This window comes from Cataglyphis hispanica, chromosome 25, assembly GCF_021464435.1.
Source record: "Cataglyphis hispanica isolate Lineage 1 chromosome 25, ULB_Chis1_1.0, whole genome shotgun sequence".
Classification (NCBI taxonomy): Eukaryota; Metazoa; Arthropoda; class Insecta; order Hymenoptera; family Formicidae; genus Cataglyphis; species Cataglyphis hispanica.
In genome coordinates, this window is record NC_065978.1 from 511,891 (window position 1) to 1,665,323 (window position 1,153,433).

The 1,153,433-nt window shown below is 36.3% G+C and overlaps 35 protein-coding genes, 2 long non-coding RNA genes and 1 other non-coding gene across 95 annotated transcripts; 14 read left to right on the top strand and 24 right to left on the bottom strand.

Annotated features, from left to right (window-relative positions):
- Positions 1–5,554: 5,554 nt before the first annotated feature.
- On the top strand, positions 5,555–10,572 carry LOC126858516 (protein pygopus-like). The gene is made up of 5 exons (XM_050608917.1): positions 5,555–5,868; positions 7,397–7,687; positions 7,771–8,787; positions 8,895–9,040; positions 9,109–10,572. Exons 2-5 carry the CDS (start codon positions 7,472–7,474, stop codon positions 9,227–9,229), a joined length of 1,500 nt encoding a protein of 499 aa, XP_050464874.1. The 5' UTR covers positions 5,555–5,868; positions 7,397–7,471; the 3' UTR covers positions 9,230–10,572.
- Positions 9,174–19,515, bottom strand: LOC126858500 (tubulin polyglutamylase TTLL13-like). Of its 2 annotated transcripts, XM_050608880.1 has the most exons (13): positions 19,206–19,515; positions 18,841–18,919; positions 18,484–18,774; positions 17,788–17,944; positions 17,439–17,539; positions 17,111–17,239; positions 16,820–17,045; positions 16,567–16,748; positions 16,216–16,450; positions 15,799–15,933; positions 15,177–15,533; positions 14,936–14,975; positions 9,174–14,852 (listed from the first exon to the last, which is right to left on the bottom strand). In XM_050608880.1, the coding sequence occupies exons 1-13, from the start codon at positions 19,471–19,473 to the stop codon at positions 14,665–14,667; spliced, it is 2,388 nt and encodes a 795-aa protein (XP_050464837.1). In that variant the 5' UTR covers positions 19,474–19,515; the 3' UTR covers positions 9,174–14,664. The 2 variants fall into 2 exon arrangements, with proteins under 2 accessions (XP_050464837.1, XP_050464838.1); XM_050608881.1 differs by lacking the exons at positions 17,439–17,539; positions 17,788–17,944.
- A 952-nt stretch (positions 19,516–20,467) lies between these two features.
- LOC126858526 (D-aspartate oxidase) lies at positions 20,468–23,106 on the bottom strand. Its single transcript, XM_050608930.1, has 7 exons — positions 22,821–23,106; positions 22,179–22,391; positions 21,738–21,963; positions 21,408–21,475; positions 21,207–21,324; positions 21,010–21,111; positions 20,468–20,849 (listed from the first exon to the last, which is right to left on the bottom strand). Exons 1-7 carry the CDS (start codon positions 23,003–23,005, stop codon positions 20,733–20,735), a joined length of 1,029 nt encoding a protein of 342 aa, XP_050464887.1. The 5' UTR covers positions 23,006–23,106; the 3' UTR covers positions 20,468–20,732.
- Positions 23,107–26,634: 3,528 nt separating this feature from the next.
- Positions 26,635–29,586, top strand: LOC126858525 (nucleoporin SEH1). 3 transcript variants are annotated; one of them, XM_050608927.1, is made up of 6 exons: positions 26,635–26,881; positions 27,048–27,204; positions 27,289–27,550; positions 27,688–27,921; positions 28,007–28,294; positions 29,280–29,586. In XM_050608927.1, the coding sequence occupies exons 1-6, from the start codon at positions 26,771–26,773 to the stop codon at positions 29,443–29,445; spliced, it is 1,218 nt and encodes a 405-aa protein (XP_050464884.1). In that variant the 5' UTR covers positions 26,635–26,770; the 3' UTR covers positions 29,446–29,586. The 3 variants fall into 3 exon arrangements, with proteins under 3 accessions (XP_050464884.1, XP_050464885.1, XP_050464886.1); XM_050608928.1 differs by lacking the exon at positions 29,280–29,586 and adding an exon at positions 28,721–29,015; XM_050608929.1 differs by lacking the exon at positions 29,280–29,586 and having other exon boundaries at positions 28,007–28,486.
- A 1,983-nt stretch (positions 29,587–31,569) lies between these two features.
- On the top strand, positions 31,570–34,056 carry LOC126858542 (uncharacterized). The gene is made up of 5 exons (XM_050608952.1): positions 31,570–31,644; positions 31,989–32,054; positions 32,315–32,416; positions 33,147–33,315; positions 33,917–34,056. Exons 1-5 carry the CDS (start codon positions 31,570–31,572, stop codon positions 34,015–34,017), a joined length of 513 nt encoding a protein of 170 aa, XP_050464909.1. The 3' UTR covers positions 34,018–34,056.
- Positions 33,486–239,292, bottom strand: LOC126858493 (protein turtle-like). The gene is made up of 14 exons (XM_050608867.1): positions 237,865–239,292; positions 114,172–114,304; positions 106,134–106,342; positions 84,349–84,459; positions 82,094–82,297; positions 52,214–52,365; positions 46,007–46,151; positions 45,750–45,880; positions 44,654–44,813; positions 42,973–43,266; positions 40,045–40,353; positions 38,332–38,658; positions 37,725–37,915; positions 33,486–37,382 (listed from the first exon to the last, which is right to left on the bottom strand). The coding sequence occupies exons 1-14, from the start codon at positions 237,986–237,988 to the stop codon at positions 37,107–37,109; spliced, it is 2,766 nt and encodes a 921-aa protein (XP_050464824.1). The 5' UTR covers positions 237,989–239,292; the 3' UTR covers positions 33,486–37,106.
- On the top strand, positions 112,210–347,431 carry LOC126858531 (regulator of G-protein signaling 17). 5 transcript variants are annotated; one of them, XR_007688687.1, is made up of 6 exons: positions 112,210–112,727; positions 112,927–113,406; positions 287,877–287,933; positions 329,052–331,554; positions 331,668–331,835; positions 331,924–332,852. XR_007688687.1 is itself a non-coding variant. In XM_050608936.1 (5 exons), exons 2-5 carry the CDS (start codon positions 113,377–113,379, stop codon positions 344,314–344,316), a joined length of 984 nt encoding a protein of 327 aa, XP_050464893.1. In that variant the 5' UTR covers positions 112,347–112,727; positions 112,927–113,376; the 3' UTR covers positions 344,317–347,431. The 5 variants fall into 5 exon arrangements, 3 of the variants coding, with proteins under 3 accessions (XP_050464893.1, XP_050464895.1, XP_050464894.1); XR_007688686.1 differs by having other exon boundaries at positions 331,668–332,852; XM_050608936.1 differs by lacking the exons at positions 287,877–287,933; positions 329,052–331,554; positions 331,668–331,835; positions 331,924–332,852 and adding exons at positions 339,256–339,560; positions 341,952–342,357; positions 344,074–347,431 and having other exon boundaries at positions 112,347–112,727.
- LOC126858505 (sal-like protein 4) lies at positions 318,891–330,764 on the bottom strand. 2 transcript variants are annotated; one of them, XM_050608886.1, is made up of 9 exons: positions 330,621–330,764; positions 327,522–327,732; positions 326,771–326,956; positions 324,780–325,087; positions 323,452–324,023; positions 322,920–323,231; positions 321,736–321,840; positions 320,515–320,756; positions 318,899–319,914 (listed from the first exon to the last, which is right to left on the bottom strand). In XM_050608886.1, exons 2-9 carry the CDS (start codon positions 327,619–327,621, stop codon positions 319,877–319,879), a joined length of 1,863 nt encoding a protein of 620 aa, XP_050464843.1. In that variant the 5' UTR covers positions 327,622–327,732; positions 330,621–330,764; the 3' UTR covers positions 318,899–319,876. The 2 variants fall into 2 exon arrangements, with proteins under 2 accessions (XP_050464842.1, XP_050464843.1); XM_050608885.1 differs by having other exon boundaries at positions 318,891–320,756.
- Positions 347,432–350,332: 2,901 nt separating the features above from the next.
- On the bottom strand, positions 350,333–439,537 carry LOC126858549 (uncharacterized). The gene is made up of 3 exons (XR_007688691.1): positions 438,283–439,537; positions 425,773–425,893; positions 350,333–351,676 (listed from the first exon to the last, which is right to left on the bottom strand). It is a non-coding gene; the product is annotated as an uncharacterized LOC126858549 (long non-coding RNA).
- Positions 389,268–496,853, top strand: LOC126858490 (uncharacterized). Of its 4 annotated transcripts, XM_050608860.1 has the most exons (15): positions 389,269–390,439; positions 392,881–393,218; positions 400,877–401,598; positions 465,469–465,897; positions 477,897–478,248; positions 478,856–479,248; positions 483,664–483,917; positions 486,253–486,421; positions 487,708–487,819; positions 488,115–488,209; positions 488,433–488,603; positions 488,784–488,969; positions 489,947–490,399; positions 491,960–492,024; positions 493,172–496,853. In XM_050608860.1, exons 2-15 carry the CDS (start codon positions 393,156–393,158, stop codon positions 493,443–493,445), a joined length of 3,738 nt encoding a protein of 1,245 aa, XP_050464817.1. In that variant the 5' UTR covers positions 389,269–390,439; positions 392,881–393,155; the 3' UTR covers positions 493,446–496,853. The 4 variants fall into 4 exon arrangements, with proteins under 4 accessions (XP_050464820.1, XP_050464817.1, XP_050464816.1 ...); XM_050608859.1 differs by lacking the exon at positions 392,881–393,218; XM_050608861.1 differs by lacking the exons at positions 389,269–390,439; positions 392,881–393,218 and adding an exon at positions 400,161–400,187.
- A 5,558-nt stretch (positions 496,854–502,411) lies between these two features.
- LOC126858515 (proclotting enzyme-like) lies at positions 502,412–507,019 on the top strand. The gene is made up of 6 exons (XM_050608916.1): positions 502,412–502,726; positions 504,183–504,493; positions 504,879–505,348; positions 505,548–505,822; positions 506,105–506,250; positions 506,629–507,019. Exons 1-6 carry the CDS (start codon positions 502,558–502,560, stop codon positions 506,779–506,781), a joined length of 1,524 nt encoding a protein of 507 aa, XP_050464873.1. The 5' UTR covers positions 502,412–502,557; the 3' UTR covers positions 506,782–507,019.
- Positions 507,020–507,121: 102 nt separating this feature from the next.
- Positions 507,122–510,583, bottom strand: LOC126858502 (serine/threonine-protein kinase greatwall). The gene is made up of 3 exons (XM_050608883.1): positions 510,115–510,583; positions 507,807–509,784; positions 507,122–507,369 (listed from the first exon to the last, which is right to left on the bottom strand). Exons 1-3 carry the CDS (start codon positions 510,304–510,306, stop codon positions 507,323–507,325), a joined length of 2,217 nt encoding a protein of 738 aa, XP_050464840.1. The 5' UTR covers positions 510,307–510,583; the 3' UTR covers positions 507,122–507,322.
- A 96-nt stretch (positions 510,584–510,679) lies between these two features.
- On the top strand, positions 510,680–513,660 carry LOC126858513 (serine/threonine-protein kinase VRK1-like). 2 transcript variants are annotated; one of them, XM_050608912.1, is made up of 8 exons: positions 510,680–511,075; positions 511,459–511,511; positions 511,603–511,672; positions 511,820–512,016; positions 512,118–512,331; positions 512,421–513,088; positions 513,206–513,313; positions 513,456–513,660. In XM_050608912.1, the coding sequence occupies exons 1-8, from the start codon at positions 510,922–510,924 to the stop codon at positions 513,588–513,590; spliced, it is 1,599 nt and encodes a 532-aa protein (XP_050464869.1). In that variant the 5' UTR covers positions 510,680–510,921; the 3' UTR covers positions 513,591–513,660. The 2 variants fall into 2 exon arrangements, with proteins under 2 accessions (XP_050464869.1, XP_050464870.1); XM_050608913.1 differs by lacking the exon at positions 510,680–511,075 and having other exon boundaries at positions 511,744–512,016.
- On the bottom strand, positions 513,559–518,724 carry LOC126858491 (ribosome quality control complex subunit NEMF homolog). Its single transcript, XM_050608864.1, has 10 exons — positions 518,523–518,724; positions 518,017–518,188; positions 517,709–517,911; positions 516,525–517,603; positions 516,273–516,453; positions 515,834–516,132; positions 515,559–515,751; positions 515,125–515,443; positions 514,734–514,996; positions 513,559–514,640 (listed from the first exon to the last, which is right to left on the bottom strand). Exons 1-10 carry the CDS (start codon positions 518,576–518,578, stop codon positions 514,442–514,444), a joined length of 2,964 nt encoding a protein of 987 aa, XP_050464821.1. The 5' UTR covers positions 518,579–518,724; the 3' UTR covers positions 513,559–514,441.
- An 801-nt stretch (positions 518,725–519,525) lies between these two features.
- LOC126858543 (40S ribosomal protein S16) lies at positions 519,526–520,637 on the bottom strand. Its single transcript, XM_050608953.1, has 5 exons — positions 520,533–520,637; positions 520,397–520,441; positions 520,177–520,308; positions 519,804–519,918; positions 519,526–519,734 (listed from the first exon to the last, which is right to left on the bottom strand). Exons 1-5 carry the CDS (start codon positions 520,539–520,541, stop codon positions 519,589–519,591), a joined length of 447 nt encoding a protein of 148 aa, XP_050464910.1. The 5' UTR covers positions 520,542–520,637; the 3' UTR covers positions 519,526–519,588.
- A 725-nt stretch (positions 520,638–521,362) lies between these two features.
- On the bottom strand, positions 521,363–531,248 carry LOC126858551 (uncharacterized). Its single transcript, XR_007688693.1, has 2 exons — positions 531,153–531,248; positions 521,363–531,106 (listed from the first exon to the last, which is right to left on the bottom strand). It is a non-coding gene; the product is annotated as an uncharacterized LOC126858551 (long non-coding RNA).
- Positions 531,249–537,561: 6,313 nt separating this feature from the next.
- On the bottom strand, positions 537,562–901,651 carry LOC126858489 (uncharacterized). 7 transcript variants are annotated; one of them, XM_050608853.1, is made up of 20 exons: positions 901,336–901,651; positions 843,119–843,173; positions 823,883–823,977; positions 747,089–747,151; positions 687,634–687,892; positions 663,673–663,810; positions 628,047–628,156; positions 617,709–617,827; positions 610,622–610,925; positions 589,681–589,980; positions 554,842–555,087; positions 549,386–549,500; positions 544,442–544,710; positions 544,030–544,299; positions 542,225–543,758; positions 542,035–542,138; positions 541,440–541,817; positions 541,160–541,243; positions 540,351–540,517; positions 537,562–539,146 (listed from the first exon to the last, which is right to left on the bottom strand). In XM_050608853.1, the coding sequence occupies exons 3-20, from the start codon at positions 823,892–823,894 to the stop codon at positions 538,855–538,857; spliced, it is 4,764 nt and encodes a 1,587-aa protein (XP_050464810.1). In that variant the 5' UTR covers positions 823,895–823,977; positions 843,119–843,173; positions 901,336–901,651; the 3' UTR covers positions 537,562–538,854. The 7 variants fall into 7 exon arrangements, with proteins under 7 accessions (XP_050464810.1, XP_050464808.1, XP_050464812.1 ...); XM_050608851.1 differs by having other exon boundaries at positions 544,442–544,713; XM_050608855.1 differs by lacking the exons at positions 823,883–823,977; positions 843,119–843,173; positions 901,336–901,651 and adding exons at positions 809,932–809,986; positions 810,425–810,743 and having other exon boundaries at positions 544,442–544,713.
- Positions 901,652–903,511: 1,860 nt separating this feature from the next.
- LOC126858506 (atlastin) lies at positions 903,512–920,654 on the top strand. 6 transcript variants are annotated; one of them, XM_050608891.1, is made up of 9 exons: positions 903,512–903,912; positions 912,195–912,278; positions 917,018–917,283; positions 917,439–918,224; positions 918,351–918,572; positions 918,730–918,944; positions 919,037–919,103; positions 919,216–919,245; positions 919,539–919,828. In XM_050608891.1, exons 1-9 carry the CDS (start codon positions 903,858–903,860, stop codon positions 919,674–919,676), a joined length of 1,863 nt encoding a protein of 620 aa, XP_050464848.1. In that variant the 5' UTR covers positions 903,512–903,857; the 3' UTR covers positions 919,677–919,828. The 6 variants fall into 6 exon arrangements, with proteins under 6 accessions (XP_050464848.1, XP_050464850.1, XP_050464849.1 ...); XM_050608893.1 differs by lacking the exon at positions 903,512–903,912 and adding an exon at positions 903,988–904,253 and having other exon boundaries at positions 919,539–920,176; XM_050608892.1 differs by lacking the exon at positions 903,512–903,912 and adding an exon at positions 904,679–904,813 and having other exon boundaries at positions 919,539–920,176.
- Positions 920,655–921,713: 1,059 nt separating this feature from the next.
- On the bottom strand, positions 921,714–924,041 carry LOC126858532 (peptidyl-prolyl cis-trans isomerase FKBP4-like). Its single transcript, XM_050608940.1, has 2 exons — positions 923,901–924,041; positions 921,714–923,815 (listed from the first exon to the last, which is right to left on the bottom strand). Exon 2 carries the CDS (start codon positions 923,798–923,800, stop codon positions 922,904–922,906), a length of 897 nt encoding a protein of 298 aa, XP_050464897.1. The 5' UTR covers positions 923,801–923,815; positions 923,901–924,041; the 3' UTR covers positions 921,714–922,903.
- Positions 924,042–924,133: 92 nt separating this feature from the next.
- LOC126858528 (retinol dehydrogenase 13-like) lies at positions 924,134–926,510 on the bottom strand. 3 transcript variants are annotated; one of them, XM_050608932.1, is made up of 7 exons: positions 926,009–926,510; positions 925,534–925,699; positions 925,231–925,339; positions 924,838–925,152; positions 924,544–924,751; positions 924,353–924,458; positions 924,134–924,246 (listed from the first exon to the last, which is right to left on the bottom strand). In XM_050608932.1, the coding sequence occupies exons 1-7, from the start codon at positions 926,083–926,085 to the stop codon at positions 924,238–924,240; spliced, it is 990 nt and encodes a 329-aa protein (XP_050464889.1). In that variant the 5' UTR covers positions 926,086–926,510; the 3' UTR covers positions 924,134–924,237. The 3 variants fall into 3 exon arrangements, with proteins under 3 accessions (XP_050464889.1, XP_050464890.1, XP_050464891.1); XM_050608933.1 differs by lacking the exons at positions 924,134–924,246; positions 926,009–926,510 and adding an exon at positions 925,854–925,980 and having other exon boundaries at positions 924,325–924,458; XM_050608934.1 differs by lacking the exons at positions 924,134–924,246; positions 926,009–926,510 and adding an exon at positions 925,791–925,811 and having other exon boundaries at positions 924,325–924,458.
- Positions 926,511–928,582: 2,072 nt separating this feature from the next.
- Positions 928,583–934,230, bottom strand: LOC126858535 (E3 ubiquitin-protein ligase SIAH1-like). 2 transcript variants are annotated; one of them, XM_050608943.1, is made up of 5 exons: positions 933,549–934,230; positions 931,383–931,753; positions 931,065–931,304; positions 930,799–930,991; positions 928,583–930,661 (listed from the first exon to the last, which is right to left on the bottom strand). In XM_050608943.1, exons 2-5 carry the CDS (start codon positions 931,609–931,611, stop codon positions 930,484–930,486), a joined length of 840 nt encoding a protein of 279 aa, XP_050464900.1. In that variant the 5' UTR covers positions 931,612–931,753; positions 933,549–934,230; the 3' UTR covers positions 928,583–930,483. The 2 variants fall into 2 exon arrangements, with proteins under 2 accessions (XP_050464900.1, XP_050464901.1); XM_050608944.1 differs by lacking the exon at positions 933,549–934,230 and adding an exon at positions 931,874–931,946.
- Positions 934,231–934,609: 379 nt separating this feature from the next.
- LOC126858534 (RNA-binding protein squid-like) lies at positions 934,610–941,159 on the bottom strand. Of its 2 annotated transcripts, XR_007688688.1 has the most exons (3): positions 940,507–941,159; positions 937,262–940,046; positions 934,610–937,228 (listed from the first exon to the last, which is right to left on the bottom strand). XR_007688688.1 is itself a non-coding variant. In XM_050608942.1 (2 exons), the coding sequence occupies exons 1-2, from the start codon at positions 940,894–940,896 to the stop codon at positions 939,552–939,554; spliced, it is 885 nt and encodes a 294-aa protein (XP_050464899.1). In that variant the 5' UTR covers positions 940,897–941,159; the 3' UTR covers positions 934,610–939,551. The 2 variants fall into 2 exon arrangements, 1 of the variants encoding a protein (XP_050464899.1); XM_050608942.1 differs by having other exon boundaries at positions 934,610–940,046.
- A 428-nt stretch (positions 941,160–941,587) lies between these two features.
- Positions 941,588–956,084, top strand: LOC126858508 (atypical protein kinase C). Of its 8 annotated transcripts, none has more exons than XM_050608899.1 (12): positions 941,588–941,777; positions 941,974–942,209; positions 942,375–942,453; positions 943,021–943,099; positions 943,490–943,698; positions 951,016–951,066; positions 953,074–953,159; positions 953,826–954,090; positions 954,339–954,788; positions 954,990–955,462; positions 955,583–955,698; positions 955,852–956,084. In XM_050608899.1, the coding sequence occupies exons 4-12, from the start codon at positions 943,044–943,046 to the stop codon at positions 955,937–955,939; spliced, it is 1,794 nt and encodes a 597-aa protein (XP_050464856.1). In that variant the 5' UTR covers positions 941,588–941,777; positions 941,974–942,209; positions 942,375–942,453; positions 943,021–943,043; the 3' UTR covers positions 955,940–956,084. The 8 variants fall into 8 exon arrangements, with proteins under 8 accessions (XP_050464856.1, XP_050464859.1, XP_050464855.1 ...); XM_050608902.1 differs by having other exon boundaries at positions 943,026–943,099; XM_050608898.1 differs by having other exon boundaries at positions 941,589–941,777; positions 941,974–942,453.
- An 8,445-nt stretch (positions 956,085–964,529) lies between these two features.
- On the bottom strand, positions 964,530–968,348 carry LOC126858523 (lipase 3-like). The gene is made up of 8 exons (XM_050608926.1): positions 968,085–968,348; positions 966,486–966,690; positions 966,258–966,372; positions 965,670–965,913; positions 965,417–965,575; positions 965,216–965,303; positions 964,949–965,094; positions 964,530–964,766 (listed from the first exon to the last, which is right to left on the bottom strand). The coding sequence occupies exons 1-8, from the start codon at positions 968,208–968,210 to the stop codon at positions 964,611–964,613; spliced, it is 1,239 nt and encodes a 412-aa protein (XP_050464883.1). The 5' UTR covers positions 968,211–968,348; the 3' UTR covers positions 964,530–964,610.
- Positions 968,349–972,288: 3,940 nt separating this feature from the next.
- Positions 972,289–977,739, bottom strand: LOC126858498 (dnaJ homolog subfamily C member 16). The gene is made up of 12 exons (XM_050608878.1): positions 977,206–977,739; positions 976,432–976,498; positions 976,159–976,352; positions 975,796–976,076; positions 975,517–975,707; positions 975,046–975,380; positions 974,494–974,797; positions 974,240–974,388; positions 973,826–974,050; positions 973,454–973,667; positions 973,280–973,387; positions 972,289–973,206 (listed from the first exon to the last, which is right to left on the bottom strand). Exons 1-12 carry the CDS (start codon positions 977,463–977,465, stop codon positions 973,081–973,083), a joined length of 2,454 nt encoding a protein of 817 aa, XP_050464835.1. The 5' UTR covers positions 977,466–977,739; the 3' UTR covers positions 972,289–973,080.
- Positions 977,740–978,387: 648 nt separating this feature from the next.
- On the top strand, positions 978,388–984,009 carry LOC126858501 (GATOR complex protein WDR24). The gene is made up of 12 exons (XM_050608882.1): positions 978,388–978,646; positions 978,953–979,069; positions 979,287–979,509; positions 979,693–979,906; positions 979,985–980,233; positions 980,314–980,474; positions 980,570–980,753; positions 980,890–981,049; positions 981,138–981,285; positions 981,662–982,166; positions 982,367–982,528; positions 982,935–984,009. Exons 1-12 carry the CDS (start codon positions 978,550–978,552, stop codon positions 983,061–983,063), a joined length of 2,349 nt encoding a protein of 782 aa, XP_050464839.1. The 5' UTR covers positions 978,388–978,549; the 3' UTR covers positions 983,064–984,009.
- Positions 984,010–984,199: 190 nt separating this feature from the next.
- Positions 984,200–984,272, bottom strand: Trnav-aac (transfer RNA valine (anticodon AAC)). Its single transcript has one exon. It is a non-coding gene; the product is annotated as a tRNA-Val (tRNA).
- An 811-nt stretch (positions 984,273–985,083) lies between these two features.
- On the bottom strand, positions 985,084–986,276 carry LOC126858546 (60S ribosomal protein L36). Its single transcript, XM_050608955.1, has 4 exons — positions 986,179–986,276; positions 985,857–985,983; positions 985,563–985,697; positions 985,084–985,323 (listed from the first exon to the last, which is right to left on the bottom strand). Exons 2-4 carry the CDS (start codon positions 985,980–985,982, stop codon positions 985,240–985,242), a joined length of 345 nt encoding a protein of 114 aa, XP_050464912.1. The 5' UTR covers position 985,983; positions 986,179–986,276; the 3' UTR covers positions 985,084–985,239.
- Positions 986,277–988,733: 2,457 nt separating this feature from the next.
- LOC126858504 (uncharacterized) lies at positions 988,734–1,019,415 on the bottom strand. The gene is made up of 3 exons (XM_050608884.1): positions 1,017,267–1,019,415; positions 999,180–999,300; positions 988,734–990,995 (listed from the first exon to the last, which is right to left on the bottom strand). The coding sequence occupies exons 1-3, from the start codon at positions 1,018,464–1,018,466 to the stop codon at positions 990,196–990,198; spliced, it is 2,121 nt and encodes a 706-aa protein (XP_050464841.1). The 5' UTR covers positions 1,018,467–1,019,415; the 3' UTR covers positions 988,734–990,195.
- Positions 1,019,416–1,030,244: 10,829 nt separating this feature from the next.
- Positions 1,030,245–1,035,045, bottom strand: LOC126858533 (inositol oxygenase). Its single transcript, XM_050608941.1, has 6 exons — positions 1,034,887–1,035,045; positions 1,033,035–1,033,221; positions 1,032,616–1,032,824; positions 1,032,199–1,032,335; positions 1,031,621–1,031,851; positions 1,030,245–1,031,361 (listed from the first exon to the last, which is right to left on the bottom strand). Exons 1-6 carry the CDS (start codon positions 1,034,902–1,034,904, stop codon positions 1,031,253–1,031,255), a joined length of 891 nt encoding a protein of 296 aa, XP_050464898.1. The 5' UTR covers positions 1,034,905–1,035,045; the 3' UTR covers positions 1,030,245–1,031,252.
- Positions 1,035,046–1,036,557: 1,512 nt separating this feature from the next.
- LOC126858497 (splicing factor, suppressor of white-apricot homolog) lies at positions 1,036,558–1,042,001 on the bottom strand. 4 transcript variants are annotated; one of them, XM_050608877.1, is made up of 9 exons: positions 1,041,728–1,041,858; positions 1,041,336–1,041,454; positions 1,040,613–1,040,782; positions 1,040,308–1,040,510; positions 1,039,999–1,040,221; positions 1,039,639–1,039,718; positions 1,038,530–1,038,697; positions 1,037,107–1,038,404; positions 1,036,558–1,037,020 (listed from the first exon to the last, which is right to left on the bottom strand). In XM_050608877.1, exons 3-9 carry the CDS (start codon positions 1,040,620–1,040,622, stop codon positions 1,036,861–1,036,863), a joined length of 2,142 nt encoding a protein of 713 aa, XP_050464834.1. In that variant the 5' UTR covers positions 1,040,623–1,040,782; positions 1,041,336–1,041,454; positions 1,041,728–1,041,858; the 3' UTR covers positions 1,036,558–1,036,860. The 4 variants fall into 4 exon arrangements, with proteins under 4 accessions (XP_050464834.1, XP_050464830.1, XP_050464833.1 ...); XM_050608873.1 differs by lacking the exon at positions 1,041,336–1,041,454 and having other exon boundaries at positions 1,041,728–1,042,001; XM_050608876.1 differs by having other exon boundaries at positions 1,041,336–1,041,866.
- A 474-nt stretch (positions 1,042,002–1,042,475) lies between these two features.
- On the top strand, positions 1,042,476–1,046,042 carry LOC126858487 (protein lines). Its single transcript, XM_050608849.1, has 2 exons — positions 1,042,476–1,043,364; positions 1,043,680–1,046,042. The coding sequence occupies exon 2, from the start codon at positions 1,043,856–1,043,858 to the stop codon at positions 1,045,629–1,045,631; it is 1,776 nt and encodes a 591-aa protein (XP_050464806.1). The 5' UTR covers positions 1,042,476–1,043,364; positions 1,043,680–1,043,855; the 3' UTR covers positions 1,045,632–1,046,042.
- Positions 1,046,043–1,046,785: 743 nt separating this feature from the next.
- On the bottom strand, positions 1,046,786–1,050,756 carry LOC126858488 (RING finger protein 11). Its single transcript, XM_050608850.1, has 2 exons — positions 1,049,943–1,050,756; positions 1,046,786–1,049,445 (listed from the first exon to the last, which is right to left on the bottom strand). Exons 1-2 carry the CDS (start codon positions 1,050,072–1,050,074, stop codon positions 1,049,062–1,049,064), a joined length of 516 nt encoding a protein of 171 aa, XP_050464807.1. The 5' UTR covers positions 1,050,075–1,050,756; the 3' UTR covers positions 1,046,786–1,049,061.
- Positions 1,050,757–1,051,165: 409 nt separating this feature from the next.
- On the top strand, positions 1,051,166–1,065,552 carry LOC126858418 (uncharacterized). 6 transcript variants are annotated; one of them, XM_050608716.1, is made up of 16 exons: positions 1,051,743–1,051,864; positions 1,052,337–1,052,433; positions 1,052,714–1,052,829; positions 1,052,949–1,053,082; positions 1,053,266–1,053,377; positions 1,053,455–1,053,658; positions 1,053,783–1,053,886; positions 1,054,042–1,054,174; positions 1,054,252–1,054,515; positions 1,054,673–1,054,889; positions 1,054,992–1,055,340; positions 1,055,556–1,055,718; positions 1,056,153–1,056,402; positions 1,056,508–1,056,555; positions 1,061,691–1,064,409; positions 1,064,959–1,065,552. In XM_050608716.1, the coding sequence occupies exons 2-15, from the start codon at positions 1,052,430–1,052,432 to the stop codon at positions 1,063,937–1,063,939; spliced, it is 4,347 nt and encodes a 1,448-aa protein (XP_050464673.1). In that variant the 5' UTR covers positions 1,051,743–1,051,864; positions 1,052,337–1,052,429; the 3' UTR covers positions 1,063,940–1,064,409; positions 1,064,959–1,065,552. The 6 variants fall into 6 exon arrangements, with proteins under 6 accessions (XP_050464668.1, XP_050464669.1, XP_050464670.1 ...); XM_050608711.1 differs by lacking the exon at positions 1,052,337–1,052,433 and having other exon boundaries at positions 1,051,166–1,051,864; XM_050608712.1 differs by lacking the exon at positions 1,052,337–1,052,433 and having other exon boundaries at positions 1,051,166–1,051,864; positions 1,061,691–1,063,995.
- Positions 1,063,881–1,147,379, bottom strand: LOC126858466 (uncharacterized). 7 transcript variants are annotated; one of them, XM_050608824.1, is made up of 6 exons: positions 1,146,551–1,146,900; positions 1,100,885–1,100,999; positions 1,068,228–1,068,746; positions 1,067,736–1,067,943; positions 1,067,355–1,067,601; positions 1,063,881–1,063,986 (listed from the first exon to the last, which is right to left on the bottom strand). In XM_050608824.1, the coding sequence occupies exons 3-5, from the start codon at positions 1,068,569–1,068,571 to the stop codon at positions 1,067,368–1,067,370; spliced, it is 786 nt and encodes a 261-aa protein (XP_050464781.1). In that variant the 5' UTR covers positions 1,068,572–1,068,746; positions 1,100,885–1,100,999; positions 1,146,551–1,146,900; the 3' UTR covers positions 1,063,881–1,063,986; positions 1,067,355–1,067,367. The 7 variants fall into 7 exon arrangements, with proteins under 7 accessions (XP_050464781.1, XP_050464776.1, XP_050464777.1 ...); XM_050608819.1 differs by lacking the exon at positions 1,063,881–1,063,986 and adding an exon at positions 1,147,252–1,147,379 and having other exon boundaries at positions 1,064,922–1,067,601; positions 1,146,551–1,146,947; XM_050608820.1 differs by lacking the exons at positions 1,063,881–1,063,986; positions 1,100,885–1,100,999; positions 1,146,551–1,146,900 and adding exons at positions 1,070,383–1,070,548; positions 1,070,984–1,071,094; positions 1,071,201–1,071,495 and having other exon boundaries at positions 1,064,922–1,067,601.
- Positions 1,072,668–1,076,156, bottom strand: LOC126858469 (mitochondrial import inner membrane translocase subunit Tim23). Of its 3 annotated transcripts, none has more exons than XM_050608830.1 (5): positions 1,075,967–1,076,156; positions 1,075,192–1,075,441; positions 1,074,949–1,075,118; positions 1,074,752–1,074,869; positions 1,072,668–1,072,856 (listed from the first exon to the last, which is right to left on the bottom strand). In XM_050608830.1, the coding sequence occupies exons 1-5, from the start codon at positions 1,076,037–1,076,039 to the stop codon at positions 1,072,847–1,072,849; spliced, it is 621 nt and encodes a 206-aa protein (XP_050464787.1). In that variant the 5' UTR covers positions 1,076,040–1,076,156; the 3' UTR covers positions 1,072,668–1,072,846. The 3 variants fall into 3 exon arrangements, with proteins under 3 accessions (XP_050464787.1, XP_050464785.1, XP_050464786.1); XM_050608828.1 differs by having other exon boundaries at positions 1,074,732–1,074,869; positions 1,075,967–1,076,082; XM_050608829.1 differs by having other exon boundaries at positions 1,074,724–1,074,869; positions 1,075,967–1,076,082.
- LOC126858420 (DNA repair protein RAD50) lies at positions 1,076,281–1,083,456 on the top strand. 7 transcript variants are annotated; one of them, XM_050608721.1, is made up of 18 exons: positions 1,076,281–1,076,413; positions 1,076,669–1,076,899; positions 1,077,271–1,077,414; positions 1,077,516–1,077,957; positions 1,078,019–1,078,173; positions 1,078,255–1,078,453; positions 1,078,552–1,078,775; positions 1,078,863–1,079,228; positions 1,079,297–1,079,417; positions 1,079,515–1,079,896; positions 1,080,085–1,080,290; positions 1,080,384–1,080,715; positions 1,080,835–1,081,254; positions 1,081,347–1,081,472; positions 1,081,552–1,081,827; positions 1,081,919–1,082,052; positions 1,082,160–1,082,291; positions 1,082,388–1,083,456. In XM_050608721.1, exons 2-18 carry the CDS (start codon positions 1,076,669–1,076,671, stop codon positions 1,082,602–1,082,604), a joined length of 4,107 nt encoding a protein of 1,368 aa, XP_050464678.1. In that variant the 5' UTR covers positions 1,076,281–1,076,413; the 3' UTR covers positions 1,082,605–1,083,456. The 7 variants fall into 7 exon arrangements, with proteins under 7 accessions (XP_050464678.1, XP_050464675.1, XP_050464676.1 ...); XM_050608718.1 differs by having other exon boundaries at positions 1,076,290–1,076,445; positions 1,076,664–1,076,899; XM_050608719.1 differs by having other exon boundaries at positions 1,076,290–1,076,445.
- Positions 1,092,734–1,135,639, top strand: LOC126858455 (cone-rod homeobox protein). Of its 2 annotated transcripts, XM_050608796.1 has the most exons (5): positions 1,092,734–1,093,998; positions 1,116,852–1,117,089; positions 1,122,091–1,122,296; positions 1,127,084–1,127,517; positions 1,132,003–1,135,639. In XM_050608796.1, exons 2-5 carry the CDS (start codon positions 1,117,005–1,117,007, stop codon positions 1,132,508–1,132,510), a joined length of 1,233 nt encoding a protein of 410 aa, XP_050464753.1. In that variant the 5' UTR covers positions 1,092,734–1,093,998; positions 1,116,852–1,117,004; the 3' UTR covers positions 1,132,511–1,135,639. The 2 variants fall into 2 exon arrangements, with proteins under 2 accessions (XP_050464753.1, XP_050464754.1); XM_050608797.1 differs by lacking the exons at positions 1,092,734–1,093,998; positions 1,116,852–1,117,089 and adding an exon at positions 1,121,560–1,121,700.
- Positions 1,147,380–1,153,433: the final 6,054 nt, after the last annotated feature.

Consider the following 1,153,433-nt stretch of genomic DNA (forward strand, 5'->3'; position numbering starts at 1 on the left):
TTATTATATATAATTATTCAATTATTTTATTATTTATATAATTATTCAATTATGTGTGCGTAAATATAAAATTTTATATATTTAAATCTCTTTTACATTTTATATGTTTATAATATATAAAACTTTCGAGTTATATTTGTAAATATAAATGATTTTTTTAATAAAGATTATAATAATTTATAATAATTTATAATTATTTTTTTTATTAAAATTATTACTTTGTTATCGATAGTATTATAATTTTTATTAAAAAATTATTATAATGATTATAATAATTTTTTAATAAAAATTATAATCTGATCTTAAAAACTATCGATAACGAAGTAATAATTTTAATAAAAAAAACATGATTACGAATTAATGAAATTTTTGTTTCTTCAAAATTACATATGAAGCAATATTAATATTGATTTTATTACTCATGTAATCTTAAGTTCTAAGAAGATATATAGAAGATCGCGCGTTCGCGGTGAAAGAATTGTAAATGCGGTATGATTCGCGCTCGAGATTACGTATCATACATGGTCTCCGATTTTTCTCCGGACTTTATCATGACATTATTGATTGAAAACTCGATGGCTGTATTTCGACGCGTTCGCAACGCACGTAAAGTGGACCCGAGGACCACCACGGGAAATTGACACGGTTCGCAGCCGCGTAAACATCGCCGTGTAATTATCGCCGTCAATCGCCAGTTCGAAAGGCAAATCGAGTGGTGGGAGAGAAATTTTCACGTGCGAAAATGACGATATGCGTAAACACATGCACGATTTCTTTTGTAAATATAATAAATGCAGCAAGATGTCTACATCATATAAATGTCGTGGAGAAGGTTGCGTGAAGAACTCGGATCACTGAATTCTCATTAAATGACACACAGGAAGCAAATAAATATTTTGACGGGAATGAGACACATACGTGTATTTTCATTTACACATTTTGAAGTGTATATGGGTTTCATCACGATCAATATTATTGTGTAATAATTCATATTGTGCGAATGTTGAGAATTCGGTCAATACACGAAAACAATAAAAGCAAGTTTGGTCTTTATTGAAGTTTCGTCGATATATTGTAACGCGTGCACGGAGAAAACATTGCGCAACGTCAAGCCAATGTGAGTTTACTAGAGCCGAGATAGTTATTGGAAAAATAACTGGTAGCTATCGTAGTGCTAATAAATTTCAAATCCGTAAAAGTTTTCTCAATAATGTCATGTAATGTTATGAGGGTTTACATTCTTTTAACAATTGCGATAATGTTTTTCGATAAATTGTCGATCATTGTCTTATCTTCTCTTTTCTATACAGTTGTGATTGCACAATTTTTATATCAGTTGAAATATTATTTCAATATTTTAAAAATCATGTTTGATATTCAAATCGAAGTTCAATCAAATCCGATCTCGAGTTTTCTTTCTATAATATAATTGACGCGATATATTTTCTCAACAATAACGATCATTTGAAGAAAACAGAATTAATCGTTCTATTATCAGATTTTAAAAACAGAAAAGATAGAAATAACAAAGAAATGGCTACTGCTATTTCTTCGATAACAATTGAACGGCATTGTAACAGTGAAATCAGCAGCGGACTTTCTTGAATCTTTTCAATAGCGCTACATTTTCTCGCGAGACATATTAATGATCCGACGAGCGCGAAGTGACGTTCGAGGTACGTTCCACCGCCGTTGGAGGAATCGTCCGAGTTAAATTCTTTATAAGGGACACCGTGGAATGTCGAAGCATCCTTGAGTAACAGGTCAAGGATCGCTTCTCTCGACTTCGTCGGCGATGCAATCGGCGCATCCGCTTGGCGATGGAAAAGTGTGTTCGAGTGGTAATAAACTGAGATTGCATGCGTGTCATGCATACATACGTGTGCAATAGAGATGGATCTCTATAAAAATTTAGGAACGTAGATTTGAAATACCACGTGAACTCCGAGTCTCAGCTCTCGAAAAAATATAGTGAAATTTTTGATATAATTTTTACAGTCGATCTTTCATATACTATATATAAATCGATTCTTAAATAAATATTTTTTTTACTTTAATTTGTTTTAGATTACTTTAAAAAAATTTTTACCAACAAGTCTGAAGTGAAAAAAAAAAGAAATATTTCGGGAAAAGTGATTGATATGAAGTTACGCGGTTCGTTGACTTTTGAAATACATTTGACAGTTAAATCTCATATTTCTATTCGTCAAGGGAGTTGACAGAATATTTCACTTTCAAAAGTATTCTTTAATTATTTAATAATTATATATACAGAATTCTATTTCTAATGTTTTAATTTTTAACGGCAGCTTCTTTGTGATTAATTTAGAAACGATTAACCTTTAACAAAAAAAACGAAAAACAAAAAATTATCAACTGTCTCTAATGCGCGATTATAAGTGGGCATAACGGGCTGTCAAGAGGAAGTTACCAGGATTATCTTCGACAAGTGTGCCGTTCTCACCACCTCCTTTTTTGAGGCCTCCGACTGAGTAACCGTCGGGCCTTCGCGTAATTTGTGCAAATCAGCCATTTCTTATTCAGGACACGCGTGCACCACGCGACAGATTGATTGGCGCGCTGTTTTTGTTTGTAAAATGTCGCTGTTTGCAGAATCTGTTCGCGTAGATAGTCGATTGCTACACCGAGCAATCCGCCAATTGCCGAACCCTTCGCCGCCACTCCTATTAAGTCCATTCGATTGTGATTCTTTTCCCAGATTTACGACCCTTTCTTTTAAGATACAATATTTATAATGTTAATGGAGAATCAAAGTTTTATCCTTTTATATTAGGTAGAACACGTTTTGCTTTAAATAATATTCTATTGAGTTTGGAGTTATCGAGAGAGCTGTTTTTAGTGTGTATATAATATATAAAAATTTTTTCTTCTTTTTAAATATTTTGCTTAAATATTTTTATTGAAAATGATTCTTTTCCTCTTACATAATTGTGATGAATCGTAACACTACTGTTGAATTGCCTGTGAGAAAAGTTCCGTAGTTTATTTTTATGTTTAAGTAAACTGTTTCTCTGCCAGAAAGCTCTATGAATTTTCATGAGTTATCTTTCTTCCGACATTTCTACTTAATGCAAATATTTAAAAAAGAAGATCTGAATATGAAATTCAGAGTAGATATATTTCTGGGATTATGAAAGATAATCCGTGTGATAATCTGAGGTCTACACAACATTTGTTTACACATATTATTACGTATTTTAATATAAAGTCCAAGCGAATTGAAATATATCCTAACTTATATTTTATTACCTATATTGCACAATTTTTACGTCATTAAATTAATAATATTTGTTTATTATACGTAACAGAACATTGTTCCATAATTTCGCTAAGAAAACGGATATTCCTCTTAAGTAGCTCATAACCGTATGATTTACCCCATTTAGTAGACTCTTCCGGAGAAATTTATTAAAACCCTCCCTTATCCGTCCTCACGTCTTTTGTCATACTCTATCCTTATCCCTATCAAGGGTTCTCCTCTCCCCAGGATGCCCATTCCAGCTTTTTCCCTCCAGGGATTGGCCCACTTTTTCCACTTTTTCCACTCTGTTCACGATGCTCCCGATTTGTACCACTTTTGCCCAAACGAAAACGGCGCGACTCTCTGGGAAAGTCTATACTCTATCCTTCGATAAAAATAAATCGCAAATGCCCAGGGAGTTAATGAGATCGATAGAGCCGTTAACGTTAGGGGATAAAGCGGGAACGGCAGCGTCTCTACGCTTTTTCATATTATTTTCCAGGGAATTATTTTCCGATCGTATTAATTTCGTCTGTCTGCTCGGACAACAGACAGGCAGCCCGTTTATATAGGGATTTCTTTTTCGCGTCGAAAAATATCATCCAGATGTCATAGATATCAGCGGCTTGTTTATGTCTCCATGTAATTATATAATTATAATAAAAACTATATTATATGCGATTTTATGAAAAAGATACAAAGATGAAAGTTTGTAAGAATTTTCATTATTTTATCACGCGATATTAGAAAAAAATATCAAAACATAAAGCTTTTTTATTAAACTGATACACTTTTACGTACCTCATAAAAGAGTGTAATATCTTATTTTATATTAATTGGTGTATGTATATGTGTGTGCGAATCTTATCTGTTTTTATCGTGATGTTACATATCTATCTGAGGCAATTGTTTGAATTTATCGACAGATATCTTGCTATTTTATAATTGCAATCTAGATTAATATTAAAATAAGAGCAGAATAATGGTACATAATCATAGTTCCGGACGTATATGCATTCCGTTACGTATGTGTATACATATATTACATAAGTAGGATAGGTACTGTCCGGAATAAATATTCGCGAGAATTGTTTTTTCATTGTTGCAGCCGGATTAATTTATTGATAGTAAACTGAATACTGAAATAATTAAAATGATTCGTGCAAGCTCTTTAAGTTAGGATCGTGAGACAATTTAATGCCCTCCCGGATGTGACCGGAAGATTTGCCGTATAAAATGTCACAGTGTGTATTTCACACACCTGTATAAAGTGCATGTAATGTTACATGTGTATACGCGATAATCATATATTAATTTGTATCAAAAACTTCTCTCTTGCGTATTTTTCATCGGATCTATCTATTCATTTTAAATCGCTTTTGTAAAGTCTATTATTATATTGGAAAGCCAATAGAGATTTTAATCTTTAATTTCTTCTTTTTATGTAAAAGTATCTTTAAATAAATTCTCATAAAAAGTTCTCATAAAATATTATATATATATATATATATATATATATATATATATATATATGAGAGAGAGAGAGAGAGAGATTTTAATCTTTAATTTCTTCTTTTTATGTAAAAGTATCTTTAAATAAATTCTCATAAAAAGTTCTCATAAAATATTATATATATATATAAATATATAATACACAAAATCCTGTATTAAAAAGCAAAAAGTGAATGCAACTAAATATTGATATTTTTTATGAAAATAAAAATTTATATGAATTTACTTTTAATAAAAATCAAATAAATAAACATAAATAGATATACATATAATGGCGACAATAGAAATTTACATGAAATGACATCTTTAGTGTTCACACGTATAAATAGCCTGTATTTTAAAGAATCATAAATTATTCATACAAAATTATAGTGATTTTTTTATCATATAAAAGGGGACATTTTTACGCGGCGCGTGAAATCGTTTGAATTTAATGTGTTTTTTTATTACGATTAGACATCGCGCGAAACGAATCCACGGGGCTTGCTATTTACTTTCCCTTCTCTCCGGCGTTTAAACCGCGCGGACGATCAAATGCAACCGGTGGCGTCATCTGTCGGGAAGCTGTGGCAGTTCGTGACATCGTAGACGAGGGGCACGTTCCACTTAACGACCGCAACGCTCACGCTATTCATTTCATCCTTGTTGTTGGCCGAAAGTTAAAGAAAGACGGATGGAGCACGCTGGCGAGCGTTGCGGGCGTTAAGTGAAACGCGCGGCCGAGAGCGACACCAAGCGACACAGACGTAAGAGGGACACGCGTAATACGAAAATGGCGACCTGAAAGGGGATCGTGGCGTGCGTTATCTCGCTTCCGTTCCTTGAGCAGTGCGACGCGCTGCGCGAAAGTGCGATAGTGCGTTTATCGCGATCGTGTACGCGCTACCGTGAATGCGTGGCCCGTTAACGCCACTGAGAGACGCGTTTTCCGGGAGGCGCGAATCGCGAATCTCCGCATACCGCTGCTTGTCCCACCGAGGTCAGCGAGACGGCGATCGACACAGCCGCCGCGATTCATGGTGCTGGTGTATCCCGTCGAAAAAACGACCGAGCTATGCGCACGATCGCGTCGTCGCCTACCCCATAATGCGCTGGTGAGTAAGAGGACGACGCCGATCGCGACGTCGCGTCGGCACAAATGGCACGAGAGACTCGACCGGCTTTTTAAATCGCCCGGTGCTCCGAGAGAGTGAGTGCGCGATCTACGCGCTGTACTACGCTTACGCTACACCATGCGTATACACACATACACGCACACATAATGAGACTGCGGAGGCGCCTGCGGAGATCTCGACGGTGAACTCGTGTGTGGTTAGGTTAGTCCAGCGAGATTGCCAAGCGGAATTTATTTTGTTCCCTTTTGTGCACGCCGCGCGACGCGGGCTTTCCTCTATTTGCTGTATCACGGCTCTCTTATCGCCGTGCTCGAGGTACGGTCGCGCGTCGAGAACGCGCTCCCCGCTCTTTCTTTCTCTCTATGTACGTGCGTGCGTGTGTGCGTGTGTGTATATATATTTCTTTCTCTCTCTCTCTCTCTCTCTCTCTCTCTCTCTCTCTCTCTCGTCTTCTGGATTTTCCGCCTCCGCGTTAACGGACGAAGCAACCACTAGTGCTACTCGAAGTAATGGTAGTAATTTCGTTATTTATATCGGCACGCATAAATATACGCGACATGCTTCGAGAGATAAATGTATATACGTGGATCAGAGATTCGTGTGTATATTTATACATAGATTATATATTGCGCTCTCTCATCTTCTCTCCCTTCATCTTCTTTCCTGCAGTAAATTTATGAATGATAGCTCTCTCTCTCTCCCTCTCCCTCTCTCTCTCTCTCTCTCTCTCCCCCTCTCTCTCTCTCTCTCTCCCTCCCTCCCTCTCTCTCTCTCTCTCTCTCTCTCTCCCTCTCTGCTTGACAATAACTTTTTAATGGAACGACAGTGCGATATACACGTACATACAATGTTTTGCTATCGTTATCTGTGGCTTTATTCATCTGCCAATTGGCATATTTAATTAGTGACTGGATAATAAATAAATTCTTTTCTCTGATCAGTATATTTGATAATTCTATCTGAATGAAAAGTGAATAATATAGAAATAATGATTTTATTGCGAAAGATATTTATGGAGTTATATCCATCTTTTTGCATTATTTGGAGCACAGATTTTTTTTGTATATTTAGTGTAAGGAGGAATGTGTTTATAATTCGAGAAAATATTTTGTAGCTAAATAAAATATTTTGTAGCTAAATAAAATATTTTGTATGTGTATGTGTGTAGTTTTATCATATATATATATATATACATATATACATATATATATATATATATATATATATATATATATATATATATAATGTTATATTATTATATTATTATATTAAAACACACATACGTAGCTATATTTATTGTCATATATTCAATTTAATGAAATATAATTAATGATTTATAATTCCTTAAAAAAATTTTAAATGTTATATTAAAAATATGACTAATATATAAATATTCTATCTACAGAATTTATAAATATGATGTACAAATATATTAGAATATGATGTAGTTGCATATAACTCTCTAAATAATTCTATCCCAACAAAGTTTTTTTTTTTTTCTTAACAGTGGGTCAGCAATAATTACTTACCACGAAAATTTAGTGGTACTGGCATGATAAAATAAAGAAAGTGAACGAAGGAAATGAGCCACAATATCGCGGGCATGCCACCCTTCACAAGGATGCCATTGGCGGGTATGGGAATGGGTGTGAATATGGGCCCAAATGCCCCACATCCTGATTCTTCTGCTCATCCTCATCCACCACCGCCACCACCAGCTGGTACTAATCCTAAGAAAAAAAGACGTACGAATTCAAATGTTACTCAACCACCTCCACAGCAACCTCCATCTGTACAGGTAAGCTAATGTATCTTTGTTATATTTATGTTATGTTTAGCTCTTAATTATCATCCTGATAATGCGTAACAATTATTCAACAGGATTTACTACCCCCACCTTTATCGGGTTATGGTGATACAATAGTAGCGAGTAATCCCTTTGACGATACACCGCCACAGACTCCAAGCCCAATGATGCATGGAGGTCCTCCACATATGCATCCTCATCATCCGCATCACATGGGTGGACCTCCTATGCGAGGCATGAGTCCTTTAACCTCTATGGGTGGTATGAGTCCTATGATGCCACATAATATGGGCAATATGAGCCCTATGGGTAATTCACCTATGACAAATCATATGAATCATATGGGAGCTATGTCTCCTATGAATCATACCCCTCTCGGCGGCATGAGCCCCATGAATAACATGGGACCAAACATGCCACCTGGTCCAATAAATACTATGAATAATCATATGAATATGAGTCATATGGGAAATTCGCAACTAAGCGGTCCACCTATGGGCAGTCCAATGAATAATATGAATAGTGGACCTATGGGTAGTCCAATGAACAACATGGGTCATAATATGGGTAGTCCTATGGGTGGTCCTCTAGGTTCTCCGATGAACACTATGGGAGGATCCAATCATATGCCTAATGGACCGATGAATATGAATAACATGAACAGTCATATACCGCCCAACAGTCCGTTGAATGGACCATCGCTAAATAATGTGAATAGTCCATTAGGACACAATGGATCTCAACCTCATCCGAATCATATGGGAAACAATCTTAACAATTTAGGAAGACCTATGAATGGACCTATGACTACTATGAGTTCAATGACATCGAACAATATGAATATGACTATGCCGAATCAGATGAACAATATGAATATGGGTGGTCCAGGAATGAATATGTCTAATGTGAATATTAGTCATCATAATCAAATGGGAGGTCATATGACAGGACCAATGGGTACAATGCCCAATAATATGGGCGGTGGACCACCTATGGGACATCCCATTAATTCCATGGGAGGTTCTATGCCACCACATGGATTTCAAGGTCCGGGAATGGGTCCAAAGTCAATGCCAATGTCTTCAGTCAAAGTAAGTTATTTTTTTTATTATCCACAATATGTCTAATTTATTATGGTTATATTTAGTATAATGTGTAAATTATGTAAATTTACATATGATTTATCGATTTCTTTCAGGTATATCCTCCAGAACAGTCAATGGTATTCAATCCACAAAATCCTAATGCACCACCAATTTATCCTTGTGGGGTTTGTCACAAGGAAGTACATGACAATGATCAGGCAATTCTGTGTGAATCAGGTTGTAATTTTTGGTTTCACAGGTGAGTTGATAGTGTGACATGATTTAGCAATAATATAACGCGCGTTTTAATGAACGCGATTATTTCAGGAGTTGCACAGGATTGTCAGAATATGCTTATCAATTATTAACGGCAGAGGTTTTTGCGGAATGGGTGTGTGATAAGTGTTTAAATTCGAAGACCATACCTCTGATTAAGTTTAAACCATAACACTTCGTGTCCCGTCGTTTTTGCGACGCTCGAGAGACTCTTTGTTAGCGTTTATATGTGGAACATGCACATATGCGCGTACGATTGCGCACATACACACAGATACATCTACAGCACACATGATAAATATTAATGCACGTGCAAAATCGTGCATACAATATAAAGATTTGCTGTTTGTTAATAATTTAGCTTTAACTTGTTGAAATATTAGGGTATCATTCAAATCGCGTGTATCAATGAATACAAAGGAAAAATTAACGTTCAGAAATTATTTTAAATTTTGAGTGCGATTGTGACAAATGGGTTCATAAACAAAATTATGATTAATCAAATAAATTATAAAATGTAAAAAATGTAGAAAACAATTTTAGCATTCATATATTTCTTTGTTTTTAAAAATTAATATGTATATATAATGTTAATATATATTTTCAAGTATTTTAAAAGAATTTGGTTTAAAACAAAAATGAATTGGATGAAAAAGGATTAAATATAATGTTCAATGATGTTATAAAATATCTAACATAAGATTTGCAAAAGACCTAGTATTCTTACGATTAATTGCATTTAATTCAAAATTAACAGTACCTATGTGTAGATTAATAGCAAAACAAATGTATATTATTAAAGACAAATCATAAGCAATTACTTCTTCTTTGTCTTATCCTACCTAAACGTTTTTAATAAATAGAAATAAAAATTATCTTTTAGCAATCAATATATGCGGTTTGTAATATTATAATTTTGTGAACAAAATTAATGTTTATGAGTACCATTTGTCATTAGAATCATTGATTAAAGGATTCTATGGATTTTCTCGACATTTTCAGAATTATATGACACATGAACATCAACAAATATTGAAATGATATCGAGGGAATTGTAAAAAATATAAATCATTAAATGTACAAATAATGATGACATTTGATTAATAATTTTATTATCAGATTATTTATCGAAAAATGAAAATATGTTTGAAACTATATATATACACAAGTCATGTATTATTTAAACTATTTTTGTTTATTGCAATTGATGAATATATCGCCTTTGACATATAGCTATATTATTGTGATAAACAAATTATTGCTGATTATTACTGAAGATTGACATAAGAACTTGTCACAAGTCCTATTTTTATTGTTAGATTTATATGTTTTATTAAACTTAAGTGTATGACTCAAAACAATCAGCATATATGGGCCATCTCCATTCAAAAAAACAATTATACAGACTCAAATGCAGTATTGGTACTCCCAGTTGATATACCTACAAATGCTGCAATTCTTATATTTTTATATGTCATGTATTTTAATATAAAAAAGAAACCATGGTAAATTTTATATTTAATTGTATTTTTAATTTATTTTAACACTTCTTTAAATTTAAGTAAAAATAAAGAAATTTTTATTAGGTTAACATAATTTTTATATAAAATAAAAAGAGAAAACGAAAACAATATAACAGAATATAACAAAAAGCTTTTTGTATACACAAGATAAATGAGCTATTATTTAGTGTTTTTGTGAAAAGCTTAACAACAAATTTGGTTGAACGCACTAGTATTGGTACATATTAAAGACTATAATATAAATTATAATGTAAAAATGTATGTATAGTCTAATCTAAGCAAGTTTTGGACTGAAAAAATGCTCAATATAGTTTATATTTGATAAAATATATGTTCAAAATATTTTAATTAAATTACTTATATTATGTTTTTAATGTATGAGAAAAGAGTTTGATATACAAAAAGTTTTAATTTGCACCAATGTGTACTAGTGCAGCCAAATTTATTATAAGAAATATGGATGCTAAGTACAATCTATAAAATAATTTTGTCTGTTTTATGTTAACCATAATTTAGTTGATTGTACTATTGCCATGGTTTAAGCTCTTGATTTGAGTTATATGCAGTTATATTAAGCGGTTATATTAAGATGTAAGAACTGTGTATATCTTTCTAAAGTTGTGTAAAAACTTTTAATGATAATGATACTTTATTTTGATTAAGCAATCCTTACAAAGATTGTTTACGCACACAACAGGAATTTATTTGACTGACATAAACATGCAAATTTTTCTATTGTAATAGAAAATTTGATATACAGGAAATAAACTCAATATAAGCCCCTGACATCTAGGCAGAAAGTTAAGTGCAAAATTAATTTGCTAAAAATCTAACAAGAAATGATGAATAAAACTATAATATTGTCAAAATTGCAGCTTTCCTATGAATATTTGCTTTTATAATTTATCTCAATATCATAATCTCTATATTATTAAAATTAATTATGCAAATAAAGACTGTTGTACATAAAATGATATGAATATGTAATTGATTGGATTAATGAAATGCTCAGTAGAAGTTATTACATTGTTCAGCAAATCTATTCATTTTATCATTTAAAATACTTATGTTATGCCTATCTCTGTACTTAGATTAATTAGTATACAACAGACTTTAATCTGCAATCGAATTTACTATAATATTAAAAGCTAGTTATTTTTAAATAAACTGAAATAATGTTTTAAATTTACATTTACTTACATTAAAGAAATCTTAACAAAGAATGTGCATTTGACAATTTTAACTAGCTAGCATAATCTTTTGCATTTGCCAGGTGTATAATATCGAGGATATGAATATTGAAAAGAATTGAGTATTATTGTCATAGGAAATTAACCATTAGAAGAAACAAGGAAATTAAATTCCGTCGGCAGCTAAAGCAAAATTATTGAGTCTACGGATTGTATAGTTTTTTATATGTACATGAAATATTAGCCATATACAGAGACACATACATGCATACATAAATATGTATGTATATAAATATATACACATGTATACATATATGCATATATATATATATATATATATATATATATATATAGATAAATAGATAGATAGATAGATAGATAGAATTTAATGCCTGTGTTAAACGGAGACTCAACTTGACAAACTACAAAAATTGTATCAAAGTAATTAGTATCTCTACTTTATCTTGATCATATTAATTAAAAATTTATTTTTAATCTAAAGTTTAATTTTCAGACTAAGAAACATCAAACTCTTAATATAAAATTAAGTAATATAATTAAATAATTTTGATTACATTATTTAATTATTTAATTAATGTTAAATAATTAGTCGCGCGTAAAGTCTCCGTATAATTCATGCTTTAAGCTTATTTTACTATGATCATTTTTAACACAATACACAACACATGCGTATCACATATGAGTGACATACACATCTTATAATTACATAATGCTCATATTAGTATTACAACGAATAGAATACCATCTTCACATATCTTCTTTCTATATTTTCTCGTACGGGGAAGAAGGTCACACTAAACCTGTTAACATTGCTTTTATTACGAAAGTTAAAAAATGCAGGGGATTAAACGATTTACAAACTCTTATGCGGATAACAGCCATTGTCAATGACTAAGGCAGTGGAAGAAATCGTTTTGTAGTACAAATCAATGAGCTGTAATTTAAGTGATAATGTTTAATCTTTCACAGAATTAAATTATAAATGATATAATTTTAAACACTTGCTACATGTTTATTCATGACACACAGAATATGTGTATTTCAATATATATTTTTTAATAATTCATAATCCTTTCTTTGTTTGATAATAATAATTAAATGTTTGACGATAGCTTAACTCCCCCCTGTAAAATCTGTTCGAAACAAATGCATTTTATATATGTCCAATTATTTGTCTTATTGCACTTCCTTTATATATACAGTTACCTTTATTTTCAGTGGAAATATATATGTATATACCGAAACATGGTGATTTTTCAACAGAGATGGAAATATTTCGCATGAATATATATATTTATGGTACTTGAGTTCTCTTTTTATAAGCGCAGTATATAAGGTATCATAAATGTATATCTATTGACTTTATGTACATAAGCCTTTCTATATCTAAGACTTAATATGGTGGGAATCAAATCTATGAAACGCGCAAATATTCGCCGCAATCACAATGGTTTTTATGTAAATAATATATATCACGTTAAAAAAAAAAAATGATTCACCGATTGTAATGTGTTGGATGTATTTCGCACTTTAAATCTTGTTCTTACAATGATTTAATATGGAAAGCGTGATTTACAGTTGAAAGGACGACCGACGTTGCATCGCTACGTGCGTAGATTCTGCAAAATTATACTGCCATATTTTACGCGATGTGTTTTATAAATGAGGAAAAAAAAAAATTGTAACTTGAGAAAAAGTTCTGTCACGCGCGATTTAGAAATTTAAGCAATGCGCTCTTTTTTATCGTTGCCAATTCGACGCACCATTTTGCATCACAGCCTTATCTTATGATTATATTATTATGCTCCGCCGGAAGAGTGGGACTTTGGATTCTCAATTACGTGAGAAACACGTCCATTACGGGCACAATGCGTATTGATTGCAATACAGAATTAAAAGACTAAACGAGAAAAGAAGCTACGAAAAGCACAGCGATGAAACGATATGGACGCAATATCACGAACGAGGCAAAACCAGCACGCGACAAAAATTGTTTATACATTATTTTTTATCTCTCTCATGTGAATACAGAATCTATATATCAGCAATAAAAATTGTTATACATATTACAGATTGGCGTACGTATGTGACCATTCTACATACGTAGCGCACATAACTCCCACTTAAGCGACGTGTACATGTTCACTCATATCTATTGTACATATTTATATGGCACTTTAAATAACAAATCCATACATTGTTGATTTTTATATTACTGTTCTTTACCTTGAAATAGCATTCGTTTACATAATACGAAATATGTGTCTAAAGATTTGTGTTGGTCTTTCGAATATTATACAAACCATACAATTTATTTCTTTTTTCCACTAATTTTCTCCTCTTCAAAAATGTAAAGTATTTTCTTCATGTTTAATGAGATGCTTATATATATATATATATATATATATATATATATATATATGTGTGTGTGTGTGTGTGTGTGTGTGTATCTAATTTAAAATTATTTTTCTCATATTTTTTATGAATCTTATTGTTATTAATTTTCATTTACGTGTATGTGATCAATGTTAACAAAGTTAATGGAAAGAATAAGATCATATATAATGTTATTGCTTTAAAATGATTGCCATTTTTTTCAATCATAGTTTTATATTAATTGCTTTTATATTTTTTGTGAAGTTAATTTTTTTTATGTTATTATAACGTATGCGTTTTTTATTTTCTTTCTTATTTTTTCCATACAAAAGATCTATCTTTTTTATCTGTTGGGTTTCAACGTCGATTCTAGAATAACTTTGTTATAATTGTATTTTATATAACATTATAATTATATATTTTTAGAAAAAGTTAATATCTCTCATAAGAAGAAGTATATAGAATCATAATAAATACAAACATAAACGTATGGCTTACTATAATTTCGATGAATAGGCGGCTTCTCTTTTCTTCAGTGTATGTACCCGCACGGTATTTGACAATGTTCGAGCAAGTTGACCTTTTGTTACACGACTTTTATTAGTACTCATATCCATCATCCACAATTTTTGCGGTATTTTTGGACGAACATAAACAAGCGCTTCATTACAAGTTATCCACAAGGCTAAATTGAAATGTAACATTTTTAGATAAATATAAAAAATTAGATACAAAATAAGATAATAATATAAATATCGATACGTTTACTTTTGTTTGAATTGTTGAATTCGCGTTCCTCCATTTTTTGCTGGAAAAAAAAAGGATACATTTTATATATATTTCTATTTGCTAAAAAAAGGCTTGCTATATTTTATATATTTCTTAAACATTATATTTCTGTTTCACTTTAATTACTAAGATTGTGAGATGTAAAAGACTAAAATTGATTTAGATTTGAATCTTAATTCTATTTCTTAGAGCGTAAAAATTTCATAAAAATATGATTTACATTATTCCCTTTCAGAGAGCATTGTATGCATTGGTCCGTGGTTTGTTGCGTGCTACATGCAGAGTTATTTTGGTGATGATGGCGTCGATGTTGCGCAGAGGAACACATGTTATCATTTGTGTTCGCGTGTTGTTCAAACCTGCCGTATAATCCGTACTTCTTCTCGTCAGCAGGTCGTAGCGTGCCATTCTTCTTCATCGCCATGTATATCTGCTCTAACATACCATAACTCTTGATGAGAAAATCTCTCTGCGCGAGGGCGGTTATTCGCTCTCTCTCTTCGGATTCCGATATGATTTCAGGCTCGAAGGAGTACAATGTATTGGTAGGAGATCCTTGTGCGTCTTGTTTAATGATCTGCGAAAAAGCGAGAAGATATAATACGCTTGCTTATTTCTTGCTTCTTTCCTTAGATGAAAGAAAACCTGCCGTCCCATTCAATAGTGGCTTTTTTTTTTTATTTTCCACTAACCGTGAGACGTCATATTTTAATGAGAGATAATTATTTTCTTTTTAATTTTTGCCAACGGTTTCTTCGCGAGGAAATAAGATAATGAAAAAGCATTATTTCGTGCAGATGGCAATTAAACTTACCGAATGAATTAATTGTTCAAATACTTACGTTTTTCCTTGGTAGCACGCCTGCAGATTTGCTCTTCTCTTGGAATTTCTTTATCGCAGTCGAACTTTCAGAGCCTAATTTCTGCTCGCTCCATTTCCTGACTATTCGTTTGCGTTCTTCCTCCTTCGCTTTCAGCTGAAACGTAATGAAATTAAAACTAGACTAATGAATAATAGATATGGCAAGTTGTTTTATTCGTGCCAGCGTGTTTCTTACGTTGCAGAAGTTTTATAGTGTTAGAAAATTGATTTAATTATTCAGATGTATATAATTTTTATGTACATTATTCTCAGATGTTACAATTTATTTTTTATGTGAATTATCATATGATGTCAATTTTTATTAATGCAAGTAATTCTTATAAATTTTCATCTGTTGATTTTAAGATCAAATTATGAAATAAGAGAAAATTTTTACTTCGTTTTCTTCCCTCTCTATTCTCGATGCTTCCTCTCGCGCTCTCGACGCCACCGTATCTTGGAAAACCGAAAGCGGATTCTGCGAGAAAAAAGACTGATACTTATCCTCGTTAAGACACGGATAAATTCTTCGAAAATTGCCCATATGGTCGTCTTCCCACTGAAACTGTCTCTGCAGATAATCGTTCTCGTTTTTCACAGATTTTGTCGAAGCTGTCGTATCATTAGTTTGACTGCACATCGTATGCAACATTTTCATTTATTATAACATTATCAGAATCATATCAAATTTTTACACTGCATGCAATTTATAAATTATATTATGCTCTCTCTAATACTGAATTTCTACCTGAAATCCTTTCCATTTATGCCTTGAAGAAGTCGCTCCCTGATTCGTTTCTTGTCTTCTTCTATTATTTTTTTCTTGTCGAATTGTTGCAGATTTAATATATCAAAGGTATCCATCAACAACCCTTCCTTTACGTCTCTATCTATTTGTGCATCTGTATGAAAGCTTGGCGAATGATTTACCTGATAGATGTAATAAATATAGAAGATGTGCTTAATAATGCTTCCTTTACATAATATTTTTGAAGGATTACCTCGAGAAGGAAAGGTTTAAGTCTCCAATCGAGTAAAATGTCGAATCCCAGCAATTCGAAGCACGCATAAGTTTTATCATGCATCGGAAAGCACGCATGATAATTATGTTTTAATACGGGATACGTAGCGACTAAGGTCTTTATTATAATTCCATCGATCTTGTCCCATAAATCATCCACGTCGATATTTTTCGCTCTTAGCCATTTATTGAACGTAGATATTTTTCTGTAAAATGCAATTTATGTTATTCTATTAACTCGCATTTTATCATATTATTGATAGGAATATACCTCTTGCTGCCAATCTCATCATCGATGACATACATCCGGCTGTGCTTGTTAACGGAATAATTTGTCAAATGCATGAACATGTTAGAAATGTTTTGTCCGGTCGGTTCCTTGTACTTGCTGGTCGCAAATCTGAAAGTGCAGTATTTTTCACAGCTTTTTATAGCATGTCGAATGTAACATGACAAATAAATATATATTAAATTGCTACACATTAGCAAATACATTTTTTACTAGTACAATTTTAAACAGTTACTAATAAAATATATATATATATGCACTTCTTATAACATTAATTTTTCAACATTTTTTTTAAGACATGTCTCCTCACCTCGCGAGTCCTTCATTGTACACATAGATCCTGAGAGGATCGCAGGACGTAATTAATGCGTAAATACGTAGATCAAATTTGTATCCGTCTATTAAGTATGGCTAAGGATGTAGTAAGAAAAAGGGCTGTATGCATTATACTTGCACTGCAACTGTGAAGTTTTTAATTACATCTACGACTGCGCGCACATTTGGAAAGAAATCTGAACGAATTTCAAATAATAAAAAAAAAAAAAATATGTATAGAAGAAAAATTTTTCTTAATTTGAACAAGAGCTAATTAAGTTCTGTCAACGAACGTTTTTGTCTATTTTTTTTACTGCATGAAAAAAAAAATTGATATTCCGTACCCTTGCGATGTACACTTGACAGATCAAACGTTCGCTTGGTTTGATGTCCTTCAAATGTTTCGTTAGATAAATACCGCGTCCTTGGCAGCCCATATCCGGTTTAAGGATGTAGGTTTTTAATCTCCGCGTCTTAGCATAAGCCATCGCGTCGCCGTGACTGGAATCCGAAATCTAAAGTTTTCGATTTGCTTACACGCTCACACATCGACATTTGGAAAATATTGATTATTTTTTTTTATCGCCGTAATGGCAAACTCCTTCGGAATTTACGACCGAGAACCCGAGAACGGTCTCTTTCATTCGGAGAAGCAAAACAGAATTATTCACGCTTGTAAAATAGATAAGAGAGGACTTTCGATCGATGGAGAGTCGCATTCTTTGTTTCTGATACGCGAGACCGATTCGTAGAATTGCAATATGATATTTTACCTCGTTGATCCTAACTATCGCTACTGAAGAAATATGCTTCCATTTAAGCTATTGTGTTTCAATTAGATAGCGAAAATGAAATACATAAAACAGCCGTACAATTAGTTATTTAAAAAATATCTTGTTATGTTTTTGCTAATCGATTTATATAAATATTTTATAAAGGATTTTTTTTTTTTTAATAAGATATACATAGTAAGATAACATTTTTGTCGACTAAAGCAATATTATCAATGTGGAATAATATTCATAAATGCATCATCTTACTCCGCGGGAAAGCACCAAGTTTTTGGAAAAAAGTTATAGTCCTTCGGGAACAGCTTCTGCATGCGATTGAGATTACGAGCGAGAAGATCTTTCCTACATATCTCTGTCATCCCGGGAAAATGATTGATTCTCTGAAATCTCTTCATGTCCTTGGCACGCTCTACGCTGACGCTCAAATCGGTCCAATAGAGATCCCAGCTGCTATCCTCCGTAACTTCTCTCATTCCGAATCGTGCAGCCACCCGTCTAACCACATTGTATTTGCAGCTCGCCGTGCAGATTGTTAGAAATCTATTTCGTTAAATGGGAAGGGCATTTTTGATTCTCGCGCGAGAAGTATAATTCTTTTCGACATACCTCCGTTTTTTCTTGATTTTTGACGTTTCCTCCACGTTTTCTGTACGCCGCTCTGAATTGTTTTTCTCATGTAATGCCTCTGTATTTGACAAATTTTATTTATAAATCACATGAAATAATAATGTGGCAAACTTGCAAGATTTAAAAAATATTTAATAAATTATATTCAAAGTAATATGTTTTAAAGTTATATTAAATTTAAAATATGATATTTTTTTATAATAATTAAATGACAGAATCAGCGAAGAAGTTTCTGAATTTCTTATTATACTTATGAATTTGATATTATTATGTTTCTAAATATTTTTTATTAAAACATAATTTCAAATTTCTCTTCTTATATAATTTTAAAATCGAATGAACACCTCTGTTATTGTCTTTGCCTGTGGTAATTTTCCAGTGATATAACTCGGAATCATGCTTGGTAACACCTATTCTGTCGTTTGTAAGCGAGAAAACGTTCGGAGAATGATCGGGAAGGTCTTTTCGATCTTTAAATACAGATTTGCAGAAGCGCTCCTCGAAGCCGTTATTGAGTTCAACACCTTCTGTCACATCAGCGTTTCCGGAATTATCGTTTCTGGAATCCCGTGATATCATCAATGAGTACTTATCGCTAAGTTCGATGATCATATCCGCTGCTCTTTTCCATTATTCGATTATTTCAATCGCACTGTCAATCGCGCGTGTATCATTTATGAGCGCGATGTCACAATCAATTATCTACGGATCGTACTTAATCCCTCTTCACATTTATATTTATCACGCAGAGATGCAATAAATCGCTAATCGATACGTTGCTTATATGTTATATCGATTGGTGCTCAAATCATTGATAATTTTTTCTTTGGCAAAACTACAGATTTCTAATACATAAAATAATATATAGAATAAATATACAGACATCTATTATATATTATATATAGAAGTCTGTGGGCAAAGCTTTTTTTATAAATCTGTCACTGTTTGCTGTGACATTTGTCACTGTTTGTCTGTCATCTTCATACGACTTTTACTTTCAACTTTTTATGATTAATGTAAGATATCGTTTGTAGTAGTTTTAAAAAATTTATATTTAATTTTATTATATATATATATATATATGTTTAATTTTTTTTTATATTGGTTATTATTCTCGAATTCAATATCGATAGTATTATTCTGTAGACATTTAAATAGTGGGCGTACCTATCAATATTAATGATTTTTAAATATTAGAGATTTTAATCTTTACGATAATAATTCGCTAACGAATAAAAGTTCACAACCGATATAAATCGCACTGCGACTAGAGAAATACGCGTCATAGACGTTCCAGCTTTACGCGACTACTGCGGCACGGTCGACATGTAAGGCATCTCGGTAGTTAGTTTGGTGCTTTAATTGCATAGTTTGACGACCATATTTAGAATTGTACAGTTACGGAAGTAATCACGACATGAAACTTTAAATAGGCTCGTGCGCCTTGCGCAGATCGAACTCGTGCGCGCGCGTTTACGCTTGTGTTTCTTGACGTTTAATTACATTTTTTGACTTTTTGCCGTTGTTATGCAAAACAGACAGGTCTAAGAAAACTTGCAAAAATATTGATTTAGTGTTAAATAAGTTTGGATAATGCGGATAAAGATAGATAGAAGGTAGTAATATTTATTCATCGAATTCAATATATAGAAAATTATAAGATTATAAAGATTCATTTAAATCTGATCAAGTTATCCATTAAAATCTTGTTTCTAAAAAAATTAAATAAAAAATGATGAGAATAATATTTTTAATAATACAATCCTTGAAATTATGTATGAGAAGAAAAAATTGAGCAAGGTTGAGTGTCGCGATCGTGTGCGAGTAAAAATGTGTATGAATAAAAAAGTTTGTTCTGTCTCCTTGGAGAGTTACAGTTTGGAGTTTAATTCTTGTACTTTCAAGTTTCTTATCATTTCCACAACGTCTGTGGCACACCCCCAGCACAGCGTCACGCCACTTCCGCCGTGGCCGTAATTATGTATCACCTGAAGTATAAAACACGAAATGAACATTATAAGAAGCGGCCTAGAGACTGCAACGCTTAGCATAATGATTCGTATATACGTATTAAAATTCAATTCTAATTATTGGTCGTGACACGACTTATAGCTAACACAGCAATAAAAATATTTTATGGCGATATACCTTAATTTCTTTTCCCGTAGGCGAGCTGAGGGTTTCACATTCCAGACGAACTCGCGGTCGTCCTGGTCGAAGGCCCACCCATGCGCGAATTATTTTACAGGCCTACGACAAAAATTATCAAAGTGAGAGAATCATTCGAAAATTATCATCAGTTTTCCATAGTTAAATTTATGGATAATTATAGGATAATTTAGTACTTTTAGAGATGGCATCATGCGACAACATCCGTCATAAATACTTTTAGAATCTTCTTCCCTTACAGAACAGTCGAAATCATCTTCTTGATGCGTACCGCCCAGTACAACATTGTTGACACTATAAGCATAAGAAGGAACATTAAAAAGAAATAAATATCATTACGCGCGCCAATAATTACAAATTATTAATGCTTAATTTACTTAGGAATAATATAATTGCAAGAATCGTCATCCACTAGAAAACAGTGCATTGCCCAAGGTGCTTTTACCTTAAACAAATTTTTCTATATTAATTTTCTCACTTGCAACACATTTGACAAGATAACAATACAAGAAATATTTTTAAAATAATGTATCACATTTTATGACAGAAAGAAATAATATTTCTAATGGAAAGGAGAGATTAGTGCTTAAAAGATTGACTCTAAATAAAATATATAAACGAATCACGATTACTATTATAACTTTAATAAACTATAATCTGATTGTGAAAAAGATTTGGGGCACAATATAAATTGGAAGACCAATTACCCTATACACCTGACCTCTGATAGATGTCACCGTTTTATCCGCGACAAGCTCTCGTGCACCAAGTCCGCTGCAATTTATTATTAAATCGTATCCTTCCTCGGCTAATTCGTGCAACGTTTTAATGTTTCTTTTTTCCACTTTTCCACCCAAAGCGATGAATCTTTCCATGAGCCACGGCAGTAACAGAAACGGCTCGGCGGTGTAAGTTATGAAATGCCAAGCTTGTCTAAAATTATTAGCTTAAAATCTCGAAAAGTGTTCAGATAAAAGAATATTAACAAAAATAATAACAATTAAAATAAAAAATAAAAATTAAGTAATTTGTCTAAGCACAAATATAAAAATTATAATAATAATAATTCAATTTTAAACTATGATTTTAATTATTTGACTATTTTTACTATTTGATTTTGAAAATATTGTATAATGATAAAAACATACTTATAATTAGACTTATGTTCTTCATTCAAGCGTTGTAATTTTTCGTCAGTAATTTTCTGGAAGCCGTAAACAAGTTTTGTCCATTGTTTATTAATGTCGTCCTCGCAATCGCTAGTGACACGAGTTACAGGTATCAAAGAAACACCCGTTTTCGATGATAATCCAGCTTTCCACAATTGTTCGAACCATTGATGCGTGCAGCTAGCCCATCGACTAATAATGTATATGATTATTATTGTAAATTATGTATTAATTATTAAAAATACAATTTGATTTTTAAACTTCTCCATTTACATCTATCTTTGTCTACTAAAATGTGCAATTTTACTCACGATATTTTCCGCAGATACGTATATATATCTTCTCTTAAATAGAATTAGTGATTATCAGATAAGCAGATGGTTTCAATTATAATTGTAGTATTAAAACAAACAATTCAAATGTCATAGCATTGTAAGTGAAATCTCACTGAGAAGAATTAGTTAGTAGTGATTGATTTTTCAGTGAAATTTTACTGCCATAATCAGTAAAATAACACGGAGAGAAGCAAAGTATATTTACTAAAAATCGGTGAAATATTCATGTAATTCTTGTCACCGTTTTAATCAGATTTTCACGGATTTATTTTAAGAGAATAATCACGTTATATTGTCGATAGGTGTATCGCCAAGAAGGTAAGGACTCCATAGCCCGGCACTTCCATCACCAGTAGTATCAGGCGAGAATGCGTCGGCAAAGATCTTCACGTCGTAGCTCGGAAAAGCATTTTTCACCGCCAATGCGCTCGTTACTCCTATTACACCAGCACCCACAATTGCCACGCGCATCTTTTTCTTCACTGATTTTCACAAGTATCGCTTTTCTATAAACACCGAATGACGAATGTAATTTGAGATTGCAACGCGTTGCAAATCTCTGTTATCAGAAATAAATATAGATTTAATTGCTGCACAATAATATCTATGTTTATTTCTGATAACAGAGATAAATGATAAATCAGAGCCATATTTACTTATAAATATACTAAATGTTAGATAGAGATTTCGCAAATTCAAAGGTCTTCAACAAGTCATATTATTATGGAAAATAATAATAAACTTTGCAATTAATATAAAAAGAAATTGAAAATTGTTTTTTAAATATAGCGTAACATTCATAGAATATGTATATATCAATTTTTATAGGATATTTATAATCTACAAAATTAATAGCATATTTTTTTCATGTGCTATATATTATCTTAACTTAATTACAACAACTTAATAATTAATACTTTTTTATTACGTTTAATTAAATATATTTTTTGACTTATTCAAATATATATTTAAATATCTTTGATTATAATTATTTAAATACGTAATTTAATAAACGTTGACAATTTTTTACTTACTAAAATTGAAATCACTTTTAACTCTTGCTTTTTTTATCGCATTAAATATTCACGTGGGGAACACAATTCTTTTGTAATATAAAAGAAAATAATGTTACGAGAATGAAATTAATTGCGAGGCACTCGCGCGTTATTCGGATTTGTTCTCGACAAATTCTTCGCTCAAATTACCGTTATGGTACAATCTATGCACATTGACAGCGCGTAATAATAAACGTAACGAGGTCGCGTGAATCGATAACCTCGATGAAAGAAAATCTTTTCCATGTTGCGTGCAAATGAGTCATTGATGATCTCTCAGTGCGAGAGGACGAATTATTAAATGACACTACGAACGAGAGCACGCTCTTCGTAATCATGACGATAATAAATCATCGTTATGATTATTGTCAAGTTTGCAGGTAAAATGCAAATGCTCCTCCCCTGACGACAGTCTTACAAATGCTGATGATGGATTATTAAGTATTCGCCATGAAAATTCGCTTTTGAATTCTCTCCTCGTAGCTCAGTACACATTTACGACGTCACATATTTCTAGCATAATGCCCAATAATGACACGGCTAAGTTATGCTGGAATATGGGAGTCGCAAAAATGAAATGTAAAAAAATCTCGTTCGAGCAATAACAGATGATTTCGTCGCGCCGTACTGTTAATAAACAGAGCATAATACTTCTAAGAATATTTTGCAAAGTTCTTACACTCTGTTTACCGAAAGCACAGCACGCACATTCTGCAAAAATAATGTCATCACCATAGGATCATTCAACTCGGATGTATCATTATATTTAATCCGAAATATAAGTTTGACAGCTATCTTATTTGCGAATATCTTTTCGTAAAAGAAGATACACACTTGTTTTACAAATTGTCAATTAGCATAATTATAATATTTGAGGAAATGTAATAACACAATGTCTTTTATGACATGTTTGACAGCCATTATATTTCTCTCATTCAATAAAAAAATCTAAGTTATAAATTTTTTTACTTTCTAATTTATTTATTTTATTATTTTTTTATTTTATTATTTTTATTTATATTGTATGTTGCACATATTATTTATTATTTCTAACTTTTTAGAATTTTATAACTCTATTAATATATTCAGCACAATTCACAGAAATATTTTAGTTACTCCAAAATGTCACAATTATCCAGATTTTAAAATATATTTTTTATGCCTGTCACTGATACATTATTATATATATTATTTTCGTGGATTTGGAATTGTTCTTTAATTATCGCGTCTTATGAATCCTCGATAATTACAAGAGTATCAATTAATCGCGAAAAACATTACTCGATCTTTGTTATTCATATCCGTTTTAGCAGAGAAATTATTTCGATCTGTCATTCCGCGGCTCGATCTCCACACTGAATTCAAGGTGCGAAGTATCGTTTCTTAAGATGACTAACTGAAGTGCCTGATCCACGATATGGAGTATTTATTTACACCGTATACGAGAGTGCCCTAGACATAATATAGCCCGGAAATGCGATAAAGAGTATTAGTGACAGCACACAAGACTTGACGTACAAATCGTTCTTCCTGATGCGTTAATATTAATATGCGATACAAGTTTTTTGTTGTTTCACGTTATTATCTTTTACATTATTGTAAAATTTTATTACTTTATCTTACCTTTGTTTGTTGAGAGAGAGAGAGAGAGAGGTAGAGATTTTGTGTGACCGATATGGTTCTTTTAACTTTGACGCATCTGTTCGAGAGTGAGATTAATTAATATACGCCATAATTAATGAATTAAACTTTATTTCTTTATATATTAAATTTTACAAATTTAATATAGAAGTAGTAATATGATTAATTGATGAATTTTTTTTAGCCTTTTTTTAGCCTTCTTTCTTACTTGATATTATTTCATTAAATTTCAAGCTCTAAAAAAGTTAAAAATAGTTTGAATAGAAAATAAAAAGATTAAAAAATCGAAGATTATAAAATATTCTAATTTGAAATGGAAAAAAATTTATAAAAATGATATACTGAAATATTCTGGAGTGAATTCAATTTATATATTTCTTTTTTACATACGCATTATTTATAAACAAAAAAGTTGAACGTTACCTTTAAGAATTTACTTGATCATCATTCTATCAGCTTCACAATAATGATAGCTCACTGGACGGTATCATCGCTGAAGAAAGATTGGTAAAAATATCCGGTCATTATCGCGATACACCTGATCGCATTCACGGCGATCAGCCGGGGTGGCCGAGGAATAAGCTTGCAGCTGTAATTGCGCGAGAACGAGTCGGATAACAGACACCATATGAACGGGTCAAAGTGTTATCCGAAACCGTCATCGGTTTTACAAATGCGACTTGCAACGTCTTGCAATACCAGCGCCGCTACCTCAAGGATTTTTTAATCTGTTTGACACTTACATAAATTAATTTAATATTAAAGCAAAAAAAAAAAAAAATTTCATCTAGATTAAATAGTTTAATTAAGATTGGATATGAACAGATAGAAAGTGAGAGAAAATTTCATCAATGGAAAATTAAGAATCTCTGGCTTCTTCTGATTTTATCTAATCTGATATTTTTTACATTCATAATATAAATTAAAAATATAAAAATGTGTAGAGTGATTCCCCAAGATATATTTTATAACTTTAGGAGCTCTTTGTTTATTGCATTGCGAGTAAAAAAAAATTCTTAAGGCGAGTCCTTTAATTTTTGTCTTAATAATTATATTATTATTTTATATATTTTGCATTGGGATAATAAATATAGTTTCAACTTTTAATTTAAATTTCTATATTGTGTATGTGTGTGTGTGTGTGTGCGTGTGTGTGTGTGTGTGTGTGTGTGTGTGTGTGTGTGTGTGTGTGCGTGGTGTGTGCGCGCGAAGTATATTAATATTTTTGGCATTTTTGAAATATAGTAAGTAGAAATTAGAGATGATGCTATCATTCAGTTGCTCTTCTTTATGCATGGACCATCGCATAATAATGGACAAAGATTTCTTTACTCTGATTGGTCAATTCAATGCTACTCTACCTTACGAGTTGAATTCTGAATATATCTTAAGACATGCCAACAGATGTCGACAGAAAGCGTACTGTGTGATTAAGGTTATGTGTGATAACTTTCGACGCGTAGCATTTTTAGTAAACAACAGAAAGCAATATAACTTTAATAATACGTGAGTGACATTTTTGACATTTAATTTAATCGCAATGTTTGAGGCGCACAGCATCAATGCGGAACATAAAGATCTCATACATGATATTGCTTACGATTATTATGGTGAACGCATGGCGACATGCTCCAGCGATCAATTTGTTAAGGTCTAGTAAAAAAACAGTAATTTATTTCTTTTGTTTTCTATTTACGAATTCAATCAGCGTCTTTGGTGCGATTAATATACGAATATTAGAAACATAGTTTATAATTAATTTTTTAAACATCACTACTTTCCTTGTGAATGTATCTATACGATGAAATATGTCGCAGGTCTGGGACGAAGATGAACATGGAAATTGGCATTTAACTGCTTCTTGGAAAGCTCATAGCGGTTCAGTGTGGAAAGTTACTTGGGCACATCCAGAATTTGGTCAGGTGCTTGCTACATGTTCATTCGATCGTACTGCTGCTGTTTGGGAGGAAATTGGTATGATGGAGATTTTTTTTTATACAAACTTAATATTATCATCATATTTTTTCATCTATTATGTTTTTTTCTTTTCCTTGACAGTTGGTGAAGGTTCTGGCCCAGAGGCACGCGGCAGTAAACACTGGATTAAAAGAACAAACTTAGTTGATTCACGTACCTCTGTTACTGATGTAAAGTTTGCACCAAAGACTTTAGGCCTTTTATTGGCTACTTGTAGCGCAGATGGATTTATTCGAATATATGAGGCACCAGATATCATGAATTTGAGTCAATGGACATTACAACATGACATCAATTGTAAACTTTCATGTAGCTGTCTTACGTGGAATCCATCTCTCTCAAGGTAAACATATATATTTTTAACTTTAAAATTTGTTGATATGATGTCACAAAAAATATAAAAATATAAAATGATTTCTTACATGTTATATAATATTACATCTTTTTTTTTATATTGATATTAGAAAAAATATATTTTAGATTACATCCACCCATGATAGCAGTTGGTAGCGATGACTCAAATCCATTGCTTGGTGCAAAAATTTTTATTTACGAATATTCTGAAAGTAGTAGGCGTTGGGTGAAGGCTGAGACATTATCGAGCATTACAGATGCAGTTTATGACATTGCATTTGCTCCTAATTTAGGCAGGAACTTTCATACATTGGCTATAGCCACGAAAGATGTACGGATAGTTACCTTGAAACCAATACAGTAAGTATGAATATTTAAAGCTGAATAAAAAACTACAGACAAATTAAGGTAGTAATAAAAACATCTACCATCTTGTTTTTTTTAGGGATAGTATGCAGACTGGTGTGTCACATTTTGAAACAAATGTAGTTGCACAATTTGATGATCATTACTGCACTGTATGGCGTGTTAGCTGGAACTTTATGGGAACGATTTTAGCGAGTTCCGGTGATGATGGCTGCGTTCGATTGTGGAAGGACAATTATATTAATCATTGGAAATGTATTTCTGTACTCAAAGGAGACGGTACCCCTGTTCAAGGTGCCGAAACTCCCGTTTTAGCAACTCCGCCAAATTCATCTACGCCAGCGCAACAGACGCCGTCTACCACCAGGTACTATAAACTGGGTACCATCAGTCATCCAAACCAAGTACCTTGGCATTAGAAGATTAATTAATTTCTAGAATAGACAACTGTCAATTATTTTGAATTTATTGATATATTTACTGATTATATCAGTTTCTATTAAATAGTAAAAATGTGTGGAGCGTACATTCTCTTTGTTATAATAAAAATTGTGATTTATCTGTGTTCTCCATCCATGTAAATCCTTAGTTCACATATATATTTTGTTTTGTTTATAATATGTTTGTTTATACACAAATTGTGTCTTTTTAATGTTGGCGTTATCTTTTAAAGCAGTCACAATGTTAAACGTTTACATCAAGCTAAACGTATTATTATACATAATGCTGTGTTCTGAACTTTTATTATAAACTTATATTTTATGTAAAATCAATTTTTTCCTTTTTTATTTAGACACGCTCTGCTCGATTGTCACATTATTATTCATGAAAATCTTAAAATACTGAAACATTGATCATAAAAAAGCGCAATTTACATATGTAATATAAAATATATAAATAGTTTTTGAAGATATGAATGGAGGATATGAATGTCATAGCATGGGTATGTATTTGTTAAAATCAGACTCTGAGAGAAACTTCTAATATACTTAAATTTTGATAAATTATTTTTTATTATCAAATTTATTACCGAAATAAATGGTGAAAAATTTGTAACATACTTTTCATTAATAAAAACTCTTTCTGGATTATAAATACGTTTTTATTTTCTCCTCCCTTGATCTATTAATTTTTGTCAAAATTTGTCATTACGACAGCTATTTATTTTTTTAAATATGTAATCTATATAGTGACAATCTCTTTCATTGCTTCGTTATCATTTTGTCAAGTAAGCGATTTTATGTCATATGTTTGTTGAAGACAGACCGCATCTATTAATGCGCGATCTTTCTTCTTGTGTGCACTCTCATTCTTTCTTAATCTCCTTTTAAAATTTATTTTTACTATTTCAGGGCTCCAAGCATAACTACAGTTACGGCGGAAAAACCAACAGTTACCGTCATGTGCAGTAATAAATGGCAACCGCCCGTTATAAAGGGGCGTTTTAGAAAATCGGTATGGCTGGGTAATCCTAGCGAATTGACACCGCCACCGTTGCCGTTTATAGCAAAGAAATAATTGAGAAACAATTCTTTGCAAGCTAACATATTGCGCAATGCGATATAGTATTATTTAAAATAAGTGCATATATGTCGATTAATTTTAACTCTATAATAACACATAATCTGGCATACTTTCGTGCGATAATGCAAAATTGTTTTTTATGCAATTCTACTTAGTTTTTCATAATGATCTTTAAATATATATCGATAAGCAAATTGTGATATATATATTGAAACTTAAACATAATAATATACATATATAGTTGCATAAACTTAACTCTATGTTTGATATTGGAAATATCTTATGTTTTCACTTCTTTTTATTGATCTCTTAAGATTAAAATTCTTTACATGATCTCGGATTTGCGAAAACATTCTCTCTCTCTCTCTCTCTCTCTCTCTCTCTTTCTTTCTTTATCATTAGTATATAAAATATTTTGATAAATATATTTTTAGAGATGTTTGATTAATTACTTAACTCGCGCGGGTACAAATTTAATTTTACTTTTAATTTTGAAATTTAAACATTTATATGTATAGAATGTATACTCATATTCATATACACACATGCACACGCACATATATATATATATATATATATATATATATATATATATATATACATATAATATATATCCACACATACAATCTCTTTTTTTTAACTAAAAACATTATTTTGTACACTCCTTTATTTTTTATTAAAACTATAATTTATTTTTATTGTTGCGTTTCTAAGTTAGAAAGCGATTTTTTGCCAAACTGAGGCAACAATTGTAGCAACAGTTAGCTTTTATGTACCTCCTTTTTGTATTACTAAAATATTACGAAACGTCACACACGCGTCATTTATTTCTTTATTCCACATATCATTTGATAAATTGCAAAACAAAAATGTTTGTGAATATACAAAAGTGTAATCATATCGATGCATATAATATATAACATGTTTTCTGAAAAAAATATATTATTTTTTACATGTTATTTTAAGAATAAAAAGCGAGCAAAATAAAATGTAGAACATTCAAGATAAGTGCAGTATTTCGTTATGTCATATTAAAAAAGATTCACATTGTAAGGTATATGAAACTGAGATAATCTGCAAGATGATACTATAAATCGCCACAAATACCATCGACTTTATTATTATTGTTGGCGCAGTGAACATAAACAGGAGATTATGGTTTTGAAATAGTTTATTAATATAGCATTTCGGTATAACCGTCAAAGAAAAGAACAAAAGAAATAGTCTAGAAAATTCTGGGGTATAAATGATTTTTAACACACGTGCGTATCAGACGATTGACTCCGAACGACTGATATCGATCGATACAGTATCGCGCATAATATTAATACTATATATATATTAATACTACATAATTAATAAATTATATAGTATAATTTATTAATTATATATTTATTAATTTATTAATATATTAATTATAATTATATAATTATATAATTAATAAAATTAATACTGTATAATATTAATACTAGCATAATACTAATAACGTGAGATTGATAGCAGAGCCGCTGTTATCATTTAGAGCGGCGAATATGAAATGCCAATAAAGCATGATTAATTTACTCCAAAAATTATCATAATATAAAAATATATTCTTATGTAATATAACATGAAACATTATTAAAGATCCGCTAAATATATTTTTTTTATACGTATTTCAAGTTTAATTTTGGTAAACAAGCTATTCTATAACGCTGAATGTATCTATTATATATATATATATATATATATATATATATATATATATATATATATATATATATGTGTGTGTGTGCGTACGTATATACATATTATTTACATGTGTTTTGCATACACAAATTTCTATGAAACGACTATTTATGATTGCATATATGAAACTTGCATAAATGATGTAAATGATGTTGCTTCAAAGCAAATAACATTCATATCGATAAAGGACTCTTTTGATATATTCAGAGCTTATCCATTATGTTGTTTCACTGCACTAAAAGTATATCAAAAATGCATCTGAAAATAAATTAAACAGATTTTCTGCTTTAATATAGATAACGAATTTTGTGAATTTTCAAATAATAATAAAGTATCGTATAATTAATATTATCAATACCTTATGCGTAATTAATATTCAGCAAGGAACTAATGACTCACATAACCGAACCAATAAGAAAATCTGCTTTAGATATAATACGATATAATCTTGACGCTGCAGTTTGTGTAAGTATCATTTTAATATTTTGCTATTTATAACTAGGAAATTTATAAATTTCCAAATTCAAAAATTTATAAAATTTTTATAGTAATAATATTGAAACGTGTAATAAAGCACAAGAAAAAAATCTGCACGTTAAAGTTTTTTTTCAAATGGATTTACATTAATAAAACTTAGATATACGTTTGTTGTAAATATAATAATATAAATTTAACATAATATGCGCACACACAGGAGATTTATATATTATACTTTAATTTTAAGAAATTACGACATTAAAATTCATAATTTTTTGATTTGCTTAATTTTTGCATGTAGCAAGTACAAGTACACATCATTTATTTTTCAGAATACTTACATTACACGAGTTGTGTACTTCGGGGAATATAATGGAACTCATGAAGATTTGCGAAAAGTAAGTTGCGTACCATAAATCATATTTTATGATTCAGAATTTTGTATTTGTAAATATTATAATCTATTTAAATAATCTTTATTAATTGACAAAAATTTAACGAGAATAGTGAATAAAATTCAAAATAATTTTGGATTTGCATTACGTAAAGAGATAATATTTTAATATTAATTTTTTGACTCAAGTTCTTTGATATCAATTATAATTAATATAAATAATAATAATATTAAATATTTTAATAATTTATTCATATTTTATAGAGAATGGAAGATATTATACATGATTTACAAATGGATCACAATGGAATGCCTATCACAGGATTGTTTCTTGTCTATCCAACATGTTATATACATTTATTAGAGGTATTTGAATACACATTCAATATCTCTATATTATTTATTCACAATACTATATAATACAAAAATATTAAAATAAATTATCATTATATTAATTAAATTGTAAAATTTGCAAATTTATTAATTTACAATTACAACAATTCTTATTTGTGTCATCTATTCAATTATTTGTTCGTAAGAAAATAAATGGAAATAAAACAGGAATTAATTTTTTTAATAAGGCGTGGGAAAACATTATTTATAAACACTACAAGCTTATGTATACTTCGGAGAACAATGAATGCAAATTTGGGAAAGCGATTCTTTTGCCTTCGTATCATCACGTTCATCAAGTTGGTGACCCAATATGTAATGTATATGTATTTATATAAAAATGATCGTACGAAATATATATCGTGCTTTCAGAGATTTTTCACAACCTGGTCCCACTTTTATACGATACCGCCTACTTTAATAGGAATATTAGAAAGCTACACATTAGACGATATTCAACAGCAAGTTTCAGATTGCTTAATGAAGATGTACGCGTTATGCGAATATGTATCGAAGAGAACTTTGGGCGGAAAGGTTCGCAGAAATGTGGAAACCTAAGGAAGCTATAAAATATTGTTTTAGTTAACACAGACGGAGCTTTAACGAAACTTCAAAGAATCATTTCAAGCGATTCCTAGTCTGATATTGAATAAAGTTAACCATTTTTCCATTTTATTTTGTGACGCTTTATTTGATTTTACAGTTGATCGATGTTCCAATCATGATGAAGAAGTTGGGAGACAGGGTGGCCCGATATTTGCCCGAAAGTACGGTCTTCGAGTTTCTCTTGAGCATAAAATCGCCTGTTCTAAAAACTATTGAGGAACATCTGCAAATATATTCCGATGTGTCGCCCAGCGCGTTTTGGGACGGTAAAAATAATATATATCTATTTTAAAGGAACTTAGAACAGCAATAATTCTTAATTAAAACATTAATATTAATATTTAATATTAATGACGATTTTATTCGTCGTTTTATTAGTCGTTCATTTTCAAAAGGATTACAGTTAGAAAGGGGTACAATAATGCGCACCGCCGCGTGAATAAAAACGATTATTTATTTCAGAATATTTACAATATCAAAAAAACATTCTCTGGTGTAGGGGTACATGAGACTCGTGTGTGTCGAAGACAGTCCTAAACTAAGTACATATACAAACTTTAATGTGTTGTCTCGCACAAATGGCAGCTGATCAGATCCGGTCTCGTTATTATGACATACAGGCAGTTAATATGACGCATTCTTATTCTAAAAAAAAAAAATATTTCTCCTTGTATTTTGTTTTTAATCGATATTTATAAATTGCACACGCGGAAATGAGGCCGAGGGCGAGCGGCACGCGTCAGTCAAACTATCGTGTCTTCGTTAAAATTATCTTCGTGATTCATGTGCGATCGAGAGATATCTCGATATGTATATATATCTTTCAGTGCTGGAAGGGCTGACAAATATTGTTTGATCATTTTACAGATAATAATGTATGGCCACCGCCTTGCGATATCATGCCACGCGACGTGTTCGACGAGCAAGGTCATCGAAAGATTTCGTATTATCCGAACAACGAAAAATGAATGTGCTCCGGAAGTCAACAATCGCCAATAAAATGTGAGAAAAAAAAATGATAAATTATTTCTTCCCTTGTGTACAAGTATAACAAGTAAAATGAGATTAATAAATACTTTTGAAGAATGTTGTCTTCTGTCTTAGAAAAAATTGATATTGTTTATAAAGTTCACATGATTTTATAATATAGTGCGCGTGTAGTGATTACACCCACGCACGCACGCACGCACAGACACACACGAATAGATAAGGTAGAAACTTTGGCAGTTTGAATCCAGGATTTATTGTACGGTTCATTTTCGTGACGTTTTCCTCTCATCGGATTGTAAACTCCTTTCGTGGCAGCACATTTTTTTTTTTTTTTTACTGTATAGACAATTACAATTATTATGTGTGCAAAAGTTGTTATAACAAGGGGGGGGAGGGGAACGAGGGAACGAGGGCGTAATGGCTGCGCGTTTTAACGTTTACTAAAATTCTCTTCGATAATGTACACTCACAATATTCCGACATCAATTCCATTAATGACAATAATAATAATAATAATAATAATAATAATAATAATCAATGATTTGTCTAATTTTTAATGATCTCTCGGAAATGACATAACGTAACATCTAAACGATCGAGAAAACAACGTTCGCTTAGAATTTTGCGAGACATTACGGTTCGCTTAAAAGCGTGATATTACCGTTCTCGTTTCTTATCACATCAAGTAATTCTAAATCGATCCTCGATCATCATCCGTAGTTTCCTTTGGAAACGCATACGAACGTATATATGCCTTGCTCATGTAAGACCGTCTCTTCTGCATAGATATTTGTATGCACATATAACAGACTGAAACACGACGACGCGACTGCAAATAGTCACAACCTACATTCCGTTTATGGTCAATTTATGCGAAGTTTCTATCTGATAGACAAATAGGGAGCTGCTTCAACGAAACATTGACTTCATTTATAACATTGCTGCATCAGACTAAAATTGAATTGAAATAAAATTTTAGATTTTATTTAAACATTATTTTGCTAATAGAGAGACAAAGTGATTTAATAATTCAAATATATATATATATATAAAAAGAACTGTAATACAATTTTTGTAATAAAAATAAATTCTTTTTCGCTCTCGAATGTACTTAAAAAAATAATTTTATCTAAAAAAATCTTTGCCCTATTTTTCTGAAATGCTGTCCGCATATAGTGCCAGAAAGAAATATGTAATATAACTATCATTCCGTCGATAGGATCAATTTTACGATTACATTGTCGAATTCTAGAACGATATACATATATACTAGCGCATCGATCTTATTTAAGTATAGAGAACATCAAAAGATTATTAGAAAGATATTTTCTTTCTTTCTCTCTCGCATTACGCACACAGCCATATATAGAATAAAATACATTCTATTCCTCACGTGAATCCTTGCAGTCGCAGCAGGATCGTCGCATCAATCGAGGGAGCGTAAACCTGTACGCAATAATCAATCTGTACAGATCGAAGCAAAATGGGTTATCACTTCTCGCAAAAAGGAGAGATTCTTCTACGCACGCACGCATCTCGCGTAAAAGATTATAGCTTATTAAACGCACCGTCCAGCAGTCGACTGCTCGATGATATCAAGCTACATGTTCAGTTTTCATCATCTTACCTTTCGCGAATTGGTGACGAAACGCGTCTTGGGTCATTCCAATCGACGACGAGAGTATCTCTGTACTGTACGGAGGATATGAGGAGGCCCCCTTCCTGGCGACCCTTTTTTTTCTCTTTAAAGCTATATAATACAAAGAGGCTAAGAGCGGTAACCTCTGCCGAACGAAGTACCAACAAGATTCACAAGCGTCGAAACAGGCAAGTTAGAAGTGCTATCGCGATTACCACATGTTACGGAAGAACGCCTCCGTAATCCGGAACGCGTTCCTCTCTCTATAGAATAAGATTCAAGACTTTGAAAAACAACGTTCATCATACTCAGTACATTTACTTCGAAGGAAGTCGTTACTTTATACATTGTACAAGAGATACTTGATCTTACGGTATAATTCAGAATATTGTAAACTGAGACGGAAGCGCGATATGGATATTTATCTATTTCTTTTTCCTCTTTCTTTCTTTCGTCTCGCTACTCCGCCACTGATTTTCACGTTCGTTCATTCAACTCCGAGTCCCACGGATAGAGATGCAAACGATATGTCTCTGATACAACTCCTCTCCATTTTCTTTCCATTTCCGCATTGCCAACGTTATAAATAATTATGCCACGCGCGTGAAACGATCATTCCTCAATCGCGACAATCATCCCTCTCAGTGTACGTTATTCTAGTCCGACGCCTCCACGACGACTTAACGCATATACATATTTATACTTACATCGACTAGACAAATTGTACAGTGTTGTGTCCATAGTAAAAGTGGGAATAAACCGTTAATATACGCGACTCGTACAAAATATCTTCCGTGTCTCGAGGTATATACAGGAGTGTGCACGGCAAACTTTTCTCTCTTGCGCGTGCAACACATCGTAAACTCACTCTAACACACTGCAGAAGCTCATCGAGGTTCCACCGGGGGGGCACGGTCACGAAGCTACGCACGAGGTGAGAAAAGCCGGCGAAACAGCCGGTTCATCGTTCTTCGGTGTAAAAAGGACACTTGATTCAACAGAGAGGCGCAAATTCGTGACGCTTTGTCGGAATGGAAACATAAATCCGTCGAACCCGAACCGGCTCGTACGCCCGAAGTGTCCCGAACAGCACAGACGTTTGAAAAACATCCCAGTTTAAAGGACATTTTTTTACAAATCCTTCAAAAGATCTTTTTTCTTCCAAGACTATATTAATTTTCGGATCTAGATAATAATAAACATCTTATTAGATGTCTCAAATGTTCTTTAGAAGTCTAAGAGTAACTATTCGGCCCTTTAAAAGACCTTCCAATCTTACCGCGTAAAGACATTCTAATAATATTCTATAAACATCCTTTAGATGTTCTTGTGTCGTTCGGGACTCACAGCTATCTCGTGATTGACAAACGGCGCGATTCATAGCAGTTCGCTCACGTTGCAAGTGCAGGCCCCGTGGTGGGTGTAGGGTCACACGGAGCTCTCCCTCTTGGCCATTACTACCGGCGTACCTATCGTCGCGTCCTTCTGCGATTGAACCGTTAGACAACATTGACCGGGCATCCGCGTCTCGCAATCCTTCGTCAGGAGCGCACTGCTGCTCGGGCAAGTCCTGGTGACGACACCCAGACCAGCGTACAACATTGGAGGACTCATTGTCATCGATTGTACGCTCTGGCTTGGCCAATGTTGCCGCGGCAGGGTGCAAACGCCACTCTCATAGACGTCGCCCATCAGCGGCTGAAACTGAAATGCGCCCGTCATTTTCGTAAATCAATAGATCACACAAAGTAACATAATTACTTGAGAGAGAGAGAGAGAGAGAGAGAAAGTTCTCAATTAAGGAATACTATCATCGTTACGTTCCACATCACGTTACCATTGATATTCTACTTAATTATTTAATTTAATTCTAAACCACACACACACACACACACACCTACGTGATGCACATTGTTTGAATTGTTTCAATTGCAAACTGATGCATACTGATTGTTATTAATATAAACTCTCCTCTGTTATTTCGTTAAACATCTACGGGATATTTGCATAACGTTTACGTGTCATTGAATCTTGAATGGAACTCACGCTTTTGTGTTTGGTCGACAAGTTTGAGAACTCGTGCAGCGGCATGCCGTTGCGAATTGTACAGTAGCCGACGTAACTGCTGTGGCCGCTGATGGAAGTCACCGTCGAGTGTTCCAAAAGGCTCCTCGATGGTGATGTCTCGATCGTTGATACCAGACGTCTCTTTCTCAAATATTCCGACGGTTCGTCGCCTGTAGGAAAAAACGCACGAGTGTTTCATAATTAGAAATGTCGTCAGAAAATTTTACGAGTGCTTTACGCATATGTGTATGTAAATGCGAACGAGGAAAAAATTTACAAGCGCGTAAAGGAGCTCCTTTCGCACGAAGAAAATATTTTTAAGTACTTACGATTTATATATAAATTATATATTAAATATAATTATATATTAAATATATATTAAGTATATATTAAATATATACTTATACACTTTTTTAAATATATTATTGTAATCATTTTTTGTTTTATATACATATATTTTCTTCTTGCGGAGGAATTACAAAGAGGATAAAAAAACTTAGATTTTTCAATATAATTTCAATCTCGCACCCTCAATTTTGCCAGAATTAATACAAAACTATAATTATGGAATTACGAAGATACAAACCAGTGATTTGCTGTGGAATGATATCCGGATTCTTTTCATCGCTCTCGCTGAGATCACCGCTGCTGTCGAGCTTCCTGAACGGGCTATTGGGATGCTTCTCATCCGCGAGCAGACTGCATCCCTCTCGAAATCGTAGCTCCCTTTGTATAGGGACGGCCTTCGTCTGCTTCGCGTGATCCTCCATCTGCGACTTGTTTTGCTCCTCCACGTGTGTATGTTGGAACCGTAAGACGACCATCACTATGATCGCGACGATGATGAGGGCCGTCACCACGCCGATCATCACGCTCAACATCGGTGTCAGCCGCATGTTCTGTCTTGGTCGTTCTGCAATGTCAAAATAGTAAAACGTAATTACAAGAATCGATATCGCCTTATAATTGCTTGTAAATGTACGCTGATAAATTTACATAATAATTTTAAGCAGCTTTCAATCGTGCACTATGACATGAATAATCCGTTCTGATAAAAATTTTAAAAGCACTTTAAGGTCTTGACATGACATCAAATTTTTAACGTATTTTATGTGAGAATATTAATAGCATAGATGGTCCTATATATATAAAATATCAGGCATGGCGTAACAAGCGCAGCTTTTACGAGAGAATAAAAGATATAATGGAAGGTGTTCGTGATTACACGAGTCATGCTTGATTCGGTCATGTATTCTGTTGAAATGCGATTCGGATAAATATAGCACATACAGCATATATGTTATTTTCATAGAAATATAAAACGCGAAATCTCTTAACAACCTTTGGTGGATAAATTAAAAATTACGATAACAATCACATCGAGTACAAACAAGGGAAAAATTGTCCGACCGTATTAAATCGCCAATTTCTGACCCGATTTTTCGCGCGATCATAAAAGCACCGGGAGCTTTTTACGCGGCTCACTCGACGAATTAATATTGACTTGATGGCTTTTCATCAATCCGGCCAATTGGCAGCGACTCTTCATCCGTGTATGATCGACGAAATTTTTCCGTAATTACTCAGAATTCATGTAAACCTTTCGAGATTATGTATCGTCGTAATATCCAGCATATATATATATATCGCATCATAGGAAGAAAAGCGTTACGACTGGCAAAAAATTTTTACAAGATTCAAAAGAAGCCAGAAAAACTTTAAAAATTAAATTTATATATTTTCACATTTAGTTTATCGATAAGTTTCGCAATATGATATTATTGAAAATTTTGTCTATTAACTATAATTTTATAATAATTAATAATTTTATCAATTGAATTTTACACCGTTCTTAAATTTAATTCAATTTTTTTCGAGAAATTGATTTTCTTTTTAGCCGTATCAATTTTCAATTTCTCAAAATGCGATTGCACGATCTCTTATGGTACGAATTTTATGTCGCAAGCAAGAAAGTTTGAGAACTACTCATGTAAGATACACTAGATAGAATGATGGCCCTCGAACCAGTAACTGCCTTGGAACTTTTAAGCAAACCAAGTATCGAAGCTTCGTTCAAAAGATATCGAAGGCTTTGGAGTTGTTAACGTTACAGCGAATCTTCCAGGAATTTTTGCACGAGCACCAAACGAGTCTCAAGTCACTTGTGAATACATAGCGCTGTATATATCAGAATCGATACTTAGCTCTCGATAGTTGTCTGGTATTCGATTTCTGGCACGAGAATATCATCGTTAGTCCTGGATTTAGGGGGAGGAAAGAGGAATATTTGCGCACTCACCCGACTCAGATGTCAATTGTTTCTCCGGTAGTCTGAGAGTGCCGGCCTGCACTACCATTGCCTCGCTACGACCCTTGTCGTTGTAGGCATAAATGCAAGCCTGATAAAGGGCACCCGACTCCAGGTTAATGACGCTGAAACGCGGCACCGGCGACGTCTGATTGGCATGCAACTCTTGACTGTTGCTCTCGCGTACCTCTATCAGGAAGGATTGTGGCAGGCCGCCGTTGAAGCCCTCCACGCATCGCACGACGAATGAATTGGTCGACGTGTTCGAGGTTGTGCAATTGTGGACCATGTCCGGCCGGCCTGTCATGGATAAGATTTGTTCGCGTTTTAAAATGCATCGCGTTCGCACGAAATTATTCTCGCGCTCGTAACAACTCGTAATGAGCGAACTCGTGGTAGCGATAATATCGCAGAGACACTTCAAGTCCCCCAAATACGCTTTCGACATATATTTTTTTACCAGAGATATTAGGATAGTGATAAAATGGCCAACGAGAAAAATAATAGAATAAAAAACAATAAAAGTGATAAAGTTGAATTCTACATCGGTAAAAATTAGAGATCAAACTATTTTTTTTATATCAAACTTTTTGGAAATAAATCTCTACTGGATTACAAATTCGTTTCAATGTTTTCACTATTATAACTGTTACAAAACACTTCAAAGCTTGAAGGGATTTAAATATTTGTTTAATTTCATGCTAGTAAAGTGAAATTATAGAAATTATAGAAATAAATTAATTATGTGTTAGCAGTATCGAGATACTCCTAAAGTCTCTTAAAATTATTGACATATACGTATAAGTTCGCGCGTTTATATATATGATATATATATATATATATATATATATATATATATATATATCATATATATAAATCTCAAGTTAAAATCATAAAACAATTTTTCCTGCTCACACTTTTTTTTACATTTCGCAAGATATATTAATTGCCTTTTATTAAATATGTGTTGAAAACTAAATTTTGTTTGTATATTGTAGAAAAATAAAATTAAAATATAGAATTCTTTGAAGTCTCGTCAATATTCTTAAAGTCGAAAAAATTAACAAATAAAAAGGTAAATTAATTCTCGAATTAACATTAATGATTGTAAATTAATTATGCAATAACTCTTCTCAACATTTCTAAAGTTCGTTTATACCTACTTTTTACGCCGCTATTAAAGTGCGCTACATTTTAAACAAACTAATTATATAAGCAGTCTAATTATGTAAGTAGACTCTCTTCTCAGCGTCAGCGTGTTCCAAAGTTTACTCTAACTTTCGATATTACGTTCTTTTCTCACCAAGATGATGTATAGTCTCTTATACAGAGGCCGGAAGAGGCAGTGTTATGTAACATATCGTTTCGCGTGCGATGTATTCGCGAATCAGGGCGTGATAGTTGGCCTGTAAATCTGATTCACGGCATATACAAGAGTCACTTGTAACCGAGTCAGCCGTAAAGATGCACGGTTGTATGCATGATTTTTTTCTGCAAAGGTATTAGCCGGTGGTACACTTTGCGGCTCGTAAAAGCCGACTAAAGAGGCAGGAACGGAGATGGGAATACGGCATATTGTGTCGCGAGAGGCGAGAAATAAAGGAAAGGAAATAAGCGGGGAATATGTCGAGGTTGTTCTCGCGTTTATGGTTGCTGAAAAATCACCGGACACCTGCTACCCATTTCGCGGTTCCTTTCCTTTCTTATCTTCCTTCTTCCCCTTCTTTCCCCCTTTTTTTATCGGCTCGCGTCGAATCCGCAGCTTTTTGCTGCGGATGTGAAAGACAAAAGCTGTTCTCTTTTTTTATGTGCCGAATATGTGCGTGCTTCTGTATGCGATTGTATACGCGTTTTCTTTGCATTAAAGCAATCCGATAGCGAATCGCGATTAATTGGTAACTCGAGCATCAATACCGGCAGAAATATGACCATTATTGGGAATAGGGGTGCCGATGTTTTGGATCTCCGTTAGACTTGCCTTTTCTAACTCGTGTTTTAAATCAAAAGTAGCAACGTCAGATTCTATCATGATAATGATTTTTGTTCAACAAATAAAATAATTTTATTTCATATTATTATATAATATATATATATATATATATATATATATATATATATATATATATATACTAGCGAGATGCGAATATATATACGTTATTATAATAATTATGTATTTTTAAAGTTTCACGCATCTATATATTAAAAGGTTTTTGATATTTGAAGATAACTCATAATTTCAATACTTTATTGTTAATTTATGTAATTATTTCGATACTAATTTTGGAACCATATGATTGCATGACTTTAAAATTTTAGATAATTGGATAATTCTAATAGAATAATACATCCTGTCTTTTCGATTATATATACCTACTAAGATTTGATTATATATACCTGCTAGGAATTAGTTATTCAATTACATAAATTGAAACTTTAGAAACTAGGAGAGAAATCGGGATCCTAAATTAGCATAAAGTTGCAATTTTCGGAAGAATTAAATTTATCAAATAAAAATTAGCATTAGATTTATCAATAATTTTACCAATTTTACTAATTTAAGAAAATTAGGGGGATTAAATATATAAATCTATTTTTTGGATGCATAAAGTTTTCTAATCTTCTGAATCCGAGAGAAAAATTTTAATCATCTTTTAAATCAGAGGAAATTATAATTATTCATTCTGATTGCTAATTTTCTCTTCTTAAAATAAATTTCTCATATATCCACTTATTTTTTTTTTTGGTTCACAAAAATTTCTGAATAATTTGCACAATTTTATTATGTCACGTCGCGATTGAGTCGTAAGACGATCAAGCTCCTTGATCGAAAATTCACGTTGCGTATTGAGGAGCAATTTTGTAACATCGATTCACATTTTCCCCAATATCACGATAGGGACAAATGAGAAGATACTTTACCAGCTGGTATAATGTGATAGACGCAGGGCACTTGTTGTTGGCCGATATGATTGCTGGCCCAGCAGAGCAGCGTACCATAATCTAATTCTGTCATTGGTGTGTATGAGACGATGGAGGATGTACCGGCACGTGCTATGTGACTGGCCGCAACGTCGATACTCTCGGCGGAGTTGTTGAAGGTCCATTTGAATTGCACTTCCGGCGGATTTGCATCCACTTGACAGGATATATTCGCCTTCTCCTGTTTTGCCACGCCATGGACCTTGGTCTGATTCGGCTTGCATGTGGGAGCGACTGCAGACACGAAAGTCGAACGGTATCGACAAATAATTAGAACGCCGCGCCGGATATGCGAACGATATCTACGTTCTATGCGTTTTTTATATTGTTGCTAATATATAGAATTTGACTGACATTTAGCAATTTATTAAATTTTCCACATAAAAAAGTCTGATAAGAAAATAATTTGATTACTTTCGTTTCAATCATCGACAGATTTTCTAACAAATTTAGACCCAACATGCCAAAAATACATATTACGAAAAAAAGTTAAAAAATTGTTAAAAAATTTAATATCTAGTTGATTCAGAGCCGCACACACACATATATTGTATTTCTTCAAATATTCTCGTACAAAGAAATATATTCTCTGCCGCTCTTTTAAATGAATAAAACTCAATTTCCATAGATATTTTAATTTTGATGTTAAATAACTTTATAAGAATTTATAGAACAGCTAAATTAAAATTAAGATATAAAAATTTAATCCGGTAAAGATATGTCACACGCAAAATTATTACTTTCTTTTTATTATAAATAATCAGACAATAAATATTTTTTTTAACATTAAATACAATTTCATAATAAATTAATTAAACTAAAAAAACACGCTTAATTTTTACTCACAACTTTTTATGTTAAATACATGGGAGTAGCTTTGCTGTAATATGGTTTCATAGCGAGTCGGTTCTCGTTCACGAATCAATTCAAATATTGATTAGTAAAACTGTTACAATTCGTGAAATATTTGATAGTGCATTCGATAATCTGCGCGCACATACGGACGAATAGCCGAACTGGTTACACACGCAATTCACGAGGGACATTCGGACGCATGTACGTAAACCCGGAATTAAAATTTCACGGTGGAAATTTACGGGAGTACCAAATTTTTACGCGTTATAATCCATTATTAATTAAAGCCGGCTGAACGAAGCGTATCTGTTTTTCATTACGCTGTCCATATCGTTGTCACGTTACCATTTACGTTCTTAGCGTGATAAATAATCCGAAAAATCGTTTATTTATCACCAAAGGGAATTTTAGTAATACTTTACCAATTCGTACAACAATCCATGAAAATCCGATTATATGTTTCAACTATATGTCAAAGAAATTGAAAAGCCTCGGACAATATTCTTTTTTTTTTTGTTTATTAATTGACAAAATTGTTGTATATAATTAATTTTGGAATCAAATATAATAAATAATTCAAAATAAATAATTCAATAATAAATAAATAATTCAAAAATATAATAAATAATTGAACTAAAAATTCTATAATTTCAGAATTACTTTAAACGTAATTACTTTCTCATATATATGTATATGAGTAAAATTGTTTCATTTAAGCGTCTGATCTATTCATTATTTTGTTATTAGCAAATGTCGCAATACGTACACATCACGTTGAGATAAAAGGGCGAGCTCTCGCCGTCGCCCTCGGTATTATATCCCACGCACGTGTAATTGCCGGCGCTTTTGCGCTCGACCCCCTGTAGCACCAGGCTCTGGTTGCTGATTATAATACCCTGCGTGATGTTGTGATGGAGTGCCTTGCTCTGGAAGAAACACGATAATTGACGCCTCTCTCGCCGATAGATTAAACCGCCGGCCTCCGCCGCTCCGGGAGAATTATTTTCCGCGTGTGTGCACGCGTTCCGCGCGTTTGTGTTTGTACGTAAACGAGGATCTAGCCGACCAATCTCCCTCATAAGAAGCGAGAGAATAAGGGAGTGCTCGCAGCTCGGATGACGAGAAGTTATTATAAAAGTTTGATGCTTCGAACGCCGAAGTTTGTATTCGGTCTTAACGTAAGTCGATGCTCTCACGAGCGAGTACGGGCATAATCGAGCTTGTTAGCCGACGAGAGACCAATCTGTTTACGACACTCGGGTTTTAGAACTTTTTGGGTAAGGGTTATGGACGAATTATTCGCGACAAACATTGTTGCGTATCTTCAAGATTGAGTAATGATAATCGTAACGATTCGAGATGAGGAGATACACGAATGATAATATTCTCGTAGCACGATCTGCAAATATCTCGTTTTTCAAAAAATCTGTTCTCCAAGATATTTTACGATAAAAATATTTATTGATAAACTGATATAATTTTGATGAATTCCATTCTGAGACCACTGTAATAATTTGGATTGCTTATGTAAAATTTTATTAACCAAGTAAGTCTTTGAATAATATTCGTAATAAAAATTTTTGTTTTATCTTATTCTTTAAGAATGTCTAATGCAACTTAGAATTCAGAAAATAGCGCTTGTTATATATTTTAATTTAAGATAAGTTAATTTTTATAATAATTTAAAGAGTTATCAAAAGTATATATATATATATATATATATATATATATATATGTACATATATTTTTTCTCATATCGAATTTACGACCACCAAGATATACCGGATATTCGTCTATAAAATAACAAATTGAAAAAAAGATATATTATTTATATATTTTATTAAAAGTATATTTTCGCTTACCTGATGCCGCCACTCCACCTTATAAACCGACGGTTCGGCCTGTATGAGACAGTCAAAATATACATCCGTACCCTCGCGTATATCGTTGGGCTTGAGTGATGTGCCGAGCTGGATCTGCGTCTCCGGCGTGTCTGCGAATCACGATCTTCGATAAACCGCGCCGAAATCGACCGGATTCGTCTGAATAAATAAGGAAGGCGCGCGCGCCGTTCCCGAAGGGAGAAAACGCAAGAATCGTTTGCCGTTTATAAGCTTACATTGTATCTGGAGTATCCAGCCGTCCTCTATTGGCGCGGTTCCCATGATTCGATTTTCAGCTTGACACGACAAGTGCCTACCGGCGTCTGCTTTCGTCGCTATGAAAGATAAAACGCTGGTGGTCGTGTTCCCATCGGCGGAAGTCTGTAACAACATTATGATAACGTTCACCGGGGTTGATTCCACCGCCTCGTCGGCGCCTTTTCTTTCGCTGCATTTATTCTCTTTTTCTTCTCATCGAAGGAACCGTCTATCTACCTTCTACGTTGTGTCGATGACGTTCAAGCCTCCATATATTAAAAGCGTATCTATCACCCGATCTGGAGGGTCGGCGCTAACTATAGCCGAAATTCTCGATCAATCTCTCGTTATCCTCCTCGAGGGATCGACCTATTTTCTGAAGAAGTAGCTTTTATCTTTTAGAGATCGGACCGTCATTACATCAGGTTTGACTGGTAACTGATTTATTCAATGCACGTGTTCCTCTCTGATTTATTCCCGACTACTTGTGTAATTGTGTTAAATGTGTGTAAAAGTAAATAAGAGATTTTGCGCTTTTCTATTTTTCTAGATTATCTACAGTATTTATATTGTATTTTTTTATATTGTATCGGTTGTCTCTTTTTCTGATTACATTATGCAATTACCGTTAAAAAATTTTATCTCGTATACATATATATATATATTCGCGAAAATCTTAAAATAATATATAGACAATATAATGTCGTATAAATACATATGTGTACTTTTTAAAGTAATTTATCCTTCAATTTTTTATTAATATCATATAAAAAGTCCCTTTTTACAGAATTTCTAGCATAAATAAATTTTATTTTTTTCAAATGATATTTTAAAATATTTATTGTTTATTGTCTTGTACAGCATTGTTATATAGCACATTTAAAATAAAAATTTTGTTCTAATAACTTAACAAGTAAAAATTTGATAATTTAACAGATTTTTTTATATTTTATTTTGCTTTTTATATAAACTAAAAATGGGGAGAAAATAATAATTGTATTTACAGAAGCGGCAAAAAAATTTATGTTACTTATAAATGTGATGAAGTTGACATTTAATTCGACGCTGTTGCCGATGCTGAGAGTAAATTCGTTCTTCAGAGCTCTCTCCTCCAAATTGAAGACATTTCTAAAAGATCAGATGCGCATCTCCACGCAGAAAGTCGCGCGCCCAAAGAGGAACTTCCGATTCGATTTACACCATCGGGACGCGCACTCAATGCAATTTGCAATTTGCAAGCTCGACCTCGGTTCGTACAACTCCTTAAAGCGACTATAAAATAAAGTTCTCGGTCGCGCGTGTTGTTCCGCGTAATTGTGCATAAATTTATTATTGCGAGGTCATTGACCCATCATGAAACCTTAGTAAAAGCGTCGTTAAGCGACAATTACTATAAATAATTTAAATCAGAGAATGCCGCGGCGAGTAAATTTCTAGATATTTTAATTTCGATATTAAACAACTTTATAATATTAGGTTGGCAACTAAGTTCCCGCGGTTTTTTTAAATTTTAACATTCCGCATGTCATTAAATGTTTTTGGCATAATGTTTTAAATCATTCGAAAGAGGATGTTTTGTTCTACTGGAATCTATGTTGTTTTTGTTTGTTCGAGTTAATTTATGTTAATTTTCAGATCATTAAAATGGAATGTCAAGTTGAGAAAAATAAGCATTTTCGGCACCTCCTTCTTTTTGCTTTTAATCAAGGTTCTAAGGCCGCAAAAGCTCGGATTTCCACTTCTTCCGATCTCTTTCAAATGCTATGCGCGGAGTTTCGTTCAATACTGATGCAGAATTGAGAGCTTGGTTGGATGAATTTTTCGAGTCAAAACCGGGCGATTTCTACCAACGAGGTATTGAAAATCTTGTTGAACGTTGGGAAGAAGTTGTAAACACCAAGGGAGAATACATTATTGATTAATTAGTTGTTAATTTTTATTGAAAAATAAACTTTTGAAAAAAAAACGGCGGGAACTTAGTTGCCAACCCAATAGAATGGCTAAATTAAAATCAAGACATAAAAATTAAAACCCGGGGAATATATCATCATATATCGTCACAGTGTCACATAATATATTACTACTTTTTATTATAAATAATCAAATGATAAATAATTTTTTTCTAACATTAAATACAATTCCATAATAAATTAATTAAACTAAAAATTTCCAAAATTTGTCTATCCTTTTATGTCTTTTATTGTCTTTTGTATAGCTGAGTATGTGGATATCCTTCTCGGCAAATTCACGTTCGTCAAGGTTCGCGAATCAATACTATAATGAATGTCTATTAGGTTCTATCGAGTGGTCGATTAATCATCTCCTTTTGATGTTACAAAAATTATTTTTGTCCGTTCATACAATTGAAAGGCTCGTACAAGCGTGCGTGCGGATAAGTAAAAACTGGCAAAACTATCTTTTTTTGTAAATCAGTTATTTGCCAGTTAGAGTTGGGAAAATAAACGCGTCTGCCGATTGATAACAGAGGCGAGTAAATAACACGAGTAAAAGACTACGAAACTCGTGTTTAGTGTCGATTTTGATCACAGAATAAAACATAGAGCAAAGCGCACGAATTTGTTTTATTTTAAAACTATCGATCAATATGACCGTTTGGCACATTCGTATGAATATTCCTTTTTTTTTCCCGCTATTGTTTGAGCAAATAGTTTGGGAGGTTTCCAAGATTTTAGAGAATCACAAACGTAAAATATTTTTCGATATATTCTGTACTTTGCTTTGTGAGCGGTTATTATTATTAGATAAAAGCATATAAAAAAAATCATATTTTGTGCATCTCGAATTTAATTTCAAAATAAATTCCAGTAAATTCAGTAATTCAGATAATTTATTCATATGAAAGCACATGTGTGAGGCTTTTTCAGCTTTGTCAAAAATCATGAATGTAGCAGAGAATTTGAGAATTTTATATTTCTCGTTATCGTATTTTATATTTTATCCAACATAGCGTTACTTTTATGATAAAATCATTCGCTTCATTTAAAAATCCTGTTGCGCTTGTGAAAAATAAAGTTTATGGATTATGAATTAACTTCATTTTACGTGAATTCGTGAATTAAACATTCAAATTTCGTTTAGTCCAATAAACCGGATCTACGGATTATATTCTTCGTGTAAAACAAATTATGCGCGCAGTAGGCAGAGAAACGCATCGCTCACATTATTCATCTCTTTAAACGAATAATGAAGCAATATTTCATAAAACCATCAAAATATCTCGGACGATTTTTTAACTTTCCCGTGATGTTTGTAAGAGAAAAATAAACGAGTGTATACGAGAAGCGCATACCTTCAATCTTGCGCGGAATACGCGGAGTGGCTTCGCGTCCTGTCGCGCGATTAAAAAAGAATCGCGAGAGGCGCGCTTGTGCGCTCGCAAATAATAAATTTCATGTCTTGTTGGGGGGGAATAAATCAACGGCAGGAGACCCGCGCGCTCTAATTTCGTTCCAATGGCGACGGTGGGGGAGCCGTTTCGCGCAAAGATAATTACGAAATGAGATGCGCTATCCATTAAAAATATATTTCCGGTTTGCGCATTCCGGGAGGGGTCGAATCGATTAACGTAATTGCTGCAATTTTCCAGACGATACGCGGCGGAGAAAAATACTGCGAAGTGGGAAGCTCGTTTACGCGAGAGGCATTATGTATGCTACTAGTAGCTACTTTTGCGCGCGGTTGCGAAATCGCGCAAAACCGAGAAGGATGAAGCTGGAAAACTCTTACCGAGGTACTGCGTGATTACGGAAAGAGAGTGAGAGAAGAGGAACGAGCCTCTCGTTCCCAGCTCCCGGCCGACGTTTCACCGACGTGGATTATAGCGGTCCTTTCCAGCCGTATTTTCCAGCCCCTTCCGGCCATCCTTTCCGCTTCTATGTTTAACTTTCTTACGTAAGCAACGAAACAATCTACAGTACCGTGCTGTCGTTGCAGCGGCGGGTATCGACTTTGAAACAATATTTTCTCTGTCCCGCGCGCGAGCCCTTCGCCCTTCGTCCTCGTCGTCGTCGTCGTCGTCGTCGTCGTCGGCGTCCTTAATCCGCCGTTCTCCGGCAAATATTTACGTCGTCGTCTTAAATGCGGATCAAAACGCGGATACGACGCGTATGGCGTTGTTTGCGCGTTTGTGTGCACCACCCGGTGTGTTTTATCGGGGTGACAGTGTGGCGTGGGGAAAATCGAAGTAGAATAAATAGCGACCGATGCTCGATTTCGCCCGACAACGGGTCAATTTATTCGAAAGTACGTTCTTTCATTTCGTCGCTAATCCGTGTTTCTATTGACGTTTGTTTGCTTTGTATACGAAATACCTTCATCCGTTTCTCGCGACAGAAACGCCGCGCTCCGGTTAGAGCGCGTTCGATTTACGTTAAATCGAAATTTATTTTGCCGCGCGCGTTCCAAATGAAATTGAATGAATTAATGAATTGTGTCGGAATCGAGAGAAAGAGAAAGGGAGAGGGGAAGGAAGAGAGAGAGAGAGAGAAAGAGAAACTGAAAAAGAGAAAGAGAGAAAAAACAAATGTCATCTCGATGATATATTTCTTATTCGAGCTTTTAAAATTATATTTATCGATATATATTTGTAACGCGTTTCTTCATTATCTGGTAATTAATCTCATAATGACGAGATATTACCTTTTTGATCAAAATATTAGGATTCGATAATGTCATACTGTGTTAAAATAATTTCTAATCTTTCCATTTTATTTTCAATTATATGTTAAATTTGAATTTATGATTTATGTGAAAAGAGTCTCGTATTTTAAATAAAACTACTCCGATTGTGTTTAAAAGATAGCCGACAATTCATTATGTTTTCTTTTCTCTAAAACTGAGAAAATTTTTTTTTTTTTTTTGATTCTCATATTATTAATTGATATATTACCTACTTCTGTATCATATCTGACACGTGCAACATTTTATTGAGTTAAAAATCTTCAACACGTAAAAAATATGAAACAAAGCGCAAAAGATAGATGTAGGAGAAAATTGAGTAAATTTGATTTTAACAAAAAATATATATCAATTATATAATTTCGTGTTTCGTTTAATTTTATTAAATCTTTTTTATTCTACTCTCTCCTCCATCGCGATACTCTTTATCTTTAATTTAACAAGAATATGTTCCGACATTATGGCTCTTCAGGATAGCTGCATTTCCCATCAATTAAACGTAATCCTTACATCGTGCACGCTACTGTAAACGGCAGTTGATCACGTAATCGGTCGTGCCTATCATCCTTTTTTGCGCTCGTCGCTTAATCCGTGGAAATTGAACGTGGAAATTGCAGTCCCACCGCGATGAAATTAGGAGACACATGTCAACTGGACGAGTCGAGACAATGAAGGAGATTAATTGTCGTCTTTCACTAATGCGCAGATTAATACAATACTATCGCAACAATGAAACACGACCACACAAATGTTTTTTAATTTTAATTAAAAGAAATTAATTTTATGTTTTTCACACATATTTTAACTTGCATATTTATAAATTTTTATATTTATTTTTTAGAATTTCTAAACTAAAAAATTAATGAACTAAATTTTTGATATTTTTTATGATACATCGTAAATCCTTTGGGGAAAAATATAATGAGTGTGTGACAAAGAGTCTGAAAATTTAGGCACGCACGTGACAAAACTTTCTAGCAGTGATAGATGCGTTTTTAACATATTAGAGAAAAAAGACTACGAAGTAAATGCGTAATTCAAAAACTGTGTCAACTTATATATACACTATTTAATTTAATTTATAGCTATTAAAACACTTATTCACACGTTAATAATTTAGAATAATAAAATTACAATATTACAACACATTAATGCGTTATTGTAACAATATAGTATCTGCGCAGGAGATTTTTAAAGTGATACAATATATCTATATCTTTCGTATTATAATGTTTTAATTATTTAGTTTATGAGAGAACCTTTATTTTGTTAAAATTTATTTAACCAAGTTAAATAAATTTTAGAACTTTAATAATAAAGTATCTCCTTGAAAAAGTATATGGTTGATAAGAGACACCTCAGGTATCAAAGGGACGTGTCTCTTATTTAAGGCAAGAGTGACTTTATGCGCGGGGTCCGGGAATAGAGCCAGGCAAAATATATGTTCGCATGGGGACGAAAATTGTTTCATCTAGGGACGCACTTACATTCTCCTTGGAATCCACTAAACGCTGACCGTTTCTCCACCAGGTGATGCCGGCCGGTGGCCTGGAGCCGGAAGTTGTGCAGACCAAGTCATACTTCTTACCCGCCGACAGCGGCTGGTTCGCACCAGCTATCTTCACTTCCAGTGGGTTGACTGAAAATTATTTAAATCAGTAGTTGAATAATGTGCCTGGATGCGTCTCCTCCTATCCTTTTACAAATGTAAAACACGCTCACAAAGGATATTAAAATATTCCATAAAATCGATATATTTTATGTTAAATCATTGTTATGATAAAATAGTTAAAATAGTCATTTGGCATTTCGTTGAACTTTATTAGAATCTCTTCAATGGTCTCTTTTATGCAATTTAATGAACATTGTAAAATGCTTATACTAGCTTTATTTATTTTAAATTTCAAACGAGAGATAGATAGCGATTTCAGGTAGCGATATATTATGAATTTCGGTTATATATATATATATATATATATATATATATATATATATATATAAAGCTATATTATATTAAAATGAATAGGAGAATAATAAATTTGTCCAGACAGAAAATACTGAAGTATGCATAAGATATGCGCCGAATTTGAAAGTCTTCTCAGGTATTTCTACCTGCACATCCCTTTGCAGTCATATACTCGGTATGACGAATTTTAAGCGTGGGATCATAAACTCTCCCGCCCCTCATTAATCCTACCGCCCTGCTCTCTCTTTTCCGCTCCCTTACTACTTTATCACGCGCCATGTATCTTGCCGCGCGATAGCTCAAGTACTATAACAAAGTGAATAACTTAATTTAGAGCGGAGACAATTAATCTTGCGTCCCATCTTGCGCGCTCTTTTTCACGATGATTCAAGTGTTTTTCAAGGTGACTTAGCAATGAGCGTTCGCGGATTCATTCCAAAAAAATAATCGCCATATAAATTCATATACGAAAATATATGAAGCTAAAGAATAATCAATAACGTTCATGATATACGATAAATATTTTTTTTTTACTTGCAAAGTTTCTCCAAAGATTTATTAACATAAGAGACTTTTTTAAGTTAAATAAATTTTTCTCCAAATGCTCCTTTTCTGTCTTTCTTCCTTTTTCTCTCTCTCTCTCTTTCTCTCTTCCACATCAACAAAATATCTCCAATTTACCGCTTCTACTTCTCGACTTCTGGATGTATCGGTTTAAAAATTTTGCGGTAATCCCGACGTCCAGCAAGACAAATTAAAAAAAGGTCCGCAATTAATTAACCCCACTCGTTGTTCTAACGTCCCCGCGATAGCGGCGCGAGTAAAATTAACCGCCCGACTGCCCTCGACTGCCGCTCGTTTCTTCGTTATAGCGGGTCGCTAGCCGCAAGACGCGTACCTTCCTGCACGCCAAATTGACATTGATAAATCCTCTTTGTTATAAAGCGATATATCATCGGCGCGTACTTTGCCGTGCACGAGGAATTGAAGTTATTCGGAAAATTATCGCCAGTTTTACGTAAGATGTAGGTGTAGGTGTGTGTTTATCTCTGTGTGTGTGTGTGTGTGTGTGTGTGTGTGTGTGTCGATGAACACTCTATCGAAGCATCGACACTTCGCTTTCGTCCTGAATAGTTTTGGCATCGAAACTTTTGCTCAATATTATAGCCAGTTTGATGCCTCTAATATTTAATCCTCTTTCCTTCTCTTTCCAGTTGCTACTTAAAGTTACTATACTGGAATGAAATTATTAAACGTGTATGTATTTCAGAAATCTTTAAAAGTTTTCAAAGTTATTGGCCCTGAGGATATATATCGAATGGAATAGATCATTCTTATCGCCTTCGATATCGCATGAGAGCGAAAGAATCGGCAGAAGTTTAAGTTAATATCCGTTTACTCCTTGTATTCAAAGCGCGAAACGTCGCTTCGCTCTCTCGAATTTTCCAGTCGATGCGTGAAGAAACATTTTCGCCCTGAGTACGTTGAACTCGGAGGAAAATTACGGATCCGTTGCGTTACACTCGGCTATACTCACGTAAGTTGCACGCGACCTGACTGAGAATTATAGACGCGCGAGTAAGGCGATCGTCGATAAGAGCGCAAAGTGACCATGAACGATGGTTTTGCGAACGTCGTAAGCGCCGTGCAAATTGATAATGGTGAGTGTTGCTGGCTTACAAACTGTCGATGGGAGAGGAGGAGGAGGAGAGCTTTAGTTATGGTATTTATAGGACCGCACATATACATTACGGAAGTTCGTTGATTTATAGAGCGATATAGACGGCGATAAGCGTTGCAAGTTGTATGGACCAAAAATATCTGTGCGGAAACTATCTATCTTCGTCGTTCTTTTCAAGCAATTTTCGCGCATCCATTTACGGATCGTGGTAATTATTCGCGGGAATGACATGTCCAGATGTGACGTCAAGCCAGGCGGTCTTGAGTAATAAATAAAGTAAAATCAATCGGAATAACAGACGTATAACCGCTCCGTAATGACAGTTATTAATTAAAAAGAGTGGTCTTGCATTTTTGCTCATCGTTTCTCTTTTGCCCGTCGATTCCGACTATCCGATATGATGAGCATAATAAAATTAATTAAAGCCAACTCCTATCTTTCTGCCCTCGGCGAAATCCTCGCCGATATTATTCTGCTATGCAGTTTTGCTTCCATTCCAATAATTCAAGATCGATTACAAAATTATGGCGCGTGCATACGCTCCATATAACTCAATCGGTCGTAATTTTAGTTTTATCGTAAATTTATTGATGGATAAAGCGCGCATCGTGGGATAAAAGAGGATTTTGCTGGTAGTTTGGAAAATCGTATCTTATCGGTTTTCGAGAACTACTGCACTATCTCTCGCGCGATATTCAGCCAACATTCATATTTACAGATATAAGAAACAGCAGAAATACATAAAAAATGAAATAATATTCTAAAGACTTTATAAAGCAGTCAAATTGGATCTAAAAATATGAGAGACAACACATATCCATTTCTCTCAAAATTGAATTATGCAGCTTATCGGAATCTTATCATATAGATTCAGCATTACAGACAGAAACACAACCAGTCTCGATAACTTGTATGGAACTGGAAGACGCACAAATTCCACTTCAAACAAAGAAAATCCCATACAACCTATCTCTTTTCTTCCTGAAAACTCTGGCTTATTGGATATATGGAGTTTCTAAACTTTTCGATTCAATCAGTAGTGATTTTTATCATAACTGAAGGATAAAAAAGATTGTATATATATATATATATCCAATATGTCTGTATTTAGTCTTAGTTATTCTTTTAAAATAATAAAACACAAAAATATTGATTCAAAAATTTTAATTAAATAAATATTTAAGTTTTATATTTTTACACAACTCGTATGTGTATGCAAGATTAATCTTTTATGGAATACAATATTTTGTTCGTATTAATAATTCTGTCAAACAAATGTGAGACCGTCCCCGTAATTTGCTCAGCTTGAGAGAGAGAGATAGAGAGAGAGAGAGAGAGAGAGAGAAACGGCACCTTCATTCCAAGAGAAAGAAACTCGCTTAATTGTGCCGAGACCGCGCCTAGACAGCCTGATTGCTGGAGTAATATTTCAGGCATTCTAACCCGTCGCCACTGGCAATAAGGCCGCCTTGGCCCCGACATTGCCGCCGCCACCACCGTCGCGGCCGCCGTTACCACCGCCCTCCTCAATTTCCACCCCCTGAGTTACGGGTTCGGGACTAATTTACATGACTTGCACCGAACTAATTCGAGCGGCGGTCGATAGGCGCCGACTAAAGGGGTTAAAACGACGTTTACTTTATTACGTAATCACGGGGAAACCTAATATTGACAAAGGCGCGATGGAGTGGTTTGGCGGCAGCGACGGCGGGTTCGCCTTACCGATCTCGCTCGCTCCGCTTCAAAGAGCGTGGGCCACCGTCCTCCTTGTGATGCCGCGAGTCTTTGCGCCGCAGTTTGTTACTTACGATTTGCAATTCCAACGGTGTTTGAATTTACGGATTGAGATTTATGGACTCACGCAATGTGGGTGGAGCGAGACGAGACAAGGTGACTCGGGCGAGTCGGCTCGGGTCATACGCGCGTGCTGGGCTACGTCAAGATACGAGGAGAGTCAACTGTCGTTTGCATCTTAATCAAACGACAGTTTCATTAGCGATATGTCTCCTGTATATGTTGCCGGCTTAATTAATGCGAATATAATGTCAACGCGACGCTTAACCCTTTGAAGTGTGGCAATCATAGCGCCATCGTCTTTCCGATCGTTCTCATGGGGTACATTCATTGGCTATCGGGATAATCCCCCTACACTTATCGACTACTATATCATATACTGTACACCGACAGGCAAGTTTACGAGCTCCTGATCGGATTAATCTTTGCCAATCTCCCGTTATTAAGTGGCACCGAGAAAATTAGGAAAATGATAGATTTATCTTCTTTAAACAGAATGATTGATCGACGTAACAGATTTCTCAAAATAATCTATAATCTTATAATCATTTTAATTTTTGATGTATTAAATTCCATAATTTCTAAGTATTAGTATTATATTTACTCTACGGGATATTATATAAGAGAGCGTGCATTATTTAATTCGTACTTTATTCCAAATATCCTTTAAAAGCATTCATATCAATATAATAAATTCAAAAAGAAAAAAAAAATGAGCAAAAAATAAACATTAGACGGCTTTCTCTAAATATATATCTTCATTTACGTAATTAATTAATATTAATTATAATTATATGTATTTACACCATAGTAATTGTTTCAAAGCTTTGCTCCAAATTCAGCACGTACATTACAAAGTCGTATATATGAACCTCTATCTTCACAAAGGGGATACTGAAATGCACGTGTTTAAGCAGATTAACCTGCAATGCGAAATTGTGTATGCCTTCCTCTCTCCGTATCTCACAATGTATTTTCATTATTCAATAATAATATTGATAATAATATTAACAAACAGATATATCGACGGACAGGTGTGGATTCAGGACAGCTTTATCCCCGATGTACACGCATACACAGGAGAGTTACAAATCATATCAACATGTTGGCGGATATTAGTGGATTTAGCTGTCACTTTGCAAAATTCCAGATATTGCTTTGCTATGCAATCTGCTTATAACGGCAGGTAATCATCATGTAGCACATGCCAATCGTCGCCGAATTGCATATATGCCATTCGATATCACTAAAGATGCGCTAAAGCAAATTCGCTTATTGATATAGGTGTTTGTCTATCCAAATACTCGGTAATATTTGAATATTCATTGCTCTATCGCATCCCACAAATAATTATACAAATAAAACTACTAATAAATTATTGAAAATATAATAATAATATAAAAAAGGTTTTTATATTCCTTTGATATACACAAATAAAAATTAACGTCTTATTATTCTTAAATCGATAACTAGATTATCGATGATATAAAATATTTAATGACAATATATTTATTGGCTAACATCGAGTTTGTCGAATTCCTATCTCTTTTTACAAAACAAAACAGAGATTCATATAAATTTTTTTACATTGAATTTTAATTGAGTACAAGATTATATTATAATTTAGATTTAATTTCTTGATTTTACACACATGATGTACGTATAAGTTTTGTGACTATTTTTTTTTTTTTAATAATTTAAATATACGTTTTGGATAGATGCGAATCTGTATAGAGGGTAGGCGGAGAATGAAATTATAATTTCAACAACAATGTATATATTTATGGTGCACGTGCCCTATCTATCTCGGTTCCTCTATGCAGGTGCTTTATTTTTACTCGTAAAGTTTATCTAGCAAGCCACGGAAATCGGTACATGCGATGCGCTTGTCGTTATTGTTCCCAGGCTGCGTCATTGCGGATATCGTAAATGCTGTATCGCGCGTACATCGGCAAGAAAATTTGCTCCACGCAAGCGGTTGTATCACACTGACACTTCGTGGCATTTCGCATTCAACCCTTTCCCTCGCGTATCGTGTCTCACGGGTACATACTAGCTCTTGGAAGTCATATTCTCTCTTACTTAAGCTCGGTTCACGCATGCTAGGATATTCGTATCGTATGCGTTTCCTCTACATGCCATTCACGTTGAAACAGCCTCTTGAGATCAGTCAACGTATTCAATTCTAATTGATATAGTCATCCCATTCTCTCTCTCTCTCTCTCTCTCTCTCTTTATTTCGCATACAAAAACTAAATATACGCGAAAAACATATCTCAACTAAATTTTTTAATAATAAAAATGATATGCTATTATTGATGTCACATCTTGGAAAGAAGGCGCTTGAAAAATAATAAATAATAAGTGGAAAAAAAGGATTTAAATATGCAATGGAATCATGATTGAATTATAATGAATGTTAACTTTATTTTTGTATATAAATCAAGTATAATAAATCGAAAAATTAAATTGTATTTCTTTATATTCAATTATATAAAAAATGTTTCGCAAAAAGAGGGATAGAAAAAAATTCAATAATTTACATATAAATGTTAACTATAATTTTTTTAAGAAATTCGACATAAATTTTGTTGTCTCGAAAGATGGTATCGCGCGCGCGCGTTCTTCTCATATTTGAAAAAAATGCAAAAGACTATTGTTAGTTCCGCATATTTTGCGACGACAATTTCGCGATATAATTTCTTGTAACCTAGTTATCTATTTCTCCGTTACCTTAATTCTCTCTTCCTATACATGTAGTAGTGCGAGAGAAGCGTATCCCTCGGTCGCGCAAAACTAGATCCTCGCAAACTCGTTGACAACTTTTTGCGCAGCGCGTACGCCTCGTTCGTGGCATCGGCAACCGAGTGACTTCTCGGCGAATATGCGGGTCGCACGCTGAAACGGCAAATAAGCCCTATTGTCTGCGGTTTTAACTCAATGAGCGACGTAATTTCCGCCGGCCGGAGCGTCATAAATATTCATTAAGAGTTAATTTTAACTCCGTTCTCTCTCTCTCTCTCTCTCTCTCTCTCTCGCGAACAAGCAACGCGCTTCGCGTAATCCACAAAGATAAACCTGACCATCGATTATATTCCGGCAGGTGATAAGGCCAAGAGACGAAATGTATGGATTTGTTAGAAAATTGCCATCGGCGCTTTTTACAAACGAGATGTATTTAATTAAGAGCTATACAAATGGACATTGGACAACATTGGAAACAGATCGTGTTCGAAAATGTTACTTATTGTATAACAAACAGTGAACTCGAAAGCTGACCGAAACTTGACCCGTGTGACACTGGCTTTGTTCGAATGGAGTTTCTAGTTACGTTTCTATAAAGGGAGGGTAGATAAAACCCGAGTTAAACCTTAATTAAATAATGTTTGCAGCCGTGGTCTTTATTCTTGCGTAAAACTCTTTTAAAACACCGAGATAACATGATACAACGACTCAACTAGTAGTCTGTTAGCGCGTAAAGTAAATCCTTGCGTAAAGAAAGTAATTTGGAGTTTACTTGCAGTCGAACTTTTCCGGTATAAATGCCATCATTCATCTTTCAAACCCGATTGCAAACATATAATCTCGCGGTAATATATTTTTAATACGCGATTCATATACACCCACGCACATATAAATACGCGAAAATAATATGAGCATGATCGGCGGTTATATCAACTTGAAATTCTTTGAGCGTGACAAAGTTGTCTGTAAACATTAATAAAAGATAGATATACTCTATTTCTTATTTTCCTTTTCGAGTAAATTTATAACCATTAATTTTTAAATGCAGAAAAGAAGATTTTTGATGTTCTATATTTTCTTTTATTTTTCACAATATTTTTGATTGAATTTTATTTGTAAGTAAATTTTAGAGAAACTATAAAACTATGTACATACATATATACTTATATAGAATAATTTTTTATTATTTACAAATTTTTGCTTAGAAGATATAATCAAGAATTAAACTGATTATGAATAAAATATTGTGAGTAAATTTGAGAAATATTGACAACATAGATCGACGGTGAAAATGGCCGCGAAGACCGGAGTAGGATATGACGTTGGTTTCTCATGGGAGAGCAACTTTAGAGAAAATCACTACGCTATGGACGCTGTCAATCTCGAGGCTGACAATAGGTCTCGCGGGTGTCGAATGCGCGCGAAAAAGCACTTACATTTAAGCACCGCGTGGGGGGGCGTGAAGCTCCTCAAGACAAAGGGAAATTGGATGAAAGCCGTCGTCGTAGCTGACGCGGCGGGGAAAATAGTTGAGAGGAGGAAAAAGCGTGGAATGAAAACGATGTTCGCCGCAAAAAGGATACCTGACCCTTTTCCGTTCTACTCGATTTCCACTCAGAGTTTCTACATGGTGCCCATGGAGATCAATCCTTAAACATTAATAAATTAATAAACATCGAACGATATAAATTAGTCAAATATTGTATAAGAGAAAAAAAATCTAGAACCGATATATTGATTTTATTGATAATTATAGATTTTAATAACACAAATATTTCTTTAAATAATTTCATTTATAGATATATATTTATATTTTTTCTTTTCTATAAATATATATATATATATATTTTTTTCTTGAGTAAAATGTTAAGTTATTTAAGATAAGTTACTTCAAATAATTCATCAAATATTTATTTCTTTTGTTGTATTCCATAATTCTATTTTTAAATGGTGTTATTAAGATAATCTTGCATATCTTAATTAGAAAACCAAGACGCAACTTTTAATAATCAAAAATATGTTTATGTTAAAAAGTAGATTCTTCCTTTCGCTCCGCTACAGTAATATTATTTAAATTCTCTTAAAGTGCAAAAGCTTGTTCTTATACGTTCGTAGTTTTCCTTTCCCGGCGTTATTATATTATTTATGAAATATATATATATATTCATTTATATTCATTGTAAAAAACACAACCAAGATAGAATAAGGTACGCCTCATTAATGACTACGAACGATTTCCTGATGGAAAGTAGAAAATGATAAAATGAAAATCTTTGGATAGAAATATCGAAGCATTGGTGGTTTTTAAATAGAGAGCTATTACAGTTAACCAATCACCTCGGCGAATGGGAGTATACAAATAAGACAAGATGAATGGTGATAAAGTTAGCGTTTGCTGATTGGATCTCTTGCTATATTGACCGCTCTTTTATTGCTTCGTACTTCAACGCAAGAGAAATATCGTATTCTCCCAAGAGAGGTACCGGCGAAAATTTAAGGCTTTCGGAGATATGGAGTTACCAATAAAATTTGAAACACAATCCGACATGATACGCGTTTCCCTCACGCGAGTATCAAGAAGATAGTTCCCAAATTTCACAGTATGCGCAATTTTTATCGAAAGAAATGAGGAATTTCGGACAACTAAAAAATTTTCTCTGAGAAATTTTCACTCTGAGAATTTTCAAGCTTCTTCCTCGCTCGCAGTTCACACGTACTGACGGATGTCGCGATGAATTAAGTTAAATTGCCTCGCATTTGCGAAATATGATGGCCTAGCTCGGCAACGTGCATTAAAGTTTTCGCGTGGCGTTTGTCGCGAGAAACCTGTCGGTTACACTCTGTCCTCTCGGGACATCCACGAGATTCTACACATTCTAACTACGTCATTCTGTTCATTCTTCCTTCTTCTCTCGGCCTTAGCGAGGTATCTTTCTAGTAACAGTTGCGACGTATGTCTACTACATGCACTTATATATATATGTAGGGTGTATCTGAAATGTTGCACTAAACTTTAGGAGCATATTCTAGAGGTCAAAATAAGACTTTTTTTTCCTATGAACATGAGTCCACAAATGAAACCTCCTCCGAGCTAGAAGCCCCTAAAATTTGGGGAAAAAATTAAAAATTGACTGTATTTCAAAAAAAAAAAAGGGCGCCATTGATCTTGACGTTACCTATTATCCTCTCTTGAGAGATAAATAAATTTACGTTTCGAATGTTTGGTCAATTTCACACATTTTCGAATTTTAACTCGGAGGGGGGTTCACTTGCGGATCCATGTTGATAAGAAAAAAAAAAGTCTTATTTTGAGCTCTAGAATACGCTCCTAAAGTTTAGCGCGTCATTTCAGATACACCCTGTATACTTATATTTACTCATTTATTTATTTATTTACGAGTAAATAAGAAATTTTGCATATATAGATGCGTGACATGCGTGCCTTCATATGTATACGAGAGAAAGGATATGACGCGTGCGTTTTAATGTGCGCGGGTGTACTGCTTGTCGTACTCGCGCACGCTAATGGTTATCGATTTCCAAGGGCGCCATATCGTTCCTCGACAGAATGCCCGGCGATGAACGAGGACGGCTTGCGTCGCATATAACGAGGCCGTTCATTAATCCGCAATTCCAACGGCTCGGGATTTGTCGTGCACATTATAACAAGCGGGCGTACCGTGTCGTGTGCGTGTATGCGATCGCACGCGATTGTAGGATTGTATTGCGAATGTACCGAGACCTTCCATGGCGAAAAAGACCTCGCTTAGATCGAGATAAATACATGATTTATGTCGCGACTATGTCGGCCCCTGAATAAAAATGTTGAAAGTAAAAATGATTAAATTATGTAAATCTGCAAGCAACCCTTTTCCAAAAGTGAACGTTTGCCTTAAACGACGACGAAAGTAGAAAAGTTTTCTGTTTCATCCTCTTCAGTTTGGGAGATCATGTGGAATGAATCATTCAAGGAAAACATGTAAACGGTATTTCATTCTGAGAGACTTGGATAGCTTGACAGCAGCCTCTTGCTATGACGAAGCCATTCACAGGAAGTCTTCAAGTATCTTGACTTTGTCGAGGGTAACTATGCTATCCCTAAATGCAAACAAGAAACAGCAAACGAAAACGTTCCGCAAACTCTAAGGAGAAACAATTTCGTGAGACCAATTAACATTAATGTGTAGGCTCACAAATACAAATATTCGCAGCTTATCTTATGACTAACTTGTTACCCATAGAAAAAATCATGGAAAGTTCAAATTCAGATATCAATTTATGTTTTATGTTTACGAATATTTATAAGAAGAAATTATCTTATATATATAAGATAATCTAATTTTTTGAATTAACATATTTTTTGTCTTATATTTTTCAATATATATATTGAAAAATGTAAGACAAAAAATATGTTAATTCAAAAAATTAATTTACAAATACAAAAATACATTTCATAATAATAGATTGATAAGATTGAAAATTTTGCAAATTTTTGCAATTTTTAAATTAAGATCAATTAAGACTTATTAGAATTATAATGTCTTATATGACTTTTATAAAAGAGGCTTAATAAAGTTCTGTCATGTTATATGATTTTTATAAAAAATAAAAAACCTTTAACTTTATACATTCAAATATAGACGTTGATATGTAAGCGAGCAGAGATTGTCAGTGGCAAAATGATCGTCAGCGCTGAATTACGTTTGTGTCATAATATGACGTATTTAAATCATGGCCGTTTCAACTAAGGAAGTTGGCATTACACGCAACATAGAGCGCAAATTGAGTTTAGAAATGGCGCAGGTCGTGATAGCTTCAATTGCGATGTCCATCCGCTTCTGATGCTTTTCAAGAAATTGCGGTAAAATACATCACGCCACACAGCGCTGTATAGCGTCGTAATGAGAACATCCGAGTGCTTTTCTTTCAACATTAATACGATGCACACGTATGTTTTTATGCGGAAGAGCTTACTTTTGCATCGCAGGTGAGACGCCTTTACCGAAATGAAACTTTTCTCATGCCTCATCCTTTATCCTCGAGGTAGTATATATGTTACATATATATGTTATATGTATCATCGCAAATAATCTTGATTCTCTACTGATACCGAAAATGAACAACAATGTCGAAATTGAAAATTTCGATTGTTTGTGAAATTGAAACGAGACGCAGACTGTTCTCGATATATGTAATGTAAATAACAATAATTGATATTAATTCCGAATTTCATTTTCACCAATTAATTGATTATTGATCGATCGCGTTATAACTTTTTGACCTAATTATTGCATAATGATGTTTAGTAAAATTCTTACAAATTCGTGGAATAATTTTAGAATTTCAGAAACAATAGGAAGAGTTGTTATTAATATACGAGTTGAAATTACTTTTGGCAAGCTTCCGGATTCTGATAGAAGCAACGATGGTTCCCATCGTCCAGAGCTGCTAAAATATTTTTATTCTCATTTCCATATTTTGTTTTTGTCTTTTTACATATTACTAGCACGTAGCGCGCGCTTGATGCGCGCTTTCCACAGATTTACTTTTAAAAATTAAAAAAAATTTTTTTTAAATATCAGAAAAGAAGTAAAAAATAATAATATTAAACATAATAGTAAACAATATTATTATTTAATATCATATATTCTCCTCTTTCTATAAAATAACACTAATAAAATTAAATTAGAAGTATTAATAATATTTAATAATACTTACTAATAATATTTAACTAATAATACTTACTAATAATATTTATCTAATACTTACTATTAATATTAAATAATATTTCAATTAAAAATTGAACAATATTATTACTTATTATTATATTTCTTCATTTTTTGTCCTTCTCTTTCTCTCTCTCTCTCTTTCTTTCTTCCCTCCTTTTCCCTCTCCTTCTCCGTCCTCTCTCTCTCTACGCCTCAAGTATTACAGTAATATTGTTAACATATATATAATAACATAAATATTCGGCCTTGGCGGCGTAAACATTGGCACGCTATCATACCTCGACTTTGACTCTGTTATTCACGCGACGACACTCGAAGAAAGTAGTCGTGCGAGACGCTCCGTCAAATTCCTTCTCTAAACGCGATCGCGATCAATATCAAAAAATTATTTGTTATTATAATATAATTAATAATTAATTCACATTTATAAATAATATATAACTACATATATACATATATATATATATATATATATATATATATATATATATATATATATATATCGCGATAATAAATCTTGAATCGCATATTTCCTAAAATTTATTTATTTAATCAAATAAAAATTAAAATAATAAGAATCAAAATTATTGTTGCAATCTTTACGGACAATAATTATTTCTTTAACAATATATAGAATTAAATATGTATTATTCACGATGCCACATCATTTGATTTTTCGATAATCTAGATATAATTTGGATTAAGAACGTGCTGTAAAACAATCAAATCGCAAAATCTAATAATTAACATAACAATAACTCGTTTAATAACAATAACTCATTATTTATAAAACAATTAATGTATCACGGAGTGATATATTAATCATTTAATAAATAGTTTAATAAATAATTGATCTATAATTTAAAATATTTATATAACTTAATATTTCGTATATATAACGTAAAATATTTCGACAGCAAATTAACAATACCTAACATGCTATTTAGCCTGGACGACGTAAACATTAGCGCGCTATTGTTTACGTATCACGGCCTTGTTATTATTCATTAGGAGATACTTGAATAGAACTGTAGTGGGGTGAGACGCTCAAATTCCTATGTGTTATCATTCGCACAGTGACTCTCGAAGAGTAAAGTACTAGAGCGCGAGACGCTCCGTCATATTTCTTTTCTAAACGCGATCGCGACAAGTATTGAAAAATAATTCAATATAATCAATAATTCTCTTTTATGTATCTTAAATAATACGTAATTATATCGCAACACTAAATCTCGAGACGCGTATTTCACTCGTATAAACAATTGATGTACAAACAATTAAAAATGGAAATAACAGGAATTAAAATTGTAAATTACTTGTTGTATGATCTTTCTTTCTTTCTTTATAAACAATAATTTCTTTAAAAATATTTAAAGTTCAATTATTTTTCGTCCGATGCTTCGATTTTTTGACGATTTGAATATAATTTGGATTGAAAATACGCAATAAAATAATCGAATTGTAGATCCGAATAATAAAAATAAACATAAAGATAAGATCCGTAATATAATAATCGTCTTTTAAATAATCTATAATTTAAAATCCTTGTATAATTTAATATTCCGCTTGTATATACGTAAAATAATTTTGACTGCAAATTATCAAAACATAACATGGCCTTCGGTCTTGGCGATGTAAACATTGGCGCGTTATAGTTAACATATTGTAATGGCTTATCATTCGTACGGCGACCTTCGAACAGTAAAATAGTAAAGTGCGAGACACTCCGTTAAATTTCTTTTCTAAACACGATCGCGACAAATATCGGGAAATAATTTGATATGATAAATAATTAATTATATTTTACACATTTCAAATTTTAAATAATACGTAATTAAATAAAAGAATAAATCACGAGGCGCATATTTCTCGTGATGTATACACATTTAATCAACAATCGAAATAACAAGAATCAAAATTGTAAATTATTGTTTTATTGCGATCTTTCTCTCTCTCTCTCTCTCTTCCTCTGTTTAACAATAATTTTTTTTTTTAAATACTTGATGTTTAATTATATTTTGTCCGATATTTCGACAATTTAAATATGATATGGTTGAAATAAAAGAAAGTAAAAGTTGGTAATAATACAAAGAATGATACAAGAATTGAGTGTCGATTCCATCAATCGATTTCGTCTTCTTTCTTTGCTCGCTTAACGTTTGCTCGGAATAATCGGTGAATTCCCGACTTGCAGTATATGATTCTCGTGTGAAACGGGGTTCGATCGTGCCGAAATTCGAAAGTGCGGGAGTGTCGTTCAAAGTATCGTGCGTACAAGTGCGGAAGTATTTTTTAATAAAAGTGCGGGAGTGGCGTTTAAAGTATCGCGTGTGCGAACGACAATCTGAGAGCAGGAGGAGGCTTAGGAAAGGCATCAGGCATCGGTGAAGCAATCCTGTGGTAAGTAAATTGTTATTTGTATATTAATTGCATACGTGCAATTTAAATTGAACAATTAATTACGTAATTTGATTTTTTATTTATATAATTAAAACAAAAGAGAATTAGAAAGAAAAGAATTTTTATATAAAAGTTATAATCTTGTAAAAGTTTCCATTTTTAAATTGTAGCTTTTATATAAAATTATTAGTTATTAGTGTCTCTTTCTCAAAATTTATAGAATTATTTTATTAATCTGTTTATTATTATATGCACCGAATATAAAATTCAATGCGTATAATAAATTTTTAAAAAATATTAATTATTTTAAGCGCTGCTATAATTTGGCTATTTGTTTTATAGATCAACCTAGCGACCCCCCCTCTAACACATTGAGAGGAGGAGGAGGCCTAGGAGAGGCATCCTGCACCAGCGGAGCAACCTAAGGGTGAGTATTATTATTAATATTTTATTATATTAATTATATATTATAAATCCCGTATATGCATTAATTCGATTCGATCATTATTGAATAGTTTAAACAAGAGAGACTTATATTATAAAAGTTTTCATTAAAAAAAAATTAATTTTCTTTTTTAAAAAATTAATTTTCTTTTTTAAAATTTATAAAATTATTCCATATTTGTATACCTGCTTATTATTACACATCGGATATAAAATTCGCTGCGTAAATAATGATTTCTTAAAGCATTAATTGTTTTAAGCTTTGCTATAATTTGGATTTTATATTTGTATGTTGCAGACAACGTAGCCTCAAGACCAACAACTCCGCTGTTGCGCATCAGTGCCGGTGAGTGACAAACTTTTATTTAATTTTAAGGTAATGGATTCGTAGATTGTAGATGTAGATCATAATTTGTAGATTGTAAATGAATCATTACCTTAAAATGGACGGACTAGAATAAAAAAGATCATAACTTTTTACATATTCTTTTAATACAAGTAATTTGCATTAAAGCATATTACAAATACAAGTTAAAAGAAAGAAAGAAATATAGAAATAATAAATAAAAAAATATAGAAAAAAGATTTCGATTCTTTATCATTCTATAATCAATTATCTATCAATTATTTTGTTTAATAAAAAACGTACTAATAATATAATTAATATTGGATATAATAAGTTAATTTTAATGTACGCTGATTTTATTTTAATATTTCATTATATAATATTTAATAGTCCATCCATCTATGTAGTGTAGTATTTTATAAAACTTTGTTTTGACTAATATAAAATTAAATTATTGATTGATCAAATCATATAATGTTTAAAGAGATAAGTGAAAGATATTATAAAATATAAATATAGAGTGAAACATGTATAAGTGAATGTTTAATTTATTTTATTATAAAAAAAAAATTATTATAAATTTTATTATTAATAATATTTATTATAAAAATTTTAATCAACCACAATTTTTAATTTGACTTGACTGAGATTGTATATCAGTTAAAGCAAAGTTATATGAAGACAACGAAGTTCAACGAACGGTCCTAACGACCATCAATGAGCATAAAATTATGCTCGTGCACCGAAATTATTAATGGCGAAATTAATAATGGCAATGAAAGAAGTTTTCTCCTTCGTTGAGCTTTGATAGAGGTTCAAAATTGTTTTATTCTGGCTAAAAGTGACCAAATTAAATGTGGCCAGAAAAGATAACTTTTGCATTTCTACGTGCAATGGCACGTAAATAAAATTGCGATTAGGCCATACCATCGTGTACGAGCGTAAAACATTTACGCTTATCAGTGATAATTAGTCGGCAACAAAAAGAGTTTTTCTCCTTCTTCGATCTTAGATAGAGGTCGAACCTACTTTATTTCTGGTTAAAAGTAGCCAGATTGAAGTGACCAGGATCAACGAAAGGTAGGTCCAATCTGGTCTGAAGAATGGATTATTTACGCTAATTGACCATTATTGGTCAAAAGACATAAATGATACGCATAAAGAATTCATGTGTTTTCGTGTTTTTACGTGCAACCTAAAAAAAGTCTACATAAAATAAACGAATCCGCGTAAAATAAACGAGTCCGCAAAATAAAAAAGTCCGTAAAATATACAATAATATAAATAAATGGAAATGAAAAATGAACGAAAGCAGAAAAACGTTGCCGATGCGTTTGTAAATTAAATTCTGATTAGGGTACATTTCCCAAAAATCCTAAAATAAAACTCCGAGGGAAAAACGTGAGTTTCTGCTAGTTTAACCAGCAAGTAGGATGATTAGAATTATTAAAATTACTAAGGTTGTTAGGATTGCTAGGGCTGTTAGGATTGCTAGAGTTGTTAAGATTGTTAGGGTTGTTAGGATTTTTATTATTATATATAATATATTTTATTATTATGTGTAATACTCTCTATAAAGCTTTTTATAAAATATAACAAGGCTATAATTTAAGATTGAAAAATTAAAAATTATTTTTAAAAAAGTTATATACAGCCAAGAATGATGTATAGTGCTATATATCATTCTTGAATTTTTTTTTAAATATCCATATTGAATGTGTTGTAAATTACATGTAATATGAATGTTTAATTAATTTTATTGTATTAACCCTTAACTACACTGGCGGGGTACAAACGTATCCCACATAATTACGCAAATATTTCTCGTATGGCACAAACAACGTTGCCGCACCTTCATGTATTCTCAGTATAATTATTTTTTGGGCTTTTCATTTCAGTTAAAATTTTTACCAAATTTGGGGCACAGAACTGCCCCGCGAGTGTAGTTGTGTAAGCCAGATTTGGCCAGTGTGGTTGAAGATTAATTTATATTTTATAAATTACATTATTGGTTACACATAAATTATGTTATAAAAATTTTACATAATGTTAAGCTTAAATGTAAATGCTGTTAGTACCAATAATTTCGGTAATAAATTATATTGGAGCTTTTTTAGATTTTTAAAAATTTTTAAGCAATTTTTATTTTAAAAAAATGTGCAATAACGCTTTAATAAGCTTGTTAAACTATAACATTTGATATGAATATTTGTTTTTCTAAAATTTTTGTTTTTATTCTAAAATTGAACGGTTTGTTTTTAATAATAAAGTCAAATATGAAAATTTTTGTCTACTGAACACAAATACGGAAATTTTTTTCAAATTCCGTGATTCCAATTATCTTGTCAATTATTTTAATGTGTAACATAAAAAAAAATGATTAAATAACGTGCGTGAAGATTTGATACTAAACGCAAAAACGCAAAATCGCGAGCTAATAAAATTAAGAAGTTAGTAATTTGATATCAAATGTATTTACGCATTTCATGTTGGAATATTTAAATATTTGCTCAATAAATTAATAAATTATATCGCAAACACCGCGTATATTTTTGGCCTCTTTGCTGAACACGATTGCTGCCTCAATTAAAAGATCTTATCGTTATCTCTCGTGTCAGGTAGACACGAATACATGATTCATACCGTCAAAAACTAAACGGTCTTCATGTGGATAGATCATTTCTCGTCGGGTTTTATTGAGATCTATCTACGACTATCTAGTTCAGTGTTTCGTTACAAAGCTGGAATTAAATCCGCATTTTTTTTTACAGTTTATGAGTGCAATGATTTTAAAAGTGAATTAACGATCACAATTTTTTTAAGTCAACTCACGAAATCAACTAAATGTTATATTTCAAAGAAAAAGATTTTTTTCTTCTTTCTTTTATTTTAAATGTTCTTCTATTATTATTATTATTATTATTGTTAATATTAATACTGTTTTAATGTTATGAAAAAGATTCAGTGGTAGAATATTAAATATGAATATATATATATATATATATATATATATATATATATATATATATATATATATATAGCCATTATGTATAGGTAAATATTAATTTATTAGGTAAATAAATTTAAATCGTAATATGTTTATTCGCCTTTAGCGACTTTTTTGACAGAAAACATGGTTACGAACGAATATGTTTTATTAACTTTTAATCAATTTTATTTTGTTTTATTAATTTTTAATCAATTTTATTTTTCATTTCTTTAAGAAACCATTTCTCTCCTTTCCTTTAACTTTAACTTTTTTCACTTTTTTCACTTCTTTTTTTAACTTTCTTTATATTTTTTGCAAACTATCAAAATTTGCTTGATTTGACAGCCGCCAATAACACGAAGCAGCGCACAATATATACAACAATACACTTTGAGACTTTCGAGTATCGACATAACATGTCTTTTTATAGATAGGAAATGTATATAAAGTTTTATTTATAAAGTTTTATAAAGTTTTATTATTGGTTCATTCTACAGAAGAATTCAAGAATCGATCAGCTTTTATAGATGTATAGTTTTAAATGTTAAAAATGCAGTTTTTGGATCAAGATTATTTTTGCTTACAAACTTAATAAGTATTATCAAAATTGGCGCAGTGAAAGATAGCTTTTCTTACCTTTAAACATTATTAAATATTCATTTTAAAGTCGTAATATTTTTCACCGCAACTATTAGGATGGATAAAAAAACTAAAATATTAATAATATGGATTAAAATAAAATAAGCGACAAAAATAATTCTTATTTTTAAACATATTTTATTTTAATTTGTCTTCACATACTTCACTTCATGCATCATTCTTTTAATTTTATACATCAATTATAACGTGTATCTATTGGATATTGCGAGTAACGGAGGGTTAAAAAAGCACTTCAAATTTTCACAAGATTAATTATTATCAGATAATAAAGACAAAAATTTAATGTAATTAATTTTAATACATTGAAAAACTGTAATTTAAATTATTTTAACTAGCAGAAACAATTTGAATGATGTAAATATGTCAATTCTTATAAATTTGAAGTAATTAAAATGCAAAATACCAAGAATTAATATTGACATTTATCAACCGCAATTATTAATTGATATTATTTCAAAAATTTATTAACGATCCTTCTTAAATCATTCTGTAGAAGTTGTTTGCAGAAGATGGTGACCGATTCTAAACTTTCCGCCGCTCGAGGCTGTGCTCTTTCCCTTTTATGTATCTGCCTTTTCTTCTCTCTCTCTCTCTCTCTCTCTCTTCCCTTTTTCTCTTCTTGCTCAAACTACTCTCTCAGCAGGATTTTCGTTGTTGAAAATTCAGGCCAGCCGCGAGCGAACGCGGAGCGTCTCCTATTCAGCGACCATGCGCCTATTCAGTTCGAGTAGAAGAAGGAACGTTGCCGCATTTCACCGTAGATTATCGCGGCTCGTTCCATGGGAAATGCAAACATACAGCCACGGTGGTTTAGATATTGTTTACTCACGGGGCTGTATGGAGGTGTCGTTGATATTGCACACCATTCTGCGTGGATTAAGTCAGCAATGGAGAAATAAAGCTAGAGAGGGAACAGCAAAACTTGCCATAATTATATATAAAAATAAATACATTCAATAAATATATATATTTCTGAGAATCTCTGGAGTATATATATTCAGACACATACGCACTTTAATAAAGAATATTTATATATTTTCTTTGTAATAATTTTTATGAAGCAATTGTGCATCATTGCATCAGTGTTTTTACTATATGGAAACCTATATTGGTCTTCTACTATACCTATATTGGCCTCAAAATTATTATATGCATTATTTATGTACGTGATTATTTAGGCAACTATGATAATAAAGCGTCAAATTTTTCGCAGGAGGTATTATTTTCCGTTGTAGTGCTTCTCTCGGAAAATGTTTTCATAACAAACTCCGGATAATAGCAAGCCTCGAATAATCCGCTAATTAAGTTGATTAAGAAAAGAGTAAATAGCGCCGTATTTGCGCGATGCATGGCGCGATATATGCGCATTGGTTTTCAATATAATTAGGCTGTAAATAATAAGCTAGTCACAGCCGTTACAATTTGTTCGTTAAACGGAACGTTCGTTTCATGTCGCTTGCGAGAGAATTTCAGGAGAAATACGAGTGCATTTTCTTAGCGTGAATGATATCGTTGCACGTTCTGGATGGGATTACGTGTTTCATCAAATAATAGAGATGCATCGATGGATATGATTCCATCGATCACCTAATGATTGTGAAATTGCGGAACAGAGAAGGTTGTCAATGAGACTGTTGAAATTCTACGTGTTTGCTGTAATAACTACAGTATATGGCTAATAACTCTTGCTGCCTAAAGCATACGCATTTATCAAACTTGACAGGCTCTTCTTGTTATACAGGTTGTTCCATAAGTCATACATGTTTTACGAATCACAAGAAAGGAGTAGGTAAAGAAAGCTGACATTTATTTCAATATTGAAAAATCAAGAGTTATATGACTTTGGTATAAATTAGATTTTAGAAGAGCGTATGAAGAGAAAAAGACAGGACCATACTTAATTTCTTAATTATTTTACAACTAGTGTTAACTTATAAAGGCGTTTAAAAGTTCTTATATTTCTTTATATTTTAAAAATATGAAAAATGTAATACAAAAATAATTTTAGTTATATCATATGATGTTTCCAAAAATAAATAAAAAGGTTTCAATTTTTATTCTCAGACATATATTGCTAAGATTAAGCACATAAATTTTGGAACAATCTGTATATAGTCGATTAGAGTTCTCATCGAAGCGCGAAGTAATTGTCCCGTCATCGTTCCGGAACTTGGTCGGCAACAGAGCGGAAGAGGCCTTAAATCTTGCAAGATTACCATATTCCTCGATATATGCGGCTACATGGTAATCATTAATTCAAGTTTTTGAAGGCACTTCTGACACACCCGACCTCACCGAGTTGCATAAGTACTATCTATTTCGATATCTCGAAAATGAATAGAATTTACTAGTTTATAAAAAAATTACAAATCCTTTTGCTAGTCTATCTTTGAAAGAGATATCTATTTCGAAATCTCCACTTGAACAAACTTGATTAAAAGGTAGTAACGCGGATGTGGACAAAATGTGGCAGATTGAATGAGATTTTTAATTAAAAACTTGCTCTCATTCACTGATTTAACTTGGTTTGTTGATTGTTCTAGTCGTCAGGAAGCGGTTACTCTCTCTCTCTTTCTCTCTTGACTAAGTACTCAACTTAGATCTGTTTCATTGTTTGATTTCATCGACACTTTTAGACATTGAAACGCTGTATATTTTCTCTTGGCTGAATAATAAAGTAGTGACAATTTCGAAATATAGATAATAATAGAGATAAATATGTTGTGGTACATATACAAATATCCATTTATTTGTATGATTTTAAATTAAAATCTTGCTTATTCAATTATTTCCAAATTTAAATTTCTTAATTATTCCAATCAGCACAAGACGATTACCATTCTTTTACATTTTTATTTTTGATCTGTTTTATTCTTCGGAATTGATATTGTATGTCCATGCAATCTCATACAGTAAAAAAGAAATAGAAACAAGTCTAGATATTGCATATCGACATTCAATACCAAAAAATATGCTAGAATTATTGAAAATATTTTTTCAAACAAAGGTTTTTATATAATAACAGACAAGACAAATAATAGTATATACATATATATATATATATATATATATATATATATATATATATATATATGTAAAATTTATATTTATATAAAATATGTAATATATAAATTTAATATAAATTTGTTATATAATATTAAATATAAAAATTTATATGTTTAATATAAAAGTGTCTTACTGTAATACTAATTGTATGGATGCCTGTACTTATTGTTTTCACAAATATTTTCATATGTGCTATGATTGAAAATTTTTATCTCACTGATAAATATTTCAAATAAATATAATCTAGATTAATTTAAAAAGTTCAAAATAATGAACTTGATGCACTGATTTGATCATTTTACCAAATCGCGCAGCGATAGAGACGTCAGTTTGAGATATCGAAAAGAAACGATGATGACAAACGAAAGGAGAGCGGAGAGAAGGAATATCCCGTGGGATTCTGGCGGATTGAATTGCCAAGCGAATGAAAACCAAACCCCGCGAAAGGAGCCGTTGATGAGAGCCAGCGACGTGCGTTTTCCACTGCGTTTCCGCACACACACGTGCGCGAAATCGCGGGACAGTACGCGAGAGTGCAATTGCATCTTTCGCGGAGGCAAGCAAGATCTATCGAGATTTTCGAGGAGGAAGGATAATTGCGCGCGAAATGCTTCTCGCTTTCGAGAAGCGAACGCGAAGAAGGCGTACGTCTCACAGAGAGACGAGTAATTGATCGGTAGATTCAATTTCGCGCGGATAATGAAATGTCGTTGAAGGAAGAGCATGCCGGGGTAACGATCGTTTTGATTCCCCTCAATGCCGCGGTTGCAAATTATCAAAGTGCAAAGCAATGCACACAAAGTCTTGAAGGAAATGTAAAAGATAGTTTGCTGTGGAAACTCACTGAGCGTAATAGAGGATAAAATGTTAACTTATCACAAATTGCGAATTAGTTGAGTTGACTTTATTGACTAGTATATCTCTAGTATATCAAATACATTCATCTTTCTTTCATCTAAATAAATTAAAATTGATTATTTAACTGGTAATATTTGTTTCGATTAAATTTTAAAAATAAATTCTAAATATTTATAAATTTCAAATTCTATAATAATTCTAAATATATATATATATATATATATATATATATATATATATATATATATATTTAGAATTATTATAGAATTTGAAATTTATAAATATTAGAATCTATTTTAAAATTAATCAGCAAATATACCAGTTAAATAATCAATTTAATATATATATATATATATATATATATATTTCTCTCTTTTTTCAGTTTTTCAAATCAAAATCTCGGTATATAGAATAATTTTTAAATTAAAAATAAAAAGCTTTTTGAACTTCAAAAATACAAATATAGATTATACAATTTTTTCGATTAATGCAGATTTTACTGTGTCAAGAGAATTTTCACCCAAAATTATATTAATAAATTTTTAATAATAAAAATACTAAAATAATAAAAATTTCTTTCCTCTTGAAAAAAGATTACATTTCTATAACAAAACAAAATTTCTATAACAAAAAAAATCTCGATTTAATCGAAAAATGCACCAAACAAAAATTAAACTTGTAATAAAATGACATCTCATATGTTAAAAATTTATTATTCTTTAATAAGTTTCATTACTTTTCCGCACGTATTATATGAATAAAACACAAATTATTTATTTTTGCCAAATTTATCGTGAATTAATAATCAATCATTCTTTTGGTTACAATATTCATTTCCATTATTTACTCTTTATGCTAATCGCTCATTAGTCCTTTATTGTCTTGCAAAGACATTTGTCGGACTCTTCTGACGTCTGAGTGGCTAGGGTAATAACCCATACAAAAGAGAGAGAAAGAGAAAGAGAAATAGAGATAAAGAAAGAGAGAGAGAGAGAGAGAGAGAGAAAGATAGACAGTTCAGTATTCAGGGGATGCGTCTAATAGGTATTGTCAAGTCAGCGCGCTAGCGAGTCGACAAATGACTTCTGTATTCTGTCAACGAAATGAATAACGTGGCGCTCGCCGTTACATATGGCGCGCGCGAACACTTGCCAAGATCAGCCGAAAAAGATGATTCGCACACTAACGCTCAGCGCCGCTCTCGGCATATTGAAAGGGACGGCGCGCTTTTACGTGAAAGGGAGATATATTACACGGGAAATCCGCATTACCGAGCGCCGCATATCAAGCGCAAAAGTTGCCATCGTCAAAGGACCGTTGCGAGCAACCACGTGGGTATCCGGGCTGGAGAGATTCTCTCTCTCCTCTGCTGTCACTCCAGCTTCCCTTAATCGTCCCAAAGAACGCATCGTATCTAATATTCGATCATTTTGGTTACCATTACGAGAAAGAGAGAGAGAGAGAGAGAGAGAGAGAGAGAGAGAGAGAGATGTGACATGTGTCAATACATATAAAATATTGACATTTTCAAGAAAAAAATGTATTTTCTTAAATTGATCAAAAATTTTTTATTAATGAAAGGAAATATGTCAATTAAAATAATCAGTATGACATAATTAACAATAAAATCTTTTCTGCATATTTCGTTTTTATCAAATTATCTTTTTTAGAAATGTCTGAAAAATGAAAGATAAACACAAAATTATTTCCAACGAGATAGATTTGCATTTCTTCTTTTGTCTCTCAAGAACCGATTCTAAATTCACTACATATATAACACACTTCTTATTTTTAAGTAATAAACCTTTTTTTTTTTCATTTTTCGTGATAAACGAAAACGTTTCCGTTAAATAGATCGTTTAAAAGAAAAAAGGGAGGAATTCAAATCAGTTTGAAATTGCGACAAACGTTCCCCGTTCCGTATTATCCTCGCTCTCAAATCGTTCTCGGGCAGGCGTCGCGTAACAATACCTGATAAAAATCGATTTAACTGAGAACAACGGCATTGCTCCAATCCAATTCGCGTATGCTAATGGGATCTAATCCTCTTGTCTTTCTCGCCCAATGTAAAATCGTCCAATAATTTCACGTTATCTCCAATAATGTACTATTACCTAGCGTCGCGTGTTTAACCAATTTCATCCCAAGTGACTTTCACACCGCGATGTCGCCTACAAGCTTCGTCGAAAGTAATCATGAAATGTCGATCTAGAAAAATATTACAGTATTCTTTTTGTTTCATCATGTAAAACATATTTTTGTTTTATCACTTTTTTAATTTGTTCTTTCGCGCATTCAGTAAATATATCAATAACCAATTATTGCTCTACTTTTTCATTAAATAATTTCACTTTCCGTTTTAAATATTTTCCAGATGTAATTTATATAAGCTATCAACAAGAAAATTGCCTTACATAACATGTAATTATTTATGTAATTAATATCATAACGTATCTCGCGCAAGAAAATATCGCACAGGTGTTAAATATTATTTTTATTGATTAAAAATAAAAAAAATCATATGAATTAATAAAGAATTTTTATTTGTATGCGCATAACAAACGTGTACAAAGTTTTTTTCTTTCAAAAGTTCGCGAGAAAATCAATTAGCTAACAAAACTATCGCGTATGTGCACATTTAATTACGTCCAAAAGCGAATAAAAGTTTCTCTTATTACATTCGAATTAAAGCCAGTTCGAGTTGGAGTTAGTAGAGCATGTTTCCATTATGCTTCGTCCATTGCTTTTAAATCGCGACCGAACTTTTTTCTGTGTATTTTTTAATAAAGATTCTCTTGGGCGTTTTTACTGTACGCTGTCAATATAAGAATTTCACAAATGCTTGATGCAGCTGTTTCCTCATTGATTTTATGATTAAAATATATTTAATGCAAATTATATTTTCCGTAAACAATGTATTTATTATTTATTATAATCATCTCTAATATTTTTGATTGCCATACTTGATGATCATTTTTAAGGGTGTTCTGGATGTACAATAGTAACAAAAAATTGTCAAAATTAAAAAGAAAACATGTTTCTTACGTTTATACTGTTTGAAAAATTAAAAAAATAAATTCGGGTAATGAAAAAAATTAAAGTATCATAAAATAATATGGATTTTGACGTCTTCGTAAAAGAAAATAGTTGTAATTAATATTTTTCTTAATTTATGGCAAAAATTTTTGATTGTAAATATCCTCTGAAATCAACTACAAGAAACAATGAAAAACGAGTAATTTGCAGAAAAAGAAAAAGAGACAGATAATATTTTTTTTACAATTTTTAGTAAATAACTTTTAAACGAATTAGTGGAGCTAAATCAAGTTTTGCACAAATATTTATTAGAATTTCCTTAATATATGTGAAAATTTTTATTTCATTGGTAATATTTTTTCTTTGTCAAATTTGTCAATAAGTGCTACAGTAGGCGATTTTCCATAAGAATCAATAGTAACTTTAAATTTAAATAACTTCCAAACTGTTAAGAGAATTGTATTTAGTTTTTACACAAATATTCAGAAGAAATAGTAGAACAATCTATGAAATTTTAATGCTTTCGTTAGTATTTCGATATATATCACATACATCCTTAAAAAGATCAATCAGGGCAATCAAAAATATTATCATTCCTCTTTATCATACATATAATAATTATAATTGTACAGTACAATAATTAGCTTATATTCATTATGCATTCATTTGTTCTTTTTTATGCATATAATTACATATCTCTATAGAAATCTTATTTTATAAAAAAATATGTAGAGTGAAATGTTCACATTTATAAACTGTTTTCATAGATCGTTATATTCTTACTTCAAGACTGTCTTAAGTAATGTCTTGAGATGCCCTAATACGGCTCTGTGATTGGTTTATGACATCTTAAGATTGTACTTAAGACGGTCTTAAATATAAGAACCGACTACAATTATAATATTTTAATTTTCTTAGCGTTGATTTTAGATCATTTTATTCGATGGCATCAATCAATTTATAATTTTATTTATGGAGAATTAGTTTGAAAGCAACAATAACCATAACTTTTGGAAATCGAAACTTGATATAAACGTACATTTATATAAATAGATACAATTTCGTGCACAATTTGTGTAATGTGATATTAATATTTAGATTAATATTTAGATTAATATTTAGATTATTATGTTTGTACATAATTATGTTTCGAAAATAGTGTACAAAATTGTAATATTAGGGTTTAATCAGAGGATGTCAATTTCCGACCGTATGTTTGTTTTCAAAATGATCGGTTCGAATGATAGCGTTTATATGCAAACACATTTTAGAGGATTTCAAAGTTATCTCGTTCTTGTTATACGATGATTCTGTCATTCCGTATCCTGGGGAGAGAACCATTTCGGTCTCTCTTTCCTCCCTCTGTAAAACGCGATAGAACGAGAAGAGATTTCGCGATAATCTACCTTCTTCAATGCGGTGGCTCGCGAAGAGTCGACGAAAGTAGAGCCGTACGTGACGTTCGCCTTTATCTCTGCCCCCGCAGAAAAAGGAAATAACGCAGTCGGAATTTGCCGCTAGCATCGCTTGCCGCTGCTATCGGGAATATTTTAAATCACGTCCAGGATAATCGAATTCCACGCCGCGAGAAGACGCACTACGTTCGCCCGGACGTTATTCACACTTTAACGGCGGATTCGCACCCTTGTCCCCAGCATTCTCACTCTCTCTCTCCCTCTCTCTCTTTTCTTTTTTTTTTTTTTCTTTTTCTTTTTTTTTTCTTTAGAGCGCCATTCACGCATCGTTGCTACGGGCGATGCGAACCTCCGATCTCGTAAAGAATGCAAAGGTTCCTCTAGGGAAGAGCCCGGAGTGCGTCCTCTGGACCGTAACGCCCGTAAATTGTGCCGTCCATCCTGATTCTATGCTGCGGCGAGAAACACGCGATCATCTCATCTCCATCGCCAATACATCGCGTTCTGTATCTACTACGTGCCGACATTCTAGCCATAGTGTGTCGATTTTTTGGTTCTCTAAGCCGAGAGCCTATATACTCGCCTATACTCTTTTCGTTAAAATAAGTGCAGTTTTAAAGGCTAAATTATTAATCGGAATCTTTTTTATTTATTTTTTTTTACATTATCAGATAAAGATATTGTCATGGATAGAGAGCGAATTGAGGAAGAGGAGGAGAGAGAGAGAGAGAGAGAGAGAGAGATATCTCTTTTGACATATAAATTTTCTTTTTCTCACTTGTACAAATAGCGGGAAACATTGATTGTTCTAGATCCTCGTGTACTAGGGTGTTCCTGTATTAGCATGGATATTTGTCATTGGTATGGATGTCAAACATCTATATCAATACACCAATGGTATTGATCTGGATGTTTGACATTGCTCTGTATGCCTTAGGTATCCATGTTGTAAACGTTATTACGGCGTATCCTGTGGTCCAAAGAAGAGCACATCGCTATTTACTTTCTACTGCATCCTATTGACTTTCATTCGTTAAATATATAAGACGTTCCAAGTTGACATATAATCCGATGACCATTGATCGCCTTACGAAAATTTTTTTTATTTTTTCTGTACAAATAATAAAAGAGAGATAGAATATAAAATCTTGATGGATGAATTCTTCTTTTATTAATATTCGGCAGTGCTTTATATTACAACGTCAGGCGATTTAAGTACCAAGCGGATAAGCGGCTTTCAACGAATTGTGTCACGTGAATAAATAATAAGAAATTAAGTTTTATAAATCAAGAATAAATCGAGATAAACATTCGACGTACATAATGCAAGACGCGCGAGTATTGTGTTACCGAAATAGATTCTTGAATCGAATATAATCTCCTAGAGAAGGGATAGAGCGCGAGAAAATGAGAAATCACTATTTTATGATTCGAATACGTATCAAAGCTCGGACGAATCCATATCCTCTTAACACGGGCCGACGAACTCTGGCCAAGAGCGGTGGAATATCTCATCTCTCTATATGGGCGAGTTCTCGCGTTCATCCCTCTCCCTTCTTCCTTCCTTCCTTTTGGAAGTTCACTCGTCGTCAGCCCGCACAAATGGATCTAGAAAAATGGCCATCGGATTTTCTATTATCCCGATAAACATCTCACCGATGATTCGAACGGCTTGTCAATAGCACGATGGATATAATACAGTCGAGATGTTGGACGAATCCTCTTTCGTAGGAAGTGAAAGGCAAATGCAATATCACACAGAGCGTCCTGGATTACATGTCCCTCAAGCACACGCTCAGCTTCTATCCTATTACCGGATCGCAAGAGAATTCAGCTATCTAAGTTCACATATCTTTGTCATTGCCAGACGTAAGACGATTAGTGGCAATAGAAAGCGTTTGGAAATTGTGCCATAAACGTTGGCTCATTACATTACACCGCGTAGATCCTTCATATATCATGACGAGAAATCCACCAGATGATATATTCATGAATATTCTGCAGAGAATTTTCATTTTAATCATATACGATTTAACAAATTATTACATTTTTATTATATGATTTAACGTCATTATTATCGTATTGCTTAGGTGATTGCGCATCGCAGTTATCATATTTCGCGGAAATTAAAAAGGCCGATATATAAAACGTGTCCCGCGGCGCGTATTCATCGACGGCCACGGACGGGCGAGTCGAGAGGGCGAATTTTTATGGCAGAACGGATATATGGATACTTACAATTCATGTCCACGCGGACCGACGACGACAGCGGGATCGAGCTATTGTTATTCGTGGCGTTGCAAGTCAGCACCGTGTGGACGTCGTCCCGGCTCAAATTTTGTATAACGATCTCGCTGCGTGTCACGCCGTTGCGCAATACCGTAATCCGGTTGGTGACGAATTTGTCGTTGCGATACCAGGACACCGTCGGGGCCGGCTTACCTACGGAAATACATCAATTTCGTTTCAGCTCGCTGCGTGTCAGCTAGGCGGAAAAATTATCGCACCCGGTATCGACGAAACGCGACGCTTCGCGGAGGTCTTTTCAGTGCGAATGCGCGCGTGTAGAGATGCTCGAGTTTTTTAACAGAATTTATCGATATATCTCTATTCGCTCGATAAACTCGCAACTATTGCGAGATAACGCTGTGGATTTAATGGTACGAGTATCGACGTTACTCGCCGTTCTTGTTCAAAAGCACGAAATAGTCAAATGTAATAATTATGGCATATAATTATATTAATTTACAAATTTCACACTTTTTTGGGTGCAAGAAGTGCAAAAAAGTAACTTTTTTAACGTATTTTAAAACATTGAATCCAAATCCACAAGGCAAAATGACCTATCGTGTTAGATTTTCGAAAAAAATGGGATTAAAACCACCAAAAAACGCGTTTTCTAACATTTTTGAAAATTCGTATCAGATGTGTAAGAGACTTCAGACAGGGCTCAAATAAAAGCTTGAACATTGTACTTTAATATAAAAATTTCAAATCTTTTACCGTAAACTCTCAAACGCGCTTTTTACAAGTAGTCGCACTGTCAATTAAATTAATTACCACACGATATGCAGTTCGGTTGCAGAACTGTGGCAAACAGTAAAAATTTTAATCATCAGATTTAATACACAAGATTAAAAGTGAGTAAAATTATTTACTCACAGTTAAAAGTAAAAAATTATAATTCTTTTTTTAACAAATAAAAAGAAAAAGTTTTTAGTGCGATTAAGCATTTTTAATGTCGTGCATTAAATCTATGATTAAAATTTTAATTATTTGCAACGGTCTTGCAATCGGACTGCATGGGACAATCGTTTCATTTGATTCAACCCCATTTTTCTCGAAAATCTAACGTAATAGAAATTTTCTGATGGCAGATTCATGCGCAGCGTTTAAAATTATCCTAAAAATTATGTCCGCATGCTCTTGCACTTTATAAACTAGTGTTATTATAAAGAATTAACATGAAACATGAAATTAATTTTTCATTAAAAAAAGAGTAGTGCTTTAACAATCAGCTGCAACATTATTTACAGTTATAAACAATATTGGCGAATTATATTCTTAACTATCTTCATTAATGTGTGATATATCTAAATAATTATTTATTATTATATAATTAATAAGAATATATACTTGGCATATAATAAGTATAAAATAAATTAACAAAGATTAAAGCAAACATTTAATATTAAGAAGTATTACAGTTGCAGTATTCATCGATTGATCAACGTATAACATTTAAAATTGTTTTGCATTTAAAAATTTTTATAACTTTTGCTTTAAAAAAGATAAGTATTATATATATAATACATAATATTTTAGAAAAATAATTTATTTATACAATTTTACCATTTTTGATATAACCTTGGAATTATTAAATTATATACATATTTTTTTAGAAATCCGCAAAAAAAAAGTTATTAACAGTATAAGTGCATACAGACCTTATAACAACCCTATGAAATTATTTTCATAATACTCCTCGCTATGGGCATCGTGTTCAACGTCATATGCAATAAACACGCCGATTATTTATTCATAAATAACAATGTTTTGCACTGTACACAAATATTTACTTTGTATGATATAATTTACAATGTAATTAATGGCTATCATTTACATAAGAAATTAATAGATGTTAATGCATGTGATTAATATGTATTATAATCATAATATGCGTATGTAGATATTCCAAGTTTCGTGAATCAATGAAAATGTATACATAATCCACGCCCCAGTATGATTAAAGGTAAAGTCAAAGGTAATATAAATAATAATTATTAAAATGTTATAGCGCGTTGAAATGAAAACTTTTACAGAAATAGAACATTGTTTAGAAAACAAAGACTCTGAATCATTCTTGTATCGACAATACGCTCTCAATATTGTCTACAGGACACACACACACACACACACACAAAACACTCGTATTACGGGACACAAAAACTCATGCAGTTTTTCGAGATTGAAAAAATTTTGACGATACTCACCGCCATGAACGTCGCAGGAGAGTCGTAGATTGTCGCCCTCCAAATACGGCCCGACCGTCGAGACCCTCTCGATCCCTTCCTCGTCGGTGATGGTGATCACGTGCGGTGGTACTGGAAATTAACAGAAACGTCGATATAGTTATCGTCGAAGAATATTCATGAGCGCGCGAGAGGCTTTTCTGGTCGCGCGACTCTGACGCGAGGCGCGGCCGCGGGTGTCCCGGGCTCGCGACGCGATGGAAGCTGCACGGGACGGGCACGTCACACGAAAAGTCCGATAACACGAAATTGGTATTGGAAGATCGTGCCTGAGATATCGTGACGGCATTAAATTGAAATCTGAAATCGATATCGAGTCGCTCCGAGGTACGTCGCGATGTATTTCTGACGAGCGTATGTATCGAGTGATGCGCTCACGATGTCACTCCGCCCCTCGGAGCTGGTCCGGAAGCCGGCAATTGTTGCGTTATCAAATATTGGACGGATAGAGGAACGTAGTTTTTGCTTAAAAGCCGAAGGGGAAACTTAAAATAATAAGAACAGTGCTTCGCACGCGCGGAAAATTCGCACGCAGGAAAACTCGCGCTTTATCGTTTCATTCGAGAGTGGAATTTATGGAAAAATCAGATTGCAACGCTCGGTACGCTCGTATTAGGTTGGAAAGCTACTTGGCGAACGGAATTCCGCGGGCGATGTAATTGGAAAATTACAATCGCAAAAATTATGCCGAAAGATCGCACTCAGAGAGAAACGCCGCTACGTTCTACTTTATTTTCCCTCCCAGCAGCATTTCCCGTCGCATGAAGAACTATTTTGATTCTGCATTTGGAGTAGAGCGGTTTTTTTTATTTTTATTGCTATCTTCTTTCATGGTATATCAAGAGCGTCAAGTCAAAAACTCTTAAAATCAACAATGATTTGATGAAAAACAGTCACTTTCTTCAACTTGTATATCAAGTGCATTTTTGCTTTAGTAAGAGAGAATTGTGTCATATCTCTATCTTGATATAATGTCTTCTATAATTCTATATTTATATGAGTATGATATTATTAATTTTCAATATTTCAATAGTCCTTTTTTTTACATTATGATAAAATATTTTTTGATTTTAGAGTGCAATTTTATTTAAAAGAGTGATACCGCTTACCTTTTTTTATCACTTTATTCATTATTTATACTAAAATAAAAAACTAATTCGCATAGCATCGATTTTCTGGAAATATCTCATTATTATTAGCATGTGACAGAGATCAAATAATAGATCGTTAAAATTGTATAAAATATTTAAGCATCTAAATCATTCTATTCCATTTGACATGTATCAATTTTCGAAAATTACTTCATAAATTTATAGCATTTTTAATTTACACAATGATTGATTGATTACAATTAAGATGAGTTTTCTTAAAGCTATTTAATTTGAATAATGAAAGGCAAACCAATAAATGTATTTTTGACTTTTTATATTACATTTAATTTCTGATTTCTAACTTGGAACATCTCTTCGGATGCAAATGCATTCCGAATGAGATAAGATATCATAAATATCATGTTATATACATCATCATCATTATCATCATATTATAAATGAAGCAGACTCGTGTGAATCAAACGAGCATAACAGATGTGTGAAACTTTCTTACTGCGTTTTTAGATTCGTTGTTACGGGTTCCTGTTCCCTTCCCTCTCTTTCTCGCGGATAGTCTCCTCTCTCCGTTCCTCTTTGCTCTACATTTCCGTAATCCTGACAAATGGTATGCGGGGAAGCATCATTTATCGGCATTAGCCTTTGTAGCATTTGCCGCTTTGTAGTATCATAGTCCGTCGTGTAATACGTTACGTATCTCGATTCGCCTCTTCCCATCTCCTTAAGAAGGAGGAACATGATGCACTCGCGTCGATCTCGGTTGCGACCTTCTTTTTAAAGGCGAAGTCCCTTCCGTGAGGACGCCCGTTCCAGTAGTCGAGAGTGATGCAAGGCGCGACGCAGCGCAGCGCGGCGTACCATTAATCCGCGACAGGTCTGACAGTGGCGCACCTGCACTACTGCCGTTATTTATTTCCGCGGAGAAACTGCCGCGGCTGCTCTATACTAAGACGAGAATTATCGTGCTTTAATGAAACCGATCCCTCCGGTAAAACTCAATTTATTATCCGACTCGCACGCGCTTTCACGTCTGACTTCGTGTCGGCCACTCATCCCTCTCTCTCCCTCTCTCTCTTTTCTTTAATTATCCATCACGTTTAGCTAAAAGCTAAACTCTCGCGCGCGCAAGATCATTTCGGGCAGAATAATTTTTCACGCATCTTATTTACTTTGTTTTTAAAAAAATAAGCGAGTTTCGATCCGGCAGCAAAATGATGATTGAATTTGTTCCACCCGTTAGCGCGACGAGAGATCGGGATTAATACAGAAATAGATCTTGCATTGGTAAACCCGGTAGCCCACAACGATTAACGCGCGTAATGTTTTGCGCCATTAATATATATTCTTCCTTGCTCCCTTTTCCAATTACTAAGGTAGGATATAATTTTCTCAGAATTATGAATGCCAGCAGAGATATTTACGGTTATGACAATATAGCGCGCGCGGTCTTCTGCAAATATTCATATATAATTCTGAGAAAAAACCACGACAAAATTGATTTCGCATTATAGTTTTTATTTTATTTCATTAAAATATAAAGGCGGGGGAAGGAATATTGTGATACTCTATTTTTAGTGAGCCACTCTATTTCGCGTCTGACTTTGAAAATATGCTTCTCATGTACGTTACGTATCTTAAATCGATCGACTTATTTGAAACGTGCTCCGTACACTTTGTGGTCGACTACGTTGCATATAATTATCGCAGAGCTCACCCGCCTTCATCAGCCGATTGTACGCGAAAGTTTCCGTAAAATATCAGCACGTAGAGTTATTAGACGAAAGTATATATATATATATATTCAATATAATTTTAGAGTTGAATTTTGAAAGTAAACTCTGCTTCTTTGGCGTATACGTGCGTGGTAAAAGATTTTCATATAATATTCAAAATTTAACTTTCACAAGTATTTCTTCCCTGATGTTCACGAAATGTAACTCTGATGTAACGCAAGTTTTCATATAAGGTTTTATTTTGCAAATAAGTTAATTAAGAATTAAATGATTAAGTCTAATAATTAGAAAATGTACCCGCTTTCATTCAATTTTTTTTTTCTTCGTATAATATTTTTTTATTTGCAAATGAATCTTATCATTCTCACATACAGCGTAATTATCTGTTTTTATTTTATTCTCAATTTTATTATTGTTTTATATATTTTTATTATCGGGAGTGTTTTGATACGTGTAAAAATGACCCTTTTGCAATTTGCATTATTTTACATTTCCATTCCACAATTTTGCTTGCTCGTATATACACAGTTCATCAACACGGACATTTCATTCGCGAGCTCGAGTACTTTGCGTACCGACGCGGGACTGGCCAGATTTATTGTTTATATAGGCTCTTGATTTCGGGGACATCATCAGCATCGAGAGTGGGCATCGGAAGTCCGAAACTGTTTTTCGTGCTTAATAATGCCGAGCTGGGTATGGGCGGCGTGCGAAAAGAGGGAAAAAGGGAGGAGGGGGCGGACAGTAACGGACGACCGAGCCATCGGGTGGTAATTGTCGTGCCCGCAGTTACGCTGGTTAATTTGAGTCGCCAAAAAGTTACTTCCGACTTTCGCTCCCGGCGTGGCCATAAAAAAATTTTACTGCGGTTCGCGTGCTGGTGCGCAAATGAAGCCGTATCAATGTGCTAACGGCGAGCGAGCGCGCCATAACGGCATGCGGGATTTGATTTCGGGCACGAACTTTACATTACCCATCGCCCACGCGAAGTTTCGCTCTGATAAACCGGCCTTTCACAGCGAAATAAAATGTGTGTGACTACGGTAAGAAATTTAAATCAAAATCGCGCGAGCGCTATAAGCCATCGGTTTCCCGCATAACAGAGCGCGATATAGAAAATATGAATAATATTTTTTGCTTAATTCTGTAGATAAAATTTTTTAGCTACTCATGTATCATGACATTACTCGTTAGACTATCACGAAAGTTAATTGTAATTAAATACGCATATGCAAGAATATAATATGATATATAAAAATGATATGTAAAATATATATATATATATATATATATATGTATACACAGTACTGTAGTTTTTCTTATGAATAATTTATGTACGGTAATGTCTCATGCATACATTTTGGCATCATTGCACAAGCTTTTATTGCGTACCTCTATCGAGATCAGCTTAACGAACCATTCTAAATTACCATCGCAATTTCACTTTTGTCATGGCGTCCACTTCGGTCATCGAGTCATCGGTATGCATGGTATGCAACATGGTGCGATAAAGTTTTGTCATGGCGATTTTTTAATTTTCGGTGTATGAAAACAGGCCGATTAGACGGCTAGTCATATGCTGGGGGATGCGTGAAATTGCGCCCATGATTGAAAAATATTTCCAGGAAATACACAGAGGTGTTCATGGACAAAAGTATGTTTTTTATTCATAAAGTGGCGCGGCGGCAACTGCAAAAAAATAAAGCGTCTGCCGATGTTGTGAAAAAAAAAAAAAAAAGAATTGGGTGTACGCGCGCGCACGTCCGGATAAAAGAGAGGCGTATATATGAATTCTAAAAGGGCGGCCGTTCGTTCCGATTATTTTCGTCAATGCTGCGCCGATGAATAGGGTGATCCGATTCGTTTCGCGAGCGCGTTTCGCTTTGGCGAACGCTTCGTGCTTTCGTCGCCTGCCGTCTCCATCCTATCTATATCACGCTTCTATTCCGCACCTCTTCTCCTGCCTTTCTTGTTTTTTCGCACGTGCCGAATCAAAAAACGTTCGTTAATCCTGCGAGATGGAGAGCAGCGGAGCGAGAATATCATGGATATAGAGATCTCGGCACGACACACTTTTGTGGCTATTCTCAAAAAGCGCACTTCAAATGGCATTGCGATGATTGTAAACTCGGGAAAACGTAGTTTATATTCGTGGCAATAAATACAGCATTACTCGACATCCGTAGACATCGGACAACTGTCATAGCATAGTTTAGTTTTATCAATTGCAAAATTTAAAAACTGTATATACATATAGACATGTATGTAAAAAAATTGATTCAAGTTATAAGAAATATATTATCGACTTTTATAAAAAATATATCTATTTTATTTTTATTATTATAAATTAGTCTTTCAAAATAGCAAATAATTTGAAGCAGAGAGAAATAGAGAGAATGAATAATAAAGTATTAACAATTGAAGACTGAAAGAATGTCAAAATATTATTTTTAATATAAAATGACAAATGAATGATTTTCATAAGCTCAAATTTAATTGTCATGTATATGTACATTATCATATGATTGATAAATTAATAATATGATTGGATTTAATTTAATGCTATCAAATTACAAACAAATAGTTCACTTGCAACATTAACATGTGCGAGAATGGAATTTCACAATCAGCAGTGGTGAAGCATTGAAAATGCGACAATTAAAAGGATTTGCGAGTTTGCGTTCATGTTATTACGATATATAAGATTAGTTTTGTAGCGATAGTAATTTAGATCTACATGCGCCAAGATTGCGTGCTAATGCAAAACAATTTAACTGCAAAACAAACTTAACTTCTTCGTTAATATTAAAGACGAAAGGGTTTACTTTTCCACTTACGCAGCGATACAATTTCCTGCGCTCGTTCAGAGGAAACAGCGCTACGCAAACGCAAAAGAAAAGAATAAAGATATCTCGTGAGAATCATAGAAAGCAATCACTGACCGTACAATTCTTTATGTCGTATCGTTTGAAAGACAGAAAAGAATTCAAACACAGAACAGAAAGTAACCGTGTTTTACGTTTTACATCTTTTCGATTTGCATAGAAACAATATCTTCTTGTTTCTTGTTTTTGTAGCAATATATTTAAAATTTAAACAAAATTTTGGTATGATATTTTTTTCAATTAATATGAATAATTTGAACTTTTCTAATTCAAGACATTTCTTCAAATAACTTCCTAGATAGATGGATAGATTAAAGATTGGAAAATTCCATATTGAACTATTCTATCATCTATCTTCCGTAACAAAAATTATATTATATATTTGTAATTGTATTTATGCAGAATTATGGCACAGAAATATAAAATTTTAAATTACGTAAATGGATTCTCAAATATTTGCAATCGTTGCCAATATAGAGATTAAATTAATAATCAGATAACGCAAAAAAGCCCCCCCAAAAAAACCAAATTTTAGAGATATCTAAAGGATGATATTATTAGATTCTTTTTAGACTTGGGGATGTTTGGATTATTTATTTTATATATCGCGCTTTATTTTTCGATGTGCACGCGTATTTCAAATTATATGCCAGTCAATACGTGCTCATTATGTTTCCTCGATAATGACATAAAGCCGATAATCCTTCCTGGTCCGATTTTCCATGATCCCTCTTCGGCGAAAGGGTTAAAGAGAAGTATCCTATCGATAGAGCTGACTCACATCAGACGGACAGCTACAACAAAACTATCTTGTTCCGGCGCCTGTCACCACAGCTCATTTGTGTCGCGACGAGTTTAAAGATCTCATTACAATAATTGCTTTCGAAGCTGCCAGCATCGCCAATAGAATCTATCGTGCCGCGTTTCCGTCATTTTCGCGAACACGTATTGCGGAATATCGTGTATATATATATATATATATATATATATATATATATATATATATATATATAATGTTATCATGTGTCCATACAAAATGGGCAATATCCACAAAATTAACTTACTGATTGTCAAGTATTTTGATCGATTGCTTTGCAAAAGCATGACTGAAAATTGTTGGTGCAAATAAATGTCAAAATAAGTATATATTATCGATGAATATACTCGTTCAATCAATCTTTTTTTCTTTTTCTCTCTTAAAACGTATAATTGCCTAAGTATTATTTATATATATATATATATATATATGCGAAAGAATATATTTTGATAATTTGCACAATATTCAATTTGATAAATGAGCTTTTCCATCTAGCTAAAACATATTTATTTGTTCTTTTCGCGCAATTTTTCAAACAACCAATAAAATCAGATGACGCATCCAAGTACTCAGCAATCCAAGTACAAGGATGTATTTTATATGAAGGTCATTGCATAAACTCTAATATGTTGCACGTTGCAATTTCTAGAAGTCACGCGATGCGAATCTCTTGTATAGTTATACAAAATCTCAGGATCGGTAGCGAGGGCATTCGGTATCCCCGTGCGGTAATATACAAAAAATCGTGAGCACGCGAATGCAACCTGGTACAGGGAAACAGAGAGACATCGACAAACAGAGATGGAGAGTGTACCGTATCACACGGCGCAATATCCGCTCTATTGTATACTACTTGTTCTCTCTCTCTCTCTCTCTCTCTCTCTCTCTCTCTCTCTCTCTCTCTCTTTCACATTAACACACGTATATACACATACATGGGCTTCTCGTACGTGCTCGGGCCAAGGGCCGTGTACATGCCGTAGATATACATCCGGTATAATCCGACGCCGCGGGTCCAACGAAACAACGGGCTTGTCGAAGCGCGTTCTTTGGCTGAGACTTTACCGGCGACGGCCACTGTATTTCCCTTCTTTCTTTTTCGTTTCGTTAGCTTTGGCCTCTTTGCACCCATCTCGCCGCTAATACGCTTGTATTTTGTTCGAATTTCCTTTTTCTGCGTCATCCCTCTCTCCGCGATCTTTCATATCTCATTGCTTTTAGAAAAAAAAAAAGAAAGAGGTAGAAAGGAGAGGAAAAAGGGAAAGGGAGATAGAGAGTTACTTTCGAGTTGACATAGACAAAATAAAGTACATTGATCCATATCTTTTTACTCCTATATCCTATGCGGACATGAGATTGTTCCGTTGTGTTAAAAGGATCACCTACATCCGCTATATTCGATCGAAATGTACCATAGAGTTAGAGGTATATGCCCGCAAAGAGGAAATAGAGTGTGAAATGAATTTTTAGGCTATTTGTCATATTTCTAAATTAATTAATCTTCTCAAGAAGAAAAGAGAATCGCAGAGTTATATTTTTAAAATAGTTTAAAGTTGTTAAAGAAAATATTTATAGCTTTATAAGGTTCGGTTAAATCAATCATCAACATGTATAATACATGTTGTAAATTATTTTTTTACAAATCTTTGATTTCCTATATTAACGTGACATTTCATTATTTAGATTATTTATATTATTAATAAATCAAATCATTAAAAACATTTTTCTTTCATTACAAAAGATTGTAATATCTAGACTGATGTTGCGGCAAAATCATGTATAAAACTTTAAAAATACATATATGTCACGGCAATAATAAATGTCACATGTCATGTGTCACATATCTGAAGAAGCGAGAATGCAAAAATATAATTACTCCAAACTTAATTTCCTTTTATCGCATTATTGTGACCCCGTTCATCGTGATGTTCATAATTATTTAATTAATTATCGACTGAAATGTAATTCTCACGTTGCACACGCACGCCTTTGACAGAACGCGTAATTTCTGTTTCGATGATGGCGTAATTATCTCGGTGCGCGATTAGCGAAAAAGCGATGTGCGAGAAGCAAACGAAGCTTCCGCATTCGCTGTTGCAGAGCGCGTGTATAAGCGAGGCACGTGTACGTTATCTTGCACACGCACGTATGAATATTCAAATGGGCGCGCGGATGTTATATAATTCAACGCCAATTCAAGATAAGTCTCATAACCAATCGACCGTGCCCGATTAATACGCTCGCTCGCGATATCATTTAATTAAATACACGTGACGACGAGCGAAATGATTCTCACAGCCGTTTCTGCGAACGTTCTTTCTCCGTGACCGATGAGAAAATTTTGCAAAACAAAACAACGCACAAAATTCTCTGATTTTTCTTTCTGTACAATAATTGTGATTCACCCCTCGAACGTGACTCCGGAAAATAAGAAATTTTTTTATCGAATCATGAATATTCGCGAGATCGACAGAGCGACTATTACGGCTAGTCTTTTATTTTTTATGGAAAATGATACACTTCTCCATATCGCGCAATATTTTATTCTCGTATATTTCATGCTTGACGGAAATATCTAACGTGTCTAAAGAAAGGCGTAGCGTACGGCAAATATTTCTCGTCGAGCTCGAGAAAGGTACTTGTGAGTTCCGCATAGATTTTACAGACCGCGTCCATCAAGGAATACGAAAACTACGCGAATACTGTGAAAAATAAATAAGGTACAGAGGAATGCACGTTTAATTGCTGATATCATCGCTGAAAGAACATTCCTATATATCTTTAAAGAAGCTTAATAAATTACACGCGGTAACTTTGCGGTAACTGCTACTTTGAATTGTAAAAAACTTGTGATTTTTAAAATCTTCACTATCTCTGCAAATCGTTTTGAGTCGACTAATAAAATATTTTATGTTTAATATTTTAAATAACTAAAACGTTATATATATATATATATATATAATATATAGAAATCAAAAATTAGACATGTAAAACATGACGGAAATTTTATTATTAATATATATATATATATATATATATATATATATATATATATAAACGAGAAATATTTTTATAATTTTCAATATATCTTCTTCAGGTTATGCTGGATTCGAAATATCGGAAAAATTATTCAATTTTTAACTATATATATTTAATAACTGTATATGTATAATATTTATGAAACATGCTAAAAAAAAAGTTGTACGCATTTCGATATTATATATAAATTATATTATAAATAAAATAATCTGTGCACATTGTAGATTTGATTTTCCCAAGAGATCTTGTTTCAACTATAGATATATGCACAATCAAAAAGTTCACAACATCAATATAAGTCAATTGCGACAGGTTAATCGAAATTCTCAAACTCTCTTTACTTTGTCAATATCAATGTAGTTGTTGCATCAGAGTGTTCGATTGTCGTTTCCAATAAAACGTCGCGCGTGACCGAGTACACGTTACAAGAAAAATTCTTTGTTCCGTAACGTACACACACAAGTGATCCGTGGTCGAGATTCAAGCGGGCGCTGTAAAGGACGGCCGCTAAATCATGGGATGTCGCGTTAAGGAGAGTTCGCGATCGTTACAGCGATGACGTTTCTTGTTCCGATGGTCGGCGGCAACTTCCCGTCCGGCTTCGTCGCGGACCTTCTTCACCAACTCCGTTCCAAGAGAGTGTTTCTTATAAGGCGACGAACCGCAGAGCGAGCGAGCGGGCAACTTTTCGCCGACTTGTGCGTGCCAAAACGTCCTCCGCGCCGTGGAAAGAGATTTTTGTCGGCTAAGATTGAAGTAGCGGTACGTGTAAAGTGGCCTCGAAACTCGACTGCAGCTTGAACAGCGGCGGCACGATGGCAGGAGACCAGTCGTTCAAACATTGGTAGATCGCGTCATCTTAATTTTGACGTTGTACGCGAATATCCTGCCTCCGATTTGCGGATGTGTATCCACGCGATCAAAGCGCGGCCGCGAACTGCTAGCAGATATCAGCCGGATATACTCGGTGTATGTGAATTGCACCGTGCTCCGAATCCACTGTCAACACTGTATCGAACGTATTTGTTCTGCGCGCTGGTGACAATGTGTATCGGCCGTATATAACCGTCAGGATAATTAATCATACTGTAGTAAACTGGCTATGCAGTGTGCACAGACATCGACGGATAGAACTGTACGATGTACAATGTACGAGTCGCGGCCAAATATATTATTTTTACCATTGAAAAATCAATGTCATTTTTTACGCAGCACGTCTAGCTGAAATTTTTCTCTCTTCCGGAAATAAGCCGATGCGCTTTGATTTGGGTGATTATTTCTGTTAAGCAAAAATCACGGTGTAATATAACATCTATATAATATAAGGACAATATATAATATAATATCTATCATGTAATACTACCCTCTCTCTCTCTTTCGCTTATCATCTCATCTTAGTACCAATTTTTTATTACTATAATAATTTTGTTTACATACTCATGCAATACATATGCATTGAGAGCAATTCATAGCAATCGATGTAAGGAGGAATTCAATTGAATCGTTGATATTCCGGCTATATACGTAAATCTCTCAGAGCAAGAGACGTCCGAAAAGTTTCTTAGCTGAATGTTTCAGATTCTACTCGGTTAATCCTATGGAGCGCTTAGATAGAATCGGCATTGAGGTAGGTCGATAGGAGAGAAACTCATCAGTCTTGCCGGAACTTTTATAAAAGTTTTGATGGATTCACTTATACGAAACTTGGCGATAAGAAATCTATTTTACATATTGCGATTGAATGCACAATGTGATTGGCGGTGCACGGCAATATTCGCGCTCGACTTCAAATCCTCGATTTTCGAAAATACATTTGTTTCTCGACGATTATATTTCATGTCATCGATTCATTCATACGTTCTCATAAGACCGCAAATGAATAAAAGCGTGAGATAAAAGCAGAGAGTCAATATCAATAGATGATATAACGCAAAGTTAACGTATTTTTATATTTTTGTTAATTCCTGTGATGCTGTAACATATTATCGCGTTTTCCTTACAAGAATAACGCAGATAAGGCAAGATACATCGTCGCGCCTTGCTATTCGATAACATTATGCAATTCTGCAATCCCCTCTCTTTTTTTTACTGTATATCCTTCGAGCCGTTTTTAAATCAGAATGGCGTGATACTTCCAACCTAAGAACTACTAAATGGAATTTCTTGTGAGAAACGTGATACACGTAAGTGCTCTCGCTGGCTGGCGACGCGATCGATAATTCCGCGCTTCGTCGGCCGGTAGCGGAATAAGTATATTCCTTTAATGACTTTCGCGCGTACCGCCCCTGTCCGATCGCGTTTCCCATAAGACTTGCAGAGAAACGACTTGAAAAGCCGAGCGCCTCGCCAATATAATTTGCCGAGAGTTTTCCGATCCTCTGCTATTCTCCCTTGGTCGATTCTCTTCGTTGAAATTAACATCAGAGTATACGAGAGATATTCGTTTGCTCTCCAGTCCTCTACTTAACCGATCTTGAGCGCGTCGATTAGTCTTCCGGACGCTGCTTCCGGGCGCTCTCTCTCTCTCTCTCTCTCTCTCTCTCTTTCTTTCATTCTCGAATCTTTCAGTTTTTCAAGATAATGGAGGGCATGGAAGACGAAAAAGCGAGGCGGAGAGTCGAAGAATGGAATAAGGAATGAGAAACCCGGAGCAATTATTTTCTTTATTTTCCTATTTCCGAAGAAGGAAGGAGAGAGGAGAAGAGAGGGAGAAAGAATTGGTCGAGGTGAGTAAAGGCGTAGATTCGATAAGAGCGTCGTCACGTTCCTGGCGCCAACGTATTGCGATTTTCCGACTCGTCCGTGTGTTTACCAGAATGGTGGAGAAGTCGGATCAAAACGATTAAGGCCTCGCAACATTACGTGCAATAGAATTTGAACGTCGTTTTCGGACGTTCTCGCAGCAGCGAGATTGGTCGGACCATCCGAGATCGCTTCGTACGTTGCTGCGCGCTCTTCTTTATGTTCCATTACATCCGACCGTATACTGTTATTGTCTTGGCGCTAAGCGGGCACCGTGAGCTTCATCAACTCGAAAGAGTCTTCCCGGAGTCGCTTAACCTTTATTCACGTTCCGAGAACGAGAGGAAAGAGAAAAAGACCGGCTCCTCGAAAAAGGTCTACATATTCGAACACGCATTCTCCTTCGATCGATTTCAGTCGCCTTTTAAGACAAAAGTCAAGCGTTTTTCAAATCTGATGAATGCGAAATAGCCGTAGTTTATGACTCCGTTTTTGAAATAGTGCTATTGCGTTGTTTTACGACGCAGCGTACGATACTTGGATGCCTGAATGATATCGTTGATAGTACATATTAAACTACGACTGTTCTATACAGTTTTTTTTTTTTTTTCAAAATAAAAGACTACAAGTCACACGCACGAAACAAGGTATATATATGTAAAAAAGTTTTGGAGTTATAATAATTAAAAATTATTTTTGCAAAGATATCTTTTACGCATAGAAAAAGATGTAAATAGCATAAATAAATTATGAAATGATATCTTCTAGTTGTTTTAAACACACGCTATTTTGATGGAATTTCAATCTGCGGTTTAATCAAGAAAATATTTACTTTCCAATCACATAAGTTTTCAATCGAATCTTGGCGGTAGAAAGATCGACACAAAAATTCATCGAACAATAGTAGTAGAGCCGAAAGGAAATGCGCAACTTCTGAATCGCGTTGTATTCCATCGCGAGTCGATTCATCAAGCAGACAATCGGGCGAGTGGTGCGCAAAAAAACTAATATTTCCGAGTAACAAATGCGGGAAAGAAATGATTCGGGTAGAAATAGCGGAAGGAAACTCCAAGTTGGGTAAACTCCGGAAGACTTATGACGATAAGCGCGCGCTCCGCGAAGCCGCAATTTTTCATTGCGCGCGCGCATTGCGTTTCTCTATCACAACGTTCAATTCCATAAAATAAACGGACGCTTAATGTCAAGCATTGCGACAATTAACTTCGTCTAACTAATTTGTTCCGCTTCTCGTGTGGCGGGGGTTATATTTACGAACCTGTTTGCAACGCAGTGCCAACAAACAATAGAAACTAAAAACTTGATTGCACTCTCTCCTCCGCCTCGTATTTACTTCAGTGCACGTTTTATCTCGCACGCACGTACGCGCGCGAGTGCGCGCTGACAGTTTTCAATTTCAGAAATGGATTAATGCTTTCTATGATCGTGCCGTACTTTTACATTATTCTGCAGTCGTAATAATTTAATGTCATAATCATTAAATTAGTAATATGAAAACGAGAGAAATATTACAATAGAATAACTGTAGATAAAACATCGTTCTGTTAAAATTCTTTGGATCTCATTAAATCTTTAATTAAATTTTTAAAAAATGAAAAATGTCGCAGTCTGCTTGAGAGCTTTTTGCTAGTACGCCGTAGGGAAAACCAGCTTGTATATCATTCGGGAAAATTTTGGTATCACGAAAAATGGATCTCAAATTCAAGCCATACGAGGCAGCTCGAGTTTTATCCACTGAATTTCTCTTTCTCCCTCTCATTTCGCGAATGAGTGTTTACCATACAGTCTAGGGATAATAAAAAAAAAAAAATTCCAAGTTTTATATGTAGAGCAATCCTTTCATTGAAAGTTACGCATCACTCTGGTTTAAGAACGTCAGAGGCACCGCAAAAAGTACCGCATAAAATTTATGCGTGCACTTTCATCCGACATCTATCTTGTCCGTTTCGTTTGAACTCATCTCCGCTTCGCAAAATTAAAAGTAACATGAGATACTCGCGTCTGTAGCGGAGTAATATAGTAATCTCGCTACGAAGTAATGGTGGAAGGTAACAGTCCCTCACGGCTACCACAAGAGGCGTCGTACGCTTTACAAGGGCCGCCGTCAACGCCGCGCACGCATCGCTATACATTTCGGGACTTTAATAAAGATATTTTACCAGAAGTTATTCCCTCTCCCTCCTCCCCTACCCTCCTTTACATCGTCGGAGAATGGCGTGAAACGGAACATGGTAAAATACTCACCCGATAAAGGTGTCTTGAGAACTCGCGCGACGCACACACGGTATAACGAATCTGCGTTCGCCGCAAGACCGCGACATTAAAGTCGCATTTACGGCGTAAGTGAGTAAGCAAGGAAATTTCGGCAATTCTTGCTTGGAAACGGAACTTTCCTTTCTTCCGTTAGTACGGGGGCGGGGGAGGAGGAGAGGAGGAAAGGTTCCCGCGGGCCCCCGATCGACGGAATCTTATTCCCGCTGAAGTGGATACATCAGTCGCTCACCAGCAAGACACCGTGTGTGTGCGCGCCGTGTGTATGTGTGTGTGTGTGTGTGTGTGTGAGCACGAGCTTAGAAGTAAAATACTATTAAAAGTTCGCGAGAAAGGCGCGAGCGGGCAAATCCAGATCAATTACCTTTCGGGAGAACAATCTGAGCAAGAGCAGGGTTACTGAAAACTTTGGGCCTCCCGGGATGGATCTCCATTCGTAACTTTCGAACAAATCGAACGTATCCAGTAAGCTAGATTTCCGCTCTTCGAAAATTATGCGGAAGAATTTGCTAGATTTCATGATCATATTTTAATATTTTAATACTTTTTTTTTTTTATATAATAATGTATATGTAATCAATGTGCTAACCAACAACATTATTATATGCTAATTGCTACTATATCGTTTTTATTACAAAATTGCTTTAAAATGCTAATCTGTAGAAAAGATTATAATATTGTAATCGAATTATGAGATGAATGTTTTATATATGATTTCTCTTGTTCATAATCATTTGAATAATGTCTCCAATTTTATAGTATATTCTTGCGCATATATTAGGTATATATATATATATATATATATAAAAGGAAAGAAGGGTCGAACAGGTTCCGACGAGAGTGTCGGCTCGGGTTGGGAGAGAATTCTTATAATCCGCTTTAAAATTATTATTATTTTAGTTTCATTCTTTACGGTTATCGTCGCTGTTAATTTTTATCCTGACCATTATAACGCGATGTATAATATATATTTTCAGATTTTACTGGAAGCCGCATCCATTAAAATCTGAGGCGAAGGAAGAGGCGAAACGCGAGTGAACATAATCTTGAAAATAATTATTCTCGTTGAAAATTCACGGATTACGAGGGAAATAATCGTACCTAAATTTTATCCTGATTTCAAGCTGGCTAAAACTGATTGCGATGTATTATCTCTTTATCGCACGGTGCGTTAGATGCGATCCACCATCTCCTTTGTGTCTGAGAGCTTTCAAGATATTATTTCCTTAAAAGACCTTCCCCGGATATGACGTCGGATTTTACAGGGATAAAATGTTTCTTGCTTCCACTGAAAAGTTTATACTTCCGCACTTGACTGCTTTTTATTTCGTCCGGCTATACGTAATTCCATCCACTCATCGAAAAGAGAGTTGATTCGAGTAAATATAACTTCCGAGACTAACACGTTTCATCAGCACTTCTCTCTTTTTTTTTTCTTCATTCAACGTGCCGACTTACGGTTTCCAATAAACCGAGGGTCCTAAGAATACGCTTGCGGCCGAGTGAACTTATAGCAGATTTACACGAGTCGAGTGGTGCTATCGCGTATCGACTGGCTGTCGATCCGACATTACGTCTGTTGTTTTGTGCCGAACTCGATACTCCGCACTGGTTTACGTAACCGAGCAGAGAAGAATTGGTCACATTGTTGCTCCGATATCGGAAGTCGAACACCGGTGATACTGACACCAACATAACGGATATCTCCGCGAAACGTACAAGTTTTTTCACGCATAAAAACATGCCAAATGATACGGCCCTTCTTTTTTTAAAAGACGAGAGAGAGTACGTTGTAATTTTCCTTTTTTTTTGTTTACCTCGTAAAAGCGAATAATTTATCGTTCGAAAATTTTAACCATGAGAAAAAGTCGAGAGATTGTTTTTCTGCGAAAGGACGATTTTCTTTCATCTCGTTATTCAGACGTTTATCTTGTTCTTACAAAACTATCCATAATTTAAATATAGTAGTTGCATTCGCGGCACCGTCTTAATATCATTAATCAAAGTTTTTTCCAAAATTTGTCGATTAATAAATCTTGTCGCTTTATGTACGATTGTTATGCAGAACGGTTTTATGCATATAAATATAAATTGCGTGAAAGATAGAATAACAGTCCAAATTTTCGAAAACTTAAAAAGTAGAATATTAATCGCATACAGAATCTCCTCTGCTTTACTAAATCAAAATTTTAGATCGGCTTCTTTTTCTCTATGTTACCTCGTCCGTAACCATTTTACTTAACTATGACAAAGCATCGCGGTAGGTAAACTGCTCGTTAATCAGGAGGCGAGTATATACAACAAACTCTTAAATGGTCGGTGTGCATTAATCATAATGTAGTAGAAGCGGCTGTGGCGGCACTATATTTCGCGCACTTGAAACAGAATATTTTCCTTAATGGTGATATAAATGCGCCCTCCCCCATGTTTATCATTGAATGTCAACAACTGTCGGAAATGGAGTTTCCATGACTCGACGATATCAAATAGCGCGAAGAGATGCGAGGTGAGACAATGTCACACAGGGCTTGTGTGTTACGTCGTCACGTCACAAACGCGAGGGTGATGCTCACAGAATGAAATAACTACATTCCCATCCCGAGGAAACGACGCGAGCAGTTGTTTACCGTTTGCGCAAGGTTTCAATTATCACAATTACAAAGTTGCATATATCGTAAAACTCAACGGCGAATCCGCAAACATACGACGGTATTAGATATTATATTATTAAGTTATGTATCATCTTTTTTATAGGAAAAAAAAAAACTGCTCTCGCAGCTTTTTCCGCTCCGTTCTTTCTTTACTTTAAAGAAACAACAGTTCAAGAAGATAAATGCGCTCGTTCTCTGTACCTCGACTTCGAGGAAGTCTTAATGCGAAGAGCCACCATTTCTTTAGAGTTTTTGTACCGATTTCTGGTTCCCCCGTTGTTACTCGGGAACCACCTTATCTTCACGTCGCTCGTATTTTATAAAATCCTAAAGCATGATATAATATCTCTGCTTAAACGAAAACTGATAAATATATACATGAACGATGATCGGCTTTTTGAATATTGTATTCTCTCTCTCGAATCGTTTTCCTTTTTTTATTACAACACAGAGAAAAAGCCAATTTTGAAATTGGTCCGTAATTATAATAAAATTAAATACGGGGAAAATCATTTCGTTTCACTATATTATAATTAAATTACGTATTATTATATATAATTCAACAATGAATTAATCCCAAATATTAATCCAATAATTACTAAAGAATATGCAATAAAATATTTGCAAACATTTCCCGATAATACGTTGTCAATAATTTGCAAAATTATAAAATGTACAAAATTTATGTCTACTCGCACGTGCGTGTTATCCATATTGAAATGTCAATATTGGCCGACAGAAATTGCGAGGTATGCCATTCGGAAAATCATCGGTTTCTCGCGGAAAATTTATCGAATTACATTCTATACTTTCGGAACTGGAATACCTTGTATTTCTCGCGTTCGGCCTCGAAAATGGGACGGCACCGTCTTGGTACGATAAATGCCCTCGTTTACCGAAGCTTTAACTTCAAGCCGAAGGTCTACTGCCCGTTGACTGTACAAAACTTTTCACTTTTTCCTCTATTCTTTTTATTTTTTCGCTAGAAACCACTGTCAAATACAAAGTTTCTCGATACACCAACTTGGGCAGCTGTCGTGATACAGGCACCGGTATCCTCGGCGGAAAATATGGCGAGCTGGATATTTTTATAAATGTTTGTAGCGTTGATAAAAAGAATTTCTTTTGACGCTGTCTTCTCCATATTGGAAAAATATTAAATTCTGCACAATACAATGAATTATATATATATATTTTCACTTCAAAAGGAAATGTAAATATTTTTATCAATAAAAAAAATCATTATACATTAATATTTTTAAAATAGTATAATTACAATTCTTTCCTTTGTAAAATCAATAAGATTTTTTAGAAATAAATATTTATATATAATTAATATTTTTAAAATAAAAGTACATCTTTTTATTTTCTAAATTTATTATTCGTCAAATAATAAACGATTCGATATAATTCGATCGATAATATATCGCGCTCGGTTGATCCGTTGTCTATCATATGTCTCTAAACATAAAACGTGTTGCCTCAAGAAAAACAAATTTACACTGCTAATGATCGAATCATTCTTCTTTTCATTCTCATTCACTAACTGTCTTGATATTATCGTGCATCATTCCAGTGCTTTTCGCTCTTTGTCTTTGTTTCGTCTGTTCGGTGCACTTTCTTCTTCGGGTCTTTGACAAGGCTGCAATGTGCAAATACACGATGGGTCTAAAGAAAGGTGATTTAATAAATTCGAATGTAATGTTTAACAGCGTACTGTTTCTTGCCTACATCGCAAGCACTTGTTCTTTGTGTAGATAGTGATTATATCATATATGTATCTGAATGTTCTGTCGCTCTCTTATGTATCCTTTTAAGGATATTGTTGACGATCAAACTGTGAAATGTTATAGTACCCAATTTTAGTTTACAATAAATCTCAATTAAACGTTGTGTTCAGCTAACAATAAAGTAGTATTTAATTAAATATTAATAAGAACATTTACTTTATCAAGATTATATGTCTTATATGATTTTATTATATATCTTTCAAAATCATTATTGTTTAAATGGGTTCATTACTCCGTTAAAAATTATATTTGAATGTTATATATATATATATATATATATATATATATATATATATATATTATATATAGGAGAAAGTAGGATAAAACTGGGTATTTTTTTGGATTTGTTTTTCTACAGAAAATCAGAAAGTAAGGTGTAGGTACCTGATTTTGTATACTAGGAAAATAACAAACATGGCGGCTGTATATTCCGATGTGTAAAATGACGATCAAAACTACTGCGATATATTCTCTAATGTGTACAGAAAGCAATGCTGCATTTACCGAAGCAAAAGCTCTGTAGAAAAAGTCTACAACAATTCAATTGTTGCCACAATATCGATCTTCTTTTGGCTCAAAAATTTTGTATTTCTCCCAAAAAAAGAAATATTGTGTGCACGTGGGCACGGTTTATCTTAAAATAATAGTAGCATCAATGTACAACTAACACGAGTTACCTAAAGAGAATAGCACTTATCACGAAGAAACAGAGATATCCGGTTTGACTGTATCCGATTTTACTGTATTTTTCTCTATATTTATTCCTGTTTGTATTTTAGAATTATTATTAAAAAAAAAAAAGAGAAATATAATCTGTGTCGATTGTAAATTGATTTTATATTTTTCGACGAATCGTTAAAAATATACAGCCGTTATTATCGAGTCATTAGTTAGTTATTATGTTATATGGAAAAAAAAGAGAGCAATATGCAATATTGCTTGCGAAAGCGCGATGGGAGTAAAGGCACGTTAATTGGCGTTCATCTGGAAAAGCTTTATCTATGGTTGAAGTGTCTACGAGTAAGCACGGCTCTTAGTAGGGACGTGCGAAATGTCGGTGGATCGGGAGGGAGCAGGAGGAGTTAATTATCCCGCGGGAAAAATTCCTTAGCGCATGCCGGTCAACGGCGAATCCCGGAGGTGACGCACGTTCATTCGTTGGCGTTTCCATAACTTTTCAACAGGATTGTTAATTGGATTCTTTTTTCTCCTCCTGGTCTTTGCTCTCGGTCGCCTCTCTCTCTCTCTCTCTCTCTTTCTTTTTTCTTTTATTCGGCATCGTATGCTCGCTTTGCCCCAATGGCCGTTTACTTTATTTCGAATTTATTACGTTGCTTTAATCGTCGTTTTATGATTCTATTGTTAGCGTGCTGAAAATGCTCGTCACGTCTAACGACAATGGGAAATGCGGTTGGAAATGAGGCGTAATATTAAAATGTAGTTTAAAAAAAAATAAATTTAAAAAAATACTATTTTCTAATTAGCATTTTTATCAGAGTTTACGATTTAATTGGGAAAGGGCAAGATGCCTTTTTTAAACTCACTTATTTAAAATACATTTTTTTATGTATACAATAATTAAAGTTTCATTAAAAAGTTTTATTTGAATTTGAGAAATATATAGGACAAGGTAAATAGAATTCATAATAAAATTTTAATTATTAATATCTAAAATAATTTATGTAAATATTTTTTCTCTTTCTTAACCAATATATATATATATATATATATATATATATATATATATATTTAATGATATTTTTACAAGAATTATAAAGAAATAATTTTATCGTTATAAAAAAAAATTATCGTTTGCGTGTTGGTTTATAACTTCACACGAAAACGGTTTACTTGATGTGTTTAGATATTAAAGGATTTTAATTTCAGAAAAAATATTTTTCAGTGATTTTAGGCAATAATCTTTAAATCAATCTTAAAATTTAGCTCTTGTAATATGATGGTTTTACAAAAGTTTTATAAAGTTGCAAAAATACGACGACTCGTAACTTCAAGGCAATACTTTATGCGAAGCTTGTAAAACTTTCGTGTCATTTTTAACATAATCGTAATGTACGTCGAGCGACTCGATTAGCGCTCGAGCGGCTAATTGGATATTAATGAGATACGTAATTATGTACAGGGAGAAACTCCGACAAAGTTACAATTGGCCTCGCTTACTTGAAACGACCTTCTTGAAACATTTCTTCATTACTACAAGTAAAAATAAGAAGCTAAAGGAATTATCCCGTTTCAAATAATGATAACATAAATCCGAAATGAAAATTGTCAATCTAATTCAAGATTGATTCGTCCCGATTGCAAAACATCAAAGTGTATCTGACGTGAAAAGTTGCAAAAATGCTTTCCAATTTCCATCTTGGATTTATGTTACCATTCATTGTGGAGACGTGACTTCGGGCTCTTTGACGATGACTCGCAAAAACTTTGTAATCGCGCGAGAGCGTGTATCTAATTGAAGCAAAGCTATGCCCAATTAGTTCACTGGACAAGCCTAATTAAATCGATAACTAGGAGAACCGTTTACGAATAATTATATTGGTTGATTATCTATCGACCGAACGTACCGTTTCATGTAACGTCTCTGAATGCACATTTTGGAGAGAACGACCTTCTACATTTGATTTGCTTTTTTTCATTGACATATCAAATAACTTGAGAATAAAAACTTACCGATTACTGTTAAATTGACTTTAGAGTTTCTTGTCTGGCCAATTTGAAAATCGACACGGCATCTGTAGATACCGGCGTCTTCCTCTCTGGTGTTTTCGATGGACAACAGCGCTGGTTTTTTGTCCATCGTGAAATATGCGCGATGCGAGAACACAGTATCGTCTGACCATCTTTCCGCGATACCGAATTCTCGATTTCTAGCATCGATACTGCAACAGAAAAATCAAATATAATTATGTTAGTAATTCATCGAGCATGGCATATAGGCTTATATGAACTATCGTTTTACGTTAATCTTCTCTAACAATGCATAATCTATCCAATAATGGATGTGCTTGTAATGGACGCGTAATCTCTTCTCCTCTCTTGTTTTCTAATAATAAAAGGAAGCTTCCGGTATCACGTATCAACAATAATTTAATAGATAGTTCGATCGCATTAATATATCAATGGGTTATAAATCCTCTTACTTTTTTTTTTAATAATATTAAAATACGTATGTAATGCGCAAATCAATTTAGTACATAATTATGATAATAATAATGTGATTATTCACGCTTTAGAGATTACAAAGGATTAAATTTCGTTGAAATTAAAAAATGCAAATAAAATTACACGCATCGAGCTAAATGCTTCTATAATATCATTAAAAAAAAAATAGGCCGTGCAAAATGTTACATTATACATGTAAACTATCTTGCACAAGAAAATATTTTATGATGCAGTCAACTGTCCAGTCATGTATGTACATAATTCAACAGACAGATTTTTCGAAATACCGTATCGTACGGTTTACGATATGTGTCAAGCGCAATAATAAGCACGCGAGTAAAAATATCTACCTGAAAAGAGCCGCGATGCCGCCTCGTTGAATTATGGCGAGGATAATTTTACGGTAGATAAAACACGTTTAATACTTGTTACGAAAATTGTTATACAACCAAAACATAGCGAATGTTTACATTGAACAAGCGGAACGGAAGCAAAACCGATTCTTGTAAAACAGAGATTTTCCCGTTGCCACAATGTCACATCGTTGGTTTTTCGCCGAACTGCAAACTTTTCGCACTTTTTCCACTTCTTCCATTCTCTCTCTCTCTCTCTCGCGCTTTCTTTCTTTGCGAGATTTCATCATATAATGAAGTTTTCGTGTTTCTATTGCAAGAGATTTTTTCAAAAGAGACAAGCCTTGTTGAAAGGCATTTAAATCGATATAACGGATCTATTGAAAATAATATAAAAAATTTTGTAAAGATACCATCTGACAAAAATAAGACGTAAATGTTAAAAATAGAAAAGTATCGACAAAAGAGTGACCTATTTTTAACGCATTATTTTTTTAATAGATTTTTTCCAAATTACTTTTTCCACTTATTTATTGTTGATATATTTTCTGAACAAAAATATATATTGAAAAGGATTCATAATTTCTGCGTATTAATATAAAAATATAAATATTTTCTGGCTAATTAAACTTTTAGTAAAAATAATGATATTAAAATGACAACGTCATATCAATTTATTAATATTAAATGATATTATTTCAGTAGAGAGATCTTAATTTATAATTGAAAAAGTGCATTTCAAAGTACATACGCGAAAGCAATATGTGAGATAGTAAATAAATTAACGAAAAAATGTCCTCTCTCATATCGTCGAGTTGCTCATCATCAGTCCACGTCTCCGTCGCGAATATCGAAATTCTGATTGTTAGCTTCTGATTTGACGGCGAAAAAATCGCAAAGCCATCTCGGCGAAATGACATTTCGATGACATCCATTCCGATTTCAACAGTAGATCATCAGTATGTGTTACTCGTCAATTATCATTTAGGTGACTCAATATTTTGAAAAATATATGATACCGAACGGCTATTTTAACAGCGAATGTCATTACCGCGGTAATTACGATTAAATGTTTATCAGCGTTGTTCTATCACGGCCAGCGGTCACGGATGAATTCATCAGTCGAGAGAGAGAGAGAGACACGAAGGAATAAATTAAAATCCACAAGGGATTTCGCGCCACATAGTTTAAATCGCGTTCTAGCCCGTCCGCGTTATCAGCGCGGTCGATGTAATTGGCACATAATTAAAGTTCCTCCAATGATCGTTACCGCAATCATTATTTCAAGCCGTAACGCTATTAAATTGTAATAATTATACTGCCATAATTGATTTTGTTTCACACGATTGCACTCTCTTTTGCCGTTAATTACTGTTTAATGATTTATATGACGTATATGACACACGGATTCCATAGTTTTAAATTTACGAATATTTGCCGATTTCATAATGCGTCCGGTCATAAATCATAAAATATAAAAGCAAATTTCTTGAACATTAAATATCACAAATATGATTTTATATCTCACATTCAAAGATCAATAAATATTTTCGTTGTCAAACTGACTGTATTTACCCATCACATTTTTGATGTTAGAATCTTATTATTGGAACAAATAATTTTTACAAAAATATCTGACACAAATATATTCGATTAATTTTCTTGCGGATAATATACCGATGGATAACGTAGAAAATTGACGGAATTTGTCGCAGACAAATATGTATGTCACCTTGTTAGTTTTGTATAATAATTGATTTATCAGCATTCCAAACACAAATTCCGAATCCACGTCACATTTATATTCTCTATTCGTGCAATTGTATTGTTGAAAAATCGTAATATCCTCCACTTCGCGCCGCGAATAAATGCGTATCTCCGCGGAATTTGAAAGAGCAAATCCGCTTACATGTCGTTGCTATTTTTTCTGCTTTTAAGATCCGCGTCACTGGCGCTACTGCGTGACTAACTTTTTTGGTATATATATATTGTAACATTTGAAAAGGCTTTAAAATTCAGAAAATATTTCAGCGTTATATGATATGTCTGCTTTTTTATAAAAGGAAGTGGATAATGATGTAGGCGGGGTGCGAGTCGCATGTTAAGCAGCACGGCGTTGAAATATAAAATATTACAGCCACCGCTAATCTGCGTTGCAAAGAGAAAGAGAGAGAGAGAGAGAGGGAGGGAGGGAGAGAGATTTGTTTATGCAGTATTATATACACACAATGCTATACACAATAATTTATTAAAAAACGTATATCTAAAATAAGATTTGACTGCAGATGAATTAACAGAAAGCTGCAGAATTGAATTATTATTTCAGCTATTCAAATGGATTTACCTGGCAAATTTTCATTTATAATTTTTTTCTATTATTTTATATTTTACTTTAATATCATATTTTATTATAAATATATATAAATTTGTGATATATAGAAAAATAACATTAAAATGAACATGTGTGTGTGTGTGCAAGAATATGATATTAATATGCAGATGCTTAATTCATTATGATGCTTCAATATTAAATTAAATATTTTAAAAAGTGAAACAAGAATAATTAATATTAAAAATTAATAAGGCTTTTAATATGAAGCATAAATAATTAATAGAAAAGTAATTAATTCTATTATCGGGCACATCAACGAAGTATCAAGATAAAAAATAATTTGTTTGTTTTCTGCATAATTCACAGTATGAGGCGGAAAATTAAACCGGGGAAAAATCACGTTGCGATAGGGAAACTAGGTGGACGCAATTTTATTGTCTGCCGGGACTAACTCAGTTAAGACGTCAAGCCAACGTTGCGCGTCGATGAAACTATCACGAAATTTCGTTATCCAGCTCGCTCATCGCATTTTCCCTGACCAACTCGGAAAACCGTGGTGGTGTGGCCGTATCGTCGACATTGCATAAACGACCTGATGGCCGACACGTGATGGGTAATTAAAATCTGCTGCAAAATCATACGAAACATTTAAATTTGTTTGCGTTACCCCGAATAACGGGGCGCCGTGACGTGCACGCGCAAAATATAACATCGGAACATCATCGCATTGCTACTTTTTTCTCCCCTCTTTGTTTTTCTTTTTTTAAACGTGCATTTCAATCGCATACATTATTTTCGATTGTACGCTGTTCCTTTACTCTCCCGTCATTAGTATGTGTGTCACGTGGCGGGTAACAGTTGTGTAATACAACCGCGAAATTTAATCTACATAATTTTCCGTGCGGAATCTATTCCAATGATTAAAAAACATCACCCGTGAATCTCATCCTCTCTTTATTCAAAAAAATATAAAAAAAAACATGGCAAAAATAGAAAAAAAAATTTATGGTTCTCTTTTTTTTTACAACAACAATGCAACAGTAATGATGTCAAGGAAATAATTTTTTTCTAAAAATATGTTTTATGCTCGCTCAAAAAAGACGAGATACAATTTTGCATCCTTTTTCAATTTCACGCTTGAAATTGTCTCGATCATGCTTCATGTTTGCGCGGAATGGGAAAAAAAAATTATGGAATAATTCATTCACCAACTATTACGCACTCATCGCATGCAAATACCGATTTCTATTTACTTTCAAAATTTCACGAAGAAGATTCAGTTCCACTCACACGGATAAATCGTGAAAACGCAATCCATTATCGCGCGCAAATTTATCCGATAAGCAATCGAATATTAACTTCCGAAGCTTATTTACTTTCGTATACACATACTTTGAATCCTCTTCCGATGGAAAACGCGCTGATGATTTTCGGATCGATATAAAAAAAAAAAAATGTTAACGATATTTTATTTTTGTTATATTTAACATTAATATAACGTTATATTTAATATTAACATAACAAACGCAAAGCGACTATTATGCTTTGCCGATCGATGAATGATTATTATTACGTTTATTATTAGCGAGAGAGAAATATTATACGCAAATATCTGATACATTAATTCAACATTGTTCATTCGTTTCCGATTGGATGAAAGAAAGAGAGGCGTCCCGTATATCCATTCCCGGATGCGCGATATCATCTACATCATTTTTCTTTCCTTTAACAAACACGCGTATCAAGAAGCGATTACTGATAACACACGAAACGCGAAGTCTATCGAGAACGTTTGTCGAACGTTAACGAGAAAAATTTCGATTGTCTATCGAAAATTAATTAATCGCTCCTATACGTAGAGAGTTAAATTAAAATGCGTGATATTAATTGAGAATTACCTTTCGATCGATTTCGGAGGATTCTGACATGTATTAGAATCGGTGAACATATGGTCGTGTCGTGTTACTGAATGTCGACAAGAAACTTGGCAAGCAGTTTTGGCGGGCTTACATGCCTGTAAGATACGACGTGTAAACCATTTAAGACTTTTTTTCGAGCTTGTTCTAATCACACAATGTCAAGAGTACACGCGCCGTAGAATATGCGAGACTATCGAATGAAATTTTTGCTAGAATATAATATGACTTACTTCAACTTGGTTGTGTAATTATGGGTCTCTTGAATTGAACAGAATTATTATTTCAGCAAACAGTCGTAATGAATTGTAGCTGTCGTTCAGGCAAGCGCAGGAACGCTTGTCGCTCGCGCGATAAAAAGCGATGCCTCTCACTCTAACCGAAAAGCGGTGAGCTGATTGGCTATCGCGTCACTTATTCCTGCAAGTGTTTTCACGTCTTGCATCACCGCATAATACCTAAACCACATGTTGACCAATCATGTGTTTAGACGTAATTAGTTACAAAGGATTAGAGGGTGTGATTGGTTAGTTCTTAATCTATGCATTAGAAATCTATGCATTCAATGTCTATGCTTCGTCTCTGAATTTGGCGGTAAAAGCTCTCGCGTTTTCCGTTAGTCACCGAATGGCGATCGCTAGTACCGAGTGTTGAGCAATCGTCGCGATTACATCGAAACTGAGTCCCTTGCGGGAATGACAATGGTGTTTAATCGGTGCGTGTTGAGACTCCGAGGCGACGAGAATCTTGATTAACGATCTTCCTTTAGCACAATCGCGCGTCTTCGCTAGTCGCCGAATGGCCGTCATTAGGTGTACATGGATTCCGGGAAGTGCGGAGAAAAATATTCGGATAATCGGTACGATCGCCGTGAGAATATTTCGCGAATGACAGCGATCGATGTGTTTAATCAAATTGCGCGAGATGAGGTTTCGATGAGCAGCGTCTCTTTTCGATAAACGTCATGATTATTTTTGTGTGAATCCGTTACACGCTGCGCATCCGTTAAACAATTAATATGATTAGGTGAGCATTATAAAATCAATGAACCATCAATATATTTACACATTCGTAAATCGTCGAATGGAAGTATAATTACGAATTTCGGGAGTGCCGAGAAAAAGTATGCATCGGCAAGTGTGTTTCGCATAATCTGCAATAAGTGTCTTGAATATCTTTTAACATCGCGTCGGGAGTGTCGATCTAGCGATGGAGAATCTCAATCTATTCATTGCATTGGACGCGTTCGCGACTACCGGCAGTTATTCCTAATCGGCGTCCATTGCCTCGCGCGCGTACCAGTGTTTGTCGCCAGATGTCATTCTCCAAACACCTGTTTCGCGCAATGATAAATATCTCAAATATCTTTCAACATAGCCGAATGTCGCGAGTGTCGAATCTAGCGATGGACGATCGTCTCGATCTACCCATTGGATTACGCGGTCGCGTCTACCGCGGTTATTTATAATCGACGTCCATCGCTTCGCGCGTGTCAGTGTTTGTCGCGAGACGTCATTCTCCAAACACGTGTTTCGCGCAGTGATCGCGAAGTAACTTGAGTACCATTTAGCGTTGCACGTGACAAGTCGGGAGTGTCGAATTTAGCGACGTATCATATCGTCTCGATCCATCTATTGGATTACGCGATTGCGTCTACCGCGGTTATTTGCAATCGGCGTCCATCGCTTCGCGCGTGTCAGTGTTTGTCGCGAGACGTCATTCTCCAAACACGTGTTTCGCGCAGTGATCGCGAAGTAACTTGAGTACCATTTAGCGTTGCACGTGACAAGTCGGGAGTGCCGAATTTAGCGACGTATCATATCGTCTCGATCCATCTATTGGATTACGCGATCGCGTCTACCGCGATTATTTGCAATTGGCGTCCATCGCTTCGCACGTGCCAGTGTTTGTCACGAGATGTCATTCTCCAAACACATGTTTCACGCAGTGATAAATATCTCGAATATCTCTTAACGTCGCATGACAAGTCGGGAGTGTCAAATCTAGCAACGGACGATCGCCTCGATCTACCCTTTGAATTACGCGGTCGCGATTATTGTTTGCAATCGGTATTTCGTGCGTTTCAATGTCTGTCGCGGGACGTCGTTTTTCAAACATGTTCGCAAAACGCATTGAAGATAAAAAGTATCATGTGGCGAAGAAAGCAGCGAGAAACAGTGGTGAGTCTATATATGATTGTATTTATAATTAACTAGATTTCATTTTTGGCTTATATACGACAAGTGCAGTAATAATAAATCATGCTTTTTATGGTTATATTTCTAAAAAAATATTTATTAGTCATACGATAAAAAGAATTGTTTTAAAAATACTCGTTAAAAATTACTCATACGTATCCTTTTGGATAATTTTTAAAATACATTATTCACATAATAATTATTAATGTGAATATAAGCATGTGTAACGAATGTCAAATTTTATATTGTAAATTAATGAACAGAATTTATATTTTTGCGTCTTATAAAAAAACTGCATATTTAAAAAATAGAATATTTTATTACTGCATATGTATTACTATATATCTCAAATATTGGCAATTTCTGACATACAAAACGCATACTGATTCGCCTTTTTTTTTTTTTTCAATAGTCAGTATAGAGCGATACTTATGCAATATTCAACGGCGATATTCCTCGCGAGCAAGAAATATATATTCTTTTAGCGACCGCGAAAATCGCGTTCAAAGACAATTTTCGGATAAAAGCGACTACCAATCTCGTATTGTGCCGACGGGCTGTTTGCAATCCGTTCTGTAGCGATAGAGAAACGACCGGTGGTACGTAGTTTGCAGATCGCAATACATGCTCATATGTATGCGTGCATGTATGCACGACTATGTGGCCCTCCCCCTCCCCCCTTCCCGCGAGAGTGTGTGCGCTCGCGAATGTACGCTTGCCTGTATATATGAATTGATTGCACTTTACCTGTAAACTGATGTACCGAGATCCTCGCGATACCAGAGCACAAGATGCACCGAGTCTCCCTCGTGAGTGGTTGATATGTCGCAGGGAAGATAGGCGGTTTCCCCGACTAGTGCCACGATGTGTGATATGGGTACTAGATAACAGAAATGCAGGGCAGTTAGATTCGGTTTGATAGGGAAAAGGGCATTTTTAAAAAATATAATCGATAACTCTCTATTCTTAATTGCGTAATAACTTTATGGCGCAAAAATATTTTTTTTTTTTAACTCTCAGTAAATTTCGTTATCTAATATTTAAAGGAGATCGCGAGGTGAGTTCGAGGCTAATTAATCGGGTAAATTAATTATTAAAGATGATTAAAATTGATAAAGAATGACATATGTATGTGCTCATTTTTTTGAAAAATTTTTTAAAAAAGTTTTCCTCGCGAACCGAGTCTCTTTTTAGAGACGTAATCAGGTGATCGCGATTTTATACGCGTATGCAATAATAAAATGTAACTTGCAAAGTCGGACGCGATACGTCTGCATATTGATAAAAGTGCAATTTGCTCGCGTGGCATATAAATGAATTTATTTTATCAGAATAATCTTTCACTTTGTATGCAATTACGTATCGCATTTGTTTCCAAAAGCGAATTTCTCTGTGATTATATTATTCGGCGATGCGACGTTTAATGCGATAAGTATCAGCCTATTATTGCTCGTTTAAACCAATATACGTATAATCGCGTTTAATATTAGGATAAACACCTTTGCGTTAAATTGTATTAATTTATTAGTTTATTCAACGATAACGTTACGTCAGTAAAAATAAATTCGTGTTCGCGTTATTCTCTAATTCTCCTATTCAATTTTATATTATCAATAAAAAAAAATGTCGCAACGGCAAATTTTATTATATTACTTTAATTACATATATTTCAAGCACATTAATTATAATATGGCATTTATTAAACATTTTTATAATACGTATAAAATAACAATTATTATTGCACGTATGTTACGAGCCAGACATTTTCCATTCGTTCCATGAACTAAAGCCTTAGGAGCGCTTTTCGTTATATTTTCGATAAAACATCTTCGGCTGCATATCATACGAAGCCATACGAAAGCTTTGATGCATTCGCGCATAGATATGCCGCAATAAGGCTGTAAAAATTCAGTGTGTGCTCGTGAAGATAAAATTCGATACGTCGGTAAAGCATCGCATCTGGTGCGTTGCTGGCGGTACAAAAATGTGGCAATCCTTTCGAACGAAATTAAATGATCGTTTTTATTTATGATGTCTCTCTCTCTCTTCGTTCCTATTTTTTTTTTCTCTCGGAATATGCAAACGCAATACGGTGCGAGAATTTTGAACTATTTACAGAGATATCAGCAGATACGCGCTAGTATCACCGTTGTAGTCTGCCCGCTTTGACATTTCGCTACGTCGTTTTTCCGACAATGCCGTTACGGTAGCCCTTCCTTTCTTTTGTACACCCGTTTACCGAGATATATATATATATATATATATATATATACACCGAGTGAAAAATATGAAGTAACAAAGGCTGACTCGTATTGACGTAAAGTTTTATTCGAGAACGCGATATTTTTATTAAGAATAAAATCTGCGACGGATTGTAAAGTGCAATAAGCATTCGTTTTGCATTTGCGCCGTCTACGGCGCAGCCTGGAATAAGTAATATTTTTTACAATTACCTAGTTGCCTGTTCGATAAAAATGCTTCGTTTCATATATACTTCTGCATCAGTTATGAAAACGTACCGTTGCTTTCCATTATTTTCTTATGTAACGGAAGAACCATTCATACATACGCAATAACTCGTTCTAGATCTTGAAAAAATGCACGACCGATGTATGTGACGTTTATTAGGAACATATGTAACTTTGATTGTTTTAGTTAGTAGTTACTAACTTATATTTGCGTCTTATTTATGCATATAAATTATTTTTAAATGAAAATATATAGAAGCAATATTTTATAAAAAAATAATTACATCTATTTTAATAAAATTATAAACTTTGAACTTTTACGTACATGTAGTTGTGGGTAATTGTCTAATCTCTATCGCTAACTTAGATTGAATATGGTTGGAAGCAACATTACATGGACGAGAAGTAGCCATTATTAACTGACAAAATTCTCATTGCTGTAATACTGAAAAGTAGTCAGTCACGGAGCAGAGCCCGTCGAGAGGATCATCGGAGTGGATCACATGAATTGCCCGATGAAATAATTCGGTGTGGCGGACGGGTTATGAGAGAATGTGTCCTCACAAAATTTTCTCCTCGTAAATTCGGAGAAAATTAGGGTATTACGTCTTACCGACCGGCCTGATCGGATTAATGTCGTATGATAGACCGTTGAATTCTAGTGTTCTTTTACGAGCGCGGACGCATCTCGCGACTATTCCTCGCGGATTTATCCTAAAATCGGATCTTAAAACCGATCGCGGTATTAGGGAACGGAATCTCGACGAAATGTCGGTTCAGCACATCCCAAAGGAGATGAATTATCTTTTTTCCTCCTTTTTTCGAGCTTTCTTTCTTCGTCGTTTCGATGCATCAGTGATATCCGTCGCGGGCTAGCCGCAGCTTTAACGACGGATGATTTTATCGAGCTGACAGGCGTTGCGAGCAGATGTTGTTGCGCATGTTCGTTGTTCGACGCGTGTAATGGTTTCCGGTACCATCTCGCCGACATGGTTGGAATATTTCTCTCTTTCGCCAGAGAGCTCGATCCTATGTACTCTTTTCGTTTCCTCTCTTCGAGATACGAATACGAGTGCACCGTGTCATCGCGTCTAGTATCTAATATAAGACATCTTACGCTCCAGCGGGAGCTCAAAGTGTATTTTTCGCGATGTTTTTATCATGTAAGAGTTTACATCGTTTGATACTTGCGCGTATATTTGGTGTATATATTTTTCTTTCATGGAACAAAAAATAATTAATCTTTTCATATACGTTAATAATATTTAATAGTTAGTTAATAATATTATTTTTACGAGCATTGTTACATAATTTTATATCAATTCCGTAAGTAATTTAATTTGGAATTTAAAAATGGAAAGTAACGCGCGTTTTATTCATGTTGAATATATAACAAGATATCAAAATTTATAACAATTATTTTCTAGAAAAAAATTCTACTTTTTTCGTGTTAGATTATAAATCTTTGAAAATTTGACGAAAAATGAAGTGGAAAATATCGTAGTACAAAGTGAGATGCTGCACGAATTTGGCATCTCGATTTGTTTTCAGATATTCTCTTTGGTTTAATGTTCAAAATTATTTATTTAAACTATCAAGGAGTATATGCTATCGAAAATAAAATTAGAACTCTTAGTTATTTATGAATTTCCATGAAATCGTACACTAACAATCAAAGTACACATTTTGTAGTTCGCGATATATTATCTTTTGGCACACCCTGTATCGAGAAACCGTAAGACGTTTGCTTTTCCTTTGCTCTCGGCTAATATTCGCACCCTTCGCTTTGCTTTACCTCTCGCGTCTACTTCGATCGTTATGGTGACGTTCGAAAACACGTCTTGACGTTTCGTGCCGTATCAACGACACGTGTGCATTATATCGGCGTCGTTGCAGGCGTCGCTTGCGTCATGCTGTTTGTCATATCGCGGGAAGCATGTACGTAAACGGCTGTCGTGCAGCAACGGTAGCAACCAGAAGCACACCGTACGGTCTGAATCGATAATATCAAAGGGAAGAGAGAGGAGGAGACTTTGGTCTTTGCGGTCCGCTCTGATTTGACCCACATAAATGCTCCTAATGACGCAAATCGATCGACGTGAATGAAATATTTCAAACGGCGCATTTCAATTAATTGCAAATGTGCAGAACTGCATTCAGCGATTTTAACTCTTTCTTCTCTAGAAAAGTATATGGCAAATTTAAGAATTTTTTATTCTTTACGTTGTTGGATTGCTTTTATAGTAAATGATGACCGCATATAAAAAATTAATATCTCTCACTACTTCACATCTCTCGTCCCTTTGTCACCAAACATGCCTGCAAATATTTATATTAATTAATGAAATAATCGAGACATATTTCAGTAACGCAAAGTAAAATTTTCACCTCACGCTCGAGTAGAGAAAAACGTGCGAAAAACCTCCATGTGCAGTATACAAATATACGCATTAATTGTTAAATTTTATGCAATAGTAGAGGGAGAGAGAGAGAGAGGGGGGAGGGCGGGGAGAGAACTCTGTTAAATTTACAAATACTTTACTGATGTAAATGATGTAAGCCGTACCAGATCGGCAGATTGCCGTGAATATTATATTAGAAATATTTGAATCCGTTTACAGGACTAAATAAATACTGTCTGGTAACACATTGGGAGCTCAAAGAGCGAATAAAAAATGTATTTATAATAATTGAAATGTTTTGCGGTTACAGAACGTGCAGTATTATTCGCCGCTTATGCGAATTCGTGGATTTATTCACGGCAGCAGATCACGTCGATGCATCATAGATACACTCTTGAATAAAATATGTCCACCAAAAGCATTCTTTGTATTTTCCAATTATTGTTTAATATTTTGCGGTTCAGCTTTGATTATTTATACACCATATATGCGGAAACTTTTGTTTCCCCCAAAGTATTATATTGTCGATTGACTGGATGGACTTTCTATATTTTTTTTTTCACATGCAATGTTTTGAAAAATATTTTTTTGCAAACTTCTCCCTCTTAAAATTTTATACAGAAATAGTCTGTAATTGGATATAGTATTTTGAGAAACCTTGTTGGTTGAATGAATGAAGCGAAAACACTTCGTTGATAAATTAAATACGTGACTGAGCTAAACCGTACTTTAACTGCACTATGTCGAACATACAGCGGAATTGCATTAACGTCAAACAACGCTAACATTTTTCAATTTCGAGCTTTCGTGGAACATTTTGCTTACAGTTTTTTTTAAAAGCGTTTATAATTTTTTAGTCATGTTCATCTGTCATTTAGAGTTTTCAATTTATATGGTGACGTCGATTAGCGGCAGAATGATACGGGTAGATGAATAAGGAGAAAAAAAAGCACAACATTAATTAATCGCGTAAGACAGAAATGTAAGATTCGATGATTTTACGGGAACGATACATATTTAAGATTAACAAGTTATTTAATTTGCAAAATGAAACACGACACGTTCTGTTTACTTTGCATTTCTGTCAGAGAATTACAATTGTAATCTCTCGGTTAATTGAAAGATACGCGCATGATTACCAGCAATACGCGTTCTATTTGCATACAAAGGCATTTCAATAATTTCTGTCCATTATATTATGTTGAAATTTAATTATTACCAGTCGCGATCATCGCGTTGGTTTGCATTATTATCGCGTCCAACGAAAACTATTAAAATGCAGCGAGAGTTGCATAAATGTTCGTACGCCGAGCTATTTATTAATTCAATCGCATTGAGAATTCGGTTTACAAAACACGTTGACAAAGTTGACGGATGTCGCGATCTGACAACACGATGATCTACGTACGCGCGCGCACACACACGCTGGATTTATTTAATGACCGGTTTATCTCGCGACATCGACCCTGATACCGGAAATAAGTCCGCGCCATTTCATCCCGGATATATCCTGCGGGGGCGTAGCCGGAGATCATGAAAGCGGGCGTTTCGGTCACGGCGCGTCCTGAGGGATCTGTCCTTCCTATCCCGGCCGACCGCGTTGGTTTTGCCAATGTAAATTGACTTGTCAATTTGCACAATGCATAGCAATAAGCGGCACGCTGATGTAGCACGTGCTTGAGCTCGTGAAATCCCCGCGGTTTCATGGATGAGAGATTCCGTAATATCCGCTATCCTCGAGGTCCCTGAAGAATCCGCGAAAGGAGTCTCGAAGAGACATCGAGCTCATTCCTCGGCGTTTGCGTATAAAAGATTGCTTCATTCATTATTTTATGTGTGTTAATACAATATAAAATAACAAACTTTGAGTCCATTCATGATATGAGAATATTTGGCTTAGATGATGTAATACGATTTTTTTCTATTATAAAACATTATGACGAATTGAATATATAGTTTGGTTTACAAAATTGGAGTTTTCTTTTTTTTATATATAAAAAAACAATCGTTGCGAAAACATTATATATATATATATATATATATATATATATATATATATATATTTATATTTATTTATTTATTTATATTTATTTATATGTGGGAATTTTCTGGAAAAAAATAACGCGAGATTTTAGGTATTAATTTATTGGAGCGTTGAATATTTGAATCTTTCATGATTTGATTAAAATACTTGATATAATGTTATGCCTGCGGCGCATGTTATTATTCAGGAAATTACATAGCGCGAAGGTTTAATTGGGCTGATTGCGACGGTATAGTGTTCGGCACGCCTGCATCAATCGGGGACGACATTCTCCATCGATACCTATGGTGTTCCCTTATTGAACCAGTATATGTGTGTGTGTCTGTATGTATGTATGTATGTATGTGTGTGTGTGTGCGTGTGATATTCTGTCAAAATATTTTCCATCCAACTCTCCGTGCGCGTGTATTTCATTTTTCTTGGTCGAACTTAATTTCTCGAAGACGTCGATACTGTCGGCTCTGGGGAGCATTTTTCACCAAACAATCTCTCCGAGCACGTCACGCTCTCTTATTCCGTCCGTCACTCAGCTCGACATTTCTATATTCCTCGATATATCCCGCCACGCACACGCATCGCATTCAATATATCGCTATATACGTGACGCTATAGGCGTGATACTTGCAATATAATATATTTTGATATGATAATATCACACTCTTGAATTATGTTTATTATAGCTTATTTCATTTAATTTGTCATGGCATGATAATACGAAAAATAATGAACTTATTTATTACATTTTATATATATCGCGTAAAGTTTTACCCTTTTTCTCTCTCTTTTTATATCTACATATTATAGATCATTGGTTGATTATATACACGCGTATTTACATCAGAAAAATAGAAAATAAAATAGTCATATTGGAAATAAACAATGTAAACACATAGACAAAAAATCTGAATAATACCGATCAATAAAATAATAATGCATAGAATGCACGTAATAATAGCAATCGCGCTGCAGCTATATGTATTTTGATTTTTGTTATGTCAAAATTCAAAGAAAGGAATCTTTCTATTATATTTTCATCCGTATTCATTTTAATTATACTTCAGCAGTTATAGGGAGCCAAAAGACCTTCATGATTCCTCCAATGTCAATCATACGTACACTTCCGCGCATACACACAATTTATTTATCAATCAGAATGTTTAATAGCGCATTAAATTATTCATGCATATGTCATATCGAGACAATAACAACAACCGCTGAGCCGTCTGTTGTCATTCTTTATTTATTTGCAACCATACGGCACCAAGCTCCATGATCAGAGAGGAAATCTATACTGTATTTTCGCGGAATTACTGTCGTAAAGATGATGCACGCTGAATACTCTCTAGATTTATCCGATTTTTTGAGCTTCCAATTAGTGTATATTATATCCAGAAATTACAAGTAAAAGTTCTTTATTACGTTTGAAATCTGTTTTATCAGAGATCATGATTTCGAAAATTATTTGTATCAGTAATGATAATCTAAAAATTATATAACTATCAATACATATGTATATTCTCTGTTTTCTTTTTTTTAAATATATATTATAATAATATATCATATATGATGTCACAATAAATGTACATGTTATAAATCAATATAATAATTTATATCACGTATGACGTAATATATTTTATCATGATATTACAATATTCATTATAATTACAATTTTTTTTTTTGTAGAAATTGAGTCATAGAAATATATTTTTAATTATTATGATACTTTTATATCTGTATACTATCTCTTTTTATCTAATTCAATATTGCTTTCCTATCTATATAAAAAATACTGCATAAAATATTATTCATAATATTGTTATATAATTTCCTGATAATTCATGCTTTCAAGCATGCCTCATATTTATATTATAAAATCATGTTACAGCCGATAATATATACAGATAGAACTGTGGTACAAATCAGTGATATGGTAGTAAACTATTATTTTTGCATGACATCCTATGCATGAATGATGTTGATTAATCGCATGAGCCGATCTCCATCTCTGTAGCGATAATAATTGATAATTGACAATAATTGAACGTTTACTTTATTAGCATGAAGCTGCGACCATGCGCGAATTGTTTTTCCACTATTTTCGACAAAATTGAATCGTACAATGAAAAATTAATAATAAGAAAATGCATAGCCGTTTCTAAATGATTAGAGAATTATTTCAGATTTATGAATCCCTTGCTGAAAATAATTTATGCAATTAATTGTTAGCTTGCCCTCGTTTCTGCGCGATTCATTCGTTTCTATGCCGGATTGAAGGTTCTTACAAGGAAAAAAAATGAACAGCCGTCCTTGGAATATTTCCAAACAGTCCAAATATCGTCTTGCTGCGAATCGTCAATAAACCATACTTCGGAACAGGTTATAAATCTTGTCTTCCAGCTTACAGCTTAATCATCAAAAAATGCCGACAACCGATGGTGATTTATTCTGCTTTGAAATATACGATCGTGTTAAATGAAAATATGGTTGGCAGTGCCATTAGCCGCGGCGACCGACACCAGCTGAATTCTATCGTATTATATATATTTCAGAATGTCAGAATAATATGTCGGATGTAGAAAATTAATATAAATCGTACATTTGGTTGAATAATGTGAATTTAATATCACTGCAAAATATAAATAAAGAGAACGCCGTAAAAAATAGAAATACTGTCACTATCGGAAACTGAAAGAAGATTAAAAAATAATTGATTTAATCTGATATTACAATAAATGGTAGATGATACTGTTCATGATAATTACGCGAAGAAAAACAAAAAATAATTTATAAAATAAATATCTCTTTTTTTGTCAACGCAATTTGTGATTAAAGTTTGTAATTGGTAGTCGAGTAATCACTAATAATGACTGTGCTTGATTTTAAAAGCGGAAACGAAAAACGTTGTTACGAATAATGATAACCGGCCCTTTACAAAGTTCGATAGCATATTTATTGTTCGTATGCATATTATTCGTTAGAGTGATAACAATTTTTAAAGAAGAAACTGCAGAATAATAATCGTAAAACGGATTCGTAATTTTGATAAGCGGGTTCATCTTATCATGCTTTTTTTTTTCATAAACTCGGGGAGAAAGAAATCTGTTGCACAAGTCACAATAATACGATACGAAACTAGAAGTCCGTCGTAGCAAGTTCGAATTCTTTCGAATCGAGATAAAAGGCAATTGATTGTATTATACTCTAAAAAAGTATGATGGTAATGCCATCACTGCGTGTTTTTGCATGTTAAATTGCTACAGAAATTAGAAGGAATACAATTTACAATTACTAGTTATACCCTTGATAATGAAAATTATTACAAAATTCAGAGTACCTTTTAATAATAAAAATCCTCACAGATTGTGATTAATGCAGTCAATTTAAATAAAAAAATGTGATGAAAATTGTAAGAAAAGTTTTTTGTTATAAAAACTACTATTTATGATATATTTTTTAAAGACAACGATTATTATTCTCGCGTTTTGTCAGCTGTGCGGAAGAATAAGCGGATGGGCCCTGTCATTCCGCTCTCGACTGCAATATCGATGTTGTTTCCCTAATTCTCTTTGACTGAACGCATTGGACCAACAATACTGAATCCGGGCTGGCAATTCCATTCGTAGGATTTACCGAGTCAGCCCTGGACTCTATTTGAGAGTAGTGGCGGTGCGCGACGCGCCGATTTCCATGGCAACGTAGTTAGCCCGGAATGATATCGAGACTTTGATCTTAAGCCGGACATCGTCGTACAAATGACATCGACGATCGACATCTCGCGTGGCCAGGGAGCTATCCTCACTTTTTGGCTACGTCAGCGCTCTATCGAGTTGCCATTGGATTCGATTTCACAGACTTTGCACCGCCTTTCGCCGGTCCACGCGTTAAACGAAACAATATACACCTTGCAGACAGTTTAGCGGCAATTCAATTCAGCTACATCACATATGGTATCGAGCAATGTCGTTTTCTCGAAAAATGGGATGGAGAGAATATATAACGGAAGTATTACTTTTGTATAAATGCATAAAAATGTGCTTTCAATTTTTGCACCTTCTTCATTCTTATTGCCGCGATGCTAAATGTTCTCAAGCTCGAAAATAGAATATTTAAAAGTTTTTTTAATAATTCTTGATACTCGTATCAATTTATAAAATAAATTTGTAAATGACAATATGTATATACAGATCCATATAGTTAGGAAAATTGATATTTCTAAGTTGATTATGCTTTAAAAATTGGTAGTTCACTAAAATAATAATTGTGAGCAAAAAGAAAATGACATATCAAGATATCTCTTCAATTTTTGCATCATTACATTCGAGGATAAATAATTAAACTTTTTTTATTAATTCTAATAACGGCACATTGGCAGATAGATTACGTTTAAAATACATTGAACGAACGATAGAAACAAATATATATAGAAAATAAAGATTTTTAAATTAATTTTGCAGTAAACATATTAATTCACAAAAAAATAATGGAGTAAGCAATAACAATCTATTCCAACAAAAATTATCTTGCGTAATGTATTGTTGAGTTTTTTTTTACTTTGTATCTAATCTAAAAATAAAAAATAAATTTGAGCTCGTTTTTATATAATATTCATTTGCAACGATAATAATATTAATTGTAACGATAATAATATACGCCTTTATAATCACAAATATAAAATATCTACATATATTTTTAAAACTTTTTGCTTTGCCCTTTGTAGCAAATTTCTCTTCATAGTGGTAGATATTAATTTCGATCATCACTTGAATTCTTTGCAGTCAAAAATTGGCGATTAATAAAATGTTTTGTGCCAAGAGTACAATTCATACTCCAGTATTGCCGATCGAATATTGCGAAAGATTTATTTAAGAACCAAAGAGAAAGTTTATAACACTTATTATCCATTTCAAACAAACGAATGAATCAAATGAAAGAGCAACTTGCCCCGAGATGATCTCCAACTCATGTCAGTTGAATACGCTTCTGAATGCGATAAACATCTGGTACATCCTACAATCCAGCGAGACACGATCGAGCTGGTCGTCGGAAGTTCTCGCGATTACACTTATCGGATTGCAAGCCGCGTTTTCATACAAGTCCCGGGGTCGATTCTTATCCTGAAGCTGAACGCTCGTTGCAAGGCGATTGTATCTTTAGTCGTCGGAGGTTGTAGTTTTAAATCTCTGCGAGAGAGAGAGAGAGATATACAGCTCGCGATTCGATTATGTCGCGCAGTTTATCGTCGCTGCGATAAACGTGAGTGGTACATATTCGTTATACGAGTGATCCGAACGTATGTGAAACGGAGAGGGATTTATCGGAGAGAGAGAGAGAGAGAGAGAGAGAGAAATGCTACGAGAGTGAATAGCTCGCGAGCGCGAATTATGTAATAGAGGAAATGAATGATCAATTTTGTGCTCGTGAAAAGTGACTTCTGATTATAAGATAACTACGTTAAGACGATACTCTGGACTTTTTTCTTAGTTTTTAAGTTTAAATGAACATTTGATTGTAGAAGTAGATACGTGAATTCTTCTATTATAAATAGATTGTTTCCTTTTTTGCGAATTATTGAAAAAAAATTGAAATATGACGATGCAACGCGTGTAAAACGCGAAAAAAAGTGTTTGGAAACTTTGTCACGTTCGTTACATCATATCATAAAATGCATTTCACGTTATGGCGAAACTTTACGAGATCGATATAGAGTCTATACATATACATGTATCAAAGATACGGACTCTCCTTTTTTCCTGTCTCTTTTTGTTTCTTTTTTTTTTCTCTTATTGCCTTGTAACATCTTTTATGTATCTTCCGGAAAAAGTGTGCCGTTGTAAAGAAAAAGTTAGCCGTTCTGCATCTATCATGCATATCACGCATATCTCTATCATGTTCTTGCGGAGGATGAGAGAGAGGATTTAATCACTCGAGTATAAAAAATATGATCGGCGCTGGAATATTTGCCTATATTTGCTGGTTTATACATGTTCGTATAAATTTTTTTTTTCATATAAATATTTTCTTGCATTTGAATGAACGAACATTTTATGCCAAGGTTTATGAAATATATGTATATGCGCGCGCGCGTGTGTGCGTATGTGTGTGTGTATAGGATACTATACTTATAAAAGAGTAGTAAAAGCATTGAAAAATCGAGAATACGAATGCCAGTAATAAGGCGGAAGAAAAGGAAGAAATTGCGAAGCTTCTTGCGTAATCTTCTCGATAATCTTAAGTACTATCTCCTTTAATTCCTGTGTTAAGCGCTCGTTATGCGATAATCGTCTCCCATTTCCATAACGCGGCGAATCTTTCTACGAGCACGGCTCAATCATGTCGCGCGCGCGAACGTAGCGTATTATTGACGGAACAATTGTGCGATTATTCGCGTACGGGACTGATTGATTAGCGTGATAAGCGAATTGAGATCGTAGCTGCAATTAATTAGAGGATATTGTCTGTTATATGCGATTCGCATTGTCATTACGGATTCATTGAAGAAATCGAATATTTTGTAGTTTTATTATTCCGCTCTTTTTACAATGTATATTATTCCCTAAAATAAAATACTTTTTTCTCTATGATTGGAAAGACCTCGATGTTTATCAGAGATATTTAAAAATTAAAGCGTCAATATACAGCTATATAATATAATATTCTCTCGTGGCTCACAATCTAAAGCATCCAATAAAATATTGGATTTTTTTACGGTGTTTTATTTTTACAATTAGTTTAACAAACTTCAATTTGAAAATCTATTCGCAGTACATATGATTTGAAAATCTATTCGCAGATAAAAGAACTCGACATTATGCGTAATAGTCATTTGAATTCGCAATACATATGATTGTGAAAAATCTTTTCTCCGAAAATGCCTTTTGCTGTATTCGTGTGAGTAAAACATTAAGAATAGAGAAACCATTGTATTGGGATCAGGTCCATTTAGATAATCCAAAGTTACGTCGATTCGCCGTCTCTAGAGTTGCGCAGCCGTTAAAAGTACGACGATCGTTTTCCGTTCTCCGTCCCCGAGGTGTACTTCCGGAACATTCGCAAATTCTGTTCGTATCACTTATATCGGATGCCTCGACCCGAGGATATATACGAGTGTTGCAGGAAGCGGAGTGGAGAAAAAGCAGAGGCAAAGATTTCGCAAGAGTCTCTCAAGCTTGCTTTCGGAATTTCACTCTAATCGTTCCGTTCTTGCCGTTTCGATTTTAAGATTAAATTAATTTGAATTCGTACAAATACGTTAAACGTAGAAACTTGGTATTTTTATTCTTACATTTTAAGTTCTCAAAGTGATTCTATTTCTGTGAACGAGTAGATACAACGCTAAGAGAGCACGGTCAGCTTGCCTTGAATTTTATTTCGAGAGATTCGTTTTTTCATTTTGTATAATCGAAAAATCGGAACCAAATATATGCCAACGTCATCAAAAAGGCATGAAAAATATTTGTATTGTTTTCTACGCAATTTTATTTTAGTCCATTTTTAATCAATTTCGATGTTGAACCAGAAAATTTTAGCAAATTTTTTTTCAATTATTATATTATAAAATTAACGAATAAAAAAGTTTACAAAAATATTTTAGATACATATTCATCGAAATATCGTGTGTATATATATATATATAATTTAAATATTATATAGAAATATGTAAATGTGTGTCTTAACGAATGTAATTTTCTCGAATATAATGATGCGGAAATATTGATGAGGACGTAAAGATTCGTGGAGTTTTTAATGAGATGTTATTAGTAAAAAATTTCACTTATTAAAGAGGAGGATTCGGGGAGTTCCGAATACACGGCCGTGGAAATAACAATCGCGGCGATGCGTACACATATTCGGGAGTCGTAAAGTCTCGCGTATACGAGCTAGGAGAACAAGAGAAAGGAGAAGAAATGAGGAAAGGAGGGAGTGGGACGGTATAGAGTACGCAAATCCACGGTGCAAACTCACGCCTCTGAAAATAATTAGAAGAATCCGCCCTCTATAAACTTGTGAAATGTGGGCAATGTGGAGTTTCATTAACCCCGGCATCGTGTTTTCAACGCCCGTCCCCGCGACAACCACGTCGGAGAGCGATTTTTCTTTTATATTCTCGCTCCCACTATATACATACGTACATACATACCTGCACGCGCACACACACAACGTACAATTTCGCGATGCCACTCGGCGGTGATGTCAATACTAGTCCGCTCAATTTCCGATACTGGAAAAAGCCCTCTTCAAACGCTCTCGCTATTCTTTTGTCGTTTCTCTTCTCCGGATGACGAGGAATGCGCGCAATTAGTTTCGGGACGCGCGTGGCCCGTCACCATATGACGATTGAGCGCACGTGTAGGTACATATGTGCGTAGATCTGATGGATTCCGATCGTTCCTTCAGGCTTATTTAAGAATGTGTCTCATTCAACAGCTATTTTTCCTGTATATTATTCTCTCCTTGTTTTTTTTTTCACTCTCTCCTTCTCTCTTAAATTAAAATTTTAAGCACATGCTTTCTTTTCACTTTATAAATTGACGAGTAATTCTCTCGAAATTGCTAACTACGCAATAATATTTATTTATTATAATTTAATCATGTAAAAATGTCAAATGCATAGAAAAAGATTATCGCATAAAATTTTTATCAATTTCTAATTTCTATTTATAATTTTTTTTAATTTCTTATGTTAAATAGATGACGCTTTTGTAATATCTTTGAGATCGTTTGTCAAACTGGTATGTACAATACAAAACGAGGTACTTGGTAATGTTTTAAGCATGTTCTGTACGTTCCGAGAATGCTGCATTATTAATTAGAATTCTCTAGATGTCTCATGAAATATCATAATACTTGCAATTTATCTTACAAATGTCTTTTCGAGACGATATATTTATAGCGGCATATTATAATGGTACCTTCTAGAGAAGAAGATAATCTCGCAAATGTTTTTTTAATATTTAAGTATATAACGAAAATAATTAAACACGGTTGAAAATAATTTCAAATATCAAATCTTGCTTTATCATCCCACAAAGAGATTGTGAGATTTCAGTATAACGGTCTTAATAGGAGCGTATCGCGTCAGCTTCTGCGGTTGCGACTTACGTTAGGCTGACGCAGACGTAATTTCGTGGCTGTTAGCGCGACGATCTCGTAAAAAGCGTCGCCACCTCAAAGCACGTTTTTGATAAAAATCACGGCGCCTTATCCCACGGGCGCGCCGCGTCTCTTCTCTCCCTATGTTGTATCTGTCTTTTCTCTCTCTCTCTCTCTCTCATTTCCCCTTTTCACTTCCTCTTTCCCGAGCGACACGCCACCCAAAGGACAAACCCATTTGCTCCTCACCACTACCGTCCTACGTACGGAGATAACGTGCTCTCGACGTGGCCGGCACGTCTTACCTTCCCATTCTCGCCGTCTTCTTCATATTTGCCGCATTCTCACTTTTCAGACTCTCCTTTATCTTCGGCTACTCGCATTCAATTTGCCGGGGACGCGTATACATATAATACCCGGTCGGTGAAAGCTCACCGGGATTCTTGTCAAATAAGAAGCGCCGTCAAATTTCCGTCAGATGCGACATTAGCACGTGCGTGCGAGCAAGAGGTGAGATAAGAGCGAGCGGAAAGCGCGCGATAAAAGTAAATTAGGTGCAGTCGGCTAGTCGCGTAAAGGTTCGCCTGGACCGGACGGGTGGCTTGTGCGGTTCGAGTACCATACACATAGAACGTATACGGATGGCTGAATAGACGGCTTGGCTCTGCCGACGATCGATCAGGACGCGGCGACGAAGACGCCACGGCTCTACGAAGCGGGAAACGCCTACGTTTTGGCTCAGTTTATAATCCTTTCTCTGAGATAAATTCATGCATAATTTAGCAGTTATTACGGAAAAAATAGCCAAATTATTTCAAGTGAAGAAAAATTTTTGGAATTTTTGCATCTTGAAAATTTTCATCTCTCAGATATTTATTCAACGATTTTGGATTCAGTGTTGTTTCTTTTTCTTTCCCACAAATTTAATCTTTATAAAAATGATGACACGTTTTATTATATTATTTTACAATAAAGAATTGTTATTATAAACAAGAAAGGATCGAATCAAATCTTTTATCCAATATTTTACTTCTAGTTTGAATTCTGATCGCTATGTTGATTTTAACACAAATATTTAAGACAAATATTTGGCTTGGATCAATTTACGTCCGTTCGGAGCAAAGGCAGTTAATGAGTGCACGGTTCGGACTGAAATTCCACTGAATGCGCGCGTGTGAGATTCGTTTGTTCAATGCATAAAATCGTTTGCTTCCGGGCGCGATGGGGGTTTCATTACGCGAAACAATTTTCGAAATGGCGAGCATCAAGCGTGCAGAGTCCGCGCGTATTCTGGAACCTTTAACCCGCTATTGAAAAATTGCTCGTCACGGAATGCGTGTTGAATCGAACGATCGAAATAGCTCACGTAGCTTTGATTCGAGTTGAGCGAGAGATAATGGAAAATCGCGAGTGAAAAAACGAATGCTCGAATAAGCCTCCGATGCTCGTTCGAAATTATCGGTACGCGAAGTTGCTTGCTCGTTACATCACGGTCGACCGCGATCAATTAGAAGGCCTCGTTATTGTTGCGATGGTTTAGGCCTCCATCAAAACATCTGGCGTTGATATCACGTGCGTGACACATTGCAATCTACGTCGTCCATACATTGGCAAACTAACGGCAATTAGGCGAACGCGGTTTGCAGCGGGCAAACCACGCGTTGATTACAGTCAATCTTTTCAAAGGCGCAATTTGCTTATTATGCGCTGTTTGCGCGAAACGTATATTCACGTAAACACGAATATTCCACAAGGGATCAAGAAAGCATCATACGAGGCAGCAACGTTGACTCTTTAGTTTGTATCGGAGCAAAAATACAAATATATTTCAGAAATTAATGAATATACTTTTCGTCAAATTCTTATTGTGATCTATTAATCTTTTACGCTTCTCTTGTATAAAATAGTGACAAGAAAATTTTCAATTAACCGCGGATGATGTTAATTGTCAAATATTAATGTTTCCCCTAAAATTGAATAAGCTAGCTCAAAGATTTCTCATTCTATACGAACCACATCGTCGACATGTAATTTGTAGAGACGAATCATCTCTCATTCCACGACCAACTTCGATGCGGGTATCGAGTATTTGAGCTAAGGTCGATTCGCACTGAATTCCGGGGCGCGGCTGTTCGAAGGAAAATTCGTGTAAATTCGGAAATACACTTTGCGGCATTCCAAGCGCCCGTCAACCATCGGGGGATATGCGTGAGAATCGTGGCACGTGCGACGTGACGCTGAATGACACATCCTAAAACGCGGGCGTCTCACGCGACACGCGGACCGTCCCTTTTGGCGGCAGAGCGCGTTTATCGGACGTTACACGCGTTCTCTTTCGGTTGGGACATATTTCAGACATGTCAGACTGAAAGCCGGTTTTATCCCACCTCGGTCCGGAGAGCACAGTGTTGCGTCGCGCCCTGTAACCCGCAGCCTAGGCTAAGCCTAGGTCGGGATTAGACGAACAAGAGAGGCACACGGTGCGCCTCTGGGGAATGGCGTGGCCATTCTGTTGTCATAGCAAGCTGCCGCTACGGGAGCTACTCCATAAACATTGGTCCTACGGTATCGAGATATCCACGTTAATGGTGTATTGCATGCACATGCATATACATGACCAGGTAAGAAGTCGGGAATTAACCAAATTGCAGGCTGAATATCTCTCAGGACGGCTTAGTGCATCATCGTTAGGACAATTAAAATAATAACGAAGCTTCTCTCTTGTGTGTGCGAATGAGTGTCCAGGCTTAATAAAGCACTTAATAAGGCGATCCCGTCGCGGCAGTAATATAACTTACAGCATTAGTTTCTAAGCTCTTTATACATGTTCCATGCGTTGCGTTTATAATCCCCCTTAAATCTGGATAGATTATATTTCCTATTGTTAATCATATTTTGAAACTATGTCTATGTAATATATCGTTAAAACGATTGTAGGTAATAGCCATTTCTATGTTCGTACAGTGCAGTCTATTTTTTAAATACAGCGAATAATCACTATTATAAAAATGCTTTTTCTTCAGACTTTATATTGCAAATTTTTACATAAATTCCCGTAAAACTGCAGACTCAGGTCGTAGAAGATCAGGAAATCTTTGCGCTTGGTCAAATAGCGCGGTGCAAAACTCGGGGAAAAATTCGTTTCGCCTTCGCGTAGTCTAAAATGCGAACCTCCTGCATCCGCGCCGAGCATCTTGGGGAGCGCCTAAGCCAGGTCGGATTAGACAAACGAGCGTAAAGCTAGGAAAATGGGGTGGCTCGACGCCGTGCAATCGTGGTCTTTCAGACGCATCGAGGCACCTCAGCCTCTCGTTCGCTCCCATACATTACCGTTGCCGACTGCAAAGCCCGCGCACAGTCTCCATACAGAGCGATATATCCGCTTGGCCTAACTGCCAAATTCCGCAGTGCCATTCGCATTCGTTCACGAGGAAAGCGTAATCGCTCGCCGTCTCGAGGAGCAGTCCGAGAAATTCGTTCCACCTTATTCATGAGAAGGAAATCTTCATGCAGCGGGACACTCGAGGGCGCAATGAATTTCAATGAATCGATGAAAATTTCATGTATTGTCTTGCGATTGTGTATTCCCTATGTATGTTAGAGATGTTTGTCGATATTTGTGTTATAGATTATTGTGAATAACGTTACTTATTATAATTACAGATCGGGAGATAACGGCAGATGTATAAGATATAATATATGAAATTTAAAATTGATATTTTTTTTAAGCTTGCAAGAGATATAATAATTGTAATTATTAAACCAAATATGCGTAAAACGCGTCGGAAATTATGCCGATCTAACATAAACCATAAAATATATATTGTCAAATTCGCGCAAAACAGGAATCGAGCTGTCAATTCGATAAAGGATAGGGCGGAGGCTCGGAATCAAGACAGATCCGCCTTGATAAAGTTTACGCGGGCAACGAGGAGGGACGATTTTTTGCGTTCATCCGATGCGATCGACACCGCGTAGACATTGCGACTTGAAATTTATCCGATGAGGAATAGTCGCTACGGACGACGGCATTTGTCACGGTCGTGACCAACAGGTAGCCCAGGACAGCGGTTATTTCTTCTCCGATGGCCGAAGCGAAAGACTCGCGCGCCGATGTAGAAATGGTTCGATTACATTGTGATCATTTGAATGGGTCGAGGCCGCTTGATAGAGGCCGGAGAGATGCCTGCGTCGACGTCGTTCAAAGAGAGAGAGAGAGGGAGAGACGAATCGGATGCGAGAGGGGACGACGCCGAACGGCGACCAACAGGTGCCGCGATAATAGAATTTTTCTTTGTGCTGCGGCTGTGCTGTGTTCGTCTCGGAAATTTGACGAGAGTGCTCGCGAAAGCACTCGAGCACTCCGTACACCATGTTTCCTCGGCGTGGCGGCAAGTTTTTGTTTTATCCAATTCACGGAGGCCACGCTGTCGATCTATTTTACTACGTGAACGTTGTCGTTGCCGCGAGTATTTCTTTTCAAAACAAGTATATCGTCGATTTCGAAACAGTTTCCGTGATCCTTGTAACGGTGCGCACGTTGCTTTGTAGCGGCGAATAATTTTTTTTTTTTTTTTTACTATCCTATAGAAAAGACCATTTCTTTGTCGTGGCGATTGCTTGTTCATCGTGCAACGAAATGGTCCACGAGAGAGAGAAAAACTAGGCATTGCAGGACATAATGATGACACGATGCCAAGTATAATTGCGTAATGTAATACGCTCGTATAATTAGAGGTGCTTGAGCGCAGAAATACACGAGCGGTTGCACTGTACGCGCTGTGTTTCAAATGTGATCTTGACATTATTTGAAGGTGTAATTTAATAACCTCCCTTTACCCACCATCCCCGCTTCCACGCTAAATAATGCGCCGCTAAAAGAGCCGCAAATCCGTTTATTCATTTCGCCGTTACATTTCCCGGAGTTCTCCGTAAAATCGCCGAGAGAAATAGGCGAGCCCCGGTATACATAAAGATACGCGAGATAGAAAAGCGGATTATATCTACCATTGTTTCGTTTCTCCCGACGTTATTTCGTCGCGCCGAGTATTTTAAACTCGATTCGCGGAGGTAAAACCGAGGTAACAGCGCAGACGATATTAGATCCGCTCATATTATGCAGTATGGTAACCGTCAATCTGCAATATATTGCACGATTGGGATATACACATGTACGAATTTCGTATCGCCGCATTAATAGCATCGCGAATAATTCTGTTGAAAATAGTTTTAACCCCTCCCGACGTGCTGTGCTGGTTGGTAGCCGATTATAGGCAAACATGTCATCGCCAAATGTTGTTTACCATCGTTTCAATAAAGTTGACTAGCATCAGTCCTGTATTGTCTATTAGATGGATGGTGAGTTTGCGAGCGGCAAACCATTGATCAATAATCCGTGTACTATGGCGAATGAATTTTCGTTAATTAACTTGCGTTTTGCGTACGTGCGGTTTGCTAGCCGCGAGTATCTCCGAATACGCGATGCACGTTCGCTCTCGTTCGCCTTTTAGAAAAACAGATTACTTTTGAAATATGTAAAAATAAGGCATGTAACTGATGTATAGTGAGCGGGATCATTGAATTTAATTTTTAATTTTTATTATTTCGTCGTTTATTTATTGCTGCTTTTTTTTTTATACAATTAGCGCTGGGGCGAAATTTATTTAATCTAATTCCAGCTGTCTGTTAAAAACGTAAAATTACAGTTAATGTTATTATTCTCTTAATTATTCTCCACTGTACATTTTTGCAGAAAGTACGTATACAATGATGAAATTGAATTATACGAGTCTCATGCGAAGTACTAATTCATATTCATACTTTCATACGCGATATCTCTGCATTAAGAGCTTACTAAACTTCTCACTAAGTTCTGATTTTATTCGCGAGTTAGATATATACGTATATATATGAGCAGTCGTAAACGTGAAATATTTCATGTGAAATGTTTTTAAAATACATACGTTATTTTATGAGCAAAATTAAGCATGCGCTTTAAAAGCGTAAAATTTACGAAGCATTGTGTCGATGAAAGAACTATAGGACAAAGGAGGATTTCGCGCGCGCGAAAATTTTCGCTCGGATTATTTCTCCGCAGGGGCAAATATCATTGTAAACTCACATACACTTAATTAGGAATTCTGTCAATTATTCTTTTTTTTTCCTGCTTAAATGAAACGATTCTGTTTTCGCGATCCGTTGCGCGAGCAAAAATTTTGGAATTGTTAAAATTTTATCCGACGGTGCAGTATCCGTCAGGTTTGACATCGCGGTAATCCTTTATTCCAACTGTTCTCTCCGAAACCATTCGCTTGCCGCGCGAATGTATACTCCGCTAAAGCCGCAATTTTTAAACTGACGTTATGGAGAGAGAGAGAGAGAAGAAGACAGAGAGATCGATAGGTCTGACAACGATATACCGTCGGTAACGGATGGGGCGCGACGTTTATATCGGAGAACGAGATCGATAGAATTAATCCTGGCGAATTGAGATAAGACAATGATTTGCGGGTTGATAGACTCGTCGATTTGACAAAGCGACCAACAGGTGCGGGAGGTTCTCTCTATCAGAGTTGTCGGGCACTATTTATTGTATTTCACGGCCATGTCTCGGTGTATGTTTCGCGACGCGACGTTAACGACGCGGAACGAAGTCGTGTATTCTCATGGACGGAGGGATTTCCGACGATTTCCTCGCAGACGCAGCGCAAAATACGATGTTAATGCTAGCCAACAGGTGTGTGACGATGAACACTCGCTTTTCGCGGGATACGTACGCCGGGAAAATCGATTTGATGATATTATGCCCGGGATGGGGGATCTCCTTTGACGTGAATCGTAACAATCTAAGACACATGAAAATTTGCGACGGAAGGTGTAAGCTACCGACTAAACTAACATTCTCTCCGCATAGCACGAGAATTAATGATGCTCGCGCGACGGATAAACACAGTAAAAGTTAATGTGTTGCATCTGAACGTTACGTATGCTATTTAATTCGCATTCAATTAATTACTATTCAAGGTATTCTGTTATCGTTTTATCGTGCGGTTATAATTACTATTAATAACTAATTATTGCAAACTATATCTTTGTGTGCTTGATTAAATTTTAAATAATTTATTTTAAAAATTATAATTTCTGTATTACATGGAAATAATAATTTATTTTATTATAATATGTAACAAAATATTTTTAGAAATAAAGTACATATACATATATTTATTTAAATAAAAAAAAAAAAATTAAAATTGACAAAATACGTACTTGTTTGACTTAAAAAAATTTTATTTTCACTGCAGCATCCCATCAAATTGTTCAATAAATATAATTATGTTTCTATCGATAAGTATTTATTTTACACACACATACATTATTATTATGTCGTATATACAATGATTCCGGTATACTTGATACGATATACATATTTTCAGTTCAGCGATAGCGCATCAAATTTATCGTATATTTAATGTACGTAATTTACATTACATATACATAATTAAATATAAAATGTAATTGAACATGCACGGATTTAAAGTGTAGCAAGTGATGTTACACCGTTGTGAAACTGTCGCGCGTATGTTGGGCGATGCGCAACGAAATTAAACGGTCTAATGAATCTTGCGATTGCGTTATATTATTCTAAAGCGAAGTATTAGCTAGGGATAATAATTAGGACGGATCCTTCTCGAGCAAGAGGAAGAGAAATCTTTGCGCGAGTAACTCATTAAAAAGTTTTTCTTTAAAGATCCTAATCATTTTTGGGGAACTTGGAGAGTCATCAAATTATCAGTCTCAAGTTCTATAGCTGCTGATAAATGAGGAGATCATTTGGAAACTTTTGCCCTAGGAATGCTTTAGCTAGTCTCACGTAGCTATCATCCAGACATTCTATACTATATCGCGTCCTTCCGCCGTGACACGTTGAGCTGTTATTGATCGTCGCTTTTAGCGTGTTATTAACTCCCAAAGTAACGTCGGCGCAATACTCGTACCCTTAAACATTCGCCAACAGGAATTAACATTGATGGTTGCTAACTGGTTGTCGTAAAGGAAGCATGGAAGATTTTACATCGCGCGCGCGCGCCCTTTAAAAAGCTTATTGCAATTAAAACTTTATTCAAGTTACTTTAAATAATGTTGGATTATTGATTACTCAATTTTAAACATGTAAGCTTTCATCAAATCTATGTTGTATAATTTTTCATGTATTTATATTTATTCAAGAGAGAGAGAGAGAGAGAGAGAGGGAGGGAAAAAACCTAATTTTATCATCATAATTCTCGGAACAGTATATATCTTGTAATTTTTTACTTTTTTTTTTTCACAGAAATATCATTTTATTATTATTATCATTATATCATTATTATTGGTATTTCTATCTCTGAATATTCTTGTTCAAAATTTCGTGTCGAACGCGCTGCAACAGATGCTGCGCATTGAAATATTGTTATTGATATTTATTTTCCCTAGATCCGGGAGCAGTGTCATTATTATTTTGCTTCCCTCTTGCCCGCGTATCAAAATGATATAATTCAGCGAACGTATCGTCGAGATAATGTATAGTCGATTTATAATAAAATATTTTCCGCGCGGCGTACTGATCCGCATGGAACCGGCGGCGAACTGGGAAGTCGCGTCATAAAGCACAAGTTTTACAAAAGACGAAGTTAATTAAAACTTCCGTCCGGAGGACACGAGCGACGGGGGAGCTCAAGCCTGAAGTGGGATAATTAATTTATATCGTGTAAGGTATCGCTGGCATTACGTTGATATTCATTAGCGTACAGTGCGCGGCGATATCGAATTTCACTCCGATGATCTTTCTCCGTTCTTGACACGCGCGCATGATTTACGAGATGCGTGCCGAGTATTCTGGGTGATGCTAGCACGCTCGCACACATTTATTTAACATTTTCTTTCGTGTTGTGTCCCGGCAAAGTATATAGACTAACGCGTCTTCCACGAGGGGAAGGGGATGAGAGGGAGGGGAAAGAGTATTATTCTCTCGAATTATTCTATCATAAGACAGTCATATCGAGACAAACGCACACTAGAGCTGTAGATATGAGGCCGCTTGTGCGTGCAGACATCGCTGTATTCGAAATACGATCGTAAGAGTGTCTCATGGAGGCAGCATCAGAGGTTGGTCGATATCCCTCCTCTCGTGTACAGTCCGCACAGGAAGTCTGACCGCGACGATGCTCTCCATCCTCGCGTTCACGCAAGTGAAAATTTCCTGCTTACTTCCGTGTCTCTCTTCGCAACCTATCTGTCACTTGTCGCACTATTAGCTTATCTCGCATCACGCGCACACAGGTCATTACGATATCGTATCTTATTCTTCACCTCTTATGCACCACACAGTCATGCATACAATAGATTAATAAAAATGATTTAAAAAATATAAAATTGTAAATATTTATTATATTTTATTATATTTTATTTTATTATATTATTATATTATTTATTATTAATTTATTAGTTTTGTAGTTAAACTCACATACTTGAAACTGTGTGTGTGTGTGTGTGTGTGCATGTATTTTATATACTTTGTGTGTATGTATTTTGTATTTTGCGTATTTTATTTCTTCAAATATACGTGTTCTGTACTATACGACACATAAAATTACAAATAGAATTCTATTCCAAATTTTCTATGTATATTCGCGAATTATAAATCGTAAATCTAAAATCTAAAATGTAAGCTTATCAATAGAAACAATAAAAATGAGTGGATATATATTTTTTCTTTTATATTTAAAGCATATTAGATTTGTTTGATTTAGCATTTCTTCATTCATTTATTATACATATATTATACATTTATACAAAGATTTTAGTTATTTATTCCAATATTATTATAACTTCAACATTCGAATTTTTTTAGACATTCACAAACAATTTTTTCGACCGAGCAAATGCATTATCATTGTATTTTACGTATATCGGATATTCTCCCGAAATTCCCGATAAAAGCTGTTCCACAGAAACTACGTCGGAACGGATCATCTTGTGAGTATGAAGCAACGAGATTAAGTCTGACTCCCACTTTTCGATGTTGTCTTGTATAATGGGATCGTCTTGGGGACGAGATTACCGCCAACATTAATCAGATTACGATCCGCGCCTTAGTACATGACGTTTAGCTTGCCAAGTTGTGTTTAATGCACACCATTTTATGGTGTACATTAAAAATTCTTCAGCCTGACGAATTTGTCATTAATATTAAAGCAAACGTAAGTGAATTATCATTATCCACAGAAATAATATGCCGGAAAAATCCGGATTAAGTGAAAACAATATTTAATGGCTCTGTCAGCGAGTCCGCCGCTGAGGTTTTTTTTCGAATAGTTGGTTTTAAATTTAACTTGAAATTCTCGTTATTTCCGCATTTATATTTCATCGCAGGTCATGCTATCTATATACAATACATATTAACCTTTACCCTTCTAAGCGCAAAGTATGTTAACTGATCAAAATGTCAATATCAGTTTTTTTGATCGTAGCAGATACGAACTAAACAGTAGAGTAGAAACATAGTCGTCGAAATAGTCGAAGATATGCAAGGTAAGCGTCAAAGTAATCGAAGAGGTATAACGTATCCGCTAAAGCTGCTCGAAGAGGCACGCAAGGCAACCGTATAGCACTGTAATTTAACACTATAATGCAACGTTTACAAATATAATACGGTTATATCATAACATTAATTTATGCAATATTAGGCTAGACTTGCAATACATATATAATAACAAATTTTGCGCCGTAAGAATTAATGTCTTATTGCGCGAAATCACGTTATGTTTCCATTAAATAGTGTAATATCGTGCTTTTCGCCACTTATATCGCGAGCTCATCGAAGCGTTATCTACCACGTGAGCGAGCGAGATGCCTGATAAAGTCGTATTAGAGGCAGCCGCTCGCTTTCCGAGGTATCGAGCCTTATCGTGAGGTCGCGTGCTATCGAGGTCACACGGCGTATACACGAGCACGCGAAGGATGTCTCGACTTTTGCCAACGATTGTATCTCGCTCCGTGCTGGAGAGTTACGTTGAAGTGGCCCGCTGGATATTAGGTGGCGAGCCCTCTCAGCATGAAAAGCGTTCTTTCTTCCGTTGCCTTCGCTCGCAAACGGGCCGGCGCGGCGTACAAGCGCGTGTAAGCGCCACGCTATTTTACCGAGCGCCAGGTGCTAGAATGCCTCGCGAAGGGTGCCGGACTAAGCGCGACCTCCTTCCCGATCATGCACGTATACATGCAAGCCAAGTTGCAAAGAAAAATAAGATGGATTTGGTGAGATTTGGTATTTACTTTTTACCAAAAGCTACAATATATATTTGATATAATTTCTAGTTAAATTCCGATGAAATTTTACGAAAACGTTGCGTTTTATGTTAAATAAATTGTATTTATCATAAAATATAGAGGCGTAATTTAAATAGATCTGCGTTAACAAATGCACACAATCGATATTAGATAAGTAAATTTGTTTCGCAAATAAAAATATTTTCAACGCATACTCTTCATTTATTACGAATAAACACATTGAGATCACTCCCGCGTATTCTACGGAATCGAAAATTGAACTAACCGAAATTAACCGGTTCCGGTTATTGCACGCGTTCTAGAACTAGTTATCTCGAGAAGCGATGGTATGTCTATAGATGAATAGATTGATTTATCATGAATCAAATCGAATTTCACCAGCACTACAGACTTGTAGAAATTTTTTAAACTAGATATATAGTTAGAATTTAAAAACGTACGATATGATGTGATAGTTAAGCAAAAATAAAATATAAATACACACAAGAACAATATAATTACTAAGAATGAAAACAAGAAAAACTAGAAATTTCTCATTATTTTACATTTACAATTTATAAGTAATTTCATATCTTAATTAAACAATTAAAGTCTCTTTATTAGATTAACATTTGAAAATTAAAGTTTAAAAAAATATTAAAAACGTTTAAAAATATTTAATAATTTTAAAAATGCGTGTAGCAAATAATATTTATCAAAGAAATTTAAAATTATTACGCGTTTCATATCGATTGTTTACTAGAGAAGTGTGTTAATTACGCGTCTACGTTTTATGGTCTCGTCAACGGGATATAGTGTTTTGGTGAGGCAAGAAGAGGAGACTTGTGCGCTCGGATGCAAGTGTGCATCGTATACTCAACGTTCGCGGAGCGGAAGCCAAGATGTACCCGTATAGCTGCCCCGGCAAATGCATAGTTCTACGGTTGTCCGGGTCAAGGGGTATTCGCGCGGTGGCCTAGGAACTTCATGCGTGGCAATGAGCAGACTCGATTTCCAGTCACACGTATGCCAGCTATATGTACATAGTACGGAGCGCATCGATAAAGCGAGAGAGGGTGGGAGCGAGGCCGCATCTTGTTCAGTTGGTCCAGTCGCTCATCGCTATCGTGGTACCGTGTCGATAGAGAACGGATTGGATATAATGCCCCTTTTAGGGCGCTAATTGCGCAATATATAGATATACTATATTTGCGCGCGACATACGCATGTGTGTATTAGTACGAGTTCTCGCGTATGTTTGGACAATCGGATAATACGTGTAACCGTACCGTTACTGTACACCAGTTATTGGATATCGCGAGTTAGCGAGTCGATCATACACAATTGTTACACTGCGGATGTGCTGTGTGCACGTACACGTGGTAACGTTCGCTCCGCAATTGCAACTACATTCGGGGATTTAATATCGAACATTAAGCGTATCCTTTGTACGCGTCCAAATCCTTTTGTCGTTTAACGTGAGTCATAGGGTTCGCGCTGCATTTCACTGCATTTACGCGAAAGTGTCTCTCTTCTTCTCTCTCTCTCTCTCTCTCTTTCTCTCTTTCTCACATTACGTTCAGCAGCACGATTGCATGTTAGAAAGTAGTCCTCTCAAGCGGGTAGAGTGTACGTTACGAGCGAAGGGCTTAATTGCATAATTGCATGTCTGAAATTGTGTGGGTGTATAATCCAGCGACGCGCGTACTTAGCGAGTCGACTTGAAAATATACTGAAACGGCGATGGGCGTATACGGGCCGTTACATAGATCGCGTCATTAGTACGTACAAATGGCTCATTTATCCGCACTCTTGCAGATAAAGGTCGTCCCAATTCTCCCCTTTCTCTCTCTCTCTCTCTTTTTTTTTCCTTCCTCTGGACTCTTTCGAAATTTTAACACCCAGCAGCACGCCACATCGATATCGTATCGATAGCCGAGCACTTTACGAACTCATTGCGTGATTGAATAGCCACTTTAAAGTTGCGCGCATAACACGGAAAAGGGGAGAAAGTTACGGGAGAAAGTTTTCCCATCGGCTTCGGAATTTTTTTCGGTAGAATAACTGTAAGAAAGTAACGCGTTCGAGACGCGCTCGAACTTTTCGGATATTATCCAGCGAGAATCTACAAAAATCTCTTCAGAAATTAATCTTGAGTGCAATATTAACAATATCGATTTGAACGTGTTGCAGATTTTCATGCACAGATGCACTTTTCAATTAAGTCATAGACCACCCACCGATGTGAATCTATTCGCGTGTGTAATTAGTGACGAGAGATTATTAAATATGGAAGTTAGGATTTTGCACGAGAATATGTAGTATGTGGGTATTTTATGTGTGCGCGTGTGTGAATGGTTTTATAAATTCTTTTCGTTTTAATTTTCCCTTTGTTCTTGATTGCACAATAGATATCTGTGTAAAATATGTCGTATTATTAATTGAAGCACACTATGAATTTGTACAATTTCCTAGGATTTATACGTCGTACAATAATTAGTATCATTGCTCCTCGTTTGAATTCTCGTGCAGATGCATTGCTTTCACATAGTTGGAGTTGCAATTTTTATCAGTGTTTTTCGCAAAACTAACAGAGATACAATTTTTCTCATTTTTTTAAATTACATTCCTGAGATATTTATGTTTATAGAATTAGCATGCAAAACGCGCGCGTCTTCTTTCATCTCGTCGCATCTCGAGCCTTCGCCACGCTATCTCAGTAGTAGGTGTGCGTAATTCGATTAGAAAACTTAATCGCGGCAACATGAAAGAGACCTTCCGTTTTTGAGCGCGGAGCTGTATCGCGATTTTCGCGTGCCGTGCGACGTGAACGGATTTTTCTATTTGATCGTCTCAAAAGTCATCAATTTTCTTGTTTACATGAGTTTTCCATCATCCTTTTCATTTTCCCGTCAACTTTGCCTAACGGATTCAACTCGTTTCTGAGTACATAGTCGAAGCGTCGGCGAGTTCATGGCCGATAGACAGCACATGGCAATTTATTGAAACCCATTAAACTACTTTTATACGATCCTTTACGACACTTTACTATGCACTCGACAGCCGTGAATACAAATATCGCCTGCTATATATCATCGCGCAGGAAAACACATCAAGACATACACACACGGTTCTCTGATATTTTTTATAATTCTTACACATTTAAAGAATGGTTTGAAAGGGACAAAATAAATATAATGATTAAACGATATACTTTAATGATATAATTAAATTTATAGAGAATTAATTATATAAAATTTGTAAACTAAAATATTTTTTAACATACATGTCTTATAAATAGAAAGAGAGATTAGAAAGAGGAAGGGAGAGGGCAAGAGAGTGCTATTAGAAAGTAATAATAATAATAATAATAATAATAAAAATTATGTTATCAATTAGAACATTGGAACTGCGAGAATCACAGATTTACAATAATTGCAATGATAACGATACAATGAGATAATAGTGAATATTACGGGAGAGTGAATGAGAGAGAGAGAGAGAGAAAGGAGGAGGAGAGAGAAAGATGAAATTGCGACGATTATATTTTTTTCATGCAGGTGTAAACAGATTCGAATTGCAGTGCCCATTATGAGTTTTATACAAGTCAATGGCAACGCAGCAGCGTTATTTAAAAATTACAAGCGGATTAATGGGAACATATTGCTGGTACAATGTATGTAATCTGATACCGATGCAGTGCGACGATCTATAAACGCGTTACAAATGGGACTCGCGATTTTTTACAAGCGTTAAAGTACCGTCGGTATTCCGACGATTGTCCATTGACGTAAATTCCGCGCGCAACATACATGCATTATTTATCAGTTGTGTATACATTGGCGACTAGTATCCGCGCGTTTCACATTTTGGTAACACGAAGTCGTTCTACGGCTTAGGTTTATGGCTTGTGGAAGCCCTTATAATGAGATCCTCCGCTCCAGATGATAATAACTTAATGCTTCGCCGCAGTTCTAAGGATTGAGAGGGTGGTGGAGGAAGAGGGTAGAGGGGTTCTCTCGCGTCCCTGGTTGCCTCTTTTTTTAAATTATCTATATATTTCTCGTGTATATGTGTGCGTGTGTGTGTGTGTGTGTGTGTATGTTTTCCATTATCAAATGATAAAACTTTATAATTTCATCCGACGGCAACTTGTGCGAAATTAATTCTCGAGTCGGTTATATGAAATCTCGATTGTCGAATTGTGATTAATGATCGAATGTGTGCACATCTTTTATTTTGACAATAAAGCGTTTGTACCATGTTTATGTGCTAAAACTGTTTTTAACATCATACAAAATTTCTGCGTCAGGCATATTGCCATATATCTTGGGTTTTTGACAAATATTTAGTTCAGATAAGATAAAATCAATTTTGTTCAAGTATATTCATAAAAACATAATTTTAAACATAATTTGTATTTTATATAAGAAATATTATATATATATATATATATATATATATATATATATATAATATACTTATATATACTATATTACATAAAAGAATGTTATTTATACTATATTTATATTATTATAACATACCTATCGTTATTATTGCAGAGAAGCTATCACAATTTTTAAATATAACATATTAATGCAATTATTACTCGTTGAAAAAACTATAAAATAAAGGCATCGAAAGATATAAATTTAAAATATTTCTATGGCACACTTTATTCATAATATCCATAATTAATAGGAATATTACATGTCACGATTACTCATTATTACAGTATTAATCCCTTCGGTCATCTAAGGCATCAGAGATGATCAAACGGATATCTCCTTAATGGTTATTAGTAGCCCCAGAAATTCCGACAGTCATTAAGCATATCTGCATGATTAGCTCGGTGACATTTTAGATGATTTACGGGAATTAATATCATGATAGAATAAATGGTCAATCGATTTCGTTGGACATACTTGCCGGATTACAAACATTAGAATTAGCATGCATTCTATCAGATAACAATGGCAGAGATTCAGCCAACTAAGAGCACGGTGAGATATTTTCAAAGGAAAGATTTTGTTGCAGCCAAGATCAGCCTTTCAAGCGCGAACAAACGATAGCAAATATATGCGATGTCTGCGCGCAGTCTGTGAATCTCGTACGCTCTAGTAGTGAAAAACTTTTCGGTGCCCGTGCTATGCATGACTGTGTGGACCCCTGCGGCCATGCGCCGGCTATCGATCCGGTCCTTTCTCTCGTCCGTCCCCGCTTATGTGCGATAGCCGCACGAACAAGAGCGTCAGGGTATTTTGTTTCGCAAAACGCCCGGTAAAACGAACGCCGGAGAAAACCGACGGGACGGAATCGAGAAGAAGGTGAACGATCGGAGTTTTTTTTTTTTTGGCGTATTATGTTCCGCTCGAGAAAAAAGTATCCCTCCCCAAGCGTATTAAAGAAGCGCGAAACGAACTGAGACGCGAGAAAACAGACGTGAGAAGCACATATAAATCTTATTGAATTATGCATACGCACACATTAAATATATATTAATGTGAGTTAATAGGAAATAGTAAAGTTGTAAAGAGAAAATCTGAGAAGAGAAATATAATCAGCTGTCATTTTTAAACGCACATAGAAAGCAAGAAAAATAAAATATCTTTTGATATAATAGTTGGCAGCTTTATTTAAATATGGATTAAAGACGGTTAGAGATATTTTTATCATTTAATGAATATTTATTAAAAAGATTTAAATATTGACGATCTTGGTGATATATATTTTTGAAATATGCACTGTCATAATAGAAACAGAAATTAAATCTCTTTCGTGGTGAATAGAATCTTATCATAGAAATCTTATATAAAATTTTCATAGTTTCTGAAAGGGACTTTTGTTTCCATTCTGCGTATAATAGAGATGCGCATTTCAAAAATATATTATTCAGATTATGAATATTTAGTATTTTTTTATAAACGTTTATTAAATAAAAATATTTCTGATTTGTCTGGTATGTCTTTTATTAAATATTAAAAATATTTTTGATTAGTTTTAATTTCTAAATGTAAATGAAACTGTCAAAATGCTTTTATTAAAACATTTTTATTTTCCCTGTGCTCTCTCTCTCTCTATCTCTGTATATATATATATTTATATGTATGTTAAAAAATGATAACTGATTAGTTTCAGCAACTTTCTGTGAAACAGCCTGTAAAAATAAATAGATGAATTAACAATTGGAATAAGTTAAATGAAGAAGAAAATTTCATTTAACTTAATAAAAAAAGTAACATACAAAAGCGTGATTATATGTAATAAGATATTTTATAAGCTTGATTAAAGATAAAAAGAGCTTGATATTTAAATAATACCTGACGTGAGAAAGATAAAGAGATGAGAGAATTTTTATAAATAATGGAAAGAAAAGGGTATATATTCAAGAGAAGGCTGTTGTCACAGCTGCGCCTAACGCCAGAAGCAATTTAGAGGGAAAATGAGAAGGCGAGCACAGAGTCGGCAACTTCTATCTCGCCGAGAGCGCGAAAAATAGAGAAGAGCGAGAAAGGCGCGAAGGGGGAAAGGGCGCGGAATAGGGCGCGTTACCGGAATTGCAACTGCCGCGCGACCCTTCCGATGATTGAGTATCCCGCGACTTGACCATCTCTCTCTCCCGATCCACCGACGCTCCGTCTCTCTCTCTCTCTCTCTCTCTCTCTCTCTCTCTCTCTCTTCTTCATTCGGAAGAGATAAGGTGGAACGAGCTCATCTCATGCCGGACACGAAATTCGCCGAGCTGTATAATGGCAGACACGCGATGTGCGAGAACAATGCGCGGAGTTTTGGCAGTGGTGAGGAATTATGAGACGCGCAGCCTCTCGTTTTCGCCTCGGTCGACTCTTAGGATTATCCATCCTGACCGGAGCATCATTTCGACACGTGTTTCTAACGCGCGCGCTTGTCTACGTGCCGATGTTGCTGAGGAGCGATCGCAAATGTAACAGCGACGACCGCGCATAAGGTACGCCCTCGCTTATGTCACGTAGCCCGATAAACTGGTGGAAGCGTGAATTACGAAGTAATTTAATCTCCCACTATCGCGGCGGCGTTTGGTAAACTTCAATACGATCAGTTTGACATCGATAATAAAAATAGCATTTTGTACTCTGTATTTATGTAAAAAATACATCATAAGTATAAAATTATAAAGAGATTGAAGAAATAATGTAAAAAGAAGATTGATATTCTTTATTATAATATATATACATATTTTTTTTCAATCAGCTATTATTTACAGATAATTTCAGAAAATATTTTTTTGTGTGCTTAATTACGTTGTGATATTCGTGTCGAACCTTTTATTTTTTCAAACTTTTTTTTACGGTGCAGGTGTAATTTAAATGCATGCATCACAAATGATCTCATTTCTCCTAAAAATTCATAGACGATAAACCGACTTAGAGAGAGTTATCCCGTTAATGTAAAAAAGATATTTTCTTATACGCTAACGAATTTGCGGAAAGTATATCACGATGAAATCTCTTAGTCGATTAAACGAGCTTAAAGTTTAATAGGAATGCAGACTTGATTATCGAGATGCTTAATATTAAAAAGATTAAAGACTTAGGTAACAAGTAATATTTCTCCATAAAATTTTTACTGCATAGATTAATTGCAATTTTATTTTATAATATCTGTGGCTGAAAAGATTTAATCTTGCGATATTATTATTATTGCGCAAAAAGAGATTTATATTCAAAATCTAGCTCGCGAAAAAAATTGAAAACAAAGGTAATGAAACATCGAGTTTTTCTATAGATTCTCTATAGTCTCTATTGATCATTTTATTGCACCTATGTGTCAGGGTCAATTAATTATATTGCTATAAGAAAGTACGAGACAGTATGTGAATGACATGATAACTTTGATAAGAGCATTCTATAAGATTTAAATTTATATAAATATGTTAACACGATAAAGTTAGTTTGTTTCATGTTTAAAATATCGCTCGTGTTATTGATATTATTTATTCGATGAGTTTACACTCTATATCTTTGATCGAACTGAAGCGCCTCGGGCAGACTCTGTGTCGGATGCAAATTTTCAATTACTTGCCGGGACCGACTATTACCCTCCGTGCTCTACCGTGAAATTAGAAAAGAACTGCTCTCTCCGTGAGCTGCTCCGTGTATGAATGCCGCATATAAGAGCATATCGGGTCCACGCGGGTCGAGAGAGCGCAATCCATTTTTTTATATCTCCCTTCCCCTCGAATTCTCACAAAATAGATGTTTGTATGTTCGTGTCATTTAGGGTGAGAGAATATCTCGCGACGTTTATTCGACGGTGAAACGAGCTCTCCGCCGCGAGACTCGTAAAATACGATCCTGTCTCTGGTGTGTCGCACGGATCCGCAAACTTTACTTTTTTTTTTTTTTCCATCAGTTTTCTCTCCGCGAAAAGCATTTTACCGTAACGGAATTCAATAATCGGATTTTCAATAAAAAGTACATCACGTTCGACGAATGGCGTAGTGCGTAAGCGCGGTCTTCGAGATCGTGCGTGAGATTCTTTACATTTCTCGAGGATTATCATCCGCATAGGAATCACTCAAGTGCCGCGATCACTCATATATCACTTTCTTGGCGTTGCCAGCCGACACATACGGTGAATCATTCGTTCGTCTCAATAAATTGTTTCCTCTTTATGGTTTCCCTTAAGGAATGTTTTAGAAAAAACCCTGGTGGATCCTTTCCCTGCCAAACGACAACGTTACGTATCGATTTTTATGTCACAACCGGCCGATCTCTCCTTGCTATACGCTCGTGGAATGGCTCATAAAAATCCTAATATATAATAAATTAAAATTTTATTTCTCAGAAATTTTGATAGGCCGCTCGAATGTAATACAAGCATATAAACGACAATCACAAATATCATGATCGCCTTCTTTCCTCTTTCTTGACATTGAATAATATTAATGTTCAATATGTGTATAAAAATTAATCCCATTTTTTAAGAAAGCGATCTTATATAATAACTTCTTCAGTCAATAATTTTTATTATTGCGATTATTGATTATGTTTAATTTTTTTATTATAACTTTTATTAAATCTGTTTTTTTTTTTAATTCTGAATATGAAAACACGTCGATATATTTTTTTGATAGTATATACATTTTTAATTTATAAAAACATTCAGGAATTTAGTTTCTAAATTTATGTATATATACACATGTGCATTTTTGTATATATGTTATGTATATATTTGTCTCACGCGCGATGCAAATATGTACGTGTTTTGAAAATGATGATTGCCTGGCGATATCATATGTATGCGTCGGGCAACCATTCATTTTCTTCCGCGATCTTCAATCTATGAAACAGCAAATAATATTCCAATGGAGCCTTCAATCGAAATCCAGATCAGATTCGCGACACGCGCCGTCTATTCCTATTTTGATTCAAGACACACCGACGTGTTTCGCTCCGAGGCGTTTCTTGAAGCGGCGATTGACTGCAGATATTCGTCTCTTTGCTTTCTTTTTCCTCCATTCGTTATACTCCTTTTCTTTGTCTGGCGCACGAAACGTTCTTACGAAACCCATTCTAAAATCCGACTGAGATCGTGCGATTTTTCCAAAGAGGGATTCATCCGAGCTGATGATCCTCGAAAGGAGATAAAATCAGCAAAGGTATATAACCCACACACACATACATACATACATATATACATATCGGAGAAGAGACGTGCACGTCCGGGAGAACAATAAAGAAGAATAAATTAGATTTGATGATCTCTCGAGTACAATAAATCTGTTGTAGATCTTTGATATTGGTTACTTATCCTTATCCTTATGTCTCTGAAGAGTCAAAGGACTAGTTGTAGTATGATATATTGAATTTCAATGTTTCCTTAAGCAATAATACGCCTTTCAATCTCTTAATGCGATTTAATGATTCTCTATTTGGCTTATAGCACACAGATTGATTCTACGTTGCTTTATTCAAACGTATAATTTTACATATTTTTGTAAATTTTGATGCTACAAAAATGTTATTTTTTTATCATGTGAGTTAAATTTATCATATTTTAATTTTACTATTTTTGCACGATACCTAATATATTAAAAGTTTAAAAAAAATTATGCAAAAAATATAATTAAAAATATATTCGTTCCGAATTAATCACAGAATTCGCTGAACGGTAGTCGTATTGTATCTTGTGCTTTCCCTGCAAGATGTATTTAATATTCGTTTTCGAGTATATTCTGCTCTTATAGCAGAACAAAGTGACAAATGTCACTTCCCACAGTGGTTTGTCGATAGTTCGACTGGAGTTTCGCTGCAGTTGCAGATGTGTTTATTACAGTTCACCGTAACGCAACCGTAACGGGACGAAATCTCGGTCTCCGCAGAAAGGATCTCCGCTACATTCTTTCGTGGACGTTCGTCCAGCTGTTTCACGTGCATAACAGGACAATGCAAGAATTTGCGCGCGTATACGTGGAATTTTGTATTAAAATTCCTTCACCATCTATCTATTTCTTCCTTAGCACGCGCAACTATGTTGCAATTGTCCCTTATAATACTACGATAAACTTCAATCTTTATAGAAATTTTCGCTTTTCTGATTTGAAGACTTTAGTTGAAAATTTTTTTTCCGAAATTGTGTTTAAAAATTTTTTTGTTTAATACTTTTTTTCAATATATATAAATTAAATTATTGGAGTGAATTATCATATAAATACAGATATATAATTTTTAATAAGAGTGAAAAAATGATATTTTAGTAAGAATATACTCTTAAAATTTATCGAAATATTTAATTATTAATCAAGTCTGAAACAATCAAGTCTTTAACTTATATACAGGATAATTCACATGACTTAAATATTTGATCAGTTCGCGAATGCGAAATCTTATATTACGCTATCAAAAGTTTGATACTAACGTGGCAAGAAGAAGATTCGCCTTGGTTTCAACATCGAGGCCGTTTAAACTTCTAAAACTTGGTATTATCTATAACATCCAGAAGAGATGACTCAAACCGAATAAGTACGCGTGATACCTTGCATGAGGAATACTATTAGAGATGACGAACTTTTCACGAACAAAAGTTCATTCACAGAAAGGCGCTTCGTTCTTTCTCATTGTCAGAAAAATTCATAGCGTGGGTTCTATATCTGCGGAAAATTCAAACCACACTAGGATAATTCTGCTTGCAGCCAGGATCCTTCCATGTTTAATCGCATGTTTAATGCGTTGACGCGATATATAGAGAAGTATCTTTCCATTTTAGTTCTACATTACGTTGGATTAACGTTAGGTGGGAGCGAACTGGGAACATGATTCCCAACCAAGAGCGCTAGCTTAACGTATTAAACGACGAAACTTTTCTTGCTGGTAAGACGACTCGTTGGAATTTCACAAAGCTCACCTCACCTCCGCTTCCTTCGTGCGTTTCATTTGATCGTTGATTCCCTTTCGTTATCGTTATCCTAGTTGTTTCATTAACCAGACCGTTGCATTCCATTCACATTCAAACTGGAACAAATTCGAGTTCCGTATGATATCTTTTCCTTCTCTTGTAGATTATTTGCGTATTCGCGTATGCTGGATTTCTAATAGAAAAATGCAGGTTGGCAAAAAACTTTTGTTTTTTTTTTTTTTTTTTTTTTCATTTTAAACAAAAAACGTTTGTTTTTTATTTTATTTATGTTTTTAAGTAAAGTAACAAAAAAACATGTTTTAAACTAAAAAAGCATGTTTTAAACAAGGCAAAAAAAAATCACTTGATAGCTTTGATCTGTACAAATATTTAAATTTTTTGCTAACGTTAAACTGTAAATGTAAATAACATTGCGAAAATATAAAAAAATAGTTTAAAACTGTTTAAAACAAAAATGTTTCAAACAGTGTCCACTGTTTTAAATAAGTTTTAATCAGACAGTTTTAAACACATTGTTTAAAACATGCCAAGCCTGGAAAAACAATCGTTACACTAATCAATTTCTCAAAACTCATGATTATTATATAGAAGAAGAAAACAATTATTAATTATACGCAGCCGCGAAATTGAAAATTGAAAGACTTCTTTTTTATAATAATATCATACTTTTTAAAGTAAAGTTGTGACTTTGTATTTTGTCGTATTTTGAATACTTTTTATTAAAGGCGCGACTTTATGATCGTTCCGAGCTCTGTAGTTTGTTTCATAATGCAAGTATTCCTCCGTGGCGATATTATAGATCGCAGACAACAACAATACAAGCCAGCAGAATCCAATCTGAGAAATGCTACTTGCATCACCATGGAGAATTCGACCGGGTTTGTCGACGTCCAATCTACAAACAATACCGGCGCAATACTCGGTGCTTTTCATTTCCTCCGTCTCTAAAGTGCCCTTTTTGCAGACAGTTTCTTCGAGCATTGTTTGATCGCTTATTCTCTTTGGCCGTTATTATCCTTCCGTCGTGATATATAATGCAACTGTCGCTTCGAATGCGCGCGTCCGATGTAATCCCATTTTTCCGAAACTCGGTCGCGGAGATTCGTACAATTTTTTCTTGCCAGTCTTTACGATCCGTTGTGTTTAGTTTCTTTGCTCTGTTGATTCCCGCGAAACTGCAATATTTGTCGCGCCTTTTATCCATTGGCGCAAGAAAGTGCGAACGTTGCTGGCAATCGTTAGTTTCTTCGCCGACGTATCTCGGCGCACTCGATTTTCTGAAATTTGACATTTTTCGCTGCAAAATACAGCGGAACAGGTGCGGTTTAAATTTTCGAGACTGACGCACCAGTGGTTGCACGCTAAAAACTCGCTTCGCGGATAAGCTGAGAAAAATATTCAGAAAGAACGCGGGCTTTGAGAGACGTGACGTTTACTTTTACATCGTGCTTTTATTATTCATTCACATTATGCATTCTTTCGCGTTGTTGCAAATTTCTCGGACAAAAAAAAAAGAAAAGAAAAAAATGAAGCAATCTTTTTTTCTCACGACACGTTGATTACATTCACGGCAGGAAGATCTCGGATCATTTCGATAAAACGCGATAGATATTATTAAGATTCTTGCAAAAAATGCGTCGTGATTTCGCGCACGAGTACGAAGCTTCTTTTCGTATCCGAATCTTTTATCAGTCGCTTTTATCGATATTAGAAGAATTTTAAGAGTTTGCAAGCCGCGTGTGTGGAAATCAGAGCAACTCTGTCTGATCTCTCTGATTCTCCTTTTTCTGCCCTCGCGCTTTCTAATACCTTCGAGGACGAGTAAGAACACTGTAGTGCACTCAGTCGGAATTCCGCCTCCGAGCTAGATTTACGTTTCGCACGATTCGCCACAAATCCGTCTTATTCGAGACGAGGAAACGTCCCTTGCCGACTGCGCCGCGTACTCGCTTTCCTTTAAAAGCGTCTCTCGAAAGTCTCGATAATCGCCAGACTATCTAAAATTAGTTGCCCAACATTCGAAATTAAATTAAATTTCTGTACGTCATTTGTTTATACATTTCTTGCATATGTTTGTCGTTTCAAATTTTATACTTGTCTAGAAAAATAATTATTCAAAGAAAATAAATTTGCGGACGATAATTTTATACGTATATAGGTCGTTCCCATATTGCACGTACGGTTTGATCGCTGATTTCTCTTTCTTCTTTTTTCCCCTTTTTTTTTTCGTTTCGTTGGTATATCATGCAGCAGCGGTGGCATATACAGCCGTGAAATATGTATGCCCGCCTGAGGTGAGCTTTTTAAGCTTGGCGGTGCTCCAAAGGGCCCAGGGCGCGAAGTCGCGTCATATTTCCTAAATCATCGCACGGAGTCGAACGTGTCTGAGGAAACGAGCGATCGAGCGGGTATTTCCCGCGAAATTTTCTTCCAATAGCATCGTGAAGCTCATTCCATGCAGCTTACTCTCGATGCTGATAAACACTTTCATGATTCGTACGTCGATTGCATAAATTTGCGGACATCGCAAAGCCCCGCTCCGGTAAATCGCGAAATGATTTTCTCGCTATATATATCACTCGTTAATTATAATCCGGTAGTAAACTATTGGTTCTATTTTACATGCTTCGGTAACGTTTTCTTTTTGTTGACTTATATTTTACTGCGTATTTCGCTGCCCTGAAATAAATTGAAACGGTGAGGTATAATAATGTTTTTGAAATTATGTACATAGAAAGAATCTATCCACATATGAAAAAAAATTTTCCCAATATAACATTGATAGAATCCGAAATATGCGCAAAAATACTTTCTTATCTTCACTTTATTAACATTTTAATTGATAGATAACATTTAATTGATAGTATTTCACGTATTTTATGAATTCAGGTTTTTTTTTTCAATTTGATAAAATTTAAATTAGTATATTTAATTTAGTATTATTGCAAGTTTGAAAAATACTGTTGAAATATCTGTGAAAAATCGTGGTGATATTTTCTTACAGAAATCGTATCGATATGTGTGTACATCAAGAGATGTATAGTCATATGTCATGTCAAGAGAAATTATGTCGTTACAGATAAGAATATAAGCTATAATATCGCTCGATTATTGGACGCAGATGCAAATACGTTATCGAGGATATGCACAAAGTATGCGTGTGCGATACGCAAATATTTTCAATGATAATAAAAGCACGCCTAGAAGCTGTATTCTTTATAACTTCTTGGCAAATAGCATAGCATTGTTGTTCAACAAAAAATATAAATTTAACGTAATTTTCAATCACGCTTTTTGCAAAAATTTAATGAAAATCTACTTTGTGTAACCAATTCTTAGAATACAACAGTGAATAAATGCGTATGCGTGTAAGCAAACGCATTTTATTTTATTCGTGTGATCCCAAGCAGCATTGCTGTATGAATGAGAGAGAGAGAGAGAGAGAGAAACCGGATATTTTACAGGAAATAAAATGTCAATATAATTTTCCGTTTACATAATTATTGTAGAATCCGAAGTGAATTTCTTGTGGAAAATCAAATACCGATAACAAATTTTCAATACTGTGAAGCATGTGCTGGAAGATAAATAAAAGCACCGTTATATCAAATAGCACGCGATTTAAATAACGGCCTTTTAATCGCCTTTTAAATCGGGTTTTATATTTTATTTAAAAGAAAAACAACGTAATATAGACTTCAGAAAATGTGCGTAATTAGAGCGCAATTTTAATGGCGCAGTACGAATCCAGCCACAAATATGTAATGAATTATCTACTCATCGAGCGCGCGTTATCAGGCGTAATAATCATATCGTTGAATGTGTCTCAATTTTTCTTGATTTATTACGACAGGCAAGAGATTTATCATTAAAAATCAAATTGACACATCACTTTGATTTCATAGTATTCAATTTGTTCATTTATCTATAATAAAGATATTTTTGAAAATAATTTAGTTATATTATCAACAATCATTTGCTCCGCGAATATCGATACACCTACTATTCTATGAAATACTAATTTTTTTCAATTGAAAAAATATCTCGCAATGTTAAATATAATCATACATACATAAATTGCTGCTTAAATTGTCAGAAATTTATATATATATATATAATTTGTTTAGATCTTAATGGTTTTCATTTATGATATTTAAAAATATTCCAATTTATAAAATCTTCCGAATTAGAAAATATATATCTTAGTAATATCGAGTTACAAAAAGTATCTTTAAAAGTACACAATAATGATCAACTGAGGAAGTTTAAGGGTTTTTGAATTTAACTTAAAAACAAAATTACTAACAAACAGAAATAAAGAGACATTCAATCTTCCTATCGTGATTATAGTCTCTCTTGTTAGTTTAATACACAAAATACTCCATTACGTTTCACTTAATACATAGATCTATCGCGATTTTTCTTATATCTGCGAATTTTTTAAATTAATTCAGTCGACTTTGTGATAACATTTTACCAACTCTTTTTTAACGTTTTAATTTTCTGTGTTAGATATCATGGAAGCCACAAACTTTAAAATTCTATAAAGTATACTTGGATCTAATTGCTTCTTTCTGAAATTAATTAAGTTTATAAGAAGTCTTTTGAACACTGAAAACTTTGCTAACTCGCCTTTCGATATTTTTATTAAGACCGTCTCTTTTAAACCAGCGAAAAAATCTGTTGGTAAAAGAAATAATAGTTATTTTGAAATACTTTATATATTTTCTTTTCATATTGTAATTTAATTTTACTAAAAATATTTAAAAAAAAGAACTAACTAAAAGTAGATAAAGTAGCGAGACCGTTATTTTTTTCAGTAAATATTTCTGAAGGGGAAAACAGTGATTCATTCGCACGAGGCATGATTTCGGGGAGTTTCTTTTACCGTATGAACGTTGGATCTATTTTTCCACCGCTGCTTTCCAAGTGATTTTCCACTAGGTGATGGTAGGCGGATAGACGATAAGACAGAATGAAAGAGTAAGACCTATGCACGCGCCCGTTATTCCTCTTCTCGGCTTCAATCTCAGGGCAATTCTCGGCTCTTCTCCTCGACTCGACTCGTGAGACGCAATCCATGAGCGGGACACTATCGCGCCCCGTAGAACGAGATTTCGATCACGGGGCGAAGATGGAACGATACGACAAACTCGCGATAATTCGCCACGTCAAGACAATTCATTGGCACGGAATCCTCCTGGACATCGACTGGATATTCGAGTCATTTCGCAGAGAATATCCAGTTTAATAATCCTTTCATTTCCGATGCAATATATATAGTATTGTACGTATACGTATGCGCTCATAATTATGAAAGTAATTTAAATATAATTACGGATCTTTCGTTTAGAATAATTGAAAAATTTTTTATTTTATGTCAAAAATATTTTTAATTTAAATTTTGTGTCAATCTTTTGCGGATGTAAAATAATAAAATTTTATGAACATTGCAGGCATTCTTATACATATATGTATAACCAAGTATTTAATTTTAGTTTTATAATATTAATTTTTCTTCTTTATATTTGTATAAGAATTCTATATAAAATTTGTCTAATTTGACTATATTTTCATTTTAAAAAACTAGGTATCATCTCGAAAGATTTGCATAAAAATAGAAGTAATAATATAAATTATAATTACTTTATAAGTCTTTGTTACATCAACGAGAATAGAAATTAGCGTTACATTATATGATTTGCTCCGGTACACTGGTTGATTTAATTTTTATTATAAAAAGTAGCTACGCTCGAAGCTACAAACAATATAAAGTGGGCGCTCTCATTTCATTGTTTACTATCTTTTTATGTTCGTTATCTTTCCTCCATTCATTAGCTTGCCATAATATTACGTGCAAAATGGCTTTACAATTTATGTTTCTGTACGTTTGTCGTTTGCGAAGTGCATTAGATGAATGAAAATAGAAAGACAGAGAACGCGTTGAGAGCAGAAAAGGAATGTATTATTGTACTGCATTATTGTATCTTATTGTTAACGCCGCGACCCCATAACAGCCCAAATCGCTTAAAGGATTATATATGATAACGATGTCAATTTTTAACACTTTCGGTCACTTTCGGAACAAGATCTCTCGCAGCTACGCTAAAGGAAACTTGGGAACGTTTTCTACGTGGCAAAGATCAGTTACCCGAAAGCAGAATAGGGCATTTTATCTCACTTTTGTTCCGGCGTAATACTCGGTTCAATTTTCAGCAGCTCTCGAAAAGTAGGAACTCTGTCGCGTTAGAAGATAGATATTATATGTTGGAAACAAGACATTAAGTTGAAAAGCATACAAGTGCAAGCCTCTTATGCTCGTTTAAAGAAAGAAAGAAAAGTAAGAATTTTATCCAAGGATTCTCCGGTAATCTAAACTTTTTTTCCTGTGAGCTTGTTCGCTGGCGGAACAAATTCGCTTTCTGCGAAATTTCAGCAAATTCTCTCTCTCTCTCTCTCTCACTTTTTTTTTCAACCTATTCAGCTCGTCCTCCTTTCTCGGTGTTGAATTTCGTACTCATCCTCGGTTCGTGGACCGTTCCAACGCAATTCGCGTTTATCGAGTGGGACAAACGAGGCAGGACTTCGTCTGGGTTGTTTGGTCGTTCAATCAAGTCTGCATCCATGACATTTTGTACGATACGTAGATACGACAATTGAGAGTGAGAAACATTGCACACGCTTTTTTTACTTAATCAAATTTTGTATGTATGGGAGAATTTAATGTCTATTAATTATAATAAGCCAATCCTTCAAAATTCATTAAAAAGATCATATTAAAAGAAAAATTGCTTACGATATTGCAGATAAAGAGATAACTTATTTTTATATCAGAATTGATATATTTTACTAAAATATGATTTTATTCATATAATTTTATAATTGCAAAAATTGTATGGAATTTCCCAATTAATTGTTGCTTAACATATACTAGTGTCTTTATCTTTATGCACAGAAGTATCTATGTGTTACTGCGATAAGAAGTTTTTCATATGGCATACGCAAATCTAATCCGTTCGCGTCTCTTTCCATAACTTTGCACAAACAGTCAATTAAATTAGTCGTACGAGCTGCGGGGCATCTATCGACGATCCTCTCCGATCACATGCGATTCCGCTAATACGCGCCGCTAATACAGGTGGGTACCCGTGACCAATTAAGTACCACAACATCCGAAATTGGGAATCGCGCGAATTCAAGATCCTTCACATTCGCTTTACGTTTACGACTCCCTTACAAATATATTAGCTCGAAATTCCCTCGCGCTCGCTTTCGTCCTTTGAACACGATCCAAGTCCGCGTAAAGTGGCCCATTTCGTTTGATCAACGATCTCCATCGACTTCGTATCGACGGTTACGTAACGCATTCCGAAATGGGAACGTATCTCGTTATATTATCGCAGAACGGGACGATTAGGTTCTTATCGAAACTGCTACGAGAAGTTCGAGGACACGATTTTTCACTTAACCCTTCCTCCGGGGGCAGGAAAGGTCTTTTCCTCCCGCTTTTCGGCCCGCATATCGGACAAAGCGGAGCATTCCGCAAAGTTTGGCCAAAGTGTGGAGCAACGACGCGATGTTCATGGTGGCACAACCACTACTGAGCACCATCTTGGGCCCCTTCATCCCGCTTGGCAGCATGATTAACTAACCCCGAGCGACAACAATCTCGAGTTCCGAAAGGAAGGAGGCCGCCACCGATTCTCCGATATCCCGGTAAATGGGCCAGTCTGGAGTTTGCTCTCGGCCTCGAAGTAATTGCACGCGCTCGAAGATAATTGCCGCGACACCTTTGTTACGAAGCTCCTACTTCGAGCACAGACTGCTCTACGGGGTGCCCCAAAGTTTCACCGACACCTTCAGCGGTGGATTACCTCTTAAGATCCGTGGATTAGTCGCCGGAATTGGGTTGATATACGACACGGAGGTTAAAAATGACACGCGATTCTTCTTTGTGATATTGAAATAGATGATTTTCTCGCACGCAAGAGTTGTTGGACGAGCGCAAAAAAATTCTTCTTTATTTTCCCTTCTTCATTAATGAATCATCGCGTAAATTAATCTACACATTTTGTAAACGAAAATTGATATTTATGGCACTTATATACGAAAAATTAAATTTTACAACTATTAATGTATTATTTAAAAGGAAATTTTGGGCACATTTCTCAAGTTTGCTTGATGCGTGAGAATGTGTAATAGGCAAGAAAATGATTTAAATAAAAATTAAAAAGAAAAATGCATAAAAAATATATTATTTTGTATGTTTTTTGATATAATTAAATAATTTTTCACAAGTTTTATAAACGAGGTGATAATATAGTTCTGGAGAGGAAAGGAGATAGAAATACAGAACTGCGACGGGAAAGGATACAGAGAAGATGCACGATACTGGGAGCATCGTAGCGGATTAGATAAGGAGTGACGCGATAATTGGAAAGTGAAGAGGGAAAACTAACTAATTGTACGTCACGTTCACAAGCTCTCTCTCATTAGTAAAGGTACACATGAGAATTAATTAAATAAAACAGGATGCATTGTTTAATCTGTTCTGCTTATCTCTTAAGGAATTGATTTAAGAAAAACACTTCTTTTTAATCGTTTAATATTTTCTATAAATTAACTTTAAAAGAAAGAAGTTATGCGATTCAGAAGTCATTTCATATCCGAAATAATATTTAGAGATTTTTTTTTTTTTCTTACATGTGTTCGAGGTTTTATCTCGAATTAAAATGAAACGCATATCAATTGAAGAATTAATGATTGTAAATCTATTACATGCACTTTCCGTACCGAGCACGAATTTTCCCCATAGATCAGCGATAAGGCAATAAAAACTTTATATGTATAAAGCAGTGTAACAAATATTGACCGATCCGCGTATCCAATGGTAGATAAACCCGACGAAATTTTACCTACGGGAAAATGTGACACTCACGGGACACCCGTTCCCGTGCGAAACTTTTGGCATCACGTGCCGACCGTCGAAATATCACTAAAGCGTAACGGTTCGGGGGAAAAAGTTCGGGGATGCGTTGTGTATCCGCGCGAAGCTCTTTAGGTCCCCGCGAACACTACCGAAAGAACATAAAGATATAAAATTTCGTCTAGGGTTGCAGTATTCGGCGTGTATGTAAGTTACGGTCGACGAGTATCCCCGCGAGGGAAGCTCCGAGAACACGTTCTAACTAATTAAATTTTGCTACTTCTGACTCAGTATATTTGCGCACAGTGATTAATATCTTATATAAGTAAATGCTCTTATATATACAATGGAGTATTAAAATATAATGCTACAAAGTATTAATAAGTAGATATATCTTTTATAAACGTTTTCCACCCATTTTTTTATCCCGCCTCTCGAGAATTTTTTTTCATTTAGTCGTCTCGTAAGGAACTGAATGGTCACATTTACAAAAGAATTTAAATGTCAGTCAAGTCATTCTCGCTCGTCTTGTTTCTCTCTTTACTGGCCGCAGGAAGATCCTTAAGAGACTCTATAAATTAGTTTTCGAGTCGCTCTTGGCACTACAACGCGGTGCACCACAGCTCGTTCTCGATTCAGGTCTAGCCTTACGGTTTGGAAAATGTGAAAGAGATACACGCGTATTTTAAATGGATTTAATATCATTAATAGTTAATTATATTTTAACTTTAATATATGGAAAGTATATATTAAAAATCATTTTTTTCTCTTTTCATATCAAATCTTAAAAAAATTAAATACTATTTTTATTAGAATATTGTTATGAATAGTAATTATTTGTAATAACATATCTTTAATATGTTAGTATCTTATATTCAATACTGAAAAGATATGTATTTTGTAAACGCAACGATATAACTTTTTCATATTTTTCTTTTATATACTGTGTAAAGTTTATATTTAAATATAATTATTTAAAAAATAACAATCACTCTTCGCAGGATTAAAAATACATAGTTTGAAGATATGAGAAAATTATATTGACAAAACAGAAAATATTTATAATATAGCTGGATGCGTATTGATATCAACAGAGAAATTGATAAAATTGCTAAAAAAATATTGATGTTGCGATTTCTTGTAAAAGCCAAACGAGAAAGACAATTTGCGATGATGGATAATAGATATCTGCGAACTTTTCACTATAACGAGCACTATAATTTTTCTTTGATCTTTGACAACTCATGCGTACTTTTTTTAACTGTGCTCTTTATCTTTTTTTCGACTAATAATTAATAAAACACAATTCAACAAAAGATAACAATGATTTGCCGACTAATGAAAAACAATCTGACGATAATGTTGTGCTAGTTTCTTTTTGTTGCCGGCGTTATTGTCATTAACAGGCGTGTTCATATCGCGTTAGTAATTGTGAGACCGTCCGGGGCAAAGAGAAAAAGGTGTAAGAATGAAAAGATATTAACGAACAAATTGTTTTCAACTTTGTTTTTTTCTTTAACATGACTCGACAAGTTTCATTGTAACAAATAAATACGAATAGATTACTAAAGCAATTTCATAAATCTATTTTGCAATTAACACATATATTAATATATTTATACATATAAATGAATGCAAATCATTAAAGCGGCCATTGATCAAGACAAGAGGAAAAAAATTTTTTAAACAAAACCTGTAATTATCATATCTTGTATGTTTCGTGCTAATTCCCTTTGAAAGATTCTAATGTATACTCTTATTAATGAAACTTGAAGTAGACATTCGCCTAATACAACTAGGACTCCCAGACACTTAAATCAAAGACGTTTCTACTTTAAATTCGAACTAAGTACCACGTATTTGCCTCCTTTTTATTATTCCATCTCATATTCGCTATTCGCATACTCTCTGGCAAAGTCACTCACAACGAATAGAGTCAAAGTAACGCGTTCCCTCATCGTTCTGTAACTTTTTTACTTGGCGCTCTATCCCCGCTTGCAACTCTGCGCGCGCCATTCACCCCCTGTCGCTCTTCTTCCACTCGAGGGTTCTGCTTTTTCTTCGATAGGGTCGCCGCGCTGCGTCGCTTCGGGAAGGAGTTTAGCGCCGAGTTGAACGCTCGGATGCGAAATGGCGGTAAGAACACACGAATCGGGCAAGAGAAGAGACGAAGAAAAAGCGCGCGATAGAAAGAGGCCGGAAGAAGGGAGAGGATGAAATTTCTTCGGCGCTCGATCGCTCGAGGTGGCGGTTAAGGCAGCTGCGAAAGATTTGAAAGCGCGATCGCGGATTGCTTTTCTCAAAATCACTGGCACCAGCGAATTAACGGCCCCGGACAGTTATCGGAAAGCGGAAAGTCGTTAGGAAGTTCTTCGCCGACGCGACCGCGGTCTTCCTCTGTAAATTCTTCCCTTATTAGTTCTATCGAATTAATTCCGCGCGCACTTTGGTACAGGGGAATTACAAGGTCTACGTAAAAGTTTCTATAAATATTTCACTCGGATAACGATACTTCTTGATATTTTGATAACTTTGTTTAATACTTACAATGCATTTTGCCCGTTCGTTGTGATACTTGAGACCTTTTTCGGCGCATTAAAAGTTAGGCGTGAAATAAATAGAGATTTCTCGGTAAAAATATTTAGCGATAATATATACAAAGAAATACGATTGATGCCGCAATAAACTTGAATCTTCCAACAATGGAATTTTGTAACGAATGGTTAAGGATTAAATTATTATTGCCATATCCATTTATCTTCCTTCTACGAAAATGCTGAGTTCATCGCAAATGTGTCTAGGATTAATCGAAATAAATGTAACAATGGCAATATGTGTAGCATTTCATTATTTTCTGAAATTAATAGTCATCTAATCTTTATTAATCATCTGAAGAATCTGAAGAATCATCTTAATCATTATCTTGTGAATAATTATTATCTTGAATATGATCTTAATCATTAATCTCTTTATTAATTATTTGAATAATGAAATTAATAATTTATTAATTTGTTATCATCTTTTAATTATGAATTATAAAAAAATGACTATCTTGAATATAATCATCAGTCATTCGTCTTATAACTTTCAATTTGTGGAAAATTCGCAACATTTCGTTTCATTATCATAATTATCCCTTTACGGATTTATATTATGATAATAATTACGAATTTAATCTTAGATTATAACAATCTCACATTATACATGACGCAAATGTTTCTTTATGAATGCGTTGTAAAAGTTTACGATTATGGATGGATGTTTAGAATTTTAGCGAACATTTTACCATCGCCGTGCGAGAGCATCGCAATTTGTATCGCAGATGAATGAGCGTTTTTCTTTTTAAGAGGAAAGAGGTCGTAGAATGAATTGAGCTCGCGGTGATTTATCGAGAAATTCATTTGCTTAGATTACTGCAACAGACATTGCCCTCCATTAAGGCCGGGCGGAGGTGAGCCGACAAGTACACGGAAGGCAAAACCTGATGTCTGCTCGAATGAGAATATAGGATATACGGGGAAATGTAAGGGGAGAGGGAGAGGGAGATTACATCCCAGCGAAGAGTATATCGAGGAACATGTAAACTTGCCCCGCAATAATTATCCGATCTAATCCGATTTCGTCGATTGTAAAAAGGTAAGTGGCAGGAACTTAATGAGAGAACGGAAACGTCATTGTACAAGAACCTTCATTTGGTTACAACTGCGGAGCTACGGCTGCTCATTGATGATGAAATAAAACGCAATCGCTAGCAATTTGATTGTCAACGGTTTATCTATCGTGGCAGAACTTTGCACCTTAACGGGCTTCGATACCGGACAATCCGACAAACGTTGAAGTCAATTGTATAGGCACGCTATTATCGACTATTGTTTAAATGAGAATACGCATTTGAAATGAATTTAGAAACACAAAATATACAATACATATGATTTAAAATATAAAATCATATGATAATATTTTAAACTATGTGAAAAATTTCAGTGATGAGAGTCATCGAATTATTCGTATTTTTTATTCGCCCGAAGCGAATAAAAACGTTTTGAACATCAGGAATTATAATCCGAAGCCATTTTCTCGAAATTACTTATTCATATTATTCAAGAAGAAAAAAAAAATGTAATGAAGCCGTCTCGTACAATTGAGTCGCCCCATTTAATTATGAAAATATAGATCGTGTCAGAGTAAGAGGCTCCGCGAAATTGCAAGCGAGGCTTCAGCGTGCACGATAAATCCTATTATCTCAATCCGTATGATGCTGCATATTAGAATTGAAGCATCTTTGCAATTAATAACAAATCGACACGCCGTTTACACAAACAAACTATATTCTAAAAGCTTCATCTTCAGCGATTTTTTATTATTTTTATAATTATTTGATCTTCTCTTTTATATCTCTTATTAAAAAAACATTAAAAGATATCTACTTTAATTAATGAAAAGATGTAAGAAAAAATCTACATAAATCTAATGGAGAAGATTAATTTTATATATATATATATAAATAATCTTAAACAAATATTGTTTCTTTAGATTCCTGAAAAAAAAAAATTTTTTTTAATATGTGTGTAAACTGCCTAGATTAAAATCGCTTAATACATGAGAGGTTCAAAGTAAGAGGTTTAGCGTTTCGGACTGCCGAGGTTATAAAGGCCGACGATATCATTGCGGCGATACGCAAGTTCGCTTGCGGCGAACGCATTGCGCCACTCGGGGAATCTCGTTTCCCCGAGCAATTCCTGGCCGATAACACCCGCGCCCGGCTGCTGCCATCGCCGGATAGGTCCTGATCGGTTGAAGGGAGAGAGAGAGAGAGAGAGAGAGAAAGACGTCGGTGTATGGGATCGATTTTATTGGATCTTCTTAGAGATTTGTCGGCGTGCCACGACGGACGGAACGTGCGACTTGCCGAGGAAGACACGACCCGCCTGACCCAGAATTTCGAGTATTGCTCAAACTTTCCAGATAGGATTCCGCGTATTGTAGCCACCGCCATTCGCTCGCTCGCCCGTTGGTACCATGCATGAGGGTAGTTGCGATTGTGAACCGCGGGTGAGAAGAGCAAGGGAGGAGGTTGACCGAACTAACGGATAGCGGACGAACGCGGGAAGGGAAGTCGCACCGCAGTGTATATAGGAAGTGCGTTCTCTCTCTCTCTCTCTCTTGCTCACACTCTTTCTCTCACTCTCCCGGCGAGTGAGATCGATTTTCCTTTAATACTCCCACGCCCACGTACGCGCCCGCACGGTCCGATCTCCCCGGGGAACGCAATGAATAAAAAGTTTACCGAAAGCCGCGTGCGGCGCAGCAGCACGGCACGGCAACCAACGTCAATTTATAGTGTACTGAGAGAATAGAGAGAGAGAAAAAAAGAAAAAAAAAGAGAGAAAAACAGGCGGTTTTGTCGGAATACGAGCGACGTGGACCATCGCTCGACACCTTCGTCTCGACTAGTTTTACATAACGGAGAGACTTAAGCGGATCGTTCACGGATTCAGCTCTCTCCCGATTAATCGTGTCTCTCGCATCGAATCTGTGTGTAAACGTAACATAGTTAATGGCGTTAAGCTCAGGGGGTCCTCCTAAATAGATCAGAGACGAAGTATGAGAGAGAGAGAGAGAGAGCACGTTAATCTGTTTTAATCTTCGTACACAAAAACATTTGAGGAACGAGCGTAATATATTTAGAGGCGGTTGCGGATGTGCATTTTTTGGTCTCGCGTTGTTCCGCCGAGATGAAAGTACCTTAAACTATTAACACACTCCTGCCGGTGTTTCTCGCGTTCTTTGCGCTATACCAGCTGACTGTTATGTGCGTTTTAATTCCGCTGCACGCGGTAACGCGGATCGTAAAGCGCGAAAACATTAATGCTTAAAAGAAAGTAGCACGGAAGCGTACAACAAATGTTTATTTTATGAAGAAGATAGTAATAATATTTGTATAATGTAGTTGATATATATGTCAGAAAAGATCGTTTAATAATCCAACCAGCGAGAAAGGAGAAAAGCAGTTTCCTTTATATTTCATAAGAAACTCGGCTCTTTGCCATTCTTAAGCGAAATAATACATCTCATATTAATTCGTGCTTAATTTTTGCTAAAAATTTGCAAATTATATAATCATAAAATTTTTCATAGAAACTTTTTATAAACATTCATTAATAGATACGTCAAAAGAATTGAGCACAAAACGGAAGATAAATTCTTAATTTAAGAATGACGAATCGTGAGATATCAGCTGATCCGATTTCATTAGAATTCCCAAGCTAGTGTCTTTTGAAATATGCAAATTTCTTTCTATTCATTGTACTGACGAAGTATCCCTATTGCGCAGGATGTTGCATGTAAGACGTCGCAAAAGTGCATCCGTAATCTCGCCATCAAAATCTTCCTTCCTTGTACCTCACGTATCCGATCGTTCCTCGGTATTCTTCCTTAGAAGACGCACGCGGCTGGGGAAAGAAATTACTTCCATCCGGCAATGCTCCATGCGAGTAATTATCCGATCGATAAAATCGTCATTTAAAGGGACGGGGTAAGCGAGCAGCTACATAATGCAGACATCTGAAGTGAATCGCCTTGAATATTTCAGCGTATCCGCAAGGAGAGCTGCCGCAAAGCGAGGAGAATTCTCTCCTCTCCGTGGAAGTTTGGACGAAGGATCGGCCGCGCCTGCCACTTCATCCACCGGCAATCGATGCGAGTCTTATCTCGCTTTTAAAGCCGGGTGATTTAGCGGCCACTAGAGCAGACATATTCGTGTATAAATCGGATTTATGGCCCGGCGGACCGAGTCGCGCACCACGCGACATTAACGTTATTCAACGCCTGTGCGCGCGCTGCACTTACATAATGTAATACTTGGGCATTTACATAATGCAAGTATCCAAGGTGCGGCCCCGCGTTGAATCTTTCAGAATGTGTCTCTCGTACCCGGGGCCAATCGGATCTTTTCTCCCTGCCTCCCTTCCTCCCTCCAATCCAGACGATCGTTTCGCGAATCGTCCCGAGCGAAAAGCTCGCGCCGTCATAAGGCAGATTTCGCGAATCTGGAACGCGTGAAATATTTACGAAGCAAGTGCGGTTCGGAACGGGGCGAGGCAGCGTCGGATGCGACCATGATTTATGCACGCGAATGGGACACGCGTTCGCGCTCCGTTTATGAAGCGTTTACGAACGAGAATCCTGACGGCGCGAGTCTCTCGACCCCCGCCCTATACACGTGAAGAATGACATACTTATAAAGAGAAATTACTTTCTAAGTGATGATGAATAATATAGTAATATTATAGACATGCGGTTAGAAAATACAATAAAAAAATAGATTAAATATAATCTAAAATTAAATATAACATAAATATGATACATAATTATATGTAAATATATAATTGTATGACAATAGAAAGAATTTTTTTAATTTAAATAAAATAGTTTTAATATTACTTTTCAGTAGGACTAACAATAAAATGAATAACTGAAGAATTATAATTAAACAAGTTCGGTAAAAGTATGCATGTCAATAAAGAAAGTAGAAGAGCAATTTCTCTAAAAAAGTGCATTACAGGCTGTTATTAAAAATTATTTTATGGCGAGTTTCATGGCAAGTTCTTGAAGCGCGAGAATATGGCAGATATTTGAAAATTAAATAGAATTAAATTAGAAAGAAAGTTATTAGGCGTTTTGTTTGCGATACACTTCTTACAGAAGGGATCTTAAAACCAAGAATAAATTATTAAATTAAAAATTATATAAAATTATATAAAAATTATATAAAAGACAACATACTTTGATCATCGAATTATTCGTTTTGTCGAGAGTGCGGCCAGCACTTACGTTGCCTAAGAAAGTATAACCGTCCTATGCCATCTGCCACAGAGTTTCCGAGACTATATTTTTATGTTTCGCGGAAACACCGCCGAAAGATATTTCCCAGTAACCCTGTGGTAGCTATTTGGCTCGAACCCCTGAGTTGAAAAGGGTAGGTAAGTCGGGAAGTTTGCTTGCCGTGTCCGTAAGTAACCTCCAGGGTCGATGTGAAGTATTTCAATGCCCTGGGCATATCTATGCAGGGCTGAGTGTCATAAAAATGTACAAGGAAAAAGCATTGACAAATACATTATAACGAGGATAAGCAGGAATAGGATCCAGAAGAGATTTATCTTATGGAAAATAAATATAAATATATAATAGTTGATGCGAGAATGGAGACTTTCTTGTCTATTAAGCTCCGAATTCATTCTCGCGCAAAAGACAAATGCGATAATATATAGTTAAATAATAATATATAATAAATAATAGTATATAATAAATAATAGTATATAATAAATTCGCTAAAACAGATATATAACAGATTTACAATAATAGAAATAGATTACTGATTAAGTGCTAATTGCAGATTACATAATATCGTTTGCAAAATAATAATCGCAAAATAACGACAATATCATCTTTACTCTTAATCCGAGTTGAGTCACTCTCCGTTCGAAACTTTGTGAGACTAGCAAAGTATCGAACATGAAAGCCAGTTCGTGTCGCCAAGCTAGTATGGACAAGTGAATCTCTAGAGTATAGATATCGACCATATGAGTAGTTATCGGTGGAAAGTATCGAACTTCGATGTAACGAGCTGTAGCATGCGGCGTCGCGGATGAAATCGCTCGATATTTCGCAACAACCCTCTTCGACAGCCGGGAAATTTTTCCTCTGGTCGTTGCCGGCAACGAATGACCGCCCCCAGGTCAGAGTTTTCGCGCGCGTCCATGATACCGTCGCTATTTAAAACGATAAGCTTTTGTTGCATCGCCCGCCTTTTCGCTACCAATCCGCCTACCCATTAATGCCCTCACTGGTCGGCAATAACGCGCGATAATTGTGTCAATGCTTTTCCAAGTTTATCCATTTTTGCGCCATTCTTGGTTAGCAACAGAGAGCACAGTAGAGCGGCAATAATGAACAATTTAAGTTTTTTTCTTAAATAGAGATTATTTACTGTGTTTATTGTATTATTTTCTGACGAAAAGTTCAATGATTAGTTTTTGAAAAAGATTTTTCTTTGAGAAAAACTTACACATTTATAGTTTTTTAATAATTAAAACTAAACTTGCGAAGGAAAACAAATGTAAATGTCATCTTTCAATTAATCTTAAGTGCAGAACTTGTAACAGAAGATGTAATAGAATTTTAATGTAAGAATAATAATTATGAATATATTTAAATTTGACAAATTGCAATAAATGTTGACATTTCTTGAAATAATTCAAATAATAATATTTTGTATTTGCAAAAAACTCAATTCCTAATCGATCAAGGAATCTTTCCTAAAAAATAATGTGATAGAAATGAAATCTTTTGCATATTTAATTCACAACATGTATTCAACCACATACAAACTTTTCTATTCTCGTCTCAGAATTCATCTTTTTTAATAAAGCGAAAAATATAAGCCAAGTATATACTTTTTAATCTTCGTGTCCCTTCGAGCATTTATTTCCTCTAGCTCGTTATACGAAATCGGATTGTGTTGCAAAGCGAATAGCCACGTGCGGGGCAGTGCATTTTTGATAGAGTTCTCGAAGCAACGTCTTATCGACCGGCGCGCAAAGGTTTAAGCCGGTGCGCATGCAGTCTCGATGCAGGCGCACCTTGCGGAGCGAAAGAGGTGACAGGGCAACCCATGAGAATGATTTAAAGCACACTTGACTGTAATTAGAGCGAAGGAGGAGCCTGTCCAAGGCGAGTTTTCGAGCCTGCTCATTGTAATTATTCGTCTGGTAGAAATGATGTAATTTTATCCTCTCGAAATCTTCATCCTCGAAGATTTGGGAAAAAGATGTGAGATTTCTCAAGTAAGATAATTATAAAGCACTTTGTAAATAAAGCTACTAAAATAATTTTGCATAAATAAATTTAGTAATTATTACAAGACTATCAAAGGAAATGATAGGTATTTATTGAAAATCATAATCGGAATTAATAATTATTGAAAAATTATTAAAACATAACAGTGGTTTCTCTATTAGAAAATCATTGCATTATAGTTTATGTCTTGGTATGCCTGACCTAGATGTGGCAAAACTAGAACCCAGACACTTTTCTATTCTCGAGATTCTCGGAATTAGACACACGACTGTTGCATATTATATCGTTACAATATTTCTTATTTGATTCTTTCGCGCTGGCAGCAGCAACAGCCGGATCAATATTCTTATACGCTACTGCTCTCGACTTATGCGTCTACATGCACTTAACTCTCTTGTAAAAGAATAGGAGATGAATGGACAGCGCTTAGCTCCATGCCAGGAGACAGTGCGATAATCCATGGAGATCAAATACATAAACGTATATTGCCGACAACGAAGGCGGCTCTCCGTCAAGCTTCAGTGAAATAATATGTCTGTGGAAAAAAGAGAGAGACAGAAAAAGAAGAAATCATTTGTATGGCTCTCGAGAAGCATATTCCCTCGAGCGATGGACGGAAAATACATACGGCTGTCCTATAGGATTATGTAACATTAATAACGACGTTTTAAAAATCAATACTAATAGTTTGAAAACCATTATTAGTAGCTAAAGTCAAGAGAAAAATAAGTTAAAAAATATCGCGATAATACGCGGATAAAACAAATTTCAAATATAAAGAAAATTTTGAAAAGAGATTTGATCAGAAAAGTAGATTATTTATCAATCGAAAAATAATTACTATTAGAGTATCGACTATTGAAATCAATAGATATAGCAATTCATCTCTTAAATCTTAATCGATTTAATGTTTAATCAACAACAAAATCAACATATCCCAAGAAATCCAAATCCCTCTCAGAACATAATACTCTCTTTCTTAGTCATACAACGTGTGGAAGTTAAAGTGCGAGTCACAAGGGGATCACAAATTAGGCTTAAAAAGAAATCAACGCGAATGATACAACGTCGAATTAGGTGCGATTATTGTTAGCTACGGAGCAGAATCCGAAAGTCGGTGTCTCTCGACAAGAGTTAACGTCTCTAAGGCGCTCTAACTTCTACATTAATGTCCATTCGCACTTTCGGAAGTATGTTGAAAATTTTCTTAGATGCGCATAAAGAGAAAGATAGTAGAGAGGAATTTCTCATGGAATACACGAGAATGGAGAGAACGCCTCGCAAGTTTGAAAATGACAGTCCCGCGGCTAAAATACAAATGGACACAGACATAGAGACATATTCTCGTATACGAAAGAAGGATCTATTCAGAGAGAGGAGCCGCACGACTCTAGAGAGTCGTGCGAGACGGAAACCGCGCGCGCGGCGGCGGCGGTGGCGGTCCGAGATTAATTACGGAATTTCAGGAGGACGCGCGGGATCCGCGAATGTCCCACAAAAGCTACGACACCTCGTTAGAGGCTTGGCAAGACTTGTGTCGTGGACAACCGAATTGGAGATTCGGGGCTTTTCGCATTTATTTACTTGCTCGCGGCTGAGGAAGAATGAATTGTAAAAGAAATAGGACTTTTGGGATTAAGAGTGGCGATTTAAAACCACAGCTTAACGACACTTTCTGCGGGAGGCGCAGCCTCGTTTTATATAAATCCTCGTCCTTATCCTGACCTGACGCCGCACCGTCCCCCATGCGTCTGTAACGGGGGCGGTTTTACTCTTACGATTACTGTTATGACTGCGGTTATCGTTATACCCTCTGCCTTACTTAAAGTACTCCGCGGTATTACGTATGCGGATCCGTTCTCTCGTGCATTTGTCAAATATATGACGGACAATATTCGGGCGTGGTTGATGTTATCGTCGTTACAATTATCTTGGCAGTTTGTTCGGAAACGCCCGGTAGACTCTCTCGATGGGATCGAGTCTTATCGAGTTTTCGGTCCAAGTAATTGCGTTCGGAATATACAAGGTCGTCATCTTATTCCACTCGTGCGGACAGTGGATTATTTTCCGCTCTTATCCGCGAAAATGAGCTGTCAGACTGTCGCGAAACTTGTGACATTCCTGCTAAGGGGGTACGAATTTGGTGTGCGAAAATGTTTCACTATATTATCGATAGCTGTATATACGATATTCGCGCACGATCAATCATCCGAATAACCGCCTTATCCATTATGAGCAAGCCGAGCTCTCGGGTTCGTGTAAAAAAAAAAAAAAAAAATTAATTAGTCAACGCGTTGACGAACGGCCTTGATAAAATGTCACTCTTTTTGTCTAAGGTAAAATTTATTTTCTTTTTGTTTTGATGGATATGTGCTTGATCTTAAAATGATAAATCCGAGTGCGCTGTGAAACCTAACGTCGCGCGATCAAAGAATCATCGTTGCGACAAGACGGACGAATGGTTGAGAATAGATAAGAAAGAACGCGTGAAAACTGCAATTTTCACGTTAGAACCTCCCCGTTGGAATATAGATATTTCATCGGCACTTCACCGAGATATATCCCAAAGCAACTGTGCGCTACGTGCATAGAAGAAACGATCGGCTAAACAAGAAAGATGCATTCTCGGACCAACGAGAAGGGAGGCGTGGGAAGGGGGATAATACGAAAGGGAGAGGCAAAATAGAGAGGTGGGTGGAACTTTTTTGTTTTCGCAACAGTTCTCGCGATGCGCGCACAATGCACGAGACACACTTTGCATTTTTTTGTACCTGCCATTTATGCGGTTTGGCGACGGCGGCGGCGATCGAACTTTACGGTCTGACGCGATGCGAAAATCACCGAACAACAACAACAACAACAACGACAACGACGACGAGGACGACGACGCCAATGGACACGAGCCCCGGTGCATACACAGATGCATACACAGATGCATGGTCGCAACGATGGTGCAACGCAGGCGGAAGAATATCGCGCGCGCGCGCGAGCGCACCGGACGTCGATATGTACTCTCGGTCGACTGGCCGATAGATAGAGCAAACAAGCCGCGCTGCAATTTAATCGAGAACGCATCGGCAGAAAATACATGCGCGTTCGATGAATTTCGAAGTCCGTCGTCTCTCCTTTCTCAGTCCGAACTGACTGCTCGTTCTCTCTCTCTCTCTCTCTCTCGCTCTCGCTCTCGCTCTCTCTCTTTTCCTCCTTTTGTGAAATAAAAGCGTTCTATGGTCTTTTGTCGTCCACATCCCCTTGTTGATGTTTCAAAAGAGAGAAATTTCAAATTTCAAAAGATAAATTTGCGTATTTTTTACATCTTTTTATTTTAATTATTTTTTTATTACATTAATTTCGACTTGATATATGAGAACTTTTGTTCTGTGAAAAGAATATATTGATATATGAAAAATAAATTTCTCTTCTGATCTATGTGTGTTATTATTATATTATGAGCACGAAGTCGAGTTAATTTTATTTTATTAAAGCTAATTTCTTGATTTATCTTAAGAGAGAGAAAGAGAAAGAACTATCAAGTTTAAAGAAATATGTGCACACATTAATATATATATATATATATATATATATATATATATATATATATATATATATATGAAGGTTAACTGCAAGTTAATCAGGGTATATTCGACAAAGTTTTGTTTTTTAGAATTATAATCGATAGTAGATTTAATGTATTGGAACATGAATGTGTGCGGTAATCAATTACTAATCAATCAGCATATCCAATACGCTATAATTTAGTGCGCGCAATGAAAATTTAACGAAACAATAATGCGCCAATAGATGAAAGCGTGCTATTGTTTGATTTATGTTAATGTCTATATTTAAAATTAATTTAGTTTAGATTTATTTTGCGCCGAAAATCGAATCAATGTAGTCTATCGATCGATCCATAATACATAATATTTATTTACGGCATATTTCGAATTAATGTGAAATCACATTTCCTATCGAAATAATACACATGTGGCTTAGTTTCCGTCAGTAATAAATATCAGGATGAGATACGTGCGTTTCATGTCTGCAATATCGACAATGCAATAATATGGCGATTAATATGAAATTTCATCATATTAATTAGCACATTCATTATTATACAATGGATGCAATCGTACGTATAAATATTATTCGTTTTTATTTTCTCGTTTGATATTCTCTATTGAATTATTAGATGAGAACTTTTTCAAGCGTGGATTGCTGTTTTTATTGCATGTGAAAACTTTCTCTACATTATATGTAGCTAGATTCTGAGACTCAACATCAATCGCATCTCGCAGCAACGTGAAAGCTAAATTATCAGAGCATACAAGTTTACTATTCCGAATTTACTTAATAATATTTGAAAGCGCGTAAAAATAATTCGCACGTCTATATTTCCGACTTTGCTGAGATAAAAAAAAGAAATACACTTCTTACACTCCTATTATTGATTTATTGGCATGATGGCCAATATAAGATGGTGAATAAAAGAATTTAAAAAAAATTAATATTATTTTGATCTTTGCCGATTATTAAAAAATATACTATTCTTTCTATTTACGTTCATACATATATTCTTGGATAAATTAATTTTCGTTCTAGGAAAGGAAAATTATTCATTTCGATTTTTGTGTGAGATTTGTAGCATTACTATACAAAAGATTAATAAAATTTCACATTTTTCTAGCTATCAAAAAGTTTAAAAATCCAAGTTTTTCTGTAAAATATATTAAAATGGAATGTTATTGATGTCGGTCGTATGAGACTTTCTAAAAATTGAAATATGACGACTTTTAGAACGCTGAGACGTGAATGAGAGAGAGCAGTTGGGAGTTATCTATTCAACATAATGGGCACGGTGCCCAGAATCAAAGGTACCATCAATGATCGTGTAAAAATGGCTCGGAAGCTTAGCGTGATTGAAAAATGAAGAAGAGAAAGATCGTTTGAATATAGGATTTAATAACTTGTTCTCTATGAAAATACGCGTTCTATATCTTTTTATATAATTCTTGACAATAAAATGAAAATACTCGCCGTGTTATTTATTTAATGGTTTTGTATAAATACGATATATATTTTATATTTTGCTATTAAAATTTCGTTAAAAAAAGAGACGCACGTAGATCGAAATTATATTGATTAAAATTAAATATTGATTATCTGAAATTAATATAGCTTCTATTGAGAAGTCTGCTAATTGAACTTAAGAAAATCTACAGCGTCAATGTCTATTGTATGTCGATTGGATTCGCTTTCGCGCCGTTCGAATTGACAGCGCGTAATTGCGGTTACATGCGCAATCGAGCTGTCGAGATGCGAAGGGAACGGGAGAGAAAGCGTGGTCTCTGAAAAATGATAGGCCATTGATTTCACGTTATTCCATTAAAAACGTCAAGCCAGCTCGCTCGCGGGGCGCAGTGATATCGGCGCGACTCCTCGCCCGCACGCCCTCCTCTCGCGGAAAAACAGTCTGTCAATGGTGCGCGAATCGTCGACACCGCGTTACTTTGGGCCCGTCAACGGAAAACGCCGCATAAATCAAGCGACGTCGTTAGTGCAGCAGCGCGATCGATCCGTCATTCGTCGGGGTGCATTATCGCGACGTCAATAATTCTCCTTTCGACGGTAACGTTCAATGAGCGGGAAGGGAAGCGCCCTGACGCGCGATGCTCTCATATGTCCGGGAAATGTAAGCGTGTAAATGCTCCGCTCCTCTAATTACCGGCGCCGCGCCGCGCTAAATTATCCCGATCAGTAATTCCAACTGATAATTAGCGAAACTAAATGATTGCTTCGCGAGGACGGTCGCGATTACGCGAAAATCTTGGCAACCGTGCGCCGTGTTATTTGCATACCTACGTTCTTATTAGACGACGATGATAGCGGGCTCGCGATGCCACGTAATTTGAATATCGTTTCTTTTCGCTCATGAGACGACATAAGAATACGCGCTTAACAAGTATACGGTTTAATTTCGTGTTGTTCAAATTTTTACCAACAACACCAACTTATGGCTACGATTTAGAGAGCGATTTAGATGCGCGATTAAAGATTTCCAATATACACGCGAATAAACCAGCCAATTTCGAGCCAATCTTTTACCTTCTATATGTATATCATCACCACCTGATATATTGATATTCACTCAGTCTTTTTTAGCCATCAATTATGTGATATTAAAAATGGTGATAATATCCAGCAGAATTCAAATTTATACGTTGCACAATTCTGAACATTTTATAAATTAAGAAATAGCTAAATGTAAAATCAGTCCATACAAATACTGTTGGTGGATAAATTCTATATAGGTATCATGTTTCATAAATTTAATAATAAGAAGGTTGAGGACCTTAAATTGGATTACTTACCAAAAAGATACACGTGAATTCTGTATTTGGGTCAAATGTCCACAAGACAGAATTATTAAAAAACACGCTATCTTTAGATTAGCAAAGTAATGATGTCGATCACATATTGTGAGATTTTAATAAAAATTCGCGGAAAGTTGAGAGAAAATTTTAACAGTGTCGAATTGTTAAACAAATATGAAGAACGCAAGACAATTTTAAAGGAATAAAAGGGAATGAGAAGAATGCTGCATAAAGCGTTGCATGGAACTTTAAACGCTCTTTCGTATCCTTTTTCTCTTAGCTTCTTTCCTGAGACAATAACGTCGTCATTTTATACAAATTCATGCGATATATCGTATTTGATATAATCTCCGAATTTACGCGGAAACTAACATGTTCAAATTACATAATACACGAAGCCGGCGATGACTGCTATGATAGCAATTAATTAAACGAGAATAATGTAATGAGATATCTGCATGCGTAATCTGATTGGCGAATTAAATATGAGGCGATGATTAGTTACTTAATTAACTACCGACGCGTAATGTTATAAATATAATTATTTTGCGCAGAAACGTAATATCAAGCCTGCTACAAAGTAGATGTGTATCTGTATTTACGATTGATATCGATGGTGTTTTGTGCATCTTTTATTGTTCAGTTGAATTTATATCTTGGTAAATATTGATCGATACAGTGTGCATTATTATCATATAATTATTGAATTATCAGTATAATCTTTATCTATAATAAATGTGAAATAATTTATGCTTTTCCAAAATTTCATTTAAATGAATACAATAAGATGAAGACAATCATCTTTATCGAGTCATATTTTAACGACGGATACATTGTTGAAATCAATAATTCTAAATGCTTCAAACAAATTAATATCCTTTTAATTTTTCAAATTTTATTTTCTATTCAATCATTAATGCATATGAATAGATTTTTTTAATGCAATCTTTTAATTAGAAAAATATATTTAATATATTGCAAATTGTTTTACGATACAAATAATTTTTTTCAAACTTTCAATATAAAATTTCATTCCAATATTTGTCAAAAATAAATTCTAAAATCTGGCCCGGTAGTAACTGAGAGAGCACTTTGCGCGTTTATAAGGAAAATAATGTGAGTTGACAATGTGCCGCATCGTGCATTTACTGAGACAATCTTCCTTTTCGAATAAGACGCGAGCTCTTAGCTCGAGGCGTTTATACCACTCTGGTAGATTAATATAGACAGATATAACTGTTGGTGGGGCGTCAGCTACGTTTACCTATAGTTCTAATTAGTAGATGCGCTCCCCCTATAGCGAATAATTACGTGTCTCTACTTCTCATCTCGAGTGACGCTGCGGAATAATATTGAATCATTGTAAATAATTGCCGAATTGCCGTTCAAATCGAGACGCTTACCGGTCTCGCCGGTTTGTTATATCTGTGCGTCCTCAAAGTCCCGATGGAATAGTGAATTAAACATTGCACGGCGCTCCATTAATTAATTGCGCCGGGACTGTGTTACAAAGGACTTCTGTTACATATATCTATATCATTTGAAACATTTTTATTCTTTTAATGGTTGATAATTGATTTTTTCTGCGTAGATTACGTTTTTTGCAACTGGTGAAGTCTTGAACGCGCGGCAGTAAATTTAAAAAAATTCGTTAATATCTTTATATACAAGAAAAATGTGTAAAATTTATAATTATATAGAATTTATATAGAATTTATCAAAGAGAAGAATGTTGTATGTGTCAAAGGAATATGTCATTTACACGCGCACGATAGTTAAAACAATTAAGGGAAGCGATATAGAGAATTAAGCCATCATAGGATGCATGTATATAAATCATAAGATCTTTGTGTTAATTAAATTATCTGATTTGAATGTGATCCTCTATAATAGTGGAATAAAATATCGAGCAGGTTTACATAGGTCATACGTGTTGCGGCCAGTTGATTCGATTACATACTCAAAAGCGAAATAAATTTATTCCAAACACGTATCGTGCTTTGCAAATATACTACAAAATTTTATTTTCTTTAATACTAAAAAACCGAAGTAAATGGAAACGAGCTTTCCCGCGGTCATCGCATTTTCTTGTGGCTTGTTCACTCTTTATTATTATGCTTGTGCGAAATTAAATTTGCTTGATAAAAGCAAAAAAAAAACTCTTTACATAATAATATCTCTTTCACCCTTACCGATTTAATTTTCTCTATATTTTATATATATTTAAAAAATTTAAAATTATTAAAAAGGTCTTCAATAATAGCACATATATTGTTTATACTCAATGCTTTGTTTCGAATAATTATCTATGCTAGTTATTAATCGCAAAATTAAATTACTATTCTATTATTTGATCACCATTAATTCAAAAGTATTAATTACATGTGGATTAAAAGTATTCTATGTAATATCAAAATTTTGTTTTAATTTTTCCGTATTGTTAAAACATTTATATTTTAATCGATAAGAAGACAGATTTGATTTCGCATACAGGTCATGTGTGCTGTGCGCGTATCAACCACTGCGGACGATGAATCGAGAGCGCTGCTGACACCGTGTAATTAGCCGGGCTAAACAATCGTCGTAAAGCCATGCGCGCGCTTGCATCGCGCTTATATGCATCGATGCACGCCACGAAGGGCACCGGCGCTGATGCGCGTTATTTGCATACATTCTCATTAGGCGCCGGCGCTCGCCGACGATAATTTGAATATTGCACGTTACTCGCACTGATGAGATGTAATTCGTGCGGTGTTCCGCGTCGCGTCTCACCGCGCCACTTTGCCGCGGAAGGTCGGAATCTCGATGAGGTGTTTCCACCTCGGCAGAGTAGACGGATAAGCTGACGAGCGGTTGGAGCTTGGTGAATGAATAGCGTCGGGCGGAAAGTTTCGATCTTGCACGCCCCCCCGTAGCCATTGTCAGGAATTCTGTATATCTAGTGTAACCATATTACCCTCGTCCAAATTCTGAGACGCTGCTGATGATTGGGTCGGGCTATTATCCGTTACACGATTGTAAGAGAAGTTCATGAAGCGAGATCTCGAAGCGGCTACAAGCTATTATTGCGTATTTTTTTTCTGGATATCGTCAACAATCTCATTCACAAACGTTTATAACGTATTATGCGATGGTCAATTAAAATAGAATTTTTTAATTCTTTGCGTATAAAATACAAGAAAACATTCGTTATATATTAATTAGTTGCAAAGCAACGGTTATGAGAATAAATGAAAAAGCATTGCAGTAGAATTCTCTCTTATATTAAGATATTCGCGCAAGAAGCGTAGCGTGTGTGCTATTCTCAAAACTTTTTATTCCTTTTTTTATGTGAATCTTGCTGTTTATAAAACTGTGTGGTAAATGTTTGCGAGCAAATATTTCATTTGCGTGAAAAAAAAATGTACGTTACCTTACATACTGTTTTTATTCGATATGTAGCTACGATCTTTCATCATATGTGTACCGCAGTACTTTAAAGCAATAGTGATAAATGCATTAATGATCACGCGTATGTAACCGTTTAAAAGTCACTTGCAAAAGTAGTTACTCGCTGCGAAATTTACGCGCGCGCGCGCGTGAATGTTATGGAAATGAATTTATTGACACATGCTCCGAGATAGACTTTATGCCGACTATTCAAAATGTTTGCCGTGAATTTCAATCTACATTCTACGCATTCTAAACGAGAGCTTACTGCACGTCGGATGATTCCAAATATGCTCTCTGACATATCCCGCAATGTTTGTAATGCGACACAAGCTTCCTCCGTAATGTTTAAGGAAACTTTTGGATTTCAAAACTCTGTAAAATGGGTCTTTCTAGTGAAATTTCCTCGTACAGATATAATCCGTTTCAAAACTATCATTCATTAAGTAAACACTTCTTAATTTCACTTAGAGATTGTATTATAATCCTTATTCTCTATTTCATTTTTTTTTTTTTCCAACAATTTATTTATTCTTTTTACATCGATTTTTTTCGACTGTGTGTCATTGCGGTGAAGTTCTTTGGCATCAATATGTGCGAGAAGGGGATATAAGAATATATACGGGCAGTTGCAAACTGCTCGTCTCATTAGGATGGCTTTCCAAGGGGAGGGCTAGTCTCCCCTTGGTAAAGCTCTCTCGGAGCGTAGTGCGCGCGCTACTCCTGAAAAGTATATTGCGAGCCAGTGTGCCAAACTGCCCGGAACTTTCCCATACTTTAATTAGCAATGTGTCTTCGGATTGTCGCCCGGAGCCGATTACTCTTCGCGTTTGTTCTTTTTTACAACTGCAGTTATACGGCCGGCCATGTGTATACATACGTTATATGGTCGGAAGGAGTAGCAAAAGCTTGCTATATTGGCGAATTGCGGCAATTTCTAATGGCCACTATTATCCAAAAGCCATTCTAACGACTGTCAGAAACTGCGAGTGATATGAACAGAACAACTGAATTCTCTCACTGCCTTGTCAATGACAAATTGCACGCACCGAAATTTCATATCGCGAAATGTTGGGGTCGTTGCAGATGAATAGCGGTTGATGTATGGAAATAAATCATATATATATATATATATATATACATATAGATAAAGTTTTTAGCATAGTAACAGCATAAATCTTTCAGAAATTGTCAATATATTTTAATATCTGATATTAGATATTGATAGTTTTTTATTATTAATTCGAAATATTAAGAATAAAAAATTGTTGGCTGCACGAATCGTTTTTTCACGAATTAAATTAGTTTAATTTAAGTAGCTGCATCAAAGCAATAATAAAGATCGGTTAAAACAGCAAAATCAAATTCTTATTTTAATTTTTATTAGCCATTTATAATTTTAAAGCGTGATAGACACAACAAAATAAAAATAATTAAAATAATAAAAAATAAAAAATACTAAAAACACGACTAAATAAAAATTTTTATGAGTCTCATTCAATCTGAGAGAAGTGTCAAAATTTTTTTTCTGCGCGAGCTGAGGAAGTAATCACGGTGCGTTTTTATTCGACGAAAATATCCACGTTTCTTCCTATAGTTTAATTAGGAACATCGTGTAACTGACGTCTGGAGCAAATTACATTCTCGTTGTCATCTCTCGTATCTCTTGAATTGCTAAAATAGAGAAATTACTGCACTGTTGTATGCAGATGGTTCGAAGTTTGCTTACTAGTACAGCAAATTCACGGAATCTTGAACTTTACAATATACAAATCTTCAATAGAGCGAAGTAAAAAAGTAAAAGTTGAATGTGTCAATGTGTGCGTGAGCAAATTATTTAATTGTTGTATTCTGGAATTTTATATATATATATATATATATATATATATATATATATATATATTCATTTTTCTTTTATATACATGCTTTTAAATTTATCTCTTAATACTTTTATAAATCATCTTTTATATAAAACAAAAAGTTTTTTTATAAATATTTATATTATAAATTATTAACATACAATACATATTAAATTATAATTGATATTTAAAAATATTAAAAAGAGATTCTATTATTATATTTAATTTAAATTTTTCATTTATATTTTGCATTTATTTTTGTGAAGTTAAATATAAAAATAGATTAAATAATTTATATAATAACTGTAGAATTTTATGCCTTTTAATAGCGTTGTTTCTCGGCCATAAAACAATTTAATTGTTAGTGTAACATAGTTATTACAGGTATATATATATATATATATATATATATATATATATATATATATATATATAGAACAAAGTTCAACCACACAATACTTTGAAATTTTTACAATGCAATGCTGGAACATAAAGGGCTACGTAAACCGCAATGTGAAGCAGTGAAATGCAGCGTGCAATAGCTTGTAATATTACTGGCAAGATTGTCGTTTCCGCGTTTCTAGTTTGAGAAAATTCCACGTTTCTCGCGCACGGCCATGTTAAATTCAACCCACAAATTGCATATTACGTCAAAGGGCAAAGACATCAGTCAGTTGCATCCTAATCGTCCTGTCGTTTTCCTTTCATTTCGTCGCCTTAATATTAATATTAAATTTTGTAATCACGCGCTCTGTGCGAACACAATATTCGTGTCGCTTGGCGAAGAAGTTACAACGTGGAATCGCGTCATAAATTACAAACGATGTATTTGCTAAATAACAATTAAATTATCTAGATAGATGTGCTACGCGATCTTTCAATGCTTTCGCAAAAGCATTGACGCCAAAATATTTTTTATTTAATAAAAATAAAATTAAGCTTTCTATAAGTCAGCATGCACAGATCCTTTAGCTTATCCTACATAATTCATCGGTCACTCGTACCAATTGTTGCATTGTTTTTTAATAATAGCTAAAACGTAAAAGCGAACCATTATTTGGCGATAGTTTTACGGTAATGATCGCATATGAAATTGTGTGCTTTCAAAGTGTGTGAGCGAGATAACGATTATCGTGGTAGTAACACAAAGTGACGGTTCGGACGCAAATGCGCGAAACGGTCGGTGCCCTTTTTTTCTTTGTGCTTTTGGCAAGCGGGGAAATGGTGCAAAAGGATGTTATCGCTGAACCGGGCAGTTGATTGATCCTATCGGATGCAGTAAGTGATTTCTTTCTCTCGCGCGAGTTTAACCGCGGTTCTGGGGATTTTAATCGGCGAGTCGATTAAACTTTTATCGCCCTTACCGTGAGAGAACGAATATTTAATCTTTCGCAGTCGGAGTTTCTCGCAATGAGTACGACTAGTGCGATTGGTTTGCCGCATGATGGTGAGGAAACGCGATTTATAAAGTCGAATATAATTCTCTATTTTTTTTTCCTCTCTCGCGCGCGCGAAAGTAAACATTAATTTCTCAATTATTTGCCTTTTCTCCACTTCGCAGTACGTTTATTTGTTTGACTAAAATATTATACATTTAATCTTTGCGCGCTAAGCTTTACAAATGACAGATTATCCTGCGCTCTAAGCTACTGATGGTTTGAATTACTATTAAGATGCTCTTAATAACCGATAATTCTACTGCGAACTGGAAAATGAGAATACATAAATATTTATGCAGTATAATTATCGTATAAACAGATATAAAATAGTTATATACTATTTTATAAAATTCCTATTATAAATCATATATTGCATATCTCTTTACATTTATTCGTTTTAATTAGATTATTTATTTATTGCGTCAGATATCTTTTTCTCATTTCTTTTTATCGTCGTACATTTGGAAATATTTTTTTAAACATATGATTGACACATATTGTGATATAGAAAGATAAGAAGGAAGAATTAGAGAGTATCCGATCGAACGGGGATATGAAAAAAAAGAAAAAGAAAAAGAACACGCAATAGAAATGGGAACAGGCGGTGGTTGAGAGGCTCTGGCTAATCTGCAAATGGAAGAGAACTGAGATTGAATTTTACGTTCGAATAGAACTGGCAATTTTCTTCTCACGAATAGAGGAGCGAAAAGGGAGGAAGTCGCGGCGGCAGATGAGCGAGAAATTTCACGTTGAACGAACGATGAGACACACGTTCACGTGGTAGCGGCGGCGCTATTCAAAGCGATGGATGTTCCTTGACAACTCTCGGAGTGGGTCTTTGACATGTTACGAGACGTTTAATTCGTCTTCCTCTCGCGCTTTCTCCGTTGCAATGAATTTTGTCCCTCAAAGTTCGCGTTACTTCGACCTAACTTCTCTCACCGATTGCACTCTCGTGCAATTTCACTAAAGAATCCTCTGGTTTGGCTAAGGAATCGTCTAAAGTTAGCACATCTCATACGCAGTGTGTTATTTCAATAATGAATGTGCGCATTCAAATATCTTTACGAATAATGACCGTTAAATTATTCTTAAATCAACAAATATACTTGACGATTTTGTTGAAAAAGATATTATACGATATTTTCCTAATTTCAATTATTTGCAAAAAATATATAAAAAGATTGTAAAATTTAAAATTTTATTTAATAACAATAAAAGTGGATATCGCAAAAATCCATGTACAATTTCATGTTCAAATCCCATACTGCTGATTTTTGCTAATTTAAAATGACGGACGAAAATTGCGCTCCTTCTGGTAATGAAGTTGCGTTATTTGTTGTGGAATATTTCATAAAAGCATGTAACTTGTAATATCGCTTGCGTAAATTTCCTTCGCGTGAATGTGACCGCGTATGAATAAAACTTTATATTTCTCAAATATATGCGATCTAATATTGCGCCGAACGTCGATAACATTTTTTTCGTAATAATCACGCGCCGTTGACGATATTTGCATCTTTCAAGGAAAACTTCACGACTTTCTCTAATAACAGCTTAAAATTACACTTACCTTTGAATGGATTAATGTCTTTATGTTAAACGTCGATAATATTCACGTCGTAACCGTCACGTTACGTGGGTGAACCTTTATTCACAGCACGTTTCGAGAAACCCCTAAGGACTCGCAATTTCTCCCCTTCGATACTGAAAATCGCATATTATCGCGATCGTAATATTCCAAATCGATAATAATTACGCTTCTTGATAATAAACATCGTGAAATAATTGCGTTTGATGAAAATACATTTGCCTACATATAAACCTTTATAATCATCGTAATTGCGCTCTCGTATAATATTATTTTTCATTTGACCTAATTCTTTAGATGAAAAACATGTCGATCAAATGATACTTTTAAATTATTTTATCGATTATCTATATTTTATTTAATTTATCGAATTTTTTGGCGGTATTTTAATTATAAAAATCTGAATTTTTTGCCTGTTAGGTAAAAAAAATTGTAGAATATATATTTTAATAATAATTAAATAGGATATATATTTTAATAATAGTTTTAATAAATATATTTTTTCATTATTACAGTTTAGCTGGAAGATAAAAAAGAGGCGGCATAAACTGCCTTTTGGATAGTCTTTTTTTATGTAAAGTTTTACATCTCGTATTTATAAAATTGATTATTGAAATTTGTATAAAAAAATGTTTTTTATATATAACATGAAGACAAAATCATTTTTCACATAGATTTGATATTCTCACTGCATTAAATGCTCTTTATCGTGACATTATGCTTAACTCGTTCGCGCATATATTCCGATCAGGCAGAAACATTCTTAACTTCGACGCTGCAATATTTAAAATTGCGTTCTGCATTGCACGTGCGACACCGTCCGACTATCGATATGCAGACGCGACATTGCCGAGACGATAGAGAAAGCGGCGAAGAACTAAGAGCGATCGAACCGACAGTGAAATTTATTTCTCCGGCAATGCGGCGGTACAAAGTGAATTCGTATTCATGCCTTGACAAATGCGCAAAGATGTGTTTAACGATAATGTATCAAAGAGCGAATGAATAAAACACAGCTATTCTAAGAAACAGTTTTTTTTTTTTTAAATCAACGTCTAATACGCAAGATGTAGATCGGCTTTAAATGATTACAGTCAATTTTGTCACGGAACATTTTTTTTTTTTTTTTTTCAATTTATATTAATTTTTTTTATATATATTTTTTAAATTAATTTTATCAGAATTATTTTCCTGTCTCATTTTTTAATTTCTACAAATATTTACGTCACATGTAGCTCTTTAAGACACCTAATCCAGAATATGAAACTAAAATAAAAGCGCGAATTTATGATTACGTTAACATACAAATGTCTTCGACTAAAAAAGTTTTGCTTTTAATCATAAATGGAAGGGCATGGTGAGATCTGCGCCATAACAGAGAATAATATTTATCGTTCAATGTGTCATGGTTTCGATAAGTTTGTCGTAATAGAAGTTTTTTTCGACTATGCGCGCCCTGTCGAAGTTAACGAGATTATGGACACGATCGCTCGTATCATATACGGCTCGCCACCGACTCGTAAGAACTTTCAACAAGCGGGAGTAAGTGCGGGATACCGTGAACGATAAACATTTCCGAAGTTTTTGGATTAACTTTCTTCTACTTTGCTTTATCTCGCCGCGAAACAATCCCGTGCACGCGATGGGGTAATCTATCGTCCGAGATGCGCGTTGATGTCCGCTCGCGCGGATCTCCGCTATGATCTAATAATCTTCGCTATGATCTAATAATCCTAAAATAAAATTTTCCATGCAAACAAGAATAATATTTGTATTTTCTTTTAGCTATACATATACATAAATACGTGCACTAGCAATTGGATCAAATTGATTCAAACGAGATTAAATTTGCGGTGTAATATGAAAAAAAAAAAAATATACCATATGCACGCATTCCATAGTTGTTCAATATTTTTAACATGCAATGCGATAATTGTTTGTTGAAAAATAACGCGATGCGGAAGAACCGGCCATTTATCATTGATGACAGCGTAATAACATTTCGATTTCAACGTTTATTAATCAAAAGCGCTTGAACTATATTTATTTTCGCGATTTATTGGAAGTGTTAAGAATAGCTAATTGCATTATTTCCATTCATAAATATATAAAAAAACATATGGACAGTGATCTCACTCTTAAATTGCATAAAATAAACATAATTTTCTTTATATGTAAATAAAAATATTAGACTATTTTATTAATTTATGCGTACATATTATTTTATTAATGAGAAATATATTATAATATGTAATATATTTATGAAAAGACGAGTAATGTTGATGAGAATTGAAAATGTGTGTAGTACAATATTTAAATATCATATTGAACATTACCCTTTAAAATTGCTTATTGTAATTGAATATTAATTGAATGAAATTGCGATAAAATTTTGGAAAATTCAAAATTCGTGCAACTTTTGCTCGCGGAATGCTATTATTTTTCTGTACAATTAAAAGAAAATCATTCTGTTTATTTTATATAGATATAATTAAATCGTATGTTTTCTACGATTTCTGATTTCGTATTTATGGATATGAACAATGTTTTCGGTTTGCCGACGATAATCCTTACTAGGATCATAATCATGTTGGCTGCTATGGTGTTACGTTGCGGTTAACACGCTGATTGACAATGCGGATTGCGAAAGGGGGCTAAGACGCGCAAATGCAACATCGATGTACGGGCTTTAATAGTGAATGCGCAGGATTGATTGACGAGCCTGAGTCTGAACAGCCAATGAAATTCTCCATGTCCAGCAAATGCGCGTTTTCTTTCTCTATCTCTCTCTTTTCTCAAGGAAAAAAAATGTAATCGCGCAATATATTGTGCATACAAAATTGATATGATTTAAATTCTGCCGAAATTTTTCACATTGTGATCGACAGGTCTGTCGCATAACCAATGTTTATCAGTTTTATGATCAAAATATCGTGCACGATATCCATGAAAATCGCGTTGTAAACGTATAATCTCGTTTTGTTCTATGCGCATTGAGCGCGAGATTGCACTTTTCTCTTTTTCTCTCTTTTCCTGTATTTCCTCGCTCTCTCTCTCTCTCTCTCTTTTATTTTATGCGCGAATTTTTACATTTGCGCAATCTGTTCTTCCGCAGAAAAGCCGATCTCGCATGCAACTGGTAATCCATGAAGCGGATCTTTTGCGTCATTGTTTCATTTTTAAAGATGTTCTGGATGTACAATAGTAGCAAAAAATTGTCAAAATTAAAAAGAAAACATGTTTCTTACGTTTATACTGTTTGAAAAATTAAAAAAATAAATTCGGGTTATGAAGAAAATTTAAGTATCACAAAATAATATGGATTTTAATGTCTTTGTAAAAGAAAATAGTTGTAATTAATATTTTTCCTAATTTATGGCAAAAACTTTTGATCGTGAATATTCTCTGAATCAATTGCAAAAAACAATGAAAAACGAGTAATTTGCAAAAAGAGACAGATAATATTTTTCTACAATTTTTAGTAAATAACTTTTAAACGAATTAGTGGATCTAAATCAAGTTTTGCACAAATATTTATTAGAATTTCCTCAATATACGTGAAAATTTTTATTTCATTGGTAATATTTTTTCTTTGTCAAATTTGTCAATAAGTTCTACAATAGGCGATTTTTCATAGGAATCAATAGTAACTTTAAATTTAAATAACTTCCAAACCATTAAGAGAATTGTGCTTAGTTTTTGCACAAATATTTAGAAGAAATAGTAGAACAATCTATGAAATTTTAATATTTTTGTTAGTATTTCCATATATGTCACGTACATCCTTAAGCGCACGTTCTCAATGAAGCAACTTTATCCATTTGTTATCCACAAATATATTTAAAATTATCAGAGATACCGCATACGTGCGCGAAAAATTGTCTTAGCTTTCTATGTATGTGTGTGTGTACATTTTAAAAATCTAAAATTTTATATGTCATCTATAAGAAAAAGGATCAATCAGGCTAACAATAAAATAATCCATATGTCAAAAAGTCAGTTAGGTGACACGTAAAAACTTCACTTCTGCAATATTTCTAAGAATGTCGGAATTTCCTTCAAACTTTCGACACTATTTTACTTTTTACTGTCGTAATATTTTTTAAATATTTATACGTTTTTCTACAATTTTTTTACTTTTAAAAAATTTTTTTATTTCTAAAAAGATCTTTTATTAATTTATTTGACCAATATTAAGTTTGTCAGAATAATATTGCATTTGCCAAGCTAAAAGTTTGTCAGCTGTCCTTATAGCTCAGCGATCAATTAAATATTCGCCATATTTCTTGCTAAATAAAAGTGCACTAAACTCTTGTCCGCTCGCACATCATCGTCAATATAATTGCGGTATAGCGTTATATATGCTGTAATTCATGTACGTGATCCATAACTGCATATCGTGTTGAGACAATGTACAATAGCTTATTTGTTGACCGATGGAGCAATCCGGATACTGGGCATCATTGCATTCCGATACATTGCGTTACGCGCATGTGCATACATCAGTTTATCCTCTTGTGCATGCATATGCGTTAATCACAAGATCCAGTTCGATTTTTGAATCTCGAAAGTATGTGTAGAAACTATATCGAATAAATATGCAATGATGCAGAAAAATTTAAATTATAAATTAAAAAAAAAAAAAAATAATATAAAATTCTGTATTTGTATGTATGTAATTAATTTTATTGAAAAAAGCAACACTTTCGATGGATTAATTTGTTCTTCTGACAATATCGTTCATGCAGGGCTGTAATCGTACTCTCGAGCTTTTACGATCGTTATCGAAAGTGCCGCCTTTGTGGATTGGATGACTGTTAGGATCGTTCTACAGCACCGCATCATGGCGACTCGAAACCACCGACGATACATATCGTTGTTTGCGCCGCATCGTTTTGTAACCGCGCCCGAAAATTTACGACTAGCTGCGGGCTGGCTTTCAGTCGATCGAGTTTTAGCACGGCGCTCTCGCTCTAGCGCTCTAACTTTGTCTAACACACAACGCGTTGTACACGTGCACATATTAGTGTACATTAAACGAGTGCTGTTCAGAATATTTACGAAAGATCGAACTGCAATGAACTACTCTCCAATAGCGACAGCGCGAGCGCACTTTGTCCTTATAAATTGGTATAGCAGTGCAACAATGTACAGTTTATACGGAGAGATTGGAAATGTTTGCTCCGAAAAATGTCCACAATATTTAGGAACGACAGGATTAAATTTATCGCGCCTGTCGGCGCCAAAGTTCAACGAGAAGCCAATAATTCGTTCGCGTTTACCGTCGACGATTGTCCTATAAATATCAATACGCTAATTGCGCAGATCTAATCGACGTTAATTGCACAAAAAAAAAGCGCAAAATTTAATAACTGCCAGCGTAAAATTGCGGCAAGTCGAATATAGAAATTCGGTTACGGGATCCGTGCACGTTAATTAAATGAAATTATATTCATATTTATACGCGCAACCGCATCGGTCGCTCTGATCTTCCATTCCCTTTCTCTCCCCGGGAACACAAATCGTTGCTTTCAAAATACTCGCCGTAATACGAATAACGCTACATTGAGTTACGTGCACTCCCATCGGGATGCACAAATAAAAACCGATCGTCTCGTAGGTGCCATATAAATTGCTAAATCGAGACACATATTGGTCGAATGCATCTCTCTTTTATCCTACTCGTCCGTCGCGAATTTATGCGCGCGTGATCCTCATTCCTTGAGAGAGGGAGAGAGTTTACTCGTTTATCAGTAAAAATACCTCTCGATAAACTTGCCATATGTACGGCGAAAGAATAATTTATACGGATATCGCCGCGCTCGCGGATTATCCTATCGCTACGGACATATGATTCTCACTTTGTCGGCATAGTATGCGGGGACACGGCCTTCTCTTTTATTTCGACCGGCGTTTAATAAACGCTTGAAACGATACGTATGCGAACGCTCGCATCTGCTCACATTGGCCCTCATTATACACGCGAGCCTTTGATTCGCCGCGAATCGCTATATTGCACGCACGCGTCATCCCCTTTTTATCTACGTAATGAATGGATGAAATGAACGCGGGATCTCTCTCTCTCTCTCTCTCTTCCCTCCTCATTTTGCAGGGAGGATAGGAGAAAAACAACGGGATCTCTGTGGCGCCGTGGGGTCCCGGCTCGAAAAATTTCACGCAATGTCCCGCAGCGCTCGACCGAAAACTACCGCGTTAACGCGTCCGCCCTTTTCGGCAAGCGCGCTCCATGAAACCGGTAATCAAATTTGCACGCGTGCTTACTCATGACTCGTTCCGCGCGCGAAATATTCGCCCGCGATTCATCGTTAACCGATACGGCATACATCGCGGGTGTCGGGAATTTGTTCCGAAAATTAATTTTAATTGCACCAAATAACCCGCTCTTCTCTATTATTTATTTTTGGTTTCGCAATTGCTGTAAAATTTTGTTAATCGTCCTGAACAGAATTATCCTTTTGTTAATTTTAGAATTACTCTCTATTATTTTAAATATTTTCTTTTTAAAGATTTTTACTCTTGATACATATAAATATATATTTAATATATAATTATTTAATAATTATCTATATATTAATATATTTATTATATTGATATAAATGCAATGTAATAACGCAAATATAAATTACAATGTAATAAAACAAAGTTATACAGTAGGCTAATATATGTCACATTTGTTTCGTAAACATTTAGCAATTTAATATAATAAAATGATGACAGCGTATAAACGCATTTAATTAATAATTGGAGCTAATTTAAATTTTGTTTACTTTTCCTATATCAATTTAAAGTGACATCGTGACCGTATTTAGAATTAAATTATGTTCTTGAAACTAAAATTATTTATGACATAATATGTTTACCTGACCGCATTCGTTTACACGGAGGGATACGCAGTTTAACTTGTACATGCACCTTTATCATTGTCTGTTAGTGTCTTGATCTGATTACTTTAAAAGCGCATCCTGACACATTTCCGTTCGTGGAAAAGAGGATAAATTGAATTTCAGCAAGCATGTAATATGCTACCGCCGCGCTAGCGTTTCTCATCGCTCTTCCGGCTTGTCGAAGAGTATCAGTGTTAAAATAGCGTGGAGATAATTAGCGTAAAGTTTGCCCAAAGTTTCGTCTCCCTCGTCGTGTCCTCAACGAGTTTATTTACTTGATCGATTCGAATATTGCAATATAATATAACAAACCCAATATTCTATTTCGGTGAAAGAGAGCGCATCTTGAAATGTATTAAACCTTAAGAAGAGACTTACCTATAGAAAATATTGATAGTATTTTACTTTTAAGAATACATAGATTTTTTCCCTTTAATATATAAAGCATCATGATTCGCGCCCACAGAGCGTTATTTCTAAATAAAAAATAAGTTGAAAAATCCTGAACCATTTTTATCCTGTAATGCTTAATGAGAGAGGAACTATTAAGTAAAGATCACTCAATTAATGCCGTTTTTAGGTGAGCAAATCTTATATATATCTTATCTTATCTTATCTTGTATATTCGTGAATCGAGTAATATTTACGGATATACGTATGTCCGCGTAAAAAAGAGCATTGATTAGGTAATATTTATTTAATGTAATTGCTTTTTCGTGTTAAGTATTGCAGAAAAAAATGATTGAGGACTTTTCGATTCATTTTTTATTAAGAAATAACGCTACGTAATTCGTGAGCACGAATAATGATACACTCTATATATCTTTTTTTTCTATTTTTAAAGCTTTGGAGAGATAATATATGATTCTAGAAATTTTAAATAAACTATTAAACGTGTCTTTATTGCATTAAATTAGTTTTGATTGTAGTAAACAGTGTTATAAATAGCGAGAGAGAGAGGAAGACAGATTTATCATTTGCTATTTTTTTATAATAATAGTCAAGAACAAGCGAAGCTGCAGTTTCGATTCGTCGAAGTTTCTCGTGCAGTTTCTGTTTGCCGCTATTCAATGAAAGTTGACTTTAGAAGTTATTGAGAGCAGTGAGATATATTGCACAAAAGGCATTGTATTAAATATCGTCCGACCGCTATTTATGCGGGGCATGTAGTCGCGATACTTGCGCGCGTGTTTTCAAAGTGCGAAAAAGTATCACTATCAAAGGATATACCTGTCCTGGGTAACTAATTAGCGTGTGAAGTCTCCACCTCTCGAAACTCCCCGGCGCTCGTGCGTGCACGGCCCTATGAGAGCGGAGTAAAATGCTGATAACGGTTAATTAATTAAGTACTTGCGAGTGTGTATTGGTTGCCGTGCGATATTAACGGCAACGCGGACGACAAGAATTTGCCGATGCGATATTAAATTTGGGTGTTCACGTAATTGCACACCCCGCGTGTCAGCTACGTACACATTTACGCGAGCGTATTAATAAAACAATAGGGAGAGTTAAAATTCCAAACATTTGTCGTTTCATTAAACGCGATATTAAAAAATAAGTTAAAAAGAAAAATACATGTGCGTGCGAAGGAATTTATTAAATATTTCTGTTTAAATAAAACAATGTAATATAAAAAGTAAAATACGTATTTTTCGTGTGAAGAAAATTCTTAAAATTACAATAATCCAGATATTTAAAAATTACATAATTAATTTCGTATCATAAATATGATTTTGTGATTTGATACTATGTTATGATGTAACATACAATTGTACACGAACAATTTTGACAATAAATAAAAAAGGTAATTCAAAAAGATAGTTGACCCTCTGCTTTTATAGCTATAGATGTCGAATCGAAAAATCCGATTACCGAGTACACGTATACGTGGAAATGATCCGGATAATCCGAGTAGTCGAGGATATGAAGTATATCAAATGAATTCGAGCGCGCATTCGCGCTTGCTAAATTATGCCATATTTATAAGGCTTGCTACTATTCCGTCATATTTTCATTCGGATTTACCGGTCTTACGAATCGTATTATCCGATCCGCTTCGTTCATCTTTTACGAACGGCGCGTCATTTATTACACGCATTAATGCCGTGAAATTGTTCTCCCGTTACGACGAAAATAAAAAAAACTTGAAGTATTTTGACGTTGATCGTCGAACATGTCAATGTGGATGTGACGGTATGTATCGCGATGGAGCAAGTACTCGTGCGACACAATGTACGGTCGCTATCATTAATCTCCGTCAAGAGCTTGTTTTCTCAGCCATCAAGTCTAATCTTCAAAGAAACAAAGCCCATGTATTTAGTAGAGCCCTCATTATAACGACGCGGGAAAAACAATCTTAGCACGTATATCTAGCTTCCTGTAGCGTTTCTTATAAAATAAAAAGTGGTCGCAAAAAAGTCGCGCACTTTTTCTCGATTAAAAATTCTCCGGCAAAATTCAGATTTAAGGCGAGAAGAAACTTTGGCAACTGAACATAATTAGTTGAGATTTTTTTTATTAAAATCTGTCGAAATTAATTACTACTTAAACACTTTTTAATTTAGAACTTCTCTAATCTAATCGAATTTAAAATTTGTTTAAAATGGCCTGAACGTAAAACGAAGTCGCATCTAGACGAATTGTATATCGGGCGATGAAATTTCATATCAGTTCGCTATTCTTCGGTATCGTTTGCTCTATCGAAACTGTTTCCAATGCATCGACGCGATCAATGCGGAGATTGTAAATTCCAAAAATTTTTCTCATCGCGTGTGGCACACCGGTTGATTGGTTTTCCGAACGTTTCCCCATCGTACGTGTCAGTTGGGTACGCAACTCACGGAGCGACCCGTGAAAACTAAATCCCGGTGCGGTGCGAAATTCTCGCTCAATTACGGATATTAATGCGGGTATTAATAGAATTTGTCGATTTGGGACGTCGCGTCTCGTTTCGATCGGCGCGCCCACATGTCGCGTCGCCAAATAATTCGCGTCGATGCGTTGGTTCGGTCGGTGCCGTCTCCGTTTTCCCAAGGGGTTGACGACCCGTATTTATATATCGCCGTGCCATTTTACATTTTGCCTTTGGCAACAGATTATGTCAGCACGATTTTTACAATTACCCTTGCAAATTTCATCGATTGCAAAATGACAGCTGAGAGTTATCGCCACTGTTCGTCTTCCTTTTGCAAAATCGCCGCTCTTGCAAGAAATGACGAAAAAATATATGAGTAAATTGCCACTCGTGATATCGTTGAATAGCGGATGCTTTAAAATATTCGAAATTGATTATATTTCTAGCGGCACACTATATGTATATTTATGTCGCATATTATTTCTATTGCGAGTAACAGCCGAGCACAAACATATTTACATCTTAAGCTATGTGAAGGCTTATAATACGCGGAAAATCATTCTTTAAATATCACTTGGCGAATTTACATTTTATGCGAATAAAAAAAGCACGTAATAATTGTAGAGAAAGAGATAAAGAGTATTTTATATTTATACAGTATTTTCGATTTGCAATTAAAAATAATGGTGTAATATATCATTGATCGTTTTTTATATGCAACAAAGAACCATACGTTATTTAAAATTACATCTTATCATATTTATTATTTTTTAAATTACATGTTGTTGACATGCGATAAATAAATCATTCGGTTATTATACGGCCAATATAATGAGATTCATGAAACGTATCGTTTTTCGATCGAACTGTTCGCGATGCAATCGCGAAACTGATTACGGCCGGCGTATATGAATATCATGAAAATCATAAGAACGTTTTTGATATGCCGTATTAAACGAACTGCAAAATTACGTACATACACGTATTTACGCCGGATACATTGTTTCTCGGTCAAACATCGATGCGCGCGCGAGCCAACGGACGAAACACAGTTACGTCGATTACGACCACCGCGGGTGGAATAAATCATGAAAATTGCAAAAGTGTGCTTCACATTACGCGCTTGGCGCCTCATGCGTGCACTACATTACGGACGCTCTGCAAAACACATGCACCAGCCTCTCATATTTCTATTCGCCATTTATGCGAGTTACGTTGCGTCGTGCATCATGCGCGCGCGCGCTTTCATTATCGGCAAATCAATCAGGCAGGTCACAGGACGGAAACGGATAGTGGTTTACCTGCTCTTTCAGCGACATTTGCAACTCGCTATCCGTGTGTGCAGATGTTCATGTGTGCATATAACACCGACACGTATATGCATTGGCTCTCGCATAAACGTCATTAGGACGAAATAGTATGTGAGAGAAAGAGAGAGAGAGAGAGAGAGAGAGTTAATGTTGCGACACATGCATATTCATAATCCAATTATGATAATAATTGGCGGGAAAATTATTTGAGCATATTTTATATCGGCTGTATCGCGCAGTGCGTGCGGCACCGTGTAGTTTCATTAGAGTAATATGTTTTCGTCGAGAGCGATTGTCGCGAAATCCGGCGCCGTAATTAACGTAAAGTGGAAACACTGCGAAATCTCACTGCGACATTTTTGTACCGTTCACGAATGAACGCGCGCGCCCGCGCGCGAAAGAAGCAGGGCATAAGTCGAGTTTCGTTTAACGCAGCGAAAACTGAATTAAGTACTTTGTAACTTTTTTTAACTGTACAGCTTTTTCAGGAATTATTTCCTTCGCGAGAGCATTACGAAATGTTGGACGCTGCGTGAAAAATAATCTTTAAATAGGCTGATAATTTGTGTACTTTTTTCAAAACCCATCTGTGGGTGTGCATAAATTGTTTTTGACAATTAAATTTCATTCATGATATTTTGTGTTGATGAAGACATATACGCACGCTATAATACCGAGGAGAGATCCGAGCTTTTTAAGGAAGGCAAGACACTGATGTATGCCAGACTCCGCAAAAACATGGTCACGACACTTTTCGTGCTTGTCAGACACAGAGGTTGTATGCGAGACTGGTAGCTGTACTATAAAAATGGCGCGACCCTTTTTACTCTTTAAATATGTATCACACGTTACTGCTGAGTCTGTGTGAGATAGTCTCTTCGAGACAGTAGCGCATACGTCAGCTAGAATCAATTAAGGTCGTAAGAGTGCTTCACACGGCTCAAATCAAAGTCCCGGTATGCCAGAGAGAAAGAAATACGTGCCTCGCAATGTTTCGTCGTGGCACGTTAAGCCGTACAACAAGAAAAATGCTTTCGTCGTCATAGTTGTAAGGCTAAATCCACGCTACACTTTATCTTCTCGCTGCCACGCCCCTATTGTATATAAAAGCAATAATATGGAAAAAAAAGATTTGTAAAATTTTTTTCCTTATAATGACGATCAACTATTTTCTTGCATATCTATTATAACGTCAGAAAAAACTGAATATATAACAATACTTTAACTTTAATTTAAATATTTAATTTTTTTAGAAAAAAAAATCAGACTCAGAGATAAAAAGTAGGAGTTTCTATTGTGTGAATTAAAATTCAAATATGAAAGGCAAATATAATTTAAGATTTCGGAATATTTGTAAATCAATTTAAATTTTAATTTTGATTCCGGAAAGTTATATATAAATAGGATACAATGCGGATATTAAAATAAAGCGTATGATTAAAAATGTGACTGCACCAATGATGCCTCTTGCACGCGACGCGATCGAAACATTTTTATCCCAGATATATCGGACATCTTGTAAAAATGCGAAGCGAATTGTGGTGAATTTTGGTAATAAACCTTAAGAAAGAAAGAGGAAGAGGGAGATGGGAGGAGAGAAACATACCGGCGCATCGGTGCTTTTTCCACGTCCTCTCGGCGGAAGCCGAAGATTTTTACGCGTCTCGGTACCGAAGCGAACCGTCCCAGTTCGTTCGCTCTCATGAATACAAATTACCACCCGGTCGGCGGCGACGGTGGCATCGTCGAGAGACTCGCGGCGGCCCAGCGACATGCTTGAATTAAAAAGGGACGAGCAGAGTGGTCGTTTCTCCCGATGCGTAATTATGACGACCCAGTTGCCGCGCATACTGCAAGAAAAAAATCAATCGATCGACCCATCCGGGGCGATTATTACGAGACTGTTTATCACGTAGAATGACGTGGACCCGTTGCGGTCTGATGCAGTTTTTCTCAGAAAGCGTACCATTTTTTACAAAAACTATAAAGTCTCTAATTTATGTATAAATATAATAAAAATGCAAGATTCTTTATTTCCAATTCGTCTGAGCATTTATGAAAATATTCTCTCAGTTTCTACTAATAATATCGCGTTTCCGATAATTCAAAAATAATAATAATTCACATTTTCTCGTGATTTAGTTCAAAGCGTAAGATAGGTATCTCTTGGATCTATCACTTTTTCTTTCACCTTTTTCTAGAACGAAAGGAAGAGAGAGAGAGAGAGAGAGAGAGACATCTAGCTTCGTTATGATGCGAGGCTTCTTAATTACATATTGATATTCTGTGAACAATGAGCTTGAGATTTTAATTGCTCTTAGTGTGCAATAACAAAAATGATCTCATGTATATCTGTATTTCGTTACTTGAATGATGCTCCTGCGATATTTATCCCACTTTCAAACTTATCTTATCACTATCCGCGAATACCGCGCGAATGATTACGTTCGGTTGCCAGCAAAACCGGAAAGAATCGAGTGCGGGATCCTCTCTGCGAAAAAAAACAAAAAAAAAAAAAAATAAAAAAACGAGATAATAACGTAGTAGGTCAGGTAGCGAGCTAGAGTGCGGCACTCGTCGGCTTGCGGTTGTCATCGCTTCGTTCGGAGCGGAAAATGGATGAAAGGTGAAGTTTGTAATATCCGTTGAAAGCTTGACGAGCCGCTGGATGGATGCTTCGAGAGGGCTGATGAGACTACCTTCCCCTGGCAAGAGAGACTGCGGAGAGAAGATATAAGAAGAATAGACGGATGGGTTGAAGGAAGGGAGAATGGAAATTCTCGCCTGTGTACATTTAGTCATCTCCGATGGATCATGCGTCATTTGCGAACGCTTATATTATATACATTATGCATATATACCGGTCAGACCGGATCTTAATTTAAACAGCGGATTTTCCTTGACGAGCGAGAATTTCAAATCCGTTTATCGCGGCGGAAATTGTCGGGAGAAGTCAACCAACATTTCAATAACGTAAAATCCGATTAAATTTGAGATACGTACTGTAACATTTTATTAATTAATGTCATTTCTCGAAAGCTTTATTCATCAAAGCTACGATTCCGTGTAATTAAATATGCGTAATAAATACAGAGCCGAATAATCATAGCAGTGATAGAAATAACATGTATCAGTGATAGTAATGATACGCGTCATAATATTTACACAATGTCATTTTACACCTTTGGTTATTAATTATGCAATTTACTTAATTATTAATTATGGATGTACGTATATTTTTATTTCAATATTATTATTTTATAACTCAACAAAAATATAGATAAATATACATATTCATACCGTACATTATCTTATAAGAAATTATTAACACAGAAAATTCTATAATATATAACGCGTATAAATAAAAAAAGATATATATATAGCTTAGGCTAGAATGTCCATACACAAGTTATTCACCGGCACGAAGTTACCGTGAACTTTTAGCCGAGAAAATTCACTTGCGTTCCAGCAAGCTTATGAGAAGACTGCGAACTCTCTACAACCTCCAACAAGTCACTCCAAAATGAGAAGATGGTTGAGACAGCTTAGCAGAATCGGAGTTGCTTATACCGTCTAACAATAAGTTTCGAGAAAAACAGCACGTCTGCGGTTCCTCCGAAAAGTGTCTAATTTCGCAAATGTAATGCATTTTTTAATTTTTATTTTGCTCGTTTTTTTTTTTGCTTCATGTACGCAATATATATATATATATATAACGTGAAAGAGATTTAGTATTTGAACTACAAATCATGCGTCCGCGGATGAGGTAATTTATCGCAAATGCTTAATTAGATCATTTGAAAAGCAAATGTTTGAGTACGTTTACGAAATATAGTTTGATGTATTTAAAATCATTATAAACCAACTATGTGACACATTAACATATTTGTGCTATATTAGAATAAATTTATTCTAACGACGTAATCAATAAAAAAATTTAAATAAAATCATAATTTTATATTGAAGATATCAATAGAAAATATGTAACAACATATGTAGCTAGATTTCATAGCAACTATCATTTACATTCTATTCTTGAAAAACACGAGTATTGTAAAATCAAGAATAAACATTAAGATTACTGTACAAAGAACTCAATATTTGTTCGAAACTTGATGTTTGTCAGCTGCTTGTATACTGCAACACAATACAAAGATACGTGCAACGTCACGTTAGAAGCGCAAAACGTCGTTGCATTTGCAATTCCCAGGCCAAGCATACTTGCAATTAATACCGGCACCGTTAGTAGCTCGACGAACGCAGATGGTGGTATAGATGCACAGATGTTAGCTCACGCAAACATCTACAAACGTGCACATCCTCAAATTATTTCTTCATTAAAATTAGACGAGATTATTAAAGATAGAGAGAGAAATTACCGGTATATATAAACGAATTTGATAAAACTAATAAATGGAAACTAATAGTCGAAAACCGACTCGAGTAATTTTCGATTTTTACGCGACACTTGGCATTTGTACGCAGACTAGTGTTAAGAATGCTTCAAAAAAAAAAAAAAGATTTAAATATCGTCAAGCAAGCAAAAAAAAAAAACTACGGAAATTTGCGCACACACATTTGTACCGATTATTTGATTGATCGCTCGAGTTAAATCCGATAAATGCCGTTTCTCGGCAATTATCATTCTGCCCGGATTACAACAGAATTGTCTCATCACTTAAGTATTTCTAGGTAATTAACTTCCCGATGCAGCGAATTTGAGAAACCGCAAATGCTGTTCCCAGGCTATACCGTCCACAGAGTTTCAATCGAATCATTGGACGCGATTATTGTATTTCTTCCTAATGACCGGGAAACGTTTCCGACTCGTGGTTGGGCGCTGAACTGCCCGTGTATAACGATATACTCCCCTCCCCCCCCCCTCCAATCCCATCGATCGTAACCGCGGTCCTCGAACTGAAAACGGGTGAATAATTTACTGATTATCATTATGTATAGATTGATCGCGCGAATTATGTGAAAGGAGAGAAACATCAGAAAAGCGATAGAATAAATGTGGAGCTTACATCTGCAACAAACACGCCCTGCAAACAATTTTTGTAAATAATCAAGTCGCGCGAAAGGAATGATTTTTGATTGATAGACAATAATATCGTGTCGCATTTTGGTCTATTAAAATAATTGCCAAGTCAGTTAATTAAGTAAAGAGCAGTGATATCCAATTTCGCGCAGCTGGTAAATGTGATAGCGCACGTCCCCGCTGCAAGTTGTAAAACAATTTTCAACACTCGGGACTTTGAGGGATTGTTAGACGAAGATCGTTCTGAGTAATTAAAACTTGGCGCAGTAAGATGCAAATTATTTCAACTCTCAACTCGTTATACAGATTCATTTCTGTACTCGTATATATATATATTACTTCTATCTTTTCAATGCCGATATTTTCCCGGAAGATCTCACGATTGCTTCGTATATGATAATTAATAAGTCAACGATGCATTGATTTGAAATCATCCTTCCTCAAACTTGATGAATATCTCAATGATACGACATATTGGCAATATGTAAGAAAAAAATATATATCTGTTGAAAAATAGAATATATTATTCTGTGCGTTTAGAAATATATTTTTTTAAATTTCTTTATACGATATATATGTATATGCATGTATATGTGCGTGCGTGTAGGTGAGTTTAATATATTTCATATAAGAAATCATTTTAATCAATATCTTATAGATAAAATAAAAACAAGAATGGGATTTTTTTCGTTATAGTTTAACTTAATGATTTAATTTATATAATTTTAATTATATATATAATTTATTTACACATTAATATAATTTCAATTATAAAATTTTTTTGCAGATTTTTTTCTATAATATTTTTAATTCCGTCAGATTCCCTCGCGCTTTGGCTTTTCTCAATATCTACTTCACATAAATGCTTCCTTGTTCTCTATCGATTGTAATTCCCTCTTCATTTTCTGTTCAGCTTCTGCTTGAGCTTTTATTCTTCAGTTTTTTATAGCTTCATGCTTCATGCCGCGATAAAAATGAGAAGATCCATCGCGGAAACTTGCTTTTTTCGATGGTTTTGGTGGTATATCTGCTTTGCTCATCTTCGCACTTTAGTCGCACTTTATTATCTTCATCAATTGACAAAGATAAGCAAATATTAATATTTTATTAATAACAGAAGATCTAAGATGTAAGAAAAATATTAATAGTATTATTATAATTAATATTAATGGCATTGATGATTATTTTATTAAAACAGAAATAGAAAATGGGATTGTCGATCTATACAATCAAGTATGAAGAAGACGCCAGAATTAAACATCAGACATTATCTTTAACCCTCTGTGTAATCGTTAGTCTGAGTGGATCATTGTTGACGACGGATTATATGCGGCAGATTTAATCAAAGTGTTTGTTTGCTGTCGCGCTTCTATAACGGACGACGCATAAAAATTCGCCAGCAGCCCGGAAACGCGCCCTGAAGATCCGCGAATAACTGGGAAAACGCATTCTGTGGATTAAAGAGATCTAAAATTTAACGAATGCCGCAAGTTAGAAAACGCCTTTGCTCGAGAGTATTCTTAATCCTATTCTACTCTTTGTTTATCTCTGGCCAAGACGGTTCTGTGTAATTGGCGCATTTGAGTAGTTACAGAAAGCTAGAATGAGACAGAATTAAAGCCGGCGAAAGAGAAAATCTGGAATATGTCTGGAAAGCGTGGAATGTTATACGTATTGCTATGTTATCTCTCTCTCGTTCTCTTTTTTTCTTTGCCTATAATGGAAGAAGTTAAAGGACCGCCTCGGAAGGAGTAAGCATTTTCGTAAACAACCACAACTTTACTTCTTAAACGACGGAACATCAAAATAACTGTTTTTCCACAGACGAGTAGTATACTACTAGAGAGTGTTTTTTTTTTTATTTTTTTTTTTTTAGATCTTAGTCGCATCTTAGGACACGCTTGTTAAAAGTATATGGAAATAAATATCTCTAATGGCATGCCGATCAAACATATGTCGTCGACTTCGAGAAATTACTTCATAAATCTATGCGTTCTTTGCTTATATATATATATATGATGTTATGGAATAGGGGGAGAGAAGTCCGTTCTTTGTTCGCGGGAAGCTACGATACCATGAACACTATAACTTTTCATGCAGATGAACCACTATTGCCTCCGCACGGCTATCTTCTTTATCCCGTAGCGGCATAGTAAACGCGTTATTATGCACAATATCGCCAGGCTGCCTTTACTTGCTCATTATTTATAGCAGCGGTTCCTCGTCTCGGAATAATTTTACGCATACTGAGTTAGAAACGCAGACGCAGAATGTTCGGGGAGCGGTCCCTCAAATTGAACGAAGTGTCCCTCAAAAGACTCGAGGGACGTATAGATCCTTAATCTGTCGTTCCGTGTAATTTCACCGAGAAAATCGAAGAAGAAATGACACCCAACGGATATTGGAAACGGGAACTTATCTCCTGGAAAATTAAAAGCGAACGCAAAATAAATCGAATAATATATTCTATCCACGATCGAATTGTTTAATTTCTCTTAATTTTTTATGATGTCGCGAAAGTGCTTAGCATGTTAACGCTGTTTCGAAGCTTCAGCCTCGATTGAGATTTTACCATTTCTGCGGATTGTGCAATACAATATCGTTGTGTTTTCACAATATGCCTTTAAATTTATTAAATGAGAAAATTATAAAGTGAAAATATTACATCGATGTTTGTATCACATGGCGCGGTTTGATCTGTAAAGCTATAAATTCCGTTAAATGATAATATATAATGTCAAATGCGAAGGTTGCAGTTTCAAAGCTTCGCAATTTAATTATGAAATATTCACGTTCGACATTATTAAAATGGACATTTGAGTTTTATTCTAATTTCGAATATAATCGTCTTTGCCGAGATGAAAAAAGCTACTCCTTGAAATAGATGATCTGTAGGATTTTACGACGGCTCGTACAATTTTTCACGATTCTCTTGCTAGTTTATTGAAGAGAAATTTACATAAAAACGTATTTTTTTTTCTTTTTTTTTTTTTTTAATTACCGTTCTCAAATATTGTCGCAATAATCATGTTTCATTAAGATATTCGAGCTAGAATTCGCATTGTGATCGATTATCAAATAATGATACGAAAATTTAAAGGACATCTACGCGAGCACCGTATATCTACGTAAAGCAATCATTCGCGTCAAAGTTTTAATATTTCTTGTACTGACGCGTGACGAAAAGCGCCGAAATCTCGGTCATAAAAGACGAATCGGTATGAAAAATTTCACAGTTTCTCGATAGCGTGCGGATGTATGGCCGGAGCTCGCTTCGACTTGAAATACGATATTCCGGCGATCGTTAGCTCGTTGCGGGAGAATTTCGCCGGATGCACACTTTGCATGTACGTCATATATTCGCCACCGCATCCGGCTGCTTTTTCAAAGATGCAACTTCGCCGCCGGCTTCCTTCGCCGTCGATTCTTCTCTCTCGCGTTCTAGAATTTCCGGAAAGAAGAGAGAAAGTATCGGTTAGCGCATTCCCGATAACGACGCGGGTTCTCGCGCTAACCTTTCTTCGCACCTTGCATAGAGAGCACGATATGATATATGAGCTGTGAATTGTGCATGTGTAGCCTCTTCCGCATTTACCTCAATTCGTCCCAGCAAGCAAACTCGTGTGCGGTTTAAGCATTCGCCTTTCTGGGACGAACATGTGTCCAATGATGCCGGACTATGGCGGTCAGCACAGAGTGACGCCGGTTTCAACGTTTCGTAACGCGCATTCTTCCGTAATATGCCTCGCAGTAGTATGCACTTTGTGCATACAAACGATTCGTGGCAAACAATAACTCGACGCGTTGCGACAAACCTTCAGCAGAATTCGCGCGAATATTGACGAATCTCAGGCGAAATTAATATCTCATTTGTTTCTCGAAAGTTAACTTCGTGTAAATGAACGCCATAAATATTATAGTAGCGCGATAATGTCAATGAAATGATATTTATCATTTATCATATCGAAGAGAGAAAAATTTATTTGCTCAGTCTCGCGAGAGGAGACTCGTCTTTTGTTATTAGTATGGAAATAATATCTCAAAGTTTAATTAGGACGCAAGAAGAAAAAGGCGATCCATCGCACATGCACTGCGTGCCATTTTTATGCGTTATTTGCATTTCACCGAGGAACTTTGTTTTCACATCTCGTTTAATGCAAATACGAAGAGAGAGAAAAAGAGCTCTTGGTGCATCAGTTGCGCTCGATTCGCGAATTCGCACCGGAAGTTACCTCGCTAAAGTGAGATACGTATCCCACCGGCTTGGCGTACTATTTATGTAAAAACATTGCGAATGATAAAATATTATTTCTATTACAATCCGGTAACTATAGGCAACAATTTGTTAGTCTAATTTTTCAACAAATTCGCGTTCTTTGAATTCGCGGTTCAACTTATACAGGGTGGCCTCTGAAAAACCTCTGAAATCGTGATTATTTTACACATTTTTCTAAATATCACGGAAAATGAGTGTCTTTAAACAAAAATTATCGAAACGAAAGTTGTAGAAAATTAAATTATCTTTCAAATGAGATCGAAATGATTGTTGTATACGTTCCATAGATGTTGATATAACCAGTTTAAAATACGTACAAAAAGTGCTTTTGTTACTTATTGTTAGATGCGCTTAGATGCGTTTAAATATCGTTTTTTCAAGAAATTTATTAAGTTTTATTTTCTTTTTATTTCATTTTCTTTTCATCTTTTGCTCTTCCTTTTTCATTTTCTTTTTATTTCATTTTCTTTTCACCTTTTGCTCTTCCTTTATCAGAGGTTTTTGAGCGATAACTTCTTAAGGAAGCATTTTTCGACCCATGTTTATGAGAAATTTTTTGATCAGAATTAAATTTCCTATAAAATCTCAAAGTCTGGCTGGAACGTTCGGGGCCACCCTGTATATGCCTGTTGACGCAATAACAATTTTCGATGTTATTGGACATTACATCCGAATAAATTTGAAATGCTCGGGCCGTATTAATAATAAAAATTAATTTTGTGAAAGCTTTGAACGACGAGAGTTATGTAATAATTAAATCATCATATCTTTTTACGCTATTTATGATCAATTTCATACATAAAATTAATTTCATTTATTAGCATTTGATTATAAATACGACTGCTATATAAAATTTTTAATCTGATATCTGCCTCATTTATAGCGGGGTCATTCGCTTTATTTTCTCTGTGATCTTGTATAACTGTATCAAAATTTCCCCCCTTTAGAAGTTGAAACTTTATGTGGGACAGTGGATATCATGTGCAATTATAGAGGATGAAGATACCGCTCTAAACTTTTGTTTCAAGTTTAGCGGATCCTTTCTCATCCTATAATAATAATGCTGGTATCGCCTTTCACCTTCTGTTCTCTCGCGTTACATGTTTATCAAAATTTTCGTTGAAATGCCATCAACTATATATCTGGTTAAGATAAGTCTAATAACAGTTAATGTTTATAAAAAAAATCCATTTTCAAGAATTGAATTTTTACAATTCTAAAAACAATGTTTTATATCAGTTGAATTAAAATTCTGTCTAGTTAGACTCGCGTTATTTCTACAGATAACGTGCTTCAGAGAATAAAATTTTGACGACACAGTTAAGCTTTGAAAAAAAAAGAGCGGTCTCACGCGGCTTTTGAACTCGCCAAATTAATTTTATTTAACTGAAAATTCCAACCTGGTCGAGCTCCGGATTCCAACTCGAGTACGATATTGTGAAAAGAAGCGTGATCTGGTCGCGAGGTAAAGTGTCGAGAATGCAGAGCACGATTTACCGTGGTGCAGCAACACGTGCCTGGCGATCACACTCGTCTTCTAGTTAGCCAATCTCATAGGAGGCCGTCTTTGTCCTTGTTTTGCGATGTGCGGCTACATCCCGCGACTGCGACGAACGTGATGAGAGTATAAAATAGGGGGCTCGGTGAATTACGCGATCGCGGAAAGGGAGAAGAGAGAGAGAGAGAGAGAAATCGGGCAAAGTCTCTGTTCGTCTACAGGTTGTTGATTTCCGGTATTCATGACCCTGGTATTCGCCTCGCGAAATTAGTTCATCGTTTTTCAATCGAGCGGTCGACAAAGCGCGACAAATCGACCGGAATAACTCGGGATATTGCGTTTTGCAACTTAATAAAGCCATTAGATTATCGAGCGCAGTGAACGGGCGGCCCTCGGCTCGCTATGACCTCGGACCGCAATAATGATAGGTATAGCTACCGCGGCCAATGTGTGGTGGTGGCGACAGTATTCGCTTAGCTTACGCTCGATTGAGATTTAGCTTATCTCCCTCGTTTTGTATCGCGATGTCATTCGATGTTTAGCGTTCCTCTTGGGCGCCGTTCCGCTTTAGATCCGCTCTAGAAAAAGACTCGTGTCTTCTCATCCTTGACCCTGAATTCCCGATGATGGGTTGCTACTTCCGCGCGTTTACCATTTCGCATAAAATAGATTGGTGGACTTCGTGCAGGATGCGCGGATCAAGCGAAAAGCAGCGACATAAAGCGAAGCGATTTAAACTCCTGATTATGTTAACAATATATGTTAAGACTGGAGAAGCTTTCGGGATAGTGACTTTAAAGTGCAGGGATTAAGAGGGGAATATTTTTGTACCATACAAAAGGGTTCCTGCCAAGTGCAGGTCTGTAAGTCTATTGTAATGCGAGTTGAATTACTCGAATTTTTTTACATCGCATCTGAAAATAATTGCTATCTAAGAGCCTAGCACAATTTCTTAAAAGTGATTTAGCACGCTCTCGCATTAATCCATTCAAATATAACAATATATATCAAATATAATAATAAATATCTTATGCAATATTTTTAGCATATCTTCTTATACTCATTCAGACAAAAATTGATGTTCCTTCTTCTCTTATTAGTAATCTTTCATTTTTTTTTTTACATATGTATACATTACCTATCGTTGTATTATTAGTATTATTTGTGCGTTATATTATTAGTATTATTATGCAGAATATACGCCGTCGTAATTAGCCTCTTTAGGAATAGAAAAGCAATTAAGCTATCATTATTACGGTGTGCTAATATTTCCTTGCCGTTTGATTGCTGTCTCGCAGGACTTCACCGATTACTTAGCAAAGCTACGCCTCAAACGTGGCGGAGTTTCGCGCCCTCGTCTTCTTGCGCCTCCGCGAACTTCCGTAATTAAAATTTGAATCCGCAGAAAATAAATAAGGAGCGAAGGGGGCGAAAGACGGAGCGCGGAGAATCGTCGAGATATTAAAATCCTTTGATCTATCATTGAACGTGGAACGATCTGAATAAATAGCGCTCGGCACACGATGGCAAATAAATAGAGAGAGAGAGAGAGTTTCACACACGATACTGTGTTTGAGTTCGCCGTTTCTATATCATCGTCCTCCTGTCAGCAAGCTTCGGAGCATTCGATTCTTCCTTTACGGGAACTCGCGCAATTGGTTTCCGAAGTTACATTTCAGACGCTCGGCAAATTTTATATCTCTATTCCTTCGCCTTTGTCCTTGCATCCCATAAACTTATGCAATTTGCATCGAGATACGGGAGACATTATATTGGCTGGAATAGAGAGTACGGATCGTCGATATTACGCGATACAGTTACAAAGCTTGGTTACTTTATGCAAAAGTCCACGCGATTAACTCTCTCGTACCACGCTCCATATATACTCCGATACTGAAAATCTCATTTCGTACAGATTTCTGGCTTCCTTCTATATCCTTGTTTAGCAAAGTTGTGTAATTAATTTGCCAATACATAAGAAATAAAGTAATCGTCGATTGTAAAGGTATTACTAAGATATTAAAAACTTGATGATTTATCGAGCGAGGAATAATTAAAACGCCGCCGCTGCGGTAAGAGACGACGGACTATTTCACGTCTTGAGGTCTTCCGGCGCCGTTTTATTTCCATAATTCTTCATCTCGCAATTTTTTCGCCGCCGGAGAAACTCGCGCAGAGCTACCAAATTTTTAGCCAAATGCTCACGGAAGGACTGTCGTTTCTTTCATTTCCCGCCTCATTTCCCTCGTCGCGTGAACTTGCCTATCGATGCAAACTTAAAGGTATTCGAGGAAGGTAGTACAGTAAGAGATAATTGAAGAAAGATTAATTAACGGAATATCGAAGAAGCCTCAATAATTTATTGACCGACGAATTACTCGAATAATTAAAACTTTCCGCGGCGGAGGGATTATTACAGGCGGGCTAATTCGACAACTTTATTTGCATAATCCCTCACGCGGAACATTCTCTTCACTTTCTTTTCATCGATACTTCTCTTACGCCGTCGTCGTCGTCGTACCTGAAATTTTCACAAGCTCCATGTTTGCTTTATTTCGCATGCGTGCGTTCACATGGGTGTAGAGGTACTCGCGCTCGACAAAGCGCGAAAACAGACTTTCGCTCGGACCGGCACGAGAAGTAGCACGTAGGAGATAGAGCTGGAGCTCTACGCGGCCTTTTAATTATTCATTAGGCGTTGAATATTCCGAATGGTGGTTGACCGGCGTAACACACAGCGCGGCAGCTGGAAATCGTACGTATGTATAACGCGGCGCCGTTAAAGCGGACCGCGCTATTTCGTATCGAACTCCGTACTGCATTAGCCGGCGAATCCCCGCCATCGGGACGAACCATCGCGCGACGGTGCTTTATTTCCGGCAGTACTTCGTTCCCGTACTTTCTCTTTCCGCTCGTGCTTGCCTCCTTTGTGCTCGACGTGTGCTCTAATCGACTTAAAAGCCAATGCGCTCTCCGCCGATTTCCATTTCATCTCGTTCCATCGAAACTTTGCGAACGAGTTGTTGTTTAGAGTGCTCGCATATGGCGAATACACCTCGAGAATATACACATCGCACAGTTGGCAGTCGATGTAGTTTTGTTTTATGTCCAATGCATCCGCCCCGTACAAGTTTTCATTTACACTTCTGTGTATATACATACATACATACGTGGACCTCGAAACATATATTTGTCTTTACAATACACTGTAAAGTTTGGCCATGTTCAATTGAGCGGTCACTTTCTATGCCATATACGTGTGTTCATAATTGTGTTGTTTCATAATTTTATTGGTAAAAGTGTGATATAATATTTTTGCTTTTAATATTTTTCAATCAAACTAAACGCGACTCATAAATTCTGATTAATTTTAACGCGTTTCATTTAGCCCGGAATTTGGCAAAATCAATATAGAACAGATTCTCACGTCGAGTATTCTAGAATTAATATATGTTAATTGTACGTGAATGTATTATACTAATTTCAATTATTTGATGGCAAGTGCATTTGAATCAGTTTGACTATATAACATTAAAATTAGCTCGGAGATATTAGGAAAATGTAAAAATGTATGAAAACGCGCATTTACACGGCGTATGGCAAATTGCGCAATTGTGGATGTCGAGTCATATGTTTGCCGTCCTTTTTCCATTATTCACAAATGTGGATATCAACGTTACGCCCGCGATTTCACGACTGCTTAGGGACAGCTATGGGGGTCACCACAGGGATTGGATTTAAAACCCTGTGAAAACCAATTTATTCTTTTTAAGCAGGACGTAAAGAAAATATCAAGCCATTTAAATGCCAATAAAATGGAAATATATCGTGAATAGTGGTACGTAGAAAAGGAAATCTATTGAGGAAGGCGCAAATGATTCAAGTAACGTTCAGCATTAATCTCGTTTCCTTGCACTTTATGAAGATCACAAAATACGATTTTTTTCTTTCGCGTCGAATAAATTTAAGCGCAATATCACACCAACTATGTTACATTTTGTTGAATATCTACATATATCCGTATATACATATACAAATACATATATAGGTCTCTATATTTGTCAAGGGATCATTATAATGCATTATGATATAGTGCATCGAAACTGTGTTAGCGCAACTGGAAGGGCGCACAAGTTTGCAAACATACATTATAAACTGAATAGCGAGAGTAACGCAAAATATAGAACATGTGTCCGGGAAATGTATTTTCTGATAAACTTAACTGACTATTTACAGTGATATATATACTCGCTTCAACTGCGTTTCTGCGGAGAAAGGCCACTAATATATTCATGAGACTCGGTTACGCGTCTATCTGTCCAAGTAAATAGCCGACCGCATATATATATATATATATATATATGTACAAAAGACCACGAGAGAGAAGTCGTGTGTTTTGTTTTAATAATTCATTAACGCTGATTTCGCGCCAGCGACACAATGAGAAAATACACGGGCTGTAGTAAGGAGCGAGTGGACAACGAGGTAACGATTACGGAGTAAGAGAGAAGGAGGAGAGAGAGAGAGAGAGAGAGTCCCTATTGGAATTAATTTCTGCACAGTGGTACGGTGGATAAGCGGCGCGAGGCATGTTACATATAATAGAAGAAAAAAAAAGCGAGTTTCGATGATAGCGAGTATATTATCTTATAGTTGCTGACCATGCCGCTTTATTTCCATAACTCTTCCCGTGAATTCTTCGCTCCAGTGTATGCTCGTTCCGCGCAATTTCACAGTAACATCGTGCAGATATACCACCACCACCATATTCCCAAATTAAAGATCAGCGGAAATTAATTTTACGGCTGAGCGCCGCAGCGAAATACTGCTGGTGAAAAAAAAAAAAGAGAGATAATAATGGCAATAGATAACGCGACGCGTCGGTCGCTAAATTCACCAAAAGACTCTCGTGCGACGAAATTTCTTGTTAAATATCATATTTGTTATATCTGATTTTTTGTGAAAAGCTGCGATTATGAATATAATATATCATGTGTGTAATAAGATTGCAAATGATATGAAATATTTTCTCCTAATAAGTAAATAATTATAAGCAAATAAAATTTGATATCTCGCTTTATATATTTTGTCACTCATGAATTTTGTAATATATAAAATTATATGAAATATTACAGTTAATCTATCTCTAATCGAAATCATTTGTTAAATGAGATAATACAATGTATCTCGCGAAGAGAGCGAACGAATTAATAGTCATAACACCTTAATTATTTCGCGATGACTAACAAATGGGCACTGATTTAAAATTGAAATTTGTGCGAAGGAGCTCAATTTACTAGCCTACCTACGAATTAGAAGCGGCTTTATAGTACACCGGTGATAATTCCTGTAGTGCTTTGTGTAATCAAAACTTTCCACGATACCGGGCGGAGCGTTTCAGACTTCATAAATAACGGATCTTACTCGCGATAAAGGATTACCCGTTTTAATAGGGCGAGACTGGCTAATCACTGCAACGATAAACTTTTCGGGTGTATTATCTGTCTACCTACTTAAGACGAGTGAGATTTCAGTACGCGAGTTCGTCCTTCCGCAGGCGCGTCAAATTATTAAAGCTCCCTTAAAGAAAATCGGTGAAGCAACACTCTCGACTGGTGCATCGCATCGCACTTTGTATAACGTTTACGCTTTTTATAAAAGAGACTGAATTTTCTTTCAGAAGTTTTTCTTCGAAAGGATATTTACTGGAACTCACAATTTATACTAATAACGGTATGTTGCATAAATAATTTTTCGTCAAGTTATAATGAAGAAAGTCATTAAAATAATACAATAACGTCAATTACGAAATGTAAAAGGCTTTTTTCGGATCATGGAGTCGTGATAAAAATATCCATATATCTTTTTATATTGTTCTTATTGTAACTTTTCCCATTTACTGTTTCCTCATGTGTATTATACGAGATCGATTTTATTTTGCTCATTTTTATTACGTTTTTAATTATTACACGCAGAGATAGAAAAGTTTATTAACGAGAAATTTTTTTTACAACTATGGAAAATAATTTAACGCAAATGTAAAAACGTATCTCGTCTTTGATGTATTATAATATAATTTGAAAATATATACTTTATTCTTCATATATGTGCGCATTTATATGTATGCGTGCGTCAAGTGTGTATCTCTAGAGATGGGTGTACTTCCATATCTCAACAGAAACGTTGAACTGTTGAATATTCGACGCGGAATGTCACGATTTCGCGCTGAATATTATTCGGTACATTATACTCAGTTGGTGTGCGTGCACCGTATAGATGCACGTGAAACTTTGATTATTCTCCATGGTATTGTGTTCGGGCGCTATCGCGCAGAGTTGTGATGCAAGAACATGATGCTAGGAAATTCAAGTCGAATGACAGAGTGCAAGGGGCGGGGGATCGATGGGCTCCGATTCGTGGATGATGGCAGACGCTGCATGGCCACATAATGCATAACGTCTCCCCGGATTGTTAACAGGATTTAGAGTATGACGCGGTCGCGTATACACTCGAGATGTCTACTGACATGAGATAAAGGATCCCATGAAAGGACACACATTCCCGGGGGAGAAGAAAAGCCGCACGTGGAAAATATCAACGTTGATAAATGTCGGGGCCAAGAGTAATTCGTTTTACCTCTGTTCCGGATGGGTCTCGTGTAACTGTTCCCTGTAAGAGCACGGACGCGAGCAAGAACACCGAATATTTATTTATAATAACGCAAATGGCCGATTCGTCGAGGGAACGTTAAATAAGATTACATTCTCGCCTCAAGTTTTATTAATATTGTTAATATATAGGGCGTCGGTGAAGTCTGTTCCCACGCACTATATTTCAGAAATGATTCAAAATTATCGCGAAATACGTGTTCGATCATTTCGAGGGGCTTCTCCTTTGGAGGACTTGCTTCCCTAAGGGATAATTTGAATTTTTTTTTTTTATGGAAAAGACTTAAAGAGACGAACATTTTCACACCTTGAACATTTTTTAAAGATTTTCTAAATGGAAGTGGCGATTCTTTGAAAATTAGTTTTTTTTTTTAACTTTGACCCTAAATAATTCCCGAACGGATCAACGTATCAATATCTAGTTTGCGCCAAAAGTTTTTTTTTTATGTCCTTACAAACGATATACAATATGGTGGGTTCTATTTGAAATTTTTGAGTTGGGATGAATCCCCCTAAAAGAGTAGATCTTTGAAATCGAATATTTCGCGATTTTTCATAATTTTGAACCATATATATATATATATATATATATATATATATATATATATATATATATAGGAACTCATAAAACACTGAGAATTAAATAAATAATTACGTTACTTTTATTACGAAAAAAGAGAAGGAATTTAAATGCATTGATTAATTAACTAGTTAATTAAATTTTGAATTTTTTTTTTTTAATTTAGGACATTTTATTCGGAGCTATTTTATTCAGAGCGTACCGCGCACACTTCATGGATATTATATTAAACCAGCACGGTAATTTCAGAAGTAGAGTCCTTTTGTAAAGCGTATGTAGGCCACATTAGCCCTATAATTCGCCGCATTTGCATGCGTACACGCGTGAGCCTTACGAGCACCGCACTGTGCAAAACGTTTATTGCGCCGCCACTAACCAGCGCTTGCAAATAGCGAGCGAGCGTAATTGAGAGCAGCTTGACGAGAGTAACGCAAGAGTTCCGATGAATCCACGTCGTTGGACGTGGTTAAATTTTTGCCCACGCGCGTATACCTACGCAATTCGAGTTGCGCAAGCTGGGGTATCGCATTACATAATATTAACAATGACTGAGCCGGAGGCGGACTTATCAAATTTATCCCACGAGAGTACACACCGACAATGATATTATATATGTAGGTCACAAAATAATGAACGCGGGCGGCATGTAACGTCCCGCGATCGGAGGTTGTAAAGCTGTTCGGAATTAAATTTATTAACGCACCGCACGCTCATCCGGCCACTCGTTCGACTCGTCGTGTAAAATCTGATTATACACGCGGGGGCGGAGATTGGTATTCATCAATTTTATCGATGCGATATACTAATGAAGTTTTAGCCCGTTTTAACTGCGAACGAATGAGAGAGAGAGAGAGAGAGAGGATGGGAGGGAGGGAGGGAGGGAGGGGGAGGAAGAAGATAAAGAGCTTCGCACGCGAATGGAGCGCGTTTTGTAACTGACGAGCACACTGACACAGGGGCATCAGCACTTGTCGATTAATTGAATACGTATCGCACATGTCGATCGACATTTGCGTTCATCGGCACGGAGGATGTGCAAACGTTACCTTCCGTTTCAAGCGAAGTAATCAAAAGCTCTACACGTTAAACTATTGTTACATCGATATGCCGTTCCGCACGTATATGCCAAGACATTAATCCTTGTACTACCGAGGAGACAATGGCCCATATTCAGAACGCGATCACAAACTTCTATATATGTATGTGCCTCTCTATCGAATGTCGTATTGGACAATTTCGAGGCGTGCTTCAATTGGTGATTAGTCAATCACGCGTATACGGTTTTGTCAATGGATTCTTATGAATAGAAAATACGAATAATGAATAAAGTTGGTGTCTTTTATTTTCAGCTTTGGTTTCTTTTTTAAATTTTATCATTTTTAAATTTGAAATAAAGATTATTATTATTATTATTATTATTATTATTATTATTATTATTATTATAGAAAAAGATATTAGGTCTCTTGTTTTTAATTTGAACTAAAAATTATCATTATTATAAAAAGAAGAATATTGGAGGGCATCTCCTGTTTTTAATTTGAAATAAAGATTATCATTATTATTATAGAAAAGGATACTGGGTCGTATCTCCTGTTTTTAATTTGAAATAAAGATTAGCATTATTATAAAAAATAACGTTGTGTCGTATCCTCACAGATTTTGATTTCTTTGTCATTTTATAATTTGAAATAAAAATTATCATTATTATTATAGAAAAGGATATTACGTCGCATTTTCTGTTACATTTAAGATCTTTATTTGTCATTCGAGCGATGGCCCCGTATGAAATGTCTACAATTTAACACGATAGATCCATATACGTTGTTAATTGCGTCCAGTCCCCCCGCTGGTCCAAAAGCGTGTTTGTGATGCTGCAACTAAGTAGAATTGCGAGAGTGGTTCGGTCTGTAATTGAGAGTGGCCCGCGGGTACATGGCCGGTTATACGGTTGCTGAGATACATCCGCGTGTCACTGGGCTATTACATTCTACGCGATGAGTGATATACCGAATACACATGATCTCTGCACTACGCATCATACGCGCTCAAACGCACACACATAGGGAGGGAGAGAGAGAGAGAGAGAGAGAGAGAGAGAGAGAGAGAGAGAGAAGACATCATGCTAGTTAAACGTCGCCTTCTGCGATGCCCGCAACCTGAACACGTCTGTATAACGGTTGTGCGTTTACACATACGTATAAACTATATGTAGCATCTCTATCGCACTTATCGGCCTATCCACGGGCATTATCCGCAACCGCCGCGATAATCAAGCCGCAGCGCACGTCTACGTGTCCTACGCACCGCTAACGGCACGATGCAATCGGTTGTGCACCGGTAGCATCTCCCGAGAACGGAGATGCGGAACTTCTGCTGGCGTAAAGCTGCGCTTGCGCGAGCCGTAATTAGCCCGCAGTCCGCAAATCTCACTCCCATGCATTTTCGTCAATCTTGATTAAAAGTTGTATCATACGGGTGAAGGATTTACCTCGGACTTATTTTAAAAAGAGCACATTTTCTCTCTGTTCTCAAGAGAAACTCCGATTTCTGGCGTCTGATTACTCGGCTTGCAATTCTCCTGCAGATTACAGCCCGAGCGATGCTCGGCACGGCGACATGGAGGACGGGTCGAGGCTGTAATAAACCTGACTGCGGAATTTCGACGTATCGCCCGCGCGTCCTCGTAAACCTCCTGGCGTTATAACAACAGCGGCAGATTGGACAGTTTATCGCGGCACGTAGGCAACTTTCGGCGCGCTCGTGCGCCACTTTTCTCTCTTCTGGCTCACATTGACGATTTTTCCTTTCCTTCTTTCTTTCCTTTCTTCGTTCTTTCTTTCTCCGTCATCTGCGACGAATCGTCCATTTTGTCGCGATGCGCGTTCAGAAAAGAAATTGCCACTTTATCGTACTTTTCTCATTGTCATTGTTAACTTTCCGGCGGTCGAATATGTGGAATGTATGGCTGCTAGTAGAAACATTTTTCGTTAAAACAAGTAAATACTTTGTGATAGTATTAAAACGCATTCGTATCTATAAAAATATCTATAGTTATTGATTAATAGTTATTTGAATCATTCAAATAATTAATTTAAAGCGAAGTATATTATAATTTCTCTTCTAGTATATTAAAATATCTAATTTACGTACGGAAACATTTATTATTTTTATGCAAAAATTTATACTACCTTGCTTAACCTGATATATCACCGCGTAATCATCGCATAACACGTCAGTAGTGAGTAATGCGCAAACTCCTTTGTACGTTTCTAATGACTGCATGTTAATGTACGTAACGTGCCAGATGGAATATTAATGTTAAACCACAAGCGATCGTTTACGTGTCTTTAGATTCTTTCATGGTGTATAAATTTTTTATCCCTGCGAGCTGCAAAATCTACATATTCATTTTTGTAATTATACAAGTATTAATATAAGTTAAATTAATATTAAAATGTAGATTGATATAGTATAATATATTAAAAAAAAAAAAAATACATGAACGTTAATATAACAGTCTGCAATATGAGTACACATACTCAAAGTCGCGAACTATCGATTCGATCTCTCTACGTTCGTCATTCATTTCAGACGAGCACCACTTTTGCTATAACCGTCGAACGTGACTTTTGTTTCTTTCTAACCGGAACGGGAAAACCTCTTCGTTCTCTTCTTGTTGTATCTTACAGTGTCGTAGAAGCTGTATTTCAAGCCACTCACGCTTTCTTTACTTCCCGGTTCGATCTTTCCTTGAAAAGCTTCTCGCCACGGACGCGCAAACGTATACTATAGTATACGACGCGCGTCGTATACTACGTATTGCGAGAAAATGTGTATGTATTCGGGTGGTAAGATAAAAGAGAATGTTATATGTATGTCATAGATATCAAAGTCACAGTTATTTTTAGGCTACGCGAGAGAAAAATCAAATCGATGACACATTTTTATGTCATTACATAAATTTCTTTGACATTTTATTGTTTCATTACATAAATGTTACATTTCACACATTTCCGTGTCATTACATAAATTTCATTTAATGGTAATTCTCTTTCGAACTCTTTATTTTTTATCATTTTTTTAAATTATTCCCACGTATTTATAATTTTTTTTGTAAACGAATTAAAGATGATATATTTTTCTTAGGAGACAAATATAGTTTATTATATTAAAATTTAATATTTATTAATATTAATTTAATATTTTATTATATTAAAATTTCGACGTTGCCCTCCGTGATATTTTGTAATACATTTCATATGCGTGGGACGATTGCGCTTTTATTGAAATGATCAGTTTCCTGTCCGGACTCTTTTTGTAATGATGCGTTTGCGTGCGCGGGACAGTTAGATACAGTTATATCGTCGCATAGCGGGGAATTCAGAGCGAATGAAAAATTAATTAAGCAACGGATGGCGTGGGCGACAAAGCGGCTTAAATCTTTCGTGGGAACGTGGCAGGTCGTACATCCGCTCTTTTCGTGGTTTTGACCCTCCAACTGGTCGAGGCTTTAATTCGTCGTCAACCCTCCCATTCGCCACCGTTGACGTCGACCAACGATAAAATCGCGCTGACATGATTTAACAAATCATTTCTCCGAGACAATTTTGCAGATTGCAATACTCAAGGCAAACAACTCACTGCCACATTTTTCGAAAATATAATGCAGAATTGCAAGATGCATTCTAGAAAAAAAAAATGAGATTATGCGTAAATATCGCGTGACGTGCACATTATATACTTTGTAATATATTTGGATCATTTTAGCATTACATACATTCTTCTGATTTCATGCGAATGAGTTGGAAGATGAGATAATTTTTCGTATTTTTTTACGAACATTATAATCAATATTGTTTGGATAAATTCGCACCTCGAAGAATAATAATAATACGATATACTTTAACAAAAATGTTTGATGGTATAATTTTAAATATAAATAGCATATATATATATATATATAACGAATAAGATATATATACAGATGTGTAAAGATTACAGATGATGGAAATTTTTAGAAATCTTATTTGCAAATTATTTCATCTCTCTTTCGTGTATCAATAATTATTCAGTTAAGCAAACAGTGAATTTAATTATTGCACGGAAAGAAAAAATTCTCATGCATTTTTAAAAATAGCAATATCTATTTGAGATTGCATAGATTAATAATATGCTTTTGTACAAGAGATTTTTCCTAAACGGGTTAACGCATTACTAATCTGTGCGATCTCAAATAGATATTGTTACTTTTAAAAAGGCATCAAAATTCTTTCTTTCAATATTCTGTGCGATGATAAAATTCATGGTTTGCTTATTTAACTTCTAAATAAAAAAAAAAATTGTTGATACACAAGAGATATGAGATAATTTGCAAATAAGAATTTTGAAAATTTCTATCATATAATATATATATATGAGACGATTCAATTCATTGATTGCAGCATAACGAAGACGTTTACTCATCGTGAAAGTCAATTCGTTAGCCTGACGACGATGATGCGGGTGCGTATATTAATTCTACAACATGGGCTGAACTCAATTTTATATTGCATGCCGCAGGATTAATTTTGCGCGTGATATAATACCGCCGAATCACGAATACACGCGGCTTTTAAGTTTCTTAACCGCGCGCGGGTTGCTTTCGACGTTAACGCGCACCGATAATCGACGTCTTCGACATCTCTCGTTTACATGTACGATCAAAGACGAAATCGGCGGTGGTTACACGCAGACGCTCTTTACTGTGCTTTCTGGTGTTCTACGAAGGAAGGATATATTGTTACGACGCGCAATTATACGACGATACTCGAAATTACATCGATCGTTCCCTCGAATCGACAGAGTCCCGCTCTCTCTCTCTCTCTCTCTCTCTCTCTCTCTCTCTCTCTCTCTCTCTCTCTCTCTCACACACGGACGCGTTTTAATTTCCCGCATTATACGCTTGATAGCCAAGAGATGCAGACTTTGCGCTAAAGTTTGGGCTAATACGCACAGGGGAATTACGCCCTATAGTGAATACACGGTGGGCGCAACCGAATCGCATTCTACCTTACGTACCTAGAAAATTGCATCGTTTGCGGTGCAAGAACGAAACATCGTGTGCTAACGCGCTCCGTCGTCGTGCTCGCTATTATGATACAAGAATATGCACTACTCGCTATCCTCATTTACGCTAATTAAATATATTATCTTCCTTTTTATCGTGCGAAAAATAGATATTTTAACGCCGAGGTTCTTTCCGCAAATTTACAGTCAATTTTTTCTCGAATATGTCAGGTAATTTTATCCAAGAGAGGAGTCTCTCAAATTCTCGGAATTAAATTATTATATTAAAGTATATAGATACAGAAATAGAGAAAAAACAATGTATAAAAATGAATTCAGAGTCAGCATCTGAATCTATCGAAGATCAGGAATTCAGGATCTCCAAAGGAATCAATTTTAATTAATTCCCTCTCATCATCTTACTTATCGCAGAAAGTCGCTCGAGGTATACGCTTCCCCATTAGCGATTCAAACGAGCACTTTCCGACCGCACGATCGCCGAGCACGATGCTTCAGAGTCGCTCTTTCGTGCAGCACCAGGTGGCCGCCCCAAGCAGGCCACCCAGCCCCGGCAGAAACGGAGATTAACGTCGCCGACGTATCGGAAGTTAAGCACGAGTTTTAACGCGGCTTGTCCTGAACGTGACTGTGCACAAACCGGAACACATGCACCGCGGACATTAAGACGTGATCAACGACGGACGCGCATGCAACACGCTCGCGTCCGATATTCTTTCGTTTTCCGGTTGGCGCAGCAGCTACTTTGCCAAGCTAGGATGTAGCAGCAACTAACATTTAACGGCCGTTGTTTGTAGGACAACTTGTGTAAGGTCATTTACTCTTATTTTAAGCAACCATGACATAGTTGATTATTTTATACGCTATATATATATCTCTGTCTCTGCGCGAATATTGTATGGTACTTTTTATATTTATTTATATATATATATATATATAATATAACAATATATTATGGATATATATAAATATATAGTAACGGACTGGAGAGACTTATTTTCCTTTTATTCTCTCGTTTAGTTTTCTCTGCCATTGCTTTCGTCTCTCTGATTCACCGACGAGGCATCTGCAGAATTGTTAGTTACTTCACTGCTTCCATTGCACTTCCGTGCTCTTCGGAATGTGTTCGCCTTACGCGACTTACTCGCGGGAATTTCTCTTGCATCATCTCGCGCCTGCATATTTTGCTATCTTTCCCCTTCTGAGCTCTGACGTTCTTCCTTCTCCTCCGACCTTCCTTTTCCATGCACGTCCTTTCCGCCACGTCATCCTTTGTGATGCGCGTTCGTTTGGCTCGACTACGACAAAAGCGCGAGATGCAGAATCGTTATGTAATTCTAGATGCTAATTGTGTCTCGCGCCGTACCGTCTCTTTTAATGTCTCTCTCTCTCTCTCTCTCTCTTATCGGGTCGGCATTACTGCAAGTGACGGCGCTATTTACAGAAACCGGAGGGAGCTTGCGCCAAACGTTGATTTCGCTCAATTGTCATAGCCATCGTCTGTAATTAACTTCTTCTTCAATTAACTCTTAAATAATTATTCTTCCAGTTGACACCAGTAATACAAATCATAATTTCAACTCCAGTTGCAATCATAATTTTGACACTGATACTAAAGTAAAAACAAAGTTATTTATAATGAAGCTAATAAAAAAATGACGTAACAAACACTTGCCTAATACTTTTCCATCATAAAATCATGACAAATAAAAAATTCTTTTTTATATATGTGTATGTATACACATCTACTATATATCTTTTACACACACACACACACACACACACACATCTTAAAATATTGTGATTTCACGTTTACTCCAACATAATGATAACTCAAACTTTGCTATATATGTCATCACTTGTCCTATTTAACAAGTAACGATCGCTCATTGGTGCAAAGCTGAAATTGCGATATACCAACGATAATTACAATCCTTGTACGACCGGGGTTTTATCGCCAAGAGCAAGCGGTGATTTACATAGGTGCACGCCCCCGCATCGCTCGACTCCGAGACTGCTGGTTCTAACGGCTCTCTTTGCTCTCGACGAAATACGATGCGCCGCACGTGCGCGTTTTTCACTCACCAAAATATGTTCGCCTTACAAAAGAAAGAGCCGTCAACCTGCATAATTTAAGCGTCAGGTACGAAGACGCGAATCGCGGCGTCACGTCTTTAACGCGGATCCGTTAGCGCATCGCTCGCTCGCTCGCGAAGAAAAAGAAAGAGACGAAATGGAAAAACGAAACGAAGTCAGAAACGGCAGCTGTCACGAGGTTTACATTACGCTCGACGTAGCTTACGTTAGCTACGGCGTTTGCAGGTTAAAGTCTCGATGCTGTTAGACCGCCGACAAACACCGCCCACGCTCGGGCGTGACGTCAAGCGCGTCTGGCCTTCCATCGTGTCAGTTACTCGGCAAAGGTCCTTGCACCCGGCAAGTAGTGGCTTCCTACCCACTGGTCAGCTACCGCGTGTCCTTCAAGCTGGCACACATTGACGTCACTTGTTTTCTTCCGCCCATCATTTTCGCTAACGCAATCTTTATATTTCTCCACTATGTTACGTAAAGCTGCATATATTTTCGATTTCTACATGAATATCGATATATAATATTTGAATATTTATTTATCACAGCTTAAAATATAAGTGCGTTAATAAATGATGGATTGCAAATATCGTTAGATAATTCCATATTTTTTGAGAAGGAGAGTATTATTTTAATATTCTATTAACTTATTTTTTATCTTATGCAAATATTGATGAAAAAATATTATCGATATCCGAGCATCAATATTGTAATTTATTATTCTGTGAACGGGGGCGTAAGATATTATACTGTAAAATAACGTAATATTATTGACTGCTCTTTTTATATTATGAAAAAATGAGGAGAAGATGCGAGCATGGAGGAACAGTTTACGATGTACTTAGAGGTAAATTTAAGATTTTATATTTTCTATTTCGTGTACCATATTTATCGCTTAAAGCAGCGATGATATTAAACTTAGATACGCGTGGGAGACTAATAAAACTTGAAAATTACAATAATTGAACGAAGGAAGCAATTTTTTTTTATTTTTTCGATAGAAATTATTACAGAAAATTGCGAATCTTAAAAAGAAAGTTAAAAAAGTGTTTCCATTTTGCTTCTTGAATGACATTATTGACATGCTGTCTATTAAGTAGCATTAACATCAAAGATACAGTGACATAAATGAAGACATTAATATGCAATTCTTCGTACATCATACTTTGTTATATCGATAAAAATGTTCAAAGATGAAGTTTTCAAATGACATTATGAAAAGCTGAAAAGAATGGAAAAATTATTTTTTTCAAGATATAATAAATTTAGTAACATTAAAGAAAAATTGATTATAAAGAAAATTAAATGAAAATTAATATAACAGATTATCTCTTTTAATTTGTGCAATCGATATTGACACTCATAAAAAGATGCTTTACAATGTATAAATAGCTCGATAAAAATAAATTTGCCGTTGAAAAGAATTCTTCTTTTTTCAATTTTATAAATCTAGTAGTTGTATCATCTATGATATCACACGAGAGTGACACGATTGCTCCTTTAAAGCGAGGTGGTGCAAGGTACACCTCTAAAGTGAGATGCTGCGAGGTGCAAACGACCTCGAAGTACCCATGGTGGCGTTTACATTTCACTCCACACCACTTAACCAACGCCTTCGCAGATGCAGGCTGATGTCCTCGTGCTGTTTGAACGCCACGTATGCCTGTAGAAGGTAACCTTATCGTCCGTTACGATCTTGCTAATTTGACTTCTACTGGCATCAACAAGCGATTGAATGAAGTCATTGTACTATCACGTGCCAATCATTGCGTACGTAATCTACCATGTGTATCGTCTTTCTATTTTAAGATGAAACGTGATTCGATGCAATTTAGATATTAAAATATCTTTTTAAATGAATAATAACAGGCAAAAGAGTATTGATATTAAATGGAGAAAACTGATAAATAAGAGCCAATGCGCGGTTACTGGTGCGCAAACTTTTTATTGTTAGAATTTCAATGATATATAAGCATTGAAAGTTACGTTTCGGATTTTGATCCGTCTTCAGCATAGTTTACTTACTTTATAATTTTATATATTATGCTGAAGACGGGCTAAAAGACGGTCCAAAACATGCACTTTTAATGTATCACTGAAATTTTAACAATATTGCGCACCAATAATCACGGCTTGGCTCTTATTTGCTAGCTTCCTCTACTTAATCTTTTCAAATAATATATTGCAGTTTAGTTATAGCGTGTATACATATTATTCAGATTACATTAAAAATTAAATTTATCGAAAAAAAAGGAAAATATTTTTCACAGAAAATAAATTTTATTTTCGCGAAAAATATTTATCATAAAAAGTTGTAACATACGAAGCTATCATACTCGAAAAAAAAATTATTAAATTTGAATAAATTTGTGATATACAATATTTGTTTTCATCGTTGGAAAATTAATATATAACAGGCAATATAGTAATTTTGTTAAACTTTTTAAATATTTCTCACTGGGGAATATGTGTTTCGTACAAACATTTTCATTTCTGCGAATATACACGCACGCATTGTGCGCGAACACGACGATTATTTTTAACGGCACGAGCATATGTAACAAATTTTAACAAATTTGTATTTTAGCATTTTAACAAATAGCGTATCGGGCGAGAAACGGCCGAGATCACGCCACGGGTATGGAATTAACTCGATTAAGAAAAAGTTCGCCGTACAGAGTGGCCGAGAAGTTCGTCGGAAGGCTAAGTAGGAAGGTCCTTGACGATTTCTTCCGCACTCGAGGAGCGGAACGTTTGGCTAACTTGGCGATTGCGCAAATTCACTTGCAGAACTGAGCGCGGACTCGTGACCGAACAGGGGAATTATCTTTTGCGACGTGCGAGCGCGTCGTGCTGGCTAATTTGATTTCCATCGAAAGTAGAGACGTGCATTTCGACAATCTCCTCCAGCACGCCGGCGAATAAATTCATTACCGGGCCTCATCAAGGATTATATTCTTATTCCTGCAAGGTGTGGAATACAGCCAGCATCCGTTCCCTGAGAGGAAGCGGAAAAATAGCGCCGCCAAGGGAACTACGCTTCGCGCGCCGCGTGGATAATCCACGGATCTACAATTACATTTTCATATAGCGAAAATTGCATTTCAGTTTGGGTAAACAGCGGCAACGACGAAATATAGCGGATGAAATATCGCGCTCGCGGCGAAAATTGTAGTCAGGGAATTTCCAGCTGAAAATGTAAGTATTAATGATGTTTTGTGGCAACTTTCGACACGGCGGACATGTCGCGCTTCTAACTTTCCATAAATTTACTTAGGAAATTTGCGAGGAGTCAGCAGGCGGCAATCTGGCATCTAGGAAAATGCACGGTCCGGATTAATCTCCATAAACAAAACGGTAACGCAGTTTCGCAAATCCGCCAACGTGTTTTGCTCGTCGAAGCTTTGGTGTCCCGATGCGGCCAGTTACTTCATAAACGAGTATATAAACCGTCGTCGTCGTAACTGCATTTTCTTCTGTATGTGTGCATGCATTTTGTCGCGCGGAAGAAAATTAACAACGGGCCCGGATTTAATCTTTTTTATCGCGCGACGAGAATATTCAAGTTATCCGCAATTTTAATGCTATCGAATGAATAAAATTCATTTTTTACGATGGCGCGCTGAAACGCGTCGTCCCGCAGGCAACACGTACGATTTCGCTACGATTTCTCTCCGCGAGCCGCAAACAGTTACTACGGAAACGACTGGCGGAAATTATCGCGATTACCGTCGACGCGCTATTACACACAAACGAATTGTCGTAATAGATCTTCCGAGGGAAACGTTAACGTAAGTACATACCGGGTAGCGGAGTGCAGTCTCGAGCTTGAGGTAAAGTGCTCCCGCCGACTATTTCTTACGGCGACCTTCGCTCGCGGAGGAAATCTCGCGCAAACTTTGCGATTGCTTAAATTCACTTTCAAAACTCGTCGCTCACCGCTGAATGGCGTGGCAATGGGAGAGAGCTCTGCGGCCAACAAACTCCGTTTTCATCGAAAGTACAGGACACGCGCTCGGCTCATTAGCTAAGCATGGCGAGGAATGGCAGAGCGACTACCGCCCGCAATAATAGCGGTACTGGTTACATACTAACTTTTACCTCCAAGGAATACTTGGGCCGCAGTAAGACTTCTGACGAGGCTATTATCGTAATGCGTGCTTGTTAAGGAAGATTGGTCGCATGCTAACTGGCAATTCCGTACTTCTATTAATTATACAGGGCGTTGATGCCGGTACATCCGAATCCTCGTATATATTCATCCCTTACGCCTTGGTAATTGCAGGTTGCGTGGAAATTTTCATCAATTAGGCGTGAAAGAATCCTTAGATTCGCGCAGACGATTAACACGAGTAAATAATATAATAAAAGATGATAAAAAAATGGAAGCGAAAAGTTGCGTAAGAGACATTTTCAGATTTAAAAATATCGATCATATACGGCGAGATGATCGGATTGATCGAAAAATGATAAATTGCAATTTTATTTTATTACAACTATTTCATTTGTGTATCTATTATCTATATTTCGAGATATACTTTTGCTTTTTTGCGTATTTTTTTTACAGTATAATTTTATTCTAAATCAGATCGTTTCATGGTGCTTCTCACATTGTATAAAAAAATTTATAAACTTGTTCAACACGCATATTACATATAAAGCTTTGATGTTTTCAAGATTATAAAATCCTTTTGTTAAATCAAATGCTTGCTTTTCTTGAATGTACCAATTTTACAGTTGACTTTATCTTGAGCTTCAGTAAGTGTGCTCGAAAAGATTGAATAAGATTTTACGATCCGAAGAAGAGGCGACTCGCATGTTCAGCGTTGCGGAAAATGATTTCGGAAGATTTCTCTAAAAGAGGGAGAGAGAAATTGGAACAACGCACATCTATCAAAATCATACAATACTTGAAATCAAAATTTTCGATCGCTCTAATGAAATCTCAATTGAATCGACTACCTACCCTTTTTCCGCGCGTACACTGTCATTCTCAGCTCGTCGCCTCATTGTAAAGCCTCGAGGTGTTCGAAAAGGCCCGAAGATTCAATAACGTTTTACGATCCGAGAGCCGATTCTCATTCTCGTGGAAGCGCTTTCGAAAAGTTTCGACGTTGAGCCAACATCGAGACGACGAGGCGAGATGAGACGCGACGCGACACGACACGTCGAGAGGCGTGCTACGCTCGTAAAAGGGGAACGACACACCACGATAACTCGTACGCGCCCGCGCACGGCATCCTCTTCTTATCCGTAATTTACGCTCGTCTAGGGTGCGGGTAAAGGTTGGCTTAAGGACACTCCACAAACTAATACAACCCGTGCCGGCGTGGTCGTCGCCGCAGCCTGTAACGCGATAGCAGCATCAGCCGACTAAGCATCTTTCGCGCCCCCGAATCCCGACTTCACGAGTGCTTACAGGATATGAAGATTGCCAAGATTAGGGCGAGACACCACTTTTCCCTTGCGTGACATAAGCGCGCCCGTCGTCGGGTCGTTGAACGCTTGTGTGTGTGTGCGCCAGTAACGGCGACGGATCGTAAAACGTCGGTGACGTTTTCGGAAGCGACTGATTGGAATTATCGGCGGCTTATCGACGATACCGAGAATTGCAACTGGTTCTCTTGTCGTCGACTTACAATCTCGAACGAGAGATAAGGGAAATGCGACTGATGGATATAAAGTATAACTCTTCTAAGGATTCTATATCGAGATGAATCGATGATAAGAATGACGATTCTACACACTTTTTGCAAACTATGGAAATAAATAACGATTATATTTTTCGTTTTTTTTACATTAAATTCTAAAGTGCCCAACAAAATAAATATAAAGTGCCAAAATTCATCATTTTTTAATAATATTAATATAATAAAATCAAAATATCTAATTCTGATTAATTTTAAAACAAAAAATAAAAATATAAAAATTCTTTGCAAGGTTATCCATGAATAAATCAATTTATAAATTTTAATAATAAAGTTGTACGTACTTATATCTTATATAAAGCTGTGTATCATAATATGTGATAACAGAAACTTGCCATACTCGTGAATACTTTAAGAAAAAGTCTTCGTATACAATGTGGTGTAACAAAATACCCGAAATTTCATAATACAGGCTTGCGTTGCACAAAGCATATATAATCGATTATACCGTTCGCAAATTTTCGCTACCTTTAACACGCTCTCGAGTTCTGCTGATTTTGAGGTAAGCGAATATATACGAAGATTGCGAGAGTATCGATAACACACCACCTTTGGTCGTTCCGCCTCGTCGTTTTGCCTCTAAGTGGCAAAGTCGCTCGCTTCTACTGTATCACCGGTGCAATTGGCTGACTAAAGTGCCCGAATAATTGGATAAAAGCTGATAAATATGTTTTGAAAAGTTATCTCTCATATACTGAAAGAGCGCGCGTATACTCGCGTATATCGTTGACTCGAACTACTTGAAAGATGTCACAATGAGATCCACAATGAGACATAAAGATATAAGATATAAGAAATAGAAAATAATGTCCAGTGCATAATAAAACGGGAATAGAATGTTATAATAATAATTAAAAGGAACAACGAGAATTAGATGGCACATGTGATTGAAAACAAGATAATTAAATAATCTATAATCTATAAGTCTCATATAAAAAAAAAAACACATACAATATTTTCTCATACTTATATATTATTATATTTTAATCTGCATATTTTATTTATATCTTATGCTTTACACGGAAACACGGTTGTAAAAAAAAGAAACGGATTTCTCATCGTTGAAACATCGTGGTCGTGGCAGATAATCGTGTGCGCGGCAGACGTGCCAGATTTGGATCACAGCCAGGCGTGTAATATTCATCGTTTGACGGCGCCCCACGCCGCTAAATTAGCAACGGTTACAACGTGCCTGCGCAAACTGTTTAGGCCCGCTTTTATATCTGGCGATTAAGAGGGCTTTCCAGCTAAGAACGCTCTCATGCGAGCAAGAGGGCATTGTTTTATGAAAAGTTGCTGATGAATGAACGAAGGGTTCGACCGTCCTCGTAATGTTCTATCAGCCCGTTGAAGAAAGTATTCGTCCCTCTTTTAAGAGTAAATGCATCTTTTATGCCTCGCAGCCTTCTCTACGCCGCGCTTGATTTATTGATCAGCGGCGATAAAATCTAACGCTCAAAAGAGCGAATGTTGCGGTACTTTAGTTATTATTGAACAGTTCGATTGAATTAGAACGAGAATCGACGCGATGCCAAACACTTAAAGATACGATAATTATAAATAAACACGGGATGCATTACGTGCGTCACATGTCGGTGTATCACAAGAAAGGCCGGGCATGAATCTGGGAAATCGTTAACTGTCCGCGCGGCATTTTCCCCAAGCGCTCATTAATTACGTATAATAATTAGCGAGCAATAAAGTGTATTGGCAGGATTTCATACGTTCGATACAAGTTCGTGCTGCGTGGCATGCTCCGATACCAATTACATTCCAATTACGCGACACACTCTATATTCTCGTCGTTACCTCCTCTCTCCCTACCACTCCTCTTTAACTTTGATAATATATAATAGAAGTTATGAGAATATATATATATATATATATATATATATGTTTGTATGTATGTATGTATGTATGTATGTATACATATATCGGAATATGATATGCTCGCTCGATGAGTTATTGAGACTTAATCGCCACTTAACACATTCGTGTTAATGATCTTTTCGCATTGATACTTTTATGATATTCACAGATGAATGTTTTTATTATTAAGCTTTTGATTCTCGTTAAGTGACTCTATTAATTATACGATTAACGTAATATAATGCGCTAAATCGTCACGTTGTCAATAAAACATAAATTTACAGTTGGATAGATTTTTATAAAATTACGGCAGAGAGAATTGTTGGCGCGTGCAATTGTGGCAATTACCCGACGCAGAGATAGAGACGCTACGATTGTTTAAATGAAATTGTCGAGTAGCGAAGAACTCGGCGAGAGTAGTTCAGCGCGTCGATGAGAAGTTATTGAATTTCTCGTCGTATTACGAGTTAATTTCAAAACCATTTCACTCATGATGACAGCGGGTACTTTGCCCAACTATAAAAGACATTAATGCGTAGAGAACGGTTGTTACAATCATTGGGGTTGCCAAAACGATATTATCGCATACTAACAATCGGGCGTGTAGCGCGCGTACGCGCGGAACTTAGTTTCCCCTCGACATGTTACGGGTTAATTCGCTTAATTGCAACGCCGGCAGCGTGCTTATTACGGCGGATGATTCCATCAACCGAATTTGATGTCTCATATAATTGCAAAAAACTTAAATAAAAGGAATGCGTTTCTTTTTTTTTTCTTTTTTTTTTATCGCAAAATATCAGATGGTAATACGCAACAGTGACACTTCCTGAATTCTTAATTTTTATAATAATCATCCGCTTATAATTTTTCTCTTCTAATATGTATTTTCCGAGCTCGATCGATTTTGACCATAGATAACGTCGACAGATAACTAGCGAGCGTCCATTTGTGAAAGTATCTTAACTCAATAACCGGTAGATAACACAGGCATTAAACGATTACGGAGTTTTAAATAAAGTTATCGAAAGTTAGACCCGGGGAATTTAATAACATTTTACAATATACCGATGGGCGATTCGTAATTTGAGGCCCATTTGCATCATCGCCTCACCTCGAACAATACTGCATAAGAAATCGTAAAATTTATTAGCGGACGTGAATGGCGAAATCGTCGGATGAACGTCGATGAAAATTATGATCGCGCGAAGAATGTCGCACGAGAGACATTCGCGCATCTCGAGGAAGGAGAATTGTCCTGGCATATTGCGGCATCTCGGAGCAGTAGACCGTGCGATGCTCCGCGATATTCCAAAATCATGTGCTGTTAGGACGAACGGGCTCGTAAACGTAGATGGAATATGATTCGAGTTATTTCGATCGTCGGATAAATATCGCGACGATAACATTCGCGATATCGCAGGACGAAGAATTATTATCCGCCCGTTATCGTTACGTTGGCGAGCTAGCGAACCGCTGCAATGACGCGCGGATGCGGTACCTAAGATATTCTTCGGTGAAAGGACGGCCGCCGCTCGGTCGCGCTGATCGTAATACCGGAGATCGTTGTAGCCGACGATGTTGTACATGGTGTCGATTAATCGATTTTCATGTCGTGCCCGCTCACGCAGATTCGATATCAGCATTCGACCTAAAATCCGATATCACACCCAGATCCGATACATTAACCACGTGCAGCACAAGGCCTGATTTCAAGAGTGCTTCGTATTGCAGTTGAATGCATCTAAATCGTGCCGGAGGATACAGAATGCACATGATACGTATTTCGATGCCGGCAGCGTAATTGTTCTCTTCAATCGCGGATATATGCCACGCTTTGATAAATTAATTTACGAGTTACAGTTAAATGTATGAAAACGAAAAATATCGCTTTTTTCCGATATACGATTCGAGCTGCAAAAAATTGGTTTTTATCTTTTTCTGTATATATAAAAATTATAATTTTCATATTACATTTTGTGCGCGCGAGCAAAGTGTCGCTATTGCTCGGCATTGAATTTCAACGAGCGCAATAAGAGAATAACGTGCGCGTGAATTTAGTCCCGTGACACACGACGGGCTTAAACAATTTTTTACATCCACAACCCTGGTACGAGCATGCGGGCCCTTACCATAATAAAGATGTCGTCCGCGCTACGATGGAAAATCGATAACTCCATATAAAACTAATTTTTATGGCCACTGCCGCTCTGACGGTGATAACGTTTCAACTTGACAGTTTTCTCGCCGGCGCCGTCGACATGCACGAGGTCGATTAATCGACTTCCGCGCTTTCCATGCACTGCGTGCGAGTTCAACCGTACGTCGCTGTCGACGTGATACAGTCAGACATCTTACGTTTATCGGTTTAGAAATCGGTAAAGTAAATTTCGCGCGTTAAAAATTTTGCCAAAAATTGCCGAAAATTGCCGAAACTATTTTTATTGACAGATTCAATACGCGCGACTTGTAAATATTGATACATAAGTAATGGTTTTATTGATTGCATTGCACGTAGTAACGAATCGCAATTTTCAACCTGAAAAATGACAACGTGATCAAATAGGACACAACAATGGTTATCGGATCGTCAATCTCGCAACAGAATATCAATTTTTTTATACGTGTGTATATGAGATTAAAAAAGGAATTTCTCTATCTTTATTAATTGAATGAACTTTCATGTTTGGCGTCAACATCAATGTGTTACCAGTTTTCGTCATGTTTTATAGGTAGGAATAGGAATTTTGCATAAAAACCAATTCCAATTAGTTAAAATATCTCGAGTATACCATACATAATAATAATGCATCAAAAAACGTTAACACTTTCACCATTCGCTTGATTAAAAACTCGGCTCATACTTTTAATGTATTCTTGTCAGAACGCGAATTTAATTTCATAGAACACGCTTTGATTTTGACGTGAGAATTAATTAAAAGCGCTAATAATATCAGCGAAAAACGTAAAAATCATACGCGTGCAGGAAATACCTCGATGCCTACGTAATGTTTCACGTTAGTATAATTAGAATAATATCATATATGCATATACAACTCTCTCTTTCTCTCTTCACATTTTCCAAGAATTTCATAAGGGAAACGAGTAAAATATACGACTGACATAGAAGAGTCAGTCAAACCGCACGCGCTTAAAATCACACGTACACAGTAGCGCACTCATCCGGCTAGCATCATTAAAATTCAAGAGAGATTGGACTTGATCCGGCGCAAATCCCGCGGAGAAGCCAGTGAGACTGTTCCAACAGACGAAAGTTCCCGGGAGTCGCGAAGCGTCGTCGACTAGAAATGTCCACCGCCCACGAGAAACTTATCATCTTAGCCGATATAGAAAGGAATGTGTCCCATATTTCATTCGCGTTACGCGACAGGTGCTCGATTACCGCCTGGTCGATAGCGTGCAATCGTACGTTAAAAATACATCCCGATATTTTTGATGCGATCTTAATCTCACATAATCTATTATAAAAGTACTTTTTCGTGCTAAAAAAGAAGATTATAAATGCAACAAAAGACAAGCTTCTTTTCAAAAAAGAGTTCTTACATGTCTAAAGTTTTATATATATTTGTGCAAAAAAAAAGAAAAAATACTTTATTTATATAATTGCGATACGAAATAGAGGCTTCAATCATGGAATGTGTGAACTGACGTTTTCTTAGGCGTGAACCTGATTGACAGATAAATCCAGGCAATCGCTGAACAAATTATACGTTTATTTTGTTATCGTTTGTAAAAAAAAAATACTCGTATCGCGTAAAGAGACAACGACATTGATAATCATATTGAGCGATTACGAAAAAAACAAAATGTTCATCTCGCTCAACGTGTTGCGCAAAAAAGCAATATACGGAGCAGAATTGCTATCTAAAAACGGAATCGAAAATTTCGTACGAATGCTGCACACAGAGCAGAATTCGGCGTACATGGCAAAAACGACTTTACCATCAGTTTTGTCCAAGTTGCGTCAATTTACATCGCATTATTTTGGTTTTTGCGCTTTTAAACAAAGATACACGCGTGTATCGAATGCATCGCGGGAACAAATTAGGGAAGTCAGTCGTGCGAAAAAAAAAAAAACAAAAAACGTAAAGCAGCTTCGCGCGGTATGTCTGATTCGAGGAAATACGTAATGAAATGAGAAGCGCGCGGGGAGGAACAAAAATTTACAACGGTGACGTGGAGGCATCTTAACGTAGAATTAGAGCGTAAGAATGGGAAACGCTCCTGCACGCGCGCGAGCGCACTATCGATCATCAAGCTGGCTGTGTTTCCTCGGGCACGTACGGGAGGATTCGCGAAAAGTGTTTTAGAAAGCATTCTTTCAGCGTGACGTTAAACCAAGAATCGACCTTACACGTTCTATTTGGTCTGAGCGACAGGTTAAGCTCGGTTTAAAATTCGGCGGGGCGCATGGTAGCCGCTAGATGGGAATCTGTTTGTCGAGAGGATGAACTGCTGCTGCTGCTGCTGTTGCTACTGGAAACGCTGTAACTCCCGGCATGACGCCGTGACGTGATCCGTCTGTATGATGAGTTGCGAGAACTGTTGGCGATGATAAACGTGTAACGCGAGCTTGTCGTAACTTTTTGACTTATGACAAAGTGTGAGACGGGAGGGAGAAGGTGAACGGGAAATATACTCTCTGTTGTCATTTCAGCGAATTTCGATCCACGGGAATTAATCATCACCGACGGTAAATAAACTTGGCCAAATTTATCGTTCGTCTCGATGCTGCGAGATATTAACGCGTACGACGCGTCATACACTTTGATGGATGTTTACGTGTACGTTATACGTATCAGCAAAGTCAATCATTGAGTATGACAATACTAAGTAAGGGCAGATATATTGAATCGCTTATTGAATAAGAATCATTGGTTGTAATGTGCAAAATTAATTAATAAAATCATTGGCAGATAATAAAAGTGAAACAGTTTTTATAGATAGCAGAGCAATACACTTTCGCGAGACAACGATATGGATAATGAAACAGCTGTATAAATTATCTTTAAGACATTTATTACACAAAAAATTGAGTGAAATAAGCGAGTTTTAAACAAGCGAACAAAATTCTGCTACCAAGAATTCCTGAAGGAGATTTTAGAGTCTCGGAAAATCCTCGCGGTGGACGCAAAAATCGTTTAAAACAACAGAACATATTTTTTTTTAATTACATACTTTTCATTAATTACGTAATTTAAGTTACAAACATTACAGAATATGATACATCTGAAGTGGCGCTATGCACTCGACGGATGATTCGGAGCTTTCGGTATTCTTCTCGCGCGCCGATGAAGAGGATCGCATCGATATTAAATCTCGATTACAAACAATAGAAATGAGATTTCCGCGACTCTTTGGAATTCCGGGCTTCGCCATAGCCGTTTGTCTATAGCTTTGTCGACGCTGCTTGCTAAAACGGAACATCTCGTGCGTCGAATAATGCCGTTCGCCGCCGTGTTCCTTTGTAAGCGGTAAAATGCACGCTTATATTCGGTCGGAGGAATCAACTGAATACCAACTAAGAGAGTAGCCAATCGTCCCCGCTCGGTCATCCCCGCATGCCGGGGGGGTTCTAGCGTTTCATCCGGAAACCGACTACAGTCTTCCTCGATTCGCCTCCGTTAAGTGACCGGCATAATAAGATAGAAAGCTCATCTTTGACGCAATCTAAGTGTGCGTGCAAATGCCACGTTCAGTTGCTTCAACTGACAATTCCTTGTGTAGACGGTTTAGTTATCTATAATTTTCATCTATAACGAGCTTTACCTTCTACATTTTTCCAATGAAAATATATATGAAAAATATAATATAAATTACATAATCCGATATTCTGATTGAGATAAGAATTTTCTTAACTTTATGATGAAAATGTTGTTTCCTAAAGATTTTATAATTATTGATTTAACAATTTAACAATATTTGATTAAAATGATCAAATTCATAATTTTAATAAAAAATATTTTCAACAATATTATAGAATTATATCGTGTAATTTATGATACACATTGATTTACTTCCTACCTCAGTTTAAGAAAATATATCAAAACAAGATCTTACATATCACTATCTTAATTAATTTTCAACATTCTCTGCAAGTCGCTAGTTGAAATTACACAGTAGAGGAAATTTGAATAGCGAAGCCGTTAAGATTATCACGATAATCTAGTGAGAGTCTTTCAAGCATTTCTCGACCACACTTAAATGTCATTAACACCTCCGTCACTTACTACGAAGCGCGCTAATATCTTTCATTTCGGTGAAATGCTCCGTCGACAGGAAATTATCAACTTTCGCGCAGCAGTCATTAATGATAACGCGGTGAAAAAATTTCCCCGTTTTGTTGCCATAATTATTCGATCAATCTCGCGTGTTGCAGGGGGTGATACGCCGAAATAGGGTTGCGAGCGCATAGCGAGAAATGAGGTCTCTTCCCTCGTCGGGATTGAGACGAGATTTCACTCTCTCCCCCGCGAGTATCTTCATCTCCGTGACAATGGAGTTGCGTGACAAGGAACGAAGTTTGAATTCGGCACAGTTTCGCGCTCGTCAAACTTGGCTCATCTCGCGTCGCATTCTGGCATCGTGGCCTTTGTTACGCGAGCCTCCCACCACTCGCTGTTTGTTTGACGATTCTTTTTTTCCCTTCTCTCCCCTTCTTCCCATCTACATATCTGTCAAGCCGTGTGCCATTTCACGTAATGATGTGACTCGATGTGTATCGCTTTTAAGAGGCCACGACAGCACAAATGATAGACAATAGTGTGTCGCTCGATCGTATTTGCGGATGACCAATCGGGGGTGGTCCAAGTAAGTGGTGGTGATTAACGAGCCGCAGTGTCACCGATATACAAACACAGCGAACCATTGACGGCACGGTTGGCTACGAAAGCGGCTATCGTCAAAGGGAAGAGACGCCTTTGATCCGTCGGTGTTAAAATATTCCTAAGCGCGTCCCGGTTCGACTGCGGTCCGCTGCGACGCCGTTTCTCGCAAAACATCGTTTATACGCGATAATTCAACGATGATAGACGAAAGAGAGTTACTTGATAAAGTTCGTTGTGTATGCTTCATTGTGTTTCAACTTTGAAAGCTTATGCTTCGTCGCGTTTGGACAAAATATTTTAACAAAACTGTCAATGAAGTGTAAGATGCGTGTGAGCCCAGGAAAGAATCGTTTGATATAAAGAATGTTTCACGATACTTTTCGCTAAAATATCAAAAGCCTTCCGTTTACTGTTTCCTTTACCGGAATCGAAAAATAACTTTAATGACGGATGGACGAACGGAAAGGGAAAAAGCGAGAATCAGGTCGAAGCGATTCCGCCCGAGCTCACGCAAATACGATAAAACACATTCAACAACAAATTCAACAGCCACTTACTGTCCTTCACGCAGAATGCGCCGATAATCCAGAGCGGAAAGAGCGGCACGACGAGCACGTTCAAGTGTCTCGCGTTCGCGTTGTAGCGTAGACTCCTCCCGTCGTGCGGCCTAAAGTAAATCATGATCGTTCCACGTGACGCGGCACGATCATAGCAACACCGATATCACCAAGATACGTCGTCGGTGTACATCCACCCTCACTGTTCGAAAAAACGCACACTGAATCCAAAGAATCCAAAGAATTCACTGTTCGGCGAGGGGAGGTCTAGTCAAGTTCGAAGTCCGGACGACGCGCCTGCCGATTATCACGATATCCGCGCATCATCCTCCTTCGCGACAGATTTTCGGAGATGACGAGAGAGAGAGAGATCAACCAACCGGGGTTGTTCGGACGGATCGCGCGCGAATACTGATCGGATTGGCGAATCCGCGACGCGCGAGAGATACACGGCGCTGGAGGAGGCTGCGCTGGACCACTGGATTATTTCGCGATCTCTCCGGTTTTGGAGGATCTTGATCGGAACGCGAATCGATCGCGTACACAATGCAGCACGTAGCAGTTCTCCGCGTCGCGGGATCAAATCGTCTATCTATTCGCAATATATCCGGAGATTTGCGCGCGTTATCATTTCTATTTTTCCCCCCCTCTCTCTCTCTCTCTCTCTCTCTAGAACTTTTTTAATCCTTTTTCTTTCTCTTAATTAAATCATACTTTGTTCACATCGTCTTTTAACTTCGACTTGTTTTTCCGCACCAACTTCCTCTTTTATTTATTCTCCTTTTTTCACACTATCCAAGTTTCTTTTCGCACCGTCGATCCCTTTCTTTTTCACTCCCTCGGAAGATCTTTGGCAACCCTCACCCTCTTATGACAACTTTTCTCTCTCGTGTGTTTTTTTCTTTTTTTTTTAATTTGCCCGGTCTTCACTCGCGTCCTCGATGACACGTTCGATCGACACGTTCGAGCGCTTCAAGCACGACGACGTGATGCGCGCCACTCACGGCGTCAGCGTGATTTCGCACTCCCTCCACGACTGTATCGGGGGCCGAACCGTGTGCGGCCGCCGCACACCGCCGCTCACCTGCTGCGGCCGCCGCTGGGGCCGCCACCGATGCGTCGTTGCCGTTGCCGCGAGCCAGCCGACGTCGACGTCGTGAGGTCGTTGCCGTCGCCGTCGTCGTCGTCGTCGTCGTCGTCGCCGCCGTCGCCGATACCACCACCGCCGTCGCCGTTGCTGCCGTCGCCATCCACCACCGCCACCACCGACACCGTCGATCGAAAAGAGGTCCGTGTTGTACGCGCCCGCGCACACGCTTTACCTCGCATGCGTATTGAACGCGGACACCGGTGTCTCTGGACCTCTTTCTACTTCCACTCGGCGGCACGCGCCGTTTCCTCCTCGTCGTTGCGTGCGCTCGTCACGAGTCTCTTCCTTCTGTCTCCTCTCTTTTCCGTTTCCTTTTTTTCTCTCGTCTAAATTGATGTAATTAATTTTCTCTTTTATACGAAATGTTATAATTTTTTAATGATTTAAAGCTCTCCATTATTATATTTATAATCGAACGCCAATGTTGATATTTTTTTTTTCTTTATCTAATTTAAGTTCATTATATTCATATATTCTATAATGATTTTTTGACGATAGTATCTCAGTCATTACTTTATTGTAATATTATTATTCAAATTCTTATTGTCACTTTTTTTTATTCTTGTAAATTGTGCTATGTTTGCTCCAGAATAATAAAGTATCGAAGTATAAGCTTGTTGAATACTTGAGAGATACGCTAGAGTGGACGCATGAAAACGTAAGGGTGAAGCTTACAATTAGATTGATTTGGGTAAATTTGCAACATCGTTTGGAGCCAAATGCGCGTTTGGCGGTTCATTATAAACAAAATTGGATGCGAATTTTTTTTTTTATTACATTCGACTCTTACATTCCGTCTGCTTTATGCGTTGCAGTGCATAAAAAAATAGCATTCTTTGCCTATCTCTTCACTTAGAATTTATGAAAGGAAGCATTCCCAATCGAATATTCAGAAGCCAGACGAGATGACAGATTATCGAGTCTGCGTGGCTTTTAATATTACATATCTATGATACTTATGATACCTATGATCCAGATGCATGTATAATAATATTTCATTTGCAAAGTGCAACAAGTGAATACAACCTTCTGTAGCTTACGAGTTTCGGCTTACATAACATTCCATTTTTATTTATTTTTCTTTCTTTGGTACGCATAGTAATCTTTACCTTCGTTTTCCATTTGCATTCTCATCCTTTTGCGTTTCGCTCTATAATAGAGGCGCTCGATACGAAAGTCGGTCTAATAGGGAGTTTTCAAAGGAAAGAAACGCGTGTGTATCGAGTCTTCGAATGGAGATGAAAGAGACCAGGACTTTGGTTAATTTTATATCTCTTATCGAGACTGCGGATTATCGGATGTACGCTACCATTGCACGCTAATCCTTCTTATTACTTAAATCTTATTTTTTTACAAATACGGTATTAAATTCTTAATGTAATTTTAATCGCAAATAAATATAGTATGTTTATTTAACATCATTATATATTAATATAAATGTGTGGTTTTGCTCTTTTATAGTGTGCATATTAATAAATCTTTCTAAAATTTTAGAAAAGTGAGATTTATTAATATGAATTTTTTTCGAACATATTTTTGAAATATTTTGAAATATTTTTTAGTTTATCACTGTATATGTATTTATCTTTTTTGGAAAAGATGTATATAAATTTATATAATATAATAATACTTATATAATAATATTTAGGAATTTTTGTGAAAAAGAATTTATAAGTATATACATACACACACACACACACACACATATATATATATATATATATATATATATATATGTGTGTGTATATACTTATCATAAGATATATAAATAGAGGATGACTAAAAAATAATTCTTTTGCCGAGTATAAGTGTAATAAAAAAGGTAATTTAAAGTGCCGCATTTGAGGAGAAATGAGATTTATAATTGTTTTTCTCTTTTTTTCTGGCATATCTTTTTTATCATTCTTTATGCGTTTTTCTCTTTACTCGTTAATTCTTGGTCTCTCTTTCTCTCTCTCTTTCTTTCTTTTAAGATGGTTCTCTTGCAATGTCGCCCGGAATTCCTGCGTGCGGCAAGAAATTCTCGAAAAAAGAGATACTGTGGCTATGCAAAGAAGACTGGAATTTGTTACCGTCAAAGAATGTGCATATTTTCATTGTGTTACATTGTCTGAGGTTAAAAATCGAATCTTTCTCTCACTTTTGTAAATAAAAAAAATCTTACTTTAAATAGAAGATTGAATTATGTGGAAAATAAAACAGGGGCATAATAGCTGTTATTAAATTACTTAATCGGTTATTAATAATATGTTAAAGTTGATATATAAATATATAATTAAATATATTATCTAGATAAAATATATCCATGGCATATCTTATTTTATGTATATCCTGTGATGCACGAAATAAAATCTATAATTACGCAGATTATATTTCGAAGATATAATTATTACGCGCAACAATATATGGTTCGATTATAACAATATAATATCAGGGGTGACTCGAACAATTGCTATTGCCCGCTTTTTCTCTACTGCTAAAAGTACTGCGCCAAGAAATGATGCCCCATCGAATTCTTGACAGCGCTCTACATCTACCAGAAAGGGATGATGAGGACTGTCGAGGTTGAAGAACGAAATTGAACTTTCTATGTGCGAGAAAGTACGTAGAACGAGCGTAACACTTTGTCACGGATATGTTTCGCATTTATTTACGGATATATGCCTAAAGTTAATTTTTTTTTTTTTTTATTATCTGACATTTCATTTTGCCGACTGAATAATTTGATTGATTTGTTTAAATGTATTGTTTAAACGTATGATAAATATTAATCAAATCGAAAATTTTTAGAAATTTTATGCATTCTTCCGGTACATTATGTAATTATTAAATTAAGAAAGATTTTTGAAGGTAATTGTAAGTATAGTATTCTGATGCATTTGCTGTTTGCGAACAGACTTTGTAGAGACTACAACAGTTATTTAAATTCTGTAGATGGGTACGAATATTCGGTATACGGGCAAAACGTCTTAGATTCAATTTTTCGCAAATGGATTCTTCGTGGTGGAGTGTAGAGAGAATCTTCTTCTTCTTTCTATATAATATGGCATGAAAATTTGATGCGAAAGAAATTGGATTTAAGCTGTAGTGCTGCGCCAAACACATCCTGTGTATACGATTATATATTGCCCAAGGGAAAGCGCAATGTGTTTGCTACTGCGATGGTAAACGATATTAACAAACGATGGAACTCGGTCCAATTTTTTACGTCTCGATGATTTGTGAATTACAGTCAAGTCGTGCGAATCAATTTGTGTACGGTACGTGTACAGAGAGAAAAAGAGAAAAAAAAAAGACAGAAACAGAAAGGCACTTCTATAAATAATAGAGAACGGAGATAGAGAAATTTGTATCAATTTTTTTCCCGAAACTACAACAATTCTCAATATGTGTTGCTAATGGATTAGTGAAGGCTTGGGTCGTGCGCGCATCCAAGTACGCTTCAATTTGCGAAACTCTACAGTTAATGGACTTGCGCCATATCGAGCTATTAAATTCCATCACATAGACGCGAAAACGATATACAGTGTGAGAGAGAGAGAGAGAGAGAGAGAGAGAGAGAGAGAGAGAGAGAGACATTTTGTTTACTGCACAGATTAACGTAGGATTAGTAATCGGACTTTATTCTCTCGTACTCGGTGCATATCATACACTGAGCGTTGTGCTGCACTCGCATTATCATCGCTTCGTGTCGTCCACGCACACTTATATCGTCGACGCACTCGTCCGATGACATTATTATCGAAAAGCGTTTTACGACGTGGAAGCACGTTCGCTCGCTTTTCGCGGATAAATGTTACGTACAGGCAGCTGTGCTATCTGTGAGACCAGGGGAAAGCGCAGCACGGCAGAGCTCTCCACTTCGCCGTTAAGCGATAATAATAGGCGTTGCACATGCATGCTGTAGAGAGACGGAGAAAGAGAGAGAGAGAGAGAGAGAGAGCGAGAGAGATACATAAATATAACGAACCCGAGAGATACATACGCCGGCGAGATGCCCAGGAGGAAACAATGCGTCCCGCTGTGCACGTCAATGAGAACCGCGGAATCTCGTTAGCGCTCTAAATCCTCCTTTTTTGAGGCCACGATGCATTTCCAGGTTCAAGACACACGTGATATATTCGCGTACGGTACTTGCGACTATAATATCGCCCGTAATGTCTTCACTATTCTCAAATATATTACGTCGCCTATACAGAGAATATGTCTCTTGATATAATGTTAAGTTTCTTCGCTACAATGCCATCGTTTAATTTTTTCTTTCGATATAAAAATTAAAATATCACACTTTAATATCTCGTTACATCTCGATTAAAGGAAAGAAAAGAATACATATATCTTCTTTGCTTTTGCGGCGCGCTTTTGATTTAATAATATCACGACGATTCATGTTGCACGCTTCAGTGTCAATTGCCAAATCGGATCGGAATTTGAACGCGCCGGAATGGGAAACGTGACGGTCTCTCCACGACGAAAATACGACCTAATGCTACTTAGAAATTTAGCAATGAATCGATACGCACGATCGAGCCATGACCAAACCGAACTTGCGGATTATGCGCGTGAGGGATCGTGGTATAGGAGAAACCGATCCGTAAAATCTATACCGATCTATAAAATCACGGCAAATATTGTAGCAAGAGAACTATATACTACCCGTATGAGAGCGATAGGTTAATTGGTTTCGCCGGAATCTTTGACGGTACACGGGAAATTAACGTACTCTATGTTATGCGCAACGAACGAGCGCACGAGCGTCGGTACACAGAATGTCGAGATTCCTGAAGAAATTTTTAGAATTTTCCTCTGCCCGGTATGTCGTGTATTTTCCAATTCTGCCTTTGTTTAATCCAACAATCATCATACATAACTTGCCGCGGAATTACGCCGCCGGCGCGTTCTTGCTACATTTATATTGCTCTTCCGTCTTTCAGTCGCGTCGCCTCTTTTCATATTTTGAATTCGCGTTTATTTTGCCCCACGGCGGTTTTATAGGGTGTGCTGATATTAAATTATCTTGTGTGAAACTAACAGAGAGATCTGAAATAGAAGAGAAAATTCCGTGCGCTCTATTTTCTATGAGAAAGAATCCTCTTTCTGTCTCTTCATCTCTTGCATAAATTATGAAGATTTAATCAATCGTTTGAATTTTAGCGCAATCAATATCGTCACCGAATGTCACTCTTAATTAAAAAAAAAATCACTTACTGCCCAATTGCTTTTCGTTGCTCTTTTGACATAATTTTGATATTGAAAAATTATGACTTTATCTAATCAATTTTGTCCACATTGCTTCATCTTCTTCGCAGAAGTGTTACAACGTGCTTCTATAATTCTAGCGATTAAGCTCATTGTTCTATCTTTAATAAGAATTTTTAATTCTCCGCGACGCGGCGAGAGTGTCTTTGTTGAAGACCATAATTTCTCACGGACGAATACACCCATGGGTGCACTTCGTTTTCATGTTCGGACGCGTGCTATTTCGCGTTACGCTTGAACAGCAACGTCAATCCGGACTGTCGAGCCAAGGGAATGAAACGGTAACTAGCCGGTATTCACTCTTCCCGGAAACAAGCCAGAGTAGACACACTGGCACTACGACAAGTGTTCATTCGTCCGTACTTGTTCATTCAACGTGCAAGTTTTATTAAAATCTCCGCGTGCATAGTATGAACTAATAATATTGCATAATAATGAAAGTTGAGAAAATTATATATATAAATATTCAGATTACAGAATATATGAAAATACTAGAAAGTGTAATAAAATACAGCTGGTTGAATTGAATTTTCGAAATAATTTTAACAAAATAAATGAAGCAACTAAATATGATCGAGTGTGGTATAAAATATTTCGAATAAAGTATGAAATATTTTAATGAGTGTGTAGTGAATTACGAAAAGAAGCAATATAACTATGAGCAAAAAGAGAATGAAATCGGAGTTTTCTAAATTGGAACGTATGAGTTTTATTTAATAATTTCCCCTGATCATATCGACGATAAAATTGATAGCACTTTCGAAATTTTGTTATGTTATATGATCGAGGTCAATCGAATTTACGCGATTGTAAGAAGGAAAATTTCTGTGTAGAAACCTTATTATCGGACGCAGGATAACAATCGTCTCGGCACTAAGCCAATCACATTTCGTTAATGAAATGGAATTCAGTTTTGGCGAACGTGTAATCTTAATTCACTCAGACCACGTGTGAAGCATCGCAAAACAGAAAAGCGCAATTGTAAGCGCATTTAATGACGTAATTGCATTTCGTTTGCTAACACTGTACATAATATTATACTTATATGAATTATTAAAAAAATTATTTAATGCTTTATTTTTATTGATTATTTCAAAAATAATTAAGTAATTTGATCGCAATCTCGATGCTATATTTATTGGCGATACGTCGTCATATTTTTAGTACTGAATTACTTGTTCAAATATCATTTTTAATATAATCATGATTATTGCAATTTATAGTATTTACAATAATAACGCTGTTGTCCGATAAAACTATTAATAACGTCAAGCTAATATCTCTCGATCGAACGTTTTTCCTCATTAGTGCCGAAGGAATTGACTGGTCTTTTTTGCTCTAATTTACCAAGAAACCTCTTATATTTTACGAGGATAAAATATAATTTTGTCATCTCCCTTTGGAAAGACGATTTTTCGCAGTAAAGTGATATCATCAACGTGATTCTTGAAAATAACTATTACCAGATATAAATATATGAACATCATAATTCGTTGAAAATGATTTACTAAAATATTTCAATGTTTGATGCGAAAAACAAATGAGACTATTTTAAAATATGTCTTTTGAAGATATTTTAATGATGTAATGAATATGAGATGTTTCTAAAAATACAATGCAGATAGATAATAATAGAACTCGGCGTAACGATGTCTCCAAGATATAATCGATATCATCAATATACACAAGATAAAAGTCTCGTACATCTTTTATTCCGGCATAAAGCAACCGTCTGTCTCCTTTAGTGTCATTTTTTAAAGGATATAACACATTTCAAGAAAAAAGGCAGTCTGTATTCGAGAAACATGGCACAGGCAACCAAGAAAGGAAAAGAGATAAAAAAATCGTAATGAGCAGTTTATAGGAGATCTCGTAAAAATATCTCGAATGACAACATCGTGGGATGATAATAGGATCTGCAATTCTTACATTAACGGATGCTCTTTGTGATGATAGATACTGAAAGTGCACCATCTTTTAGAGTTGTACAGATTGAAACATTATAATCGTCAATTCTTTTTTATTTTTGATTATAAAAATAGGTCAAGGAAGAATTACTCTCTTTTTATTATCGGCTTATATCTTATATGCTTATTATAGCCGGTACATAAGTTCAAAATTTTATGTTCGCGTATTAAATTAACGCGCACTTCAATTAAATCGTGAAAGATACACGCCAATGATGATTCAAATATAATCTTAATTTCTTTTGCGTAATTTTTTAATTTAAAATTGCAAAATTTTTAAATTTGAATATGCAAAAATTTAGAAAAAAATAGATATGTAGAAAATTAATTGCTCTAACTAGAAAAATTTCTGGCATATCTCGCGAATACCCAAAGAATCATTTACTATGAATAAATAATTACAAACAAATTTTGTCAGGTACAAAGTGAGAATTCGTATTTATATTTGCATTTGTCTGCGTACAATCCATATTTGTGTTCTCGTAATTGTGCCGCACGTAATCTTGCCTCAGAATCTCTCCTCGTATCAAATGATGAGACATTCACAATAAATGATGTGAGATTCGGAGAAGATAACGAAATTCTCGTACCAGAAGTGCAAGAATGCTATAAATTATAAATTTTTTGTATTTCCACCGCGCCGTATACGCTTTTATGAAAATTTCCATATTAATATCTGTTATATTTTATTTCATATCTTATTATATTTTATAAATCTCGTATATATTGTTTAAACCAAAATTATTTTTTATATAGTATATATAAGGATCACATATATTTTAAAATTAATAGACATAATTAATACAAAACAAGTTAGCTCTCTAAACGCAATATCTATATAAAAAGACATTTTTTTCCGCGATAAAACATTCGCGAAATATCTTTTAGATCTCACATTATTTTAATGTAACTTTGCTTTAATCAGTAATTTATCTTGCATATTTTTTACATAGCCAGACGTTATTATACAACATTATTGAGAATAATATCATTTACCTCTGTGAACGAGGTATAAAACAGCAAAACTAATTAAACAAATGGTGTACTCCTAATAGATACTATATGGCTCCATTAGCATCCGATTGATCAATAATCAATACTTTAATCTTCTCTTCTAATTTACTCGTTCCTCTAACGATTCTTCGTGTATGAAACGCGACGCGAGTCGTCGTCGTCATCGTTCTTCGTTTCCATTTATCTCGCGGTGTTACGCATTGCGCTAACAACGTCGGGAAAAGCCTCGTTATAAGCCGCGCAAGGCACGGTCGCATTGCAAACGTGTCCGGAACGGGAGATACACGCGAGGTGCACGCTTGCATCGTCGGTGCAAGTCGGTTTCTCGAGGACTCTTCTGAAATTTTCACCGCGCCAGAAATACCAGACGGTATCCCGCTTGGCTGTTCCCTCGTGCCTGTATGCGGCGCGCGCGGGAAATATCGGTCTTTAAAGTCGGCACACGAACTCTCATGCATTTATGTATAACCGCGGTAGATAGGACGATCGTGCATCGATCGCACTCGAAAAAAAATTAATTGATAGGCGCGCGCGAAAAAGGACGGGGAGAAGGACAAAGAGAGGAGAGACGGAGAGAGTATTGTGTGTGTATGTGTACGCGGATGATGTGTTGGTCACGACACACCTCGCTCCCGTAGAATTACACCGATCTCCTTCCGTCACCCTTTGTAAAAGTTCCATTTCCCTCGACACCGATGTAACTAAGCGAGAGCGACCACGGTATTGTGTCCTCGATAGAGGTGATCACCGTAACGAGAGACACTGGAATATGGAACGAATGCATCAAGTGCTGAATGCATCGGAGGCGTTGCCACGCGCTTACCAGAGAGAATCCCTCTCGTATAAGTCGATATGCGCAGTTCGATTGGAGGGATACAATGTAGAAACTTTCGCGATGTCAATTACAAATTCAATCGAATAGAAGTGTTGTTTGTATATATATATATATATGTACATGCAGTTTTGTTTGGAATTTAAATAAATAGCGGAGCGATTAAAACGCTCATTACACTTTCGCTAAAACGTACTTGATTCCTCATAATGGTAAAACGAACTTTATATGTCGTTCGATTTCTAATCGAACCATCACATTCCAATTTCATTAACGAGCTCGCGAAGCGAAGAGGCACTTTTGCCGTCTTTACTCGTCTTCTCCTTGACCGAGAACGATGGCTTGTAAAAGGAAGCCGTTTGGAAGGCTACGCACGAGAAGGAAGCGGAACTGCGCTGAAGCGCGGCAGCTGCAAAACGCTCAACGCGCCCTCGTCTCACGAATGAGTTTTTCACGATGAGTGGTTAGACAGCAAAGAGGAGACCATAAGATGATGCGTGAAGCACGAACGAGAAGAGACAACAGAAAAAAGAAAGAAAGAGAGAGAGAAGTACGAGAAAATTGTGGGGTATATAGCGAGATGCAGCGTGCGAGACGCGGGTTGTCGATGAAGGAAAATGCGGGCGATTGTGACGATGGCTGTAGACACATCCTCTCCTTTCCATTCTCTCCAGTCCGCCATTTACCGATTTTCTTTCCTCTCGATCTGTGATACATATACTCTCTTACATATATGAGAACTTGTTTCTCGAGTCCCTTTTATTACCCCATCCTTTTCGCTCATTGTATTGCATAATTATTGGTGACCTTACAAGACCTTATGAGCTTCAATTCAATGAAAGAATAAATGACTTTTCCCATGAATCAGAATTATTAGATATCAAAATTAAAATATTTAGATAGATATATGTATCACATAGACATGAAAATAATTTAAAATTGTGTTTTAGTTATTTTGACATAAAATAGTTGAAATAAAATATATAAAAAAAAGCTCGATAAAATTAGATTTAATTGAATTAAAGAGATATGGCTGGCTTAAAATCATCTCTGGACGTCTCTGCCGAAAGAACGAGATCGACGGGATGTATGATAAAAAAATACAAGCGAAATGTTCTTGGCAATAACTTACGTTCTCAAACACGGGGAATATTGTTGTTAGAATAATCTCCTTTCTCCAAGTTCTCAGGTTTATTGACATCAGTCGACGCTGTAGAGCAAGATGTCTATGCATATTTGCGTATTCGGAACTCGTACGAACGAGAATGTCTACGTATAAAACGTAAATGTGCGCGAATATGTAAATATTTAGCGTATCTTTCTCTGATTTCCGCGTACGTGCGCTTGATTCTTTGCTTTTCTGCGCAGTTGTTTCGTGTTTGCATTTTCGCCAGTTTTCGAGGAGGTCTATGGCCCTTAAGATTTAATGCATCTATCTATCTATCTCACTCTGTCTATCTATCTCCTTCACTCTATCCGTTTTTTTCTCTTCCTCTCTTTCTCTCTCTTTCTTTTAGCGTGAAAACGGATCGAAACGACGACGTGCTTCTCGCGCGCCACGAACATCCAATAAATCATCTCCGTGCTGGAAGAAAAAAAATCAACGCAGCTGGAAAGAAGGAAGGGAAAAGGCCGCGACAGTAGTCGGTAATTGAATGTCATATGGCGTCGTCGTCGCGATAATTAGCTTGAATTGTTTTCCACTTCCTGGCAATTACCGGTCCGGCGCGATTGTTACCAGATCATTTTGAACCGACTTCAAGAAACAGAACACCGTACGTAGGATGACGAGGATCTGTGCTCGATCGAATCGATTGCCGTAAAGGAGAATCTGGCGCGGTTTTGCGCCAGTAATTGCATTTTTACGTCGCCGTCAAGGCGGTAAGGCCGTGCACGATATTCATGAGAAAGTCTGACTACACGCTTTCTCAGGATTATGGTGAGCGAGAGGCGTTATATCGTGCAATGGAGATGAAAAATGTAGGATTAGTATCTGTCTATACTTATTACACACATAAATTTTGAGTTTTGATGGTAGTAAGGGGTTATACATATCTTTTTGACAGGCCTAAAACTAAGTCGAAATTAATGAATTTTTATTGTGGAAAAAATTCTGTTTTATTAAAAAATGAAAACATATCTTGTTGAGTAGTCTTTTGAGAATATCTCCCCAAATTTTTATTTAAAATATTGAAAATTAAGAGCCTGGCAGCTATTTCCCGAACGACTTTCTGTAAAAACAACGTTTGCGGTATCAGAGATATCTCTCGCCTCTTTTCATCTGAAATAAAAAACAAAAATTTTCCGTTAAATTAGATGAATAAAACTAGTACTTGTCATAGGATTATTTTGATTTATAGTTTAGTTGATTGTATAAATAAAAGAAATCAATTTTTAGGTAAAAAATTGCATTTTTTGCTACGAACGTTGCCATTTCTCGAAAAATCAATATTTTTAAAATCGGCTACGACAAGTACTAGTTTTATTCATCTAGTTTAAAATTGTAGTTGGCTTAGAAAAATTTTTGCTTTTTGTTTCAGATGAACGGAAACGGGAGATATCTCTGATACCGTGAATATCATTTTTACAAGCATCGTTTGGAAAAAAGTTGTCAGAACCTTAATTTTTAACACTTTTTATTGAAATTTTGGGGAGATATTCTCAAAAGATTACTCTATAAGATATGTATTTTTATTTTTTAATAAAACAATTTTAGCCACAAGAAAAATTTATTAATTTCAACCTAGTTTTAGGCCTGTCAAACATATGTAATCCCTTAAAAGTTAATCTTTACAATTTCTTCAATAAATAATCGCTAGAAAAAAGAAATATTTTACATATAATTATACATTAGTAAATAAATATATTATATTAAAAAAAACATGAAGTAGTTGAAGTAAAAAGTCAAAATGTAAATCGTAAGTTTCGAGATAATCAAAGGTCAATTAAAAAATTATTCCTCCTGTCGTAAATTTCAAGTCGTAAAATGCCATTCCGTATATTCTCCATTGCACTTCGCTTGAGCGGCAGCTACATATTCGCTGCTGAGCATTCATGTCATACAACTACTACAAGCCTTATAAAAAAGACGGTAAAGAAGAGTCCCTTAAAGCTAAGGAGCACCTTTTACTACTTTAAGATTTACGAGCGCAATATGTAGACTACAAAAAAAAAATGAAAAGTGAATGTATTTCTACTAAACATATTTCTTAATTGTTTGCAGTAAAAAATCTATATGAATTTAATATTATTATTTATTTAAAAAATGCAAAATATGCGTATCAAGCTTTTAAAATTGTTTCTCTCAAGATATTATTTATATTTATATTAATATTCACTTTTTAAGATAAATAAATTCTCTTACTTTGTTTTCACAAGCGTCTTTTTCTTCAAAAATACTTTTGATGCGATTATTCACGAAACACGCGCGTGCTGTCTTCTATCATAAAACGAGAAGCTCCCGTTTATTTGAGCCTCAAGTCTTTATACGACGATAACTTGTATACGTTGTGCCTTTAATACCCTATATAAAGTACTCACAAGCTCGGCAGAGAACGTTTCGTTTACAAACACACATACATACATACACAACTTGGCTAAGTAAAAATGAAAAAGGGCAAGAAATGGAAAGAGAACAAAAGAAAAAGCAGTAAAGGCCCCGAGGTCTGTAAGCCAATCGACTACTTAGAAAGCGTTGTTTAGCGATCGTATATCAAGTCGCGCTTGATCTGATCGAATCAATCGCGCGACCCGAATTTTAAATCTCGCATATTCCCATCCTCTGATGATAGTCGACCGATAAAATCATGCGATAGTTTCTCTTTTCTCTCTTTTTCTTCCTTTTCAGCTGGCCATACCGCGTGCCAGACCGAGTTTCGGGAAATAAGTGCCCCGTTGAAAGCGGTACACACGGATAAACTGCCGAGAAAAGAAAGCAGAGAAGGGGGAAAATGGGCGAGCAGGGGTGAAAAGCTGGTAGAATGGATGGAAACACAAACTGCCCCAAAGTTGCAGCGTTGTGCGGTGTGCCCTTTTTTCTCGTGTTCTCGATACCGCAACCATTTAATAAGGAAGAAGTATACCTCCCGGCGTCGATCTAGATGAAGAAGAAACCTTCGTTTCACCGTACTAAAGTATCGTTTAATGAAATATTCGGAACGCGATATATACAATGTTGTCTTGAAAAGCAGCGATATAAAATTGATGTTATATTTGGACAAATCATATATATTTTCTTCTAGTCACAAATTCGCAAAAATTTCTCTGATGGTCGCGACGATGGAAATTTGATGGATTTTCTCGCATTATTTAACGTCGCAAATAAAACTTATATTGTCCTCGCTGGCGCTGATTATGAATTATCTGACACTGTAACACATTAACTGCCGCGCCAAGAAGCAGCTTGCACATATAAAATTCTTGATACTTTGTTAAAATATAGACGCGAATAGCTTGTAAATCGCATTCTCGTCTCTGTTTAATATTTTTGGGTTATTAAATTTATTTGCATTTATATAAGCAATCGCGGCTTGTTAGTTTTACGGTAATATCGCGGGTGTACTGTTTCATGAATATCAAAACTTTGTAATTTACGTTACGTAGCTTTTGCGCGAGAAAAGGAAAGGAGAGAGAGAGAGAGAGCACGAGCGGAGCGCGCGCATCCGATGTAGTAGCTCGGAATATTAATTAAATTCGATATTACTTCGTTAATTAATTTGTCTAAGAGCAGGCGCCTTCGAAGAGCCTTGTCGCGGCAGCATTTCCATGTCTTTATCTACGAGAAATCATCAACTCCGCGGAAGAAAACGCGCTTTTTCTCAGCATCCTCGTGCGTAATGTTTCTTCTTAGAGCATCGCGCCAAGAGCGTTTCCGGGAAAACGACGTTAAAACGAGACGAAAATCGCCGGTCGAGAAGGCTCGCTCGGATCTTTCGACGTTCGATAGTTTTTTCTTTTTACCGCGCCGCTATCATTTTTATTCTCTTTCGCCCACTCTCCGTTTTCTCGCTGAAACTATAAGGCGGAAACGACCGCGCACGCGGGTAAGCCCGTGGAAAAGAATGGGAATGTATATTCGTTGCCGACGCCCCTTCGCTGTCGAGCGACGCCACGAATTCAATTGCAATGCATCGCCCGATTAAATTTATAAATTGACTGTTTCGTGAAAATGTAGTGTCCGGCAGTGCGAAATTCCGCTCGGACGATCCATTGGCGGGAAATATACAGCAATATATAACAAAACGGCGAATAAGGCCGTGGCAAATTGAACTTTGAGCTAAAATAGGGCTGTACATTCATTCCGCGGCTATGGGAAGCTTCTGCGTTCGCCTCCGATTTCTTTGCGCAAGTGATTCGCAAGAAGCAAACAATTGTTTCGTCTGAAATTACGTTCGCCGATGTGTTTCGGGCCGATGAGAAAATGATGGCGAGTATATTCGCTCCCTTTCTTTCATCTGGCGATACAGTGTAGATTCAATACGCTAGTTGGCTGTACATATCAGTTTTCAAATATTTTCAGTTTTGATTTTTTGATATCTGATTTTTTCAACTCTAATAAAATCATAAAGTTTATTAATTTTTAGGCATGCTCTTATAAAATGTTTGGAATAGATAGTCGTCATAAAAATGCTTTAAAATATATACTCACTAAATTTCTGCTTTAAAATGTTTAAATGCTTTTAAAATTTTCTCTAAAACTCAGCTATGAACGAGTAAAGCTCAAATTTGATGGAATGAAAATCGAGTAACCTATCAATATATATTTTCAAAATTTTACATTTACGTTATGGAATAATTGATTGCGTACATGTGCTTTTTTGATATTCAATATTACATTTTTTTTTTTCTTTTTTTTTTTGATAAAAAAAATATCAATTATTTTTTTGCATCAATATAATAAGGGAAAATAATTCTGCAGAATATAATTGAATTCGTGCACGTAGCCAGCAAAAACACATCTTGAGAGAGGTCCACTTCCTTACCACTCTTACCCTTTCTTCATATTTATTTAACTCACCTGGTACAACCTGTTTGTTGAACAAACGATGTTTCGGATTATACTTCAACTCGATATCTAAAGCCAACATCCTCTCAATTGAGTGGTATAAGATCGAAGGCAGACCGTATAACGTGGTAAAACTATAAATTTCGATAAAAACTGAAAGCTTATATTTTCTCGATTGCTAATTGCGTTCAAAGCGCGAAATCACATTTTCGTGTGGACGCGATGAAATATAAATATTAAATTTCCTCACACGGTGCTGCGAGATATGAATGCATTGTATATAGCCTAAATATATATTCTCAATATTCGAATATAATTTGATCACGATATATATTCGTTTCCGCAAATATTTCTTCGCGGCTATCCTATTTCTACTGCTCGAAATAGAATATCTGCGAAAGGAATCAAATTACACGAAATCCTTACGCGCTTTATTATCACCGATTCGCTTCATGCGAGATATATCCGCCAGTAGAATTTCAATTCGCTAATCGAATAAACACGACATTCGGTTCAAAAATAAAGATTCGGCGAGAGATTCTCGGGTGTTTATCGCGAATGCTTTGATCGCGAGAGCGCAAAACGATATTGAAATGGACATACAGTGTGCTCACGCGATGCACACGAAAGCACATCCGCTTTAATCTCGGAATTATTATCATTCGTCGATTGATTACGCGGCCTGTCGTTCATTTAGCAACCTAGTTTGTAATTTCGTGATTCAGAGGGGCTTTACAAAGGGATCACATTTGATGGAGCGTAAAAAGGAATGTCAGCGCAATTTGCATTCGTCTCTCGCGAGACATTCCGATTGAAATTGCAACGTTCAATAAAATTGTCTAGGCACGACGCGTCGCGTAAAGAGTCGTATGACTGCTATATTTGATCAACTAATTTAACCTTTTTCATGCGAAACAATGGCGAACAACCTGTGTAATTGATAGAAAATTTTATTTTTTTTTTCTTGCAAATCTTATATATATATTTTTCCTTTATTATGAATTTTTTTCGTCCATTTATAGTTATTTTATTTCTACTACAAGCAAATCTAATGGCAATATTTCTTCTATTCAATCAAAAAAAAATTGCTTGCGAAATATTTGCATATTTATTAAGAGTTATAATAATAATTATTTTCTCTATAACACGAACCGCACATGGCGTATAAGCTTTGCCGATTTGTGTTTCGTTTGAATTTCCTCGCGCGAGAACTGCATATGAGACAAAGTGAATGTCGGATTTGCGGTTTTAAAAGCTCATCCCTACGAGCTAGAGAACTAGTAAAGCTGTCACATCGGTAACATTATCTAGGTCATCTGCACGTAGATCTGCATCTCTACGTAGCCTTTTCGTGCCTTTTGTGAGTCCTTTGCATCGAGGTGACGAACCGCGTTTCGCGAATGAGCACCCTCGTTTCCGACGCGATCCCCCTCGCACGCATGGCGGCCTTTCTAAAGAGATTCTCTCTGTCTCTTTCTCTCCTTCTGTCTGTCTCATTACATCCGTAACACCCACCCATTCATTTTGTTCAACACTTTTGTTTTGTTTGCCGAAACGCACTTAAGTAACGTCGTTGTCCATTATGCTCCGATGACGTTGTTGTACGAACGAGTGGCTTGGCTGCTCTTGCGTTGCGGCCTTTTATCGTCTTTCCGGATGCATCGCTCTCTCTCTCTCTCTCTCTCTCTTTTTCTTCCTTTTTCTTTCTTTCCAGATATAATTCCTTCTCCGATGCTCTCATTTATTTTTTTTTTCTGAGGATGCGCGATGAGCTGAATTTCCACGCTTCATTTTCATTCACCGGAAACATCGAGAGAGCAATAAATAAATAAATTAATAATCGCGCATCGCTCGTCGGGATTGAATTAGTGTTTTAATTAGAATGATAACTATTGTGTCTGCGATGTGAAAATTTTTGTTACCTTTTTAGAGAGGAGCCTCTCGCATGTAATCCAATACATTTTACACGTGTGATCAATGAATAAAGTATATTTTTGTATTTGAAAAATATTTATAATATTACTAGATTTCTGATTTTTCACGGTATGGTTTAAATTACATAAAAGATTCCAATCAAAAGCTCTGTACAAATATATATTTCAACAATATTGTTTTTAACGGTCAGTATTTTATGAAAATAGATATGTGTCGCACAAAAAAGTTTAAAATTTAATATTACAGTTAAAAAGTAATTCTCACGAATTATCTGTTTATGCGACTTTTCAATATTTATTTATTTATTAAAATCGAAATGAGAACCGCTTCAAGGAAACACTTGATCTTCATAGTGCGTGCCACAAGAAAGTTTGAGAAATTAACTTTATTACAGTCGTGATGTGATTTAGATCCCGATTTGGTCGCACGATTAATTCCCCAGCTTGGTACGAGTAGTAATTTCTTAGCGATTGTGGGACACCCTTTCTTACTTTTATCGTGCGTGTAAAAAATACAGAGCAATTAGCGATACGAAGATCGTATGAGTAAGAAGTTTCCGACATTATCAAGCTTGCAAAATCCGTAAATGAATACCGTGTATATATAAATATATATATATATATATATATATATATATATATATATATATATACAGGGTGTCCTGCAAAGATTGTGGTAACGTTCGTGAGTGGGTAGAGCACAGTAAACTGAACAGAAAAGTGCTTTAGCATTTTTTGATCTGAGCTTGCTTTCTTTTCGTTGTTATACGATGTTAAAGTTAGCTAATCAGCGCCTGTCTATAACGGAAAACAAAGGGGATCATCGGAGTAACGAGACGGCTTTCTATTGTATAGACAGGAGCTGATTAGCTAACTTTAACATCGTATAACAACGAAAAGAAAGCTCAGATCAAAAAATGCTAAAGGACTTTTCTGTTCAGTTTACCGTGCTCTATCCGCTCACGAGTGTTGGCACAATCTTTGCAGGACACCCTGTATATATATATATATCTTTTTTTCTTTTTTTTTTTTAATAAAAATCAAGCAGAAAAGAAACATATGATTATCGAGTGATTACAAAGCGATTGCAGAGTTAGCTTAAATGTGAAATCTTCAAATAAATTAATATACTAGAATAATTTTTGAAAATATTTTAGCTTTATCAGCAAAGATTTCTTAAATTTATCGCAGACAATGGCAGCGCAAAATTGCATTATCGCATTATTGTGCAGATAGGGGCGTTCGTGCACGATTTTCGTTCGGATGTGACGGTGCGTGTGTGCGACGTTTATATATATAAATCAAACTGGCATATAACAACCGCCATCGTTATATTTCAACAACGACATCGCGCGCGTTTCCGCGCTCGAGGCATCTCCTCAAAGAATACCCACCCAGATCTCTATTCCCAAAGCTGCGGGATCAGCACTGTCCACGCCACGGACGTACGGTCCTTTCTCTCGTTCCGTTTCTCTCTCTCTCTCTCTCTCTCTTATACGAGTTTCGCTAGACGGAAACGTTCGAATTCGCCTGTGTCCAGAGAGAGCGTCCCTGTATAAGTTTGCGTGTGCGTGTATGTGTTTGCACAGATGTGTGTGCGCATCCGGTTACGCGTATAAATCCGGTCTACCCGCACGTGAAATGTACAGTGAAGCGGAAGTGGCCTCTACGTACCGGCGAACCTCCTCTTCCTCCTACCCCTCCGTCGTTACACCGTGCGCGCTACTTCCTTTCCGCGCTTTCCTCCGCTATTTAGTTCCACGCTCTCTCGCCGGACCTTCCGTCCTCCCCCCTCCCCCCCTCTTCCCTTTCCCGCGCCCTTCTTCCCTGCACTACGTGCACTCGTGTGTTTGCTCGCGCAAAAATGTCGCTAACAAAGCGAGCACAAGCGAGGAGACGATCGAAGCGTTCCGACGAGTGAGCGCGCGAGCGATTCAAAGAATCGCATTGGACGAACGATGAAAAGTTTCGAGCATTCCTTTTGCGTTGCAGTTGACGTAGCAGAACGAGACGCCAGTATGTAATTTATCAAAGGGCCCGCTCTCGCACAGCAGCGGCAATTTCGATTCTTCGAAATAATTTTCCTGTATTTAGATTGTGTTTCGTCCACGACCCCATATCGTAATAGATCGTACGATTTACTACATCATATCGTATCACCAGCGATATCGCACTCGACGCGATTCCGCCCTCGTGGAACCGACTCGGTTTCCGACTTGCCGCCTTTTCGTAAGGTATGCGCGGCTCTCGCGGATCGAAATTTCATTAAACTTCGCACGAATAGTCTCGCCGACTATACTTCCTACGATCTTCGTTTTCGACTTCTCTCCAGCACTCTCTTCCGCCTCGAGTTACGCGAGAAACGCGAAAAAGGGAAAGTGATACGATTCCAGGGATAACAGTTCCAGAATGGGGGATGGGGGTAGCCTCAGCCAAGACGACAAAGTCTTGGATCTTCGTAATGAGTTTATTCTCTGCGTGCGCAAAAGATACCGCAAAACTTTCTGCACATAAATTGTTTACAAAGGAATATAAACAACAACTGATCTACGAATATACTATTCAGAACATATTACCGGGAATCATATTTTATTTGTATTCCTATCCAATAATATGGAATCCACATACATGCATACACACACACACACACACACACACACACACACACACACACACACACACACACACACACACACACACACACACACACACACACACACACACAAGATATGTAATTTTAAATATTATTTTTCTTTAAATATTTGTAGTTCCTGGCAAATATAATCTATTAAAATATTTTCTGAATAAAAAATCGTGACATATGCACACCCACATATATACATTGTTTTACAAGCAAGATCGTAAAATATATGCGTTATTTTCGACACCAACACACAGCAGATATTTCAAACTACTACACTTAAACGGAAAAATGTGTTTTCCGTTGGTAACTTGAAACGTCCAGCTAGGAATGACACTTGATTAAATTGCGCTTGTAGACGTGGTTGTAATGTCAGAATTACAGGCTACTAACTGTCACGAATAACGCAAGTTTTCTTCTCTTTTCACTGGCGGCCGACATAAACTCTACGTGTACGTGCGTTATAAAGATATCCGAAGAACTGCGCGGTGAGAAAGCCGTCATGTTTCGGCATGGCGTTCCGCTTTTATGACTTTCTGCGGCTGCGAATATAGCGAGCATTATTACGACCGCGTTAACATATTCGACGCTGAAGCTTTGTATAATTGAAACGGCTAATTCCGCGGTCGCTCGTTGACCCTGCAAACTCTTGTGTCCGGCAAATAGAATAAATATTTCATTTAACTAGCATGGGTACACCTGAGTCTAGGGGTCTGTTGATATTGTCGTTACAGCTGATAAATCTTGCGCCATTTCCAAAATCACCTCTCGTAATATCGACGTGAAAACCGATTATATTTTTTTATTGTGCTAATTCTCTCTCTCTCTCTCTTTTCATTTTCTAAGTTACACGTAGACTTCTTTTTTTGAAACTCTTAATTTTCTTAATTTAAAAGATCTTTCTTTTTCCTCTCCGCGCTTTTCACCCTTTCTGCATTTGCTTCTTCACATTTACGCAATACGGATTTTCGATCTCAAGGGAGTCTGCTCAATCCTGTGAAATCGAAATTTCATTAATCTCAGTCCTGTCCTTTTTCTTCGCAGCTGCTTCGATCCGGTAAGTAATACATAGTATATGTACATATATATATATATATTTATATGGTTCTTTATACATCCATACATATATTTACCTGTATGTACATCAACACAAATAGCCATGCCATGGTTGAAAAACCCAATGAATAAGTAGCTTCCGTTTGATAAAATCGCGTATATTCTCGGCGGTGTCGTTTAAATATATTGAAAAGTCGTTTCCGTTACTTCGCGGTCTATACATCACATGCTTGGTTTATTTTATGTTATATCATTTTGAAAGAAATATATAATTTTTAAATGTATACGTATATACATAATGTGTACGCAATATACTTGAAAAGAAATTCTCTGTATAATAAGCTAATGTATGAAGAATATTTTTTGCAGTGAAATTATAAATTTTCATTTTGTATTTATTGTTTTATTAAATATATAGTAGAATAGTGTGTAGCGTAGAATAAAATCTTTCCCCTCTGTGATTTTATATATATATATATATATATATAGATCTAATTGAGAGAGAACTTTGTTTTTCAAATATTGTTTTTTAAAGAAGAGCGTGATACTCCTTTTTTAAAAGTGCACTTAAAATACACTTAAATGGCACAAACTCGATTAATATTTCTTACATTTTGAAAGTTTTTTTTCCCGCTTTATTTAATGAAAAGTTAAAATATAATTAAAAATATTTGAACTGCGCGAAGATATTAACAAGCGATCGGCTGTGAAAGTTAAGTTATTAATGAAGAAGTTGCAGGAGTGTGCTCAAGTTAAGTGCTACTTTTCTCTCAACGTGGATTATCGACGTCTACGCTGCCATAAGTCGACAGTGTACGACGAATTCCGATCTGTCGAAGCTTTATGACACTTCTTCTTCTTACAAGCCATCGAAATCGCGCGAATCCCCGGACGACCATCGCCGGTTAAAATTCTTTTTACATTTGCCGATACAGCCTCGTTCGACACTACCGCGGACAGTAGTCTAACTAGTAATTTTCTTAAAGTTTCTACTTCTCAAAGAACTTCTTGAATAACCACTAGAAGCCCGGCAAAAAAGTGACACGACGTGACCTACATACAGAAACTGCTGACGCGCATGATACAAAAGACGAAGCCGTTCGAGAGGAAGGGGTAAAAAAAGGTCAAGCAATGACGATAACTTCCGTATTCTGAAGCACTGAACGTTACGACACGCATGCATATATCATATTAGACGTATATGCACCATATCACGATCGATTTATCTGAACCAGAATTATTTAAAATATGACGCTCTCATGCATATATCTTCGTATACGAAGACGTAGTGCATCGATTCGAAACAAAGTACATTGTAAAAATACATTTTCTTACGCAATGCATATTTGAAAAATGGATGACCGAGAGGGTTGCAGATGGGTTGCAGATATCGAGGCGTCGTGGAAGTTCGAGCGAAAAATACGATATTCAGAACATAATATTAAGATGACGTCGCGTAACCGAAACGGGATTTCTTCCTTATTCGTGTGAATTATATGTTCGCGTATCTGTCTTATAAGGCAGGTCTGATCCATCTTATACACGGTCGCGGATCGAAATTTCATTAATCTCCGGGACGCGCCCTTCTCGCCTCTATTCGCTCGGCTTCTACAGCTGAGGTCTATCTACTACTATGTGTGTACGTAGGTGCTATCTGGAGGTCATCCTTTCTCTCGTCGACGTGATTGCTCTCGTGCACCACTTTGTTGCACTCCCTCCCTCCTTCTCGTCCCTTCTAACTTGTCTCATCCCTTTTCCGCCTGGTGTCTTCCACTCCCGTTGTCGTCGCTAACGGCGAAGACAAACACTCACGCGAATTTCTTATGCAGCCGCCGCGCATACAAATGACGTGTTTAGAGAGCCGACGCCGCCTAGCTCCTAGCCCTCCGCCTGCTGCTAACCCTGGAGACAGGGCTTGTAAGAAACTAAGGAGGTCTCCTGGGGGATGAGGCGCGGAAAGAGGATGAAAAAGACGGTAGTTGAAGAAAACTCTCGAAAGGAAACGAGACGATGGCGCCTCCTCACCGATTTTGAGAAAACGGTGGCGAGGGAACGGTGGATGAACGTAATCGGGGGATGTCCAGTCGAGTTCGCACGTGCTCTCGCCACCACGCCCCCTCCTCCCCCCCTCTGTAGTCGACGCGATTTCTATCGGGGCGAAAAGCGCGCCTTCATTTCTGTTACTCTTGCCGTTCTTGCCGACTGTTGTACGGTAACTTGAAATGCGACAGAGGAAGGCGATTGGCGATGCCAAGTGGCAGTGAGCAATTTTATATCGAGCGTAAATGTGTTCAAGTTAAAGGACAATTTTTCTGCATAAATATATTAAAGCTGTGCAATCTAATAGAATAAAGAATAAATGCAATTAAAGGAAACCCACTTGATATTTTGCGAGATAAAGCAAAAATTATAGAAAGTATGTAGTAAATAACGAAAATTTATCTTCAAAAAGAATAAAGAAATGTAACAGCTCTAAGTATAAGATTGTAAGCATAGACAATTTTTGACATAGATATTTAACAATATAACAAGAGCTTTGGATTTTTTTGCAAGCAGTATGATGTTTTAAATTTTGTTTTGAAAGAACAATGGCTTTTGAAAAGAATTGTTTTCAGTGTGTCAAGAAGAATTTCGAATTTCTGTATGTCTCGTGAAAGCGAGAATCAACAGTGGGACTAAAGAAAGTTCTCTTGAAAATTCATTATATCGTACCTATTCCTATTCAAAGCATACCTTGACAATAATAAAACGGAATAACATTGTGGAACGTATGTGCGCGAAATATTTTCTGAGTGAACGACCGATTTTATATAGAGGTAAATATGTCTCCTTCAACTTATTCTATAACATAAAGAAAGCGGTAGTCTGTTTACATCATGTTGCATCGTCGAACTCGCGACAAAGTTCCTCTTCTAACTTGATAACAACCTCTCGTTCGTTCTGCTTGCGCGAACGAAGTTTGACGGAAGAAGCCTAGTCTATTCGTGTGCATCAAGTTTATCGGCTCGCGCCTCTCGTTTGGCACAAATTGTTGCTAAAACGAAGTTCTCTTCGCATTTTTCCGCTTTCGTTGATCACATCCGCCTGAAATCCAGATGCGACGTCGTTTAACAACATCTGATTAACATTTTACATTTGTTTACTCACTGAAAGTCACGTAAAAACAATGATTTATTCTTCTGTTGGCTTGATTTATTATTTTTAAATATTTTTGTACAAAATCAGCTGATTTGTAGAAACACTTAAGAAACATCATGTCTATTATATTTCAGATGCATTAAGGAAATTAAGAGATATAATAAATATATTTCATGAAAATACTCTGAGAAAGTTTCGTAAATGCGTAAAGATCTGCATATCTTTCTGTATCGAAATATTTTTATAAAGCAACATGGTGGAAATAGTATTTTACTTTGTATGATATGGAATATTTGGAACACATGTGTACGTATGTTATCAATTTCACAATGAAAAATATACATCAGAAAAAAGTCAGAACTCCGGTTTAAGATCTCCTTATTCACCGCGCACATTTCGCTAAAAGGCAAAAATTTGCTCCTAAGAAATGTTGTGTATACGTACGTACTCGCTATGTTTTCTGTCTTTCGTTGATATTTTGCGGTGCTGCATTCATTTTCCCGAAACTCTTGTTTTGGGACGATCAGCAAAGATGCAAGCGCAACGGCGCGCTGAAAATTTCTTATCGTGTATTTCTCTCTCTCGACGAGCAAAGTTATTTGTTTAGATAATCAGCAAGATATATAAATGACTCGAATCATAAATATCAGAAAATTTCAGTCTTTATTAAGAAAAATCGATGAAATTAAAAATAATATATTTAATGAGTTATAAAATTGTAATTATTTCAATATTCTTCACATCGATCCAGAATGTTTTATAACGGTAAAGATAAGTATATAATTTTTATATAACGCCAAGGAAATATCTTTTTTTAACATAAAAATTTTTAAACTATCGTAAAAGGATATTTAATGAGATAAAAATTTGATTCGATAAACTTTATGTATAACAGTTTATCACTTTTCTAAATATTTTTTCATTTTACGTGTGGATGTTTTTTCATATCTTTTATAAAGGCAAATAATGAAAAAATAATATTGATGTAAAGAGTCTTTGAAATTGTTAATATAAATTACAACATTATTTATATTTTAATTGACTCTCTAGTTATTATGCAAATTGTAATCATAATTGAGATTTACTAGGTATATGCCATGCGACGATCCGACTTCGTTTATATTTTATTTTGTAAAAAATCTTTCTCTTTTTTTTTCATTACAAAGAGAGAGAAAGAGAGCTATAGTTAGAAGCGTTATTCATCAGTTTGAATATTATCGCGCTGCTCATTTTATATCAATCCCATTAAACCTACAAACCTGCTTGCGCTGCCGGAGGCATTTCACAAATTTTAAAAGCCAACGAGAGTGCAGTAACGTGTATACGCTGCGTAACGCACAGCCGGAAAACAGATTACTAAGCAAAATGTTCGTGGTATACGTACGGAAGCGATACACAACACATTGCTCAGCTTGAAATTGACCTTTTGTTCGGTCAAGATTTTAAAACATGGCCGTGTTAAAAACTCGGCATTACTTCGCAAACTCGTCATTGTCGCTGCCACTGCTGTCGGCGATTCCGCCATTGAAATCCGTCGACGAAATGCTGGGCTATGCGATACGATGCGATTTATCAATTAATTGCTCGATCGAGCGGATCGGTCGACTGGCTTTTTCGCCGCAGCTTATACGGCACCAATTATCGATTCAAAAAAATACTGAATCGCTTTTTCGACGACTCGTGCATGTGCAGTTAAAACGACTGACTGCACTGCGAAAAACCGTCTCGGAACTTCGATCCGGTTGTGCATCGCTTGGCACGCCGGCCGTGCACCTTTTGCCATGAATTACTTCCGCGAGTTCTACGTTAATTTCTTTTTGAAGTTCTATTCTAATGGTGCCAGATTGTTTTTTTTGTGATTGCAAATACCGACAGATTGTTATTTTGTTTCTGCTGCACGCAAAAATAAATTGTTTTTAGCATTAAATCTTCTTTCAATTACTGACAAAAATATATTACTCGCAAAAATATATTTCATTAAATATATTTCATTACCGTATTGTAGAGAGATTATTAAAGTTATTTTATTTGTTTCATTTCCATAATTGTAGAGAGATTATTAAAGTTATTTTATTTGTTTCATCTCCATAATATGATAACGAAATATTCGGTATTATAAGTAAGCGGCAAATTAGGATGTTTTCGTGAAAATCCTAGAATTAATTCATTTTCTCATTTATATTATATTACTACGTAAAAAGATGCGATGGATGTCGAAGTGAAGAGGCTCGAAGAGCGGCTGAAAATTGCGAGTATCCAGTGTCACGGAGAGATAGAGGGAAGGGAAACAGGACACACAATTTTGTGACGGTTAAAAAAAAGAAGAGGGGAAAAAAAAACGGTACCATATATATCGGGAACGTTAAAGAGAAAGGAAAAAAGTGCGTTTTATACGTCGCGACGATCTAATAACTGGGAAAAACGCCATCAGATTAAACATGACGTGACGTGGGACCGTTGGTAAAATACGCGTCTGGTTGCACCTACGTATATATACCGCGAACAGGGCACATACCACGATAATGGAGAAGCATCGCGTGCAAGGTACGCGAGAGATGCAAATATTTGTGCGAGCGCAACGGTCCATCTAAATACGATCAGCACCGATGCATGAGCATTCCGATGTATTACATGCTGTTTCCTCGAGTTTCAGGAATGCTCCGTGCGTCGTGTCGTGGCGAACCTTGCGCACGCCACGCGATCGCATCGGTATTATTATTATCGGCGAACCTCGCGCGTTAAACGAGGTTTAACGCTTTGTTAATCTCCGTTCTCTTTTTTTTTACTACGTCGCGTGATCGAAACTGGTCGCATGTGTGTTTCACATCGCGCCGTGCTTTTCAAGATTTATGCGATCTTTCAAACGGGGTATTACGGTATCCGTTGGCAGCTTTGCGCAAACAGCATACGCCCGTATACAAGTTCATTCGCGTTATATTCTAACAATATTAAGTTCATAACAAACATTTATTGCACTCACGGGAACGCGCTTTCGTGGCTGTATTATGACGATGTTTATAATTTAACGAAGATTGCACGCGGTATATACTCGGTAATCCGTCGTAATATTATGCGACAATGGAATAAGTATGCGTTTTCGCATCGTTTACGAACCCAATGACGCATGATCCAGTGTAACATCCGCCGTTATTTTAGCCTGTCTCTTGTTACGTAGGATAACGACATTTACTCAGAAAGCACTCGTGCGAAACGCTCGCGATCACACAGAATTTTGCCATCGACAATTGACAACATAATTTATAATTAGCTTCTCTAAATAACGCGAAATTTATATATTTATGCGTGTACGCATATTGCCATAACGCATTATTAGTATAACGAATCGATGAAATACACACGACAAATTAAATTTATTTGGTTGTAGTAAATTTTCAATAATTTAGATGTAATTAACAAGTAATTAATAAACAAGAAGTTGAGGCTCTTCAAGATATAAAAAGGATAATTAATTTATGATTAATGTAAATCACACAGACTGTGCTGATATTGTTAATTATCAATATTACTACATATATATACAGGATGTCCGAAAATTCGCGCAACACCCTTTAAGGAAAGGTAGAGAGTGTTATTCTGAACAGAAAAGTCCTGTACCATTTTTTTCTATAACGCTTAATAAAAGAGTTATTATTGAATGAAGTCTGGCCTATCATCGCCGATCTTCAGCCGGGCGCACGTCGGTGAGCTGTCATAAACAGCTGAGCGCTCACGCACACTACCAGGCGCGCGGCTCACCGACCGTGCGTCCAGCTAAAGGTCGGCGATGATAGGTCAGACTTCACTCAATAATAACTCTTTTATTAAGCGTTATAGAAAAAAAATGATACAGCACTTTTCTGTTCAGAAAAACACCCTCTACCTTTCCTTCAAGGGTATTGCGCGAATTTTCGGACACCCTGTATATATATATATATATATATATATATATATATATATTATCAATTATCATTAATCATTGTAAAACTGTTACATTAATGATCATTATTTTCTAACAAGTTTATAGCAAATATTAATTTTGGATGTTTGCAAAAATGGAAGATATAATCTCTTTAATATTTTTATATAGCAAATATTGATTTTGCAAATATAATTGGAAAATATTGCAGAGCCGCACTCAACCCATTCACAATTACTCCAATTGACTCTAATTGAAATGCTTCTCGAATGAATGCACACAGCTGTATGAGTACGCGGTGCTCGTTATAACGCACTTCGAATGTGCACGCACGTTCAACAACAGCGTACAACCAGGTAATTGTGAAATACTGTTGTTATCAAATTTCTCTTACAGTCAGAAATAAAGAGCGAAATAACTTTCGACTTATGCTGTATAATATCGAGCCGGGCGCGACTATATACCTCAAGAAATTGCAGTTGCACGGGTAACAGAAATGTTATTCGAATCTGACTGAAAATCTTGAAAGCCTGATGGTTCTTGAAGTTCTCTCGTGAAACTGTAACCGTAGCTATCAGCGTAACCGAAATTTAAGCTCGTCTGTTATCGAACGGATGGAGTGGTGAAATTGTTCTCGCATCCCTTGCTCGACACGTTTCACTTCGATTCTCTGTTAATAACTCAAACTCGCAAGTGCCTCGATTACCTGGTTTGATTTAACGAGAAAGTTTTATTACGCTAAAAGAGAGAAAGATTTATCGGACTTTCCCGCTCGGGAACGCTCGGTAACTTGGCGACGAAGCAGGCAGGCGTTGCACACACATGACACAGCGTCGATAAGTAATAAAAAAAGATTACCTCGTTTTGTGCCCTATAAAGGATTATCGATTTTTCCTGAAAATGCTTAGGTCACGTGAAATTCTCTCTAATTTTCTCTCTTTCTTTGTCGCGTGTGCGTGCATATGGAAGCGAAGTTAGAGTTCAAATTCTCTTCACTCCTAGTTTCAGGACACGGACCTTTCCGACACGACATAATTGTAAAGCACACTCGTACGAGTTGTCGGACAAGCGTCATCGTGTTCCCGAATCAGTCTGTAATTTTCGAGCTGACCTCAAACGAGGACGAAGCTCGCAATCACTGACAATCCTCATCGTCGTAAGCGAGATTCGTCGTCGTTAGTGCGTAAGTAAAGGTGAGTTTTCGCTCCGCTTACTCTTATCGAGATAATGCGAGAAATCACAATTGACACGATATAATAATGATATTATATAACGAAAATCTATTATTATACGCATAACGATGGTCGATAAATTATTACGTTACGAGGTGCGGCTTAAGCTGCGCGATATCAGCTCGAGAAAATATTTGTCACTTCCCGATAATCGAGAATAATCGAGTCCGCGTCGTAATTATTGCCGCGACATCGATTTATCGCTCACCCACATTCAGGCGTGCCCGCCCTCGCATTTTTTCACACGAACTGGAATAACGACCGCGCGGCTATTTTTCGAAACTCTTTCACCGCGTCGCTGAGCGCGCGCTTTGCAAAAACAAAAAAAAAAAAAAAGTAAAAAAAGAAGAAAAAACTGGGGAAAAAAGACAACACGTCCGTCGAAAAGGGGAACTTCATCAGCGGTCGCGTGGAGCAAGCGCGGTGCGATTGAGAGGTTTTTACGCGTTCGCGCTCACGCTCGCGCATCACGGTCGACGAATACGGCCCCCTGGAGCAAGCATTTCTGTACGAGCCCGCGGGCATAGAGATTCGACTAGAAATTGGTAGAATCTATTCGGCGAACAAATCGCGGATTTGACGCTGATTTGACGCTTTGAGAAGAAGCGTTGATACTACTGACTCAGCAACCAAGTTATCAACTTTTGAAAACGGAATTGCGAAATGTAAAGAGAACAAAATGATAGCGCTTTGAAATTCTATTATCATATTATACTTTGACAAACGGGAACCAAAAAGAAATATTGAAAGATCCTAATATGTAGATAATGATTAGGAAAGATTATTAATTACACGATTAATTATGATTAATCATAGTGAACTCTGTTGCAGATATAAATGAATAAATTAATGTCATTTTGTATGTGTGTAAAATTCGAAAAATTATTATTTAAATTTTACAATATTTTGAAATTAGTGAAAATTTTTACTGTGACGTGATTGCAAGACAAATACTATGTTTGATTGTAGTATCGTCGACAACGCTGTCAGTTATTTTCGAAATGTTATATTTTTTTCTCCGGTTAAAGCGGATGCGGTTTTAAACTTTTTACTGTAACTGTAAAACATGCATCTCTTTGTGAATTAGTTTATATTTATTTATTTTTTATCGCTAATGAAAAACATTATTTCAATTAAATACAACAGCAGAAAATAAATAACAAAAGATAAATTATGATTTATGAAGAGTAACGTAAAGAGAGAGAGAGAGAGAGAGAGAGAGATCCTGGGCAATGCGAATATATGAATATTCCAATTTTCCAAGCCAAAAAGCTATGTTTTCAATAACTTGTTGTATGTGGCATAAATGTTCATTAAATATTATATAAATATATAAAATATTTCTCCCTTCCTCCACAAACAATATTCTATGCCCTTTTACTTAATTTAACATTTAATAATTTTTCATAAAGCAGTTCACAAACCGAGCACAATTTCTGATATCTTTCTTTTGATATATTTCTTTATACTTTTTACGCAATTGTCTATTAATGTATAAAAATATTATTAGTCAAAATGCAATATACAAAATTGTTTTTCTAGTTCGAAAACTGAAAAAAATTGCAATGCATATTCTTATATTTCTTCTCGCAGCTTTCATATATATATATATATATATCATACTCGCCCTTCTTTTCTATGCACTTTCCCACGAAGTTTTTACCTCCAGAAAGTAGATCGGAAAGGAAAAGAGAGCTTTGCGATTAAAAGGTATCGCATATGGAAGCGCTCGTTCGCAAGATCTCTGATGTCCGCGGTTACCTTTGAGCCATAACGACGTAATTTCTATTCATGATCCGTCTAATGAAAATATAATCGTGTCGGCTGTATATTTGCATCAGCGCGAGTGCCGCTTTATACTAGTTCTGCTGCTTCCCCATTCCGCTACACGGAAAAGTATATACCGAGTTAAGCGGTAGATATACTGCTCCACGTTATGGACTATGCGCTTGCTTTACATAAAGCGAGGAACATATGTATGTGGTGCGAGAAATACGGCCAGATATATTATATCGCGCATTTATTAATGAATTAATGGGGAATTTTTTTTTTTTTTCATATGCTATATAAACTAAAAGATGCTAATATTTTTGTGGTCGTGCTGCAGATTTAAAATTGCTAAAAACGGCATTAAATTTATTTAAAATTTTCAATAAGTTTATTTATATAAGCGTTAAAAATCCCCCTATCTTTTAACAGATAATGTTTTATTTAAATGAGAGAAAAGTAAATAACACTTTTAATACTATTAATAATGATATAGCTATGATTATTAAAATTTTTAACATTGAAAAATGCACTAATGATAAAGAATTTAGATATTATTATTAGAAATTAGAGATTACTCCTTCTCTTACCGAAAACGAAAGTATAATTTTCGTATTTACTGGGATATTATTAAAGCAATGTGTTTTTCATTTTATTGAATTGTCTTCGATAAAAGCAAGTGCAATCTTCCTCAATCACATCCGTGAACATATCGTCAGAATATATGGCAAAAAAAATAATTTTAACCTGACAAGTGCGGGTGAAAAAAAATGGCTACAGACTTAAAAGATTAACGAACGCTAGTAACGAGTTTTAAATTGCAATCGCGCGACGCGATGGTCTCGCGTTTAGATCACGATTGTGCTTCAAAGTACACTTTGTCATAGGTTTGTTCGTCCCGTGGAGATTGGCGAAACGTGCAATTATTGTTCGATAACACTTATCTCGACAGGTTTGAAGAGCGCGACAGATAAAAGAGAGAGTGAGAGAGAGAGAGAGAGAGAGAGAAGTGGGTCACGCACATAATCGCGATTCGCGAGCGGCAGCGATAATATATTGGCGGATATTCCGTCGATGTGGAAAACCAGGCGAAATTCATAAATTCAGCCTGTTCGATCTTTCACGTTTTCATCCACGATGACGATTCCTAAATGAGAGCACGCGCGCGCCACTTTGCCAGCCCGTTGTCGCGCGAATCGAATTCGAGATAATGGAGCGTCGACGTAAACGGATCAAACGGAGGTAATCCGGGATCGCCCGCGGTGCCGCTCGACTTAAATTCGACGCCTCTCCCATCGTTTCGTCGGACGAAACTTTTGCGAGAGCGATCGTTTCGCACTCCGCCAACTGATTTTGTCGAGTACTCTTTGGCGAAGTGTCTGACGTTCGTTCTTCGTCGTAGAACGAACGCAAGATCGCACTTAATCTTTTAAGACCAGCCGTACAAACGGGTTCGTCTCTGATTTCATCGATGCGGAACAAAGTGGTCACGATAATGGAGCATCCGTGTAAACCGATTGACTTTCGATATAGTCGAGATTATACGGGGATCATCCGGCTTTGAATATTCGCCAGTTTCCTGACGACAGCGCGTAATGTCAACAGAAACCTTTTTTGCGATAGCACTTCGTTTGATCGCGCTATAATTACGCGTGCAAATTACGAGCAACTGTCTAGAGAGCGGTTAAAGTTGCCCGGGGCGGTATAATTTTTGCCGATAAATAGAGGTGAGCGACGTAACGGCGGCATTTCTTGTCTCATTTGTTGACGTACCCTTGTATACAAATACTAAATAGAATATAAACTGTTTCAATGTTCTCGAGACTATAACATCTCTCGGCTGAATATCCATAAATAATTGTTTTATTCCGCGTGCAAAAGTCATACTGTTTGGATCTATTTTTATAGACGCATATTTTTTTGCTGGATTGGCTTTTTACGGAGATAATGGGTTGCAACGTTGTTATAACGAAAAATGAGAGAAAATGTAGGAAAATTACAAATTATCACATAGCTGTCACTATTATTTATACGGAGTTTTTCAAAGCCTTTATTATATCTATTACTGTTATTTTTCCTTGTTTTTTGTTTTTATAGATTTTTCATGTCAATGTTTTTTAAACTTTGGCTATCTGAATTTGTTAAAGTAATGCTAGCTATTTCATAAATGGAGCTGCATGAATGTTTAAATTTGTTCAAAAATAATTATTACACATAAATGTATTATGTGCGATAGATAAACATGTCCGTTGACTTGGCAGAATAGCTCTGTATGCTTTCGGTCGTTTATATACATGATATGTCGATATAGTGCGACACTCTTGAAAGGCTCATGTTAATCCAGCGGGCGATAATGGAGCACCAATGTGTAAACGGATCAGCCGATAATCCGCCGTCGATCCGATTCGTACACAGAAGAACTTCGACTAGCACGATCGTCGGAATGTGGACCAGCTCCGCTATGAAACACGGCTCGATAACGGCCGGTATCATGATCTACGCCAGGTCCGGTGCTATCGCCACGAGACAACTCGTTTATCATAGCTTTCTCCACACAACTGCAGCCTCCAGTTAGCAGGCGGAAAATATAAAGGAACTGCATCCAACTCTCCAACTATCATGTCATCTGACAATGAGTGGAATTCCGAGTAGCTTGCACAGTCCTCTTGATTCATCGACGAGATTCGTATATCATTACATATCCGCGCAAGTATCGGTCATACTAACAAAAGACACTCGCTTGCAATTTCGCTATTCATTTATTTCGCGCGCGAGAACAAAGAAATAAGTGTGTATTAATTTTGCAATTTATTTCCAATTTACTTGCAATCCTAATTTTGAAGAGGAAAACCGTCGATTCTGCCTCATTATTTAAAAATCAACATCATTTCAACGGAGATTAACATATTTCGGAAATTCTAACATTAATTCTTCTTCAATTATACGATAAGATTTTAGTATCGTATATGGAATATTATGGAAATTCTTCCAAAATTAACATTTAATATTAACGCAGTTTCTAACTAAGTTATTCGCGAATTAATTTGATTGTTTGGTCAAAGAAAACTATATTTTTCCTTTTTTTCTAACAACAGTAAATATAATAAATATATATTTGTGGGGATCGAAAAGAAGCGAAATTGATTTTCTGTGACCATAAGGCGGTGGTCGATTCTACATACAACTTTCTAAATATATTTTCGATTTTCGTTAAGATCTCAACAGGGAATCTTTGCTGAAGGTGATAATAGAAGCGTAGGTCGCAATCGTCACAAAGGGCAATCCGATAACGTACGGCGCAATTGAGAATAGTTCTGTTCAAAGTGGTCTGACCATTGTTATCGCGACGAAACATCCCGTTTTCCCTAAGGGATTCGCCCCCCTTTGATGGCCACCGGTTTTGCAAAGCGGAAGCAATGAGAACTTCTATTCTCTTCCTATCGCTACTTCCATCCATTTTCTTCTTTCTTACAAAAACTATGCACAGTTAAGAAAACTTTTTTGTCTCGAATACAAATTACTGGTCGCTACTTTATAACGAGAAATTAACAAGTATCCTTAAAAATGAGATTAATTTGCTTTGAATAACATTTATGTAAATTTTTATAATTGATTTGTCTTCATTTATTCTTTATAATATCATTATTTACATGTATAAAATTTATGTAAATAAATGTTATATTAACGTCATTAATTGTATAATTAATTATTTGTAAATGCGGTTTACTAATAATAAATTTGAATTAAATAGATATTAATTAATATTATTTAATAATAATGAAATTGTAAATTAATTGCAATTATTTAATAACATGAAAAAGAAAAGGAGCTTTTTAAATAATTTTATTGCGACAAAAAATTCTTTGCAATTGCTGCTTGGCATAATAGAGCAATAAGTATCTTTTGTACCATATATTACCCAAGGGCTTATGATAAAAAATCATAGGCAAACTTGAGAAAATAATCTCTCACCAATCGTCGATTATGCGCCGTTCAATCCAAAGCTACTTATTGAAAGAAACGCAATACGAGCGCGATAAAATCGTCACGGCGTTTGCGGCAAAAACATTAACTGTTGGAGCTCGAGGAGTGCCCCGAGGTCCACAGAAGTATCCCGGCCGATACAATAGCCAAGATATGTGCCAGGATCGACATGAAGCACAGTCCCACGATATACGCCGTAAGCCAGGCCAGATCCGACGCTATCGCCTCGAGACAGCCCCTTTTCCACACGCTTCTCTTGTTGTCTTCATCGAAGCTGAAGCACAAAAGACGCACAGATTTAAAAAAAAATGCAATAAAAGATATAAAAATATGTAACGATATAAATAAGTGTCTTGAAGATCTTGCGTTTATAAAAAAGATGATAATATCAACCTGATATTAATTTGTGAAATTATTGTATAGCGACGGTTTATTTAAATAGCCTAGTTTTTAACCTCGACTTGTATATTTTTTTCAATATTATTATTCGATAAAGAGTTTTTAAAACTTCTCTATTTTATATCCCGTTCTTAGACGAACAAAAAAATTCATGGAACCGTCTATTCGTTCTCTCATGATGCCACGCTAATAAGACGCAAAAGCTTTCGCGCTTAAAAGGTGACGACGGGACGTCGATTGAATCTTCCTGTCGCGTATACCGCGTGTTCAATTATCTACAGCGATAACATTGCAACGCCGTGTCCGACATGACTTTCTTCGTGTGCAATATCATTGCGCGTGGTTTATCTTTTCGCGAAATGAGCGAAAATAAAACGAGTTTAAATTACGATTTAATTATCAGACTGGGATAAAAGGGGGGAAGAAAATGTGGCGCCGTGCATTTGGTCTCCCCGTTGTAAGGCGAGGATGAAGTGTCTTATCTAAGAAATTCAATTTTCTGGCGGAAAAGCTGCTCGCCCTCGCCTCACGGCTGCTTTCAAGTATTTCCGGCCGCGATAGCCGCTGTACACTTTCGAAGGGGGCGAGCGAAGATTTATTCGCGATGTCGTTGAAATTCGAAATGATGAGAAATTCTCGAGAAAATGTGGCTGGGAGTGTGACAAAACACGTTACCCAAGACCTCGGCACGACCTTTCGCCGTTTATGATGCATTAAGGCGCCAGAGAGTTCCTTTTCCACCAGAAAGAACCAACTGCTTACTTTATCTCGCAGTTTATTTTACTATTAACGATACGTTTACCATTCATTAATGGGTTTAAAATTTATGCTAATGACTAGCAAAGTAATGCAGTTACGTAGAAAAGTTTGGGATGATTATTTATATTCTTTTTATCGTTTTGTGAGAAATTTGGCGCTTCTCTTTAATCAATTTCTAAAGAATATAATATTGTTAAATATTCAGAAATAATTATAAAGAATCATTTACTTTTTAACAGAGATCAATTAGTAAATGAAAATTTCTATACGCGTTATAATTTATGAGAATTATTTCTTTTAAAGATTTTAATTTATATCAAAAGTTTTAGATAAAAACTATTCTTCTTTCTGTGTAACAATATTTGAGAAACAAAATACTAAAACTATTTTTATTTATACCGAAATTATTATCATATATAAAAAAAAAAGATATAGACATTTTCGCTGGATTCGCATCTCTGGGTCACATAAGTTCAATTAAAAGAAGAAGAAGAATAAGGGAGCCTTTTCTATGTATACGTTTCGCGATCCCTTCTCGAGATTAGAAGAGGGATACTCTTCAGGAAGATACGAAAGGTGTTTAACCGAGGCGAAGAAGAGCGAAATATACACTCGCGCGCACAAAGATATCCTGCGATAAAAGCTATTGAGGCGATTCGTATCAAAAATCGGGGAATATATACTGCCGGGGTGAAAGGGCAATTGTAACGGTAAAATATCTTTCGGGGCAATAATGCTGTAGTTACAACGCCTCAGAAGATTCACTGTTATGCTTCCAGAAAAATGCGATCGAATCAATTTCATTTGAGATGGAATATTTCGATTCAACTCGCAATTTTTAACCCACTTCTCTTCTATTTTGAAAACAATAATTATATAATAATATAATTATATAATAATTTTATCGTATGTGTATTTCACCATTATTAGCGTTAAATAATTTGCACAAAAAACCACCGCTTAAGCAGTTTTATAAATATAATTATTTACAGTATTACACACACAGCGTATAAGAAAAATAAAGAAATAAAAATAGTAAAAATCATACAAAACCCACTTGTGATATTTTAACGAAGGGATAAAATTCCATTATTTATTTTTCTTTTTCAAGTTTGAATCGCGGAAATATCTTTATATGTCGACGGGATCTGCCATATACATTATTAAAAAAAATAACAATAAAATAAAATAAAATTACGAACAAAAAAAGAATAGCTTGAAAGAATGGACTAAATAAAAATAAGATTGTTGCGACTCAGCGTGGAGAGAACCTCATCGAATCGCTCAACCGTCCGTCCGGATGTAGCTTGTAGTTCCGTTTCACGTCTTTGTAGCCGCCGTGCCAGGCGTTTCCGTTATCGGCGCGCAAGACATCACCGCGTTTCCACATTCCCGTCGCGTTAATCGCCCTATTGTTCGCGACGTCAACGGTCGGTGTAGTCGGTAGTCTTCCGTAAGCCTGCCGAGGAAAACCCTCACACACGTACAATTTGAACTCACGCGCGCGCACACATACACATTCGGTTTAAGACGCAACGACGTCGTACGTAGACGTGCGCGCGTGAATATCGAGAACATCACTACGGACGGCGTCTCCTTAAGGCGCCTTTGTATATTCATCCTCGTGCTACGTGTGACACGCGAGCGGACCTCCCACAGCAGCTTAAAGGGGAATTACTGAGCGTAAGGGTTGAGGAACAGTGTGAACGAAGAAAGGAAAGAGAGAGAGAGAGAGAGAGAGAGAGAGAGAGAGGGAGAATTGAAGGGACGATGCTGGAACCGCTCGTGTACATGACTGAAGAGCCGTGGTTGTACTTCTGATCCCACCACCACTATATACTAGAGTGGCTGTGAATTTCTGTCGTCAGGCGTCCCTTCATCTTACCGACCATCTTACTGGGGCGAAAACTTCGAGAAGAGTATTAGCACGCGACGCGACGATGTCGTTGCGGCGACTTTTCGCCCGGTTTCGGGATTTACGAAGCTTCATTTCTCACGGACGGCCATGAAAAAAGAACGGTATACGGAGAGTGCTTCGGAAAATGCCCGGAAATTAATTTTACTGACAAATTCCGTGACAAGTTTGGAGAAAATCGGTCCTTCATCTAAAGAACATACTTTCAGAGAGACTACTATTTACCATTATTTATATAACATTCAATGCTAAATAAAAATTGTTCGGATATACTGCATCGATTTAAAAATATATATATATATATATATATATATATTTACATCACATCGTTTACTTTTACAAATGTATGGATCGCAAATATTGATGCATTTCAGTCAATTGTAAATACGCTTCGACTGCCGACATCGTATGAGCATTTCTGACGATGGTTGATAATATTTTCCAGCAAAAATCGAATGATAAGAGGAAGAAACTTTCCTAGTAAAATTGTGTTATAAAAATTAATTATAATTGATGATTGTGACAATAATATAGTTTGTGGCAACAATTGGATCGCAATCTGTCGTATTATCCAGCTAATTATCGACATTTGTGTATCATGTTACCTTTCTTATTCATGTGATAACCAATACATGCATTCCGTCACAACTATAATCTATAATGTATCATGTGTTTATTGGCAACATGTGTGTTGCTTGCTGCTATTATAGCCTCTCAGTAATATTTCATTAGCATTGTAGTGTTGTTATGAGAGTTTATTCCAATAAATTGAATCTGCTTAATCATAAATTCGTTGAATATTTACAAGTTGATACACGTCTGTTTAATCAATGACAATTTAATTTTCAAAGTATCACACTTATAGGTTGATTCTATATATATATATATATATATATATGTGTCATGGATAGAATTGTCACTGAACACATGACACAAATGGTCGAAACGGTTTTGCAATGCGCTGCATTATTTATCCCGTTGCAATCATATACGAATATTCAAACAACGTTTTTACTATACTTAACGCGTTTTACTGGCAACGACGACATTACGAATGATCTCATTTCTCGCGTGCATTAGCAGCAACACGCAAGCTGCAGATTGCCCGTTTTATCTACTGTACAAAAATTGTAAATTGTACACCTTAATGCCGCGCTGTTATGCAAACGCCAAGTGCAACTAAAATCCCGATTATACGAGGCTGTAAGCGCCGAAGAATTTATCAACACTTTTGAGAAATGTATCGTTAGCGCGAAAAAGCGCGTTAAGCTGCGAATAATTCGTGGAGAAATCGCATGACGCGAGCGAGAAAATTCCAGGAAAAATATCATGCGTTAAAAACTTGGGGACAAAGGACGCGCTAATTTCTTTGAACAAAAATTAAAGGTCCTAATAAGATTATCTACCGGACCGCGAAAGTTTTAATATGAAATAGCGGAGTCGTGACCTCGAAAGAACTCGTATTTCATGGCAGAGCGAATAGCGAAAGTTCATCTCGGAGAGATGTATCTGCACGTTACGCAGAGAATGTGCTCGCCCACCTCTATCTACGCGCTCGGATTAGGTCATCCGTCGACAAGAATAAAATGCCATGAGAGTAGGCGATTTTCTCTCGTAATATCTTTACGGATACTTCGCTGAATGCGCGCCATCTTGAGTTTTTGCGATTGCATTGACATTGCCTGTCAATACGAACGCAATGTGCACCGCTCCGGTGCGACAGAATTTACAGAAGATTTATTGAATTTTGATTAGCAAAAGAATTACAAACGCGACACAGGTTATTGACGCTCCCACGTGATGATTCGTTCGGGATTTCATCGAATGTATGGAATTGTACAACAAAGCTTCATCTTTCTCTCTCTCTCTCTCTCTCTCTCTCTCTCTCTCTCTCTCTTCCTCTTTCTCTCTTTTTATGTTGTAGAAATAAAACGTTTTCGTTCTTAAAAAGTTAAATATTTATTTTGCTGTATAAACTCGCTCCCTTTTGATACGATGACGAATAAAACGAAAATTTATTGAAAATTTTGTCAACATCGATGCGTGAATACGGCCAACAATTATGTGACAACTATATATACATCAAATCGAAAGATAAGTAGTCATTCAAACATGAGTAAAATAATTTTTTCACGCGATCAAAGTTATATTAATGTGACGACATTGTATTAAGTACGTTCAACTGAAACGTGGACTAAGATCGGTGTTTGATAGAAATCTCAGTTTACTTGTTATTTAAACGTACCTAATATATGTATAAATATTATATTAGCATTGCAGTCATACAACGATGATAAAAAAGAGACTATCATGTCGAGTCCGGATTTCCCTCACGACGGACGTGCACGTACGCCAATGATAAATAATGCAAGGGAACGCGTATACGTTGCACAAGGAAACACAAACACAAGAGAGTGGAAAGAGATGCGAATGCGAGAGAATAAGGGAACTAGAGATATTTTTCAGGGGGCAGCGCGAGAGGCCTTTGTGATGAATTCGCGCGCAGCTCCCTCGCTTTCGAAGCGAGAGCAGGGCTTAACTTTCGAATCAATTTCATCGTCGAAGAGATACCTGACGCGTTTGCTTATTGCTCCTGCGAATGGCATCGCGACGCACAACACGATGGATGCATCGTTATGATATATAAAAATATCGGCGTTACGCGTTACGTTGCGGTGCGTTGCGTCACGATCCGACGTGATCGCGTCTGCGGAAAAAACACGTCTCGGACTCGGTGGATCGCATTTTTTTTTTCTCTCTTTTTTTTTATTCTCCCTTTCATTCCTCTCTCTCTTTCTCCCTGCCAACGTGGGTCATATGCATAAGCGACGTTGCGTGACGTTTCGCCGGCGAGAGTGCAGCATCGATCTCCACGGCCTGCTTGTTTGCAGGCCCCCTCGTTTGTTCGTCGGACATCGCGTATGCGCATATGCGCTAATATGTGTGTGCACACTCTTTGTATACGATAAAAATAATCCCCCGCTCGCACGGCGTGGTTGGAATATATAAGAATCTGCGGGGGATTATTAATAGAAGAGAAGACACATCGGCGCGAACATTTAAGATTGCCGCGCAACGCGAACCGGCAAATGCAATTTCGTTCGAATGCAACTTAATCTGCGCACCAAGTGCTAATACCGGTACATTAATAGCTGCAATCTTGCGTCCGTTAGAAAGACACATTTGTACGGTGGCGTTTACTTTGGCGTGATCGATGGCTAGCTTCGTCTGAACGAGTAATCAGTTTTAACAAAGAGGGAGCCAACTCACAAATTTTAACGACAAGGAGAATATGTGTGTTTGGACAGACGAGTGTGTGTAAAGCTTTTACGAAATTATTAGTAATAATAATTAAGATTATTTTGTTTAATTACATATATTTTATTTTTTTAAATTATCTAGGAAACGTAGATATAAAATTTGCACTGTTTTAATGCAATAATCTAGTTCAAAACATGTCACTTTATTGATTAAATCTCGTATATCACTCATATATTCTCAATTGGATCAGATACATTTTAATTAAAAGTGCAAATATTATAATTTCTACATTAAAGTAAAAATTGTATATAATGTAAATAAAAAAAATATTAATGGGAATAGAAAGAGAAAGAAAGAGAGAAGAAGAAAGAGACAATCGATACACATTTGTGCAAGAAAATTTTATATTTAAAATGGCGTAATGTTAATATAATGAAAAATAAATATCTTATTAAAATATTAACTTTTATCTGCTCTGCTTTCTGCGAAACTAAATTATCACTCTGCAATACTGCAATTACAGTAAAAACAATCTGTTTCGTGTCGTCTTTTAAATAGAGAATTAATTAATATAATAGAAAATATTTCTTACCTTTTCATGTAATATGACAGATACTAGTTGAATTATTAATATTATAATTAATGGAAATTTAATGGATGGGACACAGTTATTAATGGATGAATCGCCGAGGTAGAGAACAAGAAACTTTTCTATCTTACAGAACTATTATGCTGATACAATGTTACAAAATCGTAACAAATTATAAACTACTTAAAGTTTATTCAAGTTGAATTTATCTCATTAAGCACGAAACTGATTAATTCGTTAATCAGTCCAAGTTTCATTTACCAAGAATTTATCTATCTAGTGCATTTTCGATATATTTTGTTTTTTCTCTTCAATATTTGTTTTAATAAAAATATTATATAAAATAGACGCTATATATACAAAAAACGTGCCAAAATATATATATATATATATATATATATTGCTTTGAATGAAAAATTTATAAAGGGACACGCGCGGGACGTCGCGCGCATGGAGAATGGTGTTTTCCATTTTCATGAAAAATATATACAAAAGCACGGCAGTGAGTGCACATTCGCTCTGATCTGTGGCTTTACTTTCGACTTCAAATTATTATTCATCTCAGCGTATAGCATATTCTCATACAGCGACTGTCATAAAAATATCGGTCGATGAAACGTGAGTGTGTAAAGTCATCAATGTTTCTTGCCAGATTCGCACAACACGCTGCTCGAAGACAATAAGCATGATTATATTTTGCTTGTAATTTATGCGGGAAATATTTTTTTCAGTGCCAACAACGAGCCTGCCAATATGATGGCGGATTCGTAAAAATACCGACGTGACTATAACAATTAACAGCACGATATTCTTTGTAATGATTTATCAGCCACTCGCGCAACTTCCATCGCGGCCTTGCTATTCTGAGGAATCAATCTGCTGCTATCGGTGATTCAGAGGAGAGTACAGGCGTGAAGGAATAATCAGGATGCTTTGTGCCGATTATTAACACGATAAACACCATTGGGCGTATCTTGCGGGCGACAAATTCTATGTGATATAATCAGATATAATTTGCATAGCGTGTAATTTCTGCTTCGCATTAAAATGAGGATCAATATTTAAACCAATTTATGGCCGCGCACGCGGTTTGTCGAACGTAGGGCCAAACACGGTTTGTTTGGCCTTACGTTAAGCACACAACATCGCGTTCGACGAAGGGACACGTGCATTGCCGTTGCTCTCATAGAAGGCTTCCGACATTATCATCACAATAGGTCGAACCTCCCCTTTCCAATGGGAATAATATGATCGCGATAAATGACTCCAGATATACATCTGATGATAAGATACGGCCTCGTAGTATTAATAAAACAATATCTCTCTCTCTAAATTTTCCTCCCACCCCTTTCATGACATACGTTGAGGCGGAGCGTTTGAAAATTCAAAAAATACACGGTGGATACAAATGTCTGTTACACGCTGTGATACAGATGACACGAACTTTCTACCATCCGTTTTCTGCAGCGAGATATATACCGCATCTCGTGACAGCTGCGGAAATTCAACGCACTCGCAGTGTATCACATTTCAATTACATGGAACAGATTTAAATTCTCATTGATATCTCTAAATAAGTGTAATCTCATCGCTCGAGCTCAAGGTTTATCGAATTTAATACGACGTCGAATATCGAAGGCACGAAAATTCCCCGCGATAAGACGTATCAGCAGATATCAATTTTTGAAGAGCGTGAACTTCATCGCAGCGTTTAAAAGTTTGATGATTCGTTTAGTACATCATTGATTTTGATTTCAAGTACGGTGAAAAGAAAATCAATCTCAAGATGAGGTACAGATTTATCTCTTCAATAGGAAAGCTATTATATTTGTACTTTTACGCGCTGCGGTTTTCATCTTGTGTCGATCTTATTGGACAAGCAGAGCGATCTCGATATAAATCCTTGTTACACTAAACAAAGTATCTCTCCAGTCTGCGCAAAGCCTTAAAAAAATTTGCTCATCAGACTGACAAGATAAATCAGATATCGTGCCGCAAATTGCTCTCACGTTTTGGCGAGCGAGGACGCTTAAGAGCTACGACACTGCCGTCCTCGTACTCTAAAAGTCGAAAGCGAGATCGATTAAGTGGCATCAGGAGAGTTTCTTTAAAGAGGAAAACCAGGACGTCGCTTAGCGGGCTTGTTGGATTCTCATCTCGGACGAGTCCTCGAGGCAACTCTGGGTACTAAATCTGAAACTTGCGTTACCGCCGGCCGTCTCGAGCACTCAAGGGTGTTTCCAGGATGTTGTACAAACCTCGTGAAATAGCAGGACGAGGGGGGCTCTGGCACACCGGAATATCTAGTCCAGTCGCTCGCTTCGTTAATTCCGCAACACTGTAGGCGTGCCTGTCGATACGCGACAAACGACTTTATTGTGATTCTCACTAAATATATATATATATATATATATATATATATATATATATATATATGGTACATATAGTCTATATATAGACGCCATTGTATATACGCCGGGCAGATTGATTGTGGATCAAACGCTTAAAATAAAACTAACGTATTTGCGGACGTTGGTCCTTTCACTTGTAAAAAAAGTATTGGAAAAAGTGGATTAAATAAAAATGAATACGTCAATCATTCATTTAAATTGTTTAAATGTTATGAGAGAAACGTTTATAATACTTTAGGAATGTCTGAAAATACTTTGACATAAAACGAAAAAAAACTCACTGGAAATATTTATTAAATTGACGTTCCTTGATTTACATTAATCTCTTCCTCCTCCCCCTCCCCCTCAGAGAGATTATATATCTCTCTCTGAGTATTTTATATAAAGCATAAAAATTACATACAATATTTTAAAACTGTCTTTATAATTGTACTTATGAATAAATCTATATTCATTAATACGGGAATGTAAAGCGAAAATTGAATCAAGCATTTAACAGTCATTTTCGAGATAAAATAAATAAAAGGCTTTTAACGCTAAATATTCAAGTATTGAGAGAGACAAATTTATATATTAAACTATTTATACCATTAAAGAGCAATTCTATACACAAAAAGTGTAATACAATATTAGTAATTTAAATTTTTTGTGAGTTTTACAGACAAAAGCAAATTATTTTTTTTTCTTTTTTGGCCTACTTTAGGAATCGTTAAATAATTATTGTAAAAATTTTTACATTAAAATATTAAATCAAACATATTAAAAGACAATATCTACATTCTGTAATTACAAGATTAAAAAAGTGATAATAGAATAAAAGGTGCTGAAAATATTATGTAATTAAGTTACGCGTAACAGTATCCTAGAAATAATGCTCTCTCATATATCTTATATGAAAATAAATGAAATAAACTCAACAATTCTCGCCAAATAGATTTTGCCATCGTAATTCCTTAAATTAGCCGAGAAATTGCACAAGACTCCGGATTTAACGCTGCCGGAAGGAAGGAGGTCCGCGTCGACGGAATGCGCGTCGCGAAACCGAAAGTCACTGGTAAACAGAGTTTACGAAGCGCGCAATTAGCGTAAATTGAAAAACACCCGTTATCCGGTAGAGAGGAAAGAGGTCGATACCGAGCCTGCAAACCGAATCCACGGCGGCAGGCTGCCAGGAAGCTTGTTGACTACCGAGCGTCCGTTTACAACGGATTAGTTCATCGATAAATGTTTTCGCGACGCGGCGTCACGAGCGGAACCGTACCAAGTCGATTTGCCCAGCATCCGAAAATCGGCAAGTTGGAGTCGCGAGGGGATATTTCGAAGGGGGATTGGGAAAAGAGAAATAGAGAGAGAGAGAGAGAGAGGAAGGAGGGAGGGAGGGAGGGAAGGAATACGTACCTGCATTAAATCCCAAGCGGCCGAGTAGTTTGGATAATCTCGTAAACGAGAAGTAAGCGCGGCATTAATCCATCCGCGTAGTGTCCCGAATGGAAGCGCCTGGCGTTCCCGCTGCGATATTAATAAACCCTTGTCCTGCTGGAAAATGGCGAAGTTACAGTAATCCCGAGGTGCGGTAGCTTGCGCGGACGCGCAGTGTTTGTTATTGTTTGGCCCACCGCAATCTCCGCGGTTCGCCTCGTCTACTTCGAAACGAGCCGCGAAATATTCGTCGCATCCGCGAACGTCCGTCGTTTGCGACGTTCAAAAACTCGCGTCCTGTGTGTGTGTGTGTGTGTGTGTGTGTGTGTGTGTGTGTGTGTGTGTGTGTGTGTGTGTGTCCGAGTATCCCGAGATTTTAACAGATCGTTTTCAGCAATGGATGCACCAGAAGCGTTGCGGTCGAAAGGGATAAACGAATATACGCCATGTCTCACCGCTAATCCGGTAATTCGAAATGACTGGGAGCTTTATAGTTGATGGTTAAATGTACAAGAACTTTATGCTTGGCACTGAGAGTGGCGCTAAAAATTTTGTAGCTACTTTGATTCCGCAATCGCTTGTCTATCCGATTCTCGTGTAGAGTCGAAAACTCGGATAGTAGTAGTTATCGGTGTTTGATGGAGAGAGAGAGAGAGAGAGAGAGAGAGAGAGACGTTCGATATCTGCTCTTCACTACGATTATAACAATATCCGTGTACGATTTATCGTCGATCCGTAATATACGTGCGGCCTTTCGCAGTGTCCAACGATTCCGTTATTCCGTTACAATTTTCATGATTTTCCGTAATTTACGTATTTATGTCACGCTGAATCCGTTGGACGTATGTAGGTTTCACAAAATAATATTTGTGCGGTTGGTGATTCGCGTCCACCAGAATTATCACGATCGTAACGACGTATATGATTGCGAACGCGAATGTTTTCGACGCGACACGCTAATTTTAATACTTCTCGTCGAGTAAGTTGACCGTCCGCGATTCTATTATCTTTGTCGCCGTTTCTCATATTACCGAGCATAAATTTCGTAATATCTTTCAATTACACCGCGCGCTGCCGCTGCTTCTTCGCAATATTAATCGACGACCGTGAAAACAAAGCATGCGCCTTAGACGCGCGCTAGCCTTTCATAATTTTCGAGGCCTTCGTTTCATTAAATTCTTGAACGCTCTGAGAAAATAATTTCACGATTTCACCGTACAAAGTATACTGCATGAAAATTTTTCTCTTTGATATAATGATTCTGGTGAAATAAATTTTCCAATTTTCAATTTTTTCAACATAAACTTAATTGTCGAATGAACCAATAATCCCTAACAACTTTTATAAATGTGTCAAACGTATATTCTCTGACAAAATATTATCATAAAAATAAATATTTTTGATTGTTTTACCATTAAAGCTTTGAAAACACGATTTTTAGCAAACGAACAAAGCTATATATACATATTTACTCTATAGTCTCTATACATATATACAGACAAAACTTCATTTAATTTGATAAATGAAAAGGAAAACGTTTCCTTATTATATCTAATAACATCATGTCTTAAGCACGAAGTAATCTGCAGTTTTAATACTTTTTCAATATTGTTTAATTAGAGGGTGGCAACTCTCACGCCCATGAGAAGCGTCGCTCGCGGCGACGGCGACGACATTAATCGCCGGGGGTTTCAAGAACGAAGCACGAGCTTCGCTCGTTCGTGGCTGCGTTTCATAATATTCAAGGCTTCCGTCTTGCACGTGCGAGCGAGGCCGGGTGTGTTCGTTCGCGTTCTTAACTCTCTTTCCCGTTCAGATATCAGTGAAGCTAAGCACGCGAACCTCGCGAAACGTGCCGCGGACGTAACAAATCAGCGAAATGAGCTTTTAAGTACCGAGACTCGTAAATGCGAGAGGCGCGGGCGCGCTTCCGAAGTTGTTGGCCGACGAAAACTCACCCTCACCCTTCGTGTGCATGACCGCCCGCCCCAGCGCGCCTTGTAATATGAATATAAATTACCCGACGCTCCCCGAAACTTTTAACTCGCGCCATCGCTTCGTTTTCTTCTCGCCCATTCACTCCATTTCGCTCGCGTTCATTCGTCTGTCGTTGGAAATTCTCGAGAGAGCATGTGCCCTCCGCGATGTACTACCTCGGCTAATTGGCCGACGCTTATTGTTTCTTGAAACCTCGCGCGCGCGCGTATAAACGCCGCGAAGACGAAAGTTGCACGCCAACGGGAGAGCAGAAACGAGATTATTCTCGCGAAAACTTTATCGTAGGTTCTCTCGCCCAGCCGGCGACGCTAACGAGGCTAACGCCGTTGCGCCTGTTTCCGTCGTTTCCGTCATTCGTACACGGCGTCGACCGCTGAGAGACTCCCGATCTACGACTTTCTGTCGGACCACGACGACCAAGAGCGCCCGTCGAGTTTAATCTTCTCGTCGCCGAGGATGCACGAACGAGAGATAAAGTCGTATAAATCAGATGTTCTTCATTTAGAGAATTTAACGCGCATCCGCGTACGACGTGTTTCCCAAACGCAAACAGGCAATGTTTGCTTTCTCTTCGGAAAGGTCGCTTCGCGTGTGAAAACGTTATGTGTGCATATAAATATATTTTAATGTTATGAAACTCTCTAGAAGAATTTTTAGTCAAAAAAACAATTCTCTCAAGTTAAAATTTTATGAGGAATACAACAAACGTGACTGACATTGAATGGGAGTTCTTGCATTACTTTGTTGTAGAATCTGGTATTAACTCTTTGCGGCTGTAATCTAGGGTATTTAAGATATTTTGACAAGAAAATATAAAATATTCCGGTTTAAGATCAAAGAGTTACAAAATTGAACCATTATTATTCACAAAGGCGTATCATCTTTATTTATTTAAAGAATTATAATTCCGAAATATATTATAATTCTCTCTCGGTCCAATTCGCATGATTTATATCATTTTATTTATCAATGACTCCAGAAGAACGCTACTCTTGTCATCGCAGGTAATTTATCTTTTATACGAAAAAGTGTTACTAATATCTAAATTTTAAGTGTACTTGACTATCGATTACAGCGACACGCGAAATAAGTTGAAAAAATAATTGAAAAATGATTAAAATAATTATAACGTACTTAATATTGATCATTACATTATTAATATTGATAATATGTATGCTAATATACTATATATTAGTGATAATCGTTATAAATATAATTGCAGCATTTTTTATTATTTTTTAAGCTTATTTTGCAAGTAATAAATTCGGAATCGTAGAAAGAAATTTGCAAATAACACTTAATTGTACCATATACGAATTTGATTTCTCATAATGGAAGGATATTATATATTAATAAAAATTTTTCAGAGGTAGCTGTCTTGAGATGGATTCAGGTGACACTTCCGAATTGATTCGTTTCAGCAAGTAAGTGCAATGTCTAGTAAAATTTTTAGTGCAATTTAAATATTTTATACGGAAACAATGAAACAACATTGAAAACTAGAGAGCAAATGCATCCTCCTGTATTCGTGGCACGGTCGTAAATAAGTTTGTACACGAGCGCAAGTAGAAACTTCAGTGAGCTGCACGGTGTAAGTGCACTTCGGCGGAATCTATGTACAGTGAAAGGGTTAAAATCGTGTGTCGGGAGCAGACTTGTGACTAAATTAATTATTCTTTGTACAAACTGCTAGAAACATCGTGTCGCACGTAGAAGTAACAAGTTACGGTGAGAAACCCGAGGATGACGAAAGAATTTACAATTGTCCATATAAAAGATAATATAATCTCAAAGTCAAAAATTATATACATATATATGCATATATACCAAGAAAAAAATTAACTTAACTAATTTAACGACGAATGAAAGAAGAATGATGTATACGTAACTCTGTATTGAATATTGTGATTTAAATTCACAGCAGAAGCTATATGTGCAGCTACTTTTATCAAAGGATTCAGTTCAATACATTTATTGTACGCTAATTAATATCTCTGATTCGCATCAGGAAAAGGCTACCAATGTTAATTGAGCTTAACAATGAATATTTGTAATTCTTGCAAATTAATCCATCCTTTTAATCGACCTTTTTTTGCGAATATATGTCTACGCGTATTCACATCAATCCCTTTTTTTTTTTTCTCTCTTCGCAAATTACAAGTCTCAATAAATAATGAAAGTTCTTTGAAGTTTCACGAACTTCCCGATAGAAAAGCGTGACATATATATTTGAGCGAATAAATCAGAGCTTCGTTTCGCGAACATCCCGGTAACGAGCAGAACTTTCCTTCGGGAGATACATCAGAAAGGGAGCCGCGGCACGTTTCTTCTTTTTTTCCCCCCACCCTCCCCCTCCCACCCACCGCCGTTTTCCTGCTAAGACCCTCGGTTTTGTCTTGTTCGTTAAATTTCTCCCTCGCGAGAGACCGGCACGACGTCTCCGGGCGGAAACGATGTCAACGATACTCATCTTAATGCCTGTTGAACCGGAAGTGCAGGCAAGAGAGCGCCCATGCCCAAGACCCTCCAGCAAGCAAGCGTAATGAAAACGTATATTGCAACGAGAGAGGAATTTGCCTGGGCATGCATCCGCTCTTCGTTTCCTTCAAGAATCTTGAGATTCTTTTGCGTTAACAATTTTGTTTTATACTTTGAAACATCAATTACCTCGAAACATCATTGTTCTAAAAACTTACTAAATCCTTGTAGCGGCATTCTTATACATTTATAAGATAATTTATAAGATTATTTATATATAAGATAACCGAGATAGTAAATCACGATAGTTTGTTGAGAGAGTTAAGCAAATAAAAAGAAAATATACATTATTTGAGCAATTTTTCATATAATAATAATGTCATTAGTATTCATCAGTATTATAAACTTTACGATTATAGACAATTGAAAAAAAAAATCCAAAGATTTTTCAAGATTTACGTTTATAAGCGAAAGTAGAATCAATAGCGAGATATATATATAATACGTTTTATCATTGTACGAAAAAAATATATTGAACCACACGGTCAATTTATGTGTCGCAATGCGTGCACATTTATCATCTAGTTAATATATGCGTACTCACCTGCGCTGTTGTGGATTCTTGGAAAAGGGGGTGATATGATTTACGGTAGACGATTCCGTGTGTGGCGCCACAGATCGAGAAGACGATACTTAAGCATACCATTATAATCATCTAAAATATATATTTTATCAGCCATTTAGTATAAAAGGAAATATTAACAAGTTAATATCAGACATAGAATAAATGAAATATGAGAAAACAATGTACTATTAGTCAATCTGCAGAGAACAGTTTCCGATAACAAACATTTTTCAAATATTTCAAACATTTATATCATAATAGTTACATTTTTAAATCATATTTATATACAGCTCGAACAGTAACTTTCCATTTTAACAAAAACAATAAATACCACTGTATCACTTTTGCTGCTTCTCCTATTTTTTTTTTTTGAATTTTACTAAACACGTTTTTAAATAAGTAAGCAATCACATTTGAGTAAACAATTCAATACTTTATTAATGAAAGAAAATCATATTTATATTATTTTATAAATTGTCAATATTTCCATAATAATATTTGCATTAATTTAATTTATTATATTTTGCGAAAAGAATAGCGCGTTCGGAGCTCCGGTATCAATAATCATAGAAATGTTCATATGGCGCATCAAAATTCCAAATGCGAATTGTAGAAACAATTACTTTTGCGATGCGATCGCGTTCCATGTCGATGTACAACGTGTTACAATTGTTAGTGCGATTAAAGTACGAAGCGAGCACAGAAATTTCTGGGGATTTTCACCGTAACGCGGCTGTTTATCACGCCGTTAAAAATATAGCTTGGATAATACGTCGGTACAGGAATTGGATTTATATTCATCGGGATAGCCGCGGTCCGGTTTATCAGCGACACGAGGGCACTCGTGCAGGGATAAATGGGTTTTTCAGTGAGTAAGGGGAAGGGCGGGGGATTGCGGCGAAAAGATTCGGATAGTCACCAAGAGAGCAAGGAACGCTAAAGAAAGAAATAGAGCGGTACACTGTTTCGATCGATTTTACCGGATTCCGGAAGTTGCGGCCGCTCTTTGACGATATTCCGTAGCGTTTGGTTAAATCGGACGATCTCGAATTTTCCGTTGGTCTCTGTGACGGGCGGCTTCAACTGTCAATTTTGCAAGATACTGTCGATCGAGCTTCGCGCCGTTCAGATACTACGAATGTCGAATTTCAACCTTTTACGCAGATTACGCAGACCGATCGACGATCTCGTATATCCTCGTTCATCATGCACACGCCGAGCAGAGTTTAAAAATATAAAATATTTGAAAATCTATATAAAAAAGGATATCCGATTCTAGATTGTATATGAAAATAATATTAATAGATATGTGTGAGATATACATATATATATATATATACACAAATTCTTCAATACTATATACTTGTATAGTCTCATTTAAATAATTTAAAGAAAATATGATTTTTTTACATACTTCAATAAAAAAATAGATAAAAAAGACAAATAATATATCTCTTCTAAAAGTATTGTAAAACTAATTTGACATCTCGAGAACTTTCTAAACTAATTTGTTGTTTGGAAATGAACGGATTAGTCGCCAATTTCCCGGGAGAAATTTTAGCCTCGTCGATCTCGGGCGGCGCTGAGCGCCAACATATAATTCCTGAGGAGCTTTGGCTCGAAACTGTTTAATTCAACGTCATTTACGGAAGTATTAGAACTTTTCAGGTGCATTCGGTCTAACAAGGTTGCAACTTTGCATAATCCTGTTGTCGATGAGGAGCGCCTACTACATACCAGCAAGGAAACGAATGAATAGTCGGGATAGAAAGAACGTAAAAGTCTATTGTGTGTGCGTTGATTGCGATAAATTAAATGTAAAGATATTATTATGCAAATACTTTCTGCTGTTATTTATATTGTTCATTGTCAGTTTATAAAACTAATCAAGTAAAATAAATTAAAAAATTTAATTAAGTAAAATTTAAATTATATTGAAATATATATATATATATATATATATATAGACTAGCGCAAACAAGAATTTAATTAAAATTCAATCAATTATATTTTGAACATATTAAATAAAGATTTGTTCTCTGATTCAGAATATAATAATAAATTTTCGAGTACACTATTAGATTGAGCACATGCCTGAAAGATTTATTAATAGAAGCCAATTAAATTATGTATCTTGCTGAAATGGATCACACATATCGCTAGAATGTAATTTAATTAAAATTCAATATTTCCACTAGAATCCCGTTTGTTCTTTTCTTAATTCTATTATTCTATCAACCATTAAAGTTATATGATACCTTATATGATTTGGATTTGTACATGGTACACTTATGTATCTAGATCATCCATTTATCATGAATTTAACATCAAAAATCGACTTTGTAAAAATTTACATTTTTAAATCAGCGCAAAGTTTTATTTACTTTTTTACTACAGCATTTTTCATACCCGCTTAAAAGCATATATCAGTCAAGTATTGGGATGAGAAAGTACATTAATGATTTGTTCATACGCTACCGGTTTACGATGTTGATATATCATGTATCAAGCGTTATTATAATCTCTCATATCTCATTCACTAATGGCTAAACGAGTCATGTTTTTTTTTTTTTGTAGCGCTATTATACAGTAACTTTTCCACATATCCACTTTCTAACGTACAGTTAGAGTTTATTCGTTGATACATGTGTATGTATATATGCTCCATTTATATCCACGTCAATCATGAGTTATACGGCAAAAGGATTCGTTCGAAAGAGTACGATAGAACTGTGTATTCAGAGCGAAGCGAGCATTAACCATGTGCCAATGCGCATAAAATGCCCAAGAAGGCGCACTTCTCAAGCATAATGCTAAAAGCACTGCAAATGTTGACACTTTTCACTTGGCATGTCTTTCATGTTGGAAATGTCGCTCGTTCGTTGCCTAGTTCCGAAATCGTGTTTGGAAATGCATTGCGCGCATCCAATTTCCCCTTTTTTTTTTTTTCTTAACTAATTTTTATATGCCACATGAAGCTTATATGCAAGATGCTTTATCTGCAATTCTTGAAATCTCGGAAATTGCACATCTTAAAATATGTGAAAAACACAAGATATAATCTTAATGGAAATATCTAGTCGTCGAGAATTGTAGAATCGAGCTACTACTTTCCCTTTACATATTGAGATTTGATTCTTTTTAACTTTTTATTTCGTCTTTAAAACTTTTCAAGATATATAGCCTCGAAACTTGAGGTGAAATACTTTGTATGCTTTTGAGATTATGAAATTTTTCTTTTGGCGTAATAACCATGAATTGCATAATCGCACAATACACGTGAAGTAACACCAGACATTGTCCGTAAGCATGATAAATGCAATGAACATTTATCATTCAGATTAAAAGATATAATATTTCCTCTTAGTAACGGAATAAAAAAGATATATAATTCCAATATATATGCAACTAATATAATAGAGTGGGAGAATTTTCTTTTGTACATTAATCGTGTTAAAAAGCAATTATTGTACAAAAGATGTGTGTATTATTTAAATTTCTATTTAAAGATCAAATTATTTAGACAATTTTAATATTTAAAAAAATCGCTCTCAAATTTGCAGTCTTCTCTGTATATCTTTTTTCCTCTTTTTTGACCGACCGTCTGACTGAAAGCAAAATCCATGCCATATTTTAATTTATAAACGACTCGTCAACCGGCCATGAGAAAGTAATAAATTTCTAAATTGTCGCGAAAGAAGGAGAAATTTTTTAGCAGAGTATCAAGCACAGAGTAGGGCGATCGGAGCCAGTGAACACGGAGAACTTCGTTCTGTCGCGCCTGTAAAGTGCACCAAAGATGCATGAAGCGGTTGTCGTGTGCATCGGGTGAGAAAAGTTTGCGGAGTTTTCTCGCTCGCGGGGGTGCGGCGGTGCTTGAAAGAAAGGTTACAGACGTACGGTAAACACAAAGAAATTACAGATTTATGTGCAGCGTTGGTGCATCTAGTTGCAAGGAATTTCTCTGTGACGGCGACGTTTTAAATACGCCACCTTGATACCTTCACAAGTATATCACGACTTTTCACTACCGACAATTTACATTAATTGGTAGATGCAAAGGAGAGTGGCATTTAATTGCGCGCTTCATGCACTGCATTCTTGCGCTTGTGTATAAATGCATATAAATTCGAGTTTTGCGACAATTTACGACTGCATCGCGAGAACATTGCAGTCTGCTCCTTACAACAAATGATTATGTATTAACTAACGACGAAAATACACGCGTCAACTCTCACGTAATATTCGCAATCTACCATCTGTTCTATATTCATATCGGCCGCTATAAGCGCGATATTACGAATATTATGCAGATAGATTGTCATGATACATACATCAATGTCATCTAAACGATAGCGAGGTCGTGATTATAGCGGCTCTATAACGAGAAACAATAGTTAAAAAAAAATTAGTGAGACTTGATAGGGTCTTAACGATTCGTGGGATCATTATCAATGGATCGATAATCCAAATTTCAACGTGATACATCTCAACGGACCGCATTGTCCTCGCCTGTGCAAAGGCAGATTAGGTACAGCAGATGGCGAACACAAGTGGAATGCGTGGGTGGTAGGTAAGCTTTCACGGCAAGCAAATCCTTCCCGGCTTGCGGTGAAATTGCGTCAACTAAACATGTCTCTATTAGAACAAATCTAAGTGATATGAATCTCTTTGAATTAATTCTCGCATAGTTTTCAAAAATTAAAAACAATTAGGAGATTAGAAAAAAGAAAATCAGAAAGAATTATCAAAAAAGAACGGCATTATTTTCACATATATGTATGTGAAAGTAATGCCGTTCAAAATCATTTTTGCCCTTGTATATAAAAATAAAATTTTGAAAATTTTTCTATTTTAATTTTATTTTATACGAAATTTTAATATGAGACTTTTTAATGAATTTTATTAATTTCAGCTTGTTTTTATATAAATAAATTATATATAAAAACTGATGTAGTTTCAAAAAAAGTTCAAAAGTTGTGAGATGATGAAAAGTAAAATATAAATATGTATATATATAGTTTGACTATTTATTTATATAAAAACAAGCTGAAATTAATAAATCATTCATTAAAAAGTCTCGCATTAAAATTTCGTATAAAATAAAATTAAAATAGAAAAATTTTCAAAATTTTATTTTTATATACAAGGGCAAAAATGATTTTGGGAAAATCATTTCAGCGTACACTAGGAGAAGCAAGTTAATGTGTGCTCCCTTCTCCCGCAACAGTGCATCCGATTATTATCCTATCGCGCTTACATACAACACACATAGAGACACATATACCGCAGCCGAACGGTGAATCGAACGCATTACACACGCTACGATATCGCGGCACGCCAGCCATAATTTCCGCGGTCGGCCGGTAATTAGCTCTTTACCAATTTGTCGAACATATTACCCAGTCATCATGCCCGTCCGTCCCTACGAGCGGGTCGTGGCTCTGGATAAAGAGGAAATTACTCGTTGACGGAAGCAATAAGTAACACACGCGCGCCAATCGATATGTCATTGACGGATCGATTCCATTATTTGCCCAGCGTGTCCATTATTGTCGGCGCGGAACGGGAAACTGCTTTGTAACTTGCGGCTGTGCGAGCGCCGCGGTCGGAAATTTTTGTCGTTCTCCATCGACGACATCGTCGACGATGCGGCGGCGGTCATCGCAATGTCACGCTATTTCACGGCGCGGATTATTTTTTTTTAACGACGCGATTAAAAGAGATTCCGGGGAATCGCATCAACAAACGCGACATGTATCCGACGTCGAGGGCCCTGTGCGCGATCATCGATTTTGTCATTACTAAGAGTGACACGGATCGGAAGACTGTCCCACACTTTTTTGACGATCAACTAGAACGGCGCTAGAATTGACCCCGTTGATTTCCCTCGTCGAAAATAGCTTTTCAACGTTCTCGATTTTCGGGGAATTTGATTTTTCACAATTTCGCGAAAAAGCGTCAACGATTTTCAATCTGAGCCGCCCAGATCTGCGGTTTTCTCGTTACATTCTATTTAAAACTGCATCCTATCGCAATACGCGATATTGTAAATGGACATCAACGTATACAAGAACTCACTCGATATGTTATTATACAAATTGGAAGAAAAAATTTGCTTTGTGCTATAAGCTTTTTTTTTTTTCGTAAATCCCGACAAACGACAAATCTTATGGAAGATGATAATAATATTAAAAGAATAGCCACATAAACTGACAATGTTATTTACTTTAAAAGGAAACGAAGACCAATAATCACCGACAATCTGGCATAAAGTCTACAAAAGATGCGTGAAATCAAGATAATGTATAGAATACTTTGTGTGATTGTGAATACCTTATGATTGTGTAATATGTTTGACGTCGCTGAAAATTACAAATTCTGTTAAAACGCTTGAACGTCACAAAAAGAATTGATGAGAGAGTTTCTCATTTTATACCGGTAAAAGAATTACCGCTTTCAACGTTATGAAAAAACACGGTTTTAAATTCGCCATTAATCGTCCTTAAAATTAACCGATTAAAAATGCTTATAATCTAAAGCGTCTATATAATCGTTTTTAATAAAGAAATTTAATAAAGAATCGTTTTTAATAAACACTTCTTCTTTGAAATTCTTTTTAAAATCTGTTGTATACTTATACATATATTGTGTGTTTTATAAATAAATATATTAATAAATATATTAATTAAGTATACGTGTTTTATGATATCAATACATTGTTGATATGATATCAATAAATGCATCGAAAGTTAACATTTGCATTTAAACGAGTTAATTAGGTAATTAATAATATCTGAGAAAAATAGATAATTTATGCCATCGTCTTTATTGCTATAATCTCTACAAGAAATTGTTAGCGGCATTGCGCAGTTATCGGCATACATCGCGAATTATATTCACGAAGTTATTTGGAGAATCTGAATAGGGGCGATAAACTGGTTAATCGTTACCACACGTACAAACTTTATAAAGCCTGTCATCGGAGCTGAAAACGCTTTGGTGATGCGCTCAGAACTGTCGTGCAAACAATATTACAACCACACAATATCGTTTGCTTCTATCCGATATTTATCATTAATAAACACATTCTATGATAAATAAGCCCATCAATCAACAGCAGTGCACAGTCGGAAAGAGCAAATCCTCGGTCGTACCGCTTAACGCTTTTTCTCCCCGCGTGATCGTGAAATTGTCTTCGTGCGTATGAAATATAAATGCTACTCTCGCGTGTAGTTATTAGTCCTTCATTTACTTTATCCTCGTGATTCCCATTCCGCGCCTCTCTTTATCCACTTGTGTCCTCTATTTTTCCCTCTCGCGTTTTCATTCTATTTCGCTACGCATAGTGTCCGTCTATATCTCAGTTCGCGCAACTCGCGACAAAAACCAGCAAACAAACGAACAATCAATTGACTGTCAGCGACAAAATGCGAGAGAGAAAGAGAAAGAAAAAGAGAGAGAAAGAAGAGAGAGAGAGAGATGTTTAAAATAGAACAGAAGTGCCACAAAGTAACTTGAACGGAGCTTAATTTTATGCGATCATAAATTATCACGAAGCGGCTCTTAAGCGGAATCTTACAACAATTGTAAGAATGGTGATTACTTTTTCAATTGGTGGAGACGACTTAAATGTGACTGAATTAATTTCATTAGTAATCCAGTTACAAATGTTTATTGAGCATCTCGTGCACTCTACAATATAATGCTTGAACGCGACAATTTTTATTCAAATTTCTCACAAAAGCTATAAGTTACAAAGCGTGTCGTGTTAGATTTGAGAATTCTACAGATTACCGAGTCTGCAGTCCGGAACGTGAAATATTGCAATATTATATGCGCGTCGGGAAAAGGGCGACAGTTTGATTCGAAAACAGTGAGTTTGTGCGGAAAATTCGGCGCGCAACTTCATGAAATTTCAATCGCGGGTGGAGATCGCGCGCCGGTTATCTACAAAATTTCATTTCGAGACGAGCACGGAACGGAGCAAAGTCGACGGTGAGAAACAATTGATTCAGCCACATATTACCGCGAGAGTATTCCGCGCCGGACGTTTTGCGCGAGCGCGACGTATTACAATTACATAGTTCTGCACAGGTACGTACGAAATTTCGTATGTAAATTGTACCCACCGGGCATCGCGTCCCCTTTTCCCTTCCCATCCTCAACGCGAATATATGCTCGTCGTTGCGCGCAAGATGGCAACCTAATTAAATTTGACCGATTTGATTACGAAGAAAAAAGGAAAGACGAGGGAGACGCATCGAGAGATACCGGTTACATAATTCCACCCGGTACATCGCTCGCGCGATTTGAGGAATCTGACCACTCGAAAAATGGGCTTATTTTTAAAAATCTCTAAATTCGAAAGTATAAAACAAAATTTATTTATTTTTCGCCACATAGTAGATTAGGGTTTTAAGAATATCTCTTATGTTTTAACAAAAAAATATTTTAAAATAGCGACGCTGCAACTGTTGCCGTGGAGGTCCACGCGCGTAGCTGGCGGTAAGTTTATCTCAGTTAATAATAAATCTGAAAAAAAAAAAAAAATTTGCTTATTTGTGAATAGTGTGGCTACAATGCAGCGTACGGATTTTTTTTTTTATTAATGAGGAAATAACGGTGAGCCGAAGAAAAAAAAATCGTATTTTTCATAGAAATTTGACAAGAAAAAAATTAATAAAAAAATAATTAATCAACTCATCGCAAAAATCGTACGCTACATTGTAACCACACTATTCACGAATAAGCAAATTTTTTTTTTTTTTTCAGGTTTATTATAATTGAGATAAACTTACCGCCAGCTACGCGCGTGGACCTCCACGTCAACAGTTGCAGCGCCGCCATTTTGGAATATCTTTTATTAAAACTTATGAGACATTCTTAAAACCCTAATCTACAGTGTGGCCAAAAATAAATAAATTTTGTCTTATAATTTCGAATTTACAAATTTTTAAAAATAAGCCAATTTGTCGAGCAGTCAGGGTGGTCAGATCCTTTAAGCGTATTAATGGAGAAACTGTCACATCTAGCTCTTTTTGCTTAAGAATGCAAACACGACCGCACGGTTCTTTCTGATTATCGAATTAATATCCTCCATGTCGCTAACGCGTATCGATCCGTTTGCGCTTGCAAAAACGCCATGCGCGCGAAGGAACGTGAGAGCATTAAGATTGAATGCCGTTGCAGAATAATCGGGGCCCGCTACTTCCATTCGTTCTCGTTAGACGAAAGCTGCGTCCTTGTTATTAAATCCACGGTACGATTTATCGCTCCGTTCATACTTATTCTTACGTTCGTCTAATAATGCGCGGCGGAAAAGCGCCGCGTGAAAATTAGCGCGACAATGCAATCCTCGAGCGGCGACATTCTCTCGCGCAGAAAAGACACTACCGGGCTTCTTACGAACCGCGATTTACAAGCGTAATATTTTCTTCCTCGTAACCGAAATACATTATGTAACTTTGAGATTTTTACACTTTGAAATGTTTGCCTTTAACTTACATTCAAATTACACGCGAACATAAACATTCATCCTATACATAGTATATTACAAATACTACATGTTATTTTTAATTCCAAAGAGGTGCAGATTTGCAAAATTAAAAGGATAAAAGAATTCTTTCATCGCGTGGAATAAAAGAAAGATACGTTATGATAAGATATTTAGATATCCACTCTTAAAAAAGACATGTTAAATCGAATACTTGCAAGTATTGTTGCTTCTTTTCCTCAATGTTGATTGGTTATTTTAATATTACGCTGTGCATTACTTTATATTAAATATAAAAAAAAATTATAAATTATATTATTTAAATAAATATTCAAAAATTTTAACAATAAATTTATTTGTTTTATGAGGAAAAAAATGGAAAATAAAAATTTTTTAAATTATAATTTTAAAAATAATTCAGGTTGATTTTGGGGTAATTTTGATGAAAAATGAAAAGTAAAATTCAATTTACAATAATATTATATAAATATATATATAATAAAAGTCTGTCATGCGTATTTGACAATTCAAATATTATATATATATATATATATATATATATATATATATATATATATATAATTTGATTCAATTGATTTTGAAAAACAGATAATACATATTATTATATTACATATAACTAATTTTATAATAGTTATATGTATTTTATAATAAATGCGTGCCTTAACCGCGTGCCCTACTCACGTGTTCTATTCGCGTGCCCTAACCGCATACCCTATTCGCGTGTCTTACTCGCATGCCCTACTCGCGTGCCTTACTCGCGTGCCCTAACAGAATGCCCTAATATAATACACCGTAGGCTGCTTCCGTTGGGCCAGTTGGACTTACCTATCGTTGATCCTGGCCATATTAATTCTGGCTATGCCTAGCCAGAGATGTAGCTTCGACCCCCTATCAGAGGTCAATGAAGGAAAAAATTCCTTCCGTTGCCGGCTAATTATTGTCGCCGGGGTACACGAGCATAATTTTATGCTCATTTATGATATGACAGTTTGTCATGCATCATTTCAATAAATTGCAAAATTTGATATATGAATAATTTTGACTGAAAGTTGAATTATCAATCAAATTTAATAATTGATTGTGAAGTAATAATATTTAATCGTAATAAAATAAAATTAAATAAAATTATAAAATATATAAAATAAAATTAATAAATAATATAATATAATATAATATAATAGTACACTACGCGTATCCTATATTATATATAATGTAAATATTATTATATTATTGTATTATTATTATGTAAATATTATTATATTATACTATTATATTATATTATTTATTAATTTTATTTTATATATTTTTATAATTTTATTTAATTTTATTTTATTACGATTAAATATTATTACTTCACAATCAATTATTAAATTTGATTGATAATTCGACTTTCAATCAAAATTATTCAAATTATATGACACATAAATATTTTATTAATTTATTTTAATATAAATTACATATTATTATAAACATTGTATATTATTTATTACTTTTATTTTATATATTTTTATAATTTTATTTTATTACGATTAAATATTATTACTTCACAATCAATTATTAAATTTGATTGATAATTTGACTTTCAATCAAAATTATTATAAAAAATTATATGACAATAAATGTTTTAATAATTTATTTTAATATAAATTACATATTATAAATATTATTATAAGATTAAATATTATTACTTCAAACAATGATTAAATTTGATTGATAACTTTGCATTAGATTGACTAAAGTAAAATTATATTAAAACGATGTGTGACAAACTATCTAAGCTTTCATTGCTATGATAATAAAGATGGATGGGCTATGGAAAATTATGACAAAATTGGCACAACAATAATTATCAATATTTCATATAAGAAATAAAATTATTAGCGTCTTCTATATTGAATAAAATTTCTATTGAAAAAAATATAAAATATTTTTTTCAATTTTTTCTTTCAATTTATATTTTAAATTATATTTTTAATGTGTTTTAATATAAAAAGTCTATTAAAAGTTATTTGATTGCATTTATTCTAGCCCATCCATTTTGAGGCAACGGATTTATTTACAATCTACAATCTATATTTGCATCTACAATATCTACGGATCCGTCACCTCAAAATAAAATAAAATTTATTACTCACCGGCACTGATGCGCAACAGCGGAGATTTGGTCTTGAGGCTACGTTGTCTGCAACACACAAATATAAAATCCAAATTATAGCAATTTAAAATAATTTAAAATAATTATTAATATTTCAAAAAATTATTATTGTGCGCATCGAATTTTATATCCGATGCATATAATAACAAGAAGATATACAAATATGAAATAATTTTATAAATTCTAAAAAAGAAAACTATTTTAAATAAAAACTTTTATAGTATTAGTCTCTCTTGTTTAAACTATTCAAATAATGATCGAATCGAATTAATGCGTGTGCAGGATTTATAATAATTAATATAAAAATAATAATACTCACCCTTGGGTTGCTCCGCCGAGGTAGGATGCCTCTCCTAGGCCTCCTCCTCCTCTCAGGTTGATTCACACGCGCGATATTTTAAACGGCACTCCCGCACTTTTATTAAAAGATATTTCCGCACTTATACGCGCGATACTTTGAACGACACTCCCGCACTTTCGGCATGATCGAACCCCGTTTCACGCGAAAATCGTACTGCGAGTCGACAAGTACGACTTTATTGCTCGAGCGTTGCTGTACGAATGATTACAAGGTTATAAGACGTTAACAATAGCGCGCTAATGTTTACATCACCAAGGCCAAGTACAATGTTATTGTTTTCGCGGCCGAAAGTATGTTGCGTACTATGACGTATATACGGTGTCGAATATTAAATAATACAAGTATTTTAAATTATAAATTAATTATTTAATAAACGATTAATATATCATGGAGCTTGTTATTATATAAATCATTTTTCGAACCTGCGATTTGACTATTTTATTACGCGTTCTCAAGCCGAATCATATTTAAATTATCAAAAAATTGAATAACGATAAAATATGAAATATAATTAAAAATCAAGTATTTTTAAAGAAATAATTATTGTTTATAAAGAGAGAAAGAGAGAGAATGATTGCGATAAAACAATACATTACACGTTTGATTCTAATCATTTCGATTCTTGATTAAAACGTCACGCAAAATAAAAAATTCCGCGCTTCGGAATTTATCCATTATAATTACGTATTATTCAAAATTTAAAGTGTGCGAAAGATAAGTAATTATTTATGATATCAAATTATTCCCCGATACTTGTCGCGATCGCGTTGAGTAGAAAAATTTGATGGAGTGTCTCGCGTTTTACTTTCTTACGGTTCGAGTATCGCCGTGAGAATAATAAAGTTGTAAGACCATAACACGTTAACAATTGCGCGCTAATGTTTATATCGTCAAGGCCGTATACCATGTTATGTTTTGATTATTCGTTGCCGAAATATTTTCCGTACTATGGCGTATATACAAACGGAATATTAAATTATACATGTATTTTAAATTATAAATCAAATATTAAATTATCAATTAATATATTACGGAGTTTATTAAATTGATACTGGCAATATTGTTACCTCTTTTTCGCCATGCTAATTGATTATCTCGACGATGCGCTGAACATTACTTTATATCAATAGAAGCTTGTCATAACTGAGCGACACATTTGATAGTTTAAATATTAAGTGGTTGTGTAATTTTTATTTAATTTATTTTGAAAAAGTGGAAAATTAGAATTAATATGTAAATAATTATATACACATATACATAAAGTAAATGGCGCGCGCGTAGCGCGTTTATAATATTCTAATCATTATAAAATGCGGAGCTGAAATATCGAGAGAGTTAATATCGATTTATAAAAGAACGTGAAGATGTATACGTACTAATCAGGATTGATAAACAATCGATCATGTAAATATGAGAAAAACATTGACTCATGGTCGATTTGCCGTTGTTGCTACTCGCAAGCAGTATTATTTCGCATCACGTATAATTCACATATACAAACTCGTACCAATGAAATTGGTGGAAAAACCAATCGGAAAACGCGACTAATTACGAAGCAGTGCTCTAATTAATCCCGCAATCGCGCACGGCGGTTCATACAACATTTCTGACGCTGATTTATACACGTACAGTACATACTCGAAAAGAATAAATAATCAGGAGAAACTACGACCAGAATCGTTATTTTTTTATTCGTGTCCGCGACGAAGCTCTCTCTAGTCTACGAAAAGTGACAAATACAATGATCGATTGCTGTGTAAATAATTGTAATTGTTATCACGTAGTGCGTGCAACCATTGAAATTCTCGATATTTGATTATACAAGAGCAACAATTTCGACGAGAAATAATGCGTAGGAACAAAATAATGTTTGAGTTATTAAAAAGGAATATTTATAATACACGAAGCGCGCGCGGTATCTCAAAGTATAGTTACGTCTGATGAAATATCCTACTTTAATTTCTCTCCATTTGCTACAAAATGTAATTAATTTTAAAGTTACTTTAATATTTTGAGAGAAACATGAAAAAAGTACGGAAATGTCGACTTAATATATGATAATTGTTCGTCATTAGAGTCGGTATATTTCCGTGCTTTTTTCACGTTTGATTCTCTTTGCACTTTTCATCGTAGATCGATCAAAAATTATATATCGAGAGTGTCGAGCGAGAGAAAATGAATAGTATTATTCTTGCAAACAGATATACCTTTCAAGACGCAGTGTAGGATCTATATTTACTTTAATGAAATTCGTGACAACGATTAGTCGTAGGGTGTGAAGATATTATTTGCAGAGAGACGACGTGTCGCACGTGTGCGCGCGATGTTTAGATTGTCGGTCATATCGTGATAATACATTGATTCTATACAAATAGAGAAACACACACACACACACACATACAAACATAGCTTGTTTTATTAAACATACAAAAAAGTGAGGAAATAAAAAAGCTTAGTAGTATTAATATTCATCGATATAAATGCGCAGCCAATTATTTCTCGGTTGTAACAATGATCATTTGTCGATCATCGACTGTAGTCGTAACTCGAAAGATTTAAGAATGAGAACTCACTAGCGGCGCGAGAAGTTAATAGAATGAACGGCAGTCGCTGAGCTTTCAAGAGGTTATAAGAACCGAGTCAAGAGTCAATTTATTTCCGCTGCTAGGCGCACTGTGGCCGTCATACATTACGAAGAAATCGTCCGCGAAGATTTAAGTGGTCGATCTGCGCCCGCAGCTGCGAGCTGTTACGCCACGGGACTACGAGGATTTTCTCTTAAATCTCATGTTGATCGCGACACCGTGTGCGCACGTTTATTCCAGCTTTTTCAACGTCAATGACGCCTTAGGATCGTTAAAGAAGGCGACGAATTTTAGCTGTAGAGTAAAAAAAAAAAAAAAACCGAGTACTTGATTTTATCACGCAGCGAATAACAGTCGATTGGGATGTTTGAAAATTCGATTTCCATCTATGCCGTTTGGATTTGTTTTTGCCCGCTTCAGCGTTTAACGAAGTAAAGACCCGGTTTACAGATTCAATTTATTATTCCTACATCGTCGTATCTCGCGTCGGAGATATCGCGCGAAATCTATTTTTATTCTTACTTTATTTTCCATTTTAACTAAATCGGAGCTTTTGTTTGTATAAATTTCCATTAAAAAAAAAAAAAATTACGAAAAAGAGAGTAATTATACGATGAAACAAAGGCAAAGGCCTTTTTTGATCTCCAGATTCCTCGCTGATAAATCAGCACACACCGTGCTCTTTTAAATACGCACAAGACGCGGCTTAATTGCGCTTGATTACGTCACTCCGTTGCGCAATCATTGTGTGATTTGTAATTGTTGCGAATAATCTTACCGGTAGCAAGGTGCGACGATCTCGAGTCACGTTGTGTTCGCGATACAGGATGCATGAGGCGGGCAATGTGAGTGCACCGGCGGCGAAGATATAACCGCTGAGGACGACGATGATCCTCGAGGGCCCAGGCGCCATGTGGATCATGGGTAACCTAACCAGAAAGCACCAGACACCAGTAGACAACAACGTGCCCGCCATGGTAAACAGAAACGTGCCGGAGAAGAAGAGGTAGAAACTCGTGCAGGACGCGCTCCCCAGTTGATCCTGCAGAAAGAATTTGGGAGCTCTACAGAGTGCTCGGTATTCTGTGTTTTCTGGATTTTTGCCTCACAAAGAGATCTCCGTGGGATATCTTGTCGGAATATTTTATAGGAGATACTTCGGGATTTGAAACGATAAAGAATATATAAAAGATTAGAAGAGAGTAGTAATATAATCATGTATGTGTTTAAAATTAAAATTAAAATTAAAATTAAATTAAAAACATTGACATGTAAAGATAAAAAAATATATGATTTCTTTAAGGTGATTAAAAATTATAATAATTAAATAATTTGAATAAAAATGAATAGTACCAAGTATATAAATATGAAATAATATGATCAAATATATAAATATTGCAAATTATTATTACGATAATATAATATATAATATATATATATATATATATATATATATATATATATATATCTTTTTTTGTTTCAATTTGCTTAGGATAACAGATATGAATTCTTCCTGAAACACCCAATATGCTCTCATACTTGATACATACATCTAGGAAATATTATATAGATGCCAAATGCAAAGTTTCTTAGGTGCTATTCCGATATGATCATGTAAATTTTGCGTTATATGAGAAATATCGGAAGTAATGCCTCAACTATTTCAAAGAAGAAGAACCATTTTATGTATGTTCGATTTTACATATTATTTGTTATCCTAGTGGTTTATGCAAAGTCTTCCTTTTTATGACGTAAACGTACAGTTCTTTTTTTTTTTTTATGTGCTTGATACGAAAACAACCGTATTTTTAAAAAGTGAAACGATAGATTTTCAGTGAAATTTTTAGTGTTCAATCGATAATATAATCAGTAAATTTCTTATCATTGATTGCAATCGTTTTTTATCTAGCTCTGCGCTGCTACGTTTGTGATATAAATTGTCGAAATGGCTCATTGATTACCTCCGCATCATTGTGATATTATTGACAGATTTTCGTAATAACATCATATGTTTTAATCTATCTTATCAGTTTATGTTTCATAAAAATTTGTTTTTATGAAATATTACTTACAATTAATGTTTATTTATTGTAATATTATTTTTCATCTTTTTTTCTTTTAATTTCTTTTAATAAAAATACAAAATATGTTTAATTTCAATTAAATGGAAATAACGCTTATGCACATACATGATAAATAAAATGAAATAAATTTTTCTCGACAACTTTACGAATTTAATGCAGCATTGTCATTATTTCCAATATTCCCGTAAATAACACAGACTTAACGACACCCATGAGAACTAAGTATATATGGCGATCGATTCTGCCAGTGAAGAAAAGTTCTGGCAAATTTTCATTTCGTCGAAAAGTTTTCGCGGCCCATTGAAACTTTAAGAAGATTTCGCAGCGTGACGATTTCTCAACGATGTATGTTAATTTACCTGCGAACTGCATTAGGTAGGTAGATAATGTATTCAGTATTCACTTCCCGAGTCACTCTGGATTGTACTCTGATCTATTTCCCGATATGGTATAGTGCACTATTTTTTCCACACACAATATAAGATAACTTGAAAGATTATTCCAATCGGAAAAAAAAAATGCCACACAAAAAACAAAGCCAATATCGTTTCGGAAACTTTTCAATAATGCATGGAATGGTGCGTTTGATTTTCACATTTTAATTGCGTTATTGTAGCTATGTACAACGAAAGCAAAGCGTTGAAAGAGAGAGAAGGAGAATGAAATATTATCCATTGATGGCTGTTTTCCCCAAATATTTTTTTCACATCCATTTTTACATATCGCTTGCGATCTATATTTCATTCAAATGATAAGAAAAGACGTGCTCAAACATACAACATCTAATCATTGCTGTGTATTTTCATTTAAATAAACATTTTATTACTAACATTTATACACGCGCTTTCAGCCGGCAGAGCACAAAGCGACAATGTTTGTATTCTTTTTATCTCGTTATTTCTACCTTAATCGTCAAGACAATTTTATATTTCCACCTCGACGAGCTCGATGAAATCATAGTTCGAGAGACGCGAAGCTCGATCCTAACGGACCCGACTGAAACGAGTATCTCGGGAAAGTCGTGAAAATAATTAAGGGCGTCTGTAAGTTTGTATGATTCAAAACGCAAGTGCACCTCCTCTTCGTCTTGAGCTTACAATCTTCGTGTTTCCGGAACAGCCCGATCAGCGGAGCTTTGTAGGTTCATTTAGTTAAAGCCCTTTCTTCTCCACTGAATCGCTCATTGTTCGAACGAAGCGAACGAAGCTGCTGCAGCCAGTCAGTACGCGAATTAGGTGTTCCGAAATTAAATCGGTCAATGCGAAGAATAGTCACGGCTACTCTTAGTTAGGCAGTAAAACAGAGTGGGACGTCGAGAATTAGCCGCAAAAGAAACAAATACACGGCTGAGAGAGACTATCCGGCGAGACGCGTTTGAGCGAGATTTGATGAAAGAAAAGTGCAGGAAAAAAAACGCTTAGAGAGACGTGAAGGAAAACGTCAGTTCTTATTAGCGCCCTTACTATTTTTCTCTCTCTCTCTCTCTCCCCCTTTCTCTCTTTTTTTTTCTTCTTCTTTTTCTCTGCTGCACTTCTTTAAGTTGTAAGTCGAGAAAGTAGATCGTAAAGATTGCGCTTCGGCTTACATCTAAAATCCAGCGAGTGGTTACGATGCAATAATACGGAGATAAAAACAACTAACGCGCCATGGGTGTAGCTTTTACGCTCGTCTTTTCTTTCCTCGTACTGTTTCTTAAAATTGTGAATCGTGAGGAGAAATGTAGGTCGAGAGATCGTAAAGCGAGTCCACGGATGGACCGCGCGGAGGAGTAATTCTCGATATTTCGCCGGATATATAAGACAGATAATATCGATTCATAGAGAGGAGGAGAGCTCCGCGCGCAGAGAGGAGCGGCGCGCGTCCAATTATCAGTAAGGCTTTTCGGCTCGAGCAGCTGCAGACTGTGTTTCGGATATCGATCTCCTTCCTGCCATATCCCCTGGGATTGGCGCGGTGATTCGGTAGGATGATTCTGTTTCGCTCCTTCTCTCTCTCTCTCTCTCTCACTCTCATTGTCGCGCAGATAATGTTCTAAGCTGTTATGTCGCGCTTATGGGTATTTGACATTGATTCCGATTTCACAGCGGGATATGGATTAGTCTATCTGTGTGCGCGCGAGAGAAATAGATACGCGATCTACTCTTCCTGAACTTGAACGAGAGATTGGCAATACGGCAAGTACCCTATACGTATCAAGCGAAGTCCCGCCGCGCTCAGCGCACAAACGCTTCTTCGTCAAATATTTACCAGCTGCAAAATATGAAGTTTACGCTTCACCTGTTACGGCACGCGCGCGTTTTCATGCATCGCCACGCATGCATGAAACGGCGGCATAATCGTTTCGTTAATGTGTATCTGGGCAACTTGATATGTTTTTGTATCGAACAAGGAACTATGAACCAGTTGTTATGGGGAAAAGTTTGTTTAATATTGAGAAAAGATTTTTGCATACATTTTAACACACATTTCTAGCGCATATTTTTTAATATTTTAATATTGCAAAAGGATTTAATAATTTAATATTATACGCGTGATTAAATACACATTTTTATTTAATATATTGCAAAATATTGTCAAATTAGGTGAAATTTATTAATTAAGTGTTTAAATTATAAGATCGATTTTATTCATAGCTCTTAAATAACTAAGCATAAAAACCGGGATTTAAACCATAATAATCCTATAATTAGTAGATACATATCTTGTGTTCGATGCGTTTTCATCATTCCCATGAGCAATCCCGACTTTCTTAATTCCTAATTATGATATGCCATAAAATAAAAGAACGTGAAATTAACGACAAAAACAAAATTATCATAGGAATATGTATATGTATATACATATATTACCCATTAAGAACAGCTATTAAGTTTTGCAAGTTAATTGAGTCTAATAGGAAAAATGGAAAAGTAGTTTCAACTCGGGCATCCTCTTCGGAGGAATATCGGAACGCAATCTTTCTATCGCAATATAATAATAAGACGCTTTCTCGATCAATAATACCGATTAACATTCGTTTCCGTTGACTTTCCAAGCTGTTATAATAGAAGAAATTTATTATAAAGCGAGCGGAAGTTCTTTAAACAGATCATTTCAAAGATAATCGTTGATTCGATTATTTTATATATAACTATTTACAGTTTTTAACAACGATATTTTAGATCGCAGATATAAATAGCCAAATTTAAATGACGGATTTGAAAAATCTAATCAAATTAAATGTTTCTGGAAGTATTAGAAAAATAATTAATGTCGAGAATTAAAAAACTATTAATAGTTATATATAAAATAATCGAATCAACGATTATCTTTGAAATGATCTGTTTAAAGAACTTGCGCTCGCCTTTATAATAAATTTCTTTCGCACATCTATGTGTTTTAGCTTTGTCAATGTATTATGCATGAAGCATCGAACAAAGAGAATCTATAAGAGGATGTTGCTAACAAATGATATTCAAAAATAATTAAAGCCTGGGAATGTCATAATAGGAATTGTATATTACTCGAGTTCTTTGAGTTAGTCCTACTAGTGACGCTGCCTTGACATATAGTATTCAAAGGGCTTTTCTGAAACACCAAACTACATAGGCAGTTTAGGTGATATAATATATACGGCAGTGTTAGTTGTCACTTCGTCAGCTGGGATTTCCTTGAAGAACTTATACATCCTTCCGCGGTGGTGTTACTGACGTGACAGCGTGAAAGTAAAGCCAGGTACTCACATGTACTTATCTATACACGCTAAGGTTTTCCTATATTCGGATTACGTTATACTCAAGCTAATCTGCGTTGACGTCGAAGATAAATATCAAACACATTCGAAAAGTTCGATGTTTGAATAATTTTCCTAAAGGTTTTGAGAAAAATAATTTTGTAGAAAAACTTGAGACTTTGTATAATATTAACTTTTGCGAATTCTTAAGAGAAATTGATTACACTGTTTTTTGCATTAAATTTTTATATTCTCTTTTTCTCTCTTTCTCTCTCTCTCTCCCTCTCCCCTTCCCCTTCCCCTTCTCCCTCTCTCCCTCTCTCTCTCTCTCTCTCTCTCTCTCTCTCTCTCTCTCTCTCTCTCTCTAATAGTTATAGGCTAGAAAAATTACAACAAAAATATATATATATTTAATAAATATCTAGTAAATATTTAGTAAATATCCTACTTTAACATGCTATGTTTGACTTTGTCATTACAGTTTTATTTACTTAGAGGAAAGCTCAGTATGTAGCGGATATTGATCTCGACAAGTAGTTTCGGTTGCTTGAAAATATATTCTGCTGCATATTGTTGCAAATTTAAATTGCTTTAACTGCATAACTTCTTTAACACATCTCCCAAAACGGTCACTGCAATAGATAGGATCTATTTTCAGCGATTTCCCATGTATGCGGCTATAAGCCACGATGACGAAATGGGCGGGGTTGGAAACTGGCGGAGGACGATTAAGGAACAATTATTAAGGTGGACCCTTATCGCGGTAATTGCGCGGAATAAATCCAGGTTGCGGACGAGCGAACGGCCAAAGTGAACGAAGAAAAGAAGGAATGAACGAACGAACGAACGAGCGAACGAACGACCGTGACGACGAATACGGCGGGCGCCGTAATTTTCTGGCTGGACGAACATTCGGATGACGTGTCGTCGGTTTCTCGCATTACTCCACCTGCACTCAATTAATCGGTATGATAATCTTTTTAGCTCGTCCGCTGTTAATCGACGATTCGCTTCGCATCCATCGCACGTAGCGAAGCCATTGATGGCATCCGGAAATCCGCGTTTTTGTTTTGACAAACGCGCTTTTGACGATTGGTAAACGCCGGTAATGGCAAAAATACTGTGTGACGGAGGAAGTAGTCGGGAGTGCAGCCAATTCCAAGCGTAACTCGATGATTTAGATTGGAACTTACTATAGAGCTTCTCCACTTTGAACGGAGAATCAACGCTTTGATTATCGTAACATAAAACCAATAAGATTAGAGTAAATTCTTTAATATTAATTGTTTGTTAAATATTTATGGAATAATATATTATATAAATGCATATATAAAAATATATAAGATTTTATTTCCGTATATAAAGATATTGCGACAGGTATTTCATTATTTCTTCTCCTAGCGCTGATTTGAAAGGTATCTAGTTCTTTCGAGCAAAGACTCTTTTTGATCTCGACATCACGTTTTGTGTACCCGATATGCAGAGAGAGACTTATCCCGACACGTACGCTGATTTAAGAGAATTTATATGAATCGATTCGTAATAAAAGGAGAGGAAGTAAAGTCACGCGCGGCCGTAAACGTTCCTCCGAAAACGGATGTAGGGGATAATAGCGCTGCGGGATCATAATTACTGTTATTACATCTTTGAAGCGAATCGCCATTCTTTATTATCTCGTTCGCTATCAGTTCTCTCTCACACCCTTCTGCTTCCTCCCTACCCATCCCGGAACAGCGCGAACGCGTAACTTCCATGTTTAAATTCATAAAACTGCCAAAGCGTTTTAACTCTTAAGTAAACTAATTCTCTTGAAATGATATTTTCACGCTCTGTTTGGTCAATGAATACATGAACAATTTTATTCACACGGGACACATGGATAATTAACACTCATTCACCAGGTTCCCTCTTGTGCGCAGATTACCCTCTATTATTCTCGATATTTTTTTCTTTCCACGCTCCGTGCCCTTTCTCTCCTTTTCTCTTTCCTTCTCTCTATCTCTCTCTTTCTCTCTCTCTCTCCCTTTCCCTCTAAACATCTATTTTTCTACCGACGCGTTTCATCTGCTTCCTGCTGTTGCGCGAACGATAAAAATATCCTGCGTGATAAATAAAATAATTACACACTGTCTACGTAATTCTTTTATGCGGCCGGTCGGCCGCGTTAATCGTCGATCGATTTTGCACGCGAGGAGGCACGCGGATAGTTGGAGAGGCATACGAAGGCAGATAGGAAGGAAGGAAGGAAGGAAACGAGACACGGTTACCGTCATTTCCGGAACGGATGCCAGAGGCGACCTGTGCCGGCACACCGATAATTGTTGTTTCTGTTACACCCTCCTGACCGTCCGGTGGCCACTGGTGTATGCATGATGTTTTATTGTCACCCCCGATATCAGCATAAAAATACGGTGTGCTTTTGTAACTAGGATGATATCACGTGTATCAGCACGATTGTAGCTCGTGCTGTAATGAGAATAATGCAGAACAATCACCGGTATTATTATCGGAATTACCCGAGAGAGATAATTATCTGTAATACACTTAAACCAGCTGGAAATCTGTCACGTGACAACAACAGACTAAGATATTAATTATGCGATGAGTAGTTTGCTAATTGCGCAACTTGTTATCAATCCGAACTGATTAAGACACTTATATAAATATCGCACCGGATTTCACCTTTCAACATATATTAATATATTATATAACAATAGAAAATATTACAAAACCAAAAATTAAACTAACTTAAATAAATAAAGATGAATTTAATTAAATATAAATTAAAATTTATATATAATAGCATATAAAGATATGTTTACAATGCGATTGGCTTATTTCTTCGTTACATATTATTGAGTAAACTTCTTTTAAAAAAATATTATAAACATTTTTAGTCAATTCGGAAATTGTTCTTCATCAAGCGAAAACGTAACGCTATGTAATCCGAATATTCAGCGCACGATCCTATCATAAAACTCACTCTGAGACCCTACTTCTTTGACTTGAGATGAAATCTCTCCTTAATTACGTGAATTAATTGCGATGTTACGCGACTCGAAGAATCCTCTTCGCTGGATCCTTCAAAAAGTTAAGCGGCGAACGGCGCGGAAGCTCGATCCATTCGTAATCCAATGCTCGGCAATTGAGTACGCTGCCGATTTTCGAAGTGGATTACGACACGGATTATGTGTTAATTAATTTACAATTTCGCCATCCGCGGTCTGCAGGCTTAACGGAAACGCAAAAATGGAATGATCAATTCCCTAGTTCTGCTGCAACGGCCTACCATTAAATGAAGCCTGCGTGCTAGTCAGTCCGACAATGCCGGAAACCCTACACGTAATCTCGTATTCGAAGCCGATTTTGCATGTGATTTCGGCGACCGAGCTAATGAAGCAGCGCATTCTTCATTCGCGGTAGAAAATAAATTTTCGCTTTATAAAACGGCAGGCAATTATATATACGGGCATATTGTATCAAGAAATACGCGTATCGTCAAATGAGCAATCTAATTATTTCGACTCACGGATTAACGATAAGCGCAGATTAAGATATTTACAATGAAAATTGATTCGAGGGATAATCTCCCGCTTTATTTACAAGAAGAAGATAGCCAAGAAGGAGGCGAGACGAATCGAGTTAACCGATTAGAACGGAAGAGAGAAAACGAAACAGGGCGGAGGATCCTCTACTGTATATGGTTGCGGCTTATATCGACACCTTTGTGTCGAATAATTGCCAACTCCACACATTCGCGTCTGTAAAATTGGAATCGGTGCTAAAAAGATAAGGGACTCCATTTCCACGGGAGGACGTTATCGCCACCCGATGATCTTCGACGCTAACTTCGACGATGCGGTTAACGAGTTGGCGCGTAATAATATATGTATTCGATGAACGAAGCCTGCGGCGTGTCATATTAGTTTCAGGTGCGACGTGTAACATGGTTTGATACCCTATACCTATACACGTTCTAGTTTATAGTTGAACATGTAAGATTTTTTTCTTCTTTTTTATTCTTTTTTAAAAGAGAATTTACAATCTGAATGATACTCACTATATATATGTGTGTGTGTGTGTGTGTGTGTGTGTGTGTGTGTGTGTGATTAAAGTCAAATATAAAATTTGTATCGGGATGCCTTTATTTACTGTTAGTAAATTATCCATGGATAATTTCTCCACGAGAGAGAGAGAGAGAGAGAGAGAGAAATTAGCTTTTTATAAAATTTTTTTTAATAAATAACAGGCCAATATAAATCGCGTAGCAGTTTTTAACGAAACTTTTTAACGATGATAACGCACTCTCGTATTTTATGATAGTACATCGGCAGAATAACGAGGAGGTGCGTTAACGACGAATTAACTTTGCCGCGAGCCTACAAACGCGCACGTGAAAGTTAACGAGCTCTGCGCGCAACCGATTCAAATTGCGGACGTAATTCGACGATCGAATTCATACGCAAACGCGCACCCTGCGCGTGTGTATTACGAGATTAATATGAAATTAGCACTCTAATACGTGAATCTAATCATCTGATTATACGGGCGACTTGTCCGAAAACCCCGGAATCGAAATCGATTTTCGCGGTGGGCCGCGAATTCTCCGTCTGCCTCGTTATCGAGCTCGTAAAGTTAACTTTACACGCGTTTGCACTCGCTTGCACGATGAAATTTCTTCTCGCGTAAAATAGCGCGAGGTTAACGCGGTATACCGTAACGCGTGTGCATAATTTTCGCGAAATAATTGACGAGCGTATACACACATAATATGTATGAACCTCCGGAAATACGTTTCTTACTACCACGAAAAAGCTTCTTGATTGCTCTTATACGACGGACGTGCTATCGCGTGCTATCTACTTGATTTCGAAAAAGAGCGAGCGCTTATCTCGTGAATCAATCATGCAATTCTCTTCTAAAAGCGAGAAGAAAACAAAAGCGAAATCATTAGTATTGTGATCACGTAGCGAAGGAACGAGATTTTCGATAGAACAAAGTGCCTATAAAATTTGCACAAGTAAAGTGGGGGAGTAGTGAAAAATTTCAGTGACAAGTACATGATTAATCTTTCATTCGCACGCGCTAAAACACGTGGAATCCTTGAGAAAATCACGAACATATTCGAAAGTTGTGTTCGCGTGTTTCAAACCGATCGTGCGATTACCGAGGTAATTATTTATCACCGCTACAATCGACGGCTCGTGGGCAGCAGCACCGCGAAATATATCACGCGGCAAAATCTGCGTTATATCGCGCCAACATTGCGACGCACAACGAGAAAGAAAGAGAGAGAGAGAGAGAGAGAGGGAGAGAGAGAGAAAAGAGGAGACCAAAGTGACTGCGTCTCGTGACCCAGCTGCCTTTCATTCGCTCTGGGCGGGAAACGATTAATTATGTGCTCCAAGGTGCGCGACTCCGTTGTACTTGGTGACCCAAGTCGGCTTTAAAGTTGAAGTGGGTCAGTTTTAGAGATGTTGAACACGACGTTGAAAACGGCGAACAATGAGGACCGTAAGGACGAGACGTAAGTTCGAGGACGCAAGTTTTAACGATCGGTTAAACGCGCGCTATTAAAGCGCATTACACTGCATGATTTTAAAAGAGAGCTATTTTTTGATATTTATGATGACAAATTAGAAAAACGTAGGCGGGAAAATTGCCAATCGATTAATGTATACTATTCGTGATACACAAATGAATGTTGTGAACAAAGAATAAAAGTGAAATAAATTTTTGTCGATAAATTTTACGGTAAAATAGATTTGTTATGATCGAGATGGTACGTATATGTATATATATATGTATGTATATATGTATATATGTATGTATGTATACCTGCCAATAATTACAAATTCAATATTAAAATAATGAATTATTGATGTCTGTAAAATAAAAATAATTGTTATGATAAATTGATAAAAAATTATTGAAAAAGTTTAATAGATATTGAGAACAATATCGACAGAAAATATAATAGTTTTATTATTATATTTCCTTATAAACTAAATTTTGCAAATTAAATGTAATATACAACTGAATGTACTATTTTCTCAAACAATATATATATATATAAAGAGAAAAATAGTAATATTATATATAATTCTTTATTATTATTAAATAATAATAAAATGTGCTCCCTTCCTTTCCCTCTTTAATCACTGAAATATAATAATTTAATTATCTTTTTATTTCACCTTTGGCAATTTGTAAAGAGCAAGTAAATCGTGATTCAACGAATTGAATAATGCGCTTATAGTTGCATCTAATTGTAAATATCGATAAAAATGAATCAGGAAACTAATGCTCAATGACCCATATTAATAGATTATGAATAATGTAAAAATATTTTATCGTTGCTCTTGTTGAATGAATGAATGTTCGCTTATCGACGTGTGCAGTGAAACGTGGCACAAATCGTGACATTTAACGCACGCATTTTTTATTTTCTGCGTTGCAGCATGTCATATATAAATGCCTCACTTTTTCTCGCGAACACGCATGTATATTCAACTCTTTTGCCGCGAGCGATAAAACGCTTATTTATTTATTTATTTGTTTCTATGTCCAGTGTCGGTTGCGCGATAAAACAAAGCCACGATCATATCTTAACGCAGCATTTATCCACCTTGTAATCCAATTGAATGAGCGCTATAAAGATACATAGATGTATGTATGGGCTTTAGAGTATACAACTATCTAAGTCGCAGTATATAAATGCACATAGTGTAGTTTAATGTATTATTGCGCTATTCCGGGTTTTATCAAATTAATCGGTTCAATGACAAAATAATTAATCGTATTATCATTATACTAATTGTAGTAACAATATCCGCCATCCTACAATGTGATGCTACATATTGATAATCTAACGTTAGATAAACAGGTAAATACAAATTAATTATATAGATTTTTATCATTATATAAATTATAACACATGAATTATTTACACATGTCGAAATCAGAGTCTGATATATTCAAAATAATAACAATCATCTAAATATATATACTGCTTAAAAATACAATTTAATCGTATAAATGATTTATCATCATGATTATTTATATAATTAAGTTGTATTTTTAGGAAATGTATATCCGGAAAATTATATATATATATATATAATAAAAATATTATATTCGTGCGATTATTCGTTTTAAGTATGCAAAAGGTTAATTAATATATACATCAACGCGCGCAAAAGTAAAGTTACTAAATAACATATCTATCGATCGTGTGTTTTCGCAAATCCAAAGCTTTCATGCAAAACGAATGATACGAATATTTGTGTACATTATCCGAAGCAAAACGGGAGCTTACGTGACTTTTCTAACCTGATTTGCTCTTGCGATTAACTCGCTTCGTGCTCGGCTTGATAGAACGCGATTTCCACCATGTTGACGTGAAGTCTTGCTCGTCAAAGCTGGTTTTTCCACGTCCCTCGGTTGATCCTTCGTGCTCGTCATAACTTCCTCCTGGTTATCGATCTTTACAGAGTCCCCAGATACCGAATCCATCTCGGGGATGAAAGTTGATCAGCGGCTTTCATCACTGATTAACATCACTGACTGACAAACTTCACTAGAAATCGGCGTGATATACATATATATGTATATCATATTATATATATAAATATATATATATATATATATATATATATATATGTAATACACAATAATAAAATTTGCACAATAATAAAATTTAAATTATTATTATATATATATATATATATATATAAATAAATAATATAATATAACTATTAAAATATAATAGCAATATTCACACATACGTATGATTCTGAAACGCACAGTTGAAAAACTTTTACGAGTCTTTGATCAGAAAATCAGATTCTACGTGTCATCAATCGCATTTGTCGCAGGATAATAATTTTTATCGACAACCTACGTAAATCTGACAACTGACGTCTTTATTTTCAAGACATCTCACAGTGCATTCGCTATGCAAGCTGCATTATGTATGCAAAGCGCATCATAGTTCTATCGTTGACTGGTTGAATTGAAATCGGTTTGTCAAAGTTCGTTGATAATTTCAGAATAACATTTCGTGGAGAAAAGCGAGAAATACTGCATCGAACAGTTTTAGATTTTAATTATTAACTTCAATTATTTCAATTATTGACATCAGACCGTATATATATATATATATTAAAATAGAAAAATAATATTAAATATTTTATATATTATAAAAATTATAAAATTATTTTTTGCACTCATGATATGGTTAATATGAAAAATTTTTATTTTATGTTTATGAACATTTTTTAATAATTGATTGCTCGTTGTGGTAAAATATCATTATGTAATATGTTAAATATAATATATCAATTACCATATATTAAATAACATAAGGATATATTACCAAATTATAATCTATTTTTGCCATATATTATATCAACAGCAACAATCGATTAGAAACTGTGTTGGCAACTACTGGTTCCATCTCAAGTTACACGTTCATATATACATACTAGAAAGTACCGACATTCGATATATAATTTCTCTCGATGAGAAGATGTCTTTCTTTTTCTCAATACCTACAACTAATAATTTTGATTTTTTTATAAAATTTTTTTCATATAGAAAAACTATTTTGCATAAATTATTTTACCTTTATTATTATTTTACCGCACTTTTATTTTATACTAATTAAGAATAGAAATATACAATTAGTTTATCCTAGTTCATAAATCAAAAAAGAAATGTAACTTACGAGAAACAATTAAAAATTGGTTATATAGTGCCAGAAAAAATAATGGGAACGAGAAGTTAAGAGATTCTTGTGACAAATTTCATCTGCAAATTTTCTTCTTTATTCATTTTCGTATAATAGACATATTTCATATAATAACGTAAACAAGATAATGATTTTGTATATAAACGCTTTATAGTAAATTGTAATTTTATAAAAATTATGGCTATGTAGCCAAATACAGAAGTGGTATGTTGCTTAATCGTGATACATAATTATATTTCAAATGATGCTTCGTCGGTAGTATAATTGTAAGACAGCGAAAAGTATACGCATAGTGCAGATAGTCGAAGATAAATCCATAGAACATTGATTATTAAATCAATCATCAAAACCTACATTTTATATCGTTCATTTAATATTACTTGAAAAATCATCTTTCGTTTCTGAAGAGTCATTGAATCCTCATGTGGCAGATAAGTTATTTACATAACATACACATTAAATTCAGATATCTTACATAAAGCGATCGAGATTATCATGGCGAAAATTGTATTTACATATCTCTTACATACGTTACGTTAAAATACTTTCAATTATAAAGATTCCCATCACATTAATTTTATTTATATCACGCTTCTCTTTCGTGCACTTCTAGAATATAGCACAAACAATTTCTTTGTAAAATAATTGCATCATATTTCGGGAAACAATGAAACATTCCCGACAATAATAACATATAAAATTTACAGGTATCAGAAAATTATGTGTTGATTAGTAAATTTTTTTTTTTTTTCTTCAATGAAAGATAACGGTAGCTAATTACAAAAATAAAAAGTTAAATTAAAAATTTATCTAGACTAGAATTCATTAAAAAAAAAATTACAATTCATTCAAAAAACTTATATAGACTCTAATAATAACAATGTTATGTTCTTAGCGACTCCCAAGCTCCTTTACTATTAACTGATGATATTCCGTAATTCGGGTTGGTGAGAAAACGTGGTCTTGAGCATGATCGAGGAGATGGTCGATGACAAACTGACGGTTGATGCGCGATTCTTGGCATGAAAATTGCTGTTCATGTAGCCACAATGTGTAAAGTATCAATGAAGATCTGCTGTGATATGGACGACGGTTTGTTCATTCCTCGAACAGGCGTCTATTTTCTGCATAATATACTATGAGAAAACGGAGATCAGTATATCTTATAATTTTCTCTTGTACAGACACAAACTGTTATGTTACTGACATAGACATCTTGTGTGAGTACAAAATTTATTTCTACGATAGATTAAGGTACTTCCGTAACAAAGAAAAAGCTAATTTAATCATTAAATTCAACGAGGAGATAATCAGTAAGGTACAAAAATACAGCAGATATATCAAAATTCAAATGAAAAGATCCTCGACTAGAGTTCCTTGAAAAAGATTATAATTCATTCAAAAAATTTTACTTTAATAATAACAATTTACGCTCTTAGCCACTCCCAACCTACTTTGCTGTTATCTATGATATCTGTAATTTGGGTTGGTGAAAAATGTGGCCTTGAGCGTGATCGAAGAGATAGTCGATGGCAAACTATCTGTTAACGTGCGATTCTTTTCATGACAAGATGGTCGTTTATGTCGCCATAATGTATGAAGTATCAACGAGGCTTTGCTGTGATATGGGCGACGGCTCACTCCTCGGGCCGGCGCGTATTTTTCGCATAAATGACACTTGAACATGCGCCGTTGTATCCATTTTTGTTGACGTCCAGAGATTATGCTTATCTTACCGTTAATATACCTATTATTCAACTCGACGTTTGTCAGATCTTGTAAACCCAACGCGGGTATTAGATTCTGCCGGGAATCCCAGTGCCATTTCACCTGTCTCGGTTGGCTCTGCTTCCTAGATCGTCTCTCGCTCGGTCTTTGTTGATTTTCCTTCTCGTCCTGTCTACACGTGAGATCTCGGGAATGGCACGGTTCCGAAAATCGGTCCTCCTCGGCTTCTTCCCTCGATAATAGCTGGTAACTATATGTAAAATCATTGTTAGACGTACTGGTAACGTCATTTTTACTACTCCCGTTACTTTGATCGCTCGGACACGATACAAAATCGCTCTTATCATTCTTGAAACCGTAGACGCGACGCGCGTCGAGGTCACGATTGCGTGCCTCGCGGTTACCATTGCCTCGGACGACGTCGTCATCATCATCGTCGTCGTCGTCGTCGTCGTCGTCGTCGTCGTCGTAGTCGTCGTCGTCACCGTTGATGCCGGCTATGCGACGATTCTCCTCCTCCGTGGGATATGCCATGGTTGCTGCAGTTGCAGGGGACTTTACCATCTCGTGGCTGCAACCACCGCGGCACTGTTCCATAAGTTACGTTCGCGTCATTTTTTCTACCAACGTACGTTCGTCGTAGCACGACGTAAGAGAGATAAAACTGTGTAACTAAATAAAGGTACACATCTAGTAATAGTGACGCACGGTAAACGTCGTCCGCGCGCAATCTACGACACCGAAAGCAAACGAAGCGTGCACATGGCGTGGACATAGAAGACGAGAGATCTCATTTTTAACAAAAAATAATTCAAAAAATGACGCGAGAACGTAACAAAACAGGAGGAGGAGTGGATAGTGAGACGGGCGAGATGACGAGTCGTCAGATGCATCGACGGATTACGATCATTATGGCATTCCGCGACAAAAAAAAATAATTATCAAACGCATTATAAATCGCTCGTATAAATAATAACAAATTGATGATCGGAGACGATGATTGGAGCCGAAAAATTAATAATAGATCTGTAACCCGTCATCGAGCGCGCCAATATTTGCCGGATGAACGAACATAAAATATAAAACGGTTTGCCACTTAAAGTCATTCGGCATTCATTACACAATTAATGGTAACCAAAAAAGGGAGAAATGCAATAGAATGCAGCAATTAATTAAATAAACACAAGCCGAGTATCACGTGCAACAGTGGTAAATGTCACGAGGCTTACCCGAGTATAGTGCTCGGCGGTATTACAGTGGTAGCAGGTGCGATTGCTGGAGCTGGTGCTGGAAAAACTGGTGGCCCAGGTGGTGGTCGTCCTCCTCCCACGGGGCTATAAATTCAGTAATGAGCAATAAATGATCGCGTAAATTATTTGTCAGCGAGAGCAAGAGGACGAAGATCCTTCAAATTTTCTGCGAAAAAATTGAGCTTAGAAGTTTGTGAACATTTTCGTCGTAAACAAAATTATATAAAATATTTATACGCATTCAAAAATTCTGAATAGGGGAAAAATAAAGATAGCTTTATTCATATCTTTATGTATATGTAACCATAAATGTTTATTTTTTTATTTTACTCTATGAATTTCTTTTTAAAGAATTTAATAATTTCTTTCTAGTAATATAACGTAAAGATATGAAGTAATATGATTTAAGGCATAACATTTTTCTTTGCTACATATATTATGTAAGTAATTACATCGTTAAATTCAAACTCGTGGATTTTTATCGACAGTTTTATATTTTACGACTTTAATTAGTTCCTCAGATATATAAATAATTAACTGCGATCTGAATCAATATTTTGATACCTCGAATTTGTTACACAACGTGAATAGCAATGCATCATTATCTACTACTGATTAAACTTGTTAATAATGTTTCCAAACTTTGATTAAATGGAAAAAAAAAACTAAATGTTACTCATACAATGCATTTCGCAATGTATATATAATTATATGTTGTTAAATTAGTTAGGCAATTAAACAGTTTATTTTTGTACACAATATTATCTTTATTAATGGCAAATGCAGATCGAATATTATGAATGCTATCTGTTATCTACCATTATTTTAATTTGCAATTAGTATGATTTTAGTATTAATTTTAAACCTGCATTAGTCTAGTAGGATCTTTTCAACCCGATATAGTCTTATCGACCTTGATAAATACTAATATATTTACTTACTAAAAATTATTTCAAGATTTTTTTTTTACTTATATTTTGATTTAGGATATGTAATTTTTCTAGAGTATTCGATAAATCCATATTAAAATAAATGGATTTAATATTTGTTTATATTTTTTTACTAATGTTATATATATATATTTTTTATTAAGGTTTTTACTTGATAACGCTATTTTTAATGAATAAATGACTTTATGAATATAAGATTAAACATTATCTTACTGTAAAGGTTGCGGGTGGCGATTGCTCGGCGGCGGTGCCGTTTGAGCAGTTGATGTCGATGGTGCACTCGCACTGCTAACTCGATGAACATGCAGTTGATGTATCTGTAATTGCGCTGCGTCTTCGCCAAGGAACGAGCATCTCGAACATTGCCTCCTGTTGTGAACCTTGAGCACATGCGTGGAAAGTCGCTCGGCGCGAGCTGCTTTGTACTCACACAAACTACACGCAAAGGGCTTCGTGTGGGTATTCAAATGTCGTTTCAGACACCAATTATCAACGCCGCTCCATGGACAATATGCGCAGGAATATCTTAAAAATAAGGAATTGGTAATTTTTAAATGTATAACATCAACGTGTACTAATATATTAAATATGACGTTGCAATTATAACAATTGCGTTATGGAAGGATATTACAAAATGAATCAATGATAGTTAACAGAAATTATTACAAAAATTGGTTTTTTACTGGAAGAAAATTCGATATTAATTAAAAGAAGAAATTTGGAAAGTCACAATCAAGATGTGAACCTTCGTTCTTGCGCGCTCTTCGAGCCACCTTTAAGATGACTCTTGCTATTGCAACCGCCGTTTTGTACGCGCCTGCCCGTGTTGCAGTTATTAGCATCAGATTGCATGATTCCTCCCGGCGCGGGCATGGCCGTTGTTTGATAAATACCGATGGTGCCGCTGCCCGATGTAGCGACATTCGGCTGTAACTGATAACCCTTGTTGCTAGGAAAAGTTGATTGACAAGTGATGTGTTGCGGTTGCTGCTGACTACTCGTATTAGCAGTCGCCGCTGTTGGTGTTGTCGTTGTATCCTGTTGCAACGGCTTCGGTGCGTTTGTTCCCACCGGTCTTCGTATTCTCGAGACATCGTAAACATGATCGCGATGCATTCTCATGAAATGCTTCTTTACGTGATCGGCGCGATTGAAGGGTTTGAAGCAGATGTAGCAGTGAAACGGCTTCTCCTCGCGATGGATGTTTTCGTGTCGCGTGTAGAGATCGCGTCTGTCGGTTCCATAAGGACAGTATGGACAAGTATATCGTTTGCCACTCACGGATGCTGTAGCGGAGGTAGTCATCGTAGCTGTATTCTATAACAATTTATATATATATTGCTTTATATTATCTTTAACAATTCAACAGTAAATAAGGTGTCTATTGGAAAAACATAGAAAACTTTTTGGGAATTTTTTTCTCTAATAAAAATCAGAGAATTTTCATGGAATATATATATTGAGACTTAGGGAATTTTTAAAAGAATTTTCTTTCTTTGATAATTTTGCTCCTATATTGTAGAAGAAATCGGCAATTTAAAATATGTTATAAATATATATCTATCTCTGCTTATCCAATTAAATTTTTAGCTTTAATAAAATATTGAAGATATACAATACATATTCTTTATTATAATTTTTAGTTATTAAAATTTAGCATTAGAAAACGCATACAAAAAAACTTATTTTAAAAAGTACACCAAAAAATCTTTAAAATATTCTCTTTATTTGAAAATTTTTTAAAAATTTACTGGAAGTTCAAGGAATTTTCAGGAAATTTTTTTAAAAAATTTGAGTGCACACCCTGATTTAAATTAAAAAGCATATATATGCCGCGCATGAACAATTATTTACTCTCGTCAATTTTTTTACGTTTATAAATTCATGATTTATAAATTCACTTTTATGTTTATTCCTATATATGTTAAATCAATTTGAGTTTATTTTTTTAAACTGTCAAACAATTATTGTGAATTTATAAATAAAACTATTAGAAATTTTCTGCGATTTTGAAAAATGAGATGAAATAATTTCATGTATATGTATAAAAGATCTGAAATCTAATTCGGATACCTGTTGCAAATGCTGCGGTGCAGGAACGGATGGCAGTTCTTGCAGGAGAAAGCTCGAGGTAACAGGCAGTAAAGCCGCAGGTACAGTCTGTGTTTCTTGGGTTCTTCTGGAAGGAGGTGCCGTCCGTTCGGCGCGTTCACGGAGTCTCTCTAAATACGTAATCATGTCCTCGATTTTAAAATCTGTTTGCAAATAATCCTTGCGGGGCGAATGATGTCTGTTTCTACTATTATCGAGTAGAATCCTCGAGGAGTGAAGTTCCATAAAATGCTCTGCAATCTCGCGTGGGCTACTTGCCATGACATCGCCTGTTGGCACAAACAGTCAATTAAATTCCGCAATACATTCTTATGACAAACAAAGGTGTAGAACTTTATACCTGCTGTTCCACAAAGATTAATTTTATTAAATTTAATTTAGAATTATAATTCATTTAGTTATATCAATAATTGCAATATATAAATATATTAAAGAATACATTAATTTTAGCATATTGCTTAGTTTAGCAGGGACAAGTTTTTATAATTAAAATTTTGTATTTTTTTATTTGTATTAGTTTTTTATTTTTGTATAAATTTTTTATTTTATTTCTTGTGTTTTATATTATTGGATATATTTTTTTTTAATATTGGAAATAAATAAATTTTATAGTATATATAATATAAATTTTTATTTAGTTAATGCAACTTTTTAATATCATTGGCTTCACTTTTTCGGAAAAATGCTCTTTTACTCTTTATTCTAAATTATTGTGACTTTTAGCTGCACGTTTATACTTGGCGCGAGGCACTATCGTGTTTCTTGATATCCGAAGCAACGCATACAAATAAATTTTGAAATTTTGATCGAAACAATGAATAGAACAATAGAATTTATTCAAAGAGAAGAAAGTGCAATGAGAAAAATAGAGACACTTATCTAAAAAAAAAAAAAAAAAAATATTATCGTTCTCGGAAACATTAAAATAACGATTTTGTTAAAGCACTGAGTAAAAAGAAGAGGAAAAATTTGTGAAAAATAAAAAAAGAATAATACTGTTCTAATTTAAAAATAGAATAGAAAAGAGAAAAAAGGGAAATTATATATCCGATCTATCTACTTAAATTATCGGAAAGAAATATGCGTCTATATATCTATTCCAAAACATATAGAACAGAATATTGTGACACATATGCAGGTCATTTTAGATACCACATTACTAAAATACTAAATAATTAGTGAAATATTTGATATAATAAAATTATACAAGAAAAGATAATTACATATAATATACTGCTTAAATCTATATATATATATAAAATTTAATTAACAAAAAATTTATATAATATATAAAATTTGAAAAATATGTTAATCAATTGCATAGCGTATACAAAATATTCTCACATTTAAATTGACTTAAAATTTTCCAGAAGATTTAAAATGCAAAGAATTTATATGATTTCTCGTACATTGTGTATATTGCATTTTATCTTATATTTTTCTCGCATGCACACGTAATGAATTAATCGAACCTCGTTATACATTCGCAGCAAAGAGCTTGCAGTTATTGGAGATTCGTAACATTATAAAAATTTTTAATTACAATATATATTCATATTGTTAGATAATATAAAAAACTGCAAATGGGTTCCCAGAAAAATGCAAGAACCATGAGATATAGCCGTAAAATACCATTGTTCAAAACGGTACGATCGGTAATTAGCAGGAGGATTTTTTTCACTATCTACCCTTACTAATCGACTTATTTTTATCTTGTGTCAGTTAAACTTTTTACATCGGATAGAAAATTACTCAGCTATGCTCTGAGTGCTCCATCGATCAAGACCTTTAAGTTTATGGAGATTGTAAACAAGTTAGCTTCGCAAAAAAAAAAAAAAATTTTAGACAGATTTATAGAACGTTATTTTAAACACGACAGTATATTCGAATACGTTCGTTGAATATTGTTGCAAAAGAACACATTTAGCAATGCATATATCGGATATACTCACCGCATTCGTCACATCGCCATGTAGCTTTTCCGGCGTGATAAGCTGCGATTCGGCTTCCATCAGTGCCTTTTAGCGGTTCCTCGTCGTATGTCCAGTTTCCATCGTCACTGCCATCTGTACCATTTTCTGTATCTTCGTCGTTTTTGTACGAAACCGACGTTTCAAATTCGTTTTGCACGCTCGACGCTGCATAAACGAGATTGTGATAAATGGCATTGAGCTCTTTGCATTCAATGGTAAAAAAAAGTGCATCACTCTTTTATAAAACAAAGCGCTCGTTAAACCGTATTATATTAATATCGATTTAGGTATCAATTTAACTTTTGACAGTGAGAATTAATTACAATTTCAAACATTTAAGCAGATTGTTAGTTATAAATAAAATTATCTTGATTGCTTGTGATTCATATAATTATTATATTGTTGTATAATCAATCAGATAATGATATCAAAATTTAATTTTGAATAATAGTTTTAAATTATAAAATTGCATTGAGCTTACATTAAGTTAGCGTATAACAATAACTGTATTCTAATGATGCATGTGTGTCGCGTAGGAAAACATATTTGCTGTATAATTCGTAATAATTACATATATGTATAAATATAATTGATTATACATTATAATATTATTAAGATAATATTAACAAATATAATTAACAATTGATAATTTTAAATGTTTAAAATGTTTAACGGAATAAATTTTTACTATTAGTTTATTCTTAAATTATAGGAGAAAACTTTAACTTACTTCTATGATCGGGATCTTCGCCGTAAAGTTTTCTTGTGATTTCCTTAAACATATCCTCGTAGCAATCAAGCCTGCTAATTCCGGTGCCACTCCCCTCCATTTTACAGCCTTAACGGTCACTTACGCAGAAATAATAAATCTTTTCCTTTTGTGTTGTGTCCCTAAGCAATCCGTCTACCTGCGTGCTGAGTCGTCGTCAAAGAGATCTAAACTTTAAAGAAAATTTCTCTGTTCTATTTTCAGCAGTTACTTTATATATTGAGCTAAAAGTGTCTAATTATAAGCCATCAAAACGAGAATTATCAATGATATTAATACCGTATATTGTAGACCATATCAATAGTATTATGTAAATAAATTTTGAGATTTTACAGATATAACAGATCTCATTAATCAATAAATACTATTAATATATACTAATAAATGTAATTGTCAGTAAAGTTTATAATATTAATTTTAAATTTATAATTATTTTTTGCTCTTATTCAGCTGTTGCGATCAGCATTATACGTGTTTGATCAATCGACTAAATGAAAGATACGATAGTGCAAAAGTTTTGCTCTCTATCGACGATATAATCGAGTGAACATATTCTATCGTGCGTGCATGTGCCACGATAAATAGAAAATAAATACGTTCAAATACTCGAGGGTGTGTTTCCTAAAGTTTAACAAGAGACAGCACACGGCACAGAATGAGAGGAAATAATGTGCAAAACTTTATAACGGACACGCTAACTCTAGGACACTATGAGTCTTAAATTCGAAATAATTAGACAATAATATACAGGGTGAGTTAGATTACGTTAGCTAAACGGACTGTCTCTTTTTCATGATCAAATAGAAAAATATTATAAGCTTAATGATCTCTAATTTCTTATCTAATATCTTAATTATTTTTTTCCGTAGAATATAATAATACATTTTTAATATGTGTTTGCGCAATTGCATATTTTAAATATTTTTAACTTGTGTATTTTTTTTTTTCATATCTTAACCAATTTCTTATTGTAGAAATAAGATTTGTTTCAGAGTAAAAGATGTTTCGTTTATTTAAAGAATTTTCTTCCTTTCTATTATATTGTTTTACTTATTTAAAATTATTAATCGATATTTCAAACAAAACTATTTGTAACTTCTCTCGAAAAAATAATGTGAGAATAGGTCTCTTAATTAAATTACTAGGTTTTTAAATTCTGAAAGTAAGTTTCTATAAAATTATCCTTCGAGAGTTATATTTTTTTTCTTCCTTTTACTCTTAACAATTATTCTTGCTCTATTTTGTTAAAATCTCTAATGACAATGAGAATTGTTTTAAACAAATGTGACATATTCTTTATATTTCGAGCTTTATTTTTGAAAATTGTCTTCTGCAAAGAGTTTTATTTTTTTTATGTGTCTTTTTCAGATTTATTATAAACATTTATCTATTGATTTTTACCTATCCTATATACCGTCTGTCTTGCTTTCATGTTCCGGTTGATTTCGATCGAATGATACATACACAAGAATTTGGCACTGCGTTTTGCAGGGGTGGTGACAATATCCGGAATGAGGAAGGAACGAGCGGGTATTGATCGTCACGATTGCCGCTCGAGTAACTAGGAGGGGAAACGAGCAACCCTCTACTGGCAACCCCGCAACATGTGTGCGTGCACCTAAACCAAGTCGGCTGTGTACGTAGATGTGGAGGGGAAAACAAGAACGTTGAATCCATGGAAGGGGTTACTGCGAAGAATAAATCAATATTCCCCTCTACCATCGGTCGAGAGCACGTCCCCTAGAAACGACAGATGGTGGCGCGTAGAGGGTGTCTGGACTATCGGTGGAACTTTATGTTTCTGCGCCGGTTGAGAACCCCTGCGTCATAGCGTAGAGAAAAAGAGTAGGAAAGTTCGGTGAGGAGAAGAGAAGGAGAAGGAGGAAAGAGGGAGAGATGACACGACGGCGAGAACATGGTCGTTTGGCATAAAGGCAGAGACACAGTCCTGACGAGAAAGAGAGAGAGCGAGAGAGAGAGAGGACGAGACAGATGGATGAATAGATAGACGGAGAAAGAGAAAGGGTGCGAGAGAGAGAGAGAGGACACGCGTGCAATCAGCCATTCAAATTCATCCGGAAATTATTGCCGGCTAACCAAGGACGCCAGGCAGATCTTCTCCGGCGCTCGCGCGCCTATACTCGTAAATACATGCGCGATCGCACACACGCGCGCGCGCACGTATGGCCATCCGTCCGGCCGAGAAAGATCCCTTCCTTTCCCCTTCGTTCTCTCCTCTCCGCTTCTCCGGAAGCGGCGCGCGGCTAAACCTTCGTCCCCAACCCATCGCAACGCTGTCTTCCTCCCGTCGTTGTCGCGTATGCGCGGACACATCGTGAAGGAGGAAAAAGAAAAAAAAAAAGCTACCAGCCACCCGCATCATAATTATTCGCGTTAAACATCACGCATACGATATTGCGGAAAACCTTCTCGCGCTTCCCGCGCTGAGAGAGATGTTCTCCCAGCGCGGATATATACTTTTCTCTCTCTCTTTCTCTCTCTCTCTCTCTCTCTCTCTCTTTCTCTCTCTTTTTCTTTCTATCCGTCGCACGGGTGCGCGTCGAACAGCGACGAACACACGGACGTTGCAGATACAGCCGCGCCGCGCGCACTTCTCGATAGGTATTCGCGTGCGGCCTATTCGCGATACACACAATACGGCGGCCGCGGCGGCCTCTCCTCTCGCTCTCGTTTGTGCGCGACTCGGCATCATTCAGAATCGCTCTCTCGCATTCGTTTCTCGCTCTATCTGCTCGCTCTACTTCTTCGTATCCCTTCTCACCGTCCTACTTTGCACTTTCTCTCCCAATCGTTCGTTCTCGACGCGCAACACAGTGGAAGAAGTGGAGCAACATACATCTCGAGAGGAACGTGTTGTTCTCGGCGAAGACACGGTGTCGTGGCTGAATATCGTACTGATACTATATGATGTTGATGATGAACACCCGAATACACGACGGACGGGACACAAGAGCACACAAAAGGCACGCACGAAGGCTCAGGATACACTGAACGTCTTTGAGCACAGGAAACTGCTGGCGGATCTTAGGATTTACTTACGTTCTTATGCCGGTGGTGAAGACGAAATGGATGGAAATCGTTGTTCGAGAAAACGTTATGCTGGTTCGGTTGCAGGTTGTTTCCTCGACGGCAGTCGGGTGGCGAGTGGGTGGGCAGGCGGGGTGGCAGGCGGATAGAAGTGGGTGGCTTGAGCGGGTTGGGAGTAGCGGCGTGTGGGTGGTGGGAGTGGGGTGAGGGAACCCAATACCACCCTCCTCGCCCATTCAATCCTCTGGTATTAGGGGGAGCAGTCGAGCCTGTTCCCAACTGCCCTCCCTCCCACCATACATCCAACAGCCCACCACACACCAACAGCTGGCGACGATAGACCCGTTTGTGCGTGTGCGTATAGACTCAACTTCACACGTATACACCCACTAAACTCACACACATGTTCACCTTCCAGCCTCCCTGCACGTCTATCTTTCTACACGTGTTCACTATGCAGCCAACGCACTCCAGGGGCGAATTAGGCAGTAAGAGAGAGGGAGAGGAGTTGAAAGAGTCGGCGGGAGACCCGGGAAGACCTTCCAGATCCCTTTTCAACGAACCTTTAGAAAGGTTTAGAAATTCTAGCCTGCTTGCTAGAAGCTTTGTAAAATACTGCCATAACGTTTTCAGGCTCCTTCTTTAATCTATTTTTTTCAAACTTTACAGTCTTTTGAAAAAAGATAGATTGCGAGCTAGCGAAAATTTGCGAAAATCTTTGAATAAAGAAAACAAAAAAAAAAAGAGAAGAAGTGGATAATTCATATCTATTTCCCGATATTTATTTTTTTATTTCATAAATTTTCACGTCGTACTTTGAAATTAATTTGAGGAAAATGCTTATTTCTAATATAGACATTGACAAATCAATCGTCAGGTCTGAACTTGTAGACTACGTTGCTGATCGATTCTGTTATCGGTTTTCGCATGACAAATATAAATAAGAGTAAGTCTGCTTTGATGTTTTATTACTTTTTAACATATACAAATCGGAACTAACATGTCAAACGAAAACAACGATACGTATCTCTAATGTAGCTTATAGTTTCACGATTTTAGAAGGCGCTGCTAACGTACGTAGACGCAGCATCATCCTACCAAAGGCAAGAGCACTGCTATCAGAAGCACACTACGACCGATAAGCAAGCAATCGACCAAACCGACCGTTTTCAGAGAAACAGCTGTATCTTGGTCGGCATTCTTGGCTGGTTTCCTACTGAGTAGGAGGTATTGTAACCAGCGAGCCTTCATTTACATTGCACCCGGTGTTACCATGTGTAACGTTCCGTGACGCGGGTTTGAAATTAACTTTCAGCGTTTCGTCCCGTTGCTTCGTTATCGTCCAACCGGAGGCCGCCCTACACGCGTGAGCGCAAAAGTCATTTAACGAGGGTGCGAACGCGAAAGACGGCGGCGCCTGCATCTCCGCCGCGTCTCCGAATCGCAATTTATGGAATGCATCTGATCGTCGCCGGCGGCGACGTATTGATCCCCGCCGCGTTTAGACATTCCCTTACGCTGGCGCGCGTCCGCATCTCTTCCTTACGTAGACGCGAGGTGAAAAAAAAAAACTGACGGAGGGATGGATGGATGGTGTCTGGTATTGGCCGCGGTCGCGTCCGATCGATCGAAGGCCGGAAGGGGGAGATGCTACACGCTCTCTTTCGCGCGGGAAAAATTTTCGCTCTCGCACTACGAACGCGGAACTACTTAACTTAAAAGCCACTAAAACGGCGATGTACCAAGAGCAGGGGGGCGAAGAGGGAGTAGGGAAAAAAGAGGAAAAATGAGAATTTTGCTACGAGAAAATATAATATTCCTAGACATATGGGGGATGAGATTTTCATAAAAGTTTTAAGCATAGTTTTATGATAAAGCTCGCGTCACTTCAGAAAATGTAACGATTTTTATAATTATGAGAAAGCTTTATATCCATATTTTGCGAGAATCCTCGCATCATCGTTGCCATAAATGCATTTTGCTTTCGCTTTCTTCTAGTGTTTATAACACTTTTATTATTAACTTCGTCTATTAATCTATTATTAGCTGCGCCGTATATAATATTCAAAGTTTTATCGAGAAAACATATTAATAACTTTGAGTGAATACTTAAAGTTATCTTAAACAAAGCCAAAAAAAAAAATATTTAATATTAATCTTATCTTACACATGTATAAAACAAAGTTAAAAATTGTGCGTAAATATTTAACAATAACAAATTACACAATTATATTAATGTGTTCATTGAAGAATTTTTATTTAGGTAATAGTAAACATTGAGGCACTAACAAGCATTAATAAGCTTGAAAAATATTAAATAAATATATTTGAGACAAGTTTTTTTGAATAAATGTGATAAATAATTTTTGAATTTCATAACCATATCCGAGTTCATATCCGATATAAATTAAAAACTGTTGCTGATTTGCTCATTATTCAATTGCATCGTATCGAAATGTTTAAATGTTCTTTCATAGACACGGGAATTTTTTTTAGAAATTGTTTACTTGTGTTTTTTGCTGATGTATGTAATAATGCATAAATTCTCTTGATATTTTTTCAAAACATAATTTTACGATCATCTCTTAACATTGTTGTCTATTATTATATAGATCATCAATTTTAGCTCATTTTTTTATATTTATTTTCTTATTATTTTTTATTACGATTTTTTGCTTTTTATTTTTTTATGCTTGGAGAAATCTATCTCAATTATAATAATCAATTAACATATCCACCTATAATTTCTTTATAACTATTAGAATCATCATTAATAAATCATTATATAATAATGTTTTTTTCAGTAGAGTTCATACTAGAAAAAGTCACGTTTGTGAGTTTCCGTCATTGCAATCATTCATACAACTGTTCGATCGTAGCATCATAATGACGCCGCTGATCATAGCGAAGGATCGCGACAACATCGGCGGGTCATTCGCACGCAGGATCACGAACACGAGCTCCGACGTCGCGACGTCGTACGATGGCTCAACCACCGCGTCGGCGTCAGCGTCGGCGTCGGCATCGGCGTCGGCGTTCTACGACGGTGGCGGCGTCGGCGTCGGCGACGGTGGCGATCTGCGGAGACGCATCCGCGTCGGATAGCTTCGCATCGCGGCGCCTCGCGTCGGCGTCGCTGGAATCGTCCGCGAGACGGGCAAGCAGTGGTGGCCAAGGCATCGTGTAAGCGCGTGTAACCGCCATATTGGCCCAACTCCGGACGAGAGGCCGACGACAGCTCATCGCGGGTCGCGGAGCTTTTCCGTCGTCCGCGTCGATCCGGCCGTAATAACGAGGGGGACGCGTAAAGTGGAGCAAGGGTTTGCGGTTGCCGCGCAGGAAAAAGGGTGGCTAGGAGAGGACACGCGATAATTCCTGATACGCCTTCGAACGCTGCATCGGTCGCATCAGATAGTGGGAGAAAGAGAGAAAGAGAAAGAGAGGGAGAGAGAGAAAGAAAGAAGGAGAAAAATAAGGATAAGATATAACACGCGTACATAATAGTGTGATACGTGATTCCGGCAATACAACCGTGCGATAAAATCGTGTGAGACAATCGCAGCGATCAATCGCGACGAATACCGACATCGATCTCTGAACGTAGACACTCTCTGTCTCTCGGCTTGTGTTCTTCGAAGATTTTCCCGTCAGAACAAACCCTTGCATCAGATCTTGCATCGCTTCCCTTATACCACGTCTGTCAACTCTCACTCTCGACGAAGATCTAAAAAGAAACATCGTCGTATTCCGAAATCGGCAGAGCTACCTTTCATCATTTGAATATTATAAGACGGAATCAAATGAGATTTTCGTAATTAACATCGATAATCCGAATCTTCCTGAAAGGGATCTTCCTACCAAAATTCTTTTCCAATCCTAAACAATCTCGCGGAGATAAGATCGACCCTCCTTCCGAGAGGCTATCAAGCGAACAATCGACGAGAAGTTAGTACAAAGATAGTCTTTGACAATCTGCCTTGCCGGTGTGACAGTGCCGCGAGTTCGTCTCTCCCTCTCGACTTCTGCCAATCAATAACCGGCGCATCGACTCGCTTACGCTCCGCTCTCCTTCCTCTCTCTCTCTCTCTGTCTTTCATCTTTCTTCCTTTTCTGTTATTCTTTTATTTTCTACTTTCCTCTTTTTTTTGCCAAACTACAACAAGCACTTTAAGATTTTTTCTTCGTTTCCTCTCGTCATCTTTCTTCCTTTCTCTGTTTTGCTGTTTTCTTCTTTATATTTTTCTATCCTTTTCTCTCATCTTCTTCCGCGTCCGCGCCTGCGAAATACGCACAACGGAATTCCGCGGGCGTCTGTCAGCGCAATCAGCAACATCAGCGATAGAGGCAGACGTAACGACAGCATCATTATCGCTGCGAGCCAACGACAACAGCAGCAGCAACAGCATTCAAGCTAGCCACGCCAGCGCCTCGTATAGTACCAACAGGCGCGCGAGTATCTATTTATAATTTCGTCAAACGTAACGGAGGACGAAAACCGAACGTCATACCGCGTACGACCACCTACGCCAGCTGCGAGGAAAGCAAGCGACGAGTGTGAGATCGGCGCTGGTCGGAGAGCGCGAGCGTGACGCGGCGCGGCGCGGCCGCGCCTTTAAACCGCGTAGTCGAAAGACGTAATAGGTCGATCGCGTGCGACATCCTCGTCGTCCTAAAGTTCAAGGATTCGGTCCTAGTTTGTTGACCGAACCGACGAATTTCCCTCGAATTCGACCTCGAGACTTGCGCGTATCTCCATGGAGTGCGGTGGATTCGTTCGCGTTCATCATCCTTGAAATCGGGTGCCATCGACGAGCAAAGGGATTCTTCGCTTCCTATTTCTCTCGTCGACAAATCTTGCGCACCCTCGCCTATCTCTTTTTCTCTCCTATCACGACACCAGTCGATCCGCGCGCGCGGCTACCCCACCGAGAGTGGATGGAAGGAGAGCGCCGCGAGAGGGTGACGACGATAAAGTGATATCGTGACGCGGGTGAAGTATCGACAAGGAGGATCGACGAGTGTACGATCAGCGGCATCGGGAAGCGGAAGAAGTCGGGAAATGGGCAAAGTATCATGCGCAACATCGACAACGTAACCCTACGCCGCACATTGGGGTCCGTCGCAGTTGAGTGTTGTCGTCGAGCGACGTCGCCATCATCGTCGGCGTAGTAGCGCCTCGCCCGAGGCGAGGAACCCGTTTGGTTCGTGGTGCGCCTACCTATGTGTCCGCCCGGGAATCCGTAAAGACTTCGCGACGACAACGTGAGCTTGGGGCTGTTACGTTTTACGGCTGAGGTGCGCGCTGGGAGCATGCGGGCTTCGGGCGAGGCCCGGCGAGGCGGTCCCGCGGGTGGACCGGGCTAAAGGAACGATCGCATATCGGGAGGGACACTCGCGAACGCGGGCACGGTGCGCCCGCGGCCGTGCCCGCACCCGCACCCCTCTATCTCGGCGCCGCGCCGGCCACGCGCCGATCAGACTGATCCTAAGGACGCGGGAAGCGAGCTGGACTCGCTTTCAGACGCATGGAACATGATAGAGGTGAGAAGAATTGTATTATCATTTTTTCTTTTCATTTTCTCGTAGAATGTTAAAGATCAGCATGAAACCATGTAATCGCGCTGATCCGTAAGGAAATTTAATTGCCTTATTTGCTTTACGATATAGTAAATCGGAACGCAATAATATTCTTTCCTTAAATGTGCATAACAATTACAGCAAAATAAATTTTTGTTAATAGTGAAGTTCTAAAAATAATTTATAATTTTACAAAGTTCTAATAAAAATAATTGTAATTTTACTGTATATTTATGAATATTTTTCTAATTTAGAAACATGCGTATACTTTAATATCGCAAATCAAAATTGCATTTAACCGCGGTTAAATTATCTGAGACGATAGAATTAAATTATAGTATTGTAAATTTGTAAATCCTGAAATAACAACGCGCATGGAAAGAGTACGTGTAATAATTTTATTATCACTTGTTAGAATCTCGCTCAAAATGTTTGCAGCTTATCGTTCACGTAGAGCATAACAAATTCATTTATATAGATATGCGCGCATACACTTTCTCCGATCGAAGTAAATTTACAAGATTATCGGACGCAGCGTTTGTGGGGGAGTGAAGCGGGGGTTGTAGCTGCACGTGCTCCGCGATTGCGTGCTGCACGAAGGCAACACGCCATTGGGCCATTGACATGTTGGCACGCAGCTATGCGTAAATACTATCACCGTTTCAGAACTACTTCAAACGCATTGACGACGTTTGCAACTGATCGTGAGGCTACGATGGCGAAATCAATGTCCAAAATTGTATTAAAAAACGTCAATCATTTCCGTGTCAAAATGTATTAATTTGCATTAGGATATTATTTTATTTATTAACGACTATCAAAAACAAATTAGACCAATAATAACTTATGTATTTACTCCATTTTGTTTATTATTTTAATTAATCGATTGATAATTCAAATTAATTTTTAATGTAAACAAATATGAATTTTAATTAACGAAATTATCTTTTTATTTAAAAAAAATGTTTATACATGTATTCAATTTTGTAGCTTACAGATATACAGTTCTACGTGCAACTTATTTAAATGTAAATTGTAAGCGTTATATGCGCTACTAAAACTTACATAGAATTCATCGTTCGCATCAATCTCTCGCTCAACTCTAAGTGTTTACTAAATTTTGTGGTGTTCTCTAGTGTAAACAATGGTTTGTTTCCACGACGTCTGCCAAAACAAATCGCGCTCGGAGATTATCGACATTTATATCGTTACAGTGTCGTAACTGGAGTCAGATATTCGGAGATACAAACTGAAATTCATTCCATGTATGTAAACAATCGCGTGTTTTTATGAGGGAGCCGCCCTAAATGCGGTTTTTGCACGGTCTCTACGACTTCCGGTCTCTATTTTCCGATCATCCCAAATCATCGCGCCGATTTATATCACGCTGTAAGCAATTAAATGGTTCTCTGTTCAATCTCAATGATCCCGATTGCTCCATATACCCGCCTCTTTCGCCATCTCTCCCTCTCTCTCTCTCTCGTTCTAACGCAGCTGATTCGTATGCGTCGTCACGTTTACTCGTGGCTACACGTGTACACTTTACACCGGTGCCTGTTTATCAACCTCTGCCCACATGCCATATAAGCGACTGTCCGATGTGGTCGTTATCGCGTGAGGCCGCACGGAGAGCGGGTCATCGATATACAATGTGGCGTAAAAATAAAGAGCTGCACGCGATTACGTTCGCGTCGTACAGACAACATATCTAAAGTTCATTCCGCAAATATTTTTTTTTTTGTATATATAGGAAGGAATGAACAGGCCTCGCTGAATATTTCTTCAAGGTTTTCTCGTTGCTGAAATAAAATCTCTATGCTGAAATAAAATCATGTGTGAGATTCGTTTTCCATTGATTGATTATTGAATATCTTTCTCATGTTTTGAATATGAAAAATAAATTCTCAACTATGCTCGATTCCAAGATTATATCTGATTTTGATGATTAAGATAAAATATTCTCTTGTTGATATCTATTATCATGATAAAACATTTCATGAATTAAAAAAAAGGAAATTACTGTATATATGTACATCAATATGAAAACGAACTAGATTATCGATTTGCGTTGGAAATTAGGAAGCTAGAACGCGCGATTGAGATATCAAATTTATTTGAGAAAGGATCGGGAACGTACTTATTCGAATTGAGATCATTCTTAAATATGGCATTAACGGAGAGATTAATTAATCTCCTTAGACTTTCTCTGAGAACCCAATATCGATCAGCTCAGCCGTCTGGCGATCATGAATTTTAAATAACGGAGACCTCGAACGGAATGACGAACGGAAGAATAATAAATCTCTAGCTACATCTCTCATTTCGATATCGCCATCGGGCCGCGCTGAAAATACGAGCCAATCGATACGTGCAGCTGAGCGTACAACAATCGTATCCGAACTAATTGGCTGCTTTTTGAAGGCTTTTGTGTCAATTATCGTACAATCAGCTTATTTCGACTAACTGATGTTTTTTTTTTTGTGTTGATAGATAAATCAATTGTCATCTTTCCCAAAATTTTACAGGGATTACTTCAATCGGAATTTAATAATTACGTGTCTCTAAACGCTAAACGTTTACCTGACTTCATTTCAGCTTATCCAATACATTCATTCTTCTCTCGAAATTTTTCCAAGTTGCGTTCTTACGCGAATTTTGTAATCATTTTTGGCTTATAATAAAAATAGTTTTTGAATCTCTTTATGGCAAGATAAATATATCGGCGTGATGATATAAAAAGAATAGAACATATGACTATTAATATCAATTAATGATTATAACTATATATATATATATAAGATTATTTAATTTGGTTACGTTACGCATCATTTATATGCAATATCAGGTTTACCGCCTCCGCATTAAAGAACAATGCCATATTATTAATATCCATATCCGAGCGCATGTTTCTAAAAAAACTTAATGTCAGCCACTTTTTACACAAACAAATCATAAAACCTATCAGTCCATTGTGTTCCGGAAGCTGCTGATTTAGTATATCTATTCTTAGTATCAGAATAAGCTTGTTCGCACGTGGTGCGTCGATTTAGAGGATAAATATCGATTGCAGATGTCGAGTGGACTTGGTGCAACTGCAATGGGGATCGGCGTTAGTCACGGGACAGGTGGCGAGGGTGTAGCTAGTGGTTGTCGCCTCCGTGCACAGAACCAAGGCCAGGCCTCGGGATCCAGCACGATGCAGCACAGTAATCCGCAGCAGTCGTCTCAACAGCAGCAACAGTCACAACAGCAGCAGCAGCAACAAGCGCCTGCATCGCAGCAACAGTCGCAACAACAACGCCAGACGGTCGGATTCATGGGCCGATCGAAGAAGGACAACTGTTGCCTATGCTGGTGCTGTTGTTGCAGTTGCTCGTGGTATTATCGATCCTGTCCGCTTGCATTTCGTATACATCGATGCGATTGATTCTAAAAGAGACTGCTGATCTGAAAAATCAAGCAACGACATTTTTCTTTTAAAGCGCTCTTTTACATAATAGTAGTTTATAATCTTTAATAATAAAATTTATTTGGAATATAAAAAGTTTGTTTCACACAGAAATTATTTCTTTAAAAATATGTATAAATATAAAATCTCTGATCGTTTATGTCATTTGTCGTTGACGTTTCTTATTTGCTTTTTATCGATTTGTTCTTATTTAATAATGTTGCGTTATATCGATACTTGTCGAAGTTAATACACTGCTGTATGAAGCGTTTTACTAAATTATAATTAATAATATTTTCCTTTCATTCACATATACATATACGACAATGGACAAATCGTTCACATGCACGAAGAGTAAACTACCGAATTGTGCCAAGTATAACTTCGATTCTCCGTTTTGCAACTGCATACTCGCGAGTATGGCTGACAAAGCAAGTCAGAATAAAGAGCTCTCATTGTAATCACTAGTGCAAGGTAGATGAAAACGAGTAAAACGCGCCATTATCGTTATCGTGCGCGTGGCTATTTTCATGTACTTCATCTACTGAACCTCTTGCCGTTGAAACGATATCGGTCCATTGTCTTTAAACTTGCGTGTATGATTCATTTATTGCCGTGCAGACGTATCTACATATTACCTTTCTGTGTTTCACGCTACAAGTAGGAATAAATGGTAAGCAGGCCACGGACTGTGTGCGTTAATACTACTTGTTTGTTATGTCGATGATGATGCTATCGTAATGCACGTATTACGGCTCACAGAAACGGGGTTGTGCACATACCACGCGTCCTTCCTCTGCGACCTATCTTTTGCAGATTATACACGAATAGATCCTATTCATTCCGGACTGTCATCGACTCGAAAGAGTTTGTCTCAAATGCAGCAGCGTTTCCTGAATTCCTCCCGCGGAAATACGTTCACGGCTATATATATACTTGACCGTTTTGTTATATTGGGGCGCAGAAATATTTAAAAAATGTGTATTTTGAAATATAACCGTCTCTTTGATTTAGCGCCAGGAATTTGTCACTTGCTTCATATTATGCAACAGATGTATTTTTCTTTAACCATTGAGAGCATTAAATCTATTCTTAATGGCAGTCCAAAATTGAAGCTTTATTTAAAAATAATAACATGTCTGAATATACACGATTTTTATTAATTGAATATTTTATCAGTATATAATTTTAACAAAGGAACACATTTTTTAAAGACATAATATTATTGACATAAAATTTCAACAAATTATGAGCCAGCAAATGTAATGTTATTCACTTATTAATCAAAAAAAAAAAAAAGGGACCAGGCTCTTGTAATTTGTTAATATTTTACATTAAAATTAATAACATGGGGAATATATTATACAAATGATATTATTTTCTTATTTAATCATGAAATCATTTTTAGAAATGCGTACAATGGATTCAAAATGGCGGGAAGGGGGGAAGTGGGGAAGCAGAAAGAGAGTCATCTTCGTCATTTGATCAAATCGTATAAATTATTTATGATCGCCGTTTATTTCTGCGTTTGTGGTTTGTAAATGCCATAGGACAGCTGCGTCATCAAACATAAAAAAAGCTTTCCAATGACCCGGTTCTGCGTCTGTTATCGACACGACTAATATTTTCTCTCATTTCAATATCGTCTTTTCATATCTCTTTGTATCTCGCAGTCTCGGTTAAATTAATTATCTTAACGTCAGTCGTTCATTATATCATTCCCCATTGCATTCGTGCTCATTCAGTGCATCATACTCCTGCTCTCTGTCACTTATTTCATCTCATTTTCCGAGGCTACCAAGTTTAATATTCATGTCCACATCCCTCTTCTCCTACCCGCTTTCAATATTTTCACGTTTGTATTCTTTCCATCATGCTTGCGTTTGTTAAATAAGAATAACCAAGTAATATGATTGTAATAATTAATGAAATGATTTATAATTCATCGATATCGACCTGATAACTAGTGATAAATTTCAATCTAATCTTTTAGAACCGAGCGAATGCATCATCTGTTATAATTAGAAACTGTAAAGTAGATTGTACCATTTACAGCAAAAAGAAATAAAACAATCAATCCGCACATTTTTAATCTAAATTTTCACTTTAATTTTGGAGTAATAAATATAATAAAAATATTACAGATAAAAACTGCACATATATTCTCGAATAATAAATAATAAAATAGCTGTAATAATTTGGTAATAATTTAGTCCTCGCAAAAACAATCATTGCTTCATTTTATTTATTTAACAATTTTCACAATTTTATATGTCACAAACGTCATTGAAAATTAACTAATGTGCTAATCGTTTTAGTTTGGCGGCAGTCGGCGGTAATTCGACGGGCGCCGGTGGAGCGGGTGATCAGAGCAAGAAGAAGGGCAATGCCGGCGTCGGCGAGCATGGCAGCGGCATCGGCGTTATCGATCTCGCGGGTGCAGGTGCAGGTAACGGTCTCGACGGACTCGACGGCCTCGACGGCGGCCTGGAGTGTTGCAGCTTGGAAGATGTCCGAGCCTGGGGCTCGTCCTTCGACAAACTAATGAGGAGCGCCGCCGGACGCAAACTCTTCAAAGAGTTCCTCGTGAGCGAGTACAGCGAGGAGAACATTGCCTTCTGGCTGGCCTGCGAGCAACTCAAGCGTGAGAGCAATCCCGAGACGATCGAGGAGAAGGCGCGCTACATTTACGAGGAATACATATCCATACTTTCGCCGAAGGAAGTAAGTAAAAAGAACCCCGTTCTTGCTCTCGCGAGGATATATACTCATATATATAATTATAATCGTTAAAGAATTTAGAAAAAATCAGTGGAATATTTGCTTATTATGGCAGTTATTAAATAATATCTCAATAATCATAGTTTCTCTCTCTTTCTTTTTTTCTCTAAAATAATTTAGTGTTCAATGTATTTAAATAATAATAATTTTTTTTTAAGAATAAGTATGCATAATATTTGTTAAAAAGAAAATTATAGATTAAAAAAATTATATATATTTATTAGACAAATTTTTATTCTCTCAAATGTTATTCTCAGATCGATTTTATTTGTTTGATGATTGAACTCAATGTGTTACAAATTAATTAATTCAATTTGTTGAAATTATACACATATGCTTTTCTCGCAATCATTTACATCGCTTTAATAAAATTTTATTTGCGAAAATAAAACAATTACTTCTGGATAAAATATTAGCATATTGCTTTAATATCAAACTATATGACATTTAAATCATATATATATACATATATTAACAGTATTTTCTCAAAAAATTTTCTTATCGTTGAACGCGATATTAATATGTATAAAAATTATTTTGTTTGCTTCGAAAGATATATCATTAAATATACATTTATCCGAGAAGAGAGATAGCATTAACATAAAAATATATGAAGAATTTCTAATTTTCTATTCTTTTAATAGTTTATTTAATAAATATAATGACATATGTAACGGCATGCGATCGGTATCTGTTATTTTGATCAGCTGATATACATAAGCATTAATATTTCGGGATATAAAACAATTCCTGTTTACCCTTTTAAAGCTGTTAATTTTGATGATAGAATCGATAACATTACGTAGGATGCATGATCTAATTATGCGATTTTATTGGAAAAGTCGAATGTTGAGCGCGTAGGAATTATAAAAAATAATGCAATAAAATTGAATACTGATTGATGTGACACAAGGGGATGCAACGGTCGATATACTTTTACAATATAATGTTCCGAGAAAAATTGCAGGCGCGCATGTGACTGTGTGTATGCGATTTCTTCTATATTAACCTACTGACCTATTGACCTAGTGACCTCTTTAACAATCTATTCAATCGTCCAAACGGGGCAAATGCACGAACCGTCTTTTACCATTCGAACATTATGGCAAATTGTACATTATACGTCGGTGCGTTATTACAATCATGTAGATATTTTTATGAGATAATGTAAAAAATCGTGCTAAAGGCATCTACCGCATACATTATGACCCATAATTCCTGGAAAGCTTTTTATTATGAATCGTTTATAACTTTGAACGTGTTAGAACTTTGCCATTTCTGCTGAAGCAAAATTGTTTTGAAATCGGTCAAAAGATACATATTTAGATTATAGATTGTTTATTTATCTTAGACTATTAGACATGTGCTTATTTTTTAAAATCATAGTTATTTATTCGAAAAACATAAGATTTTATAGATTTATAATTTTTGTTACAACAGCTTTTTATAAGACGTTATATAAGATATTATAAAATATTATAAGGCCTTTGTATTTTATGCGAGAAAAATATGAATTGCACGCAAACAGCGCGCTGTAGATTAAAGCTTAAAAGATAGAAAACTTGCAATTTTGCAGAATATTCTTATATAAGTAAAAAAGACAAACTGACGATATGTGTCAGAAAATTTTACTCACCTCATTATCTTTATCTTTCGCAGGTGAGTCTGGATTCGCGGGTACGGGAAATCGTAAATCGCAACATGGTGGAACCTACGCCGCATACCTTCGACGAGGCGCAGCTGCAAATTTACACCCTTATGCATCGGGACTCGTATCCGCGTTTCGTCAACAGTGAGATTTATCGAAGGGTAGCCAGATTGAATAGCAGCAATCCACCCAGCCCGAGCACCGGACAGGAGCACGGTAGCGGGAAGACAAAAAGCAAACGGGGGGCAACGTAATCGTGACGTGGATGGTCCAGGGACATTGGGGGCGCGGACCAAGACCTCCAAAACCAAAAGCACCTTCAGATTAGACCATGCATCGATCAGCCGAGAATCATTCGGCAGCGAATTCGCAACCGGCAAACACTCTCCTTGACGGAGAGCCTTCGTCGAGGTGAGGAATCATTGCCCGAGCGAAGATGGTCGATGGAGCTAATCCCTCCCTTGAGAGGAGCCATTCCCTTAGGATGGACGACGACGATCTTTCTGATCGCTTGTCGAATCGCTCATACACGGGAACCAGGAGCTTGTTTAGTGATTCGCTCTTCCACGCGAAGGCGCAACGGGGCCACGTAATCGCGCTCGTCATTGCACAGAGCCATTACAACACCGATAATGATGATGGTGATGATAATGATAATGTTGATGATGATGATGATGATGATGATGATGATGATGGATTGAACGTACGACAAAATCGCGATCGCGGTCAATCGCGTAGATCACAGATTGCGGCGTTCCACTTCCAGAGATTCGGTGCAAGCGAATGCACGCAGGGCGGTGGATCGTAAGGACCGGAGAAAGAAAGATCACGCGATCGCACAGGGATGACGGACACTGTCGCGAATACTATTGATCTCCCGAGTCTGTCGATCTTCGAGCCACACAATCTACTCTCGTTGGCATTGCACTTTATAGGTTCACATAGAAGATCTTCGAGATCTTCCTCTTTTTCGCTCTTCTCGCTTTGAAAGAGAGTTCGATTCGAATCACATGGCTTATGTATCTCATGATTCATTACAAATAGTTAAAATATCTCTTTATTTCTTAGCAAGTATATTGAAAGAAAAATGGAATAAAAATTAGAAAAATTCTTTCACCTATTTTTCAATCGAATACGCGTGTGTAAAATAGGAAAAATGTGATTTCAATTGAACTCGTCTGAAAAGATTGTTGACCATTTGATTTAAATCTAATATATGCAACAAAACGAGATGTTCATAATACACGTATGCACGATCTGAAGTGTTTGATTGAAGCGATAATGATATTCGCTGCATATGATAGTTGTCCGTTCGAAATTCCGAGAGTATACAATTTTTACCGCGAAAAATAAGTAGTACGAACTCGCAAATCGATGCTTCGCGAAACAATAGATACTCATTCTCTCTCAGAACGCTCTTGAATGGATCTCATTGATCGTGTCACTTGTGAATTTATCGTTAGATTAACGCGCGTAGTAAGGGTTCGTCGAGAGTATAGATTTAATCTGCTCAAGATCGAATTTCAGTTGCTCTCTTTCTCTTCTTTCTGCGACATTTACCTTCCACGATTGGAAGAAAATCGACGTCGTTTTACAGCCCGCTGTAACGTCAGGGTAATGCATCATTTACATAATGTATTTTTTATGATCGCGCATTTTTCTATAATTGCTAATAGTCCTTGTCCGAGAGCTTGATCTTCCTCATTGAGGAAAATAGGATCGCAAGAATCATACTTATTCAGCAAAACGAGAAGAGCTTCGGGAAAAAGAGAGAAAGAGGGAGAGACAGGAGATGCGGTTCTCTGTCAAGCATACCTCGGCGTTCGCTTCCATTGCGCTTTCAGAAGGATTGTCGATGGACGGCGATCTTTTTCGCTTCTGGTGCGTCATCCCCATGGCGGATATCGAGCTACTGCCAGCGAGAACACACCAAAGATCGAACGTGCGTCGAAGCCAACTAATTTGACGATCATCAAAGAGAAGAACGACTCAATCCAATGAACACATTACATACAAACGCGCACACAATCACACGAAATACACGCACATACATATGTATATGTGTACAGGAGACACGCACACACGTACTCACGCTGACGTAATGCGCGCACGCTCGTGTAAAATCTAGTCATCATCACGCGAAAATGCGATCCGGATACGCGTGATTGTGGAAGAAAAAGGCCTAAACACGAGAAAAAAGTACCAAGTGTCCCGCGCACTCACGCGAAATCAAGGCGTCGAAATTAGACTGTCGTCATTAATACGGATCAGAAAAAAAAAAGAAGAAAAACGTAATGAGAGAAAAAAAAGAGAAGTAAAAGGGCGAGAAGCGGTGAGTCATCGCGGCACGAACGCAATTCTTAGCATTAATTCATAAGTATATACATAAGTACGGAATAGAAACTAAAATAAAAAGAAGATCATCACGACTCGACCGTCATCGGTGATCGCGAGCGATTCGCGTCGCGATGCCTGCTCGCCGCTAGAATCTCTTCTCGGTCGCGATGCGCTTTGACAGATCGCTCTTCGCACACGAACAATTTGCCTTCGCCTTCGGATTTATCCTCTATTTCCAGAAATCTTGCACACTCTTCTCGTGGTAGATTTATATCTGAGATTTATTGCATAGCATTGTATATTTGACAACGGTAAGTAACGTAAACGCGCTGAAGAGACAATTTGAATATTGCGTTAAAACGAGAGCGTACGTTGGTAGAAAAGTGTCAGAAAAAATTATGGAAGCTAATATTAAATATAAATTTAGCTTAATATAATATCTCCCCTTCCTAAAAAATTCCTCGGCGTTTAATACTTATCAACCACATATTTCATTGGATGAAAATGTTCGAGGCAAACTTGCCGTTGTATCATGATTTTTGCCCTTTCTTCTCTATCGCGACGCTTGGATATTGTAAGCTCAAAAAAAACTTACTTTTTTGTTGCACAATCCTGGAAACTATGGATAACGGAGATATGATATTCGCCGCCATAAATGAAACGACCAAAAGAGCGATAAAGTTCGAGCGCATCGCGGCGCGCCCGCGCAATTTCCTTTCGCGATATGTCAAGCGTATACATAACACACAAAAAGCACATGTGCTCTCCTGAGGATCATCGAAATGACGGGAGACGAAATACGAGCGCGCATCTCTCTAGTCAAATCGTCGGCATCGTCGCGAGCGGACAGCACAAGCGACAACACTCGCACAGTCAGTCAGCGTTTGGCTACTGCCCTGTAGATAATATATAGATAGGTATATAATGAACGAAGAGGATTAATGATTATAAATATAAATATATATATATATATATATATATATATATATATAAATATGAAAAAGAGAGAAAAGAAATATATATATAAATATACAAAAAAACATGTGCTATGTTCCACATAGGTGCAGAATGCGAGCGTGTGAGAATAACAGTGAGAAAGAGAGAATGTGAGAGAATGAAGTGATACTCTCTTTTTAATCTTCGATTCTTTGTTTGACGCGAGGACAGCCTGTCCGCCGCGACCGAAAACGAAAAACGATGGTAATTAGTGGATAACTCTCAAGTCGATCTTAATTCTGACATAATGCCGTACTCGCGTGACACCGAAGCGGAAGACGAACGTGATATAGTGAAGATCGTAAGAATTGCGCAATTAGAGCGAGAGGAGGAGAGGATAGAGCGATACTGATATATGTATAAATAAGTGTAAATGTCTCTTTATGACTTGTGAACGCCTTATTATTATTGTATCTTTATTATTATTATTATCGTCGTAATTATTACTGCTACTGCGTGATTCTGCATTAAATTTATTATAAACTCTTTTATATAGGCAGAGAGATATATTTAATTGCTTTTACTTGTTGCGATTGTTGTAAGGAAATTGCAAGAAGTATGTGATATAAAAATTTTGTGATATAGAATGTCGAAGAGAATGCTCGGACTCTTCGCTCTCTCTTCTCTTGTCTCCAGCAGGGCTGTTCATTTAGGATCTCAACGCGGCTTCCGGAGGCCTCGCGTCGGCATCGTCGATGAAATTAAGCGGTGAGATTGCTCGAACGTCGTCTTCACTAATAAACGCACAATTTTCTCAACCTTCGATCCCCTGCTTCTTTCTTCACGAGAAAAATTCCCTTAAGATCCATATAGGGCGGAGAGGTAAGGGCATGCTAGAGCCATCATCAGCACAGCTGCGATCGTGCATGAATCTCTCCCGACCTTTGCATATTCTGATTTGTCGTTTTTATCCGAGGTAATCAGCAAACTCGTACGGTGCGACGTATACAGGTAAGAGTTCTGTCATTTTAAATGTTCTCGATCGAACGCCAGTTTATCTTGATAAAATGCTCAACACGAATCTGTTTTTCAGACTGAACTATACTGAACTATTTGGGAAGAGTGAACTCTGGTGAAGCGTCAAGAACAACATTACAAATATTATGATATTTGTATTTATTATAATGATTTTTATAATTATCAAATAAGAGATACATTAATTATGTTATATTATATATTTAACAATAAGAAATATGATAATACGACAATCTAGACAGAGAAGTATATAAGATGGAAAACAAAAAGGAATATTCATTGAAATATAAAAATTTAATTTATTAGCGAAAGTTTAATATATATAATTTCTTCAAAAAAATAAATAATATATAATTTTTTTATACCGTGATAAAAATATATTTTATAAAATCTATTCTTCTAATAATTGAAATCTTACGATAAAGCGATTCGTTTAGCTTTTGACAGATGGAGTATCCTGGAAGCTGCCATAATAGTACGTGATGAAAACTCATTTATTTACTGTTGGTATAATAATAATGAATATCATGCAAATTTATATTTGAAACTATTATTAAAAAATAATTTGTAGAGCTATCTAAGAGGATTCAAAGCTTGAATACAATACGATATTATGAAAAATCTACAAATTTTCCTATTAACAGCTGTCAATAAAACAGCATGGATGCTGGAAATCTTACTACAGATTTATAAATGCATATTTCTCTTAATAAATTTTAATATATATTTTTAATAAGTTTATTTTTTTTATATTGTATTTTATATTTTATTATTTATGAAAACAATATAAAAATATAATTAATCTATTTATTATCGTGGATTTTACGCATTAAAATTACATAAAAATCATTCTCGCTAACATCAATAAAAAGGTTTCTCGACGTTAAATAAATCATTAATTTATCAATGATTAATAACAATCCCACGTCATTAGAATAGCTGGAATTACACTTTGCACGGAATAAATCTTGCTTTTTTTATTTTTAATGCATCATTTAATCGTGGGCGTAAACAGTGTACAAAAAACGTGAAACAATCCGTAATTGAGACTTACAGATATTTATCTATTACCTCTTTAGCATAAATGATAATAAATTACGTCTATTAATATGCATATCTATTGACGTAGAATAATTTATTCATGCGGTTAAATATATTTCGATAGATTTTAAATATTTTCCAATATTTTTGAATTAACATTTTTTTTTCTTGTACAATTTGATATTGATATTATTTATAATTATAAATTCTTATACATATATACACACATTTTTCATTTTTATCTTGCATATTTTGTATCTTTTTTAATCATTAATTTTTCAGAATTTATATAAATTTTTCAAAATTTGTTTTATATCGATATGATTTTTAAAGATTAATCAGTAGATTGAAAGAGAAAAAGTTTCACATATATTATGTATATATTTGTCTTATGTATATATCCCTGCAGTATCCCAGCCGTGACTGAGTATATGTGCAAACTGCCGCAATTGTAACCCATAACCGAGTATCCATTCCCAAGGAACCACAGACCTCACGTGAAATCCGATGCGATACGTGCAACGCTGGACAAAGTATACCTTTGCGCTCCCTCTCTTCGAGGATGGAGTTCATCACTGAAACGCGCACCCGCTTTCTTCACCTTACAAGCGCGCAATCCGGTACGTGTCGATAATTCAAAATTATCCCGCAGACCATTTCGAATGCATCTAACTGTGACATACATAAAAATTCAGCTTTTCTTTCTTTTCGTATTAATTCGCGTATGAATCAGTATAATTTGCGAAAATTATACAGCATCGTATATTAGAAACTACATTTTGTGCAATTAAATTTTAATCGAAAGAAATATTAATCTAAAAAAATATTAATGAATATTTACATTATTAGAATTAGCATTATTTGGTTCCAACAAAAACAAAACAAAAAAAATCTGCAAAAAGAAAAACCCATTACGTTTTACTTTGGATAATTTCAATTTATTATTTCATTAATCTTTTATACCATTTCCTTCAATAAAAAATTTCCTTTAATAAAAAAAATCTGCATCAAAAGAATCTCATTATCTTCTAGTTTTTACGTATTATCTATGCAGGGTAATCTATGCAGGACTAAATACCATATAATCTATTTTATTACAGGAGAACGAGTCATCATGCACACGCATTACGCACGCAGCTCCTTGCATGCTCGATATAAAAATCCGCTCGCCATGAGTGGCGTCGGCTTTGTGCGTGTTTTTTTTTTTTTTCTTTTTTTTTCTTTTCTTTTTCGTTTTTCTGCCCCTTGAGGCTACCGGCGCGATGCGGCTGCCTGCTCGGCTGGACTTGCATCCGATGGCAACGATCACGATCCAGAGGCCAAGGAGAAAACCGCGTGCGCGCGCGCGAACCAGCCTTACACTCTTTTTCGGCCCCCGCCCGCCCCCGTTTGTCTTGCATTGCGTTTCTTCGTGCTGACATCGTTTTCGCGGCCTTCTACATCCGACTACTTCTCTCCGCCTTCCTCCCCGCTTTAACCCTTTTCAGCTCGTGGCCGCTCCTTACATCAGTGAAACCGCGTGTATCTGGAATTTTTAGCGGCGATTCCCGTATGCGATTTTATGGCGGATCGCTGCAGGAACCTGTGTCTCCGAATCCAATGATGGCATTTAACAGGTATACCGTTTTATATCTCTCTTTATATTCATCGTTTTATCGACGTCTAAAACTAAATTTAGTTAAATTTATTTAAAAATTAAAATGTTTTTTTTTTTTTTTTTTTCGTTATATGTGTATATTATTTCACACACTAAACATCGTTTAATTATGAATCGGTTGTAATATTTAAACAAACCATCATTCTTTTCATATTGGCACGGTGAAAGTGCGTGACTCTTGATGCAGACTATATAAACCTGGCCAATATTATAAAACTCATAAAATGATTCACGGCGAGCGCTCGTTCATCACGTACACTCTGTCGACGTTACATTGCCTCGGGACGTTACTTTCCGCTTCAGTGTCACATTGGATTACATCTTCGCGTACGTCGCCAGCACGGTTTCCTCTCTTTCTCTCCTCCACCGCCTTATTTAAACGTCCACCTCTTTAGTTAGCAAAGGGTATTTCATACGCGAGACACGTTCGATGATATTAATTATCTCCTCGTTCTCAGCGCGCATTACTGAAATTTGTTATCGTCGTCGGTAATCAAATACTCCACACGGGATTTGTAATGAGAGGTCCTTAGCTCTTGTCCGCATACGAACGCAGCGCAACGGCGGTGATTCTTGATTTTTTTCTTCCTCCTCTCTTTCATCTCATCCTATATGACACAAAATAAGCTATTTTCAGTAATTCACGGTTACAATATTGAGATTGGATGAGCGCTGCGGAAATTTTTTCTCTGCGCGAATTACATGCGATTATAAAAATCCTTCATAACGGATATTATATTATTGGCTCAACTGTTGCTACAAAAATTATTTTCATATTTACGAAATATAACGAAATGTGTCGTACTATTACGCAGCAACAAAAAGAGAAATTTTTGAAGAATAAAGCCATAAATTTTTAAACGCAGATGTAACGGATAAATTTCCTGTTGAATTCGACGGAAACCTTAATGGACTATGCGATTTTACGTTATTCGGGACAAGCGTAAACTGTTTTAATTAACGGAATCTGTTTATAAATGATCGTCGTTAATGAAGAAAGCGGAAATATCTCGAAATGTAAAGACCGAAGAATGAATCTTCTCAACTATGAGGTTTGATGATGGACATAGCGAATGAAAGAAAGATGGAAATCAGACGAGATCTTTCATACGATCGAGAATCTCGTTTGAGTTTCATGAAATATATGACGATGTTCGATTCCGGGTCTCATTTGGTGAGGCCTTGAAGAGATTTCATATGCGATATAGTGCTCAGAATCGAGGTCGTTTTTGGAATTTGTTATGCAAATCGATTAATATGCAATGTCTTGGTAATTTCTTCGATAATAAAAAGTAATGTGCATTTTATGTGCGTCCTGCGAATAATCATTTATTTCACTGTGTTTTTCTTTTATAAATGTGAAAAAGTGTACTAAATGATAGAAGTCATAGAAAAATTGTAAATATGACGATATAAAGTTTTGACATCAGGTTAAACAAAATTTAGACAAATATTAACATGTCATAAACACAAACATCTATTATTTTAAAATACATTAAGTAATGGCTGATAATTTTTTATTAGCCTTGTTGCAACTATTTTATTTCATGCCACGGTTAACAATGACATTTATGCATAATTTATTTCGTGCGAAGTGGATGGATTTATGACAACAAGTTGACAAAAATCTTGAAAAAAAATGAAGGAAAGAAGAAATCATCATACTGAATCAGCATGAATTTATCTAAATTAGTTCCAAATATCCCCCACAAGAGTAACCACATAGTATTTCTATCTCAGCCTGGAAAGCATCCACTGAAAGCTGAGATAAGTCGATTAAATATTCCGTTGGTAATTAAATCCATCCGCTACAGAGTTATCTAGCCGAGCGGATGCCTATCGATCCTCGATCGAACGATAATCATCCAGGCGTAAATTTCCTGAATCTCGTCCTCACTCCATCTCGTGTCTTCTTTTTCGACATAAAGTGGACGTGGCTCTGTCAAGATGGAAAGGAAAGAACGAAGAGAAAAAGAGAGAGATAAGGAGCAGAAGATAAGGAGCAGAAGAGGGCTGTTTTTATTTCTCCTCGCGCTGATTTCTGCCCTCCTCGCCCTCCTCTCTCTCTCTCTCTCCCATTTTCTCTATCCCTCCTGCTATTTTCGTTCCTTCGTTGCGAGCCATCCTCATTGCGTTCTCCGTCTTTCTTCCACGAGATGAAGTGAGATCGATACTCGAAATGCATGACCATGCGTGACGCGTCTTCCGATTCGATACGTGCATGCGTGTGCGCTGCGTGTTCTAGTCGCCGATTGGAAAGCATGGAAAGAAAACGAGAAAGGGCGTACATCAAGAGATCTATCGGAAACTGGGTGAAGAGGGAAGGGCGTTGGGAAGGGATTGCGAAAAATTTGGCTTAAAATGAAATATACATTTTTAAGATTTTCAAATAAAAACTTAATTATATTTAAAAAAAAAAAAAGAAATATATATATATTTTTTAACAATTTTGTTAATTACTAATGTATAATAATATTTATATTAATATATTTTCAATATATTACCGGGAAAGTAGCAAAAAAAATTTATTATCTATGTGTGTCAAGATCTTAGAAAGGAGGGGAAACAGTTTAATTGCTGTTTTTAAGTATTTTTTAATCTGCTGAGAGAGGAAGACGATGTGACAGTGACAGCAGAGAGAACGCGAGAGAAATTTCTCGACCGAATAAATGCGCTTCGCGGTGCGGGAGATCGCGACCACGCCCTGTCTTCTTCCCTTGCCGCTGTTGGCCTTCCTTCCATCGACTCTTCAGGACCGAACGTACGTACGAGAGAGACGCGGCGAAAGGAAGTGGAGAACGCGTGTGCCTGCTCGTGCACGCACACATGCAGCCGCGTACACATATGAGGGCCGCGAGGTCCGGAGAGGGCCAAGGGCGCCTCTCTCGAACAAGCTTGACGCGTCCTCCATACGGTGAGAAAATTCTCCACCTGAGATGAAGAGTAGGGGGAAAGACGGTTTAGCACAAAAGAACCATCGAGACGTCACCGATGTGTGTGTGCGTGTAAGATAGAGAAAAAGAGAGGAGGGAGAGGGCGATGCAACGGGTGGAAGGAAGATTGGGCGAGAAAGGAAGGACGAGGGTGCATCGTCGTTTCTGGACAACGACCCACTCGCTTCTCGCTCTATCTCCCTCCGTTTTTCTCCTCCTCGGGCGTTATCCTCTTCTCTTTCTTCACCGACCTCTCGCTCCCGCACATCTCCACACGCACCATTTATTAGAATGAAAACGTCATTACTGACCCGGCCGTAACTAATGCGCCGGTCGCGTAGCCACTTAGCGACGACGGTCGTACGGCCAGTGGGCCACAGCGGGTCCCGAGACGAAGAGGGAATCAACGGAAGAACTATCGTTAGGACGTACGAAGCAGAGTGAAGAAAAGCAAAGGTAATCTACGCCAATGCGGCGCCTCCTCACGTTTGTTGATGCTGCGCGATGGGCGTCCATGATTTTCTACCTAAAATGAGTAGCGATGAACGATGAACACAGAAATTAGTATCCTTAGGGGACTAGAAACAACGAAGTAACTTCCTTTTCTCTTCTCCTCTTTCTCTCTTACATAGCATAAAACATATTTATTTATATTTGAGTTAAAAATTTTTTTGCGCACGCTACATCGTCATTAATCGTATGATGCCTGTGATATAACTAACATAAGTAACTTTTCTAAGAAGAATAACGCGCGAGTTCTTATATATTCGCGCGCGATAGAATTACGTCACGCTTGTTTTGTGTGACAAGTACTTGTTAGTAAGTTAGAAAATCATTATGTCACTTAATACGTACGCCTTCATCATTCTGTGCGGAATCGTTCTTATGATATTGTTTGTCGCTCTCTACAACGGATTATATATCATAAGTAAATAGCATGGTCGAATTTTACATTAATCTCCTTTCGCTCAAGCCGTAATAAGCTAAACGATCAATCTTTTTTTTTATGATACCAACATGTGTGCGACATTTCGGTATTCGATAACGATATATCGCAGCGTTTATACGATCTTTCTGCGTGACGCTGCATCTGCGATGTTTGCGCGTAATCGCCTGCAGCAAATTTGCATTTAATCGGTACATTAACTTCTATATGCTATTAATATTAGAATCTAGTGGGATAGGCCAGGTAAATATCTCTCTCTCTCTCTCTCTCTCTCCCTCGCTCCACGCATAGCGATCTTCGTCGTTGCTCCGCAACGACCTTCACGCCGCGCAATAATTATTTTTCATGTAATTGTTGTTTCTGCGGTAAACCGTGACGCATAGTTAACTACGCATAGTTAAATATCATACGTATTACGACGCATAGTTTCATTCTGATACACATTTTACATTCTGATACACAGATAAATCCGACTTTCCTTACGATTGGAGAGGTATCTTACCTTTAGAAAGGTAGGATTTGCCTTCTCTCCTCTCTCATAAATTTATATCAAGGTTCGAGGTCATATGTCGGCCGTCTATACGAGCTTATCGTTTTTATCGTGCATCTAATTAGTCGATGTGTCTCGTTGGTGTGCGTCAAAATTCTTTTTGCGCCACGTTCTGCAAATCACATAACAATTTTACATCAGATAAGCATGAGAAAACTTAATTTACATTTGACTACGTTTAAATACCAGTTATATCGCATATAATATTATCTTTTGAATGAACTCTAGCAACATTTGTAATAAATATTAACATTTCACTTTCTCAATTTTAATTTAAAAATTTACAAGTTATTATATTTTACGTAATAGGTAAATACTAAATCATCAATTTAATAAAATCTGTAAATATTTAAAAATGATATTGCTTATCATATACATAGAAATATTAATTTTTTCAGATTTACATATTACATTTAAGGCATAAATTTTATGCGGCCTCTCTACAACGCTTTTAATCTAAAACTTAACGCATTATAGTTGAAAACTTCTCTCATCGGCTACCGTTGATTAATAAAAGGTAGCGATTCTCGCGACTCTCCTGCTGTGCAATGGCGACTGAATCGAATTCCGCGGTCTATTTCCCGGAACGGGCGAGCTTGAGAGGCGAGTTTTCGCGGCGAAGAATTTCATTGAACAGTTCTTTGCCCGAGGCCGCGATCCATCGCGGTCCGTAATAGGCAGGGAAATGTCTGCAGGATGTGGCAGGATATGGCAAGTGGAGCTGCTCAATTCGCTGAACTGGTCTGGCGTGTGCTACCGCGGAATCGGATGTATATATGTAGCTGATACGCTGCGAATGCCTAAGAGCCAGAGTTTTTCCATTGCTCGCCGAGTGTTGTCGAGTCAACAACCCTCGGTCCGTGTCCCTGATGCCCCCAGTCTCCGATGACAAGTGCATCGCTAACACGCACATATACGTATATATCACGAAGCAACTGATTTCGAATGAACAAACAGCAACGGATTGTGATTATTAATGATCATCGTATATGCACGTAAATACATTTGTCAATTAATGAAGCTTCTCTAATGAAGGTAGACCCGATATTATTCAAATTCCGATAAGATACCATTTCGCATGTGCGTAATCTCGTAAAGATTGGAGACGATATTTGACAAATATTCTGCTTTTAAGTATTTGCAGGAGACCTTGGTAACGATCTTGATTTCAATTCTGGCATGGCAAATTGTCGAGGCTCGCGCGCTGATGCATATATACCTCATGGTGCACACACTTCGTGACCACAAATATTATCTTGACTCGTTGGAATGGCGCTTTGAGGAAGTAAACAAGCTGCGCCTGTATTCGCGTGTACGAATGCATGCCGACTCTTTCTTTAATTGATCATGGACGTTTCTCATCGTTCTTAAGTCTTAATCGTTTATTCAACTTTTTAAAATTATAAAGCAATCAAAAACGTCACTCAATTTTTTTCTTAATAAGGTGGAACGTAGATAAAAAGAAATAATATATAATAATTTTAGAAAAATATAAAAAGTTTTAGAAATTTTTTATGATAGTGAACATTGGCGAGAGACAGAGAGAGAAAGAGAAAAAGACAGACAGACAATGATCAATGTGTGATAAATAATTTTTATATTTCATTGTTCTCTTAGCATCTTGGCATCTCGTATTTATTCGATGACTGGTATATATATCTCATTTCGCCAGTATATAAATCGTAATGGTCCTGAATGACTCATGTCGCTTTCAGTAAACCGGTCAAGTCTTTTCAAAGCGGAGCCGAAGTTTACCTGGTTTGGAGGCCGCGGCGATTCTTAACCGACGATAGTCAATGAAATTCCGTAATCGAGATCAAGTATCGTGAATTGGTAAAGAGATCGATCCGACATTCCTATACTCATGCACTATACGTATGCAGTATATTGGCGAAAGGCGCGTTCGCGAAATGGAAAGAGGCACACCCATGCTTAGCACATCGCGTTACGAGAAATCTGTTTACATAGAATATCAATGAGGAAAAATCCATTCATTATAAGTATTGGTATATGATTAAATCAAAAGCGCTTGTTATAACCGCTCAATTTTTCGTGCTAAATATTTCGATGATTTTTTTAATTAAGATTTTATTCAAAAATAATTTATAAATAATTTATTATAATTATAATTTATTAATAATTTATTTAAGACTTGTAATAGAATTTATTATATTATAATTTATTATATTCATTATTAATAGAATACTACTAAAATTTTTGATCATGTATATTTAATTTTATTTCGAAATTTCTCTTTCTCTTTCTCTCTCTTTTTCGTGTTTTTTTTTTGCAGTAAATTTAACACTGATGATTTCCATGCCTATGCCTTGCAGGAGACATCAACGCCTGTACTCTCTTCTCAACGTTAAGATTAATCTAACTTCGTACTCCCTCGGGTGATTAATTTGATAGTCGTCAAGCACCAGCGCTGAACACATATCACCCGCTGAAAAGCATCGCGCTACCGGTAGGTATACACCATTTTTAAGACCAATCTCTCATGTATCTACGTTGCTAATCAGTTCCATAAATAGCATCATTCGACGCGACTCAACATTAAAATCAGTCGCGAGTACATCGACGTATGTACTCGGGACGCTATATATCAGACGCGACTTGAAATTCGAAGTGACTCCGCGATTTTTCCTAATAAACCTGTACTCACGTCGGCTACCGCGCGCGACGCAAGCTATAAGCAAAGCAAGCTGCATGTGTTTCGCGCGGCATTGCTGGGTGTCAGATGCTCCGGATCGCCTGCATCTCCCCGATGCCTCGGCCGTCGCCGCGTCGGTCGATGGTATGTGTGTACAGTCTGTGAGAGCAGTGACGATGGTAGTGGTAACGTGCCGTCTTCTCGATGTGTCGCGTGCGACACGTGCATACGTACACGCGCGATTGTGAGTGTGATGGTAACACGCGCGCAAGGTGAAAGAATGTCAAATGATGATTGGTCATTGGCGGTGGCCAATGGGTCCACGACTTCTCGTCCGGTAGGTAGGTAGGTAGACTCTCTCATCGTTATGTGTAGCGGTGCCGCCTCTCGGTGCAGCTAGCTATCAAGGTGCATAAAATCGCGTCGCGTCGCATCGCGATTCAAACCTGCCGACCGTAATCAGCACCCACGTTGCGAAGGGGACCGATGGACTCTCCTCATTTCTTTTCCCTTCTTTGTTTTTCTCGTTTCTTCCCTTCTGCTTCTTCTTCTTCTTCTCATCGTCTTCTTCTGCGGCTGCCGATTTCTCCCTTCATACTTTGGGACTCCGCGTGCGCCGCCGGTTCGGTCAATGAGCCGATTTTTGCTCTTTTTTGCTGCTCTCTCTCTTTTTCTACAGTTGGGATTAAATGCACTTATTGTTCTTGGCGTCTCGATATATTCGACTGGATACCCGCCGTAATGATTTTTTTCTACTTTTCTCGCATTCATTCCGCATGATGTAAACATTGTGTTAGCCGCTATACGACGATACTTTTTTAAGCTGTAATTCTTTCTTCTTTTTACAAAGATTATTTGAAAAAATAATTAAAAAAGAGAGATTTCACAATAAGAATAGTTAATTATAATTTAGTCAAATATTGACAATGTTTTATTACATATATTTTATTTTATTTTTCGAAATTTTACTTTTTATGTTTCTTTCAATATCGGAAAATTCAAAACATTATTTATATAATCCTGAACTTATTAATATTGAAAGATATTTTTATCCGAAACATTAACATATCCATATTAATAATATATAAAAATATCTAACAGTAAAAAATGAATTATTGTAAAATTGACTGAAGATATTTTATCAAATTTCATCTTTTCGGTCCCCTTTAATTATCATCATCAATTAGCTAATTTTTTTCTGTTGCGATATGATTTGTCCTTGTGAATATCGTTACAAAAATATTTACTCAGCCTCGACTCTTTAGTACCATTAATGCGATATCAACTTACGGTATCAATTGATAGTCGACAATGCACAGCTTCGAAATTGTCGTTCATCGGTACATTTTTAATTGTAAGTAAAATATAAAAAAAAGACTAAATTTTATATATTCGCAAAGAAGCTGATTATTACTAATAATTATAATTAAATTAAATATTATAAAATTTAAAATAGGGAAATGCGATTAAATAAATTAAATTCATTAATAGTAGTTTACAATTATTCAATTGTCAGTCTTATTAAAATTTTGTAATAGTAATTCTAGTGTATAAATATTCTTTTGTAGCATCTCGTCATTAGTCATAAATTTGATATTTTTTGGACGGATCTACAAACGCGTTTCAAAATTAGATTTCTTTTTACGTCGATCTTGAACGTGCACTTTATTTATCTATCTACATAATCAAGAATCTAAAGTATCGATGGCAATCCAATATATCGAGGACCACGCTGCGTCATTCTGATATGCCGAGAGAGAGAGAGAGCGAGAGAGAATTCTGATGCATCATCATGGATTCTTCGCTTCTTTTTCGGTCGCACTTACGTGACTCACATTCGGTATAATCCGTGTAAGAGCAAACTAGAAATGCATTCTCATGTGATCGAAACTTGTCGAGTTACAAAAGTATACAAAGAGATAATACATTGTAAGTAACAAATGCGTCCTATTATATAATCGAAGTTTAAAAAAAAAGATTCCAGAAGGATTAGAGACTTTTAACATATCATCAAGTGACTTTTAGAAGATTAAAATGCTCTAGTTGTACACGTCCATCTATTTTATCAAATTAATTATTTTTCGTTTAATCATCGGTTAATCGCGAATAAAAAAAGAGGAATTTATTTATCGATTCTAGATTCTTTGAAATCGTGGAAAATCTAACAGTTATTTCTAAATAAAGGGAGCATTTCTAATGAATAAAAGAAATATCATATATTTCTTCGTATGCCGATTTAACGGCTCGTCGAAGGTGGAAGCTCGAAACGTGATCGCATTACGCGTGACTGTTCTCTTTATCGGTTTTTACCAACGTATTTCCATCGTATAAATTCTGCGATAGAATCGAACGAAATTACAGAGGGCGGACCGTTAGGTCACGCAACGGTGTATAAGTCGTAGTATCGCCGGACGTCATCGATTACGGCGAAAGCACGAACGTGGTATGGAAGGATGAAGGAGATACGTGATAAATGCCAATGATAAAAATGAACGAGGCTAAGCCGTGAAGAATCGTAAGGGCGATCGGTGACAAGACCGATCTTACAACTGACAGATTGTATAAGATCTACTTACGGTAATTTACGCTGCCACGCGGCTTTCCTTCGCCGCGATGTTGCAACGCTGACGTTAACGTCATGCAGATGTGGTGTATATTTACGCACTGCTCTTTGCACGCGGATCGTCGTAAAATCCTATGATCCTGATTGCGCGACGTATAAAGCTACGGCGCGATTAAAGGAGCGCGCTAAGAAGCGCGGGAACAAAAAATAAGGGAGGGATAATCGAGATGGAGAGCTCGCGCGAGCTTCGTCGATGTGTCAAGCGTCAATGATTTAGAATCGGCCGATAACTGACTAATTACTCATAATCTTGTCCTTGCGATTGGCGTTGTTAGCCGTTGTTCAGCGCTATCAATTCGTAATTACACGTAGTCGTAATATATTGGATAATGTATCTTCTACGCAGCGAGATGTGTATATTCTTAACGCTTTTAAGATGTAATCAATTTAAAATGCTGTAGGATATCTGCTTGGAAGAAAATGACGAAGTGACTTTGCTTCTACGTGTGTATCTTGGTATTCATTATCTATACACTTAATATCTACCGTAAAATCCTAATTGGACGGCGTGCGTACAAAGATATATCCTATTTGAAGTAATTATCATTATACGTCATTAATTATCATTACGTTATTTATAAAAATACGACAGAATATTTAATAAGTGCCTAAATCTATATGTTATATTAAGGAACTTGAAGGTTCGGATGTTTGCGCATAAAGCGCATTATTAAATTGTGTGGAACGCACATAAATATATCTACGCATTATATCTGCATATGACATCGTAAAACGCCGTACGCGACAGATAACACCATCTAAGGGCTCTCTCATCAGCGGCGTCAAAGCGGATTAAAGAGGAATTGATGCGGAATCGCGTGACGAGTGATGGGAGGAAAGAAAAGGGTGAGACGATCGCGCGGATATACCGTCAAGATAACACGATCCTATACACGCTACGGCTAGTCGGGAATCGGGCGATAAATAATTACCGATAGCCCGCGCTCTACGCAAACGCATGACGTCATTCTCGCGGGACGAGAGAGCCATTATGCCGCGATAGCAACATTATAGTGTACATCAGCGTTTTGCAGGCGACGCCTAAACGCATAAATTCCATCGCGGCGCGACGATCCGCCCGAGAGCGGAATCGCGGTGGATCGTAACCGATCCTCAAGTATACATCCTCCTCTCCTCGATCCTCCTCCACTATATACGCTTCTCGTTCGCGACTATATCCCTCGTTTACCGGTCCGCAGGTCAAGGGGGAATCCTTACGTGCCATTATCCTCCCTAGGCTGAGCTAATTTATGAATGGATTATGAATGGACGCGCGATTTCTCCGTAATGGCCCCTCTCCTCTTGCGATGCGCGCCGCGCGAAACGCGGCCACGATAGAAAATCGGCTTACAGCCTACGGCGAGAGACGTAAACGCACGTGACGCGGATGATTGGGGATCTCGATCGATCCGGGAGTGTTGTTGCCTTCGCTCGGATTTACCGACGTCCTCCTGTAGCGTCCGGCTTGCAGCGATGCCGCGCGCGCGCGGTCCAATATTATCTGTAATCGCCGGGCGCTTCGGGTACGGCGGAACGCGGTATGATTGAAGAGTCCCCGGTTAGTACCACTGTCACTATTGAATGACAAATCGACGCAATGAGACCCTAAGATTTTAATCTCGAATATGTCGTATAGCCAACGGGAGAAGATTGCAACCGTAATTTCAAAGAATTATAAACATGCTTGAAAGAATTATGTATAAACGCTAATTCTACAAAAAAAAAAAACTGATTTATACAATTTCGCGGTGAATTCCAAGAATGCGCGATAGATATTTATTTCTCGATATATATTTGTTAAATACTACGAATAATATGCATATATCTGTGAAATATTTCGGATTGCTGGAAATTCGGATTATCGTAGATTGAGATTATACAGATTACACCGAGAGTATAATAATTAACAACTAAGCAAATTCAGTTTCTTCGCGCAGAAATATGCATCGAATAGCTATATAAAAGGATGTTAACGATCGCCATACAATAAATCCGTAACCAATATACAAAAGATACATTCGGTCGTTTATTTCTTGCATAGTTAAGATTATTTCGATTGCGATGTATCGGGCGTGGTCAATTAGGCTTCGTAAATAAGTCGAGTTTGTAGTAACGAGCGTTAGCCGCAATGCTCGAGATTTTTCGATAACTTCCGCGAGATACGCTAATTAGCTCACGAGGAAGAGAACGCTTTATCGTGACTGCCAGGTACGAAAGTGGAACGCCACGTATTGCCTATTATTAATCCATCATCAAGAAACACGACTGAAAGACGGTTAGTGGCCAGTGATACGTATAGCGACAGCGATAAGCGCCTGTACGGACAGTTAGGGCAGAAAATCGGCGGTAAATTGAGGTATTAAGGGGAACGATCATTTATTGGCGACGCGAACAAAGCAGCGCAAACCGGATTCGACGTTCGGTTAAAAACGGTCAACTGCATATGCGTATACGTGTTTGTGTGTATGTGCTTATCGATTAATACTCGAGGACGGTTGCGTGCAACGCGAACGTGGCGAAAGGATTACGAATGCATAAACGATCGGTAATCGCGTTGTTACGCGTTATATCGGAGCTGCCGCGATAGTTCGACAGTCCTGAGGAATTTATAATTGCCGATTGACGTCCGGGGAATTTCTTGCGCAGCTCGCCCGATGACGTGCATAATAGCGGTTCTCTAGCCTCATATATCCCGCGAATAGAATAATGTTTCTTCTAAGCGTTCGCATCACGGCTCGACACGCGGTCATTAATGCCTCGCCAATCCTGACGGTCAATGGTCAATGGTCTCGTTGGTCGGTGACCCCCTCGGGAAAAATACTGATTTATCATGCCGTACATATATATAATATATTGTACATTCTTCTTTACAACTAGTCGCTAATTAATGATCTAATTGCACATAATGCGATAACGTACGTCGCAAGTATCATCAAATTTCGCCATCGCACATTTCAAGGAAAATAATTTATCTGGCCCTGATATCTGATAATAATCGTCGCCGGTTTATTCTCCCATGCGTCAATAGCGCGAGGAATTATTCTCTCGTAAAAAAAAACAATGCGCGAGCGTTTTATTATCGCACGATAAATTTATTACGGTAAATTCGCATCAGAGTGTAATTTTCTACGAGGTTCTTAACTCTTGTCAATGGTGCGAAGGATCTTAGAGCGGACTGGCTTTCAATTCCCCACTCGAGTTAATTAGCACGTTAAGCCAGTATCGTTATGATATAACTTTACCAGGAAACATTTGACCTATGTCAATATTTCAACGAAATATAGATAGTTCTCGTGTAAAATGGAGAGATCCTTTTGTCAAAATGTATTGTTTCGTTCGGTTTAAAGTAATAGCGGCATGTCGAAAACGTTTTACGATTATTAATGATTGATAATGTAGACGTCAGGAAACTTATGTGCGTTATCTTAATGCTCGTATTATTGCGCGATATATCTCGCGAGTGAGCTATTTCTTTTTTTTTTGCAAAATGACGCAGACAGTAATATCACTTTTATGCAATACATTAAATTCCATACGATTATTGCGGCGGCGCGCTTATTGCGGATATCTATCGGAGCGTAGAAAAAAAAAAAGTCAATTTCCTCGATCGATTTCTTTGCCATGCGAAATCGTTCAAAGATCAATCTCCCGAACAATTCCCCAAGTATTTTGCACTTACACGCTTCGTCCATTAATACACTTCACATCTTCCGCAACTCTATGCGTCCCGATGCAAAAAAATGACAGTTTGACATATTCCAGCAAATCGATAATAAGCGAATGCCTTTTCATACTGGATTTGCGTAACAACATGTTGCAATTATTCCGCAACAATATTTTTAACAGATTTTAATTTCCTCAATTATTTCCTGAGTCATTCCGCGCGGCGTTGTGATAAATAAGTGATAAATTTTCTAATCATAAGTATAATAAGCTGCTGTTAGTATCTAGGAAAGTTTCCAAATGACGTTGGAGTCTTAAAGAGAATTCGTTGGCCTTTACGTATCAACTGTCATCCCGCGTGTTCGTTAAAGCCCCAGCCGTTAATACGATACCAAAGGTTAGGCCAACAAATCTCTCGGTCATCGCGAGACGTTAGAGACGGCGGTTAGAACTAAATTGGTAACCGTCATCGAACAGACGGCTCGCGAACAAAGTCTCGGATGTAACTGCCCCGCAATTTTTCTTTTCCATCCCTTTCTCGCGACGAACGTTACGTTCGCCGGAATACAGTTCGGGGAGAAGGAGACGAGCAGCTCCGCACACAGGGAGAGACTCGCGCGTCGTAATGTTCTCCACGCGTCGCGAAGAGGTTTTATCAAAGGAAGCTCAGTTCCGTTCGTGACCAATGTCCGGTTCACCCGGTTTTCCCATGACCCTTCGACGCACAACGTAACGAAAGCGGCAACGGATCTTACTGGGCCGCTAAAAGTCTCTCATTGCGCGCAGCACATGTCTATACGGGGTTGGTAAGTTCAAACGGTTCACGCCTGTCCTCTCTGTCCATCCTCCGTCTCCCGTCTCTTTCCCTCCTTTGCATTCGCGATGACGAAGTGGCGCAGGACGATTCGCAGAGTGGACGAAGACTCCCCCGATCAGGTTTTCGTTCCCACCGGACCGGTAGCGACAGCGGAGAAAATAAAGGAGAGAAAAAAAAAGAAACGAGAAAGAAGTCGCTCGCGCGCAACCCCCGGTCATCGATGGTCATCCCCAAAGGAAATCTGCGGACCGTCGTCGTCATCACGACCGGACAGTGAGACCGTGGTCACTGTCCCATACATATCCCACCGCGTGTCTGTACGTATCCTTTAGCATCGCGGTCTCACGAACCTTGTCGCAGGTTGCGCCGCGGCTCTTCTGCCTTCTCTTTAGGGAGGGTGACCCGTCGACGAAACCCTGGTTCGCGTATCACTAGGTATTGTGGAAAACCGGATTTCGATGGACAGTGATATTGTGTGTGTATGTGTATATGCGAATGGTCATTGCGCATCGTACATCACGGAGGAAGGGGAGACTCCTGCTGCTGTATGGACGAGCGATGGGCAGGGCGTATCTCATATCCATAAACATCGCATTTTATTTATGTAAAACGATTATTGAAGAACTCCTAGTTTCGTTTTAGATATTTAAAATATTCAGCAGACTGCAAATATCTCTAATTCTCTGTCATTCTGTTATTTATATAATTAATAATTATAAGTAAATAATAAGTCTATCTTAATCTTATATAATTATGCATATCAATAAGTTTGCTTTATAATTCTTGATAGAATTTTATCTACGAATATAATGAAAATATTTGAAGAATCAAAGAATATACACACATACACATATGTATCTCAAATATATATATGTAAAATGATAAATAAAATTTTATTCAGAATTTCATTATTAATTAAAAGTTGTCTAAAGAGATCTTAAGGCTTCAAAGGACTAAAATAAAAAAAGTTAATAAAAAATAAAAGATACATAAAAGTGCAGGTTTTATTTTTGCCGGCAAGAACCGAGGCAGATTTCTCTCCGTTCCGCGGTCTCACACTGTCCGTGGCAGGTTGGATGGCCCTCTTACTCCGGCTATTCGGGCCCAGGCATGACCCATGATCGGGGGCACCGCGAGGGCAGCACATCGGGTATTGTCGAAAACCGGATTTCGCGGTAATGTATGCGGATGGACAGTGCGCGCACTACAAGACGAACAGTTGCAAGGGGTTGCAGGTCCTGCGACCGGACCTTCCGTACACACACTTTCTCTCTCTCTCTCTCTCTCTCTCTCTCTCTCTCTCTCTTTCCCTGAGTGTGAACGGGAAAGTCGAAAGAGGGACGATAACGGAGGTACCGCTCTTTGCGCAGATCGAGGGGTCCACCCGATGACCCCGTGGAATCCGGAAACTCGCTAAACCGGATCTATTGGTCAGTTTCACGTGTCTTACGAGGGCTCGGACTATTCTCGTTCCCTCTTCGCACTTCTCATCCTTTATTTTCCTCTGGGTCAGAATTGAACGTCGAAGCATGGTTCCGAAGGGCTGAGTAAGGCTCCCACCTGTATACACACCTACCTGCGTACACATATGCATACGTACAATTCGTTTGATCATCGTAATTCGTTTGTTATATGCATGCGCAAAAGATAATCCACTATTTGAATGAGAACTAGATATTGCTTATATATCCGGCGTCATAAAAGCTTGCATGAATTTGCATTAATCTTTGTAAAAAAAAAATTTTATTAAAACTTTAAACTCAAATTAAATTTTAAGTAAAAACAAAAATAGAAACTTAAATAATACAAACTTAAATTTTATTAAATTTTAATTGTATTTTTTTTCTCATTCATTTATATTTTAAGTTATATAACTGTCAATAAAAAAGCGGGATAAATTAATTATTGTTACAATTCAATCTGTCTATGTAAATAATGGCTATAATTATAATATTTACAAATGCATACATATAACGCAACATATAAATAAATTAAAATTAGTTTATATTAAATTCTTAAAAATTATGCAATGTTTGCATTTTATATTTATATTGCATAATTATAAACAACAAATTTTATTTTCTATAATCTAATATTGTTTTACATGATTTCTCTATATTAAATATATATATCCATCAATTATAAATATATGTCAAACGTAAAGTTATCAAACTTTAAGTCAAATCAGCTAGTTTGCAATAATTACTGTTTTTTCAGATAGGTCTTTATATTGTTGGTCCGTCTTGCCTTTCGCGTTTTTCTATCTCTATGATATATCGTTCTAGAATAATTACGTGATGATTATTCTTGCTGCTTTCATTCAGATAATCCGCTAACTAAAACACCATGATTCATTATTAATTAAATAAGAAAGCGATTTGGCATTTGTGTCAAAAAGAAACAGCAGTGATAAAGAAACTAATTACAAATCTATTCTGTGCTACTATTGATATCAATTACGATACATATGATTAATCATCATGTTCATATAATTATTCGCAGAAACATAAGACCGAATCTACAATAGGTGCAGTAAGCCTTAAGCCGTGAAGAAATTACTAATAACAATTCATTATTCTTCACATTTGACTATGATTGATCAATTTCTTATGGCTTGAAGCTTATACGTAATAGCAGATCCGTCTATTGTAAATCCGGGCTAATACATGATATTTAAAGTAAAAGGAAATGACTTATTTGTAGGAAAGGAAACTATATTTTTTTGCGCTGATAACGATCATTTTATTTTTTTTCTTTTTTTTTGCAACATGTTGGAATTTGATTGTTCGCTGTTTTAATTTTAACGTTGCAAGAGCCGCAAGTGTTTATAAATGCGGTTACATTTATAAATTTTTATTTTTAGGAATGACTCACGTTTATAGATGAATATTAAAATAAGCAATTATCGAGTATGCGTTATAAGGATCGTCGAGGTTGCGCTGAGAAATTTCGAATCACAATTCCACAGATCGTAAAATCTTTTCGTCACATGTTGCATTTATCGCGAATTTAGCAAGCTATCACAATCTTCGTTGTTGCGAATAAAAATGTCCGTTATAAATCACGATCTGGTGATAATTACCTTCGAATAACATCTTGAATCCATAATCAACACGATAAATGTTGCGCAAATCATCGAAAATTTATTCGCGCTTTTAAATCGGCAGACAAGATCTGATCAAAACAAGGTCTTAAATATCCACAAAGTAGCAAATTACTCTCAAACAAAGAAATGTTTATTTTGATATTTGTCTATTTGTTCGTGTCGCAGGTTCTTTGTAAATATAATCTTTTTTTTATAAAAAGCATAGAGAATTTTATTTTCGATGTTATACATTTTTAACGGTTTAAAAAAAGAATCCAAGGCTCTTTTTTAATAAAAGAGTTAGAGTTTTACAAGAAGCAGAAGTTATAAAGAATCTGCAATATGTATGTTTATATTCTAACCTCGCGAGCACTATAATTAACAATAAAGAATTTTTTCAAATCTAGATATACATCTTGATATCGACGCTATGAGCTATACATATGAGGCTACATCGTTGGCAAAAATAGCACACAGAAACTGCAATAAAAATTTTAATTTTATTGACCGTATGGCCTTCTGTACAACGCGCTTGGCTAATTCGTTTTAATTTATAAGAATATTCTATTCAACAGTTACATGTATGTGTGTGTGTGCATACTAAAGAGCATGTTATTTGTGCGTCCTTGTGATAAAGCTTTTGCATTTCTTACGCATATTTCTAAAGTAACATCACAGCGGAGATATTCGCTCAAACAATCGTGCGCAGAAGCTGTTTTTTGCGCAATATCTCTACGGTTGGCGTTTTTTTTAGCGTCGAAATTATTTGAAATTTTGTCAGGGACCCTTTTCGCAAGCTTTCTTCCAGAACGATGCGTTAAGTCAGGTCATGTTATGGCCTTATCTCCCATGAGGCTGCACGACGATGTAGAGAAACTCAAGAAGACCCCGAAACGGTTCACCGGTGCCGTCTCATTCCGGCGGTCCGGTCGCTTCATCCTTTTGCGGATTTAATTTATGGAGCGATTTTAATGTCTAAAAATACCATGCACCGTCCGTGTGTCCCGCCTCAAGATTCCAAGCGGTTTCTGGCCTTTCCCCTCATCCTCGCTTTATCGTTGTTTCTCGTTCAGTTTGCACTTCTTTCTCTCCCTCTCTCTCTCTCTCTCTCTCTCTCTCTCTCTCTCTCTCTCTTTCTGGAGGCCGTGCGTGTACGAATATCGCGTGCTCGCACACCCACAGAGTGCGTGTCGCCTCGATGTAGAGAAAACCTTTGCTGAAAAATTCACGCATGTTTCCACGCTGGTTCCACGTATGTACACGTTCGATATCATAAATCGATGACGCGTCCTCGGCTTTTCAGTATCTTTCGGCGAGTTACGCACGAGACTGGCGAGTTCGCCAATAAGCTCTAAGTATGATTTATTATTGCCAGTTGCGTGCGCGCTCCTCTCCCATGATTATTGCGGCTTGCCATTCTCGTTTTGATCCTTTTAGACCGAACTATGAAAATAACCAGCGTCCCGCATCTTCGAAGAATCGAATTGAACGTGCGAATCTGCGGGCGAAGTCTGTACGGGCGTTCTTAATCCAGAATACGTCGGTCGTTATAATTAATCTTATCGCGATGATAAAGTCGTACTCTTACGGTCGCCAGAAGACGAGCGTGCAGATAGCGTCGGATTATTAAATTAAATATTCCGCACAAGAGTCTGCCCATCCTGCTATTTCGATGCGTTAATGTACACTAAATTATCACGTGGAATATTATCCCCAGCTCTTACATCCGATAAATGTTACTTTTATCGGTCGCAATAATTCTTGTCGGATCAGTGGTAAATTATTTCGGATCCTGATATAACGCCGCTCCACACGCAGCGACGTATTCCGTGTATCGTCGATGATTTTTCGCCACCATATGGTAGCGAGTTCGAGTAAATTTCACGCTATCGCGAATATAATATACTGAATTAATGTACCGAGTTACAATAGTTCATTATTACAAGAGATGCGACCGATATTTTGTAGTTGAAACGCTTCTTAAAGGAAAACGCTTAATTAGGTCCACGTTAATCGCACGGGCGTAACGTTATGAAGATATTGAAAAAGAGAACGATATTATTTATTGAACGCTCTAGAGTACAAGAACGTCATCATAAAATTTCCCTAAAATCGTAAAATTACACGACAAAAATATAAAAACTATATTTTTCAGATTTAAATAAAGTTGTCTCTGAAAAAGTCGGATCATATATAATTGGTCGCACCTATCGCTTTATGTCATACTTCGCTTATATCAAGATCGCGGAAGAAATTATTCTTGCGTTCTCGATCTCATTTCGCGATACACGGTAATTCACGGAAGATAAAGAATCGCCGCGATCTTCCGGTACGATCGAGCCCGGGGCGATACACTTCCACGGAATTGCGGAAGCGACCGCTCCTTTATATGTATATATAATTTCCCCCTCGGAAAACTGATCATTCTCGTTCATCTCATATACTGCGAGCATTGCTGGTCGGAAATTGCGGCGGTGCTGTCTCAAGTGCGACGCATCGGGATCCGATAATTCATCGATCTCTGACACCGCCATGCCCAGGGGGAATGCTGTATACGCGCACATTATTAAAGCGCACGGGGAAAGGGGGAGATATATTAAGCATATGTGCACGCAAATAGATCGGACCAGAGTAAAGGAGATAATGGTAAAACGGCGGCGATGTGTGCAAGTCCACACACGATTGCGCATATACATATATGCGCGTATCACTAAGGAGGAGCCTGCTGTAGAAACGGTTATGCGTTATGATTTACGCTCGAGAGCATTGGTTGGAGTTTTGTATATACATATACGTGTGCCACGCGCGAGTGTGTGCGTATCCGCGTCTAGTAATAGACGTTGCAGTGAGTTGTCCAGCTGAACCCAAAGATTGTCTAGAAGAAGGCAACGTACGGGAGCGAAAATGACTCTCGCACAGAACGCAGAGTCGTGTTCAGACAGACTTGGGTTTCTGTTTTATAATTAATTAAGATTGCTTTCCTCTCTCTTTCTCTAATCGACTTTAATTAGCACAGATGAATGGATCCTCCTTATGAACGAGCACGTAACATATGGTCACATTAGTATCGTTTACACGCGTCGCGAAATTTACAGCCCGCCTCAGCTGATTATATTCTTTATGCAAGTAAGCGATGTGTTCTCGTAAACGTATAAATCAGTCATACTTTACGGTTATTATATACCTACTCGTAAATTTCTATTTTTCCACGTGTATGCATTGACAGATATTTTACATGAGATCGAGAGTTTTATTTTTGTTACAGTAATCATAATTATGGATGTAAAAGCGTGGTAACTACCGCACGATAGATAATAAAGACCGTTAATCAGATAGATTATAATTTGTATCTGTCATTTTCAAAATTTCTTCTTCTCGAATCATTGTTATAATTAAAATTTGTTATTACGGCTTATCAACTATCAGAATCATCAATATAAATCGTTATTTAAGCAAAAAAAAAAAAAAAATATCAAATATTCAACTTTTATTCGCTTCTAGAGATGCCAAAAAAATTTATCTCAGATTCATTCCAAATTATTATACAATGCCGATTTCAAAATGAAAATCAAATTACATGCCTATCGCTTGCAAAAAAATCGCATGCCTACACTACGTGGAGAGTAATGATACTTAATACCGGCCATTTTTCCAGGATAGTTATCGTACCGTGGCGCCAGCGAAGACCGGCTCTCGTCTCTAGAAACGACGGCGCCGCGACATTCGCGATCGTCTTATTCGCGAATCACGAGCGCAGCTCGGAAACATCCGGCTATGGAATGACATTTAAGTGTGCGATATATGCGCGCGTATACATCGGTCGTGGTCCGTTAAATCCTATCTCCGATGCTCGCATCCGCGACCGATAGCAGGCGAGGAGATAGAGGCGAGAAGATACATGCGACTCTCGTTTCGAATTTTGCAATGCAAAAGGTCCGCATCGCGAGAGTGATATGACGATATGATACAACGATAGTGGTTACAGCCTGTGGCGAATAATGCGGCGGGGATACACTCTCGTATGAAGGAAAACGCAAATGCACGCGTGCAAAAGGCGCTTGAAAAGTTTAGTGCTCGCATCGAACAGCAATTCGGCAGGGGATACTAACATAAGTTCTATAACAATGCCATCAACGAATTTTAATGGCTTTTGACAGGGTGAAAACGTTTCCTGCTAAGTCTTCCTGTGGAATTTATCACTTAAAACAACTACTGTAGGAGACTGTTAGAGAATTATTTCTTTTCTAACTATAGATTTTATTTTTCATTAAACTAAAACAGATTGCTATTTATTACGACTGTAATATTAATAATAATTAATTTTGAATAATATAAATATCATTGTAACTCTTAAATTGAACAGATAGAACAGATAAAATATCTTTAAAATCTAATTAGCAAATGTTAATTTATTAAAATTACGGCTTAATTTTATTTCGTACAAGATCGTCTCTACTTATCAGTATATTAGTTAATGTTAATAAATTATCGCAAAAAATATCGATGGCGCAAGAAAACGGTATCACTATGCGCTGTTACGAAAAACATATATACTACAAAATATGATTAGTGCAGAACCGCATAAGTGACCATGGCATGATAAATATTAATGGCCGCTAATACGCCGTGTCGTGTCGTGTATCTAATATTCGTTTTCTGCAATACGTGACTTTTTACTTTTTGGTATATATATATATATATATATATATATATATATATATATATATATCGCTGTAATTCCTTCCGTAATAAAATAAACACGCGGGACAAAATCGATAGATCGACGACGACGCTGTCTAGCCTCCGGCATGCGTCGCGACGAGTTGTATCACTGTCGTACGCTAAATGGATCTACGTGAACGGATTATAAGGCCTTAATACTCGATAATACTTCCTGCGAAATGTTTTAAAGACGTTTCCTGACATCTTCGTCGAATCGACTCTTAGATAATACGGGAAGTGGCCGTTTATACAATTTCCTCCATTATTGCTTCATTATTTATTTTTATCACAGATAACACGATTATTAACGTCGGATGTTAATGATATGACTGCTTTTCACAAAATCGAGAGCTCTCGTGCTCGTCCCGCAAACGCGTGTATCACTTATTTTCCCTCGTATCGCTATATATTATAAGTTTAATCTGACAGATGATCTTAACGAAATCATGCGGAAATTTACGCCTCACGTGTACCTGCGGATTGACAGAATGACAGATCGTCAAAGAGACGTTTAAATTAGTCCGATGAGATCGACGTTGCATTGCACTCGTTTTTATCGCATCTCATTCACACGCGTTGATCACGATAAGAAATTACGTGTTATATGCGCATGTGATTTTTTGGATGAGATAGTCATGCGCGATATCGGGTCGTCGCGCCGTAAGAACGCTTTGCATTGCAAAATAAAGACGTGAAACGTGCGATGGATGACGCGCGTTGCTGCAACCAACGCGCCGCGTCGTACGAGCTCCTTCCGCCATTGATATTCAGATTAGCTCCTTGGCGCTCCGCCCCGAGAAATCGCTATAATTCAAAGCTCCTTTTTATTTTCGCATCGATTCCTATATTCGCCGGCAATTAGCGTGGCGCAATCGCGACGGAGCGGAAAAGTTTAATTTCTCACCGGACGATCATCCACTGCTCACCGTGTTGGTCGCGATACCTACTAAGATCGTTGTGTCATTTATCAGTCCTTTATCTCGGACCGGTTCGTCACGGAAGTCTCATGAAAACGCGAATCGGGCGGGCGCGCGTCTCCGCCGTTTGTAAATGCATAAATAACATTGACTTCATAAAGTACATTATACCGCGAAATCAAGGCAGCGCATTTCTATAAATCAAGATCACACTCTACCCGGAGGGCCATAATCTTACGGACATGTCGTTAATGAAAATTTGTAGAACGTTGTTATCATCGGCATCCCCGAGCTGGCATGACGCATCGTTTACGTAAATATTTTTGACGGATTTTTAACGATGCGTGCACAAGAGGCTGTGATTTTTAAGTGAAAAATATTCTACAAATATATCGCGTTTGATTTCATTTTTCTCAGTGAAAAAGAAAATATATGTATATAATTTGAATTTTCTTTCAATTTTGATAATATTCAACTTCAATATATAAATGAAAAATGAAGATTCTTTGTGTCAAACTAACAATAAGTTTTCAGATTGGTAAAAAAGATCTTGCTCCTCGACAAAATGATATCGAACAAAAGCATTGAGTGAACGTGAAATTTGCATATGTCAATTCATATAATTACTGCAATTCAACACAGTTGAAGAAAAAAAAAGAGATCAGCGAAATTATCGTATTAGACGCGGTAACGCTTGAAATACTTCGGCGATTTTTTTTCCATTCCGCCTGAATAAACATAAACCAACGGAGCACTTGTTTACACTATGCCCGCATTCGACAATCCATAAATCGCTCCCGATTCGACATCGGAATACGCTCATATGTTTCTATCGTTCCTGAAGCATGAAAAATGTACAAGACGCGTTTGCGCACACTCGAACGATTGGTCGAATAATTATGATAGGTTTCGAGAACCAGCGCGGCAGCCTATACGAATCGTCTCGCATGCCTGATCGTAATTAATAACGCCAAAGGTATCCACAAACTTATCACGTCGCAATAGAAAGAAAAAAAATTGCAATTTGCTTGATAGAGACAGAGAAAAACGCCTGTGCATTCCCGAGTTTTGCCGACTCTCTCGCTGCGTTTTTTATTTTATTCTTTTTTTTTTAATTTTTTGCGATTTCGCGCGAATTGACATTGCCGCGTATCGCATAACGTCTCCTACGCGTTATTATTCTTTTTTACCCCTTAATCCCGCCCTTCGCGCCTTCTCTTTTCCCTCTCTTTATCTCTTTTACTCTTACCCCGCGTTCACGACCGGCCGGCTAGCCGGCTTGATCGGCTACCTGGTCCTTCGCGTTACGCATTCAGGTCTTGTCTAGATGCAGGATAATATTTCCTGTAACTGTATAACAGATTTACGAGCGAGTCACCTGGGCGGCGCGAGTGAAACGGAGCGCTGTACGCGTCGCGTTGGCAGGAAAGGCTATCGCCGCGTGAAATTGAACTTAATGATACGGTTTTAGATGGGAATGCGGCGCGAAGCTGCAAATGCCGCGTTGATTCTATTGCAACTGGAGTTGCATTTGTTATTAAATATCTTATGCATCGATTACAACGATCGATGACTTTTTACATTTGCGAAATGAGAAATCGATGTTCTAGCTCGAATGAATAATAATACACGTCAAGTTTTGTGTATAATAACTCTTGTGTTTTACCAGATTTTCTCGTTCACTGTCAATCTAATTTTTTTAAGTAATAGGAATTATATGTTTCAATATTATAGAATTATATGTTTCAATGTTATTAGATTACGGAAATGAGAGAGAGAGAGAGTTTTCTTTATTTTTATAATAGCAAATATCCATCTTATTTTTTTATATTATTTTATAATTATTATTTTATGTTATTTTATAATTATTTTATAATTATTTCTAAAATTTATTTCCTATAAATTTTTTCTCTCTTTTTAATCTAAATATCCAGTACCATTACATAATCATTGCCGTTGAATAATAAATTAGATAATTATACAATAAATAAAGTGCTACGTTAAATACCCCTGTATTACTATATTTTTTCGCTGAGCGACAGTAACAAATTTCTGTAACATATATTTTACGCTTTATTAATATTTTTCTTTCGTTCAAAATATCCTGCCAATCCATCGACAAAAATTTTCTTAATATAAATCTTTATTTTTTTACTTTGTGCTGATTCATGTCGTTCTATCTATACGAATAGATTAAATGCGATGGCGAAAGTGCTGCCTTTCTAAAAAGCGATTATTTAATTTGTATGATGCCGGATAAAAGCTAGGCGACAAGTGTTAAATGATTGTTCTCATTCAGACATTAGATCTTTTGTAAAATCGTGTCTCTGAAACGGTTACGTAATTGATCGAATTAATCAAAGGAAATCGTAGAAACGGATTTTTAAAGATGATTGATATAATGTCACATGTGACGTAGAGATCCGCGCCGAGATCGAAAGTATGATATGATTCTGATCTCAAATATTCATTTAACTGTAGATATAATTAATTTAAGACATTAATAAACAGCGCTTTAGCGATAAGAAACTTTTTAGGAAATTACTGAAGCACATTTCTAATATAGGATATCGTATACCTGCTGGACATTAGAATGATACGACATTAAATAATATTATTTGTTATTCTTAAAAGTATATTCAGCAATGACTTTGATTAATGACACAATCCGATCCACGCTGATTATACACAGCGTACGGTATCACACGTCAATGTTTTCCATTTTCACAATTATGATACGCATAATTATATACCCCTATATATTTCAACGGGCAACCCACGCTGCGTACGCTAATACGAAGCATTACGTAATGCGCCACAGCGACAGCGAATGCAAATTCACCTTTGCGCAATCAGGTTCACTGTTCCTTATCGCGAAATTGCCGCGCGTCTAATATCAATTCTATTATGTTAAAAATACTCCATAAAAATTTATTATAAATAATTCGTTAGAAAAGTCAATCAAGTTATAATTGTCACAAAAATACGCAATATCGTGACACTTGCTAGTAAATTAAATATTTGTACTATGCATGCATATCGTATGTTGAAGAGAAATAATTATTATATATTTTTTATCAGAAAAAAAGATGTGTTGGAATGTTACATTTATTTTTATCAAAAATATTATCGTCCATTGCGATATATTTACAAATAAAGATTATTTATAAATATTCTTTATAAATAAAGATAAAGAAAATTATAATAAAGATTACTAAAATTACTTAGCTAAACATTATATTCAGAATACTATGGAATATAAAAATTAACTGTACTACAATAAATTATTAATCTCTCTTGTATTGATAATATAAATAATTAATATTACGTTCGAACTTAGCTGAGCCAAGAAAAAAAGAGATTGCTCTCACGGCTGCATGTTTCTGAATGCATCATCAAACATATGTATATGACGTTCCCGCGGCAACGAAATAGTTACGAGGAAAACACTCTCTAAAATGAAAGGTAGGGCTAAAAATTTTTTAGCTTTTTACGCCCCGCCAGGTAAACCCTTGGACGGGGGTGTTCCCCGGCCTGACAGGTGCATCTCTTTTTAACGTTTTCTATAGTGCACCATCTCGATCATCGGTATTCAACATCGGGACACACTTAGCTAGCGTAAATGTGGGCGTGCGACGATTCGTCCGTGTACTCATATGTGAGCATACACACATGTGGATCGCGCTCCTGAGATAAATACTAGCCGTGTATCTCAGGTATATCCAGGTATACAACATCTCTCACGAGCGAGAGAAGCAGGTAGGCCTATATATACGCTCGACCGGAGAGGTCATTGGAATGACTAAGGAAAAAAAAATCTTCTACCAGGACGATAATACCTCGTTCGAAAAAGACGGGGAAGAGAAAGAAACGTGTACATGGAAAATCCGCGGTACATCTTACGGGATGAGGTGTGATATCTTTTGAATGGTAAAGGAATCTCGGAAATCCTCAAAGAAAACTATTTGAAATGTGTGCCGCATCGCGCGATGTCATATTGTGTCATTAAGAACACGTATTTTTTTTCAAGAAAAAAGAAAGATGATATCCTTTAACATTTATTGTCTGTGAATATTATTCATATTGTACAACTATTGTCATTGCAATATGTGGCCAGCACTTTTTTTGACAATATTTAATGCATAGTATGTATATATTCACCTGATCCCAATTTTTCAATAAAATTAAATTAATAATTAAATACTTTGATAATTTTAAAATTATATAATATAATAATTTTAAAATTATATTATATATTAATTTGTATAAATAAATTTTACATGCGCATTTTTCGAGGATCAAATTACGAATATACACACTTAACATATGTACACTTGGGATATTTCCACGCGATTAGTTGGAATAACTAATTAAGATCGATTTAGCTGTCGGATATTCAATACAAAGTAGCGAGGTATCAGATATCACGCAATGCGCGGAAGATTAAGGTTCCAATTTTTCTCCGCTACTAAATCACGGAAAGGTAATATGATCGCGCCGATGTACATACGACGACCTTAATGTCGCCCGAGAATGTTTAAGAGCGTGATGCATTTCGGCTTACGCTGCCGCAACTTATACGCGCGCTTCTCGTGTGTCCGCATGTAATTAACGCGCGTACAAGAGAGGAGTATCCAGGACGTTTTTATTTCGTTCTTAATTACCGCGGCCACGTACAGAGCATATTGTCGCAGTATTGCGTAATCATGAAGTAATTAATATATGCGAGAGCCCTCGCTCTCGAGGATTGAAGTTTTTCCGCGCATACGTCTGTGAAAGACGCGCAATCAACGATAATTACGTAACGCCTAATGATAAATTATCTCTTATCCACGCATCGTTGGACAATATGTAAAGCCGGTAGAAGAAGCGATTGCGAGTCGCGCGCCAGTCAGCTTCATCCTTCTTCTTCCTCCTATCGTAATTGAGCTATGCATAATAAAAGATCGCTAAACGACGACACCTTAACAGATCTCTAATGACCACGTATCAAGCGATGATGGAACGAGCCTTGCGTTTTGCATCGCGCTTCCACGGCGAGCTTTTAATCGTGCGAAAATCCTCGGGCGAAACTTATCAACGATCGAGAAATAAATGATGGCCTCTCTTTGTTTTTTTTTTTCTTCATTCGCTTGATTTTATAATGAGCGGCGAGATAAATAATGCATGTGCAGCCGGGCATAAAAGCGGCGCGGTAAACTTTTAGCATTCTCTAGGCAGAAGCAAAGGTATATGACGATCGTTGAATAAAGCAAATAAACTAAGATTGTGATTAATACATGTCGATTTCTTAAGTAGGCTTAAGTACACTTTGATACATGCTTACTTTTGTATCGCTTTCTTTATATAATAATTGAAAACTAGATAAATTACTATCGTCGAAAGAATCATATTTCCATTGTACATATCGAAACATCTTTATATCGTAAAATAAGAAAAAAAGGACAGAGAATCTTGACGAATTAAATATCAGAAATTTTATTCTTCAATTATTGTAATTTCAGCTGTGATATTTGCTTTAATAAATTAATAACCTAAAGATTAGTTATCAAAAATGCTTAATGTCAAGTTTTGAAAATATGTTAGAAAGGGATAATAATGAATTTTAAATTAAATTAAATTTTGAGAAATGAAAAGAAAATTATTTTCACAAAATGTACTATTTCGCTCATGTACGTGCGCCTAACACTCTGTATAAAAAAAAAAATATTATCTAATAGTTCAGCTGAATCTAAGATGGCGGATGACACCAAACATCAAAAATTATTTGCCCAATGAACAATGTCGAAGCTGTGCTTTGTGGCTTTTTAATGGCGGGCCTTCCAATGGCCTGTTGCGATCCACGATGGCTACTGGTCAGGCTCGACGCGTTCACAAATCATATACATATAGGCCCAGCGTAACATCTACCACATCTACATGCAGTACGCACACATGCATGTCGCACTCAACACATACCTATTGCACACATGTATATGAATATTCGCAGCATCATGTACCCTAGTCGGTTTATCATGCAAGCGTTGAATGATCACGTCACAACTTCTCTCTTACTTTCGAATTGTACGTATTAAAATAACTCTAGCGAAAAAGAATGCAAATTTTGTGCCATCCTCTTCACGATCTTTACGAATCTAATAGTATTTCACTCCCTCCCCCCTGCCTTCTCTCCGACCCTTTTTCCGAACACGATCGTCAATCTAATCTCGGGAAACATCGGCGTGCATGTAAGTCTGGACACGGCGCTTTATGCTTATCCATTAACTCGAAACGATAATTATGCTGAAAGTTACATAGGCATCATATTCGACGGGAAGTTAATAAGCAAGGTGCATCCATGTGGGCTGGAGAAAAATGTTTAAATTATGCAAAAATAATCCCCGCTGCAATGACGGATAAACAAAGTTTTAATTATTAGTTGGAGTTATCGAGTTGAGTCGTTATTGGAATGACATTTTATTATTTCGAATACTTTTCATGAATCCTTTGAATTATTGCGAGATTATTATCATAGCGCATTTTAATATTACTATATTATATGTTACTATTATATTATACAAATATCGATCGCGATAAGTATCGGGAAATAATTATATATATATAATCATTATAATTAACGATTAATCAGCTTTTATTAAAAAGACTTACTAAAAGTGTAATCGCAATGATAAGTTTTTATTGAAGCATGTATTTCGCACGATCATTTATTATTTCAAATATTGTAAAACTTGAAGTAGCAGAGATAAAAATCATAAATTATCGTTTCATTACGATCTGTGCGGACAACAACTATTTTTTTTCTAATTTTACTTTCTCGCTCGAGGTTATTAAGACAATCGTGACTTAACAATAATATGTCGAAACATATGATAGCCAAATATGATTATTAATTTGTTTAACGCTTCGAAATATTTGACATTTTGTAATGTATTCTGTATTTTTTTCAGAAGAGACTTCTTGATGTTTTTATTTTATTTTATGCTTTTAAAACGTTTGATGCCCAAACGAACTGCGTCATTGAATGCACGATCAATGTCTTCGTTAATGGCACCATGATTATCGTCGAACGATTAAGCGACTACGTAATAGCACGAAGACGCGATGAAGGTCTAATAAATTTCGTCAGCCATTACGTAATTAAAACTGCGTCTAAGTTACGTGAGTAATTAGCATTAACGTTGCTTTTTTGCGAGAGATTGGACTTTTATCTTTAATATTTATCTGCACATTTTTAATATCCTTATGAGACAAAAAGCATTTGGAAATAGCAAAGTTTGCGAGGTCAGCTCCTTTTTATTAATAATATTGAATTATATATTAAGTCTTACATCACGGACTTGATACATCTTGCATTTTAAGCACACAAAAAATTCGACCTAATAAAATAATGCATATATATATATATATATATATATATATATATATAATAAATTACATATATATATATATATATATATATATATATATATGTAATTCTATAATCTTAAAATGTATATTAATTTTATATATACATATATGATAAATATAGATTTAAATCAGATTTTTATTTCAAGCTTGTTGTTAAAATATGATATATTGTTACATTTCAAACAACAGAGATATATAGCGTATTTAATTATAATTACGACGGAAACTGGTCTTGTAGAAATCGACGAGCCATCTCAGCGTACAAACAAGACACTGACAAAACGAGTCTAAATCTGAATTACCGAATCGAGTCACGATTAATGGATGCAATTAGTCTCAGCGCGAAAACAACTCGTTGTGCCAACAAGTGGAAGGTGGATCGGCGAAATCAGGTTGTCGGGAGGATCTCGCCGAACCAGAAAAAGAACTTTCTTCGGCCGATGCCTTCGCACACATACCGACGATGTCAGCATTAATCGCATATCTTTCTTAAGATATACGAACGCAATACAAATTAACTGGCATAGCGGTTAAGAGCAGTTATTAATATAATCACTCTCTTATATAACATCATAGCGAGAAGATTATCTGTTCAAGCTTTGCAAAAAAATAAGATTCACTTGAAAATTTCAAAAAATATATATTTTATATTGTGTGCTTCCAATTAATTTCCATTTCGAAGGAAAGCACATTCCTCATTTGATGGGTTTTTTATATTTAATTTTTAATTTAATCTCCCTTTAATTTTCAATTGTACATAGTTATACAAATAGTCTCGCTTTGGTATCGCGACCAAAGAAACTTGACGACGGAATTTCTCCGTCTCGCCGGGATAAATCGATCGGGAAGGAAATTAAGTCGCCCTCGCGTAACGGTATTTATAAAATCGCGCGATTATCCGACGACCGTTCTTACATCGTTGTCCCGCGCGCCGCTTCCATAAGTCGGCGAAATTGCAGCATGCACTTCTCGAGCGGTCCGTTAACTTTTCGCAAGAACGGAAAACAGTTACCCCGTTCAGACATGTGTCTCGCGTTCTTCGGAGGGCGAGACGGACGGAATAAGGAGGACATTTCATTGACTCGACAGAGCGCGCGGTTTAATGATCGCGACGAAACGAGAGCGATTGTAACCGCGCGCCGCAATTTGCGAGGTTTTTCCTCGACGACGACATCGACAACGATGCGGTAATCCAATTGATTTCGCTAACTGTCACTTCCGCGACGTAATTGGATGAATCGCCTTCTGAAAAGGCGTGTGACAATGTTTCAGAAAGATTCGCACAAAAAGTGCGTCGTTTTGACTGATGAAATTGGCGGAGCAAATTGTCAACCGTATAATCTTCAAAGCAAAATTATGAAAATAAGGAAAAATTTTGATAATTATAAATTCCCTTTAGTTCCAAATAATATAAAATTTAAATTTATTTTTAGGAAAAGTAAAAAATGAATTATTTTTAGGGCAAATAAATTAAAATTTATTTTTAATAAAATTTGAAAAATTGAAGTAAACTTAAATTTGTTTTTAGAGAAATTAATAAGCTCGAGTTCATTTTGAGCTTATATTAATAATCTGTAAGCGTATCAATATGACAAAGTAATATTTAAAGTAAATTTTCATTTTTCAAAAGAAATAAAATTATGTGACAATTGCTCGCAGCGAAAGAATCAATCAGCATCACGGAAAAGAAGCAACAATAAATTTTGAAACTTTTTTTTGATAGAACTTTGACATGACCTTTTTGTTGGAAATGGATTACAATGACTTTTCTTTTCTACATTTATCATTAATAAAAAAAAATTTTCGAATTGCATATCTTTAAATAAATTTGACACAGAGAAAATATTTTTCAACATTTTTTTATCAGTAAAAAAAAATTTCATCAGTAAAAAGAAATTTTTATATCAGTAAAAAAATTTATGAATTTTTAAATCATAAAATACTAAAACTTGTTTGTTAAAAACTAACAAAATTTATATTTAAATTCTAGCTAATAAGTATATTCGAGATTTCAACGATGCATTCTTGGAACAGTAGCCGAGCATGAAGGGCGCTTGGTCGTTCCAATGATCAACTTATTGTTCGCGCTAGGCAATTATTATCCTGGCGCGCCGATCGATGCAGGATCGGTTCGCACGTAATCGTTACAGGACTCCCGTAACGACGTACTGCGCGATAAACGCCACTTCAGTGGCGCGCGGCTCTGCACGAAGACGTGCGCAACGCTGATATTTCGCGAGAATAAATTTTCCACGGTGACTGATTAGTGGCGCTACGGTAAATTAGAGAGGAGCTCTAAACACGCACATTTCTATGCCTGGCTCAATAATTACCAGCGTGTGTAAAGTCGTTTTCATATGGATCATAGATCATGCAATTGAACCTATAATTGAAAAAATTCTTTCATTCAAAGATTATTGATGTTATAAATTAATTCTTATTTAATATATTATGCATAAGAAAAAAACATAATATATAAAATAAAATTAAGATAATCTTATAAATTAATTTTATAAATTATAATCTTATAAATTAATAATCTTAAACTTTTAATAAAAAAAATTTTTATAAAAGAATAAATACACACACACACACATATTATATATATATAATATATAAATAAAACTTGATGATATGGTGATAACATGTGGCTAAGAATCTGTGAAGAATCTATCAGGATATATTTTATTTATTTAAGGTTATTTAATTGTGACTCCTATTAAAATTTAATACTTAAAAATTCTATTCGTGAAGGAACAGTTCGTCTAGTATTGCACTGTGACATAATTGATCTGTCATTCGTGTGAAATTGACCGTTCGCTAGTGCAACGAATGAAGCGCGACGCGTATTTAATCACAAATAATCTCCGCGAATGTGTAAGTCCTGCTACTCATGCTCGTATGCGTAACACTTTCGATACCGTTATCACGAGCGCCATTGCTGCGCTTCCTGCCGCCAATCTCTCGAATTCTTTTACGTTGCGATACGAGCGCGCAAGGGAAACGCGCTCCCGTCGATTTGCGAGCCGGTCGCTAGAATATAATTATCGACAGGATAAATCAAATTCAATTTTTTCACATCGATCTTTAATTAACATTAGATAGCCGGACGCAGTTTTTCAATCGGCCAAACTGGTATTTTAAATTATCGTTTTTCGACGTTGAATAAATATTCTACTTTGGCTGTAAATCGAAGTTAAGATATTTCATATTTTTGCATATTATTTTTTTTTTTTTTGTGAAACTTTTTCGAATTAAAAATGATATGTTCAAGCAATTACATAAAATGCACAATCAGTACACAATACATAGTACAAGATTTCCCAGATGTTTCTCGCTATTTTTAAAATACTGCAATGAGGATAAAAAGACAAAATACTATAAAAACACATTAAATCATCCTAATAAATCGTATCCAGGAATCAATCTCGGAACATTAAATTCTTTCGTTTGTGTGTATATGTGTGGCTCGTCGCATCTTTATATCCAGACGTAAACACGCCGGTGTTTGCTTTAGAGAGACGTACGCAACCGGTATAAGAGCTGACCGGTCTTTGCCGGTGAACAGGTAGTGACGATCTATAGGCGCGCACGTGTACATATGTATAAGTGTACGTATAGGTGTACGTGCGTGAATAGATGCAACATTGACGTTTCTCTGAATGAATCCCCAATGAACCGGTTGAGAACCATTATGCGCGCTTACGGGCGCCGCCGAGAGACTTTAACGCCCGCGCAAGATGTCATGTTATGCCGAATCTTGTTTGGAGACTTCGATTACTTTGTATTGGGGCCAGTCGGTTGGGGCTTCTCTAGTCGGAGATGCGATTCGTAGTGAGATAAAACGCCATAAAGTTTAAAAGTTCGATTTATGACTTTAATTCATTATTGCGTTTACATATAATTAATAGAAGTCATTTTTATTATTGTGCAAAAGAGGCAAAGATCAGAAGCATGTTGAAATTTATTTAAAACTCCACATAAAAGAGAGTTTGTCTTTGTAAGCTAGTCATTGACTTCTCTTAAGGCTATTCCATTTCATCGTCATATGAGAAATGATAATCGGGAAGCCCGTTGTGTGGGGAATACAACGACGAAGTGACCACCGCAGGTTTGAGCAAGAATCCGGGGTTCTTGTTTCACCTGTCGAGAGGGTGGGTATGCGCAGTTACGATAAGATCATGATGAACCGAGCATGATTTTCGTATTTTCCATCTTTTCCACTACAATACAACGTGACAAACGAGCGTTTTACCGACGAGAAGACGCGTATTTCGCCGATAATAACTCGTCGGCGGGAATTCAGAGAAATAGCTGTAATTACGGACAACGTGACCTACGACAAAGTCGTCTGTAGATGCTTCTATTGAAACGAGCGTATGACGTGTTCCTACCGCGCGCAAATTTAATCTCTTCTGGAATTTCAAATCACAATTTTATCCTCGTGGAATATAAATTAATATATAATAAACGAAAAATCCTGTAGAAAATAATCTCATATGCATTTTAAATTTCACTACAAATCTCATCGGAAAAAAAATCATACATATTTGATTACATTAATTTTTACAATTAATTTTTTGTAAACAATCTTCTATATTATTACAATATTTTTAAAATTAAAAATATATACGACCATTGTTTCTTTCTCTCTTCTTGTTTCAGAATATTTTCTTGTAAATGGCTTGACAAAATACTATATTATAATATAGTATTAAATAAAAAATTTTCTGAGAAAAGCGACCCCCTCTCTTTGCGAGAACAAAGATTTCACGCAACATTTTACGTAATAGGTCAAAGCATAATAATCTAAGAGTTAAGAGCGACAAGAGTGTCGAAACACTCTGCATACCATCACTCTAAAAGTGAACTTTATCGATGTGGTTGAATTGTAGACACTTCTTCGCACACTATGCGATCTGCATAGGTACCCAATACGCGCATTTATGCCGTCGGCGTGAGAGACATACGGCCGGAAGGTGGGCGCGCGGAAGGCGACATTACGACTACGCGAGAGCGCGTCGACAGAGACGACGGATAGAGAAAAATTTTCTCGGCAAGAATCGGACTTCGATCTGCTTTCACGAGGACATTAGAAAGCCGCGCGTAACGCGCGCTTGTCCGGGACCGATCGAGCCCACGATTCTTCGCCGACGGCAAACCATGCGATCGAAAGATGCCAGAAGACGAGCCACCGGTCGGCTCTATTGTGTTAGCCACGCGCGATACACACGCACGCATTTCGCTATACAACGGGAAAAATAGAGCTGAAAAATCTGGGAAAAGGCTGGAAAAGAAATATTTCAAGAGCGCGTGTGAAACAGTAATTCTCACTCCTCTCGGAAACTGTTGTTTCTTCCTTCCTTCTTCTCTCATCTGCCTTTCGATTCGCCCACGCAAAAGCGTGCGCAACCACCCACGCCGTGCATAAACGTGCGATTCCCACGGAAAGAAACGCGCGAATACGAATTATCTACTCGCGAGAACGTCGCGCGCGTTCAGTTATCTCCGAAAAGATTCGGCGCGTTCGAATGAAAGATTTTAAATTGATCGCGGACTTTCGAGGTTCCCGTCCGAGGAAAACGTTCGGTTCACGATAGGCAACGGGATTTCATGTCGATTCGGCCGAATCCACGTACGCGATGCGTTTCGGAGTTTACAAACGAAGAACGAATCCCTCCCTGAGCAGGGTCGCATCGCGCGACGTAGCCCGAGGCTGTCCTCTCTCGCTGGGTGCCCATTTTTCACATGGGTCTCTCTCTCTCTTTATCCCTACCCTCATTTTATCCTCTTTCTCTTTCTCTCCCTGCCTCTTGTTGCCCGTGACTCCCCTTTTTTTCCTCTTTTAATTCCATCTTCTTTTTCTCCTTTTAATCTCCCTTCGTGCGCGTAGCCAACGCCCGTCCTCCTCGTCACTCGCGCATCCACTCCTCTCCTATTCTCTCTTTCTCTCGTCGTAAACTCACGCACACGCCCTCCTCTTCGCCTTGCTTCCATCCCCCGACTCCCCCTTTCGAATCTCTCGCTCTTTCGATCCCGAGTCCATCTTCGTTCGTAGCGGCGCGGCTCCGCCAGCAGCACCGGCAGCAACTTCGCTCTCTTCGGCGTCCAGAGTAAGCGTCTTCTCTTCTCGCCTGCTCTACGCAAGAGAGAATCAATCGGATATATGTATATATACGAACATACACGGTATATATACGTGTGTACGCGTGTACATACACCTTCTTTTTGTTCTACCGTGAGCGAATCTCTCTCGCGGATATCCTTTTCACAATGACGGTGAAAAGAAAGGAGGAAGACGAGATAGAGCTCACTTCTACATAAACAAGAAGCTCTCTCTTTCTCTCTCTTCCTTTCCATTACGTTGACTGCGTTCCTTCGACCAGAGAGATGAGGAGAGGGCCTCGATGTCTGCATGCGCGCGTCTGTCTCGCGATGACTCGGGAAGATACCTCGATTATCCGAGGCAAATAGACACGAAAGCCTCCTTATAAAGCAGATAAAAAAATTATTGCAGAATAAAACAAAATACTTATAATAGGTCGACATATCTAGATATGTCTTTCCAGCCGATGAGGTATCTGCCATCTTTCGGCGTATTCAATGAGATGACTTTACGTCCCTCTATTAGATATCTCTCGGATACGATTTGGTATGTGGATATCCTTCTCAAGGTGGCAAGATAAAAAGCGAGCGTTATAAAATTGAAGCGAGAGGGATTGGAGGAGCGAAGGTGAAGGCGGGGAAATGTACAAGGCTCAAGATATGATAATCTATATGTGTGCGTGTCCTCCTTCTCGTTCCTCTCGTGGTTCTCCGCGCGGATATCCTTCTCAAGGTAGCGAAGCTAGAGCGGGACGGAATCATACACACACATACATGAGAGGATGAAATCCAGAGTAAGAAAAGGACATTGGCGATAACGTCTGCGCGACCGTCTTCGTTTCCCTTATATCCTTCGACCATGTGTATCCTTCTCAAGGTAGCAAGGCGGAGTAGGACGCGATTCGAAGGTGGAATCGAAAAGAGAAAGAGAACAGGAGAGAGGAAGGAAGAGTGATAGAATCAGAGAGAGAGACGGCGAAGAAGACGGTGGAACGCGATATAATGCACGCGTGCGTATAACGCGATCCTCTTCGTTCTTCTCGTGGCACTTTCGTCGAATATCTTTCTCGAGAGACGGCTAGACCGAGCGAGAGAGATGAAGGAGCGGCGTGTCGGAGAGAGACCACTGTAGAGATACGATAATGTCGGGTGGCCACGATGCCGGCCGCTGCCTCGTCGATTACTTGATGCTCTGTTTGTATCCGTACGGCTCGCTGTGGAGACGATGGGTCTCTTCTGGTCGTCGACAAGATCCGTGAGCCCGTCCTTGTTTCGCGTTGGCTACCTGCGTACCGGCCTTTCCCTTCCCTCCTCCTGTCTGTCGTCTCCTACCACCGCCCGCGATACGTCTGTCCGTCTCTTTCGATCTCATCGTATCACTTGAGAGCAAACGAGCGGGAGAATACCTGGAGAAAGAGACAGAGAGAGAGAGAGAGAGAGAGAGAGAGAGACAAAGAGAAAGAGAGGCTCGGGAAGCCCAAGGGCCCTCACCACTCTCTCTGATACATCACAAATCAGAATATCTTTCTCTCCTTCTCGATTAAGAGTAGGAGGATACCGGGAGGGCTATGGTGGACCATGATGTTAGATTATATTCCTATACCATACTAAAAGAGAAAGAGAGATAAAACGAGCCGCCGAAGGAAGAGTCGAAAGGGAGGCGTTATAGGGTACGCAGGTAAAGAAGGAAGATCGAGACGAAAAGAGAAACTTAAGAGAAGCCTAAGAGAGACGCTTAAAAGTGAAGGAAGCTGACTGTGTGAGAGACCGGAGAGAAAAAAACGCGAAGGGGAACAAGTAGGAGGGAGAAAGAGAGAAAGAGAGAGAGAGAGAGAGAGAGAGAAAAAGAGAGGCAGGAGGAGGGAAATACCGTGCACAAGCGTGTGTGGAACACGAGTGGAACGGAGGGGGGAATCTGAGAGACTTGGAGCCAAGAGCGGGATGCTGAGAGGCAGAGGAGGTAGGCGGCCATGTTGCCGTCTCTCGAGAGAAGAGAGAACGATTCGAGAGGCTGCTTCGTTTGTTGCTTGCAGCGGCGCGACTGAAACTTTCGGCGGTTTAAATTTTACTCTAGTAGATCCTTTTCTCAGACACAAAGTGCACGTTTTAAAAAGAGTACAGCATTTCTTTAATCAACGCGTTAAACTTGAAGATCGCGTTAAATGATTGATCGGGAAAATTTTTAGTGATTGCACGCGACGGTGATCATCGCCGTCGTCGCCGTCGTTCCGCGCGTGAACAAGTGTGTGACTGAAACCGATGCGCGATTGTACGATTCGTAGTAAGATTCGGACAAGTCAAATAAGATCTTGCCGAGAACGAGTGATACGCGCAGTACGATCGAGTGGACACGTAAAACGAAACCGCGCACAGTGATCGACAGCAATGTTTGAGGCTCGTGAAATGTCTACGTCAATAAATGTGCAAATCGCGAGTGTAATATGAAGTGAATAAGACGACGCGATTAGATAGAAACGTCCGAGATCTCACGGTGCCATACATACTTGACCGGTGGAGAACGAGAGGGTAAACCGAGAGGAGGAGAGAAACGGGCGGACCTTCGAAGAAGGGTATCCTTGAGTACAAGAGAGTAACGCCAACGTCATCCGGGATATTCGCCGAAAGATCCTACGTTTCGGCGAAGGTGATGACACTATCATCCGTTGAGATGTAATCCAGCACACAGAAAGAACGCTCAGTAGTTTGTAGTTGGTCCCCTATCCCCCCTCCCCTCTCCCTCTATTACCTTATCGTTCCCCTCGCGATCTCTATCACCTACTCTCCATCTCCCTCGTCTACCTCCCTCCCCCCGCGCACATGCGCGCGTGATAATCCGCCACACCGGTAAAGCAATCATCGGACCAGCGGCTTCTTGCGAATGCGCCGACTGCTGCATCGCACAACAACACTTCTTCCCCCCCCCCCTCTTCTTCTAATGCGATACCAACGAGTGAGTATTTATCTTTGTATATAGTAGTCTAATCACCTCGGTATTATTATAACGCACTCCTTCCTTCCTCGGCGCGTTTTCAATAGTTGGAGGCTACCTACGCGATGACGCACAGGTGATGCGCAGGTAACCTACCGGTGAACAAGTGAATACCAAGACCCGGGACCATGACCGTTCAATGCGTGATATTCTATTGACAAGAGTCTCGTATCTGCTTCTTTTTATGATCATGTACATTGATATTTTAAGATGTAATTGATTCTTTTTTCTAATATTGCAATCGTTAGAAATGATAAAAATTCTTAGATTGCGTAATGTAATAAATTAAATTCTTTCACGCGAGGTGTTTCGTAGAAATGTAAGCTGATGTATTTACATGCACGTACATATGTACGTATGTTTTGACAGAATTACAATAATATATAATATTGAACTGTTTATAACGGAAATCGTTATTAAGTAAAAACTATTTATGATAATGCAGCTCTGTTTTATTTTGTCAATATTTTTGCATTAATTTTATATTTACTTTTTCCATTAAATTACATGCATGCTCAATGCTCCGTAAATACATAATTAGAATTGAAATTATTATTTTTGTGAGATATTACTATATACTTTTCCGATATATGAATATATGAAATGTTGACAAACACTTTAAAAACATTCTCAAACGTTCCCGTAAATTTTTATGTTTTGTATTTTTTTTTCATCTCTCAGAGGAACACATATTTTAATTCTCCTACTTTAAAATTTTTTTAAAACTCAACAGCGCTATAACTTTTACATTTTAAAACTAATTCGGAACGATTATCCATCGAAATCGATAATAAAATATCAAGCGGAGAAATAAGAAAAAAAAAAGTTGTCAGACACGAAAAAAGTCCGGAGACGAGAAAAATCCGAATACTTGGATACGCACAAAATCCTTTCGCGCATAATTTTAAACTCCATTTACGGATGGGTGATCCTCCAAGGGAATCAATTGAAACTCTCACTAAATTTCTAGAAATTCACTCTCGTTGCACTAACGGCAGTCTGCGCAGCTGTGTCTGAGACTGCAACCGCGATGCACACCGCCGCGACAAACGGCAGTTTGTTGTATCTATCAGCGGCAGGTGCAACGCACGATCGAGGCGTTCGACGCCGACAAAGGCACATCGCCGTCGCGCGATCCGTCAATCGAGGAGACGCCTCGCTTCCTCTTTGTACGAACTCGACGGAGTCCACCGTCTCCGGAGGCATCGTTCACTGACGCGAGGCGAGGGCGTACAGGTACTTGAAATACAAACGGACCCACGGAGGTGGGTCCAATCTGATGCAGGGTTCCCTTTGAGAATCAGGTTAGACCGGCCGAACCTGCTCCTCTGGCTTCTCGTCTCCGGTTCGCGGTTGTATACCGGCCTCGTGTGCGTACCTACTCCTTCTCCCCGGTCGCCCCAATCTCCTTCTTCCGCGTAGTAGGTAGGTACCTACCTATCTACTTCCCGCCGCCACCCTCTTCGGCATCTCTCTGCTCTCTTCCGTCTCTCTCTTTCTTTCAAACAACCAGTCTTGTTACTTCCTCGCGAGCATCACCGCGACTCCGTTATTGACGGCGCGGTCGGAGAAATGAAACGTGAAAGAGAGAGATGGACAAAAAGAGAGTGAGAACCGGCACCGTTCTCTGTGTGTTCACTCTCGATGGTCCGGCTTCCTCGTTACGTCTATTATTATACCTGTCTATCCGTCAGAACAGCGTGCCCGCGAGCTGAATTCCAGTTTTACGCGCGCGCGCCCTCCCCCACGCGCGCGTACTCCATTCCGTAGTAAAAGCAGATGAGCAAGCCGAAGAGAAGAGCGAACTGAGAGACTGGTTTTACTAATATCCACCTGGGTGAGACCGCATGGATTGCGGAGACGTAGAATTCGCGGTGTCAGACTGGTTGACCGACATCCGCGCGAATCCTCACCCAGCGATAAACGCCGAACCTGATCTCGGGTTCCGGTTTCCCGTCTTCGCGCAACATTACGCGTGTCGCGCGTGCGAAACTTCTCTTCCTCCCGCGAGCCACGTGCAGTGTCTGACACGGATTCTCCGGTTCCGGCCCGGTACCTACCTGCTATGCGGAAAACATAGGATTACCTGCCCACTTCGCCCCGAAGTGGTAACCGACAGCCGGTTCGTCTCGTTCCCACTGATGAGAGTTCAACTCGTTCTTAACGCGTGCGGGAGGAACAAGTCGCCTCTTCCGTCTTCACTCTCGATCACCTTGTCCTCCTCTTTACGCGTGTTACTATATTCACATACATTAAACTCGAATGAACGCGCGCTCGCTTCATTATTCGCGATAAATAGTTGAGGGACGAAAATTCACTTGTTCGAATCATCAATAAACTGATATTTATATCTCTATGATATGTCGTGCTTTAAGCGTCCTTCTCTCTTTTGCTTCTTGCAGGTCCTTACCGCCCGCTTTTCTTCTTCGAGTAATCACGTGCCATACAAGCCTCAGCAACCTGTGATACGATACCCGATGCCTAAAACTATACGTTCGCGTAGACATAGACGCCTAATCGAAAACTAGAACAGACTGAAAGATTTCCAATCATTAAACCTATCGCTGAAAGAGAAACGATTGCGACTCCCAAGGGAAAAACAGACGATCGGAATCTGGTGTATTAAACGAATATCACGGTACGACGAAAGAAGAGAACTGGAAGACGACGCCGAAGAATGTCAACGTGTACCGACGAGGGCGACAACACACCCCTGCACATGCAGGAGGCTCTGTCTCCGGTCAGTTTCAAAATCTTACTGTCAAATAATAAGATTAAACGCGCGCGCGATGCGTATTTGAACCGTGCTATAGATAGATATTTCTAATTGTCAGAGCTAATACTTGTATTTAAATAATGTAGACTCAATATAAAAACAAATTTAAAAAATCAGATAATTTTACTTCACTTTCTTTTTCATGTTAGGTGTAATATAAAACACATATAAAAATTAAATATCAGCAAGCCTAAAAATCTTCGGCAATTTAATAAATGCAGTTTTATTTATTCTAATATTGATGTAAAATATTATTATATCAATCATTGACTGGTATTCAATGCGCGGATGATTAAAATCGAGAAATATTCTAATTGTAAATTTTTAGTAAAATTTGATTTGATAGTAGAGTATTATAATTCTCTATGATCTTATTATAATATTTCAACAGGACGCAATTATAGTTTATCGTCAAAATGTATTTTTAATTGTATTTGCGTGTGATCTCTTCTTCTGTGTATCTTCTCTTTCTGATCATATTTTTTCTTTTTGTATTCTTTTTCGTCAACTCTCTTAGCAACGCCACCCGTTGCGAAGGTAAACTGAGAATTATGAACTGCAGTATTATTAACAGTGCAGTATTTGACCCACTGAAAAGAAGCTGAAAGCTTCTTTTCTCTTCAAGATCTGTGTGATCATAATTGGTTGACCATAATCTATTGTATTTGCTAACACAAAAAGCGATCATGCGAATCATGTTGAAAAAGCAGGTTGGATGTCCTTAAAATAATACACGCCTTAAATCGTAAAAAATTAGAAAAAAAAAGAATAAATTTGAGAAAATTCTATAAAGCGTTTTTAAAAAAAATATGAATGTAGCAAAAATTGAAGAACAAAACTATCTATCTTTATATTTATTTTTCTCATCATTAACATATCAGAATAATTTTTTTTTATTTTTTTTTTTATATAATTGATTATATTTTGATTAGTGCTTTTTTCTGAGCAAGCTATTGTTTGAATTTCTTTTTTGACAATATTTTTGACAATCGTTCGTAATCTTTAATAAAATTATCATCTTCGATGAGGAAAAATTTTTTATGTAATTCCAATTATTTAATTTGATTAGATTTATTGAGCAGTTATTTTTTTTTATATGACACATTTGCCATAATTCTTACATTGTTTCTAATTGGAATATCCATTAATAATACAAATTCATATTTAATTGTGGAATATAACAATATACGGGCGATTAAAAAGAGCATCTTCTTTAATGAAAATTTAATTGTTCAATAAAAGCAATCGCCACAGATAAGTTTAAATTTTTTTATTTCAAAAAGTCGTTCTCAAGCCAGGCGTCGAAAGTGAAACACTTTGACCCGTTACGCCATTGTATGACGAGAAACTCGAGCATGCATAAGCCGTCCTTTAAAATTTTAATGTAGCTCTAAGAGTTATTAAAAACTGTGAATTTATTATTCTCGTTTTATTAACTTTACAACATTTTTTACATAACTTAAATACTTCAAAGTGATATGGCTTTCAATTTTTTTCGATTATCTGTTTTATTCGTTTATAAAAAAGAAAAATGTGCGTAAAAACTTTAAAAGCTGAAAAAATTCATTAAAGAAACAATATCTTTTTTTCTCTCCTGCCAATAATACGTAATCATAATTACACAGATGAAAAAAATGATTATGCAATGATTTATTGTGTACACTTAATATTCTAACAAATGGCAGTGCAAACTGAAAGTTAGAAAATTAATAAATTTGAAAAAAAGATTTTTTTGCGAAATAAAACGATTAAGTTATCCGTGACAAATGCTTAGATTCAAGATATCACCGATGAACGCGCATATAAAAGACTTATAAAAAAATAATTTACTATCCTTAAACATCGCGAATGAGCGCGCATGAATCTTGAGAAAAGTCGAAAGTAAGGACAATCTCCATTTCGCACCTGCATCTGGCGCCTTTAATAAGCGGTTAAATCCGTACACTTACGATAAGCATCGCAAGCATACCGAGTGTTCAAGTAGCCGTGTAAATATTATCGCGCTTCCGGATCGCAAGATGATAATTTATCCATCGCGCTTCTTCGCTATCGTCGAAACGCGGATGGATGCGTCTTGCGAGCTCACCCGTCAACGTGAACATGTTCATGTCCCCTTATCAAACCTCAACATTCTTCTGTTCGCATTAAACGAACGGTATGTTGGTCGTTCGTTCGTCTTGCATATCTATCTATCTGCATATTCGCGGACAAAACTGGATACGATGAAGGAAGAGATCCGCGGCGATGACTTTTCAAAAATTTCTCGTATAAACTGACGGTTAAACGAAGGGAACCTTTGACGATGATCGCGCCGTTCATTATGGAGATAAGAAATAAAGGCTCTTTAATAGAATTCCGAGCGACTGGTCATTTTGTATCTTCATTAACTTTTTCGTTAACCGATTCGTTATTGGGCGGCAACGGCGAAAGGAAAAAAGAGAAAACAAAAAGGAAACCTTTCCGTAATTCGTGCACGCACGTCTTTTCTCAATTCGAATGACTCATACCGATCGCAAAAACGAGATTGAAAGCGTATAAAAAAAAAGTATATTGAAAATAAGCGCGCGCGCATCGACGAAACGAACGCCGAAATATTTTACTTGCGAGACAATTCGCGATAAAAAGGAGAGCGCTTGATGACTAACGATGATAAGCGATAATCAGCGACAGCATTAATTAAATAAACGACGCTATGCGTGCGAGAAACTTACGAAACACTTAATATTTAATTATATAAAACATTGAAAAATGGCTGTGCAGAACAATATTATTCGAGCTGCATCATCATGCGATTACCGAATAAGATAAAATATCGTATCCGATGAACCATAACGCAAGAAAGATTTCCTTGAAACTGCGATCATGTTTGGTCACAATCGACTCATTTTAAGGCTAATGCTCTTACAACTTAGAATGCTAACAGTAAAGTAATGGAAGGAAAGTTGCTTTATAAAGAGCTCTTGCCTAGACGCATGCTAGTGTAAAAATAATATGTATACTCTGCATTTTACAATTCAAAATTCCTGAGGTTTACGTTTAGAATTTAAAAAAAAATTAATCATGTTTGATTTTTAATAGATTTTTAATTACATTAAATTTTTTATCAAATTTTATCATTTGACATTATGCTGATATATGTAAGCAGAAAATATAGATATCGTATATGGTAAAGAGAATACATGAACAAAATACTGATTTAAGAAAAATACATTTATTTTTCTATGTTTTTATATAAAATGATTAAAATTAAAGTGACTAAAACTCTTTTAACAGCCAATGATATCATAAATTCTTCTACAGAGATTCTATAAATTAAGGTAAAAGTTTTAAACTACTGTATCTTCTTTAAAACAGGATTAACGAAGCAGCTAAATTTTTCGAAATTTTTCGGGACACGTTATTCTTAGAGTCAAAAAGCTACATATCGACAATCCTCACTAGAACAGCGAGATATGATAAAACGATAGCAATAATGTTTACGATTAAAAAAAGTCAATCGCAAAGATATTGCTGTTGCGGGAATACGAACGAGGATTGTATCCCCGGGACACGTACAGAAGCAGGAACGTATCACGAAATAAAAGTACCTAACGATTCCACGTATCTACGTTGCAGCTGCGCGCAACGCGATCGGCAATAACTGCACGTTGCGAACGTCCGCAGATGTTTGCGCGTGATTCGCAGGTCTACGGCAGGCAACGGGTAAAGAAACGAGGGTGACGTTCGAATAACTGTCGAGTTTTAGCCGCGGACGAACGGGCCATTCGACCGGCAGACACGTCTGTGTCTGTCACGGACTTACTATCCGTCGCGAGCGCAGTCCGACGGCCAATTAACTGTTATTATGAAGCACTTCTTGCGTGTAAACAGAGCAGCATCCCGAACGAGCTACCGCGATCCGTAGGATTCGCGGTAATCATTTCGCGAGCTCGCGAAATCGTGAGCATTTGTCCTATGCGAGTTAAGTTTCCCCGCGATTAGATCGTTACCGATTGTTTGGATGACAGATGAAATGTCAGAAACGTCACGCAAACAAGTTTCATCATTCTTATCTATTACATATTGTAACAGGTAACTCAATAAATAAAAAATTAATTTGCTCAAATCTCAAGCTAATAAATATTTCCGTCTTTATATGACGGATTGTTTTAATCTATATGTAACAAGAAACTGGATTGAGCTCACAATCAGGTGGGCTCGTTTAATGATAGAATAAATGCTAGCTGAGATAAGCGAATAACAGAAAACTATTATCCTAAATGGAATAATAGTGAAATTGCAAAAAAATATATTTTTGCGCTCCACGTCCACCGCTATATATTCTTGCCTGCTGTTGCCAATCGTTCGTACGCGAAATGCAATAAAAAGTAATAAATTCGCGCGAGCCGTTGCAATGGCTCACCGTAGAACGATCGATATATCGGTGACTCCGCACCGGTACGATAAATTTCAACGCGACTGACGTGGGATTAGATTCCGGATGAAGTCGGTACACGGCCGAGTATTCGCAACGCGCAGTACTTAACGTCATGTAACGACCGCGGGAGGTTTGTGTCGCGGTCGCGACTCGAAGTGATTAATATCCTTAGCCAATGTATCTGAGACCCTTGACACCGCCGATCGAGCATATCGCGATGGATGTCGCGCCATGTCAAGAATAGCTTTTCCCGGTAGCTTTTATCGGACGGCTATTATATCTAGAAAATAAATTCGCGATGATGATCCTTAATGACATCGGGGGATTACAGTAAAATGAGTCGAAATTCGTAAAACCGCAACGCTCGCGGTGGCATGACATTTTTATTGCCTGCGCGACATTACCGTTACGCCAGGACCGTTTTGTCCATTAGACACTGAAGACACAATGTTTGGTGTTTAGGAATGTTGCGTTTAAGACCTGTAAAAAATTTACTGCCACTTAAAATATAATGGTAAAATTTATTTATAATGCGTTTCGTATTTCTGAACGGTTCTAAGTTACATCGGAATCTCTCTCTCTCTCTCTCTCTCTCTCTCTCTCTCTCGGGATTACGAATTGATATATGTATATTGGTATGATTCTCTTTATAGCACAATAAAAGAAAATTTCAAATATCAATGCAATTAATAAATTATGAAAAACTACACGTATATTCTTTGTTTATTTACGTTTAAAATAAATCGTACGTATCGATATTGTATTAAATCAAGACACATATCCATTATAGATGTAATGTACGTAATTATATGTAATTAGAATTAACAGTAACACAAGTTTAATATAAAATTATGTATACACAGGTAAAAAATGGATATCAAGCGCGTAATATTACTAATAATGTAGTAAACGCATAATAAAAAGCCTTCAAAATATAAAAGCGATCCTGCGCTTTAAAAAACTGTAGGACGTGAAATTATGATGTTGTTAATAATAAGTTTGTCAGGTCTAAATACTAGAAAGTCATAATCGCGAGATAAACATTGTTACCTTGACTCTAGGAGACACGTGTGGTCTATTCACGGGCTCGCGTTCATCCATTAATGATTTTATCCGTACCTACCGATCGTATTTCATCGCGCTAATCCTCGCGCGTAATCGTAGAGTCGCGATTGTTCATCGGCGTCTGGATTTACGGCCAACGCGAGAAAATATAGAAGCCCGTGACACTCGGGATTAAGCCTCGCGCACACCGCAGAAAATGAGTAAGAGGGGGAAAGGATATTTTTCGAAAAAAAAAAAACAAGAGAAAGAGAGAAAAGTATTTTGTGCTTAGGTTAACGTGCAATTCAGAATTCGTAATTCACGTGTACCTCCGCGGGCGCGAAAGGTGTCTAGACATTAAGAGGATGATTCATAATATTGTTAATTATGTTAATTGACGGAACCCATCGCTGCGGCTGCAGGCTGCTGCCATATGCACGGGCCTTAATAGCGCTGCCACGTCGTTCGCTGTCACGTTACGAATGATGCCGCGGTGACTGTGTGGCATCGGGCAGCTCTCGAGATCTCGGAGGTTTTCTTAGGAAAAAAAAAAAGAGAGAAAGAGAGAGAGAGAGACACTCTTCGAGCGCCGTAACTTATGTTATTGGCTAGAAAGCGTGATAATCCGGCGACACGTGGGAAATTCCAAACGACGTCATTACAGTACTATATTCTTACTCATACGGGTCGAAGAACTTTTCGTGCGCGCTAACTTTGCGAATTAGGTGCATCGGTGATGACAAAGTGACCATTGTCAGAGAAATTGACCATCAACTATACATATACTACTTTTTTAAAATATCTGTTTTATGAGCAGCATAATTTCTCAGTAAAAGAAGTAGAAGTTTTAGCAAAATTCCAATCAGACTTCTCTTTATTATTCAACCACTGAACTTTTTAGTCACAAAGATTCTGGAATTTATGAATAACTTTTGCAATTTTATTCACCGTTGATCAAGGAAAATAGCTTTGAAAAAAATGTTAACTATCTGATATTCATGAAATATAAAAACATGTGGTGAAAATAATTTTATTCAGAACAAAAATAAAATATGTTATCCAATGAAATTATTTAAGTTGTCATTCACCGGCGCATTTAATCTACCGAATCTGTCGTTCGGTGGAAAGTTGTCACGAAAGATGCGCGTGAATTTTCGGAGAACAATATAAATCGCGACGCAACGACGCTCGTGTTGGATTAGCGATTAGATAATGACGACGTGGCGCGAGAGGATGGATCGTCAGTTTCTCGGAAATGAAAGCTATAAAACGCGTTTGTTAACTCTTCCTGAATCTCGCGGCGAAGAAAGCCGACGCGCGCGATGTAGCCGATCATCTCGTGAAGAGTCGCAAGCGAGTGAAATATACTTAGATCGCGCTTATAATCATTTCATCTTTGAATATGCTACAAGAATTTCTCGGCGCGTGTGTTACAAGCAGCGATTAATTATGACAAGGGGATGGCTGTGACGGTACGTAACAGAGATCTCGGATTGTGTGCGCGCCGCGTCAAGATATTAATATAATTTCTATCACGATATTATTAGCATTCGAAAATGTTATAGGTTGTTGCAATACGCACTGACACGTGCACACATAGAAACGGCTTTATCCGGGACGTCGAGAGGTGCACTCGGGCATATAAATCCTAATGTCGTAAACCGCACTATTAATAAATTGCGATTAATAAATTAGCACCGACTATGTGCAGTATGTTTAAGCTCCGTTATTATTGTGCTTGTAAATGATTTAATCCCGGTTATATGTACAAGCGACTGACAACGAATGCATAATTTTAGAAAAAAAAAATGAAACTCCCTCGCAAAGCAGTGAAGAGAAAAGGGGAGTGACCGATATTGTATAAAGATCAAGGCTTCTCATTATTATTCGATGTAATGCGATCAATATGTTTTTATGCGATTATAGAGCGTGATCTCATCGCATTGCGATAATTTTTTTCTTTTATATTAAAAAAAATATGATGAGAAAAGTATTGTTAATAAATATGTCTGACATGATCCAGCTGGAAGAAATCGCCGCGCCACATTTGTATTTAATCAATATTCATGATCAATTCGCAAACTTCTCTGTCCGATAATACAATTTTACAATCGTGCGATACGTATTTTGCGACAATGACCCTAACAACCCTATTTTACAGGTGCAGGAGGCGCCAGTCTCGCCGGCGTCCTCCTCTCTGAGCAACCCAAATCAAAACGAGAGCGAGCAGCAGGTCTTGCTGACGACCATGCAGCCAGTGAATGTGCTCGATCTACACGAACCGCCGACTGTTCACACCCTCCATCCGAAGTACCATCATCATCACCATAGTCACTATCACCATCATCACCATCATCATCAGCAGCAGCAACAACAGCAACACATTCAGGGAAGCGATTCGGACGATGTGCAGCAGCGGAACGCGGCAGCGGACGATTCGGATGGTCGGGTGACACCTGTCACCGAGACAGCCGCCGGTCTAATCTACAACGACGGCCAGAAGACGGTCATGTACACCCACGACAAGGAGATCATTTACGAGAACGAGCACGAGGTGCAAGTGGTGAAGTATCCGCCGCCACGACCGTCGCCGCCGTCGCCGTCACCGCCGTCGGCCTGTGTCACCCCGAGATCCGCCGTCTCGGCCACCGCCGCCGCCACCGCTCTTCAGCTGCACTATCCGCAGCTGCAACTGCAACACGAGGACAATCTGCCGCCGACGGTGCGGCACGCCGTGAGCGCGTCCGTACCGAATGGCGGCGCCGCGACCCCCACGACGACGGTGCTCGTGCTTTCGGAGCTCGTCGCCGCCGACCCGGCCGTCGCCGGTGCGGCCGCGCAACAACTCACGCTCACTGCCGCCACAGCTTCGCTTCGTGTCGGGTAAGTTTCTGCAATTTTTCCTCTTTTTTGCTTTACTAATTGCTGCGTTTACTCAAAGATGATTTTTTTCCTTTCTTCTAAATTCAATCAATCTTCTTATCCACCAACGTGGCTATTCTTACGAAAATCAAAAAACATATATTTAGAGAAGTTCTGTGAAATTATTAAACATTTATTCATAGGATGCTAATGTCTATCTCGAGCTATTAATCTGATGGAAGAATAATTCGAAATTGAAGTGAAATGAAATGCTCGCGTAAATGAAAATTCTTACCTAATAAAAAACAGAAATGCGCGTGTACATGACAATATAATTTAGTGCAAAAATACAATTTTCATATTATCTCGTGTGGGCAGCCTTATTTATTAGGGTTGAAAAATTTAATAATTGTATGCACCACCATCGCTCACATGTTTAGGTCGTAAAAAAGATTTCCTCTACGCATATTTCAAATATAATTAAGTCCATCCTGACTGTATAACAGTCATCTGATGACGGTATATTCGAGAGACGCGCGACAGGTTGTAATTCATCCTCTCCCCGATTATTGACTCACAATGCGTCTTGCGGTTTGTCTATCTGCACAGCGGATGCAGACCGCAACGCGGACACGAAAAGCAGTCGATGGCAACATATAGACGTTAGTGTTTTTCATTAACACGTATCTCCATATGTGCATGAAGTATGTCAAAAGATATTGCCACATACAATGGCTCGCCGTTTGTGGATGAGACTAAAAATAAATAACTGTATTTTGCTGTCTGAACTGCGCTTAATACCGTCTCGCTAGACGCATTATAATTAAAACAGTGGATAAAGAAAAAATTAATTGAAATAAATCATGTTTGTTCGTAACGATGCGAAAGACATTTGAAGACGTGATCACAAGCCGGACATAAGCATACTTTCCTTGTTCGAGATTGCCCGAAGATATTCAATGTGATAATATATTAAAACGAGAGAAGAGACGCGGCAAAGGTCAGAACGAAAAAAATGGGGGGATAAGCTAAATGTCAGCTCCAGAGCTTGTTACAGTCTCGTCAAACGAATTTAGAGATTCAGTGGTTCGTTAGCGCGCATATTTACGACATTGCGACCGAGACGAACTTTTGCGACCAAACTTTTACGAGTTGCGCGAACTTATTCTAAAGAAATTAAATTTTTATCGCAAATTGGAGATCTACATATATTCGTCCAATTTATAATTGAAAATTATAATTGATCAGATTAAATCGATCAAGATTGGACAAACATCTACTCGATGTTGTGCAACGATCGTGCCGATTGAGTTTTTCCCAGAGGCATAAATTAGATATAGACAATTTTACGAGATAATAACGTTTGCGTATTAAACGTCGCGAAACATCTCGGTAAATAACGAATAATAATATCTCTTTTTATTGAAATCTTGCTCTCCTCATTAGCGGATTATCCTGGCTGTTTACACGGACGTCGCAAAAAAAGTATCGGAACGATAGTATGTATATAGCGCCAGAGAAGCGGAGTATTATCTGCCGCGTGATCAGCGTTGACAATTAACAATTATTGCGCGCACTTGGCCGCGAGCGGTGCGGATAAGTCACGTTGCTATGTAGAATTTATAATTATGACACGGGAGAGGCTCTATACGATATATCTCGTATGTGCGCGTGCGGTATGATACGCGCGAATTACGCGTGCATGTTCCACTCGCCGACAATGTGCCACATGCGTGGAATATCGCGAGCCAATAAGCATTAATTCTGCACACATTGGCGCGAGCGACTTTGCGATTTTGCAATAAATAAAAATCAGTCGCAATTAATCGGCGTGAGATATGCATGCGTGGAGACCTTGGACATACGGCAACAAAAAAAGAGAAAGAGAGAGAGAGAGAGAGAAGAAAATCGCACCACTTCTCGCGAACGCTTGTTCTTTGCGTTCACCCCGTTATTACGAAGCCTATTATCATATAAGCTCGCCTGCCGAATTCCGCTCGAATGAGATTCCTCCTCGAGCCGAACCTTCGTTCACCAAACGAAGCACGGGCCGTTCATGTGTTTTTTCTTCGCCTTTCCATTTTTTTTCGTCAAAACATAGTTGGCACACGCAGATTGAAAAAGAATCGGCCGACTCATTCCCGAGAAACGACGACTGCCTCCTCTCCCGCTAAGAGGTGTCTCCTCTTAGCGATCTTCGAAAATTCAAGTTCCCTTTCACTTCGCACCTTCAAACGCGTCACTGTGCGTTTCGACGATCGAGACGAACAGCAGAGAGAGAAAAAGGAGACCTTGAAGAGATCTCGTCATATGATTTATTCGCATTTTCGACATTGAATATAATTTTCTTTCATGTTATCAATGAAGATGAAACATTTAATATGATGTAATATACACGAAGAATTTTTCTGCTAAATTTATTATTGCTTTTTGTAACAACAATATATATATCTTTCATGCTATATTTTTCAAATAATGAAATTATTGCCAAGAATGCAAAATACTTCATTTTTTTTTTCTTTAAACATAATAAATAATTTCTTGTACAACAAGGAAAATATTCCGAGTAGAATTCTTTTGTTCTGCGGAATCGAAACGAGGAGAAGAAAGAAAAAAAATCTTTAGTGATTTCTCTTCTCCCTATTTTCTTTGTCTAGTCCTCCGCATGATCAGAACGCAGCGCGCTCGCAAAAAAGATCCCCCTTCGTGTTCTCTCATTCTCTTTCTGTGGGTCGTCCATAGCCGTAGGAATGAAGAGAGAGAGAGAAAAAGAATACCAGGAACACTCTCTTTCCATTCATCCATGGTCTCAAGAAGGAAGCAAGAAAATGAGTTTCTCTCGCGAATTCACATCTCCTTTTATGTATTTAATTTAAACAAAATCATAATTCTCATTGTGTGTGTCTAGTATAAAATATAATTTATAAATATATGTAAAGTAAAAATTATTTTAACTTTTAGTTTAGCTTTGGATTATTGTGAAGGAATATAATTCGGGAATAATTGATATTAATCCTCAAAATAAAAAAAATTAAAAAATGTTTAAAAGGAGAATGAAATTATGAATGAACAGAGCAGTGTGAATCGATAGTTGCAAAATCTATAGGTACGTTTTATAATTGTCAGCACACAGAATGAAGAGGATATGTCTACTTATCCTCGGCACTGGTTCCCTTTAATTCAAGTTCCTTCCAAGAGAAGATTATCCGTCAGGGCACATGCGGATTGATCCATCTTAAATTGTGAACCTGTCTCGAATTTGGCCGTTGGGCGAGCAATCGCGAACGAGTTAAGCCGTGGAATAAGTAGCTTAAAAGTAGCGTGGAGAGAACAGATCTTGCTCTCGACGACAAGTCCCAAATCGACTGACTGAATTTTGATCCTGTATCACCCGCTTATCTCTCTCTCTTGTACTTGGTACATTTTAAATTGCGCGTTATAAAAAGATTTATGCATTTATAAATAAATTATTGCATTAATAAAAAAAAACAATAAAAAATATTTTTATTGTTCTAGATTAACGTATAATTATGTGATTATATTTATTTATGTAGAAAAAAAAAAAAAATTGCTACACTGAGAAAAAAGAAAAAATTGTTATTTCGTACATAATTTATAATTTATTTCTTGTTACCTTTATAGCTCAAAAAATGCAATACAGTTTAATATATTCCTTAATATATTGATATGCTCATCAAAGAACTAATCGAACGACTTCTCTGCCATTTTACAAACAACGCACGATACACAGGCCTATTGCGCCGATCAATCACCCGTCTTTTTCTCTCGAATCACCGCTGCGTTGGCCGCGATGTTATCAGCGACCCACGTATGTTTGTGTACACCATAATTGGATATTAAAAAAGGTTCAAGAAATATCGCGCGATACGAAATGTCTATAAGCGTATTTGTACTTTTTGCGATTCAATAATTTGCATGGGCAAAATTTACGATGTTACTCCTACGCGTTGCGGAAAACGCAACGATAGTTGTATCTTGAGGCATTCCGACTCACGCGATATCGGCGCCGACGGTTTTTCGCTCCGCGAAAATTATAATGTTCGCGCAGCGACGGCTTCACACGTCGCTGATCACCGTGTTTTCCTCGTCAATGGGACGCGCTCGCGCAAATATAATCTTTGTCCCACGTGTGCGCGAGTATGCCGCCGCGGTAACCACAATAGCCGCACAATCGCCTAATGGCGAGGACCGAGCACCGCTTGAGGGCCGCGGCGGCGTAATCTATGTTAATACGCCGGCGGAGGTGGTTGGAGGTATAATAATAGTGTTTTTGAGGATGTGACGTCATATACACCGCCGCACACGCATACACGCCGCGCTTTTCGTGGATTATTTATTTGACAGATCTCCCTACGGGGCGTTTCTACGTTATAACCCCGACATTCTCTCTCTCTCTCTCTCTCTCTCTCTCTCTCTCTCTCCCCCTTTTCTCTGGATTTGTATCTCACCATATACAGCGCGCGTTCGGCCGTCGTATACCGGTGTAAGTTACCGGTGGCCTATTAACGCCAGCGTGGAAGCACGATATATTCATGTATACCTGCAGGCGCGGTGAGATCGGTTTCGAGAACGCCCGCGTGCCACGGCTACGGAATTTTTCAGCTCCGCTTTCCTCACGCTTCTTAAGAAGCGCGGGGTTACACGCTGACGGCATCGCAAACGTTAAGACGAATATATTATGTAAATTATTAATGTCGCATTCAGCGTGGACCGTCTACGTCAAATAATTATCAATTAACGTTGATATGATTCTCTATGGATAATGTTGGAAAATTATACGGTTGCCGGCATGTGCACATACACAAACGAAAAAAAAAAAAGGAAAAACATAGCATAACATTAATGAATGTAATAAAGTTGTTTGTTATATTTTAATTAGCGCATAAATGCCATTTATAATATGTTATAATAAAGTAACGATATCACACACGTGCGCGAAGCACAGGGGCGGGGGGGGGAGGGGGAGAAGCGTGAATCTCGAATATATCGTTTGCGTATTATCGACAGCGATTAAGGATCAATCGCTATAAACGGGCCGTGTAAATGGATCTTGCATGCGAAGCAAAAAGCGTTGGCGAATTGTATCGCGTGGATACTCTCTTAAGTGTACACTCGAAATGGAATCGCATCCCCTTCATCGCGAAAGCGCCGATGTATCCTGCGAATTTTTGGATTACCGGAGGCTAACGTTTTGTATGCGCGCCAAATTGCCGTAATGACGGTGCACCGACATAAAAACTGTTTCGTTCGTGGAAATATAAGCCATGTTCGTCCCCCGTCCCGTCCCGTCTGTCCCTCATCTGTACATCTCTCGTCCATTTCTTGTACATCGTCCGTTCCACGAAGCGACTCTACAATCTCTTCCACGTTTGTTCTATATAAATACGTCGGAAAAGAAAATTTATTTTAAGCAACTCGTAATGTCTGACTGAGAGATCGCGATCTTCTTTTGCGCCATTGTTACGTCATTGCGTTTACGATTATGTCATCACTTGAACGATTAGTTATATGGAATATTTTTATTATCATTATTATTATTTATTAATCCATGTCTTGTGGTTTTGCAAAGTTTTCACTTCCAGTTTTTACATTTGTTATTCTGTTTTTGTATTATGTATGTTGTGTTATGTTGTGTGTTTCTGTTCTGTGTTTTCACAATAAATTGAGAATTAAAAATTATCGATTAAAAATTTAAGAAAAATTGAACATTAAATTAAAATTAAAATTGAAATAAAGTATACAAATAACTAGAATATTTTTATAATTTTTCAAATTTTTCATTTGAAATTATTATCACAACATAAATATCGCGATACGAGTTTTTGTAAGTATTGCCTATTATAAATCAATTAATACTCGATTAAATCAGGTGAATTAATGATGTGTCTTCATGAGAAAGATAAATATTAAAATATCTGAAAATAATTTATTAAATGTTTCTTCATAGCACTACATCTTTAATTTGCATCACACTTCTATTTTTACGTAATTGTGTTTTTACATAATTATACGTTATAATCGATAAAAAAGAATACTTAATTATTCATGAACGATTAGCACCGAAGTATCCCAAGAAATTGAATCACCGCCTATCTCGCGCTGATTTCGCAAAAACGCGACTAAAATGCGCGATTAGAATCATTCGCGCCGATTTCGCAATGCGTTTTGTCTCACCAATCTCAATATACATATATCGATGTAAATCAACTATAAAACAAATATACATACACAGTCGCAAAGGCATACCGCGGTGTATACATATGTACATACATATACATACACCGTTATCACTCACAAATCGGCTGACGTAAAGACAAATTCGTTCGTGAGTGATTATAATATGGCGCAATAGTGTAGATCGCGTACACGTGCGCATAAATACAAGGCTTGCCGTGCGTGTCGCCCGCCTGTGTTAACATATCTCCTCGCGAGCGATATCTCTTTTTTTTTTTTCTTCCTTCTCCGCCCTCCTATCTTTTCCGTCTCTCTATCTTCGTACGGTCGTCGCGAATTTGCATCCGCGCACGTACGTGCATTAGTGAGCGTTACATACTCGGCTCCGCCGAGAAGTGAAACCAATCGACGATAGCTGCGGTCGTCTGGCAGATCGATCTCTCGGCTCTTGCTCCCGCGAATCGGACCGAGAATCGATTTCTCCCCACCCGATTCCATCCCGACGACGATCGGCCTTCGCGTCGATTACGCCCCGCGTTTATGAATGCAAATTGAGCACGCTTATTGAACGGACTGACGCTCCTTTGTCAGTGCGCGTGGATCGATCGGTTTAATATCGGATTTAATGGGAATCGTTATTACCGGTTATCTGCTGCGGGACGCCGCGTGTACGGCTTTTAATTTTCATTATCGCGCGATCAACGCGGAAGCCGATCCTCATTCTTGGAGATTTTTATTCGGCAACAAATGTAGAGACCTTTAAAATGAATCATTATAACACCGGATACGAATCTTTGTACTTCCGCTCGATAGAATTCTGCCTGTATCACGCGGCGAGAACTATTTCGCTTCTCCTCTCTGTGGTTTCTCTCTCATCCGGCAAATATCTGTTATTTCACATGCATCGCTCAATGGTCGATATTCAGATCGCGAATCATTGGAACGCGAAGATAGCGTATTCGCTCCCGCGATTTGGAATCCCTTCTCTTGAGATCGGGGCGTAACCACGGAAAAGGACTTCCGGCGAAAGAGAGAGAGAGAGAGAGAGAGAGAAGTAGCTTTTATTACTTTACCGGCCCTTTAAACGCGCGTCCTCGGCCCGCGGAAAAAATCCAATTAGTCGTCCCTCATCGGTCGTATCCTTGTAACCGTGCGCGATGCCACGGGGCAAAAAGCCAAAATAAGGACGCGTGCGTGCACGCACGCACGCACGCACGAAACGCGCGACGGCGCGCATGAGACACACGCAAGAAAATCCGTCCGATACGTCGTGCCCGCCGGCTAGGAATGCATGCGATACTTCGATAATATACGGCCATTCTGCTTTCGGTACTTAATGCCTCGCACGTATTATATATATGTACGCACATATCAAGTTTACTTATATAATATTAAAAAATTTGAAAATTATTAAATGCTTTTTTTAATATTTTAAAAATTTGAGAATAATTCCTTTCCTGACAGACGATGATTTATTTGCCAATGCGCAAATAAAAAGAATCCTTTTTATTAATTGCTTGGTCTTCGATTAAACTCTGCTAAAATTCGAATAAAATAAATTGTAAATAATGGATAAAGTATTACTATATATCAAATATAAATTTGATATATTTATAAAAATCTAAAAAAGAGTACCTCTCACTTAAAATTATGAAAACTAAAATCTCTCTTTCTGTCTAACATATCGAAAAGTCGAGCGAATAAAAATAACGATAAAAGTTAAACAAGTGCAACGCTAATGACGCATCGCATCGCATACTCGAGCGAGTAGGATTCACTCGTGGTTCGCAGGCTCGGCAAGTTACGTTTTACGCATGCGTGCACCGTATCAATAAACTCCGTGCATTTCCATACAGAGCGCTCGTAAATTACCAGGGCGCTTCATACGTTGAATGAACTGGCGAACGCGCGGCGGCGGAATCGGATGAATCGCGACGAGGCCGCTAAAGAGACGCGTTCACGTCGACCGCGTGGTAGTGACTTGTTTCCACGCTAGTTTGATGACGCTACTTCATTCAAGGATCGCGACCGGTTGAATACGAACGCAAGTGAGCGCAAGCCGCTATGAATGGAATTAGGTGCTGTCGATTATTTCTTTATCGCCGCGTGTGATGCGCGATCGCTTTCAACTTGTCCCGCGACAAAGAGCGTACGAGACGATCTGTTTGGCATTTGCCGATTGAATAGTCTTTTGTATGCTAAAATGCATGCGTGCTTTAATTCTGATGCAGTATATTAAATTGGTATAGTGAAATATATAACGTCAGAAATTATGAGACAGCAATCATAATAGATAATTTTGCTTTTGTTAATCACATACAATGAATTTATATAGTATTATTCAAGTATGTATAATTTAGATTTCATTAGAAATCACTTTAAGATTAAAGTGATTAATTCTCGAACATTTCTTTCTGACAAGTAACGTGATAAGAATGACATCACTATGAGATTCTTCTCATATCCGTGTAATAGACCACAAAACATTTTTTCCTCGTGCAATACAATCGAAACACAACACTCAGATTTCAAAGTGCCGACCGCAGACTTCCGCAGATTAATACACATTATATTCCTAAGGTAAAATATGCGCAAGATCTAGAAATTATTAATATAATCACCTACACCTTCCGTGTAATTCTATGAAAAATATTTTATTGCGCATAATTTTTTATTCTCTCATATCTACAAATACAAATGCATAATAAAAGTATCCGCTTACAGAAATAGAGACTCATTTTACTATAATTTAATGTATAAATTCCCTTGTTAATAAACGGCAATCTACAATAGTATTGCCTTAGTATTGCCTCAATTTACATCGCGAGAAATAGCAAACTAGCAATTGAGTATAAGAATCTATACAAAATTCTACAATAGGATGCAAAACGCAAGCAAGGTCATAAAATGTAAGAAACTTGCGCGTGAAAAAGCTTCGGAGAATGCAGCACGTTCAACTCCGCACGTTCTGGAGCGAAGTGACGTGCGTTCAGAGCCCATTGTAGAATGATCTTAAAAGAGAGGCGTCCGGCCCCAGGATAATCCGATCGAGCATTGTGCGTGGTCGCGCCGCGTGGCGCGTCGCCGCGTCATCCGGCGCAACGAGCGGACTTGCCGTTGTGCTCGCGATAAACGAGCTCGAGGAAGGTATACGAGCGTATAGGTGAGGAAGTAAGATATAAGGTAGACCGATGTAAGAGATGAGGAGAGAGAGCGCGCGCTCTCTACGCCGTTGCACGCATACTTGAACGGACGCGCGAGACAGAGATGAGGAGGAGAAGAAGGAACGGCGGGAGGAGGAGGAGGGCAGGAAAGAGGACGTCGAAGGGCAAGATGGCCGCCGCAGCAGCAGCAACAAGCGGCACGGTCCAGTCCTCTACTGGAAGAAAAGCGTCGGACCTCCACGTTCGTCTCTCCTTTTAATTCCCACCGCTGTCCTTCGTCTGTACTTGATGCCTCCCTCGTCCTCCAATCCCTCGCCCTTACCCGCTTTTTCCCTTCCCCTCCCCCTCCCCCTCGTTCCCCCTTTACGGCAGACGCTCCTCTCCCTTTCTCCCCTTCTGCTTCTCGCTCTCTCTTCGCGCTTCTCCCGATGGTTTTTTTCTCTCCTTCTCGCTCCGCTTCTGTCGCGCTCTTGCCATTTCCATCGTCTCGTCGTCTTCGTCTCGCCAACGTAGCGATTCCGCTCGTTCGTTCTCCAATGAACTCTCCCTCCTCCGGGCGATCGCCATTATGCCATGTGATCGAGGAGCGTTAGGCTTTTATGCGAGCGGTTATCCAGAAAACCGGCGCAAAATCACCGATCTGTACATTTATCGAATTACGATGGTGCCTGCCGGTAGACAGGCCGCCTCTCTGTCTGACCCTACTGTTCGCGAGACTGTATCTCCTTCTAGCAATAGAAATGTGTTTGGCTGCCGTAAGGGTTCTGCTGATCGCATCGATTCTTATTAAAAGAGATCAATAATTGAAATTAAAAGATAATCAACGTCATAATTTTAATATATATATGCACATATAGATATCGGAAAAAATATAATTCGCAATGTATTAATTAATTGATAAGTTATAATTTTATAACGAGTATTTCTTCCCATTTTTTTTTTTTTTGCAACATTATTTACATGTCGCAGAAACGAGCGTGAAAAAGAATCAATGCAGCAATGTTCTTCGAACGATTGGCATAAGTTAAAACAGATACGGTTTAACGAAGCGGTCTATCCTTTCCCGATCAAAAACCCGCGATGATTCTTTTTTCCTTTTATCCAGTCACGCCCTACGTCGCAGCGCGACGATATCTCCGTAACGATAAGAAACCGAGGAAAGTAAGCAATTAGCGCGCCTGAGCAACGCGTCTCGTCGCTCGGTCGTTAATTAGCGAGTTCCGCGAGAATTTCGATACTTTGCGTGCCTCTCCCGTCGTCGGCTCCGGCGCGCCTACAACGCGATTGCGAGAGGCGGCGAGAGGAAATCGAATCAAACGCGAGAGCGCAGTTTCATAATTATCGGCATTGCTTGAAATTATTAATCGTTAAAAGATTATTGTCGGTCATGTTTGTCGATCGAGCGGAGAGCGTAATTGCTCGCGTTATTTCGCGTATATCCAGCGGCGAGGAACAATCGCGTTTACGTGTCGTGTTTCGCTTGGGCATAACGAAGTGAAGAAATCAAAAAGGAGAGAAAAAAATGTCGATATCTCTATGACGGTGATGAAAACGGGAGAAACGCGCACGAATCTTTGAACGCGCGTAATTACTTTGGAGCACGAAATATCAGAGAGAATAATCATCGTATATTATTTTACATTTTGTGAGCGATAGACTTTTATGCGTATAGAGTATATCAAGATAATGGACATATGATGCAATAACTGACAGTTTTATTCGTTTCACTGTCGCTATTTGATATTCTTCATGTTTATAATTATATGTATTGAAACATTGTATCTAAAAAGTTATTAATCTTTTAATGCTATTATAATAATTTGTCATTAATTTATCTTTTTTTTCTCTTCTCTCTCTCTCTCTCATATATTTCTTCACAAATATAATTGCGATAATTATATAACCAGATGTTTATTGCATCGCAACAGAAAGGAAAGAAAATACATTAACCAATGTTATATGTTTTACAAATCGACCAGATTACAGGAGCAGCTTCTGGATTTGAGCCGCGTCCGCCTTAACTGATTGTATTATATTAATTACAGCGCAACACGTTCAGCGGCGAGACGCAACTGAGATTAGATCGAATGAGGGACGGAATAATCGGAAGGAGAGACTCAGAGATCGTTTGTCGTCAGGCATGCATTAATTCGTGCGATTTCGCGATTCACGATCGGCGGCGGAAGGGATAATTGCGGCTGGTTTGCTCGCGCTATCTAATGTAGGAACGCGATTGAGAGCCGTGCGCCTTTTTGTTCGCGAAAAGCTCGTGGAAAATATACAAGCTCCGCGGCGGTCGAAGTCCGCGAGCCGGCCATCGGATACGCGTAATAACACCCTTTAACGCAGTATACGCTTGGCAATAATGTTGCAACGCGCCGGCCGGACCCTGGTTGGTCCCGGCGGGCCCCAACCAACGAACATATGTACGTTCCGACTCTTGAAGGATGGTAGACAAGCCTCCGCCTAAGTCCGGACGTCCAATAAGTGATTTCACGGCAACGAACCCTCGGCGGAACAAATTTGTGCCTTCGAAGGCTCGAAAAAATCAGATAGCCTCCTTACATCTATCTATCTATCTGACTATCTATCCATCTATGTGAATTCGGATCTCGTTTTGTTCTTGTTACCGTTAATTCGAAAGTGTAACACGGGTGTTGCTGCCGATTGCGGCTTGCTCGATATAAGCGGTCTCGCTCGATTTTAAATTACATTCCTCGCTTTCTCTCTCTTTCTTTTTCTTTCTCCTTCTACATCATGATCGATCATATATATTCTTATATCGTATATGTCATTACGCTTGCTTTATTAAATCTGCGTTACTCACATGGGAAATTCAGTGAACCATGGATTTGGTACTTGATAGAAATATGATGTAATTCAAAGCAATACATTATTATTATTATTATTATTATTATTGTAATTAGACAAGATTTCAAGAAATAACTCTTTTGTGGGAATAACAGGATTTTTTAAACTTAATTTTTTAAAGCTATTTTAAATTCGATTATATACTTTATCTTTTTAAATATCTTGAAATTTTGTTGAAATTTTAAATATAAATTACCAGCATTATTGCAATAATATTAACTACTTTATCAATTTTATAAATATTTTTTTAAAATATTTTATAAATCTGCTTGCACTATGTTTTTTAGAATCATTTGTAATCGTTATTTGAAATGAAAAATTTAGTAAAATAATTTATAAAGATAAACATCAACTGAAATCGTTAATATGTTCGCAAAACACTTAAGATAAAAAATTAATAATGGCTTTCTCGATCGCTGAATATCTGCGACGAGAGAGATCACTGGCACCACACTTCCCCATGCTCGCTCCGTTCATTTTTGCCAGCCGATAAATGCTTAATATCGTTGAATTAATAACGTTCTTGCAATTTATTACTTCGATTGCGTACAATATTATTCGCAAATTAAATTGGCAGCTCTCGCTGACTCAAAAATGTCCAATTGTCGCGGCAAATTTTCCTGCAATGTCTAATGTAATTATTGATCACATGAGATCACCATTCATACGATTAATAGATTCGAAGCTCACAATAATTTACTTTCATTGACATCTCAAGTACATTACGCTGAATGGCGATCATGTACGCGATACGCGTCAAAATCTGACACTAGTTACAAATCATAGACACACTCGAAGCTCTGAGACGGATTTGATTAATAATGCAGCGCGCTAATACAAATCAATGGACGTTAATCCGTCGATCGATTCGCTCTTATAAAGCGTAATAACACATATCCCAGCGGTATACGCAATGAATGTAACGGATGGTGACGATCGTTACCATCCCATCGACAGAATTATCGCTCAGCTGGGGGAGTTCCTGAATCGATCCTCGCGGCGAGTTCGAGATAATGCGAAGAGATGCGTCGTAGAAATCGCTTACGACGAGAGAAAAACTGCGCTCAACCGGAGTCTGTTAATGAGAGCGCTCTGCCCGATAATCGGTTCATTCGAGATCAGTTTGTTAACGAACCCTCGGCGTGTTATTCTCGATTTACCACAATTTCGCGGCAAACCGTTTTCGCGCGCCGCGATATTTCATCGGCGTCCCGGCGATCGATATCTGCCGCGATAATTATCGACGTCCGTCGTGGCGTGGAATACTTTACAGCCGCCGAGCACTTACTGACGCAATTATAAAGGTGGTTAATGAATGAATGAGAAATTGACGCGATCGGGTGTATTTCATAACCGGCGGTCATAATTAATAAAATTGTATTTGCGAGCGAGAGCAGCACGCTCGAATATTCAAATGCACTGGTCGCATTTCTCATAAAGGGGAAAGCCGGCGATTAAGGAAAATTTGCACCGGCATTCCACTCAACCAGAACTTACGATTATTAGGGATTAGAAGCGGAAATGGAGACGAGAAAAACATCAAGACGGATAATGGAACATTGAGCGACGTCGTCGCGTCTAAGGAATTTAAATGGGGAATTATTTACTTATACGATTCGATAAAAGATTATCGTGAATTTATGTCGACGAATTACGCCACGAAGCTATAAGCAGTGTGAAATTTATTCATAATGAAAATGCAGTTGTTATAAAACTACCAAACATCTTTCGCACTCCTACACATGCACATAAATCGATACGTCAATTTACAACGCGTATTTCATATATGTATACATGTACAAATGCCGAAAGGAAACGACGAAAACAGGCGCGCATGATAGATAAAATGAAAGAGACAGAAAAGAAAAAGCCGTGTCCAAAGATCATTTTTGCTGGAGGCGGCAATAAACGTTTGTCATTCGAATTCGGAAACGCGTGAGTGATTCATCGGTGACCTTAAAATAAACGATGATGCGCCGCCGCAACTGTCTGAGATATTTCGGTATTAAATTTCGACAAGTCACGTTAATCGTAGCTCGCAAATTTTTTTCGACATAAGTCCCACATCTGACGCAGACGCAAATTCAATTTTTCTTACTGCTGTTCTCTTTTACGCTGTAAGAATTTCATTTTCTTCGTAACAAGAATGCCATAAAATATAATATAATGACAATTAAAAAGTAACTGTCAGATGTTGATGTACAAAAGAAAAAAAAAAGATATTATTTATGTCGCGTTTGTCAATATCTCGTATGAGAGCGAGTATCTTGCTGAAAACAACTTCATTAAAATTCATTCTTTTATTATATATCATAATTGTGATATCACAACTATACAATTTTTTCATAGCTTTATCTCCATCAATTTATTCCTTTAGAAATGTAATATCTACAAATTGCATTTTTCCAAAACATCAAAAAAATTTTCAATACATACATAAAAAGAAGATAAAAAATAAAGATCTGAAAACCGTGCTGCTGGTAACTGGTTTACAGTTCGCAGTTTATAGATATGGATAAGCGAGATAGGAGAAAGGTACGGCTTCATTCATAGAATCTCAGATATCGCTCGAGCATCGGCGGGGCAGCGGCGGCGCGATTCAGCGCACATATAAATGATTATCTTAACCCGGTCTCTGTAAGGTTAATGATCGCCCAAGGGTCGCGTTAAAACACCCTCGATGCGGTTAGCGCTTCGAAGGAACGAGACGACTAAACGAGAAATGAGAAAGAGAAAGAGAGAAACACAGACTCGTGTGCAGAACAAGTGCAGGCCTGGTCTTAGCGGCTGCAGGCGGGCAGACAGGTTGTCCAGATTCCACGGAAGGTCGTTTGCTTTGCTTACCGCGGGTCGCGAGAGGCAGTCTCGAACACCGTGCACTTCGGGCTCAAACCGTAGTAAGCTAGAGGAGCGAGAAGAAGCGATAGGGAAAGAGAGACAGACGGGCGAGCGAGCGAGCGAGAAGGTGAAATAGACGATGCAGGTCGAACGGAGAGAGCCGACCGCGAGTGAGAGACGCGCGCGGTGACACGTGCACGTACACGTGTGTTTGCACGCGACTCCGCGGCTACTCGCGCGGCATAAATGTATGCGTTTTCTCGTCATCCATCGCTCCTTCACTTTGTCATCTTTACACTTTTTCTCTCTTATTGATCAGCGAGTGTAACCAGACATCTCACGCTCGGTCTTTGACCCGATGTACTAGATGGTTTTTAAGTAGCTAGTCTTCACACATCACACATGCGCGTACTCGAATGCAAGTTTGTGCGAGTGAGTGTGTGTATGTTGTGTGTGCGTGCGAGCGCACTGCATATGTGACACGAAATAGAGATTTGCTTTTTTCAAATTGTACTCCGAGTATCGAAACTCAAAAATCAAAAGATATTTCATATCGATGAAAATTGAGTAACGTTGTACAGAAGGACGGAATTTTATTATTCTGGTTGAATAGTACAATCAAATTTCTAACTTCAACATTGCACATAAATCAATCTAGTCATTTTAATGACTAGATAATTTTTAATCGGGCATGTATTATATATATACTTCTACAATCTAAATTTTTATGAACTTTTAATCAATATTGATAATAATTTCTCTCAATTAAATAATCAAGATCTCATTTCTTTTTATACATATATGATAAAACTATTTTTTAACCGTCTATACTAGCGTTAAATCGAATGAACGTGAAGGAAGTTTAATTTCTCCCTCTCTATTATGTAGACTATATAGAAATTTTAGATTCATCAAAATTATACGAGGATTCAATTTCTGTCTCGAAACTCGCGACAGAAGAAGAGGGATATCAACAGATACCGGATACCCAGTTCTGACCGGAGAAAGCTCCGGCCGATGTGTGGGCTTATATGCTGATGTGCGCGATTCGCGTGTGTGTTGTCGCTCACGCGGATTATTCGCGCTTGGGTGCTCTCGCGTACACGTGGTATATCCCGGCGAATTCATGGGTGTGTTTCTCTACCTCGCCCTCCGTGGAATTCTTGATGAGATCTATCCGTATTGTGCTTCGCAGATAGGCGCGAAATTGTCCGAAAAATCTCGAACTATATATAATAATAATAATAACGGCCTTTTCTCGTTCCAAAGATCGAGGAAAGCTGCACGTTTACTCTCTTTCCGGAAGTATATTATTATTATTTAAAGAGCAAGTATACAATTTCCTTTACGTATTATATAACGGTATTATATAATGGTAAAGATCATGATATGATATGTAATGATTATAACGAGAAAGTATAGTTTCTAGCGTTTGAATGTAAAAAGATAAATCTCTGCGAAACAATTCGTTTGGAATTTTTTCCAAATAAAGTATATATACATATACACAATTTACAAATAATATCGAGAAACGCGAACAGTGAAACACAAATTAAATAACCGACAAGATCTAATAAGCAAATGTAATCCACTGTCGAGATTTATCAAAGATTAATAGTGAATTATGGCTTCTTTTTATTTAATCAGAACGTAGAATTTAGATAGCATAGCTGGGTATAAGTTGCGTCACATATACGCGAATCTGGTTCCAATAGAACCCTCTTGACGAGAGAAAGAGAGAGAGAGAGAGAGAGGGAGAATACTATCGGTGCCTTTTCACGAGGGTGAACTATACCGATAGTGATATACAGGAGGTGGGTTCTACGTCAGTCGCACACAAAAAAGGCGTTCCTTCAGACACATTTCATTTTCGCCTCATTCTCAGCCGATGAGTGCCAAGCTCAATGAGGAAGAATTCAACGCTAGCGAAGTAGGTAGGCGAGGAAAAAGGGGGGAGGGGAAGAGGAGAGGCAGCTGTCCGCGGTCGGATCCACGCGGTCAGGTTGCTTTTTTTAGCCGTTGCTTGAACGACAGCCACGAAGAGAGCACAATCGGCCGGAATTAGCGAGCCTTGTGCTATCTCGCGTATTGTTCGCGCCGAAGCGACGCGCACACACGCTCGTGCTCGTGCATATCGGCTCACGCCCTCGGACGTTCGCGTCATGTAAGCGCGCGAGCAGCTGTTTTTCTCGCGCGTCATACGTGAGGAATGCCTTTGATTTACGACGGTTGCGTCGCCGATTGCGACTTCGCATGCTCGCGAATGAGCGAAAGAGTGGCGACGTGGAAATGCTTCTTATCGTCCCCGCCGCCTTCGGCTGAGGATCTTCGCTTCTTGTTATCCCCGTGACTGCGCGACATCACGCATAATTATGAAATTCGTTCGTTTGAACGAGTTCTCGTTTACTCGCGTGCTACTTTTCATCAATTTTTCTCGTCCGATTTTTAATCTTTTTTTTTATCGGGAGTTTTGCCGAGATAATGTCTATGCGAAGCGCTGAAGAAAGGTATAACTTGTAATGTAAAAACTGAGTTGATATACTAAGATAATTGCAATATCAACTTGTATTTTGTATCTTCTCTATCTAATTTTGTAGTCAGGCCATCGTGCAAATAATATAATAATTATTTGATATACGACTACAAAATAACTAGAATATCAAAGATCTCTCGAATGATGAAAAGTTTCAATTATATGTTTATTGCCATTTCTTCAAAAATATGAATAAATGACGTAAAAGATGTGCCATTGTTAAAAATCGATAATATATTTTCACATCATAAAATATATAATAGTATCTCTTCTTTAATTACACTCTTGAAAAAATCGACTATTAGCAATGTGATCATTTTCTATTTAGGAACGATTTAGATATCTCATGCGGCGCGAAACGCGTGATGGTTTAGAAAATAGATTTGAATATTCATATAATAATTATAAACAAACGGAAAAATGTATTCTTGCAAACAGGATGCGAAGCGTTAGGGTGGGACAGCTGATAATTCGAAAGAAGCACGTACATGTAACGAGAACGTAATAATATGTAATAATATATTGACGATTTTATCTCGGACAATTATCGTATATTATGTCATAAACAACATGCGAGGCTGAAATGATACTTTGATCTTCGCAGCTGAAATCAAAGTACTCAATCGATTAAACCTTGAGCGATGTGTGATTCGTATTTAAAATCAATAGTTTCGCTGAACTGATATAGGAGATCGTACAAATTATTTTTATAAATATCCGCTGTTTTTGCCTGGTACTATCTAAATGTACATTTTATTTATGTATATACATTATCTTATTATGCGATTAGAGACATCGCATTTTTTGTCGTCTCAATTTCATTTATGCAAACAGCCAAGATTTTATCACTCGCATAAACTATGTCATTCCTAACGATAAACATCGGTAACGATTAACCATATTGGATGAATAATTTTTTTAAAGATTATCGCAACTGAAATGAGACTTTGGTTACCATTTATAGACAAGAACGTATTCAGATCGGTCTAACATCGCGTTCGATAACGGTCGCGAGTCACGAAAGATTACAAATTCAAGTGCGTGTTTAACGACCGCTATGGATCTTCGCTTTACGATCCATAACTCAGCTTCCACGTTTCTCTCACAAACAGCTCGATAACAGAGACTTGGAATTAATCGTGAAATCGTGATTCTTTGTCCCTTTTTCTCTCACTAACCGATACATTTCTTATCTCTAATCCAGTCAAGCTGGTACACGATCAAGTTGTCGCGATCGGCGCGCAGTGACACTCATCGAATCTTACTTCGCTGATCGTCTTTGAACTTGTCGGATTAATTCTATCACGAGTGCTAAAATGGTCCCGCGATTAGGGCGCGATAATCCGAGTCCGCGTTCAGGTTAATTCGCCTCTTAAAATGGCTCGAGACGTACTTGTTGTCTCGCTACATCGTGCACTTTTAATCGACATCTCGATATATTAGAGAGTTTAATTATTTCGTGAGCTATAATATACAAATATTCATCAACGATGTCAACATGAATATATTGACCGCGAAATCATCGCGAGCGGAATATTAATCCGTCTATATCGTAAAGCTAGAAAATTTCTCATGAGAATCTCGCCGAAATAAATCTTGCTGACTAGTAGAGATAAATCTTTTTACAAAGTTGTACCAACTGACATTTGTTATGGATGTGACTGTATGCGTGTGTGATTAACGGTTATCTGAAGATAATTAATTTTGGTTAAATTCATAACCGGCCACTCCCAGTTATTCTAAACATACTCATTTTAATTTACAATGTAAATTTATTCAAAGTGCTGCATGTGTGATTTCTATAATACCTTGACGTGACAGTATTTTCACACAATCTCAAGAATCAATTTTTTTATGAAGAGAAAGCATTTGTGATTTTATTTACATTCGAATTGCATGTATGTGTAATAAAAGCTTCTTGAAAGCATAAAAGCAGCTTCGAAAAGAGAATTTGATCACAACGATCGCACTCTAACAGCGAACTGGCTTTGCAATTACCTCGCGATAAGCATTATCTATGCATGTCGCGAGTATCATTCCCCACGCAGCATTAAATACGTAATCGTACATAAGAACTCGCATGCTAACGAGAACACGTGCATTTTATCGAGGATTCAACATATCTACGCGACTTTCTGCACCGTTTTTCCTAGCAGTACTTTCGGAGATAATCGAATATTCTAGATTTTCATAGAGAAATCAACGCGCCGTGGCGTTCAAACGTATTTTAATAAATTCGCGGGTTAGCACGACCGTCGACGACTATAAAACGCGCCAGCAATTATGTCACGATAAGCCGTTCCGTGTGCGAGTTTTATCTTTAGTGTTGGTCTCGAAGTGCTTATGTCCGGTCGTTTTAGCGAAACATATATATAGCAGGAATATATCCTTTTCATCAGCGAGCAATGCGATCTCGATGGCGTGTGTATTTCACGAACGTGAGTGCGCCTTCGCCCTTCGTTTATAAAGAGATTTGTTTCACCATCGAGGGCAGATGCAGCGACACACTTATCTTAATGTGCTAACATGAATTCCCTAATTGCCCCTCTTTGTGTGTCTACTAATCGTCCCTCATAAAACGTCATCCGATATTGTATCTAAGTGATTTCCCAAAGACAATAATGGCAATTTCAGATTGATTTAATGAGCAGGAAAGAACGAAATGGATTCCATGATATGATAGCGTTGCATCTTGCAATTATGAAATTCATGTATGCTCGCCCAAAAATGCTTGTAAAAATTCTTTATCAATTAGATCGCACTTAGTGTTACATTTTATTGCCGCCAACATCCCCTTCTTGTCACGTACAAAGACACACACTTGAAGGATATGCCATACTTGAGTAATGACTTCATTGAGGATAAATTTGTTTATGTATGTATATATGAACATTTAATAAATAATGAAATAATATCGGCATTCAACGATCGGAAATATTTTAATTTATAAACTTGCACGCATAACTTGTCTTTCCTTTCTTCTACTTTCACAATGCATAATGATGTTCTTGTATCAAGTTCTTAACCCGAGGAGGAAAATACTCAGAACAGACAAAAAAGTTCAATTGAATGAATCAATCTAATGCAATATAACTGGCGCATTAGAAAGTCATAACTTGGAGTCAAGCCATTTAAATTGCATCACAATGTTGCATGTCCAATAAAGTGCATACGACAACTATTCATTCAGATAATAGAGGCAAAACACTTCCCCGATGAAAGATACAGTTTGCCGCGATTGAACTGACGCATGTTAACTGATGACATTTGACTCCAAAATATGTTCCGGTTCTAATAAGTCTTCTCATCTCCATGTATTAGAAAGTCATCGTATAAAGTTTTCTCCATGCGTATGTATACAACGCGCTCGTGTTAAAAATTTGATTGCTTTATCAAAAACAGTACTATCAATTATGAATTGTAATGACAAAGATGTCAGACAAGCTATTAATGCATTTTGTGAATCGAGTGTATTTGTGCGTAAATTTTATTATAATCAAATTATATTAACGTAAAGTAACGATAGATTTATTAATAAAAAACATTTCGATCTTTCTTTTGATCATGTTCAGCGCGATTACAAAGTAAATAAAATATATTTTATAAAAAATGTAATAATAATATAAATACACAGAACATATGCGAGTCACACATGTTGTTAGAAAGTAAATGTTATTACGAATCTTCGAGACAGACTGTTTAATAGAATATACTATATTAAGAAAGCAATTGTTAATACGAATATACGAACAAAAGTGAGTCCCACATGTCGTACGGAAGATAAAGATTATATACAACGAACGTTCAAGACAAAAAACTCTCGAAAAAACTCTCGGCGTGATATTCAAAGTTTTGGTAATTTATCGATTACATTTGCATAAATATGATGTTTGTGTTTGTCTGCAAATTAAGAATGCTTCTTTTTTGCTTTTTAATATACATCTTTAATATACACATATATAAATTATGATTTAGACAAAAGAAAACATAAGAATTTAACTTCCCGATTATTAAAACCATTCGCGCAAACATCGTATTATATCTATAAAACCACTTTACTCTTAATTATTGAATCAAAATTGTTGTTATATTTAACATAATTTGTTTTTAATAACTCTAATTTTTCACAGAGAAAAAATATTAGAAGAAAAAAGAAATAATGCGTAAGAGTACTAATTTACTTGAATTTTATACTCAAATTAATTCGACTTTGTATTCTAAAATTCGAATAAAATCCACAGATATTCGTGCTATTTGTCACATTTATTTTAAAATTATTTAAAAAGACCCATCTTTCTTTATCTCTCTTTATCTCTCTTTCCTCTGTCACCGTCGACGATCCCCATCAATTCTGCGACGTCCTTCCAAGGAACTTGCTTGATTCGCCTTCAGGTATCTCGTTGCGTACACGCAACACATGCGTGCTCGAGACGCGTGTATAAACGGTGTAAAGAAGAAAAGGAAATGTATATACCTATATAACCTAAGCCTATCTATCGTGTTGTTGGAACACCGTGTGTCCGATAGAAAGAGCGAGAAAGAGAAAAGGGAAAGAGAGAGAAAATGAAACGACGCAAAGTAGTGCGTGCCTTGCCTCGCGGAGGGAGAGCAAGGGAAGAGAAAAAGAGAGTAGAGCGGAGACACACAGGGCGTGGTCCTCCAGCCTTGCGCTCTTACTTATAATTATATTTATTCGCGCAGCATATACGTACGTGGCTGTAGCCATTGATATACGATCGCGGCGAGGTCTCGGCTTACCGCAGCGAGAGTTGCACCGTAGTGCAACTGGAAAAGAGGCACGGAGGAGGGGAGAATCGGGCCTCGCGATTTCGGCATTGAACGAGGACACGGCACAGGTGTAATCGTCAGTGACGGCAGACATATATACATAGCAGGCAGACAGATAATACACATATAAAATGACGAGAAGTTTAATTCTGAAGTAATACGCTTCTGTTTCGTCTGATATAGTCTTTTGTAACTTTATAATAAGTTTGTTTATTATAAAAACATTTCGGTGAAAGAAAATTTCGTTTTTTTTTTTGTATCACTGTCAAAAAAAGAAAAAAGAATCGCGAAAACATAATTTAAGAGTGTACGCCTAGCTTCACCGTATCTGATAAATCTTAATATTCTTAATTATTTCTTAATACATAAACACATTTGTTTAGCTAGTCGAAAAAAAAATATTTTATGTTAATTTTATTTCGCTAAAGATATAAAAAAAATCTATCCGAGTCTTCAATTCTCGACTATCTTTGATACGCGCGTTTCTTTGGATGTTGAACCGTTCTTTCGAAATGCGATGTCGTGAAAAAAAAAAGAAAAGGACGAAGTTCGTAGTCGATCGTAAAAATCGCAAAACGCTCTCTTGGACATCACCTCAGATAAGGGAAACCTTGACCTTTCTGAGATTTTCGATTAACGGCGCGCGACCAATGCACGACAAATTATATACGGAGCGAGTGTTTGTCTCGAAGGCCACGACGGCAATTTAAATAAATCCCAGCTGTGTATTTTGAGGAACTGCGATTTTTTTTCTTCATGATGAGAGAGAGAGAGGGAGGGAGGGAGAGAGAAAGAGAGAAGCTCTCTCCTGTGAAAATTGCTTCAGTTAATCGAGTTCAACGATGTCTTAATAATAACGATTTCTCGTACGCGCTGAGAGGCATAAATGTAATACGGCCGATATCATAGTAATTTGAACATCATCTTAAATGCTTCGAAGATGGGTACTTTAATAGACCGCGCATGATTAGCGCATTATTAGCGCACGCACGCTGCTCTATTACACGAGCCAGCGAATAACAATTCATATTTTCTGTAAGCAGGCGGTAAATCCGGTTAAAAGTATCGCTTCTTATACTTTGCCCGTTACTTTCGTTTCTGAAAATGTTGTAACATTGGCTATTAGCGATAAAGCGCTTGCTGCGAGCGTCTTTCGATGCACTTGCTTAAACAACTCTCGTGTAATCCGAAATGATGGCGAGATTGAGGCCTGGAGAAATAATTCAAACTGGAAAACGATGATTATCGAAGCGATTAATATTTAGTCGCAACATCAACTCACTATATAATTTATTACTTCGCGAAAATGAGTACCGTTTATCGGAGGCTCAAATCACAGAAATCCGCAACTTTGCATGACCGTAAAGAATCACCGTCGCGCAATTGCCGGTATTTTCGCGGACGCGTTTTTCTCCTTCACGGCTATAAGGCTCGTAATGGGATGTACAAAGACGAACCTAGCAAGGAGTCTACGTACTTCAAAGAAAAGGATCAACAAGCAGTTGGGGTAGCGGAGATCGAGAAATGAGAAAAAGAAATGCAAGAAGGTTTGCGAGCGTTGACCGATGGGATCCTGCCACCGTTCCAGGTGGCACTCATATACAAATTATGGTAATGACCGATCGATTCCCCTTGGCTCGTCATTCTACTCTCCTTTCCTCTTCCTCTTTCTTTCTCTCGCTCCTTCCCTTTCTCTCCCCTATGTATCGCGTATCGCGACGCAGAACCCTCGTAAGGCCGTTGCTGCCCTTGTGCAGTCGCGCGCAATTAGCTCCGTATTCCTTACATATGCCGGACGAGTCTTACCTTTGATATTTTGATCCGATGCGTAACGCGATACACGGATGCGATGCGTATATAGACAGGAATCGTCGATATTATCAGAGCATCGATCCTCTTCTTTTCGAATACTTCTCGAATATTTTATCTGCAAGCATAATGAATCATCGATACTTGAAATCAAATAGAAAATATCGAGCGTCAGAAACTTTAAGAAAAGAATTTTCAAGCGACAGTATATATTCTTCACTTGGATTTGCAATTAATAATCCATAAATTATAAATGAGACATTAATTGTTTCTACATGTAAGTATTATACATAATGTGGCGAAAATAAATAATTAAAAATTAATCTTATTCAAAACAGAATTTTGTTTACGTACATGTTTCTTCAGTCATTCTTGTCGTTTTAGTCATTTGTCTTAATCTATTACAGGAAGTTTCTGCCGTGATTACTATAAAATTATTTTCTTCACCTGTGTGTGCGTGTGCGCGCGCAAAATGCCTGTCGGATCCTTGTCATTCTCTCATCGTTACTAACTTTCGCAGACACTGCCCATCCGCGGTTTACCTTTGATATTATAATCTGTCTCTTCACTGGAATACGTGACATGGAGCTTAAATCGTTACACGCGCTCGTACGGCGTTTGGACCGAGCTAACTCGCGGTTGTTCCGCATTCGCTTTAATTAATATGTGCGCATCATCGGTGCAGTGAATGAAAGACAGATACGTTTTAAACGTTATTCCAAAACTGTGCCGGAAAAGTCAATATATAAACGTAACAAAAATATAAAGAAAATTTTGACGAGTTTTTTTTTCCACACAATTTGTAATTTATATAATTTCTTTCAATATTTTTCTATATATATATAGTTAATTTTATAAAAGCAATAGATTTTTTTTCTCAACATGCGTAAACAACACAGCATACATTGTAAAAACAATTGTGTCTTCCTTCTTGTAAATAATGTGAAACAAGATACTTATACATTTTATTTCACGAAAGAAAATATGTTACTTGAATACAAAATAAAATTTTATCTCAGTTGTGGATTTTACACGGAGGATGTTCGCTCAGAAAGATGAGTGCTATGCTCAATGCATCTAACAAACTCGCGGGCGAGCAGCGTCGCAAGCGAAGGAAAGCGATAACATAGTAAGCGATAAGTCGACAGTTTAAGACATGCATCGGCGAATTGCATTTGCGTCGAGTGGCGTTTATTTATGGCGGGCCGCCGTGTTCGCGGTACGCACGTGCGTTTTCTCGCACAAAATGTCACGGAGTCTCGCGTCGCTGCCGCATTACGAACGCCGCGAAATAATCCGCGGTTTCACGCGAGAGATAACACGCGTGTGCGTGCTCCATACACATACATGCACGCGTGCGCGCGTTTCCCAAAGGCCTTTCAAACGTTGGCGGTATATCAGCACTTTTTATCGTTACAGCGCGCAGGCCTTTCGAACGTCCGGACGGTATATCAGCGTTTTTATCGTGCAACCATTAACGCGCACGCACGACCTTTCGCGATCGGTTGATTCGTAACTCCGATTACCGGGCAAGCGATAAAACCTTATGAACGTCGGCTTGATTATGCCTTTTCCACGATCTATAATCGCGATCGATATCCTATCGTTGCGTGCACATTGGCAAACGATAAACGATGTGCTATAAGCGGTGAATTGTGGATAAGCTCACTTATTAACCCTTCTACTATTAGGGTGGAAATGGGATAATAAAGTTAAAAGAATAATTTCTCTATCATATATCAATCAATCTGCGCTATATATCTCTATTACACGATCTGACAAAAATTATTTTTCAAATGTTGTTTTTTTATAAAATGATCAAGTTGCATAAATCAAAATTTAATTAATCGCCCAATTTTAAAATTAATATAATGCAGTGTTGCAAGCTGAATATGTAAAACAATATATTAATATATTTAAAATAAATTATAATAAAATAATTATATAAATTTATAATAATTAAGTTCTATGTTACTGGCAAAAAAACTAAAATAATTTTAGGTCACGTATACAATGATTCTGATTAAATACATATGTACAACACATACATATATATATATTATACGTTACGTCGCTGCAACTTTACGTCAAAATTTTCGAGAGCACTCCATCGTGATCTCATGTAGATCCGCGATCAATCACGTTTATGCCGCGTCATGAATCACAATGATTAACGAATATGTAATAATAAACACGGGTTTTTTAACGACTAGTCTATAAAAATAATTAATCTCCATAATAAATCATCAACCAATCTAGTCTATAACATCACTCACGTGTCTAAGTATCATATTTTATCAAATGGTATTATAAACTATACTTGACGTACAACTCTTTGTGTGCACTCTATCTCAATATAGACTCTGCAGATTAATTACACGTTTCGCGATGTTGACGAGATTAAGATTGTTTGGGCGTAGAGATCCTGCTAAGAGAATGTACAAAAGACTATTCAAGACTCAGAGATTCTCAATACAAAGTTCTTGTCATAAAAATGACTGCACAATCATCTTCCTCTCTCTTTTTCTTTCTATTCGAAAAAAATTATTTATATATAATCCACAAGTTGTGTTGATTTTATCGCATTAATAGTTTTTAAATATTTTTAATAACGCATTGATATATTAACATTATTCCTTCATTTGCCTCGCGTGTGGATTATTAAATTTCCGCGTATAAAACTAACTAATCAAATTATGCTTGCGTAACCGTATAACTCGGAGAGTCTGAGAGTCTTTGGAGAGTCTCTCAATAAATCGATAGCTTATATGCGTTCACAATCGTGTACGATGTTCTAACGACAGCAGAGGAGGGGAGAGAGAAACTGATGAACTTTTACTTATAGCAGCGTACCCTCCTTACAACATAATCGTAGATTACAGGATCTACCGCGTGACAGAATCTATCGTCAATCAGTATGATTATCGTTGGGGAGAAAAAAAGAAATACTTGCTAATGGGCGCTCGGTTAATCGGGAAAGGATTTCTCGCAAGAACGGCCGTAATTAATAAAAGTCTTCGGCATACACGCATTGTTCCCGCCGTTGTTTGATTATGTAAATAGTATAAAAGCATTAATAAAGAAACGGCGATATGTGTGCACATCGACGCCCTCTTACCTCTTCGTAATAATGCGCCATTTGCATTAATAATAATAACTTCTAGCGATTTTATCGACGAGATTCCAAGCGGTTAAAATTGTTCGCTACATTGTGGCATCTAGGATAATGCACGGGCGCATGATGGCCGCAGAGATTGGCCTTTGTAAAAAGATTCTGTTACAATGTAATAGAAATCTGTCATTTTCGTAACGTATCTCTCTCTCCTTTTCTCTCATCGAAGAATATACGATTGAGGATATATCCTGTCGCGCGGCAGATCCTGTCTACAATTCTGTTGCGAGAAGAATATTCTGCGGCAGACAAAAGTTATTTCTTCTGCCCTCTATTACAATGTAACTGGTTCGCAAAAAATTTCGCATGTGATACCATGTTTGAGAAAAAAAAAAGAAGAAGAGAATCCTCAATTCTTTTTTAATTTTATACTTTAGAAAATAACTTTACAATGTCATGAGAGAAATGTCCAAGTAACTTGCTTTACTAAGAATTAAAAAAAAAAAATATATTGAAAATGGAATTATGCCTTGAAAGAGATATTTTGAAAATAAAATATTTAATAATTTCACATCCGTAGATTACAAAATTGCGGAAGTCTTGGCGATCATGAATAGATATCATCATCATACAGGAAGAAAGATTTATCTTAGTGCACGTAACACGATGCATCTCTGTGTGTGTGTGTGTGGCGCAATTATATTAAAAATTTTCACCGGCGTAACTCGGCGCGATGCGCGAATACAGTTTACCATAATTATATAGCGCTCGCGCAAGCTGCGCCGGCTCCGCGTGTGCGCGCGCGCGAAAGAAAAGAAAAAAAAAAAAAAAGAAACAGTAAGACTATCTATATTTTATCAACGTAATTAATATCGGCTGACGGGCATAAACTTCAGCGCAACTTCCAACGAATTAAATGTTACTTACGCATGTAACTTCGCGTAATCATTAACGGCGCGACTCGCGCTCCAAGAAACGTACGACTTTTCTCTCACACCGACCAATAATTATACTATCTGTATACTTCAGCGTACCGTTAATGTATGTGGTTGGACGTTCGATATGTTACGAAAATTAAACGCATAAATGGCTTATATCGCCGTGACGCGTATTACTCCGTCTAACTGCTGACGTTGCAGGTCGGAGTCGCTGTTATGTAAAACAGATTCGTACTTGCATGAATTCCAATACTTTGGTAAATAACAGTATACACGAGAGGCGCTTATACACACATAATTTCAATCTAGTTATTCGGCGCTTGTAGTCTTGTATGAAAAATACGTGTAGCATGACTAACGAATAGCTATACAACGCCTTTCGCTATCTGTTCTACAATTTGAACTAATATTAGCGACAATTAATTATTAGAGCTACATGCTGCCGGTGCGTTTTTAATGTTACCGCGTCAACGCGTATGTTGTAAATAAAGTCTTAAGACACGAACAATTGCATTTAATGCTGAACGTTAAAGATATATGAACCGATGATGAGTTTCTCCGCATCCGCTATCCACTTATGCGAATTCAATTTCGCGAAAGATTTTCTGATTTTACGAAAGATATCTAATATTTGTACCGCCGAGGACGGCGGTATAAGGCGAGAAAATCCGGTCAATGACCTTAATGTAAATGTAATTACGTAATGCGGAAAAATGTGCAGATTACCGGCGATAATCGCCACTTGCTGATAAATATAAACTAGCTAATTTCCATCTAATTACGTGGTATGGAAAGTTTACGGGCGTCGCGCAGACAGTCTCTCCGCGCGACTTTGCGGTCAATAATTGAAAAACGGTCGTTCGATAAACCCGCATGTATCCATGCGCGTACTCTTTAAAACGCCAGTCAACATCGCCGACAATCAAGGCAGCCGCGTTTTCGAAACGGAATTCGAGTGCAACGAAATGCTTGCGAGGATTGTTATCGAAAAACAAAATTGAGACGACATTTTATGAATGATATAAAAAAATTAATGAAACAAACGACAAAGTATCAAATCAATGCGAAACGCGAATGATAAAGCGGAAATGGTTGCAAGAGATCATTAATCAACGAGACGACAATCGATCTATAATCGACATGTATAAACGATGTGTCGATCGCTCGATGGAGAATAGCAATTTGCCAAATTACAACTCACAGTTCGCGCGCACGCAAGAGAGAAAGAGAGAGAGAGAGAGAGAGAGAGAGAGAGTATACTGTAATTTAAGAAAAGCTGTGCGGTGCACGATGACGAAACCATAGTGCAAACACACTGTAATTATAGTATAGTAGGTAATATTTAAATGTTCTATATCGAGCAATAATACCGGCATTCACACTGGCATTTCGCGTTTTCGCGTGAATCTACAGACACTAAGAATCTGATATTTCTTGTTTTTAATCAATATAAATCATGTTTTTAATCAATATAAATCATTTACAGCTTTACTCGAGCAAAAAAAAATCGATACACACATCGTCCTTTCTTATATAAATTCGAAACTCTATATATCGACTAATAATCGCATAATATTTAAATGGCGCACACAAACACATGTAAGAAATAGGGGAATTGCAATGTGTCTTATCGCTGAATTATCGCACATAATGGAAGCAATCGGAACAAATCGCCTGTCATATTGGCCGGATTCTGACTCGAGAATGTCGCTCTAACTCAAATGGCATTTGCTTGCGTTCCAATCGCGATCGCATGCACAACCGGCCGCAATGTACGGCCGATGGATATCGTCGCTGTTCGCGAGGCAAAGATTTGTTTTAATGCTCAGCCGGGTCTCGTCGATGGTTGCGGGATTGCCCATTAAAAGTGTTCTCGAGTGCGTATACACGGGGGCGTTCCCGATGCGCCTTATTCACGGCATAAACGCACGCGGCATGCAGATTAAACGATGCAGCAGCGAGAGGGAGGCGCGAAATGCGACGAAATCGGAAAGTAGAAACGGGAGGGAAGAGAATGAAAAAGAAGGAGAGAGAGAAACGCTTATTGCGCGCGGCATAAGCGTAGATTAAAGCGGAACACTAAATTCGCACGGGTTATGTGCATCCCGTTTCTTCACGTCTACATAAAGAACGTATACGTATCTGCGTGTTTCTTATCTCAAGAAGCATGAGAGGAGATTCTGCAGAAAACTGATAAATTAGTAATGAAAATGTCACTTGCGCTCTCACGTGGGCGAATTGATGAAAGATCGAAGCACTGGAAGAAAACACATTAAGACCAGTTTGTTCGTCGTACACAAAATTTATCTGTAGTTAAATTAATTTTTCGTCTACCTCCACGTCGTCTTGTTGATCAAAATGTAAGAAGAAAAGGCTTTAGAACGCACGAGAAACACGTTTCATTGTGAAGGTGCGATACAGTTGACGATGGACAATACTGTCAAAATTTTGAACATCGTAAGATCCTTTTCTTTTACGTCTTTTTTCACTGCGATATTATTGTAATCTTGTTTTTCAATTTAATGTGACATATTTATTTTAACTTTCATGCGATATCAATGTCAACAAGCAAAACAATGTCACTCGAGTATACATTTTTCGAGATATTAAATCGTGAAATATACGATAAAATAAATAGTTTCATTGAGATTAAATACCACGGTAATATAAACATAAGAATCACATCTTTTCCTGTATGAAATCCTGACAAAAGTGTTCTTTGGATTTACGTGTACGCCATCAATTTAATGCACCTGTACGTCGCGACCTGTGACGTGCGACTTTCGGTGTCATAGAGAGGCATTCGAGCAACGAGAGCACACACTCCCGCTTTTCCACAGTGTTTGTACGAAAGTGGCCGTTTGATTCGGGCCGCATTATTCGTTCGAGGCGTTCAACTGAAAGCCGTATATATAGCAGCATTACGTAAATCACACTGTATGTATGTAAGTGTTGGCCTTTATAAATTTATATAATATGATGGAACGTCGCGTTACGCCATGCCTCATTAAATTAAATTTCCTCACAATTATTGCACCGAAACGAATTTTAGCATCATACATTTTATCTGAAATTAAAATTTTTGCGAAGCTTTTCGCTGATATCACGAATAATTATATAATTATTTTTGTTTCACCTTATAATGTCGACGATGGCGGTAGTATCTGATTCGAGCATGGATAGTTGTAATGCCAAGAAAAATATTATAGATAATATACACGTATTTTACGTGTACAAACAGAGAATCGCCATTCTCATAAAAATTTTCGAGAAAGTTGCGGTATGTCAAATAAATTTGACATACACGCGCTATACCTTTCCGGAAATCCCTACGGATGTCCATATCAAAGCACTATGAGGGCTAATAATATTTCGTGTCACGGATATTCACGGATTTGGACAGAAACACGCGTTTCATTACATATGAAAAAATTAGATTGCCACCGTGCGCGGAAATTAAAACGTGGTATCCCTAAAAATATGCCTCTCATCAAAATTCGTTATGGCGTACATCGGTAGTCCGTATGAATACCGGGAAGAGGATGGTTTTCGACAAACGAGCGCGAAGAAGGGAAGGTGGACCGAGACGGCAGGCTAATAAAAGAGCTCACTCTGACATTACTGTCGCGGCAGACGCGAGTGGATACTCGTTTACCCGGAGATATCTGCGGTAGATCTCTCTTTCTTGGCGGCGCACGGGTAGATACGCGCGACGCGCTCTTTTATTTACAACGACAATGACAAACGTAACGACAATTCATGGTTATACGTGTCCCGGCCTCCGTCGCCGTCGTCGCCGCCGCGGCCATAACGCGCGACGTCGTTTTTGTAAAGCGCGATAAGAATTCGAAAAGAGACCCAATAAATCGCGAGGGAAACGCCGCAGGTTTCAGCCACAAAAGTTTACCTGATGAAAATGGTAAAAAAAAAAACAAACAAAGCTATATATAGGATAACAGAAAGTCGTCGAATTTTTTTATAGCGCATGTTTGTTTTTTAACATAGACGGGAAAAGATACATACATTCGTTAATACGTAAAATATGGACGTTTATAAGAACGTGTTTTTGCGGAAGAACATTATTCACTAATTTTCTCATTAACTGAACGTCAATTCGATGGCGTCGCTGGTTAAGTTCTAAGCAGATATACATGAATGTATGTTTGGTGTCGGATGTCAAATGCATGTTATTAATATAAACGTTCAAGTCAAGTACAGTGGTAAAATGGAATTCATATATTAGCAATATTATACGACCGTTCAATACATATTCGTGTCCAATATATATGACTTTACGTACTCCATCGGACGCAGATTCATCTATCAAGTAGGAAAATTCGATGCACATCGTCGTCTTTGCTGTAGAAACTGCCAAATAGCTTTACCAATACATATACATTTACATATATATATACATATATATATATATATATATATATATATATATATATATATATATACATATACACACTCACAACACTTTTATATAAATATATATTTTTTTACTTTATATTTCTAATCGTGTAAAATTTCTGCAAGAATGAACTCTGTTTGACTTCAAATTCATGTTGTTAAAAAGCATCAATCTGCTTGTACATACAACACCATTACAAAATACTTTCTTTTTCAAATTTTGTAACGTGTCATTTCCTTTTCTCCATTTTTTTTTAAATGAAACATCGACATATTTTCTTTTTGAGGCATTCTTTTTTATTTAATTAGAATTTTACTTATTCAATTATATCTTTTTTAATTATAACTTTTAAATGTGTATGCTTGAAGATTCATTATGAAAAATCGTTTATATTTACATAATAAGAAAGAAAAATCTCATTATAAAAATATATCAATAATTTATTATGTAATTTACGGCTGACCCACGCTTCTTTTTACTACTTAAAATTGCGCCAGAATGAACTTGTTTGTGTGGCCAAGGTATTATGTATATGTGTGTGTGTGTGTGTCCCTTAAAAACTTGTAAGACCTGTTTTATAGTACGTGATGATGGTAATTTAATTATGGCACTGTTTAATCCTGTGAAAATCGTTGGCGACACAACAAATTTACTGTTAATGTAAGGATCTTTAGAAAAGCACTGAAATAGAATTTATACGATGATAATATTCCATAAGCAACAACATATTTTATTCAAGATTATATATTACTTATATTCTATATAAATTTCTTTATGAATGGAAAAAAAAAATTATTACACGAGAAATTATTTTATTTCGCATTTATATTGTTAAAAAACATCAATCTATTTATATACATAAATAACACATAGCGTCATTAAAAAATACCTTCCTTAACATATTTCTGTCATTCTGTCTTTTTGTAACATGTCATTTTCTTTTCTCTATTTTTTTTTTTTTATTCGCGATAGTAATAAATGTATCGCCTATATCGATGCTTAAACGCGATGCAATCAATAATAATAACGACAATTGAATAAAAAATTACAATACATATATTTAAACGCTACGTTTCATACAGTAAACTATTGTAGTGATAGCTGGTCATAACTATTTTCTGTTCAATCAATGATTGATCAATCGATTTTCAATCGATCTTTCTCCCCTAAATGGCATATCTCGCATCTGAGCGCGAATTGAAAGCCCCAAATTTCATGCGATCATAAAATTACTCGTCTCAACAAATATCATATATATCATCGCTTAATTAACTAATTCAAATTTTATTTGATTAATAATATCTATCTGCGACTTTCTTTCTCTCCCATCTCTGTCTCGTCTTTTCTCATTGAGCATGCAGATGCTCGTCCGTCTTTCGAGTCTGCCTGCATACCTGATCGGTCTTATTATAGGAACGAGATCGACACTCGAGATCGCTTATAGGCGAACGACCGAAGTTGGAAAAATGAACGGTCAACGACGAGCCGCTCGTGAAACCATCCTCTTATTTGCACTAACGCGAACTTGGGCGCTCTCCTCGGCTTCGGTAAAATCACCGATCGAGACGCCCAAGGTGAAATTCTCGAGCGACGACTGGCTTCTAGGCATTGTCGTTGTCCCCGTCGTCGATCGAGAGAGTTCGTGAGAGAAAAAAAAAAGCGAGGAAAAGAGAGACAGCGAGAAATGCAGAGAGAATCCGCATTTTCCATGCCCGAGGTTTTGTCGCGCAACTGGCGAATCAATTAATCAGACCGCAATTTGCGCTGATATATCAATACGTCGTGTCTGCCCGCAGGATGCTTGCAGCAAGACTTTCCGATCACCTTCATAATATTCATAATTTTTATACTATAGAGAAACGCAATTAATGGTGTAATTAGTCGGAACGTATTCTCAAGAGAGAGATAAAGAGACGCGCACGATAAAATTTCATCTAACAAATTAAAATTTATACGAGATGAATGTATATATACATGTTTCGGCGGATAGCCTTCTCAGGAAGGACATTGTTCGTCGGAATCGTTCATACGATCCAAGAAGGTGACCATAATTCTCCCCGTGTTTCGCGCGCTTATAAAATATATCAAACCGCTTAAGTAGATGCAGAAGAAATGTCGAAACAGGAAAATCCCTACCGTGTTTAATGACTTTGAATCTTTTTACCGGAATATCAGAGCGACATAATAAAGCAACTGGTGACATCTCGGTGAAACTTTCAACGAGTTTCCATTCGGACAAAAAAAAAAAAAAGATCAGAGAGATACCGGGAATCTGCGTTTTCCACGCCTGAGGTTGTTTTCGAATGAGCGATTTATTCGTGCCAGCGGGGACAATATTAAAACGTCAAGCGAATTTCTCTTTCTTCGTCGTCGGACACTTATAATGTCCATGCAAGATACCCCAGAAGGCTTCAGTGGTTTTTGCATTATAAGCGTCCAAGGATGAAGAGGTTCTGGCAAATTAAGACAGCCTTGTTCTTAAGTCACTTTTAAGTGAAGTTTGCCAGGATTTTAATTTCGAATATAATTGCTAAGATAATTAATGTTAAAATTAAGATATTGTGTGTATATGAAAGAACATTGCAACGAAATAATTAAAAAAAAAAAAAATATCAATCTCATATGTCAGGTCATTAATCAAGTCATATACATGGATAAAAAAAGTGATTGTTGTTGTGTGATAAACTGTATGTGCTGAGATTAGTGCACTTTATATTTTGATATATATGACGTTATGCTGTTTTAAATAATGAAATGTGTTTATTAAGCATTTACGGAGGGAATGATGATAATTAGCATGAAAATTTTGATACTGGAAAGTCGCAAAATTGCAAACACTTTCTCGCTTTAACGAACAATAACGCGCATCTATATCGCGTGCGCGATCGAAGATTTTTTAATTATCTTAAAGTAATTAAATTTATTACTTTTCCATGCTATCTTATAAATATAGAAATCTTCGAATGGGACTCTCAGCACAGATTTATACTTTCTTATCGCTGTCATCGAAAATATGCTAAATACATTCCGGGAGGAGACAAGTTTATTTAATCCACAGCTCGTCATTCAACGCGATGCGCAGTGTGAGATCCAACAGCGATATAACATCATCGAGAGCTGTGCTTTTGATTTGAGCACTCAGGCAAATGTATACATTATTTACACATTTTAAGCTTTAATAATATAGTGCGCGCATCATCATGCACAACTATAGATAAAATACTTATTGTACGAGCGTTGGCAATATTATCGTATAAAAAAAAATCTCGTGGATTATTTTTCGAGGATAGTAACGATAACTGTAATTATCCCCGGAAAAGAGTGTTACCGCGCGAAAACTTCTTCAGCTACCCTTGCAGCATATCTTATCTTAGAAAACCCCCGTTTGCATTTCTCTCTCTCTCTCTCTCTCTCTCTCTCTCTATCTCTCTCTGGAATCGCGGCTGGTAGGGATAAAACGATCGCGACGCGTTAAATGTCCTCTCAGTAAAGCCACGCACGCACTCACGCATCTAAAGAACTAGGCGGGAGGAGAGGAAAGGAAGGAAGGGGGAACGTAGAGGACGCGTGTATGATGGAGAAAGAAAACAGCGTTGAGAAGGGATATGTAGAGAAGGAGAAGAATAGAGAGAGAGAGAGAGAGAGAGAGAGAGAAGGGGGAATGACAGAGAAAGAGAGAGATAAAAACGTCTAAGCTCCGATCTACCTGAACGAAGCTACCAGTGGTCGTCGTCTCTGTACGGGCGACACACGGGGGTAACCCGTACACTCGCGTGGCCCGTCCGCGGCGGCGGCGCACGCATACAAAGTAACACGCGCGTAAGAGGACAGAGCGCTATCGCACTCGTATGGCGGCGATCGAGAGCACGCGCACGAGAGAGAGGTCAGATAGAGCCGCGTGTATAGAGTGGGGAAGAAGGCGGGTCTGCGGCGCGACACGTACACACAGAGAGGAGCGTGCATGGCGACACGCGTGTGGGCATACACGCACGCACACAGGCGCGCCACCGCCCCGGGAACGCGCGAGCAAAGCTCACACTTACCTGACAAGATGTAAGTTCAGAAACTGGAAGGTGCCACTTCTGCACAGTCCAATACAAGACACCGAACCGGAAAGTTCGTCCGAAAATTAGTCGACGCGCGTGACGACACCTCCGCTCGTAGCACTGCGGCGGAACTAAGTGTGTTGTTGGTGACGGTGGTGGTTGTTTGATCGTGCGGGACCAGAGGACGAAGCGGAGGAAAAAAAGGAGAAAGAGGAAAGAGAAGAAGAGGACAACAGAGAGAGAGAGAGAGAGAGAGCGACGACTTGCCTCCGCTGGTCGAAGGTGGAGAAACTGGAGGTGGAAGAGGAAGAGGCGGACGAGGAGGAGGAGGAGGAGGAGGAGGAAGGAGGAAAAGGCGAAGACGACGGCGGTGGAGGAAAAGAAGAAGAAAAGGAGGAAAGACGGAGGATGAGGTGGACGGCGAAGGTGGAGGCGCGATAACGAAATGACCAAAGATACGTGAAAACGCGCCGAGACACGGAGAGTGACGGTGTCGAGGTAGAGAAAAGTGCGTCAAACGGTGCAAAGAGGAAGGAAAGATTTTATTATCGTGAATAAAATCAAGCGCGCGATTTTCTATCGCGATTTCCATATCGCTGGATGAACGAGATTAAACCGAGTTCCGATCGCGAGTGATATCGTAGTGCCACTGTATACCTTCTCTGTGTTTTTCAACCTCGGTTTCATTCATCTTATCGATCGCGAACGATCTCGTTCATATTTACGATGGTGTTTTGCGTGGCGCCGTCGTCGTTGGCTTTTGCAATGATCACGACGATGACGACGATAAAGATAATGGAGACGAGAGCAATCATCGAGAGGCATCGTATACGTATTGGATGATTATCATATATATTAATGAATGCACGTCGCTAGTCGACTAACCAGTCCGTAGAATCGCCGACAAGGAGGAGCTTTCGCAAGCTCGAAAATCCGTCGTTGATTATCTCGCGACCCTGCGCGAGGATCGAGAAACTTTTGATCGCGTGAGGACGACGATATTATGATCGGAAACAATTGAGAGAGGACTCGCGTGCTAATGAAAAAACTGAGTGCTCCGAAAGGAGAAACAGAAAAGTGAGTGCGTGATTCCGAGCTCTTTAGGCTTTCGGAACTTGTGCTATCAGACTCGTGCTATCAGACTCGTGAATCAGAGTATCGTCCACTTGGACCTATCCGGTAGGATACCTCCGAGGATCTCGACTTACTACGCCTACAGCTGGACGTGTCACATTGACAGCACTCGCCCGATAAAGCGTGAGTCTTTACCTTCGATTGAATTGGGATTTTGATGGGCGCATGCGTAGGCGCACCGGATTTCTCTTTCGATAGGGCCACGCCGGGTATTGGTATCGGGAATAAATTAAACGGCACGAACGAGCGTCGAGATCGGGCGAAACCGGTACAATTTCGATGAGTTTATATATAGTTTATATCCGAGATATCGTCGGCATGCGAAAATAGATCTAATAAAATATATCTAAGCATTAGGCATATTAATGATGATAACAACGCGCGTCAATCCAATTAATTCATTAGAATAAATGCCATACCGACATATCAGATAACTTGAACTTACTTAAAATCAGATAATAATTATAAAAGCGTTACGAGAATAATTTTGATAATTTATTTAATAAATTAAACGTGAGAGAGATTGCATTCAAATGAAAAAATAAATGACGATTATCAATTATATGAAAAATATTGCGGCATTATATCTCATAGTAAAGAATTGGTCCGGTTATATCTTTCCGTATCTAAAAATGAAAATTAAACTCATCGCAATTATATTGATTTCACAGTGATTGCAATGCGAGTAGTAGTCGTGCGATTCGATCGACCTTGAGGTTCGTATAGATTCTTTTCGGACGGCGATATCGGGACAGCATTCCTTCTGATGTTTTGCAATCCAGTCTATAATGCATGATCGACAATCTATTGCCTGCGGTAAAAGCATAACAAACTCGATATATAGTATTCGACAAATATGATAAGCTGGAAAAAGAATAAGATTTAAAGGTATAGAGAGATAAACAGACAAAGAGTTGTAGTTTGACCATTCAACGAATATTAGGAGTAAAGTGATTTATCAATTAATTATTATGAGTACACTTTATATGTGTGTTTGTGTGTGTAATATTAAATATATATTTTTTTATTATAAAATTTTAATTGATATAATAAAAAATATAAAAAAAGATCGCGATAAAAAGTTCACTAAAGTCATATACGACTATCATTTTGGCATATGATTGAATCATTAGATTATTAGGTTAAATTTTAAAATTTAAATTGTTAGAGACATGTGGACATATATCGTAAATCTCAGAGTTTAAATAGTTTTAATTATTTTAATAGTTTTAATTGGGATTGTCCATAATAAAATCTTGATTATAAAAGAACTGACAGATATGCAAATTTCATTATTGCACGCGGAATGAATATTAATGACAATTCTTTGTCATCTTTAACCTTGCTATGTGAGAGAAACGTCATACGGATAATTATTTTCTTCAAATTTTTTAACGTCAAAAGCATTTCTCTGGAAAACAGAATTTTTAATCGATACTCCGACACTTTATCATCGGTTGTCTCGAGTATAACGGTGTATCACATCGGTCCTTAATTTTGTCGTTACATGATCAGCATTTTTCCATAGTATAATGATTTTAAAACGAATAGTTATCAAGTCATTAAGCAAACAGTCCGGCGCGTAACGAGAAACGGTATGTTTCCCAACAACGACAGTTGATAATGTCTAATTACGAATACCGCATTTGCTTCGATGTATTTATCTCACTCTATCAGTCTTTCTCGCAGTAATATTTCTACGCGAGGGATGACGAGTCGCGCAATAAAAACGGCGCGTAAATGAACAACGAATGAGGAAACAGCGAGTAAAGTGAGCGTGCCGTTTTATGTCATCGAGAGCCGCGGTGCAGATTGTCTCTCGATTTTATAGCGTGTCTATCATGTTAAATATTTATTTCACGCTATGCCGTGTCGTATTTCTCAGTGTTTGACAACTGCTCGTCGACACTTTGCGATTTTTCTGTCCGCGCGCGGACAGAACCCCACCGTTTAATGCTTATGCGAAACGTCCAGCCCGACGTTAAAACGTCGGAATGGGGTCCGAATTTCCCATGGACTGCGCGCCTAATTATGTGTCCATGGGACACTCGTTCCATTATAGCAACGAGCATTGCTGGTTACCCCTTTTATGCTAAGTGAGAGCGAACCAATGGATGACCCTCCGTAACGGGGTGACCATCCGCACTCGGACGGTCGCTCCCGGACACGCCGGACACTTCCGTGACCATCCCCGTATCCACAAAGCTTCTTTCGCGCCTTTCACTATATAGGGTAACCCTCGAAATCACGTTGGGCAATACACCGGATTATATATGACCGGCCTCGCCGTGCTCTTGGGCGAGGATTACGCGTTGAACTTGATATGATATTTACTACACTTTATTTATTATAATACATTTTATTTATTTGAAGTCGATAGTATCCTTATTTTTTAAATATCATGAATATGAATAGTCATAATATTATCGCGCTTGTTATTGCCGTAATGATAAAGCAAAATAATATAATCGCCAATTAGAAAATTATCAATATGGTATACTATATATAACGCAATTATTATTGACATGCGAAATATTAATAGTGTCTAATCTATGAAATTATTATCTATTTTGCGCGTTATTAATATTATTTGCCCATATTATCGACATATTAATCTAATCATCGCATGCAAATGTACTAATAATAGACATAATTTCATAACATTAGATTCAACAAAATAGCAATAAGGAAAATCGTGTTTCAGATATTGATTTATAAATCATGATATCCATAAAAACGTAATTTACTTTATAGGCGTATAGCTTTCTGAATTTTAGATTTCATAATGGCAACCTGTCGCGCGCGCACATTCGCGATGCAAACACGATCCAATTTTCTAAAGATCGCATACTTACGGAGAGCACCGGTTGGCGAACGCCGGCCTCTCGCAAGGCCGATGAACACCGGCGTTGCAGAGCCCGAAAGCCGGGCAAGTCAGTCATGCAGGAAAGTTTAATGACTACTAATGGGGCACCCTGTATGCAGGTAAATGCGCAAGGTCCCAGAAGTCGGCGAACGTCCGTTGAAGCCTCGAGCGATTTTTCAGCGACGGTAATTCGTGATTCCATTGCGGAAACACGCACGCGGAGATACAATATAGGGAAAACAAAAAATCGAGAATACACAATAAGGAGATCGACGACGCCAAAACAACGTCATCTTTACGATCGATTACCCAAACCCTACTAAAGTAATTGCTAACTTCAAAAAATCGGCGTTGTATATCGCGTGCTCTCTTAATTCAGTTATAAAATATCCCGAGATTGACTATTCTAGGCGTGATAACAATGTAATTATCGTAATTATTGCGCAAGATAATCGGTCGATATTGGAATCGCGAGTTTACTATTATTGGCGACAGTACATAAGTATGCGAGAACATCTCTGCCCTTCACTGTGATAACTCGATCGATAGTTTCACGAGTAAGATCGTTGGACTTTATGCCGAGGCACGCGACAATTAACGCGTCGGTTCTTGCACCAGTCAGTATCAGTGTCGATCGACGGTGACACGGTGCGATTGGACACATTAGTGCAGCTTATCGCGACCAGATCCGCGTTTCGTGAAAGAGGCCGGAGAAAAAATTCATAATTAGCGCGGCGCGCGTGAATAGATGCCGGGTGTCGTGTCGCTTATCGCGGATAATAGGGATACATAAATAATCGATCGTGACGTTTGCTCTGTAGCGTGTTAATTTACCTTAGCGGCGCTCAGTTCGAGAAATCTGGCGGCGTGACAATACCATAAAGCCAGAGTTGGCAAAATTCCACATTTTTTAGATAAAATCCATGCAGGTGATAAAAACCGATATTTTGTGGAAAAAAAAATTGACGAAAACTTTAATTCCATTAATATTATCTTTTTCTTTTTCTAAATTTAAAATTAATAAAATTTAGTAACATTAATAAAATTAATAAAATTTAATAGCATTTATATCTCTCTAAAGTTCTATTCTTGGATAATATCCGGGATAATAAAAACTGGAACTACTTTTCCATAGTTTCTTTCACTCATTGAACTTATCCCTCCGTAAAGTACGAACGCAATCGTGAAGACAGACCGTCGTATTTCACGCTATAATTAAGTAACCGAGCATAATGAAAAACTGCGACATAATTGAAATTGCCACGACGCTTCGAGCAAATTCAAATGTCCGCGTTGAATGACGCATCGCGAAACGAGACTTTTTCCACTTTAAATCAGTCGCGATAACACGTGAAATGTTCGATAATGATATAATAATATATCAATATAGAACAAAAGGTGGAAAAATGTATACATGCATACAATTAATAATTGCATACAATTAATAATAAATTGTACATAGTTAAGGATAAAAGATAATGAAAAATTACATCCACATAATTCTTAAAATTGTCTCCTCATGCAAAGGTGATAATGACGGAGACACGTTTGTTTCTGAAAACAGACAGCTTTTTGTATTAAACGTAAAAATAAGCGGTCGAAGCATTACGAAGTAAGTGATTGGGAATTGGAGTGACTCTGACGGCGCGTGCGTTTGATTTCGATATGCAAATTAACACGCCCTTTCGCTCGCCGCGAGAGTAAATTAATTCTCAGTGCGTTCCTTCCGCCTCTTGGCGGTCCAGCCGTTGTTCCGGCGTGAGACAGCCGCCAATTTGATTTGCGCTAATAACACGATCGTTAGCCCACGGCGGGAATTAGCGACTGACTGGGGCTTGCCGTAATCTCGCTTCTTCGCTTTTCTCGTCGGCGCCACAATGCCAATAATGGCATGCCATTTTCGTTGAATGGTCAGAAAGGGGGAGAGGTTTACCTCTTTAGAGCGTAGAGGTAAAAGCACACCCGTCGCGCATTGTCGAGAGCGCTCACTACTTAGTGCCAGGTTCGCACTCACTTCTTTGTCTCTCCTTCTCTCTCTAATGTTTCCTTATGTTACATCAAAGTAACACTCTTCGAAGTCCTCCTTGTAAAGACCGACGTCGCGACAATGCAAATAATAAATAAACGAGCTCGCAAATGAGAAACGGTCGACGATCTTAACGGAATAGAACGTAGAAAATTGAGAAAATCAACGAGAATAAACGGTAAAAATTCATACAATAATTTCGTAATGTCAAAGTATTAAATCATATGACTATTAAACAGTAATACTTGATTAAATCACTTCGTAATATCTGCGGCAATTTTAAGTATGACGAGCCTTACTGTATTTTAACGTCGCGCGATTAAACAACATAAGAATAGATACGTTTAATTCAACGCGAGCAATAGAACAGACAAGGCGGCTTTACGATCGAATTATATATCAAGCGACTCGTAATTCAGCGTCGACCGGATAAAATCGAGTGTAGCCAGAAATCAATGGCCGCATCACAGCCGTTGCATATGCGCGATGCGTTATACTGACGCTGTCACGGTAATTACCTCTTGTTTCTCTTCTTGCCGCGCATATACGGTTGCCTAGAAAATTGCGTTAATACCATCGCTCTCACCCTTTTTCCTCTATCTTACGCCATTCGCCTTACGTGTTCGCATCTTTTCTCGCACGTCCCCTTTCCTTCGCGGACGCCCAATATAAGCGCTTTTCACGCACGACGAGTGATTATGCGCTACCTTTAGCTACACCTTGTCTTACTGGCGCGGAGTTTCTCGCGGTTATCACATCCCGATGTGGAAAAAGATGGGCGCGGAGAGTGTGAAAGGGACGAGATGAAAGATAGACATGCGCAGTGGAGAAAAGGACCGTTAGGCAGACGAAGAGATATGGGCGGGAAACGGCAGAAATTGATATTTTTCCTTCTCGAGTATGAAGAAAAAATCGTCTTTAACGAGGAATGATTTGTCGGGAGGTTTTGAATGATCGCAGCCGCGACGCGCGTCTGATAACCGTGATATACGACCGTCGTCATGTTTTATGTGCGAACCAATCGTCGTACGTGAGGACGACTATTTAGGAAAGCCCGCTCTAAAATTTTACAATTCTTGGAAATATAAATGTTGGCGAGAAAATAAGCGAAAAAATATATTTTTTTTTGTTCCATCGCGATAATAAAATGTCAAAAATTAATAAAAATTATATCCGAATTAGACAAATCTTTTGCTACTAAACTTCACATATGCTCCGAGAAGCAGTTTATTCACACAGATATGTCTCGACATCGCATTTCGAAACTTGCTTCGAAAAATCGAATCGCCGCTCAGAATCAATTGCAAGATTCCATTCCTCACGATCGATTAAAAATCGGATGTGTTGAATACAAAAACTTATTGTCTCGAGCATCTCTTATAATTTCCCAGCAGTATCCCATGATAAAATCTATCTCTCTCAAGCGTCTTGGGATTTTCCCGCGTCAACCGGTTGCAGGTAGACTACTTGACAAGGCGCCGCGACGGCAGTATCAACGCGTCAACATCGGGGAAATAATAATAGGGAAGAGTAGGAAAGTCGAGAAAAAGAGAAAATATACGCTCATACATAGAGATTGATGGTAAGCAAAGGACCGTTAGTCAGACAGCCGAGAAACGGCACAAATTAATATTTTTCCCTTTAATAAAAAAAAATCGGCGTTAACGAGGAATGATTTGTCGAGTGGTCGGCGTGATTGTGACGTAGCTAGCGGCTAGACGCGAGAATTATTGGTTAATGTAGCGTATTAACGAGTAACGTGCGAATGTAGCGAGCGCATCCACTACCCATGAAAGTTTGCATCGCGTATTTTTCATGTCAATTCTTTGATAAACTAAAACGTCGGTGATATGAATAAATAAAACCTGCGCAACTCGGCGACTCTTACAAACTTAGATCTTAATGCAGAGTGAAATTAATAATAATATCTTTCTTTTCCGGAATAATAATTTACGGAAAACTTCTTTACAAAATTTTCATATGTAAAATACCGAATATTTGAAAAAATGCTTTAAATTAGGTCTGCTTAAGATGAAATTGATGTTTTAAATTTTTCCAAAAAATGTTTGGTCATCTCTATTTATTCCTTGAATTTAAAAAGATTGTTCGGAAACAGAGCTCGCACTGTCGCGCGATGATATATCGGTTGTAAAATCGAGTTAATGTGGAAAGGTCACTAGGAAGATTAGTTAACGGTCCGCGGTTGTCTATTCAGTATCATAATGCTTCGCCGATTTCGAACAGGTTTTCTGACAGAGCTAGATCAGGCTCTGATTAGAAGGTAGGAATACCCTGGAATTCAGAGCACGCATAGATATCTCGAAAAATTGTTCGGCGCGTAAATAATATTACAGAAAATTGATCGATAAAAGAAATCATTTGAATTTGTCACTGCGAGTGTTTGAATCGGTTTGTGAAATTTTATTTTCCTTCGATTAAAAAATTAGTCAATCTTAGAGAAATTATGAAGTAAACAATGTTGCAATAGAATTAATAATAAAAATAAATCAATAAAAATACGATAAAAATGTAAAAGATAAATTTAAAATAAATAAAAACATATGATAAATATAAGAAATTTTTTAAATCAATCAGAGAGAAAATGTTAATTTTACATAATCATAAATTTTTATTCGTATATTAATTTAGCATTATTATTATAATTTAATTTAAATAGTATGAAAATATTGCAAAAAAGAGATTTTATGACAGATTTAAAGTTTACAATTAAGACCATTAATTTTTTAATTTATAATTTTTTATTTTCTGTTGAATAAATTCTAATATTACACTTTGTTTGCATATTTTATTTATTTATTAATATTTGAAGATTATAATCGATACTTCCCAACAAGTAATCTTAAAATAATTTATAAATTGCACACGTTTTACGATTATAGAAAAGCTATAAGTGCAAATGGCGATCTTCCCGTGAATTTCTCTCGTGTTATACGTGGATCGCGGATAATAATATATACTGCCGAAAATGAAAACGACCGTCACGAGTGGAATGAATCTATCATAAGAGCGACGAGCGAAAATTATACACTGTCGCGAAACATTACGACTGTGGCCTCGATACGAGACGGATAATTTTCGAATATCCTGAGTTACGTTTCGATACGCGGGGCGTATCGCGGAACAAATTGACTGACACTGTCCATTAAAAGCACCACGTGCAAACGTTTCAATCTGACAGGTCGACTTTCGATAACGATGGCCCATCGACCGAGATGAGAGGCCCGCGAATTATAAGAGAAAGACAGCCTCTCTCCCTCTATATCTTCTACAATACGGTAACGGCACCGAGAATTGTTCTGTACATTACCGTTTTCGACGAAAATTAACGAGCCTAACGATCTTCGATCTTGATACGAGAAATCGTTCCTCGATATATTTACGATATCCATGACGCGCAGCTCGTAGGAAAGCTATTAAAGGCACATATATAATGCGCGATGTGATAAGTGGTGAGTATCTTTCGTTAACGATCGGGCAATTTCACAACATCCTGCCGCACGACGGCGACGAGTCCGCGCTCTCTCGGTTATAAATCGACGGATTTACTTCTCTCCTCGTGTAGGGCGAGAAAGGCACTGATTCGCGTCATCGTAAAGTTTGGTAATTGCGCCACACGCTCGACAGAACGGCGTGTGTAATTCGGTAATAAGTCGCACGAGGAATTAGGTATATTAATGTTCCTCTCGAACGCGAACATTTGTCAGACACAATTGCGACCTATTATACAAAATGACATAATACAATGATCGAGACAAATCTTCAGATGAAAACGGATAAACTTTCAAGAATGATACACGAATTAAAATAACGATTAACGAGATAAGATATTTTATATTCGACATTATTATTTTTCTTTTTATAAAATATTAAATATAAAATAAATATTAATTAAATATAAAATATTAAATATAAAACAAGTGTTTATACGACCAAACTACGGCAATTTATTGTTTGATTATTATATCACGACGTTTCGACCATATGGTTTTGGTCCTTATCAAGTGAAACTAAAATTACAATACAATAAATAATGATAGTCATGTTACAAAGAAAAAATAGGATTAAGCAACTTACGTTATAATTAAAAAGTAGAAAGAGAAAAATCGAAATGTCAAACTGACATTGTGTCAACCACTATGTTTGGAATACTGAGATCAACTAAACGACCTTTATTAATTTATCGTATATGTTGTTTAAATTCTCTGTATCTTTTTTGGGAATTAATAGTGTTGTCAAATTTTTTAATAAAAAACATTTCAGCTATTTCTCTCTTAATATTCTACATAACGAAAAACATGTAAGAAAGAGAGAAATAGCTGAAATGTTTTTTATTAAAAAATTTGACAACACTATTAATTCCCAAAAAGATACAGAGAATTTAAACAACATATACGATAAATTAATAAAGGTCGTTTAGTTGATCTCAGTATTCCAAATATAGTGGTTGACACAATGTCGGTTTGACATTTCGATTTTCTCTTCTACTTTTAATTATAACGTAAGTTGCTTAATCTATGTTTTCTTTGTAACATGACTATCATTATTTATTGTATTGTAATTTTAGTTTCACTTGATAAGGACCAAAACCATATGGTCGAAACGTCGTGATATAATAATCAAACAATAAATTGCCAGTTTGGTCGTATAAACACTTGTTTATTAATTTATTTACTGGCGACATTTTTAAAATTAAACATAATATTAAATATAAAATAATTTTTTTATAAAATATAGTAGCATATTTTTCTTTAAATTTCATTTTTTATTTTTGGGCTATTATTGGTTTTCAATTTATTGCAATATTGAAATATTTTCACGCATTCGAGACAGGAAAAGCACCGGCGGAGACTGTATGATAATTACGATTGTATGGCTTGTCGATTTTGTGGCTTGAACTTTTCTCCGATAGCAAGAACGAGATATAGTCATATTATATAATAATAATAAGCATGCGATTGTGTGACTTTTGCTACGATGATGACGGTGATCCCGGACATGATCGCCGCACAAATGAAATAACCATTAACCTCGTCGCCAATGTCTAGATTCGAAGATGTGTAAAACATAAAATATTAGCCAATAAATTTCATTGGAGTGCTAACCATGCTAATAATTATCGAATCCATAATTAACGCATTATCTTTTCAAAGCGGTTATTTTACCCATCACTTAATAATAATTGATAGCCCAATCGGTTGTGTTAAATTAAAATTTATGTATATAAAGAAGCAAATTATAAAAATAATGCAGTATATATATCATATTTAAACACAAATTCATATAGTATATTATAATGTAGATATGTAGAATATCGAAAGTTATACGTCAAAATGCAAATCAATCATTTTTACTGAAAAGAACGTTTTCTTATATCTTTTTATTATTATTTTATTTTATTATTTTATGATTTAAGTTTTGTCAAACTTAAATCATAGTATAATTCAATCATTCAAACACATTCAAAATTATAATATTTAAACTCTTGCATTTTTATCCAAGAGGATCTCTCTTCGAGAGCAAATAAATCGGAGAAACGAAAATATCGCATATTTAGCCTTAGACGATAAATGATCCAAGACAAAACTGGCACACACACACACACACACTTTATTGTATATATGTATATTCTAATGTATAATTAATTATATCGGACTTTGGAAATTTGACTCTGTGGAAGTATAAATGTCGCTAAACAACTATTAAATCTCCGTGACGCGAGATATAAAATTAAAAATGCGGCCGTAAAATTGGCAATCATGAAAAATTTGACGAAATTTTTAGCCTCTGCTCGCTGTTAATTGGATAAAAAAATTTTAACGACATAAATGCCAGAATCGTAATAATATTCATCGCTTAATATTCGATACCAACACAAATTCGTAATACAAATTAAATAAGTCTCGTTAAAATTCAATGGAGACTGCTGTGATAATCATTGTCGGAATGCAGAGAAAAAGGGTCGGCTTTGACTTATCGATTGCTCAGATGGCTTTCTAATTCGTGTCTCTCGACGGTAAACATAATTTATGACAATCGAGTAAGGCGATTACCTTTCGCACGATCGTCCAGTACTTTATATATGATCGTTTCGAAGTAGAATTTACCAATGAGAATAAAATTTTCAAACTGTCGACATTCCTTTTCCTTTTTGCAAGCAAAATTTACATAGAGTTAAATCGAATCTTGATGAGTAAGAATCGTTTCGAAGTAGAATTTACCAATGAGAATAAAATTTTCAAACTGTCGAGATTCCTTTTCCTTTTTGCAAGCAAAATTTACATAGAGTTAAATCGAATCTTGATGAGTAAGAATCGTTTCGAAGTAGAATTTACCAATGAGAATAAAATTTTCAAACTGTCGAGATTCCTTTTCCTTTTTGCAAGCAAAATTTACATAGAGTTAAATCCAATCTTGATGAGTAAGAATCGTTTCGAAGTAGAATTTACCAATGAGAATAAAATTTTCAAACTGTCGAGATTCCTTTTCCTTTTTGCAAGCAAAATTTACATAGAGTTAAATCCAATCTTGATGAGTAAGAATCGTTTCGAAGTAGAATTTACCAATGAGAATAAAATTTTCAAACTGTCGAGATTCCTTTTCCTTTTTGCAAGCAAAATTTACATAGAGTTAAATCCAATCTTGATGAGTAAGAATCGTTTCGAAGTAGAATTTACCAATGAGAATAAAATTTTCAAACTGTCGACATTCCTTTTCCTTTTTGCAAGCAAAATTTACATAGAGTTAAATCGAATCTTGATGAGTAAGAATCGTTTCGAAGTAGAATTTACCAATGAGAATAAAATTTTCAAACTGTCGACATTCCTTTTCCTTTTTGCAAGCAAAATTTACATAGAGTTAAATCGAATCTTGATGAGTAAGAATCGTTTCGAAGTAGAATTTACCAATGAGAATAAAATTTTCAAACTGTCGACATTCCTTTTCCTTTTTGCAAGCAAAATTTACATAGAGTTAAATCGAATCTTGATGAGTAAGAACACCGGATCACAAGAATTGAATATACGTACAAATTCGTTATTGCATCTTGCTCGACTTTGTATCACCAAAAAGGTCCAGTAGTTGTCTAAGATCGCATATTTGAGTTTTGATGATTCTCGCGAAACGAGACTCGCGTTTCGCAAGAATCACGACCAAATCATTAATAGTCACGGAATTTATTCGATCGCGTGCAATCTTGGCGATTTAATTCCGACGATACGCCACATGATAATTTGTCGGCAAAGTGTCCTTTGGCGCCATTATCTGCTGCGTAGCAAACTCGTGCAGCGCGTTCATCGTGTATAGGTGACAGACAGAGAGGGGAAAAGAGAGAGAGAGAGAAAGTATAAATAAATCGCGATATTGTACTCATGTGTACACATGAAGAATTAGATGTGAACTAGTCATAGCAGAGTGGCCACCGTTAAATGTATACGCACGCATAGTATGCAGAACGCACTTAAGTATTATACGAATGGGCGAATGGACTTACATATAATGGATACGCAAGCGGCAAAGCAGGTTCTATTCATTCATGTTTGGAGTGTACTATGTAATGTGGCCTACCTATATATATTTTCTATTTATCATTTATCATTGTTCTATCTAGGTTTTGCGAATAGTTTCCGTTGTTTCTCATTCTTGTTACGAGACCGATTAATAAATCATCATAGGAACAGCTCGCGTCTTTTTCACGAAAATGTCTATTTTCTTCTTGTTAACACATCAAAGCTGCACGTGTAAAATTCGGCTTTACAAATACCCATAAGCATATTGTCGCTATATTATATATATATATATATATATATATATATATATATATATATATATATACATATATTTTATATTTTAATATATAAAATATCTAAGTTATTTAATATAATTATGTATATAACCAATGTGTATATCCCCCTTAAAAAGAAGGAATAAAATAGAGTTACATAGCGTCTAAAATATAATTTGGCTGAATATTAATATAAAAAATAGCAAAAGAGCTAAAAATAAGCTAAGAGGAAAAAAATGATTTGCGAATCATGTATCAGCAAATAAATTTTTAAAACAAATGATCGCCGTTATGATTTGTTCCCTTCTTTGTGCTGAATAATTAAATTCAATGAATATTAGCATTTTACGCTTGACGTTAATAATCATTAAAAATTCCGAGAATTAAGACGATATACGAGTTATAATACATGTATATCTCAAAATATTATGGTCATCGATATATTAGGCAATTATCATTTGTTGTGCGGTAAGAAAATACTGTTTTTTACTTGTATCGATAGTAAAAATATGTTTCGAAAATTCTATTTTTATACAAAATTTTGATAAATCTCCATCTCCTGTCATTTACGCGATATTTATTCTAATTGGCTTAATTCGTATGCTTGGTCAGTTCTTATAAGTAGAGGAAAATATTATTCGACGCGCGCGCGTATGTTTACATGTGTACAATATACAAAAAATAAAATTTTCTGCGAAAGATATCCATATCGATGAGACAATTCTTAATCGTTAGTATCTCCATTCGCGAGACAAGATTAAAGGCTTTCGTCAATACTCAGACATGTACGAGATCTCTAATTTCGATATACCCTTTATAATCTAGACATTTGTCATCTCAACGAGAATGATGTAAAGATAATTCTTTCGACGAGCTCTTGGACTTAGAAATTGAAACATGGCCTTAATTGTATGTGCGTAATTGAAAGACTAAAGAATATTTATAATTTCTTGCTGTAACAATCTCGCACTATATTATGTTTTTATTTAGAGACAAGTTTTTATACAATCTTTTATGAATATACGTGTAAAAATGCATCCTATCGATTTGTGTAAAAAAAATACAATTAAAAGAAATTTATATCTTCCGCAACATCCTGTCTTGGGAAAGAACGTATTTTAATTTTAATGGTCAGATGTCTGTTAAATAAGTTCAGCTTTCATCTTGACATATGCTAATGTGCTCCAAATTGCATTCAAATTGAGTCGTCGAATCTTTAAAACCACCTGGCGACATATATGTATATACATATGTAGGATCTTTCAGACTCCTTCCCTTTCCTTGCTACTGCATTTTTTTATTTATTTATTTGTTCGATTAATTGCAATTGATTGATTTTTCCTTATAATTTATAATTCTTATAAAAATGAAAGATTAAGATTTTAAGAGAAAAGGATAGGAGAAGAAGACTTGTTAGCTCTTTTTCTCTCTCTCTCTCTCTCTCTCTCTCTTTCTCTCTTAAAATTTATTAAATAAAAAAAATCATAAACTTGACTTGAATTAACAATTTGTAAAATAAACCATGAAATTCCCTTTAAATGTATAGCGCGATTCTTGATTCTTTTTTGTCACGAAACGTTTTTTTCTCTCGCAAAAATTGCGAACCCTTTGCGTTTATCTTAATGCAATTCCGACCGGGAATCCATATCGGGCCGTTTTATCACGAGCTGGCAATTTCTGCTCTACCAGTGTACGACGAACTTCCGTAAGGCGGCGATTCCTGAAACAGGAGATGCACTCTTCTTGCATCGGTATCGCCATAACGGCGCCGACAATGCGCGCAGAGAGGCGGAAAAAGCACGCGGCGCGTTGCACTTCGAGCGAACGACATGTCATGTATCAAATCACCTCCGGCCGTGCCTATTCTAGGTTTTTTCTTTCTTCTTTTTTTTTCGTCCGCCTTTCCGCCGATCGCTACCACTATCTGGTAGCGCTTCTTTCGCCTACCAAGCCGCAGAACGAGTCGGTTCATTGAATTATTTAATACAGAGACACGCGAGAGCACTCACACAAAACGAGAATACGCCGGAACTGATGGATCGTTGTAAAGATACGCGCAATAGCCGAACAAATCTTGATTCAATGATCGAATTTACGACAGACGGATATTTTCCCGCTATTTTTTACGCCAATTGTGGTGGCCAAAAAAACATTCATTTATTCTTGCTTGGAAAATAACTTTTTTAACAAAGGTGATGTTTATTAAGTTTGCAGCTTTTCTAATCCGACGATAGGAAATTGTTACATTGTTTCGCGAACTCTTCTGCATTGCAAATAATTCATTTTTCGTTTACATAGTCTGAGGATCAAGAAATCTGATTCCTGATAGTAGAAATTATAATGCGCATTTACATACATAAAGTGTAATTGGCTTTTTCATATTTGTTTATTTCAACGTGTTGCCAAGTTAGGCAATATTCATCATATACGTAAATCGAAACGAGGATAAATATAATCGATGATTAAAAACGCGGAAAAATTGCACGTGTATCGACAAGTTATTGTGATTTAGCATAATTTATTGATATCAATAAATCAATAGTAAAATTTATGAGATTTAAAAGAAATCGATAAAAATAATATTACGACGATAGTCTGTTTATATTTTCTGTTCTCTTTCTCTCCCTCCTCTCCTCTCTCTCTCTCTCTCTCTCTTCTCTCTCTTCCTTTTTCACCTATCTTTCTCAAACCGCGAACTTTCTCTCTTGAGTTCATCAGCGAAGTCTCGATGCGCTAATTAAGGTTTACGTCGGGCCCAATTAATGTCCGCGATCGAGCTCAGGGGGAATAATAACTTTTACCTCGACGACACGCAGCACACGGAGAACTCTTTTGTTCTGTGCGTATCCGCACGAGGCACGACAATGAGAAACAATAAACGGCCTCTCGTTGATTGTACCAAGGTTTTTCGCGGCGCATATAGAAGTGCAGAGAGGTGTGAAAGAGGATAATAATATAGAGTTACTCTAGCTGCTTGTGCTTGCTCGCACCGGGGAATATTTCATATTCTCTCTTCGGTGTGTCTCCCTTCTCTCTCTCTCTCTCTCTATCTTGGGCGTCTCGCTCCCCTCATCCTTCCTGCTACCCTTCTTCTTTCTTCCTTTTCGCTCTCTATACGCGATCTCTCTTTTCTCTGCCTTTTTCTCGGTCCAGCGCCTCGCTGTTTTCGGTGCCGCGCGACGGGGCGTCCCATCCAACGAGCAAGAGATTTGCCCGGTATTATTTCGAAAGTGGCGGGCACGCTTTTGCCCGCGCGAAAAGTCATCTCCGCGGGAGTCCTCGCGAAGGTCACGCTTCGTCGCATCGTTCTCTGTCTTCCTCATCCTTTTTTTTTTTGGCGGAAATACGAGAAGAAAACCCGCGCGCAAGGACGAGAGACGTGCGACGAGAATCAATTGCGATGACATACCGAAATTATTCGCAAACTATAGCTGAATTTACTGCAGTTATAATTTCATTATTGCAAAGGGAATATTGAATTGTGACTGCGATATCGAACAGAGTTTATTAACACAGCCGCAAATAATTTTTAATAAATTTTTTAACATACCTCTGCTTAGCTACTGCATGAAACAGAGAATTTCTCATTGATTATGTCTGAACTTTCTGAAACATATGCAGTTATTTGATTAATTGCAAAATAACTATTTCATATATTCCTTTCAACTTTTGAGAAAGAATTAATTGCTATCATCTTGCACACTTAATAGTATATGCGCATACATGCACACACGTTCGCAACTTGCAATTAATTAATACTTTCTCGACATTCGCATTTCTTGTTATTTTTAATGACGCGTTCTTCTTTTCCTCGCGTTTTATAGCGAATATATTTTATTTTTATCCGCACACAATGAATTCTCTGCGAAGGCGGTTAAATGCGGAGAATTAAAAAATCTGAGATGATTCTTCTTTTGCTATTCCTTTTTTTCTTATTCTTTTCTATAATTTCATGCCTATAAATAGATATTCAAATTAACTTTCAGACACACACATACACACAAGTCAGTCATCATTCTTCCGATTGAAGGCGAATCTGTCTTGCGACCTTTGAATGTTTTCCTTTACTCTACCACGCCGACAAAAGGTCATAGGTATCAGTGGCAATAACACTAATATAGAATATCATTACGCGAGATAGAGATGTAACTAAAACGCGCTACTGTAAAAATAAACTATTACGACAACGAATTTATTATTACAATAACATATAAAATTTTTTTAAATTCTTATAATATATATATAATTAATTCAATAAATTAGCAGGATTACAGGACATATAACTGTATAGCTTTGAGTTCTTTAATATTTTTTTCACTTTATTATTTTAATCATATTCAATTTCATTAAAGAAAGGGCTTTAGAACAATTATGTTAAAAATTATAAAAATTTTTAGATTTCCTCTATGTATTTTTACATTCTCTTTGTTATAAATATATAATTTAAACTACTACTTTTTCCATTTTACCGAGTTTAGATTCAGATAATGGATCAGCGCGTGTGCGTATCGACAAACCGTGATTCGCAATGTTGGTAGGTGATGCGAACTATCGCACTGCTTTTTCCGCGGACATAAGGCAATGCTAATTGTTCCCGTCCTGCAGTGGGTAATTTTAAAGCGATGTAGGAAATCCGGGACGCCGCTTATCCCTATCGCCAATGGTCACGGTTGGTAGGTACGCTCGTTCATTCGTTCGTAACTCTCCGATTTAGACGGTGCAATCCCCCGGAAGGGATTCTTGAAACCAGAGTCGGGGAGATATAGAGATACATTGAAAGAACAGATAACGGCTTGGTATTATGCGTCTTCACGCATTATCCGGGTGCGATAGTTGAGCGAACAAACCAAAATTTTCGAGGCTCAGATAAAGGGAGCCGCCTAAAAAAACGCAGAGCGATCACTCGATTATGCGGATAATGCAATGGTTATAAGTATCATCGAAAAAATAATTTTTAATTGAATAATTTTTTATTGTTTCTATATTCCTCAATAATAAAGATGTATAGACTTATTCACTAAATTTGGAAAAATTGATAATAAAACTTCAAATACTCGAACTTATTGCTTGCACAATACGATTTCGCGATTTGCGTTACAAAAATATTGGATAACTATTCTTTTTATTATTTTATTGATTGTATGAAATATTCAAACCTTTATAGCTATATTGTATTGATTTACATTTTTTATATTGTATTATTGAATATTTTTAGTATTTAAGCTCTTATAATATATGGGATGTTCAATTATCATGTGACAATTATCTTAGTTACGGGCAGCCTCATTTGAGGCAACTGCAGCTGCGTCCTTCATCTCGCAATGAATTCGCATCTGAGCACATCGTGTGCATACGTGACGCGCGGTGTTATTCACCGTGAGAGAATAACCTGTCGGACGCGGCGTTTTATCTGTGGAAAAATAAAAAACAAACATCGAGCCGGTGACTTGCGACGAAAAAAGAGGGTAAATGGATCGAGGGGGATCTTCGATCCATCAAAGTCAGGCAGGGAAACGTCGCGTCGTCCTCCCTTCCTCTACCACCACTGTCTGTCACCTCCGATCCGCTGCGAGCTGTGCGATCGAATTTTTACAAGCGTGTCGAATGTCCTCGAAGAATATATTATCCATCTTAGGGATTATTCCCAGCCGTTACTCGCGTTACGTCCATATAGATTGCGTCAATGCTCTGAATTCATCAATTCTGATTCAGGTAATCGTTATTTCCCTCTAGATAATAATTTTATATAATACTTGAACGCGCGCGCGCGCGCGCTAGCCATCGTTGATTAAATTATTTTCCCTCTTTATTTAAACACACTGTAGGTATACTTTTAATTTTTTTCCATCCCAGATCAGTTCACGATGGAGATTAGTGAGGATTTTCTTGATGTCATTTTTCACTTTATTAATTCTAAAAACATACTCGTTATTTTGACTTAATATTTATTAAGAACTCTTTTCTATATCTCTATCAAATTATTGCCTTACAGGCATCAAAAAATCTATTCTACTTCCCGACCTTCCAATTGTAGAGAATTACATGAAGATGCTTATTTTATAACAGAAATTAAGCCCTATAATTTTATTATGTATTGTATGACATGAAGAATACTACAATTTTATTTAGTTTTTGTTTATTATTTATTTGTACCACTTGCTTTTATTTTCTTGATCGCCTTTAACTTAATTATGTATTTATTGTTTTTTTTTATATAGTCTTTTATTTTAATTTTTCACTGGAGTTAACTTACTATTGATTAATTTTTTATTAAAATTGCACTGAAGAATAGGATCAAAACGTATTCTGTGCTTTATATTGACACATTATGATAAATTATTTTTACGTCCTAATTAATTACTGCGCTTGGTTCATATTGATCTTTTATTTTATTTATTTTATTTATTTAAATTATTTTTGTTTGCATATGGTAAATCTGTGCGAAACTAATGCATATAAATAAAATATCCAAATTTTTAACATTTTTTTTTTACTTTGAATTAAAAATTCCTTATCAGAGATCCATATGCGGCACTATAAGACTGGCACTTCTAATATTGTAAAAGGAAAAATGTAAAGTTTAATATTCCTTGTACCGAATAAAAATGGCAAATTTATAGTTAAGGAATAAAGCATATGAATATTGGTGCACGTGATCTATAAAGATGCAAAATTTGCAAAACTTTCTCTCTCTCTCTGTGCTGTATGCTTTTGGACGAACCAGTGACTCGCGTGTCATGCATGCATAATCATGCTCATGTATTAAAAGCCATCATTAAGAGATTCTGAGTTTCTTTTCTATTTTTCTACTTGGGTGGTGTCGTGCATCGTCGCCGCTACTACCACCGGAAGTGACCGGTTATTTGCGAGAGTGAGGGAATAGTGATTACAGAGAAATATATGACAAAAGGATGATGTAGAAAGTTCGAAAGTGCTGCTAGAACATTAAATTATCCATTTGCCCATTAATATGATTTCATAAAAGGATTCTTATTTATTACTTGACCATCTAAACGTGGATCTTTTTTTTTAACAGGTGTATGTTGAAAAATTTAGTTATTTCTTTTATCGTTGCAACATACATCTTTTGTGACAGACACATAAATTCCAAAAAACATCAAGCGTTGGAACATAACGCGATTTATAATTTATAACAGAATTTAATTAACATTTTTAAATAAAATATTGATTGATTTAATATGCAAAGCTTAATCAAATTTAATGAATAAATTTAATGTTATAATTTTTAAATGCAGAGATTAAGAATTTTTTAATGCATCTAATATTTTTTCAATGTTGTTTAAATTTCTTTGAGAGAATAAAATTCGAATAATATTTATATATTAATTATTTAATGAATCGAAGATGAAAGTACAAATGAAAATTGTTTGTGTGCTTAATAATCTCTGTTATTTTAATTCCTATTGGAGTTAGAAGTTATTTCATAAAAAGATAAAAATACGTTATACCTATGCAAATAACTAACATTGTTCTCAGATATTTGCATAGTTTCTATCTAATGCAACTGTATTTACTTAGCTATATTTGATAAAGGTTACATAGAGAGTGCTCGATACTGAGATATCATATGCAGTGGAATGTGCTTTGCCCTTTTACTTCTGCGTAGCTCAAGATATCACAACTGATAACACCGCTCGTTATTTTATCTCACTGAATAACCGTATGTTAAGTGTAATGCGCTATTATACCGGTTTACCTTCGCGTCTCGAAAATTTTCCTCGAAATCGATTAACTGTCAGATTTATCCGAGTTACTTTCATGACTAGAGACATAAATTTCATACGTGAACCTTTAGTATGCATACCGCATGTCATACCGGTCGAGTAAACGACGTGGACGTGTGATGGAGCGAAGATGATATTATACGTCGATGCTTATCAATTTAGATGCGTCGAGAGTCCAATATTTTTACGGAGATTCTGTCTCGCCCGAGAAATTTTCCACGGTCACTTCGTCGCAAATATATATACATTATGCGTGATATTTTCAGATATAGTCGTAAAAAAAATTTTATTTTTTAATCCGTTAAAATTATACATGTCAAGTAGGACGAAAAATTCCACAAATTCTTTACAAGCCTTTTTATATGCTGATGTGATGTCACGCTTTTCAAAGACGCATGTCGACAAAGTATAATACCGATCCTGACGGAAGTTTGTGTCATTCGGTCAGAGACGTGCGGTCGGGCGAAGGCGGCTTTATTGAAATGCACACGAGGGAGCAACATGGGGTGAGTAGTTCTCGGGTCGCGTGGACGACACTCTTGCGGAATACTAATACTCCGATATGCGCTCCGTGTTATCTCTCCTCTTCTTCGCTCTTTCTTCAGTCTTGAGCCGTCGGGGGCTGCCTTTATCTCGGCCGAACTTTACTTTGGTGCGTAGGTTCCACCTACCAGCATCATTTGCGTATTGAGGTAGGTGCATGACTGCGTGCGAGTCATGTCGTGCCAAGCGCATCGTATCGTCCGAAGATCACGAGACGCACGTTCAAGAGACACGCTTAAAGGAAGTCTCTCTCTTATGCTTATGGACGAACTGTGTCCGGGCAAACATGATCACCGCTATTCAAGACAGATGATCCTAATAACGGCGCGGATCCGATTGGCCGGGGCAGATTTCCATTCAATCGAAAATACCGATGCGTATAGGACGCGAATAACGGATTTATATATTTTTTTAGAAAATATGCGTGTTGGTTGTACATATACGAGAGATGCATAAATATCGTGCGGCGTCGTATACAAAGCGATTGGAATAAAAACATGTTCATGTAAAATTATGTTAATATTGTTTGTTGGCATTTGACAGCAAGTTTTTTTTTTTTTCAATAGAAAGACTATAAAATTTATCGCAGGTATAATCATGATTCTTTTGTGTGTGTAAAAATAAGATAATTTTATTTATATATAGAATTTAATATAAACAATTGTGTAATGTATATAATAAGCAGGTTTTCACTAAAACTTGTGTCATATGCATGTTTATAACTCAAAATATAATATTAAAATTAAATAATATTACAAGAATTTAAAAAAAAAAGTAAGAAGAAAATTTGATTCCCGACTAGAAGAAATGTTAATCGCTAACTGGAATTTATAGAAGAAACTAATGTTAGTTTATAATATTATGTATGATGTATTATACGGTTTTGTGCCTACATTAAAAATCTTCCGATATATTATAAGAATATCAATCATACTATTAGTGACCTCGAAATGTCAAGAAGATATGATAGATAGACTCAATAAGAAGACATGTGAGCGAACATAAGTCCTCAGGATTATACTGGGAAGATGTAGCCTGATATTGCTGATAGTCCTTTCTGTTAGTTACAACAACCGACGGGAAGAAATCGATGTGATTTCGTTGAGGATAATCCTCGTGTCTCTTTCGTTGTACGCCTCATTGCTGCAATAAAGTTTTATCTATCATGATGCAAACGAACCATTGCAAAAGTGATGCTTTGCATTATATCCCTTATATATTCGCGGAATGTAACTACGTTATTCTGAATATACAAGATCGCACATTTTATAAAAACTGTCAAAAAGATGTCTTGAGGATTTTAACAAATTAAAAAAAATTGACTCTTCTTCTCAACTCAGTGAAGCTCTGATTCTCGATTAATTCCAGCGTGATTGCGTTTGTCTATTTTATTTCCAGACAAGTAGTATTTAATGAGTTATGACAAATTATAGTCTTTCTCGACAGCTGCGATATAATTACCACGAGCCCATTACGTCGTTGAAGGTAAAACGACGTCAAAGATCAGTCTTGAAATCATCGGCATCGTCGAAATTACGCAATATTTAAGATGCGACGGCGCGATATCGATCGGGACACAAACCTTAATTTCCAAGATATATCGCCGACTAAACACGGACATGCTCTCCGTGGCGGTAGCCGCGCCCGATACACCAGCAATTACTCATCCCGGAGGTTTTAATGAAATCGGCTATGATTTAGCGTTATAGAAAAGTGGTATGCGCGCGATACGAGCAAAAAGATGGACGGGAAGAAGGACGTGACGTACGGGGACGAAATCAAAGCACACGCGAAAACCGGATGCGCAGGTGAAGTTCTCTCTTCTGTAATAGGGGTACTCGCAATTTACATATGTATCTACCAGCCTAGCACATACGCGAAGTATCCTCAGAATGTATCCTCGTCGTGACGACGCATGTTTGCTCTCTTTCTCTCTTTTTCCCTTTTTTTTCCTTTCGTCTTTTTTTCGTCTCTCTCTCTCTCTCTCTCTCTCTCTCGTCTTATAATCTTTCGCTCGTTCCCTTTTAACCTTTTTCTCGTGTTACCTGTCTAAGAGATATACCAGTCACGTACCCAAGCGGCGCGCAATGCAATGTGATACGTGCCCGCATTATTCCAAAAATCGATCGCCAATGTACGAGCTTCTACCTCGATTCGGAGGCTTTTTCGCGTCGCATCGTACGCGGGATCTCGCTTTTTCTCAGGGACAACGAGGAACGCAAAGCCCATCAGCGAAAGTTTCTCTTCTTGCACGTCCTCAAAGACTCCCGCGAGATAAAATTATAGGGCCTCGTGCATTATTATGTCGGATTCGCTTGAAATATACCTTAATAAGGGATCGATCTTATGTCGAGTATTTTGCCCGATTATTTGTGGCATTGCATACGCGTCGGTTATCAATTACGCCATGTAGCATAAGTTATTATTATTAAAGCTGCATTTACCAGGCACTTGGGATTAAATCCCTCAAGCAAGAATACGGTAGAAAGAAAAAATAAAATAGCAAGATTTATATATTGAATCTCAGGAATAAACGCAGATAAATATATGTGAACGTGACATGATTACAAAATATAAAATTATGGCAAATGAGAGGAGGTCTTTGTAATTTTGGTGAGTTCAAATTTAATGACAATATAATAATAATAATAATACTTATTTGATAAAAGATGTAAGAGATACAGATTTTTCCATATTCGCATTATCAAACTTTTAACTTGAAATTACAACGATATTTCAATCTCTAGAAATTACTCGAGGAGAGTAAAATTTATTTGATTCTTTCACTCAAACATATGTTATTGTAATTAATATCTCATATATAATCTCTATAATAATAAGAATTTACTGCTAATGCCAAACCATAAAATTTGATCGAATGACGGTGAGAGATATTCTCGAAGAATAGCTTCACGGTGCGCACGTGATCAACGAATACTGTTAATGTAGCGGAGAGAAAATTCTCAAGTGAAACGCGCAAGATGATAGCGGACAGAATGAAGATTGCACAGACAAGAGGAATAGCATCGCGTTCGCGGTATTTCATCGCCGTGAAATCTATGTTTGCATTTCGTTCGGAATGAAGTTTTCACCCGAATGATCGCGCATAAATTCATTGTCCGGACGAGTAGGTATTATGCAGAATCGCAGCTACGGAATCGACTACCACACTCGGCGCGCTCGAGATTTCTTTCAAAAACTTAGGTGTATACATATATATATACGTATATATATATATGTGTGTATGCATGGCCGCGATGCGCGCGTTCAATGATCGGATCTCCGGCCCGTTCGTGCCTGTGCAAACATCAGTCGAGGAAAATATTTGCACAGGATAACTCGGGTCCTCATTATCGGGGTGGTTGGTCCTTCTCTCTCAGGGGCGACGGTTGTCCAGGTGCGCAAGGAAGATCGTAGAAGGAGTAAAAGACATAGGTAGCGCGAGGGAGAAAGAGAGAAAGAGAGAGAGAGAGAGAGAGAGAGACGAAGGAAGGAAGGGTAGAAGGAGGGAGATTGATTCGACATGCATAAATTAGAGAGGATGAGCCTTTATTCCGTAGTGCGACTCACGGGATCGGGATCGGGATTGGAATTGGGATGCACGAGAGAGAGGAGTATAAATTGATGACTGCAGGCAGCAGGCAGGGGTTTATAATAATTAATCTTCATGCGTGTATACGTATTTACGACGTAACCCTCCCTCCTCGCTCTTCGTCGCTCGTCTCATCGTCATCTGCTGCGACCCGCGGTGGCAATGCGCGAGATTTCTTTCCCGATTCGCGATTAAGTTTATCCCCGTCGCATAGAGAAACAGGTGATATACGCGTACTGCGGGAAAAGTCTAAGCGTCAAAAGATGCAGTTTTCGAAATAAAAACTGTCATGAATAAAATTATCTAGTTTGATTTGAACAATGCAAGATCAATAAATATAAAATTACACAATAAATATTAGAAATGTATATGTAACATTTCCGTTATATTTATAGTATAATTTTACGCTCACTGTTTATGTAATTTACATATTTTTTTGCAGTATATATATTATAAAATATAATATAAAATAAATTTCCTCATTTGTGCGAATCAACTGTCTTTAATTTAACTTGTCATTAAAAAAGTAATAAAACTAAAAAATATAGTAATTTTTCATAACAAACTTTATTTACTAAAATATTCTCAGAAACGCGCATTGCATCGCATCGTCGGATATCTCTTTTTTGCAAAGTCGTTCCCGTCTCGCGCGCATTCTCATAAATCTCATCGTTTCGGGCACGCAGCCGGAAGGTATTACTTCGGAAAGTAACGACCGGTGACAAATATCCAGGTGGCTAGGTACGGAGTCGAAAGCTCGTCGTACGTACTCTCTCTCTCTCTTTCTCTCTTTCTCGAGCTCGCATAGCGCGATTAGGTATCGCGATGTAGACGATAAATTACTGGCACAACCATACGTCGCACACGACGCGCTTCCACCGCTGGTGGTCATTGCTAAATTGAGGAATCATCAGCGAGGCTTATGCTCATCGCGATTATCGCTAATTGATAAATTCGATGGGTTCGTTGTAATTTATTACATTCTACCGAGCTCGGTTATTTCTAACTGTTATCCTGGTGGCGTATTCATTACTGCAGTCTTTACCTCGGGAAAAAGTTTTTTTTTTTTTTTAAGTTTTTTTCGCGTTGTGTCGCTTATGGTCGGTTGCCAACAGCAGGAATTGGCTCTTTCATGAGAATTGTCGACCGCAGAGAGCAATGTGCTTTGCTTTCCCCATAAATCTACAAATTATCTGATTGCCATCAGACAACATTGGAATCGCGATTTTTAAAACAATATTTTTACCAAAAAAGAATTTATAATTATATTCTCATACGTTCCAATGTCAGCTTATTATACTTTACATGCAATAGCATTATTTATACCAATATACTTGTAAATGAGATAATGTGTATATTTACTTAAATATTATATCAATCAAGGATAGCCGTGCAATTATTATATAAAATTAAAATTATCCGAAACCAAATATTTATGCCTTCGATAATTAATCGAACTGTTTCGCTCGATTACAGACGACGCAGTCGTAGCGAGGAGGATACAAACGGCACCGTTGTCAGCGACGACGCACAGCAGCAGCAGGACTACGTATCCGGGCAGCGTGAACCGGAAGAAGAGGAGGAACTGGGAGCGGAGGAGGCGGCGGCCCAGGCAGCGGCACAGTCCCTGCAGAGCGGTGCCGAAGACGCCGATCCGGAAGTCCACAAAAGAGTCGCGGTGCAGGTGCAGGTGCAGGGTATGGAGGGCGACTGGCGCGCCTACTGCGAGCATCCGCTCTCAGTGGCGACCGCTGCTATGCTAAATCTCCAGCAGCAGCATCAGGTGTCGGCGGTAGCCAGCCATGGCGACGATCCTGGCGCGTCCTACGTCTACGAGTATTACAAACTGCCCGAGAAAACGGCCGCGGATGTCAAGTTGCCGCCCACGCACGAGCTCTGGTCCACGTGAGTATTGACTTTATATATATTACGAAAGATTTGATTTTTATATTTTATAGATTTTTATTTTTAAAAAAATATATTTTTATTTTAAAATAAAAATATATTTTATTTTAGCGTGATCCGTGACCGATCCGTAAGCCGGAAAGAGATCCGAGAGCCAAACTTGGATCTCAATAATATCGGAATGTCTTCGTTTCTGTCGTTATATGTAGTTTAGATTATTATTTAAGTCTCTCTTCTTTAATTTTTCGTGAAGCTGTATCTTTTTTATTTCTCATCAAACGCGATAACGTTTAAGCAAAGCTTGAAAATGCGAATTAATCTTGAATAAAAATCAGCTGAAGACAACGGCCGTTATTATGCACGCTTTATGCAATACACTCTTCATCGCTTCGGAACTTCGCTTTATCTCGCTATTTTAGATTCTCATCCGCACGTGTAAGCTTCGTAATCATAGGCGAGGTAAGGGAAAGAATCGCGATTTTCCACGGTTCTATCCACGTAATATAATCATGCTCTTACAAATGCAGGAAGATTTCGCTCGCCTCTTTCGCTCATTTAAATAATTCAAGAATATTCACGTTCCCGAGATTCGAAATTGACTGAACAAATTGACTTTTCCGGTCAAAATTAATTCGCTGAGAAATAGCTTTAAGATTTAAAAAACAATACTTATTTTTTAGACATACATATTGGTAGCAGAGAATAAATGCAATACTCGCAGTATATAATTCAAGTTTAAAAAAAAATTAATCTTTTGCAATAAAACATAATTGTATAAAATATTAAATTCCTAAAATGTTCCTGCATTATCGCAGAATTATTCGTCGATCTGTCAAATTTTTTCAAGCGTTGTGATTACCTCTTTTCCTGCATTCCAGCTTTGCGCTTATAACTTTTTTATATTACGACTGAGAGAATTATTACCCAACTACATACATATAAAAAATAATTTATATAAAGAAGAAATATATGAAGAACATTTTATATTATTATATTCGCGGAGCCTTTAAAAATTGGTAGCCTTGGCAGGATTCTCGTAAAAGCATCTCTCACATGTAACGCACGTAATTTTATGCACTCGCGCGCGCGCGCGGCTCTTCTTCACTCGATGCACTTAATTTAGAAGCGCGAGTGCACGTGGCCGCTCGTACGTGGCTCATCCATAAACACGTGCGTGTGCGTGACGGCTAGCCTGTACCGCGGGTGCATCCAGAGGACTCGATTAGCGCAGATCCGCAGATAGAGCCCCGTGTCCCGATGTAGCGAACACTCTCGGCGCGGGACTCGTCGGGCGCGCGTTATTAGCTATTCGTGTTTCGCCGTATCTCGATTAATAGTCTCGACCGCGTAATTGAGTGCTCGCGGTGAGCGTAATTCGTTACCGGGGGCTGATTACGAGGGACAATCGCGTGTAAAATCAGTCGGCACGGATGAGAGACGTTTGACGCGTTAATTAGATAATTCGTATTCTACCAAGCGCGGATGTATATTTTCGTTATCTTAATAATGAAACAAATGTAGAAAGGAATATGCATCATTTCAACACTGACGCAATACGCTTATGTTATTTTCTCCCGACACATAATGTGGGATAAATAAAATCCACGCTGAATAAAGCGAGAGAAGTAAATTAGATATTTTTTTTTTTTTAATATGATGTATGGTAAAGCAAATTATAAAATCGTTAACCCCATAAGAAGACGAGGCACAAAATGAGACGGACTTTTTCACGCACACAACCCATTTACGCAGATTATACTTATAAGTTCGAAGGAACAGTAATCACAATTCTTTAGGAGTTTATCGATATTCCATAAATCTCTCTGCGCTTAAATGAGTGCGCAGCGTGCCATCGATAAATGGAGCTTTTCGTTCCCTCTCTCTTTCTCTCTCGCTCTCTGCTCGCGATTCTATAACGCTCTCTTTTGCCGAAGCAATTTAGCGGAGTTTAGTTGGGTAGATATATTGCTCTCCAGTCAGGCCTATTTATATCTCGCGTTCGAGTCTTCCGGTCCATTTGCTCGGTTTGCAAACTGAACCACCGCGCCGGCATTCTACGTACTGCACGAGAAGGAGAGAAAGAATTTCTCCCTCGTTCCCGATTCGTGATGGGGGTCTCTCTCTCTCTCTCTCCTCGTATTTTGGGCCTGGTTGGCCATGGTGAACGCGGAGGAATCCCTTACCCCTTACGCTGTAGAATCCAGGAGACGGAGACAACGGGTAAAGGACTCTCTCACCCCTCGGAGATCTACGGACGCGCGCGGGCCCCACTTTTGATTTATATCGGCCGCTTAGCATATTTTGTAATTTACTGTTGAGAATCCTCAACGTACGAATCGTGTCAGATACGAGGGCAGCCTCGAGAGGAGAGGTAGTGCAGCGACAGCAACTGCAGCGCGGCATCAGGAACATCACCAACAGCAGTTTCTGTTACCGATCTCGCCATGGGGAGATGCCGCCCTAATCTTCCCTCGCATCTTCTCTCCTCTCCCTGCCTATCCCTCTCTACACTCTGCCCTTCCTCCTTCTCCCTTTCTCTTTCTCTATCTACATCTCCTACTCCCGTTCTCTCTTCCCGCTGAGAGATGATAGCATCTCGACAATTTGTACGGCGGTAGATCGTTAAAACTCCTCTCTCGCTCTCGGCTGTCGCGTCACTGCGAGGAGAGAGAATGAGAAAGACTACCAAGGGCACAACTTTAATCCAATTTCATTGTGTCGCACTCGCTGAAGGGATCAAGCGCTTCTCTAGTCGCGGTCGCGAAAATAGGAGGAAAAAACCAGCACGAGCACGATTAGGAGGAAATGTATCTCGACGTGGGGACAATATACAGAACGAATCCGCGTGCAAACGTTTGCATGTTTCCGCAGCTACATAGATACGATCATGATATGAATATGCGTCGATGCATTTTCCATTGCCATTGAAATGCGCGTCAGAAAGGACGCGCTGCAGTTTTTCTCACGACTTTCCTAATCGGGATTTAAGACGGGTTTGTTGTCACACGGTGAAAGCTTCGCGGGCGATAAGGTTTCGTTTTATCGAAACTTTTCTCGAAACTCATTTTAAATTAGATAGGCTCATTTACCGCAAATCAAAATTTTGTAATTATTTAGATATATTACATGATAGTAGCTTTAGAACAAGTTAGACGAGTTTCTATAAAACGAAACTTTAGCCAAACGCACGTCTAATTAAATCAGAGAGATTAGAAATTATTTCATGCATGGATAATTGGAAGAACAAGGAAACTTTGAAACTTAACGAGATCTCATAAACTCGCACAAGACTTCTAATATTATCTTTATAATATTAATCCTAGAATTTTATCATATTTTTATTCTTTACACGAATAACAATGCAGGATCTTCTATATTTGTATTAAATAATAACGTTATCATTCTCAACATAGGTCCAAAAAAAAGTATATAGAATCCGCCACGCCGAGAAACGGTTATATAGTAATTCGAATAGTAAACCTGCTGTGAAGCCAAGCAAGGGGAATACTCGGTTCAATAAACTATTGTATTGTTGTATACGCATAAGAATACCATTAGATATCCACGAATTTTTAAATACCATAGAGGCAGGGCCGCATTTGCCATGAAATCCTCGTCGTAAAAAGATATTCTCATATATCCTTAATAACACCTTTATTTCTCGACATATTTTCAGCAATCTGTGTCGTCAGATCGATGCCGAAACGCAGGGAATGTTAAAACTTGTTTCTTTAAAAGGATGTGTCCCTTATCGCGATCTTCGTGATAGGCTCAACCCTTGAGATCTCGTTGAGTGTGCGGAGCCGAGTCTGCGTAGGAGGCGGATAACTCGCCGCGACTCTTACGGTGTCCGACGCTCGCTTATGGTTCGCCACGGGGTTGTAGAATGATGGCGCAACGCCATCGAGAATCGGCGTACAGTTTCACAGCAAGCCGCCGCCGTAAAAGACGGTCTCCCGGCCACTTCGCGAGATCGCCGCCTTAATCTTAACGCCCGTCGGGCATAAGCGACAACCGCGATATCCGCCTTCCAAACGCGGAGAACAGCCGCGATGAAAAGCCGCGGGATAAAGCGGGAAATAAGGGGGTTCCCGTTGCGCATAGCGCGCTCGTCCGGCAACATTGATTCAATTAGCGGATGAAGACGCTTCTCGGAGGTAGACGATGATGGCAATTGAAACGCAAAGAAGTTACTTGATGGAGTAACGTAGACGCGCCGCTAGCGGAAAGAGTAAACACTTACGTTTTTTTATCTCTCTTTCTCTCTCTTCGTCGGATTTTAATTCATTTAACATATAAAAGGGAGTTTTCTCAAGCGTACTTTACATATAAGAGTTAGTTTTATTTAAACATCAGCAAATAAGAAACATATCCTTACATGTTTTTCAATAAGTTTTAATATAAATCGAATGTTCTGATATGTTCATCACTTCTATATATTTATTTTTTTTTTTTTTTTTAACGATAGATGTAATTCTCTCGTCATGTCCACGTATTATATATTTAACTTTTACTATTGCGTGAAAAATGTTATATGTGTCTATCATGTCTATTTTAATCGCAATGATTGACGCTGTCATCGAGAAATCACTATGATTACGTATCGTAATAATTGAGAAAAAGCAATATATTTATAACCTTGTAAAATATTCCCTATGTTTCTATATTTATCGAGCATATTGCCGCGCTGACGATAATACGCAATACAGAACAATCATCGCAATTGCGTGCGCTATAAGTCGGCAGGAAGTATTCTTCCAAATTATAGTAATTGTCACTTATAACAGTCAGGTACACGAGAATCTTTTTCGTTCGATCGCGATCGATTGCTTCATCGCCGGTCATGCGATGTTCCGAGAAAAACGACCGCGCGTTTCGCAATGAATGCAAATTATGCTTTTCAAATCTGAAATGTTAATTGTGACAACTCTGTGCGACACTCTAATCATGAAAGCATTTTTCACGCTACTAATCGAAAATTTTTATAAATCTTGCCATTGATGCAATCAAATATGTACGGCGTTTATCGCGGCGAGCAGTAATATATTACTATATTCGATCGCGTTTTTTTTTTTGCGATTCGGTTGAATAACTCGTAAAATGTTTTTGTCGATTCTTTCTTCCCGACACGCGATAGTATATCATTGCGTCAGAAATTTTATAGTAGCACAGATGTATGACGTATCGGAGAAATGAAATGGAGCCGATCTTTATACTCACCGCCGCGATGTATATAATAGTTTCCATCTCACCGCGTACGAAGCACGTTTCCGCGGACGGCGGTGATCACGCGCCGAGTTCGAAAGTGAGATTCCCACCCCTCTCCCTCCTCCCCCTGGAAAGATAACAAATTTCTAATTAATTCATATTAAATTCACATGGCCTTGGGACGTATATGGATAACGTCAATATGATTAATGCTTCCCTCGCGGCGAGCATATTTAAATGTTTTAGCATCCGAGAGTAAGAGCGGCTTCTTAATTGCCGAGATAAACACAGGTTGTGATTATTTAGAGGTGTCGAAGCGGGATCTTACGTTATATAAAATCGAGAAGAAAATATCGCGAACGTTTGCGAAATGAATTTTCGTTCAATCTGAAATGTCTCGAGGAAAGTGAGAGACACGGGGTCGAGTAAATATGGTGTTAGCCACGCTTCTACATCTTTCATATTGCACATAATACGAGCGGCGATCGTAATCGCCGGAATCTTTCTTTAACGATCGTCTTTTCGTACGTGCGACGTAGCGACGTGGAATGTAATGAAGTCTTGCTCAGAGCTCGGTCTTTAAGGGACTCAAGAACGAACTCGGCAATGAACGACGGTACGCTGCAACTTCTTATTACATTTCCTGACTATCGTCACGCCAAGATCTACTTAGGAACGAGACGGCAATGGCCTTTACGCTCTTGCCAGGGTGCATACTCGGCCGACTGACTTGTCACGAGATTAGACAGGTAGCCGACGTGAATACGTACCGCGGAGCAGATTCCTTCTTTGTCGTCTATCCGCGGTTGTCTTATTGTTACTGTCAAACACATGTTAGAAAATCAAGTAACTTAATTAAATTTCATTCAAAAATAAGTTAAAAATATTAATCATTCATAAGAAGGAAAATATATTTTTCTGAAAAAAAAAAAATATATGATGAGACCGAAATTCTGAGTTTATAATTGCAGTGACAATTAGAAACTTCTAATTGCGCGCTCACTGTCGACATCCATGGAAATCCAATTCGTTCTCGCATCCTTTTAACGCCTCCCTTATTCTTCCTGTATACAATAGAACCGAGATCGAGGACCTTTATGATGGTCGACGATCGGCCAAACGACGAATACAAGTTGTCGCTACTTCTTATTATACGCGTTTCATTTCTCCCGGTTATCGTTACGCGGCAATCTGTTTTAAGAGTCACCACTACGACGAATCGCGGCCACTACCGCGATGGCCTCTGACCCGACTGACGAGCCAGGGAACGAGGGGGCCTCGTGTGTCACGTCGTAAAACGGCAAAACGCGGACCGGGCAGCAGGCCGCAAGCAGAACCAGAAACGTGGGACGACGAGTGCCATGGCCCGTTTTCTCGCCACCGCTGTTTTATGCCCGACACGTAGCGTCGCGCGAACGCGTTCTCGTTTATTTGAATTTATGATTATAGAGGAACATAATTGCGCGGGGGGCACACACGATACGCGAACGGCAACGCCCTCGTTTCGCGCTCTTGTCGCGTGGGATTCCACATCTCCGGTAGCGCCGGATCTTTCCGCGATTGCGGAAATCACACGCGGAGCGAGTCGCGTGCTAAGGGCCGTGTTACGAGGAGATGGGCTATAAAAATAAAATATAAGTATCATATACACAGAGCGTTGGACACAAAAAAACCATTGGACATGTCCGTGCAACCATAGATATAAATTAAGAAATCCTTTCAAAGTATCATTTCAAAATATCATTAATAAATTACTTCAAAGTAGAGATAAAATGTAGACGAATGAAATATGAAGCATTCTAATAATATAAATAATTAATTAAAAACTTATATTTACCCTGATATGGAAATTTCAAGCTTAATCGTATATTATAATTCTCGATGTTAAAAATTAGAAATTTTTGCAATAAATTTTAGATTTTTCATTTTAGAATTGACGGAAGTTTTCTTTTACTAATTATAAATTGCATATTACAAAATTATTTTTATTCTGTCTGCGTTTCTCGCGACAGTAACAAAGTCGATAAACAGAAAAGAAAGCGAATAGCGTCGCCAATTACGTCTTGATGTTGCGCCGTCGACGACACTGTGCCACTATGAGGTCTCGATTACACCACGCAAGAACTGGATCGCTCGATCAAGACAGTTAGCTTGCGGCGATATTATCTCGTTAGCTCGAATTTACGATTAGAAACGCCGTCGTATGTTTTGTATCACCTTACGGGTATCCCGCCTAGAATCCATCGGTCTTGCGACCGCAGGAACGCAGGATCTTACATTAGATCTCGTCTGGGGGTCACAAAAAAAGACATTTCCGGCCAACTTCCTTCTCGTGCCAACGATCTCAATTGCCGTAACGAAGTCAAGGAGCATTTAAACGGACACGTTTTCGCAGGGGTCGATTCACGCTGCTCGAACAAACAAGAACCGGATCGCGTAGTTCGAGAACCGGATCGCGTAACGTTTCATTACAGCGAAACAGGAAGGTGGATGAATTCGATGACACACGAAGGTCTGAGAAACAGAACGAATTTCTAGCTATTCGACGACCGCAGTGAACCGAGCAAAAGTCGAGGATTCGACCTCAAGAGATATCTAACAGATCGTAGTGTCGAGTTTCTCACATGACAATTTGGGTTTGCGATGTACGAGCACTCTCGACATCGAATATCGTAAATTGTTGCACGAGAAGGAAAATCGCACCTCGCGATATAAGATTATCTTAAACATTTGATAGTCCACTCATCACCTATAATCTTGATCGAAGCAAAATCTGCCTCGTAATATTCGCGATTATCTAGGAAGAAACCTTTGAATCGTTGATCTCTCTTAAAAACGATGCGAGTTCAGTTTGAAAAATCTTGCGAAATTTAATATATCTTTGTTTTATATATTCGAAATATTATTTATATATTCGGTTTTCATTAAAACTCTTTGTCGATTGATAAAACTTTTCTATTTTGTCTTTTTCATTTTCCTTCTTGAGGAAAGAAAATGGTAATATTTTCGATATGTATATATATATATATTATTTTTACATACAATATTTAATAAAATTTCAAAGAACATTCCTGTTAGTTACGAAAATTACGAACGACAGTGCTTTCACAAAAACACAGTTGAAAACATGAGACATTAAGACAGGGGTCAAGAGACGTTTCATAATTGCCGAAAGTCACAGTAACGTATTCTGGGAACTGCGTGCGATTCTCTTAGGAAGTAAAGCACTAGAAAAGCCGCTGGTCGACTATCGTGAGAAGTGCTAGACATTGTCGTTGACCTCGCCGCGTGCATCTAAAATCATTCTGTCCGTCCATATATACGACACATATGTATGCATACGTTGACATTGCCGCGTTGACTCGGTGGCACGTGCTATAAGCACAGGTGCCGAACGTGCGTGCACGCGTGCGCGCTTGTAAAGGCAAGAAGTCCGTAGACCTGCGCGCGAGAGGCTTGTATACGCGCGAGATATGGAAAAAGAGCAGGCCGACAATGATAATCAAAGGAGTGACCCGAGAACGAGTCGGTAGAGCGCCACTTTGCCGGACCTGTCTTTCGGGTTTCGTCTCGTGCCACATACAGATAGGCCGGTCGCGCACACATACGCAACCAACTGTGCCCGCACAGTAGGTAGAGTACGGGCCACGATATGCCCGATTTCCGGTTAGAGAAAGGCCCGATTCCGGTTCCCGAAGCGGGTCTATCGCGAGCCTGAAGCAGCGGTACCGCAAACCGCGTTCTGGCGCCCGCGCAGGTTACTCCACAAGGGGTTAGCATGCGTGAGAGTGCGCACACATGCACGAGTGGCTGTGCGTGTCGTGACCCAGCGATGACCCCGCGCGACCTGCAGGTTCACGTGTCGGGCCGCTGTCCGAGTGCCTTGTCGTCGATAATGCTGCACCGTAAGTACGTAATTGCATCTTACGCTGCGCATTGCGGAATCCTCTCTGCCGTAAAGAAAAAAGAAAAAAGCCGCGCCGCGGAATGCCGCGTATAACGCGGCGTAATTTACTCGTTTGCGGCGCGAATACGCGCTCAACTCGCGCCGGGGCATGAGAATTCGTGCGCGCGGCGCTTATTGACCCCCGAGAAGACCGGGGTGTGCCTGCGCATCGCGGATACCGGTGTAATCGACGAGGATTTTTCACGCGCGTTTCATGAAAAAGAGAACGCGGCCTCTTCTGTTTGTCATCGAGAGATCAACGTTTCCGCGCAGACAAGAAGTGTGGCGATAAAAACGGTCCGTGCCGTGTCGGCGTCGGACAGCAACATCTTGTACCGTTTGTTTCGTTCGAAATTCTACACATATCTAACGGTTAATTTGCGCCGAATCATTGCTGAAGCGATGATTGATCTTTCTCGAAACAGGGACAGGATATTAAAATGTGTCGCGATTATGATATATTGAACTTTCGAATTTCTTTTGAACGAAGATAAATATAGAAATCATAGATTATTAAGTGCACGGCAAAAATGATACATTTTCTTCTCCAAAAACTATATTTATGATCATAATAATATATCTCTAATTGTTTTCAAGACTTATCGATATCGACATAATTCGTTGATTTATCGCGCTCTTATATTAACATATTTTTATATATAAATATTTGCTCATACATCATGCAATAATTTTTTTATTGACATTAGCTCGGGATTTTTAACACGACAATGCGAATACTTGGATAGTATGTGAAACTGGTTGCATAGGTAACTCTGCGAAACGCTGATCGAAAACGCGCGGGATTGATCCCTCTTTCGTTTTACGTTAAACTTTTTTCCTCTTTTGTTGTCAGCTTTTTCATTTTCTTCTTCTTACGCGACTATAACATTCGGCACTTAATTTCTTGATGACTAGAAAACCGCGAAAAAAATATCTCGCACGTTGTTCAACAACACTCTACCAATGTTGAGATTCATTTCGCAGCTTATAATTATGAATACATTATTTTATTTGAAACTAGATGAAAGAGTAAATAAATATAAAAATAAATCATATATCTCTGAAATTTTTTGTGAAACACACTTTAAAGGAAAAAAAAACGACGATATTTTTGTTTAATTAACGTAAATTTTTGTCGCAAAAATCTGGGCGTGTCTTGGATGAAGATATGTCGATGACAGTCATACAAAACCACTGAGACGTTCCCGAGAGCTTAAAACGCCAATCAGACTCGGTTCGCAATCTGATACCTCACACCTAGCGATCCCAAATTTTCAGGGGTGCATCGTCGTATCTAGTTCCCAAGGTACGCGCACGCGAATCTCGTTTCGCACCGCGCGTTCTCGGATTAGCATCGCATTATCGGGAAACGCTCTCGCGAGAGGCGTCGCGAGAGGAGAGAGAGCGCGCGCGGATCCATTTCACGTAAGCCGAATTCATGAGCAGCCTCGCTGCCTATGGCCTCGGGTTATGGGACAGCACGTTCTCTTTGCTTATGCTCGGGAAAACGAGGTCTCGACCGCGGCCGGGTTTACCCGCCGTCTTTTCCCCGTCCCGGGGCCTATCCGCACCTCTTCAGGGTGCACAAGTGTGCCGAGGGCGACGCAATAGTCTCTCATCTCGGCGTCTCACCCTTTTCGTCGTCGTATTAGAGACGGGAGCGAGAGAAACGCAGGGCGGGAAAGAAGGAAAGAAAGAGAGAATGGTAGACGAGAGATCAGGTATCAAGTGTAAAAAAAAGGTCATTGTGCGGAAGCATCTGACCGTAGGGTAGGCACCGCGACACGACGTTGCGAAAGGATAGAGCATAGAAGAAGGGATGTATACTTTTTTTAGGCTTGACAAGAAAGAGAGAGAAAGACGGAATTTGGTGGTAAAGGTTGCCAGGACATTCCGGCAAAGGCGGCGAGGGGCGATCCTTCGCATCGGAAAAGACGAAGAGATGATAAAAGGATAGAGAGAACGAGGGAAGGATGGCATGCACCGAGAGAGCGTTGGCAGTTTATAAGGGTCCCCGGTATTGTGGATACGTATTATCATGCTAAATATAACATGTTAACTACTTCGCATAATACCGCGATCCTCTCGATTCTTCTACCATACGGCCGATCGGCGAATCGCGTTACTCGGCGCGCGTCGCGCGTCGAAAATTTTATTGCCGAATTCGGCAGATGCGGCGCGCGATGCATAGCGGAAGTGTAACGCCGGATTTTCCTCGCCGAATTTCATTCGATGACAAGGCGCAGAGAAAGAGGAAAAAAAAAGCGCGGCCCATTTCTCATTCTTCTTTGAGGTCGGCGATTCAATTATCATTTCAATGAACACACTGAATATTAACATTAGTTGTCTTTAATTATAAAAATATGAAATATACAGGATGTTAAAATAAAGTTCAGACATACGCCTCCAACTTTTTTCAATTTTTCAAAGAATATTCTTACTTAATTATTTTCTATTATATAGTTATAAATTTCTTAACACCTTATTGATGAGATTAAAAATAAATGAAAAGAAAATATACGCTGTGTACGTATAATTAATCTCGTCAAATATTTGAAATAGGGAATCATCATTAGAATTTTGAAGGAGAGTCAATTGTGTTAAACTCCTACAACCGTTCTCGACGATATTCTGAGCGCGAAGAATCCGATCTTTTTCATGGCAGATGGTGGAGCCCGTAAAAGGCAATCGGTGGCAGCGCGAGAATGGGCGCGCTGCATCGATTTCGATATACATAGCGCGAATTCGTCACGCATTCTTATGGCGCGGCGCGGATCAATGCTGATTCTGCCGTACCCGGTAAAGGAGCTATAACTGAAGGTCAATTCTCCATGGACTGTTGAAGGGGTGTGATGGGCCAGAAGCTGCTGGTGCAGGAGGCGCCTGGCTCCGGTTCCGCCTCGACGAATCGCATGGAAGGCGGCGAAGGTGCCGGAGGAGGGGAGCTACATCACTTCCTGCATCAGTACAACCAGCAGTCCCACAGTCCCGGCCAGAGCCTGCAGGGTGGCCTTCCGCTTCCGCTGAGCCCGCAGTCCCTGCGACACGACGGCGCCTCGAGCGCCGGCATCGCCGGGGTCAAGAGGGAACCGGAGGACCTCAGCTCGTCGCGGGCAGGTCAACAATCGAGCAAACGGCATAAGCAGGAAAGTCCAACACCGCCGGGAATGTACCATCATCATCAGCATCAGTTACAGGTGAGACTTGAACCATCATCGTCGAGAACGCAATCATAGGGTCTCTACTCGGAATTCGCGATAATTCGCGTTTATTCCGCGATTTGTCTCTGATTTTTCAAAACAAATGGATATTTTTTACAAGATTTTAATTTTAGATAATAACTTAATGACAGATATTTCTACTGTATGAATCTTTCTTTCGTGCTATAAAATTTTATATCCCATAATCATCACACGCAGCGAAAAAGCTTATAACCAATTTTCATGATTTCAAATATCATTTCGTATCCTTTGGTAAAATTGCTTAAAGATTTGCTATATCTATGCAAACGTTATAATATATTATCATCTTCCAAACATTGTGTCACGTATAGCCCAATGCAGCAAAATAACTCGAGAAAATAACTCGGATCGCTCAGATTTGCACTTGCGTGTTGCATTCGCGCGTGGCTCGAAGATTGCCAAGTGCTTTGCGCGAATCGCTTTCGTGTTTTTGCTAAAAAGTGAACGTGTAAATGTGACGGAAAAAATGCACGCAATCACGATTCGCTTGAGATAGTAATGCCGATAACAATGCCGGGAGGAAAATCAACCGCAATGATTTTGTATGCGTGTATATGTGCAGGTGCAGCAGTACGGCAGTCCCTACGATCCCTACACGTCCTGCAGTCCACGACTACAATCGACCGCGTACACGTCCACGTCGGCGACCGGCACCGGAAATGGGACGAATCCCGGAGGCGGCGGCCTCCATCAGGAGGCGACGACGGTCTACGTCGCCGGCGACGCGCTGCCGCCGCTCGCCTCGTCGAGCTCCGCTTCCTCGCTGTCCACCACGACCGCTTCGTACACGAGGTACGAAGTTGTGCCGAGCTCATACACTACGACACACGCGATACGCTCGTCGTCGAGTAGCAGCAAGGTCCTGACCGTTGATCTTCCCAGCCCCGATTCCGGGATAGGCGCCGACGCGGTCACGCCGAGGCAGGACCATCATCCGCCCACGGCGCTTCATCAGGTGAGTGGACCCGCGATTAATTTCGTTCCTTCGATACGTTTATGTGTCAACCGCCTCTTTTAAGGCGCCTTTTATACATCTTCCATCAATGCTTTCGAGCGCAGATACATTTACGAGCGATACTATCGACGATCGTTCCGTTGAAACGAATCGTCGCGTGATACCGTGTCTTTGATATCGTAAAATAGAATCATTAAAATAGCGTCATAAAATAAATGATAATATAAATCTGAGATAAAACTTGTGTGATTTTGATAAAACAGTAAGGTAATATAAATATTAAAAATTTCACGCCAAAAAGATTTGTCGATTCGGATAATATTAGCAGTTAAAGTAAAGTCTGAATCATTAAAAATGGAAAGTGGAGAAGAGTATGGACCAATAAAACAAATTGATAATTCTGGCATGTTATAATATATTGCTGTACCACGTAATATTAAAGAAACGCAGCAGGCGTAACATGATGTCACGGAGCCAGTCGACAGGGATGATCATTAAACGGTTCACGTCTATATAAATCGCAATCAGCAAGCTGACGTTAGATAGCGAAACAGGATCGGAACAGGATCGCTGTCCCGTCAAGCGAGGCTCCGAGTTAACACGGGTTGCACAGAGACTTATGGGATATATATACGGAGAAATGTGCGCTACGCAGAGATATTTGCCACTGAATTACGCGAAGAGTTCGCCGGCGGTATCATTAATCGTCCGAGAAAAATGCGCGGGAGCGCATGGCCGGGCTGCAGAAACGATCACCTTATATCCCGACACGTCGACCGGGATAACCATAATTCGATCAAACCGTATAGAAGCCGAAATGACTGCTATCGTCCGCGCTATCGTTTTCAATTCGATCGCTCGAGATACAAAATAACTTCGCTCGCGGCGCAATTAATCTCCCAACGAGATATCGTACATATCGTATATTAGCAGGGCTCGTTCGCCGCTCAAAGGACATTCTTTCGCGCGCTAATATATGCGATATTATAACCGTCGTCCTATTACGAGAGTGTATATTTTCGCGTACGATATCCGCGCCCCATCGTTATCGTTTTCAATGCGATTTGTCAAGTAAGTGCTTTCGCCCACGACGAAAACCTCACCGCGAGAGTTGCGCGATTAATCCTCCATGTCTCGAGCAATGCAAACCGTGCCCGATATTACTCGTTAAAGCGCTCCAATACTGAACGGACGGCGTATCGAATATGCATATACAGCGTTCGCCGTTCTCGAAGCGATTTGTCGCGCGACTTTTTCCATCTCGAGTACATAATTGCGTACAGTTAGACCGGCGCGATAAATTTGGACGCTGATACCATACATCGCGATGCATAATAGTCTCTAAGGGAACGATTATGGTATCTTGGATTATGGTAAACCACAAAATTTCGACGTATCAAAAAACGAACTCGTTCCTCCGGTATCACGCGTTTGTTAAATCTTATGGTTCTAAAGACTTTCCGCAATAGACGCGCCTTGCTACGAGATCATCTTGTCTGTGCTGATTTAAGGATCAATAAATAGAACTGCAATAATCATAAAGTTCATTACGATAAAATGAATATATTTTAACTTTGCGTAATTGGACGGCTTTTCTAAAAAAAAACAGCCGAACAGTCAATTCCACTATATCGTTCGCAACTCATCACATTTTTTTTCTTTAAAATACTTTAGAAGTCTATTTCTTAGTTTTATGTTAAAATGCGTTCTTGATTTCTTCTTTTCGATTAAATGTGATAATAATAGTCAGCCTATCGTTATATCGAGACAGTTTCCATTGTCTTGACGTGGACAATTCGTCATCCATACGTAGCCGTTAGATATCTCGTTCGCTTCCGGAAACATTAATCGTGCAATAGTCGCGCGCGCGCGCGCGAGTAAGTCATTAGCATTGCCGTCGATATATACGAATTAGAAAGCACTCGTTCGTTCTGCTTCGCTTGTGCACGGCAGACGCTGAAAATAAAAAGTCGAAGCCGCGGGACGCCAACGATGGCAGCAGATTAGGTATTGAATGCTAGAGCTACCGTGAAAACCGATCCGCTCGTATGATTGGTATACATTTATAGTCGCAATTAAAATGTTGATATTCAAAGCAGATATAACACATTATCCGAAAGGATTTTTCCTCATCAACGCGCGCTCGTTTTATCTCGCGGCTAATGCGCTCTACATCGACCATTTCCGCAATATTTTTAGGAGCGATGTTGCTTTAAATCGCTCCGACATAACGTAATATTCCAATTATGATCGCGTACAACGCCAGCTATACGCGTCCGCCTAATAAATTCGGCTCGTTTGCACGAACGTGAACTATAAAGGAATCTCGTTAAACTAATCGTAAATTTCGTGCACGCATTACTTGGAGAATGGCGTCACAGCCATTGCAGCCTCTGATACCGCACGCAACCATGTATCATATTCCAACCGGATCCGCAATTTCTAACTGACACTTTTCACTCTTTAGAGGTCTTAAGCATGTTTAGATATTAAATATTTATCTCTTTTTGTATTCTTATCCACGACACAGTTTTCGTATTTACGTCAACGCCGATACGCCGCGGCTCAGGTTTCTCTTGAAACAGATTCCGATTACCGGCGTTCGAGTGACATCTCAATTAGAACAGTCATGTACATTAATGATAAAATACGATAAGTAAATAAACCATTGACAAATTGCATGCATTACGCGCGCAACTTGCTCACGACACAATAAAATCGCAAAAATAATGTTCTGTTAAATTTTTTCTTCTGACCATATATATATTTATTTATTTTTCTGAGAATATTGTATTTTTATTATGATACAAAATATGTATATACATTTTGTATCATAATAAAAGTATAATATAAATATAATATAATAAATATAATATAATATAATATTCTCAAAATAAATTCTATAAATAAATCCGTATTTACCACATAATTAAAAAAGGATTAAAAAAAACATGATTATATTTTGAGAGATTTATAAAACATTGAGATAATTGTAAAACATTATATAAAGTGAGATATTTATCGTTACATACGACGATCAAATTTTCGTTCGCTTGCAAAAAATTCTTCTTGAGATATGTGACTTTCATACTTATTGCATCTCGCACATTTAATGTCTGAAGCATTTGAGAAGTCTCAAAATGACAAATAGCTTCTTGCCGACGTATGGCAAATCCAGTGGTTAGTGGAGAACTCTTAGCAAGAAAGAAGTTGCGCCGTGCTTTTTTTTCGGGTTGACAGAGATTTGAAGTAACAAGCTGCGGTAACCGCGTTGCATTGAAAAATAACTGCAGGCGACGCGTAATCGCATGAAGACATATGAGGGAATAGGTCGTTTGGCAAGCTGCTTATTAACTGCCACGGTTGGAAGCGCGTGCGGGTCGTGCGGTTGATTTTACGAGACCACAAAGCTTCTATTCTTTCTTCTTACTCGCTGCCTTCGGCAACGGTATGCAGATACGCAGCGAAATGCATGAACGGAAATGCTCGAAATGCACGTCCCCATTAGTAGATAAGTGGAAAATTGTTTTTTCTGCTGCGACCCTTTTACATTAAGCTATTAAGATTTGTTTACAATGATGCGTGTATAATTGACGAAAAGGAAAAAGAAATCGCGCGAAAGCGGATGCGTCGAAATAGTCACGTAAAGTTGCGTGTTTGCGCGCGATTAATCATTTATCGGTCCAATGATTACCTTAATCACGCATGATTTGAAATTTATCGAGGGATACTTGAGGAATGAAAAAATCTAATGAAATGCATTGATATGCAAAATAAGACGCGAACGCATACAGATATTGAATCGCGATATCGCTGATATATGAAACAACAAATAATTGCGTCCGTTACTAGTTTTTTAAATACTAATTACACGGCAATCAGCAAACATTTAAATTGGTGAAATTGAGTATACGCTTTAACGTTTGTATATGCAAACGCGTTTTATCTACCAGAACACGACCGGAAAGAGGTACACCTACCATTATCTCTTCACACGCTATATATATACAGTGTCTTCTATTAGTTATTTAAAAGCCAATATACATATATAACACTATCATATTTCATATTTTCTTCATGAAAATATTGCTAGAAAATTACCAGTTGCTTATTTAACATAATTAATAAAATAAAAGATTATACATTTTTGTGGTATCACGCATCATTCCGAGAAAGTTTATAATCATTATTTATATAAATGCTTCTCTTATTTTCGAGTACTGTATTCATTATAAAATACAGTTCTGTAACTTACGCAATCATTTTTAATTTGCATTTCCAATATTTAAACATAACGAACAAAATATTAGAAAAAATTAAATATTAGAAAAATTAAGAAATTATTATTTTCATAGGCTGACATATGGGCTTCATTTTTTTTTTTTTTCATAACAATGAACTAATTTATTTTCTAGTCCTCATTTGACTACACGGAATTATGTCCTGGTGGGACGACAGCCGGAGCGGCGGTGGTCCTCGAAAGCGGCGCCGTGATACACCATCAACCCCTGCAACTTCAACTACAGCAGAGCCATGCACAGGCACAGGTGCAACGCAGCAGTCTCGTGTCCGCAGGTGCGACAAATCCGAATCCGAATCCGCCGAGGTCGCGGCCTTGGCATGACTTTGGTAGACAGAACGACGCCGACAAGATCCAGATACCGAAAATGTAAGTAAACTTCGAAAATAATTGTTAAAAACAAATCGATGGAGATGTAAAATTTGATGAAGCGCGTCTTTCTCTCTCTAAAGTATTACTTAGAAATAAAGTTTTTCAAATGTAATATTTGCAAAAAGTCGATTTTATTTCTATTATCGATATTTTAATAGCTGCTTGGCTTTTCTAACTTAAATTTAAGAGATCACGAACAAAGTTAGAAAAAGTTAAAATCACATCTTCAACAGAATTTATCTAATTAAAACGAATTAATAAGTAAAGATAATAAATTATGATAAACATATAATAAACGTTGCAAGGGCGAATGTTCAAGTTACTCTGTCGGATGGAATAACGAACGAATAGATAAATATCGAGATTGATAGATAAATCAGTCTTATTACATGGAAGGAATGAAAAAGAAGCGATAAAAGTTAATAACTCCATGCCGTCGAGAGCGAACAGTCATGAGCTTTCGCAACAAGACGAATGTACGAAATCACTCATCTCAATATCTGAAATTCATATATTCGATCTTTAAATATAAATATTTACACACAAATATCGGTTATTATAATCTTAAGAATCAATATATCATACATATGATTATAAAAATGATGGAAATATTATTACAGTTAGTAATTTAATTATTAATTTATAATCTTTCTCTTAATATTTAACTTACATAATTATTGTTGCTAGTGGTAAATAATTGATATATAAATTAAGATATTTCTTTTTTATTTTGACGAGTAGTGGCACTACTGAAAATGAGTTTACGACACAATATTATTCCACTTTTACGGGAAACTAATATCTCCATTAGTCTTTAAGAAAAAGAAGAACTTCCTGCCTCTTGGTCTTTCGCGCGTATAATGTTCATTTCCTCTGCGGTTTATCACATCTGCCTGCTGACTGATTCAGTTTTCTCTTTCTCTCTCTCTCTCTCTTTATTATACCCATCCTTACTAATGATCTTCCTACTTCCCGTTTTGCTCCATCCGCCTTTCGTGATTTGTTACTTCCATTGTTAAACTAACTATATACGATCAGTGGCGCTGAAAATTCTTTTCTCGCTCAGCTCACCGAAACAACCGATGATGAACAATGATGTTAAAGATATTAAGTCGGCTCTCTCCGACCGATTCTCAAAGAACGGACAAGCGCCTCGAGGGTCGCGTTGGGTCCGGGTTGAAAAATCGTGCATCCGCCGACTACTCGCACCGTGAAATCGAAATGTCAAGAAGAGCGTACGGAAGAGGAGAAGAAAGGAGAGAGAAGAGGATCATTTTTTTTTTCGTCAACGGAAACGAGAGAGACAGACGTAATCAAGGGAGACTCAGTACGGTAGTCGCGTGTAACTCACACACAGAGAATCAAATAACAAGAGATGTATAGATAGCGAGTAGCAACAGTAGCTCAAGCAACAGAGACGCACAGGAGAGCGTTCACCCTCGCCACGATCAGTTATCGTCTCGCTACATCCGGTTATCCAGCACGACTGATGATAAAAAAAAAATGAGAAAAGTACGGAGAGATAAAAGAAATAGATCACGTCGCGAATACGAGCGCCGGCCATCGCGCGCGGATAATTGGACGCTTTCGTGACCAGGTTTGGCGATTAGCGATTTTCCCCGATCGATCGTTTTGCTCCCGTTTTACCTTTGCCTCATCGCGCGCGCGTCGTTGTTTTGCCCTTATCGTGCTCTTCCCCCTGATCTGTCACAGGTTATAGGCGTTCATTTTTCATATCAAGGTGTATCGGCCGTGTACTTGTTTACCTCGCAATCGCAGCCGTGCGACGAAGATAAGCTCGATTAGAAGCGCGATATTCCAAGGTTGATGCGAGTCCCGATGCGTGTCCTACGGTACGACGTCTTCCTTTTCTTACGTCGCGTAGCGCGTTTGCGTCGGATTGCCAACTTTCTCAGGCTACGAATAATTCAAGTCTTTCATTACCGTTCGATTCTTATTAGTCGTTAGAATATACGCATTCGCTTTTTTTTTCGTAATGACGGACATAATTAACAAATGCTTCTCGCGGTTTTATTTATCTCCGGTATTTTCCAAACAGAATATATTTGTCTTAACTAGCGCGAAGTGTACAAATTCTCACAGAGAATTAATCGATAATAATTGTGCGATAATTGCTGACGTTGCGCAGCGCATTAATCAGCTAATTGTGCATTCGTTTTGCGAGCTCATAACTATTGTAATTGAGTAAACGTAATCCAATCTTGTGTCAAGCGAATAATGGAAGGTTAAATATGCACGTTTTTATGCACACGCACGTGCTGGTATCCACATTTTTTTTCATTCGAAAAATCTTATCTGTTCTGTCCTTTAGTTTCTCACCTTACGGATTTAAGTATCATCTGGAATCACCGATCAGCACGTCGCAGCGCCGCGAGGATGACAGAATAACATATATCAACAAGGGCCAATTTTATGGTATCACGTTGGACTATGTGCCCGATCCTGACAAACCACTCCTCAAGGCAGGACAGACGGTCAAGGTAAGAACAGAAAGGATAATTACACTGTTTGCATAACGGTATTTAGAGGATGATTGATGTAGAATAGATATGCAGTTTGAAAGATTAATGTTTACGTTTTCAAGATCCCGTAGAAACCCAATAATGTATTCAACAAAAATAATTGCCCGAATTTTAATAGCTTTAAATTCATGATTAATACATTTTTAGATTAATGTCAATAAGATTTCGAGAGAGAGAGAAATATAATTTATTATTTGTGCCTATTGTATTTTCTCTCTCTCTCTCTCTCTCCCTCTCTAAATTAATTTCGAGATTAAATAATAAGATTATATGACAATATCATTGCGACAATATTATTTAGCATCAATGACGTAATTGTCAAATCGTCTTGTTTCTTGGCATTGCATATCTTGTTCGCGTGATTGGAACGACAAAATTCGCAGAGATGATCGGCGCGCGCGCAGCGTGTCGAAACCCAGACGTGGTCGTTTGTTTTCGCGGCTCTAATTGGCAGCCGCGGCTCGCACCGTTAGCAATTTCCATTCTGATAAAGGCGCTGGATTCTTTTTCCGGCGGCGCGACGAGTTACGACTTTCTCGTTAATTGCTAATCGAGCGTATGGCAGATTCGAACGGTATATCCGCCGTCTTTGCGGCGCGAGCCTTAAGGGAGAACGGGCGAGTAGGTAGTTAGGTATAAACGTAACGCGTAACGCGAACCTCTTATTCACGGGTATCCCTCTCTCTTCCTTATTTCGCGCGCCCATATTTCCTACGGTACGTCGTCGGAGTGCGGTTCTTCGCCCATTCACCCGAATCACGAAAAATCCTTCCTCCGTCTCGGCGTTCGCTCGCCGCGAGCGGCGAAACGCTCACGCCCGCGTATGCCCGCTCGAGCGTGCGTCTGTCGCGGTTGATGTGCGTCTCCGTGTATCGCCTGAGCAAAGGATATCGCCGATCCAGGTGAACGAGAAAGTTAACTTTGTATTTGTAGGCAATTTTTTAAGGCTATTTTATACACGGCTTGATTAGAAAATCTGCAGGAAATCTCGCCGCATTGCTATGCCTTTAACTTCTATTTGTTTAAGAAGCGTTACAAATTGAACTGATAATTATGACAATATATTATATTATCGGTAGAATATAAGAGAGATTGTGTATGTAAAGAAATATTCGAATGCATGGTTTGATATTGATTTTTATATATAAATGCAGTTAATATCTCTTAGAAAGTTTTCTTTACCATCACAAATAAGCGCGCTAATAAATAATAAATTATAATAATTTTTTATCTACATTGCGCAGAGCGTGGTAATGTTGATGTTTCGGGAAGAGAAGAGTCCGGAGGACGAGATCAAAGCTTGGCAGTTTTGGCATGGCAGACAGCACTCTGTTAAACAACGGATTCTTGATGCTGGTAAGATAATATAAAAAGATATGAAAGGCGAACCTGATCAATAATATCTTTCTTTATAATGATAATACACGACGATAATAACTATCGATATTCATGATTAAATCTTTAAGTCTTTCTTGTTTTTGTGCAAGCCTTCTAATCCGTAACGGACGAACGGTAAGATTTTATCGTCAACGTATAAACGCCCCGTTATTTTAATATTCTATCTAAAAGCATCTCGCGAGAGCGTTAATATTAGTTGTCTCGTATTCCTTAGCATGATCTGCGAGTTTCAGAATCACGTCCGTTGTTACAGACACAAAGAACAGCGTCGGTCTGGTGGGCTGCATAGAGGAAGTCGCGCACAATGCGATTGCCGTTTACTGGAACCCACTCGAATCGTCAGCGAAGGTAAGGAACGCCGAGAAATGTTAATTCGCGTTATCTCTCTTTAAACATTTATATGCATACAGCCCTCACCTGACATGATCCCGATTATCGCCGCGCAATCTCGCGCACCGCGCAAATTGTATCGCATTTGCGATCGCGCGCACTTTTTTTCTAGCGGAAACATTAATAAAGCAATTCCCGCGCGTAAGCGGTCACCGCTGTTACCTGTCCGATTTCTGCGCAGATAAACGTTGCGGTGCAGTGTCTTAGTACCGATTTCTCGAGTCAGAAAGGCGTGAAGGGTTTGCCGCTGCATATCCAGGTCGACACGTACGAGGAATCGCCGCCTCACACGCACACGTACACGCCACCATCCCATCGGGGCTACTGTCAAATTAAGGTCTTTTGCGATAAGGTAATCACTTTCGTACATTTCCGTACCTTTATCTCTTCTTCTTCTCTCTCTCTCTCTCTCTCTCTCTCTCTTCTACGTCTCGTTTTTTTTTTCTCTTATACTGGTAATGTAAATAACGCGCGATCGCTTCCTGGTAATAACGATCGTCGAAATTAAGTTGAAAGACGTTGCTTACTACAGGGGGCAGAGAGAAAGACCCGAGACGAGGAAAGGCGCGCGGCCAAGAGGAAGATGACGGCGACTGGCAGAAAGAAGCTCGACGAGCTTTATCACTCTGTCACGGAGCGCAGCGAGTTTTACTCCATGGTCGACCTGCATAAACCGCCGGTGCTGTTCTCGCCGCCGGCCGAACACGCCATCGACAAGGTGATAATCCACTTTTTTTTTTTATACATAATTCAAGCAAATAAGAGTGTCGTCTGCAAGAACTCGTTGAGTTCTTACATAGAGATAAACCTGATTAAAGGCCATTTAATAAATGATATTGAATATAATAATTACGGGGAAAAGAGATTATCTCATTATACGAAAAAAAATATGAATAGGAATAAATTTTTTTTTTCTAAATTTTTTTTTTCTATATTACATTAATTTGGATGAAATGCATTATCGCCTATAAAGTGGTTGAATTAAAAAACTTTGTTTACCTTTGAATAAATACGAGTGTATTATATTATCTTAGCATGCGTTTTAATTAATTAATCGGTGTAGAAATTATGACCCCAAAAAATCATGTGGGAAACCACAATCCTCTGCTCTCACCTCCGCCAGAACCCTGCACTAACCGCAACTCTTGCATCGCAAAGTAACGACGTGGACTTTCTCGGAGCACAACCTTTCGAATTTTGCGTTTTAATTCAACAAATCATTTTAGCCTCTTTCTTTATTTTCCCCTATGATGTATTATTAATGTAATTTGTAATTTTTATTGTAATTATTGATATTTTATTGTAATTATTAATGTAATATCAGAATAAATATATGCTTTTCATCGTGTAATTATATATAATAATATATTATGCATCGTGTTATTACAGAGTAAGTAATGATGAAACATTTTGCAGTATTATTTTATTATCACTGCAAAATTTTTGAAAAGTTTTCAAATTTAATTTCTTTCTGCTCTTAATTTCTAAGACGTGTTCTGTGATTCATGTTTTAGACTTCATTCTGTGTTTTGTAGCTTTCAACCCTCACCTGTTGCAAAAAAATCTATGTTGCATTCCAAGATTGTTCCTCATTTCCCAACGCAAAATTCAAAAGGGTTCTCGTCGTCTCGCGAGTAGAGGAAAAAAAAAAGCACGCAGAAAGTAAAAATAAACTTTATTCTTCTTCCACGACAGTTCTCGACGATGGAGTTGTCGGGCTTCTACGGTGGTGGCGGCGGCGGGGGCGGGGGTGACACCGACACCTCGTCCCTCAGTAACGGTGAAAGTGGAGGATTGAAGGCGGGGGGTAACAGCCCTTATCCGGCGGCATGCGGCCGATCGAATCTACCGGCTCTCAAGTTCCACAACCACTTTCCACCCGACAATCTCAGTAGCCTGCACGACAAGAAGGACTCGTTGCTGATGCAGGTGCAGGAGCTGCAGGGGTCGGTGCTGCAAGGGGTGCAACAGGCCGGCTTAGCGGGCGCTGTGGTATCCAACAATCGGCTTCACTTGCAGCAACAACCGCCGCATTTACGCCCGACCGACGCCGAGGAGCGCGTAATGCTGTACGTGCGTCAAGAATCGCAGGAAGTCTTCACGCCGTTGCACGTTACGCCACCGACGGTCCAGGGATTGCTCAATGCTGTAAGGAATATATCCTAAAGTTATTTTCCTTTTATACCGCCGACAAATACATACATTGACATTTGCGACATACGCAACATTCACATGCGTAGAATTAATCTCACGAATTTTTGCGCCGTTTTCGGAAATACAAAGATTTGAGAGAAATATATTTATCAAATTTTTTCGGAAGTTATGCAAAAAAAAAAAATCAGATATAGGCCCGGATAATCTCGCTGCGTTGTCGTGAGCTATTATTGTCCGCAATGTGCAAAATTAATTCTTCCTAATGAATGGCGTGATATAAATGTACTGTTCACTTTAAGGCGAAGATTGAATATCATAGATATGTAAACCGAACGCGCGTATAATCAAAGAGAAATATGCGTTCAAGTACCGCGTTAACTAAACGTTAATGCTTGTCATCCGGTAATAAAGTAGATAATGTAATATTCTCTAAACTCGTTCGCATGCCTTGTAGAAATGGAAACGGGAAATGGAAATTCTCGCCATTTCCATATCACGATCGAGAGATACCGGCAACTACACCTACGGTAGCTACAACATTTTATGCAAAACACCGGGCGATGTCTCGAATATGCGCAACCATGGGCGTTAAAGGATTAATACGTGATTACGTTCGCCGGCCGGCTTGCTCTAAAATCAGAATGAAGGACAATAATAATGTCACGTGTTATATCTCGCTATACCGATAATGATAGGTTTCCTGCAAGTCGGTAAATACTATCGAGCTTAATAAAATCATACGCCAAAAGATAACTAATAACTGTTTCGATTTCAATCGGTATCACTTTAGTTTATTCAATCGCGCTCGATTTGACGCGCGCGAAAAATTACGCGCTATAGGGGGATACACATATAATGTACATATATATTTTATGTACACACACATATGGCCTCATGTCAAAAATTACCTATGCATGTGAAGGCATACTTGCGCCATTATTAATATCCGCGCATTCGCTCTGGTCCACCCGCTAATTAATATCAATGCGCATGCATCACTGTCACCTGTGTCCAAGATCCTTATTAATATAATATCAAAAGTGCAAGATGTACGATCATATACTCCTTTTTCTCTTTCTTTCTCTCTCTTTTTCTTTTTCTCTTTCTCTCTCTTTCTCTTCTTCGCGGATGTGCGAGACTATTGGCGGCTCTTAAGGATTTATCGAATCGTTGATGTAAGAATGCGTTGCATCTGAACTGATGGGAGGGAAAAATGGAAAGAAACATTTCTTTTTTTTTAATATATCTTTATCTCTTTCCTTTTCTCTGTCACGTTTTTTTACAGTCCACGGAATAGATCGCGCATTTCTATCTCAATTGCGCCTCGATCGTGATTCAGTTTTTCATATATGTTCCTTTTCTATTATATCACTACGTTTCGATCTATTTTGTCTATCGATCTGGCTCTGTCTTTATATCTTTCACGCTATCGCGGAGATATTGCGTCCATCTTCGCGTGTCTCGTAAGTACTTTCTCAAATACGCGGGCGCGAAACAAATGGTCCGCAAACCACTATCAAAATTCTAATGTTCTACTTTTTTTCTATTTTGCAGATTGAGTCAAAGTACAAAATTGCATCCTCGAGTATTAATAACCTCTATCGCAAAAACACAAAGGGGTAAGTTTAGTAGAGTGTCATCTTTACTTGCATGCACGCCTACGCGATGCATGCCATAATGGTGACATTGCCTGACTCTCTCCGCCTCTGGTTTGGTAGTCTCTCTCTCTCTCTCTCTCTCTCTCTCTCTCTCTCTCTCTCTCTTTCTTTCTCTTTCTCGCTCTCCCTTTCGCCTATGATCGTGCCTCTTTCAAACATCGGATACGCGTCCCTCTGCATTGTACGTTTGTATATATACACAATTCTCGTAAAGTGTATTCTCTTTGCCGATCATCTTGACATGCACGCAAATGTCACTGCACGCTGAGCATATCTCGCCGATACGCACAATCTCGCCTGATTAATCCACTAATTTATTCTTCACGCTTCTCGTCTTTTGTCTTTCATTACGAGCGCATCCATGCACATTTGATTGTCACATCTAATATCGTCGTGCGTCTCGTTTGGTTGACTCTCTTTTCCCTTTTTGTCCATACATTTCCCAACATATGTTGGTTGCACACGATGATCGTTGTTTCCCTCGAGAACGATTACTCTTCCCTATTCGATATATTACTCATGTTTTAAAAACGAATCCTCTCTCACTCTTTTTCTCTTTCTTATTCTCTCGAACTATGCGCAATGCGGTGCGAATTTTATAATTCATATTTTTTTTTTTTTTTTATTTTAAAATCCACCGCATATTTATCATTTCGCCGCTACAATACTGTGATGATTTCATGATGATATTCTATACAGTAACATTATTTTCCAAACATTTTTCCTCTTTCGTATAATATTAATTTTTTAATGCCGGGAAATTATATAAAAAAAAAAATAAATATTGAATGTTATAAACATAGTCTAAAGTATTGAATATTATAAAAATATAATAATACATCCATCACGCAACACATAAAATTCTTAAAAGCTTTTGCGCATTAAAATTTTATAATGATAAGGCGACATGCCGTTAATCGTACATAACAGAAATTATACAGCAGCTCGTTTGCCAAGCATCATAATGTTATAGCGGCCAAAGCTACCGCGTTGCATGTCAACTCGAACAATTATACGGGGTCTCCGAGAAATGATACTTATAGCTTCCGTTCATGGATCGCGTCACTTTGAGGAGACTTAACGAGAGTGTCACCCTACCCTGTTGCAGAATTACAGCGAAAATTGACGACGATATGATCCGATATTACGTCGACGAGGACCTGTTCCTGCTGGAGGTCAGCCACTCGCGGATCAATCCGGATCCTGGCAGCGAACGTAATCCGAACTCGCCGGGCGATCCCGGTGATCCGGGCGATTCTCCCTCTACGGCCGGATACGACGTCACCCTCATCGAGCTATCTCATCCTCCACCATTGCCGCACTCACCCCTCGCCAACTCCACGCATGCACACGCTCACGTTCACGACAATAGTAACACGTGAACCAAATCGGAGAAGAAAGAAGTCCACTTTTGATCGTGTAAATATATACCGCTTAAGTTGGCGAGGACTGGTCATTTGGAGGAAAAGGATCAGCAAGATTTCGTGTCTAACGATAATTGGACAGCGAAATTTCTTGTGTATCGCACTTGAAGATTCTTGTACAATTTGCCGGTGACGGGCTTACTAATTGTAAGAAGATTCATCGAGCATCGAGGAGCAGCGTGTTTAATTTTCAGCGAAGACTCAGGAAGAATCATGAAGGATCATTATCATGGGATTATCGAATTTTCAATATCAAAGAAGAACTTAATCGTTGTTTCTGAGTAGGTCATGTAACCTTACTATAATATTATAGAGACAGAATTTAAATGTTTTGTAATATGGTTTGACACATATTTTCTAGATTTATTGGCGAATATTTTGTTAATAGTTATCATTTGTGTAAGACCTTAAATGGTCTTTCGGCATAGATGTACGGGCTTCGACTCAATTGAAGCAAGTCGAATGTGCAAGAATGTACGCATACGTCGTTAACCGTACGAAAAGCGACACGTTACTCTATATTACTTGTTTTTGTCTCGTGAACAAATTATATGAATTATTATCATAGGATACCGAAGCGTCGCGCTGCAAGCGCGAGCGCCATGTAAATCAATCAAAATTGATTTAAGTATCCCGATATATGTTATATATGTATACGTATGACGTATATTGTAGATTTATATGAGATCGCATCTATTAATTCGTACATTAGTTGACGTATCGGTTCTTAATTTGCCCGCAAGTTTTAAAAACGCGTCGCATTAAAAATGTCATCGGCATTAATCCCGAACTATTTCTTTAAAAACCGATAATGTATATCGTAACGTACGTGCCGTCATTTCACGTTAAACGAATGACCCCCGATATGTGTGTGTTAATTAATGACAGAGGCGATCACTGCGTTCTCTGATGCGTCTCTCCGCATTTCTATTCGATTTTCGTCCATAAAGATTTAAACGCACGATGTCGATTCCGCGTAACAAATTGTAAAAAAAATGATCGAAAAATATTAAAAAGGAAAAAAATACAAATCTCATTAACAACTTGTAAAAGGCCAATCGAAACTTTCTTCTTATTTGCCTCGTCTTGTTAACAAGATCTTTATTGCCTCTCATTTACGAGCATATTAACGCTCGCGAAGTATTTACGCGTACATGAAGACGTGACGCAATTTTGTAACGTTGCTATTAGTCACGATCATTGCGTGCGAAATCTCGACTTAAAGCGAAAATTCATATAGCATATTTCTGCAAAAAAATTAAAAGAATCCATAAAACCAGAGATCGCCTCTTCTTGCACCGCACTCTTTGCCACATCACGCTCGAGATAATGTCGAGAAGCCACGACTTTTTCTAAGTCTTAAGACTAATAAAAGTAATATAATCACACTGTATTCATAGTATAATCTTCCTATAATACAGCAGCAGTCCGGATCAGACGTTAGATAATAAAATAACAAATTGATATCTCGGAGTTAAAGCGATCAATGTTATTCCCTTTAAGAGAAGAGAGAGAATTCATATTCATATTTTAAATACATATTATTAATTCATATTCATATTTATCTTTTTATCTCCAAAGCAGTGAACAATAAACTGCTAACTGAAAAAAATGTTTTTCTTTGGCTTCAAAATAAAAGGAAGAAGATAAAATTATATTCGGTCTTACTACGAGTGCTTCCGAGATGTTGATTCAATATCTGTTCGAGATAGAAACTCGCACTGATCACAACAAACACGATTCACTCGATAGCAATAAAGGTAAAGATTTTCTTAAATAAATGCATTCTTATCAAGACGTAGAGTACCACACTTTATAATTTCAACTACAGTGAGTTCAGTTTTTCAATCTTACTCGTGTTGTAATGAAATCATAACATTGTCAGCGGGCGTTAAACGCGACCGAAAACGCTAGCATTACCAATAACTTGTGGTTATGTAGTTCGTAAGATAAAGTTTAAAGTAAAATATTAAAATGTGCCACCCCCGGTGAAAGCAAGCCACTTGCCAGATTATATTACGCGCAAACACGATTAAGCGCGTGTGCAGACATATAACGCGGAATTATATGCATACTCATACTCATACATTTTTTCGTACACATACACATACTTGTTGTCAATTACATTAGAGATTTAGATTAGAGTAGGAAAATCACGATCATGACGCTCTCTTCTTTTCTCTTGTTTTATATTAATCATATACGTATGATACGTATGATATACACACCGATATCAAAGCAAGGATCAAAATACGCTTGTAAAATGCTTATTATTACTTATTAAATACTATATTTTGTTACATTTATTGCAGATAGCATATAGATTGATATTATTAATATTATGGATTCTATTCAATTACGCGTAAAGCATATATATCATAGTTATATTATATTATTATTAATATTATTATATTTTTTTTATACACACGAAAATGCGTGTTTGTACGGAGTGAGAATGCAAATACAAAAGGAAGAATGGAAAATGTGAGAGAGAAAGAGAGACCGAAAGAAAGAATGCGTATGAATGAATAAGCTCGTAATGTCTGTGTATGGAAACGTCAAAGAAAACGAGAGAGAGAGAGAGAAAGAGAGAAAACTAGCATATATATATGTATATATATATGTATATATATATATATATATATATATATATATATATATATATATAATCAATTTACGTTATACACATCTACGAGATCAAGATTGTTGGTTAACTTTAGTCCATGACATTTTTTGCAACATTCCCTTTCCGTCAACATTTCCTTCCCAACCGTCCTTTCAACCGCTAGTGTTGCACGTCGAAAGCGGTCGAGGCAAAACATATGACTCGTTTATGTAGAGACAAGTAGCTGTGTCATCGAGCCATTTTATTATAATAGTATCATCCCATTATATATTATTCTTATAATTATTAATATTATTGTTTACACTATGAGAACAGAGAGAAAGAGAGCGAGAGAGAGAGAGAGAGAGAAAGAGCGAGAGAGAGAAAGCGAGAAGAAAGAGAAAGAAAAAGAATCGGGTAAGTCGACGAATTTCTCGGACCGTCTTATCATAGTACTTAAACAACAACATAAATAACGACATGAAATGAGCCTGCGAATTTTAGACTTTATATTGTTAGAAATAGAGGAATGGTTACATAAAAAAAGTTGTTGTTGATCGGTAAACCAGACCGAGAATGATGAATTTGGAAGTGTGAGTTTTGCTAATACACAAAAAAATAAGAAGCCGAGAGAATGCCGAGAGTACAACCATTTTTTTTCCGTTGCGTTGTCTTGCCATGCTGAGATTGTGCCAGAGGTGATATTATATTATTACGATGTTTATTGCAACAATAAATATTATATTAGTACGTTTTATAAATCGCACGCCTTTATTATTGCTATATATATATAGAGGTAAGTGTTGTAATCTTTATTGTTGTCGTACCATCATGTTACTTGGTCATAATTCTTCGTATCATTGACATTAAGTGTAAATCTGGCAGAACTAAACATGTATGAGTAAATTATATTAAAATATATAAAGATTGAATGATAGAATTGATAAAATTGACATACATATATAAATATATTCATAATAATTGTTAATATTTAAAAAATTTTGGTTATTATCTATATTAAGAGAAAATTAAATACAAATTAATTAGAAAAATATTATAATATTGAAACAGGAAATGTAAAATTCTAATATTCGAAGTAGAAAGAAGGAAAAAAGTGATTACAAAATAAAGATATTTGTCTTTTCATCTCTATAAATGAAGGATTGACATTTTTTGTTTGTGCGCATTTCGAAAGATATTGATATTCATATATGTATCTTTTGCATATCAATCATGTCTCTATTGACTTATGATTTGACGACGTATGATTGTTCGTTTATCAGTAATTTTCATTAGCATAAGCATGAATTCGTGAACACGTCTCGCTCCATCTACAGAATTGCGTGATACAAGATTTAAAAAATTTGCGATTACATTAGCATAATACACCCGATATTTATTCGAGTTTAAAAGCGCCTTAAGCAACGCTATTAAGTCGCTTCTGCGACAAAGGCTATAATATAAAATCGACTACAATTTGAAATATAATTGGAAAAATTGAAACATGTACAACAATCTCGGAACACGATATTCGAACGATACGAAACGTCATTCTTCTATTGTTTTTCTCATCATCCCTCTTATAAAAGTTGCGAATTCTTGCTTTGTTGCATTTCGCATAGCGCTAAGGACAGATCGCGAAGCAACGACCGAAGGAAACCTGTTAGTGAGGAATTTAAAAAAAAAAGGGGGTATTCCGTGCGTAGAAACCTATAAGAAGAAATAAAGAAGATTCCACTCGTCTTAGAGAAAGAACGAAAAGAGCGTGTCGCAAAATCAACGATGCTGCGAAGGATGTCCAACCGCTTTCAAAAGGTCCACGCGCGTTTCATGGCTGACGTACTTTAATGAGCCATCTCCCAGCCGATACTTCGATGGAATCGCTTATCCGAAAAAACCTGACATGACACATCCAGTGCGATTAACGTCCAACAAGCGTGTATTATATCGCACCAAATCGACTAACGGAACGCGAGATGATGAATAATGTATGATATGTATTTGATTTCGATGAGAGGAAGATTATTATATTTAATCCCCATCGATCATGAAATTGATATGTAATAATTACAATTATCGATGAAAAAATAGAAACAAAAATTAATGAAATATAATATTAATGAATATATAGATTTGTCAAAAATGAGACAATTTTTTTTAATAATAATTTTAGTAGTTATATTTTCTCTAAAAACTCGATAAAGAATTTAATATATTTTACAATTTTTAATTTTACAAAGTTTTACAGAAAAAATATCTATTTGAATTCTGTAAAAATAGATCTATTAAAAATAATTGACAAGCGTATATTAAAAATATATAACATAAAATAAAGAAACCTTAAATTTTTTTCAATTTAAAATAAATGCAATATTTTCTTTTGTTTGAAATAACAACGAAATGTTTGGTGTCTTATTCTCTAAGTTTATATATTTGTTCTTGAGAAACTTAATGTGAAAACTTAATTCTTTTGAAAAAGAGAAAAATCCGTCTTAAATAATTGTAATCTCTTGTTTGATTATTTTTGCATTCAGTAAATTATATTGTGTTAGTAAGAAACGTAAATGAATGAGAGATAAGATCGTAAATAAATTTCTAAATTTTTCGATAAAAAGCTAAGAACAAGTTAGACCTAAAATAAAAGACATATTACTAGTAAACATCGGATTTTTATGTAACTGCATATTTCTTTGGAAATAGATTGGAAAGTAAAATAAAATAGAAATTTATTTTATCAAAAAAATATTCTAAAAATGCATATTTAATTATGTGCATATTTACATGTTTGCATAGAAAATACATATTGATAAATGTTGCAATATAAAAACATTGGATATTATAAATAAATTTTAGTTATTATTTAATATATAAATTTCTGCATAAAAAATCGATGTCAAACAATTTATTAGAATCTTTCTTCAATTGAGGTTCTCTTTTTAATATTAGACGTCTCTTTCTCTTTCTTTTTTCTCTCTCTTTCTTTGTCTTGCTCTATTTAATTTTTCTCCATTTTTCTAATATTAGATCGGTCGTCTTTTATCTTTTACGGTAAGAATCTCTTCATGTTTCTCTAAGATATAAGAGCGTGATCAGTTTGTAAATAAAAATTAAAGAGGAGAATTAATTGGCGCCTTAATTATGGGATGCAGCTCGCGTATTTCCTCGGATGAAAGAAGGAATAAGGATACGGAGAATATAAGTGGTTACGGCACACTTAGTCAGGCGGCTATCATCATAAACTGGAAGTCAGCTAATATAATGGCAATCGTGTGAAAACTCACGACCTTGTACAAAGATAGTGGTCCTGACATAAATTATAATTTTTAAACATGAAATGTGTTTCTATTTTATCTACGTTAGAGACATGCGTATCAATCAGCTATACGTGAAGTTATAAAATTTGTAAAGGCTCTATATAAATAATTTAGTAAAAGAATTTTAACACAATTTTAAATTATTTTTCTTCCAATAATCGCTTCAAAAAGAATTCTCGGATATAGAACAAAAATTTTTTTTATTTTTCAAGAAATTATTTTCATGGAAATATTTCACGTTTCAAGATATTATGTTACTTCTGAAGAGAGATTTATTTCTCACGAAAAAAAATTAATAAAAAATTTACTTATATTTCTAAATCTTTGACACACACACTTGCACGCACATATGTCAATATATATTAGAAACTGTTTTTGATAGGCGCAGATTATATTAATTCAATGTGAATAATGTAAATAAAAAAACACACATATAAAAACAGAGAAATAACTCATATAAATATTAATAAATTTTATAAAAAATTCTTGTGATCAATAAAAAAAATTAGATTAGCCATAGATTAAATATATTTTAAGACTATATCAGATTTTTTACACGATAGCAGTACAATCTATAAATGTCGCTATGAATTGTGTTCCAGTTTTTCTAATACATAAATTCAAAATATGCAGTTTAAGTGTATATATATATATATATATATATATATATATATATATATATATATATATGTACATACATACATATATATATAGTAAAATTCAATAACTCATATATATTTGCAAGAAATTGTGTGTAAATTTTATAGCGTTATGAAATCGAACGCATTTAGTATCTATTCCGTTATATAGTGCTATATAAGAGAACAGTAACAGAATATAGAAGGTAATAAAATTTCTACTAATATTACCATCTTTTACGACTTGTATGTAAACACTATGTTTGTGTTTACATATTCAAAGAAGAGTAATCCCACCATTTAAATTCCATTTCAGAAATATTTCCGAATAAAATTAATTAATTTTTCTAAAATTAAGCCGTATGTAAAACTTTGTTGTGTCGTTGTTTATTTTTCTTTATTTATATTCACTATGTAGGCATATGCAGAGTGTGCAGATTTTTTTTCTTTAAATTCTTTTTTCTTTAAAAAGCTCTTCCTTTCGGATAACGTCGTTAGAATTGCAACAAACGACTTTGATACCTCCCGGTTAATTACGAGCCGCCCCGAACTCAACCGGTTTGCATATTTCGGAGGACAGATCTGGCAAAATCCAGCTATTTTATTATGGCGCCAATACAATATCTTGAACCAAATTTTATATGTGCGCATTTAAGTGTCGTATATATTGCTGAATATTCTCGTAATAATGGGGTCAGTGACTCGAATAAGAACATTGAACTTCACTCCAATGCCTTTTGTCAGTCTCTCAAAGAGAGATATCTCATCTGCGTTCTCAGAAGTTTTATACCCGTAACAGGTGAAGAAATGCTGCAAAATTTGACAGGTCATATATCAAATTTTGTGACAGTTACAAATACGAGGATACAATATGCATGTTCAACCACCCATGCTGTCCATTGCTGAGCTTAGATAATATACGCATGTATTTTTGGCAAAGTCCGGTTTGGCGGGTCAGATATTATTCGCTGTTCATATCGATTACCGAGCCCTCTTTTGCGAGCGACAATAAAAAAAAGTCTTATCTCGCCGAGATGTCGACAGTAAATGGTTATTAACCATCTGGTCAAAGAACGCGCGGGCTTAAAATCTCTTCCTCCCTCCACCCTTTAAAAGGCGGTTCGTCGACCTAGGTATTGCGATCTTGACGTATACTTCAAGGTCCTTTCGCTCTTGGCTCTCCCGTGGAAGGTACTGTTTATGCCTCCGCGCAAGATCAAAGATCTTATTCTAGTCAGGACTATTTCTAAAGAGGAAACTATTGCTTGCTTGAAATAAGACATAAAAATACTTGCTTCTGATGAAATACTTCGTGGTTTTCATTTGCTTGAAATTATTGGAGATATCCTATATATAATAATTTTTACATTAGCAATTTAAGAAATATTTATTTCTCTATATTAAAATACTTCATATTATATTAGAGGATATGCGTAATATTATCTATGTAATTAATTAAATGAATAACGTGAGCGCAACGTGTAAAAGTTGAAGAATTGCAGTAGCATCGCAGTAAACGAAAGATCACGACAAACGTGGGGAAAGACGGTTCTATATTCACTGTCTCTCAGCGGAAGGAAGTACATAAATACTTATCGTCGGGATAGACGAGAAGGCGGGGATCACACGGTAAGCAAGTTCACGGCCGTCCCTTACGTGCAGCCTTCTCTTGGCATCTTCAAGGTCAGGTGCGAAGAATCGTGCTCTCTATGCAAATGCCAATTGCGCAGCATTTAAGTTAGACACGAATCGCGCCATCAAAGACCATCACATACAGTTTACACATAATTGATATAACTTAAATTCACGCAGACAAATGCGTGTTATCATGAGCGTATAAATCGATCGCGAATGTTTATCAAAAAACTTGGTCTCGAAACGTTACGAAAACATCAGAATTATATAAAATAAATATTGTAATATATAAATATTATAAAATATATATTATACGAAAATGTTACATAATATGAATTTTTACTTATTTTATAGAGAAAGTATATTTGCAGTACTTCATTTTCACATAATCAAATATTTTTTACAATAAACTATCCATCTCATCCTCCATATTTTAATAATAATTTTAAATAATTGCAATATAATTTTTTTTTTTTTTAGAAACAATCATAGAACAGAGATTACTGAACGTCTTCGTGTTGTTCTAAATATAGTAATCATTCTCTTATTGTGGAATCTCATTTCGCATCAAACTATAAATAACCGAAAGGACTATTTCGCACATTGAGGAAACCGTGTTTGATTCTTACTGCGCCCTCCGTCGATCTTCTATCCTACAGCCGTAGAAGTGTTAAAAGAGCAAGAGAATAAAGGAGCGTGGAACACCTTGCGCATCATATCGAAGAGGAGGCACAGAATAGCGCCAAGCACTAGAGGGAAGGGCAAGCCCGTTATAAGCTCGAGCAGCGGCTATTCAACAGCTTAGGAGTCGCTCAGGATCCCAGCCGGTATTCGCACGTGGGTCCCAAGTCCCGTGTTCCGCGTCGTTATTCTTCGCGATGCTGGCAGCATGGAGCATGAATAATCGGGCACGCAGACTGTCGTCGTTCGCAATGCTGGTGCTGGTGCTCGTGGTACAGGTGATCGCAGCAGCTGTAGGATCAGTATCCAGATCGCTGAATTTCGACTACGATGACAGTAATCCGGAGGAAGCAGTCATCATAGAAGGTATCGATCTATTTTGGGCGTACTTCTCATCCAGATATATTAATAAATAAGCTGAAATAAAACATAAGTTTGCATTTTCTTGATATATTCGTGAAACATTTTCTGAAATATTTTAATTAAAAATTATCTCAAAGATTCCATAGGGTTTGAGATAATTTTTTTGAAAAATGACATAGATTAATAAGAGTTAAGATTAGTTTTAAATATCAGCATAGAAATGATTCTTTTTAATTGTCATATAATTTAAATTTAGTTTAATGATATATAATAAGATATCTACAGAGCAAGATTTTTTATTTTTTTGATTTGAAAATGTTTTACATTAAAATTTAAATTGGCTATTTAAAAAAATTAAAACAACTTGATAGTTTTATAAAGAAAAAAGATAATTTTAAATAATTAGCATTATTCTATATTTATTGAAAAGTTGACATCCCTGTCATTTTCTGCATTTCATGCATAACTTGTTTCGAAAATTTGTTTTTCTGTAAGTTATATGTATTATCGATTATATTAGAATCATTAGTCAAAGAAACAATACTATGCCGTTTATATGTAATCTCTTCTTTGGTCAATGACTCTTTGGCATCACCGATCTTTGCTCTTCGCCTATCGCGAAATCTCCAGATCCCTATATATCAGATACCTATTAACGAACAATCATTCGCGTGTCCCATACACGGTAACCGGAAGTTCTCCCGGTATGCACAAACCTCACCTTTGACGTACGTGTACACCTGTGTGTTTCGCGTAGGTCAGCGAACTCGCTGCTAAGTATCTCGAAGGAATTCTATTATGATGTTTCGATGATTCACTACGCAAGATAATGTTTTCACACGACTTAAAGATAATTTCAAAACATTTATATGTCATTTCTATTAAAACTATAATAAATAATAATCTAATATATATTATATAATACGTTTTTCAATAAAATCATACAAAGTTTTCCACTTTCTGTTTTCAACATGAATGCAATTTATTCTAATGATAGCAATTTAATTCGTGCAATTCTAAGCTCAAATATTTATGAACGTGCTTGTAAATTTTATCGTGACTTTTTTTTTATATTAGAAAAATCTTCACATCGAGTATATTAACGCCTTTCGGATTAATGTGGTTACATGCTAAAGCAAACGTTTTCGAGTACGTGCTGACATAAACATGCTCGATGCATCTTGATTTTGCGATGGTATAAATGCGATACGTATAGATATACTTTAACATACAGAGACAGAAGAAATATATTACAATAAATCTTGAAATGTAATTTTTGAAATAATATATCAGTATCATATATGTATGTATAAGAGAAAATTATAAATAATTGATGGCAATAATGTGTCAGAAAGTTCAAAGTTGAATCGTGATGAATATATTATATAAGAATACATTCAGAGAATGTAATCTCTTTCCATTTTATACAAATAAAAAATTGTAAAAATTTAATTTGCAGCTGCGTTTGATCCGGATCAGTTTGAATCAAGAGAAGGTCGAAGCGTTCTTTGGAACGGAGCCACCACCCGTGAGACCTGTCTAACATCCAAAGGCGAAGTCGGTCGTTGCACGACTTTCAAGGAATGTTATCCGTACTTTAAGATACCGGATCTTGGTGCTCTAGACGGTTGGGTTCTTGGCGTTTACGACACATGCAGCTATATCCGCGAAGATGGAAATCCAAGTTTTGGAATTTGTTGCTCGAATCTACAGCCCTTCGTCACACCTCGTCCTGATAACTGTGACGATTCCATCGTGGAAAATCCGCAAGTAAAACGATTAAATCTATCAGATAATATGTAATTTATTTCAATTCCGTAAATTTTAATATCGATACGCGCGTTTCTCTTCTATTCATAGTAATCACTTTCGCTACCGGAAACTCATAACTCATTATACGTGATCCGAATTAAAAGCCGTTGTAAATCAACCTACCAGAAAACCGATTATTCCTATTTCGATTCGGCAACATAATTTCGCAAAGAGTTGTTTTATGGCTCGCTTTATTACTCAGTATTCATGCATATTAATTTTCCTTTTATTCGGCACAAAGAATCGTGATCGATCTCTCCTTTTACTTATTATTTTTATTTATTATTCCTGTAAATCTTTTTTTCGCTTTTCTTTTGTTCATCAGATACTGAAATTATTTTAGATCGAGGATAATAAGAAAAAAGGCGAAGAGAACGGGATAGCACGTCCTCAGGCTGCGCCTACTTGGCCACCGCCGATTCCCACACATCCGCCTGATCATACGATACCGCCACTGCCGACCCATCCACCCTCATCTGAGCTACCGACACAATCAACGACCTTCAAACCGATAACTACGAGCTCAAAAAAACCGGGTATTGCTACTACATGGCCGACGAAGAAGCCAACCCGGTGGCCAATCTCATCGAGCATGTCAACTACCAGCAAATCTCCGATGTCCGATAACAATAATCTATCGCAGTGCGGTGCCAAGAACGGCAATCAAGATCAGGAACGCATCGTGGGTGGGAAGAATGCAGATCCAGGCGAATGGCCGTGGATCGCCGCACTTTTCAATGCTGGCCGCCAATTTTGTGGCGGATCCCTCATTGATGATCAGCACATATTGACAGCTGCGCATTGCGTCGTAAAGTAAGTTCAATTCATGTCATCAATTTTTTCTGAAATTAAAACAATTTCAATGTTTTTTTAACTAAAAAAATAGATCTACATCATTTGAAACATTTTTTTCATTGGTGACTACGGATGAAGAGATTGTGATTAAACTGCATTATTACTAATAATATTGAAGTAATATTCGACTTTTTAGCGACAAATTATAATGTTCCAGCATGAATTCTTGGGATGTTGCGAGGTTAACAGTACGTCTCGGTGATTACAATATTAAAACGAACAATGAGATTCGTCACATTGAAAGACGCGTAAAGAGAGTCGTGAGGCATCGAAATTTCAATTCGCGTACGCTTTATAACGACGTGGCGCTCCTCACGTTGAACGAACCTGTGGAATTTACGGAACAAATCCGACCCATCTGTCTTCCTAGCGGATCACAGCTGTATCAAGGCAAGACAGCGACGGTTATAGGATGGGGTTCTTTGAGAGAAAGTAAGATTTTTACTAATATACGGGTCTTTAACCCGTTAACTAGTCCAACAAGCAGTCATATAAAAAAACAGATTTTTGTTTTAATTCAAAATAACATATATGTAATTCATATTCGTGTACTTTCTCAAGTACTCTCCTTTATCTTTTACATTTTACGCAGTCGATTTGCATAATTATTTATAATACAATCACATTTATAGTATAATTATTCATGAATTAAATCTTTAAAAAACATTTCTTGTATAAGAAAAATATACCATATTTAACATTATATTCATTTAGGTGGACCACAACCAGCAATTTTGCAAGAAGTTTCGGTACCAGTTTGGTCGAACAGTGAGTGCAAATTAAAATATGGAGCAGCAGCACCGGGTGGTATAGTTGATAGTTTCTTATGTGCTGGTCGCGCCAATAAAGATTCGTGCTCGGTTTGTATCTCTAATTGATTCGTTATCTCTCATTGAGATCTCTTGAGTATTTAGTGTAAAATGTGACTGTATAATGTTTGATTTAATAAGCCCGAATATACCCGAACAATTAGTTATTCATTATTTAATTTCATTAAATATTAATTTAATTTAGTTTTATTAAATAAAATTAATTTTTTATTAATTGATGTATATATATATATATATATATATATATATATATATATATATATATAACTAATTTTACAGGCACATTTTTAAAAAAAGTATATTTACAATTAAACGGTCTCATTTTGCGATAGATGTGGAATATGAGAATACTGATAATTATATATTGCAAATTTCATATTGTAAAAATCAATGACTTTGTACTTACAGGGCGACAGTGGTGGTCCTTTAATGGTTAATGACGGACGCTGGACTCAAATTGGAATTGTCAGTTGGGGAATAGGTTGCGGAAAAGGTCAATATCCCGGGGTCTATACAAGGACCACACACTTTTTGCCATGGATTACTAAAAACCTAAAATAGAAAACACACGTGTGTTATATGTATTTATCTATGTCTCTTTCATACGGTCGCTGTTTCTTTGACAAGACAAATTGTCAAGGAAATGCAGAATCGATTCCACTCGCTTTGAAAAATGTGATAAAAGCTATCGCCCTAATAATAAAACTAGCTTTATAGCGATATCTTTTTAAGGAAATTTGATATTATGTCATTTCCTTTTTAATTAATTAGAATAAACTTTCAATTTTTTATCATCGTACATTACGTACGTTTTCTCGTCATTAAAAGAAAAAAAATATTACTCATTTACTATAGTATATACGAAACGAATAAAAAATCGTTGATTACAAAAGTAACAAAATATTTTGAGTTTTATATATATATATATATATATATATATATATATATATATATATACATATATATATATATATACATATATACATATACATATATATTGCTATACATACAAATATATAAAAAAATAAAGTTATACATAATAACAGTTTGGACACACTATAGGCTTCCATTCTTGCCACGTCTGCATACAATATGTAGAATGCTACGTATCGCAATTACTTATATTCAATTGTTGCAGAGTATTCCGCGCTGAAAAATAAAAATTCTCTTATTAGATATCATCATGTAATAATAGATATATAATGTTTTTAAAAAATAATATCGCGTAAATATAGAAAACGCACAATTTAAAAAATTTTTTTTAATAAAAAATTATAAAGTTCATTCTTCAAATGTTGTGTGTAAAGCAGTGACTTTTCTAATACTAAATACAGCAGTGTGTTCCACTCATCTCAGCAGCGTTTTATGTCAATAAAACTGTTTAAATATATCTTATCTAGATAATAACATTTTGGTGTTACAAAATTTATTTCACAATGGTGTAACAAAAATTATTTCACAATTAAAATCTTAGTTCTTGTAAATTAAAATCTTAATCCATAAAAATTTAAATTTGAATTCTTGTATTAACGCGATATTATTTCTGAAACGACGAAAAGAAATATAATAACATCAAAGATACGTACTTTGAAAATAGCATGTATCGTATTTATCGTCCGGCTGCGGGATGAATGGTGGTACCGCTTTTGACGGCTCGTCCCACGGAAACTCGCAAAAGAGCGCCATGGCGCGCACCTCCTTTGCTGAGGGTCGTACCGTTTGGTCCAAGGTGAGTAGCGCGTCGATGGCATCAGTTGCTGCCGACGACAAAGCCTCCTCATCTTGCGGCCACGGAACATCGCGCGCAAGAATATTCGCGAACACTGCTTGCGGTGTTTCATCGTTAAATGGCGGTAGGCCCGTACAGAACTCATATAGGCACACACCTAACGCCCACCAATCAACAGCCGGTCCATGAGCTTGTCTAAGCAGCAATTCTGGAGCAAGATAATCAGGCGTACCGAGTATGCGATCGTCTGATCTGTTGGTGCCAACTTGACCACCTCTTCGTACAGATTTGGGCGTTCTGTAGGGTGTATAACAATTGCCTGAAGTCGCAGGTGTCTTGATGGGCGAGATACCTTGTGGTTCACGATGATCTTCAGATATGTTGTTCAAATCCGAATGTAGATTGGGCACGGAATGCGAAGCGGACGGCTGTGGTAAACGAAATCTCGTCTTTATTAAAGTCTTCACATTCTCCTCTTCCTGTAATTTCTGCTGTTTCTCATCATCACACTCTCTTCGTCTAGCAGAAGATACTGGCGTACTGAAAGCTACTCTACCTGCAGACCCTGTATTCTGTTCAGTATCCTGATTTGGTGTCCTGCTCCCATCGTTATTTGCCAAGTCGGTAATATCCGCTGTTTTAATGTATGCTGAGGTGTCATCGATCACAGGACTTGTATAAGAAAATATGGGGTCACGGTTACTTCTCTTGGGTGTTTTATCGACATCAAGATCCATCGCGTCGATCTCACACGTTAAGCCGGTCGCTGCGCATGTACCGGGCCGCTTCCTCTTCGATCCCCGAATTCGATCTCTGAATGAATTCATACAAGTGCTTACTGGACTGCTGATGTGTACAGGAGATCGCTGCTGCGATTTTTCTGCCTCGAGCGTAGATTCATCTTTTTCCTCCTCCTCCTCCATATCTTGATTGCTTGCTGGGACCGAAGAGGATGCTTCACAAGTGTAATAGCTGCCAGAACTGTCCGTACCGTCTTCGTGCTTTTTAATAACGCCCTCATCCTCTTCCATGTTGTGTTCTTCAATACTTTGCTCGAGATGCAGATCTTCTACCGATTGGAAAGGTGTGACACCAGATATTCGAGAATAATCTCCGGATGCAACAGAGGAAATGACTGAGTTTGGCGACATATGTTCCGCAAACTTAGTGCAATTTTTCTGCAAAGTGGAAAGTAAATTCATGGCTGGCGTGCTTCTATCGCTGAGATTCGATTCGCTAGTGGACTTCTGGCCGGAACCAAAGGACAGATGAGATGTCAGTGAAAGCAGCTGGCCAGGTGTCCTAGTGCATAAACTGGGAGTCATCGGATTTACTAAATCCGATATTTCGAGATCCCTGTGCAAGGAAGATATCTTACTGAGTCCAAAATCTGTAAGTTTGACATGTCCTTCGCGCGAGAGAAGCATATTATCCGGCTTTAGATCTCTATGTACAATGCCATGTGAATGAAGATATTCCAATGCCAGGCATACTTCTGCAGTGTAAAATGCTGCCATGGACTCCTCCAAGAAGCCACAAACACCGATTAGGCTCTTGAGATCACCACCCACCATGTATTCCATGACTAGATAGACACTGCTGACAGATTGCAGTGAATAAAAAAGTTGCACGCAATATGGACTATGAGTCAGAGCCAGCGCATTGCGTTCAATCACTACTTGTGATGCCATATTCTTATTTATCATCTCATTCTTCTTCATCACTTTAATCGCATATATTTGCTCAGAATTGGATTTTTTGTATCCTAAAAATACTTTACCAAATGCTCCTCTGCTTATTGGCTTCACTATCTTAAAATCCTGTATATCTGGTACCTAAGCAAAAGAAAGCAATGATATAACAAAATAAAATATATATTTCTATAAAAATTTGTGACAACATAAATAGATTTTACATCAATGAAAAGTTTATATTGTGTTAATCAATATAATACAATTAATTTATTTTACTCTAATAATACCACGCATAATCAATATTATAGAAAAGTGTTTGCTTCAATTTTATATAAAATAAAATTTATCAATTTCATTTTTTGCTTTAACAATTTTTTTGCAATTGTACTGCTATTAAAGTATTAACAACAACTAATTCTTGATTTTGGAAAGATTCACTCTTATTAGAAATAAAACAAGGAGCGTACTTACCTTCGTAGTGGGATTAACAATTTTGGAAATAGTATTGAAAATAGAATTGTCGATGTATCTCTCGGACTGTTGCGGTGTATGTTCTTCATTATGATGCTCCGTGTCATTGATATTCTTACAGGACGTCTCGATGTCTGGTTCATTGATATGATTGTTCTCCTCTGAACTTGATTTTGGCGTCGTTTCTTCCATTAAAAAAAGAAAAAATAAAATGAAAAAAGGAAGAAAGAAATCCGCGACAAATGTAACCTGAATTCCTGCCGAGCGCGAGTACCAACGATAACTCGACGTATCTATTCGTTTGTGTGCTTCATAAAATTCGTTTTCGTATCGCGAGTCGCTCGACTCTAATCATGATTTCTCTTCGTTTTATTTCGCGCTTAATGCAAAATTCAAAAACCGGTTGACATTTTCCAAAGTCAACGTGACACACACGCTCCGTACGCGCGCACTCATAAATTCGGCAAATTTCAAGGCAATGATTTGTCATGGTCGACAACATAAATCAGAGAGACGGAAAGAAGTCGCCTCTGAATTCGCGTTTATAGTTACTTTAGCATTGATAGGATGGCCGCATGAATCATTTAAACTTCGTTGCTAAGTTCCAACGGTTGTCTGTCGTTGCATGTTGTATGTCCGTCTCGTGCTTTAAAACGAATAACAGGTGTATAAGTGGATATAGCTTTTTCATTAGCGTATCATTTCCTACGTTCGTTTTTCGCAATTTTTAATTGATATCTATTACGAAAGGCAATTACATCGTCATATAGATTTTGGTTTTCTACGGGATCTGAATTTAACTCCACGATGGCAGCGAAAAATGCGAAGAGACCGAAGAAAAAAGGCGGTTATCTAATGCCCGATCCGATACCGGCTGGAGAAATTCTCACAGATATGCACAAGGGTCAATGGATCCTTGGCAAATCAATCGGCGTCGGCGGTTTTGGAGAAGTTTATTCTGGTACTTGAAATTCTCTTGCTATTGCATTTGGAACCGTTTCTTTGCTATTAAATGTAGTACAATTTGTTGTACACTACATCGTTTATAGGCTATGTTTGTGAACAAAATAATAAAATATTCAAAGCATAAACATAGTTAAATAAGAAAGAATCAATATAAATGTCACTTTTTTGCAAAAGTTTTACATGATAAATTTTATATACATAGTTATACATATATTTGTAAGAAACATACAAAAACTCGTGTGTTTGGTTCTGTCTTGTGTAATTATATTAGCTCTATTACATTTAATTTTTTTATATGACATATTATTAATTACAAGATTGATAATTATATATTGTGTATTGTGTATTGTGTTAATTCTTTAATGATATTAATTACAGCGGCACCTTATTCTGGGAGAAACCCCAAAGATTATCCTAATGTTATAAAAATTGTTAGTATTATATTTTTTTATTATACCTGTTGTATTTAATTTTAATTTTATATAATACATTCATATTATTTTTTTAAAATTGAATTTATAGGAACCACACGTAAATGGCCCATTATTTGTAGAAATGCACTTTTATATGAGGAACTGTAAACCAGATGAAAGTAAGTTTAAAATTTATAAAATTTTCTTTTAATATTTTTCATATTGTGATTTATTTTTTTAAAAATTACAGTTTTTGATAATGGAAAACATTTATTAGTTGTATAACAAAATGTTTAAAAGATAAACATATCACAGTACATTTTTAGTTGATAGTTGGCAGAAAAACAAGAAACTTGCTGCATTTGGAATGCCTAAATATATTGCTTCTGGAAGTCATGAATTTAAAAATACAAAGTATCGGTTTTTAGTAATAAATCGATATGGAAAGGATTTATGGAAAATATTTGAGGAAAATAATAGACAATTTCCAGAGCACATAGTATATAAACTAGCTTTGCAAATAGTAAGGCAATTATAAAAGAAAATAATTTATTATGCAATTTATGATTTGTTGTTTTAGTTGTAATTGATAACTTACATTGTGTTATTCTAATAAATTTCTAGATAGATATATTGGAATATATCCATCACAAAACTTATGTTCATGCTGATATCAAAGGTGAAAATTTACTACTAGATCGAAATTCCTATGATCAAATCTATTTAGTCGACTTTGGTTTAGCATGTCACTGTACAACAAGCACTGAATTAAAACCAGACCCAAAAAAAGCACACAATGGCACTTTACAATATACAAGTAGAGATGCTCATATGGGAGGTAAGAAATAGAAACTTCAAGAAAAATTAACAATTCTGATACTTAATTTATTCTTTTTTCGATTTGCAATTTATTCTTTATTCTTTCAGTACCAACAAAGCGTAGTGATATTGAAATCTTATATTATAATATAATTCTGTGGTTATGTGGTTCACTACCATGGGAAAAATTACTCGATCCAGTTACTGTTCAAAAGGAAAAAGAAAAAGCGTTCAAAAACATAGACGATTTCTTGAAAAAGTGTTTTCATGGATCAATACCACAGCCTGTGCATAAATTTATGACTTTATTAGCTAGCATTAAATTTAATGAAACACCATCTTATGAAAAATTTAAAGAAATATTAATAGCTGGTTTAAAGAAATTAGGTTATAAATCAGATGGAAAATTAAGATTAAATACCATTGGCAATTCGATTGAACAAAATCCTTCTAAATCTACTCCGCAAAAAATAAAACCTGTGAATGGAGTCAGGAAAAGTCCTCGTATGAAACATATGGATACTGTAAGTCCTATAAGAAATTCAAGAAAAAGTACTATAGGTGTTGTAATGGACAAAAAGCGTTGTAATGTAAGAGATATTGAGAAAGTATTAAATGATATGGATTCTGATGATGAATACGATATTCAAATTTTGAAGAAAGCAAAAAAATCTAGTGACAATGTTAATAAAATTACCAAAACGATCTCATTACGTAGTAAAACAGAAAACCAAATTAATTGTAAGGATGATTCTGAAGATGATTCTGAAATGGAGGTAATTATAATAATCTGAAAAAAAAAGCATATATAAAACTTTTCAATTTAATTTTATAATTTAACCAATATCAAAAACTTATTTTTATCATCATGATAATTATTTTTATTATTATAGCCCTTATCAAAACGTGTAAATAAACCGCGACAAAGAAAGCCAGCTGTAAATAGAACAAAACGAAATATTAAGTATTTGGATGACTCTGCAACCACTTCTGAATCCGAGGTAATAAAATTTATTTAATTGACAAAGTATAATATATTTTTTTTTTAATTTATATATTTTTTTTAATTCAAATGAAAATTACATATACACACACTTAGTTGAACATAAATAAATATTTAATATATTTTCAATATATCTTTAGGTTATATCAAAAGGAACAAAGTCAAGACCTGCTACTACTTTTAGGGATAGGAAAGTAACTACAAAAAGATTGCAATCTAATAAAGCAATATCGAAAACTGAAATTCAATCTGATGAAGATATATTTGATACATAGTTTTATCAAACAATAATATAATGAATTGAAATTTGTACTACAAAATATATCTGTAATTATGTATCTTGCATTTCATTATATATTTTCTTACATGCTTTCTTATGCATTTGACATTAATTGCAGCATTATTGATGCACTATTTGTAAGAGTATTCCAAAGTTTTGTAAATATATGTATGAATAACTTTCAAACATGTGTGTGTGTGTGTGTGTGAAAACAATTTAGATTAAATTTGTTATGAAAAAATTATAAAATTTACTATTTTGATAGAATAAAATATTGAATGCATATTTTTGAATAATATTTCTATATATTGAAAAAGGGAATATGATAGGGTCTGAGATAATTTTCTGAGTTATAATATAATTTGTGTTCACATAAGTTATCATTTGCAAAAACATTTTAGTCTATTGAGCCATCTGCCATCTTGAAGTAGAAAATGCAGAAATATTTCTATTTTCAGGAAAAAATGATTTTATTAGTAAAATGGATAGTACTATAAAGCTATAAATTAACTTTAAAGATATTTACATATTATACATATAATATATCCAAATTTGAATATTTAAATTGAATATTTATAATTATTAATAGTAAATATACTTTTCATTTAATTGCTATACATAATACTTCCACAAGTCAACCCATTTTGATCTTAAAAAAAAAAAAAAAAAATTATTTCAAATCTCATAACTATATTGTAATTTTTTTATCAGTTAACATTTATTAAATATCAAAGAATCTATTATTTAAAAAATTGCGATTTCAAAAATATTCTCAAATTTTATATGCTACAAATGATAGGGAATTATAAATTATCTAAATTAAGATTAGCATTTTTAGCCAAATAATTATTTTTTTAATTTTTGAATCTGAGGGGCGCTTATTTTCACTTTTCCAGGTATATTCCTAGCTATTGTCTCATCTTTAATTGCCTTTAATAAGTCCTTTTCGCGTGAAGAAATTTCTTTGTCTCTGAGAAATACAGCGACAGCTGTTTTGGCAGCTTTACCTCTTTTTCCTAAACCAGGTGTCAATTTCACTTTGAATCTGAAATGATATATATGATATATGAAATATTGCAGTTTATTGTAAATAAGAAATTACTTTATATCAATTTTTTTACAGCAGCAATTGTCTTACTTGTAATTTTGTAAAGTATTGTAAGGCGCAACTACAGGTACAGCAAACAATAATTCATCTTCTGACAAAGGTTTTCCTGTCAATTGATCAAGCATGTCGACTTCAGGAATTGGACCTGTATCTTCGTCATCAATGTTATCTATAATGTGCAGAGATTGCAATGAAACGTTGGGTTTTGAATTAGTCTTTTTTTTCCCCTGTTTTGGACCTGATGGATCTTTGGCTCTATTTTTTCTTTTGTCTTCCTTAGCTGCACCTGCCGACTGAAAACATCAAAAAATGGAAAAGATATATATGTTAGATTAACTAATATCATCATGTTAGATTGTATAAATAAGTTTATAACACTTAAATAAGGCATAATAAAGTTAAGAGAAAAAAGAAATAGAACCTGCAAGACAAGCATTGAAAGTCGTCTATCTTCTTCATCTTGATCTTTGTATTTCTCTTTCATTTTCTTTAATTTTCCCTTTTGTCCTCGTTTAAAAACAGGTTGTTCCTTTTTTTTGTTATCATGTTCATTCTTATTACTTTTTTCAATCTTTTCTGTTTCTTCGATTAAATGTTCTTTTTGTTTTGATTTTGTATGTCTCTCTTTAAATGATGTATTTATTATAACGGGCTTATCATCTCCCAAATAAACTACATTTTCTTCTGCATTCTTTTGCATTTGTATTAAGGGTTGATTGTTATCAACATGTAGTTTTACCCTATTTTATATAAAAATACTTCATACTCATATAGGATATATTAGTTAATTCTAGTTATAAAAAAACAAAAGTTTTATAAATTTAATTATAAAATTCAAAATTTTATGTAACTTACTTTGGACCTGAAAGATCAATTTTAATTTGTGTATCGGGAAATTTATATTGTATGTCTTCATCATCGTCTTCTTGACATAAATCTTTATTAGTATTATTGTTTTTTGCATTTGATTCTGATTTTTCCTGATCTTCTGTTAAATAATCCTCTTCTTGAATTGGATTTAATGTATTTTTATTTTCTAAATTTTCATCTAACAAAAAAAGTATTATTAAAAATATATTCACAATTGTAACAATTGTATTAAATATTAAATAATTTATTGCATTGTTTACCTTCATCCGAATCATCTTCTAATTCTATTTCCTTGTCATCTTCAATTATCAAATCTTTTTCACTTTCTTCATCTACAGTTTTAACTCTTCTCTCATCTTTATGTCGTTCTATTGAACTGTCTTCCAGACGAAACATGATACCCAATCCCATGATTAATTGACTTTGTGTGAGATAATTTTTTTTTCCACGTATCATGAAGGATCCAGTAGTGAGATATTCTCCAGTAGGTGCACTCTTCGATACTTGATCATGATGCACCCACCATGCACTAGCTATTATTTTAGAATCCCAGGCTATACTATGAACGAAATTAATCATAATTACAGATATAATTATCATAATATAATAATATAACATAAAATATAATACTTTAAAAAAAGCATATACATATAGGCATATATATAAATTTAAAGATAAAGATCGAATATAACTCTATACCTATATGCAACAGCCATTGTACCAGCCTCTGCTAATGATTTGGGTGGTACAGGATTGCCACTGGGATTTTTTATTACGACAGAGCTCGCACCAGCTAAATCTGCGTGAACATATAAGTCTCCTGCCTTTAGGTATCTTTTCACTATCAATTCATTTTGCTGCTGATCTCTTCCTCCAATCACTGTATATATGTTTATGTAAATTAGAATTAATAAAATTGTGATACAAATTTGTTCAAAAGAAAAAAATTACCTAAATAATTTTCAGATGTAATAAACCAATAGAATTTTTCAAACCAATAAGTTTTCCTTAATTTATTAATTGTATGTATGGTTTGAACTTCTTTCAATGTTTGCTTTGTCTTTTTTTCTGCCGATTTTAAAGCTTTTCCCTGGGATTCTATTGTTTTTTGTTGCTTTCTAGCAGCTAACTTCTTTTGACTATAATATCTTTTAGCATTACTAAATGCTGTATGGGCTAAATCTATATCGATGAGCATAGGCTTTAACTCAGATTCTTCGTCACTATCTTCATAAGGATCATGTAAGAGCAAAGTAATATGATTTGTTTCCAGTTTTAATTGTTTTATAGCGGAAGCAACGGGATCGCCTACGACCTGAGCTTCTTTTAATAAAACTTGAATGTCTGGCCAAGACATCTGATTTGCTAAGGCACTTTGTATAGCTAATATAGCATTATCCACTAAAGCTTGATTTCTTGAAATCAATTCTGCCTTTTGCTTATCTAATTCCTGTGTTTTTTCCAATGTAATCAATCTCTGATCATGATCTTTCTTTACTCTTTCTAATTTTTGCAAAGCTTCTCTTTCCTGTTGCAAAGCTTTTAAATCTAGTTTTTGTCCTTCCATTGTGGAAAAATATTCGTCCACTGCAGCATCAAAAGAATCAAATTCTTTGTACGGTTGATTCTTATACTGCTCAAACAAGAAAGGATGAAATTCGATATTAGCAAATATGAAATCTTCCTTGCCATCTTGAGTCAGCTTTGTTTCTTTTTTTTGAATAATGTAGCCTTTTGAAACATGTTTCTTTGCATGACCCATAATATTATCTGCATCCTCAAGTGCTAAAATTAATTTTGACATATCTTTAGTGACATTAAAATCTTTACCAATTTTGCAACCAAGAGTAAATCCAGCTTTAAGTAAAACATGATCAATCACAGCTGAGCCAAATTCTAATAATGGATTCAACACTCTTTTAAGACTATCTCCTTCTTTAGCTTTCTGAATATGCTCGTGAATTGTATCTATAGGTGGCATTGTTGCAAAATGTGCTCTATCTAATGGATATTTCTCTTTCACTGCAAACCTAGATATATGAATTTATCAATATTTTATATGATGATATATATTTTAATATATATATATATATATTCTATAATAGATTATAAGTATATATCTTGTATACATTTACCTAATCTTATCTCCTTCTGTATGAGGTCTTAAGACATATAAAATCACCATTTCATGATCAGTGAGGATTATATTACCACGATCATACACTTCTAAAATTATGTGATATGCAGCCTCGCCACTTCCAAATTGTAAATTTATTATTCGATCCATACCAACTTGAGTAAGACTCTCCAATCTTTTATTTTTAAGGTGTTTGCGCATCTATATACAAAATTATATTGATTGCAAGATTTATATTTGTCTGATTTATATGTGATATAATGAAGCTACTTTGTATAATTCAAAAAGATTCTTATTTGTAAATACCTTCATGGAAAAACCTGAAGGGGCTACATTTTTTGGCCACTCAAAATTCGTTGTGTGCAATCTATTACCAGATTCAAGTAAAAGAATGCATTTTTCTTCACTACGTTGAAAGCGTATGAGATATGTACGATGATCTATATCATATATTTGATTGACACGCATGCCAATAAGTCTAAAAATTTTTACATGAGCGTAAAATAATTTATTTATGATCTTTAAATTCGACAGATACGTGTTTTATATTTATATTTAAAACTTACATTACTTTAGAATCAAAACATTCATATCAACATTTATTTAATAATAATTAATAATAATAGTGCAATTCAAAATTCAATAAATGTGATATATTAATATTTATTTAAATTAAGATAGTGTACAATTTTGCACTTTCTATAACTAAGTTCTATATTTTAAAAAATTAAGTGTATGCACGCGTATTTTTGGTTATAATTTTTCATCATTTTATAAAATTCGAAATAGAAAACTTTTTATTTTTTCCTTACTTTTGTAGTTCAGTAACTGAACATACAAGGTCATAAGTGTTAAATCGTGTCTTCATTATGCAGATTGGATTATCTTTCGAAAAAATTTGTTGAAAATCGATGACAGCTCATATATACTATTCTGCTATCAGCTGCTTTGCAATTGCACTTGCACACCTTGCGCAATATTACGTTTCACACACTAGAGCACAGATAGCCAAAAGCTCGGATGAAGGCGGGAGTCGAAACCAATATTTTTCATTGGTTTCAGCACCATATCGTAGTAGTGGCCAAAGCAGTAATTACGTTCCCAAAGTAAAGTCGCGTCGTTAACACGATGGTAATAAATTTTCGTAGTCAAAAGTCGCATCGCTAATACGATAGTAATGCTTTCCATTTAATCAAAACTATTAAAATTATTTACATTAAAATTTCTGTCTTTCTTTAATATCCACATGTAAATAGAAAGCAACAAGGAATATGAGTTTTATGTTTTAGAAAAGTTTAGAAAACTGCTTTTTTAATAATTAATTATTTTATTTATAATTTCATAATAAACAAATAATATAATTATGCAGAAAAAAACATGATTTGAAATATTTATCGTACAAAATCTGTTCCATAATCATATATTTTAAAGTTTCTTCCTGTAAAATAGAAATAATAATATAAAATTATTATTTTAAATATAAAAAACGTATCATAAAAAAATTAGTTTTATAAATATATTATAGATTGTTACTATAAAATCATTAAAACTAGAAACAAAACAAATTTATATATAAAAAAATTGAAAGAAAAAATTAAAAATAGAATTAAATTAATAGATATATACATATATACCTATATTCTCACAGATTTGACTAATGCCATTATAAAAAAACGAGTTTACAATTTTAGAAAATTTTAAATTATATAAAATATAAAAAAGTTAAGTTGTTTTTTCCGAAGATACAGTATAAAATTTATTTTATAAATATGTTAAAAACGAAAGAAAGGACACGAAGGAACAATATACAGCGTATAAATTTTAAGTTTTTTTTTTATTCAATAATATGAATAAAATGTAATGTAAAATTTGCGGATATTAACGATAAGATTTCTGGTATCGTGCTCTTGCACCTGGACCACCAAACTTCTTTGGCTCGCACCTCCTTGGGTCAGCAACAAGAAGAGTACGATCATACTGGATAAGGATATCCTTTACTTCCTTTTTACTAGCTTCATCAACATCTATAATATAATCATGATTAGAACTTAATAAACTCTCAATAATCAAGTAGTCAATATTAATATACTTACACTTTTGATAGTACGCTACAAGCGCTTTAGAAATAGCTTGACGAATGGCATAAATTTGTGCAACGTGACCACCACCGTTTACTCTTACTCTGATATCAACTCCGGAAAACTTTTCCTGAAATACAAATATATGGAAGCGTCTTTCTTTAGAAAGTTACATTTCACTTGTGCCTGTATTCAAAAGCAAGTGTATTCTCAAAATCTGTTTTTCTAATCATGAACTATTATTTTAGGGAAAATAAAAATCATAAATATTAATTTCAACTACAAGTAGAAATAATACACTCATCTCTAAAAATTTTCACTGAGGTCTTCCTCGTCATTTATTTACAAAATTTCTACCTATGTTTGTATTATACTAATCATTACTCACTTTTCCTAGCAATAGGATAGGTTCCTGCAATTTGTACTGCAGCACGCGGGGTTCCACTAGCTCCAGCGGCCGACCATTGACACGAAGATTTCCACGACCACGTTTGCAATAAGCGACTGCAGTCGCGCTTTTCTATCAGATATAAGAAACCGCATTAGACATACTATGTAAGTACAAGACACGCGCAAAATTAACCTCGCTCTCTCGTTGCTAAACTTACCTTACGTCCGAAGACTTGCACAGAGTGAATCGGTTCTTTTTGTTTCTGGAAAGAAAATTATGTATTATGAGATTTTTTTAATCAATTTCTTTTTATTGAAACAACATCGCAATCAAAAATAATCTTAAAAAATTACCTTCTGCATTTTGACGACCCGACAACACGTTGAGTGAAAAGGAACAGAAAGGAAGTTGATCGTTCGCCATGCGGTGTTTCATCGATATGACTACGTCGATCAAGCGAAATTTAGTTTTCGACTACACGAGTCGAAAAAGTCACTTCCGGTAAAGAAAGAATATTTCGTTTGCGTTATTGTTGCGATTATTTTTAAATAATTGAAAGACCGAATTAAAATAATATTTTTCATAAAGTTATGTCAGATATATGTTGGAATGCAAGCACGAATATTTTGTTATTGCATTTTAAATAAATATATATAAGTAACGTGTTTGTAAAATCTTCACAATTTTCATACGATTTGAATTTGGCGCCTTTTTTATTAAGACGTCATATTTTCAGCAGTTATAGTCGCGCGCGTACGGGATCGAGTCGCGTTCCGAATTTCTCGCGTCTTTTTATTTATTTAAAACGAGTTTGAACGAGCAAATTAATATCCTGAATGCCAAATAAGTGCTGTACGATCCATTGTCCTTCGACTAATTTAAGCAGTAACAGTCCTTATCCTATTCGTTCGCCTGTATATAATTTCTATATAATTTATAAGAAAGTGCGTTCATCTTCTACTATTTTCTGAAGGTAAGCGGCAGAGATTATTACTAAACATTATTTTTATAATTTTTATCTAACAATCGCTTTGATCAATAACGATAAACAATTAAGGTCGTTATTTTATGTGAATTTAATAAGAAATATGATGTGAAATATTTTATAAAGAGAGAAAGCAATAATGAAAACAAGATGTTAATTAATTACAAATTAACTAACCAATTAAGCACAACGGTTAAGTACAATGAATCATGATTTTATTTGTTATATAATAATATCTACAATAAAAATACCATATCGTTTGAAAAACAATTTTCGTGTTACAATTATACAGTAATTTTATATAATAATATTTAGGTTTTCGTTCCAAATAAGATGTAGCGATGAACATACACCTCGCGCAGTGGGAGTGAGAAAATACATTTTTTTGTTGCAAATTCCGCATTGTGGTTTCTTCACTCAGTGTGTATGTGTGTGTGTGTGTGTGTTTATGCATGCGGGCATGCGTGTGTATGTGTACATCTTTTTCTTTTCCAAATATCAACATTGACCACACAAACACACGAGATGACACCACACCTTTAACCACGCATTATTATTTGTTCTTATCTTTTCTCATCTGCTCTCGTCTGATCTCTCATCTCATAAATTCTTTTTTATATTTTGAAAAAAGGGGAGTCGGAGGATGCGAGGGTGTCATCTCGAGTGTCTCGCTTGTTTCGCTTGTGCCTCACGCACGCAATTCCTTCTTTCTTTCTCTTAGTATGTGCGGAGAGTGTGTTGTAGAAAGTGTTGGATTATATAGAGCGATCCAACTCTTCATCGAGATGTCGGTTTTGCTTGGCGCGGATATAATATATCCCCGAATAGTCTCTAAATTAACTACACTTAATAGTTAATAGTACCGTAATGTCATCTCAATATATATATCATTGTATTAGTTTTATCATAATATATAGAAAATACATATAACAATTATTTAAATGACTCACAATCAATCATCTTGCCATAACGCGCGTATACGACGAGCACGCGCACATGGCGCTCGGGCGCGTATGCGTGAGATATATATATATATATATATATATATATATATATATATATATTTATATATATTTATGTATATTATCGGTGTGTTAATTACATGATATTTTTACACTCGTCGTACAGAGGGAGAAAAAGAATGGCGCGGAGGCTCGAGAGGATGGGTAAGGGGCAGAAAAGGAATAGATTTCTCACACATTTACATTGTCTCTTCGCTCATACTAGTGCTAGTTTAAAAGGAAATTCATCGAGAAACCTAGTCGATATCTTATAAACATTTTGTCTACCTTGTACTGTAGTATGTATCCTTGCGTCTAGCGAACATTGTCTCGTCATACATGTGTCTTTTGTCAGGCATTTTCGCCGTGCCACTGATATCATCTATTTGATTAAATTTTATCTCTTTCAATTTTCCCCGTTTGATTTATACCTGTGACTTTCTCGTTGAATTCGATGTATCAACCGCATTTTCTACGTGTATATTCTGTGCTTTGCGATGTGTGTACGCCTTTTCAAGACTTGACACATAAAAACTTATGTGTGCGTATATTGTTTGTGTATACGTACTTGCACATATACGCTTGTTTATATGTATATAGAAATATAAATATCGGAAGAGAGAGAAAGATTATCTTTGTGGTTTTTGGCATTGATATTTTAACGTGTAAAATAGCGACAGCGAGTGAAATTGAATTAAATTTGGACATTTATTTGAGAAAAGGCATTATTGTTGGATGTAGAAGTAATTGCTATCTACTAATAAAGTAGATTAAAATAAATAAAAAAGAAATTGATGAGTTATTATCACTTTGAAATATCATTTTCATTCGATCCTATCCTTCACTTGCTGTATATCTTTTTCGCTATATTTGGAAAACATTTCTATTTTTTGATTCAATTTTTGTTTTTACAATTCATAAATATATACGTTATGGATGTTATATTATGATACAGAATAAATAATGGATAATTTTTCTCTCTCTCTTTCTTTTCTTATGTTTTTAATATCATTTTGAAGAAAATGTCTTCGTTATTTCCGTGATTTTTCCTTTATCCATGTTTTATTAATATTATAATTAAATCCAGGGTCGCCTTTATATTTATATATTTTGCAGCTAATCATTAAGCTGTATTATAAAAATTATTATTCATATTTAAAATCATTTTGCATAAAAAGTTTTATATTTTTTATGATAATATATTTTTGTATTGTAAGAAATATTGTTAAAAAAGGCAATATATATATCGTAGTTTGATTTAATAAACTGTACGTGTAAAATTTCGCAAAATTAATAAGAAATATATAAATATCCTTATATTTTGATTTTCGTTTTGATTATTATTTTTATAATCGATGAAAGACGACCCTGAAAAAAATCACTTCAATAATGATTGTTTGTCTTCAGAAAAGATAAACCACAAGTTTAAATAAAATGAAAAATTTTCCATAAACTGTTGCATTTAATGTTCAATCCAAGCCGTGGATTATTGACAATTGTGTTACATCAATGACTCTCAAAGTCTTCGTCTCATGATAGCATAAATATAGCGCAATCGTTAAAAGTCTCCGAAGGTTTTGATTAACAACGAAATTCATGAGAAGGCTCGTTCGCGTGTCAGCTCTTTTCCCAGCTGCGGGTAATAAGCCAAAAGTATATCTAAATTCATCTACAACTCCTAACTGAAGGGAAGAGGGATACGAGGTTTCTAAAGCCCCCCATCGATTAAAATGCTCCAAAAGATGTCTTCTTTTTTTTCTTTTTAAATTTTTTCGACACTATATTGAGCGGAGAGGTATTGCTATATGGTTGTCAAGAAGAATCGTGTCGTATTGATATGTCAAACATTCATATCTCGCCCCTTTTGTTTTGTTCGTTTTGTTGCTCCATCACTCTCTCGCTTTCTCTCGCTCTCGCACGCACTCGTACAACGCGATCTTTTAGCCCCCTTTTAGCATTTTCCACCCGCGTCGTGCTTTTCTATTTCCAAGGAACGACGTGTGTGAAAAAGGACGCGTGAGAAGAAAAATAAATAATACAACTGTTAAACGGATACATAGGAAATCCTCCTCTCTGCTGTAGGGCTGGACGTACGTACGCTCATATTTTATAATCTACGAGGAAAGACAAGTTTGGAGGAGAAAGAGATACTTTTACAATTTTATATACACGCATGAGGTCGGGGATACAAAAGTAAACGACACCGAGCACGACAGCAACACACCGACCGATTTATGCAGATTGCGAAACCCACTCTTGACATACATAAAAATATGCGCGAACACCTTTGACAATCATATATATATATATATATATATATAAATATATATGTATATATACATTTATATTATTATGTACAACTTACGGCGCAGAAAGATTGCTGAGAGAGTCAAGGGGCAATTGGCGTATCTTTTCAAGAAAATATTCGTCCAGCCCAGCAAGAGGATTAGAAGGATAAATTTCTTCGGGTTTTCAGGCCTCTCATCCGCAAATTTCGAGTATAAAGGGTGTCATGTCTTACATGGCTGGTTTTATCGACAATTAGCTTTAACATTTCCTCCTTTTCGTTCTATAGAAAGTGATAGAGCCACTTAAATCAAGATTAAAGTCAACGATTGTTTCGGTAAAACCAGCTCACAGTTCTTTCGAAATTATCGACATTCTAGCGACGCTGATTGCTTTTCGATATCTCGATCGCACCGAGTGACACGTTTCGCAATCGTTTCACGATTCAGCGATGATTAATGGCACATATCTCTGGTTCATATTTTCGCCGCGCATTTAGCACTAAATGTGCGTAAAAATTCTTGTCACACAACTGCGATTTTCGCATTACAGAAATAAGACTCGCAATTAGACAGCTACATTTAGTATTAAATAGGCGAATCTATATATCTTTCACCGTTACTGACCATTCTTAATACTGCTTCCTTTATATGTACTACTTAAAAATACACGAAGAATCCTCGCGAGATATCGCCGTCGCAGACACACGCGAGCGGGACGTTATTCTTCTTTAGATCACTTATCCCTTATTCAAAGCTTCAACTGTGTTTTTTGCATTTCTGTGCAATACATGCTTATTAGCATTAATAGCATTTAATTCGCGGAAAAAATTCGATCATGCGCTTTCTCTTCGTGAGAACATCTTGAGAGTCTGTCAACGAATACAATAATCGTATAATTTAATTTTATCTATAAACAAGAATATAAATAATTATATTAGTAATTTTATTTTAATGTTAATAAACATTAGTTTATTCAAATATAAAAATGATTAAAACATTTTTAACAAATTCATGATCTATGTTCGTTAAGGAATTAAAGATTATTCAACCTTCAATATCGTATTGATTGTCAAGAATGATATCAACAGATCACGAGAGTGACTCGAGAATAGCCTTAAGTCATGTGCACGACGAGTACTAGCTCGCGACGCAGTCGTCGTTGAATTAATCGATACCGAATCGATACGGAATAAGAAGGATCGGGGAAGATAAGGGTGCTTTTTTTTTCCATGTACGAGTACGACACATATAAAATCCATGCTCTTTATACATGTTATTATTGCATACTACACGTTCGCCGCTGCGGGCTACGAGGCGCCTCTCTCGTCTCTCTTCTCGCTTAAAAAGTATTTAAATCTTAAAAAGGGTCGGTGGCTGAGAGGAACGGGAAAATCTACGAAAGGCTCTTTTGACAAGCCAGGCTTGACGAACGCGTTTTAATACGATCGATGTTGAAGCGAAGCGAGTAAGAACGAACGAGCTATCTTTCTTCTTTTTATTTCACACAACTTAGATTTGAAATATATAATATTCCAGGAAACATTCCTGCGGAAAACTTGAAAGTGCAGAAAAATTCTAAGATCTAAAAATTTAGATAAACATACCGCAATGACTTTTTAATTTTGTTTCACGGAAAATAAGATTAACTCTTTCTTTTCACTCGGATCGCTCGAGATTTATAAATAGCCTAGATTTTGATTCTCTCTATATATCTTTCTTGCTGCATTTGCGGCTTTGACCCAGTTCTCTTTTCCTCGAGATTTTTGATTGAGTGGTTAGATTTGATTATAATTTGGCACAATGATTATTGTTGAACGTTTTTCTCGGAAAACGCTCATGCGAGGACGATCTTATCAGTACAATCGAGGGAGGTAGATCTTCACGATATACTGATCCAGTCGTAATATATGTTAATGCGACAGTGTAGCATGATAACTTGAGCGATAGTTGGATCGATTCATTCGTGATGTGTAACTCGATACAATTTGATTTTCCGGCAGATGTTCGATATTAGAATAGGTACCTTGAATTTTCGCGAGAAAGCATATCCCTCGTCGTTTTCGCTTTAATTTTTTGAGCTTCATTGTTATTTGTCACCGGATTTTTGCGAAATACAAGGGGAGCAAAAATGTACGCGGATTCAGATGTCGATATTATAACAATCATTGTCGCACCTTTCGGTCACAGTAGTGTACATTGGGACTCGTTATGATAAGTCTGGAAGCCGCAATAATAACGATAGTAATAATTACGGGATGTTGTACATTTAACATACCATAAAATTAGACTTGTTGTATATGTGAACAATAATTAGCGACAAGTTATCGGAAGTACCAACGTCACTTTGTGTTACAACTTTGCGATAGTTTGCTTATACTGCTGTAAATCGCTGTCTCATCTAGAAATGATGTCGAAAATGCCTCGGAACAAGTGTTTCTGTGATCGCACAGGTTATATAAAGCGCCTCTTTTCGTGAATGTCAATCAACGCTTGTACAGAACTTAATTTTCATTGCAGCACCGATTGCACAGGAGATCATTTAGGAAGAAGGTATAAACGTTAACAATACAAGAGCAACACAAACGAGCTGAAGTGGATAGCGTGTGTGGATTCATTAATTTTAGAATGATTATATGGATCAAATTAATTCCATTATATGAATGAAATTAATTCCAATAATTGCATAAAAACATTTAAAATTTTCACATATCTCATTATATAAATCGGAGAGTAATCGCATCTTATAGGAATTAGAAATTTTACCAGTTACGATTACGCTTCGAATTATTTGTCGAAAAAGTTGCAAGACTGCGTTGATCTTACATTCATCACATAATAAATTTTGCATAAAGTATATCCACATTGGTATCCACTTTCGCGCCCGTACGACAAAGATATTCGCATTATATTCTACCTAGAAAAAACATTATTATGACAGAATCTAACACGATCAGGGCTCTCTACATACATCTGCACCTTATAAATTAATACTTTCCGTAAGCATTCACACCCGCAGTCAAAGTGCCACAACTCGCATTTAAAGGACTAACTAACGGAAGATTGTCTGCTTAGGGTCTTTTTCATCCACGTCAATGCATCCATGAGGCGAAGTGCCGCATGACACATTTATCGAGGATCTCTCGCTTATCACACGCATACACACACTCAAAATTGTAGAATAATTGTTAATTGTAAATTGTATTCGTAGGAAACGATATTAGTGGCATTATTATTTTGACACGAGTTCATACGCACTTCGGTTATTATTTCATTACATTATCGTGCCTGGTAGAAATCCAATCTATTGTAAAAATACTTTGAGTTACAAAGAGCATTTTAAAACCAAGAGAAAATTTTTTTTCTAGCTTATAGAGCCTTTCTTAATTTATGAGACTCATATCGTTTCTTATGAATGTTTCGTGATTATCGGCACCTCCGACAATAGTTGCACAATCACTGAAGGAACTTAAATATATTGGCCACTTGTGCGAATTAGTTTTCTTATTAATCGATAAACAATTGCGAGGCGGTTTCCCCGTGCGTCATGGATGCAGAACTCCCTCGGCCACGACACTTTTGCTATCTATACCGAAACTACTATTTACATCAATTCCTTGTAGACATAGCTAGCGTTTTACAATTGAGAGATATACATTAAGTGTAATATAGAATCTCACTGGAAAGAAACACGCACATATACACTCATCGTTCATTCAGTCATCCAATTTACACTTGCAACTATTTTTTTTTTTTTCTTTTTTGTTGTTGCTCTATCACTCTTTGCCTCTTATCACAACACCAAACAGTGCCTACTTCGAATGAAAAAGACCCGATACGGGGCCTTTGTTGGTTGCGCTACGGCAGAAGTATCTCTATTAACAACCGTTGTTAAGATAATGAATAGTCCTTACTCATTCCGCTGTTGAATTCGCACGCACATTACATCCCGGCGACACACTGCTAGACACATTTTCACTCTTCGCTTCTGTTACTTCCGTGATTAAAATTTTTATAAAAAACATTGATGTATCATCATTTTTTATATTGATTTAAACATCTTCTCAAAACATTTTTAAAACTCTCTCAGAGATTTTATTTATTTTCTTGCAATAAAATTATTAATGTATTATTGAAATAAGAAGTGATGTTTTCGTGTGCTATTAATTTTCAAAAACAAATTATTTGTAAAAGAATTGTAATATGTGATAATTTATTTTTTCACTAATGTTATAAATATTTTTTTATTAATTTATATATATTATAATATATATGTTGAGTAATATATCACGGAAGTTATCGAAGCTAAATGAAATTTCAAGTGCCCCTCCTAGATGGTATGAATTCAGACGTACTTCCTTACGATTTCGTAACGAAAACAAGGTAAGAGAGAAAACGGATTTTTCATATTTATTATTTACGTTTTATGAAAAGTTTAATTTAGTTAATATTTCGCCAATGCGTTGCAAAAACAGCGAGATAATTTCATTAAGAATGAATAGACGATAGAAAGATTGTATTATACAAAATCTTACAGAAACATATATAGGCAGTGAGAACGGAGAAACTGGCTGGTTGAAACCGAACTTGTAATTCTTAAAGATAGAATTGCGGAACCAGGTACACGCGTTGGCTATCGCCAATTTGCTTTGGCACATATGATGGCATGTTGCTTAAACTCGAGGGTGATTGATAATAAGAATGGACTAGAACTATTTGTTGTTTAACGCGGAATTACAAATTCGAGATAGAAAATTAATTTTTATCTGTTTTCCAAAATATTGGGAAGAATTAGTAAAGTAAATAATAAATGTGAGATATTATGATGACATCGTACAATACTCGAATTTCATAAAGTAAAAATTACAATTATTTAATTTATTATTAGAACATCGTGGAAAATATATCTCCAAATATATACGATCAAAATATACAAAGTTTATGAAATGCAATTCGGGTAATTCAGTTAGATTCGCTGGATTTGCAACGCAAAGTACTTGCTGAAATCAAATAGATGGATTTTCAATATTATTCTTTTTTTTTCACCTTCATTAATCAAAGAAAAGAATTTCTCTCTTATCGATAAACATGCTTACATTTGCGTAAGCTGATATTGACAAGTTCTTCATTCATCGCTTCTCTATCTTTCTTTTTCACTCTCGTTCTCATTTCCCCTAATATCGTAGTTAAAAGTCAACGATTAGTTACCAGAACACAAGGCACTTGGCTTACACATCATACATGTCTTTTTTGTTATTAATTTGCTTTTTGGTATAGCTCGGTGTTGAGATAGCTGGCGCAAGACGCGCCGCGGCGGACAACGCGAGATAGATATTGCTATCGAAGAGCAATAACTGTGATAGCTTAACATAGAATTCGTAATCGATCCAACTTTTAAGAAGATATATGACGCGATAATGAAATCTTTTGAGGACGTATGTTGAATGCTATAGTTGATTGAAGTACAATGTTACATAGTGAATCTACGAAGATAGCTTTCTCTTCTATATAATATAATATGTATAATATATATATATACTTTTCTATTAAAATATTTATTAAAATTGTCTTAAACATTCGTTTTTTTCTATTATATCAGATAAAATATTTGCTCTCATAAGAAAGAAGCTAGGAAGATTTTCATCTAGAATCTCGCGTCTAGAATCGTTATCAAAGGTCTCGCGTCTTGTCACGGATCGCGGTGCGTCTTCCGACGTACGATGAAAATAGCACTCACCTCACATACACAATATTCATAGAAGAAAATAGTCATATATATATGTATATGTCGCACATATAATATATATACTATCTATGCAATGCAGTAATAATATATATAATATATATTTACTTTATATATATATTCAGTATTTGTCTTAATATATATATATATATATATATATATATATATTCATTTATAAACGACGGTTAGATTATTTAATTACATCTCAGTATTAAAACTCCTTGCCCTGTTTCTTTCGCTCTCGTACACACAGGCAAACACGTTCGCGCGCGCACTTTCGCTCATTTTTTTCGCTTTCCTATCTCATCGTAGTAGTAGAGTTTAATGGTACACTTAATGCTCATGCTGTCGTGAGGCAGGATTTTCGGTATTTCCTCTTACGCCTTACGCCTTTCTCTCCTGTTTACTTTTTCTCTAATACGAATCGCCGATCTATAATGATCCGATCGGTCGAGAGTTATATACGTTAATATACTTTAATACGTCAATCTATACAGAACGTATTTCTCTTTGATTCTTTGTGTTTTCTATTTGATTACATTATTACATTGTTTTTCGACAACGACTGTGGCAAATCGGTCAATGATGTTTCTCGATGTTCTTCGCGAATTTCTCGATTTCGTTTTTTTTTCCGTCTTGTACGTACTTATCGAAAACTGAAAATCGCGAAGTTTAAATAAACGCCGATCTGCCTTTTTTCTTTTTTTTTCTATGATTGCGTGTGACTATGTGTCAGCTGTGCTTCATAGTTGTCACTGAACTGTGTACCGAAGTCCCGCCACTCACGAGTCAGAAGAAGCGTGGGATTTCTGATTTTTTTCTTTTTTTTTTTAACAAACAACATCGACATTTAACGCAGCAAGTACTGGACTGTTTAATCCCCCTCTCTCTCTCTCTCTCTCTCTCTCTCTCTCTCTCTCTCTCTCTCTCTCTCTCTCTCTCTCTCTCTCTTTCTATACACCATACTCAATTTTGTATATATATATAAATATATATTGTGTGAACGTAATGTATACATATGTACGCAGCCATACATGTATACACGTACGCTACCATCTGAGTCAATATACATGTGTATAATATCGCTATCGCTTTTTCTCCATATATTTTATATATATATTATATATATATATATATATATATATATATATACAGAATAAAATGGTATGTATGTATGTATGCGCGATGTAATCACTAGTTAAATGTATATAAGTATCGCTTTTCAACATATAATACTGATGCGTAGACGCTCGTTGATCTGACTAAAGCCGTTGGATTAGCTCCTATGATCAGATCGCAATCCCTCGATGATTCGAGTTCGCTTTTAACTTATTATCTTGCATCTCGTTTCGATGTTATGTTTCGCCAGATTACGAACTTGTGAACCAGATTATAAACACGGCGTCTACCTGGATAAAGAGGAATCGAAAATTCTACTTCATCTTGCAAATACTTTCGCAATAAAATAAGCGAGCTTTATATTTATAAAATTCGTTTTACCCACTCTGCTTACATGCATCAACTATTTTTCACATACATTGAAGTTATTTCGCTTATCGAAAGAATTAATATTTATCGAAGCTTGAAAAAAATTCATATATAAAAAGATTATGAATCGATCAATAGATTGACAAGTCGATTTTAAAGATTGCCAAATTCGTGATAACAATGAAAATTCTTAGTGGGTATTCTTAAAAGTTACATGATTTCATACAAGTTTTATATGATAATTTTCTTTATTTTCGTAACAGAGAATTTTCGAAGTCCTCGCATTCGCAGATAATTCACCGCATTATTTGTGCCGTTCTCGAAGACTGTGGCGGAGTTGCTTTTTCGGAGAAGTTCTGGAGGCCTTCTTTGGAGTTTGTTCTTTTCTTTTCGTTAATGAATTTATTTCTGTCTTTTTCTTCGTTCATCGATTTTGATAGACTCCAAATTAAATTAGGCTTTCGTCAGCAACTCGATACCACATTGCATTTAAAATTGACTGAACTGTGCTTAAGTATATAAATAACGCATTGCAGCTTCTTGCCAAAAGTTAATTGCGAGTTAATTAATTGTTGCGAATAATTGCGAATATCATAGTACATGTACTTAAAGAAATTCTTTCGAAAGATGAAAATTGTGACGAGATAAAATTTTGCAAATAACATATTGACTAATTAGAAAGCAATATTAAATTATAAATCAAGTAATAACTTAAAATTAAATTTAAAACAAGTCTCTGATCGCGCATGTGCTAGTATACACAGTAACTTTGAAATTATTTGCAAACGTAAATGTATGAAGAAAAAGTATCATCAAACTGAAAAATACATGATATTAAAAGATCTCTCGCGATATCACTCGAGGAAGATAACTGCAATACATTTTATTATCGAGCTTTTTAAAGTAGAACTTAGCCGGCCAGCTGTAGTTAGTTCACACGTACCTATAACGCATTTAATAATATATTGTCCATATTGCTTATGGCACCAACTTTTGAGCGATTTTAATACACAATCTGGATAAGAGATAATTGTATTTTACATTTTCGTTCGAGCCCGCGTCTGATTGAGCAAGGCAATCTGATTAGATGACAAGTAGCTAAGATAATGTGGATTCTAAATGTATAGATATACTTATAGGTAATATCTAGTTGAGCAGAGAGAAATATGAGAAAACAATGATAGTACAAACGTGTTATTTGAGTATATTGCTACCAACACATGTTCTTCTTTCATTCTATTATATTAGAATTATTGCAATTTTTATACGAGCCAAAGAGAAATATATTGTATAAATGTGCACATTTTTTACTCTTTAGATTTGTTGAGTATTCTAATTCGCATACGAATTAAGTTAAGACAATCTAATAAATTATATCTTTGAATAACAATAGAAATTGTAAAAAAAAGTCTTAATACATTTTAATAGTTTTATGTAAGAGATAAAAATTATATCAATCATGTCAATATGATACGGAAAATATATACGACATTAAATATTGATAGAAGTACAAAAAGGTTTATGCAATTATATATTAGAACTCGCGCTACACCTCACAATCAACGCATCCCATTATCTTTTTAATAATTGTAGTAATTGTCTTATAAATTTCGATGTGACATGTGCGTGACTCTCCTACAGCTGACCATGTTCTAGTACATTAAAAACACTATTAACAATACATTCCGTAGTAAAAGTTAATAGAGAATAGTATAACATCAAATAGAAGAGTACAAAGAACCATGCTGGCGTATAGAGATAGACATTAAAGTAGATAATAGGTAAGAGGACGATAGATTACGATATCAATAATCCGTAATAACTTTTTTTCACTTATTAAGAGTAATTTTGCATAAACGTTGATGATCATTTAGTAGACTTTTTTTCTCTTTAATACAATATTTTGAGCACATTCCTCAGGTGTATAACCACGCTACACTTTCTTCATCGAGTTGTACCAATATATTCCACAACTTATTAAACTCCACCAATACTAAATTATTTAACGATTATTAAGAGTTTTTTTTATAAATGTATAAGCTATGGCGTGCATTGAACATTCTGTAAAAAATATTGCCCAAAAATTTACTTAAACCAACAGAATACATAGTACTATACGTAGTTACTATAATAATAATTATTATTTAAATAATAATAATTACCAAAATAAATTATCTATAATAATGAAATTAACATATCAAAATATTACTAATTCTAATTATTTGTGTTTAGGAAATAATAATAAATTTATAAGTATTCGTTGCCGAGAAAAGAAGTCTGGCTTATTCTCTTTTATATATTGCTCGATTATTATGCGTTTCTTTCATCCAACGGTAATCCTAGTTATATTACATGTGTATTAACTTTTAATTTGGCTCACAACTGCGAATGCGGGATATCAGTATCTTTTTTAATCGCTGATATATTATCAATATATAATGTTAGTTTAGTAATATGGAAAGAAGAGTTTCGTCTATGATAAAAACAAGGACGAAATTATTAATCACGATTAATGTCTTTTGTCAGCTTGTTTTTTATGAGATTTCGATGAATAAATATTTTAACAAATTAAATACGTGACTTGTCAATACAAGTCTAAACGCGCGACATCAACTTAAATAGGAGTAATACAATAACAACAAAATGATAATTTTCGATATGAATAAACTGTTCATACAATAAAATATAAAATATGAAGCAATACAACTGTTTAATAATTGTCAATGAGTGCAAAATGCTCCATTTGCACAGCCATTTGGTTAAGTGTTAGTTGGTAACTTCAAGTTATAATCTTCTAATCACATATACGTACGAGAGCACAAAAACAAAAATTATATCATGTACAAATTTGTCGATGATTAGTTTCAGATCCATTCACTCGATGTTATCGCTATTCGATTTATGGCAGTACAATATCGGTACAACTCACTAGTTGATGGCACGGGTCCGCCTATGTACAAATATGTAATACCATATACCACATACCATTTAAATACATCACATAGTTATCATTTTGTTATATATATATATTCTTCATATAGATATATATATCATTTTTTTTTCTGTGACGTGGAGGGACTCGTTTGTACAATTCATACATATCTTCGTTACAGTTTCATTGCTTCGTTTCATGCCTTTTTTATATTTTGAATAAGTAGCCTCCAGTACTGTATCTCATATTGCTACTGTTCTAAATCCAGAGTAGAATTTTGTCTTAACATAAAAAAAAGAAGTATTTGCCAAATTGAAATCAATTCCAGTTTTTTCGTCATATAGAGTTTTTTAATAAAATTAAACAATATAGATTCATTTAGATTCATGTTAAAATTGTAATAAGTCACAAAAAATATTACATAATTTTTAAAATGATCTTTAGCAAATAAGAACTTTTATTGTTAAAATATATATTTTAGTTTTTTATTTTAATATTTTTATTTATTTTTATATCTTCTGGATTTGATCAGAGAATCAATACATTTTATTTCATATTCCATTTATTACTACCTACACCATTCCCTTGAAGCTCTATATATAAGTCTGATTAAGAGTTAGATTTTACATATAATAATAATTATATTAGTAGAAACTTAGTTTCTGTAACAAGTGTATTGTCTTAAATGATATGTCTGCTAATTTTGTTGTATTCGACCTATACACACACTGAGCCTGTGGTCGAAATCCATAACAATTTTCCTTAAATAAACTAACTGTAAGATTCGAAATTCTAGAATCTTATATAGAATAGTATATAGATCTCTAATACTACACTCTCTCTCTTTTGCTTCTGTACTGAAGGCCACTGTACTCAACCATTACAGAACGATTTATGTTAATTTAATATGATTATAAAGGAGTATTTCCGTGGGCTTGAAAATTTATCACATAAACATCTGCAAATATAATTTTATGATATCACGAATGTGATCGGAAGAATTAAAATTATAAGTAAAAGGTTTACTTATTACCAAGATATTTAATAGAATATCGCACATATAAGTATTATAGGCCGTTGACAAGAATCGCAAATTACTATAATTCTCGAATAATATTATGAGCATTAAATTAGTGCCCTTGGTGATACCCCCTCATATATTAGTTTCTTGTCTGTAAATAAATAGATAATAATGCAGATGTTGTGGCCGGAATATTTGATGTTTAATTCGCATTACATTTTTGTAAATGGGGGAGAAGATTAATGAAATACACACATAGAGGGAAATAGAATAGAGATTAAAGTGCACGCTTCTCTGAATGTCTAATGTCATAAGAAAAGTAATTTCCATATTTCCGACAATTAGACTTCCTTTTATCATAGCTTATATTTCGTACGGAAATAAAAATGGAAAATTTAAAGATATTTAAAGATATTTTTTTACGAAATGTGAAGACTTGGCAGAGTTTTTAAAGCGTCCTCAGTCACTTATGTTTAGTTGAGAAAAGCTTAAAAAGTTAACATATACAATGTGTATATGTATGAATGTGTGTATAAGTGTGTGACAACCTATGATTTATTTAATAAAAAAAAATTTAATAAAAAAAAAGAATGTTAACAGTAACACTGTTTATAGTTCATTCAATGATAAAAAATTTAATAAAAAAAAAGAATGTTAACAGTGTCCTCAAGAGCAGAATTAGAGCATCTACGACTGACAATTCTCTCAAATAATTATTGGCAATAACAATTTGCTGTTTCAATATATAAATAAATCTTCAATATAAATATATTTTGATCTCTTTATAAAATATTATAGTATACATTTTATGTATATGCTTGTTTTAATAAAATAAATTGTTGCTCTAAATGTATTGAATGATTGCAAAAGATAAATGCTCCTATATATATATGTATATGTATATATGTGTGTGTGTGTATATGTATATGTATGTGTATGTATGCACATACATACATATACATATACAAATACACAACATCTAAAAACTAATTGAAGAACAAAAAAACAATCTGAAAAAATCTGTTGATCAGAATATATATTAATATATTTTTATATAGAATAAAAAAAAATACTGCAACATTTAAAATTATTTTCATTCTTCTACTTCTCCGTTTTATAAATGTCGAAGACATAATTAAAGAAATATGAGACAATGTTAAAGGAGGAGGTAAAGAATTCAATGTGTTATCGAGATATATTAAAAAAAGTAAATTTTTATCATTGCAAATGCTCAAAGCATTTTACAATATAGGAACATGTTTATTATAATTTTTGGATAATAAATAAAAATTCAAAAACATTGTTGTGGAAACATGCAACTATATAGTTATTGTTTTTATAAGAGTTTTGCCATGTAGTCTCTAATAAAGTAGAAAATGAAATGATGTGTAAAGATATAATTTTAAATATATTTGTGTGTGTGAGAATGATTATGTACGTATGTATAATTATGTACGTATGTATATATGTATATGTATAGATCCCTCCTAAAACAATCTAAAACCTAGCCTATTTACTTTTGCATAGACTTCATTTTAATTATACATACAGACATTGACGTTATATGTACAAACATATACACATCTTATGTACATATAACTATATTTTAATGATCATTGAAATTTATTGATATTATTTAATAAATGTTCTCTATTTTATGTCTGTGTGTTTCGAATGTGCATATATATAATATGTATGCATGGGCATATATATGTATAATCGTTAGTTTACCTTCAGTATCGACGACGTAGGAAACGCTTTTAAAGTGAAACTTGAACAACATCATTTCTAAAGATGATTATTTGTCTATAAGCTAAAACGAAATCTCCTCAATATATTAATTTGCATTTATACATATTTATATATATATATATATATATATATATATATATATATATATATATAATAAAATTTTTATGTAATTGTGTACTATTAATTTACTAAAAAAGTAACAGAAGTGAAGAAATTAAGGAGTTTCAACAAATCTCTTGTATATATATATATATGATAAAACTTACTTATTCTCATCCAAATTTTAGATATGATATTTAAACTAAATATAAAACTAGAGCGAACATGCAAGTCGTACATTCCGGAATCGGTTGATAAACCGCAATTCATTTCACTATTTTATCAATGTTTTTAGATTATATTAATATTAATGTTGTAAACGTAATTTCTATCCAAATGAAAACGTTAATGTCACGTAGTGCTTCTCAAGCAACTATAAAACTTGTAAATTATAAGACGTATATTTATAGGAAAGAAAATAAGAAATATGATTTGAAAAATACGGCTTTATGCAAACTGATCCCGGCTGTAATTGAAAAAAAAGAAAAAAAAACATTTTTAAAAAATTGTGAAAGAGCAACAGGTAACAATAATGTCTTGTGGCACAATCTGGGAACATTTCACGTGCTTAATAAATAGATACACTGAAATCACGTTTAATCATTAGGCGCTTATTGTAGGTGCACGTCAATCTCTTTCGTATTTTGAGTTAGCACTCATTGTGACGATAATGGCGTGTGTACGTTTCCGTACATTTACTTGTCGAGTTGTATTTAATTTTTCTAGGCCATGTTAAACAATTGTGTTTACTTTTGTCTTGAACAAAATGCAAAGTCTGTACGTTTGCTTCAAATCATCATTTTTCAATGATTTTTTGTTCTTATGCTGATGTAGGCTGATCTCATCTTCGGAAAATGTTTGCGGTCAATACCCTGTCTCCTTGTTGAAGAGAGTTCGAATATTTTGATTGCATAGTTAAAGATCTTTTTACCGCTGCGCCATTAAACCCTACGAGTTCTACGACTCCTTAGTGCTTATTGTTAGTTTCCATAACAATAAATATTTTTTCTTGAACGGTCGATATTATTTTCCATATGAGTCGCATAACTCTAATTAATCCGCGTCTGATTGGGTAAATTTACCAGTCACGCTCTCCTGCACAGATTCGCACATACAGAAAAGGTATTCTCGCGGAGAGATTTTTCGGAACAATTTATCTATAGAAGTTTATTATCACGCAGCCTGCCCGTTTGTGTGAGCAAAAGTCTTCACGTTCGTGTAAAAAGATATTCCTGCAGCGTTATTTATAACGACTGTATGATTATTTAATAAGAGCCTGCTTTAGTACTGTGTGCAACCATACTACTTCCCTATAGTATCATTACAGCCTTCGTTAAGGTAACTTAAGTTTAATTACTTGAATCTTGTCCTATGGGGGCCTCGTTGGATTACGACATAAGTGTGCTGTGTTTTGGGCGCTGTTGTCGGTGATACTCGCGGGCAGTTGCTGCTGATGATCTTGAATTTGTGATGTAGCATTGTCTGAATGTTGTTGTTGCTGCTGCTGCTGATTTTGCTGCAATGGCATTGGTTGTTGCAGCTGTTGCGCTTTCGATGACTGTTGTGTCGGTCGTTTAGATTCCTGACCCGTTGAATCGGGCAAGGGTATTGGTCTGTGGGATTTCATGTGTGCACTTCTGCTTTTCACTTTGTTGAAAACTCTGAAAGAAAAGTGTAATTGAAATGTTAAATAAGCTATCAAGTCATCGGTATGGACACAATCTAGCGTTGCAAAATTTACAATACATGATGATGCCTGGTTGTAAAATCGTACAAGACTTAATAATTTATAGGAAATATATAAATATACAAACAATAAGAACAGAAATAATCCAATTTTAAGTTTGTACACCTTCAAAAACACTTTGTTTTGCAAGCATTGTATTATGTCTTAATTTAGACATGTACAGTTTAGTATGCTCACATATATTTCACACATAACGTGAGGAATCAGAAATATCGACACAGCAACAGCGGTATAATCACATGCTTGCCTTATGCATATTTAAATTTTTATACCTATTATAACATATCACATAGCCAATTTATACAAACATTTTTACTGAAAAGTATGAAATGTAGAGAATATTGTATAATTAGAAAAACTTGAGCAGCAAATTAAAATAACAATAGACTAGAAATATGTGCTACACAAATATAAAATATATTAAATAATTAATTAAAATTACCCGAATGGCAAAACATGTAAAAAAAAATTAATGTCATAGAATAAATACTATTGTTATATCTGTTCATTGATTTAAGTTTTCTGATATGAATATGTATATTGTGAATGTATTAATGTTTGTTTCTAAATATTATCGAAATAATTTCTAAAAATTTATCGACATACATTTTATTATATAAAACAAATTAATATATATATATATATATATATATATATATATATATATATATATATTTAGATTATATACTGTGAATTTAAATTTTCAAATTATTCAGGAATACGATTGTTTGATGGGAATGTACTCATGTTTTCGTGTATCTAAATTCAAATTTAAAATGTATATCATATTTCTTTTTTTCTCATAACATACATTTTGCTGTTGCATTAATTTACTTGAAATAAAATATATTTTCATATATTTTTTTATTGTGTGTGATTCATCTGATAATGTATTGTATATGTATGAAATTTCGAAGATATATATATAACCGGCATCGCGTCTTTTGCTATTTGGCTTCATTCTACGCAGAAAGACACTCTTTTTTTACAAGCAAGGATATCTATGCAAGATATGCCAATACTTGCCGTTTACATTGTCGTTTAGGGCACGCGCGTCGCACGAGCTCCACTGTCAATTATCGGAAATGGATAATTTAGATTAGAGATTGGAGACTTACTTCCCGCAAATCTTGCAGGGGTAGTGAAGTGGGGTGGGCGCGGGTAGTTGTTGCTCAGAACTAGTGTGAGTTTGTGAGTTGGTGTTGACTGTGGCGTGGCCGGTATTGCCGATTTGGGCGGTTTGGGTGCTTCCGGCCATCGTTACTGTTACACTTCCGCTAAAGCTCTGACAACACAAAGAAAACACAAAGCCAAAATAAACAACACAAACAAACGACAACGGCGACGACAGATAAGTAACGTAACGGTCACACAACGCATAACATCCTCGGTCCTTTTAAAATGAAGCGTGAGAAAACGACGGTTCAACAATCAATCTCATGCGACACTTAAATATTTACACGTATATTTACGCGTGTAAGATTATTTCACAGATACACCAAGTACGAAACTCCCTCTATCATATTAATATTAAATGGTACTTACAATCTCAAGATAAAAAAAAATATTTTTTTTATTTAAAAAAATATAATCAATATATAATCAATATAATATGAAAACAAGCTTCGTACTCAATGTAAGCGAGAAAATAAAATATGTGGTGAGCAGTAAACATAGAAATAATTTATGTGAATGTATTTTTTCTTCTGTGTGAATCAGTTATTCGTATATAATAGTATATAAACTGGCTAAAAAGTGAAAGGTAAAAATTTGAAAGAAAAATTTATTCTTATAATTTACAGAAATTTTATGTAATCATTATCACAAGAGTTAGCATATAAATTTTCGTATAATTAATTGTAAAAACACAATAAAACATATAAAATGTTTATATAGATTATAGACATACAAAAAATATTCTACTCACATCTGGGCAGTCATATGCGAATAACCTCAACTCTCCTTCGCTGGTAGTTAGAGTCGCCGAATTTTCTCTCTCGTTTGTCTGTAGCTAATCGAAAGAAAAGTAAAATTTCGTTTATACACACACACACACACACACACGCACGCACACACACACACATATATACATATATACATACATACACGCACACGCGCGCGCGCGCTGTTATTTAAGTGTGTACACACACTTAAATAACGTTTACATAATTTAAAGCACATAAAAAGTAACGATAAAGTAAACTTACTAGGGTACGGTGAAGGATCGATTTTTCTTCACCAAAGTCCATTTCCGTCACGGATGCAATGGCATCACGGAGTTCCCTACTATCCTTGCAATCTTTTTCGATCTTGATCTTTGGTTTTCCGTGACGAATACGCAGCCTCTTGTATTCGTCGGGGCAGAGCCTCTTCCAGAGATAATAAAACTGCACGCACTGTTTCGCGGTCTTGGCACCGACGTCCCGTGAAATCGCAGAGAAGTCTTTGTTGTACTTGAGCAATCCTTGATAGAACGCGTCCATTTCATGCGACGTCCATCTATCAGATTCGTGACATTCGTAGCTGAGTAACGGGTGCTCCATTGGTAGCGTAGGTGTTGGCCGCATTAATTTCACCATCGCTTCCTGAAACATATATATATATATATATATATATATATATATATATATATATATATATATATATTGAATATATCAATATCGATTATATCACATACATACATATAATAATGACAATCTTGTTTCTGTAAAATAAGATAATCGAAAAAATTCAGAAAATGGCCGAAAAATTTTGATAGAGATATATTTATGTGAGTGATTTTTAGTGAAAAAAATATCTTACATGAATATTTCCCTTGCACATATGCAACAGATGAAGCGCATACTCCTTGTTTCTACCACCGCCCGGTACCGCGGCGCAACACGCAAATTGCAAGTACATCTCCACTGCAAGCAATACGCGTCATTTCATTGTCATATATTTTGTTATATGCTATTCAAAACATGTAATTGCATAAAAAAAAAAAACTTACGCTCGGTGCTCGTGAGCACATTGTTTATGCCGGGATCCCATAAAAGGTGATCAGTCTCTGATCCGTCCTTCCCCCTATCCCCGTTGCACTCGACTGGCGGTATCGTGGCCTGATATCTCGTGCCAATATTGATTCTTGGTGGTGGACCATCATTTCCTTGGGAATCGTCTGAGCTAAAGTCCGAATCTCTTTCGTGCTGATGTAATCTTGCATACAATCCTGGACCAGGACGAGATGGATCCAGGATCGGCGGTGGCGTATAGCTACTATCCCAATGGCGATCGCAAGCCTTCCGCAATCTTGACGGATAAGAATGCGAACTGTTGGCATATTGGCCGTCCATGCGCGGCCTCTTCCGAGAATATCGTACAGGACTACCGGCGGGTAAACTTCCAGGACTGAGAAATATATCTTCGTCTAGCAATTCTTCCTTGATTTGTTCGACAGGTATCGGTAAATTTCCAGTAGCTAATTTGTGTCTCAAAACATTGTTCTTTGTCGTGTGATTAGTTTGAATGAGGAACTTGGCCGGATTAATGACTTGCTGCTGATTAAATTGTCCCGAGTTGCACTGTTGCTGATTCATCGTTTGGACGTTCAAGCCGAGATTCACGGTAACAGGCTCGACTTTTGGCGTCGCCAGACGAATCTCCTTTTTGAATGTCAACGCTGGACTGAGCGAACCTGTCTGCACCAATACATTCGCTTTTTGCAGACCCGCCGTTTGTATCAATTTAAACTCGCCGTTGTTGTCGACGACGATACCAGCCAGGCCACCGTTCCCGAGACCAAAGTCCACGAGGTTTTGGCTCGTAATGAGTTTATATGATTGGAATTCGAATCGTCTGCGACCGGAGGCGGTGAAGTCCTTCGGAGTCGAAGACAACAGCGGATCTTCTGAGTTCGGCATCATTTGGCTTTGGAGAGCATGATGCGGCGACACGGGAAAGCTTGTACCGGTGAAGGCAACCGGTCCTGGTGACGAGACGGAGGACGGGGGCAGCGAGGACAGCGGCGATGGCGCCGGTGTCGCCGACAACGGGCTTGGCAGTGGCGAGTGCGGATTCGGTGAGCCGGACCCGTAAAGGTCCGCGTCCGCCTCGGATTCGCCCGGCAACACCTCGTTCAACGCCTCTTCCACGGCCGCGGCGGATGACATTGTGGTGGTGTAAAATGCCGCTGAGAGCGGTGAAGACACTTGTCTAACGTTCTCCGGATCCTCCTGAGGACTCAGCAATGGCAGGCTTCCGGTAAGCAAACCTTCCTGGCTGGCTGGTGGGGTGGGATACGTGAAGCTTGGGCTGTCGTGTCGCGTCAAGGGCGACGGCAAGGGTGACTGGGTCGGTAATGTATGAGGACTTTCCGTATATTGCGCAGCATAAGTACTAAATTCGGCTAGCGAATCGGGCAACGGTGAGTTCACCAACGCTTGTAGGTCTGGATTGACTGTGTGTTGCGACGAGTATCGATCTTCCAACGTGATATCCTGCAGTTGTTCGGTAGATTGTTCTTGCAATAAGCTGGCCGTCTGAAACTATGATGATGCAAAAATATACACGATGAAAACGGAAATATTCTTTTTCTTGGCTGCGTTACATAAATGATAGAAAATTATAAAGTTTCACAGACGAAAACAGTTTCAAAACGAAAACTAAACGTTTTCATCTATTTATGACATTTATTCAATCGGAAATAATAAAATGTATTTATATACATATGGGTTTCTCTGTAATGCAATATTATACAAAATGCAAGCATTCATGAAACGATAAATAGTTCGACAAGTATCGATTAGAGCTGTTTACCTGAATCGAATCCAACTGCGTAGCATGCAAAAGCACGCTGTCAGGGACCGTTGTGACTTGTTGAAACACTTCGTCTTGTAGACTCGGACTGAAGTAACCACCATCCTCGGCGTAACCTGTCATCGTAAAGCTTTCCGTTACCGCAGGTTGTGCCTGCGGCTGCTGATTATTCGGCTGTTGATTGGTCGCTGATTGCACAGGCTGCTGATAAGTTAGATGTAATCTTTGCCCCGGATCGGAGGTTGTCCTTTTCACAGCCACCTTCGCTCCCTATAATTTATTCGCGATATGCATACATTAATTCAAAATGGATCTAACTACATCATGGTTAAATTATTAATTTATATAATCTTTTCAAATATCATCGCACAATAAAATATCCGAATAATAAGCAAATTTACGATATCGGTACCTTCAAAATCAGATCGGCAAGGGCTTGAGCTTGAGCTTGAGTTTGCGCTTCCTGCAACTGTTTTTGCACAGTTGCGTGACCGCTCACGGTGACATTAGGCTGCCGGAAATGTTCACCATCAGAGAGTCGGCGTACTTTCTCTCCTGCCGCTAAGGGTGGCGGTGCCGGCACCGCAAAGCTCGTCTTGCCGGCGATCTGGGAGACGGCATCGGCTTGCGTGGTGAAGACGGTGGCATTCGTACGAGGTTGTTGATTGCTATTCGCGTCCGCTGCTAGATCATATATATATTTTCTATTAAATATTTTTTGCAGAATTTTTATTTGATTTGCAAAATTTTATACATATTAAATTACAATAGACAATGTTTGATGTGGTCACGGTTAATATCCAAATAATCAAAATATGCAAATAATATAACATGTCTCTAATAATATATTTTAGATAACGAAAAAAAAACTTAACCAATTCAATAATCATTTTCACCTGACAAATAGAAACTTGTGTTTTTTTTTTTTCATTCGTGTTTTTATACATTATTACATTTTCGAAAAGCGACAATTTTTTTTATAATGAAAAACTAGCAATAAATGCAGATCACGTCTCTATGTAGCCTTGTTTTCGCATTTCATTTTGAAAATAAATATCAAGCGCTAGAGAAATTTTCGAAAACTTCATGTTTGCGATCACGAAAGATATATTTAATTTTGATTAATAAGATATTTTCTCTTCTGCAAAGCGACGCGTAATGCGTGCGAGACGCCTCACGTTTCCGAGTGAAATAAAGAGACGCACAGAGTTTACAGAAAACCATGAAACGGAAAACGGAAAAACGGAAGAGAATTCTTTCTCTTTCTCTCCAGTATGCGTAAGCGGGGATATATATATATATATATATATATATATATATATATATATATATATGAAATAAAAGGATCTTTTGCCGTCTCTTTTTTTCCTTGATTCGCCCTTCATCCCCGACAATAGCCGTCGCGTATTTTCTGCTCTCTTTCAGTCACCGTGCGGTGTGCACACTACGACAGTTTTTGTTTTCCTTTGGCTTTACGTATATATGTAATTGAAGAGAGGAAAAAGGGATAAAAAGCGCGGAGAGGATTGGCTGAAGCAACAACATACGTGGTATCGTGTTCCCTCTCTGTCCGAGCAATAAAAATTTTTCGGTATGTTTCGTGTCTCTAAAAACAACAATATTTAAATTTCAAAAAAGCATGCATACGGGCACGTCACGGCATATTCTGAGAACGGTGGGTTTGCTGGAATAACTGCATTTAAATTTCAAAAAGCGCTCATGCTGTTCCGGTTATAATGTATTCTGTAGTCCGCGACGGACTGACTCAATTTTTACGAAAGCGACAGAGTATTATAACCGAGCAGAGACATAAAATACATTTGGCCCACATGCCAGGCGACGAATAAATGGAAAGAAATATTAGTGACTTCTTTTTAACAATGATCACTGATCAGAAACATCCAAATGAAATGCAAACGTTTATATTTCTTTTCGTACAAATAGAAAAAATAAGATTTATACTTTTGAGAATTAATCGAACTATATTGTCTACAGATATAGAATTATTTTCTAAAATTTTCATTTTCAAAGAAAATTCAATAGCAATATGTACAATTTTGAAATTTATAATAGAGAAGGAAGCAAATGTATCTTTTATTACGTAAAATCACGTATTATTTTTGTTTCATTTACTCGAAGCTATAATTAATTAATGGAGAAAAATGTATCTTTTCATTTATTTAAAAATACAGACAAAAAGCAAAACGCAATCTATACGCAACTCTGTTCACTTCGCACTTGGTAGTCTATCGTGTACCATAATAAATATTCCGCTACTACTGAAAAATATATTTTACAGCGTGCACAATCGTTCATGGTGGCTGTACAACTCGGCGGAAATAAATGCGTGCATATCCTGAGCGCCGCAGGGGGCGAAAGGAGGAAATGGGATTCGAGTGTACAGCTGTATCGCGACGAAACTTTTCCACGACGATTTCATGAATATCTGGCCTTCGTTCTGGCTTCGAGCCGATTCTTTTTATATTACCTTTTTGGCCATTATACCATACTGTACAGTTCACTATATTCTACACATTTTTATCACACGTAGCGTATAATTAGCGGTTTTCCGACGTGAGAGTTTCCTACAAATGAGAATATCATGAACTTTTTTCCATCATGTGATCGATGTTGTAATAAATATCGCGTTTCTTATAAATTTACGTGATTAAAGATAATAATTTTATCTTCAGTCTGTAACACGCAAATTTATAGGATTCAAATATTCGAAAGATTGTAGATTTTTTCGCGTATAAAGCAGCCAATATCCTACCTTCGTAGTTTGTAAAATAACGCAACGCGGTTTGTTCGATTTTATCGATCACCACGCGCGAAAGGCACGCATTTACATAAACCGTGAATTCCATGACCACCGTCCATGTACATGTGGCAGCGTTATCGGAACACATCGACATAGAACTGCGTGATATTTTTACAAATTGCCAATCATCGATCGCGGCAAGGCAAATTGCTTCCAACGAGGCAGACGTGTGGGCCTGTCTCTGACCTGTCCGATCCGCACTTCGAATGGAAATTGTTGTGGTCGATGTGTGTAGCAGTAGTGTAGCGAAAAAGCCGAGAGAACAAAGCGAAGTTTCGTTTGCTCTGATAATCCGCGTATTTACATGTGATAGTTTCACACGGGCGTATACATATATATATGTACTAGAAATCACACACTTTCTCTACAAATTCTTTATAAATTCTGAAATTTTCTTTAACTAAAACCAAAAATTTGATTTAACGTAGTAACTATATATCTTTTTCATATTCCATCTTAAGCTACTTTAATAGAAAAAAATTCAATCTGAAGGGAAAGGGGAGCATTTCAGTTATATATTTATTAATCTTTTAAGTGTAATAATAAAAGAACCTCAATTAATGATTATAATTGAATTTAATAATAATAATTAAACATAATAATAAATTTAATTAATTCGAATTATAATTAATGTCATTTTTATTAGAGGCCATTGCGTGATGTGCATTTACGAGGAATTAAATTTGACCATAGCAACAATCGTCTCAATATATGTCAAAGGTCCAATTCTTTGTTTGATTTATCGCATGATTGTTATCAGACACCCCTACGCGTTCTTTGATGCACGCGAAGCGTCCGATAGATGATATTTTGCTGGACGACCAGCATGATCGAGCGCGCGATCCACCCTTTGTCAAAAATATGCGCCAGCTCCGTTGCACAATCAAATAACGTGGCATTCCCCTGCATCGTCAACGACACTCGCGCCGAACTAGCACACGCTCTCGCCAGCAAATTATTTATCGATCGATCTTGTTGTGCGGCCACTTTCGAGGCTTTCAAAAAATAATGCACGACAACAACCGGGCCGGGGCTAAATGACTGTCAACAATTCCCGGCGCGCCAATGGGAGCGACGTTGTGTAGACATCAGTTCCTATTGTACGCTGATTAATAATCAGTCGTGATCGAATATTCATAGAATTTTCGAGTCCGGTAGGGCAGAGTTCAGAAAGAAGTTTGATCGTTTATTGCTTCGCCGTATTACAATGCTGCGGCTAATAATTGATCCATACTACTTGTACATACAGTTCCCCTACTGTCTGTCTCTTTCATGCGAAAACAAACAATTGAAAAATCTAATAAATTCTATGTTGTCCGATAACTCATTAAAAGGCAAAATCAGATTCAAATTTATTCAAGAAATACTTTACTATCTTTACTATCGCGAAGTTAAATATTAATGACAAAGCACCCATTAATTTTTTTAGCCTTTATTTATCTTAAAAAAAAAGAATCATGTAAATTATTTTTTTATATAATTATAAATAATTTAAAAATATTTTGAAGATTTTTTCAAATTTATCGTGTGAAAAACAAACTCGTTTTCACACATACAAAATAAATTTTTAAAAAAATTGCTTTAACGGAAATTTTCATTATTATGATCTACATTAATAATGTTAGAATAAGAATAGATTTTAATTTTTAATATGAATTATTTTCTCGAGATTATATTGTGGACTGTCGAGGGTTTAACGACCAACGATTATCCGCACATGTCCGCAAAGATATGCATGCACCCCGACGATTATTTCGCGCTTATTTTGGATTTACGGCTGCCAAAACGAAAGGAGGCATACTGCGAAAGACGCCGGGTCGGATCGTCCCTCGTCGTTCTTGGCAGATGCCGAGGCGAAATCGCGCATAAATCGTTAACGACGCGCACTTTGTTACAAAAGCACGGGCCTGGTGGCCGCGCCGGCCCGTTCTGCTACTGCCGCCAGGCTTGATTTATCGCGCTAACGTGGACAATGCGAGAAATATTCTGGCGTGTTCGCTTCGTAAATCACGGTTCTTCGGCAGTCCATACACTGTATGCCCCCATAGACAGAGAGAGAGAGAGAGAGAAAGAGAAAGAGAGGAGGCCCCCGCGAAATATCACGAAGGGCGGGAGGGAGAGGTTCTGGCAAATGCACGTACACACGCGTTAGGGAGAAAGAGAGGAGGACAGATAAACGGTAGGGCATAACGGGAGATACACGATCGAATCGGGATGCACGTCCGTAAATCAGCGCCGGAATCGCATTCGTGGATTCTGTGTTCTCAGCATCGTTCGCCGGAACACTGCATTAATTCTTTTTTCACCGCAGTTATGACACGCGTATATATATATATATATATCTCCTTTCGGGATTCTAAACGGAACAATGAACGTTGCGTCGACCGTATTGCATCGAAAGATACATCTTCTCTACTCGCGAAAACGCGAGATAACTTTATTGTCGACACAACGTGTGATTAATATAACCGCGATATTATCACGAAAAATGCAAACGTAGCTGATAACATATATGTTTCGTCCTTCTCGTCTTACCTGTCGTTCTCTTCTGTATGATCTTCTCTTCGATAAGCGCTCGCACGCTGACCGACGCCGTCTGTAAAGGTGGCCCGATGACTTCTTTCTTCTCGCTTTTCTTATTCTCCGCATCCTGTAACAGACAAATAAAAAGAGACACATTAAATCGTTAAATAATTGCGCGATGAAAATAGAGCACTGGCAATGTATAAACTTTTCGCATCGCTTTCGAGTCAAAGATCTCAATTATCGCTGCCAAAGGAAAAAAAATCACATAAATCGATATTCTATCGCAATCGCGCGAAGAAGCGACCATCGTAGCGGAATATTTGATATATCTAAGAGCTCTCTCTTCTTTAGCTAATTGAGAGATATTTAGTGAAGTCAATAGTGATATGCCGTGAGGATTTCGCTGAAACTTATTCAGAGAACTTATAGTTTAACCAGAATCTTCATTCATCTCAGACGCGTAGGACTCATGACGAGAGAACCTAGATTAGAAGCTCAAATCATGGGCAAATTGACGCGCAGGTTACTACGAGGGAGGTGGGTAGAGATACTACAATGGTGAGAAGGAGGGCGAGGGGATCCAGAGATGCACGCTAATCACTGAGCAAGGCTAATTGAGGCGCCCATTGGATTATATCCTAATGGAATCTCTGGTGTGCGCGATTCAACATCATGTAATACATCTTGTCGAAAGATATTCTGCGTTGCTTCTCGATATTTGCAAAGGTAATCTAAGCGGTCTCTGATAAAATTGAAGTGCCAAAGTTCAACCCTTATATTCAAATACGATCAAGTTAAAAAATACTAATTGCATTTCGATACTGTTTGTAATCATCCATTATTGATATCGAACTCTCTTTGTCAATTGCTCTTAAAAAGCTTTTAATTGCTCAATGTTATTAGAAATTTCTAAAAATATATGTAATGAAATTTTCTTTTTATTCGTTATCCATCTGTCTTACATAACGATCTATTGGAAAAGCGATCAAAAAATGTAGCGTCGTTGACGAAACAATGACATCTTGTGAAATCATTATTTATTATTATACATAGATTTAGTATTAGATTTATTATCTCCATAGTCGTCCACTCGCATCTTGAATTTCGTGAACTTATCAATGTTACGAGTTACCCTATCTCCTAACTTATTGAGCGCGAGAATTCCTTTAAAGTCCGCGTAATTTTTTTTTTTCTAAAACGCATGAAAATAATATTACTTAAAGTTTCCGCGTATCGTACGCGTATCGTGCAAGTGAATTTCACGACTCATAGGATCGCTGTCTCTTGCCGAGCATCTACTGATCGACCTCTCCGCAAGTTTCGGCGGGGACACGTTTATAATTAGCATACTAATACCGCCGAGGGTGCCTCGTGCATACATTTCCCGCATCTGCATTTCGCCATCGACCTTAGTAGCGACTGCGCGAACAATATATCAGTTGTGGATACATGCGTCATCATCTTCATCAAACCTTAATGATCCGGGGTATACGCGGGGGCGGTCGTCATCTCGCGGCCCTCAATTTCCTATGTTCGATGCGTATAACGCGATGCACTTATACATCCGCGGCTGTTTATATATATATATCACGCCTCTCACGAAATTGAACTCTGTCTTTGACGGGGCGTACACCGCTGGCTTGCTTCATGAATATTGATCGGCGGCCGTTAATACGTGGAATTGATTGCAGAACGTCCGCCGCGCCGCACCGATCCCGGACTCATCAATTCGATCCGTGTCGGTTCCAGTTACCAGAGTTATCTGGCGGCCCCGCTATTCTCCGCGATTGAACTTTTGAATTCTTTTTTTGCGAGTTATTTTTACGTTCTTCAAAAAAAAAAACGTGTTATCCTGATTTATCGATATATTTATAATTTTGAATTATTCTTTCAACACACTTGTAAAACTATAACATCTTTTGTAAAGGTATGGGGAAAAGGATGTATCTATCTCTGTCAGTCAGCGTTCTGCCTTGATTAATCAATATATCTATCGGTATTCTATTTTACGATCGTGGAAGAGAGTAATACAATTCAGGAGAGAAAAGACACGTAGACCGTGTTTTTGAGCACGATTGCAAAGATGCGATTAATGAACGACGCTGCTGGGTCCCGTGCAACAATATTCCCGATATTTCTTGTTCTTATCTCGGCCATCGGCGGGGCATCGATCAATCGACAATCCATAGCGCCACGTATAGCGCGCGTATGTTTTCCAACAATTCCTCCGAACGATCAATCGTGCTGCACGTCAACTACTTACAGAAAATAAATCTGAAACGCGTCGGCGCAGATTTATTGCTGACGATTTATCGCTCCGAAAAATCATTCGTCACGCGGCGGTACAATGTAATGAAAAACGGCCAGCAGGAGCCCGCGAAGCGGCATATGCGGGCGATTCCTCCGGAAATACAACAAATTACATGCCGTAATTCGCTCTAAAGCTCACGCAGACTACATGTCTATCTGCGGGTTCGCGGGCCCCGAAAGAGCGCCCCCCCCCTCCCCTCCTCCCCCACCACCGTCGCGGGATTAACAACAGCTGTGCCACTTAACGAACCCAAACGCGCGGTCGCTAATTCCTCTCACCGCGGACGTGCATCCTAAACAACGAGCGCGGTTTCACAGTGGAAGGCTATGCCCACAATTCGGTGAGTTTTCATGTCTCGCTATCCTTTTTCCCGCGTACCCTCTTCCCACGATTTGCGTTAGCCCGCTTTTACATATATATATATATATATATATATATATATATATATATATATATATATATCCCAATTTGAAGGACCATCAAAACTTTTCAATAATTCCGTGCGGTCGGTACGCGCTCGACAAAAAGCTCGACCACGGAAAGAGGGACAAGAGGTTCCGTGATAGCGGGGTGTCTTGTCGGTCTTGCTAGTCGAACATGAACGAACGAATATGCGAGGAGAGGAGAGGAGAGAAGAGTTAAAGGGCAGACGTAGGAGCAGGAGGCGAAGGCGGTATATCGCAGTGAAAACTCGGGTGCTCGAAACGAGAGCAGAGCGCCATTGAAAACCCCGACCGTAACCAGTCAGATTCAATCTGCATAATGGAGAAAGCTCGAGACAATGTTTGTACGGGGTTCTCCGCGCGTGCTGCGTTCCTCTTCCCTATCTCTCTCTCTCTCTCTCTCTCTCTCTCTCTCTCTCTCTTCTTCCCTCAGGCCGTGTTGAATCATTTCTGACTCTCTCTTTCCTCTCTCTTTCTCTTTTTCTCTTTTCCATTGCCGATCAACAGATTCGTTGCGGATTGGTTCGGGCGGAACCAAAGAGCTTGTTAATGGGTTCATTTGGATTCGATCATCGCCTTACCTTTCCTATCCACCGATGCTACGTCTCCCTTCGCTTGTCCGTGCTTTATCTCGCCTTCGCTGATTTACTCACTCTCATACCCGCCTCGTTCCAATCTTTATCGAGTCGTTATCGACTCGGGTCTTTCCACCCGCCGTCGCTTACGTAGCGATGAATCGAATAAGGAGAAATGGGACGCGAATCAGAACGGGGAGACGAGGGTGAAATATTAGTCGATCGTTAAAAAACGTTGATTGAAAAATTAATTTGATGTATTTGTCAGGATCGCGAAGAACGATGATGGGAGAAGCAGCCTCTTATTAAGATTTAATAAGAGCGAGCGTCATGTACACAAAGAATATTAGAAACAAATCATTTAATACTTGAACGTATTAATAAATATTGTCTTGCACATTTCTAGAGAAAGATCTCGACAATATATCCACAGCAATATAATTTTATTTTTATATTAGATTACACACAGACTCGTGTAAAAATATTATAAACTGTTTTTTAGGAAGTCGTTATTTAAAAATTCTCAAGAAAATGTCGAATATACTGAGAAACGATTTTACCTATGAGAAAATTTCAATATTTTCTATTTCTATCTTTACACACTCACATTGAACTAAAATATACGTTAGATATATATATATATATATATATATATATATATATATATATATATATCCGTGTAAAAAAAATTAGAATTTTTATATAATTATCCTTCACACACAAACACACAACTTTTATATTTCTACAATCGGTGTGGTAAAGCTTTCATGAATTGAAAAAACATCTCGATTTATGCACGGTGATTCAATACATCGATTATAATTTTTCTTACTTTTTGCCTTGCCTTTTAATGCTCACGACCGGTTTATTTCTATCCAATCCCTAGTACAAGTGACGTCATCGTCTTTCAATTGCAGAATAAAGAACATCTCCGGTTCGCCATTTGCCATTCTTCCTCCCCCTTCCTCTTCGCTCGCTGGCATCAGGATCGGATGAAAAAGAAGAAACTTTTGTCCGACGAGTTTTTCAGCACTTTTCTAAACGACGCAGTCTTCGTTAAGACATTTTTAATCAGCGAGAGAAGAGCATCGGAGAGGCGGAAGGGCGGATTGAAGAGAGAAGAAGGAAGAACGTTCGCGGAATCGCTGATCTTTCTATTTCAATGGCTGCAACAACCCCTTTCCCCCTGACCTTATTAAGAACACCACTGTTCTCCTTCGTTTAGGGATAAAGGGAGAGGCAGAAAGAGGAGATGCGAAGGGGAGCTAGAGAAGGGAAAGGGAACAAAGTGTGCTGAAGTCGCACGGATCTTCGGAGGCGATCTTTATTCTCTTATATCACTTTTTGCTATTTTCTTTGTGTTCTCGCCGCGGTGATTATTACCTCGAGGATGCAGTGTCGAGTATCGCGTTCTCCGAAGCCTCGAGACGGTGTCTTGATGAGATTTTCATAGAAACGCCGGTTGATTATTCGAATGCAACGTAAGCGCGCGCGCGCGAACGTGATTTCGCGCGATTGCGAATTCATATGGTGATGCAACCGTCGACGCGCTATAACTTTGGCGGAACCACGCCGAGATTTTCTCGAATATTAAAGTTTTCGTGCCGAAAATGAAGTTTCGACGACGCGCTCGCGCGGATGCAAATGAAATAAGTCGCCGCGAGACGAGTTCCTTTATTCCAAAGAAATAGCCGGCACCAGGAAAAAAAAAACATATGAGATCCTACGTCTATTATCGTTTCACGCTAAAATTTAAATATCATTTTATAAGCTACATTTATTTATACGTGTGTTATATCGAATATACATGTATAAAGTAGAGTCAATTTGATAACATAAAAATATAATTGATTATAATTTTAACTAAGTATTTTGTTTTGCGTTAAATTAGAGACGCGTTATATATTATTTCGATAGCGTTTTTCGTAATCGCTACATTTAAAATACACGAGAAACGCGGCATAAATCACGAGATAAAACACTATTAGAATATTTTATAGCAACCCTCCCCTCCCTTCCTTATGCGCACCGCGCGCACCCTTCTTATCGAGCTCTTAGCCCATAATACCATAAATCCGTATAAATACGTAAATGAGCGCTTCCACGAGCGTTATCCTTATCAAATATGGAATTTACCTTTTTGAAGTAACCACCGTGGAGTCTCATATGGCCATTAAGAGCAGGTATATTTTTAAATTTTCGATGGCACAGATTGCACTCCACCGGCTTCGGCTCGGTTTGGGACTTGGAAGTAGCGACCGTACCGGGAGATGACGAATTTCCGGGAGACGGGCTACCCTTTCCCACATTTCCGTTTCCCGGTGAGCTAACCTGTTGTTGTTGTTGCTGTTGCTGCTGCTGTTGCGCTTGCTGTTGTTGTTGCTGCAAGCAAAAAAAAAAAAAAAAGAGGATTCTTAAATAATGCGTAGTGAAAAATTCATAAAGACGCGTAAATCTCCGCTATTATTCATTTTTTGCAGTCTTTCTACATCAAATATATTATTTAATACATTTTTACTTTTAAATTTCAACATATACTATTGCGAAAGAATAATTCTAATTATCTAATATCGAAAAATAAAAAAAAATGCGACAAATATATAATTACAAAGAATCAATCCTGTATTTCTATAACACATAGCTAAATATTTATAAAATATCTGTAACAAAATTATCTCATTAACTCCGACAATGGTACATAACAAGTCCGTATAAAGCCGAGAAGCATTGAACAAAGGAAGAATTTCTTTTATGGCATCTTCTTTCATTATAGCGCGCATTATGTCTAGCTTAATGCCGGCTCTTCCGGAAGTCACGGAAGATTTTTAGCGAAGATGCACGATCCGCTTTTCTGATATTTCTCCATTTCGCCTCGTTCGATCGCTTCGCGTTTCAAGAGAGAAAGAGAGAGAGAGAGAGAGAGAGGGGGGGAGGGGGGGAGGGCAAATTTCCACCCGAACGATAACGTAGCACGCGTAACACTAATACTATATATGCGAAAGTTGCCGTTCTCTGCCCGCCGGTTAAGCTCCTCTCGAGGGCCGAGAACCGTTCCTCTTGCTTCGGAGCCTTGTAGAAACTCCACAACTTGGTAAGCGCGTAAGAGGGAATAGAGACGGGAGAATTGCTAACTACAGATCGGAGAAGGTTGCACGCCCGCTACACAATTTGCATCCCTCCCGGACGGGACGATACGTGGATCGTCCGGGGACGTGAGATACGGCGCGCCAGAGAAACGCTTGAGAGACTGCGTCGTATTATACTCGTATTATAACTTTGCTTTTGTATTTTCTAGGTAGTCTTAGCGCTTTCATCGTAAAGATTCTACAGTACGACATGCAAGATTTCATCACGCTGAAGATGTATTCATTTTCTAACAGCAACGTGACGCACTTTTTCTCAATAATTTTGCTTTCAAACGTAATATTATGGATGGATTAGGAATTTTTTTCCATATAACGTTCGAATTTTTTTAATTTATGAATGCAAAAGATAGAGGAGCACGTTATTTTATGTGATACTCATTTCATATATAAAGAGAGAGATTTTCAATATTTTATCTCATATTTTCAGTAATAGATTACATAGATGTACGCATATTAATTACAGATATGTATATTTTTCCAATTAGAAAAAATTTAGATAAATTCAATTAGATAAATTTTCATATACATGTCTCGAGATTACATCATGTGCATACCCTTCTTCTCTCTTTCTCTCTCTTTCTGTCTCTCTCTTCCTATTCTTTCGCTCGCCCGTGTACTTTGCGGGTTTACTTCCTCTATGCCTCCTTTTGCGGCGTACAAAACTCCTGTCGTATAAGTTCGAGGATTGCTACAAGAAGAACAAAGTTGCTTCCTCTTCCATCAAGCCTTCCGGAAGAGTCGAGAATTCTAAGCTTAGTCGTAAGTACATATTCGATGTTGCCGCGGGGCATGTCTGGATAAGAGCTTTGAAAATTTAATAACTGTAAGTAGATCCAATACTCGATATCCTGCGGAAGGAACTTAAAAGGTCGTGCAGTTAAAGCGTCGAAGCAAAATACGGCGAGTATCGGTGAATCTTATTTTAGCAGAGAATTTCGGGGCACAGAAAATTTTCATATTTTATCTAAATAAAGCGAATAATATACCTTTCTACACTCATCTTTAACACAACTTGTACTAATTGAAATATCGTTATAATATCAATAAATATCGTTTTAATATTTAATGAAAAAATTATTACAATATATTAATATAAAACTAAGATTTTCGGAATTTCAAAGATTTTTAAATTAATGCAGCAAGTATGTTTAAAACACGCTTCGCGTGTTGAATAATCTCGCAAATCTTGCCATCGCGTCAATTGAAACTAATTACTGATACCATCAATTGATTAATTTGCCGTTTTAATTTTAGCATAAAAAAACGTTCGCTCACATTCACATCGTTCCTCTCCTCTTGATTTGCAAGCGGAACCATACGTAGCCACACGTGCGTCGTACGTGAGAGGCATTCGAAAGAGCAAGAAGCCACCCACGTACACATCTGCAAACTACTCGTCTCTATGTGTCTCGCCCTTCTCTATTCCTCCCCCTTATTCGCTCAATAATAGCGGAACGTTACTCAAGTCTTAACTATCTCTTCTTACTGAAAATAATTCGCCGTCGCATTTGCTTCTACAACGCGAAAATCTGCTACTTGAATTTATTGACATTACAAAGAATCGAGAAAAGAAGAACGACTTGATTTTGTCGACTCTACATATTTATTTGTAATTTCAGAATTCCGCATAGTTGATGACTTTTATTTTTATAAAAATATTATATATAGACATTTTTTTTTTATTGCAAAATTATATATATTTTTTTTTTTATAGAGAAATCTTAAAAAAATTCTAAAAAAATTTCTTATTCCATATCTTCATCAATTTTTATACTAAATATAATAATTAATATATAGAGGATATCATTACGAGTTTTCATCACTTAAAAGAAAAGAAACATATTTCCAAGTGTTCGCGAAAGAAAAGATAACGAAGATGGAGAAGTGCACAAAAAAAGAAGCAGGTCTTCATAAAGGTGGATCACTTGCGGTACGAGCTGTGTAATTATGTGAAAAAGGAACGCAGGAACAACGTAAGATGTGACGATAGTATAATCAAAGGATGACGCTTTATGCTAGCACATAATTAAAATATTAAGTTTCTCATACGGAGGATGTTTCTCGCATGAAAAAAAGTTGGAAAAAATTATGAGAAAGCTTTTTACGTGAAAATCGATGTAAAGGCGACGGATGTCGCGAAAAGATTACGATTGAGTGCGTTTGCGTGATTGAATATAATGTGTATTAATTAACAGCTCTAATAAATTATATATACGTTCCGTTTATTAAAAAAATTTTATAAAAATAAATATATATATATATGTTGCATTATTAAATTCTCTTCACCATTTACTTATCTTCTAGTATTAGGAGAATGTAACATAAATGCTTCTATATGCTATATGGCATAGTAATGCATCGCGCCATTGGGACGGATTTAAAGTGTCAAGGATTAGGCGTTAACTCTGTCAGGCTTAGAGTATTAAGCATCAAACATTAACCCCTGGTGGGCTTAAAGCGCTAAAGAGATGAACGTATGTACGTAGTTATCGACGTTAAATCGTCCGCGCACTTCGCTCGGATTCGATCATTTTTTCTCCCTCCATCTGTCATGTTAAAACGCGTAATCCGTCGTGATTCGATTGATAATCGGCGTAGTTCATTCGCAGCCCCGATGAGTTTAACTTAAAACTTGGCCCTTACACGCGAAGAATCGTTCCGATAAAATCGGTTTAATTCGCGCGCCGACGAGCGCGATTATATTCCTCTCGAATTCGCTCCTATTTCGCTCCTCATCGCTCCGCTGATAGATCCGCGAAATAGAGTCCATCGATCGCTGCGTACATCGCTCACGACGAACTACCACTACACGCTCATCTTTCACAAAGTACCTACTCGATCGCGGCAAATATCTCATCAATTTCAGCAAACAATCTTTGATCCAAACGAGATCCTGAATTTTGTTTGAAACGAGGGAGAGGAAGATTTCGCACTTTTGTCTTGTATTATGCGTGTCTATTTGCCGAGGTATTTTCTCATACAAACGACATTTGCACATGTGATTCCCATCGTATAAGATTAAAAAATATATGCACAGAAAGAGAGAAAAAAAAGAGGGATTAAAATATTCTCTCTTTTCGTATACGAGAGATATGCAAATATTTATTTTAACACAATATAAATGATATTAGATTCATCATGTTTTCCTATTTCGATGCAACATAAACATTAATTAGATTGTACTTTTATAATTATCCAGATCGTTCTTATTTTTCTTTTATATTTTCAAGAAGAATTTCTTTTATCAAAGTGTATGTAACGCTTAATAGTGTATAAAAATGTCTTGGTGGCTTCGCGTTTTCTCGATTTTCCGCGCTCGCATTAAATGTCCGTTGAATAGCGCGATTCAACTCCTCCGGAATTAATGCGAAATACGCGTTGAAAGTGCAAGAGACGCTCTTCGTGGCAAGTCCGCGATCACGACATACTCCTCCTTTTGCCTTCGCCATTAGCGTTGTTTCGACAGTTTCGCTGCCAGGAACGCAATTGTTCCAAGAAGCGCGTCGTTCCTCTTGTTCCTTCGAGAAGAGCCGCTACGCCGTTTCCCTTGGGAACGACTTAACCCGTTCAAGTACGGCGGGAGCAAAATTACCGACCGCTTTCCAGACCGGTGGTCCACGAACAGAAATTCGGAATTTCCTATCATCGCGAACAAGCCATCTTCTGCGACAGTCTAAATCAGTCTAAACGTAACATTTGAGGCTTAAAGCGAGACAGATAACGATTAAAGATTTATTGTCGCTTGTTTAGATATATTCTGCAGTAAGTTAGAAAGCAAATAATATATAAAGTTAAACAAAAAAATAATTATACATATAGCAATAAATCAAGTATTTATTGCTTCTTCTACTATAAATATTCGGAAAATTCATTATATAATTACTTTTGTTTATAAAATAATACGTATATATCAAATTTAAATATATATTCAATAAATTATATAAATTATATAATATTATATAATATATATAAATTGAATTATATATATATACATACATACATACATTCATACATACACACACCACACATATATACATATATATATAATTCAAATAAAATAAATAATTCAATACAATATTTATGTGAGATAAAATATTGTGTCAATTGATGTAATATTTTCGCAAATGAGTAAAAAAAATAGCAATTTGTAGTTTGATTTTATTAAATAAAAGATAATATATATTTTAAAGAGTAATCTATATAATAGGCATTTATATGATAAGCGCAAGAGAGAACGATAAGCACCGGAAATAGTGGATTGCGCGGATGGATCGTTACTAGCGGCTTGCTCCTTGAGCCGGTATCTTGGCTGGTCCTGGCATGTATGATTAAATTAGAACAATGCCGGCGTAACTCGCCTAATGCGCGTTCATCCCCTTTCGTCGCAGCCTGGCTCTTACAACCCCTGCGTCGGTTTACTAGTAGATGCTAGCAGTTTAGAAACTCTCCTTCGTCCTTGTCACTCTATCTACTACGCGTGTGTCTTTCTCTCCCTCTCTCTTTTCTCATCTTTCTTATTCTGCGTTTCTTTGTCCGTTTATCGCCGCCGACTCGATCTCTCACTGCGCTTATAATCTCACGCAATTCGTAATTTTACGATCTGCATGCTCGTCATGCAGCAACAATGCGACTTCAATGTGATCACGTCGAATCGTTTCCGCACGGTCTGCTGTTCGAAAAGCTAATCCCTCTTTCATATCTAATAAATTATACGCGATAATCTCACATAAGTATCATGACAAAATTTGAAGAAGAAATTAGCAAAAGTCTTGATGATTTAAATGTTTGCAAAACACGCGTGAGTCTCTCATTTTTAATCGTTAAATAAACTTATGAACTTTTTTTTTAAATATAGACCTGAATGTGTGTAATTTAAAAGCATTTTACAAAGTTTACAGAAATTATATATGTTGTGCGTGGTCGTGAAATTCATTTTCAATTAAATAAAAAAAAAGAAGAGTATAACTTTTCGATTAAAAAATTAAATTTTGCCTCGTGCCAGCAATTTCTAATATTTTTGCAATATTCGAGCGCAGTTATCGCCGAATGGAATAACGAAATAAGCAGATCGAATAAAATACTACTATCGGAAAAACTTGATGCCCTAGTTCTGTGACATCTTGTCTGAACATGACGGCTTTAAAATATCTTTTAATTGAACAAAACTGAAAGTACACGATGTTACAGCAAAGATATAGACGAAAAGGTAGAACGAAGATAAATATTAGACATGAAACGCGAAATGAGAAAAATCGAGCCAAGAATCGAGTCAAGAAAGTGAAGAGAACATTCATTTGACAAATTCATCTCGTGTCTCGTAGTGCCAATTACTGTAATGGAAATGATAATTCGACTAAAAATTGCCAGAAACATAACATGTACACGGATGTAGCGCGATGTGCATATGTCGCGATAATACGTACACAGTACAATTTTATTTGTCGCACTCTCGTTTCTCGTAGCGAATAACAAACACTATCGGCGGTGATTTGCATAATTGTAAATTTTTTTACAATTTCATACAATGCCGTATTGCAGACAAAATAACCCCTCCATGAAAAGGCATCAGAAACTAAAAAGTTTTTTTATATAGACAGATTATTATATAAAGCCGAGATCTATATACATATATTCTCATGCCAAATTTTTCGCCGTCGTTTCCATTTAAAAATTAAATATCTTTTTTAGATATCGTTAAACCACTTCAAATAAATCTGTTTCCGAATGGGACACTTTTCAGGATATTTTGTACGTAAATAGAGCTTACATCCAAGAATATCCTTTATATATATATATATATATTCATCTTCGTCGACTAAAGGACTTCGTGAATATATGTGCATCCAGTTCACAGACTGCTGCTGTGACTCTTAGTAAAATTACTACGGGCGTATAAAGCGAACAAAGTTGGGACGGCAAAAGTATTTCATTTCTCGGATGGAAGTTCGCTCCCTTCCCTATCATCCTCCCTGCCTCCTTGCATGAAAGACCATATTATTCCGATGCGATCTATTAAAATTTTTGCTGGATTTTGTCAAACTCGAAGAACGCACTCGACTGAGAGGAAGATAGGTCTTAAGCTATATGAAATTTAGCCATCGCGAAAGTTCGTATTAATTTTTTAACTACTCGACACGCCTCAAAATCTCCGGATCATTCCGAAATCTGGAAAAGCTGTTAGAAGGCAAACTAGAAGTAAGTGTGGAATGAAGCTATCGACAAATTTTCAGTTACATTGAGTGATTAAAAATAAAAAAAAATTCTGGCAAATTAAATTTTAATAAAGAAGAATGCTCTCCATTTTCAACTTGAAATAAATTTCTTGTCGTTTCAAATAAATAATTCGCGACATTGTCAATTTAATTGCATTGTACGAAATGGGTAAATGTAACGTATGAGAAATTATCCCCGAGATTGAAGAGACGTCCGTATTCTTTTTACACTTGAAAAAACATATTATGTAGCGACGGAGAGCTAAAAGCTTATTACGCTCGCTGTATTATTAACCTATTCCCTTTGAGTTACCTCGCGGCAAGAAATGTGCGCGAGATTTTATTTCGACAAAATTGATGAATAAGAATTGTTGAAAGGGAAAAAGAGAAAAGCATGCTGCTATATGCTCGTTGCTCGCGAGCAAATATGTATAGCTATACTTATTTCTATAATCACCGTATAAAATAGAATGTGCGTGGGAGATTTTGAGCTTCCATCGACATTTATAAAACACGGAACTTCGGCAAAAACGGAAAACTCATTTCCATCGATCTTACATATTAAATATTTTCAGGCTAATATTTACTATGCCGGAAGCAAACTACAGATGTGAATGTAATTACGGATAATATTGTACAAAGAAAAAATATGAGGAGAGTCCAATGAATTTTTATTGTCGACTCGAGTGGTAGTTGCTATTAATAAAATTGCTAAGTAAATCATTGAGGAAGGTAAAATTTTGTTTCTTTTTCTTTTCCGATGTAGATTATAATTTTCTGAAATAGAGTTCCTTCTGCATTTTCTTTGCACTAAATCTGGTATACTTATACTTTGAAAAATCATTCTCTTTTTAATATATTTAATTTAATCAAGATCGTGTCTATCCGGTACAAAGAAACGTGCATATTTAAATATTATAAAGTGCAACAAATCATTTAACGCATTCTACAATATTATATAAACAATCGACGCAAATCTCACGCGTAACGCGATAACACACGGGAAGGTGTTAAAAGCGACGAGAGAACGTACCGCAATTAAAGAGGCTGTCAACTGCAAAATGTATTAGCAAACGAAGCATGCGATGGCGAGGAGGGATGAGGAGGCGCGGCGTCCGCTTTACGTTTAATCGATTCCCTTTCGGCGGTAATCCGCGCGCCAAAACCGCGCGTTGGCGGGAAGAAGCGAGTTGCGGGCGCGTGAGAGAGCAAAGGAGAACTTTAGGTAGGTAGGTAGGTAGGTAGATAGGTAGGTGGGTAGATATATCAGAAACTGGAGCGTACGTAGGTGAGCGGAAGACGCGGGTGAACGCATCACGGACGACGTCCCGCTGAGGTTCCGCGTTACACGCAAGCAAATGCAAAGCAGAGAGAGAGAGAGAGAGAGAGAGAGAGGAAACGAAGGGGACGGGAGGACGGGCGTAATTACGTTTTGTCGTTCGTCGCCCGGATTTCCTTTGTTACATTAGCCGCTCTCCGTATTCTACGGCGCCTAAAGCCCTGGATACGACGTCGTCGGGAGGGAGCGCCGTTAATCTTTAACGACCTGAACACACCGGGATCGGCGGAAAGGGAGAAGTGTCCGATCTCTTGGCAGGGCGATAGGAGCGCGAGAGCTCGAGAGAGGGCTTTGTAATCGAATCTCGCCGCCACTGCCGCCTCCTCTCCTCTTCTCTTTTTGGTGGCTACTGTCGCCTGTGCGCTGTAGCGACCGTCGTAGATGCTGATCCAGTTTATGCTCGGTCAAAGCCGATCGAGAAAGAATCCCGTTGTATGAGCGGTTCCTAAATACATTAGACGAGAGATACTTCTCTTACTCATTATATATTCTGATAAATATGCAATCGCATGCGATGACAAATATTTGCGATACGCAGTCTTTTCCTGCAGCAAAATGTATATTGTTTTTCAATTATGTCCAACTTTTTATCTGATATTAATATATAGATTTAATACACATATCCTTATACGTTTTGGTATTTAATTTATTTTTATCAGTTCGCTATATTCTTTAATCTTTTAGCTACTTAAAAAAGTTACTTTTTAATGAATTAAAAAATATATTCCACGTAAGAAAAATGATAGTTGAATGTAAAATAACAAGGTACATATAATATTGCGGGCCCCTTGGAATAGATTGCACGAAGATACGCTATATCTACTTTCCAAGCCGTCTTTAATTATCCAAAAGGAGTTGTCCGACGTCGTTATTCAAGCGAAGCTGAGGAGTAACGCGGAGTGCTATGCGCGAAAGCAGCTTACGTTTAGCTGGATCACTCGACCGAATCGCGGCGATGGATCCAAAAGGAGAGTGGCGTTACTCTTGGATACTCGCTGTAATCCTCCAAAGAGCAGCAGAGCGCGCGATGTACGCGAAGGCGCCAAGATTCCGAATTACGTCGTTCATTAACGGATCGATGGGCAGATTCTGTCGACTTTGCTGCATTATCTCGTTTCGGGCTGGCGTGTCCGCGGCGTCCAAGTCGCGTCTATTAATTTCTTTCTTCGATGCTTCGACGCCACGATAACGTTTGCGTGCATATACATACATGCACACATATATATATATATAAATAAAAATATACAGGAATAAACATTATGGAGTAAAAAGAGAAGGAGAGAGAAAAGTGGAAGAGAGAGAGAGAGAAGGAATAATTCATTGGGGGAGGATGAAGCGGAGAGAGAACCCAAGGATGGCGGGGATCAGTAATGGAAACAGAATGGGATAATTCCGCGAGCCGCGGACGGACGCGGTAATTGCGAATAATTGCATTGTCTTCGAGTCGTTCGCCCGAGTCCCGTCTCTCTTGCTACGTTCATTCTCGTATTTCTCTCTCTCTCTCTTTCACATGCCGGGATTCTCCCTTTCTTCCCATCTCTCGCGCGCGCTCGCCTCTCGGTGAATTGCTTCGGTACGAATTGAGAGTCGCCTGGTGGAAACTCCCTCATACCGATTAGGAAATCTGGTTCCCTCGTCTTTCTGTCCACCAACGCGCAACGAGTCCGGTTTCCGGATCGCGGTTTAATGCCAACGTGGAAATTACGCTCCGATTGAAGAAAGCACTGCTAAAAGGAGCTGTCTCGTAATTGATTTCTTCGAATCAATATTTATCGGTGTACTCCTCCGTTTTGAAATGATTTTATTTCACTTGAATCATCGCCACGTTATTGCCAAGTGAAAACTCATAATGGAGGTAAAATACAGCTAGGAATTAAATTTATTTTAAGATATATATGAAACTTAAAAAGATAGAAATAATCTTAAATTTCGAATAAAATAATAAGAAATATACTTTAACTGTTTTGTCTCTTTTCTTTTAGCGCAAAATTAGGATATTAATTCTAAAACTATGCTTATACTTCTTTTGATCCGCTATGCCATTTGTTTCTCCATTCGCTGCGTAAAATTTGCAACGAATGTTCTCTCGGAGACGTAATTCGTCGAAGAAAGATGGCACCCCAACGACAGATCTTGCATTCCTAAACTGCGGCACGTGCGAGGCGACACGTCGGGATTTTGGATAATTCCGCATACGCCTCCGGCGAGAAATAAATTTCCAACCGCGCGATCGGTACTATGGAGCAAAAAGAAAAGGGGAGCCTCGAGAATACGACATTTTCGAACAGGGGAAACTTGGTAAAGTACCTTCGATATGTTCAAAGTACGGCAGAGTTTCGCGTAGGATATGCCTGAAAAGAAATTCTCGCGCAAGCTCTCTCTCGCGTTCGTACATATTTTACACAAAATGCCGCGATCCCGAGGATGCAAGCGACGTAATGTGTTGAACAAACCATTAAAATTCCTCCCACTTATTTATGCGCTTTTAATTAACGTTGCAACGTAACACACATTGAACGTATTATATCGCTATAGTCGTAAATATTCTTCTCGCGATTTAATTCTATTCAGCAAACAAGAACGGCAAATGTCTTGATATATTCTTGACAGATATCATTCTGTTACTTTATATTTTTTTATTTTGGGCAACAATTTTTGATGTTTTAAGTCGCATAACAGCAATATTGAGAAGTCAAATTAAGTGAAAATTTAAATGTAAATGATTAATATGAATTATATGTCATGTGATGTCATATGAATTATATGTCATGTGATGTCATATGAATTATATGTCAGAATCGAAATTGTGCGGACATGATGTCCGCACAATTTCGATTCTGATTCGGGTGAATCGTGCCATTATTTCGCCATGGATTTTGCCCAGCACAGATATCATAAATAACCTACCCACGCGAACTCGCAAAACGAATACAATAACTCATTACGTAAATGCATATTCATCAATTCAAACGTGTTATCCAATAACTCATTATCGCTACGCATTTATGTGCGTGACATTTTCTCGCGGCCTCCGAACTACTTCGTGAATCTGTGATCAAAATCTCATTTTGCAATCGCGCAGTTTATATTTCTCATCATGCTTCATCCCGAACAAAGTGTGCCCCGCCTTAAACCGGTTGCACCAATCGCTCGTTAATTCGAATCATTGCGTCGCGACATCATCGTCATCGTCGTCGTCGTCGTCGTCGCCGAAAATTTTATCCGGGCAATCCGAGGTATATTTTGCATGTATTTCGCATGGCAATTATACGACGTAGATGCGCTCGAATGTTTCCGGACCGACCAGCCAGCGTCCGGAAAAGGATCGTTCAATTTAGTCCCGCACCTTCATTTCCGCGAATGGACAACGTCCAGAGAGAGAGAGAGAGAGAGAGAGAGAGAGAGACGGCGCATACCCCGCCGGCCAGAAGAGGGTAAAAGGATCGCTCTCTATCTCCCGGCCATCTCGAGTTTGAGTTTAACGTTCGCCCGTAAACTGGACGACGTGTCTAATTACCCGACGCAAAGCCACCCTCCCTTTCTCTCGTGAAATACACCGCTCGCTCTGACCCCGCACTCTGGCATTCTGATCCCTCGTTGCTGAACGCACGTATGGACTTTCTGAATGCGCACCTGCGAATAGAGTAATTTTATACCGGTGGTGTGCGAGCGTGCCCGAGGGGCGAAATTCCTTTCTTCGTTTGGTTAAATCGAGAAAAGTTTAAAAAAAATTTTCTCCGCTATGCGAAATGTCAAAACTTATTCCTCGAGAAAAATTCACCCTCGAATTGCAAAATCAAATATGATATATTCTTTCTCGAATATACGGTAATGTAAACTAGAATTTTGACGCATTTTTGCCGTTACTGTACTAATAAATAAAACACAATGGCATTATGCTGTCGGCAAGATACAGTTTGATTTAGAAATAAAATATACGATATCGCGCGCAAGATCTATTGTGATGTAACTGGAGAACAATTTTTTCTGTACGTTAATCAAACGAAACATGAAATTTAAAGGGAAATATATTTCAATACGTCGAGTGGTTATTAGCAATGCTTTTAGAAAAATCAAAGCCAGATATTAATGAAGAAATTGTTTGCTTCGTCAGCTGATGCACGAGTAGGCGAGACATAACACGAGAGGGGGAGAACAAGAACGCGAGAACTATGGACGAATGAGCGTGGACTTGATTGGTGTTCGGCATGGAATGGTTGGCAAGGAATACTGGCAGGAACCGGAATGGCAACTTGCTAATGAGGGATATGTATCACTTTTCCGATAGGTGGGGCGGACGCAGATCGTCGCTAGTGGATGGTTGCAAACTGCAATCTGGGAATGCTGAATCGCCTCCGCGATCCAATGTACCGTGAATCGGGGGCGGTAAATCACAGTACAGCCATGACACAGAGGAGACACTTGTCAGGACGACCGATCCGCAACGAAGATGGATCTCTAATCGAGAGCGCATCGGAGATCTTTAGATATTTTTTTTTGTTTTAAACGCTGGTTTTCAAATTCACGAATAAAATTCATCGTTAGAAAATTCGCATATATTGATAAACAATAATAATCGAAGGAGAATGGACAATTTTATTATTAAAAAATGATGAAATATTGTTCGGTAAACAAAATAAATTTCATCGTTTATCGTTTATCAATATGCATGCGTTATTCCCGCATATTGGCTCAACGAGCCCATCTTCCTACTAATTGCATGATCGACTTTGTAATTACCATAACAATTATCATAATTAGCGGAGCGAACGGACCAGAGGTATGGTTTTCTAGGGCTCTCGCGATTATCCCGTAGGAATTTGGACTTAGACTGGCACGCTTAAGCTTCCGCCATTAGTTTAATGGCCGTTTAAATACCGGGCTTTAAATAATAGCACCTAGTAAGCGCGCAATAGGAGAAGATGTAAACAATGCTTTGTACGTCTTTACAGAGTGCCTGTAAATGCACTGCGCATTATTACGATGCGCTTCGTTTCCACAAGATTAAATGTAATAAATTCTACCGCGTAAAGGACGCGCTATGGTTATTTGCCACACGATACTTAATCCGCGGACGCTAACTTTTATGCATCTGAATCCATAATTATCATACACTCTGTGTCTTGCAAATAATGAAGTGTATAAATAATATCATCTCAAATTGAAAAGAGAGAAGCCATAATTATTGTAAAAAATATTAAAGTGCAAAATTGTGATATAATAGCAGTAACTAATGTAATGTGATAATTAAAATTTGATTTTTCACATACAGCTCTATCCATTTATCTCATGTATGTGCATAACTTTTCCTATTCAACATCATTCGAATCATCTGAAAGATAATCTGTTTCTAATTGTCGTTACTGTATGTAGCGACAAATTTTTTCCCCTTTAACAAATACATTCGACTTTCGATCGCTGGAACGAGATACACGCTACGAGAAGCGTTGACCGGTAACCCCCTCCTCTCTTTCTCTCTCTCTCTCTCTCTCTCTCTCTCTTGACAGCGCGCAGCGTACAGGATGCAGCGTTCTACCCTGCAAAATTACCCGCACACAAAACCGCGTTTCTCTCCATCGCGTAATAGAATTTACGGTGCTGGCACATACATACACGTCGCCCGTACACTCGCGATGCATCAAAAACACCGACGAAGATGTAGTACGCGATAACACGAAGCGGCAATTACTCTTCACTTTCCGCGCGTGGGTCTCCCCTCGTCGCTCTGCCTCCTCCTCTCTTTCTCTCCTCTCTATCCTGCCATCCCCCTGCGTGCGTGCCCGACGGCCGATCGATCTAACGGGCCGGGCGTAACAGACGGAAAATCCGGTGAAAAGCGCGCGCGAGCTCTCACAATGAGCGGCAACACGGACGCGATGCAGACGTCATTGTTCCGGCCGGGTCTTTTGTCAGTGGAACGAATTACTGTTGCTGTTTAGAACCCTCTCTCATTTGCTCCGGTTCTCACCCCCTAGCCATCACCGATGCGCGTTTTCTCCCTCGTAGCATCACCGCGACCACCGCGGATCCTCTTCTCCGACGCCCTATCGGGCGACATCTCGCTCCGCTACCATCCAGGTCTACGTTGGTACGTAATCGCGGCCGTCTTTTCAGAGCGCGGCCTACATCGACATTGATAATCTGATTGTAATCACCGTTTGTTTCACACGTCGCTAATTAGCGACGACTCGACGAAATCATGCGTGCTAGCATCTCTCCGATGTGATTATTAATTTAGCTAATCTAGCACAATGATAATTTTTCCTTACATTGGTGATATTATTTATAATTATTACAATTTTGTAAACATCTGTGCTTAATTTCATTTCTCCTTTTTCAACTTTATATTAATCTTTAAATTAATTATTTTGCTGTACGTAATTTCCCATACAAATGTGATATCATTATCTTATTAATTATATTTTTTATTTCATCAGAGCACTTAGTTTATACGAAGAGGACGCAGCATATGGCACATTTATTCTATTGTCACTTGAGAAAAATGTCAAGTTTACGCGTCACGCGCGGATGAAGGAACGCAATCTGTCTCATCGAGCCATGAGATGAGTGCGAGATATTTTTACGGAATTGGGAATTTTAGAGGTCGCTCGTTCGCGCGTAGAATCGTAAATCTGCACGACGCAATCGCGTGATATAGCGACGAATTCGACGCGAAACTGTTGTATGAGATAGCGTAATTTCACGCGTATGACAACGCGCGTAATTCACGAACGTATCTATAACAGCATAACGGGGGATAAGTAATGTAGACGCGCTATTCGCGCGTCCTTTATTTAGAAGCCCTTTTGCGCAAAAGCTTTTACGCAAAGTCTCCGTCCGTGCTACGCCGACTAGCATGAAACTCGCTCTACGTCCCTATTTTTCGCGATGGTTACGTCACGACGATAATTTCCGCAGGCGGAGATAAGTTTTACGCTTCACGCTTCCGCGCGACGCCGTTGTCGACGACGTTTGCAAACGCGAGGCACCCGTCTCTTTTAGTGGTCGCACTTTTTTATACCCTTTGCATTTAAAATATGTATTCATGCTACGCAGAGAGAGAGAGAAAAAACAGGAAGAACGTAGCGTAGAAACTTGCCACTTTGCTCCTCTGTCGTCCTTTTTATTTTATGTCATAATTCTATTATATTTGTAATTATACTTTTTTTTATGTCGCTTTTATGTATTAGCACTTATCTCTTGTTTTTTTAAGAAGGCTGATAGAAATATTATACAATTTCTACGTAGAGACAAGAAATTTCAAATGAGAATTCGAAGTCTGATAACTATTCGAAAATGTTCGCGTATATTTCGCGAGATTTCGTTCACAGTCACTCTGATGCGAATCGTAACCCCATGGACGCGTTGTTCTCTCTCAAGAGAGAGAGAGAGAGAGAGATGGAAGGACGACGGGAACATAATTTGATGGTGTAGGTAACGCATAACTCCGACCAGTATCTATCTGTCAGATAAGACACGTCTCGTTGTATTCGGATCGACGATGGATGCAAAATTCGCTCGCTTCGCGGAGAGATGGGATTCTGTATCTACCTCTCTATCTCACCGTCTCCGTTTCTGTGCGCCCTCGCATCTCTCACATCTATCTCTCTCCCCCTCTGTTGCCCGCCTCATCCCCTCTTTTGCGACCCCAACATTCATCGATATGCGGTTGTTCATGCCGCTGGCGTACAGAGAGAATGGTCCCCGCTATAAAATCATACGTACACGTCCGATCGGTGCGCGAGTATGATTAATTCGCGCACGGAGTTAATTCCCTGTCGATAAGCGTCGGAAGCGAGCGCCGGCTCACGATTGGTTCTCGTCCGCGCGTCATAAAAAATTTGATATCAAATAAGCCGAGGCGTTCCTTCTTGTCAGAGGTGGTTTATTATTCGCGCCTGCGTGCGACACGAGTTTACGCGTGTATATATTCTTGGGCAAATATTCTGCGAAGCTGCCGCCGCCAAACTCTTTTTATCAGCCTCGATGTACCGTGTAATATTTTACAAATGTCGTTGCGCGCACATGCGACCGTGCGTCATAAAAATCGCAGATTGCGTCCGCATCGTCGATTTTTTTTGCTTCGTCGATGTTGTTTCTCCCTTCTGCTCACCGTGTTATCCGCGCGGAGGAAAGTTTACTCGTGTAAATTTCTTGGAGAGATACTCTCGAGGGATGGAAATTGGGGGGACGCGTTCTTTTTATTCCGCAATAAATTTTATTCCGGATGCAAATGCGCCACGTGATATTGAAGATTCGGCAAATATTATCGCATGCGCGCGCTCAACGCGAGCGGGAAATATTGATTGCAACGTGCGGATATGTAAGCTAAAGGCTTGATTTCCGGTGAAAAATTACCAACCATTGCAAAAAATAGTAGCTTGGAGTGCAGATACGCGGGAAAAACTTTATGAAATAATATTGTTCTCGGAAATATATTCCGCGCGCAATTTGCGTTGTTAATAATAACATACGCCCATCATCGATATAGATATACACATCCTCATCTCGATCGATGCCGTAATATGTCACAATTGATAAATATGCAGGCTGTCGTTTCTCGGATTAACGTAATCTTCGTACGTAAACGGAAAAGTATTAAGCCTTCATTCAGCATTATATCAAACGCGAAATCTCGGGATTGAAAGAGTATTATGCGTTATCCAGATTGTTCGATAGTTATAGCACTGCGTTATCGTGTCAAAAGCGCGGCGTGCGCTTCGAGCGCTATGCATAGAATCGTTTGGAGAATTTCATATTATCAAAATAATGGTGATTGATAATGAGATTTCAAAACCACCTTCATAAGCAATGCAGTAAAATAATTAAATCACAATTAGCACGTTCATTTGATGTCGAATATAATGGTTTTCATTATATGGACAGCAAAAGAGAGAGAAAAAGAGCTCCCTTTTAATCTCTCGTTCTCTCTCTCTCTCTCTCTCTCTCTCTCTCTATATATATATATATATATATATATATATATATATATATATTATATATTAGCTATCGGGCTATTATTAAGCCGAGCAGTCCGCAAAATTGCATCCACGGCAAAGTTAATCCTTCTCAATGGCATTACACAATTAGAAATATCTCGTACGTGTCGTTTAAAAATAGGCATTAAATTGTTATAATAATCGATAATTATATAGTGGTTCATCGTTTTTATAATAATTGCTATTTTGGTGTCATCATTTTTTAACGATATTGTTATTGCGATTAATAATGTTTCTGTTTTAAACTCGGCAAATAACGTTGGACGGATCAGAGAAATATCGTTTGCGATTTTTCCTTGTCCTATACACGGTGTTCTATTTATCCGTAAATACAAAGCGAAGGGTATATTAACTGTGCTATTTTGTCGGATGATATCGCGTGAATTACCTGAAGGGAAAATCGATACAGATAATCCGGCGAGTACTGCTGCGAGTACTGATGATGCTGGGTCTGATACTGATGGTGATGTCCATAGTACGTTTGTTGCTGCTGATACGGCTGTTGCTGCTGAAGCTGATGCTGTTGCTGTTGGTGTAGATGATGATGGTCATGGTGATGCTGTTGATGATGGTACCAGCCATTATTGTATCCATCCATGTCATGTACCGGAATCACGCTTTGCCGATTCGAACGCGTTCGCGATGTGACGCAAAAAACGAAACGGCACACACACAGATGGAAAATATATCAATCATCTATCGGTAGAGCATGATCATTCGTTCCTCGAGAGCGTTATCGGACGGCATCCGCGGCATTTCCGCGTGGAATCCGCAGTGCCTCTCGGTATTATAGTAATAAAACGCGATAACGATTCTAATGACGGTCGGAGAAACGTAGATTCGCAAAATAGATCGGATTTTTCGACTTGATTAGACGTTATTCCGAAATATTAAGTATCATTAATCATCTCGGTATCTTGAGCGGTCGATTCCTTCGGTTAATTTGAACGGAAGATAAAATCTCATCGGCGATTCTTCGAATCTTCAAACGCAATTGCGGCTCGTAAGATATCGAGGTCTTTGGCCAGGATCGCGACGATCAAACTCTTGATGATGCTCTTACACTTCCGGCGCAACTAGATTCGCAATAGCTGATGACGACAGGCCAACTAACTCATGTCGAGAAATTCACGAAATCGCGATGAGAAAGCCGCTGGTGGTCTTCCTCCCCACTCCTTCATTTTCAATCTGGCATTTTATTATTCCTCTTTTACGTGCCCTCGTATCCCCAGTCATCCTCTACTTGTTCGCGTAGGACCGGTCGGTCTCGCGAGTTTTTGTTCTCGCAGGGGGTCGTTGGGAAAAGCCGACGCGCATCAGGAAGAAAAGGGGTTACCGACACACTCTATTCTCGGCTAGGTCGGGGAATTCCTTTTGCGCCTGAAAACCTGCCGGTACTTCCTTTTCCTGATATGCCGCGGTTCATCCTCCCCGCTCGCGGAATTATGCATGCTGAATTGAATCCTTGAAAAACGAGGGACGCGGTTTCGGGCTACCAGCCGATTCGGGGTAACTTTTAAATCGCCAGGACAACCAGCTGTGGCTATCGCGAATTTTTAATAGTACAGGAGAGATATAGAATGCATAAGAATACAGGAAATTGCATGTGGAAATGAGATTAAATAATCGTGTCTACAAACGAGACGTCCATCGATTGGGAAATCTTCGCGATTAAGCATTAATAATATTTAAGAAAGAAATGCGAAATGTGATTATATACTCGGTAAATTATCTAACTTTCAAATATCGCTTGCGGAAAAAGTTGTATATATTGGGAAATGAAACGAGTTTTCCATGTCCTCCGCGTCAAACAAAATTTTTAGTTTATACTTGTATACTTTTTTCCATGAAATGTAAACAGCACAACATTCAAGGTATAAGTTTCTATGTAGATATAAATATCCTGCACGAAACTAAATGAATTATACAAAATATAAAATAAATCCTGTTATCAGAACCGGAACACCAGAAGAAAAAGAAAAATCGACATTGTTATTTGTCTTTCTAGACGGCATCCACTGAACGTTACGTATGCAACAATGTCTATTGATGTTTTTACTTTCTTCCCGTTCTCTACCCTACAATCTTCTTGGTTCACGTGTAAACAGGTTATTCAGGGATAGTAATCGGGGATGGTGCGTCCCATGGGGGTCGCTATTGGAAAGAGTTGAAGAGAGGGTAGTATAGGAATAGCGGATTCTGAACTAGTAGATCTCACTTCGTCAAGTTCAAAAGAATAAATCGAATAACGTCTGGAAATATTTGCAATTGCAAAAACAAATAAATTTATTAAATTCTAAAAAAACAGTAAAGAGAAGAAATAAAATGTATATAATTTATCGCCGGTTTAAATATTACTTTCGAGAACGATAAAAATATATTTATGTTTAATAAATCTTTAAAAAAAGAAAAATAACAGACATTATATTGTGAGTCTGCTAAATATTGGAAATTATATTAAATGTCAATTAAAAAATTTAGGGCGATGTAATATATATGTATACGCGCAAATTTATTAATTTATTCAATAAACTAATATTAATTTAAAAATAAAGAAATTAATTAATTTATTAATTAAACGTTAATTAATCATTGAGAACTGCTGCAGTTGAAACTTTTTTAGATAATATTTCTCTAACGCTCTCTCTTTTCTCTCTCTTTCTCTCTCTCAAAAAACACTGGAAACCGCGATATCTTCGAAAGCATTTTAATTTTACATGAGACTTATATGCGAACGAGCTATTGAAAAACATTCGTATCAAAGGATGCGGTAATCGAACGATATTCAAGAAGCTGACGTCAGCGTTCCCGATTTAGTTTCTTCCAATCGGCTGATTTCCACATCATGAAAGACGTACAAGAAAACTCACGTTTGAGAATAGAGGGTAGCAGTTGAATGGGTTTCTCCCCCTCTCTCCCCCCCCCCTCCTCCTCCCCCAGGAGAAGGTGCAAGCCATGTATGTGCGTTCAGGAAGATGGAACGAAAAAAATTCAATGCTCTCGCTCGGAAAAATCGCGAGAACTCGGGAGAAATTGAAAATCGTCAAGTGCAACACGCTCTCGCGCTTTCCATCGTCGTACTGAAGAGTATTCACGGCCGTATTTTTTGCAACAAAAGCGATTCAAGTGGACGAAGAAAACAGTTAATGATACGAGTTGTCTTAAATAATGTGTGTGTGTGTGTGTGTGTGTGTGTGTGTGTGTGTGTGTGTGTGTGTGAAATCAAACGTTTATAACAAAGCGCGTGATTAGAATGATAAATACTATTTAACAATAATAATATCGCGAGCGATATTGTCTAAAGCATTTTATCCCCTCTGAATTACTCTCAGACTTAATGTAAGTATATCAATGAAATAATCCTTGCTCTACTCATTAAGTTACTTATAAAGTATAACATGATTATTTAATGAGCAAAACTGACTCTCAATGATCAGAAATATAAACTTAATTTTAAGAAATCTAAATTTAGAGCAGTAATTATAACGCAACGACAGATCATTCAATGATTTGAAGTTATACATAAATTTTTTAACTCTCTCATGATAATATCTTTAGCAGAATATGGACGGGGAAAAGGGGGGGGAGGGTATCATGTGAGAGATGTATTAAAGTGAAGAAATAATCTAGCGTGAATCAAAACGACGCGATGATTATTTTTACCTAGCGTCAATTAAATGCCTCGCACATTCCCGAACCATAACATTCGCCGACACGTAAACAAAGAAACGCCTCGGTTATATGTACAATCGTAACTTTGTGCGACGTGACGTCATTAGCTCCGTCGCGAATCATTGCGGTCTCTCTCTCTCTCTCTCTCTCTCGCTCTCTCTCTCGTCCTCGCGCGCGTGTGTCTGCTTTTTTTTCTTTAAATACCACCACCGTTGGACCAACAATTTTTCTCATTTTTCCGTAAACTAATTAAGGCCGTAGAAACGTCTATGTTTACCTGTGGTTTCGAGCCTGTGTGCTTGCGTGAACTTTCATAGACACTACTAGTCAATTTCTCCCCTACGGTTTTTCGTTTGATCGTTGACATGATTGACTGATACAAAAAAGTTTACGATACGTAAACATATCGGAACTGCTCGGGGATGACTTGCTGGCAATACGCCAAGAATTGAAATATTAAATCAAATTAAATATTGATATATTTCATTTTCAAAGATGTAATAAAAACTTTCTTTTATATTAAGAATATATAAGAACGTTGATGAACGTTATTTATAATATAATGATAATAATTCAATAATTGAGAAGTAGATATTATACATATTGTAGATATTCATAATTTTTCACTTCACAATTTGTTTAATTTTCACACACATACATAGTTTTCTTTTAAAAATTTACAAATATATATATATATACACACTCTCACACATATACACAAAATGCTAAAATTTTATAATTTTACATTGACACCGAGTATTTGTATCATTCAACATATACATCTATTCCATTCTTAATTTTATTCCGCATGTCTAATGTTGAATAATTGCACAATCATATATATTATTAATATTTTCAATGCCTGCTGCAGCTACGATTGACGTTAAATCGATACCTTCCACGACACAAATTTATGTCATTATGACGTTAAATCTGTCACGAGATAGATCACGTGACGATCTTTTTCTTTTGCTCTCTCAATAAAATTTTCATAGTAAATCAACGAGTTTGCGGTCAATCACGATATCGAAAGGAGTATTTGGGTGAAAATAACAAAAATTGCATTTACGCGTAACACAAGAACACACACACACACGCTCTCGGTACGTAATTCGTGCGAAATTGAAAAATTGCTTTGCCGAAAAAACAAGCGCGGTTTTTGTCGCGCGGCAAATGCACACAAAACTATCAAAATTAAACTGTCCAAAAATGTCAAAGGCCGGTTCGCAGCGTACCTTAATGCGCGTTGCATGTGATAATCCGAGGGCGTTATGGTCCGCTTCGCGATACGCGTCGATACGCGTAGAAAGCGGGCGTGCAGATTAAAGGGACCTTTGTGCGATCGGCTTGTGTGCGCCTACATGAATTCGAAATGGAGATAATTACGTGCGCGAGTTTGTAACGAGTCCATAAAGCGCGGCGGGCCGCGTAGAATTGGTCGAACTTATTGATCGAGCGTGCGCGCGCTCGCTTTTTATCCCCCTCTCGCCCCGTCCCGCCCCTCCGGCTCGTTCGACGTTAATTCCACTTTGAATAAATATGAATTCGCGCGCGCGGGTTTGCGATAACCCCCAGGATTTCCTTTTTATTTCCTCGTCGCCTCTTCGACTAGCGAGCGAGCGCGAGAGAACGCAATTAACCGCCGACAATTCCGCGAGATCGATCTTGTTATGTAAAGAGCGCGAACTCTCGCGTGTGTCACTCGCGGATACGATTCGCATAATTACGATATCGAGTGGTCGCGAGAAAACGTCGACAAGTGACACGGTTTTGTATTACTAATTTCTTCTCGTCATTCTTTGAGTTTAATTTTTTTCCTGTAAAATATTTATAAAAGAAGTGATGGCACGGGCATATAAACGCGCGGCAAACGCGTTCGTGTTAAACGAGTAGATCTTATAGAATTGTTTTTACATATGTAAATAATTATATATATATATTTATTTACTGAAGTTAAAACTACTAACAATTGTTGAATCAACTTCATTTGACTAGTTATCTCTTTATTTTTTTCCATCCGTCTAGCATATTGTTTTCACAAACACACAAATCCCAGATATTATGAATAAAATATAATTAGCGGTCTTTCATGTTGTTGACCGCTTCTGCTTGTTGAAAAAATTTGAGGTAAATCTGATTAAAACTGTAAAGTGTGTTATTGGTATTAAATTATTTGTAATTGTATATTCTATACATATGCAAAAAATAGTAAACAACCTATTACAATTGAATATACAATGTGGAAATACAATCATTTAAGAAAGAAATCATTTTTACCTCTACCGTAGAATATAAATTCTTATTCACTAATGAATAATATTTAGATTCGAACGAAAAATTCATGGAGATAAATTCGCATTCCCGCAAGATACTTTGAAAGTCTTTGAACGTGCATCTGAAAGCTTTCCCTCGCTTGCTATAAATGTCTTCTTCTCTAGTGTAACCCACTAATTAGCATCTCAACACGCTACTACTCTTCAGTCATGAGCATTGCTAGCTTTAACGCTACTTTGCAATTATAATGATTCTCGGAGTGCATTATATCTTGAGACATCACCATGAAAGAGGGTATTAGAATTGTGTATTTCGTAATATATCGTGGTTTTATGTCGGACTTCTCGACAAGCTCCGAATGGATCGTTTAAGTTAGTTCCCCATTATCTTTGCCATTGGTGACGTAAAATTGCAATGAATATAAACTCACAGTCACAAGATAGACATATTGCAGTTATCATGAAAGATGATACGATGCTGCTTTCTTTATATTCGAGTTAAAGAAAAAATTAAATCAATTAAAGTTAAATTTAAGCGTAACTAGTTGTATGAAAAAAAAAAAAAAAAAAATATTCATATTTTTCAACCTTTATATTTGAATCAATTTTAATCCACAATTATCAATATTTGCTCGCGATTCTCGCAAACATAATTTCTGCCCGCTATTTCTTTTACATATTTTATTATTTTTATATATAAAAGAGACGCGCAAATCATTTTCAATCAAGAGACTGCCGAGGCGTGCTCTGCGTCTCTCCAAAGACCTTTCCTTTCCTCACCTTCTCCTCGCACGCTCGCGCCACTGAAAGCAACCTGCCAATTAATTCCTCTCCCTTGTCCGTTATACGCACTTTGAACAACTGGAGACACGGTAGATAGCTGCAATTGGATACTAGTATTCACTTTCAAGAGTATTCTCGCCGCGCTTTGTAGCCACCCTCGCGTTCTACACTCCGTTTATGCATCGAGTCCTATCCCTTCATGCCCATCTCCACTCTCTCCGTCTATCCCAGCTTACTTCTTCCTTCTCGTTCTTTGTCTCAATGTAATATAGCACACACGAACAAAGAGATACAACGTCGTTTCGAGTGACGACAAATGAAGACGTCTCGCGGGGGGCCGCAAAATGATTCAACCTCCTGATAGAGTTTGTAATTTGGATACCTAATTGGTGAAAAGCAGTAAGCCGCTTATATATCGGAAAAGGGAAAACCCAAGGTGTACCGTATCATGGAAAATGGTCGCGATAGTATCCAACGCGCCTGTGCCGTGTACACATGGACGCGCGAGCCAAATTATCGACGCGCGGAAGTCTGGCGAATTATTATCGTTATACGACTGTACGCCCGGGGCGATGCAAAATTTCCTTTCGCATTTGCATCGCTTTGAAGATCGCTGCAACGATAAAGAGATTCTATCGATATTAAATATTTCGAGAATTAACGCATAAAAGTCAAGTCTTCACTCGTGCGCTTCGAATTTCATGCATTAACTTTCCAGACTTCAAAGATTCATTGGACCAATTTCAGAAAATTTCAGAATATTATATTTCAAAAAATTCTTAAATGTCAGAAGAAATATATATATTTTTTTTAAGTTAAACATTAATTCTTCTTTTTTATTTTTATAATATTGGGTTAGATAATTGTTACATTAAAAAAATTTTAATTCGGGAAAATTGGACTCTTGCTAATTAACTCTGACAAAAGTTTAAATTAATTTTTATATTCTATTAATTATAATTTAAAATTCTTTCGCTTTTATGATATTATTTTTTCATTATCTTGATACTCTTGATTGCATTTGGCCGATATCATCTCTCATTTTCCTTGAAAAAATATAACATGTTCTTTGCTTCCTTTCGTCCATGATAGATAATAATAACGATATATATTGCAATATTTTATTGTATTATAAATACAATTCGGGTATCGATCCTCTCTCGAGCGGAGATGTCGGCGTTCAAAAACATCGTAGTAACAGTTCGTCGGGGCGAACCGGCGTAAAGTTTATATACCGTGCCACAGGATTATAGCGTCGATGAAAGCAGGATTCTTGCGATAACTCGGTTCGTCGCGTATCGCGAGCAAACACGGCGGCGAATTGAACGGAGGCGCGCCAAGTATTTTCCAATTACATCTTCCATTAACGATCCTGCCGCGTGTACGCGGCGTCCGTCGGTGAGGGTCGATCGAAGAATTCTGCACACCGTGGAAAATTTGCCCAGCACCGTGTATATACATTATTAATTAATCTAGATAGGAATGTCTCGCGCGCGCAGCGTTGTAATATCATCGCTTCGAAGCAATATATTGTATATGATGCGAGAGACTTAAAGAGAAAATATCGAAGGGACAACAATGAAGTATCCTGATGAGAACAGTAATAATTTAAAAAGTAGATTGTGTTTGTAAAAAAATAATATTATTCGTTAATGAAGTTTTCATTGTTTAATAAAATGGAATTGTAACATGTACATCATATAAGAAATATAAAAACTTGTGTAAATTTCAGCCAACAATTTATTATCAAAATCTCTTAGAGGAATAATCGTCTCTGTTGACTTAGAGATACATATCATCTAAAAGCCAAAATGTACGGCAACGGTTTTTCTTGACCCAGGGACAGGAAAAGAAACGAGGTCGCCGCGATGTCGGGCGCATTAGCATTTTCGATACGGTTTAAAATTTAAATCCCACTGTATGTCACAGTAAATCGCGGAAGGAACAACGGAAGGACGAGTCAGGAAGCGCTGTGCGTTGTCCCTTTAAAAAACCCTGGCGTCGCAATGTTTCACGACCCCGAGGTCGTAGCACGCGCGCGCTGCCAAAAAGATGAGCATACATCGTAGCGAGAAGCCACGAGGAAGAGAGATGAGTGCGGCGAGGAAAGAAAATCAAAAGAATAAAGAAAGTAAAAAGAAAAAAAAATAAATAAAAAGAAAAAGAGGCGACGCGCGAAAAAGGCGCGAAACATGGCCAACGAGCAGATGCTCGTCCCGATCGACGAGTTCGCGCGCACATAAAACCAACAATAAAATTTGGAACACGGGAAGGAGGCCGCACGTGCCTGTGATTTTTCAAGGCCGTCAAGAGAATCTTCCAACGTACGAAGAGACACGAAAAATCGTCGCGATTCCCGCGCGACGGCGATTGGTTCGGAAAGCGAAATTTTTCGGGCCGCTCGATCGTCATTGGCGCACGTGACAAGCCGCAGAGGAGAATGCAGGGGAGATGCGCCGGATCGCATGGGGGTCCCCTTCCCGGTTCGCTGGGGGTCTCTTTAGGAACGGAAGGACCGATGAAATTCTTTCGCGTAACGGGGTGGACGTGACACCGGTCGAGCGGGTTCAACGGTGGGAAGATACGTTGTGGAAAGCGCGTCTAGTCCGTCCGCGATCGCACCCCTGAGGATTTTCGGGGGACCTGCTTCTCTTCCCTCTTTCCCGCCTTTCCATTTCACCCTTACGGGGGGGCATACCGACCCCTGCGAAGCGACCGGACGGAAGACGCCGTTGATGATGGGTTATTTAAACGGAGCATTGAATTTTTACTTCCGCCGTGAGGAAAGTCACTCTTTCTCTCTCTCTCTCTCTCTCTCTCTCTCTCTCTCTTTTTTCTTTTGATAAAGAATGAAGTAGCGCACCTTGTCTCGGACCGCGTCTTGGGACCCCATCGCGCGATTTATTAAAGAAGTCATATATTATAAAAACGCCTAGTGCGGCGCTTTCTTTCTATGTGTTTTCGGCATCAAAGGTCGCACGGCGTTGCTCGGTTTTCTGTTACGTCACGCTAAAATTTATCTCTCTTACGTTTATTAATGGAAACGGTGAGATAGTGCGCGCGCGCGCTATGGGCGGCCGTGTAATATTTGACGAAGAAACCAACATCTCCGCGGAGTCTGTTCGTTGAATAAATATTTCTCTTGAATTCTTCGCTCGAATATAATTTGCCAAGTCCGATACCATTTCAAGAATTTTCTTGCATTTTTCGCGACGTTTCAATTGAGTTTAAAGGGCGTGACCTACATCATGTATACGAATTGCACGATCGTTTAAAATTTTTTTTTTATTTTTGTTCTCATTAAAATATTAAAACTGTACTTTTCGTATATTATACTAAAAGTATACTAATTTTTCAAAAAGGAATATTCTCAATCAAATTATGACTGTCGACGAGATTTATTTCGTTTATTTTTTTTTTTAATTCGTAAAAACGCATTTTATCGAATTTTTATTATTACAAATATTCTCCAAACTTTTCATTTCTTCAATTTGCATATTTAATTTCCTTCTCCAAGTTTCTCCAAGTTCCATAATTAATAATCATATACTGCGACTAAATTAGGTCACGTATGCTTCTTGCCGTCCGCCGAATAAACTCTTTCGAGAGTGGGCGTCTAATCAACAACAACATTGTCGAATACGAGCTTAGTGACAAAGCTGAGATAATTCGTTACGTTTAATCACGGCGATAAGCCGCGGTTGTAGCGCTCGCTCGCTCGCTCGCGCGCGCGGAGAAAGGGGGGTTTGTCGCTGTCGCGCCGGGTGGTAAAAGAGAAACATCGGGGGTGAGCGAATTGAGAGCGCACTTGAGTTTACCGTCGGGAAATGGGCCGGGTGTATGCTCGCGCGGTAATGGGAAATGCGACAGATGCGAACGGCGACAGTTTCGCGATGAAACTATCGCGTCGTATAAAGGGTGAGCCGTTGTTGCCGTCGCTGCCACCGTCGCCGCCGACGACGTCGAGGGTGGAGAAGGTGGATGCGGGCGAGAGGTAAAGCCTGCAACCGACGACATAAACTTACGATAGCGCGAACGACCGCCACATCAGCCGGGTATGGTCGGAGCCGGGTTCTTTCGCGAACCGGGGTTTATTTCGCGTCGACATTCGTCGCACACGCGGCTCGACAACAGCGGTAACTACAGGTCGTAATTCTTATTTGCGTGGCCGCGTAAAACGTGGGTATTTTGTTCGGTCTGGCCTTCTCCCCTCGGAGGAGAGAGGAGAGTCCGGTAGAGTTGGCCCGATGACGACGCCCCCGATACTACACACACCTTCGCGTACAAATTCCACTCTCGGTTCTCGCTTCGCTTTTGAAATTCTAATTCAATTCGGGCAACGATGTGTAAATTCACAATCGCACACAACAGAAAAGAAGGAACTCGCAACTCGTGTTGCGATATTATATTTACTTCTTCAAATAAGACGTTAGCGATGTTTTCAAAGCCGACTCACTTCAACCTAGATTTAATTTTACAATATCTTATGCATATATGTAATATCATTGACGTTACATTTAACATGATATAAATATTAACCACGTATTACATTATGTCCTCCTATCGAAGCTACCAAATTAATTAATCATGGCTTTTTAAATATATTCTTTTTTTTTTTTTTGCATTTTACTTCGGGATGCAGAAGAGAAGAAAATTAAAGACGCATTAAATATACATTGAGGGATTAAACGAGCTTGTACAAAGACAGCTCTCGTTCTTCCAAAGGCGGTTTCGCGAGCGGCCATGTAAAAATTTCATTTAAGGGTTAACGAAACATCCCGAACTTTCGTTTAAGTAACGCCAACTTGACTATATCACGTCCGCCTGTGGAACAACGAGCGGCGTACCAACGATCTTTCATAATTGAGGAGCTCAACTTTTAGACTTCCGCCAACCGCAATTTCGCGAAGATACAGATTACATCCTTCCAGAGTTACTTGTTAAATTACTTATACCGCAGAGGCGCCGAGACGTAACACTACCGTTATCGCTATTCTTATTAGAGTCTAACTATCTCTACTTCTGTATTTTCCCCAGTAAAATGTATATACGCTGCCATTCAACGTAAATCAAATCGAATTCCTGTCAAGCATAATAGCATCGGAATTTAATATTAGCGGAGCTCTCTCACCTGTCCCTCTCCAAGTTCCTATTTATAAAACGCGATATTTTCTAAACGTTCCACGAATTACTATCACTCGTTATATGCTCCCGATTATATCTCCGTGTGTTGAAAAATATCCAAATCATATTTTAATGACGAGACTTCCCTTATAGTCGAACTTCTTTTTATGACTGCCGAATCCCTCGCCAAGCTTAACTACGTCGACCTTGCGACGAGATATTTTTGTCGACTGATCCGCATCTTATTTATTATTGTTACCACACACATAGGCAATGGTTTATTATTAAGGGAAGGGACTTTCACAAAAGGAAGTGCCCTGATCCGTTCGAATTCTCTGCTGAAGAAGAGAACTTAGACACAGATCCATATGTATGTATATTAACGGCGCTCATTATGCATGACTTTAACAGCTTCGTTTTTTAGAAATTATTACAGAATATTTTAAGCTTTCCGATTTTTTTTTTTTTCACAGAAAACTGCAGAAATAGTTATCGTAAGAAATTTATGTTACATGTCATAAATTGTTTTCCGTTTCTGTGGATTCAAAGAGTAAGTAAGCCTCAAATTTAACATTTTGGGGCCACGTTAAATTAATATAAATGCACGACGCGTTTAATATGCTTGCATTTAATATGCGTGTCACCTCGTAAATGTAATGAACCGGAGTCTACAGAGCATGCACGCGTTATGTGAATATTTACGTAAGTAACAAGTAGCAACCGAGGGAGTAACTCGGCGGGGAGGGGGAAGAGGGGAAGGAAAAGGGTTATAACCAACAGTTATACAGTTACGACATCGTATCGGTTTGATATCGCCGGGATATGTCTCATTCGAGGTATACATCGTGTTTAGTGCCACATGGCTTGAAAAACACGTAATACGCCAACTGTAGTTGACACGCTCTTTGTTATACACTCTTTTAAGTCCATATCGATAGTCTTTCAATAATAACAATAAAAATAATATAATTAAAAATAATGACAAAAATCAAATGTAATTAGTGTTAAAAACGTGTGTGAGATTTTTATTTATTTTTTATTTTATAAAAATGTTTTATATAACATGATTTTTTAAAATTTACTACAACTATATAGATTTAATTTAATATAGTTAGCCATTCTCTCGTGAAAGAAGTCCCGATGCAGTTGTAGGTTCGGAGTAAACCAGTAAACGTAACACGACGTGATACGCGTGGCCCTCGAGCGTGCACTATGCCAAAGCGATTGTACACGAGATCGCACTATTCGCGGCTGAGAGACTCCGTTGCCAGGAGATGACTGAGAAGCCTTGGGTTACGTCGGCGATATGCGACCGAGATTCCCGGTACACGGATTCTCTCGTGACATTTCCTCTGTGTTCGAGAACACGGCAAGATACATAAATCTAAGATAATCGCGTGTTTGCGACGCGATTCGCACGTGGAATCTCGCGATTCGCTCTTCCGGATGCGTGCTCGTACGATTGCATACACTATATGACACACACACACACACATACACACATTCAGAGTGTTGCGAATTCAGTGCCGTAAACAACGGTTTGTTCACGATATCGGAACAGCATAAGAAGGCTAAATGTAATTAGATTAACGTATAATTGCATCACCGCAATCATGTATGTATATTTCACGGACGATATGAATTTAACGTGTTCGGATTGTAATTAGTATGAACAGTGCGTATACAATGTGTCCATAGATGCCTCATCATCGATATTTGTAATGCGAATTCGACGTGCGACGATGAATATCTGTTAGGTAATAAAATAACATGGGGAGAAACCAAAATGTAATTTGCCAAATGTAAGCTGCAGCTATGCAGCAAGCTGTAACTGCGTTTAATAGCTTCTCCTCGCGCGTAATAAAAAAAAAAACGTTTCTCTCGCGTCTCGGATATAAGATCGAGGGACAGGGTGACGGAATTTCCTTGTTTCCGCAATGTACTGCGATAGTATACCGCGTGGATTTTTACTCGGATGTATATATTTGTAGCTGGACTAGAACGGGACGGATCATAAATATACATGGAGATACGATGAATATTCTCGTGCACCGGGATCTAAAACTGACGGATAATGGCCGGGACGTGTTTACGATATCAAAGTGACACAAGAAGGCTAAATATAATTTAATGGCGTACTTTGTGGGTCTGTCTCTAATGTCTCTAGACTAGCTTACATTACCGATGGTAATGGTAACAGAATTTCGTCTTACAATATTCAGCCGTTTAAAAATTCATTTAAAATTGTGTTGTAAAAATATATGTATAAAATATATATATTATTTAAAAAAAAAAAAATTATATATATATATAGACAATAAGATGATACACAAGAATATTGTATTATTAATAAATCTTCTATAAATTATAAATAAAAATTAATCGGGATAAAAAATATATATAGCTCAAGCTATAATTTGACGTGTACTCGTTTTCATTGGACTGTCAACAATGCTAACGCTCGCGACCATAACATAATTGTGCAAGAGATCGTAATTAAATCGAATTTGCCGAGTTTGCTCTGTACGTGCAGAGAGAATCCCTCGTTCATCGCGACGTATAGATCCCGAAGAATCCATTCGTCCCCGAGTTCCTAAGCAATTACGATGGTTTCTGAGAGCATTTCGCGATCGCCCGCCCAGTTCGAGGCGTACGAGATGGTGACGGTGGTGAGCCAGGAAGGGGACAAGAAGAGTACGAATCCCCCTTCCTTTCTACTCCCCTCTACCCTCTAGTCCTTCCGTGTCCATTGGCGAAGACCTCATACATATTAATGGAGATCGGATCGATTTTACCGCGCGCTCGCTTCTTGCCGTGTTTAGGGACATCGACAACGTACCGGCGCATAAGCTCTTCGGTCAGCCCGCAATGGTTATTATGCCATTAACGTAATGAAGTTAGGTGGCGGAGAATACCAGCGGTTCAGGGGACCGAGGGTTGGCGACGGCGGCGGATCCCGTCGCGGAAAAACAGTTCGCACTGAAATACAGGCGAGCGAGAATCTTCGATGATGGACTGCGCGTACGTTTTCTTACATCGAACGCGGCGATCGATGGCGCATTTTATCGCAGACGGCCGATAAACGTAATTATACAGCCGACGATTAAGTCATGATAAATTTACATAGTCATGGATCCCGCAAGCATTAGTTATTAGCCATCAGGATTTATGAACTTGTAGTTATTAATTAACAAAAGTAATATTGATTGTGCCGATATCATAACGCGGTTAAGTGATGCAGAACTTTTTTTATTATCAATTATTGTTACTGCAACTTGTATATATCAATCTGTGTCATATGTAATATATATATATAAAATATACATATATTCGTGCGAACGCGGATCATGTTTAAAATTGCCGACGAGATGTGTAGCTATATATATACGACCGTCCGAATGATTCAGTAACGATTCATAAACGGTTTATGGACAGTCCGGGAGCATTCGGTCGCTATTATCGGGTCGATGCAGCTGACGTGTTGGACATACGCTTGATATGTTTATACGCTGAAGAGACGAGTTCCTTCAGCCAACACTCGATACATACGGAGACTCGTCAATTAATATTTTTTATATCAACGCTTAATAGCAGGCACTATACATTGTTTTTCTACTATATAGATACTTGATGATGGCAGAAGAGATCATTATTCGGAGAAAATACATTTTTTTCTTTTTCTTTTTAACAATATCATTAATAATTTAACAGTAATTTTTATACAAGACATAATTATTTTAGATTTTAGATCATTTTCACTTGAAATGAGACACGACTCTTTTCAACTTGTCGAAAGCAGGATATTCGACTGAATTTTCGGTTACGACTCTACGCTAATCACGCACCTTTCTTCGACAGACGACAGAAAAGGACGATAGAAGAAAGTCCTGCAATCCGCCGAACCGTAAAAGTATCCGCTCAAAGGCACGGCTTTCACGCCGGTCTTTTGATCGTCGAAGATTCGGACGGTCGGAAGAGCAAGGATATAAAAGGAAAGGAGTGGGACAAATTAACGATTCACGCAATTTTATAAAGCGAGAACATCTCGTATAATCCAACGAGGGCTAAGTTAAAACATGCTACGTGCTTTTGATGAGGATGCTTTAATCTTCGCGCTCGTAAATGTTTGTCCTGGACGACGGTTTCGAAAATCCATTCGCGGCACCGGCCTGACCACTATTTTAATACCACACAGAAATTAGTCCGTGAAAGTGCAGAACGGCCGAAAAATTATACCGAGAAAATATACTTTCACGAAAATATTTTCTATATTATCAGGTCTAATAAAAATCAATATAAAAATTGTTCCAATATCATTTCAATTCATCAGGTTTATCCTGCAAGTTTTTAACGCATGCGTTGCAAGATGCAACTGTCGTAATTATATTACGATAAAAATCGTATAATTATAACGTTCGCGTTGTGTAAAATTATGGAATAGACCTGCTGATCTGAAAGTATTTTTTTCTCACGTTTGCAAAATTATTTCAATCCTTTTTAATTTACAGCATTTCATCTGTACACGATTTTCAGGATATGATGCCTGTCTATTTTATCGTTCTATCCGACGTGCTTCGTGCTTCAACTAGAAAATGAACAGAATCTCGCACAAAGGGGTCACGCGCGCAGGGTACCTCGCTGTTTCGCGTTCCCGTATAATATTCGACGAGTCCTCGTCGACGGGGCGCGGGAGGATTACGAGTACCGGGATAGTATTCGCTCCGGCCGCGATACGTAATGCGATTTGCGGTGTATTCGCCGCACAAAAGATTACCGCGGTGAGTTCCAACGAGCCGTGTACACGGGATCTTGGGCGCGCCCCGTAATACTTCCGCTGTCTAATGCGGAAGAAGGGCCCTTTCAACAGAAAGCAGTCTAAAGGTACTCAAGCTTATTGCTCTCTGCGCTATCTCGGGACCACCATCTCTTTGTATGCGGCACATAATAAAATCATATATAGGGAATGTATGAGCTATCTCTCTCAAACGCAATCGTGATATTCATTAATGAGATTTGTTTCACGATCAAAATATAATAATTAAAATCACACCTGCCTTGACATTATTAAAGTGAATATTTAATACAATATTTTCACTCTTTAACTATATCGATATTATTATTAATCAATTTATAATACATATGTATAATTTAATTTTAATAAAAAATAAAAAGAATTGTCCTCTTGTTCAAATATAAATTTTCTTTTTATGTTGACTAATGAATATTAGCAGATTTTTCTAACTCTGTATCTTTCCACAATATTCTTAAAAAAATATGACTCTTGTTAGAATCGATGTATCGATCTTTAGATCGTATCAATCGTACTCAATCATTAGTGCTTGACGCAACTGACATTTGTACTCAAAAATGATTGCAATCAGCAAACATTGAAAAATAAAAAATACTCAATTTTTTATTTGCACTTACCTGCGAATGACTCCAGACCTTCGGCTTCGGACTCGATCTCGCATTGTTGGTCGCGTTCCCGCTTCCGGAATTGTTGGAGATGTTGCCGGGCGACGCGGTGGATTTGATGGACGGTTTTTGTGTTTTTTGTAACTGTGTGGCTACCGCTATCGAGGGAGTAGTAGTTCGTTGTTGTTGCTGTTGTTGCGTGGTTGTCTGTTGTTGTTGTTGTTGTTGCTGTTGTGTTTGTTGCATATATTGCTGGATGAGCTCCAGCTGCTTTGTGAGGCCATCATTGTTAGCGCCGGGAGATGTAGCGCTCTGCAAAATATATTCAACGAATGTTTCAGCAACAATTCAAAGCATACATTTGATATTAAAATTATTTAGGAAAATTCTCATATATAGAATCTAATATCGTCTTATTCTTCCTATCATTTTCCAATCTCTATTAAAGGCAAAATTTTCTCATGTTTAATTATCAAAAATAAAATCTTTTATTTATAATTTTTCTTTAATAAAAATCTCTTATAGCCGCTATATTATCATAAAGTGACAAATGTATATTATTCTATTACATTTGTTGAAAAGCCGGAGGTGTGTTTGTACATTTGATCGCATTTAACCACAATCGGCGGATCTAGCTTGATCCGGTCGTGATCGGTTGCCAACGCGGCCGCAAACCATAATCGATCATACCTTAATAGAACATAACATAGTCTTAGTGTCCAAACTGAGCCCGCGTTCTGACAATAGTCAAACCGATCGAATTTAATAATTTATCGAATCGCGATGTGAAATTACGAGCGTAACACCGTAGCGTAGAGGTGCAATCTCGACATCTATTAAATAAAACAAGCGCCGACTATAATTCTGCCCATAAACGCGATGCAATAAATTGTAAATATATCGCGCATCAATGTGTCGGTCAACTAGCGTGCGACTATAATTACGCACACATGCACGTGACGCATAGAATTTCGCGTGTACTAATCCGTCTTTGTGTCCAGTTGAAGCGGCCACCGTATATATATACGCTGAACGTATCGCACGCGTAAAAGCCATATCGCATTGCAAACAACTTTAACTCCTATAGTTTCCACGCGAAAATTACAATATTACGAGTACACACACGTGGATAGAAAAAAATTATTTCTGATAAATCAATATTTCAATGTTAAAAAAATTAATTAAATATATGTAAATTAAAGTATAAAATAAAATTAAAAACGGAGCTTTATTATATACTTTGCCCGAACATTTTATTTTTATATAAACATGATAAATCCATATTACTATGATAATGCAGCATATGTATTGGAGAATATACTATTAATTTTAATATAGCTATTCTTCTCGGATTTATAGAAGAAAAAATAAAAAAAAGGATATGTTTTATTAAATTTTCTTTGCGTATTTTAAGCGAGATATTTTACGTGTTGTGTTACGCAAACTCGATGTATGATCATGTATACAAGCGGGTTAGAAAAAAAAAAAAGGAAAAAAAAAAAACGCAAAAATATCCGCGATCAACGTTCGCATGCTTGTACCACCGTTGCGTTGCGATACACGCTTTGTTTTACAATTCGGCGATCGCGGTATACGAGTATCCTACGTCGTTTCGAGTATTACCGATTTTTCGACTGAGCTCTTTTCAAACTTTTGTACACAGAACGTTAAATGCGTATGCGATGCAGGAAAATTCCCGATGCGGGCGATACGATGACGATTTTCGATGACAACGCGGGGAAATCGCGATACCACGTGGCGGCATCCAATTTTTTTTCCAGCTGCGCGAGAATGCGAAGTATGGGCGATAACAAAGGTATGTTCGCAATTTTTAATTAGAAAGCCATCTCCGACTGAACCGAACTGGACATCGTTGTCATAGTTTTCCCTTCGGTGAATTACAATTTTTCGTATTTTTTTCCACGCAATCGCGATATGAGCATTGTAATATGTGTCTGTAGGCAAAGGAATTATTCTTTAAATAATAAAAATAAAGCATCTTTTCTGTCAATTCATAAAGTTTTAAAATTGCTCCTTTGTAAGATGCATTGCTTTGCGAAATGTAAGTTTGACATATATTTTGTTATAAATTTGTTCTTTCAAATTGATCATAATTTATATATCGTAATTATATTTTTTTCAATGATAATAAATAATATTATATTGTCTATAATTACGATCAATAAGTTGAAAATTAAAAGTCCGTCAATTGTAAATAGCCCAATCGATAGACGGCTTTAATTATCGTCAGCCGGATTTTCAGCGAGGCCGGCTAAAAGCGTAGATTGCGGACAAAGGAATTTATTTTGTTCGCGTGCCTATTTCGTTTGCTTCGCGCGACAAAATGAGAACGAGCGGCGCGGCGCGAGATAATTGCGTCGCGAAGGGGTACCGCTAATCAGTTTTACACGTTGATATGACGATTGCATGTACGGGAACGAGGCGACGCTCGCTCGCTCGCTCGTGCGAGTGTATGTTTCCGACCGGCGGGGCGAATTGAACCGTCGATTAAAATTGGATTTGTTAATTACTGCAGGGAACGCGGTGGCGGTAGCCAACGGCTCCGATCCGGCTCATACCTTATTAAACCTTCATTTCGTAATTCCCATGCTGCCGTTTGTCATCGTCGTAATCAGTGGACGCTCCATGTCTCGCGTCGACGAGCGGCGCGTACAAAAGCGCGCCGCGTTTGTGTCCCCCCGCCCCCTTCCCCGCCCCGTCCCCACCGTTCGCGAGAGACAAAGAATTATTTGCTGATTCGAATTTTAAGATATTACTTTTCTTATCGCATATCTATCTCTGTGAATACATGATAATTTTCCGCCGATAATTAATGAACTATTTAATTACCGCTAGGATCTCGCAAATACCGAGTGCCCGCATTCGCAAACAATCGATAGCCTGGCAGCGAGGTAGTATTTGTAATACTCGCGCTAGCAATGACGGCCGTTGATATAATATGCACCAATGTTTCCGCTTTATTCATGAGAGTTTGAGGATATTAATCCCATATCGTGTTTTTCAGCACGCTCTTGCTTTCCGATTCTTCAATTTGTTACCGCCCCCGTCGTTCGAAACGCTCGTTCCCGTATCAATAATGCGCATTAGTCGCGTAATTACAGAAACACACTCATTACACCGAAACGTTACGTTAATTGACGCGGGCGTTTATTAAAATGCGCGCTCTTTAACTATAAATATTTATTTTTGCTGGTATATTGTGATGCACATATGTGCGATTCACAATGTATTGACGCGCTTTATGCATATTATTATGCACGCTATTTCTCGATGCGAACAATGTATGTGCACGTTTTTCCATTTCCATATATATATAATTTCCACATCATATCTAAATTTTGTGATTATCTTAAATAATAATAGCCACAACATTTACAGAGAGATATATTAGAAATTATCTTCACTTGTAACGATGTTATAAATTTGTACCTGTACTTTTAATTATTGCATAATCGTATTACGTAGCTCTCTATCAAGTTTCCGAGTATTATCGATATTTTAACATTGCTACAAACTTTTATTATGCCATTATGCAAAAATTGTCTAGCACGACAAATGCCTCAGCTATTCGCGGCTTAATTGAAAAGATATCGTGTTTGCGATAAAAATGCAGATATATTCGTTAAAGTGGCGTTCGCGTTTCCTTCGAGACCGCAGCGAAAGCGCAGCATCATCCCGTTCCCTGGATGGCACGCTTATCATATGGCATCCCCGTGTGTCGCGATCGCCATTTGTACCGCATACAAAACGCGCGTTTCCCGAAAACGGTACCATGACGGCCGCGCATTTGTCAACGGCGAGTCCACGGTCGTCCGGAGAGCGTCTGCGAAACTTCGGTGTGTTATCTCTCGACGTATATTCGCCCGTCTGACAAATCGCTCGCAATGGGGAGAGAGGCGAGAAGGCCGTTTCTCGAAACTCTCGTCCTCTCTCCGTAGGACCTTTCCCGTAGGTCTTCCTCCCCTTCATCTCGACACGAGTTTCCCTCGCGCCGCGCGTCCTTGGCATCCTCGCGCAATTCTCACGCGAAAATCGCATTATTTTTCCCGTCCCCGCTCTTTCTCTCCGGCGTGTCCTGACCCTCTCGTTCATCATCGTCCTCGCCTACAGGCCAGGACCCGACCCACTTTCTTCGATACGTCCTGTTTCTCTTCTCGCACGAGAGGAATAGTTTGGTATCATTATTCAAACATCCATGTGAGCGGTTTTCACGATTAATTCGTTAGGGATGAATCGATAAGAACTAATGAGATTTAAGCGTCAAGCTGCTTCCATCCAAAATTGAATTATAAAATAATTTTGTTCATAAATATTTGGCAATTTCTTAAGATTTACATACATATCGTGGATGATGTTATAAATCATTATTTTATGCCTGCTAATCTCGTGCACAATCATAATTATACGTATGATAAATGGATTCGTGTCGACAGCAAGAGAAGAGAAGAGATTATGCGCACACTGCTTTATTTCTTTCACTATCCTACTTGACGCAAAAGAGCAAGTATCGAGTGAAATACATACTATGTACCCAGTTGAGCGATATACTCCGATACCACATGATTTATAACATCGTACGTCCGTAGACTCGCTCAAAAACTTCATCCATCATAAATATTCGATGAAACGATAAAAAAGCGAATTAATCACGGAATTTATAATTGTTAGCTTTCTTCTCGAATAAATAATCAAAGTAGACCGAGGCCTTTTTTCGTCCATATTTTATTAGTGCACCAAGCACTCGCATCCGTCTATGTATAGTGTGCCTCGTTTTTTCCACACTTGTTATCATCGACCGACCCGTATGAAATACATGCGAACACACGAAGACATTTTTTTTTCGCGTACGTATAACAACGCCTTTTTGCCGTGCCGTTATATGTCGGAATGTGAACGTGTAATATACAAAATATGAAAACCCATCTGCACGCTCATTTTTTCTGTATAAGCTACATTATAGCTGTGCGATCCGGAATAATAAATGTAATATGAATTCGAAGAGAGAAAATCCGTACGCGAGCGTTCAACTGAAGAATTTTCAATTTAAAATAAAAATGTGAAAATACGCATAATTTGGAAGATACAACGCAAGCATTATAGCCAGGGAATTAGTATATAAATAAGGAAAAGATGCAGACATGATCATTTTGACGCAAAAAATACAAGTTAGGCGAGACATGCACATATTGAATATAAAAAAATGCATTATGTTAGTCTAAAAATAGCGCAAAATATATACGCGCGATGTATTGGCAGAATACGAGGCATATTGATACGTGAAATTGTTAGGGAAATGTTGTCAAAACAGATTATAAATTCTGATGAGAGAGAAGAATGAAGTGTTCCGTGTTATAAAATAATTATGTCAGAATGAGATTCCGATATATTGATGTCCGATATTTCCTCATGATTTCAACATAATTTTAATTGTCTACCTCCATATGGCGTTGTAATGAAAAATCGACGCACATGCTATTCTATTGAGTCTCGTTAGCGATATTAATTATTATTTTCAGATATAAGGATTTTCGATTGGCCATTGTTCTATATTTTAACGTGAATTCCATCGATATACAGTTTCCCGCAAACTCTCAACGAGGAAAAAAGAAAAATTCTCTAAATTATTTTAATATCGTTTCTCGCACATTCTTGAGAGAAACGAGCCTCTAAATACAACCGGTAACATCGTGCTTCGTAAATCGTAAAATCGTTTTCGCATAAATAAAATATCCGTCCGTTGCGAGAGAACTTAGGCGGGAGAAAGATAACGAAGCGTGGCGGGGGAAGAGAGGACGAGGAAAGTCGTAGCCTCCTCTTTCCCGGAATTAAATTAATTAAACCAGATTATCTTGGCGGATGTAAAAAAAACTTCAATACGGCCGACGTAACCGGGCAACTTTTCCAGCTCCACGTCGACGATGACGACGATGAAGACGACGGCAGGGACGGGAAGAAAAAAAAAAAGGGGGAGGAGACGTTCTCTCCGTATACTTTTAATTCGCTTAAGCGACCCGCGTGCGACCGCTTTAAAGCCGATGTGAACGGTCTTATTACGACGCGAAGGCAGGTGCTAAAATCTTCCTGCGCGCTCACATGTTTTCGTCGCCGACCGTCAATTTTCATTCCCAAAGTTTTTCCGTTTTTTCCGATAAGACGCGTGATCTCCCTTTTCGCAAGTTACCTTTCATCCCTCGCGAGTAGTCCCCTCGCCTTGAACTTTCCTAGTCAAGTCTCGCCGCCCTTCAATCGCGATCAGCAGCTCCCACACTTTCTCCCGAGACGACGCACTTCGACGAGATAACTTTCCTCGCTTCTCGTTTCTCGTCATTGAGTTTTCGTGGTATCTTGGCGATTCTACAGCGCTTTAAGCGAACGACGAAAAGGACGAGATTCGCGCAACAGTGATATTTTGTTTCGGTCTTGTAGTCAGGAAAGTATGTAGATAAGCTTTCGAAGAAGCGACGGAGATTATGTGTTAACATTCAAGTATTACTATATCTTCATGATGGAGACTTATTTATCGTGTTTTATCTTCCACTACAGCTTTGACAACATTCTAAATAAAGAATTTTTTTTTTAAATTGCTGCAGTGTAAGTCTCTCTCTCTCTCTCTCTATTTATTATCTTTTCTTTACCTCATTTTTTTAACATTCATGCAATTTTGTTAGATAGTAACTAATACTGATAAATAACACACATCATTTCTTTGTCATTCTAATTAATCAATTAAAAAACCTTGTTCATTTATCATTTTTAAGGATTTTACAAATAAGATTTCTAACATAACTAAAAATATCTCGATTCATCTTCTGCTTATTTTATGAACTTTCGCGAAATACAGAGTAGTGAAGATGCTCGAGAATTCCAGAGATCCAGCATGTCATTGTCATGCATTTAATTAATAGTCGGTTTATCGACTTTGTATCAACGCGTTGTCATTACACGAATCGTTATGAAATCTCAGCTCTCGCTCGAAATCTTACAGCAACGGAATACACGCCCGCAACAAAGTTTGTTCGTTAGCTCGTTCGTTCAAAGTTTTCTGTCTTGGATTTTCCCTTCATCGTCGTCGTTGTTGTTTCATAACGCCGGCGGGCAAAACCGATCGAGAGAGAGAGACCCGCCGACGATTTCGCTATCAGGGCAAGAACTGACAGTTGAAAGGCTGCAGAGCACGCAGCTGCGGCGATCTAAATTGCCTAAATCAGGCTCGCGAGGCGCGCTGCGCGTATACACGCTTGCAATAGAAACGTACCGACATTCGATCGACTGTCACAAGCCTAATTGCAATATTGTCCGTTCGGGGCATGGCATTCGAAACTGGCATTAAAGCGGAATTCTATTTCGATACCAATATCGTGAAATCAGTTCTATCAATCGATGTATATCACAATGAAAAAGAGGAAGAAAAAATTGTCTCTTAGTTAAAATTATTATTCAAACTATAAATGCATGTAACACATAAATTATATTTTTATACTTTTTCAAATTTGCTATAAAATTTGTTATTTGTTTGTATAAATTCCTTAATGCTATACTTTTTTTTTTTCTACACAAAGAAATACTTTCCACTGTTTTCGTCCACAAGTTCCTTAGACAAGCGGCCACTCGGCGGCGGAATCCGCATTCGTAAGGCGACGCGCGGTAAGATGCGAAACTAATGCTAAACCGGAAATCCATTGATCCTACTGCAACTACGGAAGTTCGGGCGCGAGTGAAGGAAGGAAAATTTGAAAAGCAAATTCGCACCGCCTCCGGTCGCGCGAGAACATCAGCGTCACCGTTGTTCGCTGACGGGCGGAATCCGAAAGTACGAAAACTCAATAAGATGATCTCGATCCAGTTACGCATCGCATCGGTCGAAGTCGCTGCTCGACTCTTTGCAAAAACGCGCAGACTCTTTTTACCTTTTTTTTTTTTTTTACCGAAAACCCGCGCGCGGGACGAAAAGTTTTCTTTCTCTCCTCCCCCTCCTCTGTGTCCGGGTAGCAACCGCGCGATTTTCTAACTTCATTCTAACTTTATTTGTTCGCCGAAGATAATAAAATCATCGACGGCGATATCTGAAACGACAACGGCGAGAGTAGGTCGCGTAACCGCAAACTTTGATTCATGATAGACGCGATGCATCGCGCGTTCTGTTCAACTCCGATTAAACACGATTGAACACCGAATCAATTAGCGGTTGCATCGAGCTTTCGTTTCGCGCGATCCAATCGCAAAAAATCGGAAATGCGCTTTTCCTCTGTGCACGTGTATAATACTCTTTTGAAGGTTTTACCGAAAAAAAAAAAATAATTAAAGAGTAAATTTTATTCAGGTGTCAAACTTTAAAATGGACATAATTGGACATTTTAAATTCTCTCTATTATAGAATAAAAAATTTATGCTAATTATAAAATATTAGTGCCATATAAATATGTGATAATATTATACGTTAACTCGGTTATTCGTACAACAGACTCGACTTCATTTAACAAAGTGCAGTCTCCTATCCGAATCAAGACTTCTCTTGTTTCATTAAAAAAAAAAAAAAAAAGAAAAAACCACATGTATATATGATAAAATCGCAAATCATTCAATTTAATTTCGACGTTTTGTCGATAGAAAATGAAAAATATGAATTCTAGCGCAAGATCAAATTCGACAGCGATCGCAATTCGAGATCTTTTTATCACCGAAAACCGAACGAATATCCTCTCGACTTTTACTTCTCTTCGAGTGAATCTCATCGCCTGCGATTCTTCGCTCGAAGACTCGTATTTTTTAAAAAATCTGTCGCTAATATCAATCAAGGGACAGAAAAGAATTCTTGTACCTCTATTAATCCATATGTCATCCTTTGTAAATATTAATAAGACTATCTAGCATATTTAGATTTATATTACGCACAAAAATTTTTCCATCTTTCTCCATCATATTCTTGCATTGCAAAATTGCCCTAAGGCATTTTAATATCCTTGACATTCTGTCAGGTTTAGTGCGTGACATTACGGTAGTGATCATAATCCGATACGACGATTCGCAGCGTGATGTGACGAGACTTCGCAGACTTTATGGATCATTCCATGGGGAATGAATGGATGGCTGTGATGTGACAGGAGAAGGAATACACGCGACGATGTATAAGTGTAGATGTTAGTCTTGCGACACACAAGCAGAAATACATTATTTAGACGCGGCATCGAAGGCGCGTCCGGTTCCATTCACATAGCGGGTATAATATTTTATAATTTATAGAGCAGCATTTATATACTGACGCGCGCGCGGAGTTTAGTTATAGCTTGCCAGGATAGTGCGGATCTTTTCCATTTTCCCCTCCTCATCTTCCTCGTCCCTTTTGTCGAAGGGATCGCGGAGACGTGTTTTACGTGAGAGTGCAGGTGCTCGCTCCCACGTAGACTCAAATCCAGAAGCGCACGCGGCGTGCTATACATCAGGGTTTCTCAACTTAATACTTTAACGATCGATACCGCCGCTCGTTCAATTTACGAGAGCTCTTTAGGAAAATTCATAATGATGCTATCTGGACTCGATACAATTTTTGTTAAAGTAGTATACTTTAAGTACACATTACTCTTGCTTATTTGATATTGTGACATGATATTTTATGATAAAGACATATATATATATATATATATATACATATAAGAAAGAATTACGAATCGATTCATATTTTATATGTTTATACGTATTTCATAAAAGCTGTGAAGAGTATACAAAATGATCTCTGATACAGACACTCGACAATTGAGAAACGCTGCGCACGATCCCGCAAAATGTTTTGTACATCTACACGTTCCTCTCTTACGCCCCGGGATACGATCTACGCTCCGAGATTCAGATCTCCAATTAGCTGTATATCAAGTTGAAGGGTGAATGCTGAACACAATCATCTGATTCTGCCTTCCACTGAATGCGTGGGTGTGTGCGAAAGAAGATTATCATGATTGCGCATGAATGACGCATTTAGAACTATCAGAGAGGATTTTCGTTCTATATGAAAAATTTGACTTAATTTGAAAAGTTTCCTTAATCTAAAAATACACACACGTAATAAGGAGAGGAAGTCTATTATTTATTAAAGTATTGCTATATGTGTGAATTTAAAGTCGGCATGTAAAACAGCAATCATTGTAATATTTTTAATTAACTTATACGAAAGAAAATTATGTTTAATACAAAATCATTGCTATTTTCCATATAGGAACGTTTTAACAAGTAAAATTAGTTGTTGTGTTATTGTTATTGTTACCTATTCCAAACTAACTTACCGCGGCAATTTGCAATTTGAACAATATTTCAGCAAATGTGAGTCCAGTTTGCATCTCATTTTAACTTTACAGAACGTTAAATATTCTACATTTTCGACATATAAATTCATAATACATTTCTGCGTTTGATATAAATATATTATAGTGCTTTTATTTGTTTATTAATTGTTACTACGTCGCGACGAGAAGCGCAGAAACTGAGATTTCGATCTCCAGTTAAATATACCTAATCGGATGTGTGCATTCAATCGGATTTTCTTTCTCGGAATATCTGTGCGTGCTTAAAATAAGCATCTAAGTTAACTTCATTGATAAAAATAGGGATCAGAGAAACAATGTCTGCAAGTAACTAAGAATCAATTGTCGTTAAAAGAATTTAATTGATAAAAGAAAGTAAAAATTAATATATTTATGATGTATTGATGATAATTTGCGAATATAAATCGCGACTGCATTAAAAGAGAGATGTCTCAGATAAAAGATTACTCGATATTACTCGAATATTATTTCTCTTCTATACGTGATTTGAATAATTCTCCGCTACAAACAAAATTCTCCGTCTTTCATTGCCGGACGGTCATATATACTCGGACGATGCATTTGCCCACGCATATATTCGTCTGCACGGTATTAACCTCGTAGACACGAGGAGCGGCCCCGACTCTGCTACCCGTTTCAAAGCGAGAGATGGGCACTCTGACGAGTCGAGATTTCAATCTCTAATTAGCTGTATATCAAATGAACGCGCTCGCTCTGGGTGCCGCCACTTGAACACGCCGCCGTGTTGTATGGTGCGCGCGCATGCATCTCCACATACACCCATCCCCAGGCATATATGTCGTCTCTCTGTTTACATCGCGTCTTCTCGCACCGTCTCGTTCGACATTGGTGCATTCATCCCCATCCTGCTGACTTTGATTTGTAACGGACGCGTCGCGATCAGCGACGCGATGAACGAACATGATGCAGCAGCGAGATCGTTGCGATGATTAACGGAGGGGGAACGAATATTCATGTCCGCTCGGATTCGATTCCGAATCCTGAACGTGGAATATATAATCGTATCTTTGACAGGACGAAAGAAAATGTCAATTGCGACGACAGAAGCGAAAAATAAAATTGCGCGAAACATCGTATAAATGCTAGTATAAACAAGCAAAACACTATAAACGATAATCACTTTTTGTGCATTCTATATATATATATATATATATGGAAATTAAAATTATGAGAACAAGTTAATTATTTAAAAAATTGCAAGCCCTCTCTCTCTCTCTCTCTCTTTCTCTACGTGAGCGACTTTGTAAATCGCGCTACGTCGACGCCGCTGGAAAACGGGATGAAAAGGGCCAGAGGGTCCAAACTCGAAACTCAGACGATGCTACGTGACTTAGAAGTTTAGCGCGCTGAAGAAAATATGATTCAATTTTCCTCGGAACGTCCCGAGAAGAGCGCGTGCCATCATTTTTGAAAATGATATTCTACGTGCAGCGGAACACACATTTCGCGCGCGCGCGCGCGCCGGCAACGTACATTTAAAAGAATTGAAGATGATAAATCTTCCTCGGTATACAATGATCGCCAGCGTGAAAAGAGAGACGTTATCGCGATATGGATCTAGGTTCCATACTGCGAAGTCATTAAAACGATTTTCTGAAAATATCTGTCATCGTTTATCTGTCAAATCAAATCGTTTATTTTCTAAAGCAGATGAGAAACTATCCCGACGTGCTTTTACGATGTCACTCGATGTCGATATGCCAAGTATACGACGTAGCTTACGGGGATAAGGGAAAACTACTTGCTCGAAAACGAAGAATAACAAGGGAAAATGACCTTCGACCGCGAAAGACAATCTTTGTTGGACGGCGACGATCCAATTTCCGTCGAGATATATTTTTACCTAACCGACGCGACGCTTCGTGTGATGGATACTCAAAAAGCCTCTCACATCGGTATACAGAATTTTATCGTTCACTGATGCAATTTTCATCGGGCCTTATCGGCGCAGTGCGGTGTGCGGAACCGACATATATCATTACGTGGACTTTTATTACGATCGTTTATACACTCCAAATTTTGACGCTCCAAGTCAGCTACTTTTTTATCGTCATCAACTCGAAGTAAATTTCTAAAGAGTCTTACCGTGACAGCTATAAACGGTCTCTTTCTTAAAATGTCTACAGGAAAATATACATTGATATATATATAAAAGTATAGACGCAGCACTATTTTTTCAATAAAGTATTGATTTCGTATTGCATAATGTTTCTCATTTACGGGTCTACATATCATATTGTTTGCATTTTTGCAAATCGCTCAAATTTTAAGTTTCATAGTTGAATTAAAAATATTAATAATTACAATTTATCAAAAATAATAATCTTGTTTCTCTTCAAAAATAGAAATAATAATTAATAATATTTTTTATCGCGTTAGTTTCTGCTATTTAAAATATTATTTAATTTATAATACATAAAGAGATACGATATACATATATATATAAAATTATATTTAATATAATTATAATAAAACAATAGCGTTTTCATATCTACTTCATTCAGTGGAAAAGCGCAGGTACAAGCCAGCCGGCAAACCAAAGCATTAGGTATTACTTGCAGCTCGTTATCAGATCGATTGCAATCGAAATGCATCAAAGGACTATCCGATATGAATACTGTGAGAAGAACGGCTTCCTTCTCTATTGCTTGTACCGAATTTTCCAAGGGAACGGAAATACGAAAGGGACAACTGTAAGTTCAAAGCTGGGAACGTAGAAGACGAAAAATTGGAAGACGAAGCCTTCGAGTGTGGCTTAAGCTCGTCGACGGTTAACAAGTTCTCGTCGAGGATCTCTCCGGTCGTCTCTGGGGCCACTGTAGGCTCTAACTCGAGAGGACATGGAGTAAATATACCTTAGCTAAGCGTACGTCGTAGAAAATGCTTGTTCATAGCGTAAAAACATACACTTGTCTTAGTTCGCGAGTCGATCTAACTCAGGGCGTAAATAACTGCGAATATTGTGTCTTTGCGCGAATTATATATAAATTAAATATCTATGAGGATTCAGAATAAATTATATTCACCTTTATCGTGTGTCTTTTGACTAATAGCACAAAGTACATAGCATCTGGTTTGTCCACATTATTCTCTCTTTCTTGCATTGTCATATTTAATAAATGTTCTTTTAATGCAGTTCTTTATTTCTGATTAGAAAAAAAGAATAACGTGCGTAAATTATCTTTTTAACAAAAAAATATGGAGAAAACGTTAATGTGTATATTTATCATCATTAGTAAGAAAAAACATTTCATTTGTCCACGGGCAAATAAACTTTTTACGTAATTAGCGTGAAAAATTCTCCGACATGTTATGCGTTTACGATATCTCAGCTGCTAGATTTAAATATTTCACGAGATACACGGGATGCACGCGCGTTTGTCAATCCTGTTAGCACGATTTTTTTTTTTTTTTTAAATTGCTACTACGAAATTCGTGATCGCGAAAAAAAAAGCCGCGAGAGGTATGAGCCATAACGTGGAAATTTCATTTCGCGGCTCGTCCGGCTCCGGCAAATATTATCGTAAATTTCCGCCTTGGCGTATCACCTGCGGTTCTCCGTCGCCCCTTATCTCCGCGCCCTCCCATTTCCCGCCTTCCTGCACGCCCCGGAGAAATATTTCTTTCCTTCGGGCCGATAAATCAACGCGGTCCGTTCGACACGACGGTCATCAATAACGGTAGTGCTTAGGCTTTTTCTGTACGGCACTCGCGCCGGAATATCGAAAGCCTCTACGGACATACACAGCACAGCGTTTTGCGCGTGTGTGTGTGTCTGTGTGCATCGCCATAGCGTGTAACGATCTCTTTCTCTCTCTCTCTCTCTCTCTCTCTCTCTCTCTCTCTCTTCTCGTGCACGAGAAGAGTGCATGCGCAGCTTTCGAAAAACTTGCTACCGCGTGCAAGTTTAATGGCTCGGAACGGCGTTGCGCCAAGTTGCAAGGGCTCGTTTATTTTTCACAGACAGCCAACCATGGCCCTTTCGCAAGAGGAGGAAAAATTATCCGGCGGACCTTCCCAGCAATTGAAAATTGTATTATCGATGCGCGAGGAAAAAATGTTTATGATATATGTATTTGTCTAAATATGAAAGAGACGTTTACAACACTTTGGATTCGAATTTGTATGGCTTTTAAAAGCATCTCTTATATTCGTACGCCGAGCATTGCAGATAAGAACGTTCGCGTGGCGTGGTCATTTGTGTCGACTTCATTCAGTAAAAGAGCCCAGATATAAATCAGCTGGAGTACCATAGCAGAGTAGGGGCTATTAAGCTCGTAATTTTGTTAAGATTGCATCGCGTAGACACGATATATTCTCTCTCTCAAGAAAAGAAAGTACGAATCGGCGATTTCGTCTGGAAATTCATCGCTTCCAACGGGGTTGAGAATTACGAGAAATTAATCGGGGAAACGATTGAATGTAGAAACATAATTACATTTCAAAAAAGATGGTTTCTTCTCTTAAAACGAAATGTTTCTAGACCAAGAATAAATTTATCACTTGTTCGAAAATGTGTAATCATATTCTATCGTTTTATGTAAAAAGAGAAGAAAAGAAAATGATTTCAAAATTTGTATGATGATTATATGGCCCAGTAAACGTTCAGAATCTCTTATCATTAATTTTCATATTTATCTTCATTTATTATTTTTTATCAATTTAATAATAATATCAATCAATAAAACAATAATAATTATTCCTTCCATTTAGAAACTAGTATCAATGACAATTAATACTATAATTAATGCTGTTATTAATAATATACTAAATATTTGGAATGTTTTGTAATGTTCAAAGTATATAATTATGTAATAATTAATATTATCAAAGTGTAGACAGAAATATTGCCGGTAGAGAAAGATTAACTAAATGAAACTACCAGAAAAGTTCGAAAGCAGGAAAGCGGTGTATAAATATTGTACGTCGGACGATATATCCGGTGTTAGCTTAATAATTTAAAAACTTCGTACCACGGTTCTAAATATTAAAGTTCTGACGAGGCCAATTAAACATGAAATACCCCAAACCAAAAAGGACTACGAGGCAATATGTGTTACGAAGTTTCCCGTTATTACTGGGCCAACGACACACACACACGACCACATATCGGTCCGATAATTTCCGCGTCTAAAAGCAAACTCTTGAAGCGAAAAACCATTTATCCCTTTTATTATAATAAACGTCTATCTACCGTAAGCGTTACGATGAATACGACATGTATTTTTTCAGCAACACCAAATTATCACTTCAATATAGAGAGCGCATTCTATTTCCGATTTGTAAACAAGAATTTAATAACGGCAAAGTCAGCCTGTCTCTAATCTTCAAAGCTAATTCTTTTCAGTACATTTCAGGAATTTCAGCAATTGCGCGCGTGCTTCGTGCCACAATAGAATTGGTTGGCGCTGACATCGAATGAGAGAATTGAGAGTCGGCACAGGAACCGAATTATTGAAACAGGATTGAAAACTTTGTTTCGCGATGTGTAAGCCGCGTCGACAAGGACCTAACTCTATCGAGCGTTAAATGCATGTTGCTTTGCATACGCGATGCGGCAATCACGGACGCACGGAATTTGTTGGATGCGTTCCGCATGGTATGAAATTCCATAACGTAATTAAAGTCGGATACTGTTGCAAAGAGAGAGAGAGAGAGACAGACAGAAAAACTTGTTTTCAACTGGGAAAATACTATATCGACGACGCGCAATTAATTAGAACCGCAGCAACGGCGTCTGAAGTCGCATAAATCGATTCAGAGACGATCGTAAATCAATTTTCGATTTAGTCTTTCGCAGTTGTTTGACCCAGTTCTAGCTATATCGCTAAAAGAATGGTTGGACAACTCTTTTTATGTAGGCAACTTTAAAATATATGACAATTTGAATAAACACGTCAATGCAAACAAACCTTTGATAGATATTTCGCATTAATCGAAGACAAGAATATTTGTTTAAATGAATAAAAAAGGGCTGAGTGCAAAATATTATGAAAAAAAAAAGCTTTTTCGATGAAAAGAGAGAGGTATGTTTTGTTATATATATTGTTGTATGCAAAAATACATGCTAGAGGTTTACATATTTTAAGCACAAGGTTCAAATATATGAAAGCCCTTTATGTTATTAATATCTGTTAAAGTATTCATAGAATGTTAAATCTATGCAGTATTTATTTCAAAATATATTGTAAAAAAAATGGCTTTTGAATAAATGGCATACCGAATGGCTTTCTGAAATGGCGATCGCGCTGTGATCTCGAATCAAGCGAATGCAGCGGACATGTACATTAACTGTATGTAGTTATATGAAATCCTTTCCCATGGTATTTCGTTGCAATAGCAAGAGCGCGTTGCCGAGAATATTTCGTGCGAGATTTGAAATTCCACGATTCTTTGACGTCATTACCGCTCGTCAAAGATCCGTCGGAAAATTCACGAGAACGGTATCATCAAGATTAAATTCCGTAATTCCCGCGGGGGCAAATATTTACGCAACTGAAAATCACGCCGGTGCGGTAGGGTGTCTGGTAATTGGCCGCGAATATACGAATAAATACTCTTTCGCATACATTCATATTTTGAAGGGGTGGAAAAAAAAAAAGAGTATAAAATAAATCTCCGAAATCGACATTTTTGTCACGTTATGTAGTGACTAGTCGAGCGCGGATTCAATTTTTCGCAATTCCCAATAATAAACGAGTAAGATAAATCGTTTTTTTTTTTTTTTTTGTTTAACTTAATATTTTTCGAAAAAATGGAGATTGCTACTCGCAGTCGGTGATGCCGGCAAATATATTGGCACATTCACAGATTTATATCGCACTTATATTAACATTGTAGAGATTACATCGCGCTTTAAATGTTGACAAGGAAAATCTCAACATCAAATTTTTAATTTACTTCCGCAATAAATTAATTCTACGATAAATCGAGTTAATTCGCTAAATAACGATGGGGATGATTCGTATCAGCGATCTCGCGATCCCGACGAGATTCGCGTGACACACAGGATTTAAACAATGCGGCTTTACGTCATATCTAGAAGAAGAAATGCCCTCCAACCGCGTCCCTTGACTTAATGCATAGCTGCGGAGCAAGATAGTGATTTTCCGGGGCGATAACCGTGATTTCCAGACGCGACCCGGCAAGCGCGAATCGAAGCCGGTTGAACGACCGATAGACACCTTTTGATGTCGAATCACTCTTCCTCTTCCATCGCTCGCTTGCGGCGAACCTGCTGAAAGGTTCCTAGGGCGCGACGCGAACACACTCGGCTGCCGCACACACTTTATTCCCAACTCATCGTTCCGTCCCAGCGATTTCGAATTCCCGAACAAATTTGATCGTCGTCGTCGTCGTCGTCTAGTCGGGCTCGCATCTCTACGTGACGGGAAAATCGCGAGCGAACTCGCGCATCGGAAAGCCACTCTTTGCCTCTCTTGTCGCTGCTTCTCCTCTCTCTCTCTCTCTTTCTCTCCCCTGCATCCCAGTATATAAACCCTCATCCGCCAACCTCTTTCCCCTCTTTCTCTCTTTCTCGCTCCTGTCCTCCTCCTTCCTCCTTCCCCTCTCGTCTGCCACACGCGTTCCTCCACTTTCGTATTTTCCTACTTCTCGCGCTTCGTGGTTCTACTTTCGCACGCGCGATTGTGCCCTGACGAGTTTATGGCGGGCACCCTCGGCGGAATCCTAAACGCGGCACGTACGCGAAGTTACCGACTCGAAAGAGGTGTCGAAGAGGCACGGGGTGACTTCTCGGTTCATTCGATGCGCAATCTTACGGTGTAAGATTTTATATATTTCGCAACTAATAATAACACTGATATCTTTTCCGAAGTTGCGTTATAATAGTATCAGTTTTTATTTTTTTTTTTTTTTTAATTGAATCAATTTCATTTATATTAAATATAAAGATTAATAAAAATTAATTTATAAAGTATATACTTATTAAGCAAGTTAAGTAAAAATATGTAAAATGTAATATATGTGCAATTCTTCAATTATCTTGAAATCTTGTTGAAAATATCTTCATCAAAAATTTACGATTGAAAACTATTACTATTACTAATTATTAAGATATTTTTGAATTAAAAAAAAAAAGAAAAAAAAAACACTTACCTAATTTAAACTTTCATGAAATCTGGAGATCTGAAATACGTTCGCTACAAACAATCCGGGCGCGTTCGAGGATTGACGTCGCGAAGAGTACCCATGCAGATATACCTAATACGCAATAACGATGAGTAATTAACGCGGCATCTGCGGCGTTGATTAAATTTCACGTGTCGGAAGCAAATTCATAAATATCCGCAGCTGCGCCATTTCCGACAAAGGTAGCTGCAACTTACGACGAGACGTAGCGAAAGAAAATTAATGACTACAAAAGATTACTCTCCGGACTCCGTGGCTGTCCGATGAAATATCATAAATCGCGAGGCCGCTACGTCTGAGAAGTTTTCATAGTCGACCGCTTTCATTTCTCTTTCTCTCTCTCTCTTTCTCTTTCTGCCTCTCCCTCGATTCTACCTCCTTTCCGCGTCTCATTCTCATTACGAAGTTCCCGGTCATCAAATTTTATTAGCCCCCACTTCAATAGCGGCCCCCGCCTTATTTCTAACTCAATATCGTAGATTCGTAGTCTCGGTTTAACTACCCTCCTACCCTTCTTCGTGCCACGCACACAACGGAAGCACAACGTTCGCAGCACATATATATTGGTAAAAGCCATTCTCTTTCTCTCCTTATATTCTCGAACGCGGGCGCTTTTCCCTCTCACCCGCCTTCAAATGTAAGCGCAACGAGCGACTTTGAAAGCGGCAATAATTCCGTACTCTCTACGGCCGAGAACTAATTTCCCCGAGCTCTGACAGCGCACCGTAGAAGGGTGAAGGGCGAGGCAAGGAAAAGACGAGGAGTAGCCTCACTTTTCGGGCTTTCCTTCCGATTTCTCACGGACGGTTCGTTTTCTCGCGCGCCCTTTTATCGCCCGACAATGATTCGTCGCCAGGGTGCAGCCACCTCGGTTCTACGTGGTCAAGGGTCGCAGCCAATAAACTTTGCCAGCCGGCTACCCGAACCTACGTGCCGGTCGAATCGCCACAAAGGCGGCCAAGAAAGAAAGAAAGAGGAAGATCGAGCTGAGTAAGAGAAGCCTTTCTGACGGGGCGCGAGATTTCCCCGGTTCGCGTCCTTTAATTGCAGCGGCTGGAATTGGGACTAACGACTTCCTTTCAACGGCGTTTAAAAGCCACGACGACGCTGCGCAAGAATGTTACAGACATCGTAACGATCGCGTCTGCGTTTTATTGCATTTAGAAAACTAACATAGCATCAACCGGAAAACGCTGTCGGAAAGCAAATAAAATACTAGCAATCGATATAAAATTGTCAAGCGATACGAAATAATACAAAACGTGTCGCACGTAAATAAAGCGTTTTTTTTTTGTTATAAAATATCACATATATGTTAAGTTTAATGGCAGAATTATGTTATTTCTCGTTTAACTGCATCTTTCTTTTTAATGAAAAATAATTTGTTCATTGCAAGATAGCTACTTTGAAGAGGCTCTCCAGATATAATTTACACTGGTATAAAAATCAAAAGAAGCAACTCCATTCAACCTTTGCGGACGATGAAAATTAAGCTCATCAGAGTTGCAAAGAAGTTAAACTACCGCAAGGTCCGAGTAATAATCATAGTAATTGGCGAGATAGTAATCTGAAGTTCGTTATCGCCGTGCGTTACATTCGGTAGACGGGAACATTGCGGGTAATAAAAGTTACCGAAAGCTAGTAAGCTATAAAATTGAATCCGCAACGAGAAGATAAAAGGAAGGAGGGATGCTTTCGAGAAAGAAATCGAAACTTTCCGCTCCATATCACTCAACAACCTGGCCAACTTGTGGCTCAAATTTTAATTAACGATCTTCATGAATAATAATTATCATTAGAGGAATTATCATCTTGATTCTGAAAATTTTATTTCGCGGTCTCTGCTTCGCGGGAACGCGCGTAACAAGCTCGAACGGAACAAATCTGAAGAGATCGACAAATTAAATGATAAAGACGATACAGAAATTAATGGCGTTGCAGTTAAGAAGTCGCGCGACATGCCTGGCAATCATGAAAAAGCTGTCTAATCCTCTTACGTCTTTGCGGATTCGCATCCGACGCACATTGACCGACTCTTTGAAAGGTTCGCCCTGTAAGCCCTTAAACCTATCAGCCGCAGCAATTCCAGACCAATTTCGAGAAAATTCAATCGTGAAATATACAGCGCTGCCAGCATTGAGCTAGCGAATCAAGAGAAACAATAAGAACGAAAGGCTAAAATCCCTCGTCTTGTGTCGCCAAACAAATTAAAAACTACATCGTCATCAATTTGGCTCGCTAGTTTAATATAAAGGTACTCGCAATTAAGTAATTGCAAAATGTAACAAATTGTAACTGCGTCCCATAAAAATTAAAATTTTTACATTTTATATGGAAATAAATCATTAAAATGAGATAACTTATTGAATGATGAATAATTTTTTCGACTCAAAATCGGTCAAGGAATCGATGACCGACGAGAATGATTAAAAGAATGCTTTACTTACCTTTTGTTGTTGCGTTTGTGCGGGTTCAGTGGCGAGTAGCTGTTTCAAAGCTGCATGTCCGTGTCCATTCGTCGTGGACGTTGCGCCGGGTGTGCTCGGTGTGCTGGGATTACTTCCGGGGGTGTTAGGCGTGTGAGGCCCGGTTGTGGGGCTGCTGGGACTAACGCTCTCATTAACTTTGCTGCCAGCGTGATGATTCTCCGTATGTCTTCTCAGGCTCCTCGCGTCGCAGTAAGACTTGCCGCATCCTTCGGCTTTGCACTCGTACGGCTTCTTATTTCGATGCGTCAGCATGTGTCCGTTCCTGCAATCAAAACAAAATTTATTTGTCAATTTTTAAAAGAATAGATCTATTTTATTTTTTTTTAAGTTTGTCAACGTAAAAAAGATTCGTGTTATTTTTATTCTACGTCGACTATTTCTCTTCGTAAAAAAATATATATCAAATACATGGTAATATATTATAAAAATTAAGAGGATCTCTCGGGGAATTTCTCTGCATTTCTCTTTTATCAAAATCGAAGCTTATGATAAAAACAATTTTGCAATACAATATATGTTATGTACATTTGTACGTTTATCACATATCTAATTTTACTTCACAAATTTAACTTTTCAGATCCATCATCTATTTCGCCAGAGAATCGCCCGGCATTTAACCAGAATATGAATCGACTGTAACAACATTTCGGTCACAGGAAATATCATCACTGGAGGTTGGAATTATCCCTCTAGTATCCTACGCGTACCCATTCGAATTCCTCTCCCATCCCGCATTAATCATAAGAACGTCTCGGGCGACATGCTATATAACGCTCGCGGATGTTCGATGTGGGCGCGGAGATCTTGATCGTACACCTGCTCTTTAGTGCCCGACCAAAATTATGTCGACCCGATTATATCCCGCCTATCTATATCGGCGATCTATTCCGACGGACGGAAATCTCATATACCGTCGGAGGACACGATTCCCCCTCGCCTTTTATCTAGGACAAACATCTAAACTCATCCCCAATGTGCTGCCCTTACACCCGCCGCTACGTCGCTTAAAGACTTATCTGCTCCATTTGCCCGATATTCCTGCCGACATCGACATGGCAAAACGTGCGCTTAACGCGCTCGTGTAGAACCACTCGGAAGGTTTCTTCCTCTTGCCTGAGATATGTTCTAGAAATGGGGCACGGCCATTCTCTATGTACGTTAGATCAAGGAGCGTTGAAAAAAAAAAAAAACGTGGAGTGCCGAGGGTGCGTTCGGTGTGCAACAAGTTGCGCAATTTCGCGATGCCGGATTATGCGATCGCATTCCCGATAAGATTCATGATCCCATTCACGCGACTTCGTAATCGATTTCGTTCATTAATGGTTATAATCACTAGAATTATCAATCGATAAGCAAAATAAAACAGCACACGTTCGATATCTCGATCGAACGACAGGATTATCTGCTTGTAATCGCTTTATAAAGTTTCTATTCACTTGATTATGTATAGGAGCGTGTGCATGTGTACTAAAACATTTGCCTAATATAATAAAACTATAGTATTCTATATCTATTGTCATTCCAATCTAATCAAAAACTAATCTATAATTAATTGCAAAATAAGATTAATTACTTTATTTTTAGCGCAACTTATTAAAATTTATTATACGCAATTATTATCTCAAACACGTTAATTTTTCTTCATTGCATTCAGAAAGAGCCACGTCTCTTATTCTTTGAAACTTTAACAAGGGCCCAAGTACGTGGACATCTCCTTCGTCGGTACGTTCGCGATGGAAAACCTCTCCTACAGTGAATTGCGCGAAAAAGTCGTACGGCGCCTTCGATGGAAGGGATATCGTTTCCAGTAAATTTTCCAAGAGACGCGGGGGCACGTTTATCCGACGAAGTTTTATAGTCTATCGATATACGAACGGATTCTCTTAAATTCCGTCGGTAAAGTTGAGGCAGGGGAGGGTTTAATTTGTAAAAGCTAATTTGTCGAACTTTTAAGGTGACCCGAGTTCTGAATTCCCAGAGTTTCCCTTTTTCAGAGATAATCAGGAACACCTGGAACGTGTCGAACGTATCGTTTTTTGAGAGAACGCAAAAAAAAAGAAAAAAAGCAAATGTATATATCAATAACTACTAAACCTTATTACTCCAGGGAATCACTTTTGCGACTCAATTAACAAATTCCATTGGAACGGTTTTTTAATTGATGTTAATAGAAAAATAAAAAAAATAAAAAAAAGGAAACATATATTACATATGTATTAAAAATACATACAAATAAAATAAAATAAATTTAATAACTTTATTTGATTCACAATAATCGTCACTATCTTTTTCTTTCTTTGTTGTGTTTTTATTTAATCAATATAAAACTAACTAAAAAATACTTCATCGTACGTAACGAGTGAGGTAAATTGTAAAAATACTTAAAATCACCGTTCACAATCACCTGATTTCACAATCGATTTTTCAAAATCGCAATAAAATCCACATCGTTTTATTTGCACGTCCATCTTATTGTTATATCACAATGCGATATAACAATGAAAAAATTGTTATTAATTATTATAAATCTGCGCTTGTAACCAACAACAAGAATTTATGTAAAACTAATTGTGTGTATGTACGTGAGAATTCATGAAATCCCACGTCAACAAATAGAATTTTGCCTGAAAACGATGATTAAATCAGCACTAATTATCAACTCTCGATTAGTTCTGCCTGATTCTCGGTAGCCTAATGAGACTACTAACAAGGAAATCTATTTTTGCTTCTTTTAATTTTCGTTTCTTTTATTCTCTCATTATCCAAATTGGTGTTTAATCATCTTTAACTTCCAATTATTTAAGTTCCAATGAGTCAGTTCTAATTCTGACTAGTTTTATAAATTAAAATAAGTATATCTTACATTATACTGTATATATTATATCTTTTTTTATATTATATAAATTATTATATAAAATATACAATTGTCAATTAAAAAATTTTTAAAGTTATCGATAAAAAATCTATTTGCTTACTTTATTTTCTTTCTCTTTTTATAGAAGTTAGTAACAGAAAATCCTTCACATGACGAGGGTCACAAAGAAGCAATTATCGAAATATCGAACGCATTCTGAAAAATGAAGCTCTCGATTACGCTACAAGCAGAGGGGAAGGAAAAGTCTTTGTCTCTCGAAGGACCAGCTTTCCTATCCCGCTGCTCGCGTTGTCGCTCCTCCCTTTAGTTCCGATGTCCTCGCAAATCCCTTTCGGACGAAGAAGAAACGGCCGGTATATACCACCCTCCGTATTCGAAGAAAAGCTCTCCAAGAGAATTCCTTTCGAGGCGTAAGCGCTTCCGTTCCTTATTTCGCGCGGCGGTACTCCAACTCAGCAAAGGGACTACGTGGATTTACTTCGATAACAGAAATACAGCGGGAAGCGTACAATGGGCACCTTGTTCGATACCGAAGAAATCGACAAAGTTATCGTTCTGGAAGTACGTTAGTTTTTCGGGAGCAGTAGAAAAGCGACAGTGTCTGTATGCCTTTTGTTTTTCGACTAATTGTAAGCAAGGCAATCTATTTGCGCAATTTTAACCAAGTTCATTTTTTACATTACTATTACTTATACATATATGAAAAATACTTAATAGAATAAATTACATTCGTAATTTGATCATATATCATAAAATTTCCTTTGCTATAATATTTAAAAATATAATTAAAAAAAATTAAATTAATTATTTAAAAAAGAAATAATATAGATATCTATGTTATATATATTATGTATTAAAAAGAAATATATTCTAAAAGAACATGTGGTATGATGCAAAAAATTGTTTCACTCAAATCTTTCTCGATCAAAGATTTGATTAATTGAAGAGAATTTCAAACCTTCTTATGTTGCTGTGTACTACATTCCTATTCCAATAGTATTATATATTTACAAAATCATGTTTCGTTGCAAACATAAAATTCAAATTTTCATTCAAAATCTTTCAATGATATACGTTATCTAAGCATTTTTAGTGAAATTTAGTTAAATTTTTTCTTTGTTGCTTTATGTCATCTTTTTGACATGAAAGGAGCATTGATCTTGATATCAAATTTTACTATTTCATATGCAATTATGCTTCACTTTCACTTTCACTAATAAATTAAATCTGAATAAAAAAAATAATAACAGCTACAATTATTATCTATAATTTTTAAATTCTAAAAATACACTCACGTAGATTATTGCGAAAAAAATAAGATTTTATTTCTTTGATATATTACAATTAATATTTACTGTTATTAATTCTTTTCCATTTATATATATATATATATATATATATATATATATATATATATATATATATATATATATATAGAATATATATTTTTTTTTCAACGAGAAGTCTACAATGACCTACCTATCTGGACAAAAAAGATGAGATGGAAACTGTAGTTGCAAAAGTCTGCCAATTTTTAGAAAGAGAATAAAGCACGGTGAGGAGACTTCGTACCGACTTTTTCTCGTTCTCAATTAAGTTTGAAAATCCATTCAGACGGTGAATGCAGCCGCGATCTCTTCTTCCTTTGCTTCCGCAAAATCTTTGCTCGCGGCGCTATTATTACATGGAGCTGCCTATTATTGTTCCTCCTCTTCTCTAGCCCGTGAACTCGTAATATGATGATATATAGTATACGAGAAGCCTCGATGGAATATCGCGCCCGGACAATATTACGGTTACGTTAAATTGTCAATACGTGCTTTATCGGATAACAATGTAACATTCTAGGCGTTCCCTTTTCTATATCAGTGATGCAAATTCGGCGAAAAAGCCAGCCCGTTTACCAAAGTAAAAAAGGAATTCTCTCTCTCTCTCTCTCCGTATCCATCGCGTATAGTGTATTTGGGACGGAGACAGCGTCAGCTTCCGGCGAAAAACAGGAACTGGAGCAAAGACTTCACGATTTCGCGCATGAGATAGTATCGCACGGTTCGTTTACTTCCGTACGCGAATATACGAATTCTAGCTACCGAGGGGGAATAGCGTCCGGCGTTCGATGAAATGTATACAAACAAACATTTAACTTATGTTAAAAAATAAACAAACCCTCCCCGAGAATTGTATAGCGGGATAGCGGGATATGGCAAATAAAATAACATCACTTCGATATCACACACCGAGACATAGACGAAATAGACCGATGTAACGGTTTGATACTTTCAATCTAGAATTTATTGCGATCTGTTCGTAGAAATGTTGAATGTGGAAAATAAATTAATCCGAAATTTAAGACGGCAATAAACTTAAAACTAAAATCGACGAATATCTCCTTTTATTATTTTCTAAATTGATCAAATACTATTATCGATGCGAGGGAGGGGGAGGAGAGAAGGGGTGCAATAGACAAGAGGCAGAAGCTGCCGCAGGCCAAGCTCCGGAGAAGCTGCAATGTTCGCAATGAAACGTAAGTAATTCCTCGCACCCCCTTCCGACAGCTCGCATTGAATACGACGTAGTCGCTCGAGGGAATAGAACGAGAGAAGACATGCGGAGGGAAAGCGGTAAAGAAAAGAAAAATACTGTCCGCGCGCGCAGAATGAATCAGAAGATGCCGCGGCGAATGCCGTGCATGGCGGGCGAGGACGGGGGAGGATTTCGAAATCCGTCTTTCGGCAAAATACAACGAGTTCAACTTGGCATTCGACTGCGGACAACAACACTACAGCGACGAAAATCGAGCGTAGTCGCGAGACCGACCTCTATTGATTCCCGCTTTATTCCTTCGCCCGTTCCCGGCAAGAATTGAATCCTTAGTCGCTATAGTCCGCCTCCATCGCTCGCCTTTGTTCTTTCTCGCCTCTTGTTCCTGATTCCTATATTGCGCCTGTCCATTTTCCACATTCGTGGGAAGCTCCGAAGGTAAAAATCCTACCTCGCGCGCGAGATGACGTTTTTCATTACATTTAAATGTATTATATTTCTCCTTTCTTACTTGTAAAGTTTTTATAGTGAATAATTTAGTTAACTTTATATAGAAAATTGATTTAAAGGTAGCAGATAAATACAAGACATTACATTTTTTTTATTCGATTTTGTATTTATATATAAATATATTTCGCGCTTTTTACATTGTTCTCTGATGATATAAGAAGTCTTAAATATTCAAAATTTTTCACTAATTTTGTATAATCGCGTATTTTTATCGATAAATTAATTTAAATAGATTTCCATTAGAAAGGCAGATATGTAATGCGATATAGAGAGAAACAACCTCCCGAAACGAGCTTTTTCCAACAGCAACTATTACCGCCATAAATTTAATGAAATTTTAATACTCGTACGTGCCGATACGAAGAGTTACGCGCGCGTTTCTTCCGCATCAAATATCCAGACAACCAGGCATTACATCAGCGAAATATCTAAGGGATTACTTCGGCATACCTACCGATGCGCGTAGAAATTTCTCCAACTACCGGCCTTAAGAAGGCACTTCGAGATAGCTTAGAAGGCTTCTTACGAGCGTACTAGCAAAGAAGAGAAGGCGGAGAGATGTACATATATGTACATGTACACATATACAGACACGCTGATATATATGCACCTCCTTGGTACACTATGATGAAGTGGAACGTCGAGAGACTTTGATGAACATAATGAACGGCTCAGTGTGCCGCGAGCATCAGCATTTTCCTTTAAGCTTGACTCGAGTGTTGTTCTCATTTCTGTTTTATATAGTGATTCGTAATACGCTTTATCACGATTAGTTCGAGGTAAATGTCAGAAAGAAGCGAAAATAGATTAAAAAAACCAGTGGTAGTATATACATTTAACGAATTTATAACGATAAACTCCGTGTAAATAAATGTGCTTCTATCTACACAAATAATAATATCAATAGATTTAATCGAATATTGCGATACTTGTTTTCAATTTTCGTAAAGTAGCAAGTCTCACATGAGAAAAGATATGCGATATTAAAATTAAGATACTCATTAGTTAGAGTCGATTATCTTACAGCAATCAATCAGCAACTTATTTCAAAATTTCCACCCAAATATTCGTAAATATTTCGTTAATATTTTGACAAGAAATAATTTAATTTGTACTCACAAGTGGTCCTGCCGCTTAAACGCTTTACCACACATCGTGCACACGTACTTCCTCTCGTCGCTGTGCGTCAGCTTGTGCTTCGTGAGCGCCGATGCGTTGTTAAACACCTTTCCGCAGACCTGTAACCAAAAAAAAAAAACAGCCTTGATTTTAACAGCAACGTGGATGAAAATTGTACATAATATTTCTCGAATCGCGCGACTGTGCGTGATTATATTTGCCATTGAATATAAGCTATCTCTTTCTTCTCGATTATAACGATATCGCAAAAACTTCTAGCTATCAAAATTCCTGCGCCATTTCTTCCTCGCCGAGTTTATTAGCGACGCTAAATGTGAGGAAGAGTTGCGCGAACTCCGTTTTAAAGCCGCACGACAAATTGGAGCATGGCATGATTTTCAATTAGCATGCATGACCCTCGTAAAACGAGAACGTCGCTTTATGACGAACATTAGGACGACAATACCGGGTGAATATCGCGCCACGCATATACGCGAATCTTCTTCGTATTTGCAAGTTTACTATCCCACAATTATTACGTCCAGCAACGTCAGCAAGAGAATAATTTCGCTATTTCCGACGACATTAACGACTGTAATTCTTAACTCGTGCACGACTAGAGCATCTCTCGAGATCCAATCTCTGAAAGTCAAACGTTTGTAAATAACATCAAATATATGTCTAAAATAAACGTCTATAATTATAGTTACGTAATTACATAATAAATATTAACCTTTCAAGGGGAAAGCATATATTAAAGCATATATCTGAACGTATTGAAATTATTGTAGAGTATTTTTGACATGAGAGAGTGATGAGATATAAATTATGCCAGATCAATATGTAACGATTGCCGAAAATATGTCTGTAAAAAAATACATAAATTATGTGTATAATAATTCAGAATAAAAATTGTTTTTCTTTTTTTTTTTTCACAAAATTTACAAATTTAATGTTTTCAATATTTATACATATAATGATGTTTATTAAAAAATTAATTACAATTATTTATTTATTATTATTGTTATTAGAATATAATTTTTTATTATTATTAAAAATACATACACTAAAATAAAATCCTAATACAAAACAGAGTAATTAAAAAATCATTTACAATAAAGAAATAATATATCATCTTCTGTAACAATATTTTTTATTCATTTTTGCATGCATTATTAATTTCACTCAACATATTGTTTAAAAAAAAAATGTTTTTAGATATTAAATCGTTAATAAGTTTATTATCCTTAACCAGCTTATTATCTTAAACAGCCAATATCATTCTATAACATGAAAAGGAGTTTAGAGATCATTTTATTTCCATATCACAGAATTAAATTGGTTACTCAATCTCCAAAGTATCAAGATGGAGCGACGATGGTAAAGATTTCGCGGCCATTAATGTTTCTCTGATAAACGAGGCCATTATCGTCTGTCCTATTAAAGAATAAATCGCCGTATCATTGCAGTTAGTTCTACGTACGTAGAGAAATTACTCGTAGATTTAACATAGCGCGCGACCGCATCGTGCACCGCCGCTTCCGGAGATGGTATGCCCGTTAAGTATGTGGAATTAGGTTTATTATACACGCCTCCCGGGGTCGCGCACTATTTCAGGAACTATTTCAGGAAGCCAAAGGCTGAGGTATTGCGCGCGACCAATGTGTTCCAACTGAAAATCCAACGCCTCGTATGAATAGGCGTCAAGTTTGCAAAATCGTGTAAATTTCGCGAGTCCGTAAAATGATAGAAACGATTGAGACATCTAATAAATTTGTTTTACTTACTGTTTCTTTCATTGCAAGTTTATTTGCTATTCCGAAGCGATATCATCTCATGTTGCAAAAGAAACAAATTAAGATAAACCTCGTCAACATTATTGCACAAAATTATTTAAAAATAAAAAAAATAGAATGCATGTATATATTTGCATAAATTTTAAAATCAATTAAAAATTGAAAAAAGAAATTGGTAATTTTTAAATTTCATTAAATAATGTAAGATTTTTCATTCCGAGTACCGAATAATTAATTTCCCATGAATACAATTTTTTTCCTTTGTGCTTTCGCAGAATTGATTGGGAAATTAAATTCTTATAAAGCGAATTTTAGCATGAAGAAGAAGATTTGGCGGGAAAAAAATATCAAGCGATTAGGTATATTGATTGGATCGTACTTCGCAAACAGAATCAATAATGCGAAAAGTATAGGATGTGGCTAAACTCGCTCTAATGGCCTTGCTCGAGAAATCCAACGATCGAGATTCGGAATATCACGTCTCGGGAGGGCATCGGGAATTCGTCGTCACGTCGAAGGATTCGTGGTGCCGGGCGTAACACGGCGCGGCATTAAGCCGAAATTAATTTCCAATGCACCTGCTCCCACCGCCGTCACGCCACGTGACGACGCGGTGAACGTGCGAAGGCACGATTCCGAGCCTCCATTATCGGAAAAGTCTTTTCCGCTTCTCGTTTCACTGTTATTTCCATTCGTTGGATGACACGCAAGATACACGGTCACTGATGTTACCGAGACGAAAAAATTCAACCCAAAGAAATATCGGATATCTGGAAGAATTTCTTTTGATTTGAAAAAAAAATCTGCGGTTGCTTAACTGAAGAGAAAGAACTGTCAAGAGGAAGAAGCGTCAACTACTTTTACTGCGTACTCTCAAAGCTGTTAATTCGTTGACAATCATATGAAAGATAATTTTTTTTTGCGTTCAACTCAATGATATTACAAGCAAAATATAAACATATATGAAATATAGAAGTTTTTTTTATGGAATTTATTTATTTTAAAAATCTATAATTATCATATTATCAAACTGTAAAACCGATCGCGAAAATGGATATAGATAGATATGTTGACTTTTATGTTGAAAAAAAAAAAAAAAATTTGTTGACATCCGGCGGAATATCAACTTCCTTGGAAGCGCTCATGCGAAGCGATACTATTTAACGACGAGCCACGGTTGCCATGACGACTCACGTATAGCTTAAACGGTACAGTCTGTCGGCAAACATTTGCTAGGATTTAGCAAATAGACAACAAATTCCATTTCATGAAGTAACGAGCGTACATAACAAACGTTTTCGAGAAAGCAAAAAATTTTCAATGTAACAGAAAAAATTGCCGAATCATAGATAGAAAAATCTTTACGTCGCTTCCACTATCGAGATCAAATTCAGATTAAAAAAGAAGATGTTAAGATATTCCTGACACGTTGCGGATAATATTGATCAAGTACAAAACAGATTTGCGAAGAGAGAGATAGACGTATATATTCACGAGGTAAGATGAACGTTTCGAAGCACGGTCTCGAAGATATCTCTCAGGAGCTAGGGGATGAAGGAAAGGAGAGGCCAGCGCCAAGGGAAAGAGGGAATCGTACTTCTGGCTCCTAAGCAGAAAATCTAATTTGCGTAGCTTAACTCCTAAGGAGCTCCAGATGCACGGACGCCAACACACGGGAGTTTCAATTTACGAGGCGAGGATCAGGACGAGGGAGAAAGATGAGAGGAGCGGTCGGAGTGACAGGGAGGCTGCAGTAGAAATAGCAGATGGCGAGATAAGAATGAGACAGTGGATAAAGATGGAGAAGGAAAGAAAGGCAAGGAAACATACGAGTGAAAGAGAGAGAAAAAAAACAAGCGAGATGAAGATCCGAGCAGAGGGAATGTTGCAGAGAGAGAGAGAGAGAGAGAGTGAGAGAGCGACGACCAAGGCACGCTCTTTCATGTCCCTTACCCATCATCCCCGGTGCCAAAACCCGTATTTTCCATCCCCGCGACGCGATCCCTCTCCTTGAGAGCTAAATAAACATCATTACTCTTGGTCTTTCTGCTACCACTCTCTTTACCAATCCGCCTTCTCTTCTCCTCGCTCACCGCCGTACCGATCTTTCAGTCGCACTATTGCATGCATACGACGGTTCTCGATCGCCTCCACCATTTGGCTCACAACTGCAGTGGTCAAAGCCGCCAATGTACACCGACCAACATCGGGCCATGAATACGTAATCCCGCGGGTGGTAACATTGATACTTCGTTAAGAGGGAACCTCGGCCGGAGACGAGTTGCGCGCGGGAAACAGGAGGACCCTTGGATCGAGCTACCTAATGGTATGGGGCAACCAGTGATTCGTGGTTTAAGCCGGCGATTCTCCTCATCGATTGGTCGATCCGCTTAACGATCGTTCCCACCAATCACCTTCATCTCGCGATGGCGCTTTCTCTCGAGATGAGAATACGTTTAGAGATCGAATGTGAAATCGCGCATCGACAATAGAAGATACTCCGTTCTAAAGTTTCCAGGGAACTACGTCCGCAAATATTTCCGTTCGAGAACGGTTTTTGTTTCATCTCTATGTCTCTTACTCGATTTAATCTAATAATTGATTTAAATGAACGCCTTGTTTATGTAAAACTATCCGAGTAAAAATTGGCGTAAAAACAAACGTATCTCGTCTAATTCTAATGAAAAAAATTATATCTCTAACTACATTTTTCTTACTAAACAAATATACAAGAAGACCCGCGATGTCACAAAGGGATATAATATAGCACGGCGTAATTCGCGTCGTCCGCAATAATGATCTAACCGAGAACGTCAACACCTAGAAAAAAGAAAGAATCGCAGCGAGGAAGAGATTACTTCGTTATTTGAAGCTCGCTGAAGAGAACAACAGTCGCCGAGCGACTCGCAGGTAAGATGTATCTGCGGTTTCATCCGGTTAACGTTTGTTCCGACTAACCACGTTCACATCCCACCTCGAGTTTTCCTTTAACAGAAGCTGGAAGTGGTAGCGTAACCCCGAGGGAGCGAGGCCGCGAGACGAATGCAATTTGTCGCTTCCGGGCAGGCGAATCTTTTAAAGAAGTGCATCTTATTACGAGCAGCCGGTAAGGAGACGAGAAACTCGCGCTTCCGTAAATAATGAGGAGGGCTGACTCCACGAGGGAAAAGTGACTTGGTATGCCATCATTGTTGTTCTGCTGTAAAGACACAAAGCCTCCGTCATGATGGCGCGGGAGGATATTATTTCCGTTTGAGAGTCGGCTACGAGTAATGCACGAACGGACCACGTTGCTAGGGAAAAGGGCGATGAATGAATGTAGGAAATCGCGTTACCGCTCGAGATTTTCATTGTGTTGCAAAGGGCGGCTGTAGCAAGTCGCTCGTTTACCAGCAAATTCTTCTCGCGAAAGACGGATATAACAAGGCTAGCAGAATACTTCTCTTGCGAGAACGAAGTATCCATCAAAAAAATATTATAAGCTTTATATGCAGAATTGAGAAAGAGAAAGAGATGTTTTATCGTAAAAGGGAATCATTGTCATTATTCTAATGTCGAATATCGTACTTATTATGTGTATAAATATACATATATAATTGTTCAACATTTCCTCTGAAAGTTTTCCACAGTAATAAATCAATAAATATTAAAATGCACAAGAATAATTAAAACATATCAAAAAGATTAAGTGTCTTATAAGTTAAAAATAAATAAATAAATAAATAAATATGTATATATATATATATATTGTATATTGCTGTTATCAGAGATATTATTTATAATACTATCTTTAATACGCATCCATTACATTCAAGATAGATGATAGAAATTCTTCGCACACTGTATATGCAATTTCGTACCGCGCATAGTAGTAACGGATAGTTTTAGTCAGACACGAAACGGAGTCATGTCTCTTCGTCACAACTAAGGAGATATGGTTGAGACGAAATGTAGCTGAATAGTGAAAGACAAGATCGACAACAAGAACATGAACTAGAGTAGAAATTACGAACACACAATATAATGGGATGAGACTGCGCGTAGAATAATGTCAATAACTTGAATTGAAATCGACTTAATTACTGATCTGCGAATATTATGTCAATATACCGTGTTTAGAATAATAATTAATTTAGCACGTAAACGTGGATATATAAATTTGAGGATTGCATCAATTTAAAAAAAAAAAAAACATCTTAATAAAGAATATATTTTTAACAATAATCAAGATGGAAAAAAGAAAAAAAAAATTTTAAAACAAAAATGTTAAATCGGAAAAAATGGCGATTTAATCAGCGCAAATGTAACAAAGTCATCTAATCTCGTTTAATTCAATCAGTCAATTCCATTGTACGATCCATTCCTTGCCTTTAAATTATCGCGTGTCGTCCATTAGTCTGTCTTGTCTATATATTTATCGGGAAAGTGCACTCACTCATTGAAATTATTGCAAAACTTTACCGAATTTCTGTGAACCGTGAACTGATCTGATTAATTAATAATTTAATGTACAGTCAACGAAGCGAAAAATCAATACGCTCCGCAAGTTCATCGGCAATTCCATCAGCCTCATAATAATATGAAACCGTTTGCCTTTACAATTACACGAATATTTTGTATTAAATAATTGCAATAACAATAGCCCCTTCGATGATATATACATATACCAAAAAGCGAATTAAATTCTCATATGAAACTTAATAAAAGGCTTCGGTTTTATTAAATTTCATGCAAATGCAAATGTGTTCATATTTGCCGCGAATTATTATCAGCTGCCAGCGGAACGATTAATAATCGCATGTATTATTCTCCTTCATTCCGCAGATTTTCAAACTTTCAATATCATCATCATCATCATCATAATTATCATCCGCAATCTGCCGTGTTGTTATACAAGATATAAAATGCCCGACGTGTTTGAATTATTAATTAGCAGCACCAGCGCCGCATCCAGTGGAGAGATGATGGCATCTATGAGAGAGGCCGGGCTACACCACGCAACAGGACTAAAATGAAAATCGTTGATGCATCGCGAGCGATCATAAGGGTGCATTAAAAAACTTTATCTCGCGTCGCACAGCATTAATCGACCGTCTCGCGCATAATGGCGTGCACGATAATTGGCGCATAAATTATGGGGGTACGGAGAGCCCCGTCGTGACGAGGAAAATTTCACGAGCGTCCTATAATGAATAACAATCTATTTCCGGTGAGACAACCGAGTCACGAAAGCTGCGCTGCTGCGTTCTCTCTCTCTCTCTCTGTCTCGAATGCTACCTCTCTTTTCTCTTGATGATCGCCTCGATATCCGAGAGCCATAATCAAGCCAAGGCGAACGGACTTAATTCATCGCTAACTCGATACATCGACAAGGCTTGTCAACAAGTCAGGCGAACCGTCATTTAATTACGTAACAAGGCACACGAGGGGTTGCTCCTGAGGCTGTTGGGGCTCAGGCGGGAGAAAGAGAAGAGATGAAGTGACAAGAGAGAAAGAAACGACAGAGGAAGTGGCAGAGATGAAGGAGAACAAGTAGCGAAGATGAAAGAGCAAGAGACGCGCGCGACAAGGAGTAGCGCTACACGAGAAGGATATGAACGAGGGGAATATGGCCCGAAGTAACGTATGATCCTTTATAGAGAAGAACAAGTACCGGAGAAGAAGATAGAAGAGGGATCAGTCGCGAAGACGGCAGACCTAAAAGAGAATCCTTCTTAGATATGACAACGCGTATTCTCGTCGCAAGTTTAACGTCAAAGTTGGCTGTATAATTCTTATCTCGCGTAGAAATTAAATACACTGAGCAAATAAAGTTCTTTGATATATAGACCGACATATTTGACGCTAAATTTGACATGAAAATACGAATCCATGAGCTCTTAAAAAGCAAAGCAGTTTTCTTCAGTTCAAAAGCATTTGAACGATGTAGAGAAAAGCGGATCAATCAGCAAAGGTGACGGCGCGCGGGGGATGAAAGGGTTAGCTCCTAAATGCCACTACGAGGCACATCTAAATCGGTCGAGTGCACAGACGGTGAATCGGGAGGAGGGGGATGAGGGGGATCGGGTATCGCGTTCGTGTGTTACATCACGAGGGCGCCTTGTTTGTTCTGCCTGCTCGAGGCTCGTCTGAATATTCAACAGCCTTTCCGCCACACACGACCACGGCGGCGCTTGCACGTGCGCGTGTACCGCGTGTATAAACAGTACCGACAAGCGCCTCGAACATTTCAGCGCCGGTCGTCGGTGCGTCTTAATGTGGGTCACAAGGGGGTTGAGCTTGGAAGAAGGAAATTGAGTCGGGCGTTGAAATCAAGGCTAGCGCTGCCATTTCATGCTGTCCTCGCGTAGAAATAAATTGCAGTCACATTAATTAGAAGTCTCTAGACGGGATTAAAGTTTGCCTTCATTCTATTCGCATGCAACATACTTATATAAATTTTAATAAAGATGATTTATATTACGTACAATATATCGAGATAAGACGAGTACGTATCTATGGAATTGTTACGCATATTCTTAAAAAAATCTGGCAATTGTAAATAAAACTAAGAAAAAGGAAACAGATAAAAACGACCTAATTTCCGGATACGTTCGGAAATCAATATTTCACTGAAATTAATTTCATATATCTAATGAATTAAAAAATGAATTAAAAAATATTAAATCGCTATTGTGCGTAGTAGATGAATAAAAAAGCGTGCTACGAGGATAACAATTTGGATTCTCAAATTGTATTTGGCGCTTGACATCACGAAGCTTGCATCTAAAAAAATTCGTCGCGCTTGAAAAGGAAAATAACTAACGACATAAAAGAAAAGAAAAGAAAGAAAACTTTGTTTGAGAGCATTTTTACGCAAATCAAGATAAAGCGAAGTCGAAAGGCCATTGTAAAAATGCCGTTTGCGTGCGACAACTTGTCCGGATTGCACGTCACGGATGCGAGTGCATCTCTGCGAGACATGCATTGGTGCAACAAGCGCGCCGGCGCGCAGAGGAGCAGAGCGGAGCGGAAACTGGGTCAGCGTCGTTAGCGTTCGATGGCGCCATTTCGACTCGTTCCGGCCGCAGGCGAAAGGGATGGATAGGGGGCAAACACGCGGGGTAGAATGGGGCGGGTTAGCACGAATTTTGTGGCCTCGCGCTACGGTTTTCGAGCACACCCCCGTGGTCATCGATCGTGGTCGTCTAACTCGATCGGTCGCTAACGAACCGTCGCCTCGTTCTTCCCCGTGAAAATGCTCTTTGTCATTGCGTGCTCTCAAAAGGAGATTAAACGTTCAAATAAAGTAGTATAGAGCAGAAAAAAATATCGGAGAAAAAGAGAAAGAGAGTTTTTAAACGTAACATTACGGCGCGGTGCATCGGCAAAATTATCTGTTATATTTTATTCGTTAAATTATAAAGATTGTAGCTATGAAATTTCATTGCGCGAATAATTAAACAGAAGTGTAATTGTACGAGCCATATATCAAATTTTCGAATCGCACGAGTACTTTATTTTAGAAAAAAATTTTTAATCAACATAAACAGACAATCATCTAATGTCGGTAGGAGCACGGTACGCTTTTATCATTTTTCCGCGAATAATACCAGATTTAATTAAAATGTACTGGTAAAAAAGATATACTCATCAAGAACGTAGCTACATTATGTATACACGTAATTTGACCAAGCTACACAAGAGAATATTTAAAAATAATGTTCCGGCATGGCAGTATAATTAAAGCTGAATAATTTTATTACGGCAAAATGAGTGTACGCATTGCGCAGAATAATTATTGATAATGGACCACAATTTTTTTTCCACCGAGTACGAGATAGCTCATTTAAAATTGTTGAAAATTGTTAATGTTTTTCCTTAAATACATCTGTATAATTGTGTTGAACAAAATTAATTATTAATTAGGAAGATCTTGTTTTCTAGAAAATATATGCGCTAATATTGTTACAAAATATGCTCGATCTGTCATGAAGGCAGGATATTTTGAGTGGTAGTAATTGCATAACCATTTTCAATATATATATATATATATATATATATATATATATATATATATATATATATATATAAGCAGTTATACTATTATTAAAGCCAATTTGAATGAAATTCGGATGACAGTCTATCCCGCAAACATTCATCTATTACGGATCGTGTAACAAGTGTCAATATCATTTCATTAAAATTATTAATAATTCTAAATATATCCATTTAAAACATTGCAAATAATATTGAGCCATCAAAAGAAAACAAATTAGAACAAATTTAGAAGAGAACAGATAAAATATTTAGAAAATTTAATAATTTCAGTAGATAATTGGCTATGTAATGTTATAAAACAATATTATCCAACTACTTTGTGATAATGGCTACAAAAAAAAGATTAAGTTTTTTTGTAAAAACAGTTATTAAACACTCGATTTTCATTATATTTCTGAATCCAGCGAGATCCAGTAAGATCTGCATTTCTTACAATCAAAACTTCATTCTTATTTCTGAAATAATTCAAACCGCAATTAATATGTCTTTAATTGCGACTCACCTGACACTGCTGTGGTCCCTGCCTATTCGGCGAGGAGGCCTTCGGTCTCGGTTTCTTCACTCCCAGCTTCCCAGGATCACCGCCACCGACTCTCGATTCCTCGCTGCTACCTGAAATCAGAGATATAGAATCCGTTAACTGCCGTAACGCCTCGATCGTTTGATCCGAGTCGAGAGACAAATCGATGTTGCTCGACTCGTTGCGCGAATTGCCAAAGTGCAAGAGAACGTTTCCTCCGACGCTAGACTAGCTCTTTTATCGTCGAGGACTGACAACTTTTTGCGCCGACGACGCCCAAGACTCCGGTCGTCCTGCAACGTTTCTTCCATGCCCCCGACATCTTCCCGTCATCATGAGAGACGCAAAGTAGCGTCTACAAGACTTCGACATATGGAAGATTGATTGCCTACCTTCTTCTTTTTGCTCGCGACCTGCGATATACTTAATGGTCGATTGGCCTTGTCGTCAACATCGATCCAAAACGCCAACTGCGTTGTGAAAAGACCTCGAAATGGCTTTTCGCCAAGGATTACATGGGCTTCCTTAACGAGAAGAACCTCTGTTTTCCTGGCAGTCGATTTTGAATGGTATCTCAACACAGATTTTCTTAGAAAGCTTTAACATATATATACACCGAAATCAATAATATAAATTACTAATAAATAAATTACTAATAAATTAAATATATATCTTTTATATATATATATAGCAAGTTTTAAAAAAATTATAAAAAATTGTAATATATTTAGATATAATAACAAACTATTTAATTTGTATTTAAATGGAAATTTAAATGGATAAGATTGTATTATTAAAATTAATGCTTGAGAAATGCAACTGATAATCTAGAAAAATTTAAGCTTTATTTTACAAAATTAGAATACTTTGATCAGTACATTTACTAAATGTATAAAATAAAAAAAAGATGTGTAATTTAATGTGTATATTTCATTTTACGTTACTGTCTTTCAACTTGTCACTACATGAATCAAAAAAGCTTCATCTATAATAATAATATACAAAAATTATTAATATATTTTTTTTATTTCTTGCATCGAAAAACTTTCAGCTTTAGAACGTAATTATGTAAAAAAAAATAAAATAAATAAATAAAACATTATTTCATAATTAATCAACATTTCTTATTATCTAAGGTAATCTAAGTTGCCTAAAGATATATTCGAAAGAAGTCAACAAAGAGACTTTTTCTCAAAATTCTCAAATGCCATTATTAATTAACGAATAAATTCGCGATCAGAAACTGTTGTCGATTAGCTTCCGATTACAGACAACAACATAAATCTGCAATTTTCCTTTGCAACGGGAATGCTTATACGTCTCTATGGATTGTTGTTACCGACGTGCAACACCTGCGATCATCGTTCTCCTTGCCATGCCTCGCCTACTTGCGAGGCAGCTAATTAATTATTGTTTCAGAGCTGCCGCTGCTGCTACAACAACGCTGGCAACTTTCAGTGTGCTATTTGCACAATGCCGAGTGGAGAAAAGATGGGCTCGCTTAGTACGAAATTATGACACGGACAGTATACACAAAAGATAAGCGTCGACAAGCGATTTTTCGCGGAAAATTTTTCGTACGTCGTGGGAAATTAACCGGAGATGCATCTAAATAGTCTCCCTCGTGCGCATAAAATATTGCGCTATATTTCATGTCAAAATAATTACGAAAAAAAATATGTAATCAGTTAATATCTTTAAAAATAAAATCAATGCAACATATTTTTTCTAAATATAAATTTCACTTCCTTTAGAAGAAAAATAAACGGACGAAGAAAAATCAGTAAAAATAACAAAGTTATTCTTATTTATTTCTCTTCTCTTTTCTATCTTTCCCTTTTTCCCTCCCTCTCTTTTCTCACAATATCACACCGATTATATCGAACTCGCGTATTTCTCCCGCACAAACAGGATTTATCCATCCCGTTGATAAAAGGAAGCTCCTAGTTGAAAATCGACTTGTGTACACGGATGCATGCGCTTTACGGGGATGTTTCTCGGCTCGCGAGTTTTGCCGGCGCGTCGCGTCGTACTTCGAAAATCAGCAGGCTGCGAGTAAACAAGTCTCTTTTCATCAGCTTCGGCGGACGCGACCGTATTTACCGGCAACTCATATAGTCGTCGACTACAAGCGCAAACATCGAAGATGCACGTTTATACGCCAAACTTTAATAATTTTGTCTTCGAACTCGACGAAGAGAGATGTAAAGACGCTGCGTATCTCGCTCGCCCTGGTGCTCGCTGTCGATAAATATTTCCCTTTCTCTTTCTCTCTTCGCGTCTCGCTCGGCGGCCACAATTTAATAAATCATCGAGCCTGTCTTCGATGGCCTGGCAACATACACCTCCCCCCTTCCCCCCCCGCCTCTCAAGCCCGAGTTTGATAAACGGCGGCTTCCCTCACAGTTGAATAATTCGCGCCGATCTCGATATTCGAGATACTCATCCGAATTCGGCCGAGCCGCAAAATTTCGTGACCGCGTCCGATAAATTCTTCATCGATTTCACAGAGATCGCGAGCGAGCGGCCAGTCGAATAAAGCGAGTAAAAGTTTGTTATCAGCAAAATCGCCGGTGCCCGCATCGCTCTAAATCATTGTAGCCGAGCTGTAGTCTACTCTTTCTCTTTTATGTGGATTTTCTGCAACGTGGACTGCAACCACAATGCGATCAATCAAATCCGTCAGAAAATCGTGACTCACGCTCAACCGAGAATTGGCGTTCCATCGGGGAACAGCGCATTCACAATGGTATCAAAAGATTAGATTGAAATGGTAATACGACGCATGTATCGGTTACAAAAGAATCTCCCGTGGAATGCCTTCGTACAAAATAAATGCTTTAGCATTATAGAAAAAAAGAAAAACCGTGGGTATATTTTATCTTCGCGACGATAATCGTTGTTGGCGATTACAAATTTCGCGCTATTATTCAATTACCGTGTTGCTATAACATTAAGCCCGATGCTATGCACGCTCATTGTGAACGCAAGGTGTGAGCCGCAACCTGGGATCCCGCAGCTAGGGATGCGTTTGTAATTCCATTTACCACATAAGTGGATGGTGCAACGTGCAGATGGCATGCTTAATAAAGTGTACTTAACCGAGCCGAGGCTGAACTGCGCCTCGATCCGGCCTCGATTGCGTTCGCGTTTCGTACCCGACGCTATCCGTATCTACGGTATGTCTCAGAAGGCGGAGTCTCGCGTCTCGCCACGACGAGTGTGCATAATTGCATTGCCTATTGCGATAGATGCATACACACGAGTTGCTAAATATTTTTCTACAATATAGTTAGATTATTATTTAAATTCAAATCAGCCAGAAATGATACTGATTCATTTTATTTGTAAAAAATTGAACATTAAATTTAATTTGATAGTCGAAAAAATCAATCATTAATAACAACAAATAATTTTTAACAACTGTAAACAAATTAATATCTATTTATTAGTCTCGATATTTTAGGAAAAAATTAAAAGTCATAATATATACATATATGTGTATATATATATATATATATATATATATATATATCTTGAACTGAAAGTTAAATAGTAAGAATTAAATTCTTTACATTCGCATCGCGTATGAAACTAATAATTGCAGTTAAATTTTTCAATGTTCTTGATTCAATAACACATGTGCATAAATAACGCCTTGTGGCTGCGCTCTGTGCAATTATAGTATCCTCGTCAACAGTGTAGGCTGCTGGAAAACAAACGCATAGTGACCATGACTGCAAATAATTCCACGGTCGTCTAAATTGTATCGAAAATATCAAACTCACATATGCACTCGTATTCTTGGCGATCTCTCGATAATCGTAAGGATCACTTTGCATTTGAATTCATGCCAAATTGGCGACGGACACGGTCTGTCGTTCATAAATTCGTAAACATGATCTGGCAAAAGAATAGTATTTAACTGCGAAATTTAGGAGATATTTGGGATTATATTGTTACAATTTTTCTGTTGCTATGGCGATTTTATATGAAAAATAATATCAAACTTATTCTCTTTTTCTATCTCTTCTTTGGCTATTTTTTCCAAATCTTCAGACTAATGTAAGAAAAACAATATAAGAAAAAGAAGAGAAAAAGAAAAGAAAAAGAAAGGAAGGAGAAAAAAAAGAAATAAAATATATAAAAAATAGTAAAACTTTATACTCATATAAATCTTATATAAAGATAAGTTTAAAGAGATATTTATTAAACATATATGATAAAAAAAGCAAATTATAGGCAAATATCAGAATTATCGAATATCTCATTAATGACATTAACTCGTTTAATATTTCGTTATTTTCATTTCTCTTCGCGAATATCCCGCAATATGAATATCTATTAGCGAAATGAATACGAGATTCCAAAAGCCGTGGAAATCTCATGGATAGACTATTACTTCGAGAAACAGCGTGTCTCTGCAAATGCAATTGCACCCGAGAGCTTTCACACATGCTCCCAAATGATTCTCCCTTCTCGAAATCCCGCGGCTTAGAAAGTGCGGTCTACTCGACGAACGTGCATAATTGCACGTTCGACGTTGATCACATCGGAGACACGTTCCATATACAAACGCGCGATGTCTAATAAGACAAAGCAGATCATATACGTAAACTGTTATGCAATTTTCCATAATAAAAATTTATATCGGACAGATCGATGAGAAGGCTGTTCATTATTTCATGGCGCAAATTATGGATAGTTGAATGATTCAGATAAAAGTTATAAATATGTAGATTGATAATATTTCATGTTTAAACGTATTATACTACAATAGATCCATCATTATTATATGAAATGATGATTGCCTTGCTTAAAATTAGTTCCATCATTTTTGACAGCATGCATCTGTACAATATTCCTGAGAGATATCCGTTCCTCATCCACGGTAATCATGTAACAATAGAAATAGAGGTCTAATTAAAGTTCAATAAAATCTTCGATAATATTATTATCACATATAATTAAGAAAAAATGTATCAGCGAGTTCTCTCAAAAAATTTTATCTCTTCAGTGTCACACTATTTTTACGCGCTACTTACTTCGATCAGATCTGTGAAATAACAGTTACCACGTATTACGCACATCCCATATTCGACGACACGCGTGGCTTGTCGATGGTCAGGCGGATTTACTGGGATTTACATTCGCGCAACAATGGAGACGCCATTCGCCGGAAAAAGGGCTCTCGCGCCGCGACGCGACATTTCGAGAGACGAGGTAGAATGAAAGCGTAATATCACGCGATAAGGGCATAACGGAGATGACGAGAGAATAGGTAATTTCGATCGTGTAATTACCAGCCGCTGATAATACCTTGATTAGTCACGGGCGAGAGTAGAATCTAATTATGCAACGCTATCGTTAAATCCGGATCACTTGACGGACAATGGTCTTCTCCATTGAGTTCTGCAATACTGCAAAACTAAAATCGATCTTGTTGTATACACGCATATGCCAATGCGTTCTAATGCATCAAAGAAACCGGCGAATATTATTAACGGTAAACGCTAATAATTCAGCGCAGTATAATTTCGTACACAGTTTTCAATCTAAAAATCACTTTGAAAAAAAAAGCTGTTCTTGTTTCTTTTACAATGTATTTTAATTTTGATGGTTTTATTATTCAAATATAACATTCCACATGATTATTCGTCTATAAAACGTAAAGTTTGTGGCAAAAGCGCAGAGATTATCATTCGTCTCGGTTGTTAAAGATAAATCTTATTTGCTACAGAAGAGAGTAACATTAATGCACGAACCAACAAACGGCACGCACATTCGAAACTGCGATTCGGGAGAGTGGGTGGAGGAGGGTTACGCCAATAACCCTCGTCGGTTGACGTTCTACGGTTAATTACCGTCGTGCCACACACGCGAACGCGAACTTCAAAGCCGTTCGCGTCATGGCTGATTCGGCAGCCGAGTGTTTCCGCGAGCGAGCGAGCAGGATGACGCAATGGGATTCGACTAATGAGTAATTGTATTTCGCTATGCCCGGCCATTTTCCGCGCTTTTACTGTATTAACGAGTTTTTATGAGATTAGTGCGCGGACGCAGTTTTGTGCGGGCCGTGTGCGTCATTGCGGCCGGTGCGCTGTGATAAACGCGCGTATCAGGGACCGCGGTGGCTTTGTGAGAGAGCTGCTTCCCCGACATGCCCGACGAGAATTAAATTTCGCATTAGGGAGTTTTTGCGATACTCTCCCGTATTCGCATACAGCGGTTACCAAGCGTGAGCCGCCACGAAAATTTCTATACCGTGTACAGTATCCGAGAAATAGAATAATGCAAAAACTGTACAAGGCATCCGGGAATTTCACGAGATTAGATTCTACATTAAATAGCGCGCGCGCGCATTATAATGCAAAATTATGATATAAAAAAATAATCATTTTGCCATTATATAGAGCAATACAAATTTACAATTTATAAAAACAAAAGGGACTTTACGTTTAGTTTCGCGACAATATAACATAGTTTATTAGAGTCGCGGGCGCACAAAATAGTTTTTAAATATTATCGTACAACACGTGCTTTTTCTCGTGCGTCTCTTTTTTTTTTTGCAAATTGTACGATCGTGACGCTTTTATCGTCATTCCGTAGATACGCTCGCGAGTTTACCACGAAAAAAGGAAATGCGTCGGCGAAAAAATGCGCGAACGCACACGGGATAATCTCGCGAATTCGACACGGTCGCGCGAGTCTAGTAGCCGCGAACCAAGATGGAAATTAAAAAATTGCGAATGCCATCCCGAGTTACCCTGTCTCTCCCCTTCCCCTTCTTCCCAAGCCGCGAAAAGTTACGGACGATTTTACGCGCGGGCGCGCATAAAATGTCGTATGCGCTTTTATGCAGGCTGACGCTGTAAAAGTCCGCAGTTAAGCTTAACAGTCGAGGCAATGAAAACGATGCGTATACCGGAAAAGGAAGGGAGACACGGAACTTTTTCGCATCCACCCAAGTCCCTTGACCTACATATAGTATAGCGTAGCTCAGGCTCTGTATTGTATATGTGCTTGTGTGCGTTTTTGTACATTAGTTTCGGAAAAGTGTATAGTTCATCGCGGAAATCATAAATTATATCGTCGCGTAAAAGCGTAATCCTCTGCGCGGTTGAGAATTTTATAGTTTAAGATTTTATAGTTACGACCGCGTGCGCGCACGCACTGTCAAGTACTCTCAAGTATTCTTCTTTACATTTTAATCCTACTAGTTTTACCAGGTGTAATAAAAATGTGTCTCTTCGCGTAAGAAAAGGCGAAATTTCACGTGCGAGAATCTTTCATTTGCGCATTTTTAATACATACCGGCATATTTATGCCTCAGTTAGAACTCGCGCTGATCGGGCGGCAGTACGTTTCTCATTCATGTCATTGGAATCATGAAAGCTTACGTGTGTCTTTTCGAAAGATGCGAATAGAATTTATTGACAATTTATATCTAAATTATTTATATCTAAATAAATTTTTAATTTATTTATAGTATTTAAATTACAATATATCGTCAAGAACAAATTAAAATCAAAGTTTAAATAAAAAATCATATATATATATATATACATATATAATACAAAAACATAATTATAAAATATATTACATAAAAAAAATTAAATATATATTTAAATTATATATATATATATATATATATATATATAGTTTATGAGAAAGATAAATAACGTACATATATAATCAATATCTGTTTTCAACGATTTTGTACATATTCCAACATATGCAGCGATGCAAATTGCATTGATGCATGATAAACATTGTTGTAGTTTGACGCGTGCGCGCGAGTGAAGCTAATATAGCAGAAACATCTTCATCAGCAGTAGCGACGTATTAAATCCGCTCGAAATTCTCGTTTAATATTCACAGATCACACATGATCAACGTTAATCCGGTAAAGCAGTGAACATATATTCTTTTTATCATCGCTATAATAAATTCTGAGATTATGAGGCTACTCAGAATTTTACGCGCGACGCGTGTAACTCTATTAACCTTGCGCCAATATTTTCGAGACACTCGATATGCAACAACAAGAGATGATATCGTCATATAACTACGACTATTCAGAATAACGCCGCATATAAAACGCATGCGATCGATTGCGTGCGGTCGCAAGCAGCAGGGAAATGCATCGCGCTATCATAAATTTTACGGTCGAACCCGGAAAATTGCTCGGACTATGGCGAGCTAAGCTGATTCTCGAAGAAGGATCAAGGATGCTTACGACTCTTGGCTGTATCAGCACTTTTCCTTCGATACTGAATTATTAACTTTGATGTCAAGTAAATATCATCATTTTTCAGGATGAAAAATCACTTATCGAAGAATTAATGTACTCATTTAGTTGCGTTACTACAGAACTCTAATTATTAGTTTCCATTTAATTTTTTAATTTTAAAAGTTAATTTAAAAAAGATAAATATTATTTAATTATAAGAAATAGTGATATTTCACACATAATATTTAATTATTAATATAATCAATATTTAGAATATATATATATATATATATATATTCTATACGATACGCCAGCAAGAGATTGTTAGATAACGTATTTAAAAAAATTCGCTTCTGGCATCGTTAAATTGTCGTTAGGACAAGACACGTGCAAACGAAAAAGCGAATTAACTATCTATCTCACGTTTACCATCGGGACCAACATCCGGTTGATTGTTATTGCTGCTTTACGTAACACGTATTGTTTCGACTTTTGCCGAGCGTTTTCTATGCGAAAATCGTTAATCAATAATCGACTTATGTCGCCCGTTTGATAATAGATTTTTTCGTTGTGTAAATGGGAGAAATGTCAAATGAAAAATTTGTGTTTCGGAAAAAATGCAGCGATAAAATCAATATTAGATATCTCATGCAAATACTACTGTAATAATACATAATTTGTTTTATGAATAAGAAGTCACGAACGTAAAGTGTGCGTGTGTGTGTGTGTGTGTATAATTTTTAAGAAATTTATAATTATATTAGAGAAAATTATTGATCTTTCCTTCGTGTTTATCGAGACACAGGATATTTGTTTTTCTCTGACAAAGTATACACACAGTAAGATTATTCATTTATAAAAAGTAGCAATTTTTGCAGCAATAACTTCTTCGTGCTGAACTTTCCTTGTCACACAAGCCCGATCGAAAGTAAAATTTTATAACTCATGCCAAGAATCTCTCTCGTCATTTTTGCCAGGAAGTACGTAGTCTCGAGAACATTACTTCCACCGGTTGAGCACGAAGCAATCTCGGTGCTTCCGTCACATCGTCCTAGGAAAGAATTTCTTTTCCCGACGTCGGTGTTGCATATAAAAAGCAACGACGAATCAGAACGAAAATAACGCGCGATATTTCTTTTCGAGTAGCTTTCATATCGTGTTAACATACTACATAAAAAAAATTTTATTTTTACCGCTGGTTTACTAGCTCAAGAGAATTTCTGCGATAATAAAATCTACACGAGTATGATGCACGTAAAAATTAATCACTTAATTCCAAAAAAAAAAAAATTCTATTAAATACGGAATGATAATTCAAAATAAAATATTAATAAATAATTTTAATAAAATTAAATTAAATAAAATATTAATAAAATTAAATTATATTAAATATAAATAATTACAACAAATTTCAGGCAAATAAATACAAAGCCATCGTGTATCTGTTAAAATAGTTACACATAAAGCGGAGTTGAGAAAGTATCGAAATTTGAATAGATGTGAGAGACGATATCGAGTTCCAAGCGAGGAAGATCTCTGTAACCAGGAGAGTCTCAAATAGTATCGACGACAAGATGTCGCGGAACTCTCTGAGACTGACAACGCGACGACAAATTATCTAACCCGCTTAAGTTTGCGGAAGTGTCCGGATAGATGTGAGAGAGACGGAAAGAGGTTGAGATCGATCGATAGCACAACGGCTACAAGCCATAAAAACGGGGAGAGGAATCGTTAAATATTGAAAATCGAGCGAGGTATGTAACGCGATATCGGACCTTCATGTTAGTACATCACTCATATCGATAAGCGGTTTCCTATTTTTAATGAAGAATTCGTTACACGTCATGTTGCGCAGTTCGCTCATTCATTCTCTCTCTTTCTACCTTCCCCTATATGATCGACTGTTTTATTCCGTTAATTGTTCCGATTAGCGTGGACACGTTGAAGGATATCCCAAATGATTATTTAACTCATTCGCGTTTCTTCTACGAGAGGATGTTTCTAGCTTCGACGTTCGTTACATCGATTGGAATTGCATGTCCTACACCGCCGCTTTTAATTATCGCGCGTATATCGAGTTTCGCGAGCGTACGTGCGTGCGGGTCGAATTTTGCGCGATTGTCGAAGAAGCCATTTAAACGCCCGTCAATTATCGACATATCATGTTGTCGAAATAATATCGTGAATTATATTTTTTTTTTTCGAATATCGCGAGACAGAGAGTGCCTACTCGTTTCGTGACGCCATGTTATACATGGGTGTTAGATAATAAGCAACTTCAATGTATCGATAATGCGCGTACAATGGAAGTGCACGGTCCATGATCTTTAATCGTCGTATCGGCGCACCGTCACGATTTTCATTTCGACATCGCGTCACGTTTCATATACCGTAACGTGCGCGACGCACCAATGTTCCGGCACGATTGAAAAGGCGTATAATGGTCGGGAAGAGATCAATGTTTCTGGGATGATCGATATGTCCGAATAATTGACGTCCGTGAATATTGATCCAATCGATATTCCAGCTGAAAGTGTCGCGCCACTTCCTCGACAAAATCGTCTGTCCAACTTCTCATTAGCTATAATCGCTTTTAACGAGAATCGATACCGAGCAACAGAAGCGAGGAAGCATCTCACTTGTTTGATGACTTTCGAGTTCTTTTTCCGCGTTCTTCTTTCATTGTTCACAAATTCACAGATCATACCTCCTTTCGTCATAGTTAATTATATTTTCAAACAAAAAAGCAAGGGCAATTATCATTATTATTATTTATAAATTCATGGTTACTATTTTTTAAAATGAATTATATAAATTATATAAATTGTAGACATAAATAAATAAATAAATAAATATTAAGAAAAAATTAAATACTAGTTGGAATAAAAATAGAGATTATCTATAAACAAAATTCAACAATCGTACGAAATCCTAGAGTTCGAAGATTGAATAAAATAATAGAAGCAAGAAAGAAAGAGAATTTGTGTGTATATGCATATGTGTGCGATACAAGCCAGTATGGAGAAAGAAAAAACGAAAGCAAATAATACAAAAATAAATAAAAGGAAAACAAAAATATCGGGGTGCCGTCGTGATATCGGCCAATAATGGACGCGAAGCACCACCCGCCGTTAAAATCGCTCGAACTAATCCCTTAGCCTACCCCCTCGCTAGATTTATCGTGGAAGGTTCAAAAAGAAAGCGAAAACGGGAGAGAGGTTGGGAGATGGACGAGGATATATTCGTTCAGCGAGCCTCTTTCGTAGATGGTGGTTGCGACAGCGGGACGAGGGGTTGAACGAGAGAGAAAAAAAAAGAGCGAGAAATTGCGAGGACCTACACGCGGGGCGAGCAGCCCAATTTATAATATTTATCGCCGTTGACCGATAATGGAATTTCGCCGACGCAACCCTGGAAAAAGAGTGAGAGAGAGAGAGAGAGAAAAAGACAAGCCGGAATACTGATACTAAATCCTGAATCGCGGGATGTATGGTCGCCCCTCCTACGGCAATCATAATATTCGTCGTAAACGCGCGCAGCATCCACCATCCTCTCGTGTAGCGCATATTTTTCCAGTCGTGACAGGACGTGAACATGTGTAAAGAAGTGATACTCCGCAATCTCGCGATACAAGTTACCTTGTCATCGAATAATGTCCTTTAATTGACAAACTTGGAATCAAATAATTTCTCGATGAAAATGTAAAAAAATTTTAGCATTTATACCGCAACCATTTTTTTTCTATATTATGTCTTTCTTCAACTGCAACGATTTTATCTGCAACATCGTCTATTTAATTGTAAGTAAAATTCCATAAGATGGCCGCGCCTTGTCTCTTATCAAAAATTTCGCAACACCCAATATATATGCATGTCTGAATACACACGCTTATGACCGCGTATGTAATGTGTCCTATTACAAATCCCGACCGACGCTGTAATACGATCTGCGTATGTATTTGTGATGGTCGCTTTCAGCGTTGCGCCGTTGATAAATCGAGCTGCAAACCATGCGGCGGGGGCGTTCGATTTGCTAATTAACCCTCTTCAATTTTGTCCCAAATATTGACCCGAGTTCGCGCTATTGTTGGCTAGAAACTACGAAATCGGAAACTACGGTTGACGCATGCACGCATGCAGCTTCCGATTTCGACTCGAATAATTAATCTCTTTTCGCCACTTACAGAAATTGTTTGTTCGCCGAAACTGTTTACACGTCAAAATTAAGTTTGTTTGCCCGGATGGCAAACCCGCTAAAACGACCACGCGCGAGTTCAACTCGATTATACAATCTCCGCATCTCATGCACGACAAGAAACGCTCACGACGTGCTTCTTTTCTCTCGTGTCTGAATAATACCCGATAAAAGTAAGAGTTGAAATCATCAACTCTGAAATTCCATTCGCTTGAAATCGAAAATTATTGAGGCGAGAAAGAAGATAAAAAAACATTTTCCTGCATTATTTCATTATTTTAAACGTACGATAGTAGAATGTTTGCAAAAAGTTTGAAAAAAGTTTTAAATCCGATTATTATAGTACATGGATTTAAATAAAAAAATTAAAATTCTGAAAAAAATATATATAAAATATTCTGTAAAAAAAAAAAAAATGAAATTACCATAATAGCACGTTCTTGAATTCTAAAAGAATAAATAAATTATATATTCTGCTATTAAGATGTACATTCTGTTATTATACATATATTCACATAAAATTTCATGTCTATTCATCATCGCCTTTCCAGATAACAGAGGATAAAATATCGATTATTCACAAAAAAAAAAGAAATAATTCGATATATATGTGCAAAAATAGCCGAGCTCGTTATTATCTTCCGGCTGCCTTCGGAATTTGATACGCGCGAGAGGAATTGTTTAAGATTTTCTCAGAAACACACACCTAAGTGTATTATGTGTAGTCGGATGCGCGGCGCACGACATAGATACACGCATACACGTACACAAACATATACCCGGTAGGACGCAAGCAGCCAAGGCGAATTTCTCGATAACCCAAGTTATTAACTCATAAAGGCCAAGTTAAGGTAGGTAGGTAGGTAGGTAGGTAGGTAGTAGGGTTAGGGGATGAAGCAGCATCCCCCACTATTATCGCGAATTTACATGCCCAGGAGGTAAAGACGAAGAAGAGGAGATGCCTGACTCCTTTCCGTTCTCCCTCATCCCCGTCGCTCTACGAAGGATCTTCTCTCCTCTCTCCGATCCCCCGTGCCTCTCTTCCGCCCGATCTCATCGGCAATAAAAGCTCGCGCTATAACGCATAATGGTTTAATTAAGAAGTTGTCGCGCACACCGACGTTCTCGAGATACTGCGAACGGAAGACGACAGCATCTCGGGCTCAAGTCGATATCCGTTCGATTCGTTCCCCGTCTCGAAATAGCATCATTACGATGTCTGCGTGTAACTAATTAAAACAAGCGCTGATATCGTATTTTATCTCCGTACTCTCTCCATTGAATGCAATCGATCTGAGATATAAAATCGTCCTCACGAAAATTCAAGATAAAAAAGGATACACAATTATTTCGCGCGTATATTTATATTAATAAATTAACAAAATATTTATTATTGCAGAAATGTATGTCTAAATGTAAAAAATTTAATTGCTTTAGTTTGATATCAATATCATTAAGTATGTAATTATTTCAAGATCTGTACATGTACAATAAATGTTTTTTTTTTTTTTTATATTAATCATCGTATGGTGAATTGCTCAAAGTGCGCTTTAAATTGATCTTTATAATAAATTTTTTCGCTTTAATAAATATTGTTTATAAGTTTATCATACATTTTTAGCGTGTTATTCATGAAAAATTATGCAATTTTATGCAGCCAATACAGAGGAATAGAGATAAGGCGGAAGGCAATAAAGAGGAAAGACAGAAAGGTGAGGGGATAAAGTCCGCCGAGATGTGAAATGGGTTTAATTAATCTCCGCCTAATTGTGTCAGACGCGCGGCGACGACGACGGTGGTGGCGCCGAGATTCCCAGGAACGTATTAATTTATGCCGCCGAATTATGCAGCCCTCGCAGGTGAACGCTTCCGCCTTCCAGGACTTCTCATAATTCATAGTCGTGAGAGTAGTCTTGTTAAAGTAGGCTAATCGCCAAATCTCGAAATCGTCTCGAATCTCTGTCGTTCGTTTGCGTTAATTCTTTCAAAAATAAATTGTTCAAAAGTTAAGTTATTTTATAAATAATTCAGATTATTAGGAATTATGAAATTATTAATGTTTATTAAGAACTATTATGAAAGTAATTTATCGTGTAGAATATTAGTTATGGAGCTATAAAAATATGATTATTTATAATACGAAAGAGAGAACCAATAATCTTATTATATACGTTCATATAAATCAACCATACAATACATTTGTATAAATGCGATTTTCAACTCAGACTTTGCCGTGTATACGATTCGGCTTTGTTCTTCCATTGGACTTTATTAAAGTGACCTGTATCATGATTGGACGGATTAGCTGTCGATCCGAGTGATGCAGCTATGAAATTATAGCAAGCGGCACGGTGTAAAGAGCAGATTAATCAAGAACAAGCGATTTATAACGAGGCACATCAGCGTCCCTTAATACTTCTGTCAATAGGCCTGTTAGCAGACATTCGACATTTCCGTCAAATTGCCTCGGATTAAACAGCGATTCTCAGCAAATCGTCATTAAAATGAGATTATCAAGCTCCGCAATTCTCGCAGGCACTTTCCGCCTCAAATAGTCAAAGCCCCGGATCCCAGATATGAATATCCGTTTCAATGAATGCGTAACGATGTAGCATGGAGCTAGGCAACTATCATGTTACCCGTTATACTCGCAGAGCAGTTTCATTAGCGAACGTCCAGTCTGTCTCTCTTGATAAGGGAAGCAGATATATCATTTTGCCTCATAATATTGCTCTGTATATATTTTGAAATGTCTAGCGTATGAAAGTATGATTAAAAAATATATTACAGGGAAATAGAGCGCCCGAATTTCCGCTCAACTACGATCAACAAGCATGCCATCATTCTGTACAAACTTATCCCCGCGACGCAGCATCGTAAAAAATTTTTTATCGTCGCCGCAAGGTGATTCTCGCGGATTTCACGGCGCTTTCTTCTGGAAGCGCAACTTTGGTCGCAGGTGCGAGATACGTACGGTCGAAACTGTACTCTCTCGTTAAAGAGCCCACGGAGATATGCGCTCGTGAGAGAAATCGTGGGCGCATTTCGCCGGGGCGCGTCGGTAAACTCCGGCCCGGCTTATCGAGAGGCCGATGTGCAGGCGGGAGAGATAGTAAGCGGCCAACGTCAAAGAGAATAAGGGATCGATACTCGATGGCCCCTTTGTCGGGGGATTAGCCCGCGGCTTTCCGCACGACGGCGGGCAGGGAGGGGACAAACTCTCCCCCTCTCAAGAGGGATTGAAAGACAAGGCTGTAACCATACGGGAGAGATCTTTATACGCCCCGTTCAATTCGGAACATAATTGATACACTCGCGGAGCCATGAAGTAACGCGTTATCCCATTATTTCCCGACCCGATGAAGCAAGACGCGCGCAACGAAAAACAAAGCTCTTATTACCATATGATCCTCAAGTTGATTTCATTATATATTTTTCTCGTGACAAACAACGCGTAAAATTTGTTGCGCTATGCAATATGTCTGATAAACACTTGCAAAAACATACCTAATTTAAAATAGAATGCAATATTTCAAGCATATAATGCGACGAATAAACAAAAGCGCACCTAGTAATTTTAATAACTGCTTATATAATGCAAATGAGATAGTATTTTATGTTACGCTGGCTTCGCAACTGTTGTATAATTATTTTAATCGAGTATAATCCGTGAAATAATATGCAACTATTAATGCATCAAAGCTAAGAGTTAATTCGAATAATTAAGCTCGATGCGCGCGATAATATCGAATATTCATAAGCGGAATTAGGAACAACGATATCCAAATAAATAGTCATAAAAATGTAAATTTGATTTTTATCGTTCATTCACTGCTTCGTCAGAATGCAATTTCAATCATTCAAGTATTATATCGTAGTCAATCTCTACCAATATATATTTGTGTCAAATTTTTTTATTATTTTAATAAAAAAAACTTATATTATTAATGGACGCTCGTTCGTGAAAATAGCATTCGTGTGTCACTCTAAAAAATTTCTATCGAAGGGAAAACTGCACGGGTTAGATTTCGTCAACGTCATAACTCGAGAAAGTAAGTAAACAACGGCGGACTCGCGACCGGGGAACGGATAAGCCCGGATATAATTTCCAGAGATGGAGATCCACCACATGATACGCTTATTGACCATCGTAAGAGATTCGTCCGGCTAACACGCGGATATATATACATGGCGCGTCCACGTCGGCTGCCTGCCCGCCTTCTCCATTCCGCGAGGATTGTGTTTTATAGACGGATTACGGAGATTTACGCTCGTCCAGGCGGACAGGATTCAGTTTTTACGTCCGTGTCTTGTTTCCGACGTATGCCTCGAGCAAATCGATTTTCCTTCTTATTATTCTGACTGCAATCTGAATCAAACTCGAAGCTTAACATGGTAGCTGCGCATTATTGTATATCATATATATATATATATATATATATATATATATATATATATATATACACAATATGTATACGCGAGAGAATTAAAAGATTCGAGACATACGAAACAAAACAATGTTATATTGAAATATAAACTATGATTGTAGTTAATTAAGTATATCTTTGCTGAATTATCTCTATTCCTCTGATGATATGAGATACATTACTTTTTTTTTTCTTTTGAATATATACATTCGTTATTTTTGACATTTCTTGCCGCGTACAAAGATTTCTATCTTTTTTTTTAAACCTTTTCGAAATTGACAAGACACTTGGATTGTGCAAGGCATCGCAGTGATATTAAACTCTATTAGAAATGCATATAGATCGGCACAGCATATAAATTCCTAATTATAGTTGAAGATTCGCGCCTCGCTTTGTACGTGAGTACGTACGTATCTACGATATTTGGCAGAAGCCGTCCAAATGCACGGTTCGATCGATCATTTTCCACTAGGAAAGTTCGAGTGTTCTCACAGTTTCGAGGTGGATTAATGAGTTTCCTCAAAGCGGTTGTCGACGAAGAGAGAACGAGGGAAGAGAAGAGAAAGAGAGAGAGAGAGAGAGAGAGAGAAAGAGAGAGAAACAATGATGAGAACGCGAAAGGCAGCCATAGGGGAAGAGATTGAGGTTTGTGGTGAAGGAGGTATAGATCGAAATTCCGGAGCATGACAAAGCCGAAGGAAACGATCGTTAAATCCGTCCGTAATTTCACTCGCGGATTTGCTTTGATCGGTAAAAGATAGCATCGCGAAAATATATCGTTTTATATTTACACAAATATAAATAGTTAAAAATGAAACTAAATAGTCTAATTTGCAATATAAATCTCCCTACATTGTACATACAACGCACGGTCAATGCTCCGATAAATAATCCGCGATACGAAATTACTTGGCCCCGCGCGAGCTTTCGCGAAAACCGCGCGATTGTCCCTCCTAAGCTGGATTATTTTCCGATGGCAGTGATCGCGAGCCGCGTTCATCATACGCTGTGCGTACATGCGGCCATTGTTTCGCATACCGAAAATTGCAGTCCCGTCAAGAATTTACTGGCACTTGGCACCGCGACAATCCCCGGTCGGCGAAACAAATCCCTGCTGCTAGAAATTCTATCTCCGACACGATAATACGTATTTTATCATATTGAACGATGAATGAACAATGTTACTAACTCCAAACGCCGTGCGGCACCGACAGCGAAGACTGGAGGGATTCGCTCTCAGATACTGCACTACGTAGGGAAACTACTTCGTCGCAACTACTTCGCTTTATTACCATGTGCTTCACTTCATCGCCATGTTCGCGGCTTTGTAAATGTCTTCGGCCGACGTTCCTTACCGAAACTTTTCAATGCTACTCCGTATCGAGGATACAAGAGAAGAAAGAGAGAGAACTAATGCCTAATTTATCATTATTCTCTTCGTCGACATGCAAAGGTTCCGCGCCCGCCTTCTTGATAAAAGGAGTCTAATGAATATATACCATTTTACAATGCAGTCGGCCTACCGCCACTTGTTGCTAGACGACGATGACGGCAGCAACCATCGGCGACGTGAGTGCCTTTTCAGGCGCATACAAAACGCCGATAATTTCTCGTCGTTTATCGGAGATTATCGCTCCTCGACTTCAAGGGACTCTTCATGTCTCTACATCGCGAATAAATCAATCGAGCGTTGAATGAGCGCGTTGTAGCTTCTTTCGTTATTATTACTAAATAGCGTTATAATACGCTGAGTAATTTATTTCTTTCATGCTACAAATTTTTTTAAACCAAATAAAAGTGTCACGTAAGATTTCGAAAAAATATAACGGTGAGAAATGTTCCATTAAATTTCTCATTAATTTGCGTTAATGCAAATTTATTAACTTTATGAGATACTGTTTTGAAGTAGAGCGTGCATTAATATGGATTACTCCTTTAACAGTTATTAGGAAAATAACGTTCCGCTGTTATTGGAGAGTCTTATGTTAGTAAAATAAACACAGTACCATCACAGTTTGTGGAAAATTCGTGTGCAAACCATTAAAGATCGATGATTATAAACGATCGATGTATGTTTATAACGCAAAGCGCAGCCAGTGGGAATATTTCAAATTTATACTCGCAAATATTTGTGCAATATATCGATCATTGATTGCGAAACATACAATTATAACAAAAAGCTATTTCAGGGAGAACTAACGTTTCGCTAAAAGTGATAAAAAATACATTTTTATACAACGAATTTTTATATACATTCTCTTAAATGATATCAGTATGTTATCACTGATAAATGGTTTCAGATAGAAGCACTAGAAACAATGAAATTTAACTGAAACGTATGAGTAATAGTGATTATTTCAATTAGTGATATTTAAAAAATTGCATCTTATAATATTAGACATGAGAAAAATTCATAACAATATATTTCGTTAAGGAAATGTCTAACAAAAATTCTTGTTCATGTTTTGTAAATTTATCACATTTTAAGAATAAATATATGTATAACGTATATACATGTATTTTCAATTTAAATACTAGTTACACAAAATTTTACTGTGTCATAATCAGTAGTGAAACATAAGACAATAAAGCGTGAACGTTTTGTTACTTTTAATCTTAAAATTTTAATCTAAACTTTAAATTTTAGTTATTTATTTTAATTGATTCAGTTTAGGAAAATATCTAAGATTTTATTCACTTCTCATTAGCCTCACGGGATAGAAAGAGCAAATACTATATCAAAAATATACGAGTGTGATCTTTCGCCAGAATGAATTTTCCCTCGCAAGGTCGTCGAAACTCGATCCGCAAAGTCAAGTATCAGCGAGGAATCGATTCTTTGCCGACGATTGCTCCATCGCTAGTCAGCAGTAGCGCATTATCGAATACCGGAAATGGTTTTTCGTACTCGTCTCTTGGTTCGCGCGTCGTCGTCGAAAGTCAAGAGCGCAAATATATGCGCGCAGACCAGAGTCCGGGTTCGCGTCCGCCCGTCGTTGTGTATGATGGTTATTACGTGTGTGTGTACGTGTACGTGTGTGGCCGCGTTTGTGAATCCAGCCAGGGACGCTCAACGCTTTGGAGGCGGCGGCAGCCTCTGCACTTGGCGTGAAAGGCCGTTAGCATAGGAATGGTTCGCCCTCTCGAGTAGAGTGGAGTGGTCCATTGTCGGGTCAGCCGTTCGGTGGAAGTGCCATCGGGGCCTCCAAGTGTCATATATATCGCGAAAGAACACCTACAACGCACGCCGCTATCGCCGCCGCCGAAACGTCCGGGGATGTCGAGGAGGTGAACAACAATGGAAAGGTGCCACAGTGTGTTCCGATTGCTCGCGGGATTATACCGTTGTTATACTGTCGTGTCCTATTGTATCCCCCGGCTACTGTTTGCGCGTCGAAGGCTCGACGTGACGCGCCTCCGCATCGTCGCGTCAAAAGCGCACGTTGACTTCTTTTTTCACGTTAATAATGTCAAGATGGGGTATCGACAATATCGGGTGAAAGCTTACGGTGCGGAAAAGTTCGCTAGGATAATGATTCGGTATTGAGGACAAGCACGATATGTGAATTAGAGACATGTTTTTATTTCAACAAGGAGTTTGGAAAATACGAAATCTCATCGCGTGAGATAAATAGGGTGATGAATCGCTGTAACGATGACGTTGGAGAATCTTAATAAACATCAGAGATAATGCAAGTGTATGTCATTTATATGCTATGCAAACTTGGACGTCTGAAAGCTGATCTCGACTCTTTTTGCACACACATCAGGAAGATTGAAATTTAATCTTCTAGATTACTTAAGCTTTTACTATTAAAACAAACGCGCCAGTAATATTTTTAATACCAGTTATTATCGAGTTAATTATAATGAAATCGATAATTCGACACGAGAATATCTTATTTCGTGCGCTCATCCGAGAAATAAGTTCCTTTTTTCAAAGATATTTATTTACGTCAACTCGAGAGAAATGGATTTCAGAAGCGTTCGAGATTGACTGCGCACGCGAGTAATGTTTATCAATTATGACACGGTAATTTCATGCGAACCGCATTTCGACGATCATATTCGCACGCGAAAAATTCTTCCCAGCAAGTAATAAAGTATCCGCTCCCCCGCCATTCTTGCGTCCCACCTCCTTTTCCACTTTTTTCCCGGCCACGCCGCAAACACGAGAGATAAAGCAATAAAATTATGGAGCAGAGCCAAGCGAAACCGCGCGCGACGTTCTCGCCGACTATCTCTCTTTCTCTCTGTCTCTTCTGTCTCTTTCCTCGCCCTTCTTTGTACCTTCTACATCCTTCCGCTCGACTACTCTGTGCTCCACTCGACACACGCTACATTTTATACGCAACATACCGACCAGCAGCTTTATTGCCAAGTAATTTCGAGAAGTAAGCCAACGCGCAAAATTACGCGTTCCCCCAACGCTTCTGCTATTAATTCGCTTTATTGTGAAAGAATTTCCATACGTAAAAGAATCTACGAATAATCCGGAACATTGTGTACAATCGTAGACTTTTACGAAGATTTGGCAAATGTTAAATTTAATTATTAATTGCTTTGTACGATTTGTTGGAAAGATATAGTCACCCATAAATCATTATGTCAAGTTTATGAGAAAATCGTGAAGAGTTGAAAAATGTAACGCCTTGCATTTTTTTGACAATCAGCTTCCGCGATTCTTCCGACTACGAAGACTTTTTTTTCTTACGAAAGCGAAAAGTTTCCATTGACACGCAAGATCTACTATATCGCGCACCGATAATGGCAATCGATTGAAGGACGGAAAAAACTTGTGCTTCTACACATAAATATGTAAATAAAGAGTAAAAAAAAAAAAGTGCACATCAAACTACGACCGCGAACGCCGCACGCGTTCCGCGCGAACAAGCCTTCATCAGTTCTCGAATTTCCCTATCGATCACTTCATTTGCCAGGACATGTCTCCCTCTTCCATCACTATATCTTTCCTCAAACTATAGCATTACCTGTCTTACTTCTACATCTACTATAGATAACTCGAAGAAAGCGAGAATCTCTGTCACGAAGATGGAACTACATGGAAACTCGTGAAATTCATGCAACTGCTTCAAAAAATGCTTTATGAGATCCTACAAAAGGGCACCATCAGCCTCTGCTCTTCCAAATGCGAAAGCCGCGAGAATGGATTTGCGTCTGCCATCATGAATACGAGTAGGACAGAGCTCGTAGAAGCTCGGATGACAGAGGTTGACGAGCGATATGCGCTACGTCGAAGTGACGGATGAATACGTACACCAGAGAACACTCTCGCGGAAAGTTTTTCGAAGGCGACGTACTTTCCCGAGGTAATAGCGGTCTAGAGTACAAAGAGGTGTCGTGCTGTGTCACGTAACTTTGTGTACTCCAGAAGAATATAACACGCGCGAGAAAAGAGAGCGCACACAGACACGTGTCTTATGCTTTAACCTAAACTAATATCGATACGATAACGAAGGATCATACATTATATCAATTGAAATACGTGACTAATGTAAAATAAAATTCGTTTTTTAAAATAAAATTTAAAAATATGTTAAAATATAGAGAATACTCAAATATTTTCTAATCTGAATTTGAATAAAATATTCTTTAATAAATCTAGACAGTTGATTTATTTAAAAAAAAAAAAAGAAAACATGGTCATAAAATACTCTGTGCAGAAATGAGAAAATAAGAGTGAAGAAATATTTCATATTCCGAAATCTAAATGTTCTCGAAATATGTAACAAGAGGAAAATACCTTCACAGAGAGAGAAGAATTATAATACAAGTTAATTATGAAACAGAGAAAGGTATAATAATAATAAAAAACAATTTAGGTGAAAGATACAGGGATAAGAGAAAGGAAACTTTTCTGGCATTAAAATGCAAAAAAGAAGTTATGAGCATTATATGAGATGGAATGAAAAAATGTAAGAAGAATTCAATTTACGTCTTGCATCGTTTCCTCGAGTATCAAGTATACGTTCATTAAATAAATTTAAGAAAAATAAATAAAACAAAATATTAAAAAATATCAAAGATCAAACATACGCCTTTTAAAAATTTATAATAAATTTAAATTTATATATATATAGAAAAAAAATATAGAAAATATCTAATTCCTCGTAATATTATTGAAATAATGAAAACAGAAAACCGAAATAATACGGAATTTAAATAGCAAGCAGTAAATATATTTTCGAGTAGTTTAGAAAGGATTAAATTTGAATAGATCGGCGAGAAAGATTGTCTCAGAGTTCGCGCGACGATCTTCTAAGAGAAACTTCGGCGGCGCTGAATAATTGGGCTATAAGTAATTGAGTGAATAATTGAATCACACACGAATCGCGCAGAATTGATTATAGCGCGGTGTGTTCTCTCGCCGCGCTGTCTATGCAAATCTTCGTGACGTTTTCATTAACTCGCCGCCAGCCTGCGTGCGCGCGCACAGCAACGGATAAAGAAAGGAAAAAGCGAGCGAAAAAAGGAAGACGGAACGGCGCGGCGGTGCACGCTCGCGCAGAATAATTAAATGCGTTCTCCCGCGGAAATTCATATTTATACTTGAATCCATTATACGGAAGCGAAGACACGCGCGTACGAGAGAGAGAGAAAGATCTTCCTTTCCTCCTCTCTGCGAGAAATTCTCTCTCGCTTCTCTCCGCGGCTCGAGTCGTTACGAGACGAGATCTAGCTACCCTGTACTCTCCCCTCCCGTGTGTTTCGTCCTTCTTTCCCTTGATCTCGACTACGCGGAACAAGTGAAATGCCGAGAGGATACGTCCTCGACTATCGCGACTGCACTTTGAAATTAACTGTTACGCGCTTATACATACGTAATGCACGGGCGGAATGTTTAAAGAGAGGATACAAAGGCTCGACGATGGAAAGTGGCATGCGGCTGCTAAATCGAAAATTCAAAACAGACGTAGAGCTATTTTAAGGAGTTAAACGCAATCGTGAACCCCTCAACGTTCCCCCTCAACTGACCGGATGATAATATGATGGCTTTCACAAAATTCTTTACAATATTAAAATTTTTATTTTTATTTAATTAACTCGGTATCACAATGACAAGTATTCTCTTCTCTCGATATTGAAAATATGTAGATAAAAATGTTAATTATATTATTTTGAAATTTGCATATTTATAATAGATTATAATGTAGTTTTATATTCCGTCTCTCGCTCGTTTAAATTTCACCATTCATTGGTTCGATAAATGTTAATAATTCTTAAAATTTATATTGATATGTTGATCATATTTCCTGCTAACGTGATAACTGATAAATATAATTTCGTATCGTTTCTCACTCATTTAAATTTCGGCAGTCGCTAATGCGTTTTATATATCATAGCCCATTCAAAGTTCTCTGTATTGTATAGTATGTATCGAACAATCTTTTTCTCGAATGAAAGCGATCGACTCTTCACGCGAGATGATCGTGTGTACAATAAATCGTTACAAAGCCGCTTAAGCGTGTGCTGAAGATACGGAAAAATTGAAAGAGATACGCTTGTGTGTACGTGAGGGAAGAAGAGATGCTACTTTAGAATGACGAGAAAAAAAGAAGCATATAACGCGAGTAATGTAAAATATGAAAGATTATCTCTGTGCGTCTCGTTGATATGATATCGCGTGATTTGCGAGATAAAACGTTGAAACGCGTTTCCGCTTATCACGATACGGATAATCAATCTTCCATAATGCTATTGAGAAAAAATTTAATTTTTTAGATAATAATGATATATATATTTTATAGCATAAATTAAATTAAAAAAAAAAATATTTAACATCACACTCTCATATAAAATAGAAAATAAGGTTTTATCGTTCATTTTTTAATGAACATTTTTTACATCAATCTCACAGCGCAATATGCTATTTTTTTTAAAATAATGAGTAATTATAACACAATTCGATTAACGTCGCGACATTCTCTCGGTGATAAGATTCGAGTGGGAAGCCGCGATATCAGGCATCATTTGGAGAATAATTTTTAGGGCTGAAGTAGAGCGCGCGAGTACTTTGTAAAACTAAATGTTCTTCCTCGACGCTATATTGGCCGCGATGAAACTTGGGAAGCATCGCGCAGATGATATCTCCGGCGCGGAGAAAGGCGTCTAGGATACCTCGAGGTGATTTTCGCGAAGCGACGGCGAGGCAAATTGCCGCTTCCTACGCCGGAAGGGAAAAGGAGAACGTAATGTCGTCTCTTCTTTTCATCATTTTTCCTCTGCCATTCCGTCGTTTTCTACCCCGACGACAACGACGGCGATGCCGGTACTCGTAACATCGTCGACGTCGACGTTACGAATCGCGATAATATTGACAAGGCGGGACCGACTGTATCGTATAAAGTAGCGGGCGGAGAAATGCGGTCCCTTCTTTAGAAATTCGAGGCAATTATACGATGACAGATGGCGGATACGCGCGAAAGAAAAATCTGTGAAGTTACAACCTGGAAGTGTATTTACAGTATACCCGCGGCATGGCGAATAGTCGGTATCGTTGAGTGAGAAAAATAAAATAGAATCTCTCTTTCGGATAAATATCGCGGAAAATTTTCCGACGTACAACGGTGAGCGAGCGAACGATCTTTTTAAAGATTCATATTTTTATCGTGCCAAACGATAGCGTTTTAATGTCGAGTTAATTTTTTAATTCTCCTTTTATCTCTTTGCTTTATTAATTACAAATTTAGGAACCTTTCGTATATTAAATCTATTAGGTATAAACTAATTTTAAAAAATTGAGAACAAAATATATAAAAATATCTTCAATATTACACGAAGATTATAGCATGTAGACATCATTACGCGTTAAAATTCATCGAAATCGCTTAATTCATATGTAATACCATTACCGCGAAATTATTATAATATGGGGGGAGAGAGAGGAGCAGCCCCTCCCCCCATCTTTTTCCTCGCAGCTAATAAAAATTCACAATGATACGCGTACGTTTCGGCTAAATTGCTCCATATTCCCTGTCACGATGGGCTCAACCGTCATGATGTATACTTGTGCCTCCGCGATGCGGAACGCGTCGCGAATGCGGGAACGTCGGGGCGCATAATAGAAACTACGGATGTCATGGAGAAACCCGGAACAGGAGATGGTCCGTGGTCGAATTTCATCCGTTGCGCGTTCTCCCGCCGCGGTCTGTCTCGATCAATTTACTTCTCGGCTGCATATCAATGCGGAATGGAGCATTCGTCATCAGCGAAATGGTGCGTCGAAATACGTAATTAGGTATTCCCGCGCGAATTGGCGCGATGACGCAGTCCCATTTCATTTCGAAACGGAACTTTATGATCTTGCGGCGATCGAAGGATTACAAAGAAGATAAAAAGCAATACGTATGTATTAGCATGAGCACATGGAATATAAATACGGCTTCAAAATATACCAAAACAATTGATAAAGTTACAATAATCGCTAGAAGGTTAAACAATATTTTTGTTCTGTCATTTGAGTATTATTATGATAGCATTCAATTAATCAAGCCACGTTAATATAAATAAAAATAATTAGTCATGCACGTTATTTTTTCTATGATACAAATAAAATCTTTTTTTTTTTCATACGTATTTGCAAATATCTCCTTAATTTCAATTACTATGCTTCGTTTTATTTCGTGCACTCATCTATTATTATCGTACTCCTGTGATCTCGTTTCCCATTCATGGAGAACTAACAAGTTTAAACTTCGATAAAAAGAAGGACGATGGTGGTGGTTGTGATTTTCGCGATCCTGGGCATTAGTGATCGCATAAAAATATATTCGCGAAACGAGCGCGCAGCTTCGAGTCGATCCTCCTTTCGACTCTGTAATATCAACTTTCGAGATGTGCCGCGAATTATCCACCTCCCGCGATTGTTCCAAATTGCTACCCAGACATTTTTATTCGGCCATTCTAGCCACGTTTCAACGGCGCACGTTCAGCCACTCGCGGATTAATCGACGAGGCCCGTTTCATGGAAACATTACGTTTCCGGATTAAAATTCTATCCTGATATCGGCAAAATCTAAGTAACACTTTTCTTACTGCGCAACTAGCAAGCAACTTTCGATAAGCTGGTAATATTAATATACATATAAATTAAAAGTAGAGCAGAGTAATATTAATACAGACGTATATAAAATAAAAATAGAGGAGATATTATATTAATTAAATAAAATTAATATTTTAAGAATAATATAATTTTTTACTATTTATTTTACTATTTTTTAATAAGTACGATTAATTTGAGCAATAAATTTTGAAAAAGAAACATAAAAACAATTACGCTTTTCTCTCTCTCTCTCTTTATAATATTTTATCTGTGAATAATATAAATGTATGGAAAAAATGCTTAATTTATTTGAATGAAGTACATGCATTTCTGGTCTTTTCCGCGAGCGAAATACGAAAACTTCCGGAAAATGGGCTATAATATAGACATTTCTTTCGAGTGAACTTTCGTGTCGTAATACTTAATTTAACCATTAAAAGCTTCCATACTAATTATATAGCGCTTGGACGAAGCACTTGGGATCAACTATGAAGCGTAAATTAAGAAGATATTAAACTTTGACGATAAATGAATAATTTTCAACGAGTACCGCGCAACAAAGACCTAATATGATTTGCTTCATTGAACAGAAATTGCCCTTGAATCAATTATATAAAGCGAAATATTACATATCTCTTTTCGTATGGCACGAATAAGCTTTAGAATCTCCAGCATTTCACAAAGAGAGAGTAGTCTTAGAGAAACTTTACCGGTATTAAATTTCCAACAAAATTTTTAATCACATTCGAAGAATTCTTCGTTTAAACTTTAAAATCTTTAATGTTCAAAGTTTCGGAAACGCTGCTAATAATAAGCTTGGAAAAAAAATCAAAATTGCAAGCAAATTTTACGTAACATTATCTAAATTATTCATCGATACAAATACTTTTATCAAACTTATTTTATTAATTAAATGGCGAAAGTCTCTTTGCAAGTATTCGGAGATATAAGAGTATTACCAATGAGTATCTGACGAATATAAATGACGATTGCCTCTATACGGCGCTATTTCGCGAGTAGCTTCGCGACATCGAATGATTTATTCGGGGAGCGTGTGGGAGCGACAAGAAGTCGTTCCGGGGACGGAGAGACTGCAAGAAATTTTAATTAATTACACGGAGAAATAAAACACCGCGATCAGAGCGCTCCGGCCGGTAATCCCAACCTACCGATGATTAATTGCGTTTCGTTAGTCGAGCGAGAACGAGTCGAAATTCCGCTCGCGTGCAAAGAACGTCGCGCTGCGATGCTCCGTGTCATTCAAGAAGAAGAAGAGACGCGCCATCTCCGGATGGAGGACACTTAATTTCAATACTCAGCCACTTTCGAAGCTCGCTAAAGCGGTCGTAATGGCAATTCGCGCGGCTTTGAACGCTGCTAAGGTGGCTGCTGCCACTCGCTTTAGTCGCGATTATTAAAATGCACTACAACCCCCTCAGCGTCTCGCTTCCACCAATCTCATCCCTCTTACTCCTCCTCCTCCTCCTCCTCCTCTTCCAACGTCTTCTCTTTACCCAGTTGCAACCGGTTCTTTTCCTTTGGGAAGCGAGCCTCTCATCTTTTCCTCCTCCTCTTTCCGTGCTTCCGCTTCTTCTTCGGCGAGCCGACCGTTCCTTCGGCTATTTACTCTTTATGTCGTGGAGGGAACTCCACCCTTAGGTATTAGTGCATCTCACTCAGTTTCTCCTTCCCACGATCTCCTAGCATCTTCCGTTCCTCTTGTACACCGGAGGACACTTTCAATTTAAGTTCGCCTCTGTTGAAGAGCACGGAGCTTTTCACAGACGCGCCCATGCCTATCCCGACTCGATCAAAGACGAGCGTTTCGACATTTGATTAACCCTCTGACAGGCGCGCACGTGTACAAAGTACACAGATGTGAGATAAATCCCTTTTTCTTCCGCTATACAGAATTCAAAATTTTTTTAGTTTTTCCCAGATTTCTTGATTAATCAATATTTTTCTCTCTTTCCCTTTTTCCTCTTCACATAAACAAAGTATTAAATTCTTATCTATCATTACATATTATTTTAATTTCAAGAGAGAATTGTTGAATTATATATCTCGGGAGGCTAGTCTTTCACAACTGTCATTTTTATATTAATTTAATTATATAGTTATATTTATTATATAAATATCATTATGTAATAATTTTTATTTAAAAATCTTATTACTTGTAAGTTTTCTTCGGAAAAAATTATTGATAATTTTCAAGTTTCAACTTCCGTACTGTAAATTTGCAGCAATTCGTGTTTCGCGCGTGCGAGCCTATATAAAGTGCGTATATCTATACGTGAGAATGCGTGCGTGCGGGTCACATCGAGATCAGCGCGCATGGCTCGCGTCAATCCTGTCCATTCGTATCTGGCGAGAACGCGAACACGGTTCGGAACGACGGTGAAATCGTATTACTAGTACATTGTGAGGGCTGAATAGCCCGCATTAGAGCCAACGAGGTTGTAGCAAACCTGCTCCATCTCTTCCTCTCACTCCCTCGCTCCTCTCTCTCTCTCTCTCCTCCTTATCACACTAGCTCTCGTTCCGTTTTACATTCCCGTCGCCTCCGCGCCGTCCCTCTTCGTCTTCGTCCTCCTCACCCCTCTTCCCTCGTACCTTCTATCTCATCACACATCCTCTCTCGTGCACTACCTACGCTCTTCCGTTTCCGTCACCTGCTGTCCCGTATTCTCGACCTCACGGGTCCCCAGGAGATCCTGCCCGTTCCGGAAACGAGCGTTCTACAACGCTGTTTACGTATCCACGAGCGAAGCGAGAAAGGCCGCCTCGGGCCTTTATGGATCTCGATGTAAATTAGCGCGACCGGGCTATTGAAGGGATCCGGGGAAGCGATACGAAGCCGGGCCAACGACCGTTAACTGCCGTTAAGAGCGCGATCGGCGAACAATCGAAGCATAAATTCTCTCTCTCTCTCTCTCATCTCCCCTCTCTGCAGAAATTTTGATAGCACTAGTAATATCGCCGCGCGGATCCGATGATGACCGTAATCTATTGGCGCTTTTACGTAAACTGTAATATTTACGTACCTTTGCAAACCCGCCTCGTCGAACCGATAACCGGTAATAGCTCCCCGAAATATCGAAAATACAATTTAAAGGCCGTTAATACCGACGATTATCGTTATGCCGGCAGACCATTCGTTAGAAAATCAATATCTCCCATCCCTGAGGAATATTTTAATATTGCGTGCAACCAGCCACCAGGCTACCTCGACACGCGAGCGTTATGTCCTCGATCGAGAGAAATGATATTTCTTGCGACGTACGAGTGTTAGAGCAAAAATTATATTTTTCTTTACGTAACTTCCCTCTTCATGGCGTTAAATCGCCTAGACTCTCCTCTCTTACCCTTTGTAAACTTCGTAAAGCTTTTCTATTTGTTTAAATTTTTCTCATCCTTAATTGTTTTTCCTCGCCTTCGTTATTATTTAAAATAAAAATCTATGAAGTAAATTTTACACAATTCTTTTTGACATAATCTTTAATAAATCGCATTCTCAAAAATATTCTTTTCAACTGTATCGTAGATGTGATAAATAATTTATTTTCTATGTTTAAATACATTTTATTTTGATAATAAATGAGAATAATAATTAGATATTGATTAAACAATAATTTAATTTTGCGTCTATGTCGGAAAAAAGTCCTTTTCCATTGATAATGCCGTGGTCTGACAGACTCGGGTCAATTTAGCATCGTTTGACACATAAAATCAAGTCTTCCGCGAATGAGCTCCATAGACGCGCGGTTCTAAGAGCGTAAGACGCTGAGTCCAAGTGCGCCTGATCGAAAGATTGGATAAGGAATCCATAAGCTCCGACGTAATCTCAGCATGTTTGAGAGCGCATTGAAATCTCAGAGGACTACCCGACGAAGTGAATTCCTTCCAACGGAGGATGAAAAGCGAGGAAGGGGTGAAGAGATAGCGGGGAAGGGTGAGAAAGGATAAGGACGAGCGAAGAAATCCAAGGACGAGTTTTCTACCGTCAGATCTGTTTCGATATCTCTCAGCCTCGACCAATGGCATTGCGACGACCGCGGGCTGTGGATTTTTGCAATTGCATCGACGAATCTCGATCAGTGTTATTTAGAAAGTGCCAGCAGCGCTATATCGATCGCGGAATGCGTCGCGCCATTATAGTCGCCAGTCTCTCCCGTTTCTCTCTCGTATTCATGTTATCGAAAGTATTTTATTGTTAACCAAGCAAATAAAATGATAAAGTTTCTTAAAGTGAATTTTTAGTTTCTCCCAATTAAAAAAAAAAAAAAAAAACGAGAAATGTACAAAATATAGAAACATGTAAGATATATTTTTTCTCATTTGAATGTTTTTTCATGTTGGTAATCATCATGTAATATCGATATGAAACAGCTTTATCATGTATACAAGATATTCCCGTGACTTTGAAAAGAAAAAAAAAAAAGAAAAGAAAAGAAAGCAAAAAAACTGATGAATCTTGGAATTTATTGCCGAGAACAAATCTGATGTATTATCATAAAAAAATTTGAATTATTTTAGAATCTGAGAAAAAATAACATTCCTCGCTTTAATAATCAATAATAGTTAAATATTTCAGTTATTAAAAAATAACTATCGATTAATATCGATTTGTTGTACTCTACGAAATTGCACGATAAATGTACTTTACATTTCTGAAAAATCCATAGATTCGATAACTAAATGAGTTGTATGTCATAGTAGATTAGATAAATAATAAATGTGACGCATATTATATGCTTGAGGAAATTCAAGTAAATGTATCATGACATTGTTACAATAATGTAACATTTGATGCAGACATTTAACTCGTGAAACTTTAATTAATTGAAATACATCAAACATAATGAGCAAAGTAGTGGCTTTCATATCTATTGTCTCTCAATATAACAATCTAATAAATTCCAAATTCCTTTATCAAAGAATGTTTTATCATATAATTAACTGATTATTACATAATCAACTGTTTTCATTACGAAATCGAGGCGATTATAGCAATCATATAAAATTGCAAATGGAATACGCAATTGATGATGATGGTTCGGTTATATTTGTCATTCATAACGCTATAATCTTTTTATTCAAATCTCTTTTTGTAATTAAAGCTTATGTAATTATACACAGAGAAAAAAAAAACACATACAATAAGATTTTCAAAAATAATCAATTTTGAAAAACTAGTTAATATCAACTAGAAGCAAGCTACTAGATAACAAGCAAAAATCCAAAAATAAAAGAGAAAGAGCAATCCAAAAAATCATCAAAAAATACCAACTATCCAGGAAAAAAAAAATTTATCTAAACGTCTTGTATATCTGCAAGAGAAATCTCGCTCGATGGAAAGTTAATGTTTTGCAAAATTAGTTGATGGAAATATATAATATTATCAAAGTAATTTCCTCAAAATGCAACGAAATATATTATTTCATTGCATTTTGAAATATAATATTTCAAAATATTAATTTTCGAGTGAAGCAGATCTGTTCGCTCAGAGAGCGATTAAATCCAATTTGCCATGAACATATATTTCCGACCAAAAATGAATTTTGACTCCGATTAATATAAATAATATATTAATATGAAAAATATAAAGTACATTCCATTTGACGCTGGTTTGACTTTAAAATATAAAATTCTTGACCCGATTAATCAATATCAAACTCAAAGTATTTCATTGATTAATCTAATATTCAAATATCTTTAGTAACCCAAGATGGAGTTTATGTCGTCATAGATCATTTTCAGAGCGATCAAACTTGTTTCACTCGAAACACGTTATTAACATCGTAAATTGGCGATATAGCGATCGGTTTTTCAAAATAAAAAAAAAAACAGCATGCATCTCGCGACTTGACAGAACCACAAATGCTTCGAAGTAAATTACATCACGTCTGATTTCGATTGCCCTCTTCCCTTCTTACGATCCAGATCACGATATTGTCTCAAGTACAGTGTCGGAGCTATCGCAAACTAGTCAGCTGTTCGGCTCGTTCCATTCGTTTCCGCGATTCGCAATCAGTGTGTATCGGATTACGGAGACTGCAAAAACGAACTTTCTACGCGATGTTTTATACGCTTACCATCATTTCTTTCTAATACAAACATAATGAGACACGATATATAATCCGATATAAAACAAACATATCATTTATTGCTCCAAAAACTGTTGTATGTATTTTTAGATTAGTTATTCTATTAAACTGAATTAGAACTCACACTTTTTCCTCCTTTATCTTACGTTTTAGTATATTATATATTATATTTCACGAAATATTATTTGACATTTTGTTCATCCATTTTTATCTCGTCGAAAGAGATAAATTCAGAGCGTTTCATTGCTATTTATATTTCTATGGATATAAAGTAAACACTGTTTATTGCCTGTCACACTAGTTGCGCAAACGATACTTGAGGTGTGTATCGTGCCAGACGATATATGCAAATATCGTCTCACCGCGATGAGATTTATTCATAGGCGAGTCGCGCGTATCCATGCGGCCTTCCGCGCCGGAAACTCTGCGGCCTCTCCGCACCGTCGCGTTGCATCGCGTCGCATCGGTAACGCTCGCTCGACGCGAAATTGTTCTAACGAACTTATACTCGCGCAAAAGTTATATATTCAGTCCGTATATGCATGTGTATACATGCACACATCCCACAAAGAGAGCCGCGCCGACCGCGCTCGTTTGGAGTTTGGCGGCAAAATCCGGCGCCGACTTCCTCGTGTGTTTCGCCCGTCGTAAACCGACTCCAATAAATCTACCATAGCATATATACGGAGACTAAAGAGTAATAGAGGAGACGGACAAACTCGCAACGTCGCGAAATATGGAGAGAACCAGCTCTAAAGTGAGATGGAAAATTATAGTTGTCTTATATCCGTTTGATTTAAATCGGAATATAATTATCAAATTACGTAAAATTTCAAACATTTTTAAGATTTAGAAATTTAATCTTCCTTCGATTAATTTCAAATATACTTTTCATTTTGATCTGAGAGTGACTTGATTAACAGAAAATGTCAGATGTCGCGAAAAATAGCGATTTTTTTTTATAAACACAATATATTTATAATTTTAGATTTATAAAACAAACTCTGTGTCTGACAAAATAACGAACGAAAATAGTAAAATAGTTTTGCGTTTCATGAGCTTTAACTTGCGAAATTATTAAAACGTATTAAATGACATCAATCAGCTGATTAATGATATCGATACCACGATGGGATAATATCACGTCTCGGTAAAATGCGTACGCTAAATCAATATTCCTCGTATAATTAATGGTAGCCATACCGTACGCGTGAAAAATAACACTTGGTAAACAGCTTATGCAAAACACGTGTTTTAATACGCATTTAATTATCATTTTTGGCTCGGCTTGTTTCAACTTGCAATATTCGTCAGAATTCACACATGGAAGATACATCATAATATTAATGACGTAGTTAAGAGGCACAAGCTGCGACGTCTTGCAACGTATTTCGTAAATAGAACGTTAGCAATTCGTTGGACACGTTTGTTGAAAGCAGCTGTTTATAAAATAATATCAAAGACACGAACGCGTGTATATAAAACACATTTCGCAAAGCAAATAAATGATTTAGGTAATTTTGCCAAAAGTCTAAAAACACCGCATGTGTTAGAAAATAGAAATTGTTCAGTAAGCACTTCTGATAGTTTCGAAAAACAAACATGCTATTTGCAAGCAGTTTTCAAATTCATATATTTGATTGAATAAAAAGTAATATATTTTATTATTTAAAAGATATATATATATATATATATATATATATATATATATATATAAAAATAAATAAATAAAAAAATATAATATAATATAAAGAAAAAGATTCTATATACGTTGTACTGAAATTTTACTATGTATTTTGTTTAGATGCATTGAATTAACGGTTATCTATCCTCGCGCAGTGAAATGTAATAATTGATATTAGTGTTGTACCCAGCGGCTGGCCCTGATTGTCCCCCAACATTTCCCCAAGAAACAATGCGTGCGCATTGCACTTGTGCACGACTGTCCCGACGGTCCCTTATACTTGTCGGAAACAATAGGCATTATGTGTCGCGGCACACGCTCGACAACGGCTTCCCTCCCGACTTGTTCGAACTAGTTATAACCGCTGTTCTCTCCTACGTGCCGCTGACGAGGAGAGCAACAATTACGTTAATGCATTGTCTCGTGTTCCGTCGCTTAACGACTCGGCGCCCCCATCGACGTTTTGCACTCTCGCAGATTGAATTAAATCGAATTACAGGAAGTCGCACGTTAAAATCATTGTCACACGAATTGCATTGTCGCAGTTATCTTATAATTCATCGTCTCCCAAGTCGAATCAAGCATCTCGTTTGTGGCACAACGCGCTAAGCGCTGTGAAATTCGATTGTCAGCGCGGGGAAAGTTGGAGAGATAAAAGTTGGAAAGATAGAAATTTTGTTTTTTAACCTTCCTGATTTCGAACATGTACAGTATTTCAAATAAGTGTATTAAAACTTTTTTTTTCCCTCATCAGTCAATTATAAAATTTCACCCTCATCTATTTTGAACGGAAGTAAAAATAATCATTTTTCCATTATAAAAATATCGATCCTCTTATTTCGGATATATATAATTAATTGATCGATTCCTGTCGCGTATTTGAAATCAAAGTTTACTCACCGGTGTCGTTGTCTCCGGGAACCCCGAGACTGTCGCTATTGTCATTGATGAAGGCCTCCGCCGTTGACGTGAAGGTTTGAGGTGATAGCGTGAGGTCCGGCCCGCTCTCACTATCGAACAACTCTAAATTTCCATTTCCTGAAACACGAAAATAAAATATCCGCAACATTAGCTTCATATGCGACGACAAATTCTTTTTATGCAAATAAAATCAGATAGCTTTGATTAAGAATATAAGATGATAGTTATTAAAATTATTAAAATTGATCAATTAACTCTATGATAAATAATCTTTCGTTTCGGAAACTAATTTTCACTTACACGATCGAATTAGCAACGTCTTTCGGTACGCGCGTCAAAACACATCCACTCTGATCGGCGGACGGCAACAAACTGATATGGATATTATTATGTTAGTAATATAATACGTACTTGATTGAAAAAAAAAAAACACGACTAACTCCTATCCACGACGTCGATTGTTTGTGGGATGTTTCACCTAATACCAGCTTGACGCGACCTTGCGTTATTGATAAGTGTCAATAACGGGTGGTGTCAACAAACGAACAGTTTTCGTCTGCCGAATTCCTGCGTATTATGAAAATAATCTGCTCAATAAACGCGACGCGTAGAAATTATATTTCCATATAGTCACAATTATGATTATCGATTCTTTTATATATTATTATTATTATTATTATTATTATTATTGATTAATAGAAACTTGGAATTTTATTTTTCCCTCTCGAGACATTTTTATATATTTATACTTTTAAACAGTTATTAAAGGAGATAAAAGCATTTTGGAAAAAATAAAAGAAAAGCAATCTAATAATAATTAACGCAAGTATTTGAACAAAAATGGAGAAAAAATGAAGCAAAAGAAAGAAATTCTTTATATATTTAGATCCTATGAAAAAAAAAGAAACATTCCAGTAATTTTACAAATTTAAGAAAAATTCTTAAAAGTATGTAAGTTCAAAAATACTCTATGCGTTCTCACTGTTATTATATGCGATAAAATTATCTATTACCAACTAAACGAGAATTTCTCAGCTGCACCAGAGCAGCATAGCTTGCATATCTCGCCACTACACCGCAACAACGCTTGGAGCACACTTGAAAGATCTCGCAGGCAGTGGAGATCTCTCGAGACTCCAAATGGTTTCTGCGATACGGTGGAAACGGCTGCGCACCAAACTTTGTGCATTTTAGGGTATTAATCAATCCCACTTACATTAAGTACAATTCCATCTTGTTTCTTAGTTAACGATATTTTGATAAACCGATATCGGATCGCGTAAGACGTCTTAATGTAATTATCCAGAATAGACTAGAACATGCGCATAGCCATTTAAATTTCTAATTAATAATTAATTCAATAATTAATTCAAATATGAAATATATAAACAAAGAGAGTGATCAATATCTAAGCAAGCAGTACAAATGTTTAAATGTAATAAATTTTAGAAATTTACTCTTAAAAATACAATTATTTTCGGAAATATATTTTTTTAATTCTCTTAATGCACAGGTGTTTAAAGTTATTCTTTTATAAAGTCTTCGTGCAGAATTTTGAAATTATTTATCAAGTTGCAATGATCATGATATCGTAAATTTATTCGACATTTTCTCCTCTGTAAATATAGATTTTAAAGACTGCTGTTATTTAAAATAAAATTTATACGGACACTACGTATTCGCGATGCAGGGATAGATAAAACGAGGAGTACTCTTAAAAGAGAACTCTGTAAAACCGATTACGATCAATAAAACAACTGGAATCGATAAAAAAAGAAAAGGTACGCATTCCTATTCCATTCGATGAAGAATGGAGAATTAATCTGCTATGATTTTACGACTTATTATGATTCAAAGAGCGCGTTTGCCGAACGCGTGACGACGCAAAAAGAGTATAGTATCGCGACGCCCTCCTCCACCGCACGTCTGTCCGATTCGTTTCGTTTCGACGTGGCAAGTGCGCGGCGAAGTTACGACACACTCGAAGCGCCATGCGACGAATGATCGCCCCCCGTACTCGTAAATATTTGACGACAATTTGATCTGCACGAGTCGAGACTTAAATCCCCCCGAGGGGGTATGCGGACGAAAGCGGCTTACGGAAGCTCCGTCGTCTCCATGACTCTTCGACCCTTCCCCACTCATCATTGAGCTTACACATCTCCGGACTCGCGGAAAATATATATCAATACACAATGCGAACATTGATCCGGACGAGTAATATTGTCTGGAGGGTATCGATATATCCTCTAATAAGCCTTAACAATGCGAAATCCCATTCCCTCAGATCAGTCAATTAACGTTGCAATCAATAAAATATCAGTATAACAATAATTAATATAGAGTGGACAAGTATCTATGAAAAATAGAAATATGGTTTTTTATTTTATATATGATAATAATATTAACAAGCGTATATAATATATATTTGTTTGTTTTAGAAAAAGTTGAAAACGAATAAATGCTTAAATAAAAAATATTCTTTTTCTCTCAGAAATATGGATATGCCGAAAATAAAAAGCAACAAGTAGGAGACAGCATGTGATTACACAGAACGCAACAAAAGAATACTTCGTCTAGAGCTGACTCGTTTATCCCCGCGTTAATATGATTTATACCCGATATTTCATTTCCCCGGAAGACAAATTAGTACACTCGAAGAGAGGCATTCCGATAATATCGTGTTAGCGACGTCGTTCCTCGCCCTCATTCTCCACTTACGTCGTTAAAGTGCGCATCCAGCTGTACTGAGAGAACGGTTATGCTGCGAGGTCGAAGAGAATGAGAGAGAGAGAGAGAGAGAGAGAGAGAGAGAGAGAGGGGAAGAGAAAACGCATTAACATACCTGCAATATGCATGCGGGGTGGTGCACTTGTCCGATTCGACGTTGCAGCGCGTGCGGGGGCTTACACAGGAATATTCGCGTTAATTCAAAGCGATGGTATGCGCCCGCCGCGGATTAATATATTCCGGATTATCCGTCTGTGTTTGCGTTAATGCTCGCGCCGTTGGGTTAGTTAAATATGTAAATATAAGCGGCATGCGCAACGGCCACGCCGGACATTATGCCTAGTTACAACGTCGACGTGTTGGCAGAATTACGAAGGAGAGTGATCACGGTGCTTGTAAAAAAAAAAAAATGCACGACGTGACGAAGGATCGGAGATATTGATGCAAATTAAGTGTCGAAAGTCTTGGAATACGAGTTTTCTTGAAAGTTACGATGCGGACAAGAAAAATATGTGTCACGTATAATCGAGGATGTTAATAATAAAGATATGATTTTAGACTTTCAAATAATAAAATGAGATCTAGAGATGATGAAACATGAGCACAATATACCAATGTGGTTTTCACGAAACAAAATAGAAAAGCCTGCATACGAATTCACGTTAACAGTTTCAAATTAAATTTTCGTTCCCTTTCTTCACCGCCTATTAATCATCGTAGCGATACATTTAGCTTCGAAGAACGGGAGTATTACTACGGCCTTCTGCAAGTAATAAAGGAAGGATTACGCGTAATGGAAAATGGCGGTGGCGCAACATCCTTCGAAAGAAAGCGCGAAAGAAAAATGCAATTCTCTTGCCGTTGTTATTAACATCAACCCGGCGCCCGGTGTTGCTTATCAGAGTATATATTATGAATATATTTTGCAGCTAGCATGCAACGCTTGAAGCAAACCACACGATCAAGTCAAGTTAAATTTAAAAAAATATCAAGAAATATTAAAATATTTTCTTCATCTAATGTTTAATATGCAATAATATAAATAACAAAAATTTATTGTGCTCCATGACAATTTTCCAATAACAGCTCCATACTTTTTATAAAATATCAAAACAACAGAGGAAAATTTATTTAATCGAAGCGAGCGTTAAACGGCGTTGATGCAGTCAGGCATTGAGAACCATTCGCGCAGGACGAGCGAAAGAGCGACGGAACGAGGAGAAAGGAAGCCACACGACGTTGATCGCTGCCGGCGTGAGAAAGGGGCGGAAGAGAGGCGCCGGAAGAGCGAGAGGGTGGGTTGCGAATCGGAAACCCGGGCGCAACCGAGTTTATTCACAGCGCGCGAACGAACCCCGACGAAGCCCAGATATTAATTTTCTCGATGTATATGGATGAGTCCTGACTAGGCCACGGGAGGAAGAAGACGGACGAAGCGGGAAGGCTGGCAGGAGGAAGGAAGCGGCGGCGGCGATGGTGGACGTACCTGCGTTGGCGACGACTGGAGGACGGAGGGAAGATGGGATGAGACGGGGGGTGAGAAGGGAGGTGATGTGGCTGTGCACCATCGCCGTCGCCGGGAGGTGTTCGTTCAGAACACCGGCGAGATGGGTGGCTAAATTGCTATCGATCTTCCAGCCACGCAAATATCGTTTACCTTGCAGCGCCCATCCACGATCCTTTCGCAGCCGTGCTCCCCTCCCCCATCTCTCCCTCCTCACCATCCGCGCATGTTCCCCCTCGCTGTCGACGCATTACGCGAATATGCGTTATCAGTTTGATGGAGATCCCCCCGGCTCTTCCTATCACCGATTCTGATAGCTCGACCCGTCGATCGGTTAATCCTCGCGTTCGCGTACCTTCCATCGTGCCAAAATTCGGCACTGATATATATCGAGTTGAATGTTTTTAACGTTCGATTTTCGCGTCACTGAGTAAGTTTGGCTGGCGCGAGATCGACGCGTTACATCTCGTACATGAACATTGTAAATGTATCAAACATTCAACGATCAAGGATTTTTTGTAAATATTCTGGATATAAAAATTCAAAAAGATATACGCGACGATATATAACTTATTTAATGATTGTTAAAAATAACGGTAAAATAATAATGTGCATGCGCGAAAAATAACATTTTTTAAAATTGTATTTTATGCGTTACCGGTGCAAAATAATAATAGACGTACAAAGATAATAATAATAATTGCGAAAGAATTTCGTTAAAAAGCAGACCAAACTGGTATACTGTAATCCCCGATATACGCGCGTCTATTCGACGATCGCTCGGTTTTCGATCGTATTTTCCCGCCGGATATAATTTTATAAAAAGCGTCATATTTCAGCGTTCGATAAATAGAGCCGCCGCTTATTTTATGGCGGGGCGCGGACATAAACACGCTCGTTTATCGTGCAGATCGACCGAAATAGTGCATTCCGCGCGCGAAACGCAAATGCGTGAATGCAAGCGCGCCTCAGCTGATATTCAAGTTCTTGCACAAATTTTATTGCGACGAGAACTGAAAAAGAGAGGAATGCGTTTAATTATAAGCGACATCGGCTCGTCTCGCGTTTATTCGCGCTCGTAATTACTCCCAATTCTCGGCGCCTATTCGCGGAATTCGATGGTTCGACACGAGAATAATTAATGAAAATTCGATATTCGGCAAGCCGATTGCAAATTAAGGGATACTATTAAGGGATATTCTTCTGATCGATTGAAAGTAGAGGAAGTATGCGTATTCGAATGTCGCGTAAAATGATCCCAGGGTTTACACTTAATTTAAAACTCTGAATATTTTCAACAAAATTTTTTTAGAAAACGAAACGAGAAAATTTAAAATTAATATTATTATTTAAGATTATTAAAATTTTTTATTATTTAAAAACAGTTTTTGTTTCAGCACTAAAAAATATCTCTTTATCTATATGAATACCTAAAAAGAGTTTCTACAATTATAAAATTTATTGCTTTTTGATTTTTTCGTCGAAACGATTATAAAGCTCTTGCGATATAAGTAGCGTAATTATTTTCAAGCAAGCTCACGAATTCATCTTAACGCTGCGAACTCGAAAGCTTCGAAAGTTAATTAAACAGCGAAGAGAGAATGTTACACAACGAGGGGCGAAGAAAGTGCGTTATCGCTGCCGCTTAGCTAAATCAACATCACTCGGTGTACCAAGTTTAAAATCAGCTTTATCAGCGCTCGCGTCATTTTCGTCGCGCGCGCGGCCGATATTCAACGAGGGAAGGCGGAAAGCTTCCTCCGCATGCGAGAATTCGCGAATCCATGGCGAAGGTCGCCAAAAGCGCCGCGTATAACCGAGGATATGCAAATTGTATTAAGTCTTCCGCCCTTGCCCCTCCCCCCTCCTCCTCCTCCTCCCCGCTGCTACCGGTCGTATCTTCTGTATCACAGTCGCCCGAGAGTGGTATTACGAAACTTAAGCCGTAGCGCACAAGTGTCGCGTTACGAGTCCGACCTCGGGTGCGAGCCTCAGCATCCTCGTGGCCTTTGTGCGGCGTAAGCCGCCACCATTATCTCGGCCGTATCCCCGGTGTCTCTCACCGGAAACTTAAACTTGGCACCCCTTCGCCACCACCGGCAATATCGTAGCAGTTGCGACGTGGCAAAACCTCTGGCGGAATCAATGAATCCTTCTCGGCTATATCGTCGATCTCTGTCTTTACAACGCTCTTCGTCACATGAGTCAATGTTTTCCACTTAATTAACCTTTATATGATTAAAATAACCGATTACATAGGACGGCAAAAGTAATTTCACGATTTTTGAGGATATAATTTGTATTCACCGGCAGCTAAAATTGCGTGGATAATTATTCGCTTTGATAACGGTGTAATTGTGTATATAATAAGAAGAATATAATATGAATAGTCTTCAAATATATCTTTCTTAAATTTTGCATTCAGGTTTCCTGTCTGCTTTATGGCTATTTTCTACAAATTTATTTTCCATTTAGTATCGTGGACACATCCTTATAATTTTTTTTTTACGGTAAATTATATATTATTTGACATAAAAATTTTCAATATTTATCAATATCGAAGATAAAACACCGATCAAACCAAAAGCAGTCGATGCAGAAAAGCAGAGCATTGCCGAATTATCGTGAATGATATCGTAATTCGTGTAATTTAAAATTTATTAACGAATACTTATCGTTAGCCAAAAGTAAATCATAATTCATCATTACACTATATTACAGTCGATTAAATTAAATTAGTTCATTTCGTATACTTTTAATATCTTTGTCATCTCTAACGTTAGGATTTTGAATCCAAGGCAATTTCGATCCGGCTCACCCTCACAAAGACGAGTTAATCATCGCCGACACGCGCTCCGGTAATCACGTTCACGGTCCAATAATCATACCGTTATAATTAACGCGCCGCAATTAAGGCGGTTAGGTAGGACGGACGACAATCGAGCCGTGATTGTCGATTAAACATTTTCGCATCGATGCAGCGACACAATTTCCGAGGTTGTGCGATGCCAGTCTCCAGCCTCGACGTCCTTCTCCTTCCCGCGAGGAGGTAGCTCGTTAGTTCGCGCCACGCTTAGGGGGCTGAAAGCGCCTTTTAATGTTCTCCGACATCTACGCGCCGTTGAATTTCGCAGGACTCGTGGAGCCAATTTTCGAGCTCGAGCGACCGTGAAACGTATTCAGATTCAGAACGAGCGCCAGACACGCCCCAAAATGGACAATGCGGCGATGTTTCTCCGCAGAGTTAGTGCTGGTAGTTATCGGTCCTTTCACCCACCTTGTTTCTCTGTCATAAAGAATGCATGTGGCGTAGTAAGACACTTATCTCTTTAAATGTCACTTTGATACGCATACTTTTGAACATTCGTAATTTATCAGAAATTTACGTAAATTATACTATATATCTCAAAATTTTTTACTTTTAATAAAAGTCAAAGTCTGAGATATGTCGATTTAAGATTAAAAATGGTTTTCACTCGAAAAGAATATTTTTCGCGAGATTCAATTTGCAAAAGTTTAATGTTTACATGATCGCAGTACATGCATTGATGTATATATTAAAAATTCACTAATCGGACTGTCAAAACGATATACGAATTGAACTTTCCAGAGAACTGCGATCTTTTATATAAATCGCTTATAAAAGTCGAAGGCGTTGAATAATACTACTGATTGCTAACGACCGCTACATACAATAACAAATTTTTCACATCCCGGGCTGCGCAAATTATATTTGATAATGAAATATGTATGCGTATACAGATCATTGATGAAGCAATTTTATTGAACAACCCGCATTTTTCTCCCAATAAAAAACAGAAAGAAAGAGGAAGGTGATCGTGAAAATGAGTTGCGCACAACGAAATGATTAAGCTCTCACTAGCAAATTGGGAAGTAAATCTTGCGGAATACCCCTCGTAGCCGCACACATGCATGAATACAGATAATACTAGATAAAACACGTAGCTATGCGTATGTGTGTTTGCGCAAAGAAAGACAGAAACGAAGGAAACCCCGTAACGAACTTCGCGCAATAAGAATTGCAAGTAACACACGTGCTCGCCAGTATTATTTCGGTAGCAAAGTCAATTTGCAATCAGCGATGCAGCCGTTCTCCCCTCGTTCTATTCCCTTCTCCACGCAGAGCCGACAGAGAAAGAAGAGCATACCCTGTATTTACCATAATGTGATAAGAGACGAAGGGTATCGTACATTTAAATGAATTCCCAGGCTTTCTCTCTCTACACGCGTCTTCTTTCTCGTTTCTCTCACATCATTTATTTTCGATAGCACTTCCTTATCTCCTTAAACAGTGCCAGTCGCCCCAAAACCCTGTAGAATCCGAAGAAAAGTGGATCGTCCTACTCTCCAAAATTGCTCGCGAATGTGTTCATTCGCAGGCGACTAATGAATGATAACACAATTTTGTTCTATATTTTTCGCCTATGTGCGAATTAAAAATCCTCAAAACAGATATATTAATATAAGTAAATTGTTCATTTTCAACTATGAGATAAAGAATATTTATTAAAATGTAGCATCGCAATCTAAACTATGCACAAAAGATTCGCGTTAAAAATATGTGCAATCAAATTTTTAAAAAGTTAATTTTTTATTTTGCATTCTTTATAATATCTGAACAGACGTAAATGATTCATATTCACGACATTCACGTGACCATATGCGACGATTGTTATTCTGTGGTTAACAGATATGTAAATGAGAGATCCAGACATCAATGGGGGCAAGATATCCGACAAAGAGAAATATTTGACAAAACTTTCGCTAATTGCACATTCGCATACCGTTTAAATATCGATTACCTTTCACTTCTTTTAATATAATATTAATTAGTTATTTTAATTAGTAACTGATCAATTTACAAAACATAATTAGTCTTGTCAACAAATATGAAATATATCGAAAGCGAAATATATTGTTAACAATTTTTTCACAATAATTAAAAAATCACTAGTGTGTTTACCACCTTCTTTCTGCATCGGCAATAAACACACGAATATATATACACACACACACACACGCTTTGAAAGTGTAATATAAAAATACATATTGTATAAATTTGTGGACGCGCCAGAAATCAAATGTGTTTTCGAAATATCCATATATGTGTTCTTCATAAAATTTTGAAACAAATAGGAATTGACATTGATAAAATAGTAAATATACATGCGATAAGTATATAACAATTGGTAAGTCAATTAATTCATAATTTTTTTCTCATTCCGCGGAAATTTAACAAAATTCGAAACTATTTCAAGCATAAGATTCAAAAAATATAAAATTATATCTTGTCTTTTTAATAAAAGACGCCTATTGTGTAGATTATTTGAGTTTTATCATATTCGAGTATCGTTATAAATTTAATATCAACGAAAACCAATGTCCATTTTTTTATTATAAAATTTACACGGTAATGGTTCTTAATAACACACTTTTTACTTATGAGTGAGTAGGGAAAAAATTCTCAAGATATACAGAGAGAAAAAAAATATTTTCATTGCGTTCTTTCGTCACGTTCAAGACGTTGAAGAGAAATTAAGTGGAACTTATATTCTTTCAAGTGGATCAGTACATACGTTAAGCCACATCGGGCTGTTTACAAGTGGCTCTCTTTCGAAAGTGAAGGAAGTTTCGTTAAAAATTCCGTTTGTGTCAACCTCGCTTGGTGGCATCGTTGCTCGCTCGAAGCCTCGTTCAAGTGATTCTTTTATTCCTCCTTTTTTTATAAACTTTCTCCATCTTTTTTTTTTTTTGTTTGCAAAGTCCACAGTAAATTTTCTAGTATAAAATAAATTCTATTAAATACTAGATAATTAAAAAGTTTTAAATTATAATTAATATTTCTATCAATTAGCAACAGAGATCATTTATTAATCTTGGAAAGTATTTGTTCATAAAATAATGTCTTTATTCTTCAAGAAATAAAAATAGTCATTTTTAATTTAATTTTAATTTTTAACACATGTTCACAATATGTTAATTATTAATGTTTCACTACACAGAAAAATTATTGACGGACAAAATTATCACAAATTTACTAAGATATGTGACAATTTTCTATTTATTTTTTAACTCTGGTATTTTAAACTCACAGATTTTTTTTGTTGATAATCAAAAATTATTAAATTATTAAGTATTATTTTACTTTAAATTTTTAACAGATTATCAGAAAAAATAATTTATGTTGAATTAAAAAATGTAACTTTAATTTTTCCATTTATTTTCTTATTTCATAACGATTTACATTCCCAAATACTTTAGTAATGTATAAAGAAAAAAAAAATCTATAATAAGTGCACGTAATAACTGCGATGTAACAAAATGACTCCGTAGAATAGATATAGAAAGCGCTGCTTAGAAATGACCGTATGCATGCCAAATGTAACTGAGATATCATAAACGAATCCATTTAAGGTGGAATGTAAAATAAAAGGGTATATATAAAGCGAGAGAAACGGAAACATAGGTGACCGAATTCGAGAATATTTAAATTTTCAAATGCCCAAAATCACCCTATATCTCTCCTCATATATACATCGGGGTTCCTTATCGAGATAACTTTGCCATTTGCCTAAAGCGTTTCACGATATATATATATGTGTGTGTGTGTGTGTGTGTGTGTGTGTGTGTGTGTGTGTGTGCGCGCGCGCGCGCGCGCGTGTGTGGGTGGGTGGTTACCTCAATTGCATAAAAGAAAGTAGACATCTACTTTTGCCACTCTCCAAGTCCATGCTCGAAATGCGATCTCCACTCTGGCCGATATATTTAAATGAAATCAAATCTCGAAAATCTAGAGACCATTCGTGTAAGTTTCATGAGATCAATTCCGAAGATGATAATAATAAAAATTATATTTGTTAGAAATATATATGCATTAATAAAAGTTTTATAAAATCATACAATATAGTTAGAAATTTTAATAAATTCTAAAAATAATTTTGAATAAAAAGGATGAAATAGTTTTGCTGATAAAATTTACTACATATATTTTAGTAAATATATGTAGTATATAACATTCAGTAAATATATTAACAATAATGTATTTTTTTTTTTTTCAATGTAAAAACATGCAAATTGCCAAAAAAAAATTGAAGATAACATTTCTTAATTAACAATGTTATTTCTTTCTTCCTTTCCAAATTGAAATCATATCTATTAAAATGTTTATAATATTGTTACGTTTGATTTTGAAAAGACGTAACGATTTCATGTGATCAGCACTTTTTGAAAAGCAAAACAGCGTATGGCGCGCGTATATCCGAAAATTAAATAATCACAGAAAGATAATGAGATTCATTTATTAAATTTTATGTTATTATAAAAATGCAATTTTCATTCGCACGTAATTTTAGTTGTATTTATTCAGATTCATATACTCACTCATACGCACATACTCGAGGGTCTTTTCGTAATCATCATCCACGCGAAAGGATGAGCGTGTCTCGCTATATAACGTGGCTCGCGCGTCCGGCTATGCAACGAACATTAATTAAATCGAGCAGGTCGTGTAAAAGAGGGTGGGGAGAGCGCCGGCATCCCTTTGAGCTTGTGGCAGTCACTATCGCAAATTAAAGTCCGGTTTGGCGCGCGTGAAAATAATTCCGCGAACGCACGCGCGCGCGCAGATTCCGCACGCTCGACTGAATCTCGATTCGGAATATTTATTCGGCGAGCCGGATTTATCGTTGCTCCTCCTACCATCGCATCACTCTAACGCTACTAGATATATCTATATGTGTCGTTCGCGAATATCACATCCTGTATGAAAACGCGAATAATCCTCTCGAAAATATCAAGGAGTTCTCGAACGTTCTTTCGTAATTCCGACACATGTGCATTGATTCCATTCTTTGATTCGTCTTTGAATCTTGTTAACTATCGTCAGAATTTCCGTCATAATTACTCAAGAAGTTCTGACGCTATTGTGAAATCCTCCACAATAGCGAGCTTTCATTCGCTTAAGATATTTTTGAATCATAAAATCTCTTTGATATATTGAAAGGACTTGAAATATTAATCTCTCAATAATTTCTCTTCTGCGAGAGACAAGATAATTACGCTAGTTACACGCATCGTGTTCGTTATATCAAATAGCCACGTAATAGCTCCGATCCATCGCGCAATCTTTACGCAAACTCTATTTTCCCGTCGTCGTAAACTCTCGTTAAATTAAACCCGAGTTTAAACGGTGCACCAACGCACGCCGTTCTTTTCGGTCTCTGGAAAAGAGTGCACAGCTAAATAAACGCCGTAACGAGCCGCGAGGCAATGGTAATGACGCGGTGGACTTTATCGCGTCGATGGAGGATCCGTAAATTTTCATTAGGCCGACGTGGTGCGGGAAAGCTCGGCGGATACCCTTCCGGTTCTCTTTTCCCGTCGCGTTACCTCCTCCACCATTCAACCCTCCCAGATCTCGCGCGCGCGCGGGAATATTTTTTTTTTTGTCCGACCTCTCGGTCGTCTGCAACCTCTGTCGGCGCACTTAATCAACTCTCGTTACGGTTTAATGGCTTAATAGCGCACGGTAGCTTTGTCCACGGATACATACAGGAATCTCTTGGTTCCTGGCTTAATTCAAATTTAAACCGCACCGCACACAACGATACCCTGTATCGGGAGTTCAAATCAGACGAAACGAGATTCCCGACTTATTCTCATGCCGCCTGCTAAATGCAGAGAACTTGTCCGTCGTTCGACAATTGCTGCAGTTAATTTTTCGACTTTTCTAATAGCCTTTGCAACGGAATTTCTCGCTATTTTGCCAGATGCGATAATTTCTCATTCTTACATAGCTAGTAATACAAATCTGTTACTAATTAAATTGTTTCATTATTTGCGACTTTAATTTTGGTGGCAGAGTCCGTCATAAAATTAAAAGATGAAGCTCCATGAAGACTTTTTTGCAGGAAAAGAGAGTAAATATATAATAGCGAAGGAAACTTTAAACATATATTGTTCTTTAGAATCATGTGTGATATTTCGATTTCGACGTAATCTCTCCTTCTCTCTTTCTCTCTTGTTCCATCTAATTCAGGCTTTATATCTGTCGGTAAATTTTGCATAAACGTTCAACGTCGAATCGTACTAGCGAAATAGTGATTATGCCACCTATTATCCAGACTTATTCGGCAAAGTAGGGGCTTTAGCCGAATACTATTCATGATGATCGATATAGTGTAGAGGTGGTTTCCGTTCTTTTGTGGCGTCCCAGAACTCAGCAGAGCGTGGAATACCGTTGTTAACAGCGCACGGAATATTCATGTATGCGCAAAGTGCATGTGTGAACTGTAACGACGGCAATCAAATTTCGCTACCGCAACAGCGGAGTATGCGACCGCGAGAAAAATTCGAGATAAAAGGGCGAGCGAGATCGAAAGATTATTCGTTGGTGCTCGGTATGGTAAACGCGGTGGCCAGGTTGTTAAAAAAAAAAAAAAAAATTACGGCTTTATGGAAATTTGTATTCGGAACTTTTAGTTGTGAAAAGAGAATGAGAGAGAGAAAAGGATCAATTCACTTATAAAACGACAATTGGCGCACAATTTTCTCTTATGTCTGGCTAAAGTTGCGCGATCAAACTTCGATCAAATTAATTTTCTTATTTTCAATTGAAATTTCAAAATCAACTCGATATAATGGAAACGATGATTATCGTAGAGGCTATAAAAAATTATGAAAATTTATATCAGAAACTCCAGTCGTTTTATAAGTAATGTTGGCTTAACTTCTATCAAATCGATTCTCATAATTGGAGCTAAACTGTTTGTCGTTTGTAGTATATCGAAACATAACACAAAATTATGGAAGTGTGTTTGCAAACGTAAACGTAGTTAGGGTCACCATGCGGGCTCGAATGACTGACGTCACGTACGTTATCGATCATCGTCACATGCTTAAGCAGATCATGGATTGTACGTAATTAATGTACGATTGCTACGAGACGACCTCTGCCGTCACCGTGCTCTGGAGAATTTCCGCGACAGCTATCAGGGGACTTGACGCAAATCGATTCGATAATCGCGAGATCGCCGCCATTCCCTGCGGAGTGTGCACTTAACGACCGTTCCAGGAGCGATAAACTGCCGATTCGAATTGCTCGAGCGCCGAGTTGCCGCAACCGCGACCCTGCAAGATTCGATCGGAACGACACAGAATTCAATATCCAGAATGCACAAACGGGATAGGAGTCTCCGGTTTCATCCGTGCACCCGTATCAATATTGACTCAGCGCCGCTGCTGCTAATACTGACAACCCGTAACCGGCCGATAGATAGGTTTTGCAGATCAGAAAATGGATCTGTTTGAAGATTACAGGCTCGAACATCAATATGTCGGCCGTCAATTTTTGGCGCGCAAATTACAGCTTGGATCGCGAATATTTTACGAAAGAGAATGAAGATATATATATATATATAAGAATTATTACAAAGTTATAGAATAAAAGTTAGATATGCACGGCTTTTTCAAACAATGACATATTAAATGTAATAATCTATAAATATATTATCCAGCTATTATTGAATTTTATCTTTGCTTATTTTCTCGCATTCCGTTATTTATGAATATTTATGGATATTCAACGACTTACTGGCATTTACTACTGTTCAATAAGTATAACTTATAATCTATTATCAGAGAAAAATAACGCGGCGATCGCATCGAAATGATATATACATAATAATATTAATACAATACAAAATAACAGTATACATATAAATAACCAAAATGGACATATGTGCGAAAATAATCCAAGAAAGAAAATTCTGTGCGTATATGCAGCAAATTTGTGTGTGTGTGTATGTATGCGTATGTGTATATGATATGTAAAAAAATACGGACATGATTACGAGCATAGTGTACCACCGTGTCGATGCGTCTTTGAACGAATGATGGATGTTACGATTGACGAGGGGAATCTTTTTTACGCGTAGCTCGTTATTTTCGGATTAATCTCGAGGTCGTGTATGCCGAAACTTGAAAGAGGGAAGAGTTCGTTTCAGCGAATCAGAGGAGAAAGGGAGGGAGGAGAGAGGCGGTAAAAAGAGAAAATAGACAGAGAAAGCGAGAGAGATGCAGATTCATTCGCGTACAAACTTTAATTTACGATGTAAATTCTCCGGGAAAAATTTTGCGCACTAATTTTCTACATCAGGTTGTTCTTTACGTCAAAACCTTCTTCTTCTAGCTTTTCTCTTGTCAGCATCGCGCTTTCTTCTAATGAGGAAAAACGTAATAATCCGCCGTTGCCTTGACCTAGCACGAATTTCGATGTGATCCGCCTCCGCGATAGCGAAATCAACGTGCTCTAGATTAGCATATTAAAATCTGACCTAAATATTCGAGCGAAATAAATATTTTGCGCGCAAGGATAAGAGACTTATAAAGAAATTTTGATAAAACGGTTTCACGAATAAACAAAAAAATTAATATATGATATATTTTGCAATTAAAAAAAAAAAATATTATATTGCGTCAAAATAAATGCCAAATATTTATGTATACCGTGTCCTACCAGTTTTTCTTTCAAACATTCTACTTACAATAGAATATTTTGAGAGATATGAATTCTATGAACAATATGTATATATATATATATATATATATATATATATAATATAATTACACTTCCTGCAACACATATTATAAAAAAATTTCGAAAAATGTATTTTTTTTTCAAAAATATTCGATAGTGATTTTTCGTGGACGGGATATATGGCACGTCGAGAACCGATGACAAGCGCCGTTGTAAAAAAGTAATCGTGGCGGCAAAAACACGCGTCTGACACGGCGTCGGGGCTAGCCGACTGCGCTCTCTGCCCTTTGATCCCTTTTTAGTTAGTGATCGCGCGATCGGCGCTAAAAGCGCACACCCTGTGAATGTATACGGGTGGCTTGTTCGACGGCGCCTTTATCTCTCGGTCGGAAACACGCTCTCCCCCAGTCAGGGGATCGACCTGGGATATTACGTGAGACATTCCCCACCGAGCCAGTCCCCGCCAAGTATAAATTGCAAGCTCCGTTGGTCCTTTTATTATTTTCGACGCGGCGGCATGCGCGATGTGGGCGAAATCGATTCGTTCGTTCACTCCCTCCTTCGGCACACGTTGGATGTAGTCGTGAGTATACATTTGCTTTACCTAACTCGTCGTATCATCCTTGTTATTTCTCGACCGCCACGATTGCTTTTGCCGTATTTCGATTTTGTACCGACGAAAAATATGCGAAAATATACGAAATTCTCGAATTGCGGAGAAGCATCGAACGAGCGTCGCAAATTCTCGCATCGAACGAGCGTCGCAAATTCTCGCATCAAAAACGGAATTAACAAAACGCATTTTGAAGATTTAATATCTGTTTGTTCTTGACATTTGGATGCGCGTAAATATTGAAAAAATTTTACATTAATCTAATTTTTTCGCAAAATATAATATCTAAATAAATTAATAAATAAATGGATTAATAAATAAATTAACCGATATATAACTCACATACATGTGTTTGAAATTAAAAATTCCATTAAAAATTCATCTTTAAATAATTATTACTTTTACATTAATCTAATTCTTTCGCAAAATATAATATTGGTAAATAAATTAATAAATAAATGAATTAATAAATAAATTAACCGATATATATATAATTCACATACGCGTGTTTGAGATTAAAAATTCCATTAAAAATTCAACTTTAAATAATTATCACTGTGTCTGTCACAAAGGAACAGCGTCACTTCCTAGCTAGTCATGCTCGGAGCGGCGTGTATGACGTTGCGAAAATTTATTCTGCCTGGTTACAGTTCCGCGCACGTGCGCTTCTAGCGCGCGTCCGTCCGCGCGTATTTGTACGCGTCTCCACACCAGGCACGTGCAAAGTTGGGGTCGTGGCAGTTGCCGGTTATGGGGTGTAGCTGGCATGGAGTCAAACAGCGTTCATAATTTACGTAGTTTCGTCCGCGACGCGGGGATAACCCGCGCCATGTACAGCCGGATATCACAACAATTTTACTATGCGCCGCATTCCGCCCTAAAACGCCCAGCTGCCATTCCACCGATCCGGCCTTCTCGTCACGGCAAAATATCAAATAGATCCGGCGCAAACGCGTCGGCATCATTTATCAATAAATATTCATCGCATATCATAAATCATTGCGACCGGGTTATTCACACTTATTCCGTTGCGAACGCCAAACCTACAAGCGCAGTGACGTGACTTGAATACACTGAGACTGACGTGAAAGTATACAACAGTTCCATCCTTGATAAATATATTCCTGATATATCTATCTATACGTATGTATGCATGCATATGTACATGCATGTAATATAGGTTGTTTGCTGATGATTTTATATTGTACATTTGTACATCAATTTATCTTAATTCGCTATATATAATAAATTAGATATTTCTCAGTACTTTAAGATTTTTTTTAATTTATTGAGTTTATCACATTTTAAAATAACAAACCATTATACGTTGTATTGTAAAATATTATTTAAAGAAAAACTGAACAAATTGTACAAAGAAGAAAGAAGCATAAAATTATAGAAAAATCACGCAATCTAATATGTATAATGTATATATGATAATAAATGATTCTCTCTCTCTCTCTCTCTTTTATATAAAATGTGAAAAAAAATTTAAGAAATAATATGTTTATTATATCGTCAAAATATATTTATTCATTACAAAAAAAAAAAAAAAATCACGAAAAATTACATTTGCAATTATGCACAGCAAATTCTGGCATAATGGCAGAATTTTTGAGCGGCAAAGCCACTTGAGTCGAGATTGAACGAGTATCGGGCAAACCAGTAGCGAGCACGATTTGTGCAGTCAATCGCGGTAAACGGAAGAATCGGCGTTTAGGCGAATAACATTCTGTGGGACACGTGACGCAATTTCGTGAGGAATAGAATTGCGCGTGGGCAAGCAACGTGCCTGCTAAACGAATTCTCCATGGACATTGTAGATCGCAGGTTGCCAGGACAGAACGTGATATCGGAAGAGAGTTTCGGTAGTTCGCAACGTTGCTCTGGGGAAGAGAGGGAAAAGAGAAGACCTAGGGGAAATAAGCGCAAAGTTTTCAAATGTTGCAATGACGACGGCAAATTTTGCGAACGTAGAAAAATTTCAACCATCAGTTCTTAAAGCCGAATCAGCATTTTTGCGAATACAAGATCTGCGTGAGTTCAACGGAGCGAAGGTGCACAGGTTTTTTTTTTTTTTAGATTCAGGTTAAAACTTCTTCACCGTGTATCGCCAATGGTAACATTTCAGATGTAGTACGTGACATAAATAATGAAATTTTATAGAAAAAATCTTGCAAATTGTTCCGCGAATATTTTACATGTATATATTCAAGCAATCAGTTTTTTTGCAATTTAAATTAAAAGTTTAATAGAAAAGTCAGGAGTTGGATTTTCAAAAACGTAATCGCCAATTTATTGCCAATTCAATTTCTAATTTAAATTTTGCTCGCACTCGTCTTTGGATTTATGGAATAAAGTTTGAATTACACGGCGAGAGTAAAACACGCACGCGCATTTTATGCCAAAAGTTGCAGAAAAAACGCGACTTATCTGAGACATTCCTCCCGATCATATTAAAAGAAGCAGTTCCTCGTGAAAGGATGATGACGATAATAACAGTGCGCGTACCTGAGGCAATCGGGAAATAGAGTATATAAGGAAAGAGTGGACGCTCTCGATTGTCCCGGGTAGGAAAACGGTCGAAAGTTCTGCATGTTCGGCTCGCAGCAGTTTAAGTTTCCGCAGGGCCCCAAAGTTATAACGAGAATTGCTTTCTCTCTCTCTCTCTCTCTCTCTCTCTCTCTCTTTCCTGCCGTGAAGTTTTCCATCTCCGAGTTCCATGAGCGCGCGTACATACCTTTCCCCATTTTTCTCACTCTTTCGCGCTGTCTCTCTCTCAGCCTTTGCATTTTTTTTCGCGTAACATCCGTCTCTTTCTTTCATCTCTATTTATGCGGCTACTGCGGAATTGTCCGCCTACATACTCTCGCGGAGCTGCGTTCGCCCCGTGTAAGTTGTGTGTACAACGCAGACATTTTTTTCCAATGCAAAACCCACTGTCTCCCTCTCTCTCTCTCTCTTTCCTACTCTCGCTTTCCTCTTCCGGAAAGCACTCCTCGCGTTTGTCCCCGTTGCCTTTCTTCTTCCGGATATTCGTACGGCGCGAATAAAACGCTGGCATATTTCAGACTTATCGCCCCCTCCTCTGGCTTGCACCGAGTATTCTCTCAGCTCCTTTATTGTACCCTAGTTTCATTCTTTTCCGGTTTACGATATTACCGTACCAAGCTGTTACACGCGTTCTTATCCTTATCCTTATTCCGCACGCCTAATACCGCTCAAACCTGCGATTTTACTATTTTACGAATCCTCGAAATGCTCGTCCGTGAAGAATGACGTTTTTGATTCGATTATATTATGCATGTATAAACAAATATTATTTAAAAAAATAGAAATATCTTGATATTAAAAGTATAATACACATCAAATGTTTCAAATTTCTCGTTCCTTTATGTGTATTTTATAGTTAACTTATGAAATATGTTTTAAAAAGAAAATTTGATTAATGAAATATCTTTGTCTCTAAGACTTCTTAATTTTTAACTTCAACAATAAATAAAAAGCAACAAGTAACATTTTGATAGTTTATTTCGAAAATTTTACGATATTTTTCGAATAATATATATTTCTCATATGGATATGCTACATAAATAAATAAATTAGTAGTTTCAATAAAACGGCCTGTATTATTATTTTTATTGACAAGAGGAACATTATTATTCTTTTGAAAATTTAATTTTGTACAATATACAAATTGTGTGCAAATTTAAGCCACATATTTTCATGATTTCTTAATGATTTCAATCTGTTTTAACGATTGAATGTATATCTTGATAAATGATAATGTATATGTACGTAGTAATATTTATAATTACAAGAGCTATAATTATATGCATCCTTAATAAAGCTTTATGTGCTGTTTTATTTTTTATAACAATAGTAGAAATAATATTATAAATATTACAATTTATGTAAATAATATTAATCTGTTTTATAATATACAAATATATCTCGTCAGAGAGAGGGAGAAGAAGAGAGAGAGAGAGGAAGTATTCTGCAAGATGATTTAATGATTTGTTTCCGTATTACGATTATCGTCAGTAAACGGCTTGAATTAATTTCCATGCGTCTGATTATTGATACTGTCACACTGCTGTAGAAATCCTATTACGTTGTCAGACTGTCGCGCTTAAGTACCAAACGACGGTACTTTGAGTAAGGCTCCCAATATAATCGATATTGAATGGCTGGAATGGTATCAGCCCTTTGACCCGAGTTGATTTACAAGGACATTGTCGCTATTTGTCAAATCTTGCGTTATCCAATAGCCAAGAATGAGAGACCTGTGATTCATTCGTAGATAATTAGCGCAATGTGATACGCAATTATCTATGATATCAACTTATGAGATATAGTTCTGATATATAAAAGAAAGAGAGAGATTTTTCTTTAATTTTTAAATATAAAAAAATTATGTATTTTGATAAAAGTACAGCTTAAGTTATAGCAGATATAGATTAGAATTTTTCTATTTCAATGGATAGATCGGAATAAGTATTCCTCATTTTTCGAGCCTTCGCGTTTTTTAGAAAGGGACTCATCTAAAGTTTTCTAATTTCCGTAATAAAGAAAATTAAGCTATTTCGACTTTGAAAAATCGTGCCATTCTCTTTATTGTCTAAAAGTGATTCGCCGTAACGTTCCCTGCAGCGAGAACGTGGTGCTAGGAGAAGAAGGGAGTCAGTCAGGATGCGGAACGGGCGTGCCCGAGAATGGGCTCGGATAGCGGTGCCGTTTCAAGTAGCATTTCCTTGGCACAAACGACCCTCTTAATCAATCGCTAGCACCTCTCTTCTTCTCTCTCGGCAGAGCTCGATTCTACAGCACGAGCTGCGCGCAGCACCATCCTCCACCTCTTGCTGCCGGAAGTCTAAAGCCCCCGTAACAAGCCGCAACTTCGATAAATCTCCCCGCACCGTCTTTCTTTTCCCGGGAGCCGCGATTCCGCGGCATTAGTAAGAACGAAAGGCGAAGGAACGATATATCGCGGATCGATTTTGGCGAAGGCACTCGAGGGACACGATACGAACGGGAAGGGTGAAGGATCTCCAATTCGAGGAGAAGGGGGAGAAAAACTTATGAAAATCCGGGATTTATGGCAACGTGCGGGCGAGAATCGGGACCGGGCCACGCCGTCGTGGTTCGGCTCTGACAAATCGTCCGCAAGTTAACGTTCTCGATCGTCCCTAGATCACCTTTCCGCAAAGACGGATCTCTCTCTCCATGCCCCCTTCTAGAAAAAGAAAAAAAAAACTTCCGACCCTTTTTCCATATCCGTATTTCGTATCGAAAGTTGTATATGCGTTTCACTTTGACAGTAGAAGCTTTCGACAGTGTTGCTTCTTTTTTTCAAAAGTCGAGGAATCAATAAACGCTGCGATATCGATTTTAAATTTTTTTTCATGATGGTCTAAATAAATTTGGATAAGTTACATTATATAGTATAGGAGAAGGAGCATATTTTTACGTGAAACTTGCATCGTAAAGAACGAAAAATGATACAGTAAAATTACGATTGAGTATTATAAAGTCTCGAAACGAATCGATATAAGTATGATCTAAATAGAAAGTTAATATCGAATTTCATCGTAAAATTCCCCGATCTGCACATATTTCTCGAGTTAATATAACGAGATCAAGTTTCTTTTCCAATAAGTATAGGAAATTACCATTTTATATTCAATTTCAAGTTTGAATCGTGATGAAAAATTTCAAATTTCAGAACATTTCGATAAAATCATAGTATCAAAAAATGTTTTCCAACGCTGTGTTTTTCACGGAAATCAATATAATCGGAGATATGAACTTTGATTGACTCTAAGATTTGTCAGTAGATCTTGAAAATGAAAGAAAGAATAATCTGGGATGTTCTATAAAAAAGTTCTATAAAAAGATAAATAGATAAAAATTTTGTACAAAGTACTTGCCCTTCCACATCTCCAAATTTAAAATATAATCCCTGATTGTTGAATGATATTTAACCGCCGGCGTCTTTGAATCTTTAGATGAGAAGAACTTACGTGTCTCTCACGAAATTTTTCCAACTCGAGTTTTCCGTATCGACGACCGTCCGTAAAAAGATCCGAGGAAGTAGGATTACTTCGAAGGAGAAGGAACATGAATGCTCCGGTTGAATGGAAAATGGCAACTACAAGGAAGGTCTAAAAGTTTCAAGCTTCAGAAAACCGGATGGGGAAAGATTGCGAGTTTAAGCATCGACATAAACGATTCGGCTTCTTGCTTTCCGCGCTCGAGAAACGATCCAAGCCGAATAGTCACCTGCGCCGCTTAGAAGGAAGCAATAATCGTTTGATTCCGGGCGTTTCCCGAAGTCGAGTTCTCAATAGCTAGATTCTCCGTTCGTAAGAACAGATAAAATCAGGAAGCCCGCTGTACTCAGTGGCGAATAGATCTTGTAATATAATTCCAAGATTAACGGCCCGCTTTCTTTTATCACTTATTACAGTCTATTTATTTTCATATATAGTCACTTTTATCTAATTCGTTCATTCTTAGACCAATTTGAAATTAGTGAACATCCAATATATCTCGATGATAATCGATCAGTTCTTTAAAATTGTAAATTTTAAAGATGTTAAAAATATACATGCAAATATACATATACTGTTAATCATATAAGTTTTGGATAAAATCAAACGTTTCAATTGCAACTTTCACCGCTAAGAACAGTTATAGGATACGTAAGTAAATCGTTTTGTCAGGAAAGGTCTCGTCGAATGCAATCACATAAAGCAAGGATTATTGTAATCCGTCGAAATAATTCTGCATTAGAGCACACATGACTTCGGATACCGCGGCTAATCTACTTAGACCTAGAAGCAAGTGCTCTTCGAAAGCGTGGGCTTGAACGCGATCCGAAAAATATGAGAAGAACGACCTCCATTATAATAAATTCCGACCCAACCAATATAAATTTATACGTACTATAAGCCAATTATTTATTAGTGCCGCCGCAATTCAGGAATAGTTGAGGAAGAAATCTTTTCAGACCTCTTGTAACGAATCATGATGAAAAGAAAAACAAATAAACAAAATAGCAAGCCCAGGTGCGCAATCTTAATTCGAAAAAGATTAAAAATAAATTTCAATAAAAAATAAAATGTTCACAATTATATTCCGCAGAGAAATTGATTTCTTCAATGTCATAAATTATAGTATAATTGTATTATATGCGTTATTAATAATTTAAATAATATTTTATAATATTATAATATATTTGTAATATATAAAATGCGCGCGAGTTATTCCTCGTTTTTATTATTTATAAAATACTGATTCATTAGCTATAATTATTTTGACCCAAACTTAATATATCAACAATAACAAAAATCGAAATTGTTAGATGTTATAGATTCATTATAGACTGATTACTTTCTTAAATTTAGTTGATCGAGCGTAGCGGCTTTTATATCAAACCATCTTCCACGATATCATAACAAGCATACTTGTCGTACGCGTGCGCATCGTGTTTGATCAGTAAGCAAACGTGAAGAAGAAGGTAAGAGGACTTACCTGTGCCAGCCGCTCCTAGCCTCAGGACTGCATCGCTTTGAAGAGAGATGGAGAGAGTGGCGGTGTCCTCGAGGCGGGCGAGAACCTCTTCGGGAATGTCCTCAGGTTCGCGGAGGCGGAGGGTGACCTCACCCCCGCCTCCGCCACCCTGGCCACCTCCACCCCCGGGACTCGTCGACGCCGAGTACATAAACACAGATCCGTATCCATGTAATGACTGTAGCGGCAGCCTTACGCCGCCCACTTCCCCGACTGGACCCTAAAAATCCAAAAATAAATCTCATCATTAGAGAGCTGGATAGTAATGAAAATAACAATTTTAGTCATAAAACTGGCAAATTCTTTGTTTTAAATCATAAATTGATAAATATTTTATAAAAATACTTTAAAATGCTTTAAAACAAATATATAAATATTATAAAAAATAACAATTTATGATTTATTAATGATATATACATAATTCTATTATCTATTTTTTGACAATCTTTATAATACATAAAGTAATAAATTCAAACAGTAATTTTTTCTTATGTAATATCCATTAATTTAATTTTCATGAAAAATAACTTTGCAGAAGAAAAACATTATATTTTGGTGCATTATACAGTTTTATGGGAAATTCAATAACAGAATCATGATAATTCAAATATTATAAAAAACTAACAATACATTTTGCGCGTGGAATGATAAATGGAAATAAAAAAACGCAGATATATATTTCGCCGAATAAAATGGTTGCGAAAACACTTGGCACGTGTGTTCCCGTAGAGAAACATCGAAAAGCCGCATAATATTTGCCGTGGAATTCGATTGGCCGGGATGAGTGGCCGCCGGAAGGCGCGTCCGAATCGATCGTATAGCACACGTCATATTAAATTTAAGGCTACAATACGGCCCTTCGTCCGGCCGTATCCCGTGGGAAGACCCTTTTCTCTCCTTCTCTCTCTCTCTTTTTTTTTTGTGTCGTTTCTCTCGACTCTTGTCTCACTTCTGACGCGACCATCGCCACCGCAGGCAAACGTTCTCTTTTACGAGCGGAAATATTTTGCCAATTTCGCTGTCGATGCAAATTTCAATTCACGAGCGTCAATATTTGCTGACTCGCGCCGAAAAAGGATTTTGATGTACCGGCATTTTATCCATCGAACGCGCGCTTGACTTCCGCGCGAGAAAGGCTCCACGTATCGTGAACACAAAGACAGAGAATTCCCGACGAATCGGAATGAGATAGATCTTTTCTCGAGATCACGATAGAAAAAGAAAAGAAAAAAAAAAAAACAGACACACACGGACGATCTCCCTGGACTCGATTCTTCACTTGAGATATTATTTTAATGGAACGGAAAGATTTCAATTACCGCCGCGCGTATTTCTTCGTGTTGCATCGTTCCTGGTTTCTGGCCATCGGAAATAATAAGAAATATCGAAGAAAAATGCGATGATAATGATAGTCCATATTGCTTGGAAAAAGCGCGATGCGAGATATCGAGATAGGATGGAAATTATCCGGTGTTTTGTAGCGCACGATCGATCAATAAGTTAATATCATCACCAGAGAAATGGGATTATAGTGTTCACTATAAATAAATTATTCTGTTATTCCCCAAACTCGTTAAAAAGAGAAAGAGAGAGAGAGAAAGAGAGTATCCGCCTTTGACAAAGTTGATCGATTACTCATCGTGCAAAAGTCAGTATTAATAAAGATATACTTTATTAAAATATAGTATCTATAAAAAGTTTCTTATAAAAGATATGAGAATGCTTTTTTAAGTTCAAATAAAATGTTTGCTTTGCGAGAGAGAGAATATTGAAAAAAATATGATCAACAACGATCTCCCTGCCATAAATAAACCGATAGAAATAACTAATATGTAATATCGTCATTGATGATAAAAAATTGTATTTTTCGAAAATGCGCATGCAACGTCAAAGCTAAACACGGATATGTTTGTGCCGGACATAAATTTGAAATAACAGATGTTGTTGGTTTCTGTAAACAGGAAAGTCGACCGAATCGAACAAACTGGCGAGAATTAAAAATATCAGTATAATACTGATACAAACAAGGTTTACTGGAAATGTTTGTGGAACTCGGGCACATATAAATGCTATCTGTATAAAGGCAACGCGCCGCTAGAGAGTACAAACACTGGTTTTAATTCCGACGCGAATCTATATAGATGGAACATACAAACAGAGAACGCTCCGTTCATCGATTACAATATTATCTGCTATAATTAATAAAAATATATGCTGTATAGATAAAAATAAGTTGATAAAAATATAGAAAAATAAATCTCTAAATACATTTCTATCAACAATTGTTAAAATATAATTTATTGTTATCTCATGCGTGATCCTCTTATTAATGTATTGTCTAAAACATATTGTATATACATATATATAAAAACATATATATATATATATATATATATATATAAAATACATGAAAAATTTATTTCTGATAATTTTTACAAAATGTCAAGTGCGGTTTTTCTTCGTAGACTATTTGTAATATTTCCACACACGAAACGCTCTTTTATATCAAAAAATTTCAAGTTTTGCGCATATATCCCTAATGCCGATTTAATGGTCAGCGCCGTGTATCCGCTGGCGCGAATTCTCCCATTGTTAGTGGTCGAGACGCGAACCGCGCGTGTTCTCTCTCTATTATTTACGTAAATTGATTCGTACCGCCGACTATTTCCGCATCACGTATTCGCGGCCGGCATTATAGACGGCAAGAGGCAAAGCCCATCGCGCCCCCCGTGGTGCGATGAGAGCAATTTATTTTAATGGTCATTTTCGTAATGAGTCTTTGAACAGGGCGCATGAACATTTCTGAATAGGCCACGTATACACCGTAACACGGCATACGTATCCTCTGCCATTCCTATATCCCTCTGTTATGCACGTGGTCGACGCGCCATGCGCAAGGGCCGCAGTGAAAATGCACGGTTACTGTGCCATTCGTGAAAATGGTAGCACCTGCTACCGGAAACAATACCCACCACTGCCTCTACACTTTTCCATTTTAGCGACCGCGCGAAAACTTTTCCGTTCCTTTTCCGCTTTTTCTCGTTTTTATGGCCGGCATTGTAGCCTCGCCGCGGAATTCGGTACAATTGGCGAAGCCTCAACCCATTTACGATGCTCGAGGATCATTTCCATGAAGCTGCCATTAATTGAAATCTGTCTTGACAACGGTGATTTATGACACGCGTTTACGGGGAAACATTTTTGCAATGTAAGAACGATGCTCGAGCCTATCGAGTTTGCAATTAGTCATTTCGTTTATTATATAGGAATATATATTACGCGATAAATGTTATTTTTCTCTCTCCGTCTGATCACCATCTCAGGAGAGGAATTTTTTTTCATCGGAATCACTCTTGCCATGAATACTGGATAAAGGGGGGAAGCGGCACCGAGGGACATCAGAAGTTAAATCGATTTCAAGTTCACCGAAAGGATTCTATGATTCGACTTCCGTCGTTGCAGTAAAAGCGAGCTTCAAAGTCGAAATCCGGCGTTCTCGCTCGGCAAGGCGGAAGATTACGGTAATAGATACGGCAGGGAGATCGCTGAGAGAGAAAACGAGACGGAGCACGTACGAGCACATATCTCGCTGAGTAGACGTCATTCTCGATACACGAGCTCGGTCAAGGACGAAAGTTCCCCCCGTGGGTACTCGGATAAATATCCATACTCGCGGGACTTTTCGAAAAGAGATCTGACATTGTAAGACGCTTCGTATCAGTTTATACAATGATGTCAATTTTTACAGAGGGAGTTTTTACTGCTCTTCGGTGAATCGTTTCTCATGCACCAAATATGCCGTTTCATTGTTTGTGCACTCATCGTCTGCTTCTCTTTAAGTTTTATGTTGACATCAACTTGAAAAAAATTCTTGAAAACCGTATGAAATTGCATTCTTATTACGCGTAGCAATCACCGATAAAATCGACGATTGATGAAATCAAGTTGCTTCAAGTCAAAGTAAGCCAGAGCTGCATAAAGTTAAAATATCCAGAGATCAAAGAAAAGTTATCGCGGAGAAATGATATTTTTTTTATATAAAAAACATTATATTTTCTACGACACAGACACACACAATTTCGATATAATATCTCTAGCAAAAATATAGGTGTAAAAATATGATTCCAGATAAAAACGTGAAGAGAAATAAAAGCGAAAAAGAAAATAATATCTAACTTTAGAGAGTATCGTAGCTTAAAAATGACTTTATCACGTTCAATTTTATTTTAACGGATATAATAATTTTTCACGAATTGTCGACGCTTGGAATCGCTTCCGGATGATGAAGAGCCGAGTGTTCAGGATTTAGGAAGAAGTAATAACAAACGGAAACTACAACCCTCGGAAGCCTGATAGATTTTATTCCGGCGCGTATGCAAATTGACAAATTGAATTTCACCTCGCGCCCCGTTCCCAAATAAAAGAGAGCGATACGAGCCGATATATATGGGCCGCAAAAAACCGAATGAAAAGCGGATATGGCCGCGATTTCATGCTGCTGGGCGATTCCGATTTCAGAACATTAATCAGCATCCTTCGATCCGGAATTTCCAATAAACGGCGTCCAAGTCGAATGATTATTTACGAGACGCCACAAATACGCGATAATTATTTCAATTTCATCTCTTTATAATTAATTATTATAATTATATAAGATAATTAATTATTTATTATATATAAATTATTTCCCGATACTTGTCGCGATCGCGAGTAAAGAAATTTGATGGAGTGTCTCGCGTTCTACTTCCTTACTGTTCGAGTGTCGCCGTGAGACTAATAAAATCATAAGCCATAACATGTTAACAAGAGCGCGCTAATGTTTACATCGTCAAGGCTGTATACCATGTTATGTTTTGATAATTCGTTGCCGAAATATTTTCCGTACTATGACGTATATACAAACGGAATATTAAATTATACATGTATTTTCAATTATAAAACAATTATTAAATTATCACATTAATATATTACGGAGTTTATTAAATCGATACTGGCAATATTGTTACATCTTTTTTGCGATGCTAATTGGTTATCTCGACGATGCACTGAACATTACTTTTATATCAATAAAAGCGTGCTATAACTGAGCGATACATTTGATAGTTTAAATATTAAGCGAGTATGTAATTTTTATTTAATTTATTTTGAAAAAGTGAAAACCTAGAATTAATATGTAAGTAATTATATACACATACACATAAAATAAATGGCGCGCGCGTAGCGCGCGTTTATGGTATTCTAGTAAAGTAAAAAAAGGAGCGAATCCCCGTTATAGTATATATACTTGACACAAAATGGAGATATAAGATATAAAATATATCTTTTATATTCATTGTTGCTTGTATATGAACATATATCGTTCTTTTCTTTTTTTATCATAATTGGCCCTTATTATTTTATTCGATCTATTTGCTCCGTCTTTGTCTTTATTCGCAAGTGCTATGAAATATTTATCTTTATAACGATATATCGATATGCTATCAAACATGTTCTCGCTTCATAGTGCAGTGCCGTTGTTGACGAAATTGGCAATGTTAAAATAACTTGTGACGATGGAGAAAAGAGATCTTCTATCAAAGTGTTATTCTGCTTTTTTCTTGAATAAATTTCAGCTTTAAAAGGCCAGACAGTTCACATTTATTCGCCTTTGTTACGTAACATGTTAAATTTGTAAGACACATTTTTATATCTGCAGCGATATAAATACTTTGATGACTCACATTTTATAAACTTTTATATTAAGCAAACTATTAGTATTAATTGTTTTTTTTTTTTTTTTTTCCAGTGACTTATTTATTGTAAGGCAATACATATTTATGTTAGAAAATGTTTGAAATTAGTAAGATATCTTATAAATTCCCAAAAAATTGTTATATACAAATTTGTGTATTTTGTGATTGATAATAATTTTTTTCCTCTTTCGTCTCATAACACCAATCATCGATTAGAGTTTGCAATATTCTTAGCGTTATACATCCTTTGAATTTTCAGTTTTATATAGCTAGACGGTTAAAACGCGTGTTATGATGATACGACGAAATCGTAGACGTCATAGTGGAACGGAAGACCGCGGAAACGACGCGACGAGGAAGAAGCCGCCGTAAATTTTCCAGTGACGAGCAACTACCGGCTTCTGCTGTTGCTGCAATATGCAGCTGCGTCAAATGCACAAAGCGAGATCGTCCAACCGTTCCGCCTGTCGTAAGCATTTTCACGCCTCTGTCATTTGTGCTTTGGAAAACGACGAACAAAGAATATTGCTCTTGATTCTCATGTCACTTGCAAATCTCGCTCATGTTTGCTCGATAGATTACTCGCTGGAAAATGTGCGGTGTCCTAAATGTGATCTGAATAATCTTTTACTTTATTATTTAATTGATAAATCAATATATATATATATATATATATATATATCTGTACGTTCTCTTGTATATGTGATCGGGTCAGTTTGAAATATATTTTTCTTCAAGAGTTAAAACATTGGAATTATTTTTGTGTTATTTTCGCGTCATAAGCACGTGCAAATGAAAGATTTTTCGCGAATAACATCCTCCGATTCAATGTAGCATCCACCCACATTGAGATGTTGGATTAAAATATTTTTTTTAGTTCCCGAATTTTTGTTTTAAAAACACACACACATTCGTGGAGAGCTCTCCTACGTAGATGCGCGTGATTTTTCGCACTAAAGTACCTATCTATCTACCTATCTGCGTACAATATGCGTTCCATCGTCGCGCGCATTTTTCGATGGAGCTCGGTTGGCGCAGCTCTTTGATTTGTAACCCCAATGGTTCATGCCGTAAACGAACTCGATCGATGCCGGTCCTCGACATCCGAAACGCCGGCCGCGCGGCGCTGGATAATCCTTTTGGTGCACTCTCCATTTAGTAAAGTTCGTATGGACCGCGATGCGCTACGCGAGTCGCTTCGATTTTCCGAGTGAGACGGAAGCGAGGGCAGGAGAGGGAGGAGAGGGAGGGAGTCGCACGTTTACGAGCGCGGTTCTCGTATTTTACGTTATAGCCGAGGAAATCTGCGTCGCGTTATGCGTGCGATACGCGAAAACTCGCGCCGCCGCGGTCGTATATGCGGCGCATATCCGCATTGTTATGGCTACATTTCCGGTTGTTTGTCGTGCAAGAAGGGACTTGGCAGCTCACTGTACCTACGTAGGGCGACTACGATATCTCCGACTTTTCTATATTCATTCTTCGCGTCAATGGATTAGCGCACGGACACGAAAATCCTTCTGCAGTTCCGATTTATACTTTGAATTTTAAACTCCGTGATCCGATCTTTCGGCGGAGCATACAATGTCTTGAATATTCGCCAAATCCGTATGCTATTGTGTTCTAATAGAGATATATATAAATATATCGTGTTTATCTTTCTCTCTTACCTTTGATCGAAATTTGTTATGTCAAAGCTGTTCGTTTAAGTCCTTTTTTAGAGAGAAATAACACGATGTACGCGAAGAAAAATGGCATATGTTCTCGAAGATAAAGAGATAATTATATTATTCTTCCACACACTTCAACACACAATCTTTCACACACTTTAAATTTTGAATAATACGTAATTATATCATAATGAATAAATTTCAAAGCGCGTATTTTGCGTGACATTATAATCAGAAATTGAAATGATTAAAATTAAAATTATAAATTATTGTTTTATCGCAAGCTTTCTCTTTCTTCCTCTCTTTATAAACAATAATTATTTCTTTAAAAATACTTGATGTTTAATTATATTTCATCCGATATTTTATCGTTCGATTTTTCGATAATTTAAATATGATTCGGATCGCGCAATAAAATAATTGAATCGCGGGTCCAAGTAATTAACGATAAACTCCGTAATATATTAATTGTTAATTTAATAATTGATTTATAATTTAAAATACATGTATAATTTAATATTCCGTTTGTATATACGTCATAGTACGGAAAATATTTCGGCAACGAATTCTCAAAACATAACATGGTATACAGCCTTGACGATGTAAACATTAGCGCGCTCTTGTTAACCTGTTATGGCTTATGATTTTATTAGTCTCACGGCGACACTCGAATAGTAAGGAAGTAGAACGCGAGACACTCCATCAAATTTCTTTACTCGCGATCGCGACAAGTATCGGGAAATAATTTAATACCATAAATAATTAATTATCTTTCGTACAATTTAAACTTTGAATAATACGTAATTATATCATAATGGATAAATTCCAAAGCGCGTATTTTGCGTGACATTTTAATCAAGAATCGAAATGATTAGAATCAAAATTGTAAATTATTGTTTTATCGCGATCTTTCTCTCTCTCTTTCTCTCTTTATAAACAATAATTATTTCTTTAAAAATACTTGATTTCTAATTATATTTCATATTTTATCGTTATTCGATTTTTTGATAATTTAAATATGATTCGGCTTGAGAACGCGTAATAAAATAGTCAAATCGCAGGTTCGAAAAATGATTTATATAATAATAATCGTTTATTAAATAATTAATTTATATTTTAAAATACTTGTATTATTTAATATTCGACGCCGTATATACGTCATAGTACGCAACATACTTTCGGCCGCGAAAACAATAACATTGTATTTGGCCTTGGTGATGTAAACATTAGCGCGCTATTGTTAACGTCTTATAGCCTTGTAATCATTCGTACAGCGACGCTCGAGTAATAAAGTCGTACTTGTCGACTCGCAGTACGATTTTCGTGAAACGGGGTTCAATCGTGTCGAAAGTGCGGGAGTGTCGTTCAAAGTATCGCGCGTATAAGTGAGGAAGTATCTTTTCATAAAAGTGCGGGAGTGCCGTTTAAAATATCGCGCGTGTGAATCAAGCTGAGAGGAGGAGGAGGCCTAGGAGAGGCATCCTGCCCCGGCGGAGCAACCCAAGGGTGAGTATTATTATTTTTATATTAATTATTATAAATCCCACACACGCATTAATTCTATTCGATCATTATTTGAATAGTTCAAACAAAAGAGACTCATACTATAAAAGTTTTTATTTGAAATAGTTTTCTTTTTTAAAATTTATAATATTATTTCATATTTATATATCTTGTTATTATTATACGCATCGGATATAAAATTTGATACGCGCAATAATAATTTTTTAAAATATTAATAATTATTTTAAACGTTACTATAAGTTGGATTTTATATTTGTGTGTTGCAGACAACGTAGCCTAAAGACCAAATCTCCGCTGTTGCGCATCAGTGCCGGTGAGTGATAATTTTATTTTATTTTGAGGTGACGGATCCGTAGATATTGTAGATGCAAATGTAGATTGTAGATTGTAAATAAATCCGTTGCCTCAAAATGGATGGGCTAAAATAAATGCACTCAAATAACTTTTAATAGACTTTTTAAATATATATTAAAACACAATTAGAAATATAATTAAAAATATAAATTAAAACAAAAAAATTGAAAAAAATATTTTATATTTTACATTAATAACTTTATTTCTTATATGAAATATTGATAATTATTATGTGATGTTGCGCCAATTTTGTCATAATTTTTCATAGCCCATCCATCTTCATTATCATAGCAATGAAAGCTTAGACAGTTCATCACGCATCGTTTTAATATAATTTTACTTTAGTCAATCTAATGCCAAGTTATCAATTAAATTTAATCATTGTTTGAAGTAAAAATATTTAATCTTATAATAATATATAATATTTATAATATGTAATTTATATTAAAATAAACTAATAAAACATTTATGTGTCGTATAATTTGAATAATAATTTTTAGTGAAAGTCAAATTATTCAAATATAAGATTTTGCAATTTATTGAAACGATGCATGACAAACTGTCATGTCATAAAAGAGCATAAAATTATGCTCGTGTAAAATAATGCCCGACGACAATAATTAGCCGGCAACGGAAGGAATTTTTTCCTTCATTGACCTCTGATAGGGGGTCGAAGTTACATCTCTGGCTAGGCATAGCCAGAATTAATATGGCCAGGATCAACGATAGGTAAGTCCAACTGGCCCAACGGAAGCAGCCTACGGTGTATTATATTAGGGCATTCTATTAAGACACGCGAGTAGGGCACGCGAGTAGGGCACGCGAGTAGGGCACGCGAGTAGGGCACACGATTAGGGCACGCGGTTAGGGCACGCATCTATTATAAAGTACATATAACTATTATAAAATTAGTTATATATAATAAATTAGTTATAATATAATAATATGTATAATATGTATTATCTGTTTTTTAAAAATCTATTAAATCAAAATTATATATATATATAATATTTGAATTGTCAAGTATTATGCAGCCATGATAGATTTTTATTAATATGAAATAATGTACAGCGTAATATTGAAATAATCAATCAACATTGAGGAAAAGAAGCAACAATACTTGCGAGTATCGATTTAACATGTCTTTTTTTAAGAGTGGATTAATCAAATATGTAGGCTTACGTTTGCTCATACAAATAAAAGTCTCATAATTTAATATAAAGATATATATATATTAAAATATAAATTGTGATAATATCTTAATTATGGGCTTACAAATTTTTCAAAGTTATTTTCACTATAGAGAGAGGAAAAGTAACAAAAAAAAAATAATTTTTTGGATTCATGGATTTCTTTCTTTCTCTCTCTCTATCTCTACGCTGCTCGTACTCTCGCTTTTCGACAGCCATGCTCTCGTAGGAAAAGGACGCTCGATGAAAAATTCTAGCATCGTCCATGGACGGGCGGCCGCGTTCGCATTTAAAGCGTTCGGGCAATGAATCATTGTGTTGCGAAAAACGGGTGTATCCGGTTGCAGCGACGGACATCGCATGGCCGTACCTCGTCATGCCGCGAACATTGTTTACAAGGCATGTATCTGTGCGTCATCGGGTAACGCATGCGACACGTGTAACGGCGCCGTTCCCTTTTTTTTTTCCCTCGTCATTCCGCGTACCAGTGGCGTATACTAAATTATATGCAGCAATAGAGTGTCATGGGCTTGCCTACAACATGCTGCGTAAAACAGATTTCACGAAGATCGAGAATCGTTTGCGGGAGATGCGGTTAAATTCCATCCCGACGTGCAAAATTTATCTATCAATTAGAGCGACCAAAAATACGTACGCTGAAATGAAGACGCTGGGTAACTTATATTAAATTGAAGTCGCTCAAACGTTTTATCCTCGCAATATATATATACTATGTGTTAAAGCGAAAATTGAAGTAAATCAAAATATGTTATCATCTTTACGCCGCGTCTGGAATAGAACGGCATATTCCACTTGCATACTCTAAGTACACATTTAACTTTTCATATACAAATATTTTATTAGATGTGTGTGTGTGTGTGTGTGTGTGTGTGTGTGTGTGTGTGTGTGTGCGTGCGCGCGCGCGGGTATATATATTTAATTCAATATAATATTTGAGATTTCTCAGAAAATTGCACCACATATTTATGAAACTTTATAAAAGTTGCTATTATATAAAAAAAATATTGTATAAATATCAAAGTAATCATGTTAATAGAGTGAAGAGACGTATGCGATGCCATTAAAGCGCATCGCTACGCGGTAAACCGACACCTATATATCGATAAAATGCATTTCGACTCGTGTAAAAACTTCGTAAAACATGGTCGCGCGATAGCATTGTAGTAAATACGCACAGCATGCGAAGAGTAACGGAACGGCCGCGTACCGCGACACGTATAAATGTTCGCGCGATGAATTATCGTTGAAAAAGGGGTGCATCCAACGGTAAACAGCGAATCCCACTGCATATCGCACGTTGTTTACAACTCGAAGTGAGCACCGTTGGTGCATTCGCTTTATGTCACTTCACTATCAGCCTAGACGACGCACTCGTATCCGCCTACCCGCTTTTTTCCCCCGCGTGACAAACAAAACGCGTTCTACCTGCTAAATCGCTCGTATTCAAGGTGCAACACGAAAACGCGAAACGTCACCGTAACGTATGAGATACAGTTTTCGTGAAAAAAATCGAACGTTGTCGCGCAGCCGTGTGCACGTGTTCCGAATTTGAGTGAAACGACGTGCGGAAAAGTAGCGGCGAATCTAACGCGAACGTGACATTATGATTACGATGTAACGGGTGCTTAACGCGTTACCAAGTTTATTCCGGAAAAGATAACAGGAAGTCTACAAAAGTGATGCAGCCTCTGGGGAAATTATCTCGCTAAGATCACCTTCCGAGAAACTCAACGCCTTTTGCTTAAGAAAGATTACACGCCTGTGTTAAGGAAAGTTATTAGGATGAAATACATTATTACATACATTATTATTGCGAGATGTTGATATAATATATAAATCTCATTCGACGCGTCAATACTTTCATCAAAATACTATTCTTTGATATAGCGAGGGATAAAAAAAAAAACTCAACATGAAAATCAACTATTAAATTAATTATAAAAATAAAATTTCAATTTTTTTAAACTTTAATTCAATCGAGAATATAAGAAATGAAAATCAATTCAGGACTGAGGGATACGCGTAGTTCGCATTGACGGTGCAAACGAGTGAAAAATATGCGCGGAATCGATTAAAAATTCCATTCGAAATGGCATGCGCGCGCGTATACACGTGTACGCACACTGTCGTCTCGTTTTGCGTATGTTCGCTTCGTCCCTAGTTGCCCGATTGTACCTGCAAATTTTCCTCCCTCCCACGAGAATCGCGTAATTACGGCAATCCCTCCTCATTTACTCTGCCACCTGCAACCCCCGAAGCAACGCGGACTGGCTATCAAAAATCCTTCTTCCTGTTTCTTCCCATATTTATACCACATGATCCCCGAACATCGATCGATCGTTTCTTTCTCGCGTGCATTCCGTTATTCTATTGTAGTTGCACGATCATTTAACATTAATAACTAAAGGTAATATTAAAATATTTTCATTATTCTATTTATATCGATAAAGAAAAACATTTTCTGCAAGTGTAAATTCACTAAAAGATGAAATACTTTGTGTATCCATTTTATAAAATTATATTCTCTAACGTTCTCTAAATTATTAATATGATATAAAAGAATATTAATATATCAATATACAGATGTTTCTCATGCGCAATGATAATGTTTTACATATTTTATTTTCAAAGCGGAAGAATGGATTTTTTCTTTATTAATTTATTATAATATTCGTATCGTATTGTATTTTCAATTAGATATTCTAATTAGTAGCAAATATTTTATATTGTAGCAAATATTTTTTCCTATTTACAGGCTTTATATATTTCTTTTACTTGATCTTATTAACGATAGATGCACAATAAGATATACGATTATCGGTAATAATTGAAACGTGTGTTTCAACACACATTGAATCATTCGAAAACACAATCGTAATTAATTAAATGTAAAGTATTTCTCGACTGCGTGACAACGAGCGCAGTTTCTATTATCAATTTCTATCTAAATTGTATTATGATATTACATTAAATCTGCAACACATACCGACAGCACAATGACGTTTTGTATTTCATCTCGCAATTAGTAATAATTATTTGTGTCGTATTACTAATAACGACCATCGCATGCGCAATAAACAACGAATAGACGCTTCTCCTATTTAATTTAATATCTAATTGCAAAATCGTGGAAATACGAGAAGCTAGAGTTACACAAAACTAAATTGAACGTTCGGAATAAGCGCGAATAAAATAGCTATGTAATCTACTATGGCAGCCGGTTCTATTATGCCGATAAATGTAATGCCCGTATGTACAAACAGCGAGCACTACATCGACGGTCAGTTCATTTAGTGCTTTCGTTAACAAACAGAATCAAGTTTAAGCGCCGAAAGCATCGATGGCTGAATTTCCCCACGAGAGTAGATTTAGTATGTATGCTGAATATACAGGGTGTACCAGAAATCATGCCTTTTCACACAATCGAAATACTGACAATATACGAAATAGTTTCGATGTTTCTAAAATCAATTTTAAAATTGAAAAACATTATCAACTTTTAAATTAAAAATAGGAAGATTAAATATCAATGGATTTTAGCGTATTAAGCCGCAGGAGATTCTATAAAAAGATAATCGTATATTCTTCAATTAATTTCCGCTTTATTCAACATGATGTTGCAAGTGCTACTAATTGCACAGAGATACTACAAAGATACAATTTTGGAAATTAAAAAATTGAGAAATGACGTTCAATGAAATCAAGAAAAGAAATTAGAAAAAAAAAAAATCAAACGCTTCAGAAACATCCTGTATAAACAGTCAGAAATGACTGTAACAGTTATACGAGAGATGCGCGTGGAGCATTCCCTCGGGTTGCGCGATATACAACTATTTGTTTTCATTAAAAGTTATTACTGGCCATGTAAATACTTCAATGCACACGACGGTAACCTTTTAAAACTGACCGGAATACAGTATTATTATACGCAGAATGGTTCTTTTTTTTTTTTGCTGCGCAAAATACATTTTCCGGAATGCTGTTTTCGCTGGGAAATTATTCTCTCAATACAGTCCGCATACATTTCCATGATTTCCCGAATTATGATCATTATAGAAACATACTTGTACAGCTTTGCGAAATATTCTGCCAAATAATGTATATAATCGCGAATGCCAATGTATTCCCTCCTCCCCATCCTCTCTTTTTCTCTGTCTAATACTTATTACATAAAATTAAAATTTTTGCTTTCACAGAGATAAAATAATTATCTTTTCAATTCAATCAGTGAATTTTTGAATAACATCATCTCCTTCCGACTAAATAAATATGAAATTAAGTCTTCTATATTTTATTTAGAGTAATAAAAAAAAACAGCAAGATATAATATTATAATTATAAAAAAGTATAAGCAACATTATCAATCCTTTTTGATCACTATCAATCAATTATGGACTAATTGCGGAAATTTCTCGATAACAGCGATGTGAAAAAAAGCAATAAGTTAGCGCGAGTAAAAAAACGCCTTCTATAACGGGCAAATGAAAAAAACTATAGATTTCGATAAAATGCAGATACAACACGTAGATATATATCGAGACCGCCTGTTGCGTTCGCGTAGATTGATGAAAAACATAATTGTCGAAAGCGTCGATAACCTTTACACGTATATCTTTTCTATTCTAGAACAAGATCAATAACATTGAAATAAGACCTTATAATCGCATGTTTAACAAAATTTAATAAAATTAATTTAAAATTTTAATAAAATCGAGAGCTAAACGCTTTCCTAAACATATTTTGAAAACGTATTTTGAAAATATGTTTATATTTAAATAATAATTATAACATAAATATAAAACTATAGAATAATTTCTTCCTTTCGATCGTATGATAAGAATGAGTACAGGCACTTTTATTTCAAAGCGTTTCTTTGCGAAAGAAATCGTGTGACCTTGTATTAACGCTTCAGATTGCATATAATAAAACGGATTGTCTTTTATAGATACGCTTTCGTCGACGAGCACTTTTCTCTTATTCCAGGCGTAATTACGAGCAACGCTGTGAAAAAAAAAAAAAAGTAAAAGAGGACTGAAAAGGAAATGCAAGTGGAACGGGGATGAAGAGGTAGAAATGGCGCAGAGAATACGTGACGCACGAGGTCGCGCGTCGGTCACGACCTACTACCATCGTTTTTCCAAAAAAAGACTTTTGATCGTGAATTTCTCTCTACGCACATTTCTCTCTTTCATCAAAAATAAAAAGGAATTTTATCAAAAAAATAACTTCATATTTTATCAAGTTAACAATGCGATAAGATTCAATAAAAAAATTTGCATTATATAATAATAGTAACAACATTAAATTATTAATTCAATTTTGCAGTTTTAAAATTTCATTCTAATTAACAGTTATAATAACATAATACATGTAAAGAGAAAAGAAAGAAAGAGAGTTAAAAAACAAGCAGAAATGTATTAGAAGATAAAAAATACGATAATACAAAGCTAAATAGAAACAAGTATCATACACTCCAAGCAGATAATAATAAATTAACAATTTTATTGTTGCGAGATGGATGATAAAAAATTTTCGTTTAAAAAAAAAAACAAAGAGATTCAAAATGTGCGAAGCTGATCCGCTGCAGATAGGCAGAGAATTTCAAATTATTTACGACTGAATAATAACGAGTGATTCATGAGCCCTGATTATTTACGGCTGAAACGGCCAATGATTTATGCAAGCGGCGATAGTTGCGGCAAATCACAAACCATAGTCCCGACTATCCGCGGCAAATGGATGCACTCGCTTGATAAACGCCTCGCAACCAAGCAGCCACACCCGCACTTTCGCCCTCGGGCGCGATTACCTGCGCGCGCGATGATTAAACAGCGCCGAGGGGACGCTTTTCCCTTAAGAAGGAAAAATTATGGGAAGCGTAGAGGAGCAAGGAGGGAAGGAACAGAGAGAGAGAGAGAGAGAGAGGTTTGCGCGGGGCCTCATCTGGCGATGCAATGACACTTGCAGCCGCGCGACTACAGAAACGAACATTTGTGCTCTTCCATAAGCATACAGCGCACACGCATTTTTCTTTATTATTTTTTTTTTCTTTCACAAGAATTTATCTTGAATAGAAAATAACTCGCAGAATAAAATTCGGCGTCGAGCATAAATCAAACAAGACGAAAATAGAACGAGTTACGAAACTAATGCAACGTATAGGACTCGATTCTGTCACAGAAATCGAAAGCAGTGTGACGCTTTATAATATGTAGCAGAGAATACAAACTGATATTGATTTACACGCTGTCCGTGTATCATAAATGTGGCATCGCATTATAAACCCGGTGCCGTTTTATGCGATATAATTTTTTCATTTCATTTAAATTACAAAGGGCGCACGCGAGATAAAATTAATTATCGTTTCGCCCTCTCGTTGCGCGGCCATATTTTCCGCTCGTTCGGATAACATTAAATTTATCTATTAATATTTAACTACGTTGCGATTCCGATAGTTACGCAACAATTATTCTACGCAATGCTATACAAATAATTTAATACTTTCCATTTTCGAATGCGAATGAAATAGTGCGAAATGCAGCTCGAATCATTCACATGTGTAAATTGCAGATCGCGAGTTGTGCCTTTGACAATAGAAATTTGTAACTATCGATGTTGCTTTCATTACAACACAGTCGCGCATCCGGATCTGGAGCAAGGTATTTGTGCGATGCGCTAACATTACGGAAGTTGCGCAATTTAAATTACTACTACGTCGAGTTGTAGCACTGGCATGCAAGTAGTCACTCCTGGGAGCATTTACATACGAAATCTCGTTCGCTAAATATCCGTACCGCGCTGCACCGATAATATTACGTTATCAAATATACTTCATGCAACTTGTTTTTGGAACATCTCGATTATACAACATAGACTACCATTGCTGAATTATATATTGAAATTTAATTGCCTTTCGATAAAAGATTATTACATTTTCAATCATTTTTATGAAATTTTACTGTCTTTCGATAACAGATTATTAGATCTTTAATCATTTTTATACGCATTATCTGCATGTCTAATATTGTCAAATTTAACTGTAACTTTCTGATAAAAAAAAAAAAAATAGGATGTAGTATTAATTATTTTTGTAATTATTTTTTTGAAATGGTATATTATTGGTATATTATTGTATGAAAAAAAAATGATTAAATTCGTGATTATTTGCAAAAGACAAAAATTGACGTGTATTTGATTGTCAAAAACGCGCTCCGAACTCGATTTCTCTACCAAGACGAATGGATGTTTCTCGCAGCGAAGAAACGTCTGGCGAACGACGAAACACTCGTGTACGCTTGTCAGTGGCGTCCCCCGCGACCCATGTCGCTGCGACACGCACGGGGGCCACGAGCTTTATGAACGATGAGCTTATATGGGATGTAACACGTGCCGTCGACTCGTAATATATGAGCGGACGGGAAAAGGTCCGTCGTGCCGGCATTTTACATCGTCGAGCCGTCACACGAAAGCGTATACGTAAAGATACGAAAGTAAGATGAACAGTTGGGACGAGTATAGCTAAGCGCCACAGGTGCCTAATCCACGAATTCTAATATTTCATTCTAGCAAGCGACATGTGTCACGAATGTAATCTTGAGCTACTCAAATCCACAGCGCACTTAATCATTTAAATAAAATGCATTTTATTTAAAATGCACAGTATTTTAATAGAAATAGTTATTGCACGTATAAATATAAAAATACACACATGACTGTCATCTTATTTTCAAATATTCCGCCGTCACTTTGGTTTACATGCAGTCGGTTCGCGCATATCTACACGTGTGCAGGTATGTTGGGCGTGGGCGATGATGGGTGATATGGAAAATGAAGAGAACAGGCGGAAAGACGAAAATGTCGCGTGACGTTAGACATGGGGATGCGTCACGAGCTGGAAATTGAGCCCCGAAGAAACAATCTATCATATTATACACACGCCTCCCAAGTTGGTGAGCGGCGAATGGATAGACGGGAAAGAAAAGAGGGAGAGACAGTGGCAATCGAGTTATGTCGATAGCGATATATCGTTCAACTTTGTTTCCCGCATCCGGCGGCAAGTCCAATCGCGAACGTGACGAATACCGACGATATTTTCCGTTACAATACCATCCTCCTTTCAATGATCGAGCGCGAGATCGATTACTTGTATGTTCGATTTTCTATTTAAATTTCCTACTTAAGAAATTTACTCTCGAAATAAAAAATAAAAATAATAAATGCAAAAATTGAACTTTAAAACGGACTTATATTTTTTGTATTTTTCATTACTAGAAATTAAGACCCATGGAATTAGCATTTATTCTTTATCAACTTATTATACGTCGATCATTTTCCACGATCCTCGAAGTTAAGCTTGCTATTAATTTGGCGAAAAGCTGACTGGAAAGTTTGGCGATCGGTTACATTCCGCGTTTCTCCGATTATGAATCGGTAGACATTTTACACGTCCAATCATAATCTCCGTCCGATGTGGCCGAACGCGAAGGACTCTAATAACATTGCTTCCACCGACACGGTCGCGGATTCGGAAGTAGAAGGAAGGAAGGCTCGGCTTTGTCAGCTGCGAAATTTACCGCCTGTCCCACGGGTCAAATCTGGAACCGACGTTATCGAAAGCACGGTTACCGGATTAGCTTCTTGGCAAAATTATATGAGTCCCCGCTGTTCTCCCCGTACCACTTTTCGCTAGCTAATCCGCGGATGTTCGCGCTGCGAGAGCTACACCAAGCTCGTATCAAAAATGATTTTCATCTTAGTCTGCGTAAAATATCTGTTGCCTTAAAAAACAAGAAGAATATAACACAACAAAATTTATCGTGCTTTCTAGAATAAACCTCTTAAGGTATTAAAAAAATAAAATAAAGAAGAGAATATAAAATATAAATAAGAGAAATATCAGAGGTAAAAAAGAAAGACTAAGAAAAATTAAACAAAAGAAATTGTTTCGATATTCTAGAAAGTCTAATAAAAGAAAATCAAATATAAAAAGCTTAATGTCAGCAATGTTTCAATGTCAAAAACTGCCTATATGACGCGGTTACGCAAAAACTTATGTGAAATAATATTGATACAGTCGACAAATTACAAACGTGCCGATTCCATAAAAGTTTGGCCGCTATCGAACCGCTGCGGGAGCGCGAAATGTGGAAAAAGAGTTTCCCGCATCGCCCTCGTGAACGAATCAAAAAGAAAAGACAGGATACAAGCCAGTCAATTCGATGGAATATCGGCTAAACGTTATTGCGGTTCATCGCATACGTCCACAACTGGGAAAACGCGCGAGAGACCGACGGCCGTGGTTTCCCAAAAGAAAGAGAAATAATTTCTGCGTTTTACGCCTCCGCGGTTAACTCGACGAATCCATTAGCCAAATGTTAGCTTTCAATTAAATTCCGTGATTTCATTAAAACTGCCATTTCCGCGTCGCGGTTCTTCCACGTCCGCCTACCTTCCGCATTTAAATGAACAGAATGACGCAAACATAAACATTCAAAACACGACCGTGCGCGCGTTCTGCAACTTTCACAGATATGGCGAAACTTATCGAATCGCATAACGTTATATGCACGTTCTATGGTTTTTCGTTCAGACGAGTTCGATATAAATTTCGTAACTTTAACAGATAACGTAAAAGTTATCAGTTCAAGTTGCGCAGTCTGTAACTTTTACATTATCAGTTAAAGTTTGCAGCCTAAGTATAACTGATGACTTTTATATCATCGGTTAAAATTACGAAATCCAGTCCGCATCGATTAAACGATTCTAACATCGATTAAACTTGCCTAAACGAACGCGAATATAATAGCACTTGAACTTCATCAATTTCACTAATATGATCGCGCACATACGTCGAGCCTCGATGAAAGGAGGCTCCTTTCGAAGAAAGGAATACCAACAATAGTTGGCTAATAATCGCTAAACGAGCCATATATTAGTATATTTTACAATTACCGTCGTTGTACCTAATTTATATGACGAGACGCCATCCTTTCAAGTCCGTAAAGCCGTCGGGCTGCAAGCTTCGGGATGCAAGCGTCGGGCTTATGCTGCCTGCAACTTTACCAGTTGCCAATAATTATTCGCGGCGCTTTCCTTTCGCGGAACGGAAGCATAGCGCGGTAGAAAGCTTACAAAAAGCTCTCGTCCAAAGTTCTCGACGGCCGACCGTGCGGCGCTTTTCATCGATGCCTCGGCAGATTTCGCGCAAACTAGCTTGCGTCTTTCTCTCTCGCTTTCTTCTCGTTCCTGTATTTCCGCTCTGCATTTACAATGAGAGAATACAGCCGTATACATTCGTTTTCCGAGAATTAATCTCACAGATTTTCACAGATGACAGTTATATACTCAATAGGGTAATAAATCCGCGCGTTGAACTTTTTAATTAAATAATGAAACATATTCGACATATTATATACCATGTAATATTTTTTCGCAGTTCTAAAAGCTATCTGTGTTTGTTTTTATTATACATTATAGTGGATTTATAAAACATATACGTGAATTTATCAAATTATGTAAAATTTGTAAAATTTCTGAAAATATTCTGCATTTTATTATTTTTCTGCATATACTCTTATTTGATATTTCCACGCATTTGTTTTCTTTCGATGTATTTATTGAAATGATTTATTGAATATGAAAAAAATAAGTATTATTGGAAATGTAATAATAGTTTATCTGACTTATTAGCATTATCGCCTGCAAAAGTCGCTGCATAAACAAGTTATCCCAGAGAGAATATATGTATATCTTTCTCCTTTCAACCTGTCCCACATTGCAGTTTTTTATAATTAAAATTTAATCACAACTATATTAATTTAATAATGCTTGCCCTCGTTAAAGAGAAAAATATAAACGGTATTGAAGAATGTTACAGATAATGCATGCGAGAGATAGCAGTAATTATAAGAATTAAGCAAACTCATTACCTTAAAAGAAAATTAAAAAAGCATGTAATTAAATGATTAATTTTACCTATGTGATGTTAAATTAGATTTATAAATCTAAAGATTTAAAATAAAATATCATAGCATTATATATTTTTGTTCCATTTTGTTCCTTTGAATTGAAACAAAATATTAATATTTCGACAAAAATATCGCGCACAACTTTATTTCCATCGAATTGCTGCTCTCTACCGACACTCGGTTCCAAAAAGCTAAACGTAAATCCGTACATTAATGTCGCGACACTTCAACAAAAGCACGAGGTCGGTCGCAGCAGTTTTCCAAATTCGCAAAACATTGTTATTGCCGGAAACTGTGAATCCCGCGCGAGTTGCGCAAAGCCGCATAAACTACGTTAAATTCTCCCATACTTACAGCTGGTTAAATATGCAACGGAATATTAGAGGGAAAGAGACGGAGGGAGGGGGAGGGGAGATGACCGCCATATCCCTTCTAATATAGTGCGATACTTGCAAGGTATCCCGCATAACTCGAAGCGGGCATGCGAAGGACACGCGAGAGAGAGAGAGAGAGAGAGAGAGAGAGAGAACGGGGCTATGCGGGGCGAAATAATATTCCTCGGTCATAATTTCGGGCAGCTCGTGTACAGCCCAAGGCGAGTATTTTATCGAGGATATCCATAATACTCACGCGCGTACTACACGAGACGTAACTTTGGCTCGTTTCAGCCGAGATATAATACGCCTCGCCGATGAGAACGATGAGTTACGATGAGTTTCGTTGTTACGCAAAAACTTACTACGGCGCGAATGACAGATCTAATCCTCTGACAATCAAAGCTCTCTCTTGTATTTCAGAGAGATACTTATTGACTCTGTATAATTTTCTTGTACGTCTGTTTGCAATACGTGTGTTCACGTATTTTTACAATATACATAGTTCATGTTATGAAGTTAAAAAGCAAAAAGTTCTTAACGGATAGGTTTTCAACAATTATCGAAATGTGCTTCACACAATTTTTATATAAGAAATAATATTTAAAAATTTTTTGTTAGAAAAATTAATTATATTATCATCCCCCTTTTTCCGCATCGTCACGAGACTGAAACTTGTTCCTAAACAATGATTTCGTGCTATCACACGATGAAGGAATCTTTGTCTCGCTTGACACGAACAATTTCGTGAGCTACGTGTCTAGAAATGTACGGAAATAATTCTTGCATATTTAACGAGATATAAGGTAACAGAATCGCGCCACCACGGCGCGCCAATTTCCTCGCGGAAAATTCACCGCTCTCGCGCCGCACTCTCCTCTCGTCAGTGAGACCAAATAAGGACCGTTTCGCAGCGTCACGAAGCGATGGGAAAGGACTACGTGTCACCGTAGGTACGGAAATAATTGTTGCATATTTAATGAGAGACGAGAGGCAACGCGCCATCGCACTCCCGCCGGCCACGTCTTGATTTTCCCGAGAAAATTTTGCAACATTTGAAAGCGCCGTTGCTGCACCCGGAGAGACGAGATGAACATTACATTCTTTCTTTCGATTATAATTATATGAAACGCAGAAAATACATATACAATAATGGCTATCTATCTATATTTACTTACATCTATATTATATTTCTAGCCGTCTACATTGTGACAGCGTCAATATTTAATATGATCGTTCAGAGATTTAAAATTGAAATAATTTTGATAGGATTATTATACATATATAAATATATTCAATTTTAATGTTGAAAAATCAATATCATTTATACATGTAACGTGTCCCATAATTTTTGCTGAACGAGAGAATCTTTTACACAGACACACTAATGAATGATTGTAGTACATTTGCTTTCTTAACTCACCTTTATTTAATTGCAAAGATCAAGAAACAGAGGAAGAAAAGAATCAGTTTTCGTACAATTTTTCGTTATAATTAACAAGTTTTGCAAAAGCTTTATCTTCCGATTTTTCTAACTCGCTGATCAAAAGTGAAGATAATTAGCCCGATGTCGAATAGCGGAAATTGGTCCATATAATCATACGCTTTAAAGAAACGCGAGACAGCAAGGATCGTTCCTTCGAAACTACGCTCGCTCTGACTCTACCCTTTGGGAGTGTCTTAAAAAGCCTTTCCTTTCTTCTCCAGTCGACCATTTATTAGCGCCCTTTTCTCCCGCATAGCGTGCGCACGCGATGCGCACGGGTTCACAGGTAATTAATTTAGTTTCGCAATTTCTACCGTCGAAGTGAGTCCAGCATTGTGCGATTTACGAGCCTTTCGGGCTCTTTCTTCGCTCGCGCCGCCATCGTGCCGTTGTACTACAAAAGTCGCACGCTCTCTCGCGCGATCGCGGAACGGGCGTGAAATAAATTTGGGTCTTCGCGTATGTAGCACGAGAGCAACTACAAATCCCATCGGTCGACGAACGCTTGGACGCGAAACGCAATACATGAGTTTAATATTAAAGAGCGAGCGAGCGAGTGAGCGAACTCGGCGTGTAATCAATTTCTGCTCGATCGTAAATCGCGTAACGCTGGTTTATTAACGCGCCAGAATCGCCGAGTTTCACAATAACCGATGGTGCAAATATAAACCGCGAATCCATTAACGATCGCAGCAACATTCGACAGTGAGAAAAATGTAATTTCGAAGCATATAATTATACATCTCTAGAAAGAATTATTTCTTTCGAAAAAACACATCTAGATGTTTTAGTTTTTTATCGTTTTTTATTCTTATCGTGAATATGAATAGAAAAAGGACTCTTTCTCTATCAATTAAGTATAACTTATAAGAAATCGTTGATGTAATGTAGTAAAACGATAACAAAAGTGAGATGTAGATAATGCAAAATAAATATTAGAACGAGTTATAAAATAAAAGGGGCTATCTCGCGTAGAAAGCATACCGACGATGTTTCTGTTCCTTGGAAGCTCAGAGTAAGGATTCGAAATGAAAATCGAATGGAAATCACGCGGAATATCTATCGGACACGCCATCGCGTTCGGAATTCGTGCAGATCTTAAAGTTGGACGCGTTGGAAGGCACGCGAATTAAATTTGCACGAAGTAAACTCCTCCACGAAGGAAGGGAAGAGTCGAAACAAACGGACGAAGGGGGCGGCAGCCCAAAGTTGCGTGGTAGTCGAGTGGCAAATATTAGTACGAAAACTAGCTCTGGCTGTGCTTGCAGAAACGACGCGACGAAAGCTGCTTAAACGCTTCTTGTTTCCCCCTCGGGCGTTGCTAGCTAGAAAGAGAGAAACACAGAGAGAGAGAAACCGTCCTTCGTTACCTCGTGCACGTAGGTAACGAACGCTCGAGCCTTCCAAACAGTTTCAATATACAATTCCACCCTAGCGAAATAATCATACTTTCTCTATAGTCAGCAGTTATAAGCAGAAAGGATTGTTTGGCAGAGGATGTCAATAAGGTTTAGCAGCGATAGTAGTTATATAGAGAATTTAAATTTTGATTCAATTTGCTTTTTAATTTAACTCAAAATTATTGAATACGTTAATTTAATTGCAGATATTAATGAACGCTACAAAAATATCATAATAGCAAAGCATAGTGATTTGCAGTAATTAAACAAAGCTTTGAGAATTAATTCGACTGACGAAACTCGTTCAATTAGATCTGAAATAAAGAGACGCGCGCTTTAAGTCGTGACGAAGAACTTTGGCCAACAATCATCGGAAAGCGTGTACACAGTTCGTTAAGCGCATTGGGCGGAAAAGCCACGCGAGAACCCTCAGTCTGCCACGCCATGGTTCTCGCAACGATGTCCACACAGTTACGCGTACTTTCGCTCTGTTACAAAAATTATGTTGGGGATTAAAACGCGCCCGAGGTCGGGACGCGAGACAAAGTGTCGTGGAGTCAAAGGCGAAAACCCGCTGCCGCTTGCGAAACTTCCATTTCGCGGGAATTGTCAACGCGCGGGTTCCCTGCCAGACGAAATGAAAGCCATGCCAAGGGAAAGAGATGGAAACAAGCGAATACCGGCGGTAGCTTGTCCACACTTTTTCACTTCCGGCCGACCGGTAATTAGTTCGCATTAAACGGTAAATTGCCGGTAGCTAGATACGATTATGTAAACATGTATGTATGTATGTATATGTGCGCGCGCATACACGTGCACACATACAGAAAGTATAACGAGACTGATTTCGTACAACGAGAACTATCAGCCACCGGGTGGTGGACGCCAAGCATGTATATGCACGACAGGTCTACGTGCGCTTGAATTTCACAGCATCCAACTTTTCTCTCGCAGCCCCTCGCCCGGATTTCCATCTCTCCTACAAATGCGCCATCGCGCTACGTGACGTTGTCTTGTCAAAATGGATATGTAACCTTTCCGTCATCTCTCGCGCACGAAGTACACATAGTATTCCGCGTGTAATATGGACTGCAATCACAATTTCATCGTATATCTTTCTTTCTCTCATTTCTATTTTTCTCATTTCAAGTTTTTGGCGTTGAAAAATTTTCGATGTTTCGAACTGGGCATATTACGATATGCATATGAACGTATATGTCATCGCGCAAGATCCATCAAGATAACGTATCTAACATTATCATCATTTGACTTGTATATTTTGAGATATACATGCATGAAAATATATTAAAACAATATTATTTTTTAATTAAAAATAACGATTTAAAAAAAAAAAAAAATAATAATTAAATCCCATCGCCGAGATAATAAGCGTGAGATTAAGCATTTCTAATAGCATGCATTTAAACGACATATTTAGAGAATCGGAGTCATTAGTCAGCTACGTGTTTTAGTAACGTATTCTTCGTGCACCTTGCAATTCATCCTTACTACACATCTGCCCATTAGCTTGCCGGGGAGCTTTTGAAAAACGCAGCTTAATGATCTCGCAGTTCCTTTTAACGCTGTCTCCTCTCCTCATCCGAGTTCTCAACTTGCGTAATAGTCGACAATCTTGTCCGTATTGTCAACAACCGCATGACGTTTCCCGCGTGTACATATTCAAATGCGTGATGAATTTAACATTTAAATGCAAAAATTGTATTAAATAACAAATCGTAAAAAAAAAAGATTTTATCATTTTACTAATCTAATAGCTGTTATTTTTTTCGACGTCGAATATATTTCCTCGCGCTCAAGTAAAGAATGCAACGAATTGTTGAATTTCGACAGGTCGCGAGCGAGCAAATTTTTCGTCGACATCGTCGACACGCACGCTGTTTCTCATTTCCCACTTTTCCTCGCGTTTTCGCCGCTAGCCTCTACCATTTTTAAAATGACTCTGTCGCGCGCACCTCAAATGCGCCGGAAAAGGCGAAACGAGCCCGCGCTCGAAAGCTCGCACAGGTCAAAACATAACTTTTTCATTTCCCGTTCCCCGTCCAGTGTTACGCGCGCTGCTGTTTCAGCTTTGCCCGGACGTCCTCGCTTGCGCAGGAAGAACTGTCCGGAGAGAGAGAGAGAGAGACGCGTCACGTTTTTCGCCCGCGGAATATCTTTTGTACGTGAGTCTCTTGAATAAACATGCGGTCGTGGTATACCAGCGAAGAAGAGACTGAGAAGAAGGAAAATAGGATGAAGGGGGAAAGGCCAAGGTAAACGATGAAAAATGTCGCTACCGCGAAAAAACGGGGTCCGGCAACGCGATAAAAGTCTCGCGCAAATATTCTCAGCTTAATTATCCTGATGCTCAAATGGCTACGAGATAAGTACTCAAAATTCAAGAAAGAAATAAATTGCTGAAATTTATGCAAAGATAATTCAGTAGAGAGAATCAAAATACGACTTACTTTAATCTTATAATAAGATAATGAATAAAATTCAATCATATACAGCGCGTTTCATGATATTAAGTAATATAAAAACACGATATACAGATTGTTAGATACAAATTCCTTTCTCTTCATTCGGTATGATTAATATCCTCGAAAGTTAGTCTAGAGCGTCCATTGTGAAAACCGTCATAATCCGAACGCAGAGAGTCGACACATGACGACTCTCGCTAACGCAGACAAGAATATCCACTATCGCGAATTACCGGTCTTTGAATATCGCTAATTCGCGCGCAAGCGAGGGATCGGAGAAAATTTAGGGCGCGCCACCTAAGGGTCTTTCTCCTCCAAGCGCAATCATTCATATTTAACGGATCATTTGATGGATTGCGCTTAGCAATGGTAACAGGGAAAACGTCGTGGAAGTACGCAGGTCCAAGGGTTGGATGGCGGCGGGGTTGAAAGGGGGTTCGTACTGGCGGTTAGTGGAAAGGATCCGGATGAACCGAGAGAGGACCGCGGGTCCTGCGGGATGCTGCATTAGTTACGCTCTCGCATCAGTCACCTCCCTCCCCCTCTACCGCCACCGCTCCCACCCCCTCTCGCTATCCCCCTCGACGGCCTAAATACTTTTCACGTGGGAATATTTAACTTCATGGCTGCAAATTACTCCGCAGCCCTGCGGTCACCGAATGTGAGAGCGAACGAGCGCTGTGAATTCGTCGCGCACGAATTTGCCGCGGCACTTTACGAGGTACGCGAGTCTCTCCCTCGAGACGAGATAAGACCGCGTGTCGTTTTCGCTTGACATTTCCCTCTTTCTCTCTCTCTCTCTCATTCCTTTTTCCCGCATCTCTCCCATGATATGTATTCACTGTGAATTTTTCGCCTAGAGTCGCTCTCCGTCCCGAACAAGTCAGACTGTCTCTGATCCGACTCGTTGTATCTACTTACTCTTACGAAACTTTATGAGATAAAATCTAACAGATAAGTAGATATAAAATATCGCGTATTTTTAAATATCGCTGTATACTTTACATGTATTTATGCTAAGCCTATCGTATTTCACGTTGAGAAAAAAAATCGTTAAAAAGGCGGCAGTTAAATGTATGTAATAAATTACTTTTACAGACTATTCAACGATGTGAAAGGAGAGACGAGGATAATGTACGCATCTGATTTGAAAACGAAAACATCGAGATGAGTATAGTTCTGGCGTCATGCCAAAGGCCACCTTTCTTCTCTCTCTCTCTCTCTCTCTCTCTCTCTCTCTCTCGTCTCTCTTTCTGTTTCGTTCTCCCTTTTTCTGTTTGTTTTCCCTTTGTCACAATTCTTTTCCTACAAGCGTCGACAATGTAAAAGTTAATTTGCGTAATGGCGCGTTTAAAATCCGCGATTCATCGCGAGAATCTTCATCATGCCATAACTAAGCCATCGATTGGACTCGCGAGCAGGAGTGTTAAAATAATGTAATTTCCGAAACACATAACCGCTAAAATCCGTTAGCGATAAATAACAGTTTCAATTTACAGATGTATAATTAACGAAATCTAGGCACAGACTAACTTTTTTCTAATTTTTACAAAACCATCATTGCATCGTTTTACATGACATTACAGAAATAATTGTACAGATTTAATAATTATTTAATGATAATTGCTTATTAACTGGTACAAGATTTATTATGAATTTATATCTCGTTATCGATATGGACATTCTTTGACTGCGGTTTTCTTCGTAAATCATGACTATTTATCTCGCTATATTAACCGGTTATTTACTTCATACATTATCGGGGAAAATGCCTTCTGTCGTTTATGCGACTAACGACTACGCGCTCGCAATGTTTGTATTATTCGCATTCGTTAATCATTCCTTTAAACCGCGGCACGAGACTCGTTAAGCGCCAGGAGAACCATTTAAGTGGAGTCACGGCATTATCGTTCGAAAGTCGTTAACATTCCTCGGTAGGTGGGAAAGGAAAGCGCCATGAGAGGAAAAGCAGGATGTGCTGGAAAATGTCGGTGTAGAAATGAAAGGAAGAAAACGCGCTCGATACTCGGACTCATTTTCGGGGACTATCTGAAAATGAAAGTAAGGGAAATAAAAATGAGTCTGGGAAAATGAGATAAACGTAAGGATATACGGACGCGGGAAAAATGCGATATTTCTAAAACGATCTAATAGAGAACAAATTTTTTTATGAATTTATCCTAATCTCGTACTTTCAACATTATTCTTATGTGAAACGAGTTAAAATTTATTCTCTCAAGTAATTAAAAAAATTTTGACTTGAAAAATTGATCTTGATTCGACTAGTTACATGTATTATCCATTTGAATCGGCATCTTATCAAGAAATAACTTTAAGAAAACAAAAAGCTATTTGAAATAGAGTTTACAATATTGCTTATTTAGCTTGATATTAATTCTATTTTTACAACAAGATGATATCGATATAAAAGTAACACTGTCCAACATATTGTCTCCAAATTTTGAAGCTGATTATCCGGCATTGCAATTCGATGGAGTATAAGAGCATCGGTCAGGGGAACCAAGTGGTGAGGTGAAAACGAGCAAGCTCACGAAAAACGAAACGCCCGAGTAAAACGTACTCCGTCACGGTTGTCGCCGCGAGACAGGATGTCAGGCATCGCACGTGTCTCCTCGCGCACAGCGGCGGCTAGCTTCTTGGAAGAAAAAGTGATGTAAGAAGCCGAGAAATGGACGATTTGATACTGAACGCGTTCAAGAGAAAAAGGTTGGCGCGCTGTGATCTCTCCCTCTCTCTCTCTCTCTCTCTCTCTCTCTCTCTCTCTCTCTCTCTCTCTCTCTCTCTCTCTCTCTCTCTCTCTCTTTTCTCGACGTAATAGAAAATCTTTTTGCGAAGATGCGCGCGTTAAGTTGACGTTATTGCCTGTAGATACTGCGAAAGCAGTTTATTTATTTACAATTGCGGCCGATATGTTTTTTCAACGTAAAATACAATTCGCGAAATCGAAGTGCACAATGTGTTAATAAATAAATATTTTTATATATTGTTGCACATTAAATAAATTTTTAAAGGTAAATACGCAGTTATTTTTTTTTAATATTTTTTACAAACCACACAGCGTGCTAAAATATTACAATACTGTACGCGATTGCTGAATACTCGTTGCATTATCGATCACATTTTACTTCGGCAATCTATTTGTTGGTATAAAAAAATACAAGATACACATAGAATGATTATTTAGTTGATCGTTATTGTTTGTCATATTTAACATTATTCCAATATACAGGGTGTTCCTAAACTGGCGACAAATATTTTAATTACAAATTCTTTGTAACATTTTAAGACGAAAATTCTAATACGAAAATGTCGAGGCTACAGTAGTTATTAAATGGGAAAAGTTTAAAGATCACGAATGACAAGGCTAGAATTTTGCGCATTCAAGGATGGCAAAATGGCCAATGGTAAAGATGAACCGAATGCCTTTGATAATAGTAAAAAATTATTGTAAAAATATTCAAGATTTTCATTAAGAATTTATTTATCCGTAATGAATCATAAGAACAGTTTAAAATGTTTTTATTTAATAGTTTAATATACCGATATTGATACATGTCAACTGTCTCCACAATGAAATTAGTCAAGACAGGTAAATATGACAGTTGACACATATCAGTATATTAGCCATCCCTGAGAGCGCGAAATTCTGGTCCTGTCATTTGTGATCTTAAAACTTTTCCCATTTGAAAATTATTACTGTAGCCTCGACATTTTCGTATTAGAATTTTTGTCTTAAAATATTACAAAGAATTTGTGATTAAAATATTTGTCGCCAGTTTAGGGACCCTGTATATATATATACATATACAAAAATCGTTAAAAAATCATAAAATAATTGTCAGCAAAACGATGACGAATGAAAGATGAAAAGAAAGAGTATTAAAGCGTGATAAAAGCCGAACACACACGTACGTAAACAGAGTGATGTCGTGGGGCAAGCAGGTACAGAGATACCGGTTGCTGATTCCGCAGCTAGCGTATATCAATTCGCGTGTACGCGTTTTTATATGTGCGCGAGTGTTCCGAGAGTGGTCCAGGAATCACTATAAATGGTAATGAAGAGCGCGCGGCGCGCTCACCTCTCGGCTCTGCCTTCAGAGACCGAGGAACCGGAAAGATGGGAAGTAAACGAGGGTGGTGGCGGCGAAGGAGAGCAGATCGGGCTGTTACAAGGTAGGAGGGAAACGAGAAACAGTGAAGAAGAGATAGAAAAGCGGGATGGAGGGGAAGAGGGCGGTTTGAAAATGTAATATTTCTTCGAGCTCTAGCGTAAATAATAGCGTCGTATACCCGGCGTTAGAGAATGCCTCTTCCCTTTCTTTCCCTTTTTCTCGCCCCTCTATTTTCAACGCAGCAACATCATTCGATCCTGCGCATCCCCTATCTGCGCGACAATGTTTTTCCTAGAAACTCGCGAATCCTTCGCCAAGTTGCGTAGGTGTCAAACGCTCCGTAATTGAACAACCCCAACTACTTTAAACGTGCAATCTGTACCGCCATTTTTATCCGTTATGACTGTTATACTAGTCGACGGTAAATCGTATCAACAATATTCCACTAGAGTGTTCGGCGACGAGAAACAAGATACTCAGTAAAGAGAGACGATTGTTGGAGAAGCAAGTAGAGTGCGAGCGCATGAAGTAGTTACGGCGTGTTCGGAAACTCGAGCACGGCAAGGAAAATATGTTCGCTTCATCAATCCTTCGAGAAACACAGTTTCCAACGTACTACTTCCCTCGAAGTAAATAAGACGCGAGATAAAATATCGTAGGATGTTAAATGATAAATCGCATTCTAATTTAATTTAATTTTAATTTAATTAACGGCCACAAAAGCAAAATATATGATCTATGGACTGAAGGTTTCGAAAGCGCTAATTACGCTTGACAATCCAAGTTTTACTTGCGAACGCATTATCCAGCTCACCCACCCACCCACCCACCCACACACACACACACACATTTGGCTAAACACAAATGCAAATTGATTGCGCAAAAGTATCACCGCAAAGAGCGGTCTGAAAATCCCGAGGGCAAGATTCAATCGAGTCGAAATAAGTTTCGTATCTCATCGACGTTCGCGATTCTCATCGAGAACTCTGTGAGCGAGCAAGCTGAAGGCTTGTTCACGACATATACGATTTCGGCACGCGATGTCGCGTTATAATATCGATTCGAAAACGTACCTTTATTATGAAGCGCGATATTCCGCGAGACATGCTACGACGATCGCGTATTAGAATCTACTAATACATGAAACAATTAGTTTTTTCACCGTAGCGCCACAACGTGACAATGATATATCGTGATAAAAGATTATATATTATTACGATGCAGTTTTGCGATATCAATTTCTTGGTACAGAATAATCAAGTAAAAGAATCGCTGAGATTTAGAAAAAAAGAATTATTTCCTTTTTATTTTCTATTTAAAAAAAGATTCCAATATTTTATCCGTGATTATGTTTATGTGTAGGGAATTGCAAATTCCTTACACAATATTGTCGATAAATCGTGTAGCGTAAATGGTTCTTAGCGAAAGCATGAAACGATAAGTGCTGATTCACGTTTAAGTGGCGTATAAAGACGCGTTCGTGAATTTTGGCTACAAATTGTTTCGTTCCATTTCTTTTTATTCCATTTTCTCGTCTATTGTCTGCAACTAAAATTCACGCCACGTTATGACGTTTATGAATCAACAGCAAATGACTGCGTTCAAAGAGAGAGATGATGAATGAAATATTAATATTTGACCTTCTGACATCTTGCTTTTATGAGAAATAATAAAGTAGCAACACGATTTATTCGGATAGACTGGGGAATCTAAAATTACGGGATGACATTTTATATAAATTATTCCTTTTGTAAGAGGCAATAATAATCTGTAAGCAGGATTTATTTAGTGCTAAATATCGGAAATGATGAAATAAATATTAATTCATTTGACAAATTTAGGTAAAACGCGTACTTACAAATTTTGCAGATTTCGTCGTGAATGTTAAAGACTATTTTGCATATATGTGTTATGAGTCATAAAGTTGAGCGAGACACGTGGCACTGAAGGACATATAAGGACTACAAGAGCCGCATATGTATACGCTACTTCATCTTTCTCGAAGAAACTACGAAGTTATGTGCTATATTCTAACACAGGGTGAAGAGAACGAGGCGCGTGAAATGGTTACACCAGCTGTTCGCCGAAGCAGAGAGAGATATCCTGGTATATCAGATCCTGTATAATGCAACGTATGGCGTAAACGTCCTTATATAAGCGTATACAGACCTACTTCAATGAGATTTCTTCAACATTTTCGACAAAAAACGATTTCTGTATACGAGGAAATGTATTCTCGCAAGTTGTTAAATATAGTTATTATAACTACCGGATTTAAATGAATACATATGAATATCTTATTATAGATATTTAAATAAATAAATATATTTTGTAAATAATTTCTCCGAATAAACAGTTGAGTCTAACTGTTATGATGAAAAATGAAGCATATTTTTCTAACGATTTTTTTTTGCAACAGATAACAGTTCGCTCGATATAAATGATGAACGTGTAAAGAAAAACACAAAGTCGTTATACTGTTTCTGACAAACAAAAGTTCACAAAGGAAGAAGCAATCTAACTCGTTATCGAAGTAAGCTGCGGCGAGTTTTATCTTTTCGCACGATTTGACGGAAAGCACGCGTTTCCGTCAGATTACTTGGCCGAAATAAAAGACTTGCCAAACGAGCGAAGACGCTCTGAGCTTTCGATTTTCTCGGATTACGTTATCTCCGTCGCAGCTAATAATGTTTCGTAATGTTTGAAGGATTCTCTCGATTATATAAGCGATCATTGTTACGACAAAAGCGTTCAATCACGACTTGCTCGGAAAATTTAATCAGAAATTATTAATTAAATTAACATAGTAATACGCTTTTACCCAAGTGTTGTTTCTATAATCATTTTTCGCGAAAAGGGGAAAGGATTTCACACGATATTGTCAAGTCTATTGCCTTCGTAAATTTCATTTTTTTCAGATACCGAGACATTTACTTAATATCGAAAACACGCACATATAAATATTAATATAAAACAAATTTCTGATTAAAAACAGATAAAAACAAGCTAGTATATCGCACTTATTTTTAGCCGCGTTTTTTACGATAGTTCCATAAATTTGAATGAAAATGCCGCGACGCGTCGGGCATTTACCCAACTTTGAACGCGGCCAAGAGCTGAATTCCCCGTGATGCTTCAAAAAAAATCGCCTCTGACCGATGTTTATTCGATTCTGCGCGAATCGAAACATCAATCGATGTAATGTACACCTTCCCGAGATACGAGTCTGGCCCCATCCTCGCGAACGTAATATCGAATCTCGTCCGGGAAACGGGCGAGCTAGGGAAAAAATATCGCCTATAAAATACGCGTCGGGCGAAAAATATAGGCATAGAACCCGCCGTAGTACACCAAGAAATCATAGGTATTTCGGTAACGGCTATTAGCATACATTTACGAATGCCCGGCAATAACTCCTCGATATGTGTGTACGCCGCTGATAAATCACTCGGCGTTATTTGGTATTGTAGTAAAACGTCCGCCGTGCTGTAATTTTCCGCGTCGGATGGAGATTCGTCTCGTGTAATACTGCGCGAGATACCTATCGATTAATGTCGTAGCTAACGAAGAGCGACATGCTATACGGCAGGGAATATCGAGTGCATATAAAACAAGGATTAATACATAAGCAAACGTCGTATTAATAACATTTTTCCAGCATTGCGATAATTTTTTTTTTTTCTCTCTCATTTCAATAAAAAGAAGATGAAGTAGAATTAATGTATGTACAAAAAAAAAAAAAATCGGTTAAGTCTCTGAACTGTCCGGATTTGCATTAGAATATTCCAGTAGCGGAATTAATCCATCTCGAACATTTTTAGTATTACAATATTTACTTTCGAATATCCTATGTAATCTCACATTTACGTTCGCGCTTAAGTTATTTTTAAGAGCGGAGGGGGCCCATTTACGCTAAACATTCGTCAACGACTTAAACGTTGGAAAGCTGTCTTCAGTATACCCTACGGAAGATTGTAATCCATTTAACATAACGGGCAAGATCGCGGGATTAGCGAGGGGGAACATTAACAGCGGCTTCGACGATCGTCCTTCCGGAGGGAGCTAACGACTTCGGGGACCTCGAGGAAGACGCAGCTCTTCGATAAGCTGGCGCGTTTAAATTTCCATCGATCGGCCACGGAGAAAGACGAGGGTTAAGGGGGACTTCATTCAAGATACAAGGGCCGAGAAGTCCACAAAAGTTGGTGGACAAGTCGAAGAGAAAGAGAGAAGAGGAGAAGTCGCATATCACGTCGAAGTCAAAACTCGGGGGCCCGGAAACTCGGACGGAGATGAGCATGACGCCATACGCGACCTGCCTTTGCGCGAATAAATTCCTCGTACGTGTCCCGAATCGCGGCGTAGAGATTCGCCGTCTTTCCGGTCCGTATGCGAAAGGTGACGGGACGGGACGAGGTCGACGAGGAGAACGAATTTCGTGCAGCGGCATCGGTGAGGAAAAGGAAGGGAAGAAGGTCTCTCCTACCCCGTCTTTCTTGTCGCATATATTCGAGTGCGCTAGGTCGTTCCCTACCGCGTCCGATATCCACGAGGAATATTGCAATCACGTGCTAGAGAAGAAGGAGAACGAGAAAGAGAAGAAGAAGAGCGCAAACTTCGGACATAAAGCGCCATTATGCGCCGCGATATCTCGGCTTTTTTGAAAAACGTCCGTCGGGGGAGTCGGCGTTCTATGTATGAGGAATATATATGTATGAGAGAGATGTTTTTAAGTGGCTGTATCGATATTTTGGACGACTAATGTTGGTCTGTAATTCATACATCTCCAAGTACATATTCATGTAAAAAAGTTTTTGCTTTTCGAAACATAAAGAAAAAAATTTCTATCTTTTTATAAATTTTATTAACTATTAAAAGTTAACATTTTTTCTTTGCAAAAGACTCCGTCTCTTGATCCTCGATATTTAAGAATAGTTGAGGAATAGTGTTTGACATATGAAGTATACTTTGTCTAGCACGATTTTCGCAATTCTATACAAGCGTTATCATTGCAAGCACCGACTATCGACGAAACTATTGAAAAGGATCGCTGTCGTTGATTCGCTGCGGCTCCTCCGTGTATTTCTTATTTCTCTCACACATCCGCACCGAATAAAACTATCCTCATGCCTCGCCAAAGTAAATAGAGCGTATTTCTTCTGGAAATGACAGGAAATTCAATAATCTTCGCAACGAGTGGCGAGGCGGCGGAGCGCAGAGAGCGACGGCGGCAGAAACGAGGAGATTCACGGAGGTGAGGGACGAGATGGGGGAAGGAAAGAGGTACCTGAGGGAGGAAAAACGGAGACTGAGGTTACGCGTAGTACGAGACCGCGATCTGTACGACCTGCGTCTGAAGGATACGTTTCCTAGAAAGAAATGGAACACGATGCCACCTACGTTTTCCACAATCGCCGGCTTATAAAACGCTTAACGTCAAACGTCACCATAAACAGAAAATATAAAACGCGCGCAAACGCGAATTGTCAAATATTATTCTCCTTTCGAGCAAAGTATTTCGGTATATCTTGCACACAAGATAAAACACAAATGAGACATATTCGACGAAATTCTAAAAAATTATTTGAAAAGAGTAGAAAAAGATACATGAGATGGATTACTATTAAAAAACAAAAAGTTGCATTTCTCTCGGAATATCTTTTATCTTTCGCAATTTAATGTACTACATTCACAAGTAATACGAATGATATTTAAATAATTTCATAATTCAATAAGTAAAACATCCTCGTATCACGATACTTTTTACTATACATATCACATATTTATTACATATCATAAAACCAAATGCAAATGAAGCGAGAAGCAAATGTGCAATCAGATAGAGGTCACGAATAAAAGCCCATTCTACGTCGCGTGATATCTGATAATATCGAAAAAATATCCTCGGCGATCCTCCTCTTCTTTACGCGAAACGTAAATCGCTCAGGATTTCTTTCCGAATCAAGTGGCTCATTCTTCTTTTACAGTCAAAAGGTCAGGAATTTTTTCACGCCGCATCGCAAAAGAATAAAATGCGGGAGCGTAAAGCAAAATAAATTTTTATTCTCGCGATTCGACCAATCACATCGCAAGAATAAAAATCTCATACATGTGTAAAAATATTCAATAGAGTCCATCTCCTTATCCGTGGTGACGTTCTATCTTCGATAGTCTCTCTCTATTTAAAGTAGCCTCAAGAAAAAGAAAAATCTCTTTTTCTCGTCACAAATCTCTTTTACTCCGCCCAAGTCTGGCTATAATAATTTTATTGATAATAAAACTAAAATAAATTCCTCTACAATTTTTTGATAATTAATTAGATACACGTTATAATACAAGCCATGCGTAATTGTACTTGCATCAATCCTATCTGAATACAAAAATATAAATTTTTTATTCTTTATTTTTAAAGTTTATAATATATTAACGGAATCTATAAGCAAGTTCTTTAGCCGAATCAGAAATGCGTAAAACGAAAAGCTGCAAAACATACGGCACGATTTAGAGATACGCTTTGCGCATCGATGAAGATTTCACGATCTCGTTACGTCCGCATGAGAGCTAGAAAAAATCTGGGTCTAGAGAAGAAACGATATGTAACACACATGCGCTCAACTTTTTCATCCGAAATCCTCGATCTCTTCGGAATCACCTGTCTGCGAATTTACATGCATGAGCGAGGATGGATACATTCTCCGGCAGTCGTTTGACGTGCATTCGCATGAATTGATGTTGGGTGTCGGTCGGTCATTCGAAAAATTCATACTATCGCATCTTGAAAAACAATTTCTCAAAAAGAACCCTACAAAATGAGAACAAGAATATAAAAATATTAAAACGTTATTAAAAATCCTAACTGAAATGCAAATTTGAAAGCAAGTACGAATTTTCGCAAATAAAGTCGTTGCAAAGGAAGCGTAAAAAAGATTCAAGAAGGCGATTTTAATATTTAAGTGCCTCTATATAATTGCGCCATAATTTATCGCTTATAGAATAAATGCAGTTAAAAATCCACGCAAAAAAAAAAAGAAAAACGCACCTCGTAATTTAGCAGCCCGAGATTATATGAAACCGTTGACGCTCGGATAATATTCGGTAATTTCCAGTGCCGCGACGAGACGTAAGTGCTTAAAAGCGCGTAATTAAGGTTAACAGCGGGATAACGTGTCGCATGTTGCAGCGATTTTTTCGAGAAATACGGTTGACGGTAACGGCTTAACGAGCGGCCGCCTTTGGCGAAGGATAATAAATTGACCGCGTAGCAAAGTAACATTTTCGAAAACACTCGCGTCTTAATTACCTCGTATATCTACCGTGGAAGGTTCCGTCATACACGCGCGAACAGTAAATTTAATGCGTAGTGAACGTCGCTTCTGAGCACGTTTCTGACAGATCCGAACGATTCGCCCGGAAGAATGGATTCTCGTTTTTCGCGTCCCCATCGTCGTCCTTGTCGTCATCTTACGTCCCCCTTTTGCCCGTAACTTTATTGTAACGAGGACTCATTTGTCCCCGTCAACTCTATGCCGACCGAATCTCCTCTCTCTCGAGAGAGAGAGAAGTAGTCGCGACTCGGCGCAAACCAGACGTAAAGTTCGTGCTTTCGGTGCCGGCCCCATGAATCTTAGTCGCGTGTCGCCTACAAGCACGACTTTGGACGTGGATCATAGAGAGAACAGGCGACACGCGATAATTCGTAGCGCAACGAGGCGCACATTTCGCTCCGGCCATTTCCGTAACTTAGGAAAGGAACGTCTGCCGTAGAACTGCCGCGTTGGTTTCGTTAAATGAACACTGTAGTCCTGGAAGCAACATCTTTGTAGTCGTATGTTGATATACTGTCGACAAAATAACTCGAACGTCCTGGCTTTCAACCGCAAAAGTTAATTTCTCTTTTTTCATACCTTCAACTTTTTACCCCTTACTAGCTTGTTAATTCAATGTAATTTCATGTCAATAATTATTATAATGTCATAATAGATATTTGATATTCTCTTAATGGCAATAATATAAATGGTATAAATATTATCAGTCTATTAATAATCTAAAATATAAAGTATATACAGAATGGGCTCAAACTTTGAGATTTTACAGAAAATTTAATTCTTAATAAAAAGTTTCATATAAATATGGGTTTAAAAATGCTTCCGTAAAAAATTTGGGCCCACCTTATATATTCAGCACGTTATCAATAAATAAATAAATCCTAAGATATTAAAATCCATTAATTAACTAATATATATATATATATATATATATATATATATATATATATATATATTAATGATAAAAGATGCATAAACGCTAGGAAAGTGAAAAGACAAGAGAAGAAGAGAGGCAAGCTCCCAACCCAGTGATTCAATTCTTGGCATTAGGTCATGACGTGAGATTACCACACCGAATCGTAACTCTGTGCATCCTTGTGCCGAAGTCATTTACACGAAGAAGAGATTTGGCCACATGTATGAAAACTGTTGTTTCGCGACACCATCGGCCACGTCGATCGCGTTGAGCGAGGAACATAGTCGTGCCACTTTAAAGCAATCCAAGAAAAACACATCGTGTCTCCCAGAACGAGTAAGAGAGCCGACGGCGCGCAAAATTCCGAGATGCATACTCCGCACAAACGAGAATTAAAATAAGCCTTTGGCAATTTATTAATAAAATAATTCAAAGTTGATTGCATGACTTCTACAAACCACCAGTTCTTTAATTTAATATATATTTTTATTAAAACTTTGCTTTAATACTTGATCAAAGAATTTAGATTTAAAGAAGTGGTATTACTTTTACAGATTTTATTTCTTTAAAATAATATTTTCTGTATATATTAATATTTGCAGCTCTTATATATTACTGAATTTCAAAAACGTCGCGCGTTTTTATTATATTTTTGTGAAAAACTAATTTTCTGAAAATGCTTCTCAGAAATTGCGTTATGTCCAATATTTCTTAGATTTCGGCCACTTAAAAAAAAATAAGGTAATTATTCTTATTGTGGGATGATATCACTCTTTTGAAATATTAAATTAATGGTGCTATGCGTTTTCGATGACACAAGAAGTCTTAAGACACGACTCGTTTCGTCGGAAACGAATTAAGCTCGAGATTAAGCTTACACAGGATCTACGTGAGCTATTGCCGCAGATTACTTCCAATTGCATTTTATTTCTGCAATTTCCTGGCATAAAAGATCGACAAAGCTCGACAATTTTAGTTAACTTATATAAAGATAAAAAATTATTTTATCATAATTCAGAATATTAATTTGTATATTATACTTTACGACAAGAATTTTAAATTATATATCGCAAAATAGGTCAACCCCAATACTTTTTAAAAATTTCGAATATTCTGAAAAACTCTCTATAAATGATATAATGCAATTAAGCACAGTCGTTTCAAATATACTCAATTGTCAAATATATTTTTACAAAAAAATGCAATACGATTACGCATAAATATTTCAGAAATTCTTTTTATATAAATATATTATACGATCTTAATAATAAAAAAACAAATATATGATATCAGTGTATCATAATTCAGTATAATGTTAATAATATAAAACTAAATCTTCGCATGTAAAATTTATAATAATAGGGGCCGAAAAGTCAAGCAAAAAATATTCGCGCAATGTAAGTATTAAAAAAATTCATCGCTCATTATTCTGCATTACGTGGATTACGGGATTAAAATTCGGTTTTTGTCGCGCGTACGGCGCCACGATACGGAGGAGTTTTATCATGAAATGGAGGAGAAAAAAAAAAACTATGTCGCATCGTGCCACTCGCTACGAAAGGTAATGACATTTTTATTGCGTTTCGCGGCGAACGGTTTCCGCGGATGTTGCAACGTTGGCCGTTCAATTTACACGCTATTACCGTCTCGTATCGCGTGTTTGGTACTTTATTTTTATTTTCTATATTTCTGTCCTTTTATTCTCATTCTTGAAATACCGTCTCGTCCCGAATGCAGAAATGTATTTTGCGTTCACAATCGCGAACGGGTATATGTTTCCACGAGTTGTTTGAATTAAATTTCTAATTTTGAACGATGTAGCAGGATGACACACTCCTCTTCCTCGAATTCGACCTTCGTTCGGCGGCCTCGTAACTCAATAATCTCCGAGCAAACGCGGCGAACTCGTCATTAGTTATCGTTGGAAATCCGGGCTTAAAACTGTCGAGAGGTCGCAACGATATCGCGACCGATAACCGCGCGCCGTGCAAATATACCCTCGTACGCGAAGCTGGCGGCACGAACGGCACGAATCCGACCGAAGTCACGGCCTCTTTCGTATTTCCATTAAACGTGATTTACCTACGAGCATATATCGCATCGCGAAATTAATACATCCGACGCGATCGAATGTTGCCGGCGGCGTTAAAAATTGAGTTTCCATTGCGAGTGGCGATCGTCGATCGCGCGCTTTTATAAAGGTAACACCACGCGTGGCTAGGTCGTTTCGATCGATTGCTACACTACCGCCTCATAATGCATGCACACATTATTATCCATACACATACATGCAAGCATAGTAATTTAACCGGTTTACCAATTTTAATTTTAATTACCAGTTAATTACTGCACATTTAATTATTGTAACCATTTAACTCGCCCATATAAACAAAGCCATTATTAGATATAGGTCGCAAAACTCCATCGCATACGCGTTTTATAAATTTATAAAATTCACAAATTATGTCAAAGTTGTTGCTCTCACAAATATCACATAATTTCTTACGGTTTCAATAAATGAAAGCCACGATAATTATCGGTCCGATAAGAGAGAAATTATTGCCACAATCGCCTCCATGAAACTTTTGAACTTCATGAAACTATTCCTTCGAATCGTTTGCAATTTTGTAAATTTTATAAATTATTCTAATGAAACAAAGTCGTAATAATATTTATTTTCTAATAGTCATTAGTGCTTCGAAGAAATATTAACTCGCAACTTGAATTGTATCTAAAATCTTTCAGAGGAAACTTGCCGCGCAGAGATGCGCCCCGTCGCTTATATGAAGACGATATCTTCAACAGCACTCTCGGGGGGGGTAGTAAACAGAAGCGCGAATACCACCCAAAAAGAAAACAAGCATTGGCAACACAAGTTGAAATAAGTAAATTGCGGGCTGAGGAAACAAGGCAAATAAATTCGACGAAGAGATTATGTATTCCGTAATTGATATGCTTGCATTAAGCATCAATAAAGATATTTCTTTTTCTTTTAATTCAAATTATATTAAACATATATTAACTAAAAATACGTATCAACAGAGATGCTTGTATGTGTTGTGTAAATAAAATTATAATTAATATACAAAAAAATAATCATTTATCGCATATTCATTTATAATTTATTACATAAAAATTTATCAAAATTGCAAAATCCATAAATTAAGTAAAAATGAAAAATATGCACATTTCGCCGCTTAATAAAAGTTATTAATACTAGTTTATTTATCGTTATAATTTATTATTATTTATATCAATATTCATTATCAACGGTATTTTTGTGATATTTGGCGAATATTAATCTCTGGTGAATCACACACAAATTGAAGAAAGTTGATAAAGGATGCAAATAAATTAGCAGACAAATTGGTTATTTATCGAGTGCTGCTAAGAGCGCGCGCGGCATCGCTTTTTCCCTCCTTTATTACTACACTGATCATAATAGAGATCATTAAACGCACCACGCCAGCAATACGTGTTACATCTCCAAGATTTTTCATCGCGAAATGACAAGTCTACTTGATCCACTATCCGCGAACATCGAAAGCTTAACGAAATGAAAAAGTCAGAGCACATAAAGTTCATTAAAATATAATTGCAATCTTATATGAATTCTAAGTAATTTTCACTTTAATAATAATTTTTTAATTCGATGTTTAACATTTTGCATAATTAATATCTTAATTACATGAATATATCATCCGGCCCGCATTTTTCTTCTTTCGCCCTTGGTTAATCGACAATGAATTATATCACGTTACTCTGCAAAATAGCTTTTAATATACGAGTTTCACGTTTCCCCTAGATAATGAGTTTCACGTTACCTTTCCATTGCAACTCGCGAGAGGATTTATTCGCAAAACAACGGTGGGCGATATCCTCATCGATCGCGAACTATACACATGTAAAAACATCGGGAAAAGGTTTGCGAATTCGAAGACAATTCGTCGAAAATATAAATATAATTTCACATCGACTAAATATCTGTCTGCAAGGATAACGCGTTTTGTCAAACAATGCAATCTTTCTTACAATGAAATAGATTTATGCTAAACTAAACTAAAAAGATTATTGCTGCATTTGTATGGATTCGTGCTTAGCCAAAAAATGAATATATATTTAAAAATTGATAGTAAATTACAATTTAAATAAGTATAGACATTAACTGAAAACTTGCTACACGTTTATGTTAAGAAATAAGATTCGTACATGCTCAAGTTCATTATTTGAAATCACTGATTGTGTTAATGATTTTTTTACAGCCATTAAATTTCGTAATCTTTATAATTAGACTCTTACATCTCTCTCTAATCTGCCCGAGTTATCTAGCAAGTTTAAAATAACTGCGGATCTAGCTACATCCACACTGGCGAAATAGACGCACCCTGCTGAGTCATTGGCGACATTCTCAACTGCTGTGCGCCAATTTTCTTTTTTATCCTCGAATGCGCGCGACAATCGATGCGCGCGCACGAAGTCGCAGTAATTATGCACCGGCGGTAACGATGGGCCGCGTCGCGTCGAGTGGTAATTCTCGTTGATGTAACGGCCGAATAAATTCGAATAAAGTTTTGGCCGCCGTTCAAAAATAGACACTGATTTATACGCCGAACGGCAGCATATTATTACGCGAGACACAGCGGCCGGTTACGCGTGCGAGACAATTGCGCGTCGGTGCCAATTCGTGATTCGCCAGCATGTAAAAGCCGCATTTAAAATCCGTGATCGATCGCGCTCAGGTAAAAAAAATTATTTCCTCCTTACATAAGCATCCTCAAGAATGTCGTCTCACAATTTCCGTCCACTCTCCTACTCCGCAGTGTATGAAAATGTAAAGATACTAATATTTTATTATCATATACATTTGCGCCGATAATAAATTTATCATTTGCTACTAATTTTTTCTTACATCACATTGTTATATTTCATTGTCTCACGCTTCAAGTACCGTTTGCCAAAGAACTTGGTAATTCTCCGAGTATTACGACGTCTCTCTTAGACGCAATCAACGATGTGATTTATCATGAGGCAACCACTCACGGGTTAATAACGTCACCTGAGACGAAGACGAACTCGCAGTCACAGATTGCAGACGTTTCACGCTCTCGAAAAATCTCTGAGAATTCGCCATCGTCATCCAGATTACATGACCACGATTTACATTTCACTTAACGAAGATCGATGCGTACCGAGAGAATGAAAGGATATACTCATTAATGTCCGCCATCACACAATCGAAAAGAGTTAATAATCGCGTAAAATTAAATTAGTCATGACTAAAAGATATAACGTAATTCTAGCGATTTATTTTAGAATAAAATAAAAAAGTAAATTATTAAAGACAGAATTTAATTCTCATCATAAAATAAAATTTAGTTTGCAGAACAAAAAAAAAAAAAACATCTGAATAGACCAAGTTACGATTGTCCAAACTATTGCACTTATCAATCTAGATCAACCAAGCTGAATGTTTTCGCGACACGTGTTCCGTCCGTTTGTTTTCGCCCGTTCATATCGAGCGTACGCGATGATTGAGCGTAAACATACGCAGCCTGAATGCGTGTCGTGCACAAATGCGGCCGTGGAAACGTGATACGTGTTATGCGGCCACGCTGAATCATGTGTGGGCGAAATAGCGGAACGCTCGCGTGCGCCATCATCTCTCTCTTCCTTTTTTCGTACATCTTTTTTTTTTTCCTGACATTAATCGCGCGTCTTCCTTCCCCTATCCTTATAATCGAGAATTCAAGCACCGAGCTACCGTCGAATAAATTTGCAATTCACCATCCATCTCAGTTTAGATCACGACTATAATTCGAATGACAATTCGAGTATGACTAGGATACACGTTAGATCGTCCGTTCTGAGAGAGATGTGTTTTGGTTCTAAAGAACGAGGGATGAACGGCGTTAAATCGCGAGTTGTGATGCGATTACAAATTGAAATTGATCTCTCGAACCTCCTCGAAAACTACAAGGCGGAATGTTTATTTCATTCTAGAAAATTTAAATCCAAATCCGACAAAATGCACGGAATGCCGTAAGCGACGCGCCCGTTGTACATATATACACGCACACATATTAATATTTAGATATATAGACGTATATGTGTATATATATATATGTATGTGTGTGTGTGTGTGTGTTTGTGTGTGTGTGTGTGTAGATTCGGCGGTATGTCGCTGCCAGTCGCGGCGCACGATTGCGGAAAAAATCATAAAGTACGCAAAATGCAAAATGCAAATGCCGCGCAGTACTCACAAAAATGCAAAAAAAACAAAACAAAAAAACAAAAACACTCGAGATGTATATCCCGCGCAAAAAAATGCAAAACGCACGATGCATCGGGAACTCGCGCCGCGTTATTCTCTGCTAGTTACATCCATTTCTTTTTGTCTTTTACTCTCCTGTTTTCGTTAATAAGCGCGTGCGTGCACGCATGTGTCGGATTACGTCTGTGATAACCAGAGTCTGGATTTCATTATCATAAAGTCTCCTCTCTGCAAACAGGTGCGGAGATTCTGTCGTTTACACGCTAGTGCGGCCATAAGGGCTAAACATAATGAAACACACGAACGTGAGCATATTTCCTTTTTGCGAAAAGAAAATGGCATAAAAAAATGTATCTTAATGATACCATCGATGTATGTTCAATTATTTTATTAATGCAAAGCAATAAAATAACCTCATGTATTTTCGGTCAAGATTACACTTGGCACACTTGCTATGAAATAACAATGTTGCAATTCTGTCAGAGTTATAGTCTTCTAATTTTGTGCAACCCATAATGTTGCAATTTTACAACTGAAGTTACAGACCGTGGTCTTTCAGAGTTAAATACAATCTCACCAAAATAACAACGTTGTAATTTTAACTCAGATAGAACCTAGACGATCCGACAGTAGGTCGCCGTAAGTCTGTCAAAATTGTAACAATAACAACAGAGCCAAATGCCACAATATTACATCAGAATTAATTCATGGAGACACTTCCATCATCGGAAGCATCATCCGAAACGATCGTAGGCAGAGACACAGCATTATTGATGAGAAATTCAAAACACGTGGCGAGTCTGCATCGCAGTCGTAAACACGACGAATAGAAAATGACTTATCGTGTCAATCGATCGTGAAAATACCGGGCAAAAGAACACACGTGAAACGTACAATCAGTATCGAGTATCGTCTAGATCTAAGATTTAATTCAGTTTCCGCGTTAAAATCTCGCTCCGGCTAATATAGCACGTGACAGTTAACGTCGTTAAAGCCGTTCCGTCGTTTAAGCTCGGCGAAATTACGGCACAGTGAGATATATTAATTGGTAAACTCATTTTAATTATCTTTGATAATTGCTCGAGAAAGCCCTAGATTCGCAATAAGATAAAAAAAAAAACAATTATAAAATTGGTTATAAATTTGTTCGCGCGGGCGATTTCAAAACGCAACATAATTCTATAAAGTTATCTTTCTCAATCTATAAAAACTCAAGTATAAAAGAATAAGTTTGAAACACAATAACATCTGATTATTATTTATGTAAAACTTTAGACATTGCATATATAAATATAAATACTTGTCAATTCTTAATAATATTATTACATTATACGCTTTCGCATCGTTGAATTTTTGATTCGAAGACAGACTATAAACAACGTTGAAGTCAAGTGCGAGAATTTGTTTAGTACAATAACTTCTTTATTTATTGCAGCATTTGCGAAGAGCCAGCTAGACCATAATGCGGTTTTCGCATTAAAATCGCTCCCGAGCTGGCATAACATGTGACAGCGCGGTAGTAAAACATTTCGCGGTATCGCGCTTAAGCTCGACGAGGCGCGGCGCCGCACGCTACGTAATTTCGCATTAATTCGTGGGTACATCGCGATAGGAATAATTTTATCGGATGCAGCTATACATATACTAGCTAGAATAGATAACGTCTGTGAATTAGAAATAGCATTAATCAACAACTTGATATATAATGTTTAAGATCATTAATATACATAATTGATGCTTTTTCATAAACAATCTTTGAAAAAATTTTGCTCTGAAAGTCTGTGTTAACGAAATTATTTGTTGAAATAATTAATTGAATGTGATATAGAAATTGAAATGAAATAAACAATATAAAACTGTATGTCAAGTTTTCACATAACGTAGCATGCACAAAAACCATTTAATTGAAAGTTTAAATGAAATGACACGAACACACATGTCATCCAAACACTTGCGTCTGTTCTCAAACTCGGTCATAGTAATTGTAATTGGTGACTTGACTTTTTGTCAGAGGTAAATGACAAGTGACAATGTATCTTGGCATTCGAAGAAGATATCTGGCATTGATACCAATAGTATATTACATCTGCTTCTTTATACATAGGCTTTATCACGATCTCAGTATCCGATTTTAGCGTTAACTCAGCCAATTTGAATTTTAATATAAGAGATAACAATTTATATATTCTCTCATTGCAATAAAATATTATTATATTTATTCTTCATAGCAATAAAATAAGATTTTATTTTTTTCAAGCTAATTAATAATATAATTGAGACTTTAATTTGCATATTCGATACGTTAATATAATTTTTATATAAAAAATCTAAAATTTCCTAAATCCAACAAAATTATTATACATGTTTATTAATATAGAATACTAATTTATTCCATTTGCCACAAGAATTAGGCAATATAAGAAGATAAAAATTTCCCAAATACCGCATGAAATCAATTTCCATAATCCAATTTCCAACATACGATTTTCATGCTTATATCGTACTAACTATTCTCTCCATGAATTATACGCATAGCCAAGATTTTTCAAATTTTATACTTTTATTTATAAAATATAATTATCTATTTTCATTTTCGTAATTACTCATTTTGCATTTTTATTCACGAAATGCACATACATATTTTACATCTTCGTTCGCAAAATAATATATGTGTATATTCACATATCTTAACTTTTTTTTCGCAAATTGTACTTACATATAAAAAGATGTGCATATTTTTTTATACCCTAGGCGAACTGCAAAAATGCAAACAACGTATGGTAAATTTCATTCGTGACTACATACAGAGACAAACCTCTAAATAAAGAGAAAAAGCCACAGAAAGAAAAAGAGATAAAGTAAAGAAAGAGAAAAGACGAAAGAGAGAAAGAGAGAATAAAAGAAGTCGAACGCGGAAAGAGCTTTCGCAAATTCAGACCATATGGAAGATCGTAAAGGGGCGACAACTCCGACTGCCCTTGCCATTCGACAAATGGATATTACTGGGACTTATGCCCTGCTGGCTGTCAGTAGCCGGCAATTCGTGTACAAACAGAGGGAGACGAGACAGGGAGGGTACGAACAACGCGGGATGAGGCAGAGAGAGAGAGAGAGAGAGAGAGAGAGAGAGAGAGGGCATAATGGGAACGAGGTGAGGTTAATGGAGTGGAAACAAATTTAAAAACTACCCTGTGTGAAAAGTGTACACCCTTGCGGTTGTGTAGAGCTCCGCCGTATAGCAAGCCCGCGGATATGCGCGCCCGCAGGTAACTGTGATGCAAGTTACCGTGAGGTAACTATGTATATACGAACCTATGTGTATACAGGAGAAACAAACAAGCCGAGGCGTTTCGTATACACGTAGACTTCCGCTTCTCACTGCCCGAGGAACACGGTATCGCCTTGTCTTAGTTTCGCCGCGCAAACAATCTTGCGGCGCGAACGTTAACGTGCGCGATAACGACAACGACGATGACGTCGACGACGACGTAGCGGCATCGTCGCCCCGAGAAAATTGCATTCGTAAGTATTATCGTGTGCACACGCAACGTGTTTTCGGAGGTAGATCGTAATAAAGCACCGGCGTGTCGAGACGCAAACCGGAAATCCGACGTCGGTTCCAAGAAATGACAGCAAACGTGTAGCATCAACAACGTGCACAGAAAAATTGCACTGTGCGTTTGTTGCACAGTATGCGTCGGACAGGTTTTCGTTGAAACTTTCATCTCGGAACAATTTCATGACGAGAATAAATCTAGACAATAGCAGATACGTCTTGCTGACTCTGATAATCCAAGATGAAAATTGGTATGTATATTTTTGTACGTATAGAATATAAATAAATAACCTGTACACACAGAATACTTTTAAATACAAAGTAAGATAAATGACTTAAAGATCTATATAGGATATTTATTCTCTTTTATATAGAGAACTATCTTACTTCAAAAACTGAAACTTCTCTGAATTCTTTTTTAAATATTACACTGCTTTTTGCAAAAGCTGTTATAATAAAATCAGAGGTAGAATGCTTTACAGCTTCATTATAATGTAATTCCAATGTAGATTCTCACATTTCGTGAATATTCAGTTCCAAGGAGAATCCACCGAATACTCACAGAAAAAGCGATAAAACGCACTCGCCGCTCGCTAAAAATGTACAAACGACGCGATCAAAATTCGTTTCCAGCAGCCGCCGTGCCGAAGAAATTCTCAGCTGATGAAAAAGATAGAGAAAAAAGGAGAAAAGAATCATTACAGGAGAGAAGAGAATTTGCCATTGTGCGTTTTATTCTCCCGCGAGGAGACAAATGGAAGACGGTAGTAGATGAGCCCCTCGCAAACCGACGCGGAGAAAAGAAGGATGAATAGTCGTCGAAACGAGAGAAATTGGTGCATCATATTCATGCATTCTCGCGGCCGTGCGGGGTTTAATATAAAAAAGATTTTACAAGATTAAAAAAAAAAAAAAACCATTAATCGTCTCGATTGGACCGTCGCGAGGCAGATGATGTATAGAGCTTAACGTACAATAAAGGACTCTCGCGGGAACGCCGGCGATAGGTCACGGTTTAACATCATTGCTTCTATCGTTATTGCAATACCAATTCGTCGTCCCAAGAGCGATCGACAGGCCACCAAAATATGTATTACGATCCATAAAGAAAACAAGGAATAACGCGTCATGCAAAGAATATTGATGAGGGCCACTTAACTCTAGGCTTCTTGCTATCAATATGTGTGATATAAATTAATTTAAATATATATATATATATATATATTTTTTTTTATTGTGTATTACATGTATACATATATAATAAAAAAATTTTTTTTTAAATATTTTTATTAATTGAAATGTGTAGATTGTTCTTATATCAGAAAGTTTTTTAGTTCCTGAAATATAATTGTTTAGAAATATTCAGTTTCTTTCAGCATATTACACGTTTTAAATGACCAGAGGAGTTCGGTTTAACTTTCATTTGAAGACTGTAATAGCAGCACATAAAATACGCTCTATTTCTGATATTTAAAATATTTATGATAGATCCTTTTCATCTAACATAAGATTATCTTCCTCGTTCATATGTCTAAGTTAAACATCGTATCTGAGGTAGATCCGTATCAAAGAATGGCGATGTTTTATCGACGTGATAAAACGCGGCGTGGCCGCATACGGAGGAGACTCTCTCAGAAGAGAAAAAGGATGATCGCTGGTCAGACGGATTGAAGTTAAGGGAATGACATCGTGGAACCCGGCAGGCACGACCGAGAAACACGTTACGCGTCAAAATGGACAGGACTTGGAGGAGCACGACGGGGTTGTTTTGACGGAGGTTATTTTCCGGACGGGCGATCTCGTCGACTCAGTGTACTTCGGGGAGGCACTACCCTCTCGTTTAAGGAGACGTTACGCTGGCCCTTATGTAGGTTGCGCGGCTCATACGGCCAAACATCGCACGTTTATTAGACAAATATGTCCGGTCTTATCCCTCTATTACCCTTTTGGATAAAATACCCGGCGTCGTCATTTGTGCTTGCCATATGTTACAGTGATCCGCAGCAAAATTTAAGATAAGTAATAGCCAAACTATATTTTTATCGCAAAATATATAATAGAAAATATATCTTGTGTCCAACTATAATCCTTTATTTCAATATATTAAATGGATTTAATAAAAAGACATCATATTTAAAAATTAGAAATATAAATCAATAATGTTATCAAGTATTACACTAATTTGTTTAATTTTAAATCGAAAGTTTTGCTCTGACAACAAAAATACATGGCGCGTGTTCCAATTCCTTGAATCCAGAACTCTCACAGACACCGCAATATAGGTTATAACTCGAAATAAGAATCGGGTGGGTGGACTAGCGCTTGACTGATCGTGAAAATGACGAGAAAGAGAAAATAGCACGTGTTCTCCTCGAGTGCGATGATGTAATGACAGGTCGTGATATAAGTGGAAGAGAGCGGAATAGGCGCGCGCGCGCTCGCGCGCGAGGTGACGATATAAACAAACCTACGCAGCACTCGTTCCCATTAAGAAAGTTGTCTCATCGATGAACTTCACGTCATGAGATCACTTCATCAGTGTGTTTCGCGAGTACAAGTTTTTTTCCCGTTGATATGCGCCGCCAGTCCGACTCCTCACGACGACACGCGATATTCAATGCATACGCTGATATCATAAGATATATTAAGACAAATTTAACGCGATTGTTTCCCGCGAGTGCATCATCGCGAATCAGCTGTTGCATGCAATTCTGTTTGCTTTTGGATTACGCAATACGGTCGTAATGTCAATGGCACATATAATTCCACTCAACTCTGTATGTTCACAAAAGATACTCGATCCTCAAAGAAGAAGCACTTATCTCTCTTGAAATTAAAGTAAAAATGTTCGAACAAGATGTATGAGAAAAAATACGTAACTATCGTGAAACAAATATTATATTCTTTCAAGTTATTAGCATTTTCTTGTGGTTGTTAGTAAAATTCTTAAATTTAACAATATGTAATTCACACAAGCGATGTATAATCAAAGGAGTTTATAATATTTGAAAACATTTGTCTCTCGATATAGATTTCGTATAACTTGGATGACACAAAAAAAATGAATTATTAAGAGATTAATAATAAGTTGAAATACATTTATGATATCTTTGATATTCTGACGTAATCAAATTACATTATAGTTACATTGACGTAATGAAATTATTATGAAATACATTCGGTTTTTTCATTCTTTGCAACGATAAATAAAACAAGATACGCGGTTATGATTGATCGTAAAAATGCAAGAGAGTCGGCATAATTAATGGTGAAATAATTGTCGAGAAGAGTCGCGAAAATACGAAAACTTTCAAAGATAAAAGTAAATTTTGACGTACGTGCCATATCAAGTTATCTGTAATCTTGCGCATGTGTATTCTTAAATTCGTTCTTCGTCTCTCTTTATCTCTATCTTTCTGCAGTTAACAACGCGCAGCAGCTGTCGACAATCGCTGGAACACGCGACCGACCTTGTGATGTCCGCGTGAATATACGGACAGTTAAAATCGCGCCGGCAAGTTAGATGAGCGAGCGGCTGCGGACGTCGCTTTTAACCCGCGTGACGACGACATCGCTCGCAGCAACTCGAGAATATTACGTACCCGCGCGTTTCATGCTATTCCGTAAAAGCCTGCGGAATAATTCGCTAAATACGCGAGGAATAAAGTCGACAGACGGAAAATGCGCCATTTAATTCAACGGATAATCTCGCGAATATAATATCTCAAGATACAGACTTACATTTCCTTCTCGTTAATTCTGAAATAATGCGTGCTGGCTACAGCAATGCGACAACTTGCAATATTTCAAAGTAATAGCAAAATATTTGAAATACATTTTACGCAAGCCTGAACCTACACGTTCTGTATTTTTTTGCATCGAAAGGAGAGCGCAAGGACCCGCCGTTCACTCGCATCTCGATCTCTTCGAGAAGCTCCACGCGCGTTTCGCTTCACCGAAATGTTCGCGTCCATATTACATTCACCGTTCTTGTAGGACGCGCGACATCGGGCAACAAAGTCGACGGCATTAGCCAGGTGCGTCCGTTCCAGCCGAGAGATAAATCCCGGCGTTCCGGATCCGCGACGTCGAGAAATTGTCCGCGTGCACTCTCTCTCTATTCTTTCTCGTTCTCTCTAGGAAAACGACATCGGTAGAGGCGCAGTTCATTTCACGGACCTCCTGGCTCCTCCTCCCCCCGCGGAATTCGACGTACGGGAATAATATAGAGGTGGCTAGGGAGACTCGTCCTCTCCCGAATGAATCTTTTGCACCTGGGTCTGTCCCCGGGGCCCCGGCGATCGATTGCACAGGATGGAGGGAGTCAATGGCAATCTATCCGACTGCCTTGTTGTGCCGCGCGTTCCGAATAATTTACAAGTCCATTATATATATATATGCCGAATTTTTTTCCACTTTCAGTCATTTTGCAATTTTGAAATGCCATCTATTCCAATTATTCCGTTCTAAGGCATAGTTGCAATTATACCGCAAAATATAGAAATTTTATTACCGCGCGCGTGTCTTTATAAAGAATAAATTTTTAGAATAATTTTCGAAAGAATATAGAAATTATTTATGCTATTTAATGCGACATTTGAAAATACTTTGAAATGCCATTTAGCACATTCTTTATTAAAATTTTCATTTAAAAATCATATTTAAAGAAAAGATCGATCGCGAATATTTCTTTTTCTCAAATTTCTCAAAGATATATTAACGTCAACGCATAGTGAGTTCATGAAACTCGATCGGCGTCGAAAAAAGGAGGTCGAGAAGAGCGACGTGGCACGTCAGGCAGTGTCGCGTCACGTCACTTCATGTTACGCTTCGTCACATCACTTCAGAAAATATAACGCGGCGCGATTCTCTCGTTTGCGGAGAGAGGGATATTTAGCGGAACGAAACAAGCGCGTACCATCTGACCGATTTTCCTCGTAGTGTCAGTTGGACATATACACGCCCATGTGGTTCATACGTGTTTCCACGTGCGCGATAAATCGCTATAATATATTCTATCCGACGAAAGAGGCAAAACGCGCGATCGTTCATCCCATCCGATCCACCTGCTGCGATCGTCAAAAGCTTGCATCGAAAACTAAGAAAAAAGTCTGTCTTTATTTTTCTCAAAAAATCCTCGACGTCAATTTTTCTTTAATAACCGAGCACGCTTATGAAAGGCAATTTTCGACAAGCTGAGCATTTGTCGTTCTTACGTTTGCATGTACTTTGTACTTCAGTATCGATCGAAGCTCGCGAGATACGTTCCCCCCTTCCTTTCCTCTCTGTGCGACTTTCCCGACGCAAATTCGGAATAACCTCGGAAAATGCAAGCGTCTCCGGAAGTGCACACTCTGAATATAATATAACTCCCGCGGCACGGGGGAAGCTTTTCTCCTACTCCGACGAACCGACATCTGACTTCTCGTGTATCACAAAAGAGAGAGAGCTGCGCTGGAAGCCGTGTGTGTGCTCGTGAAACTCGCGGGCAGATTTCCGTGTGGCGTTCGTTCGTTCGTTTGAAGTGGTCCCAGATCCCATTCCAACAGTCAGTTTCGGTCTAGCCCCAGCGTAAAGTTCAGCCCCGATATATGCAGATGCGCGTCGGATCTATAAACGGTCCTATATAATACGGCTACTTACTTACGAATACATCGAATTTTCAAGCTTGGCCCGCATTCGTCTACGTAAAGCAAACTAATGCTAAAACGCACTATCTCAGGTCTTTATCCAATGCGAAAGTCATACAGAATATTCATCGAAATGTTGTATAATTCTCTTGTAAAATTCATAAAATTACACAATTTGTAAAATTATATATAAGAAATAAGAAAAATAACAATGAAAAAGAAATAAAGCTAGAAAGATCGCTTCTCGATCATCGCTCAAAGCTACCATGATATTTCTAAATTTTATCATAATTCCTATATATTTTTCTATAACAACTTGCAAAGTCTACTTTCTTACTTTTGTCGAGATTAAAATTAAGTAGAGAGTATCACAAATAACGTTAGACCAGAAGAGATTAATGTATAACAAGGAAAATAGATAAACGGATAGAGATACATCAGCCGCGAAAAGTATTCTCTCGTATATATGCATCTCCTCAATCGTAAGACAATTTCTCGTAATTCCGTAATTAGCTTTTCTGGCTACTCCGCTCGTGTGTATCAAACCGGTCAAAGGAAAGCCTGTTACAAGTTGACATAGATATACCTTTATTCTACAACGACGCACGCTCGGATGCTTTTTGGGGGTAGTGTACCGATTCAGCTGATGCACATTATGCACACAGCGCGCGTCTCCTGCACGGGCTAGCAAAGCCCAACCAACGACACGACGTCGCTGATGCGCGACACGGCTTGCGTAACGCACACGCACGGCCACAACGCTACGCCGGCTGACCCATATGCGCGATCTTTATTTAAACTGGTTTCCTCTTCGGTGTCCTTTAGACCCGACGTTCGTCTCTGCTCCGGTCGTCGGGTCACCGGATTCGAGCGCGTCACTTTCCGCGAGAACTTTGCAGCTCGGAAAACATCGATACGTATATACAAGGTATTTAGAGCAAACCGATTAGTCTTGGATTTAAAAAAAAACAAAAAAAACATTGTATGAACAAAATAAGTATCTTATTCGCACTATATAAATATCCTCCCCATCTTCACGTAACACATTGTTATTATCTCTCTAATATTTTTAATTTCTTTTTTAATTTTTGTTTTTTGTATTTAATAAAAATGATTCACGATATATTTTTCTCATACAACATATATATGTAAACTTTTTTATCCTTATCGAAAATAGAGAACAGATACTATTTTTTGTAGTGATATAAAATATTTATAAAAAAAAAAAAAAATGACGGAAGTAATTGCAAAATGACTCAACTCTTTGCATCGACTAAAGTAAAGTTCGAATTTGTCTGCGGTCGACTTATGGAACCGCAAGAATTTCAATTGCAAATACCCGTCGACTTTGATATCGAAGGGAATAACGAGCTGCCGAGACGAGCGCTTTTTAAGCATCGACGCAAACCTCGTCGAATATTCTTGTTTCTCAAACGTGCGCAAAGTTTGAATAATACAGCACAGAGAGATAGAAAGGAGCAAAGAAAGATAGCGTAAAAAGAGCAATGCAGAAATAAAAAAGCATCATTGCGTTTCCATCGATCTCGTTATTCGTTTCTGTATTGACTGTGTGGACTTTGAAATCTTTTTAGAATTAAAAAATAACAATTAAAAAATGTAGATCAATTATAATTATAAATGCTAACTGTCCTACGAATTTTATATAAATCCATTCAAATGTCACGATGCGATGAACGTATTTCATTTTACAGGTTGTGAAAATATCAAAGTTATAATTACTTTTTATCATTTCTGTAAACTAGATTCTTCTTATATATTATTTTGTTACTCGTATAATATACTGCTTCATATTTTTATATAACCATTAAGTTATTTTTATTTTATATTTCACCAAAATATTTATTTGTTTATTTTATATTATATTATCGGTTATGCTACAAATAATCACCGAGAACACTAAAAAATTCTAATAACATTAACACATTATCTTGACTGATTAGCTACTTGTTAGCAGGTATGTAACTTATAATAGTCAAACACAGGCTTGATACTCCTCTCAATTACGTTCGCATAATATTGCGGATATACTCAAGCAACGTAATACGAGATCGCTCGTATCAAATTTCGCAGCTTCTAATCGAACAAGCGTTACAAGTATAGCTTTATATCTCGTTTGCATGCTGTCATAAGGCAATTTAGCTTTTATCATAAGACGAATTGTAATTTGATTCGAAAAAACGATATTATTTTCTTTCATCCAGTCACTCACGTGTCTAGAATGTTTTACTTCTTTTCTACTCTATATACCACGATAAAAATGGGGTATTATAAAAGTCCCATAGTATTTTTGAAAAATGTGCTACATTTAATATAAGTTTCTTCATTTTTCCTCTTATAACAGAATATTAGAACTTTAGAGAGCACTTTACTCACATTTCGTCTATTATTCAATCGGATCATGTTAAGTACAATCTTTGATGGCCCGTACAATGTAACGAAACGCAAATTCGCAAGGTGGTCTTCGCGCTTATAGTCTTCGTGATCAACGCGCGTATTCCCGTAGGACCCTCGGAGTTGTTGCGACACCGATATACCGTTGTTGCGACAGCGCAGCAGATCGGAGAGACAACTTCGTAACCAGCCGGATTGTTCTCTCTCGAGAAGACGCGGCGCGAATTCTCAAGGAATTCTGCAACGATGCAAATGCGCGTGGTCGTATTTGCAAATCGATCGCGACAAAGGCAACGAGAACGAGCGAAAGGGAAACGGAAGAAGCATTCCGTTGTATTTCGCCGAACCAGTTGTTCTCACCATCCCGAATGAATATGTGAATTCCGAAGACGGTCACGAAAACTATGAATCGACGAATGCGTGTCTCAGTCTCGTATACAATTCCCGAGAGAGGGTACCGGTTCATAGGAAAGTACTGTCATTTCGCGTATCTCATGGCTCGAACACTCGCATCTTCGTTATGCAAACATCGAGTTTCAGATCACGCATTCGAACGTCAAGTTTCGCGATGTTCATGACTTCGAAGTAGTAAAAGGAAGAGGGGAAAAGGGAAGGAGGGCAAATTATTAGATGGTATTTTATTAGAAAAAAGAAATTTGATTTATGGTGCTCGTGATATGAATTATATTCTTTGTTGTAAAAAAACAATATTCCTTGTTGAAAAAGATGACGCAGATTAACGAAAATACGTAAGGAGGAAAGTAAGGAAAAATAATATTCTACTAAATCAAGCAGAAAATAAATTCGTAATAATTTTCATTATGATATTTGTGTTTGATTTTTTCATCATATACATGGATATATTAAATTCTTTTAAAATTTAGTTTAACGGATTTTTACAGAGAACATTAAAATATATTATATTATCAGTTCACGGAATTAAAATTTGAATTTAAATTTAAGGTTATTATATCCATTTTCCATATGCATATACGCGTGCCGGCTTATAAAAAGTTCCTTTATAGTAAAAGTTACACCACAGCTATACACTAATTCGTTAAATCTAATGCGCATACGCGTATGTTTATAATAAAACCGTGACCATATAAATCTACGCGTTTCCGAGTTCTGTCCGACAAACTCAGGAGCCTCTTAATACAGCGGGATTAACAAGCGTCGTCTGGTCGAAGGGTGAGCGGCGACTCTCGTCCCTTAATTACAACACTACCAAATGTTACTCGACGATAACTGTATTAGGCTCGATAAAATACCAGGCTCGCACCCTCTGGCTTTCCGCTTGTTTGCCAATCCGAAATGTCCCTCCGCGCAAACATTCGCGGAGATCGTACAAGCCTCCACCTTCTTTCCCTCCCGAGAAACTCACGGTCGCGCGAGTGGCATTATTAGCGGGATTATTAGCGGATGGAAGCTCCGCAGGCATCTCTTATATCGAAAGCAATTGCCTACGTATTTGATGAATGACGATAGAACGGCGCGCACAGCATATCGTCACCTTTTTCAGCATCGTTTGCTGTTTGATCTCGGCACATGAGTGTGAAATTCTATATGTTGGAATCAATACTTTCGACGTGAGTATCAAGATTTCTTTACCCAAAAACTTCTCGGGCGTGAATATATACACTATAATGTATTTTTTTGTACAACAATTCGTAATTTATTATGAGACGGAAGACGAAATAAAGCACACAGCGACGTAACATGATGACATAAAGGCAGAGCTTGAGTTTTTAATAAATTATTAGATTTCTTTAGGCGAGATTTTTTCGCTTCTTTGATCATGGTTTGGCCAAATATGCAAGCCGCAGCCATTAACAGAAATTATCGACAAATTATTCAGTTTGCATAATTAAAAATGGACGCAATCACTCGAGATAATATTCAGTTATTAAACGAAGCGATACTGTGCGCATTGCTTTTATGGTCGCATATTAACTTAACGTTGCCTACTCACCGAGTTAATGGCTGTCATGCTGCTAACCCGACCTGGATCTGTGTCCACTAGCCCGCTGTCACTCTGTAACAGATACAGGAAAATAGCAAATTAGAGCGTAAAGATCGATAATTTCTATTTCATTGCTATTTACATCGCACTGAATGCCGAGTGTAAATTGCAATCGCGCGTTAAAGCGCATTGGCATTCAAAAGAAAGGAAAGGAGACATTTAAGAGAAAATCCTTTCATATCGTGTTTTCCAAGTGTAAAAGCGAATAATTTTCGAATGCAAAATTGCAAGCGACGCAAACTGTTAACAATTTCGAAAATGCAATATTGTGGAAAATGTGCAGCATTCATATGAAAATTATTCGCGCTGTATCCCGGCGTATTCAAAAGCTGAGTGCACTATACCATCGGTTATGAAATTTTCTGCAATCACTCGCTAGAACTGAGTTTCATCGAATACGTGCTGTTTTTCGTGTTAGTTATTGCTTCATGATGAATTAATCGAGATCAAGCTTCAAATTTAAACTGATAGAAAGTCTATCCAAAAATTAAAATAAAATATTAACATTACATTAAATTAATTTTCTTTTTCTTTTCAAATATTTCAACGCGTTGCAAATATAAATAATATCTTATATGTATTAAAAAAAAAATATATATATATTCCAATTCGGCAATATAGTTCGTAGTAGTATCGAGAAAAATACACAGAAAATATAATATCGCAAAGATATGAAATATCTCAAACAAAAGCATCGAACACTTTGTGGTATTTTTCCTCGTCATTCAACGCATTAGATATTCTTTACATTCCGTGTATCGCGTTCGTATATTTTAGAGAAGATTGACTTTCTTCCGTTCGCTAACATCCGGCGCGTTTCAATCTCGCGGCCAGCAAAACGTGCTCTTGCCGAATTCATTCGCCTCGAGAATCTTTCGAATCCGTCCGATATGCCATCGGTCACTGAATGACGGATCTCTTCTAGCGGGCACCGAGATTATCGAGACGGAAATTTTAAGGAAACGACTGCGAGCCAGGAGAGAAAAGAGGAAATAAGGATGAAAGAAAGCGAGAAACTGGCCTTCGAAAGGGTGCAGCAAAGAAATAGTACAAAGGGCGATGATGACGACGGCTACGAAACCAAAACGAAAGAGCCGACGTGTAAATGTCGTTCTGAACTTTGATCGTAAAACAGCGGCAGACTCCTCGGGTAGGTGGAGCATCCGTCTTGAACCGCTGCCAAATCGGTTAAGCGCGAATAAATTTCCGTGTCAAACTTCGTACGAACGTACGAAGGAGCCGACGCGACGGTTCCGCGTGTCGGGCAAGGTTGGACCTACACGGAAATGGGACGGTGGCTTTAATGTTTGTTTGTACAAAAGAGACCGCAAAGTTATAGTTAAGTTATAGTTAAAAAAAAAAAAAAAAAGAAAAGAAAAGACGGGAAGAATGCACAAATCAATGTTCTCTAGTAATATTAATTATTATTCAATTCATTTAATGGAGACAATCTCGGTAAAATTTTACTATATATATTTTAAAAAGATAATCTTATAATTGAGCAAAAATTATTAAAAACAATTAAATCATCTAAATTGCAAATAAATTGCAAAGATTTTATACTATTAAAACTTCTCTATATAAAACATTATTATTTTTAAGCCTTGACATTAAAGAAAAAAATTTTAGACGAAAGAAATGTGCCGTTATATTAAATTATTAAAAATGTATTATATATATAAATTTTCAAATATATTTAATTATAAATTTATATATTCGATTTGGTTTTTTTTCTTAATTATTCTCTTATAGTGTATACCGTGTTTTCGTATACCAACCATATAACAAACGGTAATAAAAGCCAAAGGCACGACGCATAGAGAGAAATTTCCCCCGAGTCATTCCATCTCGAATAAAAGCCTGGCTTACATATTGTTCTAACGAGCAAAGAGCTCGTATATATAATGAATAAACAGCAAACGCAGACGGGAATTTCGCTCTACACCATTACGCATTTTCGTTGCGAAATGCGTAGCAAAAAGATGCAACTGTCGAGGTTTGTCTAACAGAGTAACGACGAGGCACGACGAAGATTTAAAGGTGTCGTGCCGGGGCGCCCGAAGAATACAAAGTCGCGGAGCTCAGTCGGCTGCTAAAATAAAATGCCGAAAAGTCGTAAAGCGTATTACGACCGTCCCATAATTTACGGCGATGAGAAATCATCATCGACTTCGCTACCGGATTCGCAACTACGCATGCATGTGCACATTGTTTTGTCAGCCAAATCTATAACAATCATCAATTATCGAAATAGAAATATTTTTAATAGCGCTCGCTTTTTGAAAAACTCATTTTGTTAAATTTAATCTGTAGATTTTAGAGCCAACTTTTATTTATTTTTTTCAACTACATGTGATTATAAATATCAGAACTTTTATTATATCAATTACACAAAATTGAAATGATAAAAATATTTCAAAACAAATAAACCAAAATTAAACAAAAAACATACTGTTTAACTGCAATTATTTAATAACCTTTTAAATTTTCGAGCTATTTCATTGCCAGTACATTTACATAATGCAATCCAATGATAATACACATTTGGATTCGAAATTCGTGTTTTTTTGTTAGCCACTTTATCTCAATTTAATGTATAAATCGATAAGATTACTTTTTTTTAACCGAAACGTCAGGGAGGATTAATATCCTCGGTAAGTGAAGCACAGATCAGCGCGCGATCACCTTAATTCGACATTGTTTGGAAGAATCGATTCGACAAGGATCCATCAGCGGTCCTGTGGTCGAGCCGATTATGCAGCGTCACGAAGTGGAATGGGAATCCTAGAGCACTATCAACGCCGCACTATCGAGTCACACATATAGTGAACGCGAAACGTCGTCAGAGCTTCATTATGCTTGAGTCGACAGTCGGGTGGGTGGAAGTTACGCGAATGTTATTAATGTTGTACCCAAATCCCTCAGCTATCCTCCGGAACACACGTGCTTGTGTCGCATCAGGCACGGAAATAGACACGATATGTGAATTAAGCGAACGGATGATGGTTAGAACGCGTCCGCGTCTTCTCGATCTCGCTCGAATTTGCGGATAACCGTTACATCAAATATCCGATGTAAGGGATATTCACTTGAGTCTCCATAGTCATGCGACATTAGATTACTAAAATCCAGATCCAGTCGAATCCAGTTCAATTTTTAAACGGTTGTTCCGTTATATATATAAAAAAAAAAAACCGTAATGAGATATAAAACAATAACTAAAAATTGCGACAATAACTAAAATCGAATTCGTAAGATATATGCAGTGCAATAAAAGCAGTGTAGAAAAAATTGCAATAATTAATTTAGATCATGGAGCGCAACATTTGTAACTATGGGGAATCTGAATGAATCGCACATTCGTGAAATACGAATCATTCCGGATTGCTGCAAATGAATATCGGGTAACGCTGTGCAAATTTCGTTCGTGGCATATCCAATATTCGGAAATGGCATTTTCCGGGTAGATTATACAAAGCAAACATTATAGCATTCAATAACGTAACATTCTTCGTTGTACAAAATAAAAAGTGCCGCTAGAGAGTTATCTTGGTCGCTTATAATAAAAAAATTGAAGTCATTAATAATGTTAACGATCAAGAAATGTAGAAATTAGTATAATTGTTATTATCACAGAAATTTAACAGTTCGTAATATTGAACTCTGCTTCGTTTACTCAGCGAGCTTTGAATCGGAACGGACGTTTCCAGTGGAGTGGAAGAGAACAAAAGAAACGAACTATTGCCATTTTTCAATATTAAGAAGGTCTTATGGATGATTTAAATAAGCTCGAGGAAGCTCGGCAGTATGCGCGGCCTGAAAAGTCGGACTTGTTCGATTTATGGGGAGACGTCAGAGACAGCTTAGAGTCTCTCTTTACGCGCTCACATTTAAACCTCGCTCTATCTCTCCGCTTTTTCTTTTTTCGCTACTTTACCTTGTACTCGTCTTTCCTCCTTTTTATCGTTTCTCGTATCGCACAGCGATTGAACACGCAAAATCGTAAAATGTGAAGTTCACTAGTGTAAGACTGGTCGAGAGATCGCATTGTTTCGTACATAGAAGAAAGTATACGATTTTGTTCGATTCTCCTTGTAATCCGTTTCATTTCCTTCGATGACATATAAAGTCTGAATTTATTTTATCTCCGTAAAAAAAACTTTATCTACATCATTGCTCAATCAAAAGGTTCGGAAACATAAAAAAGCTAATGAAAATCATGTTGATTTGTATTAGGCAAGATAGCTCATTTTCCCTTGAATAACATTTTTTTCTCATACTTTATAAAGATTATATTAAAAGCATCTCATTTTATTCAAAAAGGAGACATTGTTTCATCTTTTTCAAGATCTTTTTAAATTATTTTATATCATAATCCTACGTGGTTTTATTTGCGCTCAACCAAAAAATATACTCCATTAAAGCGACAAACGTAACGCATTTAAAATCGCAGGTCAGAATCGCATAAAAACTTTTCAAAGTGACGACAGAAAGAACAGCGCTCTAGCAAACGGAAGTATGAACGGATGATTGATGATGGGCGGATTGCTGTTCTCGCTGTAGAAGGCGAACGCGGGATCCTCGATAATTCAACGATGGTCTCTCGACACGCGCCGCGGGCGTTAAAAATAGGAAAAGAGACGAAGAGATTAAGCGCGAGAGCAGCAAGTTGTTTGACATCGAATAACAAGAACTACAGAGTCATACGAGCAACGTGATGAAAAGTGGCTCTCCCTTTCCTTCCGGCTGCCCTCGTCCGGTTCACGCTCTTTAGCGCATAATTAAGTGGCTCCACACGTCATTCGTCATAGACATTTCGCCCGGATTTCAATTTAAAGTTATGATTCATGACGGAGTCAGCGCGGCTTCTCGGTCGAAGTGTGTAAAAAAAAAAAAACGCGAAAAGAAAAGCTTCTTCAAAAGAAATCGTGACGGCCATCGAAAAGAATGAAACCGAGGAAGAGTATGGAGAATGCGAGAATACGATAAAAGAGGCGATAAGAGAGAAAAAGTAATACGAGTTCTTGCGGACTCGTATATTTACGAAAAATCGGTGCAAAAAATCTGTGCATATCAACGATAGTCAAAGAAACGATAAAATTTCAAGGTAAAAGAGATAAGAAAAAATTCGAGATAAAAATTTCAAAATAGTTTGTTAATTTTAATTTTATTAAATCTGAAAAAAAAAAAAATGATTCCAAAGTGGCAGTATATAGGTATTCCTATTTATCAATATTCATTTTCCTTGTCTCTCCAAACTGTAAAGTCATCAAATTATTTCTCGATTAAGATTTTTAATTATAAGACAGCTATATATTTTGCGCAAGTAATTCACAATATTTACGTCTCAAAAAATCAAATACATTATAGATATGCTAAATATGTTGACTTACGTTCGATACAAGACAAGCGAAGAGAGACAAAAAAAAGGACACGATGAGATGACGTCAAATACTAATACGGCGATTCGGACATTGATTAACGCCTCGTAAAAGAGCACTGCCACAGCTATCGGGACGAGACTTCCCAAGACTCAACGTGATTGATCGATTCGAGAAACGATTATCGACATGTCGCGAGACATAAGGACGAGAAATCCACTTTCGACCGCGACCATAATTAGCGGCGCGCTGCCTTCACGCATAATACGAAATGATCGAATGTCATATGATTTATTATCCAATTACGAGCCGTATTGATGAGCGCGAATCGGAAAATGCGCGTACATCGAAATACATCTTGATGTTAAAACGCGATTTGTTGTCGCGGCTATTTTCGGCTCGGCGATGCTAAAAGTTTTGAGGTCGTTGCGCGCGAAGACATCGACAATTCCGTCGATTCAGCTGTCGCTTTCAGCATGGCTTCGCTTTATTTTTAATGCGTCGTCCGCTTGCCAAGAATTCGAAAAGTACTAACACATTTTTTTTCTCTCACACAATATATACTATAGGAAGTGGACACGGTTAGTATTATTAGATGGCGCTAAAATAAAAGCGCGACGATAAATAACGCACTCATATTTGAGGCACATCTATAAGACGCGCGTAAAAAGAGTACGCGACTAGTGCAGCGAAGTTGTTCAGTGGAAAAGTTAGAGACTAGCCAGCCAGCCGATCGGTCGTTCGTTGCGTAACGAATACGAGGAATTTCTAGCGCCATTTCTGTCGAAGTTTCAAGCCCTTATAACATCACGTTATAAATCTATACCTCCCTCCGAACAAACTTATCGTAAGTTTAAGAAATAAGACTTGGAGAGCTTTCATGCTATTGCACTATAAAATTTATCTAAAGAAAATATCTTTTAGAGAGAAAAACTTGCTCCTTGCAAAGAGACTATCTTTTCTCTTATTTTATATTTAAAAAGTTATCAATTTATTTACGGTTATAAATTATTACAAAATTTCCACGACAGAAAATTAACCCTAATTACCTTTCACATTACGATAGAAAAATCAATCTTTACAAGAACAAAATGATAGGAACTGAGAAAATTTAGAAATAAATATACTTATTTCAGTAGCATGGCTCCTTTAAGGGAGATTATAAAAGTGCTTCGAAATATTTTCTAAATTAAATAATTTTTATGTATTTTCGACAAGGTTGCAAAGTTCGTACCTTGCATTATCAGAAATTCAAAGTATACCCTCGAGTATGATGCAGAATATGAGTATAGTTTGCAAACAAAAAACGCCATTTTCCTTTGCAAATTTATTTGTCGGCGCGAGGCAAATACAAATTTTATCGGAGTATGTTTATACAAAGACACGGAATTAGTATAACGTTGTTTTTACCAATATCTCTCTCTTTCTTTTTCTTTCTCTCTCTTTCTTTTTGTCTCTCCTGTTCTCGCTTTCTCCTCGCAATTTCGTAATAAAACAGCCATTCGTTAACGAAGGAAAGCCTAGGCGATGTGTTTTGCCGCCAACTTCCGCGCACCGAGAATTAATTTTCCTTCTCGGATTTCAGTCCGCGTAGAATGAGAGGATCCCGCGGGTAAACGATCCCTGGAAAAGCGGGCATTACTTACGCGGAGACGTACTGCTAGTAGCCGCGGAACAATGAATCACGACTGACGAGACGAACTTACGAGATTCTCTTCTCTCCCTTTCAACAGCATTGCCGCTATGATACTCGTCGTCATGCTAATAACGACATAAGAGTTATCGATCATAGTCGTTCGTTTTGTCTTTTCAAAATTTCAAACCCCTTTTGCTCACAATTGAATATTACTTAATAATGTACACACAAGTTTGCAACAATTTTGAAGTATCGCACGATCGTTGCGTTAAAGCCCGATAGGTCATAAAAACGCCTTACAATATCATTCAACTACATATGTTTGCCTGATACTTAAAGAAAAAGAAATAACAATTTAACCCTAAATTAAAAACATGAATATAAGAATATGTTGCAAATATTGGAAAAAGTATATATTGCATAGAATTATATTAAAACGTCATATATAATTAAATTAAATATAATGATATAATTAGATAAATAATAATTAAAAATTATATTTAATATTTTACGATTGAATGATATATAAAAGGATTGCAAGAAAAAATGCTAGTTTCATATTAAAATTTATAACTCAAATTGTATTTGATAATATTGTGTTGAAAAATAATTTACATGATAGATGAAATTATAATCGCGCATTACTTGAGTCTCAAGAGCGTATCGAGTTAAATAGAATGGAAAAGAAATAGAAGAATAGAATGATATTTTGTAGCTTGAAACGCGGGGATGGTTTAACGATCACTTTTTGAGTAGAAATCAACAAAGTGGAAATCAATTGAGCAGAAACTTGTTCTATCCAAGTAGCTTTAGCTACTTGCTCCTTCATTTGTCGCAGACAACTTCTTGGCAAATTGTGTTCATTATGTGTTTAGGTAAAATGTCGCGTTTGTTCCGGCTTTCCCTTCTCCTCTCCTGTCGTTCGTCCTAATGCATAAACAGTGTAACGCTGCTGGCATTATAGTTTGTGTAGGTCCGAGGTACTAAGAAATTACAGTCACTCGTACGGGAACGAGAACGGTTTATCGACTACAACGATGAGGTATATCGCTATCGCCCGCTCACTCCCGACATTCAATTTAACTTTTAACGCGAATCGATAACACGTTTTTGGCACGCGATCAATTACGTAACGTTTACCGTGTGTCTACCAATTACCACGGTGATTATTTGCGTTTAATCTGGCTCGACGATAATTTCGAGAACGGGGTGTAAAAACTATAATTGAAAGTAGCCAATTAATCCCCGGTATCCGCAAACACAAAATTGTGTAAATACGAAATTGTAACGTATTCGCCTAATGATGATTGGTTTGCAGACTGATTAAACAACCGGGTCTCTAAGACGGGGGAAAAAAAAAGAAAAAAAAAAGAAAAAGAAACGCGAAGCGGTATTAATGCGTAATTGCTTCAAAGCGGCAGTTACGCAATATAAACTATGGAATGTCTGATAGTAATTTCCGCATAAAACTACCCTGTGCAAAGTTCTTAAATTCGTTCCTGAAGCACAACGGAGCGGTGTAATTAAATAACGAAATTTTCTGCGTTCCGCACGCTTTATTACAAAATTCCACTAATAATTGCCAGATATTTGAATTCACAATTTTCCCCTCACGAGTCATAGCAATCAAATTAATTTAAACACAGTCAACAATTATGAAAAAAATTGTTGCTTGATATTAAATACTCCGTTTCTCCATTTAGCTAATTAAAAAGCGCTTCGTATCGAAAAACCGTTCATTCCTGTAATCCACTTGCAGTCTCTTCGATATTGTCGTGACTTTCGATGTTATCGATTCTCAAAATCATATAATAAAATTAAGAAAATAGTCATAATGTTCTTAATAACGAAATTAATATTGAATAAAGTTTTAGTTGCAAAATTAAAAATTAACAAAACGGAGAAAAGCCATTTAAAATAATTTGTTGTGAAATTATCAATGAGAATTACAGTGTAATATAATATTGCAAAATTCATATTTCACATTTGTAATCTAACAATACGTAATCGTGCTGACGATTTATTCATGTTAATTTTAGTACAATATCTCTCATTAGACGTGAGCAAAAAAGCAAATGGTTCCTTCGGAAAAACGCCGATCGATATTCCTCAAAAGTTCCTTGGCACGTAGTTAGTTTCTGTATCGTTTTACAGAAAATACACGACTGTGGCCACGACGATCGTAAATGTCGACTCGACGAAGCTACGACGTGAAGCTTTCAAGCGGTTACACATTCACAGCGACGCGTCATTCGTCGAAACGACGATAAAGTGGTCCTGCACCTGTTCCATCTATAATTCGATGACATTCGTGTGCGTTCTCGTGTGTGGCAGTAATATTTATACGCAGGTGCGCGTGAAATACCACGAGAGCTTGCGCGATGCGTCAAGAGAATATCTTCGTACTTCATCTATGATTTCGTCAGCGATGCAAAAAAAAAAATCGTTTTTTAGAGAAAACTCGAGAATGTGGTAGAAAGAATTTCATTTTATAAGTTTTGCTCTCTACTTTTTGTTGAAAAATACAATGCATCCGAAACTTCATATAGTATTGCTAAATTATTTTCTTTTTGAAAAAATATATTAATATTTAATCTATATTAATATTTAACAGTTTAACAGTTTCTTAAATATATCTCATTGAAAATTATTTCAGACAATCTTGTGCCAGTGTAGTATAACATTAAAAGTAATAGCTTTAAAAATTCTCGAAAAGCATTGAATAGCAGAATATAATAATTAAATTCTAAAAGTAGAGCTGCACAATCCGAAGAGCACTACTTTTTTTCTCCGCTGTAAAAAATTACTTTTCGCTTCTATCCACGGCCATTAGATAGTAAGCGTCAAATAGTAAGTGGCTGCGTGTTGTTAAACGTTATAAATTCTAGATACGATGACTGAGCTTCCGGTCTTTGCGGCACATCCGGATGAGGTCGTGAAAAAAGCTCGGTAACGTCGTCAAGCGATGCGCGAGCGACGCGTAACCTCGTGATAACTACGCGATAGAATGTTCTCTTAAATTTCCCAGGTGGATCCGAGCGTACTTGCTTTCGCGACGTCTTTATACGCTCTACTCGACACCGGCGAATACTTCTACATCCCTATTCAAGCGCTCTCACAAGGAGTAGTCTAGAAGCCCTTCGAGAATAAGCGAATATCGAAGATGTTACACATGAAAGAGAAAGACAGATAGACAGACAGACAGACAAAGAAATAAAAGGAGAGGGAAGAGGAGAGAAAGAGATAGCAGCCTCATCTGTCTTCAAAATATTATTCGTAAACGTAACTGCATACTCGAGTTGGTCAAAAAGTTAGAAAAATTATTCAAATGTCGAGTTTTCACGACATTCGTAAAAAAAAAATTTGTGCGACAGTTAAAAGCCACATAATAGAATGGAACGTGCATAGCACGTGGAAATACACACATTTATCTATTTCTATGAAAGCAGGGACACGCGCGATAACATTCGTCTCATCTTCAGCAGTGATATTGTTAGCAACATGACGCAAGGATTGGCTTCGCATTCTCGTGTTGTAAATTAATCGTAGGCTATACATTAACATTTATGAGACGTGAAATGAAATGTCAAGCAGACACTTATACAAATACAGATTGACAATTGTCAAATAGCGCTTTCATTCATCCTATATCAACAGTCTTAAAACTTCGTATATAATCTTTGATAACAAATACATTATTCTATAAAACATCGTACTATTTCGATATTAATAGCTCGTAACTTCAAAATTGAAATAAAATTTATGAGCGTCAGCTGTTATGTAGATGAAATATGTCATTAATTTCTAGCTGTATCGTAAAAACTGACAATAACAGCAGTTGCGTAAAATAAAAGAAAACAAAAAAAAAGCATCGCGCGAAAACAATATAATTCACTTTGCATCAAGCTATAATCTCATAAAAATGATTAATATACACCATTCCAAATGATTGATGTCTGACAGCCAAAAGATTTACGCTACCATTTCGTCGACGACATAATTCCGATTGTAACGGGACTATATGACAGAAAGTTTCGCTTATCCGGGCTTTCGCGAAAAATGCAGAACGTGGGCATGCATAAGAGTCGTGACATGTGGAGACAGCGGAAGCACGCTAAAACCTCATTATACGAGTTGTGACATACGACAGGGACGAGTCGCGTCTTCTGGTCCGCGCGCACGCGCTAAGGATGATAAAAATAAACAAAAAAACGTAGTGGACAGAAGGAAAAATAATAAAATTTATATTGCGAGGGACAGAGAATGGGAAGAAGCGAGAGAGAAGAGGGCACGTGGTGACTCCCAGCGATATTTATACAAAGACTGGAGTGCTGCCAAAATCATAGAGACCTCTCCATCTTCCTCTTCCTTCGTCCCGGTTTCCGTCCCGCTGTTCCTTCCTCTTTTATCTGGCGTCTCATCTCTCTCCCTCTCATCTATCTATAATATCTATCTATTTCTTCTCTCTCTTTCCCTCTCTCTCTCCAGAATCAAGGGTACTTAACACCCGTGGATATCTAGCCTTGGCTTTTGCGCAGAAACTCCAGCAAATACTTTTGCTGCTTTATCTGTCAACCACTTCGAGCCCGGCAAATTTACCAACCGAAATTAAAGGTCCCTGCGGATAACGACTAAGGTCGCCATCCACAATTATTACTAGTAGCATCAAATGACAGTGTACACGGCAATGCATTTCATACTTTTCTCATTCTAATGATAGTAAGAAACACGAAAATGTTACACATATATTTTCTCGTTTATGACATTCTAACTCAAATTGTGGCTTTGAGTGATTATGATTATATATTAATAATTTTCAAATTTAATTGTATAGAATAAAATTATATAAATAATAATTCAATGTTTTGCAATCTGACAAAAAAATAAATACATGTATACGTACACAAGCTTAATAATTTTACATTACTGGAAAATATATTGAAATAAATCTCTTGCTTTTAAATTATCGTATACAAAAATATAATTGCACTGGGTGAAAAATATAAAAAGCGGATGTTTTTCATCTAAAATCAGTCAAGAGATTTGTATCATTCTCATATTTTCTCACGCACACATGAAGGTTCGCAAAATCAATTTCATAAGTACTACTCAAGAAAACTTTAATTTATATATGTTTCCGAGTGGACGCATATCTGTACAGTAATAATCCTATAAGACACTTGAACTATAAAAATCGATACGATACGCTAGATATCCAATTGGCCACGAAGATTCCAAAGCAATGACTATAACTGGAAAGGTTTTCTTGAGTGGTTATCGTGGAAAGTCTTAAAGCCGAACAGCCGAGCGATCGACATGCTCAATGTATTTTGATTTTATCAGTCTTTTTCTTCGATAATTCGCATCGTTGCCCAAAGCTATTGCTAGATCCTTGATTTTTCTATCTAGACATCTATTCCCAGTTGTGTCATGTTTTATAGAAAATGTGGATTGACTATCGAAATCAGAAAAACAATTGACCGTTCAAATTTACTGCAAGTGTTGATTATCAACTTAACTATTACTGTATTAATCCCTCTATATAATTTTAATTTTTTTTTTTTTATTTTTATACAGTGCGTGCTTAGATGTTCAGAAAATTCCTTTTTATTTTTTTCTTATGTATTTCTTAAGTCAATTTAAATTAATTTAAAATTTTAGTAATATTTTAAAATAAAGCGATAATGTATTCATAATTTATACTTAATTCATTAATTACAAAACAGTGAATTTTTATCTTTTAAGTGGAAATTATAAAAAATAATAGCATTATTCGATCTTGAGAAGTTGCACTTTTTTACACATTTTCTTTCGACGCTGATAACAAATCGAATGCCGTTGTGTTTCGCGATCAACTTGACTCCGACGCAAAAATATAAAGATATCACGGTGTTGGGAAGGAACATTTCACGATATCCAACGATTAAGGGAGTCATTAAAGTGAAGGTACCTCGCGGACGCTCGAAGTGATCGTCGTCAGGCGACGCAGTGATAACCGTAAAAGAATACGGGAAGCATTAAGAGAAAGAAGCCGCGTCATCTTGCACGCACGATCGCTTTCTAACGACCACAACATTGTTACAACAAAAGACAAAAATGCAGCCCAGCGTTTGTGTTCCGTCTCCTTAAGACCTTCATGACATTTAAATGACCGTTTTATATCTCGTTACCTCTTTACACGCCCGCCTTCCTCTGCGCGTCATTATTCTTAAGCTACATGTTTATTTTTCCCGGATTCGTCCATTAGCATGAACGCGATATTTCAAAGAGCGCATTTTCTCGTTTCTTTTAGAAACATAACAATGAAAAATTTGAATAAATAATAGAAGCATCAACCAATTTAAAAATATATGTGTATATATATATATATATATATATATATATATATATATAATATCGATAATTCAATATAAAAGAATTATGTCTAATTATTTCTTATTATTTCGCTAATGGATCCAATAAAATATAATACGCAAATGTTAAAAGCAAAATTAAAAATTTCTTATGTATATCGGTTTTTATGATTTCATGGTACCAATGATATAATGATATAATCATAATATCATAATATCAAGGTGCAATCCATCGATGAATATTTTAATAGAAATTTTTGACAACTTTTCGAAACGTTTACGTAGCTCAAATATCCACGAAGCGCCGTTAGGCATGATGGTACCAATATAAAAGCATATGTTTTCGAAGCGAGCACATGCGACTAGAGTAGAAAATGGAATCGAACAAAAGCGCCGGCCAGGTAGCCTAATGAACTCAGCATGCGATGCAAGAATGTCTCGAGGACTCCGTGGTCTGCCAACAAATGCTTTTCGTCTCGACATTACGAATGCGAAACATCGGCCGACCAATACGTTTCGCATCTTCTTCAAACAAGCTGCATAATTGCGACTGATGCATCTAATTATGGATAATTAGCGTCTTCGCGGAAAATTTTCTATAAATAACTACAGAAAGCAAAAACATATTTTCAAGGTATTCGTTATTAGAAACGTTATTAGAATTGCTTATACTTGTTAGAATACTACTTAAAAATTTATAACCTTTTTAATGGATAATAGATAAAAATATATTAAATTACAAAATGTATATGACGACGTACAAACGTCGTACATGTACAAACATTTAAAATGCATTCGGTTTTATATGCAATATGAATGATTTTTTTCATATGTATATATATAATAAAGTTTATATGAATCTATGTCAATTCTTTCGACTATATCCGAAGGCGAAATTTGACAACGCTACAGACGAATCATATGCGCGTATCAGCTTGATCTTATCAGTGATATAGGGAACGCCATAACAAACAAGGATAAATCGAGAGATACAGAAATCTAGATGAAAGACAAGAACGAGGAACAATCGATTTGGCCTCAATGTAACCACAATGACGTTATGTCAGTTGCGTGTCACATTCAGCGTGATAATTTTTTTCCAAAACTAATCAGCAATAAATATTAAATAAAAATAAAATCCCAAAAAAGGAAAATCCATCCACGTATAAGAACTTACAAGTGCATTTTCTAGCACAATCTTTAATGACGTTAGTATTTTTGGCACAATTAATTTTTCGATCACGATCTCATTCTTAATGTATGTATAATGATTTTTTAATAAATTTTAAAAAAGAAACAGTTGTGAGATAAATTTTGTGTCAGTTTTATGTAATTATAATTTATCTTACAATCTGTTTTTTTTTTAATTTATTAAAAAATCATACATTAAGAATAAGATCATGATTGTCAAAAAATTAATTATTTATATATATATTGTATATATAGAGAAAGAGAGAGAGAGAGAGAAAGTCATACAAATACATATGAAAAATTCTTTTTCTAAAAAAGTTTACTTTATCGAGCTTGCAGGCAATTTCACGATCCGGATCTCGCGTGCAGAAATCGTTTATCTGACTCTCTTCTTTCTTCTCTTTTTTTTTTTTTTTTATCGAAGTCAGCACCTAGTCTCCGGCTTTTCCACGGTGCAGCAAGTTCGTAACGAGTTCCATCGATTTCCTCCCGCGGCGGTGTATTGAAATAAACCAAAGAAACGCGAGAGATGTTCCGCGAAGAACGGAAAAGAAAACCGGGGAGGCTGCGTGAGCGAGTGAAAAAGCCGCAATAAACGGAAACTACCGTCCATGCAACCGGAAATGAATTGCGAGTAAGACCCGGTGTAACGGAAGAGTAAGCATCGAAAGCGAGCTGGGTTTTTCTCCTCTTTTACTTGCCGGAGAGAAGATGATTTAATGATATTTCCTTTTATAATGCAGTTGTGTTTGTCCCCAGTGTAAATAGAAACATATTTAAACACGCATAAAAATGATTCGGCAAACAGAACAAAAAGAATGATAAAAATGTCTGAAAGAAAATATATTTTCCTCATATTACGCATTTTACGAAATACGCATTTTAATGGTTTACGCAGGGCGCAAAAAATTCTATCGCCTGTGTTATAATATAATATTTTATTTCATGGGAAGTAGAGATATTCCGTAATATTCTCTTTTTTCCATCTCCCTCTCCCTCCTCTTCGTTATATATTACATTCATAAAAAAGAGTCTCTATTGTGAAATTCATGAATATAATTGCGATATTTAAAATTACAAGAAAATGTTGCTTTAAGATATCGAAAAAGAATCGGCCTTGAAGAAGAAAAGATGGATCGGAAATATTGCGAACTCCTACCTCCCGGTTACCACGGAAACGATAAGACACTTTTGATAAGGTGCGACCGTGATTTCGATCCCTCGCGTGTTCAGTTTATTCTGAGGAAAATGGTCGCTACTTGCGTTTGCGCACGAACGATTTATCTCCTATAGCCGCTACATCTTTTTTTGTCAATGTGTCAATTCGAAAAGGAAAAAAAATTAAATCTCTATTGAAATATGTATCACATCAGAAACAAAAAATATAACTACGTAAATTCGTCTACATTCTCACTGTATATTCGTAGCATAAAAAAAAAGGGAAATAAATCTAATTGCCATTTTTATCACTAATTATCAATTAAACGTGACACAAACTTGAACAATCATTTCAGCGATTATAATGCACCGCTCAAGATCAGACAAGCCGATTTCGCATTATTACGAAACGGTAGCCAAACAATTGTGCCGTGTGCCAAGAGAGTATGAATTTCCCGTCAAGATGTCTCTCCCTTCTCTCTCTTCTCTCAGTGCGAGTAATAATTAGCAACATTAAATGTCAGTCTAAAGTACCCTCTCATGTTTTAATACGAATCGTACCAGTCTCTCTCTTGAAACGAGAAACAATATTATTCTGCGACTTGGAGACAGAGAAGAAAAGATATGTTACATTGTATATAGGACATTTTCATTCTCTCATCTTCAAGAGTCACAGAATAATATCGGCTACCGTCACGTTCAAATTAGAATATATTAATCTTCCTGTTATCGATTGTTAAAAAAGAAAAAAATCTCGATTAATGATAGCGATATGTAACTCGCGGTTCATTTAATTGTGTATCTGTCACGATTTTAATTATTTTCCAACGCCACGTGGTGTACATATAAAATCGTACGTCCTTACCGGCGACCGAGCAAGCATGTTTTGCCGCGACGTAAGAATGCAATGAATGTGGAGGCTGGAATTTCGACATGCATTATAGTTGCACTACGTTACGTCGTGTATGGTCGCTGATCTCGGTCGCGGGAGAGATACACAATGTAAGTTGTTCTATTTATACAATTGTGCATGATCGCGAAGAAAATGAGAGAAAGAGATAGAGAACGAGAGAGAGAGAGAGAAAGAAAAAGAGAGAGACCGATTTCGCAACGTGCTCTCGTCAACGTCGCGTTTTACACGTCGCGAGGTTAAAACGGAGCGCAGTATTTTGAGGACTCGTCAAACGTAACGTAACGCTCGTGCGCGTCTTTAATCGTGATTTATTTCTAGCGGCCCGTTCGTTATCGGAAAGATCGGACAACCGCGACGAGGTCTTCGCGAAGGAATCATCCTCATGACGAACGCGTCTAAAATTATTACAGAGTTTCATTGACGTCTCTCTAATCTCCTAAAAAGGATAAGCGTCCTTTAAATTGCCCGCGCCTTTTCCGTTTTACGTAATATTATATTATATAAAAAATTAAATATTTTAAAATATAGATAAATTTTCACACAGGCACAAGCGTTATAGCGTTATCTCTAGACAATATTAATTGCAAACTTCGATATGTAAATTAAAAGAGTATGTACCTCGTTAATTTTATTATGTTACGCACGCGCGTAAAAATACGCGCGGCGCAAATATCTGAGATTTAATTAAAATCCTTAGAATCGACGTGAGAGGATGGAGCGATCGCGCCGTCTTAAACGAGGCGGAACGTCGCGAACGATCGTGCAGGAATGCGCGAGTAACGTCTCATTGGGTACAGATTGACCTAATTACCGAAAGGAAACGTCTGGCGCGCGCGCGCGCGCGCGACTCATCTCGTCGGAGCATTTGGTGCGTTGCCTGTTTTTCCGCGTATAATTGCAAATTGTCCTCCATTCATATAGCATCTTGCGAAGAAAAGTTGAAACGATGATATTCCGTATCGCCTACGTACGAGAGAATCGTCACAGTGATATTATATAATATCACTGTGGATATCTCACAGATATACACACAAATTCATCGTATAATAATTTCAATCATTTACTCTTTCTTTCATTTTAAAAACAATAGAAATTTGTTATGTAATTATCTTGAATACAGATTTAATGAATTCGATAGTATCGATAATATATTGATAATACTGAATGCTGTGTAATATTTCGAATTTGGTTATTAAATAAATCAAAGTATATTTCGAGCTTATTATCACATTTATCTCTTTTTAAGATCCATAAAATAAGTATAATATAATAAATAATTAATAAAAATATATAATAATTATAATTGAATATATATATATAGAAAGAAAATATGCAGATATAAATTTCTCTCATTTTCTCATCGTCTACATATCAAACAAAATAACCATAAGCAAATGTCGATGATCAATGTTCAATCAAAACAAAATAAAGATTGGTACACGTGCTATCGGCACGTCGCCAAATTGCTATATATCTCTTATGCCGACAAAAGAAACGATAATGCCACGATATAATGCGACCTCAACAAACTGGATAATCTATGCAACTTTGCTTATGTCTCGATCCTGATAATAAAATGGCAAAGTAATATCGATATATTAAGGGAGCTTATTAAATGTATTATTTGCGTGAAAAAAAAATGTTTTTTCTTATTAATATCAGATTTTCATATTAATAATCGATAATTAAAAACATCAATCTTATTTAAAAATATATCAAACAATATTCATATAATACGTACGTATTTGTAATATTCAATTCACAAAGACATATATATATATATATATATATATATATATATATATATATATATAATATATTTACAGAGGCATTGATAGCTTATTAAATTAAATTTTTTATTTTTTTATCCATTCTTGAATTCTCTCCTTATGATATTTATAGTAAATATTGATGATAAAAATATCGATCCAAGTATATATGCGTTCAAAATTCGCTAACATTGCACTTCGAGTATTTGTAAGAGCCGCGTATTTTCACAAAGACGTTTCGCAACGAGACCAAATGTGTAAATGTCTCGCAGTAGAAAGATTTTATTCCCGCTGTAGAGTACGCTTTTATTTGTATAGCCGTTTTCTGGCAAACGCAATGGTGCGCGGCAGTTTGTCAACACGATTATGACAGATTTATCTGCGATAAAACGCACGCGCGTGTACGACGGCGTCATCAACACGTTTTCCGGCCACTTCAGCTCCGCGTTTAACGTTAAAAAACACGATGCGTTCTAATATTCATATTCAACAAAATTACAGGCTAGGCAAAATTGCTAGACTATTATCTAATTTTCTCAGCGCATGTGACTATTCTTAGCACTGAATTTAAATAACTACTGAATATATGCATACTTCGCGGCATTCGGCGAATTAATTTACATTAGGAAATTACTAGAGAATGGCAGTTTCGATTATTCGAGATAAATTATGCGATCGTGAAAAAGTCCGCACGATTGAAAGTCACGAATAAATAATCACCGATTCGCAAAATCATGAAACGCAAAACATTTGTTTCGTAACGCGCACTTTGCACGAACACTAAACGGAGCATGAAACGCAATCAAAAGTAAAAAAAAAAAAAGATGAAGGCAACCGTATATATGTAGAACAAGACAAAACACAAACACACGCGTGCGGACTATTTCTCTTCGCACGAAAAGAATCGTAATGGGTTTACTTGCTCAGCTCGATGCTATCCCGCCAAAATTTCGAAGCACGAGATCGCTCACATTATCTTTCTTCCTCGTCACGATGATACTGCCTCGCTTTCTCCTCCTCCTCTCTTTCTCTTCCTCTTCGTACGACACAAGTTATGGCACAGCACAATCGCGGCGTAAATAAAGGATTTATTCGGCGGCACTACTCTCTTCTCGATACAGCGACCCGGTAATCTATCAAACCGCCGATCGATGGAGGCCGCGAAATCCTCCGATCGGCTCTCGGCTCGGCTCTCTCACACTCTGGCAACGTACGAACGCGCCCTGTTATGGCGCCGCGTTCGGTGATTAGCGACGGTGCAACAACCACCGCGACGTGACACGCGTCTACAAATTCCCATCGCTCTTCTCGATTTTCGCGCGGCGCCAATCAGCGCTACGCGAACGAAGCCAAATTCTCACCGGACGGAAACGCTGACGACACGCGACATCGAACCGCGACGACGATAATGACGAGGACAACGAGGATGAGGACGACGACGACGACGACGACGACGAAGACGACGACGAAGATCAACGGCGCGACAGGCACGTCGACAACACGGCACTATTCGCGAGGACACTCTTTCGTCGCGTATGATTCCGCTACCACCGACGACAGAGAGAGAGAGAGAGAGAAAGAGAGCACACGACGTTTCGTAGACGCTGCCAGCGCCGTCACACGACCAATCGACGAAGCGCCGAAGGTGAGCGAGTGCGACTAGTGCGGAGACAGAGAGCGATACACCGGCGCGCGTGTCGCGCGTAGTAGAATAGAACGGTGGCGCGGATGGACCGCACACAGAGGCACGCGACGGAGTAAGGTTTACCGAGAGATGCGCGCGCGCGCGCGCGCGATACGGACGACAGAATTGACGGATAGGAAAATGTGACGTAACATACGCACGAGAGAAAGAAAAAGCGTACGAACGGACGGATGGACTTTTATTCGCGACCGTGCGTCTCCAGTTGTTCGCTGCGCGCTGCGTCGCGGCGCTCTCTCAATGTCGGGACGCCCACCACCTGTGATGTTGGACCCAACCCCCGCCGTCTCGCGTCCTTCCGCCACTACTACTACTACGGTGGAGGAGGCGGCGGCATCCCGCCGCACACGCGCTTTGACGCGCGCACGCGCGCACAGTCGCGTACTCCGCTTCTTCCTCCCCCGTTTACCGCTCTTTCTCTCTTACGTCATTTGAATCCGACCGTGTACAGGGTGAAACATTTATCTCGACCGTTTTGAATAACTTCTCCGTCGTGATTAATGCGATTTTTCTTCTTCTCGACTACGGTAGCTACGTCGCAAAATTGCGCGGGTGTTCAAGACGATCGTAATGAATATTTCGGGCATGTATCTTTGAAGAGAATAAGGAGAATATCCCGTAAAAAGATATTACAATAAGAACGTGCGATAGCGCGAACGCTGTAGTCGCTGTGTTCGTATCTCTTGCAGTATCATGAAATGAACATTAGGTTCGAGAGAAAATCAACGGTCGATACTTAAAGAGAACTCGCTAAATCCCATCAACGTCGAAAAGATGAATAGAGACTCTATAAAACATGCCGTGCGTTGTAACGCGATATTCGATCTGTCGAGGCGCGGAGGCAAAACGACTCGCGGAGGAAAAACAAACGGTTCTTTTTTTTAAGATCCCCGGGTCGAGGATATATCTCCGATATAGCCTGACGCGAAGAGAAAGAGATAGACGCGCGTGGACAGGCTTACTCCCCTAGTACAAATGTTATCGTTCGATCCGCCACCCGTAATATTCCCCCGCGGTGCCGCATGCAAACGTTTGTTTTCGCAATCCACGGGGCGCGCAGCCGCGCGTTTAGGGCAAAAAAGGTGGGATCTGGCAGAGTATGGTTTATCGAGCCGGAAGCAGACGCTCGAGAGAAAAAGAAAGAAAGAGAGAGAGAGAGAGAGAGAGAGAGAGAGGCATCCTCGTCGCCGCCAAGTCATAATCGGCTTGAATTCGCGTATTTCTCGACGCGATCGAACTCGTAGAAAATGCCAGAGGTCCATGAACATTGGCAATGCGTGCGAGAATTTGATTAAGTTTTCCTTGTATTTAAAAAAAAATGCAATACTGCACATAAACACGTGTATATCATTCATTATATGTTTAAAAATATCTGTGAAATTACATATTGAATTAAATATCCTAGACTAATGAAACATAGAAGAGATGAAAGAAAATTATATCTATTTTTATCATCTCAAGAAAAGCAGAAAATTTTACAAATTTCTACTTGCTAATTTCCTACAAGAAAAATTATGATTTCTTAGTATATGATTAGTTTTGATCTCATTTTTTGCAATATTGCTTAATCAATATTCTGAAAAAAAAAAAAATATAAGAATGACGCATATATAATAAACAAACAGTAATTTTCGCCTAGCAACAATCACGCTTTTAAAAAAGAAATTGTTATGAAACATCGAGATAAAGGTTCACGAAATAAAATCTGAAATAAGAAATATGAGATACAATTTTCCGCGACACTGCAAAATAGCAACCATCATTTATTAAATTAATAATAATTAATTTATTAATTTAAAAATTAAATTAATAATTAATTTATTAAGTTACTCGATAAGCGACAAAATAATCTACCATTATTTTTCTTTTCGTTCCTATTGATAATTAATTATTTTATATTCAAATTAATGCAAAGTAAATAATGCATCATAACATATATCATTCATTGTGATGAATATATGAAATTACAGTAAAGAAAAAATGAGATTACTCACTTTTTCCGAGTTATATCGCGTCAAATGCATTTACATAATATGCTGCACATGGAGATTACGTTAATCTACATATTTTCGAATGACGACGCAAGATCGACGCGGTGCGTCGATATGGAAATGCCGCGAGATGATGGCGGCTAAGCGCATTAGCTGGGAAAATTACGGCCCCGGGCCGCAGCGAGCATAAGGACCGAGATCGGTGGAACGCGTGACCGTAAATCGCGATAATGGCCCCAGAGGAATCGGCGTCTTTTTACTTGGCCGTCGCCTAGAGGCGATGGTGACCCCCCCGCTCTCTCTTTCTCTCGCTCTCTCTCGCGAGATTCACGAGAGATCGCGCGGGCTCGAAAATTTAGAGTCCGTCTACCCTAATAGATTTACGAAGTGAGGAGAGAGCACGGCTCCATTTGTCTCGTTCACCTAATTAGCGCTCGTGTAAACTAAATAAAGTCTCCGGGATTTACTGTGCTACGGGATCACACACACACACACACACACACACACACACAAGTATTCGATTTTACAAAGAGAGACGCTCTTCTCGTGAATTAATGTGCTTTAGCAAAATATTTAATCGCGTCAAAAAATGGAAATTCTGTGCAAAAAATCGATAACGAGTCTATTTTTTATTAACTATATAAATCTTAAATTTAAATATAATTTAAATATAATTAATCATAAATATAAATTCATGATTAAATTTAAATACTTTTTATATTAATAAAGATTTTATTCGTGAAATTCTAGTAAATAAATTTGATATTGAATATTAAAAAGCTCGATTCCAAATTTATCGCATGTTAAACAACCGCAGTCGCACATAAACGTATAACCTTGACCTAGAAAGAAAATTCCGAAATGTCAAGCTATAACGGACACAGCTATATTCTGTTTGACGTTGATCACTTAGACAGTGAGTTCTCAATTGCATCAACATGATGGTGTTATTAAGTATGTGTGTGCAAATAAATTGAGTTCTATCCGTGCAATTTCGCGCGTCTCGAAATGCCGTTGTCATACTCACACAGCTAAACGTCTACATATTTACGACGTATTTACCGATGAATCACATCTTGGAATTTTCTACCGTGTCGTAATAGTTCAAATATACGATCTAAAACTTGCAGAAAAGTATGATACATTTTAAATTTAAACTACATGATGTTTAAGTAACATTTTATCAAATCCCCGCAGTGTTCTTCGGATTAATTATTAAAGAAATGTGTTGTTGGAAAAGATGCGCGCATTTTAATCCTTCATCAAATATAAACAAGTAGCTTAAGTGTTCAGATTACATAATGCAGCAGTAGGAGATCTCGCCTTATGCTCGTCATCGGACAAAGTGCATAAATCTTTGATGCAACTACACCAGAAATTTTTAACGACTCCGTCTTAAGAAAATAAACCTCAGCATTTACTTATTGGCATTTTTTCTTTATCTCACTGCGCATATACATATAGCAATATAAATTTTCTTTAAAGTAACATATTTCATGCCCTAAACATTCTTTCCCATTTAGTCGGCGTTCTTTGAAAGCACGGATTTTTAATTAAAATATTCCGTGCGCTTTTCATGCCGGCGCGAAACATCCTTTGCACGCTATATGAGTACATCCCCCCGAACACAATGCGCAATCCGAGAATCCCGCCGAGATAAATTCCATCTTTTCACGCAGGAACGACGCATCCATTAGCAGACATTGCGTTTCGCGCTCGCTCTCCTTCCTCGAGATTCGTGATTATTTCGATCGATTATTACACGGTGACGTCGGCGGAGAGGAAAAAAAATCGATCGACGCAAACGCAAACAAGATAGTAAAAACGACGGTCGGTATTTATTTATTGCTAGAGAGATACGTCACACAACGTCGAGACGTCGTTACGTATTTTTGGCAAAGGATCAACTGACGGCGAGAAACGAGTACTACCCGCGCTTCTATTCCGCCTCAACGCTCTATAGCCTCTATGCTCTGTCGTTTCATTCATCATGCATCATTTGTTTAAGGCCACGCTACGCGTGAATCGTGCACACCGCAGCCTCGTGGAATGCTTCCAAAAGTCGTTGCGAACGTGGCGGTGGCCGAAAAGAGATCGGCCATATTATCGGCCGTTACCGAAAATTTTCATTGACGTACGTTCACGGCAGATTTCGCGGAATTGCTCCATAATGCGCGTGCAATGTCGTCATTGCGGCCTCCGCTAATGAGCATTCCGATATTTTCCCCTCTCGGGCTAAATCACGAGCGCGATATGCATTAAGAACTATCGTAATGCACGCACACAATGGGTTCGTAATCTCGCGTGCGCATATATTATTGAATATACGTTTATCACGAAGCCTTTTGCACGACACAGTCGAGATAATAAATTTACACATTTTATAATCGTTTAAAAATATATTTATTTTATATATTTTACTCGTATTGTTATATATTTAAAAAAATCTTTCTCTCTCTCTCTCTCTCTCTCTGAGAAAAAAGATAAAAATTTTACAATGATAAATATTTTTCTCCATTTCTTACTACTTTATTTCGCAGAAAACATATATACATACACATATATTCGTTTAATACATATATTATTTTAATCACTTCTGTCAGTAATTAAATTACTTTATTACTTCCCGTCAATAAAAAAAAAAAAATACACGCTAAACCATTTGCATGTTTCGTGCCGCGATTTCGTAACTGCGATTAAACACGAAAGCGGAACACGACGTGACGTTAAAGACAGCTTCAAACTTTCAATCCGCTCGTTATTCGTCACAATTTCACACGGATATGGAATGCAGTGCAATATAAGCAATCACGCGCAGTACAATCGCGCTTTTTCAAAATCACGCTGTCGTTATATCGACGCGAAATCGCCTCGCTCATCGATCGATCGGCACGCCGTATTCTCTTTCTTTCTCTCTCGCTCTTTTTTTTTTTTTATATTTCGAAATGCCTCGTGTAATGCTCGGAGAGCCGATTGCGACAGCGGATGTTGGGGCGCGCGGACACAAAAATAGCTGACAGATAGCCGACTGAATGGTGTTACCGCTGCGGTGGCCCGTAGATTACCGCGCGGACCGGCGAAACTTGGTTTTTGACAGACAGGTCTGTTATTACTGTCACTCCAGCTCCCTTCGCAGCCCTGACGGCGGCGGCAGCAGCGTTAATCCTTTCGTCACCGTGTCCTGTGCCGTGTCAGCGCACGTCGAATTACTTTAATGAGGAATTGTGCACACTCTGTTTAATACCGTCGTCCGCCCCGCCTCACTTTGTTCATCCCAACAGTACGAACTATCTCATTAATTGCAGTTTAATTAACTTTTTAATGCGCGTTGCATCTCTCCTATCCGATCTAGCTCGCATTTTGTCGGCGCTTTATTCTTCCTTCGCGATAAATTACTTTACGATTTTCCGATAAGCTCTAATAGGGCGTTTTATTTAAACGTGAATATGATTTGACAATTATATTATTGAAACTTAAAAATTTGACAATTATATTATTGAAACTTAAATATTTAAATATTGCAATATTCGCGCGAAAGACAAGAAAGGTAAGAATTGTATGGTATCTTGGATATGCTTGAAATATTCACTACTACCCATCTATGATTTTAGTAAACAATCAAAACAAAGAATCGACGTAATCTCGTTCGACTGTAAAATTTAACGATTCCGAAAGAGCACTTTTGGCAAGAAACACAGGCTATTCATTTTCGAGTTTGAAACTAGTTGGAGGTAAATTAAGTCGACCGCTATAATCGAACAAGGAAACAATTGCAGTTCTCCTTTCAGGAGAAACCTGCCTGCTAACTTTTCCATTTAACGATAACTATAAATCTAATTTTAAAATTAAGTTTTTTGACCGAAATCACATAGAGAAGTTTTTCGCAATTGCAAAGAGTATTTAATTAACATTGAATATATACGTAATAATCCTTGTCCTGAGATATACTTGAGTCCATAATGGATATGGAATTATCGCGTGCGAGTTGAATTCCACGGCCTTGTAAGGCAAGATTTTTTTCTTTGCTAAATTGCCGGTGGTGCGAATCGAATTAAAATTCCGTAGCGTCGTTATAACCCTCGTGTAAGAGTCTAAAGCAATGCCATCCAGGGGTGAAAATATACCGTGCGGCAATTCACGTGCTTGCGTGACTATGAAAGTTTCAGGGTCGTTTTAAAGATAAGCTAGCAGGAAGGTATTGCTCTTTCTTTCAAGCTCGAATTGTTGATATCGTATTTAGCAGATTTATATTCAGCAGCTTTCTCGATCAAAAATCTATATTTTATATCATGATTTTATATATCATGATATTATATATATATATAAAATCTCAAAAAATAATTTCAATGGTGATACATATGTCGCACATATTTCTACATTATCTAAAAAATGTTGATAACAATAAAAACGTTTAGATTTTTCTGAATATATTTCTGTCTCTCTCTCTCTCTCTCTCTTTCGCTCTCTCTTTTATAGAATTATATATTTTTTAAAAACAATTTATAAAATCTGCAATTCATAACCAATTTTGAAGTTAATAATAGCAGCATAATTAACTTTGATTATAGCTTCCGTCGGCGTGTGTCGATCGCACGAATCAAAACGCGCAAGAGTAATGAGTAACTCGGCGGAGAAATTCGCCACAGTTTTTCAACGTTCTTCAAACGTTTTCGTCGTCAATCAGGAAACGAGCGCCGGACGATTTCTCCGATTCGGGAAAGTCCTGGCATGTTCCGCAGACTCGTTACACGAACGCGAGAGGACGAACGTCGGCGGCGAGTGTTTGTCTTTCGCGAGCGCGAAGAGAAAGTCTCGGGTAAATTCACCCCCTTTCGCCCTCAGGCGGGTCGGTGCTCCCGCCGTGGTTAAGAAGGATCGATTCGTCTAAGGGCAACAGCTATCCGTTAACGGGACGGAATAGCCTCCGGGGAGAGATCCTGAACCATGCGCAGCGCACACAGCGCGGCGGCCTGTCGACCTCCTCGAGACGCGGTGTGGTGCGGTATCTCGCCGCATCTCCGGGCCCTAAATTAATGTCTGTCCCTTGCAATAACTTATCCGCCGATCCGGTATATTATGGTACACGATTACCGTTCGCTGACGAATGGCTGTCTATTTTCTGGAGAAGATCCTTCACAATATCTTCACGCGCGCTTGTTCTCTATCTGCTTGTAATAGACTGCCCTATTAGAGAGGAATTAACGTTTCAAAATATTATAAACGAGTCTTCTTCACCCCTCCTAAGAGCTATTCATATAATGAGCGCAATGATATATTTTTTTTTTAATTAATAAATATATAAAATTGTTTAAATGTGCTTCTTATTATATCATTTTTTTTAAATTTAAATTAAAAGCTCTTGATATTATATGCGCTTAATTCTGATCTATAGAACGCGGAAAAAAAAAATATTTCAATTAACTCACTAAGCGCAAATGCGACGTTAATGTTCGCCATCGGTGTGTTTCATACGATCCCTTGCTTTGTTGTTTTTGGCTCTATGAAACAGAATAGCGCTGGCTTTAGCGACGCTCGTTAAAACGCGTCAGCTCGCGCACGTCTCACGTCAACGATTCATGTATACGACGCTGTTAGTCATCGCACTGTTCATGGAAGACGATATTTTCGCCCTCTCGCATTCTCGTCTTTTTCTGCAACGTCGGATGGCGGCTCAACCGGGACAGGTATTGTCTTGATGCGATTCCGTCGCGGAAACCACGTCGCATCGAAACTTTATCGTATCGCTGAGGCATATTGTTGTCGTTTTGGCGAGATGCCACAACAGACGATAATGCCCGAAACGTAAAAGCAACGTCCAACATAAAAGCGACGCTCGCCTATTCTCTTTGTTGGTGTGTCTATCGATAAATATATTTACCACAGCTGTCTCCCAAAAGTCCATGTAATTTCTTTCGATCACGGATGCTTTGAAAAATTTACAATTTGAGAATTAATCTTTGTAAAAAAATTCTCGCAAAAAGTCTAGAGGAATATTAAGAGAAAAGAGAACAGTATAGCTTGCGAAATATATGATAGATTCGCGGCATTATTTTTGCATGGGAAATTGTCTCTTAAAATTCTTCGCCTCAAATTATCAGATCGCATCGGCAAATAACGTTTATCGAAGACTAGAAATATAAAAAGCCTTCTTCGCTTACAAAGCCCAGCGCGACGATTTGGCACACGATGTATCCGGAAACTCAGTCGTCCCATCGCATTCTCGACCAATCCAAACATGAGCATTAAATAATTCGAATAGTCGCCATAAAACGAGACTAACGGCCATGTTGATATGCATCGTTGTTGTCTTTACGCGGCCGGTACTTTCATCAGCTGTGCGTTAACGCGACGACATATTTCTCCACGTCTGTTGTAGTTTAGAATTATTGTGATAGGTTCTAAGAGACATATGTCCGCGTAACTGTGTCTATATTTTTTGGCTACCTGCCCGCGAATGGGTTTATCTACTCGTCAAGTGCGCCCAATTAATGATGCATCGATAATAATGGATTTCATAATAATATCTATTCGCGAATTTTCAATCAAATCGGGTATTCCTCCTGCCATTACTGAATTTTGTATAACTGAATTAGCTACTGCTCATAAGAAAAAAGAAATTAAATATCGTGGACAAATCAAATATAAGAGAGATGGAAAGTCCCAAAAGAAAATAATTTTTTTTTTATCATCCCAAGAAAAGCAGAATGCTCTTGGTATTACAAGTTTCTACTTACAAATTTCCTACAAAAAGAAATATATGATTTTTTAGTACATAATTAATTTTGATCTCATGTTTCGCAATATTAATCCATATTATAATCTGAAAAACAGAAAGAATAGCGCACAACAAACAATAGTTTTCACTTGATAATAGCAACAATCACGCTTTTGAAAAGGAAATAAAAGTTCTCAAAATATTTGAAATAAGAAACATGAGATATATGAATATAATTTTCCTTCTGCAAAATAGTAATCATCATTTATAGAATCAAATTAATAATTAATTTATTAAATAATTAATTTGTTACTCTAGAAGCAACAAAATATCATAATATATCATTTTTTTTTCTATTGATAATTAATTAAGTCTCGTGATTCCTCAATCTCATTCTTAATCTTTATTTTTCTACATATCGCAAAAGTAACGACATAACAAGACGGTGTTTGTTAATTATTACTTATCGCTCGTTTTCATCTTCCATAAAACGGGTTAACCACGACTTAACCACGTATGTATAATATCGTATACGCGCGCGGACTCGCGTTATCCAGGGCTCGCTTTAACGACAACAATTTACGCCAGTTAGAGCGAGTCACCTGCGCACCTATAAGCGAGAAACTTCTCGAGCTCCTGGAGCATCCAGGACGCATCTACCATCCTCTGCACGCCGACCTGTATTATAGATGTACACGAGTCCGGTCCGAACGGTCCGCCGCACCCGCAATTTATCTAGTGGAGGAGGGAGCCGCATGCATAATGCAACACGAGCACGGATGAGAAGGGGGAACAAGAGGGGTGGAGAGCTGACCTCGGCGAGTAAGGGAGAAGTATAGGCGATAGGGTATGACCGGGAATATGGGCACGCGATAGTAATGGCCAAGTTACGCCATTGTGCGAAGTTTCGCTGCACCGGGGTCCAGCGGAGGATAGTGGACGAGCTTTTCAAACCAGGGGGAGAAAGAGAAAGAGAGAGAGAGAGAAAGAGGTCTCCGGTGAAAAAGGGGGTCAGAAAAGCGAGCGAGTAAGCCATCTAGCCGCCAGGACTAGACGCGAAAGGAAAAGGAGGGTGGGGGGGGGGAAGAGAGGGGGCGGAAGAAGGAGATGGCCCCGGTGGCGGCTGAAGCAGGAGGGACAGTGTGCTACGCGACCGGAAGCGGAAGCTCGTGCAGGCGCCACCGGAAGTGACCTCGTAATTCTCTCCCTTGCAATTCTCTCCTTCCCTTTCGTTGCTGTTCCTCCGCGTTACCGCGACCCATCTCGCCACCATCCACCTTCCCACTCCCTTCGCCCGTCCAGCCATCAACCCTGAATTATAGGCCGTCCTCTTTTCCCCCCTCCTTCCCTAAACCCTTTTGTCTACGCTTTTCCTGTCGAGGATTCGAGGCATCCTCCCCCTCCCGTTATCTCTTCTACGGCGCTTCCGATTTTCGAATGCTTTTATTTCATTTACGATTTTGTCTCTACTCTACGTCACTTCCTATATTGAGTCATATATATATATATAATTAAATAATAATAACGGCACAAACATACATTGTTGTTTCTCCGTAATCATTATACAGTATTATACATTCATATAGCAAATGTCAAACGAATGTCTTGTCGTCGAAACCACGAGACACAAGAAACAGCATTAAATTATCGTGAAAAAAGGGCAAATAAAAGAGGAAAAAGAAACTTTTTCTTGAGATAGAAATGGACGACGCGACCGTTCATCGCGCATTCTTTTAGTGTCGTTACGTTATCCTGAATTCCGCGCTTTCAGGTAAACAAATTCTGTATCTTCGTATTCGAGAAACAAATGAGAAAGAAAGAAAGAGAATAACAGAGAGAGAGAGAGAGCACTTTTCTTTCAGAAACTGTACAGAGTTCAGCGATCTTAAATCAAATAAGAAGTCGTGCAAAGGGTCGCGCTCTCCGGTCGAACGACGAGAAATTCGCTCTTCGCGTTCGCCTTCTTTCGCAAGAGCGAGCGGCACCGGAGCATAGAAGGGAAAGAGGGGCGGAGGGGGCGGCGGACGAGAGGAGGTGAACGATGGAAAAAGAAACGAGAATTAATTCCCGTTAATTGCTCGGAGCTGAAGTTTGCTGAAAGCGCTTTATCGAATTGAAAGCCTTTCAGCTTCGCTCTTTCAAGAGCGCCCGTCCGTCCGTCCATCGAATGAAATAGCGAATAGACGTTGCCGCGAGCGACGCTCGTTCTGCTCGCGTGCGTGCGCGCTCACTCACGCCGTTCGGCGTGACGGCACGAAAGGAAGCGACGGGAAAAGCCTGACCGGGGAGCGTAAGAGCAGGACGAGCAGGAGGGATCGGAGAAGTAAAATCGGCGATGCGGAGCTAAACGCCCCGGCAGTTCGGAGTACTCTGTTGCCTGATTGCATTTAATTACACGTGCCCGGGCCCTACACCACCGTGCGATTGCTGCATCGCGCGCGCGCTGGGCGGCAATAGACGGCGGATGCCAAGCTTCCACCGAGGTGCTCGTAAACGGACTTCTGACCCGTTAGACGGACGACTATAAGCTGTATGGAGTCCGTTGCGTATAGTCACGTCGAGCGAATGAAATTGCTACGGCAAGATCGAATTTTAAAGCGTAGACCGCTCGCACACCAACCGACTCTCTCTCTCCTCCGTTTAGCTTCAATTTACTCCACCAACACCTCTCCGCGGCTGTTAGAGATCCGCGCAGATTACATTCGTCAAAGTATATCATTTCTTCTAGAATATTTCTCTTTTAATCTCTCCATCATTTTAATCCAACTCTCTTTTACATATCCTGCGAAATAAATTCCATAGATCTCGAATAGATCTCTTCTCTCAAAAACAGATAAAAATTTCATGACCATAAATCGTATGCGATAATTAACATCTTGGATATAATGTGAAATAATTTATCGTCGAGCATTATTACTACACTACGCAATGTTAATTTTCAATATATGCTCTACCGCGAACCGTGCAGCTTGTCCACTAATTCTCTTCGACCATCCCTCCAATTCCCAGCAGAGACACTTAGCAAGCTCTAATGTGCCATATTAATGGGAGAAAGAGGAGAATACCATATCTAATAGCAATTCGGTTAAGTATATGGTTAGATAGCGATAGGCAAAGGATTAATTCTATTAATAACGAGTATTTGAAAAAGAACGTGTGTGTAAGGAGATATCTCGCAAAGTCGGAGACGTATCGGTTTTCCATCGCCGCAAGATTCTACTCCATCCTCCCGTATTATTCTTCATCGGTAATCGTCGTTCGCAGTGACAAGAGAACGTTATATAGAATTTCTCGATCCGTTTTCTCGAACCACTTAATTAGAACTGCACTACGAGTGCCGTAACTCGTATGTTGAATCCACTTGTGAGCACCAGAGGAACAGCAGTTCAGCAGTTATCTCGCAACGATGGTCGATACATAATCGCAGAATGTTACCCGAGTGCACGGACTCGGTATAGTTTGTATCCTTATCGCGCCTAAGAAATTCTATATCCTGGCGAGTGTTCGATTGTGTCTACTACGAGAAGACCGATAATAATTCATTGCCGCGCGTAATTGAACGGAGAAATGAAGATTAAAAAGTTAGTTGACTTAATCAGGTGGGAAACAAAGTCTCGTAGGAACGCTCGCCGTGACGAGCACGAAAGATGGTGAGATCGGCCCCGAAGAGAGACGGTCAATTTAAAAGTCTTAACGTCAAAGTGCGGAAGCTAATTTTGATTAGCTATTAGAGATGATACAAATTTGACAGATTTAATCAATTTTCCTCATAAAACTTCGTTAAAGTCATTAAATGACTTAAAGTCTAAAAAAATTATATATTCATTCCCACGTTTTTTTCTATCTTTGTACAGCCGTATAAATGTGAACGTGCGTTATCGTATTTAGATGCATGTTCCATCTCGCGCAAATAGCATCACTGCTGCAGGATTCGATTTCGGAGAAGTTATGCGAACCGGTGGTATATATACACCGCAATCTATCCTCTCGGAGTATCCTCTCGAGGATGTATACGCTTCGAAGAACCGCCGGATTAGTGCGAGCTTGTGGATCTCTAGTTGCACAAAGAGAATGCGAGCGGCCTCGAAATTCGCTGTGCTTCGCCTGTATTCGCCGTGTAATCGTATTAATGTTTAATTCGTTACTGCCTTAGCTAATTCGCTCTCTCTCTCTAATAAGTAATCCTCGCCCCTTTCTTTCTTTTCGCAAATATATTAGTATGCAGTTTAACGTTCTCAAGCAAAGTGTACGCAATACGAATTACGGATAAAGCACGATTTATTAATTTATCTCTTTTTTTATTTTTACGGAAAAAATGTACTCTCGTGAATGGATAATGTATGAAAAAAAGCACTGATAAATCTCTCTCTCTCTCTCATATATATATATATATATATATATATATATATATACACCATTAATAACATTAATGCAATCTAAAATTAATATCGTTGAAAATACACCAAAGCTGTGTTCTTATTTTAATAATCGTCCATCTAGTACATCCATTTATTATTGCTAACGAGCAACAAACGATCTTTGTTCAGTTACCAGACTGTACCGACCATAATCGCAATTTGGACCGAGAGCAGTCACGTCACGAGCGCAGCTGTTTCGCATAAGTCTTTCACGAAGAATAATACCTTTGCTTGCGTAAGCCTCGCACTCCTTGTCGCCCTTCCACCTCCCATCCCGCCACGAGATGCATAAGGTACGTGAATAGTTTTAGGCGCATATAACAATGAGTGCACCGTCTACAGCCGCGCGCGCGCGTTTTACACAACTGTTTCGTCCAATTGTTTTTTTTTTTTTTTTTTTTCTCGTCCCTTTCATACTCATTGTCAACGAAAGATGCCCTAGCTATTCCGTAGTTATTTTTCCGTAAAACGCAACACTTTATACGCGACTATTGTCAGACACAACGTACCTTTTGTTGATGGAATAATTTTCAACATACAATTGCAAAGTATAATATTTTTATCTTTAATATACAATCGCTGTCTGGATATTATCGTTCAATTAATTCCTGCGAAATATTTGATTCGATGGAAGAGAAAGATTGATGCAAAATGTAAATATTTTAGATAATATTATAATGCATATATATATATGTGTGTAAATATACTAATGCTTATATAATAATTAGTATATAGTTGTTGCAATTGTAATTATAATATATAAATATAAATATACATATAAATATATCGTGATTATACAAGCCAAAACTACGTTAAAGATGGCAAGTTAATTTGACAAACAATCCACGAAGATATCCGGATCCATGAAATTAATTGGAAAAATCCTCGCACGTCGTTCAACCTGCGGTTTGGTGGCTTCCCGAGGGAGTAGGTAAAGGATGAGTAGAACAGACAGTAGGTGGCAAACAGACGGAAGAATTCTTCTCCATCATTCGTTCCCGATTTCTCTCCCTAGCCCTTTTCTCTCCCCTCTTTTTTTTTTCTCTTTCTCTCTTCCGCCGAGCCGATCGTCCCGAGAGAAACGGAAATCCTTAATTGAAAGCGTCCTCGAGCGAGAACAACTTTTATAATTCCCCAGTCGATGATTAAAATTAAAAGTCCGGCCGTGTCAGAAGCAGGAAATCGTTGTGCCGGAAGAAGTGAAACGAAGGAAAAAGCCGGAAAGCTTCGCGAAAAGAGAGACGCAGGTGGGAAAGGAAATGTTCTTTTTTTTCTCTGCGCGAACTCTTTCACGGAGGAGTTCCGAGTTAACGAGCGAATCGATGAAGACAATCGAAACCGGTGCGCGTAATCTCGCGACTATCGGAAATATATACGGAATATGTAACGACAGTGAGATATACGCGGAATATATAATGACAGGGGGATTCTGATGATACTGCGCCTCACAATTATACCAGTCTCCATCCAGGGATTTCAAGTTAATCGAAGCAATAAGGAGGACATAAAAATCAGGGGACTGCCGAAGCCAGTGGAAAATCGAAGAGAATGCGCCATCGTTTTATAAAAGATCGAGAGATATGGTGGAAGAGAACGTTTTTCCATTTAATGGAGCAGCATCCTTCCATAACTTCTGCGTTCCGGAAAAATCCGTCGGAAAACCTTTCAAAGAAATTTACCGAATTTGTCGAAACGTTTCTACCGTCGCCATACTTCGAAAATATATAGAATGCAACCAAACAAAAATTCGCTTAAAAATACTGCATCGCGATTTAAGAATAATATTGGCAACTTCTAAAATAAAAAAAAAGATAAAAATATAAAAATGAGGGCGGTAAGGACTTGCATGACTTGAAAACGTGCCAAAGTAAAACAATCTTTTCGTATCGCAAAGTGCCAAAATTTCGCCATGTTATTGTGCGAATCCGTTCCGCGTTCTCTCAAAATCAAAAGATGATATTGTTTTAATGAAAAATATCGGTATTTCTACCAAAAATTTTTGAATTCAACAAGACATTAGAAAAACAATATTGATATTGAAAACATTCCACAACTTTTCTAAATAAAAATTATTTCCTAATTCATCAACAAAATTATGCGGTTAAATATCTGAGAAATATTTTATACAGAATAAAGAGAGAGAGAGAGAGAGAGGGAGAATATGCACGACAATCGAAACACTCCCACGCGATGCAATAATATAGATGTGCGAGAGACCGAAGACATCCATCTCTCTTGACAATCTCTTTTTGCGTCTCTCTTCCCTCCGCATCGCGTCTCGTGTCTCGACTACTATTCTCCTCCCTCCTGATTCGGCCGCGTTTTGCAATTTATCATCGGTCGATTAATTTATGCCGAGATTCCATCTCCACCCCATCCACTCGTCTCTCGTTTCGACGACAGTGCTTTCCGTTCCTCACCTCCCTCCCGGCTGGATACTTAGTCAGACGCACAGTCTGGTGCGCCATTACGCGCTAAAAGCGAGGACATGATTGCGCGGGAATGTCTGGTATTTTACAAAATAGGATATCTCAGCTGGAAGACATCCTGAGAGAGAGAGAGAGAGAGAGAGAGAGAGAAAGAGCGATCCAAACTTTTGTTCCAGAGTTAAATCGACGGTCGTTCCCGATTGATTCAATCGCCGCGTTTCGGAATTTTACAAAGAAATAATAATTTATGGAGAATTGCATGCTTATATACCCCATACGACGACAAGTAACATCGGCGATCGCGTTTCTGTAATTCCGTAATTCGCATAAATTAGCAGCGCGACGAGGTTTAGAAATATTCATTCGTTCAAAGATGAAAACTATTCATCGAATATAGAATACAGAGTACGCGGATTCGCGCGTAGAAAAAACGAAACGCAAATAATGACAACATATTAAAAGCTCCGAGCGAGTGCATCGCGCGAAATATTTTTCCCATGTAATCGAATCGCGTACGTCGCGCCTGCGATAAAGCCCAGCCCGAGCGACGTACACAATCGCTCGTTTCGAATCCTCGAAACCGTTTAAATCGCGTTATTCGTTTGATGATATAGGTGCGCGCGCGCGCGCGTTCCGAAATTCGAAGTTTGAAAGACGAATCGATACATGGAGAGCCTGGTTGCGTTGCCGTGGCGAAGAGCAGCACTTCAATGCGAATCCAATGGGACCACCGCCGCGTATGCTCGTCCATTGATTCCGTACCTCTCTATCTCGCCCATTCTGGATTTCTTTTCTCCTTCCCCGCTTGCCACTCTCGTTCCTTCCTTCTCGCTGCTTCACAACCGCGTGCATGCTCGATGTAACATAGAAAACTGTCTCTCTCTACTCTCGGCAACGTCCAATTAACGTTATTTCAAACTACATAGGCGTATCAGCCCCGACGAAACGAGAATTCATTTCTTCGCTTTATCAATATTTCACAAATTCGATTTTTTCCAAACGTGACATACTGTGCAAAAATCGGAATCGAAAAACTTCTTAAGATTTAATTGATTAATTCTATAAAACGAGGAAATGTAAAATATTCAATATTGAAATGTTGCATTTAGCAATAAATATGCTAAGATAATTTAAAATTATAAAGACTAACAAATTCCATTGTCATCTCTCCCTATCTCCCTTTTTTCTTTTTCTCATTGAAAAGTTTAGTTAATAAAAATTTTTTTATTTATAGAAAAAAGAATACAAAAATAAAAATTTTATTCTTTACGAATTTCAACGTTTACAATTACGAAGAGAATATACAGGAAAATCGAAAGTTTTATGCAACTCATTGATAAGAAAAAAATTTGAAAGTTAATCCAAATTCAAAAATTCAACATGCTAGAAACGACGGAGCGAGGAACTGTACTTGTTGTGTCGAGTCAATCTTGTTGAAAGACGATACGCCAATTTGGCGAGGGCAATTAACAAGTGGCCGTCTTCGTCATCGATCTCGTTATCATCGTACGACCTCGTGCACACTTTGAAAGTTAGAAGCACCGCAAAATGTCGCAATTCGAAAGAAGAAGCAAAAGCAGAAAGAGAAATCAAGAAAAGCACAAAAAAAATATCCGGAAATAAATAGAAAGAATTGAGAAGAAAAAAAAAAGAAAACAGAAAAGAAGACAGAGAGAGAGAAGCTGCTCGACGTTGTTTAATTAAGCGTGTTAATTCATTTTTCTCCTTTCAGTTCTTATTCGCATGCCGTTACATCAAGGCATCGCCAGGGGCAAGGTTAAAGCATATAAAGAGACGCACAAGAGAGAGAGAGAGAGAGAGAGAGAGAGAGAGAGACACATGGCTACGCTCGCGATTACGTGTATCGCATGCGTACGATGTAAATGTACGTGTGTATATTAGTGTGTATAGAGAGAAAACACACAGTTTTCCCGCGTTCCCTCACTCGCGACGCAATTAACGTCTCGGGGTTAATTAATAGGCACGCCACGGAGAACGGAGCCCTAGCCAAAGGCGCTGCAGCACAGACATTAGGCAAAGGAACGTAAACCTTGCCCCTCTCGTGCTACACGTGGCTTGATACGTACGTGTTACTGGAAAAGGGGGAGAAAAAGTGGCAAGACGAAAGATGGACCACCATTGTTGCGAGTAAGACAGCAAACGAGCTACTCCGTAATTACCTCAATGTCGCGCTCTCTGTACACGGGGAAGGACCGAAGTAGACTAGCGTAGACTTAAATTGCGAAATTGGCGCCGTTAATTCCGAGTGATGCCGTATGACGAGTACAATCCCTCTGCTTCGTTAATGTAAAACTAATTAGACGACGAGGCCGTATTTCGCTCTGTCTTCTTTTCCTTCTTCTTCTTCTTCTTCCTCCCCTATCTCTCTTCTGCTTTCCCGCGCGATCGAGAAAGTAAGCATCAACGATGACGACGTCGACGTTCACGGATAAGATGTCAACAATGTGTATTTAAGCGATGCCGCACTCTCTTACGCTCAATGACGTTACGAGATTAATTCGAGTATACTAAGCCGCGCAATAAATGTTGCATCGACAAATATTAATGTGTTGAATAACTTTGCTCGGTTCAAATAAGGTAATTCGCGATTCACTTGACAATATAAATCTTGGTATTAGTGATTACACATGCTTTAATTATCGTTCCTTGATTTAACAAGATGAAAAAATCATACGACATATTTTAATAAGAAAAAAAAATCAAAATGCAGCTTTAAAATTAAGTTTCAAAAGTTGCAATTATAAGCAATTTAATTGCTATACACATGCCACTAGTGCATATTCCACAAAACAGCACTGATAACGATAGTATTACGAAAAATTTTAAGCGTACGTTCTAGACAATAATATATTTAAAATATTATTTATGCGAGATCTGTAAAAGAGATCATGAAGTATATATCGCAGTCACACAAGCACCATAATTGCACATGCAAAATTCACTTTAATTACAATGCGCGACGCGTATAGTACCATCGTCGCGTTAGCGCAAACCTAATTAAATGACGGGAACGTATACACCTTTATGTCTATTATGCAAACAAAGGCGAATGAATAGATATTATTTCAGACAATATTGCATTTCGTTGCAAAACAAGGACAAAATAAAAAAAATACAAGATAATCAAACGTTCTGGCATTGATAAGCAATAAACAATGTTTAAATCTCGAAACGTAAATGTAATATTAATTCGCTTCTTGTTGTCTTAAATCAATGAAGAAGTTATAAATCACATGTCTTTACTAAAATATATTATTAGTACGTAACTTATATCCACATCATTAATACAATCATTAATAAATATATATGATAAAGAATTAATATCTTTACATATATGTATATATCCTCGAAATACATTGCTTTTATGATATTTACTGCAAAGTTAGATGCAAAATTAGTCTCGTTATATGCTCCACTAAGAGACGTATGAACTCCTGTCCTCGTTAGCGTGAAACTGATTAAATGGTCAAGATATATTGGACGCAAAACTTTTGTTGATTGTGAGATGAAGAAGAGAAAGAGAGAGAGAGAGAGAGAGAGAGAGAGAGAATATCTTTACCGTCTCATTCTGATTGAAAAGCACCGTGTTTCACTCAAAGCTCAGCATGGTAAACAAACGCAGATGCACGTAGAGATAACGTTAATTAGTCGCCACATCTCAGAGCTTTGAAAGAACTCGCTGACCGCGCACGATCCTGCTCTGCCTCTCTCTCTCTCTTTCATGTCTCAAATAAACGCCACATTTTACAAATGTAATCATAAAATATGCAATTAGTGTAACGCATAATTTGCAGATTGTCAATAACGTGAATTCACGCGGTGTCAATCTCTTACGAAGGATATTTTTCTTCGCAGTTCTCGCGAAGCCAAGTCGCCGATTTGAAAAATCGCGTAATTGGCGTCAGAAAGGCCCCGATAACGGAGGTTTGGAGCCGTGCCAGGAGATAAGGGGCCGCCGGGGAATACTGGTTAAAAGAGAAAGAGAAAGATCGTTGGGAGAAAAGGGCGAGAGCCAGGGTCGTTTCGGCGCGGAGGGTGCGATAGGGTGATCCCGCCACCGGGATCGTTACTCCCGATTCTCGCGAGCAACCTCCAGCACAGCTGCACCTGCGATAAAAAGCGCTCCTTCTGACAGCGGTTAAATCGTTATTGTCGCGGCGACACTCCGCGACGCTATTTATATAAGAAGGGCGCCTTCACCCTCGCCACCCCGAGGGTGGCGGTGCTTTCAAAGCGAGAACTGAAAGACTGCACGTATAGAGGGGCAAAGCACAAAAGGGGAGAAGCCCGATAACGGGCAAAAAATATAAATCTGTACGCGTCGGAATGGCGGCACGAAAATTCGATGAGAGTGGCCAACGCATGCTATGGACGAATAAAGGGGACGAGAAAGGGGGACGTTGAATATGTGGCTCGGCAGACCATGATCTAAACGATTTTTCAAAAAAAAAAAAAGACCATGCATCCATATGTATATAGAGAGTGAGACCCAGGAGAAACTTAAAAATACAGAATTTATGAACACTCATATGTAGCGCGACTTTGATTTTTTATGGATGCCTCTCGCGTTTCTATCAGAGGGATCAGATCGATTGTCTTTTGCTAAAAGATAATCGATCGTTTTTTTTTCATATCTAGTTATCTCGCGACATATTTGTTGCGAGATATTATCAATTTATATAAATAGGTCAAAGTCTTCTTCTCTTTCCCTCTCTCTTTTCTATCGACACTTTGAAAGAATAAACTTCAAACACAATTTATGTGAAATAAAGCCATATATGAACTATTAATGAATTTTGCGTGTATCAGAACTTTCAGACAATCAAATAACTCGCGAATAATCTATAATTCGATATATACAACAATTTTCAACAAATCAATCGTGATAAATTACAACATTTTTAATAATGTTTTTTTAAAATAAAAAAATTTCAACAGTTTGCAATTAAATTACGGCTGCTCTAATATAAATTTACAGTTGCGGACAACTGTTATATAAATGTCTCCGTCGCAGTTATAGATTTCCAATTTTACAGCGGATAATGACAAGATGCTAAACGATCTTTGTTCATTAACTTCGGCCGCAGTATCTCTTTAACGGGCTTTTCTCGACAAACGCTAGCCCGCTAGCAACCCCTTTTTCCATTTCTCCTCCATCCTCTGTTCTCCACCTCTCTGAACCCTCTGAAACAACGGAGGAGCGAAACCACTCCTCCGATTACCGCCCTTCCCAAACTCTTCTTCCTCCCCTTACTCCTTCGTACAGCTGACGTTTATGTTTTACTTCGTGCCACTGCAAATGCACCAAGATAAACTGCGAACTCTGAAATTCGGTATACCCGTACCCACCTCTTTCTATTTTAACCCTCCGCTTCTGCGGATGCAGAAAGTGCGCGTGAGGACGTATGTATTCACGCGTGTACACTTAACGCACACCTAACGAGGAATAACAAAAGAACAACCGCGAGCGAATATCACAAAATCAAAAGCGTTCAAAACGCTCGTAATTACTACGTTCGAAATAATCTACGCATGCTATGTTCTCTGTATGATCTCGATTAAATTCGTGAACGATGTAAAATTATGTTATAATTTGCAAGTGCTATTACATTATATATTGTAATTTTACTCCCCCCCACACACACACACACACACACACAGAGAATGTCCCAGTTTCGTAATTTCATTCGAATCATATTTCTATATTATATTAGAAATTCAAACTATTATAATTAATATAATCATATATATTTGCTTACTTTGCATATAATATAAAATATTAAAAAAAATTTTCAACCACGCGCTATTCTATCAACCGTAATAACTCATCGTAATTCTTGTAGAAAATAAATACGGGAATTGCATCATTTTTCTTCTTAGATGGTCTGCCGCGGTAATTTTTTAGCGGATGCTGGAAACAACGCTGGGCTTAAACGCGAATTTACGGCCTATTCCGTTCTACGTGGAATTTAGATCGCGGAGCGTATTATCTGCTTCATAAAAATCTGCTTGCACTCATGCTGGCGCGAAGGGTAATCTAAATTCATTCGCTCGGACTATGAGATAACGTTTGCCGCCGTATGCCTGTTGCAGTGTAAGATTAATTCGCGTTTATAAAAAGATTCTCCATTACCTAGAGGCGATATTTCGCAGTATGCAATGATCTAGGCATTAAATCAAAAGTGAACGATATATATTTTACTAAATTTTAAATACTAAATAGCTCTTATTTTGTTATGACATAAAAAAAAATAGAAACAAATCATGATCAATTTTCTCTGTGAAATATTTTTTTCATTCTATTACAGGGCTTAAATTATAAGAATAAAAATATGTTTTAATAATCGATAAATTCTTAGAAAATTCTGCTTTAAAAGCAGGAGAGGAAAGTACATCTTGGGCGCGTTTCGTCTTTCTCATTATCTCATCTCAAAGGTCCCTATCGTTTTTTTTCTGCCGCTTGTTCGGAGTCGTTTCTGGCTGTGAGCCGGAAATACGTCCGCGGCCATGCTGCCCTCGAAAGTTTTTATCGCTTGGCTTAAGTGCGGGTTTACAACTTCTTCTTTCTCCTCATCTCGTCTCTCTTTCGCGCTATGGCTTATACCGATTCGTACGCCGCGTACTCGCAGCACGAAATCGTAAAGTCGCGAATCAGATTCCCGAGGGCTTACTTAGACGAGAGATAGAGGCAAAGGTCATTTCGAAGGAGCAATCGAAGATCTTGTGTAAAGATACAAAAGCAGTTGCTTCTTTGCTGGCAAATTTTGCAACGCTTGCTCGGTAGCTTATTAACTTAGCGAGTTAGAAAGTTGAATTTTCTAACAGGAATCAAAATGATAAAGTTTCGTCTCTGAAAATCCCAAGTAATCCCATGCAATTATTAAATAAAACACGTCAGACAAGATAAAAAGATTAAAATATTTCCTATCACATATTAAATGAGATTCTAAAAGATTAATTCAATCGTTTATGTGAGTAAAATATAAATTAAATTAATATTTTATGTAAAAATATAATATATGACAAATAAAATTGCTCTAAAATAGATACAAATTCCGGAAATTCCTCAATGAATAATGGCGTTTTAATAAAAAACGCCCATTGATGATTGTTAATAGATTTAGGGGATTTTATTATTATTAGCGACGTGTCGTTTACTCCTTTTTTTCTTCGATAGAAGCATGAGGAGGATGCAACAAGCGGCGCCTCGCCGCCGTTCGAGAGGCTTTTACGCGTCCTTTGTGTCGCTGAATGGCATGTCGTTCTGCATTTTTAGTTGATTCTCTCTAACGAAGGGTCGATAAAAGGATGTTTATGGCTAGCTCCAGATCAAAGGTAAGTGCGCTTATACGCTGATTAACAAAAAGCCGAGAGAGAGAGAGAGAGAGAATCGGCTCTTGTCCGCAAAAGACCATCCTCCCGCCCTCTTTCGACACACGACACCGACGACATGACGACATTATAAACGTTATGAATATAATTTGTGTGTATATGGCATACGAGCATACGTGTCTGTAATATACCACTTTCCTCCCTTCCATATATAACATCCTCGGTCTTTAGAGAAGCTGAAGTTAGATACTCGCGTCCCAGCTTCGCCGCTACGGCTTTAATGTTCGCCGCCTGATTATAATCTCGTCAACAGGTTACGTCATTAGTAGCAGACTGTGCGGTAATACGTTCATTGTCTTTATCCTCTCCACTCATTTGTTCATCGCGTCGTTATCGTTCGCGTCTTAAAACGTTATGTATTTTTGTCACCAGATTTTTATATAGACTGCACAAATTTATGTCTTTCGCACATAGTCTGTTTTAATATGAGTGTTCTATTTTCTAATTATATTCTAATGGAATAATATAATGATACGAATCTGTATCGAGTAAGATATTATGATCAATTTTCTCGATTTGATTACGTAATCTATTTGAACGACTATCTTCCTCCTACAAACTCTTCACATAGCCGAGGTCAAAAGAGAGAACTTTACTTAAATGAGAAAATATATGGAGGGCAAAAAGGAAGCGTGAAGATAAAGGATGTAAAAGAAGCGCGTATTTCGATTAATATCAGCGCTTCCTATCTGTCCCAAGGCGAAGCCCTAAGATTAAGTAATTTTTCTATACTTTGATAATTAGTATTACATTTTATGAGAACTCTTTTTAAATAAAAATCTTTAATAATAAGCAGTAAATAGATTGTAAATATAGACAATAAATGTTGTCTACTATTTTATGTCTCATACAATAATTCTCTCTAAATTAAATAAATATATAACTTTGTGAAAATATTTTTATAAATATATTTTATCATATTTTTGATAATATAGTATTATAATTTCTGTAATGTCAAACTTTACGAGAATTATGTAATTCTGTATAAAGATTATTATCTATCTCTCATATATGAGCGCATTGATAAAAAGAGATACTCGGTAAATTGTGTGTTTTTTTAATCAGTAAAATGTTTTAAATATAATAATATGCATGACGTGACTTGAACAAAAGCGTAGAGAGTGAGTCGCAGCGATAAAGTCTGAAAATAGTTTCACGATTCTCACTTTTGACGTGTTAACGCATTTCGACGCGTTGTATTTTCGCTGTGGAATTTGCCTCGCGCAAGTTTTTACTGCGTCCCGAGTGACATTTTCCTGCGCCTCGTGTGTCGTGTTCGTGTGCACCGGCGGGCGTTGGTAATTTCGATAAAAGGAGAGTGAAAAAATATTGCATTAACAGTTAACCGCGACGCAGCCGTGCGACGAAATAAGAGAGGCGCGCGCGCGTGTGTGTTTAGAAAATGTTGCATGAATCTCTATTTATCTGCGAGTACCGCGCGCGTGTTTATTTTACATTATATTAAAAGGATTGCAGACGCTCGTGTCATATCTCGTTAAACGCGCCGATGCCACGGCACTCGAATTTGTAAACTTTTACCGTCGAAACAAATTGCATTTCATAAACCATAAACGTCCGTCGCAGGTATGCGCGTAAAATTTATGCGTACAACGTAATATTCGTTACCAGTTATTATATCCGTTCGAAAATGATGCTTAAATGGCACGTCGCCTCAATTATCCCCCGCTACAAAAACCACCGATCTATCTATTACGACGTATAAAAACACGGAGCGTCCGTTTTAGAAGCGCGCCGTAACGGATTGCTCTCCGCTAAGTTATTATTGCGGCCTCTCGGAGTCTCGAAAGTTACTTCGAGGGAAAACTTGGAGTGAATTTAAAAGCGACTCACGTGGAAAGCATCGAGGACGGGAAAATGTATCGAGGAAACGCCACGAAAGAGAATGAGAGACGCGAGACGGGATCTAAAATTACCCGCGTTACGAAGAGGCAACGATATACAGTATTAGTCGCTGAAAACGGATAGGAAATTCAAGGCTACCATGCGGATACAAAAGCCGCGAATGTGAGGCGCGGTAAGAGAGGTGTTCGCGGTGTGAGAGGAAATTTAGCGACAGTTTCGGCTAATTTCTGAATAAGGATAACCCGGACACGTTCGTTCGTTCGTTCGTTCGTTCGTTGTGGTAGCCGGCGGTGGCGGGCCGACTGGGTTCGTGAGCTAAATTAAAAGCACGAATCGCTCCGAGCTAGGAGCTCTCTTCTTCCTTTGATCCGCCGGAAGGGGAGGGTGGCGGTAGCCGGGGATGTGTACGTGACGTTATTACGAAGGCTCCCTCGTTTCGCGTGGCACAAATGCGAAATCGAAGCCTGATATTTCAATGTATTCCCGGTTGAGTATCGAACTTTTTTTTGCCCCCAAGAAGAATTCGCGATCAACGAATTAACGATGCGCGGTAGGCGCGCACCACGAAAACGCAACGGTTATGGGAATATTCTCGCGATTGACTAACGAATGCTCTAACTTGATATACCGAGCCCTCCGCGAGGATGTAACGATGCTGCATCGACGAAATTGTCAAATTACATCGCGTCGCTTCTGCAATGCTAATGTGAAATGAGCGCGGCAAAAAAACATTGCATTCGCATTTCCTCGAAGTCACACACGAGGCATTTTCAATTTTACATCAAGAGGAATAAAATTCATCTTGCATTGAAAGGAATAAAATCGTTTTGAACATCTTGGCGGCAATGTTTTTTTTCAATTGCAATGGCATAGCAAATTATTAAAAACAAATTAGAAATTTAAAAGAGCAAAATTAGAAAAATAATAAAAATAATAAAATAACTCCGTCACGTGAAGGCAAGAAAATGGGTTTACACAATAATTGAGCCCAAGGGAAAGGTTTCGCTGCCAGTAGTGTTTCGATCGTTTACGGAGAATTTCTTTTCGAACGAGACTTCAAAATAGCCGGAGCATCGATTTTCGCTCGGCGCCACGCGCTTCCGATTTCAAAGTTACCTACCACCATAGTTATTCTCGTTGTTTTCTCAGTATCTTCTCTCTCTACTTTACACGGCATGCCTCGCCCCGCGATCGCTTTCAAAGGAAATATTGCCGAAGACAGTCAAACCACCGTAAACAGAGACGATACTATCAAACATTGGTGCTTGCTCCCCTTCAACAACTAGCCTTAGAAAAAGAAGGATCTTCTTTCCGTAAGACTAAAAGAATATTAAAAGCAAAACTTGTCAAGACTACACGTTTACCTGTTTCACGATAGTATAACGTCCACAAGAAATAACGCTCGTCGCAATAATTATTATATTACGTTAAAGTATTAAAAAGAATTTGCAACCTAACGTTTAAGCAAATATTTTTCTTTCTACGAACACTTGTTTTCTTTCTCCTCGTACGATCCACTGTTTCCCTCGCGTAACGCTTTCATGACCCGGGCTTTTCGCAATGATCTCGTCGGAAAGGGTAGGAAAAAGGCGACGCTCAAATATTATTAGAGGCATATCCCGTCGATCACTATAATTTGCGCGCTTTATCTCTTGCACGTTTGCTCGTTTGTCAGGGATGCGGTTAGGTTCACAGTATTCGCACGCGGATGGATTCACAAATAAATTGATGATCACCCGTCCGTCGGCTAATTACACGGGACAAGATGAAACTCACGCGGCCGCCACTCTTCGCGGACGATTAAATTCTGTGGCGTTTGCATTCCGATGATTGCGCAAGATGAATAACAACCGAACGTAGGCATTAATCACCCGAGGAGCGCACTAAGTAATTTATTTCGCGAGTTTGAAGTCTTTTAGAATATGCATCAGTCGACGAGAACGGCGGTTGTTGTATTCTGATTCGCGCAGTGATTTTTGATTCCGTTCTCGTTGGAATAAGAATGCCTGCTTATCTTAATATAAGCATTTGAAAAATAGAAGATTAAATATTCAGTACAAAATGTAAGTATATAGCTTCTTTCAAGTACGCGTTGCAACATTGATCTAAAGTTTGATGTTACCGTTAATAAGATTGATTACAGATTCAAATATGTATTATTTTATCATATATGTACATGTGCATGTGCCCATGTTTCTAATTATAAATAAATTTTATATGTATTAAGTAATCATCGCGCGCGCGCGTTATTATATGATATTTTATTTATTTTACTATGATATATATGTATATACATATACATATTAATTATAAAAAATTTTCTGGTATCTGGTACATGTAAATTACATTAATGTAATCCGTAATTATTTTATGTTAGTATTTCAGAAATTGGACGAAAAAAAGTGCGAATGTACTTAGAAACTATTTAAAAAAAAAATTATTGTATCGCTAGTGACTTTGTGTCGGATTTTTATATTCGCGTTTAGGATGCATCAACAACTCCCTAAAATAGCGCGAAGATCCTACCTTGAGATGAAGAACGAAGAAGATCTCTTCATCTTCCCGTGAGGCACTAATGTTTCGCGCCTTAATAATTCACTACGTCACAAACGACGACAATCACACGATCACCGTGCTATTCGCGGATGATTCTCGCTGTCGTTAATGAAAGCACTTTGCACGATCGTCATTCGATACCAAACACGAGAACGTGTAATTTCTTTCAAAGATCGTATGTCGATTTTCGTGTTTGATCTACCCCGCGATTGAAAACGAGACTCTCATTTTCGCATTTCGAGCTGGCGTGGAATGTCTGACGTCGAGATAACGTATATAACACTGACGTATACCGATCGCAAAATTGAGAATTAAATTGAAAATTTATGCGGCCGTTTTTAATTTAAAACTCTCAAGACTCTCGCGCGGTTCGAAACAAATATTAAAAAAAGAAAAAAATATCCAGCATGACAGATGTATTTAAATTCACTGAGTTCCCTCACCCCGACACTAAATTTATTTATCGGAAAAGTGTGAAAGCAAATGGCTCACAAAAATAATCATCGCCGAGTGATCGCGAAATAAGGAATTTCTTTGTATCTCGATCTGACGCCGTCGATCCAGCTGATCGCATCTCGGGCGAATCGTTTCAGTCAGATTTAATCGGCACGGCACTCGCGACGCGACAGCGATGTCCGAAGCCGCGCGAATCGACTAGAAATCGTCGCTATTTCTCGTCGCACGAACCACCGATTATTATTCCGCATGCCAACGGCAAACGCTACCGCGCCGCTTCGAACCGGAACCCCGCACGAGGCACTTCTTTAAAGTCGAAGATCCGGTCGACTATTTAAAGTCGACTATTCGATCCGAGCGGTTCGCATGCGATGGCCGATCATTCCGTCGAAATGATCTCTGGATCTCTTCGAAGAAACCGCCGACCGCATCTTATCCGGATCTTAATCACTATCGCCAACTGGCGAATTGTAAGGTGCGGCACGATGGCTCTTCTAGCTGGCAAAGTGTCGGATCTTGAAGAGCCAACTCTGCGAGAAGCATCTTCCGAATCTCCTTCCGCACGATTCAATCCACTTTAGCTCGCTACGAGACGCGCGCGCAAATCGTGATGATATTCAACTAATGTGGGATTTCACCGGCCGTTTATGGCAGACTTTCATCACTTTCATACTCGCGTTTTAACGTCATAATCTTCAAAATGAGTATCGTGCAGTAATCGCTAATAGCCGTCGCATCTCACTCAGAAGAGCAGGCTTGTCTTCGCACGATATTTTGTCATTCCATTAATCACTGATGATCAAATGATTTCGCAAATTGTTACTCATTTCGTTCACGTCAAATTATATTTAAGAAAAAAATATATTTATATGCATGAGAAAAAACATTATCAAATAAAATTTCGCTGGGGAACAAAATTTTTCTTCAGCAATTCAGGTTTCACTCAAATAAAGATCAAATTTCCTCGCCATTAAAAGAAAGCAGACAACAGCGAGGAACAGCCGGCGATGAACGAAGCTTGCAACGACAACCTGTTAACAGCGATATGAGTGGAAGCGTGAAGAGCGGAGCATGGACGAGGGAGAATCGTTTTCAAGAACGATATTCGCATGTTACGCTTCTCATCACTTGAGTGATATATTGTACAATTTACTCGCGAGAAACTGCTAAACCCGAGAGCTACCTTGGGACACGTTCCGTCGACGCGGAACGCACGAGCACTCTCGCGAATAGAATTTACGATGATTCAGGAGGATGTCAGCTCGTTTCAGACCATCGTCCCGCTCGATCTCCCTTTCATTCCCGATATAACGAACCGCACTGTTGTTCTCGTGACTCGCACGTTCGACTTAGGAACGCGCAACGTAGCGGCGGTCGCGAGGTGACAACCGCTGCTGCCGCTGATACTGCTCCTGGTTCCTGCTGTTGCTGCTGATAGTGCTGCTCGCGCGCGGCAGTGGACGAAAGGTGGCGTCGGGAGGGTATGCGCGGCGACGGTGGGGACGGCGGCGTCGGCGTCGGCGTCGGTGGTGGTTTCACGGCGGTGGTCGGTCGGTCGGTCGGTTTGATCGGCCGGTCGGTCGATGGATGCAGGTGGTGGTGAAGACGGTCAGCGACAACGACGACGACGACGACGAGGACGACGGCGGCAGCGGCTGGATGTGCCAGAGTGCGGGCTTACGGCGGAATGAGAGGAAAGCTCGGTGGTTTACGGGGAGCCGCGTGGCATCGCCGACTCCGCGATGAGCGAGAGAGTTGCGCGTTATCGACCCATCCGCGAGGCTATATTCCGCTGCTACTCTCCTATCCGCACGGCACACGCTCGCACTACGCGCCCACCGTGTTTAGTGCGCAACGCATAGTGCGTATGTAACCTACCTATCTACTCATCTACCTACTAATGCCGAAAATTCGTGTATGCCCTTCGCTCCTTCATTCTAGCGCGTCATTCGTCCGCACCGCTCTTGCGAGCAGCTAGTACGAGGCATACGATTTTCTCTCGAGTCGCGTCCATCACTTTCTTTTCCTTACGATACTTGCTTTCGAGAATAATACTGGAGAAAAAATTTTCGCCTTGCGAGAACGAAAACATGCGAAATAAAGATCCGAAATGATCCATGTTTAAAAATTGAATGAAAATTTAAGACAATTAGTGTATAGATGCATGTGTATATCATTTATCTTTACGAAAATTAAATTATGAGTAATATATTTTCATGCTTTAGTAGTTTTCCTTCAAAATGGATAAATTGAAAATCATGGTGATAGAACGCCAATAAATGCCATTCAATATCACTCAACTAATTTTTCGCTACGATCAATTTTTGCAACTTCTCTTTAAATCCATTTACCGCATCTGAGGATGATACCGCGCGCTATCGAGATACACAACATCGGCTATCTCGAAACTTAATTATACCAGGGATAATCGTAAGCTCTACTAAATTTTGCGGGGCCACCGCGCATTTTCCCTACCATGCTCACGCAACATTTAACAGCCGCATTTAACGCTCAAACGAAATTTCCGCGTCCGTCCGACCATGAGCGGAAGCGTTCCGGGTTTTCCGTTCCTCGATCGCGCGCAACAATGCGGCCCCGGCCGCTCGACTTGAATATCTAAATTGTATCGACTGTTTCCGGCCGAATAGCGTCGATGACTCTCCACGCGAGAACGAATAATTTCAGTGCATGCGCGGCGTACATAGACGAACGGACGGCCGGAAAAGCGGAGTGGCGCGTTTCGCCCGGTCGGCGGCAAACAACACCGGCGTCCAAAATGAAATTTGTCGAGGCTGGATTATACCACAGAGCGCTACCGACACAGTTTTAATTACTTTTAATTATTCCGTCGCGAGGTGTGCGCGCCGTGTATTCTTTTTACGCCGGGCGCGCTTGATCCTCTTTCGCGGTATATTTTAGAGATCGGTCATATTCGAAATTCATATGAAAAATTTCAACTCGATTCCGATTTAAAATATTTTCAGAGTGCGATAAATGTGTGCCGAAGATTATAATCGCTAAATGTGTGATTGTACCGAGTAATATAATAGTAAATACATTTGGGAAATAATTTATTATCCAAAAATGAAACGCAATTTATTTTTAACAAAAATTTAATGTCTCAATATTTTTGAGTCATGGGTGTATGAAAAAAAGAAAATAATTTTGAAGAATTAGATTTCATAATGGTAACTTTAAATGTTGCTTTCAAAAAGACTTTATCTTAAAAGTGTTTTCGGTTCACGCACATACATACATGTTTACAAATATATTAAATTTTAATCAAATTCTCATGAAGCACACAATTCGACTCGGTAAAATTTCAGAGAATTCAATGATAAAAGTAATTATGCTACTACAGTTCTAGGAAAGCGTGCATCTTGTAACACGTAAAACTGAATTTTCGTAATGTTATTTTATCTTTCAAATTCATTCCGATGAAAAAACTAAATCAATTTTTTTTTTTTTACGTCTAACGGGATAGAGAACTTTGCCTTTTGTACTTTGATACAACAAGGTACAACTAATTATCTCGGGTCTTTGCCACGACAAAGAACCGAGTTGATCGAATGCGAACTATGCAGAGCAGTATTTACAACGCGCATTACGCGTGGCTTTACGACTTCCAAAGCTATGGTTTTACGGCTCGATGCGGTAGTATTGTAGCACCATTGTGTCCTGATCCTGCAATGGCCACAAAGAGATCTGCTCGCGGGTCGACGATAATCTGGAAAGATCCGATAGAAGTGCGCAGGAAAAACTGAGAATCCAGCAAGCACTTTCCGCTCTTTCCTGATAAAGCCGAAGACGAATATTTATCTCGAAGATAACGCGAATCGAAAAAAGATTCATAGCCATAAAAGAGTTACGTATCATTGCTATGAAAATGTATGTGACATAATTCGAATTGTTAAATTGTATTAAATTCAAATTGAAAATTTTTAAAAATTTTAAAAAAACTGCGTTGTAGAAAATTAACTTTATATAGGTGCAACATAAAACCATTCATTAATTCGTTCGCAACAGTGTTCATTTATTTAAGCGAAAATATTTCGTTAACCGATAATCTCGTTATAAAAAGTATTTTATTACAATAAAATAGTCATAAAATATTTCCGCTTTTTTTTTTTCTGACTCCTATCGTAATGTCAAATTTCATGAAAATGTGTCAGCTAATGTGTAACAACGGTATAACTACGTGACAAACTGAATCGGCTTTCGCTCGATAAATCATAAGAATGTTGCCAGCAGTTATAATTTATACCCGGATTATCGCATGCACAGTCGTACGATTACGACGAACGGAAATAACAACGGCCGAGCGAGTCCAACGATGGTACTTTGAGGGAAGGGAGGGAGGAGGGGAGGGGAGAGGGGGAGGGCGAAAAAAAGCTTTCCGAATCCGCGGGGGATTTAAAAAGGTAAAACACAGGTATATACACACACGGGAGGACAGTGACGAAAGCCGAGGACGATATTGACACAAGCTTCAGTTTAATTTCTCCGCCGGTAAACATTGGATTCCCATCGCGCGCGAGCCCACCCGCGCACTACGGTCCCCCTTTAAACTCCCCTCCCGTCGCTCGTCGACGTTTCATCGACTCTCGACCGAATCGAAACTGTAACAAGCGACATTCGGCCTCGGCTAAAATATGCTTTTGCACTTTTTCGAATTTATTCACCGGCTAAGCCCGACGTCACGATATTTCGAAATGCACGAATAAAGCGCAGCTTTACTCCATCATGTAAAACAGCGCACGCTGGGTAGATACTTGTTCACGGTGTGTGAATACATTCGTAATGTATATAATATATACCGCATCATTTATTAATTGTGCCTAATGTGCTAACCAAATCCGCTAAACTTGTATTCGGATATATATAAATATATATATATATATATATATATATATATATATATATATATATATATATATATATGTGGCTTGGACCGAGTTGCACGTTGAGATGGATTAAGGAAACAACGATTGCGATTATTCGTTAATAATTTAGGATGTTTACTAGTACCGTGATTATACAGTCTTATGTGCGCGCTATAAAACTGCAATGTTAAACTGAATCGCGATTTGTAATCGCCAAACTGCGATGTATATAAAAGCCATTAACGGAGAGTAGCGATTATTTGTCTGACGATCGCGCGCGTATTATAAATTATACGGTGGACGTTTCGAAATATCTTTTGTGTTTTCGAACAGCGGTTGTGTGTCGAGGCTGTCTCGCAATACTCAAAATACGTTCGGAAACAAAAATATGCTTTTACCTGTTCATATGAAAATACGCTTTCAGCCAGCTTATGTAACGTTGCTTCGGGATAAGCGCGATGCGACCGTATTTCGCAATATCCGAACGCGTATATTTGATGCGTCGATATCACCGTCATCACGAATTTTCAAAACTGTCCTTCGCAAAAGTGTCGCATTTGCTGTTAACAATATAGGGAGCATTATTAATTAGCGCAGTTTACGAAACGGCGTGTCTAGCGCATTCGTGTTTTAAATTATGCCAAGGTGGCGCGCGGCGACAAAGTCGTAAATTTTTTTCCATTATATAATAAATCGATCGCGAAAGTAAACCGGCATATCGAGATTTATCGAAACAATTACGACAATTCAGACAAGCAGCGATACAGAAATTCGCTATTAGCATGAAAATACTATCTGCTTACGCGCGAAGAAGCATTTATTCAGCGATAGAATAACTTAGGCGATATGATGAGTTCAGCGTTATATTAATTATGCCCAATGATCGTTTCACCATTAATTTGCATATCTCGATAATGAGATAAAGATTATTTTAACCCTTTGATCCTTGTATATTTAAATATAATTTATATAATTTCCATATATGTATATATAGGTACATATTTTATATTCGGCAAAATATTTATGTAAAGTAAGTCTTGCGCGATAATCGATTGAAACGCGTTGAAATGATATGATGGTATTTTATAAGACGAGAATTCTCTGATGAAAAAAAAATGTCTACTTGAGATTTTAAAATATAAATAAACTGACGTGAAATTATGGAACTAATTTTTTACTGAAAAATATATCAACATTATAAATGTCAAATTTCATTTCTATTCAACGGTGAACCTAGTTTTCTCGACATTTTCTGAAGGTTATTCAAAATGATTCTTTCGGTATAAAAATTGAACAGTACGCTCATACAAGAAACGCTGACGCTATAATATAATATGACAAATAAGCGAACGGCGAATGAATATTTCACAGCTTGCATTTGGTATCTATTAGCAAACGCGAACGGATGTAGCTCGAATATTTATAATGTATAATTAACCGAGTTACTCTCAATGTGACTTGGCAATTATCAATCGTCCCATTTACAGCGCGTTCGTTGTTAGCGTTGCGCGTTCGTTAATATTTTGCTCGATTGTCATTCAATCGCTATACCCACGCGCTATGTATAACAAACTTTCGTTACAACTGCCCGTTTCAGTCGTATAAGTAATGTAACAACGCGCAGTTCAAGCTACAGGCGAGTTCGTGTGTAACACGACGAAGATCCAATTACCGGGGCCCTTTAATTTAATATCGGGTGTCGTCGAACAATGCGTCATGCAATATGGGAAGCCACATTGTGACGATTTTCATTCATTCCCATTTCCAGCTATGGTCATTGCGACCACGGTACATATTAATTCCATATCCGATATTTTGCGCATTGCACAGCCCGTGGAAAGGTATAATGTCTGCTGATTTGCCTACCGAAATTTGTCGCTCGTAAAATGTACAGTAAAAGGGGAATATGTGATCGAACAAATGTATGAAGCCACGTGTTAGGGAGATGGATCGACTAGGTCTTGTATAATTCCGAGAAGGTACAGTGTCACTCTTCTCGTCGTTGTGTCATTGTGATCGTGGTAGTTGTTGGAGCCTTCTTCTATTTTCGATCGGCGCATTGCATAACCCGCCTCGCGCAGAAGAGGAACAGCAAAAGGAAGAGGAAAGAACGGCTTTCGAGCATGTGCATGCATACATGTGTACTACTCCAACTATATTGAAAGCATTCCTAAATTCCGATCGTGAATCCACGTAAAGAATCCACTGAGAACTTTAACGATTTTTTTTAATTCACATTAATATCTGCCAGTTATAAAGCTTTATAGCTTTAAAGAACGTACAGACGTTAGATGTATACAGACGTTTTCCTATTCTTAGAATGTTTCGAATAGCATGATGATGCAATAAATGACAATAAAAACGCAATATAGTTTATATTCTACAAAGTGTATAGGATTCTTTTTTTCCTAAAACCTGAGATAAGAGTCGAAAATAGCGAACGTTAAGCTCAGGGCCCGCATATTTGAAACGACTGTCCTGTCGCCGCACGTGTGTGCTTGACGCGGCATATCCGCGCTTGCATTTAAGAGCGGGATCGTATTTAAGGTTTCGAGTTGATCAAAAGATCTCCGTTCTCCTCTGTATATACGATGTGGCGCGCGCACAAAAATAGCAACAACTATTCTATTACAGGTTACATATGAGGGCAGCTGGGGCCTAACGTACAACATATCTCGGAAGGAGGAACATGGCGCGATGGATTTTAATATGACGGCGTGTTTGTCATTTTCGCAAACATATATCACTTGTCGGAAGCTCTGTCCCGTCGTTCGACAGCTACCATTTTAAAAGCATCATAACATTTATTTTTCTCCACTGAATTTCAGTATCGGAAAGAAGACCTTTATAAATTTCATATATAAATGTGTTTGCAATTTTTTAGCAATTATTAAACACACATGCCGCACTTATATATACAATCAACGATTAATTGTTTGAAATAATATCAATTAATGGAAATAAATTAATTTTAAAATTATATCATCAGCGAAAATAGCTAACCTATAGCTACACACGTTTGACCAAAAAAAAATATGTATTTCAATTATATAAAATATTTTCATTCGGCCTCTTCTTTTCTCTCTCTCTCTTTCTGTCTCTCGTACAATGAATTTTTTACCGGAATTGTCATAAGCAAATTTTTTATTGAAGAATGAATCGATAACAACTGCATCGATATTCCTAACATATTCCAAAAAGACTTGATAAAAAGGTGAAAAGTGTTTTGCCATGCTAGTGTGACTGCATCTTTGGCACCAACTAAAGTAGCTCATTTCATTTCATCGTCCTCCTTTATCGAGCTATTCGTACCCCCGATCGGGCAACCCAAAACATCCAGGACTGTGCAATATGCTTCTTGCCTCGTGCATAGTTTGTCGATCGTCTTGTAGAACTTGATTATAGCAGTAAACGAGCGTCTGCATATTGTGCGGATAAACAAACATCTCGAAGAAAGTTCTCGCGATCTACCAATCTAATAAAAATTTAAACCTTCTAAAAATATTTTTCCTCTTTATTCTTCAATTTTATTTCTACTTACATATACGGGATATTTTTTCTATTTATAAATTTTTTTTTTATTCCATGAAAATTGAATTATTTCGTTTTCTTCAGCTCGAGTGAATAGCCCACACATCATTTGCAAATCGGCACATTTGTAAAACGATTATTTGTATTCGTTTTACGTGCGCACCGCGAATGTATGTATCATTAATTACGCGCTGGCGGATATAATCTGCCGTTGGCGTTGAAATTTTCAGGTATTAAAACCAATTACGATAATCGCGCGGTAGCCTCCTGCGGCTGAATAATGAATCGCGAACGACAACGTCTGCGTCGATCATGCGGGATCAATCGGGCGTTCTTATCGATCGCTCGCGCGCGCTGATCAATTATGCGCGCCACGGCCCGATCCATCCATTCATCCATCCATCCATCCATCCATCTATCGCACGGTATACTCTCTCCGTTACCGGAACGGATGCCCGCACTTCGCCGAATTATATATGCAGGATATAATAAGCTGGCGGTCCTCGAGATATCGGCGAGTTATGGGACGCCCTAATGGTCTCTAGTGCTTGATTTACAACGCAGGATCCGCGGCGCTGCCGGATGCATTTCCGTGACCGTACGCGCGTGCAATAAAGCGTGGCTATCAGTTTTAGAGAAAGAGAGATAGTGATAGAGAGGAAGAAAGAGAGAGAAAATCCGCCCGAGTATTTCTCTTTCATGACGATAGATCTCTCATCGCTCCTCTTTCCGATTACTACCATCTGACAGCTGACCTTGTCTGCATGCCGCTCTTCGATCATATAACGAAGTTACTATTGTAAACTACTACAACGATGAATTTATTTCCATTAAGCGAAAAAAATTGTTATAATACACGCAGGAAATTTAACTGAGCATGTAGAGAATGATTAATGCGTGATCATTAAAACGGTGAACATAAAATCTCATTAGGTATTTTGCAAACATTTCTGTTTTAGTGAAGCTAATCGTGAAATATATATTTGTAGATTTTTCCTTCTTCTCTTTCAAATGTTTGTGAAAAAAATTTTCTTTATACGTATAATTATTTTACATATAAATTTCCTAGCGTTAAAGTTATTGTTAAAATTACATAATATTTGTATTATATTTAAACATAATTTTATATAAATATATTTAAATGTAATTTTACAAAAACATGTAAAAATAAAAAAAAGGCTATTTTATTTCCGTAAAGCCCATTTTTAAAACCCATAATTAAAGTAGCTAGTCGCACCTTCTGCAAATGATATTCGAAAGCATCCGCCCCCGAAAGACTCGGAAGGATATCCTTCCTCAGTATTTATGGAGCAATATGGTTCGCACAACGAACTATACGCGCGGGAGAGCGTACATCATCGCACGGATGGTACACGCTTGCATTTCGTAATTGTGCAACGGGCAGATAAACTGGCGGGTAAGTAGCTTCCGCGAAATGAGTTATGTACATCTTTGAGCTTATTCACAGCGCGAGCGACTTTTTACCTTTCTGCTTTAATACAAATTTATAGATTCTCATGCTCGTCTTGCGTCACGAAAATGTACGTATGAAAAATATAAATTATCGTAAATAAAATAAAAGAAAATTAATTAAAAAGTGCGATTAGTTATCTAAAGAAGAAGCTAAATAATCTTCCCTTGAGATTATAAAACGTACGAGAAATTTTTTTTTAATAAAAAACTTATTAAAACAGCGACATGCAGAACCAGGATAAGAGGAGATATTCTAAAAATGTAGAAAAATTGTTTTTGTGATAGAAGAAAAAAAAAAAAAGACAAGATATCTTGATATTTCCTTTTCGCATAACAACCCAATGGAATCCGCATATCGAAACCGTATCAAATATATGGATGGCACATGATGCATCCGAAGGATGCTCATGTCGAAAATGCATGAAACTTGAGTAAACTCGAAATAGAGCGCGTATATATTCCTAGAATAAACATTGCTGCGTATTACAACGGAATTGCAATTCGGATTTATAACTCACGATCGAAGAACGATTTCCGTGTTCTCGAAGACAATGAGAATCAATCCTTGATTGCAAAAAACTAAATGAACTAACTTGACTTCGGTAAACATCCGGCGACGTCGTCGGCATGTTATTACCACCCGGTGCTCTTCGCAGGGTGTGTATGGGACTTATCCGAGACGAGCAGAAATAACGGGAGAGAGTGCTTCGGGGAATACGGGAAATAGAAGGAGAAGAAGTTAAGAACGGGACGAACGGAAGTATATCTCTCGCCCAGCTGCCGGTGCTGGAGTTCTCTCGTTCCACTATCTTTCGACTCTCGGTTCCGCGCGGAGTTTAATATAATGGCTAATATCATCGGGAGGATCCGTACAATGCAAACAATTTGAACCTGTCTTCATCGGAAAAGAGAAAGAGAGGGAGAGAGAGAGAAAGAGAGAAAAGAAAAGAGAAGGGATAAGAACGAGGGCAAAGAAACGAGATCTGTGAGAGCATATGGTAAGAGCGGCGTTGAGCGTGCGATAAGACGAGCAATGAACAGAAAATAGCGCAGCCGTTCATCGAGGAAACTGCGGGGGCCTCAGTCGACTAAATACGACGGACATCGGCAATCGATACCGCACAATAGCCCGCGGAAAGACCGGTACTCCGGTCGAGGGGGCGCGTAATATTACCCCCGCGTCGCGTACACGCGTTCCCGCGCGATCGCCCCATTTCCACGACGCAAATCACCGATTATTGCGCGATTTCATTATTCTCTTTTGATGGATCGATTCTTGGCGATTCACAACAATTATTCATCCACCAGGATTAATCGACCGATCAATAAAGAGCTGACAGAAAATATTTCATCCATATTGTGTAATACGATTATAATGATTCGTTTATTTTCAGATAACTGTAAGAGACTTTCAACTTCATTAAATTACAATTTAATTAAATATCAAGATACGCTCCAATATATATTAAAGAAACGTGTGCTCTTATGATTAATACTTTATTATGACATAAAAAAATTTCAACTATTGCGTTAACGCAACTAAGATTTTTTTAATTGCATACACACTATTTGGCGAGACTTTCAATTTAGCGGCCCATTAGGTAGCTTCGTCATTACGCGACTCGGCTTAATTCTCTGTGATTTTAATAGCCACTCGTCCCGAACGAACGCGAGAACTCCGGCTAAGAAAAGGGAAGAGGGAGAGAATGTGTGACCGGCCTTTATTAGACGCGGCGGGTAGCGGGATGGAAATACGTGGACGATTCCGAGCCGTTGTCCGGCGAGAACAGAACTCGCAAGAATAGATCCTCCTCGCCGGTATTATTTTCCGCAACTGGGTTAATTCTCCTCTCCTGCTCTCTCCTTCCCTTTGTTCCGCGCCACCCACCGTCCCACACACCGCCGTCGTCGTCGTCGCCGTCGCCGACAGTAGCTGTATAACGCATTATCCGCCCTTTAATTGCATCTTTATTGGTCGCACACCGGCACGAAAGTCTGACAGCTCGCGCTGATTAATGCCCGACTAAAGGCTTCCTCTCCTTTTAATCCACGAGTGTCGTAATGTACCCCGAGATTACGCGGCGCACTCGGAAACGAGCAGTGGAAAGATATTTTAATACGATTCGAAAGCTCATCCTTAATAGAGTTTTGGATCTCTTTTTCATTGTACTTGACATAATCGACCGAGATCTGAAAATTAAGTTTTCAAGATTCTATTTGCATAGAATCAAACCGCAAAATTTACTATTTTTCGTATCTTTCTCGTTTTCCTTTCATTTTTAAGATAATATTATCTCGTTTCAAAGTTTGTACATAGAAAATCACAAAAAAAAATTATTTGTTATAATTATTAGAAGCTCCAATTATATCGAGAGAGAAAAAAAAAATGCAGACAATATATTTGAAAAAAATCGTGTCATGTGTCACTTTATTAAACAAATGTTCATTTTTTCTTTTCATTTATTTAAGAAATCATTGTTGCTGGTTGTTTATCAACGAGAGAATATTATCGTCCTCGAGTCGCTGCTTCCATTGCTTACACGAAACACGGAAGGTTGTTAAACGCTATTACCGATAAAACATACTTTACGTCACGAGCATCTGTGCTCGACCTCTTTTCGCGTTATCAAGAACCGAAAATATAACTTCTTCTTACAAAACACTCCGCCCATCTGGGATGGAAGTAAAACGTCTGAGGAAATCATTGATCACTAAATATCACATTGATTCGAGAAATGATGCATCCTCTCTCCAACCATTCAATAGCTCATGTAAGCTGTCGTTTTTTCCACCGTGTTTAATTTAACAATAAGTTTTCTATTATCAATGAAATTTTATAATAGCTTTCAATTTGTAACAACTTGTTTATATCTCGTGTCGTAAGTTCGTCCATCTCTAATTCCGTTCGTTAATTCAACTTTTCTCGTTGTAGAATAATTGTATAAATAGCATAAAAATAAAACCGTTATACACATATATGTATATATTCTTCGAACGTAATTCTTCTCGCTGTAATTTTAATTTTTTTTTTCCCTACCATTACGCGTCATACAGCTACCATATAACATACACGAGCGATAGTCGCCGGTTAATCGATAACGCATTAAATAATGCGTCAGCGTATCACCGCGACGCGATTATCGCGTCGTCGAATTGAAAAAGCACGGACTCTTGCGCAACACCTGGTTTCACGAAGGATGCTGCGGATACACATAGATGGACCGGTACGTAAGGTAAGAAATCCTCCTCAAATTGCAGTGCGCGCCATTGTTGGTGGCTCGGACAATAAAGAACGGGCAATGAAATTCTAAAAAACTCGGTAAGAGAAATCCTCGTTCAATGTGAGCACGGAGATCGGGAAAGTTTTCCTTTCTCTCTCTCTCTCTCTCGTCTGCAGCCTCGGGCAATTATACTTTTGTGTATAATACGTGCGCGTATGTGTGTATACGTCGAAGCTGACTATCGTTCGTCTCTTTTACCTTATCCGTTAGCTTCCCGACTCGATTCCCTCCAAGATCCACCGCTACGATTTCCTCCTTTTCGATATTTCGCTGAGTGGTCATAAAATAATTGGCCTTGTGCCTTTCACATATATACACTCAGCACACGCACATATATACGGATGTATGTACATATCTGCCGGTCTCCCCGTTATAATTGCCGCAAATTACATGTTGCAGTTAAATGCGACACGAAAGCGACGGTGACGTTGTGTTGTTTCATCGTCGTGAAATACGAGCGTTTTGTTTAACGACTTTGTATAAGTAATTTAACGACGACGCTAATAAATCGCGAGAGCGAGCGGATTATCAGAGGAAGCAATAATTATAACTTCGATAATTCATTGGGTGAAGTTAGTCACGTTTCAGAATAGTCAAAATAAATTAATTACAATCGTCTAGACCAAAGTACAAACAGCAATAATGCTATTTGTTCCATTCGCAACGCATTAATCGTCGTACAGTCATCGCATAATTAATAATGGCATATTAATGTTAATCAATGAATATGTCACTCACATGGGATGAGGTTACAAATCATATTACATAAATGCTACAGTAATGCTAATATTCATTGTAAAGTACAAAATGTTTACCACAACAAAATATTTATATGCATGTTTAGCATTTAGTGACTAATATTTATTGTTGATAACATTAATTCGCTTTTTTCTATTGTATAATTTGACATTATATAATTTTCGTAGAAAAAAAATTAATGCGCTATTAATAAAGATGGAAATAATGGAGGAAATATTATAGCGCGATAAACCAATTGAACAACGCGAAAATATACTGTTTCCGTTAACTATATTTCTGCATATAGCATGTCAAACATCGTTCGACCAGAATAAACATTCGCATGAATGCAGTAAAGCCATCTGGGCGCAAATAAACTAGATAAAGATAGAACGTTCAAGGGGAAGTCATTCTATTACCTCAACCGGTCATTTCCTTTCCTCCACTCTCGCTCGGTGACGTAAATCCGCGATTCACCGTGATTTTCAAGGGAATTTTGCTGAGTGGCGGGATAACAATGTATACCTTTTCCCCGAAAGTTGCAGGAGCGTTACGCGAATGGAGAAGCGCAGAGAGATAGAGAGAAAGACAAAAAGAAAGATATATATATATATACAAGATATCTCGGAAGTCGCACTGTTTCTTTCAGCCGATTTAAAAAAATGTAGAGTTCTTGAGAAAACCTTTACTAACTTTTTTTTTAGAAATTTTTCATTTTCAATATTTTAAATAAATTGATAATTAAATATGTAACATTATTATTACGTTTGTTATCAATGCAAATTTTTATATAAAAATTGTCAGATAGATTTCAAATCCCTTTTCGTTCCTTTTTTTTTTTTGTTCTGTGATATTTTTTATCTCATATACATACATATATTTATATAAATCCTCTAAAATCTCTTTGCGATTACAAAAAAAAAAATAATTTGGTAAACTCACCGGTATGATGCGCGACAGCGGAGTTTAAGTACACACACACACACACAAAGTTGATCTATAAAATATAAATATATTCGATTTAAAGCAATATTCACACACACAAACAAAATAAATAATTTCAAAAAATATTGAACGTAATTAAATGTTTTATTTTCATGCGCGTTCTTTTGATACATGCATTTAATAAAACAAATTACATGATGCTCCAAAGAAAAAAATTCTTTCAGAGACATAAAGTTTTATAAAATATAAATATATATAATATAAAAAATCTAATTATTATATAAAGAAAATATTTAAATATATATCATTATTTTAAAAATCTATATAAAATTATGAATTAATATATATTTTATTAAATATTGTAAATATATTTCAAAATAAAACCTTGAATATTTTATATTACATATTATAAATTACGTATAAATGCTAAATAGTTCGTAAACAATTAATTTTATAAGTAACAAATAGTAAATCAAACAAATCGCCTCACCTCACAGTTACTCTACCCGATGCCTCTCCTTGCCCCTTCTCCCCTCCTCTCGTGTTCATTCTTTATTCTTTTTCCATGATATTACACTTCACACTCGCGAAAACATAGATAATTATTCGCATGCTAATTTACGTAAAATACAAACACTCATCAGAAATACTACAATCGTATGACTCTTCGCACGGCACTTTTAACGTTAATCATACATGCGACAAGTAACTTATTACACTGTGACAAAAAAAAATACAACGCGAGAAAATAAGAAACTATGATCTATTCGACTAGACGAAACTCGTACGATCAAATTTATACTCGATACGACTCTATCGTTCACATATGCTATTAGATATTAATCACTAATAATTGCACGGAATAAATATGTTTCTCGAAGAATAACGCGACAATGACTCGACTCGTACTGTTTTTCTCTCGCTCGAGTTTCACTGCGCGACAGATAAGGTTAAACGAAGTCTCCGCACATAAACAAACAACACCGAACGTCGAAGAGAGCCATGTGCCCCCTCTCCAACCGAATCATCAACAAAATATATTTCACGTACTTCAAAATAAATATGATGACAAGCACATTTTTGGCACGCGTATTAAATGTAACATATATTTAAAAAATATAAATGTACTTTTATTTTAATCGCAAAGAAAATATGTAAAGGAAACTAATATTTATTTTTATTACTTTTTTTCATAATTTTTATGCTTATCTTGAAAAAAGTAAAATCATATTATATTATCAATGTGATTTTAATTATCAATATTGTATAATCACAAATATTCAGAATGCATTATCTATTAAGTGTTAAATAATAAAATATAGATATCTTTATATTTATTATATTGTTAACATGCAATATTAAAATTATTTTAAGATATAATATTTTAATTTTAAGATGTAATATTAAAATATAATAATATTCTCGGGTACTCACAGTTTTACAGTAGCGATTATAGAATATCTTGTATATACAGAAAAAACTAATAGAAAAGAAACAAAAAGGAAATAAAGTGATAGCGATAGAAAAGAACGAGGTAGAGGGACGTTAGAACGGAATTCAATCTCCCAGTTAAAGAAAAGTTAAAACGGCCATCGGCTTATCGGGAAGTTTCCGCGCGTACGATGCTGCTCCGAAACGGATTTCGGTTCCCGGACATATTTAATTCCCCCCTGGAGAAGGCGCACTCCCATAAATTATCAGGGTTAGAGTCGGAGTAAGTTTCTCGCGAAGAAACGTAAGACCAAGAGAAGGAAACTGCATCGCAGACCGTCGATGACAATCGAAACCATTCGATCGGCTGTCAATCATGCCATAACGATTAAAAACTGGGCTAATGAAAATCTGTCCCTCTTATCCTAGAATTGAGAATAATGCAAAATTGTCAAAGAGAATTTGAGAGGAAAAAAAAAATATCAAATTAATTTTTAATTAATATCAAAAAAGATGTACGGCATATGCGTGCGTATTTAATATATGTATATATAACAATATGATAAACGTCACAAGTTTGGCAAATTTAAAAACGATTATCGCTTAATAAAAAATTTGCGTTTCTCTCGAAAAATATATTTTTCGAGATCATTTCTAAGGCGTATCTCTCGAACGCGGTTTATGCGGGCTCGAAATCGCAAACGCTCCTGCGGCGTTTGGTGAATCGTACTTTTCGCGCTGTAGAAAATCAAGTTTCGTCTCAGCAGGCTCACATATTCCAACTGCATCGTGGCTACAAGAATGGTGGCAATTCGCGAGCTTATTGCGGGCGACCTTTATGGCCGAATGATCCCCTAATGGAAACTTTCGAATGCGATAATAATTCTCACGGGGGGTGTTAAAGGTATATAATGCCACAGAGGTAGTACGTGTACATAATGCGGTATGTACTCTATTATCCAGTGTCACGGCCTATCGTACCGGCGCGACGCTCACCCGTCTCTGTACGTGACCGAAATACTATCGATACTCTTCTGTGTGTTGTCGCTGAATTCTCGAAAACCTTCCCTCACTTTCTTACACGGCATTTCCGTGCCGCGATGAATCGGGGCAACGGATTGCCTCGACTCGTCGAGGCGTGCATTTCGCTCTAGCAACGGACCCGACGACGATCATCAATCAGATGATTAACGCGCTTGTCGCACTTTAACACGTTGATGAACATCGAAAAAATGATCGATGCGACATTGTGTTTCTTTCGTTTATGTTCACCGCTCGTGTAACTTTTACTAGACACTGCATATGTAAAAACCTACCCTTAATATTGATTATATATATATATATCATCTCTCTCTTTCTCTCTCTTTCAATTAATTTTTATTAAATATATTAATATTAACTCGCGTGTCATAGTTATTTCTCTAAAAACAAAAAACTGCTTCGCGCAAGTATTCAAAGATAAATATAATATTAAACATAAATATAATATTAAAAATTACTATTGAATCTTTAAATCGCGCATTTATAATAAATAATTGCTAGATAAAAATTGATAAATTGAGAGAGAGAGAGAGAGAGAATTTTCGAATTACAAGTTAGAGTTATAAGATTACTAAAACTTGATGATGACGAGTAAATAATTTAAAAATCTGTAATAAAAGGAATAGTCATGAAGTATCTAAGCCCGCGGACATCTTCACATTTCGTCGGGCTGTGAGTAACCCTCTGCGGAGGTCGACGCATGAATGATACATGAACGAGCCTCGGGGATCGTCTGGCATAGTATTACCACCGGTAAAGAGTCCCTTGGAAAACCTCTCGAATAGGAATACTTAGTTCGCGTTTGCATAATATTCGCACGCAGGTTACGGCGGACCTGATCGCTCAAAAAAAAAATAAATGGAAAGGGAATTTCTGCTGTGGTTTCCACGACTAACGAGCAAGCGTAGAACATTATATTGCAGGCGAGTTTCTGCATAAATTACAAACACTACAATTCAAAATAATAAACGAAAAAAAAAAGAAACATTCATGCAAAAATATGCGCATTTTTATATTTGTAGAAAAAAAATGTATTTTGTATTAATAAAGTAATATATCAATAAAAGGACATTTTTTCAAGATCTTTCTTTGTTATTAATTGGCAGAATTTTTCTTGCGCTGTAATGTTGGTTTATATTCATTGTATGACTGCGCGCGATATTTCGCAGAAATTTCATTCTTGTTTCGAGGATCGAATAAAGAGGAAAGGAGCAAGGAACAGGGAATTTAATTGGTATGTAAATCGCGTTATACATACCGCGTATGCGCGATTCGCACACGCACGACAGAGACGACACGCTTGGCACCCGATGCGAACATTCAGATAGGAGCAGGGTGGGCTTATCGTTTATGCGTGCCCGTGTACTCGTTCGGCTTTACCATATATTATCCTCTGCACCGATATCAGTCTAAATCGTGCGGCTCTCCCGCCGCATCGATTTTCGCATTCAACGTTCCCCCCAAACGCGAGCGACATATCGTCCAAAGTGATTTCTATCTCTTCCGGGTCAACTTGCCCATTTAACCCCATACCCGTGATAATTTATTTTCTTGTTTTCGCTTTTTTTTTTTTAATTCTCTTACGTAGTTCGTATCTTATTTATATCACATAAATGAATTACCGTGCTTGTTTCTCTATAATCATGCAAAATGTGATATAAGTTTCACAACTTTTTTCTATTATTCTAGTATCATTTAATACTGTCTTATAAAATTAATCTGATTATAATAAAATTAATTATAATAAAATTAATCTAAATTTTTACTAAGGAAAAATCAATTCGATATCAAGCATGGATTTCGATCGATATTATTCAAAATTAGATATCAAAATAAATTATATAATTCTTTAGTAAAATAAGTCAGATTAGAAAAGCATATATGCATATAGTAGCAGCACATTTCGCGTCAAGATCAAATATAATCGACCAGATAATACAAAGACCTGCTAGTACAGTGATGTCTTTTAATTAAGAGAATCAGCGCACACATCGTCTCCTCAACACGCGTCGTACGTATTGACCTTATTACGTACATGTTCCATCTACCTACTCACTTGTGTGTTCGCGTATCCCAGCAAATGCTCACGATTCCAGCCGCTGGAAATTGAAGAAGCGATTTCTCGCGCACGCTCGGAAGTGCAAGAAAAGAACAAAAAGCGAGAATATAAAAGTCTCTGTTTCCTCCCCCGACGCCCTTTTCTCCATGGGTTAGAACTACTTCGCATCCAATTCCGTTTGCCTCTTTGCTAGTAGTAACCGACAAAAGCAACGCCGTTTCCGCTCAAGTCGCCGTGCATTTCCACGTTTTTCATCGCCGTTTCGTATGGAACATAATGCAATAATGTGCGATATTCTTATATACTTGTCATCATTTAAACATTTGATCGACCCATTTAATTGCTAACGTAAAACAAAGCTATCTCTAGCAGAGAAATATTAAATTGACCTCATATCGATTCATAACAGGCTTCCAAAAAATAATAATTAATATTATATTAATAATAATTATATTAATAATAATTAATAAATAATTAACAAATTTATATCGCAAATTTTGTAAATTTTTTAAAATTTAAATAATATAAAATACAAATATCTTTATTTGTCTCTTTAAATCGTATCTTTTTCCACGAATATTTCAACGTATTCATCAAACATTTGATTGGATTGAAGAAAAAAATAGAATATGATAAACACATGATATGTTTATATTAAATTGAAATTTATGTAGAATTGAATTTATATTATTAATTATTAACGCGCAACGTAAAGAAACAAAAATTTTCTGTTTACGTTAGTATGATTGCTGGAGGAAGCTGGGAACGAAATTTGTTTGCCGCGAGCCGGAAAGGTTTCGTCTCGTTGGAACAACGAGAGAGCGGGTCCAATGAGATCCCAATGAGATTAAAAAGTTGTCAACTGCTCTTTCCTTCCTTCATCCCGACTATTCCTTCCCGCTACGGCGCGTTCCCGTTTTCGCGCCACTCCTGGAAAACTTTGCTAGTTAGAATTTCTCATGGTATGTTTCTGAAAAGAAACCGTTCCCCGTTGCTGCTACCGCAGGAAAGTCAAGCTCAGGGAATGCGCCACCTGATAATGATGCTCGAAATAGTGCCCGTCCGTATTTCCCCTAAAATTACCAATGTCTTCAAGTATGCGGAAGAAGAAAAAAGGAAAGATAAAAAAGACAGCAGATATTTCAGTTTCTCGTTAGCAAACAACAAAATAGAAAGATTCGTTCAAAATATCATTGCCAGTAAGTATAAGGAAAAGTTAAAATAATCTTTTTCAAATTAGCATATGTAAATTCTTGTTATGCATATGATATGACAAGAGAAATATGCCTATCAATATTATTCTTGAATAAATGAAAAAGATAAACGACTTTAGATTAATATTACTCGCACGGAGAAAGCGATTTATCATTAATGATCATTAATATTCCGTTATTTACATACATTATCGATCGCGCGCGCTTAACAAATGCCTCGGTTTAAGCACTTACTAACGGAGGTTAGCATTTTAATAGCGTAACGTAATTCAAGCCGCGCTTACCGAGTATTATTCATTAACTCGCGTAATGCATAAAACCGCACAATTCATTAACTCTTGTGCTTCCAAGATATCTGTATGAAATAAATAACGAAATTTCAATCATAAAACTTTATACGATAAAAAACTCTACTTCTCTCCCTTATCATTAAAATTAATTAAAGAATTCCAAAAGATGAATTTTACAATAAGTTTTAAAAATAAATACATCAAAGTTTCTTTTTAGCACAGAATGCGAAAACATTTTATGTTAATATTTAATATATATATATAAGGATATTGCGGAAAAAGATTTCTTAAATATATATCATGATCCGGTTTTAGGAGTAGATTAATTACTTAGCAAATGCACGTTCCTCCGTTTCGTAGTGGGTGGTCCGATCCATCTCGCGTGAGACTCACAAGAAGATCGCGAGACCGCGAGACAAACTAAGCACCAGCGCGCAAACTGAGGGGCTGCGGCGACGTCTTTGAAGATGGAGGAGTTCTGTTTACGGACACGGTTCACTCGCTCGCGTGCTGTGACATATGTTCAAAGCAACGCACATCGATGGCAACCTCGATCTTATCCCGATTGATCGATAAGCTCCGCGTTATCGGTCAAAAGCCTTACTCTCCGAATGATTACATATTTAACCGTGCATTAATATTGGAATTATGATATAATATAATTATAATAGAATGAATGCTATTCGTTTGCGATTCTGTTTAAAGTTAGGGCTATAATTAGTATCAGATGGATCACGACAAAGATTTGAGTTATTAATTATGTTACTTTAATTGACAACCCACGCTCACGTAAGGCTCAACAAGATATAATTCTAGACAGAATCGTTGATCCGAGGATTAAACCAAAATGTCGGAGATTCGAGCAACTTAAAACTTGGACAGTCGCATTGAAACTTAATCTCTCTATCTTGAGAGAGAAATTTAGATTGATAATGATAAACAGAATAAAAAATCCTTAACATACTGCTAATTTGTAGGAAAGAATGGTATATATGGTGTGGTAAGTTAGAGATCGACACTTTTACAAATAATTTTGGAAATAATAGAAGAATCATCCGCATACACGGACACGAAACCCTTTTTGTGCGTAACATGCGAGAAGAGATGACAGAGAGAGAGAGAGAGAGAGAGAGAGAGAGAAAGAGGTAGAGAGCGCGGTATACAAATGTACGATAAAAAATATATTTGCCGTCCTAGTTTGCTCCGGTTGGCGTGGCACGGCGAAAGCTCTTCAGTAAATCCAGCTTAAAGCAGCTGTGTAAACGTTGACCTATATTACAATCACGGCGCCCGGAGCAGTGTTCGCCGGCAGCGGCAGCGGCAACATCACCACTACCACCATCAGCATCGCCATCAAGCGAGAGCGCGGCATCGTTAGGACAAGACTACAAAGTAACCCGGTGTTCCGGCACGCGGGGAAAACATGTATACAACCGGCATGTTGCTCGGATATAAATACGTTCAAGTCGGGGATGTCGCAATTATTTCTTTTCGCGATATCCGCTTGACGATCTGGTCGTTGAAAAGACTTTTTTTTCTTTTCTAAAGCCATCTCTTTCCTATCGGCGTACAGCAATCATTTCGCCGCTTCGTCTATACAGACGAGAAATTCGCGTCCTTAATTAATGCGAAAATCAAAACGTAGCTTGTAGTAGTGACTATCCGTTAACTTTTCGAATAGTGCAACCTCCGCGAAACTTCTTAATCGATGATTATATTACGGTGTCTCACTGCGGTATTTGAGAGAAGTTGAGCCAACATTGAACGATGAATAAGATAAAGATGAAAAGATATCGGTAAAAAAAAAAAAAACGCGTGATAAATATAAATTTCTTTCATATTCAACGATAATTATTTTCATAATTAAATTTCAGATAATATGATTTTGAGGAAGTAAAATCTCTACTTGAATTTAAGTAATTTAATACTATATAAGATAGTGTCTCCCTCTTTCTCTCTCTCTTTCATCGAGTCCATAAATTACGATTCATTACAATTTATAAAGACGATATATAATTAAAAGTATATAATTAAAAAGAGGCAAAAGAACTGTCAGTATTTATTTATTTACATGTCGCAATAATAAATTCTTTCATAATTAATCTTCTAAATTTTGCGATGTATTTATCAACGTTGCACTTGCGGAATTATATACCAGCGCGTTTACTCTCTTTCGCGCACTCTCACCCGAGAGATCATAACACACGTCGCGAGATCACCCATCTACCGCGAAGGGAATCTCGCGCGAACAACGGCTTCGCTTTATTTCTTTGGGCTTCATCATCGAGATGACTATCGTCTAATCTTCTGATTGTGAGAGAACGACTACGCCACGAAAACGATACGGGATAAGCCGGACTGGTACGTAAAGAAAAATGGTACAACTACTGCGCAAGTAGTCCGCCTCTCCACGACCGGTGCTCCTTCCTCCTCCTCCTCCTCCACCCCATCTCCCAGGCCCGCTATCTACGGTCCGAGGGCTGAGTGGTAAAAGCGGAGAGACACTTAAAGGATTTACGGGACTGAGAACTCTAGACTCCGCTTGGATCGGCTCGGGAAGTACGGGCGAAACTAAGTGCACGCTTAAGAAGAAAAAGAGGAGGTAAACGCGAGCGCGGCGTATACGGTCAATTCTGTTGTCAAGATAAATTTCCGATATGTGTTCCATAATATTTGAGCCGGATGTCAGTCTCGTCGGCGTGACTCGTTGGCGTACGATAGTATCCGAGACAAGAAGCTTATACAAAAAAAGCTTGTTGTAGATACGAAAGCATGATGTTAGATACGAAATATAATTAGCAGAGAGGAAAAGAGAAAAAGAGGATAATAAATGTACTCTAAACCGCAACACATATGCCGACGAATTGGTGCATTTTAAAATATACTAGGTAGAATGAAAAGCTCTAATATTTGCCGATAACAACCAAATATTTGGACATTCAACATGCGCGGGGTAAGTGACGTTATTTCGAAGGAGGAATAATAAAAGCGATAAACTGCAGCCCATTGTGCACCGGCTTGACTATCGTTTGAGAGAACGACCCTTGCATCACCGGCATTGTTGTGGGCTGTAACACAAAGCTCTTTTCTTTTTTTTTTCCACTTCCTCTGCACCTCTTGCCATTTTCGTGCGCCGCCCATCCTTTCTATTCTCATTTCTCGAGGCTGTCTGCTGCCGAAGGGGATAATTCATTCGTTGTAATGACAAAAAGAGCATTACGGGAATTCTATTGCGTAATATAATTTTCTCTCGAAAGAATTGCAGAACAAAGCATTAATCTGTTTCGAACCGTGCAATAGCGAACCGCTGAAAAAACTTCATCAAAATCATTTAAATATAAGAGGTTTGTAATACAACGTTAAACTTTAAATTTGATCTTATTTTTGAAATTTGTACATATATATATAAAAAAAAAATAAAAGTATATATACTGACTATGACAGAGTTGAGAACAAGATATCTCGAGCAACTTTGCATGTCTAAGCGCGAGTCGAGCGTCAGACGTAAAACTAAGTATCCTTCCGAGTTAGAGGAGTTTCGCTATTTTATCTCTCGCGCGATTCTCCGACCAACTCACTTCATTGGTTTTCCTGAGATACTGAGCGAAAGCGGCTAAGTCGGCAACGCTAACGTAAGGAAACTCGGTCGAGTACACGGAATGAGTCTGATTTCTTCTTCTCGGCAAGTATAGCGCAATATAAGCGTATATAAGGGGAGCCAGAAATCTCCCTTTTCCATTTTCCCTTGCTTCGCCGTAACGAAGCGCGTACATTGCACGTGTACGGTAGAAACAGATATACCAAGCAAAGCGAATGGCGTGGGCGTGGAGAGAGAAAGGTCTCGACGGGCAAAGCCGCTCTGCGTGCATTCCGCGCGAAGCCACGTGGCGGTATTTAAGGTCCCGCTAATGCACCCATCGCGCGTGTATATCTCGTGCAAAATTGTTGGCGCGTTTACTTTGCGCCGACCCGAATTCCGGTGCTCTCGCGCCCACCGAAACAAAAAATAAAAAATTAACTAATGAAAAAACGCGAGCGAGAAACGCTCAAAGCTCAAAGAATTTCGCCGGCGCTCCTTTTTTAGCGATATGTAGGCCGTCTCTCGCGAAATGTTCGCTTTCCCTGATATAATCCGAAGTAATGAATTCAGCCAGTTATTTCACATTTGAGAAGTAAGATTGCAAGCAGATATATGTCATGCTTCATTTTTATATATGTTTATATGTTTTTTTATGTTTATATTTCTTCATGTTATTTTTATATTATCTTCGAATTGATTAATTATATTCAGATATAATATTAATCATTCCTATTCATAATAATCATGTGTTCTTTATACATATATTGTACACAGATATTATTATTATGTATATATTACGATTTATTTAAACAATATTAGTTTGACAATAAAAAAAACGTGATTTCAATTGACATGTTGATTAGGGACAAGAGATGCACGTGTCTCGTTTGCATGTCACCTTTATCGTCTCCGCATGTACTACCGAGACCGGAACAACGAGGGAGGAAGAGGTCGCTGGACCGGCGAAAACTTATAGCGAACCTGGACTGGTAGGGACGGGCTTGAATGCTAAGCACGGCCAGTCGGTTACATTTGCTTGCCGCCCAGCCTCTTAATGAAAACCAACAGCATGGAAACGTCAGGTTTGCTTTGCCTTAAAATTAGAGGCACGACTCGCTTAGCACGGGTATTCCCAACGCAAACGGAATGAGGTTCAAATACACGGCTAATTCGCTATGCCGTTTTACACATTTTATATCTTGCTCACGATCAATTATCTATATGCTCGCGAATCTTTTTATCTATACTATACTTTTATCTGTATAAATCAAAATAAATTTAAAAGAAGAAATACATTTTTTTTCAACCATAATATAGTCGATAATCAAATCAAAAATATTGAAATTCAAAAATTCAGATGAAAAAGTTAAAATTTGATTAATATTACGTTTTCCATAAAATCTAGCTTGCGCTAAGAGTAATGAATATTAATTAAACGCGGATTTTTCCTTTTTAGAGATAATATATTTCTTTATAATCTATTCTTACCTTTAATATAGGCACAGAAAAAGAGTCGATTTAGTCGACTCTAATGAACGCACTTACAAACGGGCCGAAAGCTTTAGCTCCGACCAGCGAAGCGAGCAGTAATAGCCCTCACGATTGTCTACTTCATCGTGACTACTTATAAAGCGATAAAGCATCGTCTCGCGAAAAGAAGCATCCGCTCGTTTACCTTTTAACGATGGCGAGAAGCGCGGACGCAATAACTCGACGGAAAAGTAACCGGAAGAGCCTCCCATTGCTCGTTACGTAGCGTCTACGCTTTTACACTCTCCGATACACTCAGTCTTAACTTTTTACTCTCTTCATCGGCCTTTACGGAAAATTAACGATGGTACGGTGGAGTGAGGCGCTCGATTAGAGACTGAATATTTATGTTCGCCTTCTGTGTCCTTATTCTCTTCCTCTTTAAACTCTCCCCATTATTTGCAAGAGAAAATGCTTATCCGCCCTTATCTTAACAAAAATGTAATGTTCAATTATTTTTCGTTATTTCTTCATTTTTGTCAAACTTCATAGGCTAGCTTCCATAATCAAACTTTTTCAAATAACTTTTATCTATGATGATGAAATAAATCGAGCGAGTTAAAGAAATTAAAAGAATCACACGCTTTCCCAATTATTATCAATACTTTGTGCAGATCTATCAATAGTAACCAACAAATGTATAAAAAATAATAAATTAATTTCTTGCAGACCCGAACTTTTTACAGATATCAGACAAGGGTAGAATCGTAATTTGCCAATAAAAGATTGGCAAAAAAAAAAAAAAAAGTTAGGCGTTTTATTTTAATATTTCTTACGCGTTATGAGCCTACCAGAGACCTCGGAGTGGCTCGTGACGACATAAAATTCGACGCAGGTGCGTATCGCACGTGTTATCGACTAGAGATAAACGCCAGACGATACACGATGCACCAGGGACGGCGGTAAGTCGTGTTGTTGGATGGTGCGATCAAACTGAATGCTCGCGTCGATAGCGCTCGCATCCCCTGCTTGGTCCGCTTGCACAATTACGATGCGATTAAAAAACGATTAATGTTACCTCGGATCTCTACTACATCAACGGGACGATTTTTTTTTTTCTGTGTTAACGATTTTTTAATATGACATTAATGTATTCGTTAATTGATATAAATATCAATCATATCTTAATTTTGTAACGCGATAATTTTGTCTCGCGAAACTTCTTTCACGTTAGACTTAACTTGCTTTCATTTTCGCTACTTTATATATCAATATTTTTCTTTTTTGCCACAGCAAAAGTTACGCAAGTATAAAATGATAAGAGAGTGTATATTGCAAAATATATATCAAATCGTCTCGCTTGAATGCAAGGCGTAATTACGCGTATCTTTCGTATCCTGCGGATGCCCGCATCTCGGTTCAGGCGCTCCTCCCGTTTTCACAGCGCGATTCGAAAGCGATTAATATACTATACGGAGCTGCCGATGCGCGGTTGGCATCACGGTTCTCCGTCACGGACGAGGAGAGCAGAAAAGAAGAAGCCGAAGCGGCGGCGGAGGCGGGCGGCGACCGCTGCAACCGGCAACGAAACCAATAACTATTAATCGAAGCGCCACCGCACATTCAGCAAAGTCGACGCGATTCGAACGCGCGGCAGCCAGCCCTCGATTACATACCCCATCCCTCCCCCCTCCCACCTGCGCATCGAGACACGCACGTATTTCAAACGGCGAACACCGTTCTCTAGACGCGAAGCCATGCCTCTCTTTACGGCTCTTTCATCTTGCGCCACTTTTCCGATTAAGCACGTCGGTGTAATGGTGTGCGGCTGATCTCGCGATCTATCTCTAAGGAAATATATCTTCAGCCCGTTTAGTCCCAGATATTCGGTAAATCCTCCGAAACGCGTACATTGCTTTCTCGGAAAATTAGATATAAATGTTTATTCATATTTATGCAAATTTAAACAATATACGTAAATTGTATTAAAGAAGTTGAAAAAAATTCAAATAATCGCGAAAATATATCGTGAAGATATTTGTTACATTTTTAGCAATAAATCAACGCAATGATCCAAAAATATACGATAGGGATCGAGATATCTCAGAGAGTGATACCAACGCATCGGGTATACAAGTGCGAAGAAGGAATTGAATAAAATACAGTCAACATGATTATTATCAAAAAAATGTAACTAAGTAAATAACGTTGCTATGGTCGCATTCAGTCTACCATCCTTAAATTGTTACACGTATAATTCTCCGTGACCGGCGGCGTGACGTACCAAAGTGCACGATCGACTCGAAGATATACGATGAACGAATATCCGGAAGGGGCGGTTTAGAATTTTGGATTCTATCCGAACGAGAAAGGGACGGAGACAGCAGAACGGCTTTCTGTCTTTCGTACACACACACACACACACACATATATGTACATATGTGACATATCGGGGATGCACGACTTAACAAACGATCGAACTACTTCACGGCATCAAGGCAGATAAAATCGAGAATGCGGCTTAAAATAGAAAAATCTATTTTCAAATATACTTAAAAGCGGACCAGAAGATCTTTTCGAATAAAAGTTTGTCGATATCTATTCTACCTCTCTCATGATTTTTAATTTTATAAAACGATGTTATTATGGTAAAAATAATGACAAAATATAACCGAGAGTTGTGTATTAATTATATAGGACTCTTTGTAAAAGGTCTCAAGGCCAAAAAATATTGTACAAAATTTTGTTTTTTTTGTAAATTATTAAAGTTTGTACGAATATTTTTTTCAAACAAAAAATTACATATGTAGAATTATATTGATTATCAGGTGTATCAGGAATATTATGCATTTTAACTACTCACCGTAGCTGCCATGAAGAAATGAGAGGCGGCTTGGAGGGCGGCAGTTGTGGCTTCAGTACACGAGCCATAGCCAGCTGATGTTGTTTATTGACATACTGTAACGATATAGAAAAATCATTCTTCCCTGATTATGTAAAATTAGATACTTTAAATCACATTCAAATTGCGTTCACAATGCTTAATCTTAAGCTAAAAATGTCGTGAAATTTTACGCCGATAAATATTCGAGAAGAACATTTTTGTACAGAAAGTGTAGCAAAACTCGAATGCATATCTACGTTACGCGTATATACATATACGTAGTAAATTGATGAGGAATTCCATTTTGTGCGTGTAATATTTGACGCGGAGAGGCACAAGAGAAAGAGAGGGTGGGAGGAGGGAGAGAGAGAGAGAGAGAGAGAGAGAGAGTGGCATTTTTGTCTCTGGAGAGAGGCTTTGTCTCGAGCAATGCTGAAATATGATTTCGCAAGCATCAGCAATATAACGCAATAAATTTTACGAGAACTGTTTCAATTTTGACAAGTGACTTTTACGAAAATATGTTCATAAGAGATAACGAATAAAACAAGGATGAGACAACAACATATTAAAAGCGTCGCTCATTTATCGTCAATTTTTCAATAGCGACAAGTTTGTCAGTCACTCGTGAAAAGCGCGAATTACTCAAACGTATCGTTACGCAGAAATCGATTTCAGTCGGATTCAGTGGCAAACGAACGAGAATATATCCGGCGAGAGGGAAAGGAATGGGGGGAAAAGGATGGTAGCGGACCGAAGGGTAATCGTAAACTAATTGGAAGTAAATACGGTCCCACGTAATTGCGTGTTTTAATTTGAAGTCACGCGAAAGCGTTCTCGCGCCAATTCGTTCGATACATGGATGATACTGCATGATGATAGGCTTTCATTTATCGCGCGCTTTAGAAAAACTGTACCGTAAGCGGTTCTATAATTATGGAAATTACGTCTTCATCCGATTGAGGCTACCGAACAATGTTCGAAATTTCATTGTGATAAAATAAGATGGTCGAAATTCTGATCGTTCCTTCGTTTGGCATTTTATTGGAGATTTCTGTGCAGTGTCTCGATGCGATTTAAGTCTAATATATGGGCTAAAGGCAAGTCAGCAAAATTGTATTTTAAATGCAGTACATTAAATCTATTTAATATTCTATGAGAATTTTCTATGAGAAATCTTCTCGCTAAAATGAAAATTTTGTTGAAATAACGGATATTTATGATTAGTCCAATAATGTTATAATAACGGAAATACAGGATTGTAAATAAAATGTATTACGTATTGCTGATTATACATATCAACTATTCAATTCACGCGTTACATATTTATATACACCTATAATCGTCCAATGTATCTTCAATAATCTAACAGTGAAAATCGAAAATATTTGTCTAATTGTAAGCGGGTAATAATGTAAAAGGTAATCTTTTTAAGTATTCAGGAGCGGTTGTTCAAATATTACACGAATTATTGCTAATTAATAAAATATTGTAATTAATAAATTTATAAAATATCATAACAAATTGGCACATCATATCAATAAAATGTTTATCAATAATATCTGTGCAACATAATTTTATCACACTGATCCCTCCAAATAGCAGATGCGTTTCGTTGCATCCCGCTTCGCAACGAGCAGTTTTGCGCTGACGGTAGGATTCGCATTTTCTATAGAGAACTCTTGGATATCGCCACAGAAAGAAAAGCTCGAAACGAATCAATCCAATCAGAGACGACATTGTGCGATTTGCTCCGCGTTCTCTTCCCCTCTCTCTCTCTCTCTTTCCGCACCACGAAACTCGGTTTGCTGCGCCCGGCGCACCCCGGCAAATTAACCAAAGTTTCACGCGCTCCAGCCAAAACTTGATACTCTTGGCACGGCCAATCAAACTTCGAGTTTCGGTAATCCCCGGGCCAAATACTCCCGTTTACACATTACAGGTTATGGTATAAGACGGCCCGTTTCCTCGAGTTTCGGCGCCGTTAATACCCAGAGTTTCCGCCGCAAGTTGTCATCAGGTGGAGGCAGGCAGCCGGTTACAACCGCGAGATCGCGATTTCCTCGTACGAAGAGAAAAGAAAGAGACGAATTATGCAAAAGTGTCTACGATCGCCTGTTGACTTTCGGGGAGATCACGTCCGCTGACTATAGAAATTCTTACTATGACAGTACACACAGGATCTACCATTCATTAATCGAATTAAGCGAAAAACGTGTAAATAAAGACGGAAGAAGAGAGAGTAGAAATCGCAGCGATCGCTATAAAACTAGGAGAAGAAAAGCGAAGAACCGAGTTCTACCAAATGGAATTACTTAAAGCAACCGCATTACTTTTTCAGTGCCACTATCCGATCGGATGCTTCCCTTGTTACGAAGTCGTACGATGACCATCAGCCAACCCACCCCTCCATCCGAGACCAGCTACATTCCATGGATTTCGAAGGGAAACGTCGATGGGTTTCTCCATTCCCGTTCTTGCCTGTAGGTTCCATCAGAACCTCCCCTTCATTTCTCTTTCCTCACAGTTCCGTTCGAACACGGTCACATGTATGCAAATTTATTCTATCGCTGCATTAGTGAGTGCGCGTCTTTGTGTGCGTCAGTATATATATATATATATATATATATATATATATATATATATATATATATATATGTGCTTGTACGAGACGCTTACGGCCCTGATATACCTCGCGGGGCGCGTATACGCGTGTGTGCGTGCGTGAGAAGATCCGTATAGTCCAAGCTGATCGCGACGGAGAGAGGATCATAAATTAAATGATGTAAATGCTCCGTCCACCCTCTATCGCAGCGAATGGAGACGACACGCAACATCAACCCCACGCGCCCCCCACCCCACTCCCTCCATGCCGCCAATCTCCCCGAATCACCATCCTGATTACGACGATCATCCCCTTTGCCTTGATGCTGAACCCGACTGATTATAATTATCGGGCCCCTCACTCGCACGGCGGGATGAAAGCGAGCGGATGACGAAGAAAACGAGCATGCTATTTATTATGTTAGTTCTGCGAAATGTATTTGAAGCTTATCACGATTAGCACGATTCGATAACAAAATAGATATAAATGATTTTACTATCTCGGATGTCTGAGACTTCATGTCAAAATGTTCGTAATCAGTGTATAAAAAATAACTTTGAATCACTGGAGTAACTTTAAGTTTTTAATTCGAGAAAATTCTCGCATTATATTAATCTCTTGTTCTTATTTTCTCCCATTGTCGACAAAAAAAAAAAAAAATTCATCGTTATCTACTTGCTCTCCTCGTTCTTGAGAAACATGTACGCTTCGGAGCGGAATCGGCACTTAAACGGGGTTATCCAAAACTTATGTTATCTGTTTATACCTCTCAATATCCGGTTCGCCGATATTGATCTCCTTTCTTTTCCATCGTCGACCGCGGCGCGGAAGAATAAATACCCGGCAGATTCTCACCGAGGGATCGATAAGCGCGAGCTGTGACCTGATTTCTCTGATGTTAACTCGGCGAGGAAAGTGCGTAGAATTCCGAAGCCTTCGATCAGAGATGGGAAGGATCGGTAGAATCGCTAAACTCCTGCTCTCAATCGGATTCGAATTTGATAGTATTTGAACAACCAGCGTCGCTCTCGTAAATTCGGCACGCCGTTTGTGTAGCCCATCCCCTTTCCCCGTCGTCCCCCTATGCCTCTTGGCTCCCTTCTTTCCGCACGATCCGATATTTGGTTCGACGCAGATAACCGCTATCGATTGTTGTCGCCCGTTTTCACAAAGAATAAATCGTGTTTGCAATGAGCGAGAGTAGTAACTTCTCTACAAACTCGCGCGCACTCGAATAGATCCAGAATCGGAATCTCAGAAACAGTTGCAAATTGCAATATCATTATTTACAAATATTTGATTAGGCACACCATGGATGATTAATAGACAATAAGAAATCGACAAATTTTTGTTTAATTTGATATTCATGATAATATAATTTTAGTAATATATTAAAAATATATTTATTGTATTTAAATTATAATATACATGTAAGAGAGAGAAAAAAGAAGAAACTTGTAATAAAAAAATTATCGCTTATTTATATTAAAATATCTACAAAATATTCTACTTACTTAAATAACAATATTACTTTATAATGTGTGTGTGTGTGTGTGTATTTGAGATTAAAAAAAATTAATTTGACCGATACATCTCGAAAGAGAGAGAGAGAGAGAGAGAGAGAGAATAATCAATCTTTCGATTAATTTGATAATATATTCTTAGTTTTCTCGCAACAATCCGCAAAGCGTTAATCAATACGCAACGAATTGTCTTACGAATTTACATACCGTTGCGTATCCGTAAAATGTATCGCAGTTGTTATCTTCTTCTATTTCGTTCTTATGAAGGTTATTTATCTAATCCGACATTATATGTTCGCAGTCTTATATCGAGTTCATGCGATATACGTGGACGATGTTCGCGACCGGGCGCGCTTCCCTGAACATAAAGCCGATGAAAATGCATTGGCCGTAAATAACGTCGGTCGGGTTTCGAAGGCGCGCACCCGCGCTTACAAGGAGATAAAATCAACTTGACCTCGTTCCATCCCCCCGGCCGCATTTTCAGCTTCTTGTCGTCCTCGCCTCGACTCGGGCGATGAAATGGAAACGCTGCCGTTCCGATTGGAAAAGGTGATAACCATTACGAAAAATCGGCTTCGAGTTAAATTAATGGAGATGATGCAATCGCGTGACCAACAATGCCGCGGATATCGTGAAGAAGATTTTGTAACGACTTAATTTCTTAGCGGGCGAAAAGAGTTTGACGAAGGAGTCTAAAACGGAAAGTGAAAAAGATTCTTTTGTTCAGCGGCGCGTTTCAATTTATTATTATTGGAATTTTCATTCGAAGAATCTATCGTCCGAGCATTCGATATTTATTTAATTAATGCTCAATCTAATTCCGTACGACTGCGTCGGCTGCCTGTTATTACGATTAACCGCCCCGATTGATTTCAACAGCAGTCAAGTGAAAAATTCTGCTACAGTACGATGTTTATGCAATCCCGGATTACACGCTTAATATGCAAAATGTATGTACGCATGTGTACAATACGTATCGTAATTATGATGCTCAACGTGCCGTGCTTTCCATATCAATATCGGTGTAATTATATACCTTCTGTATATGCGGAGAAACAGCAGCTAATATTGATCGAATGAAAATGATGTAGAAACTCGTATCTTAAAAAATTGTACATTATCATTTTTGTTGAAGTATCAATATGGCAATTATGTATTTAAAAAATATTATTATATTTCATATGTAAATTTTGAAAAAATTGCATTGTTTTCTTAAAAAAATTATGTATACATCTGTCGCATACAATAAAATCATTGCATTAAAATATGAATCATAAGGAGAACTATAATATAAACACATATACCGTAAAATCTATATAAAAATCTTATAAATCGTGAATCCGATATGACTTCGCGAATCAGGTAGTTACGTTAAATTTTGAAATTGGATTCCTGCGGCTTCTGCAATATTCAACTTCGCGTATCCGTCGCTTCCGCTTCCGCAAATTTTGATGGGGATTTTAATCGAATGAAAGGAAGAGCAAAAGGCGAGTGCATGCGGAAACAAAACGGGTGCTTTTACAGCGGAGGGTGCTGAATATTCAAAGCGATAAGGATGGAAAGAGTTCGTCAGGCCTCTCATTACGATGCTCGTGCTTTCGTTCAAAAAAAAAGAAAAAAATAAAAAAATAAATAAACACATTAACATTATTGATAGAAAATGCGCTTGCATTTTGATTGTATACGTAATTATTGTGACAATAGCTAATTTTAATTCTATCACTTCTTAAAGATGTATCTCGTACAAAAGCTTTAACTTGACTGTTACTGTGTATTTCCTCTTATGTTTATACGTATCAGTGCAAGATCGGGATACGTAGATATGTACATACGCGCGCGAGAGACAGAAGTTTAATTTAACCACGGGAGAGACCTGCTAAAGTCTCGTCTACGACTGTTTTGTATATATAAGATGGAACCGGGACAGTTAAATTAAACTTACACAAGTAACGGTATTATCTCTCTTGTAGATAACCCCTCCCCCTTACGAAAGCAGTTCTTACATTTACATGACCAACCGACGAGCCTCACCCGTTAGAGATCCAAAATGGCTTTCTCCAGTATATTCCGTAACTGCCGCGTTAACGGGATACGGGTCAAAATTAAATTTTGCAGTGCGCCGATGTTAATTCGTCGAGACATTGCAGGATAAGTTAACAGGCTTTTACACCGGTAACATAGTTACGCTTCGTTACGGAAAATTCAATCAGGGGACACGAAATATTTAAACCGATAATCGTTCAACGTGCCTTGCCTGTGCCTGCAGCCATAATGTTATCTCGTCGATGTAAGCATATCTGAAAAGCGACGAGATATCCATTATGGATCTAACTTCGTCGAGCAACAGAGTGTGGAAAAAATTTTATACAATCTCGTTAGAGATTTCTGTTATTATAACTTTTATACAAATCAAGATCTGCTTCGCACACGTTATTCTTGTTAATGCTCATTTTATTGTCTCTTTAATTTTAATGAGACGACGTCGATCACTGCACGCATTAATCCATGCATTTATCTCAATTCGTGTTCTTCGTTGCAAAATTTACTAGCACGATTTGATTAACCCGAAATAAAAATAATTCAGCTTCTGTCATAAAAATTCGCAAAGCCACCTCTCTACGTTATATCCAATCCCTATACGTCGTAAAGCATAGAATTGAAGCTGCATATCAGTCGCCTTCTAAATTAAATATAACAGCCGCGCGCCGTTTTTGCCTCTCGTATTTATTTCCTCTATCTTTTTTTTTTTTCTTTTCGTATAAAAATTTTTATATATCTTCCATTTATGATTCAAGTTTATAAAGCGGAATTTAGCCGGCCAATTCGCGAAGCGGATTAAAGTACCAAAGATAACTGGAGTAATCAAGTCCATAACGTAATATTTAAAAGACAACACCCATCACCTACTCTCCTTTTAATGCCAAATTATTCTTCTTTACACCTTAAAGTATATGGTTGTGTTTAAGCGGCTATATCATGTGTAAAATGTCATCACATGGGAACAGAGTCTATGTTATTCTTTTCGCGTAGTTAAAAGTTTCATCGTCCATGATAAATAATATTTCATCGCACAAGGAAGAATGTGACACAAAGCTCGACTTATAAAATAATTTGCGATCGCAATACCGATAATAAAAAAATGCAAGCAAAATTATTGAATTAAGAGAAGTCTATATATACGATAAAATTGCATGAATATATCCTAAACAATAAGATAGAATAGCAGAATGAGAAATAGAATCGTTCTTCTCGTGTTCCTGCAATTATATTTGACGTATGCTTGATGCCCGGTCGTTATTATCGTTGATGACAAGATTATGTTACGAAGACGCAACTGCGCTTCGCTCGCCGAATATCCAATCGAGGATAAAATGACGTAGAGACGCGGAGAGACGATGGAGAAAATCGAGACGTTATTCCACACTCTCCGATCGAGGTAAAATATCCCCGCAAATAACCCGAATTCTATCTGGATTTCCATCTGGATCTCGAAGAAGGAGTGCGCGCGAAAAAAGAGGGATAAAGAAGCGCGAAGTGAAAAGAGAGAGAATCAGTACGAGGAGGGGGTAAAAAGAACGGGCCAGCCATCTGCTTATGTATTCGATCACGTAAGTACACACGGGAGCACAAAGAAAAAGAAGAATCGGCCGAGTTGAAGCTACCGCGATCGGAAGTAAACGGGAGGAAGAAAGGGGGAGGGGGGGGGGAGAGGAGATCTCGAGGTAGTGGCGTCGATCGGGTTGCCTCCCTCGAGAATATCGCGATATTGCTCGCGTTAACCGGCATCGTAGATCCAGCTTCAAAATCCCGGACCGTACGCCGGTGCGTCCGGAATTTTAAACGTAACGCGTAGCAATAGAATCGCCAATATGATAGCGGCTATCATACCGAATAACATCGGATGTTTACAATAGAATGTTTGGCAGTATTTATAAACATTATGAATTTGATGTAACAACTTTTAATAAAGAAATAAAGAAGTAAAAATTTTAGGATCTCTGTTCTCTAAACCTCAAGGGAAATGTAAATAGCTAATATTATCTTTATGTGAGTTCAGCTTTTTTATCTTAATAGAATTTTAATTTTTATTAAAACTCATAAAGTATTTATTTTATTACAGCTAACGCCATTAGATATATATGTATAAAACAAAGAATATTAATACATAGAGTTTGGTACGTAGTGGTAAAAGCACTTGTTCGATAAGGCCAAGGTCCCCCGATTTCTCTATTCCGGTCAAACTCGACATTTTTTTTTTCGCTCTTTGTTCTATTTAATTAAATTGTAATAAAGAAAAGAAAACTTCTATTTGAAATTTCATGTTTTTGATATCATAACTTTTGACATGCATAGATAATCACATATGAGCTAAATGCGTAATGCATATTATTAAAGCCGTTAGAAGGGGAGGTATTTTGATTAGTGGGTGTGCTCTCTATACAATTATAGCTATTGTAACCGCACTCACCGCGCTTTAGCGATGATACGAGCGATATACGGCCATCCAGCACAAATACGTTCCCTACCATCATCGCAACGATCACTATGACTGGCAGATAAATATTATTGAAGGCTAACGAGATTCTGCCGTGTAGTAAAATGCAAAGTGACAGGCGCGGTTTCTCCATTTTCAATTCTGCCAATCTCTCTCTCTCTCTCTCTCTCTCTTTCTCTCTTCTTCGCGCAAGCGTGTTTTTAACGCTTCCCATTTAACTACGTATGCTCATGCAAAGAAAATATGAATTGATCGAGCGTGACGCGGAGTAAAATGAAAAAGGAAAGGCAGAACACGCCGAGGAGGAAGGGGACATGGCAGAGCGATCAGAGAGACGGGAGTTGCATCATTGAGATGCAATTTCAATATCGATATGTCGGATTGCACCGACTTAGCGTTGGCGGCGGAGATCATAGAGTCGCGATCGTTGGAGAAGAAACTGGATGGATGCGATGGAGGTAAGGGAGAGACAGAGGATGCAACACGCCCGCTTATGCGCGAGGCTCGCAGAACACGCGGAAGATCGAGTGAAATTGAGCGAGATATTATTGAACGGTTCTGCCGTGAAGAATACGGAGAGAGGGGACGAGAGAAAAGAATGGGTCTCACCGACGCATATGTTGCAATTGCAACTGAACTGTATACATCGAGCCGACAGTGAGCGCCCGCGTGCATAAAGAATTGAAGAATGACGTCCGTTTCACTTGACGTATCAACGTTCTATCGAATAAAGAGGCAGAAATATTGGATCCTTGTTTTGCGGGACAAAAATGTTCGAGAATAGCGATAGATTCAAAAATAATACAGCATGGTAAAATATATAAAGTTTTGCGTGTTTTTTTTTTATGGCTTTCAGCTGTTTATTTAGTTTATATTAATTATAATCTTAAGAAATTGTAAGCACTGATATATCAATGCCACGATTGATCGAGTCTTATTAGATCGTAAATAAGTAATTAATTTATAAAAAAGCATTTAAAAGCACACATAACTAATGATGAGCAAACATGATTTCGCCAAACTATTAAACAACTTCTCTTTTATATTCTATAATAAATCTTCAAATCAGAAAGGAGATTTATTCTCGACAATTTTCAATTTTACTTTAAATTTTCATGGCGATATATATATATATAATATATATAATTTTAAAAGAGCGTAATTTTTCACAAAAATTTCGATAAACTTGTTCGCATCTGACATCATATATAGTCGAACCGTCTATCATATCGCCTTAAACGATTCTAAAAGTTGTTACGTGCACGTCGATCGCACGCTTGCAAAATCGTTACGACGCAACCGATGTATCGAATTTAACTTCCAACCAGATTCGCAAGATGTCTCGCGGCTATCTTTCGTAACGCAGAACTTCATTATTCTCTGTATCGTCGTCGTCGTAAGACAACGTCGGGTTACCGGCCCCGGTGGACGAGAGGGACACAGAGAAAGAGAAAGAGAGAGAGAGAGAGAGAGAGAGAGAGAGAGAGAGACAACGCCGAAGGGAACAAAGTCGCAATTTCCACGTGAAATTCAACCGGCATGCGGACGTAATCAGAACAAGAGACGGGGACCCCCGTGTACCCCATGGACAGAATTGATGGACAGCCGGTGGTCCGTGACGCGACCACCTGACATTCTTGTCCGATCGGGTTGACATGCCCCTGGGATCATGCATGCGAGTTTCGTGCTCACGTAGCAAAACGTCTGCTCCGATTCTCGGCGACATACCAAGTGTACACTCGAGCCTCTATGGCAAATTATTTTCGCAAAAGATAATAAAAAGATTGACTCATCGACCACCTCTTTAATTCATGTGCAAATCAAACGTATTAATATTAGAAATATCAATTCTGACACAAAATTATTTGCAGCGATGTTATTAACGTAGAAACAAATTCACGAAGAAAAAAGTATTACAGCTAGTGAGAAGAAATAACTATTGTTACTATTAAAAAAAAAAATATATTTTTAATATATTTATTTTTTAATATGCAAAGACCAAACACATAACGCTGTTTTTTTCTATTTCTCGAAAAGTCCTTTTAACGCGTTGGACTGAAATATGCACGACTGTCAAAAAAACGTGAGCAGCTATTCGCATTGCGTCACATACGTGACGCGATGCGTAAAAGCGTCGATTTTGAAATACGAGCAATACCTAAGCTGCGTCTGAATAGGGTAGTCGTTTGCACGCAAATACGCACTATGCGCGAATCCGTTTGCGAATCGGTAAGCCGCGCGGAACGTCGCGCTGCCGTGTTGCATTGCATCGCGACGCGCTGCGACGTAACGCTTTCATAAATAGAAAGAGAGAAAGCACGAACGCGACAGACGCGTGCCTGCTCGCGAAATTGAAAGCACGTCTCGCGAAATCGAGCCGAAATCTGTTCCAGGATGCAACCGAATATGAACGATACCGACAACGTGACACGACTCGACGAAGCGACGCGCATCGATTAATATCCGAAGTATGAGCGATCCGATATATTTCTGTCTTCAAGTTCCACCGATGTTGGATGTTTTGATAATTTTTTAATGTTACATCTTAATAATATAATCTATCATTTTTGCTAAGAAAAATATAATAATATTAAAACTGTGTGTAAAAAATGTTTGAGAATCTGTTAAATATATTTTTCCATATTTAATTATAACCATATCGCTATCGTGTTTTATTCAAAAAAACAATTCATTATTCAAAAAAAAAAAATTATTTAATACTAAGATCAAATGATATGTGAGGAATCGCGAACTAATTATTCATATATGTTCAATAGAATATATATATATATATATATAGAGAGAGAGAGAGAGAGAGAGAGAAAGAATACATATTATCCTAGAAAAAATTATAATTGTGAAAAAATGTTTATTTTTTATAAACAACAATTTAAAGTTACATGCACTTTTACACAGCAATCATGTCATTACTTTCGTTACGATTAATAGAAATACTAGGTGTGTATACATATTATTTGAAAAGACAGAAAAAAATAGTTTTTTTCATGTTTACATTATTTTCGTTATATTTTCATTATCATCCCTATCTTAGTAATGTATATGGTTGTACTGCCATTTATAGGTCGTATTATTGTCGCGTTAAATGCTTGTATACGTGCGGTCGCAGAAGCGACCATTGTCCCTACAGAATTCTAGAGACCGTCGATACACACACACACACACATATGTATATATATATATATATATATATATATATATATATATATATATATATAGTAGTACGCGGAATAAACACGCATCCGCAAAACGGGACCCAAGCATCCTATCTGTCACAGACGTTTCAATAAACGCTAATAAATAACGACTGAACATAAATTGATTGTGTGTTGACTTTAAACTCTTGTCAAACAGAAACTGTCATTTAATACAATAGAGTCAGTTTTTAAACTAACTAATTAATAGAATAAATATTTTTTAATATACATATATTTTTTTCTTTTTTCAGTCTAATGTTTGAATGTTTCGACACAAGTTTAGAGCCAATTTTCTGAAATATTCAAACTATGTGTAAAATACAGTATACAAAATACAGTAATGTAATTCAATTATGCATAACTAAATGTTATAAACGCCTATTCGAGAATAGCGAAAACATTATGCTGTAAAATCTGATTAGAGATTCCCGTGCGATTCCTCACGTTCATTAAACGATGGCAGGATATGGTCGCGGTAGACGAGAGCGGCGAATGGACCATTTCCCTCCACTCGGATCGTCCGGTAACACGCGCAATTCATCCCCGCAGCCCTCGGCCGTTAGCGTAATTGCACGTACGGGCGCCATTAGATACGCGCGACGCTACGTCGGATCCTGCATCGAACCATCTGCGAAATCGTCACTTTGTTTCGGCGTAAATCATGCCCGGAGCAATGTCGGAGCACGAGAACGCTCGATTCACTCATCTTGATGCATCACGCCCGAGGCAGTCGCATTCTGCCGCGCGATGTATGCACGTAGTGCATGCGCGAGATTTGCCCCGACATCTTCATACCGGCAAAACCGACATTATGCGATACTAGAACTCGACATTTTAGAACTCGAAGAGCAAACGGAATATTGCAGAGATGGGAAAACAATACATATTATTACATGGAACAAATTAAATGCGGTAGAAAACAAACTCGATCCTCATCCTTTTTTGCACTTGTTATATTCACGATAAATTTTCACAGATAAATATCGAATCTTCGATAAGGCTTTAATTTAATGAATTTTATGAAACCCATATCGCAATATGTAATACTTGAAATGAAAAATTCTAGATATAATTTTAGCACACAAAATTTTATAACGTGATCTTAAATAAATATGATTAAATGTTGATGTAATAGTCTTGTGTCGCAAAGGCTGAAAGACTTTATCGAATGTGAGAGACGATTGTGACAAGGAAGTTTTCCAAACGCGAGCTTGGCCGATTCTCAAAACTTGGCCAATGATTCTACATAATTTTCGTGGAACAGAAATCCATAGTAATATTCATCACTGATAGAGTTTCAGGACAACTATCTCCTCTCTCGCAGATGCTCTCTAGCGAAACGGACGTTTCTCACCAAGGCCTTCTCGCGCGCGGAGAATGTCTCGATGGTCGGTTGCAGATGTACCTAACTGCACTACGGGGCGTATTCATTATCGGCCCGCCGGAACCCAGGTTGCTCAGACGATTAAACAGGGAATGGGAGGATCCCCCAATGATTGGCTACACGGGACCGATTCGCTGTCTACGGCTTTATCGCACTGTCATTCTACCTCGCTATATTCTACCTGCACGTAGTATCCTTATCTCTACTACTTCCTTTTATTTCCTCCATCATAATATGTTACCCCGACTGATTTCGCAGGGGAAAATTAATACAAGAAATAAAATCGCTATATGCTCGGGTAAGTCGCTACATCGAAGATTAACAAAAACATATTGGAATCTGACGTCGATAAAAAATTGATAATCTATATCTATCCGTGCATATTGTATAGTCTGCATTAATATATATTATATTAACTAGCAGTAATTAAATTGGATTAACATTCTCATCATTTAATTTTCTCTTCGTGCGCACCGCATTTAATATAAATAATATAAATATATTAAAAAAAAGGCAATATTTTTAATCTTATCGATAATGAAAGGTTTTAGAAAATCGATAACGTATCGACTTAATCGCCCCGTAAATATTCAAATAAAAAGTTGTCCGTAAATCGATTGTTGCAACTTCCTGATTCATCTGACAATTAAATCTTTTTTAACGATATTATAGAGAAGCAGCGCTAATAAGACTTTCAAATTCAACATTGTGCGCATAAATTCATCGCAACGATGTCGACGCGGCAATCAGTCGATCCGGACTGCGCCAACGTTAATGGCAACTCATTATCCGTTCAATGGCGTGAATCCGCCATTTGAACGCGTATGTCGATATTAAAAGACAACTCCGGATAAATCCCCCTCTTCCTCCCTCCTCTCTCTCTCTCTCTCTCTCTCTCTTATCTACGTGTATACGTCGTACGTGCGCGCAGAGCTATTATTCCATTTAACCTAACATCGGTGTTACAAGAGGCCTGTATAGGCGCATCGGGAATAGATAATCCAATGCAATCGGCTAAAATGTATTCGCGCGTCACGAGGAATGCAATTACGGATTCACGTCAGTCAGCCATTCGCGAAGCGTGTTCATCGCGCGGGCTTATAAATGCGCAGGAAGCTTATAGGCTTAGTACATTTGCCGATTTATCGAAATCAAGGAAACGATCCATCGGTCCGACCTCATTACCGAACAAAGCGAAAAAATATCAAAGCTAAGAATAGTAGCGACGCCACGATTCGCGAATAACTCGTCGCGAATCAGTAAGTATATTGTCCCGCGAGACGCCATCATTCACGCCAGTGTATTTGATTGATTAAATTTAAGTTGACGTCTCTCTCTCTCTCTCTCTCTCATGCTCACGTTCTACATCGAATAGAGGTAATCCTATATCGCTGGTTACAATGTGACACTCGGTGAGATGCACCGTCCCGACGCTGGCAACGCGTCGCCGAGGCATCGTCATCAACAGCGTACGCGTTGCCACCTTGAGTTAAGCCGACACGAACAAACGTGCGTGCGCGCGTTTATATGTATGTGTGTGTGTGTGTGTGTGCAGTGCGTGCCAGTTGCATAAATCCCGTCGGGATGATATACGGTCTCGGAGGGAGCTTCCAACTATTTGCCGGACAAGTCCGTCCTGCTCACGTCGTACGCACGTACTCCTTCGGCTGGCCGCTGCTATGCGACTGTAAACTGGCATGCCAGCTTTTAGGGACGGCTTCATATGTCTCGCTTTACCGCCTGTCCGGGAAGAAATATAAATTCCGCATCCTAAATAAATATACGGCGCCGTATATAAATTCGTGTTTAGTCTTCGCGTTATTTTGTATCTCATTCGCGAAGCACGTTCGATCGCGTATCAATGATTTATTCACCTACGTGGATTCGGTCCAGATCCGTGTATTTCGCGTTCAACGTAATCGAACGTGGAAATGCTTTATCGAATATAAAGTCCTGCGTGTTATCGTAAATATCAAACCAATGACAATTTGTGACATAAGAGAAGAGTTACGTAACGATGATAAATATCTTACTTTCGAGATATCGTATTATCTCGATTGCTACATATATATGTCGCCCTTTTATACTAAATTATCATTTAATGTGCAATAGAGATGTTATGAAAAACACACACATACCGTGTGCCAAAAGCAATAAGTAGATAAAATAATACGTATAATAAATTTTAGAATTATTGATTTTGAAGAAATAATACGATTTAATTTTATGCGTCAATTATTCAATCGTCTTTATGTCAGTTTTAGTAAACGATTTCCAAAAAATGACATGCTGTGCGATGAAAAACAATAATATATTTACGAGCTGAACTTGTTTTTCGCGATAATGCACAACGTGTCTTATTTATCCACTCGGCTCTTCGACTATCTGTCCGACAGGAAATGGCGAATTGTTCCAAAAAAAGACGGTGGGTGAACGAAGTTTCGAGCTTTGTCGACAGAAGCAACGAAAGGAAATAGATGTTGGTCCGCGCGAAGAGCAGGAAAAGACAGTGAAAAGGGGAAAACAGTCGGAGGAACATTAACGGCAGACGCGATTTCAAACTCAAACGCGCGATCGTTTTATTTCCTCAGCCCGACGTCCTCTTTTTGCCGCCGGTGTCTCTTCTTTTTCCCGCCCCGAGACGATCGGTCTCGTTAGCTTCACTCTGCCGGTTCTGCTGCTCTCGACGAGACTTTCGCAACTATGAGGCCATTTACATACAAATGCCCGTTAGCAATGGACATTCCCGCGAGCTCTTCTCGACATCGGTAACATCGTATCGTTCCGCCTCCCTTTTCCGTCTCTTCTCACTGATTTCGCCCTCCTCTTTTCCAACATTCGCCTCGTTTCGCTTACAAAAGCTCCGGCAATTAAGCAAGTCACATTTAAACGTTTCCGTTTTTTTGAGGGAGAGAGAAAAAAAGAAAGAGCTTTTACTTTCGCTTCCCCTTGAAAGTCCCATCGATAAAGACAAACTACTATAAAAAGAATTGCGTTGTTGATTGAATTGAATGAAATAGTGAATCAAATTAATAAATTGCAATATTGCAAAAAAGATTTTTGGCAGAATATCCATAACTAATATTAAGTCAAAGCTATCAAATCTGACGTTACAATAATAAATATATTCTGCTGTAAAATAAGTAACAAGATTAAAGTATTCCTTCTGGAGTAAAAAGTGCATTAATGTTGAAATGCCATTGAATGCCAGTTATTGAATTCAAATTATTTAAAATTATTGATTACTTTCAAAACTTAATATTTCCGCCTTTCTAATTTAATTTTTTACTTCTTTTCAAATGTACATGTTTTTATGGCAAAAGAGCAGCAGGTTGTTGACATTTCCTCGCTCTTTTGACGTTATAATATAAGATATAATATATAATTGACGTTATGATATAATGTATAATAAATACTGCCTTGAATGGCTCTTATTGCCCCCAACTATCTACTTTACAGACAAATAATCATGAACAAAAAAATGCGAGAAAGAGACGAAGAGGAAGCAAGAGCGAAGGTAGATCGCGCCCCGATATCGGCTGGATTTATGAAGACTCGTCTAGGATCACGTATCACCCTTTTGGGCCCCGGAGGTGATCCGGCCCCGTGTGTACCATCTGACCCGGTTCATTTTTCGTCGGGTTTTCCCGAACCGTAGCATAACGTCCGCGGCACGAAATCGGACCGTCACAACTATCGCCGGCTGGCTCTCGATAAGACGCAAAGGCAACGTTTTCCATCAGTCTCGTGCGGAATACGAGCACAAAATGCTCGATAAGGGAGAGAAAAGTGAGAAAACCGGGGAAGATGAAAAGTGAGAGAAAAGCAAAATTGCGAATACCCGTCGTGAAGTAGTTACTAGCCGAGTGCCGGTGAATGTCTGAGCAATACGTGCTTCGTGCTTCCGCCGAATGTTTCGACTTAGCTATACAATTTGATGGAAATTGAAGGGAAATGTTGCGCGCGCGCGCGCGCTCGCCGCTGCTTACCTGTCATCGTCCCACATGGTTGTACGATGAAGGCGGGCGGATCGAACCAGTGCACGTCCTTGTACAAGGTATGTACAATACAATGCAAGGAAGTATATCGACAGACGCACGGCACACACGAGGTGTGAAATCGTGTGCGGACGACGTAAGGAAAATTGCGATTTCTTAAATGAGATCTCGCCTGATTCGCGGAAAACGTTGTTTTTTCTTTAACGCGCTTTGCAAAATCTGCTCAAAGTGAATGAGCTACATTAACGCGAATTCGTTGATAAAAGACAGCAATTTTTAACTAGACGAATTAAGAAGTATTGGAAAAGTAATTTTCATACACTGCATATACGATATAATGAAGGCATATAACTGTATTGTGCGTACAAAAAAGCAATCTTTTATAGATTTTAATATTATATATATTATAATTTTCTTATAATTATATATAATAATGCCCGCGTGCGCAAATTATTTTATCAAAATATTAAGAATAGAAGCAGTAAAAAGTATTGTGAAATATTGGATTTATCTCGTGCTTTTAAAAGAGATGAACAGTCATACGCGTTAAATGTCCTAAGACGCTCCTTTTTTGCACCTTTTTAATGTGATTAAAAATCTCTCTTTGAGCTTCTTCGAAGCGCAAATCAAATCATAGGACGAGTTTTTCGCAGTTTTGCTCCACGCAGCCAGTTATCCTCCACCTAGGTTATCGGTCAGAAATCCCGATATTCGACGAAACTCGCGGGAGGCAGCTTCGCTCGTCGCGGAAGCTGCTCCCATTAAAGAGATGAGATTTCACCGAAGACTGCGCGTTTCTCTCTTTCTCTCTCGTTTCTCCTTCCCTTTTTGTCTCGCATTCAGTCTTCCATGTTGGAAAAACCCTTTATGCCCGCGATTCTATTCTGTTCTGTGTGCGTGGTGCGCGCAATCTTTCTCGCGTCCCTTTTTACCTGTCCCCTTTTTATCTCGCCGACGAGAAAGCCGCGAGCGGGATTAAATATCCGCGTTAATCCGATTCGCTGTAAATGTTTTCGAGCGCGACCATCTCCGTCTCTCTTACCGTTCTCCGTCCTTCTCTCCTTCTCTCGCTTTTTCGCGCCTTCCTTTCCCATCACTTTTTCTCTCATCGTGCTTTTTTGTTGAGAGGCTTTCTCGTCGCGAGCTTGCAGACGCTTCGCACACGGAGCTTACATTTACGGGCGTGTATGCGTGCAGTTTGAAGCTCCACAGAGGCGAGGCTTGCACGTCATCGCAAGTGAAAAAGAGAAATAAGTTTCTCATGTTGAAAATGTCTCCTCTCTCACATATTATTGCTTTCCTTTTCTCCCCTCGTTCCCTCCTCTCTCTCTCTCTCTCTCTCTCTCTCTCTCTCTCTCTCTCTCTTTCCAATTCACTCTTCACCTTGTAATCTCGGTCGCCGTGCTAAATTTATTCATAGCCCGGCTAACCCTGTTATGGTGTATTTTACTTACTGCGAGGGCGGAAGCCGAGCAAACGGTATGCCTCCGATGCTTTTCTAAACACACGTTATATCGATAGCACTTCAAAAAATACTAAAGATCGGCTCAAAAAATATTTAGCTCAAAAACAAAAAACATGTATATATACATATGTATATATTAATAAAATATAAATATATACATATACAATATCTCCACAAATTTAAATTTATATTCAATAAAGTTAATAAAAAAAGTTTAGTGCAACATCTCACAATAAAAAGAAAAAAAATTTTTTTTAATTTTTGAAAAATAGAATATTTTTTTTTTAATTACTTTTATGTTTTGGATCCTGCTCTATATCACATCAAGGAAATATTATTTTATGTCATATTATTTCATGAAATGGTAATATTATATCTTTTAACTTGGATGGATTATGTGTTCAAGACATTTCAAATGTTTTCGCTATAAAAGTTCAAATCAGTCAAACTCGTGTACGTTTTGAAGTGCCTGAATCGTGATCGACTATCCAATTGAAATCAAGGGAATCATCAATAACTTTACTCACCGTGGAGCTAACTCCCGATGACGTCACTGCATCCAATTCGCGTCGAACGTAATCCCTGCAACACACACAGCGAAAGCGAACGTTAGTCGGATCGTCGGAAATAGAAACGACGACGATGGTGGAGTCGAGTGGACTGCCATGAGAATGAAGTACAGTCAATTCTGCGCGATGCGCGCACGTGATGAAAGAGATGGAGGGATCCGACAAAAATAAGAGTTGCATGCGTATCATTCGATGAAGGGAAATCGAAACAAGAATTTAATTTGTGCACTCGTCTTCATGAAACTCTTTAAATTTCACGCATAACAATGGCATTACTCGCGTAACTTAAATATCTTTCGCATTTTTCGTCTTCTTTCTTCCTTATTTTTGTAACGCTCGTAATATTTTCTAAATCGAATTCATGATCGAAATAACTGCGCTCCAATAATTTAAAAAAAATCATTCGTTTACGCTTAAAAGTACAACAAAAAACAAGACAAAGCAATTATTCAAGATTACTTATGTCATATGCTACAATAACAATGCATTCGATAACGCATTTAAAATTCAAGGCATCTACATTACTATCATAATAAACAATTCAATGATGGTCAGTGCCCATAATGATAAGCTCAACTATCAATGACCATTAATGCGCATAATACCTGGCAAACTCAACTACCGTCAATGATTATTAGCGTTCGCAATAGCTGGCAAATTCGATTATCACATCTTCATTAGATGCGCATTACGCAGAATCGAAAGTTTCAGGTTTATACAAACGTGCAATTTCGCAAACATAGTCAGCTTCAACAAGGTCAGCTTTCATATTCCACATCTCTCTCTCTCTTTCTCTCGATTATCCGAAGAGGAAGGTATATTCCGTGGTATATTCCGTAAGCCCGCACATACACCGGATGTCGACCTACAACGAGATCTCGTTGTCGTCGTCGTCCTCGCGAGAATGACGGCCGTGACACGTCCTGCCGTCTATACGCGCCTACATATGTATGCCGGCGCTGCGATTTGCGTGATAACGTAAACTCGCTTGTCAAAGGACCGCCAAGCGTAACTGCAGAGGAATGAAAAAAAAGAGAGAGGCAAAAAGAGAGCAAGAGACAGAGAGAGAGAGAGAAAGAGCCCAAGGGCTGAACGAGAGAGAAAAAGAAGGATGAGGGGAAAGAAATATACGTCCGTATACGATCGTTACATATGTATACGCGTACGCGTGCAAAGGTATATATGTATATCGTTGATCGTATACATGTACGTGCGTACGTATGCGGAACAGTCCGTGTCAGCCCGTATACTCGCTGCAACGGACATGTATTATTCAGGCTGACACTTGTGCAATGCCTAGCGCGAGAGTAGATTCCGTCCTCTTCGCACACCCGATTATCCTCCCGCCCTCCCTTCATCATGTCCCATCCCTCGTCCGGACTTGGGGCTGGCCTTGCGGCGAAATAAAAATGCGACGGGACGGGAATCCGCGACGCTACCCTGCCGTCATCCTCGAGAAAGACATGGTCGAGACGGCGACGAGGATGACGACAATGGCGCGCGCTTGATGCGCGGCAAGGAAATGTTATTTCTTTAGGACACTAAGTGACAGCCCGAGGGACGTTCGGAGGTATTTGCGCCCTGAACGCTACCATCGTAGCTGGAATGTCCACCGGGATGTCTGTCGAGGTGTGCGCGAGTCGCCACTCGTTTCTGAGCAGCCTTTACAAAATGTAAAAACTTTATAAACTTTTATTGGCATATGCTATTAATCATAGCTTCTTAATTAGTAATAATAATTAAGTGCATTCGTAATTAAGTCTGAATGATGTAATTAATTTTAGATAGAATATTAATTTATAATTATTTAAATTTTTTGACGCTGTAATTGACACCAAAGATTTAAATATAAAAAAAAGTGGCATCTGATCACAAATTTATTATAAGGAAACATTGATCTCGGATAGGCCGAATAATTCCTAAGAAACGTAAAACGTTTCTGCGTAAAATATCACTGTTCTTCCGAGGAGAGCTATAGATGAAGCAATAAGTTTCTCTTGGAAGGCACTTGACGTGCAATTCCCGATATAATTCCAGATACATCCCATTTCCGTACCTCCCGCGGTCATTACTTTCTTTCGCACAAGAAACAATATTCTTCCGTTACCGGCCATTATTTGCATTGAGTAGACGTTTAAGTATGCCGGTAGAAAAATGGTGGAAGAGAAAGGAGAGAAGAAACGGGGCAAGAGAGGGCGGAAGCATTAGTGGTATTGCCATACTATTACTCGCGCCCCTTCTAATAGCCCACCCATTAAAGATAATGAACGTAAATTATGCGCAACGGACCGCGATTAAAAAGGTCACTTATATCCATCGTGAAGGCAGAACCATTCTAAATTAGCTGTATAGCATTTGCGATACGTGACAATATTTCGGCCGATATATATCGAGATAGATTTAAAATTGCGGAGCTGCGTTATCTATATAACATTTATTGTAGTAACCGCGTGTCTCGCGGTTAAATCTTTTACAACAATTTTTATTGTCCATTAAGTTCATTTTATCCGCACAAAATGCAAGAGATAATACTGTATAGTTTATTAACAAGATATAATGTATCTATTGATAATTAAACTTCGAATGTAAAAATTTTAAAGAAATATTGTCCACATGTGAATATTATAGATAATTAATATAATGCTTCGTTAATAACTTCCACGATTTGATTACCCCACCATTAATTGATGATTAATAGAGCACGTATGAGTAATCGAATCAAATGGTCGCGATTCAATGAGCGAATATGAAAGTATTCATTCATTTTCATTGAAAAATTGCGATTAAATTGTGTTTTATGATACATAATTCACAAAATAATTGTACAAAAAATACAAAGTAATAATCGATAGTTATTATTAATCTTAATTAATTAATATTATTATTAATATATCACAAGAATATATTATATTAGATAAATATATATTATATCATATATTATGTCATATATATATATATTATATCATATTTTGATACTGTATAATATATTATAAATGGTGATACAAACTAGTTTCGTATGACGATGTTTTACTGTCTTTACGCGAATTTGATTGCGATGAATTTTCCAATCTCGCCAGGGAGCAGGCAGATGGGCGTAGAAACGAGATCATACAGATAAAATATTTCTTCCACGGTCCATTTACCGCAAGACAAATTCCGTGTGCTCGCGATCCGCTTGTATCCGTTTGGAGAAAGTCAGCTTTGCGCCATATCGGCCTCTTAACCAACGGTTCGCGGATTAAAGCGGATTTCCGCGACTTTGCGATAGCATCGTTTCGAACAAGCTCTCGATCCTCCCCCTCTGTCCGCGTCCGGTCGCCTCCCAATCTCCTCGAGAGAGAGAGAGAGAGAGCAAGAAGAAAGATTAAACGCGATAAGATCTGATCAGAAATCCGCCCCTCGTTGGTATTCGCGCGACCACTCGTCGTTCCTTTACATTCCCTCTCGTGGCCCTCTTTATCTCCTCGATCCTTGATTCCCTTCCTATACCTTCCTGCTGTCTAATGTTTATGGACGATGAAACACTTCTTAAGCGCGTCTTTCGAGATTTATTTCTGTCATCTGGTTGCGTCGAGCGATAACGATTAACTTTAGAAAATAATCGAAACAATCCATTACGATAGCACCGCCGACTGCTTCCAGCTTAGTAACTAGATGCATCCGATATATAGTCGAGTGCATTAAGTCGCTTGCTGAAAGCGAGTTAAATGCGGAGGCGTAATAATTCGTTTACTGCACTGGGCCATTTAACCCTTTCACATTCCGAATCTCGATTTACAAAAAGGAACATCTGAATAATTCGTGAATAATTCCCAAGCGATTATTTAAATTAAACTCTGCTTAATGTAAGAAATAATAACGTTAAAAGCAGCAAATTTTTCACGGAAGAAACGACGAGGGCATGCATCGCCGAGCTATTCGCGTATAAAAAATTCGATTGCGTATCGTTACACAATCATGCATTTGCGTTTCAAGCCGTACGCGTACGTGATATTCGAGATCGGACGAGCTTCAGCCGATTTTATTCGGAATCGAATAGATGCTACATCATCAATGTGTACAACCATCCGCACGTTCGCACGCGTTCTTCACGTTTTTTACGAATGAAATGGCGTCGCAATTTCGTAAAATCGGGAGATACGGAAAACGCGTCGTTCTCGAGGGATCTGGTCCGCACCGGACGATGCGACCGTCTCGTTGACGACCTCCATTTAACCGAGCTTGGTAAGAAAGTCGGATGGCTCGACATGGCGAGGTAATATCAAGCGAAAGGAGACGCTGGCGCGCGCGCAGAGCATAATTAAAACCGGCTGCTGTTTACTCGCAGATAATGAAGGAGCAAACACAGTTTGTCTCTGTTACTGGGATATCTGCCGTCACCGTCACCGTCGTTGCCGCTATCCACGTTTAGACGATACCGCGAGCAGCGTGCATCACCGTCTAGGATCCTCCCATCGTTCGCTGCAACGGACTTAGTTGCGGCAATTCCACGTGCGATATCCCGGGATCCCATCGGGATCGTAACGTTTTCGCGAAACTTTGTAGCCGTTGCGACTACTTGGCGTTAACACTTTAAGCCTCTGCACCTATATATTTCGACTGTATACAAAGCTTGATGTCGTGCCAAGGATTATTCTTGCCCTTCGCGTGGATGCGCCCGAAATTGTACAATTCTCATCGATTACACATCAAAATATTTATTTATAATAAATCAAGCGAATTAATTTTCTGATTATTTTTGCCAGATTCTCTAATATACATTATTCAACATTATTATGATGCGAATAAATTAGCAAAATTTTTAATTCTCTCGATCACGGGTGTATTTATAATTAATTCTAGGTGATTTTAAAACTTTGCTTTGTGTAAGAAAAAAATCTGAAAACTTGAAAATTGCCTAAACATGTGGAGAATAAAAGTTTAATCTTTTCGATATAAACATGGATTTTTATCCGCTCATGAATTTTTCTTGTGCGGTATCTAAGCTTCACGAGTGTGTCCAATTGCCGCATTAATTTTCGTTTAAGATCCAACATTTCATATATGCTCAGCTATAAAGCATAAAAACGAACAAGTTCATAGACATATAGATAGGGGATATCTCTACGAATGAGGGAAATAAGCTAGATTCACCTAATCCCTTATTTTCCGCCTAAAAGAGATTGATATCAGCTAAAAGGAATAATGTTATTTTTGCTATGGTGAAATTTGCTTCCCCTAACAAGAATCACTCTCGAGTGAGTAGCAGACGACGCAATATATCTTCCATCACGGATCCTATCCCCGCATCAATTTTAATCTGTCTGTAAATAGTAACGATCGATGAAACACGATAATCGCAAACAAACGATGTGTGCGGATGATTATGCACAAAAAACTTGTCTTAATTGCAGGGATATTGATTAAATATATCAAATTCGTAAAACAGAATACATAACGTGATTATGCACACAATAAATAAAGGAGATAAAGTAATATATTCAACAATTAATTGCGGAACAATTCTACATTAAATAATTAATATATGTGAAGGGAATGATATATTTTACACGCTTGAATCTCTTAAATTTTCACGTTAAATTTCAATTATATAATTCTTTATTTACTGAAACCTTATTTTTGAAGAAAAAAAGATCTTTATTTTCAGAAAGACGCTCTTACATATACAATAACAAGATATCATAAAAGGGAATATGAAAGAAGCAAATTTATCGTGTTTACGTAGGATGGAAATTTGATGACGTAGTTAGAAATTAACTAGCCAATCGTCTATACCCAAATTAATAACCGTCTTGTTTGCAATGAAACGTCGTTAACGCGTATACGTTAACATACGTGCACATTAATACAGTGACATATATATCGCGGTGTGTATGTGTGTTCTACGAGACGGAATTCGAGCGACCGCAGAGCCAAGTTCGACGGCTCTAACGGAGAGCCAAAGTTGGCTCGAAGCGAGACAATTGGACGACGGCCATCGTCTTGAACGACAGCGCAGATGTGGCAAAAATATTCACAATTACGCCCCGCTTAACGCCGTCATCGCGTGAATAATAGACGCCTCCTCGGCCTCCCCGACCACGCACGCACCCTCCCGTTCTAGTCCCCATTTCGCCATTACGTCGCTTTTTCGCTCCTCCGATCGCGGGGCCTCTTCTAAGAAACTCAGTCGCTCTAGAAATTGGCACAAGGTTCCGCCATACGTCGGCCAACTTATACGTCGCGCTTACTCGCCACACGAATTTTTCTATTTTCGCGCATCGACGCACCGAGAGACCGCCATTCCGGAGCAAAGTCACATCGTTTTTTGCAACGCGCACCGCCTGTATAATTAATGACTTTTTTTAGGTGTTATTCAATTTGCATCTTATCCTAAAAGTTGTAATATAAATAATTCGAAACAATTATATTTCTTTTATTTCTATATATATGAAAATTTATTAGATACATTGAAAAATATGACTCTCTCTTCAATAAAGAAATAAATATGTACATCCTACATAAATATGCAAATGAAGAATAAAATGCAAATCTATGTAAATTTGTATGTATAATACAGAAACTATATACGATATAATAGCCCAAAATAAGCCGCTCATTGCTAGTTAATTTGTTTCTATAAATATCTTTTATAGAATACTCTTACGTTAGTTTTCGATGAATGGCAATACATGTTTGCGTATATATATATATATATATATATATATATATATAAACTGTGTAGAATCCTGGAAAAGAAAAATACGACCGTTCGAAAAGCAAATGCCAATTTCGCGTGTAGTCGGAAACGACGAATCATCGTCGCGGGCGCTATTCGATCAGAGATTCGGCGAAATTCCGCGGCCAAACCATTATCGGAAAGCGCTCGTTTTAAAATATACCGGCGACGTGTGACATTTGCAATTCCGACGAGGAGGAGCCGCGGAATTTGCTATTCGTCGGAGAGCGCTGAGAGTGCCGGACGATCGCGAGCGCGCGAGTTGCATAAATACGCTCGGACGAAGCGCAGCTGCAGCTGCAACGAGCGATCGTACGTGACTCTGTATCCGCGGGCGATCGTTAAGCTTCGTCCCGAATCTGTCGTTATTTCCGATCGAACGAAGCGACAAATCATTAGAGACGATGCTAACGTGCTGTCCGACAATTAGCGAGCGATTTACGTCGCGCGCAAAAATTTTATAACAACGATCAATCACAGCATTGCGTTAACGCTGATAAGATATATAGTATATTGTGTATATAAATAAAGTTTTTGTTTAAATAATGAAAATTTGATATAATTAAATAGATATTATTTTAGAATTGTGCCGCGATTGATACTAAACTAATAATAATATAAGCCAAATTAAAATAACAATACTTTTTGTATTTGATATACGCTCATTTCTCATAAAAAGATAATCAAATAAAATTGTATAAAAATTAGAAATTAGCTCAAATATGCTAATAGTAAATATAATACATTATATTAATTTTCTTGATTTTTCCATGTGTTAGATTTTCTAAGGCAAATAAAATCTTTTTAGAGCTGTTCGAAAAATTCCATCACGAATTTTAATAGACAAGCAATATTTTCTCCAGCGGATTGTGTACTTACTGTTAAATCCGACCTCTCTCTCTCTCTCTCTCTCTCTCTCTCTCTCTCTCTTTGTTTAACAAACTTAATTTTTATTCTATCGCAAAAGCTATATTCGACATGAATTTGCACTTTTTCTCTGGATATTCGTCTCTTTCTTTCGCACATCAAAATGTTCAAAATTGGATAATGACCAAAAGCAGTCAGATATCATTCAAAAATAGAAATCCTGCTCTTCTTTATTATCTTTTGTGTTTTGTTTTTTTTTTTTTTCAATCCGTATTCACAACTATTAATTTATCTATATTTATCTATACCTCGTTTTTCTCTTCCATTTCTCGCATGACTTCTTAATTAACATAGTATGAACGATCAACAATATAATTTTATCAATTTTTCTCGCTGTGATTCCATTTTTTATTATTCACCATCAATAATAATTCGATCCTAACGCGAGAATAAAGATAAAATCTTTTCGCATTGTTTAACTCCGCTAAAATATACATTTTCCAATATTATTAAAGGCGCAGCACTCTACGATTCTACTTCAGTTACTTTTAGTTTTTCCTGCGATTTTCTTTTTAAAAAGGTGAAAGAAGGGAGACTTGTCCGACGGAGCTATACGTTAAAGTAAAAAAATAGAAGAGAAAAAGTTTACATAACGAGAAAATAGTCAATATTTTATCCGCCATTACATTATTTCAGATGTAAGAGACTTTTAACAAAATAAAAATAATTTCAGATTCCCAATAATGCAAATTTTTTTTAATTAAATGTAATTTATTTTACACAATACCTGATGTTATAGTATGCTGAACTTTCGAAGACTCACGCAATGTAAATTTAAACAAACAAAAGCATACGCGGAAATATCGTCGTCGTTGCGATAGCAACAAAATGGCGTCAATATGTAGAAATATGCATTTCCAGTGTATGATAAAAGCCCCATGCAAATTTAAGGCATTGCAGTGGTTGTGCGATGTTCCTCTATTTTTTTTTTTTTCAAAAACCACAGCACCATGTTGAAATTTACACAACACGTTTTAGCGGTGAATATCGATCGATCCCTATCCGGAATCGCTCTTGGAGAGCTTTTATACGATATTTTATTTCCGATAGAGAATGTAATACCGAACTACTAACGAGAGTCGGCGACATCGAGCGAAGCGTGTTTCGGTTGCAGGTGAAACAACCGAAACCAATAATTGGTGAACATAACACCGAAAGAGCTCAATCGTGTATCGAGCATATTACGCGGAAAAAATAAGGGGCAAACAGCTATCTATTATTCTGAGATAGGGTATTATTCAATGTAATTATTACTTAACGCTTCTAAATATTGATCATACATATTAGAATATTTTTTACACACACGCTAATATCTGTAATGTTACACAGGAACAATTTCTATAAAATTTATTCCCTACAATTTTCAATTTCAAAGAGTTTCTGATATACAGACGATACATATTAGAATATTTTTTACACACACGCTGATATCTGTAATGTTATACAAGAACAATTTCTATAAAATTTATTCCCTACAATTTTCAATTTCCAAGAATCTCTGATATACAGGCGAGAAGACATTAGGGCAAATTCGTCTCAACGTAAAAATATGCATAGAAAGATGAGGAGGAGAAAAAGAAAGAGAAAATGAGAGAAAGAGAAAGAGGGAACATTGTCTCTCGCTAGGAAATACGCCACTGATAGTCGAATACCGACTGTTTGCGAGATAGGCGGAACGCCGATGTGTTTCAATAAAGTAGGATGTGTATTCCGAAATCGACAAGCAGTTTATGCGCCTTCAGCGCGGCGCGATAGAATACATATATCGTGTCGGATGTGCAATGTGCAGCACGCAACGTGCCAGTTTCCGTTTCTCAGACCGCCTGTGTTCGAATACCCCCCCCGTTCGATCGTGGCCGCGGCGAGAAATTCGCACGCGGAGACCGCGAGAAAAATAGCGTCCGGGAAAATAAGATATTTCCGCGACTCGCCGCCGCGGAAAATGGAATGTTCAGCGCATCAACCACGCTCGCTTTTCGCGAAACAGCAAATCTAAAATGCCATGCACGGCTTCACGATGTTATGCGGAATCCACGCAGGATGAGGGGAAACAGGTATTCTGTATATATTATATTTTCCAAGAAATACTATAGCTGATCTTTCTGTTATCGATGTCACTTGTATATCTTCGATTCTTATGTAAACGGTATCGAAGAAAATTATAAATATCTACATTTCTCTATTTATTTAATCTCTCTTTAAAATTGCAAATTTCGCTGTTATAACTTTTCTTTCATTAAAGATACGATATTGTGTTCTGAGCTAATCGATATCACCGACGTTTTTCTTGCGGCTTGTCGATTTACGATGTTCCATCCTGCTTTTCCTTCGAGCATACAAATTTTGACCTGTGTGCAATTTCCGACAACCCGCTCAACATCTGCTTTTTATCGTTCGTCGCGCTCTACAACGTCATGGTAAAATTTTGCCACCATCTCGGATGATAAATAAAAGGCATTGTCCTCTAAATGTCCCTGTCTCCACCTTAGAATGCGGTATACATAATATATATGCTGTCGATGGCAGCAATTTTATCTCAGATTTTCCCCGAAATTGTAAAAATAAATAAAATAATATTTATAAACGTTCGTTTTTAGTTCGCTTGAATTTATACGTGCGATATTGATTAAATATTAATATAATCTCGTTGCGTGCAATTGTAGCAAAAAATATATCATTGACGTTGAAAAAAAAGAAAAATTAAATTAATTAAAGAAAATATTTAAATTATTACAAAAATATCAATTTTTACTTCTCACAGTATATCACTAGTTAGATCACGTTTGCAAAATTACATCAAAATATACGTTCAACCGAATTAAAATCATGACGTCATAGCATACGCGCAACGTTACGATGTATGTACACGGAAAGAATCCGGTATTACGATACATATAGCGAGCGTAATCGGATAAACAGTACCCCTCCATTATTATTGCAAAATCAATAAAACAGCCCCAGTACGTTATTACTATTATGACGTTCGACAAATCGCATTAACGTTCGGAGTCGCATATAGAACGAAACAGATCTCATGGATCTCGCATGGTTCGTTACGTTTCAATAGACCTGGCAGCATGTACTACATTCTTTTTCTCACAATCCTCACATAAACGAGTGTCCAAGTACAAGTTTATCCCAGTATTCTGACAACATCCTATGTAATGCCAGAATGTTGAAAAAAACCATAATGTAGTCGACTATAAATATATACGAGATTATCTCTCCGAGTAAACCTGTGCAAAATCCTGTGCAGTGTATGAACTCGGAGTACCGGCAAACTTGTACTTGGATTTACCTGTATTCGGATAAAATTAAAGCCGTGAAGTGCACAGTAAAACGGATCTGCTTTTGGCATTATACGAATTTCCAGTGTCGTGGTTTCTCTCAAAATAAATTAATTATATAAAATATATATTCTGTACTAAATGTAAAATAATGTATCATCTTCGCAGCAATGATCAAATCTTGATGGGAAAAAATGTTAACTTAGTTAGACTAGCTTTGATTATGTGTTTTACGTCTTCGGAAAAGTGGAAAAGACGCCTTGCAGGCACTTTCGCGGCGAATCTTTTCCCGAGGGTGTGTCATCGCCGAGGGCACGCGTTGGGTTGCGAACATGCTCGACAGGATTAGTCGGTGATAAAAACTGGAGGCTGCGGGATCGCGCCATAGCATGAAGGTGAAGCTGTGTTTCTGTTGCACGAGATGGAACGAGCCGTCACGGCTTCTCACGAGCAGCTTTGCCTCGTCGAGTAACACACGTATACACACGCGCGCATCAATACGCGCACACGCACGTGCGGCTGAAACAGCCGCTCTAGATAGCACCTGTTAGCCTTACTCCAACATTACGAGCCCCTCGCACCGCCACCCCCTTTCCATTCGGCGGCACCCTAACTACTCGCGCGCGTCGCTTTTACATATGATTCCCCAACCCTTCTCTCTATACGAGCCTTCCACGAGGGAGAACAAAATTTCAACGTTTAAACCAGCGAACTGCGATTCCGAGACGCGCACGTGCATGGAGTATTCATTTAGGAATATTGTCCCCATAAGAGCGAGAATACGCATCTTTAGTTTTCTTATCGTCACTGAAGAGGATCCTATTAAGCAAACGCGTACTCTGCGATTGCAATTACGTGAGATTGAATGTCCTATAGCGTTTCAGATTATCTCGTTTTAGAAAGAGAAATACTGATTATAAATTACAGTTGCTAAAAGTAAATCAAATATAGAGCTGTTTATATTCGATAAAGATTCTTTAAAATATTTGAGAGATAAAGATTCTAAAAATATCATCAATCTCAAATATTTTTTAATATATAAATAAATTTATTGTAGTATACAATATCTATAAGAACTTTTTTACGTACAGTATGACACGATTGTAAACCATAACTACTTAAGGGCAAACGATTATATGGTACTTGAATGGTGAATGATAAGGTCTATCAAGATATCAAACGCGATACGATATTGCTAATATAAAATAATTCGCGATAATCTTAAAAACCAGTGGACGCACGGAAGAGAGCTATTTTTATGGATCATGTCCTGTCATTTATCCTTAACACAGAGTTTCGCACACAACTACGGTATATCATGTAATCCCTAACTTCTCTCTGCCGTGGATATAAACGAAATTACCAGCCGCTCATGCCGCTGTTCTCTGGAACACCCCCGCACGAACAAAGCACGTCGAAAATTAGTTCTTTGTATGCCTGTGAATTATCGGGCTTATCAACCATCGTCGAGTATAAGCAAACCGATAGCGTAGGTGTAAGAGTGAGTGATCGTTTAAGAAACTTTGTTAGATAATTCAATCATCTTTTGTTAAATAAAATTAATTTCGCCACATATATTTTTCTCTTAGCTTTCGATTAAAGTTTCATAAATTAAGTCAATTACTAATAAAGCAATAAGATCATTATATAATAAATATTACACGTTCAATAATTAATTATTATAATTTATAACTAGTTCGAAATTGCTAGTAACGTGTCCTGTTTTTTAGAAAAGGCCTCTGTAATAATATATGCTTGTAGAATTTTATGTTATAAAACTTAAATTCACCACACCAATCAAATCAGTATGCATCGCATTCACGATTGTAGCTATAAACATTCCACGCACGGCTTTTATGTATCGAATATTTTCGCGAAAATTAGACAAGCAGAAGTATCGAATCTGAAAAACGTTATGATCTGGGTGAATTCACCGAGCGTGCAAATATAGAAAAACACATTACACGTATATCGAGCACGCGCAAGCAATTTTAAGGGAAATATTTTATATTCGCAAAAGCAATCATAGCAATAATTGGGCAATGTGTAAAATTAGAACTGTGTCGAAACGGTGTCTCACGATACAGCGCGTTTATTGTTTCTCGCATAGTGAAATTTTACAAATTAAATTTATATCGCAGCTTTTGCCGTTCCCCGCGGCACAAGAGAAATTCATATCGTCGAATAGTATCATATGCATATACGTTTCGTGAGTATCACTGTCGGATTTTTCCCGATCTCTCGCGAGTCTCTCGAGCATCGCCCGATGCGAATGTTTAACGAAACGTATTCGTATGTCATGAATGTTCGCGAAGCGTCAAGATTTTTCCACGAGTCATATGTCAGGAAGAAGCAATTCTCTGATATCCGAATATTCACTAACGATTTTTATATGCCGAAAGAGCACAAAGTCTTTCCTATTGTACACATTTCGTTTCATCCATTCGACGAGAGAAAAGCGGCGCAAAACTTGTCGTCTTTGTCGTCGAAACACGCTTGAGAGGTACGGAATTTTCGATCTCGAGCGTGGAGAGCGGCAGTCTGTCTGTCTCTCTCTTTTTTTTTTCTCTCGCGTGCCGAGGGCGCGATATCTTTCAATTTCCCGACGATGCGTATGAGGTATGGAGCTTTACGAGGATTCGAGAGTGCCAACGCGGCAAATCGATATGCGACCTCGAACCTCGGGCTCCACGAGCGAATCCGAACAAGATAACCGAGAGAACGAGACGGAAGGAACACGGCGAAGAGGAGAAGCGCAGAAAAAGAGATGCAGAAGCTTTATATTCGCATTGGAAAAAAAGACTTCCTTAGAATCCGTGAAAATGGCGGAACAGGTAGATAGGCAGCATATATATATATATATATATATATATATATATATATATATATATATATATATATATGCGCAAATACGCGCTCGCTCGTACCGAGCAGCTTGCGAAGCAAGCACACAAAAGCGGCGAAAGGGCGAATGCGAAATTTTCCGCGGATTAGTTGGATAAACGAAAAGTGTCAGATTTTTCGCCGCGCCGCGGAGAGTACGCTATTCTCCGCTTATATTTCCTTTATTTCACCGTACCGCCTGACGCGTCGGTGATGGGGGAAAAAAAAATCAAACCGCGTACGGCAAGAGACGTGAATATTCGCGTTCGATATTCCACAAGTTAATACGAGGCGACTGTTAGCGAAACCACAGCGTGTTTCCGCACAGGGGGACTTTGTTGCGCAATTTTCCGACAGAACGATCGTAATAATTAACTATAAAAGCTCCAATTTTAAGATCTTTTGACGGATTTTACGAGAAATATGTAAAAAATTGTTTACATGTGAATTACCTACACACTCTAATACACAAAAAGATCACAGGATGCAGTAATATAGTTTGGAAAAAAAAAAACAGAGCAATTCTCTTTCAAAAATAAATTGTTATCGTATTCGGTGTATATCGGCGCGAAAACGAGAGAGATTCGCGTTATTCATAATTATAAACACGAGTCCATCGTAATATGCCGGAGGAAAGGATCTCTTGGCAGTGCATCTAACGTCCGACGCAATAAAACCGGTTGTTATTGATAGGGAATGTGCGAAACGCGGGTAAAGGGAGAAAGGGGAAAGGAGGCGTAATCCGCGCACAGGGACTCGTAGCGAGGGTGTCGACGATAAAGGGATCAGGCTGGTTTTTACGAGCGCTTTCTCGTGCGAGCCTGCGGGTCCCGATGTGCAGTCGACCTTAAGTTTCCGCGGAATAGAAACCGCGAACGACGAGCACGGACCATCCCTCTTACCTTTCATTCTTTTCCAAGCACCTTTCCTCTTTTTCCGTCGATAGACGATCTCGTTCGATAACGCGGCAATCGTTGTATTCGGGAAAACGCTCTACATCAAAATCCGCTTGAAGAGACCACCGGGAAATATACCGAGAGCGCGCAGTTTAATGACCTCGTGTAATGATTTTCACGTGCGTTGAGATTGAACATGATACACTTTCATATGATTTGCGAAGAGGAAGGAGAAAAAGAGAGAGGACATTGTATTTGTTTTTTAATAAATTTAAAATAGCAATGCATATAAATAAATTCAATCTAATACAAATAAGCGATGCATCGTGTGTCGAATAAATTACTAACGTTTGTCACAAATACGTCACTCATTGCATTTCTAATGTACATCGGACGCTCCCCGATAGCGAGTGAGCTTAATGTAAGCCACGACAAATTATTTTCCGACGCTTCTTAAAGGCGATCGTCATTTTTAACGATCCGCCATTGCCTCTACATTAGCTTCCGGTCGTAAGTCGCGCTTAGTGCCCGCGAGCCACAATCGCGATATATCAGCGTTATCGTGGCGGCGGGACGAGCACATAAATTCTTACTATTAAACGGAATCACGGATATCGAGGAAACCGGATCTAAAATCAACCACCCCCATTGCCCTCTTCTCATTCGTCCCCGGTATAAATCGTCCCTTTCCACGAAGGGCGAACGAGCGAACTTCGTCGGTCTCGACCGCGCGGTTGCCGAGTACGAAAGAGGAAAGAAATCGTCTCTCGCATTTCCGAATTACGAAGAAAGAGACGACGGACCAAAGGGAAAAGGGGATAGCGCGGAGGCGTATTATCGGAGAAAAGCGCGAAAGCTCGCTCGCATACTTTCGCCTGACTGCGAATAAAGGCTCGCTTCTGCGCCCGTTATCTCAGGCGTATAATCTAAAGCGACCCGTAAAATCGTCCGTACACCCGGACAGTTATGTATACACACAAACATACATTTCGCATGTGTATGAGTGTACGTGTGTACCAGAAGAGGACGAATACACCGGAGCGGTAAAACATGACACGCAGGGGCGAGTACGTGTTTCGTGTGGTTATGCACCGTTCCTCGTGCTGCACACCGCCGATAAATATGGTAAGACAGGTATTTGCGAAGAACACGCTCGCCGTTACTAGCGATTATATAAAGAGCTACGGTAATGAGATAATCTGTAGTGCTCAAAATTGTCTTCTTACCGTGCACCTTAGGGACGAGAATAATAATTATAATAATAATATTAAATTCGGGTTTAAAAAATTTATATTATATTATAATGTAATAGGAACGATCTATCGCAGATTAACTCCTTTCGCAGAGACCAATAATATTTTCGCACAAGAATATATTTACGTCATTAAAATATTAAAATACCGAATTGTCACACGCAACATACGTGTCATGTATACATAAAATATATGAATAAATACCTCAGCTATGTATTAGGCGATTTAAGTATAGTCTTCTTTGACATTTTTATAATCTGGCATTAATTTTTCAACAACTGTGCACGTGAAATAATTTAGCCACTCGTAACAGTTGTGCGAGACTCAATTTATGCAACAATAAATTAATTTGCTCCCCTCTAGACTTCCTTCACTATGAACAAGTATACTTTGGGGAAAAGATAAAGACACTGTAAGAGAAGAGTTGCGCAGAAAGGTACAGCTAGGACATGTCCGTCATGCCATCGTTGAGTTTTATCGTACGTGTGCACAGCGCATATGTAGCGCGGATGAATATATTCGAGACACGTAGGAAACCTCCTCTACTTAACTATCCATTAAATACGACCGCCATTCGCTATATGGCACCAAATCCAGCGTAATCTAAGGAAAAGATGGTGGTAAAAAAGTAGAACGTACCGATCAATACCGTATATACGTAAACAAGGATAGAATGTAATATTTGTTAGAATTCAAGGCGAGATGCTGTCAAGGCGTCTTTTAACCTTCCGTTACCTTCTATTATTATAAAGTATACAAGCCATCTGCTTTTTTAATTAATTCATCTACGCAATTTTATTTATACGAGATATATTTCTGCCTTTTTTATCAGAAAGAAAATTTCTCACGATAAAAAATTAATATGCATTTTGAAATAGACAAGAAGATTTGCCAGTTCGCGTAAAAGGAACGAATGTTAAAACAACGGACGTTGGCGCGCTATTTCGAGATAAATTCATTCGAATTAATTGCTTTCCCACCCCCGCCTGCTCGCCCCGCCTGCCGGTCGCGTCGTTGCCACTTTGTTCCGCCTCTCGAATAAATAATTTCGTTAATGTGTAATTTAGATAAGCGCACGCGCGCCGCGGAAGCCTTTTAAATTGTATTGCGTGTCGCTCTCGTTCTCGTACCGAATTTATCAAAATTAATTAATTTCCTATGAATATGTAACGCGGCGCATTGTAAACAAGCGCGGGATGCGCCCTCCTGTCGGACGCATTTAATCAATAGCGCTCGCATTAAGCGTGTCAATTATCGATGAGGTATCGACAACTATTTCAGGACTACCCGAGGCGATTAATTATCAATCAAAGTGCGGTTTCCGCGATGCGGGATTGGCCCCCACCCCTACAGTTAATGCAGTACGTTATAACGAGAGAAAAATCTATTAGTTTTCTGCATCGATGATCAGGAAGCTGCTGCTATGAATCGCCTTTCTGATCTATGATCCATAAAAATTATAAGAATTATCGTTTGAGGTACGCGAGATTACGAGTAGACGGGTAGTATATCGATGTCGATGACAAATTAGCCGCCCCCGTCGGTTAAACGACCCTTTTCCTACCTCGACGCAAATTACCTCGTTAATCTGATATTAAATCATGGCATAAACGATAGCGATTCTTTTTTCCAGTTTCTTCCGCCCAAAAGAGAGTAATATTTTTACGAGATAATGGATATGACCCAACGAAATTCTCTACGCAATTAAATAATAGATGCTTAAAAAACATGCTTTTTATGTGTCAGCATTGAATGTCAACAGTAAAACAAAATTCTATAATCATAAAACAAATACACAGGTTGTCACAAATACAACAGATAAAAATCGTTCTTAATCGATTTCCTCAAATGTAGAAAAAGACAAAACCGAAAAATGTAAGTGCACTTTGAGATGTTTTATAATTTAAAAAACAAAACAGCGACTTCTTTTTCTCTTATTCGTTGTGTAAAAAGATCTGAGCTGGCAACGTGAGTGGAAAGTCTTTATTGCATTAATCCTTCCTCGCTTCAAAGTATGAGTTTAATGTAATGTATATTATTTAACATCAATATAATTAACCAATCCATGGCTATCAAAAAAAAGAGAGAAAAAAATGTATATTTCACGCTATCCAGCTTTTTCCTCTGTTCAATTAACGGCGCATAATAAAAATAAACTTGCAAGATAAATCTATCTTTTTAATATGCACACAAAAGTTTCTTTTCCTCTCACAAAATTTTCCTTTCCTTTCCTTTCTCGAAACGTGCGTGTGAGAATTGATCGATATAACCGTGCATATCTGGGTCGCGATTTTTTTTCTAGTTACTCATAACTTGAGGATAGCCGTCATCATCTAACGTTAATCAATGTAACTCTGTCTCATTCCCGCTTCCTTCGTTTTTAAAAGGCAACGCAAAGTCGTTCTGACCACGAGAGCATAATCATCGTCAAGATCGAAGCTCAAAGGTCGAAGATGCTCTCCGTACGTTGTGAAACGGAAGCTTATTAGTCGGCTGATTAATTATCGTTCAGCCGGCAGATTCGCTCGGGGAGGAACACGAGTGTCGTAAAGCGTCGTCTTCTGACGGCCAGCGCCGGCTTCTTTGAACGAAGCGAGTGAGTACATATACCAGGCGAGGAGTAATACGAACGCGAACTTTCTTACGCGATTAACTTGCCTCGAAAATCCTAAGGAAAGTCTCGAGCGACGAGAAGGCACTTTGCGGAAATGTCTTTCGAGAAAATTCACATTCACGGACATTGAAGACGTGGAAGCAGAGAAAGAGGAGAGAAAAAGGAAAAGAAGGCGAGGGAGAAAACGCGGACAACGCCAACTTCGCTCGTAAACATTTCCCCTTGACGAACAGACTAAACGTGCTTTTTTTTATTGTCCTTTTTGCCGCGCTAATTGCATCCGTTCTTTGAAGTCAAGTTTGCGAATGGCCGCGTATAATCACTTACGGGAAAAAGGAAGAGCGATATAAGCAAGAACGAACGAGAGACAAAGAGAATCAAGGTGTGCGAAAGGTAAGAGAGAACGAGAAAATGGAGTGGCGGAAGAGGGAGTGTAAAGTTATCGGATCGGACACGGGGCGCGACAGGAGGGAAACAGGCGGCGTGTATTGGCACAATCAGTCGGCAGCACGTTACCACTTCGTCAAACTGATTGCAACCTAAGAGCGCACGTAGCTACGCACACACGCACTTTGCCCGCATTCGAATTCGCAGACCGCCACCATGTAAGATGATGGAAATTTCTCGCGATAGTAAAGCAGAACTTGGATCGTAAATTTCATAAAATTAGCGTGTCTTCTGTGTATCGATATGACGGTAAACGTGACGAGAATACCAACGCCAATAATAATTGCAATTTGAACTGCAGCGGGATCGTTTGTCGAATCAAAATCAGCAGAAGAACGGAACTGATTATTATAGAATCCTCTGCGGACGCGGGAGACAAATCTCTTCTTGATATTTTTTATAACAATAACGACATACGAACGCGACAGGCACTGTGATTGAAAAAATTGCATTCTGATAGAACAAAAACACATCGCAAAAATAAAACGCGAAACAGGATAAAATAAAATTGTTATGATGCGTGGTAACTGAAAAACACGCTGGCCGTTCGATTCGTTACGCCGGAATCAATCTATTAACACAGTTTATTGTCTAAAGAAAAAAAAATATACTCCATCATATTTTTCCTTTATGAATATATCGATAGCTCACAATTGACTAAAAAAAACAATGACGATTTTCAGACAAGCGTTATTTTTGAAAAATAAATGAAGGATGCAAATTACATCTTTCGCGGTAAATTTTATAAAATTCAAGCTATTGCATTGAAATTAATAACACGGTCAAGAAGACATCGTATACTTAAAGCTAACAATAAGAAGTGTGGCTAAAATTCTCTCCGTTGGACTTTTTTCCAAAATATTCAAAGAAATTCCACCATCCACGCACCCGTTGCGGCCATTATTCCCGGGAAACTTTCGTTTCACGAGTAATTTCACCGGAATTAATGGCACATCACCGAACGACCGTCCGTTTCCAGAATTCAAGATCTCTTCGAGAGAAGAGACGCGCGCGCGCGCAGGGTCGATTATAATTCGTCATTCCGACGACGCTTATCATTATACTACGAAGGGAGATATTACCTGACAGGAGCGAACTCTGTCCGTTATGTCAAGCATAGTACGCAGAATTAGTAGAGTAATGTGCCAATTAACCCTTTGCGCCTCAAGAAAACTTCAAGGAAGAGAGAGATAAATATGTTAAATATTTCTTCTTTGATTAAAAGAAAAATATTTCTTTTTATCATTGTTGCTTACAACATAATAGAATGCTGTGTCTAAAATTCAAAAAGTATAGTTTATAAATTATTTCTTTTTCCACATGAAAAAAGTGTGTACAGTATTAGAAATCACAACGTATTCTATGTGTCTTGATGTAAAACAAAAAAAAATATCGTATATAAATAATTTCTCTAACTTGTTTAGCGAGTACAAAGCTAATGTGCTGCGAAAATTATATGTTAGCAGCAAGGTAGTACAAGTTTAGTATTATAATGCATTTTGTATATGAAATCGTTACACACGTAACAATACATATCGTTCAAATACTTTATCGCCATAAGTAGAGAGTAATATACATATTTGAAAAAAAAAAAAAAAATAGTTTGAAAAGAAAATGCGATCCGTATATTAGCCACGTTGTTCGAATAAAAGTTGATGACTCTCTTTAGATCCTGCGATCGTTATAATTTGTTTCGTTATTTGTTATGCTAAAGAAACACTAATAAAAACAGTGAACACATTAAAATGGAAAAGAAAGACAGCATTATGGCACGGAATATGTCGACATGCAGATAGACGAGAAGATTACGCTAGAACGTTTCATCGGGCTTGTTCGCGGTCGATATATGATGAGGAAAGAGAGGGAATTTATTTTTCCCTAGCAAGGATAAATCTGCGCGTGCAGGTAAATCAATTTCCTGACTCACGGCGAAACCTGCTGGAGACAGGACGAGTCGTTACGCTTTTTATAACATTTTTCCAAGTCAATTTCCTTTCGCCCATCGACGAGAACTTAAGATTCATCTCGAAGAAGAGAAAGAGAAAGAAAAAGAGAGATACATTTTCACAGTCACGGATACAATTTTACATTTTTAACCCCTTGAAAAATAATTTCAATTTTCCAAGAAAAAAAAAATTAATTCATAAAAACTTGGAAAATATTCATCTCCTTTTGCCTCAAAGACTCTTATATCCATAACACTCGAAATAAGAACAAAAATAACTTCTGACAATTTCTCAGTTCTCAAGTGAAAAGTCTTTTTATTGCTGTCACAGAAGTCTAAAACTTTCAAAATAATTAGAATGTTCAGTTGTTTTCATGTTCTCTCAAACAGGAAACATTAAATTTTAAAAAGAAAATAAAAAATTAGAAAGTCGTATATATAACACATATAAAATATATATTATATTTAAAAATGCGATATTTTACAAGTTTTTATCAGTCGAATAATACTTGGTGCGATTTTGCAATGGGGGAATCAACACGAGATCGAATGTTTTCCAATCCTCGCAACGAGAACTTTTCTGCCTCCGCGTATCCCACATCTCGTACCACGCGTCAGCCAAACTTTTAGGGCCGACGAAAAATTCCGGTCACGCGGATACGAAAAAGCAAAAGAATGCATCGCGGGTGCTGCTGCACTCGCGCTGTTCGTCACGCGCCAACAAACGCGCGTCTGTCACGGACGTCGAGAATATCCCGATGGATATCGATGGTCTCTCGATGCTCAAATCCAGCTTGTCGAGTAGCGGGTTAATCGGGGAGGAAAGGGAGATGCTACGCATCGCGAACACGGAGTGTCCGGAAACACTGTGCCACTGAACGCATCGACCAAAGGGGTCCCCTGTCGAAAGATCGAAACGGTCGTTGCAACGCCGATGGCGTTACCGTGTCTCGACGGTATTAATGCAAGAACGCGATACTATGCGCGAGTGTAGAATACGGGGTGTTATAGAACTGAAACGTCTCCGCACGCAGCGCCATTGTTTAACGCGAGCTTCGCGTGACTAAAGTTTGACAGCAATCGGCATGGGTGTATTCATACTGATTGCGAGTCGCGCGAGTGTCGCACAGCTGATGCTATCAAGTCTTTATTTTGGACCGTTTGTACATATTAGTACATACACCGAATCGAGAATATTATCAGAGAATAATAGTCACAGTTGTCATATCGACTTTCGTATAATTTCATATAGTATGTTAACATCTCCAAGTACTGTTTCGTAGCAAGACTAAAAAGGGAGATTAAAAAGCACACCTGTCTTGCTAATCGAATACATATACATACATACGTGTAATATTACATATATTACGTTATGTATATTCAAATTTTGTTTCTTTTTTATTTTTCTCCATATTACTAAAAACGTTTAAATTATTTATACTAAAGCAAAGCAAAAAAAAAAAAACAGAAGCATTTTTAAATTCCGATTCTTGATCCTTTTGTATATAAATGTAAAATTAGCTCTAGGCGAAAGTGAATGAAATACAATTGAAATATCGAATAAAGATAAAAAAATATGGTTCGTTAACATCCTGCAATCTTCGTGAAGTATTAATAAAATCTTTATAATGTAAAGAGTTTAGAGAGAGTTTTTTACGTCGATTGCATATTACAATTATGCCATTCGGTACTATTTAATTAACGACGCTTGAAGTATCTGGAATTACGCATGTGTCAACAATGTGATCTTGGAGCACTCAAGAGAATAATTTAATTAATTAGTTGAACTAAAACCGCGTCGAAAAATTCACGGATTGCGTGGCAGACAATTAATTCACAGAAAACTCTTTGCTCGCTCATTCAACATTGCGTAACACGAGCGCACGCGTGTCCGGCGGGCAGGAGTCAAAAGAGTAAAAGGGAAAGAGTAAGGGAGGAAGAGAGAGAGAGAGAGAGAGAGAGAGAGAGAAGGTCGATACGTCGGACAATGTGAGAAGGGGGATAACAATGCCCAGCATGGGGCGAATGGCGAGACAATGCACCACGGCCAGTCCGTATCCCGTCGCGAATCCCTAAATCAACGTTCAGCATATAATAAAACAGCGCGCGCCGGATAGAGGAACTTTAATGAATCGCAGGCGATTTTCCTTCCGTTGGCGTCCACTTCTCTGTCACCGCCTTTCGATGTACTGTCAATGCCACGTGCGTGCGAAATGCGATCGTTCGCCAACTGCAGCGAGTTGAAGGAGACATCTACGAGCGGCTTTAAATCATAATAACTGGCCACGCGATTAGAGGGAACGATCTCGAGCTGCGCTTTTTGCGAGAAAGTTATAGATGAATTGACTGCACATATTTTGACGAAAGAATTATCACATCGCTTTGGATCACAAAAAATATGTTAAATAATTTTTTTAAATCAATATATATATATATATAACAGGATATTATTAAATAAATATTTATTAAATGAAAGAAACAAAGTTATTAAAAGAATATATTCGTAAATATAAAACGTATAAAAATATCAAAATGTTTTCAACACGCGCTAATATGACGATCATAAGCAAACAGATATATGTAGTTATATAGACAAGCATAAAAGTTATACCTCGATATTAGCGGAATGGTAATATCGACGTGTACTACGCGCGTCTCAAGTTATAAAACTTACTACTTGCATACTGATATATCGAAGCTAGTAAATCTACCTATTCTATAAACTGTGCAGTTTACATCATACAGATATATGCGTATAATACTTTCTGTCTGCGCGTGATGCACATCAAACTCGAAAACGATCGATAAAACACGTCGTAAACAAGATTAACATAACAAATGACTTTGACTTCTTTACATATGAAGATATATCTCTGCGCACAGAGCCAATTGTTATTTCAACTATAATCCATTTAGCCGTATATTACTGACAAAATTACAATATAATTTTGACATTAAGAAAAAATCATTATTAATTGCAAAACTATTTTTCCCTGACAAGCATAATGGCATAAGTGCATCAAACTCGAATCAAATGATATAAATATTTCATGCATAAAATATACCAAGGATAAGTAAAAAAAAAAAAAATACATTTAAAATTCGAACACGATAAAGCTTTAAATTGACAATTCTCGCAGTAGTAAAGCCAGCTGTGAGGTCAGACCACAACAAGAAGTAGTGTCGTCTTTTCAGTATCAGACAAACGGCATCTGCCATTCGACTAGTCGCTTAAAGTCCGTTTTTCCAAGAGAGAGAATGGGATACATACACGGTATATATACGGACGGACGAAGACGAAAGAACGAAAAGAGGAGAACTCGCGGAAAATATTCACGGGAACAGTAGCGTATCACTGGAAGTTCAGACAACACCCAAACTGGTGGTTTTCGGTTCTTCCATTTTCTTTTCTTCTTCTTTGACTCCCGCAATTCTTCCCGTCGGCATCAAGAACTTTTCAGGATTTTCTATATTTATACGTGTTCCTTTGAAGCATAAACAGCACGAAGCGCGAGATCGATAGAATGAGAACGGTTTCGTCGAAAGGATTTCGTGGAATTCGAATTGGGGACGAAACATCGCGATGAGATTCCGGAAACGGCTTCGGCTAATATCGACTCTCTATTGGTACCGAACAGCAGCGAGCAGAACAGTGCGCTCGAGTTGGACTTTTCGAAAGGGCCACGTGACAGGAATATTAATGTTCCACGCGCGGCTCCGATGTTGCACAAACTGCGCAAACTATCGCGAGACGAAATACCACGATCACACAACCCTCACTGACTTGACCGAACAGATGCTTTACGAGACTCGTCAGTTGACGAAAATTGATGAAGTTCGAAGAAGAATGAAGTCACAAAGAGAATTGATTATCTTCGAGCATGTTGTTTGGCTTACTAGAGTACGCAAAATCAGCGGAAAAATTTCTAATTTTTTTACTTTTACCTGCTTCTTTTGATATCGCTTTTTTTCGTAAAAAAAAATCTGCGCAGAATAAATCAATACTTCGCGCGTAACAAAGTTACTTTATCTTCATAAAATTTACTATGCAATGGCCCCAGTTTAATAATCTCAAAGAAACTTTAAATTAAATCGATAAAAAAGATAGATCAGTTCCACGAGGTAATACTGTACTTTATAGCCCTCTTTTCGAAAAAGAGAAAGACTTATTTAGCAATAATTAATTAAGAAGATTCCAATCATCATTTTTATTTAACGCTATCCTCAATATTTGTTTTTCTCATTTTACTTCACTTACCCCATATTTGATCAACATTTAATTTTTCTTTATTCTTTTTATTTTCAAAATAAAATAAATATTTTCTTTCATCAATCGTCACTATCACTGACCGTAATCGAAAAAAAAAACCTTTCTGTTCTCAATACGAACTTTATGATTAGATCGATTCTATCACTAAGGGACAAAATTCACCCTCGCACGCACGCACACGTAGTTCCATCAGCGTGATTGTTACGGCAGGCTTCTATCAGAACGAGATGAATCTTTGTGCTATATTGGCATCTCTCGCGGCTTCTTTCTTCGCGTAGCTGAAAAAAAAAAAAAGAAAAAAAAACAGACGCCGAGAGCAACCCTTAACGTGAAGGAAACGAGACGTCAAATCAAGCAAAGACAGACAAAAGCTCGAGGTCGGATGAAAGAAGGGTAGATCAACGCGAAAATAACGGAAATAGAAGTATAATAGAAAAGACAGCCTTACGAAAAACGTATCTCTGCGCACACAGAGCGATCAAACAAAGATAGTCAAAACACGGCACGTCTTATTATTAATAGAAATTTTAATGTATTATCTTACCTATTCGCGATTGTTTCCACCTCGATTACATCGTTATCAAGATGTAATCAGTAACATTGACCAACTATATTCGTTATTTACAGGTGTTTCTTACGCTCTAACAAGATACTAAATTCAAAATCGATGCAAATATACTTGATATATATATATATATATATATATATATATATATATATATATACACAATATATATCAACAATTTATAATCCTTTATAATTTCTACAATTAAATATATTCTTTTATAGCTATAATGTGTCAAATTTACAATTAATGCAATTAATAAATACAATACAATATAATTACAATTAATACACTTACTAAATAAAATAGAATTAATAAAATTATTTTTATTTCCCCTTTAAATAAAATAAAAATTAATGAAGTACGCTAAATTACAACAGATATTATTATATAAATTTCCAGAGAAATTGATCACTGTAAAATTTAATAAGTCGCACGAATGACGCGCTTTTACATAATGCTCGTACGTTTGTTGTTCGGAAGATCGGAGTGAGATCGACGGAAGGGAAAAAAGCGTGGCAGAAACGAAATCACGCGAGGCAAACATTCGTTACTGGCGCGTAATATAATTAGACGCGCGGGAAATCGCGAGCGAGCGGACGAGAGCGGGAGGGAAGTTCGGATTGGGAGGCTCGGAAATGTGGTATGTGTAAGAGCCAGACCGCAGACACGAATTTTCCACCGAATTCTCTCCAATTTCCCTGCGATAGCCCCGGCGTTCCTGGTTTCGGGAGCTGACTTATGGAACAGCGTACCTATCACGAACTTCAGGAAGGAGCGGCGGTGCGCTCTCCCCATTGTTTGACTTGTTGGGGCAGTAATAACACAAGTTAAACCCTAGTATAACAAACCTGCATATGGAATTCTCCGATGCTTCAGCGCCAGTCGCATGCGCTGACAGTGCCTGTCTCCGTTGTGAATGCGTTTCGTTGACGGTTAAATTCATTGTTATATGCAACTGAGGTAATGAGGGATGCAGTGCACCCCCCAAATCGTCTCTACGCTACGATGGAATCAGTAAATTTACAAATTTACATTTATACAAATACGAACGCTTATAACTACCAAGTTACAAAGCCGAATTAACTAACTCTCAAATGTTACAAAATCTAATACGTTTTTCAAAAAAAAAAAAAAAAAAATAATAATTAAAACGGCAATCATATAAAAAACTTGCACAATCATTTTAATAATAATTTTCACACTAATATTAATAAAGTATAAAAATTTTATAAATATAGAAAATTTTTATAAATATAAAAAATCTGCATATAATCAAAACGACAAAACAAGACTACTGTTAATAAAAATAAAAAATTAAAAAATTAATAGAACAGGAAAAACAAAATTAACTTTATGCAAGTACTTAAATAAACTTTACTCATTCCAATTTCTATGCATATATAATTATAAAAGAACATAAATTACAGATATATACAGCAAAAATTATTAAGCGGACTATTCTCTTTCGTAAAGGCCATAAGTACTTCGCTCACGAATTGGAACGAGCTTTTGGAGTAAGCTCCAATACGGAATCGCTCTTGAAATGTGGGAGTAGCTAAAGCCGCGTCTACAGCAAGCGGCCGAGTAATACGGGTTGAGACGAATGTAGCTTGTTAGGGGATGAATGAAAGTTGTCAAGACGGTCCAATTAATATCAACTCTTCTGGCTTAAGCCTACCGATGGCTTGCAAGCACCGGCAAACTATTCCCCCTTCTATATTGACGTATTACACAAGCGCCTTTACCGAATTTAATTTAAAACTTTAATAACTTGGAGAGAGTTGTATAACAATTTTAAGATCTATCCCAATTTTACTCACATAAGGAGACGATCAAGATTAAAAATTTTTCGATTGCAAATTTAAAAAAAAAAAAAAAAAAAGAAAGAAAGAAAGAAAGATTAAAAGTCTTCGCACAAGCGAATGCAAACAATGACTGCCTTCAATGTGCTGACGCTCACCGACCGAAAGATTTTCGAAAGAAGTGCGACTCCCTTATCGGAGAATCTACTTACGCCTTAGACAGGAACTCCACTCGGCGGACAAAGGGTAATGCAAAAGTAACTTTGTCACCGGCGTGTGGCAACTTTCCCATGGCGTCCGACAACTTCGAAGGGCCAGGACTAGAATAATATTATTTTTTCTCCGTCACGCGGGATTACATTAAAGCACGTCGCTTCGTGCTTTACGTTTTTGCGATAGGTAATCGACTGTTGCCAGCTGTAGAAGATCGCACGGTGCTGCAATTTGCAGACTCATGAGATTCAACGCGTACCACGCTATAATGTGCCACGAGAGAAAATTACAAATTGAGATATTAATTTATATGAGGTCGTCCAATAGCGAGTACTTGGAGGAAAACAAACGGCTTTGGCGCCACTCACGGGGAATCGATTTGCCTAACACCGAATAAAACAATTGTTATAATTTTAAGTGAATAGAGATAACGTTTTATATATCTATAATTTTTCATGACAATAAATATATATACTATCATTAAATTAAAATTTATTTCTTATTGCAAATATTTCTTGTGGAAATATTAAATAAAACTGTAATGTAAATATATAAAATTCTATTCTTAAAAATAACAATATATCCCCGGCTCTATAGTCGAAACGCGGAAGTCCTTGTGTAATTTAAAAATTATGTCCACTCTGTACATCGCATTTTAAAATAAATAGAAAATCCGAGGAAAAAGAAGGAAGAGAAAAAATGAGAGAGAGAGAGAGAGAGAGAGAGAGAGAGAGAGAGAGAGAGAAAGAGACGGAAGCAGATAGAAATGATATTGGCAGCAAACAAGATCCTCTGCGAGAAATCGTTTCGGCGAATAAGAAGGCCTTTTACGACCTTGCTGAGTCAGGCAGGGCGCATAAACGAGATGGGCGGTACCTGCTAGCCAAATATAGAGAGAGTACCTTCCTTCCTTAAATCCTGTACCAACTCAAGGCGGTGGCGCATAGAGGAGGAGATACTCGTTCGTGTGTGTCGTCGTGTATGTGCGTACATGTTTATGTGAGCGTGTTTATATATGTGTTAACGTGCAAAACACCTATACAACCGACCGACACGTATAGGGTGGGCCAAAACACGACCACTATTCAACAGCACCGACATTTCCGAGCGTAGTTTCCCGTGACGCCCAAATAACATCTCCGAAGAAACATCGATCTCTGCATGAGCCAACAATCCGCTGATGGGGTAGATAGATAAGAATACCGAGCTCATGTTTACTTTGCCGTTGTTATGCATCGCTTCGACCGCCATAAGTTAACTATGTATTCGCGCGATCAGTAGTCGAACACCATGATCGATATTTTATTGCTTCCTTTTTGCAATTTTTTTTTTTTGCTTATTCCAAAAGTTTGCAATAACAACAAAGCCTTGATCTTAATTTCACATCCGTGTGAATAAAATTCTTGAATCTCAGACAAATTTTGTTTCACGCATACTTTAAAATACGTTAAACTATTGTCCAAAATGTGATAAAATATAAATGTTTTATGAAAATATTGATAAAAAAAAACGATTTATTAATTAGATTAAACGGAATTGTATGATAAATGAAATACTAGATGTATAACGATGATAACCAAAAATGATATTTTGCTCATTAACACATAATCCGATGATCAATTATTAATTCATATCATTAAATTATATCATTAAACTATTAACGTAACATGAATATTAAGCAAATAAAAGAACGCTAACAGATTTCGCTATTGAATATCTGGAAACATCGATGATCGATTGGATAAATTGATAGTTCAATAGAACTGCAATGAAACTCTATCGAATTGTCGGAGTATACGAAAATCGATTGCAGTCGCAATGTAATAAATATAGCGAACAAGCAGGCGCTTATGTTTCAACCGGAATATAATTCAAGAAAAATCTTCTTCGGTTAGTTTCATTAACATCGTAGACTGTCCTGCGTCCTACGGGGCGCAACGGTAATACGAGCACCAGTGCACACACATGCTCGTATAACTTCGCATTATACATTCTTTCCCATTATGCAAATTCTTAGCTATTATGCAAATGCGAGAAAACGCTTCTTTGGTTCTCGAGCGAAAAAAAAAAAAGATATCTAAACGAGACAATGTCACGCGACAATGTCGCATATCCCGCTATATATTTGTAATACGTTTTAATAACGTCTCAGAAATATAAATTTATACAGTCCACTATTTAATTTGCTTAGAATGGAGTCTATTGCACTTTTATGACGTAACAAAAATATTAATAAAAAGACAAAGTATCTCTTGCAAAAGAACTTATGAGTTCCCCGGATCATTAAAAAAAATTAATTTTTTTTTTCGCTTTTAACAAAAAAAAATTACCAACACAATTATATATATATATATATATATATATATATATATATATAAATTTTACTTTTCTGCATTGTTTAAACCAATCATCATAGGAGGATGATAGCCGTTGATAGCCAAAAAAATACTTTTTTGTACATTTGAAACTGATTATCTCAAAAGCTATGAAATTTACTATAATCATTTTGATCATATTTGAAAGATAATTTAATTTTCTACAACTTTTATTTCGGAACTTTTTGTTAAAAAACGCGTGCTTTCCCTGATATTTATAAAAATGTATAAAATAAGCGTGATTTCAGAGGTTTTTGGGCGCTAATTTTTTAAAGAAGCGTTTTTCAACTCGTGTTTATAGGAAACTTTTTGTCCAGAATTAAATTTCCTATAAAATCTCAAAGTCTGGGACGTTTGGATTCACCCTGTATACATATACATATTTAACGATGACGTATATTTAAACTAGAAGCATAGCTGTCATTGCTAATTTGAGTAGCAAAATTTATAACGGGTATTCAATATAACAAATATTTTTATAATTTTCTACTTTTATATATTGTTATATTTTTACATCAAAGTAATTAATATGTACATCACAGTGTCCACTTATTAATTCGTCGAAATAATTGTTTATTCAGCTGATTTAGAGACAATTTGTCGATAACTTTCCTTATAATCGGTGTCGATAGTGACAGAAGAATATATCGACGCACCGCAATGACCACAATTAAATTTGCGCTTACAGTCGGTCAGATAAATGCGGTAGCACTGCGCTTTTGTTGAAATAATATAGAACGATGTGTACGCGTATGCATATGTATGTATACTGACTCGCGCTTGGCACGTGCAACATTTATATAATACTCCGTTTGTGTTACACTGCCATCACTTTCATCGCCTATGCACCCTTGCACCGCAAACTATTGGACAATTGAGCAATGCAGGAGAAACAATAAGCTGCCGCGTATCGCCGACGAAGTACAAACCACTAACCAACACGCGGAAAAATGCAAAGCGTTAATTAATAAAAGGGACGAAAGTGCACTCTAAAAGCCAACAGTTTCAATGTATTGCAAGTTAAAATGCATATTTTAATGCAATTTTTATTTAATAAGTTTTATTGCAATAATCTGCGCAAGTGCAATTTGAAAAAAATCATCATTTATTGATTACGTTATAATATTATAATATTTATTCATCTATCACTATCATATATATTGATCATCATGTATGTAAAATATATCGCGTAATACTTAATTAATTTATCACCATGCGTAACATTTAACTTTTTTCTATTAGCACTATAAATATCCATATAATATTCCGACTGTTATCATAAATGATGACACAGATAATAGTATTGTATATTCATAATGAAAAACGTACAATAATTTCCAAAAAGAAACATTAATTTTCTCCATTCGCAAAATCTACGTTGACGTTGAATAAACTGTTAGAAAATGTGCGTTTATGTATATATATATATATATATATATATATATATATATATATATATATACATGCCCGTTGCCTAACACATATGCATCAAGAGGTACGCGTAGGGCAACGAGCGTGAAATTTAAGAGACACGATGTCGCCCTCACCCTAAAGCGTCGCCGAGTCCGGATCCTCGTATCTCAGAAATCTCCGCCTCTACTTAGCATTTATCTCCGGAATTAGGTTAAGAACCGGGGCCCTTTCCTTCGCTCGTTTTTCTCTACTTAGGGATTCTCGGAGCCTGTGGCCGGCGGCTTCGCCGAGGGTAAATTTAAACGATACTCTCAATACATCTACATATGTGAGTTACCCGATACATCGACATCGATTTAATCTATCGATGAAAAAATTAATACGTTCATCTTCAAGATTCAAGTCATTATCATATTTGAACAATCAGTGCAACTATTAAAAAAAAATTAATATTTACTAATTAATAATTATACACTTTCATAGATGTGTTAAATTATTGCGACTAGACTAGGAAAAATGCAATGTAACAAGTTATATAATGTCAAACTTTCTTTAAATCAATAAGACAAAAATATAAATGGATTACTTCGTCGATACTTTTAATGAAATGACTTTATTACGTATTGATTTTTTCCCGATTAATTATGCAAATCATAAAGAAAATTATCGTTACTTGATATATTTGGGAGATGTCGCTAAGCTCCCATATTTCACCTAAAGTGTTCGTTTTGCTCGATCTATATATTACGTGTGTTGCGAAAAAGGAATGATAATTATGCATATAATTAGAAGAATACGAAATTAGACTGTGGACAATACTAATTATGCAACATTGCCGAAATTTTTGTCGAGAAAACTTGAGAAGAGAAAGCAGTTACATCTCTATGCCATCGTATTCTTCACACTGCAGCGATGCAAAAAAAAAAAAAAGAAAAAAAAAGAACAAACGATGATGCAGCCTCGAGAACTCTCTCGGTCGACGCTTATAGTAAGCGCCTCGTTCCGTTAACCAACTACGTGAAAACTGCGCTAAAACACCAAAAGAGAGACAAAGAGGGAAGACAAGACAGAGGGAAAAATAGGAAGAAGAAACGCGTGCTCTCGCACAGACTCTTTGTACCCATGGGGCCAAAGTTTAATCTCGTAAACGTATAAAAAGTTTAACCAGCAACGTCGGTGGATATAATATTACGCGGTGGGAAGTTAGCTCTCCGATAAAGAGGATGTAAATTGAAGAGTAGTCGCGAAATATAGCGAGAATTGGAGATGAATTCTATCGTTGAGCGAGATCTCGAAATACGCGATGAGAATTAACAACCTCTCCACTACACAAATAATATAATGATGAAAGAATAATATAGGTGCTATTTTTCTTGTTTATTGCATTCCAGATTCAATTGTTGAATTATTTGATTCCTCTCCGTAGTTTATATTATCGCGATATTATATACATTGCGCAAAATATACTCGCACTGAACGATGTCCTTATATAATTATTATGATATAGCATAATAAAAGAATTTAGTTTAGTAAACTTGATCAATTGCTAAAGAGTCATTTTATAGATGTGAAAAAATATAAAGATTAATAAAAACCGTATTGATAAAGTTCGTTTCCTAAAATCAAAGTTCGTATATTATTGTGTCTCCGAAATAAAGACATAATGTGTATCAAGAAGATAGTATTTTAAAGATATTTTTTTACATAATATATCGTAGGTATATTTTCATAAATGTATGGTAATCGATCTTGACATGGTTACAGCTGTTTCTCGTGAAGAAATCAGCCGAGATACATCGCCTTTACTACATAACGTTTACACAAGCTGTATTTTATGCCCGTGCATTAATATAAAAAAATACGAATCGTTCTGAACTACTGACCTCTCCATTTTTCTTTGCCCGGCAGGTCATTTATTTATTAATAATTATGCTATCATCCTCACGTGTATTAAATCGTTGCTGTAGCGAGAATATAATCGCACTGCGCTTACGATGCTATATAACTCTTACTAATTTCTATTTTTTTTTTTTTTTTCATTGTTTTACTTCTCGACATCAATGAGAAAAATGTAATTATCGATAAAAATATTTCTTTTAATAAGTAATTAATATTTTATTCTTCTGTGTATTTTATGTAAACTAAGTTTCGATAAGCGATGTAATTTCAAAAGTTGTATAAACATTCTTCCTTTTAATTAATAGCATGTGTTTAGTTTTAATAGTACGAGTCTTTTTATCTTTATCTCTTTCCTTGATAATAATATAATCATTAAAAGTTTTTATTAAATCGATAATAAGAATTTCAGACAATAATAAAAATTTTATTAATGTCAAGCAGCATTAAAAACTGGTATTATGCATCGAACTCCTTTAATAATTTCTAACCTCGATCTTTTTCAAGAATTTTCTTTGTTTTAATCATTATACAATAACATAAATCACAAAATTTAATAATATAACGATATCTTTGAAATGTTAAAATTCGGGAATTCCTGAATATCGTAACATTATTTGTAATTTAATGTATTGCATTATAAATATTTTCATTGCGATTGTATTAGAAGGATTAAACCGCGATTTTAGAACCTTAAATCATTTATTAAAAGATTATAATTAATTAATGATCTTAATCTTTTTTTTTTTTTTAATATGAAACTAGTTATTTCGATATCGTACAAGTTCTCTCATGAGCGTTAAATTGATATTTTTTCCTTTCCGAACGAGTTTGAAAGTAGTAAGTTATGTGTTGACGACGAAATGTTACACGTTTCAATGAAAATATCGCAAGTCAGTCTTTCTGATGACGCTGTCATTTCGCCTGGCGGAAACAAATCGCACGTCGCATTATCGGCGTGTCTCGCAACCGACATTTTTCCACGCAGACGTCTTTTTCGCGCGCGCACACACACACTCTCTCTCTCTCTCTCTCTCTCTTCCCGAAATGTCTCTCCTAAATCTCCGAGGAATAGTGCGGGTTTGTGAAAGCTTGTCGATGCCAGAGACATAGACGGATCACACCCGTAGGATTGCCACCGCCAGCTCGACGCCTCTCTGACCAAACGCAAAGAGAAAGAAAGGAATCGCGCCCAATACAAAAGCCATTACGCGAGGCTTCCATCTGCCAATCATGAAAATTGCATGCCATTACACGCTCGACAAACTCCTGATTCTAATACGCCATGAGGAAGCAGTCCAATAGACATATCGAGTAGTTAATACAAGATATATAATAATAGACGGAAGCATGTTCTGTTTTAAAAAGAAAAAAATGTGAGCAATGAAATTACTTGTTCAAACAAACAAGTTCTCTCTTTCTCTTTCAATAAAGAAAGGTTTCAAATTATTAACAAATACGGTTTATCGAATACATTGTGTAAATATGATTTGCTATCGAGATTCTTTGTATCACACTCTTTATTTCAGAAAATATTTTTTTTTACGTACTTGAAAAAAAAATTCAAAGATTTTTTTTAAGTAAACTAAGCAAAATAAAATTAAATTAAAATAGATTTTCAACACATTCATCTGAAATTCTTCTTGCATCCACATGCTGATTTCATTTAAAATATTGGCAACAATGAATATAATGATGCCAAATTATATTGTACACATATATTCTATATGCAAATAGCATGTGCCCTATATTTACAACTACTTTAGCCGAATTATGGCATGCTGACGACTAACAATTGCCAACAACAAAATGCCAACATGCTCACTACATTTCTCCTTTCATCATTTTCAAAAGAACAATAATTTTTAAAAAACAATAAATACTTGGCAGTCGCTTTCAAAAAAACAGATATAGTTGCAATACTCAGTTGAATATATCTTATAAATATAATCGCTTTTATTTTATTTAAAAACTTTTCAACTTTGCCGTTCCTAAATAGCTTCCTTTTTTTAATTGATTGTCATCACACAAATGATTTTCATATACGAGCACAAATCGATATTTTGCATCTCTATTTCTATCAACTCGATGAAAAGTTTCCGACTGACAGTAGTAAAGTTTGACCTACATTCGCATCGAACCGATACTTCCGAACGTCATCGACACATACATACACATAGATCTCGAAGAATTCGTTCGCAATTGAAGAGAGGAAAATAAACCATAACGTGATCAAAATTTTGTTTCGCGACCCTGTCTTATAACATCTCGGGGCAATAAAAAGAAAAAGGAAAAAAAAGAGACGGGTAGTCGAAAACGCTGAAAGAGTTAGAAAATGGAAAAGCGTGAGAACGATGAAGGGTTAGAGAGGAAAGGAGATAGAAAACTCGCTCGTCGAGAATCGATAAGAAATCACGGTGCGCGCGCGCGCGCGCATTCGCCGGAATATTTTTGCATTTGCATGCAATTTTCGAGCTGTTCCGCGCGAACGGAGGAGAGGAATGGATTTACGATTCGATTAAACGCGTATGCCCCGCGATATTCCGGTTAGTTCCGCAAAACGATTCGACGATTGCCTCACGAATGGCCCTCGAAAAACCGCCGGGTGTGGTGTTTGCGCGCGGCAGTGATAAAAAATATTAATTCGGCACGATATCATCTTTGATTAATATCCGTCAAACTTCGTATACATCAAAGTACATGTATTAAAAAAGTATGAAAAATCACTAGTGCAAGTAAGTTAGTTTATTAATAATTTAATTTCTTCTTAAATATAGTAATTATATCATTTGTTGTGTCATGTAATTGTCTTTTACGTACCAATTTTGATTTTAAATTATCCTATATATGCTGCTAGATTTAAATAAAAAATATGTTACTTGTGAGAGAAACTATTAATAAATTAAGATGAGAAAATTATCAATAAATGACAATCATCGATAATAAAAATAGAGAAAAGTGTTTTTATCCATAACTATGTATATAACAATTAAGTAATTACTCCTTACTTAAACAAAAATACAAATGTAGATATAATGTTCTAACTTGCATCGCATATATAACGTATGAAAATAAATCAGCAATAAATTTAATCAAGTTAGCTTTCGATGCAAATTATTCTTTTAAATATCAACAGAAATTTTCAGTAAATTATGAGAGCAGTTGTGAGGATAATAATATCGAAAATTTCTCTGACCATTAACACCATTTATAGCCGAGCGGATATTCACGCCTCTCGATTCCATCGAATTTTCCGCTCTGTTGCATGTTACAAATATTAAATAGTCATTAAAAATATGATGGAAAACATACAAATGGTTATATCACTACTGATCGTGGAAAAATATTTGTAACTTTCATTTATTTTATATTTCATTGTATTTTAGTATTTTTTAATGTTCGTATTCGTAGTGATACACATACACACACACACACACACACACACACACACACACAATATATAGATTTATATATATCTGAGATATAATTTATTCATTCAATAGTTATCTAAAATACCGTCATGAAGTTTTACGTCGAATAATGCGTCGAAAGTCATCTCTGGATGGAAACTCAGTGCTGTTACATGTCGAGGTGATGGGACAATACCGACCTTACGACGACAAGCACAGTTTTGAATAAGATGACGAAGTGTGACAGTCTTGTAATTCTAAACGCGCTGCACGAACTCGAAACGCGCGCACTTTACTACGCTAGCACATGAGATAATTTTAAGACGCTGCACTTAGCATTCTCTCTTCGTTCTTCCTTGGTACTAAACGAGGTCACGATGCGTAACATGGTGTTTTTTAAGTAAACAACAGCGCAACGACGAACAAGCGAACGATAAATTTCTTTTGCTTAACACGATGATGAAATAAAAAGGATGAAGAGGGATTATTATCCAAATAGACAAGATATTTTGAAAATAATCATGTCGAAATTCTTTTCCCGTCGTTCACATGCAATAGAAAGAGAAAGAGAGTATAGTAAAAAAATAATGAAAGTAAGAAGAACACATTAAGTCATTTAAAATCTCGTTTTCAGCTTTGACGTAATCATCAAGAGTTTACAGGATAAATGACACGACACGAAATAAATGCACAATTAAAAGAGAATTAAAAAATAAGAGAGAAAACGGAAAATACGCGAAGCCAATGATATTGCGAAAGTGAGATAGTCCCGATAAGAGAGAGTGAGTATATATCCGTATCGTGCATTACGATGAATGGGAAATGTGCCTTAACAAAGCGCGGTCTAAGAAGAAGAATGAGAGAGATTGCGGATAAAAGAGAATAAAGGAGATGAGGAGAGGATTGTGGAAGAGAGCAGTTGAATCCGTATGCGGGATCGATCCACGGAATTTTCTGGCTCGGTGACGATCGCTCGCAGAGCATTTCGTGCTGCTGCTAGTGCTTAGAGAAAAAGTGTAGATTCGGAAACGGGCATTCGCCCGATGAGGATGCAAGATGGAGCGAGCAGAAATTGAAGGAGTCCTCTCGCCAACTTGACCGTACCGAAAAATTGGACGACTTGCTCCGAACGCTTACGAGTTTCCGGACGTGTACGGATTACGAAGATATCTCTCGCTTTCCTCACGCATACATTTTCCGCATCGAACAAAATACACTTTCACGTTAGAGAACGCATGTGCATGAAACGTCGAGGGAATTTATTGAAACTACCGGCAATGCTATTTATTATAGTATACTCCGATCTAGACAATAGTGGCTATTTAAATTCCAATTTCTTGAGATGTAGCTTTTGTATTTATAAAAAAAAAAAAATGATAATTAACACTGTACATATAAGAGAAAAAATATTTGCAAATTATTATAAAAAGAGTTTATATACACACGCATACATATTTTTTCTAAACAATTGATTTCTTTTATATGCAATGACACAAATTACATTTTCGAAAGGATTAATGTTTTCATTTTAGTTGTAAATGTAAAATTTCTAATCCATGTTTGCATTCGTATAATATAAGTATAAAAATTAAAAAAAAATTAGATATGCTCGCAAGATAATAAATGATAGAAAATGATGATGCCCAGTCTTCGTCACAGTTAGAGAATATCTAGATATCGTGTATTTTTCTCTTTCTATCTGAATGCAAGTGCTAGATAGGCAGGATGAGCAGAGGCATCATCTCGCAAATTGCAGACAGAACAGTGTCAAATGATCGGAAACCCTAATCAGAAGCCGCGCAATCAATTATCGTAACACTGCGTACCGGCAAAGCGTTTAAGCGATCTCAGATTACTGCGCTTACTCTCCACGTTTCGAACACCCGCAGAGAAATTGTTCGATTCAGCGATTCCCGCCAACCGAGAGTGCTCAGCCTCAGGTTTGCTCTCCCGCTGTCTTGCACGGAAAGTTTATGCGATTGGTGCCTAGTCAAGTGTGATTTACAAGTATAACTCGACCTTTCCTCAGTAACCGAATGTACCGTATCTAATTCTGTAATTCTCGAAACAATCTATCTCTCTCCCTCATCATGTAATAATATCTTCCCAATCAGTTATTACAAAAGAAATCATTGATGATTATATTTGCGCATGTATATTGATCTATAAATTTTTAATTAATACATCCTGAGAAAAAAAAAGATTTCAAGCAAGAGCCGATAAATCTAAAAATGAAAATTCATAATACGAAAGAAGATTGATAGATTAAAGATATTAAAGAGCGATAGAGTAGAAATGGAGATGCTTTGTAGAAAGATAAGAGATGTAAAAAAAAAACATATATTTTTCTTTCTTTCTTTCTCTTAAAAAAAAATCTTACCTTCTCCCTTCTTTCTCTTTTATTTCTAACTACTGATCTACAAAAGTACGTCCCCTTTACTCTCTTGCCTTTTCCTTGATTACAAGTTCAGCCGCACCGTTCGTTTCCGCATCCTGTAATTCGGCTCCGTGACCCCGTCTTGCTCTTATTTTTCTTGCCCAACCTCATCCTCTCTCGTGTGACAACTTCAACGTCTCTTAACCCCTTCTCCTCCCCTTACCGTGTGCAACCCCTTTCTCGAGTTATATACCTCGACCGGAACGACATGAGTTCACCTACGTGGTCGCAGGAAAGCGGGATTATAAAACTTTCGTCGGAACGTAGCTAAAGTCGCCAGGGTGAATTTTAAAGCTCCACTGTATCGTGTCTGCTTCCAATACTACGATCCAGCGCGAGAATACAACTTCGTGAATTCTTTGTTATATTTTATATTCGAATTTATAAAAAGAACAGAACGGAGGAATACGTCTCTTAAAATAGCAAGAAATTCTCTCGCGTTTTCATATACATTTCGCAAAAAATTTTATATACATGTGTGTATGTGTGGTGTGTATACGTATATATATATATATATATATATATATATATATATATATATAAAATATATAAAATTTAACAGCAGATATTATATATCGAAATTCTATTTATATAGACATTTTGAAAATCTATTATCATAATTAATATTCATTTTTACCGTATCATTCTCCAATAAATCTATGTACAACGAAACGATCGCTCATAAAATGTCAACGTATATAAAATATGTAAAAAAAAAATAATAATAAAAAAAAAAAAACATCTATTCACAGCGGAAGTCTGCCGGATACAGCAAATCGCGGTAACGTCAGCTTTTGCATTGAATGCAAACACCTTAAATATTTATGGACGTACACTTTCCACCGTACATTTCGGCGTATAATAAACTTATGCATTATTCACACTTTCCGGCGTATGTGAAAAGTCGCGAGAGCGACGTGAAAGCAAATCGATCGAAACGCCGTGGATTTATGATCACACTAATGTGCAATCACCAGAGATAAAGAGAGGAAGAGAATGCGAAGAATTAAATACCACTTTTATCAAAGCGGGATACAAAAGATCGTGTGCCAGCCCCCGAGCTTCAGTGAATAACGGCGATTTTATCGTGCGTTTTAACCTCCATGGCCCGTTATCGACCTGGCCCTGCCCTGTCCCCCAATTACGACGACGACGACGACGGCAAGGAAGAAGAAGGAGAAGGAGGAGGAGGAGGAGGAGGAGGAGGGGAGAGGAAGAGAAGGAAAGGGACGCCTGCGAGCCGTGCACCTACGTGAGCGTAAACGACGAGGATTATCGAAGTTTCCTCGCTGCCGGGGAAAAGCTTAAGGCTTCTTCTCTCTGGGCTCCCTTTTCTCCCTTCCACGTTCAATGGCGGCGAAAGACCTTCGTGGAGCGCACGAGCGAACCAACGACGCTACGTGGATTCATTATTCCCTTTAGATTCTCGCTGCTGCCGACCCTACGCACAAAGGAGGAGTTGTTCGAAACACATGTACACGCGAATACGGTACACGGTATACACGCGTGCGCGCAGGTGGATTTTGACACGGACGGCGAATTGGAAGGAGATTGCTCAAGCGACATAATTGCGAGAAAGAAGATGGAAATTTATAAGCTTGTACATAATTAGGAGAATTGTAGTAATTGAAATAAGTGCCTCTCGATATGTGAATCATCGTGAAATCGTTAAAGGTAATAATTTTATTGTGCGATACGATATCAAGAAACAATGAATATTATTATAGATTATATTAGTTTTTTTTTTTTTTTTTAATTAACAGACGAGACTTGAGAGTTGAGAAATAAGAAGAATAAAGCGTGCATCTCGCGGAAACAGCAAAAAGTAATTCGTATTCGACGTGAAAAATGGTGAATCTTTATCTCGCTCTTTTCAAAGCCGTCTGTAACTAAGAAAAACCACGGAAGGAAACAGACAAACGTTCTACTATTACGAGAAATCTCTCGAGCTAGTCGAAGATTACCGTGCACTTATGCAATATATGTATAAGATGGGATTTCACGAACGCAAATATCCTTCGGCGACGGTGGATCTAAGTGTTCGCTTTATTCTTTCTCGCGACCGGAACATGTGATCAGACTGCCCACCGAGATGCACGAGATTGAGACTCGGATGAATCGCGATTGACGAGATGAGATTCTTATCTCCGGCATTTTCGTACAGTTCTCTCCATCATTTCTCCTCACACCTGCCATCCCCGTCGCAATTCTCGCTCGCAATTCTCGCGCGGCCTATCGCAGATTGCACCAGGAAAAATGTACACTCCAAATCTCCAGCCTCACACATACATGTGTACCTTGTCTCATAGCGAGATAAGTAAAACTCTCACAAATCCCGCGGCACTGACTCGCGGCATATATGAGAAAGCGAGAAAAAGAATTGCGGAATGGGGAATCGTGCGGGTAAGCAAGCGCGGAAATATAACGCGCGCCTGTTCGTAACAACGTACTTCCAAGTACCACGGAATGGCGGCGGCGAAGAAGTAAAGCCGGATGTTATTGGTCGGTCGAAAAATACGCGAATATACAACCTGGTAGGTGGCTGCACCCTTCGAAATGCGGGATGCTGTATCGGAGATGGCGTAGACCGCAGGTATACATATCTATCGGAAGTGGGAAGAAGAATCGGCGAAGGATAGGAATAGGAGCGAGGGGGGAGAGGATACGGGGGTGCAACTGAATTCAAACGGTTTCAATAGCTGATGGGTTGGATAGGTTTGCTGACATTGCTTCCTCTTATCGCCGGAGGAAACGACCAGACGAGAAAACACATGAATGACAATTTCTCAAAACAATAGTCTCTCTCTCTCTCTCTCTCTCTCTCTCTCTCTCTGTTTATATTATACTACATATAAAAAAAACAGTAAATCTGGAAACAACCAGTCAGATACAGTAATGCTTAATATTGATTTCCTTACAAACTTGGAAAAGACTGTCTAATCTGTACTTGATACATTTTATATAAGGTTCGCGTTTACTATATTTAATATATATTTGAGATATGTCCAATATTAGCTGATTTATATTTAAAAATGATACGTTTTATCAAAGAATACAAATGCATGAAAAGTAGATAAGAGCGATAGTAAATAAAAGGTGATATAAAAGAACGATAGAGATTCAGAGACAGAGAAAAGAGATAAATAAAAAAAAAAAAAAGCGCGAAAAGTAAAGTGCGAGAGTCGTATACTTTTTAGGTTAATCGTTGCTCAGCAAGCGCGAGACATCGGCTTGCTTCTCGCGCGCGTATAAGAAAAAGAAAATAGAAGAGGAGTTTTCCTTTTCTATCTTGCCTCCACGCTCGCTCCGTCATACTGTCTTATCCTGGGGGATTAATTTCTCGAGGTTTATGTACGTCGCTACGGGAGGGATGGGGCATCAGGTAAATCCTTCGCCGCGAAACGTATTTCACGAAGAAAAATACGAGCAGAATGATTCGGACAGAGTCCTCAACCTGTTCTTCTTTCCTCTCTCTCTCTCTCTCTCTCTCTCTCTCTCTCTCTCATCGTTTTAAATCGCCGCGCTTGCTTCGAGCTACGTATTCAAGAGAGATTATCTCTCGAGTGTACGGTACAGAATATGCGAAGATAAAAATACGGACGCGACAGATGGTACGATAGAGATTTCCGATGCGCAGAATTATTTACCGAAAGCACATCCTGACGGAACTTATTCCGGCGAAATAGACCGGCAACATATTCCACATTACGCGAGATTTCGCAAGAGCGGGAACAATTCCGCGTTCGGGGAGATACTCGCACTTCTCTCGTTAGTTACAAAGACGACATGAATCACGCGCGTTTCGAGCGATTGCGGCGTGAAAACAAACTACATCCTCGGCAGGAAATTAAACTTGGACGTGCATGCCGGAAATATCGATTGTCAATTACAACTGTTTCGTACGTGACGCAAGAGACAATTCTCCTAATTAAGACAATGCATACAATTGATCCAACGAAATAACTGAATCAATTTCTACAGTTTTATCACGAATTTTCGAAATATATTCAAATGAAATCAGAACAAATAAGGATTTAACGATATAAATAAATCTTTTTTCTCGTTTATTAAATAGTTTTTTTTAAAAAGTTTTTTTGCAAAAATTTCTTTTCTCAAAAAGTTGATAAAATTTACGCGTTTTCGACTCAAATCATACTTTAGACAGTAATAATCGTCAACGGGTTGAATTTAAAAGTGCGCGTTATGCATTTGATGCTACATTTGCGAAAAGAGTGAGAATGGGGAAAAAAATAGAGGAAATACGCGCGGAAGCGGTCGCGGGTCTCGTCCCAACGGGATCAACCGACGTCGATATTGAGTTATTCGCCCGATGTAGATACTCCGTTTTCCGGGGACTCGAGTGGTATCGGCGGCTCTTGCTACGTCCCTATCCGCCAGCCAAATGAATATTAGTGGTACCCTGGAGACAGAATTAATAACAATCGCTCTACACCGCGCGTCCCCCGTGCCGTATGGCCGCAGACAAAACACACGTGAAGGCAACCAGGCGACTGAAATTTATATCCGATAGCCGATTCGTTTGCCATCGCACTTACTAAACTTGCTGTGCGTAGGGAAAAAATGAGAAACAACTCTTATTCCTGTCTACGAACAAAAAAAAAAGAATCTCTATTCTTAAAGAAATTATTTTCGCAAGTTTATATAAAAGACATATCTCTATCATTTTTCTTAAAGAGCTTTACATGTGGAGTTTTGTCAAATACAAAGAATAATTATAAAATTATATTAGTTGTTTATATATTATAAATGTAGGAAAATAAGTAATTTATACAGAAAAGATTATATATATTCTCTAAGTTTTGTAAAGTATGCTCGCAGCTATAATATATTTGGCAATAATATATGTTTACTAATGTTATACAAATAAAAAGCGGTGAATTACTGAAATTATGCAATTCCTATGATGAGCTCAGTAAATTCATTAAATTAGATCTTATCTGTCGTATACGTCCAAGGAAGGCTGTCGTCCCATAAACTTCGATCTTACGGAAAAAAGTGGCGTCATTAAAAGGAAGAGGGAGCGCGGATAAGAGGAAAAAGAGGGAGATCGGTGAAGGGAACAAACCAGCAACGATGTCATTGTGCCCGTTTTCTTTTACGATTTGGAAGTTAATTTACACGCGAGACGTAAGTTTCGAAACGTAGACGAATCCGGATACAGCGTATACAGTCGAATAAAAGCGCGAACAGATGCAACGAGGCAATGCCGCGACGGCTCGTAAAACTTTTACGTGGCAATCTCTTTACTTTTTCGCTTCTCTTGCGCATAGCATCTCTTCTTTGTGATCGATCTTGTCTCCGCGTTTCTCTCCGTGAACCTATCTCTTTGATTATAAAAATTCTAAAGTCATCGATCGATACATAAACATACCGTTTTTTTCATTGATTTAATGCTAAGTTTTATATAAATAGGATACGACTTTTCATTCATTAATATAGATATTTGTTCGTGAAACTATAGATTTCAAGAATCTAGTGTGTTAAATATATTTTCTATAAGATTTTTTTTTTTTATAAAGTTCGATGAAAATTTATGAAATTTATTAATTTATTAATTTATGAAACATAAAGAAAATGGAAAATAAATCAAATATATTGATTAATAATGTCAGTTGTATTCATGTCCCTATACAGATATTTTTTTATAAATGATAATGGCCATGTAAAAAATATAATATAAGGTATATAATATCTATGAAGAACAATTGATATTAATATACAAAAGAATAATTGCGACAAGATTGTCTACAATGAAGATTAAAGGCAAAGCTGCTTTTGTGGCGCGAGGAGCCAGAATAAATGATGCGGGAATAATCACGGATCGGAGCACAGAAAACGAAAGTCGTTTGAAAAGGTCTTCCGCTTTCAAATCCATCGTCAGTCATTATCGCTCTTCGGTGATCGATACTTCCAGCCGTTCGACGTCCTACTTTTTCACGCGCGGCCATGTTGCTTTTATAGATTACTCACATTATTACGCGAAAGCCGCGAAAGCTACTATTGGGTCGGTACTTTTCGCATATTATTAAGCCTCTTTCTCACTCGAACACTACGTCACATTTTCATTTCAATGCTAGCGCAAAAACCGAAGTTTGTCGCTTTCACTGGCGCTTGTGAAAAAAGAAATAAAAGCTCCTTTTACAAACGCGTTCATATAAAGACAGGGTATGAGGAAAAAAAAACCTTGTACGTATAAAATATAGATCATGTTAAAAGAAATCAATTAGCATTTTTGTTAAAATAGGATATTTAAACTACAGAGCAAAAAAAAAAACTATTCCGGCAATAATTTTTTTTTTTTTTTATATACATATATCTAGTTTACAAATAATATTTTTTTGTGCTTCGCAACTTAAATTATTTCCATTGAAATTTTCTTTCCGATAATCCAAGTTTTTATTTCCGTCGTAAAAAAGAACAAATACCCACGCAATAATAAAAAAAAAGATTAAAACTAAGAATTTTAGCTACTTATCGATTGACTGATAATCCACGAGTTATTCGAATCGTTGATGGGTTTTCACGTAAAAGTTTTCGTAACATATCATTGCGTCTATTAAATATAAGCAACACCTGAAAACAGGTTTATTAACATTATATCAATCGATGAAGCAAATCTAATCAACGCACGTCTTGGCGTGGTAAAGAAGGTGAAATGCGCCGTAACTTTCAAGACTTTCACGTTCTCTACATCTTCCTCATAACTCATGCACACGCGATCCTTGTTGAATCACTCTCAGTCTCGATATTCTTACGTTTTTCTTTTGCGCTAAAATACTTTCACGGTCGTCGTTCAGAACCGATAACGCTGCTTATTCATAACCGTTCTATATTTAAAAAACGACGAATAGAAAACATATATATATCGATGAACAAGTTAATATGTATTTGCAGTATACTAATTACAGTGTCATTATTATAGTTATTATTATTATAGGTTGATTCCTGTAAGCATGATTAAAAAATTGCGAAAGTGTATTTTTCCAAACTTTATTGATTACAAGATCAAAATAATTGTACCCAATAGGAAATAAAACACATGTGATCTAAAAAAGAAGCAATTTAATCATCTTTAACAGGTTCGATAAAGATCCTATACAGAACATGTCGGTTACTTCATAAAAGAAAGAGCAACAATGTCGTAACAAGGGATTGCGCATATAGAGACGCTTGTGGTCCATCATTATTACAAGATGAAAGTGCATGTCTCTCGATCGATCGACAACCGCGACCTTTCGGTTCACACAACAATGGCTATTTAAGCTTACACCTATATGTATGCATGCCCGCGCGTGTGTGTGTGTGTGTGTGTGTATGCACTGTATGACGGCGGAATAATAATCTTGCACAAGAGCAGAAAATAAAAGAGGCGCTTATTTAGGGATGGGCACCGGCATACAAACATCTCTTCGCACTCGCCCGTGAGAATAACAACAGAGAAGGAAAGGGAGAGAGGGGAAGAGACAGAGAGAGAGAGAGAAATCTTTACAAAGCTATGTAACAGAATAATGGCGCGCGCATAGCGCATACGTAGGTACGTACGCACGAGGTGAATCACGCGCGGATTACAGTACGGAATGAAATTACTGGTACTAATGAATCCCGCGCCGCCCGCTCTGCACCGGCGCAAAATTAGTAGTCGTCCCCGACATGTTGGTGGCGTGAAATTTTAATACGACGCGCTTTAAATCTGCGACGCGCCACTCTGACCCCACCCTCCCTCCCCGCCCCTCCTCACCATTTCTTTCACCGAATGCAATCGAATAGCCACCTGTCTATTTTACGCATTTTCCAGCCGTACATACTATATCTATAAATGACAGATTACAAGTATTTATACATATATTTATTTATCACGTGCCATTAAAAATAAATCTATCAAACGGATCGTTAAAAATATAAAGAATTAACCCTTCAATCAAAGTACGAGTTTAGTTGAGAATACTCGATGGTAATCTTGAAGCTTTTGAATGATGCATACAAGTTTGTTTTTTTTTTTTTATATTTGAAAACAGCGTACAAAAATTTTTTGACGTACGAGAAAACAATCTCACTTGTTTATCTCGAGATATAGGTCAATTTGCGCGAAAATAATTGAGAAATAATATTTACATGTGTAATCCGCGTATACGTGTCCTATTTTGTTATTCTCGTTATTATTACGCGCGCTCTCTTTTATTATTATAACCGGATTGCGTTCCATAATGATCCCTCTTGATTATCGCGACGCAATAACAATAATGACGATTTATTAAAATACGCATCGTTAATTATTATCACAGATAATCGCGGAAGCAAACAGCACGATTGTCTGCTCGCAGTCAAACATTCATTCGTACTGAGATTCTTAACATCGCAAATTTTCAATCCTTCGGAAACATTAATTACTGCGTTGAAAAACTCTGCGATTTTGTATAATATTTGCCAAAAGTGTGAGTTCTATCTTTGACCAATTGCAAAACAAAAATTTAGTAGTCATATTCCTTAATCTCTATCAAAATATGAAAAATTCCTGAATCATTTAAAAAATATTTAAACTTTGAACGCAAATACAGATGTATCTCATAATCTGATAACGTATGATATATTAATCCTCGCTAAATGAAAAACGGATCATATCATGTATATGTATGATATAGAGAATACAGGCATGCGGGGATAAAAAAGAATTGTCCAGAGAAAATCCAAAAGAAGCAAACGTAATAAGCTGCGAGAAGGGGAAAAATGAAAAAAATAAAACAAAATAAAATAATAAAAAAATCGACGCGCATTTTGAAGTCAGTTTGTGATAAAGATCACGGTAAATCATGTCTAGGGTGCGTAGAAAACGGAAAATCGAGAGAGAGAGAGAGAGAGCAAGCCATTCCATCAACACCGAGTGAAATATAACGGCTACGAAGCACAAATTAAATATCCTTATAATGCCGCGCTCGCGTGTTAGTGTATTAAGCTCGCAGTGGCCGAAGCCTCCGGCTTGGCTGCAGGCCAAACTTTGCCGACCCGCCAGATTTGATGCCTAAAAAGGATCGTAAATTTATCTCATCGCGCGTCCGGCCCACATTTGGCCCCGCGTGCGCGAAATAAATAGAATTCTCAAGCTTTATGGCGGCCCGTGAGAGCCTTATAAATCTTGTCGCTCGCGCCTGTGCCCCACCATCGTTCGTATCGTTCTTTACATTTCGGGTTGGTTATGAGACGGGATGCTGCGCACGCGGATGCAAGGTTATCGCTCGTTGAAAGATATTTTAATACGCGCCGCTATATATTTCTTGTTCCGCGAATTTGTCGCGTTACGCGCTAAAAATGTTATATAAACGAAATACGGGATCTCGATTATCCGAATTAACTAGAGAATACTATATAAAATAATCAAACGATAATATTTTGTACGAGAGAATAAAATGAAAGAAATATTTAGTATATGTATAATATCCCATATTTCGGAAATAAAATTAAAATCTGAATGTGAAAAGTAAATACAAAAATTCAATAACACATAACAATGCAGATGTAATTTCTACCAGAGGAAGGAAAAAATTGAACTAATTAAAATTTTATACCATTAATATCGTTTATTTTTGTAGAATATTTTATGCTATATTCTACAAACGATATCTATGTACAAACAAATTTGTATAATTATAAAATGTTATCCATGATCTAATTACAATTTATTAACTATACATCGATATTATATTTTTGAAAAATTTTCTGTTTCTGTTCACACACGAAAGTAATGCCGAGCCGAGCGTAACATTTTATAGCAATCGATTATAGGACTAGCGAGTTCAACATCTTTGTGGATACCTTTAACATGTTGTGTGCTTAACCGCTAAAAATTATTGATCATGATATCAAAGAAACAGAAGCTTTATCACAACAGTTTTGCGCGTTATGCATGATAAGAAGATATTTATTTTCCACTTCTCGAAACACGTTATATTTTCATATTTGCGCCGAAGGCATTTGCGAATACGATATAACTGAAATGTTTATATGCCCGTTTTCAAAAGAATCACGAGCTTCCGCCGAAATGAATTTCTCGTATTAATAAATATGTAACGAAATCCGGGTTTGCATGACGCGAGCTTATTTTTATTTGTTAAAATGGAAATCACGCATCGCTCGTATTTCGCGAGATATTTCGGGCGTCGAAATATAAATCCGGAATCAGGGCGAGTTTTCTGTCAACAGCATTTTTAATGATCAAACACATTTGGAAAAGTCTCACCGAATGATACCTGCGCATGACGGACGTACGTAGATTAATACAAGCGCGTATATGACGCGGCCAAACACGCGGCAAATGCGGCGTTGGCCGATCGCATTGGCAGCCACGGCCTTTTTGATCGAGTTTACAATTACACGTCACCTGTCTCGCGCGGTGCATTATCGGGTCTCGTGACGTATTGCGCTGTATTCTGGTGGGCCGTTAACACCGGCCGCGAGTTCGTTCATTAATAATGGAAGCATTATTAACAGCCGGGTGTACCGGAAATATTACCGATAATCGGCACGGAACTCGAATTTGCTTCGCAACATGTCATGGATGTTTAAGTTTCAGTCATAATGTACGGATTATGATTTTTAAAGATTCAGACAAAGCTAGTAGCAGTATCAGAGAAAAGAAATTTTCTTGTTTAACACACGATTGACGCTGGTTAAAACATTTATACAATATTCTATACACACGCGGTTCATCACATAATATAATACGAATCAAATAATATTACAAAAATCGTTTTCCGATTTATAAAATTTTTAAATCTTGCATCAACAAGTTACATTACATACAAGTGTAGAGATTTGCCTTCTTTCTTTCTAAATAATATAAATTTTTTTTGTGGTATAGAAAGCAAAAAAAGATATATATATATATATATATAATTAATCTAGTATTAAATAGCATTAAAATGGAACCGATCTTATCTCACAAATATAAAAACTATTAATTTATATTCTTTTCTTTGCAATACTTGCTTTACTTTTACAAATAAATTGTCTCTAGAATAAATTTTGAACAATATAAAAGTTATACATACATTCTATAATATGAAGAAAAATTACAATTACAATACATCAAAAGCAACTTGACATTTTGATCTACAGTAATCTGTTTGATCGCGACAGATCGCAAATCATTCAATTGTTGTTATTGAACGCGAATCATTAATTACGTTCGAGAGAAAAGGGGTAGGGCGGGGGGAGGGGGGAGGGGGGAGAGAATCGGAGATTCTAATGGCAACTTTTGATTCGCCGGGAAATTGCGATAAAAGTAAAACAAGCGCCGGATAAAAGCGCTCTCGTCACTCGTATGCGGAGCGCGGATAAACAATTTCGCGGAACAAATTTTAATTGCAATTACTCCACGTCCGCGTCGCCGCCAGAGCGTGAATCTACCGCGCGACACACGTAGTTTTCTGCGTGCGTGCGTGCGTGCGTGCGTGCGTGCGTGTCTGCCTACTGACGTGGGTTAAACCGAAAATTAAAAAAAAACAAGATGGGCAACATTAATTTCGTTCGTTGCGATGTGTGCGTGTGTCGCCGAACACGATCGTACATTGCACGGAGTATATAAAATAATTTCCGCGACGATTCAAGAATACAAAAAATCGAAATTAGAAAACGGGCGCGAAAGCCGATAATATTCCACGTGTTCAGTTCATCTTGTTGTGGCATTTTCTAGATCAGTTAAACAAAAAGTGCAGAAACGAAGTACAGAACGTATTTGAACGCTAAGGCGAAGCATGCGTACGAAATTTCGTTGTCGACTTTTTTCCATTCCGCTTTTGCATTACGCTTTCGATTCTTTTCACAATGGAAACACAGCGGAATATATATATATATATATATAAGGCAGCTATTTTCGCATTGTAACACGCTACGTTGCACGCGCCGCGTTAAAATAATTTGGCGTTAAATATTGCCCCCAGCACGTTTACTCGTCGATAATAACTGATGTTAACGTTATACTATTACGACCGATATACAGGCGTAGCGTAGCGATGCGTAAAAAAGCCTACACGTTCATCGATGAAAAATCAGCGACTTAATCTGTTTTTATCCGCTATCATGCACATGGATACACGCATTATCGATTATACCTTAATATTATATATAAAATTATTTATACTCTTTTTATTAATATTATTATATTTTATTAATATTATTATATTCATTATATTAATATTCTCTCATGATAAAATATTTAAATTTAAAAAAATTACGAGTTATATATTCGCACACACAAAAGTAGAATATTACGTTGTGCCATTACATGTGCATTATATTGCACGATTATATTAATATCATATGATATCATTTTACATGAATTACTAGCATCAAAACAAAATCTCAATTAAAAAAGAAAAAAAAAAATTGTATTCACGCTCGAATTATTTTGCATTATATTCACTTATACTTGTGTGTGTACATATATGTGCACGTGTAACCGCAGGCATCGTCGTACGTTAACGATGGCATTCCGTTTTGTAACGGAGCTCCTATTGTAATTAAATTGGAACTGGGGAAAATGATAACTGACCTGAAATTACGAAGCGTTTGCGTATGCATTTGCGTAGGTTCGCAGCAAATACGAACTCGCCAACGGACGTAATCATACTTGTACCGCTCGCCTGTTCTCGAGGGTTTGTGCATACAATATAGTTAGCATTCTGCGGTCAGGGTCCTTTATTCGAATCGTCTGCGCAAAACGAAATTCGGTATAGGCTCCAGTTGACACCGAATTTTACAAATAGACCTAATATCGTAAGATCAGGAAAAGTTAGCCGACCAAAAACGAACGATAAAGCTTTCTACGTCATTTCAAATACACCTAATCGTAACAAAATTATATCGAAATTATATCGAAATTGTTAATAGCGTAATTATAAATTTGCATCGGGTTATTATCAATGTGATAAAAATATAAAATCAATTAAAAGAAGCGAAAAATATAATCACTAATGTTCTTACATGAATAAAAAGTGTAGACATAGAAATTTAATGATAACAGTTATCTCGCATTTGTTTCGTTAATTATTAATAAATATTAATAGCAGAGTTATCTCTCACTCAGATGACTGTATTATACGATAATTTTGTTACGACATCTGATATAGCTATTAAAAAAAATACTGCTATAAAATATTTTCTTCTTCCAAGAAAGAAATTACTTAAAAGGGCACACCTAAAAAAATAAGTACATTTTCTGGATTTTTTTGCAGCGCAACGACTTGATAAAAATTTACAATTTTTTTGTAATATTAATATAATGTGACTAACTAATTAAATAAAAATTTTCAAATTTTTTTAAATTAAAACGTTCGTTTATCATATCTAATATCAAAATTCTTTTTATTAAACATATTAATAACCATCTGCTATTCAAGCGTTTTTCAAAATTTTAAAAAATAGAAAAATGGCAACGTGTTAAAAAAAAAGTTTCACTTTTTTTTCGAAAGTTCCATTTTTTTTGTTTATAACAAAAAAATGGGAAGTCGGATTTAAAAAAAGGCTTTGTTAGCAAATGCGGAAGCTTATTCTTATAAAAATTCGCATGCAAAATTTGAAGTCAATCCGTTTAACGTAGCACGAATTTTCATGCGCATCGTGCATGGAAATATAAATCTGCAAATTATCGCATAACTTTAAAAAAATTTATTTCCTTTAAGCTGAAAATTTTTATTTGAGTGTTTGATAATATTGTATTAATATTATAAAAAAATAAAAAGTTTTTATCAAGTTGTGGCGCTAAAGAAATCTAAAAAATGTACTTATTCTTCGAGAGTTCAAATGGATATGTCCCCTTAAATATTTTCTTCTCCGTTATGATATAATTCTTTCCAAGTTAATCATTTATATTTTTAAAAACTTTAATTGACATACACTTTGATCTCGATGAATGCTCTCTAATTAAAGAAATGCGATACGAGTATCGAGTTAAAGGATTACGATATAAGTCGAGGCCGAAACAGAGTAATGGAAGGAGTTTATTTTTGGAGCTTTAGACGGACATGACAAATTTACATAGACGAGCCGGCACCTGTCACAAACACGAAATATATTGATTTACGAATGGACCGCGAACTTTTCCGAAGATATAGACATCCAATTACCTCATGGAAGAAATAGGCGCGCGGCAGCCAGTTATAAATATAATATCCGATAAAATCCCGAATGACATGCAATATTAATGTAATTTTTCGAGGACGCGCATACAAGAATGCTGCATAAATCTATATACAGCTACTATATTATTGTATTATATATACGCTATCGTTTATTTTTGCCAGACGCAAACTAAAGAAAAAGATTTATGGATTTTCGATTCTACGAAAAGTTTTACGAAGCATATTTGAGATATCAAAAAATTTATATAAAAATCTAAAAGTACAAACTGTGGGTATAAATTCAATCTAATGTATAATCTAAAAATGAGGTTACACGTGTATATGCGGGAAACTTAATCATGCACAGTGGAAGGGAAGTACGACGCGAACAGTCACCGCAAAATTAAAGTCTCTCGGGAAATGTGGAAAATTCCACGATACGAACGCGCGACATTAATTGCGAGTTAACAGCCCGATCGATATGCACAAAAATACGATACATAGCTGTATCATTATTGGATGCTTATTAGAGCGCACATTTTTATACATCGATCCGTGTTAGATAATAATCGTATATAGGTAAGATATATATCCTTAGCGATTTAAATATATTGATTAATAAATATATAAATTAAATTAAAAATTATTTTCTTAAACGTTCAAGAAAGATAAATTAATTTAAATATTACTTATGTTATCAAATAATTATGAAAGCAAAAAAAAAAAAAAATAGAAAATCTACGAATCTTGCAAATAGTACTGAAATCAATATTAAGATTTGCTACATTAATAGTTTCAACGAGCAATAATATTTAACTATAACGGCTCATGAAGTCAGTAACATTATTAAACCATTTATAAACACGCACTCGCATTTAGCGGAAATCACATGGTAATAGCAACACGTCAAACAAAATATTGCAAACATGAAATTTCATCAAACTCCAACGTTTCTATGAAAGAGAACTATTTTATCCCTCAAAATATTTATACAATGCTGTATAAAATAGTATACAAGTGAACGCATGTGAATAAACTACTTTCGATATATAATATTTAAATTTATTATAATAAAACTGTTTTAAAAAAAATGTATACAATTTGTACCTTTCTCCAAAATTTTAATTTATTACATTAAGTTGTATTTAGAGAAAATATATTCAAGAAATTATAAGTAAAATTTTATAACACTATGAAAATGGCTTAGACAATATAATTTAAAATGAGACCTCGGATATAAGTCTCTGTATACGTGAATATAAAAAAATGAATATATTTACCGACGAATGTCAATGAATTCTGCGGTAATACGAGATATATATGAGGTACGATATGCAGGCTTACATAACGCGAGTGAAACAGTCGCGGGAGAAGAAGAATAAGACGGAATAAGACGATTGGAAATGAGAGATCGTGGCCACGCGTCGGAAAAGCACAAGCCGGTGAGATTGATGAGTTCGTAAGTGAAAGGATCGAAGCGCGCGGAAAAGCATTTGGATGTGCAGAAAGAATACTTTTTCCAAGTTCCCGAGAATAAAACGCAAACGCGCGCCCTACACTCGAACGTAAGAAACTTGGCAGAGTAATTAAGCGCGCGAGTAATTACTAGCTCCGACCACATCGATATCTCGATTTTCTGCCGCGCGTGTTGGCGATTTCGATGTTTTCGGTTAGAGGATCAGAACGCAAAAGAGAGAGGGGAGAAAAAAAGCCAAGGACGAAACTTTAAATTCGTCAAGAAGAAAACTGCTTGCTCTGTTTGTGAAAATATGTTATGTACGTAGTAAAATAATAAGAATGATGATTTCACATTTATAGTGAGATTGTATGATGAAAAATTGTTTCTTTGTTTCAAGTTTTCAAAGTTATTGGACATTTAATTGAAAAGAATTGATTTCTCCGAGATTGGATTATGTACTACAACTTGTCTAACAATTAATTACGTCATTTTAATTTTATTTCGTCAAAAATATCTTAAAACTTATTTAAACAATATTTATTTCTCTTCATATGTGATGTACCACCGCGGGATTGAATCAATATTTAAGATATATGTAGATTAAATTTCTAATGGACAATATAACGGAAAGATGATACATTACACGTGGCACGCGTTCAATTTCATGGCGCTCACTTGCACGAAATGCACGTCGCGAGAACGAGAATGGCAGCATTTTACATGCAGTCGTTCAGAGACGATATCAGAAACGCTGCACATGCACATGACGAGCAGCACCGTCATGCGATTTTCGTGGGGAAAAAAAAAATAAATAAATAAAAATAGCCATCCATTTCCGGCCGCGACACGCGGACTAATGGCGCACGGCTTTTCATTACGACTATGCATCGTGCGTCGACTGCCGATAGAGCTTTCACCATCGCGCCGTATTTTATAGGACAAATATAAACAAATATCACTAGCTATAAATAGCGCGGGGGGGGGGAAATGCCAATGTAATAACTCACGGATCGGTTTCCTGCGCGAGTGCTATAGAGATCGATTCGCATTATATTTCGAATCGCCGTCCACGCAACGGTCGTAAAAAAAAAAAATTTATTTAGTTTCGATAAAATCAATAATATACACCGATATAATCTATCAATTAATTACTACACATTAAATTTAGTTACGTATCTAACTAGGAAATTTTGCCATATGATTAACCAATTGTCACTTGGAAAAACACGCGAATCGGGCTCTGACCTCGTTTCTCACAGAGAGAAGTCAGATTAATAAATTGATATCACAGCTGGCTGGTACTCCTTGGCAACGGGAATCTATTAGGCACAACATTTGGCACAACTCGGCGAGCTCTCGCGGATTTTAACGTGATCGTAATTACAAAAGCAATCTCACAAGCGACCGTAACTACGCTGACATGGATATCTTTTTATTGGTGCGCAAAAAGCCGCTCTCATTTACGGCATTAAAGTGGCTTCGTTCAATAATAATTGCAGCGCGCTTGTGAGATAAGATAAAAAATAATACATCGCGAAGCGCATATACGTGATCATAATACACATACATACGTGGTTTATAATTGAATGATTTGATTGAAAATAACTTAGGATTGAAATATTCAAATAAATAATTAATGCTATTCGTAGGTAATATAAGTTGTCACACTTTTCTTAATCAATAAATAATTTTAGGTAGGAGCCTTGTAAAAAAAATAACACAAGTAAGCTACATTAGACATGATTAAATGTTTAAAATGTTATTCTCACGAAAAATAAGTTTCTTATATTCGATGACGTATCTATTTAAAAAAAAAGAAAAAAAAACATATGATATATTGCAATTAATTATTATCGCACTTAAGAATTAGAAATGATAATTAATACTAAAGGGCAAATACTAATTCAATCGCAGTTCAAGAGATATTTCTAAACTGTAACAACGAAATGTAAAATAATTCGAAAATATTTAATAATGCTCTCAATAATTCATAGATACGTTTATGTGATACAAACAAGGAAAAAATATATGTTTGTGTAATTAGAATGTAATTAATCGCTCGTAAAAAGTTAACGTTAAATTACTGCGAACTTTCGCACTTATAGTTTTTACTTTATTTTTCTCGAATCGCACATGCAATATAGTGTCAAAGTACACTAGACGTCGAGTTTTTGATTGTTATTGTTGTTACGCGACGTTGCTCAAGGTGAAAAATGTCGAAAAGAGCAAAGGTATTATACACGGTGATTATTCGCAAATAGATATACGAACAGCGAACAGCGAGGAAATATCTATGTCTCTCGTAAAACTAGTTATAGTCTACGTGCACGCAAAGATGCATGTACTAAAATTCCGCTCGTTTTATCGAAATTTTGCCAAGAGCAACGCCAACTACGCGTATCACGTCAACAATTACGAATTCATTAAAAATCACTTTATGACGCACGGTCGAGAAAATGAATCATTGATTAGCTCTTGATATTTCTAATATTTTGCTAATGCGTGTTAATTTATAATTTGCATCAAATATATGAGAACGCGTTAATTTATTTACATTTTTATATGGCACAGAGAATATTAATTTATATTTAAAATGCTTAGAATTTTAATGAGAAAAATTGTTTCAAGATATTAAATATCCTCGTTAAAGAAAAATGATAAAAACATGAATAAATAATAAATAAAAAAACTTACAATTATACTTTAAATTGTTTTTCTAAAAGAAATATGCAATACTTTTTAATTAAAAAAATCACATTATTTAAGTGTAGACATCATTTTCTCGACCATTTATTTATTTATTTTTAATCTTCAAATAAATAATTTTCTCCCTTTTCACTCCAAAATTAATTCTTAATACCAAGCACAAATTATAGAGCAATAGGATTACTTCATGTCTTGTATCTTCGTCACATTTTATAAATACTTAAAAAAGTTTTAATAATTTAATATAATTCTAACACTTCCAACATATAAATCATTTTTTTTATTATTAAATTAAGAAACATATATGTTTTGGGCATTGAAAAAAATAATATTCGTCACGTAAAATATTTTATCGGAGATAATACAAAAATAAAGTATATATATGCTCGGTATCTAAAGATTAATTTCGAATAAAATGCAGTCAGCTCCGGCGCGGGGAGGAGAGCAGAATCCACAGTGGGATCCAGCGCGGACGCGCCGGCGCTAACAGCGGCCAAGAGAGGGAAACAAAGACTGATACTCACGAAGCCAAACACGTCTCGCCAAAAACTGCGAAGGAATCCCGCATTCCGAGCCGGGCGGGCGGGTTCAGTGGTCGGCGGCTCCTCGGCAGGCGTTACATAATTCTTCGGGGTGCCGAGGCTGCGGCAGAACTCGAAGCACGCACAAGGACGGGATGCGCGCGAGGATAAGTTCCGGTGATCGTTGCCAAAAACACCAGTCAAGCGTCGCGCCGTGAATCTCCGCGCGGGGAGTTTATCATCTCGCGCGCGTGACTGCTCGCGATATCGTAAGAACGCTCGTAAAACATCGACAAAGACGACGACGACGACATCGAGGTGAGAATGCGAGGGAGATAGCGACGGAAAAAGAGAGAGCGACAGTCGTGAGTCCGGTGTGTGACGATTGCACAATGATAGGCCCTTTAAATGAACCGACGACCGGTCGACCTCGTGGGATTTAAATGGTCACAGAGGGGCACCATTACACACGCGCGTCGGAGTATGGGGGAGGGGGGGGAGGGGAGAGGGGGGCAGAGAGGAGGGAGAGAAGATCGCCCCGGGCGATTTAAAGGACCAGCGGCGGCGCCGCGCCAAAGTTTTATGCTCGCGTCACGCGCGGATCAGTCCATCGAGTCACGTGCGAGCGAATGAAGTTGGTAATAGTGGGATTAAATACGCGCTACGAAAAATGCGCCACTCGCGCGCGAAAGACACTCCGCGTAGCGCGTACGCGACACGTTACAACGCACACGTACATATAAACGTATAAGTCGTGCGACACCCGCAACGTCACGCGGCGAGTCTGTAAATATGCGGAAAGACGCGCTACGTTTATAACTATGGCGACACTCGACGCGAACAATATACTCGCTGATCGCTATCTCCTCTTCCCTACGATTTTAGTCGTTTGAATTTATGCTCCTTACGCGTCACGAGAAGAGATACTTGGTTTCGTACTCGATCGTGCGGTCGTTTAGTATTGTCATTCCTCTCGTCGCTCCGCGCGTATTCACCTCTACTCACCGCTTCGCGAGATTTGTTTACCAACCAGTCGCGATCGACCATTTCGACCAACTGGTTGTTCGCGTGTCGCAATCATCGGCGCGCATAACACAACACGGGCCACTGTCGATAGGGCGCATCTCGCTCGTCTCGTCGAAACGAACGACGATCGAGCGAACGAACGGCTGTCACTCGCGGAAACGACACGAGAGAGAGAGAGAACGCCAGGTACGAGATGCGGCACACAACACACACACGCGTTCGCGTCACTGTGATCTGTGGTTGTCGTCGTTGACGGGCACGGCCGTATCGTCGTGCGTATTCGCGCGTGTACGGAACACGAACCACCGCGCACAGCATCCACGTTCCACCATGGGGGATCCGCGACCGACCGCGCCACCGCCGCGTCGAATCAACGTCCGCCAGCGAAAGTAGTGCCGCGCGTCGCCGAAATTGCGAATCGGAGCAGGGTGCGCGCGCCCGCGTCTTCGAAAAGTTCACCGTGCGATTTGGACGACACGCGAAGTTATTTCACCGTGCGCCTAACATGTCGTCGAATCGCTATCACTAGATATCAACACCGGTTACAATCAAGGGCGAATTTCGTGGAAATAATGGCGAATTATCGCATACGATCGGACGCGCGAACTGCGCATTGACTTTGCGTTGAGTTATGCGTGAAGACTGCCGCGAGATAGAGATTCGTTAGCGACGTCAAACTGATGCTACTTCTCGCGAGAATAAAAGCGCGTTGTACTTCACTCCGATGCCGATCATCAAATACGTTAAATTTAAATCGAATCAAGGGCATATTTTTCGTCTCATATTTCTGGTTTGCCGAAGACGAAATAAAATTGATTTCGCGACGAAAAATTTAAATCATGATCACCAAATATGCAAGCCCGATGTTTGAATCCAGTTATTATGTAAAATATATGTTATCATTTTTTAATAATTCGAATATATGTATCGAAATAATTTAGTTTGGAAGTTAACTTGAAATTTTGTCAATCAACAAAAAACTTTAATACGATTCTCTCTTAAAAACGCACTGATGTAAGATATATGAATTATCTATCAATCAATTAGCATTCTCTAGATCGTATATATAGTGTGTAATTTTTGCTTACCCTGGATCGTTTCTAAACGAAATTATTTTCACATACAATACCGAATCAGCGTCGAATACAAAATTATGAAAGATTATCAATTACGGAGATGTATTTCTCTCCTACTTTCGTCACACAAAATCACGCGATTGAAGATCAACGCAGTTCGAACGCCGGTCAGTACACGCCATATAAACTACAACGATCGAATGAGGCGGGAACGATGAGTTCGCGTCGTAGAGCACGATTGCGTTCGAAAATTCATCGTTGGAATAGAGTTTGATCGACCAATCGGAGCATCTCTGCTGCTTTATCCTGATTGGTCGATCAAGCCCTATTCTATCCCACGACTTAATTTTCGAACACATCTGGGGAGCAACGAGAGATGACGGTGGCGCGCAATCGTGGACGTGACGTCACACGCAGCACAATATGGCGGACATCGGACAACATAAACAGAACGGCAACCACGGCAGCTCGTATGTGGGTGAGTATTTCATTTGAATTTTCGTCATTTCGTCGGATACTGGAAGCTGTACGACATCGAGTGAGCGTGCGCTGTCATTGAAATCGCGAAAGGAGGACGAATCTCGTCGCGTCTCGGACGAGAGCCAGCTGTTCGGTGAACGGCCGCGCGACACGACGAACCGTCCATGCCTCGCGACCGTTTGACACTTTGCCGACGCCGATTTTTCCTCAATTCGATTTCTGGCCCGCCTCTGGACTCCCTTGTGCCCGATAAAATTATTTCCGATGTCGCATGATTCGATCGATACGATTGTGCAATACATAAATACGTAAAACGGTGAAGGAGATAAGGAGAAAAAGGTGAGTGACGATAGCGTGAAGGAGCGACGAAGACAGAATGCGTGGACAAAGAATGCGTAGGTTGTACCGCAAATGTCTCTGTCGAGTATAATTAAAAACAGTAGTGCCTCGAATCGGCACGAGAGATGTTGTAACGTCATTCTTGTAGAGGTTATAATGTAATGCTCGCATAATAAAATGACACAACCGATGATACTGCGTGTTCGTCGACGCGAGTGTCTATAAATATCGTGATTACGCGCGCGAGAGGGACGAGTAAATAAGAGATCCTGTCAAAAAAAAAATAGATGACGTAATTTTTGGAACGCGAGGAGCTCTCGTGGATGCTGTAAAAGCGCCGCGAGAAAACGAGTGAACTTCGAGCTCGCTGGATATATTTGCGCGACCTTACATTCGATTAGTCAGCAAGGTTAAACAATTGCTCTTCTCGTAGGAACGTCAAACGTGATCAAACGTTACATTGAATCGATTTCTCTACGCAGTCACGGTCATCGCACATGTAAAGGCATCTCTGAATGATATATATTTGGTTCGATGGATTGCCGCCAATTCGATGAAAGGTTATTGTACATTGTACATGAAGTAACATTTCATAATAATATCATTATATATAACTCTAATTATATGTAACTCTTATCATATAAGTACGAGTATCTTACATCGAGTTTCTCTTTTATCATTACGATGAGCGATTGCATTGGATGGGATTTTAAATGTGAACACAATGTTAGAGTCAGAGCGGAACAAGGAAATCGACACGGTCGATGAAAGAATGCTGAATTGCATTGTTGTAACTTTCCATTCGTTTCTGCTTACATCGCGTTTACATTTACCTCTCTATGTCTTAGCAACTTTGGAAAAAATATGATATAGTTATGTATACAAGAATTAAATCGATTACTCATTGGCAGAAAATCTGCTTTGCAAATTTATGTCTACATGTTTAAAAACTTGTCTTGATAATTCTTATTTACTATAAGAACATTAGAATATAAAAAAAATGGTCTGGTATTGGTAATTATGATCGCGCTTAAATTAATTGCGTAATCACAAATGAGACTGCAATTCTGACATTATGTCTTAAAAGCAATATAATTTAGCTACATCATTTACTTATTCATTAGCATTACTTATAAGATCAGACCACAGACAGTTTATATAATTCCATTTTTCCTTCAACGTTCTTAGATCGTTTTAATCTCATTTAACTATAAATGATAAGAAAGAAATGTCATTTCTTGACATGTCGTTTTATCGCTGGCAACATATTTACCGGGTTAATAAAAAATATGATAAAATAGAACGCGAAGAGGAAAGAGTACAAGCTTTCAACATGTTTCACTATGCATTAAGTGATTTGATTTCCATTATTAAAGATATCAAAGGATGATAAACAACGAAAAGAATGAAAAGAGAACGCGAGGGCTCGTATGTTATAACGAAGTTGCTTTTTTCAGAATCAGAATGTCGGTGACGATTCACGGCGCTCGATATACACGTCGTGTTTTTCATTTTTTTTTTTTTTTCTTTTTTCTTTTTTGTTGGAAAATTAACGAACGCGTTTTTATGGTACAGAAATCCGATTTTCTCTTTCTCTTATTACGGCGTAATGCCTCACAACAGGAAGTCGTAATATTATTCCGTATTAAATGAAATCTCTCTCTCTCTCTCTCTCTCTCTCTCTCTCTTTCTCCGCGCGACAATGTCTAATGGGAAAAGCGCACCCCAAAGCAATGCAATGGGCGCGCGTACACGCAATATCCATACATACACACATACATACGCACACACATATAAACACATATTGCTGTTCCGGGATTGGAAATGAGAGTCGCATATTGGCGCGCCTATTCAGCCCGACGTGGCGCGTGTTTTATTGAATAGCATCGATAGCTTTGCGTGCCACGCGCGCCGTGTATGCACGTCCGATGGAAACGAGCCCGGCCTCACTTTCCCGATAGTTTACGACGGGTCCATCGCCGAACGGAAACATACAACGCCTCAACAATAAATTTCTGAGCCGCCCGCGATAAATTAAGCGGAAGTCCGACATTACATCCCCGGCTCGTGCTGCAATCGCAGCCCGAGACAATACACCGAGTTAATTGAAGCTGATTCCTGCTGGTAGTTCGCTGTCCACTAATACAGACTCGTAGCTACGATGAGGCATTTTTTTTTTTTCTGTAGACGTAGCAAGACGCAGTTAGAGTTGCGGTCAGATTCGGACGATGGGAAAAGTTTCTAGCGCGTGCTACGCCTTGATTCTACGACTCTTAGAGATGTAGGGAATGATTTTTCCTGGAGATATATATCTCTGTTTCTTTCTTGTATAATTTATTGTTAGCGTTTCGTGCTTTTTCGCCTCTAAATATTATTTATTTTTTTTTTTTATTTTGTTCTTTAAAATTCCATGCGTCCAGTTCTAATCTAGGGAGAAAAATGAGTTTTAAAAATATGATTTATATTTTACACGGAATAAAACGACAATTTTTGAAAACAGCGTATCTATATTCTTATCCGATTCGATAATTCAAGCTACGATACAAAGTAAAGTTATACGAAGGATGTCAATTGACTGACAACAAGTCAGACGTTACGAGGTCAATACAAACAGACCCGTTCTCTCGTCAATATGCGCACATACATACTTAACATGTAAACTACATATCTCCATTCGAGCTGGATTCATCGAACGCTCTCCTGCGTTTGTGCACTTCGCTAATTAGACTTGCATTATTCAGTCCGATGAATTGAAAGCCAATCGGTCATGTGTCATTAATCGATGATTCGGCAATACCGACGAAAATACTTCAAAATACGAATTATGTGATTCTCGTTGAGAGAATCATATAAGAGAAAAAAAAGAGTGAGGGTTTTTTGCGCGGTTAATCAAAAAAATTTTTATATTCTTTTATGCGCGATAACATTTTTTTTACATCATAGTTTTTAATGGCGACACTCGATATTTACATCGTAAAATAAAAGTTTATCTTACGTAGCAATTTGTAATTGTTCGCAATCTTTTAAAATGCGATCGCGATATTATTTCTGAGAGACAACCGTATTTTCTGCAATTTTCTCGCGTAATGACGCGAGCGGTTTAGTTGGGAGTTCACGGTAAAAACAAGCATAAATACAACTGCACGTGACGACGAGGTATATCTATCCTCGGTAACTTCGTAAAGCGTGGCATTTAGAAGGGGGAAGTTCAGGGATATTGATTTCTATAAGCGACATACCGCGTTTATACAATGCGATTCAATTAGCTGAGAAATTGCAACAAAACCTTTGTTGTTGCGTGAAATGGCATTATGTTTAAACACCGATATATCTTTCATAATTAAATTCCTGATATGTTTTCGATTGATATAAAATAATTTTATTCCCTTGTAAAATCTTTATCAAAAATGTGAATCACTTGTACATAACTGATTTTAAAGTAGCAAAGCCAATAATGAGAAAATTATATGTTGATTTAAATTATTTGACTTTTTGAATCGATAAAAGTTAATATTTATATTGTAAAAAGGATGGTGAAATAAGGTTTCGCATCGAAAGCTACCTTTCGTGCCGTATTTTATTTCATTTCAACGCAACTTTTTCGATGAAAGTTTTTATGGATTTTTAAATTTTAGATCTCTTTAATTTTTAGCTCTCTTATAAGCTCTCCTTTATTGATTTTTTTTTTTAGATGAAAGTTTAATGTTTATGTAAGATGATGGAATAACGTTTCGCATCGAGAGCTATCGTTCGTACCGTATCTTATTTCATTCGGCGTAACGTTGCCATTAAGATTTAAGACCTGCCGGCTGGAACTTGCAAAATCGTGCTCGCGTAGACGCGAAAGAACCTTTCGGGCTGTTGCAGAGCTCATAACCGAACTGCGTACGGTGCTGCATAAACTTCGGGATTCGCGGTTATGCCCGGCATATACGCGGAGATGGAAACGTAAATAAACCACGTGCCGGATAACGCCTGGGGCGAGATTAACGATAACCGAGATGTGCCTGAAGGAGGCACAATAATCTTAACTCACTCGTTCGTTTATACGAGACGATCTCTTATTTCTACTCTCTCGCTCTCTCTCTTTCTCTCCCACATTTATCCCAGTTTCATCCTTTTATCCCGTCGCACATTTCGGCTTTCCCTTCTCGCAATAAACTCCCTCATTTGTCGTAAAACATTTGCCTTCGCGATATAGAAGTTCAAACGGTACAAAACGATGTGTGCTCGAAGAGGGAAGGGTATACACTTTCTTAAAATAAATATATCTCACGGAAGCACATCGTAATCCTCCCCCGCCTACTCGCCACGAACGTTAACTTCACTCATTTTACCGCCCGATGCAAACCAGGTACCGATCTAAAATCCTTATTGGTGTAGCTACTGACTTTGATTATGTTTGTTCGACAATACCACCTCGTAAATCGGCAGTGCGATTCAACGACGATCGCGTAAAGTAGAACGACGTGTAATATTAAGGTGGAAATATATTTTCCAATCAACGAGCAGAATTTTATTAACCGGCAGAGCTGAAGCCTTTCGAAGAATTATCTAAATTATTTTATTTTATTACCTATTTATCTATTTTATCTTTATTTTTTAATATCCAGATTGCGCGATTTAAATATAAATAAGAGTTTGATATATTAATATCTTAAAAATATTGACGCAAGTTTTTTATAGAAATGAAAATATTCGAAATTTTCTGCCAGAACATCGCATAATTAGATTTTTCCTAATATAATGTTATTTAATTTTAAACATTTATTATAATAAAGCAATAATACTCGAATAATAAAATTGAATGTAAAACTTTACACACATGTATCCAAATTAAAAGCAGATTGTTTACCTGCAATTTTTATAATCTCTGCTTATGATGCTTGTGAGATATCACTTGTAAGCTATCTCTGAATACAGTGCCAATATTTGCGACATATGGCACGATCTTTTTCTCAGTTGGCGTTCGCGTTTGCGAACATACGAAATTACTCGTGTCATCCGCTCCTAAATTAAACCAAAACTCGTTATTTCTTCTACAGTATATGCGAGAAAACTACCCACGTACGTCATATTTCATGTCATAAATATCTGCAAAAAAATGACATATTAAATGATGCAAAGATCAAGAAGGTTCAAGGTTTCCTCCATGCATGACGTTCAGAAAATAATATTATATAACAATTGCAGGTTTTCTAATCTTTTAATCTAAGCCGCAATCTAATTCGTTATTATGTGTTTTTTCCTGGTTTTTTTCAATGTTTTTATTTTATATAAAAAGTCGGAATTACTATTACCTTGCTTTTATTTTAATTTTACACGATTTTTCTTATCAAAATAATCTTATCTAAATTGAGAGAACTCAAGTTACAGAGCACTTGGGAGAGAGAGAAATAAATCTGTAGATGACACTACGAAAACTTGTATATTGTTTTGTCAAATAATATTTTTAATAGATTTTGATGATTATCTTTTCTATCGTTGCGCATTCTACTTTTACGTTTATTCTATTTTTTGTTATCAAAGATCGCGTTATATCTTCGTGAAATACAGTATTTAAGAAAACCTATATATCATGTTGCGTTCACAAGTGCACAGAAGCTATGAAATCTTGCCAAATCTTACTTTTCTATTTATACGACGCAAACGTCAGATTGATTTAGAATTTCATACTTTTACCGAGTTATTAGAATTTTTTTTGAATACCTTATCAGTTATTTTTTTTTCTTTCCATATTGAACGATTTTGTTTTAATATTAAAATAATAATGCAAGAAATACAACAAAATATTTCACTGAAGAAAATGTTATAATGAGCTTTAATGACCAAATAGCCATTTATTTATAAATCATTAATATTAGTGATAATTTTATTGCCACTGGTATTGAAAGTTTTTATGCTAATTGTGCAGTTTCGAAATTTTTCCATGCCATTATAAATGCAGTAATTTTTATGAATTATTCTTTATGTTAATATGTATGGAGAGAATTTATGCTATACTCTAAATATTCTTTATATATTATATAAAGAATAAGAAAAAAATGTTGAACACGTTGCATCAGGATATTAATTTTATTATTAATATTTTTTATCTGTTCTTTATTTTTTTTCATTAGATTTATGTAAGTATGCATACGTCAAATGATCTTATCAAGTGTATGTACAATTATTCTTTCGTACCTATAACTCTCAATAGTATTGAAAAAGATTTAGAAATATAAAATATTAAATTATCCGTCTAATCGTCTCTCTCTCTCTCTCTCACCATTCGCACTTTTTTATCACTAATTCCATTAATTATCTTTAAATAAGCGTTATGAAATCATTCATTATATATCGAGCGAAACTGGACTCAACAGAATGTAAAGATGTAAAGTAATATCTTAAATGCAAAGAAGTTAATGACGTCATTCCGTCATTTTTTTGTATATAATTTTTTTTTGCCGGCTTTCAATATAAAATCGGAAGAATATACATTTCCATAGACATCGTCAGAAAATCGCACTTGCATCTCACCTTTTAAAATAATCAAAAAATTATTATAATGTATAAAAAGAGAAGAAGAGATTCTTAATAAGATTTAAACTCGCTTCTAAATTAAAATAGAAGAGAGAAAGAGAGAGAGAGACTCTTTTTTTTCTTTATCAACAACTATAAATGCAACATTTATTCGAAAAAGAGAGAGAGGAGGGGAAAGAATTAGAAAAAAATAAATTATTTATAAAATATTTTAAAATAGAGTGAGAGAGAGGAGAAACTTCTCGCATGTGCTTGTGTATGTGATGAGATTGTAGCATGTTTAATTTGATGTTAAACTTGAAGATATATATAATATCTCAAAGAAAATCCTGTCGGCGCTCATATGCGTACAAATGCCCCACTACGTTTCCGCGACCGTGTCAGCCGGTTTCCGTTGGTCTGCCTCTCGTACGACACTCGTGAAATGCTGCCAACTCTCGGAGTTCGCCATCACGCACGGCTCAAGGAGTGTCGACCGGGATATTTCTAGTCCGGTTCTTTTCACGGACTTAGTACCTGAGTATCGTGGATGCCCGGTGCATCTACGCGCCGTACGGCCGAGTGTTCCTCGTTTTGTGTATTTATACCTCGCGCCTGTTCGCCTCTATTTTATCGAAACGCGTGTATCGTGTCGATTCTGTGACGAATATGAGAGCCGGAAATATGACCGATAGGAATATCGTAAAACCGAGACGAAAGCGGCTCGACGACCCTTCCGGGTCAAGGTCGAGCTCAGAGAGATCGGACAGGCCGAAGAAACCGGCGAGGCCGCCGAGAACGAGGACGCAGCAGGTCGCGAATGTGACAGCGACTAACAATTCTGATTTTGGAAATGTCACGCAACGCAGCACATTTGCGGAAGCACATCAGAGACAGAGTTAGTTGTCAGACAATCGTTTGAAAACGCGATCGTCTTATCGGTTCATTCAGTGTGATTTAATTCGTAAGAAATTATCTTTCAAGTCAGTGTTTCCTAAATTTTGTGTGTATGTGTGTGTTTATGCGACGTCTTGTTTTGGAATAATTTTATTTCTGCACAAATAATAAGTAAAAAGAAAATAGAACATAATGTCATTAATTAAGAATTTAATAAAATATCAAAATTTTTAACTAATAATTTTCTATTGATTGACTGAAATTTTTGTGAAAATTTTGGGAAACGCTATATATAAATAATATAAGTACGCTTTCTTTCTCTCTCTCTCTCTCTCTCTCCTGAAAGATTTTTCTCCTTTAAATTTTTTATAAATTTAAAGATAGAAACATTGATATAGAATCATTTCAATTTTAAATCGGAATTCATTTCACTTGTAATGTTATGTAATCATTTTTAATAATAGATATAAAACAATTTTTATATGTAGAGCATGTTATGAATCAAAATACGACTAATCGTATTGCTTAAAAATCTTTTTTCAGCCGAGAAGGCCCCGATGACGACTCTTGACGAGAACGTAAACCGCATACCACGAGAAGAACAGCATAAGACAACCGAAAATATGGGTAAGTTGCTTTTCTTATTGTTAGTCTCAACTATATATTAGCTTAATCACTCTTTAAACCATTCATTTGTCCGCTTACTCGCTTTCCTATTTTCTACGTCTACGTCTTGGTAAATCGCGCCGCTGATCATCTTTAATTGTCATCGTGCCGCTGAAAGCCTCCTAAAAAATGTAACGATTCCAAACGAATTTCGAAGCGACGACCCACTTCTTTCGTACATGGCAGAGTCTTCTATCTCCTCCCTTCCTCTCGTAAAATAGTTTTTCCTTTGTGTACAAAAGAAAGCTAACAAAAGCGACCCCGTAACTCCTCAAGAATTCTCGCTGGATCAGATTTTGCGATGAGTTCGCGCGGCCAGCAGCTTTCTCGGGCATCACCCGAGTTCTTCCTGCAATTCTTGCGAGAGGTTTGACTTGAGTTTACAACTTTCGGAATCGTTTGCGACAAAAGCCATCTTGTTCTTTCGAATTCACGTGAGTCGACGTAATATCTCGACCGCGCGTGATTTCAGGCGCGATTCGCGCCGGAGAGGATGCAAAATGTGAAAGTTGGCAATTAAATCGCAGGAAATCTAGAATTTTCTTGCAAACCGCAAAATGCTTTTCGTTACGACACACGAACAATCAATGTAATATACACTTCCTGTTAAGTATAACTATTCCCCGCCGTATTGTTGTCTGTTTTAATTAATAATCATTACTAATGACGATCTAGAGTTGAAACCATTGCATGCAAGTTACATGCATATACATAATATTTATTATCTTTGAATTTTTACTTTTTCTTTACTTTCTTTGATTAATTACTTTAACTACTGTGTTTATACACGAAAAACTTTGTAATATTTATCGATCAGTTTGATTTATTTGCATATCTTTGTAAATTAATCGATCTGTGCCAAATCGTGTGCCAAAGAAAATATCTGCATAATAAATATTAATAATAAACAAAGCGTAAATTGCGCGTAAAATCAAAATTAAACATATAAATGTATAAAATAATTTGCTTTAGTAGATACTCGTAATAACATGTGTTCTTTTTCTAAATCCTCTTACCTCTGTCCTGTTGCGCCGACATTGTAGTTAATTAGATTCTGGTATCCTCTTTTTTTCTTGCTGTCTCGTTCCACATGAGAAATTCTTCGCCTTGTATTTACTGTTGTAACCCAGTAATGATTTGTACGATCGTGAAATTGGTAGAGAGGATAGGAGATGGGAATTGGATGGCACGACGATTACGTCGCGATGACGATGACATTAAGAATTTCGTAGAAATAGAAGCGAGAAGGAAGAAGGCGGACGATAAAATTGGCATTCGCACATATATAATTGGCCGTTTGCTCGCAATAAATAATCGTCGAAGGCTTTCTATTGGAAGAAAGAGAGAGAGAGAAAAAGAGAGATACATTCCGATTATATAAAACGGAATATATATATATATATATATATATATATATATATATATATATATATATCAGTCAACCCTCCTATAACGCGGTACTCTCAGAACGCGGTTTCCATATAACGCGGAGCTGAAAATGCGACAGCCCTCCTATAACGCGGTACTCTCAGAACGCAGTTTCCATATAACGCGAAGCTGAAAATTCGAAGCCCTCCTATAACACGATACTCTTACAGCGCGATTTCCGTCAACAGCATCCCATAAGTTCCTTCCGCGTAGCCTAAGAATGTTTAGCCTATGTTTAGTTCGTTAGGGCCTATTTGAATTATAAGGGAAAAGATGGCGCCAGTTTCATGTAGGTCCAGGCAGTCGGAAGCTACAATCGAAAACCAATGTGAAGATGAGCCAAGTGAGGAAGACATTTTGCCTATTAAAAGAAGACGAGTTAGGCGACTCATATTATCTGACAGCGAGGATGAGTGTTGAAAGATTAAATTTTACAAAAGTCTTTCTTGTTTTTGTTGGAAAACAGTTTTTCAGTTTAGTTTTGGTATCATTTCTTTATATAAACTCTTCAATTCAATAAAAATAATTTATAATTTATCTTGTCCTTATTGGTCTCCATATAACGCGGTACGAATAATGTGATTTGTACTAATTCTGCGTTTCTTATAGCGCGGTTTCCATACAACGCGGTAGACGGTTTCCATAGAACGCGCTACGAATTAGCCTGGTTTGTACGGTTAAATCCGAGTTTCTTATAGCGCGGTTTCCATACAACGCGGTACGCACTCACCGCGTTATAGGAGGGTTGACTGTATATATAACGATATGCTATTCATAATTGAAGATGTCTATCATGCACTCGATCTTCTTATTGAGATATGCTTGTTAATTGAATCTGCATATCGGATTCTATATATAGTTCTTAACATGAAACGCTTAGAATCATGAATATTGGGAATATTCATGGAAATGTGTGAATCGACAGAAATTCTAATACATACACGATCAACATGATTATTAATTACGAAACATATATCTATAATATAAAAGTATAAATTTTTAAGATAATTTAACAAAAGTTTAATTTACATACATTTACATACATGATACAAAAGGAAATTTACAATAATTTCTTTAATATCTTTTAGCATTTTTTTAAACATTTTCTTTGCCTAGAATTTTCAGTTTTCATTGCTGATATAATTATGCAATGTACGCAAAAGAAAAATGTTAATCATCAGATATATATAAAATATCGAAAAACCACGAGCAAAGGTTGAAGATATAAACTGATGTGTAATGAGCTACCTTGAGTATGACAAAGCGTAATGTTCATCGTTGAAAACATCGACCATGACATTGCGAAATAATATATTACGACCTAATACAACACCAAGATATCTGACAAAACTATAAATAATTCAAAATATATAAGTAGAATATTTTGAAATATCCTTTCTATCCGAATTATATCTCGCGTTAGGCCACTTCAAATCTGTTGCTTATTACCCTCACTTATCAATATGATAATTTTATTATATCTCTAAATAAGCAAAGAAGTGTGACAAATGAAGAGATACGAAGAATATATCTCTATCGGTTATCGTGTCAAACTTCAGTTTCTCGTGATATCTTTTGATATCGTTAATAAAATATAATAAAATCAGTCCTCATTTCATGTGAGTATACTTTAATAGTGAAGAGAAAGGTTATCATCGTAATAAGAACTATAAAATGTTTTTTGTTTTATAATGTGATGGACATGAGTTGTTATTTCAACATGTATGTAAGAAAATTGCAACAGTATCAAAGATAATATATAATAATCGATGTAATACGCACACAAATAATAATTTAAGAATTTTTATACATATTCTGGTAAATATTATATTAATTTATATTATAATAATTTGTTTTTCTTACACGGGAGATAAAAAATGAAATAGAGTATGCGTGCACTATTTTCTCGATCTTTTTATTTATTAAAATTATTGTCGATGCATCTTTGTGATATGAATAACGGCAATTAAGTTAATATACTACGTGGTAGTATAATCTTAAGAATGAAAGCTTCTTATTTTTATTTCTTATCCATTGTATTGGAAACCTGTAAATGGCATATTACAGGTTTCCAATACAATGGATAAGAAATAAAAATAAGAAGCTTTGTATTACAATGATATTTTCAATATTATCTTTTCGAGTGAAGAAACTTGGTTTTTTTTTTCATTAAAGAAAAGATTTAAGAAAAGAGAAAGAAAAGCTTTAAGAAAAGATCTAGTAAGCTATTTATAAAAAAATATATTAATTATAAAAAAAGTATAGTACGATTTAAAAACTTGTATATTAATAATATAGATAGTTTAAATAATTTGTATATCCCAGTCGTCCGTTCTCTCTCTTCTTTTTTAGTTTATAAGAATGATATTGACCTGAACGCAGATAAAAATCATATCTTTCCCTCATTTCTCTTTACAATGTAACTGATAGCGTATTTAACGAGGCAATTTTTCGTCATTTACGTTCAATTTTCGCGAATCTGTCCGATCGACTTGCCGTCACGCACTGACGTTTAAATCTCCCATTCGCTCTCACAGCTGATCCGAGTCACGCGTCACGGGTCAGCGCTTTAGACACATAACTGGCGGCGGATTAGTCTTGGACTGTTTGTTTTCGTGCAACGTGCAATAAATTACAACCCGAAAGCGCGTTTACGTGCTTTGCTAGTGTCAAGGCCTATATAACTTCCTCACAGTATCCTTCCTTTTGTTCTTTGTAACTTTTTGAACAAATGGGATATGAAAGCGAGACAGTAGCAAATAAAGTTACTTGTAATCCAACAATGATCCATCTGCAATTTATGCCATGTAGCTCTTAAACATTGCGTCATTCTCTTAAAAAAGTTGTGCCAAAATTCGTTAATATTATCATTAAAATTTGCTTAATTTAAAAAAGTTGAATTTATCATTAATACACATTCTATACGTATATACCTAATGCTAAGAACGAAATAGCTTGCAATTGATAATAAATAGCTAAACTCGCATAAGCAAGTATTGACGAATATTTTGATGACTATTTCATCACTGCATATTTATATAATGTGCAGTAAAAAAGTGTACTTAAAGTTAATTAAATCATATTTTTACAAATTAAAATTTATATCTTAAAAAAAATTAAAACTTATTTTCAATGCTAATCAATAAAATTCAATACAATTTCTTTTAATTGTTCTGATAAAACTCATCACAATTCTTTTTTTTTTACATTATTATTAATTAATATTACATTTATTACATATCTATAATGAAGATATTTTATGTTTGTCACAGATAATTTAGGGAAAAGCGATCGAATAGAAAGGATTGCGCCGATGAATGCACAAACGCTGGACACATCATCGAACGAGGGGCGGCCTGTCCAAGTAGTACTTGCCCATCCAGATCATACCTTCGAATTAGATGAAGAGGCGTTATCTGAAATTCTTTTACATGACGATGTGAAAGATAGAAGTGTGGTTGTGGTGTCTGTTGCAGGTGCCTTCAGAAAAGGCAAAAGTTTTCTTCTTGATTTTTTTCTTCGTTACATGAATTGCAAGGTATACGTAATATCTAAATTAAAAAAACACACTAACGCACGCAATCGCAGATATTTACCAAGTTTATATTATTTCATGTTCATCCGTTCCTCAATCGATGTGAAACTTTGGATATCCACGAACGACCATAATATTTGCCTTATGCTAATCAACAGTACACGCAAAATAATACCGATAATACTGATTCTTGGTTGGGTGCTGAAGATGAACCGTTGAGCGGTTTTTCGTGGAGGGGCGGTTCTGAAAGGGACACTACGGGAATACTGATGTGGTCGAAGGTTTATCCTACTACCTTGGCAAACGGTGAGAAGATCGCAGTGATTCTTATGGACACTCAAGGCGCGTTTGACAGTCAATCCACGGTGCGGGACTGCGCGACAGTCTTCGCGTTGAGTACAATGCTGTCCTCCGTGCAAATATACAATCTGTCACAAAACATCCAGGAGGACGATCTTCAGCATTTACAATTATTCACCGAGTACGGTAGATTGGCGCTGGAGAGCTCTGATAGTACACCTTTTCAGAGATTACAATTTTTAGTCAGGGATTGGGTTTATCCGTATGAGGCTGATTATGGGGCGGAAGGCGGAAAAAAATTGCTCAACAAGAGACTGGAAATCTCCGACAGGCAGCATGCGGAATTACAAAGCTTGCGAAAGCACATTAAGTCCTGCTTTTCGGATATATCTTGTTTCCTTATGCCACATCCCGGTCTGGAAATCGCAACGAATCCAAAATTTGACGGTAGATTATCCGAAATACAGTCAGAGTTCAAAAAACAGTTGAAAGTGCTCATACCAATGATATTGGCACCAGAAAATCTAGTAACTAAGAAAATTAATGGTCAGGTCGTGAAAGCGAAAGATCTGTTGGAATATTTCAAAAGTTACATTAATCTTTATAAAGGAGATGAACTTCCTGAACCGAAAAGTATGCTTGTGGTATGTATATTTTTAGCACTTTCTCTTATTTGCAATTTACTTTTTTTTATTCTCTTATTCGTTTAATTAGAAGAAGAAGCAAACATTTTAATCGCGTTGATTTATAATAATATTTTTTATTTACAGGCTACAGCAGAAGCTAATAATTTAACAGCTGTAGCTGAAGCTAAAGATTTGTACCTTCATATGATGGAAAATGTGTGCGGTGGAGGAAAACCGTTTTTAGCGACCGCGCACTTAGAATCAGAACATCATCATTGTATGGACTCGGCTCTTCGCCAATTCCAAAATAAACGAAAGATGGGTGGAGAAGAATTCAGTCAAATATATATGGAAAAATTGATTAAGGCAAGTGTGCGCATTTAATCAACAATTTAATTAACGTAATTTTTGATAGAACAATTAGTTTTCTTTTTTCTTCTTTTGAAAGGAATGTGTATATGTGTTAATTTTAACATAAAAAATATATATATATATATATATATATATATTGCAATATATATAGGATATGGAAGACGCTTTCTTACAATTCAAAGCACACAACGAAAGCAAAAACATCTTTAAAGCAGCACGAACGCCGGCAGTATTTTTCGCGATTGCCGTTACTATGTATATTTTGTCCGGAATATTTGGTCTTGTTGGTTTATACACAATAGCGAATGTATGCAATCTTATTATGGGTATCGGCCTCCTCACCCTTGTTTTATGGGCATATATAAGGTATATGAATTTATTTAAAAATATGTGTGAGACAACTTTCTATTATCATGCACCAATTTCTTACTACTATCTCTTGTTTGAATATTACTTAGATATAGTGGAGAATTCAGAGAAATTGGCACACAAATAGATGACTTAGCCAATAAAATATGGGAAAATGTAAGTATGAATATCTTAAAAATTAATTACTCAATTTCTTATCTTTTGTATATGTCAATGTTTATCATATAAATATAAAATCTTTCTGATAAAAATTATATATTGTTCGCAGTGTACTAATGAAAAACGATATTTGAAAAAGGTAGAGATTTTTTTATTCATTTATTAGTTTTATAAACGTGTAATGTATATGTTTTTCTTAAATTTAATTTTGAAATACTTTTTACTTGAAATACAATGCAAATAATGCAACAAATTACAATATAGCAAGATTGAGATATCTACCTGCACACTAAAATCACATACAAAATTTATCTGTTTCATATATCATATATAAGCAGCACTTATCAATCACAATATATGTATATATTTTATTATTAACATGGATTGTATGATATTCACATTATAATTAATGCATTTTTTTCATTGCAACAGGTCTGGCTATGTGCTCATCTTTGTTATAAATTAACGTATAAATTAAGATACCTGATCCTTTCCATTGTCATAATTGTATTTGCAATACCTATATGTCATTTTACTTATCTTGATCTTTGTAGACATGGCTATATATGATCCCACGCTTTCCTTCCTCTTTAATTTTAAATTTACCAACTGTTTTAATCTTGAATTGCTTCTTGATACTATTATTCACACATTTATGTTATGCAAATTTTTTTTTATTCAAAGTTTATTTGGTGATACAAGAGAGTACAACCATTAATATCATTTTTTTTTTTTTTCTATTCCTGTCATAAGCCGTGCTAATAGGAATAAATATCGAAAAGGTATGGCATTTGGCTGCATATATAATTAAATATTTATAACTGTACTAACATTGACCATACTTTTCTATCATTCATTATTTCAATCATGATTTTTAACCGAAAAATTAAAATACTTTTACTATTAAAACTTCTTTCATGTTTCACATTACATTCCATAAAATAAATGTTACACTTTAAAGTTGAAAAATAATTTTAAATTCTGATACTTGTAGAAAAAATACACAATCTTAATTGCGCAAAATTATTTATTAATCACTATATAACTGTTGTAAAATTATGCAAGAAAGAATAATGGAAAAAAATTATTTTTACGTTTGTTCAGTTCATGAAGCCACTCTACCAACAATTTGTGGACAAGTCAGTGTCTGTAGCAGTGGCGCAGGCTGCTGAAATAGCGGTAACAAATTCAACATTGAATGCCACTGTAACTGCCAATGGCAAAGCTAAATTATCGTAATACTTCATTCCTATAATATCTCAATTGTCCAAATGGATTGAAATATTGCATTCTTGTGTACGAATACCAACAACATAATCAAATTTTACAAGATGTTATTTCTTGACATACCGCCGTGAGTAGTTAAACTGGATTAAACATTGGATTGAATATATTTGAAATGACTGTGAATGTATATATGATGTATTCTAATTATAAAAAAAAGAAACAGCGTTAGATTGGTGGAAATCGTGATATTACTAGTATTGTCTAGTATATCCTTCGTATATAAGATGTTATAAAAATAAAATCTTGTACTGGTGAAAAATATTATTATTGTAGCTTGATCTGAAAATGTTTTATGACGGGGATGTTAATATATATTTAAAGTTATCACGAATTAATTCTGTTAAAAAGTAAAAAAGTGCATTTGTGAAAATATTATAAACAGTTAGGAAAATAAGTTTATATGTATGCTAATTTTGTTTTCTTTTTCACTAGTGCATGCAATTTTTCTGTTGTATCCATTACATTTAAAGTGCATTTTGCAAATTCTTTTTATATACAGAATTTTGTTTTTGCACAATTATGTTCTTATTATTTTATATTATTTATATGTTTGGACTAAAATAAACTATAGATTTTGTTTGTGCCAGAAATTCTCTACATTAATTTTACTGTACTAAGCTATTGTTTAATAATAAAAGAAAGAATGTATATATGATGTTATTCACATTTTACATAGCTTGGAAAAGTGACAAAAATACTATTTTGAAGTAGATTTTTCATGCGCCATATAATATACATATTGCTATAGTATATTTTATTAAATGCAACATCTTAAAGTTGTACAATGTTATATTAATCTACTTAAGAAAATAAGATATAATTCTTATGTTGCCAACACACTGTGTTAAAAGTGCTCAAATTTGCGTCATCAGATATGCTGGACTCTATTGCCTATATTGCTCATTGAATTAAGTTCAGAAAGATCTTGTGTAATATATTGTATATTTATATACTTGGATTTAGAATATTATTTTTTTATCTAAAAACGGTTTACAAGTATATAAAGAATTAACTTTTTCTTTGTATTGCATGAATTTTATTCAATGAGTAACTTTGGTAATAAAATCTGACATATACATGTATTAAAATTCCACCACACAAGTCTCTTGCCAAGCGATTATTAATATACTTTATATTCAATCTATTATATACTTAATGGAGTAATGTGTTTATTTTTATAATTTGCTTAGAATTTCACAATTCTTAAATACATAAATTTCATTAATAAATGACATATTGGATTTAAAAAATTTTATATTAAATGATAATCATTATTATAAATATTCTACATATTCTACATATTATTGTTTTGAAAAATATATAATTTATACATTCTTTGAGATTGCAAAAATGAGAATTGTACTTTATGATTTCAACATTATTATAAATTGTTTGTGTTAAAAAGTCTTTGAAATGTTGACATATTTATTTTACAGAAGTACATGAAAAATGTGACTTTATTTACGTTTATTTAATTACGTTTGCTTAATACATTGCTGCTTTATATACAACATAATATATCCAATTTCTAAATTTTTTTTTTTTTTGTAGATTGTGTCTTGTAATTTTATTAACAGATATTAAATATCATTAAACATCAAACAGGCAGCTCTAAAAATATTCTTAATTAATAAAATTTATTTTATTAGCTGAATAAACATCTTCATGTTATTAATATAGTCATATTTGTATGTATCATCTTATTGTGCTTTATACAAAATAATTGTATGTAGAATAGTAAAATTATGGAGAGATATATGGTCATAAAGGTGCCATTAAACTTCATTTTGGATTGTCAAGATTATTTGTGTCACATATTAAATTTATTAATTTTATAGAAATCTGTTTTTATTTATAATTTTATAAGTTATCTAAATAACTAATTCTAACATACATATTAACCCAAGTTTATAATAAACAAATACAATTAGTATTTAAACCACTATATATATTTTAGTATTATACTTTCAACACAAACTGCAATTTTAGTATTGGAAGAGTTGCTCTTGTGCAATTTTATAAAATAATTAGAAACTAATATAATAATAGAGTTAAATAACTTCAAGTGTCCAAATCATTTACAAATATCGATATTTATAAGTAACTTATAATATCTTACATATTTTATATAGTTATGATGTAGTTAAAAATAAACACATCATTGAATAATTTATAACTGCGGCTATCAATAAAGTTACCTCAATCAAAAATTCTGTATTATAAAAAAAAAACTTTAAGAGTGCACTACACATATTTGCTGCACTTTTGTTTTTTAGCCATTGTATACTAATATTGTAATAAAAGTTATATAATTAACACTTTTTAGTTTAATGTTATTAATTTTTTTACACCATACAAATATACTATTACATACTTGTAAAATATTAAGATTATTATAAGTTATTGTGAATAAAAATAAGAGGCGTGCATATTTTTCTATTTATAAAATAAATATATTTTATTTCTGAAATTAGCAAACAAATGTATATACTTATAATATTAATGACTTATTAATAAGTTTTAAACATTCTTTTTATCATATCATTGCTCCTCTGAACTGATTCCTGTAATCTGTCGTTATAAATATTAAATTTCTCTTTTGCTGCATTATTATTAGGTTCTAAGGTAAGTACTTCCTTTATATCTGCTACAGCTTTTTCATTATTTTTCATATTTCCATATGCCACCCCTCTTCTATATAAAGCCTTAACATTATTCTTATCCTTATCCAATATTTTAGTACATAAAGTAATGGTATGTTCATAGTTCTTTCGATTTAGATGACACATAGCCATATTGTTGTACAGCATAAGTCTCAGATTATTAATATTGGATTCTAATTGCTTGTCTAATTCTAAGTCTGGTATTGGTTCTAATGTTATCAAAATTTTGCAAGCTCTGCTGAATTTGTAAAATGCATCTGTAATTCTTAAGTCCTTGAATAATTCAATACCTCTTTCTTTGTACTTTAGGGCTATTTCATACTTCTCTTCTGCATTCAACTCCCAGATTGGTTTATTACGCTCACATTTTATCAATGTAATCTGAAACTTGACTATTATAGATTCGCTATTAATTTCTGATTGTATTGCAGGCATAGTGATGGTAACAAGACTTCTCTCATGGATATTCATCATTTGAATTGCATTCTCAATTTTTCTATCAATTTCTGCGCTTGCTTCTCCTATGATTAACACTTTCTCGCCCTCACTATTGAGAATGTCAGTATGATATTTTTCTATCAAATCTTTGTTTGATGCTCCTTTAACATCTAGCTTGTCTACAAGAACGTTACACATGGAGTGTTCTGTTGCTTTCTTAGTATATACTGCCGGCTTTAGTACGATTTTCCCTATACTTTTGTCCGCCGATTCCCATTGCATTGTCGCGCCTACTATTAATGGCATTGTTAATGATCGATTCTGTATATGCACAGAAAAAACAGCTCTATTAATCAACTATATAATCAGCATTAATTAACAATCAGGATAAATAAAACATTAGTACCTTATACTAATACGATGTGATATAAAAATCTGCAATTTTATTATTTCAACATATATATGTTCTTAAAACGTCACTTATAATCAGAGAAAAATCTGAGAATTGGCACATTGGCACATTGGCAATTTTTTCATAAATATTAAGTTTCTAATTTGTGTGCGGCAAGAATGAATGTATTCTTAACCTTTCATTCTTGAGTCTTGTAGACAGGACGCGGAAATTCGCCGCGCATCTAAAAGCAATCCAATAGCCAATCAACTTAGCACTTTTCCGTAAGAAAGAAGAGTTGATAGGTTATTGCATTGTTCTTTTGCGCTTGCGCGGCAAACATTTTTGCTTCTTACATCCACTTTGAAAAAAATTTAATATTTAAAAATTTATAATATTATATTAAAACAAAATATGAATGTATGAAAATAAAATAGGATTAATGCAACTATATATCTTTATTGTACCCTTAATTGCACATCTAATTGTGTCCATTTTTCACTAACTTTCCACAGCCACTTTGCCAGATTATCATTTTTGGCTTCCTCTGCTACTTCCTTCATTTCGCAATTGCTACAACAAATCATGTAATAATATTAATGCTATATTTATTATTTGCTATATTTATCATTTTTTAACTTTCTTCAATGATACTTACTCGAAATAACAGCCAGAAACATCTGTAAGACTAGGATCTAATGCTGCATACAAAACAGTTTGCGCTCCTTGCAGAGGCGCTCTAATAAACGGCCAAGCAAATGGTTTCAGAAATATTCGTATAAAGAAGTTGTTGTATACAAACATATGTCGTGTTATATTTGTATCCACTATACCAGGATGAACAGCATTCACAGTAACACCAGTTCCTGAATAATGCAAAAGTAAGAAATATATCTTAGCAAAACACTATAAAGGGACACTATAAATACACTTGTTACTATTATTAAATTACCTCTCAATTTGTTTGCCAATTCTCTAGTGAAAAAAATGATGGCTAATTTACTTTGTGTATAAGCATTACCAGCATCGTACTCTTTATCGCTATTTAAATCTGTCATATTTATTTTGCCTCTATAATAAGAGGCACTTGATACATTCACAATTCTGGATGGTGCAGACGTTTTTAAAACATCCAAAAGTAAATTTGTAAGCAAGAAATGTCCTATATAATTAACTCCAAGCTGCATTTCGATACCTTCTTTGGTATAACTCTTTGGACATCTCATTACACCAGCATTATTAATAAGTATATGAAGTTTATCATGTTCTACAATATAAAAATACATGTAAATATTTACATTATATAAAATGAAATTTGTAAATGAATATATTTGTGAATAATTACCATTCTTAAACTGCTTGACAAATTTTCTAATACTTTCTTGTGATGCCAGATCACACTTCCTACAGTATACATATTTATTTTTCGTTTCAAATACAATTTCTTGACGTGCCTATACAAAATTGAAAATTATCTCATATTATACAAAATTGTTATAAAGTGATTTATAATAATAATGATATAAAAAAGCAAAAACTCTCTATATCTCTCCTATATAAGAAATATATGAATAAAAATTATTATATTTTATTTTATATCTTATTTTTGCAAACTGAAAATAGATGATACTAATGACAACATAAATACCTTTTCACATTTTTTCATATCTCTGCATGCCATGATAACTTTTGCATCACGTTTAGCTAATTCTAAGACTGTTTCCCTTCCAATACCAGTATTAGCTCCTGTCACAATAACAACTTTGTTGACTAAGCTCTCTTTGCCAGTATATTTTGTACCGCCCATATAATCTCTGCAATTTTGATATAATTATTTTTATCACTTACGTCATAAATTAATAATAAATATCGGTAAAATATTATGTGACAGTGTGAAATATGGACCATATAAAAATTAAAAAAAAAAAAATATGTAAGTAGTTTTTAGTATTTATATCTTTCAGTTACATTATATAGATATTCATTTATTCATGTCGAAAATTTTACAACTGAATATAAATAAATATAAGAAACTAATTAATTGTGATTGGAGAGTTCTAAACAATATTAAACTTTGCCAAACTTTTTTAGATTATGTTGAAAAGAGTTTCAAGTAGCATTACTTTGTCAAATATGATACGGCGACAGTAGTCGCTGCCACAGAAGCGTAAAAAAAAGGTTTTGGAAGTTTCCAACGCATTTTTATAGATTGATACAGAGATACAGAGGAGAGAGTTGTAAATAAATGATTTAGAGATTTATGAGAGCGTATAACCAAAAAGTATAACTCGTGAAACAGCACATATATATACGGTGCACCGACATGTGGTTTGTTCCGAAGCTAACCATACAAAAACACGTGGTATTTACATCATATATATAACTTTAATTGTTATACATTCTTATTATATTATATAAAATGTAATCGAATCTTCATATCGAATAGATTAAAGAAAAAATTATTTTTTGAAAATATGTCAAATTCTATGAATGCATACAATGTCTGATAATGTATCAATATATTTTCTGATCAATATTTCAATATATATTACTCTAGGAATCTCCTTTTACATATTTTCTTAAAATTATGTTTCATCGTAATTAAAAATTTTTTAATTTGTGAATGTGTGAGAAGAGAAGGAGAGCAATATTATATATATAAATATAATGAATAATAAAAATATTTATAAAAAAATTTATTTATACTTTTCTTTATACATGGCATGAACATTCTGTAGATTCTATAAATATGCATATATATATATATATATATATATATATATATGTATAAGTATATACATTATATTTAAATAAAGCTATTCTCTCTGTCGAAAGTTATATATTCTGCGGATACATGAGCACCTTAGGCTGTTCTATGATATCGTGTAGAACATAAAGATTCATCATTAAAAGATTGGACATTTATAATTATTAGTCTACACGATTTCATAATTGTACCATACAAATTGTCAAACAAGATGAACCCACTACACTCTCGTTCACACTCGAATTCATGATTTATTTGGGATATGTCACGCTTTTGCCAAATACATTTGGACGTATAAATCATTTCTCGTATTGCAGTTGCAATATACAGATCTTGTATATAAATAATTATTCATTAATATCAATAAATGTGGCTCAAAGCGTGTACAAAGAATGCATCAGAAAAATCTTTTAAATACAAGACTTTTCAATATCTAAATATTGATGTAATAAATTTTAAAATATTTTGATATATTTTTCGTCTTAATTTTTAAAAATTTTAAATTTTAAGTGAAAGAGAGGAAGTTACACTATAATATAAATGCAAACTTTGAAAAAAAATATGATATATTAGAATCATTCAAAAACGATAGTGAATTTATATTTTTCAATATCATATCACGCAGTAGCGCATTTTCAAAACTTTCAACATTTTATATTACATCAGCTAGCTTATTATGTTATTTCTTGTTCACAAACTACAATGAAATTAAAATAGTTTTTACTTTTGTTTGAGAATATTACATATCATATAATTCGATATAAAAATATAAATAGAATAATATAAATAAAATAATATAAATGAAATAATGAAGAGAACATTCATGAAGAATCAAACAAAAGATATAGTCTGTATGATCAAGTTTAGTAAAACAGCAATGAAGTCCTCATGAATGCTAGAGAATAAATTACTACTTATTGTTAGTTAAAGAATAAGGATTATGCTATCATTAATCTTATCATATGTACACAATGCTTAACAATTGTGATGTGTTCTTTTCAAATTATTAGATCATCTCCCAATTCGTATGATCTAATAATTTCGTGTTTACACTACAGAGAGAAAAATCACAACTAGCATGTATTTGTAATTCTTTCCAATCTTATATAATGATCTATGCAAGTATCCATAATCAAACTATTCTTACTATAAAGATCTTAATATGATGATTCTCGAACGCATTGGTTCTTGTAGGTTCAAGTGCAGAATTACATTTTATACTATAAATTGGGAAGATACTTCTACAGTCTCGGTACAGAATAACAATCATCAAAATTAAAAACTTTCCTTATTTTTTTTTGCTCATTTTTTTCCGATAACCGCCAAAATTGGTCAAATGATTTTCATTTCAATCTATTAAAATGAAATATTTGATTTTTTGTAATAGATGTGTGTAAATATAATTGTATAAGCTTAATAATACATGCTAATCATATACAGTGTGTATACACTGTGCACTTGGTTCCCTCGAATTATTTTCAACATTGTGAATACAGCACATTATCATTTATATTATTTATACTACTTATATCACATGATAAATTTTCGCGTTTTATTTACAATAACAATACTTCCGTTTATATTCGCAAACTTCTTTTCTTCCATGATTGTATGTGTAACAAGACATTAAATTGATCGATAATTTGAATATTTATGGGCAATATTAATTCAATATCGTAGTAACCTTTGACAAAAGTTTCAGCAATCACGTTGTATGAATCACTTAGCGAAAGTAAAGCTTGTATATTTTTCGATCTATGAAAAATATATAATTGTTATAGACTTAGCCTACTCGTGTCATATAATTACATTTCAGTCTAAAGTGTCCTTCCGAAGAAAGTAATCTCTTCCCCAAAATTTCATTCTCTTAATTCGTCTTTCTGAATTTTGTTATGCAGTTCAGTTCAATGCTCTGTTTTTAGTACAGATATTTCGTTTTTTTTTTTTACTTTATGAATGTTATGCATAATAGCAGAAAAAAAGGCATTTTATGTATTTTAAAGAGCATGAATCATAAGAATCAATAAAAAAGATTTTTAAAACTGTAAGAAAATTCTAGTGTGGTTTGATTGCTATATTTATAATAGCATTAAAATGTAATTTATATAAAAAAATATCATCGATTAAGAATAAATTCAATATATAGATATTAGATATAGTACAAAGCAATGTTTTTTTTTCTCTCACTTGTATCAATAGATCAGTTTAATTTCATACTAATAAGTATATAGTAATGTTAACACTTGCAGATATCTCAATATATATTAAAATTCAAGTTGAAAAAAGAAACATCTTTTAAATTTTAATATAATTGCTTTAGTTACTTTTGGTTTCTTTTTTTTATCTTGTTTACAGGAACTTTTCTGTAATTGAATATTGCTTCTCACTTTTTATTAATGTAATTGTAAAAATATTAATGTCTTGCTTTAATATTCAAACTAAATAGTAAAAAACTGATCTGCCTTTTACTGCTTGCATAATCCCAAAAAGCATAATTATGTATCTACAATCATAATATCGAATAATTAAATAATATGCTATGCAAAAGCCAGATTTATCACATTATATGCAAGATGCATATACATATACAGAGTATTTCAAAAGTGGAGGTCAATTGCTCGGGAGGTAGAGACCTAAAAACAAAAAAAAAAGTTGGTATAAACATAGGTTCAGAACATTATTTTCGAGTTATTGCCATTTTTATGTTGAAATTTCAAATTGCTTTGCTTTCGATTTTTTTTGTCAAAATTGAAGGAAGAAATGGTTTTTATAAGTTTTATAATTAATCAAAGTCAAATAAAAATTGTGGGTTGTTTTAATACTACCCAGAATAAAAAAAAATCATAATAAAAAAATATAAATAAAATTTAAAAAAATAAGTACAAAAAATAAATAAAAAAACCATCTCTCCTTTTAACAAAAACATTCGAAAGCATAGCAATTTGAAATTTCAACATAAAAATGGTGATAACTCGAAAATAACTCATTTCTAGACCTATGTTCATACCAATTTTTTCTCTTGTTTTTGGATTCCCAACTCCTCATCTCCCGAGCGATTGATCTCCACGTTTAAAACATTTTGTATAAGAGCTTCGATAAAATAACTGAAATAAAATAAATGAAAATTTTACAAACACAAGAAAGTAAACTTTATAAATGAAAAAATAAATAGCGATATAAAAATATACATTAATGGCAAATAAACGCAATAATTGCATGACGAGATTCATAATGAACTTCTGAAATGCTATGCCTGAAAAAGTGTTTTTGCATTTGCTATACCAAGTCTTGAAAAAGTGTTAAAATACAGACAAAAAAGATGTTAATAGAATTCAATAACGCATACATACACAGGCATATATGCAATAATGCATATATTCCTGGAGAAGTATAAATGAAAAATTGATACACAAAATGAGTAGTAGTAATGTGACAATAGCGCGGATATCAGGTACTTTTGTTTTTCGGAATTCGATATTATACTGCGTCAAAGCTTTAAAGTTATAGCATGGATATTTCGAAAAGATGTTTATTATATTTGTTTCTGTGAGTGTCACATTCATAAATATCACGCACAAGTGTACTTTAAAGCTTTTCGACCCCGATCCTGTACTGAGCATTTGAACGCTGCATATCATCAACATATTCCAAACATTTCCTAACATCTTTGTATTGCTAATATTCATCTGGTAACATGAAAAGAACTGTTAACAGTGCATAACGGGCAGTCTCATCCAAATATTTTTATCATACCCATAATCCAAAAGACTGCTCGATATGTCTGCATAATTATGTTTTCTCTTCTTTTTATACTGTTTTTTCGGGTTTTTCTCAGGCCATAGAAATTGTAACGTTAATTCCTAGATTTCCATTGTCAGCAAATAATTGGGCAATGGAGGTGTCAAATACAAGGCAGTCAGAATTTAAAATCGCAGACGATACCCCCTCGTGAATAGAGCGCGGCATCGCTTCCCACGTGAGACGCCTTCTATGACCATTCAATTCTAATCTGTTAAGCAGAGTTATTTAATTAAAGTCACAGTCCCTAATGTGAGACACAAAAATATCATAGATGTCGAATTTATTTATTTAAAATTTTCTAAGTTGTTTTTTTATTAAATACAATAAATTATAATGTTTAATTACCTGTAAGCAAAGTTCTCTGCTTGCTTCCTTGAACCAATCAATTGTACAATTGCAAAGAACTGTTGATGTCCATCATATTTCTCTTGTTTCTCAAGCACTAGCATAAAGTGATGGCCAAAACAGGATTGCATCATTACCCAATCCACAGCTCCAGGAAGATTAATATCAGTTGCCAAAAAAACAATGTCTTCTCCTGAAGAAAAACACAAAAATCAATGTAAAAAGTTACAAGAAAAGTGCAAAGTCAAATGACAAAAATTTAATACCTTGTAAGGTTGTAATACTTTTGTGACTCATCATAAGATGAGACATTACTTGTTCTAGCGATCCCTGCCATTTACAAGATGCACCTGGGCAAGGACAGCTGTATGGACGGAACTCGCATGCATCTTCATGATCTGCCTTCTCAGTATGCACCAATGAAACTGTGCAGCCACTGGTGGAATATTTACAAGGAAACATCACATTACTCGCTACTTTTTCCATAGCCAGATTACGGATGTTACCTGTGCATTATCAGATTATTTGTTAAATATGATTCTAATAATCTCAATAATAATTTCAATAAAAAAAAAGATGCATACCTAGCGGACCCCTGCATGTGGGGCAGCATGAGAGTTTTGGTCGGCAATTTGTGCAAACGAGATGCCCACTCTGACATTGTAAAATCGGTGGAAGCACATAGTCAAAACAGACGGGGCACTCGAAGAGACTTGCCAAATCAGTGGAACTACTCAACGCAGATACCGTCGATGCGGAGGTACTCGCTATCCCCCTGCCTCGTTTACCCGTGCTGATATTTAACTGGGACATTATGTCTTCTAGGTTATGTATCCAAGTTTGTCAGTCTGATCCAGATCACCCGGACGACGGTTTTTGTTTGTTTCTTGCACTCGTGATGCGTTTCAGCAATCGCGATGCATTTTTATTGTATGTGTAATTAATTGATACATTCCTGAAAAAGCACGCAATATCCATATAAATAATAACTCACACAATTACATTAATTGAAAAAAATATCTTATATATTTAATCCGCAAGAGTATATTTGCGTTCTCGAAACAAAGTTATGTACATGTGTTTTTCCTCTCCTTCGACAGATGCTCACTCTTCTTCCTTTTTTTTATGAATACATATGTATATATACTTCCCTTTCCCCCTTGATATAATTTCCCCCCCCTTTCTCCACTTACATACACATATACACATACATATGTATAAATTCTTAATTTTATATTTTTAAAATTTAAGAATTTAACAATAAAATCTTTTATTATCAATTTTTAAAATCTTAAAAATTTATTATTATGTATATATTTTTTGTATGTTGAAGAAGAAATGATATATTCAACGGGAAGAAGTGAGGAATATGATACAAAAAAAAATTACTTGTATGAAATTGATCTGGCGAGTATTTAAGAATTATTAATTATATCTCTTTCTTTCTATTAAATGTTTTAATATAATTGGACGTCATTATAATTAAGGTTATTAATAATAATATTCATATATAATACTGTGAAGTAATTATGTGAAAGAGAATTGATTTAACAATTATAATGAGTCAAGTATGATATTCAAATCAGCTGATATTTAATGACATTTCGATTGTCAGTGTAACTTTGTTAGATTTCGCTGTTTCATCAAAGATTGCTATATCTACGCTTATCAAAATATTTCGATAAACTTGCATAAAGAAATACTTTTTTTCATCACTATTATTGCAAGTATTTCGATTAACATGTTAGATTATGCACTTTTAACGAAAATTATCGTATTATCTCATTTCAATGAATACCTAATGTAATAAAAGTTTCAATACAAAGTAAATATTGAACATAATTTATCATTTCTTAATTTAGATATATGTTTTCATTTTTCTAGATATATCTATTGATATTCAAACTATTTATTCAACGAAATATATATATGTATGTAGATTCTACGCAAAATCATAATAACGGCAATATATTTCCACGCATTATGCAATCCGAAATCGCTCATGATATATACATTATTTACTCGATACCGCAAAAATTTGCCGATTCGATTACAATTTTGTGGAGGATTAGCAATTTGTATCCATTATCGCAACTTTTCTGCAAAGATCTATACACGCACATTGATCCGATCGAGATTACTCTTGTATATAGATATTTTGTGCTACGGTAATATTCGATCATTATTCCAATTTTTAATCAATGATTACAACTTTTAGAGATAAATTAAGGATGAAATGATTTATTTTAATCACTTATTATTCTATTTCAAGAAGTTTTCAGAATATCAATTTTAAATATATTTAATTCTCAGAGAAAGAGAAAGAGAAATAAATAATAATTTATTAATAAATTTATGTTGTTTGAAAAAATAAATAATAACATTTTGTTGCATTAATTATTTTTTTAATGAATCAAAATATAGATATTCGACAGTCAAAACCGATATAAAATTCAGCAAATTAGATCTCTTCGATGTTACACAAGTACGCGTGTTAAAAGAAAATCTTACAAACTTTGCCATCCTAATTTTACACGATTATAACTTTACTATGACTTACTTTTTTTTATTGCCACACAAACAGAAATAGAAAATTGCTTTCGAGTATCCGCAGCGTCAAAATCAAACCTCGATGAACTTATACCCGTTTCTATATCCTCATTTTTTTTCCCACTCATTTGGTTGTCTATCCCTTTTAGGAGAGACATATATTTAGGAGAGTATTATACATGTTTGAAACTGCCACTTACCGAGGTGTATATGCAGGCTTATGTAAAGATGTATATATGTAAGATCGTTACATTCATCGCCGGGACAGATGAAACATATACGGCTGTAGCCTTCCGTGTGATCGGGCGACCGACTGATGATCGAAAGAAGGCACTTCTTGCAGATGACGATGATGAGAATTATGAAGACGAACGCAGGTAGTCGCAGGTGACTCGACACGACGGTCTGTTGTTGCGCGAGATCCCGTCGACGACGTTGCGTGACGACGCATCGATGTGATCGGGATATTCTAACGATATCAACGCGAGAGAGAATGTTTTCCTCGGACTGGTAGAGAAGGGTGGGAAAGAAGGAGGAGGAGGGCTACATCGCGAATCCCCACAGCCGTCGAAACAACGTGACTGATCGCCACGGCACCCGTGACAATTCTGGGTGAGGCATCGCCGAGCAAGACTTGGATGCGCTGTCGTTTTCTCTTTCCTCTTTGTCTCTCTCTCTCTGTCTTTCCCTTTAGATGTTTCAGTTGCTAGAATCCCGTGTAATGCGAGACGCAAGAAACTGCAGCTGAAGCTGGAATTGTACACCACGTATACACCGAAGCACTTGTGCTACTCGTCGTGCGTGAATGTATACTTTGAGAATGCCAGATGCCATACTAGATGCTAAGAACATTAAGACGCATTCAGCACCATCTATTGAAAAAAAGATAACCAACATTAATCATGATTCTCTCTTTGATGATATTGCTGCTAATTGGATTGTTATTAATTAAGTTAAATAAACGTAAAATTAGGATGCAAAAGTTTATTGTATTTGTCAAATCAAATTAAAGACGTCTTAGTCTTTACAAAGATTTTTCTCTTCTTAAAGAGAAATCTTGGATTCGATTTTATTTTAAATTTAATATAGAAATAGACACAATGAAGCTTTTGCATTAATCTAATGTATAAAATCTATGTATTATACATATAAAAGGAATACGTTTATCATAAAATATATATATATATATATATATATATATATATATATATATATATATATATACATTACAAATATGTTATATACAATATCAGAAAAAATATTTGAAATAATTGGCATTTATTTTTGCTATAATTAAAATATACACTGTGTCATGGGTGAAACAGGCGAATAGTAATTAATAGTAACAAAATATCTGTATCGTTTCCTTTAATTTTTCATTCTCTCTTTTTCTCTTCCTCTCTTTCTTTTGTTTTCCATATATATTTTCACACGCAAATATGGTATACACAGTATACAGATTTAATGTCAAAGACAGTTAGTTTGGCTTATAGTAAATTCCTTTGGATGCACTAGTTTGACATATTAATAGACAGATTAAAGCCTGTTGTACATTAATTTTAGATGTAAAAGCATATCTCTAGATGTAATATTTAGATATTAGTAAGTAAAATTGTAATATAAGCATCTTGACTGAAAATGATCAGTATTTTATTATATATAAATATTGAACATTTTTCATATTCAATCTGCTTATATACTATACATATACAGGCCTTATATATAAATTTCTGCACAACAGTCTGTAATGTACAACAATGATCGCAATAAATGCATCAATAAACGCTGTAATGAACATCAGTAATGCATCCAATAGGATTCACAAAAACGAATTCTATTAAAAATCTATTAAAGATGTTCTCAAGGGAATTTCTCCCCCTAACTCTCACTCGGTTGAGTTAAGCCAAACCATTGATGTCTTTGCGACGTCTGAGAAAAAACTTTTGAATGTTTAAAGCTTTTTCAGCCTTGTGTACAATATAATTTCGATGTATCTAAACATAGTCCCACATATTGTGTCTTATCTACATTCTCTAACAATTACATCACTCAGTTTTCTTTCAATTTTGTAGTCGAAACTGCAAATTCTATTAATTGTTAAAATTTTCTAGAGCCTGTATCATCATTTGTGACAGTCTTTTCGCGATATGAAGAGCAGTCTTCGTACAGTGAACAGGAACTGCTACTCGCGTGTTAGAAATGCGAAAGAAATATTAAAGTAATCTACAGATTGTGTTTTTATTTCTGATTATTTGCCGCCTTAAGTCTACTTTAAACAAATTATAATTCGTGATAAAATTCGCTATAGAAATTTATTTATAATTAAACAGAAAACATTTTAGGAAAATTATATATATATATATATGTATGTATGTATGTATGTATGTATGTATGTATGTATGTATGTATGTATGTATGTATGTATATATTACTGCATTATTATATATTGTATGTAAAAAAGATCTTGAAGCTTTTATTTTATGTGCCACATGTCCTAATGTATGTTTATTTTATTTCTTCAAATGTGTTTTCTGTATTGCATGACATATAAAATTATAAATGGAATTCTATAAATTTGTTACAAAATTTATCACGGATTATAAGTCATCTAAAATTTAAACATTTCTTCGAACGTTTAAAAAAATCTTTGTTATTTTCAATGTGTACATACTGTTATTATTTTTTCGCCGTATTCATATCTTATTCTTTTGTTATACAGACCGAGCACACAGACGACACGCAGGTAATAGAACTTTGTTTCGAGATAGATTTCATCTATCTCGTCTTATTAAAGACAGATTAGAATTGCCAAACTAACTATGGCAATATGTTTTATAATGACACATTCACAGGATGTCGATAGTATAATACAATTCTGCATAAATATTGTAAACTATGGTTATAGTGCAATATGCATATTTTTTTTCTTTTCTCATTATTACAGATGTATCGTTTCGTCGACATTATTTCAGCTAAGTTCGTCGTTTGCGTGCACTTCATGTATATACCCAGGACGCTCATATTTTAATTATATTCTTTTTTATTATATACTTTTTTTTTTACATTTTTTTCCTTTAAATTCTAACTCATCATGTTCTTACATTGTCATATCCTTACAAATACGCATACATGAATGTATGTATGTTTTTTTTTCTTGATGTAACATACATACGATGTACATATATGTACAATTTGTTAGCTTATAAACTGTATAACTTACACATTTTTTAACGTGTAACACAGATATCAGATATTATACAGATATTAGATGATACGAAAATGAGTTTAGATACTCCTTAACATAACTTACATATTCTTCAATTATAAACGGTTGCATATTAGATCATATATTTAGAGCATATATTTAACTTTGACTACACTATTTGACATGAGTTATATAAGGAAGAAATATATTTTTATATAAGCCCTTGGTCCATAAGTATTTTCTTTTTTTTCTATTATATAGCAGGATTCACACAAATTAAGGTTGTCTAAAAACAATTTGAATCAAAATATATCAGCATACATTAATTTTTTTATATATAACGTATATAGTGAATAAGCAAGTAATAAAGAAATACTTGTGAACAAACTTAAATTTCTAAAGAATATGAGAATACTAGAGTACTAAAGTACTAAAATATTGAGTTGACCGAAAAATTTGTGCCAAATTTTCAAAGAAGAGTGACATCTTCTTATGAAGACATATTTTCCTTCAAGATTATATGTTTTTATCTTAACATATATCAGTATATTTCGATATAGATTGATGTACTGGCAGTACTAAAAAATCATTCATACACATATACTTTCATATATGAGGTTCATTCTTTGTAGCTAAACTTCTTGCACTCTTTTTGTTTCTTTATTTTTAACTTTTCTTAAACTTACATATACTTAACTAAACATATACTTAACTATACCTATCTCATTTTTAGTGTATACGAGTGCAGGAAATTCAATTATAAAGAATAAATCTATAATGTATTGCCAGTTAAAACACAACTTATGTAACAATAAATTCGGTTACCCGAATTATACTGCATTGGTGCCATTAATTAAAAGTTGCTGTAATTATTTGATTGTATATTAAATGTATGTATTATTTGAATGTAAAAATATAAAAAATTTCTTAATATGCAAAACAATATATTAGATATATTATTTTGTGGCACAACTCAATATATTAGATATATATGTTAGTTGCAAATTATGAATAAAGAACAAATAAAATGTTAAATTGAATGAATACGACTAACAGTATTCCAATGTAAATGTTTTAAGTTTTTTTTTTAACAAACTTTATGATCATATCGTGCATCAATTGTTGTAGTTCTTTTATTACACAGAAAACCTTGCCATATTCTCCATAAATAGAACAAAGTACATTACAAAAAGTACAAGTTCTGTAAATTATTGTATTATTAGTTTATCATTAACTTGTCCTGTTACTGTGGAGAAAAATATGAGACACGCGCATTTTAAAACTTCTATATTTTTTTTACATGATAACATTGATTCCATTGTTTAACATTGATTTCGAATCACTGGTTTCGGGCAACGATCGTTTAATGGTCGTTAAATAAAAATATTAATGCTTTCTATTGTTAATTACTCACATTCTTAATTACTCATTCTACATTAATATCATTAACTTGTATTTCTTGTTATTATTGTTAATTTCAGTTATGCTATCACTCTCTCTCTCTCTCTCTCTCTCTCTGCATGTGTGTGTGTTTTCTTTATAACGCATTAAACTCGGAGGAATTCGGAGCTTGTTGGACAAGTCGTTTACAATCTTAGATAGTATATATACTGGAAAGAGCATGACCATTCTGAATCATTGAATTATAAAACATATCGGAATAAATTTTCAAATAATAGAGACACCGTTCACCGAATTATAAAAAAAAGCTATATAAGTCTAGCTATATATCTGCTTGTTGCTGATTGGTAAGATAATTTTCTACAATAAATTTGTTAAATATAGAAAGGCGATAATATTCTGCATACCAAAGCTATCCTTTTTTTAGAAGCATAATTAAATTTAAGTACAAATATTTACTTAATAAATAATATAAGAAAATTGCTCTTTTACAAGCTGTAGATTACATATCATTTCAGTTTATTATACAAAAGATTTATTCCATATGTCATACAATTTAATGATTTGAGCAATTTAGCAGAGGTGTCACAACATCAACCTGTTTATTTTCCTTACACTTTCTATATTTTCTGACGTTCTCTCCAACGTCTTAATATACATGAATTTTATTTCAAATACAAAAAACTGGAGAAATATAAACGGAATAAAAAAGAAAAATCTGTTATCTGTTTAAAATTTATACGAAAGCACTATATTTTATATATATTATAAATGAAATATATAACAGATTTGAATTATTTTGAGGTAAAACAGCTCGGTTTGTAACAGAATGTTTTTTATAACAATATGTTTTTTCTAAATAAGTTCTCTTTAGTACATAGTACTAAAAACTAAATTTTAAGAATGACATATATAATATTTATCTATGATTTGTAATCTGACATGCATATTGCAGTAAACAGATAAGGTCACATATTGGAAGAACAACAACACAATATGTATCTTTTCCAGTACATAAGTTCTAAGTTTTTGAACCTAACCATATAAATTTTTTTCAGTTCCTTGTTTTCTTTAACTTATATTTCTTTGTTTTTTATTTCCAACAGCCCCAATTCAGTCTCCGATTGTAATTTCATGTGCACTCGACTTGATATACAAATATTTTGAATTATTTAATCAATCAGGACAAAAGAAGTAAAGATTACTTTTTTAATTAATCAAATGTTTCAAAGTATTTGTAATATTAAATGGAATGCACCCTAAATCTCGTGAAAGAATAGCTCGCCTGCGCATAAGATCGTAATAAAGAAGATAAAGTAAGAATCAGAGAATGTAACAATCAATAGAAAACACATGCATATTAGCAACGAAAATATTACAAGCACTGCCATCATTGTTTTTTATGCAATATTATTTCTTATTCTCCACTCAATAGACAATATCTAGGAAGGACAATATCTCTGCATACAACAAATGAAAATTGAAGGGCTATTCTCTTACAAGATGATTTTTGATATATCTTGTAGTATTCTACCTAGGACCTTCTTAAAGTTCAGTATGAAGAAATATGATAGTATAGTTAATATACCTGTTTCATTTAGTATGGTTGATGTCTCTGAAACTGACGCGGTCCCGGACCATTTCCTCGTGGTTTGGGTCCATAGCCCATGTTATCATAGCCGTCGTATCCGGCATAATCATAATTGGTGTACATATCATCATAGCCACTATGGTAGCCATTATAATCGGGAAGATAATAACCACCACCATAACCATATCCATAACCCGGCGCCCAGAAACCTTGATTTCTCGGATCTGGATTAACCTTCACCTTTTTAACATCTACCTCCTTACCGTTTATTGTCTGTTTAGGTGTTTTTAGTAACTTATACACAACCTCCTTCGAGTCAAATGTGATAAAACAGAAACCCTTCCGTTGATTTTTGACTTTGTCGAAAGGTGCTTGTAGCTCGACGATGGTGCCGTATTGTCCAAAATGAGTTTTAATATCTTCGTCCGTGATCTCTGGTGTGAGACCACCCACAAAGACTTTACCATGTTGAGGTTTTTTGCTCACTCGCTTTGGATCCACCTATTCAATCGTGAAATAAAATTGTATGAATATGTAAATTAAAATGCAATTAAATTTTCTTATTATTTGTACATCAGAGTTTTTCCAAACAAGTTTGAAGCATTTTTCCTCTTTATTTTATATATATATATATATATATATATATATATATATATATATATATAATTAAATGGCAAATATGAAATAGAGACAAGAACAATGCAGGAGAAGATGCTAAATATACAGAGGTTAAGAAAGCTTAGAAAACAGAAATATTAAGAATAGAGAGATTTGACTATAAATGCAGGATAGCACAAGCACAACTTCTATCTCTCATTGCATAACATAATTTTGTAGCATATTTTCTACACTGATTTTTATAAAAAAAAAAAGGATATAGTGCAATCCTAAAATCTTTAACATCTTAGAAAATTGAAAAAACTATAGTTTTTAACCAGTTTGATCCATGTTGATCTTTTACCTTACGCTTGTTAATATAATGCTCGCCGGACGCGAGCAGCTTATCGATGGTCTTGGGATTGGCGAACACCATGAAGGCGAAGCCGCGTGAGACACCGGTGTGGGGATCGACCTTGACGGAGATACTCTCGATCTCGCCAAATTTGCTGAAGTGTTCATGCAACTCTTTGTCGGTGGTGCTACGAGACAATCCGCCAACGAAGAGCTTGCGCTCGTCGTCCTTGCCAGGGATACCGGCTGTAGCTTGCTGCTGCTGGCCATGCTGCTGCTGTTGCTGCTGGTGGTATTGGCCTTGATTCTGCTGGCCCGCGCTTTCCTGACTATTCTGGTGGACACCTGGTTGATCATGTCCGTTAGTCTTCTCGCCTTGAAAGTCCATGGCTGACGCCATCGTAAGTTCGCACGCTCTTCCACAAACGAATGTAAGAAAATGCGAGCGACCCTCAACGCCGAATGCGTCCCCGCTATGAGCTTATATCCGAAATCGGAGCACAGCCGAGTTACTCTGCGCTACGCACAGATAACTTTCGGAAGCCTAAGCGCGTGGCGCGAATTTATTCGTCGTTATCGAGATGAACCGGTGCGTGTCCGCCGGCATAAAGAACGTATTATCTAGGAATAGATAAATCTGTGATGCGTCAACTAACGTGGACCCATATGTTTCTGCGTTCGTGATTCGTCGCTGCCATAATGTAACAGTTGTCAGCCAATCACGAATCGACGCCATCGGAGAGAACGCGCGCGTTAACCGGAAATCTAACCGTCAAGCCAAATAATAGATCCCAATTTTCGAAAGTGCCTCGTCACGATGCACGCTTGCGATTATCGTTAAAAATCGATTTGTTAATTTTGCATCGGCTCTTTTCTCGCTCTGAAAAATTTCATCAAGTGCATAGAGACGCGGTTACTCGCCATTTGCGTGCAATTCTTTGTTCGTAGCCAAAAATATATAAAGTACATAGACGCGGAACCAACATTCTTACTGCATTGTGAGAATGTTTAACGATGATTGGTCGATTTGCTTGGAACGTTTTACAGTTATGATTCAACTTTTTCACGTGCAATGGCCTTTAGCGATTAGAATTATTCAGGTGCTCCAAAATTTACTCTTTGACGTAGAGTAGCGTTTGATTTGACTAATCGAAATAATTGTTTTATTTTTTTATCGTGATCGATCAATTAAATCCTACTCTATTTTAAAAAGTAAATTTTTGAATATAATCCAACGAGTACTTTCAAGAGTAACGAAAATCGGAACCGTAATAGAAAGAGGTATGTATATTTTTGAGTGGACTTCTGTTTCTTTTTCCGTTGATCATCTAAATTAAAAACATTTGTCATCAGATATTTAGCGATAAAAGCGATACAACGGCACACATATATTCCAGGAAATGTTTTGGTTTTATTTATGCATTTAAATAGTAAAATTGGAAATGGTTGCGAATTATTTATTTTTCTTTTTATTTAGGATACACATATGAAGTCAATGTTTTTGACTGTGATACTAGAATAGCATCAACCAATCAGCGAATCCCTGACAAGGATAGGGGTCTACCAGCATCTATCTATCTCTATCTTTAGCTCATTCTCACTTTTGAAGCTTCGCTCGCTCCTCGCTCCTCGCTTCTCACTTCTCACTCCAGCCACCACTCTCCACTTTCAACTAGTATGTTATAGAGCTCGATGGATGGCGGTGCGTGCACGGTGAGTCAGTGGCTAAAAAACATGGCGCTTGCCAAATAACAACGCTTCACGCCGTATAGTATCACAAGTATTTAGTGCGGCGCCGTGCCCATTATTATTCCGCGTCAGCAAATCCTTTTCTACGATTTTGTATAAGTGATAGTAATTAGGTTGAATTCCCTCCAGGAAGCCTCTGGAAATCTCAGATAGTGCAGTGTGGTTTGTGCAACTAGTGTTCATCGGCGGCTCGCGATAGTTCATCGCGGTGAGTCAGAAGACGTGCACGTATAAACGCGCAAGTCCCTAATTGGCAGTAGAAGATAGAAGAAGAGACAATTATCACATGTCTAGCTAATTGGCGCATTCGTAAAAAGAATTGATCATTAATCGACTAACGTTAGTTTCGCGCACGTTCCTCTTGTGAAATCTGTATGTGTATATATACCGTATTCTATTTTCCTCTAAAAAGAGAAAGATAACTGTTATTCACAATATCTTAGATTTCTTTTTTAATGTATCTGATCTGAACGATTGAATTATCACTCGATAAAACAGTTTTGTATCAGAATTACTATTGCAGAATTAATACTACACTGTACATACAATTGCCACTGTCTAATGCATCTATTTGTTTTCACTCATATTGAAATTTTGTATTAAAGAATTTAGATATTAGATATTTTATAGTAAGATTTGCATTTTATTTACATGGCAATCTTTCTATTAGATAAAATCGTAATGTAATAAGTTCAATTATAATTTTTAATTTATATTATATTATATTAGTTTACATTGTTTTATATTTATTAAAATTATGTGATTACTTTTTCAGAATAGGAGACAATTGTTTCAAAAATGCCTACACAAATGGCAGAAAGTGATGACATTCGGTTGAAAATTATATATAATGGGTAATGCATGTTATAAAAATTATTTTACAATTTGACAATATACATGAATTCTCTTCTTTTCATACATGTTATATTTAATGTAAAGAATAACATTTGACTCAAAATACATTTTAAATTGTTCATCCTAAAAAAAAAATTTAACATTTGTTATAAAATTTTATATTGTATCCACAACATTAGAATGAATCATATTAATTACATTTAATAATGAATAGAATATAAATCCTTTTTGCAGATTGATTTGAAAATTTCGGAGATTGAATTAGAAATTTGATTTAAGAGAAAGGTTCAGCAACAACTATACATTAATATAAGGATCATACAGACATACACACAAAATGAAAAAAATATTTTTTTTATGTTGAGTGTCATGTAAATTTTCTGTATCAGAGAGATGCAAATCACCTATATCAGTCCTGGGATTTCGGTGGAAAAATTGCGCGAGGAAATGCGAACGATATGCTGTTTTGGCACAGAGGAATTTACAATGAAATGGGTGGATGATGAAGCCGAACCATGCAGGATTGGTTCCCAAGTGGAATTAGATGAAGTGTTGAGACTGTATGAACTCGAGAAGGACACAGAAATAAAGATACATGGTCAGTACGCTATTTACAACAGAAACAAATTTATATCCATTAGATTTTTCACACATACAAATTACTTCTCCTAAGAACATAATTATTTTGCATGCTGCTATTTGATCTTAGCGATGCTTAATTGCTTAAAAACTATTATATATTCGATCGTTTGCGTATTAGGCGCTTAATTAATAATTAAGAATGGGAATGAGAAAAGTATATGCATGCATAGTTAATTATTTATTAAACAAAGACAGATATACACATACATACAAGAAAATAATATTTATTGATATCTAATATTCTATGTTATTTGATATTTATTTCGATAAAACATTATCCATAAATTTTACGCGTAGATGTATATATTCTCTTATGCACGTAAAATTGACAGTAACGTGATAATGTATGTGCACACTGCGTTTCAAGTATCGATATGCGTCTTATATAATATATGTATATATAGATATATATACACTGATTCATTCGTCTTATTTGCGCGGTTTATCGTCGATATGAGCGGCCAATAAGAGCGAAATCCATTAGCGCCGATACACGTCCATCGATTTGTGCGAATCGATTTTTCAAGAATATTGCTTACAATACTTTCCGATCGTATGCATGTATGTTTACGAGGATTCTATATACAAATCACATGCAACACATGATGTATTTAAAAATTCATACTTCTTTGAGACTTTAGAAAGATTTTTTAAAGACGATGTTTCAATACTGATCTCATTTTTGCACGATGATAGAATATTTCTTGTAAAGTAAAAAGCGCATCGTGATCATGTATACATTTCACAGGAATCGCCTATCGCTTTTTTTGCGCTGATTTAATAACAATCAAAGTTCTTCTTAGTAAACTTATACGGAATTCTTTGAATTTTAAAGATTTTGAAAATTTTTTTTTCAAAAAAGAAGATATATATAGTATGCACAGGTCTTGAGCACACACATGTTTCTTTGTTTCTAAAATAAAATAAAGTAAAATTAATAAAATTTGCAATTTAAATAATCTCGAATGCAAACGATGAGTACAATTTTTCCAAGAAAGTACTGAGATGAGGACATTGAAGTAAACAAATTACAAGACTTTTGATATATAGGATGTTTATAAAGTCTGTCCTTATATTTTGGAAATGGCTCCTTACTCTTTATATTTTGGAAACGGCTCGAATTTATAAAAAAAAAAAACCGTGAAATACATGTTTGATCATTTTGAGAAACAACTCTTTTAAGTGGGTTGAAGGAGTTGACTTTCCAAGAGGGAAGTCTGCCCCAGGGAGATCCTAACTCAAAAATTTCAAATGGAATCCCTCCCATTATAATATATCGTTTGAAAGGACATAAAAAAAATTGAATGCAAACCGGAGGTTGATACGTTGATCCGTTCGGGAGTTATTTAAGATCAAAATTCAAAAAATTATTCGAGAATTTCATTTGAAACTTTGAGTTGTTGGGTTTTTCCTAGGTCTCCTTGACAATTTCATCAACCCCCTTAAAAGTTGCCCCTCAAAATAATCGAACATGTATTTCCCGATTTTTTATAATTTTGAATCATTCTCGAAATATAGAGGGTGGAGACAGGCTTTATAGACATCCTATATATATTAACCATTAACATTCCCATAAATTACTTTTATTAAGTATAATTTGGCTCCATCTTTTTTCGGAATTTTCAAAAAGCGGCATTGTAAGGATTAATAATTTTTCCATTGAAAACGACTTGAAAACGGATATGCTATATATAATAGATTGTAAAATGATCGGACATACTTGCGTGACAAAAAATATCTCGATTTTACTGATATATATAGCACACATCAGTCTTCGTAAATCTATGGTTTCAATATCAATCACAACAGCAGGAGTGAATATCACTTATCGTCATAGAAGGACAAGGAAGAATTGACAGGATAAGCAGCAAGCAAAGAAGCAGCAAAATGATAATTCAAAGAGAGACAAAGGATATAAGTGAAAAATAATAGGAAAATAAAGTAGAAAATAAACTAGGACGGATGTGGCATCCTGTAGAATAGAATAATTCTTTCTAAAAGACATTCTCTACAAAAAGAAACATACAAAGAACAGAAAAATTTTTTCTCTTTGAAGGAAAGAAATAGAATTAACCAAAAATGTAATAATACGATATAAGACGGTGAAGCAAAGTTTACTTGAAACCAGTAACAAGAAAAATCGCTGAATAATCAGAGAGCAAACAGTAAAAGTATAAAGAAGAAGGAGGATAGAGAAAGAGAAAGAGAGGGTAGGCAGAATCTGTGGGTAAACATAGGCGGGTGTAGGACCGGCAGCATGAAGGGAAGGGGAGGATACATGTATCACCTCCATCTCGACGAGGCGATCCGCGTTTGCGCGATTCGGTCGGTAGCGTGCGCCGGGCGGTGGTGGCGGGCGGTTAACGCATCTCACCGTGGCAGTAGTCGATATCCTTGCACAGACCGATCAGCAAGGGCAACACGTTCCTAAGCAAACCTAGCCGTGAAATCGCGAAATCGGGTCGTTAGAAGGGAAGTGTCGAGCGGAGAAAGGAGAAAGTCAATCCGGGGTTGTAGAGAGCTTCTCTTGCAGTCGCAAAAGAGTTGCATTATCGACTATATTTCGACTATAGTTATAGTCGTTGGTGGTAGTCATCGGCGCGCTACACCGCGAGCAGAGAGAGGTCGCAAAAGAGGCGGTAAACTAGCATCGATCGAGGCTGGTGATTCGTCGCATGCTCATCCCGGCGGCTCCTGTGTAAGAAGTCGATCGCGGTCGAAAGGAAGCAAGGCGAGGCAGAAAAGGAACTCGAATATAGAGAAAGAGGTAAATAAAAAGATATCACGTTCGACGACAACAAAGAGGCCAGACAATCGCAACGTGATTGGAGCAGACACAAGACGATATAATAATATACCGCGACGATTGAGCAAGGCGAGACAAGCACGGCTAGGCTCGTTACAGAATGGCGTGGGGTTATTGGAGCGCAACTTCCGTCAGCGATCGGGGTCGGTCACCTCGCCGCGAGAAGGACAAACAGCATCAGTGCTTACATCAGTCGTCGCAGCAACAACAGATACATCAGTCGGAATTATCGGCGCAAAGCACCTATAGCAGCATGCAGCAAGAGCGAGAACTCGGTTCCGGTGTCGCGGGAGTTGCGACGGAGGAACCACCCTGTAGCATGATGATTCAGGGTGGTTCTTTTTATTCGTATTCGGCAGCAACGGCGGCTGCCGCCGCGAACCGTCGTATCTCTACCGCCGTTGTCGAGGGTGGCGGTGGTCCATCCTCTTCCTCTACCTCCACCGGCATCCAAGTATTACCGCGGGAGCGCCACGTGAAATCTGGCACGTATCCACCGTCGCCGGGTAGCGGTGATTCGGCTGAATACGAGCAACCAATTATCGGTCATCTTCGCGCTGCCGACATTTCGCCACCTCCTCGCATCAGTAGCCCACTGCATCATCATCATCTTCATCATCATCATGATGATATCTTCGCGCAGCCCAGCACCTCGTCCAGATCGGTGACGAAGATGCTCCAGTGTCCGCCGGATGCTGCCGAGGGTATGGACGAGCTATCCGAGGCTGAGTTTGAGGAAGTGATAGTCAATACCGAATTAATTTATGGCCGTAACATCGGGCCCACCGCGACGTGTCGTGTGCACGGACCATGCAATCAGCAGCAGCAGTTGCCACCGCTGTTACCGGAGTCCGCGCCCTCGATGACGTCGCTGCTCGACGTCGAGCCTATGGGTCCGTCGCAGTTCCAGTTTAACGAAATCACCTGGGGTAGGTGTAACCGAGCGAGAGCATACGCTGACCAAAAAAAAAAGTGCGCTCCTAGCTTCGCCCTCGTTCTAATCGTCATCTTTAGTTTGTTTTTTTAATGCAGTGTCTGATCTAGATCGAAATCTTCTTGGCTGTCTGCCTTGTTAGATAATGTTTTTTTTGTAGGCGATCACGTTTCATGATGCAATTTCATTTGATGTGACTGGCAGCTTTGAAAAATTCATATTTTTTTTACATTGGCGATGCATCTCGGCTATATACACATACTATCTATATCACGCGCCTCCTTTCGGCCGGCTTTAGTGGTCTTGTTGACGGGAATCGTCGTAGCCGCAGACGTTTAGCGCATTGCAGTGATATAAAATTCCAAGTCGGTCGCATATGAATTAATTATCACGATTTTGTTTTTATTAAAACAAAGGGACAGAAATTACATCGTTAATTGTGATCGAGGTGTGCTCTTGATTTAGTGCATCTTTTTTTATTGGATAACACATTTTTTTTTATACATGTTTATAATGTCAAATTTATTTCTCTTAATTTTGCGCACTTATTGCGACCGCATTAAAATGGATTACACATTACGTTTTCATTACATTTTTTACACCAATTTTGAAATATAATTACGATAATTTTTTTATTACTTATAGACAGATAATCGATTTGTATTATAAAATTGTAACAATAATATGTAATTTGTTAAGCGATCATTATCACTGTCACTGTTTTAATATATAGATAAAGTTTATCTCTTTGTTTTCTCGCACAATATATTGAAAGTAGCAAAAATGCAGGATCATTATTTGGTACATTAATTATGAATATGAATTATAATCTTTTGTATATCAATGATCCGGCGAACCAGTTACGGGTGAAGAGTTCAAACTTTGAAATATGATTTTGATTGTACTCTTCTTCGCGTACATACGCGCCAATGCACTTATGCACTTACATTAAATCGTGCTTCTAGGGTCCCGCGTTTCGTGCATCCCGCATACAGCTCGTTGTATATATCCCCCATGTTAGAGGAAAGGGGAGTAAGTGTATGTATATCATCTTTATCGTACGTGTCATCGATCCCTCTTCACGATAATTAGTCTATGAATATTTCAAGAAAGCACGTTTGACTTTCTCGCTCGCGTATACCCATCTTCTCCTGCATCATCGATACGTGCCTGCGGCTTTCTCATAACTAATGATTCGATTACGTGTACCTTACCAATGAGGGAACAGCGATGACCTCGTTAGCAAACCTGTCGCGATCGTATAATATATCTACGTAATTCTAGGAGCCGCGCTTTGTTTCATATTTATATTGGTAGAAGAAGTAAGTTATGATAAACTGTATGATTATCTTAACTTTTTTTTCACCGATAGATCTTTCTCTAGCAAATTTTTTTTTATATGTATTAGATTAAATAGATCTTTATAGCCCCGTGTTTTTTTTTTTTTTTTTTAATCTTGATATTTCAATTTTTAGTACATGTTGTTATGATTCATAATTTAAATTTATATGAATCTGTTTTAAAAATTAATCTTGTAAATAATTATTTATAAATTTATTTCTTATCTTAACTTACATATGAATATAAATCTTGTTTCAAGAATTATATTTACATCTTTATTTTAGGGAAATCCATTAATTGAACCTGTATTGTTAGTGTTCTATATAGATAGTGCCCATCAACCTACATTTATCGAATATTGAGCCGAGAATCTATTTTTGATATTCAGTAAAAAATCGACTGTTTTACCTGATGAAAGCACGTACCTGCAGACAAAAACCCTTATTGTACTTTCTTTTTTTCTCTTTCTCTCTTTCATTATAACAGTAGTTTTAGTCTTTTCCCTAACTACTCGAGTCTTCTCTCAAGCTACGATGTACCAAAGCATATGTTTGACTTATTGTTAACCAACTTATTGTTAACCGACTTATTGTTAATGCAAGTTTGTCAATAGCCGCTTTAAAATCTAAAGCGACTAATCTGTAATTATATTTGCAGCTTTAAATTTTATTTCACTGATCTTTCAACTTTCCGCCAACTTTCATGATCTTCTATGGATTCTGTCAATTTTACGAAGCATTATTTACCAAAGACACATGATATAACATCTACTTGTTTACTTAATTTATTATTTTTATTGTAATTTTTTATAGTAAAAGAAAAATGAAAATTATACAAGTGCAAGATGTTTATTATTAGATGTTTATTCTTTAGAAAACTATTCAATATTTTTCAACACATTTGCAAATCTAGCATTTAAAATTTGAGTAGCTATGTTTTTTTTCATCTAATTAAAAAGAAAACGTATAAACAATAAAAAAATCTCATTTTTAAAAGTTACACCAAAAAACCTTTAAAATATCTCTTTTTATTTAGAATTTTAAATAAAAAATCAGGGAATTTTCAGGAAATTTGTTTACAAGATTTGAGTAGACACCCTAAATATGCTTAATTGCATTTAATCTCTATTTTATTACATGAACTCCAATTCAAGATTATTCTGACTCGTATTCCCGCGTCTCTGCTAATCAAAATATACGTTTGTGATCATTCGCCGGAGAAAGGATTAACGCGACGTTGGGAGTAACGAGATTAAAAAGACATCGCGCGAGAATGTCAGGAACAGTTTTTTTGATGAAGCTGTCGCGCTCATTGACTTTACGTTTTTATCGACGCGCGGAATCGCGAAGAAATTTAATCGCGAGCGCGCTACATCAAGGCGAACATCTATCGCGCGTCTATTTCGTCATCAGCGTTCTGCTGTCTTCTCGTCTCTTTCTCGCTCCTTTTCTTTTTCGCGCGACACACGATGACGGCGATAAGTGATAACGCGACGCTCGATGGCTCGAATAGGATTCCGTGTTAGTTGTTATCTGACTGTAACCGGAGTGAGGACACGGCAACTAGTACACACAGTATGTTAGACAATGAGCAGCGGACTTCGATCGGGTTCCGGTACGTGAATTGCTTTCCATGTAAGTTTGCGAATCTTATTACTTCGTTAATCTATTTTGTAATTCTCTGCTAAGATGAAAGAAAGAGAGAGAGGAAGATTAATCAATTGCCATCAATCGTATCATTGATAAATTAAGTACGCAATATTATATCATTGAAGGCTATTAAGAGTACGATATTAGGAATTATGACTTCGCAGCATCTTTAGATAATATCTGGATATACTTTACAAAAAGATTTTAATATTGATTGGTAATATATGTAGATCTTATTATAAAGCTTAATACAATTTTATATATTATTTTCACATATTTTTGCATGATAATTATTCAGTCATTATATATATCATCATTATAAATATGTGATGAGAAATAAAAAATAAACTATATACACGACACATAAGAAGTAAAAATTATCATCTAACTAGATCGTAGAAATTTTAGATTTGTTTCTTATAGAAATATCCGAAATTTTATTTAAAATTATAACGAAAAGCTTTGAAACACGAAAGCTAAAGAGGAATTGTCACGAAGCGTTTTGTCAGCGAAGTAAGCGTGAATCCTTTTCTTCTGTTACAGTTTTTCCGAACGTACCGCCTGCTCCCGGGAAGGAGTGTCAGGGAGAAGACAGTGAGTGTATTTACTGTTCATTGAAAATGTTGCAGCAACCGCAGTGTCCTACATATACATACATCATATTAGTCAATGTGTACTAGCCAGCGAGTTCTAATTAACCGGCCGGTAGAAAGAGACGATTAACGCGCGATAATAGGCATATACGAGATTTAACTCTGTTACGTGCTGAAACCCTGCAGGGATATATTCATCTCTTGTTCTCGACACCCCGCTCTTCATCAAGCTTTCCCTTCGACATGTTTTTAATCAAACAACATTTCACGACATTAACGCGTCATAACTTCGTGCGTTAAACGTCAAAATTAAGACTAAATTAAAGCTCTTTCGCTGCAGTTATAATGAAATTGCGTATTATAGTAAATTGACGATGAGGAAAGAGGAATTTCCAGAATTTTTTTTTACAAGATTTGAATAGAAACCCTCAAATTATAACACGTCAGAAAACTCACAAATTCTTTTTTTTTTTTTATACTGCACATTATAAGATAGTTTTTATGCGCGTTGCAATAGATTTATATATAGGATGTGTCGAAAATTTGCTTTGTAGATTAGCAGATAGCTGTAAACTATGATTGACTATCGCCAAATACATTTTTGTTGGAAACATAAGACACGTGAAAATTAGATTATATGATCATTTATTTACGAAGAGTAAAAAAAGAAAGTTTTATATGATTTTTTATTATTTATTTTTTATTATAATTTGCTGCAGCGAGGAACCAATAATCTTAAAACATGTTCATTCTTTACGGTATACATAATCACTCAATGATTGCCGAATTGACATTTGAATATCTTTCAATGACCTGCAAATTTATTCCGTAATTTTTAACGTCATAACTATAATATATTTTTTTTATATAGATATAAGTTCTGTAACGCATGCGTTTAAAATTACAGAGTAAACCTGTCGAAGTACGAAAAATGTTACATTAGAAATAACTTTTATTTTATATATATATATATAAAATAAATTGTGCGGCTTTATGTGTATGAATCGTTTTCTCATGATCGCTGAGCTTTTTTCATATCACTGGCATAAATACATCCAGTAATTGTCGCGCTCACCGAACCATAGATTGGACCAATATTCTGATTCGAAATATTTCACGTGATAGTTTATGTAAGAAAGAAAGAAAAACAACTTATCTATAACTTATTTCACATACGTTTTTACTGCAAGATACATTTTGTAGGAATTATTCCATTGTTATGTCATTGATTTTTGTTATTGTTTTGTTATTGTTCCCTTTGTTTACGTTGATATACTTTATTGTGAGTGAAGCCATGCATCATTTGATTACGCGATCGGTCGCGACTGGACTAAAAGAGAGAGAGAGAGAGAAAGAGAGACTAGTGATGAAATCAATTCGCAAAAAACTCGTAGTATTCGATGAAAACTTTATTATCGAAATACGTTCGAGAAACACCCGAGTATCGAAGATTAATATCGAAGATTTCATATGGACAATATAAATTTAGTATTATTCATCCTGCAAGATGTTATGTAAGCTTCGTGTTTAACTCTAAAAAAGTACATATTTTGTAAATTCTTAAAAATATATTTAAAAGAAACCGTTTTACTTAAAATTTTAGTGTTAAATATTTATTAATTTTTAGTCATTAATTTTCAACAAGTTAATAAAAAACGAATTGTTATCATACAATATAGTATTCATAAATAATAATTTAATTATTTTGATTCAATAATTTAATTAATAATAAAAGACAATTTAATTAAGTTTTAATTAATTATTGTATAACTAATTTTTTAAAATGAATTATATATTTATAGTTAAAAATTTAATTAACAATTTATTAAATGATGTTAAGACATCAAAAATTAAATTGCAATTATATTAAAGTCTGCTATGAAATCTCAATAAAATTTTATTGTTATTCAGTATAAGTGATAGGTCGCGGAAATCGATCACAGCGAATTGATCGATCAACTGATGTTTTTCATCATTTATGACATTTATGTGATTTCATTTTCCGAAGGAAGCATCTACAGACGTGGCGCTCGTAGATGGAGGAAGCTGTATCGGGTGAACGGCCATATTTTTCAGGCGAAACGATTCAATCGGGTAAGCATCGTACCATTTAATAATCATTGCATAATCTACTCATCACCTCATAGCCTCTCCATCATCCCCTTCTTTTTTTCACACATAATGCGAAGACATATCTACCGCAAGTGTGACATGATGACAAAAACGAGTAATCTGTGGTAGAGTTCTTTCACTTCTATATTCTACAACTTGCTGGCTAGTGTTACTTCGTCGTCGACAAAGAAAGCAGATCTTTCTCTCTTTCGTTCGGTATCATTAAAAACGCAAAATTGTACATGTAATCGGATTTTTGTTACAAGTACATATCCTCTGTATTTTTTTTCACGCGAAATTCTCCCATTTTGTTCAGCTTCCTTTTTCTATTATACTTTACATTACATTACTTTGCCCACGCTTTTGGAAGAGCATTCGCTGTGTTTAAGATATATTTAAATTATTATTTTTTACGATTCAGATTTTAATTCCGCGAAGTTTTATGCTGCATTTGCATTACGATAGCTGTGCTATCGTATTGAATAGATTTAGACGTGTTTAAACTCGAGTTTGAAAACAAATTGAAATCTTGCATACTAATTTTTTCCACGAGACTTAAACACAATTACTATTTTTAAACGCATCCTTTTAATACACTTAAGTCCAGAAAAATGTAATACAATGTTTTTTATGTTTGTTGCTTTGCAGAGGGCATTTTGCGCGTTTTGTCAAGATCGAATTTGGGGCCTCGGACGGCAAGGATTCAAGTGCATTCAATGCAAACTGCTCGTGCACAAAAAATGCCACAAAATGGTGCGCAAGCCGTGCCTGAGTCAGCAACTGCAGAGTGCGGAGTCCCAGACGATGGACAGAAATGGCGATCAACAGCTTGATCCATATCCGTGCGATCCGACATCTCATCTCGAGGATGAGATATCGGAATTGCGGATCGTCGAGGAATATTCGCGTGATCGTAAGAGCTTTCAATAAAAGTTTATAAGATCTATATTATTTAATATTTTTATAATTATATGTGAAGGAGATAAGTAATTTAAATTCTAATTTTTTGAGAAGATATTTTTTAATTAAATGTATGTATATATTAATATTGATTTTTATACATTAGATATAATATATTTATTCTAATATTTTATTTAAAACTACTATATTCATTGATCAATTCAAAGATTTTTTTTCATTTATTTTCTTTTTTTTACGAAGATATCGGAAATGAGGAAGGGGAAGAACTACCGTTAGATACAAACGAGGGCGATACATCAAATGATATGCATCGGCAATATTCGTTGAATGACTTCGAACTAATCAGAGTGATCGGTCGTGGTTCCTACGCCAAGGTCTTGATGGTGGAGCTAAAACGTACTAAGAGGATCTACGCCATGAAAGTTATTAAGAAATCTTTGGTGACGGATGATGAAGACATTGATTGGGTACAAACAGAAAAACATGTGTTTGAGACAGCTTCGAATCATCCTTTCCTGGTAGGCCTGCACTCCTGCTTCCAAACGCCCTCGCGTCTGTTTTTCGTGATTGAATTCGTGCGCGGTGGCGATCTCATGTTCCATATGCAGAGACAACGTCGTCTTGAAGAGAAACACGCACAGTTTTATGTAGCCGAGATCAGTTTGGCGTTAAACTTTCTACACGATAAGGGTAAAGAATTTTCTTCTTCCTTTTCTTTCTCTATCTCCATCTTCTCGCTTTTTTCTTCTCGCTCTTTCCTCTTCTTTTTTTCTCTATTATTTTTTCTTTTTCCTTCTCTTTTTCTTTTCTCTCTCTCTTTCTCTCTTTCAACATTATTAGTTTATTGAAAATTGAATATTCGATTTAAACTTGACAATCATTTGCTTTCAGGAATTATATACAGGGATTTGAAACTGGATAATGTATTGCTTGATCATGAAGGACATATTAAGCTTACGGATTATGGAATGTGCAAAGAGGGTATCCGGGAAGGCGACACCACTGGCACTTTCTGCGGCACACCTAATTATATCGCTCCTGAAATTCTCCGTGGCGAGGAATACAGTTTCTCGGTGGACTGGTGGGCTCTAGGGGTTCTTCTATATGAAATGTTGGCGGGCCGTAGCCCCTTCGATCTCACTGGTGCATCTGAGGAGCCGGATAAGAATACTGAGGATTTTCTATTTCAAGTTATTCTGGAAAAGACTATACGTATACCGCGATCGTTATCCGTTAAGGCGGCGTCTGTTCTTAGAGGATTCCTTTGCAAAGATCCCGCGGAGAGGCTAGGTTGCAGAAAAAGACCCTCTGGTTTTCTCGACATCATCGCCCATCCTTTCTTCAAAACAATTGATTGGGAAATGGTAAATATCATCGTACTATGAATATAAACGTAAACTTATTTACGTTTACTTCATTTTGCGAGATATTTTGCGGTGTATGATTTTTCGCACGCTATCATATAACTGTTTGTAACTTTGCAGTTAGAACAAAAACAGCTAACACCACCTTATACGCCACCGTTGGAGTCCGATCGTGATTTAGCAAACTTTCCGCCCGAATTTACGGACGAAGAAGTCCGTTTGACTCCGGATGATCCGTAAGTTTATTAGTTCAACTTATATATTATGTTTCTTGGACTTTTCTCTTTTTATTAAAAATTGTTTTTATTTATAATTAAAAGTTAATACATACATATAAAAGATATATTTTTATAAACATTTATGAGATTGATATATCTATTATATTGCAGGAAACTAATTGAGAACATCGATCAGAGCGAATTCGACGGTTTTGAGTATGTAAATCCTCTATTAATGTCACTAGAGGATTGCGTGTGACAAGAGCCGATTCTCATTGTGCAGCGTCACAATCAAGATTTACAGCAGCAGCAGCAACAGCAGCAGCAACAGCAGCAGTATCAATTGCAGCAATGCTATATGTATGAATTGCAAGATAGACTCGCAAAACTTCGTATTGATCCCTTACTCCCCGTTGTCGGCTCAAGCAATCGAAGTTATCACAATAATGTATTTCTAATGACATACTCGGAGGAGAATGAGAACGACAATAATTATAACGAACATCATCGACGGTTACCACCGCCCTTTCCGTTCCGATATGAAAACCCGGCATGCCCTCGTTCTCTGAGTATCACAGATGTAACTTACAGTCCCGGTAATAATAACGCGATTGTTAGTAATTATGACGAAAACAATTATGACGATATGGAGGATGAAAATCCGCGGAAAGGTCTTCTGAAACAGATATTTTGCCTTCCATTAAATTAAAGTTTGATTCTCGAGTTTCTTTTTTAAAGAGATAAGATTATCTCTAATTTGATCACTCGTGATATTCTTTTTTGTAGAAATGACTTGAGATTTATGGAATCTTGGATGTTGACGTTCTGCGTAATTATATGTAGCTATAAAAAGATATTTAATTCAAACACATACATATATATATGTATGTATGTATATATATATATATATATATATATATATATATATATGTATGTATGTATATATATATATATATATATATATATATATATATATATATATATTTAAGTTAACTATTCCCTTTCACACAAGGTGCTACAAATATAAGCATATAAATGCGTGATGTTATTTTTCACAACTTTTTATTGGAAAGCTAAATATGAAAATGTACCTGATTGCTTCAATTGATCTGGTGTTTTTTTTTTTTTTTTCCCTTCTGTGTTTTCTTTGTGCAGCAGATTGATATTCTCAAAGTATTATGCAATTAATCATTCCTTTATATGTGATTACGTTTAATGATAAAAAGAATAACCAAGAGTAGCTTATATAACTAAAACTATATAATTGGCTATATAATGAATTATATAATTCGAAACATATAATAGCGAGTTATATATAGATTAGTTACGTTGTGAAAGGATCATACCAAACATATAGATGTAATATTCTCTCTTTTCTTTCATTGAATAATTTTTATGTGAAGCTCTTTGCTAAATCTTGTAAAATATAAAATGAATAGTAATTATATTTAAACATGATGGTTTTATACAGACATTCCTATCTCTTGATTAAATTAATTAATAATTATACTGGTCACTTTATAGATTAAAGGACTATTGCATATTATATAGCTACAATAATAAATTCCAAATGTTTCTTATGTTTTCGAGAAATGTACTCGTTAGAACAGAAAAAGAATATGCAGTAAAAATAATTTTCTATGGAAATATGTATGTGTGTTTATTTGTAGAAATTATATTCTGGAAATATTTTTTATTCCACAACAGCTAGGATTGTATATTTATATGTTTATATCAATAGTATACTTCTTATCCAAGTGTGAGAGGGTATACTAATTCCTAGCGTGTAATTAGTACAAGTGTTTTATAGTTTTTCAAAATGTATCGAGCAAACGAACAACTGAGCAGTTGAAGTATACTAAAGAATATTTTTCTTCTTAAAATTATGTAGAGATCATTATGCACACAGTATTCCTTGGTTATTCATAAAAATTCTAATAAATAAGACAATTATAATATAGGTAAAGCATTTGCTCTAACTTTATTCTAAACTAATTACAAACAAATTTTGAAGCATGTTACATTAAAAGTATTAACCATAAAAAAACATTGTTAAAAACACCGTGGGACATTTTATTAAATTAATATTTATAATAAAATTAACGAATAAGAGAATTGAGCGATAAACATTTGACAAAACGCAATCATTCAAAAAATAGAACTACACAAATATACTATGTATTAAAATTATACTGAGATTTTTGTTCTAGTGATTAATGATAACTGAAAGCATTAAAAGAAGAAATATCGCAAAAAGTAGTTTAATAATGGTCTAACATAGTACTACTCTCTAACATAGTACTACTTTTAGCCTTTTCATGGCTAAAAGTAAAAGCCACAGACCTCTTGACTTTAAGTGGATTTCTCAACTGGATAAATTGCTCTTTTTTTACCAGTGCTTGCAAACAAAGAATTTCCTATATTTATTTCAATTACAAATAATAAGTGATTCAAAACATGATATTCAAAAACGAATTTTCATATTTTTACTCTTATCTTAATTGCAGAAACTTTCAGCTTTTTATTTTAGGATTGTGGCAAAATTGCCGGCCGTGAATGTGTTGATATAACTGTAAAGAGATCGATGCGGAATTATTGTAAGTGTGAAGAGTTGAGAGAATTAAAAAAATACTTAGGAATATCAACACATACATACACATATACATATATAGATATAAAAAAATATTAACGAAGTAAAATATATACCAAATTGCATCACATAAGAAGGAAATATAATTAAATTTCCTAGTTCTCTTTGAATTCTTTTGAGCGTTGAAAATATAAGTATATATATGATAACAAGGATAAGTTCCAATGTAGTAGCAATCTTTAAAAGACAAGAATCGATATTATCTTTGCTCGGCATAAAGGACAGCATTTTTATATAAAAGGGAAGTATCATGATTTGCGTTAGAAAAGAAATTGTATGTTAGAAAGAATATGGTGCCAATATATATTCAACATTTGTAATACAGTCATCATTTGTATCGCGCGGACACGTACGAATGTAATGTTTAATGCGTCGCAGAACTTGTGCGATTTTTTTACATAGTTATACTCTGTGTATATGCAAAGATTTACTTTTTCTCTTATCTTTATGTCACTCGCGAACGACACTAAAATACAATTTAATTTTGTATCATTCGTATCCTTTTCCGTAAGATTATGCAGTATATGTATAAAAAAAATTTTGAATATACATGAATTCCTATTGTAACATAGCGAATCAATTGAATGCGTGTTATCGCTATAAACTTAATTGTTGCAAAGATTACTATTATTTTATAAACTACGACGTACATCGTCGATCTGCTATTTTTTATAGGGATGAGTTGGATGAATGTAGCTATAAAATAATTATAAAAATATTCTAAAATATATTAGCTAAAAAGATTAGCGCGCGCTGATGATATTAAACAGCATGATATAATATATGATATCTTCAATAACGACTTCGTACTGTTTGATTTTTGGCGCTATATATTGCAGTTGAATTTATTACTTAGAACAGACGTTTAAATATTATAAAATAAAATATAATCTATATATCTTCTGATACAAATATCTTTCCGCAAGCGGAATACGGCATGTCGCGCAATAATCAAGATATTGTTGAATAGGAAAGGACTTAAAAAAATACGCAGATTACAATTGGTGACATTATCATTCTATGCTCTATTGAGATTGCACGAATTGTATCGAACTGTGTTTATATGTTTAGTATGTGGTACAGCGATGCAGATTTGCATGATATATATTCTCTACATTTTATATCGCATTTTATTTTTTTAAAAGATTAGCGAGTCTTAGAAAAAAATACAAAAGTTCGAGTTTCACGTTGCTTGAATTTTCAAGAATTTTCACTGTATTTGTATACTTCTGTTGTGTATACACATATAAAAAGAAATATTATATAAATATTTATAATCGTATACTTGGCGATCTCGGATATTTTTAAGCGAATTAAGAGACTATATTTATTCCATCATTTCCATAAAGATGGATGAAGCTTATTATATTTATAAATTAGAGTTAAAAATATTTTATTTGATTTAAAACATATCGAAGTTATACGGATTTTTAATTGTATATCCGAGCCTCTCAGCTATCTCAACTATGTTCTGAAAATATGGAAATAGATTTATTAGCTTGTTCGCGTGCAAATAGATATTGTGTGAAACATAAACCTAATGAAAATGAAACATAAAGGGAAGTAGCGTATAAATCAATCATCTTTGTACTTTCTTCTATGTGCGATCTTTTTACAAATTACGTGTGTATGTGTGTGAAAAAGTACAGAAAAAGAAGTCGCGCAAAACTCACGTTTTATGATTAAGAGCCCAGTCAGCCAAATCTGTTTAAACAGATTTGCCAAGTGCCTGCTACAAATTGTTGTCAGCAAAAAGGCTACAAATTTGATACAGGAGTTGTTAATATTGATTAAGTCATCAAATTAGTGGTCTGCTGTCAAATTTTGTGAACAGGCTTTGCCGGCAAATCACAAGCTTAATTCGGATATAGTTGATGTCAATTTTCTAGCCATTTCTAAGTAAATTTGTTGCCAATCTGCTGACATATTGCGCGCATTTTGCTTACTGGGATATATTATTCATTAATATTTAGATTTTTGTAGGAGATGGTACGCAGATATTTTTCTATGCAATTTAAATTTTGCAAGCATTTTCAGGTATTGAGATCCTTATTTTTTCTCGTATTCTCGTTTAAGAGTTTTATCAACCTAAACCTGAAAGCCGAATTTAAATATACGCATCAGGATTCTGAAATAACAAACGTAGATATCATTTTTTTTTCTCATAATTTGCAACATAATTTACAGATGCTTAATTCTTATTTAATTTATTGTTTGAAGTATAATAAAAAAGTGATAATTGATTTTTTTTTTATCTTGCTATGTATGAACTCAAGGTATTCCAAAATTCGCGAATCAAAATACAATAGTAGGAAAAATTATGTGCGAAAAAAATTGTTTGCAATTTTTTATTTTAAGCGGTTTCTGAGTTTTAAGGGTTTAAAATTAATTAATCACAGGACATATTTAGATAATCTTCTATTTGTGAATTGTCATGTAATATTAATATACATGCGACTCACGAATATACACGACAATCTAAATACAGTCAGCTTTAAATCCTTATGTCTTAGAAACTATGGCTTGGAATAAATAATCACAAATAATTTTTTACTTAATTTTTCTGCTATAATATTTTCATTTACGAATATATTTCACGGGACACCTTATGTATAATATATTAAATGCATTTACATAGAAAGATATTTGATGATGCAGGTACACGTAGGTGAACAAAAAAGTTTAAGAGAAAATAAATACCGGAGTGTGGATTTTGTGTGTGTAGATATATATATATATATATATATATATATATATATATATATATATAAATTATGTTATATTGTAACATTATGCTGTGCACGCACAGATATATATATATATATATATATATATATATATATATATATATATCTGTGCATGCACAGCATAATGTTACAATATAACATAATTTTTTGGTCATACATTATTTAATATTCGGTTAATTAATCGTATAATTATACGAATGTGGATTATATGGTAACTGCATCATCGCGCGCGCGCGCGTGTGTGTGTGTATGTGTGTATATATATACTAATAAATTTTTCATACTCACATTTCTTACTTTGTTCACATATGCAGTGCTCCGAACTAATTAATTCACATTTTATTGTAATATATGCATGTTCTATATTGCAATTGCAATGTATTTTCATCATAATTTATGCATAATTTGAAAAAAGGATTAAAAGTTATAAAAAACTTAATTCTGACATCCATATATTTTTTTGTTTATAAATTACTGAGATATTAAAAAACTATTTTTATTTTAATGTTGGTAGAACGATATAGTAAGAAAGAAGGAACAAGATTAATTATCTATATAATTATTAATTACACACACAATATACATACATATACACATAAATTATGTGTTATTTATATATGTTATATATGTTATATATTATAATTATATATGATATATATGAATATAATATACATATATATATATATATATATATATATATAAGTATATATAATATGTACATGACAGTTACGCGTATGTGTTATGCGTGCGAGCGTGTGTGTGTGTGTGTGTGTGTGTGTGTGTGTGTGTGTGTGTAATATTTATAGGTAAAATATTAACGAGAGTGCGAAGATTGCATTTAATTATTATAGGATATATGATATCAAGAAGTAGAGGAAGAGAATTTTAGAATTTGTTACATGATCTAAATGAGATATAAATTAACATGATGCACTTATCGAGCAATCAAGGAGAAGATTGTGTCAGAGTGATTGGATTAATTAAATGCATCTTGTTTCGCAGAATTAATGAGAATTGATTATACGCGTGCCTTCCTTCGTCCGTGATGGCAAAAGTGCCACGCGTATGTTATTGATGATGTATTTAAGAAGAGATGGCCTCTTTATTATTACTGAGTATAATTGCGTATATTTAAAATTCCACAATAATATGTATGTATGTATACATACATACATGTAGACACACACATATATACACATACATACGTACATACATATGTATATTATACATATATGCATACTATATGTGTGTTTGTGTGTGTGTGTGTATTATATATATGTATAAGCCTTGATTCGTTTCCTACGCATAGAAATTATATTAGTTCTCAAATACATTTCTACATACATCATATGAATGACAGATTATTAAATACAGTAGTGATCGACACGTTATCTCCGTGGACATGCGAGGATGTGATTATGTTCCTTTAAAGTGTTACAAATAAAATAATCTCTACATGCAAAGGAATTAATCAGTCCCTCTTGCTCCATCAAACGCGATTGTATATTTTTTTCTTTTGTACACACTTGTACATTCAGAGACTGCAATTTTCAAAAAACTATATTCTTGCAAAAGAAATTTTATTTTCTGTTTCTTTTTTCTTTTTTAATATTACAATATCATTCTTTTTGTTTTTATCTTTTCATATACTTAAATAAAGAATTATATTAATATAATTTACACTTAATAATAATTTACACTTTAAAATTTTTTTTAAGAGCTTTATTTAAGAGCGTTATATATACAGTATAATATGTAACAGTTATATATTATGTATAATATATAAGAAAATTGTTAGCGAAGTAAGGAATGCTCTATCTAGAAACATCCTTAAAAAGAGAATAAGAGATTTTAAAATCTTTTTTTTTGTTTGCACAGTCTGTATTCTTCGATCATCAATATATAAATTTCGTCTAATCGCATATGATGATGGCAAGGGGGAGAGGCACATATTAAAATTGAATCTATTAATATGTAATTTTGTTGTTTGCAAATTTTTCTCTATCGTAATATTATCTCGTTAAATTATGATTGTTATAATACATCATGAGATGTTATATCTCATAAAGTAATATAACTTTTTAATATCTAAACCAGATGACGATATATATATATATACATACATATATATATATATATATATATATATATATATATATATATATATAACTTACGAATTATTTGGTTATTGATACATTTTATAATTATATTAAAATGTTATTCAGATTTTATGTATCATCGAATTTTGTAAGGACTAAATTAGAATCAAGCTATTACTTTTATCGCGAAGATAGATATCATCTTGGACGAATCTCAAGTGGCCAATATATGAGCTCAAGTATCAATTTATGATTTATATTTTCACTGGCATACAAAGATATAGTCGTATCGATATGTATTAATAACATGATAAAAATTCGATTTATTTCCAGTTGTATGTTTAATAAAATTTCACCGTGATTGAAGACGATTCATAAAAATTTTCATACAAATCACGTGATTATAGATTGGCAATTTCTCATTCAATCTATTCTAACATAAACTAATACATATCATGCATATACACAAAATATATAACTCGATATGTATATTATTATATATTATATACGCGGCCAGCAATTTGTGAACAATTTCCAAGTGCGACTAATTTGTTTTTACTTCCCAATTAAATTCTTATAGAAGTAAGACTTATGTAAAATAAAAAAAGAGATAAAATTGCAACATACTTCTGAGTTTTGAAAAATTTTATTTTTAATTGGAATTTTATTTACATTTATTAAAATATTTTCAAATTATCAAAAATTATTTTTTGGAGTTGCACTTGATATTGAAATATGCGAGCTGGCTTATCCATATTTCCGCATGAGTAATTTTAACAATATATAATAAACAAGTAAATGTAATAGTTAGCATAGGATATATATAACTCTAATTATAGTAAAAAACAAAATTACCATATATGCGAAGTAAATCAATTACTTAAAACTTAAAACATTAGCCGCGAGAGACAAAACTATTGTCTATTTCTTCCAGGATAGGCATACTATATTTCAGCAGAACAGTTTTTTGAAGCGGATAAGAATCTTTCTGGATGCTGCTCAAGTGCGATTAGAAGAAATTATAAGTTTATAATTCTATCGTGGCGGTTTTTATGCGATCGTGAGAAATTATAATCGCAGATGTAGTTTCTTATGTGCAGTGATCGCAAGATTGATTATGATGGAATCTGTATATAAATGTACATAAGAGCGACGGTATTATATAATGCAAGAAAAGTACTATATAAACAAAGTTACTTTATACTAGTATGTATTAGTATGTTTGCTCTGGAGTGAAGTCCAGAGAAGTAAAGTTATAGATAACACAAGTACAGATTATAATATGCAAACGCGTATGCGCGCAATGCATATATTAATATATAACGCTAATGATATAACAATAAATTAGATCGATTCACTATATATTTATTTTTATTGTATCTTTGTAATTTTCTATTATTAAGAAAGGATTTTTAATTTAGGAAGAATACCACATTACTGATATTGGTCCAGCAATTGTAGAATAGGTCGCGTCACTAATTGCAAGGAGGACTTTCCCCATATGAAATCGTAATGATTAAAGGTAGTATTCATGGGAATCTTGTAATGAAGCACAATGCTATTGAGTTTGGTAGATAAGAGTTTCACGTCCTTGAATAAGAATTAAAAAAGAATATTAATAAATGATTAATAATTTTGATTTTAATAAACTTTAATTATATATGATAATTTTAAATTAGTACACATTTGAAATAAAAATATTTGCAAAGTCTTTTAATTTTCTATAAACTTAAATTTAACTCTTGCAACAAGAATTTTTTTTTTAATTATACCTTTGTAGTTGCCAGCCAATCATTATCGCTGCTAAAGAGAACTATTGGCGCTGTAATTTTTTCCAATTGATAATCCAGCGGTGTCGTTGAATTGTACATTATAAGATTTTTCTCAATGTCGCCATAATCAAATTGTCTAAAGCGTCCTGAAGCATATTTTAAAGTTTTTTCAAAAAAGAGAAATTTATTCGGAAATTAATATATTATATAATATGTCATTTGTGGAATATTCAATTTTTTTTCTGTATACAATAATTATGATATTACCTGCATTAATGTATCCTTGACCATAATGCACGAATTGTTTCCAGGAAGCCCCAGCAGGCACATGACTTATGATAACTGTCAGATTTTCCTATCAAACGAACAGAAAAGTTTAATCAATAATATGAGTGAAAAAGAAAGAGAGAAAAGTGGTGTCAGATAGAAAATTTGGAAATGGACCAAATATATATCGCTTGCTCTCACTGTATTTAATTCCGCACGGCTGAATCCTGCGACCAAAAATAAAATATTACTGCAGATGAATTGTGTGGACGCCATGCTCTGACAGAATAGATTTGACACAAATTTTCCCCAAACGGACCGCGAACGGAATTCTGGATAGCCAAAAGTTTCACCGACCCACTGTAAAGGAAATGAAATATAATAAGTGAAATCGAAAACTTCGAATCAGTTATAAATTTTTATATGCGAATGTTTAAAATAACTTGTATCTCACCACGCCGAGATAAGTTAGCTTGGCGAGTTTCTTGATCGGTCCGCGAATGTTGCCGCTGAAAGCCGCGGGTGCTAAACCTATCATTAAAATGATCTTCGAATTGTACTCTGGTTTTTCCGATGCTGTTACCCAGAACTGAGTGGTACCTTCCGAGTGACCAACGTAGAAGATTTTCTCGAATCTCGTCGTACATAAAATGTAATCGATCATCGCAGGAAGATCGTAAATGCCAAGTTCGTGGTAACTAAAATATATGTTTTTTAACGTTTAATTACATTATTTTTTTATTTAAAAAATTTTAAATTCTAAGATATAAATATTCAAATATATATATATATATATATATATATATATATATATATATTTATATTTTTAAATATTTACTTTAACTTTAAAATAAAAAAATTTATTTTAAAAATTTTAAATTTTTTATTTTGCTTTTTATCAAAAAAACTAAATATCAAAAAAGTTAAGACGCACTGGGTTAATGTAATAATAGGGAATGGAATTATATAATAAATAGAAATGAGTTATATGATTCTTCTCATTATCTTAAAACGTGGCTGTTCTTTTCAGGATTTCAGCTACCTAAAATTCCAGAAAGCTCGATCAGTCGGCGACAGCGAGATGTGATTTCTAGAGTAAATGTTTCCTCTGTTATTTCCAAGCCACACGTCGTAACCCGCATCGGCTAATATATATGCTAAAAATAATAGATTATTATGTTGTGTCGTCCAAACAAATATTAATATTATCTTTATATTAACATAATAATATATTTTTAATAGCCCGAGAAAGAAATCTGCATAAGTATACCTAAGGACTTTTCGGGTCCCATAAGGACCCAATCGGCCGAACTACCTGCCATACCGTGCATCAAAAGTATCGGCGTTCTTATCTTGGATTTTACTTCCTTTTCATCCCGGCCGCGTGGTATTCGATGCAATTGCAGAGTATAGCCATCCTCCGTAAGGATATCGTGAATCTCCAAAGAATATCCATACTTCGTCACCAATTCGGGCTATATCCGATACATAAATGATGCATAACAGCATTTATTGAGGTATATTTAATTTTACTACATTTTATTGAATTAAAATTGTGAAAGAATATGTACATATTTATTAAAAAAATGTATTAACGTGTGTTAATATATAGTTAAGAACTAACATAATCTTAATTTTATTTGATTCCACGAATATTAGCTATAAATAAAATCAAAGTTGAAAAATAACGTTATCGTTTCAGTTCTTTTTTTAATGATAATGACATTATAAAGTTCGTCTGTAGCAAAGTAACTTTAATTGTTACATTTTTCTATAATGAGTAATGAATTCAAGAATTATTTTACTATCGTTACTTTACAAGCTTATGCGACTTAACTTCTACAGAAACAAACACACATAAAGAGCAATTTAAATTTTGTTTTGTAATTAATAGACAATCTTGATGTTTAACGATTTTTATTTTAGAATACGTGTAATTTTTATAAACTTCAGAAACAAATTTTCGTAAAACAGCATGTTATATATGAGTTTAAAATTGCATAAAATTAGAAGAGTATGATTTTAGTTTATGATTTTATTAAAAGAGAAACCTAAGAAAATACTCCTTTATTTATACTTGTAGGTGTATTCTTACTTACAGTAAGATCTTAAGAAAAAAAAGATTTTTTTTACAATGTTTTTGAAATAAATTTTTTCTGATGAAGATATCAGTATTTAAAATTATTACCAAATTATTATATATGTAATATTGTTTGCAATATTAATATCGAAGTTATTATATATATATATATATATATATATATATATATATATATATATATATATATATTAATGTTTGACAAATGTAAATTTTATATGTGTGCGTATTTTATTGTATAACTTTAGCCTTATAGTAGCATGATAATAACAAAAATTTTATAACAATAAGTTATTATGATATGGAAACTGTACAAATAATTATTTTTAAAATTGGTAACGATAAGTAAGAATAATGAATTACATTTATAAAATAACTCTTTTCCTACAATAAATCTTAGATAAAATTATTAACTTTAACAAAAATTGTATTTTAGAAAAGATGCATAAAAGATATAGTCATGAAAAAAGTTTTAATTTTCTAAAAGTCATTTGGCGTAATTTATAAATATATTTTTGGTTGCTTTACAAATAAACATTATAGTCTAATTTTTTTTGAAGAACACATTTGAATGTCAAATATAAATGTCGAGAGAAAAGGAAAGAGTAACTTCGCGCGTTTATTACGAAAACATTTAATTGACATTCAAGATCCCATTCACTGTTGCAGCATGTTTTATACCTCTGGATGGTCCAAAATTATATTACAACAATTACATCGATTTACACTTATCTATCTACCTACAATGAAAAAACCGTGAGAGAAACTTACCGTTGTGAGCGCGATATCTGGATTGTCATCAGGTTTGATGAACACATTTGCCAGCGAGAGGCAAGAGTTCAAAGAGATTATCGCGATGAAAATCCAGCGTTGTCGACATATTGTCGACAACGGCATCGTGACAGTGCACGCGTAACAGAGAGCCGAAAACTTTGCTCATCGGCGTTTTATATGTATCACGACTCTGCAATGCACGAGGAGACGCGCGATAACGCGACGTCTGCTCGCTCCGTGTGTGCATCTTCGTGCATTGCCGACCCTTGAGAACCTGTGACCATCACTTGGAGAATGGAAAGTGACGGATCGTGAAGTTACATAGCGAATAAAATGCATTTTTTAAATTCTGTCAATTAATGAAAAGTGTTTCTGATGACTCCGCCGAGATTTTCGTCAGAAGATATGTTAATAAAAGGGGTTGTGTATCTTTTTTTTTTTCTTTTCAAAGAAGCGTCGCAAATTCGTCCGAGCTAAACAGATTGAAAAATATTGAATTAAATATTTAATAATTGTTTTCTATCATATTTAATATAAATATATTAAATTGAAAAACGAATCTGGAAAGATTTATTAAGCATATATATAATGTAATTGAGCAGTTTTCTTTGATATTTGCTTTTAGCGAATTTTGATTTTAATTCTTCAGACGGCAGAGCGGGAAATTACACTTGTCTCATAAGCTTTTATAAAGAGTTCTTATAAAGAGTTAAAGGATTTTAAAATTAAGAAGATTTAAGATTTTAAGTTTAAGAATTAAGAATTTTATATTATTTTATGTTATTCAATGCGAGAAGAGAAAGAAATATTTTATTATTCTTCATTTCATTAACGATTCAAACTAGAATGTGATTTTACTGCTTAATTGCGAAGGTAACATTCTGCAGTGAGCGGATCTTATCTTTACTCTGCAGCATGTATATTGTGAAAGCGTCTGTCACAACTAGGTTGTTGTCACGCTTTACAAGGTCGATTTCATCAACTCTTTGTCTCCGACCTTGTGAAACAAATTGGGAAAAGAGATTTTCTTTATCACCTAAAATGTTTCTCGCATTAACTTCATCATGTGAAGATCTAATATATAAAATATTTTTGCTTTAATTTAACAGATTATATAATATGATTCAAAAGATGGACTAATCGTGAAAAATTAATACTTATATATATATATATATATATATATATATATATATATATATATATATATATATATTTAATTTTTCGTTTACATCATCAAATATGTTAAGAGATGTATATGCCACTATCACACATTAATTATAAAACTTTTAATTCTTAGCTCTTTAATTTTATCGCCAAAGTATGTATTCGAAATTAATCCATAAGTATTTTTCATATTATATGTCCATTTAAGGAAACTAAAACATTTCTGACCTGAAATAGAATATCCATATTTGCTTCATTAATACTTAAAGTAACATATTCATAGTACTTGTTATATGTTATCATTTATTGATGTATTGCCATTTATTCTATTATAAGATTTAGAAATAATTGCTTCTTGACTTTTCTTTTCTTTACATTTCAATGCTTCAAAAACTTATTCTTTTGGCAAGCCTGAATTGCAATTCTATACAAAATATTATTTTTCAATTATTTTTCATTTTTTTTAAGAGATTGCAGAAACTTTTATTAAAAATAATTAATGAATTTAATTACGAATTTAGTAGGAACACAGAGTGCTTAACACAGCGCGATTAAAGTTCTCGATTCGATTCCTATGCGTCTGAATAAATAAGTTATTTTACATATTGTATCGATTAATTCTTTGATATCATCGTTAAATATATGAGTTCGTTTCTTTTTTATTTTGAATATCTTTTACAGGATATATTTGAAATATTAACGTTCGCGCGCGCGCGGTCTTTCCAGATTTGCGACACAAACAAAAAAAATTATCAATATGACATGCGAGTACGCAACTCCATTTATTTACTCTCCTTTTACAGGAAATTTTATTCTTACAACAGGATTTATGATCCGAGTTTCTTTCTGATTAAAGATGTCGACTACTACTAAATTTTGTAAAAAAATTTCTTGATCTTACAGATATTTTTATTCTATAAATTCCAGATAAACAGAATATTTAAAAATTTTTTGATGCAATTTTTTCTAAAATAAGTTTTTTTATTATGTGAGTTTTCTAATGCTTTTCGCTCACTCAAAAAAAAAATACCAAGCTACAAAATTATTTAAATGTTGTGTAAATGTTTTTCTAGAGAGTAGACACTCTGTATAATTTCCAAATGTAATAAAACTATACAGATCCATAAATTAAATAATGAGTGCATGGCAAATTGAGAAAGATATTTACATGCATATACATATCTATAACGCATACAATAGATAACATACAATAAATATTACACGCTTTATTATATAATCAACATTCCTAAATCTATTACGTTTTCCATACACAATCAAAGTCTTTACAAGATATATAACAAATGTATGCATATATATACACATTTTGTAAAACTAATTTGAATAACCATGTAATGTTTAAGAAAAATGATTAACAATCTAAAAAGAATGTTTTATAGTTACCGCAAAATTAAGAATACATATATCACTGTATTTAGAGTAGGATGCCTACTTAAATATAAATCTTCATGTAAAAAAAACATATAGAAAACAAAATGAATGAGATAGATAGAGAAAGAGAGAGAGAGAGAGAGAGAGAGAGAGAGAAAGGGGGAGAGAGAGAGAGATTAATATTATTAGGGTAGAAATTATTAAACTACATACGTTTATTTCGTCGATTTTAATTGTCATATAAGGATATAAAGTATAAACAATTCAGTTAACACACGTAACTTTTAACAGCATTAATTCGTGTTACACGATATCTCATATTTCTATAATATGTATTCAATATGTATATACTTTCTAATAGCTTCTTATAGCAGGCATAAATCTTATACAAGTAATTATGAAGTATTTATATATCTATTGCTTTGCAAAAAAAATGAGAAAAAAGTTCGAGGAGAGTAAATATATCTGCAAATTAAGTTTTTATTAATATTAAATTGTTTGGCTGAGAATATTTGTTATTTAAATAATAGTTTATATAACTATATATATATATATATATATATATATATATATATATATATATATATATAATATTATTTAAAAAATACTAAATAATTAATGATACAAATGTGAATACAAAGTAAACTGATTGGAAATAAAGCAATGGACGTATATAAATCGTGATAAGGGCAATTATCTTTTTTTCTTACATATATACTTTCACGCTAATATGTTTCGATTTTACGGTAACTATAGATAAAATATATAAATCCTGTAAAAAGATATGCGCTTTATTAACATTCGGATTCAAGAAAAAACATATTCAATAAGCTAATATTGTGTAAACAGAGTACGAACAAGCGATAGAGATATGCTTCCTTAGAGGATATATAAATGTATATATTAATATGGACTCACTTACATTTTTTTATTTGCGACATTAAAAGTAGCCGATCGTTATATTATTATATCGTAAAATCAATATATTTGAACGTAAAGAGAATTGCGATTGATCATGATTCTATAATTCTATTTGCGGAAATATAAATATTTTATTTATTTGTACTGCGCAATAATATCGCAAAATTCTCAGTAATGTTTTGACTAGATAATTACAAGCAATTTCGAGGAAAAAGAGTATTCCGATAGTTATGGGAACGGACGAAGTAGTATACATAGAAAATGTTAATCTATACCCAGAAGGATAGATTGACTACCTGATGGTAATATATATTTCTTTCTCTCTTTCTATATAAATTTTTTTAATGTATTTTTTTAACAATACTTAAAGATCAATCTAAAAATGTTAAAATGCAAGAAATATAAATAGATTTATAAACAATACTTACGATTAGAATAAATAATGAATATGTTTTGTCTTTCAATAGGATTGCATCCATTAGAATCACAATATATCTTGATGACAATATTCTGACTTGACTAGATAAATCTTGTGTCTTATCATTTTTATATAGAATATAGAGAAGACTGTGATACCTAGGGACTCTTTCTTGCATGCTATTTTTTTGGACAAATTTTTTGACTATTTCTTGGTTAATCTCATATATATATGTAAAATGTATTTGTAGAATTTAAGTGATACCTACTTTGTAGGTTTTTAAAATAATGTTTTAATACTCTTTAATAATTTTTGTTTAAACAAACAAGAATAAATTTCTAATATCACTTTCGCTTTTTATTTTATATTACTGCATCTATTTTTTTGCTTGGTTATTTCTATTCAGAGAGACTTTGAATATAATACATTATTGTGTTGAATGTAAATGTGTGTTTGTAAATCGTAAATCTACTGATCTTTCTCATTGAGCACATTAAACAAATATAATTTGATTGAGCAGATATTTTTAAATATACTATATCACGACGATAACTCCTCTGAAAAAAAAACACTTCTATTTTTTATATATATATATTCATTTTATCATTTAAGTAGCACTGCTGTAATTAATTATAGATTCATGTTTTCTATGTGAAACATTATATTACAAAAAGAAAGAAAAGATATATAGATATATATTAAGATATATATCTACAAATATTCGAAAATGTAGGTCTACTGAAATATGATTTTGTAAATATACTATATGCATGTATTGTGTATAATAAAAATCATATGTAAATTTCTCAATATATATAAACCTATCTGTAAAAAAACTTTCTTTTTTAAAAAAATGGAAAACAAATATAATGAAAAAAATATGTCTGAAAACAATCCTTTTTTTGGCCAAAATAAAACAACTGCGCGAAATATGTAGATAATTAAATTGTAAGCAAACAACAACTGAAGCAAGATTACCAAACTATTAAACATCTGCTAGTATTAAAGTACATAGCATATTTTCCAAGATATGTGTCCCTAGGCGACATAATTTCCTTTATATATATATAAAAAAAAGAAACGTTTTATCTCGTTCTCTCTTTACTTGGCAGTGAACTCGGGCCAATAATTTATATAATAACGATGCGTTAATCCTTCAAATAATCTATCAAGCCACATCGGTAAACCATCTAAAAGATTGTCCTGATATAAAACGTTGTTTCCACTCTGTAAAAATATATATAAATATAATTATTGTCGACGAAAATTGTTAAAAATCAGTGTCATTTTTATTATGTACCTCATCTTGAGACAAATCGGATTCGTTAGAACTCTCGAAACCAATAAAAGCGCCAGCTTCCGGATCTTCCGGTGTTCGGGCAAGCTGCTTGGTCATCTTTTCAATACGCTGTATATATGATAATTATATTAATATATTATTTAATGACCAGCTTTTTAAAATATTCATATATACCTTAGAACCTTTACCCTTGGTACATTCTGGATGTTTAGCATGATACATGCAGAAATATTTTCGATGTCCGTTCAAAGACAGGACAGTGCCTACACAATTCTTAGCATTTATATTTAAATCCTTCTGCTCAGATAAAGTGAGTGACAACAGTTTCTTGTACCAATCAAGACCCTTCTCTAATGACATATGTGCAAACATGAGCGTTTTATTCTTTCTGTAAATAAAAAATTCATTTATATTTTCTGTACAACTCTTGTACACAACATATTTTCTTCTTTATCGTATATCAGTAAAATTTTGATGTATACAGTTTCTATATAGTTATTATATAGCACAGATACTATCTAAGACAGGAAATGTGACAAAACATACCTGTAAGGCCACACAGCTTTATGAAAAGCTGGCAATAACTTTAATCGACTTTGAGCATCAACCAACAGAATAATAGTTCTACAACCTGGTTTTAAAAGTCGAACCAATCCATTATATTTTTCCGCCCGTAATTCATGTAACCGTAGTTGCGGTTGTGATGAAATTGACTTAGCATTATCTTTGCATTGAGTACGGTCAGCTTGAACACTTGCCTCTTCTAACTTACTGCATATTAAGAAAATATATAAAATTATTTTTAATGCCTGTGATAATGTGTTTTGAAAAAATTAGTAATGTTTTTTATGACATCTGTTTTTTTGATGATATATTAATATTAACATTTGGTTTTTCATTAAATTAATATTTTATTGTAACATTAATTAGGTCATGCTATCATAATTCAATTCTACTCACACTAGGTATGACATTCCGTATCCCGCAGCTCCAATTAGCATGAGAGTTGCTAATACTGATATCAAAGGCAGAATTTGTTCTTTGGTTAGATTATCAGATATATAATCTACTGCTAATAATGCTCTTCCTATCAGTCTATCTACAGTACCCTACAAGACAAAAGAATATTAGAAAAGAAATGTGTCAGTATACAGAGAATATAACAAGTTACAAATTAAAAAATTATATTAGGATTATATTATCATGATACATACCTGTGCATGTTCATCCGCTAGTTCTCCTACAACAGCAGCATAAGGTAAAGCTTCAGTGGCACGTAACAACTTTTGTATGGTTTTTTCTAAATGTCTACGTGTCTCGTTCCATATACGATCGTCCTGAGCGGCTTCAACCCATCCGTGAGGAAGCCATTCATACTTCAAGTGATTAGCATCTCGTCTCCAGATGATGACGATATGTAGTAGAGGTTCCAGTGGACTACCTTCACCAGCTGCTAATGCAGATACAAATTCAGATTGGGTATCCTTGAATACATACGCATATCTGACGCGATCCGTGCTGTAAACAATATTACTAATAAATTAAATGTTTGAGATACATACATACATACATATAATTAGAAATTAATATTTAACTTAAGCAAATTAATATTAGTACACATTAGTATAAAAATCATTAGTATAGAAAACTTTATTTAAAAATTGGAGGTAAACAATTATATATTAATGAGAATACGTTTTACAATGAAATATGCATATATTAAATAAAAAAAAGGAATTTGTATTGTCAATTATATAAAGGCTTACCTATAAGAAGATTCTAATGCAACTTGTCTAAATTTGTGCCTGGCCATATCATGCAGAGGACTATTTTGTTGCGATATTAAAACAGCGCACAGACGCTTTTGCGGCCTTAACCATTCGGGCGGACATATAGAGTCCAACATTGCTTGATTTGAAAGTCTTGGCAATACGAGAAACTTATTATTAGCGATAACATTATGCATGGTTTCACTAGAAATGTCCTTCATACTAATGGATGCCATGGGCTTTTCAGAATTCTCATTAAAAAGCAATAAAGTATCTAATTCTCCTGAGATTTTATATCTCGACGTTATGTTCTCAGTTTCAGATATACCAACCTATAAAAAGTTATAATCATAAATAAAAAAAAATATATTTACAGCTTATGTGTGTATATATATATATATATATATATATATATATATATATATATATATATACATATGTGTGTATATAAAATCAATTTCAACTTACTTGGACAAAACCGAAGGCTACTCGATCTCTATAGTAAAAAGACATCAGTAAATATCGTAAACGAATAAAATCTCTCCTTTCAAATATCAATGCGCGAATTCTATTATCCGTCCATCCCGATAAGAAATTTTCTACATTGGTATTACTAATTGTACTTATTAATTTATATGGTAATCTATTTCGTACAAATTCTGCAAATAAATGTTTAGTAGTCTATGATCTAATATATGATACAGAAATGATGAATGTAACGCCAAATATGATATTCTAAAAACATACCAACAATTTTCTGAATACTAAATAAAGATTCTTTGTAGACGCTAGTACGTCCATCTAGAGTAACAACAAGACATGGAAGTGAGTGAATGCCGAGTCTTCTTGCCAATGTAGACTCCTTCTTGGCATGTGCTGTAGCCAAGCCAAGTCCTACAGGTTCCAACTCATCAATTAATCGTCTCCAAGTGGGCTCTACTTGCAGACATGCAAAGCACCAATCGGAGTAAAATAAAATTAAATATGGTGTACGATAAGTTTTGGGTATTATCACATTCTCGAACGATCTGTAATTTATGTAACATTTAATGCAATATTTATAAATTATAACTAGCATAAATTTTATTATGCATAAAAAAATATACAAACCGATAAGTGATACTCATTTTGTGGAACAACGTAATATCTCTAGTTTGATAATGGAATTTAAAATTACTATTAAATAATTCTTCCAATGGATCAAGAACATTAAAGTGACTACTGTCCCTTCTTTGTCTGGGAATTCCTTCCTCTGTGATCCCATGATTATCAAATTTCCTTCTTCTTTCTGGATCTGTCAAAAGCTAAACAATTCAACACAGCAATAATTAATAGATATAGTTTCCTTATCTTCAGTTATATATTAGATAAGAGAGAACATACTTCATATGCTTTTGTTATTTCTACAAATTTATCCTCAGCCATTGGATGATCAGTTTTGTCTGGATGCCTAACAAAAATATACAGAATTTTTGTATATTAAAACATTTTATATTTAATAATCGAGGTGTCTTTCTCTGTCTATCTATTTGAATCTTGTAAAAAATTTTTCTGTGAATCTGAAATAAAATCTGAAATTCTTTGATCATCACATATTCCAACTAAAAAGAATATTTAAAGTTTTTTTTTTGCAATTTTTTAAAATAAGTTCTTTTGTTACATGCATTTCTTAATGTTTTTTACTTATGCAAAAGAAAAACACAAAACCATTTAAATTTTTCACGTGCTAGATATGCAAACGTACTGAAGAGAATAGAATAGCTTTAGTAAGATAACATTTTTCATTTGCAATATTTTCCTTTTTTTTTATCACAAAAAATCACAATAAAAGAATATGTAATATATTGTTATTTTGTAAATACATTGAATATATAAACAGATATAAATATATTTTTATATTTTAAACTTTAATACTTTAAACAGTTTCTCAACTTGACTTGATCGACAACTGCTTACAATATAAAAGCGAAATTATTATTAATGTTTATAAGAATTTTTTAGAAAATTCCCTAAATCCTCCAAATAAAACTCCATGAGATTCTCTGATTTTTCCAGGTACAAAAGAAATGTTTAGGAAGTAGACATCTTAATATTGTTTGTGTACAAGCAGTATTGTAGATGTTTCCATTCTGAAATAAAGGATGTATCACTTCTTACCATTCCTTGACGAGGTGCTTGTACGCCTTTCGAATGTCCTGCAGAGTCGCATGTTTTGACACACCTAATATCTTGTATGGATCTCCCAAGGAATCACCCGCGACAACAGCCGACGGTGTTAATTGGAGAATTACAAGAAAGGTCAGCAGTAAGAATATGTATTTCATTAATAGAGCGATATTATTGTTCCATGTAACGTTGTGATGGAATTGTCGTTTGCTCGTCGACGCGTAAGTCATTAAAAAATCAATCAATAACATTATCCGTGACGCAGTGATAATCCTTACGGGGGTCCCTTTTTGTATGCACTAACTGATTAATCGTGATTATATATTACGTAGGTATATCAATCGTTATTTATTTACTTCAAACTATCGCTCTCTCGCATACTCGTCGCATTCGGAATTAGCGGGCATATTTTGCGCGGATCATCGTCCACTTATCGTCACGTGGGGCGTTGATATTATCAGCGATTAGTCTCACACTCTCACATCTTCTTCCATAGATATATAAAATCCATAGCCGGACCGGAGTCATAATATATATAGTAATACAACTCTGTCGGCACCTTTGATATCAGAGTTGGCAAAAAATAAATTGCACTATTGCACATGCGTGGATTTGGCAGGTAACCAATCATGACAGTGTCTTTTATTTCATTTAAACCGGATCTATATAGATGTAGTAAGTCTTAAGCTGTAAGAAAATTGTCAATAATAATTATTTTCCTCACATTAGATTGTGATTGATCAATTTCTAATGATTTGAGGCTTACTATTGTAGATCCCGGCTTATGCACAAATTTTCTTTTTTTTCCTAATTTATTATATATAGGCCATGTTCTGAAATTCACTGCTAATACTGAAAATCTATAACATCATAGTTTTAAAACTAACCAATCACGATTATTCCTCTGAATGAAATGATTATGATTGGCCAGCCTTAGAACTATGGATTTTATTAAGCCCGATACTCTTTTAAAAACACAAAATAAAATTGTGACCAAAATGTTTGCTTTAAATAATATAATAACAAATATTGTTTTCTTAAGATAAATTTTTTTTCATTAAAATTAAATTATAATTCTTTAAAGTCTGTGTTCCGATATGCACTGCCATACTGAAAATCTATAGTTTACGTCACATACACTATAGATTTTTAGTATTAGCAGTGAATATCGAATGCAGCCTGTATATATTGTACTTATTATTGTGTTATGTATTGCTGTGTTTATAGTTCGCAAAAAAATATTTTGATTGAGAAAGATTGAGTTTTGAACTTTGATAGTTTTATAAATTATTATGACAATAATTTAACGTTAATTATTTCAAAAGAGCACGCAATATGACATCAAAAACTATATGCATTGCTCAAGAAGGACCAGCAAATGCCTTAGCCCTTAATAAAGATAATAGCCAGGTTGTGATAGCCGGTCGTAACGGTGGGTTTTTTTCAGTATAATATATTTTTTTGAGAAATAGATATGTGTATATATATATGTATGTGTGTATGTATTTTGTAATTTCAGTAATTATGATATAACGGATTGTTTATTATAAATTTTGAATAAAAACTATATATATATATATATATATATATATATATATATATATAGTTTATAATCTTAGTTTTTAATCTCTTAACTCTTAATTTTTTAAATCTTATAAATACTATGAAGGAAAATTTCATATTTTTTAAATTTATATTTTAATATAATTATATCATATGGATATGAATTATATTGCAGTTTTTAAAATATTTACCTTGCTGGAGGATAAGTTTGAAGAAGCCTGTAATCTTCGCGTTGGAAAAAATTTAAATCTTAATTTTTCTTGCAATGATGTTGCCTGGAACCTCAACGATGGTAACTTACCAATTTACTTTATCATATATGTTTATAGAGAATAATTTAATAATATTATAAGAAATAGTTTGAATTTTTTCTGATTTATGTCATAATCTTATATATATTTAATTTAGTTGATCTTTTCAATATGATACTATATATAAACATTAAAAAATTTTATATAATATATTATATTAGATTGCCTTTTATATTACAATATTATTTTATTTTATAGATCATATACTGGCAACAGCAGCAACAAATGGCGCAGTGGTTGTTTGGAATCTAAATAAACAATCACGATCAAAACAGGAGCATGTATTTATAGATCACAAAAGAACTGTGAATAAAGTGAGTTTTCATATGACAGAACCTATGTGGTTGATATCTGGCTCACAAGATGGTACTATGAAATGTTTTGACTTAAGAATAAAAGAAGCCATCAAAACCTTTTATAGGTAAATTATATTAAAATATATGTAGATAAAGCTTTCTTATAATTGTTAGAGATAATAGCAAAATACTTTATTAGTAATTTTTAAATTTGTATATTTATTTTATTTTACTTTATTCTAATACATTAAATAATTTAATTTTATATTTAATTTTTCATTGTATTACTCATATATTTGTGTATTTAGTAATACAGAATCGGTGAGAGATGTTCAATTTTGTCCACAACAACCACACACTTTTGCAGCTGTATCTGAAAATGGACATGTACAGCAATGGGACATGAGAAAACCAGATCGTTATTTTCAGCATTTTACCGCACATAGTGGTCCGATATTTGCTTGTGATTGGCATCCTGAAGCCACTTGGCTTGCTACTGCATCTAGAGATAAAACTATTAAGGTATATTTATATTATTTTATATATAGACTTTTATGAGATATTGATTATATATTTATATTTTTTATGAGAACTCTATAGGTTTGGGATTTGTCAGGCAAACCAAGTTGCGATTATGCCATACATACTATTGCATCAGTGGGACGCATTAAATGGAGGCCACAGAAAAAATATCACATAGCAAGTTGTGCTTTAGTGGTTGATTGCAGTATAAATGTATGGGATATTCGCAGACCATATATTCCATTTGCAAGTTTCAATGAGCATAGAGATGTACCCACAGGTGTGGCATGGAGAGGCAATCCACAATCATTTCTATCGACAAGCAGAGTAATGCTATTAACCATTTTTATATAATATTATTTTTCCTAACAACAATGCAGTTATTATTTCTATTACCATCATTTTAGGATTGCACTTTGTATCATCATATTTTTGATGATGCGATAAGACCAGCCAGCAAAGCAAATCCACAAAGTGTTGCATTAGGTTTAAAGGGTGAAGTCACATATGCTTGTAAAGTAAAATATGAACCGGCGGCTACCGCAAGACAACTGACTAGCATAATGAGGTAAGTTATTATGCAACAAAATATATTATTACAATTATAAGATAAATTTTTGTCAGAATAATGAATAAAATTGTTATTACTTTATTTTTTCATAGGAGAACACTTGTGACAAATGATGATAATTTTTGTGTGGCTTCAAGTGTAACTCATAGATTCACTTTGAACAATTGTCAACCAAGTTGGTTCAAGATAGCCGCGGAAGGTTATCTGCTTTCCGGGAATTTAAATGATATCTGTGATCACAATGCACGTGTCGCAATCGGTTTTGGCAAAACAACTGTAATAATATATCTATATTTTTATATTTTATTACATTCACAAATACGTTAAAGTTATTATCTGTATATGTGTATACATATACCTCTAATATGTTTGTGATATATATGTAACAATTTTTTATACATTTATTATACAGCTTGGTATAGCATGGCAAGTTCTGAAAATTATGTATGGAGATCCCCTTGAATTGCTATTAAAAATAGCCCCCAAGGAAGATATAGTTAATGCTTCAAACATAACACCAGGAGCAACAAAGAATTCCGGCATGGAACAATCAAATGCAAGCAAACAATCGAGTGAGCAGAAATATGATTAATGGCATTAATAATATTAATATTGTGTTATTGTTATGAGCTTAACTAAAATAAACCATCATTATCTTAGGTCATGAACACGATGTGAAATCTCTTCAGGGAGAAAATCCGACTGGTGTTGCTAGCGGCGGAGACGACGAAACCGAAACAGAAACAGATGCACCGGAGAATCAAAATATTACAGGACCGTCAACTAATTTGGCAACTGTCCTGCCAAGGTATATTGTATGACAATCGTTTTTATTGTTATTTACACAGAGTTGAAAAGTAAAGTTGTGTAACGCCACTTTTTAAGTTTTTCTTTTTTATTTAGAATTAATTATTATTATCAAAATTATTGCAGTAGTGAGAACTACTTTTTAAAATTGGTAATGTGCCACAGTGACGTTATTTTTCAGAAAAAGAAATGGTAACAAATTATTTTTATAAAATAACTTTTAATCTCAGTTATATTTATCCCATACTAGTAAAATGTTTAAAGCAGATTTCATATATTAAAAATAATCGATTTCTATTGATACAATTAAAGTTATATTAAATTAATTAATATAACTTTGATATCTGGGGAAAATCATTGATAACATTTAATTACAGAAGACCATTGCTCAGTGATGTACCCTCGACGTCGAAAGGTGACTTTATTTTTGGAGAAACTGAATATGAGCCTGTGTCATTGGAACATCCTGGCGAAAGTAGACATATTGTTATGCGTATGGAGGATGATGAATGGACCAAGGAATTGCAAAAAGAAGCTTTCCCTTTACGGCACGAGATAAAAGATCGATCTCCGCCACCAGAACAATTTCCTAACCATCCCACTGAACTCGGCGAAGATCCAACTTCTGTTATAATCGAGGATCAACCTCAATTAGTAGTACCACTTCTACCTAAGCCATTGTTGTTCGATTTTACATCCGTGATCTTGGAAGCATTGGAATATCATGCAGCAGTGAGAGATGTTCAAACAACAGTATCAATGCTAATTGCTCTAGGAGAAAAGAGGAAAAATTTGAAACTTCCAATAGCTTTGCAAGAACATTGGATACTGGAATACTTAGATATGCTTGGCAAATTCAAACTCTGGCATATAGCTACACAGGTCTGTTTATAAAAATATTATTTTTTAATAAACTATATATTTTACAATATTTTTTCTTAAAAACGGAAATTATCTTGTCTTATCTCTCTCATTTGAAATTTTGTTGCTTTGATTATTTTACATATTGATGATGATCTTTATCCAAATAAAAATAAATAATAAGAGATTCTATTTCATAAGAAATTTTATATTTCATATAGATAATACAATTGGCATGGATTCCTTCTATATCGCAACTGAATCAACAATCGACCCTGATTCACGTATCTTGTGCAGCATGTACAAAACAATTACAACGATCAGCATGGTTGTGTGATCATTGTCATACATCCGAACATGCTCTGTGTTCTGTTTGTAATCAGGTGAGAAGATGTTTGATAAGCTCAGAGAAGTTTTCTTATTTAAATTTTCTTACAATATATCTTGTATTTATACAGAGTGAAACAAATAAATCAAAAAATTATAAGATTACTGTTGTTTATTATTATTACATTTTGTTTTTCTTATATAATATTATTGTAGCCATTTATGTACTTTCTTTAATCCTTTTAATGATTTAATTGATTTATCAAATGAACAATAATAAGTTTTGCATTTGATTATTAAAGTCTATTTTGTTAATTATAAATATTTTATGAGAGATTTATATTGCAATAATTGATTATAATTGATTGTTGTCGATTATAATAAAACAATTGCGGTAAAAGAGATTACAATAAAATATTGTTATATGAGAGAAAAATTATTTTATTATCTTTTTATATACAGGTTGTACGTGGAATGTATGTGTGGTGTCAAGGTTGTGCACATGGAGGCCATATAAATCATATGAAGGAGTGGTTTAATGGCAATCGGCAATGTCCTGCCGGTTGCGGACATTTGTGTGAATACAATTAAAGAATCGATATTTGTTATTAATAATAATATATAATTTTTTGTAATATTCTTATTACAATCGTGTTAAATTATAATGGAGGCAGTATCTCGTAATTTTTTTGCGACATTTAAAATAATTATTTTTTCATTTTCGCGTTTGATAGCAGAGATTGATAAAGTATATTGAAAATTTTCTCTTTATATTTTACAATTTTACAAATTTTGATCAATTTTTATTAATTGTAAATCAACCCTATAGGAAAATATAGGATATATGTAGATTAAATAAATGCAATTACTAATACAAACAATAAGAAAAATTTTTAATATATTTTATTAGTTCATACTTCTGAATATAAGTAGTATACAAAAGGAATAATTCAATAAGAAAAAAAAATGCAAGTAATTTTCTGCTTTTGACTTTATAACTCATATGGCTGCAGAGAGAGAACAGAAAGAATAGGAGGATAAGGCTGAATTTTAGATTAGATAGAGTGCAATAATATTAGAATGATTTAATAAGAAAAAAATATTCTGCTGCATCGCTAGCATCTACTGTTTATACCATTGCACCTGTTCCCGACTATTGCTGTCCATATACGTACACGATTGTATTGCTCGCGTGTACGCACTATGGAGAGGAAAGATAGAAAAGGATTAATGATCACATTATCCTTGTTCCTCTAGCGTGTACGACTGACATAGGCCTGATGATAGAAAGAAAAGCAACATGATTAATGGGGACCCTTTTTATGAATTTCATACTTATGTAAACGTATACATAAATATTTAAATTATTATATAATTTACTAATGTAATTTTATTACAAAAAAGACTTCCTTTTGTGCTTTTCCATGGTTGCAAAAATTGTTATATATTTATTTATATTTATATGTTTTATAGAATAATTTAATAATAAAAAACCGTGTATTTATGTCAGAAATTTATGTCATTATTCTAGATAATAAATCCTGAAAAAGCCGCGCGCGCGTGATTATATTAATTAAGATATTTATAAATAAAAAAATAATACAAAATTAAGTGTAAATTCTTTTCTAAAGAATTCCTAGAATTTGATTGATAAAGATAATATTTTATATATTTTAATTAAAGAATTATTACAAAGAATATTTAGGCTTTCTTTTGCAAGAAAAAAATGTTTCCGCCCGGGATCGAACCGGGGACCTTCCGCGTGTTAGGCGGATGTGATAACCACTACACCACGAAAACTTGTTATAATCAGTTTTCTAATTTTAGATTATATCCTATATGATGAGATGCTGTTAAACACGATCAGTTATATGGTGGGTCAAATTTTCGTTATTCGTTATTCATCATGATCAAGAGGATGGATCCGGAAATAAAAAATTATAATATTATCAACTGTTTGATTACATCAATATACCAAACGAATGTAAGCATTATTTAAAGTACAGATTAATTATTAAACAATTAATATATATCACACGCGTTAGCGCGTACGGTGGATGAATAAAATTGAGGAAAGCTTCGTTTTTGTTTGCAATCCTATTTAAGGACGTTTTCCGGGGTCAATAGCAGAGAAAATCGATTTTCTGTTTAAAATATAATTTATGATAAAATAAAAGATATAAAATTTTAACAAAATTTGATCTATTTTTATTATATATTTCGTATCGATTATTTTAAGTAAGATTAAGAATACTCATATATTAAATATATATGTAATGTTAATATGCATATAAATATGTTTATTCACAAAATAAATTTTTTATATTCTTAATATAATTTGTTAAACTTTAAAAAATAAATATCTAATATAAGCCAATTGATCTGTTTAGCATTGATATCAATCTTTGTTATATATACATTTTACTCTTACATCATATAGTATGTTTATATTTCAATATTTTCACACATGCTTGTCTGTTTGCACATATTCCCAAAAAGTTATTCATGCAATCTTCAATAATAATTTTATGAAATGTATAAAATAAAATACTTATCGAAATAAGATGGATGCAAATAGATTGCAATAATAAGATGAATAACTGCTATCAAAAAACTTTAATCAAATGATTTATTTTGAGTTTGAAAATGATAAAAGCAGTGTACTTAGTTGATCTTAATTTTATGAACTTTATGAATAAATTTTATTTCTTTATTGATTTGAAATATTTATTTATTTAAGTAATAGTGTTTTACATATTTAAAAAAGTTAATGATGAGCTGCTTTCCTCATCTGTACCAAGATATTTCCAAGCTCTTCTCGCTTCCTCTTAGCACGAATGTGAGTTCCCAGCTAGAAAATAATAAAAATATTTGTAAGAATATAAATAAATGTAGAAATGTCTTTCACATGTAAAAATTTTCTAAAAATCTGAAAATCTTTATAAATTTCTATGTACTTTTTATCTTATTATCAATATCATATATTAATCTGTAAAATAACTCAAATTATAAGATAATTACATGAAAAATAAAAAGAGTAGTTCTTAAAAATTAGTATTCATTTAAAAAGTGAAAAATTATAATACTTACCCTTCTCTTCAAAAATTTCAAAGCACGTTTGTCCTTTGACACTTTAAGCAACTCCATAGCACGTTTTTCATAAGGAGCATGTCCTGTAACTTCGCGGATCAAATCTCTCACAAATTTGCTATGTTTGGTTTGTTTCTAAAATAAAAAAAAAAATTGGATTGGAAAATTAAATCAATAGAGAAATATTCAATGTTTATCTAACGGATTATAAAGTACATATAAATTGTATGGTTGAAAGAGTACAATGTAGAATAACAATGAAAGTGTACAATATATTTTCTACGTTATACTAACCCCTTTTAATCTGGCTGGTCGAATACAGAGAGTTTTCTCTTTTTCAGATTTGTTTTTCGCCACACGAATCTTTGTCGTTTTGTGACCTCTGTTGAGTCCAACAGCCAATTCATATCTTGGTGCCATCCTGTGTACGAATATAAATTCCTTTTATAGGTTATCTTATTGCTAAGATACACTAAATCTAAATGCGTATTAATTGCATTTTAATATCATAAATTATAAATCTAGCTTAGTTACTAGAATAAGTATATTATTCGTATTTATTTGACTTTGAACGGATTATAAGAATATTTTAGGATTCAATATATATTTTACAAACCCTCATAAATTGTATAACCACAATGCGCAAACTTTCTCTTGGAAAAGAGACCAACTTGCGCCTTCTGATTCTGTTACGAAATAGAAGTGAACTAAAATCGGTCATGGAATCGTGACATTTGGTAACAATCGAACATGATTGGTACTTACTTTTAGAACCAACAAATCAACATCGAATGTTGACAAGACGATGCTCAGCATGTTTCCTGAACGCACCTATAGTGGACACGCTTCAGAGGAGTATGGGAACAAAAATAAATCTTACGTTGGCGAGCCTGTAATCCGAAAGAGCAAACGTGGGAAAAATAAAGAGCGAGAGGCGAAAGGCAAAAGCTGCGACAACCGACATCAACTACTGATTATTGATTATTGACAACGTGATATCTGACAATTACTATGAACAGTAGTGAACAGTGTGAACTGCGATAGCGAGTTTAATTCAAATTTCTGGCATCACTGACAATGAGTTCAGAAGCCAAAGTGTGTTGTGTTGTAACGTTTGTTTTCGGATTGTATTAATAAATTGTTTTTTTTTCTCGTCCCATCTATTCCCTCGTGATGATTCCGCGATCCTACAATAGCATTATGAATAAAAATCATTTTATTCATATAGGTAAAAGATAAAACATATGTAGCACAAGATATCTCGTTAATATCTCTAATAAGTTACGAGATATCTCATACTACGTTTTATCTTTTACCTATATTGTTTTAAATGATACTAAACAAAATGGATATATATTTTTGAATAAATTATCTTCGGAAAAAAGGCTTTTAAAATTATTCGAAGAGAATAGAAACGCGCATATCTTTGTTAGAAATGAACATTATCACAAATTTCGACGTGATCTGAAAATAAAATTGAAAGTTTGTAAAAAATCGACTGTTAGCCTTCAAAGATAATCAACAGACTGAAATTAAAAAGGTGATTTTTAAATTTATAAATCTTTCTTTCCATGTTGGAAAACTTTGATTATGATTGTACACATAATGGATTTAACAAATACGATTGTTGATGATTAATAAGATTAATAAAATGATTCAAAAGCTTAATAGATTATATATATATATATATATATATATATATATATATATATATATATATAATTTAAACATTTCCCAAAAAATTTTTTGTTTAGAGTATATTGTATGTAATGTTCTAATTATTATTATACTATTATTAATATTATTGTATATATATATATATATATATATATATATATATATATATGTGTGCAATTAAATATTATAGATTATATATTATGATTTTTCTCTCTATAGGTACGTTTCAAGTAAACAAGAGGATGAGTAAAACCTGCAAGAAACGCATGTTTGGAATCAGCATTGCAATTACTTGTAATATGTCAAGCTCATTGCAACATAAAATGGGTATTGAAAATATGACAATGCATTAAAAAAAAGAGAAATTTAAAGGCTCAATTGTATGATGATCTAATAATCTAACGTATTTTTAAAAATTATAATTACAATATTTTAATCTTAAAATGAAAAAAATTAAACTTATAGATTGATTTATTCAATTTTTCTTAAATGAGTGAAATAATCATTGTTGAGTTCAATCTTCCTGTTTAACTTTTCTAATTTATACTTATTTGCATTACAAATGAAAATAAAACTGAAGAATATAGCAAATATATATATATATATATATATATATATATATATATATATATGTATGTATGTATATATTTAATATATCTATGATAGCACAAACATTGAAAAAAAAGATAGCCAAGAAGAGTCTTAAGGGTGAAGCTGTTCGTTTCATTGGTAATAAAACACCAAAGACCTTATTCTTTAAAAGGAAAATCCTCAAAATGGACAGATGACAAATTAGTCATATCTTACATAGTTTTTCTTTTATATTACACATTTTTATTTACACAAAAGTAAATGTTTGTAAATATAATAGTTTTTAGTACAGATAATGATTGAAGGTATCGTCTCTTGAAATACTGCATCCACATTTGGATATTGTTGCTAGCCGATTCATAATTTATGAACAATAATATGACTATAATGTGTAAATAAAACTCATGAGACACTTCGGTTGGCATGCTTATTAAAAGAGAAGGAGATCGCTCATTTTCCATTTTTTGTTATACAGCAACTTTTTCCATTTTTTATTATACAGCAACTAAATTAATATCTCCAATTTAAGAATATTTTTACGACTATCTGACATAGCATGAATGTGCATAGTTGCATAATGCATACAAGGTAACCTTCGAACTCGAACGGGATAAGCAACATCGCGTTTAATGAAATTTTATTGCTATCTTGGTGAGATAACCCTTCGCGCTGATAGTAAATTTCACGCTACATTCTATTCATAAAATTGTAACACTCGACTCGAAGTGTCGATTTTATAGTTGACGTTGCATGATTCTAATTTTAAATATAAAAAAGCTATAAAATAAAATAATAGAGTGTATATATATATATATATATATATATATATATATATATATATATACACATATACTTTTGTTAAGACTTAATTATACTAAAATATTAAATTAAAATTTTGGAAATTGTGGAAAGTAATGACTTCCTAGGATGGTTTTCGCTACGAATATTAAATTAATTATAATTTTGTATCATTTTATAAAATTATAATTTATTTAAATGCCTGTAAAATAAAAGAGAAAAAAATAAATATATTTTATTGAAAATTGATATAGATTATATATTTTTAAGACTTCGCGTTATAAATAAATATCCATGATCAGATATTTTGTTGATAATCGTTTAAGAGAGACAGGAATAATGACGATAATATGCCGCTGATGATTAATTAGATCATAATTTACAATAGTGCATACGAATAAAACGTATTACAAAAATTTTATACAATTTAATATTGACGCGTAGATAACAATATTTATTATTGATTTTATCACGCGTACGATAAATGTACACGATATGTTATATTTCCTAGTTAAAATAAATATTATTTCACAGATAGAGAGCTCAAAATGCTTACAACATGCATATAATTTATATACGTACGGCGGTTATCGATTAATTCGGAGATTTCATACAAAATATACTGAAATTTTATAAGAATGTAACATATGTATTTGTAATCGTTAGGTTGCATTAGTGGAAGAATTTAGACAGGTTTAGAAGATGCTCGAGATTCTATTCGTAATACTATATAGGAACTAATAAAACCTTGATATACAATATAAAATAGATTTGATAGAATTTTAATTCCGTCACATTTTTTTTATGTTAATAGATAGATTTACGACCCATAAATTATTTCGCATAAAAACCTGCGTGTTTGTAATAAATTAACATATAGAAAAAAAGAGACGCGTTATAGATATACAATGATGGCATTTCGTAGAGGGAAGAGAACATTCTCCCCATTGAAAAACGAATTGATGTGACTATCATAGTCGTAGTCATCGTCATCGCTATAACTGTCGACAATATTAGAGTGTACAATGATGCAATGAGAGTTCGTTACAGCGACCTGTTTTATTCTTTTGTTTTTAATCAAATTCAAATATAGCAAAGCTATCCTAATGATATAAACTACGCGACCGTTGCGTAATAAGGAATATAATGATGTGTAAATATCGTTAGTATCACAGTCAATACAAGACCCTAAACGAATTACAGGGTCTGACGTGTTCGGTAATGCCTCGGATCATCGTAGGAATCTAAACAAAAAAAAAAAAAAATGGAAATCTAAAAGGATATTATCGCGGAGATATGCAAGAATCCTAAAATTACTTAGTTGATTATAGTGTATTTATATTTTCGTCTTTATTTAATGTATTTATTAATAATTATTAGCGTATATATGTATATGTGTGTGTGTGTGTATATAAATACACACACATACACATTTTTTTATGCAATCATGTGTGGCATCACCGAACCGTAATTCGGACAATTCTTTGGTGAGTCCTCGGCGATGGTAGAGTGTAGACTCTAATAGAGATGGTAGACTGTTTCACTTTTTTTCTTTTGTTCCTCTTCCTCACGAGCAGGCACATTCCAGTACCTGGATGCTCTTCCAGTAAGACACCTTCAGCTGAGTCGAATCGTTCTCGTCAAAGTAGACGATCATCAGCTGATCTAGTTTGCTGGGTGCGCAGCACGGCTTAGGTACCCTCTTCCGGTCCTCTTTCCATAACAGGCTTTGTAATAGCGCATGATGATGCGCCGGATTGTAGCGGGGCGGGCAACGACCCTTGCAGTATCCGGCGTCGAAACCTTTCGGATACACAATGAATTCGAAGCCTTCCAAGTCCTTGAACATCACCGTCAATTCGTGCCGGCAGCATTTTTTGTTATTGTCGCCCTTGCACTTGCTACGCCGTCCCTTATGCAGCGGCATAAGCTCCTCGGGGGTGGATCTTTTTCTTCTGCCACCTGATTCAAACGTGGTGAATACGTTCAAGGTTGTATAAGAGATATCACGTCGCGTCGGTCGGCCGTCGTGAAGGAACTCTAGCTCGAGACCATGGTTATCCAGGTTTCGCTCCAACCAGTTAGCGGCCGCTTTGGTGAAATCCAACTCCAACCATCGGGAGCCCATCGACTGCATCTGAGAAATTCTGTGCCGCAACAGAAGACGCCGGGAGGTCGGCGTGCAGAGATAAACCAGCACCTCCACATCGCTCGGGCGTCTATGATCGCCTTGAAGAAAGAATCTCAGAGACGCGTGATCGACCGTGACATGATCTTCGATGTCGTCGGAAACCGCGACGGGAAAGTACAGGAAGTGACGGTGATTCCCTCCTCTCCAGTTAACGCTTGATTTGTTCCCCGGATGCTCTGTAACAAAAAACGCAAATCCATTATAATCCATGTACACAAGTATATTACGTAAATAAGAAATTATTTGTGTCATTATGCGATTAACTTCTTTAAGCTGAGCAACGAAGTTTTATATATATAATTATTAGGAAATTTTAATAGCGATATACCTTGTGTATCAATACTATAAGATATTACGAATTACATAATTCACCAAAAAACAACTTTTCTTCAAACACGAGAACAAAATCAGTCATTTCCTGTAATTTTTTTTGACGCTGAATATGATTTCGTTTTTTAAATTGCTTCAAATGCCATCGAATTTTTCTGAAAATTCCTTGATTTTTCAAAGTACAAAAGAAATCCCTAAGTATTCTAAATTTTCCACGTTTTTTCAGGGAATGGAAAAAAAATGACTATTTTAATATAAAGTTTATAACTTTTATTACATAATAACGCAATAGAAGTGCAATAAAATACTTAAATCATGGAAATGAAGGATAACAGATTGTAATTTTTGTCTATTAATTGATATGAAAAAAACACTTGCTCCATTTAGATTGTAATTGAATTCTCGCAACAATGATACGGAAGGCTGCGCAAGAGTTTTGCTTGTAAAGCGTGACTCATTGTCAGTTTCTTTTCGTCAAGATTGTCAACGTTTGTTCTTTTTCTACATCTTGAGATTTACAGATTATATCCACGTTAAATTTAGAAAGCGAGCAACAGTTCGCCTATTGTCTGCCGTTTATACCGCAACAACAGGAACGAATTTTTCCTTGACTCTTGATCCTTACATATAAAAATCCAGAAAAAATCGAGAAAGAAACATGAACTAATTTCAATTCGAAGTGAGAACATGTAACGCTTTACGAATATTATTTCAGATCATCCTTCCGAACAAATGGAGTTATGGAATAAACTTTGGGATAATCTTTACATTTATCACTTACAACATTCCCCATATATCTTTTTGAAAAAAATTTTTTCACTAATTATGCCGCCTTTTGTATAATATTAAATTTCAGATTGATATAAGAATTACTAATAAATATTTTTATAATAAAATAATAATTTTCTAAGGATGCCATACACACACACACACACACACACACATATATATATATATATATATATATATATATATATATATAGTGTTTTATATAAATTATATATAAATTCTACATATAATAAATATATATAACAATAAAATAAATTATTATTGAACATTATCATGCAAGTTCTTTGAACTAAATTGGAATGTGACTATGAAGCAGTTAATGAGGGAGTAATAAACGAAAACTACGTTGTTAAATGCCGGGGCTTTAAAACAGTATTACTTAAATGAGACAGGAACTGTTGAATTCCCGTCGATTCACGGCCGCGTGCGCGTTTGACAGTTGGTCTCACGCGTATTTGCGAATGCAGTTGCACGCATCGCATTCTGTAGCGAGCGTTCCTGTTCTAGGATCTGTAATATTATCGCCCACGTATATTGGCAAGGAGTATTTTCGCAAATCGCGTGGATGAAATACTCGTCGCGCATAAACAAACACGGCTGCGATCTGAGTCACGGAACGGTATTCAGCCTTCCGACGAAATCGGCATGCAAAAGACGCTCTATTGTCGATCACGCGGACAACAGCAGCGATGTTTTAGAGATGAAACAGAACGAACCCGCCGGCCCAAATTTAATCCCCCTTCGATACGTCCGCGTATAATGCCACAAAATATTTTAAGAAATAAATTTATTTGCTTTTACATGTTGTGTTTACATTTGAATTTACATGTTGATATTTTTCCTGTTCCTGATTACTTCGCTTCTGATCCTTCACATAATCGTGACGAATTACTTTCATTTCGTGAAGAAAAATTTGACATCTTTTATGAATGTGAATTTAACAATAACAATTTAACAATAACAGTTATTTCATATCGAATATTATGTCTCTATTTGTAACACATTTTATTTATTCTTAAAATATATCGCCGGAAAAATTGGTCGCGAGCCAATATTGTAAATATCTCCGAACGAACGTCCTAATAATGAGATTTACTCAAAGAAAGAATTTGGAATTTATAAATCGCTCGTTTCAGCGACTGTAAAAGTCACGTTCGGAGAGTGCGAGAATCTGGAAACTAGATTAGGATGGGAAAAGATAAATATTGAAGAGAGAAAGAGAGAACCCGGCTCTCCGGTTTGTCTCTGAAATTCTTGCCCCTCTCCATTTCTTTCATCGCTCTTTCTCTCTCTCTCTCTCTCTCTCTCTCTCTCTCTCTCTCTCTAAGCACTGATTAAATCTTATTTATGAGGTCCGGGACGCTCCTTAGGAAAACTCTCGCGGAGCCATTAATTATCCACGACATATATACACACCGTTTTTCGAGTTTGTCACGGCGCGTTTAACTGTTTGGTGCCGGTAGTACGGTCGCGACGATAATTACGAGGATTTAAAGGAAAAAAAGCGGTTCTTGTGTGCATTACGAGAAAAAGGAAGTGCAATGTACTTACAATTAGGACGGCGATAGCGCGATTGCGCAATACCTTCGTCCGAAATAATACGAGTATGTGATTATCTGGCGTTTATCTGCCTCCCATTTAAATTTATAACTGTAGTGATTAAAAATTATCTTTAGTCAAGAAAAAGAGTATGAAAAAGAGAAATTGAAACGAAGGATCCATAAAAGCGTATGTTACATTTATTTTATCTCGAACACACGTCGAACTGTGTAACTTGACAATTTTTTTTCATGCGACATGCTTTAAATAGGTCACGACAATAAATAATCGGCAACACGATTTTGTGAAAAACAGTGTTTATTTTAATCGGAATTCACATTCCGTGAAATTTCATAAATAAACAATCGATCAACGACACTTTGCAAAAAAGATTTGCCGAAAAGATTTTTCTGAGCATACACAATTTTATTTTTATAATAATATAGTGACAATTTATTAATGTGCAGCTGAGATATATGATAATAAAGATGTATAGTAATTTTTTTATCGATTTAATCATATCGTAATATGTATAATAATTATATGTTATATTATTTAATAATGACATGTTTTTAGTTGCATGTAAAATTGTCGATTGAATGATAAAAAAGTACATTCTCTTACACGGTTCACCATGTGCTCAGAATGTGTCACTGATTAATGCTCTTATTTATGGTGTCGCACAATTAGGGAGGTGAAGAAGGGACTGCAGCGCGCATAAAGAAAATTCATGATATCGCTCGATTTTTAGGGCTCAATATATTCCTCCTTCCTTCCATGGTCCGGTTATCACGTTCCTCGAATAATTTATTCGACGACAGGGGCCAACGCACCGTGTCGTTTTATATGTTCGATAGAATCGTCCGTTATCACCCTTCTTCATCTTTTTTTTTCGTTTCTTTTTCATAGCGCCACGGAATTCTTTATATTCTTTAAGAAAGAGAGGGCAACACTTTTTAATCCTCCATTAATCGAGTATTTTTGCACAAATAGATTGACATCTATTTCTGCTGTGTGAAATATAAAATTGTATGAGAATATATATATACACATACACACTCTCTCTCTCTCTCTCTCTCTCTCTCTCTCTCTCTCTCTCTCTCTCTCTTTCTCTTTTTCATCAAGGTCTAATTGATGAGAGAGAGGATAATGGCAAATTAATTAATTGCAATAATATGCATCTATATTGTATATCAATCGCTCGCTTTCTCGATAATCGATTATTCCAGTGAAATGTTTCCTGAGAAAGAAAGTTTCTTAATGAACACGTTCGTCGAATAATTCAACGTACATGCATCCCGCGTGTTTCAATGAAATCGCTCGGGTTTGTTTTCTCGAGGCAACGAAAGATCTACTTTTAGAGAGGGTTGGAGATACTTTTAGTTTAGAGTATCACGTTTGTGTGATGCATATTGTATAAATGACGATAGCTTTTTGATCGAGAGAGAATAAACTTGATCGTATCTACCATTTATTTTGTGTTAATTAGATGTATCGAGCAATCTTAGAACTATTGGAAATTTGTAAGCAAAAAATTTATGCTACGAGTAAGTATATAGGGTGAAAAAAAATGCTCTATTTAAAACGAAATTTTTTATCTTCCATATTTTTTGTCGTACTTTTAACTAAAAATTATGGAGATTGTTAAAATTAAAAAAAAAAAAAAAAATTTTAATTATTTTCTTCCTATTTCCTTCTTTTTATTATTTTCTTCGCGATCAAAGCAATGGGAATTGAGCGTGCAAACAACAATCGTAAATATCAAACAATCGCGAAATACGCGGCTGTAGAACACAAAGGCGCGACTACAAGGCATCTATACCACAAATGATTCCTCGGAAAATGGACTATATCCGGAGGATTAACACGCACATTTTTCCGAGAGTACGTCAATTTTAGTAGCACATCTCCCCTCTTTAAAACAGGACCGCTGCACGTGTCGGAAGAGTACATCCTAGCACGATGACGCGGATGACGCATCGACCGTTCATTCAATCAGCCAGCCTCGACAATGAATCGACAAAAATATAGTCCCAAGACGGTTTCGCTTGGCGATTGACCAGGTAAAATCAGTGCGCAAAATAACCGGTCAATAAAGCACACAGGAATCCATGGCATCCGGACAATTTCTGCGTATGCCGGGTATACGGAGGCGGTGCGCCTGGTGTTATACCCTCGTCACTCGATGAGAATTCGACAAGCAAACTCACGCGAAAGAGAGAGAAGGAGAGAAATCAGTCGCCTCGCAATATATTCCTCCAAATATAACATCACGCGCGCGGCCGTCAATCGGCTAGTCCGCGTGCCGTGCTTATTATAGGCTTTATCACTCGACGCATCCAAAAATAAACGCCACGCGAGCCGTGATGTACGCACAGGTGACCCTCCACCGTCGCTATATAGCCGCGGAATTTCTCTAAAATCGCGCACGGAATAAGATCAACATCGAGATCGAATTAAAGTGGGTAAACTTGGGACCGTGTGTGCTAAATTCGGGATGCATAATTGGGAGATGATTCGCGTGGAAATTGAGATCTCGATTAAACATTATAATTTTAACGCTAGTATCACACACGAGGGAATGTCTCATACTGTGCGGAATTATAAACAAAATCTTTGATTCTTATTTCCATGGCTTCTATAATACCGGACATAAAATCTGTCAATGATCTGTCATATAATCTCAAAGTAGGATAAAATAAATATAATGTTGTGTTATTATAATTAATTAATTATAATGAGACAAACAATTTATTGTTATTGAACAGAATCTTTGATTTTTTCCGTATTCTTGAAAAAGAAAAAATTAAAAAATTCTAAATAATACCAAAACTAGACTAACATTATATTAAAATAGTATCGCTTTCATCCTATTATTATGTTAGTAGCGAAACGCGATATTTAAAAATAGCAAGAATGTAATACAGAAAGCGATATTTTCAGACCAGTAAGTCCAAAATTAGCCCTGGATCGATTTGACATTTCGTAATATTCTAACAAAATAACTAGCGGCGTTCGCGCTTCTCGGTGTCCCATATTTAACTGGCGCCACTTCGTAAAGTCGTCAATGTCATTGGCATTTCGAAAGCGTGGTTCATCTATAAAATATTTTATCAATAACAAAAAATGAATGAGAACGCGTGCGTAATCTGATAAATTCCAAATTTCTATAGATGATTCTTTTCGATTCGCATAAAAAGCCTATAATCTTAAATTTTTTTTCTTTACACTCATCAATTTTTTGCGTCACGACTAATGAGTGCACTCGGCGAGAGTATCTCGATACTGGTCGGGATAATTGAAATAAATCCCGGGGAGATACAAGAGATCGAAAGGAGCGGGAAGCCTCTTATGATCCTCGTATCGTTTATACTCGCGACGATCCCGTTGTCGGTTTCGTCCATTCGCGTTCCGCGGATAAAGCAAGGCAGACTACTTCTTGTTCTCGCGGTATGTTTCTGCTCCAGCGATTCGTTCTTATTGCATTCGGGAACTCGTCGCTCGGCATTCCGCCGCGGTCGGAATTTCTATTTCATAATAACAGCCGTGCGCGTGTTGCGGGGTTTGGCGCGCACTCTCCAAGAAGAGAGAAAAGGAGAAAGAGAAAGAGAGAAGGAGAGGCTACACGCATCAGAAGAGGTCGTCTTCTTCTGCTGCTTCGCGCACCTTTAGCCTGGTGTATAGACAAGTGGCCACTTCAGACTGGTTTCGACTCCATGGACGAACTCGAGTACACTCAATGTACATACATGCGCGGACTAAAGCTAACCCGGCGTAAAGCCGCAGTGGTCACCAGCCGTCCAGTCTGTCTGTCTGTCTGTCTAGATCTTGCCGACTTTTGTCTCTTTGATCCATTATTTTCAGGCTGTCTGTAATTGAGCGAGATCCCGCGCCGCTTCGAGCCGCTTTGTGTGCCTCTCGCAAGATTCATTAGCGAGACTCGCGTCTTAATTTGTCGGATCGGTATATATAGCGCTCTTTCTCATATTGTTCAGATTTCGTGAATCTGACTCTAATTACTTGACACAATTGAAACGAAGTGGAGTCTTATTATCTTTATAGGACGAGGGATAAGTCGAACGACGCGGTGTAAGAATTGATCTTTTATACCAGACATGGGAAAATTAATCTTTAGATAGACCGTGAATTATTATAGACTGTGCATTACCTTGTATGTATTATCAATTTGATTGTGCTCTCTAATTCTCTACTTATGATCACATTTAGATTCAAATAAAGCAATATTATTAAAATTTACTCTTGTAATAGAAAAAAAAAACTTTTTCTCATCACTTGCCTTTATAATGAATAAAAAAAAATTGTAATTTAATTAATTAAAAATAAATACACAATGCACAACATTAATCTAACATAAATTATTCATAAGTGAGATAGTTGCGAATTCGATATTATGTTGCATTACACTATCAGTTCGCCAAGTTTGATTTCAAAATTTTAAAACACACTAAAATGTTACATCCTCTCTCTCCACCGGCGATTTCAATGTCGTTAAGCCCGAAATCTTTTAGCGAGACATTGAAAAATTATGCTTCCTAATTAAAAAATTATGCTCTTCGTTCTCTCAATCTTTACGAACATTTATACATCGGCGAAGTATCTTTTCTCTATCGACCACGCCGCGAGAGAAATTAGGTAAACGGCCAATAATAGCGCGCGTATATTTTCCCAGAATCCTTGAAGAAACACGCTTTTAGATCTCGCTTCCGGCAAGCTTCTTTTCCTCCTACTGCGCGGGGAGGGGAGGGGAGGGAGGGGAGAAAGAATCGCGGGTGATCAATCGATCGATCGGCTGATGACGATCGAGGATCCGAATTGCGCTCCTCGTTTCGCGAAATCGCACTTTTTTTAAATGGGCCGCAAAGAGAATTACGCGAGACGCGAATTTGCGGAAAAGTTTCTAGCGGCTTCGGGGTTCGTCGACTCGGAAAGAAATAAATATTAACCGATCGCGCGAGTCCCTCTTTCTTTTTTTTTTTTTTTCTCATCTCTGGCGGCGAAGAGCTTTGCCGTTTTGCCTTTCCTCCTCGAAGCGCGATTTTTTATTGACCCCTCGTTCGCGGATCGATCACCGGAGAAGCGCCGCTTCTCCGCGAGTTGCGAAATCGCAGCGCGGGACTTCAATGCGTTCTAGCGCGAGAACGTGTCGAGTGACGTATCGACAGGTAGCGGCGGCGGATAACTGCATCGCGTTCCCCCTCCCCCTCCCCACCCTCTCATCACCCCCAGAACACCGTTTTCCGCATTTATTTTTGCTGGATACGTTGTACTGCGAATATGCGTGCGCGCAAGAGGTTTTTTCACTCGTATGCATTCGCACGCAAAACCGGCTCGTCTATTCGTATGAGCAAACTTCTAATTCATAGAAGCGGAAAAACGTAAGATCATTCCATCAATCGCGATCGGCGATTGTCTCTACATTTAACGTTTTTTTTCTAGTAGTAAAACCTAAATTTAGGAAATCTTAAAACAATCAACTCGCGTGATTAGAAAAATTATATCTTCCTTGAAAAATATCTTTACAATATATAATCTTTAAAGATATCTGTTCATATATAATTATTCGTATTACGGTGGCATTGCTTGTTTAGCAACATATGTAATGTTTAAATGTTTATTTACTTTGGCAAAATTGGATTTGACTTTGAAATGGATGCTTTTGGCAAAAGTTGAAGTGACTCTACCTGCGGCTTGAAATACGTGGAGATCCCGCCGTCTTCTAGGCTCCTGTCCGTCATGTAACAGCTGCATTTGTTTCAGGTACTCTCTGTGCGCTCTTTCGTACTCGGCCTGGCTCACGTTAGCCTGAAAACAAAACATCATAATGGTGTCTTTAAAGACACTTAACATCGACTCAATTGCTTATGTAATAACGTTGCGTTCTTAATAGCGGCAAGATAATTACAATGCATGTATGATGAAGAATAACTATCGGAAATGCGTTCTTAATCTTCTTGGAACTTTTATAAATAGAAATAAATAGAAGCAGCTATACGTTCCTTTTCTCGTTTAAGTTCCCTCGTCACTCCTTCGTCTTTTCATTTAGCATTTTCGTAATTTTTAGAGCAAAAACTATTTTTTTAATCAAAGCAGGTCATTAAGAAAGAATGAGAAATACTAAATAAAATTTCTTCAAATATAACAAAAACAAAACAAAAAAAAATAAAATTTTTTATTACTGTACTCAATAATAAGATAAAAATATAAAAAGTATAATAATAATAAAATATAGTTGCACAACATTAAATAATTCTTTCCGAAACAGCACTATTCATTGTGTTCGACAAATCTTGTGTTTTAGTTTTTTTTTTTTTGTTTAAGAAGTACTTTTTCTTTTAGCATTCAAAGATTTAAAAATTAAAATATTGCGTTTATATTTCGCTGCGCACGATCTGTCATGATGAATAAAATAAATTTCAGCCGATTTATATCCGCGAGAATGTAAAACTTTTCAAAAGGACGCCTGAACCCGCTGGCTGAACTTTCAGTTAGTTTAATTGATTCTCGGCTACAGTTCGACGAGGTTGACTCGTGATAAGCCATTTCACAGGCATGGCATCGAAATTATCTAATTTTCTGGGGTCACGACGCCGCACCGACTCTTCGACTCATTGTCAGTTAAAGACTCTTCCTCGTTTCTCCTTTCTTTCCCGTTCTCTTTCAAGATTTTTTTTTCTTTTCTTTCTCTCTCTTTCTCTCTTCCTTTATCTCCCTTTTTGTATTTTCTATTTGCATCTCGGCTTTCTTAATTTCTTCTCGCTTATCTCGCTCCCAACGAGGCTTCTTCAAATCCACTCTCGGTTACTTTTTCACGACGATGAAACAACTAGCGAATATACTCTTTTCCCATCTCGCTACAACCATGAGAAAGACCAGACGACGACGAGTCGGCGCTCGTAAAATTAGCTCGTTGAGGCCGTGACCATATTGACGCGATTCTAGCAGACGAGGGATAATGGACTACTAGAGGGTGTGAGAATTCTCGTAAGCCTCTCGTTCGCGAAGTTCAAAGAGTCGAGATAGTAAAAACTTTCTACTTTCCAAACAAGTTTTTTAAAGTAACTTTAAATCAAACATTTTTCTTCATTTACCTCAAACAATTAAAACACATAATACTTCATTCAAAAAGTTAATATGTCAAGCATTATGCAAATTTAATTCGGGAAGATGAGATATCCAAAATAATTGAACTGATTCGAAAATTCTATTTAAATATTTCTATTTTAAAATAGTTATATCTTAATCGATATTTCTTGCTTTTAAAAAGCAGAACTCTTTCTGAAACTATTTGTTTAACAATTTGTTAAACAACTATCAACTGTAGAACTAAAGATAAAGCCAGAACTTTCAATTATTTATTAAAATTTTCTATGAAATAATATGTCAGCTTTACACACACACACACACACACACACACACAAAGATTATATTTAAAATTATATATTCCATGTATTTATGCAATATAATGAATCATTTTTTGTGCTTTAAATTAAATTACTTTCCACAAATCTCTTCTGGTAAAAAATAATTACTATGACATCATAAAATCTCTCCGGTACACGAAGATGCATCTTGCTCGCTGCAGCAAACACAAAATTGCCATCATCAGTAGCAACCGGAAGTGGCGGCGTCGAAGCATAAACAGGAGACGACGCGCGAGCATGATGAATCATCGTGATCTGCGAAGAGACGCGACACGACGCGACGCGACACGGCGCCTCCGCAGTTTCTTTAAAGTCATTTAGCTACTCTTAAGAGCAGCTAAACTGCATTCAACCGGTAGCAAGTTCCGGTTGCAATTGGCGCGCAGAAAACAAATTTGTGGCTCGCGATTTGCGGGCGAAGGTGAGACGAATTATGCAACGTAGTGAGTCACAAGTCCGAGAAACGGTCAGACTTCTTCTCTCTCCCTTCAACGATCTCAATTTTCTCAATTATTACAAAATCGCCGAATTAATTTTCATGATTGACGTACGTCTTGCCTACGAAGAACATTGCAGTGAATCAACGACATTGGAAAAGAAGAAGATGAAGTTATCTTTATCGCTATCAAATATCATGCTATTATATGCTAATGTCGCGGAGCTACCAACTTGCGCGAAACGTGATTTACTGAGACGGAGAGAGAGAGAGAGAGAGAGAGAGAGAAAGAGAAAGAGAGAGATGATATATATTATACGATACTTATATTGTACATTATACATGCCGTACTCGTCATATTAATCGAGCGCTTCTCGTCTTTCTTCGCTAACACGTGACATGTAATATGTTATCAGGGTATCTACTCAAATTTTATAAGAAAATTACTAATTAAGAATTCCAGGTCCTCCATGTTTTTCCAAGGAATATCTACATATATACCACGATGAAAATTTTGTCTTAAAATTGCTCGCACGTGCGAAAAAAAGTTTTATACTTTGTACGCGGCAAATTTTTAGAGAGAAAGAGAAAGGGAGAGGGTGGCACAATCTCCGTTATAAATCTTTTATTATTCGATATTAAACATTTCTAGGATTGCAAAATTTATATCAGAGAGCCTTAATAGGCTCTCTGATATAAATTAATTATTAATATAATTATTAATATAATTTTCTGCGAAAAAATATTTCAACTCGAGTTTTCAATGCTATTAGTGTTGCAAAGTTATTTCAATTACGAAAACCATCGATTGTAAATTATATTGATTATGTGAGAACAGAAGTTGCGTTACCTGGTACAAATGGCAATTTACAATATTGTATCGTAAATATCTGCATATTAATATTAATGAGTATGCCATAACATTATTAATAATTCCTCTAACGACATTGTGCAACAATTATCAATGCCATTTTTCACATTTATGCAATGTATGCATCTGCAATATGACGGAGAATATTTCCAAAGTGCTCATCTTCGAAAAAAGATTTTTCGCTCGCAGCAGCGTGTATTTTCAATTAATTTTTCTTGCTCTTTCTGGTTTCTTTCAATTAATTTTTCTAAAACGCGCACACGTGCACGCAAGAGAGAGAGAGAAAGAGAAAGCAATTAAGAATATTTTATTGAAATTTTATTGAGCAGACGATTAATCATCTCGAATATATACTGTGTTTATCTCTCGATTATGCTGATATTATGCACAGGCCAGAAGAATTTATTCGCGGAGCAAATACTTAGGATATTTGAGATACGCGCAGCATATTGTGCATGTACGCATTTTGACATCGATTTTATTTACTTTGCTCGCACAAAATACATAAAGATCTCGTGGAGCGCGAAAGAGGTATCTTTTTTTCGTCCTGGGATCTCCCGAGCAGGAGCCAGGTCTCAATTTCGTGCAACAAGTATGTCCCGGATGTCTTCAATTGCGGGGCCTCCTGATTGACCAATGACAGATATCCGGATGTCGGATAATGACATTTCAGAGGCGCGCCAAACGTCTGGAATGTAGTGGATGATCATAATGAGATGCCTTATGGGTAGAAAACTATTTATATTGTTAATGAGTATGATCGTAAAGCATGAAGGCGGAGCTTGGCGCATCCGTTTATAAAAAAAAGACGTTGCGGTTTCTAAGAAAAAACACAACTAAAAATTGTAATATTTATTTTGAACAGAAAATATTAATTTCTATCTTACAAAAGAGTGTCGTGTGTGTATATTTTCAAACGTTCACTTTTTCTTTTTATATATATATAAATAGAAATTTAAAACAGAAGAATGTTTGTATAGGAAATTTTTATATAAAAAAATTGCAATCTTGTTGTAATCCGCGCGTTAATGTGCGTACAGCTTTAATTTATAATTATCGCAAGTAAAATTATTCTTATCCTTATCTCATCTCGGTATCACCATTATTTAATCGCGAGTCCTTCCACATTATCGGTACCGACGTCCGCCGAGTGACGTTAAAAAAAGACGTGAGAACTTTTCACGCAATCTCACGACTCCGCTTTGCGCGAGTCGGCTACGGCTTACGCAGTCGATGTGGCGCAATAATGCGCGTTAATTCCCTTCTTTCTTTATTTCTTATAAGCGTCGGAGAAGGCGCGTATACGAGTGACGGCGTTTTGAGAATAAACACGAAGGTAAAATGCAGCACCGATCGGTTGCGCACAGATTAATGCGTTGGGCGCGCGCATTTCCGAGGCTTCTATGTGCGTCCAAGCCTACAAGAACCCGGCACGTCGTCGTCGTCGTCGTCGTTGAAAGCCGCTTTCTCTTAAAATTTAAGCCAATCATAAATCTCGTTAGCGTCGATTCAAACCGTGCGATCGTCACGTTTGTTGGCGCGGCTTCGGCTCGCCTTTGTGTCATTTTCTCGGCGGCGGGTTTTCAATCTCACAGCCCTCTCTCTCTTTCTCTCTCTTTCTCTCACGAACAAGGGCATCGAGCAGGCAAAGCTATGGCTTATTGTATCGTATAGCAATAAGGTATATTTTATTAGAGAGTTTAATTAAATCGAAACATATGAGATTTTTGGGAGATCAACACGCTGACTTATACATATTACATTAATTTATTCTCTTATTGTTAGATTATAAATATTCGATAGTGTAAAATATTATACAGAATTTGTCTTCTAATAAAATTAATTTAATTAATTCAAATAACTGATATACCGATATTTGTAGATTACAAAGCAACTAATATAATTATTTTATACCACAGATTGTGTGAAATAAAATTATCGACGATGGATGTGTTGAAAAAATTACTAGTTTTTTTAATTAAGAATGTTTTGAAGAAAATTGTCTGTTTGTAGGCTGATTCATTTTGAATGACAACTCAGGAATATCGAACCGATTACTAGATTCGTTTGTCGCGGGGTTATCGAGAAGGACGTCATATAATAAAGACTAAAATAATAAATAAGAAACTTGCGTGGCGCAAGTTTCTCGTGCGATGCACTAACATAAGCCAGGCTGTAAATAGCGGTTTAGGACGATTAAGTTCTTCTTCGACTGTCGCCTTCATTCGTCCGTAAAGCGTGGAAATTTATTCGTCAAAGACATGTTTATCGAAACGATTCCGAAGATGCGAACAAATCTCTCGACGTTCTCCGATTCATAGATTTCTGGTTTTATGGGATTCCTTGAATCCATAGATATCGTATTGTTGCCTGCTTCCCTTGTTCAAAATTTTCATCGGATTAAGATATATACGCGATAAATGTCAAACTTACGCTTCTCTCGCATAAATTTTTTCACACTCGAATTATTTTATCTGCCTCGTACAATTATATAAATATTATCTTGAATTATTTTATCGCAAATTTTGTGTGTTGCGGATTACATATTCTGAATTATCGATATAAGATATTTCATTATTTTTTCAGTTATCTTTTTGCCGATAACTCGATATTCTAATGGCCAAAGTTAAAAATAAGATGCGAATTAACTTTTTAATGCCGTTCTATTTAATTTAAAGATCTGGAAGACAGAAAATGAGAGAGACATAGAAGTATACGTAACAATTGCTCAAGTGCTTCCGATAAATCCGACGATAAATGTCAACGAATTATCGTTCCAGAAATCCCATAAATATCCGACTCGCTCGCAAACATTGCGCGTATATTATATGTATTTGTGTTGTGTGCCAGGTTTTATCTTTCGGAAATTTATGCGTTCCGCGACCAACGTAAGCTGTGAGATTTGAGCAAACCATCACATGTCAATGATGTCCTATCAACACGACGAATAATAAAACAGCATAACATTATGTCACGACAATCTAACATCGCGTAGATTTTTTTTGGGGGAATAAATTTTATTCGACAAATTGGTTTTTTTAATTTTTATCACAAGTTTGCATTATTTAATTGAATTTAAAAATTTATTTTTTTTTTTTAAATGCGTGCAGCTTTTTTTATTATATTATATTATAAATGCGATAGTTTTGTGTATGATAAATTTTTCATGGGTATTACCCAAGGTATTACCCGGACATATTCAATGTACGTAAGATGCGCTAAAATTAAACACATTTTCCTGCAACAACATTGCATGTGATGTTTGTAAATTCCAGCAAAGTACGCACGATGACTATAATGAGATATATTACACAACATGAGTCGCAACGCGATATGGAGAATTGTGATAAATGATGTATGCTGTAGAAAAAGGAATTTATTAACTAGAAACAATTAATAAACGCGATCGACCGGTTTACTTGTTGCTCGGCCACTGTGAAGAAAAGCGAAACGAAATCGCGAGACAATCTGTACCAGAGATCCGATTAGCGAGGTTCCCACGAGATTTAATCTCTCGCCTTAACTAATTTGCCGCGGTTCTCTGTGTACTCTTGCTTTAATCACGGAACTGCGTCAAGGATTCTGCGACCGGATTTTACCTCGAGGCTTCGAAATAACATTGCTTCGTTCAGTGATGGCAAACATCGTAAACTTTGTCTTTTAATCCGACCATTGGCGGATTTGAATGATGGCGTTGCCTCTCTTAGCTACAAAATTAATAAAACGTTTGCTTCTTCAACAAATAATAATAAATGCTAGAAAAATATTTTCTTAGATTGGTGCGACATCTCTCTCGTTATTTGTGGCTTGTAAGCTAAAGTTTCTTTTTTTAATTTTTTTTTTTTTTTAATATATAAATTTTAATATATAAAATCTCTATATTCGCGCATTATCTTGCCATTTAAATCCAAAGCAATCCATCATAGCCTTTTCATATATGCGTAACCTTCTGGCATTCCATATGCAAATAGTGTATTTAACATTTATCGTATGGTGTTTTCTTTAGGAATGTGCTTCAACTAAAACTGTCATTCAACTATAACTGGCCATTGGTCATTGGTATAATAATCATATATCAAAAACGGTACTATTACGTTATATAAACTAAAGATTATACAACTTATCTCAAAGAGATCCTTTCGGTGACACAATTTCGTTTATTCCTTAGCAAAATTGTCATCATTTGTCCATTATTATCAACAGTCATCGCAACTTTCCAATTTTTGTCATTATACACATATATTTTTATTTAAAAAATTTTTGTTAGCGAAATATATAAGTCATGCATTAAAATTCTATTAATAGCATTACACATGAGATACAGTTCCCTATTAACTCCCTAAAGTTTAATTCGCGAGGAGTAATTTTCTTTTTCAACTGGATTTTTATTCGATTATTGATATCTCGAACATATTCGCTAAAAAAGAATAGTTTTAAATTCCAGTTTATAAAATCTATCGATAAAAAATAATGTAGTAACCCATATAAAAGTGAAAAATGTCGTTTATTCAACAACGATGATAAAGATCCATTTTTATTTATATCGATATAAAACAAAAATTACAATTAATCATTTCCACGAAAAGGCCGAACACTAATCATTGATTTCAAATCGATCGAATTTCTTTATTTATGGCATCAACGAGCATCAATGAAGCACTTATATAATGACGACAGGTGTTCTCGTGTGGGCGATTGTCTTTGGGTGGTCTCTCTTCGCGAGCGAAATTCAGACATATATCCGGAACCCCTCGTCGCATCTTTCCGTTTCATCTCGAGATTTCATAAGGCGAACTTTACGTTGGAATTTCCCAGCGACATTCAGATCTCACCTCCGGCTAAATCGCTCTTTAATCAACGGCAAAATCTTACTTATCACCAGGCAGATACTTTCGAATCGGCCGGGATACATCGTCCTTACGTCGACCATTGTGACGAATCGCGCCAATGTAAACCGGAATTTTATAGTAGGCGCGGAATTCTTGGAGAAAGCGTCGACACACACGGCGAAACTTAAATAATTCGACGAAGCCGATCGTTATTTATGACGCGCATTTTAATTCACGACCGTATTTGTAGCTGTTAGTTCGACAAGCCAGAAAATTTCAGCGTGGCACATAATATATAATTATATGAAATATGAATGAGAATTATATGAATATATAAAAATTTCAGAAAATAAATGATTGGTGAGAAATATAATTTAGAAATGATGATAATGAGTTAAATGTAATTGTGATTATAGAAACCGTTCTCTATCTCTCTATCTCTCTCTTTCTCTCTCTTCCTTAAGGCGGTATGCAGAGAGGAATAAATAAGACAAGTTGCTCTCATAAATCTTGATTTTAAAAATTAATCACTAATAAAATAAGATAAAAAAAAATTCTCAATTTTGAAGAGAAACTTATATATTCAAGTTTACGTACATAAAATTCACGAAATATTTCTATTGATCAAAAATATTGAAAAATTTGACAATTAAATAATATCAAAAATTCATTGTCTATAATTGAATAGGCTGAATTTGGATCAATTTCAACGTATGCATTAAAGCCTTATCCCGCTATAAATCGTCTCATTCATCGATCCCTCGACAAATAACATGAGTAAAACTCACAATATTACAAAAGTAATATAATCAATAATCAATCAATAAATAAAAAATTAATCACATCAATCAAGCATCGAAGGCATAGAAATGCAAATTCACCTCTCGTCTTTCGTCAAAGATCGAGGATCGAATTTAAAGTCAAATATTCGAATGATGGCGTCGTTGGTGCGATGTGATTTCAGATTGACATTAAAATTCGCTTGGACTAATGATCAATACCGATCTTCACACACGTGACATTATTTATTGACATGCCTTTGATTGAAATCATGGTCGGGACTTTCGAATCGTTAGAGAATCGCTTGTCGCACGAGCGTAATTTATTGCAACGTGTTATATTAAATAAATGACTTGTTTCTATTTCTAGAGTCGCGCGCGGAATTAAATGAACGATCTACATCTTGGGATGACGCGATTGCGTCAGCAACGGGAATCACCCGTCGAGAACAAGTTACAAAAGGAGTTACGGTTCGCGATTACGACATCCCCACGGTTGACACACCGATTACCGAGCGAAATTCATAAAACGTTTCGCACCTCGTTACTATTGTTCTTGTTAAACTTATTTCGGCCCGTATTTGACAATGAAATAAAAATGGTGTGTTTTCTCTCCTTTTCTCTTCTAGGCACGCACGCACGCACGCACGCACGCATGCACGCACGCACGCACGCACGCACGCACGCACGCACGCACGCACGCACGCATGCACGCAATGTCAACGGCGTGAGAACGCTAACGTTAGGTAAGGCGTTGTAGTATTTAAAGGTTAATCTTTTCACGGAATCATACACAAAGTAATTGCCTGACATGCATTTGCAGAATACTGAATTGTTGTAATCCTTGATAGCGGAATCTCGTATCGTGTAACTCTTGCTAATATCATTTAACATTTGTATTTGTATAGAGACTTCTTTGCAAAACATTTTAATATCTAATTAATGCTAAAGCGCTGTACACCTTGGCATTAAATCTTCTTTTACATTTAATCATTTCATTCGATTAAACTTTCTTTTGGATAAATATATTTTGTATAAATATGCTCATATATATTATCTCTATTAATATCATCTTGCAATACATTTATATAACTTATATATATTATATTAATACTAAAAGATATATAAATATCAAAGCATATATTTCCATCGATTTGAATGACATTTTATGCCATGCTTCCTTCTGAAAAAAATCCTGCAGACGCCCTTTCGAATATATGTATGATAGAGAAATATCGCGATTCCGTATCGGAGCCGTATATGAAATAGCGAATAATTACTACTACGTTAAATTCGATAATTTTACGCGATATGCGCGTACCGAATTGCATTGTAAAAACGTTGTAAAACACTTTGTATCAGCAAAGAGTTTATCTCACTTCATAATTTCTTGAGTGGCGCGATGCGGCAGATGGTTGGCTGGTTGCATGCGGCTTTCACGTTTCACAATAGGAAGACGAGAGCGACGTTGTGTCGCGCACGAAGGACTGGGTTGGTGGTATAATATTAAATATCACTTACATAAACTGCTGCTGCGCTGTGCACGCACGCACTCACGCACAGCGAATATGTGCACGCGAGAGAATATGCGTGTACCGGCGACCGCGCGCACGTGGAAGAGAGCTCGTTTCGCGCCACTTATTATACCGCGGGAGCAACAGGAGCAATGCCGTTGTGGCTCGCACGGCAGCGACGGCACGCACGTGCTTATGCATGCGTAAGCGAAAGTGGGGCAACAAGACGGGGACCACCCACGCACGCGTGTCCTAATACCGTATCGGCGCGAGGATGCGCCGATGATCCTGAGGATAGCGGCAAACTACGTGTATTCTCGATTCGCAATTTCGTGAAACGCGATTCGTAATAATTCATGGAAATTCGTCGTTTGTTATTATAGATCCTCCGCACACTATTCGTCATCGTTTTAGCGAACATAATTTATCGTGATATTTCATCAAACGTTTAGGCAGGCGTTTCTGTTCAATTTCTATAAATCATGAATGACGATGTTTTTATTTTACTTTCTTACTTGCCGACATGATTCATAAAGACACATAAATAATCACGAATTTTCACACATGAATCAACAAATAGATTGATTCCCGTTGATTCATATAGCATGGAAATTTGTCTTCATGTTAAAGAAGTAAAATAATGATGAATTATAAACTATGATGACAAGAATCGCGAAAGTGGAGGATGCCGCATTAGCGAATAATGAGTTTCTATGAATAACTATGAATCACGAATGGCGAATACACGCACCTGTTTAATGATGCTATAATCTAAATATTAATAATTTTTGGAACGAACATCGAATGTCTAAATACATACATTTATATTTTAATACATACAATATATATCTTAAATAATTTCACAAAAAATTTCCTTTGATCTTTTAACAATATTATTATTAGATGTAGTATGAGATAGTTTTTGTTTCGGCGATAAAAATATCTTAAAATGTTTCTAATATATATATATACATATGATCACGTACAGATAAAACAAATTTCCAGACTTAATAGATATCTCAACTAAGAATTAATATATGTATATAAATATTTTTCTAATATTATATATATTATGCAAGATTTATAATTAATAAATAAAAAAATTTTATAAAACTATTGATATATTTAATTATTCTTTTATATTTCTTTCTTTTTTATATTAATCAAAAATTCAAATTTTAATAAAGTTGCAAAATCTTATCGATTCGATTAAATTGTATCGTTTTGTAATATTTGCATAAGCCGCCTACATTTCAATGCAAGATAAGTATCTATCTATAAACATGATCAATTAACTGTAATTTGGTCAACGGCATTAATTTGAATTCTATATACCCACGCTTTTACATTGTTCACGTCGGAACTGACAGTATTGAAACAATTATACTTAAAGCCGGTGTAACCACGTGTGGATGCATGACACCTGTTGCATGTGAAAGATCAACAAACGTTGCCAGAGTAATTACAATCAATATATGTATAAATTTTCGTAATTTAATAAACAAAGATGTTTCTTATTATTATCATAAATTTTTTTTTAAATTTGTGTCGATAAAAAAATAGTACAGCCAATACATTAAAAAGATTATATAATCAATATTAAAATATTTAACAAAATTCCAAATTATAAAATAATAAAATAATTGTTATTCAGAAGAAAATCAATAATAATAAATGAAAAACAAAAGTAAACAAATCTAAATACTAAACGCATAATTAGACATTTTAAAAATAATTTCTATGAAAATTAGTAATGAAAAATAATTTAAAAAGCCTCAGAACTCGTGCACATATTAAAGAATTAATGTTCACGTTTGCATCTCGTCAATTTTCTAGGGAAGGATTCGTCTATTTTACTTTGGAGCCGTTCATTAATCACCTGATGCAAGAGAGACGCGCGTTATTGAGAGGGGAAAAGACTCGCGAAGCCGAGCACGGGATGCGCCGCTTTCGTTTTCAATGCACGCGTTCGGCAGCATTGGCACGAAATGGCCGGGTCGAGTAAAACGCCCAGGATTGGATAATGACAAGCCGCCTCGCGAGGTAATTTCACAGAAGACGAAGACTTATACTACATTCTGTCGGCACATACTACCACATATCGTGGCTGGCCACGAAGCACGCCATTAAGCGCAATGACGTACCAAAGTTGCCATCGCGACTTTCCGCATAATGACACTGTTAGTAAAAAAAAAAAAATAATAAAAGCTTTACATTTTTACTCTCTCCACGCGGGGAAGCCATGTTATAATGTAATGCGGACATCGTGCCAATTCAGTTAAATAATTATTAAAATTTCTAGTATAGCATGAGTTAAAAGTCCTCGATTCTTATATCGTTCAGTTTACATCCATTTTTATATTTTTAATGGACATCACAAATTAATCATTTGCTATGTTTTTAATTTATTAGAGGAATTTTTTTTACGAATAAAAAAAAACAATAATTTTTCCTTAAATATAAATCTATCGTCTTCTATCTATAATATTATATTATTACACTCATTTTTAGCGAACCTCAAAACCTGTTCTACAAATTCCTAGCTAACATTAAAAACAATCAGATGATATTGAAGTAAGTGAAGTTGATTACAGCGTTACAACCTCGAGTTATGCCGACGATATTTAATCAAACCGCCGTTTGCACTCTCAAGGAGCAGACGCTCAATGTTTGAGAGAGTCCAGAGCTGGAATAAAATATTCTCCGAGAGCATTCCTGATTTAGTATTGTTATCTTGATTACTCGCGCGAGCCGCACGAAAAGTTGACGTTAGCTAATTGCGTCTCTCTCACGGTTACCTGCCGGTTTGCCCCCTTTCCCTTTCTCTGCGAATGTCTTCCCTGGAATGCGGTCCTCGATCTGAGGTCTGGAGGCGCTTAGGTGTATTCCTTGACACACTTAATTACGCGATGGGATATCCACGATGTACGCGACATAGAGATCTCCGCCTTTTTGCCTGCCTGCCCGCCCGCCCGAGTAAATAGGTAACGACTTCTCGCGTCTTCGGTTTCTTTCTTCACTTTTGCCGCCGCCGTCGACGGCAAAGTCGTCGGGTGCATTTGCAGGATAAAAAGCGCGTATGCGTCAGCAATGAACCCTTCGAGACAGGCGTTCGAGCGAAACGACGTGGAAGCGACATGAGAAGACGAGACGAGAGAGACCGGGGAAGCCTCGACGAAGACCGAGCTTCCGTTTGTCTTCTTTATTCCACCTCTTACTTTTTTTTCTCGTTTAACTCTCTCTCTCTCTCTCTTTCTCTTCTTTGTGCAGCTCATTATGCTCCTTTTAGCGGACACGTGTGCCTTTTCACCGAGCCGACGAATCTTCTCTTTAGTCACAATTTCACAGAGACTTCGAAACAAATCGGGACACGTGAGATTAAAAGATTGTCCGTGAGATCAAAAGAATGAGACAATGCTCTATCAATTATTGTCTTCTCCGATAAAACGTTCGATTCAAAAATCGAAATCCAAACAGAAGAATCAGGCAATACGTTGAAAATATAATTCGATTCGCTTGTCTTTTCGAAGTATCTTGAGATTGATCCTGATATCTCGCAAGGTTCCGGAAATATATCTTTCCGAAAAGAAGATATCATCATCTTAAAGTATTTCATCCTAGATAATCGACGGAGACAATGTTCTGGACAATTTATCCTCCCGAGATAACATCATTCCGAAGCATTTCGATTCAACATTGAAGGAATGAGGTCACACACGACGCGACAAGATTGGAACTACATTCTTTTTAAAATGTCATCGTTCCAAAATATCTTCTTATCCCCCCTATCACTACCAAATATCTTATTTTTTCAGTGAAATGCACATCTCTTATCTTTTCATTTATTTGGCAATTTTACGAGAAGAATAGAACGCTATTTACACAGGATAGATAATAGAGTACAAACGATTATTATCGATATTCCTTATTAAAACATATATATATGTATAATATCTTATTCCTTTGGCAAAATTTCCGAAAATGCATCGTTTTCAAAGTACCTCATTTTTTAATATACCAATATATTAATAACCATATTATATAATATATTAATATATTAATTCTTTATTTTTTAAATCTTTGAAAGTTTTGGCAGTTTCGTTTATAATCAAATCTAATTTATTTACATTTTTATAGCAAAACATTTGAAGAAATCTTATTTGAATAGATATAAAATAAATTTCTTTACAGCAGCAAAGTGCATTTTTCGGCTTTGATGCAAAGTAAACGTTAATGCCTATATAAAATAAATATCAAATTTAAGTAAACTCGGCAGAATTTTTGCACGAAAAATCAAGAAACAGCAGATGCATTGCCATATTAAAAAGTAGGATATCCAGAAAAGATTTCCGGAAACTCTGCCAAAGAAAAAAAGATATTTATTTTTTGACAAAAAATAGAGAGAATGCCGATCTATACCCTATTTATATAAAATATTATATTTATTATATTTATATAAAATTTATATAAAATACTCCATGTACTTTTTGATATTAAATTCTCTCCTTCTTTCTCGCGGAGCGCACTTAAATCACTGCTTTTTAGGGGTCTCTTTTCGAATGGCGTCCTTAAACAAATGAGTCCTGCAATAGCAAGTTTCAATGATACGTAAATCAATTTGCGAGATATGTACAACCGGTGTTGCGTACATCGCATATACATCGAGGACTTGTTGTACGCAATAGAGACGAGATGAAGCCGCTCATGGTGCGAAGATAAAGATCGCTCGCGCATATAATTCGACGTTATCTATGACAGGAACTGCATTCAGTCGTAAGACTGTTTATCTTGGTCGGCACTTGACAAAGGGACAGCGATTATTAGCCACGTCTAGGCAAACAGCGCGCATATATGTGCCAGATCGCGCGTTTCCGCGGATATACGGTATATACCGACTCGTGTACCATCGTGCGAAATATATGCGAAGTTTCCGAAAGCGTATAAGAGTATCTACCGCCAGCACACTCTGTCGAAATGATTTTTTCACGCAGAGATTAGGCGCGCATTCCCATATTTCCCGTTAGATCATATTCCCGTATTCTTGGAAAGGGCGACTGTTTTTCGCGAAGTTAAGAAATATTTTCTCTAAGATTGTGATCCATAAAATCCCTTTAAACATTTGACAATTTGTATATTTTCTACTTTATTAATTTAATATATAATCAATAAAATTAATTATTATAATATAACATAATAAATAAAATAATAAATAAAATGTAATAAAAATAAAATTAATGTAGATGTGGGGTGTCGTCTACAAAGTTTGTGAAAAAATTCTCTGAAAATTCCATGATTTTTTGTCGGTATTTTTATTCGAAATTCCAGATAAAGAAAATATTTTAAAGATTTTTTTTTTTTTTAGTACAACTTTCAAAAGTGAGATGATTTTTTATTCCATGCATTTTCTAATATTTTTCAATTACACGAAGAAAAAGCACAGAACTACTTAAGTCTCAAGTGCTAAATTTGCAAATGTATTAAAAAAGAATTGAATAGCTTTCGTAAGATAAACATTCTTTACTTACATATTTTCATTTCTTTTTTATTATTAAAAATAGAAATAAAAAAATATATTCTACATATTCAATGTTAGGTTTTGTCAAGATATGGAATATATAAATAGAGACAGATATAGATTTATAATATATTTTAAACACATAATTCACAACTTGGCAATTTGCCGACTGTTTATAATATAATATAAGAGCAAAATTATTGAAGAGAGAATTTTTTCAAATATTCCCCGAGATCCAATAAAATTCCACGAAAATTGCTTTTTTCTTAGGTACAAAAGAAATCTCTCTAAAAATTGCACGTTTTTCTAGGATGCAGACAGCCTCTGTCTAGCGCGGCATAAAAAAAGTAATCGGAGGGGAAGCAGTCGAAGGGATTAAGAATACCGGCCTTCCAAGCGCGCACGTTTCGTGCGAGTATTTATACGAGACTAATGATCTGACCGATCACGCGACGTGTCACGTGTCCCCCTGGAATGGCATTGTCGTGCTTTTTCATCGCTCGGATAGAACGCGAGTGCTTACGTGTGCAAACCTTTTTCAGCCTAACCGCGATGTCAACGAACCTCGGAGGCTCGGACGAGCCTCGCTAAGGTCCGTTCGTCCGTACTTCGCGTGCGGACGTGAATCTCTCGTGATCGGGTCGCTCGCTCGGCGACTTATCCGTATAATTTACATGGCGATCTCTAAATACCGGAATATACCGGTGCATGGGAATCAATGAACATTACGTACTCGGCGTTTGTGTAAGCATCGCGCGAGGACATCTGGATTTATACTATCTATCCTTGAAGAGTTTCGGAGTAAGATACTTGTGTACGTATATGTGTGTCGTGCATCACGCGCGCGTTTATAATTTATAACATTTATTTTCGGATCATATCACGTTGCGCTTAAAGCTGACTTTGATCGAGGAAAAAAAAAAACCCTCTTCCTCTATCTATAACACAGATATATAATTATAATCTATAAAAGGCGATACACAGTGCTCGTACGCGCATGTGCGAATCGCTAAGTTTGGCTCATTCAATTCAGACAATTTAAATATAATATTACTTACGCAAGACATAAAGATATATATATAATATATGTACTTTAAATATAATTTAGTATTTAAAATGAGTTTTTTTTTTCCCGAAAAAGAGAAATATATATGTAGGAAAAAATATCTAATCTTCGAAATTCGTAGCAAAGCTGAAAATGTCTTGTATGTCACGTCGCACAGATTAGTGTATAATTTGCATGAATTTATTTCTTTATAGAAATAGAGGTGAAAGACGCGAAGTAAGGTCGGTTGCACTTTTTGACATGCAAGAGGAGCTAGAAGGAAAGTGTATTATTTTATTCGAGTAATCTCAACAACGCGCTGTCCTCGAGCAACGAACTCCAAGGCGCGAATGAGCACGAGCGACGTCGTTGCCGCGTACGACATCTCTTATCTCTCTCGTCATTGTAATAATTTAGGATTTATCGACTTTTTTGCCACCGCCGGATCACCGATATAAACGCGGCGAGGTCTCACTTTTTTTTTTACGCGATCGATTTTATTTGGTTCACGCAATAACGCGCATATTCAGTTTGTTCTTATACAACACACAAGTTGCTCCTAACATCAACTTCTTTGATCACGATCTGAAGACGTCTTTTCTGAAGATGTGATCTCCTCTCAACAAGTATTTCAATTTATCTTCTCAATTTCTAATTGTCAATGTTATTAAAGTTTTATCGAAAATAAAAAATGCAATATTTTTTGTTATCTCTGTCTCTCTTCTTCTCTCTTTACCTATTTATCTATCTGTAGCACTAAAAAGATTATTTCACAAAGATGCGTGCTTTCTTGAATGTAACTTTAAAATCTTTATTGTGTCCAAATATAACTTTATTCATGAAAACTCCAGTCTAGAAACTATCAAAATAATTCATACGATAAAAAAATGCAAAGAATTTTCAACATGCTATGTCGATTATATTTTTGCATCATTTTCGTCTCGAATTTCATTCTCGTCTACATATATTGTCCGAAAAGACAATAAAAAATATTGTAATTGTGAAATTTATATCATTTTCTATGGAAGAAAATTATTTTAATAATAATCTTTTCTTTAAAAATTCTCTCTATCAGTTGAAACAGAGAGAGAGAGAGAGAGTGAGAGGGGGCGAGGGAGGGAAGGAGGGAGGGAGAGAAAAAGAGAGAGGGAGAGGGGGGAGAGAGAGAGAAAGAGAGATAGACAGACAGAAAGTAATAAATAAATATAAAATTGATTATAGTAATGGAATATTTTTTTAGTACACATACCTAACCTAACCATACTGCTAATTATATATTTGATTAGGACTGAAAATGCAATCATATGACGCTTTTTATTCTCGCAGAATATATTATTAATATTATTAATAAGTCTTACCTTCGAAGGATCAGGTATCCTCTGAAGTCCAAGACCTTGCACAATGCTGCTTCTGATAATCTCTAACTCGTTGCCGAATTTTTTTCTCGGTATCGCCAGCTCCTCCTCTTCGATGCCATCCTCAAAGATGTCCATCACCTCCGAAGCCGATAACGACGACGACGACGATGACGGCGGCGCGGTCAGCACTACATCGCAGAGCAAACTCATCACGAGTAGTCCCAGTAGAAAAGCTCGTAGAACGAGGCCGATCCTTGGCAATCTCCAATACGTCTTGATCCGCCAGGTTTGTCCACCGCGATCGATTCTCGCCGGGAATCGCGGTGAAGACGATGCGTTTCTTCGATGTACTATCTCTTCGGCGAAGATACACGAGGATTTAATGAAACCGATCAGTCTAGCGGAATTGCAGATATTATTATCGGGCGAAATGTTTTCCGCATCGATGCCGATACGATCTCGATTCTTGAGAACAGTTCTCGGCGATCCGCCGACGTGTGCGAACGCGTTATTTACGGTACTATCGGATAAAATACATGCATCACACATGGAAACTTGATTGGCGGTACATGCGGACGGAACGGAGAATCGATTTCGATCCTCACGTCTGATTGTAATATTATCATCCACTGTACTACATGGTACTTTCTCGATATCCGTGACATCGATCGGCGCAATGACAGATCTGTCACGAGTTAGCGAGCAGCTGACAGCACGTCGACGATTTCGCCGCTCGATGAATGACGAACGTCTGGTGATATCATCGCGGCGGATCGCTCGATCGCGGGCTCGTCTGCGCGCGAAATACGAAGCGACGTGGACGCTCGAGACGCAACAAGTGCGACGATCCTCGACGGCAACCCTGGCGCTCCAACGTTCCGCGTCCGTCCCAAGAATGTTGCTCCGCTCGACGAGATCACTTCGGGCGACATTGCTTATCGCTGTCCTCGTCGCCTCAACGATCTCCGAGATCGGATGTTCGCGCGCGCATTCTCTCCTCGGCAGGCCGTTGCCGAGTATCGACGCGATAAGGAATCGACGATCGCGATCGGCGGCAGCGCTATCGGCGATCGCGCCACTCGTCGCGCTGGACCCGACGACAATCGCCGCCGTTGCCGTCGTTCTCTCCTCCCCTTCGCTGTTCACCCTGACGTTGTCGCGAGTAGTATCACTTCGAGGGATTATTAAGAGCTTGCCCATAGCCAGGGACACGGTCTCGTGGCCGGTTTCACGCCGGCTACTTATTATCGGAGCGCGTGAGGGCTTGATTTTATATATTTCAGTTATTTGTCCTCCAATAAACGTGCACGATATATATTTTGAAAGGATCAATTCTCTTCGATAGATATATGATATCCTTGCTGCGATTAACTTCAGTTAATTTCGGTTACATCCACCTATGATCATCGTTCTTCCACGAAGTTTGGAAATCACGTCCAGCTGCTTCGACAAGGAAATATCTTTCCGTGAGAGGGAAAGAGAAAGGAAGACTGGACTTGTTTCGCTGGCGCGATCGAGCGAGGTCTCCGATCGATCTTTTTCTAGGTGCCGGCACGTGGCATACTAAGAGCGCTCCGCGATGCGAAGATCCGTGCACGAGCCGGATATTCGATGGGGAAATCTCGTCGCAATAATGTACCTCTTCTTCTTTCCATTGACGAACGATAACGACGACGACGACGACGACGAAATCATCGCGTAATAAGAAGCGATCACGATTAATAGCGAATAATGGATTCAACTTGTAACAATATCGCGGAGATTCTCCTCGATGATATTGTTATTCTTGCGAGCGGAGTAAAGAGACGAGATAAAACACTTCACTTTCCTCCTCGTCGTTTATTGCTATTGAATCTCTTCTTTCTTTCTCTCCCTCAACAACAGGAAGGAAAGCGCGAGGAGATCCACCTTGTACGAGTGCCGCGTGTCGACTGTCTGCCGCTATGATATTGCGTGTGTATATATCCCAGTGAGTCTGCGCTCTCTCTCTCTCTCTCTTTTTCTCTCGCGCTCTCTCTCCCTCCGCGGCGCGCCAGCGCTTCATGCAGGACAAGGGTGAGAGAGAAAGAGAGAGAGAGAGAGAGAGAGAGAGAGAGAGGAAAAACTAGCGAGCGTCAAAGGTGTGTTGTTGAATGGGGTAAATAGGAGCAGGGCATTTTTTCTTTCATATAAAGAGCATACGAGAAACATATAAAATATATATAAATATTAATCTTCAGTCCTTTACGATCCAAAAACCAAATGGATTTTTTATATCTGTAAATTTTTATAAAGAAACGAATGTAATTCGATAAAATGTATTTTTGTTTATATGTAAATTCGTATTTTTTCGGAAATGACAATAATATTATTACTTCCTTATAATTAAAATTGTTATTTAAATTGATATAGTAGAAATATTTTTTAAATTTCATTCAAAAGAAAGACACATATTTTCTATAGCAATAATATATTTGCATTTTTATATGTATCTTAAAAATAATGTCTAAAATGACAGATTTCATTAAAATGGAGCATTTTGCATGTTACACCAATTTACAATAAAAAAAAAAGTGCTGAAACGGGAGATATAACGAATATTATCAGACATAGTATCTGTTCTATTTCAAATGCAGAAAGTCTAGGAAAGTGTAAATGAAACAAACAAACCTGGAGTCTGACTCTCGAAGTTTGCATGCGATTATTTTCATACAAGATTGTATATTCGAAACTCACTTTTGTATATAAAAGTTTCGTATGTGCTCAAGAATTAACAGATTTTATTCGTGATTGTATGTTATAAAGGCCTAACAAATCTAACTTTACGAATGCAAATTTAATGAAATAATTTGAATCCTTCCAGTCCTAATCACTTACGTTCTCTCACAACAAAAAGGCGAAAGGTTTTTGCTACTTTCCAATATTCTTCTTCATGATTTCCATCGAGTCGATCAAATTTCGATCGTCAAATTTCGATTCTCATCAAATCTCGATTTCTCCGAGAGCGCGAACGACTTTCTCGCAGTGCCTTAAATGCAACGCGTCTCAAGTTCAATTACATGAGACGAAGTATGAAGTGATCGAATACTCTTCGCCCACCCCCTCCATTCCCCTGTCTTCTCGTAATCGTTAAATTCATCTTCGTTTGAAGTTTAATTGCGAGGTATAATCGAGTCTCGACGGCGACCTTCTTGTTGATTTATCCTTCGACGGCGCGACGAGGCTTCGTATTAAGTTTCTCAAGAGCGCGACACCGCATTTACTCTTAAACGAGTTTTTTTTTTTCCTTTTTTAAAGCGAAAGCACAAAAAGGATCAGCTGGCGATCGGACGCAATTAATGTTATTATAATTTCTTTCGTTTTTCTAATGTGCACGCTTTGTTATCTCTTGTTACTCTTTAACTTCAATGTTTTCGTCAGAATTTTTGCAGACAATATGCGCAAAATATAGGAACGTAACAAAAATTCATGGAAAAATTATAAATCTAATTACACGATAAATTATATATAATTTAAATTTTTTATCTTACTTAGCATAACACATATATTTAGACAGAAAAAATAATGATGAGGAGTCTTACAATTAGAAATCGCGGACAATTAAAGCAGAAAAATTGCAAGGGGACGTGTCATCATATTTGTATATACAGCCTTGTTTGCGTGCCACAGAAGGTACGGAATAGAAATTATACATCCGCATTGTGACTTCTGACCCGCGATTATTCCAATCGCATAACCCCGAGCCTTCGATTTTCTCGTTAGCGTTCCACTTTTCTTCCGGTGATAACGAGCGATCATGTCACATCTTCGGCTTTCGTCAAGTTCCGTCATTTATCTTCACCACGCGCGACAACACTATTTTTCTATTAATTATAAAAAATACATTTCATCAAAGAGAATTATCGTTGTCTTGCGACATCTAGATTCTCCCATATTTTGAGTGAGATCTAAATCAAATATATAAAAAACTGTTCTAAATAGTTATTTTAAAATTATTTAAAAATTAAAAATGATATTTTTAAACAAAAAAAGTAATAATTTATATATATGTAAAGAATTATTTTATGTATAATTTTATTTTAATTTTTTACTATTGTCTTTAGAATAAGAGATATACAACTTCATCAGATATACAATATTTTTGAACAAAAGAGTTCAAAATTTGAACTTACAATTATTACATAATGAGATAAGAAATAATTTCCTAGAATTGTAGCGGTTTCTTTGTGAGATGCAAAAAGGAATGATGTGATTTAGGATGAAGTTCATATTGAGAAGAGCAAATTTTTTAAAAAGATTCACATATACATATATTAAGAATTTCTCAGATTCCTCTAAAATAATTGCATTTTTGAATATACGGGTATAATGTATGTAATAAAAAAATAAGAACAAAAATTTTTAGGAAAATGGATATTATTTTAATTTTTATATTTTTTTAAATGAATGAAGAAAATAATTAATGAAAAAAATGTCCAAAATTTTATAGTTCAAGTTTTTTGCAAGAATATGAGAAAAACAGATTGATTGTAAAGAGATCTCGCGCGCAAACTTTCGCTTGTAAGCTAGATGAATCGATACAACCCTTGGTTGTTAATCATCAAGAAAGTCAGCGGGAAAATTAATCATAAAAAAATGTAGACGAAGCGAGTGGTCTATTGATCGGCGCGTGACGATTCGGGCTTTACGCGCGTCCTCGTAATGGGGATCGAAGTTCTCACGTGTGCACGTGATGGACGAACGGTAGGTGGGTGCTGTTATCAGGTATAATGTTCTTAACCTCTTTCGCTTCACACATATATACACACAGTTCGAACAAAATAAAAGCGTGACCGCGATGGAATCCCCGAATGAAGTCACCTCCCGGAAATCGCCGATCGATTTCGGGGAAGCTGTTGCTACGGTCGCGCGAATGTGACACGTGCGAGTCCCTCGCCTTTTTTCGCGGAAGCGACGGTTTTCGCGTGATAATCCGTTAATCTCGCATTAGCGAGATTCCGAATAATAATTAAGTGTCGCGAAGAGCGAACAGACAATCTCCCGGAAATTCTCCCGGATGGGAATTAACAATAAGATTTGAAAATTTAATTATTGTAACCGATAATTTCGCCGAATTCATTTATTTTACATGCAACGATTCTGCGCTTGTAGAGAAGGAAGGCAGAAAATGTAAAATTTATAACACTTTTCCGAGAGAGAATCTCTGTTCATTATCGGATGAATATCATATGGATTGTACATATATATAAGTCATACACATATACAAAATAACTCAAGAAAAGAAATATAATCTAAAATTTTTAACAATCATATTATGCGTGTTATACTGATATTTGAAATATCGCGTCTAATTAATCAGTAAACGTATTGAGAATTTATTTCCGTTTCACTATGAAAGCTCCTTCCCGATATATTCTTACTTCTTTGGATGCACGTATGTCTTTCTTTCATATACGGTAGACGATAAAACATAAAGTCGGTTTCACACAGTCAGTTTCACATGATAATTACAGATTCACCAAGATCGATTTTTAATATTAATTTCTTCTTATGTAAACGCAATTTACATTTATTTGTGAAAACTTTTAAAATAATCCAACTGATAAAAAAAAATTTTTTTTTTAAAACATGCCAAATACAAAAAGTATTCAAATCTGTACGCACACATATAAATAAAATTTAAAAAATTAAAAAACATTAAGACATATGTATGCTCTTGATGTTATGCTGTAAAATAAAAGTTCATTGTCGATCGACGTCACAGAAGAATTGACATTGATTCTAGGGCAGTATTGATCGAATTTTAACCGATTCGGGTCGAGACACTTGTTGAAGGCAAAGCGTTCCTTCGTTGCTGAACAAATGTTTCGATAAAATATTCATGGAATAGGCATCTCGAAAAGCAATAATCATAAGTACGAGAAAAGATATCTGTACAAAATTGGCTTATATATAGATATTAATTCTATTATTTAAATTATTCAACGAGTCATGTATTATTTTATGCTTTGTATATTAATTATTGATTGCTACTTAAATCATCATTTGATCCGGCAATTTCCGTAACTCCACTTTTTTAATTCGGAAATAATTATGATAGCAAATAACAAATTGACGGAAGAAATTTCAAAGGCGATACAATATATATTCGAGTAAAGAAACATTGTTAAAGAATAAATTGCCACTCATAAATATTGCGACACGATAAAATTTGATAGGAATCAATGAATTTTTGGATTTGTATAAATTTTAAATTCATTGAAAGTAATAGTCTTATTAAGGTTTAATTATAATGCACATTTAATTACTATAACTTATATTTTCGATTTCACAGAAAAAAATTAATAAAATCTCCAATTTTTTTGGAGGAAATCCTACGAATATATAACATTGTGATAATGTTCCGGACAAGATTTGCGGCAACGAGTAACACCTGGACATCTCAAATATCTCGTATATTCATCGTTTATAGTTTACGGGTTATCGGCGCACACATCGACGACCGTTGTGGGAGCGGTCTTAATACCGGCAAGGCAATCCGGTCGGTGCACCGCTCGTAAGGAAGACATCAGGAATGCGTGCTCACGACTACACGGCGTCTGTGACGCACAAAGTGCGTGGTAGGGTCTTCGTAAGAGTTCGGCCAGAAAGGCCTCTCATCTGGGCGACGTAGGGCGGGTAAGAAGGATCCTCGACCGCAAATATGTCATAACTCACTGGTTTCTCTTTGGGGCGTACTTACGCACCCGTTGCACCGGTATGCAGTCGTCGGCGCAGGGATACAATGTTTCTCGGAAGCAGACCTAGCGGGAGATTGATATGCCATGTGGCGTGTTATCGCGAATTGCATGCGGTAACGCATGAATGTTAGAATAATGAAACGAAGTTCCGGGGCGATATGTCCGAAAGACGCTTCCGAGGAATTATTACCTGATGGAATTTCTGATGGAATTTGTGCTTACAATTATGTTTAAAATGTGACACTATTATCTAAATTGGAAATAATGAGAGATATATAATATAAATAATGTGTAATATATATAAAGAGATAATTTAAAAAGATATAAATAAAAAATATATTATATATATTAATCGGGAAAAAAATCTATATATAATCAAATGTAAATTATTATGTATATTATTAATGTGTATATATATATATATATATATATATATATATATATCTATTATATATAAAGTACAGGAAAAATAATAAAAATAATTTTAAAAATAATTAGAAGAATTTTCCTATTGCTTTTTAGAAAAAAATAAAAGAAGAAATGAAAAAAAAATTATCGTATATAAAATTATATATATAAATTTATATATAATTATGACATATATCACATGCACACATTTTTACATAACTTTTACACTTAAAATTTTTATCTTTTACCATTATGTAAAAAATGATGGTGCTAATTTGATATTCGATATAAATGTAATATTTTATTTTAGAGAAAGAAACGAAATTAACAAGAAACTACAAGACTCATCACCGTGTGTTTGCAAGGAAGATGAAATCAGTTCGTGGGAAAATATCCTGGTGAGATGCTTTACCCGCTTTACCGGAACCGTCAAATTAATAAAAGCAAATGAGGAAAAAATGTGGGTTGTTACATTTTCTACCGCAACGGTAATTCACTGATTCTATGACGCATTTTACGGAGAAACTCCGCGAATTCGCGGAATTTACGGATAATGAACGTAAAGAGTAATCGCGTTCTCAGGTGAAGAAAGAACTACAGCCCCTAATGTATTCCGCAACTGTAACTATCATATTTTACTACCCCCGTATTTGCACATCCTGATTCCGCATATCATTTCATCTCTCTCTTAAATTAAAACACATTAGTCCCTGACGAGAGAAACATGTTAATCACCCACACGAGAGAACATGATATACAATGCTATAAAAAATACGACAGAAAATGAAATATCTCATTCAAAAAAAAAATAATGTATCTTTTATAATATGCATTAATCTTTTACATATTGCAACATATTATATTGCATTATATAATATATCACAATATATTATATTTATAAATTTTCTCTAAAAAAATAAAAAACAATACTTTATTATTTTGCAACAAAAATATTTTTATATTAAATATTAATATAGCAAATACTGCCCAAGTAAAAGAAATGTCAAAACTCATACCGTACATGACAAATGTTCAAATTTCTTTTATCAATCACGATCTCCGCTCTTTTTAACATTGTAGGACACAAATTTCACCTGCCGCATTATCTTTTGAGCGTCGCATTATATTTCACGTTAACGGCGAACGAAAGAAAGACCAGGGACGATTATCTTGAATTTCCTGGAACAAAGACGAGTCGAAAAGAGAGTCATTTACCTGCGAAACAGGCAAATGACTTCTCAGATTATTAAGTTGCGGTACCGTTAAGTAGAAAGTGAAGGCAAATTGCCGAAAATTATCTGTAGATTAGGATCATTCCAAATATTATATATAGGTTTGCAACACCTGTGCAAAAATTTACATTCTCCAAAACTTTATAGCTTCATGCAAATTACTTTATATAAATTAATTTAATTAATTTAAATAATTATTTAAATTAATTAATATTAATTAATCAAATAATTAATCAAACATAAAATAATTTTTACAAACTTTTATTTATTTTCTCCTCATATTTTTTGCATGATTTTAAAATTTGAAAAATAATTCCATATTACAAATTATGAAAATGGACATTGACTATAGTAGTAGTTTAATTTTTCTCATTACTCATTACTTAACTCAAACTGGAAAAACTTGTGAATCCTACGAATTAATTCCATAAATTTTTGGTCCTACAATCTCTCCTAATTTCTCCGAATTAAGATCCTACGAATCCCTTTTTCATGAACTTTGTTGTGCCAATTTCCATGAACTTTAATCTCCATGATAGCAAGCACCCCAGCATCTGTTACATTGCATCTCGTTAGCATCTGCATCTCGTTGTACTTGAGACCTTCGCGACCTTCGGCGTCGATTATCCGGAGGTTGTTGGACACTGCGAGAAAGAAAGAGAGAGAGAGAGAGAGAGAGAGAGAAAAAGAGAGAAGGTATCGAGAATCGGGCGTCCCGTGTGTGTGTGGGTCTCGGTTACGTGAGGTCGCGTGGGCGTCCACGTTTGAGCATGTAGACTCGATATTTCCCAGAAGTCGCAATCGCTTACGAGGTAAAGGTAAGGCTGCATGATTCATGAGCTACGTGACCTACAGTGCTTCCCCGCTTTTTCTTTCTCTATCATAGGCCACACACATACATATATACGGGGATAGGGCGCGATACGTACGCGAATGACGATGCGAGCTGATGCTGCCACAATAATATCCCGTTAATGTTCCGTAATACCCTGTAATGCGACCGCTGACTAAGCCAATTTTGTCGACACGCAGCTCCAACGTTGCTTAGCGCGGGGGTTCCTTTCGCGATCGTAATCACGCGCGCCTCGCGTATTATGCGCACTCGCGGCCGCGCTCGCCCGTCGCGGAATCGCCGCTAATTGGAGTTCCACGTAAGTCACCTGCGTCCATAGGAGCGCCGCGGGAACGATTTATCGCCTCGTCATGATTCCTATCTCCCTGGTCGCTTGATCAATTCCGAACGCGAATGTGAATTCCGGCAAAAGAGAGGCACGAGAATTTAAAAAAATTTAAAGCCCTGTTATCATTACGAATAATAACGATAATTCTACGTTTATCACTTGCAAAATTTAAAATATTTTTTAATTATTATATATAATTTATTATATATAATAAGTATATATAATTAATTATATATTAATAGATATTATCAATATTTTAAATGTCGTTACTTTGTTACAAGAATATTATTTTATCCACATTTAAAAAATGAAAGATGGAAGAGTTGTTCGGATTCAAATGAGATCAGGGTCGTCGAGAAATCTCGAAGAAAACGAATTGCGCGACGATCCTGAGGAAAGGAAGTAACGTTGTGGCGAAGCGACGAGGCGGAAATCATGCGCAGTTGTGTAAAGGCGAATATCGGAGTCCCATGAGATGGAGAGGACGAGCAAACGCCGGCAGCGAATACCGATGGATCACTAAAAATAAAGAAGCCCCTTCTCGGCGGAGAACGGTAACGAATTCGACCGGCCCGATCGCATCTTCGAAGTAAGGGACCACCGTGAGAAGACAGGGGGAATACATTTCGTTGCAACGAGCACTGCATTTCTTCATCCTAATCGGAAAAATTACTTTTACGCACAGATTGTTAAAATATTTGAAAATATTGAAAAAATTACATAATTGTATAAAATTAAACTTCTAATTTTGTATATATCGTTTCTCTGTATTATACATACACATTTTTTTTTTTATTTATATAAAATTTTATTCTTTCATTAATATCGTCTCAGAATTTATTTTATTTTTGCAAGTCTAATTTCTTAATAAATTCATATTTTTAATCCCTTTCTCTCTCTCTCTCTCTCTCTCTCTCTCTCTTTCTCTTTTGCAAGGAAATGAAGGTAAGCAATGAATAGTGATCGCTCATGACAGTAATTTTTTATAGAACAAAAAGAGGGAATATGTCTTTGCAAACACGTTAATAATTTCTCACAGAATCGTTCCAACTTTTGTTAAACTTTTACGCAATAAAAAAGTTTAACAAAATTAAAATTAAGGAAAAAAATTTAAACATATACATGTATAGTGGTAGAGTAATATAGAAATATATACATAGTAATACAAATTTGAAATTTAAGAGGATAGTGAAATACATGTTCAAATACATGTATCAGCGCGATTCCAGGATTACACATCTCCACGCATTGAAAAATCGATGTAACCTTATTTCAGATTGAATAACTACATGGCTATACGCGACTTACACACACGTCCCAGATTGGTGAAGGGACTCAATCCCTTCTTCCTTCGCGACCTCTACGAAAGTGCACACCGCGATGCAGAACAGCAAACCATTACTCTCGAGGCGGGTCGATTCATTAATAAGCGCCGCGATATACCGGAATAATTCCATCTCGTTAACGAGACACACAGTCGTTAATTAGACAATATAACTGTTTTTCCGCGGCGAGATCGATAAAACTGTAAGAATATCAGCAGAATTAAAATTCATACGCGCAATAAATATGACAAGTGCCTTTAGTGAAATCGTTTTTCTCATACTCCTTATAATAGATAAATAATATTATAATAGATGAATAAGAAAGATAAACTCTTTAATAGAGAATAAATTTTTTTTAAGCAAAGTCATGAATCACACACGTCATCCGATCAGTCAATGAATATATTTATTACGCCCACACACATACAACTAGATTTCTCATGATCAAATATTTCTGACGTTTATTAATTACAGATTTTAATTTGAGATCCAAAATAGGGCGGTGGCATTAAGATGAAAATTTTATACATGCGTATATTAAACAGCTTGTGAAATCGGCAACGGCATATAATTGCGAAATAATAAAATTAGAATGCACGTTTCGCGTGTATCTCATGTATGCACAACTCGCTTGTTAAACATAACCGACAATTATCCCATACAAAACAGCGGTTTATGATCGATCAATTCGCTCGTTAACAAGACACACAGGTACCTTTCGAGAAAACCCCTGGATTAACTCAACTTGTAACTTTTATCGTAAGGTTATCGTTAAACCTATTTTTTTATATAGATAATTGTCTATAAAGGTTATCTTGTACAGATTTAAATGAATAGAATACTTATATAAATGATTTAAAAACATTTGCAAGAATTGTGCCTTGCAATTATAATAGGGTTTTTAATAAGGCTTCTCTTTCCCCTTTTCATCAAATAATAATAAGTCTCAAAAACACGTATCTTAAAAATGTGAAAACTATATTAAAAAATAAATTAAGCTAGTATAATAAAAATAATAAAAAAGTAAATTAAAACTAAAAAAAATAATACGATAGTTAATGATAAACAATAAATAAAAAAAAAACAGAATTAAATACAAAATACAAAACTAAAACTAAATTATGGTATTACTAAAACTAAATCAACAAATTATATTATTTAACTAAAAATAAATAATTACTAATTATTTACCTAAAAATAAATAATCACAATTGTCTTCTTTTAAGAAGTAGCGAGATTAAGATTCTTCGTATGTAAAGTATTAAGTTATATTTCTTTTAATTATATATACGATAATTTCAATTTTATATAATTATCTCTGCAATCTCTATATATAACACATTACCTACAAACTCCTTTACTTCTGCGCTGTTGCTTTCATTTCTCCACGTTGCTTTCATGCATTTTACAATTATGCATGTACATACAAGGACATATCCCGGGACTCGAGGAATTTTCAAATTCCTCGAGTCTCAGTATGCGAAAGCAAACATCGCAAAAATATAACTGCAAGACGAGGTGTTATTGTATGAGTGCGCGAAACATACGATAAAGAGGCTGCGCCCTATTATTGTAGCGACACTGTTGTATTATTGTAGCGTACTGTTTGTACATCGTGTACCTATCTAGCACAGTAGATTGTGTCTGGTTTATTGAAAACTTTCTAGGCACTTTCACACATCGATGGACGCGTATGCCAAAACTTTAGTTTCTGTCGCATTCATAATATGATAAATGTGACAACGCGCGAGGAAGTGTACACTAATTGTGTACCATCCTTGAGAGAGACTTTATTAACTGTAACTCTCTAGATTACGCTCTCGTGATTATAATTATAATAAGAATAAATTGTAAAATCATATGTATATATATATATATATATATATATATATATATATATGTCGCAAATAACAAATATTACAAAATACTAATACTTAAAGTAATATATTAATGCAATTAGCTTCTTTTTATACGCGGAAAATAATTAGAGTTGCTTAATTTAAGATCTAAAAAACTGTAAAATGTCATAAAAATTTAATTATAATGAAAATATTTATATAAAATAAAAAAGAGTTTATAAAATATTATATTGTTTCACATATTTTACAAGATATGTCATTATGTTCGCCAAATGCGTTTATTATGGCCACTAATAAAACAAACAGTCTGCACATAATCATTGTGTACAATAAAACAATTTATATTGTACCATATCGAATTAATTAATTATGTATTTGCAAATAAATTCTATGTTATTTAATTATATGATAATAAAAGAATTATATAATATCCCACGCGTAACACGCGCGCGCGCGACCTTACGCATAATCTATTTTCTGAACATGTACACTGATAAATATTAACAAATCAGTCCTTGGAAAGAACGAATCCTTCGTTCGAAATAGTTGCCTGGCCCGCGTGAGTCAAGCTCCCCTTCGCGCGTATCATTTAACGGACGGATTACTCATCTAATCGAGACAAGCGCGATCTTTATCATCGCGTTAACCAACGCGTAGGCCTAATCAATTTTATGCGCCTAAAAACCTGAATGCGTATATTTTCGGAATGCGCGTAAGTTTTTTTGAGCGCTCCGCCAACTGCGTACCGGAATCTTGGAATTCACATATCGCGCATGAAGAATTTCGCAGAAGAATGCCATAAACTATTATTGTATAATAAACACATATACTCGCGATTAAAATATGTATCATATTTCTTTGTAGTCTCGCGAGTTATATATATCGAGAAATACAGCAAACTCTTAGCTAATATTATTGGGGACTTCATTTATATTCGTTTATATTTGACATTTGTTTAGATTTGTTTATAAGTTTAACGTTATTTACATTATATTTGCTCTCTTTGTTTACATTATACTTGCTCTCTAATTGTGCTCTCATCAATAAAAATATTATATATATATATATATATATTAGTCTTTCATTAAAATATATTATAAATTTTTGTAAAGAATTCTCTTCTCTTTTTATCATACATATATGTAACACGCATGCGTCTAACAATAAAATAAATTCATATTATTTGCGCATAACATACTCATTTAAAATATCAATGGATTTAAAATATAAATGTTATAAAAATCGAAACAAGAAGATACTGTTTACCACTCGAGCACACCGGGAATGTATTTATCGATTAATTTCTCATAGTAGGGCCACAGTTTCTCAATGTCGGGTACGTCGTCGCTCTTAGTATAAAGATCGAATTTGCTGCAAAATCGTTCATAATGTTAAATTAGTTACTTCAATATTATTTTTTCAGATTTCTAATAATTATTCGCAATTTGAATTAAATATATAGATAAAGTGATTTTTAATATAAAATTATAACAACTTTTTTTTCTTTCTTATATTTCACTGCATTCAAATCTATAATTATGTATGTAGGTAGACACTTTTTTAATTAATAACTTTTTTTATGTTCCTTATATTTTACTATGTTAAAATAGTCGTGATATTTGATACTTACTTAAATTCCACAACCCATTTTAACATCTTAATATCGTCCGGAGTACAGAAGTACATGTAATCACCGCCGGCGTGCCAAGGATAAAAAGAATGATAACGGATCATAGCCAAAGCCTCCTTCGGTAATTTACTTTTGTTATATACAAGTAATCGATACAAGTACTCGTCATGGCCCCACGACATCATTAAATTAGATATTCCGCATTTGGGTTTGTACATACCATATTTCGTACTGCACAATAAAAAATAATCTCAATATAACGCGATATATTTGCAATTATTAAGTTTTTATATATTCAAATTATCCCATATTTCCTGCATTTTCTTTTAATACTTAAAAATCTGGATTCTGGAGTTATTTTGGTATCAAAATTTTTCCTCTGAAACGCTCTATTAATAAAAATATTTTTCTTACTCATATGTGTTCTTTGAAAAAGAAATATTTTAATAAATAAGAGAAACATTTCATAAACCATTTAACCATCTTCATTTTTCGCTATTTTTAACTAGACATGATTCGTTTGTGATTTTACCTTACACAATAGATTCAAAATTGATATACATATTATTGAGACATACTTGTAACGCGGGTCTTTGCCATCAGGATTATTGTCGAAACTCGTTGCTCTGTACACGATTGAATCACCCCAGGCACAACCGACAGGGAACGTGTCACCCACTACAGCCCATTGAGGTTCTCCGTAAAACACCATCACCTGCAATGCACAATCAATCTTGCTATCCGATTATATGTTAATAGAATGGCAAACTGACGCGTACGCGTATATTTTAGTTCAAATTTATAAAAGTCATACAAAGAAAGAAAAAGAGTATGTATGTGCGTGTGTGTGTGTGTGTGTGTCTCATTCTTAACATATTAATTTTTAACGATTGATTCTTCGATCGATCTGAATTTTTTTAACATATCTATTTTATTATGGTAAATTATATATTTGTCACAGAATATGCATTCTCTAATTTTATATTATACATTACTTTTCCAAGATCGTGAATTAGGCCGGTGAGATGAAACCAATCTAGATCTGGATGCTTCTTCCTGATAGACTCTGCAGTTTGAAACGCGTGAACGATATTAGGCAGATTAGTGTCTGGATCGCTTTCGTCAATGAGGTCATTCAGTTTGAGCAAAGCGTCCTTTATCGTCATCTTGAATTTATTAAATTGCAACCATTCTTTCATGCGAGCTGGAAAAGGAACAGCGATTTTGTCATTTTTCTATCTTGTGTCTTCGTTTTCAAAACTATATTCGGAGCAATAAATAATTACACGATATTAATCAACCGTTCAATCTGTTTAGATGCAAGCATTGATTAATCAACACTCAAGAAAAATAAAGTATACAATTTATAATCTAATATAAAGATGATGTACATAATATTATCTTTTTTACTAACATTTCACGAACTCGACGGTTTGATTGGTGTGCATCTGCTCGTAGGTTTTGCGAACGCGTTCCTTGATAGGATCTTCATTATCTACCTCGTAATTGCGAAATTCTCTCTGCAATTTTCCAGAGTATATCGGCTCAGGTCGCAATTGTTCCGATGGGTCCAGCAACATGGCATGGTCACGATTTTGTTGCTGCGGCAAATCAATCACTCTTAACAATCCATCAAATAATTTCCATCTTTAATTAATTATTACATAAATTATTGCCCTACTAAGAAATTATTCAAGACTTTAACAGAAAATTTGTGTACACTTGTATTATTTATTCAACTCGTAATAATTAAAACTCGTAGTAATTCGAAGAATTCCTCGAAATATGTGTATATATATATATATATATATATATATATATATATATATATATAGTCACGGAATTTATTTTATAAATTAATTTGTAATTATATTCTGCGATACTTATATATACATTATCCACGTGTGTGTATGTAGTTTTATTAGGCAAAATTAAAAATCTAAGATATTTTATTATAACTTATAACAACAGTTTTTCTTTTTTATAATTATACTTTGCAATTAGCTTTTTATGTATTCATACAGTTTATTTTTATATATGTAAAAAAAGAGACCTAAAAATTTTTTAGCATTATGCAATATCAAAAAATAGTAGTATATCATATGACAAAATATAGACTGTAATTTAACTTCAAAATATTAACTTATATTAATTTCAAAAATACTTCATACATATGTATATATATATCTAATTCTAATCTTAGCAAGGATCTGGCTTAACATGCGATGAAAGGATAAAAAAAAATCTGCTTAGATTATAAGCACAAATGCGTCATCACTTAGCTGTTTACTACATACGTAATAAAATGAATATAGATACTATATCTGCGTTTAAATACTACGTATTTAAGAAAACATTACGTACAATCAAACGTAGACGCAACGATTTCTAACGCGAATGAATGACGCGAGCAATGTTGAATGAAAATCATATCAAGCCTTGTATAATAATATGATGAGCATCTTTTTATTTTTTATTATTAGAGCCAGAACTTCAAATGTAATACACAAAACACTGTGCTATATGAATTTCATGTCATTTTTATAAGATGTAATTACATCAATACAAAAGAGAGAAGATAAATTTTATCAGTGAATGTATTTTAAGAATTTTATCAATCAATGTATTTTAAGAATGCATCAAATAATAGTGCTGTTCAAGGATTTACATATATTTAACAATAATTCTAACTAATTTTTATTCAAAATTAATTCAAAAATTTTAATACAAAAAATCTTCAGAAATGAGATAATAATTACAATAAATGTACAATAGCATATATTTGTTATGTATACAGGGTCCGGCCGAATAACATGTACAAACGGGCACAGGATGATTCTTTATGAAAAAATAAGAGAAAGAAATAGAATAAAATTTTTTTATTCGAGGCTTCGTTTTCGAGAAAATTGAGTTTTAAATATTCATTTTCATAAGGAATCACACTGTGCCCGTTTGTACATGTTATTCGGTCGGACCCTGTATACATAACAAATATATGCTATTGTACATTTATTGTAATTATTATCTCATTTCTGAAGATTTTTTGTATTAAAATTTTTGAATTAATTTTGAATAAAAATTAGTTAGAATTATTGTTAAATATATGTAAATCCTTGAACAGCACTATTATTTGATGCATTAATAAATCGGATCAAAATAATCAATACATCTAGAAGAGAGTAGTTTTTTGATATCGCGATATTACATGATTGCAATCTTAAATTTTTGCTACGAAATATTATCGAATGTGTAAGTGGAGTACTTACAGTTATTGTAGCGGACATCCTGTAGCTGTTGATCGGTTACTAATGAAAATGCGACTGCCGTCTGTCCTATCCTACGTACAAGTGACTTATAAAGTCGAAGACAGTTCACCCTTGATCCCCTTATCGTCTGACTGGTGATCATATGCAAATGTCAAATCATTGGTGCTACATCATATATATAATCCTTCCCCCTTCCCCCACCCATTCTCTCTTCTATTCACAAATCCTAAAACTATTGTACATGCATTTTATCGCAGACGTAAATAAGACGATTAATGACTTATTACGAAATTTTCATCTGAGATACAGAATTTTTGCAATTTATATATTATACAAATTATAGTTTTTGTACGTAAATGCAGCTTATATTTATAATACGCAATATATATTATGCATAAGAGTAGAAAAAAAGATATGATTTAAAATTTTTACAAAATTGTTTGTACAGCTCAATACATTAGCATAAAATCAAAATTAATTTTTTAAATAAAAAAGCATCATCATCACATTAAAAGCAAAATAATGATAATTGTAATGATAATTAAATAATGATCGTGATAATGCAGAAATTGGTAATGATATAGGAGGCTATCATATATATCGTTGTTATGAATGATACTCTTTATATATAAAGAAAGAAATTGTGGAGCGGTATCTCTCTCTATGAGCATTTTAAAAAAAATTTATGATCGACATTTTTTTAATTCAGCCTTCATTGATCTATATCAATGAAGGCCTTGTGCATTCTCGTTTATTCCTTTCGCGAAAAATCACAAATCTCACACAATGATGAAAGAATCTATCCTAAAAAAATAAAAAATAAAATATTCTAATAAAAAATGTTAACAAAAGATAATGTTGGAGGAACGGTTGCAGCTATTTGTTTTTGAATGGCTATAAAACAAAATACAAATAGAGATGCCGAGAATAATAGCATTTAAAAATAGACTTCTAAATCGTCCACCCATAAATCTGCAATTTATTATATCAATAATAGTGATTGTTCATTTAACTGTGTTAAATCGGATCAATTTGCTACGATAATCGGTTGGAACTTTTAATGCACAATAAAAACATGTGAAAAAAATGATGTCAAATATATAATATAATTGATGTCGTCCGCTGCAAATGGATTCAATTGTCACATATTGTGGGTTACGCGTAGTACACGCGTTTCAATATTAAGAAATTTTGTTTTTGACGATTTGATGCTGCTGCGATATCACATATAAATATTATAATAAATGCATACGTAAGTAAAACTATATTTGCATGTTTACTGATAAACGTAACAGGGTGCGTGGAAATATCCGATTTGATAACTCCTTTGACATTGCATAATCGCTCTACTATAATCAAGAAATTCTTGCTTGTATGTGTACGATCTGAATTTCTGTGAAATGCATATTTTAATACTTTTTCATACATATCAGATGCAGAACAGCAATTTTGAATATACATAATTTCTATTTTATCATATTTATCACAATCTCTTCTTATTCTAATAGATTAATTTACTCGTAATGTATCGATCATGCAAAGCGTTAAATCATTAATTTAGGAAAATAAATAAAATAAACAACCTCTGAACATATTAATCAAGTCAGAAATTAGGAGAAATTTGGAGATGGAAAGTAAATAAAAAGTTGATTTAAGACATAGATAAATGCATTAACTGTTAAAATCGTTCGTATAATATAGAAAAATGATATCATCGGAAGTACACCACAAAAAATATAGTCGATGGAAAGATGTATACATATATAAATGGCGTAAGAGGTAATCTGTAATAAACATGATGAAAGGTAAACAAGGAGCAAGTCAATTTTCTTGTGTTACTTTGTGACAAAAACTGTATCAAATTGTTCATCACACAATATACACGCAATTATAATATGTTACGTATATTCATTTTGTGTACGTATATACATTGCTTGACACAAATTTATTTGAATCAAGTAGAGAAAGATGTCATCAAGGCGAGCTCGAATCCGAGTAGCTCGTGTTGCTCCCTCTCCTCCGTGGATTGTGTCGATGTCTATGCGAGGGACTACGCGAGCGTGATCTATGCAAAGACGATTTCTTGTTCTTTTTAGGTCGATGCGAGCGTGAGGAGCTCGAGCTATCGTAATTGCTGAAATCATACACGTGCACACATTTCTATAAAATTAAAACATTTTTTAAAATATTTTAAAACTGAAAAATTAAATCTTGAAATACCTTCGAGAACTTTTCTTTTTCTTATGCTTTTTATGCAATTTGTGCTTGTCCGTGCGACTTCCGCTTCGACTCCTTGAACGTTGTCGCGACCTCTTGCCGCTCAAGTCTGCGCTCTTCAATCGATCCATCAAGGAATTCCCGCATGTCTTTGTATCTTGCGAGGATCTATCTTTATTTTCTTCAGCAAGAAGCGGCGATGGCAAAGAGTGCACCTCATCTGAGTCATCTTTTCGGGAGTTTTGATTCACAGTGATAGTGGTAGAACCGGTCTTAGATATCGGTGCCTGGATATGACTGAGAAAAATGGCGGCTTTCTTTTTCCTCTCAAGTTGCAATTGCCGCTCCTTAGACAGTATTTTATCTCGTGCGGCCGCCATCAATTTGTCCTTAAGTCTGTCTTCTTGCGCCTGTTTGTGTCTGATCTCCTTCTGACAATCCTCGAGGATATCATCGGTCAAATCAACCAATTCTTTGTCCTCACTCTTCGGTTTCTTGTCTGATTTCGGCGGATCCTTGTCTTCGATCATGGGAATCGAAGAATTCGCGTCAGAAATGCTATTCTGAGGTGAACCAGGTTTAGAATTTGCGTCCTTTTTGTCGTCATCTATCTCTTCGTCGCTTTCCTCCAACGGTAACGCATTTCTCTTTTCGATCACCGTGCTCTCTCCATCTTTCGGTTTTTTGATGGAAAACGATACGGTAGTGATCTGTTTTGCAGATCCTGTACTCTGCTTCGTCTTCGCGTCGCTACCATTTTTTTTCTTTGCTTGTATCATCTTCACCCGCTTCTGCACCTCCTCCATTCGCTGCTGCTTCTTCTGCAGTTCCTCTAGCTTCTTTTGTTTTTCCTCCTGCGGTTCTTGCTTCTGCAGCAACTTCTCCTCCGTCAATACTTTCGGATTTATCGCGCCTTCATATATCGTTAGCTTATGCGCATAGTAACCGTGATATTGATGCGACAACTCTAAGAAATTAAATCTCGGATCTCCCTTGTTCTTAACGATCGTCTCAAAATCACGACCATTTTTCGCGACGTAACTCGCCATCTTGTCAATGATGATTTGAACATCCGCCGGTGGTACAATAAAAGAAGGTCTGCTAAGTGGCTTTTGCACAGGTATCCCATACGGTACCAAGGGCGATGGTGTTTCCTTGGGCAAAGTGGTTTGCGTCATAGTCGCGTCGTTTGACATGATTGGCATGTTGACGAGTTGCGAAGGCGCTTGCATCTGTCCGTTCGGCCCATATATAACTGGACCGTGTGAGTATTGCATGGGCGTAGGATAAGGAGGATAATTCTGGAAAAAAATGTAATAATATAATGAAAAATAACGATAAAAATACTGAATATCTTTCACTAAACTTTATCAATGTATATAGCCTAATGGCTACAAACTTAAAATGATGCCAAAATTATAAGTACCTGTAGTGGCATTGGATGATAGTATCCAGCGGACGGCATCGGCTGCATTGTCGTGTCTAATACTTGCGGAACCTTGGACGGCGGTGGTTTTCCCGTAATCTTATTCACGAGCATAGAGTATGCGCAATCGGCTGATGGTTTGTATTGTATGCTCGGTATGCTAGGTGCCTATAAAAATGAAAAGTTTTTTTTTTTTGTATTAACTCTGCATTTATAGCTTTTAGACTTATATTTTCCTACAATATTTATCAAAATAAAAATTGGAAATACATAATTCACATTTCCAATATATATCTAAATTTATAAATATATATTTTTAACTTTAGAAATAGTTTATATAGACAGTAGAAGATAGCAAAATCTATTTTTAAAAACGCCTATTTCTAAATATACAAAATTACAAATGGTAATTGCAATAACTATTAGTAAATATTTTTCAGCTATATATAGCTGAAGATTAATCAAGAAGTTGCCTGTTTTACTTATAACTTATATCATTAGCTTATATTTTAATACAATAAGTCCAATATATGCATAAATTGTAAATAAAAATTATAGTAAAATAGAGAACTTGATTTTTAATATATAATATTTAATTATTAATACTACATAATGCATCATATAATGCATAAATAAAATTTTATTTTTATTTGATTAAACTTTGTTTACTTCATTATTCCTTTAAAAACAGAATTATAAAATATTAATCATATATGCATTTACTGTATTTTTGAAATATCGTCATTGACACGTTATATGCACGCAGAATGAAAGAATTAATATTATAAGAAATGATGTTATAACTGAATAAATAAAAATAGATGAGAATACATATGTCCACAATGCATACCAGAATCAGCCCTGGAAGCAGAAATATTTGACACATAAATTAGTGTTGCAGAGTACATTAACATTTCATCTTATTCTGATCCATGAATTTCGATAGCATCATTCTAAAAGTAATTCAGTGTGGTCCAGTAAAGGTCTTTCACATTTCGAACTACTCCAAATGCAAAATTCTTCCACATGAGGGATTGCTTATGCATTTTTAAGAACAGATTAATGTACAACGTGCAAATAACCTGTGCACATTACGTATACAAACTTACCGCTTCAATCTTGGTAAATGATGGCGCAAGACTTGGATGAAGGTACGATTCATCATCTTGGTCTGACTCTTCCTCAGATTCTATGAGTGAAAAAAGAAAGATAGCAATAAAAATCGTGTACATCTTTTAGAAATCATTAAAATACATTAATATGTATATATGTATATATATAGTGATTACCAATTAAAATATTAACAAAAATTTATGGCAATACTTACGGCAAGAAAAACTAAGTAGAATCAAAGTAGGTGTGGGTAATCAAATCCTGCTTTATGTCGCTTCAATTACTTCAACTCAATAATGTCAACTTCAATGTAATTACTATAAGGTACTGCTTGTTATAAAAAATAAAATGCGTACCGGTTTCTTCTTTCTCAGGTTGTTTTTCGGGATTATATTTTCCATTCTTGATTGCATCGAGGACAAACTTGTAATATTGATGGAGCGGCTCGTCTATTGATAGGAAAGCAAACTGCGGATTATTTGCCTGTTTCGTTTTTATCAAGATTTCCAATTGGCTTCCGTGTTGACTTATAAACAGCGCTGTTTTTGTTATAATGGCACTCAATTTCTGTGTTTCCGGCTAAACACATGGAATTAAAAAGCTTTATTTAAACATATCATATTGATAAAAAAATAATTGATAAGTAAAATTGATAAGTATCTTACCAGAATCATTCCTTCAGGAATTTCCAGCTCGGGAGGCGGCACAAATGCCTGATCTTCCTCTTGCGAGCCCTCCGATTGTTTCGGACTTTGAGAGTCCTCGCCGGAACCCTTCTGATTGCTTTCATCTTCATTATAATTATATCCTACTTGATTATACGAAGATTCAGAACCCAATGCTTGATGTAATCTTTTTATTTCTTCTTCTGTAATAGACATGTTTTTATGATATAAATATATGAAACTATTATAACAATTATATGTAAAAATATATAATCAAAACGTTTCCAGAAAAAAAAATATATTACCATGATACATAGATTCTTCCACATCATTGTTGTAAAGGGATCGATAGCGCTCTTCGTCACAGAGTTGCTCTACTTTCAATTCTTCCTCGGTAAGTATCGTCCGCTGATCAAAACCACCTGGTGGTGGCTCGTGAATCCGTAAGTCAGCCAGTGCCCCTCGTCCATCGTATCTATACACATACAATACAACCATTAGAGAAAGAAGATGATATTGTTTTAGATTGATGTACATAGTTGGCCACGGCATCTGCAAATTTAAATCAAGAAGTAAACCCCACTAAAATAATTTCTCTGAAATAAAACAGAGTTGTAGAGGACATCTTGCACAATTTTTATCTCCGTTGTTGCATTTTGTTCTTTAAAACAAATATTAACATGAATATATTCACGATATATAATATGTAAAAATATCTCATATTGTTTCTAATACATATTTATTTATATTTATCTTTAAATTTCTGAGATCTTTAAATACATGAAACAGATTTCTTTCTAACATTTATATTGTTCATTAAAAATCAATACAAAGCATGAATATTTTTCAATATTACTCCAGTATCGATACAAATAAATTTGCATACATATGTGTGTACATAGCATAAAAATGACCTATGCGCTTCCTGAGACAAAGCTGAGTCTAATGTGCTAATACATACCATGCTGAGCGGTTGTATAATACCTACAACCGTCAGCTGCCATTTGTCTCTCTACGCTGTGTCTCACCTTGCTGTTGCATAGACGGCCAGCCATAAACGCCGCGTCACGAGAGCACCTGATTCTGCGCCCGTGTAGAGCGCATAAATCGCGCTGCCACACTGCGCGTTTCACAGCCGAGATAACACCTGCGGAAGCCTTAAACAGTCTCCAGTTTGCTTATCCAGAGATTAATGATGCAAGAAAGAAAGAAAGAGGGATCTTTTTGTTTTTCTTTTTTTTTGCTTTTAAATATAGCACTTGACGCTTGGTGTTGATTATTGTCTCAAATTGGATTTTTTTTGTTTAGGTCAATCATTTTCATCGGACAAACGTGACATTATGTACGATGCATAATCTTATATGCAGGAGAAGAAACAAATATCCTAGATGAGAAATTTGTCTAGGTTAGAGAAACGGACCTGTCTATCTTCAATGTGCTATCGCCCATCCATGGTATCAAATGTTTTCCCTGATCAATCATTTTCGCCTTGTCATCATCGCGAAATAATTTGCAGCTATATCCAAACACCAACAGCTCCTGCGGTTCCTCGTCGGTATTCTTTTTACGCAAAATGCCCGAGTCTACCATCCACCGTTGGCTTTTCGACGACGCCATTTTCCGACTGCAATTGACCTGTGACCTGTGTGACTGTACCGGACTGTATTATATACTGATTGTGAGAGACTATTTCCGATAAACGTCGCACGACGCGCGCGTTGCAGGATGACGTCGGAGCGCCAGCGTCGCTTCTATTCCGGAAATGCCCGCGTGCACGTGCGTTATAAATGTCCTACACGCGTGTCCTTGAAAATATATGCACAAATGTGTTTCGAAAAATTTCTGATAATATAATGTTTATTTTCTTAATAATAAATATATAAAAATACGCATTTGCACATGTTATTTATAAAACAAATTTTCTTTGAACAAAGATCTCAAGAATATCAAACTAGATCCGTAATATTCGTCTTGTATACACAAATAATTTACATAATCATTTTATATAATTTTATATAATCATCGTATATATATACATATATATATATATAAAACAATAGAAAAATTAGATAAAATTTAATGTTACAAGTTGAATAAATCGAATTACCCGCCTCAATGTTCGCAACGCCCGCGGCGGGTCGCCACGATCGGATGCTGAGTTGCCGATGATCGCGCGCTTATTTATCGCACGACATTTCAATCCAACGGACTTTTATCCGCGATAACGGCGTATTAAAAACGCCGTCGGATTATCTCGCCAATCGGCGGTCGCGTCCGCGCGCCTTTGCTTGCGCGGAGACCCCGCGTACCGCCCCCTCAGTACGTTATGGAATGCGCGACGGGTAGCTACCGTGTTACGCGGCTCCGCACGATGCCCGGCCGAGAATGCACGCTAACAGACCGGAATATCGTGCGACGCGGCCGTGGACTTGACGTCTCACCGCCCGACATCGGTCACGGTGCGTACGTCGACCGTTGGTCGCCCACACCGTTCCCCGATCGCACGAGCTCCCGTATTTTTCGTCATCGTCGGTAGCACGTCGTATACGTGGCAACAGCGTGTTTGGCTGCTGGTGTGTGCTGCCTGTGCGAACGTAGTGTGTGCGTGCTGCTCTGTCATTTCTTCTAGTCGAGAGGAATTTCGTCGGCTTTCGATAGCGGACTGGCCGATTGAGTAACATTACACCCGCCGTATCGTCCGCTCTTGAACAACATCGGCGAACGGGACGAGGCCCCACTCGACGAGGTCGGATCCCACCTCGGAGCACGTCTAGCAACGACAACGCTCTCGCTCCATCAGCGTTGCATCCGCTCGTCATCCCGCGATTTTCATACCCGCCGATCTGTGTTAAAGTTGATTCGCTCCGAATTTTGTTCCAATTCTGACCTGCATCGGCAAGAGCGTGCTTTCGACCCTATAGCATTATAGCCTTCGTCGAAGAATGCATACGTGAACGTGCGAATGTGGAAATTATTTACTTATACGTCGCATTGGAACTAGGAAACGTTCTCGTTTGTATCCCCCGGTGTGGATAGCCTCGGTGGGAATTTAATGCTGTAAGTTTATCCACTGGCTGTTGGCCAGCTTCTGGTATTACGCAGAGAGTTATCGTATACTATATTTTGCTGTATTAAATCAATTATATACTTGTTTAAGAATATTTAGACAATTCTTTAAGTTTGTACTCTAGTATATGTATATAATAGAATAATATTGTATAAAGAAACACAGAGAAAAGTTTATTTCAATACTATTGTTCCAGATTATGATAAATTCTTATTTTTCTTCTTGTTTACTAATGTAATCTTACATACAAAAGCATTCATGTTTTATTTAAATACATATAATGCACAATATATTTTTTACAACAGGTATTTCCAATGGCCTTACGTACCTGGTAACTGCAATGGGCTGACGCAGAATGCGATTTGTTTATCGTTCTTCAGATATTCCTCTCTTTGCGGCGTCATCCACATGAGAGAGTTAACTTGATGAAAGAGTTAATGGTGCTTCCGCACATTATCATCCTTATCTTTCTGTTGATACAATGGAGGAACCGGTTAAGAAGAAACAGCGTATTGAGAATTGCGAGGATACCAAGAACAGGCTTGCTGAAATTGAACAGTTGCAAAGTAGCCTGCTTACACGATGTTTGTGTTATATGCCAGAGAGCAGTTTGCGCAAACCATTTATCAATACCACAGTGGAGGAAGTCGACGGCAGTATCCGTTCCGCCGTTCTGTCCGAGTGGCATACAGATCAGATCCTGGAGTTTCTGAGCGCTCTGCAGTTGCTGTTCGACTTAGCGATCAAGCAAAATATGCGAGGTGTGATGTGTAAAAGAGTGACGGATGTTTGCGACGCGCTAGCGCGAAACGAGCACGGCATTATCGATCAAATCATCGATTTGTCCTATACGTCCAACAAATTCGTATCGTTCGCCGGGAGTCGCGTGCTTGCATCATTTTTCATCCTCACAAGGGATAATGTGGAGATTGCCTGGTTGGAGAGGCTCATGCAATCTCTGGTAAATACGCACTCGCCTAGCCAGATGCTCTTCACTCTGGACGTGGTCAAGAGGGTAGTCGAGCACAAGGATTGCAGTATACATCCATTGGAGGATGCGGATGCATCCGTATCACCAGCCGGATGCAATACGCACATCATCTCCGATACTGAAAGCTTCGACAGCACAGCGATCAAGGCGATGTGCGTAAAGGCACTGGAATCCAAGTGGACCATCCTCGTGTCCAAGTTCAAAATCATTCTCAGGACTTATACACCGCAGCACGCATCCGTTGTCATCACGTTCCTGCATCTATGGGAGACCATCATTTCCGTCAAAGCTAATCTATCCATCATTGACACCAAGCCCTTCTATTCTAAATTGAACGATCTCGTATGGTTGCTCAACAGTAATCTACCGGGCGTGATCTGGCGACATCTACTCGGTCTGTTCAATGAGGTGCTGTGTTACGGTAGCACGTTAGCGCTGCAAGATGTGCTGCCGGACGAACCATGTTCCTTGGCGACCCTGATCGTGCGCGTCGTCAAAGATCATCGGTTGCTTGACGCGTTACCGTATCGTCATGGTTCAGGTAGCTTCGGTGGCGGCACCGCTGAGGGTGATCGTCCGCTGTTGCAGAAGATGGTTTTGCTAGTGTTGAAAAGCGCAGCTGTAACAGTGCGGGAAACGCGCAGTGATTCCAGTGACTCGTCCCTGGGTTCCGAAGCCGAAGATCTCGACGAGGACATGGCAGTAATTGACAGGAGCATCCGCGAAGTGCTGCGTCAGCTGGACCAATGCGTAAAGGCGCTGATGCCTTTCCATCCGGAGATGCCGCTGTCTCAGTGGGTCGTGCAGATGTTTCACGATCAAGATGATTTTTTGATAGAGGGTATGGTCTGTTGCCTGGACGTCGCCGTGGGCCTCTTCTATCGCGGATCACCGCAGAATGGCCCGGTATCAAGATCGGTGCTCAGTCCGCTCAGACCCACGCTGACTTTTGTGCAATTTATCCACGTCGTATCACACGACCCGGATGTGCTGCTGGATCTACTGGTTAGCAACGAGACCTGCTTTCTGCTGTACCTGTTGCGATTCCTCAAGTACATCAGACGCAATTGGGGCGAGTTCGTCGAGTGCTGCGGTCGTGAGCTGGACGACACTATGACGGTACTGATAAGATTACGGTTGGCCATCGATCGATTGGTATCTAAGGCGTTATTCCCGTATAACATTAGTCCGGTTCTCCGTCTGCTCGAGAAATGCGAATCCTTCTACGAGGGTAACGTAGAGAACGGTAATGCATCCGTCATGTAAGATAAACGAGAGATTCGATTAGCCGCCAGGTCGATCAAACATGTACAAATTGTACGAATCTCTTTCGTTAGCTAGATTTTTTCATCTGTAAAATATTGCGTATAGCTATACAGATCGCCGCATTTCGTCTCATAATAAACAAGCGACTGATTTGACTCGCCATCAATTGTCTTTGAAGTCTTAAGGAAGGTCAGAAAGACGAGCGCGTTTCTATTTATTAGTCCTTAGCGAAATTTTCGAACGTAGCTGAAATTGCGAGACGGAGGTACTTTCGTCTGTTCACGAATCAGTGAAGTTTTGAGAGGAATCATGGACCATAGATTCAATTAGACTAGTACAAAAAAGGGAATTAACAAAACTCGTAACCATCATCTCAAAATGAAACTGGATTTGTGTGGTGCTAATGAAGTACACCTCTGCCAAAACACCACTGCGAAGACTCACGTTGATGTATACCACTAGAATAATATTTATATGTACACTTCGAATTATTTGTACAGTTTGCCAGTCACATTTGTAAATGTAATTTTTATTATCGTATTTCGGTAATAATACCTGAGAAATATGTACATATCTCGTAATCACGTCTTTGCCAACTTTGTAATACAAATTTTACTGAATAAAATTTGATTTTTTTTCGTCAAATTTCGAAGAGATTAAAAAAAGAAGAATGCATTTTATACAATATTAAATATAAGAAAAGAAATTTTATAATTAATATTATATAAAGTATAACGTACAACAAATAGAATACAAATATAATACACAGAATGTATTATATTGCTGTAAGATGATTTCTCGTGTAATTATATGCAAAATACATTTTGTAACTTAAACGTAAACTGATCACAATATCATGAGAGCATTATATAATTCGTGAAATTTAATTGGCAAACATTTGATGATATTAAGAATACTCTTTATTCAATTACTTTATTGCAGATGAGAAATTAATTTTTTTAACGCTATTAGGACTTCTTTTAAATGGAAGAAAAAAACGGAGCAATTATCAAAAATTGTTTCGAGATTTCTGATAAACCAATAATTGTATGTAAATATAGTAAATATATTAACAACGATTAACGCGCGTGGCGTATTCAGATAATATTTTCTTCTATAATAAGGATTACATGTAATACACTAAAATTCTCATATTTTTACTTTTATAATTGTGATGTTGTTTAATTCAATTTCCTCCTGATTGAGTATATGATTTATTCTCAAGACATTGTATGTGTGTGGCATCGTTTCCGATACAACAGCAGCCTAACAATTTCATATTTTTTCAGAAAGATCATTCGACTGTACGTATGTAATAGATTTAAAAGATTTTTATTCCACTAGAAATTTATTATTATCTCTCAAATGCAAGTTGAATATAATTATGAATTATCAAGATTTGCGATTATAATATAGTCCGGCAGATTGTCACTGATGCCCCGCGGTTAATCATGCAAATAGTGTTTGATACATTGATTAGAGCGTAACGCGCTTGTCTTATCGAGACAAATCGTCCGGATTTTTAGAAAAACCAGATAGAATTTAAGTTTGTAACATTAGCATTTTTTGGCGTATCTCCTTTATAAAATTACGCTACTCTCTATTTAGAATTTGCAAATATAGTTCTAATTATTTAAATACGCTCGATCAACGATCGAGAAATTTTGTGTGTCGAGATATGGATAATTTTTAAAAACACAAAATTTTTTTACTAAATATTTATATTTGCATATTAAATCATTATTTATATATTTCTGTACTTCGTCAATAAATCACTATTTCACAGCATTTTATTTTTTTCACATTTAAAACGAAAACTTAGCGATACCATATTATTAAGCTTCCTTCCTTTTTATATAAATTAAACATTTATTTGTTTTTTTCCTTGATTCGCAAAAGTATGTTGTTCTGCTCCAAGTTTGTTAAAATTATTTGTTATATTTTTTATACACTGACCAATGTACGAAACTACACGCGAGACTGTACATACATATCTGTAAACAGTAGTATTCAGCAAAACAGAAACTCCAACTGCGTTTGTAACTGTAGTAGAAGTTAGTTTAACAAACTCTAAATCAACAACAGAATCTAAATTACATAGTCCATTATTAGCGGCGAGTTCAAAAATGTGACTTTTCTCTTCTTCCTTTCGCCGATTTATTCGTTGCTAATACATGTTACCAGATTATTAGTATAATAAACCGCTAATCGTCCGTAGCATACAATGACGCATTCTTTCTCTGTACATGTTATCTAAATGAAAAATGTTCAATGTTGATCGCGCAACAGTGACAGAGAAGCGGTTCAAGCGATTTTCATTATGCGGGACATAAAGAAAACAATAATCAAAATATCGCGGCTATTGTTAAAAGCATATCCTTTTTTTTGTTACAAAAATCAGATTGTTGTTCGTTCGACAATTTCACGGTTTCTTAAATAAAGAACGTACGTTTACACTGCTTTCAGACGCACGTAGTCTACAGGATATCCACAAAGTTTTACATAGAGCTTAAAATTATCACAATGAGTAATTTCATTTTATCTGAAAATAGAGATACAGAGATTTGATCATGTAATTAAAAGAAACAAAAGAAGAGAATTTGCACAAGTTCATCAAACATTTGCGCAAACGAAATGTACACAAAAATATAGCAACCCGTACAAGGAATGCAAAGGATACCATATAATTTCCGCATACATATGTTGTCGCACTTTTTATTTTGTTACTACGCATATATACATACGTACGTATGTATATATATACATATATGTAACATATAATATATATATATATATATATATTTATATGTATATATTTTTGTGTATATATATATATATATATATATATATATATATATGTATATATTTTTATATGTGTATATATATATATATATATGTAATATATTTATACATAACATATATATATATATATAATTGGTGTACATGAGACTTACTGAACTCCTTTATTGCATTATTACATCGAGCCGCCTTCTGTACTTTTCTCTCTCTCTCTCTTTGCTTCATCTAATATAAGAAATCAATGTACAAGCAATTAACTCACTACGAGGAAAAGAAATTTGTGGATGTTTCATAGAATTTAATTAAAATAAAACCTTTTCGCTTTCCTTTATATCGTAGAAAACGATCGAAAAAATCCGCTTTTGCGGATGTAATAGGTGTATTGAGATAAAGATTATTGTTAAACAGCACGCACGTATAAATCGAGTGTAACAGCGAAATATAGTCAGGCCATTAACACACGATTTCTCTATTAATCTTGAAGCCTTTAATATGCTCTAATAAAAAAAGCGAGTTTTTTTTCCCCTCTCTCTTTCTTTCACTTTCTTTTCAGTTGCTTCATATTTAGCCTGATAATTTAATTCCAATTCGCCGATCGGCCAAATCAAATAAAATTCCAGTCACTCTGATATTAAGTAGTCGGATGATATGAGCTAATTAGCGCCGCATCCACTGGCTCCATGCATGATGGACAGGTCAATGAGCGTAACAACCAGTCGTCGATGCAGATTGCATGATAAGTGTGCATACAGGGTAAATAGCGCACCTCTTCGCCCACCACTAGCTCCATCATGCATATCACACACTCGCCCTTCTTCGCACCATCATATTCTCGCATCGGCAAATGCTGTATCAGTCCTATGCGTTTAGCGATCCTCACCTGTTGTTCTTCTTCGCTCAAACCAGATGAGCCACTGGTCTGCACTAAATTTACTCCGATCCCATGACCGATGTTCAAATTGGTGGACTGTAAATGGCGTTCCCTCGTAGCGATTGATGGATAATAAGTCGCTTGCTGTAAAACATTGAAAAATCAATTAGTCTAATAATTTTATTGCCAATATCATTTATATGGATCCTTGAAACTTTAAAAAAAATATACATTTGTACCAAGTACTATAATTATAATTATTTTATTCTATATCAAGACATCGATTAGAATTAGCTTGTGAATCTTCAACTATGTATTTCTCAACTCTTTGTCTCAGTTAAAATTGAAATCATTAATGCAGCAATAAAATCATGAAAATATAGAGATGAAATTGAATTAACATAATTAATTCAACAAATGCCAAAGTGCAAAAGATTTAATTCTTTGAGTATTGCACATTTTATTAAAATCTGTTTAAAATCAGAAAAATATGTTTTCAAACTAGATAGAGAAAGGTGAAAGAAAGAGACAAAAAAATGTCGCTAATGACACGTCAAAGCTCGAGAATTAATCGTCTGAAAAAAGAAACTACGCGATTTCCCAGTTGATAAGAATGACTACGCGAATGATGACGCTATTACGTTGTAGGGAATCGGAGGTCCAAGGCCCTCCTGCGAAGATCCGCTAGTGGACACGTTGGGCTCGGGATTGTTGCTCAGCAGAGTGGTATTGTCCTGTTGGTTGCCGGCGGCGCGTTTCAGGCAATTGCCCATGTTCGCTATCAGCTTTTCTCGTCGCTTTCGTGTCGCATTCGTGCGAGATCCTTCGATCTCGATCTCCCCACCGCGCGGATTACAGAAGTCTGTGCAGCGTAATGACGACGACGATGTCGACGTTTGATGCCCGTTTGCTCGTTGCCATTTTAATGGCTAAACCGTCGCGCTTCGTAACTTATTGATTACTGTCGTGCGATGACATTCGTCACAAAATCAACACGGATGTCAAGTTCGGTCAACGAATTCGAGATATCGGCCGTCGTGCATCAGACGCGGCCATCCGTCACATATCCCTTACTGGCTGCTATCATCAGCCGAGTCACTTCACTACCAGCTGAGCGCCGCCATCATGCGCAAGCACGACAGATGAAGCGTTCGCGCATAATGGCGGCGCGGAAATTGGTCGATTTATATCATATACTGCGTACTTATCATTGAGCTGATACAGCATCGTAAGTAAAAAAATTGAAGCCAGAATTAGAAAGAAATATGTATATTTTAGCCCGGATTCTACAATAGATGTGGTAAGCCTTAAGCTGTAAAAAAATTTCTTATAACAATTGATTATTCTCTTCACATTTAATTATGATTGATCAATTTCTTATGACTTAAGATTTACTCCTATTGCAGATCCTCAGAACTTAGGGTTAGATTTGTTACAATTTAACTTTAGGGTAGATTTCTCTACCTTTTTTTACATTATATGTATATTTTACCTGAGCTAAAAAAATATTTCTTATCAGATATTTAGCAATAAAAACGATATAACAGTACGCACTTTCTATGAAATGTTTTTGTTATTTATCACAATTTCAACAATAAAATTGCAAATAGTTGTGTAAATTATCTATTTTTCTTTTAATTCCATAAACTATATATATAAAGTAAATGTTTTTGATTGCACATAATACGATTGGATACAACTACTCATATCGGTCGGTAACTAGAATGATTGACCAATCAAAGGGCTTTATTTTCAACTGGCCAATAAGCATCCAATTGTATCCAATTGATATACAATAGAATCGGCCATGAGAACTAGAAACTAGAGACTAGAGACTAGAGACAAAAGCGTCTAACTCGCGAGGAAGGGATGTTCATTAGTTCATTTCGTGAGGATGGTGAAAGATCGAAACGGCGGAAAGAACCGCTGAGCGGGGCGCCTCGACGATTGCCGGCGTATTAACGGACAGTTTGACATTCGGCCGGAAGTCGTGCACATATGTTTCCGACGTCGCCGCTGCGAAGGCGCGGTTGCGCAGTCGATTTACGGGCCGAATATGTCGACCGGCCGTGGAGCGGCGAAGTGATGTACGATACGTCGACGGCTGTTATCATGATCGCCATCGTGGCGATTTTCTTCAGTTGAGCACACTACCAGGTCGATTTGCGACGAAACCGCGTAGTTCTCTCCCCGCGGCGAGAAGGAGGAGGAGGAGCAGGAGGAAGAAGAGGAGGAAGAAGAAGAAGAAAAGTATCCTCGCGTACGAGATAGAGAAAGAGAGAGAACACCGTGCCAGATCGCCGTGTGCCGTCGTACCGTATCGTATCGTAACCGTTTTGGGGAAGAGGGGAGGAGAGTAGTGGCAGTGAGATCGTGCGGGGATCGCGGAGTGGAGCGCGAGGGCCTTATGTCAAGTCGACGACGACGACGAGGACGGAGCACGCAAACATGAAGAAGCTATTCTCCAAGATCGACAACACGTCGAAGGAGCCTAACAGTTATTTGGGCAAGGTGTTCGTCGTGGGCAGCCACACGGTCACCGTCGAGGAGGTTCTGGCGGAAGGTACATACACGACACGATTACCGCCTGATTGACATCCGCGTCATTTTCTCCTCTCGTTCTGGCGCATGGACTATTACTTAGATCCTAACATGAGCGGACTCTCCGCTCTATTTCGATCCTCTCGCCCCATCCCGCTTTTTTCTACTCCGAAACGTCTGTGTGAAATCGTTGAAATATTTCGATCTCATGCGTAACCCGATAAGCGACGATGATACAAGACAGTTGGTAAACATCATTAAGCTCATTAGCTTTTCTTTAACACTTTTATGTATTTATTATGAAATATATTTTATGCCATGAAGGATCGAAGAATTTATATATATTTATATTTATATTTATATTTATATTTAAATAGTTTTAGGGAAAGTTTCGACCTTGTCACTTGAGAATGATATAATTAATTATCCCAAACGTAAGTTAACGTTGCAAAATTTGCTCTAGAAAAATTCAAATATAATTTGCATTGTTGCAGAGTATTAGATGATGTCATGGAATTTTGCCTTATGTATATTAGAGATGCAGAAAAATTGATTGTCCAATCAGCGATTGTACTTTGAAAGAGATAATGCGTGAATACTAAAACTCATTTATTACCATGCTTTATTGATTAGTATCTATCGTAATTGTATCCGCATCATGTTATAGTGTACAGCATGTTTTACGATGATCTTGTTGTCTTTAGTTTTTATATATACACTTTTTATCTCAATATGCACTTTGGCTGGCATTTGAGTATAAATGATTCATGATCAAATAAATTATGTGTAACTATATAATTTGCATTCTAATAAACATTTTTCTTATATGCTCTATTCTTGTTTTACTTAATGCAATTATCTTGTTTTACAGGAGGATTTGCAATTGTATTTTTGGTCAAAGCCTCAGGTGGACGATATGCGCTTAAACGAATGTATGTCAACAATGAACATGATCTCAATGTATGCAAAAGGGAGATACAAATTGCCGTGAGTACTTGCATATATAATGAAATGTTAGTAAAACAAATCTTCTTTTACATTATATAGAAATTTATAATATTCTGTTTAAGAGTCTAAAAATATTGAATAGAACCTTTTATTTGTAGAGCAACTTGAATGGTCATAAAAATATTATAGGATATATAGATAGTAGTATAACTCACACTGGCAAAGGAGTACATGAACTTCTGCTTTTAATGCCTTATTGTAAATCCCAAGTTCTTCAAATGATGAATAACAGGTTAGGAAAAATATAACTTTATTACACTTTATATTTTTTTTCATAATAATATCAAAATGTCTAATATTTATAACATGCAAATTTGTAATATCTCTGTATGCAAAATATTATATCCATCGATTAATTGTGATCTAAAAATATTGTGAAAATTTATGGCATTCATTAGCATCCTTTTATTTCCAGGCTGCAAACAGGTTTTAGTGAATCAGAAGTTCTACAAATTTTTTGTGATGTTTGCGAAGCTGTGTCTCGGTTGCATCATTGTCAAACTCCCATAATTCATAGAGATCTCAAGGTAAATTATTTAATGAATGTGTTATATAATGTATCATTGTACTATATACTGAACCGTACTTAATTGGCTTGTGATAGGTGGAGAATATACTGCTTGCTGACAGCGGTCATTATGTTCTATGTGATTTTGGCTCTGCGACGGGAAAGGTTCTTAATCCCAGCGTCCATGGCGCCGCGGTAGTTGAGGAGGAGATAAAGAAATATACCACTTTAAGTTATAGAGCGCCCGAAATGGTTGATATGTACTGTGGAAAACCTATCACTACAAAGGCGGATATATGGGTAGCTTATCTATCGTATTGTCTAATTATATATATGGGTAGCTTATTTTATTGTATTGTCTAATTATAATGTAAATCAAGAATAAATTTAAGCACGAGTGTTTTGACGAATTTTCGTCTTTCAGGCTTTAGGATGCCTGCTGTATAAACTTTGTTTCTTTACACTACCGTTTGGTGAAAGCACACTTGCTATACAATCTGGGAATTTTACTATACCTGATAATTCAAGGTATGTGATAAATTTTTATAATTAACAAAAATTTTCTCCAAATTTTTAACCATTTAATGATTCAACAAAATGATGGAAATATAGTACTATATATATATATATATATATATATATATATATATATATAAATGAGTATAAATATTTTTATGTTACAGATATAGCAAGGCTCTTCATTGTTTAATTCGGTATATGCTTGAACCAGATCCTGATCTACGTCCTGACATTTATCAAGTTTCTGTGATCGCTTTTCAAATTCAGGGTAAAGAGTGCCCTGTACAGAATTTGCATGTACGTGAGTCGCAATATTTATACATAATATTGAATTCGAAATTATAATAATTTTATTTTTATTTTTATTCTTATAGAAAGTTCCTACGCCGACAATAGAGTCGTTGCCGTGTCCGCTCATGGAATCTGAAAATATTAAAAGATCATCATCTGTTAAAACACCAAAACCTGCGCCTATAGCGACGACGGTCGAGGGCACATCTGTGACACCGAGACAAAGACCGAAGGGACAAGCTGTTAGCACAGGACCGATTAGTTTGAGCGGTCAAATCGTAGGACAAATATCAGGTCAAGGAAATCAGGCGCAAAATACACCGGGAAATTCTATCTCTTATGTTCAAGTAAGGCTTTAACGCGCGCAAATATCATATAATTAATCTTGATTATATCTTCCGATTATGTTTTGCATGAAATCTATAAAAACGTTTAGATATTTTTTTCGACAAGTACTTGTGCGATAAATGCAGACTTTAATATAATTATTCTATTTTGTGTCAGGTATCGCCGCATGTTTGCACCCCCAATCAGAATGTACCCTTTGTTCAGCCATCGCAGGGACAGCCATCACAAAGCCCAATGATTAGTCACTCTCCTCTAACTCAACAGTCACCTGTTACCGTTCAAGATAAGAATGCATTTTATTTTGATTCGCGGCAACACGATACAAGAACAAATGTCAATGAGAAAAATCTGGAAGCTTTATTTCCATCATCAGGTAATTTAAATTTGCAATACATAGATCTAAGATCTAGTTATACGCAAAGAGCAAAAAATAAAGATGACTAAGTAATTTATTCATACATCATTATCTTTACAGGATATCCGGATCCGTTCAAAGACGACACGACGGCAATGCCGCCGCCTACCAAAATTCCACCTCCCGTCGCTCCTAAACCTGGCAAAATTCTCCCAAAACTATCTAATCCTAGTTATCCATCGTCGTCTAAATATCCGCCAGTTGCTTCACTACCGTCAAAGTTGTCTATTTCAACGGGGCCTAATAAAGCAACTCCACCGACGCAAGTGACACCGCCAGCTTTACCGAAACCAGTTAACAAAACGGAAAGCTTGAGTCAAAACATAAGCTCGAGCACATCTCCTCCTGACAGTCCGACATTGTCCTCGCGGCATAGGAGAAATGTCAGTGATACGAGCGCTTTTAATAAGTAAGTCTATATATTTTGCTATCTTAATATATATTTATTTACTTTTTTATATCATATTTGCAACTTTTATTAAAAATTTGCAACAATTCTGAAATCTAATTATTTGGTAAATTTTTTTTAAGCTAACGTCAGAAAAATTTTGAGAATTTTAAATTTATGCTTGTAAATTTTTCTTTTTTTTTTGTTTTGTCAAAATATTTTTATTTATATTACAGTGGCCATTTCGATGTTCACAGAGCGTTTGCGACCGAAACCTCTCAATTCTTAGCGCCATACGAGGCTTCGGTTAAGCCGCGTTCCGATGATGCGACTACACCTCCCGAACTTCCAAGTGATACAAGGCCTTGTATAACAACTAGTGCCTCGCATGTACGTGTTGTAAGTAGACGAAGCGCACAATTTTATTTTTATTTTTATTAAGAAGTTTTAATTTTCTCGCTTGAATCATGTTTTATTTTGTATTATGTGTGATTTCTCTCTATTTACTATAATTTAAAATTATATTTTATGCAAAAAATATAATGAAAGAGAAAAAAATCTCTTTTATAGATATTGAGCAGTGATCTAGAGCATAATAAAATATAAAAAATTTTTTGGGAAAAAATTATCGCGTAAATAAAATATAATATAAAAGAATACTTAATTTTATTTGTACACATATTTAAAATTTTGGTTTTTATATGTTTATAATTATATATTATTTTTTATGCACTGCACTGTTATTAATGACATTCGTACATCTCCAAGTAAATTCAAAAATATTAAAAGTTTAAAGCAGTTAATACTTAAAAATTGGTTTGCACTTTTATCAGGGCGAACTTTCAAGTCTAATGGGATCGGAAGGGCGATCATTGAGTGCGGATGTGGCCGCGTGGAATCCGTTTGAAGATGTACAACCTTTTAATCAGTTAACAGAAGATCATATTTTTGGTGCTGAGTTTGACAAAATAAGAAGAGGGAGCAATACCAGTATCAGTGGAGTGAAAAGTCGTGAAAGTCTTGTTATGACATATACAGAATTACCAGAAGATCCCTTTGAATCTGCACCGTTTAGCCTGCCAAGTAAGCTCTCATCCATTAAGATTCTAATTATTAATTGCAAAATTAATACATGAAATTAAATATTAGAAGGTGTGTATCTGTTGACCTTTTAATTCTTTCTTTAAGCAGGAAAGAAGAGTAAAATTGGATCAAAGACTGCTGCTATTGCTGGAGGTAATGCATAAAATCCTTTTTACATTGTCCTCACCTTTTCTCTTCCACACTCTGCTCCTATATTAATCTATTAATCTATACATCTTGATTTAAAAATTACTCGCTCGCTGTTTTAATACTTGATTTCTTACTTTTGCCAAATCATTGCTATATGAGATTTGAAGTTATAATTATAACCATTGTCTTTCATCGTTCGATGAGTCTCGGCAATGTATACCAAAGAACTTCGACAGTGAGAAGCTTATCGAAGGATAAGTTTTGAAAAGAAACTGCTTTAAAAAAAGATGAGAAATGAGATTTATTTACTATTATTCTTTTTATACATATTGTTGAGTATATATAGATTTATTTTTCATATAAATCGGATATAGTATTCGCTTTTTATATATTGATAAATATATAGAACTTTATAGACTGATATTAATATTGTAATGCAATTAATCATATAATTAATTATTGAATATATTTAACTTAGCTCGCGGTGTCGAATTGTTTAAAGAATAAAATGCTAGAAGTAATTTTGGTATACAACTGAGACCGTCTTTAAAAAGAAAAACACCACGTTTTATTCCTAGTTTTACATATAAAAGTATAAAAATTTTCTTAGAAAAATTTGTATTCTGTAAGTATGGCTTTATAGAACATTATATTTTTCATTCAATAACAAGGTTGAACCTGGTTATTGTTACATTAATCATGTAATTACTTTTTTAGTTTAATTTCATGCAATTGACAAAATTATTGTTAAGACTATATTACGATTGTAAGATATTCTCTTACAGCATTAGGAGACTTGTATAAAGATTATAAGACATTCAGCACAACTTACAAAAGAGATATATAATTTTCAAACGTAATAATGTATGCAAAAATATGGGCTGATAATAGAAATATGAAGGTCGTTTCATTTAAAATTGGAGAAAGATTTTCCTCTAAAATTAAAAAGTAATTTCTATTTTAATTAAGTATATCAGTATCTCCTTTTTTCAATTTGCATCATTTTGCCACAATAACTATCAAATAAGATTGTGTACAAATAACAGTGTATTTACATACAATGTTTGTGGACAATAGATGTAGATAAAAAAATGCTGAAACGATAATACTATCAGCTTATTATGCTTTTGTGCACTTTCATGTACATAAAAGAAAATCTTAATTTTTATATAGAGATAATTGAGTGACGAGAGGAGTATAGTGTTTCAATATAATATGTAAAATATAACGGTGTTTTTCTCCCGATTTAGTATTACAATGCAGAATTTGATTTGTGATACAATATATAATCACAATTGATAATGTTGATCGCATATCATCGCATTGTTTTGTTAAAAATTTAATTAAAGAAACAAATTCCTTTTTAAATAATGTTTATCTAAATAGATTAATTGAGGATTCTCTATACTACCATTTATCAAATGTACCAAAGATGTGTGATAAGTTATAATGGCTAAACGCTGCTATTTATACAAAAAAATAAAAGTAAAAAACGCTCTTTGCTTAATTAGTAAATTTTCAAAAATATTATGCTTGTTAATTTGACACATAAATATATATATATATATATATATATATATATATATATATATATATATGTATATGTATAAATCATATCTATTAAATATAATAGAGCAGACAATTAATGGGAAGAAATATAATCTATGAACAATTTTGACACGAAATAGATTTGGAGGACATTATCTTTTTATTCATTTATGCTCTCTTATAATATTATTTACAAAGGATGTTTGTGATCATTTAAACTTCTAATTCTTAATGATATACATATGTTATATTTGTTAATCTAAATTAGTTTTGTTTACTAAAATACGTTTATTACGATTGTGTTCATAAATATCATGGAATATTTTTCTTATATAAATATATTGATGACTGCAAAACGCTTTATGACAATTTTTTTCTTGATAAAGCTATAATTAATATTTTATTATCTTATATATCTGCGAAAAAGTGATTGTGATGCTCAGTTATGCTCAATTACGTGAAAGGAATGGTAAAACACATTTTGCCAGTAAATTACATATATTAACTTCTACTTACCTCAAATAGGAAGTTACAACATAAGACTAATACATCGAATATTAGACTTGAAATATGGTATATATTAATTATTATGTTATAGCAATTATTAAATATTGTTGAAATTATAACGATACATATATGACAAGAAATTTTGTCTTTAACTTTATAATAGATGTTCCTACAGTATATGTAGCGCAAGATTAGCTTTTATTTTTAGTGTTTTCGTACGAGATAGTTGATGTGTCGATAGGAGAAAGGAACAAAATTACATATAAATATTACATACATATAAATATAAATGACAAATATATAAATTGAAAAATTATGTTATATATTATGTGATATACATAAAGTTTCGGTACACTATTTTGTCCTACTCAAGTGCGTATATGCACATATACGTGCAAACGTATATTATGTGTGTTATAATCATTGTATTATATAGTATAGAAAGGTGGGAAGAATAGGTTTCAAATATTTCCAACAGGATTACGCAATTAATGTAATGCAAAGATTGCGTGTAAGTGTTAGAGCACATCAATGACTTATTTTTAAGAGTGGAAATATGGGTACACAGACCTTTCCTTCTCACAAAACAATTCTCTACAAAGCGTGAACACACGTGAGTATATACATACAGACATGTGTGTATAAGGGTTACAAAAATCGCAAGATTGTATCTGTTCACGCATGATGGTAATACTACAGTGACTAAATAATATTTGGCAATTATTTTTTTATTTCTCATTCTCCTCATCCTCATTTCTTGCACTTTGACTGTTTCTTTTCTTTCTTTCTCTCTACTTTTGTTCGTTTCTTCTCGTAGCATCTCATTTACATTGCTTTTACATGACGTTCACTATTTTTTATTATTTGTGGGTTTCTCTTTAATATAACTAACATTTCTTTATTTATATTTCTTTAATTCACATTACAAAGCTTAAGATAAAATGATGTAACTTAGCTTCTTAAAATATCTATCCGGAAATCGCCAAAAATTACATCACTTTATCTTATTTAAAAATGTAAAAATTACGATTTCTTGTGTCTATTTCTTTCGCATATTTATCTCAGATACTTGTGATGAATGCAATAATTATTTGTATTGAAAATCTATTTTACGATGTAAAGAATACTATAAATATTGTTGAACATTGTATATACTTGTTATATAATTGTTATTCCTTTTAATAGAATTTCCATATAGGAAGTGAAATAATAATTTAGATTTTTAGATATAAGACAGATTGACAAATTATTATTATTTCTTTAAAAATTATATTACAGATTTAATATTGTGCAATATGTAAAATGAAGTAAAATTAGAATATCCTTTTTTCACTAGCACTAGTAGTATTACCACAAAACCACCATAATATTATTTTTTTTTCTGAGCGTGTAAGTATCATAAATTGTTCAGGGTATGTGATAAAAAGCAGAGATAATGAAAATTGACGATAAATGTGCTTGTTTCTCTATGAGAGAAAAAAATCACGAAGAATTATATTTATCTGTCCAATGTCTGGAACAACCTAATGAGTTTGGGAGGCATATAGACACATTAAGTTTTGTTTTATGTTTATGGAAATTTTTTTCTTTTTATCTCTAGTCCTGCTTTGTTTGTCTCCCATAGTGTCTCTAAATAATAATAATAATAATAAGAAGAAGAATAATCATACACACGTGCCATCTCGGAGATCTTAATTATACGACGAGTTAAGTTGCGACATATCGTAAAAAAGAAACTTATTATCTATCCATCGAACATTTAAGCATGTTTTTCTCCTTGTGGCCTCCGTAGCGATACTTATATGAAAATAAGAGAAAAACAATTTTGAGCGAATCTCGAGAGCACTATAGGGGGCTGACAAATCTATCTCGGACAGTATATCTTTCTCGGCTGTATTAAGACAAATAATGTTGCAGCAATAAAAATGTAAATTAGCATACGAAGTATTTGTTTCTTCTAGATGCTACTGTGGCACGGTAAAACGCAGCAATACTTTGTTTCTTTTGCACGAATGATCTAAACAAAATTTGAAAGATATGTATTTTCGCGATAGCTTTAAAAACAGTTTGTTGCCGCTATTTATTCAGAGCATTACTGCGTTTTTCGGCGCACTTATCCTCAACCCCCTGAATCTGATTAGGACTGTTCCAGACCTATTGGTGGCGGTACTAACTTAGCTTAAATTAAAAAAAAAATATATCTGTTGTATATCATCTTTCTTCATGTTGAGAAGATCTAACATTATTTTTTCCGAAAACTCATTACATAGATTAAGATTGTAAAATATCAATGTACATTTCGGCAGAGCACATAGATCTGCAGCAGACCTAATCAGACATTTCCTGTTTCTTCTGGGTCTTTTTCTTTTGTAGATATATATTACGCCTTATCAGTAATATCTATAAATATTTATGAGATTTAAATATCTAATGCTTTTATTTATAATAATTAAAAGAAAATTTGTGGGGGAATGTTATATTTTAGAAAAATTATTATATATATAATGTATATTAGATAAGGAGTTAAGTAAATTAAAAAAATAATCAATAATTTTATTATGAATATAACTTTTTTTTATATTGATTATATAATGCAAAAATATGCATTAATATTACATATTAATGTAATATCATTTATTAACAAAAGCGACTTGTATAAAATATCTTTTGCAATATTTCATATTTATGGAGAGTTCCATTGACAATCTTTTTATGAATTTACGATTTATATTTCTCTGCTATAAAACAAACATGTCGTAGATTTTACATTTATACATCATATAAATTTATTTGACAAATTTTATATTTTATGGATTATAAATCTGATATAATTTTGTATAGTATTTAAGAGAATTTTTTTTGCGATAATTGATTAATATAAAACTATATTGTCGCGCAAATTACTTTTTTTTATGAGATTTGATAAAATAAAAAATAATATAGGTAAGTACTATATGTGCTTTGGTAATAACAAAGATTCCATGCTGATTTAGTTTTAAGTATTATAAGAGGAAAACTATATATAAGAAATTCAATTTCTGTACAATTGGATGATAATTGTTCTGCAATGTTCTGTTTTGCAGGAAAATCGGCAAGAGTACCGCTAACGCAGTGGAACAATTCCGGGCTCGAACACGGCGGTGGCGTGGATGACGAAGCGTCCTTAATCACGGAATCCAGTCCGATCTCGCCACCGTTTGTTCGCGCGCCGACCGAGGATCGTTCCAAGTACGAGAAATTGGCATTCAACGCCGACGAAGTATCAAGCGACAGCGACGGAAAGACAGATACCAAGGAACGAGCGAGGAAGACGAGGCGGCGAGTGAAGAATGTGTTGAACCGCGGCAAGAGAAGAGTGGCGGCTCATCGCGATACGAACGCGGACAATAGTAATGCGACGAACGTGGATTACGAGTCGGACGATTCGATCGGCTCGGCCAGCGATCTGCGTGCGATGAACGACGAGGAAGAAGGAAACGATGAGGACGGTGAGGAGAATGATGACGATGATGGCAACAAGCGTGGCAAGCATGACGAGACCATTTCCGAGAGTGTGCGTACGTGTGGCAGTTCCGCGTATCACGCGGAATGCGAGTCCGTAGCAACGCACGAGGATGATTATAGGATGAAGAGGCCGAGGAGACAGCATCATTATCGGCAACAACAGGTGCAACAGTTGCCGACCATCGACGCGGATCCGATTGTCGGCCATCAGTACGGCGAGAAACCGCTGCTCCTGGACGACGAATTAGATCCTGAGTCTAAGCCGGAACAATCGCACGGAGATCCCTTCGTGCGACATCAGTATGGTTCTAAACCGTTGCTATTCAACAACGGGGATAGTTCGTCTGACGACAACAATGATGACAAGTCCAAGTCGTTGATTCAAAATGGAATTTGGAAGATAGAGAACGATGTGTTCGCTTTGGCACCATTTCCACGGTCCAGCAGTTCCAGGAAGAGTAGTGATAGTCGCGAGAGCGAGCCCAAAAATGTCGATCCGGGCAGCAGCACGAGGAATTCGCCTCGTAATTCGAATTTGGTGACGCCAATTTCCAATTCACCCTTACCGACGGAAGTGGTATTAGCGGATGTAATAGAGAACAAAACGACGGCACTTCCGCCGCCGAGGCCCGCTGCTTTGTCCTGCAAGTATCCAAAAAGCATTGCGAATAACAAGACTATCTATTACGAGGAACCATCATCTTTTCCTCGTCAATCAAACATTCAAACATCGCCAGTCAAGAGCAATCCTCATGTCGGCATCGCTGAAGAGGAAGAAGAAAAGGAAGAAGAGCAGGAAAACGTCGAAAAGGATCTCTTTGGTTCCTCGCCATTCAGTCCCAGCGGATTCACCAATCCTTTCAACAATGTTCAGTCCAGCTATGTCACGAACATTGACTCAACGTCAACTCAGCCGACGATATCGATGATTTTGAGTCCGGCAGGCTCTTCCTCTTCCTATGTCGATTATGGTAACCGCATTCCTCAGCTACAATCATCTCACAATAATGTAGTATCAGATAATTATTACACAAGTCATTCTAATAGTACGGTTGCTTCAACATCGAAATATGGGAAGGTGACGGTGAATTCCGGTGAACTTGCAGCGGAACCTTCCAAGGATCTCTTCGGGTCAATTCCATTCGACGAGTTCGCTTCGCTGAAGATCAATGAGCAGCAGCAGCGTCCAACGTCTCTATCACTATCGCAGTCGCCCAACTACGTGGATAATGTCGCGTTATCCACTACGTCTGCACTACCCGTCAGCAGCGTCATGCAATCTCCGAAGAATACTATTGTTCACTTGATGCCAACACCACCGTCGCAGTCACAGCCGCCGCCACCACCCACGCCCACTTATACGATTCAACCAACCGCGCACACCGCCAGGATCACCGTGCACGCGGTCAACAGCGTCTCCAAGGTGGACATTACGTGTGATATGATATCGCCCATGTCGCCCGAACCTCTGGTCGTCGTGGATGATGACACGCCCAAACATAACAAGAGGGAGAGATCCAAGTCGGACAAATCCAAGTATCATTTGATCGACGAGAATCACGGTGACATCGTCAACGTGTTACAAACGGCACACAAGGTTTCTCACAAGACCAAGTCGACGAGTCATCACAAGAAAACGCCCAAAGGCAAGAAGAATAGTACGGCCGCGACTACAGGTTTCAGCAACATGAGCTTCGAGGATTTTCCCAGCGATGAGAATGAAGAAAGGCAAGCGGGACGAACGAAGGTTGCGCCTTTTGAAGTGATCCGTGAAGTGTCGGAGAAACGATTCGGATCGTTGAAAAGGCGGAGTAATCCGTTCACCTGAGATGAGACGGTCCCAGCTAGTTGGCATAGAGCCGCTTATCAGAAACGCTGGAACAGGTAAAAGATTAGCATACTTGATCGACATGATATCGTAGAATGATTATCAATTTTTCTAGTAAACATCATTGGCAATGTTTTTTTTTATTAACCGGTATTCATTACGTGTATTACAAATACAAAAATACAACTAAAAAAAGATATTAATCTCGTAAAAAAAGATGTAGTAAAATCTTTGATTGGAAAATCAGTCGACATACAGATTGTATTTATAATGTATACATATACGGAAAATGCGTTTACGATAATTTGCCTTTTGAAAGCACGAAAATTTGTTAGCGGAGAGAAAGAGAGAGAGAGAGAGAGAGAGAGAGAGAGAGAGAGAGAGAAAATGAATATACATATAAAATTATTTTATATTAACCATTTTCGACATGCTGCGTTTATGAAAAAATATAGAACTAAGAATTAAAGGTAATTTATTTAATATCTTAATATTTTATTAAATATTCTATTAATTTGAATTCTTTGATAAATGATTACACAAAAAGATTATACATAAAATATGTATATCTTATTTATTATAAATATTTTATATTATTATTTATATTACAGTAATTATATCAGGATAAATACATTTATTTTTTTAACATTTAATGCGCTTTTGAATTAAAAATTAAAATTATGTGAAAATAATTTCATCATTTTTGTTTTCCTTTTTTTCAATATTAATTTAAGAAATATAAAAATGTACATTTAAAAACTTTCTAAATGTATAAAGATGAACATTATAATTTCTTGATAGTTGTGTATTTTTTTCACAAACGATAATGTAATGTGATAGAAACAATTAGCAACATACGTTTATATCAGAAAGCATATAGCGTGAACAAATATATTTATACATGCCTAACTGATAAACGTGTGTGGGTGAATTGTATAAAATCGATAATTTACACTAAAGTCGGAAAGTATTAATTCATATATACTGTCACCTTTTTTAATTGCTTTTTGCATTTTTAGAAGATTTACACACAGACAGGACAAGCAACAATGAGAAAAAAGACATTGCGTTATAAAAAGTAAAATGTTAATCTTTGAGAAAGAGCACGAAAGGTACTTTCTAATGTACATGTATTTTAACGTGAAACCAGGTTGTGGAACTTGGCAGCTCGATACCAAAAATTGACAAAAATAGGCAAAAAGAGAAAGAGAGAGAGAGAGAGAGAGAGAGAGAGAGAGAGAGAGAGAGAGAGAGAGAGAGAATTCGTGCATCTATTTTTGCAGCTAAGTCTTTTCACTACGTTTGTACTTTAAAATTTGTAGATTTCTATTAGTACGATCTATATATATATATATATATATACTAGTTCTTACAAAACAATTTTTCTAAGAGAGTTATCTAAACTATATATACATATATATACCTGTAAACGCAATTCGTAAAGGACAAATTTCTCGATGAAGAAGAGAAGAAATTTTTACTGCGTATTTACAGTTTCTTAAAGAAAAAAAAAGAGAACACAGAGTACTCCCTATGAAAAGTAACATAATGCATAATTTACTGAATTCGATATTACGAAGGCGCAGATAATAGCATCGAAGTGATTTGTAATATTTGTCATAAGAAAACAAACAGGTTTGCCTAAAGAATTGGCCTTATCGTGTAAGACTGACTTGTCATTTAATAGTTTCGATTAACATTTAGATCGTATGTAAAGCGGCTATATCTCTTTTTCTTCTAATTCGACAATTCGCTGATGATTTATAGCGGGAAATTGTTCAAAACAAATACTAGGATTCTTTTGTCCTTTATGATCGAGACTGTTAAGTAAAGCATATGTGCAGTAGAAGCGACACTTAGTACTTGGAGTACTTGACATAACGCGATAGTAGGATTAAATACTTATTGTTATTTATTTCTTTTTTCGCATTGAATCTGTATATGTTAAATGTTAAACTATATTCCCGAGCGAGTGAGTTTAATACACATGGAATTTTATAATTTTGGAAATCTATTTGAACTAAACTTTCTGCTAATATACTGCGCCTTTCATAATCGAGGATCTGCAATTTAGTTTAGTGTAAAAAGATATGACAATATTATAAAAAAAGAAATGTTTATAATTTACGCGTGTTTTTATGCATGCACGCATGCACACACACATATATATATATGTATATATATATATATATATATATATACATATATAAAAAAATGTAATATAATTTGTAGATATATTAGCTCGTATAATTAGGTGCCTTCCTTCATCAAATAGCGTTCAAGCTTTTGCAGTCTTTGCTGTCGTGTAGTATAAAAGCTGATTAGTATTATATAAAATAAAGAGTCAATTGTATTTATACATATAAGGAATAGTGTATATCTTAAAAATTGTCTTCATTTTAGTTCCTATACATAACCAGGTGAGAGATATGTATAATCTATGTGGAATTAAAAGCGATTTCTTCATACACTTACGTTCATACACACAGATATACAAAACTAAGAACAATTTATGCGAACAAAATTAGGTATTAAATTTTGATGAACCAATTCGGTGAATTTGATAAACCAAGAATGATTTGAATGTATTTACTAAACAATGAGGGAAATGTTTTGTTATTCCAAGTTTTAAAACACTTTGTTATTCTGTACACTATGTATAAAATAATACGAACTAGGTGCTAAGAAACACCAAGCATTTTAACGTCCTAAGGCGATGTAATTTGATTGTATAAAGTCTCTATTACGACTTATATAATGTAGATACACACCTGATACATTCCTTCTTTGAATTTTCATATACTGTTATTTATTATCGTTGGTTTATATAGATTTCTTCATGTACACATAGCAAGAGAAATAAATGTCTCGAAAAGTTTTACGGATACTTTACTAGTTTAGATTTCAATTTCGTCACTGCCTACAGTAGCACAGTATTTTCGTTCTCATATTTCGTTAATTATAATAATACAATAATAGCAGCATTATAAATCGTGTTTCAAAAAAAGAATTAATACATAAAAAACGCGTTCGTTTTATATGTTAAGTTAACAATGCGACTTTTATTCTTAGGACGATCAAAAATATTGTTCCAATGTGTGTACACACAATGTGTAATATAGTCATGCAAATTGTATAAAAATATATAAAGAGAAGGCAATTATATTCGAATATGAGAGAGATGCTATTATTTTCCACGGCAGCGGGGATATTTAATTTTTTGATATATAAAAAGAAAAGAGCTACTGAAAGCACTCTGTCTCTGTATAAAATTGCAAAAATAAAATGTCAATATTATCGATTATACACGCGTGTCCATGTATTTCTTTATAAGACGAAGAGAAATTTCCAATTCTATTAAATTTTACAAAAAATTGTTAATAAAATTGTTACGCAACTTTTTCGTGAACTTTACCGAAAAATATCGCTCAGCAACAACAGCAGAATTTTTCTTCTAAATCGTGCAGTCTCTTTCTCGCCATGATGAAGTTTATCAAACATACGACGAGCCAAGCAAAGAAATTGAACCAACTTGTGGATATCGCAAGCTGGAGCGCTATTCCTGTGTTGATCTCGCTGCCGCGTCTCCAATTGTTAGAATCCGGATGAAGATAATCCATAAAATCGAAAATCGCGCCGCATGATAGCCTATTGTGAATCGCCTGCAATAATAAAAAATGGTCAGAGAGATTTTTCTAATCTAGAAAAATTACGTTCCATTTATGGGAAGAGATAGATTGTTAGAGAGAGATTGATTGTTAAGCGTAAAATTAGTCGAGCATTAAAATGCTCGTACCTGAATTTCGCGGCCTCTTGAACCCAAAAATTGAATGAGATATCTTTTATATTGTTCGCAACTTTTATAATAGCCATCGGTTATCACGACCGCGTGGACGAGAGACAGGCAGCAGATAAACACTGCAAAAAAAGCGATGGGCATCCAATGTTTAAAAATGGATCTCCTTTTCACGTGGACTACGACGACTTGTCCGTTAAGGTTGTTTCTAAAAGAAGAATTTAAGGAAGATTTTGTATAATTGCAAATTATATAATAATAAAAGATAATACATAATAATAGAGAATTTTCAGACTTTTATTCTGAAATCTAATATAAAACGTTAAAAGATTTTAACGAAATAAATGCCCGATATCTACGTTTGTGTTTTGAATGTATAAAAAACAAATTTTTATCTGGATTATTTCATCAAGATAGAAGATATATACCCTTATACAGTCGCACTATCTGCATGTAATATGAATGCGATGAATTGATTCGCAAATACACTACCTCTCGTCGTTGTACGTTTGCTTGCGGCTAATTTGCTTAGGATTATCCAAATTTTTATGTATGCAACATCTGTATCCGTGAAAACCGCCGAGGCACATGCCGATCACGATTATGGGCGTAAGACCGTACGAGACGAAGTGACATAGCTTAACATCGCCGCCGATAAAGGTGCGGAACGTGTTGATGCCGTACAATATGCAGCCACAATCGATGTCGATGCAGCTACCAAATGTCCATGTCCAATGCTGCCAGGCGGTCACCAAAGATATGATGGACGTGACGCAAAATATCGTGGATCCGATATATAACATCGTCAGCCACAACTCCGCTTGTCTCGCCTTCATGATTACGCCTCGCGATTTATTCGGATTAGAAGAGAATTCTTAATACATCCATCCGCTCGGCGTAAAGAGGAATCAGCAAAGCAGTTTCACACGCGATACATTTATCTTACTTCCATGAATAATTTCATTTTATTCATATTTTAACTTGTAGAAACTTGACGAAATAAGAGTTTACCTGAAAGATTAAAAAAAAATAGATTTTTACAAGATTTTGAAATTACATATAGTTCAATTTAAATTATATATATAATAGTTTTGAAATTATATATAGTTCAGTTTTCTATTTATAGATTTATAGATCTATCTTATAATTAAATTTTCTTTATCTTAATCTCGAATTATCATATGGAGTGGATTTTTATTTTAAAAGTGTGGGGCAATAAATATATAATTTTTGAAAAAAAAAAATTAATTAACAATTTTCGCTAATAATTAACGAAGAATGATATAAGATGATAAAGAAGAAATAAAAATTGACAAAAATATTAAAATCGGCAACTATATATTATTAAAAAAAAGTAAACAAAATTGTAATTTTTTACTGAAATTTTCTATATTATTATTAAGATATACTATTATTAATTACACTATTATTAATTATACTACTATATTATTTATATTACTATATTACTATTGACACTCTGGCGTTTTCTTTTTAGAGAGAATCGTCAAAAATATTGAACTTATATTGAAATTGAGAAATATTGAAACTTGGAGTTTGATTTTAAATAACATTTTTATGTTTAATTACGTTGACTCGATCATCGGTTTAATTGTAATAATTCGGGACCGATAAAAATTAATCGTGACAATTTGCTATTGCGGATAGACAGGAAATGCGTGGCATGGGATTGTGAAACATAGCGCGCGAGGCGACTCATGACTTTATCTGGCAAACAGATAAATATTTTTGTGTTTGAAGCTACTATTTCTCCTTGTTCAACGCACCGATCGATAGATTTATTTTCGGCGGATTAAACGCCGACGCTGATTTCCGCTCTTCGTGCGATCTTCATTATATAAGTCCCGCGCGGTATTATCACAGCTGCAGATATACGTAAAATTTAACGTATTTCTCTGGTTTGTGTTTCTTGTTAATTGGATTGTTACACATCCATAGTTTTCCACAATTTTTTTCTTCAAATTAATCTTGATTTTAAATGTTAAATTAGCGTTATGTATTTCTTAATAATAATTCTATACTTTTTCACAAAATGATGCACAATGTACGCCTTTTATTTCACTGATAATTTAAGTAAATATTTTATGATTTGGTATTAACGTAGAGAATAGCAGTATTCTCAACATCCAACGATAATTTAGTTTTAATAGGAAAGGGGGAAAGGGGGAAGAGAGAGAGGTTTGTCACTATCTATTTTACAGCAAATATTATGAATCCAGAGGAAAAAAAAAACAAAGAATTAATTAAGTGTAGAGTTAAGCGAGAATTAAAAAACCAACATTGTTGAAACTCATACAAAATTAAAAAAACTTTTGCTTATATGTGTTAAAAATTAAATTACCTTAACTTTATCTTTCGTGCGTTTCAATAAAGAGTATTTTAAAAGATCAACACGATTTACAAAATCGCGCCGCAAAAATTTCAGCAAAGTTATAAAATCAATAAAAAGATTTTTTAGCGAGAGCTCGTCGTTCGTCGTGTCCTAGTTCTCGATAGCAATAATTGTTACGATAAGCGAATGATGGAAGCTCTTGGGAAATGTACTTTGTCGGATCATTAATCAGACTAATCAGAAGCTATGTAAATAAATAACTAGAACATGATATATAAAAAATATAAGAGCACTTACGACACAATCCGAATAATTTGAACATACACCTGTGCGAGAATCGAAGATGGCTGACTGACTGACAATGAAAGGACGACTGCACTCATGTTGATTAGCACCAATCGGGGATAATAAAAGTCTCGTCGTTCTTTATCTAGCCAATATTAGCCAGAGAGACTCAGACGTGCTAATTAAAATTAATTATCACTACTTGCTTTTTTATAAGAAGCTGTTAAATATTGACATTTAGACGAATAGGACAAAAAGGAATGATACAAATGATACAAATAATAGACAATATTTATGTGCAATTCGAAAATAGTGTGCGTAATGTTTTTGGGAAAATTGACGAAAGAGAGAAGGATGAAAAAATAATAGTTTATTCATCTTTTTCTTTCGGGTGGAAAAAAATAGATATCTTTTTTATAATTCTTTTCACGATTTTATAAATAGAAATAAAAAAACAATAAAATTTTCATCTAAGTTTTTTCTAGATAAGAGATAAGAGAAAAATATATTTAAAAAAGAATGGAATTTTTTTCGAATTCAATTTTTTAGTTAAATTCGTGAGAAAGATTATTTATATAAATAGATTAGAATTATTATTAAGAGAAATACAAACGTTCAAAATAATTTTCGTCGATTCTCTTCTTTATTCTCTATCTTTTATTCTCGTAATTAAAATAGAATTTTTTTCCAACTTTAGCTGCTTTTTCAAAACACTGCTTTGCGCCTGATGACGATAAACAAATAACTGTCAAGAGATAATCGTGAATAAGAGATATAGAAAATCTTGTTAAATATAGAGAAGGCCTATCGTTAATTGTAGAAGACTTAACTGTATTTTTCAATTTTAACACTATCTCTCATATGTAATATCACGTCCACTATCGTCGGAAGATCCGAAGCGACTACTTCTAGACTTTCGCTGGCCTTTTGCGCCTCGTGCAACATCGCGAAATATACGCAAAAATTACGTGCACATGTGTCTTGTTTAAATAAACCGTATACTTTCGTAAATATTCTTTGCGGTCTACGACAACGGTCGTAGATTTCCGCAGATCAAATATTAACTTGATGCTCGTGGGCATCTCAGTCTACACATGCTCATGGACATATATATTGACACTAATACTTATAAATAAAACCTAATAAAAATTAACTAATAAAAATTATTAACAAAATTGTAATTTTTACAATGTTATTTTTAATTAACTATTTCAATTAACTATTTAAATAAAAAAGTTTTTGTTTATTTAACATTCTTATCTATCGACAATGTTGTCGCCGAATACATTTATCAACTTCAATGTCAACGATATATATATATATGTTCAGATTTTCCAGATAATGCATGCGTCTTGAATTATTCTATATAATATCATTATTCAGAAAATTTAGAAAATTAATACAATTGCAATAATTTTCTTAATCTTTCATCTTGAACTTTGTTGTTTTAAATAAATATTTATTTCTAGAATTCTGAATTATATATCATACTTTTGATAATGATAAAAATATTTGATTGATGATAAAAATAGCAATTTTTGTCATCTTTTAAATTGCATATTCTGTAAAAATTACTTATGTATATCTTAAATGAGTAGGTAAAATCTTATAATTTAGAATTCTAGAAATAGAGATTTAAACAAGAATCTACAAGATGAGAAACACTAGAAATTTATTGCAATTGCATTAATTTTTTTACACGCACACAAAATATTCAGCCGTCCAAATATATATATCGGTTACATAATAAATTTCACAAGATCTATTAAATTCAGCAATTATTTATTAAACTCACATCATATTCTTCCTAGTTGTCGAAATATGATGCAATACGTTTTATTTTTCGCACAATGAAGTTAATGTAAATATCGCGCATACAAATAATTTTCTCGAATTGTGTTTTATCGGCGAATATATGTAGATTTTTTTACACAAATCGCACACTCAATTACTGGATAAAAGGCACTGGATAAAATATACACGTACAAAAACGTTCTGAACGGAGAATCTATTCATTCCCGTAATGTATGTGAAACCTGATAGTGAGATAAACTTTGATAAGATTAATGATGTGTCTCTTTCTGGCAATCGTTGTGTATATAAAGAAAATCCCAATTGTATTTTCGAAATAAAATGTGAGTATTAATATATCTGGGATTATACAATTCATTTATATTTACATTTACAAATAAGATTTTTCTTGTTACTTGATAAATATGTTATCAGTAAATAGAATGTTAAATTAACCGAATTATATTACTAGAAGGCATATATACAATATTAAATTATACAACGTGTAATGTCAGTATATGTTTATTTGAGAATACATGCATTGCTAGTTTTGATAATTAATTTTTTTATTCTAACATATCTCTTATAATTTATTTGTATCATTTGGTGTGAGATTTTCTATGTACAAGTAATTGAGGATATGAGAACGCATTGAAAATTTTTTCATTGTATAGATGTCAATTTGTTACATCAATCTGCAAAAACAGAAACAAAGTATTACATTAGAATATTCAGAATATTATATTTAATCTCATAATTTATTTTATCATATACTATTTCATAATTTTATATATTTATTTAATTAGCTATATTTATAGCTTAATAGAAATAATTTGCAAAAGAAAAAAAATTCAATTAATTATTGTAAAAATTTATTTGCAAAAATGCCATATTAACCGAATCAAACATACAGAAAAAAAAAACTTTAAATTTTTACAAGTAAATAAAATTTTTTAAATGTTCGAAATTTTATTATATAATCCTATATGTTCCATTATATAAATCTTTACGAAATAACAGTATTTCTTTATTTCTTTTCTATATATGATAATTCTAGCATAGATCTCAATCACAATATAACAAAATTAAATTTTTGTATTTTATAGTTATAACATCTTATTTATATGAAAATTTATTCTTATTATATACTTAAAATCGCAATATTTAAGAAATTACATATAAGGAACATTAGATATGCAATAAACTATATGCAATTTGCATACAAATTGATAAAAATATTCTTTAACTTAATCAATTTAATTTATAGTTCCATATATGAATCCTTGTTAACTTTAATAAATATTTATTTTTGTAATTCAATTATAAGATTCTATTTACTTGTGTAAGATATGCATATCAAATAAAAATAATTTTAAAATGTTTAAAATATATAACATATATAAACAATAATATATAATTCTTAATAAAATTAATAATATATATAAATATACTTAATTTTGAAAGTATAAACGAAAATTTAAATGATCAATAGAGAGAGAGAGAGTGTGTGTGTGTGTGTGTGTATTTGTATGTATGTATATGTATATTATTGTAAGTACTTTCTTTAAATAAAATGTAATTTCAAAGTATGCAATAAGGATAAATTATAATTTAAAGATTATATATACAAAGTGAATCACTAGAAATTGCCTTTTAAGATATCTTCATACAATATTCATCAAATATTCATTTTAAACAAGCAGATTTAAGACAAAAGTTAAATTATTTTAAAAGGTTTACATTTTTATACTTTAATTTTTATTTAGATGAAGATACTAAAAAGTTTTGAAGATCATCTCAAGTTTTTTAAAACTCCCTATTTTTTTATTATATATTCTTATTCCCTTCTTGAGACTTTTCAAAATACTGTAATAAAATATTTTTCGAGTTATTTTATATCTTAATCTGACATATTTTAATATAAAATATCTCGTAAAATATTTAATTTTTGATAATCCATTTAAAAAACTTGAGATAACATTCAACTTTTTGGCGCCTTCATCTAAATAAACACTAAACTATAGAAATATAATCCTTTCAAAATAATTTAACTTTTGTCTTCAATCTTTTTGTCTAAAATCAATATTTATCTAATATCTTAGAGGACAATTTCTAGTGACTCATCCTATATGTATATATATATATATGAATGGTATTAATACTAATAAATAAAACTCTTATCAAATGAAAATTTTTTACAAAATTATTTTACAATGCACAAATTATTTAAAATTAATAAAAAAAAAAAATTTTGTATACTACACTTTATTTTGATCTAAATTATAACATTTGCTGAATAATATACACATATATTTCTGATATGTGTATATATATCATTATTTCTTTAAATTATTTCTTTAAATATACTTTAAATTCTATTTTTGCTTATAACTTACTTTTTTCTCTAATTAAAGTAATTTATATATAATTATGGCGCACTCGCATTAACCTATTGTTTAATTTACAATCAATTACTGCAATGGTAACAAAAATGAAATATGCAGTAAAAATATTTGACAAGCGTATAATTTGTCTAAATTTTTTACTAAAACATATACACACACACTCACTAAACTATGTGCACTCTTACGCTGGATGTTTCCATCCATTCATACGCTGTAACGACAAGCCTCCGTTATTCCATGCACAGTATATTACTGCAACTCCTGCCGCAATAGCGCCCGCAATACCGGCTTTCCTAACTCCAGCTAAAATTTAATATTATCATTTTATTATAATAAATAAAACAACTATAACAAATATATATACATAGATCATGCTTTGTACCAGGAGATCTAAACACCATGGCACTTGTAGCAGCTGCAGCAACTGTATTAAAACTATCATCGGTTCCTCTGAGCCAGGTTAAGCCTATTCCAGCACAAGTATACATTATTGTTATTACACCAAGCGAGTTTGCCATACTGGCACCACCCTTCATGACATAATTAATCAATCTGAAAAAAAAGGATGATATATGCTTTCTCAAATATTAAAAGTTAAAAACATGAATGACACACAAATACATACTGTGTTCTTCTAAGTTTGCCAGTTTCACCAGCGATAGAGGTTGCCTTGATGCCTCTGTATAAACCTGATGTTCCACCAATTCCAGCACCTGTTATACAAGCAGCTCCAATCTGACTGAAAGCCAACTCAAAGCGGCCTCTTTGTTTTAAAGCACCATCGGGAAATATAAATTCTGGCTGACTGACGGGAAGATACGACGGATCAAAATTCAAGAATGGGCTAAGTGGAGCTAAACTTGGTTGTGAAGTGACTGAAAAATAAAGTTAAAGTATTTCATAATATATAAGTGTCATATATTAAATAAATTTACTTATTATTTATTCATAATTCATTTGAACCCATTACAATCATTATTTAGTTAACTCGAACATGCTTTTTATATAAATTATTTTCATTCTTCAACTCAAGTAATGAGTTAGATTTTTTTAACAACTTAGATGCAATCTCTACATCTCATACTTATAAGTGACACGGTATTTATATTTACCGCATCTATATTTAAAAAGAAAACTATAATTATGTTTGACCGACTAATGCAATAAGTCAGGTTAGGAATATGATGACATGAGTTTGAGTCGAATAAGCAAATAATTATTTGTGACAACATAATTTTAAGAAATATGTAACTACGCAATATCCGATTTAATCGATAATATTCGAAGAAACTGTGTTATTTACAAAAAATTAAAAGAAACCGCAATTGTAATGAAAAAAAAAAACCGTTTAGAGCAACTTCAAAAATATTCAAATATAGTTCAAATATCTTAATTTTTACCAGGTATATTAGTGTTGTTATATCTTCCATTATCGGCATCGACATTTCCAGAATTATTGCGAAAGTCTATCATTTTCTCGAGACAATTTGAACCCTGTGCTTTTGATCAGACCACGAGACTCGGATCGGATAATCATGGACAGTAGAATGATACATTGAATCGAACTGAACACGCCGAGAAAGCCGGGTCGGAAGTGACGTAACCTTCTATTGCGATTAGCTAATCGTAAATTTGTTCATTTCACCCGCACTTCCCCAGAATAGAGTAGGATTTTCGAACGCACTCCCCCCAAAATCAGTCAAAAGCAATATAAAACACACTTAACTTTTCCTCTTCCACATTTTACGCAGTATTGTGATTTGTGTGTGTTGGGTGTTTGTTGGCGCGTTTATCCAGTTTATGCCATCATCGCCGATCTCTTGAATCTCTTTTGAAGCTCTTCAAAAGTCTGTTAAAGTAGTATTCTTCTTCCACATAAGTAAATCTTATTATTTATTATTTCTCAAGGAATATAAAGGGAAGACTGGTTACTTATAATCGTAGAGACGAATGAATATCATATATATTGTAGTTTATTTGACAATGAAACTCGTTGAACTACGCTGAATTAAGATAACGTTGAATTAAGATAACGTTGATACATTATCGATAGGAACATTTATTTGTATGTTGCAATTAATAATTTGATTATATGAGGTAAGATGTCAAAAATACGCCGGCTATCGCTTCGCGGCATTCGTAATTTCGGTGATGACAACGAGGACTCGTTAATACGTTTCTCCTGTCCGTTAACGCTCATTTTGGGACCGAATGGAACGGGAAAAACGACGATAATTGAAGCATTGAAGTATGCCACGACCGGTGAATTTCCACCGGGCTCTGATAAAGGAAAATCCTTCATACATGATCCCATGTTGGCAACAACCGGCTCGGTATAACAATAATAATTTATATTAATTTATTATAATTTTATATTGCGTATACATTAATAATTTCATTTTTATATCATATTGGTAAAATTAAAATCATATTTCTATAGTATAATTAATATCTTAAAATAACAGTCTTTTTAAAGAGTCAAACTATAGGCTGGATATATTTATATTTATAAAGACTGATTTTAACATATATGTTTTTATAATTGCCCAATCTATTACCTTTCCATATTCTTTTCAATGATTTTATAATTGTCATAATTGGTTTTTCTTTATTTAAATGTTTAAAAATTTTAACATATACAAGGTAAAAATAAATATTGTTAATTATAATTTTTGCTTTTTATGTATTATATTTATTGTTATAGGTAAGAGGTGTTGTCAAAGCTGAGATAATTGATTTCATGGGTAATACTTATACAGTATCAAGAACAATTGAGTCATTGAAAGCAGTAAAAAAATTTAAGACTCTTGACAGTACTGTAACAAGAGTAAGCAAGGATAAAAGTAAAGTGAGTCTCTAATATTTTCTTTTTTTCTTTTGTACATTATTTCTCTTAATTCTTCAATTTATTCAATTGTTTATTCTGATTATATTGATTTTCTGATATAGAAAACATCAATAACCAATCGATGTGCTGATGTTGATGCAGAACTCAGTGTAGCATTAGGTGTTTCAAAGTCGATTCTAAATTATGTCATATTTTGCCATCAAGATGAGCTTAATTGGCCGTTTGACCAAGGAAAAGCCTTAAAAGAAAGATTTGATGAAATATTTGATAGTACTAAATTCAATAAAGCTTTAGAAACTATCTCAAAACTTTATAAAGAGTTACAAGGGGATATTCGAACTCTAAATGCAGAGAAACAAACTTTTAAAGTACTTGTGTCTGAAGTAGTAGATAAAGAAACTAAACTTGAGGAACATAAGAAGAGATTGGATACCACAAAGGAAAAAATAATTGATATCGATAAACAGCTTACACCTTTAAAACAAAAGATTGAAGAGGTGCAACAATCTCATTCCGAATATAAAAATATTCAGGCTGAAGAAGGTAAATCTAGTAAGATTTCACAAAAATATTAAATAAATAAAGAAATTATTACTATTTTCAGAGAAAAAGAAAATGGAATATGATGTACATAAGGAACGATATCAAAAATTGAAAGAAACAATAAAGAATATCTTTGAAGGAACAACAGAGCAATTAAATGCACGCATAGAATCATATGATACTATATTGAAAGAAAAAAATAATGAAATAGTAGAGGTATAAATATAAATATGCTTATAATAATAATAATTATATTATCACATCTCTGTACATTACATATTGATTTTTTGGTTTTAGAATGAAAATGAAATCAAAGGTATTTCTGAGAAAGAAGCTAGAATCTCGAAAATCTTAGCAATACGAAGGGAAACTGTAGGAACATTTAAACAACAAGTAAAAGATCATGAGAAAAGAATAGTTCGTCGTAATCATTTATTAAATGATGCATTGCAAGCATGGGATTTTGATACAGTGCAAGAAGATGTAACTGAAATAGGTATAAAAAAAAAAATTTAACGTATACCAATTTCATATAATTTTTTTCAATATTAAATAATTTTTATTGTTAAAATAATGCAAAAATTCTATACACAGAGGTGAAGGCGTTTACAAAAAGATTTGAACAAAAGATGCGGACTTTGGAACGAGAAGTAGAAGAAAATAGACTAGCCATGCAAAAAAAGGAAAGAGAATCACAAAAGGAAGTTGATTTGCTGCGTAGTAACTATTCGAAGATAGAATCAGAAAAGATTCTCAAAGAGAAGGAAATAACAGAAATAAGAGATGAAATTGTCACCATTCGAAATCAGATAGCACAGGTTAATGCATTTTCATTAAGAATTATATCTTTATGATAGAAATATCCAGTTTATAATAAAGCAATTATTTTAATTTTTCTAATATAGATTGATGCAGCAGGAAATAAATTAAAGTCAATCGAACAAAAACTTCAAGCAGCAAAACAAAAAACTGATGAACTTAACAATGCATTAGATGTTAATTCTGTTAAAGTTGATATCGAAAATAAAGTAAAATCTAGAGATAAGATTGAAACAAGTTTAAGCGCGATTGATGACGAGATTTCTTCTTTACATAAATTAAGCTCGTTAAAAACAGAATTTGATTTGAAAAGATCGGCTTTGCAAGCTAAAGAAGAAGAATTGGAAAATTTAAAGAAAAAACACGGAGATAGCATCAAAACATTGTTAAATACTCATGAATTACAACAGAAAAAATTGAAAACTACTTTGGAACGTGTTCATCAGCAATTGGTATGTAATTAATTTTTCATTTATGTTTATTCATATGCTTGTAAAATTTCATTAATTATGAACTTCAGGAAAATGAAACAAGTTCTTTGACACGAGAGATTCAAACACAAGAACGTAAAACTACCGCCTTTCAAACAACATTACAATACATAGAATCAGACATTGTGAGAAAAAGACTAGAGTTACAGTGTAAGAATATTTTATTTTTTTCCAAAGTTCTATATATAATTTGTAAAATATTATTTCACACAGTCCTTTTTTCATTCTGGGCTTTTTTTTTTTTTAGGTGATAAAGAAAAAATATCTACAGTGTGCGATTACAAGGAGTTTGATGAAACTTTGTTAATGCAATCAAAAATAGTAAAGGATCTTCAGGACAAGCGAGGAATTTATGCTTATCAAGCCACAGCTTACAAAGAATATATTAAAAAATTATCTGTAAAAGATCCTTGTTGTCCTTTGTGTCATAGAAATTTTCAAAAGCAAGATAAAGTAGCAGATTTAATAAAAGAAATGGAAAACGATATAATTAGTAATCAACCTCATCGTTTAAAAATGTGTGAAGAGGAATTAAAGATACAACAAGAAAAATACGATAATATGTTGCAATTAAAACCTATTGTTGAAAAAGTCATTCAATGTGAAGAGAACGATTTGAAAAAATTAGAGTGAGTGAACTTTATTGTGTGTATATTATACAAGTATTACTATTGATATTACTTAGGACTTACAACTTGCTTTTATTCTATATTACTATATGAATGTATTAAACTTTTAATACATTTAATAATTTTAATTATTATATTAATATTATTAATATAATTAATATTAATAATTTTAATTATTTTTAAATTAGAGAGAGATTAGAGAAAACCAAAAATAGTGTAAAGTTATCCAAAATAGCTATTAAAGATCTAGAAATGTCAAAGGCAGAACCTGAAAAGAAGTTATTACTATATAAAGATATGATCGGTGATATCAAATTTTGGGATCGATGCATAGACGAAATACAGCAATTAAAGAAAACTGTTGATAACTTGGAAACTCAAATGGGCAATGCTGGTAAAGTTATTAACAATCATAATAATTTATGATTATTAATTAAAATTTTTTTTTCTCTTTTTAATATGGAATACATTATATATATTTTCATAGGAGTTAAAAGGACTATAGAAGAGCTGCAGATGCAGCGAGAATCCTTGAAAACATCTTTCAGAGAAACCCGTAATCATATTGAAGCGTTGCAACTCAGATTGAACAAGCATAATGAGAGGCTGCATGAGGCTAGAGAGACATATAACAAGTTACACGAGGAACAATTAAAAATACATTCAGATATGCAGAAATTGAAACATTTAAAAGATAAGCAAGAGGATTTGTATACAAGAGAAGTTACTGTGGGGGAGAAGGTCGAAAAACTGCGAGAAGATTTGGCAGATGCTGAAAATCAACTGGATTCTGGAACTCAGGAGTTGGAGAAGATCAAGGTTTGCTTATTTAATATTAAATGGAGTAATTAATATAAGTAATTATAATTAATGGGGATATCATAAAAAAAGTGCTACATAGAGTGAAGACAAAAAATTCTTAAGACATTCTTTTGCAGCTAAAAAATTGGCAAAAGCAAGAAGCTGATAGAAAATCGATGATGGAAAGTGCTAAACGTTTATCCGACTTGCTTAAGATAATAGATGAAGTCGACTCATTTATTAGCAGCGACGTACCTAGGAAACTCGCGAATTATGAGAGTGAAATAGAGACTTATCAACAATCACTAATGGAACTTATGAACAAGAGAAAAGATATCGAACAAGCGATAAATAAATTGAAGGAGGATGTTGCTTCTGAAGAAATTGGAAAGAGAGAGTTACATGATAATATAACGTTACGGAAAACTAAGGATATGATAATAGCTTTGAAGGAACAATACCAGAAATTGAATGAAAAATTGAAAAATATGAATTACAATGAACTAACGAAAAAATGGGATCAATTAGAAAATGAAAAACAAGCATTACTTCGTCAAGTAAATATAGTTATATCCTAACTTGTTTACATGATTTATATATTTACTTACAATTCATTGTGTATTTCTTTTTAATAATTTGTTTTATTTAGAGAAACGTAGCACTGGGAAATCAGGAGGAATTGGAGAGAGTAATCAAACAGTACATGCAGGAATTGCGAAAAGAGGAATATCGATTAGCTCGTCGAAATTATACTAACAAGAGTATTGAATTAACAGTAAAGTATTATAAAATATCATCAAATTAGTACACATTTATATTGCAATAGAGTATTATTTGACTTTTATATTTATTAGGTTCAGGAAGACGCCATAGCCAATTTGAAAGCTTACAGTAAAATATTGGATACTGCTATGATCGAGTATCACGAGGAACGCATGTCGACAGTCAATAAGATAATGAAGAAGCTATGGAAACATGTTTACAAGGGTACGGATACTAGTAGCATAGAGATTTGTACAGAACCTACGGAAGGTGTGGGTAGCAACAGAAGAAGCTACAATTACAAACTAATTCAAACTAAGCATGGCTGTAAGATGGATATGAAAGGACGTTGTAGCGCTGGACAAAAAGTAATTAGTATTAATAGTATTGGCAAATAATCCACGGCGAATAATCGTGAAACGCGTTATATCTATTTGAGATGTACAATTCTTTTTACAGGTATTGGCATCCATAATTATAAGACTTGCTTTGGCAGAAACATTTTGCAAGGATTGCGGTATTCTCGCATTAGACGAACCAACGACAAATTTAGATGAAGAAAATGCTAACAGTCTAGCAGATACGCTAACTAAGTACTTTTTTTTTTATGCGAGCCGTAATATTGTAATTTTAAGCAATCGTGTAAACAAAATTATAAATTATATATGACGTAATGTAACGTGAAAAATATATATTTCAGAGTAGTCGAATTACGATCGAGATATCAAAAAAATTTCCAGCTTATTATTATCAGCCACGATGAAAAGTTCCTACAGAAGCTAGCTGATTTAAATAATCATAAGCAATTCCACGAGCTTTATCGCAAACAAAAGTATGTTATATAAAAATACATTTTGTTATATAAAAATACGTTTTATGGTAAGATATAAGATTGTTGGATATAATGAACTCTGATTCGTCTTTACAGTGGAATGACTGCAGTGAAAATTTCCGACTTTAATGAACCTACCAATTCTATGGTGCAAATTAAAAGCGAGGACGAATCCGATGAAGAAGAAAGGCATCCTAATCAGTTTTCAACTAGTGATTTATCGGATAAATCAAGTAGAAAGAGATACAATTGGGATGATTTCAATGAACATGATAGGCCACCGACTAAAAAAAGATATCGTTTTGCTGAATGAATCTTTAAAATATATACGCTTCCGACTAAAAAAAAAATACCGCTTAAAATCTTTAAAATATATACGCTAAGCTTATTATTAGAAGGTATCCGGTAATTTTTGACACCGAAGTATGAAGGAAAATTGGATCAAACTGAAATAAAAAATACTGTACTATTTTTCTCTATAACGCTAAATAAAGGAATTATTATTGAGTAAAGTGGCGAATCAGTGCCGATCTTTAGCCGGGCGCACGTCGGGAACTATGCCCTTAGTAGTGGTGCGCCGTAACTGCGAAGCGCTCTCGCATACTACCAGGCAAGCGGCTCACCGACGTGCGCCCGGTTAACAACCAGCGCTAATTGGCCAGACTTTATTCAATAATAACTCCTTTATTTAGCGAGAAATAATACAGAATTTTTCTTGTCAGTTTGATTCAATCTTCACACTTTGGGTATGATAAAAATTATCAGACACCTTATATATTATTTATATTATGCATTATATTTTTTCTAACATATAAAATATATATATATATATATATATATATATATATATATACATTTTACTTTTTTTATAAGATTTATATAATTGTTCAAATGTATTCTCGTAATATGTTAGTGCGTATTCTTTTTAAAAAGTTATTTAGATAAAAGTTCCATATATATTATCTATCTTTGAAATACCTCAAGAGTGATATGATAACTAAACGCGAAGATTATTTTGTATTATTCCGAGAGGAGTATGATAGAGTTGGTTATCAATAAATTTATTTTCAAACTTAAAATATATCAAATTATGTATTACATATTTTATAGATGTGTCACGTATAGAACATAAAAAAGATTGTTCAGCGCTTGTTTTAAGTCACTCCTCTATCGTATCTCAAATCTTGAATATCACTTGCATTCAAGCTTTTATATAGAAACTTTGATTTAAAAAATCTCAAAGATAAATGCCGATTCTTATCGATACTAATCATCTTTTATATTTCTCTCAAAATAGTGTATAACTATAATTTAAATATTATCGGTATTTAGAGAGATGTTAAATCTTACAAACGCAATTATACGATGCCTATCTCGCGATTTGCCAATCGAAGCGAGAGAATCAATCGGGAAGTCAGCCGAGGGCGGGTATTCCAGCGGTACTGTCTCTCTCCGGTGAGTCTCGATGACCGAGATAGTTAGCGAGTTATCGTGAATCGAACGCCTGGAGAGAGCCGGCATTGTACGTAATAGGCAGCCGCTGCTGCTGCTCGGGGAGCCGTAACGTCATAATAGGATAGTGATGTTAGTAATACCATCGCGCGGTACTGCCGCCCGCGACTGGAGGCAATCGGCCGGGCGATTGACTGGCCCGGCGCGGCATACTGAGTCTAACCAATTTGCATCGCATTGTGTACTCGTTATGCTTCCATCTGCGCCAGGCCAGCACACGCACGTATACCACGCATATCACGTCGAGGTGACGGCAGCCTCGTTTCGAACCGTCTCGATATCCTAGACGACGCGACGCATTTCCATCATAATCTTTAATATAAATTTTTATATTTTTGATGATTATTTTTAATTATTCTTCTATTTTTCTCGCGATATTTTGTTACTTATACGCATTATGACAATAATTCGTTTCAAATATAAATTTAGAACGATTATATCAAAGATTGTTAAATTTGTAACATTATTTAAAAAAATTAAAAGTATTGATCTCTTTGTAAATTTGCATTCAGTTAGGAGTTAGAAGAAGTGAAACAAAAAAAAGAGAAGATGTATTATATAAGTAAAATTCTGTATATAAAGTAAAAATTGACTTGAAATTCGTCTAATCAGAATGGAGTACATCGTGTATTTAAATTAATGCATAAGGGTTGCGTTTCGGCGCGCGATAACGATTGTCGGGGGTGAACCGGCATCGCCGTCGCGCTGAGCATCCCGACGGCGAAACCGACCACCGTTTCAGCAATCAGCGTCCTGGGAGAGCCGTGGAAACCGCGGAAACCCCCAACTCTATTATCGTTTCTGGCATCGTTATCGTTATTAGTCGCTCCATCGCCCGGCCATCGTCACGCTACACCGGAGAGAGCGAAATTCTACCCGCACATAGTTACTAAATAAAGGCCTGTCGCGTGCTAGTCGTAAATTTTTTTTTAATATCCTTATCCGAAACCGAAAGAGGAAAATGTTTTTCCGATTGTTTTATTTTCGGATTGTTTTATTGATTTTTTTATAATCGCAATTTTTAATTATCAGTGATTTAGTTAAATAAAAAAGTTGAATAAGAGTACAATTGAAGACACGCGTTTCTATACTGAAATAAATTTTCGCATTAATTTTATATATATAACTTTTTATATATATATAATATTTGGTTCATTTAGTTTCACAAATCTTTAATGATTTGTTTCAATACAATTCGCTACTTTACATATCATCGAAATTCTATAATCGTTCTTCGTCTTTTCATTTTTTTTTTTTCGCGAATCGTATATTATTTTCCGCAATGCACGCCTTCGATGCGATTATACGGTTTGGTTGAAGCTTTAATCGAAGCTCGAGATAAATTCAATGATAATTGATTGATCGCGTTCTGTTGTGCTATCGATGCGACGTGATTCGCGGTCGGGCTATCTCGAGCAATTGGAGAATAGAAACGGAGCGAGAGAGAATCTTTCCCCCGACCTTCACATCTCCGCGATCCGCTTTGATCTCTTTCTCGCTCCGAACCTTCGGCGAGAAGGGGGATTTCCGTGTCCGCGCCCCCTCTTCAAAATATCAACTAAACGATAACCGTATTTATTATTCATTCGGCCGCCTCCCTTCTCGTACTGCGCGTCCCCAATTTTACAAAGTAGTTTTTCAAAGAATTCCGCGAGCGGCCTGCATCGCCCATGAGACAGCCAAGAGTGTGTGTGTGTGTGTGTGTATGTAGAGTAAAAAGTGTTCGTGGATCGGTGTTCTATCGCCCTCACCTCTTCGGAATTATCATATTTTTGATGCGTATCTTTAAAAATATGAGATAAAAATAATCGTCTATCATAAATAAAAGACAGAAAGAACGAGAGAGAGAAAGAGAGAGGGATGTGTATAAAATATAACAATTATAAATCACACTTAAAATATATTTAGGCTCATACTCTTAGCAAATATGCGAGATTTAATAAAGTATAGATTTTCTATAAATATAAATATATTAATACAGGACTGCTTTATTTTCTGCATGTCCCACATGAAGAAACGGAGATTAATTGAAGGATTCGCGCGCAATAAATTTTTATCGTGAAAGAGAAAGAAATACACAGAAATATATGTACTGATGGATCAAATCGAAGCGAAGCGAAACGTACGCGCTATTTCGGCGGAAATCGAGTCTCGAACAATCCCCGACAGACAACAAGCAAAAAAGAAAGACATCCGACGGATCGGGTTATCGAGATTAACGCGAATGCATCAAACCCGTGCGCGATTTCCTTCGTATCCTCCGAAGCGATTGAAAGCGAGCTCGTCCACCCAATCCAACGATATCAATTACTCTGCCCGATGTTGTGTTTCGACATCAGAGTGAATTAGACGCGCTCGGCGAACTTCGAGAATCTCCATTTAGATCTGATTCAAGATCGCTTCAGTTTAAAATAAGATTTGCGAAATACTTGTCTTGGTGATGGTAATATATCTTATTGTTCGTTAGAGATATCAATTTGTTTTAATGCATGTGAATTAAATTCTAAATATTGAATTAAGTTTGTTTAACAAATTAAATTTTGATTTATTTATTTATTTAACTTCTAATTAAATTAAAATAAATAATTAATATTAATCTTATTAAAGTTTCAATTAATTATCTTATTATGATGTTATAATATTATACACGTATACGTATATATCTTAATTATATATATATATATATATATATATATATATATATATATATGTGTGTGTGTGTGACATTATATTTTATTTATTTAATTTCAGGTCTTTTTAATAAAGGCGAATCAAATTGAATGAAGGAATAAATATCGATGACATCTGCCTGGTTTTCCGATATATATATATATATATATATATATATATATATATATATATATATATATATGTATTCGCTCTCGACTCTTCATCCTTCAGACGATCTTGCTACTCGCGCGCGTTACATTCTCCCCGAGATCAGATGCCACTTTTCTTTTCCGTTTCCTACGCTCATTCTCCCGCCTATGACCAAGTCCCCGAGGATAAAGGGATCAGAGGAAAAAGGGGATATGGATTGACATTCGAATTCCGCCGGTAAAGGATCTCTTTTTCTCGTCCGGTCATTTTTCTTACCCTCATCACACACCACGCGAGCCATCCCCGCGCCGGCGAATCCGGCTTGCGGTTTAACAAACTAGATTCATCAAATTCGACACCGATCGTCCATCCGTCGGTCGGTCGATTTTTCGTTCCGGATTTGGCGCGCATAAGGTTTCATACGACGCGATAAGAATTGAATATTAGCATCTTGTCAGCATAATGTCGCGCCTATAATCTTTACGTTATAATTCTTTTGATCACTTTCTAATTCATATTATTTAATATCATTTATATTTCAAATAATGTCATATAAAGTTTAAAAAGAAAGAAAAGAAAATTTTTAATTTTATAATATCTAATATCTATTAGTTTTGTTATATTAATTTCGTCAGACCCAATTCTTCTTCTATTTCTTTTATTGTACGTAATTGTACGTAAAGTTTGATTTTATATAACACTAAAGAAAGAAATATACATAAAATTCACATAACAAATGGAAGCATTTACGATATAAAAATTTTAAAAATTATATGTTATAATGATTAAAATGAATTTAAATAATTCTTCGAATATGTACTTATAATGTGCGTACATCTGAAAGGTTTTGTCTTATCTGTCATTTTTTTAAGAATATTTATATACGCATTATTTTGTTACAATGTGCTACATAAAAAGATATCAATTTAATTTTCATTCAATTATCGCATTTAATTTTTGCATTGCTTTTATATATCTAATTATCTTAGATTATACATATCTAGGACGGGACGGAGGAAAAACGAGGATATTGGTACGACACACTTCGAGCAAGCAACTCCCTCCCCTCCACGGTTGTTGGTATATTGACACGAGGAATACTGCGCTAAATCATCTGTCACCCCCCCAAGTTCACCCTCGTAGCATCATCCGGGAAACTCTGAAGTATCTAGCTGTCTATCTGCCGTCACTCACGAGAGCTTGTGCCGTGTTACGAGGCGACCCCTCCTGTGCTCTTCCTCCCTTAAAATAGGGTGTTTACACCTAATCGCATTTCAAGGGTCCAATTTATTAAAAAGACACTGTCCGACTTGACGAGCCATTCTAATACTGACTTTTCCTTAATGTGTTTTGAACGCGTCAAAGTTCAAACCGACTTGACGACAATGTCAAATAATCAGTTGCTTTAAAACGATCTATGTATCTCGTCGAAGTTGTAACATCTTATATTACTTTTTCCTTCGTTTTCCTCATAAAAGCGTACGATGTAATTCAATTTGTTTGAAAGGATTAACAGGTAATCTGGACTTATCGGGTAACCTGAACTGCGCGAGTTCACGAGCTTTAAAACTTATTGAATTATTGGATATATTGTCAAGTGACACAAATTTATCACGACACTCAAACGCGATTATCAAAGCTTAAAAAATTTTTAATTCAATATACGTGGAAAAATAAAAATTGCTTTCATATAAATTCCTTAATTAAATTTTTAGAAAAAAGTTTATCTCCAGAATAAAAATGCTGTCACACTCGAAACTCTCGATCGTTTCAATTCTTTTCAAGACTTTGAATTTATCAATTAAAAGATGAATAATTTGATGTTTTTTTTTTTCCTAAAAAAATTATATGTCATTAAAAGTACGTTGCCGATATTGTGGCAATTTTCTAATGTCGCTTTATTAAATTAAGTCTACATCCTAGAGAGGTGACAAAGCGCTTGAGCACAGATCTTTTAGCGAAGATCGAGTTTACGCAAACAAGAATCCTCGCCTTCGCGACGAAATCACGGAGTAAAAGAGATCGCGATTGGCAGAAACGAGCGGGAGGGTTGACCTAATAAGGGATTATTGCTCCTCCGCTGCTGAAAGGGACGAGATATCGGTGTCGTCGGAAGAAGAATGGAAAGAGCAACGACAAAGTAGACGTCGGAGGACGACCGAAAGTCTCGATGCGGCACGTTGCAGAATCGTTCGCGAAAGAATTTCATCCCCTTCTGCCCTCAGGAGAGGGGGGGGGGAGCCCTCTCCTTGTGGATGCGGCAGCTTTTACAGCACGTCGGTGGGCACCACCACTACTACCCACCATCACCGCCGCCGACGCTACCACCTTCTACTCTTCTTCGTTCTCTTCCTCTTCCGCCCCCCCCGCCATCCCCCTGCGCTGTCCCCCTCCGTTTCTCGCAGGAGGAACATGGCTCCCAGGCAGGAGATCCGTCCGTCCACACCCTCGCTCCCGAACAACCCCCGCGGCCTGGCGTTTTCTCCGACACCCCTCCCCTCGCTTGCCCCCGGAACACTTCCCTTCCCCCTCGCTCCTTTTTCCTCCCTCCCTCGGCGTCAGTTCCCCCCCGTTGCATTTTAAATCAAAGCCTCGGAGGTAACGCAATCACCAGGCATCACGACGCTTCCACAATTTTCTACTTTAAGCTACTTTATGTATTAGTACCCCCGCCGTGTCTCCCCCTCCCCCCTCCTATCCCCTGACTCGCGTATCTCGTCGACGGCGCGCAGCCCCCTCCCCCGCTACGACAGTGCTCGTCACACCCTCCCCGTTTCGCAGCGTTGCTCTTCTGTCTCGGATCCTCTCGCGCCCTCACCCGTTTCGTCATCCCGGCTACCGCCACCCATCTCCTTCTCTCTCCTCTAGCACACGAGCTGATAACAAGGTTATTTTATTAAACGAACCTCCGCACCGTCCGCTCGCCAACATCGTCGGAATTCGAGACGCGCAGCAGCTCGTCTAACCGCGAACGAGAAACACCGTCGTCCTTGCAAACAAAATAGGAATGGGAGAAAGCGTTGCCTTGTAGGGCGTTAAGCAACGTGGATAGGAAATAAGGTCGCAGAGAAGATAGCAGAGCAAAAAAATCGATTTATCGAATACCCCGCACGCTTGTGTGCAAGCGAAATATCATCTAAACGTGTAATTGTAAAAAACATTAAATTAAAGAAAAATAAAAAAAATTTATTCATTAATATTAAGCCAATGCATTTTAAAAGAAACTTGTGACAAATCTGTCGAAAAAAAATTTTCTAGAAAAAAGATCCGGTCCATATACCTTTCAAGTAAAATTGTGTACGCGTTATTCGTGTCTTTTTTTTTTTTATTTATAGCTTTATCTAAGAAGAACAGAGTTACATTGAAAATGTACTATTTACTCATTGTCTATTTCTTTGTCTTTAAATTTTAAATTCGCTCGCGCGCAATGTTGCGATTCTTTTGAAGAAAAATTGACTGACGAAATTCATCAAAAATAACATCGTGGAAGTTTAACGCGATAGAAGCGCGATGTGCTCTCTGTGTGTAAAAAAAATTTGCGAGAATAGAATTTATTTCTCACCTAAACGAATATAACGTGCTTCCCCCTCCTCCTCCTCCTCCCCTCTCCCCACGTCACTGGTATTTTTCTTTTTTCTCTTTTACAAGTCGCACCATTCCCTTCTCCGCAGGAGTTCCAGCCCACGGTTCCAGCCACCTGAAACGACGAAAACTCGCTTAATGCGTTTCGTGCGGAAATGCGCGATAGTCCCTTCATAGTCGCGTGAAAAAAATGCGGCCAATTAGCCACGATAAACGAGAGACGTACCGGGGCCGAGATGATATTTTTTAGTATTCCCTTAGCCCCTCTTTCCTATATTAAATCGACTGAATACCCGAGAATAATGTCCCATGGTTACTTATAAAACCATGGGGATGTACGTGTGTTCGCGGTATGCAGTTCGCAACGTGGCGCGGTGTAAATTCAGTCACACGTAACGTGATTACATTCCTAACTCGGCCTCTCGTTTTTGTCTCTCTCTCTCTCTCTCTCTCTCTCTCTCTCTCTCTCTCTCTCTCTCTCTCTCTCTCTCTCTCTCTCCCCGGTCGCTTTTTCAGAGTCCCTGTTTCTCTTCTTCTCACAGTTCGTATCTTTTCATCACCTATTGTTCTCGTGGCTGAAATTCAATCATTCTTGGAGGCCAAGTAGAGCCCAAACCAAATATAGTTATGTGTTAATGTAAAAACAATTTGAAGGAAACTTATAGTATGGGGCTATCATTATTTTTCACCAAATAATGAAAAATGTCTACGCCATTACCATACCAACACTGTAATGTGACAATGACAAAATTAATAACTTGGAATTAGTATTGAAAAATTCGTCTAATTTATATATTTCAATATAATGTGTCGAATTTTTCAACACTAATTCTAAATTCTAAATTATTAATTTTGTCACTATCATAAAAATAACGATATGTGCGTGTGTGTGTGTGTGTATATATACACACATACATATATCGTTATTTTTGATACATTTGAATTTTTTAATTGCAGATGAATATAAATCATTTTAATATAAAATCGTTATTTTACTTTAATATTTTATTGTCTTTATGTTTTTTTTTCTAGAAAAAGATCGTTCTGCTACTTATGATGGAAAAATTTATCGTAATTTTCCATTAGCGCGTTAAATCTGTTTTTAAGCAGCCGTTCCTGTAATAATCTTTAAGCTTTAACTAATGAAGTAATTAATCATTCTTTTTCAAAACTGTAATCTTAAAATTGCGTGCCGCATGCGGCGTGAAGTGAAATGTTTCAAATTAAAAAAGAATAAGAAAAAGCAAACTACTCAAACTTTTTAGCTCAAAAAAAAGCAATGGTATTCGTTCGAAAAATGTAGGTAACATCAGAAAGCTGATAATTATTATCGGTGCTTGCAGCGATTTGCCGTTAAGTGACAATCTTCATAAATTATTGTATCCAGAAAGCTGTGAAAAAGCGAGTTGTCAAAAAAAGGATACAATAACAGCTGATAACGGAAGAGACGGAAAAAAAGGATACGAGCATATAAAGCGAAAATAGTTGTACGGGTAAACTTATTTCTCTGTGCGCATCGTCTATACAGAGTGGGCCTATATGTTCCGATCAGACTTTGAGATTTTATAGGAAATTTAATTCCGAACAAAAAATTTTCTATAAATACGGGTCGAAAAATATTTTCTTAAAAAGTTAGCACACACCCAAAAACCTCTGAAATCACGGTAATAATTGTATAAAATAAAATCGTTCATGATATTCGGAGAATTATATTTTTCTTTGTTTTCAGCTTGAAATTTGATAAAATCCACGAAAATTAAAAACCTCATTTATCTATTATTTTATATGTAATACTAAGTTTCCCGTAGTCAGAATTTGCAAGCGTAAAAGAAATCGTCTCGAGCCTAAATCCGTGCTCCTTGCATTTTGATTTCGCGGCATGTTAAAGGACGCCGTCAAGGGGATGGCGAAGGACTCGAAGACTGTACGGAGAACGAGGAACCGCGGCTACAAGCGCTTCTCCACGTAGGATCGTCATAGACTTCCCGAGGGGGAAGGGTGGAAAGGGGAGAGGGGGGGTAAACGCGATTTACACCATGACAACTATCGTCTCTCTATGTCTCTCTCTCTCTCTCTCTCTCTCTTTTCAAAGTGACTATGAGTGGCCGTGAAAGGACGCGAGGAAGAGAGAGAAGAACGAGTTGTTACGACACACCAGGAGACAGAAGATTCCGCTCGCGCGCGCGAGAGCGATATGCGAGGAGCGGAGGGGGGGAGGGGACACTGGAAGGAAAGCAGGGGATGTTTGTCGTACGCGTTATTTGGCCAATAAAACCACGTGGCGGCGCACAGTTCACCCCCGCGTCGCCGTTCGCGGATAGATGATCGTCGTCGGGGAGAGTGCGAGCTAGCCGCGAGGCGCGTACGCGGAGAGAAGGATAGGGAGCGGAAAGCGTGTACGTGAGAGAGATGGGTATGAGGATTGTAGGCCACGCCCCGTGATACGCATTACGCACGCGCGGTACCGCCTATCGTCGAGCACGCTTCCCGTCGTGACGGAACGGCGGCTACCGTCCGCGATTCCGCCGCGGCCGCGACACGTCGTCGTACGCGACACACTATCGGTTTAGAGGTCCTGTCGCCTTTGCGGCTCGCGTGTCAGTATTCGGAGTAGGCAGACATAAAAAGATAAAAGAAGCGAGAGGGAGAGGAAAAAGAGAGGAGTTCTCGTTCTCGCAGGCCGCTGTGCTCGTCGCGTGCTCTCGAATCCACGAAAAACGAAGAGATCAAATATCATGTGTCAAGCAGGTTGTTCTATTCGACTCGACTGATGTTTCGGACTTTGAGTTTGGATTCAAGCTTTAACCGCCTGAATGGACTATTGAGCTGCCGTTTCCAAGAGGATTTCGTGGAGATTCAAGCCTCTCTTTGTCTCAAGCACAGGAATCGATCCGGAGAACTGTCCTGGCACGCCATACGATATCTATGTCTGAAATATTTCACCGTTTCCTTTTGATGCAAAAGTGCTATTCCAAGACAGAGAATATTTTACAAGTGTCTTTGATTTCCATCGCACCTAATATTTGCCTCGAGATCTGTACGATACCCATCGTTTTCAAATCCGTCGCGCGGCTGACAGTTCTCTCTGTCATCGATTAACAATATTCGTCGGAATAACGTGATCTCCAATTTAGGCGGATGTTAAATTCCAATTCGCGTGTGATTGCCGATTGATATAAAACGGAATTCTTGGCTGTTACTCGTAGAAGACCATCGTACTTCGCACGCGACGGATCGCTTTATTGGTCTCGCGGTCCAGAATTTGTCAACATCAACAGTTCTCATGAATTTCATAACACACGCGTGATCGTACAATCGCTTTGGATTGATAAGAATATGCTAAATTCGCTCTTCTCATTATTAAAAGTCAATTATTGATCACGGCACAACCGCTAGATCCCAGGGCACGCTATCAAGATCCATCGGATTAACGCGATAATCTACAAGTCGGACTTGGAGGACGAAATTCCGGAAACACGCATGCGGAGTTAAGGACAAAGTTCGAAGCAACGGTTTACTAGATCGAGGAAAGTGTGGCGGGAAGTGTGGTGGAATCGATATCATCGATCGGAGATCGAACGAGCACACTTAGAAACGTCCGTCGATCAGCTGATATTCGCGAGGGGAGAAGGTCCGCGGCAGTGCGGAGGAGATCGGGAAGGTGTTGTTCAGCCACGAGTCCAGGATTCTCACCCCCGGAGGCGGTGCCATCTCGCCGGGGGGCGCGGGGCCACCCGCGAGCCCATCGCCGGGACATTATCATCCCCCTGCGCATAGTCCGCCCCTGGTCAAGGTAAGTTGATCATCTATTTTTTAATTGCAGCTGTTTTTCCTTCAAGATACGTTCCTCGGTTTTTAAGATAAAACTGACTTTTCGATATGCAAAGCACGTTGAGGCAAATATACGAAGTCGATTGAAGGGATTATTTTATATGTATATATGTGTGCGTGTATATATATGTACACATAAAATAATTAAAATCATTATCAATTTATTGTCAATTAATTATCTAATTAATTTATTATCAATTTATCCTCAATTTATTATTAATATATTACTATATTATCATAATGAAATGAATTTTGATTTGATAATTATAATAATGCTATTTGGCAATATTTAACTTTTCTATCGGATAATAATGTTTGATTAATTTATTACAACAGCTTTTCTGCTCAAAATCTTTTTGACTACAGTGATATTTGATTATGATTCTGCGATTCTATAAGAGAAAGATGAAAATATTATAATTTAATATTCTTTCAATCTAATAATTTTCTATGGTAAAGTAATATAGCAAAAATTTTTTTTTCATATAAGAAGTACACATTCTTTAGAAATATTTTAATTTTATATACCAAATATACATTATTTGATCTGTCAGATCTGAATAAATAACATATACTTCAAATAAATAAAGGAAACACGAGTGCTATCTGCGTGCTGTCAGCGTGACAGATAACGAAGAGATTGAAACAATTGAATAATTATAGTATGATTACAAGCAAGAGCACTATTTTATCTGTAACTAATACATTTCGGACATCCGGCTTTTGAAACAATATACATATTTTAACTCCCGTTCAAAATATACATCAGCAAAGTTTTTAATAAATATCATTCAATGCAACAATGAGAAAAACTGGTATTGCAAAACCTATTAAAACTTTGAAAAAGAATTTTAATTTAGAAAAAGAACAAAATATAATTCAAAAAGAACAAATATATATTCAAATAATAAGAATTATTTTAAACATATAATTAATTCAATTAAATTAAATATTTCAATATTAAACACGCATCTTGTTATTTTAAACTAACGCAACATCACGTACGCTCGCATTATTATATTTTATAATATTTACTAACATCTTATGATATAATCGCGTTGAGAAATTAATTTGGTATACGCCCATAGTTTAGATTTGATCACTTTATTTCAAACTCGATCGGAATTATGCTGTCATACTTAAGTGGTATACTAGGGTAGAGCGGATGAATGTAATGAGTACCATAAAATGCATTTATGCACTCATCGTGTTAAATAATGAAAATGAATGATATCGAAAGAGATTTCTTTTACGCTTGTTGTTTTATTTAAAATTACCTTTCATCGTTGATATGTTTTTCGTTGCAGGGTCGGTTTACATATCATTGTATATTTCATTGTAAACTTTCAATTATATAATAAGAATTCTTTGAAATAAAATAAAAAAAGTTTGTTTTTATTATTATGTGATCTCAAATCTACACTTTCTAGAAGAATCCATTACATTCGATGACTATCACATGAGTGAGGAAAATTATATTAAAAATAACTTTTGACCATCGTCATAAATTATTTTAAAATTAACCATTAACTGTCACTATGTGAACTATGTCATAATAATAACGTATAGTAATAAAGCTTTGAGTAGGAAATTGGTGTGATTTGGACCCCGTTCTATTTTCCATAAATAATTCGCAACGCAATTAATTTATGTGCCAATACATTGGACTAATAGCCGATGTATAAAGATCATTAAATTATTAATAAAAAGTATTATATGTATATATTGAAAATGAACTAAAAGTATTAGTAATAATATTTTATTGATTTATTTTTATAAATGAAGAAAAAGATATATTTATTAGTACTAGTTGCAATATTTTTTTCTGCTTTATCGAAGGCGTTGAAAATTATTTAAAAAATATATAAATATAAATAAAATGCATGTTAATGTGAAGCAAATTGTTTTGATATTTGGCAAACAAAATCAATCTAATCGTAGAATAAATGTTTAACAGAGTTCGACATTATCATGCATCATTTTTTGGATTGCTTTAAAACATATTGGCAGCATCATTTTGTTGGAGAGATTTCAATTGTTATAATTATCTACCGCGATATCATTTTTATATTTATTTAATGACGGTAATGTTATTATAGAAAATCCCATAATATCTGATATGTTGAGAGTTAGACATTTAAATAATATATTGTTCTGGCGGAAACTCTTGTCAGCGATCATGTTATATAATCCAGCGATACATGGCTATTATGGCATTAGACCCAGGTAACTGATAATTCCGTTTTAGGTTCAAACTTGACTTTGCAATAATAGGATTAGAATTTGCGACGCGTTCGGATGACCGTCTATTCAAAGTGTGCTATCCATCCAAGCTACTATGCGTACCGACAGTGATATCACATTTAATCGAATTAATATGATAATTAAATATGACAGTTATACGAAACGAATATAACATGTAATTATCATTATAATAATTAATAATAATCGTCTAATCAAAATTGTATTTTAGTTTCATGTAAATTTTACTATACTATGTGTCATTTATATTATCTTTTAATGGAAAAAATATTTGGTCAAATTAAAATTAATTTTTCTTTAGAATAATAATACTTTTACTCGGAAAGTATTTAATTATCTAAAAATATCTCTTCCTTAATCAATTACAATCACTATGTCGTTTTTCACTATTTCTTACGGCGAAAAATTAAATGGCAAAGTAATATAAGTCATATGATCTAAATTTTTTGTCTTTGTGTTTACGCGTGCGATAATAAATGACTCAGAATGTAAGGAAAAACTGGGGGGCGGGGGGGGGGCCTCACGGTAACCCTTTAAATCTTTCTAAACGAAATATCAAACTTTCGTCGAGCCGAACGGCAGACCTCTCCTCGGTTTTATCGGCGAGTTTCATTCCTCCGTTACCCCGACATGTGTCCCGGATTCTCCCTCTTCGCGTTACTTCCGGAATCAAGCGCGATCCCGGAATTTGACGCGACAAGCGCAATACGATATCGTCCTCGGGAAAGCGGTTGCTCTCTTTATGGTCACGTAATAACTGCGTGGGACTGTCACCGAGCGGGGATAATGGGAGACGGAGGAGGAGGGAGAGAGGGTGGGAGGGAGGGAGGGAGGGGTGGTTTCGCGAGCCATGAGGGAGGGAAAGGGGAGAGACTGGGGATGGAGAGACTGGGACGGACGGTGAGGGTGAACGAAGAAAAAGAGGCCGACGATGATGATGGGTATAAGGGCGGTTGTCCGAGCTCGTTTTCGTCGCAGACGTAGCTGCGAATCCCTCCGGGGACCGCGCAGCCAACTGTCTACGGACTTTCCGTTGAAGAAGCTCCGGTCGAAATTTAACGTCAAACGATTCTTGCTCCACGTATTGCTGCCGGCGTGTTTTACAATATCGTTTTTCAGAGTTGATAAAAAAAAAAAAATTCAAATGCGGCATTCGATGTTAAGACAAGATGATAAAAGTCCATAATTTTTGAATGTGTAGAGACAGGTATGTGACAGTACATTTAAAGCATGTATCAAGTTGTGGACTTAATGTATTCATCGTTAAACGTTTTGTCGTAGCATTTAGAATAGCAGCCTTGCGCTATTATTCTAATTATGAACTTGCGGAGTATTATTTTAGCAAGACTAGCTATACTCTCCGCATAGATACATCGACTTGAAATGCGCGCAGCTTTAATGCTCGATATAGAATTGTTGGTCTGAAACGTAAGAAAGGAGAAGGGCCGTGGGGCCCTGCGAGCACGCTCGCACACGCGCCCGACACTTTGGCTCTGATTAAGCTTAATTCATTCCGTCGACGAGAAGCAGCAGAAGACATTCACGCTAAACTGCTCGAAGAGCGCGTCGGCTCGCGCTGTCTGCCGTCCAATCCTGCCAACTTAACCTCATTAATAAATTAATTAGATATTATTGTGTTGGCAGTCAGGGCGGCAGCTGCGGGTACGCTCTCCTTGTTCTTCGCGCTTCTCTCTCTCTCTCTCTCTCTCTCTCTCCCTTCTTTATCATCTCACACCCGCAGACTCTCGGATACAACAGGGAAGAGAGGGTGAGAGAATCAGGAGGTCACCAGTGACGTCACTTCTTGCGATGATAAAATATGTGTTATAACCCGCTCGCTTGCTACCCGCACATTTTTTTTCCGACTCGGAATTTTCAAGCAACCATTCAATGATCGCGATGACTCTTCTCCGGTTCTGATAGACTTTAATAAACTCCTTTAGTAAACAGAGATTTTTATCTTCGATTTCGGCAAATCTGACAAATAGTTTCGAATTTTCTCAGATTCTAATTTTAGAATCGAATTATAATATTCGAAGCGCTCTATATCACAATGATGATAATAATTGGAAGGATGCGATACGTAATACGATATTTTCACTAAGAAAGTTTACCTTTAAAATTAAACGAAGAGCAATAATTGAAAAGAGATAAAGGATAATGTGCGTTTGTGGGAGTTAAGAGGGAATACATTTGAACTCTCAAAAAATGAGAACATGTTCTAGATTTTTTTGCAGCACAATGACTTGATAAAAATTTTTTATTTTATAATAATATTAATAGAATATTACGTATTTAAATAAAAATTTCTAGCTTAAAAGAATTTTTTTTTTAAAGCTGTGCGAATATTTATAGATTTATATTTTCATACACGTAAAAATAAATAAATATATCCATGAAAACTCGGGCTATGTCCGACGGATTGACTTTAAATTTTATATGCGAGTTCCTAATAAGATGCTACATCTATCAACAAAGTCTTCTTTTAATCTGATTTCGTTTTATTTATTATAAATAAAGAAAATAAATTTTTTTTCAAAAAAAACAAAAAACTTTCTCAACACGCCGCCAATTTTTTTTTTTTAATTTTGGAAAAATTCCATAGCGGACAGTTATTACAATGTTTAATAAAAAAAACTTGTATTTTTTATTTCGGATATAATCTACGAACGTTTTCAAGCCACCGTGCAACCACCTAAAATTTGGAGCAGCTCTGCAAATATTCCCATAACTTTAAAAAAAAAAATTTGTTTAAGCTGAAAATTTTTATTTAAGTGGTTAATAATATTGCATTAATATTGTAAAAAGAATAAAAAATTTTTATCAAGTGATTACGTTTCAAAAAAAATCTAAAATATGTACTCAGTTGTCAAAGTTTCAAACGGATATGCCCCTTTAAGCATATATTCCTAATTTCGTAAAGATAATTTCTAAAAATTACACGATACGTCAAATCGTGTACATAAAATCTTATCCCGAATTTGATGGCGAATTATATTTTATCGAACAATCGCGTGAAATACAAAACTTTAAGATCTCTCGTGGCGCGGGAACATAATCTTACATGCGGTTTCAGCGCGCTACCCAAGGAGCCATGTAGTCGCGGCGCTCATTACGGGATAGCCATGGCTCTGGCACTGGTAATGACAAAAAGCACACGCAGCATTATCATTGCGGAGTGTATGGCATTAAGCTGTAGGGGGCCAGGATTAGGATGTCGGCCATTACCGCGCGTCACTGACCGTTTATTCTACGCCGTACACGGTGCGGTGACTTCCTCTAGACGCGCGTATATATGCCTACCCATAACCGGAGGATGAGGAGGTCGCTCGCGAGGCCAGCCGGCCGGGGATCATGCATTCTCCGTATGCGTGATTCACCTTTCGATATCAATGTCAATCTAACTTAATTGTTTGTCTTTATTTTCGTCGCCAATCTATTCGCGATGCGGAAAAAAATAATCGTCTCTCTCTCTCTCTCTCGGAAATGTAGATAATTCTCCTTAACACAATAAAATCAACTCTTTTTCTTGATAAAGATATATTGCGCGATAAGATCCTATTTAATTATACATAAAGTTTTTCGACATTTTTCTTATTCTTTGTATTATATATCTTTGTCAATAAATTATTCGAGAAAAGTGATGAATGAAATCTTTAAATTGTAAATTAATATTTTTACGTATTCACATTTCTGTCCACATTATCTCTCGTGTAACTATTTGAGTAAACATGTGTTTTTTAATATATGATAATATAATCTAATAAACTTATTAACTCTTATTAATGAAGAAAGCAAATTATTATTTTTTATATCTATAAATCTATTGTTAAATAAATCTTTATTCGTTATCTGACTGAATTCTTTTTAAATTTTATGCTCCTGATTTCTTTCAAGAATATTATTATCTAGTTAAGATCTCTTCTCTATCTTCTTTATAACGATATTTTTCTCGGCCGATTGCAATTATCTGTGCAGCACATTTAATGTACGCAATGTATAAGGCACGCCGCAAATTAAATTCACAGCGAACAGTTCGAACAATTGAATCGCGATTAATCGCAATCTCATGCGCGAACCAAACGATTGTCGACGTGACGTATAATAAAGCGCGAGCGGAAAGGAAGAGAGAGAGAGATGAAAGATCTAATTTACAGCCGTGAATCGCAACATGACGGCCCCGTCCGTCGCCGTCGCTGCTTCGAATCCGGCGATTTAATAATGGGAGGAATGTTTGCGCGAGAGGAGAGTCTTCCGCGCGCGCGCGCGCGCGCGCACAAATGTCGGGATCGAAATTGACCTTTAATCGCTGTGGCGCCACGCGAGCATGAATAATTGGCCGCGTCAGGAGCGAATTCGACGACGGATAATGCCGCAATAGGCCGAATCGGCGCGTATCATTTATTCATTCGGCCGGGTAGCGGGCGGGCTGGCCCGCCGCGATGGCCGAGCCGCGAATTTGCAAATCGTATTAAGCCGTGCGCACACGCGCGAGGACGGGGCGGGAAGGGGGAGGGAGGGAGGGGAAAAACCGTCAAAGAGAGGACTCGTTCGCGAGGATCAAAGTGGCCGCAATTTTCACTTACCGCCAATCCGGCATTCCGCCGCCGCTGCCGCCGCCGCCGCCACCGACGCCGCTGACCCGTGCTGAATCCGTGCTGCCTCAATCCGCCATTTTTCGACCCGCTGTTTTCCGCGTGTCTGAAAATCACATTAAAAATGACAACAGATTAGTTTATACGCATGATTATAGATATATTTCATAAAAATATATGTATATACTAACGATGAGAATAGACAGGATGAGTCATAAGTATGTTTTAAAACTTTGCAAGCGTGAATAAAAAGTATGAACAATTGTTCCTATGAACATTCGGTGGAAAATCGGCTTCGTTATCGAAATAATGGACATAAATATGCATTGCATTTCATCGTGTGTATATGTGAGATGAATACTCACTCACTTTTTTCAAATGAAAACGTTATCTATACTGTTGCAGTAAATTAATGAATCAACACGAATACTGCTCGCTTGAACTGCTTCAAGCATACTGATTTGATTGTCGGCATTGTCTCTTCCCATATTCAAGTACAGAGGTCTCCTTTCTCTTTCTTTCAGTGGGTTATAATAACAGGTCGTACTAGTGTGCGTTAGTAAACAAACAGTATCCCAGAATAAAAACACTAGAGACACAACATCGTGGAAAGAAAGAATCCGATCTAAAACTCATTTCATTATGAAATTTATTTCTTCATTATTTCGATAACGAATTATTTTCGGTCTAATATTCATAGAAATATTTTTTCACACTTTTTATTCAGGAACACGTTCACGAAGTTTTAAAACTTATGTCTCACCCTGTATACATATATTTATAGATATATTTTATAAGTTTCTGATAATTATATACAGATAATGTATAACTAATATGAATGTACAACTATTGAATGGATTTAAGAAATGTGAAAAAAAAAAAAAATGTTTTTCGAAATAACCTCCCTTCGCGATTGATTATAAAATTTGTAAATAAAAGTGGTTTGATAGAGATGTATCAATTTAATCACGAATACAAAATACGAGGGCTAGCAAGGAAATAAGATCGCAAAGAAATCCGGATCTTCTTTGGAAATTCACGCGCCGATAAGCGCTGATAACGTCGTCGCGGATAAACGCATGTAAACGAATATCGTGGATAACTCTCATAATGAAAACGAATTTTCTGAAGGGGGAAAGGGGGGAGAGAGCGCGGAAGGGTAGAAAGAGAAGGAATGAGTGTTGAAGCACCGTTTCGGAGGAACGTTTACACGGAGAAATGCACACACGCGGCTTTTCGCGCGCGCGGACACGCCCCCTTTTCCTCCTTTCCCGAGGTGCACGGGGGCAGAAAACGACTGAGAGAAAGGAGAAGCGGAACACACGGTGGCGCGGAACGAACGGAGGGATAAGAGAAAAGGAGAGGATGGGAGGTGAAAAGGGAACGGCAAGGGGAGCCGTTGCAGTGGCGAGGTGAGAAGAGAGCAAAAAGATCACGAGGGGGTTACATGGTATATACATATATGTATCGAAGTAAGAAGGCTCCTCTCTTCGTACCCCCTTGCTCTTCTGCCGTTCCATGCACTCCATCCCTTGCCCCCTGCTCGCTGATGCAGCCTCCGGCTGTGGTGCTCCTGTTTTACGCTTTTCGACTTTTTCAAGATTTATCTTTACCGTTTCCTCGCTAAATCGCTTTCCGGGCGAAATTTACGGTTGGGCAATAATACAGGAGGAGCGAGCCCGGGCGAGTTGTACACACACACACACACACGCGCGCGCGCGCGCGCGCGCAGTCCGTGTGGCGGTATAAGGACTGAGGAGAAGGAGGAGGAGGAAGAGGTCGGCAGGAAAGACCGAAGAGCCCGGGTTCTCTGTACGGCCGTCCAGCCGAGTAACAGGGGAGCCTACATACATTCCCAGCACGTTCCCGGCTTCTTCTCTACCTGACTGACTGCTTCCACCCCTCTTTGGTTGCCTCGCGCGCGCGTTTTCTTTACGAGCTTCCTCTTTACCTATCTATCCCCTTACGCGCGTACCGCTCGCTTCTCGACCGGATTCATTCCGCACCCCCTGGGGGTGGCTATGATCGCTCCGTGTATCGTCGCCGCAATCTCCGTGATTTTGTAAAAGATTTAACATACAACATATTTGTCATATTATTAAGTAATATTGAACGTCATTAATTTTCTCAAAAGTGTGTCGGTAAAATTTCACACGTGATATCTTTATAAAATTTAAACGGAATTTTTATTATAGATAGTCTTATCAAATATATTGTATTTGATATTCACACTTGTGATATTTCGTATAATATAACTGTGTGCAACAGCACCAATATATCATAAAAATACATATCTAACAATGTACAGTTACAGGGATATCGAGGAAGGTATGAAAATAACGATATGAATTCTGCATTCTTGGAAAAATGTAGGAAAAAGTGCAAATATATATAAACAATCATCTCTTCCAAGTGAACTCTCGTGAGCTCGAGGAAGTTCGCGGAAAATGAGATTACCCGAGACGAGGTTTACGCGCTATATGATAAAGCGCGTCGCGGATTTGGCAATTCGACCACGTTGCATTGACAGTGACAGTGTTATGATGCAGGGCATTGTGTTCATTTCCCGCCGCCGTGTAACTTTATTTACCCGTTCGCGGGATTGATAACGTCCGATAAGGTGTCCGGGACAGACGCCGGATCCGTTAGTGGCCTATAATAAGATGCGAGTGTACGCGAGAAACAAGTGGATGATTGCGCGTTATTCCGCACAGTTGAGTGAAGTATATAATATAATATGCTACTCCCTATCCTTCTGCCACGGATTCGTAAAAATGAAAACTCGTAAAATGTCGAGGATCGTTCGATTCTATTGAATAATGTATGCACGACAATGGTATATCTAATGATCTAATCTATATGATTCACGAAAGCTATTAGCGAATATGTATCGGCAAATATATTTACTTGTTTACGATTACTCGGGTTCTTTCTTTTCGACAACCTCATGGCGAAATTGTATTGAAAAGGATGCTTCAAATTTTATTTTAAATTTAATTTCATATTAAAAGGCAAAGAGAAATAATCTCTCTCTTACGAAAATACGTAACAAAATAGATACATAATAAAAATTTTGAAATGTAATTTTTTAAATATAGTTTCTTCATGAAGAGGAAGAAAAAAAGAAAATAGAAAATAATTGCAAGAACAAATACTGAAAAATTTAAAAAACATACTTGCAATAATCAAAGAAATTGCACGATTTAAATAACATGAAGAAATGTATCTAAGATACATCATCAAGAGTGTGTAATAATTTATTTCAAATGTATCCTCTTTCTCTCTCATATACGCAATCAGATCAACGGTCACCCTGCAATCATCCGTTTACGTTAGCGAGCACGTAAAGTAAACACGCGCCGGACATCTCGCCAAATGCCTTTCTCCGGACCTTTCCCGCGCGGAAAAGCCGGGTGATAAATAATATAAATGGACCTTTCAAATGTGACAACGCGTCGAGTATCATTGAGGAAGAGAGCGAGTAGTCACTCGGCGACACGTGACCACCCGCGATCATCCCGCACGCCGGGGATTCCCTCGCGTACAGCCGGCCGGAAATATCACCCATAAGTGAGGGTGCGATCACACCGGAGCGAAATGGAAGTGGAGAAACAAAAAAGGAGTAAATTAGATATTTAAAAAATTTATAATAATTTCAAAAAATCATATATGTATATATATATATATATATGTGTGTGTGTATATGTATATATATAAATTTTCAATATCTGTATAATGGTATATAAAGAGATAAAAAAATCGGGAGGAATAATTAAAAATTTATAAAACAAAGATTTTAAATATCTGACGAAATTTTTATATATAAATTTATTGATGAAAGGACAGGGAGAACGTATTTAGAATTTCTTACACATTTAATTTTGCCGATTGCATTTAGATCGACAGATCCATAAGAGCGTAATGGGATATATATCTTGTGGATGTTCTCATTTTTTTTTTTTTTACTCTAAAGATTACCTGCACTGATGGAGGAGAATGAGAGAGGCCGCAAGCTCTCTCGCTGGGTGAATCGTGTCGTCTAAGGGGCGCGACATATTGGACGAAATTGGCGCATATCAAACAGGGAAGCAATTGGAATAGCGGCGGGATCCGGGGATCCCCGGTTCGCGCGCGCTCTCGGTTCCGCTGGAAATGGTGCCCTCGGGGCTCGGAGCCGAGCACGGGAACGAAACCCTCGACTGCGCATCCCCTTATTCCCTCTCGCAGCCCGCGGCCTCAGCCTCTCCTCCTCCCTCCTCTTCCCTCCGCGCTCACATCAACGAGTGATATTACACCGCCTAGGAGTCTATTCGTTCGCTTTCTCTCTCTCTCTCTCTCTTTCTTTCTCAGACACGCGCGAGTCCGACAGTACTCTCTCGCGCGTCTCCAGGAACAAACCTAACTTTGGCTTGATATATAACTTCACCGCGGCGAATATAATAATGCCGCGTGCCCGCGTGCAACGACCTACAATAGGATTTGCGGCATCTTGGTATTTTTGATATATATATAGATATAGTAAAGGGAGATCGAAAGAAAAATTTTGCATATCGAATTCTAATACAAAATTTGTACTATATGCGAGAAATAACAGGACCAATCTTCAATTCGATATATCTTCTGTTCAGACAAGTGACTTGAAATAAAAATTTTGAATTTTCTTTGAACTTGTTAATTTATTCTGAAAGTATATTCTATTTTATTAGCTCATTATTATTTTAGGCTTAAAATTCAAAAGCTGAAAATGCTGGATTTTTAAAAATATAATAGATAAAAGTTGCTTTATCACTCTTTACTTTTGTATCAATTTTATAATATAAATATTAATTTTGATAAATTATATAAGTTATATATACATATATGTATATGTACAAATTTCTATTCAGCAAACATAATATATAAGACACAGAATCATACTGCAATGATAATTTAAAAGATTGATAAAGAAGAATGTAAATAAACTTTGTTTTCACATACGCATGCATCTTCGTTACATAATCGGGACGGTAAGCTTTATTTTTCGTACAACGCAGAGGCTGACGGAGGACTCTCGCTCCCGGCAAGAAGTCAAGCTCGTCGTACATACCTCTCTCTGTGCGTGGCGGGTCTCTGTAACCGGAGAATCAATACGATCTTCCGCCTCCTCTACGGTGCTTGGTGCACCAATTCAGCTCGTTGAATCTGTGCACCGAGTCCGTGCACGCGGTTGTAGCGCGCGAGTGCACGCGCGGCAGTGCACATGCGCATGTAGAGATGCGATGCACGCACGTGCGTCGCACGACGCGATTTCACGCACCGCGTCGAGAACATCGTGCGTGAGAGGCAACCGACCGCCGATCCGGTTGCGATCGATGAACGGAGAGAGACACGCGGCCACCAAACAAACTCATCCGTGTAATTGGCAAATTGACAGATTAATTCAATCACACCGTGGATGCTTCTTCTTCGTCGGTTCCCTTCTCTCTCTCTCTCTCTCTTTCTCTCTCGTTCACGTTAATGTATTCCACCGACGAGGAGACGGCCTTGATTTCTACCCGAGTACAGAATCGGGCATCATATTTTTGTCAGATTATCAATTACTTTTTCGTATATAACAGAGCAGAGCATGATAGAATCTTTCCGTTCTTCCCGAATCAAAATTTGTCTTCTACATTTGATTCCAAAATTTTCGAACATTTTAAATAGTCAGATTACTCTCTTTAAAAATAATTTAATAATTTTTTTACAGTTTTGTTCAGATCTTCTCTAAATGAAAAATTGTGTGTTCATTTATTGCCTATTTTAAATGCAAAAGGAGTTCAATTCCTGTATAAATTAAACGTAACGAAAGTCTCTAGAATTTATGGATATAAGAAAATTGCGATTGAAAATAAGAAAAAAAATTTTGTCTCAAATTTCAATACGAAAAATGAATAACTTATAAACTTAAGTCGAAATTTTTCCTCATTTTTGATCTGTATTTTCAATTTAACATCTGCTTTGACACTAAGCAGTCAGATTACGCTTTTTTCAATCATTTAGAAAAAAAATTCTTATAATTTTGTGTCCAAAACTTTTTTTTTTAGTTTCTAATAATAGAGATTCTAATAATCTAGGAAAATTGTTCCTTTAATGTTTATTTGAGGTACAAAGTTCAATTCCTGTATAAATCAAATCTCCGAAAACCAGTAGAAATGACAAACATGAGAAAATTGAGATGCAAAATTTCAACTCGAAAAGATCGAAAAGATAGATAATATCAGCTGCTTATATTTGTATCTTATCATAATATTGTATAATAATTTTGTATGAGTTTAGAGCGCAATTTTTACAACAGAACAGATTACTATCTAATAGATTACTATCTAACAGAGTATATCGAGGAAACCATTAGAACCATCATTTTATCATTTTATTTTGTCTATTTGTCCAAACGTAATCTAATGACATTTCACTGCCAGCGCGTTTCTTTCCACAATCGGGCGACAGTCCATAGTGTGATAATCGAAGCGTACCACCACCCACAGAGCGCGGTGCGCGGTAGACGGAATAAATCAAATGTCGAATGGATAAGCGGGAAATAAACTGAAAACCGCGCTGGTCGTTCTGTAAATCGAGAGTAAGCGAGACAGAGATAAACGAGAATGCGCGAGCATAGGATATAAATAAGCGCGCGGGTCGCTTCTCTCCCCTTTTTACAAAAGGGCGACAGAAAGAGAGATGAAAGAATGGGGAAAGGGAGATGAGAGAATGTTCTCTCGAGTGTGCACGTCGGAAAGGGCGTGTGCAATGCGGTGGAATCGAGTGGAGCGAAAAGTCAAATGGAGTCGACCTGCGTCGCGTTGTATGTCTACGCGTGTACGTACGTGTATGTGAGAGATACGAGAGTGAGTGCGTGAAGAAAAGTGCTATCGGATCAAGTGGTTCTCTGTGCGATATTTTGAATTAGCTACCCCTTTTAACATCTCTCTTTCCCGCGGCTTGCAATCTCGGCGATTGTTTCTCACATAAGGGATATGTCATTATATTGCGACAAGCAAATGTCATTCTTTGGAATAATAATTATAAACAATATTACAAGGATACAATATCTCTCTCCCCCTTTCCCTCTCTCTATCATAGATAGAATAATTGTAATGAAATAATTGTAAATATTTATAAGGGATAATTATGAATAAAATAATTTTCAATTGATGCTTATGAAGTATTATGTATGCTCATGATTATGTATTTATGCATTGTTATGTATAGATATCTCTCATCGCGTGATATCTCATATTGATATCACGCGATGAGTAATCTATACACTCTTCTTGTACGGGAAAAGGATGTTCGAATGTGATTTTGTACTCGAAAAAGTTCCGTTTCCGGAATACGTTTACGATCCTTAAATGTCACTGGAGACCCCTGACCCTTTGATTACTATCGATTGATATCACAAAAAAATACAGTAGCATTAATATTATGAAGTTTCTTTCTCCCTCCCTTCAATGACATATTTATTTTCTTTTAAAATAAATTTTTACATTTTTCATATTAAAACTCTGACATTCTTTTAGAAAAATATTTTCTGAAGTTATTTTAATTCTTATAAAAGTCAACGATAAATTAAAATTATTATTACATTTGTCTTTTTTATTTTTCTGAGATTTATGATAGTATATATACTATATATAATATTTCTGAAAAAGGTTAAACTTAGAAAATCGCCAATTGTCCTAAATAAAGAGATTCGGTTACGCGATCTTGAGACCATAGGCTATGTTAAGACTCTAACTTATAGTACAGCGGAGTCTTAATCAACTTTCAATTAAAACTTGTCTTTAGACAGCGCTCAGAGGAGAAAGGGAGGCGGTATAAAGCAGAGCCGATATAAATCAATAATCAGTTCAAATTCAATCGCGGCAAGTTCCATTTTCTTACTCGATAACGAGAATCTCTTCTTGACTTTATGCTTATATCATATAATGAAGTCGTCGTACTTCGTTGTTGTAATTTAGAAATGGATCAGTTCGCAAACTTTTTCACTCTTAATTTTGTATTTCTTTAATTAAACTGATCGTTATTATCTGACATATATATATATATATATATAACTTTTATTAGCATTTTTTATTAAATAAGATCCAGAAAATCCGGTAAAAGAGAAATATTTCAGAAATATTTTATGCGTGTGTATATAAAATGTAAAATATTTTATTAATAAATTGCAATATTATGTAAATGATATAAGTAATTTTAATTTCATTCTCTACAGCAAGATATATTTGTGATATATATATATATATTTATTGCCTTCTTAAAATATTTACAGAGCTTATAATAGCTATTTTTTAGAAGAGTATTTTTCGGATCTCTGTGTAATGTACGATCTAATGATTGCTGTTTAACGATCGTATTTATTATTTAATGCTGTTGTTGTTGTTGATTTCACATAACCGCTCGCAGTTCCAAATGGCATAGGGACCCGTGTCATATACGGTTCGCTCGTTACATGCTATTAATTTATAATTAGTTATTCAATTCGGTCGAATTAATTTATATATGCATTTAATACAGGGGTTATAACGATACCCGGATTCTATATTTGCGGCTTTCACGCTTCAGCCTTGCCGAAAACGATTTTGCATGTAGCGCCGATATGTGCGCGTAGCGTAATTTTATCGCATATATAATTTAGATACAAAATTTATGAAGAGCTAGCCTCTCTGTACTTCTCCCGTCTTCTTTTACTCCAGTCCAGTTACTTCCAACTTCGTTTTAAAGTTGCGTAACAAACTCTTATTACGATCATTTAAAAACTTCATCCTTTTATATATAGATAAATGATGAAGCAATAATTTTATCAATGCGACTCTCGGTATTATATTGCTCAGTATTATTTGAACGGATTAAATCAAGGCGCACAATTTGATAGTACAATAATATCACGTCGCTTGATAATCCGCTTAACCCTTCCCGGCCCAGCGATTTCAATTGTAATCACATACACTATATCTTATGCAAGCGCAAATCCGTTTAATTTGAAAGCAGTTGTAAACATTTTCTTTCAATTTGCTTCAATGATCATAATCTTTAAAGAGGAAGTATGGTGTCCGATTGATTTCTCGTTAAAAAAAAAAATACAAGTATTTAAATTTTCCCCATCCCCAAGGAAGAAATAGCGGCGATAATAAATTTTGTTGTAATAGATTTTTTGTATTACGTTTTGCAGGAAAAAGCATCGTGTTGTACGCAATATTTTTCGGCGTTAAGCATGCATGTCTCTTCGCGAGGAGGAGCATGTCTGTGCCGCGATGTTCGCAAAATGATATACCGAAGGAGCTCTATCTTTGTGGAGGAGGAGAAGGAGAGGAAAGATGGAACAAGCTCAGGGCGCACTTACGTAAAGTTTACGTACAGTGGCACAAATAGTTTTACATTATTACGCGCGTGGGGGTGAGGTGACTGTGGCGGGTTGAGGAGGGTGGGGGATAGGGGGCAGGATGTAAGATCGATCAAGCCGCCTCGTAATTATCCGCTTTGTATCGCAGCATAATTCCTGGTTAGTTTGGACGCCGGCGTCGCGCGCGTTCGATACTGTAAAGGGGTTACGGCACGGGGGAGCAATACCATATGCAAAGTTAACCTCCATTAAATGCGTTAACTCGGCGACGAGCATGCTCCGATGCGCTTAACCAAAGTACATTACACCGATGCTCGATGCGAGAGCGATCCCGCCGTGTATGTTGAGAGCCGGCTTCGCTCTCTATACAGGATGTCCCGTAATGTCTCGACCTCGCGTCGGATTCTCCAACCGATGACTCGCGGAGCCGGTGTCGTTTTTTTTTATGAACAATTTTCTCGCCGCTATACTGGCTTTCGAATTAATAATAAATAGCCGAAATTCACATAATGCTTTTTTGCACATAAAATGTGACGTTTATACATCAAGTAGATGTATATGTATATGTTAACGAAATTTCTGTCATTTATTATTAATTGATTAATTGATAGGGTTTTTAATTATGCACCGTTGGTTGAGAAGAGATACTTTTCCCGATATCGACATGCGTATATTGGATCGACCAGCCTGAGACACCGTGTATATCGCGCGCCTCTAATTGCTCTCGTCAAGGCGGCTTGCGACGTATTTACCCACAGTTCGTTTTGTCCTCGATTTCTTTTCGACGAGACGACAATGCGGCCGGCCCGTTAACCCCGCGACCGTCCATGCCGTAATATTATCGAAGGAGCCAATGTACAATCATATATATTGTGAACGACACAATATTACATTCCAGACCACGCTCTTCCCTCTTGACCCATGACAATCGGCGCATTGTTGCTCTGTTGTATGGGCGTTAACGTTCATCTTGTCAAAGGCGATTCGCTGATAGTAGCGATGCGCAAACGAAAACAATAGATATATAGATAGGGAAAGAGAAATACGCGAGAGGAATTATTATACGCAACTTTGAGACATCGCATGTTTCTTAATCCAGAAACACTTCACTAAAAAAAATCGAATTATTTTTCTAATATAAAAATTAATATTATAATTAAATTTTATAAACTATATTCTTTACATATATATTTTTTAAATATATATATATATACACGCACTCTCTCTCATATACATATTATATATTACAATGCTAAAATTATAAAGAAATTAATATATATTTTTTAATAATTGTTTTATTAAATCTTATCGAATGTGCATGTATGAATGGTGCAATGATACTGTTATAAAAAAATTGATCCAATCCTGATGACGTCAGATTCGTCATCTTTTACATTATAACATCTTCGCCCCGCATACTCGAGCTTACTCGACTTAGCGAAGAGCTGTTCCTCTCTCCTTTCCCCCCCGCGCATCTCAGTTTACGTTAGAAGATGCTTATTAAATTGTGTCATCCACGAATAAGGGCTAACGCGCTGCATCCAATTTGTGCCGCTTAATTAATTCCCTCCAATTTATTCCCCGAGACCGGCCAATAAAGAAACCGGGACCCGCGCCCGCTCGACGGTCAACGAGTGCCGCCGATGCCACCGCAATATATTGTCCCTAATGAAATCTTCGTTTAATCGCGAGCTTTTCCGACGTATGTACGCGACATCAATTGCGGCAGCTCCACGAATTTCTCGCGCCCCCCCGTTGCTCTCTCCGCAGCCACCATCGCTGCACGCGATGCGCAATGATGCACACGCATACTATGTTGCATCGGTACGATCATCCATCGTTTCTCTTTTTGAGAAAAAGAGGCGGAAACAATTGCGTTTTACAACATAATTAACTCATTTTACTCTCATTCAAATTGAAATTTATTTATTTTTACGCATATCGCCCGTGCTATTTTTATCCTTTTTTCCGTTATTTTTTATGAAATATATAATTAAGATACTATAATTTTATAAACACATAATTTTTATAAATCTTGTTTATTTGTCGCAATAATAATATAATTAAAAATATTAATTTTTTTATTATTGCAAAAATTCATTTTTATTATTACAGGTCATACTAGTAATATTGTGTAACTCTTTTCTCTAATTGTTATAACGCGCGAATAGCGTTATTTTGCAAAATAATGCTTTCGGAAAAGAATGTAGAACACACATGTTTATTTTATTTGATATTAATATTTGTGTGTGTGTGTGTGTGTGTGAATGTAAATATTTATAATATAATTCTATTAAATTCAAGCATATCATGTGTTGAGAATCTGTAACGTCGCGCTCGCATTGATATAGAAGCGCGAAGAGCGGAAAGAAGGATGGGTAGAGGGAGGGAGGGAGGGGAAGCGCGACGGAAGTTAATTACAAAATTATCGCTTTTAATTGCGATTCCTGATATTTGCGCAATGGCGCGGCGGTACAAGCGCGCGATTGTCGTCGCGTGCCGAATTATTGGATGTTGACGTCACCGCCGCTGCCGCCGTTGCCGAACCCCCCTCCGACATGCGGCATCGCTTTGCTCATAATTGCCGGCACCAATTATGCAATTAGCGCCGCGCTCTAATGAGCGCGCAGTGTCATATACGCGCGGAATCTAAACACCCGGTTATCCGACACGCATTGTTCGCGCGCAGCATGCTGAACCCCGTATCTTCATTCGCCTCCAAGAGATATATGCCCCCATCTGCTTTAGCTTTCATTAACCGCATTATACGTGTATCTTCAACTATACATCAACTCATAAGATTATTCCTTAGATTATTCCCCGTGCGGTTAACGTTGTCTACCAGCAGAAATATATAAGTTTAAACTGTTTAGCAGTCTATTGGACTATAAAATGTCTCAAGCAACAATGGGCATATTTTAAAAAGAGGCTATTGAAATTAATTATTTAGAATTAATCATCAATTTTCGTTTAAATAAAATATTTGAATATATATGTATGTTTGTTTGAAATATAATATTTGGATTTATTAATTAATTAATATAATAATTAAAAGAATTATCAAAGAAGGAGATGCTTGTGTGTGTGATTGGAAGAATAATTAAAGTTTTTAAATTTTGTATTCATTATTAATTATTATTTTAAATGTTTGCCTATAGAATTTTTAACTGATATATCTTTTTCTATGGAACTAAATATACAGAATGTTCACTCAAATTTAAAAAAAAAATTTCCTGAATATTCCTGATCTTTCATATATTTTTGTTCAAAATTCTAGATAAAGAGAATATTTTCCAGATTTTTTTTTTTTTTTTAGTGCAATTATCTAAAATAAGTTTTTTCATTGTATTGCGTTTTTTAGTGCTTTTTATTCATAGAAAGAAAAACAACAGAGCAACTTAAGTTTCAAGTTCTAGATTTACAAATGTACTAAAAAAAAAATTGAATTTTGCTACAATAATGAATATATAAATAGACAATAGAAATATATTTATAATATATTTTAAACACATAATTCACATAATTTAACTTAATGCAAACTCAATGGATTACAAACTGCTTACAGTATAAAAGCAAAATTAAAGAGAATTTTTTTAATTTTTTGAATCCCAATAAAATTACATAAAAATTGTCTGATTTCTCCAGGTTTTCCATTGCTTTTTCAGAGAGTAAATATATAAATTTTTCGATTCTATGTTAGTATAATTTAAATATTTAGATAAAATTCAGGATAAGTGTTACGATAATTTTTTTTTTTACAATAAATTAGGGTAAGAAGGTCTAATAAAAAAATATTGTTCTTCACTAATGTTCGTAATTGCTCACTCTTCATTTCGCATATCATCACAGTTTCTTTTGTTACCGGCCTTCTTTTGTAAACGCCCAGGCACAGCGTATAACGAGCGTGTAACAAATCCGATGGCGTGTGCCAACGTGTAAACACACTCCTCAACACTCGAAGCCGCAATCCCTTCGCCCTCGCACGCAATGGGGCGCCACCGCATCGGGATGATCGCACAATAAAACACTGGCATAATATTTCGCCCGGCTGGTTGAACACCGCAAATATACTCTAGGACCACATGCCGGCCCTATTTTGCAGAGGGTGAGAAGGATATAGCAAGGAGAGGAAAGGGGGGAGTAGGGAGCAAGGGGCGAGAGAGACGCGTATGCTGGCGCGCGAGAGTGGAATCTGCGAGCAGCCCCCGCGGTGGCCCCTCCCCTCCCGCCCCTTCGCCCCGTGTGCCGCAGGGACACCCGCGGGCCTCGCGTCCCCCTTCGCGGATTAGCTTCGCTACATTTCGTCCCTTCTGTCGGTGCGTATGTCCCGTCATTATGCGCCTAACTCTCTGCAAACGCAAAACCAATAGCACCATCATCCACAACAGATGAATTTATGGGAAGCGAAGGATGAGTGGATTGCGATTGTTACTTAGCGTTTCCTGAATCGCGATAAATCGGCTGCTTGTTTCCGTAATTAATCGTCGGATATTCGATAGCTATTTTGTAAACTTAATTTTTAAGAAATTAGAAACACACACACACACACACACACACACACACACACACACACACACACACACACACACACACACACACACATATATATATATATATGTTTATAATTTCTTAAAAATTAATTTCTCTCTCTCTCTCTCTTAAAGTATATTGGGCGTATGTGTCATATATATATATGATAATTAAAATAAAAAAAAATTCATTTTTCCCAACGTTTAGAGTATTCTCGATTCAATTTGAAGAGATGTGTGCTCTGTTCTATTATTCTCGGAATCAGTAATTGTATTATAAAAAACATAATTTATTATAGAAATAATAAATTATGCTTTTTTATAATACATGTATATGTGTGATACACTCTTAGGTGCCTTTTAAAATATCTCAGATTTAACGAAGTAAGATAAATGAATAACGGAATAAGTATTTTTAAAATTATACGTATTGAATGATTTAATTAACTTTAAAATATTAAGAATATATTTGTCTTTTTTTTTTTGTTTCGTTGACAAGAGAGGCTACTCCCCTGTGCGGACAAAGTAACACAATTTAATATCACGTTAAATGTATATTCCGTAAAAGTGCATTTAAGTACGTAAGGGAGGGGGAGGGGAGGGAGGGGAGTGAGACTCTATATAGTCGACGAGCCGTTTTCGCCGTAGGTCAGACGGCTGAAACGAGAATTGCTCGAATTTTGTTAAGTTTGGCAGCAATTACTTTTGATACCCGACACGCGGGCGCCGTAATTGCGTTGGGCCAAGCAGAACGCGCGACGGAGAGGGGTAATAATTCGCTAATATCAATTTCAAATTTCAATTAGTATCATCTCGACGTCCGCCTCTGCGCTTCTCCCGCTTTCTCTCTCTTTCACTCTGTCCCTCTCTATTCGCGGACCCCGCAGGAACACGCCATGATCTAAAATTCAATTTGTCCCTTCGTACCGGGAGAGCCGCAAAGAGAGAAGGAGAGACACAGCGCAATGAGCGGCTGATAGAGGAAGACGCGAGAGACGAAGGGGAGACATCGCGATGGAGCGAGCGAGATAGACAGCCGCGTAGAGTGATAAGGACGGCGGTGGGATAAGAGGGGGGCGGGGGGAAGGGGATCGGGTATAGTTAGTGTGTACACCGGTTCTCTAAAGCCACTCGCGTGCACGCCGTTATATAACGAGAGAGAAACGATGGGCGACGGCGGCCGGGCCCCGTAGGCACGCGCATGCGCGACATGCCGACCCATTATAAATTGATAACTTTGCCGTTTATTAAGTTCCACGACCGATGCCTGCTTAGGCAAAGAGCCCTCTCCTCTACGCGCCGTGCTATTCGCTCTTTCTCTCTCTCTCTCTCTCTTACTCTCTTTCTCTCTCCCTCTCTTTCTCGCTTCGTATGCAGCTCTCTTCTCTCGCCGATACATACATTATTTATTTACGCGAGTTTACAATCCCTCTAATGGGGATTGGCGTAATCGGCCACCCATCCGCTTTCCTCTCTCCGCCACCCCCTCGTATAACCGCCCACCCCGCTGCAGCACGCCGCTGTCGCGCTCCCTCTTAATCATATTTCACCCCGCTTTCGAAAATCCGCGCGTCGCACGGCGAAATCGGAAGTGGCTCCGATTCTCTGCTCCTCACGAGGGGTCATCGCGTTATCCCTCAGCATAATATTAGGATTAAAAAAATCTGTAGATACATAAGGCGATTAGATGTACATATATCTATTTAATTTTGTAAGAAAAAGTCCAAGTTTTTTGTCGCTAATTCTCCGATGATAATCATGACGGAAGTGTTGTTTGACGTACCTTAAAAAATTCAAATTTCTATATTTTTAAATAGATTTGATATTTAAATTTTGACAAATTATTTATGATAAGAAGCTATATATATAATCTATATATTTATTAAGCAGATTAAAGAGGATTAATATCTACACCTCGCCTATACATACTTTTATCCTAAACTTATTATTTTATAACGCAAGAAAATTCGTCGCACGCTCGAACCACTGGTCGTGAAAATCTCTCTTTTTTTTTTCGCGCGAAAGAGATTATGAAATCAATTGACATTGACGCGTGTGGTTGCAGATTGGCGCGGTCCACGCCCACCAGCCGAACAATAACCACCACCAGCATCATCAGCAGCAACAGCAACCGTCGAGTCAACCGCAGGTGCCGGCTGCTGGTGCGGGGGGGGCCGGCGGGCCGGGGGGCGGCGCGGCGGTGGCCAGGGCCGGAAGCATGTTCTGCTACCACTGCCCCCCGGGCCTCCCGGCGCCGCGATTACCGCCGTCCCTGGAGTATCCTTTCGCCCCGACTCACCCCTGTAAGTAAAAATTCGATTCTTCCTCCTGCGGGCGCGCAACGATATTTTTTATCTCCCCGCCGGTCCCCCTCGTCGATTTTCGATCGGCGTCAAGTCGACCGTATAGCCTTTTTTATACCGATAAAAATAGACATTACGCGAAGTTTTTGGATTTATTTGCGCGATTATTCGTTGAGGAGGGGAAGTAGTTTTTAATAATATAATATTTTTTTTTTCGCGCATCGAGAAATGCTGTGAAACTCTCGCGGAAAACTTTAATAGAGAAACAGATGGAATAAAAAAAAAAAAACTGCATATATGAAAAGAATATATTCGCAAATCAAATCGTCTACAAATCTTGATCTCTCCATTCGCAGGTTAAACTTTTTCAATCTCAAACTCATATGTCCCTCAAATAGGCGATATTGTTTTTCGTGAGGAGAATCCCACGTTTTCGAGATAATTTTCACGAGAGAGAGAGAGAGAGAGAGAGAGAGAGAGAGAGAGAGAGAGAGACGACAATAGGCAAAACGGAAGAAAGAATACATACAATACGAGCGGCGCGAAGGAAGAACGAGACACCGGGTATACAACGGGGAGTTTGGCGAGGGAAATGGGGGAAGGGACGAAGGGAGGGGCAGACTGATTGTACCGGCACTTGCGCTCTAGCGGAACACATCGATGAAGTTACATTACTGACTAGACCGAGTTACGCAAAGTGGACGCTACAAACTGGACGGCCGCTAAACTTAATTTGCACTTCGAGCCAACTTCCAGTTAAACCGCGTCCCGCCGGCAGTCGAACCGAGTCACACTATCTAAGAACTTCGAACGGCAGTTTGTCTATTTACAGATCGTTTTCCAAGTCGCGTCCCATTCCTGCTGACGAATTTCCGGACTACAGTCTATCAAACCGAATCAATGATAATAATCAGTTCTATCATCATGTTTGATTACCAATGATGGCTTATCCTTATCGAGTTGTAATATAATCGCACGCGATAATATGTGGGATTATATATTTTTTAATTTTATTAATTTTTCTGAGAAAGAGAGAAAGAGAGAGAGAGAGAGAGAGAGAGAAATATTAATCTAGTTTCGAAAATCTTTCATCGCTTTCGATTATAATAAATATGATGTCATTTTATTGTGATTTAGAGCGCATAAAATGATTAGTAACAGATAAAATAAATAAATAAAAAAATATAATGATATTAAAGATTTATATTAATATAATAAAAATAAGAAAAGAGATTTTTACTAGCCTTTAACGTTTTTCATTATCTATAATTTTTGTATTCATAAAAGTATCAAAATTATTTGAACTAAATAACAAAGATATAGACGAAGTTTAATGAAGGCATGAAATTAGGAAATTCGTGCTAGTATACCCTCTTTTTAGCTTTTGCCACAAAATATATGTCAAACATACATCGAATAAAAAGAGAAAATAAACCGTCGCTTATTTTATAAAATATAAATATAAATTCGCGGGAAATTGAGGAACGTGGGAAGTATATACGCGCTATTCTTTATATTCTCTTTAAAACACAACGCCCATTGAGGCTCATAAATGTGGGAGAGACGGCGATCTCTCCTCTCCGGTAGATGATCGAACAGGGCGTCGAGGTTGACGCGGGGGGCACAGGGGAAGGCGGGAACGGGTGTCCTCAGGGACGTCCGGGCACCCTTCCAGCTTCCACCGATTGCCCCCTTCTCCCCCTCTTCTACTTTCCTCCCCGCTCCCTCCCACTGGTCCACGCCGGCTCGTAGCCTTCTCCCTGGTCTCCTCTACCCCCCGTTGGGATAAACAGATTAGGTAACTACGTGATAAGTCGGTAAGTGGGTTCACTCGGCCCACGGTCCAGACCCACCGACATTCGCTCTAACATCTAACTACCTCGTTAGTGTCATTAGTAACGGTCGGGGTGTCATTAGATTTCGTTCTCTACGTGTAGTTTTTCCACGGGTCTCCACCACGGGAGCCCCCTCCCTCACGGGGGACTGCCACCGAGGACGAGACCTGCAGTTCGCAAATGCAACGGATACGGACAATCATGGGAGGGCGCGTGTGATGTGCGTTTGGAATAATTTTGAATTGTTCATTCCCTCGGACATGTATGGTCTGCCCGTGTGAAAACGTGAAATCAGCGTAGACTGTAGAATTTGAATAACATGAAATTCGAGTTGAATATTAATTTAGTAGTTAATTCGATTTTCTCAAAGATGCAACTTTGCCCGAAAGAATTTTTATTTGATTTTTGAAGGATCTAATTTTTCATATTGATCTCAAATTTCGACATGCATATATTTATGTTAAATCAATTGATTTGAAACAAGATATATTATATTATACATATATATATATATGTAATAATTGTATTATGCGTTATGTCAAGGAATCGAAATTCAATTTAGTTCTTAAGATAATAATTTTTACACTACGGGCTCATTAAATTTTATCTGAGAAAAAATTTATATCTATATCTCGGTTATGTTGATAATGCGATTTTACGTTTCGTCAGGAAATGACACATGCGAATTAACGATACTCTACGCTTCCCGTGCGCGAAAAATTAATCACCTCGCTTTGTGTTTTCTGCCGACGGGTAGACAAAGCGTCAACGACGACGAAGCGTGTCGTGAAAGGAAGCCGCGCGTGCGTCCTGAGCGCAAAAGTCACCGAATCTCTCTCTCTCTCTCTCTCTCTCTCTTTCTTCCGTGTACCCGAGGCACTACTAATAAATTGGATCAGACCGACTCCCGATGAGTTGTACGAGTTGTCTGGATCCGGGCTTTACTTCGGCCCGACTCTAATCTAAGATCTTGAGTGGATTTCAGTTTGGGGCACCGGCAAATTTATTTAGCCGCCGCGGTCGTCGCCCGATTCGCTTCTCTATCTTCGTTTCCTCCGCAGTAACAACGACAGTTGTTACTTATCAATACGCCGAGAACGTAAAAAACAGTCCTTCGCGCTTTGCAGAATAACACTGCACATATATTTCTTCATATATATATTTTATATATCGTAGTTCACCATAAATTTGAGAGAAAGAGTTTCTCTTGCTTTAATTCAAAAATTAAAAAGTATTGAAGGATTTGTAAAAACGAATATCAGCTGCTGTTATTGATAAAATTACATTTTTTCACACATTCGTCGTTTTACGTCTTAGACCATCGAAGACAGATATAAATTTTGCTTCAGTTAGATTTATATTATAGCTTGTAAATAAGGGATAGTATATTTGTATATTAAATCAATATAATTTGCGAAACAAAAAAATTTCATAATTGGTATGATAATTATATACAACGGAGCACGGAAATCAAGTTTCAAATGCAAGTCCGCAATGTCATTAAACGTGCTGATAAAAAATCGATCCGAAAATCCTCATATCATTTATTTTCGCGTGCGGCTTAGAACGAAAATCCTCACGCGGATCCTCGTTGATATCAATTTTGCAAACGATACGAGAGATCGTGGCGACTATAGCGTATAATTGCACGTCTGCGACAGTTATGAAAGTTCAGTGGCATCGAGGCGAAGTATCTCGTCCCTGTGGATGCAACTATATGGATAGATCGGCTGCATTGTGATGTCGCAACACCATCACGTCGTTATCCCCATCTCGCTTACTCCCCTTGTTATCATTCTCTATCGAGAGGGAGAAAGAGTGAAGGAGAAAGAGAGACGGGAAGGGAGAGTGTAAAAGAGAGAAAGGAGGAGGAGGAGGAGGAGGAGACATTGTGCGAGCGAGCGAGAGACAGCCGGGCGGCGGAGAGAGAGTGGCATGAATTTTTATGAGCTTAGGAAATTAATTTGTGTTTTTCGCTAAGCCCCGGCTTAGCGCCGCGGTAATTAATTGCGCTGATTGCTCTGCATCATTGATGAGCGGTTCCGGCCGCTTCGTAACGTCGGCTCCCACTTCGCGGTCTCGTTGTAGGCGCGCATATCCGACCGATGCCTTTATATATCGACGCTTCACTTTTCAACGCTTTGCGTAGATGTGTGCGTATATACATACACGCGACCGTAGTCAACCACGCTTTTCCAAATACTTTTAATTAACATGCCTCGTCTGGCCGCGTAATTACAAAATGCATATAGTAGAAATATAAAAAATGTATATATAAAGAAAAAAATATTAGTATAATTATATACTGAGAAGTTTGTGTTCAAATGTTATGAAATCACAGGACGCACTCTAAATTTTTTTAATGAAATACTCGAATTTGCATGTCGGTGCTTTCGGAAAACAAAAAGATATAAAAACAATATATCCGAAACCCCCGATACAAAGAGAATTCAGTGCAAGAATTCAAGAATTGCCTTCGCAAAATTTTTAATTTACATTAAATCAAATTAGATTAGAAAGCAGGAAGGTATAAGTATGTATGTGTATGCGAATATAATTCTTCTTACAATAAAATATCTAAACTTACATTAATAAACTTTGATCAATATAGTCGTGAGAAGGCCTTATGTTGATCATTTTATTTTGTCCAATAACGCTTAGCGTATAAATTTGAAAACTCCGCAAGATTGTCTGTAACTCACAAGTTTCTTCAAGTTATCGAGTTTCTCCTTCAGTCAAGCACAGTCAAATATGCGGAGCACCGAACTAACAATAAGTAAGTTCCATCGGAACTTCGCAAATTTGAATCTGTCAAGAATTAAAAGGCGAAACTTTGTCGAATTAATTTGTCTAAAATAAGTCGGGAGAGAAATGGATTTTTCTTTTTTTATATCGATAATAACGTCTATTATATAAAGTTTATTATTATGGTTGCACTCAGCAATAAAAAAACTGATTTTTATATTTTTGACAATCTATGAGAAAAAAAATTTAATTATTAATTTATTAAATTACTTTGATTTATTATTACCACTTATCGCAATTTCTTATTATCTAGCTCACAAATCTCGTGATTATTACTTTTGTTTTATCAACACTAAATTGTTTTTAATCTAACCGTATCTTATTAAATAGCTATTTTTATTCCTCCCGGTTTTCGTTGCAGATACTAGTTACTCCGCCTATCATCCGGCACTGCACGGAGTTGGCGAGGATTCCTTCGTGAGGAGGAAACAACGGCGGAATAGGACTACTTTTACCCTTCAGCAACTGGAGGAACTCGAGTCCGCCTTTGCGCAGACTCACTACCCGGATGTCTTTACGAGGGAAGATTTGGCTATGAAGATTAATCTTACGGAGGCTAGAGTGCAGGTGAATATCAAAAGCTTTTCAATTTACAATCTGTTTATATTTCTTTCGGATTATAAATATATATTTCAAACGTGTCCAGAGAATAGCTGGATATTGTTAATTTTTTTATTATAATTTTATTATACTACAATGATTACAAAATTTTCTTCTAATAAAGTTGTAAGAAAATTATATATATATCTATTATGTATATATAATAAAATATTTTTATGTTTAATTTTAAAATGTTGCCAGTAGATAAATTAATTGACGAGTGTTTATACGACCAAACTGGCAATTTATTGTTTGATTGTTCTATCGACGTTTCGACCATATGGTTTTGGTCCTTATCAAGTGAATTAAAATAACAATATTATAAATAATGATAGTCACGTTACAAATGAAATAAACGGAATTATGTACCTGCGTTATAGTTAAAAAGTAGAAAGAGAAAAATCGAAATGTCAAACTGACATTGTGACATTGTTGACACAATGTCAGTTTGACATTTCGATGGTCGAAACGTCAAATCAATAGAACAATCAAACAATAAATTGCCAGTTTGATCGTATAAACACTCGTCTATTAAAATATTTTTAATCATTCTCCTTTATTTTGTCACTGCAAATGCACATATCTTACTGCGGTACAACATGTAACAATATGTTTGTAATCCGATTAAATTATAAAAAGATCTATTGGTATAAGAGAGACGAATAAATTCACGGTGAAAGAGCAACTGTATATTATATTTAAGGATACATTAAAACAGGTTACTCGAAAGTATGCTAATCACGTTGTATAATCACGTTTATTCGATAACGTGAAAGCACGTGTATTAAAACTTCACAGAATATTCGCGTCTGAGAGCATTGGCAGTTTAATCTTTTAATGCGTCTCAGCGCATTGAGATTGGATTTCGCGTTTTAATGCGATGAGAAAATTACGCGCGGCAACCCGGTAATTTTTTGTCCGCCTCTGTAGCGTTAAAAGTTCCGAGAAATTCCGAGAGCATTTTTCACTGTACGCGTTTTTGTATAATATTTCGCACAACACATGATAGAACGTATTATCTGCGCCTACGTATATATTCATTAATATTCACAAATGGTTATTTCGCAAAAATATCAAGCATGCTTTGAACAAGCCTTTTTTTTTTATTTACCTATTTGTTTTATTATTTAAAACATCTATTATATGTATACGATAAAGATTTTTAAAAATATATAACGCGTATATAAAAATATATAATGAGTAAATAAAGAGAGCACACAACGGTTACAATAAAAGCATGTTAGATATAACAACTAATTGAATAAAAAAATCTTGTAAAAAAAAAAAAAAGATTGGCAATAATGATCGATTGTTTGGTTTTGTACGGCGGTAATGCTGCCGCAAAAGCGAGAACGTACATACATAGAAGGGCGGAAAGATGAAGGAAGGACCGCGGGGAGAGGGGTGGGAGGGGAAAGGGGCCCGGACCCCCAAGGGGCGAGCTGACACCCTCGACCTGACGTAATCTTCTGACAGAGTAAGCCGGTAATCTCCGGGATTACTTTGTACTCCTGGCCTCACGTCCTCACGGCCATATTTACTCACGCCGCTGTAATTCGCGCTGAGAATCCCTGCAGTAACGGCGATTCCCTAAAATCCAGTCGGAACATTTGCGGAGGATATCTGATTACCAATGGCGGGCTTTTGATTTCTCGACAGACGCCGACGACGTGAGCCGAGATCTTCGTCGAATTATAGACTACAGCTTTCGGCGGTTTGAAATTTCAGAGTTAAATATCCCGATATTAAATATAATCTCTCCCTTTTTCAAATGTATTATCGCATGAATTAATTACCAATTGTTATTTTACAAAATGTAACGCTCGTATATTATCAAAAGAGTCATAAATATCACGACCCTTCGCCCTCTCGTCGCTAATATCTTGACTTGTGGAGGAGGATCCTCGATCACAAGATAAGAGGCTGTTCTAAGAGACAGCATTGTGCGAGCATCGTGAAGCCGAGGAGAAGGCTGCAATCTCTGTCTCTATGAGAGGGGGAGGAGGGAGGGGGGGGAGAGAGAGAGAGAGAGAGAGAGAGAGAAAGACGTTAGAGCATATGTACACATTACGTTGAAAGAGACAGAGGGGAGACGACGAAGAGGGTGGGGAGAGGGGAGGGGGGGGGGAGAGTTGGTCTGGCTGTGACGCAATTACGGCGCAGACTCATTGTTTCATTAGCGAAGACAAAGAGAATCTGGAATAATGGACAAATAAGCGCGTTTACGTAGCGCCCGTCCTCTCTTCTCCAGACTCCAATTAGAACCTCTTAGAGGGTGGGGGTGGGGGTGGGGGGCAGAGACGGGGTCGCGGACGGCCGGGGGTTGAAGGAGGGTTCGCTATGTATCGCCGAGGCACGTACCGCGCGCGTCGTTCTCGCCACCCACACGACGGGCGTGCGTATATTTCCTCGCACATACGTATTATTCGCTTGCGAATCGTGCGTGTTCGGGAGTGCGAGGTGCACGTGTGCCAAGCGGCAATTACTGTCATGCGTGAATTAGACGCGACGCGCCGCGTCAAACACCGCGCCGCATCGCTTGCACCTGCTCGCTTCGCCCTGGACCAGGGATGCTGGTCGCTATTACATACCGGCTCTCCTATTCTCGATTATTGGATTTTACAAATCATCTCTCTTTCTCCATTTATTTATCACACTTTTTTCTTTGGAATTGTAGCGTGTGAAAAATTTTAAATAACAGAAAAAAGATAATGTAGAATATTTATAATAATTGCATACTCTTCTATCAAGATAATTAATGAAAGCATTAAAAATTTCGGACTGTCAGGAATTAAAAAATGAAAAAAGAATTTTTGTAAACACATATGTGAATTGATTAAAAAGGCTTCTCGTATGATGGAAAAACTGTTGAAAAAAAAAAAAGAACAGCTTTTCGTGAATTAATCATCAATTATCGTTTTCATTGTTTCTAAAAAGTGTAACGCAGCGATACGTGCGATCGGTAATCCCATAACAAACAGCAATACATTAACAAGGGCGCGGCCGATCAAAAATGTTTTACTAGTGACGAGATCGAGTCATGCCATTATCAACGAATTTCGGATTAAATTCATATTGAAAAAGGAAAAAAATGTAGAGGAGAGAGATATTGCGCGAGGGTGGAAAGGAAAACGACGATGGTCCCTACGGAACCATGGCTTTGTTCCCAGCTATTACTCGCCCCCCTGTAACCCTTAGGATATTATTATATCTCCCCGTCTGCCATCATCTTCCACTTCCTCGCGATGTTCGAGGCGGTAGAGAGAGAGAGAGAGAGAGAGAGAGAGAGAGAGAGAGTCGTGCCTATCGTATTTATTTTATTAAACCATTTTCCGAGCTCCTCTCCTCCCGCGAAAGTTCTGCACTCGAACGTAAGATAATCATTTTCCAGATCCATTATACAAGACGTGCCGATGCTATCTTTCTGGTAAAGATTTTTTTTTACTTTGAAACATACAGTTTGTATTTCTTTCTAAAAATGTTGCACGAACAGCCTTTTATTTTTGAAATAATTTTTTTGAAAACGAGAAATTATTTTTTTTTTAAATTTCATTTATATGCCAGTAATAAAATAAAATAATAATTAAAATAATTATTAAAATAATTGTTATTTATATTGCCAAATTATTAAAAGAAAAAGTAATGTTACATTTTTTTTCCTTTCCTTCGGGAAACAGTATCTTGTGTAAAACGGACTCCGTCCATATGTAATAAATTTTCTTAATTGATCTTTTGGTGTTTAACAGAGTGATATATCTCTCTGATTGCAAGTACACGTTCTTTCATTAGTGGGCGCACTATATGAAGATTTGCCCGCGTGAAAACACGGTTATTACATATACGTTGTTTGGAGAAAAGTCGACGTTAGCGACGGAGAACCGCTGGATATAATAAAGTCTATTTCAGCCGGTATTATGTCAAGTTAGCCTCGTTAGCGGAACTCGAGCTTTTTAAAAAACACTCGGCCGCCGTGGTTGCTGTCGGCTCGTTGAACATGCACGGCGGAAAGTGCCCCCGGTCCCCCTCCCTTCAATCCTCCCTCGTCCAACCTCTCGGACACCCTCGTGCTTTCCTCTGCCTCAGAATGTCACCCCTCCGTGCATGCAATTATCCTTGCACATTTGCGGACATTGCCAAGTGGCGTAGGTATAGATACGACCTACCGTCTCATTTTTCTCCTCTCCTCCTGCCTTTCGTTTTTCGTCGTGAATAATCGTATTCGATTGAGATGTTGACGACTATCGAATCGACGATTTATGCAAACTTTCGTTGGCTTTTGACAACTATATATATGTATATCGCGATATGATATCTACTCACATTTAATTTATAATTCTGAAATTATATTGTAAACTAGATATATGAAACATACACTATTAAAAAAAAAAAAAAAAAAAAGGGAACACTTCATATTCTAGAAATTAGGCTATTTTCAAATCGCTAAAACTCGAAAAATTTTCGTAGACAAAAAATTAAAAAAATATTTTTAATATATCGATATATCGATATTAATAATGAGAGAATTGGACAGCTCATTGATTAAATATTAGTAGGATGTATTAATTTTCTACGTATGAAAAGAAAGCCTGCAGTAAAATTAATTCACCAACTTGATTGAAGAAGTACAGGCACTTTTACATAAAAAATGCTTTCTCGATCCTCCAAAATTTAAAAGCATCAATTTCTGCTCTAACGTTATCTATATTCTTAAATATTAATCTCTTTTCTAACCGTAGCAACATTGCAATTTCCAGGTATGGTTTCAAAATCGACGAGCGAAATGGCGTAAGAGCGAGCGGCTGAAGGAAGAGCAACGCAAACGCGAGGGCGGGGGTGGCAGTGGCGGCGGCGGCGGTAACGTCGAATCTTCCGCTTTGAACGCGCCGACGTCCTCGTCGGCGGGCCCGAGTCCCACGGGGAACGATCCGGAGGGTACCACAACAAGTAGCAGCGCTGCCGATATGGAGGACGCCGTGGCGGAAGGCATCGGAGGTGGCGGTGGTAGCGGCGGCGGCGGCGTCGGCGGTGGCGGCTCCAGGAGTCCCAGCACGACTTCCGCCTCGGTCAGTCCCCGGCCCCAGCCGAGTCAGCCGTCCCTGGGTGGCGTCTCGACGCCACCGCCGACCCCCATAAGGGCGCCACCGCCGCCACCGAGCACCGTAGGGGGTCTCGGACCGCCCGCCGAGAGGTGAGCTCTTAAGCTTCGTTTGTATTTACGTCTTTAGGAAATATCTTCCTCCTCCTTTCTCAACTTTTCTCTCTCTCTCTCTCTCTCTCTTCTTCTCCTTTCCCCCTTATAAATTCCCGAGCGATTTCAGCTAGCAAACGGGTGCAAGCACCGCTGAACATGCCGGCCGGATGCTCGATACGCGCCATTAAACCACTTCTCGTGACGGCGCGCCGTCCACCGGTAAAGCCGCATCTAGACCTCCCTCCCCTTTTCCTTCCCCGCTAGCCTCTTCCGTGAGTGTCGTCGTCATCATTGCCATTCGTATAATCGCGATAATCGTCGCCTCGTTAAACTGTAACTTCCACTTCTACGACGAAAGAGAGAGAGAGAAAGAGAGAGAGAGAGAAAAGAGGGGAGCGTCAGTTTTTCATCTGAAGCTTTGTCTCGTGAAACTGAATGGCATTTCGCATTTATGACTCGCATGTCGAGAGGAAGCGTCGAGACGCGATGAGGGAGCTAAAGAGTTTGCGACGCGTAAAAAGATTAAAGGGGCTGGTGACGATTTTTAGCGACCATGGTTGATGTCGCAATTCTGGGAGCAAGCGGATTAAAATCTCGAAGTTATCGAAAAGTTGCAGGAAAATTGATGTCACACTAGTATGATATCGCGCGCGCATTGTCAAGAATGAAAATCGTTTTGTCCACAGACTCGCGTCACAATTGACAGACTTTAACTGTGAACAATAATTTTCTTACCCCGTGATAAAAGCAGATTTTTCTGCTTCCCACTACAAGATAAATAATAAAATATATTCTTTTACTTTTTTAATATACGCACGTCTATTTATCATATCACCAATGTTCGAGAAATTGATATGTATATTATATGTAACATCGAAACGTACATCGAAAATGTTTCTGCCGCATGAAATATTTCTACGAGAGTCGCGACATCGGATAAAGGCAGAGGGAGAGAAGGGAGCCGGCCACGTTCGAGGAATCAAAAAGGGGGCGATTTATCCCGCTCGCGGTTCTCTCTTTCCGCGAGGACAGAGAGCATTCGTTTATAATCCTCGAGACGGTGGGCTTTCTCTCTCTCTCTCTATCTGAGGATCGAGGCTAGATTAGAAACAAAAAATGCCGAAAAACATTGCGGAGACGCGTAATACAATGGGAGGCGCGTTAGACGACGGGGATGACGAAGAGGGTAGCGTGGGAGGGGGGAGCGGCAACGACGAAGAGGGTCGAGGGAGAAGGTAAAGAAGAAACGGCAGGAAGACGATATCCCGTCGCCGTCTCCCCGCAGTTGTAATTTATTTAAAACTGCTCGCCGTAAATATATCCCCATCATTTATTCAAAGGCACGGCGAAGCTCCTGTCGGGGGTAACGGGAGGGGAGGGGGGGGGAGAAGGAGGAGGGAGAGAGGGTAAGCTCCGTGTTCCTTCTTTCCTTAGCTTTACCTTAAGAACGGCTTCGCGGTGTGCGCTGTACAGAAGCGGATTCGCGTCGCGAAGATGTTATCTTTGTCGCTAGATACCGCCTCTTTCGTCACGCCACACTCTCGGAAAGCTGTGTGAGAGCGTAAGAATTGATTACGCTAATTATTGTTAACAGCGAAACGTGTAACGCCCTTTGTCCCTTGTTAATTGAAGCAAAACAAGACTTTTTTTAGATGAGAAAGAGTCGGATAGAAGAGTGAGGGTGTAAATTATCGTATTATCATATTGATTGGCATTTGTGCATTGTAGAAATTATCAATATTCGTAGAGTATTGCGTAAAGGGTTTTTTGCGAGATAACACATCCATTTCCAAATCGTTTCCTGTCACTTTTATTACTCGCTTTAACTCCATCCGTTATATCCGCTATATCCGGCGGGACTGAAAGCGTTTAATGTTATTGAATTTTAAATAAAGATTTTAATGGAGTCTTATTACGCGGAAAACGCTACCTCGTCAAGGTAATATCATAGTTATCGATTACGCCAAGAAACGATTACAGGATAAAAACTATTAAATACAGGTAAAATGGAGCGGGTGAATGTTAAATAGAACAATTAAAATGATTATAATGTACATATACATTTATAAATGAAATAACGAGCTTTAACGCGAATTTGCAGTAATAAAAATTCACAGACGGAAAAATATGAAATAATAAAAACAGTAGAAAAAAAAAATTCAAAATTGAACTGCACAATTTTTTTTCCAGAAAAATATAAAAAATGAAATTTGTAATGGGGAAGTCCTCCCGTAGTACAGAAAAAACATACGTCAGTAAATGCGCGCATAAAAAATTGTGGAGAGAAACGAATAAAATTAAATCAAAGAATTAACACGAAATTAATTAGTTAAAGAAATCTCATCTCGTCTCGTGTTATTCCATCATCTTCTAAGGGGAAACCGTTACCTGTAGCATTTCTTTTCTCCCAACTCCCATCTCTTCCTCTCTCCGAATACGAACACGCGAGAGAATTATTAATCTTACATCGCTTCTGCAAGAGATAATCTGCGTTTAAGCCGTCATCCCTTGTACACCGTAACTCGACACCGTAACTCAGTGCTGAGCGTCGATAAGACGCGTACCGATAAGTCGCAACTTCGTCCAAGCAAGCTTCGTTAAAGCGGTTCGCGATGCGGATTAATACGCGTGTGTGCACGAAACACGCGTGCATATATACATCTGTGCGGGCGTGTGTACGCGCGCAAGGTAAACGAGCACACGTAAGCAAGATGCACGGTAGATTACGCGGCTAATTGCCGCTAATTATCGCGCTTACCGCGGTTCGGATCTTCCCCCCCCGCCGCCGCTCCCGCGCGCGTCGCGGTTTTCCAGCTCCTCGTTCCCCATTTCGCCTCCCTACCCCGGGCAACCATCTGAAATCCGCTACTCTGGCCTGCCGACGAACTGCAACGTCTTTCCTACCCTCCCCCGCCACCTTTCCCTAGTAACGACCTAAACGCCGTGGGCTGTCTACCCTAACTCCTGCCCGCTCTCATGCGTCCTTCCCTTCCCTATCCCTCTCCTTCCCCGATCTCCGGCTCCGACTCGAGCTCGTTACATTAATTAAACAATATTTGTGATTAATATTTGAGATAATCATCAGCGCCTCAAAGCAGCCTCCTCTCCTCTCGGAGGATGCGGAACATCGCGCGTGCTAATCGGATTAGCGCTTGCGAGACTGTGGCTCCTCTCTCTCTCTCTCTCTCTCTCTCTTCCTTCCTAGATTTCTGTCGTATTCTCTCTCTCTCTCTCTCTCTCAATCTCTGTCTATCTGTCAGTCTCTCGCTTTCTCTATGCTGAAACGCCGGTAGTTGGAATCGCACGAAATTGCGACGTCCTTTTGGCGATAATCGCGCTGGTGCTAGAAATAGTGTTAATTCGCGGACGAGTTAAGGATCATTTCCAGCGTGATGATTGAAATCTTTGTACTCATGTGAAGCAATAGGCTTTAATTAGGCTACTATCATTTAATTTAAAAATATAATTAAATTAATAAGAAAGAAAAGAGGATTTAATATCAATATTTGAGGATAATAAATAATATCCTATTTTTTAGAAATATATAGAATCGTGGAGATGAAATATTTTTGTTTTATCTGTCAAAAATTTACGCTCTTATCAAAATTTTTAATATTTATAGTAGTCAGTATTTTTATAAGTCATCGATCGTGACAATTAATTAATAGTACTAGCTAATAATTTCTAAATGTCCCTAAAGAATGATTGCTTTTGGCGTTTTTTAATCCCAATCGTATTTTGAGAAATAATACTACGATAAATGAAACAGTGTCGCTTATCTTCCCGATCGAATGACAAGACGGAATATACATAATAGCACGCTGAAAACAAGAATCGAAATTCTCGATATATAACGTACTATTTTTTTTTTTTTTGTGTAATTACGCAGTCCTTTTGTTATCAGGGATCTTATAATTGCAGCAATATTCTTCAATGTTATCTATGCTTCTACTTTGATGTTATGATTTTTTATAATCTAAACGTAATATCATCACCAATTGCTCGCTACACTAGATATAACCAATTATCAAGAAGAATCTCTAGATTTTCAGAGATTTCTCGAGTGTTATTTCCAAAAAAAGTGAACTTAAAATTGGAGACAATAATATTAAAATCATACAATCATATTATAATATCAAAATTATAATATACTATATGTCTGCCAAATCAATGTATATTCTAAGATTCTTAAATTGAACGATAGGTTTTGTTGCCTAAAATTTTTAATTCCTCACTGATGAAATATCCATGATTCAGCGAATCTTCTTTGCGCGCGGATGGATGAAAACCTATATTATGATAAGCCAAGCTTTTTATATTTTTTTTTTTATACATCTACATCATACGTTTTTCAAATTATGTTTTTAATTTAATTTTTTTAAATTTTTATTTTAAGTTTTTATTAATTTTTTTTTAAATTTAATTTTATATAATTTTCTTGTTATTTATATTAATCTCTTTTTTTTCTCGTAAAATTCTTAGCACCACGGGAATAAGCGCTGGGTTTAGGCCGGTGGAACCACCGACGTCCATCTTCTTTTCGCCTCATTTGGCCGCCCAGTTCTCACCGCCGCTCTTCGGCAACAAAATGGTCAGCAGCGCGTCGACATCGTTGACCTCGACGACGCCGTCTTTATGGACCACTAGCGACCAGCATCGACCGAGTAGCCTCCAGGAGATGCTATCCTGGTCGCCGACCGGTTGGCCCGGTTCTATCTGCGGTTGCTGCAAACCAGGCACCGCCGGCACCGGTACTGATCTCCATCGGAGCAACAGCCTGGCCGAGTTGCGAAGAAAAGCTCAGGAACATTCGACCGCCTCGGCTCTTCTCGGCGGCCTCGCCGGTTTTCCCGGCGGTCTGCCCCTGCCTCTGCCTCTACCGCTGCTGCCGCCCTTGCTGGGTCTCTCCAGGCGACCGGAGCACCATCATCATCATCATTTGCCCAGCGTAGTGCATCAGATACAGCCAACCACTAAGGAGGATCCATAGGATCGCCTCGACGGATGCCGATATCGTCTCGTAAACGTGGTGTAAATCCGTCAAGGTGAGATGTACCATCGGGTGATTATAAAAAGTCAGGAGCGGTATAATAATCTCGGTGAGTTCGAATCTCGTTGCTTTAGCGACAGAGATCATATCTCTATGCATATTCTCATAACGAGAATACTGAGAATCCTTTTTCTTTATGTCTTTTCCAAGCAGATATTATTGATAGAAATGATCCTTTCTGTTACTTTTGGTTGTAGAATTTATAACTTCTTTTGAACTATAGATTTTATTGGATTTAATGATTCGGCATCATTCGAAAATTGTACTCTTTATTATATTGCTGAGATTATATTGCTCTGATGATTATATTTGAATCTTATTGGATTTTTTGGCAGGCTGAGAAAATTTTCTTGCGTTTTTGGGCGTTGTAATAGACGAGTTTCTGCGTTTCAACGGCAGGCGATGATGATTTAACGAACACAGTGCCGCGAGTTGATAACTATGCTCGATAAGACGATGCGTGCAAGAAACATTGCAAACTGTATTCATATTATCTTTGATTTTGTAACTTGTTAAAATAAATTATGATGCGCCATTAAGAACTTGCGCACTCTTGATAGAAAATCTTGGTTTTAAAACATGTAACGCGCTGCTTTTTAAAAGTATGAGGTTTCCGTTTGAAGCAAATTCGACAATCAACTCCATTTTCATTTACTTACAGAATTGATTTTATAAAGTAAAACATTTTTGAGTCTAAATTTATTATTTTTATGAACGTTACTAATATTGAAATTTTTTAAATATTATAATTTTTTTTTATTATTTATGATATTTTTTTCATGACACTTTCTATCTTTTTCATTTTTTTTTTTTTTTTTAAATAAAAATGGAAAAAAAATAAGATTACATTTTAATACTTGTTAAATACGCAATAAACTGTTGAATAATGCAGCATTATCAATTTGCACATTACTTTGTTATAATTGCGGATGAGATGTAAATAGGCGACGTTCATCACAATAATCTTCAGTAGAGAATATATTCACAGACGTAAACGTTCTTCTCACATATATAATCAACAATAATGTCCAAATCTTCATTCTAGGCTACCGAGTGATGCTTTATTTATTGCCTTAACTTGCGACGCAAGCATATTTATATCACCGCTACTACTTCTAATGAATATCGTTACGCAAAACATTGAGTTCCAGACACATGTTTGACGAATTTGTTATTTACAAGTGAAGACAATTTCTGGAAAAAAAAAAAATCTACGAGAAGAGGAGACTAGATTTCGATTTGTCATGTTGAATCCAAAATGTCGCGATTTGTATATAATGGAAATAACAGCGGCGAGAAAATGGGAGCGAATAAATGACACGATAAGATCGATTCATATTATACAAGATAACGACGAAATATTCCTCTATAATACCAAATGTATTTGTTTTTACGTTATTATGGAAGGATTTTTCATCGTAACGTGTCATGTTGTATCATATAATGTGAATCAGTCTTAAAATCGAAACTTATACAATATATATACATATATAACGAATTTGATTGGATCCACTAGTGTGCACTGGTATATAAATTGTTGTATACAAATTTACATAATGGCATAATCAAAATAATTAAAGTAATAATTAGAGTAATTAAAAAATAAAATAATTAATACTAAGGGCTATTATTATTGTTGCTTAATACGAATAATGATGATAACTCTTACTACGTGGGCAAGTGAAAACGGACTTTTTTCAAAACATTTTAATCGATCGAAATATTTTTAGCGCACATCCAAGTCATTTTTCTACATAGTTTCCACCAAAATTTAAGCATTTTTATCACCGGATAGATAGTCTTTTTTATTGCCGTGTCATAAAAAGTATCTAAAGAATTCGTGTGCAATTGGCTTTAGACATGTCCCACTACTTTTTACGACGCGCAAATAAAGAAACTGCCAATCCGGTGGCAAAAATGCTTAAATTTGAGCGGAAACTATGTAGAGAAATGATTTGGGTGTGCGCTAAAAATATTTTGATTGAATAAAACTTTTGGTAAAAATCCCGTTTATATTTGACCCACGTATTATCTTCATATTTTATTTATTGATGCTCATATTGCAAATTTGTGTACGACAACTTTTTAAATATGCACCAGTGCGCACTGGGTGCACCTAACCGAATTTGCTATTATACGAAGATGTATAGTAAAAAGTGTTTGCGAGAAAATGGTTTCGTTTCCTTCCACACGAGTAAGAAGACGCGACGGACCAACACGTGCCTGATGCGCTGTATATTCAATCGCTCGATATGCTCGACCAGTCGATTCGTTCAAGCTACGCGGATGTAGGCTCGAGCTGTGTGCATTCATTCAAACATTCCTATAGGAGCGGGATTTGAAACCGGTATAATCTCGGATCATTCAGATTTCGCGATTCGATGTTAAATCGGAAGAAAAAAAAAATAACAACATTCCTGCGGATGTTTCTCTAATCATTTTCTCGATAATCATATTGATTTTATCATGATTATATTGGTTTCAATTTCCGACTACAAGTAACGCGAAGAAACTCGTCTCGAGTCGGCTACTACTCTTATATGCCTTAAAAAGAAAAAAAAAAAAAAGAAAAAAGAAAATGTTCGGCGACATGGATCGATTTCAGATTTTTGTCAGGTAACGTAGCGATTAATGTAATCTTCAAATAAGATCGATCTCTCTCTCTCTCATTTCTTAATTTTCCTAAATAAAAAAAAAAAACGATCGCACGAAAGTAAGAATGAGTGTACGGTTATAGATTTGATTTGATTTAATGTTATGCGTGAATTTGACGAGAGAGAAAGAGAGAGAGAGAGAGAGAGAGAGAGAGAGAGAGAAAGAAAGAGATAACGAGATAACGAGAAAGAGATATAATTCCGTTTATGGCGTAATTCCATTGCATTTTCGCGAAGCGAGAGATATAAAAGCGAGAACGGATGTAGTTGTTTGTAGAGACCTGTATATTACCTCCCGATAAATAGTCATTGCTAATCAAAGATAGTCTAATAAAGGTATATTGTAAGGTAGCGATTACACTATGTAGTCAGAACTGTGGTAGCGATATATCGAATAAATTTGTTCTCTCATGAATCCGGTGTACAAATTATTTCCTCGCATAATTACTTCAATTACCCCGTGGAGCTCGAAAAAGAGTATTCGAACTTAGTTATACATTTCGCCCCGAGATCGTGCGCTTTTTCGTCCATCCTAAAAATTCCGATTCCGTAATTTACTTTACCGCTACCGCGGGATTACGTATCGCAGATATCATTTCGCGATTTGATCTCGATGCAATAAGTTTTCCATCTTCGTATCCGCCAATGGCAATCTAGCATCGCGAGAAGTGCTCGTTTCACCCTATATAGACGAATAATTGTACCATAACTGAGAACAACCGAGACTGAGTTGCCGAGTACAATACCCAGTAAAAACACACATAGGAGTTAGAAGAAATAATGCAACATCGCGAGGAAAAAAGAAAGACAAAAGAGAGATAGCCTCGGGAGTAGAAGCGGAACGCGGTGAAGGGTGAGAGGAGAGATAGAGGAAGCGACGCGACGCGAGTCGGTGAAGAGGGCGCGGAGAGGGTGTTGGCAATCAATGCTTCTCATAAGAAAAGCTCGCCCTCTCTTATGGGATCAACCCTCCTCGGGGATACGCGGCGAGTCTTCTTGCGGGGTAAAAAGGAAGGAGAGAAAGAGCACGCGGAGGGGTAGATAGGAAGAGACGGGAGGGAAGGGTGATGCGGGGGAGGGTGAGAAGGAGAAGCGAGCGAGGGGGTTGTTCCCGGCTCGACCAACCAGCAGCAAGACGCCATTGATCGGCACGTGGCTCCCGGTTGGTGCAACGGATTTCGCCGAGGGTGGAAGGGAGGGCAACTCTTGTGCCTCCACGGCGGCGACGGCGGCTGGAGGTGATAGTGGTGGTGGTGGTGGTGGCGGCGAAGAAGACGGAGGTGGTGGCTGGAGCGAGGAAAGGAGGCAACCACCCCGATGGAAGACAGAGGAGCTAGAGGGTGCAGGGAGAGTGGTAGAGGGTGAGGGGGACGCGCGCGGGGGGCGAACGTTCTGCACACTCCGTTACACTTACTGGTAAACCGTATTAATCAACGACATCATGGTTTATCCCCCATTCCTCTTCGCCCCGCATCCACCTTCCTTAACCTCCTCCACTTCCTCCTCCTCCTCTCCCACTTTCACCTTCTCCTCTCGCTTCCGCTCCTTCCTCGTTTCTTCCCCCCCTTCTTATCCCGCTTCGCTGCCACCTCGACGGGGCTCCTCCGCTCCATCGCGATCTATAGCACCGACGTAACCTTACAGCTTACAGCACCCTTGCCCGGCGTGGCGCGAGACGGGGAAAGCGGCGGGTTAGAAAGACGCGAAGGGGGCGAGGGAGGTTGAATCAAGGCGCCGGGCCACTTTGGAAGAGGCGATCGACGCTTAACGATGTCTCTCGATACCCATTACGTGGCTAGCCGGGATTCAACGAGCCGGTACCGTCGACACTCTATCGCGTCATTGTACATTGCCGAGAGCGGACTCGGGCAGAAAAATCCGATTGATCCCGCCGTATCCTATCCCGATAACATTCCTTCCTCGTAGCTCTCGCCGGAACCGGTGGGCGGATTTTGCGGATATTCTCTTCTATCTCCCCCGCTTCCTCTCACTCACCTCCGCGCCATTGCTTAGTAGTCTTTTACAATTCAAGCAACGTGCGTGGAGTATCCTTTTTACGGCAAACGCGATCTCCGCGGCGATACGAATAAAATAACCGCGATAGCTGCTGCCATTTCCTGCAGAAGCGAGTTTTACAAAGATTCTACGGAGCAGTGGCTTTTTTTTATGTTGAATGACGAACGGCAGTAAAAATGAATTCCCTTTTTTCTTTCTAGAAGTAGATTAGCTAAGCAACATGTATATGAGAAATATTTGATAAATATTATAATATAATAATATTATGATTTAAATAAATAAATATAAGAAGAAAGCTCCTGGAACATACTTTTTTTTTAAAGAGCCACTTTTGTTTTTATAACATATTGCAGAATATGTATGGAAGGATTAAAAAAATGTTTAATCTCTTTTTTTACAATTTTAGATATAGTTTTCTTATCAAACAACCGATTCAGTTACAATCTATTATAATAGATATACATATATGTACATTATATGTATACATTAATATCGAGATTACTAATTGAAAATAACACTAATTCTCGTCATCCTAAAAAAATTGGATATTTGTACAATTTTCTGTGTCTTTAGTGTATTAAATAATTATTCAATTAAAAGATTACGCACAATATAATATATTAAGGTTAATTCTTTTCTCTTATTCTCTCAACAATCGGTATCTTTGATGAAAACGCGCGAGATTGGAATCAATCTCAATCCAGTCGCGAAAGGAAAGGAGGGGGTGGGGTCGTTTTAATCGGGCTCGAGTAACTGATTTTCGAGTATCACGAGATTCGCGCTTCACGGAGAGAGAAGATGGTTGAGGCTTCCTGACGCCAGTAGACAGTGATTAATATCGCGACGTCGTCTGGCGTACCCTCCCTCCCCCCCTCTACCCCACCCCTCTCGCGCAAATGCACGCGTAGGGTCGTGCGCGAGAGGGCGTGCTCTGTTTCACCTTTCTCTCTCTCTCTCTCTGCCGTTCCCCCGCTCGTCCCCCGCTCGCGCCATCTCCCCTCCCCTCCCCCGCCCCTCCTCTCTCTACCGTCGCGAAGCGCACTCCGCGGTAAAAGGTTTTACGAAATTCATTGTCAGGCAATTTGCATGTCAAAGCCGCTGAGAAACGCGGCGCTCCAGGACCCGGCAACGGCGTCGGCACTAGCAGCCGGTAGCTTCACGCTTTACCGTCCCGAGAAGAGAACGGAAGAGAGACCGAGAAGCGAGAGGGCATGGTGTCTGTCTCTACCCTTCTCGGGGGCTTCGTTCGCGCCGCGTCGCCACTTTCAGCCCTGATGGAATTAGGGGAAAAATAAGGCCACTTTGCGCGCGCGACGCCCGCGAACGAAGGCAATTGTTTATTAGACGGCCCGACGTCTCTCTTTCGCCACCCGTCCACCGTCATATACTCTGTCTTAATGATGATTGTTCGATCCTCACAATTATTAAGAGACACACTTTCCACCAAGCTATTAAAATAATTACTTAAAATAATTGAAATAATAAATATAATAATGATAATGCTAACAATTTATAGTAACAATAGATTATAAATATATTTGGTAAGATATAAATATATATATATTATATGTTAGATTTAAATTATATAATTTCTAATATGAACATCCTTTAAATTGCGTACTTTTGTGTCTCTATTATTTTTAACAAGTAGAAGAATATTAAAATATTTTAATTTTCATCTTAAAAGCTCTCCGACATCTTTCTTAACTTTTTCGCAGACTTTCTTATTCTTTCTTATAAGAAAACGTTTTAATGTGATTAAAGCTTTAACATGAAAAAAAAAAGGGGAAAACTTTATTGCAAGCCTGCAATGGATAACAAATATATTTTTATCCTTTTGTTTTATTCATCGTGCCCCAACCTTTTTAGCTTAATACTTTTTACTCTGCGAAGTTCTATTACTTATCTTGGTAAATATAGTAAATATAGAAAAAGGAAAAAGGAATAATTGTAAAATTTGAAACTATGCATATTAGAGTTCATACAATTTGCGGCGTTAATAGCGTATACGTCGTTAAAACGAGGGATGCGAAGGTTTTGCTGAACAAAGAGAAGAAGGCGAGAGGAAAGAAAGAAGGAGAGAGAGAGAGAGAAAGAGAGATAGTCGGGAGACTCTCGGATCTCTTCTCCTCTCCGATATAACGCCTTATAAAGAAAATAAAGCCACGGGCGCGAGGGCGAGCGGAGAATTTATTGAGGTTGTCTGGCGAAACTAAGGGGATCAGAAGCAGCAATGATTTTCAATTTTCGAATCCACTTCGCGGCCGTTCCTTCGTTCTCCTCCGACTCGGCGGCGGGGAGAGATCAGATCGACATATCTGGTTCACGTGTAACGTATACAGGATAGACATAATCCCGCCCGCGGGAAAAACTCGTTCTCTCGCTTCTCTCCGTCCCGTTTTTATCCCGTCGATCGGATTTCAGATTCCGCGCGCGCTTGTGAGAAGGTATCGACATCGATTCGACGATCTCATTTACTTTGTTGGTCTAATTTAAATATTAAATATAAAATATTCTTATACCCTGATTGCAAGATTAAAGACTTACTTCCGAAATCTATAATGCTCGCATTAAAAAACGCAAATCGTGCGTAACAAGTTATCAAATAACAAGTTTGAAATTGATTTCCTCAAATAAGATATTATATTTCTGGGAATTGTAAGTTTAATCTGTTTCAATAAAGATTCAATAAAGATTACAAATATTTCGCGCACCTTACAAAATATTAACACACGTATAAGAAAAAAAGAAATAAAAGAAATACAAATAGATACTTATTGTATGAAAAAAAATCAAATGTTGAGCATATAAATGGAAAAGGATAAAAAGAGAGAAAAAAAAAAAATAAAGAATTGAAAAACTAGATCGTATTTAGTTTAGTAAAACACTCGTCTAATAATTCCCAGGTTTAATGCTATCTCGCAAGTTGAAGTAATTTGTGAAGGAATTATATATTCCAAAATATTTTTTGTTTCGCCAGAAAAAAATAAATGGCAATAACTATTATAATCATTTTCTCATTATAAAATTTTAATTCATACATTATGCCTTTTTTGAAATGCGTTTATTGCATATTATCAAATTAAAAAGTAATTAAATCGAGATATTAAATTGTGTAAAGATAAAGGATTAAAAAAATAAAAGTCAAAAATTACAGAATCTTTATATACGAGCTTTGAAACCTAAAAAATTTATTTGAATACTATTTATTATTTTTTGATGACTATTTATTCAACAAATCACACAAATTTATATAAAGTTAAAGATATATTTAATGAGCAATATTATTCGAGAAAAAGTATATACATCTAATAGTAAAAGTTAATTTTACATTGTTGTTATCTCTTTGTTTATGAGACATTACCATGTACACTTTTCATTAATTAAACTACAGGCGGAAGAGGAAAAGCTTGTCACTTGAAAAAATCGCAAAAGTTTCGGAAAATTTGCGAATTCTTGTGTAGCGAGCCAGAAAATAGAACGAAATGCTAAACGACGATTCGATCGGCGGCACGTGGCGGTCGGTGCCGTGAAAGGCGAAGACGCGAAAATGATCGGGGAGCGGCGCGGTCCCTAATGGAATTATAAATTCAATACCGGCCGGCGCGGCGCACCTGAGTCTGTTTCCTGGTATCCGGGTAGATTTCTCGCTCTGGATGCTCGCTATATGTGTGTGTGTGTGTGGATAGCGCGTTCCGCTAGTAGTATTCGTAGGCAGATAGTGACTCGCGTATTCGTGTATCGCTGCCGCCGTCGTAATTGCCATCCTAATAATTGTCATGGTATACGCGCAGCATACCGCAGCCTGTGTCCTGCACCGTGTGTGTTTCCAGGGTAAATGATGGCCCGCTATCCAATCTACGTTCATCGAACGAAACCGCGTAACCGGCCGAAGATTAGTCGCGTATGTGGAAAGCGTGCGTGCGTGCGTGCGTGCGTGTGTGTGTGTGTGTGTGTGTGTGTGTATAACGCTCGAACGCATGAATCACTCGCGGCGCGTTTCTAATTGCGGATATTATTACCGCGCGAGAGAGAATCGATCGTTAATGAAAATGGGAGAAAGCAAGAGAGGCAGGGAAAGAGATGACAACTGTCGAACTTTGTAACTCTTCTGAGATTTTTTAGAAACACTGTTTATTTTAGACTAGTTTTAATTATAAACTGTGTAAGATATATGTATGTGTATTTATATTGCTTCTTTATAAGTATATATTTTATAATAAAGATAAATTTATCATATATGTTAAAAATAGAAAAAAAAAGGAAATTTATTGCTTCTTTTTGTGACGTAAAGGAATCATGTTGGTATAATAGTATTATATGTCAGATAATTGAATACGATTACGTGGCGATGCGAGTGAAGAAGAAAATTAGCGAATTTGTTGACTCGCTACACTATACTGCATATTCATTACTATTACATATTATTATATAAAATCACGTGAATTATTAGATACTTGATAAACTCGTTGGATGTAACGAATATGGGAATATGAATATTATTAGAGTTACTAGAGCAAATAAACATCGGTAAACCCCTAAAATAATTGAATCAAATTAACAATTTTGCCAATTAAAGATATAAGAGAAATTATTTATGATAATAAATAAATAAATTACTTACAATAAATTGATAAAATGCATCACACAAGTACAAAAATAAAAAAAAAATGTCTATAAATTATAACATAAAATCTTATAAAATTTATTTTTTATAAATTGTAATATTGTTTGTGTGTCAAAATGATGGAATTATGTCCTACATCTTTTATCATCTTTATATCCAACATATGTCTTCACTACTATGTTGTGCATTTTCGCATGTTCGCAGCAAATAAAAATTGAGAGATCCCTATTTTTTGTTGCCTCAAAATCAATGCCGCGCATAGACATTCCTATCTTCAAGTAGCTCATATGCGTCAGGTCATATCCTTTACTACAGTCGTATTATCGAGATTGGGCTCGCCTCCTTCTGCTCTCCCCGCTCACCCTCTTTGCCAACCGGCCATCAGCTCCCTCTCCTCTCTCCCCTCTCTACGGTTCTGTAGCCCCAATCACACCGGCAGCCGCTAAGTGCGATCCATTACGCGTAATGGAATGCGCCAATTATAACATTTGCTGAATAATTGGCGGACGCTCGGCTGCGCCTGCCGATGGTGCAGGCCGGCACACAGGGTATATACGCAAAGGTGGCTGAAAGGGATAACGCGGGTGAGTGGGGGGTGGAAGTAGCCGATGGGTGGGTGGTTGTGTGGCGCCCGCGCTCGATACTCGCGCGCATATACGTATGCACGCATACGTACACATATACACGCGGGTTGTACGGCAAACATCAAATAAATCATTTAATAAATTTTGCGGAAGTGGTGGTGGTGCTGATGGTGGCGGCGGCGGCGTGCTGGTGGTGGTAATGATAAACTCTAAAAGGCTAGTCCGTTATTTTGTAGTGACGTCCACGAACCGTCAATGACGATTAATTTTTTGTTTTCTGTTTTTTCTTTTTCTCGCATTTATTGATGCGACACGAAATAACGATGATTAAATAATTATATATTATTTAATTTTCTTTTTATTTTTATTCGAAAAATATAAGATATAATCAAATATCAATATTTCTCTCTCGATATTTTCTGAGAGAGTACAGAAACCAATTATAATATAGAAATATAGAAATATAGAAAGAAAAGAAAATAAAGAAAATAAAAAGAGACTCAAGAACGAGGGACGCTTGATATGAGATTAATATCGTAGCAATGCGATTAAGATAATTAATAAAAAATAGTGTAACAGCAGTAAAGTGTGAATAATGATGTCTTGCGAGATAGAAGAAGATAAAATAAAAATAAAACAGACAAGCAATTAGAAAAAAATATAAGATTTTACAATAACAGAAATTATCTTTTATAAAAATTTCTATGAATTGCAATATATATATATATATATATATATATATATATATATATATATATATATATATTACACACACACAAGAGGTTGAGATAATTTTTACAAGAGATCTCCACGAAATATATATATATATATATATATATATATATATATATATATATATATATATATATATATTGATAAAGCATTTAACAAGGCAAAAAAATAAAAAATTATGGTAAGTATGTTTCATTTAAAAAAAAATAAAAAAAAAAAAAAACGAAACTATGTTAAAAACCTATGTTAAAACTACAGTATTCCTGTCATATTTCTGCAGTATTAAATAAAAAACATATTTTTTATATACACGATTCTATAATGAATACTTTTATAGAACGCGCGCATCGTTCAATTTCCCGCTCTGACTCTGAAAATATTACGCGTGTTTTAAAACATATACGCTCCACTAGTAACGCAATTTTTCAATTATATCAATTAACTCTTCAAACATTTACATTGCTCTCTCTCTCTCTCTCTCTCTTTCTTCCTCTTTCTCTTTCTCTCGAGCTTTCGCGCATTTTTTCTTTTATCTCCACTTCCGCAGATTTCGTATCGACAGCGTAGTTAAACTTAATCTACGAAAAAAAGAAAAAAAACGAGTCGCGTGTCACAACAAATCCGATCTGAGAATGTCAAAGAGCGCGGCGCGATTAGGATCCTCATGCGAAATTGATGGTAACTGGTTAATCCGGCTGTATTTACGAAGAGTAAATGAAGCGTCGGTGTATTTTCACTTGCCCTCTCTCTCTCTCTCTCTCTCTCTCCCCCGTAACGTCAGATATCAGGTATAATATCCCGCTCTCCGTCCGCGCGCGGCGACACACACACACACACACACACAGCACGCACGCACGCACGCACGCACGCACGCACGCACGCACACACACACACACACACACACAGCATCGGCATCGTCGTTGGGGATGCGTAAAAACGACGCTTGTGTACACGCCGACGTATGTGCAGCCTATAATCGAGTTATGCACGCCGCATTTTTCCATCAGCCCTGGCTCTTCCGTCGATCAAAGTGCGCGCGGGGACGGAGAAAAAGAGGGGGGTGGGGAGGGGGAGGAGGGATATACATAAAACGTCAGTAATGCATCCCGGTGTGTATAAAATGCGCTACTCGCGTTCGTGCAGCGCGATACATCAAACGGTTTATAAATCAAAACTTATAAAAAATTTTTGCGTATATGATATTAAGTGCGATATAACGCCGCGCGTTTTCAGCGTTTTCTATGCCGGAGCGCGCAATTAACGCTCTCGATACAATCCGTCCCCGGCCAAAAAACATTTTCGGTAGTATAAGTAATCGAGCCGATCGCTTCACTTCATTTGTGTCGCTCGCCCACATAAAATGTCGAGAGTTTTCGAAAGTGTTATAATAAATATCATTGTGCTTGTTATACGTAGCATTTTTAGATATTTATAGATAGAGAACGTTTTATTGTTGGTAAATTTATTTTGATTGATGATTCGGACATTGAAGATTAAAGAATTAATTCTAATTCGATTTTAATTTTAATGATTTTTGAATAAAGGGAGTCATCTATTGATTATTTATTATATTTATATATTATTATAATTTCCTATATAAATATAAAATCAATAAATTAATCAATAAATTGTGTGTATAGTTTATGAAATAGTCTATGAAAAATTAAGATGTTACAAAGTTGGCGCAATTAAAATATAATTAAAATATAATTATATCTCTCACAAGCGTTTTTTAATTAAATAAATTAGTTTGAAATATGCATTATGTAACTGTGTGTGCGTGTGTGTCAAATATTTCTTGACTTTCTTTATATGCTTGTAATATATGTATATTAAAAGATCTCTTTGAATATTGCTTTTTTGCATTAGTTTACATAATATTAAACCATGGAAAATGATATATAAAAAGGAAGCCAAAGCAAATCTAAAATTGTATTAAAAAATATTTGGGATGGTAAAAGAAGAGAATATTAGTATGCATCTAAATTAATTAACAATCTTTCTTACACTGTGTTCTCTATAAATGCTAATTTATTTTTATTTTATATAAGCTAATATAATGTGTCTGTGTAATCATTTAAAAGTTTATATTCTCGATTCACGATTTACTTTGATATATTGTAAAATATAGGCTTCAGAGTTACATATTTAATTATGTGGAAGTTGCTTTCAATTTGAGAAATGTAACGTTAAAGTATAAAAATTTTTTAAGTATAAAAATATAAAATATTTTAAGGTATGAAAATTTGCCACATAATGCGAAATTCAGGCGATTCAAGAACCTATACTTTATAATATATTTAAAAATCAAACTGAATCATGAGAATATATATTTTATAGATTATTATCAAAACTGTTACAAATAAAATAGCAATTATTTTTAGAATACAAAATTTCTATTAAACTCTCTTCGTAATTTATGTCTCTTGGACGAAGATCGAACACAAAAGTTTACGCAATATATGTGTTTATATATATATATATATATATAAATATTTTAGCTATATTAATATGTATATTATCCATGTACTATTTTTATGCTGTTATATAATTTTAATTTTTTAAATTTGTTAATTATATGATAATAACTATAGATATAAATCTCAAAAAACCTCAACAACAAGGCTACAAATAATTTAAAAACAAGATATTTTACTGTTTTGCATTTTTTATCACTGCAGATTTAAAGTTTTTTTATATGATAATCGAGAAAAACGATTTCATTTCTTTCTAATTCTTTTTAACATGTATATTCCGTTTCTTATACATATTAATATGTATGTCTGATATAATTTTTACTGACATATTGAAGAAGCTGATCCAATCTCTAATTGAAATAGAAAATAATTTGGTACTCACCGATACGATGCGCAATGAAAAGGTTGCAATGCACACAATGTTGGTCGGTAAAATACAAATATCGAATTATTGTATATATAAATATATAAAAAAGCATTGATTAATATTTAAAAAAATATTCATTATGCACAAATTAAATTTTTTATTTAATAATATTTTCTTAACACAAGTTTAATAAAAGAAAAATTTTCCCGACAAATATATATGATTAGATATAAATTTTTCTAAAGTTTTATGTAAATAAAAATTTCTAATTAATATATAAATAATATAAATAATACAATATATTTTTTATACTTCATTTTGTGAATAATTGCTGTACATGAGATATACTTAAAAGAGTATATCTCAACATTATAATAATAATATATTATAAATCTATAAATAAAATAATTACATATAAATATCTAAAGATTATAAATCTATTTATTTATTTATTTATCTATTCTTCCTCTCTTTCTGTCACTCTTCAACAAATAATAAATTAATTAAGATATAAATTACTCACTCGACACGATTGCTCCGTCGTCTAATGTGCTTCCTTCCTTTGGGCTTTCTTCTTTCTCCGTCTTTCATTGTCCCTCCACTTTCTTCACAACACTTCATGAGAAACATCTCATATTACGCTCACGCGTACAGTAATAAGACACTCACTCGACATTTTGTTCGACGCTTCAAACGTTAATCACGCGCGACGCGCACTCTATTACGTCGAGGTGATCGAGGCGAAAAAATAATGTGAAAAAAGAATAACGGAAAAAGATTGCACGAAGCTATGCGCGACATCTGCACGACTAATTGGACGAACGGTGCAGGGAATTCGAAAATTGCGCGACCAATTTCACGCGTCACCCGCCGCGGCGACCTGTTGCTCCTAGCTCTGGCACTTTCGTAGACTATCTGCACTTTAAATAAATAGATATCTTCAAATAAATATGCGTTCGCGTGTTTCAGAGACTGATTAATATGTATTATAATATAAGAGAATAAATATACAAGTGAAGATTCGTGATAAATATCCGCGGAGAGTACAAACTCCGGAAAATATGATTGTCACTTTACTCGGATATTGCTCGTGCCATAGATTTCGATCGAGTTCAGTTACCATGACAACGGAAATACGCCGCAACGAACGAGTGTTGCGTCAGTCGAACTATCGAAATATTCTATTCCAAGTCTTACGTTTAACTAAATAAATCGCTGAGATACCTATTTCGATTAAATGGCCATCTCTAGATATACGCTTATAAATCGTGAGAATCAATCAATCAGTGCAGGCTGACAAGAAATAATCGAATTTCGAGAATAACGCGACGAAGTAACGAAGCGTCTCGCTCGAGTGTTGCCGTTCGACTAACAATAAGGTTACCGTGGCAACAACACACATACGTCATAAGAAACGAGTTTTGCGTCAGCCATTCGAAATGTTCAACTGCAAGTTTTATAATACTTTTGACTGAATAAGTTGGCGGGAATCTATACTCTGATAAATGGAATATAATTTGACATATTGCTATTGTGTTAATTGAACTCAAATATTAAATTATTAAAACAACTGGAAAAAAAAAGAAAAATAAAGATAAGGTAATGTGCACTTATTTTTAATTTTACACAATATATTTGTTCTGTATTATTAGTGATAGGATTTATCTGTTAAAATTTACATTAAAAAAATGTTAATTTTATTCTACAGTAAGAGTGAAAGTGACTACAGTCTGTCAATAACATTTTTGCAAGTTAATTTTATCATTAAAAATATGCAAAATCTTACACACAATTTATTTGAAATCACTATGAAGGTTGCATTTATTTTTTGTTAAAAAAATATTAAGAGAGTATTAGTGTTTCATCATTTATTAATTATATTATGTTAAATTAATATAATTAAAATTAAATTAAATTAATATATTATATAAATGTTAAACAAAAATTTTTGTCTGTTCCGTTTTAGCATATGCGATATATGATAAATTTAAGCCAAATTTTCCAACCCCGTGCGGCCGTCTTCTCGATATGCTTATAAATCGTGAGAATCAATCAATCGTGCAGACTGGTAAGAAATAATCGTATTTCGAAAGGTAATAATAACACGAAAATATGAAATGCCTCGCTCCGCTACTTGCCCGCTCGAATCTCGTCGCTCGACTAACAACAAGGTCATCGTAACATACACAAGACATATACATGACGTATACAAGGATGGATGAAGAAGAGAGGGAAATATTTTGGGTAACGATAACATGGATCATTGTAAAAAACCAAAGTTTGTATAAACATGGTTATTAGTCTCACATAGTTTCGGAAATGTAGCTGTTTGAGTTTTGCGAAAGTATAAAATAAATGTACGCCGAGAATATTTTCCGTTCTTTATATTTTAAATCAATCTCGATAAATGTAGGCTATTATAGGCACATTGTATGCTCTGTTTCGCGTATAATAAATTCCAGAATGTTTTCGTCGAATTAATCTTTAAGTAATAATTGTGTGATTTAACATTTTCATTAAAATTACGTGATCAAAAATAAATAGAATAGTTAATAAAACTTAGATATTTTTAATAATTAAAACATATTGCTATATAAAAATTTATCTGTAAATTTATATGTAATATTATAAGATATTTTTAAAATATCACTGATTGGGAATAGTCATTACTATCAATTGATGCCTTCAGTGAGAATTTCTCGATTATATCTGCGATTCTGATATCTCGTATGGTAGCTTTTTGCAAACAGCGCAATTTTGAGTACGTTATCTCGAGAAAATGGGAACAGAATCGGATAAAGAGAGCACCGGTATCATCGGCTCGAAGAGTAACGAGGTTTCCCCGGTTGGTTAATCCGCCGCGGATTGGATCGCGCGAAAACACGCGCACTAACGCGGTTTTCGGCGGACTCTCGCCCTTCGCCCTCTCGTCGCCGGAAGTAGTAAAACCGACCGATGTCGGTGACATTCCAATCGTTGCGCTTTCGAAAAATACGTATACATCTGTTATATGCAATCGTCGCTTTCGTATGCAAACCTAATCGAGAAAAATCCGTCCGAACAGTATGCCGTTCTTTTAATTACTTCAGATTCACATCTTCAATGTTGCCATTTAATATCATGCTCTGCAGAAAATTAATGATAAATGCAATATTTTATATCGTCGGTGATTTCCAAACGGCTTACGCAAATGTCAAGTATCATATATTCCATTTTCGATTTTTTAATCCTTATTCGTCCAAACTTAAAAATTATTAAACTTTATACTTTATTTATCTTGTCTTAACATATTTATATTAAAGTATTTAAAATTAGTTTTTGCGAGAAATAATAACGTTTAATAAGATTTTGATAAAAAAAGAAGATTATTTCAGTTTTCATTGTTAAATAAATCTGTTAAATAAGTAAATCTCTGTTAAATAAATATATCTATTAATAACGTCTATTAAAACCTGATATAATATTAATTATAAAAAGTATAAATTAGAAAAACTTATATACATTAGTAAATAGTATAATATTAAATTATATATATATAATATTTGTTGTTCGAAAATTATTATATTTTTCGTTGTAACCCATGATAGATATATTATCTATTTTATAAATAATTCCGATGGATGGCTTTCTTATGCAAATGAATAGGATGATCTTTATTGTTACATTACGGGTGCAACGGGATCGTCGACGACAACCGGAAATGTATACAGGATGTTCTTTGACGCCGCCCTATCATTATCAGTCGCTTTGCCAGATTTATCGAAAGTGATTGGGCACGTGCCAAGTGATCATTACGCCCCGATCATTAAGAGCCGCGTGTTTGTTTCGAATCGCATTTCCGCATTACTTGTTCCTCATAACTACTACTTTTCGAGTATGTAATTATTTAATTACTTACAATCTTCGATACAAAAGCATTCATTTAAAAATATTTTTCTTGAAATCACGTTCTGAAAAATTTCAAAAATATTATTATGACATTTAATTACATTACGTTGTTTGTACATGATATTAAAATTACAATAATCTTTTCGTATAATCTGATAGGCGATTTAGAGCTTAGATAGATCTGTCTAAAACTCAGCACGAGCAACCGAAAATTCTCTATCGACTGACGCGGGTCCACGTATAAGTACATACGGACGAATGGCTTGTGCCAGCTGATGAGGCGGAAGGCACCTAAAGAGATAAAGCAACGAAACGGAGGGACGAGACATAGAGGGATGCTTAAGATGGAGTAAGGCGGGCGGTAAGAAACGCTGGGTAGACGAGAGACGCGCGAGCGCGGGAAGGGCAAAGGGAGAAATCAACTTTTATTTGCCCGGAACGTCGTTAGGGGTAAGTGGAGGACCGTGAAGGGTGGCCGGACGTAATGGCGCCCTCAACCCAACCTCGACTCTTGCCTTCCGGTATCCGTAGCGTGTCTATCGTGCCTCTTCATCCCTCTCACCCGATCTCCTCTCCCTTGTGTCCAACCCCCTTTTTATCCCTCGATCCGTGAAGCTCCCGCGTTTCTCCGCGTCTATCCGCCTCCTATCTATGGACGAGTGTTCGTCCGTTATCGAATTGGCGCTGGTCTCGGCCAAGACTTTCACCGGAAGTGAAGTGTCGCCGGACTTTGATAGATGAAGTTGTAGAATCGAAAGATTTTACGCGCGCTGTAAATTTTTCAACTTTAAATAGCTGCGATAAATATTAAAACTTAGTCCTTTTTTCTTGCTACATTATAGATTCAAGATACGTGCTTGTAATAAATTTTAAATTGTCTATGTGAAGAGGTCGTTTACATATTGGGGCACAAGGTTTACATTACTCTGCGAAAAAAATATTCTAATGTAAGTTTCATTGAAAAACACGAGCCGCGATGCTTGCGGTCACAATTTAATAGACCGTGGAAGAAGCGATTAATTCTCGAATGACACTGCGATAACTCCGACCCTGATTCCCGACCAGACATATTACCATCACAATGGCGCACGTCGAGTGGGCACGAAAAGAAGGGTGGGCGGGACGACGGGATTGCGACGTCCGGCGTCCCGACGCCCCGAAATGCCACCACTTCTCTCCTCCGCGACGCCCAGTCGATTACACGTATCCCCCAAATACATTTGACTTAACCGTATCTGCTGGCGAAATGGATTTCGTATTTTATATTTGTTTGTGCGTCCTATAATCTGCAAAGATTCCCAGCATCCTGCGTTGTCAGAAAAGAAGAAATATTAAAGTCTTGTTGAATTTTCGATGAATAAAATAAAAAAAAGATATCTTTTTTACATAGCAAGTAAATTCGTTTAGGCAAATTTAATATTGGATCCTTTTAAATATTTAATATGTATATAATATTTTTACAAAGAGCAAAAGGAGAGAGAAAGAAAAATGATTTCTACATATGTATAATTTTTCTATAACTTTTTAAGATATTATAAATTTGTAAAATTGTAAAAAAGTGTTATAAATTAAATACTTCTAATAAAAGACAAATTCATTTCTTAAGTCTTATTTAACATAAAAAAAAAAGTATACGTTAAAATAAATTTAAAAGAAAAAGATAGAAATGTATTAATGATATTTTATAGAATTAAGAGATTCTCAATTTAAGAGAAAGACTTACAGATTTTTTTTCCAAGTCGTAATCACTTAATTGCGATCCTTCTTCTCGACGCTATCCACAATCTTGTGACCCGGTGTAAGCTTAACACGGTAAATTTAGCGCATTAGACACACTCGGTAAAAGCTACCGGGTTGCCGATCGGCAGTGTCTTCCACCCATCATCCGTACGGTCACGTGCCGTCTGCTTCGCGTTCATATACACATTTAATAGCTGTCGGGACATTATGCTCTATCGCGGGGGCTTTTGCGTATAAAATAAGACGTTCCCTTCTCTCGCGCGCCCGTGGCGGAAGAACGGAAGGAGCTAGGAGGGACGGAACTCGTTCACAGGGGACGAGAAAGAGAGATGGCTCGGCAGATATTACGACGAGTAGCTCCAACCCCAGACTTCCGTCGTGATAAATTAACAGGAGCTTACGACGCTTCGTGCATCTTTGTCAAAGAGCGAGAGCGCCGTAGAGCCGCTCAATCGGCACTGATGATAATAATCAGCCGTTGTTTCTTATCTAGGTGATTTATATCTTGGATATGTGAGTTTGTAGAAGTTAGTGCTATACCGAGTGTTTGATAATATTTTCTAATTAATAATCTTACATCTTTTTTCTTCTTCCCCGACTTTTCTTACTCGTAGATTTAATAACCACATTTTTTTATTTTATATATTATTTTTTATATTATTTATTTTATATATATATATAAACATTAAAAAATATTATATTTCAATTATATACATTCATTTGTTTTTCTAAAGAAATTATAATACATACATTTTTCTTATAGATATTATTATACATTATAGATATTATTATATATTATTATACATATAAAACAGTATAATCAAAATGTACAAGTCGTTTACAAAAGATAAATGTGCAAAGTTTAAAAATGTGTTGCGAAATTAAAAAAGAAAAAAGCGAGAAAAATAATTTCCAACTTACGTCACATAATCGTTAAGTGAAATTTAACAGAAACGTATAAAAATATTTTCATTAATGTTACATAATCGTTTAGCAGAGGTGATTAGTTTCTGGACAATCTGACCGCGGGAACAATGTAAAGTAACGAGATTTCACCCAAGGGAAAACGAAAAACAGTATACCGAGCCCCGCAGCGAGTAACGTAAGTAAGCGGCTTCGCAACGTGTGTAACAAGCGATTATTTATTTAAGGGTGGGGTAAGACGTAGCCTTACCGTATATGCGCGCAGCGATACGAAATTTCAATAGACCACACGCGAGAATTCGCGGTAATGTAGCCTCATCAGAAAATGTAGCGGGGCGAGCCAGCCGCGCGCGAATAGATAATAATAAACGCGCGTTAATAATAAACGGGGGTTAGAGGAACGAGGGACCTGTATGGCCTCGAATACATGTGCCTATGAGTGTATGTGTTCGTAGTGCCCCTCTGTTAATGGGATTCTAATTCCAGCCGTTATCACCGACTTCGGGTTTCTTACAGCGAGTGATTCGGTTTTAGAGAGCTTTTACAATACACTGCAAATTCAATTGTTAATAACAATGTCATTGGCCGACGTCGATTAATGAATTAAATATTTTAATGTTCGTTTTTATTTCAATTAATTATTCTTCAATTATGTCTAAAACACACGTTCCTTATTTAATAAACTAAAGAAAATTTTTTAATATTTTTTTTTTCTTTTGGTACAATTTATAAAAATTTAGCTTGTATTACAAAAAAAAAAATAATTTCTATGTAAAACAAATATTGTTTTTAACAAATTATTTTTATTTCCTGTTTCCAAAAATTACTATTATCTCCTGTTATTTAAAATTTAT

Bases quoted from the DNA above. Each gene is read 5' to 3' on its own strand.
- LOC126858516 (XM_050608917.1), top strand. From the start codon at position 7,472: ATGAGCCACAATATCGCGGGCATGCCACCCTTCACAAGGATGCCATTG. The intron at 7,688-7,770 runs GTAAGCTAATGT...ATTATTCAACAG, and splicing joins AGCAACCTCCATCTGTACAG to GATTTACTACCCCCACCTTT. The intron at 9,041-9,108 runs GTGAGTTGATAG...CGATTATTTCAG, and splicing joins TGTAATTTTTGGTTTCACAG to GAGTTGCACAGGATTGTCAG.
- LOC126858500 (XM_050608880.1), bottom strand. From the start codon at position 19,473: ATGATCATCGAACTTAGCGATAAGTACTCATTGATGATATCACGGGAT. The intron at 16,749-16,819 runs GTAATCCTTCAA...TACATCTATCAG, and splicing joins TTAAACCTTTCCTTCTCGAG to GTAAATCATTCGCCAAGCTT. The intron at 15,934-16,215 runs GTAAAAATTTTC...ATTACGTTTCAG, and splicing joins TAGAGAGGGAAGAAAACGAA to CTGAAAGCGAAGGAGGAAGA.
- LOC126858526 (XM_050608930.1), bottom strand. From the start codon at position 23,005: ATGCGCGTGGCAATTGTGGGTGCTGGTGTAATAGGAGTAACGAGCGCA. The intron at 21,964-22,178 runs GTATGTTTTTAT...TAATAATTTTAG, and splicing joins GAACATAAGTCTAATTATAA to ACAAGCTTGGCATTTCATAA. The intron at 21,112-21,206 runs GTACTAAATTAT...TTTTTGTCGTAG, and splicing joins GCATGATGCCATCTCTAAAA to GCCTGTAAAATAATTCGCGC.
- LOC126858525 (XM_050608927.1), top strand. From the start codon at position 26,771: ATGTTTGAGGCGCACAGCATCAATGCGGAACATAAAGATCTCATACAT. The intron at 27,205-27,288 runs GTATGATGGAGA...TTTCCTTGACAG, and splicing joins TGCTGTTTGGGAGGAAATTG to TTGGTGAAGGTTCTGGCCCA. The intron at 27,551-27,687 runs GTAAACATATAT...AATATATTTTAG, and splicing joins TGGAATCCATCTCTCTCAAG to ATTACATCCACCCATGATAG.
- LOC126858542 (XM_050608952.1), top strand. From the start codon at position 31,570: ATGACTCACATAACCGAACCAATAAGAAAATCTGCTTTAGATATAATA. The intron at 31,645-31,988 runs GTAAGTATCATT...TTTATTTTTCAG, and splicing joins ATCTTGACGCTGCAGTTTGT to AATACTTACATTACACGAGT. The intron at 33,316-33,916 runs GTAAAAATAATA...ATCATTTTACAG, and splicing joins GCCCAGCGCGTTTTGGGACG to ATAATAATGTATGGCCACCG.
- LOC126858531 (XM_050608936.1), top strand. From the start codon at position 113,377: ATGTGGCGAAGAAAGCAGCGAGAAACAGTG. The intron at 339,561-341,951 runs GTGGTATTATCG...TAATCGTTTTAG, and splicing joins TGCTGTTGTTGCAGTTGCTC to TTTGGCGGCAGTCGGCGGTA. The intron at 342,358-344,073 runs GTAAGTAAAAAG...TATCTTTCGCAG, and splicing joins CCATACTTTCGCCGAAGGAA to GTGAGTCTGGATTCGCGGGT.
- LOC126858493 (XM_050608867.1), bottom strand. From the start codon at position 237,988: ATGATTTACTTTAGGCCGCACGACGGGAGGAGTCTACGCTACAACGCG. The intron at 40,354-42,972 runs GTAAAGTATCTT...TATCCATGACAG, and splicing joins CTATCACATTATACCAGCTG to GCCGGCCGGACATGGTCCAC. The intron at 38,659-40,044 runs GTGAGTGCGCAA...TTGACATTGCAG, and splicing joins ACAATTGACATCTGAGTCGG to AACGACCAAGACAGAACATG.
- LOC126858505 (XM_050608885.1), bottom strand. From the start codon at position 327,621: ATGGAGGGGAGTGGCACCGGAATTAGCAGGCTTGATTGCTACGAGGAT. The intron at 323,232-323,451 runs GTTCACATCTTG...CTTATTTTTAAG, and splicing joins AAGAGCGCGCAAGAACGAAG to ATATTCCTGCGCATATTGTC. The intron at 320,757-321,735 runs GTAAGCCTCGTG...TTTTACATATAG, and splicing joins CCGCCGAGCACTATACTCGG to TTACCAGCTATTATCGAGGG.
- LOC126858490 (XM_050608859.1), top strand. From the start codon at position 390,368: ATGCGCCGACTGCTGCATCGCACAACAACACTTCTTCCCCCCCCCCCT. The intron at 390,440-400,876 runs GTGAGTATTTAT...CCTATTTTACAG, and splicing joins TTCTAATGCGATACCAACGA to GTGCAGGAGGCGCCAGTCTC. The intron at 465,898-477,896 runs GTGAGTATTGAC...GGACTGTTGAAG, and splicing joins ACGCACGAGCTCTGGTCCAC to GGGTGTGATGGGCCAGAAGC.
- LOC126858515 (XM_050608916.1), top strand. From the start codon at position 502,558: ATGCTGGCAGCATGGAGCATGAATAATCGGGCACGCAGACTGTCGTCG. The intron at 505,823-506,104 runs GTAAGATTTTTA...ATATTCATTTAG, and splicing joins ATGGGGTTCTTTGAGAGAAA to GTGGACCACAACCAGCAATT. The intron at 506,251-506,628 runs GTTTGTATCTCT...TTGTACTTACAG, and splicing joins CCAATAAAGATTCGTGCTCG to GGCGACAGTGGTGGTCCTTT.
- LOC126858502 (XM_050608883.1), bottom strand. From the start codon at position 510,306: ATGGAAGAAACGACGCCAAAATCAAGTTCAGAGGAGAACAATCATATC. The intron at 509,785-510,114 runs GTAAGTACGCTC...TCTTTTGCTTAG, and splicing joins TTGTTAATCCCACTACGAAG to GTACCAGATATACAGGATTT. The intron at 507,370-507,806 runs GTACGTATCTTT...TTTATTTTTCAG, and splicing joins CGATACATGCTATTTTCAAA to CGCGGAATACTCTGCAACAA.
- LOC126858513 (XM_050608912.1), top strand. From the start codon at position 510,922: ATGGCAGCGAAAAATGCGAAGAGACCGAAGAAAAAAGGCGGTTATCTA. The intron at 512,017-512,117 runs GTAAGGCAATTA...ATAAATTTCTAG, and splicing joins ATAAACTAGCTTTGCAAATA to ATAGATATATTGGAATATAT. The intron at 513,089-513,205 runs GTAATTATAATA...TTATTATTATAG, and splicing joins AAGATGATTCTGAAATGGAG to CCCTTATCAAAACGTGTAAA.
- LOC126858491 (XM_050608864.1), bottom strand. From the start codon at position 518,578: ATGAAGACACGATTTAACACTTATGACCTTGTATGTTCAGTTACTGAA. The intron at 517,912-518,016 runs GTATTTACAAAT...TTTTGTATATAG, and splicing joins CTTCAGGTTTTTCCATGAAG to ATGCGCAAACACCTTAAAAA. The intron at 514,997-515,124 runs GTTCTATTTCTT...TGATGTTTTCAG, and splicing joins TTTCAATGCTTGTCTTGCAG to TCGGCAGGTGCAGCTAAGGA.
- LOC126858543 (XM_050608953.1), bottom strand. The intron at 519,919-520,176 runs GTGAGTAATGAT...TTTGTATTTCAG, and splicing joins CTATCCTATTGCTAGGAAAA to GAAAAGTTTTCCGGAGTTGA. The intron at 519,735-519,803 runs GTAAGTATATTA...ATTATATTATAG, and splicing joins TGTAGCGTACTATCAAAAGT to ATGTTGATGAAGCTAGTAAA.
- LOC126858489 (XM_050608851.1), bottom strand. The intron at 687,893-747,088 runs GTGAGTAGGCAA...TTGGATTTTTAG, and splicing joins GCATGACAGCCATTAACTCG to GGTCCAGTCGGGGAAGTGGG. The intron at 589,981-610,621 runs GTAAGTAAAGCA...TATATTTTGCAG, and splicing joins CACAAACGCAACAACAAAAG to AGCGCTACATCTCCCGGCGC.
- LOC126858506 (XM_050608888.1), top strand. From the start codon at position 911,424: ATGAGAGCCGGAAATATGACCGATAGGAATATCGTAAAACCGAGACGA. The intron at 911,653-912,194 runs GTTAGTTGTCAG...ATCTTTTTTCAG, and splicing joins GGAAGCACATCAGAGACAGA to CCGAGAAGGCCCCGATGACG. The intron at 919,246-919,538 runs GTAGAGATTTTT...TCATTGCAACAG, and splicing joins AAAAACGATATTTGAAAAAG to GTCTGGCTATGTGCTCATCT.
- LOC126858532 (XM_050608940.1), bottom strand. From the start codon at position 923,800: ATGCCATTAATAGTAGGCGCGACAATGCAATGGGAATCGGCGGACAAA.
- LOC126858528 (XM_050608932.1), bottom strand. From the start codon at position 926,085: ATGCGTTGGAAACTTCCAAAACCTTTTTTTTACGCTTCTGTGGCAGCG. The intron at 925,700-926,008 runs GTAATGCTACTT...TCAAAATTGCAG, and splicing joins GCCGTATCATATTTGACAAA to AGATTATATGGGCGGTACAA. The intron at 925,153-925,230 runs GTAATTATTCAC...TTTATATTGTAG, and splicing joins TGTCAAGCAGTTTAAGAATG to AACATGATAAACTTCATATA.
- LOC126858535 (XM_050608943.1), bottom strand. From the start codon at position 931,611: ATGTCCCAGTTAAATATCAGCACGGGTAAACGAGGCAGGGGGATAGCG. The intron at 931,305-931,382 runs GTATGCATCTTT...GATAATGCACAG, and splicing joins CACATGCAGGGGTCCGCTAG to GTAACATCCGTAATCTGGCT. The intron at 930,992-931,064 runs GTATTAAATTTT...GTTTTTCTTCAG, and splicing joins AAGTATTACAACCTTACAAG to GAGAAGACATTGTTTTTTTG.
- LOC126858534 (XM_050608942.1), bottom strand. From the start codon at position 940,896: ATGGCGTCAGCCATGGACTTTCAAGGCGAGAAGACTAACGGACATGAT. The intron at 940,047-940,506 runs GTAAAAGATCAA...ACGATTGAATAG, and splicing joins ATTATATTAACAAGCGTAAG to GTGGATCCAAAGCGAGTGAG.
- LOC126858508 (XM_050608905.1), top strand. From the start codon at position 946,649: ATGGCGTGGGGTTATTGGAGCGCAACTTCCGTCAGCGATCGGGGTCGG. The intron at 951,067-953,073 runs GTGAGTGTATTT...CATTTTCCGAAG, and splicing joins GGAGTGTCAGGGAGAAGACA to GAAGCATCTACAGACGTGGC. The intron at 954,091-954,338 runs GTAAGAGCTTTC...TTTTTTACGAAG, and splicing joins CGAGGAATATTCGCGTGATC to ATATCGGAAATGAGGAAGGG.
- LOC126858523 (XM_050608926.1), bottom strand. From the start codon at position 968,210: ATGCCGTTGTCGACAATATGTCGACAACGCTGGATTTTCATCGCGATA. The intron at 966,373-966,485 runs GTATACTTATGC...TATTATTTTTAG, and splicing joins GGGACCCGAAAAGTCCTTAG to CATATATATTAGCCGATGCG. The intron at 965,914-966,257 runs GTAGCTGAAATC...CATATATTTTAG, and splicing joins CGAGCTTTCTGGAATTTTAG to TTACCACGAACTTGGCATTT.
- LOC126858498 (XM_050608878.1), bottom strand. From the start codon at position 977,465: ATGTTATTGATTGATTTTTTAATGACTTACGCGTCGACGAGCAAACGA. The intron at 976,499-977,205 runs GTAAGAAGTGAT...TATTTTTGTTAG, and splicing joins AAGCACCTCGTCAAGGAATG to GCATCCAGACAAAACTGATC. The intron at 974,389-974,493 runs GTATGTATCATG...TTTGTCTTGTAG, and splicing joins TAGCGGATGAACATGCACAG to GGTACTGTAGATAGACTGAT.
- LOC126858501 (XM_050608882.1), top strand. From the start codon at position 978,550: ATGACATCAAAAACTATATGCATTGCTCAAGAAGGACCAGCAAATGCC. The intron at 981,286-981,661 runs GTATATTGTATG...ATTTAATTACAG, and splicing joins TTGGCAACTGTCCTGCCAAG to AAGACCATTGCTCAGTGATG. The intron at 982,529-982,934 runs GTGAGAAGATGT...TTTTATATACAG, and splicing joins TGTGTTCTGTTTGTAATCAG to GTTGTACGTGGAATGTATGT.
- LOC126858546 (XM_050608955.1), bottom strand. From the start codon at position 985,982: ATGGCACCAAGATATGAATTGGCTGTTGGACTCAACAGAGGTCACAAA. The intron at 985,698-985,856 runs GTTAGTATAACG...TTTTTATTTTAG, and splicing joins GACCAGCCAGATTAAAAGGG to AAACAAACCAAACATAGCAA. The intron at 985,324-985,562 runs GTAAGTATTATA...ATTATTTTCTAG, and splicing joins TGAAATTTTTGAAGAGAAGG to CTGGGAACTCACATTCGTGC.
- LOC126858504 (XM_050608884.1), bottom strand. From the start codon at position 1,018,466: ATGGGCAAGCTCTTAATAATCCCTCGAAGTGATACTACTCGCGACAAC. The intron at 999,301-1,017,266 runs GTAAGACTTATT...TTTTGTTTTCAG, and splicing joins GGATACCTGATCCTTCGAAG to GCTAACGTGAGCCAGGCCGA. The intron at 990,996-999,179 runs GTAGAGTCACTT...TTTTTGTTACAG, and splicing joins CCACGTATTTCAAGCCGCAG to AGCATCCGGGGAACAAATCA.
- LOC126858533 (XM_050608941.1), bottom strand. The intron at 1,032,825-1,033,034 runs GTTAGTAAAAAA...TTCCTTTTCCAG, and splicing joins AACCGTCGAGTTCGTGAAAT to CTCGCATGAAAGAATGGTTG. The intron at 1,031,362-1,031,620 runs GTAAGTATCAAA...ACGATTTTGCAG, and splicing joins AAATGGGTTGTGGAATTTAA to CAAATTCGATCTTTATACTA.
- LOC126858497 (XM_050608873.1), bottom strand. From the start codon at position 1,041,924: ATGGCGTCGTCGAAAAGCCAACGGTGGATGGTAGACTCGGGCATTTTG. The intron at 1,040,511-1,040,612 runs GTAATATATTTT...TGTCTATTACAG, and splicing joins GGAAGAATCTATGTATCATG to AAGAAGAAATAAAAAGATTA. The intron at 1,040,222-1,040,307 runs GTAAGATACTTA...CCATGTGTTTAG, and splicing joins TTCCTGAAGGAATGATTCTG to CCGGAAACACAGAAATTGAG.
- LOC126858487 (XM_050608849.1), top strand. From the start codon at position 1,043,856: ATGGAGGAACCGGTTAAGAAGAAACAGCGTATTGAGAATTGCGAGGAT.
- LOC126858488 (XM_050608850.1), bottom strand. From the start codon at position 1,050,074: ATGGGCAATTGCCTGAAACGCGCCGCCGGCAACCAACAGGACAATACC. The intron at 1,049,446-1,049,942 runs GTAATAGCGTCA...AATGTTTTACAG, and splicing joins GACCTCCGATTCCCTACAAC to CAAGCGACTTATTATCCATC.
- LOC126858418 (XM_050608711.1), top strand. From the start codon at position 1,051,750: ATGAAGAAGCTATTCTCCAAGATCGACAACACGTCGAAGGAGCCTAAC. The intron at 1,053,083-1,053,265 runs GTTAGGAAAAAT...TTTTATTTCCAG, and splicing joins CTTCAAATGATGAATAACAG to GCTGCAAACAGGTTTTAGTG. The intron at 1,056,403-1,056,507 runs GTAAGCTCTCAT...TCTTTCTTTAAG, and splicing joins TGCACCGTTTAGCCTGCCAA to CAGGAAAGAAGAGTAAAATT.
- LOC126858466 (XM_050608824.1), bottom strand. From the start codon at position 1,068,571: ATGAAGGCGAGACAAGCGGAGTTGTGGCTGACGATGTTATATATCGGA. The intron at 1,067,944-1,068,227 runs GTAGTGTATTTG...TTCTTCTTTTAG, and splicing joins CAAACGTACAACGACGAGAG to AAACAACCTTAACGGACAAG. The intron at 1,067,602-1,067,735 runs GTACGAGCATTT...TTATTATTGCAG, and splicing joins CAAGAGGCCGCGAAATTCAG to GCGATTCACAATAGGCTATC.
- LOC126858469 (XM_050608830.1), bottom strand. From the start codon at position 1,076,039: ATGATAGACTTTCGCAATAATTCTGGAAATGTCGATGCCGATAATGGA. The intron at 1,075,119-1,075,191 runs GTATGTATTTGT...CTTTTTTTTCAG, and splicing joins GGCAAACTTAGAAGAACACA to ATTGATTAATTATGTCATGA. The intron at 1,074,870-1,074,948 runs GTACAAAGCATG...ATTAAATTTTAG, and splicing joins CATGGTGTTTAGATCTCCTG to CTGGAGTTAGGAAAGCCGGT.
- LOC126858420 (XM_050608721.1), top strand. From the start codon at position 1,076,669: ATGTCAAAAATACGCCGGCTATCGCTTCGCGGCATTCGTAATTTCGGT. The intron at 1,077,415-1,077,515 runs GTGAGTCTCTAA...TTTCTGATATAG, and splicing joins TAAGCAAGGATAAAAGTAAA to AAAACATCAATAACCAATCG. The intron at 1,079,229-1,079,296 runs GTATGTAATTAA...TATGAACTTCAG, and splicing joins AACGTGTTCATCAGCAATTG to GAAAATGAAACAAGTTCTTT.
- LOC126858455 (XM_050608796.1), top strand. From the start codon at position 1,117,005: ATGTTCTGCTACCACTGCCCCCCGGGCCTCCCGGCGCCGCGATTACCG. The intron at 1,122,297-1,127,083 runs GTGAATATCAAA...TGCAATTTCCAG, and splicing joins TTACGGAGGCTAGAGTGCAG to GTATGGTTTCAAAATCGACG. The intron at 1,127,518-1,132,002 runs GTGAGCTCTTAA...TAAAATTCTTAG, and splicing joins CTCGGACCGCCCGCCGAGAG to CACCACGGGAATAAGCGCTG.